General features: G+C 40.7%; 2 protein-coding genes across 2 annotated transcripts in view; one reads left to right on the top strand and one right to left on the bottom strand.

The window, feature by feature from the left end:
• The first annotated feature begins 22,733 nt into the window (after nt 1-22,733).
• Nucleotides 22,734-523,924, top strand: SPAG1 (sperm associated antigen 1). The gene is made up of 19 exons (XM_053715918.1): nt 22,734-22,875; nt 86,956-87,097; nt 87,408-87,567; nt 104,506-104,616; nt 141,261-141,325; nt 162,186-162,298; nt 177,741-177,846; nt 200,873-201,003; nt 217,909-218,015; nt 235,473-235,644; nt 331,544-331,957; nt 332,266-332,362; nt 370,862-371,014; nt 375,737-375,909; nt 458,043-458,184; nt 479,423-479,549; nt 493,350-493,493; nt 519,123-519,485; nt 520,617-523,924. Exons 1-19 carry the CDS (start codon nt 22,734-22,736, stop codon nt 520,746-520,748), a joined length of 2,994 nt encoding a protein of 997 aa, XP_053571893.1. The 3' UTR covers nt 520,749-523,924.
• Nucleotides 523,925-657,059: 133,135 nt separating this feature from the next.
• RNF19A (ring finger protein 19A, RBR E3 ubiquitin protein ligase) overlaps nt 657,060-885,000 on the bottom strand; it is a 340,911-nt gene continuing 112,970 nt past the window's right edge. Inside the window, 12 exon segments of the mRNA XM_053715246.1 lie at nt 657,060-657,852; nt 661,272-661,415; nt 687,585-687,798; nt 700,773-700,934; nt 701,718-701,832; nt 712,310-712,324; nt 763,538-763,597; nt 763,599-763,643; nt 763,645-763,687; nt 776,746-776,890; nt 791,019-791,227; nt 868,440-869,161. Coding sequence (XP_053571221.1) covers nt 657,174-657,852; nt 661,272-661,415; nt 687,585-687,798; nt 700,773-700,934; nt 701,718-701,832; nt 712,310-712,324; nt 763,538-763,597; nt 763,599-763,643; nt 763,645-763,687; nt 776,746-776,890; nt 791,019-791,227; nt 868,440-869,020 — 2,412 coding nt within the window. The 5' untranslated portion in view covers nt 869,021-869,161 and the 3' untranslated portion in view covers nt 657,060-657,173.

Consider the following 885,000-nt stretch of genomic DNA (forward strand, 5'->3'; position numbering starts at 1 on the left):
TTTTCTGGTGTGTTTTTGTAATGAGTATTTAACCGACAGAAATTAGTACTAAATGCCCAAGTAATCATGGTTCCCATTTTTAAGACAGACATTTGCAGTATATGAAACAGTTAATAAATATTTTCTAGTACAAAGTTGATAGTTGTCAATATTTCAGATTTATTTTTTATTCGTTAACAAAACAATGTATCTTACTACGTTTGTTCAAAAACTGTGCAACATAGAAATGAGGATTTGACACCTGTTTAAAATGTTGCACTTCAAATGTTTTAGCACAAGGTCCCTTTTCATTTATATTTGCATTAATCAGTGTCCAAAAATGTAAACTATAATAAATGTACAATAATAAAAATAATAGACACAAAACATGAATACATAATACAAAGTGTATAATGAAACTCACAAAATAAAAGTAACAATTTTGGTGATCAATTACTGAAACAAATACAGCATCTAAGACATGACTTGCTAAGTAAGTGTATATACACAGTTTAGAACTGCCCCCCCTTCCCTTAGATTTAACAAGTTACAGATAAACTGCTGAGGTTATTACATACATGCAAGGATTATTCACCAATATTCTTCAACCCCCCACCCCCACTGATTATGAGTGAAGACATTTAAATGTATATTTTTAAGTTAAAAATAAAGTTACAAAAGCACTATTTAAAAAACAAAAATCCATGCCTTTATAAAACACATATATAATATATACAAATTAAGTATATTTACATTTGGAAAAGGGAATACAAATTAAATCAAGCATCAGGTATAGGGTAGTATATAGTAATTTTTATTTAAATAGAAAGGGATATATTTTAATATGTTTTTAAAATCTTGTGATTGAATATTGATTGCATTCAATGTAATTCTAAATATTTTACACAGTCTTTTGACTGCAACATTATCAATCATTAGTTTGCAACAAACCAATATAAAGTATATATGGAAAGAAAAAATCTGCAACATTTCTCTACATAGTGAGCAAACATTTCATTTGTTTTGATAATAAGAACACACTTCATGGATACATTTACCTGGAGTCTGTGCTATGTGTGAAAAACAGAGACTATCAGTTGCTCAAACACAAAACAACAAATGAGGACTTCAGCAAAGATGGCTGCTTTCCAATGGATTCAAATTTGTTGTTTTTTTAAGTCATGTGACAAATTCCCATGATGACTTCCTTCAAGTTTAAAGGGACATGTTTAAAAAAATATAATATATACATGTCTGTATATATATATATATATATATATATATATATATATATATATATATATATATATATATATATATATATATATATATATACATACATATACACACACACACACACAGATATATATATATATATATATATATATATATATATATATATATATACAAACTTTGCAATAATATGCTGGGGCTTTATGTATCCCTTAAATACAGTTTAAAGGCTGTGACACACTGCAAGCAGAGCGGTGCGCAGCGTGTAGATGCTACTGTGCGCGCTCAGTGTGTCCTGCTTTTTCATCTCTGAGCACTCTGCTGCGTCAGGACGTGTAGCTGAGCGCTCAGAGATGAAATAATTGAACTTTAGAAGCGATGCGACGCGGTGCGAAGCAGCTGCATCGCCTCGCGCGCATCGCTTGCAGTGTGTCACAGCCTTAACTCCATCAGGACCAAGGGTACTGTGCATAATAAAACCATGTCATTTTTCACAATTTGGCATGTTTTAGTTAAATCCTACTTCTTGTTTAATAGGTCATTAAACACTTTGAGATGGCTAATTATGTGTAGTAAAACAAAACAAAAACTTTAAATTTATTAGGGCCCCCACTCTGTAATTTTGCTCTGAAAATGATATGTTTTCCAATTCCCCTGAGTTTCTTTAAAGTAATGAAAAATGCTTTCCTGAAACCTGGATTTCCCTTATGAAGAAAAATGGGCCGGCTCCTAAGCTTTACATTCCTGCTTTTCAAATAAAGACACAAAGAGAATGAAAAAAAATTGACAATATGAGTAAATTAGAAAATTGCTTAAAATTGAATGCTCTATCTGATTCATGAAAGAAAAAATTTGGGTTTCATATCCCTTTAATCCCTTCCCGCCGTTAGGACGTTCTATACTGTCCTAACTCCGCTAAGCTTTAGAGCCGTTAGGACAGCATGGAACGTCCTAACCATTCAGCTGTCCGGAAACCTTAGCCACTTCCTATATGGAATCGCGAGCTAGGGGGTCATGCCTTGCATCACAGACACTCCCCCCTGACCCGATCCCATCATTGATTGCATTAATGAGTTCAATTTTTACTAATTTGTTTACAATCAGAACTTTATTCTGATGAAGACAAATAAGTCATGGCAGGAAGGGGTTAAGTACCTGAAACATGATTCTCAGAGTCCTGTATTGACGCAATGCATTATAAGCATTTTAGGTACATAAGAGAAAAAAATAAATAAATGAAGCACGAAAAGGTAATTTTTTATTTATTTTTAACAATGCTTTTATTGAGGTCAAAAGTAATTACATGACAAACAAAGGTACAGCCACATCTGCTGGATTTATACAGCGCATAGAAGCATGTCAGACGAGATAAAGATGTACAAAGTAATAAACAAATACTTACAGGATTGCATATACATAAAGTAGTGTCTGACATACTAAGATTCACCTTAGGCGGACCTCTATGTGTTTTTTATTTAATAGTAGTTAAAGTTTTGAATTCCCTCAGAAAACATAATTGGCCACTCTTGGGCCTCATCTTGCATAGTAGAACTCTAGAGGGATATATATAATAAAGTAAAATTGTAGAAACACTGTGATGAGTAAACTGTACAGGTTATTGATTAGTATAGCTCTGACAAAGGAAGGGTGTTATCCTCAACATCATGGATTAGGAGTACATAACTAGTGCACACTGTATAAGTAAAATTGAACCAACAAACAGAAATAGTGAAAATAAACAGAACCTCTGCCAAATAAAATTGGATGACTAACTATGGAGAGTAAACTGCCATACACTAGGGATCAGTATTATCAAACTATGAACTGAAGGGCCACCTCCGTCCGCCAGATCTTTAGTACAAGTGCTGTCCCCTGTAGGAGGTGAATATCCATAGAATGTTATGTGCAAACATACTTTGAGATCAGCACATATCTTTTCTACATTATTTTCTACTTGCTATTCATTGGCCCCCTAACTAAATTGGTAGAACTCTCAGAGATCAAGGAAATACCCTCAGGCACTGATGCTCGCGTGTATGTAACATGCTTAAGGAAAAACATAAAGATATCTGAGAAAACAAGTAGATGTTTAAAGATAATATCTACCATGACAATGTATATAGTGGGTAGAAACAGTTATATACATATCTGCTGACAGGCTTAAGCTGCATTGGGTTTTGCATAATATAATTACATTCTTTCAAGCACCATAGCTATCATAGAGTCAAATACCCAGTTGAAACTATCTTACTCAGCACACATAGGCAGTAAGCCCAGAGTATACCGTTTAATGCAAGCCTGTAGGCATGAATCCGGCAGAACAATACATCACCCCACTCCAGTCCGAAGGAGTTTAATATCCATTGCATTAGGTATGTAGAAGAGCCTATCATTAGACCATCTGAGATCAATCCAGCTTCCCTGTGGCTCAGGAAACCACAGGACTTAAGCATAATGTCCCCAGTCCGTGCAGTGACAAAACAAGGAGTAATTTAGGAAAAGCTTGATGTTAGGGTATCTCGATAGTTCTTGGGGAATAACAGACAAGACCACAGCTGCTCGCTCCTCACAATTGATCAGAACCTGTCCAAGGAGACCGGCCGCTCCTCCCCGGGCAATAGTAGGAAGAGCACACATTGCATCACGTTTCCCTGTGGTCCGCTGTGGCTGGAAGGTCGGGTTCTGCTCCTTGGTAGTTGTCCCCTGTATTTCTGGTTCACTGTATTTGTCCCCAATGGAAGGATCATCGCAAATGGCTGCCGGTTGTTGGCTAGGCGTGGTCTCATTATCCTCGCCTGAGAGCATTGCAATGCAGTCCCATCTGTTTGTACTCGAGAAGTTTGTCTGGGGACTTGATTCTTAGTGGGTGTTGAGACTATCGATCCGTTCACAGAATTGTGCTTCAAAGTCTTCCAGTATTGTCTTCAGTGCTACGTAAATCCCCTCCATTGTACTATTTGGCAGAGAGAAAGTAGCGTCAATGCTGGTAACTCTGTTAGAACTTTTAGTGTATGTTGTGCAGCTTACAATTGAGCAGGTAGTGCAACGCACTCTTGGCGTTGTGATACAGCAGAGGCCCATAGGTGCTCTGCTGGGGGGTTGATATGAGGCCGCAACCTTGATGAAAGCTCTGTTATTCTGTTGCTGGCAGCTAGTGAAGTGAATTTAATTTCAGTAGATAGAGGATGATTAGCTTATGTAATTTATGTAGAATTCCAAATCAGGTGGCATCTTGGAAAGTAATTATTAGCTAACTCATCAGAGCTGTAGCAGCACTCAAAGTTGCGACCAGTCATGACCGCCGCCCGGAAGTTCCCCCGAAAAGGTAATTTTAATCTATATAAAATAAAGAAGAGCTGTTTAAGAACCAGTTAAAAAAAAAAATGTTACATACATCGAAATTGTGTAGCACAGCACCATCTGTTAGTAGAAAGTTCCTGGACATTGTTTAACACACTGCCATCTATTGGTTGAAAGCTCCTGGACATTGTGCACCATCTATTGGTTGAAAGTTGTTGAACATTGTGTAACACAGAAGGTGCATCACCAATATGTGTACTAGGCAAAAAGACTAATTTGCATGTATTTTGCATAGGGTGACAATGCAAATGTTTATTTGTGAGTTTTATTGTTTATGCCTCCCCTGAATCCCCCTTCCTTTTGTTAGAGTTATATATTATTATTATTATTATTATTATTATTATTATTATTATTATTATTATTATTATTATTATTATTATTTTGTTTTCTATATGTTTTCTCTATGTTTATGTTTCATGTGGAGTGTGTCACCATAATTTAAATTGTGTGTTGTTAGAGTCTAGTCCTGAGTAAAATTAAGCATCATAAGTAGCTCCTTTTGGGACAGTTGGTTTTGCCTGGTTCTTTCAGGAATTTCAGAGTCTTATGTCCTGCCTTCTGGCTATACTTTCCAAAATCATAAATCTTCAGTGTGGCTACTATGTTTTTTTTTTTTTTTTTTATTATTATTATTATTATTATTTAAAGCTAGACAAATACTTATAAACGTATCTTTCTGAGCAAGAGCACAATGTAGGTGAATGCATTTTTGAATATTATTTAATAAATGTGATGGAACAGAATTTTGTCTTTTATAATATGCTGTATTGAGTAAAAATTTGATATTTTATGAGGTACAAAGGGCTTTTCACTGGGGCAATACTCTTTAAAGGCCAAATGTGCACCATATTTATTTTGAAATAGTTTTTATTAAGTTTTATGATAATAACAGTAACATACTCAAGCATGTACAATCAACATATCAGTGTAATCAATACATTTCCGTATTAATCTGTTCTCTATAGACCTTAACTTTTCTTCAGTTAAAACAAAAAAATATATGGTAAGTAAACAGTAGTAGGTGGTAGGTGGTTGGCCCCGGCTCCTCATTGTGGTCTCGGTTTTATATCATAAGCACCCTTAGGAGTTTTCATTTCTCCTTACCCTAGCTTCATGGTACATGATGTATGGTTCCCTTTGTACAACAACATTTTCTTTAGTGTTTAAAGTTTCTGCTGCCAAGCTTGCCATTTCATAATGGTGTGCTATCTTTTTTTCAATGAATCTAAAGCTAGGGGGCGTAGATTTCCAGAACTGCGCAACACTAATTCTTACCACTGTACATATTGTCATAACTAGCTTATGATGTCGTTTCGGAATTTGTAGTGATGGGAAGTGTAGTAATGCATGTTCAGGTTGTAACCTGATTTCTTTCTGGAATATGGTACTAAGAAGAGTCGATGTTCCCTCCCAGGTCTCTCTAATTTTCTCACAGTGCCACCACGTGTGCAGATATGTCCCTCTATCCCCACATCCCCTAAAGCAAAGCCTCTGGGAAGAGTCTTCAGAGCTTCCGAACCTAGTCGGGTGCAAATACCATCTAAAAGCCACTTTGAGGAAATTCTCCTTAAGCAAAGCATTATGTGAGAACGACAATCCCTTGGCCAAGTTTGAGTTCCATGTCTTTAAGGGCCACGTCTTATCAAGTTCCCGTTCCCATTTCATATTTGCACCATATTTAATGGTACATTATGATAACATAGCACTGAGGTCCAATTTAGTCACCAAAGCTACATATTTGCCTTTGAAAGGTACAATCTGCAAGGGTACCAATATATACCAATGTTAACGGGTACAGTGGGTGTACTTTTGATGGTACTGCCCCAGTGACAAGCTGTTGTACCCCTAAAGCTACACTTTTTGCAATTTTTTTCTGACAGTGTAGCTATACAGGGGTCTGGACAAGAAGGTAAGATACATACATTGTAATATAATGTTCAAAAAAAGCCCCCAAAGATTTTGAGTGATTTCCTCCCATGCTGGCGAGTTGTTGATCATCAAGTCTAAAGTCATTTTCGGAGAGGCGATGCATTTCTACTCTGGAGCTAAAGCATGGCTGTTCATTTATATCTATAAACAAACTTCACATTCAAGTATCATAAATGTCTAATCTGAAACAGACTGTAGTATAATTGCACTTGCAAAATGTGTTTGTTTTTCTTTCCTAAGATATGGTGAGTCCACGGCTTGATTAATTACTGTTGGGAATATCACTCCTGGCCATCAGGAGGAGGCAAAGAGCACCACAGTTAAACTGCTAAGTATCACTCCCTTTCCCACAACCCCCAGTCATCCTCTTTGCCTTCAGTGCATGGAGGAGGTGAAGTTTTGCAAGCAAGTTTTGGGGTATAACCGTATTCCACGTCATTCCTTGCAGTTGGGTAGTGGTGGCTTTAAAGCAGTTAGGAACTTGTAAAGAGGTACTTACTGCGTTTTCCTAACAATTGCTGTCCTAGTTTAGAAAGCCAGAGTTGGCTACTATGTTCTTTCTTTTTCAAAGGTCTCTGTGAGGAACTGTGTCCTCTCATACCTTGCAACTGTCTACATGCCGGACAGCGGAGCAGGTAAGTGCTTTTTCTTCCAGTTGGGAAGACCATGCACTTAAAAGACACTGCTTTTTTATTGGGACATAGATAATCCTGTTGTATGGGTTACACTGGGGCACGAAGCAGGCACTGTAGCATGCGTGAGACTAACATTTAAACTCTTTTAAAAAGAATGGGTAAAATGCTTTTATTAGACTGACACATATTTACTTGATAAAACAATACAAGTTTAAACTGAAAATAAGGATACATTTTCTATTTCAGCAGTTTATTCATTTCCCCTTTGCTTTAAAATAAAACGATGCAACATTTTAAGCTGTCAGGTTTGAAAAACCGGTTATTTCTGGTACTCAGTGTACCAGGAAGTAGTGCCTCTCTGTGTTGCAGCAGTAATTTGAGCTCGGCAGTTGCGGTCACATGATTGGCTTTACTTCATAACGTTTCTGAGGAAACATTTGTTTTTCTCCATTTCTGGGTGATCTGGTCTTAATTGGTAGCAGTAAGGGACCTCAGTAATTGAGGTGTGGGGTTGCCTGAGGGGTATTTTAGAAGTTTATTTGATGTTTATTAAATGTTTTTCTTAACTTTTCTCACAAAATTTTAGCTGGGGATCGATCCTAATTTGGGATAAAATTTAAAGTGTATTTTTTTCCTTGGCTAATTTTAATTGAATATTAAAATCTTTGAAACTTATCTGTACAAATTTATTTACTGTTTCACAACATGTCTGATATGGAGCAAGAGCTTGCTGTCATGAATTCATGCTTATTATGATTAGATGCACAAAATGCAGCTCCTATGCAATTTTGTTCTTCATGTGTCAAGAAAACCATGCAAAATAAAGGTAACTTTTTTGAGCCTAATATCTCTCAGGATGATGCTGTTAAAATAATACCTCAGCTTCCCAAGCCTCAATGATGTCACATGCTGTGCCCTGTGGTTCCTCTATAACTCTGAGTGAAGTTTATTTAAAAGCAGAAATTGCTGCCCAGGTATCTTCAGCGGTATCTGCGGCATTAGCTGCCATTCCCAGATTACAGGGAAAATGCAAGAGGAAATCTAGAAATTCACAAAGTAAGGTGCCTGTCCTCAGTTCTGCTTACCAAGTTGCCCTTTCTCATAAGTCTGATGATGAAGATATATCGGGGCTTTCTGAGGGTGAAATCTCAGATTCGGACAGTATAATTCCTTCTTCTGAGACTGAGGTGGCATCCTTCAGATTTAAGCTTGAACACCTTTGTGTATTGTTAAAGGAGGTTTTAGCTACTTTAGTTGACTCCCATACCCCTGTTCTTGTCACTCCTAAGGAATCTAGTAAACTTAATAGTTTCTTTGATGAACCTACCACTTCTGAGGTTTTTCCTGTGCCGGACCGTGCTAGGGAGATTATCTCACAGTAATGGGAGAAACTAGGGGTGTCTTTTTCCCGTCTCCCATTTTTAAGAAAATGTTTCCTGTTGAGAACTCCATTAAAGACCCTTGGTATACTGTACCCAAAGTTGAAAGGGCCATTTCCACTCTGGCTAAAAGAACCACTATTCCTATTGAGGATAGCTGCTCTTTTAAGGATCAGATGGACAAGAAGCTGCAGGCTTATTTGAAAAAGATTTATGTTCATCAACGTCTCCAATGGCAAACTGTGGTGTGTATTGCCACCGTGACTAGTGCGGCATCTTATTGGGTCGACGCCTTGTCTGATTATCTTCAAGTAGAGACTTCCTTGGATGAAATTAAAGATAGGATTAAAGCTCTTAAATTGGCCAATTCCTTTATTGCAGATGCCATTTTACAGGTTGTTAGACTAGGAGCTAAAACTTCTAGCTTAACTGTCCTAGCCCGCAGGGCGTTATGGTTTAAATCCTGGTCTGCGGACGTTTCCTCTAAAGTCAAGTTTCTGGCAATTCCTTACAAGGGCAAAACCTTGTTTGGACCTGGTTTGGCAGAAATTTTCGCTGATATAACGGGGGAAAAAGGGTCTTTTCTACTTCAAGTTAAGAAGAATAGGCCTAAAGGACGTCAGAGTAATTTTCGTTCCTGTTGTATTTTCAAAGGAAAGCCTTCCCCTTCTTCTTCAAAGCAGGACTAATCCAAGTCTTCTTGGAAACCCAATCAGTCTTGGAACAAGGGGAAACAATCAAAGAAACCCGCGGCTGATTCCAAATCAGCATGAAGGATTTGCTCCCGATCCGGGATTGGATCAGGTGGGGGGCAGACTTTCTCAGTTCTCTCAAGCCTGGATACGAGATGTCCCAGATCCCTGGACCGTGGGCATAATATCCCAGGGTTACAAATTGGAATTCAAGACTTTTCCTCCCAGAGGCAGATTCCATCTCTCAAGATTATCTGCAGACCAGATAAAGAGAGAAGTGTTCTTGAAATGTATACAACATATTTCCTCCCTGTGAGTGATAGTTCCAGTTCCAGTTCCAGTGCAGGAACAGGGTCTAGGGTTCTACTCCAACCTATTTGTGGTTCTCTAAAAAGAGGGAACTTTCCGTCCCATTCTAGACTGAAAGTGTCTAAACAAGTTTCTCAAAGCTCCATCCTTCAAGATGGAGACTATACGCTCTATTCTTCCTTTAGTACAAGAGGGTCAGTTCATGACAACCATAGACCTAAAGGATGCGTATCTTCATGTTCCTATTAACAGGGACCATCACAGATTCCTGAGATTTGCCTTTCTGGACAAACATTTCCAGTTCGTGGCCCTTCCATTTGGTTTAGCCACGGCTCCCAGAATTTTTTCAAAGGTTCTGGGGGCTCTTTGGGCAGTTATCCGTTCTTGTGGAATTGCTGTGGCACCCTACCTGGATGACATATTGGTTCAGGCATAATCTTTTCAACAAGCAAAATCTCACACAGAGATATTGTTGTCTTTTCTTTGTTCCCACGGATGGAATATGAATCTGGAAAAAATCTCCCTTTCCCCTGCTACAAGAATAGTGTTCTTAAGGACCATAGTAGATTCTCTATTGATGAAGATTTTTCTAACAGAGGTTAGGAAAAACAAAATCATTTCCTCTTGCCTCTCTCTTCAAGCTACTGCTTATCCTTCAGTGGCTCAATGTATGGATGTAATCGGTCTGATGGTAGCTTCCATGGACATCATTCCTTTTGTTCGATTCCATTTGAGAGCTCTCCAATTGTGCATGCTCAGACAATGGAATAACGGCCATGCGGATCTATCTCAGAGAATATAGTTAGATCAGTTGTCAAGGGACTCTCTCCCATGGTGGATTTCTCAGGAACATCTGTCTCAGGGTACATGCTTTCGGAGACCTTCCTGGGTGATTGTGACAATGGATGCCAGCCTGCTGGGCTGGGGAGCAGTCTGGAACTCGTTAAAAGCTCAGGGCCTTTGGCCTTGGGAGGAATCTGCTCTTAACATCAACATCTTGGAGTTGAGGGTGAATTACAATGCTCTATTGGCTTGGCCTCAGTTGTCCTCAGCCCAGTTTATCAGGTTCCAGTCAGACAACATAACCTCTGTGGCTTACATCAATCACCAGGGAGGAACTCGGAGCTCCTTAGCCATGAAGGAGGTTACTCTGATTCTTCAGTGGGCAGAGACCCACAATTGCTGTCTATCTGCTATCCACATTCCAGGAGCAGACAACTGGGAAGCGGATTTTCTGAGCAGACAGACTTTTCATCCCGGGGAGTGGGAACTCGATCCGGAGGTGTTTTCTAGCTTAGTCCTCAAATGGGGAGTGCCAGAGTTAAAGCTGATGGCATCCCGTCAGAACGCAAGCTTCTAAGGTTACGGTTCAAGGTCAAGAGATCCGCAGGCAGTTCTGATATATGCTCTGGTGGTTCCTTGGGTTTACAGGTTGGCATACCTGTTTCCTCCGTTTGCTCTCCTTCTACGAGTCATTGCTCGTATCAAACAGGAGAGGGCATCTGTGATTCTAATAGCCCCTGCGTGGCCTCACAGGATCTGGTTTGCAGACCTAGTGGTGATGTGATCTCTCCCACCTTAGAGAATACCTCTGAGGAAGGACCTCCTGATTCAGGGTACCTTCCTTCATCCAAATCTTGTTTCTCTGAAGCTGACTGCTTGGAGATTGAACGCTTTATTCTGTCATTTAGACATGATTCAGGCTTGCAAGCCTGTTACCAGAAAGATTTACCATAAGATATGGTGTAAATATGTTTATTGGAGTGAATCCAAGGGCTACTGTTGGAGTAGAATTAGAATTCCTAGAATTTTATATTTTCTTCAGGAAGGCCTGGAGAAGAGATTGTCAGTCAGTACCCTGAAGGGTCAGATTTCTGCTTTATCAGTTTTACTACATAAACATTTGGCGGATGTGCCAGATGTGCAATCTTTTTGTCAGGCCTTGGTCAAAATCAGGCCTGTCTTTAAGTCTGTTGCTCCTCCTTGGAGCCTTAACCTTGTTCTTAAAGTTGTACAGCTGGTTCCGTTTGAGCCATTGCATTCCATAGACATTAAGTTGTTATCTTGGAAGGTTTTGTTTCTTGTTGCTATCTCTTCTGCTCGATGAGTCTCGGAACTCTCAGCTCTGCAGTGTGACTCCCCTTATCTTATTTTTCATGCCGATAAGGCGGTTCTTCATACTAAGTTATGTTTCCTTTCTAAGGTTGTTTCTAATAGAAATATCAATCAGGAAATTGTTGTTCCCTCTCTGTGTCCTAATCCTTCTTCTTCCAAAGAATGTTTGTTTCACAATTTGGATATTGTATGTGCTCTCAAATTCTATTTACAGGCAACTAAGGATTTTCACAAGTCCTCTACCCTCTTTGTCTGTTTCTCTGGGAAATGTAAAGGTCAGAAAGCTACTGTTACTACTCTTTCTTTTTGGTTAGAAGTATAATTCGTTTGGCTTATGAGACTGCTGGACAGCAGCCTCCTGAGAACTCATTCCACAAGAGCTGTTTCCTCTTCTTGGGCTTTCAAAAATGAAGCTTCTGTGGAACAAATTTGCAAGGCTGCAACTTGGTCTTCTCTACATACTTATTCCAAATTTTATATTTTTGTCTTGGTTGAGGCTTCTTTTGGGAGAAAGGTTCTTCAAGCGGTGGTGCCTTCTGTTTAGGACTGCCTATCTTGTCCCTCCCTATTTATCCGTGTCCTCTAGCTTGGGTATTGGTTCCCAAAAGTAATTACTGAAGCCATAAACTCACCATATCTTAGGAAAGAAAAACAAAATTTATGCTTACCTGATAAATGTATTTATTTCCAGATATGGCCCCACCCTTTAATTTAAGACAGTTGTACTTTTGACTATAACCTCAGGCACCTCTACACCTTGTGTTACTCCTTTTTCTCCATTTCCCTTTGGTCGAATGACTGGGGGTTGTGGGTAAGGGAGTGATACTTAGCAGTTTAACTGTGGTGCTCTTTGCCTCCTCCTGCTGGCCAGGAGTGATATTCCCAACAGTAATTACTCAAGCCGCAGACTCACCATATCCGGAAATAAATACATTTATCAGGTAAGCATAAATTAAAGTTATCGCTTTTCCTTTTAAACATGCATTGCATCCCTTTAAGAACATATTAAAGGCACAATAAACAATGTATTTTCTTCAATGTATAAATTACATTACAGTTAGTGCGTAAGTGTCAATTTCACAAATCCCACCATATATACCTTTAGCACCCTGCAGGTGTTTATTTACATAACTTTACAGAAGCTATATTGTCAAGCATATGTTGTAGATCCTGTATGGCTCACCATAAAATTGTAGCACTTTATAAAAGGAATTTTTTTTTCAATATATAGAAGCATCGTTTCTGGGAAGTTGAACAAGGATTAACAATTGTGGTACAAAAACTAAGCAGACCTTACCTTACTTATTTGGAGACTTTGGCACCACAAAATCATCACCAAACGGATGCTTTTCTTGCTATGTCTGCACCAATCTAATTGCAGTTCCTTACCCCTTTGTCTCAAGTTCCCTCAAAGGGATGTGAAACCTACAATTTTTCTTTCATGATTCTGAGAGAGCATGCTATTTATTTAAACAAAAATCATATTTATTCTATTATAAAATATGTTTCATTCTCATTGAATACGTTGTTGAAGAGAATACCTAGGTTGGTGGTGTGGACATGACTGGAGAACAATATTGCAGATGTTTTGCAAGACTGCTTTTGAGCACTGGACAGCAGCAGTGTTTGCACAATGTATAATGTTAAAGGGACATAAAACAGTATGAACTAACATCCGTTTCTAAATATATAATGCAGCCATAGCTTACCTGCAAAACAGTTTCTATTTTAACCCTCATTAACCCCTTTAATTCAGGCATAGTTTTGTTTGCAGCAAGCTCCCCCCTGGGCATTTCTATAAATGGAAGGTGCTATACAGGCCATAGCTATGGCAGGATGCACTCATGCACATGCACGGTAGGGGGCAGAGTCACATGACACCTGACTAAAGTAGTGCACCGTATAATGCTGAAACTTTCACAAAGCATGTGGCATTATCCCCATGCAAACAAGCAAGCCTCTTGGCAACAAACAAAAGCAGTACCCACTGTCCCTCCTCAACCCCCCCCCTTTCTTGCATAAGTAATTATCCTCACATGCACTCTTTGTTATATGATAGCACAGGACTAGGACACTGATAAGGGGGGTGAAACAAGCTACACTTGGCAACACTAAAGTGTAAGTAATTTTGCAATTTTTTTGACATTTTATTACGAAATTTTTATGGCACTTTAAATGCATTATAGCAAAACTGCTGCCATACAGTGTTCCATAGATGTGCACGAACCTGAGCCTACATAACTAATCATGAAATAATTTTTTCTTTCCTAAGATATGGAGACTCCACAACGTCATTCAATTACTAGTGGGAATATTACTGCTGGCCAGCAGGAAGAGACAGAGAGCACCACAGCAAATCTGTAAAGTGTCACTCCTCTACCCATAATCCCTAGCCATTCTCTTTGCCTCTGTCAATGGAGGAGGTGAAGTTTGGTGTCTGAAGAAATTAATTCCTTTTTCGGGTACTTTTCCCTGCAAGCAAGGATTTGGGTTTAGCTGAGTCCACGTCAATCTCTTCAGTAGAGTAGTGGTGGCTTTTATGCAGTTAGGAAGTTGTGAGGTAGTCCTTGCTTTGTTTCCTAACACATTGCTGCCCATAGTACAGAAAGCCAGAGTTGGTTACTCTGTTCTTTCTTTTTCTACAGGTGTCTGTAAGGAGTATGTGTCCTTTCATGCCTTGTGAGCTGTCTTCCTGAGGGACAGCTAGACTACAAGTAAGTGCTTTTGTCTTCTAAGTCTTGGAGACTTGCACTTCAGAAGAATATGTCATATGCAGTAGATGGGGACATTTTTAAAATCCTTTATACAGTATTTTCTTTGGCAGTGGGCAGGCACATTATTTATGTTGAGACTAGAGGTTAATCTTCCCTTTATTGGGACATTTTTCCTCTTTGGGCTAATTTTGTTAAAATACTTTATTAGTATGTGCGTGGCTTATGTTTCATACAGGGATTTTATTACAAGCACAGAGACTTCATATTTTGCTATCTCTTTCCTTTACTGTTCAATGCAGCCTTTAAAAGTTCATAACATATAACATAAATAAATACAGAAAATTTTAAATAACAGAGAAAAAGTTAAAATGTTTGAAATTTAAACAGAATGACCAGTAGAGCAAAGGAGAGACTGGCCAATAAGGATGCAAGTAACAATCACCAACTGACAAATACAAAATATAACGTCCTCTTTCTTTTGCTGCTGTTGAACAGATAAGTAAAAAAATTTCAATGCTCCTCATTTTATTTATGTTTTATTTTCATATTCAATAAACGATTGTTTCTTTGTTTATTTTATTTTATTATATGTCTTATTTCAATTCATTGATCTTGTTATTATTACTTGTCTAGGTTTTTTTGTTTACATTTTCGGGTGTTTTTTCTTATATATAAGATGAATTGTCATATATTGTGATTGATTGATTTATTCAGAATCAGAGCTGTTTTTTCCCTCTCTGCTTCTGTGAGTTCACTCTTAGTTGCATGTTACCTGCGCTTGCGCTTTCTTCCCCCTCTCGCTGCGCTTTGTGTTCAGCTGCTGCTCTGCCTTGGATGGTTCCTACGTCCTCCATTTTCTCTGGCCAGTCCGATCACGTGACCGCCGCAATCTTGGGGGAGTGTCTCGCGACGTCACGCACCTCTGTTTTCCCGCCTTCAATCTGCTCCCATCCTGAAAACAACATCGTTTCAGAAACTGTCTCTAACATACATTGTATTATTTTACTAAATGTTTCCATTTCAGGTTATATTACTTATTTGCTTAATGATCTGATATTTGCCTGCCATCTAGTGTTCACCTCAGAGAACAAGCTATTTTGTATTATGTCAAACTAATTTAATGGCAAAAGAGATATAATCCATTAACATATTTTTAGTCATATAATATTTTTATTTTATATACATACATATATATATATAAGTTCACAAAGAAAAGAGATCTGTTGACTCAAGGTTAGTTGCTGGAAAAACTTGTTTATTATGGTGATCCAAAACAAGTCAAAGTAAGCAAAGTACATAGGGTCACAGTGAGGGACGCCTGACGCGTTTCGCGCATGCGTAGATGCGCTTCTTCGGAGGCTAGTTAGTTTACGGCCAAGACAGCTTTTAAACCTTGAAGCCACCAATCCTGGGGTGGCTTGAAAAGATGGCCAATGGGTGCAACATTTCCAAACCTCAGTGTGATCTTACTTTATATATATAATCAGTGTATTTTAAGATCGCTGCTGTTTGGAACGGGCACATCCTAATTCTAAGTTCACTGTGGACAACTCTCTTATTTTAAATACAGTGGGTAACATATAAATAAATGATATTCACTTTTAAAGATAAAACATATGAACAAGTAATGTAAAAAAATATATAAAAATATATAAAAATATAATATGGAGTACTATATATCCTGAAATAACATATGTATAAATATAAATATACAAAGACCTGTTAGTTGCCAAAAAATAAACTAAGGGCACAATCCTAAGGGGATGTCTATATCCTATTGGGCTCGATATTTTTTGAAAACGGTAACGTTACACTCAGTAAAGAAGGCAACTAGAGGCAATGTGTATGACTCAGCCGAATGATTTATGTGTATATGTAAGTTCTGTACACTTGATAAGGTTTTTTAAAACTATCTCTAACCCAGGGACTTCCCTAAGGCAGTGCATTGCATTGTGCATGTTGGCTAAATGTCCTATAGTTTGTATTAGGCTCCTACCTCTTAAAGGGACGAGAAGTGAAGAAAGGGGCAGGGGTTTGCCAGATATGGAAATATATATAACCTATATAGGTAAGAAGGACATGGGTAGGTAATAGCACTAACTTCAATAGCACTTAGTTTGATATATGAGATATAGAGAAACCGGGTGTACAGAAAACACTAGGAAGAGGAACATGAGAAAAAAAGTGAATAAACTAAATAAAAAGTGTAAGCAAGATGTGAGCATGAATATGAATAAACTGTGTGGAAGGTAAGGTAACATAATGTTAATGATGATAAGTATAAAAATGAAAATAAAATTTGATGAAAAGGCTGAAAAAGCTGAAAAAGATGGGAAAATGATATGTCGTTCCAGAACCCCTTTAAAGGGTATGTGAGTGATTGTGTGAAAAGGATGATATACTAATCTCTGGTCAAAGGGGGACTAAGGTATAGCTCAATGTGGATCTCAATACGGCTGCCTAGGATGAAAAAAAGTATGCACTGCTATCTTAAATGATATTGTTGTCCTAATGGATGACATATTAATACTAATCATCTTAAATATGGCAGTCTTAGAGATGGACCTGAGCGGGGTCTGGAGGATGTGACTGAAAATAAAATTCAAAGTAATAAATGAGGCTAAAACTAATACTAAACTAGAAAAATGTATACTTATGTGTATGTAATTAGGGAAGGTGTGTAAAATCTAAGACAAAGTTGTCTTCTAGAGTTGCTGAAATGTAATCTCAATAAGGTGAGAATTAATGTTTTCAAAAGGGGATGTATATATACCAGTGTAGATGTAAATGTGTGGCTCAGTGGTTATTGGGATTTGTATCTTTAGAGTCTGCAATTGTATAAATATCTATATATATTACTATTCAATCAGATAGTGCACTTATATTCCTCAATCCAGTGGATATTAACTTGTAGAGGTAGTATTTTAGGTATTTATAATGCTTTCAATCTCAAGGTTTGTTCACTACATCTACCAGGTAGCTGGACCTATTCTTTGGTTATACATTCAGGGAGTGCAGAATTATTAGGCAAGTTGTATTTTTGAGGATTAATTTTTTTTTTTTAACATTCTTTTTATTAAAGAGACACAGGTACAAATAGATATTTGTATGCACATACAGGGTAGAATTATAAACATTTTACAATTCACATTTTGGAATAAAAAATTACATACCAAACACCACTGTGTTGTGAGCTGCGATACATTAGTTATTGCGGATTCCAAAGAAAGAGTGTAGATAATAATTATATGCGCTAAAAACAGAGATCAACCATTATAGTCCCTTGATACTGCAGAGAACATATAAATCAATGTAATGAGAGGTATGTCAAAGGTAGTCAGGTGCCACCTCATGTTGAACCTGTGCCTCCTAATTTTATAATAATAACCAAACAAAAAAAAAAAAAAAAAACTAATCTAAACATATAAACTAAGCATATAAAACTAAACAAAGCAAATCTCAGATAGGCCCAGAGGTATGTGAACGGCTTCCGCCATAGGAAAGAATCTAAGTTATACAATCCCCAGCCAAATATGTATGAAATATATTGATATACAGATTAGCACCATAGGAAATTTATGTGGGCTCTCCTTAGATCTATTATGAACTAGCATAAGTGTTATATAAGAAAATATTCAGTCTGATTACTAGTAGTATAGATGAGATATGTGTGAGTTCATCTCAGGTTTAGTGTTACTTAACAGGATTTTGATATCACATAACAGGAAATCCATATACAATTAAAACAAAGTAGGAAAAAGAGAAATCAAACAGATACATGAAGAATGTTGAAACCTATGTGTTTGCATACGAATATCAGGCTGTGCATAATCCTAAAATAAGTTGCTGTTAGATCGTATCACTGAACTAACGTGTGATGTAATACTAAAGTAACCACTAGAGGTCCTCATAGAATAACAATCCATTCATTTTGCGATGAGTTGTAATGTAGAAATTATAATATGATACGTAGCACATTTTACAAGGCTGCCTTCTCAAAGATCCCATAAGAAATGTATATCTGTTGAATAAGGTGAAATCTATCATTGTTAATGAAAGGCTTCTCTAGGTTTCAGATATTTACTGCCTTAGCGTTTTCTACTGTTCTAGATAGTGTTAGAATGGGCTAATAGGGAAAAAGCAGAAACCCCTGTCTTATAATAACCCTAAGAGTGAAGGTCTCCATAAGTTGAACTTTGAGCCTGTCATCTCTGCACAGTGTATTCGCACCCCCAACAGTACCAACAGGAAAACTAACAAGTAACTGAACTAGCTCTTACCTAAATTATAACATTAGATGGATAAGTTTGGGAGGAAGATATGCGGGGAGCAGTCAAACATATAATTTACATGGTGAATGAGTGATTGAGTCGTGTGGGGCACAGGACTAACACAACAAACCCAAAGCAGCCTCAAAGCAAATATATATATACCCAGAGGAGTTTTCATACGGACGCATCTAATCCACACACTGTTGCAGCGCTGTCAATTCAGGACAAACATATCAAGCATACAGATAATCTTCAATGACCGATAGCCATGAAGTCAAGGATTAATTATTTTGAACAGGCAAAAATAACTAACAGCATAAACCAATGAACTTATTTACACACATTAGGGTCAAGAATGTTGCGCTTCATATATGGGTATAACAATCCAAATCAGATTCTCCCTCTGACGCATACTGTCAGCCCACTCCAGCCTTCGGCAGTTCTAGTCCAGCTACTAGTCTGAAGTGAATAACATGTCTGAGGCATTGTCCATTAGTAGCACTGAGGCGCCGTGAGATGTTAATTAATTGTAGGGAGTCTGTGATAAAGCTGTATGGTTCCAAGTTCACGCTGAGTGTCACGGCTCTTGAAAAATGATCAGCCTCCTCTAAAGTATAGTTCCCACTGTCGCCATCTTTTCCGTTTACCACATTATAGGTAGGCTCATGAGGTGTGGTGTCTTTTTTCTCCATCTGGTTGTGGTGTTGTTCAGCCGAGTCGGCTGAGTACAGTGGAAAGTTAACGGTAGGGGAGCAGGGCCAAAAAGGGTTTGGCACATATGCTGTGGAGTCATCAGCGCTCACAGTAATGCTGAGCGCCAAGAATTCTGTGCTCTGGTCTTGGTCCGTGAGGCTAGGTGTGGGGTAATTCTGAGTTATGATGCCAGTACCCAGAGTGTCCGCTCCCAGGGCAGTCAACAAGGTCTGCTGAGGGTAATTGAGACAGGTAGGAGCTGCCCTAGCGCGGTTAGGAGTGCAGTGACCTCGGACCTCACAGAGAAGTTCCAGCATAGTTGCCATAAGGGAATCCAACCGTGGTGTGAGAATTTCTATTAGGGTTTCAGTAATGTGCGCCATCTTGGTTATCAGGGTAAGCACAGCGTCTGTAGGCCCAAAGGCAACATTTTAGACTATTAAATGACTTCTCGGAGGCCAGGGGATGTAATATCCTGATCCTGAGGTTTTCCCAGACACTCTTGCTGTCAAGGGAGGAATGGATGGCTGCAGGTTTTGCCACTTGGCTTTCAAAATTCACTTCACTCACAGAGCTTTATGAAGCTGTGGCCATCCTTGTGAGCCGCCTACCGGAAGTCTTGAGGATTAATTTTATTATTGAACAACAACCATGTTCTCAATGAACCCAAAAAACTAATTAATATCAAAGCTGAATAGTTTTGGAAGTAGTTTTTAGTTTGTTTTTAGTTATAGCTATTTTAGGGGGATATCTGTGTGTGCAGGTGACTATTACTGTGCATAATTATTAGGCAACTTAACAAAAAACAAATATAAACCCATTTCAATTATTTATTTTTACCAGTGAAACCAATATAACATCTCAACATTCACAAATATACATTTCTGACATTCAAAAACAAAACAAAAACAAATCAGTGACCAATATAGCCACCTTTCTTTGCAAGGACACTCAAAAGCCTGCCATCCATGGATTCTGTCAGTGTTTTGATCTGTTCACCATCAACATTGTGTGCAGCAGCAACCACAGCCTCCCAGACACTGTTCAGAGAGGTGTACTGTTTTCCCTCCTTGTAAATCTCACATTTGATGATGGACCACAGGTTCTCAATGGGGTTCAGATCAGGTGAACAAGCAGGCCATGTCATTAGATTTTCTTCTTTTATACCCTTTCTTGCCAGCCACGCTGTGGAGTACTTGGACGCGTGTGATGGAGCATTGTCCTGCATGAAAATCATGTTTTTCTTGAAGGATGCAGACTTCTTCCTGTACCACTGCTTGAAGAAGGTGTCTTCCAGAAACTGGCAGTAGGACTGGGAGTTGAGCTTGACTCCATCCTCAACCCGAAAAGGCCACACAAGCTCATCTTTGATGATACCAGCCCAAACCAGTACTCCACCTCCACCTTGCTGGCGTCTGAGTCAGACTGGAGCTCTCTGCCCTTTACCAATCCAGCCACGGGCCCATCCATCTGGCCCATCAAGACTCACTCTCATTTCATCAGTCCATAAAACCTTAGAAAAATCAGTCTTGAGATATTTCTTGGCCCAGTCTTGACGTTTCAGCTTGTGTGTCTTGTTCAGTAGTGGTCGTCTTTCAGCCTTTCTTACCTTGGCCATGTCTCTGAGTATTGCACACCTTGTGCTTTTGGGCACTCCAGTGATGTTGCAGCTCTGAAATATGGCCAAACTGGTGGCAAGTGGCATCTTGGCAGCGGCACGCTTGACTTTTCTCAGTTCATGGGCAGTTATTTTGCGCCTTGGTTTTTCCACACGCTTCTTGCGACCCTGTTGACTATTTTGAATGAAACGCTTGATTGTTCGATGATCGCGCTTCAGAAGCTTTGCAATTTTAAGAGTGCTGCATCCCTCTGCAAGATATCTCACTATTTTTGACTTTTCTGAGCCTGTCAAGTCCTTCTTTTGACCCATTTTGCAAAAGGAAAGGAAGTTGCCTAATAATTATGCACACCTGATATAGGGTGTTGATGTCATTAGACCACACCCCTTCTCATTACAGAGATGCACATCACCTAATATGCTTAATTGGTAGTAGGCTTTTCGAGCCTATACAGCTTGGAGTAAGACAACATGCATAAAGAGGATGATGTGGTCAAAATACTCATTTGCCTAATAATTCTGCACTCCCTGTATAGGTCAACATCTAATCGTTTATTGATTCCATGGGGGTATCTTGTGTTCAGTTTTAGAATCCAGTAAACTTCCCTTTTTAGTAACCTAGCTGTTCTGTCCCCACCTCTGGCATTTTGTACAATTCTCTCAATTCCCATTTATTTTATTTTTTATTTTATTTAGTTTATTCACTTTTTTTCTCATGTTCCTCTTCCTAGTGTTTTCTGTACACCCGGTTTCTCTATATCTCATATATCAAACTAAGTGCTATTGAAGTTAGTGCTATTACCTACCCATGTCCTTCTTACCTATATAGGTTATATATATTTCCATATCTGGCAAACCCCTGCCCCTTTCTTCACTTCTCGTCCCTTTAAGAGGTAGGAGCCTAATACAAACTATAGGACATTTAGCCAACATGCACAATGCAATGCACTGCCTTAGGGAAGTCCCTGGGTTAGAGATAGTTTTAAAAAACCTTATCAAGTGTACAGAACTTACATATACACATAAATCATTCGGCTGAGTCATACACATTGCCTCTAGTTGCCTTCTTTACTGAGTGTAACGTTACCGTTTTCAAAAAATATCGAGCCCAATAGGATATAGACATCCCCTTAGGATTGTGCCCTTAGTTTATTTTTCGGCAACTAACAGGTCTTTGTATATTTATATTTATACATATGTTATTTCAGGATATATAGTACTCCATATTATATTTTTATATATTTTTTACATTAATTGTTCATATGTTTTATCTTTAAAAGTGAATATCATTTATTTATATGTTACCCACTGTATTTAAAATAAGAGAGTTGTCCACAGTGAACTTAGAATTAGGATGTGCCCGTTCCAAACAGCAGCGATCTTAAAATACACTGATTATATATATAAAGTAAGATCACACTGAGGTTTGGAAATGTTGCACCCATTGGCCATCTTTTCAAGCCACCCCAGGATTGGTGGCTTCAAGGTTTAAAAGCTGTCTTGGCCGTAAACTAACTAGCCTCCGAAGAAGCGCATCTACGCATGCGTGAAATGCGTCAGGCGTCCCTCACTGTGACCCTATGTACTTTGCTTACTTTGACTTGTTTTGGATCACCATAATAAACACGTTTTTCCAGCAACTAACCTTGAGTCAACAGATCTCTTTTCTTTGTGAACTTTATCCATATAGCGGTGGGATATACCGCATATTGACCTGTTGCTCCCGTAGCCGAAACCGGCGTTGACTTCCGGGTTTGTCCTGAACTACACTACCCACAGTGCACCTAGCGACGTCACGGGGTGTGCATGAGTATACTACGCTACCAGAGCCGGATCTCCAAGCACGCCAAGAAGGACCCACACGCTGCACCCCCACGGAAGGGTTTCAACACCAGTCCGTGGAGAAGTACAGCAGTGCGCCCAGGCACCCCACCAAGTCTTGTGGAGGGTAAGAGTTTTTCCGGACATTACTACAGTGACTGCACATTTTATCTCTGCACTTTACACCCGTGACAACTAGGCTGAAGTGGCATCCACACAATTACCTGACAAGCAAGGAATAGAAAATCAGGAATTAACGCTGTGTTCCATATGTACTGTACATTGACCGCTGCCCCTGATAGCACGGACTTTACTGGGACTGATTCCCTGGATGCATTAGGGTGTTATACTTAAACTACCCATAACACCCTTTGGGAATCCATTTACTGAACACTTGCTTTGCTCTTTGATATTGTCTATATATATATATATATATATATATATTTTTTTTTTTTTTCTATAAGAACCAAAAGATATATTTTAAAAAATATGTCTCAAAAACCAGAAAATAAAGATCTGGATGAAAATAAAGTTCAATCCATGATTGATTCATCCAACAAAAAGAAAACATTCCTCTGCTATACAAACTAGTAAACAATTAATTTAAAAATCTAAACAAAGATTACAGGAATCCAACCTTCTCACGGGCAGGGAAAGAAAAATATGTTCCAAAAAGACCCTTAATCCCAAAAGGGAAAAAATGGGAATTTCAAAACCTAAACAACTTATGGTTAAAGATTGTTCATCTTCTTATTCTGATATGTCTTCTAATGACTCAGATGGCTATTATAAGTTTATTTCTTCTGATGATTCACCTATAAATAAAAAACCTAAGAAATGTTTACAAAAATTAAAACATTTAGAAGAGGATGAACCTATTTTCAAAGATGCCCTTGGTAATATTAGGTTTGACCCAGACTCTTAACACCACCCCAGATCAGCAGAATGGGGTCCAGATTTAGACATGGCAAAATTTGTGGAACATCATATTCGAGTTCCTTTAAAACCCAAATCAAGAAACAAAATGAGGGCTGAATGCCCTAGGCCTTTATTACCAAAAAGTAGTAATTTAACCCCAGAAATTGACCCTAAAATTCTTAAATTTATAGGTACCCCTGGCTACAAACTTAAAAAAAGGTATGGACAAGTCCTGGAAATCCTGCCAGGATAAATTACTGGATGCTATTGGTCCCATCACTAAATTATTAGAACTTTCAGATAACGCAGTTACCGATAATTAACTTGTTGACCCTGTTACTGTTAGGGAATGGGTATACAGGATTTTATGTTTAGTAGGCAATGCAAATGTTTCAATGACTATTGAAAGACGTAAAAATATCCTTAGAAATATAGACATTAAAATGATAGATTCGGCTACTAACGAATTCAATTCTGATGAAGATAGTCTCCTTTTCGGAGATTCCTTTTTGAAAGATTTAAACAAATATGCTAGTACTTTTACTACGCTTAGCAAAGTTAAATCTTCCTTTAAGAAATTTTTTCATAATAATAATAATTCCTCTGACAGGGCCGGAAGAAGCAGAGGTCGCTTTCTCGGCCGTAGTTCATTCTCACGACCTCCCTATACTCAATCACAACAATTCCAACCTTACTATGGAAATCAAAGATCTTTCCAAGACACTTCCAACCAGTTCTTTCCCTCAAGATCACGCCCTTGGAATCAGAGAAATTTCCGTTCCAGAGGAAGATCCCGCTTCCCACAAGGTCATTTTTTCAAATCTTACAGAATCCCTGACTTCTCCTTCTTTCCCTCATATAATTGGTGGAAGACTTCTTCGTTTCTCCCAAAATTGGACTCTTGTTACTCAGGATCAATGGGTGATTCAGTCGGTTCGGGGAGTTCTGGTAGAATTCAATTCCATTCCAATTCAAATTGTTTATCCAAATCCAATCCATTTTTCAATTCAGGACAAAAATCTTATTCAAAAAGAAATAACAAATCTAGCAAACAAAAAAGCTATAATACAAGTTCCTTTTTCTCCAGACCTTTTCATAAGCAATTTGTTTCTGGTGAAAAAGAAAAACGGTCAATTTTGTCCTGCAATAAATTTTAAAAATCTAAACTCTTTTGTTGTCTATCATCATTTCAAAATGGAAGGAATCCATCTTCTCAGGGAATGTTTAATAGAAGATTGGTTAATAAGATTAGACCTTTCAGACGCTTACCTTACAGTTCCAATAAATCAATCCCATTGGAAATATCTAACTTTCATTTGGAAAGACCAATTTTGGAGTTTTACCTGCCTTCCTTTTGGCCTTTCCTCTGCACCTTGGATATTCACCAAACTCCTAAAACCTGTAGTTTCCTAGTTAAGAATGAGAGGTGTCCGGATCATTATTTATTTGGACGACATTCTCATCATGAATCAGAATCCTGTTCTTTTAAAAGAACAACTAAAATTAACTATTTCACTCTTAGAGAACTTAGGATTCTTAATCAACAAAGAAAAATCAATACTTTTCCCCTCAAATTCCCTTATCTTTTTGGGTTTCCAAATAAATACTTTAAACTCAACCCTCAGTTTTCCAATTCAAAAACTGAAAAACATCAAAAAAGAAGTTACAAAATTATTAAAAAAAACTATTAGTTTCCATCAGATCAATAGCCAGAATAGTGGGGTTACTCTCATCCTCTTTTCAGGCTATTTTTCCTGCTCCTCTACATTATCGAGAACTCCAACGTCTAAAAATTTCTCACTTACAGAAAGGCCTCTCTTACAATCATTATATTCCCTTATCGTCGGAAGCAAAAGAAGAACTTCAATGGTGGCTAGCAAACATAGAAGCCTGGAATGGAAGAGCCATTTTCGAAATTTCTCCAGATCTAGTGATAGAATCAGATGCGAGCGGTTCCGGTTGGGGTGCCTGTTGCGGAACTTGTATCACCGGAGGAAAATGGTCTTTTGGGGAAAAGAAGCTACATATAAATTGTCTGGAACTTTTGGCAGGTTCCTTTGCAGTGAAGAGTTTTTCAAATATTTCTGCCCCAATATCCATTCTCCTCCGTATGGACAACGTGTCAGCAGTTCGTTATCTAAATCACCTGGGAGGTACCAAATCCAGAGATCTTTCAAACATCACAAAGGAATTCACCTCTGCTTAGACAAAAAAATATAAATCAGAGCGGAATATATTCCAGGCCTTTTCAACACTTCTGCAGATTGGGGATCTCGTTTTCTGAGGGATGCGAGCGATTGGAAACTGAATCAAAATATTTTTCTTTCTCTTCAAAATTTGAGAGGTCCTTTTTCTATAGATTTATTTGCCTCTCGTTTGAACTTCCAATTGCTCCCATTTTTCAGTTGACGTCCAGATCCAGAGGCCAAAGCAACAGATGCCTTCCTTCAGAATTGGCCCCCTCTAGGCCCCTATGCCTTCCCTCCCTTTTCAATGATTGCGAGAACCATCTCAATCACTCAGAGGGATCAACTATCATTGCTGATAATCACCCCCCTTTGGCCAACTCAACCCTGGTATCCTTCCCTTCTAGAAATGTCGTACTTCCCCCCTCTCCTTCTCCTTCATTCTCAACATCTTCTTACAGATCCCGATGGGAACTTTCACGATCTCATTATGTCCCAAACCCTAACTCTTGTAGCCTGGACAAAAACAGGGAAACCTATTCCCTCGACGGACTTTTGGAAGGAGCTAAACTCCTCATTCAAAATTCCATTGCACCAGGTACCAAAAAATGCTAACGCGCAGCATGGTCTAAATGATCTAGCTGGTGTCTTCAAAGAGACCTGGATCCCTTTTCAGCTAATGTCAGCCAAGTGATTAACTTTCTTTCTTCACTTTTCGACTCTGGTTTAGCCTACCATTCTATTAATGTTTCTCGTTCAGCAATTTCTGTTTCCCATTCTTTGGTTAACAATTCTCCCATAGGTCAACATCCTTTAATATGCAAATTATTAAAAGCAATAAGACTTCAACATCCTCCAACCCCTAAATATAACTTCTTTTGGGACGTTGATTTAATTTTTTCTCTATTCAAGAAATGGCCTTCTAATGACTTATTATCCTTAAAACAATTATCTGCTAAACTTGCTACCCTTTTATGTATTGTTTCTTTTCGTAGAGTTTCTGATGTTAAAGCTTTAGATTTTAACTCTAAACGTTTTTCTCCTGAAGGAGTCACCTTTACTCTGTCTCGCAGAACAAAAACCCTTACTTCCTCTATTTTCTATCCTTATCTTCCTTCTGAACCTGCTTTATGTGTAGTTAAATGTTTAAAAGAATATGAATTCAGAACTTCTTCCTTTAGATGTCCTTCTTCCTTTCAATTATTAATTTCTTTTGTTTCCCCCTTTTCTCCTGTTACTTCTACCACTATTGCAAGGTGGGTTAAATGGGTAATGAAAGAAGCTGGTATTACCATGTCTTTTTCAGCACATTCAGTCAGAGGCTCAGCGGCTTCTAAAGCATTTTTAAAATCTGCCTCTCTTCAACAAATTTTGAACGCTGCTGATTGGTCATCTGACTCTATTTTAAACAGTTTTATCCCAAACCCATTCAACATACCTCATTAAATTTATTCTCTTAATAAGCTTTAAACTAGCAAAATATGAAGTCTCTGTGCTTGTAATAAAATTCCGATTATCCTAATTTGTGAAGGAATAATCTAGATTTTATTAAAGACACAGAGACGAATATTTTCCCTCCCTTATTGTGTTACCCTCCCATATAATATTGCTTACCTTTATTTTTTCTTATAGCTCCAAATCAATGAAGATGTTTTACAAAAGGAAGGTTTTCTTCCATCCACTCATCAACCATCTTTCAAAACCTTTTCATATTGGATGAGAAAAGTTTCTTCTTGGCTTCGTCTAGATGCATTTCTTCCATCAAGAGTTGTTTTCCTGTTTGTGAGACTTTTCTTCTGGATTTTGTTCTACTGTTTTTGTTTTTTGGGCATTTTTAAAATGTGTTCCTTTTTCCTCCTATTCCTCACCAGCATCGGCAAGAAAGAGGACATTATATTTTGTATTTGTCAGTTGGTGATTGTTACTTGCATCCTTATTGGCCAGTCTCTCCTTTGCTCTACTGGTCATTCTGTTTAAATTTCAAAAATTTTAACTTTTTATCTGTTATTTAAAATTGTCTTTATTTATTGATGTTATATGTTCTGAACTTTTAAAGGCTACATTGAACAGTAAAGGAAAGAGATAGCAAAATATTTGTCTCTGTGTCTTTATTAAAATTCCGATTATCCTAGCCTTGGTGAAGGAATAATCTAGATTTTATTAAAGAGACAGAGACGAGAATCTTGCATAAGCCTTTTCCTTTACTGCTCAACAGCCATTCAAAGTAACATAATACAATTTAAAAGTTTAACATATAAATAACATAAATGAATATGGTAACCAATAAGAAACAACCCTGAATGGTGTGATCCAGGGCAGACCAATCCGAAAAGTTCATTCTAGTATAAAAAGTCCCAATAATGTTCCAACTGCCTCTTTGAACTTTGGTGCTGGAAAAAATATGGTAAGAATCTTCAGAAATAAGTCCCAAAGACAACATGAAAAACAATAACAAGAATCCAAAGAAATAAAGATTTTTTTTTTTTCATGAGGACCATCGGAAAGGAACGAAGGTTGAGGATGAATTCCTGCAGAAGTTGAAGAAGTTTGTGTGTGATAATTTTGATCATGAAGATTATCCTCACATTCCCGAAGGAGATTGAAATCCTGTAGAAGAGGAACCAGGAGCTGAAATAGATATAAATAAATTATTTGTCAAATAATAGATTTATAATTATAAAAAATAAGAATTGCCCATTGCCAAGGGTATGGAAATGGAGGGAAAATACTCATCTCTGTCTCTTTAATAAAATCTAGATTATTCCTTCACCAAGGCTAGGATAATCAGAATTTTAGTTTAAAGCTAGACGTAAATTCAATCCAGAAGGCGTTGAGGCAAAGAATTAATAGGTTTGAAATAAAACTGTCTGAAGACTGAATCAGATGACCAGTCTGCTGCATTTAGAATTTCTTGAAGGGAAGCTGATTTACAAAAAGCTTTAGAAGCAGCTGCTCCCCTTACTGAATGAGAAGGGAAAGATTTATCTATGCCTGCTTCACTCATAACCCATTTAATCCATCTACTAATAGAAGTAGAAGAAACAGGATCATGAGGAGGAGAATAAGAAATTAAAAGTTGATTAGAAGAGAAATTTCTAAAGGGTAAGGTACGATTTTCGTATTCTTTTAGGCAAAGAACCACACACAAGGAAGGACAATCCAAAAATAGGAATAAAAAATAGAAGACATAGATTTAGTTCTTCTAGAGACGCTAAGATGACTCCTTGAGGAGAAAACATTTTGGAAGAAAAGTCAATGGCTTTAACATCCGAAACTCTTCTGCAAGACAAAAGACAGAGAAGAGTTGCAAGCTTGCAAGAGAGTTAAGAGAAAGGAATTCATTAGAGGGTCAAGATTTAAACAAAGAAAAAATTAAATTAACATCCCAGAAGGAAGAATAATTAGCCAAAGGAGGTCTTTTAAGTTTGATAGATTTCATAAGCCTGGAAATAGAAATATGTTGACCAATAGGTGTATTGTTAATAAGCTCGTGACCTGCAGATATAGCTGATCTATAAACATTAATAGATCTATAAGCTAAACCTTCATCAAATAAGAAAATCTAGAATCTCGCTCAAAGTAGCTGAAAAGGGATCCAAATGTTTTTGACTGTACTAGCTAGACCATCTGGCCCAGGCTGAAAGGTAACATTTTTTAGTTCCTGGTGACCAGGCATCTTGTAATAATGATCTAGCTGAAGAAGAAAGTCCTTCTGGGGCCCAGGATCCCCTGAAATTGTCCAAGCAATGAGCTGAAGAGAACCTTGAAGTACTAGATTGTGAAAATCTCCATTTGGATCTAGTAAAAGATGTGGAACAAGAGGGAGGAGAACTGGGAAGAAAAAGGACATCTCCAGAAGGGATGGGTACCATGATTGGGTCGGCCAAAAAAGGGATATCAGAACAAGGGAAATTTTGTTCCTCCTGATTATATTCAAGACTCGAGGAATCATTGAGAAGGGAGGGAAAGCATATGCTCTTTGGAGGGGCCAAGTCTGAAGAAAAACATCTACTGCTAGGGCTTCTGGATCTGGACGCGTCAAATGAAGAAAGGAAGAATTTGGCAATTCAAGCGAGATGCGAATAAGTCTATCGAGAACGGACCTCTGATCAGTTGTAAGCTCTGAAAAATATCTGGATGCAATCTCCAGCCTCTTGAGTCTGATAAGTAATGAGAACCCCAATCTGCAGCTGTATTGGAGAGACCCGGAATGTACTCTGCTCGAATAAAGATATTGTTCTGGAGACATTGATGAATGAAATTCTTTGTTATATCTGATAGTTGTTTGGAATGAGTTCCACCCAAACGATTCAGATAACGAACCGCCAAAATGTTGTCCATCCGTAAAAGAATGGAGATAGGAGAATTTTGTTTGACAAAACTCTTTATTGCAAATGAGCCGGTAATCGATTTGATGCAATTGATGTGCATCTTGCGTTCCGAAATTGACCATTTGCCTCCAGTAATCAGGGAACCACATCTGGAGCTTTCCAAAATATAGCTTTGCCATTCCAAGCGTCTATATTGGAAAGCCACCAGATCAATTTGATCCTGGCTTCTTCTGACAAAGAGATCTTGTGTGAATAGGAGAAACCCTTCCTTAAATAAAAGATTTTTTATCTCTGTAATGGAGCTGGAAAAATCGCTTGAATCAAAGCTGAAAGAAGACCTACGATTCTTGCAAGAGATCTGATTGGAAAAAACTTTTTCTTTAGTAAATGATAAATTTCCAATTTTATTTTCTTCACTTTCTCCAAGGGAAGAGTTAGAGTTGATAAAGAAGTATCTATCAGAAAACCTAGAAAAATTAGTTTCTGAGACGGAATAAGAACCGATTTTTTTGATGTTGATAAGGAAACCTAAGTTTTAAAAAAATTTTAGGGTCAAATCCAAGTGGGAAAGGAGGAGAGAATGATCCTGATTCATAATAAGAATATCGTCCAGATAAATGAACAGACGAATTCCTCTTAATCTGAGCCACGCTACAACAGGTTTCAAAATTTTGTAAACACCCAAGGGGCCGAAGGAATACCAAAAGGTAGACAAGAAAATTGCCAGATTTGACTCCTCCAGAAAAAATGGAGGAAATTGTGATGAGAGGGATGGATAGGAACGGTAAGATAAGCATCTGTTGGATCCAATCTTACCAACCAGTCTTTGTCCATAAGACAATCTCTCAGAAGATGAATTCACTCCATCTTGAAATGGTTGTAAGATAGAAAAGCATTCAGATTCCTTAGATTTATCAATGGACGGAGAGATCATTCTTTCTTTTTCACAAACATGTTGCTGATAAACTAATTTTCGTTGTTTGGAGCTATTTCTATGGCCTGTTTTAGCAGAAGATTTTCTATTTCTTGATCTTAAAGACTCGAGTCTGTTTTTGAGAATACAATCTGTCTTTGAGGGAGATCTGGTTTGGTGGAGGGAAGGACTGATATTGATACCTATTTGGGAAGAAAGAATGACCGGGAAAATGGCCTCTTCCTTTCCCGGCCCAGTCAAAAACACGATTAGGTGAAGGATAAAATATCTTTTTAGAGGTAGTCTTTACTTTGTTCAGTGAGTTAAATGTGTTTACATAGGAGTTTAACTCTTTAAAACCAAGGTCACCAAACAAGAGACCCTCAGCATGGGGGCCCATCTCTGTGGGGGCAAAGTCTGAGATTTTGGGATCAATTTTACGTAGGATAATGTGTCTACGCTGAGTAGACAGAGCCGTATTGGCATCACCCATGAGATAAATAGCTCTCTGAATCCATTTTCTCATGATATAAGGGTCTAATAAATCTTTATTAGCAAAGGCTTCTTCGGTTAGTTCGAACATTTTTGTAATAGGATATTTATCCTGGCAAGCTTTCAAGAATTTATCAGGTTCTTTTCTGATATTAAAAATGTTTGTGCTTAAAAACTTAATAATATTTGCGTCCACTTCTGGCGTGACAGAAGATTTATGCGGCAACTCTGGTCTAGAGGATTCTGCTCTTAAAGTAGACCTGGCTTTAACCAATAATGGTTTTCTTAAATAATGATCCAGGAATTTTGCAACACTTTTGGAGGGTCTCCAATTAGAGGAGCGAGGATGTTGTAAATCCTCTGGATCTAAAAATTCAATACATTCATTGTCTAGTAATATCTTTTTTGATTATTTTTTTTATAGATTTTTTTTCTTTTTTTTTTTTTCTTTTTTGGGATATAATCTGAGGAGGAACTATCCGGAAGTTCTTCAGTAAATATAGACTGCCAAGAGTAATTATAATTTTCTGAAATGGAGTCCGAAAACTCAGATGTAGAAACAAAGGCCTAGATTTGGATTTTGGCGTTAGCCGTGAAAACCAGAGTTATAGGCTCCTAACGCGGGTTTCTTACGGACTCCGGTATTTAGAGTTCAGTTACCGACACTCAAAAAACACCTAACGCTCAAATTTCTACCGACACCTCAGACCCAGTAGTAAACATATACCGACAAAAAAAACATCCACGAATCACAAAACAAATATTACACAAAGTACACTTACACTCATACAAACACGACACTATATTTAATTTTCATATTTAATAATTTTTCATCAAAATACAAAGGATTAAAGTTGCGAGATCTCGGGTGTTAGAAAAAAAACAACACAAATCCATTTTCCCATTGACTTACATTGACACACGGGAAAAGACCCTCATATACCTGCATCTAACTAATAACATTATCACAAACATACACTCATCGATGCATACAAACAATATACACCACATGACATAAAAAAAATATTTATTTATCACAAAAAGAACACGATTTAGTTACTTTTTCACAAAAGCTCATGACGTCATTCACTTTACGAGGAAAACCAGTCTTAGAAAAAAAAAAATGAACAAATTTTAGAGCCTCCATTGACTTCTATTGGGAAGACGTGCTCGTGCACGCGAAACCCTCATTTCCCTAACGCACGCAAATAGCGTAGACAGAAAAACTCCAAATACCAGCGCTAGAAAAGACATGATTTCATGCGTTAGACACAGCTATGATAAATAGATCAAGAAATGACTATTTCCCTATGGTGGATTTATGGATTTTACTGTTTGAATATTCACAACACCATTAAATTGTTTCAGACTTTTATATTACATCAACTACAAATCAACATCACTAGTAACAACATTTTTGTTTTAAAAATATTACATTTAAACGGACACAAAAATAATGTCAACTTTTCAGGATTCACAAACACTACACAATGGGAAACAATTCTCATTTACCTTTATTATTGCATTTCAGTTATTCAACTCATATGCTTGCAGCAACAGCATATCTACATAGGCTTAACACATGATCAGTCATGGATGCACATACATTACTTTTAACATTCACTCATACATGTGCATTCAAATGATGGGGGAAAAACACATTACATTCTCTCGAGGAATCACAAAACACAACATATGGATTTTACTGTACTTTTAACATCATGATTCCATCACCAGAAACCATTAGGAATTACGTACAACAAGAACATCATTACACCAGATTACAGATGTCACTTTATGGGAAGGAACAACAATGCCAGACTGCTATATAGAAGTCAGCATATGTGGGACACAATCACAATATATACGTATATGTACATAACACGCATCACCCATCACACAACCACAAAGCACACATTTAGATTTTATTCAGCACACAATAACAATGTAGTCAAATACAACAACACAATGAGGATTTCAGAACTACATAGGCAGGTTAATAATATCATGACGTCATTAGAAGATTCAACCATACACATCACAGATTCACGACTGTACCGCCCCTTTCGGAACTTTAACACTCAATACTACAATACAACATATACGTAAACAACAGTTTGGAACAGCATTATTAAGGTGATTTCAATGGGACAATTAATAAATATTGTCAGATCGCAAATCACTTATATATATAATACTACAGATGACAGCCGGAAGTTCTTCAGTATTAGTGCCATTTGAATGGGACGCATACAATATTGACATCTCGGCAATCACTTATATATACAATACTACAGATGACAGCCGGAAGTTATTCAGTATTAGTGCGATTTGAAAGGGACGCATACAATATTGACAGCTCGGCAATCACTTATATATACAATACTACAGATGACATCCGGAAGTTATTCAGTATTAGTGCGATTTGAAAGGGACGCATACAATATTGACAGCTCGGCAATCACTTATATATACAATACTACAGATGGCAGATGGGAAGTTCGGAATTATTATTGCGATTTGAAAGGGACGCATACAATATTGACTGCTCGGCAATCACTTATATATACAATACTACAGATGGCAGACAGGAAGTTCGGAATTATTATTGCGATTTGAAAGGGACGCATACAATATTGACAGCTCGGCAATCACTTATATATACAATACTACAGATGGCAGACGGGAAGTTCGGAATTATTATTGCGATTTTAAAGGGACGCATACAATATTGACAGCTCGGCAATCACTTATATATACAATACTACAGATGGCAGCTGTTACTTTATCGTTTACAAACAATATTGCAGCAACATTGATCGATCACATTCGATGCACATTATACACAACTATGCACTTTCATTCATGTTAGCCTGGACGTGTGCTTGTTACTATAAGATCGCGTTTAAGAAATATTGATTACGCATATGAACAAACATTACAAACATGCACTGTATGTGTGATATTTGACACTTTCACATTGAGATTCATTGTTTGAAAATAACATTTCAGCAAACAACAAATAAACGCCCACTGTGAAAGCATTCGCGCCGCTCACATACAAACAGGTGAATACAATCAGCAATCATTACAAACTCACTACCATTGGACTAATTGTACTATAAATCCCCCAAACAACATGGCCAATGCATCACTTGTGATCCACATCAGATCAAGTGCTTACCTTGTTACGCTGTTTTGAAAGATGGATGACGATGACATGGTAGACGCTGCTGGTGCTGCTATTGGCGAACTAGCTGTTGGTCGAATCAGGCAGCCTCGGCGGCTCAGACTGAGACGAAGGGGTCATCTGGTTCGAGGTCCTCGTGTCTACAGGGTGAGACCCACCTTGGAAAACATGAGCGACTTTGAGGTTTATGATAAGTATCGGCTCGATCGCGAACAGCTCATTGGCCTTTACGATCTTCTTAAACCTCATTTGGAGCCACGTATAAGAATAAGGACTGCTGTTCCCGCCATGAGTAAGATGCTAAGCTGTCTATACGTCCTGGCCTCCGGGAGTTTTCAATCCGGAGAACTGTACATGCATGGCCTGGCTCAAGGTACATTCTCTGGGGTGTTTGATAACTTTCTGGACGCCATGGTACGTATCAGTAAGCAATACATAGGATTCCCACAGAATGATGGTGATTGGAGGCGCCTGAAGCGGGAATTCTTTGATATTGCTCAATTGCCCAATGTCTTGGGAGCCATAGATTGTACCCACATTTTGCTGCGTGCTCCAATTGATGACTCGCCCTTCAGAAATCGCAAACATTTTCATAGCCTCAACGTGCAGTATGTTTGTGACGCACAGATGAGGATTATGCATGTGTGTGCGAATTTTGGAGGGGATTGTCATGATGCCCGCATCCTCTCTCTGTCGTCCCTGTGGAGACAGTTTGAGGAAAGACAAATGCCCCCTGGTTATCTCGTTGGTGAGTATTTGTGCACAACATGGTTAATTAGTTTGACAATTGCCACTGTAGTTTTAAAATGTTAGCGTAATGTTCAGCTATAGGATGCAATTTAACCATATATTTTCCCCCCTCTAATGTCTACTTTTAGTTCAATGCAGATATGTAGCATGTCTTACCTTAAATGCTCAGATAGAGAATGTAATGTAACCATGTAGTTAGAATTTTACACAAGGCTTGATTTAGGAGAAATACGCATATGTAGCATGTCTTAGCTGAAATGGGAAGATATTAGCTAATGCAATTTAACCATGTCATTGTCTCTTTCCGCAAATGTCTTTTAGTTCAATGCAGATATGTAGCATGTCTTACCTTAAATGCTCAGATAGAGAATGTAATGTAACCATGTAGTTAGCATTTTACACAAGGCTTGATTTAGGAGAAATACGCATATGTAGCATGTCTTAGCTGAAATGGGAAGATATTAGCTAATGCAATTTAACCATGTCATTGTCTCTTTCCGCAAATGTCTTTTAGTTCAATGCAGATATGTAGCATGTCTTACCTTAAATGCTCTGATAGAGAATGTAATGTAACCATGTAGTTAGCATTTTACACAAGGCTTGATTTAGGAGAAATACGCATATGTAGCATGTCTTAGCTGAAATGGGAAGATATTAGCTAATGCAATTTAACCATGTCATTGTCTCTTTCCGCAAATGTCTTTTAGTTCAATGCAGATATGTAGCATGTCTTACCTTAAATGCTCAGATAGAGAATGTAATGTAACCATGTAGTTAGCATTTTACACAAGGCTTGATTTAGGAGAAATACGCATATGTAGCATGTCTTAGCTGAAATGGGAAGATATTAGCTAATGCAATTTAACCATGTCATTGTCTCTTTCCGCAAATGTCTTTTAGTTCAATGCAGATATGTAGCATGTCTTACCTTAAATGCTCTGATAGAGAATGTAATGTAACCATGTAGTTAGCATTTTACACAAGGCTTGATTTAGGAGAAATACGCATATGTAGCATGTCTTAGCTGAAATGGGAAGATATTAGCTAATGCAATTTAACCATGTCATTGTCTCTTTCCGCAAATGTCTTTTAGTTCAATGCAGATATGTAGCATGTCTTACCTTAAATGCTCAGATAGAGAATGTAATGTAACCATGTAGTTAGCATTTTACACAAGGCTTGATTTAGGAGAAATATGCATATGTAGCATGTCTTAGCTGAAATGGGAAGATATTAGCTAATGCAATTTAACCATGTCATTGTCTCTTTCCGCAAATGTCTTTTAGTTCAATGCAGATATGTAGCATGTCTTACCTTAAATGCTCAGATAGAGAATGTAATGTAACCATGTAGTTAGCATTTTACACAAGGCTTGATTTAGGAGAAATACGCATATGTAGCATGTCTTAGCTGAAATGGGAAGATATTAGCTAATGCAATTTAACCATGTCATTGTCTCTTTCCGCAAATGTCTTTTAGTTCAATGCAGATATGTAGCATGTCTTACCTTAAATGCTCAGATAGAGAATGTAATGTAACCATGTAGTTAGCATTTTACACAAGGCTTGATTTAGGAGAAATACGCATATGTAGCATGTCTTAGCTGAAATGGGAAGATAGAGAATAATATTGAACTAGATATTTTAAATTTAAAATAAACATTTGTTAATGGATTATCGTGTACAAAACTTTTTATTGTACTACAAATACTATTTTGAGGATTCTGTTAGAATTATGTTCTGTTCATAATTTATAGGTGATTCTGGGTACATGAGCTGGCCTTGGCTCATTACCCCCTTGCGTAGCCCGACTGATGTGTCTGAGGAGCGCTACAATAGGGCTCATAAGAGAACCAGGGCGGTGGTTGAACGGATGTTCGGGCTCCTGAAGATGAGGTTCAGGTGCCTGGACAGGTCGGGAGGAGCCCTCCAGTACAACCCAAAGAAGGTGGCTAAGATCGTTGTAGCCTGTAGCGTCCTGCATAATATTGCACAGCGGGCTGGGATGCTGCAGGCTGTCCGGCCGGACAGAAACCTCCTCAGAGATGAGGAGGATGATCCTGTTCTAGAGGGGCCATTCCGAGATGAGGGGCTCAATGTCAGAGCAGACATCATCAACCGCAACTTTAGACGGTAAAGAATAGAAGTTAGACTGGAGTATTATCAATAGATGTGAACTCTAGGGAAATGACAAGTAGAGAATTGTGCAAACATGTTAGGATTGTTCATCAAATGCTAAAAATGTGTTTCATTTATTAATATAGGTGATGCTCTGGCCATTGGGTCCTGTAGCGAGTCTTTGCCACCTGGTTTTTAAAGAGGACATCAGCTGGTAAGTATAAATGTCTGGACTGTTGCTGGCATGAATTTTACACAAATACATCATATGGCATACATTTTATAAACTAGTATTTAGTTTACATATTACTTAAAATGTAAATACTCAGAAAGGGATCCTCTAGCATGACTATGGTTCAATGTCACACATTAGAGGTTTGTTCTGCTCAATATGACTCATCTTCACACTTGATAGAACATAACACAAGATGCTACACAGTAAGCTAGTGACAGAAATTTCTTATGAAATGGGGGGTGGGAGAGGGCTACAGAAATGATTCACACACTTGTAGTAATTTTGAATAAACATTTTATGCCATTAGGGAGCTGACTTAATCTAAAGACTGAAAGGGAAGAATTAGAAGCCTGACAGTGAAGATTGCCCAGACTGACAGTGGAAAAAGCCAAGATTGAAATTGAAGTATACCAATGGGATCATGTCTGGCATTATCTTTCAAATCTGCTGACCTTGAAAACCATACAAAGACATGTTCACATGGTAAGTGCCAACTATTTGATAGAATAAGGCTGTTGAGGCATCCTATTGGAGACACTTAGATGATTTTCAAATTTTTAGATGGTATTTCACAGTCCTCTATTTTTGAAATGATGAATAAGACACCTATTGAAGATCAACTGTTTACCCCTGAATTGACTTTCAAAGACCATGCATTATCCAGGTTGGTGTACCAATGCATGCTAGTTAAGAATCACAGGAAGAATGTTGAATATTAGTAGCTTACATACATTAGTCATATTTAGTTCTTAATTAGATATTTAGGGATCACAATCAGACACTTAGATGAATTTCTAATTTTTAGATGGGATTTCAGTCTTTCTATTTTTGAAATGATGAATAAGACACCTATTGAAGATCAACTGTTTACCCCTGAATTGACTTTCAAAGACCATGCATTATCCAGGTTGGTGTACCAATGCATGCTAGTTAAGAATCACAGGAAGAATGTTGATTATTGGTAGCTTACATACATTAGTCATACATATTTCATCATTAGATATTTAGGGATCACAATCAGAAAAAGGAATACATATTATAGTTGATATAGAGGTATTTGAATGGACATGAAATATGACATTTATGTTCAACATATATATTATTGAAATGTGATATACATTATTATGTATAATTAGAAAATCAGATTTTTTTTATTTTATTTTATTACACAATATAATGTTGTTGTTTTTTTTAAAAATTTAATTAATAAATATCTTTTAAAAATGTTGAACAAAGTTAGAGCATAGACACAAGATGATTGTAAATGTATTTTATGAATCTTTGACTACGTGTGTATTAACTTTGTTAAAAAGATTTTTTTAAATTTCAGATTGGCATCTGATGACTTCCAGGAATATTTTTTTCTTTTTGGTTCAGAAACTATTAAATTTTAAAATGGTAATAATAAACATTTTAGTATTAAATACACTCTTTGGAACAGATTATAATAAATATCCATATAATCTGTCAATAAAAAACAATTTGACTCCCATGACTGGTAGTTGTCTATTTGACAAGCACATGCATAAGATCAAATAATGCATTAATTGTTGAAAATCCACTGATTCCGAGAATATTACATTAAACTATCTTTTTTAACATTCATTGGGGAGTGAGATCCATCGATGCTTTTCTTTTGAAATTTTTGGATGTTAAAATAATTTCGGATATGTAGTCAATTTCTCAAAAATTATTTGTTTTCACTTTTAAGAAGGGGAAGTGGTTCAATTACATTAAAGTGACAGTGTTGTTGAATGTAAAATTAATTTTATAAGATCTTGTATCTTCCTTAGGTATCTCAAAACATTATTTGCTAAATTATTTTAATTTTTACATTTATAAATGGTAGGTCATTTAACTTGATATTTTTCACAAGCTAGTTATTGGATGGCAGGTTAATGGATTTGATTTTCTAGTGGAGTCATTTAACTATAGTTAATAATATTATGTAGTTTTTAAAATCTTACCTCTTGGGTTAGACATCACATATCTATATATAATTTTCATTCCCCTTTAGTTTATTTTGACAATGTTAAATCAACATTACAAATTTTTTTGTCCTTAAAGGGACATTCACAAAGTATATTGTGTATTGATTTTTAAATAATTCATAAAATAATTTAAACATATTTAGAAAGTACTATAGAATTACATTCAGTCTTTAAATATACTTTGAAAAAAAAACATCAATGCACATATCTTAGTCAATTACATAAGGTATCTATGTGCAACCAACAATCAGCATCAAAATAGCCTATGTAGATATGTATTTAATCCAAAAATATATATAATTACAATCTAATGATTGAATACCAAAACATATTAAGTTGTTCAAATATTATAATCTTATCCAAAATGCAGCTGAAGACTCCGAAATACCTCCTTTACAATATATATTTCAGTCAGTGTGTAAAACAATCCAGAAGTTAATCTAAATTTTATTTACTCATATGTTATACTAATTTATCAAAAGGAAGGTGCCTAGGTTTCTGATATTTCAAGCATTATTGTGAAATGTTTATTTAAAGGGACATGAACTAAAAATATACTTAAAGGGAGACAGTTAAAAAATTAATGATTTATACATTCTGAATGAGTATTCTATTTTAAGCAACTTTAAAAATTGTCTCATATTATGAATGCTCATTGTGATGTTGCTATCATTACTTTAAAAATAATGCATTAAATAGATCATTTATTTGCTTCAGTACTCTGGACTGAACTTGGTTTTTTGTGGTGGATTAATTTATCCAACAATCATCAAGGACAACCCAGGTTTTTTGAAACAATTGTCCGTAATCTCAAATATCATTATTGATTTGCAAAGAAAGATAACAAGATAATTGTTAACATTTGAGAATCGGATTAAATTATAACGTTGATTAACATTTCATGCTCAATCTGAATCACCAACGCTAAATTTGTTTGGACAGTGTCCCTTTAAGAGATTTAAATAGTGTATTTACTTCTCTTCCTATCTTGACATACTTTGCTTGAAAAGCATATCGAGATAGGCTCAGTAGATGAAGATTGGTGGATGCACAGAGATGCCTTATGTGAGTGGCTCAACCATGTGCATTTAAATTTCTTCTGTTGAGGATAACTAAATACTAAGATAAATTGATTTACATTTTAAAGTCTAAACAATCTTCTATCTCTACAGATCATTTGATACAATTGTTTGTTTGTAATGTCTATTTAAAAATAAAGACGCCATTGCACAATAACATATATGAGCACTTCAGACAAATTCAAGCTCGAGGTTTATTTACTAATAACAAACAAACCTGTAGTTTAACATTTATAAACAGATTATCCAAGTTACTGACCTTATAACCTGAATTTGAACATTCAGAAATATTGCGTGGGAAACGCATCTTGAAACACCAGATTAGCATCTTTAAACATTAGAGTCTAATGTCACGCAATAGCACACAATCAATGTGCATTATGAAATACATTTAATAGAGCAATATCAATACTTCACAATAAGTCAATAAATGGATTTTATGTACAATAAAGACATACAATATTAAATGTGTATTTGTATTAAAGAAACAGACCGTTATTAAACCGAGAAATGTCTACAACATTTAATAATGTGACAGTATTAGATGTTAAAGAGAATTTAATCATTAATATTTAACGGATCACGGATATTAAATCAGCGTCACACATATCCGCATGACAGGCCCATGAGTTACAAATAAGTCTACATGAAAAATGAAGTAACAGCACCACCATGAGGTATGTGTAAGGAAGTTACTAAGATATGAAACATTAAGGAACGGCCAATCAGAGTTCATCACACAAACACAACTTGAGTCAGCATGGTCTCACAGACATTCTAACAATATTTCAAACTTTTATCCAATCAGATGTACAGATAACTTGTCCCATGGTGCATCTCATGTTTACTTCACCATATAAAAGTCCATTACACGTTGCCATCTTTGTCAGTTCTCTAATGCCTGCAGGCAGTATATATCATAATATACCGGGATTTCTTAGACAACCCAGCAGGCATGTCAGCTCCCAGGTTCACCAAGGAGGAGAGCGCTGCACTGGTCCACGCCGTCAAGGACTTTTATCCCCAGCTGTTTGGGAACAAGAGGAGGTTGACAGATGCGCCTGTTAAGAAGGCCCTCTGGGAGTCTATCACCAATGCGGTTAGATTGGTGTGTGACGTCCAGAGGACCCAGGATCAGATCATGAGGAGATTCGGAGATATGAGGTTGCGGTTAACAAAAAAAGTCAACCTCATAAGGGACTGGGTACAAGCCCGTAAAAGAGGTGGCAAAAGAGAGGCCCCGCGGAAACTGTACCTACTCCCTTATGAGGTGACTTTATGCGAGCTCCTCAATCTTCGGGTCCCCAAAAGATTCAGATCCTCGCCATCCTCGGCCTCCTCTTCTTCCCTCCCAGCTGCGGGATCTGAAAGTCCTGACGCGGGGGCCAGGGCAGCTGCTTCTCCGTCCGGTGGCCTGGGAGGAGATGGAGAATCTGAACCAGGTAATTATCCAACTTCATATAATATCTTAATATTTTTTTTTTTTATCAAAAAAGGTGTATATAGTCAGATACTAAACCTATACAGATCTCACAACATACACTACATATGATGTTTAGATATCTGATTTTAGATTAGTGACACATGAAATAGGAATGATGTGTCTTGCGCTCTACAGAATATGCGTCACAGAGCGAAAATGGAATTTCGCATACACGTTAACATGGCTTTGCTGTAAGTGGCATTGCTTTATACATGTTGGTCAAATGACGGATGCATAATTCCGCTTTGAATCATTGCGCAATGATCGCGAAAATGGAATTGCGCATACACGTTAACATGGCTTTGCTGTAAGTGGCATTGCTTTATACATGTTGGTCAAATGACGGATGCGTAATCCCGCTTTGAATCATTGCGCAATGATCGTGAAAATGGAATTGCGCATACACGTTAACATGGCTTTGCTGTAAGTGGCATTGCTTTATACATGTTGGTCAAATGACGGATGCGTAATTCCGCTTTGAATCATTGCGCAATGATCGCGAAAATGGAATTGCGCATACACGTTAACATGGCTTTGCTGTAAGTGGCATTGCTTTATACATGTTGGTCAAATGACGGATGCGTAATTCCGCTTTGAATCATTGCGCAATGATCGCGAAAATGGAATTGCGCATACACGTTAACATGGCTTTGCTGTAAGTGGCATTGCTTTATACATGTTGGTCAAATGACGGATGCGTAATTCCGCTTTGAATCATTGTGCAATGATCGCGAAAATGGAATTGCGCATACACGTTAACATGGCTTTGCTGTAAGTTATATTGCTTTATACATGTTGGTCAAATGACGGATGCGTAATTCCGCTTTGAATCATTGCGCAATGATCGCGAAAATGGAATTGCGCATACGCGTTAACATGGCTTTGCTGTAAGTGGCATTGCTTTATACATGTTGGTCAAATGACGGATGCGTAATTCCGCTTTGAATCATTGCGCAATGATCGCGAAAATGGAATTGCGCATACACGTTAACATGGCTTTGCTGTAAGTGGCATTGCTTTATACATGTTGGTCAAATGACGGATGCGTAATTCCGCTTTGAATCATTGCGCAATGATCGCGAAAATGGAATTGCGCATACACGTTAACATGGCTTTGCTGTAAGTGGCATTGCTTTATACATGTTGGTCAAATGACGGATGCGTAATTCCGCTTTGAATCATTGCGCAATGATCGTGAAAATTGAATTGCGCATACACGTTAACATGGCTTTGCTGTAAGTGGCATTGCCTTATACATGTTGGTCAAAATGAAATGTGAATTATTATATATGTGAAGAATACAGTATTCTTATTTTCAATATTATACATAATAAAAAAAGAAGAATCCAAATAAATTATAACATATGCCCATCAATTGATGAGAATGAAATAACACCAAAAAATAATTAAAGCTACAGTAAACAACACAACTGATTGAAAATAAGAGTACAGGATATATTTATCATGAATTGAATTGAGGAAACAATTAACTCATGGGACTACCAAAGGATTAATAGTTTTAAATGGATTTGCTAATAATGTAAAGATTTTAAACATGGCATGATTTGTATTAATGATATGCAATCCTCATTTAATATATTACAGATATGGATGTTGCTGCTGGATCCTTAAGGCAGGGCTTGTCACAGTATGGTATGTCTCATTTTAATTGACATTTGTCTTAGAAACATGGACAGAACATTACATACTAAATCCACATTGTTCAATATTTATATGTAATGTCCCTTTAATAGATGAAAATTAAATAATTCTTCGGATATCCTTAAATAACATATTAGATTTGAATTGCATGCTCAATCCCATTCATTACATCAACATATGGAGTAGAGAATTCATTAACACCAACATTGTCAAATCAATATAATTTTATATTAAAGGGATACTGAGCTACAATTATTAATGTTGTCATTCAGATAGAGTATGCAATATTAATAAACATTTAAATATAATACTATAATCATATGTGAAATATTCTATTGCTAAATGTATTTTAAAATCAAGAATGTACGTTTATCTGCATCTCAATTTTGGTTGACCAACCTGGGTTTTTATTGATGATTGGTGGATACCTTCAACAAACAATATTTATTGAATACAATATTGCTTATCTGCCTTTAAGATTAAAATGTAGCAACATTCAAATTATAATAGGAGTCAATGTTAAATCATTTGGAACAGTTTGAACAGAGAAATCAATGATTTAAATAAATCATGTCAGTGTCCCTTTAATAAACAATAGATTCATTCATCTTTACATTCTTTATATTAAACAATATTGATATATAATTCACATATTCACTGTTGGAGTTACTTTATAGATATCAGCATACTCTAACAGCACCATGATTACATATTTGTACTAATCAATTTGGTTTTGTATTGTGATAAATATGTGTTGTGTCCTAAACAAGATTACTGTACATTGCACAAATGGCTCGATGTGCCACATGTGTTTGTTTAGATTTGTCAACAGCTGTTCTTCAAAATGTGGTTTGTGTGTATTCTTTTAAGAACATTGATCAATGGGTATATTTAGATATGCAATAGCATCGTATGAGATGAGTTTGATGTCTAATATAGTCTGAAATTAAACATATGTTCAATACACGTTAACATGGCTTTGTTGTAAGTGGCATTGCTTTATACATGTTGGTCAAATGACGGATGCGTAATTCCGCTTTGAATCATTGCGCAATGATCGCGAAAATGGAATTGCGCATACACGTTAACATGGCTTTGCTGTAAGTGGCATTGCTTTATACATGTTGGTCAAATGACGGATGCGTAATTCCGCTTTGAATCATTGCGCAATGATTGCGAAAATGGAATTGCGCATACACGTTAACATGGCTTTGCTGTAAGTGGCATTGCTTTATACATGTTGGTCAAATGACGGATGCGTAATTCCGCTTTGAATCATTGTGCAATGATCGCGAAAATGGAATTGCGCATACACGTTAACATGGCTTTGCTGTAAGTGGCATTGCTTTATACATGTTGGTCAAATGACGGATGCGTAATTCCGCTTTGAATCATTGCGCAATGATCGCGAAAATGGAATTGCGCATACGCGTTAACATGGCTTTGCTGTAAGTGGCATTGCTTTATACATGTTGGTCAAATGACGGATGCGTAATTCCGCTTTGAATCATTGCGCAATGATCGCGAAAATGGAATTGCGCATACACGTTAACATGGCTTTGCTGTAAGTGGCATTGCTTTATACATGTTGGTCAAATGACGGATGCGTAATTCCGCTTTGAATCATTGCGCAATGATCGTGAAAATGGAATTGCGCATACACGTTAACATGGCTTTGCTGTGAGTGGCATTGCTTTATACATGTTGGTCAAATGACGGATGCATAATTCCGCTTTGAATCATTGCGCAATGATCGCGAAAATGGAATTGCGCATACACGTTAACATGGCTTTGCTGTAAGTGGCATTGCTTTATACATGTTGGTCAAATGACGGATGCGTAATTCCGCTTTGAATCATTGCGCAATGATCGCGAAAATGGAATTGCGCATACACGTTAACATGGCTTTGCTGTAAGTGGCATTGCTTTATACATGTTGGTCAAAATGAAATGTGAATTATTATATATGTGAAGAATACAGTATTCTTATTTTCAATATTATACATAATAAAAAAAGAAGAATCCAAATAAATTATAACATATGCCCATCAATTGATGAGAATGAAATAACACCAAAAAATAATTAAAGCTACAGTAAACAACACAACTGATTGAAAATAAGAGTACAGGATATATTTATCATGAATTGAATTAAGGAAACAATTAACTCATGGGACTACCAAAGGATTAATAGTTTTAAATGGATTTGCTAATAATGTAAAGATTTTAAACATGGCATGATTTGTATTAATGATATGCAATCCTCATTTAATATATTACAGATATGGATGTTGCTGCTGGATCCTTAAGGCAGGGCTTGTCACAGTATGGTATGTCTCATTTTAATTGACATTTGTCTTAGAAACATGGACAGAACATTACATACTAAATCCACATTGTTCAATATTTATATGTAATGTCCATTTAATAGATGAAAATTAAATAATTCTTCGGATATCCTTAAATAACATATTAGATTTGAATTGCATGCTCAATCCCATTCATTACATCAACATATGGAGTAGAGAATTCATTAACACCAACATTGTCAAATCAATATAATTTTATATTAAAGGGATACTGAGCTACAATTATTAATGTTGTCATTCAGATAGAGTATGCAATATTAATAAACATTTAAATATAATACTATCATCATATGTGAAATATTCTATTGCTAAATGTATTTTAAAATCAAGAATGTACGTTTATCTGCATCTCAATTTTGGTTGACCAACCTGGGTTTTTATTGATGATTGGTGGATACCTTCAACAAACAATATTTATTGAATACAATATTGCTTATCTGCCTTTAAGATTAAAATGTAGCAACATTCAAATTATAATAGGAGTCAATGTTAAATCATTTGGAACAGTTTGAACAGAGAAATCAATGATTTAAATAAATCATGTCAGTGTCCCTTTAATAAACAATAGATTCATTCATCTTTACATTCTTTATATTAAACAATATTGATATATAATTCACATATTCACTGTTGGAGTTACTTTATAGATATCAGCATACTCTAACAGCACCTTGATTACATATTTGTACTAATCAATTTGGTTTTGTATTGTGATAAATATGTGTTGTGTCCTAAACAAGATTACTGTACATTGCACAAATGGCTCGATGTGCCACATGTGTTTGTTTAGATTTGTCAACAGCTGTTCTTCAAAATGTGGTTTGTGTGTATTCTTTTAAGAACATTGATCAATGGGTATATTTAGATATGCAATAGCATCGTATGAGATGAGTTTGATGTCTAATATAGTCTGAAATTAAACATATGTTCAATACATCATTTTTAACAGAATCCCCTTGATTCAATCAAGCATTTTTTGGTTTAATGACTGCTCTATTCTTTACATTTTCAAGTTGATTAATCTTAAAATTCGATACAGATGTGATTTAGTGATATCCCAAATGTGTTTACTAATATATATCTATATCATTCATAGAGAGAGTTGGTGTGGGGAGCCCACAGGAATCCAGCAGTGACACAGAGCCGCCTTTGCGGTCTCCTGGTAAGTCCATTGACTCATTTATATGTCATTGAAGGTGTATTGGTAATCAATATTATGAGCATGATTCTGATGAAGCATAACATTTGAAACAAACATATAATTTTCTCTTCTGATTATATATTAATTTTCTTTTAATATTGAAAGATTAATAATTAAAACTTTATTAGTCTACACATTTGTTATTCAGAAGATGTATAGCATATGTTTGTTTCCATGTTCATTTTTGACAACAGTCATCAAGTGATACACACATGAGAAATCTTAAATGTTCTATGTGCTATGCATTTATGATTTTTAAATTAATACAAACAATACATCGAAAATATGAATCATTGAGAATAACAAATCTAATGTAATTTGTATGCTCCATCAAAATGATGTAAATCATAACTTTGGGTGTGTATATCTTTAATGCAACATTGATGTGTGTCTTTGAACAACAGTAACATATGTTATAATATCTGTTCTTAACGTGTACCCAACATGTTATGTTTTACAGAGATTGATTTAACATATGTGACGGAGGAGGAAGAGGCTGCCTTGGAGTCTAATGGTATGTGAAATATATCTATCATGTTTCCAACATGTTGCTTTATTTGAAATCATTTCATTGAAGACATTCAAAGTCTACAGCTTTTGCACTTTAAAAAGGAATATTATTTGTCTGTTCAAATACACTACTGCCCCCTTTCTATATCAGGCAGCATGAAAATATTATTTTTTTTAAAAATGTATAATTCATGCCATCATTATGTCACATGCATATTCCAGGCCAAAACACAATAATAATGTTATAATTGTACAGACAGTAATTGATATTCATCTGAGTGCCTATATGCATACCATATCCTCATTTCATAATTGTTTACAAATTCAAACACACTTCGAAGTATATTGAAAACATAATCAATTTGAAATGCGTTGATTTGATTTCATGATGTATGAGATGTTAATATATATTTTTTAAATTTTCAGATGGATCCGCCACTTCTGGTCATCTGGTTTCCGCCCCTGCCCAGTCCCCTGACCAGTCACAGACCCCTGCCCATGCCCAGACCCCTGCCCATGCCCAGACCCCTGCCCATGCCCAGACCACTGCCCAGGCCCAGACCCCTGCACATGCCCAGACCACTGCCCATGCCCAGACTCCTGCCCATGCCCAGACCCCTGCCGGCCCTTCCCATTTATCATTTCCTGCCCCTCCCAAAAAAACGCCCCTACAACCCCCTTCGCCGCTCTCCCCGTATTATGGCCCGTACAGCTGCCCAGACCCCAACTCCCCACTCCCCAGCTGTACGGCCTACCCCAGAGCAGCAGCTCATCCCTCCCCAAGCCAATCCCATCCCTCCCCAACCCAATCCCATCCCTCCCCCCTGTCTCAACCTTCATTGTCCTGGGTGTCGGATTGTCCTTCCCAGGCACAGCTGTAAGTATCATTCAAAATCAACATTATAATATACTTAAAGGTACACTGAAGGTAAATATTTTCTATTGTGATTCAAATAGAGCATGCAATGTTAATCAAATTTATAATTTACTACTCTTATGAATTATTCTTCATTCTCTTGCTATCTTTATTGAAACAAAGAAATGCCTATAATTAATTTTAAATAGAAAATAATTGTGGACATCATTTCTTTATTGTTGGATGAATGTATCCATCAACCAGCAGGGACAAACAAAGTTGATAAACAAATATGGCCTGCCCTAAAAACCGACATTCTTGCATTCAAAATCTAGCTATAGAATTCTAACATTTAAAGAATATGTGTAATTTTTAAATATTTGTAATGTCATGCTCTATCTGAATCAGTCAATTAAATATTTAGGTTCAGTGTCCCTTTAATTTGATATCACTACATATACCAATCACCACTACTTGGATCCAACAATTTATGTACAAATGTTTATACATTATCTCTTGTCTAACCCAGTGGGAATGTAATTTCTTCAGGTTGCTATGTTTACACAGCTTGTCCTCAATGCCAAAATGTTTAAGGATAGGTGTGCCTACCACAGTATAATTAAAATATTAAAATTGCTAATGTAAGTACAATGTAAATCCTTTAACAAGATTTGATGCACTCAAGCTGTATAAGTGGATCATCGAAAACCAATTAAAGGGGACAACATGTTTGAGTAAACTGTCCCTTTAATGATTTCGGTCTGTCTGAATAACATATTTCATGTATAAAGAATCAATTTATGTTTAAATCTTTTTATTAATATCATGGGTTTTCACATTACAGAAATAGATCTTAAAGAATCAATTTAAACTAATTGATGTAAAGAATGATTTGTCTTTATGATGACAATGTATCTTTGCTTATTTTTTCGTCTGTTGTGTAATTATCCTTAATATTTAATTTATTCTTTATTTTAGGCTGTGACTCAGCATGGCTCATGCTAGAAGGTATAGCAAGAGTAGAGCAGGCCGTGTTGAGGAACGCAGCTGTCCTGAGAGGGATGAACGACACCATGCAGGCCCAGCTCCGGGTTCAGGACTTGACTCTGCGTGAAATCATGGGATTAAGTTCAAGGCCTGAATCTGGAGCTGGACATGCACAGGACGATGAAGAGGATGACCAGTAAGTGGAGGATCTGGAGATGCTCCAAGGTGGCAGATAAGAATCCTCCGTCCACATGTTGATGTTTTTTTTTTATTGTTGCCATTTGGCCTTTTTCAAAGTTTATTGTTGTGCCTGTTGCACTCTTTTACCTTGTCATATGTCTCCAATGGGGCTATGGTGGCCCTTGGCAACTCTCTTCATGGACTGTGATGCACTGTGTTACCTTGTCATATGTCTCCAATGGGGCTATGGTGGCCCTTGTCAACTCTCTTCATGGACTGTGATGCACTCTGTTACCTTGTCATATGTCTCCAATGGGGCTATGCTGGCCCTTGGTAACTCTCTTCATGGACTGTGATGCACTCTTTTACCTTGTCATATGTCACCCAATGGGGCTATGGTGGCCCTTGGCAACTCTCTTCATGGACTGTGATGCACTGTGTTACCTTGTCATATGTCTCCAATGGGGCTATGCTGGCCCTTGGTAACTCTCTTCATGGACTGTGATGCACTCTTTTACCTTGTCATATGTCTCCAATGGGGCTATGGTGGCCCTTGGCAACTCTCTTCATGGACTGTGATGCACTGTGTTACCTTGTCATATGTCTCCAATGGAGCTATGCTGGCCCTTGGTAACTCTCTTCATGGACTGTGATGCACTCTTTTACCTTGTCATATGTCTCCAATGGGGCTATGGTGGCCCTTGGCAACTTTCTTCATGGACTGTGATGCACTGTGTTACCTTGTCATATGTCTCCAATGGGGCTATGGTGGCCCTTGGCAACTCTCTTCATGGACTGTGATGCACTGTGTTACCTTGTCATATGTTTCCAATGGGGCTATGCTGGCCCTTGGTAACTCTCTTCATGGACTGTGATGCACTCTTTTACCTTGTCATATGTCTCCAATGGGGCTATGGTGGCCCTTGGCAACTCTCTTCATGGACTGTGATGCACTGTGTTACCTTGTCATATGTCTCCAATGGGGCTATGGTGGCCCTTGTCAACTCTCTTCATGGACTGTGATGCACTGTGTTACCTTGTCATATGTCTCCAATGGGGCTATGCTGGCCCTTGGTAACTCTCTTCATGGACTGTGATGCACTCTTTTACCTTGTCATATGTCTCCAATGGGGCTATGGTGGCCCTTGGCAACTCTCTTCATGGACTGTGATGCACTGTGTTACCTTGTCATATGTCTCCAATGGGGCTATGGTGGCCCTTGTCAACTCTCTTCATGGACTGTGATGCACTCTGTTACCTTGTCATATGTCTCCAATGGGGCTATGCTGGCCCTTGGTAACTCTCTTCATGGACTGTGATGCACTCTTTTACCTTGTCATATGTCTCCAATGGGGCTATGGTGGCCCTTGGCAACTCTCTTCATGGACTGTGATGCACTGTGTTACCCTTGTCATATGTCTCCAATGGGGCTATGATGGCCCTTGGCAACTCTCTTCATGGACTGTGATGCACTGTGTTACCTTGTCATATGTCTCCAATGGGGCTATGCTGGCCCTTGGTAACTCTCTTCATGGACTGTGATGCACTCTTTTACCTTGTCATATGTCTCCAATGGGGCTATGGTGGCCCTTGGCAACTCTCTTCATGGACTGTGATGCACTGTGTTACCTTGTCATATGTCTCCAATGGGGCTATGGTGGCCCTTGTCAACTCTCTTCATGGACTGTGATGCACTGTGTTACCTTGTCATATGTCTCCAATGGGGCTATGCTGGCCCTTGGTAACTCTCTTCATGGACTGTGATGCACTCTGTTACCTTGTCATATGGCTCAAATATTCCTTATTTTTACAAGATTATTTCTAAACGTTGTTGATGTTTTCTTACATACTAATAAAAGACATGTAATTGCACGATTCTTTGTCCTCATTCTTCATGTTATTTTTTGAAAGCTCTAGTTTATCTTGTTGATCCTTAAAGGGACCTACCAAAAAAAATTTTTTTATAAAAAAATCATATATGTAAGACAATTGTAAATGACTTTAAGATTAACATCTCCAATGTAATCTTATTATTTGTCTTTATATATTTTTCTCTTAGCTTTATCATTGCATGATTATGATTAGCATAGTAATTGTTTTATATATGTATATATAGATTGTTATTTGTGTATATATGTATATTTCAATTTTCACATCCATGTGTGTATTTAGAAACTCTGCATGAATTGATGCACCTTTAACAAATGATCTGAGGATTGATACAATGATATAATCCCTGTAAAGTGTTCATTTTATTGAAATAGTATTGTCTATGTGTATCCTCTTTTTAAAAACAAAATCATGTCCCTTTAAGTGATGGTGAGCACAATTGTTAATGAATGTATTTCCATTTCTAAAGCGTTTTTGTCCTTTTTACATGAACAAGGACATATAATCTTATTAATAAACAATCTTATTGTAATGTTGACAGCACATGTATTTCATTTTCAATTCTATCTTATTGTAAAAGTGTAAACCAAATAAATCTCTGTGTGTAATGCAAATATTTTAGATGATGAATATTTTTTAACAAATATGTTAACAAAATACTTCTCCTCCCATATATGGCTATAGGTAGGCTGACCATATTTAAACTTGAATAAATGACACGTTTAATCAATCCATGTATAATTATTGTTATTCCAAAACAATCAAAACATATCTTAAAACATCAATGGCATATGTATTTCTCATGTGTATCTTTTAAATGTTAAAGATATACACCATAGCTATAGTTCAAGGGACAGTCAAGTCCGAAAAGATGATTCATGATTTGTTGACATTCCTAGATAGCAATCTAGACACATACTAGTTCCTAAAATATAAATACGTTTCTTAGTGATATGCCAAGCTGTCAACTGAGTCCTTGTATTGGCTGCGGTTTTTCAGCGATCTCGGATGCGCCATGTTGCTTAAGACGTCACCTGCCAGGCTGTCCAATGATTCCTTGTATTGACTGAAGTTCTTACGTGATCAAGAATGTGCCTTTTATTGGATGGCGTTTTGACGAGGTCAAGGATGCGCCTTTTTTTTTGGGCGTTCTTACGTGATCAAGAATGTGCCTTTTATTGGATGGCATTCTTACGTGATCAAGGAAGCGCCATGTTAAGACATCACATGCAAAGGTAAAAAAAACGTCTGATTGGATTACGTAGTCCCGCAATATTTGTTTGTGCACGTTAAACACGTTTGTGACTGCAGCCAATTTTAAAAACCTTGCGAATATGTATTATTTGCATCATGTTACATTGTTGACCCGTAGCTGATAAAGACCACCACATTCTCTTTTGCTGGATGTCTGGTTGAATAAACGAACGAAAGCAAAATGTTTTCATGCATATGATATTTCGAGGCAAGTGCAAATCTCTATAGTCCATGTTGTTTAATATGTTTGTCAACAATATGTTCCTTTTTAAGAAAAATGACTGTTGTGTTTAATGTTAAAGATATCTAATTAATAAATATGCGCTATTGTGTTAGAATAAAGTAATCAATATGCATTTAGCTTTATCATATGCTAAATATATGATGCCGACTTCTTCTAAATGTAATTTCGTTGTATATTTTATTAAAGGTTCATTAGACACTCACATTATAAATTAAATCTTTTAATTTGGTCTCTAGTTAGATAGTCCATTGTTTAACAAATACACGTTTCATTTTGCTTCTGTTCAAATAAAATGTAATTAATTATCAGACTCCTCGCCAAGCCTCTAAGTTTCATGTGAGTACCATCTCCAGCTTTCTCCTGTTTTGTGTATGATGGTGTTTTGTCTTGTTTTACGGTTGTAATGGGGGTTCATCTATATTTTCAATAGAGCTAACCCGATTTTCTTTGAAAGTGTTTGAAGCTTTGTAATATTGATATCAGTATATGTTAATCTTGTTGTTTGTAGTAGTGTCTATTACATACAGTTCTGTTAAAAATACAGTATACTGTCCCTTTAATGCAAATGTTGATTTTTGTATCATGTATGAGTTCCACATTGTTTAATCTTCAAATATATTATTGTTAGCATATTTTCACCCCCCACTCCTAAAAGGACTTTAAACCATATTCATTGTTAAAACAAATGTCTTTCTAAAAAAAATTTAACACAATAATGTCTCTTTAAGAAAATAGACTTTATTTAACACGTCAATATAAATCTGATTTCAATATTTATTTTTTGAACAAGTACATGTAGATATACCAACAAGCTTCAAATATGTGTTAGCATATGTAATTTTGTTAAAGGGACAGTTTAGAAAACAAATAATGTTTTGCATTATTCTAAAAGTCAATTTTGTAATATCATTGATATCAAATGTTTCTCACCAATTAATCATTTGTCTGTGTTTATTTAAATTTGCTAGCTAAACCTATGAGGTTTGTGTGCTCATTTCTTCGAGCTTGAAGAGTGCATGTAATCATTATACAATTTGACCACTAGAGGGCATTTGGATAGCATTTGTATATGTAAAACCTTGTGCTCATACAGCATATTATTTACCATGTATTGATCATTGATATCTAAAATGTTGTTATGTCAGAACAACAAATAAGTGGTCATTTTTCCTAGTCATAGATACAAGGTTAAGCACATAAGTCACACGTATTTCTCCATGTTTTGTTGTTTCCAACTTGATAATGCGTAATACAGTGTTTTCTTTGTAATCAATAATTTTCTGACTGTCCCTTTAAGCTGTGTTATTGGCATTCAAACAGTAATATGCCATCATGGATAATTGTAATGGTAATTTTGTTTGCGATTCGGGAAACAGTTTGGACATCACATCACAGAAACCAATCAATATCATGAACAAGGATAGGTATGTGATGATGTGGTTTTCACACACTTATAACCCACACTCTGCAAACAATCTGCCTCCATGGACCCGGTCCCATAGAAGTAGATTATATACAGAGTGTGGTCCACAAGTGTATGAAAACCACATCATCACATACCTATCCATTACACATTAAATAAAAAAAACATTAAAGATGAAAATAAATACTTACTTCCTCTTCCTTCCCCTCTTCCCACGGGGCTGAGGCTCTGGGAGGGGCAACTGCCGACTCCGAAGAGTTCTCCTTGGAGATGTTGTGGGAAGAGTGGAAGGAAGAGTACTGGGACGACCAAGGTGAGGAGGAGAAGATGGCTGAGGAGGAGAAGATGGCTGAGGAGGAGAAGATGGCTGAGGAGGAGAAGATGGCTGAGGAGGAGAAGATGGCTGAAGAGGAGGAGATGGCTGAAGAGGAGGAGATGGCTGAAGAGGAAGAGATGGCTGAAGAGGAGTAGATGGCCCGGCAGGAGTAGCTGGGCCGGCAGGAGGAGATGGCCCAGCAGCAGGAGGAGATGGCCCAGCAGCAAGAGGCCCAGCAGCAGGAGGCCCAGCAGCAGGAGGCGGACCAGGAGGTAGACCAGCATGCGCCTCCCGGAAAAAATTGAACATCTCTTGGTGCAGATTAATGATTCGGTTTTGGCCTTGTTCGATTCTATTAAGTATGTTTATTATTTGGTTTTGGCCTTCAATTATTTGATTTTGTCCATCAAGAATTCGAGTTCGGCCTTCGATATTTTGTATCCGGGAGTTACGCATCTGGTCTATGTAGTCCAGTAGAACCCGCACTTCCGCTATTTCCTCTTGTTGTGCTTGGCGGGGTACCCGTGCACGGCGGGGTGCCCGTGCACGGCGGTGTGCGGGTCCTTGAGGGTCCTCTGGTTCCGTGGGCTCCTCCTCTGCTTCCGGGGCCTCTTCATCAGCTTCCGTGCGCTCTTCGTCACGGGGGGCCTCTTCCCTCCGAAGTGGAAATTCCTCCCCACCACTCTCATCCCGGGGAGATGGATGAGGCTGTGTTTCTTGTGCTGCCTCCTCCCCAGACTCTGTATATTTAAAAAAAAATTTTTTTTTTATATATTAGCATATTTGCAAATCAAGCTTTAAATGACTTAGCTTACGATACAATTACAAATGCAGAATCATTAATCCACTTTGAAATCTAACAAACAATCAATACGATTTCCGCATTTTCTAAACCGTGTTTGTGATATCTCTGGTCAATCTGAATGTTTTTGCGTTTGTTTTCAGTCTGTTTAAATGCACACCTAACCTATAGCCTAGATAGTGATGTAACCGCAAAGTAATTGAATGCGTGTAAACAACGTTATAGCATTAATCTGATCCTTAAAGGGACATGAAACCCAATGTTTTATCTTTCATGATTTAGAAGCATACATTTATTATCAACTTTCTAATGTACTTTTCTTATCTAATTAGCTTCATTCTCTGGATATTCTTTGCTGAAAAGCATATCTAAATATGCTTATAAGATGCTGATTGTTAGCTGAATATAGCTGCCTCCTGTGATTGTTTCACCGTGTGCATGGCTATTTCTTCATTAAAATATATCTCAAGAATGATTCAAATTAGGTAATATAAGTACATTTGAATGTTTTGTCAAATTGTATTCGCTACCCTCAATCATGAAAGTAAAGGTTTGCGTATAGTGTCCCTTGAAATACATTCGTATGTGAATTTATTGTTCAATGAGCTTACCGTCAGATGAGAGTGGCAGGTTCCCGGTATCAATTCCTCCGATACCGACTATTTCCACCTCGGAGATGCTGGGCCGCAACATTTCCTCCCATCGGCAGTACTCTATTTCCAGGGCAGGTCCGCCACCGGTTCCTGCGGCATGTCGGGCCTCCAGGCTTAACTTTTTCTTGAGATCCATCTTACAGTCCCGGTAGCGATGTTTTATCGAATCCAGATCTCTGTTCCGGCCACCCACTGCATTGACTGCATTTCTTATCTCATTCCAGAGCCTCCTCTTGTCAGTCGGGGTAGTCTTCTGGTGCTGCAGCCTCCTATACCTGGCCATATAGGCCTCTACGAGGGCCTCCTTCTCATCCATCGAAAACCTCGCCTCCCTAGTCGCCTTGGCCTTCCCCTGTGACGATGCCCTCTGTTTCCCGGACTGTGAAGCCCTACTCTGTCCGCCACTGGGCCCAGCCACTTGTTCATCTTGAACCAAGTGGCTGGGTCCACCCACCGCTTCCACCCCCGCTTCCTGCCCCCCTTCCTGCCCCCCTTCCTGCCCTGTTCCTCTCCCCCTCCCTCTCCTCCCCCCTCTACCTCTCCCCTGCCTGGCCTCCATCTGTTCCCTAAACTAAACCCCAAATAATCAAACAAAAAGTGAGTGTGATGAAATGAAAGGGGGTCAAAATAAAGAACTAAAAAGACAAAAAAAGTGCTGAAAGTGTGAGAGGGATGTAAAAAAACAAAGAGGGTAAGGAGTATTTAAATAAACCAAAAGAAGAAGAAGACTAAAAGGAGGATATGTAAACTAAATGTAACTAGGGGATGGGTATGGGATGGGTATGGGGTATGGGATAAGAGTAAATGGGATGAAAGGGAATGGGACTACAGGGAATGGGGTATGGAGTGTAGTATGATGGGGTAGGGGGTATGGAGTGTATGTAGTGTTATTGATAAGTGTATGTATGTATTGAATGCGTTTGCGTGTAAATGTGTTACGTGTACAGAAAAATCACTCGCTCGCTAACTCACACTACTACTAATTCTCACTAACACACTACTACTAATTCTCACTAACAAACACTCCCACTAACTCTCACTAACTACCACTAACTCACGCTCCCACTAACAACTCTCACTAACAACTCCCACTCCCACTAATTCCATGTTGTTATTTTGCGAATTTCCGCATCTTAAAGTATATGCGTATTCCCCGTATTAAATTTTATTAAAAATCCCCCCGTTTGTGAATGTGTAATGCTTGTGTGCTTTGTTGATTGATTGTTGTTGTGACATTTGCGGCGTGTTATTGTTGTGCATGATGTGGTATGCGTCATATGACCGAGCTGTGCGTATTCTCGCGAGATCGAGTGTTAGGTGAAAAAAGCTATTTTTTTGCTTTCCCATTGATCTCTATGGGAGACTGTCTAACGCGGGCAGGATTCCGCGTGTGACATATACGCGTTAGGAGCATCGTTAGATGGTCTTTTTTGAACTCTAAATACCGGAATCAAACAATGCCGTGCGTTAGACATAAAACACGCGTGGAACTCCAAATCTAGCCGTAAGTCTACTTTCCTCTTGGATGCTTTCTTAATAGGAGCTGCATCCTCAGAATCTGATTCTGAGGAAATAATTTTATTTTTTGTAGCAGGAGAATTAACTCTGATGTCTGGGTTTTTCAGACTAAAAGCTCCTTTATTTAATTTCTTTTTCAATAAAATATTTCTATATCTTTTAGATAAATGTTTTCTTTTTTGTTTAGCTTTTTTAGGAGAAATAAGATTCTCATTGGCAGATATTAATACTGCCTTACAATGACTTCTATAGTCTTTAATAGTACTGTCAAATTCATCTGCAACTGAAACAGAATTATATTCTTTTAAATGCATTTTAAATTAAAGTAAAATACAATGCAACATAATAAATATATATATATTGTATTAAATCCAGTGAGAAAATACCCAATATAAGTTAAATAACAATTAAAACAAATAAAGTTTAACCCCTTAATGACCGGACCATTTTTCAATTTTCTTACCCTTAATGACAATGGCTATTTTTACATTTCTGCGGTGTTTGTGTTTAGCTGTAATTTTCCTCTTACTCATTTACTGTACCCACACATATTATATACCGTTTTTCTCGCCATTAAATGGACTTTCTAAAGATACCATTATTTTCATCATATCTTATAATTTACTATAAAAAAAATATAAAATATGAGGAAAAAATTGAAAAAAACACACTTTTTCTAACTTTGACCCCCAAAATCTGTTACACATCTACAATCACCAAAAACACCCATGCTAAATAGTTTCTAAATTTTGTCCTGAGTTTAGAAATACCCAATGTTAACATGTTCTTTACTTTTTTTGCAAGTTATAGGGCCATAAATACAAGTAGCACTTTGCTATTTCCAAACAACTTTTTTTCAAAATTAGCGCTAGTTACATTGGAACCCTGATATCTGTCAGGAATACCTGAATATCCCTTGACATGTATATATTTTTTTTTAGAAGACAACCCAAAGTATTGATCTAGGCCCATTTTGGTATATTTCATGCCACCATTTCACCGCCAAATGTCATCAAATAAAAAAATAAGTTCACTTTTTTCACAAATTTTGTCACAAACTTTAGGTTTCCCACTGAAATTATTTACAAACAGCTTGTGCAATTAAGGCACAAATGGTTGTAAATGCTTCTTTGGGATCCCCTTTGTTCAGAAATAGCAGACTTATATGGCTTTGGCATTGCTTTTTGGTAATTAGAAGGCCACTAAATGCTGCTGCGCACCACACGTAAATTATGCCCAGCAGTGAAGGGGTTAATTAGGTAGGTTGTAGGGAGCCTGCAGGGTTAATTTTAGCTTTAGGGTAGAGATCAGCCTCCCACCTGACACATCCCACCCCCTGATCCCTCCCAAACAGTTCTCTTCCCTCCCCCACCCCACAATTGTCCCCGCCATCTCAAGTACTGGCAGAAAGTCTGCCAGTACTAAATAAAAGGAGTTTTTCTTTTTTTTAATAAAAAAAATTAAAATGTTTTAGCTGTGATGGACTCCTGCCTTAGCCCCAACCTCCATGATCCCCCCCCCCCAGCTCTCTAACCCTCTCCCCTACCTAATTGCCGCCATCTTGGGTACTGGCAGCTGTCTGCCAGTACCCAATTTGCCCCCAAAACAAGTGTTTTTTTTTGCAATTTATTGCCAGTTTACATTTTTCTGTAGTGTAGCAGCCCCCCACAATACCCCAACCCCCTCCCCCTCCCAGATCCTTATATATTTATTTATATTTTACTTTTATCCCCCCTTCCTTTCTCATTGGTGGCAGTGGGCATGTAATCGGGCGCGCACTGCGCGCCCCCCGCGCGCCCACCGCGCGCCCCCGCGCGCCCCCCGCACGCTCCCGGCACCCGGCGTGCACATAGCACTTACAGGAACCGGATGCCGGGTAGCGATGGGCCGCCCACCCGCCTCCCTGATGTGCTCCCACCCACCAACGAACCGGCACCCATCGCTACCGGTGCAGAGAGGGCCACAGAGTGGCTCTCTCTGCATCGGAGTCTTCTAAATGGTATTGCAGGATGCCTCCATATGGAGGCATCACTGCAATACCCTGAGAGCTGCTGGAAGCGATTGCGATCGCTTCCAGCACTCTCTTAGACAAGTGACGTACCAGGTACGTCCATTGTCACTAACTGCAAGTTTTTGCAGGACGTACCTGGTACGTCACTTGTCATTAAGGGGTTAAACATAATGTAATAATTAATAATGAAAACTAATTCCTGATGAAATACATGAAAAACTGTTTAAGCTAAGTAAATGTATGAAAAACGTTAGTGTAACAGCAATGTAATAAGTAACAAAACAGAAGAGAAGGCTGAAATGTTGCCAAATCTTCTGTGAGGTGAGGGCTGGCTGACAGAGAGAAGCAGGGGCAGGAAACAGGATGACAACACTAAGGAGAAAAGGAAATGACAGCAGGGGGAGTGGCTATAATTGCAGGGAGAAGGAAAGAAAATGGATGCCAGTCTGGAGGCAGCAGAGAATAGGGAGATACAAAATGAAAATGAAGGAGCAGACAGAAGCTCCAAGAGACAAAAAGGGGGCAATTAAAAACTGGAAGGTAAAGCAAAAAGAATGATATAGCATGAAAAATAAAAAAAAGAGTAATAATAAATAAGTTAACAAGGGAAACAATAGAAATAAATTAGTTCTAAAAGAACAAAAACAAGAGAGAAAGGGAGAAAAACAAGAGAAAAATGTAAAATAATAATCTAAATAACACAGAAAAAATTGAAGCTTTATTCCAAAACACTGTAAACACAATATTTTGACAACTGCAAAATACTTATCTTTGAGAGCAGCAAAGTGAAAAGAGGCAGTTGGAATATTATTGGGACTGTTTATATTAGAACTAGTCCTAAAGCCCGGGCCAATTTTTTAGGTACCGCGGTTTCTTCCTTCTCTCCCTGTCTCTTTCCCCCTCTCTCTCTCTCCCCCCTCCTCTCTCTTCCCCCCCCCTCTTTTCTCTCTCTCCCCCCCCCTCTTTTCTCTCTCCCCCCTCTTTTCTCTCTCTCCCCCCTCTTTTCTCTCTCTCTCTCCCCCCTCTTTTCTCTCTCTCCCCCCTCTTCTCTCCCCCCCTCTTCTCTCTCTCTCCTCTCTCTCTCTCTCTCTCTCTCTTTCTCTCTCTCTCTCTCTCTCATTTTTTATTTTTAAACTAAAATATTATGCGCTGTGTAGCAAGTTCTGTGTAGCACAGATAACTCCGGAGCTTTCAATGGAGTGTGTTGGAGTGTGTTGCGCAGTTTTAAGTTTTGTTAGGCTCGCGACGCTTTGAAATGGTAGTCACGCGACTACTCTCGCCGGTGTGTATTGATCTCGCAGTGCGAGGGTGCGCATGCGCATGCGGGCAAGTCATTTGTGGAGGGTGCGCATGCGCGTGCGGCCAAGTTAGGTGTCTATTCATCTGGCACTGCGTGCGCGTGCGGGCAAGTTCTGTGTGTGGGCGCGATGGTGCGAGGGTGCGCGTGCGCGTGCGGGCAAGTCATTTGTGGAGGGTGCGCATGCACGTGCGGCCAAGTTAGGTGTCTATTCATCTGGTGCTGTGTGCGCGTGGGGGCAAGTTCTGTGTGTGGGTGCGAGGGTGCGCATGCGGCCAAGTTAATAATAGGCTGTGTGTGGGTGCGAGGGTGCGCGTGCGCGGGCGGCCAAGTTAATTTTTGTGGGTATAATAGGCTGTGTGTGGGTGCGAGGGTGCGGGTTTGTGTGTTAAGGGTTGCTTTGTGTGGGTGCGAGGGTGCGCGTGCGGCCAAGTTTGTGGGTGTGTGGATGTGTGAGCTGTTAGCTGTGCGCGCAAGGTGTCTGGGATCTAAGGCCAAGTGTGTTTGTCTCTACTGCGGCTGCGCATGACGGCTTCAGACAAACACACTTGGCCTTTTATAATATAGGATTAACTTTTCTGATTGGTCTGCCGTGGATCACACCATTCAGGGTTGTTTCTTATTGGTTACCATATTCATTTATGTTATTTCTATGTTAAACTTTTAAATTGCATTATGTTACTTTGAATGGCTGTTGAGCAGTAAAGGAAAAAGCTTATGCAAAATATGAGTCTCTGTCCTTGTAATAAAATCTAGATTATTCCTTCACAAATTAGGATAATCGGAATTTATGTATAAACTTAAAATTTGGCAGTTGGTTTTCTTTGCTTGCTTAGCTAGAACAGGCTAACTGACAGACTGCTTGAGTGTTTGTGCAAATTAAGCTCCGGTGTTGTAGGCAGGGGGAAACACGCGCCTTGTACTTGCTGCGTAGTTTCCTCTCTCTGCCGGTCATGTGAGTTCTCTCTGCTGTCAGATATTCATGGAGCTGAGCGGCATCACTGAATTTCAGTCTCTTCAGTGTCTATCTACTATATGATCGTTTTAGAGACTTCTGGCAGACAAAATTGTGTATAAGTTTTAAGGTAAGGCACCTCAGTCTGTCTGAGGTGTAGGGGGCCTGATTGGTTTATTATTTTAAAGAATTTTCGCTTAACTTTAAACGGCTTTGGTATTACAAATTCTTAAAGGGACATGAAACCCAAAAATTTTCTTTCATGATTCAGATAGAAAATACAATTTCAAACAACTTTCCAATTTACTTCTATTATTTAATGTGCTTCTTTCTCTTCTTATCCTTTGCTGAAATGTTTATCTAGGCAAGTTCATGTGCGGCAGAGAACCTAGGTTCTAGCTGTTGATTGGTGGCTGCATATTTAAACTGACTGTCGTTGGCTCACCCATGTGTTCAGTTAGAACCAGTAGTGCATTGCTGCTCATTCAACAAAGCATACCAAGAGAATAAAACAGATTAGATAATAGAAGTAAATTAGTAAATTGTTTAAAATTGTATTCTCTATCTGAATCATGAAAGGACATTTTTGGGTTTCATGTCCCTTTAAAGTGACAGTGTATTTTAAAAAAATTCTACAATTTGGGGATTTTTTTATTTAGTATTATGGACATGGACCAAGCCTCTGTGTCTTTTGACAAATGCTTGTTATGCCTTGAGGCACAAATTGTTTTGCCTATGCAATTCTGTGCAGCATGCTTAGCGAGAACACTTTAATTTAAAGATAAATTGTTGCCCTCTGAGCCCAATGTCTCTCAGGATGTCTCTCAGGATGATGCCACAGCTTTCTCCTCAAACATCCCAAACCTCTATGGCATCACATACAGTGCCCTGCAGTTCCTCTCAGCCTCCTGGAGGACTTTATTTGCCTGCAGATTTTGCTGCACAGGTATCTTCTACGGTATCTGTGGCATTATCTGCTTTTCCTATGCTGGGAAAACGCAAGAAGAAAATTAGACATTCAGATAGTAAGGTTTCTGTTCCACCTACTGCTAGGCAGGTTGCCCTCCCTCATAAGTCTGATGAGGAGGATACGTCGGTAGCCTCTGAGGGTGAAATCTCAGATTCGGACAGTATTATTCCTTCATCTGATACTGAAGAAGTAAACTTCAGATTTAAGCTTGAACACCTTTGTGTACTGTTAAAGGAGGTATTGGCTACTTTGGATAACTCCGATACTGCTGTCGTTGTCAACCCTAAGAAGTCTAGTAAACTTTATAAATACTATAATGTTCCTTCTTCTGTGGAAGTTTTTCCTGTACTAGACCGTTTGACAGAGATTATTTCACAGGCATGGGAGAAGCCAGGGATTCCTTTCTCCCCATCTCCTGTATTTAAAAAGATGTTTCCTGTTGCTGACTCCATAAAAGATTCTTGGGGAACGGTGCCTAAAGTAGAAGGGGCTTTTTCTACTCTGGCTAAGAGAACTACGATCCCTATAGAGGATAGCTGCTCCTTTAAGGATCCCATGGAGAAAAAGCTGGAAGCTTATTTAAAGAAGATGTATGTTCATCAAGGTATTCAATGGCAACCTGCAGTTTGTATTGCCACAGTAGCAAGTGCGGCATCTTATTGGTGCAACGCCTTGTCTAAATCAATTTTAGTAGAGACTCCGTTGGAGGAGATACAAGATAGGATTAAGGCTCTCAAACTAGCCAATTCCTTTATTTCTGATGCTAACATGCAAGTTATTAGACTGGGAGCCAAGATGTTTGGCTTCTCTGTCCTAGCCCGTAGGGCATTGTGGCTAAAATCTTGGTCAGCTGATCTTACCTCTAAGTCCAAGCTTCTGGCGCTTCCTTTTATGGGTAAGACCTTGTTCGGACCTGGTCTGGCAGAAAAAAATTCTGATATTACGGGTGAAAAAAGGTCTTTTCTACCTCAAGACTAGAAGAACAGACTCAAAAGACGTCAAAGTAATTTTCGTTCCTTTCATAACTTCAAAGGTCAAAAGTCTTCCTCTCCCTCTTCCAGGAGCAGGAGCAGTCCAAGTCTTCTGGGAAGCCCAATCAGTCTTGGAATAAGGGGAAGCAATCAAAGAAACCCTCAGCTGAGTCTAAGTCAGCATAAAGAGTCGGCCCCCGGTCCAGGATCGGATCAAGCGGGGGGCAGACTTTCCCTGTTTGGTCGTGTGGAGACGAGATGTCCCAGATCCTTGGGCTATGGACATAGTATCTAAGGGTTACAAAATAGAATTCAAAACTTTCCCTCCCAGGGGCAGATTCCATCTCTCAAGATTATCTGCATACCAGGTAAAAAGAGAGGCATTCTTGAACTGCGTTCAAGACCTTTCCTGCCTGGGAGTGATTGTTCCAGTTCCAGTAAGGGAACAGGGTGTAGGATTCTATTAAAATCTGTTTGTGGTTCCCAAAAAAGAGGGAACTGTTCGACCCATTTTAGACCTAAAGTGCCTCAACAAGTTTCTCAAGGTACCGTCCTTCAAAATGCAAACCATTAATTCTATTCTTCCTTTGGTCCAAGAGGGTCAGTTCATGACGACCATAGACCTAATTATTCAGTGGGCGGAAGCTCAAAATTGTTGTCTATCTGCCATCCACATTCCTGGAGTGGACAACTGGGAAGCAGATTTCCTGAGCAGACAGACATTACATCCCGGGGAGTGGACTCTCCATCCGGAGGTGTTCTCCAGGTTAACCCTCAAATGGGGGGTGCTGGAGTTGGATCTAATGGGGTCTCGACAGAACGCCAAGCTTCCAAGGTATGGTTCAAAGTCAAGAGATCCTCAGGCTGCTCTGATAGATGCTGTGGCGGTTCCTTGGGATTTCGGTCTAGCATACCTGTTTCCTCCATTTGCGCTCCTTCCATGAGTTATTGCTCGTATCAAACAAGAGAGAGCATCAGCAATTCTAATATCTCCTGCATAGTCTCGCAGGATCTGGTATGCAGACCTAGTGAAGATGTCATCTCGGCTGACTTGGAGGTTGCCTCTGAGGAAGGACCTTCTAACTCAGGGTCAATTTCTCCATCCAAATCTTGTTTCTCTGAAGCTGACTGCTTGGAGATTGAATGCTTAGTTCTGTCAAAGCGTGGGTTTTCTGAGTCGGTCATTGAGACCATGATCCAGGCTTGCAAGCCTGTTACTCAAAAAATTTACCATAAGGTATGGCGTAAATACCTTTATTGGTGTGAATCTAAGGGCTATTCTTGGGTGTAGAGTTAGGATTCTTAGAATTTTGTCTTTTCTGTCTTTTGTCAGTCAGTTCTCTGAAAGGTCAGATTTCTGCATTATCTATTTTGTTACACAAGCGTATGGCGGATGTGCCAGATGTTCAATCTTTTTGTCAGGCCCTGGTCAGAATCAGGCCTGTGTTTAATCCTGTTGCTGCTTGGAGCCTTAATCTTGTTCTTAAAGTTTTGCAGCAGGCTCTGTTTGAGCCAATGCATTCCATAGATATTAAGTTGCTATCTTTGAAGGTTTTGTTTCTTATTGCTATCTCTTCTGCTCGGAGAGTTTTTGGAACTCTCGGCTTTGCATGCGGATAAGGCGGTTCTTCGTACTAAACTGGGGTTTCTTCCTAAAGTGGTTTCGGATAGAAATATTAATCAGAAAATTGTTGTTCCATTTCTCTGTCCCAATCCTTCTTATCTCTGTTGCAAAACTTGGATGTTGTGCGTGCTCTAAAATTCTACCTAGAGGCGACTAAGGATTTTCGCCAGTCTTCTGCCCTGTTTGTTTGTTTCTTAGGAAAGCGTAAGGGTCAGAAGGCTACTTCTACTTCTCTTTCCCTCTGGTTGAGAAGTATGATTCATTTTGTTCTCTTGGTATCTTTATTTGAAAAAGCAGGAATGTAAGCTAACAAGCTGGCCCATTTTTGGTTCAGCACCCTGCATAGTTCTTGCTGATTGGTGGCTACATTTAGCCACCAATCAACAAGCTATACCCAGGTGCTGAACCAAAGATAGGCTGGCTAGTAAGCTTACATTCCTGCTTTTTCAATTAAAGATACCAAGAGAACGAAGAAAAATTGATAAATGGCTATCAAGTAAGGTGCTATGCATACTTTATTTTGTTGCATAATAAACATATATAGTGTTTAATTCATTTTATTTTCTTGTATGTTACCTTAAAGGGGCACTGAACCCAAATTTGTTCTTTTGTGATTCAGATAGAGCATGCAATTTTAAGCAACTTTCTAATTTACTCCTATTATTAATTTTTCTTCATTCTCTTGCTATCTTTATTTGAAAAAGAACACATCTAAGCTATTTTTTTGGTTTAGAACTCTGGACAGCACTTGCTTATTGTTGGGTGAATTTATCCACCAATCAGCAAGAACAACCCAGGTTGTTCACCAAATATGGGCCGGCATCTAAACTTACATTCTTGCATTTCAAATAAAGATTCCAAGAGAATGAGGAAAATTTGATAATAGGAGTAAATTAGAAAGTTGCTTAAAATTGCATGCTCTATCTGAATCATGAAAGAAAAAAAATTGGGTTCAGTGTCCCTTTAACCATTATTATTCCAGTGGTTGTATTTGATGCCCGTTGAAATAAAAGAAAAGAACAGCTTATGGGAATATACAGTATGTTTTGGATAGTGCATATTTCTGAAAGGGTTTGTTTAAGAAAACCAAACATAGAGGCCCATTTATCAAGCTCCGAATGAAGCTTGAGGGCCCGTGTTTCTGGCAAGTCTTCAGACTCGCCAGAAAAAGCAGTTATGAAGCAACCCTGTCCGTCTGCTCTGAGCAGGCGGACAAAAATCGCCACAATTCCACCCGATCGAGTACGATCGTGTTGATTGACACCCCCTGCCTGCAGCCGATTGACCGCAAATCTGCAGGGCGCGGCATTGCACCAGCAGCATATTGCTCTCCGCATTCAGCGATGTCTGTCGGACCTGATCCGCACTGTCGGATCAGGTCCGACAGACATTTGATAAATATGCCTCATAATATGTGTTGTTTAGTTTTGAAACTGTAAATAATAATGTTTTGTAATAAAGACTTTACAACTGCAAATTGTTTAAAATAGTGTGTGAATTTTTTTTTCAAATCTTGACAATTTTCCCCACACAAATGCCTTCATTGACCAAAGTATTTTTTGTGTATTTGCGATTTTATTTTATTTTTATTATAGATTTTATAATTTACATTATTTGTTGGCATGATTTAAGACTGGTTTGAATGGGCTACAGCACACAAGTCTTATGTTCAAGAACAGACCAAACATTAACACGCCTTGTCACCACTGTAATTAGTACCAAGAAAAAAAAGGCTGCTTGGGACTCACCAGCTGAACACGCGTATTACAGGGTCCTGTTTCTGATAGTCCCACACAATAAATATTATACATCACAGAGCTTACAACACATCACTAAGACAGCAATAAAACAAAAACCAGTTTATATATATATATATATATATATATATATATATATATATATATATATATATATATATATATATATACACAGTATGTATATACTGTATATATATTTTTTGTATACTCTGAAGAACCTTATTGCTTGATTCCCTTTAAAAAATATGCATGTGGAAAACCCCTGGATGTTCTCAATGAGAGTAAGGATGTTTTATACTGTAGAAAGGAAAAGACTGTTGTGAACCAGGAAGAAATATGACCTTAATGGGTGTTGTCTGTAAGGTTCAGGACCTGTTCACAGACCTTTGTGAAAACGCATATAGCCATATCATGGAAGCAACGCAGAATGAGGGGTTTAAAGGTCAGTTGATTGAGCTGACCTGGAATTTTTTTTTTTTTCAGAGCTGCAAGTCTGTGAAGAACGTATAAAAATAGGCGCTTAAAGGGACACTAAGCCCAATTTTTTTTCTTTAATGATTCAGATAGAGCAGATTTTAAGCAACTTTCCAATTTACTCCTATTATCAATTTTTCTTCGTTCTCTTGCTATCTTTATTTAAAAAGCAGGAATGTAAAGCTTAAGAGCCGGACCATTTTTTGTTCAGAACCTTGGTTTTGCTTGCTTATTGGTTTGCTAAATGTAGCCACCAATAAGCAAGCGCTATCCAGGCTGCTCAACCTAAAATGGGCTGGCTCCTAAGCTTTAAATTCCTGCTTTTAAATAAAGATAGCAAGAGAACAAATAAAAATTGATAGGAGTAAATTAGAAAGTTGCTTAAAGGGACATTAAACACTAAATACATGCTAGATAGAATGATACATTCAAAGAAAAGATTAGTCCATGACTAACAAGTAGATGTATTTTTAAAAGTTTCATTAGTTGTTTAAAAAGTGACAAAATAAGTGTAAAGTTTTAGTGTCTATAAAACACTGGGAGCTGCCATGTTGTAACTTGTGTTACCTTCTCTGCTGTGGCCAATTAGAGACAGTTATACATAGGTCATTAGAGTGTGCAGCCAATGGTTGTGTTGGATTTAACAGAGTTCTGCACTTCCATTTCTAACAGGAACTGAAAAGCTCACAATTTCAGAATGGAATTACAGGCAAAGAGGACAAAATAAATAATGAAAGTATATTGCAGAGCTGTTTTATATATACAATTTATCATTTTATATTACCATCTCAAAGTGTTTAATGTCCCTTTAAAATTGCATGCTCTATCTGAATCACGAAAGAAAACATTTGGGTTTAGTATCCCTTTAACTAAAATACTGAAGTTCTGTGACATACTCCATCTTAAATTTAAACCTTCTCATGGATAAGAACAGACTAAAATATAAAGACCTATAATCATTGAGCATTGTTTGCTAACTTTAACAAAAAAAAAAAAAAAAGGAAATGTTAAATCTGTTTAATCTTCTTGTACTAACAAAATAAAAGTATCTTGTGATGTAAAATACTAGGTTTTAAACGTAAGTATATTGTATACAGCTACAAAAATAGTCCACTATATTTCTTTGCGCCTTTCCCTGATTTATAAACCATGGTGATTCACCAATATTTTATTTGAGATTAAAATAAACTGTGCTGTCTAAAACTAGAGTAATTTCAGCAAAGTGTCCTAAATCTTTACTTGTATCTCTGCTTGTGTATAAATTTAAAATGAACGATGAGAACAATAATTGTACAGTTAAAAGGACAGTCTACGTGAAAATTTTTATTGTTTTTAAAAAAAAAAAGTTATTCCCATTATTACCCATCCCCCAGTTTTGCATAACCAACTGTTACATTAATTTACTTTGTATCTCTATTATTGCCTTGCATCTAAGCCTCTGTAGACTGCCCCCTTATCTCAGTGCTTTTTACAAACTTGCATTTTAGCCAATTAGTGCTGGTTCATGCATAACTCCACGGGAGTGAGCACATTGTTTATCTATATGGCACACACAAACTAGCACTGTCTTTCTGTGAAAATCAAATGCACTGAGATAAGAGGTGGTCTGCAGGAGCTTAGAAACAGGCAACGATTTAGAGGTTATAAAGTATATTAATATAAAAATTTTGGCTGTGCAAAGCTGGGAAATGGGTAGTAGAGGCATTATCTATATTTTTAAACAACCAAAAAAATCAAGTAGACTGTCCCTTTAAAAGGACATGAAACCCACATATTTTCTTCATGATTCAGATAGAGCGTGCAATTTTAAACAACTTTACAATTGACATCTTTTATTACATTTGCTTTATTCTCTTGGTATCCTTTGTTGAAGGAGCAGCAATGTAATACTGGCAGCTAGCTAAAAATATCTGTTGAGCCAATGACAAGAGGCATATATGTGCAGTGACCAATCAGCAGTTAGCTCCCAGTAATGCATTGCTGCTCCTAAAGGGACACTAAATATATTTCGGCACCTCCCTTTAATTGCGTGCTGCAATTTTGGAACGCAGGTTTCACAACAGATATCTGACACAGAGTTGCTGTACGTGCAAACACGTCATCACTGGAACACAATGAAAGCTAGGTTAAAAAATGTCAGTACACCTCTCTGAAAATCAGCACAATGTTATTAAATAATAAGCAAAACTATAAATTATTGCAAACACACTCACAGATGGGCTATATAAATGGATCATCTACAAAACATTTATGCAAAGAAAAATCTAGCGTACAATGTCCCTTTAAGCCTACCCAGGTATGCTTTCAACAAAGGACACTGACAGAATGAAGCAAATTAGATAATAGAATTAAATTGGAAAGTTGTTTAAAGTTACATGCTGTATCTAAATCAGGAAAGTTAAATTTTGATATAAATGTCCCTTAAAGGGACATTATGCACTAGATTTCTCTTTGCATAAATGGTTTGTAGATGATCCATTTATATAGCCCATACATGTTTTTTTTTTTTTTTTTAAATGTATAGTTTTGCTTATTTTTAAATAACATTGCTCTCATTTTCAGACTCCTAACTAAGCCCCAAAATTTTTGGAGAATACTGATGTATACCTACCCCAGTTTGTGTAAAGAGTCTTTTCATAAGCAAAGGAAGAGGGATGGGGGAGTGTCTGTTTTTCCCACTTGCAGTAGGTGTTTCAGCTAACCTTTTTAACAGAGCTAAACTGGGAGCTTCTAAGTAAGTTTTTTTTTAATGGTTTTATACTGGATTTTTAGACCAGTATCCGTGCATATTATTCTTTATATATATATTACATGCAGTTATATGACAATTGGTGTATACTGCCGCTACATTATTTACATTAGAGAACGTACCCAGCTGGTATGTAAGTAGCGTAGAACATATAAAAGGTCTGTTTTAGGTGAGCAGAGTGTTTAAAGGGACATGAAACCCAACATTTTTCATTCATGATTCAGATAGATTAAACATTTTTAAACAACTTTCCAAATATACCTTTGTTACCAATTTTGCTTCATTCTTTTGGTATCTTTTATTGAAGAAGCAGCGATGCACTCCTGAGAGCTAGCTGAACACATTTGTAAGCCAATCAATTGCTAGCTACAAAGCCTATCTAGATATGCTTTTCAACAAAGGATACCAAGAGAATGAAACAAATTAGATAATAGAAGTAAATTGGAAAGTTGTGTCTGAATCATGAAAGAAAATGTTTGGGTTTCATCTCCCTTCAAATGCATTGTGAATGTGAATAACAAGGTCTTTCAATGTACACTTTCAGTTGTAGCTTCTGAGTGAAGTCACTAATTACCATGACATACATTTGTCTAAGAAAGGTATCATTTCCCCTGGTTTTAGCAATCTTTGTATTTTTTCTGCCTGCCCAGTGCCCATGGTCAAACTCCTTTCTTCTGTCTGTCTTGTTGTGACTGAGGGCTTAGATTACTAAACTCTTGGAAACCAGGATGATCAAAAGTTATTGTGAAATAAAATAGATCTTGTTTTATTTTCTAGATTCTGTACTGTCTATTCTATTAAATAAATTAGGGTCACGGTAGACATATTCTAAATGAAACGTATATTTTGAACAATTATTTTTCCACTCCCAAGCCTTATTTCTAGACTTTCTATCTTCTCAGTCTTAGGGTGCTTATTAAACGCAAAAGCGCAAACTTTTATCCTATATAGCCACTCTAAAATAAATACCTCCTTCCAAGATATTATATACAAATGAATACTTACGCCTAGATTTAGAGTTCTGCGTTAGCCGTCAAAACCAGCGTTAGGGGGTCCTAACGCTGGTTTTGGCCTACCGCTGGTATTTAGAGTCTTGTAGGTAAGGGTCTAACGCTCACTTTCCAGCCACGACTTTTCCATACCGCAGATCCCCTTACATCAATTGCGTATCCTATCTTTTCAATGGGATCCTTCTAACGCTGGTATTTAGAGTCTTGGCTGAAGTGAGCTTTAGAACTCTAACGACAAGACTCCAGCCGCAGAAAAAAGTCAGGATTTAAGAGCTTTATGGGCTAACGCGGTTCATAAAGCTCCTAACTACTGTGCTCTAAAGTACACTAACACCCATAAACTACCTATGTACCCCTAAACCGAGGTCCCCCCACATCGCCGCCACTCTAATAAAAATATTTAACCCCTAATCTGCCGACCGCACACCGCCGCCACCTACGTTATCCCTATGTACCCCTAATCTGCTGCCCCTAACACCGCCAACCCCTATATTATATTTATTACTCCCTAATCTGCCCCCCCCAACGTCGCCGCTACCTACCTACACTTATTAACCCCTAATCTGCCGACCGGACCTCACCGCTACTATAATAAATGTATTAACCCCTAATCCGCCTCACTCCCGCCGCAAAAACCCTATAATAAATAGTATTAACCCCTAATCTGCCGTCCCTAACATCGCCGACACCTAACTTCAAGTATTAAAACCTAATCTGCCGACCGGATCTCGCCGCTACTATAATAAATGTATTAACCCCTAAAGCTAAGTCTAACCCTAACACTAACACCCCCCTAAATTAAATATAATTTAAATCTAACGAAATAAAATAAATCTTATTAAATAAATTAATTCTATTTAAAGCTAAATACTTACCTGTAAAATAAACCCTAATATAGCTGCAATATAAATAATAATTATATTGTAGTTATTTTAGGATTTATATTTATTTTACAGGCAACTTTGTATTTATTTTAACTAGGTACAATAGCTATTAAATAGTTAATAACTATTTAATAGCTACCTAGTTAAAATAATTACAAAATTACCTGTAAAATAAATCCGAACCTAAGTTACAATTAAACCTAACACTACACTATCAATAAATTAATTAAATAAACTACCTACAATTATATACAATTAAATCAACTAAACTAAATTACAAAAAAACAAACACTAAATTACAAAAAATAAAAAAATTACAAGAATTTTAAACTAATTACACCTACTCTAAGCCACCTAAAAAAACAACAAAGCCCCCCAAAATAAAAAAATGCCCTACCCTATTCTAAAATAAAAAATTTACATCTCTTTTACCTTACCAGCCCTTAAAAGGGCCTTTTGCGGGGCATGCCCCAAAGAAAACAGCTTTTTTGCCTGTAAAAAAACATACAATATCCCCCCCCACACATTACAACCCACCACCCACATACCCCATCTTGGATGACGTCCCTTAAAGGAACCTTCATTCGTCGTCTAGTCGTCGGGAGAAGAGGATGTTCCGCGCCGGAGGTCTTGAAGATCATCCTCATCGGATGGATGAAGATAGAAGATGCCGCTTGGATGAAGATGTTTGCCGGTCCGGATCTCCTCTTCTTGTCGGATAGGATGAAGACTTCGGATCCTCTTCTGGACGGATTGGTGATACCCGGCGTGGTGAAGATAAGGTAGGAAGATCTTCAGGGGCTTAGTGTTAGGTTTTTTAATGGGGGTTTGGGTTAGATTAGGGGTATGTGGGGGGTATTGTATGTTTTTTTACAGGCAAAAGAGCTGTTTTCTTTGGGGCATGCCCCACAAAAGGCACTTTTAAGGGCTGGTAAGGTAAAAGAGCTGTAAAATTTTAATTTTAGAATAGGTTAGGGCATTTTTTTATTTTGGGGGGCTTTGTTATTTTTTTAGGGGGCTTAGAGTAGGTGTAATTAGTTTAAAATTCTTGTAATCTTTTTTTATTTTTTATAATTTAGTGTTTGTTTGTTTTTTGTAATTTACTGTTTGTTTTTTTTGTAATTTAGTTTAGTTGATTTAATTGTAGATAATTGTAGGTAGTTTATTTAACTAATTTATTGATAGTGTAGTGTTAGGTTTAATTGTAACAGGTTAGGATTTATTTTACTGGTAATTTTGTAATTATTTTAACTAGGTAGCTATTAAATAGTTATTAACTATTTAATAGCTATTGTACCTAGTTAAAATAAATACAAAGTTGCCTGTAAAATAAATATAAACCCTAAAATAGCTACAATATAATTATTATATATATTGTAGCTATATTAGGGTTTATTTTACAGGTAAGTATTTAGCTTTAAATAGGATTAATTTATTTAATAAGATTTATTTTATTTCGTTAGATTAAAATTATATTTACTTTAGGGAGGTGTTAGGGTTAGGGTTAGACTTAGCTTTAGGGGTTAATACATTTATTAGAGTAGCGGCGAGGTCCGGTCGGCAGATTGGGGGTTAATACTTGAAGTTAGGGGTCGGCGATGTTAGGGAGGGCAGATTAGGGGTTATTACTATTTATTATAGGGATTTTGAGGCGGGAGTGTGGCGGTTTAGGGGTTAATACATTTATTATAGTAGCGGTGAGGTCCGGTCGGCAGATTAGGGGTTAATAAGTGTAGGTAGGTAGCGGCGATGTGTAACTCTAATAAGTGTAAGGTTAGGGGTGTTTAGACTCGGGGTTCATGTTAGGGTGTTAGGTGCAGACTTAGGAAGTGTTTCCCCATAGGAAACAATGGGGCTGCGTTAGGAGCTGAATGCTGCTTTTTTGCAGGTGTTAGGTTTGTTTTCAGCTCAAACTGCCCCATTGTTTCCTATGGGGGAATCGTGCACGAGCACGTTTTTTAAGCTGGCCGCGTCCGTAAGCAACGCTGGTATTGAGAGTTGCAGTGGCTGTAAATATGCCTGTACGCTCCCTTTTTGGAGCCTAACACTGCCCTTCAGACAACTCTAAATACCAGCGATGTTTAAAAGGTGCGGGGAAAAAAACCACGCGTAGCTAACGCACCCCTTCTAATGCAAAACTCTAAATCTAGGCGTTAGAACCTAGACTAGAGGGCGCTCAAAGCAACAGGATAATAATGGAATTGTAACAATTAAGTAGTTGATATTAAACTACACGTATTGCCTTCTATGTTAATAGTTTGATACTTTGTTAAAAACTTTTGCCACAGAAAATATAATAACATGAGTATACATAAATCTTTAAGTTTAAAAATACATTTGCCTAGATTTAGAGTTTTGCGTTAGAAGGGGTGCGTTAGCTACGCGTGGTTTTTTCCCCCCGCACCTTTTAAACAATGCTGGTATTTAGAGTTCTCAGAAGGGCTGCGTTAGGCTCCAAAAAGGGAGCGTAGAGCATAATTTACCTCCACTGCAACTCTCAATACCAGCGTTGCTTACGGACGCGGCTAGCTAAAAAAAACGTGCTCGTGCACGATTACCCCATAGGAAACAATGGGGCAGTTTGAGCTGAAAAAAAACCTAACACCTGCAAAAAAGCAGCGTTCAGCTCCTAACGCAGCCCCATTGTTTCCTATGGGGAAACACTTCCTAAGTCTGCACCTAACACCCTAACATGTACCCCGAGCCTAAACACCCCTAACCTTACACTTATTAACCTCTAATCTGCCTCCCCTGCTATCGCTGACACCTGCATTATATTATTAACCCCAAATCTGCCGCTCCGTACACCGCCGCAACCTATGTTATCCCTATGTACCTCTAATCTGCTGCCCCTAACACCGCCGACCACTATATTATATTTATTACCCCCTAATCTGCCCCCCCCCCGAAAACGTTGCCGCTTCCTACCTACACTTATTAACCCCTAATCTGCTGACCGGACCTCGCCGCTACTCTAATAAATGTATTAACCCCTAAAGCTAAGTCTAACCCTAACACTAACACCCCCCTAAGTTAAAGGGACAGTCTACACCAGAATTTTTATTGTTTTAAAAGAAAGATAATCCCTTTATTACCCATTTCCCAGTTTTGCATAATCAACACAGTTATAATAATATACTTTTAACCTCTGTGATTATATTGTATCTAAGCCTATGCAAACTGCCTCTTTTTTCAGTTCTTTTGACAGACTTGCAGTCTAGCCAATCAGTGTCTGCTCCCAGATAACTTCTCGTGCACGAGCACAGTGTTATCTATATGAAATACGTGAACTAACACCCTCTAGTGGTGAAAAACTGTTAAAATGCAATCTGAAAGAGGTGGGCTTCAAGGTCTAAGAAATTAGCATATGAACCTCCTAGGTTAAGCTTTCAACTAAGAGTACCAAGAGAACAAAGCAAAATTGGTGATAAAAGTAAATTGGAAAATTGTTTAAAATTACATGCCCTTTCTGAATCATGAAAGTTTATTTTGGCTTAGACTGTCCCTTTAAATATAGGTTAAATCTAACGAAATAAAATAAATCTTATTAAATAAATTAATCCTATTTAAAACTAAATACTTACCTGTAAAATAAACCCTAATATAGCTACAATATAAATAATAATTATATTGTAGCTATTTTAGGATTAATATTTATTTTACAGGCAAATATGTATTTATTTTAACTAGGTACAATATCTATTAAATAGTTAATAACTATTTAATAGCTACCTAGTTAAAATAATTACAAAATTACCTGTAAAATAAATCCGAACCTAAGTTACAATTAAACCTAACACTACACTATCAATAAATTAATTAAATAAATTACCTACAATTATCTACAATTAAATCAACTAAACTAAATGACAAAAAACCCCCACTAAATTTAAAAAACAAACAAACACTAAATTACAAAAAATAAAAAAAGATTACAAGAATTTTAAACTAATTACACCTACTCCAAGGCCCCTAAAAAAATAACTTAGCCCCCCAAAATAAAAAAATGCCCTACCCTATTCTAAAATAAAAATTAAACAGCTCTTTTACCTTACCAGCCCTTAAAAGGGCCTTTTGCGGGGCATGTCCCAAAGAAAACAGCTCTTTTGCCTGTAAAAAAACATACAATACCCCCCCCCACATTACAACCCACCACCCACATACCCCTAATCTAACCCAAACCACCCTTAAAAAACCTAACACTAAGCCCCTGAAGATCTTCCTACCTTGTCTTCACCACGCCGGGTATCACCGATCCATCCAGAAGAGGGTCCGAAGTCTTCATCCTATCCGGCAAGAAGAGGTCCAGAAGAGGCTCCGAAGTCTTCATCCTATCCGGCAAGAAGAGGAGATCTGGACCGGGCAAACATCTTCATCCAAGGGGCATCTTCTATCTTCATACATCCGACAAGGAGCGGCTCCATCTTCAAGACCTCCGGCGCGGAACATCCTCTTCTCCCGATGACTAGACGACGAATGAAGGTTCCTTTAAGGGACGTCATCCAAGATGGCGTCCCTCGAATTCCGATTGGCTGATAGGATTCTATCAGCCAATCGGAATTAAGGTAGGAAAAATCTGATTGGCTGATTGAATCAGCCAATCAGATTCAAGTTCAATCGGATTGGCTGATCCAATCAGCCAATCAGATTGAGCTCGCATTCTATTGGCTGTTCGAATGCGAGCTCAATCTGATTGGCTGATTGGATCAGCCAATCGGATTGAACTTGCATCTGAGCCAATCAGATTTTTCCTACCTTAATTCCGATTGGCTGATAGAATCCTATCAGCCAATCGGAATTCGAGGGATGCCATCTTGGATGACGTCCCTTAAAGGAACCTTCATTCGTTGTCTAGTCGTCGGGAGAAGAGGATGTTCCGCGCCGGAGGTCTTGAAGATGGAGCCGCTCCTCGTCGGATGGATGAAGATAGAAGATGCCGCTTGGATGAAGATGTTTGCCGGTCCGGATCTCCTCTTCTTGCCGGATAGGATGAAGACTTCGGAGCCTCTTCTGGACCTCTTCTTGCCGGATAGGATGAAGACTTCGGACCCCCTTCTGGACGGATCGGTGATACCCGGCGTGGTGAAGATAAGGTAGGAAGATCTTCAGGGGCTTAGTGTTAGGTTTTTTAAGGGGGGTTTGGGTTAGATTATGGGTATGTGGGTGATGGATTGTAATGTGGGGGGGGTATTGTATGTTTTTTTACAGGCAAAAGAGCTGTTTTCTTTGGGGCATGCCCCACAAAAGGCCCTTTTAAGGGCTGGTAAGGTAAAAGAGCTGTTTAATTTTAATTTTAGAATAGGGTAGGGCATTTTTTTATTTTGTGGCGCTTTGTTATTTTTTTTAGGGGGTTTAGAGTAGGTGTAATTAGTTTAAATTCTTGTAATCTTTTTTTATTTTTTGTAATTTAGTGGGGTTTTTTGTAATTTAGTGTTTGTTTGTTTTTGTAATTTAGTTTAGTTGATTTAATTGTAGATAATTGTAGGTAGTTTATTTAATTAATTTATTTATAGTGTAGTGTTAGGTTTAATTGTAACTTAGGTTAGGATTTATTTTACAGGTAATTTTGTAATTATTTTAACTAGGTAGCTATTAAATAGTTATTAACTATTTAATAGCTATTGTACCTAGTTAAAATAAATACAAAGTTGCCTGTAAAAGAAATATTAATCCTAAAATAGCTACAATATAATTATTATTTATATTGTAGCTATATTAGGGTTTATTTTACAGGTAAGTATTTAGCTTTAAATAGGATTAATTTATTTAATAAGATTTATTTTATTTCGTTAGATTTAAATTAAATTTAAGTTAGGGGGGATGTTAGTGTTAGGGTTAGACTTAGCTTTAGGGGTTAATACATTTATTAGAGCAGCGGTGAGGTCCGGTCGGCAGATTAGGGGTTAATACTTGAAGTTAGGTGTCGGCGATGTTAGGGAGGGCAGATTAGGGGTTAATACTATTTATTATAGGGTTTTTGAGTCGGGAGTGAGGCGGATTAGGGGTTAATACATTTATTATAGTAGCGGTGAGGTCCTTTCGGCAGATTAGGGGTTAATAAGTGTAAGTAGGTAGCGGCGACGTTGGGGGGGGCAGATTAGGGGGTAATAAATATAATATAGGGGTCGGCGATGTTAGGGGCAGCAGATTAGGGGTACATAGGGATAATGTAGGTGGCGGCGGTGTGCGGTCGGCAGATTAGGGGTTAAAAAAATTTATTAGAGTGGCGGCGATGTGGGGGAACCTCGGTTTAGGGGTACAGAGGTAGTTTATGGGTGTTAGTGTACTTTAGAGCACAGTAGTTAAGAGCTTTATGAACCGGCGTTAGCCCATAAAGCTCTTAACTCCTGACTTTTTCCTGCGGCTGGAGTTTTGTCGTTAGAGTTCTAACGCTCACTTCAGCCAAGACTCTAAATACTGGCGTTAGAAAGATCCCATTGAAAATATAGGATACGCAATTGACGTAAGGGGATCTACGGTATGGAAAAGTTGCGGCTGGAAAGTGAGCGTTAGACCTTTACCTACAAGACTCTAAATACCAGCGGTAGGCCAAAACCAGCGTTAGGACCCCCTAACGCTGGTTTTGACGGCTAACGCAGAACTCTAAATCTAGGCGATTTATTCTAATAAGAAACAGGTAAACAGTTAAACGAAATTAGAGTTGCAACTCTGGTGTATCCCCCTGATGAATGTAAAAAATTAAAAATAATAGTATACTATATATTAAGTGCACTGTTATTAGTTGGGTGATATCACTTCCCAAACTTTTAGAATAAGAATAAAAATAAAACGATCTTAAACCCTATATATGCGAGTTCCTAAGAGTTAACAAGTTCCATATAAAAATCTATCTAAACTGAAGATTTCTGGTTGATTAGTTTTGCAATCTCAGATATTATTATAAATCTGATATATGTTATTATTCCCAAGGTTCATTCATTAAATGTCTTACCGGACCTTCTCTTAGAATTTTTTTCCTCTCCTGTTTTTCTGAAATTTCGGCTTCTTTGTGTTATTTCTCCTTCTTGTTAGTTGACGCTGATCTTTACCCGCCAAGCAGTAACGGTTTCCTTGGTCTGACGTCTGATTACGTCAACGTTGTTCTTCGCGTGTCGTATATGCTCCGGTATGCTTGCGCAAGTATTAACAATTTAAAGTTTAAACCTCCCTCACTGCTGTCTGTCAGTTCCCTGAAGTCCTGCACTTTAGTACTAGTAGTACGCAGAGACGTCTTTGGGTAGTTATTTTCTGGCAGACATGGATCCTCTGGGGGTATATACTAGTTCCTCAACTCCAGTCACTCTCCGTCGGCTTTCTACGCGTTTCACCCTGTATATAGGGCTTTTTCAAGATGCCGTATGTGACTTCCTTCCACTCTTTTCAATATGATCCTTTCTCACAGAGAATAATACTTGCGCAAGTATACCGGAGCATATACGACACGCGAAGAACAACGTTGACGTAATCAGACGTCAGACCAAGGAAACCGTTACCGCTTGGCGGGTAAAGATCAGCATCAACCAACAAGAAGGAGAAATAACACAAAGAAGCCGAATTTCAGAAATACAAGAGAGGAAAAAAATTCTAAGAGAAGGTCCGGTAAGACATTTAATGAATGAACATTGGGAATAATAACATCTATCAGATCTATAATAATATCTGAGATAAGAACCCCTCTGTGAGAAACCGAAGGACTGTCTAAAGTCAAGGGGATTCATTTCTAAGACTGTGTACAAATTCAAATTATGATCCAATAAGGCATAGCTTTCCAAACTTTTCATATTGGTGACACACTTTTTAGACCTACATCATTTTGCGACACAATAATTCAGTTGTACAAGCAAACAGGAGGTTAAACTAATTTGTTTTAAAAAATACGGACACATACATAAATTATATAATAACAAAATGTATTTACAAGTAACAGTATGTATGTATGTGCAAGAATTAAAAAAAATATATATATATATATCACCAATAGCTACTTACTATTTTATTGGGATGAACACAGTTTCTGAATATTTGGCGGAATATTAGATAAAGACACTCGCATTACATCATCAAGCATTTTTAAGCTTCCACTAAAACTTTAAACTTCCTATCCATATATCAAGAGCAGGAGCAGCAATCCACTACTGGGAGCTTGCTGCAAAAAATCAAAAAACACTTTGACTTCTGACTTCAGCTCAGCATTTAAACTGCTGCCCTCAGAGCTCTGCGAGTCCGACTGACTACTGCCTGCTCTTCAAACACACTGCTGTCCCACTCACTGACTACACATGCAGTCACAAACTGATTGAGGAGACTACACGTGCAGTCAGGAGCCAATGTGCCACCAATGGGAATAGTTTCAGTTCCCGCTGAGCTGCACCAATAGGTTAAAATGATCTGTGACCCACTAGGTATCAATAACATGTCAACTACGTGATATGCATAGCAGGCAGACGTAAAGTCGGAAACCAAAATAAAAATTCTTAAAAAAATTCTAAAGAATTAGTGCTGAAGCTGGGACACACCTACACACTGCTGCCGACACACTAATGTGTCACGACACACAGTTTGGAAAGCACTGCAATAAGGACTGTATCACACATAAGCAAGGTTGCAAAACTAATCAACGAGAAATCTTCAGTTTAGATAGACTTTTATATGGAACTTGATAACTCTTAGGAACTCGCATATATAGGGTTTAAGATCGTTTTATTTTTATTCTTATTCTAAAAGTTTGGGAGGTGATATCACCCAACTAATAACAATGCACTTAATATATAGTATACTAATTTTTGAAATTTTTACATTCATCAGGGGGATACACCAGAGTTGCAACTCTAATTTTGTTTAACTGTTTACCTGTTTCTTATTAGAATAAATGTATTTTTAAATTTAAAGATTTATGTATACTTTAAATTTAAATTATGTTATTACCAGTATATTTTCTGCGGCAATTTTTTTTTTTTTTAAATATCAAACTATTAACATAGAAGGCAATAAGTGTAGTTTAATATCAACTACTTAAAGGGACACTGAACCCAAATTTTTTCTTTTGTGATTCAGATTGAGTATGAAATTTTAAGCAACTTTCTAATTTACTCCTATTATCAAATGTTCTTTATTCTCTTGGTATCTTTATTTGAAATTCAAGAATGTAGGTTTAGATGCTGGCTCATTTTTGGTGAACAACCTAGGTTGTCCTTGCTGATTGGTGGATAAATTCATCCACCAATCAAAAACTGCTGTCCAGAGTTCTGAACCAAGTAAAAAAGCTTAGATGCCTTCTTTTTCATATAAAGATAGCAAGAGAACGAAGAAACATTGATAATAGGAGTCAATTAGAAAGTTGCTTAAAATTGCATGCTCTATCTGAATCACGAAAGAAAAATGTTGGGTTCAGTGTCCCTTTAATTGTTACAATTCCATTACTGTATTATCCTGTAGCTTTGAGCGCCCTCTAGTCTAGGTTCTAAGTATATCTTCTCAGTTTTACACATAGACCTTTTTATTGCACTCCATGTTTTATTAGCCTTGCTATGCAGTTGTTGTATGTAGTTATAAATACACTGTGACGCCGTTTTGGGTGTTATTTTGCCATTGGTGTAGTTTATAAAAGGCCTATTCGTTATCAAGAGCTCCCAGTATCCCTCACACACTCAGACTCAGAAACGCAGTTTCTTGATGTCAGTCTGTGTGTGTGGTCAATTACGTCACCTAGTACGTAAATGCATATATATATTTCTGCTTTGCCTCTATACGTTATTAATTACACTGGTAACAACATCTGGAAGTGTTTCGTGATGTTTTGTTATTGTTTTGGATAGTGCGGAGCCATTTTGTCATCAAACTTACGTTACCGAAAGTGAGCTTTCTATTGGTTATCAGGGTGTGGGAGGGGCGTCACCGTGGTAACGCCAAACTTTGTGTGCTTGGGGATCCCGGGTATGCAGTTTGCATCCGTTTAGATTAGAATCTGATTAATTTACCCACGGGGGCGCGCAGGTAAGTACACGATTGAAAGGGTAGGGTTCGGTTCTATATTTTTGCTGAAACACGCGTGGTGATCGTGTTTGTTGGTGTTGATTAGCTCTCAGCTGCAGGCAAGGATGCTACGTAATTGTTTTTAGCCCATATGGCAGCAAGGGGGTTCAATAATCACAATGTATTTTATTTCTTTTAATTTCAGCCACATGACAATTTAAATTGAAAATTCAATATGTTTTAAGAGAAAACATTTCTATCAGTGTCCATATTAAGGGACATTCTGCATTTTATATACTATTTTGTTAGGCGTCGTTCTAAAAAACACTCAAAATGCTCAGTGTCAGCCTATCACATAGTTACTATTGTGAGTTTAAAAATGACGAATGTCAGTTTTTACCATGTGATGAAAAGAAACTAATTTATTTAGTATTGTCATATATTTGTGTTGTCTTAAAGTAACATAAAAGTTGTATTTTAAATTAGCTACAATTTATATCACACTCAGAGTAATTTTTGTAATATACTTGTACTGTATATGCAAAAATGCTTTTAAAAGTGATCTCTTTGAAAATAAAGTTTAAAAATACACATGAACTGTAGAAAATATGGCCACAGGCACCCAAGTACTGACATTGATGTGACACATTATGTGACCGATTGTTGAGCATACATGCAAGACACATGTGCATGTACACAGCTGATGGCATGCATGCTATTATTTTAACAGAATAATTTTTGCAAATAGAAGTATATTGTGAAAATTCCTCTAATAGTATATAAGAAAAATGTTGCTGTGCATTTCAAATATGACATTTTGTCCCAGTTTAGACCAATACTGCAAAATAAATTATTGCCTAAAGTAAAAAATCTTTCTTGATTTGTATTTGAAGTTGTACTGCTCTTTGCTTTCAAAGCTTTTTCTTTTATAATGGATTGGGTTTACTTTCTCTTTGCAATATATTGCAGCAGCAGCATTTATTAAAATAGCCAGTAGGTGGAGCTGTCTGCTTGTGTTGCAGCAAAGCCAAGCAAGCTGAAATTAATCAGTTTAACCAGACCTGAGCTATCGAAAAGATTTCAAAGGAACAAGATCTTCCTGTCTATAAATCAGTCCAGATTGGAATGCATAGAAAGAACTGTTTGCAGAAAAATGCAAGTGAAGTCTGTGTTGTGTGACTGTTATTATGTTTATAATGCTGTTTAGCAAATGTTTTTGTTCATTTAACTTAGTTTAATTATATATTCTGTGTTTTGTGATTATTTTATTAGGTTTATAATGCTGTTTAGCATTTAAAGTCCTCATTTCAAAGCTTTAAAAATAATGTATTAGGTGTTACTTATTCCAATTTTGAGAGGGGCCTGGAACCTAACTCCCTCCCTTCCCATTGACTTACATTATAAACTGGGTTTCAATTTACAACAGTTTCGATTTACAACCATTCCTTCTGGAACCTAATCCTGGCATAAACTGAGGGCTACCTGTATATTACAAAAAATGCTGTATTCAAAATTGAAATGCATCTAAGTGGATTCCAATTTTGGCTGGAATGTCCCATGTTAAAGTGATGGTAAACTCTCCCCTTTATAAAAATTGATCCGGAATGTTAGTGACATATTTTGTACTTTATGCCTAAGCACAACTATTTGTAGTGGCCTATAACCTAAAATAAGACCAGGCCCACTAGTAGGGAATAAAATAAAAAGGATCAGCTACTCTTTTTGTTGTATAAACATATTAGATGGAGTTTAACCCCTTCCTGCTGGGACTAATTTGTTTTTATCATAACAAAGTTCACAATTTTAAACAAATGAGTAAAAATATTTCAATGATGGAAACTGGGGAGTGTTATGACGCTAGGCACGCCCCAGCCTGCGATTCCATATAGGAAGCGGCTATTGTTTCAGGATGTTCCATGCCGTGTAGCGGTGCTAAAGCCCAGCGCAGTTAGGATGGCATGGAACATACTAACCGCTGGAAGGGGTTAATTCATCAGTTGTAATGAAGTTGCACTATAATTTACTTTTTAATATAGATATGGAATGAAAATACCCCGCAGTCTTCCGCCCACTTCAAAAGCCAATGTTTCTGTGAGCTAACGGTTTGAATTATTGCCCAATCAGCTCTCTAGCTACAGCAAAAGGCATCCAAAGGGGAGAATGCTGATTGGACAACAATTAAAACCATTAGCTCATAGAACAATTGACTTTTGAAGTGGGTGGTGGAGCACTGGGAATTTGAATTTCATATCTATATTAAATAGTAAGTTATAGCGCATCTTCATTACAACTGAGGAATTAAAGGGACAGTCCAGCCAAAATTGGAATCCAAGTGGATGCATTTCAGTTTTGAACAGGAGCATTTTTTATAATATACATGTATTAGCAAAAATGCTTCTAATAAAAGATTTAGATGTTTCAAAAGTGTATTTAAGTATGCTCCGTACCCCAGCATTTTAAACACAGCACTTGCTCGGAGAGCATAAGGTGCTTGTACCATCTTGTAATGACTCAATTTGTTAATTGCTGACATGAAACAAGCCTTACTGGCGCTTTGAGCAGTTGCCGTATTTATAATGCTGACACACTAAGAATATCTAATAATGCTTCAAGTGCATGTGCAGAGAAAAATGTTAACACTAAAACAGTAATAACTTGTACTAGAAGTATTTTTGCCAATATATTTATATTGCAAATATGTTTCTATTCAAAGATGTAATTCATCTATGTGCATTTACATTTTGACCGGGATGTCCCTTTAACCCCTAGCGTGCTAACGACGGCTCTGAGCCGTCGCAGAGTTTCCCACTCTGGTGCTAACGACGGCTTAGAGCAGTTGCTAGCACTCTCCCACCTTGAGGGAGATCTGGGGGCTCCCACTCGCTCCTACCCCGGCGATCGGGCCTACATAGTGATAGGCATCGCCATGGCTTCACGTTATGCGTGGTGACGTCACGCGCAATGACGTGATGACGTCACCGCACAACTTTATACTTAAAGGGATAGTCTAGTCAAAAATAAACATCCGTGATTCAGACAGAACATGCAATTTTAAGCAACTTTCTAATTTACTCCTATTATCAATTTTTCTTTGTTCTTTTGGTATCTTTATTTAAAAAAGCTGGAAAGTAAGTCTAGGAGCCAGCCCATTTTTGGTTCAGCACCTGGATAGCGCTTGCTGATTGGATGGCTACATTTAGACACTAATCAGCAAGCGCTATCCAGATGCTGAACCAAAAATGGGCTGGCTTCTAAGCTTACATTCCAGCTTTTTAAAATAAAGATATCAAGAGAACGAAGAAAAATTGATAATAGGAGTAAATTAGAAAATTGCTTAAAATTACATCTATCTGAATAATAAAAATTTAATTTTGACTATACTATCCCTTTAACAATGTTAAGTATAGGAGCAGGGGGCATTCTGCTTAGAAGTCTGTATCTCAGCCATCTAAGCAGCTACAGACCCCCAAGACCCACCGTTGTAAAGGTAATCGCCTAACCTTTCCAACAGTGTAAGTGTGGGGATCTGAAAAGGGGAAAAAAATATTTTTTTTTTCAAAAAAATAAACAAATAGAAAAAAAAAACCTAAAAAAGCTTAGCACCCAGGTGGGAAAGTGCTTAGCACTCAAAGGGTTAAACTCCATCTAAACTATCACTAACATTCCGGATCTGCTTTTATAAAGGGAGAGTTTAGCATCACTTTAACCTCACAGTTTGTAATTATTGTGTAGTAGTTGGAAACATAGCAAAGGCCCGTTGTCCTTGTTTTCTGTCTATCCATTACATTAAAACATTTTTTAATAGTGTAATGACTACATTTGGTATAAAATACACTTTCCCACTGGCTATGAACTTTAAAAAAACTTATATTGTAAGATAAATATAATGACATTTTAATTAGACTAAAACGTTTCTTCTGAATTGTGAAAAAGTTTAATTATTACTATTTTAAATTATATATATCTCCGTCTTACATTTCTAGATATGAGTGCTCCGGAACTTTCTTCTGCAATGAATTTTGGAAGTACCAAAACATATAACATTCCTGTTGATCACCTTGAGTATAGTTTTATTGAGAAGTGTACAGATGTCAAACACTTGGAAAATATATTGCAGATTCTCAGGTAAGATGCTATTTTTTTTAATGAGCTTTTCCAAATATTTTATACAATTTTTATAATTGATTTAAGGAATAGGTGGATCATTCTGTGAACATTTAGAATGTGTAATGTTGCATTTAAAAGTTTTTAAACTGTATACTTTTTATTTTGAAACTGCATGAGAAACAGGACATGAATGATGACGTCCCTTTGTAACTGTTGACAAATGTGATATAACCTTCTAGCTAGTGAATATACATTTGAAATATATCTTTTAATTCACCCAAGAGGATTGTTTTCTTTAAAAAAATTCTTTATGTGCAATGATTTGAAGGTCTGGAGAAGAAGGACATTACCCAAATTTAATAGACTTTTGTGAAAAGCGAATTGAAAGTTTAGCTCCTCAAAGTCGTGCTCTTCGAAAAGATAAACTTCCTGCAAGTGCAGCTGACTTCTCCTGTGAAGAATGGCGAGACATTCAGAATGACCTTAAGGTAGGCACTTGTGCCTTATATGTTGTAACCACTGCTTATACAGAATCGGTTTATGGTCTACAGTATTTTTCATTTTACCACTTTATCTGATGTTACTGAACATTTGAGAGTTCTCCAGTGAAGCAATATCTCTTATTCATATATTATTAAAAAAAAAGATAGGCAGTCTGATTTCCTCTTATTAAACATGATCCATAAAACAACTGGTTATGTGCATAATGTGCAAGCATTATATGTAGATCAATATTTTACCACCAAAACTGATTAGTGCCCTGGTTAAACAGTGTTTTCCACAGAAAATGTTGCCAGCCAGGTGGCATTGTGAAGTGGCTGGGTGGGGACAGTGTAATGCTTTGCAATATTATAATATTTTCTGTTATTTATAAATGTTACGTAACCCTTTAATGACAGGGTTAACTTGTCTACATTGGAACAGCGCTCTGATGTAGACAAATTGAAATCCCGTGATCGTGAGATTACAATGATGGAATTGGGTCAGGGGGGCCCTATGAGGCTAGGCACGCCCTCCAGACTGCGATCCCATCCAGGAAGCGCCGTTTGTTTCAGGACAGCCAAACGTCTTGGACGTTCTATCCGTTCCTAACGGCTCTAAAGCCCGGCGCGGTTAGGATGGAATAAAATGCTGCAACGGTGTTAAAAGGTTAAGCTGTCTAAAGCAAAACATAATGTCACAATTTAATGATAATTTGTGCAGCAAACATTGAAAAAATATTAGCTAATTTTATCTTCATATTAGATTTAATTTCAACTGGTTGGTTAGTAAAATCAGCCGGGTGGTGTGCTTGTTAAATAGGTCCTGGGGATAGCATTGCAAAGGTAAAATGCTATGTACAATAATATATGTATATGTTTGCATTAATTACTAAGCAGGCAATAACACTTATGACAGCAGAACAATTACATTTTATTTTTCAGACATATAAGGTTATATTACAATTCTACAGTTTTCACATCTCCTACATAAAACTTCTAGATGTCGCATCAGCATTAAAGTAATGGTAAATCCTAGTGTTTGTGAAATGCTAGGATTTACCATTGGAACAAATAAAGAGGACTTTTAGCCATGAAGTAGAAAATATATCATGCTGAAAGTTCCTTTATTTGTCCGAAGCGTTCAAGCCGAATAGACAGCACGGCTTTCGGCTTAGAGGTGGAAACTTCACCTCTCAGCAAAATACGGTTCTGCCGTGGGCTGCTTGAGGCGCTCAGCGCGGCGAACGCTTCGAACAAATAAAGGAACTTTCAACATGAAGTATTTTATACTTCATGACTGAAAGTCCCCTTTATTTGTTCCAATGGTAAATCCTAGTGTTTCACAAACGCTAGGATTTACCATCACTCTGAGCTTACTACAGATTCAGGACATTATCAAACTCCATTGCATTTTAGTGTTTTCTATTAGCAATAATGTTTGACAAACAAGAATAAAAAAAAAATGACAATAAACATAGAACTAAACAGTTAATGATATGCCCCAGGGAGGCTGGCAAAGTTTTACATTTGTTGGGCAGAGTATTCTGTGATTTCTATAATCTTAAAGGGATATGATTCAGACAGAGCATACAATATTAAAAAAAAAAGTTTCCAGTTTATTTCAATTATGAGATTTGCTTTGTTTCCATGATATTCTTTGTTGAAGAGATACCCAGGTAGTTGCTACCATCTAGTGCTCTTGCAAATGGGTAGCATTCTTGCAAAACTGCTGCCACTCAGTGCTCCAGAAATGGGCCGGCTCCTAAGTTTACGTCACTGCTTTTCAACAAAAGATACCAAGAGAGCAAAGAAAATTTGATAATAGAAGTAAATTAGAATGTTGATTAAAATCATATCCTCTATCTGAATAATTAAAAAAAATGTTGAATTTCCATTTATCCTAATTTTTACAACTATTCAGTAAGATGGCTCCATTTTGAGCAAACTACCTGTGTTAGACTCTTGCAAAATAATAATAAAAAGCTTACGTTTACAGAAAACAGTTTAATAATTACCTGTTCACTCTTCCCTGCATTAGAAGGCATTGTAAGTATAATGTATACAGAGAAATACAGCAGGATTAGTAGATTTATAAAACATATTTTCATCATATGCTGCTTATTTAGATTAGGCTACAACTAGCACTCCTCACTTATATATCACTTATATAAAGCAAGAATGTAAGCTTACGAGCCAGCCCAACTTTGGTTCAGCACCTGGGTGTAGCACTTGCTGATTGGGAGCTAAATGTAGCCACCAATCAGCAAGCTCTATCCAGGGTGCTACTTTTTCAAATAAAGATACCAAGAGAACGAAGATAACAGGAGTAAATTGGAAAGTTCCTTAAAATCACACGCTCTATCTATCTGAATCATGAAATATTTTTTTTTGGTTCAGTGTCCTTTGAGTGCTAAACTGGATTTCATATTTTTTCTTTCTGTTTTTTTACTATTTAAAAAAACCAAAAAACAAAAAAAACAGGTTAGGCAATTACCTTTCCAACAGCGGGTCTTGAGGGTCTGTATCTGCTTAGATGCCTGAGATATTCAGGCTTCTAAGCAGCATGCCCCCTTTCCCTATACTTTGTATTGTACATTTTAAATAAAGTTGCGCGGTGACGTCATTGCGCATGACATCACCGCACGTAACGGGAAGCCCCGGCGATGCCTGTCACTATACAGGCCCGATCACGGGGGGGTGGGAGTCGGTAGTATCCCCCATATTGCTAAAAAGGAGCTTGAGTGCTAGCGACGGCTCTGAGTTGTCGTTAGCACTCAAGGGGGTTTAAGAGGGGTAAGAAGCTGTTGCACTAAGTAAGTTTTTTTTGTTAATGGGAAACTGTTACTGCAGAAAAAAATCTTTCAACTTTAATCCTTTGATTACCGGGTTTCTTTGTCTACATCGGAACAATTGTGATCGTGAGATTTCAATGATGTGATCGGGTCACGGGGGCATTCCTATGACGCTAGGCTCGCCCTCCAGACCGCAATCGCATCCAGGAAGCGCCGTTGGCTTCAGGACAGCCAAACAGCTAGGACGTTCTATTCCATCCTAATGGCGCTAAAGCCCGGTGGACGGAATAGAATGCCATAACGGCCTTAAAAGGTGTTTTTTTTGTCAAATGTATTTCAGAGAATAATACAGGTACTTGGTGCTGCAGTTCTGAATGTATGTATTTACTTCTAAATGTTGTTGTGCAGTTAACTCCAATCCCTACTGTTTCAATTTACATTTTTTTGTTTACATTATGAAATTGTGCTTCTCATTGGCTGTTGAATCTGACATCTCTCTATGCTCGCTACTTTTTCCTTGGCTTCGTTTCACTGCACTGCAAGTTTAGTGAAAGGTGGTGTAAGTTCAAGCTGCTAGTGTGTGTTTGTAACTATGTGAAAGTGTGTGTGGGGCACTGTCTGTATGTGAAGCAATCTGTGTATGTCTGACTGTCTGTGTGACAGTGTGTATATATGCTTGTGTGTGTGTATATATGTTTGTGTGTGTATGTGTGTGTTATTGTATGCTAGTGAGTTATTGTGTGTGACTTATACACAAGTGTGTGTGTATATATGTGTGTGTGTGTGTATGTATGTATATATATATATATATATATATATATATATATATATATATATATATATATATATGCTATGACTACGGCTTAACCGCCGAAACGCGTAAGCCCAGTGCTGCGTTCACTCTGCTAAGCTGTGAGGATCTCCTTGTTTGCAACTTTTTAATCAATGAAAATAAAGTTCAAATAAAATTCAAGTTTTACATTTGGCGTGGATTATCTTTCCTTTTGATGATAGATATATATATATATATATATATATATATATATATACACAATAACTCACACACATACACGGTGTGTGTGTGTATATGTGTGTATATGTATGTGTGTATATATATATATATATATATATATATATATATATATATATATATATATATATATATACACAATAACTCACACACATACACATATATATATATACACATACATACATACATACATACACCCACACATTATATATATATATATATATATATATATATATATATATATATATATACACAATAACTCACACACATACACATATATATATACACATACATACATACATACACCCACACATTATATATATATATATATATATATATATATATATATATATATATATTTATATATATATATATATATACACACACACACACACAATCACTCACTCTATCTATCTATCTATCTATATATATATATATATATATATATATATATATATATATATATATATATATATATATATATATATATTGTGTGTATGTATGCGTGTGAGTTATTGTGTTTATGTGTATGTGTGGGAATTACTGTCAGCATGTTTGTGTAGTTTATGAGAGACTATGAGCAGTCATCAGTGTGACTGAATTGAGAGATTGTGTATTACTGTGTGTGTATCTTAAAGCCTGAGGAGCTAAATGTGCATAAGTGACTGTGCATGTTATAATTAAATTGAGTCACAATTACTGCTTTTTCTAGATGTTTCATCAGTTTGAAGAGCGTAATAAACTGTTCATTTTTGTAAAAACACGCCTAGTGTGTTGCTCATTGCTGGAAGGGACTCTTCTAGATTTTAAAATATATACTGATTTTAGTAAATCCTTTTTTTTTCTTTCCTTTTTTTTCTCTTCATTTTCTATTATTGTGTGACAAATGTATTAATGCTTTGGTGCCTCTATACCACGCATTGCTTACGTTGATACTGGTCTTTTTGGGGTCTAACATTATATTGATGCTAAATAGGAACTGTGTGTGTTACTGGCTTCCAGTAGGTTAATTCATAACAGCAATTATGTTACACAGTAATGATATAACAGCTTTACTGCCTGTATGTGTTCTGGGCAGTGTAGACCTTAAAGCACTGTAGCCTAGATTACGAGTTGTGCGTTAGGGTTAAAAAGCAGCGTTGGCCGGTCCCAACGCTGCTTTTTAACGCCCGCTGGTATTACGAGTCTTGCAGGTACAGGTGTACCGCTCACTTTTTTTTGGCCAGACTCGGAAATACCGCAAATCCAATTGCGTATCCTATATTTTCAATGGGACTTGCATAGCGCCAGTATTACGAGTCTAACCAAAAGTGAGCAGTAGACCCTCTCCTGTCAAGCCTGGTACCAGTCTTTTTAAAGTCAGTAGTTAAGTTTTACATTACAACGCCGTAGCATAAAACTCTTAACTAAAGTGCTAAAAAGTACACTAACACCCATAAACTACCTATTAACCCCTAAACCGAGCCCCCCCCCCACATTGCAAACACTAAAATAAATATTTTATCCCCTAATCTGCCGAACCGGACATCGCCGCCACTATAATAAATATATTAACCCCTAAACTGAGGCACTCCTGCATTGCAAAAACGAGTTAAATATTATTAACCCCTAATCTGCCGTCCCTAACATCGTCGACACCTACCTACATTCATTAACCCCTAATCTGCCGCCCCTAACATCGTCGACACCTACCTACATTCATTAACCCCTAATCTGCCGCCCCCAACGTCGCCGCCACTATATTAAATGTATTAACCTTTAAAACTAAGTCTAACCCTAACCCCCCCTAACTTAAAATATAATTACAATAAATCTAAATAAAATTCCTATCATTAACTAAATAATTCCTATTTAAAACTAAATATTTACCTATAAAATAAACCCTAAGCTAGCTACATTATAACTAATAGTTACATTGTAGCTAGCTTAGGGTTTATTTTTATTTTACAGGCAAGTTTGTATTTATTTTAACTAGGTAGAATAGTTATTAAATAGTTATTAACTATTTAATAACTACCTAGTTAAAATAAAGACAAATTTACCTGTAAAATAAAACCTAACCTAAGTTACAATTACACCTAACACTACACTATAATTAAATAATACCAACCCGTAATACCAGCGCTGTCTGTAAGTGAGCAGTGAGCATAAACTGCTCGTTAGCACCGCACAGCCTCTAACGCAAAACTCGTAATCTAGGCGTATGTTTGCTATTGCTTACCTGCACCTTGGTGTTTAAAGTGGTTAAACAGATAGTTAAAGTCAATGCTGGATTGTTTTTAATAGATGGAGTCACTTGAGGGTGGGGCTTTAATAAAGGGGTGTGGTCTAGAGCCCCACCATCTTCCAAATTCACCAGCCGCCACTGCATATTTGTAACTGATGACCTGCTTTTTACAAACCCAGTTTAATCCTCATGTATGATATGAGTCAGTGCAGCAGTTTGCTTATCAGATTTTGGTAAGGAGTTTATAGAAGCAGTAGATATACTAGTCTAGAGGAAGAAGATAACAAATCATCTCTCCTTGGCTTTGGGATCACACAACTATGTGCTTCTGCAAATCTACAGTTTGGTATGCTTCCCTCTTTCAATTTTATATGAACAAGTCTGTTAACACCTGTACCATTTCCTCTAGCAAAATGGTATAATAATCTATGGGAATATTATCTTGTTCTGACACTTTTCAGTTTGGAGGACTAAATTGCATTTTGATTTCAGTTTGTGTTGGTTCATTTAATGTTTTAAAGATAATGTAAATGTGATTTATTTTTTGGAGGTATTATTTCTTTAGTGTATGCCTTTAATTTTAACCTGGATGTAGAACATATAACCACAGCTAACTTTTAACATAAAATATAAAATTACTTTTGAATGTTACTCCTGGCAGGCTCCTTGGCCGCCCCCAAGATGGCAGCATTTTTTTTTTTTTTGTTATATTCAGCAGCAGTGGGCATGTTTATTATTATTATTATTATTATTATTATTATTATTATTATTATTATTATATATATATATATATATATATATATATATATATATATATTATTATTATTTTTTTTTAATATGATCAGGCTTTATTAAATCAAGGTTGCAGATGTACAATAAAAATAAAGATTACAATACATTTTAATTTACAAGTTGTCGTCGAAGTTAGATTTGTAATCATTTTGTGTGGACCGAAGATCCAGCGAGCGGGCAACAAGCTCTTTGGCATCACACTGATGACTAGTATACATACATCTAGATTAGACTTATCTCATACAAAGCCTATCCTTCTTTTTTTTTTTTTTTTTTTATTAAATTCTTTTTATTGAGAGAACAAAACATATAAAAGTATGCAAAAATAACCGTCTTGTATATCCACGCAGGGATATGTGCATAGTTATATAGTAAAATGCGAAACATGAACCAGGGCAGGTACATTATATAGTGTTCAATAGATACAGGCAAGAGCAGATAAACCAACAAATGATACTTGTAGCACACTGTAATTGATCTAGGGAGGATGTAACACCTTTTATAATAACCGGGCCGGTACCGTAAGTCCCCAGGTCAAAGATGATCAGATGTACCTTGAAATTCTCATTTGGTTCTCATTTTACTTTTTATACCTCATAGTACTGTACCTCTCGTAAACTACTAAAAGTATAAAGGGGGAGGGAAAAAAAGGAGGGGAAAGAAGAAGAAAGAAGGGGGGAGGATTAGGATATCTTGCGGGCTTTCAGTGTGGGAATTTCTCCATCCATGGCGACCAGATATCTAGATAAGTGCCCATTTTACAGTTATGCTTATAAGTTTACATATCCTGGTAGAATTTATGATTTCTTGGCCATTTTTCAGAGAATATGAATGATAACACACAAAGTTTTCTTTCACTCATGGTTAGTGTTTGGCTGAAGCCATTTATTATCAATCAACTGTGTTTACTCTTTTTAAATCATAATGACAACAGAAACTACCCAAATGACCCTGATCAAAAGTTTACATACCCTGGTGATTTTGGCCTGATAACATGCACACAGGTTGACACAAAGGGGTTTGAATGGCTATTAAAGGTAACCATCCTTACCTGTGATCTGTTTGCTTCTAATTAGTGTGTGTGTATAAAAGGTCAATGAGTTTCTGGACCTTGCATCTTTCATCCAGTGCTACACTGACGTTTATGGATTCTGAGTCATGGGGAAAGAAAAAGAATTGTCAAAGGATCTGTGGAGAAAAAGATAGTTGAACTGTATAAAACAGGAAAGGGATATTAAAAGATATCCAAGGAATTGAGAAGGCAAATCAGCAGTATTCAAACTCTAATCAAGAAGTTGAAAATGAGGCGTTCGATGAGGCGTTTGATAACATACTGCATTCATCTTGCCATTAATTCTGAACAAATTTCCTGTGCCTTTGTAGCTCACACATCCCCAAAACATCAGCAATCCACCTCCATGTTTCACAGTAGGAATGGTGTACATTTCATCATAGGCCTTGTTGACTCCTCTCCAAATGTAGCGTTTATGGTTGTGGCCAAAAAGCTCAATTTTGTTCTCATCACTCCAAGTGACTTTGTGCCAGAAGGTTTATGCTTGTCGCTGCACTGTTTGGCGTATTGTAAGCAGGATACTTTGTGGCATTTGCGTAGTAATGGCTTCTGGCGACTCGACCATGCAGCCCATCTTTCTTCAAGTGCCTCCTTATTGTGCATCTTGAAACAGCCACACCACATGTCCTGTATTTCACCTGAAGTTATTTGTGGGTTTTTCTTTGCATCCCGAACAATTTTCCTGGCAGTTATGGCTGAAATTTTAGTTGGTCTACCTGACCGTGGTTTGGTTTCAACAGAACCCCTCATTTTCCACTTCTTTATTAGAGTTTGAACATTGCTGATTTGCATTCTCAATTCCTTGGATATCTATTTATATCCCTTTCCTGTTTTATACAGTTCAACTACCTTTTCCCGCAGATCCTTTGACAATTCTTTTGCTTTCCCCATGACTCAGAATCCAGAATCGTCAGTGCAGCACTGGATGAAAGATGCAAGGGTCTGTCAGGAGTCCGGAAACTCATTGACCTTTTATACACACACACTAATTAGAAGCAAACAGATCACAGGTGAGGATGGTTACCTTTAATAGCCATTCAAACCCCTTTGTGTTAACTTGTGTGCATGTTATGAGGCCAAAATCACCAGGGTCTGTAAACTTTTGATCAGGGTCATTTGGGTAGTTTCTGTTATCATTATGATTTAAAAAGAGTAAACACAGTTGATTGATAATAAATGGCTTCAGCCAAACACTAACCATGACCATGAGTGAAAGAAAAGTTTTTGTGTTATCATTCATATTCTCTGAAAAATGGCCAATAAATCATAAATTCTGCCAGGGTATGTAAACTTATGAGCACAACTGTATCTAGGACCGAATAGGAGTATGATTCCATTTTCTGAAGGAAGTGTGCAGTGGCAATGTGGGATGGTGGGGGTGATTTTTGCTTCAAGGCTTTTGCGATTTCGAGTTTAATGGACATAAGTAGATAAATAGCAAGGGATTTTTGAGCCGGGGACAGTGTCGGGAAATCTAAGTGTAGGAGGCAAGTCTGCGGACTAAGTGCAGGGGCAATATGCAGTGAGTTCAAGGTGTTGAACATCTGTGTTCAAAACTGGTACAATTTTTGGGCAGGACTACCAAATGTGGCTCTGTGTGTCTAGTAGGCCACATCCTCTCCAACAAGTAGGAGGGTGATTATTGTGCCTATCCTATTTTTAACATTTTCTTCATGTTATTGCAAATTATTTTTATTAACAGTAAATTGTGCGTTGAGAGTAAGAAAAGGAATAGCAAGAATAGAGAAAAAGAGAGGGAAGGGGAAAAAATAAATAAATAAAATAATAAAAAAAAATTCTCTGCCTAGAATCGATCAAATAGGGGTGTCTTTCCAGGAGGCCATCATCATTTTGTGAGTGCCAAGTTGGTTAATTTTTAATTAGTGAAATCTTTCAAGTAGAAGCAATTCGTCAACCGAGGTGATACATTCCATAATTGTCGGAATAGCACCTGATTTCCATTTTCTGGGGATCAGTTTTTTGGCTCCTGTGAGCATAATTAATAGTAGGGCCAAAGCATGTGTTTCTCTGATATTTGGTAATTCAAAGAGGAGAATCGCCTCCAGAGTGTTTGGTATAATAATTTGTAACTTGTCTGATATGAGGCTCATCACCCCTGACCAGAACTCCTGCAATCTAGGACAAGACCACCAGATGTGGAGGAGCGTGCCATATTCCCCACAGCCTCTCCAACACAAAGGGCTCACCGATGGGAAGCACCTATGCAATCTTGTCGGTGTCAGATACCACCTGCAAATTTAATTCTAGTTGTATTTCTTGCACAATGGCAGAAGCCGACAAGCGTTTTACCATTTTGAAGGACCTAAGCCAGGTATACTGGTCTATATCTCTATTAAGATCTTTGCTCCAGGCTAGGGTGTATGTGGGCAGCTGTGTGTTTGAGGGTAAGAGTAGTAGTTTATAAACAGTGATATTAGCCGCCTCAATGGCTTGGTGGATGTGCATAAGTGTTCAAATGCGGTGAGTTCTCTTGAAAAATGCTCCTTGTGTTTATGATGCATTAGGTAGTGAGAGAGTTAATTATAGCTTAACCAAGAAGAGAATAGATCACCATATCTCTCTGACATGTGTTGCTGTGGATATAGTTTTCCGTTAGCAATTGCAAAATGCAACAAGCCTTCCTTAAGATAATACGGTTCACTCGGGCGTGTCCCCCATGTGAGAGTATGGCAGATCTGGGTTTTCTATTATGGGTCGTAAAGGCGAGTGTCTGGAGGATGTGTGTACTAGTAGTGTTCACTGTCCTATCCCACTCTTGCAGCATTTCAGCAGATAGTGGGTATTTATTCAGTCTTTTGGGACGTAGTGCCAATAGGATCCAAGCCAAGGTACCCACATTGTGTAACTTGAATATTTGTCCATCTAAGCGTACCCAAGCTATGTGTAAAGTGTTGTGGAGCCATTCTATTAGGCATTGTGAAAGTATGGCGCGTCTATAGGTAGCTATTTCAGGAAACCCTTGCCCTCCTCTCTCCTGCGGGAGATACATTGTGTTCTTTGGAACGCACGGTTTTGTGCCTGACCAAACAAACTGTTCTATTGTTTTTTTATAGGTGCGGTAGAACATCTTTTGGAATAGGGATCGGGAGTGTCTGCAGGATGTATAAGATACGTGGGAGAATATTCATCTTAATCACCCCAATTTTACCCAACCATGTGAGGGGCTTTTTCTACCATGAGGATAGATCTCTAACTATTTCCTCTTTTAATTTTATATAGTTGTTTTTGTATAAGTGCTGAGGATTCTTTGTAATATATATTCCTAAATATTTTAGATGTAAAGCTGCTATTGGCACCTTGTGGGTAACTTGTAGGTTTTGTATGTGTTCAATAGGCGCGTTGATGTTTAGTAGTTCCGATTTTGCGAGATTGAGGTGGAAGTTAGAATATTATATTCAGTTATTTCATTAAGGAGTTCTGGGATCGAAGTTTCTATGTTTGAGAGAGTATATATAATGTCATCCGCATAAAGCGCTTGTTTGTACTCGACATCCTCTATTTTTATTCCTGTAATGACAGGATTGTTTCTAATTTATTGGGCAAGGGCTTCAATGGATAAGGTGAATAAAAGGGGGGACAGGGGGCACCCATGCCTAGTACCATTTGTGATGTTGAATGTGTCTGAAAGGGTTCCATTAATCCTAATGCGCGCATTCGGGTTGGAATATATTACAAATGTCATATTAATAAATGAATCCCCAAAATTCATTGCTTTCATAACATGACGCAGAAAAAGAGTGCCACAGGTACATCCTCTGATCGAGCATACTGTACTAATTGCAACACCTTAAAGGTGTTGTCCCTAGCCTCTCTTCCTGGAACGAAGCCCACTGTTGAATTGAGGCCAGGGAGGTATTTATTTAAGCGTTGAAATAGGATCTTGGCTAGGATTTTAACATCTGTGTTTAATAGTGAGATGGGCCTAAAGTTTTCCGGGGTGGTGGTGGGTTTGCCTGGTTTAAGTATATCAGTGATATGGGCTTCTAGCATTGAGTTGGTAAGTTATTAGGTAAATCGTTGAAGAGCTGAAGCAACATTGGAGATAGGGACTTAAAGAAAGTCTTGTAGTATCTAGGGGTTAACCCGTCCGGTCCAGAGCTTTTACCGTTTGGCTAGTCTTTGATTGCCTGAGATAACTCTTCTAGGGAGATGGGTGCATTTAAGGCGCCGTTATCTGATTTAGTTAGTTGTGGAAGGTTCAGAGTGACAAGGCAATTGTCTACGGCCTGCTTCTTATCAGAGTACTTAAACCACTAGAAACCTAAATAGCTGCACTATCAGGGTCTATATAGGAGGTGCGCCAATAGAAATCGAAAATATGAGCGTATATAAAATCAATTCTCAAGCCTGTTAGTATTGGGGCATAGATAAAGACCATACGAGATAAACTGTTAAATAATAAATGATTAATAATAGTATAAAAACCTAGATCACAAAAAAATTGTATATATTTAATAGACCTATCAAAGTCCCAAATCAGAAGAGTGAATATAAATATAAGTCCATAAGAACCATAGACCAGATCCCACGACGTACAGAAGCTCTCTCCAAAAATGGCAGGAAGAAAATACAGTCCTAGAAGACAAAAAACGAGAGGCGCTCTTGGTGCAGCAAATTCCAAAAAGGTGCAAATATGATTACACAATATGTATCATGTACTCACAAGTAAAATTGCACAAGCAGTGCAATATCGCGCAGGCCGAAACTTCTGAGCCGTTCGGCTGACTCACAGTGGCTGAAGCAGATGGTATCCAGAATGAGGCTCCAATCCTGATACTCGTCACCTCTCCGGAACGCCAACAGAAACCGATCAGTGCTATAGAAATCCAGCACTCAGCTGAGAGTCCAACCAGGTGTTTCAACAACACCGGAGATAATAAAGGGTCCAGAGCAAGACTTAAAATAACATACACACTTTATTAAAACATATAAAAGTTTCGGCCTGCACGATATTGCACTGCTTGTGCAATTTTACTTGTGAGTACATGATACATATTGTGTAATCATATTTGCACCTTTTAGGAATTTGCTGCACCAAGAGCGCCTCTCGTTTTTTGTCTTCTAGTACTGTATTTTCTTCTTATCAGAGTATTGCGACTGGGCATCTTGGGTGTTAGTGATATTGTACAAGGCCATATAATAGGTGTTGAAAGAATTAGCAATCAGTTTGTTACTTTTTAGAATTTTGCCATCCTTATCTTTTTATATAATGTATGTGCGATTTTAGTTGCTTTCTACGTAGAGATCGTGCAAGCAGCTTTCCAGGTTTGTTTCCCCCTCCATAATATTGTTGTTTTATCGCAAGCATTTTATGTTAGAAGGCCTCCGCAAGATGCTGCTTAAGGTCTGCTCTAGTTTGCACCAGTGTCTTACCGATATTTGTGTCTAGTGGGTTTCGTTTATGTTGGTCTTCCAAGGTTTTTATTGTACTTAGGAGTGACACGTGTTTAGCTCTATATTGTTTGCGTAGCCTCGCTGAGTGTTGGGGCTTCCCAAGTATTTGATAATGATGTTTGGGCAGGTGCATTAAGTGTAAAATAGTCAGTCAGTGCTTTTTGCAAATCTGTTTTAATTAGGGGTTTGTCGAGGAGTTTATCGTCCAGTCTCCAAATGTATGTTGTAGGGGGGATGTCAGGCCACTGCACCGTACAGGTGACAGGGACGTGGTCTGACCACGTGATAGAGCCAATGTTGCAGGTATCAATCATATCTAGACCTGCCGTGTCAGTGAAGAAATAGTCTATACGGGAGTATTTGTGGCAAGGAGGGGAGTAGTAGGTAAAATCCTTGTTTGGAGAACCTTACACCCTACAACCATCATGCAAGACAAGGTCGGAGATAGTTGTTTTAAGCGATGGTCGTATAACATACCCGTTAAGAAAATAAAGCAGTCCTCTGGGTCCTTTTCTATGTGTGTGGCTTTGAGGGGAACTGATTGGTGTATTAAGATTCCCACCCCACATTTTTTGAATGTGCCTGAGGCAAAGTGTGCTGTAGGATATTGTGAGTTGTGCCACTTAGGTTCCCTGCCTTTAATAAAGTGTGTTTCCTGAATGAACAGGACATGACTATGTAGGTTTTTGAGTTCCTGAAATGCTATGGACCTCTTACCTGGGTTGTTAAGGCCCTTTGCATTGACTATAGTAAAGATGATGATGTGTGTTCTAAATTTGCTTGTATGGGTGTTCATCTTGGAAGTGGGGTATAAAAAAAATTAAAGAGGGGAGAAAAGAGAGAGTGCTAGAAGTAGTAAAGAGGGCTAGAAATAAATAAGAAAGGGAGATAGGGTTTAGGTTAGAGAAAGATTAGTTGAGTCGCCTGACGCACAAGGCGAGGGCATGTCCATTTCTATTACCACTACCAAATGCTTTGTAACCGGCTTCTGAAAAGAGACAGAGGTCCATGCTGACATCGCATCCATCCAGTTGGTGTACAGATATAAACGGTGAATCACAAGGTGAATCTCTTATTGCAATTTTCTTTTTCTGATTTAGAAGCTGGGCATTCTTTTGGCCAAAAGCAATAGCCCGTTTAACCCCTTAGCCAATTTCTTTGTTGATTAAATAAAGTTACTGGGATTAAATGGCGCATGTGCCATCCAATTGTCTAAACTGCTCGCAGCAGAAAATATGAAGAAAATTCTTCAGCCCTGGGGGGAAGCCTGCTAGGTGACACTTTCACAGCTCAGCTTTGCTTGTAAGTCAGGGATAAAACTAAATGCAAATAATACAGATTTAAATGCTCAAAATGTTCACATTTATTGTCCCTTTAAGACGATACTCTGTAGGCTCCCAAGATCTTTGTATAGGGATTTATAATAGGTAAAACTTTCCTTTGTGCCATCAAGGATATTTGTTTTTAATGTTTGATCTAATGGCTGAGATAACAGTTTTAGGTTTGTATAATTAAGCCATGTTCGCTAACAATTAGAGCAGGTTGCAGATATTTGTGCTACTGCTTAAATAAAATATCTTCCTTTATTACATACACATTTTCATGTGATATTTTTTGCCAGCTTTTTACAGTTATGCTGTATCACTTTCAAATGATTTAGCCTATGAATAAAATGTTCCTTCAATGTGAAGACTGTATATGGTTGTAATACATCACTAATGCCACTAGGTGTTGCTATAACATGGTAAAACAGAAGGGTTATTGATTGTAAGAGCTCTGTACTTGCGCTTAAGGAAAGATAAGCCCTGAAAATGGAGGCTGTTCTAATTTTCAGAACATGAAATGCCATAAGTACGACGTCCGCACATTATGCTAGGCAAAGTACTTTGTGACATAGTACCCATGTCCATTTGACTTAAGAGGTTAAAGGGACACGTAACCCTAACATTTTCTTTCATGATTCAGACAGAGCATACCATTTTAAACAGCTTTCTAATTTACTCTTATCAAATGTATTCATTCTCTTTTGTTGAAAAGTGGGTATGTAAGCTCAGGAGTGTGCATATCTCTGGAGCACTATATGGCAGCAGTTTTACAAGAGCACTAGATGGCAGCGCTATTCCCTGCCATGTAGTGCCCCAGACACCTATCTACTGTAGGTATCTCATCAACAAAGAATACCTGGCAACAAAGCACATTTATAATAAAAATTAATTGGATATTTTTTTTAAAATTGTATGCTCTGTCTGAATCACAAAAAAAAGTTTAATGTCCCTTTAATAACCTACAGTTAGATAAACATATATGGTTGGTCTTTTTTATGCCCCAATGTAAAGATGTTTTCTTACCATGTTCTCCAGTTTGCTCTGAAAGCACCAGTAAGTTTTATAGTTGTGGCCTTTTTTCTTTTCAAATTTATATCTGCTTACTTCACTTACTGTGCTGCTGTGTCTGCTGCCCCTGTTGTCGTTAGGTCCGGCTAGTTATCACACCAGCTAACAAAGACGGTAATAGTAACTGCTTGCTTCAGTTGGTGCTGGGCCAATTTTTGTGCCCGTCGCAAGCTTTTAACCTAAAGGGACAGTCAAGTCCAAAAAAACTTTCAGAATTTAAGTAGGGAATGTTATTTTAAACAACTTTCCAATTTACTTTTATCACCAATTTTGCTTTGTTCTCTTCGTATTCTTAGTTGAAAGCTAATTCTAGGAAGTTCATATGCTAATTTCTTAGACCTTGAAGACTGCCTCTAATTTAAATGCATTTTGACCACTAGAGGGCATTAGTTCATGTGTTTCATATAGATAACATTGAGCTCATGCACGTGAAGTTACCCTGGAGTGAGCACTGATTGGCTAAAATGCAAGTCTGTCAAAAGAACTGAAATAAGGGGGCAGTTTGCAGAGGCTTAGATACAAGGTAAGCACAGAGGTAAAAAGTGTATTTCTATAACAGTGTTGGTTATGCAAAACTGGGGAATAGGTCATAAAGGGATTATCTATTTTTTCAAACAACAAAAATTCTGGTGTTGATTGTCCCTTTAAGATAATCCTGCTGTACATCTCCCCAGACAGATGCCTGCTGTTACATGGCTGTGGCAAGGAGATAGTTTGGGTATAGTTAATATTTGTGGTCCTTTCTATGCGGAGCTCTACAGCTGACTAGGAATCCCGCCCACTTAAAGTTAAAGGGATATGAAACTCAAATATATTTTTTTCTTCTATGATTCGGATAAAGCATGCAATTTTAAGCAACTTTCTAATTTACTCCTATTTATTAATTTTTCTTCATTGTCTTGCTATCTTTATTTGAAAATGCAGGAATGTAAGCTTAGGAGCTGACCAATTTTTGATTCAGCATCCTGGGTAGCGCTTGCTGATTGCTGGCTACCATTGCACAGTGTTCGTTTTTTGTAGTGATTCCTGGAGAACAGACCTCACATGGTGTGTCATACTGAGCTCTCTATTGCATGTATTATGTCTGAATTGATGCCACTGAATCTGCCAGAATGGTAGCTTACTCTTTTAAAACTGATCAGTCTCTGAATTCATTCTTATTCTCTGTTTCAGAGACACTAGACAGTTTAGCTAAATTCTGATTACCTTGTTTTTTCCATTAGAATTGGTTGACTGAAATAAATGCAGAAAAGCAGCAGGAGTCTGTGATTCAGCTGAGCAGTGAAAATGCTCTACCGATCCGGAGTTACTCCAGTGATGCCAGTGGGGATAAGGTAAACCTATTTAGAACATTATTATAAATGTGTCTTTAAAGGGACAGCGTGGTCAAAATTGAGATAAGCATCAATCCATTCCTACTGAATAGTGCATTACACATGTATTGGCAAAATGTTTCTAATACAGGTTGTTTCCAATTAGTTTTTACTATTTACAGAGCAATAACAGCTTACGCCAATCTAATGTTTTACTAAAAATACTTCAAATCTAAATTACAGTACACCAGATTCGTATGACACCATCACACTTCACAATGTTAGCAAGGAAAAGTGGCATAGCTTTAAATTGACATAAACATGTAAAAAGAAAATGCTGTAATGTTCATATTATTCTTGCTTTATTGCCTGCATATAACTATGCTTGACCCTTGCAATAAACACATTGTTAAAGTCTTCTCCACAGCAATGCACTACTGGCATCTAGCTTAAAACATTTGGTGAGCCAATGACAAGATATAAATGTGTGTAGCCACTAATTACCAGCTAGCTCCCAGTAGTGCATTGCTACTCCTGAGCATATGGTTTTTAACAAAGGATACAAAGAGAATGATGTTTTTATTTTATTATAAAATTAAATGTAAGTCTCTTAAAAGTGCATGTTCTTAATTTTGACATTCAGTGTCCATTTAAAGCCTGAATGGTACAATTTATACAATATATTGACATTACTTGTCAAATATGTTTTAGGTACAGGTTTAAGTGACTTTAAAGTGAAGGTAAACTTTGAATGAAAGACAGTTTTAAAAAAAATACTATTAAAAACAGGGGCTCTTTCAATTCAAGCATATAATAGTACCCCTCAGCCCCCTTGTGGTGGGGCTGAAAGACACTAACAGGAAAAAACAAATTGAGGGTTCGATAGTCCCTAGATTTAGATGAACAGGAGCAGTGTTTCTGATATTAGTTACTCTAATTACGCGTACGAAGTTGCCTTGTTTTGTTGTTTCTCATATATGTATATTGGAATTATGCTATTCTATAGATGTATGTCGGATGCACTGTCTTTGATTTATGTTTTTCTTTTTCCCTCAATAAAAAACTTTGATTTAAAAAAAAAAAAAAAACAGGGGCTCTTTCATTCATCAAAGTTTAGAAGGCAGCCGTTTTGATTAAAAACTTACCTTTGTTTTTTTTCACAGCCAGAGCAGCTTCCCCCACACGGAGATCCTCTATTCACACGTCATCAATGACTAATCCAGCTTCCTCCAATGACTTGACTACCCTGGGGGGAAAGCCGTGATTGGAGGAAGCTGGATTAATCATTGATGACGTGTGAAGAGAGGATCTCCGGGTGGGGGAAGCTGCTCTGGCTGTGAGAAGAACAAAGGTAAGTTTTTAATCAAAACGGCTGCTTTGTAAACTTTGATGAATGAAAGTGCCCCTGTTTTTAATAGTATTTTTAAAAAACGGGCTTTCTTCTATAAGGTACGATGAGTCCACGGATTCATCCTTTACTTGTGGGATATTATCCTCCTGCTAACAGGAAGTGGCAAAGAGCACCACAGCAGAGCTGTCTATATAGCTCCTCCCTTAGCTCCACCCCCAGTCATTCTCTTTGCCTACTCTAAGTATTAGGAAGGGTAAAGTGAAAGAGGTGATAAAATATTAGTTTTTAATTTCTTCAAGCAAGAGTTTTTTGTTTTAAATGGTACCTGTGTGTACTGTTTACTCTCAGGCAGCAGATGGATGAAGACTTCTGCCTAGAAGATGATGATCTTAGTATTTGTAACTAAGATCCAGTGCTGTTCCCACAGAGGCTGAGGAGTACAAGAAACTTCAGTGTGAGGAACGTTTTCATGCTATATAGCAGTGAGGTATGTTCAGTCATATTTTTCTGGAGAGACTGTGGTATTTCAGAAAGGCTGACAGTATCCCCATGAGGGTAAGGGTAAGCAGTAATCCTAAGAGCTATAGAAAGGCATTAATAAGCTTGCATAAGGGGCTAATTACAAAAATGGTTGATACTGAGTTGTGAATGTTTGTGGGCAAACGTTTTATGAACTGGGAGTGCTGTTAACGTTTTGTGGGCAATAACGTTTTTTGGGCAACTTTATTGAGGGTACACTTGGCTTATTTTTTGGGTCTCAGAACCCACATGGCTAGTTTAAAACCGCTCTGGTGCGGTTCTTTGAGGCTGTAGAGACATCGAGTGAGATGGGCGGGGCCTATTTTCGCGCCTCAGATGCGCAGTTATTTTCACGCAGCAAGCTCCAACTTCTGTGGGCCCAGGTGGATGTTTTGGGCCAAATCGAAGCTTTAACCCCATATTTACTATCCCTGAGGGCAGGTAGGGCCACAGCAGGGCTGTGGCAAGGTGCTGGGGGTGTTTTTTCCGGATTTAGGCCTAATTTCAATCCGGTTTGCAAATTAAAGGGTTAAATGTTAAATTTCCTTGTGGGGCAATCTTAACTACAAATATTGTGTCTGCTTGCAAAAATTTGAAAAATGTGGTGCCTTTTAAAGCAGTTTTGCAGAACGTGTATGCTTTTTTTCTCTGAAAGGCGCAGTATCGTTTTTTAAGATTGTTATTTTTTTTCACTAAATAAAGTGTTTTCATGCTTGTTTGTAGTCATTACTAGCCTTTTCAACATGTCCGACATTGAGGAAAGTCAATGTTCAATATGTTTAGAAGCCATTGTGGAACCTCCACTTAGAATGTGTCCCTCATGCACTGAAAGGTCAATAAATTGCAAAGAACATATTTTAGCTACTAAAAGTATGTCGCAAGATGATTCTCAGTCAGAAGGGAATCAGGTTATGCCATCTAATTCTCCCCAAGTGTCACAACCATTAACGCCCGCACAAGCGACGCCTAGTACTTCTAGTGCGTCTAAGGTTTTATCTAAGCTGCCTGGGTTGCAGGGGAAGCACAGTAGGTCTGCTGTGAGAACAAATGATGAGCCCTCTGATGCTTTATTAGCCATATCTGATGTACCCTCACAATGTTCTGAGTTGGGGGTGAGGGATTTGCTGGCTCAGATATGGCGGCTTTTAAATTAAACTAGAACACCTCCGCTTGTTGCTCAGGGAGGTTTTAGCGACTATGGATGATTGTGACCCTATTGTAGTTCCAGAGAAATTGTGTAAAATGGACAGATTTCTAGAGGTTCCTGCCTACACTGATGTTTTTCTGGTCCCTAAGAGGATTTCGGACATTGTTACTAAGGAGTGGGATAGACCAGGTATTCCGTTCGCTCCCCCTCCTACTTTTAAGAAAATGTTTCCCATATCAGACACCATGCGGGACTCGTGGCAGATGGTCCCTAAGGTGAAGGGAGCTATTTATACTCTGGCTATTGAGGACATTTGTGCTTTCAAAGATCCTATGGATAAAAAATTAGAGGGTCTCCTGAAGAAAATATTTGTTCATCAGGGTTTTCTTCTCAAACCTATAGCGTGCATTGTTCCTGTAACTACTGCAGCGTCCCTTTTGGTTAACAGAACAGGGGCAGGGGTTCTACTCCAATCTGTTTGTGGTTCCCAAAAAAGAGGGAACCTTCAGACCAATTTTGGATCTCAGGATCCTAAACAAATTCCTCAGAGTCCCATCCTTCAAGATGGAGACCATTCGGACTATTTTGCCGATGATCCAGGAGGGCCAATATATGACCACTGTGGACTTAAAGGATGCGTATCTACACATCCCTATCCACAAAGATCATCACCAGTTCCTCAGGTTTGCTTTTCTGGACAAGCATTACCAGTTTGTGGCTCTTCCCTTCGGGTTGGCCACAGCTGCCAGAATTTTCACAAAGGTGCTATGGTCCCTTCTGGCTGTTCTAAGGCCGCGGGGCATAGCTTTGGCACCTTATCTGGACGATTTCTTAATTCAGGCGTCGACTTACCAACTAGCCAAGTCTCACACGGACATCGTGTTGGCTTTTCTAAGATCTCACGGGTGGAAGGTGAACGTAAAAAAGAGTTCACTTATCCCTCTCACAAGAGTTCCATTCCTGGGAACTCTGATAGATTCGGTGGACATGAAAATTTTTCTGACGGAGGTCAGGAAATCAAAAATTTTATCCATCTGCCGAGCTCTTCATTCCATTCCTCGGCCGTCAGTGGCTCAGTGTATGGAGGTAATCGGACTAATGGTAGTGGCAATGGACATAGTTCCGTTTGCTCGCTTGCATCTCAGACCACTGCAACTATGCATGCTCAAACAGTGGAATGGGGATTATGCAGATTTATCTCCTCAGATAAATCTGGATCAAGAGACCAGAGACTCTCTTCTTTGGTGGTTGTCACAGGATCATCTGTCCAAGGGAATGTGTTTCCGCAGGCCAGCGTGGGTCATCGTGACGACGGACGCCAGCCTTTTGGGCTGGGGTGCAGTCTGGAATTCCCTGAAAGCACAGGGTTTGTGGACTCAGGATAATCCTTCCGATAAATATTCTAGAACTGAGAGCGATTTTCAACGCGCTTCAGACATGGCCTCAGCTTCGGCCAGATTCATAAGATTCCAGTCAGACAATATCACGACTGTAGCATATATCAATCATCAGGGGGGAACAAAGAGTTCTCTAGCGATAATAGAGGTTACCAAAATAATTCGATGGGCAGTGACTCAATCTTGCCATCTATCAGCAATCTCTATCCCAGGAGTGGAGAACTGGGAAGCGGATTTTCTAAGTCGTCAGACTTTTCATCCGAGGGAGTGGGAACACCAGAATTGGCTCTGATGGTGTCTCGTCAGAACGCCAAACTTCCTCGTTATGGGTCCAGGTCAAGGGATCCTCAGACAGTACTGATAGATGCTCTAGCAGTACAATGGTCGTTCAACCTGGCTTATGTGTTTCCACCATTTCCTCTCCTTCCTCGTTTGATTGCCAGAATCAAACAGGAGAGAGCTTTGGTAATTTTGATAGCACCTGCGCGGCCACGCAGGACTTGGTATGCAGACCTGGTGGACATGTCATCTCTTCCACCATGGACTCTGCCACTGAGACAGGACCTTCTGATTCAAGGTCCGTTCCAGCATCCAAATCTAGTTTCTCTGCGGCTGACTGCTTGGAGATTGAACGCTTGATCTTATCCAAGCGGGCGTTTCTCTGAGTCGGTCATAGATACCTTGATTCAGGCTCGAAAGCCTGTCACCAGGAAAATTTATCATAAGATATGGCGTAAATATCTTTACTGGTGCAAATCCAAAGGCTACTCATGGAGTAAGATCAGGATTCCTAGGATTTTGTCCTTTCTCCAAGATGGATTGGAGGATTGGAGAAGGGGCTATCAGCTAGTTCCTTAAAGGGACAGATAAGATATCTGCTTTATCAATTCTACTGCACAAGCGTCTGGCAGATGTTCCAGACGTTCAGTCGTTCTGTCAGGCTTTAGTTAGAATCAAGCCTGTGTTTAAACCTGTTGCTCCGCCATGGAGTTTGAATTTAGTTCTTAAGGTTCTTCAAGGGGTTCCGTTTGAACCTATGCATTCCATAGATATTAAGCTTCTATCTTGGAAAGTTCTGTTTTTAGTTGCTATCTCTTCGGCTCGAAGAGTTTCTGAACTATCTGCATTGCAATGCGACTCGCCTTATCTTGTTTTCCATGCTGATAAGGTGGTTTTGCGTACCAAACCTGGATTCCTTCCTAAGGTTGTTACTAATAGGAATATCAATCAGGAAATTGTTGTTCCTTCTCTGTGTCCTAATCCTTCCTCTTAGAAGGAGCGTCTGTTGCACAACTTGGACGTGGTTCGTGCTTTGAAGTTTTACTTGCAAGCAACCAAATATTTCCGTCAAACATCTTCTTTGTTTGTTGTCTATTCTGGAAAACGTAGAGGTCAAAAAGCTACGGCTACCTCTCTTTCTTTTTGGCTGAAAAGCATAATCCGTTTGGCATACGAGACTGCTGGACAGCAGCCTACTGAAAGGATTACAGCTCACTCTACTAGAGCGGTGGCTTCCACATGGGCTTTTAAAAATGATGCTTCTGTTGAACAGATTTGTAAGGCTGCGACTTGGTCTTTGCTTCATACCTTTTTCCAAATTTGATACTTTTGCTTCTTTGGAGGCTATTTTAGGGAGAAAAGTTCTTCAAGCAATGGTGCCTTCTGTTTAACCATCTGTCTTGTCCCTCCCGTTCATCCGTGTCCTGTCTCTTTGGTATTGTATCCCACAAATAAAGGATGAATCCGTGGACTCGTCGTACCTTATAGAAGAAAAGTAAATTTATGCTTACCTGATAAATTAATTTCTTCTATGGTACAACGAGTCCACGGCCCGCCCTGTCATTTTAAGACTGATTATTTTTTTTTTATGTTAAACTTCAGTCACCTCTGCACCTTTTTAGTTTCTCCTTTTTCTTCCTGTACCTTTGGTCAAATGACTGGGGGGTGGAGCTAAGGGAGGAGCTATATAGACAGCTCTGCTGTGGTGCTCTTTGCCACTTCCTGTTAGCAGGAGGATAATATCCCACAAGTAAAGGATGAATCTGTGGACTCGTCGTACCATAGAAGAAATTAATTTATCAGGTAAGCATAAATTTACTTTTCATTCATCAAAGTTTACCTTCACTTTAAGAATGTGTTTTCCATATATGTTCACATGCTTGATATCCAGAATTCTGTGCCCAGTCATAATATATGTTCATTGTTAGAAATGTATTGCAATAGGAACCAACTATAAAATAACAAAGCAATTTGACTGTAGGTTTAAAGAGATACTAAACCCAAGATTTTTCTTTTATTCAGATAGAGCATGTAATTTTTAAGCAACTTTCTAATTTACTCCTATTATCAATTTTTCCTAATTATCTTACTATTTTTTTTTTTTAAAGCAGGAATGTAAAACCATTTTTTTGGTTCAGAACCTGGGTTACACATGTTTATTGATGGCTAAATGTAGCCACTAATAATCAAGCGCTACCCAGGGTGCTGAACCTAAAATGCACTGGCTCCTAAGCTTTACATTCCTGCTTTTTCAATAAAGATAGCAAAAGAACGTAGAAAAATTGATAATAGGAGTAAATTAGAAAGTTGCTTAAAATTGCATGCTCTATCTGAATCATTAAAGGAAAAAAAAAGGGGGTTTAGTATCTCTTTAACCCCTTAGTGACCAGACCATTTTTCTATTTTCTTACCGTTTGGGATCAGGGCTCTTTTTACATTTCTGCAGTGTTAATGTTTTAGCTGCAATTTTCCTCTTACTCATTTACTGTACCCACACATAAAATATATACTGTTTTTCTCGCCATTATAATTAATAATTTATTTTTATAAATAAAATGTAAAAATATGTGTACAATAATATTTGTGTTTATATCTTGTTATTACAAATGTTTGTAATTCTATATATATTAATAAAACTTAAAAAAAAAAAAACTTATGAAAAAAATGGGGAAAAAAACACTCTTTCCTAAGATATGGTAAGTCCATGGCTTGAGTAATTACTGTTGGGAATATCGCTCCTGGTCAGCAGGAGGAGGCAAAGAGCACCACAGTTAAAGTGAAAGTAAATCCTAGCGTTTTACAAATGCTAGAATTTACTATTGAAAAAAATAAAGGGCACTTTCATTCATGAAGTATAAGATACTTCATGTAAAAAGCTCCTTTTATTTGATTCAACCGATCGCCGCTCTTGGCTCCTACAGCACCACATGGCTAAAAATGTTTTTGGCTAAGAGGTGACTTTTTCACCTCTTAGCAATTAGCCGTGCGCTAAATCCGGCTCCCATGGTCGCCAAGCCAGATTTACCGCACAGCTATTGGCTAAGAGGTGAAAACGTCACCTCTTAGCCAAATTTTTTTTAGCCGTAGGCTGCTGTAGGAGCTAAGAGCGGCGATCGATTGAATCAAATAAAGGAGCTTTCTACATGAAGTATCATAAACTTCATGAATGAAAGTGCCCTTTATTTGTTTCAATAGTAAATCCTAGCGTTTGTAAAACGCTAGGATTTACTTTCACTTTAAACTGCTAAGTATCACTCCCTTACCCAAAACCCCCAGTCATTCTCTTTGCCTTCGGTGCATTGAGGAGGTGATGTTTAGATGTCTGAAGATTTTTTTAATTTTCATCTACAAGCAAGTTTTGGGGTATAGCCGTATTCCACGTCATTCCTTGCAGTCGGGTAGTGGTGGCTTTAGAGTAGTTAGGAAAACGCAGTAAGTACCTTATTACAAGTTCCTAACAATTGCTGCCCTAGTTTAGAAAGCCAGAGTTGGCTTCTCTGTTCTTTCTTTTTCAAAGGTCTCTGTGAAGAACTGTCTTCTCATATCTTGTAACTGTCTACATGCCGGACAACGGAGCAGGTAAGTAGTTTTTCTTCCAGTTGGGGAGACCATGCACTTAAAGGGACAGTCAAGTAAAAAAAAACCTTTCATGATTTAAATAGGGCATGCAATTTTTAACAACTTCCCAATTTACTTTTATCACCAATTTTGCTTTGTTTTCTTGTTATTCTTAATTGAAAGCTAAACCTAGGAGGTTCATATGCTAATTTCTTAGACCTTGAAGACTGCCTCTAATCAGACATAAACATCATAATTTGATACATCCAATGAGATACAATTTTTCAATCATTCAGAATACACACCAAGGTGGTTTCACATCTTTAAGTGTAATCATAGTACAAATCCAATAACACATTGTTTCGTACAAATATTCCTGGTATTTATTTTCCAATCTCTTGGTAACAGTTTGGAGCTTCAATGCAACTAGTCCACTTCAAGTTAGTTGTCACCTTTCTCAAATATATATATTAGTCCTCTTTTATTTTTTTATAAACTGTTTTAAATATATAACCAAAAACTAAAAACCTTTCAACATGTTATCCCATGTTTGGCTACTGCGGTGCCAAAGGGATAAAAAAAAATTCAATCCCCCCTTCCTCTCTTGTACCGTTATTCATTTGATACAAAATCCCCTTTCACCCCTCAAAGAGGCTGCCAGCATGAGCTCGGTGTGTGCGAATGGAGCAAGAATTTGTCTCTGTACCTCAATGCTCAGCGTTGTGACATATGCCTGCCATTTATGTAAAAAGTGTTTTAGTCATTTAGTAGTGTCCATCTTCGTGTCTAATTGTTCTATAAGCAGTTGTCTGTGTAGGCTATGTTTGAATGCTATAAAGGAAGGGGCTGTCTTAACTGTCCAGACCTTCAAGATGTCCTTTCTTGCAGTCAGGACTATCATGGTAAGCAAAGGCATATAAGCAGGGTTCTGCTCTCTCCAGTCCAAAAAGCAAATTTGTTCAAGTCCTATTTTAACACTAATTGCTAAAGTACTGTTAATCCAGTAAGCAACTTTGCCCCAGAACTGTCTTACCCGAGGGCATGTTTGGCAGTAATGTAAAAAGTCCGGGTCAGTCAGCGTACACTTACTGCATTCATTCGTAACTTTTGGGTTCCACTTAGACAACCTTCGAGGAATAATGTAATCCTTATGTAACAACCTAAACTGAGATTCCCTAAGGGTCATGGATAAAGTTGCCTTTCTCACTGTTTCTATGCTGTGCTGTACCATTTCCATTATGTCCTCCCTATCCAGATACCTGTTCCATAAACCCCAATAGTTGCTAAGATTATAGGAATATATTTTGCCGGGTGCTCTACAAAGAGGAGCATGTCATCCGCGTAAAGAGCTAGCTGCAATCTCGCGTCTCTGAGTACTATACCCGGGAAGATGTTACGTAGCTTGACAGCAAGAAGCTCCAGGGCCAGATTAAAAAGTAGAGGGGAAAGGGGACACCCCTGTCAAGTGCCCCTCTGCAATGTTATACGTGGGGAAAATAAACCGTTGGCCATGATATGAATCCAAGGAGCCGCATATACGTTACTGAGATAATGTAGGAAAGAGCCCGAGAAACCAAAGCACCATAAAGCATCAAAAAATTACTCAATTCCACCCTATCAAAGGCCTTCTCCTCTCCAAGGACAGCAGGAAGGCCTCCGACCCACCACGAGTCTCCAGGGTTTCAGGCTTAACTGAAAAATGCGCAATGGTATGCAACACCCGTCTCACATTGGTCTCAGAAGTCCTGTGGCACATGAACCCGGTTTGATCGGGATGAATAATAGTTACGATCAGTTTCAATCTGTCGGACAGTCTTCATTAATATCTTGTAGTCCGAATTGAGGAGGGATATGGGGCGATATGATTCGGGCCGCTCAGGATCCTTCCCAGGCTTAGGAATCAGAGACACATGTGCCGTAGTAAACACTTTGGAGGGGGAAACCAAATCTTGATAATATGAATTATATAATTTAGTTAGGGTGGGGGTGATTTGAGGCTTTAACAATTTGTAGAGATTGTTCTCGTTATCTTCTCTGAGGTGATGGGAGAATTTAGAGAGGCCAAATGTTCCGGGCTGATCTGCGGAAGATCAAGATCCCTCCAGAAGGATGAGATAACCTCCTGAGGAGTTACTTTCTGACTGGAATATAAGTTGGAGTAGTACTCCGCCAGAGCCCCCACTATAGACTCAGGAGTCTTGTGGGTTTTGTTGCGGTGTTTGCGGGATGCTTTCTGATTTATTAACGAAGCTAATAATCTGCCCGATCTGTCCCCTTCTCTATAGTATTTAGCGCTAGTTTTGAGGATCTTTGTAACCGCCTGATGATGTAAAAAGACATCCAGTTCTCCTTTACTAGTGATATACCTGTCCTTTTTTGAGAGCGCTAGGATCACTGCAGTTTGCTTGGTAAGACTCCGTCAGGGTCTCTTGTAGCTTCTGCAACTTAGCTTGCATCTTCCTGTGCAGCGTAGCCACATAAGAAATGATATTTCCTGTCAGACTGCCTTAGCCGTATTCCAGAACAGCTCCGCAGTGTCCACGTGAACTTGATTATCCGTATAGTAGTCATTCCACGCATGGGTTAAATGTTTGGAGAAGGCGTCCGAGGTATAAAGGTATCCCGGGAATCTTAGCATGTGTTTTGTTTGAGACTAAAGCGCCCATGGAAACTACCAGCTCAATTGGCACATGGTCAGAGACCACCACGTTATGGATCTTATCATTGGTCACTCTCGGGATTAGGTTGGGGGAGATCATAAAAAGATCAATGCGATAGAGCGTTGGTGTCGCCCTAGAGATGCATGTAAAATCCCTGCTTTCTGAGTTCCGTAGCCTCCAGATGTCCACCAGCTACAGAGAGTCTGAAAGCCTAGCGAACACCTTTTTTTCCAAAAGTGCCCTTGCTCCTAGGTATTTGCCCTGCATGAGGAAGCCCTGGATCCCGCATTCTATCCCAGACAGGGTTAGGGGCTAGGTTAAAATATATCCATTCCCAAATATGGGGCGAGTGCTTGAATAAGTTTAATTCAGAAGGCTGAAGATTTACTGTTAGGGGCGTATATGTTACAAGTATTAGTATCTTCTGATTTAATCTGACCTGCATCACCAAGTATCTCCCCTCTATGTCTTTATGATTTGCTAAAACCTCTACCTTCCAACTTTTCCCAAAAAGGATTGCTGTGCCTCTGCTAGAATTAGTGTGCGAAACATACTCCACCGATCCCACCCAGTCTCTATTTAATTTTTCATGCTCCATCTCTGAGAGATGGGTCTCCTGCAGAAACGCAATGTCTGACCTGAAGCGTTGTAAGTGAGTCAGTATAGTGCGTCTCTTGATGGGGGAATTAATTCCCCCCCCCCACATTCCAAGACATAAACCTTACCGCCATTTAGATGTTAAGGTGTGAGCTGAAGTAATCTCCGCCCCTAACCTTGTGGTCAATTACAGAAGAAATCTAAGGCATATCTACATTTTCTGTGGTGCTTGGTGTAGTAAGCAGTAACTGCAGATAATTAGTGGGTATTTGCAAATTTGCAAAAAAAAGCATGGGGAGATAATTTCTCATCATAATTAAGCTTGATTATTTAGTCTAATGTTAGCAAGGTGCATTGTGCAAAACACAATGACTTTGTCCCATGCAAGTGAGGGCCAGTAAACCACACAAACATGTAGTGAGTAGATACGGCATAAATAAAGGAGAGCCATGAATAAGGTCACTTTACCTTTGTATATTTCTGTGTCATGAGTATTGCAAAAGTAATTTAAGGGGAAGTGGTCATTGACTGGGGCCACAGTGAATGCCATTTTTAATTTGATCCTGTACACTATCCAAAGGCATACCACAACGACTATAGGGACCCAATAAAGCTGTGCCTTTATATGGTTGGGTTCAACATAAACATAATAGAAACTACACACAAAAAGATCGGAAACCTGAACTGATACAGTGTTAGTACTTGGTACATAGTAAATTGGGGAATTTTGTCCTCATCAATTCTGGTTTGATTATCTAAACTAATGTTTTCTAGTTGCTCTGCCTCTGGATACAGAGCTTTTGTCCCAATCTTGTAAAAAGTGAATATTTGCAAGGTTGCAACATAAGTAAGCAACAATCCAACTCAAAATAAAACCTTAGCACATACAAATTTAACTTTATAACTGTATAGAAATAGATAACACATCAGAACATATCATTAGAGGCCAAAGTTAGCCACATTATTTAAGTAAATTTTAACCTGCTAAACCTTACTAATGCAACCCTTCAGCCTGGGTCTGAGTGAGATGATCTAGGTGAACCTGCTGCGGATCTATTCCGATTATTCCCCAGGTACTCAGTAACCTCCTGTGGAGTATTGAAAAACTTAGGACCAGAGGGGGTTAAAAGTTTCAATTTGGCAGGATACAAAAGATATACCTTCTTCCCCCCTCTGTTTAACTCTGAACATATCAAGGAGAACTCTTTGCATTTCCTCATGAGCTCAGAGGAGTAATCCTGAAATATAAGCAGTTTAGAGCCCTCATACATAATTGAAGAAGCTTTTCTATAACCACACAGTATCTCCACCTTTAACTGAAAGTGTAGAAGTTTAGTCATAACCTGTCTAGACTGCATATTCCCTCTCTCTTGTTGTCTGTCCGGGCCCACCCTGTGCGCCCTCTCTACACTACCTTTAAACACTGCTGGGGTTAACTTGAGTAGCATTGGCAAAGTGTTCTCTACAAAATGGATAAGGTCTTTAGGCTTCACACTTTCTGGTACCTCTAGTATACGCAAGTTATTGCGACGGGACCTATTTTCTAAGTCCTCTAATCTCTGGTGCAATATCACATTTTGTTTCACTAGGGCGTCTAATTGAGTATCATGTGTTATGGACGTGTCCTCAAGCCCTGATACCCTATCCTCCATCTCTGTGAATCTGACAGAAAATTGCTTCATTTCTCCTGTTGAGTGGTCAAGACCCTTTTGTAGACATTCTATCTTGGGGAGGAAGATGGAGGAAAGCTGCTGCACCACAACATGCATGTCCATGGGCAACGCATTTATATCTTGCACAATGGAAGGTGTTTCTTGCGAGTGGTCAGCAGCTCCCCTAGTCTTTCCTAAACCTTTATTTTTTCCCTGACATTTTACTTCCAGACAGGAATTTATCCACGTACCAACCCAGTTAACCACAATAACAGTTTACCTGTGTAGCTGAGTGACACTGTAGAAGTATAGAATAAACATGTAAAGCTATTAACAATAAAGAAACGAATAATATAACATTGGTGACAGCCTATCTCGTCTGCCACCAACAATATGTGCTGTAGGCAAGTTGGAAAAAGTCTTAGGCAAGCGTTCCCAGTATATGGTATTAGTGAGTGTCTATTTAGGATACAGGTGAACAGGCTCCTCAGGACTGCAAGCAGCTCAAAAACATCACTGTGAGGCAGCCTGTGTGTAACCCGGAGCTGTTCAGATCCTTGTCAGGGCTGCGCTTTATGTATTTACCCCAGTGCAGTGGTATACAAGCCAAGATTTTGATGGAGTTCTCAGGCTCAAATGATGCCCTAAGCAGGGCGTAATGTCAATAAATCCGGTCACAGCTGTGATGGGTCGGCAATAGTCTTTCCCTTTTTCTTCCCTTTTAACCCTTAGTGTCTGTGTGGAAAAGTGTATTTTTTCCTTAGCTTATTTTAATTGAATAATAAAATCTTTTAAAATGATCTGTACAAGTTTATTTACTGTTTCACAACATGTCTGATATGGAGAAAGAGCCTGCTCTCATGAATTCATGATTATTATGTTTTTAAATGCACAAATTGCAGCTCCTATGCAATATTTTTCTTTATTTTTGAGCCTTATGTCTCGCAGGATGATACTGTTAAAATAATACCTCGGCTATCTCCTGCTACGTCCCAAGCCTCAATGGCTTGACATGCAGTGCCCTGCGGTTTATTTAAATGCAGAAATTGCTGCCCAGGTATCTTCAGCAGTATCTGCGGCATTAGCTGCCATTCCCAGATTACAGGGAAAACACAAGAGGAAATCTAGAAATTCAGAAAGTAAGGTGCCTGTCCTCAGTTCTGCTTCCCAAGTTGCCCTTTCTCATAAATCTGATGAGGAAGATACATCGGGACTTTCTGAGGGTGAAATCTCAGATTCGGACAGTATAATTCCTTCTTCTGAGACTGAGGTGGTATCCTTCAGATTTAAAGGACCAGTCAACACAGTAGATTTGCATAATCAACAAATGCAAGATAACAATACAATGCAATAGCACTTAGTCTGAACTTCAAATGAGCAGATTTTTTTTTTGCCAATTTTAAAAGTCATCTTTTTCCACTCCCCCTATAGCATGTGACAGCCATCAGCCAATCACAAATGCATACACGTACCATGTGACAGCAGTCAGCCATTCACAAAAGCATACACGCTTATTCTTGCACATGCTCAGTAGGAGCTGGTGACTCAAAGTTTAAATATAAAAAGACTGTGCACATTTTCTTAATGGAAGTAAATTGGAAAGTTGTTTAAAATTGCATGCTCTATCTGAATAATGAAAGTTTAATTATGATTGAGTGTCCCTTTAAGCTTGAACACCTTCCTGTATTGTTAAAGGAGGTTTTAGCTACTTTAGATTACTCTGATACCCCTGTCATTGTCACTCCTAAGAAATCTAGTCAACTTTAATAGTTTCTTTGATGAACCTTCCACTTTGGAGGTTTTTCCTGTGCTGCACCTTGCTAGGGAGATTATCTCACAGGAATGGAAGAAACCAGGGGTGTCTTTTTTTTTTTTTTTTTCCCCCCATCTCCCATTTTTAAGAAAATGTTTCTTGTCGAGGACTCCATTAAAGACCCTTGCTATACTGTACCCAAAGTGAGGATAGCTGCTCTTTTAAGGATCCAATGGACAAGAAGCTGGAGGCTTATTTAAAAAAGATTTATGTTCATCAAGGTCTCCAATGGCAACCTGCGGTGTGTATTGCCACCGTAACTAGTGCGGCATCTTATTAGTTTGACGCCTTGTCTGATTCTCTTCAAGTAGAGACTTCCTTGGATGAAATTCAGGATAGGATTAAAGCTCTTAAATTGGCCAATTCCTTTATGGCAGATGCCATTTTTTACAGGTTGTTAGACTAGGAGCTAAAACTTCTTCTAGCTTCGTTGTCCTAGCCCGCAGGGCATTATGGTTGAAATCCTGGTCTGCGGACATTTCCTCTAAAACCAAGCTTCTGGCGATTCCTTACAAGGGCAAAACCTTGTTTGGACCCGGTTTTGCATAAATTATCTCTGATATTACGGGGTGGAAAAGGGTCTTTTCTACCTCAAGATAAGAAGAATAGGCCTAAACGACGTCAGAGTAATTTTCGTTCCTTTTGTAACTTCAGAGGAAAGCCTTCCCCTTCTTCTTCCAAGCAGGAACAATCCAAGTCTTCTTGGAAACCCAATCAGTCTTGGAACAAGGGAAAACAATCAAAGAAACCCGCAGCTGATTCCAAATCAGCACGAAGGGTTTGCCCCGATACAAGATCGGATCAGGCTGGGGGCAGACTTTCTCAGTTCTCTCAAGCCTGGATATGAGATGTCCCAGATCCCTGGACTGTGGACATAGTATCCCAGGGTTACAAATTGGAATTCAAGACTCTTCTTCCCAGAGGCAGATTCCTTCTCTCAAGATTATCTGCAGACCAGATAAAGAGAGAGGCGTTCTTGAAATGTATACAACATCTTTCCTACCTGGGAGTGATAGTTCTAGTGCAGGAACAGGGTCTCGGGGTCTACTCCAACCTATTTGTGGTTCCCAAAAAAGAGGGAACTTTCCGTCCCATTCTAGACTTGAAGTGTCTAAACACATTTCTCAAAGTTCCATCCTTTAAGATGGAGACTATGCGCTCCATTCTTCCTTTAGTATAAGAGGGTCAGTTCATGACAACCATAGACCGAAAGGATGCATATCTTCATGTTCCTATTCACAGGGACCATCACAGATTCCTGAGATTTGCCTTTCTGGACAAACATTTCCAGTTTGTGGCCCTTCCATTTGGTCTAGCCACGGCTCCCAGAATTTTTTCAAAGGTTCTGGGGGGTCTTTTGGCAGTGATCTGTTTTCGTGGAATTGCTGTGCAACCTACCTGGACGACATATTGCTTCAGGCTCCATCTTTTCAACAAGCAAAATCTCACAGAGATATTGTTGTCTTTTTTTCTTTGTTCCCATGAATGAAATGTGAATCTGGAAAAAAGCTTCCTTTATCCCTGCTACAAGAGTAGTGTTCTTAGGTTCCATAATAGATTCTCTGTTGATGAAGATTTTTCTGACAGAGGTCAGGAAAAACAAAATCATTTCCTCTTGCCTCTCTCTTCAGGCTACTGCTCATCCTTCAGTGGCTCAATGTATGAAGCTAATCGGTCTGATGGTGGCTTCCATAGACATTGTTGCTTTTGCTCGATTCCATTTCAGAGCTCTCCAGTTGTGCATGCTCAGACAATGGAATGGCGACTATGCGGATCTATGTCAGAGAATAAAGTTAGATTAATTTCTCTGGAACATCTGTCTCAGGACACACGCTTTCGTAGACTTTCCTGGGTGATCGTAACCATGGACGCCAGCCTGCTGGGCTGGGAAGCAGTCTGGAACTTGTTAAAAGCCCAGGGCCTTTGGACTCAGGAGTCTGCTCTTCCCAGTAACATATTGCAGTTGAGGGCGATTAACAATGCTCTATTGGCTTGACCTCAGTTGTCCTCAGCCCAGTTTATCAGGTTCCAGTCAGACAACATAACCTCTGTGGCTTACATCAATCACCAGGGAGGAACTCTGAGTTCCTTAGCCATGAAGGAGGTTACTCAAATTCTTCAGTGGGCAGAGACCCACAATTGCTGTCTGTCTGCCATCTACATTCCAGGAGTAGACAACTGGGAAGTGGATTTTCTGAGGAGACAGACTTTTCATCCCGGGGAGTAGGAGGTGTTTTTCAGCTTAGTCCTGTCTTTAAGTCTGTTGCTCCTCCTTGGAGCCTTAACCTTGTTCTTAAAGTTTTACAGCTGACTCCGTTTGAGCCGTTGCATTCCATAGACATTAAGTTGTTATCTTGGAAGGTTTTGTTTCTTGTTGCCATCTCTTCTGCTCGAAGAGTCTCGGAACTCTCAGCTCTGCAGTGTGATTCCTCTTATCTTATTTTTCATGCCGATAAGGCGGTTCTTCGTACTAAGTTAGGTTTCCTTCCTAAGGTTGTTTCTAATAGAAATATCAGCCAGGAAATTGTTGTTTCCTCTCTGTGTCCTAATCCTTCTTCTTCCAAAGAACATTTGTTACACAATTTGGATGTTGTACGTGCTCTTAAATTCTACTTACAGGCGACTAAGGATTTTCGACAGTCCTCTGCCCTCTTTGTCTGTTTCTCTAGGAAATGTAAAGGTCAGAAAGCTACTGCTACTACTCTTTCTTTTTGGTTACGAAGTATAATTTGTTTGGCTTATGAGACTGCTGGACAGCAGCCTCCTGCGAGAATTATGGCTTATTCCACAAGAGCTGTTTCCTCATCTTGGGCTTTCAAAAATTTAAGCTTCTGTGGAACAAATTTGCAAGGCTGCAACTTGGTTTTCTCTACATACTTTTCCCAAATTTTACAAATTTGATACTATTGCCTCGGCTGAGGTCTGCCTGTCTTGTCCCTCCCTATTTATCTGTGTCCTCTAGCTTGGGTATTGGTTCCCAACAGTAATTACTCAAGCCGTGGACTCGCCATATCTTAGGAAAGAACAACAAAATGTATGCTTGCATAATAAATGTATTTCTTTCCGGATATGGTGAGTCCACGGCCCCACCCTTTATTTTAAGACGGTTGTTCTTTTGACTATAACCTCAGGAACCTCTACACCTTGTGTTTACTCCTTTTTCTTAATTTTCTTTTGGTCGAATGACTGGGGGTTATGGGTAAGGGAGTGATACATTAGCAGTTTAACTGTGGTGTTCTTTGCCTCCTCCTGCTGGCCAGGAGTGATATTCCCAACAGTAATTACTCAAGCCGTGGACTCACCATATCCAGAAAGAAATTAATTTACCAGGTAAGCATACATTTTTTTTTTCTAACTTTGACCCCCAAAATCTGTTACACATCTACAACCACAAAAAAACCCCATGTTAAATAGTTTCTAAATTTTGTCCTGAGTTTAAAAATACCCAATGTTGACATGTTCTTTGCTTTTTTGCAAGTTATAGGGCAATGAATATAAGTAGCACTTTGCTATTTCCAAACCATTTTTTTTTTTAAATTAGCGATATTTACATTGTAACACTGATTTCTTTCATGTAATTGGCAAGAGTCCATGAGCTAGTGACATATGGGATATACAATCCTACCAGGAGTGGCAAAGTTTCCCAAACCTCAAAATGCCTACAAATACACCCCTCACCACACCCACAATTCAGTTTTACAAACTTTGCCTCCTAAAGAGGTGGTGAAGTAAGTTTGTGCTAAGATTTTTACGTTGACATGCGCTTCTCAGCATTTTGAAGCCCGATTCCTCTCAGAGTACAGCGAATGTCAGAGGGATGTGAAGGGAGTATCACCTATTGAATACAATGGTTTTCCTCACGGGAGATCTATTTCATAGGTTCTCTGTTATCGGTCGTAGAGATTCATCTCCTACCTCCCTTTTCAGATCGACGATATACTCTCATATACCATTACCTCTACTGATAACTGTTTCAGTACTGGTTTGGCTATCTGCTATATGTGGATGGGTGTCTTTCGGTAAGTATGTTTTTATTACTTAAGACACCTCAGCTATGGTTTGGCACTTTATGCATTTATATAAAGTTCTAAATATATGTATTGTACTTATATTTATTTATATAAGGTTCATGTATTTCCTTTTGCAGACTATCAGTTTCATATTTGGGGAAAATAAACATATTAAGAAATTTTTTTTTTACATGGGGTTTAAAATTGACTACATTTTTCTTTGCAAATTGCGGGCAGGATTAGGACTGTGGGTGCGCCAAATGCTAGACTTTATTGCGTCATTCTTGGCGCAAAAGTACGTCCGCTGACCCAAGTTCGTCATTTCCGGCATCATAGTTGATGCTGAGTTCTTTACACAAGGTTGCGTCGTTAGTGACACGCGTGCCGGACGTTGATGGCGCCAAAAAATTTTCAGTTACGTTGTGCGTCATACTTGGCGCCAAATGTTTTTCATTATTTTTTCACCCCATTGCTGTTTGCCTCTTGCCTTTTTTCTATGTCAGAGGGTTATGCTATTTGCATTTTTTTCCTATTCCTGAAACTGTCATATAAGGAAATTGATAATTTTGCTTTATATGTTGTTTTTTCTTTTACATTTTGCAAGATGTCTCAATCTGATCCTGCCTCAGAAGTATCTGTTGGAACTTTGCTGCCTGATATTGGTTCTACCAAAGCTAGGTGCATTTGTTGTAAACTTGTGGAGATTATATCTCCGAATGTCATTTGTATTAGTTGTCATGATAAACTTTTACATGCAGATAATGTGTCCATCAGTAATAGTACATTGCCGGTTGCAGTTCCTTCAACTTCTAATGTACATGATATACCTATGAATTTTAAAGAATTTGTTACTGATTCTATTCAGAAGGCTCTGTCTGCTTTTCCGCCTTCTAATAAACGTTAAAGGTCTTTTAAAACGTCTCATAAGGTTGATGAAATTTCAAATGAACGACAACATACTGAATTATCCTCCTCTGATGAGGATCTATCTGATTCAGAAGATCGTTCCTCAGATATTGACACTGACAAATCTACTTATTTATTTAAAATGGAGTATATTTGTTCTTTGTTAAAAGAAGTGTTAATTACTTTGGATATTGAGGAAACCAGTCCACTTGACATTAAAACTAGTAAACGTTTAAATTTCTTTTTTTAAACCTCCTGTGGTTACTCCAGAGGTTTTTCCTATTCCTGATGCTATTTCTGATATGATTTCTAAGGAATGGAATAAGCTGGGTACTTATTTTATTCCTTCTTCAAGGTTTAAAAAATTGTATCCTTTACCAGCAATTTCAATAGAGTTTTGGGAAAAGATCCCCAAAGTTGATGGGGCTATTGCTACTCTTGCTAAACGTACCACTATTCCTATAGATCTTTTAAAGATCCTTTAGATAGGAAACTTGAATCTTATCTAAGGAAAGCCTATTTATATTCAGGTCATCTTCTCAGGCCTGCAGTTTCTTTGGCTGATGTTGCAGCTGCATCAACTTTTTGGTTGGTGAATTTAGCTCAATAAGAATTGGATTCTGACATATCTAGCATTGTTCGCTTACTGCAACATGCTAATCATTTTATTTGTGATGCCATTTTTGATATTATCAAAATTGATGTTAGATCCATGTCTTTAGCTATTTTAGCTAGAAGAGCTTTGTGGCTTAAATCTTGGAATGCTGATATGACATCTAAGTCTAGATTACTATCTCTTTCTTTCCAAGGTAATAATTTATTTGGTTCTCAGTTGGATTCTATTATTTCAACTGTTACTGGGGGGGAAGGGAGTTTTTTTGCCTCAGGATAAAAAACCTAAGGGTAAATCTAAGGCTTCTAACCGTTTTCATTCCTTTCGTCAAAATAAGGAACAAAAACCTAATCCTTCCCCCAAGGAATCTGTTTCCAATTGGAAGCCTTCCTCAAATTGGAATAAATCCAAGCCATTTAAGAAACTAAAGTCAGCCTCTAAGTCTGCATGAAGGTGCGGCCCTCATTCCAGCTCAGCTGGTAGGGGGCAGATTAAGGTTTTTCAAGGATGTTTGGATAAATTCTGTCCAAAATCATTGGATTCAGAGCATTGTCTCTCAGTGGTATCGATTCAGATTTCAGAGTAAGACCTCCTGTGAGAAGATTTTTTCTCTCACGCATCCCAGCAAATCCAGTAAAAGCTCAGGCTTTCCTGAAGTGTGTTTCAGACCTGGAGTTATCAGAGGTAATCATGCCAGTTCCTTTTCAGGAACAGGGTCTGGGGTTTTATTCAAATCTATTAATTGTCCCAAAGAAGGAAAATTCATTCAGACCAGTTCTGGATCTGAAAATTTTGAATCGTTATGTAAGAGTACCAACTTTCAAGATGGTAACTATAAGGACTATTCTGCCTTTTTGTTCAGCAAGGACATTTTATGTCCACAATAGACTTGCAGGATGCATACCTTCATATTCCGATTCATCCAGATCATTATCAATTCCTGAGATTCTCTTTTCTAGACAAGCATTATCAATTTGTTGCTCTTCCTTTTGGCCTAGCAACAGCTCCAAGAATCTTTTCAAAGGTTCCCGGTGCCCTGCTCTCTGTAACCAGAGAGCAGGGTATTGCAGTGTTTCCTTATTTGGACGATATCTTGGTACTAGCTCAGTCTTTACGTTCTGCAGAATCTCACACGAATCAACTAGTGTTGTTTCTTCGGAAACATGGTTGGAGGATCAATTTACCAAAAAGTTTCTTGATTCCTCAGACAATGGTCAACTTTTTAGGCTTCCAGATAGATCCAGTGTCCATGACTCTGTCTCTAACAGACAAGAGACGTTTAAAATGGGTTGCAGCCTGTCAGCACCTTCAGTCTCAGTCATTCCCTTCAGTGGCTATGTGCATGGAAGTTTTAGGTCTCATGACTGCAGCATCGGACGCGATCCCCTTTGCTCGTTTCCACATGAGACCTCTCCAGCTTTGTATGCTGAATCAATGGTGCAGGGATTATACAAAGATATCACAATTAATATCCTTAAATCCAAATGTTCGACACTCTCTGACGTGGTGGTTAAATCACCAGCGTTTAGTTCAAGGGGCTTCTTTTGTTCGGCCAACCTGGACTGTGATCACAACAGATGCGAGTCTTTCAGGTTGGGGATCTCTGACAGCACAAGGGGTTTGGAAATCTCAAGAGGCGAGATTACCAATCAATATTTTAGAACTCAGTGCAATTTTCAGAGCTCTTTAGTTTTGGCCTCTGTTAAAGAGAGAACCGTTCATTTGTTTTCAGACAGACAGTATCACAACAGTGGCATATGTCAATCATCAGGGTGGGACTCACAGTCCCCAAGCTATGAAAGAAGTATCTCGGATACTTGTTTGTGCGGAATCCAGCTCCTGTCTAATTTCTGCGGTGCATATCCCAGGTGTAGACAATTGGGAGGCGGATTATCTCAGACGTCAGACTGTACATCCGGGGGAGTGGTCTCTCCATCCAGATGTGTTTTCTCAGATTGTTCAGATGTGGGGTCTTCCAGAGATAGATCTCATGGCCTCTCATCTAAACAAGAAACTTCCCAGATACCTGTCCAGGGATTTTCAGGTGGATGCATTGACAATTCCTTGGTGTTATCAACCTGCTTATATTTTACCGCCTCTAGTTCTTCTTCCAAGAGTGATCTCCAAAATCATCATGGAACAATTGTTTGTGTTGCTGGTGGCTCCAGCATGGCCTCACAGGTTTTGGTATGTGGATCTTGTTCGGATATCCAGTTGCCAACCTTGGCCACTTCCGTTAAGGCCGGATCTATTGTCTCAAGGTCCTTTTTCCATCAGGACCTCAAATCATTAAATTTGAAGGTGTAGAAATTGAACGCCTAGTGCTAAGTCATAGAGGTTTCTCTGACTCAGTGATTAATACTATGTTACAAGCTCGTAAATCTGTCTCTAGAAAGATTTATTATCAAGTTTGGAAGACTTATATTTCATGGTGTTCCTCTCATAAATTTTCTTGGCATTCTTTTAGAATTTTTTAGAATTTTACAGTTTCTTCAGGATGGTTTGGATAAGGGTTTGTCTGCAAGTTCCTTGAAGGGACAAATCTCTGCTCTTTCTGTTTTATTTCACAGAAAGATTGCCAAACTTCCTGATATTCACTGTTTTGTACAGGCTTTGGTTCGTATCAAGCCTATCATTAAATCAATCTGTCCTCCTTGGAGTCTTAATTTGGTTTTGAGGGCTTTACAGGCTCCTCCATTTGAGCCTATGCATTCTTTGGACATTAAACTACTTTCTTGGAAAGTGTTGTTCCTTTATGGCCATCTCTTCTGCTAGAAGAGTTTCTGAGCTATCTGCTCTTTCTTGTGAATCTCCTTTCTTCTGTTATGTGTGATCAGTCCACGGGTCATCATTACTTCTGGGATATAACTCCTCCCCAACAGGAAATGCAAGAGGATTCACCCAGCAGAGCTGCATATAGCTCCTCCCCTCTACGTCAGTCCCAGTCATTCTCTTGCACCCAACGACTAGATAGGATGTGTGAGAGGACTATGGTGATTATACTTAGTTTTTATGACTTCAATCAAAAGTTTGTTATTTTACAATAGCACCGGAGCGTGTTATTACTTCTCTGGCAGAGTTTGAGGAAGAATCTACCAGAGTTTTTTACTATGATTTTAACCGGAGTAGTTAAGATCATATTGCTGTTCTCGGCCATCTGAGGGAGGTAAAAGCTTCAGATCAGGGGACAGCGGGCAGATGAATCTGCATTGAGGTATGTAGCAGTTTTTATTTTCTGAATGGAATTGATGAGAAAATCCTGCCATACCGTTATAATGACATGTATGTATACACTTCAGTATTCTGGGGATGGTATTTCACCGGAACTACTCTGTTAAAAGTCACTAATCCTTTTAATAAGTATTTATCATGTTAAACGTTTTTGCTGGAATGTAGAATCGTTTACATTTCTGAGGTACTGAGTGAATAAATATTTGGGCATTATTTTCCACTTGGCAGTTGTTTGGTTTTAATTGTGACAGTTTCGTTTCTCTTCACTGCTGTGTGTGAGGGGGAGGGGCCGTTTTTGGCGCTCTTTGCTACGCATCAAAAAATTCCAGTCAGTTACTCTTATATTTTCTGCATGATCCGGTTCATCTCTGACAGATCTCAGGGGTCTTCAAACTTCTTTGGAGGGAGGTAGATTCTCTCAGCAGAGCTGTGAGAATTTTATATTGACTGTGAATAAAAACGTTGCTCTGTAATTTTTATGTCAAATTTTAAATTTAAATTGGAGAACCTCCGTGTATTACTAGGGGAGGTCTTAGCAGCTCTCAATGATTGTAACACCGTTGCAATACCAGAGAAACTGTGTAGGTTGGATAAATACTTTGCGGTACCGGCGAGTACTGACGTTTTTCCTATACCTAAGAGACTAACTGAAATTGTTACTAAGGAGTGGGATAGACCCGGTGTGCCGTTCTCACCCCCTCCAATATTTAGAAAGATGTTTCCAATAGACACCACCACTCGGGACTTATGGCAAACGGTCCCTAAGGTGGAGGGAGCAGTTTCTACTTTAGCTAAGCGTACCACTATCCCGGTGGAGGATAGCTGTGCTTTTTCAGATCCAATGGATAAAAAATTAGAGGGTTACCTTAAGAAAATGTTTGTTCAACAAGGTTTTATATTGCAACCCCTTGCATGTATCGCGCCGATTACGGCTGCGGCAGCATTTTGGATTGAGTCTCTGGAAGAGAACCTTAGTTCATCTACGCTAGACGACATTACGGACAGGCTTAGAGTCCTTAAACTAGCTAATTCATTCATTTCGGAGGCCGTAGTACATTTAACCAAACTTACGGCTAAGAACTCAGGATTCGCCATACAGGCACGTAGGGCGCTGTGGCTAAAATCCTGGTCAGCTGATGTTACTTCTAAGTCCAAATTACTTAATATACCTTTCAAGGGGCAGTCTTTATTTGGGCCCGGTTTGAAAGAAATTATCGCTGACATTACAGGAGGTAAGGGCCACGCCCTACCTCAAGACAAAGCCAAAGCTAAGGCTAGACAGTCTAATTTTCGTCCCTTTCGGAATTTCAAAACAGGAGCAGCATCAACCTCCACTGCACCAAAACAGGAGGGAGCTGTTGCTCGTTACAGGCAAGGCTGGAAGCCTAACCAGTCCTGGAACAAGAGCAAGCAGGCCAGGAAACCTGCTGCTGCCCCAAAGACAGCATGAACCGAGAGCCCCCGATCCGGGACCGGATCTAGTGGGGGGCAGACTTTCTCTCTTCGCCCAGGCCTGGGCAAGAGATGTTCAGGATCCCTGGGCACTAGAGATCATATCTCAGGGATACCTTCTAGACTTCAAATTATCTCCCCCAAGAGGGAGATTTCATCTGTCAAGGTTGTCAACAAACCAGATAAAGAAAGAAGCGTTTCTACGCTGTGTACAAGATCTGTTATTAATGGGAGTGATCCATCCGGTTCCGCGGTCGGAACAAGGACAAGGGTTCTACTCAAACCTGTTTGTGGTTCCCAAAAAAGAGGGAACTTTCAGGCCAATCTTAGATTTAAAGATTCTAAACAAATTCCTAAGAGTTCCATCGTTCAAAATGGAAACTATTCGGACAATCTTACCCATGATCCAAAAGGGTCAGTACATGACCACAGTGGATTTAAAAGATGCTTACCTTCACATACCGATTCACAAAGATCATCACCGGTATCTAAGGTTTGCCTTCTTAGACAGGCACTACCAGTTTGTAGCTCTTCCATTCGGATTGGCTACGGCTCCAAGAATCTTCACAAAGGTTCTGGGTGCCCTTCTGGCGGTACTAAGACCGCGAGGGATTTCGGTAGCTCCGTACCTAGACGACATTCTAATACAAGCTTCAAGCTTTCAAACTGCCAAGTCTCATACAGAGTTAGTTCTGGCATTTCTAAGGTCGCATGGATGGAAAGTGAACGAAAAGAAGAGTTCTCTTTTTCCTCTCACAAGAGTTCCATTCTTGGGGACTCTTATAGATTCTGTAGAAATGAAGATTTACCTGACAGAAGACAGGTTAACAAAGCTTCAAAATGCATGCCGTGTCCTTCATTCCATTCAACACCCGTCAGTAGCTCAATGCATGGAGGTGATCGGCTTAATGGTAGCGGCAATGGACATAGTACCTTTTGCACGCCTACACCTCAGACCGCTGCAATTGTGCATGCTAAGTCAGTGGAATGGGGATTACTCAGATTTGTCCCCTACTCTGAATCTGAATCAAGAGACCAGAAATTCTCTTCTATGGTGGCTTTATCGGCCACACCTGTCCAGGGGGATGCCATTCAGCAGGCCAGACTGGACAATTGTAACAACAGACGCCAGCCTACTAGGTTGGGGCGCTGTCTGGAATTCTCTGAAGGCTCAGGGACTATGGAATCAGGAGGAGAGTCTCCTTCCAATAAACATCCTGGAATTGAGAGCAGTTCTCAATGCCCTTCTGGCTTGGCCCCAATTAACAACTCGGGGGTTCATCAGGTTTCAGTCGGACAACATCACGACTGTAGCTTACATCAACCATCAGGGAGGGACAAGAAGCTCCCTAGCAATGATGGAAGTATCAAAGATAATTCGCTGGGCAGAGTCTCACTCTTGCCACCTGTCAGCAATCCACATCCCGGGAGTGGAGAACTGGGAGGCGGATTTCTTGAGTCGCCAGACTTTTCATCCGGGGGAGTGGGAACTTCATCCGGAGGTCTTTGCCCAATTACTTCGACGTTGGGGCAAACCAGAGATAGATCTCATGGCGTCTCGCCAGAACGCCAAACTTCCTCTCTACGGGTCCAGATCCAGGGATCCGGGAGCGGTTCTGATAGATGCTTTGACAGCACCTTGGAACTTCGGGATGGCTTATGTGTTTCCACCCTTCCCGCTGCTTCCTCGATTGATTGCCAAAATCAAACAGGAGAGAGCGTCAGTGATTCTAATAGCGCCTGCATGGCCACGCAGGACTTGGTATGCAGATCTAGTGGACATGTCATCCTGTCCGCCTTGGTCTCTACCTCTAAGACAGGACCTTCTGATACAGGGTCCATTCAAACATCAAAATCTAACTTCTCTGAAGCTGACTGCTTGGAAATTGAACGCTTGATTTTATCAAAACGTGGTTTTTCTGAGTCGGTTATTGATACCCTGATACAGGCTAGGAAGCCTGTTACCAGAAGGATTTACCATAAAATATGGCGTAAATACCTATACTGGTGCGAATCCAAAGGTTACTCCTGGAGTAAGGTTAGGATCGCTAGGATATTGTCCTTTCTACAAGAAGGTTTAGAAAAGGGTTTATCAGCTAGTTCATTAAAGGGACAGATTTCAGCTCTGTCCATCTTGTTACACAGGCGTCTGTCAGAAAATCCAGACGTCCAGGCCTTTTGTCAGGCTTTAGCTAGGATCAAGCCTATGTTTAAAGCTGTTGCTCCGCCATGGAGTTTAAACTTAGTTCTTAACGTTTTACAGGGTGTTCCGTTTGAACCCCTTCATTCCATTGATATAAAATTGTTATCTTGGAAAGTTCTGTTTTTAATGGCTATTTCCTCGGCTCGAAGAGTCTCTGAGTTATCAGCCTTACATTGTGATTCTCCTTATCTGATTTTTCACTCAGACAAGGTAGTTCTGCGTACTAAACCTGGGTTCTTACCTAAGGTAGTCACTAACAGGAATATCAATCAAGAGATTGTTGTTCCATCCTTGTGTCCAAATCCTTCTTCAAAGAAGGAACGTCTTCTACACAATCTGGATGTAGTTCGTGCCCTCAAGTTCTACTTGCAGGCAACTAAAGATTTTCGCCAAACTTCTTCCCTGTTTGTCGTTTATTCTGGACAGAGGAGAGGTCAAAAAGCTTCTGCTACCTCTCTCTCTTTTTGGCTTCGTAGCATAATACGTTTAGCCTATGAGACTGCTGGACAGCAGCCTCCTGAAAGAATTACAGCTCACTCCACTAGAGCTGTGGCTTCCACTTGGGCCTTTAAGAATGAGGCCTCTGTTGAACAGATTTGCAAGGCTGCAACTTGGTCTTCGCTTCATACTTTTTCCAAATTTTACAAATTTGACACTTTTGCTTCTTCGGAGGCTATTTTTGGGAGAAAGGTTCTTCAGGCAGTGGTTCCTTCTGTATAATGAGCCTGCCTATCCCTCCCGTCATCCGTGTACTTTTGCTTTGGTATTGGTATCCCAGAAGTAATGATGACCCGTGGACTGATCACACATAACAGAAGAAAACATAATTTATGCTTACCTGATAAATTCCTTTCTTCTGTTGTGTGATCAGTCCACGGCCCGCCCTGTTTTAAGGCAGGTAAATATCTTTTAAATTATACTCCAGTCACCACTTCACCCTTGGTTACTCCTTTCTCGTTGATTCTTGGTCGAATGACTGGGACTGACGTAGAGGGGAGGAGCTATATGCAGCTCTGCTGGGTGAATCCTCTTGCATTTCCTGTTGGGGAGGAGTTATATCCCAGAAGTAATGATGACCCGTGGACTGATCACACAACAGAAGAAAGGAATTTATCAGGTAAGCATAAATTATGTTTTTCTGATTTTTCATCAGGATAAGGCGGTTTTGCGGACTTCATTTGAATTTTTACCTAAGGTTGTGAATTCTAACAACATTAGTAGAGAAATTGTTGTCCCTTCATTGTGTCCTAATCCTAAGGATCCTTACTTTCTTTGGATGTGGTGAGAGCTTTGAAATATTATGTTGAAGCTACTAAAGATTTCAGGAAGACTTCTAGTCTATTTGTTATATTTTCTGGTTCTAGGAAAGGTCAGAAGGCTTCTGCTATTTCCTTGGCTTCTTGGTTAAAGCTTTTGATTAATCAAGCTTATTTGGAGTCGGGTCAGGCCCGCCTCAGAGAATTGCGGCTCATTCTACTAGATCAGTCTCCACTTCGTGGGCTTTTAAGAATGAAGCTTCAGTTGATCAGATTTGCAAAGCGGCGACTTGGTCCTCTTTGCATACATTTACTAAATTCTACCGTTTTGATGTATTTGCTTTTTCAGAAGCAGTTTTTTGTAGAAAAGTTCTTAAGGCAGCTGTTTCAGTTTGATTCTTCTGCTTATGTTTTAAGTTTTTCTTGTCATTTAAGAATAAACTTATAATTTGGGTTGTGGATTATTTTTTCAGTGGAAAATGGCTGTTCTTTATTTTTTTTCCCTCCCTCTCTAGTGACTCTTGCCTGGAGTTCCACATCTTGGGTATTGATATCCCATACGTCACTAGCTCATGGACTCTTGCCAATTACATGAAAGAAAACATAATTTATGTAAGAATTTACCTGATAAATTCATTTCTTTCATATTGGCAAGAGTCCATGAGGCCCACCCTTTTTTTGGTGGTTATGATTTTATTGTATAAAGCACAATTATTTCCAAATTCCTTTGATGCTTTCTACTACTTTCTTTATCACCCCACTTCTTGGCTATTCGTTAAACTGAATTATGGCTGTGGTGAGGGGTGTATTTGTAGGCATTTTGAGTTTTGGGAAACTTTGCCCCTCCTGGTAGGATTGTATATCCCATACGTCACTAGCTCATGGACTCTTGCCAATATGAAAGAAATTAATTTATCAGGTAAATTCTTACATAAATTATGTTATCTGTCAGGAATCCCGGAATATATATATATATTTTTTTTAGTAGACAACGTAAAGTATTGATCTAGGCCCATTTTGGTATATTTCATGCCACCATTTCACCACCAAATGCGATCAAATAAAAAAAAATTGTTCATTTTTTCACAAAGTTTAGATTTCTCACTGAAATTATTTACAAACAGATTGTGCAATCATGGCACAAATGGTTGTAAATACTTCTCGGGGATCCCCTTTATTCAGAAATAGCAGACATATATGGCTTTGGCATTGCTTTGTGGTAATTAGAAGCTGGCTAAATGCCACTGCACACCACAGTTGTATTATGCCCAGCAGTGAAGGGCTTAATTAGGTAGCTTGTATGGTTAATTCTAGCTTTAGTGTAGAGATTAGCCTCCCACCTGACACATCCCAACCCCTTATCCCTCCCTGACCCCCCCTCAAATGGCTCTCTTCTCTCCCCCACATCACATTTGTCACCACCATCTTAAGTTCTGGCAGAAAGTCTGCCAATACCTAAATAAAAGGCGCTATATATATATATATATATATATATATATATATATATATATATATATATATATATATATATATATACTGCAGTGTTGGATCCCCCCTCTAACTATTTGCCGCCATCTTGGGTACTGGTAGCTACCCCCCATCAATACCCTACTCCCCTTCCAGATCCCTTTCCCAACAGTTATTCCCCCCTCCCTCTCCCTCTTTCCTTTAAAGGTGTGTTGCGCGCCCGCCATGCACACTCCCAACATCTGCCACGCACATAAGCCAGGAACTGCTCCAGCGATGGGCCGTCCACCCGCCTCCCTCGTATCCTTCCCACCCACCAACGATCGGCACCAACGAGTGGCCCTCTCTGCATCGGTGTGCTTTAAAGGGTATTGCACGATGCCTCAATATTGAGACATCACTGCAATACCCTGAAATCGACTGGAAGCGATCAGGATTGCTTCCAGCGTTTAAAACCCCAGAGGACGTGCATGACATGTCCTTGGTCGTTAAGGGGTTAAGAGAGGAAGCATAATATGACCATATAGGTTACTGTAGAGCTGAGCAAGGAGTGACCGTGAAACAGCATTACCTATTAAATTACTTTACTCTAACGTGACTCTAAAGGGACACTGAACCCACATTTCTCTTGTAAGGTGTATCCAGTCCACGGGTTCATCCATTACTTGTGGAATATTCTCCTTCCCAACAGGAAGTTGCAAGAGGACACCTACAGCAGAGCTGCCTATATAGCTCCTCCCCTAACCTCCAGTCATTCTCTTGCAACTCTCGACAAGATAGGAAGTATCAAGAGATATGTGGTGACTTAGTGTAGTGTTACCTTCAATCAAGAGTTTGTTATTTTTAAACGGTACCGGTGTTGTACTGTTTTACTCTCAGGCAGAAATTAGAAGAAGAATTCTGCCTGGAGGTTGATGATCTTAGCGGTTTGTAACTAAGGTCCATTGCTGTTCTCACACATAACTGAAGAGTATGGGAAAACTTCAGTTGGGGGAACGGTCTGCAGTTTACCTGCTTTGAGGTATGTTCAGTATTTTTATTTCTAGAGAGATGAATAAGTTCTAGAAAATGACAGAGCCTTGTGTATTTGAGGTAAGCTAGATGCAGTGATTTAACAACGACTGGGATCATGCTTACAAAACAGGGTAATACTCATGTTTATGCTCATATTACTTAGTGACAAAACGTTTACATGTTTCATAAATAGGAAGTTTTTTCTCTGACGGAGATAAGTCTTTATTTGGGGCCTAGTTTTCCACATGGCTAGTCAGATACTCCTAGGAGTATTTTCTTAAGGCCCCCCTGACATCCAGTACATGGTGGGAGGGGCCTATTTTCGCGCTCTAGATGCGCAGTTTTCCTTCAGACTGAGACATCCAGCTTCCCTAGAGGAGTCCTCTGGCATCCGAGGACCATTATAAAGGGTTTATTTCTTCTCTAAATCGTATTTGAGGGCAGGTAGGAGCCTCAGCAGAGCTGTGGCAAGGTGCTCAACCGTCTTACCGGTGGTTGACGTTTTTTAAATCCGGTTTGGGGGCTAAGGGGTTAATCATCCATTTGCAAGTGGGTGCAATGTTGCTTTAGTCCCTTACACACACTGTAAAAATTTCGAAGACTTTACTATATTTTTACACTGTTTTGCCGTTTAAGTGCTAGTTTTTTTCTCTTAAAGGCACAGTAACGTTTTTGTTTAATTGCTGTTTCACCTTTATTAAAGTGTTTTCCAAGCTTGCTTGTCTCATTACTAGTCTGTTAAACATGTCTGACATAGAGGAAACTCCTTGTTCAATATGTTTGGAAGCCATTGTGGAACCCCCTCTTAAATTTAAGCTCGAACACCTCCGCTTATTGCTTAGGGAGTTTTAGCAACTCTGGATGACTGTGAACCCATTGTAGTTCCAGAGAAATTGTGTAAGATGGACAAATACTTTGCAGTGCCTGTTTACACTGATGTTTTTCCAGTCCCTAAGAGGTTTTCGGAAATTATTACTAAGGAATGGGATAGACCAGGTGTGCCGTTCTCTCCCCCTCCTGCTTTTAAAAAGATGTTTCCCATAGATGCCGCCATACGGGACTCGTGGCAGACTGTCCCTAAGGTGGAGGGAGCAGTCTCTACCATAGCTAAGCGTACAACTATCCCCGTCGAGGACAGTTGTGCTTTCCTAGATCCTATGGATAAAAAAATTGGAGGGTCTCCTTAAGAAAATTTTTATACATCAAGGTTTTATTCTCCAGCCTCTTACATGCATTGCCCCAGTTACTGCTGCAGCGGCTTTTTGGTTCGAGGCTCTTGAGGAGGCTCTACAGGTGGAGACCCAGTTAAATGATATTTTAGACAGGATTAAAGCTCTTAAGTTAGCTAATTCCTTTATTTCTGACGCCGGTTTTCATTTAACTAAGCTAACGGCTAAGAATTCAGGTTTTGCCATTCTGGCGCGTAGGGCGCTATGGCTTAAGTCCTGGTCAGCAGACGTTACTTCAAAGTCTAAGCTTCTTAACATCCCTTTCAAAGGACAGACCCTATTCGGGCCTGGTCTGAAGGAGATCATCTCTGATATTACCGGAGGAAAAGGTCACGCCCTTCCTCAGGATAGGTCCAATAAATTAAGGACCAAACAGAATAATTTTCGTTCCTTTCGAAACTTCAAGAGTGGTTCAGCTTCCTCTAATGCAAAACAAGAGGGAAATTTCACCCAGTCCAAACCAGTCTGGAGACCTAACCAGGCTTGGAACAAGGAGAAGCAGGCCAAGAAACCTGCTGCTGCCTCTAAGACAGCATGAAGGAGTAGCCCCCGATCCGGAACCGGATCTAGTCGGGGGCAGACTTTCTCTCTTCGCCCAGGCTTGGGCAAGAGACGTCCAGGATCCCTGGGCACTAGAGATTGTTTCCCAGGGATATCTTCTGGAATTCAAAGGTTCATTTCCAAAGGGGAGATTTTATCTCTCACAACTATCTGTAAACCAGATAAAGAGAGAGGCATTCTTACGTTGCGTTCAAGACCTACTGGTTATGGGAGTGATCCACCCAGTTCCAAGGGAGGAACAGGGGCTGGGTTTCTATTCAAACCTGTTTATAGTTCCCAAAAAAGAGGGAACTTTCAGAAAAATCTTGGATCTCAAGATCCTAAACAAATTTCTCAGGGTCCCATCCTTCAAGATGGAGACAATCCGAACCATCCTCCCTATGATATAGGAGGGTCAATATATGACTACCGTGGACTTAAAGGATGCTTATCTCCACATTCCGATTCACAGAGATCATCAGTTCCTCAGGTTCGCCTTCCTAGACAGGCATTACCAGTTTGTGGCTCTTCCCTTTGGGTTAGCCACGGCACCAAGAATCTTTACGAAGGTTCTAGGGTCCCTTCTGGCGGTTCTAAGGCGTCGACTTTTCAAATCGCCAAGTCCCATACGGACATTGTTCTGGCCTTTCTGAGGTCTCACGGGTGGAAAGTGAACTTAGAAAAGAGTTCTCTCTCTCCTCTCACAAGAGTTGCCTTCCTAGGAACTCTGATAGATTCAGAAGAAATTAACATTTTTCTGACAGAGGTCAGGATATCAAAGCTTTTAACTTCCTGCCGTGCTCTTCATTCCACTTCTCGGCCGTCAGTGGCTCAGTGTATGGAAATGATCGGCCTACTGGTAGCGGCAATGGACATAGTTCCGTTTGCCCGCCTACATCTCAGACCACTGCAACTTTGCATGCTCAACCAATGGAATGGGGACTACACAGATTTGTCTCCTCTGTTAAATCTGGATTAAGAGACCAGGGACTCTCTTCTCTGGTGGTTATCTCGGGTCCATCTGTCCAGGGGAATGAGTTTCCGCAGGCCAGAGTGGACTATAGTGACGACAGATGCCAGCCTTCTGGGCTGGGGCGCAGTCTGGAACTCCCTGAAGGCTCAGGGTTCGTGGACTCAGGAGGAAGCCCTCCTTCCGATAAACAGTCTGGAACTCAGAGCGATATTCAATGCTCTTCAGGCTTGGCCTCAACTAGCTGCGGCCAGGTTCATCAGATTTCAGTCGGACAATATCACGACTGCAGCCTATATCAACCATCAGGGGGGAACAAGGAGTCCCCTGGCAATGATGGAGGTTTCCAAGATAATTCTATGGGCAGAGGTTCACTCTTGCCATCTCACAGCTATCCATATCCCAGGAGTAGAGAACTGGGAGGCAGATTTTCTAAGTCGGCAGACTTTTCATCTGGGGCAGTGGGAGCTCCATCCGGAGGTATTTTCCCAGCTGATTACACTATGGGGCTAACCAGAACTGGATCTGATGGCGTCTCGTCAGAACGCCAAGCTTTCTTGTCACGGGTCCAGGTCAAGGGATCCCCAGGCAGAGCTGATAGATGCTCTAGCAGTGCCCTGGTCCTTCAGCCTGGCTTATGTGTTTCCACCGTTTCCTCTCCTCCCCCGTTTGATTGCCAAGATCAAGCAGGAGAGAGCTTCGGTGATTTTGGTATGCGGATCTGGTGGACATGTCATCCTCTCCACCATGGACTCTGCCGCTGAGGCAGGACCTTCTACTCCAAGGTCCATTCAAACATTCAAATCTAATTTCTCTGCGTCTAACTACTTGGAGATTGAACGCTTGATTTTATCAAAGCGTGGTTTCTCCGAGTCGGTCATTGATACCTTGATTCAGGCTCGAAAGCCTGTCACCAGGAAAGTCTATCATAAGATATGGTGTAAATATCTTCATTGGTGTGAATCCAAGGGTTACTCGTGGAGTAAGGTCAGGATTCCTAGGATACTATCTCTTCTCCAAGAAGGATTGGAAAAGGGATTATCGGCTAGTTCTTTAAAGGGACAGATTTCTGCTCTGTCTATTCTTTTGCACAAGCGCCTGGCTGATGTTCCAGACGTTCAGGCGTTTTGTCAGGCTTTGGTTAGAATCAGGCCTGTGTTTAAACCTGTTGCTCCGCCATGGAGTTTAAATTTAGTTCTTAAAGTTCTTAAAGAGTTTCAGAGTTATCTGCCTTGCAGTGTGATTCCCCTTATCTGATCTTCCATGCAGATAAGGTAGTTTTGCGTACCAAACCTGGGTTTCTTCTTAAGGTAGCATCTAATAGGAATATCAATCAGGAAATTGTTGTTCCTTCACTGTGTCCTAATCCTTCTTCAAAGAAGGAACGTCTGTTACACAATCTTGACGTGGTTCGTGCTTTAAAGTTTTATTTGCAAGCTACTAAGGATTTTCGTCAAACTTCTGCATTGTTTGTTGTCTACTCTGGAAAGAGAAGAGGCCAAAAGGCTTCGGCAACTTCTCTTTCTTTTTGGCTGAGAAGCATAATCCGTTTAGCTTATGAGACTGCTGGCCAGCAGCCTCCTGAAAGAATTACAGCTCATTCTACTAGAGCTGTAGTTTCCACATGGGCTTTTAAACATGAGGCCTCTGTTGAACAGATTTGTAAGGCGGCGACTTGGTCTTCGCTTCATACTTTTTCTAAATTCTACAAATTTGATACTTTTGCTTCCTCGGAGGCTATTTTTGGGAGAAAGGTCTTACAGGCAGTGGTGCCTTCCGTTTAAGTGCCTGCCTTGTCCCTCCCTTCATCCATGTCCTAAAGCTTTTGTATTGGTATCCCACAAGTAATGGATGAACCCATGGACTGGATACACCTTACAAGAGAAAACAAAATTTATGCTTACCTGATAAATTTCTTTCTCTTGTGGTGTATCCAGTCCACGGCCCGCCCTGTCACTTTAAGGCAGGTGTTTTTATTTTTTAAACTACAGTCACCACTGCACCCTATAGTTTCTCCTTTTTCTTACTTGTCTTCGGTCGAATGACTGGAGGTGGGGGTTAGGGGAGGAGCTATATAGACAGCTCTGCTGTGGGTGTCCTCTTGCAACTTCCTGTTGGGAAGGAGAATATCCCACAAGTAATGGATGAACCCGTGGACTGGATACACCACAAGAGAAAGAAATTTATCAGGTAAGCATACATTTTGTTTTTTTTCTTTCATGATTCAGATAGTGAATGCAATTTTAAGCAACTTTCTAATTTACTCCTATTATCAAATTTTCTTCATTCTCTTGCTATCTTTATTTTAAATGCAAGAATGTAAGTTTAAATGGCGGACCATTTTTAGTTCACAACCTGGATTGTCATTGCTGATTGGACAGCACCAATAAACAAGTGCTGTCCAGGGTCTGAATCAAAAATTGTCTGGCTCCTTAACTTAGATGCCTTCTTTTTCAAATAAAGAGAACAAAGAAAAATTGATAATAGGAGTAAATTAGAAAGTTGCTAAAAATTGCATGCTCTATCTGAATCATGAAAGAAAAAATGTGGGTTCAGTGTCCCTTTTAACAGGAGTGCAGTTTATATTTATGTTAGATGTCTGGCTCACATGTAACTGTTTCTAATGTAGGGTGGTTTTTCTTCTGTGATTTTTAATGCTTAAATAATATAAACATTTTATACTTTTATGTCAATTTAACATATATACAAGAATACTGCTAGCTAGCAGCTATTTTTACATAGCTCACGCTTGGTGCATAATACAGTATGTTTATAATTTTTTACATCCTTTTTTTTTTCAGTATACAAATAAAGAAAATGAATCAATGAAAAGCAAGACCCCACGTGATTACAGGGATTGGGATAGGTGAGTTATGTTTTAGTAATGGAGGGCTGCCAATTTGGCGATGGAAGTAAATTATAAATGTTTAAAAAATAGAAATGAGAGAATATAAAATATTAGATAAATTATCTTCCAAATATTAATATTTTTCAAAATCTTAAACAAGTCACCCAATCGTGTCCTGAAGATATTAGAGAAACTGGCAGATTCCATAAAACCCGTCTGTGAAACTATCTGGCGTAAAAACCACAGGATCTATGAATCTAGCGCATCGCACATATTAGTGTGGTTACGATTTGTTCTAGGTAATTAAACTTCACTTTGCAAACTGTTTATAATAATAATAATAGTTGTTATAATAACAATAGGAAAGTGTTAAACCCATTTAGAGTAGGAAGTACAAGTGAATGACCCTGTTACCTTTGTTTGTGTTTTAGGGCCATACTGGGAAATATAAAGGGTTTCTTTCTGAAGAGTAATACAGCTTAGCTATAGAAGTTCATATCTTTACACATGGGGAGCTTTGTGATATACTTTATTATAATATTCATACATTATTTTTGTTTTGAAGTATATTGCAAAAATTATTTTATTTCAAATTTAAAACCAACTATGTGCAATTCAATTTTGACCTTTTTCCCTTTAACTTTGCAGAATGAAGGGACTTAAAGGGATACTGAACCCAAATTTTTTCTTTCCAGACTCAGAGCATGCAATTTTAAGCAACTTTCTAATTTTCTCCTATTATCCATTTTCTTCGTTTTCTTGGTATCTTTTAGTTGAAAAAGCAGAAATGTAAATCTTACGAGCCGGTCCATTTCCATCTAATACGAGTAGAGTCCACGCCTTCATTCATTACTTGTGGGAAATAAAGAACCTGACCACCAGGATGAGGCAAAGACACCCCAGCCAAAGACTTAAAGGGACATTATACACTAATTTTTTCTTTGCATAAATGTTTTGTAGATGATCTATTTATAAAGCCCATAAAGTTTTTTTTTTTAAATAAATGTATAATTTTGCTTATTTTTAAATAACATTGCTCTGATTTTCAGACTCCTAACCAAGCCCCAAAGTTTTATGAGAATACCGTCAGCTACCTTCTCCAGCTTGCTCCTGTTTGTGTAAAGGGTCTTTCTTTCATGTAATTAGCAAGAGTCCATGAGCTAGTGACGTATGGGATATACATTCCTACCAGGAGGGGCAAAGTTTCCCAAACCTCAAAATGCCTATAAATACACCCCTCACCACACCCACAAATCAGTTTTACAAACTTTGCCTCCCATGGAGGTGGTGAAGTAAGTTTGTGCTAGATTCTACGTTGATATGCGCTCCGCAGCAGGTTGGAGCCCGGTTTTCCTCTCAGCGTGCAGTGAATGTCAGAGGGATGTGAGGAGAGTATTGCCTATTTGAATTCAATGATCTCCTTCTACGGGGTCTATTTCATAGGTTCTCTGTTATCGGTCATAGAGATTCATCTCTTACCTCCCTTTTCAGATCGACGATATATTCTTATATATATATATACCATTACCTCTGCTGATTTTCGTTTCAGTACTGGTTTGGCTTTCTACAACATGTAGATGAGTGTCCTGGGGTAAGTAAGTCTTATTTTCTGTGACACTCTAAGCTATGGTTGGGCACTTTTTTATAAAGTTCTAAATATATGTATTCAAACATTTATTTGCCTTGACTCAGGATGTTCAACATTCCTTATTTCAGACAGTCAGTTTCATATTTGGGATAATGCATTTGAATCAATCATTTTTCTTACCTTAAAATTTGACTTTTTCCTTGTGGGCTGTTAGGCTCGCGGGGGCTGAAAATGCTTCATTTTATTGCGTCATTCTTGGCGCGGACTTTTTTGGTGCAAATTTTTTTTTCTGTTTCCGGCGTCATACGTGTCGCCGGAAGTTGCGTCATTTTTGACGTTCTTTTGCGCCAAAAGTGTCGGCGTTCTGGATGTGGCGTCATTTTTGGCGCCAAAAGCATTTAGGCGCCAAATAATGTGGGCGTCTTATTTGGCGCTAAAAAAATATGGGCGTCACTTTTGTCTCCACATTATTTAAGTCTTATTTTTTATTGCTTCTGGTTGCTAGAAGCTTGTTCACTGGCATTTTTTCCCATTCCTGAAACTGTCTTTTAAGGAATTTGTTCAATTTTGCTTTATATGTTGTTTTTCTTCTGTTAAGTGTGATCAGTCCACGGGTCATCATTACTTCTGGGATATTACTCCTCCCCAACAGGAAGTGCAAGAGGATTCACCCAGCAGAGCTGCATATAGCTCCTCCCCTCTACGTCACTCCCAGTCATTCTCTTGCACCCAACGACTAGATAGGATGTGTGAGAGGACTATGGTGATTATACTTAGTTTTATATCTTCAATCAAAAGTTTGTTATTTTAAAATAGCACCGGAGTGTGTTATTATCTCTCTGGCAGAGTTTGAAGAAGAATCTACCAGAGTTTTTGTTATGATTTTAGCCGGAGTAGTTAAGATCATATTGCTGTTTCTCGGCCATCTGAGGAGAGGTAAACTTCAGATCAGGGGACAGCGGGCAGATGAATCTGCATAGAGGTATGTAGCAGTTTTTATTTTCTGACAATGGAATTGATGAGAAAATCCTGCCATACCGATATAATGTCATGTATGTATACTTTACACTTCAGTATTCTGGGGAATGGTACTTCACTAGAATTACACTGTAAGAAATACATAAAGCTGTTTAATAACTAGAGATTATGTTTAACGTTTTTGCTGGAATGTAAAATCGTTTTCATTTACTGAGGTACTGAGTGAATAAATGTTTGGGCACTATTTTTCCACTTGGCAGTTGCTTAATCTGTTTTTCTGACAGTTTCTGTTCTCCCTCACTGCTGTGTGTGAGGGGGAGGGGCCGTTTTTTTGGCGCTTTTACTGCATCAGATATTTCAGTCAGCAACTCATTGTATTCCCTGCATGATCCGGTTCATCTCTACAGAGCTCAGGGGTCTTCAAAACTTATTTTGAGGGAGGTAATTTCTCTCAGCAGAGCTGTGAGAATTATAGTTTGACTGAGATAAAAAACGTTTATTCTGTAATTTGTTTCCTGCTTTCAGAATTTGTTATCTTTGCTAATGGGATTAAACCTTTGCTAAAGTTGTGTTGTTTACAAGGATTGAGGCTATAACTGTTTCAATTTATTAATTTTCAACTGTCATAGATCTTCTGTGCTTCTTAAAGGCACAGTACGTTTTAATATTATTCTAATTGAATTGTATTTCCAAGTTGCAAGTTTATTTGCTAGTGTGTTAAACATGTCTGATTCAGAGGATGATACCTGTGTCATTTGTTGCAATGCCAAAGTGGAGCCCAATAGAAATTTATGTACTAACTGTATTGATGCTACTTTAAATAAAAGTCAATCTGTACAAATTGAACAAATTTCACCAAACAACGAGGGGAGAGTTATGCCGACTAACTCGCCTCACGTGTCAGTACCTACATCTCCCGCTCAGAGGGAGGTGCGTGATATTGTAGCGCCGAGTACATCTGGGCGGCCATTACAAATCACATTACAGGATATGGCTACTGTTATGACTGAGGTTTTGGCTAAATTACCAGAACTAAGAGGTAAGCGTGATCACTCTGGGGTGAGAACAGAGTGCGCTGATAATATTAGGGCCATGTCAGACACTGCGTCACAGGTGGCAGAACATGAGGATGGAGAACTTCATTCTGTGGGTGACGGTTCTGATCCAAACAGACTGGATTCAGATATTTCAAATTTTAAATTTAAACTGGAAAACCTCCGTGTATTACTAGCTCTGAATGATTGTAACACAGTTGCAATACCAGAGAAAATGTGTAGGTTGGATAAATATTTTGCGGTACCGACGAGTACTGAGGTTTTTCCTATACCTAAGAGACTTACTGAAATTGTTACTAAGGAGTGGGATAGACCCGGTGTGCCGTTCTCACCCCCTCCGATATTTAGAAAAATGTTTCCAATAGACGCCACCACAAGGGATTTATGGCAAACGGTCCCTAAGGTGGAGGGAGCAGTTTCTACCTTAGCTAAGCGTACCACTATCCCGGTGGAGGATAGCTGTGCTTTTTCAGATCCAATGGATAAAAAGTTAGAGGGTTACCTTAAGAAAATGTTTGTTCAACAAGGTTTTATATTGCAACCCCTTGCATGCATTGCGCCGATCACGGCTGCAGCGGCATTCTGGATTGAGTCTCTGGAAGAGAACATTGGTTCAGCTACTCTGGACGACATTACGGACAGGCTTAGAGTCCTTAAACTAGCTAATTCATTCATTTCGGAGGCCGTAGTACATCTTACTAAACTTACGGCGAAGAATTCAGGATTCGCCATTCAGGCACGCAGGGCGCTGTGGCTAAAATCCTGGTCAGCTGATGTTACTTCTAAGTCTAAATTGCTTAATATACCTTTCAAAGGGCAGACCTTATTCGGGCCCGGGTTGAAAGAGATTATCGCTGACATTACAGGAGGTAAAGGCCATGCCCTGCCTCAGGACAAAGCCAAAGCCAAGACTAGACAGTCTAATTTTCGTTCCTTTCGTAATTTCAAAGCTGGAGCAGCATCAACTTCCTCTGCACCAAAACAGGAAGGAGCTGTTGCTCGCTACAGACAAGGCTGGAAACCTAACCGGTCCTGGAACAAGGGCAAGCAGACTAGGAAACCTGCTGCTGCCCCTAAGACAGCATGAATTGAGGGCCCCCGATCCGGGATCGGATCTAGTGGGGGGCAGACTTTCTCTCTTCGCCCAGGCTTGGGCAAGAGATGTTCAGGATCCCTGGGCGCTAGAGATAATATCTCAGGGATACCTTCTGGACTTCAAATACTCTCCTCCAAGAGAGAGATTTCATCTGTCAAGATTGTCAACAATCCAGACAAAGAAAGAGGCGTTTCTACGCTGCGTACAAGAGCTCTTGTTAATGGGAGTAATCCATCCAGTTCCACGATCGGAACAGGGACAGGGGTTTTACTCAAATCTGTTTGTGGTTCCCAAAAAAGAGGGAACTTTCAGACCAATCCTGGACTTAAAGATCCTAAAAAAATTCCTAAGAGTTCCATCGTTCAAGATGGAGACTATTCGGACAATTTTACCTATGATCCAAGAGGGTCAGTACATGACCACTGTAGATTTAAAAGATACTTACCTTCACATACCGATTCACAAAGATCATTATCGGTACCTAAGGTTTGCCTTCCTAGACAGGCATTACCAGTTTGTGGCTCTTCCATTCGGATTGGCTACAGCTCCAAGAATCTTCACAAAGGTTCTGGGTGCTCTTCTGGCGGTACTAAGACCGCGGGGAATCTCGGTAGCTCCATACCTAGACGACATTCTGATACAAGCTTCAAGCTTTCAAACTGCCAAGTCTCATACAGAGTTAGTGCTGGCATTTCTAAGTTCACATGGATGGAAGGTGAACGAAAAGAAAAGTTCACTCGTTCCACTCACAAGAGTTCCCTTCCTGGGGACTCTTATAGATTCTGTAGAAATGAAGATTTACCTGACAGAGGACAGGCTAACAAGACTTCAAAGTGCTTGCCGCACCCTTCATTCCATTCAACACCCGTCAGTGGCTCAATGCATGGAGGGAATCGGCTTAATGGTAGCGGCAATGGACATAGTACCCTTTGCACGCTTACACATCAGACCACTGCAACTGTGCATGCTAAGTCAGTGGAATGGGGATTACTCAGACTTATCCCCTTCTCTGAATCTGGATCAAGAGACCAGAAATTCTCTTCTATGGTGGCTTTCTCGGCCACATCTGTCCAGGGGGATGCCATTCAGCAGACCAGACTGGATAATTGTAACAACAGACGCCAGCCTTCTAGGTTGGGGTGCCGTCTGGAATTCTCTGAAGGCTCAGGGACAATGGAGTCAGGAGGAGAGTCTCCTGCCAATAAACATTCTGGAATTGAGAGCAGTTCTCAATGCCCTCCTGGCTTGGCCCCTGTTGACAACTCGGGGGTTCATCAGGTTTCAGTCGGACAACATCACGACTGTAGCTTACATCAACCATCAGGGAGGGACAAGAAGCTCCCTAGCTATGATGGAAGTATCAAAGATAATTCTCTGGGCAGAGTCTCACTCTTGCCACCTGTCAGCAATCCACATCCCGGGAGTGGAGAACTGGGAGGCGGATTTCTTAAGTCGTCAGACTTTTCATCCGGGGGAGTGGGAACTTCATCCGGAGGTCTTTGCCCAAATACTTCGACGTTGGGGCAAACCAGAGATAGATCTCATGGCGTCTCGACAGAACGCCAAGCTTCCTCGTTACGGGTCCAGATCCAGGGATCCAGGAGCAGTCCTGATAGATGCTCTGACAGCACCTTGGGACTTCAGGATGGCTTACGTGTTTCCACCCTTCCCGTTGCTTCCGCGATTGATTGCCAGAATCAAACAAGAGAGAGCATCAGTGATTCTAATAGCACCTGCGTAGCCACGCAGGACTTGGTATGCAGACCTGGTGGACATGTCATCCTGTCCACCTTGGTCTCTACCTCTGAAACAGGACCTTCTGATACAGGGTCCCTTCAAACATCAAAATCTAACTTCTCTGAAGCTGACTGCTTGGAAATTGAACGCTTGATTTTATCAAGACGTGGGTTTTCTGAGTCAGTTATTGATACCTTAATACAGGCTAGGAAACCTGTTACCAGAAAGATTTACCATAAGATATGGCGTAAATACCTATATTGGTGTGAATCCAAAGGTTACTCTTGGAGTAAGGTTAGGATTCCTAGGATATTGTCTTTTCTACAAGAAGGTTTAGAAAAGGGTTTATCTGCTAGTTCATTAAAGGGACAGATCTCAGCTCTGTCCATTCTGTTACACAAACGTCTGTCAGAAGTTCCTGACGTCCAGGCTTTTTGTCAGGCTTTGACCAGGATTAAGCCTGTGTTTAAAACTGTTGCTCCACCATGGAGTCTAAACCTTGTTCTTAATGTTTTTCAGGGCGTTCCGTTTGAACCCCTTCATTCCATTGATATAAAGTTGTTATCTTGGAAAGTTCTATTTTTAATGGCTATTTCCTCGGCTCGAAGAGTCTCTGAATTATCAGCCTTACATTGTGATTCTCCTTATTTGATTTTTCATTCGGATAAGGTAGTCCTGCGTACTAAACCTGGGTTCTTACCTAAGGTAGTTACTAACAGGAATATCAATCAAGAGATTGTTGTTCCTTCTTTATGCCCAAATCCTTCTTCAAAGAAGGAACGTCTACTGCACAACCTGGATGTAGTCCGTGCTCTAAAATTTTACTTACAGGCAACTAAGGAATTTCGACAAACGTCTTCTCTGTTTGTCATTTACTCTGGGCAGAGGAGAGGTCAAAAAGCTTCCGCTACCTCTCTTTCTTTTTGGCTTCGTAGCATAATTCGTTTAGCTTATGAGACTGCTGGACAGCAGCCTCCTGAAAGAATTACAGCTCATTCTACTAGAGCTGTGGCTTCCACTTGGGCCTTCAAGAATGAGGCCTCTGTTGAACAGATTTGCAAGGCTGCAACTTGGTCTTCGCTTCATACTTTTTCCAAATTTTACAAATTTGACACTTTTGCTTCATCGGAGGCTATTTTTGGGAGAAAGGTTCTTCAGGCAGTGGTTCCTTCTGTATAAAGAGCCTGCCTATCCCTCCCGTCATCCGTGTACTTTTGCTTTGGTATTGGTATCCCAGAAGTAATGATGACCCGTGGACTGATCACACTTAACAGAAGAAAACATAATTTATGCTTACCTGATAAATTCCTTTCTTCTGTAGTGTGATCAGTCCACGGCCCGCCCTGTTTTTAAGGCAGGTAAATATTTTTTAATTTATACTCCAGTCACCACTTCACCCTTGGCTTTTCCTTTCTCGTTGGTCCTTGGTCGAATGACTGGGAGTGACGTAGAGGGGAGGAGCTATATGCAGCTCTGCTGGGTGAATCCTCTTGCACTTCCTGTTGGGGAGGAGTAATATCCCAGAAGTAATGATGACCCGTGGACTGATCACACTACAGAAGAAAGGAATTTATCAGGTAAGCATAAATTATGTTTTTCTATTACATATTGCAAGATGTCCACGTTGCAACTGAGTCAGTAGATACTTCTGGAAAATCGCTGCCTGGTGCTGGAGCTACCAAAGCTAAGTGTATCTGCTGTAAACTTTTGGTAGCTGTTCCTCCAGCTGTTGTTTGTATTGAATGTCATGACAAACTTGTTAATGCAGATAATATTTCCTTTAGTAAAGTTCCATTACCTGTTGCTGTTCCGTCAACATCTAATACTCAGAGTGTTCCTGATAACATAAGAGATTTTGTTTCTAAATCCATTAAGAAGGCTATGTCTGTTATTCCTCCTTCTAGTAAACATAAAAAGTCTTTTAAAACTTCTCATTGTTCAGATGAATTTTTTAAATGAACATCATCATTCTGATTCTGATAATAGTTCTTCTGGTTCAGAGGATTCTGTCTCAGAGGTTGATGCTGATAAATCTTCATATTTATTTAAAATGGAATTTATTCGTTCTTTACTTAAAGAAGTCCTAATTGCATTAGAAATTGAGGATTCTGGTCCTCTTGATACTAAATCTAAACGTTTAGATAAGGTTTTTAAATCTCCTGTAGTTATTCCAGAAGTTTTTCTTGTTCCTGGTGCTATTTCTGAAGTAATTTCCAGGGAATGGAATCATTTTTGTAATTCATTTACTCCTTCTAAACGTTTTAAGCAATTATATCCTGTGCCATCTGACAGATTAGAGTTTTGGGACAAAATCCCTAAGGTTGATGGGGCTGTCTCTACTCTTGCTAAGCGTACTACTATTCCTACGGCAGATGGTACTTCCTTTAAGGATCCTTTAGATAGGAAAATTGAATCCTTTCTAAGAAAAGCTTATTTGTGTTCAGGTAATCTTCTTAGACCTGCTATATCGTTGGCTGATGTTGCTGCAGCTTCAACTTTTTGGTTGGAAGCTTTAGCGCAACAAGTAACAGATCATAATTCTCATAGCATTATTATTCTTCTTCAACATGCTAATAATTTTATTTGTGATGCCATCTTTGATATCATTAGAGTTGATGTCAGGTATATGTCTCTAGCTATTTTAGCTAGAAGAGCTTTATGGCTTAAAACTTGGAATGATGATATGTCTTCTAAGTCTACTCTGCTTTCCCTTTCTTTCCAGGGTAATAAATTATTTGGTTCTCAGTTGGATTCTATTATCTCAACTGTTACTGGAGGGAAAGGAACTTTTTTACCACAGGATAAAAAATCTAAAGGTAAATTCAGGTCTAATAATCGTTTTCGTTCCTTTCGTCACAACAAGGAACAAAAGCCTGATCCTTCATCCTCAGGAGCGGTATCAGTTTGGAAACCATCTCCAGTCTGGAATAAATCCAAGCCTTTTAGAAAATCAAAGCCAGCTCCTAAGTCCACATGAAGGTGCGGCCCTCATTCCAGCTCAGCTGGTAGGGGGCAGATTACGTTTTTTCAAAGAAATTTGGATCAATTCCGTTCACAATCTTTGGATTCAGAACATTGTTTCAGAAGGGTACAGAATTGGTTTCAAGATAAGACCTCCTGCAAAAAGATTTTTTCTTTCCCGTGTCCCAGTAAATCCAGCAAAGGCTCAAGCATTTCTGAAATGTGTTTCAGATCTAGAGTTAGCTGGAGTAATTATGCCAGTTCCAATTCTGGAACAGGGGCTGGGGTTTTATTCAAATCTCTTCATTGTACCAAAGAAGGAGAATTCCTTCAGACCAGTTCTGGATCTAAAAATATTGAATCGTTATGTAAGGATACCAACATTCAAAATGGTAACTGTAAGGACTATCCTGCCTTTTGTTCAGCAAGGGCATTATATGTCTACAATAGATTTACAGGATGCATATCTGCATATTCCGATTCATCCAGATCACTATCAGTTTCTGAGATTCTCTTTCCTAGACAAGCATTACCAGTTTGTGGCTCTGCCGTTTGGCCTAGCAACAGCTCCAAGAATTTTTACAAAGGTTCTCGGTGCCCTTCTGTCTGTAATCAGAGAACAGGGTATTGTGGTATTTCCTTATTTGGACGATATCTTGGTACTTGCTCAGTCTTCACATTTAGCAGAATCTCATACGAATCGACTTGTGTTGTTTCTTCAAGATCATGGTTGGAGGATCAATTTACTAAAAAGTTCATTGATTCCTCAGACAAGGGTAACCTTTTTGGGTTTCCAGATAGATTCAGTGTCCATGACTCTATCTTTGACAGACAAGAGACGTCTAAAATTGATATCAGCTTGTCGAAACCTTCAGTCACAATCATTCCCTTCGGTAGCCTTATGCATGGAAATTCTAGGTCTTATGACTGCTGCATCGGACGCGATCCCCTTTGCTCGTTTTCACATGCGACCTCTTCAGCTCTGTATGCTGAACCAATGGTGCAGGGATTACACAAAGATATCTCAATTAATATCTTTAAAACCGATTGTACGACACTCTCTGACGTGGTGGACAGATCACCATTGTTTAGTTCAGGGGGCTTCTTTTGATCTTCCGACCTGGACTGTAATTTCAACAGATGCAAGTCTTACAGGTTGGGGAGCTGTGTGGGGGTCTCTGATGGCACAAGGGGTTTGGGAATCTCAGGAGGTGAGATTACCGATCAATATTTTGGAACTCCGTGCAATTTTCAGAGCTCTTCAGTCTTGGCCTCTTCTAAAGAGAGAATCGTTCATTTGTTTTCAGACAGACAATGTCACAACTGTGGCATACATCAATCATCAAGGAGGGACTCACAGTCCTCTAGCTATGAAAGAAGTATCTCGAATTCTGGTTTGGGCGGAATCCAGCTCCTGTCTAGTTTCTGCGGTTCATATCCCAGGTATAGACAATTGGGAAGCGGATTATCTCAGTCGCCAAACGTTGCATCCGGGCGAATGGTCTCTTCACCCAGAGGTATTTCTTCAGATTGTTTAAATGTGGGGACTTCCAGAAATAGATCTGATGGCCTCTCATCTAAACAAGAAACTTCCCAGGTATCTGTCCAGATCCAGGGATCCTCAAGCGGAAGCAGTGGATGCATTGTCACTTCCTTGGAAGTATCATCCTGCCTATATCTTTCCGCCTCTAGTTCTTCTTCCAAGAGTGATCTCCAAGATTCTGAAGGAATGCTCGTTTGTCCTGCTGGTAGCTCCAGCATGGCCTCACAGGTTTTGGTATGCGGATCTTGTCCGGATGGCTTCCTGCCAACCGTGGACTCTTCCGTTAAGACCAGACCTTCTGTCGCAAGGTCCTTTTTTCCATCAGGATCTCAAATCCTTAAATTTAAAGGTATGGAGATTGAACGCTTGATTCTTGGTCAAAGAGGTTTCTCTGACTCTGATTAATACTATGTTACAGGCTCGTAAATCTGTATCTAGGGAGATATATTATAGAGTCTGGAAGACTTATATTTCTTGGTGTCTTTCTCGTCATTTTTCCTGGCATTCTTTTAGAATTCCCGAGAATTTTACAGTTTCTTCAGGATGGTTTGGATAAAGGTTTGTCTGCAAGTTCCTTGAAAGGACAAATCTCTGCTCTTTCTGTTCTTTTTCACAGAAAGATTGCTAATCTTCCTGATATTCATTGTTTTGTACAAGCTTTGGTTCGTATAAAACCTGTTATTAAGTCAATTTCTCCTCCTTGGAGTTTGAATTTGGTTCTGGGGGCTCTTCAAGCTCCTCCGTTTGAACCTATGCATTCATTGGACATTAAATTACTTTCTTGGAAAGTTTTGTTCCTTCTGGCTATCTCTTCTGCCAGAAGAGTTTCTGAATTATCTGCTCTTTCTTGTGAGTCTCCTTTTCTGATTTTTCACCAGGATAAGGCGGTGTTCCGAACTTCTTTTGAATTTTTACCTAAGGTTGTGAATTCCAACAACATTAGTAGAGAAATTGTGGTTCCTTCATTATGTCCTAATCCTAAGAATTCTAAGGAGAAATCATTGCATTCTTTGGATGTAGTTAGAGCTTTGAAATATTATGTTGAAGCTACTAAGACTTTCCGAAAGACTTCTAGTCTATTTGTTATCTTTTCCGGTTCTAGGAAAGGTCAGAAGGCCTCTGCCATTTCTTTGGCATCTTGGTTGAAATCTTTAATTCATCATGCTTATGTCGAGTCGGGTAAAACTCCGCCTCAAAGGATTACAGCTCATTCTACTAGGTCAGTTTCTACTTCCTGGGCGTTTAGGAATGAAGCTTCGGTTGATCAGATTTGCAAAGCAGCAACTTGGTCTTCTTTGCATACTTTTACTAAATTCTACCATTTTGATGTGTTTTCTTCTTTTGAAGCTGTTTTTGGTAGAAAAGTACTTCAGGCAGCTGTTTCAGTTTGAATCTTCTGCTTATATTTTCAGTTTTTTTCATTAATCTTTATTTTGGGTGTGGATTATTTTTCAGCGGAATTGGCTGTCTTTATTTTATCCCTCCCTCTCTAGTGACTCTTGCGTGGAAAGATCCACATCTTGGGTAGTCATTATCCCATACGTCACTAGCTCATGGACTCTTGCTAATTACATGAAAGAAAACCATAATTTATGTAAGAACTTACCTGATAAATTCATTTCTTTCATATTAGCAAGAGTCCATGAGGCCCACCCTTTTTGTGGTGGTTATGATTTTTTTGTATAAAGCACAATTATTCCAATTCCTTATTTTTTTATGCTTTTGCACTTTTTTCTTATCACCCCACTTCTTGGCTATTCGTTAAACTGATTTGTGGGTGTGGTGAGGGGTGTATTTATAGGCATTTTGAGGTTTGGGAAACTTTGCCCCTCCTGGTAGGAATGTATATCCCATACGTCACTAGCTCATGGACTCTTGCTAATATGAAAGAAATGAATTTATCAGGTAAGTTCTTACATAAATTATGTTTTTCATATGCAAAAGAAGGGGGAGGGTCTTATTTGCCACTTGCAGTGGGCTTTCCAGCTACCTTTTCAACAGAGCCAAACTGACAGCTTCTAAGTAAGTTTTTAAACAGTTTTATACTGGATTTTTATATCAGTATCTGTGCATCTTATTCTTTATAGTAGTGTCTATTACATGCAGTTATATGAAAATGAGTGTATACTGTCCCTTTAAATACCTCCCCCACTCCCCTCATCCCCCAGTCCTTCTTTGTCTTTCGTCACAGGAGGATGGCAGAGAAGTGTCAGAAGATTTCGTAGTAGTCTCTTATGGAGGGTAGTACTCTTCGGAATGGGACTGTAGTTTTAAGTAGTCTTCTCAGCCTCTCAGTGAGAGCATTGATGAATGTTAGGGTCTGGAGATGCAGGGAGAGTCTTTCTACGAAACCATCTAGACTCGTATTAACAGCTCCTTAAAGGGACAGTCAACACCAGAATTTTTGTTGTTTAAAAAGATAGATAATCCCTTTATTACCCATTCCCCAGTTTTGCTAAACCAACACTGTTATATTAATACACTTTTTACTTCTGTGACTAACTTGTATCTAAGCATCTTCTGACCGCCCCTAATCACATGACTTTTAGTTGTTTTGCATATAGTTGCATTTTAGCCAATTAGTGCAGTGTCTGCCACTAGCCACGGGCGTGATCACAATGCTATCTATATGGCCTACATGAGCTTGCTCTCCCCTGCTGTGAAAAGTAAATAAAATAGAGGCGGCCTTCAAGGGCTTAGAAATTATCTTATGTGCCTTCCTAGGTTTGCTTTCAACTAGAATACCAAGAGAACAAAGCAAAATTGTTTATAAAAGTAAATTGGAAAGTTGTTTAAAATTACATGCCTTATTTGAAAAATGAAAGTTTTTTTTGGCCTTGACTGTCCCTTTAAGCAATCAATGTTGACGAGTTTCACTGCCTGCTTTCTTCACTCAAGTCCATGTCAGGAGCGATGCTACACACTGTCAAAACTTGAGAGGCCGCGTTCCTGTTCCACAGCGTTGATTCTGGTAAGATCGTTTAATTTTTTTATATCTGTAATGATAACGCACGACAGGGTCACAGTGTGACTCCTTTATCTGTATAGAATCAAGAGTTAATATCTCCTGAAGGTGATTATTGAACAGGAGGGGATGTATACATGATTGTTTTATTGTGTTTTTGCTGCGACATGTTTGAGATGTGGCTCTGGCAATGTGGAACAGTCAGGCTTTTCCTTCCTTTGATTACTGCGCAGCCCGTTTTAGTTGGCGCGATTTTTCTTGGCTGCAGTAGCGGTCCTGCACGGTACTCCACGTGACTGGGTGTGGCTTCTTTCTCTTCCTTTTTCCTGACCTTGAGTTGCAAGAGACGAAAACGAATTCTCTGTGGGCCTGGGTCATAGGAGGTGGCCATTGGGAGTATAAAGGTGCAGTTTAATCTTTTCTATAGTCCTTATTAAAGGCGTAAGCTATGGGGGACTTTGATATGTTAGAGGGTACTCCCTCTTTACCTAAATCTAATGCTTGTGTTTATTGTTAGGAGGCTTCGGTATACCCGCCTGCTCAACTATGTTTCACATGCTTCAATATAATAGTGATATCTAAAAGATGTTTAGTACCACTGAGCTGTCCATCTCTGAAGGGTCGCCGCCCCGTGAGGTGTGTTCCCTACATTCATCTCTGATTATACATGCAGCTCCTCAGTGCACTTCTAATCCTCCTGCGGGAGGGGCCACGTTGCCGCCCGATTAGTGCTTTACCTCGCCAGGCCAAGCGCAAGCGAAAAGTTAAACATTGCTATCCTTCCCAGGGGTCATCTATTCCATTGGATGTATCTGAGACTAGATTATCCGCTGATGCTGAGGATTCCGATACTTCTGAGGACTCAGAATCAGCGGCCTCTAAACGTAAATTTACGCTTTTTGTTAAGAGGTGTTAGCGACTTTAGAAGTTCCGGAACCAAAGTTACCGGAGGAACCTTCTATTCCTAAGCTTGTTTATGAGGACAGGCTAGTGCCCCAGACTTTCCCGGTTCCTGTAAAGATTGGGAATATTATTAGAATGAGTGGGAGAGACTTGGCTCGTCTTTCTACCCTTCTTCTTCGTTTAAAAAATTGTTCCAGATTCTCAGCTACAATTGTGGGGATCTGTCCCTAAAAAGGATGGAGCTATCTCCACACTCGCTAAACGCACCACTATCCCACTTTAGGATAGTTTGTCTTATAAGGAAACTCATGGATAATAAATTAGAGACCCTGTTAAGGAAGATGTTTCAGCACACAGGGTTCGTTTTTCAACCTGCAGCTGCGGTTTCAGCGGTTGCGGGAGTTGCTACCTATTGGTGCGACTCTCTGTCAGAAATGAATGAAGTGGAGACTCTCATCGATAAGATACATGAAAGAATTAAGGCCCTGAGGGTAGCTAATTTGTTTATTTGTGATGCTAATATGCAGATTATAAGCTTGAATGCCAAGACATCAGGCTTTTCTGTGCTTGCTCGGAGGGCCCTGTGGTTGAAGTCGTGGTCTGCTGACATGACGTCCAAATCTAGATTGCTTTCCCTTCCGTTTAAAGGACAGATTCTTTTCGGTCCAGGCTTGGACTCTATTATATCCACATCTCGGGGGGCAAGGGTGCGTTTCTACCACAAGATAAGAAGAACAAACCTAAGGATCATAATTTTCGTCCCTTTCATTCGGACAAGTCCCAATGACAGCAACCTGCCATGAAGATCGAGCAGTCTAAGGAATCTTGGAAACCCTCTCAGTCTTGGAATAAAGCCAAGCAGAGCAAGAAGCCCGCCGAGACAAAATCTACATGAAGGGGCGGCCCCAGATCCGTCTCAGGATCTCGCAGGGGGCAGACACTCTTTTTTTTCATGGAGGTTTGGTTGAGAGACGTACAGGATCCTTTGGTTCTGGAAGTTGTTACCCAGGGTTACAGGATAGGTTTCAAAACTCATCCTCCCAGGGGCAGATTCCTCTTGTCAAATCTCTCATCAAATCCAAAGAAATGGATTGCCTTTCTAGAGTGTGTGAGGGATCTCTCCTCTCTAGGAATAATTGTATCGGTACCTCTAGCAGAAAGGGTTCTAGGGTACTATTCAAACCTTTTCGTGGTACCAAAGAAGGAGGGCACTTTTGCCCGATTCTAGACCTAAAGTCTCTAAACAAGTTTGTCGGTTCCATCGTTCAAAATGGAGACAATACGGTCTATACTGCCCCTAGTTCGAGATGGTCAGTTTATGGCTACCATAGACTTTAAGGACGCTTACCTCCATGTGTCAATACACAAGGATCACTTCAGGTTCTTAAAGGGACATGAAACCCCAAATTTGTCTTTCATGATTTAGATATAGCATACAATTGAATTTTTTTTTCTAATTTACTTCTATTATGAATTTTGCTTTATTCTCTTGGTATCCTTTCTTGAAGGAGCAGCAATGCACTACTGGGAACTTTCTGAACATATCGGTAAGCCAATCACAAGAGGCATATATGTGCAGGCACCAATCAGCAGCTAGCTTCCAGATCCTGAGCCCATCTAGATATGCTTTTAAACAAAGGATGCCAAGAGAATGAAGCAAATTAGATATAAGTAAAATGAAAAGTTGTTTAAAATGATATGCTATATCTAAATCATGGAAGAAAAATTTTGGGTTTCCTGTCCCTTTAAGGTTCGCCTTTCTGGATCAGCACTTCCAGTTTGTAGCTCTTCCCTTCGGGCTGGCTACTGCTCCAAGAATCTTCACGAAGGTTCTGGGAGCTCTACTCGCGGTGGCAATATCCAGAGGGATAGCAGTGGCTCCTTAACTGGACGACATTCTGGTTCAGGCTCCGTCCTGCCAGATGGCAGAGGACCACTCGAGTGCTCTACTCCTTCTTCTGCAATCTCATGGATGAATGGTAAACTCAGGAAAGAGTTCTCTGGTTCCCAGTACCAGAGTGGAGTTTCTGGGCATGATAATAGACTCCATTGCCATGAAGATATTCCAGACAAGAGACGTTGCAAGATTGTCTCCAGCTGTCTTGCCTTCCAATCCTCCTCAAGGCCATCAGTGGTCCGGTGCATGGAGGTGATTGGGCTCATGGTATCCACTATAGATGTCATTCCATTCACCAGATTCCATCTCCGGCCTCTTCAGCTGTGCATGCTGAGGCAGTGGAACGGCGATCATTCGGACCTGTCCCAACTGATCTCTCTGGACAATAGGTCGAGGGAGAGTCTCTCTTGGTGGCTCTGTCCAGACCAGCTGTCCCAGGGAACATCCTTCATCAGACCATCTTGGGAGATTGTGACTACGGACGCGAGTCTCTCAGGTTGGGGAGCGGTTTGGGGTGCCAGGAAGGCACAGGTCAGGTGGAATCAGTCACTTCTCCCAATCAACATCCTAGAACTTCGGGCAATTTTTTTAATGCTCTGGAGGCTTGGCCTCTCCTGTGTCCATCCAAGTTCATCAGATTCCAGTTGGACAACATTACCTCAGTGGCCTACATCAACCACCAGGGGGGAATGAGAAGCACCCCCTGGAGTGGGTGGAAGCCCACGAATGCTCGCTATCAGCGACCCACATCCCGGGTGTGGACAACTGGGAAGCGGACTTTCTCAGCAGACAATCTTTTCATCAAAGGGAATGGTCTCTTCACCCTGAAGTGTTTGCGGAGATTTGCAACAGTTGGGGGACTCCAGAGATAGATCTCATGGCGTCCAGACTCAACTTCAAGTTACACAGATGCGGGTCACGGTCCAGGGACCCCCAGGCAGATCTGGTAGATGCCTTAGCAGTGCCTTTGGGATTCAACCTAGTGTACATATTTCCCCTATTACCACTTCTACCTCGTGTAGTGGCACGCATCAAACAAGAGCAAGCGTCAACTATTCTAATTGCTTCATCGTGGCCGCGGAGGACGTGGTTTGCGGACCTAGTGGGGATGTCATCGTCCCCTCCATGGAGGTTGCCCTGTCTAAGGAATCTGCTTGTACAGGGACCCTTTGTGCATCAGAATCTAGATTCTCTGAGGCTGACTTCGTGGGGATTGAACGCTTAGTCTTAGCCAGAACGGGTTTTTCTGAGAGGGTGATTGATACTCTCATTTAAGCCAGAAAGCCGGTCACCCTTCGTATCTTTCATAAGGTGTGGAGAACCTACTTACTCTGGTGTGATTCTCATGGATATTCCTGGCATAAGGTCAGGGTCTCCAGAATTCTTTCCTTCCTCCAGGACGGTTTGGAGAAGGGACTTGCCACCAGTTCCTTAAGGGGACAAATTTCGACTGTTCTGTGCTGTTACACAAGACGCTCGCTGAGCTCCCTGATATTCAGTCTTTTTTGTTCAGGCTCTGTCCTGGATCAGGCCTGTGTTTAGACATTCTGCTCCTCCTTGGAGCTTGAATTTGGTTCTGAGGGTTTTGCAGGGGCCTCCGTTCGAGCCTATGCATTCTCTTGACATTAAGACTGTCTTGGAAGGTTCTTTTTCTACTGGCCATTGCTTCGGCATGCAGAGGGTCTGTCTGTCTGAATTAGCGGCCTTACAATGTGAGCCTCCTTACCTAGTTTTCCATGCAGATAAGGCTGTCCTTCACACTCACCTTTTGAAGAAGCTGAGGTGAAATGCGCATCAAGGCGACATTACTCTGTGCATAACGTTAATTTGTGTATATGTGTGAAATATGTTCCACATATATTTAGTATATATATGATCCTATAAGCTTTATTGTATTTTGGGGACTGGTTTAATGGATATTGGTACCAGTTTGGGGAACATATCCCTTAGATCTAGCTACTTACTAGTACTCTAACTTGGTTACTTACTATAGTCTAACTGACACTTGTTGTATATTATTTGTCTTAGCCAGCTGTCTGAAATATGTTCTACAGTGACTAAGTATTTACTTGACATTACGCTATAGTACCGTTATATCTACTTGGTTACACGTTATCACCGGACCTTGTGGGACTATGTTCCTATTTTGTTATTTGCTTTATATACAGCTATTATTTCGATCTAATCTATTTTCATCAACTTGTATAGTTGGGGTGCTCCTCACCTCGCATACTAGTAAATTAATTGGACTTAATGTTATACACTGTACATATAAAAAAAAAATATATTTTAATATTGAGGGGACTCCCCCCCCTCCCTCTTTTATTTATTTATCCAATAAAGGTTATATTTTATTTCATCCTACTGTATGTCGTTTCTTTCATCCTAATAATACCTAAGCGAGTGCTCTTTATGGTGTATCTTTTCTTTACTTTAGACTATTGTCCTTAACACTGGACTGGGATTTCTCCCTAAGGTGGTGTCTGATCGCAATATTAATCAGGAGATTGTGGTTTCTTCCTTGTGTCCTATACCTCCTTCTTCGAAGGAATGGTTACTTCATAACTTGGATGTGGTTCGAGCTTTGAAATTCTATCTTCAGGCTACGAAGTATTTCAGACAAACTTCAGCTTTGTTTGTTGTCTATTCGGCGAAGTGCAAGGGGCTGAAGGCTTCTTCTACTTCCCTATCATTTTGGCTGAAGAGCATGATTCGTTGGGCTTAAGAGATAGCTGGACATACGCCTCCTCAGAGGATTACGGCTCACTCAACTAGAGCTGTGGCTTCTTCTTGGGCCTTTAAGAATGAGGCCTTTATGGAGCAGATTTGTAAGGCGGCTACCTGGTCCTCCTTACATCCTTTTACAAAGTATTACAAATTTGACGTTTTTGCTTCAGCTAAAGCAGCTTTTGGGAGAAAGGTTTTACAGGCTGTGGTGTCCTCAGAATAGGGTCTGCTTACTTTTTACCCTCCCATTTTTCATCCAGTGTCCTCTAGAGCTTGGGTATTTGTTTTCCACAAGTATTGAATGAAGCAGTGGACTCTCCTTGTATTAGATGGAAAACATAAATTATGCTTACCTGATAATTTAATTTCCATCGTTACGAGGAGAGTCCACGGCTCCCGCCCGGCGAACCTAAAATTATTTTGTTTTTCTTCTGGCACCTTTTTATACCCTGATATTTCTCCTACTGTTCCTTGTTCCCTCGGCAGAATGTCTTTGCCTCCTCCTGGTGGCCAGGTTTTGTATTTCCCACAAGTAATGAATGAAGCCGTGGACTCTCCTCGTAACAGTGGAAATGAAATTATCAGGTAAGCATAATTTATATGTTTTAGTTCAGCACCTGGGTAGTACTTGCTGATTGGTGGCTACATGTATCCACCAATCAGCAAGTGCTACCCAGGTTCTGAACCAAAGATGGGCCGGCTCGTAAGCTTACATTCATGCTTTTTCAAATAAAGATACCAAGAGAACGAAGAAAAATTGATAATAGAAGTAAATTAGAAAGTTGCTTGAAATTGCAGGCTCTATCTGAATCACAAAATAAAAAAAACTTGGGTTCAGTGTCCCTTTAAGTCTAATTATTAAATCTTAATCAGTTATAAGAATTGTTCAATATATTAAAGGGACATTCTAGTGTAAAAATAAAGTGATCATTTTCATAAGAACATTTTATTTAAATAAATATTACTATGTGCTTAAAATGACAATAAGGTCAAAATTTAAACTTTCATAATTTCGATAGAGTATGCAATTTTTAACAACTTTACAATACACTACTTTGAGCTAGCTGCTGATTAGTGGCTGTGCATATATGCCTATTGTGATTGGCTCACCAGATATATTCTGCTAGCTCCCAGTATTATGTTGCTGGTCCTTCAACAAAGAATACCAAGAGAAATGAGAATGTTTGAAATAAAGTTTTCTAAAATTGTATTCTCTGTCTGAATCGTGAAAGAAAATTTTGCTTTTCATGTCCCTCTATCGTCTAACCCATTCAGGGTCATGTTATTGGGAACACCTCATGCAGCTCTACAAAAAGGTTTTTTAATCAAAACCAAATCATTTAAAAAAAAAAAATATTGATAATACTTTGAATTCAGTGTATGCTGTTGTAAGTACCAAATAAATAGCTGATTATTTTCCTCTCTTAGATTTGATGTAGAAAAGGAATTGTCTAAACTTGAAGAGAATTCTGAAGAAAAAGCTGTGTCACTATCTGTAAAAAAATCTACATCAAACATTGAAAAGGTTATAAAAACAGAAGGTGAGTTTATGCTACTTGTTTTCAGTGGTGGACAATATTTTAATACGCAAGGATGTTCTATATCGATCTTAATGGGACATTGAACACTAAACAAATGCTAGACAGAATGAAGCATTCAAAGGAAAGAGCAATTGAGAATAACACGTAGATATATTTCTCTTGTTAAGTGTATTCAGTCCACGGATCATCCATTACTTATGGGATATATTCCCTTCCCAACAGGAAGTTGCAAGAGGATCACCCAAAGCAGAGCTGCTATATAGCTCCTCCCCTCACATGTCATACCCAGTCATTCTCTTGCAACCCTCAACATAGATGGAGGTCGTGAGAGGAGTGTGGTGTTTTATACTTAATTATTTCTTCAATCAAAAGTTTGTTATTTTTAAATGGCACCGGAGTGTGCTGTTTTTCTCTCAGGCAGTATTTGGAAGAAGAATCTGCCTGCATTTTCTATGATCTTAGCAGAAGTAACTAAGATCCACTGGCTGTTCTCGCACATTCTGAGGAGTGGGGTAACTTCAGAAAGGGAATAGCGTGCGGGGTCTCCTGCAAATGAGGTATGTGCAGTAAAATATTTTTCTAAGGAATGGAATTGACTAAGAAAATACTGCTGATACCGATGTAATGTAAGTAAAAAAGCCTTAAATGCAGTGAAAGCGACTGGTATCAGGCTGATTAATGTATGTGCAGTAAAGTAATTTTCTAAGGAATGGAATTTGACTAAGAAAATGCTGCTAATACTGAAGTAATGTAATAAGCCTTAAATGCAGTAGAAGTGACTGGTATCAGGCTTACCAATAGAGATACATACTCTTTTTAAAAAAAAAAAAAAAAAAAAAAAAAAAAAAGGATGTTTAAAACGTTTGCTGGCATGTTTAATCGTTTTTGGAGGTACATTGGTGATAAAACTTATTGGGGCATGATTTTTTCCACATGGCTGACTTATATTTCTGCATAGAAACAGTTAACTGAGGTTTCCCACTGTTGTAGTAATGAGTGGGAGGGGCCTATTTTAGCGCTTTTTTGCGCAGTAAAAATTCAGTCTCAGTCTTCCTGCTTCTTCCTGCATGACCCAGGACGTCTCTAGAGAGCTCAAGGGACTTCAAAAGTCATTTTGAGGGAGGTAATCAGTCACAGCAGACCTGTGACAGTGTGTTTGACTGTGTTAAAAACGTTTTTTTTCTCTATTAATTATCCGTTTTGGGTATTAAGGGGTTAATCATCCATTTGCATGTGGGTGCAATGCTCTGCTAACTTAATACTTTTACTGTGAAAATTTGGTTGCTATAACTGATTTGGTTCATTGTTATTTCTACTGTGACAGTTTTTTGTGCTTCTTAAAGGCGCAGTAGCGTTTTCTATATTGCTTGTAAATTTATTTTAAAGTGTTTTCCAAGCTTGCTAGTCTCATTGCTAGTCAGTTTAAACATGTCTGACACAGATGAATCTGTTTGTTCACTATGTTTGAAGGCCAGTGTGGAGCCCCATAGAAATATGTGTACTAAATGTATTGATTTCACTTTAAATAATAAAGGTCAGTCTTTATCTGTAAAAGAATTATCACCAGACAACGAGGGGGAAGTTATGCCGACTAACTCTCCTCACGTGTCAGTACCTTCGCCTCCCGCTCAGGAGGCGCGTGATATTGTGGCGCCAAGTACATCAGAGACCCCCATACAAATCACTTTACAAGACATGGCTACTATTATGAATAATACCCTGACAGAAGTATTATCTAAATTACCAAGAGGCAAGCGCGATAGCTCTGGGATAAGGACAGAGCGCGCTGGTGCTGTGAGAGCCATGTCCGATACTGCGTCACAGTTTGCAGAACATGAGGACGGAGAGCTTCATTCTGTGGGTGACGGATCTGATCCAGGGAAACCGGATTCAGAGATCTCTAATTTTAAATTTAAGCTTGAGAACCTCCGTGTATTGCTAGGGGAGGTTTTAGCGGCTCTGAATGACAGTAACACAGTTGCAATTCCAGAGAAATTATGTAGGCTGGATAGATACTATGCGGTGCCGGTGTGTACTGACGTTTTTCCTATACCTAAAAGGCTTACAGAAATTATTAGCAAGGAGTGGGATAGACCCGGTGTGCCTTTTTCCACACCTCCTATATTTAGGAAAATGTTTCCAATAGACGCCACTACACGGGACTTATGGCAGACGGTCCCTAAGGTGGAGGGAGCAGTTTCTACTTTAGCTAAGCGTACCACTATCCCGGTGGAGGATAGTTGTGCTTTTTCGGATCCAATGGATAAAAAATTAGAAGGTTACCTTAAGAAAATGTTTGTTCAACAAGGTTTTATCTTACAGCCCCTTGCATGCATTGCGCCTGTCACTGCTGCTGCGGCATTCTGGTTTGAGTCTCTAGAAGAGGCCATTCACACAGCTCCATTGGATGAAATTATGGACAAGCTTAAAGCACTTAAGCTAACTAATGCATTTGTTTCTGATGCCATTGTACATTAAACTAAACTAACGGCTAAGAACTCCGGATTCGCCATCCAGGCGCGCAGAGCGCTATGGCTTAAATCCTGGTCAGCTGACGTGACTTCTAAATCTAAATTACTTAATATTCCTTTCAAGGGGCAGACCTTATTCGGGCCCGGCTTGAAAGAAATTATCGCTGACATTACTGGAGGTAAGGGTCATACTCTTCCTCAGGACAGGGCCAAATCAAAGGCCAAACAGTCTAATTTTCGTGCCTTTCGAAACTTCAAGGCAGGAGCAGCATCAACTTCCTCCGCTCCAAAACAGGAAGGAACTGTTGCTCGTTACAGACAGGCCTGGAAAACTAACCAGTCCTGGAACAAGGGCAAGCAGGCCAGAAAGCCTACTACTGCCTCTAAGACAGCATCAAGGGATGGCCCCCTATCCGGAAACGGATCTAGTGGGGGGCAGACTTTCTCTCTTCGCCCAGGCGTGGGCAAGAGATGTCCAGGATCCCTGGGCGTTGGAGATCATATCTCAGGGATATCTTCTGGACTTCAAAGCTTCTCCTCCACAAGGGAGATTTCATCTTTCAAGGTTATCAGCAAACCAAATAAAGAAAGAGGCATTTCTACGCTGTGTACAAGACCTCCTAGTAATGGGGGTGATCCACCCAGTTCCGCGGACGGAACAAGGGCAAGGATTTTACTCAAATCTGTTTGTGGTTCCCAAGAAAGAGGGAACCTTCAGACCAATCTTGGACCTAAAGATCTTAAACAAATTCCTAAGAGTTCCATCATTCAAAATGGAAACTATTCGAACCATCCTACCCATGATCCAAGAGGGTCAGTACATGACCACAGTGGACTTAAAGGATGCCTACCTTCACATACCGATTCACAAAGATCATTATCGGTACTTAAGATTTGCCTTTCTAGACAGGCATTACCAGTTTGTAGCTCTTCCCTTCGGGTTAGCTACGGCCCCGAGAATTTTCACAAAGGTTCTGGGCTCACTTCTGGCGGTTCTAAGACCGTGAGGCATAACAGTGGCTCCGTATCTAGATGACATTCTGATACAAGCGTCAAGTTTTCAAATTGCCATGTCTCATACAGAGATAGTTCTGGCATTTCTGAGGTCGCATGGGTGGAAAGTGAACGTGGAAAAGAGTTCTCTATTACCACTCATAAGAGTCTCCTTCCTAGAGACTCTTATAGATTCTGTAGAGATGAAAATTTACCTGACTGAGTCCAGGTTATCAAAACTTCTAAATGTTTGCCATGTCCTTCATTCCATTCCACGCCCGTCAGTGGCTCAGTGCATGGAAGTAATCGGCTTAATGGTAGCGGCAATGGACATAGTGCCATTTGCGCGCCTGCATCTCAGACCGCTGCAATTATGCATGCTAAGTCAGTGGAATGGGGATTACTCAGATTGGTCCCCTCTACTAAATCTGGATCAAGAGACCAGAGATTCTCTTCTCTGGTGGCTTTCTCGGGTCCATCTGTCCAAGGGTATGACCTTTCGCAGGCCAGATTGGACGATTGTAACAACAGATGCCAGCCTTCTAGGTTGGGGCGCAGTCTGGAACTCCCTGAAGGCTCAGGGATCGTGGACTCAGGAGGAGAAACTCCTCCCAATAAATATTCTGGAGTTGAGAGCAATATTCAATGCTCTTCTAGCTTGGCCTCAGTTAGCAACACTGAGGTTCATCAGATTTCAGTCGGACAACATCACGACTGTGGCTTACATCAACCATCAAGGGGGAACCAGGAGTTCCCTAGCGATGTTAGAAGTCTCAAAGATAATTCGCTGGGAAGAGTCTCACTCTTGCCACCTGTCAGCGATTTACATCCCAGGCGTGGAGAACTGGGAGGCGGACTTTCTAAGTCGCCAGACTTTTCATCCGGGGGAGTGGGAACTTCATCCGGAGGTGTTCGTTCAGCTGGTTCATCGTTGGGGCAAACCAGAACTGGATCTCATGGCGTCTCGCCAGAACGCCAAGCTTCGTCGTTACGGATCCAGGTCCAGGGATCCGGGAGCGGCGCTGATAGATGCTCTAGCAGCCCCTTGGGTTTTCAACATGGCTTATGTGTTCCCACCGTTTCCGCTGCTGCCTCGACTGATTGCCAAGATCAAACAGGAGAGAGCATCGGTGATTCTGATAGCGCCTGCGTGGCCACGCAGGACCTGGTATGCAGACCTAGTGGACATGTCGTCCTGTCCACCATGGTCTCTGCCTCTGAGGAAGGACCTTCTAATACAAGGTCCTTTCAATCATCCAAATCTAATTTCTCTGAGGCTGACTGCTTGGAGATTGAACGCTTGATCCTATCAAAGCGTGGCTTCTCGGAGTCAGTTATTGATACCTTAATACAGGCACGGAAGCCTGTTACCAGAAAAAGTTACCATAAGATATGGCGTAAATATTTATATTGGTGCGAATCCAAGAGTTACTCATGGAGTAAGGTTAGGATTCCTAGGATATTGTCCTTTCTACAAGAGGGTTTAGAAAAGGGCTTATCTGCTAGTTCGTTAAAGGGACAGATTTCTGCTCTGTCTATTCTTTTACACAAACGTCTGGCAGAAGTTCCAGACGTCAAGGCTTTTTGTCAGGCTTTGGCTAGGATTAAGCCTGTGTTTAAGACTGTTGCTCCTCCGTGGAGCTTAAACTTGGTTCTTAAAGTTCTTCAAGGTGTTCCGTTTGAACCCCTTCATTCCATTGATATTAAGCTTTTATCTTGGAAAGTTCTGTTTTTGATGGCTATTTCCTCGGCTCGAGGAGTCTCTGAGTTATCTGCCTTACATTGTGATTCTCCTTATCTGATTTTCCATTCAGACAAGGTAGTTCTGCGTACTATACCTGGGTTTTTACCTAAGGTAGTTTCTAACAGGAATATCAATCAGGAGATTGTTGTTCCATCATTATGTCCTAATCCTTCTTCAAAGAAGGAACGACTTTTGCATAATCTGGACGTAGTCCGTGCCCTGAAGTTCTATTTACAGGCAACTAAAGATTTTCGTCAAACTTCTTCCCTGTTTGTCGTTTACTCTGGACAGAGGAGAGGTCAAAAAGCTTCGCAACCTCTCTCTCCTTTTGGCTTCGTAGCATAATACGTTTAGCCTATGAGACTGCTGGACAGCAGCCCCCTGAAAGAATTACAGCTCATTCCATTAGAGCTGTGGCTTCCACCTGGGCCTTTAAGAATGAGGCCTCTGTTGAACAGATTTGCAAGGCTGCGACTTGGTCTTCGCTTCATACCTTTTCAAAATTTTACAAATTTGATACTTTTGCTTCTTCGGAGGCTGTTTTTGGGAGAAAGGTTCTACAGGCAGTGGTTCCTTCCGTTTAAGTTCCTGCCTTGTCCCTCCCATCATCCGTGTACTTTAGCTTTGGTATTGGTATCCCATAAGTAATGGATGATCCGTGGACTGAATACACTTAACAAGAGAAAACATAATTTATGCTTACCTGATAAATTTATTTCTCTTGTAGTGTATTCAGTCCACGGCCCGCCCTGTCTTTTTTAAGGCAGATCTAAATTTTAATTAAAACTCCAGTCACCACTGCACCCTATGGTTTCTCCTTTCTTGTCTTGTTTCGGTCGAATGACTGGATATGACATGTGAGGGGAGGAGCTATATAGCAGCTCTGCTTTGGGTGATCCTCTTGCAACTTCCTGTTGGGAAGGGAATATATCCCATAAGTAATGGATGATCCGTGGACTGAATACACTACAAGAGAAATAAATTTATCAGGTAAGCATAAATTATGTTTTTTTAAAGTTTCATTAGCTGTTTAAACATTGACAAAATTAGTAAATTGTTAGTGTCTATAAAGCAATGGGAGCTGCCATGTTGTAACTTAGGTTACCTTCTCTACTGTGGCCAATTAGAGACATAGGTCACTAGAGTGTGCAGCCAATGGCTGTGTGGAATATAACAGTGTTCTTCACTTCCATTTTTAACAGGAATTGATAAGCTCACAATTTCAGAATGGAATTACAGGAAAAGGGAATAAAATAAATAATGAAAGTATATTGCTAACTATATATATATATATATATACACGATTTATCATTTCTTATTTCCATCTGAAAGTGTTTAATGTCCCTTTTAATTCTTTAATTTGTGGCAAAAAACTTGATACCAAAATTTGCATTTTAAAACAAAAAAGTAGGGAAATTCCAGGTTTCAGGTCTTGCTTAATAAAATAAAAAAAATAAAAACTGTGCCCCCCCAATATGCAGTATACAAGAACTAGAAAATGAGCTGCACCTTCTTAACCAAGAGCTTTCATTTGAACCTCAAAAAATTAAAACATATGTTCAAGGTTTAACATAGAGTTTAATTATAGCCAACCATCCAGTACTTGGAGCCACAAGCTGGTATGACGCTGCCCCTGTTGGCTGGGATGCAACATTGTACACTGTGTCTGTTACACAGTACAGCTACCAGCACTTGATACAACTGCTCACGTTAGAAAGGTATACATTTTTTAAATAAATGAGAAAAGAGAAAAAAAAGAGCATTTGAAAGGCACTCAAAAAAACACAATCTTATAACCTGATTCAAAACCACAATGTAAAGTACCCCACCCCAAGTAAGCTTATTGAAACTTAAAATATAAAACGACTATATAAATATAATTAAAAACAAATATAACAGAAAATAAAAGGTGCCTTGAAGAAGCTATGGTTAAACATGCATTTGTGTTTTTTTCTTTTGCCTTTGGAATCTTAACAGTGAGCAATAGGCATTTCTGTAGAGAGGTTTTGTTTTATGTCTCAAGCAGTAATGGGGATTATTACCATGTTTTATGTGTTTTTTTACTATTAAGGTATCAATTTGGGGATTTACTTTTTAAGATATATAGTAGAGAGAAGAGACCAGCACAAACCTGTTGGATGTCCCACAGTGAGAAACTCCCAAACTCACTAATATAGTAGAAAAGGGATGAAAGTGGTCTCCAATTTATGCAAAAAATCCTTTCTCTTGTTAAGTGTATCCAGTCCACGGATCATCCATTACTTGTGGGATATTCTCCTTCCCAACAGGAAGTTGCAAGAGGATCACCCACAGCAGAGCTGCTATATAGCTCCTCCCCTAACTGTCATATCCAGTCATTCTCTTGCAAGCCTCAACCAAGATGGAGGTCGTAAGAGGAGTGTGGTGTTTTATACTTAGTTTATTCTTCAATCAAAAGTTTGTTATTTTTAAATGGTGCCGGAGTGTACTGTTTATCTCAGGCAGTATTTAGAAGAAGAATCTGCCTGCGTTTTCTATGATCTTAGCAGAAGTAACTAAGATCCATGGCTGTTCTCAAATATTCTGAGGAGTGAGGTAACTTCAGAGAGGGAATGGCGTGCAGGTTTTCCTGCAATAAGGTATGTGCAGTTAATATTTTTCTAGGGATGGAATTTTCTAGAAAATGCTGCTGATACCAAACTAATGTAAGTAAAGCCTTAAATGCAGTTGTAGCGACTGGTATCAGGCTTATTAATAGAGATACATACTCTTATAAAAATGTAATATAAAACGTTTGCTGGCATGTTTAATCATTTTTATATGTATTTGGTGATAAAACTTATTGGGGCCTAGTTTTTTTTCCACATGGCTGGCTTGAATTTTGCCTAGTAACAGTTTCCTTAGGCTTCCCACTGTTGTAATATGAGTGGGAGGGGCCTTTTTTAGTACTTTTCTGTGCAGCTAAAAATACTGACAGAGACATTCAGCTTCCCTCTGCATGATCCAGGACATCTCTGGAGGGCTCAAAAGCTTCAAAGTCGTTTTTGAGGGAGGTAAAAAGCCACAGTAGAGCTGTGGCAGTTGTTGTGACTGTTTGAAAAAAAAAAAAAAAAAAAAAAGTTTTTGTCTTTTATTATTCAGTTTTGGGTATTAAGGGGTTAATCATCCATTTGCAAGTGGGTGCAATGCTCTGCTAACTTGTTACATACACTGTAAAAATTTTGTTAGTGTAACTGCCTTTTTTCACTGTTATTTCAAATTTTGACAAAATTTGTGTTTCTTAAAGGTGCAGTAACGTTTTTTATATTGCTTGTAAACTTGTTTAAAGTGTTTTCCAAGCTTGCTAGTCTCATTGCTAGTCTGTTTAAACATGTCTGACACAGAGGAAACTACTTGTTCATTATGTTTGAAAGCCATGGTGGAGCCCCATAGGAGAATGTGTACTAAATGTATTGATTTCACCTTAAACAGTAAAGATCAGTCTTTAACTATAAAAGAAATATCACCAGAAGATTCTGACGAGGGGGAAGTTATGCCGACTAACTCTCCCCACGTGTCAGACCCTTCGCCTCCCGCTCAGGGGATGCACGCTAAAATGGCGCTAATTACATCAGGGACGTCCATAGCGATTGCCTTGCAGGACATGGCTGCAATCATGAATAATTCCCTGTCAGAGGTATTATCCAGGTTGCCTGAATTAAGAGGCAAGCGCGATTACTCTGGGGTTAGGAGAAATACAGAGCACGCAGATGCTGTAAGGGCCATGTCTGATACTGCGTCACAATATGCAGATCATGAGGACGGAGAGCTTCAGTCTGTGGGTGACATCTCTGATTCGGGGAAACCTGATTCAGAGATTTCTAATTTTAAATTTAAGCTTGAGAACCTCCGTGTGTTGCTTGGGGAGGTATTAGCTGCTCTGAATGACTGTAACACAGTTGCATTACCAGAGAAATTGTGTAGGCTGGATAAATACTATGCGGTACCGGTGTGTACTGATGTTTTTCCTATACCTAAAAGGCTTACAGAAATTATTAGCAAGGAGTGGGATAGACCGGGGGTGCCTTTTTCCCCACCTCCTATATTTAGAAAAATGTTTCCAATAGACGCCACTACACGGGACTTATGGCAGACGGTCCCTAAGGTGGAGGGAGCAGTTTCTACTTTAGCAAAGCGTACTACTATCCCGGTTGAGGACAGTTGTGCTTTTTCAGATCCAATGGATAAAAAATTGGAGGGTTACCTTTAGAAAATGTTTATTCAACAAGGTTTTATTTTACAGCCCCTTGCATGCATTGCGCCTGTCACGGCTGCGGCGGCATTCTGGTTTGAGGCCCTGGAAGAGGCCATCCATACAGCTCCATTGACTGAAATTATTGACAAGCTTAGAACACTTAAGCTAGCTAACTCATTTGTTTCTGATGCCATTGTTCATTTGACTAAACTAACGGCTAAGAATTCCGGATTCGCCATCCAAGCGCTTAGGGCGCTATGGCTTAAATCCTTGTCAGCTGACGTGACTTCGAAGTCTAAATTACTCAACATTCCTTTCAAGGGGCAGACCTTATTCGGGCCTGGTTTGAAGGAAATTATTGCTGACATTACTGGAGGTAAGGGTCACACCCTTCCTCAGGACAGGGCCAAAGCAAAGGCCAAACAGTCTAATTTTCGTGCCTTTCGAAATTTCAAGGCAGGTGCAGCATCAACTTCCTCCGCTTCAAAACAAGAGGGAACTTTTGCTCAATCTAAGCAGGCCTGGAAACCTTACCAGTCCTGGAACAAAGGCAAGCAGGCCAGAAAGCCTGCTGCTGCCTCTAAGACAGCATGAAGGAACGGCCCCCTATCCGGCGACGGATCTAGTAGGGGGCAGACTTTCTCTCTTCGCCCAGGCGTGGGTAAGAGATGTTCAGGATACCTGGGCGTTGGAGATCATATCTCAAGGATATCTTCTGGACTTCAAAGCTTCCCCTCCACAAGGGAGATTTCATCTTTCAAGGCTATCTGCAAATCAGATAAAGAAAGAGGCATTCCTACGCTGTGTGCAAGACCTCCTAGTTATGGGAGTGATCCATCCAGTTCCGCGGATGGAACAAGGACAGGGTTTTTATTCAAATCTGTTTGTGGTTCCCAAAAAAGAGGGAACCTTCAGACCAATTTTGGATCTAAAGATCTTAAACAAATTCCTCAGAGTTCCATCTTTCAAAATGGAAACTATTCGGACCATCCTACCCATGATCCAAGAAGGTCAGTACATGACCACAGTGGACTTAAAGGATGTCTACCTTCACATACCGATTCACAAAGATCATCATCATCGGTTTCTAAGGTTTGCCTTTCTAGACAGACATTACCAATTTGTAGCTCTTCCCTTCGGGTTGGCTACAGCCCCAAGAATCTTTACAAAGGTTCTGGGCTCACTTCTGGCGGTTCTAAGACCGCGAGGCATAGCGGTGGCTCCGTATCTAGATGACATCCTGATACAGGCGTCAAGCTTTCAAGTTGCCAAGTCTCATACAGAGATAGTTCTGGCATTTCTGAGGTCGCACGGGTGGAAAGTGAACGAGGAAAAGAGTTCTCTATTCCCACTCACAAGAGTCTCCTTCTTAGGGACTCTTATAGATTCTGTAGAAATGAAAATTTACCTGACGGAGTCCAGGGTATCAAAACTTCTAAATGCTTGCCGTGTTCTTCACTCCATTCCGCGCCCTTCGGTAGCTCGGTGTATGGAGGTAATCGGCTTAATGGTAGCGGCAATGGACATAGTGCCATTTGCGCGCCTTCATCTCAGACCACTGCAATTATGCATGCTGAGTCAGTGGAATGGGGATTACACAGATTTGTCCCCTCTGCTAAATCTGGATCAAGAAACCAGAGATTCTCTTCTCTGGTGGTTGTCTCGGGTACACCTGTCCAAGGGTATGACCTTTCGCAGGCCAGATTGGACAATTGTAACAACAGATGCCAGTCTTCTAGGTTGGGGTGCAGTCTGGAATTCCCTGAAGGCACAGGGATCGTGGACTCAGGAGGAGAAACTCCTTCCAATAAATATTCTGGAGTTAAGAGCGATATTCAATGCTCTTCTGGCTTGGCCTCAGTTAGCAACACTGAGGTTCATCAGATTTCAGTCGGACATAATCACGACTGTGGCTTACATCAACCATCAAGGGGGAACCAGGAGTTCCCTAGCGATGTTAGAAGTCTCAAAAATAATTCGCTGGGCAGAGTACCACTCTTGCCACCTGTCAGCAATCCATATCCCAGGCGTGGAGAACTGGGAGGCGGATTTTCTAAGTCATCAGACTTTCCATCCGGGGGAGTGGGAACTCCATCCGGAGGTGTTTGCTCAGTTGATTCATCGTTAGGGCAAACCAGAGTTGGATCTCATGGCGTCTCGCCAGAACGCCAAGCTTCCTTGTTACGGATCCAGGTCCAGGGACCCAGAAGCGACGCTGATAGATGCGCTAGCAGCGCCTTGGTTCTTCAACCTGGCTTATGTGTTTCCACCGTTTCCTCTGCTCCCTCGACTGATTGCCAAAATCAAACAGGAGAGAGCATCAGTGATTCTGATAGCACCTGCGTGGCCACGCAGGACTTGGTATGCAGACCTAGTGGACATGTCATCCTTTCCACCATGGACTCTGCCTCTAAGACAGGACCTTCTGATACAAGGTCCTTTCAATCATCCAAATCTAATTTCTCTGAGACTGACTGCATGGAGATTGAACGCTTGATTCTATCAAAGCGTGGCTTCTCCGAGTCAGTCATTGATACTTTAATACAGGCACGAAAGCCTGTTACCAGGAAAATCTACCACAAGATATGGAGTAAATATCTTTATTGGTGTGAATCCAAGACTTACTCATGGAGTAAAGTTAGGATTCCTAGAATATTGTCTTTTCTCCAAGAGGGCTTGGACAAAGGATTATCAGCTAGTTCCTTAAAGGGACAGATTTCTGCTCTGTCTATTCTTTTGCACAAGCGTCTGGCAGAGGTTCCAGACGTCCAGGCATTTTGCCAGGCTTTGGTTAGATTTAAGCCTGTGTTTAAACCTGTTGCTCCCCCGTGGAGCTTAAACTTGGTTCTTAAGGTTCTTCAAGGAGTTCCGTTTGAACCCCTTCATTCCATTGATATTAAACTTTTATCTTGGAAAGTTCTGTTTTTGATGGCTATTTCCTCGGCTCGGAGAGTCTCTGAGCTATCTGCCTTACAATGTGATTCTCCCTATCTGATTTTTCATGCAGATAAGGTAGTTCTGCGTACCAAACCTGGGTTTTTACCTAAGGTGGTTTCTAACAAGAATATCAATCAAGAGATTATTGTTCCATCGTTGTGCCCTAATCCTTCTTCAAAGAAGGAACGTCTTTTACATAATCTGGACGTAGTCCGTGCCTTGAAGTTTTACTTTCAAGCTACTAAGGATTTTCGTCAAACATCTTTCCTGTTTGTCGTTTACTCTGGACAGAGGAGAGGTCAAAAAGCTTCGGCAACCTCTCTTTCCTTTTGGCTTCGGAGCGTAATAAGCCTAGCCTATGAGACTGCTGGACAGCAGCCCCCTGAAAGGATTACAGCTCATTCTACTAGAGCTCTGGCTTCCACCTGGGCCTTCAAAAATGAGGCCTCTGTTGAACAGATTTGCAAGGCTGAGACTTGGTCTTTGCTTCACACTTTTTCAAAATTTTACAAATTTGATACTTTTGCTTCTTCGGAGGCTGTGTTTGGGAGAAAGGTTCTTCAGGCAGTGGTTCCTTCCGCTTAATCCTGCCTTGTCCCTCCCATCATCCGTGTACTTTAGCTTTGGTATTGGTATCCCACAAGTAATGGATGATCCGTGGACTGGATACACTTAACAAGAGAAAACATAATTTATGCTTACCTGATAAATTTATTTCTCTTGTAGTGTATCCAGTCCACGGCCCGCCCTGTCCTTTTAAGGCAGGTCTAAATTTTAATTAAACTACAGTCACCACTGCACCCTATGGTTTCTCCTTTCTCTGTTTGTTTTCGGTCGAATGACTGGATATGACAGTTAGGGGAGGAGCTATATAGCAGCTCTGCTGTGGGTGATCCTCTTGCAACTTCCTGTTGGGAAGGAGAATATCCCACAAGTAATGGATGATCCGTGGACTGGATACACTACAAGAGAAATAAATTTATCAGGTAAGCATAAATTATGTTTTTATTCAGTTACATGGGATAAGATCCACACAACCACAACGTTTTTGGGAAGCACCCCTTAATCATGTGATGCAATTGTCATCAATCTTTGTTACCTTTTATAGCAGTATACCTGTGTTAACCCTTACTGGGGTCAATGTAACTTGCTAGAATAGCGCCAACTAGTTCACAAAATTAAAAACATTCAACAGTTTGAACAAAACAAAATTACATTGCTTACAGTGACTATACATTGATTGTTACATTGTTTATCTTTTTAAAGACAAGAGAACTCGCAATTGAAACAAAAAAAGAAAAGTAAAGTTATGTACAAAAAATAAAATAGTAATACTTGGAGAAATTACATTAAAGGGACACTGAACCCAATTTTTTAATTTCATGATTCAGATAGAGCATGACATTTTAAGCAACTTTCTAATTTACTCCTATTATCAATTTTTCTTTGTTCTCTTGCTATCTTTATTTTAAAAGAAGAATGTAAATCTTAGCAGCCAGCCCATTTTAGGTTCAGCACCATGGATAGAGCTTGCTTATTGGAGGCTTACATTTACCCACCAATAAGCAAGCATAACCCAGGTTCTCAACCAAAAATGGGCCGGCTCCTATGCATCACATTCCTGCTTTTTAAATAAAGATAGCAAGAGAACGCTATCTGGCAGATAGGTGACGTTTCCACCTCTTAGCCAATAGCCGTGCGGTAAATCCGGCTTGGTGCCCTTGGGAGCCGGATTCCCGCATGCTATTTGCTAAAAGGTGAAAACGTCACTTCTTAGCAAAATAAATTTCTGCCGTGGGCTGCCTGAGCAGATCAGAACGGCAACGCTTGAAACAAATAAAGGAGCTTTCTGCATTATGTTATACTTCATGAATGAAAGTCCCCTATTATTTGTTTCAAAAGTCAATCCTTGCGTTTCACAAACGCTAGGATTGACTTTCACTTTAAATTTCGTCCATTAATTGGCTCTATTCTAACAAGTTACATTGATCCCAGTAAGTGTTAACACAGGTATACTTCTATAAAGGCAATGAATATTGATGACAATTGCATCACATGTTTAAGGGGTGTTAACCCGAAACGTTGTGGTTGTTTGGATCTTATCCCATGTAACTGAATAAAAGGATTTCATTTTTTGCATGAATTGGAGACCACTTTCTTCCCTTGATTTACTTTTTAAGAACATCTAAAGCCTGTTGGCCTATATCACTGGTTTTCAAACCTGTCCTCAGGTCTCTCTAACAGGCCACATTTTGAAGATAACTGAAAAGGAGCACAGGTGAAATAATCAGCTGATTAGTAAACATGGTTATTTTACCCTCATTCCAAGGTAATCCTCAAAACATGGCCTGTTGGGGAAGGTTTGAGGACAGGTCTGAACCAGTGGTCTATATGTACGTGTGTAAATAATGAACAATGATACAAGAGTTTGGCAAGTGAATCTGTAAAAAATAAAAATCAATTTTGTCTAAGAATAGCAAAAATTGATTATCCTCATAGCATGGTTTCTCAAGTCCTTTCCTCGGGCTCCACTAAGTGGTCAGAGTTCTAGGATTGCCATGGTCGAGAATGGGTTAAATAACCACAATTAACAAGCAGCTGATTGTCACCTATGCCTTTTATTCAGACATGCTGAAAACCTGGCCTGTTACTGGTTCTGTGGACTGGAGTTTTGGAAAACTTCATATACAACCATGTTTCCGAATGCCAATCATCAAGAATTAGGCTAGATTTAAAGGATTTCCCTACTTGAGTACAGTGAGACAGTTAAAATGATTGAGCTTATAAACAGCCTCAAAAGCGAAAAACTTTACAAATCTGTCCTGTTAGGGCTTCATGATGACACTGTTATAGAACATAACATAAAAAACAAATGAAGTGACATTTCTTGGTGTTTGGTAGTTGCAGTGCTTTGATAGCTGGTTTATTACAATTACTCTTTATTTATAAAGCTACAACAACATTGCTCACAGCCCAACTACAAATGAAGAAGACAAAGCAAATGTATATACCGTAATATTATACCAATAGATAATAATTACTGAGGCTACTTATTGCTCACAAAACTACTTCACTCCCTTTTAGGTTTAAGTCCAGAACAAAGATGTTTTATTGCAGAGCATGAGAAAGACAAAGGGAATGAGGCCTTCAGAAGTGGTGACTATGAGGAAGCTGTGACCTATTACAGTCGGTAAGAATGTTTAGCCCTATTGCTGCCATATTGTAGCTGCTTATTTTACTCTAATTGTGCTTGAGTAAAAGAACACCCACAAGTGACTGCAGCGCCAGCTTCTAATCCCATATATGTACAGCACACAGAGGAAGTCTAGCACTCACTTACAAGCACTTATCTAAGCTTAAAAGCAAAAACTGGGAGAGTTAGTTACTGCATCTGGCCAAATGGGACAAGCCCAGGTACCACGTCAAGATCTCTCCCAAAACCTGGGCCCTAAACAGCCACACAATGTAAGCTGTCAATCAAAAAAAATTGGGAACAAGTGAAGCGTTCACAGACTTATGTAATTACCCTAGACATATACAAAACACGGAAGGGGACTGCACTATCAGACCGGCCTGGGTATACATCCCATGACCCTGCAACATGCACAGCCCTGGGTGCCCAATAGCACTCTCAGGAAGCTGCACTGTCCCCAGAGTCCCAGGCAGTTAAACCCAGAAAGGTCTGGGTGCAAGGCCCATAGGGAAAATTACAAATTAATACAGCACACAGAAAAAGTCTAGCACTCATTTACAACTACTCAGCTAAGCTTAAAAGCAAAAATGGACTATACTCAATACGTGTTCCTTATGAGCCCCGTATCTCTTTTATCCTTCTACTTAAATATAGTAATAGCAGCATAAGGTGACATATCCTAACACTAATAACCCTGTAACATTTCCTACACAGTTAACGCCACACTTAAGTAACTACTCGATATGGGAAATATGCAAGTTTTGAACCCCCCTTCTAATCAGTCCCGACATTAGCCATTAAGCCCACCCCTGATTGGACTGGTCTGGTATTTCCTTTGCGCTCTCATTAGGCCTACTACCAGCCCAAAGTAGTTTATCCCCCTAGACTTGCCCTTTCTATTAGGCTTTATCACCCTATAGACATAATTGGCATATTTTCTCCCACAACTCAATTTTAGTTAGCCATGAAGTCTAGATAATTTCAGATCTCACCCCCATCTAGATGGGGGCAATTCACTTTGTGTGACCATATACTAACCCTATTTAAGCCCAATATCTTTTTCATCAATCCAACATCAGGATATGTTGCTTACATTCCTTGTCTCAGTAGTTATCCTTTTGAATCCTACATTCCTAAGAGTTCTTCCCAGTCCCTTGTTCTCCTTCAAGTTCTTAAGGCAGATTAAACTGTATTTATTTGATATGTGCACTGCGCCTAAGAGCAAAGTAGATGTTTCTAATTTGCATATGAGTATTTACCTCCGCCCCCCCCAAATGCTGTAATGACAATACATGGTAGCTTACCTTTAAAATACTAGATGTGTAACATTCTTTATAAAGGTAACACTATACTTAAACAACTCTACTTATCCAAGACCTAACTTAACCCCGCATATATACATAGTCTCACTATTTAGACCTCCTTCCTTATACAAAGATTCTCAACCCACTTTGTTTGAGTCCCTTATAGACCCACATTCAGCCTTTGAGGCTAACCCCTGTCTCCTCTCAACTAAAAACACTGAACAATATTTACAATGTGGCCTTTGGCCACACTACATATTGAACATAGGTGGGCGATCCACTCCTCCCTTTTTTCGATACTCTTTTAAATTATGGCGCGATCACTCACTTCTCACAATGTTAGGGGCCTCAACACTCCTAGTAAACGAAGTAGACTCCTGCGTTTCCTTAACCATGCGAAGTCCAAGATAGCATTCTTACAGGAGACCCACTGGGTGGAGGGCACCCCAATCCCCCTTAAATTCAAACAGTACCCAGTGGTTGAGACTGCATCCTTCACGAGCAAATCCAGAGGGGTAGCGATTCTAATACATAAGAGCGTTCTCTTTGAAAAATTGAACGTCCATGCAGACCCCCAGGGGCGTTTCCTGATTTTAAATTGTAAGTTGGAGGGCATCCCGTACACACTAGCATCTTCCTACGCTTCTTAGATTCCCACAAGACAGGTAACCTATTACTTGCAGGGGACTTCAGCATGGTTCTCGACACCCTTTTGGATAGACATTCCTCTAGGAATAGGGCCTACGATCCCTCCCTACTCAAAACCACAAAGCAATTCAATACTCTCATTGCGCACCACAATCTGTTTGACATCTGGCGATCGCTGCACCCCACTACTAGAGACTATTCATATTTTTCTGCAGTGCACAATTCTTAATCGCGCATCATTATTATTTTTTGAGAACCGCGATTGCTAGACTCCATAGAGACTGCACGGATTCCGAATTGCACCTGGTCGGACCATTCTCCCATACACACAACAATGCATTTTCCTATTACCCCGACTTCCAGACCTTCTTGGAAGCTACCTTAATATTTGTTTGCCGAGATTGATAATATTAATCTAGTAAAGGAGGAAATCAGGCAATTTATATCCATTAATGACAATGGGGTAGTAAATGACCATTGTCTATGGAGCTCACTCAAGGCCTATATTCAAGGTAAGGTATTTTCCTTAAACTAGCATCCAAGCATAAAAAAAAGGTTATACCTTTTTGAAGTTCTAAACAAATTTGATTTTCTGTCTCACTCTCTATACTCTCTATACCTCTCCCTCCGCATCAGTCAGAGGTTTAGGGTTCCTATCCCCCTCCTTCCCGATCACTAATGGTACGCGGCAGGGTTGCCCCTTGTCCCCTCTAATTTTCGCACTAGTGATGGAGCCACTACCTGTGGCACTTCGTTCTAATGACAACATTAAGGGAATAAACCTGGCAGGAAGCATTCAAAAGACCACTTTATTTGCCGATGACCTCACAGTACTTCTAAGCGACCCTATCCATTCCCTTCCGGCCCTATTTGACATTCTACAAGCCTTTGGAGCAGTTAGTTATTATAAACTTAATGTGAATAAAACGGATGTATACGCAATTACCATGCCTGACATAGAATATTCTACACTCAAAAGGAGATACACTTTCAATTGGTCGCAGCAGCGCCTCAAACATCTAAGAGTCTTCCTCTCCTGTAATATCTCGACTGTTGTTGAATCTAACTTTTACCCCCTTCTTCACTCTTTCAAAAAATCTGTAGACCACTGGAATGTTCCCAGCATCTCATGGTTGGGTAGAGTAGCAGCCTTCAAGATGACTCTTCTCCCCAAGCTTACTTATCTTTTCCGAACCTTACCGATTCCTATTCCCAAATCTCTTATTGGGAAATTTCAACTCCTGTGCAACATATTCATTTGGAAGGGTAAACACCCGAGAGTGGCTACTAGAATTCTACAACAACCATTGCTAAGTGGGGGTGCTGGCGCCCCTAACCTGGCAAACTATCATGAAGCCTCTAGATTGGCCCATATCCTCCCATGGAACTCTGAAACTTCTGATTGTAAGTGGTGGATATTAGAACAAGCTACCTTACCAAACCCACTTACACTTTCGGACTTGTTATGGATCCCTTAGCACATTAGGGCCTCTCTTGATATTCAAAACTTCATTGTTCTTTCAGCCTTAAAATTTTGGAATAAAACTCGCTCTCTTCCCCAAATAGCCCCTCACCCTTCCCCGATCCATACGCTTTCAGGCCTACTTTGTGCCCTTCAAGATTTGCACCCCTCAATATGGCACTCTCATGGAATTATTAGCATACAAGATCTATTCCCTAATAGACAACTAATGACGCTCGCAAATTTCCGCTCCACATTTCAGCCTTTTCAACTATTGCAGTTCGAGTTCTGGAGACTGAAAAGCCTTCTACACTCGTGGGGATTCACAACCCTTCCTTTGCGAGCCCTTACAGGATGGGAACAAAGATGGCGTGCAGCCAAAAAAATTCCTAAAGCCCTGTCGATATCTTACCAAGATGTCCTCAACCCTCCCACTTATCTTAAGTCGGCCTACATAATTGCGTGGGAAACAGATCTGAAGTTTCAAGCTAGTCCAGAAGAATGGTCTAGAGCTATGTTAGTAACTAAACGAGCTCTTCATTGCGTCACATTACTAGAACTGTACCTCAAGATATACATGCAATGGCACATGACTCCGTTGAGACTTTTTAAAATATCCCACCTAAATTCTCCGTTCTGCTGAAGAGGATGCGGCCAAATAGGCTCGCCGGCACACGTGTGGTGGGAATGCCCTACCTTCAGCCCCTATGGACTATGCTCTCTCACAGGTGCACTGATGTGGACCCGGCCCTTTGGTTGAGACCACAGAAAGTATTATTCCACTTGGACGTGGGGTCTCCTCTCTCTCCCCTGTGGGCCTCCTCAGCATCTATTTACTAACAGCTGTTAAACTTGCTATCGCCCGTCTTTGGAAACAAACCAATCTCCCTAGCTGGCATGATATCATCAAAACCATGGACTACCTAGAAGTAATGGAAAGTCCCATCTTCACCGCAAATAATAAGGTTACCTTGCATTGTCAAGCTTGGGAATTGTGGAGGAGAATTAAATTTCCCAGAACCTATAATTGAAGAAGGGCTAAATAGACCCCTTGACCTTTTAATCTTTTATATTTTCCTCCTATCCCTCTCCCCCCCCCCTCTATCCCCCCCCCTTTTTTTCCACTCTCCTCCCCCCCCCCCCCCCTTCTACTAAATCTTTGCTCCAGTTTCATTCTCATATTCGGTGCGCCTCCTTCAGATGTTACATTTTATTGTATTCACAAGTCCTTTCTATTAACATCCAGTTAGCATATGTATTCACCTACATACAGTATATACCATATCCACTTAACTTTATCATAGTAAACCCATAACTGCATTAAGATATTCTTAGTTTACTGGTTACTGTTGGTTTTGCGTGTTCAATATTTGGACACAACTTTTATTTCTAAAAAAATTATGTAAAAAGAGGTTGTACTTTGTACTATACCATCTCTGTTGCTCTAACTTTATCTTGTTAAAAACCCTCATATTGTAATAATCGGTAAAATGTCATCTAATGTACATGAGTTTATTATTGTATGTGTTGTAAACCTCAATAAAAATCTACTTTTTTTATAAAAAAAAAAAGCAAAAGTGGAAAAGTTAGTTACCGCATCTGACCAAATGGGACAAGCCCAGGTACCACGTCAAGGTCTCTCCCAAATCCTGGGTCCCTAAACAGCCACATAATGCAAGCTCTCAGTCAAACAAATTGGGAACAAGTGAATGGTGCAAAGACTTATGTAATCACCCTAGACATATAGAAAACACTGACACTGAAGGGGACTGCACACTCAGACTGGACTGGGTACACATACAATGACCCTGCAACCTGCACAGCCCTGGGTGCTCATTAACACTCTCAGGAAGCTGCACTGTCCCCAGAGTTTAGGGACCCAGGTTTTGGGAGAGACCTTGACGTGGTACCTGGGCTTGTCCCATTTGGTCAGATGCGGTAGCTAACTTTTCCATTTTTGTTTTTACGCCCACCCGCCTCCCTTCTTACCCTCCCACCCACCAACGATCGGCACCACCGCTGTCCGATGCAGAGAGGGCCACAGAGTGGCCCTCTCTGCATCGATAACTCTACAAATCTATTTCTGCAGTGCCCCACTCGTGGGGCATGCAGAAATAGCACAATCTCTCTATCCCCCCCAACAAGCTTTACTGAATAATCATTCGAAGTGACAACCTTTAAATAAACAGAACATTTTGTTGTACATAATTTCCATTTTTTGCTAAAAAAAAAATTGTTTTCAGGAGTAAATGTACAGTCCTTTTATTGTATATGGTTTCACTTTTTCTTTTTCCTGCAAGTGGGGAGCCCAAAATTTGTGTTAAGGGTATAGTCCAAGTCTTAAAAATGCAAGCTTCCAAATTGGAACTCCAAAATCTTCAATGTTTGAGTTTTTATTTCGCTTAACAATAGTACAATCTCAGTGCTAAACATACCTCCGTTTTAATATAGTTTTGTAAAGAGCTTAAATTAACAAAGTGTCTTGGATAAGAGGAGGAAAAGGCGAGAAGAGGGTAGGGGGAAGAATATAGAGGGAGAGAGGGAAAAAAAGGGGGGGGGGGGAGAATCAAGTGGGAGGTTAAGGGTTTCAGGTCGTGTCCACACAAGCAAATTATTACATAAATCTCTAGTTTTTCAGTTTTTAAGTAGTGATATCTTTCTAAGATGAGTAACTCGTGAGATTGCGGCAGAGAGAAGCCTAGGGCACAGCGTTAGTCGTTAAGGGGTTATACCGAATATTTTTCTTTCATACAATTTTAATCAACTTTCCAATTTACTTCTGTTATCAAGTTTGCTTCATTTTCTTGGTATCCTTTGTTGGAAAAGCAGTGATGAGCCTACCTAGGTATGTTTTTCAACAAAGGATACCAAGACAACAAAGCAAATTATATAATAGAAGTATATTGAAAAGTTTTTTTAAAACTGCATGCGGTGTCCAAATCATGGACAGCATGTGTTGGTTTACTTATACTCCTCCAGTTTTTGACCACTGTTCTTACATTGCTACTATAATGGAAATATAAAAGGTAACACTTTTTATTCACAAAGAATGTTGTAATAATCCAAGTACGCAATTGTTTGTGCTAATATATCCATAAATGTTGAGTTAATAAGATAAGACTTGATTTGAACCAGGAAAAGGAAATCACCTGGCAGTAATTAACAAACATAAGGTGCACAGATCACAAAACAAGTGTCCATTGTAAAAATATATATAAACAACTTTATTTCATTGCCAGGGCTGGTTAGTAATGTACACTCAGATGAGCATTGACATACGCCTAGATCACGAGTTTTGTCGGTGCTAACGAGCCTTTTTTTCTTACCGCTCCCTTTGAATAACGCTGGTATTAAGAGTTCTCTGCAAGCCGGCGTTAGCCTCAGAAAAGTGAGCGTTGAGCAAAATTTAGCGGTAGCGGTAAGCTGGCAAAACGTGCTTGTTCACGATTTCCCCATAGGAAAAAATGGGGCTGAGCTGGCTGAAAAAAAACCTAACACCTGCAAAAAAGCAGTGTTCAGCTCCTAACACAGCCCCATTGTTTCCTATGGGGAAAGAAAATTTACGTCTGCACCTAACACCCTAACATGAACCACGAGTCTAAACACCCCTAATCTTACACTTATTAACCCCTAATCTGCCGCCCCGACATCGTCGCCACCTGCATTATACTATTAACCCCTAATCTGCCGCTGCGGACACCGCCGCCACCTATGTTATATCTATGAACCCCTAATCTGCCACCCCCAACGTCTCCGCAACTATATTAAATATATTAACCCCTAAACTGCCGCCGCCGCCAACTTCGCCGCCACTATAATAAATGTATAAACCCCTAAACCTAAGTCTAACCCTAACCCCCCCTTAACTTAAATATAATTTAAATTAAACAAAATTAATTGAACATAATTAAATAAATTAATCCTATTTAAAAATAAATACTTACCGATAAAATAAACCATAAGATAGCTACAAAATAACTAATAGTTACATTTGTATCTAGCTTAGGGTTTACAGGTGTGGGACAATGGTTTACAATGGTTCAATTTGCACCGTTTCAGAAAAACAACCTTTTTTTTCAGTCATGTGACTGCTATTGAAAAGCATTGAGAAGCAGCGCATTGATTAAAATAGCCAGTAGTTGGAGCTGTCCACTTGTGTTGCAGCAAAGATATGCAAGCCAAGCAAGCTGAAATTAATCAGTTTAACCAGACCTGAGCTATCGAGCAGCTTGCAAATGAACAAGATCTTCCTGTCTATAAATCAATCCAGATTGGAATGCATAGAAAGAATTGTTTGCAGAAAAATGCAAGTAAAGTCTGTGTTGTGTGATTATGTTATTAGGTTAATAATGCTGTGTAGCATTTAAAGTCTTCATTTCAAAGCTTTAAAAATAATGTATTAGGTGTTACTTATGCCAATTTTGAGAGGGGCCTGGAACCTAACTCCCTCACTTCCCATTGACTTACATTATAAACTGGGTTTCAATTTACAACGGTTTTGATTTACAACCATTCCTTCTGGAACCTAACCCCGGCGTAACCTGAGGGCTACCTGTATTTTTATTTTACAGGCAACTTTGTATTTATTTTAACTAGGTACAATAGTTATTAAATAGTTATTAACTATTTAATAACTACCTAGCTAAAATAAGTACAAAATTACCTGTAAAATAAATCCTAACCCAAGTTACAATTACACCTAACACTACACTATCATTAAACTAATTACCTAAACTACCTACAATTAATTAAAATTAAATAAAATTAAATAAATTACGAAAAAAAAACTAAATTAAAGAAAATAAAAAAAGAATTACAAGAATTTTAAACTAATTACACCTACTCTAATCCCCCTAATAAAATAAAAAAGCCCCCCAAAATAATAAAATTCCCTACCCTATACTAAATTACAAATAGCCCTTAAAAGGGCCTTTTGCGGGGCATTGCCCCAAAGTAATCGGCTCTTTTACCTGTAAAAAAGAAATACAATACCGCCCCCCAACATTACAATCCACCACCCACACACCCCTACTCTAAAACTCACCCAATCCCCCCTTTAAAAAACCTAACACTAACCCCTGAAGATCACCCTATCTTGAGCCGTCTTCACCCAGCCGGGCACAAGTGGTCCTCCATACGGCAGAAGTCTTCATCCGATCGGGGCAGAAGAGGTCTTCCAGACGGCAGAAGGCTTCATCCAGGCTGTATCTTCTATCTTAATCCTTCCGGCTAGGAGCGGGTCCATCTTCAATCCAGCCGACGCAGAGCATCCTCTTCAATCGAAGTCCTAACGAAGAATGAAGGTTCCTTTAAATGATGTCATCCAAGATGGCGTCCCTCGAGTTCCGATTGGCTGATAGGATTCTATCAGCCAATCGGAATTAAGGTAGGAAAAATTTGATTGGCTGATTCAGTCAGCCAATCGGATTGAAGTTCAATCCGATTGGCTGATCCAATCAGCCAATAGAATGGGAGGTCAATCCTATTGGCTGATTGGATCAGCCAATCGGAATGAACTTCAATCCGATTGGCTGATAGCATCAGCCAATCGGATTTTTCCTACCTTAATTCCGATTGGCTGATAAAACCCTATCAGCCAATCGGAATTCAAGGGACGCCATCTTGGATGACGTCATTTAAAGGAACCTTCATTCTTTGTTAGGACTTCGATTGAAGAGGATGCTCCGCGTCGGCTGGATTGAAGATGGACCAGCTCTGCGCCGGAAGGATGAAGATAGAAGATGCAGCCTGGATGAAGCCTTCTGCCGTCTGGAGGACCTCTTCTGCCCCGATCGGATGAAAACTTCTGCCGTATGGAGGACCCCTTGTGCCCAGCTGGGTGAAGACGGCTCAAGGTAGGGTGATCTTCAGGGGGTTAGTGTTATGCTTTTTTAAGGGGGGATTGGGGGGGTTTTAGAGTAGGGGTGTGTGGGTGGTGGATTGTAATGTTGGGGGTGTATTGTATTCTTTTCTCCAACATAGGTGTGTCCGGTCCACGGCGTCATCCTTACTTGTGGGATATTCTCTTCCCCAACAGGAAATTCTCTTCCCCAACAGGAAATGGCAAAGAGCCCAGCAAAGCTGGTCACATGATCCCTCCTAGGCTCCGCCTACCCCAGTCATTCTCTTTGCCGTTGTACAGGCAACATCTCCACGGAGATGGCTTAGAGTTTTTTAGTGTTTAACTGTAGTTTTTATTATTCAATCAAGAGTTTGTTATTTTAAAATAGTGCTGGTATGTACTATTTACTCTGAAACAGAAAAGAGATGAAGATTTCTGTTTGTATGAGGAAAATGATTTTAGCAACCGTTACTAAAATCCATGGCTGTTCCACACAGGACTGTTGAGAGGAATTAACTTCAGTTGGGGGAACAGTGAGCAGTCTCTTGCTGCTTGAGGTATGACACATTCTAACAAGACGATGTAATGCTGGAAGCTGTCATTTTCCCTATGGGATCCGGTAAGCCATGTTTATTAAGATAGTAAATAAGGGCTTCACAAGGGCTTATTAAGACTGTAGACTTTTTCTGGGCTAAATCGATTCATATATTACACATATTTAGCCTTGAGGAATCATTTAATCTGGGTATTTTGATATAATTATATCGGCAGGCACTGTTTTAGACACCTTATTCTTTAGGGGCTTTCCCAAATCATAGGCAGAGCCTCATTTTCGCGCCGGTGTTGCGCACTTGTTTTTGAGAGGCATGACATGCAGTCGCATGTGTGAGGAGCTCTGATACATAGAAAAGACTTTCTGAAGGCGTCATTTGGTATCGTATTCCCCTTTGGGCTTGGTTGGGTCTCAGCAAAGCAGATACCAGGGACTGTAAAGGGGTTAAAGTTAAAAACGGCTCCGGTTCCGTTATTTTAAGGGTTAAAGCTTCCAAATTTGGTGTGCAATACTTTTAAGGCTTTAAGACACTGTGGTGAAATTTTGGTGAATTTTGAACAATTCCTTCATATTTTTTCGCAATTGCAGTAATAAAGTGTGTTCAGTTTAAAATTTAAAGTGACAGTAACGGTTTTATTTTAAAACGTTTTTTGTACTTTGTTATCAAGTTTATGCCTGTTTAACATGTCTGAACTACCAGATAGACTGTGTTCTGAATGTGGGGAAGCCAGAGTTCCTTCTCATTTAAATAAATGTGATTTATGTGACAATGACAATGATGCCCAAGATGATTCCTCAAGTGAGGGGAGTAAGCATGGTACTGCATCATTCCCTCCTTCGTCTACACGAGTCTTGCCCACTCAGGAGGCCCCTAGTACATCTAGCGCGCCAATACTCCTTACTATGCAACAATTAACGGCTGTAATGGATAATTCTATCAAAAACATTTTAGCCAAAATGCCCACTTATCAGCGTAAGCGCGACTGCTCTGTTTTAGATACTGAAGAGCATGACGACGCTGATGATAATGGTTCTGAAAGGCCCCTACTCCAGTCTGATGGGGCCAGGGAGGTTTTGTCTGAGGGAGAAATTTCAGATTCAGGGAAAATTTCTCAACAAGCTGAACCCGATGTGATTACATTTAAATTTAAGTTGGAACATCTCCGCGCTCTGCTTAAGGAGGTATTATCCACTCTGGATGATTGTGAGAATTTGGTCATCCCAGAGAAACTATGTAAAATGGACAAGTTCCTAGAGGTCCCGGGGCTCCCAGAAGCTTTTCCTATACCCAAGCGGGTGGCGGACATTGTAAATAAAGAATGGGAAAGGCCCGGTATACCTTTCGTCCCTCCCCCCATATTTAAAAAATTGTTTCCTATGGTCGACCCCAGAAAGGACTTATGGCAGACAGTCCCCAAGGTCGAGGGAGCGGTTTCCACTTTAAACAAACGCACCACTATACCCATAGAAGATAGTTGTGCTTTCAAAGATCCTATGGATAAAAAATTAGAAGGTTTACTTAAAAAGATGTTTGTTCAGCAGGGTTACCTTCTACAACCAATTTCATGCATTGTCCCTGTCACTACAGCCGCGTGTTTCTGGTTCGATGAGCTAGTAAAGGCGGTCGATAGTGATTCTCCTCCTTATGAGGAGATTATGGACAGAATCAGTGCTCTCAAATTGGCTAATTCTTTCACCCTAGACGCCACTTTGCAATTGGCTAGGTTAGCGGCTAAGAATTCTGGGTTTGCTATTGTGGCGCGCAGAGCGCTTTGGTTGAAATCTTGGTCAGCTGATGCGTCTTCCAAGAACAAACTACTTAACATTCCTTTCAAGGGGAAAACGCTGTTTGGCCCTGACTTGAAAGAGATTATCTCTGATATCACTGGGGGTAAGGGCCACGCCCTTCCTCAGGATCGGCCTTTCAAGGCCAAAAATAAACCTAATTTTCGTCCCTTTCGTAGAAACGGACCAGCCCAAAGTGCTACGTCCTCTAAGCAAGAGGGTAATACTTCTCAAGCCAAGCAAGCTTGGAGACCAATGCAAGGCTGGAACAAGGGAAAGCAGGCCAAGAAACCTGCCACTGCTACCAAGACAGCATGAAATGTTGACCCCCGATCCGGGACCGGATCTGGTGGGGGGCAGACTCTCTCTCTTCGCTCAGGCTTGGGCAAGAGATGTTCTGGATCCTTGGGCACTAGAAATAGTCTCCCAAGGTTATCTTCTGGAATTCAAGGGGCTTCCCCCAAGGGGGAGGTTCCACAGGTCTCAGTTGTCTTCAGACCACATAAAAAGACAGGCATTCTTACATTGTGTAGAAGACCTGTTAAAAATGGGAGTGATTCATCCTGTTCCATTAGGAGAACAAGGGATGGGGTTCTACTCCAATCTGTTCATAGTTCCCAAAAAAGAGGGAACGTTCAGACCAATCTTAGATCTCAAGATCTTAAACAAGTTTCTCAAGGTTCCATCGTTCAAAATGGAAACCATTCGAACAATTCTTCCTTCCATCCAGGAAGGTCAATTCATGACCACGGTGGATTTAAAGGATGCGTATCTACATATTCCTATCCACAAGGAACATCATCGGTTCCTAAGGTTCGCATTCCTGGACAAGCATTACCAGTTCGTAGCGCTTCCTTTCGGATTAGCCACTGCTCCAAGGATTTTCACAAAGGTACTAGGGTCCCTTCTAGCGGTGCTAAGACCAAGGGGCATTGCTGTAGTACCTTACTTGGACGACATTCTGATTCAAGCGTCGTCCCTTCCTCAAGCAAAGGCTCACACGGACATCGTCCTGGCCTTTCTCAGATCTCACGGATGGAAAGTGAACGTGGAAAAGAGTTCTCTATCTCCGTCGACAAGGGTTCCCTTTTTGGGAACAATAATAGACTCCTTAGAAATGAGGATTTTTCTGACAGAGGCCAGAAAAACAAAACTTCTAAACTCTTGTCGGATACTTCATTCCGTTCCTCTTCCTTCCATAGCGCAGTGCATGGAAGTGATAGGTTTGATGGTAGCGGCAATGGACATAGTTCCTTTTGGGCGCATTCATCTAAGACCATTACAACTGTGCATGCTCAGTCAGTGGAATGGGGACTATACAGACTTGTCTCCGAAGATACAAGTAAATCAGAGGACCAGAGACTCACTCCGTTGGTGGCTGTCCCTGGACAACCTGTCACAAGGGATGACCTTCCGCAGACCAGAGTGGGTCATTGTCACGACCGACGCCAGTCTGATGGGCTGGGGCGCGGTCTGGGGATCCCTGAAAGCTCAGGGTCTTTGGTCTCGGGAAGAATCTCTTCTACCGATAAATATTCTGGAACTGAGGGCGATATTCAATGCTCTCAAGGCTTGGCCTCAGCTAGCGAGGGCCAAGTTCATACGGTTTCAATCAGACAACATGACGACGGTTGCGTACATCAACCATCAGGGGGGAACAAGGAGTTCCCTGGCGATGGAAGAAGTGACCAAAATCATTCAATGGGCGGAGACTCACTCCTGCCACCTGTCTGCAATCCACATCCCAGGAGTGGAAAATTGGGAAGCGGATTTTCTGAGTCGTCAGACATTGCATCCGGGGGAGTGGGAACTCCATCCGGAAATCTTTGCCCAAATCACTCAACTGTGGGGCATTCCAGACATGGATCTGATGGCCTCTCGTCAGAACTTCAAAGTTCCTTGCTACGGGTCCAGATCCAGGGATCCCAAGGCGACTCTAGTAGATGCACTAGTAGCACCTTGGACCTTCAAACTAGCTTATGTATTCCCGCCGTTTCCTCTCATCCCCAGGCTGGTAGCCAGGATCAATCAGGAGAGGGCGTCGGTGATCTTGATAGCTCCTGCGTGGCCACGCAGGACTTGGTATGCAGATCTGGTGAATATGTCATCGGCTCCACCATGGAAGCTACCTTTGAGACGAGACCTTCTTGTTCAAGGTCCGTTCGAACATCCGAATCTGGTCTCACTCCAGCTGACTGCTTGGAGATTGAACGCTTGATCTTATCGAAGCGAGGGTTCTCAGATTCTGTTATTGATACTCTTGTTCAGGCCAGAAAGCCTGTAACTAGAAAGATTTACCACAAAATTTGGAAAAAATATATCTGTTGGTGTGAATCTAAAGGATTCCCTTGGGACAAGGTTAAGATTCCTAAGATTCTATCCTTCCTTCAAGAAGGATTGGAAAAAGGATTATCTGCAAGTTCCTTGAAGGGACAGATTTCTGCCTTGTCTGTGTTACTTCACAAAAAGCTGGCAGCTGTGCCAGATGTTCAAGCCTTTGTTCAGGCTCTGGTTAGAATCAAGCCTGTTTACAAACCTTTGACTCCTCCTTGGAGTCTCAACTTAGTTCTTTCAGTTCTTCAGGGGGTTCCGTTTGAACCCTTACATTCCGTTGATATTAAGTTATTATCTTGGAAAGTTTTGTTTTTGGTTGCAATTTCTTCTGCTAGAAGAGTTTCAGAATTATCTGCTCTGCAGTGTTCTCCTCCTTATCTGGTGTTCCATGCAGATAAGGTGGTTTTACGTACTAAACCTGGTTTTCTTCCAAAAGTTGTTTCTAACAAAAACATTAACCAGGAGATAGTCGTACCTTCTCTGTGTCCAAAACCAGTTTCGAAGAAGGAACGTTTGTTGCACAATTTGGATGTTGTTCGCGCTCTAAAATTCTATTTAGATGCTACAAAGGATTTTAGACAAACATCTTCCTTGTTTGTTGTTTATTCCGGTAAAAGGAGAGGTCAAAAAGCAACTTCTACCTCTCTCTCTTTTTGGATTAAAAGCATCATCAGATTGGCTTACGAGACTGCCGGACGGCAGCCTCCCGAAAGAATCACAGCTCATTCCACTAGGGCTGTGGCTTCCACATGGGCCTTCAAGAACGAGGCTTCTGTTGATCAGATATGTAGGGCAGCGACTTGGTCTTCACTGCACACTTTTACCAAATTTTACAAGTTTGATACTTTTGCTTCTTCTGAGGCTATTTTTGGGAGAAAGGTTTTGCAAGCCGTGGTGCCTTCCATTTAGGTGACCTGATTTGCTCCCTCCCTTCATCCGTGTCCTAAAGCTTTGGTATTGGTTCCCACAAGTAAGGATGACGCCGTGGACCGGACACACCTATGTTGGAGAAAACAGAATTTATGTTTACCTGATAAATTACTTTCTCCAACGGTGTGTCCGGTCCACGGCCCGCCCTGGTTTTTTAATCAGGTCTGATAATTTATTTTCTTTAACTACAGTCACCACGGTATCATATGGTTTCTCCTATGCAAATATTCCTCCTTAACGTCGGTCGAATGACTGGGGTAGGCGGAGCCTAGGAGGGATCATGTGACCAGCTTTGCTGGGCTCTTTGCCATTTCCTGTTGGGGAAGAGAATTTCCTGTTGGGGAAGAGAATATCCCACAAGTAAGGATGACGCCGTGGACCGGACACACCGTTGGAGAAAGTAATTTATCAGGTAAACATAAATTCTGTTTTTTTACAGGTAAAAGAGCTGATTACTTTGGGGCAATGCCCCGCAAAAGGCCTTTTTAAGGGCTATTTGTAATTTAGTATAGGGTAGGGAATTTTATTATTTTTGGAGGCTTTTTTATTTTTTTAGGGGGATTAGAGTAGGTGTAATTAGTTTAAAATTCTTGTAATTCTTTTTTATATTTTCTGTAATTTTTAGTGTTTTTTCCCCGTAATTTAGTTTATTTAATTTAATTGTAGGTAGTTTAGGTAATTTATTTAATTGTAGTGCAGTGTTAGGTGTAATTGTAACTTAGGTTAGGATTTATTTTACAGGTAATTTTGTATTTCTCTTGTTAAGTGTGTTCAGTCCACGGGTCATCCACTACTTATGGGATATATTCTCCTTCCCAACAGGAAGTTGCAAGATGATCACCCAAGCAGAGCTGTTATATAGCTCCTCCCCTCACATGTCATATCCAGTCATTCTCTTGCAACCCTCAACAAAGAAGGAGGTCACGAGAGGAGCTGGAGTTTTTAATTAGCTATTCTTCAATCAAAAGTTTGTTATTTTAAATGGCACCGGAGTGTGCTGTTTTTCTATCTCAGGCAGTATTTGGAAGAAGAAACTGCCTGCGGTTTTTTTTCTATGATCTTAGCAGGCGTAACTAAGATCCACTGGCTGTTCTCGACATTCTGAGGAGTGGGGTAACTTCAGAAAATGGGAATAGCATGCGGGGTCCTCCGCCAATGAGGTATGTGCGGTACATTATTTTCTGGGAATGGAATTGACTAAGAAAAAACTGCTGTTACCATATGATGTAAGTACAGCGTTAAATGCAGTAGTGGCAACTGGTATCAGGCTGATAAATGTATGCGCAGTCAAGTTATTTTCTAGGGACTAGAATTTGACTGAGAAAATACTGTTAAAACTGAAATAATACTTAAGCCTTATCTGCAGTGGTAGCGACTGGTAGCAGGCTTAGTGATAACTTTGCATGACATTGGAAAATGTTATTTTTTAATAAAACGTTTACTGGCATGTTATTCGTTTTTGTGAGGTACTTTGGTGATAAATCTCTTTGGGCATGATTTTTTTCCACATGGCTGACATATATTTTCTGCATGGAAACCGTTATATCAGGGCTCCCACTGTTGTGATAGGAGTGGGAGGGACCTTGTTTTAGCGCCTTGTTGCGCAGTTATAATTCTAGCACAGTCTTCCTGCTTCTTCCTCCTTGATCCAGGACGTCTCTAGAGAGCTCAGGGGTCTGCAAAATTCATTTTTGAGGGAGGTAATCAGTCACAGCAGATCTGTGACAGTGTGCTTGACTGTGATTAAAAGCGTTAAATCTTAATTGATATCCGTTTTATCCGTTTTGGGTATTGAGGGGTTAATCATCCTTTTGCTAATGGGTGCAATCCTCTGCTAATATTACACTTCTTATTAAGAATTGTTTAATTATATCTGTATTTTTGAAGCGCTGCAGCGTTTTTTATATTGCTTGTAAACTTATTGAAAGTGATTTCCAAGCTTGCTAGTTTCATTGCTACGTCTGTTTAAACATGTCTGATTCAGAGGAAACGGTTTGTTCATCATGTTCAAAAACCAATGTGGAGCCCAATAGAACGATGTGTACCAATTGTATTGATATTGCTTTGAATAAAAGTCAATCTGTACCGATAGAGAAACTATCACCAGACAACGAGGGGGAAGTTATGCCGCCTAACTCTCCTCACGTGTCAGTACCTGCGTCTCCCGCTCGGGAGATGCGTAGGATTGAGACGCCAAGTACATCTAGGCCCTTACAAATCACTTTACATGATATGGCTAATGTTATGAAAGAAGTATTATATAATATGCCCGAATTAAGGGGCAAGCGCGATAGCTCTGGGTTAAGGACAGAGTGCGCTGATTACACGAGAGCCATGTCTGATACTGCGTCACAATTTGCAGAACATGAGGACGGTGAGCTTCATTCTGTTGGTGACGGTTCTGATCCGGGGAGACCGGATTCAGAAATTTCAAATTTTACATTTAAGCTTGAGAACCTCCGTGTGTTACTAGGGGAGGTATTAGCGGCTCTGAATGATTGCGACATGGTGGCAATCCCAGAGAAATTGTGTAGGTTGGATAGATACTATGCGGTACCGGTGTGTACTGACGTCTTTCCTATACCAAAAAGACTTACAGAAATTATTAGTAAGGAGTGGGATAGACCTGGTGTGCCTTTTTCCCCTCCCCCGATATTCAGAAAAATGTTTCCTATAGACGCCACCACACGAGACTTATGGCAGACGGTCCCTAAGGTGGAGGGAGCAGTTTCTACTCTAGCCAAGCGTACCACTATCCCGGTGGAGGATAGCTGTGCTTTCTCAGATCCAATGGATAAAAAAATTAGAGGGTTATCTTAAGAAAATGTTTGTTCAACAGGGTTTTATTTTGCAGCCTCTTGCATGCATTGCGCCTGTCACGGCTGCAGCGGCATTCTGGTTTGAGTCTCTGGAAGAGGCGATTCGCACAGAGCCATTGGATGAGGCTTTGAGCAAAGTTAGAACCCTTAAGCAAGCTAATGCGTTTGTTTCAGATGCCGTAGTACATCTAACCAAACTTACGGCTAAAAATTCCGGATTCGCCATACAGGCGCGCAGAGCGCTCTGGCTTAAATCCTGGTCAGCGGATGTAACTTCCAAGTCTAAGCTACTTAACATTCCTTTCAAAGGGCAGACCTTATTCGGGCCCGGCTTGAAGGAAATTATTGCTGACATTACGAGAGGTAAGGGCCACGCCCTTCCTCAGGACCAGGGCCAAACCAAAGGCCAAACAGTCTAATTTTCGTGCCTTTCGTAACTTCAAGGCAGGAGCAGCATCAACTTCCTCCGCTCCAAAACAGGAAGGAACTACTGCTCGTTACAGACAGGGTTGGAAAGGCAACCAGTCATGGAACAAGGGCAAGCAGGCCAGAAAGCCTATTTCCGCCCCTAAGACAGCATGAAGACAGGGCCCCCTATCCGGAGACGGATTTAGTGGGGGGCAGACTTTCTCTCTTCGCCCAGGCTTGGGCAAGAGATGTGCAGGATCCCTGGACGTTGAAGATTATATCTCAGGGATACCTTCTGGATTTCAAAACCTCTCCTCCACAAGGGAGGTTCCATCTTTCGAGGTTATCAACAAACCTAGTAAAGAGAGAGGCATTTCTACAATGTGTACAAGACCTCTTAATCATGGGAGTGATCCACTCAGTTCCGCGATCGGAACAGGGACAAGGATTTTACTCAAATCTATTTGTGGTTCCCAAAAAAGAGGGAACCTTCAGACCAATCTTGGACTTAAAGATCTTAAACAAATTCCTAAGGGTACCATCGTTCAAGATGGAAACCATTCGAACCATCCTACCCATGATCCAAGAGGGTCAATATATGACCACAGTGGACTTAAAGGATGCTTACCTTCACATACCGATTCACAAAGATCATTATCGGTACCTAAGGTTTGCCTTTCTAGACAGGCATTACCAGTTTGTGGCTCTTCCCTTCGGGTTAGCCACGGCCCCGAGAATTTTTACGAAGGTTCTGGGCTCACTTCTGGCGGTACTAAGACCACGAGGCATAGCGGTGGCTCCGTACCTAGACGACATTCTGATACAAGCGTCAAGTTTTCAGAATGCAAAGTCTCATACAGAGATAGTTCTTGCATTTCTGAGGTCGCATGGGTGGAAAGTGAACGTGGAAAAGAGTTCTCTGTTACCACTCACAAGGGTTCCTTTTCTAGGGACTCTTATAGATTCTGTAGAGATGAAGATTTACCTGACGGAGTCCAGGTTATCAAAGATTTTCAATGCTTGCCGTGCCCTTCATTCCATTCCAAGCCCATCAGTAGCTCAGTGCATGGAGGTAATCGGTTTAATGGTCGCGGCAATGGACATAGTGCCATTTGCACGCCTGCATCTCAGACCGCTGCAACTATGCATGCTCAGTCAATGGAACGGGGATTACTCAGATCTGTCCCCTTTGCTAAATCTGGACCAGGAGACCAGAGATTCTCTTCTCTGGTGGTTGTCACCGGTTCATCTGTCCAAAGGAATGACCTTTCGCAGACCAGATTGGACGATTGTAACAACGGATGCCAGCCTTCTAGGCTGGGGAGCAGTCTGGAATTCCCTGAAGGCTCAGGGTACGTGGACTCAGGAGGAGAAACTCCTTCCAATAAACATTCTGGAATTAAGAGCAATATTCAATGCTCTTCTAGCTTGGCCTCAGTTAGCAAGACTGAGGTTCATCAGATTTCAGTCGGACAATATCACGACTGTGGCTTACATCAATCATCAAGGGGGAACCAGGAGTTCCCTAGCGATGTTGGAAGTCTCGAAGATAATTCGCTGGGCAGAGTCTCACTCTTGCCACCTGTCAGCGATTTACATCCCAGGCGTAGAGAACTGGGAGGCGGATTTCCTAAGTCGCCAGACTTTTCATCCGGGAGAGTGGGAACTTCACCCGGAGGTATTTGCTCAACTGATTCGTCGTTGGGGCAAACCGGATCTGGATCTCATGGCATCTCGCCAGAACGCGAAGCTTCCTTGTTACGGATCCAGGTCCAGGGACCCGGGAGCGGTGCTGGTAGATGCGTTAGCAGCCCCTTGGGTTTTCAACATAGCTTATGTGTTTCCACCATTTCCGTTGCTACCTCGACTGATTGCCAGGATCAAACAGGAAAGGGCATCGGTAATTCTGATAGCGCCTGCGTGGCCACGCAGGACCTGGTATGCAAACCTAGTGGACATGTCGTCCTGTTCACCATGGTCTCTTCCTCTGAGGCAGGACCTTCTAATTCAGGGTCCTTTCAACCATCCAAACCTAATTTCTCTGAGGCTGACTGCTTGGAAATTGAACGCTTGATTCTATCTAAGCGGGGGTTTTCGGATTCGGTTATTGATACATTAATACAGGCTCGGAAACCTGTGACCAGAAAAATTTACCATAAGATATGGCATAAATATTTATATTGGTGCGAATCCAAGAGTTACTCATGGAGTAAGGTTAGGATTCCTAGGATATTGGCTTTTCTACAAGAGGGTTTAGAAAAAGGTTTGTCCGCTAGTTCGCTAATAGGACAGATTTCAGCTCTGTCTATTCTTTTACACAAACGTCTGACAGAAAATCCAGACGTCCAGGCCTTTTGTCAGGCTTTGGCTAGAATTAAGCCTGTGTTTAAAGCTGTTGCTCCTCCGTGGAGCTTAAACTTGGTTCTTAAAGTTCTTCAGGGTGTTCCGTTTGAACCCCTTCATTCCATTGATATTAAGCTTTTGTCTTGGAAAGTTTTGTTTTTGATGGCTATTTCCTCGGCTCGAAGAGTCTCTGAGTTATCTGCCTTACATTGTGATTCTCCTTATCTGATCTTTCATTCAGACAAGGTAGTACTGCGTACTAATCCTGGGTTTTTACCTAAGGTTGTTTCTAACAGGAATATCAATCAAGAGAATGTTGTTCCATCATTATGTCCTAATCCTTCTTCAAAGAAGGAACGTCTTTTGCATAATCTAGACGTGGTCCGTGCTCTGAAGTTCTACTTACAGGCAACTAAAGATTTTAGACAAACTTCTTCTCTGTTTGTCGTTTACTCTGGACAGAGGAGAGGTCAAAAGGCTTCGGCTACCTCTCTCTCTTTTTGGCTTCGTAGCATAATACGTTTAGCCTATGAGACTGCTGGACAGCAGCCTCCTGAAAGAATTACAGCTCATTCCACTAGAGCTGTGGCTTCCACCTGGGCCTTTAAGAATGAGGCCTCTGTTGAACAGATTTGCAAGGCTGCAACTTGGTCTTCACTTCATACTTTTTCCAAATTTTACAAATTTGACACTTTCGCTTCTTCGGAGGCTGGTTTTGGGAGAAAGGTTCTACAGGCAGTGGTTCCTTCTGTTTAATGTTCCTGCCTTGTCCCTCCCTTCATCCGTGTACTTAGCTTTGGTATGGGTATCCCATAAGTAATGGATGACCCGTGGACTGAACACACTTAACAAGAGAAAACATAATTTATGCTTACCTGATAAATTTATTTCTCTTGTAGTGTGTTCAGTCCACGGCCCGCCCTGTCTTTTTAAGGCAGGTTCTAAATTTTAAAATTATAACTCCAGTCACCACTGCACCTTATAGTTTCTCCTTTCTCGTCTTGTTTCGGTCGAATGACTGGATATGACATGTGAGGGGAGGAGCTATATAGCAGCTCTGCTTGGGTGATCATCTTGCAACTTCCTGTTGGGAAGGAGAATATATCCCATAAGTAATGGATGACCCGTGGACTGAACACACTACAAGAGAAATAAATTTATCAGGTAAGCATAAATTATGTTTGTTTTTTTGCTAGGTAGTTATTAAATAGTTAATAACTATTATTAAATAGTTAATAACTATTTAATAACTATTGTACCTAGTTAAAATAAATACAAATTTGCCTGTAAAATAAAAATAAACCCTAAGAGATACAATGTAACTATTAGTTATATTGTAGCTATCTTAGGGTTTATTTTATCGGTAAGTATTTAGTTTTAAATAGGAATAATTTATTTAATTGTAGTATATTTATTTCGTTTAATTTAAATTATATTTAAGTTAAGGGGGGTTAGACTTAGGGTTAGACTTAAATTTAGGGGTTAATAAATATATTATAGTAGCAGCGACGTTGGGGTCGGCAGATTATGGGTTAATAAATGTAGATAGGTGTCGGCGATGTTAGGGACGGAAGATTAGGGGTTAATAAAATTGAACTAGTGTTTGCGAGGCGGGAGTGCGGAGGGTTAGGGGTTAATACATTTATTAAAGTGGCGGCGATGTCCAGTCGGCAGATTAGGGGTTAATAATTGTAGGTAGGTGGCAGAGACGTTGGGGGGGCAGATTATGGGTTAATAAATATAATGTAGGTGTCGGCGATGTTAGGGGCAGCAGATTAGGGGTTCATAGGTATAATATAGGTGGCGGCGATGTCCGGTCAGCAGATTAGGGGTTAAAAAATTTATTATAGTGTTTGCGATGTGGGGGGGCCTCGGTTTAGGGGTTAATAGGTAGTTTATGGGTGTTAGTGTACTTTTTAGCACTTTAGTTAAGAGCTTTATGTTCCGGCGTTAGCCCATAAAACTCTTAACTACTGAATATTTAAATGCGTTAGGAGTCTTGGAGGTAGAGGCTGTACCGCTCACTTCTTCCAAGACTCGTAATACCAGCGTTAGGCGAATCCCATTAAAAAGATAGGATACACAACTGACGTAAGGGGATTTGCGGTAGCCTTGAGTCGCGGAAGAAAAGTGAGCGGTACACCTGTACCTGCCTGACTCGTAATACCAGCGGGCGTTTAAAAAGCAGCGTTAGGACCCCTTAACGCTGCTTTTTAAGGCTAACGCCAAACTCGTAATCTAGGCGATAGTGTTTAATTTGTGAGCAGTTTTATTTCTGTAAACACCTTGCAATTTAAATATTTTATATAGTTTTGATATAACTTATACTCAGTGAGTTTGAAATTATTTTGAATGTGTTAAAATCTTTCAAATTTGTGTGTATGTATATATGTGTGTGTGTGTGTGTGTATATATATATATATATATATATATATATATATATATACACACACACGTCACACACAGATAGGTTTAACATTTTTTTATGTTTAAAGTTTTCACATATATATTTTTGTAGGTTTTACTTTATTATTTTAATTTTTTTCTAAACTTCTAGTTGTGAACAGACGTTTAACCGCATCCTCTTTGTTTTAGGAGTATATCTGTCTTACCATCAACAGCTGCCTATAACAACAGAGCCCAAGCTGAGATAAAACTTGAGAATTGGCACAATGCTATGAATGACTGTCAAAAAGTGCTGGATACAGAGCCAGGCAATTTGAAAGGTACGATAAGTAAATACCATCCTGTAGTATTCTTAAATTATTTTTTTATATGTAAACAGGGTGGATTTGATTTAAATCAAATTGATTAAATCACAACTGAAATTACTAGCAGTAAGACTCCATTTAAATCAATTTAAATTATGGTTTGCTACATAAAGATTTCATTTTTAGAATAATAATAATTCAGATTATTTTTCCAGTTCTATCAGAAAATACTGATTTAGTTATACCATTAGAAATACATAGATAATTGAAATGAATTAAATTATTGAGAGGTGAACTGTCTCCTCTTTAATAGGTTCATATTTGATCAACTTTTAAACTGTACTTTTATTGGAAGCAGACAAATTACCTTAAATAGCTTTATTTAACTGAAACAATTATAACAATATTATAGTTCATTTTACTGCTTGCCCCTCCCTCCTCACACTCAGGACCTTGTGCAGATCTATTCCACTCCAAACAATCCTCTATTTATTAAGCTTCTTGAGACTTGGTAAGAGTTCATTATGTGTACATAGATTTGCAGGGTAGCAATGGCATTACAGGGACAGTAAAGTCAAAATTAAACTTTCATGATTCAGATAGAACATGCAATGTTAAACAACTTTCCAATTGACTTCTGTTATCTAATTTGCTTCGTTGTTGAAATAAGCATACATAGGTAGGCTCAGAAGCAATGCACTTCTGTGAACTAGATGCTTATCATTGGCTCATCCAGGTTCCAATAGAGCATTGCGCTCTTTCAAGAAAGGGTATCATGAGAATGAAGCAAATTTGATAAAAGTAAATCTAAAATCTGAAAAGTGTATGCTCTATCTATATCAGTGTTCCCCAAACACAGTCCTCACGTACCCCCAACAGGCCTGGTTTTCATTATAGCTGAACCAATGCACAGGTGAAGTAACCAGCTGATCAGTAACCATGGTAACTAACCTGCTCTCACCCATCAGCTGATTTTTTCACCTGTGCTCTAGTTTAGCTATAATGAAAACCTGACCTGTTTGGGGGTACATGAAGACCTTGTTTAGGAAACACTGATCTAAATCATGAAAGAAAATATTTTAGGTTTATGTCCTTAAAGGGACACTGAACCCAAAATTTTTCTTTTGTGATTCAGATAGAGCATGCAATTTTAAGCAACTTTAAAGTTTATTCCGATTATCAATTTTTCTTTGTACTCTTGCTATCTTTATTTGAAAAAGAAGACATCTAAGCTATTATTTGGTTCAGACCCTGGACAGCACTCTTGTTTATTGGTGGATAAATGTATCCACCAATCAGCAAGAACAACCCAGGTTGTTCACCAAAAATAGGCGGCATCTAAACTTGCATTCTTGCATTTCAAATAAAGATACAAAGAGAATTAAGAAAATTTGTTAATAGGTGTAAATTAGAAAGTTGCTTAAAATGTCATGCTCTATCTGAATCACAAAAGAAAACATTTGGGTTCAGTGTCCCTTTAAGGTCTATTTCTCAACTCTGTATGTTTGTTTATTTTATAACATTTTTGCTTTAAAGAAGAGGCAAATTATTTCTGCAGACACAAATTCACAGTTGTGACAACTACAAAACCAATGTGATAATATCTTCTAGAAAGAAAAAAATGCCAAAAATAATCTTACAGAAATCTCTGGGAGTGCATGGCATTGTGAATGCATTAATGGAAATAATTTACCAAAAAATTAAACATTACAGCCATGAATATACAGCCTCATACTACATAATTAAGGATTGGTTTTTATTTTATAATTTAGCTTAAAGGGACACTGAACCCAATTTTTTTCTTTTGTGATTCAGACAGAGCATGCAATTTTAAGCAACTTTCTGATGTACTCCTATTATTAAATTTTCTTCATTCTCTTGGTATGTTTATTTGAAAAGCAAGAATGTAAGTTTAGATGCTGGCCCATTTTTGGTGAACAACCTGGGTTGTTCTTGCTGATTGGACAGCACCAATAAACAAGTGCGGTCCATGGTTCTAAACCACAAATTTGCTGGCTTCTTAGCTTAGATGCCTTCTTATTCAAATAAAGATAGCAAGAGAACGAAGAAATTGATAATAGCAGTAAATTAGAAATTTGCTTAAAATTGCATGCTCTATCTGAATCACGGAAGAAAAGTGTCCCTTTAAATATAAATAAAAAAATCAAAATTTGAATGTGAGTGTATATATATATATATATATATATATATATATATATAATTTATTTTTTATATATATATTTTTTTAATTGTTGATTTTATCCACCATGTATGTAAACAACACTTTAAGGGACATGAAACCCAAAAATTTTCTGTCATGATTTGGGTAGAACATACAATTTTAAACAACTTTCCTGTTTATTTCTATTATATAATTTGTTTCATTCTCTTGGTATGCTTTGTTGGTGTAGCAATGCACTACTGGTTTCTAACTGAACACATGGGTGAGACAATGACAAGTGATATATATATATATATATATATAAATATATATATATATATGCAGCCACCAATCAGCAGCTAGAACCTAGGTTCTTTGCTGCTCCTGAGCTTACCTAGATAAACTTTTCAGCAAAGGATAACAAGAGAAGGAAGCAAATTAAATACTAGAAGTAAATTGGAAAGTTGTTTAAAATTGTATGTTCTGTCTAATTATGACTTTACTGTCCCTTTAAGCAAGCAGTGCCATGTAGCCAAAGAACGCTCGGCGGGTGAGATGGTACTTTATAATGGTCTGTAGAATATTGTGGCATTAAATTAGAAATATGTTGGCTTCATAGCCATTAATAAATGCTTAAAGGGATATTAAGCCTTTAATTGGACAGTAGTAACCCTTACTCCACAACAGATTTCTGTTACATTTGAATACAAAAAAGTTTTAAAATAAATTAAAGGGGCATGAAAAATACATTTTCATGATGCAGATAGAGCATGCAATTTTAAGACTTTTTTAAATTAATTTATTAAATCATTCTTTGTGGGCTTTGGAGCAACATGGCCCTACTGAGAGCTAGCTGGTGATTACACACATGCCTCTTGTCATTGGCTCGCCATATGTGTTCAGCTAGATCCCAGAAGTGTATTGCTGCTATAGAGCTGATTTTAAGAATGTGTTTATTACCTTTTAAAGGGTTAAACACATAGTTATATGAAATTGATAGTGAAATAATAACATGCTCAAACGCATTAGATCATTTTCTTTTAAAACTGTGTTCCTTTAAGTAAACAACACTTTGAGAGAAAAGACTTTGGTACTTTTTTGTTACCTTATTCATGGAATTACACATAGTAGTTTCAATAAAAATTAATTCTGACTGGAATGTTCTTTCATTTGTAATTTTCTTATTGAAAACACTTTTTACATAAACTTCTATAATACTGAAACCGGCTTTCCATGGTTACCAAAATGGTAAAAACAATGCTCGGGTATTTGTAGACTAAATTTACTGAAAGTTTGAAGTTTACTGTTTACCATTATATATAAAACTCTAATACCTGTAACATAAAACCCAAAATGTTTCTTTCTTTATTCACGTAGAGCATACCATTCTAAACAACTTATTTACCTAAATTATCAAACTTGCTACATTCTCTTGGTATCCTTTATTGAAGGTGTAGGAATGCATTACTGGGAGCTAGCTGAACACATCAGATGAGACATTTACAGGAGGCATATATGTGCAGTCAGCAATAAGCAGCTAGCTCCCAGTAGTGCCTTGCTGCTCCTCAGCATACCTAGGTATTATTTTCAACAAAAGATTCAAAGTGAATAAAGCAAGTTTGATAATAGAAGTACATTGGAAAGTCGTTTAAAATTCTATGCTGTATCAGAATCATGAAAATGAAATTAAACTTATGATTCAGCTAGACCATTGAATTTGAACAAAAGTTTTCTTTGCTAAATAGCATACCTAGGTAGGTTAAGGAGCAGGCATGTTTGAAACAATTTCTGTAGCAATATATATTTGTGCACAAACTGGTGCCATATAGTGCATATGCAGGCACCAGAACATATATTTTGTCTTTGTGTGCAAAACAGCTAGTGCAAACAAACAATTGTAAAAGGGCAGCTGATAATTCTTGAAGAAGTCTGCACGGTCTTATGTGCACACTTTTTGAGGATTCGAGGAACCAGCTACTAATGAATTAACTGCTTTTATATATGTCTGTGATTGGCTGACAGCTGTCATGTGATACAGCGGAGAGTGAAATAAAAGGAAACTTTGAAATTTGTCAGAAATCAAAATCTACTGCTTGTTTTAAATTCAAAGTATTATGACCTAAATATCTTTTTAAGCAACTTGTCATGCAGAGTAAAGATTGTGCAGTATATCCCAAGGATTATTCATTTTCTTGCAAGATGAACAGTATATTATGTAACCCGTTTTTATTGCTCTTTAAAAACGGCACAACCTGTATTACTTTGGTCATCCCACTTTAATGGGAATGAGTTTGTGAGACATAAATAGCTGTCTCTTGTATTCAGGTTTATGCTGTAGCTGTGATGACAAAGCTGTCCTTCCAATTAGTGCAGGAGAATAACTACCCACACACCTAATGTGACACAGTATGTGCCGTTTGTTAATGTGAACAGCAGATAGGGTTGCCACCTTTTCTGGAAAAATAAAATACTGGCCATGCTTATTAGCATAACTAATTATACAGCATAAATTGGAAACTACAGTTGCTAGGACAGATTGTAAATGATCATTGATTTATAATTAGATTCTAAAAAACTTAGAAGAAGTTTCACCATGATAGCATCTTTATTTCTCTTGTAAGGTGTATCCAGTCCACGGATTCATCCTTTACTTGTGGGATATTCTCCTTCCTAACAGGAAGTGGCAAAGAGAGCGCACAGCAGAGCTGTCCATATAGCTCCCCCTCTAGCTCCACCCTCCAGTCATTCTCTTTGTCGGCTCTAAGCAACAGGGTCCCTCTCGGAAGGGTAAAGTGAATGTGGTGTTAGATTTGTAGTTTTCTCCAACATAGGTGTGTCCGGTCCACGGCGTCATCCTTACTTGTGGGATATTCTCTTCCCCAACAGGAAATGGCAAAGAGCCCAGCAAAGCTGGTCACATGATCCCTCCTAGGCTCCGCCTACCCCAGTCATTCTCTTTGCCGTTGTACAGGCAACATCTCCACGGAGATGGCTTAGAGTTTTTTAGTGTTTAACTGTAGCTTTTATTATTCAATCAAGAGTTTGTTATTTTAAAATAGTGCTGGTATGTACTATTTACTCTGAAACAGAAAAGAGATGAAGATTTCTGTTTGTATGAGGAAAATGATTTTAGCAACCGTTACTAAAATCCATGGCTGTTCCACACAGGACTGTTGAGAGGAATTAACTTCAGTTGGGGGAACAGTGAGCAGTCTTTTGCTGCTTGAGGTATGACACATTCTAACAAGACGATGTAATGCTGGAAGCTGTCATTTTCCCTATGGGATCCGGTAAGCCATGTTTATTCAGAAAGTAAATAAGGGCTTCACAAGGGCTTATTAAGACTGTAGACTTTTTCTGGGCTAAATCGATTCATATATTACACATATTTAGCCTTGAGGAATCATTTAATCTGGGTATTTTGATAAAATAATATTGGCAGGCACTGTTTTAGACACCTTATTCTTTAGGGGCTTTCCCTAATCATAGGCAGAGCCTCATTTTCGCGCCGGTATTGCGCACTTGTTTTTGAGAGGCATGACATGCAGTCGCATGTGTGAGGAGCTCTGATACATAGAAAAGACTTTTTGAAGGCGTCATTTGGTATCGTATTCCCCTTTGGGCTTGGTTGGGTCTCAGCAAAGCAGATACCAGGGACTGTAAAGGGGTTAAAGTTAAAAACGGCTCCGGTTCCGTTATTTTAAGGGTTAAAGCTTCCAAATTTGGTGTGCAATACTTTTAAGGCTTTAAGACACTGTGGTGAAATTTTGGTGAATTTTGAACAATTCCTTCATACTTTTTCGCAATTGCAGTAATAAAGTGTGTTCAGTTTAAAATTTAAAGTGACAGTAACGGTTTTATTTTAAAACGTTTTTTGTACTTTGTTATCAAGTTTATGCCTGTTTAACATGTCTGAATTACCAGATAGACTGTGTTCTGAATGTGGGGAAGCCAGGGTTCCTTCTCATTTAAATAAATGTGATTTATGTGACACTGAAAATGATGCCCAAGATGATTCCTCAAGTGAGGGGAGTAAGCATGGTACTGCATCATTCCCTCCTTCGTCTACACGAGTCTTGCCCACTCAGGAGGCCCCTAGTACATCTAGCGCGCCAATACTCCTTACTATGCAACAATTAACGGCTGTAATGGATAATTCTATCAAAAACATTTTAGCCAAAATGCCCACTTATCAGCGTAAGCGCGACTGCTCTGTTTTAGATACTGAAGAGCATGAGGACGCTGATGATAATGGTTCTGAAATGCCCCTACACCAGTCTGAGGGGGCCAGGGAGGTTTTGTCTGAGGGAGAAATTTCAGATTCAGGGAAAATTTCTCAACAAGCTGAACCCGATGTGATTACATTTAAATTTAAGTTGGAACATCTCCGCGCTCTGCTTAAGGAGGTATTATCCACTCTGGATGATTGTGAGAATTTGATCATCCCAGAGAAACTATGTAAAATGGACAAGTTCCTAGACGTCCCGGGGCTCCCAGAAGCTTTTCCTATACCCAAGCGGGTGGCGGACATTGTAAATAAAGAATGGGAAAGGCCCGGTATACCTTTCGTCCCTCCCCCCATATTTAAAAAATTGTTTCCTATGGTCGACCCCAGAAAGGACTTATGGCAGACAGTCCCCAAGGTCGAGGGAGCGGTTTCTACTTTAAACAAACGCACCACTATACCCATAGAAGATAGTTGTGCTTTCAAAGATCCTATGGATAAAAAATTAGAAGGTTTGCTTAAAAAGATGTTTGTTCAGCAAGGTTACCTTCTACAACCAATTTCATGCATTGTCCCTGTCACTACAGCCGCGTGTTTCTGGTTCGATGAACTAGTTAAGGCGATCGATAGTGATTCTCCTCCTTATGAGGAGATTATGGACAGAATCCGTGCTCTCAAATTGGCTAATTCTTTCACCCTAGACGCCACTTTGCAATTGGCTAGGTTAGCGGCGAAAAATTCTGGGTTTGCTATTGTGGCGCGCAGAGCGCTTTGGTTGAAATCTTGGTCAGCGGATGCGTCTTCCAAGAACAAACTACTTAACATTCCTTTCAAGGGGAAAACGCTGTTTGGCCCTGACTTGAAAGAGATTATCTCTGATATCACTGGGGGTAAGGGCCACGCCCTTCCTCAGGATAGGTCTTTCAAGGCCAAAAATAAACCTAATTTTCGTCCCTTTCGTAGAAACGGACCAGCCCCAAGTGCTACGTCCTCTAAGCAAGAGGGTAATTCTTCTCAAGCCAAGCCAGCCTGGAGACCAATGCAAGGCTGGAACAAGGGAAAGCAGGCCAAGAAACCTGCCACTGCTACCAAGACAGCATGAAATGTTGGCCCCCGATCCGGGACCGGATCTGGTGGGGGGCAGACTCTCTCTCTTCGCTCAGGCTTGGGCAAGAGATGTTCTGGATCCTTGGGCACTAGAAATAGTCTCCCAAGGTTATCTTCTGGAATTCAAGGGACTTCCCCCAAGGGGGAGGTTCCACAGGTCTCAATTGTCTTCAGACCACATAAAAAGACAGGCATTCTTACATTGTGTAGAAGACCTGCTAAAAATGGGAGTAATTCATCCTGTTCCATTAGGAGAACAAGGGATGGGGTTCTACTCCAATCTGTTCTTAGTTCCCAAAAAAGAGGGAACGTTCAGACCAATCTTAGATCTCAAGATCTTAAACAAGTTTCTCAAGGTTCCATCGTTCAAGATGGAAACCATTCGAACAATTCTTCCTTCCATCCAGGAAGGTCAATTCATGACCACGGTGGATTTAAAGGATGCGTATCTACATATCCCTATCCACAAGGAACATCATCGGTTCCTAAGGTTCGCATTCCTGGACAAGCATTACCAGTTCGTGGCGCTTCCTTTCGGATTAGCCACTGCTCCAAGGATTTTCACAAAGGTACTAGGGTCCCTTCTAGCGGTGCTAAGACCAAGGGGCATTGCAGTAGTACCTTACTTGGACGACATTCTGATTCAAGCGTCGTCCCTTCCTCAAGCGAAGGCTCACACGGACATAGTCCTGGCCTTTCTCAGATCTCACGGATGGAAAGTGAACGTGGAAAAGAGTTCTCTATCTCCGTCGACAAGGGTTCCCTTCTTGGGAACAATAATAGACTCCTTAGAAATGAGGATTTTTCTGACAGAGGCCAGAAAATCAAAACTTCTAAACTCTTGTCGGACACTTCTTTCCGTTCCTCTTCCTTCCATAGCGCAGTGCATGGAAGTAATAGGTTTGATGGTAGCGGCAATGGACATAGTTCCTTTTGCGCGCATTCATCTAAGACCATTACAACTGTGCATGCTCAGTCAGTGGAATGGGGACTATACAGACTTGTCTCCGAAGATACAAGTAAATCAGAGGACCAGAGACTCACTCCGCTGGTGGCTGTCCCTGGACAACCTGTCACAAGGGATGACCTTCCGCAGACCAGAGTGGGTCATTGTCACGACCGACGCCAGTCTGATGGGCTGGGGCGCGGTCTGGGGATCCCTGAAAGCTCAGGGTCTTTGGTCTCGGGAAGAATCTCTTCTACCGATAAATATTCTGGAACTGAGAGCGATATTCAATGCTCTCAAGGCTTGGCCTCAGCTAGCGAAGGCCAAGTTCATACGGTTTCAATCAGACAACATCACGACTGTTGCGTACATCAACCATCAGGGGGGAACAAGGAGTTCCCTGGCGATGGAAGAAGTGACCAAAATCATTCAGTGGGCGGAGACTCGCTCCTGCCACCTGTCTGCAATCCACATCCCAGGAGTGGAAAATTGGGAAGCGGATTTTCTGAGTCGTCAGACATTGCATCCGGGGGAGTGGGAACTCCATCCGGAAATCTTTGCCCAAATCACTCAACTGTGGGGCATTCCAGACATGGATCTGATGGCCTCTCGTCAGAACTTCAAGGTTCCTTGCTACGGGTCCAGATCCAGGGATCCCAAGGCGACGCTAGTAGATGCACTAGTAGCACCTTGGACCTTCAAACTAGCTTATGTATTCCCGCCGTTTCCTCTCATCCCCAGGCTGGTAGCCAGGATCCATCAGGAGAGGGCGTCGGTGATCTTGATAGCTCCTGCGTGGCCACGCAGGACTTGGTATGCAGATCTGGTGAATATGTCATCGGCTCCACCATGGAAGCTACCTTTGAGACGAGACCTTCTTGTTCAAGGTCCGTTCGTACATCCGAATCTGGTCTCACTCCAGCTGACTGCTTGGAGATTGAACGCTTGATTTTATCAAAACGAGGGTTCTCAGATTCTGTTATTGATACTCTTGTTCAGGCCAGAAAGCCTGTAACTAGAAAAATTTACCACAAAATATGGAAAAAATATATCTGTTGGTGTGAATCTAAAGGATTCCCCTGGGACAAGGTAAAGATTCCTAATATTCTATCTTTTCTCCAAGAAGGATTGGAGGAAGGGTTATCTGCAAGTTCCTTGAAGGGACAGATTTCTGCCTTGTCTGTGTTACTTCACAAAAAGCTGGCAGCTGTGCCAGATGTTCAAGCCTTTGTTCAGGCTCTGGTTAGAATCAAGCCTGTTTACAAACCTTTGACTCCTCCTTGGAGTCTCAACTTAGTTCTTTCAGTTCTTCAGGGGGTTCCGTTTGAACCCTTACATTCCGTTGATATTAAGTTATTATCTTGGAAAGTTTTGTTTTTGGTTGCAATTTCTTCTGCTAGAAGAGTTTCAGAATTATCTGCTCTGCAGTGTTCTCCTCCTTATCTGGTGTTCCATGCAGATAAGGTGGTTTTACGTACTAAACCTGGTTTTCTTCCTGTTTCGAAGAAGGAGCGTTTGTTGCACAATTTGGATGTTGTTCGCGCTCTAAAATTCTATTTAGATGCTACAAAGGATTTTAGACAAACATCTTCCTTGTTCGTTGTTTATTCTGGTAAAAGGAGAGGTCAAAAAGCAACTTCTACCTCTCTCTCTTTTTGGATTAAAAGCATCATCAGATTGGCTTACGAGACTGCCGGACGGCAGCCTCCTGAAAGAATCACAGCTCATTCCACTAGGGCTGTGGCTTCCACATGGGCCTTCAAGAACGAGGCTTCTGTTGATCAGATATGTAGGGCAGCGACTTGGTCTTCACTGCACACTTTTACCAAATTTTACAAGTTTGATACTTTTGCTTCTTCGGAGGCTGTTTTTGGGAGAAAGGTTTTGCAAGCCGTGGTGCCTTCCATTTAGGTGACCTGATTTGCTCCCTCCCTTCATCCGTGTCCTAAAGCTTTGGTATTGGTTCCCACAAGTAAGGATGACGCCGTGGACCGGACACACCTATGTTGGAGAAAACAGAATTTATGTTTACCTGATAAATTACTTTCTCCAACGGTGTGTCCGGTCCACGGCCCGCCCTGGTTTTTTAATCAGGTCTGATAATTTATTTTCTTTAACTACAGTCACCACGGTATCATATGGTTTCTCCTATGCAAATATTCCTCCTTAACGTCGGTCGAATGACTGGGGTAGGCGGAGCCTAGGAGGGATCATGTGACCAGCTTTGCTGGGCTCTTTGCCATTTCCTGTTGGGGAAGAGAATATCCCACAAGTAAGGATGACGCCGTGGACCGGACACACCGTTGGAGAAAGTAATTTATCAGGTAAACATAAATTCTGTTTTTTGTTCTACAAGCAAAAGTTTGTTATTTTAAATGGTACCGGTGTGTACTGTTTACTCTCCAGCAGAAAAGAGATGAAGATTTCTGCAGAGAGGAAGATGATTTTAGCATGTTGTAACTAAAATCCACTGCTGTTCCCACACAGTACTGAGGAGTACAAGAAAACTTCAGTTGGGGGGAACGGTTTGCAGGTTAGGCTGCAATAAGGTATGTTCAGTCATTTATTTCTAGACAAGACTGTGATAATGCTAGAAAAGGACTGATAAGATCCCCATGAGGGAAGGGTAAGCTTTATTCAGAGACTAAGTATGGAATTACAAGCTTATATAACAGGGCTACTTTATGCTGGTTGACACTATTTTATGGCAAGTTGACACTTTTTTATGGCAAACGGTTTTTACTAAGAAAAATCATTTTTTTGGGACACTTTGAAGGTCCCTCTGGGTTCTTACAGGGGTTGTTACCCACATGGATAATATTATAACTCTTAGGAGTGTTTTCTTAGGCCTCACAGCACCGGCGTAAGGTGGGAGGGGCCTAATTTTGCGCCTCAGATGCGCAGTTAGTTTGACTAGATCTTCAGGATGTGTTCACATGGAGGCTCCTGCTACAGTTTGAGGACCCATAAGAAGCTTTTTCCCCATAAATCTGATTCCTAAGGGAAGGTAGGGCAAGGTGCTAAAGTTGTTTTAACCGGTCTGTTAGCTTACTATTGATCCGTTTTGGGCATTAAGGGGTTAATCGTTTTTCTTGCTAGTTGTGCAATCTTACCAATGCTTTAGGTACATACTGTGAAAATTTCAAAAAGTTTGGTGCATTTTTCACTGTTTTGGAAAATTGTGTGCTCTTTTTATTCCTTAAAGGCACAGTAACGTTTTTTTGCAAAGTGTGTTTTTGCTTGATTAAAGTGTTTTCTAAGCCTGTTTGTCTTACTGCTAGTCTGTTAAACATGTCTGACACCAGGGAAAATCCTTGTTCAATGTGTTTAGAAGCCATGGTGGAACCCCCTATCAAAATGTGTCCCACTTGTATTGATATGTCTATACATTTTATAGACCATATTGTTGCACTTAAAAATGTGCCCCAAGATGATTCTCAGACAGAAGGTAATGAGGTTAGCCCGTTGAACTCTCCCCAAGTGTCACAACCAGTTACGCCCGCTCAAGCGACGCCTAGCGCGTCTAACTCTTTTACCGTACAAGACTTGGCGGCAGTTATGGATAATACCCTCTCAGTATTTTTATCTAAGCTGCCCGTGTTACCTGCAAAGCGTGATAGCTCTGTTTTAAGAACAGATTATGAGCATTCTGGCGCTTTAGTAGCCGTATCCGATATACACTCTCAATGCTCTGAAATGGGGGCGAGGGATGTGCTGTCTGAGGGAGAAATTTCCGATTCGGGAAAGGTTGCTCCTCAGACAGTCTCAGATACGTTGGCTTTTAAATTTAAACTAGAACACCTCCACTTATTGCTCAGGGAGGTATTAGTTACTCTGGATAACTGTGACCCCTTGGTGGTTCCAGAGAAATTGTGTAAAATGGACAAGTACCTAGAAGTTCCTGTTTACACTGATGTGTTCCCGGTCCCTAAGAGGATCGCGGATATAGTAACTAGGGAATGGGATAGACCAGGTATTCCGTTTGTCCCCCCTCCTGTTTTTAAGAAAATGTTCCCCATATCTGACACCACGCGGGACTCGTGGCAGACGGTCCCTAAGGTGGAGGGGGCTGTTTCTTCACTTGCTAAACGCACAACCATACCAATTGAGGACAGTTGTGCTTTTAAAGACCCTATGGATAAAAAATTAGAGGGTTTACTTAAGAAAATCTTTGTTCATCAAGGTTTTCTTCTCCAACCTATAGCGTGCATTGTTCCTGTAACTACTGCAGCTGCTTTCTGGTTCGATGCCCTTGAAGATGTGCTCCAGAAGGAGACCTCATATGAGGACATTATGGACAGAATTAAGGCTCTTAAGCTGGTTAATTCTTTTATCACAGATGCCGCTTTCCAACTAGCTAAGTTAGCGGCAAAGAATTCAGGTTTCGCCATTCTGGCGCGCAGGGCGCTATGGCTAAAGTCCTGGTCGGCCGATGTGTCGTCAAAATCCAAACTACTGAACATCCCTTTCAAAGGAAAGACCCTTTTCGGGCCTGAATTGAAAGAGATTATCTCAGAAATAATCTCAGAAATCACTGGGGGAAAAGGCCATGCTCTCCCTCAGGACAAGTCCTTTAAGACTAAGAACAAACAAAATCGTTCCTTTCCTTTCGAAATTTCAGGAGTGGTCTCGCTTCATCCTCCCCTGCTGCAAAGCAAAAGGGTAACACTTCACAACCCAGGACAGCCTGGAAACCTTACCAGGGCTGGAACAAGGGTAAACAGGCCAAGAAACCTGCAGCTGCCTCCAAGACAGCATGAAGGGGTAGCCCCTGATCCGGGACCAGATCTAGTAAGGGGCAGACTCTCTCTCTTTGCTCAGGCCTGGGCAAGAGACGTACACGATCCTTGGGCCTTAGAGATTGTATCCCAGGGATATCTTCTAGAATTCAAGGACTCCCCTCCAAGGGGAAGGTTCCACATTTCTCGTCTGTCTACAGACCAGACAAAGAAAGAGGCGTTCTTACGCTGCGTAGAAGACCTACATACAATGGTAGTGATCCACCCAGTTCCAATTGTGGAACAAGGGCTGGGTTTTTACTCAAACCTGTTTGTGGTTCCCAAAAAAGAAGGAACTTTCAGACCAATCCTGGATCTCAAAATTCTAAACAAATTCCTCAGAATCCCATCATTCAAGATGGAGACCATTCGGACAATATTACCAATGATCCAGGAGGGTCAATTTATGACTACCGTGGATCTAAAGGATGCGTATCTACATATTCCTATCCACAAAGATCATCTCCAGTTCCTCAGGTTCGCTTTTCTGGACAAGCATTATCAGTTCGTGGCTCTTCCTTTCGGGTTGGCCACTGCTCCCAGAATTTTCACAAAGGTGATAGGGTCCCTTCTGGCGGTTCTAAGACCGCGGGGCATAGCAGTAGCGCCTTACCTAGACGACATCTTAATTCAGGCGTCGACTTTCCAAAGAGCCAAGTCTCACACGGAAATTGTGTTGGCCTTTCTGAGGTCTCACGGGTGGAAGGTGAAAATCAAAAAGAGTTCTCTCTCCCCCCTCACAAGAGTTCCATTCCTAGGAACCCTGATAGACTCGGTAGAAATGGAGGTCAGAAAGTTAAAACTCTTAACTACTTGCCGAGCTCTTCATTCCATTCCTCGGCCGTCTGTAGCTCAGTGCATGGAGACAATCGGACTAATGGTAGCGGCAATGGACATAGTCCCTTTTTCACGGATACACCTCAGAGCACTGCAACTATGCATGCTCAAACAGTGGAATGGGGATTATGCAGATTTGTCTCCTCAAATACAGTTGGACCAGGGGACCAGAGATTCTCTTCTCTGGTGCTTGTCTCAGGATCACCTGTCTCAGGCAATGTGTTTCCGCAGACCAGTGTGGATCATCGTAACGACCGACGCCAGTCTGTTGGGCTGGGGTGCAGTCTGGGACTACCTGAAAGCTCAGGGCTTATGGTCTCTGGAAGAAGCTCTTCTCCCGATAAACATTCTGGAACTGAGGGCGATATTCAATGCTCTTCAGGCATGGCCTAAGCTAGCTGCGGCCAAATTCATCAGATTTCAGTCGGACAACATCACGACTGTAGCTTACATCAACCATCAAGGGGGAACAAGGAGTCCCCTAGCAATGATGGAAGTAACCAAAATAATCAGGTGGGCGGAGGATCACTCTTGCCACCTCTCAGCAATTCACATCCCAGGAGTAGACAACTGTGAAGCGGATTTTCTAAGTCGTCAGACTTTTCATCCAGGGGAGTGGGAACTCCACCCGGAGGTATTTGCCCAGCTGACTCAGCTATGGGGCACTCCAGAATTGGATCTGATGGCGTCCCGTCAGAATGCCAAACTTCCTCTTTATGGGTCCAGGTCCCGGGATCCCCAGGCGGTGTTGATAGATGCTCTAGCAGCGCCTTGGTCCTTCAATCTGGCCTATGTGTTTCCACCGTTTCTTCTCCTTCCTCGTCTGGTTGCCAGAATCAAGCAGGAGAGGGCATCAGTGATTCTAATAGCACCTGCGTGGCCACGCAGGACTTGGTATGCAGACCTAGTGGACATGTCATTCGTTCCACCACGGACTCTGCCAATGAGGCAGGACCTTCTACTTCAAGGTCCTTTCAAACATCCAAATCTAATTTCTCTGTGTCTGACTGGTTGGAGATTGAACGCCTAATTCTATCTAAGCGTGGTTTCTCTGAGTCGGTCATCGATACCCTGATTCAGGCTAGAAAACCTGTCACCAGGAAAATCTACCATAAGATTTGGCGAAAATATCTTTGTTGGTGCGAATCCAAGGGTTACTCATGGAGTAAGATTAGAATTCCCAGGATATTGTCCTTTCTCCAAGAAGGATTGGAGAAAGGATTATCAGCTAGTTCCTTAAAAGGACAGATATCTGCTTTGTCTATTCTTTTACACAAACATCTGGCAGAGGTACCAGACGTTCAAGCGTTTAGTCAGGCTTTAATCAGAATCAAGCCTGTTTATAGACCTGTGGTTCCGCCATGGAGTCTGAATTTAGTTCTTTCAGTTCTGCAAGGGGTTCCGTTTGAACCTTTACATTCCATAGATATTAAACTTTTATCTTGGAAAGTTTTGTTTTTGGTAGCTATCTCTTCTGCTCGAAGAGTTTCAGAGTTATCTGCCTTACAGTGTGACTCACCTTACTTGGTGTTCCACGCAGATAAGGTGGTTTTGCGTACCAAACCCGGTTTTCTTACTAAGGTTGTGTCTAATAAGAATATTAATCAGGAAATTGTTGTTCCTTCTCTGTGTCCTAATCCTTCTTCGAAGAAGGAACGTCTGTTACACAATCTTGATGTGGTTCGTGCTTTAAAGTTCTATTTACAAGCAACTAAGGATTTCAGACAAACAGCTTCATTGTTTGTCATCTATTCTGGTAAGAGGAGAGGTCAGAAGGCGACTGCTACCTCTTTTTTTCCTTTTGGCTGAAAAGCATCATCCGTCTGGCCTATGAGACTGCTGGCCAGCAGCCTCCTGAAACAATTACTGCTCATTCTACCAGAGCAGTGGCTTCCACATGGGCTTTTAAAAATGAGGCTTCTGTTAAACAGATTTGTAAGGCAGCGACTTGGTCTTCGCTGCATACTTTTTCCAAATTTTACAAATTCGATACTTTTGCTTCTTCGGGGGCTATTTTTGGGAGAAAGATTTTACAAGCAGTGGTGCCTTCCGTTTAAGGTACCTGTCTTGTTCCCTCCCTTCATCCGTGTCCTAAAGCTTTCGTATTGGTATCCCACAAGTAAGGGATGAATCCGTGGACTGGATACACCTTACAAGAGAAAACAGAATTTATGCTTACCGGATAAATTACTTTCTCTTGTGGTGTATCCAGTCCACGGCCCACCCTGGCTCTTAGTTAGGTAGGTTTTTGGTCTAAACTACAGTCACCACTGCACCCTATGGTTTCTCCTTTTTCTTCCTAACCTCCGGTCGAATGACTGGGGGGTGGAGCTAGAGGGGGAGCTATATGGACAGCTCTGCTGTGTGCTCTCTTTGCCACTTCCTGTTAGGAAGGAGAATATCCCACAAGTAAAGGATGAATCCGTGGACTGGATACGCCACAAGAGAAAGTAATTTATCAGGTAAGCATAAATTCTGTTTTCTATATTTAAAAAGACAATAAAAGTCAAAATATTTTTTTATGATTCAGATAAGACACTTTCCAATTTACTGCCATTATCAAATTTTGCACAGTCTTTTTTTATATTCACATTTTCTGGGGAACAAGATCCTAATAAGTATGTGCACAAGCTCACAGGGTTAAACGTATACTAGTCTATGATTGGCTGATGTTTGTCACATGATACAGGAGGGCCAAAAAATGGGAGAAAAACTAAATCTGTCAAAAAAAAAATCTCCTTTTAATCTTTATTTTTAAAGATTTTTAAATGTCTGCACAACTTGTCAAACTTTTCCCACCTAATAAATCGTGAGTTCTGTTACTGTTAAGTGTTGGAGGTAATACGTTTTTCTTCTGTTGTACTAGCTCTTTTACGGCGCGCTACTGTATACAAAAACTTGTGCAATTACCAAAGTGCAGCAGAAGACCTAAAGATTGTACTGCATCAGGAACCTGGCAATCCATCAGCAAAGGTAAAGATAATGTTTTGAAATATTATGTTAAGGAACTACTAGTAGGGCCTAGTCGCTTCTGTTAAATAGGCTTTCTGTTAAAAAAGTTGCATTAAAATTTTTATTAAACCCTAAATATATGCTAGGTAAAATTATGAAAGTGTAAAGTTAGTTTCTCCAACATAGGTGTGTCCGGTCCACGGCGTCATCCTTACTTGTGGGATATTCTCCTCCCCAACAGGAAATGGCAAAGAGCCCAGCAAAGCTGGTCACATGATCCCTCCTAGGCTCCGCCTTCCCCAGTCATTCTCTTTGCCGTTGTACAGGCAACATCTCCACGGAGATGGCTTAGAGTTTTTTAGTGTTTAACTGTAGCTTTTATTATTCAATCAAGAGTTTGTTATTTTAAAATAGTGCTGGTATGTACTATTTACTCTGAAACAGAAAAGAGATGAAGATTTCTGTTTGTAAGAGGAAAATGATTTTAGCAACCGTTACTAAAATCGATGGCTGTTCCACACAGGACTATTGAGAGGAATTAACTTCAGTTGGGGGAACAGTGAGCAGACTTTTGCTGCTTGAGGTATGACACATTCTAACAAGACGATGTAATGCTGGAAGCTGTCATTTTCCCTATGGGATCCGGTAAGCCATTTTTATTACAGACAGTAAAAAAGGGCTTCACAAGGGCTTTTTAAGACTGTAGACATTTTCTGGGCTAAATCGATTTATATATAAACATATTTTATACTCCATAGCCTTGAGGAATTATTTTAATCTTGGGAATTTTGTAAAATAACCGGCAGGCACTGTATTGGACACCTTATTCTCTAGGGGCTTTCCCTAATCATAGGCAGAGTCTCATTTTCGCGCCTGTATTGCGCACTTGTTTTTGAGAAGCATGACATGCAGATGCATGTGTGAGGAGCTCTGATACATAGAAAAGACTTTCTGAAGGCGTCATTTGGTATCGTATTCCCCTTTGGGCTTGGTTGGGTCTCAGCAAAGCAGATACCAGGGACTGTAAAGGGGTTAAATATAAAAACGGCTCCGGTTCCGTTATTTTAAGGGTTAAAGCTTCCAAATTTGGTGTGCAATACTTTTAAGGCTTTAAGACACTGTGGTGAAATTTTGGTGAATTTTGAACAATTCCTTCATACTTTTTCGCAATTGCAGTAATAAAGTGTGTTCAGTTTAAAATTTAAAGTGACAGTAACGGTTTTATTTTAAAACGTTTTTTGTACTTTGTTATCAAGTTTATGCCTGTTTAACATGTCTGAACTACCAGATAGACTGTGTTCTGAATGTGGGGAAGCCAAGGTTCTTTCTCATTTAAATAGATGTGATTTATGTGACACAAAATTTAGAGAAAATGATGCCCAAGATGATTCCTCAAGTGAGGGGAGTAAGCATGGTACTGCATCATCCCCCCCTTCGTCTACACCAGTCTTGCCCACACAGGAGGCCCCTAGTACATCTAGCGCGCCAATACTCCTTACTATGCAACAATTAACGGCTGTAATGGATAATTCTATCAAAAACATTTTAGCCAAAATGCCCACTTATCAGCGAAAGCGCTACTGCTCTGTTTTAGAAAATTCTGAAGAGCATGAGGACGCTGATGATATTGTTTCTGAAGGGCCCCTACACCAGTCTGAGGGGGCCAGGGAGGTTTTGTCTGAGGGAGAAATTTCAGATTCAGGGAAAATTTCTCAACAAGCTGAACCTGATGTGATTACATTTAAATTTAAGTTGGAACATCTCCGCGCTCTGCTTAAGGAGGTGTTATCCACTCTGGATGATTGTGAGAATTTGGTCATCCCAGAGAAACTATGTAAAATGGACAAGTTCCTAGAGGTCCCGGGGCCCCCCGAAGCTTTTCCTATACCCAAGCGGGTGGCGGACATTGTAAATAAAGAATGGGAAAGGCCCGGTATACCTTTCGTCCCTCCCCCCATATTTAAAAAATTGTTTCCTATGGTCGACCCCAGAAAGGACTTATGGCAGACAGTCCCCAAGGTCGAGGGGGCGGTTTCTACTCTAAACAAACGCACCACTATACCCATAGAAGATAGTTGTGCTTTCAAAGATCCTATGGATAAAAAATTAGAAGGTTTGCTTAAAAAGATGTTTGTTCAGCAAGGTTACCTTCTACAACCAATTTCATGCATTGTCCCTGTCACTACAGCCGCGTGTTTCTGGTTCGATGAGCTAGAAAAGGCGATCACTAATAATTCTTCTTCTTATGAGGAGATTATGGACAGAATTCGTGCTCTCAAATTGGCTAATTCTTTCACCCTAGACGCCACTTTGCAATTGGCTAGGTTAGCGGCGAAAAATTCTGGGTTTGCTATTGTGGCGCGCAGAGCGCTTTGGTTAAAATCTTGGTCAGCGGATGCGTCTTCCAAGAACAAATTGCTTAACATTCCTTTCAAGGGGAAAACACTGTTTGGCCCTGACTTGAAAGAGATTATCTCTGATATCACTGGGGGCAAGGGCCACGCCCTTCCTCAGGATAGGTCTTTCAAGGCCAAAAATAAACCTAATTTTCGTCCCTTTCGCAGAAACGGACCAGCCCCAGGTGCTACGTCCTCTAAGCAGGAGGGTAATACTTCTCAAGCCAAACCAGCCTGGAGACCAATGCAAGGCTGGAACAAAGGAAAGCAGGCCAAGAAACCTGCCACTGCTACCAAGACAGCATGAGATGTTGGCCCCCGATCCGGGACCGGATCTGGTGGGGGGCAGACTCTCTCTCTTCGCTCAGGCTTGGGCAAGAGATGTTCTGGATCCTTGGGCGCTAGAAATAGTCTCCCAAGGTTATCTTCTGGAATTCAAGGGGCTTCCCCCAAGGGGGAGGTTCCACAGGTCTCAATTGTCTTCAGACCACATAAAAAAACAGGCATTCTTGCATTGTGTAGAAGACCTGTTAAAAATGGGAGTGATTCATCCTGTTCCATTAGCAGAACAAGGGATGGGGTTCTACTCCAATCTGTTCGTAGTTCCCAAAAAAGAGGGAACGTTCAGACCAATCTTAGATCTCAAGATCCTAAACAAGTTTCTCAAGGTTCCATCGTTCAAAATGGAAACCATTCGAACAATTCTTCCTTCCATCCAGGAAGGTCAATTCATGACAACGGTGGATTTAAAGGATGCGTATCTACATATTCCTATCCACAAGGAACATCATCGGTTCCTAAGGTTCGCATTCCTGGACAAGCATTTCCAGTTTGTGGCACTTCCGTTCGGATTAGCCACTGCTCCAAGGATTTTCACAAAGGTACTAGGGTCCCTTCTAGCGGTGCTAAGACCAAGGGGCATTGCAGTAGTACCTTACTTGGACGACATTCTGATTCAAGCGTCGTCCCTTCCTCAAGCAAAGGCTCACACGGACATTGTCCTGGCCTTTCTCAGATCTCACGGATGGAAAGTGAACGTAGAAAAGAGTTCTCTATCTCCGTCAACAAGGGTTCCCTTCTTGGGAACAATAATAGACTCCTTAGAAATGAGGATTTTTCTGACAGAGGCCAGAAAGACAAAACTTCTGAACTCTTGTCAAATGCTTCATTCTGTTCCTCTTCCTTCCATAGCGCAGTGCATGGAAGTAATAGGTTTGATGGTAGCGGCAATGGACATAGTTCCTTTTGCGCGCATTCATCTAAGACCATTACAACTGTGCATGCTCAGTCAGTGGAATGGGGACTATACAGACTTGTCTCCGACGATACAAGTAAATCAGAGGACCAGAGATTCACTCCGTTGGTGGCTGTCCCTGGACAACCTGTCACAGGGGATGAGCTTCCGCAGACCAGAGTGGGTCATTGTCACGACCGACGCCAGTCTGGTGGGCTGGGGCGCGGTCTGGGGACCCCTGAAAGCTCAGGGTCTTTGGTCTCGGGAAGAATCTCTTCTTCCGATAAATATTCTGGAACTGAGAGCGATATTCAATGCTCTCAAGGCTTGGCCTCAGCTAGCAAAGGCCAAGTTCATACGGTTTCAATCAGACAACATGACAACTGTTGCATACATCAACCATCAGGGAGGAACAAGGAGTTCCCTGGCGATGGAAGAAGTGACCAAAATCATTCAATGGGCGGAGACTCACTCCTGCCACCTGTCTGCAATCCACATCCCAGGAGTGGAAAATTGGGAAGCGGATTTTCTGAGTCGTCAGACATTTCATCCGGGGGAGTGGGAACTCCATCCGGAAATCTTTGCCCAAATTACTCAACTGTGGGGCATTCCAGACATGGATCTGATGGCCTCTCGTCAGAACTTCAAGGTTCCGTGCTACGGGTCCAGATCCAGGGATCCCAAGGCGACTCTAGTAGATGCACTAGTAGCACCTTGGACATTCAAACTAGCTTATGTATTCCCGCCGTTTCCTCTCATCCCCAGGCTGGTAGCCAGGATCAATCAGGAGAGGGCATCGGTGATCTTGATAGCTCCTGCGTGGCCACGCAGGAATTGGTATGCAGACCTGGTGAATATGTCATCGGCTCCACCATGGAAGCTACCTTTGAGACGAGACCTTCTTGTTCAGGGTCCGTTCGAACATCCGAATCTGGTCTCACTCCAACTGACTGCTTGGAGATTGAACGCTTGATCTTATCAAAGCGAGGATTCTCAGATTCTGTCATTGATACTCTTGTTCAGGCCAGAAAGCCTGTAACTAGAAAAATTTACCACAAAATATGGAAAAAATATATCTGTTGGTGTGAATCTAAAGGATTCCCTTGGGACAAGGTAAAAATTCCTAAGATTCTATCCTTTCTTCAAGAAGGTTTGGAGAAAGGATTATCTGCAAGTTCCTTGAAGGGACAGATTTCTGCCTTGTCTGTGCTACTTCACAAAAAGCTAGCAGCTGTGCCAGATGTTCAAGCCTTTGTTCAGGCTCTGGTTAGAATCAAGCCTGTTTACAAACCTTTGACTCCTCCTTGGAGTCTCAATTTAGTTCTTTCAGTTCTTCAGGGGGTTCCGTTTGAACCCTTACATTCCGTTGATATTAAGTTATTATCTTGGAAAGTTTTGTTTTTGGTTGCAATTTCTTCTGCTAGAAGAGTTTCAGAATTATCTGCTCTGCAGTGTTTTCCTCCTTATCTGGTGTTCCATGCAGATAAGGTGGTTTTACGTACTAAACCTGGTTTTCTTCCGAAAGTTGTTTCTAACAAAAACATTAACCAGGAGATAGTCGTGCCTTCTTTGTGTCCGAATCCAGTTTCAAAGAAGGAACGTTTGTTGCACAATTTGGATGTTGTTCGTGCTCTAAAATTCTATTTAGATGCTACAAAGGATTTTAGACAAACATCTTCCTTGTTTGTTGTTTATTCTGGTAAAAGGAGAGGTCAAAAAGCAACTTCTACCTCTGTCTCTTTTTGGATTAAAAGCATCATCAGTTTGGCTTACGAGACTGCCGGACGGCAGCCTCCTGACAGAATCACAGCTCATTCCACTAGGGCTGTGGCTTCCACATGGGCCTTCAAGAACGAGGCTTCTGTTGATCAGATATGTAAGGCAGCGACTTGGTCTTCACTGCACACTTTTACTAAATTTTACAAGTTTGATACTTTTGCTTCTTCTGAGGCTATTTTTGGGAGAAAGGTTTTGCAAGCCGTGGTGCCTTCCATCTAGGTGACCTGATTTGCTCCCTCCCTTCATCCGTGTCCTAAAGCTTTGGTATTGGTTCCCACAAGTAAGGATGACGCCGTGGACCGGACACACCTATGTTGGAGAAAACAGAATTTATGTTTACCTGATAAATTACTTTCTCCAACGGTGTGTCCGGTCCACGGCCCGCCCTGGTTTTTTAATCAGGTCTGATAATTTATTTTCTTTAACTACAGTCACCACGGTATCATATGGTTTCTCCTATGCAAATATTCCTCCTTTACGTCGGTCGAATGACTGGGGAAGGCGGAGCCTAGGAGGGATCATGTGACCAGCTTTGCTGGGCTCTTTGCCATTTCCTGTTGGGGAGGAGAATATCCCACAAGTAAGGATGACGCCGTGGACCGGACACACCGTTGGAGAAAGTAATTTATCAGGTAAACATAAATTCTGTTTTTCATAACATACATGCATACCTTGTTTTATTGAGCTTCACTATATTGCACTTCGTAGATATTGCATTTTTCCACCTAAAGGGGAGGAGAGTCCACGGCTTCATTCATTACTATTGGGAATTAAGAACCTGGCCACCAGGAGGAGGCAAAGACACCCCAGCCAAAGGCTTAAATACCTCCGACTTCCCTCATCCCCCAGTCATTCTTTGCCTTTCGTCACAGGAGGATGGCAGAGGAGTGGCAGAGTTTCAGAGTAGTCTCGGATGGAGGGTTATTCTCTTTGCAGTGAGACTGGAGTTTTAAGTAGTCCTGTCAATCTCTCAGGGAGGGCCTGGGCAAAAGTTAGAGTCCGGAGATGCAGGGAGAGTCTTTCTGCGAAAACCATCCCAACTCATGTTAACAGCTCCATAAGCAATCAGCATTAACGAGTTTCGCTGCCTGCTTTCTTCACTCAAGTCCATGTCAGGAGCAACGCTACTAACCTGTCACACTTGAAGGGCCGTGTTCCTGTTCCACAGCGTAGATTCTGGTAAGATCGTTTCATTTTTATTATTGATGATAATGATGATAACCTAGAAGACAGGGTCACAGTGTGGTTCCTTTTTATCTTTATAGAATCAAGGGTTAATATTCTTGGAAGGGGGATTATTGAACAGGGGGAGTTTATACATGATTTTGTTTGTGTCAGCGTTATGTGCGAGATGAGGCTCTGGCAATGTGTATAACTTTCTGGAGACTTGCGGGAATCTTGCGCAACCATTTTTGGCGCGTTTTTCCCTAGTGCAGGGGCGGTCCTGCCAGCCATTCCACGTGACGGGGTGTGTCTATCCTCTGTTGATCTGTGGCGCAGGAGACATAGCGGTTTCTGTAGTCCGGGTCCTAGGAGGTGGTGAGTGGTGGTATAAAGGTTCCTTTTTGTTAAATAAGCTAGTCTTCCCATAGACGCAAGCGATGGAGGACTCTGGCACGTTAGAGGGCTCTCCCTCCTTAACAAAGTCTCATTCCTGTGTTTATTGTGAGGAGGTTCTGGTAGATCAGCCTGCTCAACTATGTTCCACATGCCTTGATAAAGTTACAACATCTAAATGTAAACGGATGTCTAGTGTTACTGAGCCGTCCACCTCTGAAGGTTCTTCGTCCCTTGAGGTGCGTTCCCTACTTTCATCTCCGATTGCACATGCAGCGCCCCGGGATCCAACCGTTACTCCTTTGGGAGAGATTCATTGGCCGTCAGACTTTGCGGACCAACTGGAATTGGCGGTTTCTAAAGTGATCCATGCCTTACCACGTTCTGCTAAGCGCAAGCGTAGGGTGTATCATGGCGGCTCGACCCAGGGTTTGTCCTTGCCAATGGCAGATCCAGAGGCTCTATACGAGGGCGAGGCCCATTCTGGGTCGTAGGCCATGTCATCTAAGCCTCCTGCTGCGGAGGAGCCTGATTATAGGTTTAGGATGGAAAATTTGCGTTTTCTGCTGCGACAGGTACTTGCTACTCTGGAGGTTCCGGAACCTAAGATCCCAGAGGAACCTGCGATTCCTAAATTTGACAAGGTGTACGAGAACAGGGTGGTGCCTCAGACTTTCCCGGTTCTCGTTAAGATGGCAAATATTATTAAGAATGAATGGGAGCGATTGGGGTCACCCTTTTCCCCTTCTTCTTCTTGAGCTGTAGGGGACCATTCCCAAGGTGGATGGGGCTATCTCTACGCTCGCGAAGCGGAACAACTATTCCTCTCAAGGATAGTTTGTCGTTTAAAGAGCCCATGGATAAAAAGCTGGAAAACATGTTGAGAAAGATGTTTCAGCACACAGGGTTTGTTTTTCAGCCTGCAGCGGCCGTTGTGGCGGTCGTCGGAGCTGCAACATATTGGTGTGAATCCCTGTGTGATATGGTCGAAGGGGAGACTTCCATCGACAAGATACAGGAGAAGATTAAGGCGCTGAAGGTCGCCAATTCTTTCATCTGTGATGCCAATATGCAAATGATTCGCCTGAGTGCTAAGGTGTCAGGTTTTTCGGATTTAGCACGCAGAGCTCTGTGGCTAAAATTTTGGTCTGCGGACATGACCTCCAAGTCAAGGCTGTTGTCCCTGCCTTTTCAAGGTAAGATCCTGTTTGGTCCAGGATTGGATTCGATCATATCCACGTTTTCGGGAGACAAGGAAAATGCTAAGCCCAAGGGATCTACTTTTCGTGCGGACAAGGCCCAGCAGCAGCAACCCGCCGCGAAAGTGGACCAGTCCAAGGGATCTTGGAGGCCGGCTCATTATTGGAAGCCCGCCGAGACTAAATCGGCATGAAGGGGCAGCCCCCGACCGGTCTCCAGATCACGTAGGGGGCAGATTATCTTAATTCTCAGACACATGGTTGCAGGACGTTCAGGACCCATGGGTTCTAGAAGTTGTCTCTCAGGGCTACAGGATAGGGTTCAGATCCCATCTGCCAGAGGGAAGATTCCTCCTGTCAAACAATCGTCAAGACCAGAGAAGAGAGAGGCCTTTCTAAGGTGTGTGAGAGATCTCGCCTCTCTTGGGGTTATCGTACCAGTAGCCCTAGCAGAGAGGGGTCTAGGGTACTATTGCAACCTTTTTGTGGTCCCAAAGAACTTAACAGTTCTGAAATTCATCTGTGTACACAGAACAGACATTAGCTATCGAGCAGCCACTTCCCTATTATCTTCCTGTCCAGCTGCTTGAGGTGAAGGTTGATAACTGCCTATTAATCACTGCAGATTGAAATGCATAGAATAGGTGAAACCCAATATTATCTAACATGCTAACAATGCAGAGAACTGATTGCAGAAAAATGCAAGTAAAAACGTTTTTGTTCATTAAACTTAGTTTGATGATGATGCAGTCTGTTGTGTGATTATTTTATTAGGTGCTGTTAGCAAATGTTTTTGTTCATTAAACTTAGTTTGATGATGATACAATCTATATTATTAGGTTTATAATGCTGTTTAGCATTTAAAGTTCATTTCAGAGCTTTAAAAATAATGTATTAGGTGTTACTTATGTCAGTTTTGAGAGGGGCCTGGAACCTAACTCCCTCACTTCCCATTGACTTACGTTATAAACTGGGTTTCAATTTACAATGGTTTCGATTTACAACCATTCCTCCTGGAACCTAACCCCGGCGTAAACTGAGGGCTACCTATATACACCCCTCACATTTTTGTAAATATTTTATTATATCTTTTCATGTGACAACACTGAAGAAATCAGTTTGCTAAAGTAGTGAGTGTGTACAGCCTGTATAACAGTGTAAATTTGCTGTCCCCTCAAAATAACTCAACACACAGCCATTAATTTCTAAACCGTTGGCAACAAAGGTGAGTACACCCCTAAGTGGAAATGTCCGAATTGGGCCAAAAGTGTCAATATTTTGTTTTGCCACCATTATTTTCCAGCACTGCCTTAACCCTCTTGGGCATGGAGTTCACCAGAGTTTCACAGGTTGCCACTGGAGTCCTCTTCCACTCCTCCATGACAACATCACGGAGCTGGTGGATGTTAGAGATCTTGTGCTCCCCCACCTTCCATTTTAAGATGCCCCACAGATGCTCAATAGGGTTTAGGTCTGGAGACATGCTTGGCCAGTCTATCACCTTTACCCTTAACTTATTTAGCAAGGCAGTGGTTATCTTGGACGTGTGTTTGGGGTCGTTATGTTGGAATAGTGCCCTGCGGCCCAGTCTCCGAAGGGAGGGGATCATGCTCTGCTTCAGTATGTCACAGTACATGTTGGCATTCATTTTTCCCTCAATGAACTGTAGCTACCCAGTGCCGGCAGCACTCATGCAGGCCCAGACTATGACACTCTCACCACCATGCTTGACTGTAGGCAAGACACATTTGTCTTTGTACTCCTCACCTGGTTGCTGCCACACACGCTTGACACCATCTGAACCAAATAAGTTAATCTTGGTCTCATCGGACCATAGGACATGGTTCCAGTAATCCATGTCCTTAGTCTGTCTTCAACAAACTGTTTGCATGCTTTCTTGTGCATCATCTTTAGAAGAGGCTTCCTTCTGGGACGACAGCCATGCAGACCAATTTGATGCAGTGTGCGGCGTATGGTCTGAGCAATGACAGGCTGACCCCCCACCCCTTCAACATCTGCAGCAATGCTGGCAGCACTCATATGTCTATTTCCCAAAGACAACCTCTGGCTATGATGCTGAGCACGTGCACGCAACTACTTTGGTCGACCATAGTGAGGCCTGTTCTGAGTGTAACCTGTCCTGTAAAACCGCTTTATGGTCTTGCCCACCATGCTGCAGCTCAGTTTCAGGGTCTTGGCAATCTTCTTATAGCCTAGGCCATCTTTATGTAGAGCAACTATTCTTTTTTTCAGATCCTCAAAGAGTTCTCTGCCATGAGGTACCATGTTGAACTTCCAGTGACCAGTATGAGAGAGTGTGAGAGCGATAACACCAAATTTAACACACCTGCTCCCCATTCACACCTGTGACCTTGTATCACAAACGAGTCACATGACACCAGGGAGGGATAATGGCTAATTGGGCTCAATTTGGACATTTCCACTTAGGGGTGTACTCACTTTTGTTGCCAACTGTTTAGACATTAATGGCTGTGTGTTGAGTTATTTTGAGGGGACAGCAAATGTACACTGTTATACAGGCTGTACACTCACTATTTTACATTGTAGCAAAGTGTAATTTCTTCAGTGTTGTCACATGAAAAGATATAATAAAATATTTACAAAAATGTAAGGGCCTTAACCCTCTTGAGCATGGAGTTTACCAGAGCTTCACAGTTGCCACTGGAGTCCTCTTCCACTCCTCCATGACAAAATTATGGAGCTGGTGGATGTAAGAGACCTTGCTCTCCCCCACCTTCCGTTTGAGGATGCCCCACAGATGCTCAATAGGGTTTAGATCTGGAGACATGTTTGGCCAGTCCATCACCTTTACCCTCAGCTTCTTAACAAGACAGTGGTCAAAGTACATGTTGGCATTCATGGTTCACTCAATGAAATGTAGCTCCCCAGTGCCACCAGCACTCATGCAGGTCCAGACCATGACACTCCCACCACCATGCTTGACTGTAGGCAAGACACACTTGTCTTTGTACTTCTCACCTGGTTGCCACCACACACACTTGACACTATCTGAACCAAATGAGTTTATCTTGGTCTCATCGGACCACAGGACATGGTTCCAGTTATCCATGTCCTTAGTCTGCTTGTCTTCAGCAAACTGTTTGCAAGCTTTCTTGTGCATCATCTTTAGAAGAGGCTTCCTTCTGGGACGACAGCCATGCAGACCAATTTGATGCAGTGTGCGGTGTATGGTCTGCACACTGACAGCCTCACCCCCAACCCCTTCAACCTCTGCAGCAATGCTGGCAGCACTCATACGTCTGTTTCCCAAAGAGAACCTCTGGATATGATGCTGAGCATGTGCGCTCAACTTCTTTGGTCGACCATGGCTAGGCCTGTTCTGAGTGGAACCTGTCCTGTGAAACCGCTGTATGGTCTTGTCCACCGTGCTGCAGCTCAGTTTCAGGGTCTTGGCAATCTTTTTATAGCCTAGGCCATCTTTATGTAGAGCAAAAAAAAAATTTTCTTCAGATCCTCAGTTCTTTGCTATGAGGTGCCATGTTGAACTTCCAGTGACCAGTATGAGAGAGTGTGAGAGCGATAACACCAAATTTAACACACCTGCTCCCCATTCACACCTGAGACCTTGTAACACTAACGAGTCACATGACATCGGGGAGGAAAAATGGCTAATTGGGCCCAATTTGGACATTTCCACTTAGGGGTGTACTCACTTTTGTTGCCAACGGTTTAGACATTAATGGCTGTGTGTTGAGTTATTTAGAGGGGAAAGCAAATGTACACTGTTATAGAGGCTGTACACTCACTACTTTACATTTCTTCAGTGTTCTCACATGAAAAGATATAATAAAATAATTACAAAAATGTGAGGGGTGTACTCACTTTTGTGGGATACTGTGTGTGTGTGTGTATATATATATATATATATATATATATATATATATATATATATATATATATATATATATATATATATATATATATATATATATGTAGCCCTCAGTTTTACGCCGGGGTTAGGTTCCAGAAGGAATGGTTGTAAATCAAAACCGATTAAAATTGAAACCCAGTTTATAATGTAAGTCAATGGGAAGTGAGGGAGTTAGGTTCCAGGCCCCTCTCAAAATTGTCATAAGTAACACCTAATACATTATTTTTAAAGCTTTGAAATGAAGACTTTAAATGCTAAACAGCATTATAAACCTAATAAAATAATCAAACAACACAGAATATATAATTAAACTAAGTTAAATGAACAAAAACATTTGCTAAACAGCATTATAAACCTAATAAAATAATCACACAACACAGACTTTACTTGCATTTTTTGCAAACAGTTCTTTCTATGCATTCCAATCTGGGCTGATTTATAGACAGGAAGATATTGTTCCTTTGAAAACTCCTTGATAGCTCAGGTCTAGCTAGCTACACTAATTAATTTCAGCCTGCTTGCGTGCTTGGCTTGCATATCTTTACAGCAACACAAGAGGACAGCTCCACCTACTGGCTATTTTAATCAATGCACTGCTTTTTCAATGCTTTTCAATAGCAGTCACATGACTGAAAAAAAGGTTGTTATTCTGAAACGGTGCAAATTGAACCGTTGTAAACCGAGGGCCACCTGTGTGTATGTATATATGTGTGTGTATGTATGTATATATATATATATATATATATATATATATATATGTATATATATATATGTCTGTATCCATCTTACTCTTTTTTCTGAAGGACAGTACATCTGAAATATACTATAGAAAGGCGTTTTAATTGTTAGGCTTTCCCTTTCTACCGCCGGCTTGGATGCTTTAGGGATTTAATTCTCAAATCTGCAATGGTATGGTAGAGCTTTATGGCTTAAAGGGACATTATACGCTAGATTTTTCTTTGCATAAATGTTTTGTAGATTATCCATTTACCTTCTTAATACAAAGAGAGTTCACAGCTGCATTCATTACTTGTGGGAAATACTGAACCTGGCCACCAGGCAGAGGCAAAGACACCCCAGCCAAAGGCTTAAATACCTCCCCCACTTTCCTCATCCCCCAATTATTCTTTGCCTTTCATCACGGGAGGTTGGCAGAGAAGTGTCGGAAGATTTCAGAGTAGTCTCTTATTGAGGGTAGTACTCTTCAAGATGGAACTGGAGTTTTAAGTAGTCTTGTCAGCCTCTCAGTGAGAGCATTGATGAAAGTTAGAGTCTGGAGATGCAGGGAGATTCTTTCTGAGAAACCATTCAGAATCATATTAACAGCTCTTTAAGCAGTCAGCGTTGACGAGTTTCGCTGCCTGCTTTATTCACTCAAGTCTATGTCAGAAGCGCTGCTACAATCTGTTAAACTTGAAGGACCGTGTTACTGTTCCACGACATAGATCTTTGAATTTTTTACACATATTGCAAACGCTAGAAAACAGGGTCACAGTGTATGGAGTCAAGGGTTAATATCTCCTGAGGAGGAATATGAACAGTTGGGCTTAATCATATATGCTTTATTTGATTTTATGCTGCTTTTTGTGTAAAATGTTTATGGGCTCATAGGCTGAGATGGAACATACAGGTTTCACTTTCACTTTGAAGGTTGTGCAGCTTAAAGCTTGGCACACTTTTTCTCATAGCAGGGACGGTCCTGTATTGCGCACCATGTGACCGGAATGGTTGAGGCTTCCATTTCCTTTCTCTTGGCCGAGTTACTACTAGAGAGGATTTTTATCTCTGTTCTGTCTGGGTCATAGTAGGTGGTGGGTGCCCCAGCCATTGGTATAAAGGTGCAGATTTTTTTATTTAAAATAGTTTGTTTGTTTTTCTGTAGTCCTCCGCATATCGTACTTTAGCTATGGAGGATTCTGATTCGTTAGAGGGCTCTCCCTCTATTTCAAAGAGTAATGCCTGTTTATATCGTGAGGCAGCTCTGTAATATGCACCCTCTCAATTATGTTCCATATGCCTTGATAAGGGGATTATATCAAATAAGGTTGAAATGTTTAATAACACTGAGCCGCCCACCTCTGAGGAGTACTCGTCCAGTGAGGTGCACACCCTACATGCATCTGGTATACACATGCAGCTTCCCATTGCACTGCTAATCCTCCATCTGGAGGGGGCCTTTTTTCACCAGACGTTACTATGCAGCTTCATACGGCGGTGTCTGCGCCCATTAGTGCTTTCCCTCGCACTGCTAAGCGCAAGCGAAAGGTTTAATCTTGCACTCCTGCCCAGGTGGCATCATGTAATTTGCCGGATATATCCAATCGGTTATCCGAGGATGAGTTTCTCTCTGAAACTTCCGAGTATGAACTTTCAGGGTTAGAGTCTGCTGCCTATAATCCTCCGCCTGTGGAGGATCCAGTTTTTAGATTTAGGACAGAACGTTTACGCTTTCTACTAAAGGAAGTTTTTTGACTACTTTTGAGGTTCCAAAGGCCGAGCTGCCAGTCGAACCTCTGGGTCCTAAATTTGATGGCAATCATTATTAAGGACGAGTGGAACAGGGTTAGATTCCTCTTCCCGTTGTCTGCTTTTTAAGGATCCCGATTCCGGGCTCTCTATGGGGGTGGGTTCTCTTTTTCCCATCTCTACTTGGTTGGCGCTAATTTATGCTTGCCACACGTAATGCTAGCCCGTGTGAGGATAGTTCATTGTTCATAGAGCTGCCGGATATAAGGATGGACACTCTGTTAAAAAGGATTTTCAACCTATGGGATATTTGCTTTTACGGGCGACGTTTGTTGCCGCAGTTCCTGGAGTGGCTACCTTTTGGGGCGTCTCCTTCGTGAAAATGTTCAAGGTGGAGGGTCTCCGACATTTTTCAGGAAAGAATTACAGCCTTCTTGGCTACTAATTCTTGTATCTGTGCTGTTATTGCACAGATTAATTAGCCTATGGCTAAGATTTCAGGTTTTTGTTGAGGCCCGTGAGGCACTCTGACAGATAACTTCTAAATCTAGTCTCTTTCCCTCTCCTTTAAGGGAAAGAGTTTGTTTGACTATCTCCAAGGTTTCAGGATCCAAGGGTGCCTTCATAATGTAAGATAAGGAGAACAATTCTAAGGGACAAAGTTCATATTTTTGTTCCTTTAGTTCTGATAAAAGCCCAGAGACCTCCGCTATACAAGAGCAAGCCGGCTCAGTCCTGGAAAGAATCCAAGCAGAGCAAGAAGCCTGCCGAGTCTGTCTGCATGAAGGGGCAGCCCACGGTCCTGTTTGGATTGTGTAGGGGCAGTCTGTTGCTCTTTCAGAGGCTTCGTTCAGGGACATGCAGGATCCTTGTGTGCTGGAGGTCAATAGCTCAGAGTTGCAAGATAGGTTTCAAATCTCATCCTCTCAACCTGTCCTCAAGACTAGGAAAGAGGAAAGCCTTTCTGGAGTGTGTAAGGGATCTGTCCTCTTTTGGAGTCTTTGTCCCAGTGCCTATCGAAGAGAGAGGTTTGGGATACTATTCAAACATTTTCGTGGTCCGAAATGAAGGAGGGATCTTTCCATCCAGTTCTGGACCTAAAGTGCTTAAACAAATTTCTATATGTCCCCTCGTCAAGATGGAGACAATAAGGTCCATCCTTCCCTTAATTCGGGAAGGGCAGTTTTTGACCACTATAGATCTGAAGGAGGCATTCCTTCACCTTCCAATCCTCAGGGAACACTTCCAGTTCATCAGGTTTAGGCTCCTGGACCAGCTCTTCCAGTTCATTGCACTTCCCTTTGACCCAGCTACTGTTCCAAGAATTTTACGAAGGTTCTAGGGGCTCTAATTCTGGATGTTTTTTGTTTTAGGAATAGTATAGACAAAGTAATTTGATAGTTCTTTGAAGTTTAGTGGATGATAGCTTTATAAGAATATCCTGATTCCAAGCCTGCCATTCTTTCAAAGTCCTTTAAAGGGACAGTCTAGTCAAAGTTAAACTTTCATGATTCAGATAGGGCATGAAATTTTAATCAACTTTCCAATTGACTTTTATCATTACATTTGCTTTGTTCCCTTGGTGGTATTTTTGAAAAGCTAAACCTAGGTAGGCTCAAACTGATTTCATTTTGAAAGTTTTTCACAGTTAGATAGTACTAGTTCATGTGTGTCACATAGATAACATTGTGCTCACTACCGTGGAGTTATTTAGGAGTCTGCACTGATTGGATAAACTGCATGTCTGTCAAAAGCACTGAGATAAGGGGACAGTCTGCAGAGGCTTAGATACAAGGTAATCACAGAGGTAAAACTTAATATAACTGTGTTGGCCATTTAGTGCTCCAGATACCTACCTATATTCCTCTTCAACAAAGAATACCATAGAATTGAAGCAAATTTGATAATAGAAGTCAATTGGAAACTTTTTTTATAAAATTGTATGCTCTGTCTGAATCACAAAAGAACATGTTTGGTTTTCATATCCCTTAAAAAGTAACTAAACTAAGACAGATTTTTTTTTTGTATTTTCAAATATCTGAAATCATGCTTCTTACCGGCTGTTTTGTCTGCGATTCTGTTAAAGGGACGTGTAACTCAACAATTTTCTTTCATGATAATGGAAAATAGTAGCAAATTGAGAAGCTGTTTGAAATTGTATGCTCCTGAATCATGAAAGATAAGCAGTACAATCACAGGAAAGGGACATAAAATCCCAAATTTTTATTGTATGATTTAGAAAGAGCATGCAATTTTAAACCTCGTTCTAGTTTACTTCTATTAGCAAATTTTCTTTGTTCACTTATTATCTTTTGTTGAAAATCTGGGATGTAAGCTCAGGAGCATCCATGTGTTTGGAGCACAATAAGACAGCAGTTTTGTAAGAATATTATCCATTTGCAAGAGCAAAAGATGACAGCACTATTTCCTACAATGTAGTGCTCCGAACAGCTATCTAGGAATCTCTTCAACAAATTGGAAACTTTTTTTTTTTTAAAAATTCACAAAAGGAATTTTTTGGGTTTGATATCCCTTTAAAGGAGATTTGAAATTCAATAATTGTAAAGAAAAAGAAATACATTATATTATTTGGTTTACTTGATATTGTTTAAAAAGTGCTCTTTTGGCACTTCCAAATGACCATATTGCAAAAAGGTTTTCATACAAAATGTGCTTAAACTGAGAAAGTTGACAGCAAAAAGCATAATGCATCTGCTGGTGACATGCAGTTGTAGACCTTTTGCCAGATTGAGTAATGATAGAATTTTAGGGTGCTGGATTAAAACCTATCATTTTGTATCTATCTATGAAGTCAGCCCGTACATTTTGCGTAAAAAAACACTGATAGTTTTCTGTTAACCTGAGAATGAATAGAATGCTTCTCTTGATGTATGAATTCTTGATCCCAATTCTCCTATTTTGTATATTTAACAGAAGACACTGGATGAGATTAATGAACTGCTGCAGAATACGGAACATATTGCACCAAGGAAAGGAAAGAGGATGATCATACAGGACATTGAAGGTTCAGATGAAGAAAATGAAGACAAAATCCTCAACTCTGTCAAAGGTAGTGAAATAATAAAGATATTGACAAAACATCACTGTTGCATCTCTATTTAAAAAAAGGAAGATATTTTACCTCAAATTTTCTTTATCTCACAAGAGCAAGTGCTCTGTTAACAGTTATTCTTCAGCTACTGTCTGTTGCAAGTCGGAAAAAGCTGAATTCTCACGAGATTTCATAGTAAATTTCTTTAGATTGAGGAGGGAGATAACATGACTGTGCATGCTCCCTTGCAAGTCCCAGGACTAGCATCCTGATTGGTTATATTAATGTGATATTTTCTAGTCAGCTTTTTACAGATTTGCTTCCTCACTTTCAAGTGATTCAACATTTGGGTATAATTTCCCTTTATGGATATGCAAGATTTCTATGCAGATGTCAGAGTATCCTCTGACGCCTGCATAGAAATCTTGAAAAGCATTTTTCTTGACCTCTGCTTACTCAGAGGAGCATTCAAGATTTAGAAACATAGAAAAAAAGCTCTTTCTAGCAAAGGGCCATAAGAAAAGTTAAAAAAGAGAGGTGTTCTATCTTGCCATCCGCTCGGGTACATGTGATCCATCCAGTAAGATTGTTTTCATTATGATGTAGGATGCAAGAGATGGCCCCCCAAAAAACTAACCTCATCTGCTCCTTCAACATATCTTATATAGGAAGTTGCCAACTTTAGAACCCCTTCCTCTTATCAAGAATAAGACCCCTCTTGTAGCCCATATCTAATGCCACACATCATAGGTAAATTATTACTGTTTATTGATTCCAGAATTATTTTAGGGGAACTTTAATTTACCCCCTTTGATTTTACTTCATAGACTACCCCAAAGGATCTAGGAGTATTAAATCTGGGAAAAATATTTTTACTGTGCTTTAAAGGGAAATGAAACCCAATTTTTTTTCTTTTATGGTTCAAATAGAGCATGCGTTTTTTTAAGCAAATTTCTAATTTACTCCTATTATTAATTTTTGTTTTCTCTTGGTATCTTTATTTGAAAAAAAGCAGGAATGTAAGCTTATAAGCCGTCCCATTTTTGGGCACCGGGGTAGTGCTTGCTGATTGGATCCTAAGTTTACATTCATGCTTTTCAAATAAAGATACCAAGAGAACGAAGAGAATTTGATAATAGGATTAATTTAGAAAGTTGCTTAAAATTGCATGCTCTGTCTGAATCATGAATTAAAAAAAATGTGGGGTTCATATCCCTTTAACAAGATCTATGTATAATTATTTGGAGGTATAATAAACCTAATAGTAAATCATTTTCATGTATTTATGATCTCTAAAAATATGATTGAACATATTATGGAGGCAACAATAGAGATTGTTATGTGTCCTTAGGGTGAATACCCAGAAAGCCTCTCTACGTGAGAGAAGGACATCTATGTCACCACCTCTTATGGGTTGCTTCACCTGGTCTATCACAAACCATGCAAAACTCTGCACCTGGCAACCATGTTTTACTATAAAATGGGCTGCCAAAGCCGAACTAGGATTGGTTATTGAAACATCATTCAGATGCTCCCTGATCCACACCCTTTCCTCTCTTGTGGTCATTCCCACATACTGTAGGTTACATTCCAGGCAATTCACTAAGTAAATATTGTAACTAGATCTACAATTAGTAAAATTATCAAAGTCATAGACTTTCTAGGTTACCTTGGAGTGAAATTGCTTAGTAACAAAGGTATGTCCACCCGCCTTGCAGTTGGATGTGCCACACTTATAATGTCCTTTACAGGACAAACAACTGCTCCATGCTTGGAGACAGGCAATTGCCTATAGTCCTGTTACGTCTTGGTACAAAACGACATCCTCTCCTAGCAACTGTATTCAATAAGTCATCTCCCATTAAAATTGCTACATTTATTTTGATGATCTTAACAATCTCATTATAATGTCTGCTGTAGCGAGTACTGAAAGTTAGCTTATCCAAATCCCATTAAAGGGACAGTATACACCCATTTTCATATAACTGCATAGACACTACTATAAAGAATAAGATTCACAGATACCAATATAAAAATTCAGTATCAAACTGTTTAAAAACTTACTTAGAAGATCTCAAGTTAGCTCTGTTGAAAAGGTAGCTGGAAAGCCCACTGTAAGTGGGAAATAAGACCCTCCCCCTTCTTTTGCATATGAAAAGACCCTTTACACAAACAGGGGCAAGCTGAAGTAGGTATCTGACGGTATTCTCCTAAAACTTTGGGGCTTGGTTAGGAGTTTGAAATCAGTTATTTTAAAAATAAGCAAAACTATACATTTTTTAAAAAAAAACAACTTTATGGGCTATATAAATAGATCATCTACAAAACATTTATGCAAAGAAAAAATGAGTGTATAATGTCCTTTTAACTTCTTTAATCATCCCAAAACCAGTGCTTTTGGGATGGGAACTCCTGGCATGGAGCAAAGTATTTGACATTATCGGCTTACAAAAAAGATGACCATCTATATGTATACTATCTTTATTGTCCTTAAGCACTAGATCCAAATAAGGTATTTCCTGTGGGCATGAAGCGCATGTAAAGCCCTTATCGTTGATGTTTGGATAAAAGGCAAACTCTTCAATGTTTGATGCTGTTCCCTTCCAGGAGTGAACAACTGGGAAGCGGATTTTCTGAGCAGACAGACTTTTCATCCCGGGAAATGGGTGCTCCATCCCGGAGGTGTTTTCCATCTTGATTCTCAGATGGGGGATGCCAGAGCTGGATTTCATGGCGTCTCATCAATATGCCAAGCTCCCGAGGTACGGTTCGAGGTTGAGGGATCCTCAAGCCGCTCTGATAGATGCTCTGGTGATCCCTTGGGACTTCAGGTTGGCATACCTGTTTCCTCCGTTTGCTCTTCTTCCACAAGTCATTCCTTGTATCAAGCAGGAGAGCGCGTTGGTGATTCTAATAGCTCCTGCGTGGCCTTGCAGGATCTGGTATGCAGATCTAGTGGAAATGTCATCTCTGCCTCCTTGGAGACTACCTCTGAGGAAGGACCTTCTGCTTCAGGGTCCTTTTCTTCATCCAAATCTTTTTTTTCTCTGAAGCTGACTGCTTGGAGATTGAACGCTTAATCCTGTCTAAGTGTGGGTTTTCTGAGTCGTTCATTGAGACCATGATTCAGGCGGGCCCGCAAGCCTGTTACTAGGAAGTTAAGTCAATTGCTCCTCCTTGGAGCCTTAACCTTGTTCTTAAAATTTTGCAGCAGGCTCCGTTTGATATTAAGTTGCTATCTTGGAAGGTTTTGTTTCTTTTTGCTATTTCTTCTGCTCGGAGAGTCTTGGGAATTTGCGGCTTTGCAGTGTGATTCGCCTTACCTTATTTTTCATGCTGATAAGGCGGTTCTTCGTACTAAGTTTGGTTTTCTTCCTAAGGTTGTTTTGAATAGAAATATTAATCAGGAAATTGCTGTTCCTTCTCTATGTCCTAATCCTCCTTCTCATAAGGAACGTTTGTTGCACAACCTGGATGTTGTGCGTGCTCTGAAATTCTACCTACAGGCAACTAAGGATTTTCGCCTGTCTTCTGTCTTGTTTGTTTTTCTGGGAAACGTAAAGGTCAGAAAGCTACTTCTCTTTCCTTTTGGTTGAGAAGTATTATTAGTTTGGCTTATGAGACTGCGGGTCAGCAGCCTCCTGAGAGAATTACAGCTTATTCTACTAGGGCTGTCTCTTCTTCCTGGGCTTTCAGGAATGTAGCTTCTGTGGAACAGATTTGCAAAGCGGCAACTTGGTCTTCTTTGCATACTTTTTCAAAATTTTATAAATTCGATACTTTTGCCTCGGCTGAGGATTCTTTTGGGTGAAAGGTTCTACAAGCGGTGGTGTCTTCTGTTTAGGTCTACCTGTCTTGTCCCTCCCTAGTCCTCTGTGTACTCTAGCTTGGGTATTGGTTCCCAACAGTAAATGAGGACGCTGTGGACTCGCCATATCTTAGGAAAGAAAAGAAAATTTATATTTACCTGATAAATTTATTTCCGAATATGGTGAGTCCGCGGCCCCACCCTTTGTTTTAAGACAGATTTTTGACTAACCTCAGGCACCTCTACACCTTTGGGTTATTCCTTTTTCTCCATTTACCTTCGGTCTAATGAATGGTTTGGGGGAAGGGGAGTGATACTTAGCATCTTGACTGTGGTGCTCTTTGCCTCCTCCTGCTGGCCAGGAGAGATATTCCCAACAGTAATTGAGGACGCAGTGGACTCACCATATCCGGAAATAAATTTATCAGGTAAATATAAATTTTCTTTTTCTGGTAGGCCCCATAATTGTACAATCAGAATACATCTTGGTGGAGAGACCACTCTCCTGGATGTAGGGACCAACGACTGAGATAATCTTGTGTAGTAAAGTATTAAAACAATTTTAGCCCTTCCTTTAAGGTGCTTGCTGCCAGCCCCGGTTCTCCCAAACTGTATACAGAAGACACAAATGTAGCAAGAGTGGCGGTGCTGTATCACTTCAATGGGATTGAAGCTGACCATGTCCTCTGAGTTTTCTCGCTCTTCTCACCTCCAAAATAATGGCTCACAATAGTGCAGCAAATTTCAAACAGTATGGTGGTGTAAAATCAGAGCATACTCAAAAGATGTCAGTTAAAAATCAGCCTTTATTGAAACCATTAACAGGACGTCTTCAAATGCAGCTTAAAATTTTTATTACAATATAGCTCAAGGCATTTCAGCTATTGCAATAGCCTTTATTAAGAGCAAAAATTAGTAACAGTGTAAAACAGGCTGTAATAGCCTAGCAATGCCTTCCAATGTGTATATATAGCCCCCAGCCCTGCCTACCTTTTTCATGACACACCCATCCACAGGTGTCTTAAATCCGGTTTACATCAGGGCTGTTCCTATCTTCTTCTGTTGAAGTGTGTCAAAATTTTAACAAAAGTATAATTCTAAAATGCCGATCAACTACCTTGTTTTACAGAAGTGGCTTACATTCTAAATTAATTAAAACTAATCCATAACGTTCATCAAACATTATGGAGATTGCACAAATTTAACACTCCGATTTTGATATTTAAAGAAACTTACATCTTTTGGGAGACCTATAATAAACTTAGTAAGTGCATAAAGGCTTTAGCCTAATATTGTCTACTTTTGTATGTTAAATTGAACCTCTATATCTGTAATCAGCCTTTTATTTTACATAATTGTGTATATCTATCATTATAAAACAAGCGGACAATAAGCAAACATCTATACCTATGACATGTGCAAATTTTATCCAATCCAAGTATTTGAGTTCCAGTCCTTAATCAAGTAATCCTGGTTAATCCCATCTCATACAGGTCCGCTCTGTCGTCCGGTCATGTGCTATTGCGTCATCGAGCATGAACCAATCCTGATAGCGGCGACATCGCCCTCAGTAAACATATCATCTTGGATCTCATCAGCTGTCTCTAAATGAATATAACCTCCTTAAAGTTCCACTGCATAAACAGCTTACCAGTGTCCACAAATGTGCAAAAAAAGAAACATAAAAAATGAAAAACAAATAGAGAAACAGGCTAGAGATTATCAATGAACAGCGTATATTGTTATACCAATGTCCACAAATAAGCAAAAGAGCAGACGCAAAAACCAGATAGAAAAACAGGTTAAAGATTTGAATGAACAGCATATATTATTAAGTCAACCATCTTTATCTGACAGTATGTTAAAAAGGTGCATGTTACTTTTATCCAATAACCTGCGAACGAGATCTCAACAGCACTATACAGCCTACCCTAAAAAAGGTCAATTTAACGTATAAGGTATTCAAATAAATGCTGCAACTTTCGTGTCTTTATTAAGGCCCCACTCCCCATATGTTTTTAGGTTGAATATCCACCATATTTCTCTTTTAAAAGGCAAAGATTCTAAACTACCCCCTCCCCATCACTGGTAAACCTTTTCTATACCAACTCATTTTAGCTCTTCTTTGTTGGGTTTATTGTTGAATTTGCTGCAATGGATACAATGCACCGGTACTCCATGATTAGTTTTCTTTTTTTCAATTTTGTTACAATGTTCCAGTATCCTGGTCTTTAGGGATCTTGATGTTTGGCCCAAATACTATACCCCACAGTGACAGGTAAGCAAATATATCACATTGGTGGTTTTGTAACTAATGAAGTTTTTAATACTATATTGCTTCCCTGTGGCTGTGGATACAAAAGATTGAATTGAGTATTTCTTATAGTTGCAAGCTTTGCATCGCTATATCAATGATGTCATCTGTATCTGGGATGGAGACACAGAAATAATTGATGAGTTTATTACATTTGCGAACTCAAATGAACTGTTTTTAGATCTTGATATTAAGTCCATAAACAATGACATCATTACCAAAACACACTTCAAAGCATGTGATGTGAATACATATATCAGTAAAGATAGTTGTCACCACCCTAGCTGGCTGAAATCGATCCCAAGAAGCCAATTCCACAGAGTAAAAAATAACTGTAGTATTTTGGAGGATTACACACAACAATCCAATTTTATCAGTTAGATTTATAGAAAAAGATTATATTAGAGAGGAAGTGGAGGTTGATAGACGCATCATCCAACAAATAACTAGGTAGGAAATTATGGAAAACAAATGTAAAGAAATAGGGGGGTTGAAATGAATTTTCTTTTCTTTGTTACTACCTATAATAATGACTTTAAAAAGATTAATAAAATCATTAATAGACACTGGCACATTTTTGAAAAGGATATTTAAAAAAAACTGTAATCCCTAGTAGGCCAAAGATAGTTTACAGGAAATCAAATTCCTTTACAAATATTATATATATATATATATATAACACGGAAGGGAACTGCACTCTCATACCGGACCGGGTACACATCCCATGACCCTGCAGCATGCTCAGCCCTGGGTGCCACTGGCACTCACAGGAAGCTGTGCTGTCCCCAGAGCCACAAGCAGTTAACCCCAGACAGGTCTGGGTGCAAGAACCATAGGGAAAATTACAAAACAAATTAATAAAACACACAGAGAAAACCCAGCACTCACTCACAAGCTCTCAGCTAAGATTTAAAAGCAAAAATGGAAAGGCTAGTCACCGCATCTGGCCAAATGGGACAAGCTCAGGTACCACGTCAAGGTCCTTTCCAATACCTGAGACCCCAAAACAGCCACACAATGCAAGCTTTCAAATCCAAACTAACTGAAAACAAGGGAAGGGTGCACAGGAATATGTAACCACCCTAGACTAGGGTGGTTACATATTCCTGTGCACCAGTGACGTGCAGTGGCTAGGATACGCCTTCATTCTTCAAATATCCTTTGTTGAAGAAATAGCAATGCACATGGGTGAGCCAATCACATGGGGTATCTATGTGCAGCCACCAATCAGCAGCTACTGAGCATATTTAGATATGATTTTCAACAAAGGATATCAAAAGAATGAAGACAATTAGATATTAGATGTAAATTGGAAAGTTAGCTCTTTCTAAATCATGAAAGAAAACATATGGGTTACATGTCCCTTTAAATCTTGGAAAACTGGTCAACTTAGTAAACATCTGATTTTAGTCTAAAGGATTGTAACAGAAACACTTGCTAGATAACAAAATGCTTGCTCTGATTATGAGATCTAGAAATCCATGCCCATTAAAATATGTTTAAAACATACTTTTTACTTTAATGCTGCAAATTATGATTATAGATTCTTTCATTATTCAGTCAATATAAAAATGTCTTGATCCATTGGCGGCTGGTGAAATTTAAAGATGGTGGGGTGCTTAATCCCACCCCTTTAAATAAAGCCACACCATCAGATGGCACTACCAATTCATTAATTAAATAAATAAAAGGTAGACAGAAACACATACACAGAGGGTTAGAGAGAGAGAGAAAGAGATAGACACAATCACACACAGAGGGTTAGAGAGAGAGAGAAAGGGAGAGAGACACAATCATACACAGAGGGTTAGAGAGAGAGAGAGAAAGAGAGAGAGACACAATCACACACAGAGGGTTAGAGAGAGAGAGAGAGAGAGAGAGACACACAATCATACACAGAGGGTTAGAGAGAGAGAGAGACACAATCACACACAGAGGGTGAGAGAGAGAGAGACACAATCATACACAGAGGGTTAGAGAGTGAGAGAAAGAGAAAGAGACACAATCACACACAGAGGGTTAGAGAGAGAGAGACACAATCATACACAGAGGGTTAGAGAGAGAAAGAGAGAGACACAATCTTACACAGAGGGTTAGAGAGAGAGAGAAAGAGAGAGACACACAATCACACACAGAGGGTTAGAGAAAGAGAGAGAGACACAATCAAACACAGAGGGTTAGAGAGAGAGATACACACACACAATCACACACAGAGGGTGAGAGAGAGACACACACAATCACACACAGAGGGTGAGAGAGAGAGAGGGTGTGAGAGAGAGTGAGAGAATCACACACAGAGGGTGAGAGAGAGAGAGGGTAAGAGAGAATCACACACAGAGGGTGAGAGAGAGAGGGTGTGAGAGAGAGAGAGACCACTGCATTTTTAAGTAATAAAACAGCAGAGCTACAGAGAGTTCAGAAAGTGAAGGCAAGCTGTTAAGTTAGTGGGTGTAAAGGTTGAGGAAACAAAATACAAAAACAATCCTTCAACAAAGGATATTTAAAGAATGAAGGCGTATCCTAGCCACTGCCTCACCAGCCTCTGACGTCACTGCACGTCACTGGTGCACAGGAATATGTAACCACCCTAGTCTAGGGTGGTTACATATTCCTGTGCACCCTTCCCTTGTTTTCAGTTTGTTTGGATTTGAAAGCTTGCATTGTGTGGCTGTTTTGGGGTTTCAGGTATTGGAAAGGACCTTGACGTGGTACCTGAGCTTGTCCCATTTGGCCAGATGTGGTGACTAGCCTTTCCATTTTTGCTTTTAAATCTTAGCTGAGAGCTTGTAAGTGAGTGCTGGGTTTTCTCTGTGTGTTGTATTAATTTGTTTTGTAATTTTCCCTATGGTTCTTGCACCCAGACCTGTCTGGGGTTAACTGCTTGTGGCTCTGGGGACAGTACAGCTTCCTGTGAGTGCCAGTGGCACCCAGGGCTGAGCATGTTGCAGGGTCATAGGATGTGTACCCGGTCCGGTATGAGAGTGCAGTTCCCTTCCGTGTTTTGTATATGTCTAGGGTGGTTACATATTCCTGTGCACCCTTCCCTTGTTTTCAGTTTGTTTGGATTTGAAAGCTTGCATTGTGTGGCTGTTTTGGGGTCTCAGGTATTGGAAAGGACCTTGACGTGGTACCTGAGCTTGTCCCATTTGGCCAGATGCGGTGACTAGCCTTTCCATTTTTGCTTTTAAATCTTAGCTGAGAGCTTGTAAGTGAGTGCTGGGTTTTCTCTGTGTGTTGTGTGTGTGTGTGTATATATATATATATATATATATATATATATATATATATATATATATATATATATATATATATATATATATATATATATATATATATATATATATAGTAAAATAAAAGGCTGATTACAGATATAGGGGTTCAATTTAACATACTAAATCAGAGTGTTAAATTTGTGCAATCTCCAGAATGTTTGATGAATGTTATGGATTAGTTTTAATCAATTTAGAATGTAAGCCATTTATGTTGCACTGTGCCATGGAGAAAAACAAGGTAGTTGATCTGCATTTTAGAATTATACTTTTGTTAAAATTTTGACACACTTCAACAGAAGAGGATAGGAACAGCCCTGATGTAAACTGGATTCAGGACACCTGTGGATGGGTGTGTTATGAAGAAAGTAGACAGGGCTGAGGGCTATATATACATTGGAAGGCATTGCTAAGCTATTACAGCTTGTTTTACACTGTTCTTAATTTTTTTTTTTTTTTTTTTATTGAGGTTCTTTGCAAAACAAACAGTTAGTGGTTGTCAATACATATTATAAGATAAAAAAATTGTTACAGGGTAAGCTACAAACATATCCATTAAATACATAATATATTTAAATGACAAATTACACTCTCAGTACAAACAGTAGATGCTGTTCAAACAGTGTACCCACCATGTGATTTGAGCGGCCACTCTTGGACCACAGAGATGCAGTAGATATACTGTAAGGTAGGTAAACATGAATGTGAAAGGGCCACTCATGGACCCCAAGTGAAGAACCCCTTTTTTTTTTTTTTTTTTGCTTTTTAACACAATATTTATAACAAGAACTAATTTTATAGCAGAATATTTAAATAGATAGTTGTGAGAATGGGTGTTGAAAGACTACACATCAGTAGGGTAAGCTTACCTTAGAAAAACCTAGGCTTCATAGAATTACACTGCTAAAGCCCTTAGATAATTTGCCATATACTGCTTAAAAGAGGCAATTGTATGAATCGCACTGGATTTCAATTTTATCTCAAAGCACGGTGTGAAGAATAATTTTCTAAAGTACGGTTAATTAAGTTGATAATTAGGCCAACCGCTTTCATCCTGTGTAAAGTGGGGACGAGCTCTGGTTATATCTAGCATGAACAAATGCAGACTCTCAAATAAAAACTGGAGACCTGTATAAGATAAGAACTTGGTTACAATACAGTATGGTCAAATCTCTCTCTTCCTAAACTGCTCATAAACTATAGAACAACTAGTAATTATATTTATAGCCCAGGAATCGGACATTAGATAGCTGCTGGGATTCAAACATTCAATCTCAATACTAGGATTACACTTGACTAATCTTGACGCCCTGAACCTATAAAGAGTAGCATATGTGACATTGGACTGGTTTAAAATCAATAGGACATAGATATGTAAATATAATAAAATACAATATATTAGAGAATCATGGTGACATAAGGCTGTCTTTTGAGGGGTTAGGAGAGCTAATTATAGTTAGTGGAATAAAGCTAAACAATGAGATAACTTAACAGTATGGTGCTGTCCATTTACAATGGGAACCAAGATCTCTGCCCCGGCCGCAGGCAGAATATTGATACTTGTCCTCAAAACACAATATTGTGTACTATGGATTACCTTAATAAATAAACTTTTAACTTTATTAGATCAAACATCAGTGAGAATTACGGCACCTCAACCTAGATAAAATGCATCTGTGCCTCATGTAATGCTTATTAGCTTATTGATAAAATATAAGTTTGTTGTAGGAAACATATCTATCTTTATAACTGTTATGTCTAAAACTGTAAGTCCTACCATGAGGATTCAACAAATAGATAATAATAACACTAAAATTTAGAAAAAACAGACAGGACATCAGTGTAGGGACTAACATGCCTCAGCTTCTCCAGTGGTCCCAGCTCGCTCTAAGAGTATTGCTGAAAACTGACTTTAAAGTTATACTAGAGAAAGAAACACCAAAGTTATAATACAGAAGCATGGCACTAAAATTTGCTTCAGAACGATGAACCCCACATGGCGATATCAGCAAACCAAGAATCTGATATCGGTTAGCAAATAAAAAACAGGTCATCCAATTCCGGATCTCGCCCTTCGGTTGTAATAGTCAGCTAGGATAAAACAAACCAAACCTCCCCAAGATGATCCGATTAGACTCCATTTTATTGGCCTTTTCACCACCTGCAACTGGACAATGAATGGAGCTGCAATAAAGAAGCCGTCATGCTGTATAAGGTCGGGTCTTGCTGTGGTTAGTAGCTGCAATGAAGCGCTTCCAGGAACTCCAGCAAGGGTGTCCTTAAGTCCAAGAGTCCACACTTCTTGTGTTAATGTACAGTAGGAACTGCTCATAGGTAAGTGTTTTGTTGCATCTGTTAGGCTCGTTTGACGCCTGATGATATTCTCGGCAATAACAGCCGTCTTCCCTTTGCAGCGTGTCTCCGACTTTTTGAAGCCAGCTTCAGGGTCTTTTAAGAGTCCGACATTGGTCAGCGGCAGGCTCTGGACCCCCAGGGCACTATCACCCTTCATATAGTGTAAGGTTAGGACTGTTGATTTAGGCTGTGTGTAAGCACTCGCACTACCACCCGTGGGCTCTTTATAAAATGTTGCCTCATATGTCTTTAAATACCCTTCAAGCAGGCTGTATATATCTTCAATAATAGCCTTAGCGACCTCCATATTAAGCTCTCACAAAAGAGTAAAATGTAGACAGAAGTGTAGAATCTCAGGATGCTGCTGTAAATTATAGCACTGTAAGTGCCGCCTAACGACAGGGCCACAGGCACCCTGCCGGGGGGTATGATGAAGGCCAAGGTCTTGTAACGGCTCCAGGCGCCGATGCCAGCAGTAATTGTGGAAACACTAGGTGAAATAGATGCAGTGTATAAAATATAAGTCAGGTAGATAGGTGGATCGATCTATTCCAAGATGAATCTCTGCATTTATTAGAAAAAAACTGCAGCAGCACACAGCTATGCGACCAGTCACGGCTGCTGCCCGGAAGTTCCCCCTACACTGTTCTTAATTTTTACTCTTGAGAAAGGCTATTGCAATAGCCGAAATGTGTTGAGCTATATTTTAATAACATTTTCAAGCTCCATTTGAAGACGTCCTGTTAATGGTTTCAATAAAGACTGACTTTTAACTGTTGTCTACACCTGGGATGTGAATCGCAGGAATTGGTTTCTGCTCAAGAAAGGATTTGAGATACCTCTATCATGGCTAGGGAACTTCAAATTCCCCCTTGATGATTGGCATAGGCCACTGGCCAGACTGTGGCATTGTCTGTCTGAAAACGGAGATAAGGCTACTTCTTTAATAGAGCCAGATCTGAAGGGCCCTGAAAATTGCACAGAGTTCCAAAATATCGATAACCTCACCACCCGGGGATTCCAAACTCCTTGTGCTGTCAGAGATCCCCAGACAGCTCCCCAATCTGTAAGACTTGCATCTGTGGTGATCACAGACCAGGTAGGACAAGCAAAGGAAGTACCCCTGAAGAATGGAGTGGTGATTTAGCCACCAAGTCAGAGAAAGGTGCATACTGGGATCTAAGAATATCTGTTTTTAGAAATCTTAGGCTTTTAATGGATGTTTTGGAATATGGGTGAGAAAAAATGTCCCCAAAGGAAGTTGTATTCTGAATCAAATTCGATATCCCTGCAAAATAATGTTTTGAATCCAGGGATTTTGGGACAGATTCTAACCAAAATATTTGAAAAAGGTTTTATCTGCCCCCTACCAGAAGTACTGGATTGGGGGCCGCACCTTCATGAGATCTTAAGGGCTGGATTAGGTTTCTTATATTGCTTGGATTTGTTCCAATTTAAAGAAGGTCTCCAGACTGAGCCAGATAGTTTAGGGGAGGAGGCAGTGATCTGTTCTCTGTTCTGACAAAAGGAACGCAAACGGTTGGGAGCCTTAAATTTCCCTTTAGACTTTTTATCTTGGGGAAGGAACACTCCCTTACCTCTAGTAATAGTTGAAATAATATAATCCAGTTGAGACCCAAATAAATTCTTTCCTTAGAATGAAAGTGATAGTAATCTAGTTTTAGATACCATATCAGCATTCCATGAATTAAAGCCATAAAGCTCTTCTGGTAAGGATAGCTAAAGACATACGGCTAGATTACGAGTTTTGCGGTAAGAGCTTCTCGGTGCTAACTTACAAGTTATTTCCACCGCTCACCTCCCTATAGCGCTGCTATTACAGGTTTTCCTAAACCCGGCGTTGGCATGCAATATTACAGCGTTGAGCAAAATTGAGCTCCATACCGCACTCCAATACCAGCGCTGCTTTGAGCTGGTTTTACGTGCTTGTGAACGATTTCCCCATAGACATCAATGGGGAGAGCCGGCTGAAAAAATCCTAACACCTGAAGTAAAGGAGCGTAAAGCTCCGTAACGCAGCCCCATTGATTCCTATGGGAAACAAAAGTTATGTTTACACCTAACACCCTAACATAAACCCCAAGTCTAAACACCCCTAATCTGCCGCCACCTACCTACACTTATTAACAAAGGAAAAAATGGATGCACGCACTCAGGTTAAGTAAAAATAAAACATACCTTTTATTAAGCAATTAAAACATGAGAGGTTCCCAAACAGAGGGCAGGCATAGTAGAGACAGTCTAACGCGTTTCACGCCCCCTAGTGGCGCTTATTCATAGACTAGGGTATAGGGATACACACAGGACATTTATACCCTTAATGATAAATTAATGAATTAACCCTTGCAGTCCCAGACAGAACCACAGCAAGAAAATAATTCAGTGAATAAAAACAACAACATTTAAAAACAGAGTAGTGGATTGAGGTGTAAACTAACAGAAGAATGGTAAAAAGTGGGTATTTAAAAAAGAATAATTAACTAACAGACTACCCTTAAAAAAATTATTATCAGCCAGAAGTAATAACACTATTGCTGTTCCGAAAAGAATGTCAAGGGAGAAACCATTGCAGGAATTTGGTTATAATGATACAAAAAAAGAAAAATAGATAAAGAATAGATAAAGAAAAGCACTTTTTTCCTTTATACAACTGGTTTTTCGTTCAGTGATTGACCTTGTCATAGACAATGACTGCTTGGAAATAGATAAAATAGAAAAAACAGAAACAACTGAAAACTATAACTTTGATGGTAAGACCTATTGATAACCAATGCAAAACATTATATAAAACATTAAGTGTTATAAAGTCACAGGAAGGTAACCACTGCTGGATGTGTTAGACAGTGAATTTGGATGAAAATAGGGCAACCTGGATAGCAAAAGAACAAATGTATGTATATATAAGTGCATTTAATTGTCAATAAAGTAGCTGATGTCAAACTCTCTGTTCATGCCAAGTGGTGCTCTTGTGCTTAGTTTGAGAATCCAGAATAATTCCTTTTTTTCTAAAACCTTATTTTGGTTTCCACCTCTTATAGGAATTCTGGCTACATCAATTACTTGAACTGAGATGTCAGCTTTGTTCCAAAAATGTATGCTGTTGAAGTGGCTGGCCACAGATGACTCCTTAACATAATTCTTGCTATCTCTAAGGTGCTCCCTTATTCGCTTTCTGAGCTCCCTAGAGGTTTGTCCAATATATTGGCTTTTACAAATATTGCAGGTGAGCAAGTAGACCACCCACTGAGTCCCACAGTTGGCATAAAATTGTATGTCAAAAGTTTGATTAGTGGTACTGGGTATGAAAGTGTTACCTCTTGATATCAACACGCAGGTATTGCAATTTCTGCTGCCACATCTGTAATTTCCCGTGTCTCTTAACCAAGAGGGGGTTTGAGAACAGGAATGCTGGTTGATCATGCTGGGAGACAGCGTCTGAGACAATGTTCTTGGCTTCTTTGGCACAAACCTACAATTTTTGATGAGTGGTTTAAGTATCTCATCACCAGATAAAAGATGTAAGTGTTTCTTCAATATTTTAACAATTTGATCATATTGTGAAGTAAACTCAATGGTGAATACTATTGACTCATTGGTGCTATTCTTATTGTGTGCTGTTGGCGTTCTCTTTACTAAATTTACATCAGATCTTTTAATGTGTTCACGGCACTTAGATAGGGAACTTCTGCTATACCCTCTATTGACTAACCTATTTTCCAAATCTTTTGCTTGTTTGGTCATAAATGTCATCCGATTTGATATTTCTCCTAAGGCGGATGAACTGCCCTTTTGGAATAGCTTGGATGAGATGCCTGGGGTGTTGGGATTTGGCGTGCAGAATGGTGTTACCCACGGTTGGTTTCCTATATGTTTTAGTACATATTTGGTTGTTGATTATTTGTAAAGTTAGATCCAAAAAATCTATATGGGTGCCACTAAAAGTACCAGTGAATTTCAGTCCCATTTGATTGTCGTTAAGATAATTCAGGAACTCATTGTGTGAGGAATCATTCCACGGTCTTTTGATTATGAAAATAAGGTCGTCTATGTACCGTGAGTAAAAAACTGTCCTCACACCATGGGTTCAAAGAATCAAAAACATGCATAAGTTCCCATCTAGCCACATAAAGATTTGCCAGCGAGGGGGCAAATTTTGCCCCCATCGCTGTGCCACATGTTTGCCTAAAGAATTCATGATTGAACATGAAAAAATGATGTGACAATAGGTATCTTAAAACGTCACCCACATAATGTTTAGTGACCTCAAGTCTTTAGCCAGAAAGGTTTCCACTACACGTACTCCTAAATCTTGGGGTATACAGGTGTATAATGATGAAATGTCTACTACTATCCACGTATAGTCTTGTTGCCATTTGATCTGCTCCAACTTGGTCAATAGATGTGAGCTATCCTCCAGGTAGCTCAACTGTCCCCTGGCAATGGGTTGGAGGATGGAAACTATCCAAGCTCCCATAGGCTCAAACAAGGAGCCAATGCCGGAGACAATTGGTCTACCTGGAGGATGCTCATTATTTTTATGTACTTTAGGTACATGGTAGAAAATTGGTGTAATAGGGTTCTGTGGTACTAATGTGTGCAGATCATTTGGAGTGAGAATACCCAAGGCGATACCTTCTTGTACTAGCAAAGTTAATTCTTTTTTGAAAGAACCAGTCGGATTGACTGCAAGCTTCTGATGTGTTGTCATCATATAACAATGCTGCCGCCCTTATCAGAATTTTTTATCACAATGTCATGGTTGTTTGTTAGAGATTTAATAGCCATGTCTACACTTATTAACCCCTAATCTGCTGCCCCCATAAATTTATTAACCCCTAATCTGCCGCCCCTGACATCGCCGCCACCGACCTACACTTATTAACCCCTAATCTTCTGCTCCCAACGTCGCCGCCACCTACATTACAGTTATTAACGCCTAATTTTCCGCCCCAATGTCGCCGCCACTATACAAGTTATTAACCCCTAACCCTAAGTCTAACCCTAACGTAACCCTAATACCACTAACTTGAATATAATGAAAATAAATCTAAATAAAATTACTATCGTTCACTAAATTATTCCTATTTAAAACTAAATACTTACCTGTAAAATAAAACCTAAGCTAGCTACAATATAACTAATAGTTACATTGTAGCTATCTTAGGTTTTATTTTTATTTCACAGGCAAGTTTGTATTTATTTTAACTAGGTAGAATAGTTAGTAAATAGTTATTAACTATTTACTAGCTACCTAGTTAAAAAAAATACACATTTACCTGTAAAATAAAACCTAACCTGAGTTACACTAACACCTAACCTTACACTACAATTAAATAAATTACATTAATTAAATGCAATTAACTAAATTACAAAAACAAACCAACACTAAATTACACAAAATAAAAAAGAAATGATCAAATATTTAAACTAATTACACCTAATCTAATAGCCCTATCAAAATAAAAAAGCCCCCCCCCAAAAAAAACAAAAAAAACCCCTAGCCTAAACTAAACTACTAATAGCCCTTAAAAGGAAATCAGCCAATCGGAATTCAAGGGACGCCATCTTGGATGACGTCCCTTAAAGGAACCTTCATTCTTCAGTTGCCGTGGAAAGAAGAGGATGCTCCACGCCGGACGTCTTGAAGATGGAGCCGCTCCGCGCCGGATGGATGAAGATAGAGGATGCCGTCTGGATGAAGACTTCTCCCGACTTCGTTGAGGACTTCTTGCCGCTTGGATGAAGACTTCTGCCGCTTCGTTGAGGATGGATGTCCGGTTTTCAAAAACTGCAAGTGGATCTTCGGGGGTTAGTGTTAGCTTTTTTTAAGGGTTTATTGGGTGGGTTTTATTTTTAGATTAGGGTTTGGGCTGAAAAAGAGCTAAATGCCCATCCAAATGCCCTTTTCAGGGCAATGGGGGAGCTTAGGTTTTTTAGATAGGTTTTTATTTGGAGGGTTTGGTTGTGTGGGTGGTGGGTTTTACTGTTGGGGGGTTGTTTGTATTCTTTTTTTACAGGTAAAAGAGCTGATTTCTTTGGGGCAATGCCCAGCAAAAGGCCCTTTTAAGGGCTATTGGCAGTTTAGTTTAGGCTAGGGTTTTTTATTTGGGGGGGGGGGGGCTTTTTTATTTTGATAGGGCTATTAGATTAGGTGTAATTAGTTTAAATATTTAATAATTTCTTTTTTATTTTGTGTAATTTAGTGGTGTTTTTTGTAATTTAGTTAATTGTATTTAATTAATATAATTTATTTAATTTTAGTGTAAGGTTAGGTGTTAGTGTAACTCAGGTTAGGTTTTATTTTACAGGTAAATTTGTATTTATTTTAGCTAGGTAGCTATTAAATAGTTAATAACTATTTACTAACTAGTCTACCTAGTTAAAATAAATACAAACTTGCCTGTGGAATAAACATAAAACCTAAGCTAGATACACTATAACTATTAGTTATATTGTAGCTAGCTTAGGTTTTAGTTCACAGGTAAGTATTTAGTTTTAAATAGGAATTATTTAGTTATTAGTAGTAGATTTATTTTAATTACATTAAAGTTAGGGGGTGTTAGGGTTAGACTTAGGGTTAGGTTTAGGGGTTAATTACTTCAGTATAGTGGCAGCGATGTTAGGGACAGCAGATTAGGGGTTAATAACAGTAATGTAGGTTGCGGCGATGTTAGGGACAGCAGATTAGGGGTTAATAATATTTAACAAGTGTTTGCGATGTGGGAGTGTGGTGGTTTAGGGGTTAATATGTTTATTATAGTGGCGGCGATGTCCGGAGCAGCAGATTAAGGGTTAATAATTTTATTTTAGTGTTTGCGATGCTGGAGGGCCTCGGTTTAGGGGTTAATAGGTAGTTTATGGGTGTTAGTGTACTTTTTAGCACTTTAGTTATGAGTTTTATGTTACGGCGTTGTAGCATAAACCCCATAACTACTGACTTTCAGTTTACGGTATGGATCTGGTGGGAGGGGCCTATTTTCGTTTTCAGTCTGAGACATCCAGCTTCCCTGAAGGAGTCCTCTGGCTTATAGGACCTCTATAGAGGGTAGGAGCCACAGCAGAGCTGTGGCAGTGTGTTTGACTGTTTGTTAACAGGTTTAATGTTTTTCTAATTCGTTTTTGGGCCTGAGGGGTTAAAGGGCCACTAAACCCAAAATCTTTCTTTCATGATTCAGATAGAACATACAAATTTAAACCACATTACAATTTACTTCTATTATTTATTTTGCTTCATTTTTTAGATATCCTTAGTTGAAGAAAAAGCAATGCACATGGGTGAGCCAATCACATGAGAGTTCTATGTGCAGCAACCAATCGGCAGCTACTGAGCATATCTAGATATGCTTTTCAGCCAAGAATATCAAGAGAATAAAACAAATTAGATAATACAAGTAAATTAGAAAGATGTTTAAAAATGCATTCTCTTTCTAAATCATGAAAGAAAAAATGTGGGTGTCATGTCCCTTTAATCATCCATTTGCAAGTGGGTGCAATGCTGCTTTAGTCCCTTATACACACTTAAAGGCACAGTACCGTTTTTTATTATTGCTTTTTTCACATTTATTAAAGTGTTTTCCAAGCTTGCTGGTCTCATTACTAGTCTGTTAAACATGTCTGACATAGAGGAAACTCCTTGTTCATTATGTTTAGAAGCCATTGTGGAACCCCCTCTTAGAATGTGTACCAAATGCACTGACCTTTCTATAAGTTATAAAGACCATATTATGGCTTTTAAAGATTTATCACCTGAGGTTTCTGAGACTGACAAAAGGGAGGTTATGCCATCTAGCTCTCCCCACGTGTCAGAACCTATAACTCCCGCTCAAGGGACGCCAAGTACATCTAACGCGTCCAATGCGTTTCCTTTTTCAAGACATGGCGGCAGTTATGAATCATACCCTCACTGAGGTATTGTCTAAACTGCCAGGGTTACAAGGAAAGCGAGACATCTCTGGGGCTAGAACAAATACAGAGCTCTCTGACGCTTTAGTAGCTATGTCTGATATACCCTCACAATGTGCAGAAGTTGAAGCAGGAGAGCTTCTATCTGTGGGTGACTTCTCTGATTTAGGGAAGGCGTTACTTCAGTCTGACTCTGAAATGACAGCATTTAAATTTAAGCTTGAACACCTCCGCGTGTTGCTCAGGGAGGTTTTAGCGACTCTGGATGACTGTGACACCATTGTAGTCCCAGAGAAATTGTGTAAAATGGACAAATACTTTGCAGTGCCTGTTTACACTGATGTTTTTCCAATCCCTAATTGGTTTTCAGAAATTATTACTAAGGAATGGGATAGACCAGGTGTGCCGTTCTCTCCCCCTCCTGCTTTTAAGAAAATGTTTCCTATAGATGCAGCTATACGGGACTTGTGGCAGACGGTCCCTAAGGTGGAGGGAGCAGTCTCTACCCTAGCTAAGCGTACAACTATTCCTGTCGAGGACAGTTGTGCTTTCCTAGATCCTATGGATAAGAAATTAGAGGGTTTCCTTAAGAAAATCTTTATACAACAAGGTTTTATTCTCCAGCCTCTTGCATGCATTGCCCCAGTCACTGCTGCAGCGGCTTTCTGGTTTGAGTCTCTGGAGGAGGCTTTACAGGTAGAGACCCCGTTGGATGATATCCTTGACAGGCTTAAAGCTCTTAAGTTAGCCAATTCATTTATTTCTGACACCGTTTTCATTTAACCAAGCTAACGGCTAAAAATTCAGGTTTTGCCATTCAGGCACGTAGGGCGCTATGGCTTAAATCCTGGACAGCTGATGTCACTTCAAAGTCTAAACTTCTCAATATCCCCTTCAAAGGGCAGACCCTATTTGGGCCTGGACTGAAGGAGATCATTTCTGATATTACTGGAGGAAAAGGCCATGCCCTTCCCCAGGATAGGTCCAACAAGTTAAGGACCAAACAGACTAATTTTCGTTCCTTTCGAAACTTCAAGAGTGGCGCAGCTTCATCTTCCTCTTCTACAAAACAAGAGGGAAATTTTGCCCAGTCCAAGCTAGTCTGGAGACCTAACCAGGCTTGGAACAAGGGGAAACAGGCAAAAAGCCTGCTGCTGCCTCTAAGACAGCATGAAGGAGTAGCCCCCGATCCGGGACTGGATCTAGTGGGGGGCAGACTTTCTCTCTTCACCCAGGCTTGGGCAAGAGACGTCCAGGATCCCTGGGCTCTGGAGATTGTTTCCCAGGGATATCTTCTGGATTTCAAAGCTTCATCTCCAAAGGGGAGATTTCATCTCTCACAATTATCTGCAAACCAGATAAAGAGAGAGGCATTCTTACATTGTGTTCAAGACCTACTAGTTATGGGAGTGATCCACCCAGTTCCAAAGGACGAACAGGGGCAGGGCTTCTATTCAAATCTATTTATAGTTCCCAAGAAAGAGGGAACTTTCAGACCAATCTTGGATCTCAAGATCCTAAACAAATTTCTCAGGGTCCCATCCTTCAAGATGGAGACTATTCGAACCATCCTACCTATGATCCAGGAGGGTCAATATATGACTACCGTGGATTTAAAGGATGCTTATCTACATATTCCGATACACAGGGATCATCATCAGTTTCTCAGGTTCGCCTTCCTAGACAGGCATTACCAGTTTGTGGCTCTTCCCTTTGGGTTAGCCACGGCACCAAGAATCTTTACGAAGGTTCTAGGGTCCCTTCTGGCAGTTCTAAGACCGCGGGGTATAGCAGTAGCCTCTTACCTAGACGACATTCTGATACAGGCGTCAACTTTTCAAATCGCCAGGTCCCATACGGACATTGTTCTGGCATTCCTAAGGTCTCACGGGTGGAAGGTGAACGAAGGAAAGAGTTCTCTCTCACCTCTCACAAGAGTTTCCTTCCTAGGAACTCTGATAGATTCAGTAGAAATTAAGATTTATCTGGCAGAGGTCAGGTTGTCAAAACTTCTAACTTCCTGCCGTGCTCTTTATTCCATTTCTCGTCCGTCAGTGGCTCAGTGTATGGAGGTAATCGGATTAATGGTAGCGGCAATGGACATAGTTCCGTTTGCCCGTCTACATCTCAGACCACTGCAACTTTGCATGCTCAATCAGTGGAATGGGGATTACACAGATTTGTCCCCTCTACTAAATCTGGATCAAGAGACCAGGGATTCTCTTCTCTGGTGGCTATCTCGGGTCCATCTGTCCAAGGGAATGAGTTTCTGCAGGCCAGAATGGACTATAGTAACGACAGATGCCAGCCTTCTGGGCTGGGGTGCAGTCTGGAACTCCCTGAAGGCTCAGGGTTCGTGGACTCAGGAGGAGGCCCTCCTTCCGATAAACATTCTGGAACTAAGAGCGATATTCAATGCTCTTCAGGCTTGGCCTCAGCTAGCTGCGGTCAGCTTCATCAGATTTCAGTCGGACAACATCATGACTGTAGCCTATATCAACCATCAGAGGGGAACAAGGAGCCCCCTGAGAATGTTGGAGGTTTCAAAGATTATTCTATGGGCAGTGGTTCACTATTGCCATCTCTCAGCTATCCATATCTCAGGAGTAGAGAACTGGGAGGCGGATTTTCTAAGTCGGCAGACTTTTCATCCGGGGGAGTGGGAGCTCCATCCGGAGGTATTTGCCCAGTTGATCCAACTTTGGGGCAAACCAGAACTGGATCTCATGGCGTCTCGTCAGAACACCAAGCTTCCTTGTTACGGATCCAGGGTTCCCAAGGCAGCGCTGATAGATGCTCTAGCAGCGCCCTGGTTCTTCAGCCTGGCTTATGTGTTTCTACCGTTTCCTCTGCTCCCTTGTCTGATTGCCAAGATCAAGCAGGAGAGAACTTCGGTGATCTTGATAGCCCCTGCGTGGCCACGCAGGACTTGGTATGCAGATCTGGTGGACATTTCATCCTTTCCACCATGGACTCTGCCGCTAATGCAGGACCTTCTACTTCAAGGTCCCTTCAAACATCCAAATCTAATTTCTCTACGTCTGGCTGCTTGGAGATTGAACGCTTGATTCTATCAAAGCGTGGTTTTTCAGAATCGGTCATTGATACCTTAATTCAGGCTCGAAAGCCTGTCACCAGGAAAATCTATCATAAGATATGGTGTAAATATCTTCATTGGTGTGAATCCAAGGGTTACTCATGGAGTAAGGTCAGGATTCCTAGGATATTATCTTTTCTCCAAGAAGGATTGGAGAAGGATTTCTCAGCTAGTTCCTTAAAGGGACAGATTTCTGCTCTGTCTATTCTTTTGAACAAACGTCTGGCTGAGGTTCCAGACGTTCAGGCGTTTTGTCAGGCTTTAGTTAGAATCAAGCCTGTGTTTAAACCTGTTGCTGCGCCATGGAGTTTAAATTTAGTTCTTAAAGTTCTTCAAGGGGTTCCGTCTGAACCTTTGCATTCCATAGATATTAAGCTTTTATCTTGGAAAGTTCTGTTTTTAGTAGCTATCTCCTCGGCTCGAAGAGTTTCGGAGTTATCTGCTTTACAATGTGATTCCCCTTATCTGATTTTCCATGCAGATAAGGTAGTGTTACGTACCAAACCTGGGTTTCTTCCTAAGGTGGTATCTAATAAGAATATCAATCAGGAGATTGTTGTTCCTTCACTATGTCCTAATCCTTCTTCAAAGAAGGAACGTCTATTACACAATCTTGATGTGGTTCGTGCTTTAAAGTTTTATTTACAAGCTACGAAGGATTTTCGTCAAACATCTGCTTTGTTTGTTGTCTACTCTGGACAGAGGAGAGGCCAAAAGGCTTCGGCAACTTCTCTTTCTTTTTGGCTAAGAAGTATAATACGCTTAGCTTATGAGACTGCTGTCCAGCAGCCTCCTGAAAGAATTACAGCTCATTCTATTAGAGCAGTAGCTTCCACATGGGCTTTTAAACATGAGGCCTCTGTTGAACAGATTTGTAAAGCGGCGACTTGGTCTTCGCTTCATACCTTTTCTAAATTCTATAAATTTGATACTTTTGCTTCTTTGGAGGCTATTTTTGGGAGAAAGGTCTTACAGGCAGTGGTGCCTTCCGTTTAAGTTCCTGCCTTGTCCCTCCCTTCATCCGTGTCCTAAAGCTTTGGTATTGGTATCCCACAAGTAATGGATGAACCCGTGGACTGGATACACCTTTACAAGAGAAAACAAAATTTATGCTTACCTGATAAATTTATTTCTCTTGTGGTGTATCCAGTCCACGGCCCGCCCTGTCATTTTAAGGCAGGTGTTTATGTTTCTTTCATGTAATTAGCAAGAGTCCATGAGCTAGTGACGTATGGGATATACATTCCTACCAGGAGGGGCAAAGTTTCCCAAACCTCAAAATGCCTATAAATACACCCCTCACCACACCCACAAATCAGTTTTACAAACTTTGCCTCCTATGGAGGTGGTGAAGTAAGTTTGTGCTAGATTCTACGTTGATATGCGCTCCGCAGCAGGTTGGAGCCCGGTTTTCCTCTCAGCGTGCAGTGAATGTCAGAGGGATGTGAGGAGAGTATTGCCTCTTTGAATTCAATGATCTCCTTCTACGGGGTCTATTTCATGGGTTCTCTGTTATCGGTCGTAGAGATTCATCTCTTACCTCCCTTTTCAGATCGACGATATACTCTTATATATATATATATACCATTACCTCTGCTGATTTTCGTTTCAGTACTGGTTTGGCTTTCTACAACATGTATATGAGTGTCCTGGGGTAAGTAAGTCTTATTTTCTGTGACACTCTAAAGCTATGGTTGGGCACTTTTTTATAAAGTTCTAAATATATGTATTCAAACATTGATTTGCCTTGACTCAGGATGTTCAACTTTTCTTTATTTCAGACAGTCAGTTTCATATTTGGGATAATGCATTTGAATATATCATTTTTATCTTACCTTAAAATTTGACTTCCCTGTGGGCTGTTAGGCTCGCGGGGGCTGAAAATGCTTCATTTTATTGCGTCATTCTTGGCGCGGACTTTCTTGGCGCGGAAATTTTTTTCTATTTCCGGCGTCATACAAGTCGCCGGAAGTTGCGTCATTTTTGACGTTTTTCGCGCCAAAAATGTCGGCGTTCCGGATGTGGCGTCATTTTTGGCGCTAATAGCATTTAGGCGCCAAATAATGTGGGCGTCAATTTTGTCTCCACTTTATTTAAGTCTCATTATTTGTTGCTTCTGGTTGCTAGAAGCTTGTTCACTGGCATTTTTCCCATTCCTGAAACTGTCATTTAAGGAATTTGATCAATTTTGCTTTATATGTTGTTTTTTCTATTACATATTGCAAGATGTCCCACGTTGCAACTGAGTCAGAAGATACTACTGGAAAATCGCTGCCTGGTGCTGGAACTACCAAAGCTAAGTGTATCTGCTGTAAACCTTTGGTAGTTGTTCCTCCAGCTGTTGTTTGTATTAAATGTCATGACAAACTTGTTAATGCAGAAAATATTTCCTTTAGTAAAGTACCATTACCTGTTGCAGTTCCATCAACATCTAATGTTCAGAGTGTTCCTGATAACATAAGAGATTTTGTTTCTGAATCCATTAAGAAGGCTATGTCTGTTATTCCTCCTTCTGGTAAACATAAAAAGTCTTTTAAAACTTCTCTTTATACAGATGAATTTTTAAATGAACATCATCATTCTGATTCTTATGATTCTTCTGATACAGAGGATTCTGTCTCAGAGGTTGATGCTGATAAATCGTCATATTTATTTAAAATGGAATTTATCCGTTCTTTACTTAAAGAAGTCCTAATTGCATTAGAAATTGAGGATTCTGGTCCTCTTGATACTAAATCTAAACGTTTAGACAAGGTCTTGAGATCTCCTGTGGTTATTCCAGAAGTTTTTCCTGTTCCTGGTGCTATTTCTGAAGTAATTTCCAGAGAATGGAATAATTTGGGTAATTCATTTACTCCTTCTAAACGTTTTAAGCAATTATATCCTGTACCGTCCGACAGATTAGAGTTTTGGGACAAAATCCCTAAAGTTGATGGGGCTATTTCTACCCTTGCTAAACGTACTACTATTCCTACGGCAGATGGTACTTCCTTTAAGAATCCTTTAGATAGGAAAATTGAATCCTTTCTAAGAAAAGCTTATCTGTGTTCAGGTAATCTTCTTAGACCTGCTATATCATTGGCTGATGTTGCTGCAGCTTCAACTTTTTGGTTGGAAACTTTAGCGCAACAAGTAACAGATCATGATTCTCATAATATTATTATTCTTCAACATGCTAATAATTTTATCTGTGATGCCATTTTTGATATTATCAGAGTTGATGTCAGGTTTATGTCTCTAGCTATTTTAGCTAGAAGAGCTTTATGGCTTAAAACTTGGAATGCTGATATGTCTTCTAAATCGACTCTACGTTCCCTTTCTTTCCAGGGTAATAAATTATTTGGTTCTCAGTTGGATTCTATTATCTCAACTGTTACTGGTGGGAAAGGAACTTTTTTACCACAGGATAAAAAATCTAAAGGTAAAAACAGGGCTAATAATCGTTTTCGTTCCTTTCGTTTCAACAAAGAACAAAAGCCTGATCCTTCATCCTCAGGAGCAGTTTCAGTTTGGAAACCATCTCCAGTCTGGAATAAATCCAAGCCTTCTAGAAAAGCAAAGCCAGCTTCTAAGTCCACATGAAGGTGCGGCCCTCATTCCAGCTCAGCTGGTAGGGGGCAGATTACGTTTTTTCAAAGAAATTTGGATCAATTCTGTTCACAATCTTTGGATTCAGAACATTGTTTCAGAAGAGAAGGGTACAGAATTGGTTTCAAGATAAGACCTCCTGCAAAGAGATTTTTTCTTTCCTGTGTCCCAGTAAACCCAGTGAAAGCTCAAGCATTTCTGAAATGTGTTTCAGATCTAGAGTTGGCTGGAGTAATTATGCCAGTTCCAGTTTTGGAACAGGGGCTGGGGTTTTATTCGAATCTCTTCATTGTACCCAAGAAGGAGAATTCCTTCAGACCAGTTCTGGATCTAAAAATATTGAATCGTTATGTAAGGATACCAACATTCAAAATGGTAACTGTAAGGACTATCCTGCCTTTTGTTCAGCAAGGGCATTATATGTCTACAATAGATTTACAGGATGCATATCTGCATATTCCGATTCATCCAGCTCACTATCAGTTCCTGAGATTCTCTTTCCTGGACATGCATTACCAGTTTGTGGCTCTGCCGTTTGGCCTAGCTACAGCTCCAAGAATTTTTACAAAGGTTCTCGGTGCCCTTCTGTCTGTAATCAGAGAACAGGGTATTGTGGTATTTCCTTATTTGGACGACATCTTGGTACTTGCTCAGTCTTCACATTTAGCAGAATCTCATACGAATCGACTTGTGTTGTTTCTTCAAGATCATGGTTGGAGGATCAATTCACTAAAAAGTTCATTGATTCCTCAGACAAGGGTAACCTTTTTAGGTTTCCAGATAGATTCAGTGTCCATGACTCTATCTTTCACAGACAAGAGACGTCTAAAATTGATTTCAGCTTGTCGAAACCTTCAGTCACAATCATTCCCTTCAGTAGCCTTATGCATGGAAATTCTAGGTCTTATGACTGCTGCATCGGACGCGATCCCCTTTGCTCGTTTTCACATGCGACCTCTTCAGCTCTGTATGCTGAACCAATGGTGCAGGGATTACACAAAGATATCTCAATTAATATCTTTAAAACCGATTGTCCGACATTCTCTGAAGTGGTGGACAGATCACCATCGTTTAATTCAGGGGGCTTCTTTTGTTCTTCCGACCTGGACTATAATCTCAACAGATGCAAGTCTTACAGGTTGGGGAGCTGTGTGGGGGTCTCTGACGGCACAAGGGGTTTGGGAATCTCAGGAGGTGAGATTACCGATCAATATTTTGGAACTCCGTGCAATTTTCAGAGCTCTTCAGTCTTGGCCTCTTCTGAAGAGAGAGTCGTTCATTTGTTTTCAGACAGACAATGTCACAACTGTGGCATACATCAATCATCAAGGAGGGACTCACAGTCCTCTGGCTATGAAAGAAGTATCTCGAATTCTGGTTTGGGCGGAATCCAGCTCCTGTCTAATCTCTGCGGTTCATATCCCAGGTATAGACAATTGGGAAGCGGATTATCTCAGTCGCCAAACGTTGCATCCGGGCGAATGGTCTCTTCACCCAGAGGTATTTCTTCAGATTGTTCAAATGTGGGAACTCCCAGAAATAGATCTGATGGCTTCTCATCTAAACAAGAAACTTCCCAGGTATCTGTCCAGATCCCGGGATCCTCAGGCGGAGGCAGTGGATGCATTATCACTTCCTTGGAAGTATCATCCTGCCTATATCTTTCCGCCTCTAGTTCTTCTTCCAAGAGTAATCTCCAAGATTCTGAAGGAATGCTTGTTTGTTCTGCTGGTAGCTCCAGCATGGCCTCACAGGTTTTGGTATGCGGATCTTGTCCGGATGGCCTCTTGCCAGCCGTGGACTCTTCCGTTAAGACCAGACCTTCTGTCGCAAGGTCCTTTCTTCCATCAGGATCTCAAATCCTTAAATTTAAAGGTATGGAGATTGAACGCTTGATTCTTGGTCAAAGAGGTTTCTCTGACTCTGTGATTAATACTATGTTACAGGCTCGTAAATCTGTATCTAGAGAGATATATTATAGAGTCTGGAAGACTTATATTTCTTGGTGTCTTTCTCATCATTTTTCCTGGCATTCTTTTAGAATTCCGAGAATTTTACAGTTTCTTCAGGATGGTTTAGATAAAGGTTTATCTGCAAGTTCCTTGAAAGGACAAATCTCTGCTCTTTCTGTTCTTTTTCACAGAAAGATTGCTAATCTTCCTGATATTCATTGTTTTGTACAAGCTTTGGTTCGTATAAAACCTGTCATTAAGTCTATTTCTCCTCCTTGGAGTTTGAATTTGGTTCTGAGGGCTCTTCAAGCTCCTCCTTTTGAACCCATGCATTCATTGGACATTAAATTACTTTCTTGGAAAGTTTTGTTCCTTTTGGCCATCTCTTCTGCCAGAAGAGTCTCTGAATTATCTGCTCTTTCTTGTGAGTCTCCTTTTCTGATTTTTCATCAGGATAAGGCGGTGTTGCGAACTTCTTTTGAATTTTTACCTAAGGTTGTGAATTCCAACAACATTAGTAGAGAAATTGTGGTTCCTTCATTATGTCCTAATCCTAAGAATTCTAAGGAGAAATCGTTGCATTCTTTGGATGTTGTTAGAGCTTTGAAATATTATGTTGAGGCTACTAAGTCTTTCCGAAAGACTTCTAGTCTATTTGTCATCTTTTCCGGTTCTAGAAAATGTCAGAAAGCTTCTGCCATTTCTTTGGCATCTTGGTTGAAATCCTTAATTCACCATGCTTATGTTGAGTCGGGTAAAACTCCGCCTCAAAGGATTACAGCTCATTCTACTAGGTCAGTTTCTACTTCCTGGGCGTTTAGGAATGAAGCTTCGGTTGATCAGATTTGCAAAGCAGCAACTTGGTCCTCTTTGCATACTTTTACTAAATTCTACCATTTTGATGTGTTTTCTTCTTCTGAAGCAGTTTTTGGTAGAAAAGTACTTCAGGCAGTGGTTTCAGTTTGAATCTTCTGCTTATGTTTTCATTAAACTTTATTTTGGGTGTGGATTATTTTCAGCAGGAATTGGCTGTCTTTATTTTATCCCTCCCTCTCTAGTGACTCTTGCGTGGAAAGATCCACATCTTGGGTAGTCATTATCCCATACGTCACTAGCTCATGGACTCTTGCTAATTACATGAAAGAAAACATAATTTATGTAAGAACTTACCTGATAAATTAATTTCTTTCATATTAGCAAGAGTCCATGAGGCCCACCCTTTTTGGTGGTTATGATTTTTTTGTATAAATAACAACTATATCAATTCCTTATTTTATATGCTTTCGCACTTTTTTTATCACCCCACTTCTTGGCTATTCATTAAACTGATTTGTGGGTGTGGTGAGGGGTGTATTTATAGGCATTTTGAGGTTTGGGAAACTTTGCCCCTCCTGGTAGGAATGTATATCCCATACGTCACTAGCTCATGGACTCTTGCTAATATGAAAGAAATGAATTTATCAGGTAAGTTCTTACATAAATTATGTTTTTATTTTTAAACTACAGTCACCACTGCACCCTATAGTTTCTCCTTTTTTTCTTGCTTGTCTTCGGTCGCATGACTGGGGGTGGCAGTTAGGGGAGGAGCTATATAGACAGCTCTGCTGTGGGTGTCCACTTGCAGCATCCTGTTGGGAAGGAGAATATCCCACAAGTAATGGATGAACCCGTGGACTGGATACACCACAAGAGAAATAAATGTATCCGGTAAGCATAAATTTTGTTTTTTTGTTGGTTAGTACATATATTACTAGTTGAAGGTAAAATCTGAGCTCACCTTTTTCGTTTATTTGAAGGCGGTAGTGCAGTCAGGGCCTTCTCAATGGCGGTAGCAATACATTATTATTATTTTTATTTTGTTATTGAGGTTATAAACAATAACAGGCAAGTTACAAGGTACAGGAATAAGATGACAAGAGCACAAAGACATATTTCAGAACATAAAAACATATCTGTCATTTAAGGTCAGATTTCAAATGCATATGATGTTTTTACATATTGCTCTGCATAAAAACTATAATTTCCTATACAGGATAATAAACATACATAATTTGTTTTGTTTTTTATACAGGTATCAATCTGTAAGTCCCCAAGTCTATAATGAATATTAAAATACAAATATTCCCCCTAATGATACTTAGTGGCCACTCTTGGACCATCGAAACTTAGCTTGAACAATAGAGGGGTTATTTGAGAATAGTAGACTGGGATTATTCTCATGCTAAACTTATTGTGGCTCAATTTGAACTCTTAATAGAGTCCAGATATGAACTCTGTTAAACCCCCATGAACTATAAAGCTAGCAGGGTGTAGGGTTTAATCAAAATGAAAAGGTAGTAGCCTCATATGAAACACCTAGTCTAAATTAATGTAGTGAAGGGGCCATGGGGGGGTTATATCAAACATAACCTATATAGAAGGAGAACTACATGCTAGATAAAAAAAAAAATATATAGTTATATTGGCAAGATTAAATGAGGTACTATAAAGTAAGCTATAGGCTGGATCATCTTTCACCCTTAAAAGAACAGTATAATTATTTAGACCAAATTTGTATAGAGTTGAATATTACAAAACCAGTAATAACACCCATTGACTTTCTGACTAACTATATTAACCTGAAGAATCTTGCAAACGAGCACCACATCAGTGGAGATTGTTAATAATAATACAAGATTTTGTGTACGGGAGTCTGAGACCCCACCGTTCCGGCCGCTGACAGCAGAGCCTCAACTTATTGAGACAAATATCACCAAGCTTGAAATAATATCTAGAAGGGGAAGGTAAATACCAAGTAGGTAGGTTGTGGAAGGCAAACATAAGTGTAAGTATGTCTATGGGGCAAAACATATCCTATAACCCAATATCACCATTTGACTTCTGCAAAAATAGTAGACCCATCTAGTACATTGCTGATGGAAGGAGTCCTACACTGTGAGCGTGTGTTGCTAGCTAAATAACTATATTTGTGGTGGTGTATAGTAACATATAGAGCTCTGAGTCATGGAGTTGCTGTAGCACCGTTATCTGATTCTCAGTGGCTGGTCTTTAGGATCACACTTCGTAACACATGGTATGCTAGTAGGCTATCCTTTATTAAAACTAAGTGAGACTTCTGTACCAATTGGGGCAAGATAGTAAAAGCAAATATCTCTTATAGCAGAACTGACAGTGGTTTGTGGTTATCCAAGCTCAAGTCCACTATTGTTATGCTGCTGCAAAGATTGAACAGGCTGAAGGAGCGTCAAAACAGAGGGGCATCCTAAAAGTCCTGTACTAAGTCTCCTACTGTCCCAGGGTAGATTTTGAATTCTGAAGTTGTAGCGGTAGTCCTTCCCTTTATTGGCGGAGGGAATAAACACAAATTTTACATTGGAATCCAGATAACCCGTCTCTATCCTGGAACACACTTCATCGTCATTGCCAGTATCAGATACATTGATAGCACCCTAATACAAATCGTGTTGCCACATTTGAATATCTGGTCATACACTGATAAGGAGGGAAGCGATCAACTGGATCCTATGGCATCACCATCATCGTGCTGGGAACAGAAAAGTTCTGTTGGGGATTTTTGTGCTGTGGGGGTATCCGAGGAGCTTTTACAGCTAGAAAGATCACTGACCTTCTCACTAGGATTGAAGTTGAAGTCTTCAGCAGCGACACTGGGTCGTTTATTGGTACGGAAAGGGTAGAGCGATTCTCTGATTGTGTGTAGTAGAGCTCTATGGTGAAACTCTAAGATATCTTCCAGCTCTGTCAGGAGCATTGTAGTGGACTCCATGTTCTAGTTCGCACAGAGATAGTGAATCTAGTAGGCAGTCAAATGAGCCATTTTTATCCTATTGCAGGATATCTTAACCCCAGTATTTGGGGGGGGGGTTAGTTTGCATTAGCCCCAGACCTATGCTTTGCTCCTCACACAGGACTCACTTCTTGGGATCCTTACTGTGCTAGGTCACATCTAGTTGCAAAATGACTACCAGGCCTATGGAGAAGCTGAACGCATAGCTGTCCCAAAGAGCATAGGCAGAAACACGGTTAGATCATCCGCTCTTGGCTTCTGTCGGTTCTCAGTTGAGAAATCCTTCATAAAAGGGGAGAATGGATATTTGCTATAATTAACTAAATCATTTTTTTCCAAACTCTAGGAGCTTCACATAGACAAGTCTTGCTGCTTTGAGAACAGGCTCCGCCCCCAGCAATACATTATTTCATTGCTGGGGGTACGCCATCTGCATCCGCCTTTAAGGAAGAAACAGTAGGTGCATTTGTACACATAGAAACATAATTAGATTGATCAGTACGTGATAAAAAAAAAAAATCTTAGCATGATCCACATAAATGAGCTGAAGAAGCTACTTCAGTTGTTTTTACAATAAACACACTTAGCTTTGGTAGAAAGTTATTCATCCGGCTCAGTTCCTATGGTAACTTTAGAGACAGGAAGGTGCTGCTCCATTATGGCATTAAGACATTAAAAATAATATACTATTATAATCCCCTTTTATAGCAAGCTTTGAGGAATGGGAAAAGAATGCCTCTATACATTGTTTGCTAATACTATAAAACTGCAAGCAGAAGCCTTAAAGCACAAATTATGGCAAGCGTAGACAATTTAGTTGAATAATGATCGCATTTTTGATTAACTGAGAGCAAACAATCAAAAGCATCTAATTGGTATAGCCCTTTGATGCGTGATTTAGGGCACACGGTGATGAGGGGGAGTGTCCTATAAAGGAAAATATATGGCACAAAAATATTGATTGAAATGTGCACTATACGGCCCGAAATAATGACACTTTATACTGATCTTTAAAAGGTGCGACACAGTGAGCGTGCTCGTGCACATAAATAATAAAAAAAAAAACAAGGTAGGGTTTAAGTACTGTTACTTAGCAAGCTTTGATTAACAGCTCCTTGCCCTGCTGCCTGGGCACTTAGCCCCCTTAAACTAAGTCTCTGTTTATAGTAAAACCTTAAATAAATTTAAGCCCTGCATGTATAAATCATATCCTCTGTATAACTAAATGTTCTAAGTGCAAAATTACTAGAGGGAAATAGAGCCTGTCCCTGGGCTCTATATAAATTATATACATAAACAAGCACTGTACTGTGAGGGTTAACCGGGCTTCAATATACTCGGAAGCACCTTTCACTGAAGAAATCAAGCACATCATGCTATAACCACCTCCTAAGGAGGTAAAGTTTAAAACTGTGGTATGTGTGAGATGGGAGGGGTATTTATAGACTTTTGAGGTTTGGGAAACTTTCCTCCTCCTGGTAGGAATATATATCCCATATGTAACATCTCGTGGACTCTCGCCACCTTTATGAAAGAAAAATACAGTATAAAACATTTTAAACCTTCCTTAGAAGCTCCCAGTTTAGCAGTGTTGATGAGGTTAGGTTAGGAAACCCTGTGAAAGGGGCTAGGAAACCAGGATGAGCAGATAATCCTCCCACTCCCCCCCTTACCTGCATATGGAAGCAAGCAGGAATCTGTAGACTTGGGTCTACATCTAAAACTTTGGTGCATGGTCTGAAAATAAGCACAATTACATTGTTTCAGAAACACTCCCAGGTGGGCTATATAAATGGACCATCTACAAAACATTTATGCAAAGAAAACTCTAGTGTACAATGTCCCTTATAATTTTAGAAAAGTTCAGTGTAGGTAAGGATATAACAGGCAAAAATCAGCAATTTCAAATAAAGGGGATCAAGCTATTTGTTAAATGGATAACTGGGAACAAATTAATGGGGAGACAATATTAGAGTACACTTTCTCTTTAATAGTAGTAGGGACAGAGAGCATGGTAAACAGAATAGACTGCTACAAAGAGCAGCAACCCCTTGCTCTGAATAATATAAAAGTACAGAATGCTGTAAAACACCAAAAAACTAGCACATTGGTATGATGCAAGGAATTTTGAGAAAAAAAAATGTTTAAAATATAAATGAATACCTAGAGCTTTATCAGTATGTGAAAACCCCCCACAATAAACCCACATTTATTTAGAAGTGCGGAGTGTGCTTTTAATTTTATTAAACGGACAGTGAACTGTAAAGTTGATTTTCCTAATGTGTTCCCAATTACTTGTTATACAAGCTGCAGAGTATAAAATGTATAGAAAGGTGTTACTTTAGATTTATTTTTGTATATAAAATAGCTGGTTCTGTTAATTGAAACCGCAACCGATCCAAATTAGCTCAGCTTGCAGGGAAAGAAGATCTCATATCTCTGCTCTAGCCCTCACTAAAAAAGTGATATCTTCTAAAACATTTTTCTCTTGTTAAGTGTGTTCAGTCCACGGGTCATCCATTACTTATGGGATATATTCTCCTTCCCAACAGGAAGTTGCAAGAGGATCACCCAAGCAGAGCTGCTATATAGCTCCTCCCCTCACTTGTCATACCCAGTCATTCTCTTGCAACCCTCAACAAAGAAGGAGGTCGCGAGAGGAGCTGGAGTTTTTACTTAATTATTCTTCAATCAAAAGTTTGTTGTTTTAAATGGCACCGGAGTGTGCTGTTTTTCTATCTCAGGCAGTATTTGGAAGAAGAAACTGCCTGCGTTTTCTATGATCTTAGCAGGCGTAACTAAGATCCACTGGCTGTTCTCGACATTCTGAGGAGTGGGGTAACTTCAGAAAATGGGAATAGCATGCGGGGTCTCCCGCAAATGAGGTATGTGCAGTAAAATATTTTCTGGGAATGGAATTGACTATGAAAACACTGCTGTTACCCGTATGATGTAAGTACAGCCTTAAATGCAGTAGTAGTGACTGGTATCAGGCTGATAAATGTATGCACAGTAGAGTTATTTTCTAGGGACTAGAATTTGACTGGAATTTGACTGAAAAAATACTGTTAATACTGATATAATGTGTGAGTCTTAACTGCAGTAGAAGCGACTGGTAGCAGGCTTAGTAATAACTTTACACAGCATCTGAAATGTTGTTGTTTTTTTAAAACGTTTACTGGCATGTTAATCGTTTTGTGAGGTACTTTGGTGATAAATCTTTTTGGGCATGATTTTTTTCCACACGGCTAACGTATATTTCTGCATAGAAACCGTTATATCAGGTCTCCCACTGTTGTAATAGGAGTGGGAGGGACCTTTTTTAGCGCCTTGTTGCGCAGTTAAAATTCTAGCACAGTCTTCCTGCTTCTTCCTCTTTGATCCAGGACGTCTCTAGAGAGCTCAGGGATCTTCAAAATTCGTTTTTGAGGGAGGTAATCAGTCACAGCAGACCTGTGACAGTGTGTTTGACTGTGATAAAAGCGTTAAATCTTAATTTGATATCCGTTTTGGGTACTGAGGGGTTAATCATCCTTTTGCTAATGGGTGCAATCCTCTGCTAATTTATACATTTAAAGAATTGTTGACTATAACTGAACTAGTTCTTTGTTATTCAATTGTGTTTTTTAAAAAAAAGCGCTGCAGCGTTTTTTATATTGCTTGTAAACTCATTGAAGTAATTTCCAAGCTTGCTAGCTTCATTGCTAGTCTGTTTAAACATGTCTGATACAGAGGAATCTGCTTGTTCATTATGTTTAAAAGCCGATGTGGAGCCCAATAGAAATATGTGTACCAATTGTATTGATATTACTTTGAATAAAAGTCAATCTGTACTGATAAAGAAATTATCACCAGACAACGAGGGGGAAGTTATGCCGTCGAACTCTCCTCACGTGTCAGTACCTTCGTCTCCCGCTCGGGAGGTGTGTAAGATTGAGGCGCCAAGTACATCAAGGCCCTTACAAATCACTTTACATGATATGGCTAATGTTATGAAAGAAGTATTATACAACATGCCCGAGTTAAGAGGCATGCGCGACAGCTCTGGGTTAAGGACAGAGCGCGCCGATGACACGAGAGCCATGTCTGATACTGCGTCACAATTTGCAGAACATGAGGACAGAGAGCTTAATTCTGTGGGTGACGGTTCTGATTCGGGGAGACCGGATTCAGAAATTTAAAATTTTAAATTTAAGCTTGAGAACCTGTGCGTGTTGCTAGGGGAAGTGTTAGCGGCTCTGAATGATTGTGACACGGTGGCAATCCCAGAGAAATTATGTAGGCTGGATAAATACTATGCGGTACCGGTGTGTAGTGACGTTTTTCCTATACCAAAGAGGCTTACAGAGATTATTAGCAAGGAGTGGGATAGACCCGGTGTTCCTTTTTCCCCTCCTCCGATATTTAGAAAAATGTTCCCTATAGACGCCACCACACAAGACTTATGGCAGACTGTCCCTAAGGTGGAGGGAGCAGTTTCTACTTTAGCCAAGCGTACCACTATCCCGGTGGAGGATAGCTGTGCTTTCTCAGATACAATGGATAAAAAATTAGAGGGTTACCTTAAGAAAATGTTTGTTCAACAAGGTTTTATATTACAGCCTCTTGCATGCATTGCGCCTGTCACTGCTGCAGCGGCATTCTGGTTTGAGTCTCTGGAAGAGGCGATTCGCACAGCACCATTGGATGAATCTTTGAGCAAGATTAGAACCCTTAAGCTGGCTAATGCGTTTGTTTCGGATGCCGTAGTGCATTTAACCAAACTTACGGCTAAGAATTCCGGATTCGCCATACAGGCGCGCAGAGCGCTATGGCTTAAATCCTGGTCAGCAGATGTAACTTCTAAGTCTAAACTACTAAACATTCCTTTCAAAGGGCAGACCTTATTCGGGCCCGGCTTGAAGGAAATTATTGCTGACATTACTGGAGGTAAGGGCCACACCCTTCCTCAGGACAGGGCCAAATCAAAAGCCAAACAGTCTAATTTTCGTGCCTTTCGTAATTTCAAGGCAGGAGCAGCATCAACTTCCTCCGCTCCAAAACAGGAAGGAGCTACTGCTCGTTACAGACAAGGTTGGAAAGGCAACCAGTCATGGAACAAGGGCAAGCAGGCCAGAAAGCCTACTTCCGCCCCTAAGACAGCATGAAGACAGGGCTCCCTTTCCGGAGACGGATCTAGTGGGGGGCAGACTTTCTCTCTTCGCCCAGGCTTGGGCAAGAGATGTACAGGATCCCTGGACGTTGGAGATTATATCTCAGGGATACCTTCTGGATTTCAAAACTTCTCCTCCACAAGGGAGGTTTCATCTGTCAAGGTTATCAACAAACCTAGTAAAGAAAGAGGCATTTCTACAATGTGTACAAGACCTCTTAGTGATGGGAGTGATCCACCCAGTTCCGCAAACGGAACAGGGGCAAGGGTTTTATTCAAATCTGTTTGTGGTTCCCAAGAAAGAGGGAACCTTCAGACCAATCTTAGACTTAAAAATCTTAAACAAATTCCTAAGGGTTCCATCGTTCAAGATGGAAACCATTCGGACCATCCTACCCATGATCCAAGAGGGTCAATATATGACCACAGTGGACTTAAAGGATGCCTACCTTCACATACTGATTCACAAAGATCATTATCGGTACCTAAGGTTTGCCTTTCTAGACAGGCATTACCAGTTTGTAGCTCTTCCCTTCGGGTTAGCTACGGCCCCGAGAATTTTTACAAAGGTTCTGGGCTCACTTCTGGCGGTACTAAGACCGCGAGGCATAGCGGTGGCTCCGTACCTAGACGACATTCTGATACAAGCGTCAAGTTTTCAAAATGCAAAGTCTCATACAGAGATAGTTCTAGCATTTCTGAGGTCGCATGGGTGGAAAGTGAACGTGGAAAAGAGTTCTCTGTTACCACTCACAAGGGTCCCTTTTCTAGGGACTCTTATAGATTCTGTAGAGATGAAGATTTACCTGACGGAGTCCAGGTTATCAAAGATTCTCAATGCTTGCTGTGTACTTCACTCCATTCCAAGCCCATCAGTAGCTCAGTGCATGGAAGTAATCGGCTTAATGGTCGCGGCAATGGACATAGTGCCATTTGCGCGCCTACATCTCAGACCGCTGCAACTATGCATGCTAAGTCAATGGAACGGGGATTACTCAGATCTGTCCCCTTTGCTAAACCTGGACCAGGAACCAGGAGTTCCCTAGTCTCGAAGATAATTCGCTGGACAGAGTCTCACTCTTGCCACCTGTCAGCGATCTACATCCCAGGCGTGGAGAACTGGGAGGCGGATTTTCTAAGTCGCCAGACCTTTCATCCGGGGGAGCGGGAACTCCACCCGGAGGTATTTGCTCATCTGATTCGTCGTTGGGGCAAACCGGATCTGGATCTCATGGCATCTCGCCAGAACGCCAAGCTTCCTTGTTACGGATCCAGGTCCAGGGACCCGGGTGCGGTGCTGGTAAATGCACTAGCAGCCCCTTGGGTTTTCAACATAGCTTATGTGTTTCTACCTTTTCCGTTGCTACCTCGACTGATTGCCAGGATCAAACAGGAGAGAGCATCAGTGATTCTTATAGCGCCTGCGTGGCCACGCAGGACCTGGTATGCAGACCTAGTGGACATGTCGTCCTGTCCACCATGGTCTCTACCCCTGAGGCAGGACCTTCTAATTCAGGGTCCTTTCAACCATCCAAACCTAATTTCTCTGAGGCTGACTGCTTGGAAATTGAACGCTTGATTCTGTCAAAGCGTGGGTTTTCGGATTCGGTTATTGATACATTAATACAGGCTCGGAAACCTGTTACCAGAAAAATTTACCACAAGATATGGCGTAAATATTTATATTGGTGTGAATCCAAGAGTTACTCATGGAGTAAGGTTAGGATTCCTAGGATATTGTCTTTTCTACAAGAGGGTTTAGAAAAGGGCTTATCCGCTAGTTCTCTAAAGGGACAGATTTCTGCTCTGTCTATTCTTTTACACAAGCGTCTGGCAGAGAATCCAGACGTCCAGGCTTTTTGTCAGGCTTTGGCTAGGATTAAGCCTGTGTTTAAAACTGTTGCTCCTCCGTGGAGCTTAAACTTGGTTCTTAAAGTTCTTCAGGGTGTTCCGTTTGAACCCCTTCATTCCATTGATATTAAGCTTTTATCTTGGAAAGTTCTGTTTTTGATGGCTATTTCCTCGGCTCGAAGAGTCTCTGAGTTATCTGCCTTACATTGTGATTCTCCTTATCTGATCTTTCATTCAGACAAGGTAGTCCTGCGTACTAAACCTGGGTTTTTACCTAAGGTTGTTTCTAACAGGAATATCAATCAAGAGATTGTTGTTCCATCGTTATGCCCTAATCCTTCTTCAAAGAAGGAACACCTTTTGCATAATCTAGACGTGGTTCGTGCCCTGAAGTTCTACTTACAGGCAACTAAAGATTTTGAACAAACTTCTTCTCTGTTTGTCGTTTTTTTTTTTTTTTTTTTCCAAACAACTTTATTGAAAATGAAATAAAATATTACATACAGTAGGAGACACAGCTCCTCAATAGTTAAATTTCAACAGTTGTTATTTTTACAGGATCACATAACAAGTCCTTAATATCATTGTTAAATATTTAAATAAGCAAAAGGTTAAGGACAAACAGTTTTGCAGCCCTTAATTAAGGGTTTTAATAATATACTTAAATCCTAGAAAGTGAAGAAGTATATAAAAGGAGAAGGAGAAAGGAAGAATTGTGAAGAGGGTAAGTATTCGGGGGTGGGGAGGTAAAAGAGGGAGAGAGGGTAGAGTGGGTGAGGGGGGAGTGGGTAGTCCTGTTCCATCCCATCGACTCTCAATAGTCAGATTAATGTTCACTGTGATTCCTTTTCAATGTATTGTTTCTTATATGTCTGTACATAGGCTTCCCACGTGCAGGAAATCTCGGCATAGATCTCCATTCGTTCGGTTTTGAGATAGTAATATTCCTCTAAATCAATTAGATCTGTAACCTTTCTGACCCACATATCTAAGGAGGGGACTTCACCGCTTCTCCAATTTTTCGCGAGCAGTGATTTGATCCCATTAGTCATGATCCTAAATAAACGGGGATAGGGTTTGTATTTAATGTGGGGAGGTCTATTTAGTAGCCATATCAGTGGGTCTAGTGGAAACTCAGTGTTTAATATAGATTCTATTTCTGTAATTATTTGTCTCCAATAGTTTTGAACTGTAGTACACCACCACCACATGTGTGCGGCATTACTGTTTACATGTCCACATCTCCAACATTTGTTGGATTGTGTGCGAAATAGTCTATGTAATTTCTGAGGGGTAAAGTACCATCTATGTAACAATTTGAAATTGATTTCCAAAATGGAGGAGGAAATGGAGGATTTCATGGTGGCCTGGAGTATGGATTGACCTGTCTGAGGTGTGATTATAACTCCGAGGTCTGTTTCCCATCTCTCCAAGTATGGGGGTAAATATCCTGGTGTTTTTTGGAGTAATAGTTTATATATTCTCGACAGGGTGTGTCTAAGTGGAGGAGCTAGAACGCATAAACTTTCAAAATTTGTCATTGGTCTAGTCATGTTGTTAGATTGTTTGTGCTTGAGTATGTAATTTCTCGTTTGTCTGTATGTAAACCAATTGACAAAACACTCATGACCCTCATCTATTAGTTCTGATTGTGTGCGTATGGTTTCATTTGCTACTATACAGTGAACTCCAAAGTCTATGTTAACCCTATCTGTAATTGACATGTGAGAGTAAGGCCTCAGTGTATATTCTCCATTCTCTATCAAAGATGTCAGGGGAGAAGGGATAGAGGAGATAAACAGTGATGTATTGATGGCCTTCTTCCATATTTGGAATGTTTCTTGTGTTATTGGGTTATCATATGTTGCAGTTTTGTGTGTATTCATGTTACTCCAGCACATTCGACCAAGATGTGGTTTTTGTGTTATGAGATGTTCTAGGGGTACCCAACGTTTGTGGTGGTAGTGGATATTCCAATCCACAATCCGTTGTAGAAATATGGCCTGCCTATACAATTCAAGGTTTGGAACTCCCAGCCCTCCCTGAGATTTGGTGGATTGCATTGTTTGGCGATTGATTCTTGGGGGTTTCTTGTTCCAAATATAGTCACCAAATGCTTTTTGTATATTGTTTAAGTAGTTCGATGGGAGTGGGATAGGTAAAGTTTGTAGGTAGTAGAGTATTCTTGGGAATACATTCATCTTAATTACTTCTATGCGGCCTAACCAGGAAATTTGTTTAGATCTCCAAGATGATAAATCATTAATGATTGCATGTTTAATTGGGATGTAGTTTAGGGTATATATATCTGCAAGTGTTGGAGCGAGTTTAATTCCCAAATAATTTAATGCTGAGTGGCACCATGTGAATGTGGTGAGTTGTTTGATGGATCGTCTGTCAATGTCAGTCAGATTGATGTTCAGGATTTCTGACTTGCTCTTGTTTATGACGAAGTTAGAAAGTAGTCGAAATTTCTCAAACTCATTATTCAAGTGTGGTATGGACTCTTCTAGTTTTGTAAGGGAGAAGAGCATATCGTCAGCGAAAAGGGAGACCGTATATTTTTGAGGGCCTAGATTAATGCCGTGTATCTGCGGGTTGTGTCTAATGCTCGTAGCCAGCGTCTCTATTACACATGTGAATAAGAGGGGTGATAGGGGGCATCCCTGGCGCGTCCCGTTCATTATTCTAAAGGGATTGGATAAGCATCCATTGATCATTATTCGTGCACTGGGTTGGGAGTATAAAGAGAAGATCCTATTTAGTATTTGGGGGCCAAAACCGAAATGTGACAAAGTGGCTTTTAAAAAGTCCCAGGCAACACGATCAAAAGCCTTTTCGGCATCCGTTGATAAAAATATAGATGGTATATTATTTTTTTTAACATAATGAATTAAATGTAAGGCTCTGACCGTGTTGTCTTTTGCTTCACGACCTGGGATGAAGCCCACTTGATCCGGGTGTATGATGTCAGGTAAGATTTTGTTTAGTCTGTGGGCTATTATTTTAGCAAAGATTTTGATGTCTGCGTTTAATAACGAGATCGGGCGATAATTTGCAGGGAAAATTAATGATTTATTTGGCTTTGGTAATAATGTTATGTGGGCTTCTAAAGCGTTTGCTGAGAAGGCCTTAGAAGAGTCAATAGAATGGAAATAAGCTAATATGTGTGGGGACAAGGTTTCTCGAAAAATCGAATAATATTTGTGGCTAAAACCGTCTGGGCCTGGTGCTTTTCCAGTCGGTAAATCTTTAATAACCTGATTTACTTCCTCAATTGTTAAGTCATTCTCTAAGTTATCTCTTTGCTCAGTCGTGATAGTGGGAAGATTCAGGTGTTGTAAGAAGTCATCTATTAGTTGCGATCGTGACCTTTGGTCGTTTATATTTAATTGGGAGTCTGGTTTGATGTTGTAAAGTTTTTGGAAGAATGTTTTGAATGTATGAGCTATTGCATGTGTAGAGTATTGTGACCGTCCTTTCTCATCCTCTATATGTAGAATATATTTTTTATGTGCTTTTTGTTTAAGATAGCGTGCTAGCAGACGTCCATATTTATTACGCCCCTCATAGTGTTTTTGGCGATTGTGCAAAGCCCTTCGTTTATGGTCTTTAGATAGGTGGGAGGCCAGTTTTTTCCTTTCTAGTGTAAGTTCTGTTAATATATCTCTGTCTGAGGGGAGTCTTTTGTGCGCAGTCTCAAGTTGTTGAATTTTGAGTAAAAATGATTGAACTGATTCTCTTCTAGTTTTATTTATGTATGCCTTCATGGCCATCAATTCTCCTCGAACTACGCTTTTATGTGCCTCCCAGAGCATTTGCGGCGAAGTCTCCGCATTGTTATTAATTTGAAAGTATTCTGTGATTACTTTATCTATTTTTATAACATTTTTGGGGTCCGAAAGGATAGATTCATCTAATTTCCATATGAAGTTCTTTATGGGTTTAGAAGGCCAAGAAAAAGAACTAGTTAGTGCAGAATGGTCAGACCAAGTCATTGGGCATATTTTTGCTGATTTAAATAGGGATAAACCACCCACATCAGTAAACACATAATCTATCCTGGTGTATGTTGCATGTGGGTATGAGAAGAAGGAATAATCACGAAGTTGGGGGTGTAGTATTCTCCATACGTCATGTGCTACTATGTTTCTGAAGTAGTGTTTAATTTTGTTCAGGTGGGAAGATGGGAATGAGGAGTGACCGGAAGAACAGTCAAGTTCGGGGTTCAATGCTATGTTAAAATCCCCACACATGATGAGTACCCCTTTCTGGTGATCTAGTAATAGGTTAGATAGTTTTCTAAGAAATGTTTGTTGATTTACGTTTGGTGCGTACACTGAGACAAGAGTTACCGGTCTGTTGTATAATAAGCCAACTAGGATGATGTATCTTCCTTCTTTGTCTTTTATGTTTTGTAATTCTATAAAGGGAATCCCTTTTTTAATTATAATGCCAACCCCTTGTTTTTTATGTTTGTTATGTGAGGCCCAGTAGCATGTGCCAAACACGCGAGCGAATGTTGTGGGCTCCCTCCCCTTTCTAAAATGTGTTTCCTGGAGAAACATAAAGTCAATCCCCTGGCTGCGACATTCCCTGAGTACTGCTGATCTCTTGTTCGGAATGTTGAGACCTTTGGCGTTCACTGAATACAGATGCAGGTCATTTGTATTTATGTGTTGAGCTTGGGATTTAGCCATGTTCGTAGTGAGCATTTAATCTAATGTGCGTGGAGTGTAGATAATGCACGTGGGAGTGAAAGCTAATGTTTTGTTTGAGAACATCGGGTGGAACAGGGAGGTGTTTTATGGGTACAGGGAGGGGGGGAAAGAAAGAGAGAAAGTATAGATCAAAACATATCATGTTTTGAGGATGAGGTAGCATGTCTCTGTTTAGGTCACCGGCGTACTTGAAGCATTATACATTAGAGAGACACCATCTAACATTTTTACTTACTATCTGCTTCTATAGACTTTCAAAAAAAACAATCATGAACAAAGAGAGGAGAAAACATTACAAGAACATTGTCATATACCTGTTATATAAGTATTTTCTACTTTGTCTTTGTCTGAATAGTGTGGGTGACATAATTTCTATATTTCAAGGTAGGGTGAGGTGCCCCTAATTGGTATTTAATAGGTCAACCATTCTCATTAGCGGTTATCTTGTCAACATAACAACAGACTAGACATTAGGTTAGGTCATTATTTAAGGTAAGGTCTGTGTCTAGCCATGGCCTATCATTGCTTTAAGAAGTTGCGGGCCATAATGATTTATCAAACGTATTAGTTTATCGTATAGCCATGTATTATATTCGTCTTAATACCTGATGTATCTGTATACAGATTCTGTCATTACCCCCTAATAAGAATGCAGGAATCACTAACAGAGTTTTCTTGTGGAGCATAAGGTCATTATTTCAATAGATGTCAACAAAATGTAACAGAACATTACAACTATTTAACTATCAGTATAACCAACAATAGACATATTCATGTTAACTTAAAACAAAACGTTAAATATACTTATCAGTCCATAGGTATCTTGATGGAGTTTCCATCTGCCTGGAAACAAAGAATTGAAGCCTCTATATGGTAGCATGGTGATAGTTCAGATAGTGTCTGTGGGCTGCTCAACCTTTTTTTTCTTGTATTGAACAGTAGACCATTGTGGTCTTTGAGGTAGAGGAGCAGCCTCTCTGCGTGATGTTGAAGCCTGTAGGTTGGGTTGTGGAAACTCCATGTTCAAACCTCTAGAAAATGTGTCCAAGTCATTGGAGTCTTTATAGATATGTGTTCTGCCTTCTTTCTGTACAATAAGACTAAAGGGAAACCCCCATCTGTACCTCACTTTTCTTTCTTGTAGACTTTGAGTGATGAAGCGGACTTCTTTTCTCTTTTCTATGGTTGTGGGGCTAATATCCTGGAAAATTTGGATACTGTAAGTTTGGAATTTAAGTTCTCGCTGTGTTCTAACGTGTTTCCAAATAGCTTCTTTATCTGAGTAGTTGGTAAACTTTATGATGATATCCCTGGGAGGTTTTGGTGGGGTTGGTATTGGTTTCAATGCCCGATGGGCCCTCTCCATTGAAGATTCTGAGAGTTTGAGATTTGGTATGATGTATTCAAATAATTGCAGCAAATATGAGGTCAGAGATTCCTTGGTGGCTTCTTCTGGCACTCCCCGGATCCTCAGGTTGCTCCTTCTATTTCGATTGTCCAAATCTTCCACCTTTAACTGCAGTGCCTGTATAACTGTTTCATGTCTTGTCAGTTGGTGGTCTACATCTGATACCATATTATTTAAAGTATCTTGTCCGTCTTCCAGATATTCCAGTCTGGACCCCATTTCATTGATATCCCTTCTCAGTGTGGACATCTCATTTTTAATAAAAGATTTTAATTCAGCAAGGTCCGATTTAGATGGGAGAAGTGAGATATTGGACTGTATCTGACTTAATTGGTCTATATGTGAACTTCGATTGTCTGGGTTGGAGTTTAGTTGTGAGGCGTCACTATTATTTAATGTCTGTGTGAGGTCTAGCCCCTCTGAATCTTGCTTTGAAAAAAAGGAGTTCATGGTGGCTGAAGTGGTTAGGTTCTTTTCCGGTTTGGTGTTTCTTCTGGAGGCCATTTAGATAGAAAGTGAATTTCAGCTTTTGAGTATCACCTTTGAGCCCCACTGCTACAATAAAGTACGAGTTGTATGTGTATAACAAATACACTGGGTACTAGCACCTCTGTCCTGTATGTTATGATGTCCGTAGAGGAGCTGCAACCTTTTTGATTAGGAATCTCCTCTCGCCCTGCTGTTTGTAGGTTTTTTTACTGCGTGTTATTTTGTTTAGTTGTTCTGGCAGTAACGCTTCTGGGTGTTAGAGGAAGAAAGGTCTCGGGCACTGTCCGGTTTGTAGAGTGTTAGGGACGTGTGTTACTGTATTAATATGTAGGGTTTGTAGCCTGCTGCGGTCTTATCACTTACCACGTGGAGTGGCGCGATGGCGGCGGTCTCTTGTGCAGTCACCCAATTCAACCAGATGATCTCTGCCGGTTTCCTTTTCACTGTAAGGGCTATTTAAGTCGCTATGGGATTCAGCCTACCATGCGACCTGTGTCCCAATCTTAGTCGTTCAGTGTCCTTCAGGAGCGTGGGGCGGCTCCGGCTGACTTCAGTAATATCCTATAGCCATTCAAAAATGCATTATCCGTTACTGATAATGGGCTTTTGTGGTTTGACCTTTCAGTCCAGTACAATTTTAGCGGTGTCTCTCAACTCAGAAATAGGTATATAAGCCGGTGACCTAAGGCATGTCACGGAGCTAGCTTAACATGCGGCCATGTTCCTGCATGGCTACGCTCCGCCTCCCTTCTCTGTTTGTCGTTTACTCTGGACAGAGGAGAGGTCAAAAGGCTTCGGCTACCTCTCTCTCTTTTTGGCTTCGTAGCATAATACGCTTAGCCTACGAGACTGCTGGACAGCAGCCTCCTGAAAAAATTACAGCTCATTCCACTAGAGCTGTGGCTTACACCTGGGCCTTTAAGAATCAGGCCTCTGTTGAACAGATTTGCAAGGCTGCAACTTGGTCTTCACTTCATACTTTTTCCAAATTTTACAAATTTGACACTTTTGCTTCTTCGGAGGCTGTTTTTGGGAGAAAGGTTCTACAGGCAGTGGTTCCTTCTGTTTAATGTTCCTGCCTTGTCCCTCCCATCATCCGTGTACTTTAGCTTTGGTATTGGTATCCCATAAGTAATGGATGACCCGTGGACTGAACACACTTAACAAGAGAAAACATAATTTATGCTTACCTGATAAATTTATTTCTCTTGTAGTGTGTTCAGTCCACGGCCCGCCCTGTCTTTTTGAGGCAGGTTCTAAATTTTAAATTATAACTCCAGTCACCACTGCACCCTATAGTTTCTCCTTTCTCGTCTTGTTTCGGTCGAATGACTGGATATGACATGTGAGGGGAGGAGCTATATAGCAGCTCTGCTTGGGTGATCCTCTTGCAACTTCCTTTTGGGAAGGAGAATATATCCCATAAGTAATGGATGACCCGTGGACTGAACACACTACAAGAGAAATAAATTTATCAGGTAAGCATAAATTATGTTTTTTACAAAGCTTTTCTATAACCAGTAGTCAGCAACTATAACCACTTTTTCAAATGGAAAAACAGAATTTATGCTTACCTGATAAATTTCTTTCTCTTGTGATGTATTGAGTCCACGGATTCATCCATACTTGTGGGATATTCTTCTTCCCTACAGGAAGTGGCAGAGAGAGCACCCACAGCAGAGCTGTCTATATAGCCCCTCCCTTAGCTCCACCCCCCCCCCAGTCATTCGACCGAAGGCTAGGAAGAAAAAGGAGAAACTATAGGGTGCAGTGGTGACTGAAGTTTTTTAAATAAAAATATACTACCTGTCTTAAATAGACAGGACGGGCCGTGGACTCGATACATCACAAGAGAAAGAAATTTATCAGGTAAGCATAAATTCTGTTTTCTCTTGTAAGATGTATCGAGTCCACGGATTCATCCATACTTGTGGGATACCAATACCAAAGCTTTAGGACACGGATGAAGGGAGGGACAAGACAGGTACCTTAAACGGAAGGCACCACTACTTGTATAACCTTTCTCCCAAAAATAGCCTCAGAAGAAGCAAAAGAATCAAATTTGGAAAATTTGGAAAAAGTATGAAGTGAAGACCAAGTCGCCGCCTTACAAATCTGTTCAACAGAAGCCTCATTTTTAAAAGCCCATGTGGAAGCCACTGCTCTAGTAGATTAAGCAGTAATTCTTTCAGGAGGCTGCTGGCCAGTAGTCTCATAAGCCTTACGGATGATTCTTTTCAGCCAAAAAGAAAGAGAGGTAGCCGTAGCCTTTTGACCTCTCCGCTTACCAGAATAGACAACAAACAATGAAGATGTTTGACGGAAATCTTTGGTTGCTTGTAAGTAGAACTTTAAAGCACGAACCACATCAAGATTGTGCAACAGACGTTCCTTCTTTGAAGAAGGATTAGGACACAGCGAAGGAACAACAATTTCCTGATTGATATTCCTATTAGAAACAACCTTAGGAAGGAATCCAGGTTTGGTACGTAAAACCACCTTATCTGCATGGAAAATAAGGTGAGTCATACTGTAAAGCAGATAACTCAGAAACTCTTCGAGCCGAAGAGATAGCTACTAAAAACAAAACTTTCCAAGATAGAAACTTAATATCTATGGAATGCATAGGTTCAAACGGAACCCCTTGAAGAACTTTAAGAACCAAGTTTAAATACAGGCTTGATCCTGACCAAGGCCTGACTAATCGCTTGAACGTCTGGGACATCTGCCAGACGTTTGTGTAAAAGAATAGACAAAGCAGATATTTGTCCCTTTAAGGAACTAGCTGATAATCCCTTCTCCAATCCTTCTTGGAGAAAGGACAAAATTCTAGGAATCCAAATCTTACTCCATGAGTAACCCTTCGATTCACACCAAGAAAGATATATTTGCGCCAAATCTTATGATAGATTTTCCTGGTGACAGGCTTTCTAGCCTGAATCAGGGTATCAATGACCGACTCAGAGAAACCACGCCTTGATAGAATCAGGCGTTCCATCTCCAAGCAGTTAGACGCAGAGGAATTAGATTTGGATGCTTGAACGGACCTTGGATTAGAAGGTCCTGCCTCATTGGCAGACTCCACGGTGGAACAGATGATATGTCCACCAGATCTGCATACCAAGTCCTGCGTGGCCACGCAGGCGCTATCAGAATCACCGAAGCTCTCTCCTGCTTGATTCTGGCAACCAGACGTGGGAGGAGAGGAAACGGTGGAAATACATAAGCCAGATTGAAGGACCAGGGTACTGCTAGAGCATCTATCAGTACCGCCTGGGGATCCCGGGACCTGGACCCGTAACGCGGAAGTTTGGCGTTCTGTCGGGACGCCATCAGATCCAATTCTGGTGTGCTCCATAGCTGAGTCAGCTGGGCAAATACCTCCGGATGGAGCTCCCACTCCCCCGGATGAAAAGTCTGACGACTTAGGAAATCCGCCTCCTAGTTCTCTACCCCTGGGATATGGATTGCTGAGAGATGGCAAGAGTGATCCTCCGCCCATCGGATAATTTTGGTTACCTCCATCATCGCTAGAGAACTCCGTGTTCCTCCTTGATGATTGATATAGGCTACAGTCGTGATGTTGTCCGACTGAAATCTGATGAATTTGGCCGCAGCTAGCTGAGGCCACGCCTGAAGCGCATTGAATATCGCTCTCAGTACTAGAATGTTTATCGGGAGGAGAGATTCCTCCTGAGACCATAAGCCCTGTGCTTTCAATGATTTCAGACTGCACCCCAGCCTAGCAGGCTGGCATCTGTCGTTACTATGAGCCACTCTGGCCTGCGGAAACATATTCCCTGAGACAGGTGGTCCTAAGACAACCACCAGAGAAGAGAATCTCTGGTCTCTTGGTCCAGATGCAGTTGAGGAGATAAATCTGCATAATCCCCATTCCACTGTTTGAGCATGCATAGTTGCAGTGGTCTGAGGTGTAGGCGGGCATAAGGAACTATGTCCGTTGCCACTACCATAAGTCCGATTACCTCCATACACTGAGCCACTGATGGCCGAGGAATGGAATGAAGAGCTCGGCAGGTGATTAAAAGTTCTGATTTTCTGACCTCCGTCAGAAATATTTTAATTTCTACCGAGTCTATCAGAGTCCCTAGGAAGGAAACTCTTGTGAGAGGGACGAGAGAACTCTTTTTTTTATGTTCACCTTCCACCCGTGAGATCTCAGAAAAGCCAACACGATGTCTGTGTGAGACTTGGCTAGCTGGAAAGTCGACGCCTGAATTAAGATGTCTAGATAAGGCACCACTGCTATACCCCACGGTCTTAGAACCGCCAAAAGGGACCCTAGCACCTTTGTGAAAATTCTGGGCGCCGTGGCCAACCCAAAGGGAAGGGCCACAAACTGGTAATGCCTGTCCAGAAAGGCGAATCTGAGGAATTGATGATGATCTCTGTGAATAGGGATGTGTAGATACGCATCCTTTAAGTCCACGGTAGTCATATATTGACCCTCCTGGATCAGAGGAAGAATAGTCCGAATAGTCTCCATCTTGAAAGATGGTACTCTGAGGAATTTGTTTAGAATTTTGAGATCCAAGATTGGTCTGAAAGTTCCCTCTTTTTTGGGAACCACAAACAGGTTGGAGTAAAAACCTAGCCCTTGTTCCGCTCTTGGAACTGGGCGAATCACTCCCATGGTATGTAGGTCTTCTACACAGCGTAAGAACGCCTCTCTCTTTGTCTGGTTTGCAGACAATTGAGAAATGTAAGATCTCCCCCTTGGGGGGGAGTCTTTGAAGTCCAGAAGATATCCTTGGGACACAATTTCTAAAGCCCAGGAAACGTGAACATCTCTTGCCCAAGAATGAGCAAAGAGAGAGAGTCTGCCCCCTACTAGATCCGGTCCCGGATCGGGGGCTACCCCTTCATGCTGTCTTAGAGGCAGCAGCAGGCTTCTTAGACTGTTTACCTTTGTTCCAAGCCTGGTTAGGTCTCCAGACTGACTTGGATTGGACAGAATTCCCCTCTTGCTTTGCTGCAGGGGAAGCTGAAGCAGGACCACCCTTGAAGTTCCGAAAGGAATGAAAATTATTTTGTTTGGTCCTCATCTTATTTGTTTTATCCTGAGGGAGGGCATGGCCTTTCCCTCCAGTGATGTCTGAAATAATTTCTTTCAGTGCAGGCCCGAATAGGGTCTTTCCTTTGAAAGGGATGTTCAACAATTTAGATTTTGATGACACATTAGCAGACCAGGACTTAAGCCATAACGCCCTGCGTGCTAAAATGGCAAAACCTGAATTCTTTGCCGCTAATTTAGCCATTTGGAAAGCGGCATCTGTAATGAAAGAATTAGCCAACTTAAGGGCCTTAATTCTATCCATAATATCCTCTAATGGAGTCTCCACCTGGAGAGCCTCTTCTAGAGCCTCAAACCAGAAAGCAGCTGCAGTAGTTACAGGAACAATGCATGCAATAAGTTAGAGAAGAAAACCTTGATGAACAAAAAATTTCTTTAGGAGACCCTCTAATTTTTTTATCCATAGGATCTATGAAAGCACAACTGTCTTCGATAGGTATAGTTGTACGCTTAGCAATAGTAGAAATAGCTCCCTCCACCTTAGGAACAGTCTGCCACGAGTCCTGTATGGTGTCAGATATGGGAAACATTTTCTTAAAAACAGGAGGGGGAGCGAACGGAATACCTGGTCTATCCCACTCCTTAGTAACAATAGTCACAATCCTCTTAGGGACTGGAAAAACATCAGTGTAAACAGGAACCTCTAAGTATCTGTCCATTTTACACAATTTCTCTGGGACCACTATAGGGTCACAATCGTCTAGAGTAGCTAATACCTCCTTGAGCAATAAGCGGAGGTGTTCAAGCTTAAATTTAAAGGCCTTCATATCAGAATCTGTCTGAGGGAGCGTCTTTCCTGAATCAGAAATCTCTCTCTCAGATAACAAATCCCTTACCCCTACTTCAGAACATTGTGAGGGTATATCGGATACGGCTACTAAAGCGTCAGACGGCTCAGCATTTGTTCTTAACTCAGAGCTGTCACGCTTTCCTTTTAAACCAGGCAGTTTAGAAAAAACCTCCTGTGAGGGTTTTATTCATAACTGTGGTCATGTCTTGTAAAGTAAATGAATTAGACGCACTAGAGGTACTTGGCGTCACTTGTGCGGGCGTTACTTGGGGAGAGCTAGATGCAAACCCTCATTTCCTTCTGAGAATCATCTATTGCAATATTTTTAAGTGCTAAAATATGCTCTTTATAATTTATAGACATAGTGCAAGTGGGACACATTCTAAGAGGGGGTTCCACAATGGCTTCTAAACACATAGAACAAGGATTCTCCTTGGTGTCAGACATGTTAAACAGGCTAGTAATGTAACAAGCAAGCTTGGAAAACACTTTAATCAAAGTAAATAACACTTTAAACAAAAACGGTACTGTGCCTTTAAAAGAAAAAAAGCTGCACAAACTCTGCAAAACAGTGTAAAAAAGCAGTAAACACAACAAAATTTTTACAGTAGCATCATAAAGCCTTAGTTACTTTGCACCACTATGCAAATAAACAATTAACCCCTTAATGTAAAAACTGGATTGAAAAAACTTAAAAACCGGTAAAATAACGTTCAGCACCTTGCCACAGCTCTGCTGTGGCACCTACCTGCCCTTTAGGAACAATTTGTGGGGAAAAAAACCTCTTTACAGCCCTCAAATACAGCAGGAATCTCTGGAGAAGTATCTGGATGCTTCTGAGGTAAATAAACTCCTCACTCGAAGTTAGTTATGGGGACTAAAAAACACCACAGAGTGTTTCTTAAACTAGCCATGTGGGTTAATAACCCTTAAACAAGCCACAAAGACTCCTTAAAGTCCCTCAAAAAACGTTTTATTTGTAATTAAACCAAAACGTTTTTTCCTATCATGTCACCAGTAACTATGAACCCTTTATGCAAGCTTGGATTCCTCTTTTACTGAATACAGCTTACCTTTCCCTCATGGGGATATTGCCAGCCTTTTCTAGAAATAACAGTCTGTCTAGAAAAAATAGACTGAACATACCTTAATGCAGTTTAGCCTGCAAACTGTTCCCCCAACTGAAGTTTTCCTGTACTCTTCAGCCCTTGTGAGAACAGCAGTGGATCTTAGTTACAAAGTGCTAAGATCATCATCCTCCTTGCAGAAATCTTCATCCCTTTTCTGCCAGAGAGTAAATAGTACACACCGGTACCATTTAAAATAACAAACTTTTGCTTGAGAAAATAAAAACTTAACATTTTTGTCACCACACTCACTTTGCCCTTCCTAGCAGTTAAGCAGGCAGAGAGAATGACTGGGGGGTGGAGCTAATTGAGGAGCTATATAGACAGCTCTGCTGTGGGTGCTCTCTCTGCCACTTCCTGTAGGGAAGGAGAATATCCCACAAGTATGGATTAATCCGTGGAGTCGATACATCACAAGAGAAAATAAATGTAAAGGATATATTTTAAAAAAAATGTAATACTTCCAAAGAGGTCAAATGGATCACTGGGAACACATTAAGCGGGAGAAAAAAATTACACTGTCTCTTTAAATCACACAATATAAATAGGATAAATTAAAAAAAAGTCACCAAAGTAATCATTCAAATTATTCAATTAAGAATGATGTTTTATGTGGGGAAATTAATCAAAATGCTTCTCAAGTGTTTGAATAATTTCAAAGGAGTTTGATTTGAGAAAAAAGAACACACAGATATTTGTGATAGAAACAACAGAGAGCAGAAGCTTTGATAGTTAGAGACAGAGGAAGCTAGCAAACTAAAAACAATCTTTTTATTGATGATAATGTAAGAATACATATAGGGAAATAAAACATTAATGGATAGCAGAGGATGAAATGTAATAATATAAAAAAAAGGTTAATAATGAAATAAACATCGATATATGTAGAGGTTGACTGGAAACCGGTAATGTTGTACCAACAGTGGTGCCAAAAGAAAAATATTGAAAGAGAAAAATATTACACAATATAAAAATTGCACATAGGCAGTTTTTTTTTTTTTGGCAAAGATAAAATAATAAGAAAAACAATAGTCAATTATCCTCAAATATTGGCAGAGCCATCACATGTACTGAAACTATGGATGTAGAAAACAAAGGGGACAGAGATGGTTGGTTTAAATTCCTAAAGACTGAAATAAAGAAACGGAACAGGATTCTCCAATACCTATGTAAACCACCAATTTTGATCTACCATCTAGAAAGAAGGGACGAATTTACTCTTTGTTGTTGGGTGTTCGAAAAGCTTTACTGGTACCATGTTTTTACATGTCTGACATCTTCCACATTTATAAAATCTGTAGAAAAAAAAAATGATTTCATTTTTCTTGCTATAAATCCAATGAGTGTATATTATTGTGCATCTATATATACAGTATATCTTTTTGTTTATTATTCTGTGTTTCTTTGTGTCTGTGTGTGTATCTGAGTCTTTCTATATGAGTGTCTGTGAGTGTTTTTGTGTCTTTGAATGTGTGTGTCTCAGGAGTGTTTCTGTGTGTAAGTTTTTTTGAGTGTGTGAGTATTTCTGAGTGACTGTTAGTGAGTACGTTTCTGTGTGTCTGGGTATGTGTGCCTTTTAATATTTTTGTTTGTGTGTGTCTATAAGTGTGTGTGTGCCTTTGAATATTTCTGTTTGTGTGTGTGTCCAAAAATTGAAGCTCTATTGGGTTCATATGTGTGTTTATCTGGCACTTATACTATCCAGTGCCTCATCAGCCACTGACCTTACCACACAAACCTAGGTCCAGAATGGTGGCACCCATAACTAGAGTGTGGTACATGAAGTGTCTTAAATTTTCAATGTCCCTTTTAATTGTAAAATACATTTCTTTCATGTAATTGGCAAGAGTCCATGAGCTAGTGACGTATGGGATATACAATCCTACCAGGAGGGGCAAAGTTTCCCAAACCTCAAAATGCCTATAAATACACCCCTCACCACACCCACAATTCAGTTTTACAAACTTTGCCTCCTATGGAGGTGGTGAAGTAAGTTTGTGCTAAGATTTCTACGCTGATATGCGCTTCTCAGCATTTTGAAACCCTGATTCCTCTCAGAGTACAGTGAATGTCATAGGGATGTGAAGGGAGTATCACCCATTGAATGCAATGGTTTTCCTCGCGTGAGATCTATTTCATAGGTTCTCTGTTTTCAGTCGTAGAAATTCATCTCCTACCTCCCTTATTCAGATCGACGATATACTCTCATATTCCATTACCTCTACTGATGACTGTTTCAGCACTGGTTTGGCTATCTGCTATATGTGGATGGTTGTCTTTCGGTAAGTATGTTTTCATTACTTAAGACACTCTCAGCTATGGTTTGGCACTTTATGCATTAATATAAAGTTCTAAATATATGTATTGTACTTATATTTGCCACGAGTCAGGTTTATGTATATTTCCTTTTGCAGACTATCAGTTTCATATTTGGGAAAAAACATATTTAGGAAAATATTTTTCGTACCTGGGGTATAGTCTTTTTTCAATTGACTGCTTTTTCATTAAATTTCTCGGGCAAAATTAGTCTCGAGATTTTTTTTGGCGCAAAGGTACGTCCAATGACTCATATTCGTCATTTCCAACGTCTTAGTTGACGCTGAGTTCCTTGCACAAGGTTATGTCTACAATGACGCAAGTGTGTCATTTCCGGATGTTGTTAGCGCCAAAATATTTTCAGTTTGCGTTGTGCGTCATACTTGGCGCCAAATAATTTCATTATTTAAAACCCCATTCCTATATGCATCTTGCATTTTTTTCCCATTCCTTCCTGAAACTGCCATATAAGGAAATTGCTAATTTTGCTTTATATGTTGTTTTTTCTCTTACATTTGCTAGATGTCTCAATCTGATCCTGTCTTAGAAACCACTGTTGGAACCCTGCTGCCTGATAGCAGTTCTACCAAAGCTAAGTGCATCTGTTGTAAATTTGTGGAGATTATATCTCCAACTGTGGTATGTAATAGTTGTCATGATAAGCTTTTACATGCAGAGAATGTGTCCATCAGTAATAGTACAATGCCTGTTGTTCCTTCAACATCTAATGTACATATTATACCTGTGAATATAAAAGATTTTATTGCTGATGCGATTCAGAAGGCTTTGTCTGCCATCCTACCTTCTAATAAACGTAAAAGGTATTTCTCTTGTTAAGTGTATCCAGTCCACGGATCATCCATAACTTATGGGATATTCTCCTTCCCAACAGGAAGTTGCAAGAGGATCACCCACAGCAGAGCTGCTATATAGCTCCTCCCCTCACTGCCATACCCAGTCATTCTCTTGCAACTCTCAACAAAGATGGAGGTCGTAAGAGGACTGTGGTGTTTTATACTTAGTTTATCTCTTCAATCAAAAGTTTGTTTTTTTAAATGGTACCGGAGTGTACTGTTTATCTCAGGCAGTATTTAGAAGAAGAATCTGCCTGCGTTTTCTATGATCTTAGCAGAAGTAACTAAGATCCTTTGCTGTTCTCACATATTCTGAGGAGTGAGGTAACTTCAGAGGGGGAATAGCGTGCAGGTTTTCCTGCAATAAGGTATGCGCAGTTAAAATATTTTTCTAGGGATGGAATTTGCTAGAAAATGCTGCTGATACCTAAGTAATGTAAGTAAAGCCTTAAATGCAGTGATAGCGACTGGTATCAGGCTTATTAATAGAGATACATACTCTTATAAAAGTGTATTTTAAAACGTTTGCTGGCATGTTTAATAGTTTTTTTATATATGTTTGGTGATAAAATTTATTGGGGCCTAGTTTTTTCCACATGGCTGGCTTGAATTTTGCCTAGAAACAGTTCCTTGAGGCTTTCCACTGTTGTAATATGAGTGGGAGGGGCCTATTTTAGCGCTTTTTTTGCGCAGAAAAAATTACAGACACAGGCATCCAGCTTCTTCCTGCATGTTCCAGGACTTCTCTGAAGGGCTCAAAAGGCTTCAAAAGTCGTATTAAGGGAGGTAAAAAGCCACAGTAGAGCTGTGGCAGTTGTTGTGACTGTTTAAAAAACGTTTTTGTCATTGTTATTCCGTTTTTGGTATTAAGGGGTTAATCATCCATTTGCAAGTGGGTGCAATGCTCTGCTAACTTGTTACATACACTGTCAAAATTTCGTTAGTGTAACTGCCTTTTTTCACTGTTATTTCAAATTTAGGACCAAATTTGTGTTTCTTAAAGGCGCAGTAACGTTTTTTATATTGCTTGTAAACTTGTTTTAAGTGTTTTCCAAGCTTGCTAGTCTCATTGCTAGTCTGTTTAAACATGTCTGATACAGAGGAACCTACTTGTTCATTATGTTTGAAAGCCATGGTGGAGCCCCATAGGAGAATGTGTACTAAATGTATTGATTTCAGCTTAAAAAGTAAAGATCAGTCTTTATCTATAAAAGAATTATCACCAGAGGGTTCTGTCGAGGGGGAAGTTATGCCGACTAACTCTCCCCGCGTGTCAGACCCTTCGCCTCCCACTCAGGGGATGCACGCTGATATGGCGCCAACTACATCAGGGACGCCCATAGCGATTACCTTGCAGGACATGGCTGCAATCATGAATAATACCCTGTAAGAGGTATTATCTAGATTGCCTGAATTAAGAGGCAAGCGCGATAGCTCTGGGGTTAGGAGAGATACAGAGCGCGCGAATGCTGTAAGAGCCATGTCTGATACTGCGTCACAGTATGCAGAACATGAGGACGGAGAGCTTCATTCTGTGGGTGACATCTCTGACTCGCGGAAATCTGATTCAGAGATTTCTAATTTTAAATTTAAGCTTGAGAACCTCCGTGTATTGCTTGGGGAGGTATTAGCTGCTCTGAATGACTGTAACACAGTTGCAATTCCAGAGAAATTGTGTAGGCTGGATAGATACTATACGGTGCCGGTGTGTACTGACGTTTTTCCTATACCTAAAAGGCTTACAGAAATTATTAGCAAGCAGTGGGATAGACCCGGTGTGCCCTTTTCCCCACCTCCTATATTTAGAAAAATGTTTCCAATAGACGCCACTACACGGGACTTATGGCAGACAGTCCCTAAGGTGGAGGGAGCAGTTTCTACTTTAGCAAAGCGTACCACTATCCCGGTTGAGGACAGTTGTGCTTTTTCAGATCCAATGGATAAAAAGTTGGAGGGTTACCTTAAGAAAATGTTTATTCAACAAGGTTTTATTTTACAGCCCCTTGCATGCATTGCGCCTGTCACTGCTGCGGCGGCATTCTGGTTTGAGGCCCTGGAAGAGGCCATCCATACAGCTCCATTGGAGGAAATTATTGACAAGCTTAGAACGCTTAAGCTAGCTAACTCATTTGTTTCTGATGCCATTGTTCATTTGACTAAACTAACGGCTAAGAATTCCGGATTCGCCATCCAGGCGCGTAGGGCGCTATGGCTTAAATCCTGGTCAGCTGACGTGACTTCAAAGTCTAAGTTACTCAACATTCCTTTCAAGGGGCAGACCTTATTCGGGCCTGGCTTGAAGGAAATCATTGCTGACATTACTGGAGGCAAGGGTCATACCCTTCCTCAGGACAGGGCCAAATCAAAGGCCAAACAGTCTAATTTTCGTGCCTTTCGAAATTTCAAGGCAGGAGCAGCATCAACTTCCTCCGCTTCAAAACAAGAGGGAACTGTTGCTCATTCCAGACAGGCCTGGAAACCTAACCAGTCCTGGAACAAGGGCAAGCAGGCCAGAAAACCTGCTGCTGCCCCCAAGACAGCATGAAGGAACGGCCCCCTATCCGAAAACGGATCTAGTGGGGGCAGACTTTCTCTCTTCGCCCAGGCGTGGGCAAGAGATGTTCAGGATCCATGGGCATTGGAGATCATATCTCAGGGATATCTTCTGGACTTCAAAGCTTCTCCTCCACAAGGGAGATTTCATCTTTCAAGGTTATCAGCAAACCAGATAAAGAAAGAGGCATTCCTAAGCTGTGTGCAAGACCTCCTAGTAATGGGAGTGATCCATCCAGTTCCGCGGACGGAACAGGGACAGGGGTTTTATTCAAATCTGTTTGTGGTTCCCAAGAAAGAGGGAACCTTCAGACCAATCTTGGATCTAAAGATCTTAAACAAATTCCTCAGAGTTCCATCATTCAAAATAGAAACTATTCGGACCATCCTACCCATGATCCAAGAGGGTCAGTACATGACCACAGTGGACCTAAAGGTTGCCTACCTTCACATACCGATTCTCAAAAATCATCATCCGTTCCTAAGGTTTGCCTTTCTAGACAGGCATTACCAATTTGTAGCTCTTCCCTTCGGGTTGGCTACAGCCCCGATAATTTTTACAAAGGTTCTGGGCTCACTTCTGGCGGTTCTAAGACCACGAGGCATAGCGGTGGCTCCGTATCTAGACGACATCCTAATACAGGCTTCAAGCTTTCAAATTGCCAAGTCTCATACAGAGATAGTTCTGGCATTTCTGAGGTCGCATGGGTGGAAAGTGAACGTGGAAAAGAGTTCTCTATCCCCACTCACAAGAATCACCTTCCTAGGGACTCTTATAGATTCTGTAGAGATGAAAATTTACCTGACGGAGTCCAGGTTATCAAAACTTCTAAATGCTTGCCGTGTCCTTCATTCCATTCCACGTCCGTCAGTGGCTCAGTGCATGGAAGTAATCGGCTTAATGGTAGCGGCAATGGACATAGTGCCATTTGCGCGCCTGCATCTCAGACCGCTGCAATTATGCATGCTAGGTAAGTGGAATGGGGATTACTCAGATTTGTCCCCTCTACTAAATCTGGATCAAGAGACCAGAGATTCTCTTCTCTGGTGGCTATCTCGGGTCCATCTGTCCAAGGGTATGAGCTTTCGCATGCCAGATTGGACGATTGTAACAACAGATGCCAGCCTTCTAGGTTGGGGCGCAGTCTGGAACTCCCTGAAGGCTCATGGATCGTGGACTCAGGAGGAGAAACTCCTCCCAATAAATATTCTGGAGTTAAGAGCAATATACAATGCTCTTCTAGCTTGGCCTCAGTTAGCAACCCTGAGGTTCATCAGATTTCAGTCGGACAACATCACGACTGTAGCTTACATCAACCATCAAGGGGGAACCAGGAGTTCCCTAGCGATGTTAGAAGTCTCAAAGATAATTCGCTGGGCAGAGTCTCACTCTTGCCACCTGTCAGCGATCCACATCCCAGGCGTAGAGAACTGGGAGGCGGATTTTCTAAGTCGTCAGACTTTTCATCCGGGGGAGTGGGAACTCCATCCGGAGGTGTTTGCTCAACTGATCCATCGTTGGGGCAAACCAGAAGTGGATCTCATGGCGTCTCGCCAGAACGCCAAGCTTCCTTGTTACGGATCCAGGTCCAGGGACCCGGAAGCGACGCTGATAGATGCTTTAGCAGCTCCTTGGTTCTTCAACCTGGCTTATGTGTTTCCACCGTTTCCTCTGCTCCCTCGACTGATTACCAAAATCAAGCAGGAGAGAGCATCGGTGATTCTGATAGCGCCTGCGTGGCCACGCAGGACCTGGTATGCAGACCTAGTGGACATGTCATCCTTTCCACCATGGACTCTGCCTCTGAGGCAGGACCTTCTAATACAAGGTCCTTTCAATCATCCAAATCTAATTTCTCTGAGACTAACTGCATGGAGATTGAACGCTTGATTCTATCAAGGCGTGGCTTCTCCGAGTCAGTCATTGATACCTTAATACAGGCACGAAAGCCTGTCACCAGGAAAATCTACCATAAGATATGGCGTAAATATCTTTATTGGTGTGAATCCAAGAATTACTCATGGAGTAAGGTTAGGATTCCTAGGATATTGTCCTTTCTTCAAGAGGGTTTGGACAAAGGATTATCAGCTAGTTCTTTAAAAGGACAGATTTCTGCTTTGTCTATTCTTTTGCACAAGCGTCTGGCAGAGGTTCCAGACGTCCAGGCATTTTGTCAGGCTTTGGTTAGAATTAAGCCTGTGTTTAAAACTGTTGCTCCCCCGTGGAGCTTAAACTTGGTTCTTAAAGTTCTTCAAGGAGTTCCGTTTGAACCCCTTCATTCCATTGATATTAAACTTTTATCTTGGAAAGTTCTGTTTTTGATGGCTATTTCCTCGGCTCGAAGAGTCTCTGAGCTATCTGCCTTACAATGTGATTCTCCTTATCTGATTTTTCATGCAGATAAGGTAGTTCTGCGTACCAAACCTGGGTTTTTACCTAAGGTGGTTTCTAACAAGAATATCAATCAAGAGATTGTTGTTCCATCATTGTGTCCTAATCCTTCTTCAAAGAAGGAACGTCTTTTACATAATCTGGACGTAGTCCGTGCCTTGAAGTTTTACTTACAAGCTACTAAAGATTTTCGCCAAACATCTTCCCTGTTTGTCGTTTACTCTGGACAGAGGAGAGGTCAAAAAGCTTCGGCAACCTCTCTTTCCTTTTGGCTTCGGAGCATAATTCGCTTAGCCTATGAGACTGCTGGACAGCAGCCCCCTGAAAAGATTACAGCTCATTCTACTAGAGCTGTGGCTTCCACCTGGGCCTTTAAAAATGAGGCCTCTGTTGAACAGATTTGCAAGGCTGCGACTTGGTCTTCGCTTCAAACCTTTTCAAAATTTTACAAATTTGATACTTTTGCTTCTTCGGAGGCTGTTTTTGGTAGAAAGGTTCTTCAGGCAGTGGTTCCTTCCGTTTAAGTTCCTGCCTTGTCCCTCCCATCATCCGTGTACTTTAGTTTTGGTATTGGTATCCCATAAGTAATGGATGATCCGTGGACTGGATACACTTAACAAGAGAAAACATAATTTATGCTTACCTGATAAATTTATTTCTCTTGTAGTGTATCCAGTCCACGGCCGCCCTGTCTTTTTAAGGCAGGTCTAAATTTTATTTAAACTACAGTCACCACTGCACCCTATGGTTTCTCCTTTCTCGTCTTGTTTCGGTCGAATGACTGGATATGGCAGTGAGGGGAGGAGCTATATAGCAGCTTTGCTGTGGGTGATCCTCTTGCAACTTCCTGTTGGGAAGGAGAATATCCCATAAGTAATGGATGATCCGTGGACTGGATACACTACAAGAGAAATAAATTTATCAGGTAAGCATAAATTATGTTTTTAAAACTTTTCATAAAGTTGATGAAATTTCAAATGACCGACAACATACTGAATCATCCTCCTCTGATGGGGATCTATCTGATTCAGAAGATCCTTCCTCAGATATTGACACTGACAAATCTACTTATTTATTTCAAATGGAGTATATTTGTTTCTTTTTAAAAAGAGGTGTTGATTACATTGGATATTGAGGAAACTAGTATATTTAAACTAGTACACGTTTAAATTCTATTTATAAACCTCCTGTGGACGATATCTTGGTACTAGCTCAGTCTTTACATTCTGCAGAATCTCGCACGAATCAACTAGTGTTGTTTCTTTAAAGACATGGTTGGAGGATTAATTTACCAAAAAGTTCTTTGATTCCTCAGACAAGGGTCACCTTTTTAGGTTTCCAGATAGATTCAGTGTCCATGACTCTGTCTCTAACAGACAAGAGACAATTAAAATTGGTTTCAGCTTGTCAGAACCTTCAGTCTCAATCATTCCCTTCAGTATCTATGTGCATGGAAGTTTTAGGTCTCATGACTGCAGCATCGGACACGACCCCATTTGCTCGTTTTCATATGAGACCTCTCCAGTTTTGTATGCTGAACCAATGGTGCAGGGATTATACAAAGATATCATAGATATTAGATTATATAATATTGCTTCATTATTAAAAATTGCAATTGACTGGCTGGCCAAAACAAATATATATTCCACTTTTGAAGAAGAATCTTTTCTGATACATCCTTTTGCGTTGGCAGCTATAATACATTGTAAACCTCGACAGTTACCTTCTAATGTCTTTACTATGATTACATTCAAAAATATAGTTTTTGCATGGCATAAATTTTGTAGAATATTAGAGTTAGATTTTACTTTTTCAGAATTCCTTCCTATCCAGGGTAATCCACTTTTTTCTCCAGGTATTAACCAGAGGTCTTTTAAGTTATTGGCAGAAAAAGGTTTAAACTTGGTTTGCCAAATATTAGGCCCGGACGATTTAGTATTACAAGGGGAAACCTTGTTTGCCTTATTTAATCTACCCAGATCTGATTTATTTGCATTTTTTCAGATTCAACAGTTTATTTCTGCACAAAAATGGATGTTTCCTCTGCCTATTGCGTGGTCCGATGTCAGGACTCTCTTACAAAGATTTATCGCGGGCACAACATCAATTTCATTAATGTATGATATTATGCTGTCAAAACAAACTCAAGGTCTTTTGGATAAGATTTGTAATTTTTGGATACCGTTAATCCCAGATATAGATCAGGATAGAATCTGGCAGAGCTTTAATAGTTTAGATAACTGCCTAATTCCCTCAAGCTGGAAGGAAGCGCACATGAAACTCATAAATAATTTTTATTTACATCCAGCCAAACTTGCTAGATTTTATCAGGTTAGATACGCAGACTGTCCAAGGTGTCGCTATCAAAACGCTGATTTGTTTCATATGTTCTGGGCCTGTCCTAAGATAAGTCAGCTATGGCTAAAAATTACATACTGGTTCTATCTATCTCCCTCACATTCCAGGATATCATCTTACTATTTAAGACCTCCAGTAATCAAGATAGTTTCTGGGTATACCCATTAAATATTACAATATTAGCTGCAAGACAGTGTATATTAAAAAGTTGGAAAGCGAGAAGAGCTCCCTCTCTCTCAGTAGTTACTCAGATGATACAAGAACAGATCATGTTTGAATCTTACCATATTCAGGTCCCTTCAGAAAAGAGAATCAAGAAATTTTTATATGGATGGTATTCTATTATTAAGACATATCCCCTAGTTATTCAAAAACTGATGTTAGCACCTTTTCTATCCTCCATTAGTTTCTCCGAGATGGTAGTATTAGAGTTGTTCCCGCATACTTGGATAACGAATGCCCCTGAGATACAAGCATAGAGGGTAGGAGGACCGAATTTTGAAGATACTATATTATAATTTTTCAAAAGAAAAATTTTTATTTTATTTTTTTTCCTTCCCATGGCCCCACGTAGCTAAATGCTCCGAGGAGTCAACTATAAAAATACCGAAAAAAGATTGATTTATGTTGTTTTCTGGATTCTGTGGTCTAGTATTGTTTAACTACTTGAGTTTGACAAAATAATGTAAATGACAATAAGGGAAGATCCTTGTATATTGTGTTTATTCTTAATAATTGTTTTTCTTTTTTTTGTTCTTGTTTTCGGCAATTAATAAAGAGATTTTAATATAAAAACAAAAAAAAAACAAAGATATCACAATTAATATCCTTAAATCCCAATGTTCGACTAACTCTGACTTGGTAGTTAGATTACTATCGTATAGTTCAAGGGGCCTCTTTTGTTCGTCCAACCTGGACTGTGATCACAAAAGATGCAAGTCTTTCAGGTTTTAGAGCTGTCTGGGGATCTCTGACAGCACAAGGGGTTTGGAAATCTCAAGAGGCGAGGTTACCAATCAATATTTCTCTTGTTAAGTGTATCCAGTCCACGGATCATCCATTACTTGTGGGATATTCTCCTTCCCAACAGGAAGTTGCAAGAGGATCTGCAGAGCTGCTATATAGCTCCTCCCCTCACTGCCATACCCAGTCATTCTCTTGCAACTCTCAACTAAGATGGAGGTCGTAAGAGGACTGTGGTGTTTTATACTTAGTTTATTTCTTCAATCAAAAGTTTGTTATTTTTAAATGGTACCGGAGTGTACTGTTTATCTCAGGCAGTATTTAGAAGAAGAATCTGCCTGCGTTTTCTATGATCTTAGCAGAAGTAACTAAGATCCTTTGCTGTTCTCACATATTCTGAGGAGTGAGGTAACTTCAGAGGGGGAATAGCGTGCAGGTTTTCCTGCAATAAGGTATGTGCAGTTAAAATATTTTTCTAGGGATGGAATTTGCTAGAAAATGCTGCTGATACCGAAGTAATGTAAGTAAAGCCTTAAATGCAGTGATGGCGACTGGTATCAGGCTTATTAATAGAGTATTTTAAAACGTTTGCTGGCATGTTTAATCGTTTTTTTACATATGTTTGGTGATAAAACTTATTGGGGCCTAGTTTTTTCCACATGGCTGGCTTGAATTTTGCCTAGAAACAGTTCCCTGAGGCTTCCCACTGTTGTAATATGAGTGGGAGGGGCCTATTTTAGCGTTTTTTTGCACAGCAAAAATTACAGACACAGACATCCAGCTTCTTCCTGCATGATCCAGGACTTCTCTGAAGGCTCAAAAGGCTTCAAAAGTCGTATTGAGGGAGGTAAAAAGCCACAGTAGAGCTGTGGCAGTTGTTGTGACTGTTCAAAAAAAACGTTTTTGTCATTTGTTATTCCGTTTTTGGTATTAAGGGGTTAATCATCCATTTGCAAGTGGGTGCAATGCTCTGCTAACTTATTACATACACTGTAAAAATTTCGTTAGTGTAACTGCATTTTTTCACTGTTATTTCAAAATTTGGGAAAATTTGTGTTTCTTAAAGGCGCAGTAACGTTTTTTATATTGCTTGTAAACTTGTTTTAAAGTGTTTTCCAAGCTTGCTAGTCTCATTGCTAGTCTGTTTAAACATGTCTGATACAGAGGAACCTACTTGTTCATTATGTTTGAAAGCCATGGTGGAGCCCCATAGGAGAATGTGTACTAAATGTATTGATTTCACCTTAAACAGTAAAGATCAGTCTTTATCTATAAAAGAATTATCACCAGAGGGTTCTGTCGAGGGGGAAGTTATGCCGACTAACTCTCCCCACGTGTCAGACCCTTCGCCTCCCGCTCAGGGGACGCACGCTAATATGGCGCCAATTACATCAGGGACGCCCATAGCGATTACCTTGCAGAACATGGCTGCAATCATGAATAATACCCTGTCAGAGGTATTATCTAGATTGCCTGAATTAAGAGGCAAGCGCGATAGCTCTGGGGTTAGGAGAGATACAGAGCGCGCAAATGCTGTTAGAGCCATGTCTGATACTGCGTCACAGTATGCAGAACATGAGGACGGAGAGCTTCAGTCTGTGGGTGACATCTCTGACTCGGGGAAACCTGATTCAGAGATTTCTAATTTTAAATTTAAGCTTGAGAACCTCCGTGTATTGCTTGGGGAGGTATTAGCTGCTCTGAATGACTGTAACACAGTTGCAATTCCAGGGACATTGTGTAGGCTGGATAGATACTATGCGGTGCCGGTGTGTACTGACGTTTTTCCTATACCTAAAAGGCTTACAGAAATTATTAGCAAGGAGTGGGATAGACCCGGTGTGCCCTTTTCCTCACCTCCTATATTTAGAAAAATGTTTCCAATAGACGCTACTACACGGGACTTATGGCAGACGGTGCCTAAGGTGGAGGGAGCAGTTTCTACTTTAGCAAAGCGTACCACTATCCCGGTTCAGGACAGTTGTGCTTTTTCAGATCCAATGGATAAAAAATTGGAGGGTTACCTTAAGAAAATGTTTATTCAACAAGGTTTTATTTTACAGCCCCTTGCATGCATTGCGCCTGTCACTGCTGCGGCGGCATTCTGGTTTGAGGCCCTGGAAGAGGCCATCCAGACAGCTCCATTGAATGAAATTATTGACAAGCTTAGAACGCTTAAGCTAGCTAACTCATTTGTTTCTGATGCCATTGTTCATTTGACTAAACTAACGGCTAAGAATTCCGGATTCGCCATCCAGGCGTGTAGGGCGCTATGGCTTAAATCCTGGTCAGCTGACGTGACTTCAAAGTCTAAATTACTCAACATTCCTTTCAAGGGGCAGACCTTATTCGGGCCTGGCTTGAAGGAAATCATTGCTGACATTACTGGAGGCAAGGGTCATACCCTTCCTCAGGACAGGGCCAAATCAAAGGCCAAACAGTCTAATTTTCGTGCCTTTCAAAATTTCAAGGCAGGAGCAGCATCAACTTCCTCCGCTTCAAAACAAGAGGGAACTGTTGCTCATTCCAGACAGGCCTGGAAACCTAACCAGTCCTGGAACAAGGGCAAGCAGGCCAGGAAGCCTGCTGCTGCCCCCAAGACAGCATGAAGGAACGGCCCCCTATCCAGAAACGGATCTAGTGGGGGGCAGACTTTCTCTCTTCGCCCAGGCGTGGGCAAGAGATGTTAAGGATCCCTGGGCGTTGGAGATCATATCTCAGGGATATCTTCTGAACTTCAAAGCTTCTCCTCCACAAGGGAGATTTCATCTTTCAAGGTTATCAGCAAACCAGATAAAGAAAGAGGCATTCCTAAGCTGTGTGCAAGACCTCCTAGTAATGGGAGTGATCCATCCAGTTCCGCGGACGGAACAAGGACAGGGATTTTATTCAAATCTGTTTGTGGTTCCCAAGAAAGAGGGAACCTTCAGACCAATCTTGGATCTAAAGATCTTAAACAAATTCCTCAGAGTTCCATCATTCAAAATGGAAACTATTCGGACCATCCTACCCATGATCCAAGAGGGTCAGTACATGACCACAGTGGACTTAAAGGATGCCTACCTTCAAATACCGATTCACAAAGATCATCATCGGTTCCTAAGGTTTGCCTTTCTAGACAGGCATTACCAATTTGTAGCTCTTCCCTTCGGGTTGGCCACTGCCCCGAGAATTTTTACAAAGGTTCTGGGCTCACTTCCGACCGCGAGGCATAGCGGTGGCTCCGTATCTAGACGACATCCTGATACAGGCGTCAAGCTTTCAAATTGCCAAGTCTCATACAGAGATAGTTCTGGCATTTCTGAGGTCGCATGGGTGGAAAGTGAACGTGGAAAAGAGTTCTCTATCACCACTCACAAGAGTCTCCTTCCTAGGGACTCTTATAGATTCTGTAGAGATGAAAATTTACCTGACGGAGTCCAGGTTATCAAAACTTCTAAATGCTTGCCGTGTCCTTCATTCCATTCCACGCCCGTCAGTGGCTCAGTGCATGGAAGTAATCGGCTTAATGGTAGCGGCAATGGACATAGTGCCATTTGCGCGCCTGCATCTCAGACCGCTGCAATTATGCATGCTAAGTCAGTGGAATGGGGATTACTCAGATTTGTCCCCTCTACTAAATCTGGATCAAGAGACCAGAGATTCTCTTCTCTGGTGGCTTTCTCGGGTCCATCTGTCCAAGGGTATGACCTTTCACAGGCCAGATTGGACGATTGTAACAACAGATGCCAGCCTTCTAGGTTGGAGCGCAGTCTGGAACTCCCTGAAGGCTCAGGGATCGTGGACTCAGGAGGAGAAACTCCTCCCAATAAATATTCTGGAGTTAAGAGCAATATTCAATGCTCTTCTAGCTTGGCCTCAGTTAGCAACACTGAGGTTCATCAGATTTCAGTCGGACAACATCACGACTGTGGCTTACATCAACCATCAAGGGGGAACCAGGAGTTCCCTAGCGATGTTAGAAGTCTCAAAGATAATTCGCTGGGCAGAGTCTCACTCTTGCCACCTGTCAGCGATCCACATCCCAGGCGTAGAGAACTGGGAGGCAGATTTTCTAAGTCGTCAGACTTTTCATCCGGGGGAGTGGGAACTCCATCCGGAGGTGTTTGCTCAACTGGTCCATTGTTGGGGCAAACCAGAACTGGATCTCATGGTGTCTCGTCAGAACGCCAAGCTTCCTTGTTACGGATCCAGGTCCAGGGACCCGGGAGCAACGCTGATAGATGCTTTAGCAGCTCCTTGGTTCTTCAACCTGGCCTATGTGTTTCCACCGTTTCCTCTGCTCCCTCGACTGATTGCCAAAATCAAACAGGAGAGAGCATCAGTGATTCTGATAGCGCCTGCGTGGCCACGCAGGACCTGGTATGCAGACCTAGTGGACATGTCATCTCTTCCACCATGGACTCTGCCTCTGAGGCAGGACCTTCTAATACAAGGTCCTTTCAATCATCCAAATCTAATTTCTCTGAGACTGACTGCATGGAGATTGAACGCTTGATTCTATCAAGGCGTGGCTTCTCCGAGTCAGTCATTGATACCTTAATACAGGCTCGGAACCCTGTCACCAGGAAAATCTACCATAAGATATGGCGTAAATATCTTTATTGGTGTGAATCCAAGAGTTACTCATGGAGTAAGGTTAGGATTCCTAGGATATTGTCCTTTCTCCAAGAGGGTTTGGACAAAGGCTTATCAGCTAGTTCTTTAAAAGGACAGATCTCTCTGTCTATTCTTTTGCACAAGCGTCTGGCAGAAGTTCCAGACGTCCAGGCATTTTGTCAGGCTTTGGTTAAGATTAAGCCTGTGTTTAAAACTGTTGCTCCCCCGTGGAGCTTAAAGGGACAGTTAACACCAGAATTTTTGTTGTTTAAAAAGATAGATAATCCCTTTATTACCCATTCCCCAGTTTTGCATAACCAACACTGTTATAGAAATAGACTTTTTACTTCTGTGACTAACTTGTATCTAAGCATCTTCTGACCGCCCCTAATCACATGACTTTTAGTTATTATCTATTGACTTGCAGTTTAGCCAATTAGTGCAGTGTCTGCCACAACTCACGGGCGTGATCACAATGCTATCTATATGGTTTACCTGAACTACTCTCCCCTGCTGTGAAAAGCAAATACAAAAGCATGTGATTAGAGGCGGCCTTCAAGGGCTTAGAAATTATCATATGAGCCTCCCTAGGTTTAGCTTTCAACTAAGAATACCAAGAGAACAAAGCAAAATTGTTGATAAAAGTAAATTGGAAAGTTGTTTAAAATTACATGCCCTATTTGAAAAATAAAAGTTTTTTTGGGCCTTGACTGTCCCTTTAAACTTGGTTCTTAAAGTTCTTCAGGGAGTTCCGTTTGAACCCCTTCATTCCATTGATATTAAACTTTTATCTTGGAAAGTTCTGTTTTTGATGGCTATTTCCTCGGCTCGAAGAGTCTCTGAGTTATCTGCCTTACATTGTGATTCTCCTTATCTGATTTTTCATTCAGACAAGGTAGTTCTGCGTACCAAACCTGGGTTTTTACCTAAGGTGGTTTCTAACAGGAATATCAATCAAGAGATTCTTGTTCCATCATTGTGTCCTAATCCTTCTTCAAAGAAGGAACGTCTTTTGCATAATCTGGACGTAGTCCGTGCCTTGAAGTTTTACTTACAGGCTACTAAAGATTTTCGTCAAACATCTGACCTGTTTGTCGTTTACTCTGGACAGAGGAGAGGTCAAAAAGCTTCGGCAACCTCTCTCTCCTTTTGGCTTCGGAGCATAATACGCTTAGCCTATGAGACTGCTGGACAGCAGCCCCCTGAAAGGATTACAGCTCATTCTACTAGAGCTGTGGCTTCCACCTGGGCCTTTAAAAATGAGGCCTCTGTTGAACAGATTTGCAAGGCTGCGACTTCGTCTTCGCTTCACACCTTTTCAAAATTTTACAAATATGACACTTTTGCTTCTTCGGAGGCTGTTTTTGGGAGAAAGGTTCTACAGGCAGTGGTTCCTTCCGTTTAAGTTCCTGCCTTGTCCCTCCCATCATCCGTGTACTTTAGCTTTGGTATTGGTATCCCACAAGTAATGGATGATCCGTGGACTGGATACACTTAACAAGAGAAAACATAATTTATGCTTACCTGATAAATTTATTTCTCTTGTAGTGTATCCAGTCCACGGCCCGCCCTGTCCTTTTAAGGCAGGTCTAAATTTTAATTAAACTACAGTCACCACTGCACCCTATGGTTTCTCCTTTCTTGTCTTGTTTCGGTCGAATGACTGGATATGGCAGTGAGGGGAGGAGCTATATAGCAGCTCTGCTGTGGGTGATCCTCTTGCAACTTCCTGTTGGGAAGGAGAATATCCCACAAGTAATGGATGATCCGTGGACTGGATACACTACAAGAGAAATAAATTTATCAGGTAAGCATAAATTATGTTTTTAGAACTCCGTGCTATTTTCAGGGCTCTTCAGGTTTGTCCTCTGTTGAAGAGAGAACCGTTAATTTGTTTTCAGACAAACAATATCACAACTGTGGCATATGTCAATCATCAGGGTGGGACTCACAGTCCCCAAGCTATGAAAGAAGTATCTCAGATACTTGCTTGAGCGGAATCCAGCTCCTGTCTAATTTCTGCGGTTCATATCCCAAGTATAGACAATTGGGAAGCGGATTATCTCAGCCGTCAGACTTTACATCCGTGGGAGTGGTCACTCCATCCAGATGTGCTTTCTCAGATTGTTTAGATGTGGGGTCTTCCAGAAATAGATTTGATGGCTTCCCATCTAAACTAGATGGTTTGGATTTGCAAGTTTCTTTAAGGGACACATCTCTGCTCTTTCTGTTTTATTTCACATAAAGATTGCTAAGCTTCCTGATATTCACTGTTTTGTACAGGCTTTGGTCCGTATCAAGCCTGTCATTAAATCAGTCTTTCCTGCTTGGAGTCTTAATTTGGTTTTGAAGGCTTTACAGGCTCCTCCGTTTGAGCATATGCATTCTTTGGACATTAAACTACTTAATTTAAATTTCTACCTAAGGTTGTGAATTCTAACAACATTAATAGAGAAATTGTTGTCCCTTCTTTGTGTCCTAATCCTACGAATTCTTTGGAGAGATCCTTCCATTCTTTGGATGTGGTAAGAGCTTTGAAATATTATGTTGAAGCTACTAAAGATTTCAGGAAGACTTCTAGTCTATTTGTTATCTTTTCTGGTTCTAGGAAAGGTCAGAAGGCTTCTGCCATTTCCTTGGCATCTTGGTTAAAGCTTTTGATTCATCAGTCTTATTTGGAGTTGGGTCAGGCCCCGCCTCAGAGAATTACAGCTCATTCTACTAGATCAGTCTTCACTTCGTGGGCTTTAAAGAATGAAGCTTCAGTTGATCAGATTTGCAAAGCAGCAACTTGGTCTTCTTTGCATACATTTACTAAATTCTACCGTTTTGATGTATTTGCTTTTTCGGAAGCAGTTTTTGGTAGAAAAGTTTTTTCTTTTCATTATGAGAATAAACTTATATTTTTGGTTGTGGATTTATTTTTTTCAGTGGAAAATGGCTATTATTTTATCCCTCCCTCTCTAGTGACTCTTCTGTGGAGTTCCACATCTTGGGTATTACTATCCCATACGTCACTAGCTCATGGACTCTTGCCGGTTACATTTAAGAAAACATAATTTAAATTCTTTTCTTTCATATTGGCAAGAGTCCATGAGACCCACTCTTTTCATGGTGGTTATGATTTTTTGTATAAAGCACAATTATTTCCAAATTCCTTTGTTGATGCTTTTTACTCCTTTCTATTTCACCCCACTACTTGGCTATTCGTTAAACTGAATTGTGGGTGTGGTGAGGTGTATATTTATAGGCATTTTGAGGTTTGGGAAACTTTGCCCCTCCTGGTAGGATTGTATATCCCATACGTCACTAGCTCATGGACTCTTGCCAATATGAAAGAAATTAATTTATCAGGTAAGTTCTTACACAAATTATGTTTTTCTATATGCTTACTAATATATTAAAACTTCTGTTGCCAAACCATTAGTATATGAAACTTGACCGGTAGAATTTAAAAATATTTACATACCTTTTAGTGAGATTTGTTATATATGTAACTTTTTTGGTCTATGTAACGATTTTAAGGGTTTTTAAAAAAAAAAAAAAATTATGTGTATGTTGATTAATTTGTGTTGTATTGGGTTTTAGTTTCGTTGTTTTACTCTTGTGCTTTAGTTGTTTCTTGAAAGTTTGGACCTTCTCGTGGAAGAAATTTGTATGTCGTCGTTTCCCAGTTGTATTTACTATAAATTTGCATTTTTTTCAGTATCAATTTAATATGCTGATTGTTTGGCATTTGATAGTATTATTGATTACCTGCATTGCTTAAAGGTTGTTTGTTTGAAAATATAGATAATCCCTTTTTATCCATTTCCCAGTTTTGCATAACCAACACAGTTATAATAATACACATTTTACCTCTGTGATTACCTTGTATCTAAACCTCTGCGGACTGCCCCTTTATTTCAGTTCTTGACAGACTTGCATTTTAGCCAATCTGTGTTGACTCATAAATAACTCCACAGTAGTGAGCACAATATTATCTATATGGCACGTCTGAACTAGCACTGTCTAGCTGTGAAAACTGTCAAAATGCACTGAGATAAGAGGCAGCTTTCAAGGGCTTGGAAATTAGCATATGAGACTATCTAGGTTTAGCCTTCAACAAACAATACTTAGAGTACAAAGCAAATTTGATGATAAAAGTAAATTTGAAAGTGGTTTAAAATGGCATGTCCTATCTGAATCATGAAAATTTAATTTTGACTATAATGTCCCTTTAAAGGGACATTATACATTAGATTTTTCTTTGCATACATGTTTTGTAGATGATCCATTTATATAGCCTATACATGTTTGTTTGTTTTTAAAACATTTTTTTATAGTTTTGCTTATTTTTAAATAACATTGTGCTGATTTTCAGACTCCTAACCAAGCCCTAAAGCTTTAGAAGTATACTGATGTATACGTACTCCAGCTTGCTCCTGTTTGTGTAAAAAGTATTTTCATATGCAGAGGAAGGGGAGGGGGGAGTGTCTGCTCTTTTTGCTATACCACCACTTGCAGTAGGTGTTTCAGCTAACCTTTTCAACAGAGCTAAACTGGGAACTTCTAAGTAAGTTTTAAAATGGTTTTAAAATGGATTTTTGTATCAGTATTGGTGCATATTCTTCTTTATAGTAGTGTCTATTACATGCAGTTATATGAAAATTTGTGTATACTGTCCCTTTAAGCTCTGGAACGGTTGCTCTCTTATCTAGTTGCAGAATTTCTTAGTGCTCATTAGCAAGAAAACAAGAAAGTTGTTTGCTATTTTTACACAATCTGTTTCTTTTTATGTCTACTTAGATTTAACATATCTCTTTTTTACTAAATGAACACTGTTTCACATCCCTTTAACATCTGAAATGTGTGTTTTGGTGCCTGCGATACCAGTTAGTACTTTGGAAACTTGTGTTGAGTCTGATACTATGATTGTATTTTTTTAGAGTATCAGACTGTGGGCTAGATTACGGGTGGAGCACTATTTATTGATTCTGCTTGTAAGCTAACTGCTCTCTACTTCAGCTTCTTGCCCATATCAGGTACAGAGTGTATTACAAGTTGAAAGTTAAAAGCTGAAATTAGAATATCACAACAGTGTAAACATATTCTCCAATAGACTTTAATGGAGTGCAAAAAGTCGTGCAAACCCGATTGCATTTTCTCAAGTGCGTTAACCCGACATAGAAGAATATGCTCTATTTATTCATATATATATATATATATATATATATATATATATATATATATATATATATATATATATATATATATATATATATATATATATATATATATATATATAGAACAAAAGAGTAGCAGGAATGGCGCTTTGTACAACAGAGCAAAGAAAAGGCTGATATTATTCAGTCCACACTGTATCCCAAAACGAAGGCAGAATATAATGCAGTCAGTGTTAAAAATAAATAATTAATAATAATAAATGCACAATGTCCATGAATACAGCAACACAGTCAGTAGATGTTTTAAAACCGTGTCTTCATGAATCTCTCCCCCTTGGATGTACACTCATATGAGTTAAGGATGAATCAGTATTGCTGAGAAGCTTGGTACCCCCTGAAGTATGGATCAGCCGGACAATTTAGGTTTCTTTATGTGTGAGCTCCAATAGTAAACAACTTGTCTGTGCTCAGAATTCAACGTGCCACTTGTACTCTCAGGTAGATGGGAACTTTCGATATCAGTCACCGTTTGATGGGAAGGATTACCCCCACTAGAAATACTGGAACTTTTGTATGCATAATTTGCGAAATAGAGAATTGAGGAAAATAACTTGTTTGTGTGCTTAGCACATTCCCTGCTCTATTTGTTTTATGTGCTGACTTCATACCTCATGAGTTGAGGATTTTAAATGTGAGTTGAATTTATCAGCTTGGTTTTAAAGTGTGTGTTCATTAAAACGGTTTTACACTATGTGCTTTTATTTGGCTTTCTTTGCATAACGGTGACTGAGATCGAAAGTTCCCATCTACCTGAGAGTACAAGTGGCACGTTGAATGAGTTTGCTTAAAGTAAGTGTACATCCAAGGGGGAGAGATTCATGAAGATACGGTTTTAAATCTACTGACTGTGTTGCTGTATTCATGGACATTGTGCATTTATTATTATTAATTATTTATTTTTAACACTGACTGCATTATATTCTGCCTTTGTTTTAGGATACAGTGTGGACTGAATAATATCTTTTCTTTGCTCTGTTGTACAAAGCTCCATTCCTGCTACTCTTTAGTTCCTATGTTTGTATTATTAGAGGTGTGAAGGGACTCCTCTTGCTATAAGGGACAGGCTGTCTGTATAGCCAACAGAGATAATAGTATATAGAGGTGCCCTATATAGAGGTGCTTGATACTCTCCTTAGTAGCGCTATAGGGTTAGCTAGGGGTTTTCCCCCCTTCTCTCTACTTTTTTATTCCTTTATATATATATATATATATATATATATATATATATATATATATATATATATATATATATATATATATATATATAAACACAAAGAAAATCCAGCACTCACAAGCTCTCAGCTAAAATTTAAAAGCAAAAATGGAAAGGTTAGTTACCGCATCTGACCAAATGGGACAAGCCCTGGTACCACGTCAAGGTCCTTTCCAATACCTGGGACCCTAAAACAGCAACACAATGCATGCTCTCAAATCCAAACAAACTGGGAACAAGGGAAGAGTGCACAGGCTTATGTAATCACCCTAGACATATACAAAACACGGAAGGGGACTGCACTCTCATACCGGACCGGGTACACATCCCATGACCCTGCAACATGCTCAGCCCTGGGTGCTCACTGGCACTCACAGGAAACTGTGCTGTCCCCAGAGTCACAGGCAGTTAACCCCAGACAGGTCTGGGTGCAAGAACCATAGGGAAAATTACAAAACAAATTAATACAACACACAGAGAAAGTCTAGCACTCACAAGCTCTCAGCTAAGACCTGCCTGGGGTTAACTGCCTGTGACTCTGGGGACAGCACAGCTTCCTGTGAGTGCCAGTGAGCACCCAGGGCTGAGCATGTTGCAGGGTCATGGGATGTGTACCCGGTCCGGTATGAGAGTGCAGTCCCCTTCCGTGTTTTGTGTGTGTGTGTATATATATATATATATATATATATATATATATATATATATATATATATACAAACACACATATACAGTTGTATGCAAACGTGTGTGTATATATATATATATATATATATATATATATATATATATATATATATATATATATATATATATATATATAGTTGTATGCAAAAGTTTAGGCACCCCTGACAATTTCCATGATTTTCATTTATAAATAATTGGGTGTTTGGATCAGCAATTTCATTTTGATCTTTCAAATAACTGGAGGACACAGTAATATTTCAGTAGTGAAATGAGGTTTATTGGATTAACAGCAAATATGCTTTATGCATCAAAACGAAATTAGACAGGTGCATACATTTGGGCACCCTTGTCATTTTGTTGATTTGAATATCTGTAACTACCTAGCACTGATTAATTGGAACACACAATTGGTTTGGTGAGCCCATTAAGCCTTGAACTTCATAGACAGGTGCATCCAATCATGACAAAAAGGTATTTAAGGTGGCCAGTTGCAAGTTGTTGTTCTCTTTGACTCTCCTCTGAAGAGTGGCAACATAGGGGCCTGAAAACAAATATTCAACATTATGGTTTAGGGGAACACTACAAAAAGCTATATAAATATGCTTTTCCTTCCTCAGATAGGGAGAGTCCAAGGCTTCATTCCTTACTGTTTGGAAATACAAAATCTGGCCACCAGGAGGAGGCAAAGACACCCAGCCAAAGGCTTACATATCCCTCCCACTTCCTCATTACCCCAGTCATTCGTTGCCTTTTGTCACGTTAGGAGGTGGCAGAGAAGTGTCAGAAGATTCGGAGAGTCCTGAAAAAGGACTGGAGTTTTAAGTAGTCATGTCAACCTCTCAGTGAGAGTATTGATGAAAGTTAGAGTCCTGAGATGCAGGGAAAGTTTTTTCTGCAAAACCATCCAAACTACTGCTAACAGCTCCTAAGCAATCAGTGTTGACGAGTTTCACTCTTTCTCTCACTCAAGTCCATGTCAGGAGCGCTGTTATAAGACTGTCACACTTGAGAGGCTGTGTTCTGTTCCACAACATGGATCCTGGAGGAAAGATTGTTTCAATCTTTACACATAAAACACTATAACAGGGTCACAGTGTGGCTCCTTTATACCTTGATAGGATCCAGGGTTAATATCCTCTGAATGGGGTTTATTGAAAAGTTGGGGTTAATCAGTGTATTAATTATTTACATGCTGCTTTGTGTGATTTTTGCCTGGGCTGATAGTCAGTGTGTTTTTGGCTGGAACAAACAGGTTTCACTTTTAAGTTTTTGAAAGTGTTGCACCGTTCCTATTACTTGCTGTATTTGTAATAACAGGGGATGTGGTCTATGTTCATTTCCTCCATTCCAGCTGAGACTTGAACCTGAGGAGAGCGTTTCCTCTGTTAACTGTCTGGGTCTAGGAGGTGGTGAGTGCCCCAGCCATTGGGAGTATTAAGTTGCAGTTTTCTATAATAAAAAAATGTTTTTATTTGTGTCCTTCTGTAGGTATAACCTGATCTATGGAGGAATCTGACATGTTAAAATGTACTCCTTCTGTACTAAATCATACCTCTTTATATTGTGAGGATGCCGTGGTTTTCCCTCCCACTCAATTATGTTCTACATGCCTTAACACTGTTATAAAGTCTAAGAAGGGAGACAAGGCTGCTAAGGCTCTTAGTCCCTCTGAGCCGTCTACCTCTCAGGACTCGGCGTCCCGTGAGATTACCACCCTTACTACATTATCCATTCCACATGCAGTTCCCCGTAGCACATTTAATCCTCCATCCGGAGGGGGCCTTCTTCCTGCGTACTTACAAACGGCGGTGTCTGTTGACCTCAGTGCATTACTTCGCTCTAACAAACGAAAGAGAAAGGTTAAACATAGCTCTCCTGACCCGGAGTCATCTAAATATTTATCGGATTTAGCTGTTATGTCCCAGCTATCCGATGATGAGTTAACCTCTGTAGCTTCAGAAGGTGAACTTTCTGGGTCGGAGTCCTTAGCATCTAAGCCTCCTGCTGCGCAGGAACCGTCCTTTAGATTTAAAATTGATCACTTGCATTTTCTATTAAAGGAGGTTCTGTCTACGTTAGAGGTTCCAGAGACTGCGCTGCCTGAAGAACCTATGATACCTAAATTAGACAGAGTTTTCAAAGACAGGAAAGTTCCTTTTGACTTTTCCTGTGCCGGTTAAAATGGCGAACGTTATTAAGAACGAATGGGAAAGAATTGGTTCTTTCTTTTTCCCCTTGTCTACTTTTAAAAAGTTGTTCCGGTCCTGGACTCTCAACTGGATTTGTGGGACTCCATTCCTAAGGTGGATGGTGCTATATCTACGTTTGCTAAATGTACTACTATACCTCTTGAGGATAGTTCTTTGTTCAGAGAACCGATGGATAATAAAATGGAAACCTTTCTGAGAAAGATGTTTCAACATACAGGATTTTTGTTTCAACCGGCAGTTGCAGTTGCCACGGTTGCCTACCTACTGGTGCAACTCTTTGTTGGAACTCATTGAGGTTGAGTCTCCCTTCGAGGATATTCAAGACTGAATTAAATCTCTGAGAATTGCTAGTTCTTTTATCTGTGATGCGAACATGCAAATTATTCGCCTAAATGCAAAGGCCTCTGGCTTTGCGGCCCTAGCCTGCCGGGTGCTTTGGTTGAAGTCTTGGTCTGCGGATATGACTTCTAAGTCCAGACTCCTTTCTCTTCCCTTCAAGGGAAAGATTTTATTTGGTCCAGGCTTGGACTCCATTATTTCTACTGTTACCGGAGGCAAGAGTGCCTTCCTACCGCAAGATAAGAAGAACAAGTCTAAGTGACAACAATCTTCTAATTTTTGTTCTGACAAATCTCAATGACAACAATCCTCCTCCAAGCCTGAACAACCCAAGAGTACTTGGAAGCCGGCTCAGTCCTGGAATAATTCCAAGCAGAATAAGAAGCCCGCCGAAAACAAATTGGCATGAAGGGGCGGCCCCTATTCGGGATTTGATAGTGTAGGAGGCAGACTGTCTCTTTTTTTCAGATGTTTGGTTCAAGGACGTACAGGATCCATGGGTCCTGGAGGTGGTATCTTAGGGATACAAGATAGGCTTCAAATCTCATCCGCCAAGGGGCAGATTCCTTCTCTTGAATCTGTCTACCTGACCAGAAAAGAGGGATGCCTTTCTAGGGTGTGTTCGGTATCTATCCTCCTTAGGAGTTTTTGTTCCTGTGCCTATTAAAGAGGTTTGGGGTTTTATTCAAACCTTTCCATGGTCCCAAAGAAGGATGGAACTTTCCGCCCAATTCTGGACCTAAAGTGCTTAAATAAATTTCTTAGTGTCCCTTCCTTCAAGATGGAGACGATAAGGTCCATCCTTCCTTTAATTCAGGAAGGTTAGTTTATGAACACTATAGATCTGAAGGACGCTTACCTTCATGTTCCAATCCACAGGGAACACTTTCAGTTCCTGAGGTTTGCATTCCTGGACCAGCACTTCCAGTTCATTGCCCTTCCGTTTGGCCTAGCTGCTGCTCCAAGAATCTTTACGAAGGTTCTGGGGGCTCTTCTAGCCATTGTCAGAACTCAGGGTATTGCAGTAGCCCCATGCTTGGACAATATTCTGGGGCAAGCACCATTCTTCCGTCTTGCGGAAGAATTCTCGGAGTCCCTTCTCAGTCTTCTTTGATCACATGGATGGAAGATAAACTTGGAAAAGAGTTCTCTTATCCCAAGTACCAGGATGGAATTCCTGGGTACTATAATAGACTCCATATCCATGAGGATATTTCTAACAGAAAGATATCAGCATTCATACATGTGTTTTCAACAAGAGTGAATAGCAAAAAGGGCTTAGGATAAAAGTAAACAGTCACTCTGGGTTCTTATTAAGCTTGTAATCCATAGATGAAGATTGCTCACGTTCATGTGGATAGAATAGGTATAGCTCAAGTAAGTAACAATGGTATATTATATTTGTATAAACATAAGTACAAACGTAACAAACTTGATCTTTATATATCCAAAACAAACTGTTTCATGTACTCCTGTGTCCAGAATATTGCAACAAAATACTTAAGAGTATAGATAAAGAAAGTTCAAGACAATACCTTGTATTAATTTTCTTTCATCTGAGATGCTCACACACCGGGAAATCCGTTGATTCTTAAGACTGAAAAGCCAAACCGGTCCTATTTGCCGCAGGGAGTGAACAGACTGAACACGGGTATGTCTCTCTGTATTGCCGTGAGGCCAAGCCCACAATCACACAGGTTTGTAGCAATCAGCACGAACATCAATACGATAAGCAGCCTCCAGAGTTATAAAAATCAAATCCTTTGTGAAACAGCGATTTTTATTTCTAACAGACCAGAGACGTTGCAAACTAACATTCGGCATGTCTTGCCTTCCGGACCTCCTTGAGTCCCTCTGTGGCTCAGTGTATGGAGGTGATTGGCCTCATGGTGTCCTGGATGGACATCATTCCTTTTGCCAGGTTCCATCTCAGACCTTTACAACTGTGCATGCTGAGGCAGTGGAACGGCGATCATTCAGATTTGTTTCAACAGATTGTATTAGACAGCTGGTCGAGAGAATCACTCTCTTGGTGGCTCTGTCTAGATAATCTGGACATGCTTTTTAAGACCATATTGGGAGATTGTGACTACCGACGCAAGCCTATCCGGATGGGGAGCTGTTTGGGGTGCCAGGAAGGCACAGTGGTTGTGAACTCAGGAGGAGTCCTCCCTCCCGATCAATATTTTGGAACTCGGGCAATCTTCAAGGCCTTGAAGGCTTGGCCACTATTCGGTTCGTCCCAGTTTATCAGATTCCAATCAGACAATATAAACTCAGTGGCTTACATCAACCATTAGGGGGGACGAGAAGTTCCTTGGCGATGAAGGAAGTATCTTTGATTCTGGAGTGGGCTGAGACCCACAGCTGTTCGCTGTCAGCGATCCACATTCCGGGTGTCGACAACTGGGAGGCGGATTTTCTCAGCAGACAATCCTTCCATCCAGGGGAATGGTCTCTTCATCCCGAGGTGTTCGCAGATATATGCAGCAAGTGGGGGACGCCGGAGATTGATCTCATGGCGTCCTGTCTCAATACCAAACTTACTCAGGTACGTGTTGAGGTCGAGGGATCCCCAAGCGGATCTAATAGAGGCATTAGTAGTGCCCTGGAGGTTCAAACTCGTATATCTTTTTCCTCCATTACTGCTTCTTCCTTGAGTGGTGGCCTGTATCAAGCAGAAGTTGGTATCAGTAATCCTGATTGCTCCATCGTGACTGTGAAAGACTTGGTTCACGGATCTAGTGGGGATGTCCTCATCTCATCCATGGAAGTTACCTTGTCGCAGAGACCTGCTGATACAAGGTCCATTTGTTCATCAAAATCTAGATTCTCTGAGGCTGACTGCGTGGAGATTGAACGCTTAGTCTTAGCCAAGAGAGGTTTCTCCGAGAGTGTCATTTATACTCTTATTCAAGCTTGTAAACCAGTTACTCGGCGTATCTACCACAAGGTGTGGAGAACCTACTTATTCTGATCTGAAGAGCATGGTTTTTCCTGGCACAGAGTTAAGGTTGCCAGAATCTTATCTTTTCTCCAGGATGGGCTGGAGAAGGGCCTTTTTGCTAGTTCCCTGAGGGGACAGATTTCGGCCCTGTCGGTTTTATTGCACAAGAGATTGGCTGAGCTTCCGCACATGCAGTCTTTTGTTAACGGATTACTTTCTGTTATAATTTTTAAGCTAAACAACTAACATATTAAAGTTAATAAACATTAATTAAAACCTACTGACCTATATTTTCTCCAAAACAAAGTTTCATAACATTCTAAAAGTTATATCTTTTATTCGCCGATGATGTCACTATCATGCCCACTATATGATGTCACTATCATGCCCACTATTTTCAGCACTGAGTGTTCAAAATACTTAAACCAATAACTTTGTGTTTAAAGCACCATTTTGAAACCTAGGTATTGTAAATGGATTGGTACAGAGGAAAGGACACCCACGGAGTGGGTTTGGAAAACAATTAAATTTGCAGACAAGATTTCTGATATACGGTAGAGATTTGTTAATGAAATGCTATTGATAAAAAGCGTATTTGGGGTAGTTAGTTAGTAACAGGCATAGAAAATATTTACTTACAGTGGCCCTTTAAGGCTCTAATTTGGATCAGACCTGTGTTTAGATCTGGGGCTCCTCCTTGGAGCCTAAATCTTGTTCTTCAGGTTTCGTTGTAGCCTCTGCATTCTGTTGACATTAAATTGTTATCGTGGAAGGTACTCTTTTTATTGGCTATTGCCTCTGCGCAGAGTTTCTGAGATCTCTGCTTTGCAATGTAAGCCCCCTTATCTGATTTTTCATGCAGATAAGGCAGTTTTACGTACTGTTAGTTTTTTTTTCCTAAGGTTGTGTCAAATTGCAACATCAATCAGGAGATTGTGGTTCCTTCCTTGTGTCCTAATCCTTCTTCATCGAAGGAACGCTTACTTCACAATTTGGATGTGGTTCGCGCCTTGAAGTTTAGACAATCTTCCTCTTTGTTTGTTGTCTTTTCGTTGAAGCGTAAGGGGCAGAAGGCTACTTCGACTTCCCTATCTTTTTGGTTAAGGAGTGTCATCTGCTTAGCTTACATAACAACGGGACATCGTCCTCCTGAGAGGATAGCGGCTCATTCCACTAGAGCAGTGGCTTCCTCTTGGGCCTTTAAGAACGCGGCCTCTATGGATCAGATTTGTAAGGCGGCTAGCTGGTCCTCCTTACATACTTTTTCAAAATTTTACAAGTTTATGTTTTTGCTTCGGCTGAAGCAACTTTCAGGAGAAAAGTTTTGCAGGCTGTGGTGCCCTATGAATAGGGTCCGCCTCTTCCCTTTTGTTCCCTCCTGTTATTCATTCAGTATCCTCTGGAGCTTGGATATATACAGTAAGGAATGAAGCCGTGGACTCTCCCTATCTTAGGAAGGAAAACATAATTTATGCTTACCAGATAAATTCCTATCCTTCCGGATAGGGAGAGTCCATGGCCCCCACCCGTTTTTTCTTGTCTATGGGCGGCCCCCTATTTATTTTATTCTTCTGGCACCATTTATACCCTAATGTTTCTCCTACTTTTCCTTGTTCCCTCGGCAGAATGACTTGGGTAATGAGGAAGTGGGAGGGATATTTAAGCTTTTGGCTAGGGTGTCTTTGCCTCCTCCTGGTGGCCAAGTGTTGTATTTCCCAACAGTAAGGAATGAAGCCGTGGACTCTCCCTATCCGGAAGGAAAGGAATTTATCTGGTAAGCATAAATTATGTTTTTTTGCTAAATTGTCCAAATGTGAGTTTGAAAGACAATATAGCTCATTTTTGGGCTATGTCATAAAGATGGATTTAACAAATAAATTACAGGCAATTGCTGATTGGCCTCAGCCCACTACAGTCAGGGGAATCCAGCGCTTCATTGGCATTGCCAATTATTACCGTAAGTTTATTAAAGACTTTTCACAAATTATTGCCCCAATAACTGCTCTTACCCGAAAAGGGGCTAAGTGCAAAATTTGGCCTGAACCTGCTTTCAAGGCCTTTGAAACGTTAAAAAATGCCTTTCTTTCTTAAGACACGGTGAGTCTATGGGATCATCAATTACTGTCAGGAATATCATTCCTGGCCAGCAGGAGGAGGCAAAGAGCACCACAGCAAAGCTGTTAAGTATCACTTCCCTTTCCACAACCCCCTGTCATTCTCTTTGCCTTAGGTGGAAAGAGGAGGTGAAATTGTAGGTGTCTGTTCAAGATTCTTCTATCAAGAGTTTATTATTTTGGAAGCCTGGGCAAGTTTGCTCTGATCTTCCCTGACATGCTGGGTTTAGCTGTACTCCATGTTAGTCTCTTCAGTAGTGCTGTGGAAGCTTTAAAACAGTTAGGAACTTATTGCTGCCCTTCTATAGTATGCCAGAGTAGGCTTACTCTGTTCATTATTTATTTCACAGAACCCTGTGAGGAGCAGCTTCCTCCCATTCCTGGAGCCGTCTCCCTGTTGGACAGGCAAAGGTGCAGGTAAGTGCCATTTTTATCTTAAGAAACCCTGGCACTTAAGTGGTAAAATTTTTCTTTATGCACCTTTTACTGGGACAAGTATTCTCCTGAGGCAGAAGGAATTAACAGGCTGGCAGGGCACTGTGGACCTAGCGGAGGCAATTCCTTACAACAGACTATGTTTATGTTAAGCAAAGTATTTTATTGGTGGCTCAGTTACAAGGGTTGTTGCTTATATGGTGTGTATCATGCGGCCTCCGTTCCGTTTTTCACTTAGGAGACCGGCCCGTAATCCTGTGATGACGTCATAGGGGTCAGGCTCCTCCTCCCCAGACGCGGCGCGCGCTTTGTCTTGGCGCCTTTTCTCTCTGAGAGTTTTCGCTGACTGTGTTTTCTTCTTGTTGGCCCCTGCATGTGCGGAGTAGATTCCGGTGGCTTCTCCATTTCAGATTAAAGGAGGTCAGGTAAGCACCGCAGTGTAGTGCTGAGGTGTAGGGGTGCCTAAGGGTAAAAAATTTTGTTGTGAGAACTTAATAAAAATCACCTAGATTACGAGTTTTGCGTTAGAGGCTTACACTCACTTACATGCAGCGCTGGTATTAAGAGTTTTCAGAAACCCGGCGTTAAAAGACAAGAAGTGAGTGTTGAGCAAAATTTTGCTCATTACCGCACTCCAATACCAGCGCTGCTTAAGTCAGCGGTGAGCTGGTGTAATGTGCTCGTGCACGATTTCCCCATGGGATTCAACGCGGAGAGCCGGCTGAAAAAAAGTCTAACACCTGCATAAAAGCAGCGTAAAACTCCTTAACGCAGCCCCATTGATTCCTATGGGGAAATAAAATTTATGTCTACACCTAACACCCTAACATGAACCCACGAGTCTAAACACCCCTAATCTTACACTTATTAAACCCTAATCTGCCGCTCCGGACACCGCCGCCACCTACATTATAGTTATGAACCCCTAATCTGCTGCCCCCAACATTGCCAACACCTTCATTATATTTATTAACCCCTAATCTGCCGCCCCCAACGTCGCCGCCACCTACATTTATTAACCCTTAATCTGCCGCCCCCAACGTCCCCGCCACTATACTAAATGTATTAACCCCTAAACCTAAGTCTAACCCTAAACCTAACACCCCCTAACTTAAATAGAATTACAATAAATCTAAATAAAATTACTATAATTAACTATATTATTCCTATTTAAAACAAAATACTTACCTATAAAATAAACCCTAAGATAGCTACAATATAACTAATAGTTACATTGTAGCTATCTTAGGGTTTATTTTTATTTTACAGGCAAGTTTGTATTTATTTTAACTAGGTAGAATAGTTATTAAATAGTTATTAACTATTTAATAACTACCTAGCTAAAATAAATACAAAAGTACCTGTAAAATAAAACCTAACCTAAGTTATACTAACACCTAACACTACACTACAATTAAATTAATTACCTACATTAAATACAATTAAATAAATTAACTCAATTAAATACAATGACCTAAATTAAATTAAATTAGCTAAAGTACAAAAAAAACCCCACTAAATTACAGAAAATAAAAACAAATTACAGAAATTTACACCTAATCTAATAACCCTATTAAAATAAAAAAGCCCCCCCCCCAATAAAAAAAAACCCTAGCCTAAACTAAACTACCAATAGCCCTTAAAAGGGCCTTTTGCTGGGCATTGCCCCAAAGTAATCAGCTCTATTACCTGTAAAAAAATACAAACAACCCTCCCAACAGTAAAACCCACCACCCACACAACCAACCCCCTCAAATAAAATACTAGCTTAAAAAAACCTAAGCTCCCCATTGCCCTGAAAAGGACATTTGGATGGGCATTGCCCTTAAAAGGCCAGTTAGCTCTTTTGCCACCCAAAGTCCCTAACCTAAAAATAAAACCCACCCAATACACCCTTAAAAAAAACCTAACACTAACCCCCTGAAGGACCGTCTTCATCCAAGCCGGGCAGAAGTGGTCCTCCAGACGGGTAGAAGTCTTCATCCAGACGCCATCTTCTATCTTCATCCATTCAGGTCGTAAGACCTCTGCTCCTTAACGTTTCCGCCAACTTTTAGTTGGCGGACTGAAATCATCCCGATCCGATCTAGATGATTGACGCCGCCGGTGTGCAGGGGGTGGCATTGCACAAGCATTTCACTAGAAATGCTTGTGCATTGATAAATGCCTACAGCTTATGCTGTCGGCATTTAGCGAGGTCGACCCTTAGGGGTCAATTTATCACGCTCCATATGCCCCGTGAAGGCTCGCCGGAAACAGAAGTTATGAAGCTGCTCCATAACCTGTCTGCCTGCTCTGAGGCGGCGGACAGAAATCAACCCGATTGGGTTGATTGATACCCCTTGCTAGCGAATCGGCAGGGGGCGGCATTGCACCAGCAGTTCACAAGAACTGCTGGTGCAATTATAAATATCGATTATATTATAAATATCGATGTGCGGCGGACATGATACGCTACATTGTATCATGTCTGTCCGCACAATAATAAATAGACCCCTTAGTGTCTTTTTGCCACAAAATGCAGTTTCTGAAAACACTTTACAAATAGTTGTTTATGTGAGATTAGATTCACAACTAAGAGAGAGTGGAACCATACGTTGTGATGAGTACTTTTGTATGGTGACTTTTATCCTTTGAACTATTTGAGATTTTCTTACTGTTGAAATCTCTACCCAAGTAATTGGTGTATTTAGTTTTTGTGTTGGCCTAGGAACTGGGAGATATTCTCCCCTGAACCCCCATTCTCAAAAATGATAGCTCATATTTGTCTCACTATTTCCCTAAGAAGGAGGAGTAAAGGGATACATTGAGGGGCCATGCGCACCCACTAGACAAACAGCTATCATTGATATGTAAAAATAATTGGAGAGTTTAGGCGTGTGAAGATGTCGTGCCATTCACAATTTACTGTCCATTTACCTGAGTAAATTTCATTTTTGTTGTTTCAAGTTAAAATGATAGAGTAGAATACATGTGTTTCATTGGAAGAAAAAATAGAATTAAATTATAGGGACCGTAGACACCTTGTAATTACAAGATATTTGTTGTCTTACTATAGAGCAACATAACAGCCAAGTCTAAACATTTCTAAAATAAATTAACACTTTGTTTGCTGCAGTTGTGTTTCAGTAACTAAACTCCACCCACCCCTTTGCTTTTTTGGAGGAGCCAATCTGTGCTACATGGTAACTATGTTAGCCACAGTGATTGTTAGTATGAAGTGATTTGTGTGGCCTGATTACCTTTAAGAAGACAGCACGGTGCATTTCTACAGCTCTGATAGTGAGAAAATCCACAATTATCAGAGCTAAATTACATGAAACCGGGCAAAAATAAGTAAATTAATATTGCACGTTGTTTTTTTCATTACGCATAGCTAAATATTTTATAATAAAATCTCATGGTATTTACTGTTCCTTTAATTACGACTCCATGTGATGATTCTCTTTGCACTTTTGAATGTGTTGTCTGATTTTTATTTTATTAATTTTCTTAAGTCTTCATTTATTAGAATAAAAATGGTAAACAATCTGTTTTAAAGTGTAATGTGAGACATTTATATTATTAGCTATATTTTAATTTATTTTTTTAAATGTTACTGTATTAATTACAACAAATTGCATTTAGTCAGTGTATACATTGAACTGCCAAATAAATTATAACTAGAACATTTCAACATTGAAAACTAATTTCTGATAGGCAATTTTTTAAGTTGACGATTGTCAAACAAACCAGGCAAATTGCTAGAACTTGGCCTATAAAAGCGCTTCATTCCTAGGCACACATATGGAGCAAGATTATAGCCTGGGCTATAATAAGCTTCTGTCACGTGAATCTCTAATGACTTCAGTGTAACCTCCTTGATTAGGACACTGAGTATATCCACACACTTCTCTTTTTATTAGACCTGAGTCACTGCACGGGGCACCACCAAACCACCCTCATAGCTTCCTATTCGTTTTCTGAGCTTCACTAAAATGATGAATGTCGAAGTGAAACAGGGGCAGCATGTGTGGACTGAACTATTGATTATATGAAAGCCTGGCTTTCATAATGTAATGGGATTTTTATTTGTTTCAGTTATTTACGTATTTACATAATACAGATAGAACACAAGTTTTACTGCTACACATTCACACCATTCATTCATTTTACTGTAACTATAATAACCTGAAATTAAGTATGAATATATCACTGTGTACACCTTTATTTAGATGATATATTTGATACTTTGTTTCATAGCTGAAGGAAAATTGTGTATTTTATAAGCGGTTTATTAATGGTAAATGTGAAACCATGAATCATCAAGGATTTAAAACAGGAGTTATGGATTTATATATTAAATGTATTTTTTTATATGTTATGGATTCAAACACCTACACTATATCACATTATAGATCATTTTAAGTTAATTTGCATTCTCTTCTGAATCATTAAAGAAACATTTTGACTTTACATTAACAGATTTGTCCTGAAAACTCTAAATTCTTCTATGCATGACTATTGTGTGTCCCTTTCTGTACATGGTGAATATGAGAGTTTATGGGTCTGCACCATTGCATTAAATAGGAAATAATTTCAAGAGTTAATTACATTGCCCTGTTTTTTTTAATGGCTGCATCAGTTTAACTTCACTATAAATATAACTTAATTTTACTTAAAGGGATATGAAACCCCAAATATTTATTTCATGATTCAGATAAAGCATGCAATTTAAAAAAAAAAACTTTCTAATTTACTTCTATTGCCAAATTTTCTTCGTCCTCTTTGTATCTTTTGTTGAAAAACAGGGATGTAAGCTTAGGAGCCGGCCCATTTCTGGAGCATTATATGGCAGCAGTTTTGCAAGAATGTTATTCATTTGCAAGAGCACTAGATGGCAGCACTATCTCCTGCCATGTAGTGGTCCAGATGCCTACCTAGGTTTCTCTTAAACACAGAATATCATGGGAACGAAGCAAATTTGATAATAGAAGTAAATTGGAAACTTTTTGTTTAAATAGTGGGCTCTGTCTAAATCACATAAGAACATTTTTGTGTTTCATATCCCTTTTAATATTTGTCTGTTTTTTTTTTTTTTATTAATATTTAAGAAACTAGGGTAATGTATCTGCTATTTTGATTTAATGTGTTTTGTTTTCTTTTATGATTTTGTTTTTTAAAGAAAATGCATTATTGATAACTATGATTAAAATTATATATATATATACTGTATATATATATATATATATATATATATATATATATATATATATATACACACTAGGCCTGTCAAAAATAATCGTTTTGACGATGCATCGCGATGCGGCATGAAACGATTCTGCATCGATGCGCTGAGACGCGATAATCGATTAACGTTACCCACGTGACCAGCCTCCAGGAAACGTAAAAGAAAGTGCGCGAAAGTGCGCGGTACATCGTTTTGACGTCACTGACGTCACGTCACCCAATAAAGCAACATGGGCGCTCATGGGCGGTCTCTTGAAGTGCCGAAGTTACGCAGTAGGAGCAAAGCAGCAAAGCAGGAGTTTGTTGCCTGAGATTGATGATGGTACACGGCGGTATACTACAGCTACACGGCGGGCTCATTTTTATTTTGTGGGAGACAGAGGAGGAGACCTATGGTGAGAATTAGACTAACTAACTGTTTGTTTAGTTAATAGTTACCAAAACGTTGTACATTTTGCCAATGCCATGCCATAATTGCCATTGCCATGCCTGCCTATTGCCTCAACTGCCTACTACTTGCCAATAGGTAAGAGCAAATCAATAAGGGGTACACAATCACATTTATTACACAATAAGGGGTAACAATTAAATACTTGCCTTATTTACTTAACGTAGTATGCTGAGCTGACTGAGGCTCAGGCTGCTGCATAATTAATTGCTGCATTATTGAATAATATTGCATATATAAAAAATGTATTATAAATAAATATAGTATACTATTATTGTCTAATAATGTCTCTATTAGTCTAATCTGTATCTATATCTACATGTTTTTCACATGGATGGATGGCCTGGTCTGAAGTTCTAATATTTTAATAATATATTAATTCAAGAAAGTGCATGCAATTTTAAACAACTTTCCCTATTATATAATTTGCTTATCCTTTGTTGAAATGCATAGCCTCCTCCTTGTGCACAAAGTATTATATACTTAGTAAGTAATGTGTGTGCTGTGCAATGCATTGCTAATATGTCATCAACAAACGATATCTGAGAAGTATGAAGCAAATTAAATAATAGAAGAGTTAGTTATGATGTTTATTTAAAATTGTATTCTCTATCTGAATCATGAAAGTAAATGTTTGGGTTTTTGCACCTTTAAGTGTGTAATATATTACAGTAACTGTGTCAGTGAGTGAGTGATGTCCCCTGCAATTATCACAATGCAATTTGTTTTAAAATTTATGTTCGCAAAATGTATGGCATTGGCAAAGTAGTTGAAGTTACTAGTACTTGTTGATTTTACATTTGCGGCTTGACATTTTGACAACTGGAACTTAGTGTATTTTCTTTTTTTTTTAACACTGACAGAGTTTGACGTTGACAACAACATCATCCGTCACATATGTACATGTCATGCTAAAATGACAGAGGGAGACAAAAAAGATAGAGAGATAAAAAATGCACCTAGCATTTTAAAAGCAAGCATCTGGGCACATTTTGGATTTTATGAACATACTGGAAAGCACGAATTGGGCAAGACACACGCGGTTTGTAAAGCCTGTCACACAAAAATTAAATACCTAGGGAATACTACTAACTTGAGAAATCACGTTAGACGTTTTCACTCTGAGATGCTAACCCCTGCCGCTGTCGCCAGTGCCACTGCCAAGGAAATAACAAGACTAGCTGAAGCTCATCAGCCAAGAATTGATGCAATGCTGTCAACTTTGCCACCCAACTCTGAAAAAGGGAAGAGAATAACCAAAGCTGTGGCAACTTTCATAGCGAAGGACCTACGGCCTTACTCTGTTGTGGAAAACCTTGGGTTTCGCAACCTGTTGAAGACACTAGAGCCACGTTATAAGATCCCGTCACGCAATCACTTAACAGAAAACGTTATACCTGCACTCTACCAAGAAACAAAAGCTCAGGTAATTGCATCAATGAGCCAAGCCAGTCGAGTCGCACTAACGTGTGATTCATGGACTTCAGTCACGACGGAGTCTTATGTAACAGTAACTGCACATTACATTAGCAAGGACTGGAAGATCTTGTCGCATGTGCTGCAAACGAGAGCAGTTTATGAGTCTCACACGGGTTCTCATCTGGCGGAGCTACTGTCTCGTGTCGTGGAAGAATGGCAGCTGTCCGATAAATCTGTAGTGCTTGTGACCGACAATGCTTCGAACATGATTGTTGCTGCTCAAGTTGGAAAATTCCCTCATGTAAAATGCTTCGCCCATACACTGAATCTCGCATCCCAGCGGGCGCTGAAAGTGGCCACGCTCTCCAGGCTTTTAGGCAGAGTGCGACGAATATCAACATTTTTTCACCGCAGCACTACAGCAAACCACTGTCTGAAAGAAAAACAGAAATGTCTTGGCCTGAAGAATCATAAGCTAATAACTGATGTGACAACAAGGTGGAACAGCTCATATGACATGGTCGAGAGGTTCCTAGAACAGCAACCTGCAATCTGTGCCACATTGTTGTCTCCAGAAGTCAGAAAAAGTGAGTCAGATCTCTGCACTCTCAACGAAACAGATGTGTCAAATGCAGAGGATGCTGTGAGTGCATTAAAGCCAATGAAAGATGCAACCACACTGATGTCAGAAGAGCGCAATCCAACTGTTTCTCTCATTGCCCCTCTAAATGCACAACTGCTCCAGAACATGACAGACACCATGGGAGACACACCCATGATCCATGAGATCAAGAATGCCATCAAAACAGATCTCCTGAAGAGGTACAGCAGTGAGGCAGAGAAGAAGATACTTTATACAGCCTCTGCCCTGGATCCTCGTTTTAAGGGACTGCCTTTTATTCTCACAGAGGAGGAGAGATTGGAGATATACAGAGGAGTGACTGAGGAGGCTGCATCCTTGGAGGTAATTTTAATTGCATCATGTTTCTTGAATAGATGTGAGCTGTTGTATGCATTTATTTATGCATTACTGTCTCTCTGAGCACACACATAGCATTAGCTGGCTGGCTGCTCGAGGTAATAATGAATGCTATTTTTTCTATTCTTTTGTTCAAACACAGATTGAGTGTACTAGTACAGTTACATCTAGGAGGACAAACGTGGATGAAGTGCCACTGCCTGAGGGAAAAGAAACTCTGGAAGAAGAATCAGCCATCGAGGAGGATAACCCTTCTCCTCCCAAAAGAAAGTCCACATCGCTTCTCATGACTTTGCTGGGACAGTCTTTCACTGACACTGAAGGTACAATAGAACCCAAGACCCCCTATGCCAAGGCTGAAGAGGAAATAGAGAAATATTGTAAAGCCCCATCTCTGCCTCTCACTGAAGACCCTTTGAAATGGTGGCATGTACATGAGGTCATATTTCCCCTCCTCTCTCATTTGTCAAAGCGATACTTGTGTATCCCAGGTACAAGCGTGTCTGCAGAGCGGGTTTTCTCCACTGCAGGAGATGTGGTAACGGCTAAAAGAAGCACCCTCAAACCAGAGCATGTGGATCAACTAGTGTTCTTACAGAAAAACCTACATATTCCATAATTCTGAGTAGTGATTCAGGTTTATAATATTAATATTTAATGTTTTTTGGCACATCCAGAAGAAAGTGCTGTGTGCCCCACTGCCCAGTGCAGACTACTGTTAAGTTATTTTATATTTGTTACTGTTATATAGCTTATAGCTTTTTGAAAAATGAAGCTTAAAACCTTGAGTAAATCTTTGTTGGATCACAAAATATACTAGTACACTACACGACACGACCGACCACGTCACTCTGTCACAGTCACACACACACACACACAATACAAAAGAAACAACACACAACTGCACACACCTCATGTGTGCGTGTCAGTGTCACCCTTCACCATGATTCACTCTTTTTATGATGTGTGTTTTTTTTGGTATTGTTTGACTGTGTGTGACTGTGACTGTGTGTGTGTTGTGTAACAATATATTTGTGATCCCATAAAGATATTGATAATCAAAGTTAGTAAATCTAGTAGTTCAATGCTACTTCTTGTATAATGTCTATTACTACTTCTAGTGTTACTGTGATGTTTGCCAATCAGGAAGTGCTCTGTTTTGTAGATGTTGTGCTATTGTTACAGCACACCCCTGTATTGTTTGCAATGCAGTGAGTGCATAGTGCACACTGCATAAGGGATTATTAATATTATTCATTCACACTAAAAAATTGTCTATTTTAAATAGACCCTTTAAGAAAGATATCATATGTTTTTGTTTATGATCCCAATCCCAAATGCCATCCCACCCACTCCCAGGCAGATCTGTAGGGGTTAACCGAATATAACCAACCAGTTAACAATAACAATGTGTGTACTGCAGTGTCTAACTGTCTCTTTATGAGTGTGTGAGTGTGTCTGTGAGTGAGTGCCAGTTTGAAAAGTTTGTATGTATCTCATTCTCTATGAGTGTGTGTGAGATGAGTGTATTAACTGCCTTTGAATTTTTTTGTTTGTATGTGATTGTGTGTCTGTCCCAGTGTCACTGTCTAAGTGTCTATGAGTGTGAGTGTGACTGTGGCTGACTGTGGTGCCATTGAATGTTTTTGTTTGTGTGTGTGTCCCACTGTGTCTCTAGTGTCTGAGTGTCTAGTGAGTGTGACTGTCTAACTGTCTATGAGTGCACTATGCAGAGAGTGAGACTGAAGCCAAACCCCACTATAGGGGAAGGAAAAGCCTTGAGTAAACCTTGAGTAAATCTTTATTGGATCACAAATATACTGTGCACTACAGACAGTACAGCACACACACAGTGCCACACACAACAGCACAATACAAAAATAAAGCACACACACCTCAGGTGAGTGGCGTGCCACCCTTTCTTCACCATGATTTACTCCTTGATGTCTGTGTCCTTTTTTATGTATTGTTTGTTTGTGTGTGACTGCTGTGTACTGTTCAGTGACAGACTCAGTCACTATTCAGTTGTGTGTAGTACTGCTTTAACAGTAACTAATAACTAACTAATTATATTTGTGATCCCATAAAGATAATATAATCATCAAGAAGAAACTGTAGTTATAGTAGTTCAGTTCAATGCTACTTGTTTTAAATGTCTCTCTCTCAGTCTCTAGTACTATTGTAAGTCTGTAACTGTGTAAACTAATTGTATATGTCACAATCACATGTGTGTTGTGTGCACACTCTGTGCTGTGTGTTGTGTTCCAGATTCTTCACGTGATGTTTGTTTGCCACAAATTGACAGTCATGAAGGCACAGTGGACTGCACCTGTAATTTTGTACCTATAAGGGATTTATGTTTTGTTTTCTGAGGACAATTTTCACACAAATAAGGTATTATGGTGGTAACTTAAGCTTAACCTATCTATTTGGGTTTTAATTTAATGTCTATTATATTATTATTACTAAGTAAGTAAAGAAATTAAATTAAAACCAACATAGATAGGTTAGACATTTATTTGTTGTTCATGTTTCTTTACAAGTGTATAGTGTACTACTTACTAATATATAATATATACATTTAAATATTTTCTTTTACTGAAGAAGTACACTGTGAGCACTGCACTTTTTACACTACGTACTCTGTAACTACAGTTTGATGCCATAATATTGTTTCCAAACCAATACAACAATTGCCATTTAGTATTTACTGTTCTATAAACTGTTGTTGTCTGCTGTGTTCAGACTTTGCCACAGGAAGAGTGTCCTTTTTTGAGCTAATAAAATAAAAAAGAGTTTATTTCAATACTTTGACTTCTTGAATTTTTTTTTCTGAAAAATTTAAAAATTGGGCAGAAATAGTGCAGTAATCGTGATGCATCGCGATGCATCGTAGAATCGAATCGTATCGAATCGTTACGATGATAATCGTAATCGAATCGAATCGTGAGACAGGTGAAGATGCGCAGCTCTAATACACACACGTTTTTTTCCACACTGGGAGTTTGGCTATACAGCCGTTTGAAGATTTAATATGTCCTGATGAAGGCTCGGATAGGAGCCGAAACGTCGACCATGCTTTGTTGATGTACGAATAAAGTTATTGTATTTGAATTTACAAATCCTGAGAGTGCCCTTCTTGATACGGATCTATATATATATATATATATATATATATATATATATATATATATATATATATATATATATATATATATATACACACACATACACAGACAAATAAATATATATATATATATATATATATATATATATATATACACAAACACACATTTATATACAAACACACATATATATATATATATATATATATATATATATATATATATATATATATATGTGTATATATCAGACAGAAACATACACAACATGATGTAACATAATTTTTTAAAATTTCAAGGGTAGAATTTTAAAAAATACAGTTGATTTGTTGTATTGTCTGGATTTTAATAAACTATAATTAATCAAGAAGCAATTAAATAATCTAAGTCTATGCAAATCTCTCTTTTTTAAATTGAATTATGAAGTTTAATGTTTTTCTTCCATATATGAGATAAAATAGCACCCTGAGGTTGGTCTTTCCCGGATTAGTGACTAATGCTCTTGTCATCTGTTCCTGATACATACATTTAGCATATAAAGGGTTAACTTTAGGAATGAGTATTGTATGAATCAAAGGCTCTAGTACAAGGGCAGGGACTTGACCATTGTGTTAAAGAGAGTTAGAGGCTTAATCCCCTAGGTAGGTGTGTACCATGTGTCTTAGGTCTGTGCAGGGATATTTCAGGAAGGTATTTTACATGTGTCAGCCTTGCCAGTTGAAAATACGCCTTTAGTAGTTGTTCATTTGTTACTAATCTCACCCCTCTGTTTGCTGTGCAGTAGTTTGTTCTGATGATGTGAACAGTAAGCCTGTAACTTCCTTGTAGAAACCGGTATGACAGTGGGAGGAGAGACTGCAGTTAAGCTGACAGAAATGGGGAATGCACAGAAAAAGTTTTCTCCTAAGAAGAACTGTCATACGAGTGAAGCATGTTCATCTCCCAAACACAGTAAAACAGGCACTCAGAATGGGCTACAGAAAAGCTCCAACCACGGAGACCAGGCAAAGAAAGAATCTAAAGAGAATGGGAACCAGAAACATACAGCAGAATCTGGAGCTGAGATCAGACACAAGGATGTGAGCGGGGAAGTCAGACCATCACTAGTGAACCTCCCCCTGGCAGCAAGATTAAAAGCAGAAGGGAACCAGCTCTTTAAGAATGGGCAGTTTGGAGAGGCTGCGGTTAAATACTCAGAGGCTATAGAAAGCATAAATAACATGGGTATGTACAATGCTTTATGTCAAGTCTGTTTATTAATCTGCAATGAAATCTATCACAGTAATATAAAACTAATGATGCATACTCACACCATTCCTTATATCTAATCTCAGCTACACACTAGATCTGTTGCTGTAACTCTGTTATAAGGTGCTGGTTTTGTTTGGGTCTTCCTGTGTGCTATAGCATGCTGTACTGATTAGGCAAGCACTCCTTGTAGAGACTGCAGTGCAAGCATACTGTGCTACTGCAGTACTGCCACTGATCTCATAAGCACAGAATGTTCTAATGAATTTCCTCAAATATTCCAGGTGAGAGCGCTGAGGAACTGGGGGTCCTGTATTCGAACCGAGCAGCGTGCCACCTCAAGGATGGGGACTGCAGAGAGTGCATTGAAGATTGTAACCAGTAAGTTTCCAAGAACCATTTTTAACCCTTTAATGCCAGGAGTAAAGCCTTGAATAGGTTAATGCTTAAAAGACCATATCTCTAAGCATAGCTTTCTTAAGGTATTTATGTGATGATAAATTCAGCAAGAGTAAAGGTCAGGGTGTGTGTTCTAAAGCTACTAAAGTTCAATATCAAGTCACTTGTGTGTCACTCATACAAAAATGGACTTTGTCACCTTCTTACTTCCAGTTTGTATCTAGAATCCAGTATTTTTAATACCTTGTAACTATTTTAATAACATTTCATTCTCATCCGTCATTTCTCTTTTATTGATCACACAGTAAAATATATTTAGATAAAGTACTGTTTATACTTACACTTGGTACCTTTCCCCTTCAGTCCCTCATCACCACCTACTCAGAGGAAGGAAATGTTCCTGTTTAATCCAATTTTTTTTTCTCAGTGCCCCTGGCAATGATCACCAGGCAATTAAGTAATGTTTAGTAGGTTTTATAACAAAAGAGAGTATGTGCTGTCTTTATTGTAAGAGACTGAGATGTATTAGTTCAGCACATTTTCTATGTATTGTATTCAGGCTCAAAAGATAACACAGTAGACATCAGTAGCTATCTTTTTGCCCTTGGCATTAAGACATTCAAGGCTAGTAATGAGAAAATAATAGGCAATGTTTTCAGTTTCATTACAATATCACTTGCTGGGCCTTTCTGTAATGTTGAATCTGTAAATATTGTAATTTGGTGTCTACTAGTGGTTACTTGCTGATTACTAAATATTTGAAATTCTTTTCTAGCTTCCTTAATACAACTTAATTTGTAAACCGTGCTGTTCTATTGGTCTCCATATTAGTGAGCAAAATATGTTATTAGTTGTTAATGATATTAGTACACTGTGTTAGCGTAGATTAGAGGCGAATGCTGGCCTTTGTCTTCTATTTAATGCAGTGATTTGCAACCTTTTTGTTTTTGCCGTGGCACACTTTTTTACATTAAAAAATCCTGTGGCACACCACAATCCCAAAATTTTACAAAATCACACAATGTAGCCTAATACAGGATATATATACAGTAAATATATATATATATATATACACTGTACTGTGCTGTCATGCCATGCCTCCTACAAACTATGCATGACATATTGACATTCATTCACAAACAATCATAATGATTGTCTGTGAATGAATGTCAATGTCATGGTTGTAAATGATGCCTGATGAGCCTGTCACATACCTACCAATATTTAAAAATTTGAAAGAGGGACACCCCCGCACTGTTGTCAGTCTACCGCGGCACACCTGAGGATCTCACACACTGGTTGAAAAACACTGATTTAATGCATAAAAAAGGTCTTCTAAGTAGAAATAGTTAATCTGTGCAAGTCTCCATAACATCACTACCTACATTTTCCTGGGTCTGCACTGCTAAAACAAATAATTAACCTGTTCTGTTCACTGTAGAAATGATGCTAAAGAAACATCTGTGGGCAGTTCCATTTATGCAATTGAATGGGACTGATCATATTTATACTGGACAGACTAGATGGGTTAGTCTTCATCAATATCTGTTTCTATGGAATTATAACTTTTTATTTTAGTATTTTCCCTGCCTACAAGATCACCTTGATGTTTTTTTGGTGTTTTCTTCAGCTGACTTGGAAATATTGCAGATCAACCCTTTTACAAAATATTCATTGGTTACATGTAAATGCTGTAGCAGCAACATTAGTTACAGCTCTTAAACAATTTAAAGTGGGCTAAAAGGACCATTCCATAGTATGCTGGAGGTGCAATATAACCCACCTTGGAGAAAGCCAAACTGAACACTCAAAGACATAAAAACAATGAACTGAATATAATATATTTGTTTATGGGCACACACTTGTAACAACACACGCATTGTAATGGTGTATTACAGCCTATTCACACATCTCTGCTTCTGACTCTGCACGTATTGCTCTAATAACTTAATGCTATATATTTTTATGTTAAGATATACTATATTCAAGATTTCCATCCCTTGCCACTAATTAAAGGGGCAGTGTTTTTTTTTTTTTTTTACTTTTAATGTGCTCCCAATTATCCATTTTACTTGCTGGAGTCTTTTAAATTGTTTTCTTTTGCATGATGTACCGAGTCCATGGATTCATCCTAACTTGTGGGATATTGTCCTTCCTGACAAGAAGTAGCAAAGAGAGCACCACAGCAGAGCTGTCTATATAGCTCCCCCCTTAACTCCACCCCCCAGTCATTCTCTTTCCTGGCTCTAAGCAGGAAGAGTAAAGAGAAGAGGTGTTAAACTGTTAGTTTTATTTTATCTTCAATCAAGTGTTATTTTTAAATGGTACCGGTGTTGTACTATTTACTCTCAGGCAGGACATAGATGAAGATTTCTGCCTGGAGGATGATGATCTTAGCATTTGTAACTAAGGTCCACTGCTGTTCCCACAGAAGCTGAGGAGTGCAGGAAAACTTCAGTGTGAGGAACGGTTTCTTGCTATACAGCAATGAGGTATGTTCAGTCATATTTTCTGCAGAGACTGTGTTAACTCAGAAAGGCTGACAGTGTCCCCATTAGGGGAAGGGTAAGCAGTAATCCTAGTGTTATCAGAGGTTTTTACTAGCTTGCATAAAGGGTTAATTTTTTGTGGGCACTCAGTTTGTTATGTGAATTTGGGACAAACGTTTTTGTGTCTGGGAGTAACGTTTTCTGTTTTATGGGACATTTGCTTGAGGGTTCTTTGGGGTTGTTTATAACCCACATGGCTTTCAGGCAGGGTTTGTTAGTTTTGTGTAGGCCCCAGCAACATCGAATGAGGTGGGCGGGGCCTACATTTACAAGTAGCAAGCAACTTCTCCTGAGGTCCTGATAGTCTTCTGAGGGACTAATTGAAGCTTTAAACCCCATATTATCGCTTCCTAAGGGCAGGTAGGGCCACAGCAGAGCTGTGGCAAGGTGCTTTAGGGGGTTTTAACCGGTTTTAGACATATTTCAATCCGTTTTTTTCATTTGGGGGTTTATTGCTTATTAACTTGTGATGCAATCCTTCTAAAGCTTTGTGGCTACACTGTTAAAATTTCAGAAAAATTGAAGCAATTTTAACCTGTTTTGCAGTTTGTGTATGCCTTTTTTTCTCTTAAAGGCACAGTACCGTTTTTGCAAATTGTGTTTTTTTTTCATTAAATAAAGTGTTTTCCAAGCTTGCTTGCTTTATTACTAGTCTGTAAAACATGTCTGACACTGAGGAAACTCATTGTTCAATTTGTTTAGAAGCCATTGTGGAACCCCCTCTTAGAATGTGTCCCCCTTGTACTGATATGTCTATAAATTGCAAACAGCATATTTTGACTTATAAAAGTTTGGCATTAGATGATTCTCAGACAATCAGGTTTTGCCATCTAGTTCTCCCCAAGTGTCACAACCAGTAACGCCCGCACAAGCGACGCCAAGTACTTCTAGTGCGTCTAATTCTTTCACCTTGCAAGATATGGCTTCAATTATGAATACTACCCTTACAGAGGTTTTATCTAAGCTGCCTGGGTTGCAAGGGAAGCGCAGTAGCTCTGGGTTAAGAACAAATGCTGAGCCTTCTGACGCTTTAGTAGCTGTATCCGATATTCCCTCACAATGTTCTGAAGTAGGGATGAGGGATTTCCTGATTCAGGAAAGATGTTTTCTCAGACAGATTCAGATATGAAGGCATTTAAATTTAAGCTAGAGCACCTCCGCTTATTGCTCAGGGAGGTTTTAGCTACTCTTGATGATTGTGACCCTATTGTAGTTCCAGAGAAATTGTGTAAAATGGACAAATATTTAGAGGTTCCTGTTTACACTGATGTGTTTCCGGTCCTTAAGAGGATTTCGGACATTGTTACTAAGGAGTGGGATAAACCAGGTATTCCGTTCTCTCCCCCTCCTGTTTTTAAGAAAATGTTTCCCATTTCTGACACCATAAAGGACTCATGGCAGACGGTCCCTAAGGTGGAGGGAGCTATTTCTACTCTGGCTAAGCATACAACTATTCCAATTGAAGACAGTTGTGCTTTCATTGATCCTATGGATAAAAAATTAGAGGGTCTCCTAAAGAAAATTTTTGTTCATCAAGGATTTCTTCTTCAACCTATGGCATGCATTGTTCCTGTAACCACTGCAGCTGCCTTTTGGTTTGAGGCTCTAGAAGAGGCTCTTCAGATGGAGACCCCACTAGGTGATATTTTGGACAGAATTAAGGCTCTTAAGTTGGCTAATTCTTTTATTACAGACGCCGCTTTTCATCTTGCTAAATTAGCGGCTAAGAATTCAGGTTTAGCCATTTTAGCGCGTAGACCGTTATGGCTTAAGTCCTGGTCAGCTTATGTGTCATCTAAATCTAAGCTTTTGTCCATCCCTTTCAAAGGTAAGACCCTATTCGGCCTGCATTGAAAGAGATCATTTCAGACATTACTGGAGGGAAGGGTCATACCCTCCCTCAGGATAAGTCAAATAAGACAAGGACCAAACAAAATAATTTTCGTTCCTTTCGAAACTTCAAGAGTCCCTCTACCTCTTCCCCTGCTGCAAAGCAAGAGGGGAACTTTGCTCAATCCAAGCCAACCTGGAGACCTAATCAGGCTTGGAACAAGGGTAAACAGGCCAAAAAGCCTGCTGCTGCCAATAAGTCAGCATGAAGGAGTAGCCCCCGATCCGGGACCGGATCTAGTAGGGGGCAGACTCTCTCTCTTTGCTCAGGCCTAGGCAAGAGATGTTCAGGATTCCTGGGCAGTAGAAATTGTAACCCAGGGATACCTTCTAGATTTCAAGAATTCCCCTCCAAGGGGGAGGTTCCATCTTTCTCAATTGTCTGTAAACCCGGCAAAAAGAGAGGTGTTCTTACGCTGTGTAGAAGACCTTTTTACCATGGTAGTGATCTGCCCAGTTCCAAAAGCAGAACAGGGGCAGGGGTTCTACTCCAATCTGTTTATAGTTCCCAAAAAGGAGGGAACCTTCAGACCAATTCTGGATCTCAAGATCCTAAACCAATTCCTAAGAGTTCCATCTTTCAAGATGGAGAGCATTCAGACTATCTTACCATTGATCCAGGAGGGTCAATATATGACCACCGTGGACTTAAAGAATACGTATCTACACATTCCTATCCACAAAGATCATCACCAGTTCCTCAGATTCGCTTTCTGGACAAGCATTATCAGTTTATGGCTGTTCCTTTCGGGTTGGCCACGGCACCACAAATCTTCACGAAGGTGCTAGGGTCCCTTCTGGCGGTTCTAAGGCCACGGGGCATAGCAGTGGCACCTTATCTAGACGACATTCTAATTCAAGCGTCGTCCTTCCAACTAGCCAAGTCTCACACAGACTTAGTGTTGGCCTTTCTAAGGTCTTACGGGTGGAAAGTGAACGTAAAAAAGAGTTCTCTTTCCCCCCTCACAAGAGTTTCATTTCTAGGGACTCTGATAGACTCGGTGGACATGAAAATATTTCTGACAGAGGTCAGGAAATCAAAGATTTTGTCCACCTGCCAAGCTCTTCATTCCATTCCTCGGCCATCAGTGGCTCAGTGTATGGAGGTAATCGGACTAATGGTAGCGGCAATGGACATAGTTCCGTTTGCTTGCTTGCATCTCAGACCACTGCAACTATGCATGCTCAATCAGTGGAATGGGGATTATGTGGATTTATCGCCTCAGATAAATCTGGATCAAGAGACCAGAGACTCTCTTCTTTGGTGGTTGTCACAGGATCCTCTGTGCCAGGAAATGTGTTTCCGCAGGCCAGAATGGGTTATAGTGACGACAGACGCCAGTTTTCTGGGCTGGGGTGCAGTCTGGAATTCCCTGAAAGCTCAGGGTTTGTGGACTCGGGAGGAGGCTCTCCTACTGATAAATATTCTGGAATTAAGAGCTATATTCAATGCTCTCCAGGCATGGCCTCAGCTGGCTTTGGCCAGATTCATCAGGTTTCAGTCGGACAACATCAACAGCTCCAGGTCAAGGGATCCTCAGGCTGTACTGATAGATGCTCTAGCAGTACCCTGGTCGTTCAACCTGGCTTATGTGTTTCCACCTTTCCCTCTCCTTCCACGTCTCATTGCCAGAATCAAACAGGAGAGAGCATCAGTGATTTTGATAGTGCCTGCGTGGCCACGCAGGACTTGGTATGCAGACCTGGTGGGCATGTCATCCCTTCCACCATGGTCTCTGCCATTGAGACAGGACCTTCTGATTCAAGGTCCATTCAAATATCCAAATCTAATTTCTCTGCAACTGACTGCTTGGAGATTGAACGCTTGATTCTATCAAAGCGGGGTTTCTCGGAGTTAGTCATAAATACCTTGATTCAGGCTCGAAATTTATCATAAGATATGGCGTAAATATCTTTTTTGGTGCGAATCCAAAGGCTTCTCCTGGAGTAAAATCAGGATTCCTAGGATTTTGTCTTTTCTCCAAGAGGGATTGGAGAAAGGATTATCAGCTAGTTCCCTAAAGGGACAGATATCTGCTCTGTCTATTTTGTTGCACAAGCGTCTGGCAGATGTTCCAGACGTTCTGGCTTTTTGTCAGGCTTTAGTTAGAATTAAGCCTGTGTTTAAACCTATTGCTCTGCCATGGAGTCTAAATTTAGTTCTTAGAGTTCTTCAGGTGGTTCCGTTTGAACCCATGCATTCCATAGATATTAAGCTTTTATCTTGGAAAGTTTTGTTCCTAGTTGCTATCTCTTCAGCTCGAAGAGTTTCTAAACTATCTGCATTACAATGTGACTCTCCTTATCTTGTGTTCCATGCTGATAAGGTGGTTTTGCGTACCAAGCCTGGGTTCCTACCTAAGGTTGTTACTAACAGGAATATCAATCAAGAAATTGTTGTTCCTTCTCTGTGTCCTAATCCTTCTTGTAAGAAGGAACGTCTGTTGCACAACTTGGTCGTGGTTTGTGCTTTGAAATTTTATTTGCAGGCAACCAAAGATTTTCGTCAAACATCTTCTTTGTTTGTTGTCTATTCTGGAAAGCGTAGGGGTCAAAAGGCTACGGCGACTTCTCTTTCCTTTTGGCTGAAAAGCATCATCCGTTTGGCTTATGAGACTGCTGGACAGCAGCCTCCTGAAAGGATTACAGCTCATTCTACTAGAGCGGTAGCTTCCACATGGGCTTTTAAAAATAATGCTTCTGTTGAACAGATTTGGAAGGCTGCGACTTGGTCGTCGCTTCATACCTTTTCAAAATTTTATAAATTTGATACTTTTGCTTCTTCGGAGGCTATTTTTGGGAGAAAGGTTTTGCAAGCAGTGGTGCCTTCCGTTTAGGTTCCTGTCTTGTCCCTCCCTTCATCCGTGTCCTAAAGCTTTGGTATTGGTATCCCACAAGTTAGGATGAATCCGTGGACTCGGTACATCATGCAAAAGAAAACAAAATTTATGCTTAACGGATAAATTTCTTTCTTTTGCGATGTACCGAGTCCACGGCCCGCCCTGTCTATTCAGGACAGATAGTATTTTTTAATGTAAACTTCAGTCACCTCTGCACCTTATAGTTTCTCCTTTTCTTCCTTGGCCTTCAGTCGAATGACTGGGGGGTGGAGTTAAAGGGGGAGCTATATAGACAGCTCTGCTGTTGTGCTCTCTTTGCTACTTCCTGTCAGGAAGGACAATATCCCACAAGTTAGGATGAATCCGTGGACTCGGTACATCGCAAAAGAAAGAAATTTATCAGGTAAGCATACATTTTGTTTTCAAATCACTTTAACTTTCTTTACTTTTATTTTGCCATTTGAAATAGCTTAGCTTACACAAGATATAAGATAAAAATACTGCTCTCACTGTAAGGTCAACCTATTTGATAAGGTAGTGATTGCCGTTAGCAGAGACCGCTGTTTCATATACAAAAATATACCTAAAATAGTAAATTTCCATACATTTTAAATTCTGCTGCTTTTACAAGTCATTGTAAATACAATAAGGGGAAACCAATTTTTCAGTACACTGTCCCTTTAAAGGACTAGGGGATACACATTGTTTCAACATGCTATGTGCGCAGTCACAGAGGTAGCTTATTCTGATGTTTTTTTCTTTGTTATATCGATAACTGCGAATGCAAACTTAGGGAGGCAGCCATCAAGCAAATCCGATGTAATTTGTACGGATGAATATATTAAGGTAAATATTTAACAACGACTGTAATATACATTATCAGGGGTTAATACATAAATGAAGACATGGTTAGCAGAAAGATGATTGGATAGAGAGCTTCCAGATGTTCTAATTTTTAACCCCTACAAGTGCAAAATGCAGGTCAAAATACAATGGCTACCTCCCGAAGTTTGCATGTGCAGTCATGGTATAACAATGAAAAAAAAATCTGTCAGAATAAGCTACCTCTTTGACTGCGCATGCGAATAAGCAGTCACAGAGGCATAGCTTGAGATATTTTTCTTTCTGCAGAATAAGCTTCCCCGACCTGCATGCACACTGTGCGGTCACCACATTACATAGTGCACGGGTAGCTTATTCTGATAGAACATTTGTTTTATCAAATTTTCCTACTGTGGCTAATTGGCAAATTACATCATCACATTCCACAGATAATCTGTGGCATGCGCTGACATGCATATGTTCATGCGCATTAGCAGGGTAGGTAAATATGCTTGCAGTATTAGAGTTGCACCGCTAGTAAGTTAAAGCAAATCTTCATTTAAGTGATCAATTAAAGTCCATCTAAAATATCACTAAGATTCAGGATGGGATAAAATGTTGCAAGTTTACCATCACTTTAAATCTTCCTCCAAGCGATGTTTAAAGGGACAGGAAAGTCAAAATTAGGGCATGCAATTGTTAGAGACTTTTCAATTTACTTCTATTATCAATCTGACTTTGTTCTTTTAGTATCCTATGTTGAAAAGCATACCTATGTAGGCTCAGGAGCTAGCTGGTGACTGGTGGCAACACACATAAGCCTTTTGTCAGTGGTTCACCTGATGTGATCTCAGTAGTGCATTGCTGCTCTAAAGCTGGTTTTAACTGTGTGTTTAACCTCTTTGCTCGGGTTAAACACAGTTATATATGCAAGCAGCAGTTCAGTAATTAAATGCTTGAACACATTATAGCATTTTCTTTTTGCACTTTTATGCTCCTTTAATCTTATACTGAAAGGGGAGCAAAATAAATATTGAACGTGTATCGCAAAATTGTTTTCCTATGAGCAATTAACCATTTTATGTTACTGCCTCAAAGGGCTTATTATCCCTTATCCCTTAAATGGCAGAGCTTAATTAGGAGTCAGCTGCACATTTTTTAGCAACAAGTTTTTTTGGTATACAGATACAGTATATAAAGAACTGGCTAAAACAATTATGAGCTAGGGATTAAATACATTTTGTTGATCCCTGGTTCCTGGATATTGAAAGGTTTGGTACATGTGACAAGGCTGATTCAGTGAGCAGATACAAAAGCCCTGTCTTTAGGCATGCAAGGGAGAGCAGTATGTTGTTCCACTATATACCTTCATGAAACTTTGTGAATTGGATGTTAGGTCCTTAGCTGTGAAAAGGATCCACAGTTAGTATTACAATAAACCGTTTTTTTTTTACTACCTTCCTGTGTTTTGATAATGCTCTGATATGCCTTATTTGTTAAAGGACCAATAAATACCATAGAATCGCATAATCTTCTTATGGTGACTATACCACCTCCAAGCAAAGGAGAATCGCATAATCTTCTTATGTTCAGATGAGCGGTAGATTTATTTTCTGATAAATTTCAAAGTTTCCTTTTATTTCCTTTTCTCCTGTTTCACATGACAGCCATCAGCCATTCACAGTCTCAATCATGTTTATACTGCTAGTTGGTGCTATAGAAAGTCCATTTGATAATGGAAGTATATTTTTTAAATGTAATGTTCTATTTCAATCAATTTTAGAATACATTCACCCCTATTCCAAAATGTTTTAATTTGCATACAAATGGTTATTGTGAGGTTTTGAAATGTAAAAAGCACACAAAACCCATGCAGTGTATGTTGCAAAGGAAACGTGAGCCAAGTGTTTTCCTTTACACTGATTTAAAAGTTGTTCTAGCAACTTTAGTTCCTCAGTTATGATGTTTACATATTTATGCAAACTTATGGGCAGAATAACCAGTATTTCTTTCATAAAGGTGGTGAGAGTCCACAATCCATTACTCTTGGGAATAATACTCCTGACCACTAGGAGGAGGCAAAGATTCCAAAACTTAAAGAACCCTTAAAATCCCTCCCACTTTACTGGAAACTAGTCTTGTCATTGCCTTTGAAGGAGGAAGGTGAAGAAAGGAGGTGCTCCAGGTGTTTGTGACAAGGGTTCTAAAACAGATGTGAGGCCCAGTTTCCCATTAGAGAGCCACTGTTTGGACAGAGGGAAGTCTTTGATGTATAGGTAGTGGCCAAAACCCCCCACTGTTTTTAACAAAAATGTGGCAACCATAAGCACAAGTGAACACAGACTTATTTAGCATTGCAGTGCACTGATCGGTGAACAAGACTTTGACCGATTGATTAGTTAAGTCTGAAAATAACCCACTGGAATTGCTTAGGTTGCCTTATAAAAAAACATCCAAAATGCATAATTGGGTGGTAAAATGTTCACTTTGTTGTAGATATTCTGTAAACACAGACCATAATTCTACATCATTATTACATTTTGTAAGCAAAAATCCAATTGTTTTGTAGTTTATCTTTTTGTTTCTGCTTAGGCCAGTAATGGATAGATATGTAGCAGGCTTACATTTTTGCAGTTCTCACAAGTGGAAAACCCACAATTTTCAGGTCAAAATAAATAATAAATAGAAGTATATTACATAGTTGTTTTACTATTCAGAACTAAAGCTTTCTCCGCAATCTCGGTGTCCCTTTAATTTGCACCTTCACATGGGATAGCCGTAACTAAATTTAGTGATTGGCATTAGGCTATTTAATTTTGACTTTAGTAATTAAATCTTGTACCTTCAATGGGTTCCTCACAAACTGAAGGAATTATCTGTTTGTTTTTTTAATGTGTTTTGTAAATAAAATTGTCTCTAAAATTCTTTGAATTGTTGGTTAATTTCCAGACATTTTTACTTATTTACTCGTATTACAGATTTGTTTTACTTACTTGTAAACAAAAGTAGATTGCACTACTTGTTTTGTCAACGGAATAGATTGTAAACACAAAAGGCTTGTATTACAGGAAGTAAACTTGCAGACATTGGTTTCTAGGAAGACAGTGCAGGCAGTGCCAAATTCTTAACCAATGCGTTACTCCATCCAAATAGATATATACATTTTATTACTGAACTGAAATTAAAGTTGTATATAAAGCTGCAAGACAACATTTCAAATACAGTACTGAAGATTCTTCAAATTGTGCACTAGATAAAAAATATAATTTAAAATGTATTTTCAAAATGAAAATGACTTAGAGAAGTTAAAGGGATATGAAACCCATCATTTTCTTTCATGATTCAAATGGAGCATGTAATTTAAAGGGACATGAAACCCAAATTTTTTTTCTTTCATGATTCAGAAAGAGCATGTGATTTTAAACAACTTTCTAATTTACTTCTATTATCTAATTTGCTGAAAAGCATATCTAGATAGCATCAGTATCTGCTGATTGGTTGCTGCACATAGATGCTTCATGTGATTGGCTCACCCATGTGCATTACTGTATCTTCAACAAAGGATATCTAAAGAATGAAGCCAATTAGATAATAGAAGTAAATTGGAATGTATTCGCTACCTGAATCATGACAGAAACATTTTGGGTTTAGTGTCCCTTTAAATAACTTTTAAATTTACTTCTATTATCAAATTTTATTTGTTCTCTTGGTATATTTTGTTGAAAGCGGGGTGTAAGCTCAGGAGCATGCACATTGCTGGAGCACTAGATGGCAGCACTATTTCCTTCCATGTAATGCTCCAGATGCCTACCTTGGTATCTCTTCAACAAAGAATATCATGGGAATGAAGCAAATTTGATAATAGAAGTAAATTTGATCTTTTTTTTTTAAGTGGTATGCTCTGTCTGAATCATAAAAGAAAATGTTTGGGTTTCATATCCCTTTAAATAATCTGGTTATTGGCACTGATGGGCTGACATATGATCAGAATATTATGACATCCTTCTGCCAAAAAAAAGGAATTAAGAATGTGTGGGGTACTTTTGGTGGGTTGGTAAACAAGCTGGCCATAATTCGAAAAAACAAACCTGAATTAAAGACTGAGTAACCCGCACTTAAGGATTCTTCATTACTGATCTGTAGTTCCATCACTGTAATACATAGTAGCTGCAGATTATTTTTTAAATTCATTGTTATGCTTATATGATCTCACTTTGAGGATGTACAGTTTTGGGGACCAATTAAAAGGCACATTGCAGGACTAGAAGGACCTTAAGGAATGCTGCTAAATTAATAATTGAAGGGTTTACATTATACAGAGATATTTAACTAAATTGTTTTCTTTCTAATGGTTGTGACAGTCCACAACTTTTCTCTTGGGAATTACTTCACTTGGCCATCAGGAGGAGGCACAGACACCCAAACCAGAGCTTTAAGTATCCCCCCTACCTCCCTTTCTCCCTTTGCCTCATGAAGGAGAAGGCAAGGATAGAAGAGGTGCTGTTAAAACATGTTCTCCCTCACAGGTTAACCTGGAAGAGAGGATAGACATAGTTAAAACCACTGGTTCCTAAGCCTCCTCCAGTTGGCAGGTGACCATTTCCCTAGACTAAGCCCAGTTGCCACGGGCACAAGGGGTCAGGGACAGATCAAACGTACTCTGCTCCCTTGTCGTTCACTATGCATTCTGCAGGGAGTGTATCCCACTGTAAAGACTTGGTTAGTCAAAGCCAGGGGGTAAGAAGGGTTCGTAAGTGCTTAGTAAGTACGACATGTGACCTCTATAATGTTTCCTCTCACATTTTTGAGTTGCACAGAGGTTTGTGTACCATTAATTCTATGGCACAAAGGGGAGTCAGTAAGCTTTACTAGCACTTCTCAATCAGAAGTGACTAATATGGACATATGGCTCTTCCATTTGTGTTAGGGGGCTAGATAGGGACTGGTATTATGTCCCTTTAAGTGCTGCTACCATAGCGGTTCAGACTACATCAGCACATCTGCTCTGTCTGCATGATAGAAGCACTGAGGATAACTCGGACTATGTGCAGTTAGAGAAGGCAGCCATGGGAATGGGTTACTTAGTTTTCCAACCACGGGAGTAAAGTTTTGACACGCTCTGCGCCCATGACCCTCTTTCTCGGCTGTGGCGTGGATGGATATAGCTTATCTGGAGCGTATCCACACTGCAGCGTTCGGCTACACTTACAGCTCCAGGTGCTGGAAGGGGTAAGACACTTGGGTAACTGTTATCTCATACCGGATTTTAAAGGGATATACCCCTTTGCTTATTACACTTAATTTTTCATTGTATAGTGTTTGTGGGAATTGTACTAGGGAAATTATGGAGCATTCTACAACTGCTCCCACTCACATCTGTTCTTTGGAGGAGGGTACCCCTGATCCTATTGCTTCAGGGAATCGTTGCATGTTATGCAAATCAGTACCAGTGTCTCCCCCTGCACAGCTGTGTAACACCTGCTTAATTTAACTACAACTGCGGTAGTACTGCAGGTTTATGTTACTCAAGGTGAGGTAACTGACTTTGCCCCTGGCTTTAAAAATCCATTACAGTCAGCTGTAACTGATGCTATGGTGACTATACCACCTCCAAGCAAACTTAAACGTAAGTCCAAACACTTGGAGTCATACTCTTCCTCTAGGGATATTACTCCGGCCCAACTAGCTATTTATTCTGAGGTAGAATCTTCTATTTCAGAGGGGGAGGTCTCTTCAGAGGACCCTGGGCCACACTCTGATAAAGAACAGGAGGATCTTACGTTACAGTTTAAGATGGAACACCTGAGGTTCTTATTGAAAGAGGTCCTAAAATTGCTAGGCGTACAGGAATCTAAGCCCACTGCGGATCAACCTATCCAGAAATTAGATATGATTTTCAGCCCTAATGCTAAGGTCCCAGATACCTTTCCAGTGGTTTCAGTGATTATTGCTAACAAATTGGACAATTCTGGCGTGCCTTTTACTTCTTTCCCAGGAAGCTTTTTCCCATTCCTTCAGCAAATTTATAACTGTGGGGAGCCATTTCGAAGGTAGATGGAGCGATCTCCACTCTAGCTAGGAGAACTTCTATTCCACTGGAAGACAGTACATCTTTTAAAGATCCTATGGACAGAAAGAACCCTATGGAGGGTTATCTCAGAAAAGCTTTCTTGTAGGGTGGATTATTGTTGCAAACCGGCAAGTGCCATCACTGCAGTGTGACTCTTTAAATGATCTTGTCTCTGAGAAATCCTCTCTAGAGGATATTCAGGATCATATTCAGTGCCTAAAGAGGGCAAATGCTGTTATGCAGTAATTCAGATCATCCACTTGAATGCGAAAAATATAGCTCTTGCTGTCTGATGCAGAAAAGCCCTTTGGCTAAAGTCTTGGACAGCCGATATGGTGTCATAGTCGCAGTTACTGACTCCTTCTTTCAAGGGCAATAATCTGTTCAGCCCTGAATTAGATTCCATCATTTCTACCATCACAAGTGGAAAGGCAGCCATATTGCCTCAAGATAGGAAGTCTAGTCCTAAAGGGAAATCTGGCAGCAGGTTTCGGTCCTTTCGTCCAAACAAGGGACAGATATACCCACATAACCAGAAATCTGACTACTCAAAATCTACTCGGTGACCTCACTGGAACTGGAACAAGTCCAAACAGACCAAGAAGTCATCCACAGATAACAAATCTGCATGAAGGTGCGGCCCATGGTCCTCTCTAGTAAGGGGCAGGTTAAGCCTTTTCTGGGAAGTATGGGCAGGTACTATACAGGATCTTTGGGTTCTAGGGAGAGTTTCAAAAGAATACAGGATAGGTCTCAAATCTTGGCCACCTCGAGAGAGTTTTTTTTTTTCTGTCTCAAATGTCAGGAAGGCCAGAAAAAAGGACAGCCTTCTTAGAATGTGTGAAGGATTTAGAGATCATGGAAATTGCTACTAATGGGGTTTTATTCAAACCGCTTCATAGTCCCATAAAATGAGGGAAATTTCAGACCCATTCTATTTCTGAAGATCCTAAACAGGTCCTCGAGAGTACCTTTTTTCAAGATGGAGACGATCAGATATATTCTTCCACTGATGGTTCAGGGTCATTCCATGACCACTATAGACTTGAAGGATGCGTATCTACATATGCCAATTCATCCGGATCATCACAGATATCTATAGTTTGCCTTTATAAACAAACATAATCAGTATGCAGCCCTATCATTCTATTTGGCAACCGCTCCTCGAATTTTCACCAACATTTTTTAGAAGCTCTTCTGTGATCAGGGCCCAAGGAGTATTGGTGGCACTGTATTTGAACGATATCTTGGTTCAAGCTTCATCTTTACCTGTAGCTTCTCTTCATATGGAGAAACTACTGTGGTTTCTTCGCAAAAATGGCTGGAAAGTCAATGTGGCCAAGAGCGCCTTAATACCCAGCACAAGAGTATGCTTCCTGGGAGTCATCATAGACTAAGTGGAGATTAAACTTTTTCTGACAGATCAGCAAAAACTCAAACTACAAGTTGCATGTTAGAAGCTTCAATCTATTCAGTTTCCATTCATAACGCAATGTATGGAAGTTATAGGCTTGATAGTGGCAGCTTTGGATGCTGTACCATTTGTGAGGTTCCATTTAAGATCCCTTCAACTTTGTATGCTAAGACAGTTCAGATCTCCCCCAAACTATTCAGTTAGACTAATTGATAAGGAGGTCTCTTTCTTGGTGGACATACTCATCCCATTTTTCCAGAGGGATGTCCTTTCACAGACCAGATTGACAAATTATTACCACGGATGCTAGTCTATCCAGTTGGGGGTAGTTGGGAAAAATCAGAGATCTCAAGGGATCTAGTCCTCACAGGAGGCTCTTTTACCAATCAACATTCTTGAACGCAACTGGCCACTCTTTCGTTCATTCAATTCCATTCAGACAGCATCACAACTGTAGCCTATATAGACCACCAAAGAGGCACTCAAAATTCTCTTGCCATGCAAGAGGTTTCTCATATCCTTGATTGGGCGGAGACAAATCAGTGTGTCATTTCCGCAATCCATATCCTAGGTGTGGAGAATTGGGAGGCAGATTATCTAAATCGTCTGACTTTTCATGCGGGAGAATGGTCTCTCATTCAGGTGTGATTCAACGGAATAATGGATCTCTAGGGATGGCCGCAGATAGACTTGATGGCGTCCCAGCTGAATCACAACCTTCATTGTTCAAGAGATCCATGAGCGGAGCTGTGGATGCTTAGACAGCTCCTTGGTTGTACCATTTAGTGTATAGTTTCCCTCCGATCATCCTTCTTCCACGGGTAATAGCCAGTCTAAACCTGGAGAGAACTCCTGCCATCCTCATAGCTCCTGTGTGGCCACGCAAAACATGATATGCAGGTCTATCTTCCACTTTAACCATATCTATTAGAACAGGGTCCATTCTTTAATCAAAATCTGCAAAAAGTTTGACTGCTTGGAGATTGAACAGATGATTCTGTCCCACAGGGGTATCTCAGACTCTGTGATTGAGACCTTAGTTTAAGCTCCCAAGCCAGTTACAAAGACAATTTATCACAACATTTTTTCACCCAGTACCTCAGAGAAAAAAACGTTTTTACATGCCAGCAAAAAAACGTTTTACCTCAATAATTAATTGTCATTTAAAACCTATTGCAAGTCCCTGCAAAATAGGTTAAGTCTATGTATACAGTTTAAAAGCCAGAGAAGTACCATTTCCCAGAAAAATGAAGTGTAAAATATACATACATGACAGCCTGATATCAGCTACATCTACTGCATTTAAGGCTGAGTTTACATTATAACGGTATGGCAGGATTTTCTCATCAATTCCATGTCAGAAAATAATAAACTGCTACATACCTCTTTGCAGATTAATCTGCCTGCTGTCCCCTGATCTGAAGTTACCTCTCCTCAGATGGCCGAGAAACAGCAATATGATCTTAACTACTCCGGCTAAAATCATAGAAAAACTCAGGTAGATTCTTCTTCAAATTCTACCAGAGAAGGAATAACACACTCCGGTGCTATTATAAAATAACAAACTTTTGATTGAAGATATAAAAACTAAATATATCACCATAGTCCTCTCACACATCCTATCTAGTCGTTGGGTGCAAGAGAATGACTGGGGGTGACGTAGAGGGGAGGAGCTATATAGCAACTCTGCTGGGTGAATCCTCTTGCACTTCCTGTAGGGGAGCAGTTAATATCCCACAAGTAATGATGACCCGTGGACTGATCACACTACAGAAGAAAGGAATTTATCAGGTAAGCATAAATTATGTTTTTGTGTGTTCTTATAGAGGTAACTCCTGGCATTCAGTTAGGATACCACGTATTCTAGAGTTTCTGCAGGAAGGGCTTGATAAAGGTCTATCCGCTAGCTCGATCAAAGGACAGATTTCTGTCCTGTCAGTCTTATTGCATAGGAAGCTGGCTTATCTCCCTTATGTTCTGTCATTCCTTCAGGCACTGTTTCGAATCTCAATCTGGTCCTGGTTTCTCCAGTACTCACCCTTTGAACCTACGCATAATCTGGACATTAAGCTTTTATAGTTGAACTTTCTGTTCCTATTAGCCATATCATTTTGCACATGATTTTAGGTTTTCTGCAAAAGTGGTATCTTCTCATAACATTATTCAGGATATTGTGGTCTCTTCTTTATGTCCTAATCCCAAATCTCCTAAGGAGAGATAACTTAATAACTTGGATATGTTTAAGGCTTTAAAATGGTATCTAAAGACGACAAACGATTTTCATCAATCTTCTAGTCTGTTTGTGTTGTTTAAATTTATTGTTTTGTAAATTTATTTGTTTCTTGGTTGTGAGAGTCCACAAATCAGCCTGGATTTTTGTCTCAGTGGCGGCAGTTATAGTTGCACCTCTTTACCCCAGTTATTCCTTTATTATTCTCTCTTGACTGGACTATAGAACTACTGGGAGAGGGAAGTAGGAGGGATACTTAAAGCTCTGGTTGGTGCGTCTTTGCCTCCTCCTGGTGGCCAGGTGAAGTAATTCTCAAAAGTACGGTAGTGGACTCTCACAACCAAGAAATAAATAAATGTATCAGGTAAGAATAAATTATGTAATTTTTTTTTTACTTTAGAAAGAGGTGCATGAGAGGTGGTATAATTAATTTATATAAATATATTTGTGCTCCATATAGAGAGTTAGCAGTAACTGTGCATACCTAGTGTCACTATTAACCCTTAAAGGGACATGAAATCCAAGATTTTTCTTTTATGATTCAGAGCATATCATTTTAAACAATTTTCCAATTTCTATTGCCAATTTGTCTTCATTTTCTTGGTATCCTTAATTAAAGGAGCAGCAGTGAACTACTGTGAGTGAGCTGAACACATCAGTAAGCCAATGATAAGGGTCATATATGTTCAACCAATCAGCAGCTAGTTCCCAGATTCTGAATTTCCTATGTATGCTTTTCAACAAAGGATATCAAGAGAAGGAAACAAATTAGATAATAGAAGAAAATTGAAAAGTTGTTCAAAATCGTATGCTCTATCATGAAAAAGATGTTTTGGGTTTCATGTCCCTTTTAAGTGTCAAACAGTAGTAACACTACTGATCATACTATTAATAAGCCACTTTTAATTTACATTTCGCAATGGTTCAGTGATACATGGAATTCATCTTATAAAAAAATTGAACGATAGAAGAATATCTCAAAAATATATAAATATGATAAAGAGAAAAGAGAAATAGATTTACTATAAATGATGTCCATATATTTAATAAAATACATATTATAAGTTATTAAATGTTCATATACATTATTGCATTTTATTTTACATCATGTATTTATGTAGTTAATTCAAATGTTTATCAAGAGATACTAAAATATTTATAGCCATTATAATGGTTTTACACGCAAAAAATAATTATATTTAATGTGAAAGATGTGGTATAGCAACACCTGAAGTTGCTAATATCAGCTTCAGTGTTAAAGCCCTGAGGAACGTGTGTACACAACTTGAGGATGTAAAAGATCTCACTCTTTGGTAGAAGCACCTATCACCTGCTAGTGGGAGTCATACCACATGTTCAATGACACACCAGCGAACCATGTTTGTGCAACAATTATATGCATTGATAAAGTGTATAAAGATAGCTGATCAGTGCTCCCTATTCTCAACATGTTTTAAATGTTCACATGTGTACACGTGCCACGTATAGCTTATTGCATTATGCACAGCAAATTAATCACATTCATAACTCTGCAGTAAATGCAAGTATTGTCACATGCTTTAGAAATGCAGACACCAGCCCTACATAATTTCGTGACCCTATTCAAATTAAATGATAGTAATAATTTGTAGTGGCCTTTACATTTTTTTAAAGTTAAATAGATTTAGAGGGTCTGGCAATATGGCACACAGAACTCCCCCCAAGCTCTAAATCCAATGAAGAAAACGGCTGTAAGTTACAGCAAGTCAGGTTTCTGAATTCTGCTGTCTAAGCAATAGAAACATCTGAACTAATTGCTGTTACAGGAACTTAAATTTCACAATTAAATGATTGCAACAAGCAGCCTTTCAGCACAGACTGCACTGTGCAATTACCTTATTGTCTTATAGGAATTCCTGCACAGCGTAGGAGTGATGGTGACTTTGTCACCCAGAGTTAAAGTATTAGTACTAATACTTCTGTATTTAATTGGATGTTCTCCATAAAGCAATATAACATAACGGGCCAGATTCAGAGTGAAGTGCAAATTAACGCTTCTACTTGAGCGTTAATTACGCTAGAAGTTAGCTTTTTGTACTTGTCAGGTTGTGCTCATAATACAAGTTGAAAGTAAACTGTTTTCGCTCTTTCTCTAATTGACAAGCACAAAAACCTGTAGTTAGAATACCATGTACGTGTTCACGTATTCTCACTTAAAAAAAGTGGAAAAAACACTCCACTTTCACGTAAACTAGTTTCTCGTTTGCACTAACCCGAAATAAAAATATGATTATTTCTCTTGTAAGGTGTATCCAGTCCACGGATCATCCATTACTTGTGGGATATTCTCCTTCCCAATAGGAAGTTGCAAGAGGATCACCCACAGCAGAGCTGCTATATAGCTCCTCCCCTAACTGCCATATCCAGTCATTCTCTTGCAACTCTCGACAAGCATGGAGGTAGTAAGAGAGAAGTGGTGAAAAGTAGTTGTTTTTTTCTTCAATCAAAAGTTTGTTATTTTTAAATGGTACCGGAGTTGTACTATTTTGTCCCAGGCAGAAAATAGAAGAAGAATCTGCCTGTGATCTCTATGATCTTAGCAGGTTGTAACTAAGATCCATTGCTGTTCTCACACATAACTGAAGAGAGAGGTAACTTCAGCTGGGGAATGGCGTGCAGGTTATCCTGCTATGAGGTATGTGCAGTTAAAAAATTTTTTCTAGAGATGTAAATACTAGAAAATGCTGCTGATACCAGATTTATGTAAGGTAAGCCTGAATACAGTGATTTAATAGCGACTGGTATCATGCTTACTTTCAGAGGTAATACTCTTATAGATTTGCAATATAAAACGTTTGCTGGGAATGTTTAAGCGTTTTTATATATACTTTGGTGATAAAACTTTATTTGGGCCTAGTTTTTTCCACATGGCTGGCTTAAATGTGCCTAGAAACAGTTTCCTGAGGCTTTCCACTGTTTTAACATGAGTGGGAGGGGCCTAATTTAGCACTTTATTGCGCAGTAACTTTTACAGACTGAGACATCCAGCTTCCTGCAGGAGTCCCCTGAATGCTATAGGACCTCTCTAAAGGGCTCTTAGGCTTTCCAAAGTCATTTGTTTGGGAAGGTAGGGCCACAGCAGAGCTGTGGCAGTTTGTTGCGACTGTTAAAAAACGTCTATATCGTTTTTTTTATCCGTTTTTTGAACTAAGGGGTTAATCATCCATTTGCAAGTGGGTGCAATGCTCTGTTAGCTTATTATACACACTGTAAAAATTTTGTTTGATTTACTGCATTTTTTCACTGTTTTTCAAATTCTGACAAAATTTGTTTCTCTTAAAGGCACAGTACCGTTTTTATTTTTTGCTTGTTAACTTGATTTAAAGTGTTTTCCAAGCTTGCTGGTCTCATTGCTAGTCTGTTTAAACATGTCTGACATAGAGGAAACTCCTTGTTCATTATGTTTAGAAGCCATGGTGGAACCCCCTCTTAGAATGTGTACCAAATGTACTGATTTCACTTTAAGTAATAAAGATCATATTCTGTCTTTAAAAAATGTATCACCAGAGGAATCTGACGAGGGGGAAGTTATGCCGACTAACTCGCCCCACGTGTCAGACCCTTTGACTCCAGTTCAAGGGACTCACGCTCTAATGGCGCCAAGTACATCTAGTGCGCCCATAGCGTTTACTTTACAAGACATGGCGGAGGTCATGGATAATACACTGTCAGCGGTATTATCCAGACTACCTGGGTTTAGAGGAAAGCAAGACAGCTCTGGAGTTAGAAGAAATACAGAGCATAATGACGCTTTAAGAGCTATGTCTGATACTCCCTCACAATATGCAGAAGCTGAGGAAGGAGAGCTTCTTTCTGTGGGTGACTCAGGGAAGAGGATTCAACCTGATTCTGATATGTCTACATTTAAATTTAAGCTTGAACACCTCCGCGTATTGCTCAGGGAGGTTTTAGCTGCTCTGAATGACTGTGATACAATTGCAGTGCCAGAGAAATTGTGTAGATTGGATAAATACTATGCAGTGCCGGTGTGCACTGATGTTTTTCCAATACCTAAAAGGTTTACAGAAATTATTACTAAGGAATGGGATTGACCAGGTGTGCCGTTCTCTCCCACTCCTATTTTTAAGAAAATGTTTCCAATAGATGCCACCACACGGGACTTATGGCAGACAGTCCCTAAGGTGGAGGGAGCAGTTTCTACCCTAGCTAAGCGTACTACTATCCCTGTCGAGGACAGTTGTGCTTTCTCAGATCCAATGGATAAAAAGTTAGAGGGTTACCTTTAAGAAAATGTTTATTCAACAAGGTTTTATTCTACAGCCCCTTGCATGCATTGCCCCAGTCACTGCTGCTGCGGCTTTCTGGTTTGAGTCTCTGGAAGAGGCTTTACAGGTAGAGACCCCATTGGATGACATACTTGACAAGCTTAGAGCACTTAATCTAGCCAATTCTTTTGTTTCTGATGCCATTGTTCATTTGACTAAACTAACAGCTAAGAATTCTGGTTTTGCTATTCAGGCGCGCAGGGCGCTATGGCTTAAATCATGGTCAGCTGACGTTACTTCAAAGTCTAAGCTGCTTAACATTCCCTTCAAGGGGCAAACCCTGTTCGGGCCTGGTTTGAAGGAGATCATTTCTGATATCACTGGAGGAAAAGGTCATGCCCTTCCTCAGGATAGGTCCAAATCAAGGGCCAAACAGACTAATTTTCGTGCCTTTCGAAACTTCAAGGCGAGTGCGGCATCAACTTCCTCTAATGCAAAACAAGAGGGAACTTTTGCTCAGTCCAAATCGGTCTGGAGACCTAACCAGACCTGGAACAAAGGTAAGCAGGCCAAAAAGCCTGCTGCTGCCTCTAAGACAGCATGAAGGATCGCCCCCCTAACCGGTAACGGATCTAGTAGGGGGCAGACTTTCGCTCTTCGCCCAGGCTTGGGCACGAGATGTCCAGGATCCCTGGGCTTTGGAAATTATATCCCAGGGATATCTTCTGGACTTCAAAGCTTCCCCTCCAAAAGGGAGATTTCACCTTTCACAATTATCTGCAAACCAGATAAAGAGAGAGGCGTTCTTACACTGTGTTCAAGACCTCCTAGTTATGGGAGTGATCCATCCGGTTCCAAAGGAGGAACAGGGACAGGGATTTTACTCAAATCTGTTTGTGGTTCCCAAAAAAGAGGGAACCTTCAGACCAATTTTAGATCTCAAGATCTTAAACAAATTCCTCAGAGTTCCATCATTCAAGATGGAGACTATTCGTACCATCCTACCTATGATCCAGGAGGGTCAATATATGACTACAGTGGATTTAAAGGATGCTTATCTTCACATTCCGATACACAAAGATCATCATCGGTTTCTCAGGTTTGCCTTCCTAGACAGGCATTACCAGTTTGTAGCTCTTCCTTTTGGATTAGCTACAGCCCCAAGAATCTTTACGAAGGTTCTGGGGTCACTTCTGGCGGTCCTAAGACCGCGGGGCATAGCAGTGGCCCCTTATTTAGACGACATCCTGATACAGGCGTCAAATTTCCAAATTGCCAAGTCTCATACGGACATAGTTCTGGAATTTCTGAGGTCGCATGGGTGGAAGGTGAACAAAGAAAAGAGTTCTATATCCCCTCTCACAAGAGTCTCCTTTCTGGGAACTCTAATAGATTCTGTAGAAAAGAGGATTTACCTGACGGAGTCCAGATTATCAAAACTTCTAAATTCCTGCCGTGTTCTTTATTCCACTTCTCGCCCTTCGGTGGCTCAGTGTATGGAAGTAATCGGCTTAATGGTAGCGGCAATGGACATAGTGCCGTTTGCACGCCTACATCTCAGACCGCTGCAACTCTGCATGCTCAGTCAGTGGAATGGGGATTACACAGATTTGTCAAGAGACCAGGGGTTCTCTTCTCTGGTGGCTATCTCGGGTCCATCTGTCCAAAGGTATGACCTTTCGCAGGCAAGATTGGACAATTGTAACGACAGATGCCAGCTTCTAGGCTGGGGGGCAGTCTGGAACTCCCTGAAGGCTCAGGGATCATGGACTCAGGAGGAGATACTCCTACCAATAAACATTCTGGAACTATGAACGATATTCAATGCTCTTCAGGCTTGGCCTCAGCTAGCGACAATGAGGTTCATCAGATTTCAGTCGGACAACATCACGACTGTGGCTTACATCAACCATCAAGGGGGAACAAGGCGTTCCCTAGCGATGTTAGAAGTATCAAAGATAATTCGCTGGGCAGAGATTCACTCTTGCCACCTATCAGCTATCCATATCCCAGGTATAGAGAACTGGGAGGCGGATTTTCTAAGTCGTCAGACTTTTCATCCGGGGGAGTGAGAACTCCATCCGGAGGTGTTTGCACAATTGATTCATCGTTGGGGCAAACCAGAACTGGATCTCATGGCGTCTCGCCAGAACGCCAAACTTCCTTGTTACGGATCCAGGTCCAGGGATCCCAAGGCGACGCTGATAGATGGTCTAGCAGCACCTTGGTCTTTCAACCTGGCTTATGTGTTTCCACCGTTTCCTCTGCTCCCTCGTCTGATTGCCAAAATCAAGCAAGAGAGAGCATCGGTGATCTTGATAGCGCCTGCGTGGCTACGCAGGACTTGGTATGCAGATCTGGTGGACATGGCATCCTTTCCACCATGGACTCTGCCGCTGAGACAGGACCTTCTACTTCAGGGTCCTTTCAACCATCCAAATCTAATTTCTCTGAGACTGGCTGCCTGGAGATTGAACGCTTGATTTTATCAAAGCGTGGCTTCTCCGAGTCAGTCATTGATACCTTAATTCAGGCTCGAAAGCCTGTCACCAGGAAAATCTATAATAAGATATGGCGCAAATATATCTTTATTGGTGTGAATCCAAGGGTTACTCATGGAGTAAGGTCAGGATTCCCAAGATATTATCTTTTCTCCAAGAAGGATTGGAAAAAGGATTGTCAGCTAGTTCCTTAAAGGGACAGATTTCTGCTCTGTCTATTCTTTTGCACAAGCGTCTGGCGGATGTTCCATACGTTCAGGCGTTTTGTCAGGCTTTAGTTAGAATCAAGCCTGTGTTTAAACCTATTGCTCCACCATGGAGCTTAAATTTGGTTCTTAAAGTTCTTCAAGGGGTCCCATTTGATCCTCTTCATTCCATAGATATCAAACTTTTATCTTGGAAAGTTCTTTTTTGGTAGCTATTTCCTCGGCTCGTAGAGTTTCCGAGTTATCTGCCTTACAATGTGATTCTCCTTATCTGATCTTCCATGCAGATAAGGTAGTTCTGCGTACCAAATCTGGGTTTTTACCTAAGGTAGTATCTAATAAGAATATCAATCAGGAGATTGTTGTTCCATCATTGTGTCCTAATCCTTCTTCAAAGAAGGAACGTCTATTACACAATCTTGACGTGGTTCATGCTTTAAAGTATTATTTACAAGCTACTAAAGATTTTCGTCAAACATCTGCTTTGTTTGTTGTCTACTCTGGACATAGGAGAGGCCAAAAGGCTTCGGCATCTTCTCTTTCGTTTTGGCTAAAAAGCATAATCCGCTTACCTTATGAGACTGCTGGCCAGCAGCCTCCTGAAAGGATTACAGCTCATTCTACTAGAGCTGTGGCTTCCACATGGGCCTTTAAAAATGAGGCTTCTGTTGAACAGATTTGCAAGGCGGTGACTTGGTCTTCGCTTCATACCTTTTCAAAATTCTATAAATTTGATACTTTTGCTTCTTCGGAGGCTATTTTTGGGAGAAAGGTTTTACAGGCAGTGGTACCTTCCATTTAAGTACCTGCCTTGTCCCTCCCTTCATCCGTGTACTTTAGCTTTGGTATTGGTATCCCACAAGTAATGGATGATCCGTGGACTGGATACACCTTACAAGAGAAAACATAATTTATGCTTAGCTGATAAATTTATTTCTCTTCTGGTGTATCCAGTCCACGGCCCGCCCTGTCATTTTAAGGCAGGTATTTTTTAACTTTAAACTACAGTCACCACTGCACCCTATGGTTTCTCCTTTCTCTGCTTGTCTTCGGTCGAATGACTGGATATGGCAGTTAGGGGAGGAGCTATATAGCAGCTCTGCTGTGGGTGATCCTCTTGCAACTTCCGTTTGGGAAGGAGAATATCCCACAAGTAATGGATGATCCGTGGACTGGATACACCACAAGAGAAATAAATTTATCAGGTAAGCATAAATTATGTTTTCACATTCCAATGTTCTTCAAAAAACAGAATATGTTCTATTTATTCATAAATACATATTTCTACATATATCTGTTTGTTTGTTTTTTGGTAAAATATTTTTCTCTCTCTATCATATCTATATATAGGTATAGATATTTACAGATATATATTTAGAAATAGAAAGAACATATTTTGCTATGTGCAGAACATTGGAATATAAATTATTTACACGAAGTACATAGTTAAAACCTTTATTAAAAATGAATATTGCATAAATATGCTTTAACATGTTTTCATCTACTTAACTGCAAAGGGCTCCAATGCACTTAAATACATGTATACATATATATTTAATGTGTTCATATGTATGTATGTGTATGTATGTATGTATGTATATATATATATATATATATATATATATATATGTGTGTGTGTGAATATATATATATACATATACAATGCCTTGCAAAAGTATTCACCCCCTTGACTTTTTACCTATTTTGTTACATTACAGCCTTAAGTTCAATGTTTTATTAATTTGAATGTTATGTGATAGATCAGAACACAATAGTCTAAGTTGGTGAAGTGAAATGAGAAAAATATATACATTAAAATATTTTTTTAGAAATAGAAAACAGAAAATTGGCATGTGCTTATTTATTCACCCAGCGCCACCTAAACCTTGTATGCCCGGAGCGGTGGTACCTAGCTACCACCTGAAATGAACAAATGAAAGGAGTGTATCCAGGTGCCAACAGTGGAGGCTAAGGTTAAAAATATTTTAATACTGACAATATCTGTGACAAATTCATACAGTTAAAAAAACTATATGATAATTTTAAAACTATAAAACCTAGACGAAAAGCATGGATCCACGCTAAAATTACGCTAAAATCACATAAAAAATAGTAAACCAAATCTAATTACAGTGTTGATTATACGCAATAGTTACAATGGTATCAATTGTATAATGTGCAATTGGTGTAATGATGTGTGTTAGAGCAACCGCTCCACAATGAAAATAAAATTCAAATTAAGATTAGTCCAAATAATGGTGGAAGTGAAAAATGTTAATCCTGTGAAATAAAAACATAAAAAGTCAATCCTGTGAGGAAAAGTTCACTTTCTGTGTGATAAAAAATAGGTGTCAATCCTGTGACGATAGTATCCAATACTTGCTGTGCGTTGTTATTTGTGCCCTTTAGGTGCTATGTTCCAGTAAAAAAAATAGTTGATGTGTGATGCAAAAGTAGAAATTTAGAAAAATAGCAGTGAAAAAGTTAATATAAAAAATGATAAAGGCCTAGGAAAGGCCTAGGTCTTGATAAAGGCCTAGGAAAGGCCGAAACGCGTAGACCTGGTAAGCCACATTTCATTAGGAGGGTATATTTGAGAAGTTTCTACACATTGTGTTTCTTTTCTTTTTTCACAGGTTTGCAATATAAAACGTTTGCTGGGAATGTTTAAGCGTTTTTATATATACTTTGGTGATAAAACTTTATTTGGGCCTAGTTTTTTCCACATGGCTGGCTTAAATGTGCCTAGAAACAGTTTCCTGAGGCTTTCCACTGTTTTAACATGAGTGGGAGGGGCCTAATTTAGCACTTTATTGCGCAGTAACTTTTGCAGACTGAGACATCCAGCTTCCTGCAGAAGTCCCCTGAATGCTATAGGACCTCTCTAAAGGGCTCTTAGGCTTTCCAAAGTCATTTGTTTGGGAAGGTAGGGCCACAGCAGAGCTGTGGCAGTTTGTTGCGACTGTTAAAAAAACGTCTATATCGTTTTTTTTATCCGTTTTTTGAACTAAGGGGTTAATCATCCATTTGCAAGTGGGTGCAATGCTCTGTTAGCTTATTATACACACTGTAAAAATTTCGTTTGATTTACTGCATTTTTTCACTGTTTTTCAAATTCTGACAAAATTTGTTTCTCTTAAAGGCACAGTACCGTTTTTATTTTTTGCTTGTTAACTTGATTTAAAGTGTTTTCCAAGCTTGCTGGTCTAATTGCTAGTCTGTTTAAACATGTCTGACATAGAGGAAACTCCTTGTTCATTATGTTTAGAAGCCATGGTGGAACCCCCTCTTAGAATGTGTACCAAATGTACTGATTTCACTTTAAGTAATAAAGATCATATTCTGTCTTTAAAAAATGTATCACCAGAGGAATCTGACGAGGGGGAAGTTATGCCGACTAACTCGCCCCACGTGTCAGACCCTTTGACTCCAGTTCAAGGGACTCACGCTCTAATGGCGCCAAGTACATCTAGTGCGCCCATAGCGTTTACTTTACAAGACATGGCGGAGGTCATGGATAATACACTGTCAGCGGTATTATCCAGACTACCTGGGTTTAGAGGAAAGCAAGACAGCTCTGGAGTTAGAAGAAATACAGAGCATAATGACGCTTTAAGAGCTATGTCTGATACTCCCTCACAATATGCAGAAGCTGAGGAAGGAGAGCTTCTTTCTGTGGGTGACTCAGGGAAGAGGATTCAACCTGATTCTGATATGTCTACATTTAAATTTAAGCTTGAACACCTCCGCGTATTGCTCAGGGAGGTTTTAGCTGCTCTGAATGACTGTGATACAATTGCAGTGCCAGAGAAATTGTGTAGATTGGATAAATACTATGCAGTGCCGGTGTGCACTGATGTTTTTCCAATACCTAAAAGGTTTACAGAAATTATTACTAAGGAATGGGATTGACCAGGTGTGCCGTTCTCTCCCACTCCTATTTTTAAGAAAATGTTTCCAATAGATGCCACCACACGGGACTTATGGCAGACAGTCCCTAAGGTGGAGGGAGCAGTTTCTACCCTAGCTAAGCGTACTACTATCCCTGTCGAGGACAGTTGTGCTTTCTCAGATCCAATGGATAAAAAGTTAGAGGGTTACCTTTAAGAAAATGTTTATTCAACAAGGTTTTATTCTACAGCCCCTTGCATGCATTGCCCCAGTCACTGCTGCTGCGGCTTTCTGGTTTGAGTCTCTGGAAGAGGCTTTACAGGTAGAGACCCCATTGGATGACATACTTGACAAGCTTAGAGCACTTAAGCTAGCCAATTCTTTTGTTTCTGATGCCATTGTTCATTTGACTAAACTAACAGCTAAGAATTCTGGTTTTGCTATTCAGGCGCGCAGGGCGCTATGGCTTAAATCATGGTCAGCTGACGTTACTTCAAAGTCTAAGCTGCTTAACATTCCCTTCAAGGGGCAAACCCTGTTCGGGCCTGGTTTGAAGGAGATCATTTCTGATATCACTGGAGGAAAAGGTCATGCCCTTCCTCAGGATAGGTCCAAATCAAGGGCCAAACAGACTAATTTTCGTGCCTTTCGAAACTTCAAGGCGAGTGCCTTCCTCTAATGCAAAACAAGAGGGAACTTTTGCTCAGTCCAAATCGGTCTGGAGACCTAACCAGACCTGGAACAAAGGTAAGCAGGCCAAAAAGCCTGCTGCTGCCTCTAAGACAGCATGAAGGATCGCCCCCCTAACCGGTAACGGATCTAGTAGGGGGCAGACTTTCGCTCTTCGCCCAGGCTTGGGCACGAGATGTCCAGGATCCCTGGGCGTTGGAAATTATATCCCAGGGATATCTTCTGGACTTCAAAGCTTCCCCTCCAAAAGGGAGATTTCACCTTTCACAATTATCTGCAAACCAGATAAAGAGAGAGGCGTTCTTACACTGTGTTCAAGACCTCCTAGTTATGGGAGTGATCCATCCAGTTCCAAAGGAGGAACAGGGACAGGGATTTTACTCAAATCTGTTTGTGGTTCCCAAAAAAGAGGGAACCTTCAGACCAATTTTAGATCTCAAGATCTTAAACAAATTCCTCAGAGTTCCATCATTCAAGATGGAGACTATTCGTACCATCCTACCTATGATCCAGGAGGGTCAATATATGACTACAGTGGATTTAAAGGATGCTTATCTTCACATTCCGATACACAAAGATCATCATCGGTTTCTCAGGTTTGCCTTCCTAGACAGGCATTACCAGTTTGTAGCTCTTCCTTTTGGATTAGCTACAGCCCCAAGAATCTTTACGAAGGTTCTGGGGTCACTTCTGGCGGTCCTAAGACCGCGGGGCATAGCAGTGGCCCCTTATTTAGACGACATCCTGATACAGGCGTCAAATTTCCAAATTGCCAAGTCTCATACGGACATAGTTCTGGAATTTCTGAGGTCGCATGGGTGGAAGGTGAACAAAGAAAAGAGTTCTATATCCCCTCTCACAAGAGTCTCCTTTCTGGGAACTCTAATAGATTCTGTAGAAAAGAGGATTTACCTGACGGAGTCCAGATTATCAAAACTTCTAAATTCCTGCCGTGTTCTTTATTCCACTTCTCGCCCTTCGGTGGCTCAGTGTATGGAAGTAATCGGCTTAATGGTAGCGGCAATGGACATAGTGCCGTTTGCACGCCTACATCTCAGACCGCTGCAACTCTGCATGCTCAGTCAGTGGAATGGGGATTACACAGATTTGTCAAGAGACCAGGGGTTCTCTTCTCTGGTGGCTATCTCGGGTCCATCTGTCCAAAGGTATGACCTTTCGCAGGCAAGATTGGACAATTGTAACGACAGATGCCAGCTTCTAGGCTGGGGGGCAGTCTGGAACTCCCTGAAGGCTCAGGGATCATGGACTCAGGAGGAGATACTCCTACCAATAAACATTCTGGAACTATGAACGATATTCAATGCTCTTCAGGCTTGGCCTCAGCTAGCGACAATGAGGTTCATCAGATTTCAGTCGGACAACATCACGACTGTGGCTTACATCAACCATCAAGGGGGAACAAGGCGTTCCCTAGCGATGTTAGAAGTATCAAAGATAATTCGCTGGGCAGAGATTCACTCTTGCCACCTATCAGCTATCCATATCCCAGGTATAGAGAACTGGGAGGCGGATTTTCTAAGTCGTCAGACTTTTCATCCGGGGGAGTGAGAACTCCATCCGGAGGTGTTTGCACAATTGATTCATCGTTGGGGCAAACCAGAACTGGATCTCATGGCGTCTCGCCAGAACGCCAAACTTCCTTGTTACGGATCCAGGTCCAGGGATCCCAAGGCGACGCTGATAGATGGTCTAGCAGCACCTTGGTCTTTCAACCTGGCTTATGTGTTTCCACCGTTTCCTCTGCTCCCTCGTCTGATTGCCAAAATCAAGCAAGAGAGAGCATCGGTGATCTTGATAGCGCCTGCGTGGCTACGCAGGACTTGGTATGCAGATCTGGTGGACATGGCATCCTTTCCACCATGGACTCTGCCGCTGAGACAGGACCTTCTACTTCAGGGTCCTTTCAACCATCCAAATCTAATTTCTCTGAGACTGACTGCCTGGAGATTGAACGCTTGATTTTATCAAAGCGTGGCTTCTCCGAGTCAGTCATTGATACCTTAATTCAGGCTCGAAAGCCTGTCACCAGGAAAATCTATAATAAGATATGGCGCAAATATATCTTTATTGGTGTGAATCCAAGGGTTACTCATGGAGTAAGGTCAGGATTCCCAAGATATTATCTTTTCTCCAAGAAGGATTGGAAAAAGGATTGTCAGCTAGTTCCTTAAAGGGACAGATTTCTGCTCTGTCTATTCTTTTGCACAAGCGTCTGGCGGATGTTCCATACGTTCAGGCGTTTTGTCAGGCTTTAGTTAGAATCAAGCCTGTGTTTAAACCTATTGCTCCACCATGGAGCTTAAATTTGGTTCTTAAAGTTCTTCAAGGGGTCCCATTTGATCCTCTTCATTCCATAGATATCAAACTTTTATCTTGGAAAGTTCTTTTTTGGTAGCTATTTCCTCGGCTCGTAGAGTTTCCGAGTTATCTGCCTTACAATGTGATTCTCCTTATCTGATCTTCCATGCAGATAAGGTAGTTCTGCGTACCAAATCTGGGTTTTTACCTAAGGTAGTATCTAATAAGAATATCAATCAGGAGATTGTTGTTCCATCATTGTGTCCTAATCCTTCTTCAAAGAAGGAACGTCTATTACACAATCTTGACGTGGTTCATGCTTTAAAGTATTATTTACAAGCTACTAAAGATTTTCGTCAAACATCTGCTTTGTTTGTTGTCTACTCTGGACATAGGAGAGGCCAAAAGGCTTCGGCATCTTCTCTTTCGTTTTGGCTAAAAAGCATAATCCGCTTACCTTATGAGACTGCTGGCCAGCAGCCTCCTGAAAGGATTACAGCTCATTCTACTAGAGCTGTGGCTTCCACATGGGCCTTTAAAAATGAGGCTTCTGTTGAACAGATTTGCAAGGCGGTGACTTGGTCTTCGCTTCATACCTTTTCAAAATTCTATAAATTTGATACTTTTGCTTCTTCGGAGGCTATTTTTGGGAGAAAGGTTTTACAGGCAGTGGTACCTTCCATTTAAGTACCTGCCTTGTCCCTCTCTTCATCCGTGTACTTTAGCTTTGGTATTGGTATCCCACAAGTAATGGATGATCCGTGGACTGGATACACCTTACAAGAGAAAACATAATTTATGCTTAGCTGATAAATTTATTTCTCTTCTGGTGTATCCAGTCCACGGCCCGCCCTGTCATTTTAAGGCAGGTATTTTTTAACTTTAAACTACAGTCACCACTGCACCCTATGGTTTCTCCTTTCTCTGCTTGTCTTCGGTCGAATGACTGGATATGGCAGTTAGGGGAGGAGCTATATAGCAGCTCTGCTGTGGGTGATCCTCTTGCAACTTCCGTTTGGGAAGGAGAATATCCCACAAGTAATGGATGATCCGTGGACTGGATACACCACAAGAGAAATAAATTTATCAGGTAAGCATAAATTATGTTTTCACATTCCAATGTTCTTCAAAAAACAGAATATGTTCTATTTATTCATAAATACATATTTCTACATATATCTGTTTGTTTGTTTTTTGGTAAAATATTTTTCTCTCTCTATCATATCTATATATAGGTATAGATATTTACAGATATATATTTAGAAATAGAAAGAACATATTTTGCTATGTGCAGAACATTGGAATATAAATTATTTACACGAAGTACATAGTTAAAACCTTTATTAAAAATGAATATTGCATAAATATGCTTTAACATGTTTTCATCTACTTAACTGCAAAGGGCTCCAATGCACTTAAATACATGTATACATATATATTTAATGTGTTCATATGTATGTATGTGTATGTATGTATGTATATATATATATATATATATATATATATATATATGTGTGTGTGTGTGTGAATATATATATATACATATACAATGCCTTGCAAAAGTATTCACCCCCTTGACTTTTTACCTATTTTGTTACATTACAGCCTTAAGTTCAATGTTTTATTAATTTGAATGTTATGTGATAGATCAGAACACAATAGTCTAAGTTGGTGAAGTGAAATGAGAAAAATATATACATTAAAATATTTTTTTAGAAATAGAAAACAGAAAATTGGCATGTGCTTATTTATTCACCCAGCGCCACCTAAACCTTGTATGCCCGGAGCGGTGGTACCTAGCTACCACCTGAAATGAACAAATGAAAGGAGTGTATCCAGGTGCCAACAGTGGAGGCTAAGGTTAAAAATATTTTAATACTGACAATATCTGTGACAAATTCATACAGTTAAAAAAACTATATGATAATTTTAAAACTATAAAACCTAGACGAAAAGCATGGATCCACGCTAAAATTACGCTAAAATCACATAAAAAATAGTAAACCAAATCTAATTACAGTGTTGATTATACGCAATAGTTACAATGGTATCAATTGTATAATGTGCAATTGGTGTAATGATGTGTGTTAGAGCAACCGCTCCACAATGAAAATAAAATTCAAATTAAGATTAGTCCAAATAATGGTGGAAGTGAAAAAAGTTAATCCTGTGAAATAAAAACATAAAAAGTCAATCCTGTGAGGAAAAGTTCACTTTCTGTGTGATAAAAAATAGGTGTCAATCCTGTGACGATAGTATCCAATACTTGCTGTGCGTTGTTATTTGTGCCCTTTAGGTGCTATGTTCCAGTAAAAAAAATAGTTGATGTGTGATGCAAAAGTAGAAATTTAGAAAAATAGCAGTGAAAAAGTTAATATAAAAAATGATAAAGGCCTAGGAAAGGCCTAGGTCTTGATAAAGGCCTAGGAAAGGCCGAAACGCGTAGACCTGGTAAGCCACATTTCATTAGGAGGGTATATTTGAGAAGTTTCTACACATTGTGTTTCTTTTCTTTTTTCACAGGTTTTTTTCGTTTGGCAGCATTTGTTTGACACACCCTACTTCTTGTCCAGTTTTCTCTGGGGCTCAGTCCCCAAGGGCATTTTTTTCCTGCACATTCTTCTTCACGCACATTTTTTATATTAACTTTTTCACTGCTATTTTTCTAAATTTCTACTTTTGCATCACACATCAACTAATTTTTTTGCTGGAACATAGCACCTAAAGGACACAAATAACAACGCACAGCAAGTATTGGATACTATCGTCACAGGATTGACACCAATTTTTTATCACACAGAAAGTGAACTTTTCCTCACAGGATTGACTTTTTATGTTTTTATTTCACAGGATTAACTTTTTTTCACTTCCACCATTATTTGGACTAATCTTAATTTGAATTTTATTTTCATTGTGGAGCGGTTGCTCTAACACACGTGGATCCATGCTTTTCGTCTAGGTTTTATAGTTTTAAAATGATCATATAGTTTTTTAACTGTATGAATTTGTCACAGATATTGTCAGTATTAAAATATTTTTAACCTTAGCCTCCACTGTTGGCGCCTGGATACACTCCTTTCATTTCTTATGTATTCACCCCCTTTGTTATGAAGCCCATAAAAAGCTCTGGTGCAACCAATTACCTTCAGAAGTCACATAATTAGTGAAATGATGTCCACCTGTGTGCAATCTAAGTGTCACATGATCTGTCATTACATATACACACCTTTTTTGAAAGGCCCCAGAGGCTGCAACACCTAAGCAAGAGGCACCACTAACCAAACACTGCCATGAAGACCAAGGAACTCTCCAAACAAGTAATGTTGTTGAGAAGTAAGTTAGGTTATAAAAAAATATCCAAATCTTTGATGATCCCCAGGAGCACCATCAAATCTATCATAACCAAATGGAAATAACATGGCACAACAGCAAACCTGCCAAGAGATGGCCGCCCACCAAAACTCATGAACCGGGCAAGGAGGGCATTAATCAGAGAGGCAGCACAGAGACCTAGGGTAACCCTGAAGGAGCTGCAGAGTTCCACAGCAGAGACTGGAATATCTGTACATAGGACGACAATAAGCCGTACTCTCCATAGATTTTGGCTTTATGGCAGAGTGGCCAGAAGAAAGCCATTACTTTCAGCAAAAAACAAAATGGCACGTTTTGAGTTTGCGAAAAGGCATGTGGGAGACTCCCAAAATGTATGGAGGAAGGTGCTCTGGTCTGATGAGACTAAAATTTAACTTTTAGGCCATCAAAGAAAACGCTATGTCTGGCGCAAACACATCAAATCACCCAAAGAACACCATCCCCACAGTGAAACATGGTGGTGGCAGCATCATGCTGTGGGGATGTTTTTCAGCAGCCGGGACTGGGGAACTGGTCAGAGTTGAGGGAAAGATGGATGGTTCTAAATACAGGGATATTCTTGAGCAAAACCTTTACCACTCTGTGCGTGGTTTGAGGCTTGGACGGAGGTTCACCTTCCAGCAGGACAATGACCCAAAACACACTGCTAAAGCAACACTTGAGTGGTTTAAGGGGAAACATGTAAATGTGTCGGAATGGCCTAGTCAAAGCCCAGACCTCAATCCAATAGAAAATCTGTGGTCAGACTTAAAGATTGCTGTTCACAAGTGCAAACCATCCAACTTGAAGGAGCTGGAGCAGTTTTGCAAGGAGGAATGGGCAAAAAATAGTGGTAAGATGTGGCAAGCTCATAGAGACTTATCCAAAGCGACTTGGAGGTGTGATTGCAGCAAAAGTTGGCTCTACAAAGTATTGACTTTAGGGGGGTGAATAGTTATGCACATTGACTTTTTCTGTTATTTTGTCCTATTTGTTTGCTTCACAATAAAAAAAATAAAAAAAACCATCTTCAAAGTTGTGGAAATCCTCAAACAATCCATGTTAATTCCAGGTTGTGAGGCAACAAAACACAAAAAATGCTTTTGCAAGGCATTGTATATCTATCTATCTATCTATCTCTCTCTCTCTCTCTCTCTCTCTCTCTCTCTCTATATATATATATATATATATATATATATATATATATATATATATATATATATATATATATATATATATATATATATATATATATATAGCAAAACAGGAAACAGCACTCTCTGGACTTAAGTAAAAAACAAATAGTTTATTCGGTAACGTTTCGGGGAATGCTCCCCTTCATCAGACCAAGACCAACAACATACAAGTGAAACAAACATTTAAGCATACACTTATAGACAACCTTTATGTGACCCTGTAAAATGCCTATGCAGGGACAATAGGTGACTTGACCGCATGACCGGTGCTGACAGGTTAGAAATGACAGACGCTTATACCCATCTCATCGTGTATGTCAGACTGAACTAGCTGGGTTACTACCCTTAATTGGGTGACTCCTGATATCTGGGTATTAGGTGTGTTTTAACTATCTTCTATTGCATATCCTGCTGCATTTATTACGTTCATGACCCGGACCCTTCCTTCCCTTAGAAGTACCTTGGGGCCCACCCTCTTACCATGCCATTTTAATAACTCTGTTTGTCCGGTGTGGGGGCTTGTCCTATCTATCCTATTGGGTACCTAGCTTGGGCATTGGGGGCCGGACTGCGCCGGGTTTACACGCATGCGCATAACCCTTGTTGTTCCGCTACTAACTGTGCTAGATTCAGCGCGAGGTTGGTCCGATGCTGAACAGGGTGATTATCTTTTGATCCCTTATCATGTACATTACATAGGTCGTGTTACACTTTGTGCATGTAATACGGTCACAACGTTTGAGGTCTCTGAATACCGAGTTTGCTGTTATTGGCGTCTGTAGCGTTAATGGTACACATGACCCTTGACTATGTAGTACGGGTATTATGAGTTAGGCATTAACTATAAGTGCATTGCGTGAATTGCATTTCAACATGATGAGGTGCCGATGTTTAACTAAACGTTTTTTCAAACCCTTTTTTCTAAACCTTCTTGTTTTCCTGTACTTAGCTAATAATATTGTGATATGTCTCTTTATAATGACACACTGCCACTGGGTTATTAGAAGTACTAATATACAGCAGGTGTATTATGTGGTAGGATGATGTGTTGATTTGCTAATTGACCTGATGCTAATTAACCATAATGATTTGGTTTCTTTGATGTGATTGTTGCATTGGTAAATGTATTTACTTTGAACTAGTTGTTTGGTTGCTATGGCAACCATTTTTGGCGTTTTTTTGCACTAGGGGGAGGGGTTTGTGTATGCTTAAATGTTTGTTTCACTTGTATGTTGTTGGTCTGATGAAGGGGAGCATTCCCCGAAACGTTACCGAATAAACTATTTGTTTTTTACTTAAGTCCAGAGAGTGCTGTTTCCTGTTTTGCTACATTTCAACTACTCTAGCACCCTGGCCCTTGGAGAACTGTTTGTGAGAGTGCAACTGACTCTTTTTGCCTATATATATATATATATATATATATATATATATATATATATATATATATATATATATATATATATATATAATCTTCATCTTTAGACATATATATGTATGTATCTCAACGTTAAAACGTCCTTTGCCTGAGATCTCATATCTTTGAGCCCTTATTTACTTTTGAGTGCAAAATATTATTTAAATAAGTTTTATTAGATGATGTAATTAGGAGTGTTATTATACTTAGTAATGTATTTTTTATGTGTTTTGCGCAACTTTTATGTTTCGCAAAACCGTTAACCAGAGCTCTGAAGTTGCGGTAATCATTCTAGCGTAAATCACTATTACTTTCAACTTGTCATACCAGCAGTAAGCCCGACGAGCACAAACCCTTGCGATAAACCCCTTATCGCTCGGGCACCAACGTTAGCGCTCCACTCGTAATCTGGCCCATCTTGTTGTAGACATTTATGTTAATACCGTTCAAGAACCCATTCAAGATATTTTAATGGTCACTAAAAAAAAAATTTACAAAAAGTATTTTTTTATTGTTTATAGAATGCAGCCACCATCTATTTAAGCGATTGCTTTCCAGAGAGGCCACATGGCATTTTACTGTTTTCATTGTATGGTGATTTAGAAATGTTGACATTTTGATGCACTTGCTAGCTAAATACCTAGAGAAATGTTTTAATAATTTATACCAGAAAGCATTTGAATTATGTGACTGGTTATACTGGTCTAAGTAGATATGGTATTTTTATTACATTAGATACATTGTACCTGATAAACCTGACAGACTCTTTAATTGAGTAAGTATAGCAGATAATGTAGGTTGGTTGTTTATATATGTTTTTATGTTTTCTAAAGGTCTCTGGAACTCCAACCATTCTCCATTAAACCTCTTTTGCGTCGAGCAATGGCAAATGAGTCTCTTGAGCGATACAGACAAGCATACGTGGACTATAAAACTGTACTGCAAATAGACAGTGGGGTGCAGGTAGCACATGACAGTATCAACAGGTATGTGGATTTTTATATTATTCTCATAGGTCTAATAAGCTAACTTATTGCAACTGCTGATTACTCATCGTGGTTCTTGAACCATTTCTTAACAGAAGTCTTGTTCTGTGAGACCCTAGGTTGAATATTTTGGTTCTGTCTATTAAGATCTATTTATTTAGATGCATGTTCAAACATTTAAAAAGACAATAAATTGTCCCTGATGGCTTCATAGCTGCCTTTTACAAAACATTTATGGCTGAGCTATCCTCTATACTCCTTAAATTCTACAATTCCATGGCTCTGGAATCACCTTTCTAGTAAATCTTTAGAGGCCAACATACTTGCCATACCCTAAAAAAAGGAAAGATCCATCTCTCTGCGAAAGCCACAGACCAATCTCTCTTAAAAATGTCGATTTCAAAATAAATGCCAAACTGCTAGCCACCAGATTAGGCCACTACTTGCCATCAATTATCCATCTGGATATTGTGGGATTTGTTATGAGTAGCCAGGGAACAGATAATACCCACAGCCTACTAAATATATTCACTGAAGTGGTGGTCATGGGCCTGTCCTCCTCACCATGTCTTTAGACACGGAAAAGGTGTTTGATAAGGTGATGTAGGACTATATGTTTTATACCTTGTGATCCCTGACTGCTTCAGTACCGCTATTAAGGCTTTTTATCTACCTCGTCTGCTGTTGTTGGATTTTGCTCCCCAGGATACCTATTAGAAATGGAACACGACAAAGCAGTCCCCTCTCTCCCCTTCTATTTACTGTGACTATTAAACCTAGAAACCTAGGGACATTCAGAGCCTTATTCTTCACAACACTGAGCAAAAGCTTGCTTTATTTGCTGACATCCTGACCATAATTTTAACAGATCCGTTGACATCCCCTAAGTAACTGAGGTCCCTCTTGGACTTGTATAAAATTAACTTGGGCAAACCTACTCCTTAGGCATCCCGTCTGGGGAACTACAAAAGTTCCAAAAAACATACTCCTTCAAATAGTAGACTAGGGCGATAAGTCGCTTGGGAGTATTTCTCTCCCATGATAAATCTATTGTTTTTAATTACTATTATAATACATTACTTAACAATATGAGGTTGATGATGAATTCCATAAGATATGATGAGATTTCTTGGCTGGGTTGGGTTGCTGCAATTAAAATAATGGTTCCAAAAATGACATACCTTTGTTGTTGTTGTTTACTCTTCAAAGTACCAGTGCCCCTTCTTAATACATTTTTAATTTTAGTTAACACATATATTTGGAATTATAAGAGACCACAGGTTGTAGTTTGTATCCTCCAGAACTCATCTGACATGGGTAGTATTGGCCTACCTAATGTCCTACTTTACTATGAAGCGGCAGTGATATCTCATGTCTCAGCCTGGGGCCCTAACCTTCCGCAAACTAGATGGAGAGAGCTAGAACAGGCCTCACTCCTGTCCTACGTTGAACTGGAGGATTTGCTTTGGGTCCTGCTGCACTGCATAAATCATTACCCATTTCCAACTTCATAGTAAAAAGATGTCAAGCTCAATGGTTTAATCTTAGACACAATTCTCTAATAGCCCAGCACCTCTCCCCTATCCATTCGCTCAGAGATCTGATCTAGAGCCTCCCAGGTGTACATATCCATGGATGGAGACAGGCCGACCTACTACTGCTTAAAGACTTTTACTCCCATAACACTGTATGCAGCCAAGCAACCCTACTCAACACAATAGCATTGCCCCATAAACTTTACTTTGATCTGCTCCGCCTTAGGTCACTGATGTGCACCTGGGATTTTTTTCAATGGACCTTCGCTCACTAACTCCATAGGAGTCTAGATGGACTGCAAAACTAAAAATATATAAGCCATTATCAACGCATTACAAATGTCTTCTGGGTGGCCTGGCCACCGTGAAGACCAAACTCACTGAATCATGGGAGACAGACTGGAACTGAGAGTACACAGCTAAACAGTGGATCACTGGTATACAAGTGACCAAGTTGGCACTTTACTATATCTGGTGGTAATACCCTGCTCTTAAGTCCTTTTGGGGAAAGCCCACAGTTATGACTGCCTAGGCCTCCCGGATGTAAAACGTCCCAGCACTGCACTCTTACGTCTAGACATTAGAAAGGCTCCTAATGCTAAACAATATTTGCTGATTTATGTTGTAGGAATGTAAGCTTAGTAGCAGGCCCATTTTTGTTTAACACCATGGGTAGCATTTACTGATTGGTTATATAAAAGAAGAGAAAGGGCGCCTCCTAGTGTAGCCAGTATATAATAAGATAATTCTCATAAAGTAGAATGGTACTCACAATTTATAAAGGCAAAGGTAATGCCTAGGTAGACGGTCTGGGAACTCTACAGTGTCCCAGTTGACTGAGCACCAATTAAAGGGCAGCTCCTCCTGGAAAATACGATTTTCTGCAGTCTGAAAAGTGGGAAAAATAAAGAGGGCGACTCCTAGTGCAGAACAGTAAGTTAAAATAAACCCACTTGCTGTTCCCAACAGATGGATACTCACAAGGTGTAAAGCACACTATAGTGCAATTTGCTGATTGGTGGCTACATTTAAATTGATAATAGGAGTAAATTAGAAAGTTGCTTAAAATTGCATACTCTATCTGAATCATGAAAGAAAACATTTGGGTTTTATATCACTTTAAGTTGCTCCTATTGCTATTGGGTGGACCTCATAGTCGAGAGGTACTATTTCCTCTTTACCTATTTTCAAAAGTGTTTGTTTTTCAAACAAGTGACTATTTACATGTTCCAATTGCTGATCTTTCCTATGTGAGATGTTGAGCAAAATGTCCCTTTAAGTGGTAGTTCTTGCTCAGCATTTTTGTAGTGGTAAAATATTTCTGCTATTTAAGAAGCACCAGTACAAACCTGCTTTTCATGTATAACATGTTCTCTTAGAGATGCCAAATGTGATTGTATTAAGGTTAAGGGGACACTCAAGTCAAAATAAACTTTTCCAATTTACCTCCATTATCAAATTTTGCACAGTCTTTTTATATTCACTCTTTCTGGGGAACAAGATTCTACTGAGCATGTGCACAAGCTCACAGGGTATATATATATTAGTCATTTTTTTAAGGTACTTAATTCTGAGTTTAATATCTCTTTAAAGGGATAGTAAACACTGCTCCTTCTGTAAAAACAAATATGTTAAATCAAAGTAATCCTAAAAAGAAATAGATTGTGTAAAAAATGACTTACTTGTTTTCTTGCATAATGAGTACTGGGTGAAACCCTGCCCCCAGTGTAATATGGGAGCTGACATCTTTGAAACTGATACTGACTGATCTAGGCATGAACAAGTCTGACTCCCTGTTATCTAGTCTAATAGTTACTGATCGTAACCAGTCTAGACATTTTATGACATCAGGCTAAGATAAACCTTCCTGTAAAAGCCCCCTCTTCCTTGTAAGGCTTTGACAGGAAGTAAAGGACACTGCACAAATGTAGGGAAAAAATAAAAGTGAAAATACATTTAAAGGGACAGTATACACTCATTTTCATATAACTGCATGTAATAGACACTACTATAAAGAATAAGATGCACAGATACCGATATAAAAATCCAGTATAAAACTGTTTAAAAACTTACTTAGAAGCTTTCAGTTTAGCTTTGTTGAAAAGGTAGCTGGAAAGCCCACTGCAAGTGGGAAATAAGACACTTCCCCCCCCCCCTTCTTTTGCATATGAAAAGACCCTTTACACAAACAGGAGCAAGCTGGAGAGTGTATACATCAGTACTCACATAAAACTTTGGGGCTTGGTTAGGAGTCTGAAAATCTGAGCAATGTTATTTAAAAATAAGAAAAACTAAACATTTTTTTTTTTTAAAAACTTCATGGGCTATATAAATAGATCATCTACAAAACATTTATGCAAAGAAAAAATTAGTGTATAATGTCCCTTTAAACAGATTAATAATACATATTATATATATATATATATATATATATATATATATATATATATATATATATATATATATATATATATATATATATATATACACACACACACACACACACAAGTATAAGACACAGCTTAGTGCTTTTTTTATTACAACAATGAAAGAGACTGTTTAACATCCCTTTAATTCTTTGTGTGTCTCTGTGCTGTTAGGCTCTGTTTTGTTTACCAGTTGAGCACACAGCACTAAGTACCAGATTACACCCAAGTAAATTATATTTGACCACCTTAAAACAAATCAGAGCACTTATTCATGATTTTTGTTTTTTATATTATATATATATATATATATATATATATATATATATATATATATATATATATATATATATATATATATATATAATTACAGCAACCAGTGCACTCTCACTGACAAGATTCCAAATACCACGGTGCATAAAAGCTCAGATATGAGGAAGTGGTGCATACCCTGAAACGTCACATTAATAAAGTACAAGTTTGCCTTTAAATCTAGATAGTGCGGTGCAATTATTCAGCAATATGGAATTGTGGCACAAATGTATGGCATGACGATAAGACCTGCATTCCTTATGCAGCTTTCAGAGATCCAATAGATCATTCCTCATCATTGAGGTAGCCATCTTTAAAAATATTGTTTATTTCTCCTGGTTGTCAAAATAATACTACTTGCTACAAGCCAAAATGGAAATCTGTATTATTATACTATGTTGCAGCAATGTAAGTTAGCACCTTGTATCATGTGTATTTTTCTTACAAAGAATTACAAGAACATTAATGGATCAAGATGGGACCACATGGAGAGAAAAACTACCCCCAATTCCAGTGGTACCAGTGTCTATTCAGTTAGAGCGTCAGAAGGGGATGTCTGTTGCTTCAAGCAATGTCCAACCAATCAACTCCAGCGAAAATAAATCGCCACAAAATGTTACTGGTAAGGAAAACACACACACACTCTACAAATGCACTTGTTTATATGTAAATTACCAAATTAATGTTTAACCTTTTTATTGAAACAAAATACAAGGGAAAATGCTTAAATCTTTGTGGTGTCTTTGATGGCAGCAGGTGTAGCTTATCTAGATTTCAGCAAAGCAATTTGCACAAGTTGGTAGAATGCTGGCTTAAGGATAAGACAGTTTTTTAAAAGGACATAAAACCCAAAATATTTCTTTCTCTTGTTAAGTGTATCCAGTCCACGGATCATCCATTACTTGTGGGATATTCTCCTTCCCAACAGGAAGTTGCAAGAGGATCACCCACAGCAGAACTGCTATATAGCTCCTCCCCTCACTGCCATATCCAGTCATTCTCTTGCAACTCTCAACAAAGATGGACGTAGTAAGAGGAGAGTGGTGTATTATAGTTAGTTTTTTAACTTCAATCAAAAGTTTGTTATTTTTAAATGGTACCGGAGTGTACTGTTTATCTCAGGCAGTATTTAGAAGAAGAATCTGCCTGCATTTTCTATGATCTTAGCAGAAGTAACTAAGATCCATGGCTGTTCTCACATATTCTGAGGAGTGAGGTAACTTCAGAGAGGGAATGGCGTGCAGGTTTTCCTGCAATAAGGTATGTGCAGTTAATATATTTCTAGGGATGGAATTTGCTAGAAATATGCTGCTGATACCGGATTAATGTAAGTTAAGCCTTAAATGCAGTGATAGCGACTGGTATCAGGCTTATTAACAGAGATACATACTCTTATAAAAGTGTAATATAAAACGTTTGCTGGCATGTTAATCGTTTTTATATATTTTTGGTGACAAAACTTATTGGGGCCTAGTTTTTTTCCACATGGCTGGTTTGATTTTTGCCTAGAAACGGGCTTTCCACTGTTGCAATATGAGTGGGAAGGGCCTATTTTAGTGCTTTTCTGTGCAACTAAAAATACTGACAGAGACATTCAGCTTCCCTCTGCATGATACAGGACATCTCTGAAGGGCTCAAAAGGCTTCAAAGTCGTGTTTGAGGAGGGTAACAATCACAGTAGACTGTGGCAGTTGTGACTGTGTTTAAAAAACGTTTTTGTCATTTATTATTCTGTTTTTGTTATTAAGGGGTTAATCATCCATTTGCAAGTGGGTGCAATGCTCTGCTGACTTGTTACATACACTGTAAAAATTTTGTTAGTGTAACTGCCTTTTTTCACTGTTATTTCAAATTTTGTCAAAATTTGTTTCTCTTAAAGGCACAGTAACGTTTTTTTATATTGCTTGTTAACTTGCTTTAAAGTGTTTTCCAAGCTTGCTAGTCTCATTGCTAGTCTGTACAAACATGTCTGAAACAGAGGATACTTGTTCATTATATTTAAAAGCCATGGTGGAGCCCCATAGGAGAATGTGTACTAAATGTATTGATTTCACCTTAAACAGTAAAGATCAGTCTTTATCTATAAAAGAATTGTCACCAGAGGGGTCTGTTGAGGGGGAAGTTATGCCGACTAACTCTCCCCACGTGTCGGACCCTTCGCCTCCCGCTCAAGGGACGCACGCTAATATGGCGCCAAGTACATCAGGGACGCCCATAGCGATTACTTTGCAGGACATGGCTGCAATCATGAATAATACCCTGTCAGAGGTATTATCCAGATTGCCTGAATTGAGAGGCAAGCGCGATAGTTCTGGGGTTAGACAAGATACAGAGCGCGTAGATGCTGTAAGAGCCATGTCTGATACTGCGTCACAATATGCAGAACCTGAGGACGGAGAGCTTCAGTCTGTGGGTGACGTCTCTGAATCGGGGAGACCTGATTCAGAGATTTCTAATTTTAAGTTTAAGCTTGAGAACCTCCGTGTATTGCTTGGGGAGGTATTAGCTGCTCTGAATGACTGTGACACAATTGCAGTGCCAGAGAAATTGTGTAGGCTGGATAAATACTATGCAGTGCCGGTGAGTACTGATGTTTTTCCAATACCTAAAAGGCTTACAGAAATTATTAGTAAGGAGTGGGATAGGCCCGTGTGCCCTTTTCCCCACCTCCTATATTTAGAAAAATGTTTCCAATAGATGCCACTACACAGGATTTATGGCAGACTGTCCCTAAGGTGGAGGGAGCAGTTTCTACTTTAGCAAAGCGTACCACTATCCCCGGTTGAGGACAGTTGTGCTTTTTCAGATCCAATGGATAAAAAATTAGAGGGTTACCTTAAGAAAATGTTTATTCAACAAGGTTTTATTTTACAGCCCCTTGCATGCATTGCGCCTGTCACTGCTGCGGCGGCATTCTGGTTTGAGGCCCTGGAAGAGGCCTTCCATACAGCTCCGTTGACTGAAATTGTTGACAAGCTTAGAACTCTTAAGCTAGCTAACTCATTTGTTTCTGATGCCATTGTTCATTTGACTAAACTAACTGCTAAGAATTCCGGATTCGCCATCCAGGCACGTAGGGCGCTATGGCTCAAATCCTGGTCAGCTGATGTGACTTCAAAGTCTAAATTACTCAACATTCCTTTCAAGGGGCAGACTTTATTCGGGCCTGGTTTGAAAGAAATTATTGCTGACATTACTGGAGGTAAGGGTCATACCCTTCCTCAGGACAGGGCCAAATCAAAGGCCAAACAGTCTAATTTTCGTGCCTTTCGAAATTTCAAGGCAGGTGCAGCATCAACTTCCTCTGCTTCAAAACAAGAGGGAACTTTTGCTCAATCCAAGCAGGCCTGGAAACCTAACCAGTCCTGGAACAAGGGCAAGCAGGCCAGAAAGCCTGCTGCTGCCTCTAAGACAGCATGAAGGAGCGGCCCCTATCCGACAACGGATCTAGTAGGGGGCAGACTCTCTCTCTTCGCCCAGGCGTGGGCAAGAGATGTTCAGGATCCCTGGGCGTTGGAGATCATGTCTCAGGGATATCTTCTGGACTTCAAAGCTTCTCCTCCACAAGGGAGATTTCACCTTTCAATATTGTCTGCAAACCAGATAAAGAAAGAGGCATTCCTAAGCTGCGTACAAGATCTCCTTGTAATGGGAGTGATCCATCCAGTTCCGGACGGAACAAGGACAGGGGTTTTATTCAAATCTGTTTGTGGTTCCCAAAAAAGAGGGAACCTTCAGACCAATTTTGGATTTAAAGATCCTAAACAAATTCCTCAGAGTTCCGTCATTCAAGATGGAAACTCTTCGAACCATTTTACCCATGATCCAAGAGGGTCAGTACATGACCACAGTGGACTTAAAGGATGCCTACCTTCTCAGTTCCTGAGGTTAGCCTTTCTAGACAGGCATTACCAATTTATAGCTCTTCCATTCGGGTTGGCTACAGCCCCAAGAATTTTTACAAAGGTTCTGGGCTCACTTCTGGCGGTCCTAAGACCGCGAGGCATAGCGGTGGCTCCTTACCTGGACGATATCCTGATACAGGCGTCAAGCTTTCAAATTGCCAAATCTCATACAGAGATAGTTCTGGCATTCCTGAGGTCGCATGGGTGGAAAGTGAACGAAGAAAAGAGTTCTCTATCTCCTCTCACGAGGGTTTCCTTCCTAGGGACTCTAATAGATTCTGTAGAAATTAAACTTTACCTGACGGAGTCCAGGTTATCAAAACTTCTAAATGCTTGCCGTGTTCTTCACTCCATTCCGCGCCCCACGTTGGCTCAGTGCATGGAAGTAATCGGCTTAATGGTAATGACATAGTGCCATTCGCATGCCTGCATCTCAGACCGCTGCAATTATGCATGCTCAGTCAGTGGAATGGGGATTACACAGATTTGTCCCCTCTACTAAATCTGTATCAGGAAACCAGAGATTCTCTTCTCTGGTGGTTATCTCGGGCCCATCTGTCCAAGGGTATGACCTTTCGCAGATCAGATTGGACAATTGTAACAACAGATGCCAGCCTTCTAGGTTGGGGTGCAGTCTGGAACTCCCTGAAGGCTCAGGGTTCATGGACTCAGGAGGAGAAACTCCTCCCAATAAATACTCTGGAGTTAAGAGCAATATTCAATGCTCTTCTGGCTTGGCCTCAGCTAGCAACACTGAGGTTCACCAGGAGTTCCCTAGCGATGTCAGAAGTCTCCAAGATAATTCGCTGGGCAGAGACTCACTCTTGCCACCTGTCAGCGATCCATATCCCAGGTGTAGAGAACTGGGAGGCGGATTTTCTAAGTCGTCAGACTTTTCATCCGGGGGAATGGGAACTCCATCCGGAGGTGTTTGCTCAATTGGTTCTCTGTTGGGGCAAACCAGAATTGGATCTCATGGCGTCTCGCCAGAACGCCAAGCTTCCTTGTTACGGATCCAGGTCCAGGGACCCAGAAGCGGCACTGATAGATGCTCTAGCAGCGCCTTGGTTCTTCAACCTGGCTTATGTGTTTCCACCGTTTCCTCTGCTCCCTCGTCTGATTGCCAAAATCAAACAGGAAAGAGCATCAGTGATATTGATAGCACCTGCGTGGCCACGCAGGACCTGGTATGCAGACCTAGTGGACATGTCATCCTTTCCACCATGGACTCTGCCTCTGAGACAAGACCTTCTAATACAAGGTCCTTTCAATCATCCGAATCTACTTTCTCTGAGACTGACTGCATGGAGATTGAACGCTTGATCCTATCAAAGCATGGCTTTTCCGAGTCAGTAATTGATACCTTAATACAGGCACGAAAGCCTGTCACCAGGAACATTTACCACAAGATATGGCGTAAATATCTTCATTGGTGTGAATCCAAGAATTACTCATGGAGTAGGGTTAGGATTCCTAGGATATTGTCCTTCCTCCAAGAGGGTTTGGACAAAGGATTATCAGCTAGTTCTTTAAAGGGACAGATTTCTACTCTGTCTATTCTTTTACACAAGCGTCTGGCAGAAGTTCCAGACGTTCAGGCATTTTGTCAGGCTTTAGTTAGAATTAAGCCTGTGTTTAAACCTGTTGCTCCTCCATGGAGCTTAAACTTGGTTCTTAAAGTTCTTCAAGGGGTTCCGTTTGAACCCCTTCATTCTATTGATATCAAACTTCTTTCATGGAAAGTTCTTTTTCTGATGGCTATTTCCTCGGCTCGAAGAGTCTCGGAGTTATTTGCCTTACATTGTGATTCTCCTTATCTGATCTTTCATTCAGATAAAGTTGTTCTGCGTACAAAACCTGGGTTTTTACCTAAGGTGGTTTCTAACAAGAATATCAATCAAGAGATTGTTGTTCCATCATTATGTCCTAATCCTTCTTCAAAGAAGGAACGTCTTTTGCATAATCTAGACGTAGTCCGTGCCTTGAAGTTTTACTTACAGGCTACTAAAGATTTTCGCCAAACATCTAACCTGTTTGTTGTTTACTCTGGACAGAGGAGAGGTCAGAAGGCACCGGCAACCTCTCTTTCTTTTTGGCTTAGGAGTATAATCCGTTTAGCCTATGAGACTGCTGGACAGCAGCCTCCTGAAAGGATTACAGCTCATTCTACTAGAGCTGTGGCTTCCACCTGGGCCTTTAAAAATGAGGCCTCTGTTGAACAGATTTGCAAGGCTGCAACTTGGTCTTCCCTTCATACTTTCTCCAACATAGGTGTGTCCGGTCCACGGCGTCATCCTTACTTGTGGGATATTCTCTTCCCCAACAGGAAATGGCAAATAACCCAGCAAAGCTGGTCACATGATCCCTCCTAGGCTCCGCCTTCCCCAGTCATTCTCTTTGCCGTTGCACAGGCAACATCTCCACGGAGATGGCTCAGAGTTTTTTGGTGTTTAAATGTAGTTTTTATTCTTCTATCAAGAGTTTGTTATTTTAAAATAGTGCTGGTATGTACTATTTACTCTGAAACAGAAAAGAGATGAAGATTTCTGTTTGTAAGAGGAAAATGATTTTAGCAACCGTTACTAAAATCGATGGCTGTTTCCACACAGGACTGTTGAGAGGAATTAACTTCAGTTGGGGGAAACAGTGAGCAGACTTTGGCTGCTTGAGGTATGACACATTTCTAACAAGACTTGGTAATGCTGGAAGCTGTCATTTTCCCTATGGGATCCGGTAAGCCATTTTCTTAATTTTCAATATAAGAATAAAAGGGCTTCACAAGGGCTTTAAAGACTGGTAGACATTTTTCTGGGCCAAAACGATTACTTTATAAGCATATTTAATGGTTTATAACTTTGGAGAGTTATTTTAATCTTGGGAATTTTATTAAAAAAATGGCAGGCACTGTATTGGACACCTTTTTCACTGGGGGCCTTTTCTAGTCATAGGCAGAGCCTCATTTTCGCGCCACTAATGCGCAGTTGTTTTTGAGAAGCAAGGCATGCAGATGCATGTGTGAGGAGCTCAGATCCACTGAAAAAGCTTATTGAAGGCGTCATTTGGTATCGTATTCCCCTCTGGGCTTGGTTGGGTCTCAGCAAAGCAGATACCAGGGACTGTATAGGGGTTAAATGTAAAAACGGCTCCGGTTCCGTTATTTTAAGAGTTAAAGCTTTCAAATTTGGTGTGCAATACTTTTAAGGCTTTATGACACTGTGGTGAAATTTTGGTGAATTTTGAACATTTCCTTCATACTTTTGCGTATATTCAGTAAAAAAGTGTGTTCAGTTTAAAATTTAAAGAGACAGTAACGGTTTTATTTTAAAACGTTTTTTGTGCTTTGTTATCAAGTTTATGCCTATTAACATGTCTGAACTATCAGATAGACGATGTTCTGTATGTTCGGAAGCCAAGGTTCCTCTCCATTTAAATATATGTGATGAATGTGACAAACAAAGTAGGGACAATGATGGCACTGATAATAATGTTGCCCAAAATGATTCCTTAAGTGAGGGGAGTAAGCATGGTACTGCATCATCTCCTTCTATGTCTACACCAGTCTTGCCCACTCAGGAGGTCCCTAGTGAATCTAGTGCGCCAATCCTCCTTACTATGCAACAATTAACGGCTGTAATGGATAATTCTATTAAAAACATTTTAGCCAAAATGCCCACTTATCAGCGAAAGCGCGACTGCTCTGTTTTAGATACTGAAGAGCATGAGGACGCTGATGATAATGGTTCTGACATGCCCTTACACCAGTCTGAAGGGGCTAGGGAGGTTTTGTCTGAGGGAGAAATTTCAGATTCAGGAAAAATTTCTCAACAAGCTGAACCTGACGTTATTACATTTAAATTTAAATTGGAACATCTCCGCGCTCTGCTTAAGGAGGTGTTATCTACTCTGGATGATTGTGACAATTTGGTCATTCCAGAGAAATTATGTAAGATGGACAGGTTCCTAGAGGTCCCAGTGCCCCCCGAAGCTTTTCCTATACCCAAGCGGGTGGCGGACATTGTAAATAAAGAATGGGAAAGGCCCGGCATACCTTTTGTCCCTCCCCCTATATTTAAGAAATTATTTCCTATGGTCGACCCCAGGAAGGACTTATGGCAGACAGTCCCCAAGGTCGAGGGGGCGGTTTCTACTCTAAACAAACGCACCACTATCCCTATAGAAGATAGTGGTGCTTTCAAAGATCCTATGGATAAAAAATTAGAGGGTTTGCTTAAAAAGATGTTTGTTCAGCAAGGTTACCTTCTACAACCAATTTCATGCATTGTTCCTGTCACTACAGCAGCGTGTTTCTGGTTCGAGGAACTAGAAAAGTCGCTCAATCAAGCATCCTCTTATGAGGAGGTTATGGACAGAGTTCAAGCACTTAAGTTGGCTAACTCTTTTACCTTAGACGCCACTTTGCAATTAGCTAGATTAGCGGCGAAAAATTCAGGTTTTGCTATTGTGGCGCGCAGAGCGCTTTGGCTGAAGTCTTGGTCAGCGGATGTGTCCTCCAAGAACAGATTGCTTAACATCCCTTTCAAGGGGAAAACGCTGTTTGGCCCTGACTTGAAAGAGATTATTTCAGACATCACTGGGGGAAAGGGCCACGCCCTTCCTCAGGATAGGTCTTTTAAGGCTAAAAATAAAACAAATTTTCGTCCCTTTCGCAGAAACGGACCAGCCTCGAATTCTACATCCTCTAAGCAAGAGGGTAATTCTTCTCAAACCAAGCCAGCCTGGAGACCGATGCAAGGCTGGAACAAAGTTAAGCAGGCCAAGAAGCCCGCTACCGCTACCAAGACAGCATGAGATGCTGGCCCCCGATCCGGGACCGGATCTGGTGGGGGGCAGACTCTCTCTCTTCGCTCAGGCTTGGGCAAGAGATGTTCAGGATCCTTGGGCGCTAGAAATAGTTTCTCAAGGTTATCTCCTGGAATTCAAGGAACTACCCCCAAGGGGAAGGTTCCACAGGTCTCAATTGTCTTCAGACCAAATAAAAAGACAGGCATTCTTACATTGTGTAGAAGGGAAAAATGGGAGTGATTCATCCTGTTCCATTAGGAGAACAAGGGATGGGGTTTTACTCCAATCTGTTCATAGTTCCCAAAAAAGAGGGAACATTCAGGCCAATTTTGGATCTCAAGATCCTAAGCAAATTTCTCAAGGTCCCATCGTTCAAGATGGAAACCATTCGGACAATTCTTCCTACCATCCAGGAAGGTCAATTCATGACCACGGTGGATTTAAAGGATGCGTATCTACATATTCCTATCCACAAGGAACATTATCGGTTCCTAAGATTCGCCTTTCTGGACAAGCATTACCAGTTTGTGGCACTTCCATTCGGACTAGCCACTGCTCCAAGAATTTTCACAAAGGTACTAGGGTCCCTTCTAGCGGTGCTAAGGCCAAGGGGCATTGCAGTAGTACCCTACTTGGACGACATACTGATTCAAGCGTCGTCTCTACCACAAGCAAAGGCTCATACGGACATTGTCCTAGCCTTTCTCAGATCTCACGGGTGGAAAGTGAACGTAGAAAAAAGTTCTCTATTCCCGTCAACAAGAGTTCCCTTCTTGGGAACAATAATAGACTCCTTGGAAATGAAGATTTTTCTGACAGAAGCCAGAAAATCAAAACTTCTAAGCTCTTGTCAAGTACTTCATTCTGTTCTTCTTCCTTCCATAGCGCAGTGCATGGAAGTAATAGGTTTGATGGTTGCGGCAATGGACATAGTTCCTTTTGCGCGAATTCATCTAAGACCATTACAACTGTGCATGCTCAGACAGTGGAATGGGGATTATACAGATTTGTCCCCGACGATCCAAGTAGATCAGAGGACCAGAGATTCACTCCGTTGGTGGCTGACCCTGGACAACCTGTCCCAAGGGATGAGCTTCAGAAGACCAGAGTGGGTCATTGTAACGACCGACGCCAACCTGGTGGGCTGGGGCGCGGTCTGGAAACACCTGAAGGCTCAGGGTCTATGGTCTCGGGAAGAATCTCTTCTCCAGATAAACATTCTGGAACTGAGAGCGATATTCAATGCTCTCAAGGCTTGGCCTCAACTAGCAAAGGCCAAATTCATAAGGTTTCAATCAGACAACATGACGACTGTTGCATATATCAACCATCAGGGGGGAACAAGGAGTTCCCTGGCGATGGAAGAAGTGACCAAAGTAATTCAATGGGCGGAGCTTCACTCCTGCCACTTGTCTGCAATCCACATCCCAGGAGTGGAAAATTGGGAAGCAGATTTTCTGAGTCGTCAGACATTTCATCCGGGGGAGTGGGAACTCCATCCGGAAATCTTTGCCCAAATAACTCAATTATGGGGCATTCCAGACATGGATCTGATGGCGTCTCGTCAGAACTTCAAGGTTCCTTGCTACGGGTCCAGATCCAGGGATCCCAAGGCGACTCTAGTAGATGCACTAGTAGCGCCCTGGACCTTCAACCTAGCTTATGTGTTCCCACCGTTTCCTCTCATTCCCAGGCTGGTAGCCAGGATCAATCAAGAGAGGACTTCGGTGATCTTGATAGCTCCTGCGTGGCCACGCAGAACTTGGTATGCTGACCTGGTGAATATGTCATCGGCTCCACCATGGAAGCTACCTTTGAGACGGGACCTTCTTGTTCAAGGTCCGTTCGAACATCCGAATCTGGCATCACTCCAACTGACTGCTTGGAGATTGAACGCTTGATTTTATCAAAGCGTGGGTTCTCAGATTCTGTCATTGATACTCTTGTTCAGGCTAGAAAGCCTGTAACTAGGAAAATTTACCATAAAGTATGGAAGAAATATATCTGTTGGTGCGAATCGAAAGGATTCCCATGGAACAGGGTAAAAATTCCTAAGATTCTATCCTTTCTACAAGAGGGTTTGGAGAAAGGATTATCTGCAAGTTCTTTGAAGGGACAGATTTCTGCTTTATCTGTTTTACTTCACAAGAAGCTGGCGGCTGTGCCAGATGTTCAGGCTTTTGTTCAGGCTCTGGTTAGAATCAAGCCTGTTTACAAACCTTTGACTCCTCCTTGGAGTCTCAATTTAGTTCTTTCAGTTCTTCAAGGGGTTCCGTTTGAACCCTTACATTCCGTAGATATTAAGTTATTATCTTGGAAAGTTTTATTTTTGGTTGCAATTTCTTCTGCTAGAAGAGTTTCAGAGTTATCTGCTCTGCAGTGTTCTCCTCCTTATCTGGTGTTCCATGCAGATAAGGTGGTTTTGCGTACTAAACCTGGTTTTCTTCCGAAAGTTGTTTCTAATAAAAATATTAACCAGGAGATAGTTGTGCCTTCTTTGTGTCCGAATCCAGTTTCAAAGAAGGAACGTTTGTTGCACAATTTGGATGTAGTTTGTGCTCTAAAATTCTATTTAGAGGCTACAAAGGATTTCAGACAAACATCTTCCTTGTTTGTTGTTTATTCTGGTAAAAGGAGAGGTCGAAAAGCAACTTCTACCTCTCTCTCTCTTTTGGCTTAAAAGCATCATCAGATTGGCTTATGAGACTGCCGGACGGCAGCCTCCTGAAAGAATCACAGCTCACTCCACTAGGGCTGTGGCTTCCACATGGGCCTTCAAGAACGAGGCTTCTGTTGATCAGATATGTAAGGCAGCGACTTGGTCTTCACTGCACACTTTTACCAAATTTTACAAATTTGATACTTTTGCTTCTTCTAAGGCTATTTTTGGGAGAAAGGTTTTGCAAGCCGTGGTGCCTTCCATCTAGGTGACCTGATTTGCTCCCTCCCATCATCCGTGTCCTAAGGCTTTGGTATTGGTTCCCACAAGTAAGGATGACGCCGTGGACCGGACACACCTATGTTGGAGAAAACAGAATTTATGTTTACCTGATAAATTACTTTCTCCAACGGTGTGTCCGGTCCACGGCCCGCCCTGGTTTTTTAATCAGGTCTGATGATTTAATTTCTCTAACTACAGTCACCACGGTATCATATGATTTCTCCTATGCAAATATTCCTCCTTTACGTCGGTCGAATGACTGGGGAAGGCGGAGCCTAGGAGGGATCATGTGACCAGCTTTGCTGGGCTCTTTGCCATTTCCTGTTGGGGAAGAGAATATCCCACAAGTAAGGATGACGCCGTGGACCGGACACACCGTTGGAGAAAGTAATTTATCAGGTAAACATAAATTCAGTTTTTTCCAAATTTTACAAATTTGATACTTTTGCTTCTTCGGAGGCTGTTTTTGGGAGAAAGGTTCTACAGGCAGTGGTTCCTACCTTGTCCCTCCCATCATCCGTGTACTTTAGCTTTGGTATTGGTATCCCACAAGTAATGGATGATCCGTGGACTGGATACACTTAACAAGAGAAAACATAATTTATGCTTACCTGATAAATTTATTTCTCTTGTAGTGTATCCAGTCCACGGCCCGCCCTGTCCTTTTCAGGCAGGTCTAAATTTTAATTAAACTACAGTCACCACTGCACCCTATGGTTTCTCCTTTCTCGGCTTGTTTCGGTCGAATGACTGGATATGGCAGTGAGGGGAGGAGCTATATAGCAGCTCTGCTGTGGGTGATCCTCTTGCAACTTCCTGTTGGGAAGGAGAATATCCCACAAGTAATGGATGATCCGTGGACTGGATACACTACAAGAGAAATAAATTTATCAGGTAAGCATAAATTATGTTTTTGTGACACAGAGCATGTGATTTTAACCACTTCACTACTGGGGCTTTCAGACAAAAACGTGCCCAAAATACTGGTGAATTTTTAGCATTTTTACTATTATTATTATTATTATCGGTTATTTGTAGAGCGCCAACAGATTCCGCAGCACTAACAGAAATAGAGCCTTGTTTTTTCATTTACCTGTCAAAACTATATATATATTTTTAAGTAGACAACCCAAGGTATTGATCTAAGCCCATTTTGGTATATTTCATGCCACCATTTCACCACCAAATGCGATCAAATTAAAAAAAAAGTAAATTTTTTAGCAAATTTTGGGTTTCTCACTGAAATTATTTACATACTGCTTGTGCAATAATTTCACTGATGGTTGTAAAAGCTTCTCTGGGATCTCCTTTGTTTAGAAATAGCAAACATATATGGCTTTGCCATTGCTTTTGCAGCTAATTGCAGCTGCGCACCACACCCTCCCCCCTTCTGCGATCTCAAGTTAGGGACTCCTACACCGCTTTTTCTGTAGTGTGGCTGCCCCATCCCTTTCTGTTCCTTTATTTTTATTTTCTGTAGCGCAGGACCCTCCCACTCCCCACCCGCCTCCCATCCAAACCTCCCACCATCTGTAACGATCAGGCATTTGCCCTCATAAGGAACCGGAGCACAGATCGCGCTCCTGTTCCATATACTGGCAGATGCCTGGAACTCAGGAACTCCAGCTTTTGGCTGTAACTGGCTGTAACTTAAAAGCTGAGACTGCTGGAGCTTCCCGAAGCTCAGACGTGTGTGTGCGTGTGTGTGTGTGTGTGTGTGTGTATATATATATATATATATATATATATATATATATATATATATAATCAAATCAGGTAATAAGCACTCGCTGGATTTAATCACAGCACACTTTATTAGGCAGTGACGTTTCGGGGCATTCACCCCTTCTTCAGGTGAGAATATTGATTGAATATTCCGTTAAGCACCCTGGTCTATGCTTAGGGTTGGCAAGTGAGAGTGCACTACTTGGATCCAATATATATATATATATATATATATATATATATATATATATACGTTGTGCGGTAAGATAGCCAATGTACCGCACAGCGTATATATAAGTCTTTTTGGGTGAAGGGGTTAAACAACTTTCCAATCTTCTGTTATCAAATTTGCTTTATTCTCTTGGTATCCTTTGTTCAAGGAGCAGTTATTCACTGCTGGGAGCTAGCTGAACACATTGGTTATGCCAATGACAAGACCCTTATGTGTGCAGCTAGCAATCAGCAGTTAGCTCTCAGTAGTGCCTTGCTGCTTCTGAGTGTACCCCTAGGTATGCTTTTCAACAAACGATACCAAAAGACCAAAGCAAATTAGATAGTAGAAGTAAAGTTGAAAGTTGTTTAAAATTATATGCTCTACTATGCTTACTTAAACCCAAAATTTCTCTTTAAAGGGACCTTAAACTAAAAATATTTATTTCATGATACAGATAGAACAAACAATTTTCAAATTTACTTCATTTTATTAAATTTGTTTTATTCTTTAGCTATCCTTTGTTGAAGAAGCAGCACTACACTACTGGGAGCTAGCTGAACAAACCTGATAAACCAGTGAGAAAAGCTATATATGTGCAGCTACCAATCAGCATCTAACTCCCAATAGTGTATTCATGCTCCTGAGCCTACTTAGGTATCTTTTCAACAAAGATTTCCAAGAGAACAAAGCAAATTAAATAAAAGTAGTAAATGTAGGAGATAGAAAAAAAAATTCCCTTTTTATTTTCTCTCTTTTAATATTGGCCATGGTGTGCAAACAGAGAGAGGTAAGGAGGCCTTAAAGGGATATAAAAACCCCAACATTTTCTTTCATGATTCAGATAGAGAAAACAATTTTAAACTACATTCCAATTTACTTTATTATCTAATTGCTTCATTCTTTAGATACTCTATTTAAAGAAATAGCAATGCACATGGGTGAGCCAAACCCACAAGATATCTATGTGCATCTAGGAATCGGGAATCTACTAAGCCTATTTAGATATGCTTTTCAACAAAGGATATCAAGATAATGAAGCAAATTAGATAATAGATGTTTATTGGAAAGTTGTTTAAAATGACATGTTCTTTCTAAACCATGAAATAAAAGATTTGGGTTTCATGTCCCTTTAATGTATACAGAGATAGGTTAAATAATTCAGTTTTTCTGCAGGCTCAGCCCATATATATGACCATGTTTCTAAGAACAAAGGTTTGAGTATTCAATCAGCAATACAGCTGTTTCAAATACAAAAATCAACCTAAATGTCAAATTTCCCTTAAATTTTATACTCTGCAGCTACTTTAACATGTCATTGGGAACACATTAAGGAAAAAACAATATTACAATGCAATGACCATTTAAAAAGCACATTGGATAAGCATAAGGCTGTCCTATGGACTAATTAAAGGGAAACGAAACCCAAAATATTTGTCATGATTCAGATAAAGAATACATTTCTTTCCTAAGATATGGTGAGTCCACGGGTTGAGTAATTACTGTTGGGAATATCACTCCTGGGCAGCAAGAATAGGCAAAGAGCACCACAGTTAAACTGCTAAGTATCACTCCCTTACCCACAAACCCCAGTCATTCTCTTTGCCTTCGGTGCATGGAGGAGGTGAAGTTTAGGTGTCTGAAGAAAAATTTTGATTTCATCTCCATGCAAGTTTTGTGGTATAGCCGTATTCCATGTTATTCCTTGCAGTCGGTTAGTGGTGGCTTAAAAACAGTAAGGAACTTGTAAAGAGGTACTTAATGCGTTTTACTAACAATTGCTGCCCTAGTTTAGATAGCCAGAGTTGGCTACTTTCTTTTTCAAAAGTCTCTGTGAGGATCTGTGTCCTCTCATACCTTGTAACTGTCTACATGCCGGACAGCAGAGCAGGCAAGTGCTTTTTTTTTCCAGTTGGGGAGACCATGCACTTAACAAAGTAAGACACTGCTTTTTTATTGGGACATAGATAATCCTGTTATATGAGTTACACTGGAGCATGAAGCAGGCACTGTAGCATTATTGAGACTAACATTTAAACTCTTTTAAAAAGAAAGGGTAAAATGTTTTTATTAGGCTTTATTTTCTGACACATATTTACTTGATAAAACAATACAAGTTTATACTGAAAGTAAGTGTGAAATTTCTATTTCAGCAGTTTATTAATTTTCCCTTTGCTTTAAAATAAAACAACGCAACATTTTAAACTGTCAGGTTTGAAAAAAACCGTTCTTTCTTTCATGTAATTGGCAAGAGTCCATGAGCTAGTGACGTATGGGATATACAATCCTACCAGGAGGGGCAAAGTTTCCCAAACCTCAAAATGCCTATAAATACACCCCTCACCACACCCACAATTCAGTTTTACAATCTTTGCCTCCTATGGAGGTGGTGAAGTAAGTTGGTGCTTGATTTTCTTTGATGATATGCGCTTTGCAGCATTTTGAAGCCCAATTCCTCTCAGAGTACAGTGTTTGTCAGAGGGATGTGAAGGGAAGTATCACCTATTGATTCTATGGTTTTCCTCACGGGAAATATTTTCAAAGGTTCTCTGTTGTCAGTCGTAGAGATTCATCTCCTACCTTCCTTTTCAGATGGATGATACACTCTCATATTCCATTAACTCTACTGATACTGTTTCAGTACTGGTTTGGCTATCTGCTATATGTGAATGGGTGTCTTTCGGTAACTGTTTTCATTACTTAAGACACTCTCAGCTATAGTTTGGCACTTTATGTATTTATATAAAGTTTTAAATATATGTATTGTACTTATATTTGCCATGAGTCAGGTTTATGTATATTTCCTTTTGCAGACTATCAGTTTCAAAATTGGGAAATTAGGAAGTTATTTTTTCTTACCTGGGGTATAATCTTTTCTTCAAATTGACTGCTTTTTCTTTAATTTTCGTGGGCAAAATTAGGCTTGCAAGGTCGTAAAAAGCTGATATTTATTGCGTCAATCTTGGCGCGAGAATTTTTTTAGCGCAAAGGTACGCTCGGTGACACAATTCGTCATTTCCGGCATCTTAGTTGATGCCAGGTTTCCTTGCTCAAGGTTGCGTCTGCCATGATGCAAGTTGTCATTTCCGGATGTTGTTAACGCCAAAAAATTTCATTTTGCGTTGCGCATCATACATGGCGCCAAATCATTGAATTATTTAAACCCCACTTCCTATATGCCTCTTGCCTCTTTTTATGCTCAGATGGCTATGCTGTTTGCATTTTTTTCCCATTCCTGATACTGCCATATAAGGAAATTGATAATTTCTCCAACATAGGTGTGTCCGGTCCACGGCGTCATCCTTACTTGTGGGATATTCTCTTCCCCAACAGGAAATGGCAAAGAGCCCAGCAAAGCTGGTCACATGATCCCTCCTAGGCTCCGCCTACCCCAGTCATTCTCTTTGCCGTTGCACAGGTAACATCTCCACGGAGATGGCTAAGAGTTTTTTTGGTGTTTAAATGTAGTTTTATTCTTCAATCAAGAGTTTGTTATTTTAAAATAGTGCTGGTATGTACTATTTACTCTGAAACAGAAAAGAGATGAAGATTTCTGTTTGTAAGAGGAAAATGATTTTAGCAACCGTTACTAAAATCGATGGCTGTTTCCACACAGGACTGTTGAGAGGAATTAACTTCAGTTGGGGGAAACAGTGAGCAGACTTTGGCTGCTTGAGGTATGACACATTTCTAACAAGACTTGGTAATGCTGGAAGCTGTCATTTTCCCTATGGGAACCGGTAAGCCATTTTCTTAGTTTAGTATAAGAATAAAGGGCTTCACAAGGGCTTTAAAGACTGGTAGACATTTTTCTGGGCTAAAACATTTACATTATGAGTATATTTAATGGATGTTATCTATAAATAGTTCTTTTAATCTTGGGTATGTATTAAAAAAAACGGCAGGCACTGAAAGGACACCTTTTTCACTGGGGGCCTTTTCTAGTCATAGGCAGAGCCTCATTTTCGCGCCACTAATGCGCAGTTGTTTTTGGAAAGCAAGGCATGCAGATGCATGTGTGAGGAGCTAAGAACCACTGAAAAAGCTTATAGAAGGCGTCATTTGGTATCGTATTCCCCTCTGGGCTTGGTTGGGTCTCAGCAAAGCTGATACCAGGGACTGTATAGGGGTTAAATGTAAAAACGGCTCCGGTTCCGTTATTGTAAGAGTTAAAGCTTTCAAATTTGGTGTGCAATACTTTTAAGGCTTTATGACACTGTGGTGAAATTTTGGTGAATTTTGAACAATTCCTTCATACTTTTTCGCATATTCAGTAATAAAGTGTGTTCAGTTTAAAATTTAAAGTGACAGTAACGGTTTTATTTTAAAACGTTTTTTGTGCTTTGTTATCAAGTTTATGCCTGTTAACATGTCTGAACCATCAGATAGACGATGTTCTGTATGTTTGGAAGCCAAGGTTCCTCCACATTTAAATATATGTGATGAATGTGACTTAGTGTCCGGACAAAGTAGGGACAATGATGCCACTGATAATGATGTTGCCCAAAATGATTCCTCAAGCGAGGGGAGTAAGCATGGTACTGCATCATCCCCTTCTATGTCTACACCAGTCTTGCCCACACAAGAGGCCCCTAGTACATCTAGTGCGCCAATCCTTCTTACTATGCAACAATTAACGGCTGTAATGGATAATTCTATTAAAAACATTTTGTCCAAAATGCCTACTTATCAGAGAAAGCGCGATTGCTCTGTTTTAGATACTGAAGAGCATGAGGACGCTGATGATAATGGTTCTAATGTACCCTCACGCCAATCTGAAGGGGCCAGCAGGGAGGTTTTGTCTGAGGGAGAAATTTCAGATTCAGGAAAAATTTCTCAACAAGCTGAACCTGATGTTATTATTTTTAAATTTAAATTGGAACATCTCCGCGCTCTGCTTAAGGAGGTGTTATCTACTCTGGATGATTGTGACAATTTGGTCATTCCAGAGAAATTATGTAAGATGGACAAGTTCCTAGAGGTCCCGGTGCCCCCCGATGCTTTTCCTATACCCAAGCGGGTGGCGGACATTGTAAATAAGGAATGGGACAGGCCCGGCATACCTTTTGTTCCTCCCCCTATATTTAAAAAGTTATTTCCTATGGTCGACCCCAGAAAGGACTTATGGCAGACAGTCCCCAAGGTCGAGGGGGCGGTTTCTACTCTAAACAAACGCACTACTATCCCTATAGAAGATAGTTGTGCTTTCAAAGATCCTATGGATAAAAAATTAGAGGGTTTGCTTAAAAAGATGTTTGTTCAGCAAGGTTACCTTCTACAACCAATTTCATGCATTGTTCCTGTCACTACAGCAGCGTGTTTCTGGTTCGAAGAACTAGAAAAGTCGCTCAATAAAGACTCTTCATATGAGGAGGTTATGGACAGAGTTCAAGCACTTAAATTGGCTAACTCTTTTATCTTAGACGCCACTTTGCAATTAGCTAGATTAGCGGCGAAAAATTCAGGTTTTGCAATTGTGGCGCGCAGAGCGCTTTGGCTAAAGTCTTGGTCAGCGGATGTGTCCTCCAAGAACAAATTGCTTAACATCCCTTTCAAAGGTAAAACGCTATTTGGCCCTGACTTGAAAGAGATTATTTCAGACATCACTGGGGGAAAGGGCCACGTCCTTCCTCAGGATAGGTCTTTTAAGGCTAAAAATAAGCCAAATTTTCGTCCCTTTCGCAGAAACGGACCAGCCTCAAATTCTACACCCTCTAAGCAAGAGGGTAATAGTTCTCAAACCAAACCAGCCTGGAGACCAATGCAAGGCTGGAACAAGGGTAAGCAGGCCAAGAAACCTGCCACTGCTACTAAAACAGCATGAAGTGTTGGCCCCCGATCCGGGACCGGATCTGGTTGGGGGCAGACTCTCTCTCTTTGCTCAGGCTTGGGCAAGAGATGTTCAGGATCCTTGGGCGCTAGAAATAGTTTCTCAAGCTTATCTCCTGGAATTCAAGGAACTACCCCCAAGGGGAAGGTTCCACAGGTCTCAATTGTCTTCAGACCAAATAAAAAGACAGGCATTCTTACATTGTGTAGAAGACCTGTTAAGAATGGGAGTGATTCATCCTGTTCCATTAGGAGAACAAGGGATGGGGTTTTACTCCAATCTGTTCATAGTTCCCAAAAAAGAGGGAACATTCAGACCAATTTTAGATCTCAAGATTCTAAACAAATTTCTCAGGGTTCCATCGTTCAAAATGGAAACCATTCGAACAATTCTTCCTACCATCCAGGAAGGTCAATTCATGACCACGGTGGATTTAAAGGATGCGTATCTACATATTCCTATCCACAAGGAACATCATCGGTTCCTAAGGTTTGCGTTTCTGGACAAGCATTACCAGTTTGCGGCACTTCCATTCGGATTAGCCACTGCTCCAAGGATTTTCACAAAGGTACTAGGGTCCCTTCTAGCGGTGCTAAGACCAAGGGGCATTGCAGTAGTACCTTACTTGGACGACATACTGATTCAAGCGTCGTCTCTGTCAAAAGCAAAGGCTCATACGGACATTGTCCTAGCCTTTCTCAGATCTCACGGGTGGAAGGTGAACATAGAAAAAAGTTCTCTGTCAACAAGAGTTCCCTTCTTGGGAACAATAATAGACTCCTTAGAAATGAAGATTTTTCTGACAGAGGCCAGAAAATCAAAACTTCTAAGCTCTTGTCAAGTACTTCATTCTGTTCTTCTTCCTTCCATAGCGCAGTGCATGGAAGTAATAGGTTTGATGGTTGCGGCAATGGACATAGTTCCTTTTGCACGAATTCATCTAAGACCATTACAACTGTGCATGCTCAGACAGTGGAATGGGGATTATACAGACGATCCAAGTAGATCAGAGAACCAGAGATTCACTCAGTTGGTGGCTGACCCTGAACAACCTGTCACAGGGAATGAGCTTCCGCAGACCAGAGTGGGTCATTGTCACGACCGACGCCAGTCTGGTGGGCTGGGGCGCGGTCTGGGAACCCCTGAAAGCTCAGGGTCTATGGTCTCGGGAAGAATCTCTTCTCCCGATAAACATTCTGGAACTGAGAGCGATATTCAATGCTCTCAAAGCTTGGCCTCAACTAGCAAAGGCCAAATTCATAAGGTTTCAATCAGTCAACATGACGACTGTTGCATATATCAACCATCAGGGGGGAACAAGGAGTTCCCTGGCGATGGAAGAAGTGAACAAAATAATTCAATGGGCGGAGAATCACTCCTGCCACTTGTCTGCAATCCACATCCCAGGAGTGGAAAATTGGGAAGCGGATTTTCTGAGTCGTCAGACTTTCCATCCGGGGGAGTGGGAACTCCATCCGGAAATCTTTGCCCAAATAACTCAATTATGGGGCATTCCAGACATGGATCTGATGGCGTCTCGTCAGAACTTCAAGGTTCCTTGCTACGGGTCCAGATCCAGGGATCCCAAGGCGACTCTAGTAGATGCACTAGTAGCACCTTGGACCTTCAACCTAGCTTATGTATTCCCACCGTTTCCTCTCATTCCCAGGCTGGTAGCCAGGATCAAACAGGAGAGGGCTTCGGTGATCTTGATAGCTCCTGCGTGGCCACGCAGGACTTGGTATGCAGACCTGGTGAATATGTCATTGGCTCCACCATGGAAGCTACCTTTGAGACAGGACCTTCTTGTTCAAGGTCCATTCCAACATCCGAATCTGGCTTCACTCCAAATGACTGCTTGGAGATTGAACGCTTGATTTTATCAAAGCGTGGTTTTTCAGATTCTGTCATTGATACTCTTATTCAGGCTAGAAAGCCTGTAACTAGAAAAATTTACCATAAAATATGGAAAAAATATATCTGTTGGTGTGAATCTAAAGGATTCCCATGGAACAAGATAAAAATTCCTAAGATTCTATCCTTTCTACAAGAAGGTTTGGAGAAAGGATTATCTGCAAGTTCTTTGAAGGGACAGATTTCTGCTTTATCTGTCTTACTTCACAAAAAGCTGGCGGCTGTGCCAGATGTTCAAGCTTTTGTTCAGGCTCTGGTTAGAATCAAGCCTGTTTACAAACCTTTGACTCCTCCTTGGAGTCTCAATTTAGTTCTTTCAGTTCTTCAAGGGGTTCCGTTTGAACCCTTACATTCCGTAGATATTAAGTTACTATCTTGGAAAGTTTTGTTTTTGGTTGCAATTTCTTCTGCTAGAAGAGTTTCAGAGTTATCTGCTCTGCAGTGTTCTCCTCCTTATCTGGTATTCCATGCAGATAAGGTGGTTTTGCGTACTAAACCTGGTTTTCTTCCCGAAAGTTGTTTCTAACAAAAATATTAACCAGGAGATAGTTGTGCCTTCTTTGTGTCCGAATCCAGTTTCAAAGAAGGAACGTTTGTTACACAATTTGGATGTAGTTCGTGCTCTAAAATTCTATTTAGAGGCTACAAAGGATTTCAGACAAACATCTTCTTTGTTTGTTGTTTATTCAGGTAAAAGGAGAGGTCAAAAAGCAACTTCTACCTCTCTCTCTTTTTGGCTTAAAAGCATCATCCGATTTGCTTATGAGACTGACGGACGGCAGCCTCCTGAAAGAATCACAGCTCACTCCACTAGGGCTGTGGCTTCCACATGGGCCTTCAAGAACGAGGCTTCTGTTGATCAGATGTGTAAGGCAGCGACTTGGTCTTCACTGCACACTTTTACCAAATTTTACAAATTTGATACTTTTGCTTCTTCTGAGGCTATTTTTGGGAGAAAGGTTTTGCAAGCCGTGGTGCCTTCCATCTAGGTGACCTGATTTGCTCCCTCCCATCATCCGTGTCCTAAAGCTTTGGTATTGGTTCCCACAAGTAAGGATGACGCCGTGGACCGGACACACCTATGTTGGAGAAAACAGAATTTATGCTTACCTGATAAATTACTTTCTCCAACGGTGTGTCCGGTCCACGGCCCGCCCTGGTTTTTTTAATCAGGTCTGATGAATTATTTTCTCTAACTACAGTCACCACGGTATCATATGATTTCTCCTATGCATATTCCTCCTTTACGTCGGTCGAATGACTGGGGTAGGCGGAGCCTAGGAGGGATCATGTGACCAGCTTTGCTGGGCTCTTTGCCATTTCCTGTTGGGGAAGAGAATATCCCACAAGTAAGGATGACGCCGTGGACCGGACACACCGTTGGAGAAAGTAATTTATCAGGTAAGCATAAATTCTGTTTTTGCTTTATATGTTGTTTTTTTCTCTTTCATTTACAAGATGTCTCAATCTGATCCTGTCTCAGAAACCACTGTTGGAACCCTGCTGCCTGATATCAGTTCTACCAAAGCCAAGTGTATCTGTTGTAAATTAGTGGAGATTATATCTCCAGTGGTAGTATGTAACAGTTGTCATGATAAGCTTTTACATGCAGAGAATGTATCCATCAGTACTAGTACAATGCCTGTTGTAACTTCAACATCTAATGTACATGATATCCCTGTGAATAAAAAAGATTTTATTGCTGATGCGATTCAGAAGGCTTTGTCTGCTATTCCGCCTTCTAATAAACGTAAAAGGTCTTTTAAAACTTCTCATAAAGTTGATGAAATTTCAAATGACCGACAACATATTGAATTATCCTCCTCTGATGAGGATCTATCTGGTTCAGAAGATCCTACCTCAGATATTGACACTGACAAATATACTTATCTCTTTAAGATGGAGTATATTCATTCCTTGTTAAAAGAGGTGTTGATTACTTTGGATATTGAGGAAACTAGTCCTCTTGATACTAAAACTAGTAAACGTTTAAATTCTGTTTATAAACCTCCTGTGGTTACTACAGAGGTTTTTCCAGTTCCTGATGCTATTTCTGATATACTTTAAAAGGAATGGAATAGGCCTGGTACTTCTTTTATTCCTTCTTCTAGGTTAAAAAAGTTGTATCCTTTGCCAGCAGTTAGGTTGGAGTTTTGGGAAAAAATCCCCAAGGTTGATGGGGCTATTTCTACTCTTGCCAAACGTACTACTATTCCTATGGAATAGTAGTCTTTAAAGACATGGTTGGATCAATGGTGCAGGGATTATACAAGGATATCACAATTAATATTCTTAAATCCCAATGTTCGACTCTCTCTGACTTGGTGGTTAGATCACCATCGTATAGTTCAAGGGGCTTCATTTGTTCATCCAACCTGGACTGTAATCACAACAGATGCAAGTCTTTCAGGTTGGGGAGCTATCTTGGGATCTGACAGCACAAGGGGTTTGGAAATCTCAAGAGGCGAGGTTACCAATCAATATTTTAGTACTCCGTGCTATTTTCAGGGCTCTTCAGGTTTGGCCTCTGTTGAAAAGAGAACCATTCATTTGTTTTCAGACAGACAATATCACAACTGTGGCATATGTCAATCATCAGGGTGGGACTCAGTCCCCTAGCTATAAAAGAAGTATCTCGGATACTATCTTGGGCAGAATCCAACTCTTGTCTAATTTCTGCGGTACATATCCCAGGTGTAGACAATTGGAAAGCGGATTATCTCAGCCGTCAGACTTTATATCCGGGGGAGTGGTGTCTCCATCCAGATGTGTTTTTTCAGATGGTTCAGATGTGGGGTCTTCCAGAATAGATCTGATGGCTTACCATCTAAACAAGAAACTTCCCAGGTACTTGTCCAGGTCCAGCGATCCTCAGGCGGTGTCGGTAGATGCGTTATCAGTTCCTTGGTTTTACCAACCTGCTTATATCTTCCCGCCTCTAGTTCTTCTTCCAAGGGTGATCTCCAAGATCATAATGGAACAATTGCATGTGTTTCTGATAGCACCAGCATGGCCTCACAGGTTCTGGTATGCGGATCTTGTCTGGATGTCCAGTTGCCAACCTTGGCCACTTCCTTTAAAACCAGACCATCTGTCTTAAGGACTGTTTTTCCATCAGGATCTCAAATCGTTAAATTTGAAGGTATGGTAATTGAACGCTTAGTGCTTAGTCATAGAGGTTTCTCTGACTTAGTGATTGATACTATGTTACAAGCTCGTAAATCTGTTTCTAGGAAGAATTATTATCGAGTTTGGAAGACTTATATTTCTTGGCGTTCTTCTCATAAATTCTCCTGGCATTCTTTTAGAATTCCTAGCATTTTAGTTTCTTCAGGATGGTTTGGATAAAGATTTGTCTGCAAGTTCCTTGAAGGGAGAAATCTCTGCTATTTTGTTTTATTTCACTGAAAGATTGCTAAGCTTTCTGATATTCACTGTTTTGTACAGTCTTTGGTCCGTATCAAGCCTGTCATTAAATCAATTTCTCTTCCTTGGAGTCTTAATTTGGTTTTGAAGGCTTTACAGGCTCCTCCTTTTGAGCCTATTCATTCTTCGGATATTAAACTATTTTCTTGGAAAGTGTTGTTCCTTTTGGCTATCTCTTCTGCTAGAAGAGTTTCTGAATTATCTGCTCTTTCTTGTGAGTCTCGTTTTCTGATTTTCCATCAGTATAAGACAGTTTTGCGGACTTCATTTACATTTTTACCTAAAGTTGTGAATTCTAACAACATTAATAGGGAAATTGTTGTTCCCTCTTTGTGTCCTAATCCTAAGAATTATTTGGAGAGATCCTTACATTCTCTGGATGTTGTAAGATCTTTGAAATATTATGTTGAAGCTACTAAAGATTTCAGGAAGAATTCTAGTCTATATGTTGTCTTTTCTGGTCCTAGGAAAGGACAGAAAGCTTCTGCCATTTCCTTGGCATCCTGTTTAAAGCTTTTGATTCATCAGGCTTATTTGAAGTCGGTTCAGGCCCCGCCTCAGAGAATCACAGCTCATTCTACTAGATCAGTTTCCACTTTGTGGGCTTTTAAGAATGAAGCTTCAGTTGATCAGATTTGCAAAGCAGCAACTTTGTCTTCTTTGCATACATTTACTAAATTCTACCTTTTTGATGTATTTGCCTCTTCGGAAGCAGTTTTTGGTAGAAAACTTCTTCAGGCAGCTGTTTCAGTTTGATTCTTCTGCTTATGTTTTAAGTTTTTTCTTTTTAATTATGAGAAAAACTTGTTTTTTTTTTGGATGTGTGTTTAATTTTTTCAGCGGAGAAAAGCTGTTTTTTATCTTTATCCCTCCCTCTCTAGTGACTCTTCTGTGGAGTATCACATCTTGGGTATTACTTTCCCATACGTCACTAGCTCATGGACTCTTGCCAATTACATGAAAGAAAACATAATTTATGTAAGAACTTACCTGATAAATTTATTTATTTCATATTGGCAAGAGTCCATGAGACCCACCCTTTTTATGGTGGTTATGTTTTTTTGTATCAAGCACAATTATATTTTCAGTTCCTTTTGTTGATGCTTTTTTACTCCTTTTTCTATCACCCCACTACTTGGCTATTCGTTAAACTGAATTGTGGGTGTGGTGAGGGGCATATTTATAGGCATTTTGAGGTTTGGGAAACTTTGCCCCTCCTGGTAGGATTGTATATCCCATACGTCACTAGCTCATGGACTCTTACCAATATGAAAGAAATTAATTTATCAGGTAAGTTCTTATATAAATTTGTTTTTTTTTTGTTTAAATGTTATTTTTTTTTTACATTTTACAAGGTCTCAATCTGATCCTGTCTTAGAAGCTGCTGTAAGAACCCTGCTGCCTGAACACAGTTCTGCCAAAGCTAAGTGTATCTGTTTTAAGGTAGCTGAGATTATATATCTGGCTGTAGTATGTAACAGTTGTGATGATAAGCTTTTGCATTCAGAAAATGTTTCTATTAGTACTAGTACAGTATCTGTTGTCCCCTCAACATCTAATGTACATGATATCCCTGTTGATATGAAAAGTTATATTGCTGATGCGATACAGAAGACTATGTCTGCTATTCCGCCTTCTAATAAACGTAAAAGGTCTTTCTCCAACATTGGTGTGTCCGGTCCACGGCGTCATCCATAACTTGTGGGAATATTCTCTTCCCCAACAGGAAATGGCAAAGAGCACAGCAAAAGCTGTCCATATAGTCCCTCCCAGGCTCCGCCCCCCCCCAGTCATTCTCTTTGCCGCTCTGAACAAGTAGCATCTCCACGGAGATGGTGAAGAGTATGTGGTGTTTAGTTGTAGTTTTTTATTCTTCTATCAAGAGTTTGTTATTTTAAAATAGTGCTGGTATGTACTATTTACTCTGAAACAGAAAGAGATGAAGAGTTCTGTTTATAAGAGGAGTATGATTTTAGCAGCAGTAACTAAAATTGATTGCTGTTCCCAGCTGAGAGAACTTCAGTTGGGGGGAACAGTTTGCAGACTTTTCTGCTCAAGGTATGACTAGCCATTTTTCTAACAAGACTGTGTAATGCTGGAAGGCTGTCATTTTTCCCTTATGGGGATCGGTAAGCCATTTTCTTAGTCTCAAACAGAATAATTATTATGGACTATAAACTGGTAGACATTTTTATGGGCTAAATCGATTGCTTTATTTGGGCATTCTCCAACATTGGTGTGTCCGGTCCACGGCGTCATCCTTACTTGTGGGATATCTCTTCCCCAACAGGAAATGGCAAAGAGTCCCAGCAAAGCTGGTCACATAGTCCCTCCTAGGCTCCGCCCTACCCCAGTCATTCTCTTTGCCGTTGCACAGGTAACATCTCCACGGAGATGGCTAAGAGTTTTTTTGGTGTTTAAATGTAGTTTTATTCTTCAATCAAGAGTTTGTTATTTTAAAATAGTGCTGGTATGTACTATTTACTCTGAAACAGAAAAGAGATGAAGATTTCTGTTTGTAAGAGGAAAATGATTTTAGCAACCGTTACTAAAATCGATGGCTGTTTCCACACAGGACTGTTGAGAGGAATTAACTTCAGTTGGGGGAAACAGTGAGCAGACTTTGGCTGCTTGAGGTATGACACATTTCTAACAAGACTTGGTAATGCTGGAAGCTGTCATTTTCCCTATGGGAACCGGTAAGCCATTTTCTTAGTTTAGTATAAGAATAAAGGGCTTCACAAGGGCTTTAAAGACTGGTAGACATTTTTCTGGGCTAAAACATTTACATTATGAGTATATTTAATGGATGTTATCTATAAATAGTTCTTTTAATCTTGGGTATGTATTAAAAAAAACGGCAGGCACTGAAAGGACACCTTTTTCACTGGGGGCCTTTTCTAGTCATAGGCAGAGCCTCATTTTCGCGCCACTAATGCGCAGTTGTTTTTGGAAAGCAAGGCATGCAGATGCATGTGTGAGGAGCTAAGAACCACTGAAAAAGCTTATAGAAGGCGTCATTTGGTATCGTATTCCCCTCTGGGCTTGGTTGGGTCTCAGCAAAGCTGATACCAGGGACTGTATAGGGGTTAAATGTAAAAACGGCTCCGGTTCCGTTATTGTAAGAGTTAAAGCTTTCAAATTTGGTGTGCAATACTTTTAAGGCTTTATGACACTGTGGTGAAATTTTGGTGAATTTTGAACAATTCCTTCATACTTTTTCGCATATTCAGTAATAAAGTGTGTTCAGTTTAAAATTTAAAGTGACAGTAACGGTTTTATTTTAAAACGTTTTTTGTGCTTTGTTATCAAGTTTATGCCTGTTAACATGTCTGAACCATCAGATAGACGATGTTCTGTATGTTTGGAAGCCAAGGTTCCTCCACATTTAAATATATGTGATGAATGTGACTTAGTGTCCGGACAAAGTAGGGACAATGATGCCACTGATAATGATGTTGCCCAAAATGATTCCTCAAGCGAGGGGAGTAAGCATGGTACTGCATCATCCCCTTCTATGTCTACACCAGTCTTGCCCACACAAGAGGCCCCTAGTACATCTAGTGCGCCAATCCTTCTTACTATGCAACAATTAACGGCTGTAATGGATAATTCTATTAAAAACATTTTGTCCAAAATGCCTACTTATCAGAGAAAGCGCGATTGCTCTGTTTTAGATACTGAAGAGCATGAGGACGCTGATGATAATGGTTCTAATGTACCCTCACGCCAATCTGAAGGGGCCAGCAGGGAGGTTTTGTCTGAGGGAGAAATTTCAGATTCAGGAAAAATTTCTCAACAAGCTGAACCTGATGTTATTATTTTTAAATTTAAATTGGAACATCTCCGCGCTCTGCTTAAGGAGGTGTTATCTACTCTGGATGATTGTGACAATTTGGTCATTCCAGAGAAATTATGTAAGATGGACAAGTTCCTAGAGGTCCCGGTGCCCCCCGATGCTTTTCCTATACCCAAGCGGGTGGCGGACATTGTAAATAAGGAATGGGACAGGCCCGGCATACCTTTTGTTCCTCCCCCTATATTTAAAAAGTTATTTCCTATGGTCGACCCCAGAAAGGACTTATGGCAGACAGTCCCCAAGGTCGAGGGGGCGGTTTCTACTCTAAACAAACGCACTACTATCCCTATAGAAGATAGTTGTGCTTTCAAAGATCCTATGGATAAAAAATTAGAGGGTTTGCTTAAAAAGATGTTTGTTCAGCAAGGTTACCTTCTACAACCAATTTCATGCATTGTTCCTGTCACTACAGCAGCGTGTTTCTGGTTCGAAGAACTAGAAAAGTCGCTCAATAAAGACTCTTCATATGAGGAGGTTATGGACAGAGTTCAAGCACTTAAATTGGCTAACTCTTTTATCTTAGACGCCACTTTGCAATTAGCTAGATTAGCGGCGAAAAATTCAGGTTTTGCAATTGTGGCGCGCAGAGCGCTTTGGCTAAAGTCTTGGTCAGCGGATGTGTCCTCCAAGAACAAATTGCTTAACATCCCTTTCAAAGGTAAAACGCTATTTGGCCCTGACTTGAAAGAGATTATTTCAGACATCACTGGGGGAAAGGGCCACGTCCTTCCTCAGGATAGGTCTTTTAAGGCTAAAAATAAGCCAAATTTTCGTCCCTTTCGCAGAAACGGACCAGCCTCAAATTCTACACCCTCTAAGCAAGAGGGTAATAGTTCTCAAACCAAACCAGCCTGGAGACCAATGCAAGGCTGGAACAAGGGTAAGCAGGCCAAGAAACCTGCCACTGCTACTAAAACAGCATGAAGTGTTGGCCCCCGATCCGGGACCGGATCTGGTTGGGGGCAGACTCTCTCTCTTTGCTCAGGCTTGGGCAAGAGATGTTCAGGATCCTTGGGCGCTAGAAATAGTTTCTCAAGCTTATCTCCTGGAATTCAAGGAACTACCCCCAAGGGGAAGGTTCCACAGGTCTCAATTGTCTTCAGACCAAATAAAAAGACAGGCATTCTTACATTGTGTAGAAGACCTGTTAAGAATGGGAGTGATTCATCCTGTTCCATTAGGAGAACAAGGGATGGGGTTTTACTCCAATCTGTTCATAGTTCCCAAAAAAGAGGGAACATTCAGACCAATTTTAGATCTCAAGATTCTAAACAAATTTCTCAGGGTTCCATCGTTCAAAATGGAAACCATTCGAACAATTCTTCCTACCATCCAGGAAGGTCAATTCATGACCACGGTGGATTTAAAGGATGCGTATCTACATATTCCTATCCACAAGGAACATCATCGGTTCCTAAGGTTTGCGTTTCTGGACAAGCATTACCAGTTTGCGGCACTTCCATTCGGATTAGCCACTGCTCCAAGGATTTTCACAAAGGTACTAGGGTCCCTTCTAGCGGTGCTAAGACCAAGGGGCATTGCAGTAGTACCTTACTTGGACGACATACTGATTCAAGCGTCGTCTCTGTCAAAAGCAAAGGCTCATACGGACATTGTCCTAGCCTTTCTCAGATCTCACGGGTGGAAGGTGAACATAGAAAAAAGTTCTCTGTCAACAAGAGTTCCCTTCTTGGGAACAATAATAGACTCCTTAGAAATGAAGATTTTTCTGACAGAGGCCAGAAAATCAAAACTTCTAAGCTCTTGTCAAGTACTTCATTCTGTTCTTCTTCCTTCCATAGCGCAGTGCATGGAAGTAATAGGTTTGATGGTTGCGGCAATGGACATAGTTCCTTTTGCACGAATTCATCTAAGACCATTACAACTGTGCATGCTCAGACAGTGGAATGGGGATTATACAGACGATCCAAGTAGATCAGAGAACCAGAGATTCACTCAGTTGGTGGCTGACCCTGAACAACCTGTCACAGGGAATGAGCTTCCGCAGACCAGAGTGGGTCATTGTCACGACCGACGCCAGTCTGGTGGGCTGGGGCGCGGTCTGGGAACCCCTGAAAGCTCAGGGTCTATGGTCTCGGGAAGAATCTCTTCTCCCGATAAACATTCTGGAACTGAGAGCGATATTCAATGCTCTCAAAGCTTGGCCTCAACTAGCAAAGGCCAAATTCATAAGGTTTCAATCAGTCAACATGACGACTGTTGCATATATCAACCATCAGGGGGGAACAAGGAGTTCCCTGGCGATGGAAGAAGTGAACAAAATAATTCAATGGGCGGAGAATCACTCCTGCCACTTGTCTGCAATCCACATCCCAGGAGTGGAAAATTGGGAAGCGGATTTTCTGAGTCGTCAGACTTTCCATCCGGGGGAGTGGGAACTCCATCCGGAAATCTTTGCCCAAATAACTCAATTATGGGGCATTCCAGACATGGATCTGATGGCGTCTCGTCAGAACTTCAAGGTTCCTTGCTACGGGTCCAGATCCAGGGATCCCAAGGCGACTCTAGTAGATGCACTAGTAGCACCTTGGACCTTCAACCTAGCCTATGTATTCCCACCGTTTCCTCTCATTCCCAGGCTGGTAGCCAGGATCAAACAGGAGAGGGCTTCGGTGATCTTGATAGCTCCTGCGTGGCCACGCAGGACTTGGTATGCAGACCTGGTGAATATGTCATTGGCTCCACCATGGAAGCTACCTTTGAGACAGGACCTTCTTGTTCAAGGTCCATTCCAACATCCGAATCTGGCTTCACTCCAAATGACTGCTTGGAGATTGAACGCTTGATTTTATCAAAGCGTGGTTTTTCAGATTCTGTCATTGATACTCTTATTCAGGCTAGAAAGCCTGTAACTAGAAAAATTTACCATAAAATATGGAAAAAATATATCTGTTGGTGTGAATCTAAAGGATTCCCATGGAACAAGATAAAAATTCCTAAGATTCTATCCTTTCTACAAGAAGGTTTGGAGAAAGGATTATCTGCAAGTTCTTTGAAGGGACAGATTTCTGCTTTATCTGTCTTACTTCACAAAAAGCTGGCGGCTGTGCCAGATGTTCAAGCTTTTGTTCAGGCTCTGGTTAGAATCAAGCCTGTTTACAAACCTTTGACTCCTCCTTGGAGTCTCAATTTAGTTCTTTCAGTTCTTCAAGGGGTTCCGTTTGAACCCTTACATTCCGTAGATATTAAGTTACTATCTTGGAAAGTTTTGTTTTTGGTTGCAATTTCTTCTGCTAGAAGAGTTTCAGAGTTATCTGCTCTGCAGTGTTCTCCTCCTTATCTGGTATTCCATGCAGATAAGGTGGTTTTGCGTACTAAACCTGGTTTTCTTCCCGAAAGTTGTTTCTAACAAAAATATTAACCAGGAGATAGTTGTGCCTTCTTTGTGTCCGAATCCAGTTTCAAAGAAGGAACGTTTGTTACACAATTTGGATGTAGTTCGTGCTCTAAAATTCTATTTAGAGGCTACAAAGGATTTCAGACAAACATCTTCTTTGTTTGTTGTTTATTCAGGTAAAAGGAGAGGTCAAAAAGCAACTTCTACCTCTCTCTCTTTTTGGCTTAAAAGCATCATCCGATTTGCTTATGAGACTGACGGACGGCAGCCTCCTGAAAGAATCACAGCTCACTCCACTAGGGCTGTGGCTTCCACATGGGCCTTCAAGAACGAGGCTTCTGTTGATCAGATGTGTAAGGCAGCGACTTGGTCTTCACTGCACACTTTTACCAAATTTTACAAATTTGATACTTTTGCTTCTTCTGAGGCTATTTTTGGGAGAAAGGTTTTGCAAGCCGTGGTGCCTTCCATCTAGGTGACCTGATTTGCTCCCTCCCATCATCCGTGTCCTAAAGCTTTGGTATTGGTTCCCACAAGTAAGGATGACGCCGTGGACCGGACACACCTATGTTGGAGAAAACAGAATTTATGCTTACCTGATAAATTACTTTCTCCAACGGTGTGTCCGGTCCACGGCCCGCCCTGGTTTTTTTAATCAGGTCTGATGAATTATTTTCTCTAACTACAGTCACCACGGTATCATATGATTTCTCCTATGCATATTCCTCCTTTACGTCGGTCGAATGACTGGGGTAGGCGGAGCCTAGGAGGGATCATGTGACCAGCTTTGCTGGGCTCTTTGCCATTTCCTGTTGGGGAAGAGAATATCCCACAAGTAAGGATGACGCCGTGGACCGGACACACCGTTGGAGAAAGTAATTTATCAGGTAAGCATAAATTCTGTTTTTGCTTTATATGTTGTTTTTTTCTCTTTCATTTACAAGATGTCTCAATCTGATCCTGTCTCAGAAACCACTGTTGGAACCCTGCTGCCTGATATCAGTTCTACCAAAGCCAAGTGTATCTGTTGTAAATTAGTGGAGATTATATCTCCAGTGGTAGTATGTAACAGTTGTCATGATAAGCTTTTACATGCAGAGAATGTATCCATCAGTACTAGTACAATGCCTGTTGTAACTTCAACATCTAATGTACATGATATCCCTGTGAATAAAAAAGATTTTATTGCTGATGCGATTCAGAAGGCTTTGTCTGCTATTCCGCCTTCTAATAAACGTAAAAGGTCTTTTAAAACTTCTCATAAAGTTGATGAAATTTCAAATGACCGACAACATATTGAATTATCCTCCTCTGATGAGGATCTATCTGGTTCAGAAGATCCTACCTCAGATATTGACACTGACAAATATACTTATCTCTTTAAGATGGAGTATATTCATTCCTTGTTAAAAGAGGTGTTGATTACTTTGGATATTGAGGAAACTAGTCCTCTTGATACTAAAACTAGTAAACGTTTAAATTCTGTTTATAAACCTCCTGTGGTTACTACAGAGGTTTTTCCAGTTCCTGATGCTATTTCTGATATACTTTAAAAGGAATGGAATAGGCCTGGTACTTCTTTTATTCCTTCTTCTAGGTTAAAAAAGTTGTATCCTTTGCCAGCAGTTAGGTTGGAGTTTTGGGAAAAAATCCCCAAGGTTGATGGGGCTATTTCTACTCTTGCCAAACGTACTACTATTCCTATGGAATAGTAGTCTTTAAAGACATGGTTGGATCAATGGTGCAGGGATTATACAAGGATATCACAATTAATATTCTTAAATCCCAATGTTCGACTCTCTCTGACTTGGTGGTTAGATCACCATCGTATAGTTCAAGGGGCTTCATTTGTTCATCCAACCTGGACTGTAATCACAACAGATGCAAGTCTTTCAGGTTGGGGAGCTATCTTGGGATCTGACAGCACAAGGGGTTTGGAAATCTCAAGAGGCGAGGTTACCAATCAATATTTTAGTACTCCGTGCTATTTTCAGGGCTCTTCAGGTTTGGCCTCTGTTGAAAAGAGAACCATTCATTTGTTTTCAGACAGACAATATCACAACTGTGGCATATGTCAATCATCAGGGTGGGACTCAGTCCCCTAGCTATAAAAGAAGTATCTCGGATACTATCTTGGGCAGAATCCAACTCTTGTCTAATTTCTGCGGTACATATCCCAGGTGTAGACAATTGGAAAGCGGATTATCTCAGCCGTCAGACTTTATATCCGGGGGAGTGGTGTCTCCATCCAGATGTGTTTTTTCAGATGGTTCAGATGTGGGGTCTTCCAGAATAGATCTGATGGCTTACCATCTAAACAAGAAACTTCCCAGGTACTTGTCCAGGTCCAGCGATCCTCAGGCGGTGTCGGTAGATGCGTTATCAGTTCCTTGGTTTTACCAACCTGCTTATATCTTCCCGCCTCTAGTTCTTCTTCCAAGGGTGATCTCCAAGATCATAATGGAACAATTGCATGTGTTTCTGATAGCACCAGCATGGCCTCACAGGTTCTGGTATGCGGATCTTGTCTGGATGTCCAGTTGCCAACCTTGGCCACTTCCTTTAAAACCAGACCATCTGTCTTAAGGACTGTTTTTCCATCAGGATCTCAAATCGTTAAATTTGAAGGTATGGTAATTGAACGCTTAGTGCTTAGTCATAGAGGTTTCTCTGACTTAGTGATTGATACTATGTTACAAGCTCGTAAATCTGTTTCTAGGAAGAATTATTATCGAGTTTGGAAGACTTATATTTCTTGGCGTTCTTCTCATAAATTCTCCTGGCATTCTTTTAGAATTCCTAGCATTTTAGTTTCTTCAGGATGGTTTGGATAAAGATTTGTCTGCAAGTTCCTTGAAGGGAGAAATCTCTGCTATTTTGTTTTATTTCACTGAAAGATTGCTAAGCTTTCTGATATTCACTGTTTTGTACAGTCTTTGGTCCGTATCAAGCCTGTCATTAAATCAATTTCTCTTCCTTGGAGTCTTAATTTGGTTTTGAAGGCTTTACAGGCTCCTCCTTTTGAGCCTATTCATTCTTCGGATATTAAACTATTTTCTTGGAAAGTGTTGTTCCTTTTGGCTATCTCTTCTGCTAGAAGAGTTTCTGAATTATCTGCTCTTTCTTGTGAGTCTCGTTTTCTGATTTTCCATCAGTATAAGACAGTTTTGCGGACTTCATTTACATTTTTACCTAAAGTTGTGAATTCTAACAACATTAATAGGGAAATTGTTGTTCCCTCTTTGTGTCCTAATCCTAAGAATTATTTGGAGAGATCCTTACATTCTCTGGATGTTGTAAGATCTTTGAAATATTATGTTGAAGCTACTAAAGATTTCAGGAAGAATTCTAGTCTATATGTTGTCTTTTCTGGTCCTAGGAAAGGACAGAAAGCTTCTGCCATTTCCTTGGCATCCTGTTTAAAGCTTTTGATTCATCAGGCTTATTTGAAGTCGGTTCAGGCCCCGCCTCAGAGAATCACAGCTCATTCTACTAGATCAGTTTCCACTTTGTGGGCTTTTAAGAATGAAGCTTCAGTTGATCAGATTTGCAAAGCAGCAACTTTGTCTTCTTTGCATACATTTACTAAATTCTACCTTTTTGATGTATTTGCCTCTTCGGAAGCAGTTTTTGGTAGAAAACTTCTTCAGGCAGCTGTTTCAGTTTGATTCTTCTGCTTATGTTTTAAGTTTTTTCTTTTTAATTATGAGAAAAACTTGTTTTTTTTTGGATGTGTGTTTAATTTTTTCAGCGGAGAAAAGCTGTTTTTTATCTTTATCCCTCCCTCTCTAGTGACTCTTCTGTGGAGTATCACATCTTGGGTATTACTTTCCCATACGTCACTAGCTCATGGACTCTTGCCAATTACATGAAAGAAAACATAATTTATGTAAGAACTTACCTGATAAATTTATTTATTTCATATTGGCAAGAGTCCATGAGACCCACCCTTTTTATGGTGGTTATGTTTTTTTGTATCAAGCACAATTATATTTTCAGTTCCTTTTGTTGATGCTTTTTTACTCCTTTTTCTATCACCCCACTACTTGGCTATTCGTTAAACTGAATTGTGGGTGTGGTGAGGGGCATATTTATAGGCATTTTGAGGTTTGGGAAACTTTGCCCCTCCTGGTAGGATTGTATATCCCATACGTCACTAGCTCATGGACTCTTACCAATATGAAAGAAATTAATTTATCAGGTAAGTTCTTATATAAATTTGTTTTTTTTTTGTTTAAATGTTATTTTTTTTTTACATTTTACAAGGTCTCAATCTGATCCTGTCTTAGAAGCTGCTGTAAGAACCCTGCTGCCTGAACACAGTTCTGCCAAAGCTAAGTGTATCTGTTTTAAGGTAGCTGAGATTATATATCTGGCTGTAGTATGTAACAGTTGTGATGATAAGCTTTTGCATTCAGAAAATGTTTCTATTAGTACTAGTACAGTATCTGTTGTCCCCTCAACATCTAATGTACATGATATCCCTGTTGATATGAAAAGTTATATTGCTGATGCGATACAGAAGACTATGTCTGCTATTCCGCCTTCTAATAAACGTAAAAGGTCTTTCTCCAACATTGGTGTGTCCGGTCCACGGCGTCATCCATAACTTGTGGGAATATTCTCTTCCCCAACAGGAAATGGCAAAGAGCACAGCAAAAGCTGTCCATATAGTCCCTCCCAGGCTCCGCCCCCCCCAGTCATTCTCTTTGCCGCTCTGAACAAGTAGCATCTCCACGGAGATGGTGAAGAGTATGTGGTGTTTAGTTGTAGTTTTTTATTCTTCTATCAAGAGTTTGTTATTTTAAAATAGTGCTGGTATGTACTATTTACTCTGAAACAGAAAGAGATGAAGAGTTCTGTTTATAAGAGGAGTATGATTTTAGCAGCAGTAACTAAAATTGATTGCTGTTCCCAGCTGAGAGAACTTCAGTTGGGGGGAACAGTTTGCAGACTTTTCTGCTCAAGGTATGACTAGCCATTTTTCTAACAAGACTGTGTAATGCTGGAAGGCTGTCATTTTTCCCTTATGGGGATCGGTAAGCCATTTTCTTAGTCTCAAACAGAATAATTATTATGGACTATAAACTGGTAGACACTTTTATGGGCTAAATCAATTGCTTTATTTAGGTATTATTTCTCCAACATTGGTGTGTCCGGTCCACGGCGTCATCCTTACTTGTGGGATATCTCTTCCCCAACAGGAAATGGCAAAGAGTCCCAGCAAAGCTGGCCATATAGTCCCTCCTAGGCTCCGCCCACCCCAGTCATTCTCTTTGCCGTTGCACAGGCAACATCTCCACGGAGATGGTTAAGAGTTTTTTGGTGTTTAAATGTAGTTTTTATTCTTCTATCAAGTGTTTGTTATTTTAAAATAGTGCTGGTATGTACTATTTACTCTGAAACAGAAAAGGATGAAGATTTCTGTTTGTGAGAGGAAGATGATTTTAGCAGACAGTAACTAAAATCGATTGCTGTTTCCACATAGGACTGTTGAGATGAAGTAACTTCAGTTGGGGGAAACAGTTAGCAGACTTTTCTGCTTAAGGTATGACTAGCCATATTTCTAACAAGACCATGAAATGCTGGAAGGCTGTCATTTCCCCTCATGGGGACCGGTAAGCCATTTTCTTAGTCAAACAAACAGAATAAAGGGCTTCATATGGGCTAAAAAACTGGTAGACATTTTTATGGGCTAAATCGATTGCTTTATTTGGGCATTTTATTCATATTTATGCTGACAATTCGCATTTATAAACTTGGGGAACGTTTATTAAATGGCAGGCACTATGTTAGACACCTTTTCCAGTCAGGGGGCCTTCCTAGTTGTAGACTGAGCCTCATTTTCGCGCCATTACTGCGCAGTTGTTTTTTGAGAGCAGGGCATGCAGATGCATGTGCGAGGATCTGAAATTTGCTGGAAAAGCTTCTAGAAGGCGTCAATTGGTATCGTATTCCCCTCTGGGCTTGGTTGGGTCTCAGCAAAGGCTATAGCTGGGACTGTATAGGGGTTACATTTGTAAACGGCTCCGGTTCCATTATTTTAAGGGTTAAAGCTCTGAAATTTGGTGTGCAATACTCTTAATGCTTTAAGACACTGGTGAAATTTTGGTAATTTTTGAACAATTCCTTCATACTTTTTCACATATTCAGTAATAAAGTGTTTTCTGTTTAAAATTTAAAGAGACAGTAACGGTTTTGTTTTAAAACGTTTTTTGTGCTTTGTTGACAAGTTTAAGCCTGTTTAACATGTCTGTGCCTTCGGATAAGCTATGTTCTATATGTATGAAAGCCAATGTGTCTCCCCATTTAAATTTATGTGATAATTGTGCCATAGCGTCCAAACAAAGTAAGGACAGTACTGCCACAGATAATGAAATTGCCCAAGATGATTCCTCAGATGAGGGGAGTAAACATGATACTACATCATCTCCTACTGTGTCTACACCAGTTTTGCCCACACAGGAGGCCCCTAGTACATCTAGTGCGCCAATGCTTATTACCATGCAACAATTAACGGCTGTAATGGATAACTCCATAGCAAATATTTTATCCAAAATGCCTACTTATCAGAGAAAGCGCGATTGCTCTGTTTTAAACACTGAAGAGCAGGAGGGCGCTGATGATAATTGTTCTGTCATACCCTCACACCAATCTGAAGGGGCCATGAGGGAGTTTTTGTCAGATGGAGGAATTTCAGATTCAGGAAAAATTTCTCAACAAGCTGAACCTGATGTTGTGACATTTAAATTTAAATTAGAACATCTCCGCGCACTGCTTAAGGAGGTGTTATCTACTCTGGATGATTGTGACAACTTGGTCATTCCAGAGAAATTATGCAAGATGGACAAGTTCCTAGAGGTTCCGGTGCACCCAGACGCTTTTCCTATACCCAAGCGGGTGGCGGACATAGTAAATAAGGAGTGGGAAAAGCCCGGCATACCTTTTGTTCCCCCCCCTATATTTAAGAAATTATTTCCTATGGTCGACCCCAGAAAGGACTTATGGCAGACAGTCCCTAAGGTCGAGGGGGCAGTTTCTACTCTAAACAAACGCACTACTATTCCTATCGAAGATAGTTGTGCTTTCAAAGATCCTATGGATAAAAAATTGGAGGGTTTGCTTAAAAAGATTTTTGTACAGCAAGGTTACCTTCTACAACCCATTTCGTGCATTGTTCCTGTCACTACAGCAGCGTGGTTCTGGTTCGAGGAACTAGAAAACTCGCTTAGTAGAGAGACTCCATATGAGGAGGTTATGGACAGAGTTCATGCACTTAAGTTGGCTAACTCTTTTATTTTAGATGCCGCTTTGCAATTAGCTAGATTAGCGGCGAAAAATTCAGGGTTTGCTATCATGGCGCGCAGAGCGCTTTGGCTAAAGTCTTGGTCAGCGGATGTGTCATCCAAAACAAAATTGCTTAACATCCCTTTCAAAGGTAAAATCTATTTGGACCAGAATTGAAAGAGATTATTTCAGACATCACTGGGGGAAAGGGCCACGCCCTTCCACAAGATAGGCCTTTCAAGGCCAAAAATAAGTCTAATTTTCGTTCCTTTCGCAATTTCAGGAACGGACCGGCCTCTAATTCTGCATCCTCTAAGCAAGAGGGTAATGCCTCACAACCCAAACCAGCCTGGAAACCGATGCAAGGCTGGAACAAGGGTAAGCAGGCCAAGAAGCTTGCCGCTGCTAACAAAACAGCATGAAGGAGTAGCCCCCGATCCGGGACCGGATCTAGTGGGGGGCAGACTCTCTCTCTTTGCTCAGGCTTGGGCAAGAGATGTTCAGGATCCCTGGGCGCTAGAAATAGTTTCTCAGGGTTATCTCCTGGAATTCAGGGAACTACCCCCAAGGGGAAGGTTCCACATGTCTCACTTATCCTCAAACCAAATAAAGAGACAGGCGTTCTTACATTGTGTAGAAGACCTGTTAAAGATGGGAGTGATGCACCCAGTTCCAATAAAGGAACAAGGAATGGGATTTTATTCCAATCTGTTCGTAGTTCCCAAAAAAGAGGGAACTTTCAGACCAATTTTGGATTTGAAGATCCTAAACAAATTTCTCAGGGTACCATCGTTCAAGATGGAAACCATTCGAACGATTCTACCCACTATCCAGGAAAGTCAATTTATGACTACCGTGGATCTAAAGGATGCGTACCTACATATTCCTATCCACAAAGAACATCATCAGTTCCTAAGGTTCGCTTTTCTGGACAAGCATTACCAGTTTGTGGCCCTCCCATTCGGGTTAGCCACTGCTCCAAGGATTTTCACAAAGGTACTAGGGTCCCTTCTAGCGGTTCTAAGACCGAGGGGCATTGCAGTAGTACCTTACTTGGACGACATTCTAATACAAGCGTCGTCCCTGTCAAAAGCAAAGGCTCATACAAACATCGTTCTGGCCTTTCTCAGATCACACGGATGGAAGGTGAACATAGAAAAAAGTTCTCTGTCTCCGTCTACAAGAGTTCCCTTCTTGGGAACAATAATAGATTCCTTAGAAATGAGGATTTTTCTGACAGAGATCAGAAAGTCAAAACTTCTAAGCTCTTGTCAAGTTCTTCATTCTGTTCCTCGTCCTTCCATAGCGCAGTGCATGGAAGTAGTAGGGTTGATGGTTGCTGCAATGGACATAGTTCCTTTTGCACGAATTCATCTAAGACCATTACAACTGTGCATGCTCAAACAGTGGAATGGGGACTATACAGACTTGTCTCCAATGATTCAAGTAGATCAGAAGACCAGAGATTCACTCCGTTGGTGGCTGACCCTGGACCATCTGTCCCAGGGAATGAGCTTCCGCAGACCAGAGTGGGTCATTGTCACGACCGACGCCAGTCTAGTGGGCTGGGGCGCGGTCTGGGAATCCCTGAAAGCTCAGGGTCTATGGTCTCGGGAAGAGTCTCTTCTCCCGATAAACATTCTGGAACTGAGAGCGATATTCAATGCTCTCAGGGCTTGGCCTCAACTAGCAAAGGCCAGATTCATAAGGTTCCAATCAGACAACATGACGACCGTTGCGTATATCAATCATCAGGGGGGAACAAGGAGTTCCCTGGCGATGAAAGAAGTGACCAAAATAATTCAATGGGCGGAGGATCACTCCTGCCACCTGTCTGCGATCCACATCCCAGGTGTGGAAAACTGGGAGGCGGATTTTCTGAGTCGTTAGACATTCCATCCGGGGGAGTGGGAACTCCATCCGTAGATCTTTGCCCAAATAACTCAATTATGGGGCATTCCAGACATGGATCTGATGGCGTCTCGTCAGAACTTCAAGGTTCCTTGCTACGGGTCCAGATCCAGGGATCCCAAGGCGACTCTAGTAGATGCACTAGTAGCACCTTGGACCTTCAACCTAGCTTATGTATTTCCACCGTTTCCTCTCATTCCCAGGCTGGTAGCCAGGATCAATCAGGAGAGGGCCTCGGTGATCTTGATAGCTCCTGCGTGGCCACGCAGGACTTGGTATGCAGACCTGGTGAATATGTCATCGGTTCCACCATGGAAGCTACCTTTGAGACAGGACCTTCTTGTTCAGGGTCCATTCGAACATCCAAATCTGGTCTCCCTCCAGCTGACGGCTTGGAGATTGAACGCTTGATTCTATCGAAGCGTGGGTTTTCAGATTCTGTGATAGATACTCTGGTTCAGGCCAGAAAACCGGTAAGCGTGGGTTTTCAGATTCTGTCATAGATACTCTGGTTCAGGCCAGAAAACCGGTAACTAGAAAGATTTACCATAAAATATGGAAAAGATATATCTGTTGGTGTGAATCCAAAGGATTCCCATGGAATAAGATAAAAATTCCTAAGATTCTCTCCTTTCTACAAGAAGGTTTGGAGAAAGGATTATCTGCAAGTTCTCTAAAGGGACAGATCTCTGCTTTATCTGTCTTACTACACAAAAGACTGGCAGCTGTGCCAGATGTTCAAGCATTTGTTCAGGCTCTGGTTAGGATCAAGCCTGTTTACAGACCTTTGACTCCTCCCTGGAGTCTAAATCTAGTTCTTTCAGTCCCTTCAAGGGGTTCCGTTTGAACCTTTACATTCCATAGATATTAAGTTACTATCTTGGAAAGTTCTGTTTTTGGTTGCTATTTCTTCTGCTAGAAGAGTTTCTGAACTATCTGCTTTGCAGTGTGATCCACCCTATCTGGTGTTCCATTCAGATAAGGTGGTTTTTCGTACTAAGCCTGGTTTTCATCCAAAGGTTGTTTCTAACAAAAATATTAACCAGGAGATAGTTGTACCTTCTTTATGTCAGAATCCAGTTTCAAAGAAGGAACTTTGTTACACAATTTGGACGTAGTCCGTGCTCTAAAATTCTATTTAGAGGCTACAAAAGATTTCAGACAAACATCTTCTTTGTTTGTTGTCTATTCTGGTAAAAGGAGAGGTCAAAAAGCGACTTCTACCTCTCTTTCCTTTTGGCTTAAAAGCATCATCCGATTGGCTTATGAGACTGCTGGACGGCAGCCTCCTGAAAGAATCACAGCTCACTCCACTAGGGCTGTGGCTTCCACATGGGCCTTCGAGAACGAGGCTTCTGTTGACCAGATATGTAAGGCAGCGACTTGGTCTGCACTGCACACTTTTGCCAAATTTTACAAATTTGATACTTTTGCTTCTTCGGAGGCTATTTTTGGGAGAAAGGTTTTGAAAGCTGTGGTGCCTTCCGTTTAGGTAACCTGATTTGCTCCCTCCCTTCATCCGTGTCCTAAAGCTTTGGTATTGGTTCCCACAAGTAAGGATGACGCCGTGGACCGGACACACCAATGTTGGAGAAAACAGAATTTATGCTTACCTGATAAATTACTTTCTCCAACGGTGTGTCCGGTCCACGGCCCGCCCTGGTTTTTTAATCAGGTCTGATGAATTATTTTCTCTAACTACAGTCACCACGGTACCATATGGTTTCTCCTATATATATTTCCTCCTGTCCGTCGGTCGAATGACTGGGGTGGGCGGAGCCTAGGAGGGACTATATGGCCAGCTTTGCTGGGACTCTTTGCGATTTCCTGTTGGGGAAGAGATATCCCACAAGTAAGGATGACGCCGTGGACCGGACACACCGTTGGAGAAAGTAATTTATCAGGTAAGCATAAATTCTGTTTTACAGTTTGAAGTTGAATTTCACACTTTTATAACTTTGGGGAACGTTTTTAACGTCAGGCACTGGTTAAGACACCTTCCCAGTCAGGAAGGGCCTTTCTCTGTAGTAGGCAGAGCCTCATTTTCGCGCCATTACTGCGCAGTTACTTTTGAGAACAGTACATGCAGCTGCATGTGTGAGGGTCTGGAATTCACTGAAAAAGTTCCTAAAAGTCTTCATTTGGTATCGTATACCCCCCTGGGATTGGTGAAGTCGCAGCAAAGGCGGTGGCTGGGACTGTAAAGGGGTTAAAAGTGTAAACGGCTCCGGTTTCCACATTTTAAGGGTTAACAGCTTGAAATTTGGGGTGCAATACTTTGAATGCATTAAGACACTGGATAATTCCTTCATAGTTTTTCACATATTCAGTAATAAAGTGTGCCCTGTTTAACATTTAAAGAGACAGTAACGTTTTTGTTTTAAAACGGTTTTTGTGCTTTATTAACCAGTTTATGCCTGTTTAACATGTCTGTGCCTTCAGATAGTTCATGTTCTGTATGTATGGAAGCCAATGTGGTTCCCTCTTCAAACATGTGTGATAATTGTGCCATAGCGTCCAAACAAAGTAAGGACAGTACTGTCACAGATAGTAAAGTTGCCCAGGATGATTCCTCAGATGAAGGAAGTAGACATAGTTCTACATCATCTCCTTCTGTGTCTATACCAGTTACGTCCGCGCAGGCGACCCCTAGTACTTCTAGCGCGCCAATGCTTGTTACTATGCAACAATTGACGGCAGTAATGGATAACTCCATAGCTAATATTTTATCCAAAATGCCAGCATTTTTAAACACTGCAGAGCAGGAGGACGCTGATTATAATTTTTCTGTCATACCCTCACACCAATCTGAAGTGGCAGTGAGGGAGGGTTTGTCAGATGGGGAAATTTCTGAAGGAAGAATTTCTCAGCAGGCAGAACCTGATGTTGTGACATTTAAATTTAAATTAGAGCATCTCCGCGCATTACTTAAGGAGGTGCTATCTACTCTGGATGATTGTGACAATCTGGTCATCCCAGAAAAATTGTGCAAGATGGACAAGTTCCTTGAGGTCCCGGTACACCCTGATGCTTTTCCGATGCCCAAACGGGTGGCGGACATAGTGAATAAGGAGTGGGAGAAGCCAGGCATACCTTTTGTCCCTCCTCCTATATTTAAAAAATTGTTTCCTATGGTCGACCCCAGAAAGGACTTATGGCAAACAGTCCCTAAGGTCGAGGGGGCGGTTTCTACACTAGCCAAACGCACGACCATTCCTATTGAGGACAATTGTGCTTTCAAAGATCCTATGGATAAAAAATTGGAGGGTTTGCTTAAAAAGATTTTTGTACAGCAAGGTTACCTCCTTCAACCTATTTCGTGCATTATTCCTGTCACTACAGCGGCGTGGTTCTGGTTCGAGGAACTGGAAAAGTCGCTCTGTAGGGAGACTCCGTATGAGGAAGTCATGGACAGAATTCACGCACTTAAGTTAGCTAATTCTTTTATTTTAGACGCCGCTTTGTAGTTAGCGAGGTTAGCGGCGAAAAATTCAGGTTTTGCTATTGTGGCGCGCAGAGCGCTCTGGCTAAAGTCTTGGTCGGCGGATGTATCTTCCAAGACAAAATTGCTTAACCCCTTAATGACCACAGCACTTTTCCATTTTCTGTCCGTTTGGGACCAAGGCTATTTTTACATTTCTGCGGTGTTTGTGTTTAGCTGTAATTTTCCCCTTACTCATTTAATGTACCCACACATATTATATACCGTTTTTCTCGCCATTAAATGGACTTTCAAAATATACCATTATTTTCATCATATCTTATAATTTACTATAAAAAAAATTATAAAATATGAGGAAAAAATGGAAAAAAACACACTTTTTCTAACTTTGACCCCCAAAATCTGTTATACATCTACAACCACCAAAAAAATAAATATGCTAAATAGTTTCTAAATTTTGTCCTGAGTTTAGAAATACCCAATGTTTACATGTTCTTTGCTTTTTTTGCAAGTTATAGGGCCATAAATACAAGTAGCACTTTGCTATTTCCAAACCACTTTTTTTTTCAAAATTAGCGATAGTTACATTGGGACACTGATATCTTTCAGGAATCCCTGAATATCCATTGACATGTATATATTTTTTTTTAGAAGACATCCCAAAGTATTGATCTAGGCCCATTTTGGTATATTTTATGCCACCATTTCACCACCAAATGCGATCAAATAAAAAAAATTGTTCACTTTTTCACAATTTTTTTTCACAAACTTTAGGTTTCTCACTGAAATTATTTACAAAAAACTTATGCAATTATAGCATACATGGTTGTAAATGCTTCTCTGGGATCCCCTTTGTTCATAAATAGCAGACATATATGGCTTTGGTTTTGCTTTTTACTAATTAGAAGGCTGCTAAATGCGACTGGGCACCACACGTGTATTATGCCCAGCAGTGAAGGGGTTAATTAGGGAGCATGTAGGGAGCTTCTAGGGCTAATTTTAGCTTCAGTGTAGTGTAGTAGACAACCCCAAGTATTGATCTAGGCCCATTTTGGTATATTTTCATGCCACCATTTCACCGCCAAATGCAATCAAATTAAAAAAAAACGCAAAATTTTTCACAATTTTAGGTTTCTCACTGAAATTATTTACAAAAAGCATGTGCAATTATGGCACAAATGGTTGTAAATGCTTCTCTGGGATCCCCTTTGTTCAGAAATAGCAGACATATATGACTTTGGCGTTGCTTTTTGGTAATTAAAAGGCCGCTAAGTGCTGCTGCGCATCACACGTGTATTATGGCTAGCAGTGAAGGGGTTAATTAGGTAGTTTGTAGGGAGCTTGGAGGGTTAATTTTAGCTTTAGTGTAGAGATCAGCCTCCCACCTGACACATCAGACCCCCTGATCCCTCCCAAACAGCTCCCTTCCCTCCCCCACCCCACAACTGTCCCCGCCATCTTAAGTACTGGCAGAAAGTCTGCCAGTACTAAAATAAAAGTTTTTAAAAAATAAAATAAAATACATCTTTAGCATATTTACATATGCTACTTTGTAGGATCGCCCCCAACCTCCCTGATCCCCCCCCCAAAACAGCTCTCTAACCTCCCCCTCTGCCTTATTGGGGGCCATCTTGGGTGTCTGCCAGTACCCAGTTTGCAAAAAAAAATGTTTTTTTTTTATTTTTTTGCCTGTTTTTCTGTAGTGCATCACTGCAATAACCGGAAAGCAACTGGAAGCGAGCAGGATCGCTTCCAGCTGCTTTCCAGACCAAGGACGTACGCCACACGTCCTCGGTCATTAAGTGTATTTTTTTTGAGGACGTGTGGCGTACGTCCTTGGTCGTTAAGGGGTTAATATTCCTTTCAAAGGTAAGACCCTTTTTGGGCCAGAATTGAAAGAAATCATTTCAGACATCACTGGGGGAAAGGGCCATGCCCTCCCACAAGATAAACCTTACAGGGCTAAGAATAAGTCCAATTTTCGTTCCTTTCGCAATTTCAGGAACGGACTGACTTCCAACTCTGCAGCCTCTAGACAAGAGGGTAACGCTTCCCAGACTAAACCAGCTTGGAAACCAATGCAAGGCTGGAATAAGGGTAAACAGGCCAAGAAGCCTGCAGCTGCTACCAAAACAGCATGAAGGGGTAGCCCCCGATCCGGGACCGGATCTAGTAGGGGGCAGACTTTCTCTCTTCGCTCAGGCTTGGGCAAGAGATGTTCAGGATCCCTGGGCACTAGAAATAGTCTCTCAGGGTTATCTTCTGGAATTCAAGGAACTACCCCCAAGGGGAAGGTTCCACATGTCTCACTTATCTTCAAACCAAATAAAGAGACAGGCATTCTTACATTGTGTAGAAGACCTGTTAAAGATGGGAGTGATACACCCAGTCCCAACTGTGGAACAGGGTCAGGGGTTTTACTCAAATCTGTTTGTAGTTCCCAAAAAAGAGGGAACTTTCAGACCAATTCTGGATTTAAAAATTCTAAACAAATTTCTCAGAGTTCCATCGTTCAAAATGGAAACCATTCGAACAATTTTACCTACAATCCAGGAGGGTCAATTTATGACTACCGTGGATTTAAAGGATGCGTATCTACATATTCCTATCCACAAAGATCATTATCAGTTCCTAAGGGTCGCCTTTCTGGACAAGCATTACTAGTTCGTGGCTCTCCCATTCGGGCTAGCCACTGCTCCAAGGATTTTCACAAAGGTGCTCGGGTCCCTTCTAGCGGTCCTAAGACCAAGGGGTATTGCAGTGGCACCTTATCTGGAAGACATTCTAATCCAAGCGTCGTCTCTTTCCAAAGCAAAGGCTCATACAGACATTGTTCTAGCCTTTCTCAGATCTCACGGGTGGAAGGTGAACGTAGAAAAGAGTTCCCTGTCTCCGTCGACAAGAGTTCCCTTCTTGGGAACAATAATAGATTCTTTAGAAATGAAGATTTTCCTGACAGAAGTCAGAAAGTCAAAGCTTCTAAACGCTTGTCAAGTTCTTCACTCTATTCTGCAGCCTTCCATAGCTCAGTGCATGGAAGTAGTAGGGTTGATGGTTGCAGCAATGGACATAGTTCCTTTTGCTCGAATTCATCTAAGACCATTACAACTGTGCATGCTCAAGCAGTGGAATGGGGACTATACAGACTTGTCTCCAACGATTCAAGTAGACCAGATGACCAGAGACTCACTCCGTTGGTGGTTGACCCAGGATCACCTGTCCCAGGGAATGAGTTTCCGCAGACCAGAGTGGGTCATCGTCACGACCGACGCCAGTCTATTAGGCTGGGGCGCGGTCTGGGATTCTCTGAAAGCTCAGGGTCTATGGTCTCGGGAAGAGTCTCTTCTCCCGATAAACATTCTGGAACTGAGAGCGATATTCAATGCTCTCCGGGCTTGGCCTCAACTAGCGAAGGCCGGATTCATAAGATTCCAGTCAGACAACATGACGACTGTTGCTTACATCAACCATCAGGGGGGAACAAGGAGTTCCTTGGCGATGAGAGAGGTGTCCAAAATCATCAAATGGGCGGAGGATCACTCCTGCCACCTATCTGCAATCCACATCCCAGGAGTAGACAACTGGGAGGCGGATTATTTGAGTCGTCAGACGTTCCATCCGGGGGAGTGGGAACTTCACCCGGAGGTGTTTGCCCAGTTGACTCAATTATGGGGCTTTCCAGACATGGATCTGATGGCGTCTCGTCAGAACTTCAAGGTTCCTTGCTACGGGTCCAGATCCAGGGATCCCAAGTCGACTCTAGTGGATGCATTAGTGGCGCCTTGGTCGTTCAACCTAGCTTATGCGTTTCCACCGTTCCCTCTCCTTCCCAGGCTTGTAGCCAGGATCAAACAGGAGAAGGCCTCGGTGATCCTGATAGCTCCTGCGTGGCCACGCAGGACTTGGTATGCGGACCTGGTGAATATGTCATCGGCTCCACCATGGAAGCTACCTTTGAGACAGGATCTTCTAGTACAAGGTCCATTCGAACATCCAGCTCTCCAGCTGACTGCTTGGAAATTGAACGCTTGATTTTATCCAAGCGCAGATTTTCGGATTCAGTGATAGATACTCTGGTACAAGCCAGAAAACCTGTGACTAGAAAGATTTACCATAAAATATGGAAAAAATATATCTGTTGGTGTGAATCCAAGGGATTCTCATGGAGTAAGATTAAAATTCCCAGGATCCTCTCCTTTCTACAAGAAGGTTTGGATAAGGGATTGTCAGCGAGTTCTTTAAAAGGACAGATTTCTACTCTATCTGTCTTGTTACACAAACGACTGGCAGCTGTACCAGATGTACAAGCTTTTGTACAGGCTTTGGTCAGGATTAAGCCTGTTTACAGACCTTTGACTCCTCCCTGGAGTCTAAATTTAGTTATTTCAGTTCTTAAAGGGGTTCCGTTTGAACCCTTACATTCCATAGATATCAAGTTACTATCTTGGAAAGTTCTGTTTTTGGTTGCTATTTCTTCTGCTAGAAGAGTTTCTGAATTATCTGCTTTGCAGTGTGATCCACCCTATCTGGTGTTCCATTCAGATAAGGTTGTTTTGCGTACCAAGCCTGGTTTTCTTCCAAAAGTTGTTTCCAACAAGAATTTTTAACCAGGAAATAGTTGTTCCTTCTTTGTGTCCGAATCCAGTTTCAAAGAAGGAACGTTTGTTACACAATTTAGTGTAGTCCGTGCTTTAAAGTTCTATTTAGAAGTAACAAAGGATTTCAGACAAACTTCTTCTTTGTTTGTCGTTTATTCTGGTAAGAGGAGAGGACAAAAAGCTACTGCTACCTCTCTTTCTGGCTGAAAAGCATCATCCGATTGGCTTATGAGACTGCCGGACGGCAGCCTCCTGAACGAATCACAGCTCACTCTACTAGGGCTGTGGCTTCCACATGGGCCTTTAAGAACGAGGCTTCTGTTGATCAGATATGTAAGGCAGCGACCTGGTCTTCTCTGCACACTTTTGCCAAATTCTACAAATTTGATACTTTTGCTTCTTCGGAGGCTATTTTTGGGAGAAAGGTTTTGCAAGCCGTGGTGCCTTCTGTTTAGGTAACCTGATTTGCTCCCTCCCTTCATCCGTGTCCTAAAGCTTTGGTATTGCTTCCCACAAGTTATGGATGACGCCGTGGACCGGACACACCAATGTTGGAGAAAACAGAATTTATGCTTACCTGATAAATTACTTTCTCCAACGGTGTGTCCGGTCCACGGCCCGCCCTGGTTTTTTAATCAGGTTTGAAAAATTTCTTTCTCTATACACTACAGTCACCACGGCACCCTATAGTTTCTCCTTTTTTTCTCCTAACCGTCGGTCGAATTACTGGGGGGGCGGAGCCTGGGAGGGACTATATGGACAGCTTTTGCTGTGCTCTTTGCCATTTCCTGTTGGGGAAGAGAATATTCCCACAAGTTATGGATGATGCCGTGGACCGGACACACCGTTGAAGAAAGTAATTTATCAGGTAAGCATAAATTCTGTTTATAAAACATCTAATGATACTGATGAATTTTGTAATGACCGACAACATACTGGTATATATCCACTTCTGATGACGATCTCTCTGACTCAGAAAATCCTGCCTAAGACATTGACATTAATAAATCAACTTGTCTTTTTAGATTGACTATATATTTGTTCTTTGTTGAAAGATGTATTAATTGCTTTGGATATTGAGGAGTCTGGTCCTCTTGATAACAAATCCAGTAAACGTTTAAATTCTGTTTATAAACCTGTGATTACTTCTGAAGTTTTTCCTGTTTCTGGTGCTATTTCTGATGTGATTGCTAAGGAATGGTCTAAACCTGGTACTTCTTTTGTTCCTTATTCTAGGTTTAAAAGGTTGTACCCTTTGCCAGTGGCTAAATTAGAATTTTGGGAAAAAGTTCTCAGTTGGATTCTATTACACTGTGTGCAGAATTATTAGGCAAATGAGTATTTTGACCACATCATCCTCTTTATGCATGTTGTCTTACTCCAAGCGGTATAGGCTCGAAAGCCTACTACCAATTAAGCATATTAGGTGATGTGCATCTCTGTAATGAGAAGGGGTGTGGTCTAATGACATCAACACCCTATATCAGGTGTGCATAATTATTAGGCAACTTCCTTTCCTTTGGCAAAATGGGTCAAAAGAAGGACTTGACAGGCTCAGAAAAGTCAAAAATAGTGAGATATCTTGCAGAGGGATGCAGAACTCTTAAAATTGCAAAGCTTCTGAAGCGTGATCATCGAACAATCAAGCGTTTCATTCAAAATAGTCAACAGGGTCACAAGAAGCGTGTGGAAAAACCAAGGAGCAAAATAACTGCGCATGAACTGAGAAAAGTCAAGCGTGCAGCTGCCAAGATGCCACTTGCCACCAGTTTGGCCATATTTCAGAGCTGCAACATCACTGGAGTGCCCAAAAGCACAAGGTGTGCAATACTCAGAGACATGGCCAAGGTAAGAAAGGCTGAAAGACGACCACCACTGAACAAGACACACAAGCTGAAACGTCAAGACTGGGCCGAGAAATATCTCAAGACTGATTTTTCTAAGGTTTTATGGACTGATGAAATGAGAGTGAGTCTTGATGGGCCAGATGGATGGGCCCGTGGCTGGATTGGTAAAGGGCAGAGAGCTCCAGTCCGACTCAGACGCCAGCAAGGTGGAGGTGGAGTACTGGTTTGGGCTGGTATCATCAAAGATGAGCTTGTGGGGCCTTTTCGGGTTGAGGATAGAGTCAAGCTCAACTCCCAGTCCTACTGCCAGTTTCTGGAAGACACCTTCTTCAAGCAGTGGTACAGGAAGAAGTCTGCATCCTTCAAGAAAAACATGATTTTCATGCAGGACAATGCTCCATCACACGCGTCCAAGTACTCCACAGTGTGGCTGGCAAGAAAGGGTATAAAAGAAGAAAATCTAATGACATGGCCTCCTTGTTCACCTGATCTGAACCCCATTGAGAACCTGTGGTCCATCATCAAATGTGAGATTTACAAGGAGGGAAAACAGTACACCTCTCTGAACAGTGTCTGGGAGGCTGTGGTTGCTGCTGCACGCAATGTTGAGGTTGAACAGATCAAAACACTGACAGAATCCATGGATGGCAGGCTTTTGAGTGTCCTTGCAAAGAAAGGTGGCTATATTGGTCACTGATTTGTTTTTGTTTTGTTTTTGAATGTCAGAAATGTATATTTGTGAATGTTGAGATGTTATATTGGTTTCACTGGTAAAAAAAATAATTGAAATGGGTATATATTTGTTTTTTGTTAAGTTGCCTAATAATTATGCACAGTAATAGTCACCTGCACACACAGATATCCCCCTAAAATAGCTATAACTAAAAACAAACTAAAAACTACTTCCAAAACTATTCAGCTTTGATATTAATGAGTTTTTTGGGTTCATTGAGAACATGGTTGTTGTTCAATAATAAAATTAATCCTCAAAAATACAACTTGCCTAATAATTCTGCACTCCCTGTATTTCCACTATTACTGGGGCGGAAGGGTGTTTTCTTGCCCCAGGATAAAAAATCTAAGGGTTAAACTAGAGCTTCTAATCGGTTTCGTTCGTCTCTTCCGAATAGAGAACAGACAGCCACTCCTTCCCCTACGGACTCTGGCTCCAATTGGAAGCCATCTTCGAGTTGGAATAAATCTAAGCCTTTTAAGAAACCATAACCAGCCCCCAAAACTGCATGAAGGTGCGGCCCTCAATCCAGTTCTACTGGTGGGGGGCAGATTGAAATTATTTCAAGACATTTGGGCAGGTTCCATTCAGAATCTTTGGATTCAGCATATTGTCTCTCAAGGGTATCAAATAGGTTTCTCTCTCACATTCCAACAAATCCTGTGAAAGTTCAGGCCTTTCTGAATTGTGTTTCAGATCTGGAGTTCCACTTCTGGAACAGGGTTTGGGTTTTTATTCAATCTTTTCATTGTCCCGAAGAAGGAAAATTTATTCAGACCAGTTCTGGATCTGAAATTTTTGAATAGTTTTGTAAGGGTCCCAACTTTCAAGAAGGTGACTATAAGGACTATTCTGCCTTTTGTTCAGCAAGGTCATTATATGTCCACAATAGACTTAAAGGATGCATAGCTTCACATTCCGATTTATCCAGACCACTATAGGTTTCTGAGATTCTCTTTTCTAGACAAGCATTACCAATTTGTCGCTCTTTCATTTGGGCTAGCGACAGCTCCAATAATCTTTTCCAAGTTTCTAGGTGCCCTATCTGTAATCAGAGAGCAGGGTATTGCGGTGTTTCCTTATTTGGACGATATATTTGTACTAGCTCCGTCTTTACATTTAGCAGAATCTCACATGAATCAACTTGTGTTGTTTCTTCAAAAACATGGTTGGCGGATCAATTTACCAAAGAGTTTCTTGATTCCTTAGACAAGGGTCACCTTTTTAGGTTTCCAGATAGATTCAGTATCCATGATAAGAGACGAATGAAATTGGTTTCTGCCTGTCAAAACCTTCAGTCTCAAACATTCCCTTCAGTGGCTATGTGCATGGATGTTTTAGGTCTTATGACTGCAGCATCGGACGCGATCCCCTTTGCTCGTTTTCATATAAGACCTCTTCAGCAGCTTTGGATGCTGAATTATTGGTGCAGGGATTATACTCTGATATCACAATTAATATTCTTAAATCAACACTCAACTCTCTCTGACTTGGTGATTAAACCATCACCTTATTGTTCAAGTGGCCTCCTTTGTTCGTCCTTCCTGGACTGTGATTTCAACAGATGCAAGTCTCACAGGTTGGGGAGCTGTCTGGGGGTCTCTGACAGCACAAGGGGTTTGGAATCCTCAAGAGGCGAGGTTACCATTCAATATTTTAGAACTCCATGCTATTTTCAGGGCTCTTCAGGCTTGGCCTGTACTCAAGAGTCATTCATTCGTTTTCAGACAGACAATATCACAAAAGTGGCATATGTCAATCATCAGGGTGGGACTCGCAGTCCTTTAGCAATGAAAGAAGTATCTTGAATACTTTCTTCGGCAGAATTCAACTCCTGTCTAATTTCTGCAATACATATCCCGGGTGTAGGCAATTGGGAAGCAGATTATCTCAGCTGTCAGACTTTACATCCAGGGGAGTGGTCTCTCCATCCATATGTATTTTGTCAGATTGTACAGATGTGGGGTCTTCCAGAAATAGATCTCATGGAGTCCCATCTAAACAAGAAACTTCCCAAGTATCTTTCCTGGTCCAGGGATCCTCAGGCGGAGATGGTAGATGCATTAGCAGTTCCTTGGCCATATGTCAGGGTGCCAGGAATCAGACTGAGACGAGAAGTGCAAAAATAATCACACCTTTATTAATAGCAAAAAATTATAAAAAGTCCAGGAGTCAAAGCCAGAGCTGGTAGTCAGACAAGCCGAGTCTGGAGCCAAAGCGAATAGTCAGACGAGCCGGAATCAGGAACAAGGAGAACAGCAGAGTCAGGAACAAGCCAGGGATCAGGAACCAGGAGGGACGTCAGACAGTCAGGTAATATAAAGAAACTGGAACTCACAAACAGATCTGAAACAATGCAAGGGCAAAGCATACTGAACAGATGCCCTTTAAATAATAAGTGATGATATCACAATTTTGAGACTGAAACCTGTCTCACACGGATTATGTACACCAGTCTGGCCATAAGAGGGCGTGCAGGAAATGAGCAGCCTCACACACACTGCACCAGACTCAGCAAGAGAGGTGAGTAAAATGGCTGCCAGCAGCACATAGCAAGCAAAGCAGGAAAAAAAACCTGACACCATACCAACCTGCTCACATCTTTCCGCCTCTAGTTCTTCTTCCAAGGGTGATCTCCAAGATCATAATGGAACAATTGCATGTGTTTCTGATAGCACCAGCATGGCCTCACAGATTTTGGTTTGCGGGTCTTGTCCGGATGTCAAGTTGCCAACCTTGGCCACTTCTTTTAAGACCACACCTTCTGTCTCAAGGGCCGTTTTTCCATCAGGATCTCAAATCACTAAATTTGAAGGTATAGAAATTGAACGCTTAGTGTTTAGTCATAGAGGTTTCTCTGACTCAGTGATTGATACTATGCTACAGGCTTGTAAGTCTGTTTCAAGGGAAATTTAGTATCGGGTTTGCAAAACCTATATTTCATGGTGTTCTCATAAATTCTCTTGGCATTCTTTTAGAATTCCTAGAATTTTACAGTTTCTTCAGGATGGTTTGGATAAAGGTTTGTCTGAAAGTACTTTGAAGAGACAAATCTCTGCTCTTTCTGTTTTATTTCATAGAAAGATAGCTAAGCTTCCTGATATTCACTGTTTTGTTCAGGCTTTGGTTCGTATCAAGCCTGTTATTAAATCAATCTCTCCTCCTTGGAGTCTTAATTTGGTTTTGAAGGCTTTGCAGGCTCTTCCTTTTGAGCCTATGCATTCTTTGGATATTAAACTACTTTCTTGGAAAGTGTTGTTTCTTTTGGCTATCTCTTCAGCTAGAAGAGTTTCTGAATTGTCTGCTCTCTTGTAAATCTCCTTTTCTGATTTTACTGATCAGGATAAGGCTGCTTTGCGGACTTCGTTTACATTTCGTTTACATTTCTTCCTAAGGTTGTGAATTCTAACAACATTAGTAGGGAAATTGTTGTTCCTTCCTTGTGTCCTAATACTAAGAATACTCTTGAAAGATCTTTACAATCTTTGGATGTTGTAAGAGCTTTGAAATATGTTGAAGCTACTAAGATTTCAGGAAGACTTCTAGTCTATTTGTTGTATTTTTCTGGTCCTTGGAAAGGTCAGAAAGCCTCTGCCATTTCTTTGGCACCTTGGTTAAAGCTTTTGATTTACAAGACTTATTTGGAGGTGGGGCAGTCTTTTAAGAATGAAGCTTCGGTTGATCAGATTTGCAAAGCAGCAACTTGGTCTTCTTTGCATATATTTACAAAATTTTACCATTTTGATGTATTTGCTTCTTCTGAAGCAGTCTTTGGTAGAAAAGTTATTCAGGCAGCTGTCTGTTTGATTCTTCTGCTTATGATTTAAGTTTTTGTCTTGTAATTTATGTGAAATTTATGAGAGACTTATTTTTTTGTGTGGAATTAATTTTCTCAGCGGAAATAGCTGTTTTTTATTTTATCCCTCCCTTTATAGTGACTCTTCTGTGGTCTTCCACATCCTGGGTATTTCTATCCCATATGTCACTAGCTCATGGACTCTTGCCAATTACATGAAAGAAAACATAATTTATGTAAGAACTTACCTGATAAATTAATTTCTTTTATATTGGCAAGAGTTCATGAGGCCTACCCTTTTTATGGTGTTTATGATATTTGTATAAAAGTACAATTATACTTCCAGTTTTGTATGCTTTTTTACTCCTTATTTTATCACCCCACTACTTGGCTATTCGTTAAACTGAATTGTGGGTATGGTGAGGGGTGTATTTATAGGCATTTTGAGGTTTGGGAAACTTTGCCTCTCATGGTAGGATTGTATATCCCATACGTCACTAGCTCATGGCCAATATGAAAGAAATTAATTTATCAGGTAAGTTATTACATAAATTATGTTTTCTGGTACTCATGTACCAGGAAGTAGTGCCTCTATGTGTCGCAGCAGTAATTTGATCTCTGCAGTTGCGGTCACATGACCGGCTTTACTTCATAACGTTTCTGAGGAAAAGGTTGTTTTTCTCCATTTCTGGGTGATCCAGTCTTAATTGGTAGCGGTAAGGCACCTCAGTAATTGAGGTGTGGGGTTGCCTGAGGGGTATTTTAGAAGTTTATTTGATGTTTATTAAATGTTTTTTCTTAACTTTTCTCACATAATTTTAGCTGGGGATTGATCCTAATTTGGCTTATTTTAACTGAATTTTAAATCTTTTAAACTTATCTGTACAAGTTTATTTACTGTTTCACAACACTGCTCTCATGAATTCATGATTATTATGTGTAGATGCACAAATTGCAGCTCATATGAGCCTAATGTCTCTCAGAATGATGCTGTTAAAATAATACCTCAACTTTCTCCTGCTACGTCCCCTGCCACAAGAGTAGTGTTCTTAGGGACCATAATAGATCTCTATTGATGAAGATTTTTCTGTCAGAAAAAACAAAATCATTTCCTCTTGCCTCTCTCTTCAGGCTACTGCTTATACTTCAGTGGCTCAATGTATGGAGGTAATTGGTCTGATGGTGGCTTCCATGGACATCATTCCTTTTGCTCGATTCCATTTGGGAGCTATCCAGTTGTGCATGCTCAGACAATGGAATGGCGACCATGCAGATCTATCTCAAAGAATAGAGTTAGATCAGTCGTCAAGGGACTCTCTCCCATGGTGGATTTCTCAGGAACATCTGTCTCAGGGCACATGCTTTCAGAGACCTTTCTGTTTGATCGTGACCACGGACGCCAGCCTGCTGGGCTGGGGAGCAGTCTGGAACTCGTTAAAAGCTCAGGGCCTTTGGACTCGGAAGGAGTCTGCTCTTCCCATCAACATCTTGGAGTTTTGGCGATTTACCTTGCTCTATTGGCTTGGCCTCAGTTGTCCTAAGCCCAGTTTATCAGGTTCCAGTCAGACAACATAACCTCTGTGGCTTACTTCAATCACCAGTGAGGAACTCGGAGTTCCTTAGCCTCAGACCCACAATTTCTGTCCATCTGCCATCCACATTTCAGGAGTAGACAACTGGGAATCGGATTTTCTGAACAGACTTTTCATCCCGGGGAGTGGGAACTTCATCCAGAGGTGTTTTCCAGCTTAATCCTCAAATGGGGGGTGCCAGAGTTAGATCTGATGGCGTCCCGTCAGAACGCCAAGCTTCCAAGGTACGGTTCAAGGTCAAGTGATCCACAGGCCGTTCTGATATATGCTCTGGCGGTTCCTTGGGTTTTCAGGTTGGTATACCTGTTTCCTCAGTTTGCTCTCCTTCTATGAGTCATTGCTTGTATCAAACAGGAGAGGGAGTCGGTGATTCTATTAGCCCCTGCGTGGCCTCGCTGGAACTGGTTTGCAGACCTAGTGGAGATGTCATCTCTCCCACCTTGGAGACTACTTCAGGGTCCCTTCCTTCATCCAAATCTCGTTTCTTTGAAGCAGACTGCTTGGAGATTGAACGCTTAATTCTTTCTAAGCGTGGTTTTTCTGAGTCGGTCATTGAGACCATGATTCAGGCTTGCAAGCCTGTTACTAGAAAGATTTACCATAATATATGACGTAAATATCTTTATTGGTGTGAATCCAAGGGCTACTCTTGCAGTAGAATTAGAATTCCTAGAATTTTATCTTTTCTTCAGGAAGGCCTGGAAAAGGGATTGTCAGTCAGTACCCTGAAGGGTCAGATTTCTGCTTTATCAGTTTTACTACATAAACTTTTGGCGGATGTGCCAGATGTGCAATCTTTTTGTCAGGCCTTGTTCAAAATCAGGCCTGTCTTTAAGTCTGTTGTTCCTCCTTGGAGCCTTAACTTTGCTCTTAAAGTTTTACAGCTGGCTCCATTTGAGCAGTTGCATTCCATAGACATTAAGTTGTTATCTTGGAAGGTTTTGTTTCTTGTTGCTATCTCTTCTGCTCGAAGAGTCTCGGAACTCTTGGATCTCTGCAGTGTGATTCCCCTTATCTTATTTTTCATGCCGATAAGGCCGTTCTTCGTATTGGTTTCCTTCCTAAGGTTGTTTCTAATAGAAATATTAATCAATCAGGAAATTGTTGTTCCCTCTCTGTGTCTTAATCCTTCTTCCAAATAACGTTTGTTACACAATTTGGATGTTGTACATACTCTTAAATTCTACTTACAGACGACTAAGGATTTTCGCCAGTCCTCTGCCCTCTTTGTCTGTTTCTCTGGGAAACATAAAGGTCAGAAATCTACTCTACTGCTCTTTCTTTTTGGTTACGAAGTATAATTCGTTTGGCTTATGAGACTGCTGGACAGCAGCCTCCTGAGGGAATTACGGCTCATTCCACAAGAGCTGTTTCCTCTTCTAGGGCTTTCAAAAATGAAGCTTCTGTGGAACAAATTTGCAAGGCTGCAACTTGGTCTTCTCTACATACTTTTCCCAAATTTCCCAAATTTGATATTTTTGCCTCGGCTGAGGCTTCTTTTGGGAGAATGGTTCTTCAAGCAGTGGTGCTTTCTGTTTAGGACTGCCTGTCTTGTCCCTCCCTATTTATCCGTGTCCTCTAGCTTGGGTATTGGTTCCCAACAGTAATTACTCAAGCCGTGGACTCACCATATCTTAGGAAAGAAAAACAAAATTTATGCTTACCTGACAAATTTATTTATTTCCGGATATGGTGAGTCCACGGCCCCACCCTTTATTTTAAGACAGTTGTTCTTTTGACTATAACCTCAGGCACCTCTACACCTTGTGTTGCTTCTTTTTCTCCATTTCCCTTTGGTCGAATGACTGGGAGTTGTGGGTAAAGGCGTGATACTTAGCAGTTTAACTGTGGTGCTCTTTGCCTCCTCCTGCTGGCCAGGAGTGATATTCCCAACAGTAATTATTCAAGTCGTGGACTCACCCTATCTGGAAATAAATACATTTATAAGGTAAGCATAAATTTTAGGTTTTTTTTAAACAACATTCCAATTTGCTTCATTCTTCAGATATCCTTTGTTGAAAAAATAGCAATGCACGTGGGTGAGCCAAACACACAGGGCATCAACGTGCAGCCACCAATCAGCAGTTACTGAGCCTATTTATATATGTTTTTCAACAAAGGATATCAAGAGAATGAAGCAAATTAGATAATAGACATAAATTGGAAAGTTGTTTTAAATTGCATGTTCTTTCTAAATCATTAAAGAAAAAAAACAAAAGTGGGTTTCATGTTCCTTTAAGCTTTTACTTTTACTTTATAGGAAATATTGTTGGTCTGATGGTTCTTATCTGCTATCAGAATCTATGTTTAACAATGTTTAGTTAGTTACTGGTCGATAGCAAAGTGAGCTTGCACGTAGGTGTTTTATGTTTCACAGAACAAGAACAAACAATTAATAGTAACAGAATTTTTGTGATGAGGAAATTCATTCATTCTTTAGCGCAGGGGTTTTCAAACCTGCCCTCAGGCCTCCTAGCAGGCCAAATTTTTAGGATATCTGAGCTGGAGCACAGGTGAAATAGTCAGCTGATAAGTAAACATGGTTAATATCCTGCTCTTACCCAAAGTACTCCTGAAAATCTGGCCTGTTAAGGAAGCATGAAGACCCCTGATTTAGCTGAACTTGGAAGACTTAGAACTACTGAATGGTTTAAGACATGTACTCACTTCAATCACTATATTTTATAAATAAATCAGTTTCTTAGTTTCTTTTTATTAAGAAGTATAAAAATGAATTCACCATATTTTAGTTAGTGCTACAGCCAAAATCACTGCACAAATCAAAAATAAAAATGACAGGGTAATTTTCTCTTGTTTTTCATCCATAATTTCATCCATAAATCAAATTTTAAAGATTTGACTGTCTAAAAAAACATTAAAACAATAATAAATTCCGTCTGTTGCATAAGGAATATTGCTGATGTATTCTACTGCATGAGCAAATGTTGTTGTTGAGGTTTACATTCCTGAATCTACTGAACAGAAGGTGACACAAACTAGAGCCAGTTTAAAATGTAAATAAAATTGTGGGTTAGGTTGATGAAAGAAAGCAGATTTTAAGTTTGAAATTGAATTTTACAAATATCCTGCTTCAATGGACTGACCACATATTAAATTCCACGTAGCTTTTATACTATTAAAGCTCTAACCTCTTATGTTAGTGAGTATTTAAGATTTTATTTTTCATTTTCACACTAACATAGATAGAGGACCATTAAATTAAAATCACTGCTGTCAGATATGAAGCAAATCCAGATGGATCTTAAAGGGACACTGTACCCAAAAATGTTCTTTTGTGATTCAGATAGAGCATGCAATTTTAAGCAACTTTCTAATTTACTCCTATTATCAATTTTTCTTCCTTCTCTTGCTATCTTTATATGAAAAAGAAGGCATCTTAGCTTTTTTTTCTTGGTTCAGCACTCTGGACAGCAGTTTTTGATTGGTGGATGAATTTATCCACCAATCAGCAAGGACAACCTAGGTTGTTCACCAAAAATGGGCCGGCATCTAAACTTACATTCTTGCATTTCAAATAAAGATACCAAGAGAATAAAGAACATTTGATAATAGGAGTAAATTAGAAAGTTGCTTAAAATTGCATGCTCTATCTGAATCACGAAATAATTTTTTTGGGTACAGTGTCCCTTTAAATATGGACACAAACGCATTCACAGTGAGCATGTACCAATCAGACCATGAAATACAGTAGAATTGCATAATCAGCAAATACGTTATTGAAAGACAATGCAATTGTAGTTAGTCTGAATTTCAAATCAAGGGTAGATTTTTTTTTTTTCCTGGCAAATTTCAAAGTTACTGACATTTACCCTCCCCTGTATCATGTGACATCAATCAGCCAATCACATGCATATATGTATAAACTGTGAACTGTTGCAAATGCTCAGTAGGAGCTGGTGTCTCAGTATGAATATAAAAAGATTGTGTACATTTTGACAATGTAAGTTATTTCATATTTTCCTTCCATTTACAGGCCCTATCTGAATTATGAAAGTTTAATTTTGACTTTAGTGTCCAAATCAGCCCCCTATTTTATTTAAACAGACATTAAATTCAAAATTTCTATAATACATATGAAAAATAAGTTTTTAAACATATTAGTTAAAACAGATCTGTGACATAAGCTCTCTAGCTGATAATCAGAAAGCCTTATTGGTGGTCTCAGGCGATGTTTGCTCTGGGGGGAAGCTGTGATTGGAGGAAGCCGAATTCATCATTGGTGAAGTATGAAGAGACTTGCGACGGGCGGGGGAAGCACTGGAGTGGCTTCCAGAATAAAAGGTATTTTTACAAAAACGGAGAAATGTTAACTTTGATGAATAAAAGTGTCCCTGTTTTTAATAGTATTTTTAAAAACAGGGCACTGATTCATCAAAGTTTACCTTCACTTTAAGATAGCTGCTCCTTAACTAGTCCGCCCTCTGAGGTGGCAGACAGCAATTATCCTGATACGATCTGGATGATTGACACCCCCTGCTAGCAGCAGATTGGCCGTGAATGTTAAAGGGGTGGTATTGCACAGGCATTTCACTAGAAATGCTTGTGCAATGTTAAATACTGTCGGCATTTAGCAATGCCGGGCGGACATGTTCACCACAGCGAATCATGTCCATCCGACAATTGTTAAATCAGCCCCAATAACTTTTATCCCAGAGCTCCATAGCAAGATTTGGGGTTAATTTAGCGGCAGTTAGGGTTAACAGGGATCTTAGGGTTAAGTTATGGTGAGGAGTATTTATAGTAAGGGACAGTAAGGGTTAATTTAAGGTGCAGTTAGGGGTAAAGGCAGAAGTCTATTGAGAACTGCTGTGACCTTATATTTGAATCAGTTTACTGTTAACTGAGTGTTTCATTGCAAAGGAATTAGTTAAATGGGACACTCAAGTCAAAATAACCTTTTTTGATTCAGATAGATCATGCAGTTTTAAGACACTTTCCAATTTACTTCCATTATTAAATTGTGCACTGTCTTTTTATATTCATACTTTCTGGGGAACAAAATCCTACTGAGCATGTGCACAGGCTCACATGGTAAACGTATAGTAGTCTGTAATTGGCTGATGTCTGTCACATGATACAGGGGTCAGGAATATGAGAGAAAAAATTAATTTGTCAGTAGGTGTTTTTGCATTGTCCTTTTATTATGCACTTGTTAATTATGTAATTTTACTGCAATGTTCATGAACTGGACTTCACTATGGGCTCAATTTATGAAGCCCTTCTCCTCCCTATGACTGCCTTTTCTCACAAGAGTCCAACCAGGGAGATTGACAGCTCCTGCCCGCGTGTGATTGGCTGTGTGTGGGTAGGTAGCGGGATTGCAGGTGAGTGCAAAATAGCGCTTGTGTGCAATGTTAAATTCCTGCAGCAGATTGCTGCCCACCAGAGGAGAGCTTGGGGGGACAGGGGCAAATATGTACGCCCCTGTCCGCCCCTTGATTGATAAATCGAGCCCTATGTGTCAGTGAGTTTCAGCACAAACTGGTAAGTAACTGTGCACCTCAGCTTCAGTCACATGGATTTCTAAAATTACCTTGTATCTATGGCTTTGTACCAATCCCTCTTATCTCAGAGGTGTGTGCATACTTGAATTTAGCCAATCAGTGATCACTCACGATTTAACGAGAGTCAGCTCAGTGTTATCTATATGGTACACATTAACTTTTTTGTCTTGCTGTGAAAAACTTTTAAAATGCTATGGATTTTAGTTTTTATAAAATATATTAAAGGGTCAGTAAACCTACCAAATAACATTAGCTTAGCGCCAGCTTTCTAAAGCAAAGGATTGGAGAGATATTTTACTTTGAAAATTAATTTTACAGAACGCTGTGCCCGCGATGCACTTAGGAAAACAAACAGACCCGCTCAGTAGTGCCAGGAGCGTCATTCTGTAAAGTTAATTTTCAAAGTAAAATATCTCTCCAGTCCTTTGCTTTAGAAAGCTGGCGCTAAGCTAATGTTATATTATTCTGCACTATATGCAGAATTATATAACGTTATTTGGTAGGTTTACTGTCCCTTTAATACAGGGGTGTCCAAACTTTGCTCTCCAGAGGTTTTGGAACTACATTTCCCATGATGCTCAGCTAGATAAAATGCTGGCTGAGCATCATCGGAAATGTAGTTCCAAAACCTCTGGAGAGCAAAGTTTGGACACCCCTGCTTTAATATAACAATGTTGGTTGTGCAAAGCTGGGGAATGGGTAGTAAAGGCGCTATGTTTTTACACAATTAAACATTTGAAGTAGACTGTCCCTTTAAACTTTACACTGTACTCAGACAGATAATCTCAATGTAAACAACACGTTTTGCAGCTATACTGCTTTGGAATCCAATCCCTATATTTTGGATAACCTTTGCAATGTACAGCATTGTGTGTACAATAACACAGGCTTCCATGATTCTATTGTGCACAGAGCATTATGAAAATGTGTGTTTCTTTAGGTACTGGAATCAAATTAACAAATTTCTGTTCAACATATACTTAAAATATAACATAATTTATGTACACCTATTTCACCTCCAATAATTTTAATATAATTGCATTGTATTGTGAAAGGATAAATATGCTTTGTGAGCAACTGTTTGTCACATAACATAATGCTAACATTGGACTTTTAGAAATCCATGTGACTGAAGTCAAGGTGCAGTTACTTACCAGTCTGTCTGTACTGATTCTCACTAACACACAGACTGAACTAAAAGTGTAGCTGGTGAGCAGGCTGATCTATAAGTGGAAGGATTCATTCTTAAAGTGAAGGTAAACTTTGATGAATGATAGCCTGGTTTTTAAAAATACTATTAAAGGAAGCTGGATTTGTCATTGCTGACGTGTGAAGAGAGGATCTCCGGGTGAGGGAAGCTGCTCTGGCTGTGAAGAGGAGAGAGGTAAGTTTATAAACAAAACGGCTGCTTTCTAAAATTTGATGAATGAAAATGGCCTTGTTTTTAATAGTATTTTTTAAAACCGGGCTTTCATTCATCAAAGTTTACCTTCACTTTAAGGTGGAATAGCATGATTATAAATCGTGCTCACGATTTAGATAAATCATGCGCACGATTTAGCAAAATGTGCTCACGATTTAGCAAAATGTGCGCACGATTTTTAATAAAAAATCTTCTGTGACACTTCTGGGACTCCATCCTAAAGTTTCATGATACAGATATATAATATGATTTAAAACACTTTTCTCCAACATTGGTGTGTCCGGTCCACGGCGTCATCCATTACTTGTGGGATATTCTCCTCCCCTACAGGGAAAGGCAAGGAGAGCACACAGCAAGAGCTGTCCATATAGTCCCTCCCAGGCTCCGCCCCCCCAGTCATTCTCCTTGCCGCTCTGAACAAGTAGCATCTCCTCGGGGATGGTGAGGAGTTTGTGGTGTTTAGTTGTAGTTTTTTATTCTTCTATCAAGAGTTTGTTATTTTAAAATAGTGCTGGTATGTACTATTTACTCTGAAACAGAAAGAGATGAAGAGTTCTGTTTGAAAGAGGAATATGATTTTAGCAGCAGTAACTAAAATCAATTGCTGTTCCCACACAGGACTGTTGAGATGAGAGAACTTCAGTTGGGGGGAACAGTTTGCAAACTTTTCTGCTCAAGGTATGACTAGCCATTTTTCTAACAAGACTGTGTAATGCTGGAAGGCTGTCATTTTTCCCTCATGGGGATCGGTAAGCCATTTTCTTAGTCTCAAACAGAATAAAGGGCTTATTATGGGCTTTAAACTGGTAGACACTTTTAGGGGCTAAATCGATTGCTTTATTTAAGTATTATATGCAGTTTGAAGTTGAATTTCACACTTTTATAACATTGGGGAACGTTTTTAGCACCAGGCACTTGTTAAGACACCTTCCCAGTCAGGAAGGGCCTTTCTCTGTAGTAGGCAGAGCCTCATTTTCGCGCCATTACTGCACAGTTACTTTTGAGTACAGTACATGCAGCTGCATGTGTGAGGGTCTGGAATCCACTAAAAACGTTCCTAGAAGGCTTCATTTGGTATCATATACCCCCCTGGGATTGGTGAAGTCGCAGCAAAGGCTGTGGCTGGGACTGTAAGGGGGTTAAACGGCTCCGGTTTCAACATTTTAAGGGTTAACAGCTTGAAAATTGGGGTGCAATACTTTGAATTCATTAAGACACTGTGGTGAAAATTTGGTAAAGATTTGATAATTCCTTCATAGTTTTTCACATATTCAGTAATAAAGTGTGCCCTGTTTAACATTTAAAGAGACAGTAACGGTTTTGTTTTAAAACGGTTTTTGTGCTTTATTAACCAGCTTAAGCCTGTTTAACATGTCTGTACCTTCAGATAGATCATGTTCTGTATGTATGGTAGCCAATGTGGTTCCCCCTTCAAATATGTGTGATAATTGTGCCATAGCGTCCAAACAAAGTAAGGACAGTACTGTCACAAATTGTAAAGTTGCCCAGGAAGATTCCTCAGATGAAGGAAGTAGACATAGTTCTACATCATCTCCTTCTGTGTTTATACCAGTTATGCCTGCGCAGGCGACCCCTAGTACTTCTAGCGCGCCAATGCTTGTTACTATGCAGCGATTGACGGCAGTAATGGATAACTCCATAGCTAATATTTTATCCAAAATGCCAGAATTTCAGAGAAAGCGCGATTGCTCTGTTTTAAACACTGTAGAGCAGGAGGGCGCTGATGATAATTTTTCTGTCATACCCTCACACCAATCTGAAGTGGCAGTGAGGGAGGGTTTGTCAGATGGGGAAATTTCTGATAGGAAGAATTTCTCAGCAGGCAGAACCTGATGTTGTCACATTTAAATTTAAATTAGAGCATCTCCGCGCATTACTTAAGGAGGTGCTATCTACTCTGGATGATTGTGACAATCTGGTCATCCCAGAAAAATTTGTGCAAGATGGACAAGTTCCTTGAGGTCCCGGTGCACCCTGATGCTTTTCCGATACCTAAACGGGTAGCGGACATAGTGTATAAGGAGTGGGAGAAGCCAGGCATACCTTTTTGTCCCTCCTCCTATATTTAAGAAATTGTTCCCTATGGTCAACCCCAGGAAGGACGCATGGCAAACAGTCCCTAAGGTCGAGGGGGTGGTTTCTACTCTAGCCAAGCGCACGACCATTCCTATTGGGGACAATTGTGCTTTCAAAGATCCTATGGATAAAAAATTGGAGGGTTTGCTTAAAAAGATTTTTGTACAGCAAGGTTACCTCCTTCAACCTATTTCTTGCATTATTCCTGTCACTACAGCGGCGTGGTTCTGGTTCGAGGAACTGGAAAAGTCGCTCAGTAGGGAGACTCCGTATGAGGAAGTCATGGACAGAATTCACGCACTTAAGTTAGCTAATTCCTTTATTTTAGACGCCGCTTTGCCGTTAGCGAGGTTAGCGGCGAAAAATTCAGGGTTTCCAATTGTGGCTCGCAGAGCGCTCTGGCTAAAGTCTTGGTCGGCGGATGTATCTTCCAAGACAAAATTGCTTAATATCCCTTTCAAGGGTAAGACCCTTTTTGGGCCAGAATTGAAAGAGATTATTTCAGACATCTCTGGGGGAAAGGGCCATGCCCTCCCACAAGATAAACCTTTCAAGGCTAAGAATAAGTCCAATTTTCGTTCCTTTCGCAATTTCAGGAACGGACCGGCTTCCAACTCGGCAGCCTCTAGACAAGAGGGTAACGCTTCCCAGACTAAACCAGCTTGGAAATCAATGCAAGGCTGGAACAAGGGTAAACAGGCCAAGAAGCCTGCTGCTGCTACCAAAACAGCATGAAGGGGTAGCCCCCGATCCGGGACCGGATCTTGTAGGGGGCAGACTCTCTCTCTTTGCTCAGGCTTGGGCAAGAGATGTTTAGATCCCTGGGCACTAGAAATAGTCTCTCAGGGTTTTCTTTTGGAATTCAAGGAACTACCCTCAAGGGGAATGTTCCACATGTCTCACTTATCTTCAAACCAAATAAAGAGACAGGCATTCTTACATTGTGTAGAAGACCTGTTAAAGATGGGAGTGATACACCCAGTTTCAACTGTGGAACAAGGTCAGGGGTTTTACTCAAATCTGTTTGTAGTTCCCAAAAAAGAGGGAACTTTCAGACCAATTCTGGATTTAAAAATTCTAAGCAAATTTCTCAGAGTTCCATCGTTCAAAATGGAAACCATTCGAACAATTTTACCTACAATCCAGGAGGGTCAATTTATGACTAGCGTGGATTTAAAGGATGCGTATCTACATATTCCTATCCACAAAGATCATCCAAGGATTTTCACAAAGGTGCTAGGGTCCCTTCTAGCGGTTCTAAGACCAAGGGGTATTGCAGTGGCACCTTATCTGAACGACATTCTAATCCAAACGTCGTCTCTTTCCAAAGCAAAGGCTCATACAGACATTGTTCTAGCCTTTCTCAGATCTCACGGGTGGAAGGTGAACGTAGAAAAGAGTTCCCTGTCTCCGTCGACAAGAGTTCCCTTCTTGGGAACGATAATAGATTCTTTAAAAATGAAGATCTTCCTGACAAGAGTCAGAAAGTCAAAGCTTCTAAACGCTTGTCAAGTTCTTCACTCTATTCTACAGCCTTCCATAGCTCAGTGCATGGAAGTAGTAGGGTTGATGGTTGCAGCAATGGACATAGTTCCTTTTGCTCGAATTCATCTAAGACCATTATAACTGTGCATGCTCAAGCAGTGGAATGGGGACTATACAGACTTGTCTCCAAAGATTCAAGTAGACCAGATGACCAGAGACTCACTCCGTTGGTGGTTGTCACAGGATCACCTGTCTCAGGGAATGATTTTCCGCAGACCAGAGTGGGTCATTGTCACGACCGACGCCAGTCTATTAGGCTGGGGCGCGGTCTGGGATTCCCTGAAAGCTCAGGGTCTATGGTCTCGGGAAGAGTCTCTTCTCCCGATAAACATCCTGGAACTGAGAGCGATATTCAATGCTCTCCGGGCTTGGCCTCAACTAGCGAAGGCCGGATTCATAAGATTCCAGTCAGACAACATGACGACTGTAGCTTACATCAACCATCAGGGAGGAACAAAGAGTTCCTTGGCGATGAGAGAGGTATCCAAGATCATCAAATGGGCGGAGGATCACTCCTGCCATCTATCTGCAATTCACATCCCGGGAGTAGACATCTGGGAGGCGGATTATCTGAGTCGTCAGACTTTCCATCCAGGGTAGTGGGAACTCCACCCGGAGGTTTTTGCCCAGTTGACTCAATTATGGGGCATTCCAGACATGGATCTGATGGCGTCTCGTCAGAACTTCAAGGTTCCTTGCTACGGGTCCAGATCCAGGGATCCCAAGGCGACTCTAGTGGATGCATTAGTGACGCCTTGGTCGTTCAACCTAGCTTATGCGTTTCCACCGTTCCCTCTCCTTCCCAGGAGCCAGGTTCAAACAGGAGAAGGCCTCGGTGATTCTGATAGCTCCTGCGTGGCCACGCAGGACTTGGTATGCAGACCTGGTGAATATGTCATCGGCTCCACCAGGGAAGCTACCTTTGAGACAGGATCTTCTAGTACAAGGTCTATTCGAACATCCAAATCTAGTTTCTCTCCAGCTGACTGCTTGGAAATTGAACGCTTGATTTTATCCAAGCGCGGGTTTTCAGATTCAGTGATAGATAATCTGGTCCAAGCCAGAAAACCTGTGACTAGAAGGATTTACCATAAAATATGGAAAAGATATATCTGTTGGTGTGAATCCAAGGGATTCTCATGGATTAAAATTCCCAGGATCCTCTCCTTTCTCCAAGAAGGTTTGGATAAGGGATTGTCAGCGAGTTCTCTAAAGGGACAGATTTCTGCTTTATCTGTCTTGTTACACAAACGACTGGCAGCTGTGCCAGATGTACAAGCTTTTGTACAGGCTTTGGTCAGAATCAAGCCTGTTTACAGACCTTTGACTCCTCCCTGGAGTCTAAATTTAGTTTTTTCAGTTCTTCAAGGGGTTCCATTTGAACCCTTACATTCCATAGATATCAAGTTACTATCTTGGAAAGTTCTGTTTTTGGTTGCTATTTCTTCTACTAGAAGAGTTTCTGAACTATCTGCTTTGCAGTGTGATCCACCCTATCTGGTGTTCCATTCAGATAAGGTTGTTTTGCGTACCAAGCCTGGTTTTCTTCCAAAAGTTGTTTCCAACAAGAATATTAACCAGGAAATAGTTGTCCCTTCTTTGTGTCCGAATCCAGTTTCAAAGAAGGAACGTTTGTTACACAATTTAGATGTAGTCTGTGCTTTAAAGTTCTATTTAGAAGCAACAAAGGATTTCAGACAAACTTCTTCTTTGTTTGTCGTTTATTCTGGTAAGAGGAGAGGACAAAAAGCTACTGCTTTCACTCTGAAAAAGAAAAAAGCGCAAAGAGAGACTCAAGTGCAATAAATAACACAAACGCTGCTGCTCTTAAAAATATGCACTTACAATGTTTTATTAATAATACAGCAGTTTAAAAACACAGCTTTCTCCTTTAGGGTAAAATATCCAAATACTCAGCTGCTCCGGTCTGTTTTCACAGCCTAGTTGTCTTTTTTTCTTTTTTTCCCAATGTCCGTTCCCTTCCGCTGTTCACCGGAACTGTCAGTGTATGGGAAATCCTTGTTCCTGGGGCTATGGTAGCCCTGAATGTCCAAAAAACAAAAAGCGTTCTATTCCTAGAACTACGGCTCCTCTGAAGAGCCAAAGTACAATCCTATGATACCTCTACGCGTTTCTTCTGCTATCGTGCAGACTTTCTCAAGAGGATGAAGAGTCAAATGCTGGGTGTATGCGATATCCGTCACAATATAAACCCTCATAGCAGATCCTATTGGTTAAAATTTCCTCTATGTTCTACAGGTAAAAAGTATATGCTCTGGGTCCTAGAGACCAAATCCATAATGCTATGTTACTTTTCCTGATAACAAAGATATACGGTTTAATAACAACAAATCTAAAATTAATATATGCCGCAAACAACAATTAATTAGCACCAAATATAAATATCCTAAAACATAAGTATGTAGCAATAATATTAAAATCCTTTAACTAGGTAAAATTTTATAAGAGATATGTGTAAAATTAATACTTAAAATTAATACAAACTGTTTTATGCACATATTAAGAAATTGAATCCCTGCAAGTTAATCAAAATTTATCTATACATGAAAAACATTCTGGGGATAACATTTAAACTGTATTGTATGTATTAAAAATATGATTATTACCTAACACTATATTATTAAGAAATTCATTTTATATTTAAAATGTAATAATTGGAGGTTATTTAAACTTTATTTAAAACTTTATTTAAAAATGAGGAGAAATGAAAAGGAAAAATTGAAAAAATTATACAAAAGGTGCTACTAAGGAACCCTAAATCTATTTAGAACAAATCACATAAAAGCTGCTATGTCGATATCTATATTCAATCCTTTTGGATGTAAGCTATTAAGTTTTTGTATCCAAAAAGTTTCTTGCTTCCTTAGGCTCATCAACCTATTACTACAACTGTTAGGTATCCAATCAATTGCTTGTATTCTAAGAGACCTAGGGTCTCCCCCATGGTGTTCTGCAAAATGTATTGGTACACTGTGATTATCGACTTTTTCTTTTATATTGTATAAATGTTCTGTCAGTCTACTTCTTATCTTCCTTTTAGTGCGCCCTACGTAGATTTTGTTACACCCACAGGTTAAGAGGTACACTACATAAGTGGTGTCACATGTACATCTACTCTTAATATTAAAAGACTTAATGCCATCGCTATCTTTAAATTGATTATCCTTATTGATATGTTTGCACATACTGCAGATTTTCTTCCCACACTTGTATGTGCCTGGTTTTAGACTCAGCCAATTGCTTTTTCTATTGATTTCTGTTGTTTCAAACTTCCTCAATTTACTGGGAGCTAGAAGGTTTTTCAAACTTCTCCCTTTCTTAAAGGTGAACACAGGTTCTTCTGTCAGAATAGGAGCCAATACAGGGTCAGTCTTAAGAACACCCCAATGTTTTTTAATAACATTTTTAATAATTTTATGACCCTCATTATAGGTAGTAATAAACCTTAAAGTATCCTTATTGTCTTGAATTGATTTATTACTTTTAGGTTTTAGGATGGAATCTCTATCTGCTTCCTGCGCCCTATTGTATGCTAGTTCTATTGTATTTCTGTTATAGCCCTTTTCTCTGAATTTAGTCCTCATATTTTCAGCCTCTCTTTTAAACATCTCTATATCCGTACAGTTGCGTCTGAGTCTTAAGAACTGTCCATATGGCACATTATCTTTCCACCTTTTAAGGTGTGCACTTCCATTGTCTATGTAACTATTTCTATCTGTTGGTTTACTAAAATTACTCACCGCTGTTTTTAAGTTGTCCTCTACATATAACCAAAGGTCTAAAAATTCTATTCTTGTTCTTGAGTGTTTACCTGTAAAATTTAAATTAAAATCATTATTGTTCATATGTAGTAGAAAATGATTTATCAATGATTCGTCACCATCCCAGAGGATAATTACGTCATCTATATAACGATAATATTTTATAATATTATTTATAAAAGGATTATTGTTCCATACCTTCTCAATTTCAAATCTGTGCATATAAATATTAGCATACGATGGGGCAAATGTAGTCCCCATCGCTGTTCCTTTGACCTGTCTATAAAACACATTTTCAAAACTAAAATAATTGTGCTCTAAAATGAATCTCGTGCAATCAAGGATAAAATTCAATTGTTCTATTGAAAATTTCCAGTTCAACAGTTCCATTTCAAGGGCCTTCAATCCTTTCTCATGGGGGATTGAGGTATAAAGCGCTGACACGTCTAAAGTTACCCAACAGTAACTTTCTTTCCAATCTAAGCCTTCAAATATATTGATGGTTTGTGTGGTGTCCTTGATATATGATTTAGTATTTTTAACAATTGGTTGTAAGTAAAAATCAATATATTTTGAGACTTTGTCACTCAGGGAATCAATCCCTGAGATTATAGGCCTCCCAGGTGGCTTTAGTATATCCTTATGCACCTTTGGCAGGTGATAGAAAATTGGGATCCTAGGTTCATTCTCCTGTAGGTATCTAAACTCATCGTTATCAAGGACTCCTTCTGTTTTTGCTAACACTAATATTTTATTTAGCTTATTCTGATATTGTTTAGTTGGATTCCCATTAATAATTTGATAAGTATCTGTGTCTTTTAGTAGATTGTAAGCTTCAGCTAAATAGTCTTCCCTCTTCTGTATGACAATCCCACCCCCCTTATCTGCTGCCCTAAAAATGATATCTTTATTATCCATCAATTTCTTAAGAGAATTTCTCTCCTGGGAGGTTAAATTATCATTGTACTTATTAACTAAATTCTTCCTTTTCTTGTGAAATAAATTAAATACTTCTTCCATAACCATTTTTGTAAAAACTGGAATTTGATCACCCTGTGTCCCAACTGGATAAAATGTGGAAGGTCTTTTCAGATTACTATGCTTAATCGTAGATTCTTCCTCGTATATAGAAATATTTAGCAATTCCTCTATTGTATTGATACTCTCATTAACATCCTGGCCATTCACACCCATATCTTCTAGGGATTTCAGAATGGACAAAGTTTCTATATCTTTCCCTTCTAAATGATCTTTGTTAACGGTTGATTTCAAATTACATTCCTTTTTAGCATAAAATCTTTTTAAAACTAACTTTCTAACAAATTTCTGGATGTCGATAAACACTTCAAAATCATTAGGTAATGTTTTAGGTGAAAAATTAAGACCTTTGTTTAAAAGTTTGATATCATTCGCATCTAATTCTAAATTAGCCAAATTAAAGATATCTAATTCCTGTCTTCTTCTCGTCTCTGCCTTCTGTTTGGTTGTTGTAGCTCTTGTCCCTCCTCTCTTTCCTCTCCTTGTTCTAAACCTCTTTTGTTTTGTCTTTGTCTGGTCTCCCACGCTCCTTGTTGTGTGTGCCTCAGTTCTGGTTCTAGTCTCGGATTGTGGGGCAAAGTTGTTTTCCCTAAAAAATGGTTCTGATGGTTGATATTCCCCTCATGTCTTTGACTATTTCTCCATTCATTATTCTCTGATCTATGGTTATATTCTTGATAGTCAGATTTGGGGCGAGCCCCCAAAGTAGACCAGCTTGATTCATTTTGAAATTGATTAAGCACTTCAAATCTATTCGATGTACTAATGTTGGGACCATTTAAATTTTCTCTGTGATTGTCCCTCCTATTAAAGTTAGGTGGGCCATCTCTATCCTCCCTTCTTCCCTTCCATTGTTCATGATTGCCATAACTATTATGATTATTATTTGGATATTCATAATGTTTATTCATCCAAACCTGCCTATTAGTGTTATCATTAAAGGGTCTTCTATGGTTCCCACTCTTATTGTGATTATAATTATCCACATATGTTCTATTAGTTGGCGGAACTATCCTATTGTTGTTATTAAAACCTACTTCATTTCTATTCATACCTCCTTCAGGTTTTTCCTCAGTATGTTGATAATGAATACCTATTTGAGTGTTACCTCCTCTTTTAAAATCATTTCCCTGGGGGTTTTTACCTCTATTTATTAATCGCATATTTTCAGTTTTCTTTTTAAAATTGTAAACTTTATCCTCCTTAAAATCTTGTATATCCCTAGTTAATTTTTGTTGTTTACTCCTCTTCAGTTCTAATTCTAATTGTTTAATTCTATTTTGGATGCTATTATTCCTAGTCACCCATTTCTCCTCATTTTTAAAAACCTGTATTTTGGGAAGTATTTCATCCAGATCCTTTTTAATCCTATTTAACTTGAACTCTCTATATTTGATTAGAACTTTGATTAGTTTAAGAGAACACTCCTGTAAAGCCTCCTCCCATTCGCTAGTATATTCCACATCTTCCAAGTCAAAAGCAGGATATTTAAAAATACGAAGGCCCCTTGGAACCACATTATGAAGTACATAATTATCTAACAGTATTAAATCCTGCCATTCACGTGTATCCTGTTGTAATAACTTCTCTAATTTTTTAAAAAGCAAATCGGGTGATTCTATACTATTGTTAGTAGAATTTAAAATATCATTAGTAAGATCTAAATCCCTTTTCCTATTATTCCTAGCACTATAGTCCCCAAAGGTCTCTGGGGTTTCAATATTATCTAACAGCATTTGATTTATTTATCTAACATTTGTTGGATACCACACATGTTTGTTGTAAAAATTGATAAACAGAATTGACATTAGCGATTTTATTATAATTTTAAGAGGGAGTTAGCGCCACTTTTATTTATTTTTTGGTGGGTTAGTATTTTGGATCTTTTTTATAAATAGGCAGCATGACTACCCTGTTAGATAATATTGAAACCCCAGAGACCTTTGGGGACTATAGTGCTAGGAATAATAGGAAAAGGGATTTAGATCTTACTAATGATATTTTAAATTCTACTAACAATAGTATAGAATCACCCGATTTGCTTTTTAAAAAATTAGAGAAGTTATTACAACAGGATACACGTGAATGGCAGGATTTAATACTGTTAGATAATTATGTACTTCATAATGTGGTTCCAAGGGGCCTTCGTATTTTTAAATATCCTGCTTTTGACTTGGAAGATGTGGAATATACTAGCGAATGGGAGGAGGCTTTACAGGAGTGTTCTCTTAAACTAATCAAAGTTCTAATCAAATATAGAGAGTTCAAGTTAAATAGGATTAAAAAGGATCTGGATGAAATACTTCCCAAAATACAGGTTTTTAAAAATGAGGAGAAATGGGTGACTAGGAATAATAGCATCCAAAATAGAATTAAACAATTAGAATTAGAACTGAAGAGGAGTAAACAACAAAAATTAACTAGGGATATACAAGATTTTAAGGAGGATAAAGTTTACAATTTTAAAAAGAAAACTGAAAATATGCGATTAATAAATAGAGGTAAAAACCCCCAGGGAAATGATTTTAAAAGAGGAGGTAACACTCAAATAGGTATTCATTATCAACATACTGAGGAAAAACCTGAAGGAGGTATGAATAGAAATGAAGTAGGTTTTAATAACAACAATAGGATAGTTCCGCCAACTAATAGAACATATGTGGATAATTATAATCACAATAAGAGTGGGAACCATAGAAGACCCTTTAATGATAACACTAATAGGCAGGTTTGGATGAATAAACATTATGAATATCCAAATAATAATCATAATAGTTATGGCAATCATGAACAATAGAAGGGAGGATAGAGATGGCCCACCTAACTTTAATAGGAGGGACAATCACAGAGAAAATTTAAATGGTCCCAACATTAGTACATCGAATAGATTTGAAGTGCTTAATCAATTTCAAAATGAATCAAGCTGGTCTACTTTGGGGGCTCGCCCCAAATCTGACTATCAAGAATATAACCATAGATCAGAGAATAATGAATGGAGAAATAGTCAAAGACATGAGGGGAATATCAACCATCAGAACCATTTTTTAGGGAAAACAACTTTGCCCCACAATCCGAGACTAGAACCAGAACTGAGGCACACACAACAAGGAGCGTGGGAGACCAGACAAAGACAAAACAAAAGAGGTTTAGAACAAGGAGAGGAAAGAGAGGAGGGACAAGAGCTACAACAACCAAACAGAAGGCAGAGACGAGAAGAAGACAGGAATTAGATATCTTTAATTTGGCTAATTTAGAATTAGATGCGAATGATATCAAACTTTTAAACAAAGGTCTTAATTTTTCACCTAAAACATTACCTAATGATTTTGAAGTGTTTATCGACATCCAGAAATTTGTTAGAAAGTTAGTTTTAAAAAGATTTTATGCTAAAAAGGAATGTAATTTGAAATCAACCGTTAACAAAGATCATTTAGAAGGGAAAGATATAGAAACTTTGTCCATTCTGAAATCCCTAGAAGATATGGGTGTGAATGGCCAGGATGTTAATGAGAGTATCAATACAATAGAGGAATTGCTAAATATTTCTATATACGAGGAAGAATCTACGATTAAGCATAGTAATCTGAAAAGACCTTCCACATTTTATCCAGTTGGGACACAGGGTGATCAAATTCCAGTTTTTACAAAAATGGTTATGGAAGAAGTATTTAATTTATTTCACAAGAAAAGGAAGAATTTAGTTAATAAGTACAATGATAATTTAACCTCCCAGGAGAGAAATTCTCTTAAGAAATTGATGGATAATAAAGATATCATTTTTAGGGCAGCAGATAAGGGGGGTGGGATTGTCATACAGAAGAGGGAAGACTATTTAGCTGAAGCTTACAATCTACTAAAAGACACAGATACTTATCAAATTATTAATGGGAATCCAACTAAACAATATCAGAATAAGCTAAATAAAATATTAGTGTTAGCAAAAACAGAAGGAGTCCTTGATAACGATGAGTTTAGATACCTACAGGAGAATGAACCTAGGATCCCAATTTTCTATCACCTGCCAAAGGTGCATAAGGATATACAAAAGCCACCTGGGAGGCCTATAATCTCAGGGATTGATTCCCTGAGTGACAAAGTCTCAAAATATATTGATTTTTACTTACAACCAATTGTTAAAAATACTAAATCATATATCAAGGACACCACACAAACCATCAATATATTTGAAGGCTTAGATTGGAAAGAAAGTTACTGTTGGGTAACTTTAGACGTGTCAGCGCTTTATACCTCAATCCCCCATGAGAAAGGATTGAAGGCCCTTGAAATGGAACTGTTGAACTGGAAATTTTCAATAGAACAATTGAATTTTATCCTTGATTGCACGAGATTCATTTTAGAGCACAATTATTTTAGTTTTGAAAATGTGTTTTATAGACAGGTCAAAGGAACAGCGATGGGGACTACATTTGCCCCATCGTATGCTAATATTTATATGCACAGATTTGAAATTGAGAAGGTATGGAACAATAATCCTTTTATAAATAATATTATAAAATATTATCGTTATATAGATGACGTAATTATCCTCTGGGATGGTGACGAATCATTGATAAATCATTTTCTACTACATATGAACAATAATGATTTTAATTTAAATTTTACAGGTAAACACTCAAGAACAAGAATAGAATTTTTAGACCTTTGGTTATATGTAGAGGACAACTTAAAAACAGCGGTGAGTAATTTTAGTAAACCAACAGATAGAAATAGTTACATAGACAATGGAAGTGCACACCTTAAAAGGTGGAAAGATAATGTGCCATATGGACAGTTCTTAAGACTCAGACGCAACTGTACGGATATAGAGATGTTTAAAAGAGAGGCTGAAAATATGAGGACTAAATTCAGAGAAAAGGGCTATAACAGAAATACAATAGAACTAGCATACAATAGGGCGCAGGAAGCAGATAGAGATTCCATCCTAAAACCTAAAAGTAATAAATCAATTCAAGACAATAAGGATACTTTAAGGTTTATTACTACCTATAATGAGGGTCATAAAATTATTAAAAATGTTATTAAAAAACATTGGGGTGTTCTTAAGACTGACCCTGTATTGGCTCCTATTCTGACAGAAGAACCTGTGTTCACCTTTAAGAAAGGGAGAAGTTTGAAAAACCTTCTAGCTCCCAGTAAATTGAGGAAGTTTGAAACAACAGAAATCAATAGAAAAAGCAATTGGCTGAGTCTAAAACCAGGCACATACAAGTGTGGGAAGAAAATCTGCAGTATGTGCAAACATATCAATAAGGATAATCAATTTAAAGATAGCGATGGCATTAAGTCTTTTAATATTAAGAGTAGATGTACATGTGACACCACTTATGTAGTGTACCTCTTAACCTGTGGGTGTAACAAAATCTACGTAGGGCGCACTAAAAGGAAGATAAGAAGTAGACTGACAGAACATTTATACAATATAAAAGAAAAAGTCGATAATCACAGTGTACCAATACATTTTGCAGAACACCATGGGGGAGACCCTAGGTCTCTTAGAATACAAGCAATTGATTGGATACCTAACAGTTGTAGTAATAGGTTGATGAGCCTAAGGAAGCAAGAAACTTTTTGGATACAAAAACTTAATAGCTTACATCCAAAAGGATTGAATATAGATATCGACATAGCAGCTTTTATGTGATTTGTTCTAAATAGATTTAGGGTTCCTTAGTAGCACCTTTTGTATAATTTTTTCAATTTTTCCTTTTCATTTCTCCTCATTTTTAAATAAAGTTTTAAATAAAGTTTAAATAACCTCCAATTATTACATTTTAAATATAAAATGAATTTCTTAATAATATAGTGTTAGGTAATAATCATATTTTTAATACATACAATACAGTTTAAATGTTATCCCCAGAATGTTTTTCATGTATAGATAAATTTTGATTAACTTGCAGGGATTCAATTTCTTAATATGTGCATAAAACAGTTTGTATTAATTTTAAGTATTAATTTTACACATATCTCTTATAAAATTTTACCTAGTTAAAGGATTTTAATATTATTGCTACATACTTATGTTTTAGGATATTTATATTTGGTGCTAATTAATTGTTGTTTGCGGCATATATTAATTTTAGATTTGTTGTTATTAAACCGTATATCTTTGTTATCAGGAAAAGTAACATAGCATTATGGATTTGGTCTCTAGGACCCAGAGCATATACTTTTTACCTGTAGAACATAGAGGAAATTTTAACCAATAGGATCTGCTATGAGGGTTTATATTGTGACGGATATCGCATACACCCAGCATTTGACTCTTCATCCTCTTGAGAAAGTCTGCACGATAGCAGAAGAAACGCGTAGAGGTATCATAGGATTGTACTTTGGCTCTTCAGAGGAGCCGTAGTTCTAGGAATAGAACGCTTTTTGTTTTTTGGACATTCAGGGCTACCATAGCCCCAGGAACAAGGATTTCCCATACACTGACAGTTCCGGTGAACAGCGGAAGGGAACGGACATTGGGAAAAAAAGAAAAAAAGACAACTAGGCTGTGAAAACAGACCGGAGCAGCTGAGTATTTGGATATTTTACCCTAAAGGAGAAAGCTGTGTTTTTAAACTGCTGTATTATTAATAAAACATTGTAAGTGCATATTTTTAAGAGCAGCAGCGTTTGTGTTATTTATTGCACTTGAGTCTCTCTTTGCGCTTTTTTCTTTTTCAGAGTGAAAGTTTTTGCCCTACTTCATTTGGTGTGAAGGATCCATTTGGTAAACAAGCAGCAGAGGACTATAGTGATTTATGGACTGACATCTTTTGGAAAGTGGTAAAACGTTTTTGTTATTCCATTTGTTTTAATATTGATTTGTGTGTATTCTGTTTTGATTACCCTATAATTGCATACAGGGATTTGATTTATTTATCTAACATTTGTTGGATACCACACATGTTTGTTGTAAAAATTGATAAACAGAATTGACATTAGCGATTTTATTATAATTTTAAGAGGGAGTTAGCGCCACTTTTATTTATTTTTTGGTAGGTTAAAAAGCTACTGCTACCTCTCTTTCTTTCTTTCTGGCTGAAAAGCATTATCCGATTGGCTTATGAGACTGCCGGACGGCAGCCTCCTGAGCAAATCACAGCTCACTCTACTAGGGCTGTGGCTTCCACATGGGCCTTCAAGAACGAGGCTTCTGTTGATCAGATATGTAAGGCAGCGACTTGGTCTTCTCTGCACACTTTTGCCAAATTCTACAAATTTGATACTTTTGATTCTTCGGAGGCTTTTTTTGGGAGAAAGGTTTTGCAAGCCGTGGTGCCTTCTGTTTAGGTAACCTGATTTTCTCCCTCCCTTCATCCGTGTCCTAAAGCTTTGGTATTGGTTCCCACAAGTAATGGATGACGCCGTGGACCGGACACACCAATGTTGGAGAAAACAGAATTTATGCTTACCTGATAAATTACTTTCTCCAACGGTGTGTCCGGCCCACGGCCCGCCCTGGTTTTTTAATCAGGTTTGAAAAATGTCTTTCTCTATACACTACAGTCACCACGGCACCCTATAGTTTCTCCTTTTTTTCTCCTAACCGTCGGTCGAATGACTGGGGGGGCGGAGCCTGGGAGGGACTATATGGACAGCTCTTGCTGTGTGCTCTCCTTGCCTTTCCCTGTAGGGGAGGAGAATATCCCACAAGTAATGGATGACGCCGTGGACCGGACACACCGTTGGAGAAAGTAATTTATCAGGTAAGCATAAATTCTGTTTCCAAAATACTTCCTTTATCAAAATATGCAAACTTTTTAAAGCTCTAGCTGATCATGTGATCATGTACAAAAGTGCACAGTATGTATGTATGTATGTGTGTGTGTGTGTGTGTGTATATGTATGTATATATATATATATATAATGAAGAAGATATACCAGCTGTTGCAAGGGAGTTAATATTTAGGATCGGTATCGGAGGGCTCCAAAAGTACTATAAGTCCTCTAGTGCAAGGGAGTTCAATATAATTACATAAAGAAAACAAGAAAAAGAAAAAACTGATCCCTTATCCAGCACAAACCCATAGTCCAAAGTAAAAAACAACCATAGGGTAGTGGATCAATGAAAGGCACAAAACAACAAAGAACAGTTGCAAATCAACTTAGTTATTAAACCACAAAAAAATATACCTGTGGATAAATGGTTAGAATACAAAATATGACACCATCAAAAAACAAATTCCGATAACACAATTTAACTCTCTGCAGAACTCCAAAGTGATACAATTCACGAGTTCATATTGATGTATCATTCTTCGCATGATGATACATCAAGGCATCATAACAGAGTCTATTGCAGAAATTGGAAATGATGCGTGGTCAAGCAAAAAGGAAAGCCAAGCAAAGCAAGCTGGTAAATGTAATGCTTGGAAGTTAGTCAGCACTGTTAGGTTGTTTAATTAGCAAAACAGAAATGCAGACAGGGAGTTAAGTAGTAGCGGTCCCAGGTTAATCCCACCTAAATGCCAGTACAAATAGAATGTCCTCCTAGAATGGAAATCATATCCCCAGCTCACCAGACCTCAAACAAGGTGTACACTTCCTGAGTTGTAGATATGTGGCTTCGTCCGTCGCAGGAGTGACAAAGATAAACTTCACTGCTTATCTGGATTGACTAGCAGCACCTCCTCAGCTTCTGGGTCTATTCCATTCACCGGACCAAGTACTTTAGCAAAGTATGACATACAGGGAAACAAATATGGACCAAACAAACAGTCCACGCTCACGGAGCTCCTGTGGGCGTGGTTAACTTGCTACACGTGTTTCACCCATTCCGTATTGCTATGGGCTTTGTCAGGCATGTGATTCTTCTGTGTAATGATACGCCTTTTTATGTCATGCCAGGTGAAATATTAACTCTTTAGGTGTCTAAATATTTTTTACAGATTCAAAATACAATAATATGCCATACATATATACATAGAGAATGCAATGGCTGGCCTCAGGGAGGAGAATATTTAATAATCAAATTAAGGAAAATAAAACAGAAACCAAAAAGAGAATGATTATTAAAACATCAGATTAGTTACATCAAACTTTCATTGAAAATCGCATCAAATGTATCACCCCAATATTAGAAACTAAGGAACAATTTAAACTAGTCTAAACAGTAAATCAAAAGAGGTATTCTCATTGGTATATTTTGCAGACTTACAAATAAGTATCATGCATAAGATTTGTATACAGGTTAATAATTGTAAAACCTATACAGATAGCAATAAAATAGCATACATTCCATGTCTATATTGCATAATATCACTAAACTGGTTCCAGACCACGATTCCTTATACATCCATTCTGACGGGTTAGCCATTTTAAATAGGGAAGGATAATTTATTTACAGGAAAGGGGCATAATTAAGTTCTTCGTTTAGGCCCCCTGGTTGTACTGTATCTAGATTAAATATCCATTTACATTCTTCTCTCAGGAGGGCTTTATCCCAATCTCCGCCCCTTTCACTAATGCTCACTTTTTCAACACCCATAAAACGTAGGTCCTTAACTTCACTGTTGTGAAAATCAAGAAAGTGGCGTGCTATGCCACTGGTTTTAATCCTTTTTTCAGGATATCTCTTCTATGTTCCTTCATTCTCTCTTTGAGCTTTGAGGTTTTCCCAACCTATTGTCTGGGGCAAGAGCATGAAAGGACATAGATAATCCCTACACTTTTACAGGTGATATAACCTTTAATCTTATGAGAGACACCCTTTGTATACTCAATCTTGCTTCCTCTTAACAACTGCTTACACATTTTGCATTTATTATACTGGAAGCAACCATTTTTGTTTATATATATATATATATATATATATATATATATATATATATATATATATATATATATATAAAAATAATATGCATATGCATTTTGTGATTGGCTAATGGTTGTCACATGATACAGGGGGAGAGAAAATGTGAAATTTGCCAGAAAATATTCTACTGCTTATTTAAAATTCAAAGTAAGTGCTATTGCATTGTCTTATTATTGTGTACTTTCCAATTATTCAACTCGACTGTATTTAGTGGTCCTGTATTCTGAAAACTGTATTCTAAAGTTAGTCAGCTATTTATTTTAGCAAACAATTGAACTAATTTTGTTTTCCTTTCTGAATGTTGTAAAATAAATATGTACACTGTAAACTCCTTTTTATAGGTGAAACAGCCCTGGAAACATTTTTGTCTCTAAAAAAGAAAGGAAATGACTATGTGCAGAAAGGTCAATACAGTGAGGCTGTGAAACAGTATACTGAATGCCTGAAGATAAATTCTGAAGAATGTGCCTTGTACACTAATCGGTAAGAGAAAAAAAGAGCAGGAACCATACAGATTACTTTATTACTTATACCAAGTATGTTTGTTCATCTAACAGCTGTATAAGCCACCCTCAGGATAGTATTATCTGCCTCAAATTATGTAGTGTGAAGTCAGCGTTGTGTCAACAGGCCATGTTACCAATGCTATTTGTCTACAAACATTTAAACGTTTCTTTAACCATACAGGTGTCAGGAAAGGTACAGCTTTAATGAGTATTTCTGTGCTGCAGCCTCAAGTTAAAGGATCATGAAACCCCAAAATTTTTCTTTCATTATTCTGATGAAGAATATAATTTCTTTCCTAAGATATGGAGAGTCCACAACGTCATTCAATTACTAGTCGGAATATCACTCCTGGCCAGCAGGAGGAGGCAAAGAGCACCATAGCAAAGCTGTTAAGTATCACTCCCCTACCCATAATCCCCAGTCATTCTCTTTGCCTCGGTCAATGGAGGAGGTGAAGTTTGGTGTCTGAAGTAATGAATTCCTTTTTTTGAATACTTTTCCCTGCAAGCAGGGATTTGGGGTTTAGCTGAGTCTACGTTAATCTCTGTAGTAGAGTAGTGGTTGCTTTTAAGCAATTAGGAAGTTGTGAGGTAGTCCTTGCTCTGTTTCCTAACACATTGCTGCCCTAGCTATAGAAAGTCAGAGTTGGCTACTCTGTTCTTCCTTTTTTCTACAGGTCTATGTAAGGAGAATGTGTCCTTTCACACCTTGTGAGCTGTCGTCCTGTCTGACAGTTGGATTGCAGGTAAGTGCTTTTGTCTTCTAGGTATTGGAGACTTGCAGTTTAAGAATTTATTGCTGCAATTTTTTGGGGGGACATTTTTATATCCTTTAGTGGGATATTTGACAGGTTGCAGGCACTGGTGACTTAGAGACTAAGGCTTAATAGGGGCTTTTTATGTTTAGCCTTTATTTTTATTCTTTGTTTGCTTATATATGGGGGCATGTTTTGTGCACAAGTATAGGGCTTGCAGCTTCAGTCACTGCTTTTAAATAACTTTTGTGGTGTTTGACAGTGAATATGCCGTTCTGACTGTTTTCTAATTGTGGGCGTGTTTATGTTACTGCTCTATTTTTAGCTGTTGCCGGGTTTTTTATTTGAAGTGCGCACTTTGCATTCATCTGCGCTGTTGTTGTTGGCGGATGGTCATGTGACTCACTCTTCCGCTTCAGATCTTTAAGCGGAGCGGCGTCTTTGTTTTTCCGGCATTGTTGATTCTGCTTACGAGTGAGGAGGTGCTGTGTTCGGTTCTCCTTGCTGTATTTGGATTTCAGGGGTCATGTAGGGCATCCCAGTATATCTGGGGTGTAGAGGTAGCCTGATTCTGTTATTGTTGGTTACTTTTGTAGAGTTTTTTTCTTGCTGTTAAATTTACGTTCTTCTTAAAGTGACAGTACTCAAAAAAAAAAAATTCTAAATTATTTTTTCTTGGAAGAATGTTTTATATACAATTTAGATATGGATCAAGAATCCCTTACTTGTGATAGATGCCTGTTATGCCTTGATGCACAGAGTGCTTTACCTATGCAATTCTGTATTACTTGCTTAGATAAAGCTTTGCAAAATAAAGATAAGTTGTTGCCCTCTGAGCCCAATAAAGTCTCTCAGAATGATGCTGTTCAGGCAATGCCACAGTTTTCTCCTCAAATGTCCCAAGCCTTATTGCCATCACATGCAGTGCCTTGCGGTTCCTCTCAACCTCCTGGAGGAGTATATTTGCCTGCAAGTTTGCTGCGGTGTCTGCAGCATTATCTGTTTTTCCTGTATTGGGAAAACGCAAGAGGAAAACTATACATTTGTCAAATAGTAAGGTATCTGTTTCAGCTGATAAGCAGGTCTGATGGGGATGTTTCCTTGGCAGCCTCTGAGGGTGAAATCTCAGATTCAGACAGTGTAAATCCTTTGCCTGATACTGAAGAAGTTAATTTCAGATTTACACTTGAACACCTTCGTGTATTGTTAATGGAGGTATTGGCTACTTTGGACGACTCCGATTCATCTGTCGTCAACCCTAAGAAATCTAGTAAACTTAATAAATACTATGATGTTCCTTCCTTTGTGGAAGTGTTCCCTGTTCCAGACCGTGTGACGGCGATTATTTCACAGGAATGGGAGAAGCCAGGGAGACCATTTTCCCCTTCTCCTGTCTTTTAAAAGATGTTTCCTGTTGCTAATTCCATTAAAGATTCATGGTGCACGGTGCCTGAGATAGAAGGGGCTATTTCTACTCTGGCTAAGAGAACTACTATCCCTATAGAGGATAGTTGCTCTTTTAAGGATCCCATTAGTAAGAAGCTGGAGGCTTATTTGAAAAGGATGTATGTTTATCAAGGTCTTTAATGGCAACCTGCAGTTTGTATTTCCACAGTAGCAAGTGCAGCATCTTATTGGTGCAATGCTTTGTCTGAATCTATTTTAGAAGAGACTCCTTTGGAGGAAATCCAAAATAGGATTAAGGCTCTTAAATTAGCCAATTCTTTTATTTCTGATGCTAACATGCAAGTTAATAGACTGAAAGTCTGATTTCTCTGTTCTTTTATTACTTTTCTTTATTTATACCATCTCAGCATACAATTTCAAGGCAATTCAAAAAAAGCAAAAATACATTGTGGTAAGTAATATTAATATAGCCCAAAAAAGGGAGAACAGATAGTATCATAAAAGGATTTACCATTTTCATTATTATTAATGCATAAATAAATATACTGCGTTATTTCTAAATATTGTTATTATTAGTTATGTACCTTATTTTTCCAGTAATAATACAATTAGCAGTATTTATAGTTCTCACTATTTGGTGCTATTGTATAAATTGTATACTGCCTGGCAATTTTCTAAATAAACTAAAATAAACACAAAACAAAAACAAAATTTTTTTTTATTTTAAACCGCCTTCCCCCTCCCTCTCTTGCTGATATTAAGCAGGGTATTCTTTATTTGCAATGGCCAGCTCAAGATAGGTAGTACCCCTAAAAGGTTTAATTAATTGCTTCTATATTTCTTCGGGGAAACTCATAATTACACTCTTTCATTTATTAAAAAAAACTTTGACTTGGGACTCTGAATCCTCTAAAGTATCAAATTGCTCCAATATTAATTGGTTTTTACGTTTCTGGATAAATTCCTCTAAACTTGGGGTTTTGCTCGATTTCCAGTATTTCAATATCAGAAGTCTTCCTGTTATAATTATCATATTTAGCTGACAAGTATTTTTAAACAGAATTTCTCCAACATAGGTGTGTCCGGTCCACGGCGTCATCCTTACTTGTGGGATATTCTCTTCCCCAACAGGAAATGGCAAAGAGCCCAGCAAAGCTGGTCACATGATCCCTCCTAGGCTCCGCCTACCCCAGTCATTCTCTTTGCCGTTGTACAGGCAACATCTCCACGGAGATGGCTTAGAGTTTTTTAGTGTTTAGAGGGAACGTTCAGACCAATCTTAGATCTCAAGATCTTAAACAAGTTTCTCAAGGTTCCATCGTTCAAGATGGAAACCATTCGAACTATTCTTCCTTCCATCCAGGAAGGTCAATTCATGACCACGGTGGATTTAAAGGATGCGTATCTACATATTCCTATCCACAAGGAACATCATCGGTTCCTAAGGTTTGCATTCCTGGACAAACATTACCAGTTCGTGGCGCTTCCTTTCGGATTAGCCACTGCTCCAAGGATTTTCACAAAGGTACTAGGGTCCCTTCTAGCGGTGCTAAGACCAAGGGGCATTGCAGTAGTACCTTACCTGGACGACATTCTGATTCAAGCGTCGTCCCTTCCTCAAGCAAAGGCTCACACGGACATCGTCCTGGCCTTTCTCAGATCTCACGGCTGGAAAGTGAACGTGGAAAAGAGTTCTCTATCCCCGTCAACAAGGGTTCCCTTCTTGGGAACAATTATAGACTCCTTAGAAATGAGGATTTTTCTAACAGAGGCCAGAAAAACAAAACTTCTAGACTCTTGTCGGATACTTCATTCCGTTCCTCTTCCTTCCATAGCTCAGTGCATGGAAGTGATCGGGTTGATGGTAGCGGCAATGGACATAGTTCCTTTTGCGCGCATTCATCTAAGACCATTACAACTGTGCATGCTCAGTCAGTGGAATGGGGACTATACAGACTTGTCTCCAAAGATACAAGTAAATCAGAGGACCAGAGACTCACTCCGTTGGTGGCTGTCCCTGGACAACCTGTCACAAGGGATGACATTCCGCAGACCAGAGTGGGTCATTGTCACGACCGACGCCAGTCTGATGGGCTGGGGCGCGGTCTGGGGATCCCTGAAAGCTCAGGGTCTTTGGTCTCGGGAAGAATCTCTTCTACCGATAAATATTCTGGAACTGAGAGCGATATTCAATGCTCTCAAGGCTTGGCCTCAGCTAGTGAGGACCAAGTTCATACGGTTTCAATCAGACAACATGACGACTGTTGCGTACATCAACCATCAGGGGGGAACAAGGAGTTCCCTAGCGATGGAAGAAGTGACCAAAATCATTCTATGGGCGGAGTCTCACTCCTGCCACCTGTCTGCTATCCACATCCCAGGAGTGGAAAATTGGGAAGCGGATTTTCTGAGTCGTCAGACATTGCATCCGGGGGAGTGGGAACTCCATCCGGAAATCTTTGCCCTAGTCACTCAGCTGTGGGGCATTCCAGACATGGATCTAATGGCCTCTCGTCAGAACTTCAAAGTTCCCTGCTACGGGTCCAGATCCAGGGATCCCAAGGCGGCTCTAGTGGATGCACTAGTAGCACCTTGGACCTTCAAACTAGCTTATGTGTTCCCGCCGTTTCCTCTCATCCCCAGGCTGGTAGCCAGGATCAATCAGGAGAGGGCGTCGGTGATCTTGATAGCTCCTGCGTGGCCACGCAGGACTTGGTATGCAGATCTGGTGAATATGTCATCGGCTCCACCTTGGAAGCTACCTTTGAGACGAGACCTTCTTGTTCAGGGTCCGTTCGAACATCCGAATCTGGTTTCACTCCAGCTGACTGCTTGGAGATTGAACGCTTGATTTTATCGAAGCGAGGATTCTCAGATTCCGTTATCGATACTCTTGTTCAGGCCAGAAAGCCTGTAACTCGAAAGATTTACCACAAGATTTGGAAAAAATATATCTGTTGGTGTGAATCTAAAGGATTCCCTTGGGACAAGGTTAAGATTCCTAGGATTCTATCCTTCCTTCAAGAAGGATTGGAAAAAGGATTATCTGCAAGTTCCCTGAAGGGACAGATTTCCGCCTTGTCGGTGTTACTTCACAAAAAGCTGGCAGCTGTGCCAGATGTTCAAGCCTTTGTTCAGGCTCTGGTTAGAATCAAGCCTGTTTACAAACCTTTGACTCCTCCTTGGAGTCTCAATTTAGTTCTTTCAGTTCTTCAGGGGGTTCCGTTTGAACCCTTGCATTCCGTTGATATTAAATTATTATCTTGGAAAGTTTTGTTTTTGGTTGCAATTTCTTCTGCTAGAAGAGTTTCAGAATTATCTGCTCTGCAGTGTTCTCCTCCTTATCTGGTGTTCCATGCAGATAAGGTGGTTTTGCGTACTAAACCTGGTTTTCTTCCGAAAGTTGTTTCTAACAAAAACATTAACCAGGAGATTATCGTCCCTTCTCTGTGTCCGAAACCAGTTTCAAAGAAGGAACGTTTGTTGCACAATTTGGATGTTGTTCGCGCTCTAAAATTCTATTTAGATGCTACAAAGGATTTTAGACAAACATCTTCCTTGTTTGTTGTTTATTCCGGTAAAAGGAGAGGTCAAAAAGCAACTTCTACCTCTCTCTCTTTTTGGATTAAAAGCATCATCAGATTGGCTTACGAGACTGCCGGACGGCAGCCTCCCGAAAGAATCACAGCTCATTCCACTAGGGCTGTGGCTTCCACATGGGCCTTCAAGAACGAGGCTTCTGTTGATCAGATATGTAGGGCAGCGACTTGGTCTTCACTGCACACTTTTACCAAATTTTACAAGTTTGATACTTTTGCTTCTTCTGAGGCTATTTTTGGGAGAAAGGTTTTGCAAGCCGTGGTGCCTTCCATTTAGGTGACCTGATTTGCTCCCTCCCTTCATCCGTGTCCTAAAGCTTTGGTATTGGTTCCCACAAGTAAGGATGACGCCGTGGACCGGACACACCTATGTTGGAGAAAACAGAATTTATGTTTACCTGATAAATTACTTTCTCCAACGGTGTGTCCGGTCCACGGCCCGCCCTGGTTTTTTTAATCAGGTCTGATATTTTATTTTCTTTAACTACAGTCACCACGGTACCATATGGTTTCTCCTATGCAAATATTCCTCCTTAACGTCGGTCGAATGACTGGGGTAGGCGGAGCCTAGGAGGGATCATGTGACCAGCTTTGCTGGGCTCTTTGCCATTTCCTGTTGGGGAAGAGAATATCCCACAAGTAAGGATGACGCCGTGGACCGGACACACCGTTGGAGAAAGTAATTTATCAGGTAAACATAAATTCTGTTTTTTTCCTGCCTAATAAGAAAAAAAATATATTTATCGGAAAGTTGGATATTGCTGTGGTTAATTTTATTAACCCAGTTAGTTATTTTATACCAATTTTTATTTTTATTTTGGGACAGTTCCAGAAGCAATGATCTAGGTCTACATTTATAGACTTGCATTTCTGGCAGCGAGCCAGTGTTTTATCCCATCTAGCCTTCACCTGCGGTGTAACATATACTCTGTTCACAATCTTAGTATGTCTTTCTCTCCAGGAGGAGGAAATTGTTGCTTTATCTATTAGTTTAAAGCTTTTCTGTATTCTTTCTGGTGGGACCTGCCAAATATCTGCTAGTCTTTGCAGGTTATCATATCCGTAGGGGGTGATAACTGCTTTATATATAGCTGAAATATTGTACTTGCCTGCCTTAAAAAGGGCCATAATAGGTTCTAATTTCTCCCATGACTCCATCCCTATATTGTTCTGCAGAATCTCTTGAATGTAATGCCTTATCTGTAAGAAAGCGTAAAATTCTCTATTTGTTATGTCAAATTCTTGCTTGATTTTAGTAAAGGTTTTACATACCCCCAGGTCTTCATCTATCAATTGGTATACCTTTTTAATTCCTCTCATAGCCCAAGCTTTAAAGATTTTGGAATCTAATGCTGGAATAAAGTTGGGGTTTCCAATAATAGGTAAATATTTAGAGAATGATAGTGTAATACCTAATATTCTAAGTATTTTCTGCCATGCCAGAATCACCATTTGTATTGCAGGAAATTGTCTAATTTTATAGGGACTTTTATCGATAGAAGTATGAAGAAGAGCAGTAAGAGAGAGTAAATGCATTAAAATTTCCTCCAGAGGGAGTACTGCATAATAATCAGCTCTCACTAACCAGTCTATCGCAATCTTTCCAATACAAGCTAAGTTATACGTTTCTATGTCAGGTAGTGCAAGTCCTCCTTCCAGTCTAAAAATATATATATTTTTTTTTTGTATGCAATTGCCCTTCTTTTCTTTCCCCATAAAAATTGTATACATACCTGCTTAAATGCATTAAGATCTTGCTTTTTAATCAGAAGTGTCAAATTTTGCATTAAGTAGAGTAGTTTAGGGAATAACAACATTTTTAATAAATTGATTTTGCCAGTTAAAGTTAACTTGAATTTAGCCCATTTTTCCATATCATGTTTTATTTTAAGAAAAATTGGAGGATAATTAAAGTCATATCATTCTTTAAAATTTAGCGATAATTTAATACCTAAATATGTAAAGAATTATTTTGCTTCATTAAAAGGAGAAGATTTAAGGGAATATTTATTTTTACTTAGCCAATAGATTTCTGTTTTGGAAGAGTTAACTTTGTAGCCTAAGAAGGCCCCAAAGTCTTGAAGAATTTGAGTTAATATTGGTATATTTGCTTTTGTATTAGTCAGTAGTACTAATAAATCATCCGCATATACCAATGTAGTTATCTTCCTTTTACCCAAATTGATCCCATCCAGCTCTTTCCGTAGCTGTATAGCAAGGGGCTCTAAGGCCAAGTTAAACAAATAGGGAGATAGTGGACAGCCCTGCCTTGACCCCTTATGCAAAGAAAAATAGTCTGAAAGGATATCATTCACAATAATAGCGGCTGTAGATATATCATACGTTGAACAAATAAAATGCAAGAAAGGACCTTCGACCCCATACTATTTTAATGCTGTATGCAAGTGATCCCAAGTAATGGGGTCAAAGGCCTTCTCTGCGTCAATTGACACTATTGCTGCATCTGTCGTTGTTTAATCTTTCTTTTCTGATTGGGTTTGAAACAGATTTAATAATAGTTGAAGTTTACGTAGGTTACGAGTAGAGTTTCTGCCTGGCATGAAACCAACTTGATCCTTATGGATCAATGAACCAATAATGAATTTGAATCTGTGTGCTATGATAGACATGAGAATTTTATAATCACTATTTAGAAGCGAGATCGGTCTATAGTAACCAATCTCTTCTGTTTTTTTTTTTTTTTTTTAAGTATCAGAGCTATAAGTGATGCAGCAAAATACTTTGAACATGGGATGCTGTTAATAAAATACTGATTAAATAAAGATACTAATAATGGTGCAATATTCTCAGAGAGAATCTTATATAGTTCCGCTGGAATCTGATCTGGGCCTGAAGCCTTATTAGAAGGTAATTTCTTAATGGCATTAGTTACCTCTAGAAGTGTTATAGGAAGGTTTAGCTCATCTAGCCTAACCCTGTCTAACCATGGAACCTGAATTCTCCCCCAGAAATCATTTTTAGCTTGCGTATTTATTGAGGTTTCAGCATATAATTCCTGATAAAAAGAGAATATATAATTCTTAAAGGCACAGTACACTGTAAAATTGTTTTTATATGAATGTATTTTCAATGACTTGTTATACCAGCTGCAGAGAATAAAATTTACGAGAAATTGCATTTTAAGGTTTATTCGTGTATATGAAGTAGCTGGTTTTGTGATTTTTAACCACAGCCTATTACAATGGGTTGAGCTTCAGGTAATATCAGATCTCATTATGTTATCACTTTCATGTACACAGACTTGCTTCCTTATCTTATATTTGTCTAGAAAACTAAAGCTCAATACTTAGAGAGAACAATGGAACATGATCATTTTATTACTTAACTATCATGCCCCCCACTAAGAGTGTAATCTCTTCTGCTGGCTGTGTTTACTTAGGCTATTTAATAGAGTATACTCCAGTATAGAAACTTTCAGTATAGGTTGGGAAACCACAGGCTAAATCAGCTATTTCAAATGCCAAAATATGGGTAATGTAGCTAAGTCTAAACGATTTAAAACACTCCAGCAGGTAAAATGAATCATTGAGAACAATTTAAAGGGGAGAAAAATTTTGGGTGAACTGTCCCTTTAAGTTCTTCAATATTAGTAATTCGACCTGTTAAGGTCTTTAAAGACTCGATCATAGTCCTCTTTTTTTTTTATTTGGTTAATTTTGCTAAGTATCTCCCTGCTTTACCCCCACGCCTAAAGAAAAAGAACCTCTTCCTGAGATCCTCTTGTGCGAGCGTTTGTGCTAAAAATAATTCCCTTTCCTTTTTAACTCTGTGGTATATATCCGATAGCTCCCTAGATGGGTCACTAGTATAAGAATTATATATGTTCCGTAATTGGCAGGCAAGCTCCAAATCCCTAGACATGCTTTTGCTCTTTTGTGTAACCAGATAGGCTTTAATCTCGCCCCTTATCTCTTCCTTGAAGGTCTCCCATAGAGTTTCTGCTTTAATCCCTGGTGTAGAATTAATCTGCATAAAATCTATCCATTTTAATTTTAACCATGTCTTAAATTGGGTATTTGACGTAAGATATCGGGGGGGGGGGGGGGAACCTGCTGAAGTTGGCCACATGTGAGTCCCGTAATCGAAGGTTCAACGTAAGAATTGCATGATCTGAAATAATTATTTCTTGTATGTCAGACTTGATGTCTAAACTGAGCATTTTCTCATTGACTAAAAAATAATCTATTCTGGACATCGTTTGATATGACCGGGACTCACATGAAAACCTCCTCAGATCAGGGTTCTGAATCCGCCAGATATCTTTGACATGTAATAAGTTGCATAAATCTTTAAGCAATTTAGCTTCTTGTTTACTATTCCTGTTTATTGAAGGCTTCAATCTATCTAATGTAGGATATCTAGCTAAATTAAAATCCCCTGCAATAATCAAATTCTCTGTAAGACTAGGTAATAACTTAGCCTGCAGATTTGCCCAAAAAAAAGTTTATCTATTTTATTAGGGCTGTAGACATTGCAACGTGTATGAGACATCCCTGCTATTTCAAGCTGAATAATAAAATACCTTTCTTCTGGATCTACCTCTGTTCTTATAATTTTATATTGGAGTTTTTTATGAAAGAGGAATGCAACTCCCTTTTTCCTGCTTGCGCAGGGTGTGCCCACAACTTCCCCTACCCAGTCATTTTTAAGTTTCTTCAATTCGAGGTCAGACAAATGTGTTTCTTTAAGAAGCGCAATGTCCGTTTTATGCCTCTTTAATTGTGCTAAAATCTTTTTGCGCTTCTGTGGTGAGGAGATCCTCCCCTACATTCCAGGAAGCAAAATTAATTATATTAATCATTGTATAGTATCAAAGTAAATATGTGGGCTATGAAGGAAAGAGGGGGAGACGAGAAGCACGGAGGAAGGGAGAGAGAAAAAATATATATAAAATACCAAATTTTGGACAATATCAGCATCTTTAACCGGTATGTGATCCAAAAATAATAAACCCTAATAGTCCCTAAAGCCATATCTGTTATAGAATAATGAAAGAGTGAAGGAATGAAAAAAGTAGGGATGCACCGAAATTTCGGCCGCAGAAAGTTTCGGCCGAAAATGGCATTTTTGGCTATTTCGGTTTTCGTTTTTTTTCCCTGTTATTTTCGGTAAAATTATTGTGTGGCATGTTTCAAATGTGATGCTAGCCTAGAGCTGCTGTTTAAGTTTATAAGTACTTGACTTACTGTTCTACATATGAGTTTTCTAGGACTATACTTTATTTGGATAATTGGTAAAAAAAACTGTTAAATATGATTCTGTTACATAGAACTAAATGAAGAATAATACATTATATTAATATTTATAATTGTTTTAAGTAAGGATGCACCAAAATTTTGGTCGCAGAAACATTTTGGCCGAAAATGGCATTTTTTGCCTGTTTTTTTTTTTTTTTTTTTTTTTTCTTGGTAAAATTATTGTGTAGCATATTATTGTTTTAAGATATTTTTGTCCAATTTTAGTGTGTTACTTTCAATAAAAGTGTGGGCTTTTTGTATTGGCTCTAATTATGCAAAAATAAATAATTTGAAAAAATACATTTTCGGTATCAGTTTCGGTTTTCGGCCAAGTGCATCCCGGATTTTCGGATTCTGTTTCGGTCCAGAATTTCCATTTTGGTGCATCACTAAAAAAAAGTTATATTAGCGGTTTTACCTAATATACTATCAAATAGAAATAGCCTTATTTTTTGCAAATTCCCTCACTTCATCAGGACCATTCAAAATCTTATGTTCAGCCTCTGTCAATATCTTAACTTTTTTGCAGGATATACATGCATATAACTGTGTCTTTTATGCCTGCCTGGATTAATTTTGTGCATAAGGGAGTTATTTCTCTACGTTTTTGAGACGTTTAAACTGAAAAATCCTGAAACATCAAAATAGATTTGCCTTCCATCGTAAATGGGGCCTTTTGTCTGTAGTGTTGCATAGTTTTAATCTTGTCCTGAAATTTAAGAAACCTAGCTATAACCGGTCTAACCTTAATTGTTCCATTTGGCAATATTTTTAGTGGTCGATGTGCTCTTTCAACTGCCAGTGGTAATACATTAGCTACTATGCCTAAATTCTGGGGAATTATTAAGGAAATAATGTGCAACAAATCTTGATATTCATCTGTCTCAGGTATTCCCAGGAATCTAATATTGTTGCGTCGCGCTCGATCTTCTAATTCATTTAATTTATATTGTAAACTTTCTATTTGTATGCTTTGGTCCTTACTTATTTGGTCCTGAGCTATCCTTGCGTCTTCTAAATCAGAAATACGTTGTTCTGCCTCGTTTAGTCTCACTGTAAACTGTTTAATTTCAAAGGTCAAATTACTTATATCCATCTTAATTTGGTCAAATTGAGGTAACATAAGCTCAGCTATCTGCTTCACTATATCTTGTGAATCCAGAGTAGTAATGTCTATAGTGGAAACTATTGAAGCAGTGTTCCCAGTGTTGTCGGTGCTGGTCCTATTTTTTATATCTCTAATTTTGGCTGGCATATTTGGTGATTGTGTTTTATAGTTTGTGATATATCTCTCCATAGGGAGAAAACTAGAAAGAAAAAAGAAAAGTGAATACGTGAAAAAGAAAAGTGATAATATTCACAGTCACAATAAATTGTGATAGTGATAGCTACCTTATTTGCCCTTGTGTAGGAACATTACATAATAACAATCAATTATACATCTATGTGTGTGTGTTTTTGTTTTTTTTTGTTTTTCAAAAACAAATTTTTTCAATAAATGTGAAATCAAGAATCCTTATGTGATCAGTGCATAGAAATATTTCCCTTATACAGAGAAACCTTAATTATCTCTTAGGTCATATAGTAATGGTTTGTATCTATATTATATACCTTTTTTAAATTATTAGAAATAATCAACTACTATACAATTTTTTATAAATAATATGTCTTATTAACTATATTGCCCAAGATTCTATTGCTGGGTACCAGCACATTTGTATATATAATGCTCCTAATATAATAAGCTTATATAGTTTTTCATATACTTCAATTTTAAGATATAAAGGTTAAATCACCTTAACAGACTCTTCAGCCATAGGAAGGTTACATAAGATAATTAAATTCTCTTCCCCTCTTCCTTATATATATTACCACACATATATTAGTCAGTTTTTAAGGGATACAGTGACCAGTTACAGTAGGCATGACATTATATATTCAGTCCACAAAAATTCAATAAGCTGTCCTGCATATAAAAAAAGAAAATTAGGTTGCTGGTCAGGACAGTTCAGAAGGCGGGAGTCCTGCTACCATACCGTTCCAAACAAGAAATTTCCCTTGAACACTTTTTAGAGACTTTTTAGATACTTTGTAAGCTTGCTGGCCCAATTCGCAACTTTGCAGCCGTAGTAATGGGCTAAGAAGAGAGGATCAGAAGCCCACCAACTTGATCTACAAAAAGTATACTTAAGGCCACGGCTTGAAATTAGACAGCCGATGATCTGATTTCTCTGTTCTAGCCCGCAGAGCTTTGTGGCTAAAATCTTGGTCAGCTGATGTTTCTTCCAAGTCCAATTTTCTGGCGCTTCCCTAAAAGGGTAAGACTTTGTTTGGACCTGGTCTGGCAGAAATTATTTCTGAGATTACAGGTGGAAAAGGGTCTTTTCTACCACAAGACAAGAAGAATAGACCTAAAGGACGTCAAAGTAATTTCCGTTCCATTCGTAACTTTTCGGCAGATCAGGTAAAAAGAGAGGCATTCTTGAACTGCGTTCAGGATCTTTCCTCTCTGGGAGTGATTGTTCCAGTTCCTGTAAAGGAACAGGGTCTAGGTTTCTATTCAAATCTGTTTGTGGTGCCCAAAAAAGATTGAACTTTTCGACCCATTTTAGATCTAAAGTGTCTCAACAAGTGTCTCAGGGTTCCATCCTTCAAAATGGAGACTATTCGGTCCATTCTTCCTTTGGTCCAAGAGGGTCGGTTCATGTCGACCCTTAACCTGAAGGTGGCGTATCTTCATGTTCCCATTCACAGGGATCATCACAAGTTTCTGAGATTCGCTTTTCTAGACAAACACTTTCAGTTTGTGACTCTTTCGTTTGGCCTTGCCACAGCTCCCAGAATTTTCACAAATATTATGGGGGCTCTTTTGCTAGTGATCAGGTCTCGGGGAATTGCAGTGGCGCCCTACCTGGATGATATATTGGTTCAGGCACCATCTTTTCAACAAGCAAACTCTCATACAGAGATCTTTTTGTCTTTTCTACGTTCCCACAGTTGGAAAGTGAATCTGGGAAAGAATTCCCTTGTTCCAGCTACAAGGGTGGTTTTCTAAGGGACCATAATAAATTCCCTATCTATGAAGATTTTTCTGACGGAGGTCAGACAATCATAATTTCTCTCCTCTTGCCTCTCTCTTCAGTCTACTGTTCGGCCATCTCAATGTATGGAGGTAATTGGTCTGATGGTTGCTTCCATGGACATCATTCCCTTTGCTCGATTCCATTTAAGAACTCTGCAATTATGCATGCTTAGACAATGGAATGGAAACCATTCGGATTTGTCTCAGAGGATAGGTCTAGACCAGTCGACAAGAGATTCTCTTCCGTGGTGGCTTTCTCAGGAGCATCTGTCTCAGGGCACATGCTTCCGGAGACCTTCCTGGGTGATTGTGACCACGGACGCCAGCCTTCTAGGCTGGGGAGCAGTCTGGGACTTGTTAAAGACGCAGGGTCTATGGTCTCGGGAGGAGTCTGCTCTCCCTATAAACATCTTGGAGTTGAGAGCGATTTTCAATGCTCTGATGGCTTGGCCTCAGTTGTCTTTAGCCCGATTTATCAGGTTTCAGTCGGACAACATCACCTCAGTGGCTTGCATCAACTACCAGGGAGAAACCCAGAGTTTCTTAGCCATGAAAGGGATGGCACTGATTATTCAGTGGGCGGAAGCTCGCAATTGTTGTCTATCTGCCATCCACATTCCAGGAGTGGACAACTGGGAAGCAGATTTCCTGAGCAGACACACATTTCATCCCGGGGAGTGGGCTCTCCATTCGGAGGTGTTCTCCAGGTTAACCTTTAAATGAGTTGGATCTGATAGCGTCTCGTCAGAATGTCAAGCTTCTAAGGTACGGTTCAAGGTCAAGATATCCACAGGCCGCTTGGGCTTTCGGTCTAGCATATCTGTTTTCTCCGTTGGCGCTTCTTCCACGAGTCATTGCTTGTATCAAACAGGAACGAGCGTCGGCAATTCTTATAGTTCCGGCATGGCCTCACAGGATCTGGTATGTAGACCTAGTGAAGATGTCATCTCTGCCACCTTGGAGGTTTCCTCTGAGGAAGGACCTTCTAACTCCATTTCTCCATCCAAATCTAATTTTTCTGAAGCTGACTGCTTGGAGATTGAACGCTTAGTTCTGTCTAAGCGTGGTTTTTCTGACTCGGTCATCAAGACCATGATCCAGGATTGCAAGCCTGTTACTCGAAAGATTTATCATAAGGTATGGCGTAAATACCTTTATTCGTGTGAATCTAAGGGCTACTTTTGGAGTAGGGTCAGGATTTCTAGAATTTTGTCTTTTCTCCAGGAAGGTTTGGAGAATGGGTGGTCAGTCAGTACTCTGAAAGGTCAGATTTCTGCTTTATCTATTCTGTTACATAGGCGTCTGGCAGTTGTGCCAGATGTTCAATCTTTTTGTCAGGCCTTGTTCAAAATCAGGCCTGTGTTTAAATCTGTTACTCCTTGGAGTCTTAACCTTGTTCTTAAAGTTTTGCAGCAGGCTCCGTTTGAGCCTATGCATTCCTTAGATATTAAGTTGTTATCTTGGAAGGTTTTGTTTCTTGTTGCTATCTCTTTTGCTCGGAGAATTTCGGAACTCTCAGCTTTGCAGTGTGATTTGCCTTACCTTATCTTTCATGCGGATAAGGTGGTTCTTTGTACTAGGTTGGAATTTCTCCCTAAAGTGGTTTCGGTTAAAAATATTAATCAGGAAATTGTTGTTCCTTCTCTCTGTCCCAATCCTCCTTCTCGTAATGAGTGTCTGTTGCACAACTTGTATGTTGTGCGTGCTCTTAAATTCTATTTACAGGTGACTAAAGATTTTCGCCAGTCTTCTGCTCTTTTTATTTGTTTCTCGGGAAAGCGTAAGGGTCAGAAGGCTACTGCTACTTCTTTCTTTTTGGTTGAGAAGTATGATTCGTTTTGATTATGAGACTGCTGGACAGCAGCCTCCTGAGAGAATTACGGCTCATTCCACAAGAGCTTTTTCTCCTCTTCTTGGGCTTTCAAAAATGAAGCTTCTGTGGAACAGATTTGCAAGGCTGCAACTTGGTCCTCTCTGCACACTTTTTCCAAATGTTATAAATTTGATACTTTTGCCTCGGCTGAGGCCTCTTTTGGGACAAAGGTTCTTCAAGCGGTGGTGCCTTCTGTTTAGGTCTGCTTGTCTTGTTCTCCCTCCCTATTCATTCTGTGTCCACTAGCTTGGGTATTGGTTCCCACTAGTAATTGAATGACGTCCTGGACTCTCCATATCTTAGGAAACAAAACAAAATTTATGCTTAGCTGATAAATTTATTTATTTCTGGATATGGAGAGTCCAGGACCCCACCCTTTTTTATGACAGTTAGATAACATAGATGTAGCAACCATGGCATAGTCCGAGATATAAGCGGACATACCGCAGCCCTTATATAATATCGCTAGTACTATGTAGTTACACTTTTAGAGTGCAATATCTAATCGTATTTAATAGTGGATACCTCTATGGCTAATAATCTATGTGCAGTACAGAGCAGACTCTACTTTTTCTATTAATATCATAAACGTGCCAATATTAATTCACTGCTTGAGAAGCACTAGTTATTTGAATTTAACTATAGGAGGCATACATTAACTCGCTTACTACGAGACATTGATACCATTGGCGCTTGTGCCTTTGACACATATAATTTCAATGACATTGCAATTTTGATACTCACCATTACCTGGTGTCAGTACTGTTTATTATAGCTGTTAAAGAATTATATATCCAGTGTCGATGCTACTATTATTATAGCTCCCTAGGATTTATAGCATAACGCTAATATACCTAGCCTTTATCACATTGGCTAGTTACTGACATCTATAATTTCGGCAGTGTTTGGTTAGGCTTGCCACTCTTATCCTTTACGGGTGACCGCCTCAAGTATACTAGAACAGATCCTTTTTATCGTCGAGTTTTGTCACTTCTCATATGTTTGGGTCATTGTCTAAGGACCAGTAATATTAATCCAGGACTAGTATTTGTAATTACCCATCATACCTCTAATATGAGTTTGGAACACCACTGAACTTGCTGCATGTGTTTTTATTATGTGTTACCCTTTTTAAATAAAACTAATAAAGTTGATATATTTTAAACCCTATATGTACTAAGACCATACACATGTCCAGCTTCTTTGCTGGAGTTGTTTCTTTATAAGCGAAGATGGTGTCTGAAGAAAATCAAGATTTTAATCCTTTAATAGGTACATTTCCCTGCAAGCAAGGATTGGGGCAATGCTGTGTCCATGTCAATCTCTTTAGTAAGAGTAATGGTGGCTTTTAGCTTTTGGAGTTCGGTGAGGTAGTCCTTACTTTAACTCCAACAATGTATGCTAACCCAACTATAGAAAATCAGAGTTAGTTACTCTGTTTTTTTTCTTGTATCTTCAGGTCCCTGTTAGCGGTCGGATGAGGCTAACAGACCTGAAGCTGCTGTGACTGCTCCACAGCAGAAGACCCCGGAGGGTAAGTCCTTTCATTTTCATTTATTAGAAATTATTTTAAAGGAAGATGGATTGGGACTATCAGGGACCAGGTTGGACCTGCTACCCTCAGAAGGTATTTTCACTTTAATATGAACAGTATATCCACTGTGGGATATGTAGTGACTGAGCATCTATCAGGCTTTATGCCTGTAACAGGGATTTTGCCGCTTCCATTGCCGGTCAAATTCTGAACTTAAGCCTAGGCTTTATGGTATGTGGCATAGAGCTTTGTGGTCCGCTTTTATTCCCTTTTTCTATCCCTGCTAGGTCTGTTTTTATGGATGTTTAATGTGTCTAGTTGTTTGGGGCACATTATGTATTTCTAGTTCCCTCTTTTGTCTTTAGAGGGTTTGGACTTTCATTATGGCGCAGTTAGAGCGCTTGATTATTGCTGTGCAGGCAATGACAGTTAGTGTGACTGTTTTGCCTGTCTGGTTCTCCTAAAGTGTCCGCTGACATAGGGAGGAGAGTGTGTACATAGAGTGTGTGGAATAGTATACAGGGCCAGTACAGATACTTCCTGGGCACTGCTGACTTGACAGCATGACATATATACCCAGTCGAGCCCTGGTTATTTCTAATATAGTTTCTGTGTGGTGCAGTTCAGTTTTGAGTGGGCGTGGCCTATTCTATCTATTCCTCTTCCGGAGTATCCGTTGTTGGGGTGATCGCTAATGCGCGCCCTTAGCTTAATCTATTCCCTGTTAACAGGAGAAAGATGTGGGAGAGGAGGCACATACGTCTATTTCCCAAAGACAACCTCTGGATATGACGTTGAGCATGTGCACTCAACTTCTTTGGTCGATCATGGTGAGGCCTGTTCTGAGTGGATCCTGTCCTGTGAAACTGCTGTATGGTCTTGCCCACCGTGCTGCAGCTCCGTTTCAGGGTCTTGGCCATCTTCTTATAGCCTAGGGCAGACCATCTTCATGTAGAGCAACAATTCTTTTTTTTCACATCCTCAGAGAGTTCTTTGCCATGAGGTGCCATGTTGAACTTCCAGTGACCAGTATGAGAGAGTGTAAGAGCGATAACACCAAATTTAACACACCTGCTCCCCATTCCCATTTTAAGGTTTGGGAAACTTTGCCCCTCCTGGTAGGAATGTATATCCCATACGCCACTAGCTCATGGACTCTTGCTAATTACATGAAAGAAATGGCTAATCGGGCCCAATTTGGACATTTCCACTTAGGGGTGTACTCACTTTTGTTTCCAACGGTTTAGATATTAATGGCTGTGTGTTGAATTATTTTGAGGGGACAGCAAATTTACACTGTTATACAGGCTGTACACGCACTACTTTACATTGTAGCGAAGTGTCATTTCTTCAGTTTTGTCACATTAAAAGATGTAATAAAATATTTACAAAAATGTGAGGGTCTACTGACTTTTGTGGGATACCGTATTTTTCTTAGTGATTTTAGGACGCTAGGATGTTTGTTTCTGTCGCCTTATTCTTTGTAATAGGCGTAATTTTATAATCTCTACATTATTCATATTGTCCTTTTTGTCTGCATATGGACACAATATTGGAATCTCTCTTATATTGGGGTGATTCTTCTAGTGTCTGTGCCAGGACACTGATATGTTTATTCTCATGTTACCCTATTTTAGGTACATGGATGCTATATTATAATCATTCTCTTATTGAGGTGATTTCTACTAATGTCCTTATCTTCATTTATGGTTCTATGGATCATATTCATATGTCTAGTGATCTTAGACATAGAATATTGGGCAAACTCTTGAAATTTTTTTCTCTATCTTTCGGTCTTCCTATTCACAGGGGACATCACCAATTTCTGAGGTTTGCTTTTCTGGACAAACATTTCCAGTTTGTTGCTCTTCCTTTTGACTTTGCTACGGCTGCCAGTATCTTCACAAAAGTTATGGGGGCTCTTCTGGTAATGAGATCTCAGAGAATAGCGGTGGCGCCGTACCTGTATGACATTTTGGTTCAGACGTCATCTTTTCAACTAGCAAAATCTCATACTGAGATGTTGTTGTCTATTCTATTGTTCTCTTGGGTGGAAAGTGAATCTGGAAAAGAGTTCCCTAGTACCAGATACAAGTGTGTTTTGGGGGATTAATTATAGATTCTCTATCCATGAAGATTTTTTCTGACTGGTGTCAGAAGATCCAAACTTCTTGCTTCTTGCCTTTCACTTCAGGCCTCTGTCCGTCCATCAGTGGCTCAGTGTTTGGAGGTAATTGGTCTGATAGTTGCTTCTATGGACATCATTCCTTTTGCTCGGTTTCTTCTTTTAACTATGCATGCTCAGTCAATGGAACGGAGACCATTCGGAACTCTCGCAGAGGATAGCTTTGGATCTTCTAATAAGAGATTCTCATTCCTAGTGGATTTCGCAGGACCATCTGTCTCAGGGTACATGCTTCCTGAGACCTTCCTGGGTGAATGTGACCATGGATGCCAGCCTGTCAGGCTGGGGAGCAGTTTGGGTGGCTTTAAAGGCTCAGGGTCTTTGGACTCGAGAGGAGTCTTCTCTTCCCATAAACATTCTAGAGTTGAGAGTAACTTACAATGCGTTTAAATGTCTGGCCTCAACTACTTTAGTCCGGTTTTTCAGGTTTCAATCGGACAAATACTCCTCTATGACCTACATCAACCACCAGGGAGGAACTTGGAGTGCCTTAGCAATGATGAGGTGACTTGCATTCTCCAGTGGGTGGAGTTTCTCGATACCCTCATCTCTACCATCCACATCCCAGGGGTGGACAACTGGGAGGCAGATTGTCTGAGCAGGCAGACCTTTCATCCTGGGGAGTGGGCTCTCCATCCGGAAGTATTCTTCAAGATATCTCTCAGGTGGGGGATTCCCTGCATACATCTTGATAACTGAGCAGGCTTAAGTTGCATTCTGCCTCTTCTGAGCATGGGTAGAATCTGACAGAACCTGACTTCCTGTCTCTCTAGCTTTTACTAAATATTATACCAGCTTCTGTTACTCTAGGAGATTTGCCTTCCTATAGAGACCTCAAGCTCGATGTTAGGGCGGTGACAGGAAGCAATGAACACTGCACTTATTAAAGGGACACTGAATTCAAATTTTTTTCTTGCGTCATTCAGATAGAGCATGAAATTTTAAGCAACTTTCTAATTTACTCCTATTACCAAATTTTCTTTATTCTCTTTGTATCTTTATTTGAAATGCTAGAATGTAAGTTTAAATCCCGGACCATTTTTGGTGAACAATCTAGGTTGTCCTTGCTGATTGGTGGATAAATTCATCCACAAATCAAAAACTGCTGTCCAGAGTTCTAAACCAAGAAAAAGGCTTAGATACCTTCTTTTTCAAATAAAGATAGCAAGAGAACGAAGAAACATTGATAATAGGAGTAAATTAGAAAGTTGCTTAAAATTGCATGCTCTATCTGAATCATGAAAGAAAAAATTTGGGTTCAGTGTCCCTTTAAGTTAAAATTAAAAAAGAAATTAAAGGTAAAAATCATTTTAAAATGATGAATTATACATGATATTGCAAATATTTCTATTAAGTACAAACCACTGTTTAGTGGTTTTTTAATATGAAAACAATTAAACAGACTGTTGCATATCTCTTTAACCATATTGTAGATAAGACAGTGGCAAAAAAAACTGTGAAATTTGATGTAAACGTTTATGGCTTGATCCCTTTTAAGCTGACAATACACTTTCTTTTGCAGAGCCCTGTGTTACTTGAAACTCAGCCAGTATGAAGAAGCCAGACAGGACTGTGAATGTGCACTGCAGAGGGAAGCGTCTAACATCAAAGCCCTATACCGGCGGGCACAGGCCTACCGAGGATTAGAGGTAGACAAGGACTTTAGTTTCTAAAATGTCACAACAGTGCACAATCAACATATTTATAAATGAGGTTGAAATTGGCTCAGATGCACACATGGTATTGATGCATAGGAAGTTATAATGTCATTTCTGGGGGTGGTTCAAATTGTTGAAATCTAATACGTGTTTGCTTAACTACCTATTTCTCAGAAAAAAAAATCCATGTGGCTTTATATTGTGTAATGTCCAGTTTCCTTTTTCACAACAGTATCATCATTAGCTTTTAGTTATTTATTTATTCTACATTATTTTATTCCAGATATGATATAGCTTGTTAATGGTGTCCTGCATACTACTTGCCAATTCAAAGTCGTAGAACAGCACTGGGGAGCATGTGAACACCCTATATGGGCCTCGGACTGTGAATAGGGAGGGACAGCCCAAGACAAAAGGACATTCATGCATACATATCTATTGCTTATTTCTTAGAGATTTAACTCTCCTAATGAATAAACCATTTTGACCATAAAGCTAAAAACAGCTGTGTTTTAACAGCACTTCTCTTTTGTACATTTTTGTAGTTTTTTGATGGAAAAATTGAAAAGAAACTAGAAATTAACTGAATATGATTATTAAAAACAAACTGACATAAAAGAGAACTATTTAAACATTTTCTGTGGAAAAAAAGTTATGTTTTATTATTTGCCGCTATTTTATTGGTCACCAATAACAAGCCTCTGTTGAAGAGTAACAATGTTTTTTCCCGGTACAGAAACATCCATTTAAAAAAAAAAAAAAATACATATATATATAAAATTAAAAAGGGGAAAATAAGAGGGATAGAACAAGGAAAGACAAGATAAGAGTATGTCCTAGCTAGCGCTTCCAATTAGAAAAAATCAAGTAATATAAGACTAGAGGTGCTGTGTGTGATAATAGCCAATCCCAAGGCTCCGTTCCCAGAGATATATATCAATACATATAAATTATGCAAGTAAAATTTAATAGGTAAATAGAAAAATTGAGACATATATATCATGAGAAACTAGCAAGTAATAAATAACAATGTCTACTAAAAACATATAAATACACCAATGGCCATTGGATACTAGGTAATGTAACCAAAAGGACTCAGGATTTCTTAGATCAGACATAATTCATATAGAAAACCTTCAATTTCACTGGCTATAACTAGTATTGCAGCCTTCCATATACATCAGTTGTAAAGTGCTGATAAAGCGCTGATACAGCAGTTCATGTGCAAGCAAAAGAAGTTCAGTGTAGTAATGCAGCAACTTTCTTTCGGCACATATGTAGATGTTTGTGTGTGTGTGTGTGTGTGTGTATGTGTGTATATATGTGTGTGTGTGTGTGTGTATATGTAAATATATAGGTGTGTGTGTGTATATGTATATGTGTGTGTGTATATGTATATATATATATATATATATATATATATATATATATATATATATATATATATGTGTGTGTGTGTGTGTGTATGTATGTATATATAGTATGTATATAATGTATATATGCATCTGCGTGTGTATGTGTATATATGTATGTATATATATATATATTTCTTTCATGTAATTGGCAAGAGTCCTGAGCTAGTGACGTATGGGATATACAATCCTACCAGGAGGGGCAAAGTTTCCCAAACCTCAAAATGCCTATAAATAGACCACTCACCACACCCACAATTCAGTTTTTACAAACTTTGCCTCCTTTGGAGGTGGTGAAGTAAAGTTTGTGCTAAAGATTTCTACGTTGACATGCACTTCTCAGCATTTTGAAGCCCGATTCCTCTCAGAGTACAGCGAATGTCAGAGGGATGTGAAGGGAGTATCACCTATTGAATGCAATGGTTTTCCTCACGGGAGATCTATTTCATAGGTTCTCTGTTATCGGTCGTAGAGATTCATCTCCTACCTCCCTTTTCAGATCGACAATATACTCTCATATATCATTACCTCTACTGGTAACTGTTTCAGTACTGGTTTGGCTATCTGCTATATGTGGATGGGTGTCTTTCGGTAAGTATGTTTTTTATTACTTAAGACACCCCAGATATGGTTTAGCACTTTATGCATTTATATAAAGTTCTAAATATATGTATTGTACTTATATTTACCATGAGTCAGGTTCATGTATTTCCTTGTGCAGACTGTCAGTTTCATATTTAGGGAAAATAAACATATTAAGAATTATTTATATACTGTGTATATATATATATATATATATATATATATATATATATATGAATATATATTTGTGTGTGTGTGTAATATATATGTGTGTGTGTATATATATATATATATATATATATATATATATATGTGTGTGTGTGTGTGTGTGTGTGTGTGTGTGTGTGTGTATGTATATATATATGTGTGTATGTAGATATATGTATATCTTGGTAAAAATTTCTCCAAGTGTAAGGTTTAGCACAGATATTGATCTGTACTAAACCTTACACTTGGAGAATTTTTTTTCCAAGATAATAGCCCAGCAAATGTGCAGGCATATAATTCTAACAATATATACTCATTATAACAAGAGTTACTAGGTAATTATTGATATATGGTTACCATCTGTAGACTCAATTTGTGTTTTGATGTTTAATATTAGTGACCCATATAACACTATATACATATAGTCTATTCATTGTCAAAAACATAAATTATATGGTAACAGTTTAATTGCAACTTTACCGCTATAAGGCCAACTAGCCTGATCATCTGCATATACTATTAACCTCTAACTGTATCTTTTCTATTATATACAGCTACATTGTCTTTAATGTTATAACTCAGTTACTAAATTAGTATAATATCTAATATCTTTAGATACTTAGTTACACCACAACCCAGCAATACGTGCGGGCCTGATACTGGAATAATATTTATGAACTAAAGTTCACTGAACTGCTTAGCTACCTGTACATACTATTGTCCAGCAGTGGTGCAGGGAACTCAGGCCAACTATTAGGTGAACAAGAAAATTTGCAAACATTGGAAAAGACCTGTACGTCATAGTCACAACATATTTAGTGTATTATCTGTTCCAATACCATTTACATGCCTCATACTATTCTTGGCTATCCATTCAATCATATTTAGGTGTTTAGATGCCAGATCATTGTTTTTAACATTACCTGGTTTTTAAAATATCTAAAAAAGTTATGTTTTAATTTGTACCTGTGTTCACAGTTACACCAACACCTTATACTTACGGCTTATATTTATTTCTAAGAATTTAGAGAGTGCTACAAGTGTATTCTTTTTTACCTTTCCACCTATTGTTAGTGAATCAAATTTCTGTTTAATACACAGCACCTCCTGCTATCATTATTTCTCTTGTAAAGGTGTATCCAGTCCATGGGTTCATCCATTACTTGTGGGATATTCTCCTTCCCAACAGGAAGTTGCAATAGGACACCCACAGCAGAGCTGTCTATATAGCTCCTCCCCTAACTGCACCCCCCAGTCATTCTCTTTCAAGCTCTCGACAAGAAAGGAAGTATCAAGAGATATGTGGTGACTTAGTGTAGTTTTACCTTCAATCAAAAGTTTGTTATTTTTAAACGGTACCGGCGTTGTACTGTTTTACTCTCAGGCAGAAATTGGAAGAAGAATCTGCCTGGAGGTTGATGATCTTAGCGGTTTGTAACTAAGGTCCATTCCTGTTCTCACACATAACTGAAGAGTATGGAAAGAAAACTTCAGTTGGGGGGACGGTTGGCAAATCACCTGATTTGAGGTATGTTCAGTATATTTTTTTCTAGAGAGATGATAAGGTCTAGAAAATGCTGACAGTGCCTGATATATTTGAGGTAAGCCTGATACAGTGATTTAACAGCAACTGGGATCATGCTTACAGGATAAGGGTAATTTTTATGTTAACTCTCATAGTACTTAGTGTTAAAACGTTTGCATAACTTAACAGTAAAAACGTTTTTTTCTCTGCGGGTGATAAATCTTTATTTGGGGCCTAGTTTTCCACATGGCTGTTGTTTTACTCCTAGGAGTAGTTTTTTAAGGCCCTCTGACTTTGAGTGCATGGTGGGAGGGGCCTATTTTCGCGCACTTTATGCGCAGTTGTTATACAGACTGAGACATCCAGCTTCCCTGAAGGAGTCCTCTGGCCTCTAGGACCACTATAGAGGGGTTCTTTCCTGCAAAAATCGTGTTTAAGGGCAGGTAGGAGCCACAGTAGAGCTGTGGCAGTGTGTTTGACTGTTTTTTTTAACGGTTTTACCGTTTTTCTAATCCGTTTTGGGGCCTAAGGGGTTAATCATCCATTTGCAAGTGGGTGGGTCTTGTACACACTGTAAAAATTTCGTAGAGTTTACTACTTTTTAACACTGATTTGCAGTTTATGTGGTAGTTTTTTTCTCTTATAGGTACAGTACCGTTTTTGTTTAATTGCTTTTTCACGTTTATTAAAGTGTTTTCCAAGCTTGCTGGTCTCATTACTAGTCTGTTAAACATGTCTGACATGGAAGAAACTCCTTGATCATTATGTTTAGAAGCCATTGTGGAACCCCCTATTAGAATGTGTACCAAATGCACTGACCTTTCTATAAGTTATAAAGACCATATTATGGCTTTTAAAGATTTATCACCAGAGGTTTCTCAGACTGACAAAAGGGAGATTATGCCATCTAACTCTCCCCATGTGTCAGAACCTATAACTCCCGCTCAAGCGACGCCAAGTACATCTGGCGCGTCCAATGCGTTTACTTTACAGGACATGGCGGCAGTTATGAATCATACTCTCACAGAGGTATTGTCCAAACTGCCAGGGTTACAAGGAAAGCGAGACAGCTCTGGGGCTAGAACAAATGCAGAGCTTTCTGACGCTTTAGTAGCTATGTCTGATATACCCTCACAATGTACAGAAGCCGAAGCAGGAGAGCTTCTATCTCTGGGTGACATTTCTGATTCAGGGAAGGCGTTACTTCAGTCTGACTCTGAAATGACAGCATTTAAATTTAAACTTGAACACCTCCGCGTGTTGCTCAGGGAGGTTTTAGCGACTCTGGATGACTATGACACCATTGTAGTCCCAGAGAAATTGTGTAAAATGGACAAATACTTTGCAGTGCCTGCTTACACTGATGTTTTTCCAATCCCTAAGAGGTTTTCAGAAATTATTACGAAGGAATGGGATAGACCAGGTGTTCCGTTCTCTCCCCCTCCTGCTTTTAAAAAGATGTTTCCCATAGATGCCGCTACACAGGACTCGTGGCAGACGGTCCCTAAGGTGGAGGGAGCAGTCTCTACCCTAGCTAAGCGTTCAACTATCCCCGTCGAGGACAGTTGTGCTTTCCTAGATCCAATGGATAAAAAACTAGAGGGTTTCCTTAAGAAGATCTTTATACAACAAGGTTTTATTCTCCAGCCTCTTGCATGCATCGCCCCAGTCACTGCTGCAGCGGCTTTCTGGTTCGAGTCTCTTGAAGAGACTCTACAGGTGGAGACCCCGTTGGATGATATCCTAGACAGGCTTAAAGCTCTTAAGTTAGCCAATTCATTTATTTCTGACGCTGTTTTTCATTTAACAAAGCTAATGGCTAAGAATTCAGGTTTTGCCATTCAGGCGCGTAGGGCGCTATGGCTTAAATCCTGGTCAGCTGACGTTACTTCAAAGTCTAAGCTTCTTAACATCCCCTTCAAAGGGCAGACCCTATTCGGACCTGGATTGAAGGAGATCATTTCTGATATTACTGGAGGAAAAGGCCACACTCTTCCCCAGGATAGATCCAACAAATCAAGAAGAAAATCTAATGACATGGCCTCCTTGTTCACCTGATCTGAACCCCATTGAGAACCTGTGGTCCATCATCAAATGTGAGATTTACAAGGAGGGAAAACAGTACACCTCTCTGAACAGTGTCTGGGAGGCTGTGGTTGCTGCTGCACGCAATGTTGATGGTGAACAGATCAAAACACTGACAGAATCCATGGATGGCAGGCTTTTGAGTGTCCTTGCAAAGAAAGGTGGCTATATTGGTCACTGATTTGTTTTTGTTTTGTTTTTGAATGTCAGAAATGTATATTTGTGAATGTTGAGATGTTATATTGGTTTCACTGGTAAAAATAAATAATTGAAATGGGTATATATTTGTTTTCTTTCATGTAATTAGCAAGAGTCCATGAGCTAGTGACGTATGGGATATACATTCCTACCAGGAGGGGCAAAGTTTCCCAAACCTCAAAATGCCTTCAAATACACCCCTCACCACACCCACAAATCAGTTTTACAAACTTTGCCTCCTATGGAGGTGGTGAAGTAAGTTTGTGCTAGATTCTACATTGATATGCGCTCCGCAGCAGGTTGGAGCCCGGTTTTCCTCTCAGCGTGCAGTGAATGACAGAGGGATGTGAAGAGAGTATTGCCTATTTGAATTCAATGATCTCCTTCTACGGGGTCTATTTCATAGGTTCTCTGTTATCGGTCGTAGAGATTCATCTCTTACCTCCCTTTTCAGATCGACGATATACTCTTATATATATATATACCATTACCTCTGCTGATCTTCGTTTCAGTACTGGTTTGGCTTTCTACAACATGTAGATGAGTGTCCTGGGGTAAGTAAGTCTTATTTTCTGTGACACTCTAAGCTATGGTTGGGCACTTTTTTATAAAGTTCTAAATATATGTATTCAAACATTTATTTGCCTTGACTCAGGATGTTCAACATTCCTTATTTCAGACAGTCAGTTTCATATTTGGGATAATGCATTTGATTCAATCATTTTTTTCTTACCTTAAAATTTGACTTTTTCCCTGTGGGCTGTTAGGCTCGCGGGGGCTGAAAATGCTTCATTTTATTGCGTCATTCTTGGCGCAGACTTTTTTGGCGCAAATTTTTTTTTCTGTTTCCGACGTCATACGTGTCGCCGGAAGTTGCGTCATTTTTGACGTTCTTTTGCGCCAAAAGTGTCGGTGTTCCGGATGTGGCATCATTTTTGTCGCCAAAAGCATTTAGGCGCCAAATAATGTGGGTGTCTTATTGGGCGCTAAAAAAATATGGGCGTCTCTTTTGTCTCCACATTATTTAAGTCTCATTATTTATTGCTTCTGGTTGCTAGAAGCTTGTTCACTGGCATTTTTTCCCATTCCTGAAACTGTCATTTAAGGAATTTGATCAATTTTGCTTTATATGTTGTTTTTTCTTTTACATATTGCAAGATGTCCCACGTTGCAACTGAGTCAGAAGATACTTCTGGAAAATCGCTGCCGGGTGCTGGAGCTACCAAAGCTAAGTGTATCTGCTGTAAACTTTTGGTAGCTGTTCCTCCAGCTGTTGTTTGCATTGCATGTCATGACAAACTTATTAATGCAGATAATATTTCCTTTAGTAAAGTTCCATTACCTGTTGCTGTTCCGTCAACATCTAATACTCAGAGTGTTCCTGATAACATAAGAGATTTTGTTTCTAAATCCATTAAGAAGGCTATGTCTGTTATTCCTCCTTCTAGTATGCATAAAAAGTCTTTTAAAACTTCTCATTGTTCAGATGAATTTTTAAATGAACATCATCATTCTGATTCTGATAATGGTTCTTCTGGTTCAGAGGATTCTGTCTCAGAGGTTGATGCTGATAAATCTTCATATTTATTTAAAATGGAATTTATTCGTTCTTTACTTAAAGAAGTCCTAATTGCTTTAGAAATTGAGGATTCTGGTCCTCTTGATACTAAATCTAAACATTTAGATAAGGTTTTTAAATCTCCTGTAGTTATTCCAGAAGTTTTTCCTGTTCCTGGTGCTATTTCTGAAGTAATTTCCAGAGAGTGGAATAATTTGGGTAATTCATTTACTCCTTCTAAACGTTTTAAGCAATTATATCCTGTGCCATCTGACAGATTAGAGTTTTGGGACAAAATCCCTAAGGTTGATGGGGCTGTCTCTACTCTTGCTAAGCGTACTACTATTCCTACGGCAGATGGTACTTCCTTTAAGGATCCTTTAGATAGGAAAATTTAATCCTTTCTGAGAAAAGCTTATTTGTGTTCAGGTAATCTTCTTAGACCTGCTATATCATTGGCTGATGTTGCTGCAGCTTCAACTTTTTGGTTGGAAGCTTTAGCGCAACAAATAACAGATCATAATTCTCATAGCATTATTATTCTTCTTCAACATGCTAATAATTTTATTTGTGATGCCATCTTTGATATCATTAGAGTTGATGTCAGGTATATGTCTCTAGCTATTTTAGCTAGAAGAGCTTTATGGCTTAAAACTTGGAATGCTGATATGTCTTCTAAGTCTACTCTGCTTTCCCTTTCTTTCCAGGGTAATAAATTATTTGGTTCTCAGTTGGACTCTATTATCTCAACTGTTACTGGAGGGGAAGGAACTTTTTTACCACAGGATAAAAAAATCTAAAGGTAAATTCAGGTCTAATAATCGTTTTTGTTCCTTTCGTCACAACAAGGAACAAAAGCCTGATCCTTCATCCTCAGGAGCGGTTTCAGTTTGGAAACCATCTCCAGTCTGGAATAAATCCAAGCCTTTTAGAAAATCAAAGCCAGCTCCTAAGTCCACATGAAGGTGCGGCCCTCATTCCAGCTCAGCTGGTAGGGTGCAGATTACGTTTTTTCAAAGAAATTTGGAACAATTCCGTTCACAATCTTTGGATTCAGAACATTATTTCAGAAGGGTACAGAATTGGTTTCAAGATAAGACCTCCTGCAAAGAGATTTTTTCTTTCCCGTGTCCCAGTAAATCCAGCGAAGGCTCAAGCATTTCTGAAATGTTTTTCAGATCTAGAGTTAGCTGGAGTAATTATGCCAGTTCCAGTTCTGGAACAGAGGATGGGGTTTTATTCAAATCTCTTCATTGTACCAAAGAAGGAGAATTCCTTCAGACCAGTTCTGGATCTAAAAATATTGAATCGTTATGTAAGGATACCAACATTCAAAATGGTAACTGCAAGGGCATTATATGTCTACAATAGATTTACAGGATGCATATCTGCATATTCCGATTCATCCAGATCACTATCAGTTTCTGAGATTCTCTTTCCTAGACAAGCATTACCAGTTTGTGGCTCTGCCGTTTGGCCTAGCAACAGCTCCAAGAATTTTTACAAAGGTTCTCGGTGCCCTTCTGTCTGTAATCAGAGAACAGGGTATTGTGGTATTTCCTTATTTGGACGATATCTTGGTACTTGCTCAGTCTTTACATTTAGCAGAATCTCATACGAATCGACTTGTGTTGTTTCTTCAAGATCATGGTTGGAGGATCAATTTACCAAAAAGTTCATTGATTCCTCAGACAAGGGTAACCTTTTTGGGTTTCCAGATAGATTCAGTGTCCATGACTCTATCTTTGACAGACAAGAGACGTCTAAAATTGATATCAGCTTGTCGAAACCTTCAGTCACAATCATTCCCTTCGGTAGCCTTATGCATGGAAATTCTAGGTCTTATGACTGCTGCATCGGACGCGATCCCCTTTGCTCGTTTTCACATGCGACCTCTTCAGCTCTGTATGCTGAACCAATGGTGCAGGGATTACACAAAGATATCTCAAATAATATCTTTAAAACCGATTGTACGACACTCTCTGACGTGGTGGACAGATCACCATCGTTTAGTTCAGGGGGCTTCTTTTGTTCTTCCGACCTGGACTGTAATTTCAACAGATGCAAGTCTTACAGGTTGGGGAGCTGTGTGGGGGTCTCTGACGGCACAAGGGGTTTGGGAATCTCAGGAGATGAGATTACCAATCAATATTTTGGAACTCCGTGCAATTTTCAGAGCTCTTCAGTCTTGGCCTCTTCTGAAGAGAGAATCGTTCATTTGTTTTCAGAAAGACAATGTCACAACTGTGGCATACATCAATCATCAAGGAGGGACTCACAGTCCTCTAGCTATGAAAGAAGTATCTCGAATTCTGGTTTGGGCGGAATCCAGCTCCTGTCTAGTTTCTGCGGTTCATATCCCAGGTATAGACAATTGGGAAGCGGATTATCTCAGTCGCCAAACGTTGCATCCGGGCGAATGGTCTCTTCACCCAGAGGTATTTCTTCAGATTGTTCAAATGTGGGGACTTCCAGAAATAGATCTGATGGCCTCTCATCTAAACAAGAAACTTCCCAGGTATCTGTCCAGATCCAGGGATCCTCAAGCGGAAGCAGTGGATGCATTGTCACTTCCTTGGAAGTATCATCCTGCCTATATCTTTCCGCCTCTGGTTCTTCTTCCAAGAGTGATCTCCAAGATTCTGAAGGAATGCTTGTTTGTTCTGCTGGTAGCTCCAGCATGGCCTCACAGGTTTTGGTATGCGGATCTTGTCCGGATGGCTTCTTGCCGACCGTGGACTCTTCTGTTAAGACCAGACCTTCTGTCGCAAGGTCCTTTTTTCCATCAGAATCTCAAATCCTTAAATTTAAAGGTATGGAGATTGAATGCTTGATTCTTAGTCAAAGAGGTTTCTCTGACTCTGTGATTAATACTATGTTACAGGCTCGTAAATTTGTATCTAGGGAGACATATTATAGAGTCTGGAAGACTTATATTTCTTGGTGTCTTTCTCATCATTTTTCCTGGCATTCTTTTAGAATTCCGAGAATTTTACAGTTTCTTCAGGATGGTTTAGATAAAGGTTTGTCCGCAAGTTCCTTGAAAGGACAAATCTCTGCTCTTTCTGTTCTTTTTCACAGAAAGATTGCTATTCTTCCTGATATGAATTGTTTTGTACAAGCTTTAGTTCGTATAAAACCTGTTATTAAGTCAATTTCTCCTCCTTGGAGTTTGAATTTGGTTCTGGGGGCTCTTCAAGCTCCTCCATTTGAACCTATGCATTCATTGGACATTAAATTACTTTCTTGGAAAGTTTTGTTTCTTTTGGCCATCTCTTCTGCCAGAAGAGTTTCTGAATTATCTGCTCTTTCTTGTGAATCTCCTTTTCTGATTTTTCACCAGGATAAGGCGGTGTTGCGAACTTCTTTTGAATTTTTACCTAAGGTTGTGAATTCCAACAACATTAGTAGAGAAATTGTGGTTCCTTCATTATGTCCTAATCCTAAGAATTCTAAGGAGAAATCATTGCATTCTTTGGATGTAGTTAGAGCTTTGAAATATGTTGAAGCTACTAAGAATTTCCGAAAGACTTCTAGTCTATTTGTTATCTTTTCCGGTTCTAGGAAAGGTCAGAAGGCCTCTGCCATTTCTTTGGCATCTTGGTTGAAATCTTTAATTCATCATGCTTATGTCGAGTCGGGTAAAACTCCGCCTCAAAGGATTACAGCTCATTCTACTAGGTCAGTTTCTACTTCCTGGGCATTTAGGAATGAAGCTTCGGTTGATCAGATTTGCAAAGCAGCAACTTGGTCTTCTTTGCATACTTTTACTAAATTCTACCATTTTGATGTGTTTTCTTCTTCTGAAGCTGTTTTTGGTAGAAAAGTACTTCAGGCAGCTGTTTCAGTTTGAATCTTCTGCTTATATTTTCAGTTTTTTTCATTATAAAATTTAAATTATTTTGGGTTTGGATTTTTTTTCAGCGGAATTGGCTGTCTTTATTTTATCCCTCCCTCTCTAGTGACTCTTGCGTGGAAAGATCCACATCTTGGGTAGTCATTATCCCATACGTCACTAGCTCATGGACTTTTGCTAATTACATGAAAGAAAACATAATTTATGTAAGAACTTACCTGATAAATTAATTTCTTTCATATTAGCAAGAGTCCATGAGGCCCACCCTTTTTGTGGTGGTTATGATTTTTTTGTATAAAGCACAATTATTCCAATTCCTTATTTTTTATGCTTTCGCACTTTTTTCTTATCACCCCACTTCTTGGCTATTCGTTAAACTGATTTGTGGGTGTGGTGAGGGGTGTATTTGTAGGCATTTTGAGGTTTGGGAAACTTTGCCCCTCCTGGTAGGAATGTATATCCCATACGTCACTAGCTCATGGACTCTTGCTAATATGAAAGAAATGAATTTATCAGGTAAGTTCTTACATAAATTATGTTTTGTTTTTTGTTAAGTTGCCTAATAATTATGCACAGTAATAGTCACCTGCACACACAGATATCCCCCTAAAATAGCTATAACTAAAAACAAACTAAAAACTACTTCCAAAACTATTCAGCTTTGATATTAATGAGTTTTTTGGGTTCATTGAGAACATGGTTGTTGTTCATTAATAAAATTAATCCTCAAAAATACAACTTGCCTAATAATTCTGCACTCCCTGTATGTATATATATATATATATATATATATATATATATATATATATATATATATATATATATATATATATATATATATATATATATATATATATATATATATATATATACTGTGTGTGTGTATATATATATATATATATATATATAAAACATACACATATATATACATACATACATACATATGTGTGTATATAGAATACATTTTTTTTTCAATCCAGCTTTATTGAAAAAAAAATTGCATTATTAAAAAATATTTTTACATTAAATGCCATCTTGGAAGCAAGAAAATGTACTTTTGTCTCCTATTAGACATGTTCCATATGTCTATAAACATGTTCTGTTGATTGTATGATTCATTATAACTAGACATACAGTTGTGGAATGGGCTGAAGCATCTCTCAGAGCTGGTCAGCAGGATTACATGAGGGCCAACTCGTTTTATACTCCTGGGGTTCTAAATTGAGTGACACGATTTTAATAATTATTAGCAACTACCACTAAATGGTCAAATCCATATTTGTAAAGCACTTTGAGATCCCTTGGTAAGAAAAGCTGTATATAAACTGTAAATATATGAATTATTACTAGAGAGGAGAAACTTCACATCATCCCAGAGGCCAGAAAAAAATAAATGAACTAGATGTAAAATTCTGAGAACTCTAAAAATATGTTTGTCCTATTTTTTAATAAAATGTGTTGGTGTATTTTAAATAGAACCTTAAAAGGACATGTTGAGATTTTTTTATATACAATGTTTAGTTATGTGCAATGAAACAACTTTGCAATATATTGTCATTATTTATTTTGCCCCCCCTTTTCATTTAATTTAGCTCTGAAAATTGAGCAATTTCTAATTCTCAGAAATGGAAATGCACCCTGCTGACTTCTCAGTGTTAACCGCACTACATATCTGTACACAATTGGCGTTATCCGATAAAAACTGCAAAACACTTCATTTTATACTAACTTTATGACCGTGACTAGCCTTGTTGGCTGGAGATAAAACCCGGATTGTCTTCTCCAATAAGGCAGATGGTTGGTGTGGTTTGGCTATTGAAAAATAATGCAGTAAAAAGGATGTTAATTTTAAAAATGTTAAGACTTGGCTGATATGTTATTCTATAGCAACACAATATAAATGTCTTGTAATTACGAGGTGTTTACTGTCTTTTTAGATTGTAATGTTTAATGATGCAAAGTAAAGGAAAACAAAACTTGCAATATACTTTTATTATTTGTTTTGCCCCATTTTCCTGTAATTTCAATTCTGAAACTGTGGTTTTTCCAATTTTGACTACATGAGCAAAACTATACATTACACTTGTCCCTAATTTGCCTCTAGAGAGGTGATAAGATACCTTAAAAAAAAGGTGTGTTCAGAAAGTTTTCACACTTGGTTGGTATGTTAATTAAGACTACAGGAATGTCTTGTAATTAATTAAATCCCTTTCTGTTAATTCAGTATCTATTCTTGTCACTGTAACTATTTGTTCCTTTTCAAAGCATTGTTATACTGTAGTAATTTGTTTCTTATCTTGCTTAATCATTCAGCCCACTATCTTGATCATACAAAAACTGGTGATTAATAAGCTTGTTCTGATTTCAGAATTACCAGGCCTGTGCTACTGATCTACAGAAAGTTATATCTATTGATCCAACTATTTCCGAAGCCAAGAAACAACTAGATGAAATTACACCTTTCCTTTCTGCTGGCCATGAAAAGCAAAGGAAGAAGATTCTGATAGAGGAGGTATATACTGCGCCGCTGAAGGTTCTTAATAAACACACGTGATAGTTATACTGTTCTTTCATTTGGTCAGTCCCATATACTGATCTGTTTTACACTTATTTAGTTTTAGTTATGTGCTGAAAGTGGAACGTTCATTTATTGCGCGTCCGCAAACAGGCAAATTACAAGTGGCTGGTTTTTGCTACCGCAAGCTTGCGGTAGCAATTAGCACACATAAAATGAATCAGAGGTCAGACCTCTGGTTATTTTTTTTTTATTAAAATGTACCCTAATTACCCCCAAAATAACAATTGAAGTCCGTTTTTTTAAAAAACCTTTTTAATCTTTACTAAGAAATTTTCTCCAACATAGGTGTGTCCGGTCCACGGCGTCATCCTTACTTGTGGGATATTCTCTTCCCCAACAGGAAATGGCAAAGAGCCCAGCAAAGCTGGTCACATGATCCCTCCTAGGCTCCGCCTACCCCAGTCATTCTCTTTGCCGTTGTACAGGCAACATCTCCACGGAGATGGCTTAGAGTTTTTTAGTGTTTAACTGTAGTTTTTCATTATTCAATCAAGAGTTTGTTATTTTCAAATAGTGCTGGTACGTACTATTTACTCAGAAACAGAAAAGAGATGAAGAATTCTGTTTGTATGAGGAAAATGATTTTAGCAACCGTAACTAAAATCCATGGCTGTTCCACACAGGACTGTTGAGAGCAATTAACTTCAGTTGGGGGAACAGTTTGCAGTCCTTTGCTGCTTGAGGTATGACACATTCTAACAAGACGATGTAATGCTGGAAGCTGTCATTTTCCCTATGGGATCCGGTAAGCCATGTTTATTACGATTGTAAATAAGGGCTTCACAAGGGCTTATTTAAACTGTAGACCTTTTTTGGGCTAAATCGATTGATATTAACACTTATTTAGCCTTGAGGAATCATTTATTCTGGGTATTTTGATATAATAATATCGGCAGGCACTGTTTTAGACACCTTATTCTTTAGGGGCTTTCCCAAAGCATAGGCAGAGTCTCATTTTCGCGCCGGTGTTGCGCACTTGTTTTTGAGAGGCATGGCATGCAGTCGCATGTGAGAGGAGCTCTGATACTTAGAAAAGACTTTCTGAAGGCGTCATTTGGTATCGTATTCCCCTTTGGGTTTGGTTGGGTCTCAGCAAAGCAGATACCAGGGACTGTAAAGGGGTTAAAGCTTAAAACGGCTCCGGTTCCGTTATTTTAAGGGTTAAAGCTTCCAAATTTGGTGTGCAATACTTTTAAGGCTTTAAGACACTGTGGTGAAAATTTGGTGAATTTTGAACAATTCCTTCATGTTTTTTCGCAATTGCAGTAATAAAGTGTGTTCAGTTTAAAATTTAAAGTGACAGTAACGGTTTTATTTTAAAACGTTTTTTGTACTTTGTTATCAAGTTTATGCCTGTTTAACATGTCTGAACTACCAGATAGACTGTGTTCTGAATGTGGGGAAGCCAGAATTCCTATTCATTTAAATAAATGTGATTTATGTGATAATGACAATGATGCCCAAGATGATTCCTCAAGTGAGGGGAGTAAGCATGGTACTGCATCATTCCCTCCTTCGTCTACACGAGTCTTGCCCACTCAGGAGGCCCCTAGTACATCTAGCGCGCCAATACTCCTTACTATGCAACAATTAACGGCTGTAATGGATAATTCTGTCAAAAACATTTTAGCCAAAATGAACCCTTGTCAGCGTAAGCGTGGATGCTCTGTTTTAGTTACTGAAGAGCATGACGACGCTGATATTAATATCTCTGAAGGGCCCCTAACCCAATCTGAGGGGGCCAGGGAGGTTTTGTCTGAGGGAGAAATTACTGATTTAGGGAACATTTCTCAGCAGGCTGAATCTGATGTGATTACTTTTAAATTTAAATTGGAACATCTCCGCATTTTGCTTAAGGAGGTATTATCCACTCTGGATGATTGTGAAAATTTGGTCATCCCAGAGAAACTATGTAAAATGGACAAGTTCCTAGAGGTGCCGGGGCTCCCAGAAGCTTTTCCTATACCCAAGCGGGTGGCGGACATTGTTAATAAAGAATGGGAAAGGCCCGGTATTCCTTTCGTCCCTCCCCCCATATTTAAAAAATTGTTTCCTATGGTCGACCCCAGAAAGGACTTATGGCAGTCAGTCCCCAAGGTCGAGGGAGCGGTTTCTACTTTAAACAAACGCACCATTATTCCCATAGAGGATAGTTGTGCTTTCAAAGATCCTATGGATAAAAAATTAGAAGGTTTGCTTAAAAAGATGTTTGTTCAGCAGGGTTACCTTCTACAACCCATTTCATGCATTGTCCCTGTCACTACAGCCGCATATTTCTGGTTTGATGAACTGATTAAGGTGCTCGATAGTGACTCTCCTCCTTATGAGGAGATTATGGACAGAGTCAATGCTCTCAAATTGGCTAATTCTTTCACTCTAGACGCCTCTTTGCAATTGGCTAAGTTAGCGGCTAAGAATTCTGGGTTTGCTATTGTGGCGCGCAGAGCGCTTTGGTTGAAATCTTGGTCGGCTGATGCGTCTTCCAAGAACAAGCTACTAAACATTCCTTTCAAGGGGAAAACGCTGTTTGGTCCTGACTTGAAAGAGATTATCTCTGATATCACTGGGGGTAAGGGCCATGCCCTTCCTCAGGATCGGCCTTTCAAGGCAAAAAATAGACCTAATTTTCGTCCCTTTCGTAAAAACGGACCAGCCCAAGGTGCTACGTCCTCTAAGCAAGAGGGTAATACTTCTCAGGCCAAGCCAGCTTGGAGACCAATGCAAGGCTGGAACAAGGGAAAGCAGGCCAAGAAACCTGCCACTGCTACCAAGACAGCATGAAATATTGGCCCCCGATCCGGGACCGGATCTGGTGGGGGGCAGACTCTCTCTCTTCGCTCAGGCTTGGGCAAGAGATGTTCTGGATCCTTGGGCGCTAGAAATAGTCTCCCAGGGTTATCTTCTGGAATTCAAGGGACTTCCCCCAAGGGGGAGGTTCCACAGGTCTCAGTTGTCTTCAGACCACATAAAAAGACAGGCGTTCTTACATTGTGTAGAAGACCTGTTAAAAATGGGAGTGATTCATCCTGTTCCATTGAGAGAACAAGGGATGGGGTTCTACTCCAATCTGTTCATAGTTCCCAAAAAAGAGGGAACGTTCAGACCAATCCTAGATCTCAAGATCTTAAACAAATTTCTCAAGGTCCCATCGTTCAAGATGGAAACCATTCGAACTATCCTTCCTTCCATCCAGGAAGGTCAATTCATGTCCACGGTGGATTTAAAGGATGCGTATCTACATATTCCTATCCACAAGGAACATCATCGGTTCCTAAGGTTTGCATTCCTAGACAAACATTACCAGTTCGTGGCGCTTCCTTTCGGATTAGCCACTGCTCCAAGGATTTTCACAAAGGTACTAGGGTCCCTTCTAGCGGTGCTGAGACCAAGGGGCATTGCAGTAGTACCTTACCTGGACGACATTCTGATTCAAGCGTCGTCCCTCCCTCGAGCAAAGGCTCACACGGACATCGTCCTGGCCTTTCTCAGATCTCACGGCTGGAAAGTGAACGTGGAAAAGAGTTCTCTATCCCCGTCAACAAGGGTTCCCTTCTTGGGAACAATTATAGACTCCTCAGAAATGAGGATTTTTCTAACAGAGGCCAGAAAGACAAAACTTCTGGACTCTTGTCGAATTCTTCATTCCGTTCCTCTTCCTTCCGTAGCTCAGTGCATGGAAGTGATCGGGTTGATGGTAGCGGCAATGGACATAGTTCCTTTTGCGCGCATTCATCTGAGACCATTACAACTGTGCATGCTCAGTCAGTGGAATGGGGACTATACAGACTTATCTCCAAAGATACAAGTAAATCAGAGGACCAGAGACTCACTCCGTTGGTGGCTGTCCCTGGACAACCTGTCACGAGGGATGACATTCCGCAGACCAGAGTGGGTCATTGTCACGACCGACGCCAGTCTGATGGGCTGGGGCGCGGTCTGGGGATCCCTGAAAGCTCAGGGTCTTTGGTCTCGGGAAGAATCTCTTCTACCGATAAATATTCTGGAACTGAGAGCGATATTCAATGCTCTCAAGGCTTGGCCTCAGCTAGCGAGGACCAAGTTTATACGGTTTCAATCAGACAACATGACGACTGTTGCGTACATCAACCATCAGGGGGGAACAAGGAGTTCCCTAGCGATGGAAGAAGTGACCAAGATCATTCTATGGGCGGAGTCTCACTCCTGCCACCTGTCTGCTATCCACATCCCGGGAGTGGAAAATTGGGAAGCGGATTTTCTGAGTCGTCAGACATTGCATCCGGGGGAGTGGGAACTCCATCCGGAAATCTTTGCCCAAGTCACTCAACTATGGGGCATTCCAGACATGGATCTGATGGCCTCTCGTCAGAACTTCAAAGTTCCTCGCTACGGGTCCAGATCCAGGGATCCCAAGGCGGCTCTAGTGGATGCACTAGTAGCACCTTGGACCTTCAAACTAGCTTATGTGTTCCCGCCGTTCCCTCTCATCCCCAGGCTGGTAGCCAGGATCAATCAGGAGAGGGCGTCGGTGATCTTGATAGCTCCTGCGTGGCCACGCAGGACTTGGTATGCAGATCTGGTGAATATGTCATCGGCTCCACCTTGGAAGCTACCTTTGAGACGAGACCTTCTTGTTCAGGGTCCGTTCGAACATCCGAATCTGGTTTCACTCCAGCTGACTGCTTGGAGATTGAACGCTTGATTTTATCGAAGCGAGGTTTCTCAGATTCTGTTATCGATACTCTTGTTCAGGCCAGAAAGCCTGTAACTAGAAAGATTTACCACAAAATTTGGAAAAAATATATCTGTTGGTGTGAATCTAAAGGATTCCCTTGGGACAAGGTTAAGATTCCTAGGATTCTATCCTTCCTTCAAGAAGGATTGGAAAAAGGATTATCGGCAAGTTCCCTGAAGGGACAGATTTCTGCCTTGTCGGTGTTACTTCACAAAAAACTGGCAGCTGTGCCAGATGTTCAAGCCTTTGTTCAGGCTTTGGTTAGAATCAAGCCTGTTTACAAACCTTTGACTCCTCCTTGGAGTCTCAATTTAGTTCTTTCAGTTCTTCAGGGGGTTCCGTTTGAACCCTTACATTCCGTTGATATTAAGTTATTATCTTGGAAAGTTTTGTTTTTAGTTGCAATTTCTTCTGCTAGAAGAGTTTTAGAATTATCTGCTCTGCAGTGTTCTCCTCCTTATCTGGTGTTCCATGCAGATAAGGTGGTTTTACGTACTAAACCTGGTTTTCTTCCAAAAGTTGTTTCTAACAAAAACATTAACCAGGAGATTATCGTACCTTCTCTGTGTCCGAAACCAGTTTCAAAGAAGGAACGCTTGTTACACAATTTGGATGTTGTTCGCGCTCTAAAATTCTATTTAGATGCTACAAAGGATTTTAGACAAACATCTTCCTTGTTTGTTGTTTATTCAGGTAAAAGGAGAGGTCAAAAAGCAACTTCTACCTCTCTCTCTTTTTGGATTAAAAGCATCATCAGATTGGCTTACGAGACTGCCGGACGGCAGCCTCCCGAAAGAATCACAGCTCATTCCACTAGGGCTGTGGCTTCCACATGGGCCTTCAAGAACGAGGCTTCTGTTGATCAGATATGTAGGGCAGCGACTTGGTCTTCACTGCACACTTTTACCAAATTTTACAAGTTTGATACTTTTGCTTCTTCTGAGGCTATTTTTGGGAGAAAGGTTTTGCAAGCCGTGGTGCCTTCCATTTAGGTGACCTGATTTGCTCCCTCCCTTCATCCGTGTCCTAAAGCTTTGGTATTGGTTCCCACAAGTAAGGATGACGCCGTGGACCGGACACACCTATGTTGGAGAAAACAGAATTTATGTTTACCTGATAAATTTCTTTCTCCAACGGTGTGTCCGGTCCACGGCCCGCCCTGGTTTTTTAATCAGGTCTGATAATTTATTTTCTTTAACTACAGTCACCACGGTACCATATGGTTTCTCCTATGCTATTATTCCTCCTTAACGTCGGTCGAATGACTGGGGTAGGCGGAGCCTAGGAGGGATCATGTGACCAGCTTTGCTGGGCTCTTTGCCATTTCCTGTTGGGGAAGAGAATATCCCACAAGTAAGGATGACGCCGTGGACCGGACACACCGTTGGAGAAAGAAATTTATCAGGTAAACATAAATTCTGTTTTTGGGGGCTAAAGTTGGCAGGTGTGGGGTATTAGGGAAAAAAACAGCGCTGTTAAGTGCCTTTACATTGTTGTCTATGGGGACTGTGTGTTCCCACTAAATATATATGTATATGCTTATATACATAAATGAATTTATGTTTATATCTGTATCTACACATACATATATATGTATGTATTCATTTACATAAATATATATATATATTTGCTGCCCATCACTGCATGACTTGCCCCCTGTGCTAGTTCTCATGCCATGTCTGACGGCATAAGAACGAGATTCCCATTGGAGTCTATGGAAGCACGCTCTCATGAGCGCAATGCGAACGCGAGGTTGCAAATGTGCGCTGGTATTACTTAATTGAGCGAAAATATCACTTTTGTGAAAACTGTATTTTGCGCTCAACTTGCAATCTAGCCTTTAGTATTAAGGTAGTTTCTGTGATGTGAATTGAGTACGAAACAATTTTTTATAATAGAAGTAAATTGGAAAGTTGTTTAAAATTGTATGCTCTATCCAAATACTGAACGTTTAATTTTTTACTAATGTTCCTTTAAATATCGAAAAAGTCCTAATTTCATATTACTCCAGGACTATGTAAATAAACATAATACAGGTAGAAAACACTTTATCCAAACTGCTTGGGACCAGAAAAGGTTGGGATTTCAGAATAGTTTAGATTTTGAATATTTGTATGTTTGTAAAAGGGGGACAGCTTGGGGAGGCGATGGAACCAAGTGTAAACAATATCTTACGTCATTTACGCAATATTTACATGTCATAATACAGCTTATACATGCAGCCTAAAGGTCCTTTTATGTCATGTTGAATATACTTTTGTACATATAGTATCCTTAGATAGATAGTACAGTACTGTAATCAGAAAGGTAATAGTTGTTGTTTTTTTTCAAATGAATAAAGCCAAACATTTGCATTTTAAAACACAAATCAAAATGAATATTGTGTCTTGCTGGCAAGGGATTTTATTTAAAAAAAAAAAAAAGATTGAAAAAAGTCTGGATTTTGGAATAATTCCGGATTTGGGGATTTGTACCTGTAATAATAAATATATGCACACTAATGGGGATTAAGCAAATAAATGTCAACTATTTATTTTGACATTGTGGGGAATACAAATAAACACACACACTTTCTCTTTTATTTTAGAGATTTGATTTCTATGAGGTTTTTGGGTTTAAATCCATTGATGGACAAATTCCAACACATGGGGGCTGCGGATCCATATTTTTAAATAAATGAATGGCTATTAAACATACAAATAATATTTCTTCTGTTATGTGTGATCAGTCCACGGGTCATCATTACTTCTGGGATATAACTCCTCCCCAACAGGAAATGCAAGAGGATTCACCCAGCAGAGCTGATATAGCTCCTCCCCTCTACGTCAGTCCCAGTCATTCTCTTGCACCCAACGACTAGATAGGATGTGTGAGAGGACTATGGTGATTATACTTAGTTTTTATGACTTCAATCAAAAGTTTGTTATTTTACAATAGCACCGGAGCGTGTTATTACTTCTCTGGCAGAGTTTGAAGAAGAATCTACCAGAGTTTTTTTACTATGATTTTAACCGGAGTAGTTAAGATCATATTGCTGTTCTCGGCCATCTGAGGGAGGTAAAGGCTTCAGATCAGGGGACAGCGGGCAGATGAATCTGCATTGAGGTATGTAGCAGTTTTTATTTTCTGAATGGAATTGATGAGAAAATCCTGCTATACCGTTATAATGACATGTATGTATACACTTCAGTATTCTGGGAATGGTATTTCACCGGAACTACTCTGTTAAAGGTCACTAATCCTTTTAATAAATATTATCATGTTAAACGTTTTTGCTGGAATGTAGAATCGTTTACATTGCTGAGGTACTGAGTGAATATATGTTTGGGCATTATTTTCCACTTGGCAGTTGTCTGCTTTAAATTGTGACAGTTTCGTTTCCCCTCACTGCTGTGTGTGAGAGGGAGGGGCCGTTTTTGGCGCTCTTTTGCTACGCATCAAAAATTTCCAGTCAGCTACTATTATATTTCTTGCATGATCCGGTTCACTGACAGATCTCAGGGGTCTTCAAACTTCTTTGAAGGGAGGTACATTCTCTCAGCAGAGCTGTGAGAATTTTATATTGACTGTGAATAAAAACGTTACTCTATAATTTTTTATGTCAAATTTAGTTATTGTTATTTACTAATGGGAACAAACCTTTGCTAAAAGTTGGGTTATTTTAAAGTCGATGCTATAACTGTTTTTCAGTTCATTATCTCAACTGTCATTTAATCGTTTAAGTACCTCTTTGAGGCACAGTACGTTTTTGCTAAAAAAGATTATAACCAGGTTGCAAGTTATTGCTAGTGTGTTAAACATGTCTGACTCAGAGGAAGATATCTGTGTCATTTGTTCCAATGCCAAGGTGGAGCCCAATAGAAATTTATGTACTAACTGTATTGATGCTACTTTAAATAAAAGTCAATCTGTACAATGTGAACAAATTTCACCAAACTGCGAGGGGAGAGTTATGCCGACTAACTCGCCTCACGCGGCAGTACCTGCATCTCCCGCCCGGGAGGTGCGTGATATTATGGCGCCTAATACATCTGGGCGGCCATTACAGATAACATTACATGATATGGCTACTGTTATGACTGAAGTTTTGTCTAAATTACCAGAACTAAGAGGCAAGCGTGATCACTCTGGGGTGAGAACAGAGTGCGCTGACAATACTAGGGCCATGTCTGATACTGCGTCACAGCTTGCAGAGCATGAGGACGGAGAGCTTCATTCTGTGGGTGACGGTTCTGATCCAAACAGATTGGATTCAGATATTTCAAATTTTAAATTTAAATTGGAGAACCTCCGTGTATTACTAGGGGAGGTCTTAGCGGCTCTCAATGATTGTAACACCGTTGCAATACCAGAGAAACTGTGTAGGTTGGATAAATACTTTGCGGTACCGGCGAGTACTGACGTTTTTCCTATACCTAAGAGATTAACTGAAATTGTTACTAAGGAGTGGGATAGACCCGGTGTGCCGTTCTCACCCCCTCCAATATTTAGAAAGATGTTTCCAATAGACGCCACCACTCGGGACTTATGGCAAACGGTCCCTAAGGTGGAGGGAGCAGTTTCTACTTTAGCTAAGCGTACCACTATCCCGGTGGAGGATAGCTGTGCTTTTTCAGATCCAATGGATAAAAAATTAGAGGGTTACCTTAAGAAAATGTTTGTTCAACAAGGTTTTATATTGCAACCCCTTGCATGTATCGCGCCGATTACGGCTGCGGCAGCATTTTGGATTGAGTCTCTGGAAGAGAACCTTAGTTCATCTACGCTTGACGATATTATGGACAGGCTTAGAGTCCTTAAACTAGCTAATTCATTCATTTCGGAGGCCGTAGTACATTTAACCAAACTTACGGCTAAGAACTCTGGATTCGCCATACAGGCACGTAGAGCACTGTGGCTAAAATCCTGGTCAGCTGATGTTACTTCTAAGTCCAAATTACTTAATATACCTTTCAAGGGGCAGTCTTTATTTGGGCCCGGTTTGAAAGAAATTATCGCTGACATTACAGGAGGTAAGGGCCACGCCCTACCTCAAGACAAAGCCAAAGCTAAGGCTAGACAGTCTAATTTTCGTCCCTTTCGGAATTTCAAAACAGGAGCAGCGTCAACCTCCACTGCACCAAAACAGGAAGGAGCTGTTGCTCGTTACAGGCAAGGCTGGAAACCTAACCAGTCCTGGAATAAGGGCAAACAGGCCAGGAAACCTGCTGCTGCCCCAAAGACAGCATGAATCGAGAGCCCCCGATCCGGGACCGGATCTAGTGGGGGGCAGACTTTCTCTCTTCGCCCAGGCCTGGGCAAGAGATGTTCAGGATCCCTGGGCGCTGGAGATCATATCTCAGGGATACCTTCTAGACTTCAAATTATCTCCACCAAAAGGGAGATTTCATCTGTCAAGGTTGTCAACAAACCAGATAAAGAAAGAAGCGTTTCTACGCTGTGTACAAGATCTGTTATTAATGGGAGTGATCCATCCAGTTCCACGGTCGGAACATGGACAAGGGTTCTACTCAAACCTGTTTGTGGTTCCCAAAAAAGAGGGAACTTTCAGGCCAATCTTAGATTTAAAGATTCTAAACAAATTCCTAAGAGTTCCATCGTTCAAAATGGAAACTATTCGGACAATCTTACCTATGATCCAAAGGGGTCAGTACATGACCACAGTGGATTTAAAAGATGCTTACCTTCACATACCGATTCACAAAGATCATCAACGGTATCTACGGTTTGCCTTCCTAGACAGGCACTACCAGTTTGTAGCTCTTCCATTCGGATTGGCTACGGCCCCAAGAATCTTCACAAAGGTTCTGGGTGCCCTTCTAGCGGTACTAAGACCGCGAGGGATTTCGGTAGCTCCGTACCTAGACGACATTCTAATACAAGCTTCAAGCTTTCAAACTGCCAAGTCTCATACAGAGTTAGTTCTGGCATTTCTAAGGTCGCATGGATGGAAAGTGAACGAAAAGAAGAGTTCTCTTTTTCCTCTCACAAGAGTTCCATTCTTGGGGACTCTTATAGATTCTGTAGAAATGAAGATTTACCTGACAGAAGACAGGTTAACAAAGCTTCAAGATGCATGCCGTGTCCTTCATTCCATTCAACACCCGTCAGTAGCTCAATGCATGGAGGTGATCGGCTTAATGGTAGCGGCAATGGACATAGTACCTTTTGCACGCCTACACCTCAGACCGCTGCAATTGTGCATGCTAAGTCAGTGGAATGGGGATTACTCAGATTTGTCCCCTACCCTGAATCTGAATCAAGAGACCAGAAATTCTCTTCTATGGTGGCTTTATCGGCCACACCTGTCCAGGGGGATGCCATTCAGCAGGCCAGACTGGACAATCGTAACAACAGACGCCAGCCTGCTAGGTTGGGGCGCTGTCTGGAATTCTCTGAAGACTCAGGGATTATGGAATCAGGAGGAGAGTCTCCTTCCAATAAACATTCTGGAATTGAGGGCAGTTCTCAATGCCCTTCTGGCTTGGCCCCAATTAACAACTCAGGGGTTCATCAGGTTTCAGTCGGACAATATCACGACTGTAGCTTACATCAACCATCAGGGAGGGACAAGAAGCTCCCTAGCAATGATGGAAGTATCAAAGATAATTCGCTGGGCAGAGTCTCACTCTTGCCATCTGTCAGCAATCCACATCCCGGGAGTGGAGAACTGGGAGGCGGATTTCTTGAGTCGCCAGACTTTTCATCCGGGAGAGTGGGAACTTCATCCGGAGATCTTTGCCCAAATACTTCGACGTTGGGGCAAACCAGAGATAGATCTCATGGCGTCTCGCCAGAACGCCAAACTTCCTCACTACGGGTCCAGATCCAGGGATCCGGGAGCGGTTCTGATAGATGCTTTGACAGCACCTTGGAACTTCGGGATGGCTTATGTGTTTCCACCCTTCCCGCTGCTTCCTCGATTGATTGCGAAAATCAAACAGGAGAGAGCATCAGTGATTCTAATAGCGCCTGCATGGCCACGCAGGACTTGGTATGCAGATCTAGTGGACATGTCATCCTGTCCACCTTGGTCTCTACCTCTAAGACAGGACCTTCTGATACAGGGTCCATTCAAACATCAAAATCTAACTTCTCTGAAACTGACTGCTTGGAAATTGAACGCTTGATTTTATCAAAGCGTGGTTTTTCTGAGTCGGTTATTGATACCCTGATCCAGGCTAGGAAGCCTGTTACCAGAAAGATTTACCATAAAATATGGCGCAAATACCTATACTGGTGCGAATCCAAACGTTACTCCTGGAGTAAGGTTAGGATTCCTAGGATATTGTCTTTTCTACAAGAAGGTTTAGAAAAGGGTTTATCGGCTAGTTCTTTAAAGGGACAGATTTCAGCTCTGTCCATCTTGTTACACAGGCGTCTGTCAGAAAATCCAGACGTCCAGGCCTTTTGTCAGGCTTTAGCTAGGATCAAGCCTGTGTTTAAAGCCGTTGCTCCGCCATGGAGTTTAAACTTAGTTCTTAACGTTTTACAAGGTGTTCCATTTGAACCCCTTCATTCCATTGATATAAAATTGTTATCTTGGAAAGTTCTGTTTTTAATGGCTATTTCCTCGGCTCGAAGAGTCTCTGAGTTATCAGCATTACATTGTAATTCTCCTTATCTGATTTTTCACTCAGATAAGGTAGTTCTGCGTACTAAACCTGGGTTCTTACCTAAGGTAGTTACTAACAGGAATATCAATCAAGAGATTGTCGTTCCATCCTTGTGTCCAAATCCTTCTTCAAAGAAGGAACGTCTTCTACACAATCTGGATGTAGTTCGTGCCCTCAAGTTCTACTTACAGGCAACTAAAGATTTTCGCCAAACTTCTTCCCTGTTTGTCGTTTATTCTGGACAGAGGAGAGGTCAAAAAGCTTCTACTACCTCTCTCTCGTTTTGGCTTCGTAGCATAATACGTTTAGCCTATGAGACTGCTGGACAGCAGCCTCCTGAAAGAATTACAGCTCACTCCACTAGAGCTGTGGCTTCCACTTGGGCCTTTAAGAATGAGGCCTCTGTTGAACAGATTTGCAAGGCTGCAACTTGGTCTTCGCTTCATACTTTTTCCAAATTTTACAAATTTGACACTTTTGCTTCTTCGGAGGCTATTTTTGGGAGAAAGGTTCTTCAGGCAGTGGTTCCTTCTGTATAATGAGCCTGCCTATCCCTCCCGTCATCCGTGTACTTTTGCTTTGGTATTGGTATCCCAGAAGTAATGATGACCCGTGGACTGATCACACATAACAGAAGAAAACATAATTTATGCTTACCTGATAAATTCCTTTCTTCTGTTGTGTGATCAGTCCACGGCCCGCCCTGTTTTTAAGGCAGGTAAATATCTTTTAAATTATACTCCAGTCACCACTTCACCCTTGGTTACTCCTTTCTCGTTGATTCTTGGTCGAATGACTGGGACTGACGTAGAGGGGAGGAGCTATATCAGCTCTGCTGGGTGAATCCTCTTGCATTTCCTGTTGGGGAGGAGTTATATCCCAGAAGTAATGATGACCCGTGGACTGATCACACAACAGAAGAAAGGAATTTATCAGGTAAGCATAAATTATGTTTTTTTTCATATAAGTGGCGAGAGCCCACGCTTTGTTACACATGGGATATACATTCCTACCAGGAGGAGGCAAAGTTTCCCAAACCTCAAAGCCTATAAATACCCCACCCACCTCACGCATATCTCAGTTTAAACTTTGCCTCCTTTGGAGGTGGTTAAAGTATGATGTGCTTCAGTGTATACTGAAGTCCGGTTCCCCTCAGAGTTACAGTGTTTGTCAAAGGGATGCTTGGGGAGTTTAGCCTTTACACACCATGTTGTGAAACCTCTGGTAGTCTGTCTAAGGAATTCTGTAAATTCAGTCGCAGTAAGCTTTTTTTCTGCCTCCCTTTACACTTCTACATACTCCTATCTTCTACCTCTGCTGTTTTTTCAGTACTGGTTGGCTGTCTGCTTAAAGAGTGGACATGTGTCTACAAATAATACAGGTAAGTATATATTTTTTCTTCCGAGACACGGCTTTTTATTGGGCACTTGTAAAGTTTATACTTATATTGTTATATTTGCGGCCCAGGGACAAGCATGTTTTTTTCACTTACAGGAAAGGTACATTTTGGCTTTTAAATATTTGCTTAATGGGGGCGTTTTAGTTTTTCCTGAGCCTCTCTATCCTGAATGTAGAGCGTTATAGTGCAGGGTTTTTTTACTACTGTCTCCTGGGGAAACATTTTCTTACAAGGGAGGCCGTTGCGTCGCGCCTTTTTTTATGCTCCCGGTGACGTCATAGATGCCCCGGCGCGCTTTTTTTTCCGCCATTATTTTGCACTCTTTTTTATTTAAATAGATTCTCACCTATTTGTGTTCCGCCCTCATTCATTAAATAGGGGCGGCTTTTATGAGCGCTCTATATTTAATGTTTTTAGTAACATTTATTTATTAAGCATTTTTTTGAGCACAACATTTTCCAAATCCTCAAAGTTTATTTAGCAAACAAAAAATATTTTTACACTGTTTTTTGCTTTATTAACTTATTTGCCATAATGGAACATACTGCTTCTGTCCATGAAATCACCATAGGACCTGAGTCTGTTGTACACCTTTCTACTAAAGCGAAGTGTGTTTTTTGTAAAACTTCTGAAGTGCCATCTACAGCAAATTTATGTGACTCATTTATAGTGTTTTTATTACGTCCTAATGATGTTTCTATGGTTTCAAATTCTCCTTCCGTTTCAGTTTCACAGATAGATATAGATGGCGTATCCCCAGCAATGAAGACTTTTATTGCAGCTTCAAATTCAAAAGGCCTATGTTTTACCGTCATCTAGTAAAGTATGTAATGATCAGACTAATACTGATGTATCCTCTCATGATGATGGTTCCTCTGATTCTGAGGCTCCCCCATCTGATACAGAACCAGATAAATCTTCTTTTTTATTTAAAATTGAACATATTCGTTCCCTTTTTAAATAAGTTTGTCACTTTGGGAACTGAAGAAGCTAAACCTTCTGAGGTTATTCCTTGTAACAAATTAAATTCTTTTTTTAAATCTACCATTGACCTTCCAGAAATATTCCCGGTTCCTAATGCAGTTTCTAGTATTATTTCTAAAGAATGGTCTAAGCCTGGTACTTCGTTTAACCCTACATTTAGGTTTAAAAAAATTGTATCCTTTACCTGTTGCTAATTTAGAGCTATGGGAAACTATTCCCAAAGTAGATGGGGCTATTTCTTCGCTAGCTAAATGTACTACAATTACCTTAGAGGATAGTACTTCTTTCAAAGATCCTTAAGATAGGAAACTTAAATCTTTTTTGAGGACTTATTTACATACTGGTTATGTCCTTAGGCCTATATCTATTGCCTCTACTTTTTGACTCTCTAATCTTGCTCAACAATTTTTTTTAGATCCTGAATGTTGTAATGTTATTTATTTACTTCAAGAAGCAAATCTTTTTATTTGTGATGCAGTATTTGACATTATTAAGATTAATACTAAAACCATGTCCTTAGCTATTCTTTCTAGAAGAGCTTTATGGCTTAAATCTTGTAATGCTAATATGGTCTCTAAAATTAGATTATTATCTTTCTTTTCAGGGTAAGAATCTTTTTTGTTCTCATTTAGATTAAATTATTTCTTTCATTACTGGAGGTAAGTCAGTTTTTCTGCCTCAAGATTATAGATCTAAGGGAACTTCAAGGCTCCTAATCATTTTCATACTTTTTGAAACAAAGATCAAAAGCGCCAGTGGCTCTAATTGGAGACCTTCTTCCAATTGGAATAAATCAATTCAAGAAACCTAATCCTGTCCAGAAAACCCCAGTTCTTCTGGTAGGGGGCAGATTAAAACTTTTCAAACAATTTGGTCAGAATCTGTCCAAAATCCCTGGATTCAGAATATTATCTCTCAGGGATTTCAAATTGGTTTCAAAATCAGACCCCCAAGGGGAAGGTTTTATTTAACTCATCTTCCAAAACATCCAGTAAAAGCTCAAGCCTTTCTAACATGTGTCTCACATCTAGAACTTCACTGGGAGTGAGTGTCCCAGTTCCAGTGCAGAAACAAGGAAAGGGTTTTTACTCAAATCTATTCATTGTACCAAAGAAGGAGAATTCATTCAGACCAATATTGGATTTTGCCTTTTGTTCAGTAAGGTCATTATATGTCCACAATAGACTTACAGGATGCTTATCTTTACATCCCTATTCATCCAGATAATTTTCAATTTCTGAGATTCTCTTTTTCTAGAAAAGCATTTTCTTGCTCTTCCATTTGGCCTAGCAACAGCACCAAGAATATTTTCAAAAATCCTCGGCGCCCTTCTATTTGTAATCAGAGGACAGGGTATTGTGGTGTTTCCTTATTTTGATGATATCTTAGTTCTAGCTCAATCTTTTCATTTAGCAGAATCTCACACAAGTCAACTATTTGTTGTTTCTACAAAATCATGGTTGGAGGATCAATTTTCCAAAGAGTTTCTTGATTCCTCAAACAAGGGTCACTTATTTGGGTTTCCAAATAGATTCAGTGTCCATGACTCTTTCTCTGACCGACAAGAGACTAACAAAACTAGTCTCAGCATGTCTGATTCTTCAGTCTCTGTCATACCCTTCAGTGGCTATGTGCATGGAGGTGTTAGGCCTTATGATTGCAGCATCGGACGCGATCCCCTTTGCTCATTTTTATATGAGGCCTCTTCAACTTTGCATGTTGCACCAGTGGTGCAAGGATTATATTCGAATATCACAACTAATATTCTTGGATCAAAACACTCGTTTCTCCAACATTGGTGTGTCCGGTCCACGGCGTCATCCTTACTTGTGGGAATATCTCTTCCCCAACAGGAAATGGCAAAGAGTCCCAGCAAAAGCTGGCCATATAGTCCCTCCTTGGCTCCGCCCACCCCAGTCATTCTCTTTGCCGTAGCACAGGCAACATCTCCACGGAGATGGTTAAGAGTATGTGGTGTTTAGTTGTAGTTTTTTTATTCTACTATCAACAGTAACGGTTTTGTTTTAAAACGGTTTTTGTGCTTTATTGACAAGTTTAAGCCTGTTTAACATGTCTGTACCTTCAGATAAGCTATGTTCTATATGTATGAAAGTCAATGTGTCTCCCCCTTCAAAATTATGTGATAATTGTGCCATAGCGTCCAAACAAAGTAAGGACAGTACTGCCACAGATAGTAAAATTGCCCAAGATGTTTCATCAGATGAAGGGAGTAGACATAGTTCTACATCATCTCCTTCTGTGTCTATGCCAGTTTTGCCCACGCAGGAGGCCCCTAGTACTTCTAGCGCGCCAATGCTTATTACTATGCAGCAATTGACGGCAGTAATGGATAACTCCATAGCAAATATTTTATCCAAAATGCCTGCATATCAGAGAAAGCGCGATTGCTCTGTTTTAAACACTGAAGAGCAGGAGGGCGCTGATGATAATTGCTCTGTCATACCCTCACACCAATCTGAAGGGGCCATGAGGGAGGTTTTGTCAGATGGGGAAATTTCAGATTCAGGAAAAATTTCTCAACAGGCTGAACCTGATGTTGTGCCATTTAAATTTAAATTAGAGCATCTCCGCGCACTGCTTAAGGAGGTGTTATCTACTCTGGATGATTGTGACAACCTGGTCATTCCAGAAAAATTATGCAAGATGGACAAGTTCCTAGAGGTTCCGGTGCACCCCGACGCTTTTCCTATACCCAAGCGGGTGGCGGACATAGTGAATAAGGAGTGGGAGAAGCCCGGCATACCTTTTGTCCCCCCTCCTATATTTAAGAAATTATTTCCTATGGTCGACCCCAGAAAGGACTTATGGCAGACAGTCCCTAAGGTCGAGGGGGCAGTTTCTACTCTAAACAAGCGCACTACTATTCCTATCGAGGATAATTGTGCTTTCAAAGATCCTATGGATAAAAAATTGGAGGGTTTGCTTAAAAAGATTTTTGTACAGCAAGGTTACCTTCTGCAACCCATTTCGTGCATTGTTCCTGTCACTACAGCAGTGTGGTTCTGGTTCGAGGAACTAGAAAAGTCGCTCAGTAGAGAGACTCTGTATGAGGAGGTTATGGACAGAGTTCACGCACTCAAGTTGGCTAATTCTTTTATTTTAGATGCCGCTTTGCAATTAGCTAGATTAGCGGCGAAAAATTCAGGGTTTGCAATTACGGCGCACAGAGCGATTTGGCTAAAGTCTTGGTCAGCGGATGTATCTTCCAAGACAAAATTGCTTAATATCCCCTTCAAGGGTAAAACTCTCTTTGGGCCAGAATTGAAAGAGATTATCTCAGACATCACTGGGGGAAAGGGCCACGCCCTCCCACAAGATAGGCCTTTCAAAGCCAAGAATAAGTCTAATTTTCGTTCCTTTCGCAATTTCAGGAACGGACCGGCCTCTAACTCTGCATCCTCTAAGCAAGAGGGTAATGCTTCCCAAACCAAACCAGCCTGGAAACCGATGCAAGGCTGGAACAAGGGTAAGCAGGCCAAGAACCCTGCTGCTGCTAACAAAACAGCATGAAGGAGTAGCCCCCGATCCGGGACCGGATCTAGTAGGGGGCAGACTCTCTCTCTTTGCTCAGGCTTGGGCAAGAGATGTTCAGGATCCCTTAACACTAGAAATAGTTTCTCAGGCTTATCTTCTGGAATTCAAGGAACTACCCCCAAGGGGAAGGTTCCACATGTCTCACTTATCCTCAAACCAAATAAAGAGACAGGCATTCTTACATTACATTGTTCTGCGGAACAAGGAATGGGATTTTACTCAAATCTGTTTGTAGTTCCCAAGAAAGAGGGAACTTTCAGACCAATTCTGGATTTAAAGATCCTAAACAAATTTCTCAGAGTACCATCGTTCAAAATGGAAACCATTCGAACGATTCTACCTACAATCCAGGAAGGTAAATTTATGACTACCGTGGATCTAAAGGATGCGTATCTTCATATTCCTATCCACAAAGAACATCATCAGTTCCTAAGGTTCGCCTTTCTGGACCAACATTACCAGTTTGTGGCCCTCCCATTCGGGTTAGCCACTGCTCCAAGGATTTTCACAAAGGTACTCGGGTCCCTTCTAGTGGTTCTGAGACCAAGGGGCATTGCAGTAGTACCGTACTTGGACGACATTCTAATACAAGCGTCGTCTCTTTCAAAGGCAAAGGCTCACACAGACATCGTTCTGGCCTTTCTCAGATCTCACGGATGGAAGGTGAACATAGAAAAAAGTTCCCTGTCTCCGTCGACAAGAGTTCCCTTCTTGGGAACAATAATAGATTCTTTAGAAATTAGGATTTTCCTGACAGAAGTCAGAAAGTCAAAACTTCTAAACGCTTGTCAAGTTCTTCATTCTATTCCTCGTCCTTCCGTAGCTCAGTGCATGGAAGTAGTAGGGTTGATGGTTGCAGCAATGGACATAGTTCCTTTTGCGCGAATTCATCTAAGACCATTACAACTGTGCATGCTGAAACAGTGGAATGGGGATTATACAGACTTGTCTCCAGTGATTCAAGTAGATCAGAAGACCAGAGACTCACTCCGTTGGTGGCTAACCTCGACCACCTGTCCCAGGGAATGAGCTTTCGCAGACCAGAGTGGGTCATCGTCACGACCGACGCCAGTCTAGTGGGCTGGGGCGCGGTCTGGGAATCCCTGAAAGCTCAGGGACTTTGGTCTCGGGAAGAGTCTCTCCTCCCGATAAACATTCTGGAACTAAGAGCGATATTCAATGCTCTCAGGGCTTGGCCTCAACTAGCAAAGGCCAGATTCATAAGATTCCAATCAGACAACATGACGACTGTTGCTTATATCAATCATCAGGGGGGAACAAGGAGTTCCCTGGCGATGAGAGAAGTGACCAAAATAATAGAATGGGCAGAGGATCACTCCTGCCACCTATCTGCGATCCACATCCCAGGAGTGGAAAACTGGGAGGCGGATTATCTGAGTCGTCAGACATTCCATCCGGGGGAGTGGGAACTTCATCCGGAGATCTTTGCCCAATTAACTCAATTATGGGGCATTCCAGACATGGATCTGATGGCGTCTCGTCAGAACTTCAAGGTTCCTTGCTACGGGTCCAGATCCAGGGATCCCAAGGCGACTCTAGTAGATGCACTAGTAGCGCCTTGGTCCTTCAACCTAGCTTATGTGTTTCCACCGTTTCCTCTCATTCCCAGGCTGGTAGCCAGGATCAAGCAGGAGAGGGCCTCGGTGATCTTGATAGCTCCTGCGTGGCCACGCAGGACTTGGTATGCAGACCTGGTGAATATGTCATCGGCTCCACCATGGAAGCTACCTTTGAGACAGGACCTTCTTGTACAGGGTCCATTCGAACATCCAAATCTGGTCTCCCTCCAGCTGACGGCTTGGAAATTGAACGCTTGATTCTATCAAAGCGTGGGTTTTCAGATTCTGTGATAGATACTCTGGTTCAAGCCAGAAAACCGGTAACTAGAAAAATTTACCATAAAATATGGAAAAGATATATCTGCTGGTGTGAATCCAAGGGATTCCCATGGAATAAGATCAAAATTCCTAAGATCCTTTCCTTTCTACAAGAAGGTTTGGATAAAGGATTATCAGCGAGTTCTCTAAAGGGACAGATTTCTGCTTTATCTGTCTTACTACACAAACGACTGGCAGCTGTGCCAGATGTTCAAGCATTTGTTCAGGCTCTGGTTAGGATCAAGCCTGTTTACAGACCTTTGACTCCTCCCTGGAGTTTAAATCTAGTTCTTTCAGTTCTCCAAGGGGTTCTGTTTGAACCTTTACATTCCATAGATATTAAAGGGACACTGTACCCAAAAATTTTCTTTTGTGATTCAGATAGAGCATGCAATTTTAAGCAACTTTCTAATTTATTCCTATTATCAATTTTTCTTTGTTCTCTTGCTATCTTTATATGAAAAAGAAGGCATCTAAGCTTTTTTCTTGGTTCAGCACTCTGGACAGCAGTTTTTGATTGGTGGATGAATTTATCCACCAATCAGCAAGGACAACCTAGGTTGTTCACCAAAAATGGGCCGGCATCTAAACTTACATTCTTGCATTTCAAATAAAGATACCAAGAGAATAAAGAACATTTGATAATAGGAGTAAATTAGAAAGTTGCTTAAAATTGCATGCTCTATCTGATTCAGGAAAGAAAATTTTTGGGTACAGTGTCCCTTTAAGTTGTTATCTTGGAAAGTTTTGTTCTTGGTTGCTATTTCTTCTGCTAGAAGAGTTTCTGAGCTATCTGCTCTGCAGTGTACTCCGCCCTATCTGGTGTTCCATTCAGATAAGGTTGTTTTGCGTACTAAGCCTGGTTTTCTTTCAAAGGTTGTTTCCAACAAAAATATTAACCAGGAGATAGTTGTACCTTCTTTGTGTCCGAATCCAGTTTCAAAGAAGGAACGTTTGTTACACAATTTAGACGTAGTCCGTGCTCTAAAATTCTATTTAGAAGCTACAAAAGAGTTCAGACAAACATCTTCTCTGTTTGTCGTCTATTCTGGTAAAAGGAGAGGTCAAAAAGTGACTTCTACCTCTCTTTCCTTTTGGCTTAAAAGCATCATCCGATTGGCTTACGAGACTGCCGGACGGCAGCCTCCTGAAAGAATCACAGCTCACTCTACTAGGGCTGTGGCTTCCACATGGGCCTTCAAGAACGAGGCTTCTGTTGATCAGATATGTAAGGCAGCGACTTGGTCTTCACTGCACACTTTTGCCAAATTTTACAAATTTGATACTTTTGCTTCTTCGGAGGCTATTTTTGGGAGAAAGGTTTTGCAAGCCCGTGGTGCCTTCTGTTTAGGTAACCTGATTTGCTCCCTCCCTTCATCCGTGTCCTAAAGCTTTGGTATTGGTTCCCACAAGTAAGGATGACGCCGTGGACCGGACACACCAATGTTGGAGAAAACAGAATTTATGCTTACCTGATAAATTACTTTCTCCAACGGTGTGTCCGGTCCACGTCCTGCCCTGGTTTTTTAATCAGGTTTGATGAATTATTTTCTCTTACTACAGTCACCACGGCACCCTATGGTTTCTCCTGTTTTTTCCTCCTGTCCGTCGGTCGAATGACTGGGGTGGGCAGAGCCTAGGAGGGACTATATGGCCAGCTTTTGCTGGGACTCTTTGCCATTTCCTGTTGGGGAAGAGATATTCCCACAAGTAAGGATGACGCCGTGGACCGGACACACCGTTGGAGAAAGTAATTTATCAGGTAAGCATAAATTCTGTTTTTTCTCTGACATGGTGGCTACACCACCAATATCTTCAAGGGGCTTCCTTTGTTCGTCCTACCTGGTCTGTGATCACAACAGATGCAAGTCTTACAGGTTGGGGAGTAGTATGGGGGTCCCTGACTGCACAAGGAGTCTGGAATGCTCAGGAAACAAAAATTCTGATCAATATCTTTGCTCTTTACAAAGCTCTTCAAGCTTGGCCTCTTTTAAAGAACGAACCTTATCTTCGTTTTCAGACAGACAATATCACAACAGTGGCATATGTCAATCATCAATGGGGAACTCAAAGTTACCTAGCCATGAAAGAAGTATTTTGGATATTCCTGTCTCATCACTGTGATTCACATCCCAGGTGTGGACAACTGAGAGGCAGATTATCTCAGCCGTCAGTCACTACACCCGGGAGAATGGTCTCTCCACCAGAATGTATTCTTACAAATTGTTAAAATCTGGGGTCTTCCTCAGATAGATCTCATGGCCTCTTGTTTGAACAAGAAACTTCCCAGATACCTTGCAAGGTCACAGGATCCTCAGGCAGAAATGACGGATGCTCTAGCAGTTCCTTGGTCATTCCAATATGCTTATATATATCCTTCAATAGTTCTGCTGTCCAGAGTGATTTCAAAAATCAAGATGGAACAATCATCTGTACTTCTGATAGCCCCCGTGTGGCCTCTCAGGATCTGGTATGCATATCTAGTTTGGATGTCCAGCTACCCGCCATGGCATCTTTCTCTAAGACCAGACCTACTGTCTCAAGGTCCCTTGTTTCATCCAGACATAAAATCTCTGAAGTTAATGGCGTGTAGATTGAATGCCTAGTTCTCAGTCACAGAGGTTTTTCAGACTCTTTAATTAATACTATGATTCAAGCAAGAAAACCTGTTTCCAGGAAAATGTATTATAAGGTTTGGAAAACTTATATTTCCTGGTGTTCCACTCATAATTTTTCTTGGCATACATTTAGAATTCCTAGAATTTTTCAGTTTCTTCAAGATGGTTTAGATAAGGACTTAGCTGTCAGTACTTTGAAAGGACATGTTTCTGTCCTTTCTGTTATGTTTCCCCCGAAAGATTGCTCATCTTCCAGATAATCATTGTTTAGTTCAGGCTTTGTCTAGTATAAAACCTATAATTAAATCTATTTCTCCTCCATGGAGTCTCAATCTAGTGTTACAGTCTTTACAGGCTCCTCCTTTTGAGCCTCTGGGGCATATTTATCAAGCTCCGTACGGACAGCCTGATAAAACAGCACACTCGCTGAAAAACGTGTTGCTGTGTTCTATTGTATTTTAATTGTTTTTAAATAAAGTACCATCTTTTATCCACACCTTGCTCGAGTTTTTTGGACACTAGAATTGGTATTTAAAGTACTTGAGCACTATCTGTAGGTGATTCCTATAGTGAACCCGGGCTTCCTATCCTGGGTCTGATGACGTCTTTGGAGGACGTGTTCCTGTTCAGTTTCTTGCCAGTGGATTGAGTCAGCCAAGCGCCTCTGAAGCCTCGGTCCGCTGATTATTGCACTAGATGTGCATCTGGGCTTGAGAGTAAATTTGGATACTTGTACTTGCTCTTCTTGCCAGCATTTACGTTATTACACCATTAGGCACCTCTTTATCTTCCCTTCATCCAGGATTTGGCTTGTTTCTTGGAAAGTCTTGTTTCTTTTAGCTATTCTTCTGCTAGAAAAGTTTCTGAATTATCTGCCCTCTCTTGTGAGTCTCCTTATCTGATTTTCATCAAGATAAAGCAGTTTTGCAGACTACTTAAAACATTTTTTTCCAAAGGTTCTTAATTATAACAACATTACCAGGGAAATTGTTGTTCCTTCCTTGAGTCCTAATCCTAGGAATGATGCTGAAAGACTTTAAACTCTTTAGATGTTGTTAGAGCTTTGAAATATTATGTTGATGCCACTAAAGATTTCAGAAAGACTTAAAGCTTAATTTATTTTTTCTGGTTCACAAAAGGTTCAGAAAGCTTCTGCTATTTCCTTAGCCTCTTGCTTAAAACTTCTGATTCACAAACCTCATTTGAAAGCAGGTTAGTCTCCGCCTCAAAGAATTACAGCTCAATCTACAAGATCAGTTGCCACATCTTGGGCTTTCAAGAATGAGGTTTCAGTTGATCAAATCTGCAAAGCAGCAACTTGATCTTCTTTGCATACTTTTACCAAATTTTACCATTTTGGTGTTTTTGCCTCTTCAGAAGCAGATTTTGGTAGAAAGGTTCTTCAGGCAGTGGTCACTCTTTGATTCTATTGCCTATAATGTTTTTGAGTTTTTTAGTTATTAAAAGACTTTAATTTTGTAACTTTTGTTTAATTTGAAAGGTTCCCTAATTTTAGAGAATCTTATCTATGTACATCCTAAACAACTGACTGTCCTTATAGTTATGCTTATTGCATTTTGGACCTTTGATTGCATACGATCTCATTGAAACTGTTGTCATTTTAACATGTTTATTCTACAATAAAAATATTAAAAAAATTACTTTAATTTTGAATTTAATTTCTCAGCAAAAAAGCTGTTTAGGTTTTATCCCTCTCTTTATTTTTGTTACTCGTGGACTTCAACATCTTGGGTATTATATCCCGTGTGTAACAAATCGTGGACTCTTGCCACCTATATGAAAGAAAACATAATTTATGTAAGAACATACCTGATAAATTAATTTCTTTCATGATGGCATGTTCCTTTTTTACACCTCATTTCTTGGCTATACGTTAAACTGATATACAAGTGAGGTGGGTGGGGTATTTATAGGCTTTGAGGTTTGGGAAACTTTGCCTCCTCCTGGTAGGAATGCATATCCCATGGGTAACAAATCGTGGACTCTCGCCACCATGAAAGAAAGAAATTTATCAGGTAAGTTCTTACTTAAATTTGTTATTTTCTAAAAATGTTCAGTGGCACAGGGCCATATTTAGGGAAGGGTGTAGGGTACCTTGATTGCCCACTCAACAGAAGTCCCCAAAGCACACATTATTAGTTCAAGGAACAGTTTATTGGAAAATAGTTTTCCTCTTAATGCGTTTCTTGTTATACCAACTGCATAGTTACAATATATGAGAAATTGTTCAGTTTTTTTTTTTGTATATGAAATAAATTTCTGCTAATTGAACGACAGAAAGTTAGACACCAATGAAGTATATTTATATTAATATGTAAGTGACATAATTAGAAACAGCATACACATAGCAAACAAACACACTCTACCATCAATTCAAGCACATTAATATTCAGATATAGTGGGTAAAAATGGCTATTTCAAATGAGAAAATAAAGGTGAAGGAGCTATGTTTAACAATTTAATACACTCCAGCAGGTAAAATGAATAATTGGGAACACATTAGAGGGGAAAAAATATTAGAGTACATTGTCCCTTTCAGCTTTTGCTAGGGCCACAACAACTGCTTTTACATTTCTGAAAACTTTGTAGAAATACAGTAGTGAAAAATTCTCTCATTCTCTTTATTGAACGTTTATGTGGTATCTTTAAATTATAAGTCAAATGAACTGCCTAAGTGTTAGTTAATAAGCATGATAAAATGAATCCTATTGTAATGTCTCCTGTACTAACAATCAAACCATTATTTTTATTTTTTAAGGAGGATGAAGATGAGAAAACGAACAAATATTCAGAAGCCACAAATTCTAATAATCTAGGCCCCTCTAATGGACATGAAAATGTGACTTTGTCGACCACATCAAGAACTCCACTTACAAAACCAACCAATGCATATGAGTTCAGCCAGTTAATAAATAGGATAAGAGCAGACCAGGATCTGGCTACTTGTGCTGAGCTTTTAGCCATCACTGACCCAAAAGACTTGCCAGCGTTTCTGAGCAACAAGTTAGAAGGAGACATTCTTCTGCTGATTGTACGGTCATTAAAACACAGCTTTCTTGATAAAGATCCACTACTGTCATACAGACACCTCTCGTACCTGAGCAAAGCAGAACGTTTTAAGGTACGTTCATGTTAATGATGAGCTTGTTTGTTGAAGTATAGAGCTATAGTATGTGCGTTCACGGCATTATCAGCTGCCATATTGATTACCAATAATAAGATTCTTCTTTTTTTCTTTTTTTTTAAATGAGTGATATGAGAATATAAATAAATATATACAAGTACAGGTATACCCCGCTCATACAGCGGGTTAGGGACCGGAGCCCCGCTGTAAAGTGAAAACCGCCTTAAAGTGGAACAAGGCAGTTTTAGCTTTCTTTTCACTTGCCAGTGTGTTTAAAAACTTAAAAACATGTTTTAACTAATTTATATTAGGTGTACAATAGCGCTAAGTTTAGTTTCAATAAATACTGTACCTGTAAAATAGTGACAATCACTGTAGTACAATTTGCCAGAGTATAACATTGAGACACAGATTGCACTGTAATGCTGTAAACAGAGTGAACTAAGCATAATAAAATGGTGCCAGTCACTTTTCTTGCAATCTCACGAAGATTACAGCACTGTTTTAAAATCCTTGGAGGTTGAACTTCAGCTCCACAAAGCGCTGTATTAGTGAAGCGCTGTAAAGTGAGGTATACCTGTATACAAAAAAGCATATTTAGAGCTTATAGATTCACTTGTGCAGTCTGATATAAAGTTACTAACTTTACTTTTTTTTTTGTCCTAGTCCAATTTTTTTTATTTTTAAAGAGTTACCTTTAGCAATATAATGAAAAGTGTGTGAGGGAGAAACACATATATCCTTTAATAACATTAGGAATGATTATAGAAGATGGTAATTACAATAATGATATTTTAAAATAATTGTTCTGCACAAAAGGTTTTTAAACGTCAAACTTTCTGATGTTTAACAAATCATTTATTAACAACTTTAAAAAAAAAATTTTTTTTTAAAAACCCACATTATTTTCCTGGTGGGATTTCTTAATTAAATCTTAGTAATTGTTATAAGTATAACATTAAAAAACCAGAACATTTTAGTCTTTTGTTTTTGATTTAGTCATTCACTATTGAAGCCTTGTATTCCTTATAATAACATACAGTTTGCTTATTACTGACGCCCACACTGTTGCATGTTGGGTTTTTGCAGTTGTAGCTGATAAGTTTCACATAAATATCTGTGTTCCAGGTGGTTCTTATGCTTCTCAGCAATAATGAGAAAATTGAAATTCGGAGTATTTTTGAGTCTCTCTCTGAAAAACAAATTGACGGCCTTGACTCGGACGACATATGGAACCTGGCAAAGGATTATGAACTTTAAAATGAACATATATTGCACAGCTTCCTTGATGAGCTCAGGGAAGATTAAACTATGCAGTTTTGAATAGATGAGTCCTGAGTTTAAAATAATAAGCATGAATGTTTAAATGTTATTTAAATGTAGAGGTTTTATATTAAATGTAAATCATATTCAAGTGTTTCTTTACCATCAAAAACAGTTGTTTACAGTTTTTGTTATTTGTTCTTTTTTTTTTTTTTTTTTTTTGGTGAAAGTTCATGTGCAGAATAAACACACTTTTTCTTGTTAGTCTTTTTGAGGCTTAATACTGTATTGACCCTATTAGCCAGTCAACAATGAACATCTAGGTATAAAACATATTTTCTCTTAGGTATAATTTATGATTCAACCCCTCTCATCTTCAACTCTTTTTCATGCAAACCTATTTGAATGCATGTTGCTGCTGTTTCATATGTATAATAGATTTTTTTCGAGTACAGTGACAGTGTCCATTAAAGGTAACTAAACTATCTGTTAAATATTTATCTTCTAATGCCAAATATGCGTTTCGAATTATTCTGTGAATTCAAGACATAACACTCTATAACCACAAGCAGCACAATCATTTTTTATTATATATTTATATAGACCATTTTCAGATATAAATGTTAAAAAAAGACTAAAGGAAATAACTTGTGTACACTTCTTGTGTCAATCTCGGAAGATAGAGAGCTGCTGATTGGTGCTCATGAACTGCACATGCTTGCCTATAACGCAAGTGCATGCATGATGTGTATGCTATACCAGGGTCAACAAATCTTTTCAAAATTTAGGAGCCAGACAGTGATATTTGTACATGGAGAATAACCCAAAAATTACAAGCCAGGGGTAACATTCTAGGAGACAGTTGCTCCCTAGCTCCTGGGTTTGTAGAGCCCTGTGTTTAATCAGTGACGGCATACACAATAGCTGTATAAAACCTGCCAACCTTAATGTTAAACAATTTATTTAAAAGTTTGTTAAACATTCGATACTATGATTATAAAGCCCTATCATACTGGATTACCTCGAGCTGCCATGTACTAAGAATTTAGTTAGTTTGAAATAATCCTCGAGAAGCACAGTTGCGTTCTATTATATCTCCATTAATTACAATTCACAGTGGTATACAGATATGATGATGGGCTCAGCTTCTGAAAGATTTTAAAGTGACAGTAAACTGTAATATTAAATGAAATCATTACCTTTCCAAAATTACAGTGATGTATGATATTAGCAGCTAACTGCACAAGTCTATGCCGCTATAGAAATGCGTAGGGAGGGTGGTGCACTTGCTATTGGCTGTACCACCTGCCTGTCATTTGCACACACAAAAAAAAGATTTAGCAGAGAGGTGGCTTGGGTGTGAGTAAACCATGGGATTAACAACGTTTTTATTATGCAAAACACTGTATTTTGAGAGGTTACCTAGATTAATAATTTTATTTAATGCAATGAAAACAATTTATTACAGTTTATTAAGGACAAAGCAATTAACACTAAACTGTGGTTATACTGATGTATATACGCCACAGTTTGAAAGACCCAGTGAGTTCATAGGCTGTAAACATTTAGCCTATGGATTAATATATTAGTTACAACACTGGTGCCCAGCTAATGAAAAATAGGTAATTCTATAACATTTGTAAACTTGCAACTGGTTATTTATTTCTTTGTCTTTTCTTAGCATATTAAAAATATTTTTACATCTTTGCACAGTTCCAAACTGTCATAACTTTTCTGTCCTTTTTTTAATGTTTCTTTGTGGTCCTGTACCTAGCATGGAACTTTGCCATATTTTTTTTACAATTGCTTTTCCACCTTCAAGCTGGTTGGATAAATAAGTTTTCTGCTGTAAAGCAATAACTTAAGGTGTTCTGCTTACAGAATCGTAGTCAGTTTCCCAAGATTTGGCTGCAGTCCACAACTATTTTTATGACAAGTCTGAAAGCAGAACACTATTCTGTTTTTATTAAAATTATAAAATAGACAATTGTGAACAGCAAAACAGACAAAAACATGGGGGGGGGATTTATATAAAGGTGAAGGATTAATAAGACAAATATTAAGGCTGTGATAGATTCCATTTCTCCAAAAATAAATGTTAAACATTTAATAATGGTGTCGGATACAGAAACATCATATCTAACTTTTTTTTTTTTTAATGACAGTTCTATGTTATAGAACATTTAGTTGAAAATCCAGTGAGTGCACTTAAATTGGTGTTTTCGATCTTTTGTAGCACCCTGGTTGCTGTTATGAGAACAGTGAGCATATTATTTGGCATCTATCTATCCATCTACCTACCTACTAACTATCCATCTACTTACCTATCTATCCATCTACCTACCTATCATTTATCTATCTATAATCTACCTACCTATCATCTATCTATCCATCTACCTACCTATCCATCTACCTACCTATTATCTATCTATCCATCTACTTATCTATACATCTACCTATCTATCCATTCATCTACCTATCTGTCCATCCATCTACCTATCTATCCATCTACCTGCCTGTCATCTATCCATCTACCTGTCTATCATCTATCTATCCATGTACTTACCTATCCATCTACCTACCATCTATCTATCCATCTACCTATCTATCCATTTACCTACCTATAATCTATCCATCTACCTACCCATCATCTATCTATCCATCTATCTATCTAATGTATGAATATAGACATCCTGACATTTTCTGACTGTAGACATTGATTTACTGTGAGCAGGATTAGTATATACATTGACTGGTGCACTCCATTCCATGGAAGCCTCAAGAGCAACTGTAATCTTGAAAAGGCTTCACAAGTACATATTAACCTTTAATATTTCATGCAACAAGTATACATTCCTTGCACAGATAAAAACTGCACTTGTTTTATAGCACTGGCATATCATTCTGTTAGTAAATAATGTTTTATGTTTCTGGGGCTCCACATGCTGTTGTCTTGATCTTATTTAAATGACTTATGTCTGTTTTCCTTTCCATTTTTTTGCTCTTGTAAATATATATTTCAATACAAAAAGATTTCTTTATATTTTAAAGGAATATTATGAAATAAAAAGGATTTCCTAAATGTACAAATTGTTTGTTTTATGCTTATAGAGACATTTTTATTTTACATTGTATTATTTCTTACCAGTAAAAAGATACATTTCTCATTTGTATTCTTTTGTCTTTGTATTTCTCATTGCAAAACACAGAATAAATTGTTTAAGGTCTAAATTTATATTTTGTAACATTTACTACATTTAAAAGGACATAAATCATGAAAGAAACATTTTGTGTCCCTTTTAAGCTTGGTTCACATCTTGTCAATTGTAAATGTGATAGTCAACAATATTCCAGCAAACTACCACCACACATGGGTAATCTGTCAATTTATACAGGGAGTGCAGAATTATTAGGCAAGTTGTATTTTTGAGGATTAATTTTATTATTGAACAACAACCATGTTCTCAATGAACCCAAAAAACTCATTAATATCAAAGCTGAATAGTTTTGGAAGTAGTTTTTAGTTTGTTTTTAGTTATAGCTATTTTAGGGGGATATCTGTGTGTGCAGGTGACTATTACTGTGCATAATTATTAGGCAACTTAACAAAAAACAAATATATACCCATTTCAATTATTTTTTTTTACCAGTGAAACCAATATAACATCTCAACATTCACAAATATACATTTCTGACATTCAAAAACAAAACAAAAACAAATCAGTGACCAATATAGCCACCTTTCTTTGCAAGGACACTCAAAAGCCTGCCATCCATGGATTCTGTCAGTGTTTTGATCTATTCACCATCAACATTGCGTGCAGCAGCAACCACAGCCTCCCAGACACTGTTCAGAGAGGTGTACTGTTTTCCCTCCTTGTAAATCTCACATTTGATGATGGACCACAGGTTCTCAATGGGGTTCAGATCAGGTGAACAAGGAGGCCATGTAATTAGATTTTCTTCTTTTATACCCTTTCTTGCCAGCCACGCTGTGGAGTACTTGGACGCGTGTGATGGAGCATTGTCCTGCATGAAAATCATGTTTTTCTTGAAGGATGCAGACTTCTTCCTGTACCACTGCTTGAAGAAGGTGTCTTCCAGAAACTGGCAGTAGGACTGGGAGTTGAGCTTGACTCCATCCTCAACCCGAAAAGGCCCCACAAGCTCATCTTTGATGATACCAGCCCAAACCAGTACTCCACCTCCACCTTGCTGGCGTCTGAGTCGGACTGGAGCTCTCTGCCCTTTACCCATCCATCTGGCCCATCAAGACTCACTCTCATTTCATCAGTCCATAAAACCTTAGAAAAATCAGTCTTGAGATATTTCTTGGCCCAGTCTTGACGTTTCAGCATGTGTGTCTTGTTCAGTGGTGGTCGTCTTTCAGCCTTTCTTACCTTGGCCATGTCTCTGAGTATTGCACACCTTGTGCTTTTGGGCACTCCAGTGATGTTGCAGCTCTGAAATATGGCCAAACTGGTGGCATCTTGGCAGCTGCACGCTTGACTTTTCTCAGTTCATGGGCAGTTATTTTGCGCCTTGGTTTTTCCACACGCTTCTTGCGACCCTGTTGACTATTTTGAATGAAACGCTTGATTGTTCGATGATCACGCTTCAGAAGCTTTGCAATTTTAAGAGTGCTGCATCTCTCTGCAAGATATCTCACTATTTTTGACTTTTCTAAGCCTGTCAAGTCCTTCTTTTGACCCATGTTGCCAAAGGAAAGGAAGTTGCCTAATAATTATGCACACCTGATATAGGGTGTTGATGTCATTAGACGACACCCCTTCTCATTACAGAGATGCACATCACCTAATATGCTTAATTGGTAGTAGGCTTTCAAGCCTATACAGCTTGGAGTAAGACAACATGCATAAAGAGGATGATGTGGTCAAAATACTCATTTGCCTAATAATTCTGCACTCCCTGTATTATGACCCCATAAATGTAACTAAAAAACCTTTAGTGAAAGCTAAGAAACTTAAATTTACTAAAATTTGAGAGGTGCTGTGAGGTTTACACTTTAGGTGTTGATAAAACGTCCTTCCTCAAATTATTCTTTAACCTATTACCCTCCATCTTAAAGAGATGGTCAACTATATCACTATTGCAGCACACTAATCGATAAATAATCACAAAGTAAACCGCATTACCATTTGAAATCTAAGTACTTGCAAGTTTTTAATATCTTATATTTAATATCCTGTAAATCAAGATCCTTCCCTCCGCCCCCTCAATAGCTGTGTTCTTTATTCTACCCTCTCGCTCTACACATATTGCCAGACGTGTGTTTGCTTGCATGTATGGATTCACATTGAAAATAGTGAGCCATATGGCTAAGCGTCTGATTGGATGCCAAACAAACTTCAATGGAAAAAAATAAATAAAAAGTGTGAGACAAGGGGGGGACAGTATTACAAGAATATATTGTAGCCACATTAACACTTACAGGTACTTCTTCAATACTTTAAAATCTATTAGACTAATATCTGTATGTACTTCATGTTAGGACAATAGATTTATTTCAAGTTTACCATTATTTTAAATGGACATTAAACTGCTCACCATGCTATTGTTTTTCTTCTTTACCTGCAGCTCTATTTAAAGCCATTCTCTTTAACCCATTACAGAAGTCAGTAGGTAAAGATCTGCACCTTTACACTGCGCACCTCCATCTTGGTACTTGCATATTGTCGCATCCTATGACAGAAGCAGTGCACTTAGATCAGTAGTGTTGCTGATTTTCAGGCAGCTGTACCTCACACAATAGAATGCAGAAGAGAACATTTTTGCAGTTTTTTACTTTTAAAACTTACATAACAAATTTTAAAATATCATATCTGGAATGATATAGAGAAATGCAGCCACTGCAAAAATGTACAGCTCCTGCTCTGTATTGTGCACGCTAAACAGAAGTGCTCTGGAAGTGCGTGATATCACTGATTTGTGAAAGTGTTCTACTTCTGTCACAGGGGGTACAAAGATGCTTAAAATCCAAGATGGAGCTGGTTCCTGTGGAGGAGGAGCAAGCAGGTGTTCCTGAGCTCCCTGTTCCAGCCCTACAGCTCTTGGCGGTTCTATTCGCGCCATACCCTAATTCTAGTGGTAGCTACTGGGATAGCTTGAGACATCGCTACCTGGAACCACAACAGCGCAAAAATTCCACCTCGCTGTTACAACAAAACAAGCCAAGTGAAACGCAAAGAAACAAAGTGTAATCTAACTAAAAAGCTGCCTTTGAATTCAACACTTGTTGCAAAGTGCAAGATTATTTGTACACACCTGTTCATACATTGGCCAGGAAAGCTGAGAGACCCCCTGGATATCCCCAAGAATCTCCCACTCTCCCCCCGACAGTGACAATCTCTCACTTACAGGTCCCACTGAAGTCGGCTCATATGAGAACTTTACCACCGCGGTATGTATAATACCTCCCACCGCTGAACACCTATGCCAATACCCCCGGGACTGTACCTGCTCTACATACGCCGCTCACTCTTTCCTCCTGCAGTTCCTGAGCGTGCAGTGGCGAAAACAGGACTCACTGTGGCGGAAGACCAGGTGTATCTACCCTAAAGTTGCTTTCACCGCCTGCTGCCATTGATTTCCGGCAACTGCCCTCAGACCTGCTCCCCGTGCATGGCCCGAGACCGCTCTCTCCTCCTGAAAGAAGGACTCCGTGAACCTTGGCCGCGGCATCAGCTGAACCACCCCTCTCCCACTGGTGCTGCGCGAGAGGGGTTGGAGTTGGAGCTTTCTTAGCGGAGCAGTTCTAACTGAGGAAGATCCCTGCGCGGGATAAGTCTCCACTAGTCATTCATCTCCCTCCTCTCCCACCGATGCTGCGTGAGGGAGGGAGAGACTGTTAAGGAGCTGTGTCGGAGGCCTCGCACAGTAAGGGATAATCAGCAAGAAGCAAGGATCGCTGTGGAGAGCCGACGCTGTGCACTTGTGAGGAGGAGAAAAGAGGACAAAAACTGGTTCATTACCGGACAGGCAGTGGACAAGGAGAGGTGAGTTTAAACGGCGTTCAGTCGTATAGGTGGCAAGGGGGAGTAGTGGGAGCAATACTCTGAAAAAGGAGAGAGAAGGAAAGAGGAAAATACTGCCAAGGGGAACACAAGGGAGGAACAGAAGTGGTTGGCAGCACACGGCAACTATAATAAAGACACAAAGTTAAAAGGAAAAATATAAACTGCAAACATTTAGGCTAACTTTAAAGAGCACAAAGAACTGGATAATATATGTACTTTTTTTTAGTTGTTGTTCTCTTGGGTTTTTTTTTTTTTTGGTTCAAAGGAACTCTTCTCTTGCAACACTGTATCCCATAAGAGCTTTATATTGCTCCCACAGGTATCAGTGTTGAGTTGATTCATTCTCTTGCTGCCAAGAAAACCTCTTTTTTTCTCTTCTTCCCCTTACTAGGCACACAGTTTTTTAAAAAAAAAAAAGAAAGAAGGGAGGAGAAGAGGAGAAAGCAAAGGGGAGAGAGAGAAATCATCAGAGCATACTAAAATACTGACAGATGATGTCTCTCCTTTTTTTTTTCTTCTTTTTTTTCATATTTTTGGAATGTTTAAATTAGTTTAGGATAACTATTCTCTTTATAGCTTAGAGTTTTTGAAAACCACATGTATAGCCAAGAACTGTGCATATTTTTGCTGTTAAAATATCTCTCCTAATTAACTTTAATAGTGTGCTTTTTACTCTATGCCTACTGAAGAGCGTTGAAAGTTAAATTACGGATTATTCGCTTGTCTATGTTGTTTTAACAAAAACTTTTCCTCCTTGTAGGATATCTGTTAGGATTCTTTGCAGGATTTAAGTCATTTTGCTCACTAGATTGAGAACAAGGAGAAAAGAGGGAATAAAAAAGAAAAGGCATTAGGGGAAAACATTGTTTTAGGTTGAAACACCTGTTTCTCTATGATTCATCTGAGATGGCTCATTTTTTATAAATGTCGAATTAAGCCCTTAAATCCCCTTATCTGACTCGAAATACAACTCTGAGTGAATAACAGTCAAAAAAATTGTTCTATAAACCTCATTACACAAGAGGGTGCTATCCCTTTTTTCAGGAGAAGCCCTAAGTTGGATAATTTAAAGGCCCTAATCGGTATCAGTAAAATACAAAACCCAAGGGTCCTCATTGACTAGCGAGTTAAAAATCTATATGTCTAGCTGAGCAGAACTAATAAAGTTTGCTCAAGATTCAATTATAATTATAATTCATTTATTTTATTTATTTTTTCTTCTCAAATAGTGCCTATATCTCTGCCTCTTAGTGAACTCTTTAACACCTCAAAGCTCCCATAGTTGTTGTTATTGTTTTCTGCTAATCTCCTTCGCCAACCAACAGGTTAGGGGAGTGAGAAAGGGGGGGGATAGGGGAGAGAAAAGGAAAAGACATTCCTGATTACTTATTTAAAAGAGAAAAAAAAAAACGGCACCTCAGGTAATATTCAAACAACTAATTTCCCTACACGACTGAATAAGAGAACTTATTAAAACTACACTTTTTCCCCCCCCTCACTTCTCTTCCACGGTCCTTCCCCTCCTCCCTTCACTTCTCACAAAATTTGCTGTGAACCGATTCACTAAAGGGGCTAATATCTCCCCTTTCACAATAGTTCTATCTCACATATCCCCACTTTACCTCACACAAAATCTTGTTTTTTTTTGTTGTTTTTTTTTTGTTTTTTTCTCACTATTCACAAACCACTTACTAACCAATCCTGGGAATCACTGATTAATTTAACAGTACATGGACAAGTATATTCACTCTCACTCTAAAACTTCTCCTTCAGTCATGTCAGGGAAACAAAAAGATAAAAGGAATAGAGCAGCACTCGAAACCTCAGTAGGTGCACAATCATCTCCTATTAATCTTCCGGCTATGCCTGACACATTAGATGTTCAAGCACTGGTTATAAGCATTTCAGAAGCCCTAGCCCCAAAATTTGAGACACTAAAAAAAGAGATTAAACAAGACATAGCATCCCTGTCTAGTGAGGTGAAACAATTTGCTCACAGACTCTCTGAGGCCGAGCAAAGGATATCTGATTTGGAGGATCTTAATATAACTTATAAAACTGCTCTTGACTCCACGGAAGCATCTCTTTTAAAAATGCAGAGTAAAATAGGGGACATAGAGGATAGATCCAGAAGAAACAATTTGAGGATTATAGGGGTCCCGGAGGATAAACAGTATGAAGACCTAGATAAGCTGCTCACAGTAACATTACCTCGTCTACTTCAAATTTCAGAATCTCATCCTCAGATTGTCATTGAAAGGGTCCATAGGATAGGATCACTTATTCCCGCTAAAACAAATAGTAGGCCGAGACCAATAATTGCAAAGGTTTTAAATTTCAAACACAAAGTTTTACTGTTACAAGCTTTCCGCAAGCATCAGCCAATCTCCCTCGGCGGAGCTAAAATACTCATGTTTCAGGATTTCTCGGTGGAGACGGCCACAAAAAGGAGGGAGTTTGCCCCGCTTTGCTCCAACTTTATTGAGCAAGGTGTTAGGGCAACTTTACCCAGCAAAGCTGAAACTAGTAATAGACGGCCAAACACACCTTTTTGAGTCGGCACATGAAGCACGAAAATTTTATAATGAAAAATCTCCCTCTGTTTAAAAGTCTAAACAGATGGCAAAATGAAAGTTGATAAGATAGACGCTCAGAATGAGCTAGATTATATACGCTTCCTAGATAGGAATTTGGAGGGAAATGGGATTAAAAACCCTCCATTGGCTTGTTTTTTTCTGGGAGGGGGGGATATTTCCTCTTTTCTTTCTAGGGTTTTTTTTTTTTTTCTCTCTCTTTCTTTCTCTTCCCTCTCCTTCTCCTTTCTTATTTTATTAATATTAAATTACTTCTAATAATAAATTTAAACTAACCTCCTGGAACATAGGAGGCCTTACTTCACCTATTAAACGCAAAACAATATTATCCTATTTGAAAAAAAGTAACACAGATATAGCCTTCCTGCAAGAAACCCATTTAAAACCAGAAGAAGTGCTCAAACTGAAGACTTCATGGGTTAAGGAAGTACTATTCTCCTCATCCTTAAAGGGACACTGAACCCAAATTTTTTCTTTTGTAATTCAGAATGAGCATGCAATTTTAAGCAACTTTCTAATTTACTCCTATTTTCAATTTTTCTTCGTTCTCTTGCTATCATTATTTGAAAAAGAAGACATCTAAGCTTTTTTTTGGTTTCAGTACTCTGGACAGCACTTTTTTATTGGTGGATGAATTTATCCACCAATCAGCAAGGACAACCCAGGTTGTTCACCAAAAATGGGCCGGCATCCAAACTTACATTCTTGCATTTCAAATAAAGATACCAAGAGAATGAAGAAAATTTGATAATAGGAGTAAATTAGAAAGTTGCTTAAAATGTCCTCAATCTGAATCACAAAAGAAAAATGATGGTTACAGTGTCCCTTTAAATAGAAAGAGTGGGGTAGCAATCCTCCTGGGAAAAAAGCTTCCATACGAGATTATACACGTAGTCATAGATCACGAAGGAAGGTACATAATGGCAAAAATTTAAATATTAAAAACACTATATACATTCTGCAATGTCTATGCGCCAAATGTTTTCAGCCTCCCTTTTTGGGATACCCTGCAAAACAGTCTCATGTCATATGTAGAGGGCTATCTAATCCTCGGCGGTGATTTTAATATGGCCCCGAAACATCCTCTAGACAGGCTGAGACAGAATCTCCACACCCTAAAAACTAAGAGAGATAATCTGGAAGCAAAATTATTCGCAAAAATAATACATAATTTAAAGGTCTGCGACATCTGGAGACTTCAAAACCCTGATACTAGAGACTATACATGTCACTCGAGGGCGCATAAATCATTATCCAGAATAGACCTTTTTTTGCTGGACGATAGGCTTTCCAAGTCAAACATTACAGCAGAGATCTCACCAGTTACTATTTCTGATCATGCTCCAATCTCTCTTCATTTTAAAACAAGTCTCATATCTCCCAAGAATATTGGGTTTCGGTTCCCCTACTACCTAGCTGCGGATATTAAATTCAAGAATTGGCTCATAGCCAGATTTCGCGAATACGTGGTATTCAATCGGGAATACACTTCCAAACCTGCTGTATTTTGGGAGACAGCCAAAGCAGTCCTTCGAGGGGATATACTGGCATATAACATTTCAAGGACTAAAAAACTTAAGTTAAGAGAAAAGGAACTTCTAAAAGCAGTGACAAATGCATATAACCAATATATCTTCCAAAGGACCTCTGAGAATTGGGATAAATATACAGCCGCATTAATGGAAAGAGACTCATTTTTACTCTATCAAACATCTCGAAGGGATTTGAAACTGCAGGCGAAACTATATCGCTTCGGGAGTAAAACTGGGAAGTTACTTGCGAACTTGGTCAGGAGGGACAGGGCTTCTCTCATTATAGACTCTATATACTCTAAAGGTAAATCTTTTAATACATCCGAGGAACTACTTAGTGTTTTTACAGACTACTATAAGTCTATTTATTCTTCTAAAACCTCAAACATTGAGGAACGTGAGGAATTCTGGGGAAAAATATCCTTCCCGAAAGCAACTCCTGAGTTACTTGAGGGGCTGTGCGCCCCGATAGCAGAGATAGAAACTGAAGCAGCAATTAAAAAGCTCGCTTTGAACAAAGCTCCCGGACCAGACGCCCTTCCAAATGAATTCTATAAGATTCTAAAATCTGAAATATCAACACATTTAACAGCTCTTTTTAATGACCTATACATAAAGGGCAATATTCCATCATCCGATTTTGTTGCTTCACATACAACCCTTATTATCAAACCAGGCAAAGATCCAACTAAAAAAAGAATCATTCAGACCCATAGCACTCCTCAATACCGATTATAAACTTTTAACAGCAATACTGGCACAGAGGCTTCAAATTCTTCTCCCCACTATAATCCATAAAGATCAAGCTGGCTTTTTGCTTAGGCGTAATTCCTCAGCTAAAATAAGAGAGGTATTTCTTGTAATAGATTACTTCAAGGCAAGAGAAAGGCAGCAGGAGGCGGCGAGAGAGGACACCCCAGACATGGCAATTATTTCAATTGACGCGGAAAAGGCGTTCGACTCGGTACATCATGACCATATTCTATATACTTTAGAACATTTTGGAATTACGGGTCACTTCCTGAGTTTTTTTAATAACTTGTATAAAAACGCCTCCACGAGAATAATAGTAAATGGTCTTCCTACACAGACTATTAAGTTAGAGAGGGGCACGAGGCAGGGGTGTCCTCTCTCCCCGCTCCTGTTTGACTTAGCTATTGAACCCCTCGCGATACAAATCCGGCAACAGCTAGAAGGGATTAAAATTAACAAAAAAACATTACAAATTGCATTATATGCAGATGACGTTTTAATATACATATCTAACACTTCCAGAAATATTCCAAAACTTCTTACAATAATTCATCAGTTTGGCTCATTCTCAGGTTATAGTGTCAACGCCGCAAAATCAGAGTTACTTTGGGTCAAACAGACTAAGGATTCACTATCATCTATTCCTTTTAATATTGTGCAGGATTCATTCAAATACTTAGGTATCTGGATATCATCTAACCCCGACAATTGGTACACTTTGAATATACTTCCTGTTCTTAATAACGTAAAAGAAACTTTAAAAAATTGGCAGAATCTTCCTCTCTCGCTGTCAGGGCGCATAGCCCTATTTAAAATGACTCTTCTCCCTAGAGTTCTTTATGTCCTCCAGAATACCCCTTTGCTTCTCAAACCAAAAGACATTTCATCATTCAACAGGGTGTTGCGATCATTCATTTGGCAGAATAAAAAATCAAGAATCTCGTTAGCTAGACTAGCGTTACCTAGAAATTTAGGGGGACTATCACTCCCTGATCTCCGAACATATAATCAAGTATTCCTGGCACGAATTGTAGCAGATTGGACAACCAATAGTAACTACGTAACAAATGGTGAAGTAGAGAGTAGTATAGTATACCCATTCGCACTGACAGCTCTAATCCATTGCAGTGGTAAAACACTTCCCATTGAATTAAAAAAGATAAGATCCATTTGCAACCCAATATATATGTGGAGGAAGATTTGTTCCTCTCTTTGCACCAGATCTGAGATCTCCAGATATGCCCCAATAATGAATAACTCTCAGTTTACCCCAGGAATGCAGTCAGCTTTATTTTCTAAATGGGCAACCCTGGGCCTGACAAAGGTTGAACAACTCCTTGACTTTGAAAGAAGATGCATAAAGACTTTCAGCTCTCTCAAGGAGGAATTCCATATTCCCAACCAAGACTTCTTTGCCTACCTTCAGGTGAGGCATTTTGCTCTCAAACAGGTGGCTGATTATGGCTGGGACTGGTCACTAGGTGACTTAGAGAACTGGTTAACATTAGTTAAGAATGGAGTCACCTCAATTTCATTCATTTACCAAACTTTGATTTCTTCCAAAGGCCCTGTTACTATGGACAAACTTCATTCTAAATGGGCTCTATTGCTTCGACAGAACTCTTTAGACCCAGCCCTAATTACCTCCTCGATCCATGAAGTCTCCCGTGTCACCCTTTCTGCAACCTGGAGGGAATCACATGTAAGACTTATACATATGACTTACTTTACCCCAGAAAAGGGATCTAAATGTTTAAATACTGGGTTCAATAAATGCCCAAAATGCTTGTTTGCGGCAGCTGGCCTTCTACATATGATATGGGACTGCCCAAAAATCCAAAATTTCTGGCTGAGAATACAATACTGGCTCAATAACATTGTCAAAGTTCCTTCCTTCTCATTTTCTCCCAGGAGGATAGTGTTCCTTGCTGATAACCCAGTCTCAACATACGATAACAATAAAACTACAAGTATGGTCATCCTAGCGGTTAGATATTTGATCTTAAAAAAATGGAAAACAAAAACAATTCCAAGCATAACAGAAGTTAAAAACTGCCTAAAGAAGCAATGTATCATTGAACAAGTTGATACTAATTTGCAAAATGACATAGAAATCAGAAGTTTCTTCTCTAAGTGGTCTCATTTTATTAAAGCTCTTTCCCCCAGCGAGATTGAATATATAATTTACCCTTTCAAAGATACTGAATTAGTTTTGCTAGGAATTTGGTAGACAACACAGCATCCGTTGGGATCTTGATAATGAAGGAGGGGAGAGAGAGGGAAGAGACAATTTTTTTCTTCTTCTTTCCTCTCTTTTTTCTTTTCTTCTTCTACTATTATATAAAGCTATGAAGAAAGCTAAAAGGCAAAAGGGCAGAATGTCTAACCCTCGATTAACAGGGGAAGTTAGCCAGTCAGGTTAATGTCATATAATGGAAAATGGCCTTGCCCCTCTAAATATTTACTTAATTTTTTTTTTTCATATTGTGCCATCTAGGGGCAGATAAGCCCCGGTGGAACTCCTTGCTGTTTCTATTGTATTCTTCGGTTTTTGAATCAGAATACTCATCTGTTTTTGCTGTACTTTATTTCATGAATTGAATGTTTCTTATTTTCTTTATACTGAAAACCCCAAGAATGTGATCTAACATTAGACCTTATTACAACCTCAGTTTGTTATACTGATAACTTTTTAAGTTTTTGTTGGTTAAAATGAAAAAAAATTTATTTAATTTTACTGTTTGTACTTCTGTTTGGTTCATGGTTACCTCCCCACCCTGCGTGATGGGATGAAGGTGCTAATTGTATTACCCTATTTCACTTCTTGGAATAAAAAAAATAAAAAATCCAAGATGGAGGCACACAGTGTGAAGATGCAAAATTTCACTAACAAGTACTTTTGAAGGGTTAAAATTAACAAATAGGGTTTGATTTAACAAGCAGCGGATGCTGCTTTCTACGCCTATCGTTACCGGCTCGCCAGAAATGTTAACTTGTCAGTCACCTTTTAGTTGGCAGATTGCAATCATCCTGATCTGATCCGATTGGCCGCAAATGTGCAGGGGGCGGCATTGCTCAAGCATTTCACAAGAAATGCTTGTGCAACGTTAAATGCCAACAGTGTATGCTGTCGGCATTTAGCGATGTCAGGCGGACATGATTTGCTACAGCAAATCATGTCTGCCCAGCACTTGGTAAATCTACCCCTTAGTCTTAAGAGCTGTGGGCACAAAAATTATAACAATAGTATTGTGAGTGGTAACTATGTTACCGTAATCAGCAGTTTAATGTCTCTTTAAAATTATGACCATTTAAAATGACTGGGTAACCATGGGTAATTCAAAGCAGGCCACAAAATAAGATCTGGGAAAACAGAGCACAGTGGTATTGGTTGAGAAAGGGTTGGCCCAACCTTGTGAGATAAGATCCAGATGAAGGTTGAATGCCAATGAACATAGAGAGAGATAAGTGACTGTTGCAGACTCCATCTGTGACTGCAGCTCTGCCAGGCCTCGTGCCCACCTCCTAGTGACATTACGTCTATGCAAATTTTTTAGATATGATCTTTTCTTTCCTAAGATATGGTGAGTCCACGGGATCATCAATTACTGTTGGGGAATATCACTCCTATCCAGCAGGAGGAGGCAAAGAGCACCATCGCAAAGCTGTTAAAGGGACACTGAACCCAAAATTTTTCTTTCTTGATTCAGATAGAGCATGCAATTTTAAGCAACTTTCCAATTTACTCCTATTATCAAATTTTCTTCATTCTCTTGGTATCATTATTTGAAAAGCAAGAATGTAAGTTTAGATGCCGGCCCATTTTTGGTGAACAACCTGGGTTGTTCTTGCTGATTGGTGAATAAATCCAATAACCAATAAACAAGTGCTGTCCAGGGTTTCTAAACAAAAAAGCTGCTTAGATGCCTTCTTTTTCAAATAAAGATAGCAAGAGAAAGAAGAAAAAATGATAATAGGAGTAAATTAGAAAGTTGCTTAAAATTGCATGCCCTATCTGAATCACAAAATAAAAAATTTGGGTTCAGTGTCCCTTTAAGTATCACTCCCCTTCCCACAATCCCCAGTCATTCTCTTTGCCTTCAGGGCAAGGAGGAAGTGAAGTTTTAGTGTCTGAGAATTTCTCTTCAACCAAGAAGGGTCTAGCTGTACTCCATGTTAGTCTCTTCAGTAGGGCAGTGGTGGCTTTCAAGCAGTTAGGAACTTGTGAGGTGGGCCTCACTGCGTTTTCCTGAAAAATTGCTGCCCTGATATAGAAAGCCAGAGTAGGTTTACTCTGTCCTTATTTCTACAGGTCTCTGTGAGGAGTGGCTTCCTCTCATGCTGGGTAAGATCTCCTCCTGCCGGACAGTGAAGAATGCAGGTAAGTGCCATTTTGGTTTCTTCTGGGGAAGAGCTCTGGCACTGAAAATAGGCTGCATTTAAAGGGACAGTCAACACCAGAATTTTTGTTGTTTAAAAAGAAAGATAATCCCTTTATTACCCATTCCCCAGTTTTGCATAACCAACACAGTTATAATAATACACGTTTTACCTCTGTAATTATCTTGTATCTAAGCTTCTGCTGACTGCCCCCTTATTTCAGTTCTTTTGACAGACATGCAGTTTAGCCAATCAGTACTCAGTCCTAGGTCACTTTACGTGCATGAGCTCAATGTTATCTATATAAAACATGTGAACTAATGCCCTCTAGTGGTCAAAATGTATTCAGATTAGAGGCAGTCTTCAAGGTCTAAGAAATTAGCATATGAACCTCCTAGTTTTAGCTTTCAACTAATAATACCAAGAGATCAAAGCAAAATTGGTGATAAAAGTAAATTGGGAAGTTGTTTAAAATTGCATGCCCCATAGGCACACCTTAGGTCTGAATAATATTTCTCAGGTGATAGATAGGAATAGACATTGCATTAAAACATTTGAGAGTTTGAAAGGAGAATTTAACCTTTGTAACAAAGAATTCTTTGCATATTTACAAATAAGACATTTCATCTCCAAGATGGTAAATGAATCTGACTGGAATTGGTCCCTGGGAAAATTGGAAAATTGGCTTGTGTTAGCAAGGAATGGGTTTATGTCAATTTCCCCATGTTATCAATTCCTGATTTCTAACAAAGGGGAAAAGAACTTAGGAAATTTATCATCTGCTTGGAACTCAATTATACCCCAAGATGATATAAATGTAAACAAAATTCATGTCTCCATTTTAAAAGTCTCACAAATTACCTTATCAGCCACATGGAGGGAGTCTCATATCAAGCTACTATATAGGACCTACTACACACCGAGGAAGGGGTCTAGATATGGGAACATTAACTTCTGTAAATGCCCAAAATGTTCACTATCATCGGCAGATCTCATTCATATGATCTGGGAATGCCCCAGAATCAAACATTTTTGGCTTAGGATAGAATACTGGATTAATCAAGTATTAAAAATCTCTCCTTTAAGATTAAGTGTGGCTGATGTAATTTTTCTATGGGAAGCTACAAAAAATCTTCGGGCACATAATAAAATAGTGAATATGATTATCTTAGCGGCAAGATATTTAATTTTTAAGAAATGGAAAGGAAGTAGAACGCCCAGTATAAATGAGCTTAAAAACTGTCTAAAGAAACAGTGTATGATAGAACAAAAAGATACCAACATGGAAAAAGAAACAGATATTGAAGGTTTTTTTAAAAAATGGTCAGTATTTATCAAAACGCTATCACCGAATGAGATAGAATATATGACCTATCCCTTTAGAAATGCAGAGCTGGTATTGTTAGGGGCTTGGTAATCCACTCTGCTCAAGCCTCAAACCGGCCGGTCAGGATTCCCATTCCCTTCCCCCTTTTTTTTTTTTTTTTGTTTTGTTTTGTTGTTGGTTTGTTGTATGTCTTGTGATTTATTTTTTTTTATGTTATTTTCCTTTTTCTCTTTAAAATTCTTAGATTATTGTGTAGTAGAATGTCTAAATTGTTGTGACGATAAGATAATAGATAAAATAAATAAATAAATAAATAAATAAACCCCAGCAGAGTATACAATTTATTTTTGATGCTATGTATTGGCAGGATTTTTATGAAATATTGACAATTCTCTTATTTTCCTTTGTTGTTTTTTCTGTTCATCTTATGTACAATTTGTGATATCGGGCCCTGCGTGGCGCAAAATGTATAATTTGATTTTTTTTTCTATATAATGCTGGCTACAAATAAAAGTTAAAAAAAAATTGCATGCCCTATTTAAAACATGAAAGTTTTTTTTGGACTTGACTGTCCCTTTAACACAGGACTTTAAAATTCCTGAGGCTCAGGAATCATTAGGGCAGGGTGCAGGCACTGTGTGACGTTTAGTGAGATATCAGTGGTGGCTCAGTTACTTTATTTTAATCAGTTTTTTGGAAGAGCTGGTCAGTATCTTTATTCTTTACATTTTATTATATGCGTATATTTTTTATGGCCGTCGGGACTGCTCCTGACATCATAGGAGAGGCTGATCCCTTTCTGAGGCGGTAAAGGTTTAAGCGCAAGGTTTTCACTGATTTCCGTGATGCAACCTCTTCCTGTGCGATCCTCGTGCTTCAACGGTGACATTCCTAGAGGTTCGGAGCAGCTGTGATCATTCTTCAGTGACGCAATCAGCTCCGCAATCAGCTCCGCAGTACAGAGGGGGCAGGTAGGTGCCTCAGCTATATCGCTGAGGTGTAGAGGGCATTTATAAGAGGTGTTGTTGGTCCCTTGGGCTTAAAGAAAATCTGGACCACATTCTGGTTCAGGCGCCATCTTTTCAACTAGCAAAATCTCACACAGAGATCTTGTCTTTTCTTCGTTCCCAGGGATGGAAGGTGAATTTGGAAAAAAGTTCCCCTTTTCCGGCTACAAGGGTGGTCTTCTTAGGAACCATCATAGATTCCATATCAATGAAGATATTTCTGACGGAAGTCAGAACAGCCAAGATTCTTTCCTCTTGCCTATCTCTTCAGTCTGCAGTACGACCATCAGTGGCCCAATGTATGGAGGTAATCAGTCTGGTGGTGGCTTCCATGGACAAAGTTCATTTTGCTCAATTCCATTTGAGAGCTCTACAGTTATGCATGCTCAGTCAATGGAACGGGGATTATGCAGACCTATCTCAGAGGATAGTTCTAGATCAGGAGATGAGACTCTTCCGTGGTGGTTGTCTCAAGAACATCTGTCTCAGGGGACATGCTTTCGGAGACCCTCATGGGTGATTAGGACCACGGACACCAGCCTGATGGGCTGGGGAGCAGTCTGGGACTCATTGAAGGCACAGGGACCGTGGTCCCAGGAGGAATCTGCTCTCCCCATAAACATATTGGAGTTGAGAGTGATCTTCAATGCCTTGATGGCTTGGCCTCAGCTGGCTTTAGCCCGGATTATCAGGTTCCAATCGGACAACATAACCTCAGTGGCTTACATCAACCACCAGGGGGGAACTCAGAGTTCCTTAGCCATGACGGAGGTGGCTCGAATCATTCAGTGGGCGGAAGCTCACGATTGCTGTATATCTGCCATCTACATCCCAGGAGTTGACAATTGGGAAGCGGATTTTCTTTTTCTTTTTTATTATTTATTTATAGCCAGCAAGAGTTACAAGGACATTCAATATAGCTCATGCGCCACGCAGGGCTTAATACACCTTAATATATAATAGAATGCAAAAAACAGAAAAAACAAGAGAAAAAAAGAATATTGGCATACATTAGAAGGTTATAAATATATAAAGTAATAAAATTCATTGCCAATATACAACGTACTTGTTGTCCTGTATGGCTTGCTGGTTTTTTTTATACAATTTTAATATCTAAACACAAAACTGTAGTAGACACTCTAGTGTGAAATTACATAATAAATTTCTAACCATAGGAGAAACGTAATAGAGCTAAACAAAATAAAACTAAAGAAAAGAAAAAAAAAAAAGGGAGAGCCAGAACAATTCTCTCGGACCCTTCCCCACCCCAACTCCCCCATTTAGTACTGCCTCTGTCTTCAAATGCAACTGATATATCAGACATATCCCCCCTGATTTGAGATAACCCCCATTAACACCTATCATACATCCACTTCCCTTGCAGCTGTCAACCAGCTCGCAGGAAATAAATTAGATACTACCAGCTCAGCAAAAGAGATGGAATTCAAAAAAGGGGCTAAGATACGTCTTTGGATTGAGAGTGGATAGGATTTAACCACAGGTAGCCAATCTAGCAAAAAGGTTTTTATCCTCGCTTCTGATGAGAAAACCGTATGATATGATTCAAATAATATCTGATATTGTATTTCTTTGAGAAATACTGAAAAACTTGGTGCCACATAATCTTTCCAACTCTTCAGTATTAAATGTCTTGTAATCAAAATAATAGTATTCAAGATTTTAGATTGTCTTTTAGACCTATGGTCGGAACCTGTAAGAAAAAATATATCCACTGCTGTGTACGTATTATGGTCTTGATAAAATTTGCTATACCAGAACCAAATCTTTAGCCACAGTTGCTGTATTTTTGGACAGGCCCAAAATAAATGTAAAATATCTGCTTTAGGGAATGCACAACGAGCGCAAGCAAAACTGGACATTTTATCCGGTGAAAGATAATAATTATTTATAAGTTTCATATGTGATTCTTTCCATGCTGTTGATACCAATACCTTATCTATCATCTAAAAACTCTGTTTTCTCCAACATAGGTGTGTCCGGTCCACGGCGTCATCCTTACTTGTGGGATATTCTCTTCCCCAACAGGAAATGGCAAAGAGCCCAGCAAAGCTGGTCACATGATCCCTCCTAGGCTCCGCCTACCCCAGTCATTCTCTTTGCCGTTGTACAGGCAACATCTCCACGGAGATGGCTTAGAGTTTTTTAGTGTTTAACTGTAGTTTTTTATTATTCAATCAAGAGTTTGTTATTTTGAAATAGTGCTGGTATGTACTATTTACTCTGAAACAGAAAAGAGATGAAGATTTCTGTTTGTATGAGGAAAATGATTTTAGCAACCGTAACTAAAATCCATGGCTGTTCCACACAGGACTGTTGAGAGCAATTAACTTCAGTTGGGGGAACAGTGTGCAGTCTCTTGCTGCTTGAGGTATGACACATTCTAACAAGACGATGTAATGCTGGAAGCTGTCATTTTCCCTATGGGATCCGGTAAGCCATATTTATTACGATCGTAAATAAGGGCTTTACAAGGGCTTATTTAGACTGTAGACTTTTCTGGGCTAAATCGATTCATTATTAGCACATATTTAGCCTTGAGGAATCATTTTATCTGGGTATTTTGATATAATAATATCGGCAGGCACTGTATTAGACACCTTATTTCTTAGGGGCTTTCCCAAAGCATAAGCAGAGTCTCATTTTCGCGCCGGTGTGGCGCACTTGTTTTTGAGAGGCATGGCATGCAGTCGCATGTGAGAGGAGCTCTGATACTTAGAAAAGACTTTCTGAAGGCGTCATTTGGTATCGTATTCCCCTTTGGGCTTGGTTGGGTCTCAGCAAAGCAGATACCAGGGACTGTAAAGGGGTTAAAGCTTATAACGGCTCCGGTTCCGTTATTTTAAGGGTTAAAGCTTCCAAATTTGGTGTGCAACATTTTTAAGGCTTTAAGACACTGTGGTGAAAATTTGGTGATTTTTGAACAATTCCTTCATGTTTTTTCGCAATTGCAGTAACAAAGTGTGTTCAGTTTAAAATTTAAAGTGACAGTAACGGTTTTATTTTAAAACGTTTTTTGTACTTTCTTATCAAGTTTATGCCTGTTTAACATGTCTGAACTACCAGATAGACTGTGTTCTGAATGTGGGGAAGCCAGAATTCCTATTCATTTAAATAAATGTGATTTATGTGATAATGACAATGATGCCCAAGATGATTCCTCAAGTGAGGGGAGTAAGCATGGTACTGCATCATTCCCTCCTTCGTCTACACGAGTCTTGCCCACTCAGGAGGCCCCTAGTACATCTAGCGCGCCAATACTCCTTACTATGCAACAATTAACGGCTGTAATGGATAATTCTGTCAAAAACATTTTAGCCAAAATGAACCCTTGTCAGCGTAAGCGTGGCTGCTCTGTTTTAGTTACTGAAGAGCATGACGACGCTGATATTAATATCTCTGAAGGGCCCCTAATCCAATTTGAGGGGGCCAGGGAGGTTTTGTCTGAGGGAGAAATTACTGATTCAGGGAACATTTCTCATCAGGCTGAATCTGATGTGATTACATTTAAATTTAAGTTGGAACATCTCCGCATTTTGCTTAAGGAGGTATTATCCACTCTGGATGATTGTGAAAAGTTGGTCATTCCAGAGAAACTATGTAAAATGGACAAGTTCCTAGAGGTGCCGGGGCTCCCAGAAGCTTTTCCTATACCCAAGCGGGTGGCGGACATTGTTAATAAAGAATGGGAAAGGCCCGGTATTCCTTTCGTCCCTCCCCCCATATTTAAAAGATTGTTTCCTATGGTCGACCCCAGAAAGGACTTATGGCAGTCAGTCCCCAAGGTCGAGGGAGCGGTTTCTACTTTAAACAAACGCACCACTATACCCATAGAGGATAGTTGTGCTTTCAAAGATCCTATGGATAAAAAATTAGAAGGTTTGCTTAAAAAGATGTTTGTTCAGCAGGGTTACCTTCTACAACCCATTTCATGCATTGTCCCTGTCACTACAGCTGCATATTTCTGGTTTGATGAACTGATTAAGGTGCTCGATAGTGATTCTCCTCCTTATGAGGAGATTATGGACAGAATCAATGCTCTCAAATTGGCTAATTCTTTCACTCTAGACGCCACTTTGCAAGTGGCTAGGTTAGCGGCTAAGAATTCTGGGTTTGCTATTGTGGCGCGCAGAGCGCTTTGGTTGAAATCTTGGTCGGCTGATGCGTCTTCCAAGAACAAGTTACTAAACATTCCTTTCAAGGGGAAAACGCTGTTTGGCCCTGACTTGAAAGAGATTATCTCTGATATCACTGGGGGTAAGGGCCACGCCCTTCCTCAGGATAGGCCTTTCAAGGCAAAAAATAGACCTAATTTTCGTCCCTTTCGTAAAAACGGACCAGCCCAAAGTGCTACGTCCTCTAAGCAAGAGGGTAATACTTCTCAAGCCAAGCCAGCTTGGAGACCAATGCAAGGCTGGAACAAGGGAAAGCAGGCCAAGACACCTGTCACTGCTACCAAGACAGCATGAAATATTGGCCCCCGATCCGGGACCGGATCTGGTGGGGGGCAGACTCTCTCTCTTCGCTCAGGCTTGGGCAAGAGATGTTCTGGATCCTTGGGCGCTAGAAATAGTCTCCCAGGGTTATCTTCTGGAATTCAAGGGACTTCCCCCAAGGGGGAGGTTCCACAGGTCTCAGTTGTCTTCAGACCACATAAAAAGACAGGCGTTCTTACATTGTGTAGAAGACCTGTTAAAAATGGGAGTGATTCATCCTGTTCCATTAAGAGAACAAGGGATGGGGTTCTACTCCAATCTGTTCATAGTTCCCAAAAAAGAGGGAACGTTCAGACCAATCTTAGATCTCAAGATCTTAAACAAATTTCTCAAGGTCCCATCGTTCAAGATGGAAACCATTCGAACTATCCTTCCTTCCATCCAGGAAGGTCAATTCATGACCACGGTGGATTTAAAGGATGCGTATCTACATATTCCTATCCACAAGGAACATCATCGGTTCCTAAGGTTTGCATTCCTGGACAAACATTACCAGTTTGTGGCGCTTCCTTTCGGATTAGCCACTGCTCCAAGGATTTTCACAAAGGTACTAGGGTCCCTTCTAGCGGTACTAAGACCAAGGGGCATTGCAGTAGTACCTTACCTGGACGACATTCTGATTCAAGCGTCGTCCCTCCCTCGAGCAAAGGCTCACACGGACATCGTCCTGGCCTTTCTCAGATCTCACGGCTGGGAAGTGAACGTGGAAAAGAGTTCTCTATCCCCGTCAACAAGGGTTCCCTTCTTGGGAACAATTATAGACTCCTCAGAAATGAGGATTTTTCTAACAGAGGCCAGAAAGACAAAACTTCTGGACTCTTGTCGGATACTTCATTCCGTTCCTCTTCCTTCCGTAGCTCAGTGCATGGAAGTGATCGGGTTGATGGTAGCGGCAATGGACATAGTTCCTTTTGCGCGCATTCATCTAAGACCATTACAACTGTGCATGCTCAGTCAGTGGAATGGGGACTATACAGACTTGTCTCCAAAGATACAAGTAAATCAGAGGACCAGAGACTCACTCCGTTGGTGGCTGTCCCTGGACAACCTGTCACGAGGGATGACATTCCGCAGACCAGAGTGGGTCATTGTCACGACCGACGCCAGTCTGATGGGCTGGGGCGCGGTCTGGGGATCCCTGAAAGCTCAGGGTCTTTGGTCTCGGGAAGAATCTCTTCTACCGATAAATATTCTGGAACTGAGAGCGATATTCAATGCTCTCAAGGCTTGGCCTCAGCTAGCGAGGACCAAGTTCATACGGTTTCAATCAGACAACATGACGACTGTTGCGTACATCAACCATCAGGGGGGAACAAGGAGTTCCCTAGCGATGGAAGAAGTGACCAAGATTATTCTATGGGCGGAGTCTCACTCCTGCCACCTGTCTGCTATCCACATCCCGGGAGTGGAAAATTGGGAAGCGGATTTTCTGAGTCGTCAGACATTGCATCCGGGGGAGTGGGAACTCCATCCGGAAATCTTTGCCCAAGTCACTCAACTATGGGGCATTCCAGACATGGATCTGATGGCCTCTCGTCAGAACTTCAAAGTTCCTTGCTACGGGTCCAGATCCAGGGATCCCAAGGCGGCTCTAGTGGATGCACTAGTAGCACCTTGGACCTTCAAACTAGCTTATGTGTTCCCGCCGTTTCCTCTCATCCCCAGGCTGGTAGCCAGGATCAATCAGGAGAGGGCGTCGGTGATCTTGATAGCTCCTGCGTGGCCACGCAGGACTTGGTATGCAGATCTGGTGAATATGTCATCGGCTCCACCTTGGAAGCTACCTTTGAGACGAGACCTTCTTGTTCAGGGTCCGTTCGAACATCCGAATCTGGTTTCACTCCAGCTGACTGCTTGGAGATTGAACGCTTGATTTTATCGAAGCGAGGTTTCTCAGATTCTGTTATCGATACTCTTGTTCAGGCCAGAAAGCCTGTAACTAGAAAGATTTACCACAAAATTTGGAAAAAATATATCTGTTGGTGTGAATCTAAAGGATTCCCTTGGGACAAGGTTAAGATTCCTAGGATTCTATCCTTCCTTCAAGAAGGATTGGAAAAAGGATTATCGGCAAGTTCCCTGAAGGGACAGATTTCTGCCTTGTCGGTGTTACTTCACAAAAAACTGGCAGCTGTGCCAGATGTTCAAGCCTTTGTTCAGGCTCTGGTTAGAATCAAGCCTGTTTACAAACCTTTGACTCCTCCTTGGAGTCTCAATTTAGTTCTTTCAGTTCTTCAGGGGGTTCCGTTTGAACCCTTACATTCCGTTGATATTAAGTTATTATCTTGGAAAGTTTTGTTTTTAGTTGCAATTTCTTCTGCTAGAAGAGTTTCAGAATTATCTGCTCTGCAGTGTTCTCCTCCTTATCTGGTGTTCCATGCAGATAAGGTGGTTTTACGTACTAAACCTGGTTTTCTTCCAAAAGTTGTTTCTAACAAAAACATTAACCAGGAGATTATCGTACCTTCTCTGTGTCCGAAACCAGTTTCAAAGAAGGAACGCTTGTTGCACAATTTGGATGTTGTTCGCGCTCTAAAATTCTATTTAGATGCTACAAAGGATTTTAGACAAACATCTTCCTTGTTTGTTGTTTATTCAGGTAAAAGGAGAGGTCAAAAAGCAACTTCTACCTCTCTCTCTTTTTGGATTAAAAGCATCATCAGATTGGCTTACGAGACTGCCGGACGGCAGCCTCCCGAAAGAATCACAGCTCATTCCACTAGGGCTGTGGCTTCCACATGGGCCTTCAAGAACGAGGCTTCTGTTGATCAGATATGTAGGGCAGCGACTTGGTCTTCACTGCACACTTTTACCAAATTTTACAAGTTTGATACTTTTGCTTCTTCTGAGGCTATTTTTGGGAGAAAGGTTTTGCAAGCCGTGGTGCCTTCCATTTAGGTGACCTGATTTGCTCCCTCCCTTCATCCGTGTCCTAAAGCTTTGGTATTGGTTCCCACAAGTAAGGATGACGCCGTGGACCGGACACACCTATGTTGGAGAAAACAGAATTTATGTTTACCTGATAAATTTCTTTCTCCAACGGTGTGTCCGGTCCACGGCCCGCCCTGGTTTTTTAATCAGGTCTGATAATTTATTTTCTTTAACTACAGTCACCACGGTACCATATGGTTTCTCCTATGCTATTATTCCTCCTTAACGTCGGTCGAATGACTGGGGTAGGCGGAGCCTAGGAGGGATCATGTGACCAGCTTTGCTGGGCTCTTTGCCATTTCCTGTTGGGGAAGAGAATATCCCACAAGTAAGGATGACGCCGTGGACCGGACACACCGTTGGAGAAAGAAATTTATCAGGTAAACATAAATTCTGTTTTATCCTATTCTGTTCTAAATCTGGAAAATACCTCTTCCAAAAGTTATATAGATTATTTTCATACAGATCCCCCTGCTTGACTAGCATAATGTTGTAGATTAAAGAAATTGAGGTAGACCCTGACGAGAATCTGCGTATAATATTTGTGATATCAGACCAATCCAACAAGGCTTCGCTATCCCATTTCTGCAAAAAAACAAAGTGTCGCAATTGAAAGTAAGCATATAAATTTGAATTTGGGAGATTAAACTTCTGAAATAATCCTTCCGAGGTCATTAATCTATCAGAGCTGAAAATTTGACACACATAGCAAAGACCAAGCTCAGCCCATCTTCTAAAAACCCCTTGAGCGATACCCGGCGAAAACTCTGGGTTTCCTACAATGGGGAGAAACTCAGAGAATGCAGGAGATACTTTAAGATAATTACAGATCTTCTGCCATGCAATAATAATGTTTTTTGTAGACCTTAATTTAGTAATATTCAGCGGTAATTTCTTTGCTGGACAATGTAGAATAGCCTTTAGTGCAAAAGGTGTAACTAGAAATACCTCTAGATCTAGAGATTTAATTCTGTAATCCATTCAAAGGCGATTTTAGCCAAGGAGGCCCAGCTATATAGTCTTAAATCTGGGAGAGCTAACCCTGCTGTCTCTCGTTTTAACATAAATTTTTTTAAGCGCAATACGTGGTTTCCTGTTCCCCCAGATAAAATTAGACTGCCATCGCTGTAAATCTGAAATATCCTTACTGGATAGAAATAGAGGGAGATTTTGAAGCAAATATAATATTCGAGGAAAGACAATCGTTTTTATCAGGTTAACCCTTGCTGTAATAGAGATTAATAGTGAGGACCACGAATCTAGATCAGATTTAATTTTTTGTAATAACGGGCCATAGTTCAACTTGTACCATTTTTCCGGATTTCTATGTAAGATTATGCCCAGATAACTAAAAAAATCGACCATTTTAAATGGATGAGGCAGAAGCTTTAGTCTAGATTCGGAGAAGACTAATAATTCACTTTTACTATAGTTAATCTTATATCCTGAAAAGGAAGAGAAAAAATCAAAAAGCCGCACAATCAGAGGGATAGATTTATGTACATTATCTATAAAGATAAGTAGATCATCTGCATAAAGTAATATTTTTAGAACATGACCACCCATCAGTATTCCAGCTAGACTATCCCTCAAAAGAATTGCAAATGGTTCTAAAGCCAAGTTAAACAATAAGGGCGAGAGGGGGCAACCCTGTCGTGTCCCTCTTTTAATTCAATCTTTGGAGATAGAGTACCGTTGATGCATAAATAAGATATAGGAGCGTTATAAAGATTACGAATAAATTGCAGAAATTGATTTCTAAAACCAAATTTCTCCAATGCCATAAATAGATAATTCCAATTGACTGCATCAAATGCTTTTTCAGCGTCGACGGTAAGTATAGCTCCTTCCCTATACTTTTTATACTCTCTTTCACTCCTATCCAGACTCCAGACGTAATCCAACACTGAGGTAACTTGACGGATATTTCTAAGTGAATTTCTATTTTTCATGAATCCTGTCTGATCTGGATGAATGATTTTATCTAGGGATACCATAAGTCTAGAAGCTATAATAGATGTCAATAACTTATAGTCTGTGTTAAGTACTGATATGGGTCTATATGCCCCAGGATCCAAAGGGTCTTTACCTTTTTTAAAAATTAAAGAGATACGAGCTGCGGTAAAGTAGCTAGACATTTTATTTCCAGCGAAAAAATAAAAATTAAATAAGCTAACTAATGCAATCTTTATTTCTTCTGCTAACATTTTATAGAATTCTACTGGGATGCCATCTGGTCCCGGAGTCTTATTACTATTTGCTGCTTGAATAGCCTCTAGGATCTCTTCCTCTGAAATTGGTCGGTTTAGAACTTGAAGTTCCTCCTCTAAGATTCTGGGTAATTTAATTTTCATCCAAAAACTTGTAAAATTATCAAGGTTCACTTCTGATTCTGAATATAATTGCTGAAAAACATAAAAAAATATTTTATTAACATCATCCGGATCCATATACGTAACATTCTTATCTCTAATAGCTGATATGAGGTTCTTATTTTTTCTAATTTTAACCAGTGTGGAAAGAAATTTAGCCGAATTACCATAGCTACTCCTAAACTGGTGCTTTATGTTCTGTTCTTCTTGGTGTGATCTTTTCCTCAAAAAAATATCCCTCTCCCTTCTAATTTTACAGTACTTATCCCAATTTTGAGGGGATCTATGTATATAATAATGTCTAAAGGCATTTCTAGTTTGTGCAGCTAGCTGTAATTCGTACACCAAGGTTTTTTTCCTCCAAATAGAAAGATATAATTTGATTTCCCCTCTTATTACCGCTTTCGCAGCTTCCCAAAACGTCTCGATTTTATTAAATTGGGCAATATTAAATGTTGTATAATCCTTCCATATCTGTTTTAAAAAATTAATCAATCTCAGATTATTTGCTAAAAAACGCGGAAAGAAGAATGAGTGGGCCTGGCCCTTTGCAGAAGTTGCTGCCAGAAGAGTAAATTAGATTATCGCATGGTCTGATATCACAATATCTTCATTACTCGCCTCTGACCTACAGGTAGCCTATAATTTGGAGATAAAAATAATGTCTATTATAGAAAAAGTTTTATGCACTTTTGATTCACATGTAAAGCTTTGTTGGTCCGGGTTTTTCAGCCTCCAAATATCTACTAACCTTAATTCATGAATACATTTCTTAAAATATTTTGCAATTTTATGGTATTCCCTGCTGTTTTTTTAATGACAGTCTGTCCAATTCAGGGCAGATAGACATATTAAAATCCCCCCTAATATTAAATTCCATCCTGAAAAGGGAAATATCTTCTGTTTAATATTATCCCAAAAGCCTGATGAGAACTTATTTGGTCCATACACATTACATAAAACATAGTTACACCCATTCAGCTGTACATGTAGGATAATATATCTACCCTCTAAATCGGTTTGGATGTTATTAATTTTATAATCTAAATTTTTATTAAATAAAATTGCTACTCCAGAACTTCTTTTCACTGCAGGGGCCGCTACTAGTTCTCGTATCCATTTACATTTCAACTTGGGTAATTCTGCTCCCTTAAGGCTTGTTTCCTGCAGCATAACAACATCAGGGTTAAATTTCGCTAGATACTTAACAATAAGTTTACGCTTCCTGGGGGAGGTAATACCCCCCACATTCTACGACAAAATATTTAACTTAGCCGATATTGTCGCCATCTAGCTCCTGCCTACTGCTCAAACATATACATTCAGAAACCGATGGAAAAAGAGGACAGACATCGAGGGGAGAAGAGCCAGAGAGAAAGAAGAGGGAAAAAAAACAAAAAGAAACCCAGTAACTTTTAAATTAAAAAACAAACTGAACTGATTCATTGTTAAATACAGAGCGGTTGACCAGCATAACCAAATTTTAAAACAAAAATAAACCATACAGTCAAAGATACTCACATAAAAGCATCTAACTAAGCCACTTATTTTGTAGACTAGACTAACCCTATCCATATAGAATTTTCGGTGTATATTAAAGAAGGGACATGTCTTACTGGATAGTATCAATGAATTCCTGTGCTTCCTGGCAATTATTAATTATCTGTCTATTATCTTTATCTTGAACCATAATCCTAGCAGGATAAGATATCCATGCTTTTAAACCTTTCTGAATTATTTTTGTGCAGTACGGTACCATAAGTTTCCTCTTGGCAGAGGTTTCAGGTGAAAAATCTTGGAATAATAACAGTTTATTATTATCTAATATAAATGACTAATTTTTCTTATATAATTTCAATAATTCCATCTTATCCTGGTACCTTAAAAGCTTAAAAATGCACATTCTACTTCGGGTATGACTACTTTGAACGGAGTTTCTAGACCCAACCCTGTGTGCCCTTTCTACTATTAAGGGAAGTTGATTTGAGGGGACGCCTAGTGCTTGCGGGAGTACAACAGATGTGAAATTCAAAAGGTCTTCAAACTGGGAAGTTTCTGGTAGACCCACAATTCTAATATTGTTGCGCCTGGAACGATCCTCTAGATCTTCCAGGCGCATTTGTAAATTCATGATCTTATAATCCTGTTTCGCAACTATACTTTCATGGGTATTGACTAGATCTTCTAGATCCGAAATTCTACCCTCAGCCTCGTTCATTCTTGTTGCAAATTGTTTAACTTCATTTGCCAGAGATACAATCTCTGATGATATATGATTGAGCTCCCTTTTAATAGTGTTGAGCTGCGGAGTAAACATGTCTGAGAGAGATTGTGTATCTAGTGTAGATAAGGACGTGTCAGCAGGCATTTCTGCAGGGACGTCTATATTCTTATTCCTCCTGTCTTTTATTTTTGGAGGCATCATAGGAGAGTTTTGTTTAACTTGAGTGATGTACCTATCCATAGGCATTTAGGGGGTGTAAGTGAGTGATAATTGTGTAGTTAAATCTAATACTGTAAATTCACCACAACTAAAATAACAAAAAAGTGATCTAGCTAGTCAGGGGCAGCCTTCCTAGCCGTATATTTTTTATCATACAATAGTGGCACAAAACCTTTTTTTTTTTTTCTTTTTCCCCCTTTTTTTTCTTTTACCTTCTCCTTGTTTGTGAAGGTTTACCTTTTTCTTTTTCTTTATTTTATTATAAAAGTGCACTAAATAAGTGAGTGTTCAGAGCCTTATTCCTAGACCACACAGTATTTTAAACTACAGACAGTAGGAAATATCAACCTCTGCAAAATTGTTTTATCCAGTACTTACACTATCTACACAAACCCCATACACAGATTTGTTTCTTAATATGAACAGAAAATTAAATAGCAAAAGCAATCTTTAGTTACAATATTACACCAATTATTTCAGACATATGTACTTATATGCATGTAAGCAAAAACCTTTATAGAGGCATAACATAGGCTGTCTTGAGATATAACAAAGTTCTGCAATCTTGAAATCCGGAGTATAACAAAAGCAGATGGAGTCTGCAAAACCAGGGACAATCAGGAAAACATCCCAGGGTAAAACATCAGATTAACTTGCAGTGTCCAAGCATACAGCCACAACACCAGAATACCTGTGACTTTGCCTAGCCAGACAAGTCAGTTCAAATACCATCCACCAGATACTTTAAAGGCTGCCATTAGAATCAAGTCCAAAAAACAAGACAACAAGGGTTTTACTGTACCCGGCCCTTAGCGATCTGAGGCCTTCCCTGATTTTTCACAAAACGTAATAAAAAGTACCTGTTGGGCCAGCCTGCTCCAGCTATGATCCGATCTGTGCTTTTTAAGATATACTGAAAACGGCCTGCTTCTTTAACTTTTGCCTTGGTCCTTTAGCTGGCTGTAATCTTCAAGTGGGTGCTGCTCAATACCGCTGTGCCTTCCACTTAAATATAGCCGATACTGCTCCTGTGACCTCCACCGCATCGGGATGACTAGACGCTTCCAGTTAGCTACATATCACCTGAGTGTCAGCCAGAAACCTCTTGGACCAGCGGGTAGCTACGGCTACCGTCTCAACCTCTTCACCGTGAGGAGGAAGCGCCACTAACGGATCCCTCCGCCCAGTGGGAGCCTCGACCTACCAGTGGCTATGGTGGACAGCGTACCAGCCGGCTCTTACTGCTATTCCTGGTTCTCCGGCTCTGTTGATCTGGTGCTGGAGTTTGCCGGACCCAGGTGCTCAGCTTCTGACCCTTCGGGTGGAGTGTGGTTCCTTACCACCGGGCAAAAACCGCCAACTGCGGGACTTTCCGATGCTGGGGCTTCAGACGCAAGCCTCAATTCCCGACTCTCTCCCAGAACCAGGCTGAGTAAGCGGGTAAAAGCAGAGGGGAAACGCTATCTTCGTTGGGCGACTCGCAGCCACTGTGGAGCTGTGCAGCAAACAGCGTGTCTGTCAGCTCCTCCCTCGCCGGAAGTCAGTGCAGGCATTTTTATCAGTCGCAATTGTGGACTCCATCTGGAAGTGTTCTCCAGGTTAACCATCAAGTGGGAATTACCGGAATTGGATCTGATGGCATCTCGTCAGAATGCCAAGCTTCCAAAGTACGATTCAAGGTCAAGGGACCCTCAGGCATTCCTGATAGATGCTCTGGCAGTTCCTTGGAACTTCAGGATGGCATACCTATTTCCTCAGTTTGCTCTCCTTCCACAAGTTATTACTTGTATCAAGCAGGAGCGAGCGTTGGTGATTCTAATAGCTCCGGCGTGGCCTCGCAGGATCTGGTATGTGGACCTTGTGGAAATGTCGTCTCTGCCCCATGGAGACTGACCCTGAGGAAGGACCTTCCAATTCAAGGTCCCTTCCTTCAACCGAATCTCGTTTCTCTGAAGCTGACTGCTTGGAGATTGAACGCTTAATTCTATCTAATCATGGGTTTTCTGAGTCGGTCATTGAGACCATGATTCAGGCTCGTAAACCTGTTACTAAAAAGATTTACCATAAGATATGGCGTAAATATCTTTATTGATGTGATTCCAAGGGTTACTCTTGGAGTAGGGTCAGGATTTCAAGAATTTTGTCTTTTCTCCAGGAAGGTCTGGATTAACGGTCAGTACTCTGAAGGGTCAGATACCTGCTTTATCCATTTTGCTGCACAAGCGTCTGGCAAATGTACCGGATGTGCAATCTTTTGTCAGGCCATGGTCAGAATCAGGCCTGTGTTTAAGTCTATTGCTCCGCCTTGGAGCCTTAACCTTGTTCTTAAAGTTTTGCAACAGGCTCTGTTTGAGCCAATGCATTCCTTAGATATTAAATTGTTATCCTGGAAGGTTTTGTTTCTTATTGCTATTTCTTCTGCCCGGAGAGTTTTGGAACTCTCAGCTTTGCAGTGTGATTCACCTTATCTAATCTTTCATGCATATAAAGCAGTTCTTTGTACCAAGTTTGGTTTTCTTCCTAAGGTTGTTTCGGATAGAAATATTAATCAGGAAATTGTGGTTCCTTCTCTCTGTCTTAATCCTTCTCATAAGGAACATTTGTTGCACAACCTAGATGTTGTGCGAGCTCTTAAATTCTGTTTGCAGGTAACTAAGGACTTTCGCCAGTCTTCTGCATTGTTTGTTTTTCAGGGAAACGCAAGGGTCAGAAAGCTACAGCTACTTCCCTATAATTCGTTTGGCGAATCACAGCTCTATCTACTAGGGCTGTTTCTTCTTCTTGGGCTTTAAAAAATGAAGCTTCTATGGAACAGATTTGCAAGGCTGCAACTTTTTTAATACTTTTTTCAATTTTTATAAATTCAATACTTTTGCCTTGGCTGAGGCTTTTTTTGGAAGAAAGGTTCTTCAAGCAGTGGTGCCTTCTGTTTAGGTTACCTGTCTTGTCCCTCCCTAATCATCTGTGTTCTCTGATGATCCCGTGGACTCACCATATCTTAGGAAAGAAGACAACATTTATGCTTACCGGATAAATTTCTTTCTTTCTGGAGTCCACGGCCCCGCCCTTTTTTTCTGGGACAGTTTTTTTTTTTTTTTTTTTAAACCTCAGGCACCTCTACACCTTGTGTTATTCATTTTCTCCATTTTCCTTCGGTCAAATGACTGGGGATTGTGAGAAGGGGAGTGAATACTTAACAACTTTGCTGTGGTGCCTCCTCCTGCTGGCCAGGAGTGATATTCTCCAACAGTAATTGATGATCCCATGGACTCACCTTATCCGCAAACAAAGAAATGTATCGGGTAAGCATAAATTTTGTTTTTTGGTGGTGCTGTTTTTTGCATAACAGTCAAAAATCAGATTTCTGTTCATGCAATTTTAAACAACTTTACATATTTATCAAAAAATATCATATTTACTTTTTTTCTCTTGGTATTTTTTCGACCATACCTAGGTATGGTAAGCAGCAGAAATGCACTACTGGGAAGTAGCTGCTGAATGGTGGCTGCACATACTGTATATGCCTCTTGTCATTGGTTCACCAGATGTGTTACAGGTAGCTCCCAGTAGTTCATTGCTGCTCCAGAACCTACCTAGGTATGCTTTATCTAAATCATGAATGATTAATTTTGGCTTTACGGTCCCTTTAAAGGGACAGTCAAGTATAAATTAAACTTTCATTATTCAGATAGGACTTTTAATTTTAATTGACTTTCCAATTTACTTTTATTATCAAATTTGCTTTTTTCTCTTGGTATTCTTAGTTTAAACTAAACATAGGTAGGCTCATATGCTAATTTCTAAGCCTTTGAGGGCTGCCTCTTATCACATGCTTTTTAAATCTCTTTTCAACACAAAGAGACAGAAAGTACACGTGGGCTATATAGATAACACTGTGTTCAGGCACAGAAAGTTATTTAAGACAATAGATAATAAACAGTCACAGTCATGTGATCAGGGGGCTGGAAGAAGGTTCCTAGATACAAGGTAATCACAGAGCTAAAAAGTACATTGATATAACTGTGTTGATTATGCAAAACTGGGGAATGAGTAATAAAGGGATTATCTATCTTTTAAAAGAATAAAAATTCTATGGTTGACTGTCCCTTTAAAAGTAGCTGTGTCTGTGTGTCCATTTGTTTCTGTCTTGCCTTATTCTGGGATGCATTATTACTGTAGTCTCATTTTTTTGACCTGACGTTCCTAACCATTGTTCTACTTTACAGACATTACCTGCTTCTGTTAGCCTAACTATGGCGTGGCTTGTACATGATTGAGCCTGTGTCTGATGGCATTTTAGTGGGAATTTTACTGCTTCCTTGACCTGCTTCAACCAGCTTGTTTGTAGCCTCTGGCCAGTCTAACCATTCTTCTAAATAGTTCAGTATCTCTGCAGCACCTGTTACCCTAAAGACTGTCAGAGATCATCAACACAGCACTTCTAACCTGCTTCCATAAAAAGCTGTCAATATACTTTTTGGGAAACAGCTGCTTTAAGATATATTTCAACAGTTGGTGAGGGTGCAAGAGTCATCACGTGGGAATATTCCATTCCTGACCATTAGGAGGAGGCAAAAGACACCCAAACACACCAGAGCTTTAAATCCCTCCCACTTCCTATGATCCTTGGTCATAAGGGTCAAATCGCCATGACTTCATTCCCACCTTACCCAATAAAGACAGACACATATATTGGAGGTATAAGACTGTGAAGCAAGGTCGCGTTTATTAAACAAAACCAGGCAAACTCTAAACTTATTTAACTTATAAGCTTAAGGCTTATCGAAGAGGTGGCGGCATCTGAGGCTAAGCTATATCCTAAAGCTAACCATAACCTAGTATCTACAGCAAGCGTAGTGAGGTCACTGGCCCGGATCGGTTGTCGCAATGCTCCTGCCGAGCATTGCCCTTCAGAGGCTGGCATCATCCACAAGGGGTTTCTAGGTCAGCAGGCCTGCGGGGAGAGGCGTTACAAGCTGTGACTTGCAACATCATGCCCCTCCCATTAGCTCGACCACACCCTCGCGGAAACCATAAAAATTATTCGGCCGGGACCCTGCCACGCCAGCCGTTGATTCCTACCTGCGCCCTAACAAGTTGCTCCATACCTGTAACGGTCATCATTTAGACGCAAGACGCACAACCAACATCCATGATGTGAAGCCAAAAATTACCACTTTGGACTTAAGATCAGCTAGCCTGATTAGGCATGCCCCTGCCAAAGTCCTACAACCACCCTAATGGTAGCCGTCCCTCAGTGCCGCCCCCTTTACCCTGAAACAAAGATTAAACATGTTAACAACAAGGGAGGGATGGGCGAGGAAAAAACCTTTCTCCAGCAGTTGCAGACAAGAAAGAGGAAATCTCCCAGCATCCATGCACTTTTAAACAGGTAAGAGTCCCCACCCCACACATTGCAACAAATGTTGCAAACTCACACACTGTACAGCTTCACATTCCAGTCAGGCAGCATAACCCTTAAGACGTTACACGCACAATTATGCCTTCCACTACCATAAGGGTCAGATCGCCATGACTTCATTCCCACCTTACCCAATAAAGACACAGACACATATATTGGAGGTATAAGACCGTGAAGCAAGGTCGCGTTTATTAAACAAAACCAGGCAAACTCTAAACTTATTTAACTTATAAGCTTAAGGCTTATCGAAGAGGTGGCGGCATCTGAGGCTAAGCTATATCCTAAAGCTAACCATAACCTAGTATCTACAGCAAGCGTAGTGAGGTCACCGGCCCGGATCGGTTGTCGCAATGCTCCTGCCGAGCATTACCCTTCAGAGGCTGGCATCATCCACAAGGGGTTTCTAGGTCAGCAGGCCCGCGGGGAGAGGCGTTACAAGCTGCAACTTGCAACATCATGCCCCTCCCTTTAGCTTGACCACACCCTCGCGGAAACCATAAAAATTATTCGGCCGGGACCCCGCCACAAGAGATATCACTTATACGCCCCCATACTGGAGCTCTTGCCGCCACACCTAGGGAATAGCTAAATGACATGACACCTTAGCGCACTTGATAAATTACCCAAAAACAACTCTAAGCCTTCTTCTGTTAGGTGAACCCCGTCAGGCCTGTATAGCCGCTTGCAGTCCCCCAATATGTTGTCATGCCTTATTACATAGCCACCTTCCTCCACGATCAACCTCCCCACATCTCTGTTCAGCTTTTTCCGGATACGGTAAGCAGAACGATGCACTCTCACATGTCGCCACTGCAAGCGAGCAATCACATTCGACCAAGCCACCCGCACTCCTGGGAAACGCGCTTTCAACCACCTCACGTCCGACTGAATGACAGCCACCAACTCTAGCACAGGCAAACTTCCCACATTTCCTCCCAGATGCAGCACTATCAGGGAAGGCCGCCCCCAACGGCGGGTAGCCTCCTCCAGACAAGCCGGCAAATCTCTCCACAACATTCCCCTCCTCCCCAGCCATCTAATCGAAACCGCATCTGGTCGAAATCCCAGCTGCTGGCCGCCCGGGAGCTTCATAGCATGAATGGCCGCCCAATGGACATACGAATGCCCAACTATCCACGCTCTACAGGGAGGGGTTCTTAAACCTAAAATAAATAAAACAAAAACCTGCATTACTGCCAGCCCTGGCTGAGGTCAGCCCTACACCCTCTAAACTGTATCCTGAAGGGGTCTAATGTATAACTTATACCTCTTTCAGCTCCACCTCCCCAACCTCTTGCGAAATGAGTGTGGAGCGATAACACCAGGGTCGAGCCCGACCCGCTTAGCCGCTTCTTCCAACACGCTTCTAAACTGAAAACGGGACAAGTTAGACCCATCCGTATGAACAAAAAATTGCTCTGAGTTCCCCGGCCTCCTAACGGAAAATTCTGAGGAAAGCCGCACGGGGCAACAATCAAAATTCTCCTGCTGCGGTATAGTCAACCATACACCTTTCCGCTCCTGATCAGTCTTTGATCGCGGGATAAACAGCAATAGCGACTGCATGTCAAACCTGACGTGTCGCACCTGTATACCGCTGCCCTCTGCCGACCTGGATGAGCTCACTAGCTCTCCTATCCTCAAAGCCCCAAAGAAAGCAACTGCGAACGCCGCTCTAAACAGGCTGACCTCATACTCATCCGCGCACACCTCTGGAAGCACTGCCAGTAACACCCCTAGTCTCTGCACGGTGATGGGCTCACGCCTATCCGCCGGCTTGGCCTCAATCCTACCCCAAACTTTCATTACCTGCCTAACTAGGAAGGTACCTGTCCCATCCGGGAGACCCTTCCACTTGTTAAAGAAGGACAAAGCTGCTAGCCTCCCCTGCATCGACCCTTTTTTTGCAGCCGCCCTCCTTCAAGCGTACCATCCATTCACGCAACAAAGCCGGTGACCCGGATTCTGCTGGAACACCCTTTCCGTTGAGGAAGACGTCCCACTCGGCCCAGTACTTGACGTAGGCTTTCCAGGTAGCAGGCGCCAGCGACGCCTGTACCATTGAAGTCAGCACGTCCCCCCTTCCACCACCTGCCAAAGAAAGGAAGGACAAGGAGTACCGACCCTCGCAGCCCCCGGCGCCAATTTTCTAAATGTCTCCCACTGGCCCCGCGACAGCGCATCCGCCAGTACATTATTGACCCCGGGCACATGCTGTGCCGCAAAATCAATGTTGTGCCCCAAGCACCTCAGCACTAACCATCTGAGATAATGTACGACAATAGGGGAAGAGGCTGAAAGGTTGTTGATAGCATACACGACACTCATATTATCGCACCAAAATATCACATTCCTATTAGCCAACCGCTGTCCCCACAATTCAATGGCCACTACGATCGGGAACAACTCCAGGAGCGTAAGGTTCCTGGTCCATCCCTTCTCCGTCCAGGCCCTAGGCCACTCCTCCATGCTCCAAGCGCCGCTGAAGTATGCCCCGTAACCCACTGCACCTGCAGCATCTGTGAACAGGTGCAGAGCTAGACTGGAAGTCCTCTCATGTGTCCATAGCAAGACCCCATTGAAATCTTCCAAGAACAACTCCCAGACTCTGAGGTCCTCCCTCATGTCTGGAGATATCCTACACTGCTTACCGCCCGCATTGGCTCCTTTCAATGGGCCCTCCAACCTTCTGTTGAACACCCGACCCATCGGGATAACCTTGCAAGCGAAATTCAACAAACCCAGCAACGACTGTAACTCCCTCACCGAAAGCCTGTCAGCCGCCACAGCCGAAGAAACCGCAGCAAGCATACACACTACCTTATCCTCTGGCAACCTACACTGCCTCTCCAGGGTATCAATCTCGATACCCAGAAATGTCAGGCGAGTGCATGGTCCCTGGGTCTTGTCTTCCACCAATGGGACCCCGAAATGAGCGAACAGCGCCCTCATTACCGACATAAGCCGCTTACATTCTGCTGACCCAGCTCTGCCGATCAGCAGAAAATCATCCAAGTAGTGGGCTATAAGCCCACCCCGCGCCTCTGAAAAAAACAGCCCAATGCAAAAATGTACTGAATGTCTCAAAGAACGCACAGGAGACCGAGCAACCCATCGGGAGACAGCGGTCTACAAAATAGGCACCCTCAAACCAGCACCCCATCAAACGAAAGGATACCGGGTGAATTGGCAGCAAGCGGAAAGCTGACTCATTGTCGAGCTTTGCCAAGAGGGCTCCTACTCCAGCCTGCTGTACCAAGCCCATGGCTTGGTCAAACGACTGGTAGAAAACGGAGCTAACTTCCGGGTTGATAGCATCATTAACCGAACTACCCTTCGGACATGATAAGTGCTGAATCAGCCGGAATTTCCCCGCTTCCTTTTTTGGGACAACCCCAAGTGGGGAAATCACCAAGCCCCCAATCGGGGGCTCTGTGAAGGGACCTACCATACGCCCCAACCCCAGTTCTTTCCCCAACTTTTCCCTCACTATGTCGGGGTATTCATACGCCGACTTGAGGTTCCGCTTCTGTCGCGCCTCACTCACCGGTCCCATCACCGGGATGAGGAAACCCTCGCGAAGCCCGGACAGGAGAAGCTCCCCCGCCTGCCTGTCTGGGTAGGCCCTGAGCCATGGCTCAAGGGCGTCCAGCCTCAACAGCGTTGGGGCCCTTTGACCCAGCAGCCCCCTTTCCAGCACCCCAGCCTCCGCTCTCCTTCCGCCTCCCACACTCTGTCCCCGGGTGGCCCGCCCCGCTGTATAAGCAAGAGTGGCAAAAGGAGCAGTTTGCTCCCCGGTCACACTTTCCGTCGTTGTACTTCCAACATTCCCGGCCTTTCCTTTTAACCCCACCTAGCGGCCTGCTCCCCCCGCCCTCGCACCCGAGGGGGGGAGGGGGAGCGTTCCGCACCCAAGCGCTGCCATAAGTGCACGTCCGTAGTGCCAAAGGTCAGCAGCGGGTTCCCCACCATCTTTCTCCTAAAATCCGCGTCGTATGATCTCCACACACCTTCCTTAAAGGTTTTGTGGACAAACTCAATAGTCTCCATATACTTCCAAACGTCCGCGCCCAACTCGGGCCTCGTCTCCACAAAGCAGGACGCCATCACCCTAAAGCACGTACGCCACTTGTCCATCGTCTCGGGCCTCTTCACCTTCTTTGGGCCCGAGCCGTCCTCACTTCGCTCCTTGGCCTTATGGACCTCGAGCGACAAATCAAAAATGTGAACGTATTTCCCATCTCTGATTTTTTTAATCACCTTCGCCTTAAGGTGCGAATGAAGCGAGTGCACATTGCAGGGGTACGCATCCCCCTGCAGTGCCACTTTCCTGTCTGCCACCGCCAAGCCAACAGCCCCTGACCCTACCTGCTGACTGCTCAAAACCCCCTGACTAGGAACCCCCGCCTGCGCTCCCCCACCCGGAGCCAGCCTCAATTCCTGCCTTTGCTGCCCAGCTACTAACCTACACGGGTATTTTAACACGCGTTTTTGAGGTTTGGACACTGGCGCCAAGGAGTCGTCACTCTCAGAGCCAGTATCGCTAGATGACCCCCCCCTTCCCCCAGACCCAAACCCAACGTTGTCTCACCTGCTCCTGGCGCTGTAGGGGGAAGTGCCTCCTGGCCTGCTCCGGTCCTCAGGGCCACCACCTGCCCTGCATCCTGATTGCCTGCAACCCCTGCATCTCCGCTCACCTGTGAAGACAAAACAAAGCCGGGAGTACCGAGGATCGCAGAACAGGCGCCACCCCCACCCTGCCCCACTGCCGGACTAGCTTGCTGAGCAGACCCCTGAACCCCGACCCCAAGCTGCCTTCCTCTGCTACCCCTGTCTACTGCCTGCAAACGCTGGCCCATGGCCACCCGCCCCCCTTTGACCTGCCGTAGCAGCTTGGCCACTATCAGAACCCCCTGCAAAAAAAGATGCAGGGTGCTGGGTATGCCCCGCTCCTGGGGGTAATGCTTGTGCCCCTTGGGCTAACAGTGAGGCCAACCTAAAGATCTCACCTATAACATCCTGCTGTCCTCTCTCCAGAGGCTCATGCCCACTAACACTGTGATTCTCCCTCCTTGCGAACTCCATCCCCTGACCAGAACCACCTTGCCCGCCAGCTCCCCCCAGGGTGGCCTACCACCCCTACTGTCAAGCCCCCCAGTGCCCAGACCCCCGTAACCAGAATGAGCCCCAGTGCCCAGACCCCCATGACCAGAATTAGCCCCAGTGCCAAAACCCCCGTGACCAGAATGAGCCTCAACATGTCCTCCAATTTGCCAGGTGCTAGCCCCCGGATCAATCCCCCCAGACTCTGCCTGCCCGGTGCCGCCTCCCCCGGATCCCCGGACTCCCGACTCACCTCCGCCATCGCTGCGCCCGAAACCGGAAATGACGCAATCCCCGCGGCGCCCGGAAGTGACATCAAGACCGCGACGACTGGAAGTGACGTCACCGCCGCCCCACACCGACCGGAAGGAACCGACGGAGGAAGATGTGCCAACCGCCGCTCGCGAGGGAAACCCACCATCCGCTGCCGGACCACCCGCCGGACCCGCCGGACCCACCTGCCCGCCGCCGGCGACGCCCTGGACCGATCCCGCCGAGAGTCAAGAATCAAGGCCGACACCGCGACCCGCGCCGCCTCCGGAATAGGTAGGTCAGGTAAGTACCCGACCCCCGAGGAGGCCGCAGCACCACCGGAACCACCAATGAAAGAGGGGGCACGATGAGGGCCTAAAGCCATGCTGCCCGGGCCTACAGAGGGAGGCACTCAGTGTAGGCCTGAAGGCCCGCCGCTTTCCACGACGCTGCTCGGGCCTAAAGAGGGAGGGGAGGGGGCCACTAGACCACCAGGCTGAGACACGCGGTGCAGGCCTGAAGGCCCGCCGCTTTCCACGACGCGAACAGGCGGCAACACGCAGTGTGGGCCCAAAGGCCCGCCACTCGACTCCGCATGCTCGTCCCCTTGGGACACCGGCACGCCCGCAGGCCCCAAATCAGGCCCGCCCGTGACCCTGAGTGCCCTGCCATCCGGAGCCCCTTCCTCCCCTTGAGAGGCCCCAACATCCCTGGAACCTAGCCCTGAATCCAATAAACCCCCACCTTGGGACAAAGGGAAAAGGAGGGGGGACGATGTTACACCCGAAGGCCCTCCCTGTTCCTGAGAAGGATTAAGGCCTACCCCTTGAGAAGGGCTAGGGTCTACTTCCCCAGAACCCACACTAACACCTCTCCCCCTAACAGATACTCGCGTGACACTGGCGAAGACTCCCTCATCCGCTTAGGAGGAACAGACTGACGCCTAGGCCGCACCATCCTGCCACAGAAAAAAACCTTTCTCCAGCAGTTGCAGACAAGAAAGAGGGAAATCTCCCAGCATCCATGCACTTTTAAACAGGTAAGAGTCCCCACCCCACACATTGCAACAAATGTTGCAAACTCACACACTGTACAGCTTCACATTCCAGTCAGGCAGCATAACCCTTAAGACGTTACACGCACAATTATGCCTTTCACTACCATTTTCTTTTGCTTCCTTGATAAGAATTGAGGTAAAAGTGAAATGCAGATCTACTCATCGTTGAAAGGGGATTCTCTATCCGATCTGAGGCCTGAATTCTCCTTGCAGTACCCTGTCATTCAAAGGGGTAGACAAGAAGTTATCAGCCATGCAAAAGCTCTTTTCTCAGTGGGAAGTTTGACCGGCGTCCCAGGTGAAATGTGGCCTTGTTCAACAATGTCCTGGGTTGTAGATGCAGTTACTGATTTAGATCCTTGGCATTATGCTTGCTCCACCTAGGATGGGCTTGCATGCTGGAAGCAATTTGCTGCAGTTGAGGTAAGAACTGCGGACAAAGGTGCTTACATTTAAAGGGACAAAGCCAAAAAAAATTCTTGCATGATTTAGGTAGAGCATACAATTTTAAACAACTTTCCAGTTTACTTCTATATTCAAATTTGCTTTATTCTCTTGGTATCATTTGTTGAAGGAGCAGCAATGCACTACTTGTTTCTAACTGAACACATGGGTGATCCGATGACAATCTGTGTATGTGTTTGTATATGAAAAGCTTCCACAGCAGTGGAAAAATCCAGCATAAAATGGACCGAGAGTAGTAGAAGGTAAAATATGAACTTTATTAGGTATGCATTAAGAAACCTGTGAGTGTTCACAGTGAATCAGCCAATATCACAGCATAGAGTCAGCCTAGTAGCCCAACATTACACACTCCAACATGTTTCGTGCTGCAACAGCACTTCGTCAGGGATAGTAAGGGGTTAACTGCTCAGCCGTTATACACATTTTTTGTCCAATCAGATACATGCACACAATTTCAAAACCAATCGCAATACCTCAGGAAAGGCTGTCATGTTGACTATTCAAGTTGATTGGTTCATTCGCATTATCTGATTTTACTTTAGTTGTGTGCAACAGGTGAGCAGAGTAAAAACACAATCATTTGTAAAAAGACACCAAATAAAACATTGGGTTACTCGACTACAGATGCTCATTTATAAATGGATGAAAAAGTTTTAATAAAAAATACAGTTATACCGTAAAGATTGAAAAAGAACGTATGTGAATAAAATTGTATACACCTGCCACTGCTGTCTTTTTTTATGTGTTAAGATCTTTCTGTTAATGTATAAAAAGACCTTTTCATGTGTATATTGAAACACATACATAGTGGCTCTGTTGATTATAGGATATAATCTCATACAACTAGGGTGGGCTAACCGTGTTATTTAGTATACAAACTGTATCAATAGTGAAAAACCGGTAGCGGACCCCTTCTATGCATTACTATTTCAGAGTCATAGTTCAGAAGATCTTTTCTAAAACATTCTTATGAATATACATTGAGATATGACCCGTTGGCAATTTGTAAAGCTAAAAATAGCAACTTGGAAATTAATTTTGATAAGCGAATATGAATGAAGAACATATGTATGGCCTGTCCTTTGTTCCTAACCTGGTGGAAATAAAGTTCACTAGTGGGCTCCCATATTGATTGTTGTTAATGTGTGTGTATATATATGCAGCCACCAATCAGCAGCTAGAACCTAGGTTCTTTGCGGCTCCTGAGCTTACCTAGATAAAACTTTCAGCAAAGGATAACAAGAGAAGGAAGCAAATTAAATAATAGCCAATGGCTATTAGCATGAAAAAATGTTCACATGCTTCACAAAGTCTGGGGACATATATTTGTATATAATTTGCATTTTAATATGCAGTTTATTATGCTTTTGTGCATTTTAAAAAATGTTTGGTTTTAAGGTTACTGTTGCTTTAAATTTAGCGAGATCAGCTTGGCTCGCTCAGAAGTTGCTTCTGAGCTGTGTACAGTATATTTTCCTTCATCTCAGCGATATATTGTTGTGATTGTTATAATCAGGCTCTTGGCTTTAGTGCTCACCGGTAGTACTGGTTTGATATGGGTTAACTGTTTTAGCGTACCTTTTCTGTTCCTTTGTTGGAAGGCCCTCAGGACCGGTGGAGGTAGTAAGACACTTTGATCATCAGAGCTTTGCTTAACATTTAAGGCACACATTTTTATTCAACCCTTTATGCAGGGCCGGACTGGGAAATCAGACCAGCCCCGCCCCTGACCGGCCACGCCCCCTCCAGCAAGAATTAGAAAACAAAATACAGAGTTCTGATTATCTTTATGACAAAAAAATGTGACTATCAACATTAAAAAATATATTTTTATAATATTATATATCTCCAGTTTTTTATGGCAACCCAGTGATAGATGGCCCTTATCCTATTACTACTAAGCAACAAGAGCAAAGCAATTGGCATAGCGACCCAGTGGCCCGGGGTGGGCACTGCCACAATTAATTGCAATATCGCATCAAAAATATGCCAATTGCTGCTCTCAGTCTCTACTGCAGCAGCTGAGCCAGCCCAGCAGAGCTGCCGGCCGGCGGCCCACCAGGATTTTTCCGGGTATCCCTGCTGCCCAATCCGGCCCTGCCTTTATGTGCTATTGTTTGCTATATAAGCCGTTTTTGCAGTTTTTAAGTGCTTATTTGACAGTTCCTTATTATTTACCTCTTCTATTCTTACGGTTTCCCTCTTGAAAGTTAATCAGTTTTACATTGTGCCTTTTCTTCCCTTCGGGGTTTAGCTATTTGTGGGCTTATACTGCTTATTTGCTAACACATTTAAAATAATATATGTTTTACCTCTGTGATTACCTTGCATCTAAACCTCTGCAAACTGCCCCTTATTTTAGTTCTTTTGACTGACTTGCATTTTAGCCAATCAGTGCGGGCTCCTAGGTAACTCCACGTGCATGAGCACAGTGTTATCTATATGAAACACATGAACTAACACCCTCTAGTGGTCAAAAACTGTCAAAATGCCCAGAGCTAAGAGGCGGCCTTCAAGGGCTTAGAAATTAGCATATGAACCTCCTAGATTTAGCTTTCAACTAAGAATACCAAAACAACAAAGCAAAATTGGTGAAAGAAGTAAATTGGAAAATTGTTTAAAATTGCAATCTCTATCTGAATAATGAAAGTTTGTTTTGGACTAGACTGTCCCTTTAAAGCTATTACCTTACTGGTAGTATGGAACAAACTGGTGCAGCTCAGGCCGTTTATCATCTAAAAGGGAGACCCTCTGATACTTTAACCTCTTTCAGTTTGTATTTGCTTTGTAAGGATTCTCAGATGTGTGTCCCTGCTCAGCTTTGTACCTCATGTGCCGAGTCTATTTCTAGCCCTATTTCTAATAGGGTTTTACTGCACTTCAGAGTGTGCATGGATTTTTACCCTATCAAAGTTACTCCCAGGAGTTTATCTGAACATTCCAAAACTCAAGCATTATATTCACTCTGCTATGTGCGGTTTCAGCTTGCTTGCCTCCAGCTGTTAAGCACAGGAATTTGCAAGGAGTTGAGTATGGCCCTTCTTGGTCTTTAGCTCACCTGGGACTTCCCTTATGAGCAGCCACTCTGTTACCCATTGATGATAGGTGTGTTTCTGACTCCGAGGACTGTTATTTTGAGAATAGTCTCTCTGAGTCTCAGGACCCTGCAACTGGCTCAGAAAGTCCCCCCCCCCCCCCTCTGCTTTCTCTGAATTCCTTTAAAGGGACAGTCAACACCAGAATTTGTGTTGTTTTAAAAGATAGATAATTCCTTAATTACCCATTTTGCATAACCAACACAGTTATAATTATACACATTTTACCTCTGTAATTGCCTTGTATCGAAGCCTCAGCAGACTGCCCCCTTATTTCAGTTCTTTTGAACTGTCAGAGCTGTCTCCATGGTAAATTTGCGTGCATGAGCTCAATGTTATCTATATGAAACACGTGAACTAATGCCATCTAGTGGTGAAAAACTATCAAAATGCATTTAGATTAGAGGCGGCCTTCAAGGTTTAAGAAATTAGCATATGAACCTCCTAGGTTTAGCTTTCAACTAAGAATACTAAGAGAACAAAGCAAAATTGGTGATAAAAGTAAATTGGAAAATTGTTTAAAATTACATGCCCTATTTGAAACATGAAAGTTTTTTTTGGACTTGACTGTCCCTTTAAAGTCTAATTCTTTGTGGCCTAAAGACAAACACTCCAAAAAGTCTACTCTAGCTCCCAAGACCACATCAAGGTGTGGTTATTAATTGATCTGGATTTTAAATTTAATACTAAACTAAAAACAAACTTTATACTTACCTGATACATTTATTTCCGGATATGGTGAGTACACGGCTTGAATAATTACTGTTGGGAATATCACTCCTGGCCAGCAGGAGGAGGCAAAGAGCACCACAGTTAACTGCTAAGTATCACTCCCTTACCCACAACCCCCAGTCATTCGACCAAAGAGAAATGGAGAAAAAGGAGTAACACAAGGTGTAGAGGTGCCTGAGGTTATAGTCAAAAGAACAACTGTCTTAAAATAGAGGGTGGGGCCGTGGACTCACCATATCAGGAAATAAATACATTTATCAGGTAAGCATAAATTTTGTTTTTCTTTCCTAAGATATGGTGAGTTACACAGCTTAAGTAATTACTGTTGGGAACCAATACCCAAGCTAGAGGACATGGATAAATAGGGAGGGACAAGACAGGCAGTCCTAAACAGAAGGCACCTCCGCTTGAAGAATCTTTCTCCCAAATGAAGCCACAGCCGAGGCAAAAATATCAAATTTGTAAAAAGTATGTAGAGAAGACCAAGTTGCAGCCTTGCAAACCTGTTCCACAGAAGCTTCATTTTTAAAAGCCCAAGAAGAGGAAATAGCTCTTGTGAAATGGCTCATAAGCCAAACAAATTATACGTAACCAAAAAGAAAGAGTAGTAGCAGTAGCTTTCTGACCTTAATGTTTCCCAGAGAAACAGACAAAGAGGGCAGAGGACTGGCAAAAATCCTTAGTCGTCTGTAAGTAGAATTTGTTACACAATTTGGATGTTGTACATGTTGTAAACGTTCTTTGGAAGAAGAAAGATTAGGACACAGAGAGAGAACAACAATTTCCTGGTTGGTATTTCTATTAGAAACAACCTTAGGAAGGAAACCTTACTTAGTACGAAGAAACTCCTTATCGGCATGAACAATAAGGGGAATCACACTGCAGAGCTGAGAGTTCCGAGACTCTTCGAGCAGAAGAGATAGCAACAAGAAACAAAACCTTCCAAGATAACAATGTCTATGGAATGCAACTGCTCAAACGAAGCCAGCTGTAAAACTTTAAGAACAAGGTAAAGGCTCCAAGGAGGAGCAACAGACTTAAAGTGAAGGTAAACTCTCCCCTTTTTAAAATCAGATCTGGAATGTAAGCGCTATTTTAGATGGAGTTTAATTCATTAGCTATAATGAAGATGCAGTATAACATGCTTTTTAATATAGATATGAAATTCAAATACTTCATGTTCCTCCGCCCACTTCAAAAGTAACATTTTCTGTGAGCTAATAGATTGAATTGTTGTCCAATCAGCGCTCTCCCCATATGGCACTTTTGTTGTAGCTAGAGCATTGATTGGAGAGTAATTCAATCATTTAGATGACAGGAAAATTGACTTTTGAAGTGGGTGGTGTACCGTGGGGTATTTCAATTTCATATCTATATTAATAACTAAGTTATAGCGCATCTTCATTACACATGATGAATAAAACTCCATCTAAAATAGCGCTTACATTCCAGATCTGATTTTAAAAAGGGGAGAGTTTACCTTCACTTTAAAGACAGGCCTGATTTTGACCAAGTCCTGACAAAAAGATTGCACATCTGGCACATCCGCCAAACGTTTATGTAGTAAAACTGATAAAGCAGAAATCTGACCTTTCAGGGTACTGACTGACAATCCCTTCTCCAGGCCTTCCTGAAGAAAATATAAAATTATAGGAATTATAATTCTACTCCAAGAGTAGCCCTTGGATTCATACCAATAAAGATATTTACGCCATATCTTATGGTAAATCTTTCTAGAAACAGGCTTGCAAGCCTGAATCATAGTCATATGACCGACTCAGAAAAACCACGCTTAGACAGAATTTAGTATTCAATCTCCAAGCATTCAGCTTCAGATAAATGAGATTTGGATTCAGGGACCCTGAATCAGGAGGTCCTTCCTCAAAGGTAGTCTCCAAGGTGGGGGAGATGACATATCCACTATGTCTGCAAACCAGATCCTGCAAGGCCACGCAGGGGCTATTAGAATCACTGACGCCCTCTCCTGTTTGATACAAGCAATGACTCATGGAAGGAGAGGAAACGGGTATGCCAACCTGAAAACCCAAGGCCTGCGGATTTCTTGACCTTGAACCATACCTTGGAAGCTTGGCGTTCTGAAGGGACGCCATCAGATCTAACTCCGGCAACCCCCATTTGAGGACTAAGCTGGAAAACCCCTGCAGATGGAGTTCCCACTCCCTGGGATGAAAGTCTGTCTCCTCAGAAAATCCGCTTCCCAGTTGTCTACTCCTGGAATGTGGATGGCAGATAGACAGCAATTGTGGGTCTCTGCCCACTGAAGAATCTGATTAACCTCCTTCATGGCTAAGGAACTCCGAGTTCCTCCCTGGTGATTGATGTAAGCCACAGAGGTTATGTTGTCTGACTGGAACCTGATAAACTGGGCTGAGGACAACTGAAGTCAAGCCAATAAAGCATTGTAAATCTCCCTCAACTCCCAAATGTTGATGGGAAGAGTAGACTCCTCCCGAGTCCAAAGGCCCTGTGCTTTTAACGAGTTCCAGACTGCTCCCCAGCCCAGCAGGGTGGCATCCGTGGTCACGATCACCCAGGAAGGTCTCCAAAAGCATGTGCCCTGAGACAGATGTTTCTGAGAAATCCACTACGGGAGAGAATCCCTTGACGACTGATCTAACTCTTTTCTGAGATAGATTTGCATGGTCGCCATTCCATTGTCTGAGCATGCACACACAACTGGAGAGCTTTTAAAATGGAATCGAGCAAACAGAATGATGTCCATGGAAGCCACCATCAGACCGATTACCTCCATCTCCATACAATGAGCCACTGAAGGATGAGCCTGAAGAGAGAGGCAAGAGGAAATGTTTTTTTTTCCCTGACCTCTGTCAGAAAAATCTTCATCAATAGAGAATCTATTATGGTCCCTAAGAACACTACTCTTGTAGCAGGGGAAAGGGAGCTTTTTTCCAGATTCACATTCCGTCCGTGGAAACAAAGAAAAAAAGACAACAATATCTCTGTGTGAGATTTTGCTTGTTGAAAAGATGGCACCTGAACCAATATGTCATTCAGGTAGGGTGCCACAGAAATTCCACAAGAACGGATCACTGCCAAAAGAGCCCCCAGAACCTTTGAAAAAATTCTGGGAGCCGTGACTAGACCAAATGGAAGGGCCACGAACTGGAAATGTTTGTCCAGAAAGGCAAATCTCAGGAATCTGTGATGGTCCCTGTGAATAGAAACATGAAGATATGCATCCTTTAGGTCTATAGTTGTCATGAACTGACCCTCTTGTACTAAAGGAAGAATGGAGTGTATAGTCTCCATCTTGAAGGATGGTACTTTGAGAAACCTGTTTAGATACTTCAAGTCTAGAATGGGACGGAAAGTTTTCTCTTTTTTGGGAACCACAAATAGGTTGGAGAAAAACCCGAGACCCTGTTCCTGCACTGGAACTATCACACCCAGGGAGGAAAGCTGTTGTATACATTTCAAGAATGCCTCTCTCTTTATCTGGTCTGCAGATAATCTTGAGAGAAGGAATTTGCCTCTGGGAGGAAAAGTCTTCAATTCCAGTTTGTAACCCTGGGATACTATGTCCACAGTCCAGGGATCTGAGAAAGTCTGCCCCCACCTAATCCGATCCCGGATCGGGGGCAAACCCTTCATGCTCGTTTCCCCTTGTTCCAAGACTGATTGGGTTTCCAAGAAAACTTGGATTGGTACTGCTTGGAATAAGAAGGGGAAGGCTTTCCTCTGAAGTTACGAAAGGAACGAAAATTACTCTGACGTCCTTTAGGCCTATTCTTCTTATCTTGAGGTAGAAAAGACCCTTTTCCACCCCTAATATCAGAGATAATTTCTGCCAAACCGGATCCAAACAAGGTTTTGCCCTTGTAAGGAATTACCAGAAGCTTGACTTTAGAGGAAACTTCCGCAGACAAGGATTTCTTCAACCATAACACCCTGTGGGCTAGGAAAGTGAAACTAGAAGTTTTAGCTCCTAGTCTAACAACCTGTAAAATGGCATCTGCAATAAAGGAATTGGCCAACTTAAGATCTTTAATCTTATCTTGAATTTCATCCAAGGAAGTCTCTACTTGAAGAGAATCAGACAAGGCGTCGAACCAATAAGATGCCGCACTAGTCACGGTGACAATACACACCGCAGGTTGCCATTGGAGACCTCGATGAACATATATCTTTTTCAAATAGGCCTCCTGCTTCTTGTCCATCAGATACTTAAAAGAGCAGCTATCCTCAATATGAATAGTGGTTCTCTTAGCCAGAGTGAAAATGGCCCCTTCAACTTTGGGTACAGTATACCAAGGGTCTTTATGGAGTCCTCGACAGGAAACACTTTCTTAAAAATGGGAGATGGGGAAAAAGACACCCCTGGTTTCTTTAATTTCTGTGAGATAATCTCCCTAGTACGGTCCTGCACAGGAAAAACCTCCGAAGTGGAAGGTTCATCAAAGAAATTATTAAGTTTACTAGATTTCTTAGTAGTGACAACGACAGGGGTATCGGAGTCATCTAAAGTAGCTAAAACCTCCTTTAACAATACACAAAGGTGTTCAAGCTTAAATCTGAAGGATACCGCCTCAGTCTCAGAAGAAGAATTATACTGTCCGAATCTGTTATTTCACCCTCAGAAAGTCCCGATGTATCTTCCTCATCAGACTTATGAGAAAGGGCAATTTGGGAAGCAGAACTAAGGACAGACACCTTACTTTCTGAATTTCTAGGTTTTCTCTTGCATCTTCCCTGTAATCTGGGAATGGCAGCTAATGCCGCAGAAGATACCTGGGCAGCAATTTCTGCTTTTAAATAAACTCCACTAGGAGTGATAGAGGAACCGCAGGGCACTGCATGTGACATCATTGAGGCTTGGAACGTAGCAGGAGAAAGCTGAGGTATTATTTTAACAGCATCATCCTGAGAGACATTAGGCTAAAAAAAATTACCTTTATTTTGCAAGGTTTTCTTGACACATGAAGAACAAAATTGTATAGGAGCTACAATTTGTGCATCTAAACATAATAAGCATGAATTCATGAGAACAGGCTCTTGATCCATATCAGACATTTTGTGAAACAGTAAATAAACTTGTACAGATAAGTTTCAAAGATTTTAATATTCAATTAAAATAAGCCAAGGAAAAAATACACATTAAATGTTATCCCAAATTAGGATCGATCCCCAGCTAAAATGATGTGAGAAAAGTTAAGAAAAAACATTTAATAAACATGAAATAAATTTCTAAAATACCCCTCAGGCAACGCCACACCTCAATTATTGAGGTGCCTTACCTCTGCCAATTAAGACCGGATCACCCAGAAATGGAGAAAAAAAATATTTATCTTCAGAAAAGTTATGAAGTAAAGCCGATCATGTGACCACAACTGCCATTAGGTTGTCTGACTTTCAAATTACTGCTGCGACACAGAGAGGCACTAAAAATAGCTTCCTGGTACTCTGAGTACCAGAAATATCAGTTTTTTCAAACCGGACAGTTTAAAATGTAGCCTTACCTTCAGTTTAAATTTGTATTGTTTTATCAAGTAAATATGTGTCAGAAAATAAAGCCAAATAAACACATTTTACCCATTCTTTTTAAGAGTTTAAATGTTAGTCTCACACATGCTACAGGATTATCTATGTCCCAATAAAAAAAGCAGTTTTAATTTGTTAAGTGCATAGTCTCCCCAACTGGAAGAAAAAGCACTTACCTGCTCCGCTGTCCGGCATGTAGACAGTTACAAGGTATAAGAAGACACAGTTCTTCACAGAGACCTTTGAAAAAGAAAGAACAGAGTAGCAAACTCGGCTTTCTAAACTAGGGCAGCAATTGTTAGGAAAATGCAGTAAGTACCTCTTTACAAGTTTTTAACTGCTTTAAAGCCACCACTACCCAACTGCAAGGAATGACGTGGAATACGGTTATACCCCAAAACTTGCATGTAGATTAAATCAAAAAATTTCTTCAGACACCTAAACTTCACCTTCTCCATGCACCAAAGGTAAAGAGAATGACTGGGGGTTGTGGGTAAGGGAGTGATACTTAAAGGATCAGTCAACACAGTAGATTTGCATAATCAACAAATGCAAGATAACAATACAATGCAATAACACTTAGTCTGAACTTCAAATGAGTAGTAGATTTTTTTTCTGACAATTTTAAAAGTTATGTCTTTTTCCACTCCCCCTGTACCATGTGACAGCCATCAGCCATTCACAAATGCATACACGTACCATGTGACAGCCATCAACCATTCACAAATGCATCCCCACTTATTCTTGCACATGCCCAGTAGGAGCTGTTGACTCAAATAAGTTTAAATATAAAAAGACTGGGCACATTTAGTTAATGGAAGTAAATTGGAAAGTTGTTGAAAATGGCATGCTCTATCTGAATAATGAAAGTTTAATTTTGATTGAATGTCCCTTTAACAGTGGTGCTCTTTGCCACTTCCTGCTGGCCAGGAGTGATATTTCCAACAGTAATTACTCAAGCCGTGGACTCACCATATCTTAGGAAAGAAATATAATTCTATGGTAAAAACCACTAAACCATTACAACTAAGTTAAGTGAAATAAACACTATAAAGGGTGTCCATTATTTCCAAAGAATTTATTAGGAACCAATATGTATGTTTTAATAAGATGAATATTGACAGGTGTGTGTGTGTGTGTCTATGTGTATGTATGTATGTATGTATATATGTATGTATATATATATATATATATATATATATAAAAGTTTAGAAATCCAGGAAAGCACTCAGCGTTACTATTGCTTAATTTATTAATAAAGTTTATTACCATTTTAATAAATCAAGCAATAGTAACGGCGAGTGCTTTCCTGGATTTCTAAACTTTATGTATTGATTTGAATAGCACTCCGGCAGCTGGTTTTTGAATGTGATTGCTGGATTTCTGCTGCTTTTTCATATATATATATATATATATATATATATATATATATATATATATATATATATATATATATATATATATTTACACATAACATAATTTATGTAAGAACTTACCTGATAAATTCATTTCTTTCATATTAGCAAGAGTCCATGAGCTAGTGACGTATGGGATATACATTCCTACCAGGAGGGGCAAAGTTTCCCAAACCTCAAAATGCCTATAAATACACCCCTCACCACACCCACAATTCAGTTTAACGAATAGCCAAGAAGTGGGGTGATAAGAAAAAAGTGCGAAAGCATATAAAATAAGGAATTGGAATAATTGTGCTTTATACAAAAAAATCATAACCACCACAAAAAAGGGCGGGCCTCATGGACTCTTGCTAATATGAAAGAAATGAATTTATCAGGTAAGTTCTTACATAAATTATGTTTTCTTTCATGTAATTAGCAAGAGTCCATGAGCTAGTGACGTATGAGATAATGATTACCCAAGATGTGGATCTTTCCACGCAAGAGTCACTAGAGAGGGAGGGATAAAATAAAGACAGCCAATTCCTGCTGAAAATAATCCACACCCAAAATAAAGTTTAATGAAAAACATAAACAGAAGATTCAAACTGAAACCGCTGCCTGAAGTACTTTTCTACCAAAAACTGCTTCAGAAGAAGAAAATACATCAAAATGGTAGAATTTAGTAAAAGTATGCAAAGAGGACCAAGTTGCTGCTTTGCAAATCTGATCAACCGAAGCTTCATTCCTAAACGCCCAGGAAGTAGAAACTGACCTAGTAGAATGAGCTGTAATCCTTTGAGGCGGAGTTTTACCCGACTCGACATAGGCATGATGAATTAAAGATTTCAACCAAGATGCTAAAGAAATGGCAGAAGCTTTCTGGCCTTTTCTAGAACCGGAAAAGATAACAAATAGACTAGAAGTCTTTCGGAAAGACTTAGTAGCTTCAACATAATATTTCAAAGCTCTAACAACATCCAAAGAATGTAACGATTTCTCCTTAGAATTCTTAGGATTAGGACATAATGAAGGAACCACAATTTCTCTACTAATGTTGTTGGAATTCACAACTTTAGGTAAAAATTCAAAAGAAGTTCGCAACACCGCCTTATCCTGATGAAAAATCAGAAAAGGAGACTCACAAGAAAGAGCAGATAATTCAGAGACTCTTCTGGCAGAAGAGATCGCCAAAAGGAACAAAACTTTCCAAGAAAGTAATTTAATGTCCAATGAATGCATAGGTTCAAACGGAGAAGCTTGAAGAGCCCCCAGAACCAAATTCAAACTCCAAGGAGGAGAAATTGACTTAATGACAGGTTTTATACGAACCAAAGCTTGTACAAAACAATGAATATCAGGAAGATTAGCAATCTTTCTGTGAAAAAGAACAGAAAGAGCAGAGATTTGTCCTTTCAAAGAACTTGCAGAGAAACCTTTATCTAAACCATCCTGAAGAAACTGTAAAATTCTCGGAATTCTAAAAGAATGCCAAGAAAAATGATGAGAAAGACACCAAGAAATATAAGTCTTCCAGACTCTATAATATATCTCTCTGGATACAGATTTACAAGCCTGTAACATAGTATTAATCACAGAGTCAGAGAAACCTCTTTGACCAAGAATCAAGCGTTCAATCTCCATACCTTTAAATTTAAGGATTTGAGATCCTGATGGAAAAAAGGACCTCCGGACAAGATCCGCATACCAAAACCTGTGAGGCCATGTCGGAGCTACCAGCAGAACAAACGAGCATTCCTTCAGAATCTTGGAGATTACTCTTGGAAGAAGAACTAGAGGCAGAAAGATATAGGCAGGATGATACTTCCAAGGAAGTGATAATGCATCCACTGCTTCCGCCTGAGGATCCCGGGATCTGGACAGATACCTGGGAAGTTTCTTGTTTAGATGAGACGCCATCAGATCTATTTCTGGAAGCTCCCACATTTGAACAATCTGAAGAAATACCTCTGGGTGAAGAGACCATTCGCCCGGATGCAACGTTTGGCGACTGAGATAATCCGCTTCCCAATTGTCTATACCTGGGATATGAACCGCAGAGATTAGACAGGAGCTGGATTCCGCCCAAACCAAAATTCGAGATACTTCTTTCATAGCCAGAGGACTGTGAGTCCCTCCTTGATGATTGATGTATGCCACAGTTGTGACATTGTCTGTCTGAAAACAAATGAACGATTCTCTCTTCAGAAGAGGCCAAGACTGAAGAGCTCTGAAAATTGCACGGAGTTCCAAAATATTGATCGGTAATCTCACCTCCTGAGATTCCCAAACTCCTTGTGCCGTCAGAGATCCCCACACAGCTCCCCAACCTGTGAGACTTGCATCTGTTGAGATTACAGTCCAGGTCGGAAGCACAAAAGAAGCCCCCTGAATTAAACGATGGTGATCTGTGATCGCATGTGAAAACGAGCAAAGGGGATCGCGTCCGATGCAGCAGTCATAAGACCTAGAATTTCCATGCATAAGGCTACCGAAGGGAATGATTGTGACTGAAGGTTTCGACAAGCTGAAATCAATTTTAGACGTCTCTTGTCTGTCAAAGACAGAGTCATGGACACTGAATCTATCTGGAAACCCAGAAAGGTTACCCTTGTCTGAGGAATCAATGAACTTTTTGGTGAATTGATCCTCCAACCATGATCTTGAAGAAACAACACAAGTCGATTCGTATGAGATTCTGCTAAATGTAAAGACTGAGCAAGTACCAAGATATCGTCCAAATAAGGAAATACCACAATACCCTGTTCTCTGATTACAGACAGAAGGGCACCGAGAACCTTTGTAAAAATTCTTGGAGCTGTAGCTAGGCCAAACGGCAGAGCCACAAACTGGTAATGCTTGTCCAGAAAAGAGAATCTCAGGAACTGATAATGATCTGGATGAATCGGAATATGCAGATATGCATCCTGTAAATCTATTGTGGACATATAATGCCCTTGCTGAACAAAAGGCAAGATAGTCCTTACAGTTACCATTTTGAACGTTGGTATCCTTACATAACGATTCAATATTTTTAGATCCAGAACTGGTCTGAAGGAATTCTCCTTCTTTAGTACAATGAAGAGATTTGAATAAAACCCCATCCCCTGTTCCAGAACTGGAACTGGCATAATTACTCCAGCCAACTCTAGATCTGAAACACAATTCAGAAATGCTTGAGCTTTCACTGGATTTACTGGGACACGGGAAAGAAAAAATCTCTTTCAGGAGGTCTCATCTTGAAACCAATTCTGTACCCTTCTGAAACAATGTTCTGAATCCAAAGATTGTGAACAGAATTGATCCAAATTTCTTTGAAAAAACGTAACCTGCCCCCTACCAGCTGAGCTGGAATGAGGGCCGCACCTTCATGTGGACTTAGAAGCTGGCTTTGCTTTTCTAGAAGGCTTGGATTTATTCCAGACTGGAGATGGTTTCCAAACTGAAACTGCTCCTGAGGATGAAGGATCAGGCTTTTGTTCTTTGTTGAAACGAAAGGAACGAAAACGATTATTAGCCCTGTTTTTACCCTTAGATTTTTTATCCTGTGGTAAAAAAGTTCCTTTCCCACCAGTAACAGTTGAGATAATAGAATCCAACTGAGAACCAAATAATTTGTTACCCTGGAAAGAAATGGAAAGTAGAGTTGATTTAGAAGCCATATCAGCATTCCAAGTTTTAAGCCATAAAGCTCTTCTAGCTAAAATAGCTAGAGACATAAACCTGACATCAACTCTGATAATATCAAAAATGGCATCACAGATAAAATTATTAGCATGTTGAAGAAGAATAATAATATTATGAGAATCATGATCTGTTACTTGTTGCGCTAAAGTTTCCAACCAAAAAGTTGAAGCTGCAGCAACATCAGCCAATGATATAGCAGGTCTAAGAAGATTACCTGAACACAGATAAGCTTTTCTTAGAAAGGATTCAATTTTCCTATCTAAAGGATCCTTAAACGAAGTACCATCTGACGTAGGAATAGTAGTACGTTTAGCAAGGGTAGAAATAGCCCCATCAACTCTAGGGATTTTGTCCCAAAATTCTAATCTGTCAGACGGCACAGGATATAATTGCTTAAAACGTTTAGGAGTAAATGAATTACCCAATTTATCCCATTCTCTGGAAATTACTTCAGAAATAGCATTAGGAACAGGAAAAACTTCTGGAATAACCACAGGAGATTTAAAGACCTTATCTAAACGTTTAGAATTAGTATCAAGAGGACCAGAATCCTCAATTTCTAAAGCAATTAGTACTTCTTTAAGTAAAGAACGAATAAATTCCATTTGAAATAAATATGAAGATTTATCAGCATCAATCTCTGAAACAGAATCCTCTGAACCAGAAGGGTCATCAGAATCAGAATGATGATGTTCATTTAAAAATTCATCTGTATAAAGAGAAGTTTTAAAAGATTTTTTATGTTTACTAGAAGGAGGGATAACAGACATAGCCTTCTTGATGGATTCAGAAACAAAATCTCTTATGTTATCAGGAACATTCTGAACCTTAGATGTTGATGGAACTGCAACAGGCAATGGTACATTACTAAAGGAAATATTATCTGCATTAACAAGTTTGTCATGACAATTAATACAAACAACAGCTGGAGGAATAGCTACCAAAAGTTTACAGCAGATACACTTAGCTTTGGTAGTTCCAGCACTAGACAGCGATTTTCCTGAAGTATCTTCTGACTCAGATGCAACGTGAGACATCTTGCAATATGTAAGAGAAAAAACAACATATAAAGCAAAATTGAACAAATTCCTTAAATGACAGTTTCAGGAATGGGAAAAAATGCCAATGAACAAGCTTCTAGCAACCAGAAGCAAAGAAAAAATGAGACTTAAATAATGTGGAGACAAAAGCGACGCCCATATTTTTTAGCGCCAAATAAGACGCCCACATTATTTGGCGCCTAAATGCTTTTTGGCGCCAAAAATGACGCCACATCCGGAACGCCGACATCTTTGGCGCAAAAGAACGTCAAAAATGATGCAACTTCCGGCGACACGTATGACGCCGGAAACAGAAAAGATTTTTTGCGCCAAAAAGGTCCGCGCCAAGAATGACGCAATAAAATGAAGCATTTTCAGCCCCCGCGAGCCTAACAGCCCACAGGGAAAAAAAGTCATATTTTTAAGGTAAGAAAAATAATTGATTCAAGTGCATTATCCCAAATATGAAACTGACTGTCTGAAAATAAGGAATGTTGAACATCCTGAGTCAAGGCAAATAAATGTTTGAATACATATATTTAGAACTTTATAAACAAAGTGCCCAACCATAGCTTAGAGTGTCACAGAAAATAAGACTTACTTACCCCAGGACACTCATCTACATGTTTGTAGAAAGCCAAACCAGTACTGAAACGAAAATCAGCAGAGGAAATGGTATATAAATAAGAGTATATCGTCGATCTGAAAAGGGAGGTAAGAGATGAATCTCTACGACCGATAACAGAGAACCTATGAAATAGACCCCGTAGAAGGAGATCACTGCATTCAAAATAGGCAATACTCTCTTCACATCCCTCTGACATTCACTGCACGCTGAGAGGAAAACCGGGCTCCAACCTGCTGCGGAGCGCATATCAACGTAGAATCTAGCACAAACTTACTTCACCACCTCCATAGGAGGCAAAGTTTGTAAAACTGAATTGTGGGTGTGGTGAGGGGTGTATTTATAGGCATTTTGAGGTTTGGGAAACTTTGCCCCTCCTGGTAGGAATGTATATCCCATACGTCACTAGCTCATGGACTCTTGCTAATTACATGAAAGAAATATTATTATTATTGGTTATTTGTAGAGCGCCAACAGATTCCGCAGCACTATAAACATAGTAAATTAAAGAATGTGTGCACTCTACAGTTGATATAAATGTAAAGACCAGGTGCCTGCAGTCATAAAGCAATATACACAATATATTAAATAAGAAGAGACATAACCATTATTGTCTATAGTTATGCAAAAGAAAGACAAGGCAGCACTCAAAGGTCAGGGAAAATAAGTGGTTTTATTTTGCTTAATCCCTGTATCCCAGGGACATTGAATCACCCCTATGATGATGGTGTGATGGGGTGATTCAATGTCCCTGGGATACAGGGATTAAGCAAAATAAAACCACTTATTTTCCCTGACCTTTGAGTGCTGCCTTGTCATTCTTTTGCATAACAATAGACAATAATGGTTATGTCTCTTCTTATTTAATATATTGTGACTATAAACTTAGGCGGTATACAAGATAACATTTATAGGGATCAAATGGGTTAAGGGCCCTGCCGAGAGTTGCACTGTTGTAGTCGACCTGCAAACAGTTGGGCTCTTAGGCTTACATGCTAAGGGGGTTCATGGCGGATACTAATGGAGGAAAGGAACTGGTATTAGGAAAGGTTAGTGTAGGTTGTATGCATCCCTGAACAGTAGAGTCTTTAGGGAGCACTTGAAGCTTTCAAAACTATCATGTCCGCCAGACTTTAATAAATTGACCCCAAGGTCTGAGATATAGGGGGAGAGCAGTGCAGTTGAGAGCCTTATATGTCAGAGTCAGAATTTTGTGTTTAATCCTGGAGGCAAGAGGAAGCCAGTGAAGGGATTGGCAGAGACGTGCAGCAGATGAAGAGTAACGTGTAAGGAAGATGAGCCTGGCAGAGGCATTCATTACGGATTGTAAAGGAGCTAGGCGGCAGCTAGGGAGACCAGAGAGGACAGAATTGCAGTGGTCGAGGTGGGAAAGGATGAGAGAGTGGATTAAAATTCTAGTTGTGTCTTGTGTAAGTAAATGTCTAATTTAGAGATGTTTACACATATATTTTACAACAAAACAGTCCACATAATACAGGGGAACTAGCTACCACAACCCCAATTTGTGCAACACTGCTAAATATTAAAATAACTGACTAAATAAAATAATCACAGATAATTTTATCCCAGGAATACTTAGCCAAATTCTCTCCAAAATCAGCCATCTTCATCAGGAGGGGGAAGAGAAGAGAAAGAGTGAGACTAGTTTGGTTTCCCAATGTTATTCTCAATTCTAAAGGGTTTGGCCTATCATATGCCAGTCAAAAGCTAATGGGAGTGTCTTTAAAACCAAGAATAAACACCTAGCTAAGAGACAAAAGGTGTATCGGGGGGAGGGGCTTGAAAAACAGCTATGTGATTATTCCAGGGATAAAATCTGTAAGCTATGTCACCACAGAAGGCGCAGCCCATACCAGATCAGTAAATATTTTTCAGGAGGCTTGGGAGAGATCTGTGTAAGATCCCTTGGTGTTTACAAAAGTACTGGGAGCTCTGATTTCTGTAGCTCAAGCAATTTCTGTAGTTCCTTACTTGTATGACATGCTGGTTCAGGCTCCCTCTTTTCATCTGGCTGTGTCTCAAACTCAGATGGTACTTCAGTTGCTTCAGAGTCATGGTTGGAAAATAAACCTTCCAAAGGGCTCCTTAACTTTTTCTAGGATTCTTAATCAATTCTGTGATTCAGAAACTACGGCTGTTACTTAAGCCTGGTGAATTAAAGCTTTAAGCTGCTAATTTGGTTGCAGGGACAACTCCCCCCCCCCCCCCCAGTGCCTTGCTGCTTATTCTACTAAAGCAGTTGCTATTACTTGTGCTTTTCACAATAATTCTTCTATTAAACAGAACTATAAAGCAGCTACTTGGTCTTCTTTATACACTTTTTTCAAAATTATATCACTTGTGGTCTCATGGACTACACTGCTTTGGGTATTGATTCCAACACGTGATGACTTATGGACTCTCAGGTGGCAGCAGTATTTGTTTTGCATTTCTTTGGCCCACTTTATCTTTCTTCCTTATTTTCTTGGCTATATGTATGACTGAGGATCATGGGAAGTAGGAGGGATTTAAAGCTCTGCTGTGTTGGGGTGTCTTTTGCTTCCTCCAAGTAGTCATGATTTGAATATTTCCACTATCATGAAATACATTTATCAGGTAAGCATATATTTAGTTGTTTTTTTCCTTGCATGTATGTCAGTTCATAGTTTCACCTAACTGTAAAGCAGTTCCATCTTACTGAACATAGTGAGGAGTGCACTTACTTTTCATGCAGCATTGTATCTACATGAAGCATGTCATTTATTTAAATGTCCACAAGGTGGCAACAAAGCCCAAATATGTATTCCCTCAAATCAATAAATATTTGATCCTCAGTTCATAAAGATATTCAGCTACTGCTGGAATATAATTTTATTCCCATTTATCGCCCAGTGTCTGGTGAAATCCACTATTCATTGGTTTGGTTGGAAATCATCAATTTAAAGGGACAGACAACTCCAAAATTGTTATCGTTTAAAAAGATAGATAATCCCTTTATTACCCATTCCCCAGTTTTGCATAGCCAACATGGTTATTTAATATACTTCTGTGATTACCTTATTTCTAAGCATCTTCTGACAGCCCCCTGATCACATGGCTATGTATTATCTATTGACTTGCATTTTAGTCAATTAGTGCCGTCATCCACAACCTATGGGCATGAGCACAATGTTATCTATATGTCCCACATGAACTAGCAGTCTCCTGTTGTGAAAAGCATGTGATAAGAGGCTATCTGTAGTGGCTTAGAAAAAGGGCAGAAATATAGAGGTTTAAAGGTTATAAAGTATATTAACATAGCAATGTTGCTTGTGCAACGCTGGGGAATGGGTAGTAAAGGCATTTTTAAACAATAACAATTTAGGTGTTGACTGTCCCTTTAAGAGAGCATATTTTAACCTTATCAAACTGAATGAAAACTTGTGTGTTCATAAACATTGAAATGTGGAAATATCTCCTGGAAGACACATAAAACATAAAATGTCTACTTGAATCATCCAACCATATGATTGAGAGAGAAAACAACCTGCTGTATAGCACCCTGCATTGATTCCAGTTATTTTAGTGGTCTAAATGATCTGGGACAGACACCTCCACTGCAAGCGTCATTTCATATTACACTTCCCTATTAGAAGTGAAGAATCTATTGTATACTGTAGACATCTCAGGTTTCTATCACCGTGCAAGAAGGATTGGATCAGAAATATAAAACACCTTTTAACTTTCCTGCAGTCTTATAAACTTAGTGTGAAAGTTTTTTGAGTGTAATATCACCTTGTTTTTGGCAGTTGTTTTTTTTTAACAACCACACTATACTAACCAATTGCTTTATTTCGAGGGGTCAATGAGGACTTGTTACTGGACTACACAGATTTAGCCATTGTCATTTTGTTAGCAATACTATAAATGTTTTGCAGTTTCTATCTGATCACAGATCTGCTGAGACAGATGTGTAGCAGGGTTAGGCTTGTGAAGTCTGCAGTGTGCACTTCCAGTCATCAGAATTAGAGTGAAATTACATGAAAAGGGGAGGAAAATAAATAATGAAATTATATTGAAAGAGTGTCTCTTTAAAAGAAAAGAAAATGTCTACATTTGCCTTAAAAAAAGTCAGGGCATCACATTGTTAAGCTTAGTGCACTCTCCTTGCAAAAACATTGTCAGCTTGGGGGTTACTCACTTATAGATTATAAGGAAGAAATGTAAGTAAAACAAGGAGCTAGGCTTATTCCATCACACATCAATAGACACAATTCCTACAGGATGATGATTAAAGGGACAGTCAAGTCCAATAAAAACTTTCATGATTTAAATAGGGCATGTAATCTTAAACAACTTCCCAATTTACTTTTATCACCAATTTTCCTTTGTTCTCTTGGTATTCTTAGTTGAAAGCTAAACCTAGGAGGTTCATATGCTAATTTATTAGACCTTGAGGACTGCCTCTAATCTGAATGCATTTTGACCACTAAAGGGCATTAGTTCATGTGTTTTATATAGATAACATTGAGCTCATGCACGTGAAGTGACCTAGGAGTGAGCACTGATTGGCTAAAATGCAAGTCTGTCAAAAGAACTGAAATAAGGGGGCAGTAAGTTGAAGCTTAGATACAAGGTAATTACAGAGGTAAACATGTATCATTATAACTTTGTTGGTTATGCTAAACTGGGGAACGAGTAATAAAGGGATTATCTTTCTTTTTAAACAACAAAAATTCTGGTGTTGACTGTCCCTTTTTATAATATTTGATTTAATAGACTTTTTCATTTTGCAAGTTAGCACATGCTAGCCTCCTATTGTAGAGTGTGCTTTAAAGGGACACTAAGGTTTTATTACATTTTCATGATTCAGATACAGCATGTCATTTTAAACAACTTTTCAATTTACTTCCATTAAAAAAATGTGCACAGTCTTTTATATTTACAATTTTTGAGTCACCAGATCCTACTGAGCATGTGCAAAAATTCACAGACTATACGTATATGCATTTGTGATTGGCTGATTGCTATCACATGGTACAAGGGGAGTGGAAATATACATAACTTTTGAAATTTGTTATAAAAAAAAAATCTACTACTCATTTGAAGTTCAGACTAAGTGCTTTTGCATTGTCTTGTTATCTTGCATTTGTTGATTATGCAAATCTAATGTGTTGACTGGTCCTTTAAGAAGTCACAATGGCAGGCAGTGTACTTTAGAACTTAGAAAAACACAATCCCGATAATAACTAATAATAACTGCTGCCCCCTCCAACACGTTCCTTGGAATATCAGGCCTTGCATAAACTCTGATTACTTAAAGGGACAGTATACACCAATTTTCATATAACTGCATGAAATAGACTACTATAAAGAAGAATATGCACTTATACGGATATACAAATCCAGTATAAAACCTTTTAAAAACTTACTTAGAAGCTCCCAGTTTAGCACTGTTGAAAAGGTTAGTCTGGGACACCCACTGAAATGGGCTGGGAAGCAAAAACATAATTTATGTAAGAACTTACCTGATAAATTCATTTCTTTCATATTGGCAAGAGCCCATGAGCTAGTGACGTATGGGATATACATTCCTACCAGGAGGGGCAAAGTTTCCCAAACCTCAAAATGCCTATAAATATGCCCCCCACCACACCCACAATTCAGTTTAACGAATAGCCAAGAAGTGGGGTGATAAGAAAGGAGCGAAAGCATCAACAAGGAATTGGAATAATTGTGCTTTATACAAAAAAATCATAACCACCACAAGAAAAGGGTGGGCCTCATGGACTCTTGCCAATATGAAATAAATTATGTTTTCTTTCATGTAATTGGCAAGAGTCCATGAGCTAGTGACGTATGGGATAGCAAATACCCAAGATGTGGAACTTCCACGCAAGAGTCACTAGAGAGGGAGGGATAAAATAAAGACAGCCAATTCCGCTGAAAAATTAATCCACAACCCAAATCAAAAGTTTCAATCTTTATAATGAAAAAAACTGAAATTATAAGCAGAAGAATCAAACTGAAACAGCTGCCTGAAGTACTATTCTACCAAAAACTGCTTCTGATGAAGAGAAAACATCAAAATGGTAGAATTTAGTAAAAGTATGCAAAGAAGACCAAGTCGTTGCTTTGCAAATCTGATCAACAGAAGCTTCATTCTTAAAAGCCCAGGAAGTAGAAACTGACCTAGTAGAATGAGCCGTAATCCTCTGAGGCGGGGATTAACCCGACTCCAAATAAGCATGATGAATCAAAGAAATGGCAGAAGCCTTCTGACCTTTCCTAAAACCAGAAAAGATAACAAATAGACTAGAAGTCTTTCTGAAATCTTAGTAGCTTCAACATAATATTTCAAAACTCTTACCACATCCAAAGAATGTAAGGATCTTTCCAAAGAATTCTTAGGATTAGGACACAAGGAAGGGACAATGATTCCTCTACTAATGTTGTTAGAATTCACAACTTTAGGTAAAAATTTAAATGAAGACAGCAAAACCACCTTATCCTGATGAAAAATCAGAAAAAGGAGACTCACAAGAAAGAGCAGATAATTCAAAAACTGTTCTAGCAGAAGAGATGGCCAAAAGGAACAATACTGTCCATGAAAGTAATTTAATGTCCAAAGAATGCATATGCTCAATCGGAAGAGCCTGTAAAGCCCACAGAACCAAATTAAGACTCCAAGGAGGAGAAATTGGCTTAATGACAGGCTTGATACGAACCAAAGCCTGAACAAAACAATGAATATCAGAAAGATTAGCACATTTTTCTGTGAAAACAGCACAGAAAGAGCAGAGATTTGTCCTTTCAAGGAACATGCAGACAAAAACCCTTATCCAAACCATCCTGAAGAAACTATAAAATCCTAGGAATTTTAAAAGAATGCCAAGAGAATTTATGAGAAGAGCATCATGAGATGCAAATCTTCCAAACTCGATAATAAATCTTTCTAGACACAGATTTACGAGCCTGCAACATAGTATTAATCACTGGGACTAAGTACTAAGCGTTAAATTTCCATACCATCAAATTAATAATTTGAGTTCCTGACGGAAAAAACGAATGTTAAGATATAAGGTCTGGCCTTAAACCTGTGCGGCCATGCTGGAGCCACCAGCAGCACAAAAGATTGCTCCCTGATGATTTTGAAAATCACTCTTAAAAGAAGAACCAGAGGCCGAAAAATATAGGCAGGTTGATAACTCCAAGGAAGTGTCAATGCATACATTGCTTCCGCCTGAGGATCCCCGGACCTGAATAGGCACCTGGGAAGTTCCTTGTTTAGATGAGATGCCATCAGATCTATTTCTGGAAGCTCTCACATCTGAACAATTTGAAAAAACACATCTGGGTAAAAAGACCATTCTCCCGGATGTAAAGCTTGATTGACAGAGATAATCCGCTTCCCAATTGTCTATACCTGGGAAATGGACAGCAGAAATTAGACAGGAGCTGGATTTAGCCCAAGCAAGTATCCAAGATACTTCTTTCACAGCCTAAGGACTGAGAGTCCCACCCTGATGATTGACATACGCCACAGTTGTGACATTGTCTGTCTGAAAAACAATAAACATCTCTCTCTTCAAAAAGAAGCCAAAACTGAAGAACTCTGAGAAATGCACGGAGTTCCAAAATATTGAATGGTAATCTCGCCTCCTGAGATTTCCAAACCCCTTGTGCTGACAGAGATCCTCAGACAGCCTCCCAACTTAAAAGACTCGCATCTATAGTGATCATGGTCCAGGTTGGATGAACCGAAGAGACCGGTAGAACTATATGATGGTGATCTAACCACCAAGTCAAAGATAGTTGAACATTGGTAATACAAAAAAGATGTGGTGCTAGAAAGCTAGGTATTTAAATAAATCACACAGTGTTAGGAAGAGTATATACATCTTAAAAACACTGCAATAAAAATCATAAAGTAATAACAAATAAAATTAATATATACACTAATATTTAATGAGACAAAGTAATAATATATATATACATCAAACAATAAATAACACTTTATATACCAATTATATAGACATCTTGATAAAGGCCTGCATACGGCTGAAACGCGTAGATGCAACACTGATCTCGATCCGTATGACTTGGGGAGAACTATCACCAATACAGAGCGCTCTGTGTGAACAGATTTCAAATTTCCCGCATTTGGATTTGAAAGCAGAGAAACCCTCTCACTGATTGGAGGATTACCCCATGTGACAAGTGCTACTACGTCACACGCCAAGAGTTCCAGACGGAGGTAATTCCTAGCTACGAGGAGGACATGGACACCGGAGAATTAAGGTGATCTCTATACACTTATCGAGACTCTGAACCTAAGAGAGTCTGCCCTGGATATACAGTCCCATAGCATAAGGTATTTATAACTACATTTTGGAACGCTTTGGCTTCAGTGGAAATAACCGTCTTTTAACTGGCTGCCTTTAACTATACAAAGTGCTGAACTTCAGACTGCCTTTAACCACTCATTGATCGCTTATTTCCAAAGTATCGTTAAAAACGATTGAACTTTGGACAGAACTGTATTCACAGTATACTAGCATCTTATCAATTTTATTAGATACATTTTATTAGAGCAATTTAATTAAGATTACTTTTAGTGTGATTATCCAAACCACCGGTGGTATATAAATTGTTATTTATTGTTTGGTATATAAAGTGTTATTTATTGTTTGATGTATATATATATTATTACTTTGTCTCATTAAATATTAGTGTATATATTAATTTTATTTGTTATTACTTTATGATTTTTATTGCAGTGTTTTTAAGATATATATACTCTTCCTAACACTGTGTGATTTATTTAAATACCTAGCTTTCTAGCGCCACATCTTTTTTGTATTACATTTGTGTTCTTCTATGAATTGCTTCCAGAGTTCGTGTTTGATGTGTGCTGGTATTTTAGTATTAAGGAGTTTTTAATTCTATTTTGTTGATAGTTGAACATTGGGATTCAAAGATATAGAAAGTGATATCCTAGAATCCCTGCACCATTAATTCAGCATAAAAAACTGGAAAGGTTTCATATGAAAATGAGCAAAGGGAACCGAATCCAATGCTGCAGCCATGAGACCTAAAACTTCCATGCATATAGCAACTGAAGGAAATAATAGAGACTGAAGGTTCCGACAAACAGAACCCAATAAAATTGTCACTTGTCTGTTAGAGACAAAGACATTGACACAATCTATCTGGAAACCTAAAAAAGGTGACCCTTGTCTGAGGAATCGAGGAGCTTTTGATAAAAAGATCCTCCAACCATGTCTTTGAAGAAACAACAAAAGTTGAATCGTATGAGATTCCGCAGAACGAAAAGATTGAGCCAGTACCACGAGACCATCCAAATAAGGAAAAACTGAGAACCTTGAAAAAAATCTTAGAGCTGTCGCTAGACCAGAAGGAAAAACAACACATTGGAAATGCTTGTAAAAAAACATAATTTATGTAAGAACTTACCTGATAAATTCATTTCTTTCATATTAGCAAGAGTCCATGAGCTAGTGACGTATGGGATATACATTCCTACCAGGAGGGGCAAAGTTTCCCAAACCTCAAAATGCCTATAAATACACCCCTCACCCCACCCACAAATCAGTTTAACGAATAGCCAAGAAGTGGGGTGATAAGAAAAAAGTGCGAAAGCATAAAAAATAAGAAATTGGAATAATTGTGCTTTATACAAAAAAATCATAACCACCATAAAAAAGGGTTGGCCTCAGGTAAGTTCTTACATAAATTATGTTTTCTTTCATGTAATTAGCAAGAGTCCATGAGCTAGTGACGTATGGGATAATGAATACCCAAGATGTGGAACTTCCACGCAAGAGTCACAAGAGAGGGAGGGATAAAAATAAAAACAGCCAATTCAGCTGAAAAACCATCCACACCCCAAAATAAAGTTTCAATCTTATAACGAAAATATAAGCAGAAGAATCAAACTGAAACAGCTGCCTGAAGTACTTTTCTACCAAAAACTGCTTCAGAAGAAGAACACATCAAAATGGTAGAATTTAGTAAAAGTATGCAAAGAAGACCAAGTTGCTGCTTTGCAAATCTGATCAACCGAAGCTTCATTCCTAAACACCCAGGAAGTAGAAACTGACCTAGTAGAATGAGCTGTAATCCTTTGAGGCGGAGTTTTACCCGACTCAACATAAGCATGATGAATCAAAGACTTTAACCAAGATGCCAAAGAAATGGCAGAAGCCTTCTGGCCTTTCCTGGAACCGGAAAAGATAACAAATAGACTAGAAGTCTTTCGGAAATCTTTAGTAGCTTCAACATAATATTTCAAAGCCCTGACTACATCCAAAAAATGCAACGATCTTTCCTTAGAATTCTTAGGATTAGGACACAATGAAGGAACCACAATTTCTCTACTAATGTTGTTAGAATTCACAACCTTAGGTAAAAAATTAAATGAAGTTCGCAACACCGCCTTATCCTGATGAAAAATCAGAAAAGGAGACTCACAAGAAAGAGCAAATAATTCAGAAACTCTTCTAGCAGAAGAGATGGCCAAAAGAAACAAAACTTTCCAAGAAAGTAATTTAATATCCAGCGAATGCATAGGTTCAAACGGAGGAGCTTGAAGAGCCCCCAAAACCAAATTCAAACTCCAAGGAGGAGAAATTGACTTAATGACAGGTTTTATATGAACCAAAGCCTGTACAAAACAATGAATATCAGGAAGATTAGCAATCTTTCTGTGAAACAACACAGAAAGAGCAGAAATTTGTCCTTTCAAGGAACTTGCAGACAAACCTTTATCCAGACCATCCTGAAGAAACTGTAAAATTCTAGGAATTCTAAAAGAATGCCAAGAAAAATGATGAGAAGAACACCAAGAAATGTAAGTCTTCCAGACTCGATAATATATCTTCCTAGACACAGATTTACGAGCCTGTAACATAGTATTAATTACGGAGTCAGAGAAACCTCTATGACTGAGAATCAAACGTTCAATCTCCAAACCTTCAAATTTAATGATTTGAGATCCTGATGGAAAAAAGGACCTTGCGATAGAAGGTCTGGTCTTAACGGAAAAGTCCACGGTTGGCAAGTAGCCATCCGAACAAGATCCGCATACCAAAACCTGTGAGGCCATGCTGGAGCCACCAGCAGAACAAACGAACGCTCCTTTAGAATCTTTGAAATCACTCTTGGAAGAAGAACTAGAGGCGGAAAGATATAGGCAGGATGATACTTCCAAGGAAGTGACAATGCATCCACTGCTTCCGCCTGAGGATCCCTGGATCTGGACAGATACCTGGGAAGCTTCTTGTTTAGATGAGAAGCCATCAGATCTATTTCTGGAAGTCCCCAGATTTGAACAATCTGAAGAAATACCTCTGGGTGAAGAGACCATTCGCCCGGATGTAAAGTCTGGCGACTGAGATAATCCGCTTCCCAATTGTCTATACCTGGGATGTGAACCACAGAAATTAGACAGGAGCTGGATTCCGCCCATGCAAGTATTCGAGATACTTCTTTCATAGCCAGAGGACTGTGAGTCCCTCCTTGATGATTGACATATGCCATGGTTGTGACATTGTCTGTTTGAAAACAAATGAACGACTCTCTCTTTAGAAGCGGCCACGACTGAAGAGCTCTGAAAATTGCACGGAGTTCCAAAATGTTGATTGGTAATCTCGCCTCCTGAGATTCCCAAACCCCCTGCGCTGTCAGAGACCCCCATACAGCTCCCCAACCTGTCAGACTTGCATCTGTTGAGATCACAGTCCAGGTCGGAAGAACAAAAGAAGCCCCCCGAACTAAACGATGATGGTCTGTCCACCACGTCAGAGAGTGTCGTACAATCGGTTTTAAAGATATTAATTGTGATATCTTTGTATAATCCCTGCACCACTGGTTCAGCATACAAAGCTGAAGAGGTCGCATGTGAAAAGGAGCAAAGGGAATCGTGTCCGATGCAACAGTCATAAGACCTAGAATTTCCATGCATAAGGCTACCGAAGGGAATGATTGAGACTGAAGGTTTCGACAAGCTGAAACCAATTTCAGACGTCTTTTGTCCGTCAAAGACAGAGTCATGGACACTGAATCTATCTGGAAACCTAAAAAGGTTACCCTTGTCTGAGGAATCAATGAACTCTTTGGTAAATTGATCCTCCAACCATGTTCTTGAAGAAACGATACAAATCGATTCGTATGAGATTCTGCTAAATGTGAAGACTGAGCAAGTACCAAGATATCATCCAAATAAGGAAATACCACAATACCCTATTCTCTGATTACAGATAGCAGGGCACCGAGAACCTTTGTAAAAATCCTTGGAGCTGTTGCTAGGCCAAACGGCAGAGCCACAAACTGGTAATGCTTGTCTAGAAAAGAGAATCTCAGAAACTGAAAATGATCTGGATGAATCGGAACGTGCAGATATGCATCCTGCAAATCTATTGTGGACATATAATGCCCTTGCTGAACAAAAGGCAGAATAGTCCTTATAGTTACCATTTTGAATGTTGGTATTCTTACATAATGATTCAATATTTTTAAATCCAGAACTGGTCTGAAGGAATTCTTCTTCTTTGGTACAATGAATAGATTTGAGTAAAACCCCAGACCCTGTTCCAGAACTGGAACTGGTACAATTACTCCAGCCAACTCTAGATCTGAAACACATTTCAGAAACGCTTGAGCCTTCACTGGATTTATTGGAACGCAAGAAAGAAAAAATCTTCTTGAAACCTATTCTGTACCCTTGTGAAACAATGTTCTGAATCCAAAGACTGTGAATCGAATTGATCCAAATTTCTTTCAAAAATCGTAATCTGCCCCCTACCAGCTGGGCTGGAATGAGGGCCGCACCTTCATGTGGACTTGGGAGCTGGCTTTGGCTTTCTAAAAGGCTTGGATTTATTCCAGACTGGAGATGGTTTCCAAACAGAAACTGTTCCTGTAGAGGAAGGATCAGGCTTTTGTTCCTTATTCTGACGAAAGGAACGAAAACGATTAGCAGCCCTATATTTACCTTTAGATTTTTTTATCCTGTGGTAAAAAAGTTCCTTTCCCCCCAGTAACAGTTGAAATAATAGAATCCAACTGTGAACCAAACAATTTATTACCTTGGAAAGAAAGGGAAAGCAAAATTGACTTAGAAGACATATCAGCATTCCAAGTTTTAAGCCATAAAGCTCTTCTAGCTAAAATAGCTAAAGACATATACCTGATATCAACCCTAATGATATCAAAGATGGCATCACAAATAAAGTTATTAGCATGTTGAAGAAGATTAACAATGCTATGAGAATTATGATCTGTTACTTGTTGTGCTAAAGCCTCCAACCAGAAAGTTGAAGCTGCAACAACATCCGCCAAAGATATAGCAGGTCTAAGAAGATTACCTGAACATAAATAAGCTTTCCTTAGAAAAGATTCAATTTTCCTATCTAAAGGATCCTTAAAAGAAGTACTATCTGCCGTAGGAATAGTAGTACTTTTAGCAAGAGTAGAGATAGCCCCATCAACTTTAGGGATTTTGTCCCAAAACTCTAATCTGTCAAATGGCACAGGATACAACTTTTTAAACCTTTTAGAAGGAGTAAAAGAATTACCCAGATTATTCCATTCCCTGGAAATTACTTCAGAAATAGCATCAGGGATGGTAAAAACTTCCGGAATAACTACAGGAGGTTTAAAAAACATAATTTATGTAAGAACTTACCTGATAAATTCATTTCTTTCATATTAGCAAGAGTCCATGAGCTAGTGACGTATGGGATATACATTCCTACCAGGAGGGGCAAAGTTTCCCAAACCTCAAAATGCCTATAAATACACCCCTCACCACACCCACAAATCAGTTTAACGAATAGCCAAGAAGTGGGGTGATAAGAAAAAAGTGCGAAAGCATAAAAAATAAGGAATTGGAATAATTGTGCTTTATACAAAAAAATCATAACCACCACAAAAAAGGGTGGGCCTCATGGACTCTTGCTAATATGAAAGAAATGAATTTATCAGGTAAGTTCTTACATAAATTATGTTTTCTTTCATGTAATTAGCAAGAGTCCATGAGCTAGTGACGTATGGGATAATGACTACCCAAGATGTGGATCTTTCCATGCAAGAGTCACTAGAGAGGGAGGGATAAAATAAAGACAGCCAATTCCTGCTGAAAATAATCCACACCCAAAATAAAGTTTAAATGAAAACATAAGCAGAAGATTCAAACTGAAACAGCTGCCTGAAGTACTTTTCTACCAAAAACTGCTTCAGAAGAAGAAAACACATCAAAATGGTAGAATTTAGTAAAAGTATGCAAAGAAGACCAAGTTGCTGCTTTGCAAATCTGATCAACCGAAGCTTCATTCCTAAACGCCCAGGAAGTAGAAACTGACCTAGTAGAATGAGCTGTAATCCTCTGAGGCGGAGTTTTACCCGACTCAACATAGGCATGATGAATTAAAGATTTCAACCAAGATGCCAAAGAAATGGCAGAAGCTTTCTGGCCTTTTCTAGAACCGGAAAAGATGACAAATAGACTAGAAGTCTTTCGGAAAGTCTTAGTAGCTTCAACATAATATTTCAAAGCTCTAACAACATCCAAAGAATGCAATGATTTCTCCTTAGAATTCTTAGGATTAGGGCATAATGAAGGAACTACAATTTCTCTACTAATGTTGTTGGAATTCACAATCTTAGGTAAAAATTTAAAAGAAGTTCGCAACACCGCCTTATCCTGATGAAAAATCAGAAAAGGAGACTCACAAGAAAGAGCAGACAATTCAGAGACTCTTCTGGCAGAAGAGATGGCCAAAGGAACAAAACTTTCCAAGAAAGTAATTTAATGTCCAATGAATGCATAGGTTCAAACGGAGGAGCTTGAAGAGCCCCCAGAACCAAATTCAAACTCCAAGGAGGAGAAATTGACTTAATGACAGGTTTTATACGAACCAAGGTTTGTACAAAACAATGAATATCAGGAAGATTAGCAATCTTTCTGTGAAAAAGAACAGAAAGAGCAGATATTTGACCTTTCAAGGAACTTGCGGACAAACCTTTATCTAAACCATCCTGAAGAAACTGTAAAATTCTCGGAATTCTAAAAGAATGCCAGGAAAAATGATGAGAAAGACACCAAGAAATATAAGTCTTCCAGACTCTATAATATATCTCTCTAGATACAGATTTACGAGCCTGTAACATAGTATTAATCACAGAGTCAGAGAAACCTCTTTGACCAAGAATCAAGCGTTCAATCTCCATACCTTTAAATTTAAGGATTTGAGATCCTGATGGAAAAAAGGGCCTTGTGACAGAAGGTCTGGTCTTAACGGAAGAGTCCACGGTTGGCAAGAGGCCATCCGGACAAGATCAGCATACCAAAACCTGTGAGGCCATGCTGGAGCTACCAGCAGAACAAACGAGCATTCCTTCAGAATCTTGGAGATTACTCTTGGAAGAAGAACTAGAGGCGGAAAGATATAGGCAGGATGATACTTCCAAGGAAGTGATAATGCATCCACTGCCTCCGCCTGAGGATCCCGGGATCTGGACAGATACCTGGGAAATTTCTTGTTTAGATGAGAAGCCATCAGATCTATTTCTGGAAGTTCCCACATTTGAACAATCTGAAGAAATACCTCTGGGTGAAGAGACCATTCGCCCGGATGCAACGTTTGGCGACTGAGATAATCCGCTTCCCAATTGTCTATTCCTGGAATATGAACCGCAGAGATTAGACAGGAGCTGGATTCCGCCCAAACCAGAATTCGAGATACTTCTTTCATAGCCAGAGGACTGTGAGTCCCTCCTTGATGATTGATGTGTGCCACAGTTGTGACATTGTCTGTCTGAAAACAAATGAACGATTCTCTCTTCAGAAGAGGCCAAGACTGAAGAGCTCTGAAAATTGCACGGAGTTCCAAAATATTGATCGGTAATCTCACCTCCTGAGATTCCCAAACCCCTTGTGCTGTCAGAGACCCCCACACAGCTCCCCAACCTGTAAGACTTGCATCTGTTGAAATTACAGTCCAGGTCGGAAGAACAAAAGAAGCCCCCTGAACTAAACAATGGTGATCTGTCCACCACGTCAGAGAGTGTCGTACAATTGGTTTTAAAGATATTAATTGAGATATCTTTGTGTAATCCCTGCACCATTGGTTCAGCATACAGAGCTGAAGAGGTCGCATGTGAAAACGAGCAAAGGGGATCGCGTCCGATGCAGCAGTCATAAGACCTAGAATTTCCATGCATAAGGCTACCGAAGGGAATGATTGTGACTGAAGGTTTCGACAAGCTGAAATCAATTTTAGACGTCTCTTGTCTGTCAAAGACAGAGTCATGGACACTGAATCTATCTGGAAACCCAAAAAGGTTACCCTTGTCTGAGGAATCAATGAACTTTTTAGTGAATTGATCCTCCAACCATGATTTTGAAGAAACAACAAAAGTCGATTCGTATGAAATTCTGATAAATGTGAAGACTGAGCAAGTACCAAGATATCGTCCAAATAAGGAAATACCACAATACCCTGTTCTCTGATTACAGATAGAAGGGCACGAGAACCTTTGTAAAAATTCTTGGAGCTGTTGCTAGGCCAAACGGCAGAGCCCCAAACTGGTAATGCTTGTCTAGGAAAGAGAATCTCAGAAACTGATAGTGAGCTGGATGAATCGGAATATGCAGATATGCATCCTGTAAATCTATTGTAGACATATAATGCCCTTGCTGAACAAAAGGCAGGATAGTCCTTACAGTTACCATTTTGAATGTTGGTATCCTTACATAACGATTCAATATTTTTAGATCCAGAACTGGTCTGAAGGAATTCTCCTTCTTTGGTACAATGAAGAGATTCGAATAAAACCCCAGCCCCTGTTCCAGAACTGGAACTGGCATAATTACTCCAGCCAACTCTAGATCTGAAACACATTTCAGAAATGCTTGAGCTTTCGCTGGGTTTACTGGGACACGGGAAAGAAAAAATCTCTTTGCAGGAGGTCTTATCTTGAAACCAAATCTGTACCCTTCTGAAATAATGTTCTGAATCCAAAGATTGTGAACAGAATTGATCCAAATTTCTTTGAAAAAACGTAATCTGCCCCCTACCAGCTGAGCTGGAATGAGGGCCGCACCTTCATGTGGACTTAGAAGCTGGCTTTGCTTTTCTAGAAGGCTTGGATTTATTCCAGACTGGAGATGGTTTCCAAACTGAAACTGCTCCTGAGGATGAAGGATCAGGCTTTTGTTCTTTGTTGAAACGAAAGGAGCGAAAACGATTATTAGCCCTGTTTTTACCCTGTGGTAAAAAAGTTCCTTTCCCACCAGTAACAGTTGAGATAATAGAATCCAACTGAGAACCAAATAATTTATTACCCTGGAAAGAAAGGGAAAGTAGAGTCGATTTAGAAGACATATCAGCATTCCAAGTTTTAAGCCATAAAGCTCTTCTAGCTAAAATAGCTAGAGACATAAACCTGACATCAACACTGATAATATCAAAAATGGCATCACAGATAAAATTATTAGTATGTTGAAGAAGAATAATAATGTTATGAGAATCATGATCTGTTACTTGTTGCGCTAACGTTTCCAACCAAAAAGTTGAAGCTGCAGCAACATCCGCCAAAGATATAGCAGGTCTAAGAAGATTACCTGAACACAAATAAGCTTTTCTTAGAAAGGATTCAATTTTCCTATCTAAAGGATCCTTAAAGGAAGTACCATCTGCCGTAGGAATAGTAGTACGTTTAGCAAGGGTAGAGATAGCCCCATCAACTTTAGGGATTTTGTCCCAAAACTCTAATCTGTCAGACGGCACAGGAGCACAAACTTACTTCACCACCTCCATAGGAGGCAAAGTTTGTAAAACTGATTTGTGGGTGTGGTGAGGGGTGTATTTATAGGCATTTTGAGGTTTGGGAAACTTTGCCCCTCCTGGTAGGAATGTATATCCCATACGTCACTAGCTCATGGGCTCATGCTAATTACATGAAAGAAACCATATTTAAACGTTTAGATTTAGTATCAAGAGGACCAGATTCCTCTATTTCTAATGCAATTAAGACTTCTTTAAGTAAAGAACGAATAAATTCCATTTTAAATAAATATGAAGATTTATCAGTGTCAATTTCTGAAACAGAATCCTCTGAACCAGAGAAATCATCATCAGAAACAGAATCAGAATGATGATGTTCATTTAAAAATTCATCTAATAAATGAGAAGTTTTAAAAGACTTTTTACGTTTACTGGTAGGAGTAATAACAGACATAGCCTTCCTAATAGATTTAGAAACAAAATCTCTTATGTTAACAGGAACACCCTGAGTATTAGATGTTGATGGAACAGCAACAGGTAATGGAACATTACTAAAGGAAATATTATCTGCATTAGCAAGTTTATCATGACATTCATCACAAACAACAGCCGGAGGGACAGTTACCACAAGTTTAAAACAAATGAACTTAACTTTGGTAGATCCAGCATCAGGCAGCGAATTTCCAGAAGTAGCTTCTGATCCAGGGTCAATCTGAGACATCTTGCAATATGTAATAGAAAAAACAACATATAAAGCAAAATTATCAAATTCCTTAAATGACAGTTTCAGGAATGGGAAAAAATGCCAATGAACAAGTTTCTAGCAACCAGAAGCAAATAAACAATGAGACTTAAATAATGTGGAGACAATAATGACACCCATATTTTTTAGCGCCAAAAAAGACGCCCACATTATTTGGCGCCTAAATGCTTTGGCGCCAAAAATGACGCCATATCCGGTGACGCCGACATCTTTGGTGCAAAAAACGTAAAAAAAAAATGACGCACATACAAACAACTTCCGGTGACAAGTATGACGCCGGAAATGACTAAGAAAATTTTTTTTGCGCCACAAAAGTCCGCGCCAAGAATGACACAATAAAATGAAGCATTTTCAGCCCCCGCGAGCCTAACAGCCCACAGGAAAAAAGTCAAATTTTAAGGTAAGAAAAAATTGATTTATTCATATGCATTATCCCAAATATGAAACTGATTGTCTGAAATAAGGAACGTTGAACATCCTGAATCAAGGCAAATAAATGTTTAAACACATATATTTAGAACTTTATAAAAAAGTGCCCAACCATAGCTTAGAGTGTCACAAAATAAGACTTACTTACCCCAGGACACTCCTCTACATGTAGTAGAAAGCCAAACCAGTACTGAAACGACAATCAGTAGAGGTAATGGTATATATAAGAGTATATCGTCGATCTGAAAAGGGAAGTAAGAGATGAATCTCTACGACCGATAACAGAGAACCTATGAAATAGACCCCGTAGAAGGAGATCATTGAATTCAAATAGGCAATACTCTCTTCACATCCCTCTGACATTCACTGCACACTGAGAGGAAAACCGGGCTCCAGCCTGCTGCGAAGCGCATATCAACGTAGAATCTAGCACAAACTTACTTCACCACCTCCATGGGAGGCAAAGTTTGTAAAACTGATTTGTGGGTGTGGTGAGGGGTGTATTTATAGGCATTTTAAGGTTTGGGAAACTTTGCCCCTCCTGGTAGGAATGTATATCCCATACGTCACTAGCTCATGGACTCTTGCTAATTACATGAAAGAAAATGCAAACAGAACAGGCCTCTAGAAACCAGAGGCAACTAAAAAATGAGACTTAAATAATGTTAAAAATCTGGCGCCAAGAATGACGCCCACATATTTTTTGATGCCAAAAACGTCTGAAACACGAGAGTCAAAAATGACGCAACTATGTGAAAACATCCGGCGTCAACTACGACGCCGGAAATGACGTCATTGACGTCAGACAAATGTCAATCTCGCGCCAAAAATGACGCAATAAATTCTAGCATTTTTTGCACCCGCGAGCCTAACAACCCGCAATTTAGAGAAAAAAAGTCAATTGAAAATTTTAGGTAAGAAAAATATTTAATTCATATGCATTTTCCCAAAAAATGAAACTGACAGTCTGAAAGAAGGAAAATAAGCGGATTGACCTGAATTATGGCAAATATAAGTATAAAACATATATTTAGAACTTTACATATAAAGTGCCAAACCATAGCTGAGAGTGTCATAAATAAAAGATAAGACTTACTTACCCAAAGACACTCATCTACATAAAGTAGATAGCCAAACCAGTACTGAAACGAGAATCAGTAGAGGTAATGGTATATAAGAGTATATCGTCGATCTGAAAAGGGAGGTAGGAGAAGAAATCTCTATGACCAATAACAGAGAACCTATGAAATAGATACCCTAGAGGAAGACCATGGTATTCAAATAGGCAATACTCTCTTCACATCCCTCTGACATTCAATGCACACTGAGAGGAAAACCGGGCTTCAGCCTGCTGCGAAGCGCATATCAACGTAGAAATCTAGCACAAACTTACTTCACCACCTCCATAGGAGGCAAAGTTTGTCAAACTGAATTGTGGGTGTGGTGGGGGGCGTATTTATAGGCATTTTGAGGTTTGGGAAACTTTGCCCCTCCTGGTAGGAATGTATATCCCATACGTCACTAGCTCATGGACTCTTGCCAATTACATGAAAGAAAAGAGCAGACACTTTCCCCCACCCCTGCATATGAAAAGACCCTTTACACAAACAGGAGCAAGCTGGAGTAGGTAGACAACAATCTACTTCTAAAACTTTGGGCTTTGGTTAGGAGTCTGAAAATCAGCACAATGTTATTTTAAAATAAGCAAAACGATAATTTTTTACAAAAACACTCCCAGATGAGCTATATAAATGGATCATCTACAAAACATTTATGCAAAACTCTAGTGTACAATGTCCCTTTATACTTTAAGCTGTTTTACAAACTTTCCTATTATATTATTGTTTAATACCTGCGGCCAAACTTTAAAGTAGATTTAGAAAACAAAGTAAAGTAATAGAGCTCTCAAACACCATCTACTACAGTGAGGACCAACTTCCTAACACATATTGGCTACAAATTCATATTTCAAAAGCCTAAAGGGCTGCATATAAATGTATGGGTATTAAACGCACAAAAAATAATATATTTCCTAAAAATATCCAGTGGTACAGGGTCAGATTTATGTATGGTTGCAGAATACTCTATACATGCTGTTGTCCCCTCCAGAGGGCTCAACTACTTGCCAACCAGTTACCAATGCACAAATTCTTAGTTCTTTTTCCTAGGGCCACAAAAACTGTGACACAAATGCTTACTTCTACTTTTTCCCCAGAGGCCATGCATGGGTAATGAATCACAACTTGTCCATCCCTTATCTTCTAGGAGGTTATCCAGCAATGCCTAATAACTCTTACATCGCTTATTCCCTGAATCTTCTAAGTCTTTGTATGGGAACAAATGTTTTACTGAGCATTTGTTTTTGCCAGCAAATGTTCGATTTCACTATTTTGAATTTAGCAATTAATTTTAGGATAAACACTAAATAAAGCTGGAAAGGTTCATCTTAGTTCTTTGGCCAACTCCTAACAAAGATCTTCACTGTGATACTGAGCACTCCATATCCTGGATAACTGATGAAATCTGACGACATTCAGCTGCTTTCTTGAACTAATATTTCATACAATACTGACTTGCTTAAAGGGACACTGAACCCAAATTTTTCTTTCGTGATTCAGATAAAGCATTCAATTTTAAGCAACTTTATAATTTACTCCTATTTTCAATTTTTCTTCGTTCTCTTGCCATCTTTATTTAAAAAAGAAGGCTTCTAAGCTAAAGAGCTAGCCAATTTTTAGTATAGAACAAAGGACAGCACGTGTTTATTGGTGGATGAATTTATCAACCAATCAGCAAGAACAACCTAGGTTGTTCACCAAAAATGGGCTGGCATCTAAACTTACATTTTTGCTTTTCAAATAAAGATATGAAGAGAATGAAGAAAAATTGATAATAGGATTAAATTAGAAAGTTGCTTAAAATTGCATGCTCTATCTGAATCACAAAAGAAAAAAAATGGGTTCAGTGTCTCCAACGTATTTCACATCCAAATAAACCAAGACACTGATAAAAAATGAACCAGTTCAATAAATTGTATCAACTAAAAACATTTAGTTTAGGTCACCTGACACATATCACAGTTTGCGAGCAACATAGAATTCCTCTCAAAAGTGTTGACAGATAATAGAGGTGACCTGCAGTGAATTTCTGTTAAACACATTGAAAAATATAATTTATGCTTACCTGATAAATTAATTTCTATCATGGTGATGAGAGTCCAGAAGACATTACTCCTGGGAAATCCACTCCTGGCCACTAAGAGGAGGCAAAGAGCATTTAAAAACCCTCCTACCTCACTGGTAAACTAGTGTGCCGTATAGCAAACCAAGAAAAAGAAGGGTAGGAAAGGATAACAGCAGGAGAAAAAAGGAAGGAGGTTCACACTTGAATTGCAGCCACAAAAAAAGTAATCAGAAAAATAAGCAAAACATAAGCAAAAAATGGGTGGGTCTTGTAGACTCTGACCACCATGAAAGAAATTAATTTATCAGCTAAGCATAAATAATATTTTCTTTAAAAAAAAACCTTAATACTGGGAACAAATACCCAAGCTGTGGAATCCACGAGTAATGAGTGCGGGACAAAATAATTTTTTTTATTTTTTTTTAATATATTTTTTATTGAGGTTTCAACAAACAATAAAATACAAAATAACATAATTTATGTAAGAACTTACCTGATAAATTCATTTCTTTCATATTAGCAAGAGTCCATGAGCTAGTGACGTATGGGATATACATTCCTACCAGGAGGGGCAAAGTTTCCCAAACCTTAAAATGCCTATAAATACACCCCTCACCACACCCACAATTCAGTTTAACGAATAGCCAAGAAGTGGGGTGATAAGAAAAAAGTGCGAAAGCATATAAAATAAGGAATTGGAATAATTGTGCTTTATACAAAAAAATCATAACCACCACAAAAAAGGGCGGGCCTCATGGACTCTTGCTAATATGAAAGAAATGAATTTATCAGGTAAGTTCTTACATAAATTATGTTTTCTTTCATGTAATTAGCAAGAGTCCATGAGCTAGTGACGTATGGGATAATGACTACCCAAGATGTGGATCTTTCCACACAAGAGTCTAGAGAGGGAGGGATAAAATAAAGACAGCCAATTCCTGCTGAAAATAATCCACACCCAAAATAAAGTTTAATGAAAAACATAAGCAGAAGATTCAAACTGAAACCACTGCCTGAAGTACTTTTCTACCAAAAACTGCTTCAGAAGAAGAAAACACATCAAAATGGTAGAATTTAGAAAAAGTATGCAAAGAGGACCAAGTTGCTGCTTTGCAAATCTGATCAATCGAAGGTTCATTCCTAAACGCCCAGGAAGTAGAAACTTACCTAGTAGAATGAACTGTAATCCTTCGAGGCGGAATTTTACCCGACTCGACATAGGCATGATGAAATAAAGATTTCAACCAAGATGCCAAAGAAATGGCAGAAGCTTTCTGGCCTTTTCTAGAACCGGAAAAGATGACAAATAGACTAGAAGTCTTTCGGAAAGACTTAGTAGCTTAAACATAATAATACAAAGCTCTAACAGCATCCAAAGAATGCAATGATTTCTCCTTAGAATTCATAGGATTTGGACATAATGAAGGAACCACAATTTCTCTACTAAGGTTGTTAGAATTCACAACCTTAGGTAAAAAATTCAAAAGTAGTTCGCAGCACCGCCTCATCCTGATGAAAAATCAGAAAAGGAGACTCACAAGAAAGAGCAGACAATTCAGAGACTCTTCTGGCAGAAGAGATGGCCAAAAGAAACAAAACTTTCCAAGAAAGTAATATAACGATCAAAGAATGCATGGGTTCAAAAGGAGGAGCTTGAAAAGCCCCCAGAATCAAATTCAAACTCCAAGGAGGAGAAATTGACTTAATGACAGGTTTTATACGAACCAAAGCTTGTACAAAACAATGAAATATCAGGAAGATTAGCAATCCTTCTGTGAAAAAAGAACAGAAAGAGCAGAGATTTATCCTTTCAAGGAACTTGCGGACAAACCTTTATCTAAACCATCCTGAAGAAACTGAAAAATTCTCGGTATTCAAAAAGAATGCCAAGAAAAAATGATGAGAAAGATACTAAGAAATATAAGTCTTCCAGACTCTATAATATATCTCTCTAGATACAGATTTACGAGCCTGTCACATAGTAATAATCACAGAGTCAGAGAAACCTTCTTTGACCAAGAATCAAGCGTTCAAACTCCATACCTTAAAATTTAAGGATTTGAGATCCTGATGGAAAAAAGGACCTTGCGACAGAAAGTCTGGTCTTAACGGAAGAGTCCACAGCTGGCAAGAGGCCATCCGGACAAGATCCGCATACCAAAACCTGTGAGGCCATGCTGGAGCTACCAGCAGGACAAACGAGCATTCCTTTAGAATCTTGGAGAATACTCTTGGAAGAAGAACTAGAGGCAGAAAGATATAGGCAGGACGATACTTCCAAGGAAGTGATAATGTATCCACTGCTTCCGCCCGAGGATCCCGGGATCTGGACAGATACCAGGGAAGTTTCTTGTTTAGATGAGAAGCCATCAGATCTATTTCTGGGAGTTCCCACATTTGAACAATCTGAAGAAATACCTCTGGGTGAAGAGACCATTCGCCCGGATGCAACGTTTGGCGACTGAGATAATCCGCTTCCCAATTGTCTATACCTGGGATATGAACCGCAGAGATTAGACAGGAGCTGGATTCCACCCAAACCAAAATTCGAGATACTTCTTTCATAGCCAGAGGACTGTGAGTCCCTCCTTGATGATTGATGTATGCCACAGCTGTGACATTGTCTATCTGAAAACAAATGAACAACTCTCTCTTCAGAAGAGGCCAAGACTGAAGAGCTCTGAAAATTGCACGGAGTTCAAAATATTGATCGGTAAGCTCACCTCCTGAGATTCCCAAACCCCTTGTGCCGTCAGAGACCCCCACACAGCTCCCCAACCTGTAAGACTTGCATCTGTTGAGATTATAGTCCAGGTCGGAAGAACAAAGAAGCCCCCTGAACTAAACGATGGTGAACTGTCCACCATGTCAGAGAGTGTCGTATAATCGGTTTAAAGATATTATTTGAGATATCTTTGTGTAATCCCTGCACCACTGGTTCAGCATACAGAGCTGAAGAGGTCGCATGTGAAAACGAGCAAAGGAGATCTCATCCGATGCGGCAGTCCTAAGACCTAAAATTTCCATGCATAAGGCTACCAAAGGGAATGATTGTGACTGAAGGTTTTGACAAGCTGATATCAATGTTAAATTTCTCTTATCTGACAAGGACAGAGTCATAGACACTGAATCTATCTGGAAACCTAAAAAGGTTACCCTTGTCTGAGGAAACAATGAACTGAATGGAAAATTGATCCTCCAACCATGATCTTGAAGAAACAACACAAGTCGATTCGTATGAGATTCTGCGAAAATGTGAAAACTGAGCAAGTACCAAGATATCGTCCAAATAAGGAAATACCAAAACCCTGTTCTCTGATTACAGACAGAAGGGCACCGAGAACCTTTGAAAAAAATTCTTGGAGCTGACGCTAGGCCAAACGGTAGAGCACAAAAACTGGTAATGCTTGTCTAAAAAGAGAATCTCAGAAACTAAAAGTGATCTGGATGAATCGGAATATGCAGATATACATCCTGTAAATCTATTGTAGACATATAATGCCCTTGCTAAACAAAAAGGCAGGATAGTCCTACAGTTACCATCTTGAATGTTGGTATCCTTACATAACGATTCAATATAGATAGATCCGGAACTGGTCTGAAGGAATTAACCTTCTTTGGTACAATGAAGAGATAGAATAAAAACCCCAGCCCCTGTTCCAGAACTGGAACTGGCATAATTACTCCAGCCAACTCTAGATCTGAAACACATTTCAGAAATGCTGAGCATTTGCTGTGTTTACTGGGACACGGGAAAGAAAAAAATCTCTTTGCAGGAGGCCTTAACTTGAAGCCAATTCTGTACCTTTCTGAAACAATGTTCTGAAACCAGATATTGTGAACGGAATTGATCCAAATTTTCTTGAAGAAAACATAAACTGCCCCATACCAGCTGAGCTGGAATGAGGGCCGCACCTTCATGGGTATTTAGGAGCTGGCTATAGGTTTCTATAAGGCTTGGATATATTCCAAACTGGAAAAGTTTTCCAAACTGATACCGCTCCTGAGGATGAAGGACCAGGCTTTTGTTCCTTGTTGTGAGGAAAGGAACGAAAATGATTATTAGACCTAAATTTACCTTAGATTTTTTATCCTTTGGTAAAAAAGTTCCCTTCCCTCCAGTAACAGTTGAGAAAATAGAATCCAACTGAAAATCGAATAATTTATTACCCTGGAAAGAAAGGGAAAGCAAGTTTTAAGCCATAAAGCTTTTCTAGCTAAAATAGCTAGAGACATATACCTGACATCAACTCTAATGATATCAAAAGATGGTATCACAAATAAAATTATTAGCATGTTATAGAATAATAATAATGCTATAAAATTATGATCTGATATTTGTTGCGCTAAAGCTTCTAACCAAAAAGTTGAAGCTGCAGCAACATCCGCTAAAAATATAGCAGGTCTAAGAAGATTACCTGAACATAAGTAAGCTTTTCTTAGAAAGGATACAATTTTCTTATCTAAAGGATCCTTAAATGAAGTACTATCTGTAGTACGTTTAGCAGGAGTAGAGACAGCCCCATTAACCTTAGAGATTTTGTCCCAAAACTCTAATCTGTCAGATGGCACAGGATATAATTGCTTAAACGTTTAGAAGGAGTAAATGAATTACCCAAATTATTCCATTCCCTGGAAATTACTTCAGAAATAGCATCAGGGAGAGAAAATACTTCTGGAATAACTACAGGAGATTTAAAAACCTTATTTAAACGTTTAGATTTAGTATCAAGAGGACCAGAATCCTCTATTTCTAATGCAATTAATACTTCTTTAAGTAAAGAACGAATAAATTCCATCTTGAACAAATACAAAGATTTATCAGCATCAACCTCTGAGACAGAAACCTCTGAACCAGAAGAACCATTATCAGTATCAGAATGATGATGTTCATTTAAAAATTCATCTGCAAAAAAGAGAAGTTTTAAAAGACTTTTATGTATACTAGAAGGAGAAATAACAGACATAGCCTTCTTAATGGATTTAAAAAATAAAATCTCTTATATTATCAGGAACACTCTGAAAATTAGATGTTGACGGAACAGCAACAGGTAATGTAACAGTACTAAAGGAAATTTTATCTGCATTAATAAGTTTGTCATGACATGCAATACAAACAACAGCTGGAGAAACAGATACCAAAAGTTTATAGCAGATACACTTAGCTTGGTAGCTCCAGCACTGGGCAGCGATTTTCCTGAAGTATCTTCTGACTCAGTTGCAACGTGGAACATCTTGCAATATGTAAAAGAAAAAACAACATATAAAGCAAAATTGATCAAATTCCTTAAATGACAGTTTCAGGAATGGGAAAAAAATGCCAGTGAACAAGCTTCTAGCAACCAGAAGCAATTAATAATGAGACTTAAATAATGTGGAGACAAAAATGACGCCCATATTTTTTAGCGCCAAAAAAGACGCCCACATCCGGAACGCCAACACTTTTGACGCAAAAAAACGTCAAAAAATGACGCAACCTCCGGCGACACATATGACGCCGGAAGCAGAAAAAAAATTTTGCGCCAAAAAAGTCTGCGCCAAGAATGACGCAATAAAATGAAGCATTTTCAGCCCCCGCGAGCCTAACAGCCCACAGGGAAAAAAGTCAAATTTTTTAAGGTAAGAAAAAATGATTGAAACAAATGCATTTATCCCAAGTATGAAACTGACTGTCTGAAAATAAGGAATGTTGAACATCCTGAGTCAAGGCAAATAAATGTTTGAATACATATATTTAGAACTTTATATAAAAGTGCCCAACCATAGCTTAGAGTGTCACAGAAAATAAGATTTACTTACCCCAGGACACTCATCTACATGTAGTAGAAAGCCAAACCAGTACTGAAACGAAAATCAGCAGAGGTAATGGTATATATATAAGAGTATATCGTCGATCTGAAAAGGGAGGTAAGAGATGAATCTCTAAGACCGATAACAGAGAACCTATGAAATAGACCCCGTAGAAGGAGATCATTGCATTCAAATAGGCAATACTCTCCTCACATCCCTCTGACATTCACTGCACGCTGAGAGGAAAACCGGGCTCCAACTTGCTGCGGAGCGCATATCAACGTAGAATCTAGCACAAACTTACTTCACCACCTCCATAGGAGGCAAAGTTTGTAAAACTGAATTGTGGGTGTGGTGAGGGGTGTATTTATAGGCATTTTAAGGTTTGGGAAACTTTGCCCCTCCTGGTAGGAATGTATATCCCATACGTCACTAGCTCATGGACTCTTGCTAATTACATGAAAGAAATAACATTTGCCCATGTATTAGATTGACATTTAAGGAAAACACACAATGATATGACATATGGAATATCCATGTGGCTAGTGAGGGAGCAACTGTTCCAGGCAGCGGCTTGAATCAAGAGTTTTAGGGTTTACAAAAATAATCATAACAATAGCAATATTAAAAGGTTGGCCTGAACCAATAGGAACCCATGCTATGTCCAGAGAGGTGTCAAAGATAAGTTTGGGCAGACAATGATGAAACTTCATTTTATATTTTAATGATTGGAATCTAATCTCTCCCCCAATAGGATGAGTACAGTAGAAATTCCTGTCTTAATGTGGGGAGTTAGTATTGATAATGACCACAAGGAGGTCAAAGAGAACTTGAAAGAAGAGGGGTTGCAGTGGGCCAGAGCCTCTCGAATTATGGAAGGGGAGGGAAAAAGCAGGGAGGGCGGGGCCTACTGTGACGGGGCAACAGGATAAGTTTATTTATGGGACTATGTAAGCTATCAATGTACAATAAGTAATGACCAGAATGGGGATCTGTGGGAAGCATAGCACTGTTATATAGGGAGGAGTTATATTTAAGTAGGAGGTAACTGAATCTTAATCCAAAACGAAGTATCAGTAAATTCGCTGTCTATAAAATGGGTGAGATTATCTCTCAGCAACACTATGTGGAGGGAGGGACATTAGCCTGTAGTTTATGCCATGTGGACGGTTATCTTCCAAGCTATGAGTATACATAAATAACCTCAGCATACTAACGGAACTACTGAATTGACTATAGAGGTAGAGGGATATAATTATTAATGCATAGCTATGGTTGAACCCCATATATTATTTAGTAATAAAAATAATAACAACTGGACTAATAAACTATCAGAGTAGCTGTGGAAAACGGCAGGCTTATAGTGGTTAATATAGGGAATGTCTAGGGAAGAGACCTTGAGAAGTTTTAAAATTGAGCTTATGAATGTTGGTCACCAAAGTGACTATAGGGTTAAATCTACGTATACTTACAATGAAATAAAAACATCTCTACCCTACTATATTGCCATATGAGCGCAGTGAAATGAGCAGATATTATAGAGGCAATATTGAAGTATACAAAATATACCTGACATACATTACCCAAAAGTAACATCTGAACCCATTTCAAGAGTCAACTAGTACAAACAAAAAACAACAGAATGACATAGTACTGGTCAGAATTACAAGATTGCACAACGGTGATAAAAAACTGTTAGTCCTTATGCAAGATCTATAGTGTTATCATAAACTATTAAAAATGTGGGCCAAGGAGGGATGTACCAAGATCGTTATGAGTCAAACTTATTAGTGGGGTTTGTTAAGGAGTACACTTATCAAAAAGTGTGAGGTAACATAGAAAATTACATGTGGTAGTAGATCTGGACTTTACAAGAGACCAAGCTTCTCTCACATCTATATGATACAGAAGGTCTGGGGTTTTATGGCAAAGGATGTCCAATAATAACTCTCCAATAAATAATTGCAGATATATGACCTATGATGAGAGAATGTGTGTACTATGAGTATATGGGGTTAAAAGTAGTAGAGGTAGTACATGTAAAAAAAAAATTGCTTGTATAGCACCTTATGACCTATAAGAATACATGAACCTGCCTTTAACATTTTAAACAAAGGACCAAAGGCAAACTAACATCTAGTCTTATGAAAAACTTGGCATAGATAAAGTAAAAATTGGATAGAAATAACAGTTTGTGAGTATATGATATACACCAAAGAGAGGACCAATTATCAAACCATTCCGTTTTCATTACGGTGCTACAGGGTGTATATTAGATAAAAGAGCTACACCATAGCTAGTTCAGAAATGTATACTTATGATAAATGAATTAAAGGTGTCAGGAACCAGTTATAGGAGCTTACTGTGCACGACAAATATGGGGGAGAGAAAGCAGTATAATATATTTATAAACATAAAGCTCTAATAAAAAAAACTAAGTACCCTGAAAGCTAGTACTGAAAATGAATGAAAAGTCATAAATAAAGCAGTCATTTTAGTGGACCGAACAGACTAATAGTGGTGGACCTGTATGTTTTGCCATCTCAACCAACCCCTGCACGCCTCCGGTCTTGCATAAAGTCCAGCAGGTTGCTCCAGCGAACAAATGGGAGCTCAAGTGAACCAGCTGCTCCGGAGGCTGTGCAGTGAGTACAACCTGGCAATTGTTCTGTGCGGGTCTCCAGGGACCTCAGATCAGTAGTAAAGGCTCTCTGGTTGAACCCGATTGCAGTGAAGAGTGACCACCATGTATTGCTCACCTCTGCTAGACCTGCAGTATCAACAGCATCGGCGGCAAGTTCCAGAGTAGCCAAAACTGTCCTAGAGCCAGCGATCAGACCCCACATTTGAAGACGAAAGTAGCCGGATAACGGTAAGATGGTAGTGAATTGCTGGGTGTTACTCTTGTAAATGATATCCGTCTTAGCTGGGGATAATGAAACAGAGATCTTCCCGACTTCAAAACTCGGCTCTGCGCTCTGAAGGGTATCATATGGGAGAGGTGCCGTGTGAGCCCGTGAAGAGACTGCATCTTCTTCGTCCCCAGAAAAAAGCTGTAGCCTCGGCTTCCCATTTCCTGAAGGACTCTGCTGTAAATAGTCAGTTTCTAGCATGGGAGTTAGTATACTTGCGCTGTGCTTGATGGTCTCGGAGTTCTCGGTGGATGTTACATCAGCCGCCATGTTAGATGTTAATTCGACCTCCATTGTATCTCTTATTATGGATGTCAGGTCTTGGAAGCAGTAATCCATCTTCCTTTCAAATGCATCCAGTAATGCTTGTAGCTGTCTGCTCAAATCTGCCATAGTTAGCTCAAAAGCGGAGGATACTGTATAGATTAGGCTGCAGCTGTAGGACAAGTAACCACTTTTGCCTCGTGGTCTCTCCAGTCGGCGCAGATCCAAGCAGATGTCTTTATTAGGTGCTAAAGCTTTGTTATATTAGGCTCTGGAAAGACTGTTCTCTCTCTTTCAAATCAGGCATCAAGAGCTAAGACGGGAAATATAAATTATGTCCTCTATTAATAGAAGTATTTGTTAATTCTTTGAATTTCTTGCAGGAGCTCACAAGCAGTACGTCTCGTCTCCTCTGTAGTTAGCTCCGGCCTTCCACAAAATAATTTTTAACTGTGTTTGTTAGTTTTTGTTAACCTTCTACATTATTTCTTTTTTTCTACTACAAAACTTGTCCAGAAACTACTGCCTGAAGAATGTTCCTACCAAAAGATGCTTCAGAGGAAGCAGAAATATTAAAATGGTAGAAATTGGTAAAAGATACATAAAGAAGACCAAGTAGCTGTCTTGCAGACACCTCATTCCTAAAAACCCAGGAAGTATCAACTGTCCTATTAGAATAACCAGCAAAAATGTTTAGAAGGAGGCTGTCCAACCTCCAAGTAAACCTTACAAATCAAAAACTTCAGCCAAGAAGCTAACAAAACAGCTGAAGGCTTCTGACCCTTACTAGAACCTGCAAAATAAATAAAATCCTTAGTAGCCTGCAAATAGAATTTGAAAGTTCTTACAACATCCAAATTATGAAGAAGCCTCTCATAAAACGTGTCTGCATTAGGACAACAAAACGGAATAAGAGTCTCGCCCTCAATATAGTTGGAATATACCACTTTAGGCAAGATATTAAATTTAGTTCTCAAAACCACCTTATCCTGATGGAAAACAAGATAAGGAGGCTCACAGGGAAAAGCAGACATTTCAGAAACTCTTCTAACAGAATAAATTGCTAAAAGAGGCAAAACCTAAGACAAAAACTGAATATCCAAATTGTGCATGGGCTCAAAGGGAGAAACTCTTAAAATCAAATAAGGTTCAAAGGAGGAGAAATTGGCTTAATCACAGGCCTGAATGTCACAAGTTTAAGTACTGCCATCTAGTGCTATTGCAAATGGATAACATTCTTGCAAAAACTGCTGCCATATCGAGCTCCAGAAATGGGTCGGCTCCTAAGGATATATCCCTGTTTCCAACAAAAGATACCAAGAGAACAAAGAAAAAGTGATAATAGAAGTAAATGAGAAATTTGTTTAAAATTGCATGCTTTATCTGAATAATGAAAGAAAAACTTTGGGTTTTATATCCCTTTAGCAATCTTCTTGTGAAACAAAACTGAAAAAAACAATATCTGGCTAAAGAGTTCCAACTAAAACCCTGTTTCTCACACCAAGAATCAAATACCTTCCAAACTTTATGATAAATCTTTCTAGTCACAGGTTTGCGGGCCTGGCCAAACCACAGAGTCAGAAAAACCTCTGTCTTAAAAGTAGGCGTTCAATCTCCAGGCTATCACGTTGAGAGATTTGAGATCCTGAAGAAAAAACAGACCTTGAGACAAGGAAAAGCCAGAGGACAGATGCACCAAATATGCAAACCAGGTTCTGCGAGGCCAAGCTGGAGCAATCAGAATTACTGATGATGATTCCTGCTTGATAATCACTCTTGGTAACAGAACAATTGGAGGAAATATGTAGGCAAGATGAAATGACCAAGGAGCTACTAAAGCATCCACAAACTCTGCCTAAGGATCTCTGGTCCTCACAAAATATCTAGGAAGCTTGTTGTTCAACCAAGATGCCATCAGATCTATCTCTAGAAGACCCCATCGATCCACAATCTGATTGAGAACTTCCAGATGAAGAGACCACTCTCCCCTGGATCAAGAGAATGGCAGAGATTGAACAAAGATTATTCTCTGCCCAGGTCAGAATTCAGGAGAACACTCTCATAGTCAAAGAACTGCTAGTTCCCCATGATCACTGATGTAAGACACAGCTGTGACATTGTCTGATTAAAAACACAGATATGCCACTCTTTTCTCAAGAGCCTTGAAGAAGGTTCAGCATTCAAGAATATTTATAGGTAACTAGCTCCTGAGAATACCAGACTTCCCCTGCACTTTTGAGACCCCCAAACTGCACCCAAATGCAAAAGTATTGTGTTAATTGTTATAAAAGACCAAACTGGACCAACAAAAGATATATTTCTAGAGAAATAGACTGATTATCTATCCACCAGGAAAGAGATTGTCTTGCTCTGAAATCCTGAAGGATTTTCTGAGAAAGCGGAGTATGATCCTTGCACTGAAATGCCGAGCTCTTATCACAGATAACATAATTTATGCTTACCTGATAAATTCATTTATTTCATGGTGTTGAGAGTACATGATCCATTACTCATGGTAATTACTTCTCTACCACTAGGAGGAGGCAAGGATGTAAAAAAAAAAAAAAGACGTAAAAAGGAGAAGGGAAAAAGATGTGCTCAAGATAAAACAACCCATAACAAAGGGTGGGGGCTCATGGACTCTCGCCACCATGAAAGAAAGGAATTTATCAGGTAAATATATATTATGGTTTTTTTTCATACAGGTGCTGAGAGTCCACAATATTTTACTCATGGGAACTAATACCCAAGCTATGGAAGTCCACAAGTAAATAAAGGGAGGGATTTAAAAAAACAAACATTTTTCACTGAGAAAAACAAATCCACAACCCCACAAAATCATTTTCTCTTTTTTATAAATGCACTTAAAAACAGACATAATCCTCAAACTGAGACAACTGCCTGATGTACCTTTCTACCAAAGGCTGCTTCAGATGAAGTAAAAACATACAAATGGTAAAATGTAGTATAATTATGCAAAGAAGTGGCTGCTTTGCAAATTTGCTCAACTGAAGCCTCATTCTTAAAAGCCCAAGAAGTGGAAACTGACCTAGTAGAATGAGCTGTAGTCCCCTGTGGTGGAGGCTGACCAGCCTCCAAATAGGCTCTGTGAATCAAAAGTTTCAACCAAGAGGCTAAAAAAACAGCAGATACTTTCTGACCTTTACTAAGCCCCCAAAAAAAGAACAAACAGACTAGAGGTATGTCCAGGCCCGGATAGGGCAGCTGGGATATCGGCAGAGGCTGGGCTGGGGCAGCTGCAGAAGTGTGTGAAGATCAGGCAGCAGCAAAGTTGTGACAAACTTGTGAGGGAGCGCACCATAGTCAGGAGGGAGCCGGCCTGCAGAGCTCAAGTAGGTTAGTAGCAGACTAGCAGCAGTGTTAGGGACTAGTGGGGAGTCAAGATTGGCTGCTGCGTTGCCTGCATTTGATTTATGCAGCAGGTTTTATATATGGGGTGATCCACCTTAAGACAAAGCAGGAGGCAGTGACAGGGGAAGGAAGGGGTTTAGAGCGAATACTGGTTCCACTTCTGTGTTCATGTGAGAGAAATTCAGGTCTGATCTGCTGGGGATAAGGAATGTGAAACAACTACAGTCACTCTGCTCACTTGCAATGCTCAGGCTCCGGAGCTGCACGGACACAAGGGAAGCAGCAAAGCAGTGTGAGTTTATTTTCTGCATTAATAACTTGCTTAATTTGGCTGCACTTGCATCTATGTTTGCGTAAATGAAATCCCACATTCCTTTACTCAAGGATTAACCTCTTGACTGCTAGAGAGGGAAGAATATAATATACATTACATAAAAATGTTTTTATAAACAAACATCTATGAAATGTATTTGTTATTTTAGCCGCGGATTTGCATATTTTTAATGTTTGGAGGAGCTCACATTTTTTTTATTAAATCCATGACACCAGTAATCAGTTTGTCAAGGCATTTAGGGTAAATGAGCTTTAGTTACAGTCCAATCCAATCCCCTTTGAGTGCTAAGCACTTTCCCACCTGGGTGCTAAGCTTTTTTAAGTTTTTATTTTATTTTTTGAAAAAATGTTTAACTTTTTTTTTTTTCCCCAGATTTCCAAGACTTACACTTTTGGAAAGGTTAGGCGATTATCTTTCTAACGGTGGGTCTTGGGGGTCTGTAGCTGCTTAGATGCCTGAGATACAGGCTTCTAAGCAGCTTGCCCCCTGCTCCTATACTTAACATTGTTAAGTATAAAGTTGCCGGTCAAGTCATCACGTCATTGCGCGTGATGTCACCGCGCATAGCGTGAAGCCCCAGCGATGCCCGTCATTATGCAGGCCCGATCCCCGGGGTAGGAGTGGGTGGGAGCCCCCAGATCTCCTTCAAGGTGAGAGTGTGCTAGCGACGGCTCTGAGCCATCGTAAGCACCAGAGTGGGAAACTCTGCGACAGCTCAGAGCCGTCGTTAGCACTCAAGGGGTTAAAGAGACATTTTGATGTTATAATTACATGTCCTAATTGCCAGGCATCAAACAGTACACTTACTAGCAAATGGTTCAATGTGACAGAGAGGGGATCTATTCTCATAGTTTCTAAGGATCAGTCTTCATTAGCTATGCAGGTACCAACCTGTACTGGGTGGTGATGTTCAAGTGTGGGTATTTGGGGAAGTCTATACTTGCTCACAATTCTGAAAGGGATTGATGTCCTTATATGTATTGCAGATCATGATTATGCACTGTGACTGTAAAGTAGCCTAGCCATCCAGTTTCTATCACAGCAAAGCCCATATCAGAGTTACAGCTAGTGGCTTCACATTGTGCTGCTGTCCTACTGCTGATGCTTTGCTGTCTTGGATAAAACCAGGGGGCATAGTTGGCTGGGCTAGAGGGGGTGGGGCCGGGCTGGAGGGGGCTGGCTGGGCAGGAGGGGGCAGGGCTGGGCAGGAGGGGGCGGGGCTGGGCCGGTCTATACAAATTTCAAGGGCTGGTCTGATTTCCCAGTCCGGCCCTGGGTATGTCTAAAGTCCTTAGTAGCATTAACATAATATTTTAATCCCCTAACAACATCCAGAAAATGCAAAGATCTCTCAAAAGCATTTTAGGATTAAGACATAAGGAAGAACAACAATCTCTCTACCAAAGTTATCAGAAGAAACAACCTTAGGCAAAAAAATAAATGCTGTCCGCAAAACAGCCTTATCCTGAAGAAAAATCAGATAAGGAGACTCACAAGAGCAGACAATTCTGAAAATCTTCTAGCAGAAGAAATAGCCAAAAGAAAAACACTTTATATGAAAGAAGTTTAATGTCTAATTTATGCACAGTCTCAAAAGGAGGAGCTTGCAAAATTTTTAAACACCAGGTTAAGATTCCAAGGAGGAGAAATAACAGGTTTAAAATGGTCAACAGCCTGAATGAAACAATGAACATCAGGAAGACTAGCAATCTTCCTGTGAAACAATACTGAAAGAGCAGAAATCTGTCCTTTCAGGGAACTGGCAGATAAACCCTTTTCTAAACCATTCTACAAAAACTGAAGGATCCTAGGAATTCTAAAATAATGCAAAGAAAAAACATGATCTATACACCAGGAAATGTAAGTTTTCCAAACTGTGTTATAAATCTTCCTAGACACAGGCTTACGAGCCTGAATCAGAGAAACCTCTATGCCTCAGAACTTAGCGCTCAATTTCCATGCCATCAAGTTTAGATACTTTAGATCTGAATGGAATAAAGGACCTTGAGACAGAAGGTCTGACTGCAGAGGAAGAGGCCAAGGAGGGCAACTAGACATCTGAACCAGATCCGCATACCAAATTATGCGAGGCCACGCGGGAGCAATCAGGAATACAAATGACTTATGCTTTATCTTGGAAATCACCCTGGGATGAAGAACCAGAGGAGGAAACATAAGCAGGCTGAAATGACCAAGAAACAACTATAGTATTCACTACCTTTGCCTGAGGATGCCTGGACCATGCAAAGTACCTGGGAAGTTTTTTGTTCAAACGAGAGGCTCCCCTGGATAAAGAGACTGACGACTGAGAAAGTCTGCCTCCCAATTGTTCACTCCTGGGAAGTGAATTGCAGAAATTAGGCAAGATTTGGCTTCTGCTCAAGAGAGAATTCGAGATACTACCCCCATTACTAGGGAACTGAGTTCCCCCCTGATGATTGACATAAGCTATTGCTGTAACATTGTCTGACTGGAAACAGAGATAAGACTCCCTTTTCAACAGAGGCCAAGCTTGAAGAGCCCTGAAAATTGCAGTTCTAGAACATTAATTGGAAGCCTCGCCTCCCGAGGATCCCAAACCCCCTGTGCTGTCAAAGACCCACAAACTGCTCCCTGAACTGATAATTCAGCCACCAAGCCAGAGAATGACTTGTAATGGAATCTAAGAGTATCTAAAAATATCCTTTGAGATATCAGAGAATAATCCCTGCACCATTGACAAAGCATACAAAGCTGCAGAGACCACATGTGGAACCGAGCAAATGGAATTGCATTTGATGCTGCAATCCTGAGACCTAGAACCTCCAAAGACTGGGCCACTGTAGGGAATAAGAGAGACTGAAGGTTCAGAAAGACTGATATCGATTTCATCTCTGTTCTGTAAGAGAAAGACTCATGGAAACTAAGAAAACTTACAGTTATCGGAGGAATCAAGGAACTCTTTGGTAAATTGATCCTCCAACCATGTCTTTGAAGACACAACAATAATAGTTTGGTGTGAGATTCTGCTTAAGTAAAAGACAGAGCCTGTACTGAGATATCGTCCAGGTAAAAAAATACTGCAAAACCCTGAGCTCTGAGAACAGACAAAAGGGCACTTAGAACCTTGGTAAATATTCTTGGTGTTGTAGCTAAACCAAAAGAAAGAGCAACAAACTGATAATGCTTTTCCAGGAAAGCAAACCTCAGAAACTGGTGATGTTCTGGGTGGATTGGAATATAAAGGTAAGCGTTCTTTAAATCTATTGTGGACATAAACTGACCTTGCTGAACAAAAAGGTTAGAATAGTCCTGATAGTTTCCATTCTAACGGATGGAATCCTGACAAACTTGTTTAGTCTTTAGATCTAAAACTAGTCTGAAAGTGCCTTCCTTCTTTGAAACAATGAAGAGATTTGAATAAAATATCATCCCCTTATCCCATCCCATGAGCTTTTACAGGTTTCCTTGGAACATTCAACAGAAAAAAACTTCCTCTAAATCCAATCCGAATCCCTGAGAAACAATATTCTGAACCCATGGATCTGGGACACATTGTAACCAAGCCTCCTGAAAAAGCTTTAATCTGCCCCCTACCAGTACTACTGGATCGGGGCCTGTACCTTTATGCAGTATTGGAGGCTGAAACAGATTTCTTACCCTGTTTGGACTTGTTCTAATAAGTATTAGGCCTCCAGAATGGACCAGAGGAACCTTGCTTCGGAAAGGAGTCATTTCTGTTCCTTGTTTTGACGAAAAGAAAAGCTCATTTACCCCCAGTAATAGTAGAAATAATTGAATCTAAATCAGACAAAAATAATTTCTTTCCTTGAAAGGAAAGAGACAACAATCTAGACCAGACATTATGTCAGCATTCCAGGACTTAAGCCACAAAGCTCTCCTGGCAAGACTAGCCAAAGACATGTTTTTCACATTGATTTTCATTATATCAAATACAGCTTCACAAATAAAAGAATTTACACTTTGAAGGAAACTTAACAGATTAGAACAGGGTCAGTAGAAAACTGATGAGCAAGACTGCCTAACCAGAAAGTAGAAGCTGCAGCTACATCAGCAATAGAAACAACAGGTCTAAGAATATAACCAGTATGTAAAAAGGTCCTTCTTAGAAAATATTCACATTTTCTGTCTAAAGGAACTACTGTCTTCCAAAGCATTAGTAGTATGTTTAGCTAGAGTGGAAATGGTCCCATCCACCTTAGGAACAGTTTCCCATAACTCTAAATTAGCAGTAGGTAAAGGATATAGCTTTTTACCTTGCAGAAGGATTAAGACACACACCTGGTTTAGACCATTCCTTAGCAATCATATCAGAAACTGCATCAGGAACAGGGAGAAGAGATAGCGTGCGCCAAAAAAAACTACCATTTAAAAAACAAAATTTATGCTTACCTGATAAATTTATTTATTTCTTGACACGGTGAGTCCACAGATCATCATCACTTACTGTTGGGAATATCACTAAGGGAGGGACAAGACAGGTAACCTAAACAGAAGGCACTACTGCTTGAAGAACTTTTCTCCCAAAAGAAACCTCAGCTGAGGCAAAAATATATAGAATTTGGAAAAAGTGTACAAAGATGACCAAGTTGCAGCCATTGCAACTCTGTTCCACAGAAGCTTCATCTTTGAAGGTCAAGGAAGAAGAAACAGCCCTCGTGGAATGAGCCGTAATTCTCTCAAGAGATTGCTGTCCAGCAGTCTCAAAGACCAAACGAATAATATTCTTCAGCCAAAAGGAAAGAGAAGAAGCCAAAGCTTTCTGATCCTTGCGTTTCCCAAAGAAACAAACAAAGCAGAAGACTGACGAAAGTACTTAGACGCTTGCAAATAAAATTTCAACGCACACACAACTAGGTTGTGCAACAAACGCTCCTATGAGAAGATCAGGACACAAAGAAGGAACAACAATTTCCTGATTAATATACCTGTCCGAAACAACCTAAGGAAGAAAACCTAACATAGAACACAGAACCACCTTATCAGAATAAAAGATAAACTCTTAGAGCAGCATAAATAGCAACAAGAAACAAACTTTCCAAGATAACTTCATTAATATCTAAGGAATGACTAGGCTCAAACAGAGTCTGCTGAAAAACCTTAAGAACAAGGTTAAGACTCCAGGAAGGAGTAACAGGTTTAAACATAGGCCTGATTTCAATTAAGGCCTGACAAAAGGATTGCACATCTGGCACATCCACCAGACGCTTCTGCAACAAAATAGACAAGGCAGATATTTGACCCTTCAAAGTACTTGCTGACCAACCTTTCCCCAGACCTTCCTGGAGAAAAGACAAACATTCTAGGATCCTGACTCTTCTCCAAAAGAAACCTTTGGATTCATCCCAGTACAGATATTTACACCATATTTTATGGTAAAACCTTCTAGTCACGAGCTTACAAGCCTGGATCAAGGTTTCAATGACCGATCCAAGAACCTGCACTTAGATAAAATTAAGCGAACAATCTTCAAGAAGTCAGCTTCAGAGAAACGAAATTTAGATGAAAGAAGCGAAGGTCCTTCCTCAGCAGAAGTCTCCAAAGTGGAAGAGATGACATTTCCACTAAGTCGGTGCTACGAAAATCACCGAAGCCCTCTCTTGCATGATCCGAGCAATGACTCACAGAAGGAACGCGAACTGAGGAAACAGGTATGCTAGACTGAAGTTCCATGGCAACGCCCGCACATTTATCAGGACTGCCTGTGGATCCCTAAACCTCGAACCATACCTCGGGAGCTTGGCATTCTGCCGAGAATCCATGCGATCTAGCTCCGGCTGCCCCCATCTGAGGATCAAACTGGAAAATACTTCAGGATAGAAATCCCACTCCCCCATGGATCGCAGATAGACAGCAGACATGGGCCTCCGTCCACAGAACAATTTTTTGCTCCTGGAACAGAGGCAGGTCCTTCAACTTTGATTCCTTTTTGGGCTTCTTAAATTGCTTCCCCTTGTTCCAAGACTAATTGGGCTTCCAGGAAGGCTTGGCCTGTTCCTACTTGGAAGATGGGAGGAAGGTTTACCTCTAAAGATTTGAAAGGAACGAAAATTACTCTGACACTTTCAGTCTATTTCTCTTATCCTGTGGGAGGAAAAACCCTTTTCCTCCTGTAAAGTCTGAAAAAATTCAGCTAAACCCAGCCCAGACAAGGTCTTTCCCTTGTAGGAAATAGAAAGCTGAGACTTAGAAGTTTAATGACTTGTAAGGAAGCATCTGTGATAAAGGAATTGGCCAATTTAAGAGCCTTAATCCTATCTTGGATTTCCTCAAGAGGCGTAACTGTCTGAATAAATTAGACAACGTATCAAACCAGTAGACTGCCACGCTGGAAACAGTGGCAATACACACCGCAGGCTGCCATTGCAGACCCTGGTGAACATACATATTCTTTAGTAAAGCCTCCAATTTCTTATCCATGGAATCCCTAAAGGGGCAACTATCTTCAATGGGATTAGTGGTCCTCTAGGCTAAAGTGGAATCGCTCCTTCCACTTCAGGAACCGTCAGCTAAAGGAAACATTTTCTAGAAAATTGGAGACACAGAAAAAAGAAATTCCAGGTCTCTCCCATTCCTGTGCAATAATCTCTGTAGCACGGTCTGGTACGGGGAAAAACTCCACCACGGAGGGAACATCAAAGTACTTGTTTAGATTACTAGACTTCTAAGAATTGATTACGACAGTCGTATCAGAGTCATCCAAAGTAGCTAAAAACCTCCTTAAGTAGCAGACAGAGGTGTTCCAGCTTAACCTGAAGGATACAACTTCAGCATCAGAACAAGGAATTATAATGTCAGAGTGTGAGATTCCACCATCAGAAGCTGCCTAAATGTCTTCCTCCTCAAATCTTTGAGAAATGGAAACTTGACCAGAAACCTTAGGTAAAAACCTAGATCTCGTTCCTTAGCTGGAACTGGAACTATCCCAGATGAACGACCCTGAACCCAGTTCAAGAAATGCCTCTCATCATACCTGGATTGAAGACACTCTAGAAAGAGAACCTGCCCCTGGGAGAACCTCAACTAGGAGACAAGTTCAAACAAAATATCAACCTCAAAAGGAGACGTCATAAACGAAGGATAGAAGGAACATAGAATACAGAAACTGCAACTGCAGAACTATAAAGTCTAGGCTGTACCACTAAACCCCAGGTAGGCTTCACAGCTGAGATTCCAGCTACAAAGCCAGACGACTAGTACAGCAAGTCTAATAAGACCAGACATTGCTCTAAAAGAGCAATAAAACCTCCAGCTACTTCTATGGTTCCTTAAAGAGAAGTTACCCTCCATAAGGATCAAGATCACTGAGCCATAGTAGAATCTTCTACTTGGGGCACTGAGAAATCTAAAGTAGTCAGCAACAGGAAAATCTTATAAAGGACGGGAGACAGGTATCCCTGGCATCTCCTACACCTGTGAAACTCTTCATAGCACGTCTAGAAAACTTTCTGAAAGACAAATATACGAAACTCCCAAGGATGACAACGACAGGCGTATCGAAGTAGTCCAAGTATTAAAACCTCCTATACCAGAACACGAGGTAAAAATACTTTAACTCATATAGAAGAGTAGAAAATGTACCCCCTACACACAGCGGTATACGTCTAGCAATGGCAAAAGTTGAAACAAATAATGACCAATGTGGCGGGAAGGAGTTAACCTTTGCACTAACTAAAAACCTGGAAGCTGTTAAAAAATAATAATAATAATATATATAACTGTGTGGAGCATGTTAAACTGACTCAACAGCGCAGGAAAGTAATAATAAATAAATAATGGAGCTGGAGCTCGCAAAGTAATAGAAGCACATGCTCAATAGTGCTGTAAAAATCATAAAAGCGATGGAGTGTGAAAACTATTGAAAGTGTGTGTGAAACGCCACAAAGGAGACGGATTTTTTTGGATTTAAATTAGATTATTATTATTATTTTTAATTTAAATAGAAATTTAAGGAAAAATCTATATTAAGTTTCTATTTAAGATACATTATAATCCAAAGGTTATTCATCCTAAAATAAGGATTAGTATTTAATTATGTAGCATAAGCCTGTATTATTCATGGCTGTAATATTATTTGGAGTAAATTTTGGACATTTTTCTATCACATATTCTTGGTTTTGTAGTTCTGCAGAAATAGCCGGCCTTCCTCACAAAAAATAATATATAAAATAAAAATACAAATCTTAAAGGGACATAAACCCAATTTTTTCTTTTAGGATTTAGATAGAGCATACAATTTTAAACAATTTTCCAGTTTACTTCTATTATCAAGTTTGTTAATTCTCTTAGTATCCTTTGTTGAAGGAGCAGCAAGCAATACTGGGAGCAAGCTAACCACATTGGGTGAGCCAATGACAACAGGCATATATGTGCAGCCACCAATCAACAACTAGCTCCCATACCTAGGTATGCTTTTCAATAAAGAAGAACAAAAGAATAAAGCAAATGAGACACTAAAAATACATGGGAAAGTTGAATCATGTAATTTTAATTTTATCTTTACTGTCCCTTTAGCACCAGTAATTTGAAGAGGTTTTTCTCTTATAGGAAATATGACGTTTCCAGTGACTAGGAATTAAAGGATCAGTCAATACAATAGATTTGCATAATTATTAATTGCACGATAAAAAGACAATGCAATAGCACAGTCTGAACTTCAAATGAGTAGTAGACTTTTTTCTGACAAATTTAAAAGTTATGTCTATTTCCACTTCCCCTGTATCATGTGACAGCCATCAGCCAATCACAAATGCATACACTAACCATGTGACAGCCATCAGCCAATCACAAATGCATATATGTACCATGTGACAGCCATCAGCCAATCACAAATGCATACACCTATATTCTGTGAATTCTTGCTCATGCTCAGTAGATGCTGGTGACTCAAAAAGTGTAAATATAAAAAGACTGTGCACATTTTGTTAATGGAAGTAAATTGGAAAGTTGTTTAAAATTGCCTGCTCTATCTGAATCATAAAGTTTAATCTTGACTTGAGTGTCCCTTTAACTATTCCAGAGTGAACACATGTGTTGCGCTTTACACTAATTTCAAACCCTTATTATTAAGGTAACTATTTTTCTTTAGTTAAAATAAAGCAATTTAAAGGACTACTAAACACAGTAGAAATACATCATCAATAAATGCATAAAAAAAATGAGCTGTAGGTTTTTATGACAAATCTAAAAGTTACATTTTCCTTCCTAATGCATCACGCGACAGCCATCAGCCTATTACAAAACGCATACAAGTTTATCCAGTGAATCTTGCACATGCTCAGTAGGGGGTGGTGCCTCAGAAAGTCTGCATATAAAAAAGTGTGCACATTTATATAATGGAAGTGAATTGGAAAGTTGTTTAAAATAGTGTACACTATCTGAATCATTAAAGTTGACTGTCCTTTTAAATTGTTATTAAGGTTACTATTTTTCTCCTTCCAATAAAGTACAGCTGAAAAGTTGAACAAATATGAATGATTAACCTGTTAAACTGGAAATAGTTTCATAAACAGAATCATTTCATAATTAACCATGATAAAAAACCATGATTTAAAGGGACATTGTCCATGTAGATTTTTCATTGCATAAAGGTTTTGTAGATAATCCACTTATATAGCCCATCTGGGAGTGTTTTTGTAACAATGTATAGTTTTGCTCATTTTTAAATAACATTGTGCTAACTCCTAACCAAGCCCCAAAGTTTTAGATGTATACTTATGTATACAGACTATTGTTTGTGTAGTGGGTCTTTTCATATGCAGGGGAGGGGGAGTGTCTGCCTATCATGCTTTTCCAGCTTTTTCCAACGTTTTTAAAAGGTTTTATACTGGCTTTTTTTAATATCAGTATCTGAGCATATTCTTCTTTATTGTAGTGTCTATTCATGCAGTAATATGAAAAACATAAATTATGACTTACCAGATAATATCCTTTCCTTCGATACAGGTAGAGTCCACAGCTGAATTCATTACTTGTGGGAAATACAGAACCTGGCCACCAGGAGGAGGCAAAGACACCCCAGCCAAAGGCTTAAATACCTCCCCCCACTTCCCTCATCCCCCAGTCATTCTGCCAAGGATACAAGGAACAGTAGGAGAAATATCAGGGTGAAAAAAAGGTGCCAGTAGTACATAGAAATTACAGCCGCCTCATAGAGAAAAAACACGGGGGGTAGCTGTGGACTCTTCCCTTCAGAAGAAAATGAAATTATGAGGTAAGCTTAATTTATGTTTTTCTTCTTAAAAGGGATGAGTCCACAGCTGCATTCATTACTTTTGGGAAAAGAATACCCAAGCTAGAGGACACTGAATGCAAATAACGGGTGGGTACAAAAGGCGGCCCCTTCGAAAGGCACCACAGCCTGAATTAATCAACACCCTAAAATTTAAGAACAAACGACACAGAAGAAAATCTGAGCCCAGGTAACTGTACATTAGTAACACTGCCGGCAAAGCCGAACTAAAAAAAAAAGTCAGACCTAGAGTCCGTCAAGCCCAAACAACCTCTGAGGCATCTGCCCCACGGGTCACGACTCCCAAGAAGGTTTTGGCCAAAGACAAGGACCGCATCTTCCCCCCAACAGGGAAAACAGAGTCCAGGAAAAATCCCAAGGAACTTTTCCCACTCATTACCTATTGAACAACCCATGGTTGTCTTACAATAGCAACGCCCAGAGAGACGAGCTCCCTAGAAACACAAGAACCAAAGAAAAAGTATCCATACACAGGGAAACATGCTCCAAAAAGGACTCTAGGAGCACCCTCCTATCCCTGATCCTGTACCATACCCTAAGGTACACCAGGGAAACCATGAGTCCCCTGCTGCCTCATCACATATCTAGAGCAGTAGACTAGACAGGCAGAGATAGCAGAAACAGGATAACTATCCCAGCAGCTAGAAAAGAGCTCTCCAAAAGAATCTCAAACCACCTGAACAAGAACTCTCAATGACCAGCTTCCAGGAGGAAGGCTGACTCACCTTTGCTAACCCAAACCACCTAAAGGCGCTTCAAAACTTGTTAGCATACAGACAAGAGCAATTAGCTATAGCTGGGTACACCATCAAAGTGCAAATAGCTGTAGATGGTTCCAACTGCAAACCTTCCAAGGGCTTACAGCCCTCCGAATAGTGGGCTCCAAGGAGCACCCCCTCCCGGCACCAGACGCCAGTAGAAAAAGAGGAGGACATCCAAAGTCCTCCCACAAAGGAGAGGACCAGCACTAAGAAAACGGTCAACACTGCATAGAGTAACCGATCCCCAACCTTCCCTCCAGGATAATGGTCCCAAAGGCTAGTCAGAGACTGAAGAGTCCCAGACTTCTGGAAGAGAAAGGAAGGATCAACGAGGAACAAAGTCCCTGGTTAGACCGCGGCTACAAACCGTGATACCGTGAGTCAGGATAAACATTGTGCTTGGGTACGAGACCCTCTACACGCTGTCTTCGTCAAAAAAGGAACACATCCCAAGAAAAGAAGGCCCTCAGACCCTCAGCATCCATATATCAGATCCAACATATATCAGAAGCCCCAAAGGGTGCAAACCCTCAGCCTCCTGCTGCAGGAACGGAGGAACCAGACACTACATTGCAGCTCCCCTTTCAGGATCCTGAAACACAGAAAGGGGAAAAAAACCTGCAAGGCAAGAACCAAGGACCCACAGGACGCCACAGATACTAAGGTAACGTCGAACCCGGAGAACCCAACCCCCACTCTAGAAGAGAAGGGAATGAAAACAACGGAAAACACCCTACCATAGAGGCGAGACCCCTCGGCCATATCGCCAACCCAGTTGAAACCCACCTGGAGTCTACAGGAACATTCTACATGCACCAGAAGACCAGTAGGGACCCGTCAGAAGGACCTAAGGCCTAAGCCACAGTCCGATAGGCATCTCTCACAGATCCCCCAACCACAAACATCTAGCGTGAAATCAACCATCCACACCTATCCAAGGAGAGACATGGACCAAGGCCAGGGTCCTCTACAAGGAGTCGATCGAAAGATGCAACTTTCGGAGGGACCCTAAACTGCCTCCTACAAGGAGGAGCACACCTCTTAAGTCCATAGACTTGGCGATCTATCAATAGCCTCAAACCCAAGAACCATAAAAAACTCCTGAACGGTCTAAGATTCAGCACCCAGTGCATATGGATTGCAAGGAAATCTCGTAGGCAAGCGGTAACACGTGTTACACGCACAGGCAGGGTAGCAATCAACACCCGAAGGCGAATGATAACCCTGGCCTTGCTCACCATCCCAGAGAGATAAACGTAAGGCACCGCCCATGAAGCCCCTAACAGAGCATCGAGGAGAAATGGTCAAATACCTAACCCCAGAAGGGCGGCCATCTGTACCTGACCTCGACTTTTAGCTGACAAGCCCCAAGGCTAGAGTTGCAACGAGGACGCAAGACACCCAAATGTCAAAGACCGTGGTCAGACCAAGGGTATAAAGTGGAACAGACAACCGAGATCCTTGAAGGATCTATCTTCCAAAGAAACTACTTTAAGCAGGCAAACGCTGGAGCCGTAGTCCCCCTCCAAAGGCAGAGAACCCCTGCACACCCCCTCTTAGAGTAACACAATTCGGAGTAGAGGAAGAAAAAATATAATTTATGCTTACCTGATAAATTCATTTCTCCTGTAGTGTAGTCAGTCCACGGGTCATCCATTACTTATGGGATTATAACTCCTCCCTAACAGGAAGTGCAAGAGGATCACCCAAGCAGAGCTGCTATATAGCTCCTCCCCTCTACGTCATATCCAGTCATTCGACCGAAACCATACGAGAAAGGAGAAACTATAGGGTGCAGTGGTGACTGGAGTTTAATTAAAATTTAGACCTGCCGTAAAAACAGGGCGGGCCGTGGACTGACTACACTACAGGAGAAATGAATTTATCAGGTAAGCATAAATTATATTTTCTCCTGTTAAGTGTAGTCAGTCCACGGGTCATCCATTACTTATGGGATACCAATACCAAAGCTAAAAGTACACGGATGACGGGAGGGACAGGCAGGATCTTTACACGGAAGGAACCACTGCCTGTAGAACCTTTCTCCCAAAAACAGCCTCCGAAGAAGCAAAAGTGTCAAATTTGTAAAATTTTGAAAAAGTGTGAAGTGAAGACCAAGTTGCAGCCTTGCAAATCTGTTCAACAGAGGCCTCATTCTTAAAGGCCCAAGTGGAAGCCACAGCTCTAGTAGAATGAGCTGTAATCCTTTCAGGAGGCTGCTGTCCAGCAGTCTCATAGGCTAAACGTATTATGCTACGAAGCCAAAAAGAGAGAGAGGTAGCCGAAGCTTTTTGACCTCTCCTCTGTCCAGAATAAACGACAAACAGGGAAGAAGTTTGACGAAAATCTTTAGTTGCCTGCAAATAAAATTTCAGGGCACGGACGACGTCCAGATTGTGCAAAAGTCGTTCCTTCTTTGAAGAAGGGTTAGGGCACAATGATGGAACAACAATCTCTTGATTGATATTCTTGTTAGTGACTACCTTAGGTAAGAACCCAGGTTTAGTACGCAGAACTACCTTGTCTGAATGAAAAATCAGATAAGGAGAATCACAATGTAAGGCCGATAACTCAGAGACTCTTCGAGCCAAGGAAATAGCCATTAAAAACAGAACTTTCCAAGATAACAGCTTGATATTGATGGAATGAAGGGGTTCAAACGGAACACCTTGCAGAACGTTAAGAACTAAGTTTAAGCTCCACGGCGGAGCAACAGTCTTAAACACAGGCTTAATCCTAGCCAAAGCCTGACAAAAAGCCTGAACGTCTGGAACTTCTGCCAGACGTTTGTGTAAAAGGATAGACAGAGCTGAAATCTGTCCCTTTAACGAACTAGCAGATAAACCCTTTTCTAAACCCTCTTGTAGAAAAGACAATATCCTAGGAATCCTAACCTTACTCCATGAGTAACTCTTGGATTCGCACCAATATAAGTATTTACGCCATATTTTATGGTAAATTTTCCTGGTAACAGGTTTCCTAGCCTGTATTAAGGTATCAATCACTGACTCAGAGAATCCACGCTTTGATAGAATCAAGCGTTCAATCTCCATGCAGTCAGCCTCAGAGAATTAGATTTGGATGTTTGAAAGGACCCTGAATCAGAAGGTCCTGTCTCAGAGGCAGAGACCATGGTGGACAGGACGACATGTCCACTAGATCTGCATACCAGGTCCTGCGTGGCCACGCAGGCGCTATTAGAATCACAGATGCTCTCTCCTGTTTGATCCTGGCAATCAATCGAGGAAGCATCGGGAAAGGTGGAAACACATAAGCCATGTTGAAGACCCAAGGTGCTGTCAGAGCATCTATCAGCACCGCTCCCGGGTCCCTGGACCTGGATCCGTAACAAGGAAGCTTGGCGTTCTGGCGAGACGCCATGAGATCCAGATCTGGTTTGCCCCAATGATGAAGCAGTTGGGCAAACACCTCCGGATGAAGTTCCCACTCCCCCGGATGAAAGGTCTGGCGACTTAGAAAATCCGCCTCCCAGTTCTCCACGCCTGGGATGTGGATCGCTGACAGGTGGCAAGAGTGAGAGAGACTCTGCCCAGCGAATTATCTTTGAGACTTCCATCATCGCTAGGGAACTCCTTGTTCCTCCTTGATGGTTGATGTAAGCCACAGTCGTGATGTTGTCCGACTGAAACCTGATGAACCACAGAGTTGCTAACTGAGGACAAGCCAGAAGAGCATTGAAAATTGCTCTTAATTCCAGAATGTTTATTGGAAGGAGTCTCTCCTCCTGAGTCCATGATCCCTGAGCCTTCAGGGAATTCCAGACTGCGCCCCAACCTAGAAGGCTGACGTCTGTTGTTACGATCGTCCAATCTGGCCTGCCGAAGGGCATCCCTTTGGACAGATGTGGCCGAGAAAGCCACCATAGAAGAGAATCTCTGGTCTCTTGATCCAGATTTAGCAGAGGGGACAAATCTGAGTAATCCCCATTCCACTGACTTAGCATGCACAATTGCAGCGGTCTGAGATGCAGGCGCGCAAATGGTACTATGTCCATTGCCGCTACCATTAAGCCGATTACCTCCATGCACTGAGCCACTGACGGGTGTTGAATGGAATGAAGGACATGGCAAGCATTTAGAAGTTTTGATAACCTGTCCTCCGTCAGGTAAATTTTAATTTCTACAGAATCTATAAGAGTCCCTAGAAAGGGAACTCTTGTGAGTGGCAATAGAGAACTCTTTTCTACGTTCACCTTCCACCCATGCGACCTTAGAAATGCCAGAACTAACTCTGTATGAGACTTGGCAGTTTGGAAACTTGACGCTTGTATCAGAATGTCGTCTAGGTACGGAGCTACCGCTATGCCTCGCGGTCTTAGTACCGCCAGAAGAGAGCCCAGAACCTTTGTAAAGATTCTTGGAGCCGTAGCTAACCCGAAGGGAAGAGCTACAAACTGGTAATGCCTGTTTAGGAAGGCAAATCTTAGATACCGGTAATGATCCTTGTGAATCGGTATGTGAAGGTAGGCATCCTTTAAATCCACTGTGGTCATGTACTGACCCTCTTGGATCATGGGTAAGATGGTTCGAATAGTTTCCATTTTGAACGATGGAACTCTTAGGAATTTGTTTAGGATCTTTAAGTCCAATATTGGTCTGACGGTTCCCTCTTTTTTGGGAACCACAGATTTTAATAGAATCCTTGCCCGTGTTCCGACCGCGGAACTGGGTGGATCACTCCCATTAGTAAGAGGTCTTGTACACAGCGTAGAAACGCCTCTTTCTTTATCTGGTTTGCTGATAACCTTGAAAGATGAAATCTCCCTTGTGGAGGAGAAGCTTTGAAGTCCAGAAGATATCCCTGAGATATGATTTCCAACGCCCAGGGATCCTGGACATCTCTTGCCCAAGCCTGGGCAAAGAGAGAAAGTCTGCCCCCCACTATATCCGTTTCCGGATCGGGGGCCCTCACTTCATGCTGTCTTAGGGGCAGCAGCAGGTTTTCTGGCCTGCTTGCCCTTGTTCCAGGACTGGTTAGGTTTCCAGCCCTGTCTGTAGCGAGCAACAGTTCCTTCCTGTCTTGGAGCGGAGGAAGTTGATGCTGCTCCTGCCTTGAAGTTACGAAAGGCACGAAAATTAGACTGTTTAGCCTTTGGTTTGGCCCTGTCTTGAGGCAGGGCATGGCCCTTACCTCCAGTAATGTCAGCGATAATTTCTTTCAAGCCGGGCCCAAATAATGTCTGCCCTTTGAAAGGAATATTAAGCAATTTAGATTTAGAAGTCACATCAGCTGACCAGGATTTAAGCCACAGCGCTCTGCGCGCTTGAATGGCGAATCCGGAGTTCTTAGCCGTAAGTTTGGTTAAGTGTACTACGGCATCAGAAATAAATGAATTAGCTAGCTTAAGGGCTTTAAGCTTGTTCATAATCTCATCCAATGGAGCTGTGCTAAGGGTCTCTTCCAGAGACTCAAACCAGAATGCCGCCGCAGCAGTGACAGGCGCGATGCATGCAAGGGGTTGTAATATAAAACCTTGTTGAACAAACATTTTCTTAAGGTAACCCTCTAACTTTTTATCCATTGGATCTGAAAAAGCACAGCTATCCTCCACCGGGATAGTGGTGCGCTTAGCAGAGTAGAAACTGCTCCCTCCACCTTAGGGACCGTCTGCCATAGGTCCCGTGTGGTGGCGTCTATTGGAAACATTTTTCTAAATATAGGAGGGGGTGAAAAGGGCACACCGGGTCTATCCCCCTCCTTGTTAACAATTTCTGTAAGCCTTTTAGGTATAGGAAAAAACGTCAGTACACGCCGGTACCGCAAAATATTTATCCAGCCTACATACTTTCTCTGGAATTGCAACCGTGTTACAATCATTCAGAGCCGCTAATACCTCCCCTAGTAATACACGGAGGTTCTCAAGCTTAAATTTAAAATTTGAAATCTCTGAATCCAGTTTACTTGGATCAGATCCGTCACCCACAGAATGAAGCTCTCCGTCCTCATGTTCTGCAAATTGTGACGCAGTATCAGACATGGCTCTACTATTATCAGCGCACTCTGTTCTTACCCCAGAGTGATCGCGTTTACCTCTTAATTCTGGCAATTTAGATAGTACTTCAGTCATAACATTAGCCATGCCTTGCAAAGTGATTTGTATGGGCCGCCCTGATGTACTTGGCGCCACAATATCACGCACCTCCTGAGCGGGAGGCGAAGGTACTGACACGTGAGGAGAGTTAGTCGGCATAACTTCCCCCTCGTTGTCTGGTGATATTCTTTTAACATATAAAGTTTGACTTTTATTCAAAGTAACATCTATACATTGAGTGCACAAATTTCTATTGGGCTCCACATTGGCCTTTAAACATAGTGAACAAACAGATTCATCTGTGTCAGACATGTTTAAACAGACTAGCAATAACACTAGCAAGCTTGGAAAAAACTTTTAAATAAATTTACAAGCTATATAAAAAACGCTACTGCGCCTTTAAGAAACATAAAAATGTGACACAGTTGAATTAACAATGAACCAAATATGTTAAAACAACCAAATTTTAACAGAAAATGTATAAAGTTAGCAGAGGATTGCACCCACCAGCAAAAGGATGATTAACCCCTTAATACCCCAAACGGATAACAGTTGAAATAATAAACGTTTTTATCACAGTCAAACACACTGTCACAGGTCTGCTGTGACTGATTACCTCCCTCAAAACTAGTTTTGGAGACCCCTGGGCTCTGTAGAGACGTCCTGGATCATGGAGGAAGAAATAGTAAGACCGTGACTAAATTTTTACTGCGCAATAAAGCGCTAAAATAGGCCCCTCCCACTCATATTACAACAGTGGGGAAGCTCAGTAAACTGTTTTTATGCAGAAAAAAACGACAGCCATGTGGTAAAAATCATGCCCATAAAGTATTATCACCAAGTACCTCAGAAAAAACGATTAACATGCCAGTAAACGTTTAAAATTGAAAATTATGAAGTGTTATTAATAAGCCTGCTGCTAGTCGCTTTCACTGCAGTGCAGGCTCAAATATTACTTTAATATTGACAGTATTTTCTTAGTGAAATTCCATTCCCCAGAAATACCTCAGAGTATACATACATACTTATCAGCCTGATACCAGTCACTACAACTGCATTTAAGGCTGCACTTACATTACATCGGTATTAGCAGTATTTTCTCAGTCAATTCCATTCCTTAGAAAATAATTTACTGCCCATACCTCCTTGCAGGTGGGCCCTGCATGCTATCCCCTGTTCTGAAGTTACCTCACTCCTCAGAATGGCCGAGAACAGCAAGTAGATCTTAGTTACGACCGCTAAGATCATAGAAAACTCAGGCAGATTCTTCTTCTAATGCTGCCTGAGAACAAACAACACACTCCGGTGCCGTTTAAAATAACAAACTTTTGATTGAAGAAATAAAAACTAAGTTTAACACACCGCAGTCCTCTCACACGTCCTATCTTTAGTTAGGTGCAAGAGAATGACTGGATATGACGTAGAGGGGAGGAGCTATATAGCAGCTCTGCTTGGGTGATCCTCTTGCACTTCCTGTTAGGGAGGAGTTATAATCCCATAAGTAATGGATGACCCGTGGACTGACTACACTTAACAGGAGAAACATGCCCGCGCATCTAGACCAGATGATCCACCCAAAGCGGGAAGGAACGAGACTCCGCCACCGCAAGAAAATGCGTAATAGGAGAAGAATGAGCGTCCCGAAGAACTTCGAGTAAAACACAAATCGGTAATCACTCGGCACACCAGACCACAAAGGTTACACACATCTCCCAACTTCCAAAGAATGGAAATAACGGTTCTGAGTCCCCAGAAGAACCATGAAGCTGTCTGCAAAAACAGATCTGTATCCTAGGCGAGTAGCCCAAACCAACCAACCTTAAATTGGCACTCACAACCCTCCGCCCAGGGGGGTTGCATATAACAACAGGTAGGATCCGAGCCCAGAGTCCATAGAATAGGCCAAGGGCTATTCAGAATCTGGTAAACGGGATTCAATCAGCACCACGAAGGTGACATGAACCCTGGTAACAGCCGAAAAGCGTTCGACCAGTACTAGCGTGGTATAAGGACACTCCTGAACTGCTCAAGGTCCAAGAAAATTCGTCCCGAAGGATCAATAAATGAACTATAAAACATAATTCTATTATTCAACAAGTGTGCAACTTCCGAAGGAGTGCCCACGCGACCACTAATCGCAAGTATCGGTTCCAGAGAAGAACGTTCATAAAACAAAAATCTAACAGACAGGAGCTTAAAGAAAACAGATTAAACACATCCATCCGGATCAAAAAAATATGGTGCGAACGCTCAAGGTGAATGAAAACGTCAACGGGACCAGCCGATTAGAAGCCCCATTCACCCAAGCTCAGACCTGGAACTGAAAACATAAAGAGGAAAAAAATAAAACTGAGATTGGCTTCATCCCCAAACGTCATATCCATTTTGCCATCCAGCTTCTAAGGCCTCGGATCCCTCGGCGCACTAGGACTGGGATCCTTCAACATTGCCAAAACATGTCTTAAAAGAACAAGAAGGTGAGCCAGCCTGTAACGGAAGGCAAAATCATCCCTCGCCGGATCTACTGAAGACCCTGGCCCCGAGATTGGGGCCCCTAAAGCTTCAGGAGCCAACGCTTCCCCAGAAGGCTGAACTGTATCTGGTGATACCACGCTCGACGGACCTTGGTTAACAGAACACGGACAGTATCTTAGAAATACTTCACTTGGGAGATATAAATGAGTCAGCGCCATAGAAATGGCCATGCGGAACCGTGCCGTAACCTCTGGAGGAAACGGGCCACCCTTCCTGAGGAGTAAAGGCCATAGGGACACCTGCGTGCGTAGCCGGGAAAGGGTCTGGGGTATGCGCCTCATGGGTCATGGAAACCTCAGAGGCGGATGACTCAACGCACTCTGAGCTCTCTGACTCGGGAGAAGAGTACTCTAGAACGGCAATCGGAACATAACTGATGGACATTGACAAAAACTAACCCCTTGACACCCCCAATGGCTGGGGAACTCACCACCTCATGTGAACCAGACAACCCATGAGCTAGACTCTCTCGGTCACACAGTCAGCATACGGAAGTGAAAAACGTAACAGCACCCGTCACGAGGTGCACCGTGCCAGTCACAAAAAGGGCACACAATCCTGAGAGATCGCGTCATTAAAAGAAGGCCGTTATGTTCCGTAAAGGCTGTGAGCCTAGATATAGCTACACATTTGCAGATAGAACCATATAACAAACATGATTAAAGTCCCCTCTGTTCAATAACCCCCCTCAGGAGATATTAAACCATGATTCCTTATTAAGATAAAAGGAGTCCCACTGGGACCCTACCTTGTTTTGTCAATACATTCCCATATTGAAATAAAATGAAACGATCTTACCGGAATCTATGCCATGGAACAGGAAAAACAGAATTTATGCTTACCTGATAAATTGCTTTCTCCAACGGTGTGTCCGGTCCACGGCGTCATCCTTACTTGTGGGATATCTCTTCCCCAACAGGAAATGGCAAAGAGTCCCAGCAAAGCTGGCCATATAGTCCCTCCTAGGCTCCGCCCACCCCAGTCATTCGACCGACGGACAGGAGGAAATATATATAGGAGAAACCATATGGTACCGTGGTGACTGTAGTTAGAGAAAATAATTCATCAGACCTGATTAAAAAACCAGGACGGGCCGTGGACCGGACACACCGTTGGAGAAAGCAATTTATCAGGTAAGCATAAATTCTGTTTTCTCCAACATTGGTGTGTCCGGTCCACGGCGTCATCCTTACTTGTGGGAACCAATACCAAAGCTTTAGGACACGGATGAAGGGAGGGAGCAAATCAGGTTACCTAAACGGAAGGCACCACAGCTTGCAAAACCTTTCTCCCAAAAATAGCCTCCGAAGAAGCAAAAGTATCAAATTTGTAAAATTTGGCAAAAGTTGCAGTGAAGACCAAGTCGCTGCCTTACATATCTGGTCAACAGAAGCCTCGTTCTTGAAGGCCCATGTGGAAGCCACAGCCCTAGTGGAGTGAGCTGTGATTCTTTCAGGAGGCTGCCGTCCGGCAGTCTCATAAGCCAATCGGATGATGCTTTTAAGCCAAAAGGAAAGAGAGGTAGAAGTCGCTTTTTGACCTCTCCTTTTACCAGAATAAACAACAAACAAGGAAGATGTTTGTCTGAAATCTTTTGTAGCCTCTAAATAGAATTTTAGAGCACGGACTACGTCCAAATTGTGTAACAAACGTTCCTTCTTTGAAACTGGATTCGGACATAAAGAAGGTACAACTATCTCCTGGTTAATATTTTTGTTAGAAACAACCTTAGGAAGAAAACCAGGCTTAGTACGCAAAACCACCTTATCTGCATGGAACACCAGATAGGGTGGAGAACACTGCAGAGCAGATAACTCTGAAACTCTTCTAGCAGAAGAAATTGCAACCAAAAACAAAACTTTCCAAGATAGTAACTTAATATCTATGGAATGTAAAGGTTCAAACGGAACCCCTTGAAGAACTGAAAGAACTAGATTTAGACTCCAGGGAGGAGTCAAAGGTCTGTAAACAGGCTTGATCCTAACCAGAGCCTGAACAAATGCTTGAACATCTGGCACAGTTGCCAGTCTTTTGTGTAGTAAGACAGATAAAGCAGAGATCTGTCCCTTTAGAGAACTTGCAGATAATCCTTTCTCCAAACCTTCTTGTAGAAAGGAGAGAATCTTAGGAATTTTTATCTTATTCCATGGGAATCCTTTGGATTCACACCAACAGATATATCTTTTCCATATTTTATGGTAAATCTTTCTAGTTACCGGTTTTCTGGCCTGAACCAGAGTATCTATCACAGAATCTGAAAACCCACGCTTCGATAGAATCAAGCGTTCAATCTCCAAGCCGTCAGCTGGAGGGAGACCAGATTTGGATGTTTGAATGGACCCTGAACAAGAAGGTCCTGTCTCAAAGGTAGCTTCCATGGTGGAACCGATGACATATTCACCAGGTCTGCATACCAAGTCCTGCGTGGCCACGCAGGAGCTATCAAGATCACCGAGGCCCTCTCCTGATTGATCCTGGCTACCAGCCTGGGAATGAGAGGAAACGGTGGAAATACATAAGCTAGGTTGAAGGTCCAAGGTGCTACTAGTGCATCTACTAGAGTCGCCTTGGGATCCCTGGATCTGGACCCGTAGCAAGGAACCTTGAAGTTCTGACGAGACGCCATCAGATCCATGTCTGGAATGCCCCATAATTGGGTTATTTGGGCAAAGATCTCCGGGTGGAGTTCCCACTCCCCCGGATGGAATGTCTGACGACTCAGAAAATCCGCCTCCCAGTTTTCCACACCTGGGATGTGGATCGCAGACAGGTGGCAGGAGTGATCCTCCGCCCATTGAATTATTTTGGTCACTTCTTTCATCGCCAGGGAACTCCTTGTTCCCCCCTGATGATTGATATACGCAACGGTCGTCATGTTGTCTGATTGAAACCTTATGAATCTGGCCTTTGCTAGTTGAGGCCAAGCCCTGAGAGCATTGAATATCGCTCTCAGTTCCAGAATGTTTATCGGGAGAAGAGACTCTTCCCGAGACCATAGACCCTGAGCTTTCAGGGATTCCCAGACCGCGCCCCAGCCCACTAGACTGGCGTCGGTCGTGACAATGACCCACTCTGGTCTGCGGAAGCTCATTCCCTGGGACAGATGGTCCAGGGTCAGCCACCAACGGAGTGAATCTCTGGTCTTCTGATCTACTTGAATCACTGGAGACAAGTCTGTATAGTCCCCATTCCACTGTTTGAGAATGCACAGTTGTAATGGTCTTAGATGAATTCGTGCAAAAGGAACTATGTCCATTGCTGCAACCATCAACCATACTACTTCCATGCACTGCGCTATGGAAGGACGAGGAACAGAATGAAGAGCTTGACAAGAGCTTAGAAGTTTTGATTTTCTGACCTCTGTCAGAAAAATCCTCATTTCTAAGGAATCTATTATTGTTCCCAAGAAGGGAACTCTTGTCGACGGAGACAGAGAACTTTTTTCTATGTTCACCTTCCATCCGTGTGATCTGAGAAAGGCCAGAACGATGTCTGTATGAGCCTTTGCTTTTGACAGGGACGACGCTTGTATTAGAATGTCGTCCAAGTAAGGTACTACTGCAATGCCCCTCGGTCTTAGAACCGCTAGAAGGGACCCTAGCACCTTTGTGAAAATCCTTGGAGCAGTGGCTAACCCGAATGGGAGGGCCACAAACTGGTAATGCTTGTCCAGAAAAGCGAACCTTAGGAACTGATGATGTTCTTTGTGGATAGGAATATGTAGGTACGCATCCTTTAGATCCACAGTAGTCATAAATTGACTTTCCTGGATAGTGGGTAGAATCATTCGAATGGTTTCCATCTTGAACGATGGTACCCTGAGAAATTTGTTTAGGATCTTCAAATCCAAAATTGGTCTGAAAGTTCCCTCTTTTTTGGGAACTACGAACAGATTGGAATAAAATCCCATTCCTTGTTCCTTTATTGGAACTGGGTGTATCACTCCCATCTTTAACAGGTCTTCTACACAATGTAAGAATGCCTGTCTCTTTATTTGGTTTGAGGATAAGTGAGATATGTGGAACCTTCCCCTTGGGGGTAGTTCCTTGAATTCCAGGAGATAACCTTGAGAAACTATTTCTAGCGCCCAGGGATCCTGAACATCTCTTGCCCAAGCCTGAGCAAAGAGAGAGAGTCTGCCCCCCACTAGATCCGGTCCCGGATCGGGGGCTACTCCTTCATGCTGTTTTGTTAGCAGCGGCAGGCTTCTTGGCCTGCTTACCCTTGTTCCAGCCTTGCATCGGTTTCCAGGCTGGTTTGGGTTGTGAGGCATTACCCTCTTGCTTAGAGGATGCAGAATTAGAGGCCGGTCCGTTCCTGAAATTGCGAAACGAACGAAAATTAGACTTATTTTTAGACTTGAAAGGCCTATCTTGTGGAAGGGCGTGGCTCTTTCCCCCAGTGATGTCTGAAATAATCTCTTTCAATTCTGGTCCAAATAGAGTTTTACCTTTGAAAGGGATGTTAAGCAATTTTGTCTTGGATGACACATCCGCTGACCAAGACTTTAGCCAAAGCGCTCTGCGCGCCACTATAGCAAACCCTGAATTTTTCGCCGCTAATCTAGCTAATTGCAAAGCGGCATCTAAAGGTAACCTTGCTGTACAAAAATCTCTTTAAGCAAACCTTCCAATTTTTTTATCCATAGGATCTTTGAAAGCACAACTATCTTCGATAGGAATAGTAGTGCGTTTGTTTAGAGTAGAAACTGCCCCCTCGACCTTAGGGACTGTCTGCCATAAGTCCTTTCTGGGGTCGACCATAGGAAATAATTTCTTAAATATAGGGGGGGGAACAAAAGGTATGCCGGGCTTTTCCCACTCCTTATTTACTATGTCCGCCACCCGCTTGGGTATAGGAAAAGCGTCGGGGTGCACCGGAACCTCTAGGAACTTGTCCATCTTGCATAATTTCTCTGGAATGACCAAGTTGTCACAATCATCCAGAGTAGATAACACCTCCTTAAGCAGAGCGCGGAGATGTTCTAATTTAAATTTAAATGTCACAACATCAGGTTCAGCTTGTTGAGAAATTTTTCCTGAATCTGAAATTTCTCCATCTGACAAAACCTCCCTCATGGCCCCTTCAGATTGGTGTGAGGGTATGACAGAACAATTATCATCAGCGCCCTCCTGCTCTTCAGTGTTTAAAACAGAGCAATCACGCTTTCTCTGATAAGTAGGCATTTTGGATAAAATATTTGCTATGGAGTTATCCATTACAGCCGTTAATTGTTGCATGGTAATAAGTATTGGCACACTAGATGTACTAGGGGCCTCCTGCGTGGGCAAAACTGGTGTAGACACAGTAGGAGATGATGTAGTATCATGTTTACTCCCCTCATCTGAGGAATCATCTTGGGCAATTTCATTATCTGTGGCAGTACTGTCCTTACTTTGTTTGGACGCTATGGCACAATTATCACATAAATTTAAATGGGGAGACACATTGGCTTTCATACATATAGAACATAGCTTATCTGAAGGTACAGACATGTTAAACAGGCTTAAACTTGTCAACAAAGCACAAAAAACGTTTTAAAACAAAACCGTTACTGTCTCTTTAAATTTTAAACAGAAAACACTTTATTAGTGAATATGTGAAAAAGTATGAAGGAATTGTTCAAAAATTACCAAAATGTCACCACAGTGTCTTAAAGCATTAATAGTATTGCACACCAAATTTCAGAGCTTTAACCCTTAAAATAACGGAACCGGAGCCGTTTATAAATTTAACCCCTATACAGTCCCAGCTATAGTCTTTGCTGAGACCCAACCAAGCCCAGAGGGGAATACGATACCAATTGACGCCTTCTAGAAGCTTTTCCAGCAAATTTCAGATCCTCACACATGCATCTGCATGCCCTGCTCTCAAAAAACAACTGCGCAGTAATGGCGCGAAAATGAGGCTCAGTCTACAACTAGGAAGGCCCCCTGACTGGAAAAGGTGTCTAACACAGTGCCTGCCGTTTAATAAACGTTCCCCAAGTTTATAAATGCAAATTGTCAGCATAAATATGAATAAAATGCCCAAATAAAGTAATCGATTTAGCCCATAAAAATGTCTACCAGTTTTTTAGCCCATAATAAGCCCTTTATTCTGTTTGTTTGACTAAGAAAATGGCTTACCGGTCCCCATGAGGGGAAATGACAGCCTTCCAGCATTACATCGTCTTGTTAGAAATATGGCTAGTCATACCTTAAGCAGAAAAGTCTGCTAACTGCTTCCCCCAACTGAAGTTACTTCATCTCAACAGTCCTATGTGGAAACAGCAATCGATTTTAGTTACTGTCTGCTAAAATCATCTTCCTCTCACAAACAGAAATCTTCATCCTTTTCTGTTTCAGAGTAAATAGTACATACCAGCACTATTTTAAAATAACAAACACTTGATAGAATAAAAACTACATTTAAACACCAAAAAACTCTTAACCATCTCCGTGGAGATGTTGCCTGTGCAACGGCAAAGAGAATGACTGGGGTGGGCGGAGCCTAGGAGGGACTATATGGCCAGCTTTGCTGGGACTCTTTGCCATTTCCTGTTGGGGAAGAGATATCCCACAAGTAAGGATGACGCCGTGGACCGGACACACCAATGTTGGAGAAACGGCCCTTCAAGTGTGAGATAGTAGCTTCGCTTCTGACATGGACTTGAGTAAAGAAAGGTAGGCAGCGAAACTCGTCAACGCTGATTACCAAGGAGCTGTTAATATGAGTCGGGATGGGTTTGCAGCAAAACTCTACCTGCATCTCCAGACTCTAACCTTCACCCATGCTCTCACTGAGAGGCTGACATGATTATTTAAAACTCCAGTCCCATTGCGAAGAGTACTACCCTCCATAAGAGACTATCTCAAACTTCTGACACTTCTCTGCCAACCTCCTGTGATGAAAGGCAAAGAATTACTGGGGGATGAGGGAAGTGGGGGAGGCATATAAACCTTTGGCTGGGGTGTATTTGCCTCCTCCTGGTGGCCAGGTTCTGTATTTCCCAAAAGTAATGAATGCAGCGCTGGACTCTTCCCTTATAAGAAGAAAATCCTCTCCAGTAGTAACTCTGTCAAGAGAAAGGAAAACATAATTTATGTAAGAACTTACCTGATAAATTCATTTCTTTCATATTAACAAGAGTCCATGAGCTAGTGACGTATGGGATATACATTCCTACCAGGAGGGGCAAAGTTTCCCAAACCTTAAAATGCCTATAAATACACCCCTCACCACACCCACAAATCAGTTTAACGAATAGCCAAGAAGTGGGGTGATAAGAAAAAAAGTGCGAAGCATATAAAATAAGGAATTGGAATAATTGTGCTTTATACAAAAAAATCATAACCACCACAAAAAAGGGTGGGCCTCATGGACTCTTGTTAATATGAAAGAAATGAATTTATCAGGTAAGTTCTTACATAAATTATGTTTTCTTTCATGTAATTAACAAGAGTCCATGAGCTAGTGACGTATGGGATAATGACTACCCAAGATGTGGATCTTTCCACACAAGAGTCACTAGAGAGGGAGGGATAAAATAAAGACAGCCAATTCCTGCTGAAAATAATCCACACCCAAAATAAAGTTTAACAAAAAACATAAGCAGAAGATTCAAACTGAAACCGCTGCCTGAAGAACTTTTCTACCAAAAACTGCTTCAGAAGAAGAAAATACATCAAAATGGTAGAATTTAGTAAAAGTATGCAAAGAGGACCAAGTTGCTGCTTTGCAGATCTGGTCAACCGAAGCTTCATTCCTAAACGCCCAGGAAGTAGAAACTGACCTAGTAGAATGAGCTGTAATTCTTTGAGGCGGAATTTTACCCGACTCAACATAGGCAAGATGAATTAAAGATTTCAACCAAGATGCCAAAGAAATGGCAGAAGCTTTCTGGCCTTTCCTAGAACCGGAAAAGATAACAAATAGACTAGAAGTCTTACGGAAAGATTTCGTAGCTTCAACATAATATTTCAAAGCTCTAACAACATCCAAAGAATGCAATGATTTCTCCTTAGAATTCTTAGGATTAGGACATAATGAAGGAACCACAATTTCTCTACTAATGTTGTTGGAATTCACAACTTTAGGTAAAAATTCAAAAGAAGTTCGCAACACCGCCTTATCCTGATGAAAAATCAGAAAAGGAGACTCACACGAAAGAGCAGATAATTCAGAAACTCTTCTAGCAGAAGAGATGGCCAAAAGGAACAAAACTTTCCAAGAAAGTAATTTAATGTCCAATGAATGCATAGGTTCAAACGGAGGAGCTTGAAGAGCTCCCAAAACCAAATTCAAACTCCATGGAGGAGAAATTGACTTAATGACAGGTTTTATACGAACCAAAGCTTGTACAAAACAATGAATATCAGGAAGAATAGCAATCTTTCTGTGAAAAAGAACAGAAAGAGCGGAGATTTGTCCTTTCAAAGAACTCGCGGACAAACCCTTATCTAAACCATCCTGAAGAAACTGTAAAATTCTCGGTATTCTAAAAGAATGCCAAGAAAAATGATGAGAAAGACACCAAGAAATATAAGTCTTCCAGACTCTATAATATATCTCTCGAGATACAGATTTACGAGCCTGTAACATAGTATTAATCACGGAGTCAGAGAAACCTCTATGACCAAGAATCAAGCGTTCAATCTCCATACCTTTAAATTTAAGGATTTCAGATCCGGATGGAAAAAAGGACCTTGAGACAGAAGGTCTGGTCTTAACGGAAGAGTCCATGGTTGGCAAGATGCCATCCGGACAAGATCCGCATACCAAAACCTGTGAGGCCATGCCGGAGCTATTAGCAGAACAAACGAGCATTCCCTCAGAATCTTGGAGATTACTCTTGGAAGAAGAACTAGAGGCGGAAAGATATAGGCAGGATGATACTTCCAAGGAAGTGATAATGCATCCACTGCCTCCGCCTGAGGATCCCGGGATCTGGACAGATACCTGGGAAGTTTCTTGTTTAGATGAGAGGCCATCAGATCTATCTCTGGGAGCCCCCACATTTGAACAATCTGAAGAAATACCTCTGGGTGAAGAGACCATTCGCCCGGATGCAACGTTTGGCGACTGAGATAATCCGCTTCCCAATTGTCTACACCTGGGATATGAACCGCAGAGATTAGACAGGAGCTGGATTCCGCCCAAACCAAAATTCGAGATACTTCTTTCATAGCCAGAGGACTGTGAGTCCCTCCTTGATGATTGATGTATGCCACAGTTGTGACATTGTCTGTCTGAAAACAAATGAACGATTCTCTCTTCAGAAGAGGCCAAAACTGAAGAGCTCTGAAAACTGCACGGAGTTCCAAGATATTGATCGGTAATCTCACCTCCTGAGATTCCCAAACTCCTTGTGCCGTCAGAGATCCCCACACAGCTCCCCAACCTGTGAGACTTGCATCTGTTGAAATTACAGTCCAGGTCGGAAGAACAAAAGAAGCCCCCTGAATTAAACGATGGTGATCTGTCCACCACGTCAGAGAGTGCCGAACAATCGGTTTTAAAGATATTAATTGATATATCTTCGTGTAATCCCTGCACCATTGGTTCAGCATACAGAGCTGAAGAGGTCGCATGTGAAAACGAGCAAAGGGGATCGCGTCCGATGCAGCAGTCATAAGACCTAGAATTTCCATGCATAAGGCTACCGAAGGGAATGATTGAGACTGAAGGTTTCGACAGGCTGTAATCAATTTTAGACGTCTCTTGTCTGTTAAAGACAAAGTCATGGACACTGAATCTATCTGGAAACCCAGAAAGGTTACCCTTGTTTGAGGAATCAAAGAACTTTTTGGTAAATTGATCCTCCAACCATGATCTTGAAGAAACAACACAAGTCGATTCGTATGAGACTCTGCTAAATGTAAAGACGGAGCAAGTACCAAGATATCGTCCAAATAAGGAAATACCACAATACCCTATTCTCTGATTACAGACAGAAGGGCACCGAGAATCTTTGTGAAAATTCTTGGAGCTGTAGCAAGGCCAAACGGTAGAGCCACAAATTGGTAATGCTTGTCTAGAAAAGAGAATCTCAGGAACTGATAATGATCTGGATGAATCGGAATATGCAGATATGCATCCTGTAAATCTATTGTGGACATATAATTCCCTTGCTGAACAAAAGGCAATATAGTCCTTACAGTTACCATCTTGAACGTTGGTATCCTTACATAACGATTCAATAATTTTAGATCCAGAACTGGTCTGAAGGAATTCTCCTTCTTTGGTACAATGAAGAGATTTGAATAAAACCCCATCCCCTGTTCCGGAACTGGAACTGGCATAATTACTCCAGCCAACTCTAGATCTGAAACACAATTCAGAAATGCTTGAGCTTTCACTGGATTTACTGGGACATGGGAAAGAAAAAATCTCTTTGCAGGAGGTCTCATCTTGAAACCAATTCTGTACCCTTCTGAAACAATGTTCTGAATCCAAAGATTGTGAACAGAACTGATCCAAATTTCTTTGAAAAAACGTAACCTGCCCCCTACCAGCTGAACTGGAATGAGGGCCGTACCTTCATGTGAACTTAGAAGCAGGCTTTGCCTTTCTAGCAGGCTTGGATTTATTCCAGACTGGGGATGGTTTCCAAACTGAAACTGCTCCTGAGGACGAAGGATCAGGCTTTTGTTCTTTGTTGAAACGAAAGGAACGAAAACGATTGTTAGCCCTGTTTTTACCTTTAGACTTTTTATCCTGTGGTAAAAAAGTTCCTTTCCCACCAGTAACAGTTGAAATAATAGAATCCAACTGAGAACCAAATAATTTGTTTCCCTGGAAAGAAATGGAAAGTAGAGTTGATTTAGAAGCCATATCAGCATTCCAAGTCTTAAGCCATAAAGCTCTTCTGGCTAAGATAGCCAGAGACATAAACCTAACATCAACTCTAATAATATCAAAAATGGCATCACAGATGAAATTATTAGCATGCTGGAGAAGAATAATAATATCATGAGAATCACGATTTGTTACTTGTTGCGCTAGAGTTTCCAACCAAAAAGTTGAAGCTGCAGCAACATCAGCCAATGATATAGCAGGTCTAAGAAGATTACCTGAACATAGATAAGCTTTTCTTAGAAAAGATTCAATTTTTCTATCTAAAGGATCCTTAAACGAGGTACCATCTGATGTAGGAATGGTAGTACGTTTAGCAAGGGTAGAAATAGCCCCATCAACTTTAGGGATTTTGTCCCAAAATTCTAATCTGTCAGGCGGAACAGGATATAATTGCTTAAAACGTTTAGAAGGAGTAAATGAATTACCCAATCTATCCCATTCCTTAGCAATTACTGCAGAAATAGCATTAGGAACAGGAAAGACTTCTGGAATAACCGCAGGAGCTTTAAAAACCTTATCCAAACGTATAGAATTAGTATCAAGAGGACTAGAATCCTCTATTTCTAAAGCAATTAGTACTTCTTTAAGTAAAGAGCGAATAAATTCTATCTTAAATAAATATGAAGATTTATCAGCATCAATCTCTGAGACAGAATCCTCTGAACCAGAAGAGTCCAAAGAATCAGAATGATGGTGTTCATTTAAAAATTCATCTGTAGAGAGAGAAGATTTAAAAGACTTTTTACGTTTACTAGAAGGAGAAATAACAGACAAAGCCTTCTTTATGGATTCAGAAACAAAATCTCTTATGTTATCAGGAACATTCTGCACCTTAGATGTTGAGGGAACTGCAACAGGCAATGGTACATCACTAAAGGAAATATTATCTGCATTAACAAGTTTGTCATGACATTTAATACAAACAACAGCTGGAGGAATAGCTACCAAAAGTTTACAGCAGATACACTTAGCTTTGGTAGATCCAGCAGGCAGAGGTTTTCCTGTAGTATCTTCTGGCTCAGATGCAACGTGAGACATCTTGCAATATGTAAGAGAAAAAACAACATATAAAGCAAAATAGATCAAATTCCTTATAAGACAGTTTCAGGAATGGGAAAAAAATGCCAAACATCAAGCTTCTAGCAACCAGAAGCAAATGAAAAATGAGACTGAAATAATGTGGAGACAAAAGCGACGCCCATATTTTTTGGCGCCAAATAAGACGCCCACATTATTTGGCGCCTAAATGCTTTTGGCGCCAAAAATGACGCCACATCCGGAACGCCGACACTTTTGGCGCAAAATAACGTCAAAAAAATGACGCAACTTCCGGCGACACGTATGACGCCGGAAACGGAAATGAATTTTTGCGCCAAAAAAGTCCGCGCCAAGAATGACGCAATAAAATGAAGCATTTTCAGCCCCCGCGAGCCTAACAGCCCACAGGGAAAAAAGTCAAATTTTTGAGGTAAGAAAAATATGATAATTAAAGCATAATCCCAAATATGAAACTGACTGTCTGGAAATAAGGAAAGTTGAACATTCTGAGTCAAGGCAAATAAATGTTTGAATACATATATTTAGAACTTTATAAATAAAGTGCCCAACCATAGCTTAGAGTGTCACAGAAAATAAGACTTACTTACCCCAGGACACTCATCTACATGTTTGTAGAAAGCCAAACCAGTACTGAAACGAGAATCAGTAGAGGAAATGGTAAATATAAGAGTATATCGTCGATCTGAAAAGGGAGGTAAGAGATGAATCTCTACGACCGATAACAGAGAACCTTATGAAATAGACCCCGTAGAAGGAGATCACTGCATTCAATAGGCAATACTCTCCTCACATCCCTCTGACATTCACTGCACGCTGAGAGGAAAACCGGGCTCCAACTTGCTGCGGAGCGCATATCAACGTAGAATCTAGCACAAACTTACTTCACCACCTCCCTTGGAGGCAAAGTTTGTAAAACTGATTTGTGGGTGTGGTGAGGGGTGTATTTATAGGCATTTTAAGGTTTGGGAAACTTTGCCCCTCCTGGTAGGAATGTATATCCCATACGTCACTAGCTCATGGACTCTTGTTAATTACATGAAAGAAATGGAAGCCTCGACCATTCCGGTCACATGGTGCGCAATGCAGGACCGTCCCTGCTATGAGAAAAAGTGTGCCAAGCTTTTAAGCTGAGCAACCTTCAAAGTGAAACCTGTATGTTCCATCTCAGCCTATGAGTCCATAAACATCTTACACAAAAAGCAGCATAAAATAAAGCATATATGATTAAACCCAACTGTTCATAATCCCCCTCAGGAGATATTAACCCTTGATTCCATATAGATAAAAGGAGCCACACTGTGACCCTGTCTTCTAGCGTTTGCAATGTGACAAAAGGCAAAGAATAACCGGGGGGGGGGGGGGGGGATGAGGGAAGTGGGGGAGGTATTTAAGCCTTTGGCTGGGGTGTCTTTGCCTCCTCCTGGACTGGTGGCCAGGTTCTGTATTTCTCACAAGTAATGAATGCAGCTGTGGACTCTCTCTGTATTAAGAAGGTAATTGGTGTATACTGTACCTTTAAATCTTACATTTAAATGTTGCCTGATGAAACTGGCGTCTCCTGGCCGAAAAACATTTTAAACTTATTTAATATCCTTTTGACTGAGTCCTGTGGAGTGCGCTCACCTGTTCTTTTTGAAGTATTGAATACAGGATTGTCCGAGTGCCTTTGGAACCTCTCGTTTAGCGCTATAGGAGAAGCCATTGTGGTTTGTCACTTCACAAGGGTTGGAGAGCTTGCCGCTTTCAGAGTCTAGTGTGTCAGAAGGGAGCAGTTATCAAGGATCTGTGCACTGACCACTGCAAGTGTTAGTCTGCTCAGCAAGCACCTTACATTTGAAAGATCCACCTTTCTTGAGTTAGATTTTATTGCTATCACATTCCGTGTATACATAGTAACGCTATGAGGCACCCCTTTTGTTTCTAACTGGAAGCGGAGCTGCCTCACAAAGACTTCACAGAATAATTGTTTTGCAATACTGTTTTTACAATAGTGTTCTCTGTAACTTATTAAAATTGTTATCTTTGATAGATGAACATTGTTTTGTCACCGATTAGTATCTTTCTCCACCTTTAAAGTGTAATACTATATTTTTGTTTGGAGTTAGTGCGCCCCCTGGGTGATATTTGTATATCTTTCATTCTAACAATTTAAATCAATGCTTAGTGACTAGTGAATTTAATTGTTATTTAAATCACGATTAAAATTGATTTGATTTAATATCAATTCCACCCTGAAATACATGAGTATAAAGAGGGAAAAACTTCACTAAGAGGATAAAAATAGCTCACAATAACTCCTCACAAACTAATAGACTAATTGAAAGAAAGTATAGTGTATAAAGTAGTAGTGTCTGTATATGTAAGTGATCCCTGGCATTGATGAACCTCATAGAAGATGTACTTGCTAATAGCCTGTGGGCTATGTGAGTACTTGATAATGCTCACTTACTTGAGATGTATCCACTCTACGGTGCTTAACACCTGCAAAAGAAACTGCTTCCAGTAAATAGTGCATCCAGTGCTGTGTATGTCACAGCAGAGGATCTATCAATTTGAAGTTTTTTAATGACCCAACATTAGGAGGATAAGAGACCGGTCCCTGCGACACCTGTGGACGGCTTGTGACTAACTCCTCACTGGAAATAATTTTATTAACAATACCCCATACTCAAATCACCCCTCTGTCTCTCAACACCATCTCTGAGAAGACAAATGGTCTTGAATCGGACTGAGGACCCCTCTCAACAAAGAACCTAGAGCAACTCAACTCTTCACCCTCCTGTGAAGGCAAAGTTAAAGGGACTTTAAACCCACATTTTTTCTTTCATTATTCAGATAGAGAATACAATTTTAAACAACATTCTAATTTACTTCTTTTATCTAATTTCCTTCATTCTTTAGATATCCTTTGTTTAAGAAATAGCAATGCATATGGGTGAGCCAATCACAAAAGACATCTACTGTATGTGCAGCCACCAATCAGCAGCTTTTAAGCCTATCTAGATATAATTTTCAGCAAAGAATATCAAGAGAAATGAAGCAAATTAGATAATAGAAGTAAATTAAAAAGTTGTTAAAAAAAGGCATGCCCTTTCTAAACCATAAAAGAAAAAATAGGGTTTAATGTCCCTTTAAGTCTGGCATACTAGAGAGGTGGGAATGATTAAGTACTAAATTTTAAGGATTAAGTTTTGAAAATCTTTGCCTCCTCCTAGTGGCCTGGAGGTGAATTCCCAGGAGTAATGACATGTGGACTCTCAGCACCTTTATGAAATTAACAGTTTGCAAGAGAACCTAATACAAAAATAGAACATTTTATATTTCAGAGAAAATATCTCAAAAACAAACACGATGATCTTTTATAGTTGTATCAAAATTATGCAGATTATAAGAAAGCACAAGGAAATCTTAACACTGGGACATTTATTTTTTTATGTATGCAGTATACACGCATATTTCTGAGCAAATTAATATTGCAAACAAATATACAAATACACAGAAAAGCTTTGTCAAACATACCTGGCACTAGTGTTATAAGCGTAATAAACTGGTGAGAAGAATCATGGAATAGGACTGCAGCACATGGCAAACATTTTTCATTAACCACTCCAGAACATTCAATAGCACCATCTTGGCAATACTTACAAGAAAAAGCTAAGTACATTGACCGTTTCAACATCTAAAGTTGTCGTTTTGCATTGTCAAAGTTATTTCCATTGCAAAAATGTAACAGTACAGGTGCTCTGACCACCTCTGGATTAATAAAGATTTATCCCTCTGAAAACAGTAAATGCAACTGTTAGCCATATTCCACATCCAACTGATGTGTGTAACTAATCACTGTGTGCATGCGCACACATGTGTAGGTAGGTTCTGTGCTTTAGATTGTGTTTGGAGATGTATATTTTATATTCTCTTTTGAAAAGATGTCACTAGATTTCCTCTAAAGCCTGAGTGAGTCTTTGGTAGGCTAATACATTTGTATTAATTACATACAATAATAATCTACCACAGTCGATTTGCCTAAGATTTTCCATTGCAGTCCCTGGGTGGACAAAGAGGGCTTTTTTTTTTTTTTTTGCTTTTTTTCTTTTTATAAGGAAAAACGGCATTTAATAAAAATTCTCAAATGACCAGGCACTTAAAACCCAGTCTTTGTTAAAGGCACCAAAAACATCAACAGAGGGTGGTCTGCTCCCCAATGAAAATGAGACAGTCTGCCCATTTAGCTGAAAGCTTGATTGGTTTTGTAAGCGTCTTATGAATATAGTCTTCCTGTGAATTTCCAACATATTTTTAGCACAAGCTGTGCCCTGTGTAATACTTAAAATGATCTCGATTCAACATGTACCTTTCCTTTCTAAACATTGTGCAAAATAAATCACCAAGAGCCCGCTCAGTCTATATATTTAATCCCAGCACTGAAAGAGAATTTTACACCGGACACTCTTTCAATAAATGGGGCAATAAATATATTTAGTCATTTGGAAACAGAATTTATGTTTACCTGATAAATTTCTTTCTCCAACGGTGTGTCCGGTCCACGGCGTCATCCTTACTTGTGGGATATTCTCCTCCCCAACAGGAAATGGCAAAGAGCCCAGCAAAGCTGGTCACATGATCCCTCCTAGGCTCCGCCTACCCCAGTCATTCGACCGACGTTAAGGAGGAATAATAGCATAGGAGAAACCATATGGTACCGTGGTGACTGTAGTTAAAGAAAATAAATTATCAGACCTGATTAAAAAACCAGGGCGGGCCGTGGACCGGACACACCGTTGGAGAAAGAAATTTATCAGGTAAACATAAATTCTGTTTTCTCCAACATAGGTGTGTCCGGTCCACGGCGTCATCCTTACTTGTGGGAACCAATACCAAAGCTTTAGGACACGGATGAAGGGAGGGAGCAAATCAGGTCACCTAAATGGAAGGCACCACGGCTTGCAAAACCTTTCTCCCAAAAATATCCTCAGAAGAAGCAAAAGTATCAAACTTGTAAAATTTGGTAAAAGTGTGCAGTGAAGACCAAGTCGCTGCCCTACATATCTGATCAACAGAAGCCTCGTTCTTGAAGGCCCATGTGGAAGCCACAGCCCTAGTGGAATGAGCCGTGATTCTTTCGGGAGGCTGCCGTCCGGCAGTCTCGTAAGTCAATCTGATGATGCTTTTAATCCAAAAAGAGAGAGAGGTAGAAGTTGCTTTTTGACCTCTCCTTTTACCTGAATAAACAACAAACAGGGAAGATGTTTGTCTAAAATCCTTTGTAGCATCTAAATAGAATTTTAGAGCGCGAACAACATCCAAATTGTGCAACAAGCGTTCCTTCTTTGAAACTGGTTTCGGACACAGAGAAGGTACGATAATCTCCTGGTTAATGTTTTTGTTAGAAACAACTTTTGGAAGAAAACCAGGTTTAGTACGTAAAACCACCTTATCTGCATGGAACACCAGATAAGGAGGAGAACACTGCAGAGCAGATAATTCTGAAACTCTTCTAGCAGAAGAAATTGCAACTAAAAACAAAACTTTCCAAGATAATAACTTAATATCAACGGAATGTAAGGGTTCAAACGGAACCCCCTGAAGAACTGAAAGAACTAGATTGAGACTCCAAGGAGGAGTCAAAGGTTTGTAAACAGGCTTGATTCTAACCAGAGCCTGAACAAAGGCTTGAACATCTGGCACAGCTGCCAGTTTTTTGTGAAGTAACACCGACAAGGCAGAAATCTGTCCCTTCAGGGAACTTGCCGATAATCCTTTTTCCAATCCTTCTTGAAGGAAGGATAGAATCCTAGGAATCTTAACCTTGTCCCAAGGGAATCCTTTAGATTCACACCAACAGATATATTTTTTCCAAATTTTGTGGTAAATCTTTCTAGTTACAGGCTTTCTGGCCTGAACAAGAGTATCGATAACAGAATCTGAGAAACCTCGCTTCGATAAAATCAAGCGTTCAATCTCCAAGCAGTCAGCTGGAGTGAAACCAGATTCGGATGTTCGAACGGACCCTGAACAAGAAGGTCTCGTCTCAAAGGTAGCTTCCAAGGTGGAGCCGATGACATATTCACCAGATCTGCATACCAAGTCCTGCGTGGCCACGCAGGAGCTATCAAGATCACCGACGCCCTCTCCTGATTGATCCTGGCTACCAGCCTGGGGATGAGAGGAAACGGCGGGAACACATAAGCTAGTTTGAAGGTCCAAGGTGCTACTAGTGCATCCACTAGAGCCGCCTTGGGATCCCTGGATCTGGACCCGTAGCAAGGAACTTTGAAGTTCTGACGAGAGGCCATCAGATCCATGTCTGGAATGCCCCAAAGTTGAGTGACTTGGGCAAAGATTTCCGGATGGAGTTCCCACTCCCCCGGATGCAATGTCTGACGACTCAGAAAATCCGCTTCCCAATTTTCCACTCCCGGGATGTGGATAGCAGACAGGTGGCAGGAGTGAGACTCCGCCCATAGAATAATCTTGGTCACTTCTTCCATCGCTAGGGAACTCCTTGTTCCCCCCTGATGGTTGATGTACGCAACAGTCGTCATGTTGTCTGATTGAAACCGTATGAACTTGGTCCCCGCTAGCTGAGGCCAAGCCTTGAGAGCCTTGAATATCGCTCTCAGTTCCAGAATATTTATCGGTAGAAGAGATTCTTCCCGAGACCAAAGACCCTGAGCTTTCAGGGATCCCCAGACCGCGCCCCAGCCCATCAGACTGGCGTCGGTTGTGACAATGACCCACTCTGGTCTGTGGAATGTCATCCCTCGTGACAGGTTGTCCAGGGACAGCCACCAACGGAGTGAGTCTCTGGTCCCCTGATTTACTTGTATCTTTGGAGACAAGTCTGTATAGTCCCCATTCCACTGACTGAGCATGCACAGTTGTAATGGTCTTAGATGAATGCGCGCAAAAGGAACTATGTCCATTGTCGCTACCATCAACCCGATCACTTCCATGCACTGAGCTACGGAAGGAAGAGGAACGGAATGAAGTATTCGACAAGAGTCCAGAAGCTTTGTCTTTCTGGCCTCTGTTAGAAAAATCCTCATTTCTGAGGAGTCTATAATTGTTCCCAAGAAGGGAACCCTTGTTGACGGGGATAGAGAACTCTTTTCCACGTTCACTTTCCAGCCGTGCGATCTGAGAAAGGCCAGGACGATGTCCGTGTGAGCCTTTGCTCGAGGGAGGGACGACGCTTGAATCAGAATGTCGTCCAGGTAAGGTACAACTGCAATGCCCCTTGGTCTTAGCACAGCTAGAAGGGACCCTAGTACCTTTGTGAAAATCCTTGGAGCAGTGGCTAATCCGAAAGGAAGCGCCACGAACTGGTAATGTTTGTCCAGGAATGCAAACCTTAGGAACCGATGATGTTCCTTGTGGATAGGAATATGTAGATACGCATCCTTTAAATCCACCGTGGTCATGAATTGACCTTCCTGGATGGAAGGAAGGATAGTTCGAATGGTTTCCATCTTGAAAGATGGGACCTTGAGAAATTTGTTTAAGATCTTGAGATCTAGGATTGGTCTGAACGTTCCCTCTTTTTTGGGAACTATGAACAGATTGGAGTAGAACCCCATCCCTTGTTCTCTCAATGGAACAGGATGAATCACTCCCATTTTTAACAGGTCTTCTACACAATGTAAGAACGCCTGTCTTTTTATGTGGTCTGAAGACAACTGAGACCTGTGGAACCTTCCCCTTGGGGGAAGTCCCTTGAATTCCAGAAGATAACCCTGGGAGACTATTTCTAGCGCCCAAGGATCCAGAACATCTCTTGCCCAAGCCTGAGCGAAGAGAGAGAGTCTGCCCCCCACCAGATCCGGTCCCGGATCGGGGGCCGATATTTCATGCTGTCTTGGTAGCAGTGGCAGGTTTCTTTGCCTGCTTTCCCTTGTTCCAGCCTTGCATTGGTCTCCAAGCTGGCTTGGCCTGAGAAGTATTACCCTCTTGCTTAGAGGACGTAGCACCTTGGGCTGGTCCGTTTTTACGAAAGGGACGAAAATTAGGTCTATTTTTTGCCTTGAAAGGCCGATCCTGAGGAAGGGCATGGCCCTTACCCCCAGTGATATCAGAGATAATCTCTTTCAAGTCAGGACCAAACAGCGTTTTCCCCTTGAAAGGAATGTTTAGTAGCTTGTTCTTGGAAGACGCATCAGCCGACCAAGATTTCAACCAAAGCGCTCTGCGCGCCACAATAGCAAACCCAGAATTCTTAGCCGCTAACTTAGCCAATTGCAAAGAGGCGTCTAGAGTGAAAGAATTAGCCAATTTGAGAGCATTGACTCTGTCCATAATCTCCTCATAAGGAGGAGAGTCACTATCGAGCACCTTAATCAGTTCATCAAACCAGAAATATGCGGCTGTAGTGACAGGGACAATGCATGAAATGGGTTGTAGAAGGTAACCCTGCTGAACAAACATCTTTTTAAGCAAACCTTCTAATTTTTTATCCATAGGATCTTTGAAAGCACAACTATCCTCTATGGGAATAGTGGTGCGTTTGTTTAAAGTAGAAACCGCTCCCTCGACCTTGGGGACTGACTGCCATAAGTCCTTTCTGGGGTCGACCATAGGAAACAATTTTTTAAATATGGGGGGAGGGACGAAAGGAATACCGGGCCTTTCCCATTCTTTATTAACAATGTCCGCCACCCGCTTGGGTATAGGAAAAGCTTCTGGGAGCCCCGGCACCTCTAGGAACTTGTCCATTTTACATAGTTTCTCTGGGATGACCAAATTTTCACAATCATCCAGAGTGGATAATACCTCCTTAAGCAAAATGCGGAGATGTTCCGATTTAAATTTAAAAGTAATCACATCAGATTCAGCCTGCTGAGAAATGTTACCTAAATCAGTAATTTCTCCCTCAGACAAAACCTCCCTGGCTCCCTCAGATTGGGTTAGGGGCCCTTCAGAGATATTAATATCAGCGTCGTCATGCTCTTCAGTAACTAAAACAGAGCATCCACGCTTACGCTGACAAGGGTTCATTTTGGCTAAAATGTTTTTGACAGAATTATCCATTACAGCCGTTAATTGTTGCATAGTAAGGAGTATTGGCGCGCTAGATGTACTAGGGGCCTCCTGAGTGGGCAAGACTCGTGTAGACGAAGGAGGGAAAGATGCAGTACCATGCTTACTCCCCTCACTTGAGGAATCATCTTGGGCATCATTGTCATTATCACATAAATCACATTTATTTAAATGAATAGGAATTCTGGCTTCCCCACATTCAGAACACAGTCTATCTGGTAGTTCAGACATGTTAAACAGGCATAAACTTGATAAGAAAGTACAAAAAACGTTTTGAAATAAAACCGTTACTGTCACTTTAAATTTTAAACTGAACACACTTTATTACTGCAATTGCGAAAAAACATGAAGGAATTGTTCAAAATTCACCAAACTTTCACCACAGTGTCTTAAAGCCTTGAAAATATTGCACACCAATTTTGGAAGCTTTAACCCTTAAAATAACGGAACCGGAGCCGTTTTAAGCTTTAACCCCTTTACAGTCCCTGGTATCTGCTTTGCTGAGACCCAACCAAACCCAAGGGGAATACGATACCAAATGATGCCTTCAGAAGTCTTTTATCAGTATCAGAGCTCCTCTCACATGCGACTGCATGCCATGCCTCTCAAAAACAAGTGCGCAACACCGGCGCGAAAATGAGACTCTGCCTATGCTTTGGGAAAGCCCCTAAAGAATAAGGTGTCTAAAACAGTGCCTGCCGATATAATTATATCAAAATACCCAGAATAAATGATTCCTCAAGGCTAAATAAGTGTTAATATCAATCGATTTAGCCCAAAAAATGTCTACAGTCTAAATAAGCCCTTGTGAAGCCCTTATTTACAATCGTAATAAACATGGCTTACCGGATCCCATAGGGAAAATGACAGCTTCCAGCATTACATCGTCTTGTTAGAATGTGTCATACCTCAAGCAGCAAAGGACTGCAAACTGTTCCCCCAACTGAAGTTAATGCTCTCAACAGTCCTGTGTGGAACAGCCATGGATTTTAGTTACGGTTGCTAAAATCATTTTCCTCATACAAACAGAATTCTTCATCTCTTTTCTGTTTCTGAGTAAATAGTACGTACCAGCACTATTTGAAAATAACAAACTCTTGATTGAATAATGAAAAACTACAGTTAAACACTAAAAAACTCTAAGCCATCTCCGTGGAGATGTTGCCTGTACAACGGCAAAGAGAATGACTGGGGTAGGCGGAGCCTAGGAGGGATCATGTGACCAGCTTTGCTGGGCTCTTTGCCATTTCCTGTTGGGGAGGAGAATATCCCACAAGTAAGGATGACGCCGTGGACCGGACACACCTATGTTGGAGAAATGAAGTTCTTCCCAGCATTAACAAGTGATTGTAGTAATGACCCTGTTACAATTCCCTAGATAATAAAACCTTCCCAGAATACAGTTCTACATGCGTTCAAACGTACAGCCCTGCAATGCATACAAGGCTTTTGTATAGGACTTTCAATAAATGAGTGGATATGATTGCAGATAACCTAATTTCTTGTTAAATACATGTGCAAAGAGCAAACACTGGAATATGAGAACATTTGTATAATTACAAATTACTCTTATTTTATAACCATAAATCTGTAGAATATGTATGTGATCAAACAAATTTAATTAACTGACTTTTCCAAAATAATTCTGCACAATGGGAAGTTTCATCTCTCTCTTTTTAATTATTTTAAGCAGTTTAACCAATTTGCAAAGCAGTCCTTGTGAGCAGGGCCGGTTAGTGGTAAAAAAATGGTACTGCAGCAAAAATAGGACTAGATGTCCGTCTGAATTGTACTGCCCAGTTCAGAATGGGGTTTTGCGTCTTTTGTGGTTTCAGCACTGCAGTCCGATTCGTCTGCCTGCGATATGTTGTGCGCAACTCTTTCTTCCACTATATAACTGAGCTGTAGGACATCTGTGCAAGGAACTGGTGTTGGGACAACAGGAATCCCGCTTTGGTGAGGCGAATTTTCCAAACGGTCATTTTCTACCTCTGGGAGTGGGCTGACTGTAGTGAAACGTGTGTGATAATCATTGGACCCGTGGCTGCATGAGGTTTTCATACTTTCCATATCAGAACAACTGAATTCAGAAAAATGACTTGAGTGAGAGTCTGCAACGGATGGTATACTATCACTCAGAGAAGGCGAGTCAAATTCACTTGAATTAGTGCTTTGTTGCTCTAGAAGCTGAGCGTCCATATCCTCTCTGGTTTCATTTATTTTCGTGCTACTTTTCTTTCGCAGTTTTCCTTTACACTTTTTACCTGCTGTTGCTTCTTTGGACCACTTGGCAGCGCTGCATTTACTATCTGTTAAACAAGCTGCAGACCCTCCGGCATTGCTGCGACTAGGTGCATTGCCATCATCAACGCTACTGCTGCCACTGTTGTGCCTGAATTTAGCTGGCTTAGATTCAATATCCACTTGCACCTCCATACTGTTTCCTTCCCTGAAAAACAGCATAACAACGAATGAGAGTGTATCCATATCACCTGACATAAGAAAAGATTATCTCACATCTTATTAAACCACAAAAGAATACACGAAAAAGGCAAATGTTAAAAGGAACATTAAATTCAGTAGAACTACATAATCAACAAGTGCATAATAAAAAGACAAAACAATCTAATTTATTTTTTTACAAATTTAAAAATTACTTCAATTTGCCAGCGCCCTGTATTATGTGACAGCCAACGGCCAATCACAGACTCCTTTACGTATACAATTTTGCACATGCTCAGCAGGAGCTTGAACATCAGAAAGAGTGCAAATAAAGAGACTCAATTTTTTTTTTTTTAATTTGATAATGGAAGTAAATTCCAAAGTCTCTTAAAACTGTATGCTCTATCTGAATCATGAAAGTTTAAATTTGACTTCAGTGTCCCTTTAATGATCTCAAGTATTACTGTTTGATTTCATAACAAGGAGACATTGTACACTAAATGTTTTTGTAACATACATAAAAGAGCAGCAATTTAATGCTTTTTTTAATGTATTAAACAAACATAATAGTGTATTAGAAAAATGGCCCAACGCGCTAGAGCATTTACCTATCACACTAATGCCTACCTACTGCTCAACGAATAAAGTCCTCTGTAAAGAGGCAATAAACTTCTGCTCCATAGCAGGACAGCAGCAGTGACCATGTATGTGAGCCACCAATCAAAACCCGAGTCCATCACAGGAGTGGAATTGTATTGCTGCTTTGCAACATTTAACTATGTATTTAACCCTTGTAATCCAGTATTTTTCTATCGCACTTTCATGTTGTATTAAGAAAAACTGCATTTGAATTAAAATTAGCAGTAGGTTTGTGCACAAACAATACTGTTTATGAATGATCATTGGCTAATAGAGAGAAATCCCACAGCTATTAGAGTAGAATAACACATTAACAAAACATGATTATGAATTTAGTATGGAGAAAAAAAAAAAGACAAATTATATATATATATATATATATATATATATATATATATATATATATATATATATATATATATATATATATATATATATATATATATATAACATACACATATAAAAACAGTTCACTGTAAAATAGTTTTTCCCTAAATGTGTTCACCATGACGTCTTATACCATCTGCAGCGCATAAAATATGTGAGAAATTGCCAATTGATCTCGTTATCTTATCACTCAAATACTTCCCTTTCTTGACTCTGTCTCTGTACAATATTTAGAAAGAACAATTGAAAATAAACATGCTATAGCTTTATCTCTTCCATCTCCTGCCGTGAGTGTAATTTCTTCTGCTGGGTGTGTTTACATAGTTTCTCAATAGCCTATACCTAGGTATAGAAACTTTCAGTATAGGTAGGTATACTACAGGCTAAATCATATTTAAAATGCCAATATAAAGGCTAAGGATCTATTTGTAAACTATGTAATTCACCCCAGCATGTAAAATGGATCATTGGGAACAAATCTAAGCCTCTGCAGACTGCCCCCTTTTCTCAGTGCTTTTTACAAACTTGCATTTTAGCCAATTAGTGCTGGTTCTTATATAACCACCATCATTCTCCACAGGAGTGAACACAATGTTATCTATATGGCACACATGAACTAGCACTGTCTAGCTGTTGTGCAAAATTTAAAAGCACTGAGATAAGGGACAGCCTGCAGGAGTTTAGAAATATGCAAACTTAGATGTCATATAGTATATTACTATAACAATGTTGATTGTGCAAAGCTGGGGAATGGGTAGTAATCTTTTTTAAAAAGAAATATGGTGCACAAGACCTCCTCAACAAACAAAATAAGATGAGAGGTAACTCCCACCCCTCTAAAAAATATATTAACCAAATAATTAATACTTATTTTGCGCAAAAATGCTAAAGTTGATGGAAAGAAGGGGAACTAAAAATCTAAAAGGATCTTATCCATAAACAAAAATTGTAAATTTGATAAATAGATCTAAAATACTTGGATATTTGGTACAAAATTCATACAGAGATGATTTTTATTTTTAACTTCAATAAGTAAATCCTCTGTTAAAATCACACAAATAGTAAATACTAAAAGCCCTAAACAAAACTTAATTTAATGAATTAATGCTCGACTTAAAAATTGCAGCAATTCATATACACATAACAAATACATTATTAAAAACATGGCTATAACAAATGTGATACACAATTTGTGTTGGGGTTTTTGGTATTTACTATTTGTGTGATTTTAACAGAGGATTTACTTATTAAGTATTAATTTAGATATCAAATTTACAATATATTATTAGATCTATTCTCAAATTCAATTTTTTTGTGTATGGATAAGATCCTTTTAGATTTTTAGTTCCCCTTCTTTTCATCAACTTTTGTATTTTTGCGCAAAAACAGAATTTATGTTTACCTGATAAATTACTTTCTCCAACGGTGTGTCCGGTCCACGGCGTCATCCTTACTTGTGGGATATTCTCTTCCCCAACAGGAAATGGCAAAGAGCCCAGCAAAGCTGGTCACATGATCCCTCCTAGGCTCCGCCTTCCCCAGTCATTCGACCGACGTAAAGGAGGAATATTTGCATAGGAGAAACCATATGATACCGTGGTGACTGTAGTTAAAGAAAATAAATTATCAGACCTGATTAAAAAACCAGGGCGGGCCGTGGACCGGACACACCGTTGGAGAAAGTAATTTATCAGGTAAACATAAATTCTGTTTTCTCCAACATAGGTGTGTCCGGTCCACGGCGTCATCCTTACTTGTGGGAACCAATACCAAAGCTTTAGGACACGGATGAAGGGAGGGAGCAAATCAGGTCACCTAGATGGAAGGCACCACGGCTTGCAAAACCTTTCTCCCAAAAATAGCCTCAGAAGAAGCAAAAGTATCAAACTTGTAAAATTTAGTAAAAGTGTGCAGTGAAGACCAAGTCGCTGCCTTACATATCTGATCAACAGAAGCCTCGTTCTTGAAGGCCCATGTGGAAGCCACAGCCCTAGTGGAATGAGCTGTGATTCTTTCAGGAGGCTGCCGTCCGGCAGTCTCATAAGCCAATCTGATGATGCTTTTAATCCAAATAAAGTTAAACACTAAAAAACTCTAAGCCATCTCCGTGGAGATGTTGCCTGTACAACGGCAAAGAGAATGACTGGGGAAGGCGGAGCCTAGGAGGGATCATGTGACCAGCTTTGCTGGGCTCTTTGCCATTTCCTGTTGGGGAAGAGAATATCCCACAAGTAAGGATGACGCCGTGGACCGGACACACCTATGTTGGAGAAATAAGAATTATTTGGTTCTAGTAATATTTTTAAACAATAACAAAACAAAAAAAATCAAGTAGGCTGTCTCTTTAAGGAACTAAAATATTTTTATTTAATGAACGAACAATGCTGAATGCGGCTTTACCTGTCCAGCGGGATATAGGAATTGAGAATGGATCCAGCCATTGCTTTGGTGCTCGCATTGTCACTGACTGTGCCTAAACTCACAGTGCCCGATTCTCCACTCAAGCTATATCTTTCCTTCTGCACATCTGCCTGGACTTCCAGCCTGGATAAAGAATGTGCAGTAATTAGTTATGTAGCTTACAATGATAACCGGCTTAGCATCTGAACATGACTATATATTTATTGTATCCCCTTGTAGCCTGCCTGGTCTCATTAAAGGGAATTAAATACAGATTTGAAATCATTTCTGTCTGCTCATTACAATATGTTTAGCCCCCGGTAACAAACGGATTAATTAAAAGGACTGGGAATCTCCTGTGAGCAAGCTTGTGCTGAGTAATCATAACGTGTCGCTTCAGTGCTTCAGCTTGCGGATGTGCTTGTTCAACTCACAAATGGTCTCATGGGAGGTACTGAAAAAAGATCCATGTATTGCACTGCAAATCTCTAAATCTGCTCAAAGCTTTAGCTTGTCAAGAAGAACTGAGATTTCACAATGTATTGATTGTTAATAATGATTTTCACATCCACTAAGGAAATTCTTATTTGGAAGCCGACATTAGCAGCAAAAGAATGAGACAAAGCACAAAGTCTACATTTAGGCTGATCTCTTTATTCCAATACGCTCCTGTGGGTAGCAGGGCAAGAGTATATGGTCTCTGCTGAATCTGTCACACAATACAACACATGACAATATCATAGGCACCATGGGAATTCATGAGTTAAAGGGACATAAAACAATTTTTTTCATTCATCATTCAGACTGAACATACAATTTTGCTTCATTTTCCTGGTATCCTTTGTTGAAGAAGCACTAAAGCACTGCTGGGAGCTAGCTGAGCACATCAGGTGAGCTAATGAAAAGAGGCATATATGTGCAGCCACCAATCAGCTAGCTCCCAGTAGTGCATTACTGCGACAGCCTACCTAGGTTTGCTTTTCAACAAAGGATACCAAGTCAATTAAGCAATTTTGTAAACATTGTATAAATAGAAGTAAATTGGAAAGGTGTTTAAAATTTTATGTTCTAGCTGAACCATGAAAGAAAATGTTTTACTTTATTATCCCTTTAAGAAAATGTAATTAAGAATAATAATTATATGTTTGTTATCAGACTGTATTCATGTATAGGATTCATTAGTAACACCATAGAAACTCTAGTTCTCCAATTCAATAGAGTGTGTAATTACTGAATCGTGGAAAGAGATTACACATAAGTAAAGTCCCACTTAAGATACCCAACCATAACAGCTTGTGAGCGGAAAATGGACGGTGATTGCCGCCGTTCCACGATTGGTTCGCTGGCTGTGTTCTGCACAGAAGCTGCAATGTTTTTACTTATATATGTAACCCTTTTCCTAGAGTCATAAATATAAATATGACGTGTGCTCACAAATTAGATCATGTTATTTTATGGATATGAATGTACCTTTAATACAAAAACTTGATACCAAACCCATTAAACAGCAGTGATATTGAGGGATCAGTCATACAAATTTATGTTAAAAAGTCAGGATTTGACAAACAATTGGAGATGAAACCCAAAAATTTTCTTTCAAGATTCGGAGAATACAATTTGTAAAAAACTTCCAAATTTACTTCTATTATCAACTTTGCTTCATTCTCTTGTTATTCTTTGTTCGAAAGGATATCTAGATAGGTAGCGTGCACGTCTGGAGCACTATATGACAGGAAATAGTGCTGCCATCTAGTGCCCTTGTATAACTTTGTTGCAAAACTGCTGCCACATAGTGCTGCAGATACGCGACACTCTTGACCTTACCTTCCTACTTTTTCAACAAAGGATAACAAGAAAACTATGAAAATTGAATAATAGAAGTAAATTGGAAAGTTGTTTAAAACTGTATGCTCTATCTGTTTTATGTCCCTTTAAGCTCTGCTGCAAAAAAATGTAAATCTACATTTAAAGGGAAAGTGTATTGTAAAGTGTTTCCCCATTAATGTGCTTAATTTCATCTAAACTTCTTTGTTTACATAATTTTTATAACCAGTACTTAAATGGATAAAAAAAAACAGTCTGTTTCATTGCTGTAATAAAAACGCACCAAGCAGTGGGTTATACTTAATAGAAATTGCCATGTGTACTGTTTTATCCAAAAAATACAAGCGCAATGAAGAACACTTTATTCAACCAAAAAAAACCCTCAAAAAATAATTTATGCTTACCTGATAAATTTCTTTCTTTACGGATATGGTGAGTCCACGGAATCATCAATTACTAGTGGGAATATCACTTCTGGCCAGCAGGAGGAAACAAAGAGCACTACAGCAAAGATGCTATATATGTCACTTCACTTACCCATAATCCCCAGTCATTCGGCCAAAGGAAAAATGGAAACAGAAGATAACACAAAAAAGTGTAAAGGTGCCTGAGGTTTTAGAAAAAATAACTATCTTAAATAAAGGGTGGGCCGTGGACTCACCATATCCGGAAAGAAATTTATCAGGTAAGCATAAATTATGTTTTCTTTCCTAAGATATGGTGAGTCCACAGAATCATCAATTACTAGTGGGAATCAATAACCAAGCTAGAGGACACAGATGATATGGGAGGGACAAGACAGGTAGACCTAAACAGAAGGCACCACTGCCTGATGAACCCTTCTCCGAAAAGAAGCCTCAGCCGAGGAAAAAGTATCAAATTTATAAAACTTTGAAAAAGTATGCAAAGAGGACCAAGTTGCAGCCTTGCAAATCTGTTCCACAGAAGCTTCATTTTTAAATGCCCAGGAAGAAGAAACAGCCCTCGGGGAATGAGCAGAGATTCTCAGAAGGTTGCTGTCCAGCAGTATCATAGGCCAAATGAACAATACTCCTTAACCAAAGAGAAAGAGAAGAAGCCGTAGCTTTCTGACCCTTGTGCTTTCCAGAAAAACAAACAAACAAAGCAGAAGACTGATGAAAGTCCTTAGTCGCCTGAAGATAAAACTTCAAAGCACGCACAACATCTAGGTTGTGCAACAAACGCTCCTTAGGAGGAGGAGGATTAGGACACAAAGAAGGAAACACAATCTCTTGATTAATATTCTTGATAGAAACAACCTTAGGTAGGAAACCTAATTTAGTAAGTAGAACCACCTTATCAGAATAAAAAATAAGATAAGGAGAATCAAACTGCAGAGCCGAGAGTTCCGAAAATCTGAGCAGAAGAAATAGCAAAAAGAAACAAAACCTTTGAAACTTGTGATGATCCCGGTGAATGGGAACATGAAGGTACGCATCCATTAAGTCTATGGTTGTCATAAACTGACCCTCTTGAACCAAAGGAAGAATGGAACGTATAGTCTCCATCTTGAAGGACGGTACTCTGAGGAACTTGTTCCAACACTTTAGGTCTAAAATAGGTCTGAAAGTCCCCTCTTTCTTGGGAACCATAAACAGATTTGAATAAAATCCCAGTAAGCTGAACAAGTATTTTGATGTTCCCTCTGTGGTGGAGGCATTTCCACCGCAGAGGAAATACCTCCACCGCAGAGGGAACATCAAAATACTTGTTCAGCTTACTAGACTTCTTAGGGTTAACTACGATAGTAGTATCGGAGTCATCCAAGGTAGCCAAAACCTCCTTAAGTAACAAGCAGAGGTGTTCCAGCTTAAATCTGAAGGACACAACTAAAGCATAAACAGAAGGAATTATACTGCCTGAATCCGAGATTTCACACTCGGATGTACTCGAAGAATCTTCATCCTCAGATCAGGATCAGAAACCTTAGTTACGGTTTCTTAAAATTTCCTGGGCATACCTGGGCAGCAATATCTTGCAAAATAACCCCTGACGGAGCATGAGAGAAAACGCAGGGCACTGCATGTGCAGATGAATAGGATTGAAACTCTTGAGGAGACAGCTGCGGCACATCTGAAACAGGAGGCTCCTGAACAGCATTCGCCTTAACTAATGATGGCTCAGGGTCAAAAAGTCTATTTCTATAAGCTAAAGTTCTTGCAATACATGAAGAACAAAAAAGGTACTGGGCGTTCCACCTGGGCATCAAAAAATAAGATACAGGTAACATCCTGCCCAGCCTCTTGATCCATAATACAAAAAAAAAAAAGAAGCAAAAAAAAAAAAATCTTTTTTTTTACCTTTTAACAAAGGATACAATACAGAACAAAAAAAAAAAATCATAAATAAATGTTCCTTTAAAATTTACCAAATCAAGAAAAATATACCCCAGGCAACACTTTACACCTCAGCAGAATTACTGAGGTGCCCTACCTGTCCTGCAACCCACAGCAAACTAGGGAAAAAAACTATCCCGTTTACAATCCAGATTCCAGAGAAGCAAAAACAGCAAGAAGCCTTCTAAACAGCAGAGCCATCTGAAATATGCGCACCTCACTCTACAGCAAGTGAAGAAAAGCGCCAAAAAAAGCTTTGACATCAAAGAACCTCCCTAAAAGGGGCGGTCCTACAGCTGACAAAAAAGCCATTAAAAAACAAAAAACTTTCTTGAAAACAGGCTTAAAAAGAAACTATAAAATCCTCAATAAAAGTACATAATCCTTTACTAAAAACAAAATTTATGCTTACCTGATAAATTTATTTCTCTTGTGGGTTATCCAGTCCACTGATTCATCCATTACTTGTGGGATATTCTCCTTCCCAACAGGAAGCTGCAAGAGGATCACCCACAGCAGAGCTGTCTATATAGCTCCTCCCCTAACTGCCACCCCCAGTCATTCGACCGAAGACAAGCAAGAGAAAGGAGAAACTATAGGGTGCAGTGGTGACTGTAGTTTAAAAAATAAATAACACCTGCCTTAAAATGACAGGGCGGGCCGTGGACTGGATACACCACAAGAGAAATACATTTATCAGGTAAGCATAAATTTTGTTTTCTCTTGTAAGGTGTATCCAGTCCACAGATTCATCCATTACTTGTGGGATACCAATACCAAAGCTATAGGACACGGATGAAGGGAGGGACAAGGCAGGCGCTTAAACGGAGGGCACCACTGCCTGTAAGACCTTTCTCCCAAAAACAACCTCCAAAGAAGCAAAAGTATCAAATTTGTAGAATTTGGGAAAAGGTATGAAGCGAAGACCAAGTCGCCGCCTTACAAATCTGTTCAACAGAGGCCTCATTTTTAAAAGCCCATGTGGAAGCTACTGCTCTAGTGGAATGAGCTGTAATTCTCTCAGGAGGCTGCTGGCCAGCAGTCTTGTAAGCAAAGCGAATTATGCTTCTTAACCAAAAAGAAAGAGAAGTTGCCGAAGCCTTTTGGCCTCTCCTCTGTCCAGAGTAAACCACAAACAAAGCAGATGTTTGACAAAAATCTTTAGTGGCTTGTAAATAGAATTTTAAAGCACGGACCACATCAAGATTGTGTAATAGACGTTCCTTCTTTGAAGGAGGATTAGGACATAGTGAAGGAACAACAATCTCCTGATTGATATTCTTATTAGATACCACCTTAGGAAGAAACCCAGGTTTGGTACGCAACACTACCTTATCAGCATGTAAAATGAGATAAGGAAAATCACATTGTAAAGCCGATAACTCAGAAACTCGTCGAGCCGAGGAGATAGCAACCAAAAACAACAACAGCTTGATATCAATGGAATTCAAAGGTTCAAACGGAACCCCTTGAAGAACTTTAAGAACTAAATTTAGACTCCATGGCGGAGCCACAGGTTTAAACACAGGCTTGATTCGAACTAAAGCCTGACAAAACGCCTGAACGTCTGGAGTATTAGCCAGACGCTTGTCCAAAGGAATAGACAGAGCAGAAATCTGTCCCTTTAAGGAACTAGCCGACAATCCCTTCTCCAACCCTTCTTGGAGAAAAGATAATATTCTAGGAATCCTGACCTTACTCCATGAGTAACCCTTGGATTCACACCAATGAAGATATTTACACCATATCTTATGATAGATTTTCCTGGTAACCAGCTTTCGAGCCTGAATTAAGGTATCAATGACCGATTCAGAGAAACCACGCTTTGATAAAATCAAGCATTCAATCTCCAAGCAGTCAGACACAGAGAAATTAGGTTTGGATGGTTGAAAGGACCCTGAAGTAGAAGGTCCTGCCTCAGTGGCAGGGTCCATGATGGACAGGATGACATGTCCACCAGGTCTGCATACCAAGTCCTGCGTGGCCACGCAGGTGCTATCAAAATCACCAAAGCTCTCTCCTGCCTGATCTTGGCAATCAGACGAGGGAGCAGAGGAAACGGTGGAAACACATAAGCCAGGTTGGAGGACCAAGGCACTGCTAGAGCATCTATCAGCGTTGCCTTGGGGTCCCTGGACCTGGTCCTGTAACAAGGAAGCTTGGCGTTCTGGGGAGACGCCATGAGATCCAGTTCTGGTTTTCTCCAAAGTTGAATCAACTGAGCAAATATCTCCGGATGGAGTTCCCATTCTCCCGGATGAAAAGTCTGCCGACTTAGAAAATCCGCCTCCCAGTTCTCGACACCTGGGATATGGATAGCTGATAGATGGCAAAAGTGAACCTCTGCCCATAGAATTATCTTTGAAACCTCCAACATAGCTAGGGAACTCCTTGTTCCCCCCTGATGGTTGATGTAGGCTACAGTCGTGATATTGTCCGACTGAAATCTGATTAACCTGACCCCAGCTAGCTGAGGCCACACCTGAAGAGCATTGAAAATCGCTCTTAGTTCCAGAATGTTTATCGGAAGGAGTGCTTCCTCCTGAGTCCACGAGCCCTGAGCCTTCAGGGAGTTCCAGACGGCTGGCACCTGTCGTTACTATAGTCCAATCTGGCCTGTGGAAGCTCATCCCCTTGGACAGATGGACCAGACATAGCCACCAAAGAAGAGAATCCATGGTTTCTTGTTCCAGATTTAGTAGAGGGGACAAATCTGTGTAATCCCCATTCCACTGACTGAGCATGCAAAGTTGCAGCGGTCTGAGATGTAGGCGGGCAAATGGTACTATGTCCATTGCCGCTACCATTAAACCGATTACTTCCATACACTGAGCCACTGAAGGACGAGAAGTGGAATAAAGAACACGGCAAGAGTCTAGAAGTTTTGACAATCTGGCCTTAGTTAGGTAAATCTTCATTTCTACCAAATCAGAGTCCCTATGAATGAAACTCTTGTTAGAGGTGATAGAGAACTCTTTTCTTTGTTCACCTTCCACCCATGGGACCTCAGAAATGCCAGAACAATGTCCGTATGGGACCTTGCGATTTTAAAGTTGACGCCTGTATCAGAATGTCGTTTGCTATACCCCGCGGCCTTAGGACCGCTAGGAGGGACCCTAGAACCTTCGTAAAGATTCTTGGTGCCGTGGCCAACCCGAAGGGAAGAGCCACAAACTGGTAGTGCCTATCTAGAAAGGCAAACCTGAGAAAACAATGATGATCTTTGTGTATCGGGATGTGAAGATAAGCATCCTTTAAGTCTACGGTAGTCATATATTGACCCTCCTGGATCATAGGAAGGATGGTTCGAATAGTCTCCATCTTGAGGGATGGGACTCTGAGAAATTTGTTTAAGATCTTGAGATCTAAGATTGGTCTGAATGTTCCCTCTTTCTTGGGAACCACAAACAGATTTGAATAGAAGCCCTGCCCCTGTTCCTCCTTTGGAACTGGGTGGATCACTCCCATAACTAGGAGGTCTCGAACACAATGTAAGAATGCCTCTCTCTTTATCTGGTTTACAGATAAATGTGATAGATGAAATCTCCCTTTTGGAGGAGAGGTTTTGAATTCCAGAAGATAACCCTTGGACACAATTTCCAATGCCCAAGGATCCTGGACATCTCTTGTGCAAGCCTGGGCGAAGAGAGAGAGTCTTCCCCCTACTAGATCCGTTTCCGGATCGGGGGCTGCTCCTTCATGCTGTCTTAGAGGCAGCAGCAGGCTTTTTGGCCAGTTTCCCCTTGTTCCAAGCCTGGTTAGGTCTCCAGACCAGCTTATACTGGGCAAAAGTTCCCTCTTGCTTTGTGTTAGAGGAAGTTGAAGCTGCGCCACGCTTGAAGTTTCGAAAGGGACGAAAACTAGACTGTTTGGTCCTTAATTTGTTGGACCTGTCTTGAGGAAGGGCGTGACCTTTTCCTCCAGTGATGTCAGAAATGATCTCCTTCAGTCCAGGCCCGAATAGGGTCTGTCCTTTGAAGGGAATATTGAGAAGTTTAGACTTTGAAGTCACGTCAGCTGAATTTAAGCCATAGCGCCCTACGCGCTTGAATAGCAAAACATAATTTATGCTTACCTGATAAATTTATTTCTCTTGTAGTGTATCCAGTCCACGGATCATCCATTACTTATGGGATATATTCTCCTTCCCAACAGGAAGTTGCAAGAGTCCACCCACAGCAAAGCTGCTATATAGCTCCTCCCCTAACTGCCATTACCAGTCATTCGACCGAAAACATGCAGAGAAAGGAAAACCATAGGGTGCAGTGGTGACTGTAGTTTAATGGAAAAATTACCTGCCTTAAAGTGACAGGGCGGGCCGTGGACTGGATACACTACAAGAGAAATAAATTTATCAGGTAAGCATAAATTATGTTTTCTCTTGTTAAGTGTATCCAGTCCACGGATCATCCATTACTTATGGGATACCAATACCAAAGCTAAAGTACACGGATGATGGGAGGGACAAGGCAGGTACTTAAACGGAAGTTACCACTGCCTGTAAAAAACCCTTTCTCCCAAAAATAGCCTCCGAAGAAGCAAGGTATCAAATTTGTTAAATTTGAAAAAGTATAAAAAACCACAGACTCTCACGACCTCCTATCTATGTTGAGACTTGCAAGAGAATGACTGGTAATGGCAGTTAGGGGAGGAGCTATATAGCAGCTTTGCTGTGGGTGGACTCTTGCAACTTCCTGTTGGGAAGGAGAATATATCCCATAAGTAATGGATGATCCGTGGACTGGATACACTTAACAAGAGAAAACCTGAATTTTTAGCCGTTAGCTTGGTTAAATGAACAACGGCGTCAGAAACAAATGAATTGGCTAGCTTAAGGGCCCTAAGCTTGTCAATAAGATCTTCCAACGGGGTTTCAACCTGTAGAGCCTCCTCTAGAGACTCAAACCAGAAAGCCACAGCAGCAGTGACTGGGGCAATGCATGCAAGAGGCTGGAGAATAAAACCTTGTTGAATAAAAATTTTCTTAAGGTAACCCTCTAATTTTTTGTCCATTGGATCTAGAAAAGCACAACTGTCCTTGACAGGGATAGTGGTACGCTTAGCTAGAGTAGAAACTGCTCCCTCCACCTTAGGGACCGTCTGCCACAAGTCCCGTGCAGCGGCGTCTATAGGAAACATCTTTTTAAAAACAGGAGGGGGAGAGAACGGTACAACAGGTGTATCCCATTCCTTAGTAATAATTTCAGAAAACCTCTTAGGGATTGGAAAAACATCAGTGTAAGTAGGTACTGCACAGTATTTATCCAATCTACATAATTTCTCTGGGACTACAATAGAGTCACAGTCGTCCAGAGTTGCTAAGACCTCCCTGAGCAATATGCGGAGGTGCTCAAGCTTAAATTTAAATGTAGACATATCAGAATCAGGTTGAAGTATCTTCCCTGAATCAGAAAAATCACCCACAGATTGAAGCTCCCCTGCTTCAGCTTCAGTACATTGTGAGGGTGTATCAGACTTAGCCACTAAAGCGTCAGAGAGCTCTGTATTTATTCTAGTCCCAGAGCTGTCTCGCTTTCCTTGCAATCCTGGCAGTTTAGATAATACCTCTGTAAGGGTATGATTCATAACTGTCGTCATGTCTTGTAAGGTATACGCAATGGGCGCGCTAGATGTACTTGGCGTCCCCTGAGCGGGAGTTATAGGTTCTGACACGTGGGTAGAGTTAGACGGCATAACTTCCTCCTTGTCAATTTCTTCTGGTGATAAATTTTTTAAAGCCAGAATATGGTCTTTGTAATCTATAGTAAAATCAGTGCATTTGGTACACATTCTAAGAGGGGGTTCCACAATGGCTTCTAAACATAATGAACAATGAGTTTCCTCTATGTCAGACATGTTTAAACAGACTAGTAATGAGACCAGCAAGCTTGGAAAACACTTTAATAACTGTGAACAAGCAAAAAATAAAAACGGTACTGTGCCTGTAAGAGAAAAAAAACAATCACAGAAACTGCAAAACAGTGAAAAAAGCAGTAAAATTTACAAAATTTTTACAGTGTGTATAATAGACTGAAATAGCATTGCACCCACTTGCAAATGGATGATTAACCCCTTAGTTTAAAAACCGGATCAAAAAAACCATATAACCGTTTTTAAACAGTCCCAACCAACTGCCACAGCTCTACTATGGCTCCTACCTGCCCATACGATGACTTTGGAAGGCACAAAAACCTTTAGAGAGGTCCTATATGTTCAGGGGACTCCTTCAGGGAAGCTGGATGTCTCAAGCTGCAAAAACTACTGCGCAATTAAGGCGCGAAAATAGGCCCCTCCCAACATTTACTCACGGTGAGAGGGCCTTAAAAAACTATCCCTAGGCAAAATCTAGTCAGCCATGTGGAAAAACTGGGCCCCAGAATAAAGTTTTATCACCATTTGTAATAAACATTTATACACATCAAGCAAACGTTATATCTATTAAGTAATGAGAGTAAATAACAAAAATATTACCCTTTATAGCAAGCATGATACCAGTCGTTATTAAACCACTGTAATCAGGCTTACCTTACATAAATCAGGCACTGTCAGCATTTTCTAGCTTATCTCTCTAGAAAATGTAAAACTGCACATACCTCAGAGCAGGTAATCCTGCAAGCTATTCCCCCAGCTGAAGTTACCCATCTCTTCAGTTATGTGTGAGAACAGCAGTGGATCTTAGTTACAAACCGCTAAGATCATCAAAAACCTCAGTCAGACTCTTCTTCAACTTTCTGCCTGAGGCTAAAATAGTACAACTCCGGTACCATTTGAAAATAATAAACTTTTGATTGAAGATAAACTACATTAAAGGATTACTTTCTGTTATAATTTTTAAGCTAAACAACTAACATATTAAAGTTAATAAACATTAATTAAAACCTACTGACCTATATTTTCTCCAAAACGAAGTTTCATGACGTTCTAAAAGTTATATCTTTTGTTCGCCGATGATGTCACGTTATCCTGCCCACTATTTTCAGCACTGCATGTTCAAAATACTTAAACCATTAACTTTGTGTTTAAAGTGCCATTTTGAAACCTAGGTATTGTAAACGGAATAGTACAGAGCAAAGGATACCCACGGAGTGGGTTTGGAAAACAAATTTGCAGACAAGATTTCTGATATATGGTAGAGATATGTTAATGAAATGCTATTGATAAAAAGCGTATTTGGGGTAGTTAGTAACAGGCATAGAATATATTTACTTACAGTGGCCCTTTAATGCACCACATCTCTCTAGCTACTTCCCTTGTCGAGAGCTGCAAGAGAATGACTGGGGGTGGCAGTTAGGGGAGGAGCTATATAGACAGCTCTGCTGTGGGTGATCCTCTTGCAGCTTCCTGTTGGGAAGGAGAATATCCCACAAGTAATGGATGAATCCGTGGACTGGATACACCTTACAAGAGAAAACTGATCCTCACTGAACCATCAATAAAATAAATACCCCTCAAGCTAACCGTGCCTGCAAAAACGGCCATAAAAAATGCACCATGACAGGAATAATAAAAAAACATAATTTATGCTTACCTGATAAATTTATTTCTCTTGTAGTGTATCCAGTCCACGGATCATCCATTACTTATGGGATATTAACTCCTCCCCAACAGGAAGTGCAAGAGGATTCACCCAGCAGAGCTGCTATATAGCTCCTCCCCTAACTGCCATTACCAGTCATTCGACCGAAAACATGCAGAGAAAGGAAAACCATAGGGTGCAGTGGTGACTGTAGTTTAATGGAAAAATTACCTGCCTTAAAGTGACAGGGCGGGCCGTGGACTGGATACACTACAAGAGAAATAAATTTATCAGGTAAGCATAAATTATGTTTTCTCTTGTTAAGTGTATCCAGTCCACGGATCATCCATTACTTATGGGATACCAATACCAAAGCTAAAGTACACGGATGACGGGAGGGACAGGCAGGCTCTTTATACGGAAGGAACCACTGCCTGAAGAACCTTTCTCCCAAAAACAGCCTCCGAAGAAGCAAAAGTGTCAAATTTGGAAAAAGTATGAAGAGAAGACCAAGTTGCAGCCTTGCAAATCTGTTCAACAGAAGCCTCATTCTTAAAGGCCCAAGTGGAAGCCACAGCTCTAGTAGAATGTGCTGTAATTCTTTCAGGAGGCTGCTGTCGAGCAGTCTCATAGGCTAACCGTATTATGCTACGAAGCCAAAAGGAGAGAGAGGTAGCCGAAGCTTTTTGACCTCTCCTCTGACCAGAATAAACGACAAACAGGGAAGACGTTTGTCGAAAATCCTTAGTTGCCTGTAGATAAAATTTCAGGGCACGGACTACATCTAGATTGTGTAGCAGACGTTCCTTTTTCGAAGAAGGATTAGGACACAAAGATGGAACCACAATCTCTTGATTGATATTCCTGTTAGTGACCACCTTAGGTAGGAACCCAGGTTTAGTACGCAGAACTGCCTTGTCTGAATGAAAAATCAGATAAGGAGAATCACAATGTAAGGCAGATAACTCAGAGACTCTTCGAGCCGAGGAAATCGCCATTAAAAACAGAACTTTCCAAGATAACAACTTGATATCAATGGAATGAAGGGGTTCAAACGGAACCCCCTGTAAAACATTAAGAACTAAGTTCAAACTCCATGGTGGAGCAACAGTTTTAAACACAGGCTTGATCCTAGCTAAAGCCTGACAAAAAGCTTGAACGTCCGGAACTTCTGACAGACGTTTGGGTAAAAGAATGGACAGAGCTGAAATCTGTCCCTTTAAGGAACTAGCGGATAAACCCTTTTCTAAACCTTCTTGTAGAAAAGACAATATCCTCGGAATCCTAACCTTACTCCATGAGTAACTCTTGGATTCGCACCAATATAAGTATTTGCGCCATATCTTATGGTAAATCTTTCTGGTAACAGGCTTCCTAGCCTGTATTAAGGTATCAATAACTGACTCAGAAAAACCACGTTTTGATAAAATCAAGCGTTCAATTTCCAAGCAGTCAGCTTCAGAGAAATTAGATTTTGATGTTTGAAGGGACCCTGGATCAGAAGGTCCTGTTTCAGAGGTAGCGACCAAGGTGGACAGGATGACATGTCCACTAGATCTGCATACCAAGTCCTGCGTGGCCATGCAGGCGCTATTAGAATCACTGATGCTCTCTCCTGTTTGATTCTGGCAATCAATCGAGGAAGCATCGGGAAGGGTGGAAACACATAAGCCATCCCGAAGGTCCAAGGTGCTGTCAAAGCATCCATCAGAACCGCTCCCGGATCCATGGATCTGGACCCGTAACGAGGAAGCTTGGCGTTCTGTCGAGACGCCATGAGATCTATCTCTGGTTTGCCCCAACATCGAAGTATTTGGGCAAAGACCTCCGGATGAAGTTCCCACTCCCCCGGATGAAAAGTCTGACGACTTAAGAAATCCGCCTCCCAGTTCTCCACTCCCGGGATGTGGATTGCTGACAGGTGGCAAGAGTAAGACTCTGCCCAGCGAATTATCTTTGATACTTCCATCATTGCTAGGGAGCTTCTTGTCCCTCCCTGATGGTTGATGTAAGCTACAGTCGTGATGTTGTCCGACTGAAACCTGATGAACCCCCGAGTTGTTAACTGGGGCCAAGCCAGAAGGGCATTGAGAACTGCTCTCAATTCCAGAATGTTTATTGGTAGGAGACTCTCCTCCTGATTCCATTGTCCCTGAGCCTTCAGAGAATTCCAGACAGCGCCCCAACCTAGTAGGCTGGCGTCTGTTGTTACAATTGTCCAGTCCGACCTGCTGAATGGCATCCCCCTGGACAGACGTTGCCGAGAAAGCCACCATAGAAGAGAATTTCTGGTCTCTTGATCCAGATTCAGAGTAGGGGACAAGTCTGAGTAATCCCCATTCCACTGACTTAGCATGCACAATTGCAGCGGTCTGAGATGTAGGCGTGCAAAGGGTACTATGTCCATTGCTGCTACCATTAAGCCGATCACCTCCATGCATTGAGCTACTGACGGGTGTTGAATGGAATGAAGGACACGGCATGCATTTTGAAGCTTTGTTAACCTGTCTTCTGTCAGGTAAATCTTCATTTCTACAGAATCTATAAGAGTCCCCAAGAAGGGAACTCTTGTGAGTGGAAAGAGAGAACTCTTCTTTTCGTTCACCTTCCATCCATGCGACCTTAGAAATGCCAGTACTAACTCTGTATGAGACTTGGCAGTTTGAAAGCTTGAAGCTTGTATCAGAATGTCGTCTAGGTACGGAGCTACCGCAATTCCTCGCGGTCTTAGTACCGCCAGAAGAGCACCCAGAACCTTTGTGAAGATTCTCGGAGCCGTAGCCAATCCGAATGGAAGAGCTACAAACTGGTAATGCCTGTCTAGAAAGGCAAACCTTAGATACCGGTAATGATCTTTGTGAATCGGTATGTGAAGGTAAGCATCCTTTAAATCCACTGTGGTCATGTACTGACCCTTTTGGATCATGGGTAAAATTGTCCGAATAGTTTCCATTTTGAACGATGGAACTCTTAGGAATTTGTTTAGGATCTTTAAATCCAAGATTGGCCTGAAAGTTCCCTCTTTTTTGGGAACCACAAACAGATTTGAGTAAAACCCTTGTCCTTGTTCCGACCGCGGAACCGGATGGATCACTCCCATTAATAAAAGATCTTGTACGCAGCGTAGAAACGCCTCTTTATTTATTTGGTTTGTTGACAACCTTGACAGATGAAATCTCCCTCTTGGGGGAGAGAATTTGAAGTCTAGAAGGTATCCCTGAGATATGATCTCTAACGCCCAGGGATCCTGGACATCTCTTGCCCAAGCCTGGGCGAAGAGAGAAAGTCTGCCCCCCACTAGATCCGTTCCCGGATCGGGGGCCCTCGATTCATGCTGTCTTAGGGGCAGCAGCAGGTTTCCTGGCCTGCTTGCCCTTGTTCCAGGACTGGTTAGGTCTCCAGCCTTGTCTGTAGCGAGCAACAGCTCCTTCCTGTTTTGGTGCAGAGGAAGTTGATGCTGCTCCTGCTTTGAAATTACGAAAGGAACGAAAATTAGACTGTCTAGCCTTAGGTTTGGCTCTGTCTTGAGGCAGGGTATGGCCTTTACCTCCTGTAATGTCAGCGATAATTTCTTTCAACCCGGGCCCGAATAAGGTCTGCCCTTTGAAAGGTATATTAAGCAATTTAGATTTAGAAGTAACGTCAGCTGACCAGGATTTTAGCCACAGTGCTCTGCGTGCCTGAATGGCGAATCCGGAATTCTTAGCCGTAAGTTTAGTTAAATGTACTACGGCATCTGAAATAAATGAGTTAGCTAACTTAAGGGCTTTAAGCTTGTGTGTAATCTCATCTAATGGAGCTGATTCAAGTGTCTCTTCCAGAGACTCAAACCAAAATGCTGCTGCAGCCGTGACAGGCGCAATGCATGCAAGAGGTTGCAATATAAAACCTTGTTGAACAAACATTTTCTTAAGGTAACCCTCTAACTTTTTATCCATTGGATCTGAAAAGGCACAGCTATCCTCCACCGGGATAGTGGTACGCTTAGCTAAAGAAGAAACTGCTCCCTCCACCTTAGGGACCGTTTGCCATAAGTCCCGTGTGGTGGCGTCTATTGGAAACATCTTTCTAAATATCGGAGGGGGTGAGAACGGCACACCGGGTCTATCCCACTCCTTAGTAACAATTTCAGTAAGTCTCTTAGGTATAGGAAAAACGTCAGTACTCGCCGGTACCGCAAAATATTTATCCAACCTACACATTTTCTCTGGTATTGCAACTGTGTTACAATCATTCAGAGCCGCTAACACCTCCCCTAGTAATACACGGAGGTTTTCCAGCTTAAATTTAAAATTTGAAATATCTGAATCCAGTTTGTTTGGATCAGAACCGTCACCCGCAGAATGAAGCTCTCCGTCATGTTCTGCAAATTGTGACGCAGTGTCTGACATGGCCCTAATATTATCAGCGCACTCTGTTCTCACCCCAGAGTGATCACGCTTACCTCTTAGTTCTGGTAATTTAGCCAAAACTTCAGTCATAACAGTAGCCATATCCTGTAATGTGATTTGTAATGGCCGCCAGATGTACTCGGCGCTACAATATCACGCACCTCCCGAGCGGGAGATGCAGGTACTGACACGTGAGGCGAGTTAGTCGGCATAACTCTCCCCTTGTTGTTTGGTGAAATATGTTCAATTTGTACAGATTGACTTTTATTTAAAGTAGCATCGATACAGTTAGTACATAAATTTCTATTGGGCTCCACTTTGGCTTTAGCACATATAGCACAGATATCTTCCTCTGAATCAGACATGTTTAACACACTAGCAAATAAACTAGCAACTTGGAAATACTTTTCAAGTAATTTACTATAATATGAAAACGTACTGTGCCTATAAGAAGCACAGAAAAAGTTATGACAGTTGAAAATTAATAAACTGAAAAGTTATAGCATCAAATCTTTGTAAAAAACACAATTTTAGCAACGGATTGCTCCCATTAGCAAAGGATAACTAACCCTGATAGCAGAAAAAAAATAAAAAATAAAAATACAGAAATAAACGTTTTTTTATCACAGTCAACTACAATCTCACAGCTCTGCTGTGAGTGATTACCTCCCTCAAAACAAGTTTTGAAGACCCCTGAGTTCTGTAGAGATGAACCGGATCATGCAGGGAAGACAATAAACTTCTGACTGAATTTTTTGATGCGTAGCAAAAGCGCCAAAAAAGGCCCCTCCCCCTCACACATAACAGTGAGAGAGATCAGTAAACTGTCATAAATTAAATAAAACGACTGCCAAGTGGAAAAAAATAGTGCCCAAAACATTTTTTCACCCAGTACCTCAGAAAATTAAACGATTTTACATGCCAGCAAAAAACGTTTAACATTAATAAATTGAGTGTTATTAAAAAGCCTGTTGCTAGTCCCTGCAAATTAGGCTAAAGTTTTATGCATACAGTATAATTCCAGTGAAGTGCCATTCCCCAGAATACTGAAGTGTAAAATATACATACATGACAGCCTGATACCAGTTGCTGCTACTGCATTTAAGGCTGAGTTTACATTATATCGGTATGGCAGAATTTTCTCATCAATTCCATTGTCAGAAAATAATAAGCTGCTACATACCTCTTTGCAGATTAATCTGCCCGCTGTCCCCTGATCTGAAGTTTACCTCTCCTCAGATGGCCGAGAAACAGCAATATGATCTTAACTACTCCGGCTAAAATCATAGAAAAACTCAGGTAGATTCTTCTTCAAATTCTACCAGAGAAGGAATAACACACTCCGGTGCTATTATAAAATAACAAACTTTTGATTGAAGGTATGAAACTAAGTATAATCACCACAGTCCTCTCACACATCCTATCTATTCGTTGGGTGCAAAAGAATGACTGGTAATGGCAGTTAGGGGAGGAGCTATATAGCAGCTCTGCTGGGTGAATCCTCTTGCACTTCCTGTTGGGGAGGAGTTAATATCCCATAAGTAATGGATGATCCGTGGACTGGATACACTTAACAAGAGAAACGTCCCCCTGCAGCGTTTCAGCTGTATAAGTGCCACATTTTTACCTGCTTACATAGAAAAATAAAATTGGCACTTACCTTAACATTTATCTGTCCAGCAGTAGGACAGCTCACTTGGTTTGAGAGGATGCCATCCCTCACATGGACCTGTGGAAACACAGAAAGACTGAGTAAACTTATTCAGGCTATATAAATAGGGCAGCAAAATGCTTTGAGAAAATGCAGTGAGGATTGTACCCCACAAGTTCCCAATTGCTCAAAAGCCACCACTGCCCTACTGAAAAGACTGACATGGGCTAAGGCTACACCCTTTAGAAAGATCAGAGCAAACCTACTCTGCTTTTAAAATAAAAAAATCTTGATTGTGGATCAGACACCAAAACTTTACCTCCACCTGCACCGCAAGCAAAAAGAATGTCTGGGGATTATGGGTAAGGGAAGTGACATATATAGCAGCTTTGCTGTAGTGCTGTTTGCCTCCTTCTGCTGGCCAGAAGTGATATTCCCAATAGTAATTGATGATTCCGTGGACTCACCATATCTACAATACAAGCTCAATGAAGAACACTTTATTCAACCCAAAAAAAAAAAAGAATTTGAAAGGACTCTCACAAATGCAGACGAGAAAGTGCCATCTATCTCCATACATTTGTACCCCATATGTAAAGAATGACACTATGTTTCTGTATTTGAATATGTAAGGGTTATGGAAATTTGCAACCACACCTTTATTGTGTATCTTTTTTATTCCTTTAATAAAGCTTGTTTAAAAAAAAAATGCAATATGTATTATTCATCATTTTAAATGCCACTTTATATTCTTGTTCAATTTGGTGTAAAATTTTGGGCGGTATTTCTATGGTTAACGCAGCTAGAGAATAGATTGGAGCAGTCACCGTAAGAAAGACATCAGCATATAATGCTATTTTGTATTCTACTAGTCCAATTTGAACACCTCTGGGTTATGTCTAACCCTAGAGGCTAGCACTACTATTGCCAGGACAAATAACAATGTAGAGAGTGGACATTACTGTCGTGTTCCATTTTTTTATATGTATAAAGTATGTAGAATGTTGCACTCAAAGTAAAATTAAATGTGCATATTTATTAAGTGGTGAACAGCAAAACACTCAGTATTACACATTTCATAAAAGTGCTAAACACATTTAAAGCAAGCAAGATACCTCCTCACTGAAATTAAATGGTAACTGTATCACAAAAACAAAGAATAGTGCTGCACTCCAACACTATATAAAACTCCCTGAGGCGCATCATCCAAATTGTGCTTCATATACAGTCCAACACTCAAAAGTCTGTAAGAATGATTAGGCGATATATAAACAAGATACACCACTGCAGTATTTGTGTCCAATTGTCCTCATGAGCAGCTTTGACTGTATATGACATATGATTTATGTGTTCCAATAAGAATAGATTGATGTAGTGCAGTATGAAATGTGTAATATTGAGTGTTTTGCTGTTCACCATTTAATAAATATACAAACATTTAAATCTACTTTGTTGCATACTTCTCCATATTTTAATTTTAGATTGTTTTTCTTTAGAGAGAATGGCACGATCTCTAGCATTCACTGAATAGTAACAGAAGTCAGTTTCCTGCCAATGCTTGTTAGAAGACAGAATGCAACTTGAGAACTTACGTTTTCAGCATGTCAGCTCCTGAACATCAGTAGAGACAGTGACTAAGTGCCCATTTTGCAAGAAAACAAGTAAGTTGTTTGCTGTGTTTTTTTTAACACAATCTGTTTCTATTTATGTTTACTTTGTACTTTAACTTTTTAAAATTGTTTTACTAAGGGGGCACCGTTTCATATCCCATACTAACATTTTCAGAATAGCTGGGGATACAACCAGCAAAACCAGATATTACAAAATAAAGGTAAAGCAGTTTAATATAATACAGCACACAAAACAGATCATTGGGAACACAATAAAAAAGAGACAAAAAAACAGAATTTATGTTTACCTGATAAATTTCTTTCTCCAACGGTGTGTCCGGTCCACGGCGTCATCCTTACTTGTGGGATATTCTCTTCCCCAACAGGAAATGGCAAAGAGCCCAGCAAAGCTGGTCACATGATCCCTCCTAGGCTCCGCCTACCCCAGTCATTCGACCGACGTTAAGGAGGAATAATAGCATAGGAGAAACCATATGGTACCGTGGTGACTGTAGTTAAAGAAAATAAATTATCAGACCTGATTAAAAAACCAGGGCGGGCCGTGGACCGGACACACCGTTGGAGAAAGAAATTTATCAGGTAAACATAAATTCTGTTTTCTCCAACATAGGTGTGTCCGGTCCACGGCGTCATCCTTACTTGTGGGAACCAATACCAAAGCTTTAGGACACGGATGAAGGGAGGGAGCAAATCAGGTCACCTAAATGGAAGGCACCACGGCTTGCAAAACCTTTCTCCCAAAAATAGCCTCAGAAGAAGCAAAAGTATCAAACTTGTAAAATTTGGTAAAAGTGTGCAGTGAAGACCAAGTCGCTGCCCTACATATCTGATCAACAGAAGCCTCGTTCTTGAAGGCCCATGTGGAAGCCACAGCCCTAGTGGAATGAGCTGTGATTCTTTCGGGAGGCTGCCGTCCGGCAGTCTCGTAAGCCAATCTGATGATGCTTTTAATCCAAAAAGAGAGAGAGGTAGAAGTTGCTTTTTGACCTCTCCTTTTACCTGAGTAAACAACAAACAAGGAAGATGTTTGTCTAAAATCCTTTGTAGCATCTAAATAGAATTTTAGAGCGCGAACAACATCCAAATTGTGCAACAAGCGTTCCTTCTTTGAAACTGGTTTCGGACACAGAGAAGGTACGATAATCTCCTGGTTAATGTTTTTGTTAGAAACAACTTTTGGAAGAAAACCAGGTTTAGTACGTAAAACCACCTTATCTGCATGGAACACCAGATAAGGAGGAGAACACTGCAGAGCAGATAACTCTGAAACTCTTCTAGCAGAAGAAATTGCAACTAAAAACAAAACTTTCCAAGATAATAACTTAATATCAACGGAATGTAAGGGTTCAAACGGAACCCCCTGAAGAACTGAAAGAACTAAATTGAGACTCCAAGGAGGAGTCAAAGGTTTGTAAACAGGCTTGATTCTAACCAGAGCCTGAACAAAGGCTTGAACATCTGGCACAGCTGCCAGTTTTTTGTGAAGTAACACCGACAAGGCAGAAATCTGTCCCTTCAGGGAACTTGCCGATAATCCTTTTTCCAATCCTTCTTGAAGGAAGGATAGAATCCTAGGAATCTTAACCTTGTCCCAAGGGAATCCGTTAGATTCACACCAACAGATATATTTTTTCCAAATTTTGTGGTAAATCTTTCTAGTTACAGGCTTTCTGGCCTGAACAAGAGTATCGATAACAGAATCTGAGAAACCTCGCTTCGATAAAATCAAGCGTTCAATCTCCAAGCAGTCAGCTGGAGTGAAACCAGATTCGGATGTTCGAACGGACCTTGAACAAGAAGGTCTCGTCTCAAAGGTAGCTTCCAAGGTGGAGCCGATGACATATTCACCAGATCTGCATACCAAGTCCTGCGTGGCCACGCAGGAGCTATCAAGATCACCGACGCCCTCTCCTGATTGATCCTGGCTACCAGCCTGGGGATGAGAGGAAACGGCGGGAACACATAAGCTAGTTTGAAGGTCCAAGGTGCTACTAGTGCATCCACTAGAGCCGCCTTGGGATCCCTGGATCTGGACCCGTAGCAAGGAACTTTGAAGTTCTGACGAGAGGCCATCAGATCCATGTCTGGAATGCCCCATAGTTGAGTGACTTGGGCAAAGATTTCCGGATGGAGTTCCCACTCCCCCGGATGCAATGTCTGACGACTCAGAAAATCCGCTTCCCAATTTTCCACTCCCGGGATGTGGATAGCAGACAGGTGGCAGGAGTGAGACTCCGCCCATAGAATAATCTTGGTCACTTCTTCCATCGCTAGGGAACTCCTTGTTCCCCCCTGATGGTTGATGTACGCAACAGTCGTCATGTTGTCTGATTGAAACCGAATGAACTTGGTCCTCGCTAGCTGAGGCCAAGCCTTGAGAGCATTGAATATCGCTCTCAGTTCCAGAATATTTATCGGTAGAAGAGATTCTTCCCGAGACCAAAGACCCTGAGCTTTCAGGGATCCCCAGACCGCGCCCCAGCCCATCAGACTGGCGTCGGTCGTGACAATGACCCACTCTGGTCTGCGGAATGTCATTCCTCGCGACAGGTTGTCCAGGGACAGCCACCAACGGAGTGAGTCTCTGGTCCTCTGATTTACTTGTATCTTTGGAGACAAGTCTGTATAGTCCCCATTCCACTGACTGAGCATGCACAGTTGTAATGGTCTTAGATGAATGCGCGCAAAAGGAACTATGTCCATTGCCGCTACCATCAACCCGATCACTTCCATGCACTGAGCTACGGAAGGAAGAGGAACGGAATGAAGTATCCGACAAGAGTCCAGAAGCTTTGTCTTTCTGGCCTCTGTTAGAAAAATCCTCATTTCTGAGGAGTCTATAATTGTTCCCAAGAAGGGAACCCTTGTTGACGGGGATAGAGAACTCTTTTCCACGTTCACTTTCCAGCCGTGAGATCTGAGAAAGGCCAGGACGATGTCCGTGTGAGCCTTTGCTCGAGGGAGGGACGACGCTTGAATCAGAATGTCGTCCAGGTAAGGTACTACTGCAATTCCCCTTGGTCTTAGTACCGCTAGAAGGGACCCTAGTACCTTTGTGAAAATCCTTGGAGCAGTGGCTAATCCGAAAGGAAGCGCCACAAACTGGTAATGTTTGTCCAGGAATGCAAACCTTAGGAACTGATGATGTTCCTTGTGGATAGGAATATGTAGATACGCATCCTTTAAATCCACCGTGGTCATGAATTGACCTTCCTGGATGGAAGGAAGGATAGTTCGAATGGTTTCCATCTTGAAAGATGGGACCTTGAGAAATTTGTTTAAGATCTTGAGATCTAAGATTGGTCTGAACGTTCCCTCTTTTTTGGGAACTATGAACAGATTGGAGTAGAACCCCATCCCTTGTTCTCTTAATGGAACAGGATGAATCACTCCCATTTTTAACAGGTCTTCTACACAATGTAAGAACGCCTGTCTTTTTATGTGGTCTGAAGACAACTGAGACCTGTGGAACCTCCCCCTTGGGGGAAGTCCCTTGAATTCCAGAAGATAACCCTGGGAGACTATTTCTAGCGCCCAAGGATCCAGAACATCTCTTGCCCAAGCCGGAGCGAAGAGAGAGAGTCTGCCCCCCACCAGATCCGGTCCCGGATCGGGGGCCAATATTTCATGCTGTCTTGGTAGCAGTGACAGGTTTCTTGGCCTGCTTTCCCTTGTTCCAGCCTTGCATTGGTCTCCAAGCTGGCTTGGCTTGAGAAGTATTACCCTCTTGCTTAGAGGACGTAGCACTTTGAGCTGGTCCGTTTTTACGAAAGGGACGAAAATTAGGTCTATTTTTTGCCTTGAAAGGCCTATCCTGAGGAAGGGCGTGGCCCTTACCCCCAGTGATATCAGAGATAATCTCTTTCAAGTCAGGGCCAAACAGCGTTTTCCCCTTGAAAGGAATGTTTAGTAACTTGTTCTTGGAAGACGCATCAGCCGACCAAGATTTCAACCAAAGCGCTCTGCGCGCCACAATAGCAAACCCAGAATTCTTAGCCGCTAACCTAGCCACTTGCAAAGTGGCGTCTAGAGTGAAAGAATTAGCCAATTTGAGAGCATTGATTCTGTCCATAATCTCCTCATAAGGAGGAGAATCACTATCGAGCACCTTAATCAGTTCATCAAACCAGAAATATGCAGCTGTAGTGACAGGGACAATGCATGAAATGGGTTGTAGAAGGTAACCCTGCTGAACAAACATCTTTTTAAGCAAACCTTCTAATTTTTTATCCATAGGATCTTTGAAAGCACAACTATCCTCTATGGGTATAGTGGTGCGTTTGTTTAAAGTAGAAACCGCTCCCTCGACCTTGGGGACTGACTGCCATAAGTCCTTTCTGGGGTCGACCATAGGAAACAATTTTTTAAATATGGGGGGAGGGACGAAAGGAATACCGGGCCTTTCCCATTCTTTATTAACAATGTCCGCCACCCGCTTGGGTATAGGAAAAGCTTCTGGGAGCCCCGGCACCTCTAGGAACTTGTCCATTTTACATAGTTTCTCTGGAATGACCAACTTTTCACAATCATCCAGAGTGGATAATACCTCCTTAAGCAAAATGCGGAGATGTTCCAACTTAAATTTAAATGTAATCACATCAGATTCAGCCTGATGAGAAATGTTCCCTGAATCAGTAATTTCTCCCTCAGACAAAACCTCCCTGGCCCCCTCAAACTGGATTAGGGGCCCTTCAGAGATATTAATATCAGCGTCGTCATGCTCTTCAGTAACTAAAACAGAGCAGCCACGCTTACGCTGACAAGGTTTCATTTTGGCTAAAATGTTTTTGACAGAATTATCCATTACAGCCGTTAACTGTTGCATAGTAAGGAGTATTGGCGCGCTAGATGTACTAGGGGCCTCCTGAGTGGGCAAGACTCGTGTAGACGAAGGAGGGAATGATGCAGTACCATGCTTACTCCCCTCACTTGAGGAATCATCTTGGGCATCATTGTCATTATCACATAAATCACATTTATTTAAATGAATAGGAATTCTGGCTTCCCCACATTCAGAACACAGTCTATCTGGTAGTTCAGACATGTTAAACAGGCATAAACTTGATAAGAAAGTACAAAAAACGTTTTAAAATAAAACCGTTACTGTCACTTTAAATTTTAAACTGAACACACTTTGTTACTGCAATTGCGAAAAAACATGAAGGAATTGTTCAAAAATCACAAAATTTTCACCACAGTGTCTTAAAGCCTTAAAAATATTGCACACCAAATTTGGAAGCTTTAACCCTTAAAATAACGGAACCGGAGCCGTTATAAGCTTTAACCCCTTTACAGTCCCTGGTATCTGCTTTGCTGAGACCCAACCAAGCCCAAAGGGGAATACGATACCAAATGACGCCTTCAGAAAGTCTTTTCTAAGTATCAGAGCTCCTCTCACATGCGACTGCATGCCATGCCTCTCAAAAACAAGTGCGCCACACCGGCGCGAAAATGAGACTCTGCTTATGCTTTGGGAAAGCCCCTAAGAAATAAGGTGTCTAATACAGTGCCTGCCGATATTATTATATCAAAATACCCAGATAAAATGATTCCTCAAGGCTAAATATGTGCTAATAATGAATCGATTTAGCCCAGAAAAGTCTACAGTCTAAATAAGCCCTTGTAAAGCCCTTATTTACGATCGTAATAAATATGGCTTACCGGATCCCATAGGGAAAATGACAGCTTCCAGCATTACATCGTCTTGTTAGAATGTGTCATACCTCAAGCAGCAAGAGACTGCACACTGTTCCCCCAACTGAAGTTAATTGCTCTCAACAGTCCTGTGTGGAACAGCCATGGATTTTAGTTACGGTTGCTAAAATCATTTTCCTCATACAAACAGAAATCTTCATCTCTTTTCTGTTTCTGAGTAAATAGTACATACCAGCACTATTTCAAAATAACAAACTCTTGATTGAATAATAAAAAACTACAGTTAAACACTAAAAAACTCTAAGCCATCTCCGTGGAGATGTTGCCTGTACAACGGCAAAGAGAATGACTGGGGTAGGCGGAGCCTAGGAGGGATCATGTGACCAGCTTTGCTGGGCTCTTTGCCATTTCCTGTTGGGGAAGAGAATATCCCACAAGTAAGGATGACGCCGTGGACCGGACACACCTATGTTGGAGAAACATAATTTATGTAAGAACTTACCTGATAAATTAATTTCTTTCATATTGGCAAAAGTCCATGAGCTAGTGACATATGGGATATACATCCCTACCAGGAGGGGGCAAAGTTTCCCAAACCTCAAAAGGACTATAAATACACCTCCCACCACACCCACAACTCAGTTTAACGAATAGCCAAGTAGTGAGGTGATAACAAAAGAAGTAAAATAGCATATAAAAAACGGAACCGGAAAAATAATTGTGCTTTTATACAAAAAAAACATAACCACGATAAAAAGGGTGGGCCTCATGGACTATTGCCAATATGAAAGAAATGAATTTTATCAGGCAAGTTCTTACATAAATTATGTTTTTTTCATGTAATTGGCAAGAGTCCATGAGCTAGTGACGTATGGGATAGAAATACCCAAGATGTGGAAGTCCACAGAAGAGTCACTAGAGAGGGAGGGATAAAATGATAACAGCTATTTCCACTGAGAAATTAAACCCACACAATAATTACGTTTTCCTTATATTTCCAATTCCTCTTTTGTATGCTTTTTTTACACCTTTGTATTATCACCTCACTTCTTGGCTATTGGTTAAACTGAGTTGTGGGTGTGGTGGGAGGTGTATTTAGGCATTTTGAGGTTTGGGAAACTTTGCCCCCTCCTGGTAGAAATGTATATCCCATACGTCACTAGCTCATGGATTCTTGCCAATTACATAAAAGAAAATGACAGTACACTATCCCTTTAAATGCAAGCACCTGTTTTACAGTTTTCTCATAACTACATTAGCTTACAAATAATTCACAGTCAGGGTTTACCTGTTAAAACAATTCACCATAGCACTTCCAGACAAGCTGCCTGTGATGCTGGCCCCTGCTAGAGCCATGGTGCTCGCCGTTTCACTTAGGTTATCTCGAATTGCGCCAATTCTATCCATGTGACTGCCGCTGGCGCTCAAGCTGCCCGTCATCCCTCCGACACTTCCTTCTCCAATGCTTGGATTGTGGCGTGCTTCAGCGACAGAAGTGGTATCTAGACAAAGCATACAACATATAAATGCTATAATAGTGGCTGACTAGAGAGAAAAAACAATACTGATATTAGTTGTCCCATAAAATAACTGTAGAAAGTATTCAGCAACATAACATTTAACTAGTTCAGAATGTTTACTGGTTAAAGCGATTGAAAAATTGAAACGTGCATAGGTGTATTTAAATTTGAAATAGAAGCATATTTGCAATATACTTGCATAAGCAAAAATGCTTCTTTTCAGCGGCATATGCACATATCCTGTGAGTGCCTCGTGTGCCAACCTTCAGACACCACAGCTTCTAAGAGTCAGCATTGGCTTGTATGACACTAATTAAAGTCTTCACTGATGCAATGCATACCCCAGTCAATTCTCTGAGCAGCCAGTGTTAAAATATGTACATTTGCCGCTTTTACTAGTTGTAACTTTTACTAGAATTAAGGCTGGGCGATATGGGGGGGGGGGAAAATTGTGCAATTCTCCTCTGTAACCAACATAAGCCCCATCAGCTCCCACTGTAACCCCCCAATAAGCACTCCCTTTAACATCATAAGCACCGCCTGTAACCACCATCAGCCCCCAGCCCACGTAAGTCCCAGCGCACCCCTTTCCCTGTAACCCGAATCAGTCACAGCGCACCCCCTCCCTGAAACCTGCATCAGCCACAGCGCTCCCCGGTAAGTCGGACCCTCCCTGTAACCTGCATCAGTCACAGCGCTCCCCGGTAAGCCGGCCCCCCTCCCTGTAACCCGCATCAGCTACAGTGCACCCCAGTAAGTCAGCCCCCCCTCCCTGTAACCCGCATCAGCCACAACGCTCCCCGGTAAGTCGGCTCAATGTCGCAAGGCAAGCACGGCAAGTCAGTGGCCCTCCTATACGTCATAGGTGATGTCAAATGGGGCGGGGCTAAAAACCGCATTCTCTCACAGTTTTAGAACCGCGGTGATTAATCACGGTTTAAAATCGCATCCGCCATTAATCGTTACGCTCTAACTAGAACCATGAAAGTACATTGCAAAAAAGGAAATTTATGCTTATCTGATAAATTTATTTCTTTTTTGACACGATGAGTCCACGGATGATCATAATTACTAATGGGATATTCACCTCCTGGTCAGCAGGAGGAGGCAAATAGCACCACAGCAGAGCTGTTAAATAGCTCCTCCCTTCCCTCCCACTACAGTCATTCAACCGAAGTTAGGAAGAGAAAGGAAAAGCCAAGGTGCAGAGGTGTCTGAAGTTTAAAATAACCCACAACCTGTCTAAACACACAGGGCGGGCCGTGGACTCATGTCAAAAAAGAAATACATTTATCAGGTAAGCATAAATTTCCTTTTTTTTTTAAAACACGAGTCCACGGATCATCATAATTATTAATGGGATTCAATACACAGATGATACGGGAGGGACAAGACAGGGAACCTAAACGGAAGGCACCACTGCTTGAAGAACCTTTCTCCCAAAAAAAATGATTGTACATCTGGGAAATCTACCAGACGTTTGAGTAACAAAATAGAGAAAGACAGAGTTTTACCCATTAGGGAACTTGACGATAAACCTTTCAAAAAATACAAAATTCTATGAATCCCATCTACTCCAGTAGTCCCTGGATTCACACCAATAGAGATATTTACACCATATCTTATGATAAATAGGACTAGTAACAGGCTTTCGAGCCTGAATTATGGTCACAATGACCTAGTCAGAAAACCCTGCTTGGATAATAAGTGTTCAATCTCCAAGCAGTCAGTTCCAGATAAACCAGATTTGTGTAAAGGAGCGCTTGATTAGAAGGTACTTCCTCCATAGAAGTCTCCAAGGTGGCAGAGATGACATATCCACCAGATCTGAATACCAAATCCTACAACGTGAAGTCGGTGCTATGAGATTCAACGAAGCCCTCTCCTGCTTGATTCAAACAATGGCCCAAGTAAGAAAAGCAAAACGGAGGAAAAAACTGGAGAACAATCCCGGATGGAGTTCCCACTCCCCTGGATGAAAAGACTGCCTGCGCAGGAAGTCCGTCCAAATGTTCCACCCCTGGGATATAGCTCGCCAACAGGTCTTTTCCAAATTTACCTTCCACCCGTAAGACCACGGGAAGGATAACACCAAGTCCGTGTGAAATCTTGTTAGCTTTAAGGATGGCGCCTGCACTAGATGTTGTCCAGATAGGACGCCACTGCAATGCTCCAAGCACCGTTGACAGCGCTCCCAGAGCCTTCGTAAAGACTCTGAGAGCTGTGGCAAAACCGAAAAGAAGGGTCACTAACTGGAAGCGTTTGTCCAACTAGAAAATGGCACCTGCAGGTACGCGTCGTTTAATCCACTGTTGTCATAAATTGACCCTCCTGATCAAGGGAAGAATGGAACGAATAGTTGCCATCTTGAAGGACGGTACACTAAGAAAATCTGTTTAGACTCTTGAGATCTAAAAAAGTGGACTGAAGGTTACCTCTCGTTTGGGAACCACAAACCGATTGGTATAAAAAAAAAAAACAGACCCAGTACCTGTATTGGAACTAGAACAACCATTCACAGGTCTGAGGTGTCTCTTACACAGTGTAAGAATGCCTATTCTTTTGTCTGATCTGCAGATAATATTGAAAGCAGAAACCTGTCTCTGGGAGGAAAAACTCTGGAACTCTAATTTGAATCCCTGGGACATTATTTTCTATTGCCCAGGGATTCTGAACATCTCGATCCCAAGTCTGAGCGACGACTGAAAGTCTGCCCCCTTCAAAATCCGATCCCGAATCGGGGGCATGTTCGTCATGCTGTCTTTGATTCAGCAGCAGGCTATTTTGATTTTTCAAGCCAGGTTCCAACAAGGTCTTCCACTTGTAAGGAATTCGCTAAAAGCTTAGACTTAGAGCATACATTCGTAGAACAAGGTTCTAACCATAAGTCTTTGTGAACTGAAACAGAGAAACCTGAAACCTATGCTTCCAGTTTGATAACTTGAAGGGAAGAATTTGAAACAAAGGAATTAGCCAATTTGAAAGCTGATATCCTATCCTGGAGTCTATTCAGGGGATTTTGACTTAGTAGCATCAAACAACGCATCAAACCAATATGCCGTCGCACTAGTGACGGTAGCAAAGTACACAGCTGGTTGCCTTGGAAAACCTGGTGTACATCCCTTTTCTAATTATTTGTCCATAGGACCTTTGAAAAACCCAACTCTCTTCTAAGGGTATAGTAGCTCTCTTAGCTAAGCTGGAAACTACTCCATCCTGAGGCGGCTATGGGAAACATCATATTAAATATAGGGAATGCGGTTTCTTCCATTCCTTATTACTCACTGGACGCACTAGAATAGATTAAACCATTCGTAATAGCCACTACTGAATCAATCACCCTAAATGATTGAAAATCCTTTAGAAATGTTGTCTACCACTTGGTAAACACATATAATGCAGAGCAACTAGAGGTGGAGTGTGAGAGGAAGCGTAGGGCACTGCACGTGAGCTTCCACAGACTCCCAAACAGCAAATGCCTTTGAAGGAGTAATGTTAGAAAAAGTTAAAAATTGACACATAAAAACCGTTACTGTCTCTTTAAACTGAAAAATAACTTATTATTTCAATGTGCAGAAGCAAGCTAAATTAGCATGCCCATATAGTTGTTTATAGACATCGCCATGACATTAAACAATATCTTGTGCTGAAATTCCAGATGGAAATTGCAAGGAACCGCAGGTCAGCGCCTTGAGACCCTTACAGGTGAAAAGACGCGCTTTACAAGAACCCAATAGATAGATAGACTGCATGTGACTGTCTCTTTAAAATTTAAAAGTAATTTCTTAGATCTGTGTGCAGAAGCAAATAAATTAGAATGTCAACCTTGCTGTTCATCAACACTGCCATGACATTAAAGAAGCAATGTCTTATGCAGCAATTCCAAATGGAAATTACAAGGAACCGCAGGGCACTGCAGGTGACCGGCTCTTTAAAATTTGAAAGTAATTTCTTAGTTCTGAGTGCAGAAGCAAGTAAATTAGTATATCAACATTGCTATACATAAACTCAGTAGCAAGTGACACTGGCTCTTTAACACATCTTTTTTTCCTAGGTCTAACATTAAAGATGTATGAGGGAATTAGAGAACCCTATCAATCTCTCAGCTTGTTCTAAAGGACGTTACTGAGGCGTCAGCAGCCTGTCTATACCACAAGAACTGAGCACATAATAGCGCCAACTGATGCGCAATCTGTTAGCCAGAAATTCCTTTGTGTCTTCCGATAACCGGAAGTGACAGAAAGGAAGAGATTAGTATACGGCGCCATTCTCCACTCCTTTACTCATAACTGACAGGAAGGAGGAAGGAAAACATTGGCGCCGTTTATACTATCAACTCAGTCCCTCGTGGGCGTCACACCAAGTAATCTCACCGGTCACCATTTCTCAGTACAGGCGCCGGAAGCAAAGTCAAAATCTCACTGCGCTGTAACACCACATTTTCTGAAGCGGAGTGAAAATGGCGCGTAAATAATGCCCATCGTGGGTGTGGCTAATAAAAAATCTCCCAGTCGGCACCAAAGTTACCAACCCGCTGGGAGAAATAGAACAACAATAATATAAAAGCCCCAGTGACTGTAGCAACGCTGCCCGATAAATCCCAGGGCCTGCTGCTACATTGACCCCTCGCCCAAATATCCCCTATGTCTGAGGGGAGACTATGCGATGACAATTAGACGTGTTCCATGTAGAAAGAAATAAAGTGTCTCCTTTATCTTGTCCCATGCACAAGTAAATAAAGAGTATCCTTTATCTCTGAGACTCCGTTTCCATTAAGCCCCAGCACTGTCTACAACACTGCCCGAATGTTCCCTATCCTAAAAGGGAAACTATGTGACATAATGAGGCTCGTGTATAAGAAAATAGTCTCCTTTATGTTTGAGACACCTGAAGCCCCAGTGCCTGCTGCAAAAACTGCCCAAATGTCCCCTATGTCAAAGTAATAATGAGGCTTATGTATAAAATAAATGAAGTACCCTCCTTAGTTTCTGAGACTTTCAAAATCCCCCAGAAAAAAAGTCAGCACTTACCTCATTTTCTGCCTGGCAGCAAGGCAGATTCCAGGTTTAAGAGGTCCTATCCCTCCCATGGACCTGAGAATGAAGAGAAAGTCCTGAGTTAGAATCTCTCAGGTTTTCCAGAGGCAGGGCAGCATCAAAATATGGGAGGCGCAGTGAGAATTATGTCCCACCAGTTCCCATTGCTTTAAAGCCACCAAAAGCTCTACTGTAGAGACTGATATGGACTACGGCTACACCCTAGAACAAAGCAGCACACTCTGGTACTACTTTAAAAATAATAATTGATTGAAGAATCTAATCTAACACCTCACTTTACCTCTTCCTATCACTAACGTAGGCAAAGAGAATGACTGGAGTGGGAGGGAAGGGAGGAGCTATTTAACAGCTCTGCTGTGGTGCTCTTTGACTCCTCCTGCTGACTAGTAGGTGAATATCCCATTAGTAATTATGATGATCCGTGGACTCATTGTGTCTTAAAAAAGAAATGCTTCTCTTTAAGAACAGGGAGTGGTAATAATAAAACATATATAATTGTATTAAGGCACATCCGAGTACACGAGTACAAAAGAATGTCTGTCAATTTAATGTGTACATTTAACAATTCCTAAGTAGCCACAGCACTGGTGCATCTCAATTCTCTAATTTTATTATTGCACTAGTGCCTGCATAACTCCTGAATAGTGACTGTTAGCTCTAGAGCAGTAACACATTACTGGAAGTTAGCTAAACACATCTAGTGAGCCAATGGCAAGAGGCATATGTGCAGTGTCACCAATTACCAGCTAGCTCCCTGTAGTGCACTGCTGCTCATGAGCCTACCTAAGTATGCTTTCCAACAAATGATACCAACAGAACAAACATTTGATAATGAAAATAAACTAACATGTAAATTGCATGTTCTGTCTGAACCATGTCCCTATAATGTTTAAGTGTCACTCCGATCTTGTATCACCCTCAGGCTGGCTCACTTCTCATTACCTTTAATAATAATGACTAATTTGCACTAAATCAATTAACAGCCTCAACTTTACTTTCTGAAGCATTAGCCTGGGCACCCCAAAGGCAGAACATGCTGTGATCTGAGATGTCCTTTCAGAAAACGCAGCATGTCTGCAGAAAGAACAGGGCACATGCAGGAACTGTTAGCACGTTCATTTTGCAGTGCTGCTCCACATCAGCCTGTTCTATTCTAAAAATGTTGTGCTCTGGCTGCACTGTGTATGTTTTCCTCAACACAGTGCAGCATGAGAGAAGCACTGTTTGAAGAGAACAGTCAAACACCGAGAAGTGCTAAAAAGTGGAAGCACATTGATTGAGTACTGGATCTCAGGCATCTTTTTTTTTTTTTTAACCCCGCTTCCTAGCATTTCCCAGTCTGTAAAAGATGCGACTCCTGAATGTAAGACATTCTTGTAAGAAATTGTTAACTACATTTTTACTACAGAAAATCTTTCAATAAAAAAAAAAAAAATCTCATTGCAGAAAGTGGAGAAAAGTTCTGCCTCTGGGCTGGGCACTCTGACATAACTGTGCAAGCAATGAGTGGACTGAAACAATGTGAATTACCAAGTGAAATTAAATGTAAACATTTATAATTTTAAAAAAGAATTATTCCCTCACCTTACTTCAGTTTTTTGCAAATAACAGATACATTTTTTGGAGACCAATTTCCTGCATAAACTGTAGCTCACAAATTAGCTGTTAGTATCACAATGGCCTGAAGGCACTTGGCAAACCCAGGCTCCAAAATGTTCTCCATGAAAGGAACAATGAGTTTTTGTTCTCACCGTAGACGGATATTGTTTTTTCCCCCATTAGGGACAAACAGGTTTACAAACAAATGTGTGCAGAGCATATGTCACTTCATATCTGCAGGCGTGCTGCTGTATTCCCAATATATTTAATAGTACAAAGTCAACATTATTTAATGTTACGATAAACGGTTCTAGCTCCAAACACACACAATATTTTATTGCACCCCAAGCGCCTGTGTGTTTCTACTCTACTAGGGATATTCTTATTTCTTAGAGTCCTGTACAGAAAATATTACTTCAAGTGGACCAAACCAAAAGTACCTGTTTCTAGAAGCAGTTGAAGTGTTAACTAAAGTCAAAATTAAACTCATGATTCAGCATGCAATTTTATTACACTTTCCAATTTTCTTGCACACTCTGAGGCACTTTGATGAACATGTGCAGCAATTCACAGTGTATACGTATATGCATTTTGTAATTGGCTGATGGTTGTCACATGATGCAGAGGAAGCAACATGGGACTTTGACATTTCCCAGAAAAAAACAACTATTTGAGAGTGCTTTAGCATTGTCTTTTTACTTAATCCTACTATATTTAATTGTCCTTTAATTCACTGCAATGCAAAATACAGAATATATGCCCAATCAAATTACTATTTCTGAGACATGACAATCAAAACCTGTACAAAACATAATTTATGCTTACCTGATAAATTTATTTCTCTTGTGGTGTATCCAGTCCACGGATCATCCATTACTTGTGGGATATTCTCCTTCCCAACAGGAAGCTGCAAGAGGATCACCCACAGCAGAGCTTTCTATATAGCTCCTCCCCTTCCTGCCACCTCCAGTCATTCAACCAAAGACAAGCAAGAGAAAGGAGAAACTATAGGGTGCAGTGGTGACTGTAGTTTAACAAATAAAATATACCTGCCTTAAAATGACAGGGCGGGCCGTGGACTGGATACACCACAAGAGAAATAAATTTATCAGCTAAGCATAAATTATGTTTTCTCTTGTAAGGTGTATCCAGTCCACGGATCATCCATTACTTGTGGGATACCAATACCAAAGCTAAAGTACACGGATGAAGGGAGGGACAAGGCAGGTACTTAAACGGAAGGTACCACTGCCTGTAAAACCTTTCTCCCAAAAATAGCCTCCGAAGAAGCAAAAGTATCATATTTATAAAACTTTGAAAAAGTATGAAGCGAAGACCAAGTCGCCGCCTTGCAAATCTGTTCAACAGAAGCCTCATTTTTAAAAGCCCATGTGGAAGCCACAGCTCTAGTAGAATGAGCTGCAATCCTTTCAGGAGGCTGCTGGCCAGCAGTCTCATAAGCTAAGCGTATTATACTTCTTAGCCAAAACGAAAGAAGTTGCGGAAGCCTTTTGGCCTCTCCTCTGTCTAGAGTAGACAACAAACAAAGCAGATGTTTGACGAAAATCTTAAGTAGCTTGTAAATAAAACTTTAAAAGCACGAACCACGTCAAGATTGTGTAATAGACGTTCCTTCTTTGAAGAAGGATTAGGACACAATGACGGAACAACAATCTCCTGATTGATATTCTTATTAGATACCACCTTAGGTAAAAACCCAGGTTTGGTACGCAAAACTACCTTATCTGCATGGAAGATCAGATAAGGGGAATCACACTGTAAGGCAGATAACTCGGAAACTCTACGAGCCGAGGAAATAGCTACCGAAAACAGAACTTTCCAAGATAAAAGCTTGATAACTATGGAATGAAGAGGTTCAAACGGAACCCCTTGGAGAACTTTAAGAACCAAATTTAAACTCCACGGTGGAGCAACTGGTTTAAACACAGGCTTGATTCTAACTAAAGCCTGACAAAACGCCTGAAATATCCGCCAGAGGCTTGTGCAAAAGAATAGACAGAGCAGAAATCTGTCCCTTTAAGGAACTAGCTGACAATCCCTTTTCCAATCCTTCTTGGAGAAAAGATAATATCCTGGGAATCCTGACTTTAGTCCATGAGTAACCCTTGGATTTAAACCAATAAAGATATTTACGCCATATCATATGATAGATTTTCCTGGTAACAGGCTTTCGTGCCTGAATTAAGGTATCAATAACTGACTCGGAGAAGCCACGGTTTGATAAAATCAAGCGTTCAATCTCCAGGCAGTCAGTCTCAGAGAAATTAGATTTGGATGGTTGAAAGGACCCTGAAGTAGAAGGTCCTGTCTCAGAGGCAGAGTCCATGGTGGAAGGGATGACATGTCCACCAGATCTGCATACTAAGTCCTGCGTGGCCACGCAGGTGCTATCAAAATCACTGATGCTCTCTCCTGCTTGATTTTGGCAATCAGACGAGGGAGCAGAGGAAACGGTAGAAACACATAAGCCAGGTTGAAGGACCAAGGCGCTGCTAGAGCATCTATCAACGTTGCCTTGGGATCCCTGGACCTGGATTCGTAACAAGGAAGTTTGGCGTTCTGGCGAGACGCCATGAGATCCAGTTCTGGTTTGCCCCAACGTTGAACCAATTGTGCAAACACCTCCGGATGGAGTTCCCACTCCCCCGGATGAAAAGTCTGTCGACTTAGAAAATCCGCCTCCCAGTTCTCTACACCTGGGATATGGATAGCTGATAGGTGGCAAGAGTGAATCTCTGCCCAACGAATTATCTTTGAAACGTCCAACATCGCTAGGGAACTCCTTGTTCCCCCTTGATGGTTGATGTAAGCCACAGTCGTGATGTTGTCCGACTGAAATCTGATGAACCTCATTGTCGCTAGCTGAGGCCAAGCCTGAAGAGCATTGAATATCGCTCTCAGTTCCAGAATGTTTATTGGAAGGAGGGTCTCCTCCTGAGTCCACGATCCCTGAGCCTTCAGTGAGTTCCAGACTGCCCCCCAGCCTAGAAGGCTGGCATCTGTCGTTACTATTGTCCAATCTGGCCTGCGAAAGGTCATACCTTTGGACAGATGGACCCGAGATAGCCACCAGAGAAGAGAATCCCTGGTCTCTTGATTCAGATTTAGTAGAGGGGACAAATCTGTGTAATCCCCATTCTACTGACTGAGTATGCAGAGTTACAGCGGTCTGAGATGTAGGCAGGCAAACGGCACTATGTCCATTGCCGCTACCATTAAGCCGATTACTTCCATACACTGAGCCACCGAAGGGCGAGAAGTAGAATAAAGAACACGGCAAGAATTTAGAGGTTTTGATAACCTGGTCTCTGTCAGGTAAATCCTCATTTCTACAGAATCTATCAGAGTTCCCAGAAAGGAAACTCTCGTGAGAGGGGATAGAGAACTCTTCTCTTTGTTCACTTTCCACCTGTGCGACCTCAGAAATGCCAGAACTATGTCCGTATGAGACTTGGCAATTTGGAAATTTGACGCCTGTATCAGAATGTCGTCTAAATAAGGGGCCACTGCTATGCCCCGCGGCCTTAGGACCGCCAGAAGTGACCCCAGAACCTTCGTAAAGATTCTTGGAGCTGTAGCTAACCCAAAGGGAAGAGCTACAAACTGGTAATGCCTGTCCAGGAAGGCAAACCTGAGAAACCGATGATGATCTTTGTGTATCGGAATGTGAAGATAAGAATCCTTTAAATCCACTGTAGTCATGTATTGACCCTCCTGGATCATAGGTAGGATGGTACGAATAGTCTCCATCTTGAATGATGGGACCCTGAGAAATTTGTTTAGGATCTTGAGATCTAAGATTGGTCTGAAGGTTCCCTCCTTCTTGGGAACCACAAACAGATTTGAATAGAAGCCTTGTCCCTGTTCCTCCTTTGGAACTAGGTGGATCACTCCCATAACTTGGAGGGCTTGAACACAATGTAAGAATGCCTCTCTCTTTATCTGGTTTGCAGATAATTGTGAAAGGTGAAAACTCCCTTTTGGAGGGGAAGCTTTGAAGTCCAGAAGATATCCCTGGGATACAATTTCCAACGCCCAGGGATCCTGGACATCTCTTGCCCAAGCCTGGGCGAAGAGAGAAAGTCTGCCCCCTACTAGATCCGTTACCGGATCGGGGGCCAATCCTTCATGCTGTCTTAGAGGCAGCAGCAGGCTTTTTGGCCTGCTTACCTTTGTTCCAAGCCTGGTTAGGTCTCCAGACCGACTTGGACTGGGCAAAAGTTCCCTCTTGTTTTGTATTAGAGGAAGTTGATGCCGCGCTCGTTTTAAAGTTTCGAAAGGCACGAAAATTAGTCTGTTTGGTCCTTGATTTATTAGACCTGTCCTGAAGGAGGGCATGTCCTTTCCCTCCCGTGATATCAGAAATGATCTCCTTCAAACCAGGCCCGAATAGGGTCTGCCCTTGAAGGGAATATTAAGAAGCTTAGACTTTGAAGTAACGTCAGCTGACCATGATTTAAGCCATAGCGCCCTACGCGCCTGAATAGCGAAACCAGAATTCTTAGCCGTTAGTTTAGTCAAATGAACTGGCTAGCTTAAGTGCTCTAAGCTTGTCAAGTATATCGTCCAATGGGGTCTCTACCTGTAAAAAAAAGCCGCCGCAGCAGTGACTGGGGCGATGCATGCAAGAAGTTGTAGAATAAAACCTTGTTGAATAAACATTTTCTTAAGGTAACCCTCTAACTTTTTATCCATTGGATCTAAGAAAGCACAACTGTCCTCGACGGGGATAGTAGTACGCTTAGCTAGGGTAGAAACTGCTCCCTCCACCTTAGGGACCGTTTGCCATAAGTCCTGTGTGGCGGCATCTATTGGAAACAATTTCTTAAAAATAGGAGGGGGAGAGAACGGTACACCTGGTCTATCCCATTCCTTAGTAATAATTTCTGAAAACCTTTTAGTTATTGGAAAAACATCAGTGAAAACAGGCACTGCATAGTATTTATCCAATCTGCACAATTTCTCTGGCACTGCAATGGTGTCACAGTCATTCAGAGTAGCTAAAACCTCCCTGAGCAACACGCGGAGGTATTCAAGCTTAAATTTAAATGTTGCTATATCAGAATCAGGTTGAATCATCTTCCCCGAGTCAGAAAGAGCTGGAGGTGGCAGGAAGGGGAGGAGCTATATAGACAGCTCTGCTGTGGGTGATCCTCTTGCAGCTTCCTGTTGGGAAGGAGAATATCCCACAAGTAATGGATGATCCGTGGACTGGATACACCTTACAAGAGAAATTATTATTTTTCCCTATTTTATAAATTTTTCTTTTAATATTTTCTTCAGTTTTAGTCATTTTATTAACTACATTTTTGAGACTCAATTAACAGGATATTTAATGCATTTGAAAGACATTTTATTATAGTTAAAAAAATGACAATGTATAGTAAATATATTTAGCCCACTTTTTCCTCTAATTTACCTACGAACACTGTTCTTTTTCTACTACTCCCCAAACAAGATGCATTAACATTACCTTATATAATAAGGTAGGGTGCTGTTTGACTGAAAATTCTGGGCTTTCTAATCCCTGTGGAATTGCAGATACTGCTATATTTAACACGTAACACATAACTATCCTAATTGGAAACTTAGGTTACAACATGGTGCGTATTCCTTTATGAAGACTAACTTTAAATACTGAAAATAAGGTGTATAACAACTAATATATATCTTTTTAAAAAAATAAAAATAAATTTGTATATTATGAGGCTAATCTTTGCATTGATTATTCTGCCTAGAATTTATTAAGTGCTTAATTAACATTTAAAGGGACATTATACACTAGATTTTTCTTTGCATTAATGTTTTCTAGATGATCCATTGATACAGGCCATCTGGGAGTTTTTTGTAACAATGTATAGTTTTGCTTATTTTTTTTTTTATAATATTGTGCTAGTTTTCAGACTCCTAACCATGCCCCACAGTGTCAGATGTATACATGCGTTTACAGATTCCTGCTGGCTCCTTTTAGTCTAATCTGTTTTTTCATATGCAGGGAGGGAGGGGGGAGAATATCTGCACCCAGCCCCTATCACTGGGTGTTACAGCTAATCTCATCAACAGTGCTAAACTTGAAGCTTCTAAGTAAATTTTTAAAAGGTTTTATACTGGATATTTAGATCAGTGTCTGTGCATATTCTTCTTTATAGTAGTGTCTATTACATGCAGTTATTTAAAAAATGATTTATACTGTCCCTTTAAGGATTAATCTGGGGGTGCTACTGAGGGGCTCTGCTGCCTACATCAAACAACGGAAGAGGAGGCTATAGGAAAACTCACCTGCAGCTGTATTTGGTCCTCCAACATTGATGTCATTTTCATCATCAAATTCAATCCGCACTCCTTTGCCATTTCCTGCTGACACTCCACAACCTCCACTTCTACACAATGAGATGGGGACTACTCCATAGACATAGGCCAGCATTATAGGGACCCCAATACCTGGAGAAAATTACAATTGTAAGCCATAGATCTCACTGGGCTTTGAGAATGTACAAACATACTGCAAGGAAATCACTATTACAGAGCCTTATTCAAATAATGAATGCATTTTAAGAAGAGTTGTACAGCAATGAGGCATAACATGTAACCAAAAAAAAATGTGCTCTATTCTTATTCTCATTTAATATTGCCAATTATTTAGGTACAAGTGCCATTTGCCCTCAAAGCTGTTGTATTTGTTAGTGACTAGCCAACAATTAAATTACCATTACAGGGATAAAGTGACATGCTCTAATTCATTGGTTGCACAAAACCTGCTTGTGCAATGATAAATGTGGGCAGCCAGGATATTGCTAAATGGTGCCCATAATCTCTATGGTTCAGGCAGTGTCCAAGGATACTCCCAGAAACTGAATTATGTTCAACTCATGTTATTTTACTATTCAGTTTAAGGAAGTTTACTGTGAAATCTTATGAGATCAAAGCAATTCAAGACCTCAGCACTGCTGATGCTGATTGGCTATTGAGTTTGTGTATTATTTTTTTTTCAACTTGCAGCTTTACAGCAGCTCTAACTGTTCACAGAGCACTTTCTCTGGTGAGCTGAAGAAATTTTGAGGTAAAATTATCTTCGCATTTTTACATAGAGATGTTCAGGTGATATTTTCATGCCAGGTTTTTATAGTTATGCTGCATCCCTTTAAGTGATTTAGCATTGGAGTATTATGTCCCTTTAACTTGCAGCAACATAAAACAAAGAAATCTGGGAGAACTGGTCCTTACCTACAGTTACAGCAGCAACAACTGGAGATACAATAACGGATAACGTGACACCCCCTGCTATAGCAAGATTTCTCTTGTGCTTTGAAATATCTTTACCTTCATAGCGATTGTGAATCTGGGTGAAAGAAAACATTGTCATAAAAAAAAGAGTTGTATATATTAAGAGCAATACAATTTAACAAGTTAATGTATATATGGAGATCAGAAGTGGCCCAAATTATACTAATAAAATAATTAACTCAAGGCTACTTATCGTCTTTAAAGTGACATTCTAGTGTAATAAAATGTTCAATCTTAAAGAAAATAACTATGTTGGAACTATGTTTAAAAAGGGTTCAGAAACCTGCCCCACATAATTCTACACAATGATTCCTTGATTGCTGGACTTATTATTATAATCATCATTTATTTACACAGCGTTGCAAAATTCCATAGCGCTTTGCACAAAAATAGAGGTACAAAGATTTGTGGTAATATACAAAAAAAGACTAAACAAAACAAGTTACACATAGCACAGGGCCCTGCTCTAGAGAGCTTACAATCTACAGGTTGAGTTGAGGCAGTTCAAGATTTATTTTGGCTAGGATGAAAAACAGATGAGAGATGGTAAAGCCTCACTAAATAGGTGGGTTTATATTTGTCCCGAATTCCTCCAAGAGATGCCCTTCAACTGCAAATCGTTGTATCCTTTGTTAACTGAATTACAATTTTAGCTGTCCATACCAAAACTGCTTGAATATTACTGACCACTAGATTTATTCATTCATATATATCCCTTATACCAGCTGAACAAAAACATAAATTATGCTTACCTGAAAATTTCATTTTCTTCTGTGGGAAAGAGTCCACAGCCGCATTCATTACTTTTGGGAAATAAAAACCTGGCCACCAGGAGGAGGCAAAGACACCCCAGCCAAAGGCTTAAATACTTCTCCCACTTCCCTCATCCCCCAGTCATTCTGCCGAGGAACAAGGAACAGTAGAAGAAATATCAGGGTGAAAAGGTGCCAGAAGAATACAACTAAGACGCCCCACATAAAAAAACGGGCAGGGGGCTGTGGACTCTTTCCTACGGAAGAATATGAAATTATCGTGCAAGCATAATTTATGTTTTTCTTTCTAATGGGAAAGAGTCCACAGCCGCATTCATTACTTTTGGGAAAACCATACCCAAGCTAAAGAGGACACTGGATGCCAAAACAGGAGGGTACAATAGGCGGCCCATTCTGAGAGCACCAAGCCTGAAACTACTACCCAACAAAACCCCCGCTTTGTCCGAAGCAGAGAAAACTTTAAAAAGGAAAGGCCCCAAGGACACTGACCAGCAGATAGTCCAGAGCCTTACTAGAGCCAACAGTCCTCCAAGACACACCGTAGCCCAACAGTCAGTCCCTCACCCCTCACTAAAGAGAGGTACACCAGCCTAAACTCCCCAAGGGATAGGGCAAGGAAGAACCGAAGGGAAACCGAAAGGTCACCACAAAATCCATAAAAGGAAAACCCACAATAGCGAGCCAAGCTCACAAAGATCCAAATGGATCCTGACAGACAAGGGGAGGCTACGCCCAGACCTAACAGAAACCAGAGGTTTAGGACCGGGCATATAAACAGAGAAACCCTTCTCTCAACATCGTGCAAAACACCGAAAGACAACTGAAGACGGAATCCTCACATCGTCAGAACTAAGAATACTAAAGCTTGTAAACCCAGGGGGATAGCTACAATGCCAACCTAGATCCTGAAGATGACAACGCATCTCAGAACCCACTCCTAACCGGGCCAGCCAAAACATCAGTAGGTCTTGAAAACAGAACAGAAGAACCCCAAAACCAGCCCAAAAACGAGCAGAAGAATGGCCACAGCCATCCCAACAGAGTACGGGTGCCAACCCGACTCCTTAGAAACAGACAAGGCCGTAGACCCAAAGGAATCCAACAAAAGGCCCCCCATAGTCTCGACATGGAGCCAGCAAGACTCCAGATGGAACGTAACAACCCAGAGAAAAAACATAATTTATGCTTACCTGATAAATTTATTTCTCTTGTAGTGTATCCAGTCCACGGATCATCCATTACTTATGGAATATATTCTCCTTCCCAACAGGAAGCTGCAAGAGTCCACCCACAGCAAAGCTGCTATATAGCTCCTCCCCTAACTGCCATATTCAGTCATTCGACCGAAAACATGCAGAGAAAGGAAAAACCACAGGGTGCAGTGGTGACTGTAGTTCAAATGAAAAAATTACCTGCCTTAAAGTGACAGGGCGGGCCGTGGACTGGATACACTACAAGAGAAATAAATTTATCAGGTAAGCATAAATGATGTTTTCTCTTGTTAAGTGTATCCAGTCCACGGATCATCCATTACTTATGGAATACCAATACCAAAGCTAAAGTACACGGATGATGGGAGGGACAAGGCAGGTACTTAAACGGAAGTTACCACTGCCTGTAAAAAACCCTTTCTCCCAAAAATAGCCTCCGAAGAAGCAAGGTATCAAATTTGTTAAATTTGAAAAGTATGAAGCGCAGACCAAGACTCCGTCTTGTAAATCTGTTCAACAGAAGCCACATTTAAAAAAGGCCCAAGTGAAAACCACAGCTCTAGTAGAATGAGCTGTAATCCCTTCAGGAGGCTGCTGTCCAGCAGTCTCATAAGCTAAATGAATTATGCTTTTTAACCAAAAAGACAGAGAGGCTGCTGAAGTCTTTTGACCTCTCCTCTGTCCAGAATAGACAACAAACAAAGTGAACGTTTGATGAAAACTGTAGTAGCTTGTAAGTAAAACTTTAAAGCACAAACCACGTCCAATATTGTGTAATAGACGTTCCTTCTTTGAGGAAGGATTAGGATACAAGCATGGAACAACTATCTCTTGAGTGATGTACTTGTTAGATACCACCTTAGGAAAAAACCCAGGTTGGTACGCAGGACTACCTTATCCGTACGAAGGACCAGATAAGGAGAATCACATTGTAACACAGATAACTTGGAGACTCTACGAGTCGAGGAATTAGCTACCCAAAAGGAACTTTCCAAGATAAAGATTGATATCTATGGAACAAAAAAGGTTCAAACGGAACTTCTTGAAGAACCTTAAGAATCAGGTTTAAGCTCCATGGCGGAGCAACAGTTTTAAACACAGGCTTGGATCTAACCAAAGCCTGACCAAATGCCTGAACGTCTAGAATACCTGCCAGACGCTTGTGCAAAAAAATAGACAGAGTAAAAATCTGTCCCCTTTTAAGGAATTAGCTGACAACCCTTTTCTCAAAAACATCTTGGAGAAAAGATAATATCCTGGGAATCCAGACTTTACTCCATGAGTAACCCTTGGATTCATAACAATCAGATATTTACACCATATCCATGTTCAATTTTCCTAGAGACAGGCTTTCATGTCTGTATTAAGGTATCAATGACTGACTCGGAGAAGCCATGCTTTGATAACATCAAGCGTTCAGTCTCCAGGCAGTCCATCTCAGATTGATTCTATTTAGATGGTTGAAAGGACCCTGAGGTAGAGGGACCTGTCTCAGAAGCAGAGACCGTGATGGAAAGGATGACATGTCCACCAGATCTGCATACCAGGTCCTGCGTGGCTACGCAGGCGCTGTCAAAAACACCAAAGCCCTCTCCTGCTTGGTCTTGACCTCCGGAGGAAATCCCACTCCCCCGGAAGAAAAGTCTGACGACTTAGAAAATGCACCTCCCAGTTCTCAACACCTGGGATATGGATAGCTGATAGACAAGAGTGAGTCTCTGTCCAGTGAATTATTGTAAGACTTCTAACATCGCTAGGGAACTTCTGTTCCCCCTTGATGGCTGATGTAAGCCACAGTCGTGTATATTGTCCGACTGAGTATGATGTACCTCAGAGTTGCTAACTGAGGCCAAGTCTGAAGAGCATGGAATATCACTCCCAGTTCCAGAATATTTATTAGAAGGAGGGTCTCCTCCTAAGTCCACTATCCATGAGCCTTCAGGGAGTTCCAGACTGCATCCCAACCTAAAAGGCTGGCATCTATTGTAACAATTGTCCCATCTGACCTGCGGAAGGTCATACCCTTGGACAGATGGACCCGACATAGTCGCCAGAGAAGAGAATCTCTGGTCTCTTGGTCCAGGTTTAACAGGGGAACAAATCTGTGTAATCCCCGTTCCTCTGACTGAGCATGCATAGTTGCAGCGGTCTGAAATGTAGACGTGCAAACGGTACTATGTCCCTTGCCGCTACCATTAAGCCGATTTCATTCATGTACTGAGCCACCGAAGGGCGCGGATGGGATGAAAAAACACGGCAGAAATTTAGAAACTTTGACAACCTGGACTCCGTCAGGTAAATTTTCATTTCTACAGAATCTATCAGAGTCCCTAGGAGGGAAACCCTTGAGATTGGGGATAGAGAACTCTTTCCTTGTTCACTTTCCACCCATGTGATCTCAGAAATGCCAGTACTACGTCCGTATGAGACTGGGCAATTTGGATGTTTGACGCCTGTATCAGGATGTCGTCTAAATAAGGGGCCACTTCTATGCCCCGTGGTCTAAGGACCGCCAAAGCGACCCCAGAACCTCCATAAAGATTCTTGGGGCTGTAGATATCCCAAAGGAAAGAGCTACAAACTGGTAATGCCTGTCTAGAAAGGCAAACCTGAAAAACGATGGTGATCTTTATGCATCACAATGTGAGGATAAGCATCCTTCAAATCCATTGTAGTCCTCTATTGACTCTCCTGGATCAGAGTTAAGATGGTACGAATAGTTTCCATCTTAAATGACGGAATTCTGAGGAATTTGTTTAAGATCTTTAGATCCAAAATAGGTCTGAAGGTTCCCTCTCCTTGGGAACCACAAACAGATTTGAGTAAAAACTCTGTCCCTGTTCCTCTCTTGGAACTGAATGGATCTCGTACACAATGTAAGAATGCCTCCTTCTTTATCTGGTTTGCAGATAATTGTGAAAGGCGAAATCTCCCCTTTTTTTGGGGGGGAATCTTTGAAATCCAGAAGATATCTCTGGGATATAAATTCCAATGCCTAGGGATCCTGGGCATCTCTTGCCCACGCCTGGACGAAGAATGAAAGTCTGCCCCCTATAGGATCCGTTACCGGATAGGGGTCCGTTCCTTCATGCTGCCTTAGAGGCAGCAGCAGGCTCCTTGGCCTGCTTATCTTTGTTCCAGGTCCAATTGTCTCCAGACCGCCTTGGACTGAGCAAAAATTCCCTCTTGTTTTGCCTTAGAGGAAGAGGATGCCACACCTGCCCTGAAGTTTTTAAAAGGCACGAAAATTAGACTTTTTTTTTTTTTTCCCCCCTTGATTTGGACCTATCCTGAGGAAGGGCATGACCTTTTCCTCCAGTGATATAAGCAATAATCTCCTTCAAACCAGGCCCGAATAGGGTCTGCCCCTTGAAGGGAAGTTAAGTAGCTTATTTATTAAAGTCACAACAGCTGACCATGATATAAGCCATAGCGCTCTGCGCGCCAGTATAGTAAAAAACAGAATTCTTAGCCGTTAGTCTAGTCAAATGAACAAGGCATCAGAAAACAAAGGAATTGGCTAGCATAAGCTTGTCAAATATATTCATCCAATGGAGTCGCTTAACTGTAAAGCCTCATCAAGAGACTCAACCCAGAACGCCGCAGCAGCAGTGACAGAAGCAATGTATGCAAGGGGCTGCAGGATAAAACCCTGTTGAATAAACATTTTTTATCCATTGGATCTAAAAAGCACAACTGTCCTCGTCAGAGGTAGTGGTACGCTTAGCTAGAGTAGAAACTCTTCTCTCCACCTTAGGAACTGTCTGCCAGAAGTCCCGTGTGGTGGTAACTATTAGAAAACATTCTTCTAAAAAATAGGAGGGGAAGAGAACGGCACACCTGGTCTATCCCATTCCTTATTAAAAATTTTTTTAGTAAACCTCTTTAGGTATTGGAAAAACATCAGTACACACCGGCACTGCATATTATTTATCCAGTCTACACAATTTCTCTGGCCCTGCGATTGTACACATTCATTCAGAGCAGCCAAAGCCTCCCTGAGCAACAAGTGGAGGTTCTCAAGCATAAATTTTAAATGTAGAAATATCAGAATCAGGTTAAATCATCTTCCCTGAGTCAAAAAAAAAAATCACCCACAGACTAAGCATATTGTGAGGTAGTATCATACATGGTTCTTAAAGCGTCTGTATGCTCTGTATCTACCCCCAGAGCTAACTGCTTTCCTTTAATTTCAGGTAGTCTGACTAATACTGCTGCCAGAATATTATTCACCACCTTTGCCATGTCTTGTAAAATAAACGCTATGGGCGCCCTTGATGTACTTGGCGCCATTTGAGCGTGAGTCCCTGAAGCGGGAGTTGAAGGGTCTGACACGTGGGGAGAGTTAGTCGGCATAACTTTCCCCTCTACAGAATCCCCTGGTAAAAGAAACGCTATGGGTGCCCTTGATGTACTTGGCGCCATTTGAGCGTGAGTCCCTAAAGCGGGAGTCAAAAGGTCCGACACGTGGGGAGAGTTAGTCGGCATAACTACCCCCACGACAGAATCCTCTGGTGATAATGTTTTTAAAGACAAAAAATGATCTTTATTGTTTAACATGAAATCAGTACATCTGGTACACATTCTAAGATGGGGTTCCACCATGGCTTTAAAACATAATGAACACAGAGCTTCCTCTATGTTAGACATGTTAGAACAGACTAATAATGAGACTAGTAAGCTTGGAAAACACTTTAAATCAAGTTAACAAGCAAATATATAAAACGTTACTGTGCCTTTAAGAGAAACAAATTTTGTCAAAATTTGAAAAACAGTGAAAAAAAAGGCAGTAAAACAAACGAAATTTTTACAGTACATGTAATAAGGTAACAGAGCATTGCACCCACTTGCAAATGGATGATTAACCCCTTAATGCAAAAAACAGATTAAAAAAAAAAAAAATGACAGACGTTTTTAAAAACAGACACAACAAACTGCCACAGCCAACAGTGGGAAGCTTCAGTTAACTGTTTCTATGCCAAATTTAAGCCAGCCATGTGGAAAAAACTTAGGCCCCAATAAGTTTTATCACCAAACATATGTTAAAAAACGATTAAACATGCCAGCAAACGTTTTAAAACACATTTTTACAAGAGTATGTATCTCTATTAATAAGCCTGATACCAGTCGCTTTTACTGCATTTAAGGCTATACCAACATTACAGTGTTATCACCAATGTACGTTAAAAAACGATTAAACATGCCAGCAAACGTTTTAAAACACATTTTTATAAGAGTATGTATCTCTATTAATAAGCCTGATACCAGTCGCTATCGCTGCATTTAAGGCTTTACTTACATTACTTCGGTATCAGCAGTATTTTCTTAGTCAATTCCATTCCTAGAAAAATATTTTACTGCACATACCTTATCTGCAGGAAAACCTGCACGCCATTCCCCCTCTGAAGTATCTCACTCCTCAGAATGTGTGAGAACAGCAAGTGGATCTTAGTTACGTCTGCTAAGATCATAGAAAAACGCAGGCAGATTCTTCTTCCAAATACTGCCTGAGATAAACAGCACACTCCGGTGCCATTTAAAAATAACAAACTTTTGATTGAAGAATAAACTAAGTAGAAAGCACCACAGACTCTCACGACCTCCTATCTATGTTGAGGCTTGCAAGAGAATGACTGAATATGGCAGTTAGGGGAGGAGCTATATAGCAGCTTTGCTGTGGGTGGACTCTTGCAGCTTCCTGTTGGGAAGGAGAATATATTCCATAAGTAATGGATGATCCGTGGACTGGATACACTTAACAAGAGAAACACCCCTCTCTGAAAGGTTAACTCCAGTTCCAACCTCCTGATCCAAGAGAATCCCTAGAAAAAGGACCACACCTCCCATAAGGAGGAGAATAAGCCCGCCACCCTAAGAAAAAGGATGGGGCCAAAAAGGCAGAGCACCTGCCCACAAGACACAAAGCCAAAAGAGATCAATCTCCAATGCAGATGAACTTGGAAGGATCCCCCCTAAGGAATTAGCTTGCCAACAAACATCCAATGTGCAATAGCTGCAGCAGAGACACTGCAAACCCATTCACCTGCACAGCAGGTTACCACAGCAAGGTTACCACAGCAAGCTGACCAAGGAAAACCGACCATAAAGGCATAAATCCAGCCCAATGAGCATCAGCACTCAGACAACCTGGCCAACGTGACCAGGTCAATTAGTCCAAGTAAAAGGACATAGCCCAAGTTCCCAGGAACTGGAGAACCCCGAGCCAGCCCTAGAGCCAAAAAAGTCCGGCAACAACTCCACAAAGGAAAACACTGAGCGAAGCCTCAGCAACTGGAAGCACCAGGGAGAAAACAGATCAGAGCCCCCAATTGTTTAATTAAACAATATCCGGAAACTTAACACCCCGTCTGATATAAAAAAAACAGACCACAGGGAGATATCAATGCAATATCCAGATCAACCCGGATAACGAGATAACTCGCAAGTCCCGACCCAAGGAAGAGACCACCCCTTGCCAAAGTACAATGCTCCAAAAGGCGTTAAAAGTCGTACAACAACACTAGAGCCTATAGACTCTCAAACAGCCGCAGAACAACAAGCAAGGGGATACCCCGAAGCCAAAATCACTCGAGCAAAGGCTGGTCTCTGCATAACCTCCATACAATCAGAAGATCATAGAGAGAAAAGGACGCACAGCATCCCCAGCTCTGAGCAGAGCCCCAGGAGACCACGCTCAGTGCCCCTAACAGGGAACAACCATATCACGGAGGGGGAACCCAGGTCCCTAAGAGGAGACCTAACTCACATGGAGACAACAGAGGAAGACCAAAAGGTCTCATAAAAAACAGCTAGACAGTACATAGTCAATGTGCAATAGCTGCAGCTGGTCACATTCTGCAACCCAACCGCTGCAAGGCAGCTGAACTACCCAATAAACTACTAGCTGCTGAGAACTAAGTCCAGAAGGACAATTCCCAGGGCCTCAAAAGAAAAAAGGCCAAACCGCCCAACTCGGCGGCAAGAGGACACAAGCCCACCAACCCTCCACTACATGGGAAGAAGCTCTAGGGTCTGACAACCCCAGACACAAGAGAGAGAGAGAGAGACGCAGCGGAACACCACTGCCATAGTCATCCAAATTGAAGGCTATAAGGACTGAGACAATCCCTCCTGCCTCACGGACCCACCGGTCCTCTAGAATGCTTAGTGGAACACAGAGAATAACATGAGCACTCTGCGCCTCTACCAGACCAGCCAAGCAGAGCGACGCCATGTGTCCAAACAGCTACCAGACAGAACTGAACCCAAACAGGACCAGCTTGCAATCCGGGTCCTAACCGTCAAGCCGCATAAATCCTCCCTCAGAGGGGAAGAATGAAAACAGACAGGACATCCTATGGGATAAAAATAAAATACAAGGCAACCCGTAGGTTCACACACAAAAAGAAACAGGCCTACCGCAGGACCAGCCAAACGGAGCCCTGATCTTCCAAAAAAAAAATGGAAAAGATCTCAATACATGGACAATCAGGCGATTACATCATCCCCACATGTCTAATGAGGTGCGCCATTTAAAGAGCAGACCGCAAAGGCGCGCAATTCTGTAACAAAAGGCACAACACTCCGGGACAGTCGCACCCGCAAGGAACTGTACAGTTCAAGGTGGAATACTGGGACAACCGGAGCAGGGAAGGGAAGGCACCACCCTGTCCTCAAACTCTATTCCTTTTAGGAAATAAAAGTTCATCAGGCAATATGACGCTTAGCAGGGCGAGGTAAAGCATTAAAGCTGCAGACACCGCCGTATGAACTGCGCAGTAACGTCTGGAGAAAAAAAGGCTCCCTCCAGATAGAGGAGCAGCAATGCTACGGGAAAACTGCATGTGTATAGAGATAACAATGTAGGGTACGTACCTCACGGAACGACAACTCCTCCGAGGTGGACGGCTTTGTGATATCAAACACGCTTGATATTATCACTTTATAAAGGCATATGGAACATAATTAAGAAGGGAAACTAGGGCCTCCTCCTTTAGGAATAGAGGGAGTGCCCTCTAAAGAAACCAAATCCTCTATCACTAGTGCAACCTTTTTTTTTTTTTTTTTAAATAAAATAATGGCACCTTTATATGGCTCCTCTCTGATAGTCCCGAAGGAGGGAATAAATCGCATAGTGCACAATGCAGGACCGTCCCTGCTATGAGAGAAACGCTTGATTCTATAAAGATAAAAGGCACCACACTGTAACCCTATCTTCTGTGTTAACATTATATAATAAAAAATGAAACGATCTTACCAGAATCTACGCCGTGGAACAGAAACACGGCCCTTCAAGTGTGACAGGTCTTAGCATCGCTTCTGACATGGACTTGAGAGAAAAAAGCAGTCTGCGAAACTCGTCAACGCCGATTGCTGTAGGAGCTGTTAATATGAGTCGGGATGGTGTCGCAGAGGAGAACTCTCCCTGCATTTCCGGACTCTAAGTTTTACCCAGGCCCATCAGTGAGAAGTTTATAGGGCTACTTAAAACTCCTGTCCCATTGCGAAGAGTAGTACCCTCCATAAGAGGCAAAACAAATTCTGACACTTCTCTGCCAACCTCCTGGGACGAAAGGCAAAGAATGACTGGGGTATGAGGGAAGTGGGAGGAGTATTTAAGCCTTTTGCTGGGGTGTCTTTGCCTACTATTGGTCTGCAGGTTCTTATTTCCCAAAAGTAATGAATGCGGCTGTGAACTTTCCCATTAGGAAGAAAAGAGCATGGAAAACCCTATGACTGATCTTTGTCATAGGAGTGGCTAAACCAAAAGAAAGAGGTGAGAAACAGTGGCACATTTAACTATATGGATGGATTAGTAAATGGAGATAAATCCTACCCTCACATCTATAGTGGTCATGAACTAACCCAGTTCAATGCCAAAATGTCTGAATGAAATTACTCAGTGATGTGAAAGAAAAACATACAGAATGTTTACTGGTTACTTCTCCAGAAGAAAAAAGTGGATTTTTTGTTTGTTTTAACACAATAACTAGGTTTAAAAAAAATCAATGAGCTGTCCAGAATACCTTTCAGGAAAGATGTCCGGAAAGTCGGCGAAATCTTGAATAATTTACGCAAGCTTTAACCAGATAGGAGTCTTGACTAGTATTTAGCTTCCTGGTGTAGAGACTTCCCAGAAGTCTTATAGGACACACACATATATATATATATATATATATATATATATATATACACATACATACATATACACATACATACATATACACATACATACACATGTATATATATATATATATATACACAGTACATATATATATATATATATATATACACACACACACACATATATATATATATATATAACAGAATTTATGTTTACCTGATAAATTTCTTTCTCCAACGGTGTGTCCGGTCCACGGCGTCATCCTTACTTGTGGGATATTCTCTTCCCCAACAGGAAATGGCAAAGAGCCCAGCAAAGCTGGTCACATGATCCCTCCTAGGCTCCGCCTACCCCAGTCATTCGACCGACGTTAAGGAGGAATAATAGCATAGGAGAAACCATATGGTACCGTGGTGACTGTAGTTAAAGAAAATAAATTATCAGACCTGATTAAAAAACCAGGGCGGGCCGTGGACCGGACACACCGTTGGAGAAAGAAATTTATCAGGTAAACATAAATTCTGTTTTCTCCAACATAGGTGTGTCCGGTCCACGGCGTCATCCTTACTTGTGGGAACCAATACCAAAGCTTTAGGACACGGATGAAGGGAGGGAGCAAATCAGGTCACCTAAATGGAAGGCACCACGGCTTGCAAAACCTTTCTCCCAAAAATAGCCTCAGAAGAAGCAAAAGTATCAAACTTGTAAAATTTGGTAAAAGTGTGCAGTGAAGACCAAGTCGCTGCCCTACATATCTGATCAACAGAAGCCTCGTTCTTGAAGGCCCATGTGGAAGCCACAGCCCTAGTGGAATGAGCCGTGATTCTTTCGGGAGGCTGCCGTCCGGCAGTCTCGTAAGCCAATCTGATGATGCTTTTAATCCAAAAAGAGAGAGAGGTAGAAGTTGCTTTTTGACCTCTCCTTTTACCTGAATAAACAACAAACAAGGAAGATGTTTGTCTAAAATCCTTTGTAGCATCTAAATAGAATTTTAGAGCGCGAACAACATCCAAATTGTGCAACAAGCGTTCCTTCTTTGAAACTGGTTTCGGACACAGAGAAGGTACGATAATCTCCTGGTTAATGTTTTTGTTAGAAACAACTTTTGGAAGAAAACCAGGTTTAGTACGTAAAACCACCTTATCTGCATGGAACACCAGATAAGGAGGAGAACACTGCAGAGCAGATAATTCTGAAACTCTTCTAGCAGAAGAAATTGCAACTAAAAACAAAACTTTCCAAGATAATAACTTAATATCAACGGAATGTAAGGGTTCAAACGGAACCCCCTGAAGAACTGAAAGAACTAAATTGAGACTCCAAGGAGGAGTCAAAGGTTTGTAAACAGGCTTGATTCTAACCAGAGCCTGAACAAAGGCTTGAACATCTGGCACAGCTGCCAGGTTTTTGTGAAGTAACACCGACAAGGCAGAAATCTGTCCCTTCAGGGAACTTGCCGATAATCCTTTTTCCAATCCTTCTTGAAGGAAGGATAGAATCCTAGGAATCTTAACCTTGTCCCAAGGGAATCCTTTAGATTCACACCAACAGATATATTTTTTCCAAATTTTGTGGTAAATCTTTCTAGTTACAGGCTTTCTGGCCTGAACAAGAGTATCGATAACAGAATCTGAGAAACCTCGCTTCGATAAAATCAAGCGTTCAATCTCCAAGCAGTCAGCTGGAGTGAAACCAGATTCGGATGTTCGAACGGACCCTGAACAAGAAGGTCTCGTCTCAAGGGTAGCTTCCAAGGTGGAGCCGATGACATATTCACCAGATCTGCATACCAAGTCCTGCGTGGCCACGCAGGAGCTATCAAGATCACCGACGCCCTCTCCTGATTGATCCTGGCTACCAGCCTGGGGATGAGAGGAAACGGCGGGAACACATAAGCTAGTTTGAAGGTCCAAGGTGCTACTAGTGCATCCACTAGAGCCGCCTTGGGATCCCTGGATCTGGACCCGTAGCAAGGAACTTTGAAGTTCTGACGAGAGGCCATCAGATCCATGTCTGGAATGCCCCATAGTTGAGTGACTTGGGCAAAGATTTCCGGATGGAGTTCCCACTCCCCCGGATGCAATGTCTGATTGAAACCGTATGAACTTGGTCCTCGCTAGCTGAGGCCAAGCCTTGAGAGCATTGAATATCGCTCTCAGTTCCAGAATATTTATCGGTAGAAGAGATTCTTCCCGAGACCAAAGACCCTGAGCTTTCAGGGATCCCCAGACCGCGCCCCAGCCCATCAGACTGGCGTCGGTCGTGACAATGACCCACTCTGGTCTGCGGAATGTCATCCCTCGTGACAGGTTGTCCAGGGACAGCCACCAACGGAGTGAGTCTCTGGTCCTCTGATTTACTTGTATCTTTGGAGACAAGTCTGTATAGTCCCCATTCCACTGACTGAGCATGCACAGTTGTAATGGTCTTAGATGAATGCGCGCAAAAGGAACTATGTCCATTGCCGCTACCATCAACCCGATCACTTCCATGCACTGAGCTACGGAAGGAAGAGGAACGGAATGAAGTATTCGACAAGAGTCCAGAAGTTTTGTCTTTCTGGCCTCTGTTAGAAAAATCCTCATTTCTGAGGAGTCTATAATTGTTCCCAAGAAGGGAACCCATGTTGACGGGGATAGAGAACTCTTTTCCACGTTCACTTTCCAGCCGTGCGATCTGAGAAAGGCCAGGACGATGTCCGTGTGAGCCTTTGCTCGAGGGAGGGACGACGCTTGAATCAGAATGTCGTCCAGGTAAGGTACTACTGCAATGCCCCTTGGTCTTAGCACAGCTAGAAGGGACCCTAGTACCTTTGTGAAAATCCTTGGAGCAGTGGCTAATCCGAAAGGAAGCGCCACGAACTGGTAATGTTTGTCCAGGAATGCAAACCTTAGGAACCGATGATGTTCCTTGTGGATAGGAATATGTAGATACGCATCCTTTAAATCCACCGTGGTCATGAATTGACCTTCCTGGATGGAAGGAAGGATAGTTCGAATGGTTTCCATCTTGAACGATGGGACCTTGAGAAATTTGTTTAAGATCTTGAGATCTAGGATTGGTCTGAACGTTCCCTCTTTTTTGGGAACTATGAACAGATTGGAGTAGAACCCCATCCCTTGTTCTCTCAATGGAACAGGATGAATCACTCCCATTTTTAACAGGTCTTCTACACAATGTAAGAACGCCTGTCTTTTTATGTGGTCTGAAGACAACTGAGACCTGTGGAACCTCCCCCTTGGGGGAAGTCCCTTGAATTCCAGAAGATAACCCTGGGAGACTATTTCTAGCGCCCAAGGATCCAGAACATCTCTTGCCCAAGCCTGAGCGAAGAGAGAGAGTCTGCCCCCCACCAGATCCGGTCCCGGATCGGGGGCCGATATTTCATGCTGTCTTGGTAGCAGTGGCAGGTTTCTTGGCCTGCTTTCCCTTGTTCCAGCCTTGCATTGGTCTCCAAGCTGGCTTGGCCTGAGAAGTATTACCCTCTTGCTTAGAGGACGTAGCACCTTGGGCTGGTCCGTTTTTACGAAAGGGACGAAAATTAGGTCTATTTTTTGCCTTGAAAGGCCGATCCTGAGGAAGGGCATGGCCCTTACCCCCAGTGATATCAGAGATAATCTCTTTCAAGTCAGGACCAAACAGCGTTTTCCCCTTGAAAGGAATGTTTAGTAGCTTGTTCTTGGAAGACGCATCAGCCGACCAAGATTTCAACCAAAGCGCTCTGCGCGCCACAATAGCAAACCCAGAATTCTTAGCCGCTAACTTAGCCAATTGCAAAGAGGCGTCTAGAGTGAAAGAATTAGCCAATTTGAGAGCATTGACTCTGTCCATAATCTCCTCATAAGGAGGAGAGTCACTATCGAGCACCTTAATCAGTTCATCAAACCAGAAATATGCGGCTGTAGTGACAGGGACAATGCATGAAATGGGTTGTAGAAGGTAACCCTGCTGAACAAACATCTTTTTAAGCAAACCTTCTAATTTTTTATCCATAGGATCTTTGAAAGCACAACTATCCTCTATGGGAATAGTGGTGCGTTTGTTTAAAGTAGAAACCGCTCCCTCGACCTTGGGGACTGACTGCCATAAGTCCTTTCTGGGGTCGACCATAGGAAACAATTTTTTAAATATGGGGGGAGGGACGAAAGGAATACCGGGCCTTTCCCATTCTTTATTAACAATGTCCGCCACCCGCTTGGGTATAGGAAAAGCTTCTGGGAGCCCCGGCACCTCTAGGAACTTGTCCATTTTACATAGTTTCTCTGGGATGACCAAATTTTCACAATCATCCAGAGTGGATAATACCTCCTTAAGCAAAATGCGGAGATGTTCCAATTTAAATTTAAAAGTAATCACATCAGATTCAGCCTGCTGAGAAATGTTCCCTAAATCAGTAATTTCTCCCTCAGACAAAACCTCCCTGGCCCCCTCAGATTGGATTAGGGGCCCTTCAGAGATATTAATATCAGCGTCGTCATGCTCTTCAGTAACTAAAACAGAGCATCCACGCTTACGCTGACAAGGGTTCATTTTGGCTAAAATGTTTTTGACAGAATTATCCATTACAGCCGTTAATTGTTGCATAGTAAGGAGTATTGGCGCGCTAGATGTACTAGGGGCCTCCTGAGTGGGCAAGACTCGTGTAGACGAAGGAGGGAATGATGCAGTACCATGCTTACTCCCCTCACTTGAGGAATCATCTTGGGCATCATTGTCATTATCACATAAATCACATTTATTTAAATGAATAGGAATTCTGGCTTCCCCACATTCAGAACACAGTCTATCTGGTAGTTCAGACATGTTAAACAGGCATAAACTTGATAAGAAAGTACAAAAAACGTTTTGAAATAAAACCGTTACTGTCACTTTAAATTTTAAACTGAACACACTTTATTACTGCAATTGCGAAAAAACATGAAGGAATTGTTCAAAATTCACCAAACTTTCACCACAGTGTCTTAAAGCCTTGAAAATATTGCACACCAATTTTGGAAGCTTTAACCCTTAAAATAACGGAACCGGAGCCGTTTTAAGCTTTAACCCCTTTACAGTCCCTGGTATCTGCTTTGCTGAGACCCAACCAAACCCAAAGGGGAATACGATACCAAATGATGCCTTCAGAAGTCTTTTATAAGTATCAGAGCTCCTCTCACATGCGACTGCATGCCATGCCTCTCAAAAACAAGTGCGCAACACCGGCGCGAAAATGAGACTCTGCCTATCAAAATACCCAGAATAAATGATTCCTCAAGGCTAAATAAGTGTTAATATCAATCGATTTAGCCCAAAAAATGTCTACAGTCTAAATAAGCCCTTGTGAAGCCCTTATTTACAATCGTAATAAACATGGCTTACCGGATCCCATAGGGAAAATGACAGCTTCCAGCATTACATCGTCTTGTTAGAATGTGTCATACCTCAAGCAGCAAAGGACTGCAAACTGTTCCCCCAACTGAAGTTAATTGCTCTCAACAGTCCTGTGTGGAACAGCCATGGATTTTAGTTACGGTTGCTAAAATCATTTTCCTCATACAAACAGAATTCTTCATCTCTTTTCTGTTTCTGAGTAAATAGTACGTACCAGCACTATTTGAAAATAACAAACTCTTGATTGAATAATGAAAAACTACAGTTAAACACTAAAAAACTCTAAGCCATCTCCGTGGAGATGTTGCCTGTACAACGGCAAAGAGAATGACTGGGGTAGGCGGAGCCTAGGAGGGATCATGTGACCAGCTTTGCTGGGCTCTTTGCCATTTCCTGTTGGGGAAGAGAATATCCCACAAGTAAGGATGACGCCGTGGACCGGACACACCTATGTTGGAGAAATATATATATATATACACAGTACATATATATATATATATATATATATATATATATATATATATATATATATACACATATATATATATATATACACACACATATATACACAGTAAATACACAGTCATATGCAAAAGTTTAGGCACCCCTGACAATTTCCGTGATTTACATTTATAAATAATTGGGTATTTGGATCAGCAATTTCATTTTGATCTATCAAATAACTGAAGGACACAGTAATATTTCAGTAGTGAAATATTGCAATAATATTTAGTAGAGCCTCCTTTAGCAGAAATAACAGCCTCTAGACGCTTTCTATAGCCTGTAATGAGTGTCTGGATTCTGGATGAAGGTATTTTGGACCATTCCTCCTTGCAAAACATCTCCAGTTCAGTTAGGTTTGATGGTTGCTGAGTAGAATAAGAATGGGGATAATAATCATATAAGTTGTAACAGATAATTCCCCGTCAGGCACTAGGTTATCACAGATTAGGCAATAGAAATATAGTCTCCCAAATTGGGGACAATAATACTCATATATATAATAATATAACCCAATAAGACCAGGGGAGGGTGCTCACTGTTCAAATAAATGTAGAAAAAATGGAGAAAAGCGAACAGAAAAAAAAAGAGCACTCACAAAAGGAATGGCATAAGTGGCTGGGCAGTGTAGGTGTGTGACATTAAAACTTAACATTTATTATTCAAAAAAGAGATAAAAAACTACTGTTAGAGTAGTAATTAATACTTAGATTAAAAGATATACAAGTGATGGGTGGCTGTCTATCCACATTAGCCCCAAACAATGTGTAGCAATGAAGCTCAGAAACGAATAAGAGGGATTTTGGGCAGAAACACACCAAAAAATGGTTCACGGATTGCACAATTACTATCTGAAAAAGAGGATTGACCTCAAACGTATTAAGCTATCTAGTGCAATACTGGACCGGTGTGAGTCTGTCTAAAATAATCCCAGTTCACAAAATTAGTATGGGGAAACGTAAGTGGCATAGGTCTACACAAACAAAAATGTGCTATACAATACACAATCCAATTAATAAGAGAGTATGCTCACAATTCAACTAATGGCAAGAAAAACATCAGATAGGTTACTAATAAGGTAAAGTGGACCCTAAGGTTAAACCCATAAGAGTTAGCGCAATGCCTAATAAAGTGTGACAAGCCAAATTACTTTAGGTGGATAGACAGCCGATAGAGCGCCTGATGCGCATTTCGCCTGGCTTGGCTTTGTGTATTGTATAGCACATTTTTGTTTGTGTAGACCTATGCCACTTACATTTCCCCATACTAATTTTGTTAACTGGGATTATTTTGGACAGACTCACACCGGTCCAGTATTGCACTAGATAGCTTAATACGTTTGAGGTCAATCCTCTTTTTCAGATAGTAATTGTGCAATCCGTGAACCATTTTTTGGTGTGTTTCTGCCCAAAATCCCTCTTATTCGTTTCTGAGCTTCATTGCTACACATTGTTTGGGGCTAATGTGGATAGACAGCCACCCATCACTTGTATATCTTTTAATCTAAGTATTAATTACTACTCTAACAGTAGTTTTTTATCTCTTTTTTGAATAATAAATGTTAAGTTTTAATGTCACACACCTACACTGCCCAGCCACTTATGCCATTCCTTTTGTGAGTGCTCTTTTTTCTGTTCGCTTTTCTCAAATTTTTTCTTGATGGTTGCCGAGCATGAACAGCACGCTTCAAATAACCCCACAGATTTTCAATGATATTCAGATCTGGGGACTGGGATTGCCATTCCAGAACATTGTACTTGTTCCGCTGCATAAATGCCAGAGTAGATTTTGAGCAGTGTTTTGGGTCGTTGTCTTGTTAAAATATCCAGCTCCGGCGTAAGTTCAACTTTGTGACTGATTCCTCAACATTATTCTCAAGTATCTGCTGATATTGAGTGGAATCCATGCGACCCTCAACTTTAACACAATACTCAGTACCGGCACTGGCCACCCAGCCCCACAGCACGATGAAACATCCACCAAATTTTACTGTGGCTAGCAAGTGTTTGTCTTGGAACGCTGTGTTCTTTTGCCGCCATGCATAACGCCCCTTGTTATGACCAAACAACTCAATCTTTGTTTCATCAGTCCACAACACCTTCTTCCAAAATGAAGCTGGCTTGTCCAAATGTGCGTTTGCATACCTCAAGCGACTCCGTTTGTGGCGTGTGTGCAGAAAAAGCTTCTCCCGCATCACTCTCCCATAAGCTGAATTGTTGAACAATGCACAGTGACACCATCTGCAGCAAGATGATATTGTAGGTCTTTGGAGGTGGTCTGTGGGCTGTTTTTGACCATTCTCACCATCCTTTGCCTTTCCGATATTTTACTTCTGGCCTTAACAAGAACGGTGCCTGTGGTCTTCCATTTCCTCACTATGTTCCTCACAGTGGACACTGACAGTTTAAATCTCTGCGATAGCTTTTTGTAGCCTTCCCCTAAATCATAATGTTGAACAATCTTTGTTTTCAGGTCATTTGAGAGTTGTTTTGAGGCCCCCATGTTGCCACTCTTCAGAGGAGAGTCAAAGAGAACAACAACTTGCAATTGGCCACCTTAAATACCCTTTCTCATTATTGGATGCGCCTGTCTATGAAGTTCAAGGCTTGATGGGCTCACCAAACCAATTGTGTGTTCCAATTAATCAGTGCTAGGTAGTTACAGGTATTCAAATCAACAAAATGACAAGTGTGCCCAAATTTATGCACCTGTCTAATTTCGTTTTGATGCATATTGCACATTTTCTGTGAATCCAATAAACCTAATTTTACTACTGAAATATTACTGTGTCCTTCAGTTATTTGATAGATCAAAATGAAATTGCTGATCCAAACATCCAAACAATCAATTATTTATAAATGAATATCATGGAAATTGTCAGGGGTGCCTAAATTTTTGCATACGAATGTGTGTATATGTATATATATATATATATATATATATATATATATATATATATATATATATATATATATATATATATATATATATATATATTTCTACACCAGGAAGCTATAGACCAGTAAAGACTCCTGCTATCCCAAAAATGTAGGAGAACAAAATCTTAATAAAAATCTGAAAATAACTGCTTCCTAAATATAGATATGTAATCAGGGAGTTGCAGATTTACACAGACAACGTGGTGTTGCCCAGACAAGGATTCATGCCACACACGTGCACCACACCTACTAACAACTCAATGTAAGAAGATTGTAACCATGTACCAATGAATTAAAGATGTTTGCAATCTATTTAAGGAAGCCATCTAATCACTGTGAGGCAATAAAGCTGATTAACAGGCACCACTCCCTAGAATATCCTAATTTGCAAACAATATTGCTAGTGCAGAAGCTATCATATAACACAACTTAATCTCCTGCCACAGAATAATGGTCATTTAAATAGTGTGTGCTTTTATGTCTGGTTTAATGGGCCATTATAGTGAAAAAACAAAATGTATTCTTACCTGATAAAAAAAAAATTGTGTTGGTGAGAATCCACAATTCCTCACTCATGGGAATTCATTTATTGGCCACCAGGAGGAGGCAAAGACACCCCACAACGAAGCTTTAAAGGGACAGTCAACACACAAAATACAATTACTGTAAATTATAGCCGTTTTGAAAAACATGGCTCCATAACTCCTCCTCCCATCGTCTTCTTCCCCAGAGCTTGTTTCAAATTCTCTCATGCCCGCCAAACTTGCGCATGCACACTGTCTTTTTTTTCAATACAGGAAGTGATGGGGGTCGTGGGGGAACTTTACATAGTTCCGTGAATAGAAAGGCTGCGAGCGGGCTGTGAACGTGCATGAGTCGTCGTGGCCGACACTCATGAGATTTGCTGCTGAAATTAGTATCCAAGTGACGTAGATATAGGAGAAGTTTTTTTTTTTTTTTTAAAGCAGATTCCGTGTGGACTACAAACTGAGAATAAGGATGGATGCACTAATCGTGTGACAAGTAATTGAATACAGTAAATGTATTTTGGGTGTTGACTGTCCCTTTAAATTATCCCTCCTACTTCTTTCATCCCCACTGTATTGCGTATAGCTAAGGATAGTTGGAAGAAGTAAGAAAGATAGCAGGGTAAAGACGTGCAATTAGAGCTGCCGCCAAAAAAAAAATAAAAAAAAAATGGGGGTGTTTGTGAACTCTCACCACCACGATAGAAGAGAATTAAGTAAGAATAAATTATGTTTTCTTAGGTGGTGAGAGTCCACAATTCCTTACTCATTGGAACTAATACCCAAGCTGTGGCATCCACAAAGTAAAACGGGTGGCAAATTAAAGGGACACTGAACCCAAGTTTTTTCTTTCGTGATTCAGATAGAGCATGAAATTTTAAGCAACTTTCTAATTTACTCCTATTATCAAATTTCTTAATTCTCTTGGTATCTTTATTTGAAATGCAAGAATGTAAGTTTAGATGCCGGCCCATTTTTGGTGAACAACCTGAGTTGTCCTTGGTGATTGGTGGATAAATTCATCCACCAATAAAAAAGTGCTGTCCAGAGTTCTGAACGAAAAAAAGTTTAGATGCCTCATTTTTCAAATAAAGATAGCAAGAGAACGAAGAAAAATTGATAATAAGAGTAAATTTGAAAGTTGCTTAAGATTGCATGCTCTATCTGAATCACAAAAGAAAAAAATTGGGTTCAGTGTCCCTTTAACCCCTTAGTGACCAGACCACTTTTCAATTTGTTGACCATCTGGGACCAAGGCTATTTTTGCATTTCTGCGATGTTTGTGTTTAACTGTAATTTTCCTCTTACTCATTTACTGTACCCACACATATTATATACTGTTTTTCTCGCCATTAAATGGACTTTCTAAAGATATGATTATTTTCATCATATCTTATAATTTACTATAAAAAAAAATATAAAATATGAGGAAAAAATGAAAAAAAATGCACTTTTTCTAACTTTGAGCCCCAAAATCTCTTACACATCTACAACCACCATAAAATACCAATGCTAAACAGTTTCTAAATTTTGTCCTGAGTTTATAAATACCCAATGTTTACATGTTCTTTGCTTTTTTTGCAAGTTATAGGGCAATAAGTACAAGTAGCACTTTGCTATTTCAAAACCATGTTTTATCAAAATTGGCGATAGTTACATTGTAACACCAATATCTGTCATGAATCCCTGAATAACCCTTCAAATGTATATATTTTTTAAAAGAAGACAACCTAAGGTATTAAACTTGGGGTATTTTGACTTTTTTCATGCAACCATTTTACCACCAATCTATGCCAAAGTTTGGGGGGGAAAAAAAAATAATTTGATTTTTTGACAAAATAGCAATTTAAGAATACATTTACTGATAATATTAAGGGTTACTGCCAAATAACACCCTCATATGTCTTCAGCAGCATCTCCTGGGTACAGTGATACCACCCATGTATAGGTGTGTCGGGTTCTCGGGGGGCTAAAAGCTCTTATTTTTAGGGAGCGCATTCCAGTTTTTCAACTTGGAATTTTCACATCGGTCATCATGCACCCATGTCCTATTTGGGACATTTCTGAAGCTGGTCAATGGAATTTACCCCCATCAAACCATATATTTTTGAAAAGTAGACACCCTAGGGTATTTCAAATGCTTGTATTTTAACACTTTCCATGCACTAATTCAACCACCAGTCTTTGTCAAACTTTTGGGTAGTCATTATTTTGTGTTATTTTTCACACACATTGTACTTTAGGCATGGATTCTCAGTTCCTGTTATGTGTTACTGCCAAAAAACACCTCAATATGTGTTCAACAACATCTCCTGAGTACAGTGATACCACCCATGTATAGGTGTGTCGGGTTCTCTGGGGGCTAAAAGGCCTTAATTTTAGGAAGCGCATTCCAGTTTTTCAACTTGGAATTTTCACATCGGTCATCATGCACCCATGTCCTATTTGGGACATTTCTGAAGCTGGCCAATGGAATTTACCCCCATCAAACCATATATTTTTGAAAAGTAGACACCCTAGGGTATTTCAAATACTGGTATTTTAACACTTTTCATGCACTAATTCAACCACCAGTCTTTGTCAAACTTTTGGGTAGTCATTTTTTTGTGTTATTTTTCACACACATTGTATTTTAGGCATGGATTCTCAGTTCCTGTTATGTGTTACTGCCAAAAAAGCACCTCAATATGTGTTCAACAACATCTCCTGAGTACAGTGATACCACCTATGTATAGGTGTGTTGGGTTCTCTGGGGGCTAGAAGGCCTTATTTTTAGGAAGCGCATTCCAGTTTTTCAATTTGGAATTTTCACATCGGTCATCATGCACCCATGTCCTATTTGGGACATTTCTGAAGCCGGTCAATGAAATTTACCCCCATAAAACCATATATTTTTGAGAAGTAGACCCCCTAGGGTATTTGAAATGCTGGTATTTTCACACTTTCCATGAACTTATTTAACCACCAGTCTTTGTCAAACTTTTGGGTAGTCATTTTTTTGTGTTATTTTTCACACACATTGTACTTTAGGCATGGATTCTCAGTTCCTGTTATGTGTTACTGCCAAAAAACACCTCAATATGTGTTCAACAACATCTCCTGAGTACAGTGATACCACCCATGTATAGGTGTGTTGGGTTCTCTGGGGGCTAGAAGGCCTTATTTTTAGGAAGCGCATTCCAGTTTTTCAACTTGGAATTTTCACATCGGTCATCATGCACCCATGTCCTATTTGGGACATTTCTGAAGCCGGTCAATGAAATTTACCCCCATAAAACCATATATTTTTGAGAAGTAGACCCCCTAGGGTATTTGAAATGCTGGTATTTTCACACTTTCCATGAACTTATTTAACCACCAGTCTTTGTCAAACTTTTGGGTAGTCATTTTTTTGTGTTATTTTTCACACACATTGTACTTTAGGCATGGATTCTCAGTTCCTGTTATGTGTTACTGCCAAAAAACACCTCAATATGTGTTCAACAACATCTCCTGAGTACAGTGATACCACCCATGTATAGGTGTGTTGGGTTCTCTGGGGGCTAGAAGGCCTTATTTTTAGGAAGCGCATTCCAGTTTTTCAACTTGGAATTTTCACATCGGTCATCATGCACCCATGTCCTATTTGGGACATTTCTGAAGCCGGTCAATGAAATTTACCCCCATAAAACCATATATTTTTGAGAAGTAGACCCCCTAGGGTATTTGAAATGCTGGTATTTTCACACTTTCCATGAACTTATTTAACCACCAGTCTTTGTCAAACTTTTGGGTAGTCATTTTTTTGTGTTATTTTTCACACACATTGTACTTTAGGCATGGATTATCAGTTCCTGTTATGTGTTACTGCCAAAAAACACCTCAATATGTGTTCAACAACATCTCCTGAGTACAGTGATACCACCCATGTATAGGTGTGTTGGGTTCTCTGGGGGCTAGAAGGCCTTATTTTTAGGAAGCGCATTCCAGTTTTTCAACTTGGAATTTCACATCGGTCATCATGCACCCATGTCCTATTTGGGACATTTCTGAAGCCGGTCAATGAAATTTACCCCCATAAAACCATATATTTTTGAGAAGTAGACCCCCTAGGGTATTTGAAATGCTGGTATTTTCACACTTTCCATGAACTTATTTAACCACCAGTCTTTGTCAAACTTTTGGGTAGTCATTTTTTTTGTGTTATTTTTCACACACATTGTACTTTAGGCATGGATTCTCAGTTCCTGTTATGTGTTACTGCCAAAAAACACCTCAATATGTGTTCAACAACATCTCCTGAGTACAGTGATACCACCCATGTATAGGTGTGTTGGGTTCTCTGGGGGCTAGAAGGCCTTATTTTTAGGAAGCGCATTCCATTTTTTACACTTCCCATTTTCACATCCCATGCACCCATGTTCTATTTAAGACATTTCTGAAGCCGGCCAATGTAATTTACCCCCATAAAACCATATATTTTTGAAAAGTAGACATCCTAGGGTATTTCAAATGCAGGTGTTTTAAACACTTTCCATACACTAATTCAACCACTAGTCTTTGTCAAACTATTGGGCATTCATTTCTTTGTGTTATTTTTCACATACATTGTACTTTAGACATGGATTCACAGCTCCTGTTATGTGTTACTACCAAAGAAGACACCAATATGTGGTCACCAACATCTCCTGAGTTCAGTGATACCACCTATGCATAGGTTTGGTGGCTTGTTTGGGCGGTGCAATGCCAAATGTCTGACATGTGTTTGTGATTTTTTTTTCACATTTAACATATTTTCTTTGCCTATCGTCTTTTTTGGGGGTCTTTTAACATACCCCAATTTATTTGTTTTCCATAAATGTGATTATATTTAAAAAGTTGACCCCCCAAGGTATTATACATGGAGTGGTTTGATGACTTTGATGCAACCGTTTTAGCCCAAAAAATTGGAGAAAGTATATGGTGGTAATTTTTCAATTTTCATTGTTACAGACACATTGCTTTTTTACTATGATTTAGGAGAGACTGTTGTAAGTTATTGCAAAAGAATACTTCAGGTTGTTTTCTGCAAGGCACCCTGAGTACACCTATGCCCCCCATGCATAGGTTTGCCAGGATTTTGGGAAGGTTATGTTACATGATTTTAGTTATTAAAAATGAGAGTATTTCTTCTGATAGGCCTATCTTTAGTTTGGGGCCTATCACATACCCCACTTTTATTTATTGCATTCAAAGTGTATATTTTTTAAATGTTGACACCCCAAGGTATTGTATATGGTGTGCTTTGATGCCTTTGAAGCAACCGTTTTAGCCCAAAAAATTGGAGAAAGTATATGGTGGTAATTTTTCAATTTTCATTTTTACAGACACATTGCTTTTTGACTATGATTTAGGAGAGATTGTTGTAAGTTATTGCAAAAGAATACTTCAGGTTGTTTTCTGCAAGGCACCCTGAGTACACCTATGCCCCCCATGCATAGGTTTGCCAGGATTTTGGGAAGGTTATGTTACAATTTTATGACTTGTGATTTTAGTTATTAAAAATGAGAGTATTTCTTCTGATAGGCCTATCTTTAGTTTGGGGCCTATCGCATACCCCACTTTTATTTATCGCATTCAAAGTGTATATTTTTTAAATGTTGACACCCCAAGGTATTGTATATGGTGTGCTTTGATGCCTTTGAAGCAACCGTTTTAGCCCAAAAAATTGGAGAAAGTGTATGGTGGTAATTTTTCAATTTTCATTTTTACAGACACATTGCTTTTTGACTATAATTTAGGAGAGACTGTTGTAAGTTATTACAAAAACATACTTCAGGTTGTTTTCTGCAAGGCACCCTGAGAACACCTATGTCCCCCATGCATAGGTTTGACAGGGGTTTTGGTTAAAAAAAAACAGGCCCAATTTTAGAAAAAAATAGAGTAGTGAAATGTAAAAATCTGGCACAGTAAAAGTAAAAAAAACAAAAAAACCATCTAACTGTAAACATAACCAAAAAACAGAATTTATGTTTACCTGATAAATTACTTTCTCCAACGGTGTGTCCGGTCCACGGCGTCATCCTTACTTGTGGGATATTCTCTTCCCCAACAGGAAATGGCAAAGAGCCCAGCAAAGCTGGTCACATGATCCCTCCTAGGCTCCGCCTACCCCAGTCATTCGACCGACGTTAAGGAGGAATATTTGCATAGGAGAAACCATATGGTACCGTGGTGACTGTAGTTAAAGAAAATAAATTATCAGACCTGATTAAAAAAACCAGGGCGGGCCGTGGACCGGACACACCGTTGGAGAAAGTAATTTATCAGGTAAACATAAATTCTGTTTTCTCCAACATAGGTGTGTCCGGTCCACGGCGTCATCCTTACTTGTGGGAACCAATACCAAAGCTTTAGGACACGGATGAAGGGAGGGAGCAAATCAGGTCACCTAAATGGAAGGCACCACGGCTTGCAAAACCTTTCTCCCAAAAATAGCCTCAGAAGAAGCAAAAGTATCAAACTTGTAAAATTTGGTAAAAGTGTGCAGTGAAGACCAAGTCGCTGCCCTACATATCTGATCAACAGAAGCCTCGTTCTTGAAGGCCCATGTGGAAGCCACAGCCCTAGTGGAATGAGCTGTGATTCTTTCGGGAGGCTGCCGTCCGGCAGTCTCGTAAGCCAATCTGATGATGCTTTTAATCCAAAAAGAGAGAGAGGTAGAAGTTGCTTTTTGACCTCTCCTTTTACCGGAATAAACAACAAACAAGGAAGATGTTTGTCTAAAATCCTTTGTAGCATCTAAATAGAATTTTAGAGCGCGAACAACATCCAAATTGTGCAACAAACGTTCCTTCTTTGAAACTGGTTTCGGACACAGAGAAGGTACGATAATCTCCTGGTTAATGTTTTTGTTAGAAACAACTTTTGGAAGAAAACCAGGTTTAGTACGTAAAACCACCTTATCTGCATGGAACACCAGATAAGGAGGAGAACACTGCAGAGCAGATAATTCTGAAACTCTTCTAGCAGAAGAAATTGCAACCAAAAACAAAACTTTCCAAGATAATAACTTAATATCAACGGAATGTAAGGGTTCAAACGGAACCCCCTGAAGAACTGAAAGAACTAAATTGAGACTCCAAGGAGGAGTCAAAGGTTTGTAAACAGGCTTAATTCTAACCAGAGCCTGAACAAAGGCTTGAACATCTGGCACAGCGGCCAGCTTTTTGTGAAGTAACACAGACAAGGCAGAAATCTGTCCCTTCAGGGAACTTGCAGATAATCCTTTTTCCAATCCTTCTTGAAGGAAGGATAGAATCCTAGGAATCTTAACCTTGTCCCAAGGGAATCCTTTAGATTCACACCAACAGATATATTTTTTCCAAATTTTGTGGTAAATCTTTCTAGTTACAGGCCTTCTGGCCTGAACAAGAGTATTGATAACAGAATCTGAGAACCCTCGCTTCGATAAGATCAAGCGTTCAATCTCCAAGCAGTCAGCTGGAGTGAAACCAGATTCGGATGTTCGAACGGACCCTGAACAAGAAGGTCTCGTCTCAAAGGTAGCTTCCAAGGTGGAACCGATGACATATTCACCAGATCTGCATACCAAGTCCTGCGTGGCCACGCAGGAGCTATCAAGATCACCGACGCCCTCTCCTGATTGATCCTGGCTACCAGCCTGGGGATGAGAGGAAACGGCGGGAACACATAAGCTAGTTTGAAGGTCCAAGGTGCTACTAGTGCATCCACTAGAGCCGCCTTGGGATCCCTGGATCTGGACCCGTAGCAAGGAACTTTGAAGTTCTGACGAGAGGCCATCAGATCCATGTCTGGAATGCCCCACAGCTGAGTGACTTGGGCAAAGATTTCCGGATGGAGTTCCCACTCCCCCGGATGCAATGTCTGACGACTCAGAAAATCCGCTTCCCAATTTTCCACTCCTGGGATGTGGATAGCAGACAGGTGGCAGGAGTGAGACTCCGCCCATAGAATGATTTTGGTCACTTCTTCCATCGCCAGGGAACTCCTTGTTCCCCCCTGATGGTTGATGTACGCAACAGTTGTCATGTTGTCTGATTGAAACCGTATGAACTTGGCCCTCGCTAGCTGAGGCCAAGCCTTGAGAGCATTGAATATCGCTCTCAGTTCCAGAATATTTATCGGTAGAAGAGATTCTTCCCGAGACCAAAGACCCTGAGCTTTCAGGGATCCCCAGACCGCGCCCCAGCCCATCAGACTGGCGTCGGTCGTGACAATGACCCACTCTGGTCTGCGGAATGTCATCCCTCGTGACAGGTTGTCCAGGGACAGCCACCAACGGAGTGAGTCTCTGGTCCTCTGATTTACTTGTATCTTTGGAGACAAGTCTGTATAGTCCCCATTCCACTGACTGAGCATGCACAGTTGTAATGGTCTTAGATGAATGCGCGCAAAAGGAACTATGTCCATTGCCGCTACCATCAACCCGATCACTTCCATGCACTGAGCTATGGAAGGAAGAGGAACGGAATGAAGTATCCGACAAGAGTCTAGAAGTTTTGTTTTTCTGGCCTCTGTCAGAAAAATCCTCATTTCTAAGGAGTCTATTATTGTTCCCAAGAAGGGAACCCCTGTTGACGGAGATAGAGAACTCTTTTCCACGTTCACTTTCCATCCGTGAGATCTGAGAAAGGCCAGGACAATGTCCGTGTGAGCCTTTGCTTGAGGAAGGGACGACGCTTGAATCAGAATGTCGTCCAAGTAAGGTACTACAGCAATGCCCCTTGGTCTTAGCACAGCTAGAAGGGACCCTAGTACCTTTGTGAAAATCCTTGGAGCAGTGGCTAATCCGAAAGGAAGCGCCACGAACTGGTAATGTTTGTCCAGGAATGCGAACCTCAGGAACCGATGATGTTCCTTGTGGATAGGAATATGTAGATACGCATCCTTTAAATCCACCGTGGTCATGAATTGACCTTCCTGGATGGAAGGAAGAATAGTTCGAATGGTTTCCATCTTGAACGATGGAACCTTGAGAAACTTGTTTAAGATCTTGAGATCTAAGATTGGTCTGAACGTTCCCTCTTTTTTGGGAACTATAAACAGATTGGAGTAGAACCCCATCCCTTGTTCTCTTAATGGAACAGGATGAATCACTCCCATTTTTAACAGGTCTTCTACACAATGTAAGAATGCCTGTCTTTTTATGTGGTCTGAAGACAACTGAGACCTGTGGAACCTCCCCCTTGGGGGAAGTCCCTTGAATTCCAGAAGATAACCTTGGGAGACTATTTCTAGCGCCCAAGGATCCAGAACATCTCTTGCCCAAGCCTGAGCGAAGAGAGAGAGTCTGCCCCCCACCAGATCCGGTCCCGGATCGGGGGCCAACATTTCATGCTGTCTTGGTAGCAGTGGCAGGTTTCTTGGCCTGCTTTCCCTTGTTCCAGCCTTGCATTGGTCTCCAGGCTGGCTTGGCTTGAGAAGTATTACCCTCTTGCTTAGAGGACGTAGCACTTTGGGCTGGTCCGTTTCTACGAAAGGGACGAAAATTAGGTTTATTTTTTGCCTTGAAAGGCCGATCCTGAGGAAGGGCGTGGCCCTTACCCCCAGTGATATCAGAGATAATCTCTTTCAAGTCAGGGCCAAACAGCGTTTTCCCCTTGAAAGGAATGTTAAGTAGCTTGTTCTTGGAAGACGCATCAGCCGACCAAGATTTCAACCAAAGCGCTCTGCGCGCCACAATAGCAAACCCAGAATTCTTAGCCGCTAACCTAGCCAATCGCAAAGTGGCGTCTAGGGTGAAAGAATTAGCCAATTTGAGAGCATTGATTCTGTCCATAATCTCCTCAAAAGGAGGAGAATCACTATCGACCGCCTTTATCAGCTCATCGAACCAGAAACATGCGGCTGTAGCGACAGGGACAATGCATGAAATTGGTTGTAGAAGGTAACCCTGCTGAACAAACATCTTTTTAAGCAAACCTTCTAATTTTTTATCCATAGGATCTTTGAAAGCACAACTATCCTCTATGGGTATAGTGGTGCGTTTGTTTAAAGTGGAAACCGCTCCCTCGACCTTGGGGACTGTCTGCCATAAGTCCTTTCTGGGGTCGACCATAGGAAACAATTTTTTAAATATGGGGGGAGGGACGAAAGGAATACCGGGCCTTTCCCATTCTTTATTAACAATGTCCGCCACCCGCTTGGGTATAGGAAAAGCTTCTGGGAGCCCCGGCACCTCTAGGAACTTGTCCATTTTACATAGTTTCTCTGGGATGACCAACTTGTCACAATCATCCAGAGTGGATAATACCTCCTTAAGCAGAATGCGGAGATGTTCCAACTTAAATTTAAATGCAATCACATCAGGTTCAGCTTGTTGAGAAATGTTCCCTGAATCAGTAATTTCTCCCTCAGACAAAACCTCCCTGGCCCCATCAGACTGGGTTAGGGGCCCTTCAGAAATATCATTATCAGCGTCGTCATGCTCTTCAGTATCTAAAACAGAGCAGTCGCGCTTACGCTGATAAGTGTTCATTTTGGCTAAAATGTTTTTGACAGAATTATCCATTACAGCCGTTAATTGTTGCATAGTAAGGAGTATTGGCGCGCTAGATGTACTAGGGGCCTCCTGAGTGGGCAAGACTCGTGTAGACGAAGGATGGGAATGATGCAGTACCATGCTTACTCCCCTCACTTGAGGAATCATCTTGGGCATCATTGTCATTGTCACATAAATCACATTTATTTAAATGAATAGGAATTCTGGCTTCCCCACATTCAGAACACAGTCTATCTGGTAGTTCAGACATGTTAAACAGGCATAAACTTGATAACAAAGTACAAAAAACGTTTTAAAATAAAACCGTTACTGTCACTTTAAATTTTAAACTGAACACACTTTATTACTGCAATTGCGAAAAAACATGAAGGAATTGTTCAAAATTCACCAAATTTTCACCACAGTGCCTTAAAGCCTTAAAAGTATTGCACACCAAATTTGGAAGCTTTAACCCTTAAAATAACGGAACCGGAGCCGTTTTGAACTTTAACCCCTTTACAGTCCCTGGTATCTGCTTTGCTGAGACCCAACCAAGCCCCAAGGGGAATACGATACCAAATGACGCCTTCAGAAAGTCTTTTCTAAGTAACAGAGCTCCTCTCACATGCGACTGCATGCCATGCCTCTCAAAAACAAGTGCGCAACACCGGCGCGAAAATGAGGCTCTGCCTATGCTTTGGGAAAGCCCCTAAAGAATAAGGTGTCTAAAACAGTGCCTGCCGATATTATTATATCAAAATACCCAGATAAAATGATTCCTCAAGGCTAAATATGTGTTAATAATGAATCGATTTAGCCCAGAAAAAGTCTACAGTCTTAATAAGCCCTATTTTGAAGCCCTTATTTACGATCGTAATAAACATGGCTTACCGGATCCCATAGGGAAAATGACAGCTTCCAGCATTACATCGTCTTGTTAGAATGTGTCATACCTCAAGCAGCAAGAGACTGCTCACTGTTCCCCCAACTGAAGTTAATTGCTCTCAACAGTCCTGTGTGGAACAGCCATGGATTTTAGTGACGGTTGCTAAAATCATTTTCCTCATACAAACAGAAATCTTCATCTCTTTTCTGTTTCTGAGTAAATAGTACATACCAGCACTATTTCAAAATAACAAACTCTTGATTGAATAATAAAAAACTACAGTTAAACACTAAAAAACTCTAAGCCATCTCCGTGGAGATGTTGCCTGTACAACGGCAAAGAGAATGACTGGGGTAGGCGGAGCCTAGGAGGGATCATGTGACCAGCTTTGCTGGGCTCTTTGCCATTTCCTGTTGGGGAAGAGAATATCCCACAAGTAAGGATGACGCCGTGGACCGGACACACCTATGTTGGAGAAATATATATATATATATATGTAACAGCAAATGTATTTATTTTTTTAAAAATTGACCATTGTATGGTACCGCTTGAAGCAGTCCCCAATGCAGAGTGCAGGCTGTCCAGGGCAATCAGGACAGTAATATATGGTGTCCCTTCTCTTCCCCCTCTTGGTACAGACTCTGCATTTTTTTTTGTGGTTTCTGCTTTGTGGCAGTAGGGGGAATTTTAAAAATAAAATGGGTAGCCCCAACTCTGCTCTCTCCCATCACCGCCCGGGGAGCAGGTGCATCATGGTACAAAATCCCCGTAATAATCTGGAGCTGAAACTGTAAAAAAGTCTTAACTCTGGGGTTTGCTTTTTTGAACAACAAAAAAGCGTTGTGGGTTGCAATCTGCATTAGGTAAATTGCAACCTTTTTGTACCAGGCCCTTGTCTTCCGCATAATTAGGTAGGGCTGCAGCAGCTGATCAGCCAGATCAACCCCACCCATATGCCGGTTATAAGACTTGATGCACACTGGCTTCCTTATGATCTCAGCTCTGCCACGTACAGAAACCGCCACCGTCCTCTCTGTGTGGATGGTGGTAAGAAGGTATACATCCTTCTTGTCTCTGTACTTCAGTGCCAACAGCTCCTCTTGGCACAGAGCTGAGGTCTCCCCCCTTCGTAGCCGGGTGCGTACAAGCTGTCCTGGGAAACCTGCGCGGTTCTTTTTAATTGTACCGCAAGCTACTGTATCAAAGCAATACAGTAGCTTGAACAAAAGGACACTTGTATAAAAATTGTCTAAGTACAAGTGATACCCTTTGTTCATTAGGGGTAATATCAGGTCCCAGACAATCTTGCCAGTGGTTCCCATATGTTCTGGGCAACCTGGAGGGTCAAGGTGGCTATCCTTTCCCTCATACACCCGGAAGGCCTGAGTATACCCAGTCTCGCTGTCACAGAGCTTATACACCTTTACCCCATATCTGGAGCGTTTGGAAGGAATATACTGCTTGAATCCCAGCCTTCCCTTATACTTCATTAGGGATTCATCAACGCATATATTCCTTCCAGGTGTATAAGCCTCTGCAAACCTGGCAGAAAAGTGGGTTATCAGGGGGCGGATTTTATACAGCCTGTCAAATTGGGGATGCTCCCTAGGGGGGCACAGGCTGTTGTCGCTGAAGTGCATGAAATGCAGAATCATTTCATACCTCTTCCTCGACATAGTCTGGGAGAAAATGGGGGTAGAGCAGATGGGGCTACTGCTCCAGTAGGAGCGAATGGAGGGTTTCTTTATGATGCCCATCAGCATAGTCAATGCCCAGAATTTTTTGAATTCTGGCACATTGATGGGGGCCCATTGCTGCTTTGCCAAATATGTTCCAGGCTTTGCAGCACGGAACTGATGGGCATATAAATTAGTTTGGGCGACAATGTTCCCCAATATATCATCGCCCAGAAACACCTCCAGAAACTGCTGGGGGGCTAAAACCTGCCACATCTATATTTATGCCAGCATTTGCTGTGAAGGGTGGGATATCTGGCCTCTGGAGATGAGGCGTTACCCACTCTTCAGCAGCAATGGCAGCAACACGCCTCCTTCTGGCAGGGGGGCTAGCAGGGGGGCTGGCAGGGGGGGTAGCAGGGGGGCTGGCAGGGGGGCTAGCAGCCACAGATACATCACTATCAGTTGAGACTGCATCTAGTGATGTATCTGAGCACATGGCAGGGTCAAAATTGGGGTCTGAGTCAGAAATAGAGGCATCTGACTCTGACGCAAGGATGGCATACGCCTCCTCAGCACTATATCTTTTCTGTGACATTTTTGTATCTGTCACAGAAAACAATTACTAAAAAAAATTAAATTAACTAAATTAATGAACTAAATTAACTAGCAAAAAAACATAATTTATGCTTACCTGATAAATTTATTTCTCTTGTAGTGTATCCAGTCCACGGATCATCCATTACTTATGGGATATTAACTCCTCCCCAACAGGAAGTGCAAGAGGATTCACCCAGCAGAGCTGCTATATAGCTCCTCCCCTAACTGCCATTACCAGTCATTCGACCGAAAACATGCAGAGAAAGGAAAACCATAGGGTACAGTGGTGACTGTAGTTTAATGGAAAAATTACCTGCCTTAAAGTGACAGGGCGGGCCGTGGACTGGATACACTACAAGAGAAATAAATTTATCAGGTAAGCATAAATTATGTTTTCTCTTGTTAAGTGTATCCAGTCCACGGATCATCCATTACTTATGGGATACCAATACCAAAGCTAAAGTACACGGATGACGGGAGGGACAGGCAGGCTCTTTATACGGAAGGAACCACTGCCTGAAGAACCTTTCTCCCAAAAACAGCCTCCGAAGAAGCAAAAGTGTCAAATTTGTAAAATTTGGAAAAAGTATGAAGAGAAGACCAAATTGCAGCCTTGCAAATCTGTTCAACAGAAGCCTCATTCTTAAAGGCCCAAGTGGAAGCCACAGCTCTAGTAGAATGTGCTGTAATTCTTTCAGGAGGCTGCTGTCCAGCAGTCTCATAGGCTAACCGTATTATGCTACGAAGCCAAAAGGAGAGAGAGGTAGCCGAAGCTTTTTGACCTCTCCTCTGACCAGAATAAACGACAAACAGGGAAGACGTTTGTCGAAAATCCTTAGTTGCCTGTAGATAAAATTTCAGGGCACGGACTACATCTAGAATGTGTAGCAGACGTTCCTTTTTCGAAGAAGGATTAGGACACAAAGATGTAACCACAATCTCTTGATTGATATTCCTGTTAGTGACCACCTTAGGTAGGAACCCAGGTTTAGTACGCAGAACTACCTTGTCTGAATGAAAAATCAGATAAGGAGAATCACAATGTAAGGCAGATAACTCAGAGACTCTTCGAGCCGAGGAAATCGCCATTAAAAACAGAACTTTCCAAGATAACAACTTGATATCAATGGAATGAAGGGGTTCAAACGGAACCCCCTGTAAAACATTAAGAACTAAGTTCAAACTCCATTGTGGAGCAACAATTTTAAACACAGGCTTGATCCTAGCTAAAGCCTGACAAAAAGCTTGAACGTCCGGAACTTTTGACAGACGTTTGTGTAAAAGAATGGACAGAGCTGAAATCTGTCCCTTTAAGGAACTAGCGGATAAACCCTTTTCTAAACCTTCTTGTAGAAAAGACAATATCCTCGGAATCCTAACCTTACTCCATGAGTAACTCTTGGATTCGCACCAATATAAGTATTTGCGCCATATCTTATGGTAAATCTTTCTGGTAACAGGCTTCCTAGCCTGTATTAAGGTATCAATAACTGACTCAGAAAAACCACGTTTTGATAAAATCAAGCGTTCAATTTCCAAGCAGTCAGCTTCAGAGAAATTAGATTTTGATGTTTGAAGGGACCCTGGATCAGAAGGTCCTGTTTCAGAGGTAGCGACCAAGGTGGACAGGATGACATGTCCACTAGATCTGCATACCAAGTCCTGCGTGGCCATGCAGGCGCTATTAGAATCACTGATGCTCTCTCCTGTTTGATTCTGGCAATCAATCGAGGAAGCATCGGGAAGGGTGGAAACACATAAGCCATCCCGAAGGTCCAAGGTGCTGTCAAAGCATCTATCAGAACCGCTCCCGGATCCCTGGATCTGGACCCGTAACGAGGAAGCTTGGCGTTCTGTCGAGACGCCATGAGATCTATCTCTGGTTTGCCCCAACGTCGAAGTATTTGGGCAAAGACCTCCGGATGAAGTTCCCACTCCCCCGGATGAAAAGTCTGACGACTTAAGAAATCCGCCTCCCAGTTCTCCACTCCCGGGATGTGGATTGCTGACAGGTGGCAAGAGTGAGACTCTGCCCAGCGAATTATCTTTGATACTTCCATCATTGCTAGGGAGCTTCTTATCCCTCCCTGATGGTTGATGTAAGCTACAGTCGTGATGTTGTCCGACTGAAACCTGATGAACCCCCGAGTTGTTAACTGGGGCCAAGCCAGAAGGGCATTGAGAACTGCTCTCAATTCCAGAATGTTTATTGGTAGGAGACTCTCCTCCTGATTCCATTGTCCCTGAGCCTTCAGAGAATTCCAGACAGCGCCCCAACCTAGTAGGCTGGCGTCTGTTGTTACAATTGTCCAGTCCGGCCTGCTGAATGGCATCCCCCTGGACAGATGTGGCCGAGAAAGCCACCATAGAAGAGAATTTCTGGTCTCTTGATCCAGATTCAGAGTAGGGGACAAGTCTGAGTAATCCCCATTCCACTGACTTAGCATGCACAATTGCAGCGGTCTGAGATGTAGACGTGCAAAGGGTACTATGTCCATTGCTGCTACCACTAAGCCGATCACCTCCATGCATTGAGCTACTGACGGGTGTTGAATGGAATGAAGGACACGGCATGCATTTTGAAGCTTTGTTAACCTGTCTTCTGTCAGGTAAATCTTCATTTCTACAGAATCTATAAGAGTCCCCAAGAAGGGAACTCTTGTGAGTGGAAAGAGAGAACTCTTCTTTTCGTTCACCTTCCATCCATGCGACCTTAGAAATGCCAGTACTAACTCTGTATGAGACTTGGCAGTTTGAAAGCTTCAAGCTTGTATCAGAATGTCGTCTAGGTACGGAGCTACCCGCAATTCCTCGTGGTCTTAGTACCCGCCAGAAGAGCACCCAGAACCTTTGTGAAGATTCTCGGAGCCGTAGCCAATCCGAATGGAAGAGCTACAAACTGGTAATGCCTGTCTAGAAAGGCAAACCTTAGATACCGGTAATGATCTTTGTGAATCGGTATGTGAAGGTAAGCATCCTTTAAATCCACTGTGGTCATGTACTGACCCTTTTGGATCATGGGTAAAATTGTCCGAATAGTTTCCATTTTGAACGATGGAACTCTTAGGAATTTGTTTAGGATCTTTAAATCCAAGATTGGCCTGAAAGTTCCCTCTTTTTTGGGAACCACAAACAGATTTGAGTAAAACCCTTGTCCTTGTTCCGACCGCGGGAACCGGATGGATCACTCCCATTAATAAAAGATCTTGTACGCAGCGTAGAAACGCCTCTTTCTTTATTTGGTTTGTTGACAACCTTGACAGATGAAATCTCCCTCTTGGGGGAGAGAATTTGAAGTCTAGAAGGTATCCCTGAGATATGATCTCTAACGCCCAGGGATCCTGGACATCTCTTGCCCAAGCCTGGGCGAAGAGAGAAAGTCTGGCCCCCCACTAGATCCGTTCCCGGATCGGGGGCCCTCGATTCATGCTGTCTTAGGGGCAGCAGCAGGTTTCCTGGCCTGCTTGCCCTTGTTCCAGGACTGGTTAGGTCTCCAGCCTTGTCTGTAGCGAGCAACAGCTCCTTCCTGTTTTGGTGCAGAGGAAGTTGATGCTGCTCCTGCTTTGAAATTACGAAAGGAACGAAAATTAGACTGTCTAGCCTTAGGTTTGGCTCTGTCTTGAGGCAGGGCATGGCCTTTACCTCCTGTAATGTCAGCGATAATTTCTTTCAACCCGGGCCCGAATAAGGTCTGCCCTTTGAAAGGTATATTAAGCAATTTAGATTTAGAAGTAACGTCAGCTGACCAGGATTTTAGCCACAGTGCTCTGCGTGCCTGAATGGCGAATCCGGAATTCTTAGCCGTAAGTTTAGTTAAATGTACTACGGCATCTGAAATAAATGAGTTAGCTAACTTAAGGGCTTTAAGCTTGTGTGTAATCTCATCTAATGGAGCTGATTCAAGTGTCTCTTCCAGAGACTCAAACCAAAATGCTGCTGCAGCCGTGACAGGCGCAATGCATGCAAGAGGTTGCAATATAAAACCTTGTTGAACAAACATTTTCTTAAGGTAACCCTCTAACTTTTTATCCATTGGATCTGAAAAGGCACAGCTATCCTCCACCGGGATAGTGGTACGCTTAGCTAAAGTAGAAACTGCTCCCTCCACCTTAGGGACCGTTTGCCATAAGTCCCGTGTGGTGGCGTCTATTGGAAACATCTTTCTAAATATCGGAGGGGGTGAGAACGGCACACCGGGTCTATCCCACTCCTTAGTAACAATTTCAGTAAGTCTCTTAGGTATAGGAAAAACGTCAGTACTCGCCGGTACCCGCAAAATATTTATCCAACCTACACATTTTCTCTGGTATTGCAACTGTGTTACAATCATTCAGAGCCGCTAACACCTCCCCTAGTAATACACGGAGGTTTTCCAGCTTAAATTTAAAATTTGAAATATCTGAATCCAGTTTGCTTGGATCAGAACCGTCACCCGCAGAATGAAGCTCTCCGTCCTCATGTTCTGCAAATTGTGACGCAGTGTCTGACATGGCCCTAATATTATCAGCGCACTCTGTTCTCACCCCAGAGTGATCACGCTTACCTCTTAGTTCTGGTAATTTAGCCAAAACTTCAGTCATAACAGTAGCCATATCCTGTAATGTGATTTGTAATGGCCGCCCAGATGTACTCGGCGCTACAATATCACGCACCTCCCTAGCGGGAGATGCAGGTACTGACACGTGAGGCGAGTTAGTCGGCATAACTCTCCCCTCGTTGTTTGGTGAAATATGTTCAATTTGTACAGATTGACTTTTATTTAAAGTAGCATCAATACAGTTAGTACATAAATTTCTATTGGGCTCCACTTTGGCTTTAGCACATATAGCACAGATATCTTCCTCTGAATCAGACATGTTTAACACACTAGCAAATAAACTAGCAACTTGGAAATACTTTTCAAGTAATTTACTATAATATGAAAACGAACTGTGCCTATAAGAAGCACAGAAAAAGTTATGACAGTTGAAAATTAATAAACTGAAAAGTTATAGCATCAAATCTTTGTAAAAAACACAATTTTAGCAAAGGATTGCTCCCATTAGCAAAGGATAACTAACCCTGATAGCAGAAAAAAAAAATAAAAAAATACAGAAATAAACGGGTTTTTTTTTATCACAGTCAACTACAATCTCACAGCTCTGCTGTGAGTGATTACCTCCCTCAAAACAAGTTTTGAAGACCCCTGAGTTCTGTAGAGATGAACCGGATCATGCAGGGAAGACAATAAACTTCTGACTGAATTTTTTGATGCATAGCAAAAGCACCAAAAAAGGCCCCTCCCCCTCACACATAACAGTGAGAGAGATCAGTAAACTGTCATAAATTAAATAAAACGACTGCCAAGTGGAAAAAAATAGTGCCCAAAACATTTTTTCACCCAGTACCTCAGAAAATTAAACGATTTTACATGCCAGCAAAAAACGTTTAACATTAATAAATTGAGTGTTATTAAAAAGCCTGTTGCTAGTCCCTGCAAATTAGGCTAAAGTTTTACGCATACAGTATAATTCCAGTGAAGTGCCATTCCCCAGAATACTGAAGTGTAAAATATACATACATGACAGCCTGATACCAGTTGCTGCTACTGCATTTAAGGCTGAGTTTACATTATATCGGTATGGCAGAATTTTCTCATCAATTCCATTGTCAGAAAATAATAAGCTGCTACATACCTCTTTGCAGATTAATCTGCCCGCTGTCCCCTGATCTGAAGTTTACCTCTCCTCAGATGGCCGAGAAACAGCAATATGATCTTAACTACTCCGGCTAAAATCATAGAAAAACTCAGGTAGATTCTTCTTCAAATTCTACCAGAGAAGGAATAACACACTCCGGTGCTATTATAAAATAACAAACTTTTGATTGAAGGTATGAAACTAAGTATAATCACCACAGTCCTCTCACACATCCTATCTATTCGTTGGGTGCAAGAGAATGACTGGTAATGGCAGTTAGGGGAGGAGCTATATAGCAGCTCTGCTGGGTGAATCCTCTTGCACTTCCTGTTGGGGAGGAGTTAATATCCCATAAGTAATGGATGATCCGTGGACTGGATACACTTAACAAGAGAAAGTACAGCTATGCTACTGCCAGTGATATATAGCGATCACTGGCAAGCTAGGGGTTAATGGCTCTGAAAATTAAATTAAATTAACTAAATGTTTCTGAAAAGAGCCTTTGGGTTTTTAAAAAATTACAACAACAAAATTAACCCCTAAAAAAATGCACAGACAGCAAAAAAGTACAGTTATGCAACTGCCAGTGATTTATAGCGATAACTGGCAAGCTAGGGGTTAATGGCTCTGAAAATTAAATTAAATTAACTAAATTAATTAACTAAATTAACTAGCAAAAAAGTACAGCTATGCTACTGCCAGTGATTTATAGCAATCACTGGCAAGCTAGGGGTTAATGGCTCTGAAAATTAAATTAAATTAACTAAATGTTTCTGAAAAGAGCCTTTGGGTTTTTAAAAAATTACAACAACAAAATTAACCCCTAAAAAAAATGCACAGACAGCAAAAAAGTACAGCTATGCAACTGCCAGTGATTTATAGCAATCACTGGCAAGCTAGGGGTTAATGGCTCTGAAAATTAAATTAAATTAACTAAATTAATTAACTAAATTAACTAGCAAAAAAGTACAGCTATGCTACTGCCAGTGATTTATAGCGATCACTGGCAAGCTAGGGGTTAATGGCTCTGAAAATTAAATTAAATTAACTAAATGTTTCTGAAAAGAGCCTTTGGGTTTTTAAAAAATTACAACAACAAAATTAACCCCTAAAAAAATGCACAGACAGCAAAAAAGTACAGCTATGCAACTGCCAGTGATTTATAGCGATCACTGGCAAGCTAGGGGTTAATGGCTCTGAAAATTAAATTAACTAAATGTTTCTGAAAAGAGCCTTTGGGTTTTTAAAAAATTACAACAACAAAATTAACCCCTAAAAAATGCACAGACAGCAAAAAAGTACAGCTATGCAACTGCCAGTGATTTATAGCGATCACTGGCAAGCTAGGGGTTAATGGCTCTGAAAATTAAATTAACTAAATGTTTCTGAAAAGAGCCTTTGGGTTTTTAAAAAATTACAACAACAAAATTAACCCCTAAAAAAATGCACAGACAGCAAAATGCAGCAAAAAAAAAAGTGCACCTATGCTACTGCCAGTGATATATAGTGATCACTGGCAAGCTAGGGGTTAATGGCTCTGAAAATTAAATTAAATTAACTAAATGTTTCTGAAAAGAGCCTTTGGGTTTTTAAAAAATTACAACAACAAAATTAACCCCTAAAAAAATGCACAGACAGCAAAATGCAGCAAAAAAAAAGTGCACCTATGTTACTGCCAGTGATATATAGTGATCACTGGCAAGCTAGGGGTTAATGGCTCTGAAAAGAGCCTTTGGTTCTATATTTTTTAACAAATAAAAGAAATAAATCTCTCTCTCTGCTAAATACAGGTCTCTCTCTCTCTCCAACAAAATGGCAAGTGAGGAGAGGGAGGGAGATCCACACTGATCATGGTCAATATTTACAAATATTGACATGATCAGACAAATGGGGTATTTTATTATTATTATTTTTTTTAGGGTGGGAGGCTCAGATTGGGTGACCCTAGCTTGCCCCTATGATGATGCAGGCTAGGGACACCCCCAGAGGCCCCATGATGCACTGGGCATCGCCATCTTGGATGCCTAGTGAAGGGGGAGGGGGGGGCTATTTAGGGCTTTTTTTTATTTTAATCGTTTTTTTTTTTTTTAATTTTTTTTAATTTTATTTTACAACTAACTAAGTGCCTCGACCCACCGAGGCACTTAGCAAACAAGCAGAGCATCGGAAGCGTGTCCGATCGCTTCCGATGCTCTGAAACACTGCCGGGCTCCACGTGGAGCGAAACCGGAAGTGATCACTCGTGGGGGAGTGATCAATCCGGTCCCGGCACTCGGGAACAGTATTGCAGGATGCCTAGACCTCAAGGCAAGCCTGCAATACTGTTAGAGCAGCTGGAAGCGATTTCGATCGCTTCCAGTGCTCTGTTAAACCGACGACGTCCTCGGTCGTTAAGTGCTTTTTTTTTTTTGAGGACGTATGGCATACGTCGTCGGTCGTTAAGGGGTTAAGGAAAGGCAGTCACCTATTTACCAGCAAACTATAGCTTGAATAACCTTCCTTCTGCATGCAGCCTCCACTGAGACAAAACCCCTCACATTGATATAATGATGTAAAATGGCTATCAGGAATATCAGAGAGACAAGTAAGTCTTCTATGCACTAAAACTGTAAAGGTCTAAATATAACCCCTTTAGAGTGCTGGCCGATAAATCTTTCTATTCCTTTTTAGATAGGATTTGAGGAAAACTAAAAGAATTCCATGCATATCCCTGATCTGAACACCTAGATAGCTACACTTTCCCTGTGGAAATCTACAGAGGGACAGGCTTGAGTGTGAAACAAAGAATATAGCACAGAGAAAAGCAATATAAAAGAATATACTTTGCTGCAATGGAGTTTAAATATAGGAACGCCAACTGTAAGCTACTACATTAGGGAATTGCTGCGTGTAGTTATAATAGAGCTGTGTGAGAGAAGTGTGTTCTACCTAGCGAATACCAACTCCACTGATCTTACCCATATGTAAACCTGAGCTTGCTGTAGAGAGCCCATCCAGTACTTTAACCAACAGTAAAGAAGATAAGGCAGATGTGTAACAGTGCACTTACACATAAAAAAAGAATATACTACAAGGGTCTTATTTCAAGGTAGGATCTGCAGGGAATACATAAATATATACAGATTGAAACCATGATAAAGATAGAGACAGTGTTATAATCCAATAACTGTACTCTACAAAGCACCAAGTTTGACATGACAGAATCCCCCTTGCTCTAGAGTCATATCCCCTCAGATGCTGATCCTGTATATTGAGGTAGATTTCCACAGCAGCATGCAGAGGCCGCATTAGCAGAGGAAAACAGGAAGCACCAAAATGCAACCGGCACGGAATGGCAGATAATACTTTCCCGTCTGAGGAAGAAAAATACTTAGCGCTCTGCTTTCTTAGCCCTCCTGCCGACTTGTCAGAGTAAGGAAGGCTAAGAATGGCGGGTCAGATGGTAAAGAGAGCTGTTAAAAAGGGATGGTACACCCTAATATATTGCGCCAAAACACCAGCTAACCAAATTAAAAAGGACATGAAACCCCAATTTTTTTAAACAACTTTCCAATTTACTTCTATTATATAATTTGTTTCATTATCTTGGTATTGTTTGTTGAAGAAGCAGCAATCCAATACTGGAAGCTATCTGAACACATTGGTCAGCCAATTACAAGAGGCATATCAACTAAACAACCAATCAGCAGCTCCTGGATCTACCTAGGTATCCTTTTCAACAAAGAATACCAAGCGAACAAAACAAATTAGAATATAGAAGTAAATTGGAAAGTTGTTTAAAATCACTTGCTCTATCTGAACCATACAAGAGAAATTTTTGGGTTTCATGTACCTTTAAGTGGCAGCTTAATAAAGGAGAAAAATGAATCCGTATGTGCTCAAACATTCTAAAATGTTAGTATTTGCTGAGAAACTCTACAGTAGTTGAATAACAACATTGTCACACAAGTGAGAAACTGGTTGTGTGGTAACTGTACCCTTTTAGCACTGCTGTAACGAGATAAAACTATCACTTAGTGTGCTTAGGCTGTTGTGACTGTACCCTTTTAGCACTGCTGTAACCGAGATAAAACTATCACTTAGTGTGCTTAGGCTGTTGTGACTGTACCCTTTTAGCACTGCTGTAACCGAGATAAAACTATCACTTAGTGTGCTTAGGCTGTTGTGACTGTACCCTTTTAGCACTGCTGTAACCGAGATAAAACTATCACTTAGTGTGCTTAGGCTGTGACTGTACCCTTTTAGCACTGCTGTAACCGAGATAAAACTATCACTTAGTGTGCTTAGGCTGTTGTGACTGTACCCTTTTAGCACTGCTGTAACCGAGATAAAACTATCACTTAGTGTGCTTAGGCTGTTGTGACTGTACCCTTTTAGCACTGCTGTAACCGAGATAAAACTATCACTTAGTGTGCTTAGGCTGTTGTGACTGTACCCTTTTAGCACTGCTGTAACCGAGATAAAACTATCACTTAGTGTGCTTAGGCTGTTGTGACTGTACCCTTTTAGCACTGCTGTAACCGAGATAAAACTATCACTTAGTGTGCTTAGGCTGTTGTGACTGTACCCTTTTAGCACTGCCTGTAACCGAGATAAAACTATCACTTAGTGTGCTTAGCTGTTGTGACTGTACCCTTTTAGCACTGCTGTAACCGAGATAAAACTATCACTTAGTGTGCTTAGGCTGTGTGTGACTGTACCCTTTTAGGCACTGCTGTAACCGAGATAAAACTATCACTTAGTGTGCTTAGGCTGTGACTGTACCCTTTTAGCACTGCTGTAACCGAGATAAAACTATCACTTAGTGTGCTTAGGCTGTTGTGACTGTACCCTTTTAGCACTGCTGTAACCGAGATAAAACTATCACTTAGTGTGCTTAGGCTGTAGTGACTGTACCCTTTTAGCACTGCTGTAACCGAGATAAAACTATCACTTAGTGTGCTTAGGCTGTGACTGTACCCTTTTAGCACCTGCTGTAACCGAGATAAAACTATCACTTAGTGTGCTTAGGCTGTTGTGACTGTACCCTTTTAGCACTGCTGTAACCGAGATAAAAACTATCACTTAAGTGTGCTTAGGCTGTTGTGACTGTACCCTTTTAGCACCTGCTGTAACCGAGATAAAACTATCACTTAGGTGTGCTTAGGCTGTAGTGACATGTACCCTTTTAGCACTGCTGTAACGAGATAAAAACTATCACTTAGTGTGCTTAGGCTGTTGTGACTGTACCCTATTAGCACTGCTGTAACCGAGATAAAACTATCACTTAGTGTGCTTAGGCTGTAGTGACTGTACCCTTTTAGCACTGCTGTAACCGAGATAAAACTATCACTTAGTGTGCTTAGGCTGTTGTGACTGTACCCTTTTAGCACTGCTGTAACGAGATAAAACTATAACTTAGTGTGCTTAGGCTGTTGTGACTGTACCCTTTTAGCACTGCTGTAACGAGATAAACTATCACTTAGTGTGCTTAGGCTGTTGTGACTGTACCCTTTTAGCACTGCTGTAACCGAGATAAAACTATCACTTAGTGTGCTTAGGCTGTTGTGACTGTACCCTTTTAGCACTGCTGTAACCGAGATAAAACTATCACTTAGTGTGCTTAGGCTGTTGTGACTGTACCGTTGCAGCCTGTGGACTGTGTGAGACATGCGGGTACTTACCCAGAAACATCCACCCCTCTGTCCTTACCCATATTCCGGAGAATACAGCAGAGAGCGCCATCCTGAACTGTAACTAACCAGTAAGAGGATAATTATACTGAGTAAGTAAATCTTCCTGGCCAAGCAGCTAAAGAAACTGTCCAGCGACAGCCGTGTCCGTATTGTGACTACAGCTCCAGAGAGAGAATTTACACTGCAGAGCCAGTACTCTCCTATGCACCTCTCTTCCAGGAACTATTGAGGGAAATTCTAGGATTAATATCCCTATAAATCTTCAATAAATCATAAACACCTTTATCCTTGCCCTCTCTATGACTAGGCAAAGAAAATACGGCGAGGATAAGGGAAAGTAGGAGGGGTAATTAAAGCTTTGCTGAGGGGTGGTCCTTTGCCTCTTTCTGGTGGCCAGGACATGAATTCCCACGAGTAAGGAATTGTGGACTCTCACCACCTAAGAAATAAAATGGCATGCTCTCATTTGTTAGAGATCTTCACTTCACGGGCCTTGCTACTTTGTGTTTATCGCCACAAATGTGTTAAACACACTAGTAAAGTACTGTTCTGGAGCTGCCGAGAACTGCTTGTCCCAAGCAAAAATAACTGCTCAGCTAGGGTAGTGCATTTAGCAGTGTTGATTGCGTCAGCGGTAGTTTCTGTTTGGCACCAGCAGTTCTCTGCAACCCCACACAGGTACTTTAAATATGGGTTTAGCTCCTTTGCAGAGGTTAAACAAATAGATTTGCAGGGTTGATAGTAATAAAATTACATGGCCCTTTAAAAGGACATAGAACACTAAATATATTTTATAAGCAAAGTGTTGAGGTCATTCCCTCCTCCCTCAAGTCATGTGTGCCGCCATATTGAAATCTCCCACTACATTCCTGTGCTGACCTGTTTGCACATGTACAGCACTCGAATTAGATACCTGCAGTGTAAACTTAGGTTCCGTAATGACAGCACCAATGATCAGAGGGAGGTGCGATGAAATGGATTTAGTGTGTGCCTTTAAGGGAAAGAGACACATTGCAAAGACAAGAGTTTATTAGTATCTGAGATGGAAAGAAAACAGAATTTATGTTTACCTGATAAATTACTTTCTCCAACGGTGTGTCCGGTCCACGGCGATCATCCTTACTTGTGGGATATTCCCCTCCCCAACAGGAAATGGCAAAGAGCCCAGCAAAAGCTGGTCACATGATCCCTCCTAGGCTCCGCCTACCCCAGTCATTCGACCCGACGTTAAGGAGGAATATTTGCATAGGAGAGAAACCATATGGCACCGTGGTGACTGTAGTTAAAGAAATAAATTATCAGACCCTGATTAAAAAAACCAGGGCGGGCCGTGGACCGGACACACCGTTGGAGAAAGTAATTTATCAGGTAAACATAAATTCTGTTTTCTCCAACATAGGTGTGTCCGGTCCACGGCGTCCATCCTTACTTGTGGGAACCAATACCCAAAGCTTTAGGACACGGGATGAAGGGAGGGAGCAAATCAGGTCACCTAAATGGAAGGCACCACGGCTTGCAAAACCTTTCTCCCAAAAATAGCCTCAGAAGAAGCAAAGTATCAAACTTGTAAAATTTGTGAAAAAGTGTGCAGTGAAGACCAAGTCGCTGCCCTACATAATCTGATCAACAGAAGCCTCGTCTTGAAGGCCATGTGGAAGCCACAGCCCTAGTGGAATGAGCTGTGATTCTTTCGGGAGGCTGCCGTCCGGCAGTCTCGTAAGCCAATCTGATGATGCTTTTAATCCAAAAAGAGAGAGAGGTAGAAGTTGCTTTTTGACCTCTCCTTTTACCAGAATAAACAACAAACAAGGAAGATGTTTGTCTAAAATCCTTTGTAGCATCTAAATAGAATTTTAAGAGCGCGAACAACATCCAAATTGTGCAACAAACGTTCCTTCTTTGAAACTGGTTTCGGACACAGAGAAGGTACGATAATCTCCTGGTTAATGTTTTTGTTAGAAACAACTTTTGGAAGAAAACCAGGTTTAGTACGTAAAACCACCTTATCTGCATGGAACACCAGATACGGAGGAGAACACTGCATGAGCAGATAATTCTGAAACTCTTCTAGCAGAAGAGATTGCAACCAAAAACAAAACTTTCCAAGATAATAACTTAATATCAACGGAATGTAAGGGTTCAAACGGAACCCCCTGAAGAACTGAAAGAACTAAATTGAGACTCCAAGGAGGAGTCAAAGGTCTGTAAACAGGCTTAATTCTAACCAGAGCCTGAACAAAGGCTTGAACATCTGGCACATGCTGCCAGCTTTTTGTGAAGTAACACAGACAAGGCAGAAATCTGTCCCCTTCAGGGAACTTGCAGATAATCCTTTTTCCAATCCTTCTTGAAGGAAGGATAGAATCTTAGGAATCTTAACCTTGTCCCAAGGGAATCCTTTAGATTCACACCAACAGATATATTTTTTCCAAATTTTGTGGTAGAATCTTTCTAGTTACAGGCTTTCTGGCCTGAACAAGAGTATCGATAACAGAATCTGAGAACCCCTCAGCTATCGATAAGATCAAGCGTTCAATCTCCAAGCAGTCAGCTGGAGTGAAACCAGGTTCGGATGTTCGAATCGGACCCCTGAACAAGAAGGTCTCGTCTCAAAGGTAGCTTCCAAGGTGGAGCCGATGACATATTCACCAGTCTGCATACCAAGTCCTGCGTGGCCACGCAGGAGCTATCAAGATCACCGACGCCCTCATCCTGATGATCCTGGCTACCCAGCCTGGGGATGAGAGGGAACGGCGGGGAACACATAAGCTAGTTTGAAGGTCCAAGGTGCTACTAGTGCATCCACTAGAGCCGCCTTGGGATCCCTGGATCTGGACCCGTAGCAAGGAACCTTGAAGTTCTGACGAGAGGCCATCAGATCCATGTCTGGAATGCCCCACAGCTGAGTGACTTGGGCAAAGATTTCCGGATGGAGTTCCCACTCCCCCGGATGCAATGTCTGACGACTCAGAAAATCCGCTTCCCAATTTTCCACTCCTGGGATGTGGATAGCGGACAGGTGGCAGGAGTGAGACTCCGCCCATAGAATGATTTTGGTCACTTCTTCCATCGCTAGGGAACTCCTTGTTCCCCCCTGATGGTTGATGTACGCAACAGTTGTCATGTTGTCTGATTGAAACCGTATGAACTTGGCCCTCGCTAGCTGAGGCCAAGCCTTGAGAGCATTGAATATCGCTCTCAGTTCCAGAATATTTATCGGTAGAAGAGATTCTTCCCGAGACCAAAGACCCTGAGCTTTCAGGGATCCCCAGACCGCGCCCCAGCCCATCAGGCTGGCGTCGGTCGTGACAATGACCCACTCTGGTCTGCGGAATGTCATCCCTTGTGACAGGTTGTCCAGGGACAGCCACCAACGGAGTGAGTCTCTGGTCCTCTGATTTACTTGTATCTTCGGAGACAAGTCTGTATAATCCCCATTCCACTGACTGAGCATGCACAGTTGTAATGGTCTTAGATGAATGCGCGCAAAAGGAACTATGTCCATAGCCGCTACCATCAACCCGATCACTTCCATGCACTGAGCTATGGAAGGAAGAGGAACGGAATGAAGTATCCGACAAGAGTCTAGAAGCTTTGATTTTCTGGGCTCTGTCAGAAATATCCTCATTTCTAAGGAGTCTATTATTGTTCCCAAGAAGGGAACCCTTGTTGACGGAGATAGAGAACTCTTCTCCACGTTCACTTTCCATCCGTGAGATCTGAGAAAGGCCAGGACGATGTCCGTGTGAGCCTTTGCTTGAGGAAGGGACGACGCTTGAATCAGAATGTCGTCCAAGTAAGGTACTACCGCAATGCCCCTTGGTCTTAGCACAGCTAGAAGGGACCCTAGTACCTTTGTGAAAATCCTTGGAGCAGTGGCTAATCCGAAAGGAAGCGCCACGAACTGGTAATGCTTGTCCAGGAATGCGAACCTTAGGAACCGATGATGTTCCTTGTGGATAGGAATATGTAGATACGCATCCTTTAAATCCACCGTGGTCATGAATTGACCTTCCTGGATGGAAGGAATAATAGTTCGAATGGTTTCCATCTTGAACGATGGAACCTTGAGAAACTTGTTTAAGATCTTGAGATCTAAGATCGGTCTGAACGTTCCCTCTTTTTTGGGAACTATGAACAGATTGGAGTAGAACCCCATCCCTTGTTCTCTTAATGGAACAGGATGAATCACTCCCATTTTTAACAGGTCTTCTACACAATGTAAGAATGCCTGTCTTTTTACGTGGTCTGAAGACAACTGAGACCTGTGGAACCTCCCCCTTGGGGGAAGTCCCTTGAATTCCAGAAGATAACCTTGGGAGAGACTATTTCTAGCGCCCAAGGATCCAGAACATCTCTGCCCAAGCCTGAGCGAAGAGAGAGAGTCTGGCCCCCCCTACCAGATCCGGTCCCGGATCGGGGGCCAACATTTCATGCAGTCTTGGGTAGCAGTGGCATGGTTTCTTGGCCTGCTTTCCCCTTGTTCCAGCCTTGCATTGGTCTCCAAGCCTGCTTGGCTTGAGAAGTATTACCCTCTTGCTTAGAGGACGTAGCACCTCGGGCTGGTCCGTTTCTACGAAAGGGACGAAAATTAGGTTTATTTTTTGCCTTGAAAGGCCGATCCTGAGGAAGGGCGTGGCCCTGTACCCCCCAGTGATATCAGAGATAATCTCTTTCAAGGTCAGGGCCAAACAGCGTTTTTCCCCTTGAAAGGAATGTTAAGTAGCTTGTTCTTGGAAGACGCATCAGCCGACCAAGATTTCAACCAAAGCGCTCTGGCGCGCCACAATAGCAAAACCCAGAATTCTTAGCCTGCTAAACCTAGCCAATTGCAAAGAGGCGTCTAGGGTTGAAAGAATTAGCCAATTTGAGAGCATTGATTCTGTCCATAATCTCCTCATAAGGAGGAGAAATCACTATCGCACCGCCTTTATCAGCTCATCGAACCAGAAACATGCGGCTGTAGCGACAGGGACAATGCATGCAAGTGGTTGTAGAAGGTAACCCTGCTGAACAAACATCTTCTTAAGCAGACCTTCTAATTTTTTATCCGATAGGATCTTTGAAAGCACAACTATCCTCTATGGGTATAGTGGTGCGTTTGTTTAAAGTGGAAACCGCTTCCTCGACCTTTGGGGGACTGTCTGCCATAAAGTCCTTTCTGGGGTCGACCAAAGGAAAACAATTTTTTAAATATGGGTGGGAGGGACCGAAAGGAATACCGGGCCTTTCCCATTCTTTATTAACAATGTCCCGCCACCCAGCTTGGGTATAGGAAAAGCTTCTGGAAGCCCCGGCAACCTCTAGGAACTTGTCCATTTTACATAGCTTCTCTGGGATGACCAACTTGTCACAATCATCCAGAGTGGATAATACCTCCTTAAGCAGAATGCGGAGATGTTCCAACTTAAATTTAAATGTAATCACATCAGGTTCAGCCTGTTGAGAAATGTTCCCTGAATCAGTAATTTCTCCCTCAGACAAAACCTCCCTGGCCCCATCAGACTGGGTTAGGGGCCCTTCAGAGATATTAGTATCAGCGTTGCCATGCTCTTCAGTATCTAAAACAGAGCAGCCGCGCTTACGCTGACAAGTGTTCATTTGGGCTAAAATGTTTTTGACAGAATTATCCATTACAGCCGTTAATTGTTGCATAGTAAGGAGTATTGGCGCGCTAGATGTACTAGGGGCCTCCTGAGTGGGCAAGACTCGTGTAGACGAAGGAGGGAATGATGCAGTACCATGCTTACTCCCCTCACTTGAGGAATCATCTTGGGCATCATTGTCATTATCACATAAATCACATTTATTTAAATGAATAGGAATTCTGGCTTCCCCACATTCAGAAACACAGTCTATCTGGTAGTTCAGACATGTTAAACAGGCATAAACTGATAACAAAGTAGCAAAAAACGTTTTAAAATAAAACCGTTACTGTCACTTTAAATTTTAAACTTGAAACACACTTTATTACTGCAATTGCGAAAAAACTGAAGGAATTGTACAAAATTCACCAAATTTTCACCACAGTGTCTTAAAGCCTTTAAAAGTATTGCACACCAAATTTGGAAGCTTTAACACTTAAAATAACGGAACCGGAGCAGCCGTTATAAAATTTAACCCCTTTACAGTCCCCTGGTATCTGCTTTGCTGAGACCCAACCAAGCCCAAAGGGGGAATACGATACCAAATGACGTCCTTCAGAAAGTCTTTTCTAAGGTATCAGAGCTCCACACACATGCGACACTGCATGCCATTGCCTCTCAAAAACAAGGTGCGCCACACACCCGTGCGCGAAAATGAGCTCTGCTTATGCTTTGGGAAAGCCCCTAAGGAATAAGGTGTCTAATACAGTGCCTGCCGATATTCTTATATCAAAAATACCCAGATAAAATGATTCCTCAAGGCTAAATATGTGTTAATAATGAATCGATTTAGCCAGAAAAGTCTACAGTCTTAATATAGCCTTGTGAAGCCCTTATTTATGATCGTAATAAACATGGCTTAACCGGATTCCCATAGGGAAAATTGACAGCTTCCAGCATTACAATCGTCTTGTTAGAATGTGTCATACCCAAGCAGCAAGAGACTGCATACTGTTCCCCCAACTGAAGTTAGTAGCTCTCAACAGTCCTGTGGTGGACCACAAAGACATGGTGGATTTTAGTTACGGTTGCTAAAATCATTTTCCTCATACAAACAGAAATCTTCATCTCTTTTCTGTTTCTTGAGTAAATAGTACATACCAGCACTATTTCAAAATAACAAACTCTTGATTGAATAATAAAAACTACAGTTAAACACTAAAAAAAACTCTAAGCCATCTCCGTGGAGATGGTTGCCTGTGACAACGGCAAAGAGAATGACTGGGTAGGCGGAGCCTAGAGGGATCATGTGACCAGCTTTGCTGGGCTCTTTGCCATTTCTGTTGGGAGGGGAATATCCCACAAGTAAGGATGACGCCGTGGACCGGACACACCTATGTTTGGAGAAATAATGTTATAGTAAGTCCAGTAACTGTGACAACCCCTGACTTTAAAGGGAAGGGGGGTGCATTCATACTGTCATATAATAATAGCGCTAGACATAATCAGAAGAGAAAGGGAATGGTAATCCTTCCTTGGGAGAGAAGCTTATTCAAACAAATCCTCGAATAAAACGGGGGTTAACACAGACACATTCTTCCCTGCATGTGTCCCTATAATCCTGAAGGAACAAAACTTACAGTCTCCAAGGAAACTAGCAGTTGTTTCTGCAGAAACTCCGTTGTCATCGCCATTTTTGTACTAACTGCACTCGAGCTAAGCACAAGCTGCAGCCTTCCATGGCTCAGAGACATCATCACACTAATTTACTGGACCTAACTCCTATAAACAGCAGAAATATGCTGTATGCCATCTTAAATGATTAAACTAGAGATTAAAGGGATATGCAAGTGTAAAAAATAAAATGCTCTATTATGATAGAGCATTTTACTATTGCATGTACATAACTAGATGCTTAACCCCATGTAAAAGGTTAAACACATAGTTAAAGTTGTCTGCAAAACAGCAATGCATTACTAGGAGCTAACTGAACACACCAATCCCCATCTAGCTCCCAGTCGTGTAGCATAAGTACAAAGGACTCCATTTAAGAAGCTGCAAAGACTGATTTTTAACCTATGTCAACTCCTAACTGGTGTTTTTCAATCACCCCCAGACTTGTCAGACCGGGGTGATTGACAGCTGCTGCTTGTGCATTCAAGTCTGCCCTTATCAGTCTGTTCTTAAATGGAGCCAATATTGTTTTAAACAAAGGCTACCAAGAGATCAGAGTACATTTTATAATAGAAGAGAATTTAAAAAACAGAATTTATGTTTACCTGATAAATTACTTTCTCCAACGGTGTGTCCGGTCCACGGCGTCATCCTTACTTGTGGGATATTCTCCTCCCCAACAGGAAATGGCAAAGAGCCCAGCAAAGCTGGTCACATGATCCCTCCTAGGCTCCGCCTACCCCAGTCATTCGACCGACGTTAAGGAGGAATATTTGCATAGGAGAAACCATATGGTACCGTGGTGACTGTAGTTAAAGAAAATAAATTATCAGACCTGATTAAAAAAACCAGGGCGGGCCGTGGACCGGACACACCGTTGGAGAAAGTAATTTATCAGGTAAACATAAATTCTGTTTTCTCCAACATAGGTGTGTCCGGTCCACGGCGTCATCCTTACTTGTGGGAACCAATACCAAAGCTTTAGGACACGGATGAAGGGAGGGAGCAAATCAGGTCACCTAAATGGAAGGCACCACGGCTTGCAAAACCTTTCTCCCAAAAATAGCCTCAGAAGAAGCAAAAGTATCAAACTTGTAAAATTTGGTAAAAGTGTGCAGTGAAGACCAAGTCGCTGCCCTACATATCTGATCAACAGAAGCCTCGTTCTTGAAGGCCCATGTGGAAGCCACAGCCCTAGTGGAATGAGCTGTGATTCTTTCAGGAGGCTGCCGTCCGGCAGTCTCGTAAGCCAATCTGATGATGCTTTTAATCCAAAAAGAGAGAGAGGTAGAAGTTGCTTTTTGACCTCTCCTTTTACCTGAATAAACAACAAACAAGGAAGATGTTTGTCTAAAATCCTTTGTAGCATCTAAATAGAATTTTAGAGCGCGAACAACATCCAAATTGTGCAACAAACGTTCCTTCTTTGAAACTGGTTTCGGACACAGAGAAGGCACGATAATCTCCTGGTTAATGATTTTGTTAGAAACAACTTTCGGAAGAAAACCAGGTTTAGTACGTAAAACCACCTTATCTGCATGGAACACCAGATAAGGAGGGGAACACTGCAGAGCAGATAATTCTGAAACTCTTCTAGCAGAAGAAATTGCAACTAAAAACAAAACTTTCCAAGATAATAACTTAATATCAACGGAATGTAAGGGTTCAAACGGAACCCCCTGAAGAACTGAAAGAACTAAATTGAGACTCCAAGGAGGAGTCAAAGGTTTGTAAACAGGCTTAATTCTAACCAAAGCCTGAACAAAGGCTTGAACATCTGGCACAGCTGCCAGCTTTTTGTGAAGTAACACCGACAAGGCAGAAATCTGTCCCTTCAGGGAACTTGCCGATAATCCTTTTTCCAATCCTTCTTGAAGGAAGGATAGAATCCTAGGAATCTTAACCTTGTCCCAAGGGAATCCTTTAGATTCACACCAACAGATATATTTTTTCCAAATTTTGTGGTAAATCTTTCTAGTTACAGGCTTTCTGGCCTGAACAAGAGTATCGATAACAGAATCTGAGAAACCTCGCTTCGATAAAATCAAGCGTTCAATCTCCAGGCAGTCAGCTGGAGTGAAACCAGATTCGGATGTTCGAACGGACCCTGAACAAGAAGGTCTCGTCTCAAAGGTAGCTTCCAAGGTGGAGCCGATGACATATTCACCAGATCTGCATACCAAGTCCTGCGTGGCCACGCAGGAGCTATCAAGATCACCGACGCCCTCTCCTGATTGATCCTGGCTACCAGCCTGGGGATGAGAGGAAACGGCGGAAACACATAAGCTAGTTTGAAGGTCCAAGGTGCTACTAGTGCATCCACTAGAGCCGCCTTGGGATCCCTGGATCTGGACCCGTAACAGGGAACTTTGAAGTTCTGACGAGAGGCCATTAGATCCATGTCTGGAATGCCCCACAGCTGAGTGACTAGGGCAAAGATTTCCGGATGGAGTTCCCACTCCCCCGGATGCAATGTCTGACGACTCAGAAAATCCGCTTCCCAATTTTCCACTCCCGGGATGTGGATAGCAGACAGGTGGCAGGAGTGAGACTCCGCCCATAGAATAATCTTGGTCACTTCCTCCATCGCTAGGGAACTCCTTGTTCCCCCCTGATGGTTGATGTACGCAACAGTCGTCATGTTGTCTGATTGAAACCGTATGAACTTGGTCCTTGCTAGCTGAGGCCAAGCCTTGAGAGCATTGAATATCGCTCTCAGTTCCAGAATATTTATCGGTAGAAGAGATTCTTCCCGAGACCAAAGACCCTGAGCTTTCAGGGATCCCCAGACCGCGCCCCAGCCCGTCAGACTGGCGTCGGTCGTGACAATGACCCACTCTGGTCTGCGGAATGTCATCCCTTGTGACAGGTTGTCCAGGGACAGCCACCAACGGAGTGAGTCTCTGGTCCTCTGATTTACTTGTATCTTTGGAGACAAGTCTGTATAGTCCCCATTCCACTGACTGAGCATGCACAGTTGTAATGGTCTTAGATGGATGCGCGCAAAAGGAACTATGTCCATTGCCGCTACCATCAACCCGATCACTTCCATGCACTGAGCTACGGAAGGAAGAGGAACGGAATGAAGAATCCGACAAGAGTCCAGAAGCTTTGTTATTCTGGCCTCTGTTAGAAAAATCCTCATTTCTGAGGAATCTATAATTGTTCCCAAGAAGGGAACCCTTGTTGACGGGGATAGAGAACTCTTTTCCACGTTCACTTTCCAGCCGTGAGATCTGAGAAAGGCCAGGACGATGTCCGTGTGAGCCTTTGCTCGAGGGAGGGACGACGCTTGAATCAGAATGTCGTCCAGGTAGGGTACTACTGCAATGCCCCTTGGTCTTAGCACCGCTAGAAGGGACCCTAGTACCTTTGTGAAAATCCTTGGAGCAGTGGCTAATCCGAAAGGAAGCGCCACGAACTGGTAATGTTTGTCCAGGAATGCAAACCTTAGGAACCGATGATGTTCCTTGTGGATAGGAATATGTAGATACGCATCCTTTAAATCCACCGTGGTCATGAATTGACCTTCCTGGATGGAAGGAAGGATAGTTCGAATGGTTTCCATCTTGAACGATGGGACCTTGAGAAATTTGTTTAAGATCTTGAGATCTAGGATTGGTCTGAACGTTCCCTCTTTTTTGGGAACTATGAACAGATTGGAGTAGAACCCCATCCCTTGTTCTCTCAATGGAACAGGATGAATCACTCCCATTTTTAACAGGTCTTCTACACAATGTAAGAACGCCTGTCTTTTTATGTGGTCTGAAGACAACTGAGACCTGTGGAACCTCCCCCTTGGGGGAAGTCCCTTGAATTCCAGAAGATAACCCTGGGAGACTATTTCTAGCGCCCAAGGATCCAGAACATCTCTTGCCCAAGCCTGAGCGAAGAGAGAGAGTCTGCCCCCCACCAGATCCGGTCCCGGATCGGGGGCCAATATTTCATGCTGTCTTGGTAGCAGTGGCAGGTTTCTTGGCCTGCTTTCCCTTGTTCCAGCCTTGCATTGGTCTCCAAGCTGGCTTGGCCTGAGAAGTATTACCCTCTTGCTTAGAGGACGTAGCACCTTGGGCTGGTCCGTTTTTACGAAAGGGACGAAAATTAGGTCTATTTTTTGCCTTGAAAGGCCGATCCTGAGGAAGGGCATGGCCCTTACCCCCAGTGATATCAGAGATAATCTCTTTCAAGTCAGGACCAAACAGCGTTTTCCCCTTGAAAGGAATGTTTAGTAGCTTGTTCTTGGAAGACGCATCAGCCGACCAAGATTTCAACCAAAGCGCTCTGCGCGCCACAATAGCAAACCCAGAATTCTTAGCCGCTAACTTAGCCAATTGCAAAGAGGCGTCTAGAGTGAAAGAATTAGCCAATTTGAGAGCATTGACTCTGTCCATAATCTCCTCATAAGGAGGAGAGTCACTATCGAGCACCTTAATCAGTTCATCAAACCAGAAATATGCGGCTGTAGTGACAGGGACAATGCATGAAATGGGTTGTAGAAGGTAACCCTGCTGAACAAACATCTTTTTAAGCAAACCTTCTAATTTTTTATCCATAGGATCTTTGAAAGCACAACTATCCTCTATGGGAATAGTGGTGCGTTTGTTTAAAGTAGAAACCGCTCCCTCGACCTTGGGGACTGACTGCCATAAGTCCTTTCTGGGGTCGACCATAGGAAACAATTTTTTAAATATGGGGGGAGGGACGAAAGGAATACCGGGCCTTTCCCATTCTTTATTAACAATGTCCGCCACCCGCTTGGGTATAGGAAAAGCTTCTGGGAGCCCCGGCACCTCTAGGAACTTGTCCATTTTACATAGTTTCTCTGGGATGACCAAATTTTCACAATCATCCAGAGTGGATAATACCTCCTTAAGCAAAATGCGGAGATGTTCCAATTTAAATTTAAATGTAATCACATCAGATTCAGCCTGCTGAGAAATGTTCCCTAAATCAGTAATTTCTCCCTCAGACAAAACCTCCCTGGCCCCCTCAGATTGGGTTAGGGGCCCTTCAGAGATATTAATATCAGCGTCGTCATGCTCTTCAGTAACTAAAACAGAGCATCCACGCTTACGCTGACAAGGGTTCATTTTGGCTAAAATGTTGACAGAATTATCCATTACAGCCGTTAATTGTTGCATAGTAAGGAGTATTGGCGCGCTAGATGTACTAGGGGCCTCCTGAGTGGGCAAGACTCGTGTAGACGAAGGAGGGAATGATGCAGTACCATGCTTACTCCCCTCACTTGAGGAATCATCTTGGGCATCATTGTCATTATCACATAAATCACATTTATTTAAATGAATAGGAATTCTGGCTTCCCCACATTCAGAACACAGTCTATCTGGTAGTTCAGACATGTTAAACAGGCATAAACTTGATAAGAAAGTACAAAAAACGTTTTGAAATAAAACCGTTACTGTCACTTTAAATTTTAAACTGAACACACTTTATTACTGCAATTGCGAAAAAACATGAAGGAATTGTTCAAAATTCACCAAACTTTCACCACAGTGTCTTAAAGCCTTGAAAATATTGCACACCAATTTTGGAAGCTTTAACTCTTAAAATAACGGAACCGGAGCCGTTTTAAGCTTTAACCCCTTTACAGTCCCTGGTATCTGCTTTGCTGAGACCCAACCAAACCCAAAGGGGAATACGATACCAAATGACGCCTTCAGAAGTCTTTTATAAGTATCAGAGCTCCTCTCACATGCGACTGCATGCCATGCCTCTCAAAAACAAGTGCGCAACACCGGCGCGAAAATGAGACTCTGCCTATGCTTTGGGAAAGCCCCTAAAGAATAAGGTGTCTAAAACAGTGCCTGCCGATATTATTATATCAAAATACCCAGAATAAATGATTCCTCAAGGCTAAATAAGTGTTAATATCAATCGATTTAGCCCAAAAAAGGTCTACAGTCTAAATAAGCCCTTGTGAAGCCCTTATTTACAATCGTAATAAACATGGCTTACCGGATCCCATAGGGAAAATGACAGCTTCCAGCATTACATCGTCTTGTTAGAATGTGTCATACCTCAAGCAGCAAAGGACTGCAAACTGTTCCCCCAACTGAAGTTAATTGCTCTCAACAGTCCTGTGTGGAACAGCCATGGATTTTAGTTACGGTTGCTAAAATCATTTTCCTCATACAAACAGAATTCTTCATCTCTTTTCTGTTTCTGAGTAAATAGTACGTACCAGCACTATTTGAAAATAACAAACTCTTGATTGAATAATGAAAAACTACAGTTAAACACTAAAAAACTCTAAGCCATCTCCGTGGAGATGTTGCCTGTACAACGGCAAAGAGAATGACTGGGGTAGGCGGAGCCTAGGAGGGATCATGTGACCAGCTTTGCTGGGCTCTTTGCCATTTCCTGTTGGGGAAGAGAATATCCCACAAGTAAGGATGACGCCGTGGACCGGACACACCTATGTTGGAGAAATTAGGTTTATTTTTTGCCTTGAAAGGCCGATCCTGAGGAAGGGCGTGGCCCTTACCCCCAGTGATATCAGAGATAATCTCTTTCAAGTCAGGGCCAAACAGCGTTTTCCCCTTGAAAGGAATGTTAAGTAGCTTGTTCTTGGAAGACGCATCAGCCGACCAAGATTTCAACCAAAGCGCTCTGCGCGCCACAATAGCAAACCCAGAATTCTTAGCCGCTAACCTAGCCAATTGCAAAGTGGCGTCTAGGGTGAAAGAATTAGCCAATTTGAGAGCATTGATTCTGTCCATAATCTCCTCAAAAGGAGGAGAATCACTATCGACCGCCTTTATCAGATCATCGAACCAGAAACATGCGGCTGTAGCGACAGGGACAATGCATGAAATTGGTTGTAGAAGGTAACCTTGCTGAACAAACATCTTTTTAAGCAAACCTTCTAATTTTTTATCCATAGGATCTTTGAAAGCACAACTATCCTCTATGGGTATAGTGGTGCGTTTGTTTAAAGTGGAAACCGCTCCCTCGACCTTGGGGACTGTCTGCCATAAGTCCTTTCTGGGGTCGACCATAGGAAACAATTTTTTAAATATGGGGGGAGGGACGAAAGGAATACCGGGCCTTTCCCATTCTTTATTAACAATGTCCGCCACCCGCTTGGGTATAGGAAAAGCTTCTGGGAGCCCCGGCACCTCTAGGAACTTGTCCATTTTACATAGTTTCTCTGGAATGACCAACTTGTCACAATCATCCAGAGTGGATAATACCTCCTTAAGCAGAATGCGGAGATGTTCCAACTTAAATTTAAATGCAATCACATCAGGTTCAGCCTGTTGAGAAATGTTCCCTGAATCAGTAATTACTCCCTCAGACAAAACCTCCCTGGCCCCATCAGACTGGGTTAGGGGCCCTTCAGAAATATTATTATCAGCGTCGTCATGCTCTTCAGTATCTAAAACAGAGCAGCCGCGCTTACGCTGATAAGTGTTCATTTTGGCTAAAATGTTTTTGACAGAATTATCCATTACAGCCGTTAATTGTTGCATAGTAAGGAGTATTGGCGCGCTAGATGTACTAGGGGCCTCCTGAGTGGGCAAGACTCGTGTAGACGAAGGAGGGAATGATGCAGTACCATGCTTACTCCCCTCACTTGAGGAATCATCTTGGGCATCATTGTCATTATCACATAAATCACATTTATTTAAATGAATAGGAATTCTGGCTTCCCCACATTCAGAACACAGTCTATCTGGTAGTTCAGACATGTTAAACAGGCATAAACTTGATAACAAAGTACAAAAAACGTTTTAAAATAAAACCGTTACTGTCACTTTAAATTTTAAACTGAACACACTTTATTACTGCAATTGCGAAAAAACATGAAGGAATTGTTCAAAATTCACCAAATTTTCACCACAGTGTCTTAAAGCCTTAAAAGTATTGCACACCAAATTTGGAAGCTTTAACCCTTAAAATAACGGAACCGGAGCCGTTTTGAACTTTAACCCCTTTACAGTCCCTGGTATCTGCTTTGCTGAGACCCAACCAAGCCCAAAGGGGAATACGATACCGAATGACGCCTTCAGAAAGTCTTTTCTAAGTATCAGAGCTCCTCTCACATGCGACTGCATGCCATGCCTCTCAAAAACAAGTGCGCAACACCGGCGCGAAAATGAGGCTCTGCCTATGATTAGGGAAAGCCCCTAAAGAATAAGGTGTCTAAAACAGTGCCTGCCGATATTATTATATCAAAATACCCAGATAAAATGATTCCTCAAGGCTAAATATGTGTTAATAATGAATCGATTTAGCCCAGAAAAAGTCTACAGTCTTAATAAGCCCTTGTGAAGCCCTTATTTACGATCGTAATAAACATGGCTTACCGGATCCCATAGGGAAAATGACAGCTTCCAGCATTACATCGTCTTGTTAGAATGTGTCATACCTCAAGCAGCAAGAGACTGCTCACTGTTCCCCCAACTGAAGTTAATTGCTCTCAACAGTCCTGTGTGGAACAGCCATGGATTTTAGTGACGGTTGCTAAAATCATTTTCCTCATACAAACAGAAATCTTCATCACTTTTCTGTTTCTGAGTAAATTAGTACATACCGAGCACTATTTGAAAATAACCAAACTCTTGATTGAATAATAAAAACTACAGTTAAACACTAAAAAACTCTAAGCCATCTCCGGTGGAGATGTTGCCTGTACAACGGCAAAGAGAATGACTGGGGTAGGCGGAGCCTAGGAGGATAATGTGACCAGCTTTGCTGGGCTCTTTGCCATTTCCTGTTGGGGAGGAGAATATCCCCACAAGTAAGGATGACGCCGTGGATCCGGACACACCTATGTTGGAGAAATGAGATGCTCTATCTCAATCGTGCAATCTCTCTCTTCTAATACGTTTGACATATTTAATAACCAGCTTAGGTGACGGTTTAATTTACATATACACTGTTCGATGATGATATTTAATATCTCTACATGCAATCTATATGGTAAAGGATCAACATTTAGTAGATTTGTTGAAACCTACAGCATGATCTGAGGATTTCTCATTCATTTGGCGACATTCGCAAATAGGTTTCCTTACCTTCCTTCCCACATTACACAGGAATGCCCGATGATCATAGCAGGTATTGCAATACCGGCTATTAGAGCTATCCCCACCTGGTGCTCCGACCAGAGTGCCTAACTGCCAAAGGATCTTCTTTTTTTCTGCTCCACGGCTTTTTCCCCCAAAACGTACATCCTGAAGGACTTGAAGAAAAGAAAAAAAAAAAAGTTTTAATGTTAACTTAAATGCAAATAATAAATTATGCACTGGTCAGATCTCAGTAGAAGCTAGCAAAGGCACCCAAAATTCTTAATTCTGGCTACTAACGTTTAAATTGTCTAGAAGATTCAATGTAGAAATGTAAAATTAAACAAATGTCATTTTTAAGAACGGGTGTTTAAAATTCATCACATGGACCCATTTATATCAAATTAAACCAGTTTCTGAAGTCTTAAAGTGAATGTCAATTTTGATGCTAAAGTGCCCGGTTTTTAAAAATTCGATTAAAAAACAGGGGCACTTTAATTCAATCAAAATTTACATTTCACTCCTGTTGTGAAAAAAAAAAACACGTACCTTTTAATCTTGATAGCAGCTCCAGCTTCCTTCACCCATCGCAAAGCCCTCTTCCTGGGTCTAAAATGAGGAATGCGGCTTGCTCCAATCACGGCGTAGAATCAGACACTGGATTCCCCTGGGGGGGGAAGCCGTGATTCGGAGGATGACCTATCATCATTTCTGACGTCAGTAATGGCTTGCAACGACCGGAGGAAGCTGAAGCCTGCTGTCAAGATTAAAAGGTTAAGTTTTTTTTTTTCACACAGGAGTGTGAAATGTAAATTTTGATGAATTAAAGTGCCCCTGTTTTTAGTCGAATTTTTAAAAATCGGGCACTTTAGCATAAAAATTGACATTCACTTTAAACTTCAGAAACTAGTTTAATTTGGATATAAAATTAAAAAGAAAGAAAAAAAAAGACCATGATCTCAAAAGTTAGAGTTGAGCAATTCTAAGGCTATCAACTCTGCACTACTGTGTGTTGAACCCCCGTAAGGCGTTAAACAGTCAGAGTACCACCGCTTAAGACCTGCAGAGCACTGTGGGTCCTGAGTGGAAAACTGCCGCTGATCCCAATCAAGAATTAGAGTATGTAAGTTTTCTACTATGGACATACACAAGTGTATATCTTTCCCACTGAAAACTTTACAGTTTAGAAACATATTATGACTCCCGGCTCTTTTGCAATAATACAATAATATCAATGTATAAAGTTAGAAATAGGCATCTATTTATGCAGGTATGTCTCACTACTATGTCACAATCTTAAACCTAAGCTCAACACGGTAAAAGCTTAAAAGCACATTGGTCGGGAGAAAACAGTAAAACACAAATTATGCTTACCTGATATTTTTCTTTTCTTCAGATGGAAAGAGTCCACAGCTGCATTCATTACTTTTGGGAATTCAGAACCCTGGCCACCAGGAGGAGGCAAAGACACCCCAGCCAAAGGCTTAAATACTCCTCCCACTCCCCTCATCCCCCAGTCATTCTGCTGAGGAACAAGAAACAGTAGAAGAAATATCAGGGTGAAAAGGTGCCAGAAGAACAAAAATTACGGCAGTCATGCATAAAAACCACAGGCGGGGAGCTGTGGACTCTTTCCATCTGAAGAAAAGAAAATTATCATCAGGTAAGCATAATTGATGTTTTTCTTCATAAATGGAAGAGTCCACAGCTGCATTCAATACCTTTGGGAAAACAATACCCAAGCTATAGAGGACACTGAATGTAAAAATGGGAGGGTACAAGAGGTGGCCTATTCTGAGGGGCACCAGGCCTAAAACCACTACCCAACAAAATCCTGCTTCGTCCTAAGCCGAGAACAACTTTGAAAAAGAGAAAAGACCCCACAAATAGTCCACAAGCCTTGCTAGAGACCACAGCCTCCCAGAGACACCATTGCCCAGCAGTCGGTCTCCAAACAACACGCCCCTTACTAAAGAAAGGGAACAAGCTACCGTAATCCTCCACAGAGAAGTAAAGACACAGAGAAAACATGAATGTACTTTGTAAAGCGTGGCTAATCCCCCTTAAAGGGACACAAGGCGCTGCTCATCATATTAACCTCGAAAGCAGGAAGGCTGAGTAGACCTCGCCGGGGATCAACTTGCAACCCTCGGTTTGCTACAGTGCAGAGTAGCCACAAGTAAGACGGACAGATAGCCCAGCATGCTAATGCACTGTGGCTAAGCTCTGTAACAACCCGAGGGTTGCAGGTTTGATCCCTGGCGAGGTCCACTCAGCCTTTCATCTTTCCGAGGTCGATAAAATGAGCAGCGCCTTGAGACCCTTACGGGTGATTAGCCGCGCTTTACAAGTACCCAATACATACAGTGCATTAGTATACTGAGCTAGCTGTCCAGCTAGCATAAGGAACTCCAGACCAACAGAGACTCTGCAGTCACATAGAAATAAGGGGAGGCAACACCCAGAGCACAGAAAAACAGAAACCACGGTATAAGGCCGGGAGTCTGAAACAGAGAGGATCTTCCCCCAACACAGTGCAACCACACTCTAAAAAGCAACTGAAGATGAAGGTCCCCAAGTCGCAAAAAGGTAGCTCAGAATACCGAAATATTCAGAAACGAAACCTCATGCAGCAAACTCAGATAGGTCTGACGAACAACACCTGAAGCAAAAACACTGCACGCTGCAGTCATCTAAAAATGACTCTGAAACTTAAATACTTGCAGAGCAAGCAGATGAAGATAGGATCCTTCAGATTGCCAAGTATCCACTAACCAGCGGATAACGTCAAAGGCTATCTAAGAGCCGCCAGTCCTTCCCACAAATCCTGAACATGGAGAAAGGAGAAACCTCAAGAGGCTTACCGTACCTCGAATGCTCAGAGGACAAATTTAGCAGAGAGACAGATCTCAGATCCTGCTCCAACACCAGTCCAGCCCAAGCGACAGACATGTCTGATAGACAGGGGGACAGAAAGACCCCAACAACCACCCCCCAGTGAATGGAAAGCAAAAAAGGGGAAACTCACCCACCCCAACAGAGCTCCGGTGCCAACCCAATCCGCTCCTCCAAAATAAGGCACTCCCAAGGAGAACCCCCTGGGACCTGGAACAGAGAAAAGTGCAATAGATCCGTAGGAAGACCTGTCACAGCTCTCTTAGACAGTCTCTACTTAGAAAGATCAATTTTCAACAGGTGAAACAGAGCCCACAGAGCAGCAGATGCTTCCCCTTAGAGAGATAAGCCAACTGGTCCAACCTCCTACACACAGGGCAGGACAAAGACCCTCCAGAGTGAGGAACCCCAGCTCATAAGGAAGACAAACTATCCCTTCAAAAGGGAAGGGCACAGATAAGAACAGCGTACATGTCCACAAGACATGAAGACATAGTATGATCAAAACACGGACTGAATGAAAAAATCATCCAGACACACTGTTGACCAAACAGAGAAAAACTCCCCATGAAGAGGAGCACACTCCGTCCGAAGGACAAGTCAGGCCTTAAAGTTGATAACCAGTACCCGAAGGTAGATGTGAACTCTGGCCTTCTTGCTTGCAAGTCCAATGAGCTAGTCCCTATGTCGCAACATGGGGTCCCTGAAAAAACTGGGTCGTCCTGAACCAGTCCACAGGATCATAAGTCTCCAGACATCCAAGAAGGATCCAAGACAAGAACCCTGGACCCAGAATCGTCCTAGAACAAACGACAACCCCCAGGGAACACAAGATACCCCGTCTGAAGGGGATGAGAACCGGAAAACCCGGAGAACGGGTACATTACTCACTCATAATTCCCAGACCAAAAGGATAACACCATTAGCTGGAGGTCAACACACCCCAAAAAAAGTTGCTAGGCCGCGACAAATTCACACAATTTCTCTGGAGCCCTAAGTCCCCAAGGGCAACACAAAGGGAAATGAGAGCGAGAACAGAGTCACCCGAAAGAGAGTAGAAGAAAGGCTAGTCTCCATAATCCTTTCAGATTAATGTTCCAGAGGACCACACCCAAGGGAGAAGAATGCAAAGCATCCCGAATCCAGGAAGAAAAACATCCCCTAAGCAAAAAGCTTGGAAAAAAGAAAACACCCCCTATCGCCCCTGATATGGAGTTGACTAACTCCCGAAGGAAGACAGAGCCTCACAGCCTTCACCTCCTAATTAAGCGGCCAAAGCCGCCAGAAAAACCGGACGAAGTCCAGAAAGTCGCGACCAAAAGGAAAAGAACCTCTAAAAGGAACAAGTCCTAAAAGGACACTTCCAAAGAGACCATGAAAGGCAAAACCGTAAGAACGGCAGTATAAAGAACCTAAATCTTCCAAGCCTCCAACCCACAACGGGAAGGAACACTCTAGTTCCCGGAACAATCAGAAACGACTGAGCATGTCGCAGCGGATCTCAATGGAGTCCCTGCCCACTAGATTGAAAGGCGAATGAGGACTGAATTAATCCCCCATGCCCCTAAGCAACCATGGACCCTCAAGTCCTCTCAGGATGCTAGTTGAAGCTTGTAAAATAAAACAAGAAAACAACACATCATATTGTGATCACTAGGTGCCCTCACCGGACCAACCGGACATAAAAAGGCGCCACGTGTCTGAACTAGGCCTCAAAGATAGAAGGATTTGTACCCAGTCAGGACCAGCCTGAAACCAAGGGCCCCAGCACTGTCAAGGCCATATAGAGTCGCCCCGAGATTGAGGGATAAAGAACAGTCAGACAGACTTTTGTAAACAGTGCGACCACAAAATCACCAGTAAGAATTCCCAAAAAGAAAACATCACACCACAACCTGAGCTTTAGACCAAATAAAAATCATCCTCACCCGATGAAGATAAAAGATAACGCAACCCGTAGGTTATCGCCCAGGAAGAACGGACAGCCCTGCAGGACCAGCCCAACAGGGGTCTGAGACTTCCAAGCCCAGAACTGGAATAGGATACACAAATAACAAAAGACTATAAAAAGATTACGTCACCCCATTATGTCTATACATGCAAGCCAGTCGAAGATTAAGACTGAGAATCCCCAGACCCATTAAGAGTGGGATCCAGCAGCGCCACAAACGTGCCTTAGTAGAACACGAAGGCGCGGCAGTCTATAACGAAAAGCGCAACATACCTCCGTCGGTTCAAAAGAAAACACCGGCCCCGAAGGTTGACCTCCTGAGGCCTCAGGGGCAATCGCTTCCCCGGAGGGGTGAACTGGACCAGGCGATCACACATCTGACGAGCCCTGGTTAAAGGAACACGGACAATATTGTAAGCACACTCCCGGGAGGTGAGGTGCAGATGCACCAGCCCCAAAGATATGGCCATGCGGAACCGTGTCGTAACCTTCAGTGGGAACAGGCCACACTCCATAGAAGGATAAGAAGCGTTTGGGTTACCTGCATGCGTAGTAAGAGTTGGTGGTAGGGAACTCGTCTCATGGGAAATAGAATCCCCAGAGGCGGATGGCTCAGTGGGCACCTGATTCCCAGATCCCGAAGAACAGAGCACTCTAAAACGGCATTCGGAACATAACTGATGGGCATGTATCACCCAGGCCAATTCATATTCTTCGCAAGAAGTAGAGTCTGAATCAGAGACATCCGTCTTAAAAAAATCAGAATCCTCCGTAACTCGGACACTGAATAAAAAATGGACCAATAAGAAAAATCTAAACGGCACCTTACACCCCCAAAAGCTGGGGCACTCGCCACCTCCAGAGAACCAGACACCAGCGGACCAGGATTTATCCGTCACGACACGTCAGGAATTCGGAAATGGAGTCACAAGGCAAACTGTGCAGTCCATGCAAAAGCGCGCCTGACCGTAAAGGCCGCGTAACTAGACATAAGCCGTTATGATCCAAAATAGCCATGAGCCGAAGCAACACTACACAGTAGCAGACAGAATCACTTAACAAACATGATTAAAAAAAAACCCTGTTCAATAACCCCCCTCAGGAGATATTAACCCTTGATTCCAAGATACAAAAGGAGTCTCACTGAGGTTATAGCCGAAAGGTTGTAGCCCCTCTCGGATAAACAGTTGTAATTACAATACATCCATGGTGAAAGTAAAATTAAACAATCTTACCGGAATCTATGCCATGGAACAGGAACACGGCCCTTCAAGTGTGACAGATAGTAGCGTCACTTCTGCCATGGATTTGAGAGAAAAAAGCAGGCAGCAAAACCTGTCAACGCCGATTGCTTGTGGAGCTGTTAATATGAGTTGGGATGGTTTCGCAGAAAGACTCTCCCTGCATCTCCTGACTAACTTCAACCATGCTCTCACCGAGAGGCTGACAGGACTACTTAAAACTCCAGTCCCATGCTGAAGAGTACTACCCCCCATAAGAGGCTATTGAAAACTCCTGACGAAAGGCAAAGAATGACTGGGGGATGAGGGGAGTGGGAGGAGAATTTAAGCCTTTGGCTGGGGTGTCTTTGCCTCCTCCTGGTGGCCAGGTTCTGAATTCCCAAAAGTAATGAATGCAGCTGTGGACTCTTTCCATTTATTAAGAAAAGGACCAACTGGAAATCACTAACAGGTGATATTTGTGGCTTTTTACTCTTTTTATATATTTTTAAAAACAAATTATGCTTACCTGATAATTTTCTTTTCTTCTGACGGGAAGAGTCCACAGCTGCATTCGTTACTTTTGGGAATTCAGAACCTGGCCACCAGGAGGAGGCAAAGACACCCCAGCCAAAGGCTTCAAATACCTCCCCCACTTCCCTCATCCCCCAGTCATTCTGTCAAGGGAACAAGGAACAGTAGGAGAAATATCAGGGTGAAAAAAGAAACAAAAATGTACAGCCGCCCCATAAATAAAATGCGGGCGGGAGCTGTGGACTCTTCCCGTCAGAAGAAAAATAAAATGATCAGGTAAGCATAATTCATGTTTTTCTCCTTAAACAGGAAGAGTCCACTGCTGCATTCATTACTTTTGGGAAAACAATACTCAAGCTAGAGGACACTGAATGCAAACAAAGGGTGGGTACAAAAAGGGCGGCTCCTTCGAAAGGCACCACAGCCTGAAATTACCCGACGCCCCACAAAAAACTACATACAGCAAAGGAAAAACCGGAAGTCCAGGTAACCACTCATCAGTTACATAACCTGCAAAGCCGTGCTAGAGACGACTCAGAGTCTGCTAAGCACAAGACTTCTGAGGAGTCAACCCTGCGGCACTCAACTCCCACAGAAAACATTTCTGACCTAGAACCAAAAAACCTCTATCAACCCCCGAGAGGGAGAGAAGAGCAACCCGTAAGACATCTGAAGGACCATCCAACACAGGCTCAAGCCAAACTGGCAAAATCCCTATTTACCCCCGAGGGGGAGAATAGAAGACCATATGACATATTAAAAGGATCCGATCCAACTTAGAGCAACCGGAGGTTGCCATAGGACCACTGTCCAGGGAAACAAATTCCATAAGAGGACAAGGACCAGAAGATAGGTCAATAGTCAGGAGAAAAAACGTCGCTAGGATTACCAGAAAGTCACCCACATAACCCTGACACCGCACTATACATGGTGATCCAGAAAACCACAAGTTCCCATTTGTAACCTAGACAAGTCAAGACCCATCCAGCTAAACAAGCATAGACACAGAAAACTGTCCTAGTCGCTAAAAAGAGCTCTCCAAGAGGACACAGAGCCACCTGTGCGCAAAACTAGCAATGACCAATCCCCAGGCAACAAGCCGCCTTGAGCCATCCTGGGACACATACCACCAAAAAGTGCCGAAAAATCTCGACAACAGCTCCCGTTCAAAGAGCGTTCCATCCTGGAGGCAGACGCAGCCAGTAGAGAGATGGGCACAAAGAGTCCCCCCATTAACGGGGAGGACAGATTCAATACCAGCAAACGGTCCACACTGCAATAGCAGACTGATCCCTAGCCTTCCTTCCAGGATAATGGTCCCAGCCCAAAGGCTAGTGAAAGACCGAAACCAAGAGTCTCAGACCCTTGGAAGAAAAAGGATGGATCTACGAGGAAACAAATCCCCAGAGTAGAACCCTGACCAAAGTGGCAGCCTATTCTGAACCATGACAGGAACCTCATGCTCGGGTCCAAGGACCCCTACACAGCAGCCTTCCAAAAAGAAGGAACAGTCCCCAAGGGAAGAAAAGTACTTTGACCCACAGCTTTCCGATACCAGAATACATTCCGTGATTCTGAGGACGCAAAAGAGGGGAAAAATCCCTACGAGGCGAGAAAACAAGGACCCACAGGTCCTTCACAGATACTGAGGTACCTCCCGATACAAGAGAACACGTAAAAACCTTTTCCTCACTCCAGGCGAGAAGAACAGGATAAGGCAACAGTAGCCACCCTACCAATAGAGGCTAAACCCCAATATTGTCAGTCCAGTTGGAACAGCAACTGGAGCCTACCAGAAGCATCAGATGTTCCAGCAGACAAGTAGGGATCCATCAGAAATCTCAAACAGAAGTCTCAGGCTGATATAAATCTCCCATGAGAGTCAGAAAACCTCCCACCAGCTCCAAAAGGCCACGCAAGAGAACAAACCCTAAGGTTAAACAGGACCATCCATATCTGTTCCAGGCAAGAGACATGGTCCTAAGCCGGAGTCCTTGAAAAACAGAACCGATCCGAAGATCTAAAGCTTCTGAGGAACCCATAAGCTGCTTTCTATGGTTAGAAGCGCACCCAGACAGTGCCTTCCGCCATCTAAATCCTTAGATGTAAAGAACATAACAACGTCCACAAAACCAAGAGTCCAAAAAGGACTCCCCACCGGTTTAGAAGGGGGGCAACCAGTACCCCTGGATCACAAGGTAATCCATGTAGACAGGCCCAACGACCTTACCCACACACGGGAGAACATAAATGGTTAATTTTCTGACCCAGACAGGCGAAAAGACTGCAACTGACCCCAGACCACCTACTCCTAAGCACGAAGGGCTAGATCTGCAATAAGATCGATGGATAGCATCCGAGAGTCGAAAGACCCTGGTATGATAAGGGGCATTTCTTATCTTGAGAAGAAAACAGTTTCCAGAGATCCTTGCAGGATCGGTCTCCTGACATCCTTGAAATGGAACAACAGGAGCCTTGCACCTCTTGGTAGAAAGACAGGGAGGCCCCTAAACGGCCAGGAGCTTACGGCCGAGAAACGCGTTTTAAGCTCACAAATAAATACCAACTGTATTTTATTCAGAGACTTTTCTAGCCTTTTTGTCCTTGTCTCCTGGAGGGAACCAAAATTGTTTCCAACGCACGGCTAACCATTGATAGCATTTACAAAGCTATCCATGTTAATCAGAAGCTACACGCATTGAACTGTTTGTTTACAGAGGATTCCTGGCTGTCGACGGAGGAGAGTCCACGGCTGCATCCACGATACATTGTATCATCTGTATCTCAGCGTACTGACTGCTGGAAACGTCAGCCTACTTATTCGCACTTCTTTCAATAAGAGTGCAAATATACTTGTGAGTATATTTTCACTTGTCCGCTGTCACTGTGCCATTCCACGTATTGGAGTTATCTACACTATGAGGCGCTGTCTTTGATTCTACCCTGTACTACATGTACTAGAGCAAACAAAACGCTGAGAAACGAAGGAAGGACATGCCCGCACTTCCAGATAAACGACCAAACTCAAGACGGGAGGGAAGGAAACATCGCCCCCGCAAACCGAATGAGACTAGGCCACAGAGTCGTCATCCAGAGATAACGCAAGTTAAGACGCAAATCATCCACCCGATAGTAGACCTCCAGAAGTCAATTACCAGACTCCAAAGGAATGGAAGCCTATGGTTCCGAGTCTCCAGGGACCCTAGGAACCACAATGACGTCTGAAAAAAAACAACAACAAAAAACAATCACGCATCTCAAATATAAGCAAATAATCCAGCGAACTCCAGCAGGTTGAAAATCAACTTAAATCTTTATTTGGAGAGATAAAAACAGCATAAAAGCAAATAGGCCTAGCAGCCTGTAGAAACCCACTCACGCATCTCAAGCAATAATGTTAGCAAGAACTAACTTATATCGGAGCTCACAACCTCCCTACCGGAAGCGTATCTACGCCCCAGGCCCCATACTTTATAGTAGGATCCGAGCCCGGAGTCCATAACACTGGGCCATAAGAGACATTTCTTTCTCTTTTTTTTTTCTTTAAATGTGACAGGATAATCAGGATAATCAGCACCACGAGGATGACATGAACCCAAGAAAACAGACAGCGCCAGACCAGTACCTGCCTGGTACAAGAACACTCCAGAACTGTCTAAGGTCAAGAAAAATTGACCCGAAGGTTTGATAATATGAACTATAAAACATAACCTTGGTGTTAACCAAAGTGCGCAACTTCCGAAGTGCCCATGCGACCACAAATCACAAGTATCAGTTCCAGAGAAAGAACATTCCCAAAACGGAAGTTAAATCAAACGTGAGCTTATACAACAAATCAAATACATCCTAACCAGATTAAAATAAACATAAGGCAGCACCCGTGGGTGAACGCCCAAGGAAAAAAGGTACGCCGACCGGAACAGCCGATCAGAGGCCCCCTTCATCCAAGATCAGATCAGGAACCGATACATAAAAGAAAACCATAAAAGCAGAGACGTCAAGGAGATTAGCTTCATCCCCAAGCGTCATACTCAATGTGCCACTTGCATCTAACGCCTCGAATTCCTCAGCCCACTAGGACTGGGAACTTCCAGCAACGCCAAAACATGCCGTAGTAGGACACGAAGACGTGCCAACCTATAACGGATCCCACGCCCGACGGGCCCTGGTTAACAGAACACGGACAGTATCTTAAAAATATTTCACTTAGGAGATACAAATGAGCCAGGGCCACAGATATGGCCATGCGGAACCGTGCCGTAACCTCTGGAGTTAACAAGCCACCTTCCGGAGAAGGAGTAAAGGCCAAAGGGACACCTGCTTGCGTAGCAAAGAGAAGTTCTGGAACACGCGCCGCACAGGACCTAGAATCCTCAGGGGCGGAAGGCCCAACGCACTCTGAGGACCCTGAATCGGGAGAAGAGAGTACTCTGGAACGGCAATCGGAACATAACTGATGGGCATGGATAACGCGGGCCATTTCATATTCATCACAAGACGCATTCTCCGCATCGGAGACATCCGTGTCTAAAAAAATTAGAATCCTCCATCTTGGGATTACAAAAATGACAAACACTAACTGGCACCTCTTTTACACCCTCAATGGCTGGGGCACTCGCCACCTCTTGTGAACCAGACAACCAACGAGCAGTCTGTCGCCACACAGTCAGCACCCGTAAGTGAAAACAACGTAACCGCACCCGTTCACGAGGTGCACTGTGCAAGTCATAAAAAGAGCGAGCAAATCTAAAGATTGCGCCAATTGATAAGGCCATAATGTTCCGAAAAGTCATGAGCCTCGTATTACTACACATTCAGCAGATAGAACCACATTACAAACATTATTAAAGTTCCCCATGTTCAATAACCCCCCTCAGAGGATATTAACCCATGATTACTATTTAAGATTAAAGAAGTCCCACTGGGACCCTACCTTTTCACGTTATCACCACATCACATAATGAAGTAAAATTAAATAATCTTACCGTGGAACAGGAACACGGCCCTTCAAGTGTGACAGATAGTAGCCTCGCCTCTGACATGGACTTGTGTGAATAAAGGCAGGCAGCGAAACTCGTCAACGCTGATTGCCAAGGAGCTGTTAATATGAGTTGGCATGGTTTTGCAGAAAGACTCTCCCTGCACCTCCGGACTCTAACTTCAACCATGCTCTCACTGAGAGGCTGACAGGACTACTTAAAACTCCAGTCCTATTTCGAAGAGTACTACCCTTCATAAGAGACTCTCAAACTTCTGACACTTCTCTGCCAACCTCCTGTGACGAAAGGCAAAGAATGACTGGGGGATGAGGAAAGTGGGGGGAGGTATTTGAAGCCTTTGGCTGGGATGTCTTTGCCGCCTCCTGGTGGCCAGGTTCTGAATTCCCAAAAGTAATGAATGCAGCTGTGGACTCTGCCCGTTTAAGAAGAAAATAAATGTTATTTATCCAAGCAGCGGCCTGTGATTGGTGTTATACTGGGTACCTGGCAGTATAAAACCAGGTGTGCGTCTACTCCAGAGCCTGGGTGGCTCTGAAGTCAATTACACTATATTTTCTTGTTTTTGTTTTATTTGAGGCAAGGAACCACTTGAATCACAAATTGGAGAAAGTCCTGCAAACTGCATATATCCTTATATTTGTATTTATTATTTTTTACCTTTTTATTTTGCCATTACTATTTCACTAAATGAATTTTGTATTTATCCGTTTATTAAGCTTTAAAAGCACACTACAGATAAATGAAATCAAGCAATGTAACAGTATACACAGCTGTAGACTGAACGTGACCGTTTACAGCATTTTTTTGGGTTATGGTAAAAACCTATTTAGGGGTAAATTTCAAATGTTCTGAGATTTTGTGATGCAGGCTCACAGGATGCAAATTTAAGAGGCAGTTTCTGCTTGTTTTACCGGTAGCGGTAAATCATGCCCAGACAAGCGAGTTCAGGGTGACTGGCAGGGCTTGCACTTGTTCATTTTGTTGTGTGTGAGGGTTTGGATGACGACTATGCAAGAGAGCTTTTGTGCAAAGGGGTCGAATTATGAAGCTGTGGCGGACGGGCGCACATACCGGAATTCAGCATTGCACACGAGCGCTACTTTGCAATCCACCCCCTTCCCGCGCACAGCCAATCACATGCGGGCAAGAGCTGTCAATCTCCCCGGGTGGAGGAGACCGGAGAGATTGAAATTCACCACCTAAGAGGTGGCAAAAGTTTAGGGAAGCAGTGGTCTTGTGAGAACCTGCAGTCGTGGACAGGCTTTGTCTGCTGAAAGGGTTTAATAAATCAACCTCTTTATTCGTACACATCATGCTGCATTACAAGATTGAAGGCTGATAGGTTCTCTACATGAAAACTTGTCCAACCTCAGTCGTGATACATTCTCCTCTTTATGTGGCTTGGTACATACAGCCTTAATGCATCTACTTTCATGCATAGTACCCATCCCATGATGTCAGCTGTACAGAGTGTGTATTCCCATCACCTAATTCGGATAATGTTTATCTAACTTACTAAAATATTTACATCCAAGGTCCCATCCCTTTATATCCAGTTGGAATTTACTGATAAGTTAAAAAAACACAAGATAGTTGTTTGAACAAATGTTATTAGTGACTCAATTTTCACTCACCTTAGATAATGTAAATCAGAGATCTCTTTCATGCAGAGCCAGCAAAATTCACAGCCACACACTGCGCAGGTCATGTGGTTGCAGCTACCATCGTTCATCTTTATTATATATGCAGCACACCGAGGGCAGGGTTTAATATCATCTGCTAATCACAAAATAAAACTACAATTAACTTGTGCTATAAAATATCCTACATAACCTATTCAATTAAAAGGTAAACAACAACAACATTACTTTATGTAGATGAACTTGTAATATGTTAAACAAAAGGCAAAAAAGGTTCAAGGTTTACATCAAGGAAACAATAACAAAGCCATTTAAACAGGTGTACTGTAAAATTGTTTTTCATTTAAAAAGGGACATTATACATTAGATTTTTCTTTACATAAACGTTCTGCAGATGATCCACTTATATAGCCCACCTGCGTGTGTTTTTGTAACAATGTATAGTTTTGCTTACTTTTTAAATAACATTGTGCTGGTTTTCAGACTCCAAACCAGGCCTCAAAGTTGTAGATGTATACTAAAGTATACAGACTTCAGACTGCCTCTGTTTGTATATTGGGTCTTTTCATATGCAGAAGAGGGGGGGGGGGGTCTGCTATCAGCCCCTTTCAGTGGGTGTCCCAGGCTTATCTCATTAACAGTGTTAAATTGGGAGCTTCTAAGAAACTTTTTAAAAGGTTTACACTGGATTTTTATATCAGTATCTGTGCATATTATTATTTATAGTAGTGTCTATTACTTGCAGTTAAATGAAAATTGGTGTATACTGCCCCTTTAATGTGTTTTAATACTGATCTCTCCTAACCTCCACTGGGAGTTTCATTTATTCGGGTGGTTATGTTTACACAGCTTTTCTATAGGCAATAATATATAGAAACATTCAGTATAGGTAGAGATACCACAGGCAAAATCCGTTATTTCAAATGTCAAAAACATAATTTATGCTTACCTGATAAATTTATTTCTCTTGTAGTGTATCCAGTCCACGGATCATCCATTACTTATGGGATATTAACTCCTCCCCAACAGGAAGTGCAAGAGGATTCACCCAGCAGAGCTGCTATATAGCTCCTCCCCTAACTGCCATTACCAGTCATTCGACCGAAAACATGCAGAGAAAGGAAAACCATAGGGTGCAGTGGTGACTGTAGTTTAATGGAAAAATTACCTGCCTTAAAGTGACAGGGCGGGCCGTGGACTGGATACACTACAAGAGAAATAAATTTATCAGGTAAGCATAAATTATGTTTTCTCTTGTTAAGTGTATCCAGTCCACGGATCATCCATTACTTATGGGATACCAATAACAAGGCTAAAGTACACGGATGACGGGAGGGACAGGCAGGCTCTTTATACGGAAGGAACCACTGCCTGAAGAACCTTTCTCCCAAAAACAGCCTCCGAAGAAGCAAAAGTGTCAAATTTGTAAAATTTGGAAAAAGTATGAAGAGAAGACCAAGTTGCAGCCTTGAAAAGTCTGACGACTTAAGAAATCCGCCTCCCAGTTCTCCACTCCCGGGATGTGGATTGCTGACAGGTGGCAAGAGTGAGACTCTGCCCAGCGAATTATCTTTGATACTTCCATCATTGCTAGGGAGCTTCTTGTCCCTCCCTGATGGTTGATGTAAGCTACAGTCGTGATGTTGTCCGACTGAAACCTGATGAACCCCCGAGTTGTTAACTGGGGCCAAGCCAGAAGGGCATTGAGAACTGCTCTCAATTCCAGAATGTTTATTGGTAGGAGACTCTCCTCCTGATTCCATTGTCCCTGAGCCTTCAGAGAATTCCAGACAGCGCCCCAACCTAGTAGGCTGGCGTCTGTTACAATTGTCCAGTCCGGCCTGCTGAATGGCATCCCCCTGGACAGATGTGGCCGAGAAAGCCACCATAGAAGAGAATTTCTGGTCTCTTGATCCAGATTCAGAGTAGGGGACAAGTCTGAGTAATCCCCATTCCACTGACTTAGCATGCACAATTGCAGCGGTCTGAGATATAGGCGTGCAAAGGGTACTATGTCCATTGCTGCTACCATTAAGCCGATCACCTCCATGCATTGAGCTACTGACGGGTGTTGAATGGAATGAAGGACACGGCATGCATTTTGAAGCTTTGTTAACCTGTCTTCTGTCAGGTAAATCTTCATTTCTACAGAATCTATAAGAGTCCCCAAGAAGGGAACTCTTGTGAGTGGAAAGAGAGAACTCTTCTTTTCGTTCACCTTCCATCCATGCGACCTTAGAAATGCCAGTACTAACTCTGTATGAGACTTGGCAGTTTGAAAGCTTGAAGCTTGTATCAGAATGTTGTCTAGGTACGGAGCTACCGCAATTCCTCGCGGTCTTAGTACCGCCAGAAGAGCACCCAGAACCTTTGTGAAGATTCTCGGAGCCGTAGCCAATCCGAATGGAAGAGCTACAAACTGGTAATGCCTGTCTAGAAAGGCAAACCTTAGATACCGGTAATGATCTTTGTGAATCGGTATGTGAAGGTAAGCATCCTTTAAATCCACTGTGGTCATGTACTGACCCTTTTGGATCATGGGTAAAATTGTCCGAATAGTTTCCATTTTGAACGATGGAACTCTTAGGAATTTGTTTAGGATCTTTAAATCCAAGATTGGCCTGAAAGTTCCCTCTTTTTTGGGAACCACAAACAGATTTGAGTAAAACCCTTGTCCTTGTTCCGACCGCGGAACCGGATGGATCACTCCCATTAATAAAAGATCTTGTACGCAGCGTAGAAACGCCTCTTTCTTTATTTGGTTTGTTGACAACCTTGACAGATGAAATCTCCCTCTTGGGGGAGAGAATTTGAAGTCTAGAAGGTATCCCTGAGATATGATCTCTAACGCCCAGGGATCCTGGACATCTCTTGCCCAAGCCTGGGCGAAGAGAGAAAGTCTGCCCCCCACTAGATCCGTTCCCGGATCGGGGGCCCTCGATTCATGCTGTCTTAGGGGCAGCAGCAGGTTTCCTGGCCTGCTTGCCCTTGTTCCAGGACTGGTTAGGTCTCCAGCCTTGTCTGTAGCGAGCAACAGCTCCTTCCTGTTTTGGTGCAGAGGAAGTTGATGCTGCTCCTGCTTTGAAATTACGAAAGGAACGAAAATTAGACTGTCTAGCCTTAGGTTTGGCTCTGTCTTGAGGCAGGGCATGGCCTTTACCTCCTGTAATGTCAGCGATAATTTCTTTCAACCCGGGCCCGAATAAGGTCTGCCCTTTGAAAGGTATATTAAGCAATTTAGATTTAGAAGTAACGTCAGCTGACCAGGATTTTAGCCACAGTGCTCTGCGTGCCTGAATGGCGAATCCGGAATTCTTAGCCGTAAGTTTAGTTAAATGTACTACGGCATCTGAAATAAATGAGTTAGCTAACTTAAGGGCTTTAAACTTGTGTGTAATCTCATCTAATGGAGCTGATTCAAGTGTCTCTTCCAGAGACTCAAACCAAAATGCTGCTGCAGCCGTGACAGGCGCAATGCATGCAAGAGGTTGCAATATAAAACCTTGTTGAACAAACATTTTCTTAAGGTAACCCTCTAACTTTTTATCCATTGGATCTGAAAAGGCACAGCTATCCTCCACCGGGATAGTGGTACGCTTAGCTAAAGTAGAAACTGCTCCCTCAACCTTAGGGACCGTTTGCCATAAGTCCCGTGTGGTGGCGTCTATTGGAAACATCTTTCTAAATATCGGAGGGGGTGAGAACGGCACACCGGGTCTATCCCACTCCTTAGTAACAATTTCAGTAAGTCTCTTAGGTATAGGAAAAACGTCAGTAATCGCCGGTACCGCAAAATATTTATCCAACCTACACATTTTCTCTGGTATTGCAACTGTGTTACAATCATTCAGAGCCGCTAACACCTCCCCTAGTAATACACGGAGGTTTTCCAGCTTAAATTTAAAATTTGAAATATCTGAATCCAGTTTGTTTGGATCAGAACCGTCACCCGCAGAATGAAGCTCTCCGTCCTCATGTTCTGCAAATTGTGACGCAGTGTCTGACATGGCCCTAATATTATCAGCGCACTCTGTTCTCACCCCAGAGTGATCACGCTTACCTCTTAGTTCTGGTAATTTAGCCAAAACTTCAGTCATAACAGTAGCCATATCCTGTAATGTGATTTGTAATGGCCGCCCAGATGTACTCGGCGCTACAATATCACGCACCTCCCGAGCGGGAGATGCAGGTACTGACACGTGAGGCGAGTTAGTCGGCATAACTCTCCCCTCGTTGTTTGGTGAAATATGTTCAATTTGTACAGATTGACTTTTATTTAAAGTAGCATCAATACAGTTAGTACATAAATTTCTATTGGGCTCCACTTTGGCTTTAGCACATATAGCACAGATATCTTCCTCTGAATCAGACATGTTTAACACACTAGCAAATAAACTAGCAACTTGGAAATACTTTTCAAGTAATTTACTATAATATGAAAACGTACTGTGCCTATAAGAAGCACAGAAAAAGTTATGACAGTTGAAAATTAATAAACTGAAAAGTTATAGCATCAAATCTTTGTAAAAAACACAATTTTAGCAAAGGATTGCTCCCATTAGCAAAGGATAACTAACCCTGATAGCAGAAAAAAAATACAGAAATAAACGTTTTTTTATCACAGTCAACTACAATCTCACAGCTCTGCTGTGAGTGATTACCTCCCTCAAAACAAGTTTTGAAGACCCCTGAGTTCTGTAGAGATGAACCGGATCATGCAGGGAAGACAATAAACTTCTGACTGAATTTTTTGATGCGTAGCAAAAGCGCCAAAAAAGGCCCCTCCCCCTCACACATAACAGTGAGAGATATCAGTAAACTGTCATAAATTAAATAAAACGACTGCCAAGTGGAAAAAAATAGTGCCCAAAACATTTTTTCACCCAGTACCTCAGAAAATTAAACGATTTTACATGCCAGCAAAAAACGTTTAACATTAATAAATTGAGTGTTATTAAAAAGCCTGTTGCTAGTCCCTGCAAATTAGGCTAAAGTTTTATGCATACAGTATAATTCCAGTGAAGTGCCATTCCCCAGAATACTGAAGTGTAAAATATACATACATGACAGCCTGATACCAGTTGCTGCTACTGCATTTAAGGCTGAGTTTACATTATATCGGTATGGCAGAATTTTCTCATCAATTCCATTGTCAGAAAATAATAAGCTGCTACATACCTCTTTGCAGATTAATCTGCCCGCTGTCCCCTGATCTGAAGTTTACCTCTCCTCAGATGGCCGAGAAACAGCAATATGATCTTAACTACTCCGGCTAAAATCATAGAAAAACTCAGGTAGATTCTTCTTCAAATTCTACCAGAGAAGGAATAACACACTCCGGTGCTATTATAAAATAACAAACTTTTGATTGAAGGTATGAAACTAAGTATAATCACCACAGTCCTCTCACACATCCTATCTATTCGTTGGGTGTAAGAGAATGACTGGTAATGGCAGTTAGGGGAGGAGCTATATAGCAGCTCTGCTGGGTGAATCCTCTTGCACTTCCTGTTGGGGAGGAGTTAATATCCCATAAGTAATGGATGATCCGTGGACTGGATACACTTAACAAGAGAAATAAAGGTTCTATTTTTTTTTTAACAATTTAATACACTCCAGCAGGTGGAATGGATCATTGGGAACAAATTAAAGGGGAGACAGATTTAGGGTATATACTGTCCCTTTAACCCTTTCAGTGCTAACACAGCTGTAAGTCATCGCAGAGTTTCCCACTCAGGTGCTAACAACGGCTCAGAGACCTGTATAGTGACAGGTATCGCCAGGGCTTCACGTTATGCGCGGTGATGTCAGGCGCAATGACGTGATGACGTCACCACGCAACTTTATTTAAAAATAACAATGTTAAGTATAGGAAAATGGGGCATGCTGCTTAGAAGCCTGCATCTCAGACATCTAAGCAGCAACAGACCCCTAAGACCCACCGTTGGAAAGGTAATCGCCTAACCTTTCCAACATGTAAGTCTTGGGGATCTAAAAAAAAAAACAAATTAAAAAAAAAAAAAAAAAAACCTTTAAACAGCTTAGCACCCAGGTGGGAAAGTGCATAGCACTCAAAGGGTTAATTAAAGTACCTTATTTTATTATTGCATGAAATATAAAGGGACACAAAACTAAAAAAAAAAAGTTTTGGATGTATATAGATAGAACAGAATTTATGCTTACCTGATAAATTACTTTCTCCAACGGTGTGTCCGGTCCACGGTGTCATCCATTACTAGTGGGATATTCTCCTCCCCCACAGGGAAAGGCAAGGAGAGCACACAGCAAGAGCTGTCCATATAGTCCCTCCCAGGCTCCGCCCCCCAGTCATTCGACCGACGGTTAGGTGAAAAAAAGGAGAAACTATAGGGTGCCGTGGTGACTGTAGTGTATAGAGAAAGAAATTCTTCAAACCTGATTAAAAAACCAGGGCGGGCCGTGGACCGGACACACCGTTGGAGAAAGTAATTTATCAGGTAAGCATAAATTCTGTTTTCTCCAACATTGGTGTGTCCGGTCCACGGTGTCATCCATTACTTGTGGGAACCAATACCAAAGCTTTAGGACACGGATGAAGGGAGGGAGAAAATCAGGTTACCTAAACAGAAGGCACCACGGCTTGCAAAACCTTTCTCCCAAAAATAGCCTCCGAAGAAGCAAAAGTATCAAATTTGTAGAATTTGGACAAAGTGTGCAGAGAAGACCAGGTCGCTGCCTTACATATCTGATCAACAGAAGCCTCGTTCTTGAAGGCCCATGTGGAAGCCACAGCCCTAGTAGAGTGAGCTGTGATTCGTTCAGGAGGCTGCCGTCCGGCAGTCTCGTAAGCCAATCGTATGATGCTTTTCAGCCAAAAGGAAAGAGAGGTAGCAGTAGCTTTTTTTGACCTCTCCTCTTGCCAGAATAAACGACAAACAGAGAAGACGTTTGTCTGAAATCCTTTGTTGCTTCTAAATAGAACTTTAAAGCACGGACTACATCTAAATTGTGTAACAAGCGTTCCTTCTTTGAAACTGGATTCGGACACAAAGAAGGCACAACTATTTCCTGGTTAATATTCTTGTTGGAAACAACCTTTGGAAGGAAACCAGGTTTAGTACGCAAAACAACCTTATCTGAATGGAACACCAGATAGGGCGGATTACACTGCAGAGCAGATAATTCAGAAACTCTTCTAGCAGAAGAAATAGCAACCAAAAACAGAACTTTCCAAGATAACAACTTGATATCTATGGAATGTAAGAGTTCAAACGGAACCCCTTGAAGATCTGAAAGAACCAAATTTAGACTCCAGGGAGGAGTCAAGGGTCTGTAAACAGGCTTGATCCTGACCAAAGCCTGAACAAAAGCTTGAACATCTAGCACAGCTGCCAGTCGTTTGTGTAACAAGACAGATAAAGCAGAAATTTGTCCTTTTAGAGAACTCGCTGATAATCCCTTATCCAAACCTTCTTGGAGAAAGGAAAGGATCCTAGGAATTTTAATCTTACAGATATATCTTTTCCATATTTTATGGTAATCTTTCTAGTCACAGGTTTTCTGGCTTCTACCAGAGTATCTATCACAGAATCCGAAAACCCACGCTTAGACAAAATCAAGCGTTCAATTTCCAAGCAGTCAGCTGGAGAGAAACTAGATTTGGATGTTCGAATGGACCTTGTACTAGAAGATCCTGTCTCAAAGGTAGCTTCCATGGTGGAGCCGATGACATATTCACCAGGTCTGCATACCAAGACCTGCGTGGCCACGCAGGAGCTATCAAAATCACAGAGGGAACGGTGGAAATGCATAAGCTAGGTTGAAAGTCCAAGGCGCCACTAATGTATCCACCAGAGTCGCCTTGGGATCCCTGGATCTGGACCCGTAGCAAGGAACCTTGAAGTTCTGACGAGACGCCATCAGATCCATGTCTGGAATGCCCCATAATTGGGTCAACTGGGCAAACACCTCCGGGTGGAGTTCCCACTCCCCCGGATGAAAAGTCTGACGACTCAGATAATCCGCCTCCCAGTTTTCCACTCCTGGGATGTGGATCGCAGACAGGTGGCAGGAGTGATCCTCCGCCCATTTGATGATCTTGGTCACCTCTCTCATCGCCAGGGAACTCCTTGTTCCCCCCTGATGGTTGAAGTAAGCAACAGTCGTCATGTTGTCTGATTGGAATCTTATGAATCTGGCCTTTGCTAGTTGAGGCCAAGCCCGGAGAGCATTGAATATCGCTCTCAGTTCCAGAATGTTTATCGGTATAAGAGACTCTTCCCGAGACCATAGACCCTGAGCTTTCAGGGAATCCCAGACCGCGCCCCAGCCTAATAGACTGGCGTCGGTCGTGACAATGACCCACTCTGGTCTGCAGAAGCTCATTCCCTGGGACAGGTGATCCTGGGTCAGCCACCAACGGAGTGAGTCTCTGGTCTTCTGATCTAATTGAATCACTGGAGACAAGTCTGTATAGTCCCCATTCCACTGTTTGAGCATGCACAGTTGTAATGGTCTTAGATGAATTCGCGCAAAAGGAACTATGTCCCTTGCTGCAACCATCAACCCTACTACTTCCATGCACTGAGCTACGGAAGGCCGTAGAACAGAGTGAAGAACCTGACAAGCGTTTAGAAGCTTTGACTCTCTGACATCTGTCAGGAAAATCTTCATTTCTAAAGAATCTATTATTGTTCCCAAGAAAGGGACTCTTGTTGACGGAGACGGGGAACTTTTTTCTATGTTCACCTACCACCCGTGAGATCTGAGAAAGGCTAGAACAATGTCTGTGTGAGCCTTTGTCTTTGAAAGAGACGACGCTTGAATTAGGATGTCGTCCAAGTAAGGTGCCACTGCAATGCCCCTGGGTCTTAGAACCGCTAGAAGGAACCCGAGCACCTTTGTGAAAATCCTTGGAGCAGTGGCTAGTCCGAATGGGAGAGCCACAATAGGTAATGTTTGTCCAGAAAGGCGAACCTTAGGAACTGATGATGATCTTTGTGGATAGGAATATGCAGATACGCATCCTTTAGATCCACGGTAGGCATAAATTGACCCTCCTGGATTGTAGGTAAAATCGTTCGAATAGTTTCCATTTTGAACGATGGCACTCTGAGAAATTTGTTTAGAATTTTTAAATCCAGAATTGGTCTGAAAGTTCCCTCTTTTTTTGGGAACTACAAACAGATTTGAGAAAAACCCCTGACCTTGTTCCACAGTTGGAACTGGGTGTATCACTCCCATCTTTAACAGGTCTTCTACACAATGTAAGAATGCCTGTCTCTTTACTTGGTTTGAAGATAAGTGAGACATGTGGAACCTTCCCCTTGGGGGTAGTTCCTTGAATTCTAGAAGATAACCCTGAGAGACTATTTCTAGTGCCCAGGGATCCTGAACATCTCTTGCCCAAGCCTGAGCAAAGAGAGAGAGAGTCTGCCCCCTACTAGATCCGGTTCCGGATCGGGGGCTACCTCTTCATACTGTCTTGGTAGCAGCAGCAGGCTTCTTGGCCTGTTTACCCTTGTTCCAGCCTTGCATTGATTTCCAAGCTGGTTTAGTCTGGGAAGCGTTACCCTCTTGTCTAGAGGCTGCCGAGTTGGAAGCCGGTCCGTTCCTGAAATTGCGAAAGGAACGAAAATTGGACTTATTCTTAGCCTTGAAAGGTTTATCTTGTGAGAGGGCATGGCCCTTTCCCCCAGTGATGTCTGAAATAATCTCTTTCAATTCTGGCCCAAAAGGGGTCTTACCTTTGAAAGGGATATTAAGCAATTTTGTCTTGGAAGATACATCCGCCGACCAAGACTTTAGCTAGAGCGCTCTGCGCGCCACAATTGTAAACCCTGAATTTTTTGCCGCTAACCTCGCTAACTGCAAAGCGGCGTCTAAAATAAAGGAATTAGCTAACTTAAGCGCGTAAATTCTGTCCATTACTTCCTCATACGGAGTCTCCCTACTGAGCGACTTTTCCAGTTCCTCGAACCAGAACCACGCCGCTGTAGTGACAGGAATAATGCACGAAATAGGTTGAAGGAGGTAACCTTGCTGTACAAAAATCTTTTTAAGCAAACCCTCCAATTTTTTATCCATAGGATCTTTGAAAGCACAATTGTCCTCAATAGGAATGGTCGTGCGCTTGGCTAGAGTAGAAAACTCCCCCTCGACCTTAGGGACTGTTTGCCATGTGTCCTTCCTGGGGTCGACCATACGGAACAATTTCTTAAATATAGGAGGAGGGACAAAAAGGTATGCCTGGCTTCTCCCACTCCTTATTCACTATGTCCGCCACCCGTTTAGGTATCGGAAAAGCATCAGGGTGCACCGGGACCTCAAGGAACTGTCCATCTTGCACAATTTTTCTGGGTTGACCAGATTGCCACAATCATCCAGAGTAGATAGCACCTCCTTAAGTAATGCGCGGAGATGCTCTAATTTAAATTTAAATGTCACAACATCAGGTTCTGCCTGTTGAGAAATTCTTCCTGTATCAGAAATTTCCCCATCTGACAAACCCTCCCTCACTGCCACTTCAGATTGGTGTGAGGGTATGACAGAAAAATTATCATCAGCGCCCTCCTGCTCTACAGTGTTTAAAACAGAGCAATCGCGCTCTCTCTGAAATGCTGGCATTTTGGATAAAATATTAGCTATGGAGTTATCCATTACTGCCGTCAATTACTGCATAGTAACAAGCATTGGCGCGCTAGAAGTACTAGGGGTCGCCTGCGCGGGCATAACTGGTATAGACACAGAAGGAGATGATGTAGAACTATGTCTACTTCCTTCATCTGAGGAATCATCCTGGGCAACTTTACAATTTGTGACAGTTCTGTCCTTACTTTGTTTGGACGCTATGGCACAATTATCACACTATATTTGAAGGGGGAACCACATTGGCTACCATACATACAGAACATGATCTATCTGAAGGTACAGACATGTTAAACAGGCTTAAACTGGTTAATAAAGCACAAAAACCGTTTTAAAACAAAACCGTTACTGTCTCTTTAAATGTTAAACAGGGCACACTTTATTACTGAATATGTGAAAAACTATGAAGGAATTATCCAATCTTTACCAAATTTTCACCACAGTGTCTTAATACATTCAAAGTATTGAACCCCATTTTCAAGCTGTTAACCCTTAAAATGTGGAAACCGGAGCCGTTTTTAATTTTAACCCCCTTACAGTCCCAGCCACAGCCTTTGCTGCAACTTCACCAATCCCAGGGGGGTATATGATACCAAATGAAGCCTTCTAGGAACGTTTTTAGTGGATTCCAGACCCTCGCACATGCAGCTGCATGTACTGAACTCAAAATTAACTGCACAGTAATGGCGCGAAAATGAGGCTCTGCCTACTACAGAGAAAGGCCCTTCCTGACTGGGAAGGTGTCTTAACAAGTGCCTGGTGCTAAAAACGTTCCCCAATGTTATAAAAGTGTGAAATACAACTTCAAACTGCATATAATACTTAAATAAAGCAATCGATTTAGCCCCTAAAAGTGTCTACCAGTTTATAGCCCATAATAAGCCCTTTATTCTGTTTGAGCCTAAGAAAATGGCTTACCGATCCCCATGAGGGGAAAATGACAGCCTTCCAGCATTACACAGTCTTGTTAGAAATATGGCTAGTCATACCTTGAGCAGAAAAGTCTGCTAACTGTTTCCCCCAACTGAAGTTATCTCATCTCAACAGTCCTATGTGGAAACAGCAAACGATTTTAGTAACTGCTGCTAAAATCATATTCCTCTTTCAAACAGAACTCTTCATCTCTTTCTGTTTCAGAGTAAATAGTACATACCAGCACTATTTTAAAATAACAAACTCTTGATAGAAGAATAAAAAACTACAACTAAACACCACAAACTCCTCACCATCCACGAGGAGATGCTACTTGTTCAGAGCGGCAAGGAGAATGACTGGGGGGCGGAGCCTGGGAGGGACTATATGGACAGCTCTTGCTGTGTGCTCTCCTTGCCTTTCCCTGTGGGGGAGGAGAATATCCCACAAGTAATGGATGACACCGTGGACCGGACACACCAATGTTGGAGAAAATTCAGTTTTAGTTCACTTGTAGTTTTAAACAGCTTGTTCTTGCAGAAAAATATTTTGATATTAACTAATGAGCGTTATCCTATAACAGAAATCTTTTGAGTTTAATATGCCTTTAATACATCACACTAGGGCTGCAACAACTAATCGGTAAGATTGATCATAAAAATAGTTGTCAAAGAATCTCATTATGAATTAGGTGGTCAGCGATTAGTTGGTTAATTGCACAGCACCAGCTGCTTCAATCCGATGAACTCCTGCACATGGTATTGTTCAAACATTTTTATTTTATTTTCTATCCGAGTAATCGGATGATTATTGTCCGATTAATCGGATAGAAAAAAGATTAAAAAAATAAATGAATTCAATTTTTTTGCACAATCTTAGCTGCAGTAGATCATCAGATTAAAGCAGCTGGTGCTGTGCAACTGAACAACTATTCGCTGACCACCTAATTAATAATGAGATTTGTTGACAACTATTTTTATGATCAAACTTACCGATTAGTTGTTGCAGCCCTACATTACACCTATCACCCTTTAACTATCATTCCCATCAGAATGCCACACAATTCTATTTGCACTGCAGGAAGCAGGTTGCCTCTGAGCATTGTAAGCTATGGTGACTGCACACAGGCACTTTATTTGCTTTTGCCGCTAAGTGACTGAAGGATTTCACTGTCATTTTGACTCCAGGATATTCAAACAATGCTACTTAGATTTAAAAAAACAAAAGTGTACCAGGGGATGTAAATAAAGTGACTGTGCAAAGTACAATGCTACTTAGATTTAAAAAACAAAAGTGTACCAGGGGATGTAAATAAAGCGACTGTGCAAAGTAGACGCTTAAAAAACAATAACTTGTATATATATCAACTCTATCAGTTTACAAGACGAATAATTATCCATTAATATGTTCAAAGAACAAGATACACCATGTCCCTGGTAATTCCACCTTACTCCAGAGCTCAGTTATAAGAGGAAGTATCGGAGAATCACACATATCACATTACAAAGAGATTACTATGAGCAAATTGGGCTCTCGCTCAAATCTTAACAGGAACATGTGTATTAGGGAATCTCTTTTATATTCAGTCACTGGCCTGCTGAGTTAACAGAAAGCTGATTACAGGGGGAGGAGGAACCCCCTGGGCCTAATAACCTTTTTATTCAAATCAAATGTTCATCAGACTAGTACCCTGAAGACAAAACTAACGTTATTCTTGAGGGGAGAAAAACACATTAAAATCTGCAGAAAATATTTAGGTCAAGTAAAAGGGAATGTGTTCACCACACATTTTGATCTACTCTAAATTTTGAATATTTATTTTCAACATCCTGCTAATTGAATACATAAATTAAAAGTTTCAGTATTAAAAAATGACATTTAAACTTTATTGCAATGATAGTTATGCTAAACTATTCTGTACAGTACACTTGGCAGTGTCTGCAGTTTCTAAGAGGTATTTTAACTATGTGTTTAACCCATTTTGTTTAAAGGCATAGAATTAAAAAGGTCAAGAGTGCTAAAATAACACACTCTAATGCATTATTGTCATTGTTGTACTATAATGTCTATCTTTGCTCTCTCTATAGATAGGCAGTACTTCTGATTGGCTGTGCAGCCTGCTGAAAATCAGTATATGCAGCTGGTGAAACTTTGTATCAGTGCAATTAAGTAGGTAGTAAAAAAGTCTACTGTCCCTTTAAAGCTAACAATTTTTGAGTACAATCAATTTTGAACTTATGTTAGAAGTCCAAAGTTATTTTTTTTTATCGCTCAAAGGTTAGCCTAGGGTGAGCTAGCATCTCTGCATGTCGAATAGCAAGGGTAATGATTGTGCTAATAACATTCACAGGACTAATTAATAAGTATAGGGTATGCTAAAAATAGGTTAAGGCCATGCTAAGGTTCTTTAGCTTAAAATGTTTAACCATTCACTTGTAATACCAGGTTGTGTATTCTTAGCGTACCCAGTGGTTATCACTTTGAGCTATCAATTGTACTCCGCTTGTAATAAGATCATACCAGAATGCCAATGTATTTATCCAATGCTACTAACGCTACATTTTTAAAAATAAAATTTAAAAAAGTATATTTAGTTAGAAATCATAAGTAGAGAGGAATCTGTTGAAAGATTAACTTTTAATGATGAATATTTGTCAAAACAAGTATCTCTCTTTGCATCTGTATTACTGGTGTAACACATCTAATCCAACATTTTTCCCCTGAAATACCTGCAGCCCCAGATTCCTGGCTATAACTGATGGATGAGGAACGGATTGTCCTGAGGCGCAAGCTCTGCGCTCTCTCTTGCCGGGCAGCATCACATGTTTGGTTCGGGTGCCAGATTTGCTTGCAGTGGTAGCAGAACTCTGTGCCACATCCCTCGCGGCCACATGTTAGTTTTGGGCAGCTGGCACATCCAAATGCTATCACAGCATATCTGGAAAAAATAAGAAGCAAAACTGTAATTTAAAATGGCTGGTGATAAAATAGCTGCAATAATCACTAAATATTACTGTGAAATAGATTAAAGTTTATTAACCACACACCTTTTCAGCAGACCAAGGACTTTAAGAAAATAACCTTAGTTTGCATATTACAGTGACAAAAAGCCACCAGAGTGAAAGTTGTGCCATTTCTATTTTTTACATAATACACATGGTAATAAGCAGCTTGTGAGTCTTTAGTTCATACACTTTATGGTGCCGCATTTAGCATTAGTGCACCTTTATTATAACACACACACACAAATAGGATTATTTTCCTTTGCTTTACCTTAAAGGGACATGATACTCAAATGTTGAAGCACTTAAAAGTGCTGCAGCATAGCTGTAAAAAGCCGACTAGAGAAAATCACCTTAAGATGGGCAAAAGGAAGATATTTTACCTCAAAATTTCCTCAGTAGCCACATCCCATTGTAAAGGCATTTTAAGCAGACAATCGGGGTGCTAGTCACAGGACTTGCAAGGTAGCTTGCATTTTGGCATGTGCATGCACATACATGTCATTTCCCTCCTCAGTTTAAAGGGACACTGTACCCAAAAATTTTCTTTCCTGATTCTGATTGAGCATGACATTTTAGGCAACTTTCTAATTCACTCCTAATATCAAATTTTCTTCATTCTCTTGGTATCATTATTTGAAATGCAAGAATGTAAGTTTAGATGCCGGCCCATTTTTGGTGAAATTCATCCACCAATAAAAAAGTGCTGTCCAGAGTACTGAAACCAAAAAAAAAGCTTAGATGCCTTCTTTTTCAAATAATGATAGCAAGAGAACGAAGAAAATTTGATAATAGGAGTAAATTAGAAAGTTGCTTAAAATTTCATGCTCAATCTGAATCACGAAAGAAAATTTTGGGGTACAGTGTCCCTTTAAGGAAGTTTATCAGTGGAATCTTATGAGACCACTATAAAGCAAAGTGTGACATCAGCACTGATGACGCCAATTGGCTGTGTATTTTTCAACATGCAGCTGAAGGATAACTATTCGCAGAGCACATACTACTGTGAGCTGAAGAGATTTTGAGGTAAAATTTCTCCCTTTTTTACATAGAGATGGTAATGTGATATTTTAATCAGCTTTTTTAGTTATGCTGCATCACTTTCAAGTGATTTAGAATATGGGTATTATGTCCCTTTAAAAGGTTAATTTGGACATTATAAGATAGACAACCGATACTGCATAGCCCAGCTACATATTTTACACTGAAAACATCAGCTACAGTGGAGCAGTGATGACCTAGACAGCTTTTAAGGGTAAAATGAATAAAAAAAATAAATAAAAAAAAAACAAAAACAAAAAAAAAAACACCACTGTGACACCCAATAGATTTTCTGTGGAAAAATGTGAAACTGCAATACAATGATCTATAGTGTTTCTTCCCCCCACTTATTTTAAGAATGGTTTGGGTGTCCTATATAGAAGGTTCAATATGCAAGTAGTAACGTATCATGTGCTGATGAAGCCTAAAAAGGGTGAAACAGGTGTCCACATGAGATTTCTCTTTCTGTACTCTTCAATGCCCGATTACCTGCTGCTTTCAAATAATCGGCATCATGGCCCTGTATTGTGGGGAGTGAAAGAAGAGCTAACACTTATCATACCCCTCATAAACAAATATCTAAATAAGGTGATGCATTGTATATGCGACCCAGGTATGTGATCCTCCATTTGAAAGAGGGTTATTCTCAAGGTCATATGGATCACTTTCATGCTCTAATTGGGGTCAGGGTCTATTTTTGAGCTCAGAGAAACATAAAAGCCACTTAGTAGACAGCAATCAGCTGCTACCAAGAGTGGCAAGAGTTACCTCAGTGGTAAAACTGATTAATTCCCTCTTTCATTGGGTGGGGAGAGTGTTTTGGGTATGTAGTATATGTCTTTAGGGGATTCTTTGGAGCTGCTAATCTCTATGCAGAAATAAAATTAGGTAGGTGATTACCTACCATTGACAGGGACACAAGACCTCTTCTTGGAAACAGGGCACCCCTCTGTGTGTTTTATAAAAGAATAGAGATCCTGAAAGAGTCCCCTTTCTTCCCCCTATGTAACAGAGGCATGCTGTACTCACCTAGTGGGGCATACACCTCAAAAACAGTGAGGAAAACATAATTTATGCTTACCGGATCAATTCCTTTCCTTCCGGATAGGGAAAGTCCACGCCTTCATTCCTTACTGTTGGGAAATACAACACCTGGCCACCAGGAGGAGGCAGAGACACCCCAGCCAAAAGGCTTCAATATCCCTCCCACTTCCTTATTACTCCAGTCATTCTGCTGAGGGAACAAGGAAAAGTAGGAGAAACAGAGTATATATGGTGCCAGAAGAATAAAATAAATAGGGGACCACCCATAGACAAGAAAAAATAGGCAGGGGCCCTGGACTCTCCCTATCCGGAAGGAAAGGAATTTATCTGGTAAGCATAAATTATGTTTTCCTTCCTAAGATAGAGTCCATAGCTTCATTCCTTACTGTTGGGAAAACTGTACCCAAGCTCCAGAGGACACTGAATGAATAAACGGGAGGGAACAAAAAGGTAAGAGTCAGACCATATTCTGAGGGCACCACAGCCTGAAAAACTTTTCTCCCTAAAGCTGCTTCAGCCGAAGCAAAAACATCAAACTTGTAAAATTTTTAAAAAAAGTATGTAAGGAGGACAAATCTGATCCATAGAGACCTCGTTCTTAAAGGCTCAAGAGGAAGCCCCTGCTCTAGTGGAATGAGCCGTTATCCTCTCAGGAGGACAATGTCCCGCTGTCTCGTAAGCTAAGCGGATGACACTTCTTAACCAAAAAGATAGGGAAGTTGAAGTAACCTTATGCCCCTTACGCTTCTCCAAATAAACAACAAAGAGGAAGATTGTCTAAACTCCTTAGTAGCCTGAAGATAGAACTTCAAGGAGCGAAACACATCCAAATTGTGAAGTAAGCGTTCCTGCGATGGAGGAGGATTGGGACACAAGGATGGAACTACAATCTCCTGATTGATGTTGCAATCTGACACAACCTTAGGAAGAAAACCTAATTTAGTACATAAAACTGCCTTATCTGCATGAACAATCAGATAAGGGGGCTCACATTGCAAAGCAGAGATCTCAGAAATTCTACGCGCAGAGGCTATAGTCAATAAAAAAAAAAAAAGAACCTTCCAAGATAACAATTTAAAGTCAATGGAATGCAGTGGCTTAAATGGAACCTGTTGCAAAACCCGAAGAACAAGACTTAGGCTCCAAGGAGAGGACCCAGATCTAAACACAGGGCTGATCCTAATCAAAGCCTTAACAAAGGACTGCACGTCTGGAAGCTCAGCCAGTCTCTTGTGCAATAAAACCGACAGGGCCGAAATCTGTCCCCTTAGGTAACTAGCAGAAAGGCCCTTCTCCAGCCCAACCTTAACTCTGTGCCAGGAAAAAACACGCTCTTCACACCAGAATAAGTAGGTCCTCCACACCTTGTGGTAGATATGACGAGTAACTGGTTTACGAGCTTGAATAAGTATCAATGACACTCTCAGAGAAATCTCTTTTGGCTAAGACTAAGCATTCAATCACCATGCAGTCAGCCTCAGAGAATCTAGATTTTGATGAACAAATGGACCTTGTATCAGCAGGTCTCTGCAACAAGGTAACTTCCACAGAGGAAGTGAGGGAATCCCCACTAGATCCGCAAACCACGTCCTTCACGGTTACGATGGAGCAATCAGGATTACTGATACCCATTCCTGCTTAAATGCGGGCCACTACTCGAGGAAGAAGCGGTAATGGAGGGAAAAGATATAGGAGTTTGAAGTTCCAGGGCACTGCTAGTGCATCTATTAGATCCGCTTGGGGATCCCTTGACCTGTACCTGGGTAGCTTGGTATTGAGACGGGACACCATGAGATCTATCTCCGATGTCCTCCACTTGCTGCATATCTCTGCAAACACCTCGGGATGGAGAGACCATTCCCCTGGATGGAAGTTTTGCCTGCTGAGAAAATCCGCCTCCCAGTTGTCCACACCCGGAATGTGGATCACTGACAGCGAACCGCTGTGGGCCTCCGCTCACTCCAGAATCTGAAATACTTCCTTCATCGACAAGGAACTTATCGTTCCCTCCTGATGGTTTATGTAAGCCACCGAGGTTACATTGTCTGATTGGAATCTGATAAACTGGGACGAACCCAGAAGTGGCCAAGCCTTCAAGGCCTTGAAGAATACCCGTAGTTCCAAAATATTGATCGGGAGGGAGGACTCCTCCTGAGTCCACAACCCCTGTGCCTTCCTGTCACCCCAAACAGCTCCCCATCTGTATAGGCTTGCGTCCGTAGTCACAATCTCACAGAATGGTCTTAAGAAGCATGTCCCTCGGGACAGATGATCTGGACAGAGCTACCAAGAGAGCGATTCTCTCGACTGGATGTCTAATACAATCTGTTGAGTAAGATCTGAATGATCCCCATTCCACTGCCTCAGCATGCACAGTTGTAAAGGTCTGAGACGGAACGTGGCAAAAGGAATGATGTCCATGCAGGACACAATGAGACTAATCACCTCCATACACTGAGCCACAGAGGGACTCAAGGAGGTCCGGAGGGCAAGACATGCCGAAATTAGCTTGCAACGTCTTTGGTCTGTTAGAAATATCCTCATGGATATGTAGTCTATTATAGTACACAGGAATTCCACCCTGGTACTTGGGATAAGAGAACTCTTCTCTAAGTTTATTTTTCATCCATGTGATCGAAGAAGACTGAGAAGGGACTCCAATAATTCTTCTGCAAGACGAAAGGATGGTGCTTACACCAGAATATTGTCCAAGTATGGGGCTACCGCAATGCCCTAAGTTCTGGCAACAGCTAGAAGAGCCCCCAGAACCTTTGTAAAGATTTTGGAAGCAGTAGCTAGGCCAAACAGTAGGGCAATCAACTGGAAGTGCTGGTCCAGGAATGCAAACCTCAGGAACTGAAAGTGTTGCCTGTGGATTGGAACATGAAGGTAAGCGTCCTTCAGATCTATAGTGGTCATAAACTGGCCTTCCTGAATTAAAGGAAGGATGGACCTTATTGTCTCCATCTTGAAGGAAGAGACACTGAAAAATTTGTTTAAGCACCACCTCCTCCATTGGGACCACAAAAAGGTTTGAATAAAACCCCAAACCTCTTTCTTCGATAGGCACCAGGACAACAACTCCTAAGAAGGATAGATCCCAAACGCACCCTAGAAAGGCATCCCTCTTTTCTCGTCTAGTAGACAGAGTTGAGAGAAGAAATTTGCCCCTTGGCAGATGAGATTTGAAGCCTATCTTGTATCCCTGAGATACCACCTCCAGTATTCACGGATCCTGTACGTCCTTGAACCAGGTGTCTGAAAAGATCGGGGGCCGCCCCTTCTTGACGATTTGTTTTCGGCGGGCTTCTTATTCTGCTTGGATTTATTCCAGGACTGAGCCGGCTTCCAAGTACTCTTGGGTTGCTGGGTCTTGGAGGAGGATTGTTGTCAGTGGGATTTGTCAGAACGAAAATTAAAAGATTGTCGTCCCTTACACTTGTTGTTCTTATCTTGCGGTAGGAAAGCACCCTTGCCTCCGGTAACCATAGAAATAATGGAGTCCAGGCATGGACCAAATAAAGTCTTTCCCTTGAAGTCATATCCGCAGACCAAGACTTCAATCAGAGCACCCGGCGGGCTAGGACCGCAAAGCAAGAGGACTTTGCATTTAGGCAAATAATTTGCATGTACACATCACAGATAAAAGAATTAACAATTCTCAGAGCTTTAATTCTGTCTTGAATATCCTCGAGGGGAGACTCCACCTCAATGAGTTCCGACAAAGAGAGTCTCAACAGTAGGTAGCCGTTCCGGCAACTGCAGCCGCTGGTTAAAACACAAATCCTGTATGTTGAAAAATCTTTCTCAGAAAGGCTTCCATTTTCTTATCCATCGGCTCTCTGAATGAAGAACGATCCTCAAGACGTATAGTAGTACGTTTAGCAAGCGTTGAGATAGCACCATCCACCTTAAGAATGGAGCCCCACAAATCCAGTTGAGAGTCCGGGACCAACTTTTTAAAAGTAAACTAGGGGAAAAAGGAAGAACCAATTCTTTCCCATTCGTTCTTAATAATGTTCGCCATCTTAAACGACACAGGAAAAGTCAAAGGAACTTTCCTGTCTTCGTGAACTCTGTCTAACTTAGGTATCTTAAGTTCTTCAGGCAGCGCGGCCTCTGGAACCTCTAACGTAGACAGAACCTCCATTAAAAAAACAACGCAAGTGCTCATTTTTAAATCTAAAGGACAGTTCCTCCGCAGCAGGAGGCTTAGACGCTAAGGACTCTGACCCAGAAAGTTCACCCTCTGAAGCTACAAAGGTTAACTCATCATTGGATAACTGGGACATAATAGCTAAATCCGATAAATCTTTAGATGACTCCAGGTCAGGAGAGCTATGTTTAACCTTTCTCTTGGGTTTGTTAGAGAGGTAATGCACTGAGGACCGCAGACACTGCCGTTTGTAACTGTGCGGCAAAGTCCGCAGGAAGAAGGCCCCCTCCAGATGGAGGATTAGATATGCTACGGGGAACTGCATGTGGAGTTGATAATGTAGCAAAGGTAGTAATCTCACGGGACGCCGAGTCCTGAGAGGTAGACTCCTGAGAGGTAGACGGCTCAGAGGGACTAAGAGCCTAAGCAGGCTTGTCTCCCTTCTTAGACTTTATAACTGTGTTAAGGCATGTGGAACATAAATGAGTGGGCAGGAAAACCACGGTCTCCTCACAATATAAACAGGTATGATTTAGTAAAGAAGGAGTACCTTCTAACAGAGTCCTCCATAGCTCAGGTTATACCCACAGGAGGACACAAATAAAAACATTTTTTATTATAGAAAACTGCACCTTTATACTCCCAATGGCTGGGGAACTCACCACCACCTAGACCCAGACAGTTAACAGAGGAAACACTCTCCTCAGGTTCAAGTCTCAGCTGGAATGGAGGAAATTAACATATACCACACACGGTCACATGGAGTGCAAGACAGTACTTCCCCTGCTTTTACAAGTACAGCAAGTAATAGGAGCTGTGCAACACTTTAAAAATCTAAAGTGAAACTTAAAAGTGAAACCTGTTTGTTCCAGCCAAAAACACACAGTCTATCAGCCCAGGAAAAAAAATCATACAAAGCAGCATGTAAATAATTAATACACTGATTAATTAACCACAACTGTTCAATAAACCCCCTTCAGAGGATATTAACTCTGGATCCTATCAAGGTATAAAGGAGCCACTCTGTTACCCTGTTATAGCTTTTTATGTGTAAACATTTAAACAATCTTACCTCCAGGATCCATGCTGTGGAATAGAACACAGCCTCACAAGTGTGACAGTCTTATAGCAGCACTCCTGACATGGACTTGAGTGAGAGAAAGCAGGCAGTGAAACTCGTCAACACTGATTGCTTAGGAGCTGTTAGCAGTAGTCTGGATGGTTTTGCAGAAAAACTTTCCCTGCATCTCCAGACTCTAACTTTCATCAATACTCTCACCGAGAGGTTGACATGACTACTTAGAAATCCAGTCCTATCTCGAAGGGTAGATACCCTTTTTCTGGACCCTCCGAATCTTCTGCCACTTCTCTGCCACCTCCTAACGTGATGAAAGGCAAAGAATAACTGGGGTAATGAGGAAGTGAGAGGGATATTTAAGCCTTTGGCTGGGGTGTCTTTGCCTCCTCCTGGTGGCCAGGTGTTGAATTTCCCAATAGTAAGGAATGAAGCTGTGGACTCTCTCTTTCTTAGGAAGGAAAAAAATATACTTCTAGGTAATTGCTCACTGTGTTAGTCTTCATGCTGTGGCACTGTAGAAAAGGGAGCTTTTAATCTTAGACGTCTTTTCTTAGATCAAGAAAATAATACACCAAACTAGGTTACATTATTTTTACCCCTATGACATTAAAGTAAGTTATGCCTGATAAATAAACTCTAGGGAAAAGTTAATAAAGTTACTTCCAGTAAAAGCAGTGATTTTTATACTCAGGTTTCATATTAGTGTACTATGAACCATGTCATTGGTAGAACTGCCAATCTTCTTAATACAGGAGCCTGTGAATTACCAGCCTACTTCTGCATTAGATTAAATGGTGAAATATATTTCTAATTCAACAGAAATTTCCTTTTACAAAATACACTGGAGATATACACAGATCAACTGCAAGCAATGTAAATGTGTAATCTTATAATCTAATATCAAAGACAAAACTTTTATTGATTATGATGAGTTTTAACTGGTTTAAAATTATTACAGTTTATTTGTAGAGTGCTGCCAAATCCTGTAGCGCTAAATACATACTACTACATAGAAACATAGATATTGACGGCAGATAAGAGCCATAGGCCCAGCAAGTCTGCCCAACCTTACCTAACAGAATAAACTTATCTAGTTCGTAGGATAGCCTTATGCTTGTCCCATGCATTTTTAAGGTCCCCCACAGTGTTTGTTGCTACTACCTCTTGAGGAAGTTTATTCCATAAATCAATCACGCTTTCTGTAAAGAACTACGATTAAAGTGCAAAAATATCTTTAAATAAGTAGTAAAAAGCTGCATGATAGACTTACACCAGTTTAGTCCTTTTTTACCTTTGGTGACAGCCACCACTTGCTATTTAGCCGTTTTTCCTCCTAATTTACTTGCCGTGGGCAGTAGAGCCAATCAGATTCTGAGTCTCAAAGCCAGGCAAGTAGGGGCACACTCTGCTAAGAGTCTATGGGAGAGCAGTATGGAACTTGAAAGTGTAAAAGGTTTCAAAACTATTAAGTCAGTTTCTATATGTTTAGTTACTGTAGTTCCATCTCTGATGGGAATTGTTCAGCACTCAATGCTGTTTCCTTTTGCTTAAAGGGACACTCAAGTCAAAATTAAACTTCATGACTCAGATAGAGCATGCAATTTTAAACAACTTTCCAATTTACTTCCATTATCAAAATGTCTTAATATTTACACCAGATCCTACTGAGCATGTGCAAGAGTTCACAGCATATATGTATATGCATTTGTGATTGGCTGATGGCTGTCACATGATACAGGGGGAGTGGAAATAGACATAACTGCAATTTATTTAAAAAAAAATCTACTACTCATTTGAAGTTCAGACTAAGTGCTATTGCATTGTCTTCTTATCATGCATGTGTTGATTATGCAAATCTACTGTATTGACTGGTCCTTTAAAGTGATAGTAAATCTCAGTGTTTGTGAAATTCTAGGATTTACCAGTGGAAAAAACATAATTTATGCTTACCTGATAAATTCCTTTCTTCTGTTGTGTGATCAGTCCACGGGTCATCATTACTTCTGGGATATTATCTGCTCCCCTACAGGAAGTGCAAGAGGATTCACCCAGCAGAGTTGCTATATAGCTCCTCCCCTCTACGTCACCTCCAGTCATTCGACCAAAGACCAACGAGAAAGGAGAAACCAAGGGTGTAGTGGTGACTGAATTATAATTTAAAAAATATGTACCTGCCTTAAAAAACAGGGCGGGCCGTGGACTGATCACACAACAGAAGAAAGGAATTTATCAGGTAAGCATAAATTATGTTTTCTTCTGTTATGTGTGATCAGTCCACGGGTCATCATTACTTCTGGGATACCAATACCAAAGCAAAAGTACACGGATGACGGGAGGGATAGGCAGGCTCATTATACAGAAGGAACCACTGCCTGAAGAACCTTTCTTCCAAAAATAGCCTCCGAAGAAGCAAAAGTGTCAAATTTGTAAAATTTGGAAAAAGTATGAAGCGAAGACCAAGTTGCAGCCTTGCAAATCTGTTCAACAGAGGCCTCATTCTTAAAGGCCCAAGTGGAAGCCACAGCTCTAGTGGAATGAGCTGTAATTCTTTCAGGAGGCTGCTGTCCAGCAGTCTCATAGGCTAAACGTATTATGCTACGAAGCCAAAAAGAGAGAGAGGTAGCAGAAGCTTTTTGACCTCTCCTCTGTCCAGAATAAACGACAAACAGGGAAGAAGTTTGGCGAAAATCTTTAGTTGCCTGCAAGTAGAACTTGAGGGCACGGACTACATCCAGATTGTGTAGAAGACGTTCCTTCTTTGAAGAAGGATTTGGACACAAGGATGGAACAACAATCTCTTGATTGATATTCCTGTTAGTGACTACCTTAGGTAAGAACCCAGGTTTAGTACGCAGAACTACCTTGTCTGAGTGAAAGATCAGATAAGGAGAATCACAATGTAGGGCTGATAACTCAGAGACTCTTCGAGCCGAGGAAATAGCCATTAAAAATAGAACTTTCCAAGATAACAATTTAATATCAATGGAATGAAGGGGTTCAAACGGAACACCCTGTAAAACGTTAAGAACTAAGTTTAAACTCCATGGCGGAGCAACAGTTTTAAACACAGGCTTGATTCTAGCTAAAGCCTGACAAAAGGCCTGGATGTCTGAATTTTCTGACAGACGCCTGTGTAACAAGATGGACAGAGCTGAGATCTGTCCCTTTAATGAGCTAGCCGATAAACCCTTTTCTAAACCTTCTTGTAGAAAAGACAATATCCTAGGAATCCTAACCTTACTCCAGGAGTAATCTTTGGATTCACACCAGTATAGGTATTTACGCCATATTTTATGGTAAATCTTTCTGGTAACAGGCTTCCTAGCCTGTATCAGGGTATCAATAACCGACTCAGAAAAACCACGTTTTGATAAAATCAAGCGTTCAATTTCCAAGCAGTCAGCTTCAGAGAAGTTAGACTTTGATGTTTGAATGGACCCTGAATCAGAAGGTCCTGTCTTAGAGGTAGAGACCAAGGCGGACAGGATGACATGTCCACTAGATCTGCATACCAAGTCCTGCGCGGCCATGCAGGCGCTATTAGAATCACTGATGCTCTCTCCTGTTTGATTTTGGCAATCAATCGAGGAAGCAGTGGGAAGGGTGGAAACACATAAGCCATCCTGAAGTTCCAAGGTGCTGTCAAAGCATCTATCAGAACCGCTCCCGGATCCCTGGATCTGGATCCGTAGCGAGGAAGTTTGGCGTTCTGGCGAGACGCCATGAGATCTATCTCTGGTTTGCCCCAACGTCGAAGTATTTGGGCAAAGACCTCCGGATGAAGTTCCCACTCCCCCGGATGAAGAGTCTGGCGACTCAAGAAATCCGCCTCCCAGTTCTCCACTCCCGGGATGTGGATTGCTGACAGGTGGCAAGAGTGAGACTCTGCCCAGCGAATTATCTTTGATACTTCTATCATTGCTAGGGAGCTTCTTGTCCCTCCTTGATGGTTGATGTAAGCTACAGTCGTGATGTTGTCCGACTGAAACCTGATGAACCCCCGAGTCTTTAACTGGGGCCAAGCCAGAAGGGCATTGAGAACTGCTCTCAATTCCAGAATGTTTATTGGCAGGAGACTTTCCTCCTGACTCCATTGTCCCTGAGCCTTCAGAGAATTCCAGACAGCGCCCCAACCTAGAAGGCTGGCGTCTGTTGTTACAATTGTCCAGTCCGGCCTGCTGAACGGCATCCCCCTGGACAGATGTGGCCGAGAAAGCCACCATAGAAGAGAGTTTCTGGTCTCTTGATCCAGATTCAGAGTGGGGGACAAATCTGAGTAATCCCCATTCCACTGACTCAGCATGCACAATTGCAGCGGTCTGAGATGTAGGCGTGCAAAGGGAACTATGTCCATTGCTGCTACCATTAAGCCGATCACCTCCATGCATTGAGCTACTGACGGGAGTTGAATGGAATGAAGGACACGGCATGCATTTAGAAGCTTTGTTAATCTGTCTTCTGTCAGATAAATCTTCATTTCTACAGAATCTATAAGAGTCCCCAAGAATGGAACTCTTGTGAGAGGAAAGAGAGAACTCTTCTTTTCGTTCACTTTCCATCCATGCGACCTTAGAAATGCCAGAACTAACTCTGTATGAGACTTGGCAGTTTGAAAGCTTGAAGCTTGTATCAGAATGTCGTCTAGGTACGGAGCTACCGAAATTCCTCGCGGTCTTAGTACCGCCAGAAGGGCACCCAGAACCTTTGTAAAGATTCTTGGAGCCGTAGCCAATCCGAATGGAAGGGCTACAAACTGGTAATGCCTGTTTAAGAAGGCAAACCTTAGATACCGGTAATGATCTTTGTGAATCGGTATGTGAAGGTAAGCATCCTTTAAATCCACTGTGGTCATGTACTGACCCTCTTGGATCATGGGTAAGATTGTCCGAATAGTTTCCATTTTGAACGATGGAACTCTTAGGAATTTGTTTAGGATCTTTAAATCCAAGATTGGCCTGAAAGTTCCCTCTTTTTTGGGAACCACAAACAGGTTTGAGTAAAACCCTTGTCCTTGTTCCGACCGCGGAACCGGATGGATCACTCCCATTAATAACAGATCTTGTACACAGCGTAGAAACGCGTCCTTCTTTATTTGGTTTGTTGACAACCTTGACAGATGAAATCTCCCTCTTGGGGGAGAGAATTTGAAGTCTAGAAGGTATCCCTGAGATATGATCTCTAGCGCCCAGGGATCCTGGACATCTCTTGCCCAAGCCTGGGCGAAGAGAGAGAGTCTGCCCCCCACTAGATCCGGTCCCGGATCGGGGGCCCTCGGTTCATGCTGTCTTTGGGGCAGCAGCAGGTTTACTGGCCTGCTTGCCCTTGTTCCAGGACTGGTTAGGCTTCCAGCCTTGTCTGTAACGAGCAACAGCTCCTCCCTGTTTTGGTGCAGTGGAAGTTGGCGCTGCTCCTGCTTTGAAATTCCGAAAGGGACGAAAATTAGACTGTCTAGCCTTAGCTTTGGCTTTGTCTTGAGGTAGAGCGTGGCCCTTACCTCCTGTAATGTCAGCAATAATTTCTTTCAAACCGGGCCCAAATAAAGTTTGCCCCTTGAAAGGTATATTAAGTAATTTGGACTTAGAAGTTACATCAGCCGACCAGGATTTTAGCCACAGCGCCCTACGTGCCTGAATGGCGAATCCTGAATTCTTAGCCGTAAGTTTGGTTAAATGTACTACGGCCTCCGAAATGAATGAATTAGCTAGTTTAAGGACTCTAAGCCTGTCCGTAATGTCGTCCAGCGTAGCTGAACTAAGGTTCTCTTCCAGAGACTCAATCCAAAATGCTGCCGCAGCCGTGATCGGCGCGATGCATGCAAGGGGTTGTAATATAAAACCTTGTTGAACAAACATTTTCTTAAGGTAACCCTCTAATTTTTTATCCATAGGATCTGAAAAAGCACAGCTATCCTCCACCGGGATAGTGGTACGCTTAGCTAAAGTAGAAACTGCTCCCTCCACCTTGGGGACCGTTTGCCATAAGTCCCGTGTGGTGGCGTCTATTGGAAACATCTTTCTAAATATTGGAGGGGGTGAGAACGGCACACCGGGTCTATCCCACTCCTTAGTAACAATTTCAGTTAATCTCTTAGGTATAGGAAAAACGTCAGTACTCGCCGGTACCGCAAAGTATTTATCCAACCTACACATTTTCTCTGGTATTGCAACAGTGTTACAATCGTTGAGAGCTGCTAAGACCTCCCCTAGTAATACACGGAGGTTTTCCAATTTAAATTTAAAATTTGAAATATCTGAATCCAATCTGTTTGGATCAGAACCGTCACCTACAGAATGAAGCTCTCCGTCCTCATGCTCTGCAAGCTGTGACGCAGTATCAGACATGGCCCTAGAATTATCAGCGCACTCTGTTCTCACCCCAGAGTGATCACGCTTGCCTCTTAGTTCTGGTAATTTAGCCAAAACTTCAGTCATAACAGTAGCCATATCTTGTAATGTTATCTGTAATGGCTGCCCAGATGTACTAGGCGCCATAATATCACGCACCTCCCGGGCGGGAGATGCAGGTACTGACACGTGAGGCGAGTTAGTCGGCATAACTCTCCCCTCGCTGTTTGGTGAAATTTGTTCAATTTGTACAGATTGGCTTTTATTTAAAGTAGCATCAATACAGTTAGTACATAAATTTCTATTGGGCTCCACCTTGGCATTGGAACAAATGACACAGGTATCTTCCTCTGAATCAGACATGTTTAACACACTAGCAATAAACATGCAACTCGGTTACAATTTTATTTAATAAAAACGTACTGTGCCTCAAGAAGCACGAAACGATTAAATGACAGTTGAAATAATGAACTGAAAAACAGTTATAGCATCACTCTTAACAAACAACACAACTTTTTAGCAAAGGTTTGTTCCCATTAGTAAAATAGCACTAATTAAATTTTAAACATAAAAATTACAGAGCAACGTTTTAAATCACAGTCACTATATAAGTCTCACAGCTCTGCTGAGAGAATCTACCTCCCTTCAAAGAAGTTTGAAGACCCCTGAGTTCTGTTAGAGACGAACCGGATCATGCAGAAAAACTGACTGGAAATTTTTGATGCGTAGCAAAGAGCGCCAAAAAACGGCCCCTCCCTCTCACACACAGCAGTGAGAGAGAAACGAAACTGTCATAATTAACACAAGCAAACTGCCAAGTGGAAAAATAATGCCCAAATAATTATTCACTCAGTACCTCATTAATGCAAACGATTCTACATTCCAGCAAAAACGTTTAACATGAAAAATACCTGATAAAAGGTTTAATGTACTTTTACAGAGTAATTCCGGTGTAATAACATCCCCAGAATACTAAAGTGTAAAGCATACATACATGTTCATTATAACGGTATGGCAGGATTTTTTCATCAATTCCATTCAGAAAATAAAAACTGCTACATACCTCAATGCAGATTCAACTGCCCGCTGTCCCCTGATCTGAAGTTTTTACCTCCCTCAGATGGCCGAGAAACAGCAATATGATCTTAACTACTCCGGTTAAAATCATAAGAAAAACTCTGGTAGATTCTTCTTCAAACTCTGCCAGAGAGGTAATAACACGCTCCGGTGCTATTGTAAAATAACAAACTTTTGATTGAAGTTCTAAAAACTAAGTATAATCACCATAGTCCTCTCACACCTCCTATCTAGTCTTTGGGTGCAAGAGAATGACTGGAGGTGACGTAGAGGGGAGGAGCTATATAGCAACTCTGCTGGGTGAATCCTCTTGCACTTCCTGTAGGGGAGCAGATAATATCCCAGAAGTAATGATGACCCGTGGACTGATCACACATAACAGAAGAAAATAACTTCATGCTGAGAGTGCCTTTATTTGTATGCAGTGTTACCCACGCTGAGCGCCTCAGGCAGACCATGGCAGAACGCTATTTTATCACCGAAGTGATTTTAGCCAATAGCATGCTAACTATCCAGCATAATGACAGCTGGCCCGCACAGCTATTGGCCAAGAGGTGAAAATGTCACCTCACCGAAAAATAGCGTTCTGCCGTGGGCTGCCTGAGGAGCTCAGTGCGGGGAATACTTCAGACAAATAAAGGAACTTTCAGCATGAAGCATTTTATACTTCATGACTGAAAGTCTTTTTTATTTGTTCCACTGATAAATCCTAGTGTTTCACGAACAAATATAGGGACTGAAAATGGAAACGTGCCAAATACAATAACTACCATTAAATGTTTTTTTTAAAACTGCAGGCCAACATTAAAGGGATATTAAACACTTGACAGCAAAAAATCATTTAAACTAACTTCTACTGAATAATAATAAAAAACCGAGTACAGTTCTTTATGCTGTAGCTTCAGCTTACACAAAACATTTCAAGAAAATAGTTTCTAATAGTATACATATCCAGGGCTTGATGCATCTATGTATGCCGCCATATTTTACCAGCACAGGAGTCACATGACACGCTTTTCATACTGTATCTCCCTATAATGTATGCATAAAAAAGCACAGCAGCAGCACTCAATATTATGCAGACAGAGCTTGCAGTTTATGTTACAAATCTGTTACTGAAATAAAACATTGTATTATTATGCTTTTCTATGTAAAAAAAAGCTTACTTTTCAAACATTACCACTCTGACATTCCTAAGTGTGCACTGTGAATGCACGGCACTCGGCAGGGTTATAAATGTAAATCTGACAAGCTCCGGTCTCCGGTCTGGAGAAGGAGGGGCCGAGGGGGGAGAGAGAGCAGAGAGACTCCAGTCCGTGGGAGAAAAGACTGAATAACTCATGCTGCAAATACTTTTTCCTGGAGATTTGTTCAATACAATATTTAGTTTTATTTTCATACATCTACATTACAAATATACATATATTACTGTATATTTGTAATGTAGATGTATGAAAATAAAATATTGTATTGAACAAATCTCCAGGAAAAAGTATTTGCCTCATGAGTTATTCAGTCTTTTCTCCCACGGAGTCTCTCTGCTCTCTCTCCCCCCTCTGCCCCTCCTTCTCCAGACCGGAGCTTGTCAGATTTACATTTATAACCCTGCCGAGTGCCGTGCATTCACAGTGCACACTTAGGAATGTCAGAGTGGTAATGTTTGAAAAGTAAGCTTTGTTTTTACATAGAAAAGCATAATAATACAATGTTTTATTTCAGTAACTAAACTGCAGCACAAGCTCTGTCTGCATAATATTGAGTGCTGCTGCTGTGTTTCCTATATGCATGCATACATTATAGGGAGATATGAAGTGCGTGCCATGTGACTCTGCATTGAGTCACATGACTGTTGTGCCCCAGTGTAACGTGCGTTCTAATATGGCACCTTACATGGGACAATCAAGCACCTTATTAGCATTCATCTACAAATCAATTATTTTCAACACTTTGGGGTAAGCTGAACAAATAAAGCAGACAGTAGTGGTTACTTGATTTGAATTCATAAGAAAACATTCTTTTTAATTATTTTTATCAGGTGTTAAGTGTCCCTTTAAGTGCTTTTAAAAACATAAAATTATGCTAACCAGATAATTTCCTTTCCTTCTGTATGAGGAGAGTCCACAGCTTCATAACTTACTTGTGGGAAATACTGAACATGGCCACCAGGAGGAGGCAAAGACACCCCAGCCAAAGGCTTAAAAACCTCCCCCACTCCCCTCATCCCCCAGTCATTCTGCAGAGGGAACAAGGAACAGGAGAAATATCAGGGTATAAATGGTGCCAGAAGAACAAAAACATAATTTATGTAAGAACTTACCTGATAAATTCATTTCTTTCATATTAGCAAGAGTCCATGAGCTAGTGACGTATGGGATATACATTCCTACCAGGAGGGGCAAAGTTTCCCAAACCTTAAAATGCCTATAAATACACCCCTCACCACACCCACAATTCAGTTTAACGAATAGCCAAGAAGTGGGGTGATAAGAAAAAAGTGCGAAAGCATATAAAATAAGGAATTGGAATAATTGTGCTTTATACAAAAAAATCAAAACCACCACAAAAAAGGGCGGGCCTCATGGACTCTTGCTAATATGAAAGAAATGAATTTATCAGGTAAGTTCTTACATAAATTATGTTTTCTTTCATGTAATTAGCAAGAGTCCAAGAGCTAGTGACGTATGGGATAATGATTACCCAAGATGTGGATCTTTCCACACAAGAGTCACTAGAGAGGGAGGGATAAAATAAAGACAGCCAATTCCTGCTGAAAATAATCCACACCCAGAATAAAATTTAATGAAAAAACATAAGCAGAAGATTCAAACTGAAACCACTGCCTGAAGTACGTTTCTACCAAAAACTGCTTCAGAAGAAGAAAACACATCAAAATGGTAGAATTTAGTAAAAGTATGCAAAGAGGACCAAGTTGCTGTTTTGCAAATCTGATAAACCGAAGCTTCATTCTTAAACGCCCAGGAAGTAGAAACTGACCTAGTAGAATGAGCTGTAATCCTTTGAGGCGGAGTGTTACCCGACTCAACATAGGCATGATGAATTAAAGATTTCAACCAAGATGCCAAAGAAATGGCAGAAGCTTTCTGGTCTTTTCTAGAACCGGAAAAGATGACAAATAGACTAGAAGTCTTTCGGAAAGACTTAGTAGCTTCAACATAATATTACAAAGCTCTAACAGCATCCAAAGAATGCAATGATTTCTCCTTAGAATTCATAGGATTAGGACATAATGAAGGAACCACAATTTCTCTACTAATGTTGTTAGAATTCACAACCTTAGGTAAAAAATTCAAAAGAAGTTCGCAGCACCGCCTTATCCTGATGCAAAATCAGAAAAGGAGACTCACAAAAAATAGTAGATAATTCAGAGACTCTTCTGGCAGAAGAGATGGCCAAAAGAAACAAAACTTTCCAAGAAAGTTATATAACGACCAAAGAATGCATGGGTTCAAAAGGAGGAGCTTGAAGAGCCCCCAGAACCAAATTCAAACTCCAAGGAGGAGAAATTGACTTAATGACAAGTTTTATACGAACCAAAGGTTGTACAAAACAATGAATATCAGGAAGATTAGCAATCCTTCTGTGAAAAAGAACAGAAAGAGCAGAGATTTGTCTTACAAGAAACTTGCGGACAAACCTTTATCTAAACCATCCTGAAGAAATATAAGTCTTCCAGACTCTATAATATATCTCTCTAGATACAGATTTACGAGCCTGTCACATAGTATCAATCACAGAGTCAGAGAAACCTCTTTGACCAACAATCAAGCGTTCAAACTCCACACCTTAAAACTAAGGTTTTGAGATCTTGATGGAAAAAAGAACCTTGAGACAGAAAGACTGGTCTTAACGGAAGAGTCCACAGCCGGCAAGAGGCCATCCGGACAAGATCCGCATACCAAAACCTGTGAGGCCATGCTGGAGCTACCAGCAGGACAAACGAGCATTCCTTTAGAACATTGGAGAATACCCTTGGAAGAAGAACTAGAGGCGGAAAGATATAGGCAGGATGACACTTGTAAGGAAGAGATAATGCATCCACTGCCTCCGCCCGAGGATCCCGGGATCCGGACAGATACCAGGGAAGTTTCTTGTTTAGATGAGAAGCCATCAGATCTATTTCTGGAAGTTCCCACATTTGAACAATCTGAGGAAATACCTCTGGGTGAAGACCATTCGCCCAGGTGCAATGTTTGGCGACTGAGATAATCCGCTTTCCAATTGTCCATACCTGGGATATGAACCGCAGAGATTAGACAGGAGCTGGATTCCGCCCAAACCAAAATTCGAGATACTTCTTTCATAGCCAGAGGACTGTGAGTCCCTCCTTGATGATTGATGTATGCCACAGTTGTGACATTGTTTATCTGAAAACAAATGAACAACTCTCTCTTCAGAAGAGGCCAAGACTGAAGAGCTCTGAAAATTGCACGGAGTTCCAAAATATTGATCGGAAATCTCACCTCCTGAGATTCCCAAACCCCTTGTGCCGTCAGATACCCCCACACAGCTCCCCAACCTGTAAGACTTGTATCTGTTGAGATTATAGTCCAGGTCGGAAGAACAAGAAGCCCCCTGAACTAAACGATGGTGATCTGTCCACCAAGTCAGAGAGTGTCGTATAATCGGTTTAAAGATATTAATTGAGATATCTTTGAGTAATCCCTGCACCATTGGTTCAGCATACAGAGCTGAAGAGGTCGCATGTGAAAATGAGCAAAGGAGATCGCATCTGATGCGGCAGTCCTAAGACCTAAAATTTCCATGCATAAGGCTACCAAAGGGAATGATTGTGACTGAAGGTTTTGACAAGCTGATATCAATGTTAAACTTCTCTTGTCTGACAAGGACAGAGTCATAGACACTGAATCTATCTAGAAACCTAAAAAGGTTACCCTTGTCTGAGGAATCAATGAACTGATTGGTAAATTGATCCTCCAACCATGAACTTGAAGAAACAACACAAGTCGATTCGTATGAGATTCTTTGAAAATGAGAAGACTGAGCAAGTACCCAGATATCGTCCAATAAGGAAATACCAAAACCCTGTTCTCTGATTACAGAAAGAAGGGCACCGAGAACCAAAAAAAAAAATTCTTGGAACTGAGGCTAGGCCAAACGGTAGAGCCACAAAACTGGTAATGCTTGTCTAAAAAGAGAATCTCAGACACTAAAAGTGATCTGGATGAATCGGAATATGCAGATACACATCCTGTAAATCTATTGTAGACAAATAATGCCCTTGCTAAACAAAAGGCAGGATAGTCCTACAGTAACCATCTTGAATGTTGGTATCTTTACATAACGATTCAATATTGATAGATCCGGAACTGGTCTGAAGGAATTGACCTTCTTTGGTACAATGAAGAGATAAAATAAAACCCCAGCCCCTGTTCCAGAACTGGAACTGGCATAATTACTCCAGCCAACTCTAGATCTGAAACACATTTCAGAAATGCTGAGCCTTTGCTGTGTTAACTGGGACACGAGAAAGAAAAAAATCTCTTAGCAGGAGGCTTTAACTGAAGCCAATTCTGTACCTTTCTGAAACAATGTTCTGAAACCAGAGATTGAGAACGGAATTGATCCAAATAACTTTGAAGAAAACGTAATCTGCCCCATACCAGCTGAGCTGGAATAAGGTCCGCACCTTCATGGGTACTTAGGAGCTGGCTATAGGTTTTCTATAAGGCTTGGATATACTCCAAACTGGAAATAGTTTCCAAACTGATACCTTTCCTGAGGATGAAGGATCAGGCTTTTGTTCCTTATCATGAGGAAAGGAACGAAAATGATTATTAGACATAAATTTACCTTAGATTTTTTATCCTTTGGTAAAAAAGTTCCCTTCCTTCCAGAAACAGTTGAGATAATAATTTATTACCCTGGAAAGAAAGGGAAAGCAAAGGTGACTTAGAAGACATATCAGCATTCCAAGTTTAATCCATAAAGCTTTTCTAGCTAAAATAGCTAGAGACATATACCTGACATCAACTCTAATGATATCAAAAGATGGTATCACCAATAAAATTATTAGCATGTTATAGAATAATAATAATGCTATAAAATTATGATCTGTTACTTGTTGCGCTAAAGCTTCTAACCAAAAAGTTGAGGCTGCAGCAACATCCGCTAAAAATATAGCAGGTCTAAGAAGATTACCTGAACATAAGTAAGCTTTTCTTAGAAAGGATTCAATTTTCCTATCTAAAGGATCCTTAAATGAAGTACTATCTGCCGTAGGAATAGTAGCACATTTAGCAGGAGTAGAGACAGCCCCATAACCTTAGGGATTTTGTCCCCAAAAAAACTCTAATCTGTCAGATGGCACAGGATATAATTGCTTAAACGTTTAGAAGGAGTAAAAGAATTACCCAAATTATTCCATTCCCTGGAAATTACTTCAGAAATAGCATCAGGGAGATTAAACACTTCTGGAATAACTACAGGAGATTTAAAAACCTTATTCAAACGTTTAGATTTAGTATCAAGAGGACCAGAATCCTCTATTTCTAATGCAATTAATACTTCTTTAAATAAAGAACGAATAAATTCCATCTTGAACAAATACAAAGATTTATCAGCATCAACCTCTGAGACAGAAACCTCTGAACCAGAAGAACCATTATCAGTATCAGAATGATGATGTTTATTTAAAAATTCATCTGAAAAAAAGAGAAGTTTTAAAAGACTTTTATGTAAACTAGAAGGAGAAATAACAGACATAGCCTTCTTAATGGATTTAAAAAATAAAATCTCTTATGTTTATCAGGAACACTCTGAAAATTAGATGTTGACGGAACAGCAACAGGTAATGTAACAGTACTAAAGGAAATTTTATCTGCATTAATAAGTTTGTCATGACATGCAATACAAACAACAGCTGGAGAAACAGATACCAAAAAATATAGCAGATACACTTAGCTTGGTAGCTCCAGCACTAGACAGCGATTTTCCTGTAGTATCTTCTGACTCAGATGCAACGTGAGACATCTTGCAATATGTAAGAGAAAAAACTACATATAAAGCAAAATTGATCAAATTCCTTAAATGACAGTTTCAGGAATGGGAAAAAATGCCAAAGAACAAGCTTCTAGCAACCAGAAGCAATGAAAAAAATAATGTGGAGACAAAAGCGACGCCCTTATTTTTTAGCGCCAAATAAGACGCCCACATTATTTGGCGCCTAAATGCTTTTGGTGCCAAAAATGACGCCACATCCGGAACGCCGACATTTTTGGCGCAAAATAACGTCAAAAAAAAAAAAAAAATGACGCAACTTCCGGCGACACGTATGACGCCGGAAACGGAAAATAATTTTTTGCGCCAAGAAAGTCCGCGCCAAGAATGACGCAATAAAATGAAGCATTTTCAGCCCCCGCGAGCCTAACAGCCCACAGGGAAAAAAGAGTCAAATTTTGAAGGTAAGAAAAAATGATTAATTCAAATGCATTATCCCAAATATGAAACTGACTGTCTGAAAAATAAGGAAAGTTGAACATTCTGAGTCAAGGCAAATAAATGTTTGAATACATATATTTATAACTTTATAAACAAAGTGCTCAACCATAGCTTAGAGTGTCACAGAAAATAAGATTTACTTACCCCAGGACACTCATCTACATGTTTGTAGAAAGCCAAACCAGTACTGAAACGAGAATCAGCAGAGGTAATGGTATATATAAGAGTATATCGTCGATCTGAAAAGGGAGGTAAGAGATGAATCTCTACGACCGATAACAGAGAACCTATGAAATAGACCCCGTAGAAGGAGATCACTGCATTCAAATAGGCAATACTCTCCTCACATCCCTCTGACATTCACTGCACGCTGAGAGGAAAACCGGGCTCCAACTTGCTGCGGAGCGCATATCAACGTAGAATCTAGCACAAACTTACTTCACCACCTCCATCGGAGGCAAAGTTTGTAAAACTGAATTGTGGGTGTGGTGAGGGGTGTATTTATAGGCATTTTAAGGTTTGGGAAACTTTGCCCCTCCTGGTAGGAATGTATATCCCATACGTCACTAGCTCATGGACTCTTGCTAATTACATGAAAGAAACAAAAATTAGGTCCGCCCAACGTAGAAAAACGCGCAGGGGTTGTGTACTCTCCTCATACAGAAGGAAAGGAAATTATCTGGTAAGCATAATTTATGTTTACCATAATAATATGAGGAGAGTCCACTGCTTCATTCCTTACTTGTAGGAAACATATACCCCCCAAGGCAGAACATACAGTGATCCGAGATGTCATTGCAGAAAATGCAGCATGTCTGCAGAAAGAACAGAACCCATGCAGGAACTGTTAGACTTAGTTCTTTAACTTTGCAGCTCTACTCTTCAAACAGAGCTGTGTTCTGACTGCACTGTTCCAGTGCATCAAAAGAAAAGTGCTGATTGAAGTTAACAGACAAATATGCAGTAGCACTGTAAAGCAGCAGTGCATTGATTATAAACCAGCTTTTTTCAAACACACTCCTGGCCTTTCACAGTCTGCAAAGCTGTTTGTTCTGAATGTAAGACGTTCTTATGAGCATTGCATCTTTTTATTACTACATTTCTATGTTAGACCAAGAGAAAAGGAAACAAATTAATTCAAGAGACATTTTATAATTATCTGCAGCTAATTTGCAATTTTCAACTACTGCACTATATTATATTAAAAATGTTTTTATTCTTTAGTTATCCAACACATTGCAATTGAACTGGTGCTTTAGTGTAACTGCCTAATTTAAAATTTTATTTTATTTAAAAATGGCCTGCAGAAAAATTTTCACTTAAAAAATATCATCGCAGAAAGTGAAAAAAAATTCTGCCACTGGGCATATACCCAAGCTCTAGAGGACACTGAATGAAAGGAGGGTAAAAAGAGAGATTGACCCTATTCTGAGGGCACCACAGTCTGCAAAACCTTTTTCCCAAAAGATGCTTCAGCCGAAGCAAAAACGTCAAACTTGTAAAATTTTGAAAAAAACAGAATTTATGCTTACCTGATAAATTACTTTCTCCAACGGTGTGTCCGGTCCACGGCGTCATCCTTACTTGTGGGAATATCTCTTCCCCAACAGGAAATGGCAAAGAGTCCCAGCAAAGCTGGCCATATAGTCCCTCCTAGGCTCCGCCCACCCCAGTCATTCGACCGACGGACAGGAGGAAAAATATAGGAGAAATCATATGGTACTGTGGTGACTGTAGTTAGAGAAAATAATTCATCAGACCTGATTAAAAAAACCAGGGCGGGCCGTGGACCGGACACACCGTTGGAGAAAGTAATTTATCAGGTAAGCATAAATTCTGTTTTCTCCAACATTGGTGTGTCCGGTCCACGGCGTCATCCTTACTTGTGGGAACCAATACCAAAGCTTTAGGACACGGATGAAGGGAGGGAGCAAATCAGGTTACCTAAACGGAAGGCACCACGGCTTGCAAAACCTTTCTCCCAAAAATAGCCTCCGAAGAAGCAAAAGTATCAAATTTGTAAAATTTGGCAAAAGTGTGCAGTGAAGACCAAGTCGCTGCCTTACATATCTGATCAACAGAAGCCTCGTTCTTGAAGGCCCATGTGGAAGCCACAGCCCTAATGGAGTGAGCTGTGATTCTTTCAGGAGGCTGCCGTCCGGCAGTCTCATAAGCCAATCGGATGATGCTTTTAAGCCAAAAGGAAAGAGGTAGAAGTTGCTTTTTGACCTCTCCTTTTACCAGAATAGACAAACAGAGAAGATGTTTGTCTGAACTCCTTTGTAGCTGCTAAGTAGAATTTTAGAGCACGGACTACATCTAAATTGTGTAGCAAACGTTCCTTCTTTGAAACTGGATTCGGACACAAAGAAGGTACAACTATCTCCTGGTTAATATTCTTGTTGGAAACAACCTTTGGAAGAAAACCAGGCTTAGTACGCAAAACAACCTTATCTGAATGGAACACCAGATAGGGCGGGGTACACTGCAGAGCAGATAACTCTCAAACTCTTCTAGCAGAAGAAATAGCAACCAAAAACAAGACTTTCCAAGATAATAACTTAATATCTACGGAATGTAGAGGTTCAAACGTAACCCCTTGAAGAACTGAAAGAACTAGATTTAGACTCCAGGGACGAGTCAAAGGTCTGTAAACAGGCTTGATTCTAACCAGAGCCTGAACAAATGCTTGAACATCTGGCACAGCTGCCAGTCGTTTGTGTAGTAAGACAGATAAAGCAGAAATCTGTCCTTTTAGAGAACTCGCAGATAATCCTTTATCCAAACCTACCTGCAGAAAGGAAAGAATTTTAGGAATATTTATCTTATTCCATGGGAATCCCTTGGATTCACACCAACAGATATATCTTTTCCATATTTTATGGTAAATTTTTCTAGTCACTGGTTTTCTGGCCTGAACCAGAGTATCTATCACAGAATCTGAAAACCCACGCTTTGATAGAATCAAGCGTTCAATCTCCAAGCCGTCAGCTGGAGGGAGACCAGATTTGGATGTTCGAATGGACCCTGAACAAGAAGGTCCTGTCTCAAAGGTAGCTTCCATGGTGGAACCGAAGACATATTCACCAGGTCTGCATACCAAGTCCTGCGTGGCCACGCAGGAGCTATCAAGATCACCGAGGCCCTCTCCTGTTTGATCCTGGCTACCAGCCTGGGAATGAGAGGAAACGGTGGAAACACATAAGCTAGGTTGAAGGTCCAAGGTGCTACTAGTGCATCTACTAGAGTCGCCTTGGGATCCCTGGATCTGGACCCGTAGCAAAGAACCTTGAAGTTCTGACGAGACGCCATCAGATCCATGTCTGGAATGCCCCATAATTGAGTCAACTGGGCAAAGATCTCCGGGTGGAGTTCCCACTCCCCCGGATGGAATGTCTGACGACTCAGATAATCCGCTTCCCAGTTTTCTACACCTGGGATGTGGATCGCAGATAGATGGCAGGAGTGATCCTCCGCCCATTGTATTATTTTGGTCACTTCTTTCATCGCTAAGGAACTCCTTGTTCCCCCCTGATGATTGATATACGCCACAGTCGTCATGTTGTCTGATTGGAATCTTATGAATCTGGCCTTTGCAAGCTGAGGCCAAGCCCTGAGAGCATTGAATATCGCTCTTAGTTCCAGAATGTTTATCGGGAGAAGAGACTCTTCCCGAGACCATAGTCCCTGAGCTTTCAGGGGTTCCCCGACCGCGCCCCAGCCCACTAGGCTGGCGTCTGTCGTGACAATGACCCACTCTGGTCTGCGGAAGCTCATTCCCTGGGATAGATGGTCCAGGGTCAGCCACCAACGGAGTGAATCTCTGGTCTTCTGATCTACTTGAATCACTGGAGACAAGTCTGTATAGTCCCCATTCCACTGTTTGAGCATGCACAGTTGTAATGGTCTTAGATGAATTCGCGCAAAAGGAACTATGTCCATTGCTGCAACCATCAACCCTACTACTTCCATGCACTGAGCTACGGAAGGACGTGGAACAGAGTGAAGAACTTGACAAGCGCTTAGAAGTTTTGACTTTCTGACATCTGTCAGAAAAATCCTCATTTCTAAGGAATCTATTATTGTTCCCAAGAAGGGAACTCTTGTTGACGGAGACAGAGAATTTTTTTCTATGTTCACCTTCCATCCGTGAGATCTGAGAAAGGCCAGAACGATGTCTGTATGAGCCTTTGCTTTTGAAAGGGACGACGCTTGTATTAGAATGTCGTCCAAGTATGGTACTACTGCAATGCCCCTCGATCTTAAAACCGCTAGAAGGGACCCGAGTACCTTTGTGAAAATCCTTGGAGCAGTGGCTAACCCAAATGGGAGGGCCACAAACTGGTAATGTTTGTCCAGAAAGGCGAACCTTAGGAACTGATGATGTTCCTTGTGGATAGGAATATGTAGGTACGCATCCTTTAGGTCCACGGTAGTCATAAATTGACCTTCCTGGATAGTGGGTAGAATCGTTCGAATGGTTTCCATTTTGAACGATGGTACCCTGAGAAATTTGTTTAGGATCTTTAAATCCAGAATTGGTCTGAAGGTTCCCTCTTTTTTGGGAACTACGAACAGATTTGAGTAAAATCCCATTCCTTGTTCCGTCCTTGGAACAGGGTGTATTACTCCCATCTTTAACAGGTCTTCTACACAATGTAAGAACGCCTGTCTCTTTATTTGGTTTAAGGATAAGTGAGACATGTGGAACCTTCCCCTTGGGGGTAGTTCCCTGAATTCCAGAAGATAACCCTGAGAAACTATTTCTAGTGCCCAGGGATCCTGAACATCTCTTGCCCAAGCCTGAGCAAAGAGAGAGAGTCTGCCCCCTACTAGATCCGGTCCCGGATCGGGGGCTACTCCTTCATGCTGTTTTGTTAGCAGCAGCAGGCTTTTTGGCCTGCTTACCCTTGTTCCAGCCTTGCATAGGTTTCCAGGCTGGTTTGGGCTGTGAGGCATTACCCTCTTGCTTAGAGGATGTAGAATTAGAGGCCGGTCCGTTCCTGAAATTGCGAAAGGAACGAAAATTAGACTTATTCCTGGCCTTGAAAGGCCTATCTTGTGGAAGGGCGTGGCCCTTTCCCCCAGTGATGTCTGAGATAATCTCTTTCAATTCTGGCCCAAAGAGAGTTTTACCTTTGAAAGGGATGTTAAGCAATTTTGTCTTGGATGATACATCCGCTGACCAAGACTTTAGCCAAAGCGCTCTGCGCGCCACAATTGCAAACCCTGAATTTTTCACCGCTAATCTAGCTAATTGCAAAGCTAAAATAAAGGAGTTAGCCAACTTAAGTGCGTGAACTCTGTCCATAACCTCCTCATATGGAGTCTCTCTACTGAGCGACTTTTCTAGTTCCTCGAACCAGAACCACGCTGCTGTAGTGACAGGAACAATGCACGAAATGGGTTGTAGGAGGTAACCTTGCTGTACAAAAATCTTTTTAAGCAAACCTTCTAATTTTTTATCCATAGGATCTTTGAAAGCACAACTATCCTTGATAGGAATAGTAGTTCGCTTGTTTAGAGTAGAAACTGCCCCCTCGACCTTAGGGACTGTCTGCCATAAGTCCTTTCTGGGGTCGACCATAGGAAATAATTTCTTAAATATAGGGGGGGAACAAAAAGGTATGCCGGGCTTTTCCCACTCCTTATTCACTATGTCCGCCACCCGCTTGGGTATAGGAAAAGCGTTGGGGTGCACCGGAACCTCTAGAAACTTGTCCATCTTGCATAATTTCTCTGGAATGACCAAGTTGTCACAATCGTCCAGAGTAGATAACACCTCCTTAAGCAGTGCGCAGAGATGTTCTAATTTAAATTTAAATGTCACAACATCAGGTTCAGCTTGTTGAGAAATTTTTCCTGAATCTGAAATTTCCCCATCTGACAAAACCTCCCTCATGGCCACTTCAGATTGGTGTGAGGGTATGACAGAACAATTATCATCAGCGCCCTCCTGCTCTTCAGTGTTTAAAACAGAGCAATCGCGCTTTCTCTGATATGCAGGCATTTTGGATACAATATTTGCTATGGAGTTATCCATTACAGCCGTTAATTGTTGCATGGTAATAAGCATTGGCGCGCTAGATGTACTAGGGGCCTCCTGCGTGGGCAAAACTGGTGTAGACACAGTAGGAGATGATGTAGTATCAGGTCTACTCCCCTCATCTGAGGAATCATCTTGGGCAATTTCATTATCTGTGGCAGTACTGTCCTTACTTTGTTTGGACGCTATGGCACAATTATCACACAATTTTGAATGGGGAGACACATTGGCTTTCATACATATAGAACATAGCTTATCCGAAGGCACAGACATGTTAAACAAAACCGTTACTGTCACTTTAAATTTTAAACAGAGAACACTTTATTACTGAATATGTGAAAAAGTATGAAGCAATTGTTCAAAATTTACCAAAATTTCACCACAAAATAACGGAACCGGAGCCGTTTACAAAATTAACCCCTATACAGTCCCAGCTACAGTCTTTGCTGTGACCTAACCAAGCCCAGAGGGGAATACGATACCAAATGACGCCTTCTAGAAACTTTTCCAACTCTTTTCAGGTCCTCACACATGCATCTGCATGTCTTGCTCTCAAAAACAACTGCACAATGGAAAAGGTGTCTAACATAGTGCCTGACGTTAAAAAACGTTCCCCAAGTTTATAAGTGTGAATTATCAGTATTAACATGTATAAAATGTCCAAATAAAGCAATCGATTTAGCCCATAAAAGTGTCTACCAGTTTTATAGCCCATATTAAGCCCTTTATTCTGTTTGAGACTAAGAAAATGGCTTACCGGTCCCCATGAGGGGAAATGACAGCCTTCCAGCATTACACAGTCTTGTTAGAAATATGGCTAGTCATACCTTAAGCAGAAAAGTCTGCAAACTGTTTCCCCCAACTGAAGTTACTTCATCTCAACAGTCCTATGTGGAAACAGCAATCGATTTTAGTTACTGTCTGCTAAAATCTTCCTCTCACAAACAGAAATCTTCATCTTTTTCAGAGTAAATAGTACATACCAGCACTATTTTAAAATAACAAACTCTTGATAGTAGAATAAAAAAAAAAAAACTACATTTAAACACCACATACTCTTAACCATCTCCGTGGAGATTTTGCCTGTGCAACGGCAAAGAGAATGACTGGGGTGGGCGGAGCCTAGGAGGGACTATATGGCCAGCTTTGCTGGGACTCTTTGCCATTTCCTGTTGGGGAAGAGATATTCCCACAAGTAAGGATGACGCCGTGGACCGGACACACCAATGTTGGAGAAAGTATGTAAGGAGGACCTTGTAGCCGCCCTACAAATCTGCTCCATAGAGGCCTCATTCTTGAAGGCCCAAGAGGAAGCCAACTCTAGTTGAATGAGCCATAATCCTCTGAGGAGGCTTATGTCCCGCTGTTTCATATGCAAAGCGAATAATGCTCCTCAACCAAAAAGATAAGGAAAAGATAAGGAAAAAGATAAGGAAGTGGACAAGGCTTTCTGCCCCTTACGCTTCCCAGAATAGACAACAAACAAAGAAGAAGTCTGTCTAAACTCCTTAGTAGCTTGAAGACAGAACTTCAAGGCCCAAACCACATCCAAATTATGAAGTAACCGCTCTTTCGAAGAAGGGTTAGGACACAAGGAAGGAAAAACAATCTCCTGATTGATGTTGCGATCAGAAACAACCTTAGGAAGAAAACCTAACCCAGTATGAAGAACAACCTTATCAGCATGAAATACTAGGTAAGGGGGCTCACACTGCAAAGCAGCCATCTCAGATACTCTACGTGCCAAAGCCATAGCCAGTAAAAAGAGAACCTTCCAAGATAGCAATTTAATGTCAAGGCCGTGCATAGGAGCCCTCTGCAAAACCTTAAGAACAAGACTGAAACTCCAAGGAGGAGCGCTAGGTCGAAACACAGGTCTGATTCTCGTCAGAGCCTGAACAAAAGACTGGACATCTGGAAGCTCAGCAAGCCTCTTGTGTAGTAAAATCCCTTCTCCAGACCATCCTGGAGATAGGAAAGAATCCTGGAAACCCTGACCTTATGCCAGGGAAATCCACGCTCTTCACACAAGAATAAGTAGGTCCTCCACACCTTATGATAGATGCGACGAGTAACCGGTTTACGAGCTTGAATGAGAGTATCAATAACTCTCTCAGAAAAACCTCTCTTGGCTAGGACTAAGCATTCAATCTCCACGCAGTCAGCCTCAGAGAATCTAGATTTTGATGAACAAAAAGGACCTTGTTCCAGCAGATCCCTGCGACAAGGTAACCTCCATGGAGGAGATGAGGACATCCCTACCAGATCCACGAACCACATCTTCCGAGGCCACGATGGAGCAATTAGAATCACTGATGGTCGCTCCTGCTTGATGCGGGCCACCACACAAGGTAGAAGTGGTAATGGCGGGAAATGTAGATCAGAATGAACCTCCAAGGCACTGCTAATGCATCTATTAGCTCCGCCTGAGGATCTCTGGACCGCGACCCATATCTGGGTAGCTTGGAATTGAGCCGGGACGCCATGAGATTTATCTCCAGTGTCCCCATCTGCTGCAAATAAGAATGTCTGCTGAGGAAATCCGCTTCCCAGTTGTCCACACACGGAACGTGGATCACTGACAGCCAGCAGTTGTGGGCCTCCGCCCATTCCAGAATCAGAGATACTTCCCTCATTGCTAGGGAGCTCCTCGTTCCCCCTGATGGTTGATGTAAGCCACCAAGGTTATATTGTCCGATTTGGAATCTGATAAACTGGGCCGAACCCAGAAGGGGCCAACCCTTTAGAGCATTGAAGATAGCTCGAAGTTCCAAGATGTTGATTGGGAGGAGGGATTCCTCTCGAGTCCACAGGCCCTGTGCCTTCCTGGCATCCCAAACAGCTCCCCATCCTGTGAGACTTGCGTCTGTAGTCACAATCTCCCAGGATGGTCTCAAGAAGGACTTCCCTTGGGACAGGTGATCTGGACAGAGCCACCAGGAGAGCGATGCTCTCGACCAGCTGTCCAGAGAAATATGTTGAGACAGATATGAATGATTGCCGTTCCACTATCTCAGAATGCACAGCTGAAGAGTTCTGAGATGGAATCTGGCAAAGGGGATGATGTCCATGCAGGACACCATGAGCCCAATTACCTCCATACACCGAGCCACATATGGCCTGAAGGAGGTCTGGAGGAAAAGACAATTGGAAGTTAGCTAGTAACGTCTCTGGTCTGTAAGAAATATCCTTATGGATATGGAGTCTTATCATACCCAGGAACTCCAACCTGGTACTGGGAAAAAGAGAACTCTTTTCTAAGTTTATCTTCCATCCATGAGATCAAAGAAGGGCTTTCGAATGGTCCTCTGCCAGATGACGCCGCTGGAATCCCTCTGGTTCTGGCCACTGGGAGCAGAGCCCCTAGAACCTTCGTAAAAACTCTTGGAGCAGTAGCTAGACCAAACAGAAGTGCAATAAACTGGAAGTGCTTGTCCAGGAACGCAAATCTTAGGAACTTGAAGTGTTCCCTGTGTATAGGGACTTGAAGGTAGGCATCCTTCTGGTCTATCGTGGTCATAAAATTGTCCTTCCTGGACTAAAGGAAGAATGGACCTTATTGTCTCCATCTAGAACGAGGGGACAGAGGGGAATTTGTTTAAACACTTTAGGTCCAAAATTGGACGAAAAGTACCCTCCTTCTTTGGGACCACAAACAGGTTTGAGTAGTATCCCAGACCTCTCTCTGCTGAAGTTACCGGTAAAATGACCCCCAGGGCAGAGAGATCCCTCACACACCCTAGAAAAGCCTCTCTTTTCTGGCCTTGAAGACAGGTTTGATAAGAGGAATATGTCCCTTGGAGGATGAGACTTGAAACCTATCCTGTATCCCTGAGCTATGACCTCCAGTACCCACGGGTTTTGCACGTCCCCAAACCAAGATTCTGAGAAGAGTGACAGTCTGCCCTTACCAGAACCAAAGCTGGATCAGTGGCCGCCCCTGCATGCCGACTTTGACTCGATTTCCAAGTTCCCTTGGACTGCTCCAGCTTTGCAGAGGGCTGCTGGTGTTGGGACTTGTCCAAACGAAAGGAACGAAAATTAGGACCTTGTCCTTTAGGTTTGTTCTTCTTATCCTGCGGTAAAAAGGCACCCTAGTCTCCTGTAACCATGGATATGATAGAGTCCAGGCCTGGAACAAAGAGAATCTTGCCCTTAAATGGGAGGGAAAGAAGTCTAGACTTCGAAGTCATGTCCGCAGACCAAGACTTCAGCCAGCGTGCCCTACGGGCTAGCACAGAAAAACCTGAAGCCTTGGCGTTTAGGCGAATAATCTGCATATTTGCATCACAAATAAAAATATTAGCTACCCTTAAGGCCTTAATTCTTTCCTGGATCATGTCGAGGGGACCCTCAACCTTGATTAACTCAGATAAGGAGTCGCACCAGTAGGTAGCCGCTCCTGCAACCGCAGCAACAGCCACTGCTGGTTGAAACAAATATCCCGTTTGCTGAAACATTTTCCCTAATAGAATTTCCAGCTTCTTATCCATTCAAGTGGGATAGTAGTGCACTTAGTAAGCTTTGAGATAGCACCGTCTACTTTAGGGACGGAACTCCACAACTCCAACAGAGTCCGGAACCGGGAACCATTTCTTAAAGGAAGAAGGGGAAAAATAATAACCGAGTCTTTCCGATTCATTCTTAATAATGTTCGCCATCTTTACAGGAACCGGGAAAGTCTGTGGTACAATACTGTCCTCGTAGACCTTATCTAATTTAGGAATACAAGGTTCCTCAGGTAATTTAGGTTCTGGAACCTCTAAAGTAGCCAAAACTTCCTTTAGCAGAAAGCATAAGTGTTCAATCCTAAATTTAAAGTCTGGTTCCTCTGCAGCTGGAGGCTTAGAGGCAGCAGATTCCGACCGAGAAAGAGCATCCTCTGAAGTATCAGAAGCGTCTTCATCATCGGATAATCTTGTATCAGATAAATCCAATAAGCTAGTAGATAACCCCTAGGAAGGATAGCAAAATTTAACCATTCGTTTGCACTTTGCAGGGCGAGGTAAAGCACTAAAGGCCAAAGACACTGCCGTTTGTAACTGTTCAGTAAAGTTTGGCGGTAAAAGGGCCCCTCCAGATGGAGGATTAGGAGTGCTACGGGAAGCTGCATGTGTATTAGGAGATGACTGTAGGGTGCGCACCTCACAGGACACAAACTACTCAGAGGTAGAAAGCTCAGTAGTACTAAACATATTTTCTTTCTTTGATAAGATTACTTTATAAAGTCATGTGGAACATAATTGAGCAGGCGGGTATATCGTGGCCTCCTCACCATATAGACAGGCATTCGATTTAGGTAAAGAGGGAGTACCCTCTAACGTATCAGAGTCCTTCATAGCTTGCGCTTATAAATAGGACTATAGACAAAGATAAATGGCACCTTTATACCGCCAATGGCTGGGGCACTCACCACCTCCTATGACCCAGGCCCAAGAGAGAAACCGCTTAGTCTCCAGACAAACGCATGGTCAGGAAGAAGAGAATCAATGTGACCACACCTGGTCACGTGGTGCGCCATGCAGGACCGCCCCTGCACTACTAAAAAGTGCGCCAAGCCTAACAGGCTGCGCAGCGCTCAAAAATGAAAGTAAAACCTGTACATTCCAACATCTGCCTGAGCCTCATCTCACACATGTCACAACAAACACAATATTAAAAATATGTGATTAATCCCTACTGTTCAATAATCCCCTTCCAGAGACATTAAACCTCGATTCCATTCAGATAAAAAGAGTCATATTGTGACCCTGTCTGCTTGCGTTATCAAATGTGTATAAAAAAATTAAACAATCTTACCGGAATCTATTCCGTGGAACAGAAAACAGAATTTATGTTTACCTGATAAATTACTTTCTCCAACGGTGTGTCCGGTCCACGGCGTCATCCTTACTTGTGGGATATTCTCTTCCCCAACAGGAAATGGCAAAGAGCCCAGCAAAGCTGGTCACATGATCCCTCCTAGGCTCCGCCTACCCCAGTCATTCGACCGACGTTAAGGAGGAATATTTGCATAGGAGAAACCATATGGTACCGTGGTGACTGTAGTTAAAGAAAATAAATTATCAGACCTGATTAAAAAAACCAGGGCGGGCCGTGGACCGGACACACCGTTGGAGAAAGTAATTTATCAGGTAAACATAAATTCTGTTTTCTCCAACATAGGTGTGTCCGGTCCACGGCGTCATCCTTACTTGTGGGAACCAATACCAAAGCTTTAGGACACGGATGAAGGGAGGGAGCAATCAGGTCACCTAAATGGAAGGCACCACGGCTTGCAAAACCTTTCTCCCAAAAATAGCCTCAGAAGAAGCAAAAGTATCAAACTTGTAAAATTTGGTAAAAGTGTGCAGTGAAGACCAAGTCGCTGCCCTACATATCTGATCAACAGAAGCCTCGTTCTTGAAGGCCCATGTGGAAGCCACAGCCCTAGTGGAATGAGCTGTGATTCTTTCGGGAGGCTGCCGTCCGGCAGTCTCGTAAGCCAATCTGATGATGCTTTTAATCCAAAAAGAGAGAGAGGTAGAAGTTGCTTTTTGACCTCTCCTTTTACCAGAATAAACAACAAACAAGGAAGATGTTTGTCTAAAATCCTTTGTAGCATCTAAATAGAATTTTAGAGCGCGAACAACATCCAAATTGTGCAACAAACGTTCCTTCTTTGAAACTGGTTTCGGACACAGAGAAGGTACGATAATCTCCTGGTTAATGTTTTTGTTAGAAACAACTTTTGGAAGAAAACCAGGTTTAGTACGTAAAACCACCTTATCTGCATGGAACACCAGATAAGGAGGAGAACACTGCAGAGCAGATAATTCTGAAACTCTTCTAGCAGAAGAAATTGCAACTAAAAACAAAACCTTCCAAGATAATAACTTAATATCAACGGAATGCAAGGGTTCAAACGGAACCCCCTGAAGAACTGAAAGAACTAAATTGAGACTCCAAGGAGGAGTCAAAGGTTTGTAAACAGGCTTAATTCTAACCAGAGCCTGAACAAAGGCTTGAACATCTGGCACAGCAGCCAGTTTTTTGTGAAGTAACACCGACAAGGCAGAAATCTGTCCCTTCAGGGAACTTGCAGATAATCCTTTTTCCAATCCTTCTTGAAGGAAGGATAGAATCCTAGGAATCTTAACCTTGTCCCAAGAGAATCCTTTAGATTCACACCAACAGATATATTTTTTCCAAATTTTGTGGTAAATCTTTCTAGTTACAGGCTTTCTGGCCTGAACAAGAGTATCAATAACAGAATCTGAGAACCCTCGCTTCGATAAAATCAAGCGTTCAATCTCCAAGCAGTCAGCTGGAGTGAAACCAGATTCGGATGTTCGAACGGACCCTGAACAAGAAGGTCTCGTCTCAAAGGTAGCTTCCAAGGTGGAGCCGATGACATATTCACCAGATCTGCATACCAAGTCCTGCGTGGCCACGCAGGAGCTATCAAGATCACCGACGCCCTCTCCTGATTGATCCTGGCTACCAGCCTGGGGATGAGAGGAAACGGCGGGAACACATAAGCTAGTTTGAAGGTCCAAGGTGCTACTAGTGCATCCACTAGAGCCGCCTTGGGATCCCTGGATCTGGACCCGTAGCAAGGAACTTTGAAGTTCTGACGAGAGGCCATCAGATCCATGTCTGGAATGCCCCACAGCTGAGTGACTTGGGCAAAGATTTCCGGATGGAGTTCCCACTCCCCCGGATGCAATGTCTGACGACTCAGAAAATCCGCTTCCCAATTTTCCACTCCTGGGATGTGGATAGCAGACAGGTGGCAGGAGTGAGACTCCGCCCATAGAATGATTTTGGTCACTTCTTCCATCGCTAGGGAACTCCTTGTTCCCCCCTTATGGTTGATGTACGCAACAGTTGTCATGTTGTCTGATTGAAACCGTATGAACTTGGCCCTCGCTAGCTGAGGCCAAGCCTTGAGAGCATTGAATATCGCTCTCAGTTCCAGAATATTTATCGGTAGAAGAGATTCTTCCCGAGACCAAAGACCCTGAGCTTTCAGGGATCCCCAGACCGCGCCCCAGCCCATCAGACTGGCGTCGGTCGTGACAATGACCCACTCTGGTCTGCGGAATGTCATCCCTTGTGACAGGTTGTCCAGGGACAGCCACCAACGGAGTGAGTCCCTGGTCCTCTGATTTACTTGTATCTTCGGAGACAAGTCTGTATAGTCCCCATTCCACTGACTGAGCATGCACAGTTGTAATGGTCTTAGATGAATGCGCGCAAAAGGAACTATGTCCATTGCCGCTACCATCAACCCGATCACTTCCATGCACTGAGCTATGGAAGGAAGAGGAACGGAATGAAGTATCCGACAAGAGTCTAGAAGCTTTGTTTTTCTGGCCTCTGTCAGAAAAATCCTCATTTCTAAGGAGTCTATTATTGTTCCCAAGAAGGGAACCCTTGTTGACGGGGATAGAGAACTCTTTTCCACGTTCACTTTCCACCCGTGAGATCTGAGAAAGGCCAGGACAATGTCCGTGTGAGCCTTTGCTTGAGGAAGGGACGACGCTTGAATCAGAATGTCGTCCAAGTAAGGTACTACAGCAATGCCCCTTGGTCTTAGCACAGCTAGAAGGGACCCCAGTACCTTTGTGAAAATCCTTGGAGCAGTGGCTAATCCGAAAGGAAGCGCCACGAACTGGTAATGTTTGTCCAGGAATGCGAACCTTAGGAACCGATGATGTTCATTGTGGATAGGAATATGTAGATACGCATCCTTTAAATCCACCGTGGTCATGAATTGACCTTCCTGGATGGAAGGAAGAATAGTTTGAATGGTTTCCATCTTGAACGATGGAACCTTGAGAAACTTGTTTAAGATCTTGAGATCTAAGATTGGTCTGAACGTTCCCTCTTTTTTGGGAACTATGAACAGATTGGAGTAGAACCCCATCCCTTGTTCTCTTAATGGAACAGGATGAATCACTCCCATTTTTAACAGGTCTTCTACACAATGTAAGAATGCCTGTCTTTTTATGTGGTCTGAAGACAACTGAGACCTGTGGAACCTCCCCCTTGGGGGAAGTCCCTTGAATTCCAGAAGATAACCTTGGTAGACTATTTCTAGCGCCCAAGGATCCAGAACATCTCTTGCCCAAGCCTGAGCGAAGAGAGAGAGTCTGCCCCCCACCAGATCCGGTCCCGGATCGGGGGCCAACATTTCATGCTGTCTTGGTAGCAGTGGCAGGTTTCTTGGCCTGCTTTCCCTTGTTCCAGCCTTGCATTGGTCTCCAAGCTGGCTTGGCTTGAGAAGTATTACCCTCTTGCTTAGAGGACGTAGCACCTTGGGCTGGTCCGTTTCTACGAAAGGGACGAAAATTAGGTTTATTTTTTGCCTTGAAAGGCCGATCCTGAGGAAGGGCGTGGCCCTTACCCCCAGTGATATCAGAGATAATCTCTTTCAAGTCAGGGCCAAACAGCGTTTTCCCCTTGAAAGGAATGTTAAGTAGTTTGTTCTTGGAAGACGCATCAGCCGACCAAGATTTCAACCAAAGCGCTCTGCGCGCCACAATAGCAAACCCAGAATTCTTAGCCGCTAACCTAGCCAATTGCAAAGTGGCGTCTAGGGTGAAAGAATTAGCCAATTTGAGAGCATTGATTCTGTCCATAATCTCCTCCAAAGGAGGAGAATCACTATCGACCGCTCTTATCAGATCATCGAACCAGAAACATGCGGCTGTAGCGACAGGGACAATGCATGAAATTGGTTGTAGAAGGTAACCTTGCTGAACAAACATCTTTTTAAGCAAACCTTCTAATTTTTTATCCATAGGATCTTTGAAAGCACAACTATCCTCTATGGGTATAGTGGTGCGTTTGTTTAAAGTGGAAACCGCTCCCTCGACCTTGGGGACTGTCTGCCATAAGTCCTTTCTGGGGTCGACCATAGGAAACAATTTTTTAAATATGGGGGGAGGGACGAAAGGAATACCGGGCCTTTCCCATTCTTTATTAACAATGTCCGCCACCCGCTTGGGTATAGGAAAAGCTTCTGGGAGCCCCGGCACCTCTAGGAACTTGTCCATTTTACAAAGTTTCTCTGGGATGACCAACTTGTCACAATCATCCAGAGTGGATAGTACCTCCTTAAGCAGAATGCGGAGATGTTCCAACTTAAATTTAAATGCAATCACATCAGGTTCAGCCTGTTGAGAAATGTTCCCTGAATCAGTAATTTCTCCCTCAGACAAAACCTCCCTGGCCCCATCAGACTGGGTTAGGGGCCCTTCAGAAATATTATTATCAGCGTCGTCATGCTCTTCAGTATCTAAAACAGAGCAGCCGCGCTTACGCTGATAAGTGTTCATTTTGGCTAAAATGTTTTTGACAGAATTATCCATTACAGCCGTTAATTGTTGCATAGTAAGGAGTATTGGCGCGCTAGATGTACTAGGGGCCTCCTGAGTGGGCAAGACTCGTGTAGACGAAGGAGGGAATGATGCAGTACCATGCTTACTCCCCTCACTTGAGGAATCATCTTGGGCATCATTATCATTATCACATAAATCACATTTATTTAAATGAATAGGAATTCTGGCTTCCCCACATTCAGAACACAGTCTATCTGGTAGTTCAGACATGTTAAACAGGCATACACTTGATAACAAAGTACAAAAAACGTTTTAAAATAAAACCGTTACTGTCACTTTAAATTTTAAACTGAACACACTTTATTACTGCAATTGCGAAAAAACATGAAGGAATTGTTCAAAATTCACCAAATTTTCACCACAGTGTCTTAAAGTCTTAAAAGTATTGCACAACAAATTTGGAAGCTTTAACCCTTAAAATAACGGAACCGGAGCCGTTTTGAACTTTAACCCCTTTACAGTCCCTGGTATCAGCTTTGCTGAGACCCAACCAAGCCCAAAGGGGAATACGATACCAAATGACGCCTTCAGAAAGTCTTTTCTAAGTATCAGAGCTCCTCTCACATGCGACTGCATGCCATGCCTCTCAAAAACAAGTGCGCCACACCGGCGCGAAAATGAGGCTCTGCTTATGCTTTGGGAAAGCCCCTAAAGAATAAGGTGTCTAAAACAGTGCCTGCCGATATTATTATATCAAAATACCCAGATAAAATGATTCCTCAAGGCTAAATATGTGTTAATAATGAATCGATTTAGCCCAGAAAAAGTCTACAGTTTTAATAAGCCCTTGTGAAGCCCTTATTTACGATCGTAATAAACATGGCTTACCGGATCCCATAGGGAAAATGACAGCTTCCAGCATTACATCGTCTTGTTAGAATGTGTCATACCTCAAGCAGCAAGAGACTGCACACTGTTCCCCCAACTGAAGTTAATTGCTCTCAACAGTCCTGTGTGGAACAGCCATGGATTTTAGTGACGGTTGCTAAAATCATTTTCCTCATACAAACAGAAATCTTCATCTCTTTTCTGTTTCTGAGTAAATAGTACATACCAGCACTATTTCAAAATAACAAACTCTTGATTGAATAATAAAAACTACAGTTAAACACTAAAAAACTCTAAGCCATCTCCGTGGAGATGTTGCCTGTACAACGGCAAAGAGAATGACTGGGGTAGGCGGAGCCTAGGAGGGATCATGTGACCAGCTTTGCTGGGCTCTTTGCCATTTCCTGTTGGGGAAGAGAATATCCCACAAGTAAGGATGACGCCGTGGACCGGACACACCTATGTTGGAGAAACACAGCCTCTTAAGTCTTGTAGCATCGCACCGGACATGGACTTGAATGATAGAAGCAGGCAGTGAAACTCGTCAACACGGATTACTTAGGAGCTGTTAATACGAGTCTGGATGAGTTCTCAGAAAGACTCTGCCTGCATCTCCAGACTCTAACACAGTGATTTTCAACCAGTGTGCCGTGAGAGATCCTCAGGTGTGCCGCGGCAGACTGACAACAGTGTGACATTTTTTAAATTTTGCTAGTTTTTTTTACTTTGGGCCACTTTTTTATTTTGAGTGAGATGATGACTGAGGGTAACTGTGCAGCGGCAGATCGCCTCCCCGACCCGCGTTCACACTTGGAAGGAACCCCCACAACACATGCCTAGTGCCGGCTCTACACGCAGCACCACTTCAATCCCCCATGCATGGTGGCGCAGCTTTGCTCCTCCTCCAGAACAGTATACCATGCTCCACATATAATCTTGTGCTCCACAGATAACACTTTTCCCAGTTTGCAGGGGGGGGGGGGGACTTTTCCCAGTGCTGGGGTGTCCCTCTTTCAAATTTTGAAATATTGTGAGGTATGTGCCAGGCTCATCAGGCAGACATCATTCACAGACATGAAATATTGACATTCATTCACAGACAATCATTATGATTGTTTGTGAATGAATGTCAATATGTCACGTATAGTTTGTAGGAGGCATGGCATGAAAGCACAGTACAGTGTGTGTGTGTATATAAATATATATATATATATATATATATATATATATATATATATATATATATATATATATATATATATATATATATATATATATATATATATATATATATATATATGCTGTATTAGGCTACAATGTGCGATTTTGTAAAATTTTGGGATGGTGGTGTGCCGCAGGATTTTTAAATGTAAAAAAGTGTGCCACAGCAAAAAAAAAAGGTTGAAAATCACTGCTCTAACATTTGTCAATGCTCTCACTGAGAGGCTGACAAGACTACTAAAAACTCCAGTCCCATTCCGAAGAGTACTACCCTCCATAAGGTACTACTCCGTATCTTCTGATACTTCTCTGCCAACCTCCTGTGACGAAAGGCAAAGAATGACTGGGGGATGAGGGGAGTGGGGGAGGTATGTAAGCCTTTGGCTGGGGTGTCTGACTCCTCCTGGTGGCCAGGTTCAGTTTTTCCCACAAGTAAGGAATGAAGCTGTGGACTCTCCTCATATTAAGAAGGAAAATCATGTATTAACGTTGCCTTCAGCAATTTTGTAACCTTTAAAAAAAAAAAAAAGGTCTGCAAGAGAAATACCTCTTAACTGAAGCTATAATTTATTTAATTTAAACAGAGGACAGAACGAGCTAGTTCATGATGGTTAACTCCTTGACTGCCATGCAATCACAGTATTATTTAAAAACACCTTTGCTTTGCCCTACGACAAACAAACCCAGATGTATGGCTATAGAGTATAGAGGAATTTAACAACCATTGTCACTACAGTAATTTCCATGGAAGGTGAACAGAACTAACGGAAATTCTATTTTATTTTTTGGATTGAACCATAAAAGGAAGCAGATGGTCAGTTCTAGGATATGGCTGTATGATTTGCTAAAAACCGAAGGTTTAGGGAGTTATGCACTAAAGTTTACAAATGCAGAACCAGCCTAATAATTAAAGTAATTTTAAAGTTTAATGAATAATTGCAGGTAACTAAAAGTCCAGCTTCCTCATTGATATGCTAATGAAAGCAGGAGCTGCGGGCAGAGGATAGGCATTAGGTTTACGTTAATGTGCTTTTAAAAAAATAAGCGTCATTGCAAAGTTTAATGAATGAAAGTGCCCCTGTTTTTTAAGATTTCTTTTAGTTACCGGGCACTTATTCATTAAACTTTACAGTTAGTATTTATCCAACACTACAACATAAACGTAATTGTACAAACCTACTCTGCCAGTAAAGCCCAACATTCCGAGGGGCAAAAGGAGGACACCTGTACTTTATTTTCTACAATTTCTAGAGTACTAAGATTTCAGCTACTGCAGTACACTTAGAGGGACAGTAAAAGTCAAAATTAAACATCCATGATTCAGAGAGAAAATGCAATTTTAAACAACTATTCCACTTCCATTATTAATTTTGTATAGTTCTCTTGGTATCCTTTGCTGAACAGTAACCCTAGGTGAGCTCAGGAGCGTGCACATGTCCTTAGCCTGGTAGCAGGGTTTGCAACAATGTTATACATAGTTGCAAACCCTGCTGCCATAGTGTCTGTAGTGTTCTATGGCAGCAATCTTTGTAATTATGTATAACATTGTTGCAAATACTGCTGCCAGATGGCTAAGGACACGTGCACGCTCCTGAGCTCACCTACGGTTACTGTTTAACAAAGGATAACAAGAGAACTAAGCAAATTGAGGGTAGAAGTAAATTGGAAAGCTGTTTAAAATGGCTTGATCTATCCAATACCTTTAAGCGTAATGTTGACTATACTGTCCCATAAAGGACATAAAACACCATTAAATTACAAGATGTGTGTAGTGTTGCAATAGATTAACATGCAGGCTGAGTGGTAAATCTTTCTGAAAAGACTGACATCCTGTTTGCTGCAATTCTTTTGCATTACATGGAGAAGCCATTCTTGACTTGATATTAGAATAGCCATGTCTTGTTTGTTTGTCCATAAAATGTACAGCATCTTATTGAGGCCAATAAATGGACATGTATGCAGCAGGGTTAGGCTTTGGAAGTTTGCAGTGTGCGAAGGTCCATCTTACCTGCTGGAGTGTATTTACTTATTTGCAAACATTTCTTTACCTTTAATTTGAAATGGCTGTTTTTGCCTTTAGCAACCACCACCTACATTGAAAATATGAATAGAATATATAGGTATGTACCAAAAACAGAGAAGGCCCAGCACTTACTGCCAGAGAACCAGGTGCACACTACCAGGATCCTGCACGAATCCCAAATATAATCAATGGACAAAAAAATAGCAGCACCACTTGGTATACTTCAATATCCCTTAATGTGAGACATCATAAAAACAAACAACGTTTCGGTCATTATTGTTGTTTTAAAAGATAGATAAACCCCTTTAATACCCATTCTCTAATTTTGCAAAAAAAACATAATACAATTTTTACCTCTGTGATTATCTAATATCTAAGCCTCTACAGATTGCCCCCTGATTTCAGTTCTTTTGACAGACTTGCATTTTAGCCAATCAGTGTTTACTCCCAGGTAACTCCACGTGCGTGAGCACAGTGTTATCTACGACTCACAAGAACTAACGACCTCTAGTGGTGAAAAACTGTCAAATGCATTTAGCTTAGAGGCGGCCTTCAAGGTCTAAGAAATTAGCATATTAACCTCCTAGGTTTAGCTTTCAACTAAGAATAACAAGAGAACAAAGCAAAATTGGTGATTAAAAGTAAATTGGAAACAGAATTTATGTTTACCTGATAAATTACTTTCTCCAACGGTGTGTCCGGTCCACGGCGTCATCCTTACTTGTGGGATATTCTCTTCCCCAACAGGAAATGGCAAAGAGCCCAGCAAAGCTGGTCACATGATCCCTCCTAGGCTCCGCCTACCCCAGTCATTCTACCGACGTTAAGGAGGAATATTTGCATAGGAGAAACCATATGGTACCGTGGTGACTGTAGTTAAAGAAAATAAATTATCAGACCTGATTAAAAAAACCAGGGCGGGCCGTGGACCGGACACACCGTTGGAGAAAGTAATTTATCAGGTAAACATAAATTCTGTTTTCTCCAACATAGGTGTGTCCGGTCCACGGCGTCATCCTTACTTGTGGGAACCAATACCAAAGCTTTAGGACACGGATGAAGGGAGGGAGCAAATCAGGTCACCTAAATGGAAGGCACCACGGCTTGCAAAACCTTTCTCCCAAAAATAGCCTCAGAAGAAGCAAAAGTATCAAACTTGTAAAATTTGGTAAAAGTGTGCAGTGAAGACCAAGTCGCTGCCCTACATATCTGATCAACAGAAGCCTCGTTCTTGAAGGCCCATGTGGAAGCCACAGCCCTAGTGGAATGAGCTGTGATTCTTTCGGGAGGCTGGGGGAAGTCCCTTGAATTCCAGAAGATAACCTTGGGAGACTATTTCTAGCGCCCAAGGATCCAGAACATCTCTTGCCCAAGCCTGAGCGAAGAGAGATAGTCTGCCCCCCACCAGATCCGGTCCCGGATCGGGGGCCAACATTTCATGCTGTCTTGGTAGCAGTGGCAGGTTTCTTGGCCTGCTTTCCCTTGTTCCAGCCTTGCATTGGTCTCCAAGCTGGCTTGGCTTGAGAAGTATTACCCTCTTGCTTAGAGGACGTAGCACTTTGGGCTGGTCCGTTTCTACGAAAGGGACGAAAATTAGGTTTATTCTTTGCCTTGAAAGGCCGATCCTGAGGAAGGGCGTGGCCCTTACCCCCAGTGATATCCGAGATAATCTCTTTCAAGTCAGGGCCAAACAGCGTTTTCCCCTTGAAAGGAATGTTAAGTAACTTGTTCTTGGAAGACGCATCAGCCGACCAAGATTTCAACCAAAGCGCTCTGCGCGCCACAATAGCAAACCCAGAATTCTTAGCCGCTAACCTAGCCAATTGCAAAGTGGCGTCTAGGGTGAAAGAATTAGCCAATTTGAGAGCATTGATTCTGTCCATAATCTCCTCATAAGGAGGAGAATCACTGTCGACCGCCTTTATCAGCTCATCGAACCAGAAACATGCGGCTGTAGCGACAGGGACAATGCATGAAATTGGTTGTAGAAGGTAACCCTGCTGAACAAACATCTTTTTAAGCAAACCTTCTAATTTTTTATCCATAGGATCTTTGAAAGCACAACTATCCTCTATGGGTATAGTGGTGCGTTTGTTTAAAGTGGAAACCGCTCCCTCGACCTTGGGGACTGTCTGCCATAAGTCCTTTCTGGGGTCGACCATAGGAAACAATTTTTTAAATATGGGGGGAGGGACGAAAGGAATACCGGGCCTTTCCCATTCTTTATTAACAATGTCCGCCACCCGCTTGGGTATAGGAAAAGCTTCTGGGAGCCCCGGCACCTCTAGGAACTTGTCCATTTTACATAGTTTCTCTGGGATGACCAACTTGTCACAATCATCCAGAGTGGATAATACCTCCTTAAGCAGAATGCGGAGATGTTCCAACTTAAATTTAAATGCAATCACATCAGGTTCAGCTTGTTGAGAAATGTTCCCTGAATCAGTAATTTCTCCCTCAGACAAAACCTCCCTGGCCCCATCAGACTGAGTTAGGGGCCCTTCAGAAATATTAATATCAGCGTCGTCATGCTCTTCAGTATCTAAAACAGAGCAGTCGCGCTTACGCTGATAAGTGTTCATTTTGGCTAAAATGTTTTTGACAGAATTATCCATTACAGCCGTTAATTGTTGCATAGTAAGGAGTATTGGCGCGCTAGATGTACTAGGGGCCTCCTGAGTGGGCAAGACTCGTGTAGACGAAGGAGGGAATGATGCAGTACCATGCTTACTCCCCTCACTTGAGGAATCATCTTGGGCATCATTGTCATTGTCACATAAATCACATTTATTTAAATGAATAGGAATTCTGGCTTCCCCACATTCAGAACACAGTCTATCTGGTAGTTCAGACATGGTAAACAGGCATAAACTTGATAACAAGTACAAAAAACGTTTTAAAATAAAACCGTTACTGTCACTTTAAATTTTAAACTGAACACACTTTATTACTGCAAATGCGAAAAAACATGAAGGAATTGTTCAAAATTCACCAAATTTTCACCACAGTGTCTTAAAGCCTTAAAAGTATTGCACACCAAATTTGGAAGCTTTAACCCTTAAAATAACGGAACCGGAGCCGTTTTGAACTTTAACCCCTTACAGTCCCTGGTATCTGCTTTGCTGAGACCCAACCAAGCCCCAAGGGGAATACGATACCAAATGACGCCTTCAGAAAGTCTTTTCTAAGTATCAGAGCTCCTGTCACATGCGACTGCATGCCATGCCTCTCAAAAACAAGTGCGCAACACCGGCGCGAAAATGAGGCTCTGCCTATGCTTTGGGAAAGCCCCTAAAGAATAAGGTGTCTAAAACAGTGCCTGCCGATATTATTATATCAAAATACCCAGATAAAATGATTCCTCAAGGCTAAATATGTGTTAATAATCAATCGATTTAGCCCAAAAAAAGTCTACAGTCTTAATAAGCCCTTTTTGAAGCCCTTATTTACAATCGTAATAAACATGGCTTACCGGATCCCAGAGGGAAAATGACAGCTTCCAGCATTACATCGTCTTGTTAGAATGTGTCATACCTCAAGCAGCAAGAGACTGCTCACTGTTCCCCCAACTGAAGTTAATTGCTCTCAACAGTCCTGTGTGGAACAGCCATGGATTTTAGTGACGGTTGCTAAAATCATTTTCCTCATACAAACAGAAATCTTCATCTCTTTTCTGTTTCTGAGTAAATAGTACATACCAGCACTATTTCAAAATAACAAACTCTTGATTGAATAATAAAAACTACAGTTAAACACTAAAAAACTCTAAGCCATCTCCGTGGAGATGTTGCCTGTACAACGGCAAAGAGAATGACTGGGGTAGGCGGAGCCTAGGAGGGATCATGTGACCAGCTTTGCTGGGCTCTTTGCCATTTCCTGTTGGGGAAGAGAATATCCCACAAGTAAGGATGACGCCGTGGACCGGACACACCTATGTTGGAGAAAAGTTGTTTAAAATGACATGCCCTATCTGAATCATGAAAGTTTATTTTGGACTAGACTGTCCCTTTAATACACTTTTTACCTATGTGATTACATTGTATCTAAGCCTCTGTAGACTGCCCACTTATTTCAGTTCTTTTGACAGACCTGTATTTTAGCCAATCAGTGCCCTCTAATAAGTAACTCCGATAGTGTGAGCACAATGTTATCTATATAGCACACATGAACTAATGCCCTCTAGCTGTGGAAAAACTGTCAAATGCATTCAAATAAGAGGCAGCCTTCACAGGCTTAGAAATTAGCATATGAGTCTACCTAGGTTTAGCTTTCCACAAAGCATACCAATAGAACAAAACATATTTGATGATAAAAGTAAATTGGAAAGTTGTTTAAAATGATATGCCCTATCTGAATCATGAAAGTTTAATTTTGACTAGACTGTCCCTTTAATCTCCCATTAGGGGGTAGGGGAAAATAGCTGGTAGTGCTCATCAATAATTAGCATTTCAATACCTTAGTATGTTTAGATATAGGATTACATTAACCCAGGGTTTGACCCAGAAGCCAGTGACTCCTAGAATTTTACCCCTGGCTCCTAACTTTTTGCGTTATTTTCCCCATATCTATATTGAAATACCACTGCCTAGCTCCTAATAGTGGGTCAGCCTCCTTAATATTCTTACTAGCTCCTAAATTAACAGATTTTTTGACCCCTGCATTAAAGGACCAGTCAACACAGTAGATTTGCACAACCAACAAATGCAAGATAACAAGACAGCACTTAGTATGAACTTCAAATAAATAGTAGATTTTTTTTCTGACAATTTTAAAAGTTGTGTATTTCCACTCCCTCTGTACCATGTGACAGCCATCAGCCAATCACAAATGCATACACGTACCATGTGACAGCCATCAGCCAATCACAAATGCATATACGCTTATTCTGTGAATTCTTGTACATGCTCAGTAGGAGCTGGTGACTCAAAAAGTATAAATATAAAAAAGACTGCACTTTTTTTTTAATGGAAGTAAATAGGAAAGTTGTTTAAAATTGCATGCTCTATCTAAATAATGATAGTTTAATTTTGACTTGAGTGTCCCTGCAGGTTCAGCACATTTTTATGGGCATGTCCTAGAGAACAACAAATGAGAAACAGCTAGGTATTTTAAACACAAAAATAATCACAAAGGAACAATTTCCCATACATGTAATACTCTACAGTAGGTATAACAACATTAAGGGAAAACACATTTTTAAATAGTGTCCATATTTTTTTCCACAGCGTTTCCATTATTTCCTTAGTTTTATTGTTCCACTTCCAGTTTTTTTCTGTTTTGAGTTTCTTTAGAAACACTTGCAAAAGTCAAGCTAATAATCATACCTGGGATATTTCCCAAGTAAGCTCCCCTGACACCCGTGAATGTGTTTAATTTCCTCAGTGTAGCTGCCATAGATAGACATGAAAAATGTTTGAGGAATTTCCTCTCAAGGGATTCTGAGGCATAAAGTTCTCCAGTCTGTAAATACAGGAGTAAAGCAACAGTCCGACAACCAGAAATCCCCTGCTGAAGAGCTATTGCGACATTTATATGCAAAGCTAGTAAACGATTAGGTGATAAAATGCAGATCATGTAAAATGATTGAGATTAAAATATATTTTTACAGATAAACAGCAAGGTCAGCATCACGTCCAACCCCATCTTTCTTTTGTAGGCCTGTTCAGTTCAGGCTAAACTGGCATAAATTGTTCTGTAACATAGTAGATAAGGTTGAAAAAAACCCGAAGTCCATCGAGTTCAACCTAACAAATCTAAAATACTTACAAAAAGCTCCAGTTAAGCTTAAATAACACCACTAAAAGGTGACCCATTTAATACTAGCAATCATATCCATGAATTTTGTTTATATACAGAAATGTATCCAGACTATTTTTAAATCTATCTATGGTATTGGCATTCACTACCTCCTTTGGTAATGAGTTCCACAATTTTATTGCTCTTACAGTGAAAAAACGTTTCTGTTGCAGGAGATTAAATCTCCTTTCCTCCAACCTTAAATTGTGACCTCTTGTCACAAACAACTTTCTTGGAATAAACAGAGCTTCTGCCATCTCTGTATATGGGCCTTGAATATATTTATATAAAGTAATCATGTCACCTCTCAAGCGCCTTTTTTCTAAGGAAAACAGACCCAGTTTGGCTAGCCTCGCCTCATAGTACAAGACTGCACTTCTGTAGTATACAGGAAATTGAAATAAATAACACAGCTATTAAATACAGTAGAACTGAACAAGTGACAAATACACAATAAAAAAAAACAATGCAATGGTACTTACATTGAATCTAAAATGAGCTGTAGAATATTTTTTGGCAAATTTCAAAGTTCATTTTTCCCTCCCACTGTATTATGCGACAGCCATCAACCAGTCACAAAATATACTTATAAGCTGGGGACTTCTGCATATGCTCAGAAGGTGCTGAACCTTTAGAAAGTTTGCATATAAAAATTGCCTGTGCAACGGCAAAGAGAATGACTGGGGAGGGCGGAGCCTAGGAGGGATCATGTGACCAGCTTTGCTGGAACTCTTTGCCATTTCCTGTTGGGGAAGAGAATATCCCACAAGTAAGGATGACGCCGTGGACCGGACACACCAATGTTGGAGAAATGTGTACGTTTAGATAATTGAATTTTTTTGTTTTGTTATTGCATGCTTTATCTAAATCATGAAACTTTAATTTTGACTTTTTATTTTATTGGCAGCACTGATCTAGCACACCAAAGAGCCGACTGTTTGCGCCAGCACATATTTTTGGTTTAATAAATAACCAGTGAATGACATGTACACTCTCCTTATTTATTTTGTCCCCCTTTTCTGTAACTCAATCAAAAAACAAATGGGATTTCTAACTATTAGGAATGGAGGAAAATACTCTGACTTAAAGGAACAAAGAACTCAAGCAGGCAGCTGTTATTTTAATTGTATTCAGAACTGTTGCATGACCACCCATTCAAATGGGCTGGGATTTCTCTACCTAAGACTGTGAAGTTGATTTCTGCTGCACCACTGGTTTAAATAGCTTATTCATAGCCAATACTACAGTATTTGAAATTTCCAGTATAGGTGGAGAAATCAACAGGAGAAGGCAGCGATATCAAATGACAAACTAAAGGTAAAGGAGATATTTTTAAGTAATTTAATCTGCTCCAGCAGGTAAAATGGACCTATGGATTGTACAGTACAATGTGCCTGTTACACTGTTATACTGCTATAGTCCACAAGCCTTTCTTGCACACTCTAGTGACTCATCTATAGCTGTCCATAATAGGCCTCATCAGAAAAAAAATTAGATAAAAGAAAACAGAATTTATGTTTACCTGATAAATTACTTTCTCCAACGGTGTGTCCGGTCCACGGCGTCATCCTTACTTGTGGGATATTCTCCTCCCCAACAGGAAATGGCAAAGAGCCCAGCAAAGCTGGTCACATGATCCCTCCTAGGCTCCGCCTTCCCCAGTCATTCGACCGACGTAAAGGAGGAATATTTGCATAGGAGAAATCATATGATACCGTGGTGACTGTAGTTAAAGAAAATAAATTATCAGACCTGATTAAAAAACCAGGGCGGGCCGTGGACCGGACACACCGTTGGAGAAAGTAATTTATCAGGTAAACATAAATTCTGTTTTCTCCAACATAGGTGTGTCCGGTCCACGGCGTCATCCTTACTTGTGGGAACCAATACCAAAGCTTTAGGACACGGATGAAGGGAGGGAGCAAATCAGGTCACCTAGATGGAAGGCACCACGGCTTGCAAAACCTTTCTCCCAAAAATAGCCTCAGAAGAAGCAAAAGTATCAAATTTGTAAAATTTAGTAAAAGTGTGCAGTGAAGACCAAGTCGCTGCCTTACATATCTGATCAACAGAAGCCTCGTTCTTGAAGGCCCATGTGGAAGCCACAGCCCTAGTAGAATGAGCTGTGATTCTTTCAGGAGGCTGCCGTCCGGCAGTCTCGTAAGCCAATCTGATGATGCTTTTAATCCAAAAAGAGAGAGAGGTAGAAGTTGCTTTTTGACCTCTCCTTTTACCAGAATAAACAACAAACAAAGAAGATGTTTGTCTAAAATCCTTTGTAGCATCTAAATAGAATTTTAGAGCACGAACTACATCCAAATTGTGCAACAAACGTTCCTTCTTTGAAACTGGATTCTGACACAAAGAAGGCACGACTATCTCCTGGTTAATGTTTTTGTTAGAAACAACTTTCGGAAGAAAACCAGGTTTAGTACGTAAAACCACCTTATCTGCATGGAACACCAGATAAGGAGGAGAACACTGCAGAGCAGATAATTCTGAAACTCTTCTAGCAGAAGAAATTGCAACCAAAAACAAAACTTTCCAAGATAATAATTTAATATCAACGGAATGTAAGGGTTCAAACGGAACCCCCTGAAGAACTGAAAGAACTAAATTGAGACTCCAAGGAGGAGTCAAATGTTTGTAAACAGGCTTGATTCTAACCAGAGCCTGAACAAAGGCTTGAACATCTGGCACAGCTGCCAGCTTTTTGTGAAGTAACACAGACAACGCAGAAATCTGCCCCTTCAAAGAACTTGCAGATAATCCTTTCTCCAAACCTTCTTGAAGAAAGGATAGAATCTTAGGAATTTTTACCTTGTCCCAAGGGAATCCTTTAGATTCACACCAACAGATATATTTTTTCCATATTTTGTGGTAGATTTTTCTAGTTACAGGCTTTCTGGCCTGAACAAGAGTATCAATGACAGAATCTGAGAACCCTCGCTTTGATAAGATCAAGCGTTCAATCTCCAAGCAGTCAGTTGGAGTGAGACCAGATTCGGATGTTCGAACGGACCTTGAACAAGGTCTCGTCTCAAAGGTAGCTTCCATGGTGGAGCCGATGACATATTCACCAGGTCTGCATACCAAGTCCTGCGTGGCCACGCAGGAGCTATCAAGATCACCGATGCCCTCTCCTGATTGATCCTGGCTACCAGCCTGGGGATGAGAGGAAACGGCGGGAATACATAAGCTAGTTTGAAGGTCCAAGGTGCTACTAGTGCATCTACTAGAGTCGCCTTGGGATCCCTGGATCTGGACCCGTAGCAAGGAACCTTGAAGTTCTGACGAGAGGCCATCAGATCCATGTCTGGAATGCCCCACAATTGAGTAATTTGGGCAAAGATTTCCGGATGGAGTTCCCACTCCCCCGGATGAAATGTCTGACGACTCAGAAAATCCGCTTCCCAATTTTCCACTCCTGGGATGTGGATTGCAGACAAGTGGCAGGAGTGAGTCTCCGCCCATTGAATGATTTTGGTCACTTCTTCCATCGCCAGGGAACTCCTTGTTCCCCCCTGATGGTTGATGTACGCAACAGTCGTCATGTTGTCTGATTGAAACCGTATGAACTTGGCCTTTGCTAGCTGAGGCCAAGCCTTGAGAGCATTGAATATCGCTCTCAGTTCCAGAATATTTATCGGGAGAAGAGATTCTTCCCGAGACCAAAGACCCTGAGCTTTCAGGGGTCCCCAGACCGCGCCCCAGCCCACCAGACTGGCGTCGGTCGTGACAATGACCCACTCTGGTCTGCGGAAGCTCATCCCCTGTGACAGGTTGTCCAGGGACAGCCACCAACGGAGTGAATCTCTGGTCCTCTGATCTACTTGTATCGTCGGAGACAAGTCTGTATAGTCCCCATTCCACTGACTGAGCATGCACAGTTGTAATGGTCTTAGATGAATTCGCGCAAAAGGAACTATGTCCATTGCCGCTACCATCAAACCTATTACTTCCATGCACTGCGCTATGGAAGGAAGAGGAACAGAATGAAGTATTTGACAAGAGTTTAGAAGTTTTGATTTTCTGGCCTCTGTCAGAAAAATCCTCATTTCTAAGGAGTCTATTATTGTTCCCAAGAAGGGAACCCTTGTTGACGGAGATAGCAAACTTTTTTCTACGTTCACTTTCCACCCGTGAGATCTGAGAAAGGCCAGGACAATGTCCGTGTGAGCCTTTGCTTGTGGAAGGGACGATGCTTGAATCAGAATGTCGTCCAAGTAAGGTACTACTGCAATGCCCCTTGGTCTTAGCACCGCTAGAAGGGACCCTAGTACCTTTGTGAAAATTCTTGGAGCAGTGGCTAATCCGAACGGAAGTGCCACAAACTGGTAATGCTTGTCCAGGAATGCGAACCTTAGGAACCGATGATGTTCCTTGTGGATAGGAATATGTAGATACGCATCCTTTAAATCCACCGTGGTCATGAATTGACCTTCCTGGATGGAAGGAAGAATTGTTCGAATGGTTTCCATTTTGAACGATGGAACCTTGAGAAACTTGTTTAGGATCTTGAGATCTAAGATTGGTTTGAATGTTCCCTCTTTTTTTGGGAACTACGAACAGATTGGAGTAGAACCCCATCCCTTGTTCTCCTAATGGAACAGGATGAATCACTCCCATTTTTAACAGGTCTTCTACACAATGTAAGAATGCCTGTTTTTTTATGAGGTCTGAAGACAATTGAGACCTGTGGAACCTCCCCCTTGGGGGAAGCCCCTTGAATTCCAGAAGATAACCTTGGGAGACTATTTCTAGTGCCCAAGGATCCAGAACATCTCTTGCCCAAGCCTGAGCGAAGAGAGAGAGTCTGCCCCCCACCAGATCCGGTCCCGGATCGGGGGCCAACATCTCATGCTGTCTTGGTAGCAGTGGCAGGTTTCTTGGCCTGCTTTCCTTTGTTCCAGCCTTGCATTGGCCTCCAGGCTGGCTTGGCTTGAGAAGTATTACCCTCTTGCTTAGAGGACGTAGCACTTGGGGCTGGTCCGTTTCTGCGAAAGGGACGAAAATTAGGTTTATTTTTGGCTTTGAAAGACCTATCCTGAGGAAGGGCGTGGCCCTTGCCCCCAGTGATATCAGAGATAATCTCTTTCAAGTCAGGGCCAAACAGCGTTTTCCCCTTGAAAGGAATGTTAAGCAATTTGTTCTTGGAAGACGCATCCGCTGACCAAGATTTTAGCCAAAGCGCTCTGCGCGCCACAATAGCAAAACCAGAATTTTTCGCCGCTAACCTAGCCAATTGCAAAGTGGCGTCTAGGGTGAAAGAATTAGCCAATTTGAGAGCATGAATTCTGTCCATAATCTCCTCATAAGAAGAAGAATTATTATTGAGCGCCTTTTCTAGTTCATCGAACCAGAAACACGCTGCTGTAGTGACAGGAACAATGCATGAAATTGGTTGTAGAAGGTAACCTTGCTGAACAAACATCTTTTTAAGCAAACCCTCTAATTTTTTATCCATAGGATCTTTGAAAGCACAACTATCTTCTATGGGTATAGTGGTGCGTTTGTTTAGAGTAGAAACCGCCCCTTCGACCTTGGGGACTGTCTGCCATAAGTCCTTTCTGGGGTCGACCATAGGAAACAATTTCTTAAATATGGGGGGAGGGACGAAAGGTATACCGGGCCTTTCCCATTCTTTATTTACAATGTCCGCCACCCGCTTGGGTATAGGAAAAGCTTCGGGGGGCCCCGGGACCTCTAGGAACTTGTCCATTTTACATAATTTCTCTGGAATGACCAAATTCTCACAATCATCCAGAGTAGATAACACCTCCTTAAGCAGAGCGCGGAGATGTTCCAATTTAAATTTAAATGTAATCACATCAGGTTCAGCTTGTTGAGAAATTTTCCCTGAATCTGAAATTTCTCCCTCAGACAAAACCTCCCTGGCCCCCTCAGACTGGTGTAGGGGCACTTCAGAACCAATATCATCAGCGTCCTCATGCTCTTCAGTATTTTCTAAAACAGAGCAGTCGCGCTTTCGCTGATAAGTGGGCATTTTGGCTAAAATGTTTTTGATAGAATTATCCATTACAGCCGTTAATTGTTGCATAGTAAGGAGTATTGGCGCACTAGATGTACTAGGGGCCTCCTGTGTGGGCAAGACTGGTGTAGACGAAGGAGGGGATGATGCAGTACCATGCTTACTCCCCTCACTTGAGGAATCATCTTGGGCATCATTTTCTCTAAATTTTGTGTCACATAAATCACATCTATTTAAATGAGAAGGAACCTTGGCTTCCCCACATACAGAACACAGTCTATCTGGCAGTTCAGACATGTTAAACAGGCATAAACTTGATAACAAAGTACAAAAAACGTTTTAAAATAAAACCGTTACTGTCACTTTAAATTTTAAACTGAACACACTTTATTACTGCATATGTGAAAAAGTATGAAGGAATTGTTCAAAATTCACCAAAATTTCACCACAGTGTCTTAAAGCCTTAAAAGTATTGCTTTAACCCTTAAAATAACGGAACCGGAGCCGTTTTTATATTTAACCCCTTTACAGTCCCTGGTATCTGCTTTGCTGAGACCCAACCAAGCCCAAAGGGGAATACGATACCAAATGACGCCTTCAGAAAGTCTTTTCTATGTATCAGAGCTCCTCACACATGCATCTGCATGTCATGCTTCCCAAAAACAAGTGCGCAATAGAGGCGCGAAAATGAGACTCTGCCTATGATTAGGGAAAGCCCCTAGAGAATAAGGTGTCCAATACAGTGCCTGCCGGTTATTTTACATAGTTCCCAAGATTAAAATAATTCCTCAAGGCTATGGAGTATAAAATATGCTTATATATAAATCGTTTTAGCCCAGAAAATGTCTACAGTCTTAAAAGCCCTTGTGAAGCCCTTTTTTCTCTTCATGTAATAAAAATGGCTTACCGGATCCCATAGGGAAAATGACAGCTTCCAGCATTACATCGTCTTGTTAGAAATGTGTCATACCTCAAGCAGCAAAAGTCTGCTCCCTGTTTCCCCCAACTGAAGTTAATTCCTCTCAACAGTCCTGTGTGGAAACAGCCATCGATTTTAGTAACGGTTGCTAAAATCATTTTCCTCTTACAAACAGAAATCTTCATCTCTTTTCTGTTTCAGAGTAAATAGTACATACCAGCACTATTTTAAAATAACAAACTCTTGATTGAATAATAAAAACTACAGTTAAACACTAAAAAACTCTAAGCCATCTCCGTGGAGATGTTGCCTGTACAACGGCAAAGAGAATGACTGGGGAAGGAGGAGCCTAGGAGGGATCATGTGACCAGCTTTGCTGGGCTCTTTGCCATTTCCTGTTGGGGAGGAGAATATCCCACAAGTAAGGATGACGCCGTGGACCGGACACACCTATGTTGGAGAAACCTAAGTTACAACATGGCTACATCTATTCTTTTACGGACACAAAAAAAACTTCATTAAAAAAAAAAAAAAAAGTTTATATAATTAAAAATGATCTACATATTAATCTCAGGTTAATCTTTGTTTTAGAAGCATCGTTCTATCTAAATGTCTTTAAGCACTATATGGTAGCAGTGTTTGCAACAATGTTATTTGTGTAGTGTTCAAAACACGTGCACACTCCTGAGCATACCTTCGTAGGCTCTTATTGAAAGGAGCCACATTTCAACAAAACATATGTAGGAGTAATATTTACCAATCAAAATGTTAAAAAAAGAAATGGTAAAAAAAATCTGAACAAGCAGCATCCTTAGAGAGACATTATCTCCCAGACAGGTGTGTGCAACAAAGCAAGTGAGATACCGGTTTGAGCCTGACTTTATATTAAAGTAGGCATGTGCATTTGTCTATTCCAGGAAGAAACGAATGCAGAAAAAGCAAAATTTGCTGAAAGTGGCTGCCACCATCTTCGTCATTTGTTTGGCTCCTGGTTTTGTCAAGCTCTGCTTTAACCTTTGCCTGCACTTTGGCAGTGAAATATACAGGGTATTGCTAACTAGGATACGCCCCTTTAAAAGTCTCATTAATTTGTTTATCTTATCGAATGTGATGGAGCATATAGGGTCCTGATAAATACAATCTTCTGCAATGAGCAGAGCACATATACATATAAACAGCTCCACGTCAGTTTTTCACCAACTCTGCAATGTGTGTTCCTGGTTTTAACAATAGCATGTACTATGACCGTTTAATATACAGGTATACCCCGCTCATACAGCAGGTTAGGGACCGGAGCCCCGCTGTAAAGTGAAAACCGCCTTAAAGTGAAACAAGGCAGTTTTAGCTTTCTTTCCACTTGCCAGTGTGTTTAAAAACTTGAAAACATGTTTGAACTAACATATATTAGGGGTGCAATAGGGCTAAGTTTAGTTTAACACTAGCACAGCACAGAATTCAATAAATACTGTACTTGAAAAATAGTGACAATTACTGTAGTAAAATTTCCAAACTATAGCACTGAGACACAGCTTGCACTGTAAAGCTGTAAACAGAGTGAACTGCGCATAAAAAAATGGTGCCAGTCACTTTTCTCGCAAACTCACGATTACAGCACTATTTCATAATTCTTGGAGGTTGAACTTCAGCTCCACAAAGCGCTGTATTAGCGAATCGCTGTAAAGTGAGGTATGTAATTTAGGGAATCTCCAGCTTAATTCAGTTACTAAAATAATTTCATCATATAAAAAGCAAATAACTTTATTGTTTTGCAAAGTGTGTTAAGTTTTATGTGTAAAATCACTACAAATGCATGACATATAGATACATATATAGATACATAGCTGTGGATTGTAATCTCTTGCCAGATTGTGGGTTAAGATAATAGAGCATTGCTTCTATTGCTATAAGCGTTAATCTCGTCCTCGCTCTTTCACAGGTAGTGTGTGGAATGCAGACGTTTGAGAGCTCTTCCATATAAGTATGAAAGCAGCAAACAAAGGGAAGCTATGCTCATGAGGTCAGCGGTCCTGGTTACGATAATTCTAAGGAACAAATTATGCAAGGCAAGGCTTCCCCATAAGTAAACTATAATTCACAGCACTAGAAAACATGTTTAATCAAACCATACACACAAACTAAAGGTCCTTGTGTCAGGGACACAGTTGATTTACTTAAAAATAATCCATAGCAAAATATATACTACTTCATGAAATAGAGGGGTTCATTTTAACCTCAATTCTACTACAAATAGTAATGCCATTAATTAGCCTATCCTAATCCATCTGGACAAGATACTGGCTATGACTTAACCTCTAATTCCAGAAACACATGAAGCACTGAATTAACCCCTTGATTACCACAGACACATGCAGCAGTAAAGGAGATAAATCACTTTAAATAACGATTGCTTCATGCGTCAAGGGGTTAAATCACTCATGTAATTACGTACAGGGGCTGCAGTACAGTTACTTCATAGAGCACCAATCCAGGTCCATGCAGATCCCAGCATTGAGATTTGAATTATTAGCGAGTAAATGCACCATTAACAACGTGGCCACCCAGGTAAGAATGGCAGTAGGAAAAGGTGTTATTTGGTGTATCCTACATGGCATTAAAAAAAAAAAAAAATCTAAAAAGTACAAAGACCTGAATTTCACCTATACAGAATTGGCAGCAATATGTTGGAGTTTGTGAGAACTTCTGTTATAAGACATGCTGCAGGTAGTTGAGAGTCAATCATGCTGTGGTGGTCTATAAAATTATTGGGGATCCAAATGTTCAGCAAACAATGTTTAGCCAGAAACCAATCAAAGGGCAAAAAACAATTAGTGCTAAATCAAGCTGGTGTAGATTTTTACCCAGACTATCACCAACTACCAGCCAACCACTTTTCCTTCCATACCACCCCATAATCCTTTCCACCAAAACCAGGTCTACCAACCAGGCACACAGTAAATCATAGGTCTTTCTTTTTCTTTTCTGCGAATATAGTAAGTATTACCTGATAAGATAAAATTGTTTACATTGGTCTAACCCCATCAGGGCTCCATCATCATTTTCGCTGCAGTTTTATTTATTTAAGAAATCAAAATATATATGGCTCTTTCATACTGATTTTATAATTATTCAGCAACGCTCATCTACCACTTGTCATTTTGTTACCACCGCACTGCCTCATAATTGAAGGGGGTCAAACAAAGATAGATGAGCCTATGAAATGGAGGAGTTAATTACAACTTTGAACGGTTCTCTGTACAATACTTACAAAAGGTCAAAAGTTAAAAACATAATTTATGCTTACCTGATAAATGTATTTCTCTTGTAGTGTATCCAGTCCACGGATCATCCATTACTTATGGGATATTAACTCCTCCCCAACAGGAAGTGCAAGAGGATTCACCCAGCAGAGCTGCTATATAGCTCCTCCCCTAACTGCCATTACCAGTCATTCGACCGAAAACATGCAGAGAAAGGAAAACCATAGGGTGCAGTGGTGACTGTAGTTTAATGGAAAAATTACCTGCCTTAAAGTGACAGGGCGGGCCGTGGACTGGATACACTACAAGAGAAATAAATTTATCAGGTAAGCATAAATTATGTTTTCTCTTGTTAAGTGTATCCAGTCCACGGATCATCCATTACTTATGGGATACCAATACCAAAGCTAAAGTACACGGATGACGGGAGGGACAGGCAGGCTCTTTATACGGAAGGAACCACTGCCTGAAGAACCTTTCTCCCAAAAACAGCCTCCGAAGAAGCAAAAGTGTCAAATTTGTAAAATTTGGAAAAAGTATGAAGAGAAGACCAAGTTGCAGCCTTGCAAATCTGTTCAACAGAAGCCTCATTCTTAAAGGCCCAAGTGGAAGCCACAGCTCTAGTAGAATGTGCTGTAATTCTTTCAGGAGGCTGCTGTCCAGCAGTCTCATAGGCTAACCGTATTATGCTACGAAGCCAAAAGGAGAGAGAGGTAGCCGAAGCTTTTTGACCTCTCCTCTGACCAGAATAAACGACAAACAGGGAAGACGTTTGTCGAAAATCCTTAGTTGCCTGTAGATAAAATTTCAGGGCACGGACTACATCTAGATTGTGTAGCAGACGTTCCTTTTTCGAAGAAGGATTAGGACACAAAGATGGAACCACAATCTCTTGATTGATATTCCTGTTAGTGACCACCTTAGGTAGGAACCCAGGTTTAGTACGCAGAACTGCCTTGTCTGAATGAAAAATCAGATAAGGAGAATCACAATGTAAGGCAGATAACTCAGAGACTCTTCGAGCCGAGGAAATCGCCATTAAAAACAGAACTTTCCAAGATAACAACTTGATATCAATGGAATGAAGGGGTTCAAACGGAACCCCCTGTAAAACATTAAGAACTAAGTTCAAACTCCATGGTGGAGCAACAGTTTTAAACACAGGCTTGATCCTAGCTAAAGCCTGACAAAAAGCTTGAACGTCCGGAACTTCTGACAGACGTTTGTGTAAAAGAATGGACAGAGCCGAAATCTGTCCCTTTAAGGAACTAGCGGATAAACCCTTTTCTAAACCTTCTTGTAGAAAAGACAATATCCTCGGAATCCTAACCTTACTCCATGAGTAACTCTTGGATTCGCACCAATATAAGTATTTGCGCCATATCTTATGGTAAATCTTTCTGGTAACAGGCTTCCTAGCCTGTATTAAGGTATCAATAACTGACTCAGAAAAACCACGTTTTGATAAAATCAAGCGTTCAATTTCCAAGCAGTCAGCTTCAGAGAAATTAGATTTTGATGTTTGAAGGGACCCTGGATCAGAAGGTCCTGTTTCAGAGGTAGCGACCAAGGTGGACAGGATGACATGTCCACTAGATCTGCATACCAAGTCCTGCGTGGCCATGCAGGCGCTATTAGAATCACTGATGCTCTCTCCTGTTTGATTCTGGCAATCAATCGAGGAAGCATCGGGAAGGGTGGAAACACATAAGCCATCCCGAAGGTCCAAGGTGCTGTCAAAGCATCTATCAGAACCGCTCCCGGATCCCTGGATCTGGACCCGTAACGAGGAAGCTTGGCGTTCTGTCGAGACGCCATGAGATCTATCTCTGGTTTGCCCCAACGTCGAAGTATTTGGGCAAAGACCTCCGGATGAAGTTCCCACTCCCCCGGATGAAAAGTCTGACGACTTAAGAAATCCGCCTCCCAGTTCTCCACTCCCGGGATGTGGATTGCTGACAGGTGGCAAGAGTGAGACTCTGCCCAGCGAATTATCTTTGATACTTCCATCATTGCTAGGGAGCTTCTTGTCCCTCCCTGATGGTTGATGTAAGCTACAGTCGTGATGTTGTCCGACTGAAACCTGATGAACCCCCGAGTTGTTAACTGGGGCCAAGCCAGAAGGGCATTGAGAACTGCTCTCAATTCCAGAATGTTTATTGGTAGGAGACTCTCCTCCTGATTCCATTGTCCCTGAGCCTTCAGAGAATTCCAGACAGCGCCCCAACCTAGTAGGCTGGCGTCTGTTGTTACAATTGTCCAGTCCGGCCTGCTGAATGGCATCCCCCTGGACAGATGTGGCCGAGAAAGCCACCATAGAAGAGAATTTCTGGTCTCTTGATCCAGATTCAGAGTAGGGGACAAGTCTGAGTAATCCCCATTCCACTGACTTAGCATGCACAATTGCAGCGGTCTGAGATGTAGGGGTGCAAAGGGTACTATGTCCATTGCTGCTACCATTAAGCCGATCACCTCCATGCATTGAGCTACTGACGGGTGTTGAATGGAATGAAGGACACTGCATGCATTTTGAAGCTTTGTTAACCTGTCTTCTGTCAGGTAAATCTTCATTTCTACAGAATCTATAAGAGTCCCCAAGAAGGGAACTCTTGTGAGTGGAAAGAGAGAACTCTTCTTTTCGTTCACCTTCCATCCATGCGACCTTAGAAATGCCAGTACTAACTCTGTATGAGACTTGGCAGTTTGAAAGCTTGAAGCTTGTATCAGAATGTCGTCTAGGTACGGAGCTACCGCAATTCCTCGCGGTCTTAGTACCGCCAGAAGAGCACCCAGAACCTTTGTGAAGATTCTCGGAGCCGTAGCCAATCCGAATGGAAGAGCTACAAACTGGTAATGCCTGTCTAGAAAGGCAAACCTTAGATACCGGTAATGATCTTTGTGAATCGGTATGTGAAGGTAAGCATCCTTTAAATCCACTGTGGTCATGTACTGACCCTTTTGGATCATGGGTAAAATTGTCCGAATAGTTTCCATTTTGAACGATGGAACTCTTAGGAATTTGTTTAGGATCTTTAAATCCAAGATTGGCCTGAAAGTTCCCTCTTTTTTGGGAACCACAAACAGATTTGAGTAAAACCCTTGTCCTTGTTCCGACCGCGGAACCGGATGGATCACTCCCATTAATAAAAGATCTTGTACGCAGCGTAGAAACGCCTCTTTCTTTATTTGATTTGTTGACAACCTTGACAGATGAAATCTCCCTCTTGGGGGAGAGAATTTGAAGTCTAGAAGGTATCCCTGAGATATGATCTCTAACGCCCAGGGATCCTGGACATCTCTTGCCCAAGCCTGGGCGAAGAGAGAAAGTCTGCCCCCCACTAGATCCGTTCCCGGATCGGGGGCCCTCGATTCATGCTGTCTTAGGGGCAGCAGCAGGTTTCCTGGCCTGCTTGCCCTTGTTCCAGGACTGGTTAGGTCTCCAGCCTTGTCTGTAGCGAGCAACAGCTCCTTCCTGTTTTGGTGCAGAGGAAGTTGATGCTGCTCCTGCTTTGAAATTACGAAAGGAACGAAAATTAGACTGTCTAGCCTTAGGTTTGGCTCTGTCTTGAGGCAGGGCATGGCCTTTACCTCCTGTAATGTCAGCGATAATTTCTTTCAACCCGGGCCCGAATAAGGTCTGCCCTTTGAAAGGTATATTAAGCAATTTAGATTTAGAAGTAACGTCAGCTGACCAGGATTTTAGCCACAGTGCTCTGCATGCCTGAATGGCGAATCCGGAATTCTTAGCCGTAAGTTTAGTTAAATGTACTACGGCATCTGAAATAAATGAGTTAGCTAACTTAAGGGCTTTAAGCTTGTGTGTAATCTCATCTAATGGAGCTGATTCAAGTGTCTCTTCCAGAGACTCAAACCAAAATGCTGCTGCAGCCGTGACAGGCGCAATGCATGCAAGAGGTTGCAATATAAAACCTTGTTGAACAAACATTTTCTTAAGGTAACCCTCTAACTTTTTATCCATTGGATCTGAAAAGGCACAGCTATCCTCCACCGGGATAGTGGTACGCTTAGCTAAAGTAGAAACTGCTCCCTCCACCTTAGGGACCGTTTGCCATAAGTCCCGTGTGGTGGCGTCTACTGGAAACATCTTTCTAAATATCGGAGGGGGTGAGAACGGCACACCGGGTCTATCCCACTCCTTAGTAACAATTTCAGTAAGTCTCTTAGGTATAGGAAAAACGTCAGTACTCGCCGGTACCGCAAAATATTTATCCAACCTACACATTTTCTCTGGTATTGCAACTGTGTTACAATCATTCAGAGCCGCTAACACCTCCCCTAGTAATACACGGAGGTTTTCCAGCTTAAATTTAAAATTTGAAATATCTGAATCCAGTTTGTTTGGATCAGAACCGTCACCCGCAGAATGAAGCTCTCCGTCCTCATGTTCTGCAAATTGTGACGCAGTGACTGACATGGCCCTAATATTATCAGCGCACTCTGTTCTCACCCCAGAGTGATCACGCTTACCTCTTAGTTCTGGTAATTTAGCCAAAACTTCAGTCATAACAGTAGCCATATCCTGTAATGTGATTTGTAATGGCCGCCCAGATGTACTTGGCGCTACAATATCACGCACCTCCCGAGCGGGAGATGCAGGTACTGACACGTGAGGCGAGTTAGTCGGCATAACTCTCCCCTCGTTGTTTGGTGAAATATGTTCAATTTGTACAGATTGACTTTTATTTAAAGTAGCATCAATACAGTTAGTACATAAATTTCTATTGGGCTCCACTTTGGCTTTAGCACATATAGCACAGATATCTTCCTCTGAATCAGACATGTTTAACACACTAGCAAATAAACTAGCAACTTGGAAATACTTTTCAAGTAATTTACTATAATATGAAAACGTACTGTGCCTATAAGAAGCACAGAAAAAGTTATGACAGTTGAAAATTAATAAACTGAAAAGTTATAGCATCAAATCTTTGTAAAAAACACAATTTTAGCAAAGGATTGCTCCCATTAGCAAAGGATAACTAACCCTGATAGCAGAAAAAAAAAAAAAAAATACAGAAATAAACGTTTTTTTATCACAGTCAACTACAATCTCACAGCTCTGCTGTGAGTGATTACCTCCCTCAAAACAAGTTTTGAAGACCCCTGAGTTCTGTAGAGATGAACCGGATCATGCAGGGAAGACAATAAACTTCTGACTGAATTTTTTGATGCGTAGCAAAAGCGCCAAAAAAGGCCCCTCCCCCTCACACGTAACAGTGAGAGAGATCAGTAAACTGTCATAAATTAAATAAAACGACTGCCAAGTGGAAAAAAATAGTGCCCAAAACATTTTTTCACCCAGTACCTCAGAAAATTAAACGATTTTACATGCCAGCAAAAAACGTTTAACATTAATAAATTGAGTGTTATTAAAAAGCCTGTTGCTAGTCCCTGCAAATTAGGCTAAAGTTTTATGCATACAGTATAATTCCAGTGAAGTGCCATTCCCCAGAATACTGAAGTGTAAAATATACATACATGACAGCCTGATACCAGTTGCTGCTACTGCATTTAAGGCTGAGTTTACATTATATCGGTATGGCAGAATTTTCTCATCAATTCCATTGTCAGAAAATAATAAGCTGCTACATACCTCTTTGCAGATTAATCTGCCCGCTGTCCCCTGATCTCCTCAGATGGCCGAGAAACAGCAATATGATCTTAACTACTCCGGCTAAAATCATAGAAAAACTCAGGTAGATTCTTCTTCAAATTCTACCAGAGAAGGAATAACACACTCCGGTGCTATTATAAAATAAACTTTTGATTGAAGGTATGAAACTAAGTATAATCACCACAGTCCTCTCACACATCCTATCTATTCGTTGGGTGCAAGAGAATGACTGGTAATGGCAGTTAGGGGAGGAGCTATATAGCAGCTCTGCTGGGTGAATCCTCTTGCACTTCCTGTTGGGGAGGAGTTAATATCCCATAAGTAATGGATGATCCGTGGACTGGATACACTTAACAAGAGAAAGCTGAATTATTGCATTCTACTTTATCCAGCTTTATTATTTAGTATGAAGAAATGACAAAGTCAGAACTTGGTCTCATATTAACTGAAGACCAATTACTCTTCACATGCCTCAATATTATATAAATAACCATAATATTAGCAAGTTCAATACTCAGTATGTTGAGTAACTGCCGTTTTCTGCATCTTTCTCGTGTGAGTAAGCACAGACTGATGTGACACACACCAGCCACGCTGCTTAGAACTCAAAATAGTTAAACTCTACAGAAAAACGCTTGGTTTATGCAAGTGATGTGCAAGCCAAACTCATCCATTTTTTTTTTTAGAGCATAGTATCTGAATATACATAACTTAAGCGGTCATCTCATATTCAACTCACTATTGATGTATAAATCCTTCTAAGTATTAAATGCATGCGTTACATATTATACCACATATGACTCAGTTCAGTCAAATAGATCTTAAACACAATTCATATTGTAAGCGGGGTTAACTACATCCAAAAACTCAACACAAGGCACAGATACTCACATATTAAAATAAGCAGAATTTATAAATAAAATATATATTTAGATAAACATTTGTATTCTAACATTCTGCACAAACATTTTGCACAATTCTATTAATGGTGTATTAAAGGCAATGCTTTAAAAATATTGCTCCTCAGACACTTAAGGGGAAACCGCCATCTTAGTACAAGTTTGGATCTTTTTAATAAGCAATAATTACATGAATGTACAAACAGGTTTTTATGCTAGTTACACTTACCTCTAGCAAATTTGGGCACCGTCTCTTTTAAATGTATTTGTCTATATACTGCTATGTTTATAATATGCAGTTACTTCCCTATTAGTTTTAAAACATTGTGCAAAATAAATAAACATAAATTATGCTTACCAGATCATTTCCTTTCCTCTGTATGAGAAGAGTCCACGGCTTCATTCGTTACTTGTGGCAAAGACACCCCAGCCAAAGGCTTAAATATCTCCCCCACTTCCCTCATCCCCCAGTCATTCTGCCGAGGGAACAAGGAACAGTAGAAGAAATATCAGGGTATAAATGGTGCCAGAAGAACAAACAAAATAAATTTTGGTCCGCTCAACGGAGAAAAAGTGCGGGGGCTCTTCTCCTCCTCCATCTTAATATGAGGCGAGTCCACGGCTTCATTCCTTACTTGTGGGGAAACATATAACCAAGCTCTAGAGGACACTGAATGAAAATGGGAGGGTAAAAAGAGAGGCGGACCCTATTCTGAGGGCACCACAGCCTGCAAAACCTCTCTGCCAAAATCTGCTTCAGCCGAAGCAAAAAAAGTCAAATTTGTAAAACTTTAAAAAAGTATGTAAGGAGGACCAGGTAGCTGCCCTACAAATTTGCTCCAGGAGGTCTCATTCTTGAAGGTGCAAGAGGAAGCCACAGCTCTAGTGGAATGAGTAGTAATCCTCTGAGGAGGCTTATGACCAGCTGTTTCATATGCTAAGTGGATAATGCTCCTCAACCAAAAAGATAGGGAAGTGGAAGAAGCCTTCTGTCCTCTACACTTCCCAGAATAGACAAACAATGACGAAGTCTGTTTAAACTCCTTTGTAGCCTGCAGATAGAACTTCAAAGCCCGAACCACATCCAAATTATGAAGTAATCGCTCCTTCGAAGAACGATTTGGACACAGGGAAAGAACCACAATCGGATTGATGTTGCGTTCAGACACCACCTTAGGGAGGAAACCTAGCCCAGTGCGAAGAACAGCCTTATCAGCATGAAAAACTAGGTAAGGAGGCTCACATTGCAAGGCCACCATCTCAGAAACTCTGTGTGCCGAGGCAATAGCCAGTAAAAAAAAGAACCCTCCAAGACAGTAATTTAATGTCAACCGAATGCATGGGCTCAAACGGAGCCCTCTGCAAAACCTTAAGAACCAAATTTAAACTCCAAGGAGGAGCGGAATGTCTAAACACAGGCCTGATTCTAGACAAAGTCTGAACAAACTACTGTATATCAAGAAGCTCAGCGAGCCTCTTGTGTAAATACACAGATAGAGCAGAAATCTGTCCCTTTAAGCAACTAGAGGCCTATCCCTTCCCCAAACCGACTTGGAGAAAAAAAAGAATCCTGGATACCTTGACCTTATGCCAGGGGAATCCACGTTCTTCACACCAATAAGTAGTTCCTCCACACCTTATGCGACGGGTGACCGGCTTTTTAGCTTGAATGAGAGAATCAATCACACTCTCAGAAAACCCTCTCTTGGCTAGGACTAAGCGTTCCATCTCCACACAGTCAGCCTCAGAGAATCTAGATTTTGATGAACAAAAGGACCATGTTCCAGCAGATCAATGCGACAGGGTAACCTCCATGGAGGAGATGACGACATCCCCACCAGGCCCGCAAACCACATCCTTCGCGGCCACGATGGAGCAATTAGAATAGTCTAGGTTTGCTCCTGCTTGATGTGGGCCACTACCGGAGGTTGAAGTGGCAACGGTGGAAAAATGTAGACGAGTTTGAACCCCCAGGGCACTGCTAAGGCAATTATTAGCTCTGCCTGCGGATCCCTGGACCGCGACCCTATCTGAGTAACTTGGTATTGAGTCTGGATGCCATGAGATCCATCTCCAACGTTCCCCATCTGTTGCAAATATCCGCAAACACTTCGGGATGGAGAGACCATTTCCCCCCATACGAAACAATTGTCTTCTGAGAAAATCCGCTTCCCAGTTGTCCACACCCAGAATGTGGATCGCTGACAGCGAGCAGTTGTGGGCCTCCGCCCATTCTAGAATCCAAGATACTTCCCTCATGGCTACGAAGCTTCTCGTTCCCCCTTGATGGTTGATGTAAGCCACCGAGGTGATGTTGTCCTATTGGAATCCGATAAACTGGGACAAACCCAGCAGAGGCCAAGCCTTTAGAGCGTTGAAGATTGCTCGAAGTTCCAAAATGTTGATCGGGAGGAGAGATTCCTCTCGAGACCACCATTCCTGTGCCTTCCTGGCACCCCAAACAGCTCCCCATCCTGATAGACTTGCGTCCGTAGTCACAATCTCCCAGGATGGTCTCAAGAAGGATGTCCCCTGGGACAGGTGATATGGACAGAGCCACCAAGAGAGCGATTCTCTCGACCGGTTGTCCAGAGAAATCTGTTGGGATAAGTCAGAGTGATCGCCATTCCATTGCCTCAGTATACACAACTGAAGAGGCCCGAGATGGAATCTGGCGAATGGAATGACATCTATGCTGGACACCATGAGCCCAATTACCTCCATACACCAGGCCACAGATGGCCTTAAGGAGGTCTGGAGGGCAAGACAATTGGAAATAATTTTGCAATGTCTCTGAGCTGTAAGGAATATCTTCATGGATATGGAATCTATTATCGTGCCCAGGAATTCCACTCTGGTACTGGGAACCAAAGGACTCTTTCCTAAGTTTATCTTCGATCCATGAGGTTGAAGAAGAGCTCTTGAATGGTTTTCTGCCAGTCGGCAGGACGGAACCTTTGGGACCACAAAAAGGCTTGAGTAGTACCCCAGACCTCTCTCTCCTAGAGGTACTGGCACAATGATTCCTAGGGAGGAGCAATCCCTCACACACCCTAGAAAAGCGTCTTGTTTTTCCAGTCTTGAAGACAGGTTTGATAAGAGGAATCTGCCCCTGGGTGGATGAGATTTGAAACCTATCCTGTAACCCTGAGCAATGACCTCCAGAACCCAAGGGGGTCCTGCACATTTTCCCGGCAAGCCTCCACAAAAAGAGATAATCTGCCCCCAACACGATGCAGTGACAGATCGGAGGCTGCCCCTTCATGCCGATTTTGTCTCGGCGGGCTTCTGGTTCTGCTTGGATATATTCCAAGATTGAGATGGTTTCCAAGTTCCCTTGGATTGAGCAGGCTTCGCGGAGGGCTGCTGGCGTTGGGAATTTTCCAAACGAAAGGGCCGGAAATTAGGCCCCTTTAGGTTTATTTTTATCCTGCGGTAGAAAGGCACCCTTGCCCCCCTCGTAACCGTAGATATGATAGAGTCCAGACCTGGACCGAAAAGAATCTTCCCCTTAAATGGAAGGGAAAGAAATCTAGATTTTGAAGTCATGTCAGCAGACCAAGACTTCAGCCACAGAGCCCTACGGGCTAGAACAGAAAAGCCTGATGTCTTGGCATTCAAGTGAATATTCTACATGTTTGCATCACAGATAAATGAATTAGCTACCCTCAAGGCACTGATTCTTTCCTGGATTTCCTCGAGGGGAGTTTCCACCTTGATCATCTCTGACAGAGTCACACCAATAGGTAGCGGCTCTCGCCACCGCAGCAACTGCCGCTGCATGCTGAAATAAATATCCTGTGTGCTGAAACATCTTTCTTAACAGAGTTTCAAGTTTCTTACCCATGGGCTCCTTAAACGACTAACTATCCTCAAGCGGGATAATGGTGCGCATAGCAAGCGTGGCGATCCACCTTAGGGATCGGCCCCCACAACTTCAATTAAGTGTCAGGGCCCGGAAACAATTTCTTAAAGGAAGAAGAAAGGGAAAAAGAGGATCCAAGCCTTTCCCATTCATTTTTAATAATATTTGCCATCTTTACGGGAACCGGAAAAGTCTGTGCACCACCCTGTCCTCATAAACCTTATCAAGCTTAGGAATAGAAGGTTCCTCTGGTAACTTGGCTACTTTAGAGGTTCCTGAACCTAACACTTCTTTTAACAGAAAGCTTAAGTGCTCTATCCTAAATCTAAAGTCTGGTTCCTCCGCAGCCAGAGGCTTAGAGGCAGCCGATTCCGACCCAGAAAGAGCATCCTCTAAAGCATCGAAGGCGTCTTCATACGCGGATAATCTAGTATCAGATAAATACAACAAGTTGGCAGATGAACCCTGGGAAGGATAGCAGTATTTAACCTTTCTCTTGCGCTTAGCAGGGCGAGGTAAAGCACTGAAGGCCGCAGACACTGCCGTTTGCAACTGTTCGTTAAAGTTTGGCAGTAGGAGGGCCCTTCCCGAATGAGGATTAGTAGTGCAATGGGGAGCTGCATGTGTAAAAGTAGATGATTGCAGGGAACGCACCTCGCAGGACGGAGACCACTCAGAGGTGGACGGCTCAGTGGTACTAAACATCTTAGTCTTTTTAGATATAATGACTTTATCAAGGCATGTGGAACATAACTGAGCAGGCGGGTATACCGTAGCCTCCTCACAATAAAAAACATAATTTATGCTTACCTGATAAATTTATTTCTCTTGTAGTGTATTCAGTCCACGGATCATCCATTACTTATTGAATATATTCTCCTTCCCAACAGGAAGCTGCAAGAGTCCACCCACAGCAAAGCTGCTATATAGCTCCTCCCCTAACTGCCATATTCAGTCATTCGACCGAAAACATGCAGAGAAAGGAAAAACCATAGGGTGCAGTGGTGACTGTAGTTCGAATGAAAAAATTACCTGCCTTAAAGTGACAGGGCGGGCCGTGGACTGGATACACTACAAGAGAAATAAATTTATCAGGTAAGCATAAATTATGTTTTCTCTTGTTAAGTGTATCCAGTCCACGGATCATCCATTACTTATGGAATACCAATACCAAAGCTAAAGTACACGGATGATGGGAGGGACAAGGCAGGTACTTAAACGGAAGTTACCACTGCCTGTAAAAAACCCTTTCTCCCAAAAATAGCCTCCGAAGAAGCAAGGTATCAAATTTGTTAAATTTGAAAAGTATAAAGCGCAGACCAAGACTCCGTCTTGTAAATCTGTTCAACAGAAGCCACATTTAAAAAAGGCCCAAGTGAAAACCACAGCTCTAGTAGAATGAGCTGTAATCCCTTCAGGAGGCTGCTGTCCAGCAGTCTCATAAGCTAAATGAATTATGCTTTTTAACCAAAAAGACAGAGAGGCTGCTGAAGTCTTTTGACCTCTCCTCTGTCCAGAATAGACAACAAACAAGGTGAACGTTTGATGAAAACTGTAGTAGCTTGTAAGTAAAACTTTAAAGCACAAACCACGTCCAATATTGTGTAATAGACGTTCCTTCTTTGAGGAAGGATTAGGATACAAGCATGGAACAACTATCTCTTGAGTGATGTACTTGTTAGATACCACCTTAGGAAAAAACCCAGGTTGGTACGCAGGACTACCTTATCCGTACGAAGGACCAGATAAGGAGAATCACATTGTAACACAGATAACTTGGAGACTCTACGAGTCGAGGAATTAGCTACCCAAAAGGAACTTTCCAAGATAAAGATTGATATCTATGGAACAAAAAAGGTTCAAACGGAACTTCTTGAAGAACCTTAAGAATCAGGTTTAAGCTCCATGGCGGAGCAACAGTTTTAAACACAGGCTTGGATCTAACCAAAGCCTGACCAAATGCCTGAACGTCTAGAATACCTGCCAGACGCTTGTGCAAAAAAATAGACAGAGTAAAAATCTGTCCCCTTTTAAGGAATTAGCTGACAACCCTTTTCTCAAAAACATCTTGGAGAAAAGATAATATCCTGGGAATCCAGACTTTACTCCATGAGTAACCCTTGGATTCATAACAATCAGATATTTACACCATATCTATGTTCAATTTTCCTAGAGACAGGCTTTCATGTCTGTATTAAGGTATCAATGACTGACTCGGAGAAGCCATGCTTTGATAACATCAAGCGTTCAGTCTCCAGGCAGTCCATCTCAGATTGATTCTATTTAGATGGTTGAAAGGACCCTGAGGTAGAGGGACCTGTCTCAGAAGCAGAGACTGTGATGGAAAGGATGACATGTCCACCAGATCTGCATACCAGGTCCTGCGTGGCTACGCAGGCGCTGTCAAAAACACCAAAGCCCTCTCCTGCTTGGTCTTGACCTCCGGAGGAAATCCCACTCCCCCGGAAGAAAAGTCTGACGACTTAGAAAATCCACCTCCCAGTTCTCAACACCTGGGATATGGATAGCTGATAGACAAGAGTGAGTCTCTGTCCAGTGAATTATTGTAAGACTTCTAACATCGCTAGGGAACTTCTGTTCCCCCTTGATGGCTGATGTAAGCCACAGTCGTGTATATTGTCCGACTGAGTATGATGTACCTCAGAGTTGCTAACTGAGGCCAAGTCTGAAGAGCATGGAATATCACTCCCAGTTCCAGAATATTTATTAGAAGGAGGGTCTCCTCCTAAGTCCACTATCCCTGAGCCTTCAGGGAGTTCCAGACTACATCCCAACCTAAAAGGCTGGCATCTATTGTAACAATTGTCCCATCTGACCTACGGAAGGTCATACCCTTGGACAGATGGACCCGACATAGTCACCAGAGAAGAGAATCTCTGGTCTCTTGGTCCAGGTTTAACAGGGGGACAAATCTGTGTAATCCCCGTTCCTCTGACTGAGCATGCATAGTTGCAGCGGTCTGAAATGTAGACGTGCAAACGGTACTATGTCCCTTGCCGCTACCATTAAGCCGATTTCATTCATGTACTGAGCCACCGAAGGGCGCGGATGGGATGAAAAACACGGCAGAAATTTAGAAACTTTGACAACCTGGACTCCGTCAGGTAAATTTTGATTTCTACAGAATCTATCAGAGTCCCTAGGAGGGAAACCCTTGAGATTGGGGAGAGAGAACTCTTTCCTTGTTCACTTTCCACCCATGTGATCTCAGAAATGCCAGTACTACGTCCGTATGAGACTGGGCAATTTGGATGTTTGACGCCTGTATCAGGATGTCGTCTAAATATGGGGCCACTTCTATGCCCCGACCGCCAAAGCGACCCCAGAACCTCCATAAAGATTCTTGGGGCTGTAGATATCCCAAAGGAAAGAGCTACAAACTGGTAATGCCTGTCTAGAAAGGCAAACCTGAAAAACAATGGTGATCTTTATGCATCACAATGTGAGGATAAGCATCCTTCAAATCCTTTGTAGTCCTCTATTGACTCTCCTGGATCAGAGTTAAGATGGTACGAATAGTTTCCATCTTAAATGACGGAATGAGGAATTTGTTTAAGATCTTTAGATCCAAAATAGGTCTGAAGGTTCCCTCTCCTTGGGAACCACAAACAGATTTGAGTAAAAACTCTGTCCCTGTTCCTCTCTTGGAACTGGATGGATCTCGTACACAATGTAAGAATGCCTCCTTCTTTATCTGGTTTGCAGATAATTGTGAAAGGCGAAATCTCCCCTTTTTTGGGGGGGGAATCTTTGAAATCCAGAAGATATCTCTGGGATATAAATTCCAATGCCTAGGGATCCTGGGCATCTCTTGCCCACGCCTGGGCGAAGAATGAAAGTCTGCCCCCTATAGGATCCGTTACCGGATAGGGGTCCGTTCCTTCATGCTGCCTTAGAGGCAGCAGCAGGCTCCTTGGCCTGCTTATCTTTGTTCCAGGTCCAATTGTCTCCAGACCGCCTTGGACTGAGCAAAAATTCCCTCTTGTTTTGCCTTAGAGGAAGAGGATGCCACACCTGCCCTGAAGTTTTTAAAAGGCACGAAAATTAGACTTTTTTTTTTTTTTTTTTTCCCTTGATTTGGACCTATCCTGAGGAAGGGCATGACCTTTTCCTCCAGTGATATAAGCAATAATCTCCTTCAAACCAGGCCCGAATAGGGTCTGCCCCTTGAAGGGAAGTTAAGTAGCTTATTTATTAAAGTCACGACAGCTGACCATGATATAAGCCATAGCGCTCTGCGCGCCAGTATAGTAAAAAACAGAATTCTTACCCGTTAGTCTAGTCAAATGAACAAGGCATCAGAAAACAAAGGAATTGGCTAGCATAAGCTTGTCAAATATATTCATCCAATGGAGTCGCTTAACTGTAAAGCCTCATCAAGAGACTCAACCCAGAACGCCGCAGCAGCAGTGACAGAAGCAATGTATGCAAGGGGCTGCAGGATAAAACCCTGTTGAATAAACATTTTTTATCCATTGGATCTAAAAAGCACAACTGTCCTCGTCAGAGGTAGTGGTACGCTTAGCTAGAGTAGAAACTCTTCTCTCCACCTTAGGAACTGTCTGCCAGAAGTCCCGTGTGGTGGTAACTATTAGAAAACATTCTTCTAAAAAATAGGAGGGGAAGAGAACGGCACACCTGGTCTATCCCATTCCTTATTAAAAAATTTTTAGTAAACCTCTTTAGGTATTGGAAAAACATCAGTACACACCGGCACTGCATATTATTTATCCAGTCTACACAATTTCTCTGGCCCTGCGATTGTACACATTCATTCAGAGCAGCCAAAGCCTCCCTGAGCAACAAGTGGAGGTTCTCAAGCATAAATTTTAAATGTAGAAATATCAGAATAAGGTTAAATCATCTTCCCTGAGTCAAAAAAAAAAATCACCCACAGACTAAGCATATTGTGAGGTAGTATCATACATGGTTCTAAAAGCGTCTGTATGCTCTGTATCTACCCCCAGAGCTAACTGCTTTCCTTTAATTTCAGGTAGTCTGACTAATACTGCTGCCAGAATATTATTCACCACCTTTGCCATGTCTTGTAAAATAAACGCTATGGGCGCCCTTGATGTACTTGGCGCCATTTGAGCGTGAGTCCCTGAAGCGGGAGTCGAAGGGTCTGACACGTGGGGAGAGTTAGTCGGCATAACTTTCCCCTCGACAGAATCCCCTGGTAAAAGAAACGCTATGGGTGCCCTTGATGTACTTGGCGCCATTTGAGCGTGAGTCCCTGAAGCGGGAGTCGAAGGGTCTGACACGTGGGGAGAGTTAGTCGGCATAACTTTCCCCTCGACAGAATCCCCTGGTAAAAGAAACGCTATGGGTGCCCTTGATGTACTTGGCGCCATTTGAGCGTGAGTCCCTGAAGCGGGAGTCGAAGGGTCTGACACGTGGGGAGAGTTAGTCGGCATAACTTTCCCCTCGACAGAATCCCCTGGTAAAAGAAACGCTATGGGTGCCCTTGATGTACTTGGCGCCATTTGAGCGTGAGTCCCTAAAGCGGGAGTCAAAAGGTCTGACACGTGGGGAGAGTTAGTCGGCATAACTACCCCCACGACAGAATCCTCTGGTGATAATGTTTTTAAAGACAAAAAATGATCTTTATTGTTTAACATGAAATCAGTACATCTGGTACACATTCTAAGATGGGGTTCCACCATGGCTTTAAAACATAATGAACACAGAGCTTCCTCTATGTCAGACATGTTAGAACAGACTAATAATGAGACTAGTAAGCTTGGAAAACACTTTAAATCAAGTTAACAAGCAAATATATAAAACGTTACTGTGCCTTTAAGAGAAACAAATTTTGTCAAAATTTGAAAAACAGTGAAAAAAAGGCAGTAAAACAAACGAAATTTTTACAGTACATGTAATAAGGTAACAGAGCATTGCACCCACTTGCAAATGGATGATTAACCCCTTAATGCAAAAAACAGATCAAAAAAATGACAGACGTTTTTAAAAACAGACACAACAAACTGCCACAGCCAACAGTGGGAAGCTTCAGTTAACTGTTTCTATGCAAAATTTAAGCCAGCCATGTGGAAAAAACTTAGGCCCCAATAAGTTTTATCACCAAACATATGTTAAAAAACTATTAAACATGCCAGCAAACGTTTTAAAACACATTTTTACAAGAGTATGTATCTCTATTAATAAGCCTGATACCAGTCGCTATCGCTGCATTTAAGGCTTTACTTACATTACTTCGGTATCAGCAGTATTTTCTTAGTCAATTCCATTCCTAGAAAAATATTTTACTGCACATACCTTATCTGCAGGAAAACCTGCACGCCATTCCCCCTCTGAAGTACCTCACTCCTCAGAATGTGCGAGAACAGCAAATGGATCTTAGTTACGTCTGCTAAGATCATAGAAAAACGCAGGCAGATTCTTCTTCCAAATACTGCCTGAGATAAACAGCACACTCCGGTGCCATTTAAAAATAACAAACTTTTGATTGAAGAATAAACTAAGTAGAAAGCACCACAGACTCTCACGACCTCCTATCTATGTTGAGGCTTGCAAGAGAATGACTGAATATGGCAGTTAGGGGAGGAGCTATATAGCAGCTTTGCTGTGGGTGGACTCTTGCAGCTTCCTGTTGGGAAGGAGAATATATTCAATAAGTAATGGATGATCCGTGGACTGGATACACTTAACAAGAGAAACAGGTATTAGCTCTTGGTAAGGAGGGAGTACCCTCTAATGCATCAGAGTTCTCCATAGCTTGCGCTTTGAAGATAGACTATAGAAAAAAAAATGGCACCTTTATATCCCCAATGGCCGGCGCACTCGCCACCTCCTATGACCCAGGCCTCACAGAGAAACCGCTTCTTCTCCTCTAAACCGCACGGTCAGGAAAGAGGAAATTAATGAGGCCACACCAGGTCAACAAGGAGTGCCATGCAGGACCGCCCCTGCTGCAGGAGAAAAGCGCGCCAAACTAACAGGCTGCGCAGTTATCCAAAAATGAAAGTAAAACCTCAATGTTCCCACATCTGCCAGAGCCTCATTTCACACGTGTCGCAGCATAAAACATAATAAAGCAAATCATGTATAAATCCCCCCTGTTCAATAATCTCCTTCCGGAGATATTAACCATTGATTCCATACAGATAAAGGAGTCACACTGTGACCCTGTCTTCTTATGTTATCATATGAGTATAAAATGAAACGATCTTACCGGAATCAACGCCGTGGAACAGACACACAGCCTATCAAGTTTGACAGTCTTGTAGCATCGCACCTGACATGGACTTGAGTGATAGAAGAAGGCAGTGAAACTCGTCAACACTGATTGCTTAGCAGTTAATACGAGTCTGGATGGTTTTGCAGAAAGACTCTCCCTGCATCTCCAGACCCTAACTTTCGTCAATGCTCTCACTAAGAGGCTGACAAGACTACTTAAAACGCCAGTCCCATACAGAAGAGTACTACCCTCCATAAGAGGCTACTCCGAATCTTCCAACACTTCTCTGCCATCCTGCTGTGACAAAAGGCAAAGAATGACTGGGGGATGAGGGAAGTGGGGGAGATATTTAAGCCTTTGGCTGGGGTGTCTTTGCCTCCTCCTGGTGGCCAGGTTCTGCATTCCTACAAGTAAGGAATGAAACTGTGGACTCTCCTCATATTAAGATTGAAACATCTTCTTCATACACAGAGTGTGGTCCACTAATCTTTGTTTGGGATCTAAAGCTACTCAATAACAAGTAAAACAGTGCTACAGTGCATATACAGCCTGTCATTGCATTGTTTTATACAAACACGAAGTGCACCTTAAAATAAGAATTATTATGGAAAGATGAATGTAATTAACACTAGAAGTTATTATTATTATCATCATCAGTTATTTATAGAGAGTCAACAGATTCCGTAGCGCTAGTTCAGAACAGGAACTCATAAAGAGGCATATAAATTCAAATGGGTTATTATCAATGTGAGGAATTTGGACATACATTAGATTCTTCAAGACTGCAGTAGTTAAAGAATGTATAAACTTTAACATGAAGTAAATAAACTTTACTTACCCACAGTCTGGAGCTGGACACCATCGACAATCAGGATCAGCAACAAGCCACCTCCTGAGCATAAACTCTTCATATTTTTCCATCAATAAGCTGTCATTTAGTATGAGGCGGATATCATAAGGATTAAAACGTTCAGAGCATTCAGGACAGCTGATGTTGACTCTGCTCTCAGAGATCTCTATCCTGAGATATTGTCGCAAACAGTCTGCACATGACCTGTGGTGACAAGTCATTATTTCAGGAAACCTGTCTTTAGAATGCCGTAAAAGGCATAAGGGACACTCCATAAAGTCTCCATTTTGCTTAGTTGCTGTGTTTGTCCCATTGTCAGGGGAGTTCACTGACTGAGTGAATATGCTTTTATCTGTGCACATTTCCGAATGAATACTTTCAATGCTTGCAATGCCATCGACACCAACATTTATTTCTCTTGACTTCCGCTTTGGATCTTTTTTCTTACGGAATATGGACCCCCAGGGTATCCTCCTTTTCTTTGGGGCCTTTTTAACTGAGGGAAGGCTAACTGATGACGTAGATGACTGCAGGTCCCGATCTGAACCCATTTGCCGATGCAAACTCATGTCTTCTATGACCCCAATGTTTCAATCAAATTATGTGCATAGCACAGCTCATAATTCCCAATGTGAAGTGTGGTTCAAAGATCAGTTGAAATTATCCTCAGATAGTTTCAGTTATATATCTTGGGTCTTCTTTGAATTGTTCTGTAAAATACAATACATTAAATTTAAAAAAAAATCTATAATATTAAAAAAAAAAAACATACAAACTAGTTTTTCTACGTATGTATTTACTAAACCACCAGTGGATAGCAATATCTCAAAAAAGCACAACTTCCTTGATGCTTTAAAGATTAAAATCTTTTTGAGAAAATGTAAAACCATTATTACACATACACCACAATAAAAGTATTTAAAAAGTGAATAAAATAGCTATTCTAATGGAGGGGAATGAATAGGTCTTCAGAATAGCAGTTTAAATCTAAAACTGTCAACATTTAATAATAGTAACAACACTAATTTGTGATGTTCCTTCTATTTCAAGGTAAGTTACTGAGATGACCCAACACTACTTGACAGACTTGGTAAATACAAATCTGAAGTATCGTGTTATTATAATTGCAGTGGAAAGAGGTGAATCAGGATATTGTGTCCCAAAATGCTCATACACCATTCAAAACTGGCGAAGAGGGTAAATGATTGTGTGGCAGCAAGTGGTAAGATCAAAGATTACTTCAATAAAAACATATAAAAACAGCAACGCGTTTCTCAGGTCACAAGTAGCTGTTTTATCAGGCTGATGAATGCTAAAGTTTTGAATGGTGTATGAGCATTTTGAGACACGGTATCCTGATTCACCCCCCTATATATGTATATTTTTTGCTATTATACTGCTCAACCAAACAAAATATTAAGAGGCACCTACAGCTTTTGTTTTTAAGATTGCCTTTTGATTAAGCAGGTAGCCAGACTATTTACATATATTTATATACCATATAGTGTGGCTGAATAAAATCTGCTCCATTGGTTCATCAACATTCTTACATGCTTTAAAATTGAACGATACATTTATCAACCCGTTTGCAGTGAGATCTAACTTATTCTGCACATGCTCTTGTTAAGAACTAAGACTTTAAATTGCATACTTCTTAAACCACAAAATGTTCAATGACATTTTAAATTGTGAATGTATCTTTGTGTATTATTTATAGAATAAATATAACCTCGAATGTATCTGTTCCTGTAAAAGATCACTCTAATCTTGTGAAAATATGTTTTTGTTTCCCAAGGTTGCATTCCATTTCTGCTTGTGTTTTATACTTATTTTTTCATATTGAAGGAACACTTTCCCCAGATAAATAGTAATTTACTTTAAAAAAACCTATTTTTTTGACACAGTAGGTTTGTTTTAATACAGGTAAATTTTAGATAACAGGTTGGTGCAATAGACAGTATTAATAAACTAAAAAAAAACCAAGGTGAGAGAATCTGAGGTGACTATTTACCACTAGCATCATCACAAACACTTGCACAGTGACTTTCATGTATGCTGCCATGTTTGGCTGGAGAACTATTCAGTAAACACAGGAGGAAATTTAATGTATGTGACGTGCAGTATTATAGCTTAAAGTGAAGATCTGATATGGCCAACACATCAAAATTTTGAAGCCTAAAGGGCCACACATACATTTATGTAATAAACTAATATTAATAATATTATTATATTTCCTAAAATTGGCCAATGGATCTAGGCAACATTTTAGTAAAGTTGTTGGGTACTCTCCTATCTGCTGTTCTCTCCAGAGAGATATTTTGAATTGAAATCATCTTGTTTACCAACCCACCAAAAGTTCCTGAAGCACACATTTTTATTTCTGCTACTTCCCAGGGGCCATAAAGACTAGCGCAGAGGGCCACGTGTAGCCATCCCTGGTCTATGGAATGGGTACCTGTGTAATCAGGTGGGAGTGAAACACAAAGACAGATGGGAGTTCTTAGCAAGAGAGTTGGAATAGAGAAGAATGTTTTAGATGTGAGCATAACGTAGGTGCAACACAACAAAAAGAGCTGTAGGTACAACACAACAAAAAGAGCTGTAGGTACAACACAACAAAAAGAGCTGTAGGCAGAAGTGAGACAACAAGCAGATGAGTACTGAAAGCAAACCTGGAGCTGGCAGCAGTATTTATGCCTAGAAGGGCACTCTAACACAAAGCTTACACTCTGGTTCATTAGAATATGCAATTTCTGTATCATTGAAGCTAAATAACTTTAACCCCTTGCAAAGGCAATAACACATAGGTAGAATTCTGCTTTTGAGTTCAGAGGTCCCAAGCAGAAAACAGATGGTAATTGTGCGACTGTCTCTCTTAAAGGGACAGTCAAGTATAAATTAAACTTTCATTATTCAGATAGGACTTTTAATTTTAATCGACTTTCCAATTTACTTTTATCATCAAATTTGCTTTTTTCTCTTGGTATTCTTAGTTTAAACTAAACATAGGTAGGCTCATATGCTAATTTCTAAGCCTTTGAGGGCTGCCTCTTATCACATTCTTTTAAAAACAGAATTTATGTTTACCTGATAAATTACTTTCTCCAACGGTGTGTCCGGTCCACGGCGTCATCCTTACTTGTGGGATATTCTCCTCCCCAACAGGAAATGGCAAAGAGCCCAGCAAAGCTGGTCACATGATCCCTCCTAGGCTCCGCCTACCCCAGTCATTCGACCGACGTTAAGGAGGAATATTTGCATAGGAGAAACCATATGGTACCGTGGTGACTGTAGTTAAAGAAAATAAATTATCAGACCTGATTAAAAAAACCAGGGCGGGCCGTGGACCGGACACACCGTTGGAGAAAGTAATTTATCAGGTAAACATAAATTCTGTTTTCTCCAACATAGGTGTGTCCGGTCCACGGCGTCATCCTTACTTGTGGGAACCAATACCAAAGCTTTAGGACACGGATGAAGGGAGGGAGCAAATCAGGTCACCTAAATGGAAGGCACCACGGCTTGCAAAACCTTTCTCCCAAAAATAGCCTCAGAAGAAGCAAAAGTATCAAACTTGTAAAATTTGGTAAAAGTGTGCAGTGAAGACCAAGTCGCTGCCCTACATATCTGATCAACAGAAGCCTCGTTCTTGAAGGCCCATGTGGAAGCCACAGCCCTAGTGGAATGAGCTGTGATTCTTTCGGGAGGCTGCCGTCCGGCAGTCTCGTAAGCCAATCTGATGATGCTTTTAATCCAAAAAGAGAGAGAGGTAGAAGTTGCTTTTTGACCTCTCCTTTTACCGGAATAAACGACAAACAAGGAAGATGTTTGTCTAAAATCCTTTGTAGCATCTAAATAGAATTTTAGAGCGCGAACAACATCCAAATTGTGCAACAAACGTTCCTTCTTTGAAACTGGTTTCGGACACAGAGAAGGTACGATAATCTCCTGGTTAATGTTTTTGTTAGAAACAACTTTTGGAAGAAAACCAGGTTTAGTACGTAAAACCACCTTATCTGCATGGAACACCAGATAAGGAGGAGAACACTGCAGAGCAGATAATTCTGAAACTCTTCTAGCAGAAGAAATTGCAACTAAAAACAAAACTTTCCAAGATAATAACTTAATATCAACGGAATGTAAGGGTTCAAACGGAACCCCCTGAAGAACTGAAAGAACTAAATTGAGACTCCAAGGAGGAGTCAAAGGTTTGTAAACAGGCTTAATTCTAACCAGAGCCTGAACAAAGGCTTGAACATCTGGCACAGCGGCCAGCTTTTTGTGAAGTAACACAGACAAGGCAGAAATCTGTCCCTTCAGGGAACTTGCAGATAATCCTTTTTCCAATCCTTCTTGAAGGAAGGATAGAATCCTAGGAATCTTAACCTTGTCCCAAGGGAATCCTTTAGATTCACACCAACAGATATATTTTTTCCAAATTTTGTGGTAAATCTTTCTAGTTACAGGCTTTCTGGCCTGAACAAGAGTATCGATAACAGAATCTGAGAATCCTCGCTTCGATAAGATCAAGCGTTCAATCTCCAAGCAGTCAGCTGGAGTGAAACCAGATTCGGATGTTCGAACGGACCCTGAACAAGAAGGTCTCGTCTCAAAGGTAGCTTCCAAGGAGGAGCCGATGACATATTCACCAGATCTGCGTACCAAGTCCTGCGTGGCCACGCAGGAGCTATCAAGATCACCGACGCCCTCTCCTGATTGATCCTGGCTACCAGCCTGGGGATGAGAGGAAACGGCGGGAACACATAAGCTAGTTTGAAGGTCCAAGGTGCTACTAGTGCATCCACTAGAGCCGCCTTGGGATCCCTGGATCTGGACCCGTAGCAAGGAACTTTGAAGTTCTGACGAGAGGCCATCAGATCCATGTCTGGAATGCCCCACAGCTGAGTGACTTGGGCAAAGATTTCCGGATGGAGTTCCCACTCCCCCGGATGCAATGTCTGACGACTCAGAAAATCCGCTTCCCAATTCTCCACTCCTGGGATGTGGATAGCAGACAGGTGGCAGGAGTGAGACTCCGCCCATAGAATGATTTTGGTCACTTCTTCCATCGCCAGGGAACTCCTTGTTCCCCCCTGATGGTTGATGTACGCAACAGTTGTCATGTTGTCTGATTGAAACCGTATGAACTTGGCCCTCGCTAGCTGAGGCCAAGCCTTGAGAGCATTGAATATCGCTCTCAGTTCCAGAATATTTATCGGTAGAAGAGATTCTTCCCGAGACCAAAGACCCTGAGCTTTCAGGGATCCCCAGACCGCGCCCCAGCCCATCAGACTGGCGTCGGTCGTGACAATGACCCACTCTGGTCTGCGGAATGTCATCCCTCGTGACAGGTTGTCCAGGGACAGCCACCAACGGAGTGAGTCTCTGGTCCTCTGATTTACTTGTATCTTCGGAGACAAGTCTGTATAGTCCCCATTCCACTGACTGAGCATGCACAGTTGTAATGGTCTTAGATGAATGCGTGCAAAAGGAACTATGTCCATTGCCGCTACCATCAACCCGATCACTTCCATGCACTGAGCTATGGAAGGAAGAGGAACGGAATGAAGTATCCGACAAGAGTCTAGAAGTTTTGTTTTTCTGGCCTCTGTCAGAAAAATCCTCATTTCTAAGGAGTCTATTATTGTTCCCAAGAAGGGAACCCTTGTTGACGGAGATAGAGAACTCTTTTCCACGTTCACTTTCCATCCGTGAGATCTGAGAAAGGCCAGGACAATGTCCGTGTGAGCCTTTGCTTGAGGAAGGGACGACGCTTGAATCAGAATGTCGTCCAAGTAAGGTACTACAGCAATGCCCCTTGGTCTTAGCACAGCTAGAAGGGACCCTAGTACCTTTGTGAAAATCCTTGGAGCAGTGGCTAATCCGAAAGGAAGCGCCACGAACTGGTAATGTTTGTCCAGGAATGCGAACCTCAGGAACCGATGATGTTCCTTGTGGATAGGAATATGTAGATACGCATCCTTTAAATCCACCGTGGTCATGAATTGACCTTCCTGGATGGAAGGAAGAATAGTTCGAATGGTTTCCATCTTGAACGATGGAACCTTGAGAAACTTGTTTAAGATCTTGAGATCTAAGATTGGTCTGAACGTTCCCTCTTTTTTGGGAACTATAAACAGATTGGAGTAGAACCCCATCCCTTGTTCTCTTAATGGAACGGGATGAATCACTCCCATTTTTAACAGGTCTTCTACACAATGTAAGAATGCCTGTCTTTTTATGTGGTCTGAAGACAACTGAGACCTGTGGAACCTCCCCCTTGGGGGAAGTCCCTTGAATTCCAGAAGATAACCTTGGGAGACTATTTCTAGCGCCCAAGGATCCAGAACATCTCTTGCCCAAGCCTGAGCGAAGAGAGAGAGTCTGCCCCCCACCAGATCCGGTCCCGGATCGGGGGCCAACATTTCATGCTGTCTTGGTAGCAGTGGCAGGTTTCTTGGCCTGCTTTCCCTTGTTCCAGCCTTGCATTGGTCTCCAAGCTGGCTTGGCTTGAGAAGTATTACCCTCTTGCTTAGAGGACGTAGCACTTTGGGCTGGTCCGTTTCTACGAAAGGGACGAAAATTAGGTTTATTTTTTGCCTTGAAAGGCCGATCCTGAGGAAGGGCGTGGCCCTTACCCCCAGTGATATCCGAGATAATCTCTTTCAAGTCAGGGCCAAACAGCGTTTTCCCCTTGAAAGGAATGTTAAGTAGCTTGTTCTTGGAAGACGCATCAGCCGACCAAGATTTCAACCAAAGCGCTCTGCGCGCCACAATAGCAAACCCAGAATTCTTAGCCGCTAACCTAGCCAATTGCAAAGTGGCGTCTAGGGTGAAAGAAATAGCCAATTTGAGAGCATTGATTCTGTCCATAATCTCCTCATAAGGAGGAGAATCACTGTCGACCGCCTTTATCAGCTCATCGAACCAGAAACATGCGGCTGTAGCGACAGGGACAATGCATGAAATTGGTTGTAGAAGGTAACCCTGCTGAACAAACATCTTTTTAAGCAAACCTTCTAATTTTTTATCCATAGGATCTTTGAAAGCACAACTATCCTCTATGGGTATAGTGGTGCGTTTGTTTAAAGTGGAAACCGCTCCCTCGACCTTGGGGACTGTCTGCCATAAGTCCTTTCTGGGGTCGACCATAGGAAACAATTTTTTAAATATGGGGGGAGGGACGAAAGGAATACCGGGCCTTTCCCATTCTTTATTAACAATGTCCGCCACCCGCTTGGGTATAGGAAAAGCTTCTGGGAGCCCCGGCACCTCTAGGAACTTGTCCATTTTACATAGTTTCTCTGGGATGACCAACTTGTCACAATCATCCAGAGTGGATAATACCTCCTTAAGCAGAATGCGGAGATGTTCCAACTTAAATTTAAATGCAATCACATCAGGTTCAGCTTGTTGAGAAATGTTCCCTGAATCAGTAATTTCTCCCTCAGACAAAACCTCCCTGGCCCCATCAGACTGAGTTAGGGGCCCTTCAGAAATATTAATATCAGCGTCGTCATGCTCTTCAGTATCTAAAACAGAGCAGTCGCGCTTACGCTGATAAGTGTTCATTTTGGCTAAAATGTTTTTGACAGAATTATCCATTACAGCCGTTAATTGTTGCATAGTAAGGAGTATTGGCGCGCTAGATGTACTAGGGGCCTCCTGAGTGGGCAAGACTCGTGTAGACGAAGGAGGGAATGATGCAGTACCATGCTTACTCCCCTCACTTGAGGAATCATCTTGGGCATCATTGTCATTGTCACATAAATCACATTTATTTAAATGAATAGGAATTCTGGCTTCCCCACATTCAGAACACAGTCTATCTGGTAGTTCAGACATGTTAAACAGGCATAAACTTGATAACAAGTACAAAAAACGTTTTAAAATAAAACCGTTACTGTCACTTTAAATTTTAAACTGAACACACTTTATTACTGCAAATGCGAAAAAACATGAAGGAATTGTTCAAAATTCACCAAATTTTCACCACAGTGTCTTAAAGCCTTAAAAGTATTGCACAACAAATTTGGAAGCTTTAACCCTTAAAATAACGGAACCGGAGCCGTTTTGAACTTTAACCCCTTTACAGTCCCTGGTATCTGCTTTGCTGAGACCCAACCAAGCCCCAAGGGGAATACGATACCAAATGACGCCTTCAGAAAGTCTTTTCTAAGTATCAGAGCTCCTCTCACATGCGACTGCATGCCATGCCTCTCAAAAACAAGTGCGCAACACCGGCGCGAAAATGAGGCTCTGCCTATGCTTTGGGAAAGCCCCTAAAGAATAAGGTGTCTAAAACAGTGCCTGCCGATATTATTATATCAAAATACCCAGATAAAATGATTCCTCAAGGCTAAATATGTGTTAATAATCAATCGATTTAGCCCAAAAAAAGTCTACAGTCTTAATAAGCCCTTTTTGAAGCCCTTATTTACAATCGTAATAAACATGGCTTACCGGATCCCAGAGGGAAAATGACAGCTTCCAGCATTACATCGTCTTGTTAGAATGTGTCATACCTCAAGCAGCAAGAGACTGCTCACTGTTCCCCCAACTGAAGTTAATTGCTCTCAACAGTCCTGTGTGGAACAGCCATGGATTTTAGTGACGGTTGCTAAAATCATTTTCCTCATACAAACAGAAATCTTCATCTCTTTTCTGTTTCTGAGTAAATAGTACATACCAGCACTATTTCAAAATAACAAACTCTTGATTGAATAATAAAAACTACAGTTAAACACTAAAAAACTCTAAGCCATCTCCGTGGAGATGTTGCCTGTACAACGGCAAAGAGAATGACTGGGGTAGGCGGAGCCTAGGAGGGATCATGTGACCAGCTTTGCTGGGCTCTTTGCCATTTCCTGTTGGGGAAGAGAATATCCCACAAGTAAGGATGACGCCGTGGACCGGACACACCTATGTTGGAGAAATCTCTTTTCAACACAAAGAGACAGAAAGTACACGTGGGCCATATAGATAACACTGTGTTCAGGCACAGTGGGTTATTTAAGATCTAGCACAAAACAATGCTAAATTTAAGACAATAGATAATAACAAGTCACAGTCATGTGATCAGGGGGCTGGAAGAAGGTTCCTAGATACAAGGTAATCACAAAGGTAAAAAGTATATTAATATAACTGTGTTGGTTATGCAAAACTGGGGAATGAGTAATAAAGGGATTATCTATCTTTTAAAACAATAACAATTCTATGGTTGACTGTCCCTTTAAAAGGGACACTGAACCCATTTTTTTCTTTCATGACTCAGATAGAGCATGCAATTATAAGTAACTTCCTAATTTACTCCTATTATCAATTTTTCTTCGTTCTCTAGCTATCTTTATTTGAAAAAGAAGGCATCTAAGCTTTTTTTTGGGTTCAGAACTCTGGACAGCACTTTTTTTATTGGTGGATGAATTTATCCACCAATCAGCAAGAACAACCCAGATTGTTCACCAAAAATGGGCCGGCATCTAAACTTACATTCTTGCTTTTCCAATAAAGAAATCAATAGAATGAACAGAATTTGATAATGGGAGTAAATTAGAAAGTTGCTTAAAATGTCATGCTTTATCTGAATCACAAAAGAAAAAAAATTTGGGTTCAGTGTCCCTTAAACTGACATTTTTGCTGCAGAATGGCCTTTTAAAATGTCCACAGGCAATTGGAAACCATTTAAGGGGGTGGAGTAAAGCAGGTGATTGACAGGTGATACTAATCCATTTCCTGCTATCCAAAGCACAAAATAAATGCATAATTTAACAAATAAATTTAATGATATTTTGTACAATAAACAATGAAAATTTTTAATATTTTAGCTTAACATTGTAAAAAAAAATAGCCAGGAGGGTCAGTAAAATCAGCTGGGTGGTGCACCTACTGAAAAGGCCCTAGGGAGAACACTGAGTTACCCCAAATATCCAACCAGAAACTGGATGAGATCTGTACAAAACCCTTTATCCAAACTGCTGAAATCGTTTGGATTTTGGAATATTTGTATATTTGTATCTGTAAATTAGATTGTGACTTACTGGTAGGGAAAAATTGTCTATTTTATTTAAAAATTTGTTGAAAAAGTCTAAAATTTCTGAATAATTCTGGAATTTTGATTTCCATCTATGGCTATTTGTATCTGTGTTTGCAATTAAACCCTTAATGACCAATGATGGAATCATTCTGTCATGGAACAATTGAGCAAACTGAAGCACTGTCCTTAAGGGGTTAAAAGGGACACATTGTTTTTTTCCCCATTTGCAACAACACAGAAATAAAATGTTACTGCATTAAAAAAATACCCTTAGAAAGATATGTACATAGCCACAAAAAAGGAAATTTATGCTTACCTGATAAATGTATTTATTTTTTCATCCTTAATTAAGGGATATTGCCTCCTGGTCAGCAGGAGGAGGCAAAGAGCTCCACAGCAGAGCTGCATAAATAGCTCCTCCCTTGCCCCCCAAACCCAGTCATTCGACCGAAGTTAGGAAGAGAAAGGAAAAGCCAAGAAGCAGAGGTGACTGAAGTTTACCAAAAATAAAAACCTCTCTCTAGAAAAACACGACAGGGTGGGCCGTGGACTCGTCATATTGTAAAAGAAATACATTTATCAGGTAAGCATAAATTTCCTTTTCTTTTACAAGATATGACGAGTCCACGGATTTCATCCTTACTTATGGGATACAATACCAAAGCTATAGGACACGGATAAAAGGGAGGGACAAGACAGGAACCTAAACAGAAGGCACCACTGCTTGAAGAACCTTTCTCCCAAAAACAGCCTCAGACAAGGCAAAAGTATCAAATTTGGAAAATTTGGAAAAAGTGTGAAGAGACGACCAAGTTGCAGCCTTGCAAATCTGTTCAACAGAAGCATAATTTTTAAATGCCCATGAGGAAGCCACAGCCCTAGTAGAATGAGCCGTAATTCGTTCTGGAGGCTGCCGTCCAGCAGTCTGATATGCAACATGGATGATACTCTTCAGCCAAAGAGAAAGAGCGGTAGCCGTAGCTTTCTGACCCCTACGTTTCCCAGCAAAAACAACAAATAATGAAGGTGTTTGACGAAAATCCTTAGTCGCCTGCAAGTAGAACTTCAAGGCACAGACTACGTCCAAATTATGTAACAGACGCTCCTTCTTAGAAGAAGGGTTAGGACACAAGGAAGGAACAACAATTTCCCGATTAATATTCTTGTTAAAAACAACCTTAGGAAGAAAACCAGGTTTGGTACGTAACACCACCTTATCAGAATGGAAAATAAGATAAGGAGAATCACATTGCAACGCCGAAAGCTCAGAAATTCTGCGAGCAGAAGAAATAGCAACCAAAAATAAAACTTTCCAAGATAATAACTTAATATCTATGGAATGCATAGGTTCAAACGGAACCCCTTGAAGAACATTAAGAACTAAATTCAAACTCCAAGGAGGATCAATTGGTCTAAATACAGGCCTGATTCTAGTCAGAGCCTGACAAAAAGATTGAACATCTGGAACATCTGCCAGACGCTTGTGTAGCAAAATAGACAAAGCAGAAATCTGTCCATTTAAGGAACTTGCTGACAACCCTTTCTCCAATCCTTCTTGGAGAAATGATAAAATACTGGGAATCCTAACCCTACTCCATGAGTAGCCCTTGGATTCGCACCAATAAAGATATTTACGCCATATCTTATGGTAAATTTTTCTAGTAACAGGCTTGCGTGCCTGAATCAAGGTATCAATGACCGCATCACAGAACCCCCGCTTAGATAAAATCAAGCGTTCAATCTCCAAGCAGTCATCTGCAGAGAAATTAGATTTGGATGATAGAAGGGGCCCTGAATGAGAAGGTCCTGCCTCAATGGAAGCTTCCATGGCGGCAGAGAGGACATGACCACCAGATCGACATACCAAGTCCTGCGAGGCCACGCAGGAGCGATTAGAATCACCGAAGCCTTCTCCTGTTTGATCCGTGCAATCACCCGGGGAAGGAGAGCAAACGGCGGAAAAACATAAGCTAGGTTGAACGACCAGGGCACTGCCAAGGCATCCATCAGTTCGGCCTGAGGATCCCTGGACCTGGATCAGTATCTTGGGAGCTTGGCATTCTGACGAGACACCATCCGATCCAATTCCGGTCTGCCCCACTTGAGAATCAGGGTGGCAAAGACCTCCGGATGGAGTTCCCATTCCCCCGGATGAAACGTCTGTCTGCTCAAAAAATCCGCCTCCCAATTGTCCACTCCTGGGATGTAGATTGCTGACAGATAAGAGTGAGCCTCCGCCCACTGAATTATCTTGGATACTTCTGTCATCGCTAAGGAACTCCTTGTTCCTCCCTGATGATTGATGTAAGCCACAGTCGTGATGTTGTCCGACTGAAATCGGATGAATATGGCAGAAGCCAACTGAGGCCAAGCCTGAAGCGCATTGAATATTGCTCTCAATTCCAGAATATTGATTGGAAGTAGAGACTCCGACCGAGTCCACACACCCTGAGCCTTCAGGGAATTCCCCCCATCCTAGTAGACTGGCGTCCATTGTAACTATCACCCATGAAGGTCTGTGGAAGCATGTCCCTTGGGACAGATGATCCAGCGACAACCACCAAAGAAGAGAGTCTCTTGTCTCCTGATCTATCTGAGGAGACAAATTTGCATAATCTCCATTCCACTGTCTGAGCATGCTCAGTTGTAGAGGTCTGAGATGAAAACGAGCAAACATAATGATGTCCATTGCCGCCACCATCAATCGAATTACCACCATGCACTGAGCCACTGATGGCCGAGGATTGGACTGAAGGGCTCGGCATGTATTCAGAATCTTTAACTTTCTGACTTCCTTCAAGAAGATTTTTATGGAAATAGAGTCTATTAGAGTTCCCAGGAAAGGAACCCTTGTCTGTGGAATTAGTGAACTCTTTTCTAGATTCACCTTCCACCCGTGAGTCCTTAGAAAGGACAGAACCATGTCAGTCTGAGACTTTGTCAGTTAAGACGACGTCTGGATCAGAATATCGTCCAGATAAAGCGCCACTGCAATGCCCTGCGGTCTGAGAACCGCCAGCAGAGATTCCTTATTCGCCTGCAATAGAGAACAAATAAGCAAAGGGTAAAGTACAGTCAATTCTGATATATGTTTTGTCCCAGAATAAAAGACTGCACATGCCTCCATGCTGAGGAACAGCATGATAATTCAGAGTGTCAAGAGGTCCTCTTTTCCTGCTGAGGTCCTGTGAAGATAGAAGGGTCTTAGTTATGTTTCATCTAAGGCCATCACAGCAGAGCAGCAGAAGAATGGGAGGCGCAGTGAGGCTAAAACCCCACCAGTTCCCATAGCCAAAAGGCTATAACTGCAGAAGCTGCTGCAAAGGAAAATAGTACACTTTGGCACTATTTAAAAATAAAAAACTCTTGATTGAAGACACTAAACTAAAACCTCACTTTACCTCACTCCTATCACTAACACAGGCAAAGAGAATGACTGGGTTGCGGGGGGGAGGAGCTATTTATGCAGCTCTGCTGTGGAGCTCTTTGCCTCTTCCTGCTGTCCAGGAGGCGATATCCCATAAGTAAGGATGAAATCCGTGGACTCGTCATATCTTGTAAAAGAAATCAAAGATTTGATTAACAGAATGAATACAGTTACAAAGGGTTGACACACGGAGTAAGTGTACAGAGGAGCCAGCTATTCCCTTTTACAGAGGCAGACGGGGGTCTTTGTATATAGATATAAATAGAACAGTTCATCTGCAGTTAGGAACACAAGTCTAGGAGGAAGCGCACAAAGGGAACCTGGGATTTATCAAGCCCAGCAGTAAAACATGCTGATAGCATTACTAAGGATTGTTTTATGCAAATGAAACATCCAATATATAATCTTTGACTTCAGACTTGTTTGAACATGGGCATATTGATTCCAGAGCAATTAAATGTTACTGGCAGATTAAATATCATACTTTCCAATTAAACAATGTCTTTCCCCAAGTTCTAAATATGATTTCACAAGGATATATATATATATATATATATATATATATATATATATATATATATATACACACACACACATACATATATATATATATATATATATATATATATATATATATATATATATATATATATATATATATATATATATATATATATATACACATACACATACACACACACACACAAACTGTACAGTAAGTGTTTTTCCATGTGCCTTTTGATCATCCTGAGAAAAACATTCAACAGTATGTAAAGGAAACCACAAAACAGACAAAAAGGTGGTGTCTGCAAATGACTGGAACATTATCACTGAAAAAAATTACTGCAACTATTTAGCTTTCATCTTATATTGTGGGCTAAGTTTACGTCATAGGATAGAATTAAAAAAATTCTAAGACTTTCATTCATCAAATTAATACTATATACTTGTGACGGACACTGGCTACCCTGACTGGGTAGCTCCGCCAAGAGGGTCCTTCCTGTACCAGGAACTTGTAGCTATAGAGCGTAGAGAAGTGACTATAGCTGGAGTCCACCAAAATAAGCAGACAAAACCAATATTCAGGTGAAACACGAACAGATTTTATTGTAAAACACACACACTTATATACCCACAGCTCATCATGATAAGGGTCTAATCTGACCCCCAGATCTCCCGCCATTCCCGCCCCTTCAAACAGACTGGCGCCCCCATAGCAGCCATAATTCCATACAATCCCCATAATACAGAGGTGGTGGTTTCGGGGTGATCCCGAGGGAGCGGCGGCTGTTCCTGGTACCAATGAAGAGCTCCGGGCCCCAAGGTGTTCCAGTCCAAAAAAGTGTCATGCTCCGTCGCTGGGGGCCAGAGCGGCAGTGGATCAAAAGGTACACCGGTTAAGCGCTAGTGGAGTAGGGGTTGTAGGGGGGTCCGAAACCCCAAGATCCCAAGGAAGCTCCCTTCCGGCAATCACCCCACCTCTTGCCCTCCTTAGGGGGTACCAATCCCCAAAAGAGCAGAGCTCTGAGACAAAGGACCGCTGAAGTGACCTGGGGTAAAAGGTTAGCGGGTGTTTGGGGTAGTCCAGGCGACCAGTAGTTCCAGGAGCCTGGCCAGCCGGAGAGGGGTCAAGCGGTAAGCGATCAGCTCTTCCATGAGGAGGTACAAACAGAAAAAACATGAAACAGGTAGAGTTTGGGAGATCCCGTAAGCCCTGAAAGGGCCAAAACTGGTGTAATAAGCAGTGAGCCAGGCAGTAGAGGGGGTGGGGGTAGCCTTGGCAGCCTGGTATCCGTGACAATATTGATATTCTAGGATTTGTTTTAACTTTTACTGCTATAACGATAAGTGTCGTTCCTCCGCCCGACATATTGCTCAATTGATTGACAGATGACGAATCTGCAATCCACCAATCGTCGTTTCCCCCCGGGGAGTTCAGCACCATTGTAAAAAACAAAATTTATGTTTACCTGATAAATGTATTTGTTTCTGGATACTGATGGGAATATCACTCCTGGCCAGAATGAGGCAAGGAGCACCGCAGCCAAGCTGTTAAAGGGACACTGAACCCCAATTTTTTTTCTTTCGTGATTCAGATAGAGCATACAATTTTAAGGAACTTTCTAATTTACTCCTATTATCATTTTTTCTTCATTCTCTTGATATCTCTATTTGAAAAATAATGCATCTAAGCTTTTTTGGGGTTCAGACCTGTGGACAGCACTTTTTTATTGGTTGATGAATTTATCCACCAATCAGCAAGGACAACCCAGGTTGTTCACCTAAAATGGGCCGGCATCTAAACTTACATTCCTGTATTTCAAATAAAGATATCAAGAGAATGAAGAAAATTTGATAATAGGAGTAAATTAGAAAGTTGCTTAAAATGTCATGCTTCATCTGAATCATAAAATAAATTGGGTTCAGTGTCCCTTTAAGTATCACTCCCCTTCACACAAACCCCAGTCATTCGACCGACGGTAAATGGAGAAAAAGGAGTAACTCAAGGTGTAGAGGTGCCTGAGGTTAGTAAAAAAAAAAAAACAACAACAAAAAAAAACCTGTCTTAAATAAAAAGGTTGGGACCGTTGACTCACCATATCCGGAAATAAATACATTTATCAGGTAAGCATAAATTTTGTTTTCTTTCGTAAAATATGATGAGTCCACGGTGTCCTTAATTACTGTTGGGAATCAATACCAAAGCTAGAGTAAACAGAGGACTAGGGAGGGACAAGACAGGTAGACCTAAACAAAAGGCACCACCACCACTTGAAGAACCTTTCTCCCAAAAGAAGCCACAGCCGAGGCAAAAGTATCAAATTTGTAAAAAAAAATTAAAAAAAGTATGCAGGAGACACCAAGTTGCCGTCTTGCAAATCTGTTCCACAGAAGCTTCATTTTTGAAAGCCCAAGAAAAAGAGACAGCCCTAGTAGAGTGAGCTGTAATTCTCTCAGGACGCTGCTATCCGGCAGTCTCATAGGCCAAACGAATTATACTTCTCAACCAGAGAGAAAAAGAAGTAGCAGTAGCTTTCTGTCCTTTACGTTTCCCAGAGAAACAAACAAACAGGGAAGAAGACTGGCGA

The sequence above is a fragment of the Bombina bombina genome, chromosome 5 (assembly GCF_027579735.1).
Source record: "Bombina bombina isolate aBomBom1 chromosome 5, aBomBom1.pri, whole genome shotgun sequence".
Lineage (NCBI taxonomy): Eukaryota > Metazoa > Chordata > Amphibia > Anura > Bombinatoridae > Bombina > Bombina bombina.

What these genes read in the sequence shown, in the direction of transcription:
- SPAG1 (XM_053715918.1), top strand. Translation starts at nt 22,734, where the DNA reads ATGAGTATACTACGCTACCAGAGCCGGATCTCCAAGCACGCCAAGAAG. An exon ending in AAAGGTTATAAAAACAGAAG is followed by an intron (nt 162,299 to 177,740) that starts GTGAGTTTATGC and finishes ACTCCCTTTTAG; the next exon opens with GTTTAAGTCCAGAACAAAGA. An exon ending in AGAAAGCATAAATAACATGG is followed by an intron (nt 331,958 to 332,265) that starts GTATGTACAATG and finishes CAAATATTCCAG; the next exon opens with GTGAGAGCGCTGAGGAACTG.